This window comes from Natrix helvetica (assembly GCF_964273705.1).
Source record: "Natrix helvetica genome assembly, chromosome: Z".
NCBI classification, from domain to species: Eukaryota; Metazoa; Chordata; class Lepidosauria; order Squamata; family Natricidae; genus Natrix; species Natrix helvetica.
This window is the reverse complement of record NC_138554.1, coordinates 45,276,391-46,429,823: the sequence shown is the minus strand read 5'-3', so window position 1 is coordinate 46,429,823 and position 1,153,433 is coordinate 45,276,391. Positions and strand designations below refer to the sequence as shown.

The 1,153,433-nt window shown below is 40.6% G+C and overlaps 10 protein-coding genes and 1 long non-coding RNA gene across 28 annotated transcripts; 4 read left to right on the top strand and 7 right to left on the bottom strand.

The window, feature by feature from the left end:
• Positions 1 to 234: 234 nt before the first annotated feature.
• RDM1 (RAD52 motif containing 1) lies at positions 235 to 15,389 on the bottom strand. The gene is made up of 7 exons (XM_081933890.1): positions 15,143 to 15,389; positions 12,318 to 12,497; positions 10,141 to 10,263; positions 8,149 to 8,314; positions 6,657 to 6,746; positions 5,351 to 5,439; positions 235 to 741 (listed from the first exon to the last, which is right to left on the bottom strand). Exons 1-7 carry the CDS (start codon positions 15,224 to 15,226, stop codon positions 661 to 663), a joined length of 813 nt encoding a protein of 270 aa, XP_081790016.1. The 5' UTR covers positions 15,227 to 15,389; the 3' UTR covers positions 235 to 660.
• Positions 15,390 to 22,764: 7,375 nt separating this feature from the next.
• Positions 22,765 to 27,787, bottom strand: LOC309401558 (Golgi-associated RAB2 interactor protein 6-like; the record flags this gene model as incomplete). The annotated part of the gene is made up of 5 exons (XM_081970628.1): positions 22,765 to 22,776; positions 23,961 to 23,993; positions 24,773 to 25,001; positions 25,563 to 25,762; positions 27,635 to 27,787. The coding sequence occupies 5 exons, from the start codon at positions 27,785 to 27,787 to the stop codon at positions 22,765 to 22,767; spliced, it is 627 nt and encodes a 208-aa protein (XP_081826754.1).
• Positions 27,788 to 179,408: 151,621 nt separating this feature from the next.
• On the top strand, positions 179,409 to 262,313 carry CRHR1 (corticotropin releasing hormone receptor 1). Its single transcript, XM_081932100.1, has 13 exons — positions 179,409 to 179,469; positions 203,278 to 203,362; positions 233,028 to 233,147; positions 239,853 to 239,938; positions 243,129 to 243,235; positions 243,374 to 243,494; positions 246,106 to 246,259; positions 247,575 to 247,635; positions 252,260 to 252,332; positions 257,606 to 257,691; positions 258,712 to 258,847; positions 259,714 to 259,755; positions 261,112 to 262,313. The coding sequence occupies exons 1-13, from the start codon at positions 179,446 to 179,448 to the stop codon at positions 261,250 to 261,252; spliced, it is 1,236 nt and encodes a 411-aa protein (XP_081788226.1). The 5' UTR covers positions 179,409 to 179,445; the 3' UTR covers positions 261,253 to 262,313.
• Positions 262,314 to 264,698: 2,385 nt separating this feature from the next.
• Positions 264,699 to 279,503, bottom strand: LOC309381653 (uncharacterized protein). 7 transcript variants are annotated; one of them, XM_081932875.1, is made up of 6 exons: positions 279,103 to 279,503; positions 277,802 to 277,908; positions 277,180 to 277,293; positions 276,136 to 276,210; positions 269,204 to 269,443; positions 264,699 to 267,388 (listed from the first exon to the last, which is right to left on the bottom strand). In XM_081932875.1, exons 3-6 carry the CDS (start codon positions 277,211 to 277,213, stop codon positions 266,055 to 266,057), a joined length of 1,683 nt encoding a protein of 560 aa, XP_081789001.1. In that variant the 5' UTR covers positions 277,214 to 277,293; positions 277,802 to 277,908; positions 279,103 to 279,503; the 3' UTR covers positions 264,699 to 266,054. The 7 variants fall into 7 exon arrangements, with proteins under 7 accessions (XP_081789001.1, XP_081789005.1, XP_081789003.1 ...); XM_081932879.1 differs by having other exon boundaries at positions 276,136 to 276,207; XM_081932877.1 differs by having other exon boundaries at positions 277,802 to 277,903.
• Positions 279,504 to 297,244: 17,741 nt separating this feature from the next.
• SMARCD2 (SWI/SNF related BAF chromatin remodeling complex subunit D2) lies at positions 297,245 to 348,912 on the top strand. Its single transcript, XM_081932547.1, has 13 exons — positions 297,245 to 297,538; positions 320,828 to 321,015; positions 338,575 to 338,617; positions 339,149 to 339,271; positions 339,458 to 339,577; positions 340,411 to 340,506; positions 341,253 to 341,354; positions 342,042 to 342,203; positions 344,206 to 344,303; positions 345,302 to 345,437; positions 347,335 to 347,457; positions 348,185 to 348,286; positions 348,716 to 348,912. The coding sequence occupies exons 1-13, from the start codon at positions 297,356 to 297,358 to the stop codon at positions 348,767 to 348,769; spliced, it is 1,530 nt and encodes a 509-aa protein (XP_081788673.1). The 5' UTR covers positions 297,245 to 297,355; the 3' UTR covers positions 348,770 to 348,912.
• A 1,488-nt stretch (positions 348,913 to 350,400) lies between these two features.
• PSMC5 (proteasome 26S subunit, ATPase 5) lies at positions 350,401 to 363,975 on the bottom strand. 3 transcript variants are annotated; one of them, XM_081969733.1, is made up of 12 exons: positions 363,898 to 363,975; positions 362,878 to 362,949; positions 361,967 to 362,036; positions 361,287 to 361,384; positions 359,011 to 359,067; positions 358,636 to 358,866; positions 356,108 to 356,234; positions 353,780 to 353,970; positions 353,332 to 353,430; positions 353,089 to 353,199; positions 352,507 to 352,593; positions 350,401 to 351,302 (listed from the first exon to the last, which is right to left on the bottom strand). In XM_081969733.1, the coding sequence occupies exons 1-12, from the start codon at positions 363,919 to 363,921 to the stop codon at positions 351,249 to 351,251; spliced, it is 1,221 nt and encodes a 406-aa protein (XP_081825859.1). In that variant the 5' UTR covers positions 363,922 to 363,975; the 3' UTR covers positions 350,401 to 351,248. The 3 variants fall into 3 exon arrangements, with proteins under 3 accessions (XP_081825859.1, XP_081825861.1, XP_081825860.1); XM_081969735.1 differs by having other exon boundaries at positions 363,828 to 363,899; XM_081969734.1 differs by lacking the exon at positions 363,898 to 363,975 and adding an exon at positions 363,493 to 363,595.
• Positions 363,976 to 364,777: 802 nt separating this feature from the next.
• FTSJ3 (FtsJ RNA 2'-O-methyltransferase 3) lies at positions 364,778 to 392,351 on the top strand. Its single transcript, XM_081933247.1, has 21 exons — positions 364,778 to 364,946; positions 366,584 to 366,689; positions 369,152 to 369,198; positions 370,294 to 370,373; positions 370,781 to 370,880; positions 373,217 to 373,411; positions 374,417 to 374,532; positions 374,755 to 374,859; positions 375,046 to 375,146; positions 375,358 to 375,438; positions 375,832 to 375,981; positions 376,680 to 376,815; positions 377,466 to 377,668; positions 378,297 to 378,414; positions 378,693 to 378,786; positions 385,846 to 385,999; positions 388,043 to 388,125; positions 388,240 to 388,342; positions 389,523 to 389,706; positions 390,093 to 390,187; positions 391,317 to 392,351. The coding sequence occupies exons 1-21, from the start codon at positions 364,880 to 364,882 to the stop codon at positions 391,510 to 391,512; spliced, it is 2,514 nt and encodes an 837-aa protein (XP_081789373.1). The 5' UTR covers positions 364,778 to 364,879; the 3' UTR covers positions 391,513 to 392,351.
• A 5,862-nt stretch (positions 392,352 to 398,213) lies between these two features.
• LOC309381856 (1-acyl-sn-glycerol-3-phosphate acyltransferase alpha-like) lies at positions 398,214 to 415,968 on the bottom strand (the record flags this gene model as incomplete). Its single annotated transcript, XM_081933146.1, has 6 exons — positions 398,214 to 398,374; positions 399,705 to 399,777; positions 401,277 to 401,372; positions 404,315 to 404,490; positions 407,506 to 407,639; positions 415,793 to 415,968. The coding sequence occupies 6 exons, from the start codon at positions 415,966 to 415,968 to the stop codon at positions 398,214 to 398,216; spliced, it is 816 nt and encodes a 271-aa protein (XP_081789272.1).
• Positions 415,969 to 461,313: 45,345 nt separating this feature from the next.
• Positions 461,314 to 471,034, bottom strand: PRR29 (proline rich 29). Of its 3 annotated transcripts, none has more exons than XM_081971178.1 (6): positions 470,920 to 471,034; positions 467,867 to 467,951; positions 465,499 to 465,602; positions 464,065 to 464,267; positions 463,306 to 463,376; positions 461,314 to 462,569 (listed from the first exon to the last, which is right to left on the bottom strand). In XM_081971178.1, the coding sequence occupies exons 2-6, from the start codon at positions 467,913 to 467,915 to the stop codon at positions 462,538 to 462,540; spliced, it is 459 nt and encodes a 152-aa protein (XP_081827304.1). In that variant the 5' UTR covers positions 467,916 to 467,951; positions 470,920 to 471,034; the 3' UTR covers positions 461,314 to 462,537. The 3 variants fall into 3 exon arrangements, with proteins under 3 accessions (XP_081827304.1, XP_081827302.1, XP_081827303.1); XM_081971176.1 differs by lacking the exon at positions 470,920 to 471,034 and adding an exon at positions 470,462 to 470,546; XM_081971177.1 differs by lacking the exon at positions 470,920 to 471,034 and adding an exon at positions 470,462 to 470,546 and having other exon boundaries at positions 464,065 to 464,264.
• Positions 471,035 to 488,372: 17,338 nt separating this feature from the next.
• On the bottom strand, positions 488,373 to 1,139,456 carry ASIC2 (acid sensing ion channel subunit 2; the record flags this gene model as incomplete). 8 transcript variants are annotated; one of them, XR_014176810.1, is made up of 12 exons in its annotated part: positions 489,566 to 489,624; positions 490,180 to 490,254; positions 491,164 to 491,226; positions 492,948 to 493,016; positions 495,337 to 495,416; positions 497,487 to 497,578; positions 498,694 to 498,847; positions 500,851 to 500,907; positions 503,102 to 503,252; positions 515,003 to 515,130; positions 553,911 to 554,061; positions 667,628 to 668,621. XR_014176810.1 is itself a non-coding variant. In XM_081971171.1 (11 exons), 11 exons carry the CDS (start codon positions 668,186 to 668,188, stop codon positions 489,523 to 489,525), a joined length of 1,620 nt encoding a protein of 539 aa, XP_081827297.1. In that variant the 3' UTR covers positions 488,373 to 489,522. The 8 variants fall into 8 exon arrangements, 5 of the variants coding, with proteins under 5 accessions (XP_081827297.1, XP_081827300.1, XP_081827298.1 ...); XR_014176811.1 differs by having other exon boundaries at positions 489,572 to 489,624; positions 491,026 to 491,226; XM_081971171.1 differs by lacking the exon at positions 491,164 to 491,226 and having other exon boundaries at positions 488,373 to 489,624.
• A 494-nt stretch (positions 1,139,457 to 1,139,950) lies between these two features.
• Positions 1,139,951 to 1,146,468, top strand: LOC309382287. Its single transcript, XR_014173656.1, has 3 exons — positions 1,139,951 to 1,140,582; positions 1,142,586 to 1,142,678; positions 1,145,080 to 1,146,468. It is a non-coding gene; the product is annotated as an uncharacterized lncRNA (long non-coding RNA).
• The last annotated feature ends 6,965 nt before the right edge of the window (positions 1,146,469 to 1,153,433 follow it).

Sequence of the window (1,153,433 nt, the reverse complement as noted above, 5' to 3'; positions counted from 1 at the left end):
CCTGTAAAATAGTATGTTCCCATTGATAATATTGTGTGATCTCGCTCTATATCCACTGACTATTCTTATATACAGAAACCTGTCTCTCACACACAAACACAAGCATACTGACCATAGCATCCCCAGACGTTTTATTTCTGGGATGGCAATGAGGATGAGTAGGAACTATACTAGAGAGAAAGTTGAGTAAAATCTGGAGGAAAGTAAAAAGTAATAATGTCTCTTGCTTCTTCCTTTCTTTTCAATAGTTCGTTCTATTTTTATTGGCCCACTCCCTCAATTTGCAATGATTTGTGGGGTGGGGGGAGACTAATCACCCTATTGTGACATTTATGATAGAAAGCTAATATCCATTTTAGTGGATATATTTGCTGCCTATTTAAAAAAAAGATATAGAGTCAAATTGTCTTTTCTATCAGTAAGCCATTGATCAGAAAAATATAAAAACCATAAAAGTATTACTGCATTTCCAATCATCACTAATTATAAATAGGCAATTAGTCTTTCCTTGGATTGGTAGCTTGCATTTGGTAGCTTCATCACCGAAATGTCCAAAAACAAGGAGAACCCAGTTCCAGGATGATGGAAAATGTGCTTAGGAGAGAACAGGATACCCTTCCAGATCAGCAAGAAGAAAACAGAATCTGTGTCAATAATCTGCTATTCTCCATCCATGTTAAAATTGCACAAGCCCTCCTCTTCTCCTAGAGGGTCTAGCTGTGAAAATGACAATTCAGTAATCTGGGAAGAGAGGGAAGAAACATTTGATAATTTACAGGATAATTTGCAAGGCTGAATTTTTCAATTGTCACATATTTTTAATACATTGCATTTTGAAAAATTCCAATTTCCTGGATGCTTTCTACATAGTTTAACAGACGCCCCAAACAGCAAGAATTGGCTCCTTCTACTGTTTCCCCGAAAATAAGACGACCTTATTTTCTTTTGACCCCACTTGGCCTTTTTTTCGGGGAGGTCTTATTATTTTTGAGGTGCAAGAGGCGGTCCCCTCATGGCTGCTCCTGTGTTGCAATATTTTCAGGGAGGGCTTATTTTCGGGGTAGGGCTTATTATAGCACATGCGCTCAAAAGCCCGAGTGGGCTTATTATCCAGGGAGGTCTTATTTTCAGGGAAACAGGGTACATACAATTTCATTCTTTTTCTGTCTTTTCCTCTAAATTTTCACAAGAAACCCTTGAATTGACATAGGATGTTACTTATGTCAATCCAAGTTCTCCATCTTTCAGATAAAGCCTTGTTAAGATATCATACAAAGCTTTCTGTAGTTGTTTTAGTACATGAATCAAGCCACCTTAGTTTAAAGCTATAGCAGATGTGATTACTGAACCCAACCAACTGTAGCTAAATCAATAACTACGACTAAAGAAACCATGACTTATTGCACTCTGCAAATACTATTTAAAAAAAAACATGGTTTAACTATGCAAACACATTCTAAAAGACCAACAGCTTGTTTTAATGCTCTACTCTAGCTCTGCAGATTTATCTCCAAAAAGTCCACAGTATTTGGACAATAAGTACATGATGAAACTATCTTATATTTCTCTCTTTGGGAAGTAGGAGTGCAGCCTAAGCTGATCCATTTTGGGGTACATTTTTGATATACTTTGTCCTGTTCTGTATTGGTCATTTTTAGTCATGCTTACATGCTGGCATAGCAACTAGCACACTTTATATATTTTTGTATATATATAAAATATGTACAGTATGCATTCACTATTTCTTTTGCTGTCTTTCATCCTATGCCCTATTTCAGAATTCCCCAACATTTCTGGTTTTATTGCCGAAGGAGGGGAGGGGGAGAGAAGGGTATGGTTCCATGCAAGTGGTGGGCAACCACATGTGTGCAGCTCTATTTGTATGAGTGGCAGCACACATGACACACACTTGCCTGCTGCTTGCGCAAATGGGGATGTGCATGCGCACATGCCTGCCACTTCTTTGCCCCGCTTCCAAACAGTTCATGGCCTGCTATTAGGCCGCAGCCCTGGCCTATTCCACAGTCAACTGAAAAAAATGCTAGATCATATTAAGAGGGCAGTTCCATCTTTGAAAAGGAAGAATAGCCTTATATGTCAGATAAAAGATGCAGCTAATTATAGACAGTTTCATGAAAGGCTGGTCAGATGCTTCTAAGAAACTCAGAAGATTTGATAATCATCTATGCTTTTGTTGAGCTTCAATTCTTATTTTACCAGGATTATCAGAATGGTATCTGGAGGATTTCAGGTTGAGGAGTGCTAATGGTGACAGTTGTTCCCATTTATCCACTGGTCTCCAGCATATGTTGCTTAGTGATTTTTCTTCTTCTTCTAAATATTCATGGTCCATATTTTGATACCATGGCTCTATGATGTTGCTTAAAGTGGCTTTTGCTGACTAGACAGCTTTCAGCTAAGTTGGATTGCAGTTTCCACAGTTTCCAATCTTTAGCTCTGTGTTTTTTCTAAGAGGACTCTAAACATCATTTTAGAGTGGGCACAGCTTGTCAAAGAAGCATAAATTCTAGATCTTTCCCATACTTTCACAATTTGAAATGAATATACAGCCTGTGGGCAAGAGAGGTAGACAATATTTGAAAGACTGCACACGTTGATACATTTCTTGGCATTCTTGGAAAATGAATTGCAAAAGTTTAGTCATTTCACCAAGAAACACTTCTTTCTATTATGTCCAATACATTGTAATAGAGGTTGTAAAGGGAAGCCTATACATGAGACACTTGCACCCTGTGCTTCTATGGATGCTAATTAAACTGGAAACAATCCTTCTTAAGGATTGACCACTCACAATCCTTCAAGCCTGGGAAGTCAGCAGTGTTGGAGTGTCAACCTGTAGCATCTCTAGTTTCCAGCCCACTTGTCTCTCATTAGTACCTATTTGGTCCAAGTCTGATAAACTGATAAATGCTCCAGCAATAATTGCATTCTAAAAATGCTTGTGAGAGATAATTGCTTCTAGTCATTCCTTTCAGCTACCACACACTTATGATACCAAGAGATGAGGTTGCTAATTGAAAGCAAGTTAAAAGATTATGATGCTTGTTCTTTGGAATGATTAAAAGATTGGATAGCTTTGAAAAATCTGACATTGTTAGGCCTTGAAGGTGATTTGAGATTTGGGTGGCATGCTTATTTGTGATATGACAAAATAAAAGATAACTCTGGTTTTAAGAATCGTATCATTAGGCAATCAATTGGGTGTGTATGGTAGAAAGATTGGCTAACAAAATATTTTGGCTATCACCCCATGGAGTACTACATAGAAAAGAGATGTTATTGGAATGCAAATGGATGACATATTTGGATTTATTGACATTTAAAGAAGAGGAACTTAAGATAAAAACAAGAGAATAATTAGTAAGTGAAGGACTTGTTGTGATTGGTTTAATTATTATAGAATTTTTGAAAAGATTAAACTTGATAAAATTAGTTTTGAATTTTGTTTTGTTGAATTGGAGATCAACTTATGTTCTAATGATTAATAAAAGTATGGGAGACGACTTCTGGTAGCTGAAGGCGACGGACGCGTGCGTCCGCTGTTCCGGTGGGCTCCCCTTAAGTCTAGGGGGAGCACAGGGTGCCTTGGAGGGGCCGTAGGGGCGGCTTGCTGGGACCCCCTGGAACAGCTGCAGCTGCGGGTGTGTGTTTGTGTGTGTCTCCAGCTTTGCCCCATGAGCCGGAAAGTGTGGGGGGTGCGCGGAATGCCACCACGCGCCTTCGCCGAACGGAGCCTGGAAGGAAATAATCAATTTGAAAGACGCAGCTGAAGTGCGGTGAGGTGGGGAATTTCCCCAAGTCTTTTCACTGGTTTATTCAATTGATGAACTGCAGTTTTTTTTTAGAACTTTGTTTCAACCTTTGGAAGAGTTAAGATTGGAGGGGGGGATTTCCACCCCCCTCGGAAAAAGCGGCACTTGCAAAATCTCTCCCTCTCACAGGAGAGAGAGAGAGAGTTAAAAATTTACTTTCACTTCCCCTAAACAATGAAAAAATAATTTTTGACTACAATTGCGAGAGAGAGGATGGTTGAACTGACTCTTTTTTAAACTATGTATGGGAACTTTGGACTTGTTGTTTCCTGACCATCTGTAAAGGCTGAGCTAAGATGGCAACTTCCTCCTTCTTTGTCTTTATGAATGAAATTCCTCCTTTGGAAGATTTTATGGCTCTGAACTAGTCTCCACCCCAGAGATCTCCAGGAGCCTCTCTAAATACGCTTTTCCCTTGGATTTGAAATATTTTGATTCACCTGTTCGATTAATAAAAGTATGTACAATGATTACTTAAAAAGATGAATCTGGAAGATGAATATGTCAAAGATTATACGGTAAAGTGGATGAAAAATTTGGGGTATAACATAGTGCTGGATAAATAAGAACCATTTATGGACCAATGGTTTAAAATTTACTTTGATTTAGTTTGAAAGGAAATTGTTATAAAATGATATATGTATCATTCGTATTTGACCCCAGACAGACTAGCAAAAATGTATAGAGGAATCTCTAACAAATGTTGGAAATGTAAACAAAATCCAAGTACATTTTATCATATGTGGTGGTCTTGTAAACATGTTAAACCATACTGGATAAACCTAATTATGATAACACAGAAAATATTTAAGATACAAATACTAATGAAACCTGAAGCTTTTCTTGTAATTATTATGCATAAATCAATTAAAAAAACAGTAGACTTGCTAAGCATTAGAAAGGAAGAGAGATGCCAATTGTTGAAAAATGGATTTTAAAAGTCACTGAATTAAAATTAAAACTGACAGAGATCGCATTAATTGCTTTGATTAGAGGCAAGGAACTAGACACTTTTTTGAGGGATTGGAAGCCATTAGTGGACTTTTTACATGTTAATGCAATCACAGAAAATTAATTGAAGGATTTGAAGATGAATGTACTGTTTGAACTAACCTGTTGACCTTTTCTCCTTTTTTTACACATACTGTATATTATAGTTAGATGTTGAGTCAATATGATTATTAGACAGAGACTAACTCATCTGGAATATTTGTTTATTTAATATAGTATTTTGTTAAATAAGGATGGGAAAGTTTATACTAAATATTTAGTAATCTTATTATGTAAGGAGAGAACTTAACAGGTATTTTTTAAAACAAATTACTTTTCAGGTGGATTTTTTAATGTTCAAGGTTACATTGACATTGGGTTAGTGGTAGTTGTACACAACATTTTTTTCCCCTCATTAGTGCTGGATGCTCATTTTTCTGCTTTGTATTTTTTTTGTTGATAAAATAAATAAAAAAGAAAGAAATTTGAGGGTATGCAAATGAACTGAAAAAGGGACTTCTGTTTACCTGAATCTGACCCCTGAGTTCCTCTTCTGATAAACAGTCAATGGGGTCATTCTCAGGACAGCTGTACTCCACTGCCAACTTCCCATTTTCTGAAAAAAAAAAAAAAAGGCCAACTTGAACAAACCAAACACAGAGTTTGAAACATTTCTGAAATTTAGGATTTTATAGATTCTCAACTTAGGATTTTTGAACTAAAATTATTAATGCTTTCTTATTATTTCTAAAGTGTTTATAATCAATGACTATAACTAGTTTATCTGTTTGAAAGTAAGATTTAAGATCAATTTAGATGCGATATTCATGGGCAGAATCTCCTGAGCAATGGCTAAACTTATTTCTCAATAACAATCAACAGTAATGTGCCCCTGAAATATGACAATCGGTGAAAGGAAAGATCAATTGGAAAATATTGGTGTGAGCATAAATATCAACAATGTAAATATACCAACAAAATGAATCAGGAGTTCCCATGATGCAGGTAACATGAGAGAAATGAAGAGTCGGGGGATGAAGTTATTTCATTATTACTGACATGACTAAAAACAAAGTTTCTTTGAAGGCAAATAGAAAGATGACAAGGCACAGAGAAGGGATACAGGGAAGCATGAAGCTGAATACATTGAGAAGAAAAAGTCAAAGTACAGAGCAGATAAATGTATTCACAACAATGTGAAGAATATGTTAAGAGGCCATTCAACTTGTACTCTCTAACTCGCCAATAGCTAATTGGAATAACGGAAGCTCTTATCCAACTCACCTGGAGGTTGAAAGTGCTACCGTAGATGACATGAACAATTTGAGCCAAATTGAAAAAGTTTTAGAGAAAGTGTATACAGAATAAGTAAAAAAAAATGATTTACTGCAATTTAGCATGACGAATAAGATTACAATGAACCTTGGCTTTGCACATTCTTGCTTCTCTTTCTTATTACAGCTAGGCTTTCAAGAACACTTCATGGGAAAACACTTACATTTTTATTTGCAATTTGTTGCTCTTCATACTCACAAAAGAATTAGAAATTACACTAAGCTTTGATCCATATAACCATTGTTTATTGAACAAGCCAAATTCAGTTCCTGTGGTATGTTACGTTGCAAACAAACCACCTACAGGTTTAGAGCAAAGTATAAATTCAGGAAATCTGATTAAGATTTGAAAGAAGCCACTCTGAAAAAAAGAAATTGAAGGTGTGACTTAAAGCAAACAAATAGTTTGATATCCTTGGAATTATAAAAATATTCAAACATTTCCTTGGATGGGAAATGGAGGGAAGTACAGAAGGATAAGGAAGGTAGATGGTCTTGCCTAAGATGATGAAGAGTATTTTTCGAAATGCATCTGAAAGTGCCTGTTGCACTGCAAACTTCTGAGCATTGCGGGAGGCTGTGAGAAACTCTGAAAGACAGAAATCCAAAATAACAGATTTTCTTGGTAGCTCAAGCACTGCTGAACATTTTTTAATCAATGTCAGCCATCCCCCGGCAAAAAATGGCAGTTCTGACACAATAGCCAGTTCAAATTTAATTCAGATTCAATAAATAAAAAACTTTACTTGACATAAGAAAATAAAGTTAATACAAATTGATATATGTACTATTTACACTAATCTTTTTATGTGGCAAACACTGGTTTAACAAAGTTCTACCACTGTAGTAGATTTAAGCCTGGAACATAGTGAATTTGAGTACTATCTGGCTATGAAACTCAGTGAGTCTGCACATAAAACTAACCCTTATTATCAGTTTGCTGAATAGTGCACTGTTGTTACTCCGGTTATCACGTCTGTTTAACCTATTTTCAAGGATAATGAAGAAGGTAATTATATCCCATCAAGGTGGCGTAAGTAATGTTTCCTTATAACAGTTCTGTGACGTGAGTTGAGCTGAGAAAGTGACCAGCCCAAAATCACTGAGCCAACTTTTATGCCAAAGAAAAGACTAGAACTTGCAATCACCTGGTTTTTTAATTGTGGGACTCCTCAAAGGACATGCAGCATGAATATAATGGAGCATATTTCCATCTTATATTCAAATACATTTCAATCTATCTACAATCAAGCTTTCTTCAATCAGGTTAGCACTAACCATACCTTCCCGTGATTCAGAGATGGTATTCAGCCAGTTTGGATCGGTTCACCCAAACAGATAGTGAAATCACAGGTGAGCCTGACCACTTGCCCCGGCTCTATGCCATTCTATTTAGGCACATTTTCAAGCTGTATGCATGCATACAAGCTACGTGTGCAATCAAAGCACATGCGCTGAAGGTGAAGAGCATGCGTGTGCACACATTTGCGAACTGGTAGGGAAAGTAAGTGAATGCCACCCCTGCCGTGATTCCAATGTTCTACAAACTCTTACACTTCCCAAACTAGATGGGACTTCAGATAATTATTCCCCAACATAGCTGGAGGATACCTGGTTGAGGGAGACTAGAAACTAAACCCAGTCAAACTATTTAGCCATTTTTCAACTTGCTGCAGATTCCAAAAATTAGGAGCCACCTTTCCAACCCACAGTCTCTATCTACATTTAACCCTAAACCCTAACTTAACCATAACATGTTAAGTTATGGTTTAGGGTAAAAAGCTGTGCTTTTTATTGGAATGGAAATGTCATTGAAGTCCTTAATAGCCCTTCATTAAGAATCATCCCCAAGAGTGATTCTTTCGGTGGGCAAAACCCCATCTAAGAAAGGAAAAACCTGATTTCTGACTGCACTGTAAGTGATAGTATTACTTTTAATTCCGTTTGGGTACTTCACTTTAGCTTCCCTACCCTCTCCATTCCCATGTTACCTTGACTGGGGTCCACATGAAGTTCAGCCACACCAATCCCTCTGGTATAGATCCCATAACTTGGGATATTTAATTCTTGCACACAAAGATACTTTGAATGATGGGGTCTGGGCAATGTTCCTCCTTCTTCTTTCTCATCATCTTCAAAGCCAGGTACATTCTGCAGCTGTTCCATTATGCGAGTAAAATATAGAAGGAAAAGCAAGAGTCCATACCTTTATCCATCCTACGTTGGATTCTTTTTCATGCCCCTTCCCATAATTCTATTGCAGAACATTTGCATTATGTAGATTAGTGCACTGCAGCATGAGCCCAGTTCTTGTTTTGCTTGCATTCTGAAGCTCCCTATTCTCATGAAACAATAAGCACCTTGTCTCTCACATAGAGACAGAGTCAAGAACAAGCCAGAAGGAGTGAGAACAAATGGAAGAATGTGCCCCTGTCCTCTGGAATTCAATGTGCCCCTGTCCTCTGGCGGGAAGGAGAGGGAGGGAAGGAAGGAAGGAAGGACTTATTCATCTCTTTCATTAGGCCTTGAAGGTATTTTGAAAAAAAAAACACCTTGGACTAGCTTTTAAGTAGATTTTATCCCATTTCTCAGGAGAGAAAAGGACTACAGGGTCACACCATATAGAAGCAATGACCAAAGTGGAAGGCAAAAAATGGATGGCTAGGCCAATCTCAATCAAATCTTACAAGGGAGGATAAACCTTTTGGGGCCCATGGTCCTTGTTACACCATTGCTCTGTCAACTGCATTGGCTGCCAGTTTGTTTCCGGATACAATTCAAGATTCATCAATCACCTTTAAAGCCCTTCATGGCATAGGTCCAGGTTACTTGAGGGACTGTCTATCACAATGGGATTGGTCTGCCCTACCCATGCTAGCAGAGAAGGCATGCTGAGGGCCCCATTGGCCTGGCTGCTGGGGCCCAGAAGAGCATTCTCTGCTGTTGCTCCTGTCCTTTGGAACATCTTGCCCCTGACAGTGAATTCAACTCCCACTCTCCTGGCCTTTTGTAAGAACCAAAAACCTGGCTCTGCCAGTTAGCCTGGGATTTCAATAGGGGAGTGTTACACTGCTGGTGCTTAATGACAAATCCCTCCAACCTCCCTGCTCCTCCTACTCCCTTCACATCTCTTAATTAGTTGATAATTTGTACTTTTAAAAGTATTTTATTCATATTAGAGGCGTATTTATCCTTCTTAACATTGTAAGTTGCCCAGAGTTACTGTGGTAAGGTAGGCAGCAAACAAATCTAAATAAATAAATATCTAAACGGATATGTAAATAAACAGACCATAATCAGAAAAGAAATAAACATCCAGAGATGAAGAAGTACAACTACCAATATAGATTTGCCTGAATTAATATTTTTCTCCAAACACTTCTTAGAACATCACAGTGCTGGAAGTAGAAAATGAACATTTATTTTTATGTATCAAAAAACAATCGATTAAAACAGCTCCCCATGTTAGCAAAGTATCACCTATAATTTAATTGCATCTTCCTTATCTGTTTTCTAGGTGCATTGGAGTAGAGTATTTCCCTCTCTATGCCAGCATGGATAGGGAAAATGGGAATTGTCTGATAATCCAATTACCACTGGACTGTGGTAATTTAATTTACACATATGTCAACAAGTGGAAAGTTTAGATCGCTTTCATCACATGTGGTCAACTACTCAACAATGTCTTCTCTTGTCCTTGTGGTGCAGTGATTAGAATGAAGACTTGCAGGCATACTCTGCCCACTGCCAGGAGCTTGACATTAAGAGGCTCAAGGTTCACTCATCCATCCTTCTGAGGTCAATAAAATAAGGACCCAGATTGTTGGGGAAAATATGCTGACATTGTAAACTGCTCAGAGAGTGTTGTAAAACACTATGAAGTGGCATATGAGCCAGTTGTATTGCTATTGCTATATTTAGTCTTAGCACCCTTATGAAAATAGAAAAATAAGAAACAATATTAAAGACTAGGTAATTCTTACAGTGAGGATGCGACTGGACCAACCATTGAAACCAAGGTAGTAATTGGCTAATTCTTGGCTTTTGCAACTGTTCAAAGGTAATGTTTGCTTTGCAAGGGCCCTCTGTCTGGTACAAATGCAAACCTGAAAAAGAATTCAATATCTCATTAGAAGGGTGTATAAAACCTCACCAACACCATTTTCTCCCAAAGAAAATGAAGCCATCAAAGACTGAATTTCACCCTTGCTAAGAATCTAACAGGAAAAATGCTACCAACAATCCACACACGTATTTCCCTATCTTTTACAAATAAGATAAAAAAAGATGGACATATTTTTATATCATTTTTTTTTGCTCTTCATAAATATTTACTAATGTTTTTCAATTAAACATGTAGAAATTGGAAAGAAAACTGTTCGTTACCAATATAAGAACCGATAAAATGAAACTCCATTCCATGACTAACTTGAACTGGTTACCTTCAGATATGCTGAATTTTTAGCCAACACATTTGATTCTGTAGTGTTTCATATTCTAAGATAGTTCACCATTTCAATCCCAAAGTTGTACGTGTTCCCAATTTACAAATGGACTGTCTGTATACAGTCAACAGTCCACAATTCAGCATCCTGGGATACTTCAGAAACTTTGAGGAGAGTGGCTCTCCAAGAGAGCAAGAAGGGTCAGCATGGATATATCGTATCACCTGCATACTGGGCCTACCAGAGGTCATTAAGAAGTGCAACCAATGCCTGTTTCATGATGGCATTCAATCTGAAACTTGATTGAAAGAGATTCAGATAATTTGCTAAAATGTGAGCTCTTTGGAGCTGCAACACAACAGCTTCTCAACAACTTTATCTAAAATGGGAAGGTTAGAGATAGGCTGAAAATTATGCAGTAGTCAATTCTTGAGGAAGGGGTGAGACAATGCCTCCTTAAGTGCAAGCAGAAAGTTTACCTTGGCTTGGATTTACGTCACATGCCTTATTTTGGGAGGCCTTAATCAAATGTGAGAAACATGGATATAAGATACAGGTGGCATGCTTATAGCTTCAAAAGTCCTGTCCATTTCTTCAGGACCAACAGGATCAAAGTCTTCACAGATAACGATGTAAGGCTAGAGATGCTACAGTGTTAACAATATTGAAATAAACCCCAACTATTAATGAGGCTGCTTTGCATATGAAATACCAGAGGGAATACCCTTTTGCAGTTTGGATCAAAGAACAGATGCTTTAGTGACCTTGACATTCACTTACTTACTCCAAGGAAAGTTCACTGCATCCCTTGGCAGGGTAAAACAACTTGCCTACCAAGGAAAAAGTCAGCACATTCTAGATTATCTGCTCAAAACTATTCAGGATCTTGATAAAATCAGGTTTCAAATCACTGAGAGCTATCCTAAGGCAGTAATTCATTACTTTAAAAGACCTTCAGCTGTAGCATTTGGTTCACATATAGTACTAGTGCAGTTTCTTAGGTTTTAATTTACAGTGTTGTATGAACATAACCACAGAGGTCTGTAAAGTTCAGTTATATTTCATTGCGTAAAACACCATTAAGCAAATCATAGTCTAGTACAGCGATGGCGAACCTTTTTTAGCTCGCATGCCATAAGTGGGGGGAGTGCAGGGGGGTCATGTGCAGGTGTGCCGCACCCATAATGCAATGCGTGACCCCCCCAGTGTGCATGTGCGCACTACAGGCGCACCCCCCCTTTTTGCATGCTTTTTTCGCCCTCCGCAGGCTCCAGAGGCTTTATAAGAGCATGGGGAGGGCAAAAACAGCCCCCCCGCCCCCCCGGAAGCCCTCCGAAGGCTTCAGGGAACTTCAGGAGGCTTCACTGAAGCCTCCGAAGCAGTCAAAACGACCCTCTGAGCAAACCGGAAGTGACTTCCGGTTTGCTCGGAGGGTCGTTTTAAGCGCTCCGAAGGCTTCAGAGAAGCTCATGAAGCCTCCAGAGGGCCTCCGGGGGGGGGGGGGGAGGCTATTTTTGCCCTCCCCAGGCTCCTATAAAGCCTCTGGAGCCTGGGGAGGGCGAAAAATGGCTTTAAAAAAGGGTGAAGTCAGCTCACGTCTCGCGTGCCCTGACAAATAGCTCCGCGTGCCACCTGTGGCACACATGCCATAGGTTCGCCATCACTGGTCTACCAGGAGCTGCGGGCTCCATATCTTAGATTATGCAGTGACATACCTTCAGAGCAGTTTTCTGAAACAGTGACCTCCCGTTGCACACCTGTTGTGCCTTGCTGGCATCTCGGGCAGAGTAGAACTTAACAAAGGCATGATAGCCAGGGCCAGCTACTGGAGCATTTCTGTGGAGTCTTACAGAATGGAGCAGTCCAAAGGCAGAGAAGGTATGATGGAGAGCATGCTGGAGGGGGGGGGAGGCAAACACACAAAGGAATCTATTAGAAAAGACAGTATCTGTGAAGAATCACGCTTTTCCTGAAAGTTGATTAGGCTTGGACAGAAGGCAAACTGAAGACTGGTCATTTTTGCTTTGTTGGGCAAACCTTGAATAGTGGTTCAGTTTCATGCTGGCTGATGACTTCCAGTATGCATACCTCTAATCTTTAGAGTACAGGACATTGGCAGGTTGTAGAGTCAACTTACAGCCACAATTGAGGCAGTGGTGGGTTCCGGATCCCGTCGCAACCAGTATGCTGCGACGGGGCCGGGCGTCCACCATGTGCACATGCGCTGCGCACGCATGCACACCCACCATCCTGCGATTCTCCAGCTGCTCGGCGGAGTGTCGTACAGGTGCTGTAAGATGCATGTGCGTGGGCAAATGGCCCACTAGCTTAAAATGAGGTAAGAAACAAGGGAGGGTGGATGGACCCAACGGAAACACCTTCCCAGTACAGTGGCAGCTGGGAGCTGCACCCGTACCGGAGCGTACCACCCTGAACCCACCACTGAATTGAGGCCAACGTTTTTGTTACTAAGTGAGACAGATGTTAAGTGAGTTTTGCCCCATTTTACCTTTCTTACCACAGTTGTTAAGCGATTCACTGTAATTACTAAGTTAATAACATGGTTAAGTGAATCTGGCTTCTCCATTGACTCTTACTTGTCAAAAGGTCCCAGAAAGGGATTATATGACCTTGGGATACCACAACTGTCACAAATAGAAGCCAGTTGCCAAGCAATGCACTTTGATCACATCACCATAGGGATGCGGCAACATTCATAAGAGTGAAAAACGGTCCTAAGTCACCTTTTTCAGTGCTGTTGTAAGTTTGAATGGTCACTAAACAAACCATTGGAAGTCGAGGATTACCAGTATCTTTAGAAGTATGTAGGTCAGTAAAGTGTTTTTAATTTGTGAACCTATCTACTTTTTTCAAAAAGAAAGGTTTGTTGGGTGGAAAGGGAAGTAATAAAGACTCTACCAATAGCCCTGATAAAAAAATAAGCCTAAATCCAAAAAATTGGATGGAAGTTGTTTATCTATGAACTCAAGACAATTTTCTCAATGGTGAATTCTCAATTTCCTAGCTTAGGGATTCCTCCCCAAAAGTGCCTATACAATTAAAAAAAAAAAGATCTTCCACTTTTTAATATTTCAACGACTCGGTTATGCTAGTGGGATGTCTTAATTAGTTTTGCTTTTTAAAAAATATGTGTGTGTGTGTGTGTGTGTGTGTACGCTGCCACGGGTAAATGTCTTTTTTCCAACCATATCATTTATAAAAACAGATAAAACTGTCAGTGTCCCTACTTAGCTACATATTGCACCACTAAATGCTCAAAGAAGGTGGAACTAAGGGTGCTTAATGTACTATATGTGTAGTCCTTTACTTACAAGTGGAGTGACTATTCAAAGTTATGACAGAACTAAAAAATATGACCGTTTTCCATAGTTGTGACCTTTGCAGCATTCCCCATGATCATGTGATCAAAATTCAGATGTTTGGCAATTGGCTCATATTTGACCTTTGATGTATCCCAGGGTCATGTAAGCACCTTTTGCGACCTTCTTACAAGCAAAGTCAATGGGGAAGCCAGATTCACTTAACATCTGGATTACTAATTTATCAACTGCAGTCTCACTTAACAACTATGGCAGAAAGGTCGAAAAATGGGGCAAAACTCATTTAACAAATGTCTCACTTAACAGAAATATTGGGCTCAACCGTGGTCATAAGTTGAGGACTATGTGTACGTGCAAATCCCTGCCATAAATCAGACATTGAGCATTTTCCCCAAGCCCTGTACTTCTTTAAGGACATTTTCACAAGAGTTTTCACTACTTTTTTTATAACAATAATATGCTTCATTGCAAACTTTGTTTAAAAATAAGGTAAAATTAGTTATTTAGTCTGAGGCAACAAAAATCAAGCCTTGCAAAAGAATAAAAGTCCATGTTTTTAGACAACAGCTAACTTCTGTTGAATTTTACTTTATGAATTTTTTCCCCTTCTTCTTTCAATAGAATACGATTTGGAAACTTAAGCCATAAAATATGGGTCAGCCAACAGCCCAGCCTATATAGAACGGTTTTTGGAAAGGAAGAGATGGAAGCTCCAGAATTATTACTCGACCGATGCACAATTTGAAAACCGGCTTCGGCAAATTTTAGGTACCTAAATATGCTATAAGGGTATCCTAAGTTCAATCAATTGAAGCCTTAAAAAAAGGACGAACTGCTTGCGCAAAGCGTACTGTGTAGTTTTACTGCGGCCGCATACACACTCGCCTTCACCCCCGCCGCCCGCAAAGGGGCAACGCACCAAAATGCCGCTAAATCCAGCGATTCCCACTAAGCAGCCACCAACGCTTAAGGCGGGAAGAAGGCGTTTTTCAAACACGGTTCCCACAAGCTCAAAGAACTTCCTTGCCAATAAAATATTATTAACAAAGAAGCAGCGGGTGGAGAGGTAGCAACAGCAGCTTTTGCTGGCTTACACAAATGCACAAATTGAAAAAGTGGCCGGAAATTTTGAAAAGATGTCGACACACGGGTAGGGAAATGGTTGGAGGAAAACCCAGCCTTGCTTTTTCGTTACTTGCCTCTGATGCCTCCGACTCCAGCCCCAAGACTAGTAGAGTCCGGCCATTCCCCGGGGGGACGCGGAACTCCACAATCTCAGCCATGCCAGGCACGACCGTCAGGGGCAAAAGGGATAAATGTAGAGAGGGGGAAGACACCCTGTACTTCCCGCCTAAAGGGGGCGAATGGAGATCACGAACTTCAGTACTCCTGCAGCACGTCTGGATTCAGCTCGGAGATTGGTGGGAGAAACTAAAGCCACGTGATGCAGGAAGAGGAGTCCCATTGAAAGAAGCCTTTTTAGTGTCAGAGCGAGTAGGCTCGGTCTTAATAGGAAGCGCTGGGGTGCGTTTTCTTGACTAATTTGGAAGGAAAGCAAAACAAGGATGAGGAAAAGGACTCCCTTTTCCTAATATCGTGAGGGACGGTATTTCCTAAAACCCTCGTTTTTCTTCCCTAGAATTGAAATAGGAAAGGCATGTTCAAACGCTACGAAACGCCTGGGCTTGCTTTACTTTTGCGTAAAAAAGGCGATCCGTTTTTCTTCTTGGACGCTGCTCTTCTCTTATTTGTCTTCACTTTCTTTCTATAAAATAATCCTCGACTTACGATCACAATTGAGCCCATAATTTCTGTTGCTGAGGGGAGACAGCTACTGAGGTTTTTTTTTTTTTTGTTCTTTCTTGCCACAGTCAAGTGAATCTCTGCTGTTAATAAATTAATAACATACTTAAGTGAACCTAGCTTGCCTTTTGATTTTGCTTCTCAGAGCTTTGCAAAAGATGATTACATGATCCCGGGATACTGCAACAGTCATATGAACCAGTTGCCAAGCATCTGAATGTTGATCATGTGACCATGGGGCTACTTCAATGGTCATAAATGTTCACAAGTCATTTTTTCAATGTCCTCGGAACTACGAACAATCAATAACCAATGGTAGTAAGAAAGGACTACCTATACACTAGTTCAGGGGTGGCGAACAAGTTCGACAAAAAGAGCCAAAATTTTAAACTGAGAGTCAGAGAGCCACACCACGCACTCCCTTTCGGCGCTAAACCCGGAAGTACGGTCTTGCCCCGCCCCTGGCGACGCGACGACGCTTGCCTGCGCTCCACCAGCTCGGCTAGGAACGGAGACGTTTCCTCAGCGGAGCGGAGAGCCTGAAAGGGACGCAGGCTCAGCCTGCCAGGCTGCCACCACTCCACTGAAGACATTGCTGAGCAGAGAAACGTCTCCGTTCCCAGCCGAGCTGGTGGAGCGCAGGCAAGCGTCATCGCGTCGCCAGGGGCGGGGCAAGACCGTACTTCCGGGTTTAGAGCCGAAAGGGAGCGCGCGATCCGGGTTTAGTGCCGAAAGGGACAAAATCCAAACTTGGCAAAGAGCCACAGTATACAAAATAATGATAAGAGGCAAAGAGCCGCATTCATTTTGGCCGGGAGCCGCATGCGGCTCGAGAGCCGCGTGTTCGCCACCCCTGCACTAGTTACTGAAGCAGTAGGCTTGAGCTGAAATGGACTCCAGAGGATGGTACAGGATAGGAAAACCTGGATGAATGGTGTCCATGGGGTCATGATGGGTTGGCCACGACTTTGCAACTAACAACAACCTCTGCACTATGTATCAGCCCTGAAATAATTATAAAATGCTCAGCTATTGATGGCTAAGCCATCTATTGGTTGAATCAAGTCATTGCGGTTATTGTTGATCTTTTATTCAAACCAATACTGTATTAATAAATTAGTTCAGTAACACAGTTTAGGGCAACCCATGAACTTAATCAAAAAACCAGAGTAGTTTACACAGTACGCTGAACTGTGATTAGAGTTTTGTGGAATAATTCTAGATTGAATGGGTTCATTAGTCCTGTGGATTACAAATGACTGGACTGAGTTAACACAACATGCAATCTAAAGCGGCCTAGTTGTGATTTATTCAAAAAATGAAATTTACATTTGACAGAGTAGGTAATATATACCTAAAATGACTTTTCTGGCTAAATATAGTTTTGCTTCATTGACATACTATATATTACTGATTTTTGTTTTAAACGTTTTAATTTAATTCAAATGTTTTAATTTAATTTTGCTTTAAATATTTAAATTTTGTTTTGCTTCAAATAGAGCCAGTTTGGTCTAGTGGTTACTGCCTTGAATCATTTCTAAAAATAATAAAGATGGGATATATATATGAATATGTATCTGAGCTTAGAATTACAGATATAAATTGAACCTGATCACTTTTTACCATGCAAAAATGTGTTCTGGGGAATATTTTGCAGTATGAGGGGCAATATGAAATAAAATTTGATATCGGAAATATTTACGCCTTGTCCATAAAATGCCACCTATGCTGTTGGTGTTTTAAAGGGCCTGGGAGACATGAGTTTTTGCAAAGAGGCTCTTTGTTGAGGATAAGTGACACTCCTTTTTCTTTGTTCTCATCCATATGTTTTTTCCTTCCCATCTTTTAATCCTGTTCGTTTTGTATTTTTGGAATGCTACTCATTTTTAAATGTTTTTGTAAACCACCCAGAGTTTCTGGGAGTCAAGTGGTATAAAACTTTAATAAATTGTTTACATCATTCTGGCTAGAAGGAAGGAGGGAAGATACTCAGCAGAAGATTTAGGGTATCCAAAATCACCAGGGAAAGAAATGTCACAATATGTATTCTCTACAAAAGCCAGCAATTAAAGCAGTTTATTGATGAAAGCGTGACCAGATTTAGCACCTTTTTTTTTACAAATAATGCTCATGCCCAATTCATTATTAATAAGGGTGTACAGTAGAGGAGTCCCTTTTATCTGTCATATCTCCCTTAGGCTAGAAATTAGGGGGTTTTTTGGAGAGGGGAGAGAGGGAATGTTAAATCTAATATTCTCTAGCCCGACCTAACTGCAAGCAAATATCTTACGTATTATCACAAGCTTGTTACTTGTCCCCTTATATTATTTCTGCATTTAGAAGTGTCACTTGACCACAATGGCATTTAAGTGAACAAAAAGTCTTTACAGATTCAGAATAAGCCTTAAGGTGGTAGGAGTAAGCAGACTTTGATGTGAAAAAATGTTAAGATTTCACTGAGTCTTATTAAAATAATTTTGCTGTCTCAAATTAAATCAGCGTAAGTGGAAAGAAAATTGCTTTCATTACAAACTGGGATTGGGCCAACACTTTTCTCCTGTTAAAATATATTTACAAGGCTGAAAAAAAGCCAGCTATAAGCCAAGATGGAGCCTAAATTCTGAAAGTTTTTGGAAAATAATTCCTGAGTAATTGTAAGATGAAAATTGCATTCTAGAGCATGAGAAAGGCTTTGTACTAAAAGACAAAATTGTTTGGATGCTTTTGGATAATTTTTCCAATGAAAAAAAAATGAAAAGGTGATTAAAAAACCACGTCATATTACGGAGAACATACTAGTATGAAAAAATAAATAAACTACAAGTTAATGAGCTTATTTTAGTGGGCATTCTGGGCATTTGAGTAGGGGCTTCTTCATGTAGTCTTTTATTTGGATTTATCTTAATTTTATAGGACTTAAAGTGAAAGAAAATTACATTTATAAATAGGTTTAGAGATACCTTGTTTTGAGCAGAATGGCTATTCAGACAGCAACTTTGTGATCCTGTGTAAAATAAGGTCAATGGCTTTAAGGTTGTGTCCTTTATCATTTAAGAGTCAGACTGACAGGTTGCACCACTAATTCTTCAACAGCAAAATTGCACTTATTTTTTGCACAAATGTAAAGGAGCATTGAGGGGCATCACAAGTAGCAGGACTTTGAAATGGTAGTAGGTTTGCTTTTTACTTGACTCAGGCATGTAGGCAGTTGGAGCTGCAATTGCACATTCATTTTTCCAGATTCTGGAAAACTGAGCAGGAAATGTGGAATGGAAAGGTAATTTTTTTTCTGCCTTTAGGGGACACAGCTTATTTCTTTAAAATGAGGATGACAATGGCATTTTATCCCTCGCAGGAAGGTGTCCACTTTGTGCAATTTTCCTGAAGCAGGAAAGTAAAAAGCCAAAAGCTGTCTTGGTGGCACATTAATAGGAAAGTTAAATGTGTGTAGAAGGTACTGAGTTGAATAACGCTACAATAACTATGAATAGCTAATCTCATTGATACACTGCACATTGCATGATTGCTGAACACAAGCGCTTACGAATTCATGTTGGGGTTTATTTTTCTTTTAACCTTACAGTATACCTTGAATCTGTACACTCATCCGTTACCACCTCAAAATTAGGTAATTTTCTTTATCCTTTATCACCCTACTCATATTACAATCATATACAGGTAATCTCCAATGTATGACTGTAATTGAGCTTAGCATGATTCTAAGATGCTGATTATTAAATGGGTCATCATGTGATCAACCTGATTTTACTTTTTTAAAATGATATTTAAGCAAACCAAAAAGCAATTCCATTGTGCACAATTGGGGAGGGGGTATTGTTGTTTTTTGCTGGAAACTGGAAGTAAATGCCAATTTCCAGCAAGAAATATCATAAATTGCAGTGACATAGCAATTGTGCTGCAAGAATGTAAGTGGGGGCCATTTGCCAAGAGCCCAAAACACATTTATGTGATCATGGGGGGAGTAACCTTTGGAACTTTGAATCTGGGTCGCAAGTAACTTCCTGGATGGCTTTTAGCTATTTATAGCTACCATAGAATATGTCTCTTGTTCCATGAGCGCATAAAACTAATTCATAATAGGATCCAATTTCTTTTTGGCTTAATGTAGAAGCTTCTCTGTACAGGTAATAATTGTTTATAAGCCACAGTGGCATTTAATTAAGGCAAAAACAAAACAGCATTATTGCTTAGCTTAATATGAAATTGGTTAAATGAAAGAAGCAATAAGGAGAATATTTGCAGAAGTACCATTTGAAGAGTAGCATGCTCTATTGTGGATTGGCATAATATGACTGAGTTCATTATACAAAACCATAATCTTTGTTTGGTTTTAACAGTGTGCTGTATGAATCCAGACTTGTGATTTTAAAGCATGACTTCAATGTAGTGTAGTAAGTGACCTTAGCTTTTGGTCTTTCCCAGTGAATGAAAATGCTGTTTGTGGATCCCTGCATTGACCGAAAAGTATGTCTGCAGAAAATTTGTTGTCTTCAGTGCTGATCCTCATTCTGATTCATTGTCTAATAGTGTTATTCTGATTATGAATTTAGCTCATGAAAGCAAAAGGATGGTAGTTTAGTCTTCTGGCTTTGGTGCCTTCCTTCTTCATATTACTAGCTGATTGGAAAAGCACCTACTAATTGTGCAGGAGATTCATACTATTGCCTCACAAGGTCCTCCTCTGGGACTTGTGTGTGACTTCACAAGGAACATAGAAAAGGTATGGGGCTATGATGTCAGCCTGACATGCCCCCTTCTCTGAAGCAATGAGGTACTCATATCACAGCAGCAAGAAGAGGATAGATATAATTTCAGAGTTATTGCATCACTAGGCTTCTTTTTTGCGCTGCTTATCCAAGCTGAATAAGGGAAGTAAATGAGAAATAAAACTTTTGTTTAGCATTCTTCTCCCTTACCATGCCTTTTTTTATATTAGAAACTTCCAGATAGCTCTGTCTGGAAATGTATGGGAAGAGTTGGTCCCATCACTGCTACAATATAATACTGTTGGGTAAAGAGTTTGGCATAGTCACAATAGACCCTTGCCAAGTGCTGCTGTGTCAAATTAGTTAAGAAGGAACAATGGCAGAATACCAGCAGAGGAGCTGGATAGGGCTAGAGAGAGGGGCATTCCTGAATCATCCTGGACCAGTCAAAAAGCACCATTCTAATCCCACCCACTATTGTTCACACTGACTACCTCTGGTGAATGGGTGGTGAAGCATCACAGATTTACACCGCTTATGGCTATTGGATGCTATTAAAGAGAAAACACAAACACCAATGTGAGAGCAAACATACTATATCTCAGGTGCAAAAAAATAAAATAATGGCAAAAATGGTGCAAATGTTATTTAAAGTGTAGCTTCATAAATCTTCTCCCACACAACTTTTAAGGATTATAATATGATTTATGGGGTGAGAGCATTTGTGTTTGTGTAGCAAGAGAGAAAGTACAAATGTTTGTGTGCTTCTATTCCCAATTTATACATGTTTAGACAAATGGAAAGAAAATGCAGGAATTAAGGGGATGTAGAAAGGAGGATGTTTGACTAACAAAAAAATGAAACACAGAATTAAAACATGAAGCTTTTTCAGGAGTCAGATTATTTTTCATAAAATATGAAATGTTGATTGTATTCAGGGGCAGACCAGGATGCATGAAGAGACATTGGTTTGAAGAGGTAAATGTGAGAAGAATAAGGATCTTGTAGGTGGGGTACATAATGGAGCAAATGGGTGTTGCTTTCTCACTGCAAGCGTGTTCCCAGTTGGGTGGATCATTTTCCTCACTGAGTAGCCCTCCCTCATTCCTCACAAGCCCAAAGTTCATAAGTGGCTATCAGAATTCAGACTTAGTGAGATAGCCAAAATAATCGAGATGCTGAACTTAGAAACAGAAATTTCTACGCACCTGAAGTGAAATCTCATCATAGAGAACTAATTTAGGAGAAATGCCTCTTTTATCAAATATGCCTCTTAATTCACTTCCCACACCCCCTGCTTCACATAATCATTGTCACCACCAAAACAACCTCAATTGAAAACCAGTTTTTTTTATTACAGTGAGATGGAGAAGTGGGTCCTCCGCTGAAGGTCTGCCTTTGATCAGTGTTTCTTTCCTTTGCCTCGGGATTTGCTTCTCCGCCGGTTTCCCCAAGAACAGAAACTGATAAGGGAGAGGAGTTTGCTGGATTTCCGGGCTGAGTCTGCAGAGAAACAAAATAAAATGCTTCTTCATCTTCCCAGGAGGTGTTTAGGGCTGGCAGTTGGATTATTTTTTTTAAAATTAGCTTTCCCAGGGTCACATGGTAGGGGAATAACATAGAAAAGAACCACCCCTGGGAATGCCAACTGTTAGGGGGGTGAATGATGCAAGCATAATGGTGGCTAACATCTGGAGCACATCTCAATAATAAGTGTTGTGGTGGGTCCTGGAGTCTGGGGAAGGCTCTGATGAGGGCTCTGTGTCGGAGGCAGAGAGGAGGTCAAAGCTGTATGCCAATTATCAGCTGCCTTCAGAATCAGACATCAATAAGGCAGACGAATAACTGGAGCCTGTTCCCAGTGTGCACATTCAGAGAGTTGCCAGATGAACGGAACAGCTAAAGAACGGGTCAACTTGGGAGTAAGGCCAGAGGTGGACGATGAATGGCTGCTCCCAGAAGAAATAAAAGAGTGCAGGAGACAATTAGTTCGCTTAATTGGTTCTTGACTCTCCAAGACTCCTTGCCAAGTTCTGCAGATATCAGCCTGGCAGCTCTCTAAGCCAGATAAGGTCTGTGACTGTAAATCCTCCCTTGAAAGTCTTGCTGTATGTGAATGAGCAGAATTCACAATAAATTAATAAAAGGGGTTTTTGTCGGGACAAGAGAATTTGCTTCATGCTCTTGGGAAGCCTAGGTCAGAACAATAAGCTGGTGTAGGGGCAGGGGCATTCGAATGACAACCTGTCTTACCTTTCCGGGCTGATTTCTTCCTGTTCGCTCTGCCGCTCTTACTGGTTTTCCTGAAAGAAGAATCCCCAGCAAATTCTTATCAATCTCCTCAAACTCTCCATGGGGAAACCCCCTGAAGCTTTGCTCCTTTAATCACATTAAAATGCTTGTTTTGGGCTGAAGAACCCAGGACCCTCTTTCCTGCTCAATGTTTGCCTTCCAGTTGTGTGCTGGATTGTGATATTTGGATTCCCAAGTAGCTGCTCATAGAAAGCAGAACTGCAAAACAATTGTGCTAGAAGTAATCTTCAAGTCTGTATTGCATCATCTGTGCCAGAGATGTTTAATTTTGTCAGGCTGATGGCTATGCTTGGCCTTTGTGATGGAAACAGAATAAAATCTACTTTTTAAAATATCTGATCAGAGTCTGTATTTGGTTCAAACTGCAGATAAATTGGATTTATGACTCAAATATAGTGTATTTTCTTTTCTTTTTTTGTTACTGTAAGCTTTCCCAGCAGGTGCCCTCCAGTGTGTTAGATTACACCTCTGATTACTTTTTAGAAATGGAAGCTGTGGATGAACATGTTTGGAGGATACCATATCACCTGAGGACTTCATAGCTGAATAGCAATGTGAAATATTTCCAGTTCTAGTTATCAAGAGGAAGAAATTGCAAACCTTCCAGATGCTGCTGAATGTCAACATGAAACATCTCCCAGTCTTGGCTATGCTAGTTGAATGCTGGGAGCTGTCACTGAGCAGCATCTGAAAGACCTAGGTTTCACTTCTAATCAGGATATCTCACTTGCTTTAGCAGCTGTCCCCATGCACCTATTACTTCAGCTATAGATTGTTCAGTGGTTTAGAGCTAAAACCCTACCAAAAAGCAGCACATTCTCTTGAACTCCCCACCTGAAATCCAAATTCTTTTTTGATTATGGTGGCAAAAATATGGTCATAAATAAACTGGATACCTGTTTGAAGAAACAGAGCTTCCAGCCCTCTCCTTCCTACTGCCTGGACTCTTGCGACTGGGAGGTCTTTCAAAAGGCTGTGGTGGTGACCTCCTTCCCTCTGCCAATGGGTAGATGTCTAAGTCAAATAACTTTTCTTCACTGGCAATGGGAGACCAGCTAGGCCCCTGGGAGCTTGGCAGGCTCTCCATGGACATTATCAGACTTTGTCTGCTTACAACCTCTTCATGGATAAGGCTGGGAGTTTCAGATGCTAAGTATACACTCTGTTCACTCACTTTTTCTTCTACATTTAAGGATCCTGCTGGACTCTAAAACAAACAAGAACCAGAAAGGTGTGAGCAATAAATCTTACTTGTGCATCATTTTTGGAATGCTTTCCAAGCTGTACAATAACCCTAAGTTGGTGTGGGAAAGACTCCTCTCTGAAGCCTCCAGGAAAGTCTGTCGGTCAATGTCAATAGATAAAGGTAAAGGTTCCCCTCACACATAAGTGCTAGTCATTCCTGACTCTAGTGGTGCTCATCTCTGTTTCAAAGCCGAAGAGCCAGCGCTGTCCGAAGATGTCTCTGTGGGCATGTGGCCGGAATGAGTAAATGGCGAAGGTGCATGGAACACTATTACCTTCCAACCAAAGGTGGTTCCTATTTTTCTACTTGCATATTTTACATGCTTTCAAACTGTTAGGTTTGCAGAAGCTGGGACAAGTAATGGGAGCTCACTCCATTATGCGGCACTGGGGATTTGAACCGCTGAACTGCCGACCTTATGATTGACAAGCTCAGCGTCTTAGCCACTGAGCCACCACATCCCCAATGTCTATAGTACTGGCCTAATTGGATAAATGGTCTGGCTTAGAATAAAGCAGCTACCTATGTTCCTGGCCATCCCTCTTGTCTGCAAATGTCTTAGAACGAAAACATTTGTGAGGAGAGGGAGGTGCAGTCGGTACATAGTTCCGGGTACATTGTTAATAATCCTCTCCGTGGCCCTGCTTGGAATGGTCCCCTTTGCATACATTATTCCATAGCATGCCATTCCACTAATGATATAAAAACAAACGGAAGTTAGCAATAGAAAGATAGTTCACCTTTGACCTTGAGGTTTCGTGTTTGGTCTTGCGGTGAGATTTTTTGCTCAAGTCTGAAGGTGATCGCAGCATATTGACAACCTTGATCCACAGGCCAAAGATATCTTCCTGGGTGCTAGGCTGGGGACAGAGCTGCAGGTAAAAGGTACGGCCACTTGCCAGCTTGAATCGTAGCTGCTTCTTCTCTGGATTGTGGATTGAGATCCTAACTAGACACAGAGGAAAAAGCCTGCAAGACAGAGAGGAAGATAAGGGGATGGAATATAGTTGACACTTTTTTTCTTATTTACAGCTATTAGAACACTAGTGAATAATTTTACTATTGAAAGCTGTTGTTTCATTCGGTACATTAAATTAAATTAAAGCAATTTAACAATCATACAATATTCTGCAATCTCTGGCTGAGTTAATGCAATGGAATTATTAAATCATCTCCTAGTGAATGAGGAAAAAAATGTTCAAAAAGTACAATTGGCACTAAGTTTATTAAGACCATATAAAATGGCACCAGCAAAGACCATATAAAAGACCATATAAAATGGGAGAAAGAGTGACAGGTCCCAAGTTATTTATTCATGTCTAGGTATAAACCTGGACTTGTACCAGGGTATCACCATTTGCTGTGCAACATTTCAATGATTAATCACAATGTCTTGGTCTATTTCATTCTTACCCCTACAGAAAATAGGTAATCCCAGTCCATAAAAAGAGGTGCCAATCTATAGTAGAAGATCTGAAAAATATGAGACTACATCCCAGCCTCTGTCTCAGAGAGAAAAACTAAACCCACCTGGTGAGCTCATATCTCTTAGCTGGGCGGCGTGGATGAAAGAAGGATTTAAGCTTTGTTGGAGGCTCTTCAGGGGGAAAGATGGGACGAGCCAGAAGTAACACATTGGGGACCAGCAGACTGGGGCTTGTGCAGGCTACTGCAACAGTCACAGTCTGAATTTGATTGTGCACGTCAATCACTTCTCCTCGCTTACTAATCTGCAGAGAACAAGACGGGATTAATGCAGAGGCAGCCCGTTTGTGAAGGCAAGTAAGCAGGTGACTCTTCCCTCCAGAATTTCAGGTGCCCTTACAAAATAACACTCAATAGGATTTCACATTGCTGAAGTTTTTAATTTTTTAAATATTTCTTGGTTCTAGGTGAATAAAATGGGAACAATGGATCTTCCTATTCAGAAGTTTAAGCTCTGTGCATTCATCCAGGATTCCTTTACAGACGGGGTGAAAGGACAAAGGTCTCTAATGATCCCCTTCCACAGGGAACCAAACTCAAATCCCTTTCAGCTTCCAGTAGCTATGCTGAACGTGGAGGGTCATTCCAATGTATTTGAAGAGTAAGCATCTGGGCAACCTCTGTGACAGTGGTACAGTTTACCCTCTTCTAGTCCATCACTCTGTCCCCCCTTTTTTTCTATTAAACAAACCACATCCAATTTTAAATATTTGAATCCTCGTTACCTAACACTTTATCTAACTCATTCTTATCTCTTCAAATGATCTTAGAACAAGCAGGAAGACTCTTTCATGATTAGGATTACAGTTTTGAAGCAGGTTCTCTCACTTATTCTTTACTAGCTACTTGCTCTCTGGGTTATTATCAGATAGTAACACTTATTATAGCCAAATCATTATAGCTTCACTTGATAATTTATTAAAATCAAGGCTGCTGTTAGAGGTGGAAAAACTGCCTTCATTGTTTTTACTGCCATTTGGCAGACTACATTATTTTCTCATGCTCCCATGAGGGCAGAAATTCCACAAATGCAGCTTTTTCTGGAATGTGAGGTGATGTGGGGAAAGAGAGACACGCACATGATTTGTTGAACATTCATCTCTTCAGGGACTGCTCTTGGCTGATAAAGACCATTGGATCCATTTAAGGCACCATGAAGGCTCAAAATTTCTCATTCTCATTTCTGTGGGGAAAAGGGTGTTTCTACAGTCACCATCTATTTTCCTCTTCCTTGCTCTTGAACTGCAGCCTGACAAGGAGGAAATAAATCTGTTCCAGCTCTTATCACCATATTCCGGTGCCAATAACGACAACTCATCTGCTAAATTTCCACATGTCACGATCGAACTGATAAAACACAGAAACATCTGTTGTATGGGATGCTTTGGATTATTTCCTATGTATTTTGAATAGTTCCTGTATCAAGAAGAATTCTATAATGTGAAATGCCAACCTGAAATCTTCTTTCCTCAGAAAAAAAAAATAGTCAGTGTTTTATCTAGAACCTGCAGGTATGAAAAAAAGTAGAAAATTATCTGTTTCAGGGGGTTTCTCTCTTTGTTTGTACTTCTGTTTAGATTACCCCTTTTTCCCCTTCCAATAAAACACAAACATATATGCATGGCCAGTTGTCTACTCTGATAAGTCCCAGGAATACAATCAATTTAGTCTCGATATTTTGTATATGGAAAAATTGTCATTCCTTATTTCCCTTATATTTTTACAAATATTTATTAATGTAAGTTGAATATATATAATAAAAAAGATTGATAACAGAATAAAATGTTTTCCTCCATGGCTTGTTTTTATGATCGACTGAGTATCCTAGAGCAAACACCCTCTATTTATATATTTTTAAAATGAAATTATAGATAGGAAATTTAGTCCCGGGTTTTTTCATTGGAAAAACAGTGGAAAGGCATCTGAACAAATGGTGGGACAGGAAAATGGATAGTTTGGAAGGTCTCATCTGGGGAATGATCCTCATCCACTCAGAAGCTCTTTCTGCTTCCATTGTTGGAACATATCGGATTTGCTATAGGTTGCTTTGTTCTGTTATCATAAACTTAATTTTAAAAAGCATTTTTTCTATAGGCAAGGTTGGCAGCAAGACATACCTGTACAAAGTCACTTTCCAACATGGGAGCAAACTTGAGTAAGTCATATTCTCCATGGCAAAGCTGGTCTTGTAAAGGTCCCATTTCCCTGCCGAAAAGTCCTTTGCCATAATCTCCTCCTGCTGAGATACTGGGCAGCCGGGACCGTAGCATCTTTCATCATCCTAAACCAGCATTGCGCATAGAAAATGTGAGATCAGAATTTTCTATTACTTAATAGCCCTCCAGAGTCAAATGGTTGGATGGCTATATAACTGCAAGTTCAAATTCCATAGCTAATCAGAAAATTTACCTCAATGTTTGGGAACAGCTGTTCAGAAAGCTGCAGCTTGACTTGTAGGAAACTTAAAAGCTTCATAAAACTTCCTTGTTAAAATAGCTCCTATTGTCTAACTGCCTGCTTTTAAGCAAAATTCAAAATCTTGGCTAAGAATTATACAGTGCTCTGTTATTATAGATGACATTTTTGAAGGGCAATATTCTTTCTTTTGAGCCTGCTCCAATATAATTTTTTTCAAAAAAAGACTCTTCTGTTAAACTTACTACTCTCAAGGTGTTTAGAAAGAATGGAAAAAAAAAAAAAACCCTTCCTAAGAGTTGCTCTCCAGGTTTTTGAGCTCATTGCCAAAGGAAATAAGGTTAGCTCTTTCTCTATTTTTCTGAAATAGACAAAATATTTTTATCTGGGCCAAACTCTTCAATTGTGTTTTTAAATATGTTTAATGAAGCTTTAAATCTGGGTAGTGAGGCGAATGTCATATAAATTTAATAAGTAAAATGCATTTTATCTCTGTCAATGTGATAATAAACATATACATAATTTATATATGCGTGCATGTCTTGTATTTTACATACAATGGCATTTCTTAGTTGAAGATTGGTGCTGGGCACCAATTCAATAAATAAATGGTACATGAAGGTGGAACTTATTGACCATGATGTTATTCTTTGACCTTGTCAAACTTGGAACTTTAAGAAGATCTCAGAGTGTAACATCCATCATTCCTAAAGAGAATACAAATTTGAGGTGATAGAAGTTGTAGGCGTCAGTATTTCTGTAGAAGACTAGGATGGAGAAAGCTGGCACACAGGTTTATTTGGAAGCACTTTAAACTGAATTAATTTATCCAGCTAAATAACTATTGGTTTATTTTAGACATTCCAAATCTGTGCTTTCCTAAAATGTCTAGCAGATCATCAAGAGGGCAAAAGATAGGATTCAACAGATTTTGGCTCCCCAAACTCTACTATTCTTAATTTAAAATTGCAATTTTAAAAACAGCAGCATATTCAATATCTAAAAAATTCAGCACAGCATCTTAATTAAAAGCAGCTTGTAATAAATGGGATTCGATGTCCAATTAATGGTGAAATTATATTTCTTGGCAAGAAGTTCCAGTGATAAGAGATATTGATTGCAAAGTTTCCCTCATTAAACATAAAAGTAACTGCAATAATCAGGCATTTCCCATTTAGAAGGCTGAAAGGGGTGATATCATATCTATAAATGATTCTCCTGTGCACAATTATCATTTATTGACAGGAATGGCAGCCACAGAAGTGAATGATCTAATATTATTTTTTAACTATCTTGCATCACAGCAAATTCAAACTTATTAAACTGAATTAGTTCTCATAATCAGATCTTAATCATATATGATGCTTAATAATTAATTGCTGTTTATGCATATGTATGAAGGATTACTTGACAAGGAAGAGCTTCTTCAAAATAGCTTTTGGGTGCCAAGATCAAAAGAGCAGAATAGAAAATGTTGAAGGTCTGTTGATAGACTTGGGGCATGGGAGAAAAGCTGCTTAACTTTTGTTCATCTTTTTTCTTTAAGGCTTCCTTGCAGTTACTGGATTTTATACACAGTTTTTAGATGATCATTTTTGTAGACATTTAAGATGACTACAGCTGGCCAGAACCTCTATACCTACCTCAAAATCTAGGACTCACTGATTGTCTTTATGGAGCTTGTAATGTATGTTCTTCAGTGCTTACTGCCCAGAGCTGCTGCATTTATGCTTCCTCTCTTTTGCCTTGGGGGCAATTTTGTGATGTCATCATTGTCTTTATGACCTTTTTAGCCAAAGGGTGTGTGGGAAAGTAAATAGGAAAGAGTTGGTGGGAGCAAGTCTATACTCAGCTAAGTTCAAGATATAATGAAGTTCCTTTGTCCCACATCAAGAAGTTTCCTTGTTTTCCCTGGAGAAAATCCTTGTTGAAGGAGGAGCCAACGTTGCTACGATACGGACATGCGGTCTCAATGCCCCGAGACCACTGCCAATACTTTTGCTGCTGGATGGTCCAATCAGACCTAAACTGTCCCGTAGAGATGGTGAACAGGAAGAATACATCTTGCTGATCTCATGGACACTGCAAAGTCCCTCACTGATCCAAGATAAGTTCTTCAAGCCGGTGACAAAAAGTCCAGCCCCAGGCTGATGAAGTTGGGATGGGTCCGGAAGGGAAGGGAAGCGGAAAGAGAAAGTGTGTCCATGTGAGGAAACTTTACTGTTTTGAAAAAGACTGCCCAATTTTTTTAAAAAAAAGTTAAATTAAATCCGAAACTAGAAGAAAACAAGCAGCGAAATTAACCTATGTTGGATTGCTTTGGATAGTGTGTTTCTTTTTCTTTGTAATTCTACTTTGTGGATTGAAGTGCTCGCAACTTTTTTTTTCTTTTTAAAGAGAACGGATCACTTTTTCTTCTATTTTTATTTTTTAATCTATGGATTAAAGTCTTTATTTCAACAAGGACTTTTATTTCTTGCTATTAATTCCATTTAAGAACTCTGTTTCTTTTAACTTTTAAATAACATTAGAGAGTGGGAAGCAATACTGCCACTTGGAGGTTGGTGGCTTAAATTTTTGAAACAATGCACTTTCCCTTTTCCTTTTGATCTCACTGACTTTGTATCTCAAGGCTCTGCAACTTGTTTATAGAAAGTGATAAGAAGCAAGGGCACAAATTGTTTATACAGGTGCATTTGAGAGTCTTACTGGCAGTGGGAGAAAAAAGAAACAGAACCTTCTTTTTTGAAGATCATAAATGAATTTGTGTTTAAGCTAATTTAATATAAGAAGCCTTGAAAGCCAGAGTGGCAGTATCTACCAGCTTGCCAAAATGCCACAATATTCAAAAGAAACATTAACTTTGCAAAACATCCTAGCCAGAATTCAAAATGTATTAGAAATAACAGAGAGAATCGAGAAGAAGATGGAAAAATTAGAGTTTATAACAGTAAAAAATGATGGGGTCAGAGTCCCAAAAAATGAAGGGGAAAATGATTACAAAGACAAGACAACTGATTACTTTACCAGTGGAGTGAACGTGGTTGAAAGTGGGAAAAGGGGAGTATGGAAAAGGAATTAGATTGACAGGAACTCTACCCGGATTTCAAGGCATGGAAGAAGAAAAAAGAGAAAAAAATGATGGATTTAAGGAGAGAAAACTTCTCAGAAGCACGATTGACAACGAAAGATAAACTGATTAAAATAGCAGATGAAGGGCATCAAGTTTACTTAAGTGATGCTACAAGCAATAAATTGCAGAGAGAAGTCCACAAAAATTTTATTAAGGAAATAAATAGAAGACCAATTCCACATATGACAAAAGAAATAAGACTGTATTATTACTGGAAAGATACAGGCTGATATATGAAAGTTGATAATAAAAAATTAGTTAATTTAGTAGTTAGTGATTAGTAATTTAGTAATCTGTAGAGTGCTATGTTAAATAAATAATTGATAAGGATAATAAGGTACATACATGTGTTGGTTTGATGAGAGGAAATTTGATATAATTAGCAAATGAACTTCTGTTAATAAATAATAACTATAACAATAGCAATGAAATGACAAGGGATATAGTTAATATATACATACATATGTATGTATGTATGTATGTATGTATGTATGTGTGTTACAACCCCTGGTATGCCTAACATCCCACAATTGGTATGCAGCCGCGGTCCCCTTCATGTTGGCTCAGGAAGGAGGGGAATGGGACCATGTGTGCAGGGGAAGGGGACCGCAGCTTGCGCTGATCTGAGGCTGGCGCTGAGGAGCCTCCTGCACACGTGGTCCCATTCCCCTTGCAAGGATCCCGGGCTCGTCCAATGCAAAAAATGGCCAGATCGGCGCACTTGAGGCTGCTGCTGCTGCGATGTCCAGGGAGGCTAAACCAAGCTGCGTGCCTCTCCCAGCCACTTTCGTGGATTCCCAGACCTGGAGTAAGCTGCAACTAAGTGTGGGGCGGCGGGGGCATAACTCCAGCCTCTCACACACACATTACCCAGTAACCCTAACCCAGGTAACATCATCAGTGCTAGAAGGGAGTGGGGGGGGGGAGGAGGAGGAGAAAGAAGTTTCTCTTCTCAGAAATGTCTTCTCAGTGGAGCTATGGCAGCCTGCCTGTCCCTTTCAGGAGCTCCACTGAGAAGACATTTTTGAGAAGAGAAACTTCTCAGGTCGGGCTGCGCCCCTGCGATCAGAGCAACCACGTGGTTTGATGATGTCATCAGCCTCACCAGCTGTAAACCTCACCGCATGTCACACTTCTATTAATAAATAACAATTATAATAATAACAACGAAATGACAAGGGATATAGTTAACAATATATATATGTACTGGCTCAATAAAAGGAATTGGGATACAAATAGTAAACAGCGACTTGGAGAAGAGGATTAGAAATTTTGTTATCAAACATAAATTCTTACAGAACATGTTAGAAAGGTGTAATGTTATTGGATGATATTAGAAATAACTAATGAAATATCATTATGTGGTTGTGTTTTTAATTTTGGATTATTTCATGCAAAGGGACGTTAAAACAATTAAAGTCAAATGAGAATTGTGGGATATTGATAGTAAGATATATAAATATTTTTGATTTAAAATATACAATGTGATATGAACTATAAGCAATAACTGTGGAAGAGATGCACGAAAGTTATTTGTAACCAATCAACACACTTCTACTATATGTAACGAAAGATGATTTTTGTGTGTGTTGTGTTTGTCTGTTTAACCAAAAATAAAAATATTTTTTTTAAAAAAAAAGAAGCTTCCTTGTTTTCCCTGGAGAAGATGCTTGCTTTTTAATTTTGGAAATTGACGTCCATCCATCTTAAAGTTGCTGAGGTCTAGAAACACCGCTCTACTTTTGCAGACAGTCATTAACAGCAGCTTCAGCAAATCTTAGCCACAGTGAGGGATGCTGGAAGTAAAATCTTAGGAGCCACAATTTCCCCAGTTGGAGAATATGAATCATTGCCGACAAATTGGATGAAATGTAATGCCTATGGTTCATAGCAGCTTTCCCCTTCACTTCAGGGCACATGGATGGGAGTCCTGAAGTAAGAAATCTTTGCTTGCTGCTTCCTTCCTCTCCACCCAGCAGAAGAATTTCCCTCCTAGATTCATCTCCTCCCATTGGATAATGAATGCAGGGAGGAGCAGGGCCTTGCAGGAAATAGAGAAGAAAAGTTCATAGAACTGGGAGGAGGAAATTCTAACTCCTTAGTGCTGGGGTTGATTTAAAATTATTTCCGGTGATCAAGCCTGTCCAGAAAATTGGCATGATAAACAACAGAAGCACCTGCTGGGAAGCCCATAAAAAATCATTGTGGGATAATAAAACACAGGCACCTGCCTTAGGTCAACATTAATGTTGGATGCAGTTGCTCAAATACTTCTCTCCCTTTATCTTCCCGTTCAGTTGCCAATTTGAAGGAGTCAAAGGAGTTCTTAGTTCAGAGGCATTGAATGAACAGCCTTCCCCTGTTCTGGATAACTTCTTTGTCTTTGCTTGGTTAATGTTAATGTTTTGCTGAAGGATAACATATTAATGAGGATTTGGGTGATAAGCAAAGCATATAGCCTCCTTTCTCCTAAACAGCTCATTGTAAGAAAAGAACAAGATAAGAATGAAAGGAAGGAAGGAAAGAAGGGGCTTATTTAAGTCAGTTTTTCTCAGTCATTCACCAGGAAATATTGGACTACACTACAGCTCTTATGAACCTGGGTTACATGGAGACTTATGAATTTATCCACAACATTGTGACTAATTGTATATGACAAGCTTAAACTTTCAACCCAGGTCAACAAAATCCAACTGCTGTGTCCAGATCACCATATTATAATTTAATTAATAAACAATATCAGTGCTTCCCCGGTTTGCTGAGCCATATGCTATTCAAACTCACTGTAGCCTAACCTATAGCAGTTTGTAAACCCAGAAACCATCCCTAGACGTTGATATGGGCAGCTACATTCAGCCTCTCTGGGAAAGTAAGATTTTTTTAACCCAACCTCTCTTTATTTTCTGCAAACTAACTTAAATGAAATTAGTGATGCTGGCTTTCAATGCAGAGGCCTCAGCTGATCCTCAGAAAGATAAAAATGGATAGCTAACCGTAGAGTTCTGGCAGTGACGTCAGAAGTTCCCTGCTTGAATAAGACGCGGTTTGGCTAAACGCGGGCAATCCCTGCATTCTGATTGGCCTCCCTGCTTGACAGCTCCATATAAATAGCTGTCAAGCAGGGACAGCTCCCGCTTCTCTCCTGTATTATGATTGTTGCTAGTTGATTCGATTAAAGACCTTTAAATCTCCTCACGGCGTCTGTCTACTTCCTCACCTATTCTACACTGGTGACGAAGGTGGGATCAAGCGGCCGCTGACCCACCACGTGTCCACCTCGATAGGCGAGACCAGACGACGATTTTAATTTTTTTCCTACTCTTTGTGTTCCATCTCTGAGGTGCTAGGATGGCATCAATGCCTCCGTTCGCGCCGTTTGGGACTGCCGGGGAGTCGTGGGACGCCTTTTTAGAGAGGTTTGAATGCTTCCTCATTGTGAACGGCAACAGAAATATTCCGGCCGATGAAAAATGCAGCTTCTTCCTAAGTTGCTGTGGCCCTGCAATGTTCGGTGCTGCCCGAGCTCTGGCGGCCCCTCAGCCGGTCCATTCTCTCAACTGGGACACGCTCACCCGCAAGCTCCAGCACCATTATGCCCCGACCCCATCCTGGATCGCTCGGCGCTATGCCTTCAGGCGCTGCGTCCAGAAGCCGGAAGAAACTATCAGTCAGTTCCTCCAGGCCCTCCACCCCTCCGCCATGCAATGCGAATTTACGAACATTGACTCGGCATTGGTGGAGCAGTTCGTGTGCGGGGTGAAGGACATTTGCCTCAGGCGGCGCCTGCTGGCCCACGCTGAGGTAACCCTTCAAGAAGCGATCGCGGAGGCCAGGGCAGCCGAACTCTCCGACGAATCCATGGCGGAGATGTTTCAGCTGCCTCCGCCCCCTGTCCGCACCTGCCTGGTGGATGAGCTGGTTCCCCTGCCTGATGATCTGGATGAGGGGAACATGGTCGCCCGCCTCGCTCAGGCTTCAAGATGGCGAATGCCTCAGCGACCCCGCCAGGGCTCTACCGTTTGTTTGGGCTGCGGCAGCAACCACAACCGCGCCACTTGCCCCTTCAAAGCCGCCATCTGCCACTGTTGCCTCAAAAAGGGGCACTTGGCTCAAGTCTGCTGGGCAACCCTGCCTCTGCCCCAACGCCCTGAAGACTTCGCTCAGGCCTCCACCACCGTGCCGCGTCCGGCCGCCCAGCAGGCTCGCCGGCAGCAAAGACCTCGTGATGGCTGTTTCGTTGTGGAGTCAGACCTTCCGGCCACCCCTGCAGAGTTGGCCTTCCATGTGTCCGCAGGTGCGGGCCACATCAAAGCCTCCCTACTGATTGAGGGCTCTCCCTGCACTATGGAGGTTGACTCGGGCTTGTCCCGATCCCTACACTAACAAAACTAATGCTGTTGAGACCTTTTCCTAAATAAAAAATGGGCAATCATTAATATTTGTAGAAAGATGGAAAAACTGTGGAAAATGATGTCAATGGTAGTATCATCTCTGAGCCTGGAACATCTTCTCTAAGTTTCAAGCAGAAGTGGGTTCCTACCGGTCCAGTTCCGTCCAGTTTGGTCGAATAGGTAGTAACTCTGGCAGACATGTGACCATACTGGTTCTATCCTCAGCTGTGCCATCTTGATTTTCTGTTCTGCACATGCTCTGAACAATCTTCATTGAAAAAATGTTAATATTTTCCTTTTTAAATGTTGTGCGCATTTGTAGACCTTTTTAAGTACAAATGCGCACAGGTGCCAAACCGGTAGTAATGGTGGCAGGAACCTACCCCTGGTTTCAAGTATTTCTTTACCCAAAGCATATTTCAGAACTTTCAGTCCTTCTGAGGTCAGTAAAATAAGGACCCAGATTGTTGGGGGCAATATGCTGACACTATAAACTGCTTAGAGAGGGCTGTAATGTCAGGGGAAGATTTCACCCTGAACTAAATGAGGCTTAGACCGCGGCGTTTCCAAACTGCATTATCTTTAAGGTGCGAAGAAAAGAAATAAAAACTCTAGAGAAACATATTCTAATGAAAAAACAAGCTTTAATACAAAAATAAGAAATGGAAATTAAAAAAAAACTAACTAATTGTTACATTTTGATAAAAGCAATTCTGTCTCCCAGTTTCCTGGAAGACGGACAAAGATCAAAAGGGAAGAGAAGTCTCTGGAATGTGTGAAGTAATAAACATGTTAAGCATGCGCAGGACATCATTGTCAGATAAGACCTTATGACCTGCGCAGTAACTCTTTCAGTAATTATTCAGTTCAGTTCTACTAGCAAACATTTAATGCAGTGACATGTAAAGCACTATGAAGCTGTATAGAAGTGTAATTGCTATTGCAAAAGAAAAAGAAAAAATCCAAACAATTGGAACCTACGGATTATTTATTTATTTACTTGTATCCTGCCTTTATTGTTTTGACAAATAACTCAAGGGAGGGAGCATATCCAACACACCTTCCTCCTCCTTTACTCCCCATAACAACAATCCTTTGAGGTGGGTTGGGTGAAAGAGAGTGACTGGCCCAAGGTAACACAGCTGTTTTTCACGGCTAAGATATACGTACAGGGTGAACCAGAAGTCAGACCTCATAGGACAATCACAATACGTTTTATTATTTATTTACTGAATTTTTATGACATCCATCAGTCCTATAAAGGGGCCTCTAGGTGGCTTATAGGCTATAAAACACATAGAAAAGTAATTAAAATACCGTATTTTTCAGACTATAAGACACTCCGGACTAAAAGACATACCTATCTTTTTGGGGGAGGAAAACAAGAAAAAAAACGGCCTTCTCCTCCCAGCATTCATCTGGCCTGTTCTCCATGGCCCATTCAGTGCTGCCACTGCCAATTCACTGCTGCTCATTTGCTGTGGCCCTTTCACCACCACCCATTCGCTGCCGCTGTAGCCTGTTTGCCGCCATAGTGGCCCGTTCAGAACGGCCGGTTTGCCACGGCCTGTTCACCACTGCCACGGCTTATTCACCATAGCTCATTCGCTGCTGCTGCAGCCCGTTCACCACAGCCTGTTCACTGCAGCCCATTTTCAGTAGCCTGTTTGTTGCTGCTGCCAATCCCTGCTGCCTGGAATTGGCCGAAAATGCGACACTCCAGGCCAAAAATGGCTGGCGGGTGGGGACCAGTGAGTGGGCGGGGCTTCGGCAACATTCCATGTATAACACACAATTTTCACCCACTTTTAGGGGGGGGGGAGAAGCTGTATGTTAAAATATTAAAACCACACAGATTAAAAATTTTAAAACTCACAATTAAGAGACAGATGGCCCTGACATTTCTTCATCCTCTTTTACTACCAATGCTGTATCCATGATCCTTGTTAAACGTGACATGGTGTCTAGGTCTTCATCTTGATAAAAGCTGGCGGAGATTTTGCTTCTTAAAGACTTAATCATAGTTTATTATAAAAAATATTGATGAAAGTTCATCAGGCTTTGATTGTGGTTGTATTATACTTCCAAAACCAAGTGGTGTCTCTTTGGTGTCTGAGAATTGTGGGTTCACCTTTTACAGTAATACGGTAATCGAATGAAATACCTACTTTGAAATACCTACTTTCTCTTTGGTATCTGAGAATTTCGTTTGAGAATTTCCTGTTTCTTAAAAAAAACGAGCACTTTTTAAAACAACAACAACAACTGCCTTTATTGACATTGTGCATCATGTATACAATGGTTTAGCCTATACAGGTGCAATCCATAACAGAAAGTACAAGACAAGACAATTCCCAATTTATACAAATAATTGGAGGAATTTCCCCCCACTTCCAATCTACTGTACAAACTGGGTCCATATTTATGTTTTATCCAAGCTAAAACAGGAATAGGTCTTGTTCCTCCCAATTCCTCTTGAATGACTATTCTCATTATTTTCAGAGTTAAGCCAAGTTTGTAATGCCTTCCACATGTGTCGTGTTTTTCTTTCTTCTCTTGAAAAGAATGCCTGCATTTTTCTATTTATGTATGTTAGATTAAAAATCCAACCTCATCCCTCCTGGACCTTCCTAGTTCTGTACTCCTTGCATGCTTGTATATGTGTGCTTCACAAAATGCCATTTGCACTCCTTCTCCAAAGGCCAGTTTGCACTCTTCCACATTTACAGTTCTCCTCCTGTGAGTTGGCAAAATTAAATCATGGTGCTGCTTTCCTGGCCAGTCTCCTGTGCTTTTGTCTACCTACACGTATTGAAACATGCACACACCTCATCTGTTGAGAAAGCTGAGCTAGATAATGTACCTCACCCCTTAATATAACTTAATTCATTTAATTTGACTTAGTGTTAAAACCACCCATTGTTACTTATATGAATTATAGGTCAATATTGTTTTGAATCGTGCTTAAAGGAATGTTCATAAATCATTGTTAAATGAATTATGGCATAAGATGAGTAGTAAACCATGGTGTCCTATTTTGGTATAAGTAGCTTTGAAACTTTTAGGTAGTAGGAGTGATTGTAGAGAGATAAGGTAAGAAGCAAATATGTTGGTCACATCCTCATATCCTGGACACTTCAGGCTTTGGGCATTCAGATGAATGTCAGAAACCCCTTCTGTAGTGGGAAAGAGAATAATATGGAGATAAAATATATAACTTCGGGATGCTCTGTGCACAGTCACTCGTCCTTTCTCGCCTGGACTACTGCAATGCTCTCTACATGGGGCTGCCCTTGAAGAGCACCGGGAGGCTTCAGCTGGTACAGAATGCGTCCGCGCGGGTTGTCATGGGGGTACCTAGGTGCTCTCATGTTACACCCCTTTTAGGCGGCCTGCACTGGTTGCCGGTTGTTTTCCGGGTGCAATTCAAGGTATTAATTATGACCTTTAAAGCACTCCATGGCTTAGGCCCAGGGTACCTGCGAGACCACCTACTGCCACCAGTAGCCTCCCACCATCCAGTATGATCCCACAGAGTTGGTCTCCTCAGGGTGCCGTCGGCCAGACAGTGTCGGCTGGTGACCCCCAGGGGGAAAGCCTTCTCTGTGGGAGCGCCTTCCCTCTGGAATGAGCTGCCCCCGGAGCTTCACATAATCCCCGACCTCCGGTCCTTCCGACGCACCCTAAAAAGTTGGCTTTTCCAGCAAGCCGGCCTGCCCTGTTAATTTTAACTTATTTTAAATATATGGTCTTTTAAATTTGGCTGTTTTTTTGGATATGTATATAATTTTTTAAACTTTGGGATGTGTTTTTTTTTTTTAATGTTGTACGCAGCCCTGAGTCCTTTTGGAGAAGGGCAGCATATAAATCCAAATAAACAGAAACAGAAACAAACTTCTTCCATATATGTCTCAAAGGTGCCTTTTTCTTCAAAAGGCAACTGGACTTTTTTTCTTTGAGGAAGAAAAATATTTCCTTTCTCATCCAACAAGCTTCATCAATTTTGATGATAAGGGAGAAATGGAAGGAAAGGTAATGACAGTTGAGACTGGATGGTGTGGGGAGGGGATGGAAGGATAGGTTCTGATTGGATGGTGGTAGTGGGGGATGGAAGGATCGTATTTCTTTGCAGCCATCTGGTCTTTAGCACTCTCTGATCCACCTATGTTAGAACCGAATACTCCTCCCTCAATAGATGGAGAGGAATAAGGCACTGCCTATCTCCATTTTACAATGCAGCCCTTGCAGCAGTCCCATGAACTTTCCATAACCGGTAGCACCCTGTTTCAGCTGACTCTGAGGGCACAACCGCCCCCCCTCAACAGTTCTCAGAGAATGCTAATGACCAGATGCTAAGGCCACACTTGGAATACTTCATCCAGTTTTGGTCACCACAATGTAAAAAAGATGTGGAGACTCTAGAAAGAGTGCAGAGAAAATCACAAAGATGATTAGGGGACTGGAGACTAAAACCTATGAATAACGGTTGCAGGAACTGGGTATGTCTAGTTTAATGAAAAGAAGGACTAGCGGAAACATGATAGCAGTGTTCCGATATCTCAGGGGCTGCCACAAAGAAGAGGGAGTCAAGCTATTTTCCAAAGCACCTGAGGGCAGGACAAGAAGCAATGGGTGGAAACTGATCAAGGAGAGAAGCAACTTAGAACTGAGGAGAAATTTCCTGACAGAAAAATGAATCAGTGGAACAACTTGCCTCCAGAAGTTGTGAATGCTCCAACACTGGAAGTTTTAAGAAGATGTTGGATAACCATTTTTCTGAAATGGTATAGGGTTTCCTGCCTAAGCAGAGGGTTGGACTAGAAGACCTCCAAGGGTCCCCTCCAACTCTATTATTCTAGATGGCTGCAAAAAAATACAATCTTTTCACCTACCCTTCCCCACCATCCTATCAGAACTATCTTTCCATCCCATCACCATCAACCTCAACTGTCAGTACCTATCCGTCCCCAAGCCATCAGAACTGATAAAGCTTCTTGGATGAGAAGCGAAATGTTTTCTTTTTCCTCAAGGAAAAAACAGTCTAGTTGCTGTTTGAAGAAAAAAGCTCCTTTGAGACAACTATGACCTGAATGACTGAGAGTCTCCACAGACTTCTTCCATATACATTTTTGATTCTGATCAAAGTGATTCTGATATTTTAATCCAACCTGTCTAGAAAATGCCACATCAGAGGCGTTTGGTTAGACAATAAGGTTTACATAGTTGCATTATCTCTCCACTTGCAGAATAGATGAGAGGAAGGAGACTGAGTAGATATAATTGCTTGATCTAGCCAACAGAGGGCTGTAAAGATTCATTGCTGCAAAGCAAGATCCTTTGTTCCAACCTGTCTGGATTTAACTGATTTGGACTTGTGTAACTCCATAATATGACTAACAGCCCTCCCTTGATTACTCTCTAGGTGAGGGATCCCAGTTAGCCATAGGGGACTGTGTGTAGCATATTTGTTCATGCAGAGAATAACCTTTGTCCACTGGAATCTGTCCCTAAAGTGCATTTTCATTGCAAACTTAATCAGACCAGTACATTAAAGCTAGCTACATGGGATTTGAATTGTGGGTTTCACATGGAATCTGCCCACCCCCATGTGTGACAAAGCATTCTTTAAATCATGAGATCCCATCTAAGATTAATCATCATTCTGAGAAGACTGTTGAATTGGAGCTAGAAGGTGATTTGTGCTCTGAGGCAATTGGGTTGAGATGATTTACTTTCATAATAATTTATACTTCCTCCATCCTTTCCAAGGATGCTGAATTTAGGGCTGATAATCCCTGAAGTTTTTCACTGCTTGAAAGTGAGGTTACATGTTGTAGAGGTATTTACAGCTGACTTCAGAGAAGGAATGAGTAAGTTATTAAGGGAAGATTATATCCTCCTGAAACAGAGGAAGATGGCACAAGGAAAGAAAACCTTAAAATTCAAAAACCCAATGAGATCTAGTGGTTTAGTGGTTAAGACACCAATTTATATTCCAGAGGACTTGAGTTCTAGTCATACCTGAAAGCCAGCTGGGTGACTTTAGGCCAGATTCTAACTCTCAGCCCAATCCACCTCACAGGGCTATGGAGAAAATAGGAAGGGGAAGAAGTATTAGCTACACTATATTGCCAAAAGTATTCGCTCACCCATCCAAATAATCAGAATCAGGTGTTCCAATCACTTCCCGGGTCACAGGTGTAAAAAATCAAGTACCTAGGCATGCAGACTGTTTTTACAAACACTTGTGAAAGAATGGGTCGCTCTCAGGAGCTCAGTGAATTTCAGTGTGGAACTGTGATAGGATGCCACCTGTGCAACAAATCCAGTCGTGAAATTTCCTCGCTCCTAAATATTCCACAGTCAACTGTCAGCTGTATTATAAGAACGTGGAAGTGTTTGGGAACGACAGCAACTCAGCCACGGAGTGGTAGGCCACGTAAACTCATCCAACATCAGTGTGTGACCTCACAAATGCGCTTCTGGAAGAATGGTCAAAAATTCCCATAAACACACTGCTAAACCTTGTGGACAGCCTTCCCAGAAGAGCTGAAGCTGTTATAGCTGCAAAGGGTGGACCGACGTCATATTGAACCCTATGGATTAGGAATGGGATGTCACAGTAAATTCATATGCGAGTAAAGGCAGGTGAGTGAATACTTTTGGCAATATAGTGTATGTTCACTGCATTGTGTTTTTTTATAAACAAAAATAAAAAACAGGATACAAATAAAATAAAATAACCCTACTTTGATTTTGATTGATACAAGAGCACACCAAGAGAAACTTGGAATGTTTCTTCCTTACGATAATAAAGGATATTTCTGGAATCTCTGCTGTACCTGCTTCTTAAACTCACCTACCTTGAAGGACTGGCACATGCGTAACATTTTTCTCTAAGCTTTATTTTTTTTAAAAAGTACAGATAGTCCTCAACTTACAAGAATTCATTTAGTGACTGTTCAATGTTAACATTGCACTGAAAAAACTGACATGATCATTTTTCACAGTTACGACCTTTCCAACTTCCCCATGATCATATGATTAAAATTCATATGCTTGACAACTAGTTCTTATTTATTACCATTACTATATCCCGAGATCATGTGATCCCCTCTTGCAACCTTCTGACAAGCAAAGTCAATGTAGAAGCCAAATTCACTCAACAACCAGATTACTAATTCATCAATTGCAGTGATTCATTTAACAATTGAGGCAAGAAAAGTCATAAAATGGGGCAAAATTCACTTAACAAATGTTTCATTTAACAACAGGAATTTTGGGCTCCATCGTGGTCATAAGTTGAGGACTACCTCAAACCACCATCAGTAACAGTGTCAATGCTCCAGTCTTAATTCCAGCTGGGTTTGCTGATTCCTTTCAGACAGATATTGCTTACCTGCCTGGCAGTACCTTAAAAATGAGCCTCTGTTCCCTGTCACACCTGCCTGGCCCTTTTCCCAATGTTTCAGAGGAGCAATCTCCTCAGAGAGAGGATGTCTCAGCTTGCCAGCATTCAGAAGCCCCAGTCTCCATCCTGTCTCAGGTACAGTAATTAGCAGGTCTACTGCTAAGTGGAAAACTCCATCAGGCCGGTCGAATGTTCCCTTTCCCTGCACCCTCCTGAGGATGTTAATGATGATGACCCTGAAGTGAAGAAAACACGGGGCTCAAAGTTTTGGTTGTTTCAGGCATAGGGCGGTCCTAAGGTACAACAGGCCTGATTGATTTGTTAACAAAGAAATTTCAGGCGGGGGTTTGAATAAAAGAATGGCATGTCAGCAAGCCAATCTCTTGTTTCTTCTTCCTGCCTTGCCTCAACACGCTCAGCTACTTAACTTCTCTGTGTTCTGGCTTTCTGTAATGCACTAAACCAGGAGTCTCCAACCCCCAGTCCGCAGTGGGCATCCCCTCTCCCACCACTGCCACTACCACTGCCAGTCCACAGAGCTAGAAAGGTTGGGGACCTCTGCATTAAGGTATGAAGAAATGTTTTTCAAACTTGGCAAATTTAAGATGTGTGGGCTTCAGCTCCCAGAATGTTGGCTGGAAGAATACTGGGAGCTGAAGTTCACGAATCTTAAAAGTTGTCAGGTTTGAAAAACACTGCTACAAGCTAAACAAACAAGCTGTGTTTGTATCAGCTGACTCACCTTTAACATATTGAACACTAAGATTGGTATGCTGTACAAATATTGCCACTAAGGGTGCTATGTGCTTGTACCCATAATGTGAAAGTTCTGGGAAAGACCCATCTCAAGGCACAAGCTGGCAGATGAGAACAATCAACCAATAGAACAGGTTGCCTTCGGGAGTTCATCGGAATAATCAACCAATGGAACAGATTGCCTTCGGGAAGTTGTGGGAGCTTCACAGTGACGTGCGGTGAGGTTTATGACTGGTGAGGCACTGACACAGTGCTGAGTTTCAAATATTTTTAGATTTGTGGACTTCAACTCTCATAATTCCACAGCCAGGCATGCTCAGTTCCAATTTAAAGCGACAGCATTTGTTTTTCTCCTTTGCTCCTTCTTTCTTTTTCTTTTTCTTCTCCTTCCCCTCCTTCCTCCCTCTCTCCCTTCCTCCCCCTCTCTCAAACACACACACACACACACACACACACACACACACACACACACACACACAGAAGTTGGATTTGACTATCTCTCCTACCCCTTCCCTCTCTCACTCACTCTCAAACAAACCCCCCCACACACAAAAGTTGGATTGGATATCTTTTCCAGTGGCTTGAAAGCAGCTCCTCTGCCATCCCCCCCCCCATTCCCCTGCTGCCTTTCCCAAACACCTCCACCATTGCAAATGCAGCCTGCCGTCTGGGTGGGGAATGCCTGGAACACAATAAAGCCCACCCACCACCTCCTGCTGGCAGGCTGGGGTGAGAGGAGAGGCAGAGAAGCCGGAGGGGAGCCAAGCCGAGCCTTCCAAAAGAAAGAGGCTGGGGGGAAGTGGCTTCCTGCCTCCTCCTGTGGTCTCAGTGCTCGCTTGTGCTCTCCCTCCCCAAGTGCAGTTTGATTGCAGGTGGAGCCACGTTGCCTTTTCAAACTTGTAATCAGTGAAGCTGGGCTAGATTTTTATATAGTTTTATCCAGCTGTGTGTGTGTGAGAGAGAAATGAATGGGGGCCTGGGGAGGAAGTCACTACACTTGGGGAGGGAGAGCACCAGGGAGGTTAAGCAGAGTCATCCACGGTGAGGCAGCAACTAGCTCAGCTTTTTCCTTTTCCTTTTTTTTTTCATGATGAGAGCGGTGAGGCTGTGCCTCACTTGCCTCACCTGACTGCACGTCACTGGAGCTTCATCACTTGAGTCTTTCAAGAAGAGATTAGACTGCCATTTCTCAGAAATGGTCTTGGGTCTCCTGCTTGAGTGGGGGGTTGGACTAGATGACCTACAAGGTACCTTCCAACTCTGTTAATCTGTTAGAGATGGATGACTCAGCAGCTCCTGAAGGATTGAGGTCGCTCATAAGAATACTGTTGAAAGCCTATTGTATATCCTAAAGCTGTGATAACTGGAGGGACTATTTATTTGCAAAATGTCTGTCATGATTACATGGCTAATATCTCTGTGAACATAGATATCTGATACTAGAAATCCTAGGGCTAGTTTTTCAAGAGGTTTAATTACAATTATTTTAAAAATAGCAATGCTTAGGTTTAAATTAAGTGTTTGACACTCTTGATTGATAAGCTGTGTTTTTTTATTAGTGGGACAGTTATTTTGGTAGGAAAAAGCTGTACCTCACATTTTTCCAGTTTTCCTTGTCATGCAATTAGTTAGTAATGAACAGAAATACAGTCTTTAAAAATTGTAACAGGATTTTTAACACAACCAAGTGACTTTTTAAAACGTCTTTTCCAAGGCACTTTTAGCTTACAGTAAGCCTATTATTGGGTAATATTTACCCAAGGTATAACAGTCATTTCTTTGCTTTTGACACAGAGAGAGAAATATGGTTGGTGGGTGGGAAAGTGGATGGATGAACGGATGGACAGATAGACAGACAGACAGAAAGATAAATCTCAGCATCCTCATTGTAATTGCTTGGTTATTTGGCATAATTCAAATGGTTGCTTTTTTTTTTCAAATTTTTAATTTGTTAGCCGCTCCCTCTCCGCAAGGGACTCGGGGCGGCGTACAATAAAAATATACATACATACATATAGACATACAGATACACACATATACATACATATACATAGATGGAGGAGGTAGTAATCAAACATATATCACATTAATAATAATAATAGAAAATTAAAATTAGCCATTAAAATATCCCATGATAAAATACAATTTAAAAGGACTGTCAGGAGGAGGATAAACTACGGTTGAGCCAGGCCAGATAATTGAAAGAGGTGGGTCTTGAGCTTTACACGGAAGGAGCGGAGATCAGAAGTAATCCTGATGTCAAGGGGGAGGTCATTTCACAGGGCTGGGCCCATCACAGAGAAGGCCCTGCTCCTGGGTGTCGCCCCCCGACACCGTTTAGCGGACGGCACCCGGAGAAGTCCCTCTCTGTGTGAGCGGATTGGTCGTAGGGATGTATGGGGCAGGATGCGATCCCGTTACAGTTGATAAACATCTGATATGATGTTTGTAGAGCAGATTGCCCTCTTCTTGTCTGGATCTTTCATTGCCTACAACTGTCACCAATATATTTAGTTTTTCTTTTCTCTTTCCATTTTGTATAATAATACAATACTATAGTTGCAAAATGAAATCTTCTGGACCAGAAATTAACGGGACATATGAGCATTCTGGGTTTTCTTTTCTCCACCTGAATCAAAAGACAGGTTTATGAAAAGTTGGATTGATGCATTTCTGATATGTATTAGAAAGGAGGGGATGCCGCTCTGGTGGGTGTATAATTCATTGTATAGATGTGCTCAAGCTGAAATTTTCTGGTTTTTACACTGGCCTTATGAGTTGAAATAATTACCCTACCTAGCAAAAAATAATTATGCATCCATCTAAGGCTAATCACAGCATTCCTAATCTGCTTTTCATTTAAAAGAAATCAACATTTCCTTTCATACATTTGCATGTAAATTATGATCAACACTATAGAAATGTTCAGATACAAAGGTCATTGTAACCCATTATTCCATTTTGTTCATTCTTCTCGTATCAATTGTGCCGAAGCAAAATTTAGAGAAATGAGTAAGGTAGGGGGTAAGGAAATGAGGAGGAGAAACTGGCTGGGAATGAAGAAAGGGAAACAGTCAGGAAATGTGACCTAACAACAAGGAAAACAAGTTTCTAACAGTACAATTTTCATAGTGGTAAACAAGAAACAGTGGTGCAAATGTTGTTTAAGATCAGAACTCCTCTCCCACACAACTTTTACAAATTATACCACGTTTTCCCGAAAATACGACATGTCCTGCTAATAAGTCCAGGCCCGGTTTTTGAGATGGGTTTAAATATACGCTCTTCCTGAAAATAAGCCCTAGTGAAAGGGTGCCGTGGCAAGTACAGGAGGAAGCCCTTCCCTTTCCTGGTTACCTCAGCGCTTCTCGGCTTCTTAATCGAATCAGTTGAGGCGATCCGGCTGCCATTCAAAAAACAGCTGATTTGCGGGTGCTGCTCAGGCCGTGGCCTCCAGCAAGTGCGGTTGCTTTTGCCAGCGATTATGGCCACAAAAGCAGCAGGAGGCCAAGTGAGGCACCCCACGCGCCTTGCACCGGCCTTCTTAAGGGTACTGTAGCAGAGTTATCCACAATTTTTTTATCATTATTTCATCCCGACCCACGTGGCCCAATGAGCCACGTGGATTGGGACAAAATAAGGGTAAAAAAATTGTGGATAGCTGCTGCTACAGTATCCTTTGGAAGGCCGGCTTGAGTCTCCTGCTGCAAAAGTGGCTGTGCCCGAGACTGTTTTTGGGAGAGGAGGCAAAGGGGAAGCAACCAGCTTCATCTCGCCCTTGCCCTCAGCCTCCCCTTCAGCTGAGCTCAAGCAGAGAAGTGGCCCGCAGGGTTTCAGGAGCAAAGTTGAGGCTGACAGGAGTCAGGGCAAGGGGGAATGTCCAGTGCAGCCCCAGCACTCTTCTTTCCTTGGAAACGGAATCTTGGGAGTGGGAAACGGCATTCCCAGGAAGGGTGGGTATGTCAATATGTGTATAAAAAACACAAAGCGAGGGAGCCAGCAGCCACGGATTAAGGAGCTTTCTGAAACATTATGCCTACATGCAAAGTTTGGCAAGGGAGGGAGAAGAGATACTTCCCTCTCTTGGCAGTGTTTTGCTTGAAAATATTTGAGAATCAGCCAAAGAGAAGGAAGACTGAGACCTGCGAGGAGATGCTGCCAACACTGCTGCCTGCAGAGACACAGACAGAGCAAAGTTCATTGAAGACCTCTCCGGCCAGCCCTCAAGACGATCTAAAGATGGGGCGGGGGAGATTTCCTGCACATTGGTAGTGGCGTCTTCTCACAAGGCTTCTTCTGACATCCCCAGTTGTATGGATTTTCATGCCTTCATTTACGGGATGTTGCTTCACACATGGGACATCGGGAGAAGCCCTGTGAGGAGATGCCACTGCCAATGTGCAGGAAATCCCCCCCCCTGCAGATCATCTTTTCAAAACGTAGTTTCACCAGGATGAAGAGGTGGCTGGAGGCGGCATTTGCATTGGATTGGGCTTTCTTTGCAAGGCAGATGAACTGACGAGCAAGACATTTAGGAAGCCTGGGCTGGCGTGGATCTGTTTCTCCAGTGAAGCATCTGATTCATCCCCAGGGGTGAATGTTTCACCCTTCATCATCTCTCTGCCATGGCTTGGAAGCTGCAGAGGAAGCCTGCTATGCCCGGTGAGGGGAGGGGAGAAGTGACAGCAAGAGGAGCCACATCTCGCTCCACACCTCTCACTTCTTCCCCACCTCACCTGCCACCCGTCTCGCTAAAGAGACGGTGGGGAAGGAGAGCAGCCTGGATTCTATTAGCATTGGGGCGGGGTGGGAGGAGTTAGGCTGTGAGACATGCGTCCTACCGAGACTTGCATCTCCGTCATGTTCCTCACTCTTTTGTCCAGGGAAGTTGAACTCATGAGATATTTTTTTTACAGGGTGCTTCCCTGTAAAATATGAAAAAAGTTGTCAACTATATTCCGTGCCTCTTGTCTTACTCCCCATCTTGCAGGTCTTTTCCTTTGTGTCTAGTTAGGATCTCAATCCACAATCCAGGGAAGAAGCAGCTACGATTCAAGCTGGCAAGTGGCCGTACCTTTTACCTGCAGCTCTGTCCCCAGCCTAGCACCCAGGAAGATATCTTTGGCCTGTTAATCAAGGTTGTCAATATGCTGCAATCACCTTCAGACTTGAGCAAAATAATATCACCGCAAGACCAAACATGAAACCTCAAGGTCAAAGGTGAACTATCTTTCTATTGCTAACTTCCGTTTGTTTTTATATTACTAGCGGAATGGCATGTTATGGAATAATCAGGGACATGCGGTCAGGGGAGGCAGGGGAGGCAGAGCCGCATCTCTCATCATGAAATAATATATAATAATATAATATATAATAATAAATTATAATATATATTTCCTCCCATCCCTTTTACACGGTTCCCGCTAAGCTCCGGTAAGGAGAAGAGCTTTTGGGGAATGAAGAGGAAGAGGAGGGAGGAGGAGGAGGAGGAGGAGGAGGAGGAGGAGCGCGCGCAGGGCGGTGCCAGCTGGGCAACTGGCGGAGGCAGGTGGGTTCTCGGAAGCACCAATAACCTTCCTGCCTCCGCTGTTCTTTGCACGCTCCTCACGACTGCAATAGATGTCCAGAAGTGGCAGGGGCTGTTGGACTGGAAGCCCAAACCCCATTAGCCACAAAAGCTGCTTCTGGACGTATATTGCAGTCGCGAGGAGCGCACGAAGTCCAGCAGAGGCAGGAAGGTTCTCGTCGTTCCCCAGTCGCTTTCGTGGCTTCATCATCAAGACGAAGTCCGAGAGCGCCAACAACATTTCTGCCTCCGCTGGACTTCGTCTTGATGATGTCACCACACGCAGCTCCTGGGACGGACGGAGGTAGCCAGAGTGGCGCCGAGGCAATCCGGCGGGTGGGTGAGCGAACGAGGATCAGGCTGTCTGATCCTCCATCGCTCGCTCGCTCGCTCTTTTGTCCGCCCGGACCGCCTCGGCGCCGCTCTGGAGATCTGGCTGCGCCCAGCCGCTGCAGTGACGTCATCAAGACGAAGTGGCTTGGAGGCGAAGTGCTTTTCAGTGCTTTTCTGTGCATATGGCATTTAGGTAGATAGCTGGATGTCCTAAACGCCAGACGCACAGAAAAGCACTGAAAAGCAGCTGCTGTTGGGGATTGCGGAGTGCGAGCCGGCGGAGCACACTCAGGAAGGCGGGGAATGGGATCACGTGTGCTGGAGGCTGAGGCAGCCTCCGCCTCCACACACGTGGTCCCATTCCCCGCCTTCCTGATGACGTCACCAGCCTCACCAGGCATAAACCTCACTGCACGTCACTGGGAATAATGTATGCAAAGGGGACCATTCCAAGACTTTTGCAGTCCAAGTATTGACAGAGGAAAGGGAAGGAACATAGAAAGCTGCTTTAAGAGGCATCTTTCCCACACTAACTTGAGGTTGTATGGCTTTGAAAGCATTCCAAAAATGATGTGCAAGTAAGATTTATTTGTTCAGACCTATTAGAGTTCAGCAGGATCCTTAAGTGTGGTTAGCTGGCTTAGAAACAGTGAAAGCACAGTATATAAAATAAAATAAAAAAAATAACACCTCCTGCCAGCACACAATCAAACGAGCCATTTGATGGTTTCCATGCGACTCTGGGTTCGCCAGGCCTGCTGGCAAAACCAAGTCTTCAGGGCTTTATGAAAGAGTATCAAAGTACAGGCCAGTCTAATTTCTAAAGGATGATATTACAAAGGGAGAGAGTCACTACAGAGAAGAACCTTCTCCCGAGTTCTGCCAGATGTACCTCATTGGAGAACAGGATCTGCAACATTCCTTGCCTGCTGTAGTGAGTTGTCTATGTTTGATACTGGTAACGTAGGGTGGAGATGAATATGCTTTTTATGAGATGCTGTTTTGTGCTGATCAGTATTGCCTTATATTGTAGAGTGGAGCAAGCTGTTTTGCCTTAGCGTTAATCTCTTTGTCCATTTTACCATCTTCAGATAATAATGTTCTTCGATATCTGAACTTCGATACTTGCTTTATGTTTATTCCTCCATTGCTATATTTAGGATATGCTTTTTTATTCCAATTGCCATTACATTGGTTTTCTCTTTGCTGATTTTCATATTGTTTTGCATTCTTCATTCATTTGTCTTGCATTCTTGAGTCATTAAGATGTTGTTGCAGCTTCTTAGCTATACTTGCTATCAATACCTGATCACCTGCAACAATTAGTTCATTGATGTTATTTTCATTCTTGGGTTTGGCTTGTTTGCTAATGCTATCAATGTAGATGAAACAATAGCAGTGATAGTACCAGTGGTAGGTTTCAATTTTTTTAGAACCTATTCTGTAGAGGTGGCCTGTTTTGTGGGAGTGGCTCAGCAGGCAGGTGACCAGGTGGGCATGGCCAACTTGGAAAATGTGGTGAAACTCACTTAACGATGTTCTTGCTTAGCAACCAAAATTTTGGCCTCAATTGTGGTCATAAGTTCTCTTTCTTTCTTTCCTTCTCTTTCTTTCTTTTTTTCCTTCCTTCCTTCCTTCCTTCCTTCCTTCCTTCCTTCCTTCCTTCCTTCCTTCCTTCCTTCCTTTCTTTCATCTCTCTTTCCCACTTTCTTTTCTTTTTTCTTTCTTTCTCTTTCTCTTTCTCTTTCTCTTTCTCTTTCTCTCTCTTTCTCTTTCTGTCTGTCTGTCTGTCTGTCTGTCTCTCTCTCTCTCTCTCTCTCTCTCTCTGTGGCTCTTTGTCTCTCTTCCCCTCCCTCTCTCTCTGTCTCTCTGTTATTCTGTGTGTGTGTGTGTGTGTGTGTGTGTGTGTCTGTCTGTCTGTCTCTGTCTCCCTCTCCTCCCTCTCCCATCTGTCACTCTGTGTGTGTGTGTCTATCTGTCTGTCTGTCTGTCTCTCACTCTCTCACTCTCTCTCTCTGTCTCTCTCCCCTCCCTTCCTCTCTCTCTGTTACTCTGTTTGTTTGTATGTGTGTGTGTGTGTGTCTGTCTGTCTCTCACTCACTCACTCACTCTCTCTCTGTGTGTGTCTCTCTGTGTGTGTGTCTCTGTCTGTCTGTGTGTCTGTCTCTCCCTCCCTCCCAACCCGCGGATGGGCTCCGGACCAGCGGAGCCTCGTACTTCTTTTTAACCAGGCAATCTTTCCTAAGACATAAAGACATAAGAACCTTAATTGCAGACTCAACAAAAGAAGCTGGAAAGAGATACTGAAGCCAGGAAGCTGAAACCTGGGGCTGGAGAAAAACCTTTTCTGTCCCCTTACTAGCCCATCTGGGAAGACAAGTAACGCGAGGGGGACCAGCGGAGCCTCGTCCTTCTTTTTAACCAGGCAGTTATCTTCTTTTTAGCCAGCCAATCTTTTAACCAGGCGATCTTTAACCAGGTGATCTTCAGCTGCTGCACAAGCCCATGGGCCTGCGCCACCCTTTTCTCTCTGATAGCCGCCTGGTTAAAAAGAAGGAGGGGGCTCCACTGGTCCAGAGCCCATTCAGGAAAATGAGTAACGTAAGGGGGATCCCTCCCCTCGTGGATGGGCACCACCCTTTTCTCTGGTTAAAAAGAAGGAGGAGGCTCCACTGGTCTGGAGCCCATCGACAGGGGGAGGGATTCCCCTTGTGTTACCCATTTCCCAGATGGGCTCCGACCAGTGGAGGAGAAGCGGCGGGGGCTGTCAGGCTGGAAACCCAAGTCCCATTAGCCCCCAAAGTCTCTTCTGGATGTCTATTGCAGTCTTGAGGAGCCGAGGAGAGCGCGAAGAAGAGAGCAAAGGTTCTTGGCGCTTCGGGAAGCCGCTGCGCCAGCAAAGAGCTTACTTGCCCCCTTGGCAGGCAGCAATAGAGAGCCAAGGGCTCTCTTTAGGGCTCTTAGAGGCATGGTGCAGATGGGCAGGGGGAACAGATGAGCGGCAACTGGATGGGCGGGGCCCAGGGGGAGCGAGCAAGGGGGTATCCCACTGGTGGAACCGGTTCTAAATGGCACGTTAGATTTGTGGAACCTCTTCTAGCGAACCGGTTAGAACCGGCAGGAACCCACCCCTGGTACATATGCCTGTTTTACTCTGCACGGTACCATGAAGGCAATGTTGGGATTCAAATAATTTAACAACCGGTTTTCTGCCCTAATGATTTCTTCCAACAACCAGTTCACCAAGTGGTGCGAACTGACTGAGTCCCACCACTGAGTGAAGGGTTCTGATGTTCTTTGATTTGTTCTGACTATGCTTCTGCAATCATTATATATGTTTCAGGCTACTGCATCAGTCACAGTCTGAATTTGATTGTGCACATCAGTCACTTCTCCTTGCTCACTAATCTGCAGAGAATAAGACGGGATTAATTTAGAGGCAGTCCTTTTGTGAAGGAAAGTATGCAAGTGACTCTTCCCTCTAGAATTTCAGATCCTCTGATGAAATAATCCTTATCTAACTCAGTCTTATCTCTTCAAATTGATCTTAGAACGAGCAGGAAGATTCTTTGACTCTTCATGGTTAGGATTACAATTTTTAAGCAGGCCCTCTTACTTATCCTTTATTAGCTATTTGCTCTCTGGGTTATTATCAGATAGTAACACTTATTATAGCCAAATCATTATAAGTTCACTTGTTAATGTATTAAAATCAAAGCTGCTGTTAGAGGTGGAAAAGCTGCCTTCACTGTTTTTACTGCCATTTGGCAGACTACATTATTTTCTCATGCTCCCATGACGGCAGAAATTCCACAAATGCAGATTTTTCTGGAATGTGAGGCAATGTGGGGAAAGAGAGACATGCACATGATTTGTCGAACATTCACCTTTCCAGGAACTGTGGCGTGAGGGTTGGGTTGCCATTTAAGAAAGGATGGGGGTCTTCCTAAATGTAGCTAATATAAATGGTTGGAGGATTCCAGGATGAAGAAGAATCATCACACTTCAGCTGTGACTGTTGCTCTTGGCTGATAAAGACCTTTGGATCCATTTAAGGCATCATGAATACTCAAAATTTCTCATTCTCATTTCTGAGGGAAAAAGGGTGATCCTACAGTCACCATCTATTTTCGTGCTACTATTCCTTGCTCTTGAATTGCAACCTGACAAGCAGGAAATAAATCAGTTCCAGCTCTTATCACTATATTCCGGTGCCAACAATGACAACTCTGCATCTGCTAAATTTCCGCATGTCACTATCGAACTGATAAAACACAGAAACAGCTGTTGTACCGGATGTCTTGGATTATTTCCTACACATTTCGGATAGTTCATTTATCAATAAGAATTCTATAATGTGAAATGCCAACCTAAAATCTCCTTTCCAGAATTTTTTTTTCCAGAAAAAAAAATTTGGTCAGTGCTTTTACATGATAAAGAGTGGTGGGAGCAAGTGTCCATTCACCTATCAGCTAAGTTCAAAATACAATGAAGTTCTTTCATCTCACATCAATAAGCTTTCTTGTTTTCCCTGGTGGAGAATGTAGGCAAAAGAAAAGCGAAAAATGATTTTTAAGCTAACTCTGGAAGCTTTTTAAAAATGTGCTGTAAAGCTCAAATCTATCCATTCCTCTTCTTTTATCTTCATTATTTTTCAGCTATCTTTCTCCTAATTACCTCATGTTTCTTCCCACTTCAACCCAGTATATTTCTGCTTCTATTTTGTTTGTTTTTTTTACAAATAACAGAATGTGGCAAATTTATCCAATGCACCTTCCTCCTCCTATTTTCCCCACAAGAACAACTCAGTAAGGTGAGTTGGGCTGAGAGAGATGATTGCCTCAGAATCACTCAACTGCCTTTCATGGCTAAGGCGAGATTTGAAATCATGTCACATGGTGCCTTAACCACTAGACCAAACTGGAACTTGCTAGTCTTCACTTCCTCATTCCTTCCCTTCTATTATAGTTTAAAAAATGCAACAGTATTTCTTAATAGCTCCTCTGACAGAAGCAGGCATTTAGCAACTTTTTGATGGTTGGATGGAACTTCTTGGTTTATTTTATTTTATTTTGGAGAATAGGTGCTGAGAATTCTGTATTGTGGAGGGATGAACATGAAAGCCTGAATGAAGGCTGACACATCAGTTTACCACCATCCACCCACTCCCTCTTTCTGTCATGCACACAATATACAGAGGACAGGAGGCAAAGCCATTAGAATTATGCTACTATTTCTTAGCAGCTTGTGGCTGAAATTTCCAGAGACATTGGGAGACTTAAACATGAGATTTGATAGTAGGGATACTTTGTGAGGCCAATGGTGATCAGAAGCATTAATGGCCAGTTTGCAGCAGAAGAAATAATGGGAAGCTAGGCCATTGCTTCTGCTTTGTTCAGAGATGAGTACTTTCTGTTCCTTTTCATGTCAAATTCAGCTGGCCACTGGAATTCAAAACTATTTTAACCCTTAAAACAATGTGAGTAGCAGAGGTGGGTTGTTCCTGGTTCGGCCAAACTGGTAGTGGCGGCTGTGCTGGGAAGCTCCGCCCACCCAACCGGACGCTTCTGTGTATGCACAGAAGTGTTGTACGTGCAAGCAAGCAAAACAGTAGTAAACTGGTTAGGAACCCACCAATGATGAGTAATTTTTCTGACTGAAATAAAGGACTAAAATTTATGAAGTACCTACAAGCATAGTTAGATATAGCCTTTCTTCTAGAGCAGAGAGAATGGCATGATAGGGCTACTAGCTGCAAAACTCCAGACAACCACAAGATGGGAGCAAAGAGATACAGAAAACACTTTGCTGACATCCACTAGTCTTTCAGACTTTTCAGCCTAGATCTGGAAGCTTTTTACTTTGATAAACTAAATTTGGGGAAATGTAGTTCTTGTATACAGAGTACAACTACTGAACCAAATCCAGAAGATCACCAGATGTCTGCCATCTAATGACCTTCTGGATTTTTATAGCTAAATCTGTCATGATAGGTGATGCAGTTGGGGAATAGCCTAGAAAAGAAAATGGTTAAAAGAGTACAGTTGGAAATGTTTAACTTGGACTCTTACAATTGGTGGCCTCTGAATACATAACTTTCAGAATTCACAGCCAGAAGAACCAATATACTTAGCTTTACAGTCATCAGCAAAAAACAGAAATAAATTCACCCCTGATGTCTGTCACACCCAACTAGACACACACAGACCTTGGAAAGCTTTCTCTGCTGCCCAACCCCAACCCTGTCCCCTGTACAGTACTGGATGGCAAATATACAATGGGATATTGGCTAAAAGGCTTTGATTCTGGAGAAGTAAAAACCACAGAAGAAGGAGGAGGAGGAGGAGGAGAAGCCCTTCTTCATTTCCCCTTCTTTAGAGACACTCAAATCAAATTTATCCACCCTCTGATTTACAGACTATTCACTCAGATTCAGCAAATGCCCAGATACTGCTTTTAGTTAAACTGCCAGTTAGGAGAGTACACATGGCTAGGTTTTATGCAATAGCATCTAAGATCCGCTAGACCTTCATTGGGCAAGGTCTTGCTACGTACCTGTATTGTGTGTAATTTTAGGTATCATGAGCCATGGCGTTAAGTATTAGGTATTATGAACCATGGTGGCACAGTGGTTAGAGTGCAGTACTGCAGGCTACTTCTGCTGACTGCTGGCTGCCTGCAGTTTGGCAATTCAAATCTCACCAGGCTCAAGGTTGACTTCCTTCCTTCTGAGGTGGGTAAGAGGAGGACCCAAATTGTTGAGGGCAATATTCTGACTCTGTAAACTGCTTAGAAAGGGTGCTAAAGCACCATGAAGCAGTATATATTGTAAGTCCAACTGCTATTGCTATTATCAAAGACGTGTAAATATCATGACTACATTTTTGACATCATCAAATTTTTATAATTTTATATATTATCCTATTTTATGTAATTTTTACTTCTTCACTTATAACTTAGAAGCAGATTTTTCTTTCTGAAATTTACTCACAAGTCCTACTTGTTGCTTTATTATAAAATTTGTCTCAAGTGATTTTTTTTAATTTCTTAGATATATTTTAAGTGCTACAGATCACTCATGAACACTGTTCTTATCTAACACTGGAATAAACTGGCTGACTACTGGGTGGGATTCTGGATATTATATTGGACACATCTGCAAGGGGTCATGCGTGTGGATGTTGCTGCAATGTTTCTAGAATCCTGACCCTGCAAGCTATTCCACATTTTGTGTCTTCTTACATCATCCTTTCCTTCTCTACATGCTGTGTGATGCATTTTATTCTTGGCTGCTAATAAAGAAATATAAATGTGTTGATAGTAAAATAAGGGAAGGGAAGATTGTCAGCCAGGCGTCTCCTGGTAGAGGTGTAATTGTCCTGGAATTGAAGAAGATAAATGTGGGCTTGGCTTAGAAAAACAGACAAGACTGGGTTGATAAATTTGATGCCATGGAGGTTAATAGAGCGATTCAGGAACAATTGGCCATCCAGAATAGTAAATAGTATTGAATGAAAACCTGCGTGACTTTTCAAATGGGTTGTCACTTTTTTCTTTTTAATAGATAAAAATGCACCCTGTCTTTAATAGGTGTATAAGAAGCAGAGAGGGATTCATTGGGTAATCTTCCCATCACAGCATCTCTATGCTTGGAAAAACATTTACCTCTTGAATTTCTGCCTGTTATTCAGCTATTACAATTCCAGACTTTCTATCCATATTAATGAGAGCTTATTGAATTCAATCTCACAGAAAATCCATGCCTTCCCACCATCTCACTTTGTATGCTGTTTTTATAAGTTAGCTAATTTTTATTTTAGTAGTGCTACTGTAACATGAAATGAAAAACAAAATGAAAAAGAAACTACTATAGATGGTCTTACCTTCTAATAATGGTAACAATTGCTCTATTATGGTGGATATTATTAGTTGTAAGTTACTATTTCTCACCTCCTGCCCAAGTGATGTAACTTGAAATACTACCAATATTTAGTTCATTACTCCCATAATCCCCAGCTAGCATAGTTAATGTTCAGATCTTGAAAGCTAATGTTCCAAATATTTTGAAGACCAGAATAACAGAATTGGAAAGGATCTTGGAGATATTCTAGTCAAGTGGTGGGCAACCTTTTTTTTCAACTGAGCCAAATCTCGCCAAAACCACGATTGAAATTTATTTTGAGAGCCACATTTTAAAAACCGAAAATATATAGGATGGTACACTGTTTTTAGTTTCAATAAACTCTGGCATTTGAAGCACGCAAGTCTTAAAGCTGTCAAGTTACAAGATCCTTGCATCCCCAAGGGGTCTTCAAACCTGACAGCTTGAAGACTTGTGGACTTCAACTCCCAGAATTCTGAGAATTGAAGTCCACCAAGGGCATCAATCATATTAGCCCAGGGATCTGCAAAATTGGCTCTTAAGACTGGTGGACTTCAACTCCCAGAATTCTGAGAGTTGAAGTCCACCAAGGGCATCAATCATATTAGCCCAGGGATCTGCAAAATTGGCTCTTAAGACTGGTGGACTTCAACTCCCAGAATTCTGAGAATTGAAGTCCACCAGTCTTAAAACAGCCAACTTTGCAGACCTCTGTGTTAGCCCAAAGCCTGGTGCTGGGCGGGCATTGCTCCCCCATTGGTGGAGCCCCAGGAAGCGAGGAGGGAGAAAAAGTGACGGAGGCCAAGGAGATTCCCCCCCCCCCGCAAAAATCTTATCAGGGAGCCGGCTGGCAGTAGCAAATTAGCTGATCACGTGGCGGCGGAGGCAGGGGGGAAGCTCCTTAGCCTCCGTTTCTTTTTCTGCCTCCTCGCTTCTCGTCCCCGCCTGACTTCAGGAGGACCGCTTGTTTTGAAGTGCCCGAGAGGAGATTTTTGCTGGGAGGAGGTGGGGGGAAGCTCCTTAGCCTCCGTTTCTTTTTCTGCCTCCTCGCTTCTCGTCCCTGCCCGACTTCAGGAGGATCGCTTGTTTTGAAGTGCCCGAGAGGAGATTTTTGCTGGGAGGAGGCGGGGGGAAGCTCCTTAGCCTCCGTTTCTTTTTCTGCCTCCTCGCTTCTCGGCCCCGCCCGACTTCAGGAGGATCGCTTGTTTTGAAGTGCCCGAGAGGAGGGAGGGGAGCAGGCACCCGGCACACAGAAGAGCCACATTAAAGTGTGTAAAGAGCCGCATGTGGCTCGCGAGCCGCGGCTTGCCGACCACTGTTCTAGTCCAACCCCCTGCTCAAGCAGGGAATCTATACTATTTCAGACAAATAATTATTTAATCTTTTATTTAAAAACTGCAGTGTTGTAGCAACCACAACTCCTGGAGGCAAGTTGTTCCACTGATTAATTGTTCTAACTGTGAGGAAATTTCTCTTTAGTTCTAGGTTGCTTCTCTCCTTGATTAGTTTCTACCCATTGCTTCTTGTCCTGCCTTTGGAGAATAGGTTGACCCCCTCTTTTTGTGGCAGTCTCTTAGATATTGGAACATTGCTATCATATAATCCCAGCTCTTCTTTTAATTAAACTAGACATACCCAATTCCTGCAACTATTCTTGCCTTTCCATCTTCCTCATCAGTCCACGTGCTTGTTGTAGCACAAACATCTAAAGCTCACAAAAATGAGGCTGTGATTAATGCAAATACTGCATTATTAGTATGGCCTAATAAATGGTATAGTAGGTTTTCCCAATCCAGTATCCTGTGTTGGGCTTCAGACCCCATCATCCCATAAAAAAGGAGAGGGAATGATAAGAGTAAACTGCATTCAAGCGCCACCACACCAAAACAAAAAACAAAAAAACCCAAAACCACATGTGGCAAATCTTCCAAGCTGGGTTTTTTGCTCTTCCACACCTATAGGTAAAATCTTGTCAAACTGAAAAACTCTATTATATACAACAAACAAATACTCTGAGAACTATTAGAGGGGGGGGGAGGGGCTGTCTGAACATTCTTCCCCTTATACAAACTATGGAGTGGTGGGTTTCAATTTTTTTAGAACCTATTCTGTAGGTGTGGCTTGTTTTGTGGGAGTGGCTTGGTGGTCATGTGACTGGGTGGGAGTAGTTTGCAGTCATGTGACTGAGTGGGAGTGGCTTGGCAGTTATGTGACTGGGGGGGGGAGTAAATTGGCAGTCATGTGAGTGGGTGGAAGTGACCAAATCAATGTCACTGAATTCTTTGCCTCAAAGAATGACCTACAAAAAGAAGATATAAAAAAAGGAAATTTATTATTTTGCGCACTTACTACTTAAATAAGAATAAAATAAGTACACAAAACAATAAACAGCTACTTACAGAGGAAATATGGCTGTCCTTGCTGGTCTTCAACATTACTGACCACTTTATACACACAGTTCCAGCCTCTCTGCCTCTTTCCTCTTCCTGGATTCACTCAGACGTTTTGAAAACTCAGAGCCCGTGCACACACAAGACATTTTTAAAAATCACAGCCTGTGCACAGCACACACTCTTCCATCCCCTCTGTCTCTTCCCTCTTCCTGGATTCACTCAGACATTTTGAAAACTCACAGCCTATGCACACACAAGACTTTTTAAAACTCCCAGCCTGTGTACAGCACACAGTTTTCCAGCCCCTCTGCCTCTTCATTCTTCCTGGATTCACTCAAATATTTTTAAGTCACAGCCTGTGCACAGCACACACACTTCCAGCCCCTCTGCCTCTTCCTGGATTCACTCAGACATTTTGAAAACTCACAGCCTGTGCGCAGCACACACTCTTCAAACCCCTCTGCTTCTTCCCTATTCCTGGATTCACTCAGACATTTTTAAAACTCACATCCTGTGCACAGCACACATTATTCCAGCCCCCCTGCCTCTTTATTCTTCCTGGATTCACTCAAATATTTTTAAGTCACAGCCTGTGCACAGCACACATACTTCCAGCCCTTCTGCCTCTTCCTGGATTCACTCAGACATTTTGAAAACTCACAGCCTGTGCACAGCACACACACTTCCAGCCCCTCTTCTTCTGCCTGGATTCACTCAGACATTTTGAAAACTCACAGCCTGTGCACAGCACACTCTTCAAACCCTTCTGCTTCTTCCCTATTCCTGGATTCACTCAGACATTTTTAAAACTCACATCCTGAGCACAGCACACATTATTCCAGCCCCCCTGCCTCTTTATTCTTCCTGGATTCACTCAAATATTTTTAAGTCACAGCCTGTGCACAGCACACATACTTCCAGCCCTTCTGCCTCTTCCTGGATTCACTCAGACATTTTGAAAACTCACAGCCTGTGCACAGCACACACTTGTCCAGTCCCTCTTCCTCTTCCTTCTTCCTGGATTCACTCAGACATTTTGAAAACTCACAGCCTGTGCGCAGCACACACTCTCCAAGCCCCTCTGCTTCTTCCCTATTCCTGGATTCACTCAGACATTTTGAAAACTCACAGCCTGTGCACAGCACACATTATTCCAGCCCCCCTGCCTCTTTATTCTTCCTGGATTCACTCAAATATTTTTAAGTCACAGCCTGTGCACAGCACACATACTTCCAGCCCTTCTGCCTCTTCCTGGATTCACTCAGACATTTTGAAAACTCACAGCCTGTGCACAGCACACACTTGTCCAGTCCCTCTTCCTCTTCCCTCTTCCTGGATTCACTCTGACGTTTTGAAACTTCACAGCCTGTGCTCAGCACACATTATTGCAGCCCCTCTGCCTCTTCCCTCTTCCTAGATTGACTCAAACATTTTTAAAACTCACAGCCTGTGCACACATAAGACATTTTAAAAACTCACAGCCTGTGCACAGGACACACTCTTCCAGCCCCTCTGCTTCTTCCCTATTCCTGGATTCATTCAAGACATTTTTAAAACTCACAGCCTGTGGACAGCACACACTCTTCCAGCCCCTCTGCCACTTCCTGGATTCACTCAGACATTTTGAAAACTCACAGCCTGTGCACACACAAGACGTTTTTAAAACTCACAGCCTGTGGACACCACACACATTTCCAGCCCTTCTGCCTCTTCCTGAATTCACTCAGACATTTTGAAAACTCACAACCTGTGCACATGCACACACTCCCAGCCCCTCTACCTCTTCCCTCTTCCTGGATTCACTCAGACCTTTTTAAAACTCACAGCCTGTGCCCACGCACACACTTCTATCCCCTCTGCCTCTTCCATCTTCCTGGATTTACTCAGACCAGTGGTGGGTCTCAAATTTTTTGGGAACCTCTTCTGTAGGTGTGGCCTGCTTTGTATGAGTGGCTTGCCATCCATGTGACTGGGTGGGAGTGGCTTGCTGGCCCTGTGACCGGGTGGGCATGGCTTGGCAGTTGTTTGACCTGGTGGGAGTGGCTTGGCAGTCATGTGACCGGATGGGAGTGGCCAAGATGATGTCACTGAATTCTTTGCCCCAATGGATGAACTACAATAAGATAAACATAAATACACAAAACAATAAAAGAGCTACTTACGGAAGGAAGATGACTGTTCTTGCCATTCTTCAGTATCACTGACTCCAATGAATGGCCTTCACAAAGAAGAGACACAGAAATGAACTCTTTCATTGCATGCACTGCATTAGGATGAGACCAGCATACAATACAATAAAGACAGCTACTTACAGAGGGAAGATTACTGGCTTGCCGGTCTTTTGCACCACCACCTCACCACCATGCTCCAATAACCTGCACAAAGAAGAGACACAGAAAGGAAGACTTTAATTGCATGCACAGCATTAGGATGAAACAAGCACACACAAAAATAGAAAAGGAAGATTACTGTCCTTTTCTGCATCTTCTGCACCACCACCTCACCACCTTGCTCCAAAAACCTGCACAAAGAAGAGACACAGAAAGGAAGACTTTAATTGTATGCACTTACTATATTAAGGATGAACCCAGCACACAAAGCAATAAAGACAGCTACTTACAGAGGAAGGATGACTGGCCTTGCCGGTCTTCTACATCACTAAACCACACTTTCTCCAATGAATGGTCTGCACAAAGGAGAGACACAGAAAGGAAGACTTCAATAGCATACACTTACACCTTACATAAGAATAACTCAATGAAAGAGATACACTCAAGTACTTACTTGTGTTATTGGTTTTCTGGTTGTTGATATTTCCATATTGTTCTTAGGCTTCCAGACTCCTCAGTTGCAGCTTTCTTGGTCTTTACTTGTGGATCATCAGCTGTGTGGTGGTACGCTCTGAGCCACTTTTTCACTGCAGGAATTGGGTCCCATCTCTCAACAGGCATGCCAAGAACACTTATCACCATCAGATTACTTATGTTTGGAACAATTAGGCAGGTTCTTTGCTCTGAACATAGGAGGTTCATTTTTGAGAACCCCCTTTCCACCTCTGCTGAACTAACAGCAATTGTCCTGACAATATCTCTAGCTTTTCTGATACCGTCAGGAATTTTGTACTTGTTTGGATTTTTCAGCACTTTTTACAAAAAATCTCTGTAGTCGTTCAAATTAATTTCGTAATTAAAAATTTCACCAAATTCAAACAATGCTGCCTCTGCCTCAGCCCATGGGATGACTACATCTTCAATGTTCCAGTAATCTGGCTCCAAATATGTGATAAAGTGTAACTTGTTTGCGGCTGGCAATTGGCTACCTGTTTTTAGATGGTCGCAATCCATCAGCTTTTTCTTCAAATTGGTGATGATGCTTAACAGAATCTTGTCACGAGGAAGGACAACAAATCGTTGATTTGGAGCTAAATTGATGTTTTTGAAGCTTGTGTTTGTAGCATTGCTTCAATGTTTGTTTCATAAGTGCCCTTTCTCTGTCTAAGCACTTCAAAAGCTTTGATTGTTCACAATACTAACTTTTCGACCTTGATGATATCTGTGTCTCTCCCCTGCAGGGCATTTGACAGAAGAGAAATCTCATTTAGAATATTGATCATGAGGGCCAAATCCTTCAAAAAATTTAGATTTTCAAAATGGGAAACCATGCCTGGGAATCTTTCATTGGCCAGAAAAAACTGATGTAGCACTGGATAAGCACGCCATACAGCCATTGTTGCCCTTAAACTACAGGCAGCCCATCTTGGTCCCAAAACTCTGCCAATCTTCACAATTTCAATGCCCAATTGTTCAGTGATTTGGAAAAGGTCATTCTGGCTCTTACACAATTTGTGGAAGGTGGTGTGTATTTTATCAAGAAAGATCTTGAAGTGGTTGAGTTGCTTTATTTCTCTTATTGCATCATCCAGCACAAGTTGGAGGCGGTAGTGCCAGATTATGATGTTTGGGAAGTCTTGAGCTATTCTGGTGCTGACTCCAGATTTTCTTCCAAGCGTAACGTTGGCACCATCGGAGCAGAAAGCAATTAAATTCTTCTGCAGATATTCGGTGGTAAACCCAACTTTACACAAGCTTCCTATCACTGCAGAACATATGGTCTCTGCATCTTGTTTCTCTAATTCCAATAGCTCAATGAAAATGGTTGCTGGGCATTCTGGATCCTCAACTCTAACAAAAACTATCAGCACTGCTTTCATTGAAAGTGTTGAGGCTTCATCGATTATTAGGCACACCTTTAGATTCTTTACAATAATCCTGGAAAACACGGTGGTTTTGATTTTATTTGCAATGAATTCAACTATTTTCACCGCAGATCTCCATGAATGCAAGCCAACTCCCACATCCACTCCAACCGTAGTTAGTAAATTTACCTGCGCTTTGATGTCTGAGAATGGATTACATCTTTGCGCCAGATCATAAACAGTAGAAAATATTTTGCAAGTACTGGATAAATGTTTGTCAGTTAACTTATCTACGGATATGGTTAAAGCATCCTGCTCCCATTGTTTACTGCTCTCCAAACAAATAAGGTGTGCTTTTGATTGAAAATGTTCCTTTAATTTTTTTCTGAGCAATGCTTGTTGATTATCCTTAGTTGACCCTGCTGGCACAACCTGGAAATGTTTCCACTCTCTAGAAACATGAATACCTTTCTCTAATGAGAACATGGGTTTTGCACAGTACTCACAACCTAACCTTTTGTCGGATACTTCCAGTTCATCATACTTCTTCTGGAAGTGTCTGTATTGCTGCAAACTCCAGCAGTCAGGAAGTTGTGGCACTTCAGTGGAGAAGATGGACTTGCTGCTTTCTCCCACCTCAAGTGGTGGAAGTGGTTGTGCTGGTAGTGGTGCTGGTGGTGCTGGTAGTGCTGGTGACCATTGTGGATCAGCTGATTCCTCAGCTCTTGGTTTTTTGGAGAAGAAAGTGGTCATACTCAGTTGCCTCTTCTTCATTCTATTAAATAATACTAACTGAAAAAGAAATTAAACAATATTGGACTCAATTGTAGTTGTAAGCTGAGGACTACAGGTAACAGAAGGGACCTCTGTTTTCACCCAACAATGTACAGTCTTTTCAGGAAGGATGTTCCCCAACAAATGGGAAAGATATAAACAAACAGGAAAGATACAGTCTTTCATCCAAGAAGTTAGATCAAGAATGAATGTCATAGGTAGATTCATAGAGCAATACAGATTTCTTTTTCTGAAATTTAGTTCTCAGTTCAAAAAACAGGAATATATGAATTAGATTCAGTATTTAGGTCGGTCCAAGTAGCTATTCAAGAGTTAGTGGTTAGAAGCAATGGTAAAGCAAGATATGGATTTAAAACCAGAAATATTTTGTTGGGTATTTGAAAGGGAATACAAAACATACTTAATTTTACACATGTTAGCAGCTGTTGGAATTGTGTTTGCACAACAGTGGAAAAACAGAGATATGAAAATGAATAAATATTAGAATGTGCAGGAATGAATAAATTGACAATTAAAATCAAGAAGGCTTCTAATACTTTTTCACGTGGGATTTGTTTTATCAATTGCTAAGAGAAACAGAAATTAGAAATCTAGAAGTATGAAAAAAACACCAATTATGTAAGGAAAGGTCACTAAAATGTATAAGGAAATATAATTAGTACTTGATCATTATTAATGTGTAGATAACTGCGGGACATTACACACCCACACACACAAACTATGACAGTGCCAGGAAAACACCAAAAAATAACAATTTCCCCCCAAAAGACTGCAGATGAAACCAGTTCTTTTCCCTAACCCTAAGGACAGGAAAGACAAAGCCACTGGAGTAAAAGCCATCAAGGCATTATGAGAAATTATAAAGGACAGTGCCAGGAAGCTCACAGAACCAGCAACCACCTCACAATTACCTAAACAACCAGGTATCACATAGAAACACACAAAATCTGGCAAAGCTGCCTTGCACCAACCTGGCCGGCCCATAGAAAAGCAGCCACTTTGAGACACATAAACCATGCACCAACCTGCACATTTAAAAGCAACATATTGCATCACAAATAAAACATTTGCAAAAAGGAATAACATTTCTTGTAATAAACATATTCTATAAACAATAAATAAATTAAAATTCCCTAAAAATAATTTTTTACAAATATATTCTATACACAATAAATTAAAATAAAACCATTTAAAAATATTCTATCCACAATACTTTTAAATGTATTGTGGATAGAATATTTTTAAATGGTTTATTTTAATTTATTGTTGATAGAATATTTTTTTAAAATAGTCTAAGACAATTTAAAAAAAGATTCTACCAACAATAATTTAAGATAAAACCATTTTAAAGTATTCCACACACAATAATTTAAAATAAAACCATTTTAAAGTATTCCATGCACAATAATTTAAAATAAAACCATTTTAAAGTATTCCACGCACAATAATTTAAAATAAAACCATTTTAAAGTATTCCACGCACAATAATTTAAACTAAAACCAGTTAAAGGATTCTACACACAATAAATTAAAATAAACCATTTTTCAAAATTCTATACACAATAAATAAAATATTCTTTAAAAAAACATTAAAAGCATAAAAGAAAAAAAAGCGGGTCACTTACCAGCAGGCAGAATCAGCAGCTATCCAATGCGATGGATGCAGCAGGGAGCAGGAAGGCAATGAAGCAGCAGGTAAGCTGGACTGAAGGGACAAGGGACAACTGGGTCAGCTAGGCCTGCCGCCTTGCAGGTTTAAACAGCCAAGCGCAGCTGGGGATTGGGTGAGGGTTTAGCAGGAAACCCCCTTTTGGCCACGTGGCGTACCTGAAGGCCTTTCCTCGTGAAAACTGTGAGCTGGTGTACGCTAGCCTTCCGCAGCCGCCCATCCGCTTTTGGTCACGCAGTGTATGCCAGCTTGTGGCTTTCTAGAGGGAAGGCCTTCGCGAAAGCCATGAGCTAGCGTACCCAAGCCTCCCGCTGCCTCCTGCTGCTGCCCATCCCCTTTCGGCTGCAGGCTGGCATACGCTAGCTTCACGCCGCCGCTGCGCCCCTTTTGGCCATGCGGCATATGCCTGAAGGCCTTCCCTCACTAAAGCTGCAAGCTTGCATATGCTAGCCTCCTGCCCCCCCCTCGCGCTTAGTTGCTTACCTGAGGGAAGCAGCAAGCTGCTGGAAGGCGAAGCGAAGGGAGGACCTGATCACCAAGCGTGATGCAACAGCTGCTCAGGAACGAGAAAGACTCTTTTCAAAAGAGAAAGACTCTTTTCAAAAGAGGAATGTTGGCCATTGGCACTGCACTTTTAAACGGGTCGACTCCAGCCCGCTCACTGATTGGCTGGACTCCAGCTAATCAGTTAGCGGTGAGCTGGGCTAGTTTAGTGCAGACAGGCAGGGGAACGAGCGAGCTGTGATGGAACGGGCGGGGCGAGCATGCGACAGGGCCGAGGCAGGTGTTCTGGAACTTACTTCTGGGTCCACCGGTGGAACGTCTTCTAATCGGTGTGGTAGATTTGACGAACCTCTTCTACCAAACCAGATAGAACTGGCAGGAACCCACCTCTGACTCAGACATTTTGAAAACTCACAGCCTGTGCACAGAACACACTCTTCCAGCCCCTCTGCCTCTTCCCACTTCCTGGATTCACTCAGACATTTTTAAAACTCACAACCTGTGCATACACACACACACTTCCAGCCCCTCTGCCTCTTTCCTCTTCCTAGATTCACACAGACATTTTTAAAACTCACAGCCTGTGCACAGCACACACTCTTCCAGCCCCTCTGCCTCTTCCCTCTTCCTGGATTCACTCAGATGTTTTTAAAAGAGTGGAAGAGTGTTTTAAAACATCTGAGTGAATCCAGGAAGAGGGAAGAGGCAGAAGTGCTGGAAGTGTATGTGCTGTGATAAAAGAACGAGGGGAGGGAGCATTCTGGTACGGGGCTTCCTGACCAATGGATACTGACCAAAGCAATACAGAGGCAGACATAAGTGACAAGTAACAGGCCCCAAAGCAAAATGCACAATCCAGAAATCCATAAAACAGAACATGTGTTGCTTTGTGGTTACTGCTGCTAAGGTACTATTACTGTTGATTGATTTGACTGTGCATACTAATTGTCGAGGAATCTTGGCAGAAATGTATCAGAAAGATCTGACCTGTTGGTGAAATGCAGTCAATGGCTATTTCTAATAATACTACACCAAAGTGTAGAATGCATTTGTTACGTGGATGATTGGCTACAGGTTACTCTAATCAAAAGCATTGTTTCTTTTTGAATTACCAGCTGCCAAGGAATACAAGTAGATAATACCAGCAGCTTTTAACTGAATAGTTAAATGCAAAACACAATGGGCAGACACAGTACTACTGCCCTAAGTTATGGCTTATAACAAACCAGTAGGTCATTGTGAGAAATGAATGCTGATCCAGGTTAACTATTCCATTTAGCAAATTGCCTTGCCCAAAGAAAATTAGATGTCAGGAAGAAGCAAAACTCATGCTAGAAGAATTGGTCTTGTGGGAGAAAATTCAGATAGATCTTTCTCTCTTATATAAAGATGGGGAGAAGGGGGGGAGAAAGAACACTCCTTTTTAAAAGAAACAACCATTTTTGCCTATTACCATGCCTTATACAAGTAAGCTCTGATTTCTAATCATTTGTTTAGTGAGCAATTAAAATTACAATGGTACTAAGAAAAGTGACTTACAACAGGTCTTTGGACTTACAACCATCGCCATGTCACCACAGCAGTGGTGGTTGCAGGCAGTATGCTCGGGTCAGGGTGTACTGGAGCTTCCCGGAGCACCGGGTACCATTCCGGTACGGTGCTCCGGAGGGCCCACCTGCCCACCCAAGTTCCTTACCGTGTTTTAAAGCTTTCGGCACTTCCGCGCACGCACATGGCATGTACAGCGCCTGAGCGACACTCCACTGAGCAGCTGGAGCATTGCGGAGCCTTGCGGAAGCAGCGTTTGCAGCTACAATGCATGCGTGCGCCGCTTGCGTCCATGTGGGCGACGTCAGGCCTGTTCCAATTGTACCAGTTGGAACGAGATCCAGAACCCACCACTGCACCAGTCACATGTGGAGGCAAGTTAAAATTTGGCATATGGCAACTGGCATGTATTTACAAGAGTTGCAACTTGGTGGGATCACATGACTGTTACTTGCAACCTTCCCAGGCTGCCTCTGACAAGCAAGTTCAATGGGAGAAAGTAGATTTGTTAACAACTGGGTGATTCGCTTAATAAATGTATTGAAAAAAATCATAAAATTGGGCACAATTCATTTAACAACTGTTTTGCTTAACAATGAAAATCCTGGCCTTAATTGTGGTTTTAAATTAAGGGCTACCTGGATAGATAGCCAGTCATCTTTCTCTGGGATAATATCCTTTTAAGTAGCAAGGTAGAAAGTTCTGGCACTGTAGTATGACCCAGAGCGATTACAATAATTCCCCTTGGAAGATAGCCCATTTCTTCCTGTGCTTGAGCAGTAAATAAAAGAAAAATTTCTGTTGCTAAGATTTACTGCAAAAACGAAAGTAAGAAGAAAGAAAGAGAAAGAAAAAAAAAGAAAGAAAAACCATCTCTTTAGAATCATAACCATATTTATAAATGACGTCTATTCACAATGCTTCATTTTTTGACTTGGCAAGATTGGAGATTTTTGTCCCTGTGTTTCTTCCCATGGTGCTATTGCCAGCTGCCAGTGCTCACATTATTTATCACACCTGAATTGGTGCTAACAGCATGGCAAAGAGACAGTTTTACCTTTGCAAGCTAGAGAAAGACTTTCTGATCGATGGTTGCAGTGACTTTCCTTAACTTTAGGCCTATTCTGAGTAGCGTCCACAAACGGTGATTCAGCATTGAGCATTCATTGTTGGGCAAAGAAAATGACAAGCTGATAGGCTTAACTTTCTGGGTTTCTGAACATACATCAAGTGCTTTACTCTCATTGATTGGGAATCCAAGTTGGACTTTTACTGTCCTAAACAACATTGTTTCTCTCTGCTGTAGGATTAGAACTCCCCTCAATCTGCCTGGATGCACATTTATGCCTTGTTACAGTATGTCTGAGTGTCATTAGGTGTACAACACAGAAGATAAATGTAGCATTGAGACGAGAGTTTTCGTCAAGATGAGAATAAGATGGAAGAAGCTGTTTCTTGCCGTTGGCAGTGGAACTGTCCCTTCTCAGGGAAACGAAACTCTGCCCAAGTGCCCAAAGGGGATGCAAATAAAATGGAAGGTCAAGAGATCTGCAAGTCCTAGCATCTGGTAAACTGGATATGGAAAAAGCAAGAGGAAAAAAAATGCCACCAAAGAAAAAGAGGGATGGAAATAATATCAAAATAAGATTGAAAAGATAGCAATATAAGCCCCTAAATACTGAACAATTTGTATGCCTGAAACAAAAATAAAAAATAAATGCAAGGCGACTTGAGCCAGTTACTCTCTTTCTCTTAGCCCTAAGGAGGAGGCAATGACAAACCACTTCCAGTAGGTTGCCAAGAAAACAGAAAGGACAAGTCCAGTTGAAAATCTGACCTGAAGACAGAAAAAGAGGGGGAGGGGGGGAAGGAAAAATTGTGGGAGGTGGGAAATAAGTTTGCATCTGAAAATCACACTGAATGGGACAGAAGCATTTAGAAGGGGAAAACAAGTTTTTCCAGCATTGGGAATATTACTTACTAAAGTGCATCTCCTTTATAAGGCAAGCAGCAGAAATAGATAGGAAGAAGTCATTTAGTCCAAGCAAACAGTCTGAAAAAGTGTTACAGATAGTCCAAAATTTGCGACCACAATTGAGCCCAAAATTTCCGTCACTGAGATGTTTGTTAAGTGAGGTTTTTCCCCATTTTACAACCTTTCTTGCCGCAGTTGTTAAGTGAAGCGGTGCAGTTGCTAAGTTAGTAATACTGTCATTAAGTGAATCTGGATTCCCCATTGACTTTGCTTGTCAGAAGGCGCAAAAGGGGATCCCCTGGGACACTGGAACTGTCATACGTGAGAGCCAGTTGCCAAGTATCTGAACCAGGGGTGGGTTTCTGCTGGCATTACTGCCAGTTTGGTGCGTGCGTGATTTTGCACGTGCGCATGATTTTGCACATGCACGCTCGTTTTACTCACGTACATGTCTGACACACACACTCCATGTGCATGCACAGTTGCCTGTAAATAGGTCTGTGCATGCACAGAACATTTTAAAAGGTCAGAAAGTGATGTCGCAGCGACCAGAGAACCGGTTCGGGGGTGTGGTGAGCATGCCATCCCTACCCAATCGTCATTTCCACTACCAGTTCCATACCATACCGAACCGGTGCACACCGGTAGGGACCCACCTCTGATCTGAACATGACCATCGGAATGCCACAATGGTCATAAGTGTGAAAAACTGCCATAAGTCACTTTTTTCAATGCTGTGGCAACTTCAAATGGCCATTAAGTGAATGGTTGTAAATGGAGGACTATCTGTACTTCAATCCCATCACTGCTTATTAATGAAATTCACTCCACTGTTTTAGTTGTGGTTGACATCTGCATAATGTACTTCTTTTTCTAATTTAATTTCAATGGAGAAATAAACTTTATAAGGCCTCTCTCTGAATTAAATCGGGTTGGGGACTGCTTCTTGTATATTTTTTGAACCTTTACATTTTTTCTCCTTAGAAGAGATTTGAGGCAGGCAGTAGTTGGCAAATCATCAGCCAGAGAGGAAATGCTTCTCTGGCAGCATACTCCCTAGGCTGCATTGCCTGGGTTAATTAAAACTAAATATAGACTCTGCTGGCTGGATAAATTTCAAAGGGTCTAGGTGTTTTTCTTCTGCTTACTTTCACCTGGAATGGCATTTTTAAGGAAGTTATAGGGAAAGGCACAATGGAGTAAAAGAAACTTCCCTTCTAAAATTATCATAAAGAAGACTAGGATAGTGCTGAGATCTCTTGGGTGAAAAGTACTAATGCTAGCATTCTCAAGGTTCAAATCCTATTCTCTGAAATTTGCACACTGATCCTCCCTTTGTCAGCCAAGAAAGGTTAGTTATGGCGCTTGTGTAGCAGACCTTTTAGATTAACTCCTCCTCCCCCCACTTCCCACACGGGATCTCCAGGGAGTCTCATGGTGAGGATGAATAGAGTCAACCCTTTCTTTTCTGCATTTCTTTTCAGTTTCCCTTTGTGCAGGCTGATAGCGGAGAGATGGACTATTTCTGCTGTGATCCTATATAATTGCATGCCAGCCTAAGCCCAATATTTTCTATACAGGAATTACTTTTCTCTAAAACAACACACTTGAAAAGCTTTTAAGACAACTGTTTAAATCCATATAGATATCTGAAATGTTACGCTCCAGAGATTTCAACATTGCATTACATTATGCTTAACATTCCCATGGAAAAATGCAGGTGCTACTGGCTGGAATAGTGGTACTGTAGGGGCAAGTGTTAACATTGGCAAGATGGTAAATATCAGTGCATGAACAAAGGGGAATAGCCGCCCAGAAATCTCTGATACTTAGATCATGTCGCATCCAAGGTTGGGGAATTTGGCACGCCAGGTGTTATTGAACTTCAATATTTTCTATTATTGAGCCATGGTGGTGCAGTGGTTAGAATGCAATACTGCAGGCCACTTCTGCTGAATGCCGGCTGACCGCAGTTCAGAAGTTCGATTCTCACTGGCTCAAAGTTAACTCATCTTTCCATCTTTCCGAGGTTGGTAAAAGGAGGACCCAGATTGTTGGGGGCAATATGCTGACTGTCAGCTCCGGCCAGCCCAGAGGCTTAGAGCTTCATTCAGGGGAGAAAAACCGGGCCAGCTGCCAAGACTCACCAGGCTTCCCTCTTCCACAAGTAGCTGAGTAATCTACAAAGCTATTGATAAATGACTGACAATAATCCATGATTAATTGCTGGGTGGTTTTCATTCTGGGTTACGAGGGGATGGGTCTGCGCACACGCGGGGTGCAGGTTATCCTAATTACTAAGCAACTATAAAAGGTGGTGGGGAGCACCAGGTGGCAGCTCTGACAATTTATTTATTGCCTTAGTGCTTTGTTGGTCAGTTTGTGCTGGAGAAAGAATACAAACTGCATTTCCAAACCATTTCTGTGTTTGGCTGTTTTCATTAACCCTTCAGAACCTCACAGTGACTCTGTAAACTGCTTAGAGAGGGCTTTAAAGCACGGTGAAGTGTTATATAAGTTTAAGTGCTGTTGCTGTTGTCCATGCTCTCTGAAGTTTCTGGGGATTGTAGTTTAGCAACAGCTTGAGAACTACAGTTTCCTAGATCTGATCTAAGAGTTACATCATTGGGGAGTTGAATGTGGATTGAAGCCTACTGAAAATAAAAAAGATATAGCATATCCAGTTAACTGAGAAATATTGAGCCTGTTTGCAATAGAACCACATTTCCTTAAATCAAAAGTAATAGTATTTTTGTCATAGGCTGCATTTTCTTGAGAGTAGAGTTATGAATGGCATTTGTGCAAGAATCAGTCAAGTCAAAATCAAAACAGGAATCAGAATTCATTCATTTTGATACTCTTGTGTTTTTCCTCTCCCCCTTTTTCTTTGTGACATTGTATGCCAAGCAAGGGCAAATTTCACTTGCTAAAAGTCTGACTCGCTTGCAAAGAACTTCTGAAATCAAGCATTGACTACACAGCCCTTGAATACCGAGCAAGTTGTTTCAGGATAGCTACTATAGAGAGTAACTTTTACCATTCATTGCTTTTTTTTCTCTTGTTTTTTTTTAATATGTGTATATACCAGTGATGTGTGGTCAGGGGAGGCAGGGGAGGCAGAGCCTCACCACTGTCAATCATGAAAAGGAAAAAAAATGTAAACGGGAAAAGGCGAGTGCTGAAGTGAGGTTAGCTAGCTGCTGCCTCACCGTGAATGACTGCCTGTTTAAAAAAGCCTCTAAAGCTCTGAGCTCTTCTGCGGGCGAAAGAAAGCGCTTTAGTCAGTGGGGTGTCGGGGGAGAGGAGAGAATGCTCAGGCATTCTCTCCTCCTCTCCCCCACACCCCGCTGACTAAAGCGCTTCCTTTCGCCCGCCTGAGCTCTTCCGCGGGCGAAAGAAAGCGCTTTAGTCAGTGAGGTGTCGGGGGAGAGGAGGAGAGATTCGACACCTCACTGACTAAAGCACTTTCTTTCGCCCACGGCACAGCTCAGGCGAGCGAAAGAAATCGCTTTAGTCAGTGGGGTGTCGAGGGAGAGGAGGAGAAATTCTATCCTCTCCCCTGACACCCCACTGACTAAAGCGCTTTCTTTCGCCCGTGGCACAGCTCAGGCATGTGGACACTCAGAGCCCCTGGAGCCCATGCTCCCTCACAGCTCCTGTCGTCCTGTCTGGCAGGCGCCACCCGCCCGGGAAGCAGCTGAGCTGGGAAGTCCCGGCCGGCAGTTTGGCTTCCAGAGCGGGCGGTGCGGGCGCGGTGGGCTCCTCTGGGCTCCCGCCTTCCCAAAGTGCGTCCCTGTTTTTGTGGAAAGCAAAAGAATGGAGAAGAAACGGGGAAGCTTTGGGTGGGAAATGAGGCCATGGAAGAGAGTTTTGCCCTTTGCTAGTGAACATGGATCGGTCTTGCGCCCATCCTGGAGAGATCCCACCCTGGGCTGGCTTTCAGAGACGTGAAAGGCTCTTTCCTCAGGCGGGCATCTTTTCCAATGAAATAGATCGAGACAGGAAGATCATTTTATTAAATTTGAACATTTTGACTAAAACGGATTCTCTCATTCAAGGAGGGAACCCAAAGACCATCTTTCCGTCCCTTTTATCAAAGAAAATGCCATTGGACAGGGCAAAAATAACTCCTCCTTTGCCCTGGAAATCAGCTACATGGAATTAAACACTATAATCCAACTTCTCTCTCTCTCTCTGTGTGTGTGTGTGTGTGTGTGTGTTTGTGTGTTTGAGAGGGGGAGGGGGGAGAGTGGGAGGAAGGAGGGGAAGGTAAAAGAAAAAGAAAAAGAAGGAAGAAAACTTATTTAAATAAGTTTAAAGCTGTTGCTTTAAATCGGAACTGGCATGCCTGGCTGTGGAATTCTGGGAGTTGAAGTCCACAAGTCTAAAAAAATTGCTGCCTCACTAGCCATAAACTTCACCGCACGTCACTAGACTATATACTTTATCTATGGACATCAGTGGTATTCAGCAAGTTCTGGAGAACCAGTAGCGGAAATTTTGAGTAGTGTGGAGAACTGGTAAATACTTCCTCTGACTGGCCCCGCCCCATCTATTCTCTGTCTCCTGAGTCCTAGCTGATCTGGAGGAAATGGGGATTTTGCAGTAACCTTCCCCTGGAGTGGGAAGGGAATGAAGATTTTACAGTATCCTTCTCCTGCCATTCCCACCAAGCCGTGCCCCCAAGCCATGCTCACAGAACAGGTAGTAAAAATTTTGAGTCCCATCACTGATGGGCATGTGTGTGTACTTATGTGAGAGAGATCGCTGAGAAGGCAAGGACAGTTTGTCAAGGATTTTGCATTTTGCTTCTGAATGTGATAGACTAGATGTCTACAAGATGTATTCCGCCTACAATTTCATTCTACTGCAAATATTAGTTAATCCGCAAAGCTTAACAGTATGATTATAAGGTGGTGAAAACTACCAGAACTTTTCACATATCATATTTACTTTTTAAAATGTGACTCCTACTCACAGGCAGATTTTTGCAATCCAGATAAAATGCCCAGCGGATTCAAACTATGGACCATAAACAGCAGCTGCTGTTGCTACCGCTCCTCACAGCAGATATGCTACTTTTTTGCTATCTCTGTTATCCAGCAGCTTTCTCCATTCAAAGATCCTCAGCCCTTGGTGTGTTAGGCTTCATTTTTCAGTCCTTAAAAAGTGAGAGGCAGAGTCTGCACTACAAACACTCCTTCAGTCCTGGACTCAGCCTTCCTGCAGCTACCCACTAGGTTCACTAAGGTCCTGGCGTCCAACAGGCTTACGCTTGCCCATCTCTCCATCTCTTGGAGGGAAGAACAAGAGGGGTGGGCCATTCTGTTCTCTGTGGATTAAGGACATAGGTGAAAGGGACAGTTTATAGGTCATTCTGGATTGTTTTTAGTGTCTTTTATCTATCCTTTCTTTGAAAAAATGTGTATAAGGGGATAGCAGTGAATGGAACAGGGGACCGCTCATTACTCTTTTAGACCTTTTTAATAGGTTGTTAGAGGCTTCCTGACTTGAACCGGAAAAGAGTAATATATTTCTGTAACTAACATGCAGGTAAACTTATTTTGGGTAATTACATGTCTGCAAGAAAAAAATCAAGCTCATAGAACATGAAACATCTCTCATATTTTTAATTGTATGTAACTATTCTGATTAATAGAGATGCCCTTAAAAGTATGACTTATGCTTACTGAAATTGTAATACCTTTTATGTCGTATTTCAATCAACAGATATTAGAGTATAATGACTGTTCTATGATGGACCACAATGGTTTTTTTTTTAAAATTCACATTTAAAAGGGATCCATGATTTCAAAAAGTTTGGGAATGTGGTTAATATTATTATGATTTATGGTATTCATTCAGGTATTGATTTATTATGATGATTGCAGCTCTACTTCTTTACATGTTTCAAAACAGCAATAGTAACATATAACAATACAGTACATGTATATATAAATGAGGTTTATCTACTGCATTCAGTTCTGGTCGCCACGATGTAAAAAAGATGTGGAGACTCTAGAAAGAGTGCAGAGAAGAGCAACAAAGATGATTGGGGACTGGAGACTAAAACATATGAAGAACGGTTGCAGAAACTGGGTATGTTTAGCTTAAGAGAAAGAAGGACTAGGGGAGACATGATAGCATTGTCCCAATATCTCAGGGGTTGCCACAAAGAAGAGAGAGTCAAACTATTCTCCAAGGCACCTGAGGGTAGAACAAGAAGCAATGGGTGGAAACTAATCAAGGAGAGAAGCAACTTAGAACTGAGGAGAAATTTCCTGACAGTTAGAACAATTAATCAGTGGAACAGCTTGCCTCCAGAAGTTGTGAATGCCGCAACACTGGAAGTCTTTAAGAAGATGTTGGATAGCCATCTGTCTGAAACGGTATAGGGTTTCCTGCCTAGGCAGGGGGTTGGACTAGAAGACCTCCAAGGTCCCTTCCAAATCTACTATTGTATTGTATTGTATTGTATTGAGGTAAACATAAAACAAATGATCAGCCTTAAGTAAAATTGTTTTAGCCTAATTGGCTAATTGGTAAAACAAAGGGGCTTCTAGAATTTTTTCAATCCTTTCCCAAGATCAGCCATAAGTTTGTGTAAACATGTGTACAATACTGAGGAGATAGAACAGTCAGCAGTATCCTCAGTGGGTTTAAGTCTAGGACAACTTGTTGCGGCCACCTCACTGCTATCATCTTGCCACAGGACACCCCGCCCCAGCCAACTCGCTGCAGGAACAACTTGCCACGAACTGGGCCTTCCACTCTGGTTTCCAAAGCCAGTCCATCTTAAAGTTTCCACCAGGCCACACTCCTTGTCTCAAGGCCTCCTTGCTTTGCTACTCACATCCTTTATGCATGAATGATTCATTTCAGAGATTTGTAACTGTGAGCAGTTTTTAAGATTTATTTTGTCTTGAAATGTAAGACTGCAATGCATTTAATCAATCAGTCTTGGTGATGGGGTTATTACCAGATTTTGAAGCTACAGATGGCTAGGCAGCTTGATATGAAAAATAACCTTTTGGAAGTGTAGTAACTATTGATTCGTTATTAGAGAAAGCTCTTCAATCTTACTTATGACTGTCAATGTATACATTTATTTATGGCATCAATTGGAATTTTATGAATAGTACAGTGTGGTGTCTAATGCGAGTGTGTATAACAGCTTCAGCTCTGTATTACAGTGTTAATGCTTGAAACATTTCCTGTACAAAGTTTTATTTAGAGTTAAAAGGTTAGATTTAATAATGCACTGAGACATCAGGTAGCTAAACACATTTTAGCTTAGCTAGTTATGTGACCCTAACTAATTAGGCTAGTGTTGATCAGTGGTGGGTTTCAAACAATTTTGGAACCTCTTCTGTAGGTGGGGCCTGCTTTGTGGGAGTGGCTTGCTAGCCATGTGACCGGGTGGGAGTGGCTTGCCGACCATGTGTCTGGGTGGGAGTGGCTTGCTAGCCATGTGACCAGGTGGGAGTGGCTTGGCAGTCATGTGACCGGATGGGAGTGGCCAAGATGATGTCACTGAATTCTTTGCCCCAATGGATGATCTACAAAAAGATATAAAAAAGGAAATTTATTATTTTGTGTACTTACTACTTAAATAAGATTAATATAAGTACAAAACAATAAAAGAGCTACTTACAAAAGGAAGATGACTGTCCTTGCCAGTCTTTAATATCACTGACTCAAATGAATGGCCTGCACAAAGAAAAGACACAGAAATGAACTCTTTCATTGCATGCACTGCATTAGGATGAAACCAGCACACAAAATAATAGAAAAGGAAGATTACTGTTTTTTTTGTGTATTGAAGTCACCCACTGACCACTTTGCTCCAATGAATGGCCTGCACAAAGAGATACAGAAAGGAAGACTTTAATTGCTTGCACTACTATATTAAGGATGAAACAAGCACACAAAGCAATAAAACAGTTACTTACAAAGGAAAGATGACTGTCCTAGCGGTCTCTGTTGCCTGTTCATTCTGTTAAATAATACTAACTGAAGAAGAAATAAAACAATATTGGACTCAATTCTGGTTGTAAGCTGAGGACTACACTACAGGTAACAGAAGGGACCTCTGTTTTCACCAAATAATATACAGTCTTTTCAGGAAGGATGTCCCCCAACAAACGGGAAAGATATAGTTTTTCATCTAAGAAGTTAGATCAAGAATGAATGTCATAGTTAGATTCACAGAGCAATACAGATTTCTTTTTCTGAAATTTATTCCTCAGTTCAAAAAACAGGAATATATGAATTAGGTTCAGTACTTAGGACAGACCAAGTAGCTATTAAAGAGTTAGTGGTGTCATGGTTATAAGTAGTGGTAAAGCAAGATATGGATTTAAAACCAGTAATATTTGGTTAGGTATTTCAAAGGGAATACAATCCATAATTAATTTTACACATGTTAACAGCTGCTGGAATTGTGTTTGCACAACAATGGAAAAACAAACATATAAAAATGAATAAATATTAGAATGTGCAGGAATGAATAAACTGACAATTAAAATCAAGAAGGCTTCAAATACTTTTTCACGTGGGATTCGTTTTATGAATTGCTAACAGAAACAGAAGTTAGAAATCTAAAAGAATGAAAGAAAACATCAATTATGCAAGGAAAGGTCACTAAAATCTATAAGGAAATATTATTAGTACTTGATCATTATTAATGTGTAGATAACTGCGGGACATTACACACGCACACACGCACACAAACACACACACAAAACTATGACAGTGCCAGGAAAACACCAAAAAATAACAATTTCCCCCCAAAAGACTGCAGATGAAACCAGTATTTTTCTCTAACCCTAAGGACAGGAAAGGCAAAGCCACTGGAATAAAAACCATCAAGGCATTGTGGGAAATTATAAAGGACAGTGCCAGGAAGCTCACAGAACCAGGAACCACAATTACCTAAACAACCAGGTATCACACAGAAACACACAAAATCTGGCAAAGCTGCCTTGCACCAACCTGGCCTGCCGATAGAAAAGCAAAAAAATGTTATACATTTTATGTGTCTCAAAGTGGCTGCTTTTCTATGGGCAGGCCAGGTTGGTGTAAGGCAGCTTTGCGAGATTTTGTGTTCATTTTTATGTAGTGAATTCACTACAGAAACACACACATCTCCCAAAGTACATGCAAATAAAACCATTAAAAAATACTCTAGACACAATAAATAAATTTAAAAAAAAAAACATTAAAAGCATAAAGGAAAAAAACCGGGTCACCTACCAGCAGGCAGAATCAGCAGCTCTCCTATGCGATGGATGCAAGGAGCAGGCAGGCGACCAGGCAGCAGGTAAGGTGGCCTGGCTGGCAGGCTTAGAAGCAGCGAGGGTCTCTGTGTGCCTCATTTTTGGCCTCCAGTGCCACTCTGTCATCCAAAAACGGGCCCATGCATCCTGTTTTTGACCTCCTGGATCTCCAGAGGGTGGGTGGGGGCTGGAGGGGGGGGTAGGTGGGGCAATGTGGGCGGGGCAGCCACATGGTCCTGCGCAGGCCAGATTAATGGCTTTGGCCGGCCATATCTGGCCCGCGGGCCATACTTTGAGGACCCCTGGTTTAGCCCCATTTTACAACCTTTCTTAGGCAAAGTTGCTAAGTGAATCTGGCTTCCCCATTGACTTTGCTTGCAAAATGTGATCACATGACCCCAGGACAACATGACCATCATAAATACATGCCACTTGCCAAGTGTCTGAATTTTATCAGGCAACCACAAGGATTCTGCAATGGTCATAAGTATGAAAAATGATACACCCCCTTTTTTTCAGTACAAGCAAACAGTTATTAAACAAATGGTCGTAAGTCAAGGACTCTACCTATATTCCAATCAGGATCCACACAGTTTTAGTCTCAGTCCAAAATTAAAAACAAGGCGACTGCTTCCCTTTCACAACATGAGGAGGTCGTTGAAAAAACAGCTGCCCATCAAAATGCGGTGGGAAAAGAAACAAAAGGCAGCTTCTCGAAATCCTGTTCCATTTTTTGGACAATAGAACGTGTTTTGTCCTCCTTTTCATTGTAAAAAAGTTGGTCACCTTATTTATTATTATGCCACCACATTGTGAGGAAAAGCCTTTCTCAAGAGAAATGTTTACCCTCTTCTGTGTGAAGTTCAAGCAGCTTCTCAGGAGGCTATAAATCTCCCTTGGGAAATAGATTTTCTTCAAATTGTGCACAGATAATACAGGGAGGTGTCTTTGAAAGCACTGCTGTGCTCTGACCCCCTTTTTTTCACTTTAAACCAGGGATGTCCAACTATGGCATTTTAAAACTGGTGGACTTCAACTCCTAGAATTTCCCAGCCAGCATTCCCGGGAGTTGAAGTAAATACATCTTAAAGTTTCCAAAGTTAGACACCCCTGCTTTAAATCAGACCTGGCTGGAGCCTCGAGTTACATTTGTGAACAAGGCAGACATTTTTAAACTCCAAAAGATTCCAATCAGAGAAAGGAATATAAACCTAATGTTTGTTTATTTATTTTTCAATTTCTATGGCCACCCATCCCAAACAGGTTTATATAATGCGAATAACCCTAACATAAAATTAAGCATAGAAGCTTCACGCTCTTCTCTGGGAACACCGAGAACCTTTCTGCCTCCACTGAACTTCGTCTTGATGACGTTGCTGTAGCTGCTGGGCACGGAAGGACAGAGGTAGCCAGAGCTGCACCGAGGTAGCCTGGTGGGCGAGCTAATGAGGATCAGGCAGCCTGATCCTCCATCGCTCGCTTGCTGGCTCGCCTGCTGTGTTCTATCCTCAACATACGACCAGTCTGCCCTGCCTGACAGCTAGCCACAGCCAAGTCGTGCGTGATTAGCTAAGACGCGGCTTGGCTGAACGTGGGCTGTTTAGTTCATTCTCATTGGCTGCCCTGCTTGACAGCTCCGTATAAATAGCTGTCAAGCAGGGAAGGTGCTGAATCTCTCCTGTAAATAGTTCACTTGTGCCTGTTGCAAATAAAGCACTCTAATTCACCTCAGACGTGTCAAGCCTCATTCCTACACTTAGCTTACTACACTGGCGACGAAGGTGGGATTCTGAGGCCGCGGACACCACCACCTCGGAGCACAGCAACCAGGCGAGGACACTTTCCTCACAACAAAAGTTTTTTTTCTTTTCTTTCTCCTTTTTCACATGCACTGCTGCCATGGCGTCTATGCCACTGGCGAGTCATGGGCCGGGTTCCTGGAGTGGTTCGAGTGTTTTCTAATTGCCAACGGGAACCTCAACCTCCCTATGGACCAGAAGTGCAGTTTCTTTCTAAGCTGCTGTGGGCCGGCGATGTTCAATTCCGCCAGGGCTCTCGCTGCACCTCTACTGGTTCAGTCGCTAGATTGGGACACCCTCATATCTAAACTTAAGAACCACTACGTGCCGACACTATCCCAGATTGCTCGGCACTATGCGTTCCGCCAGTGTGTCCAGAAGGCTGAGGAAACAGTTAGCCAGTTCCTACAGTCCCTGAGGACCGCCGCAATACAATGTGAGTTCATCGATCTGGATGACTCGCTGGTGGAACAATTTGTGTGCGGCGTCAAGGACTCCTGCCTAAAGAGGCGCCTTCTGGCATGGGCAGAGATAACCCTCCAGCAAGCAGTAGAAGAAGCCAGGGCGGCAGAACTCTCTGAACAATCTACAGCGGAGATGTTCCAGTACCAACCACCTCCTCCGCCTGGTCGCACCTGTTTAATAGATGAACTCATGCCCCTGGAAGACCTGGAAGACGAGGACCTGGGATCCACTCCAAGGTGCCGGGCGCAGCAATGTCCCCGCCAAGCCTCTGCCGCCTGCCTCGGCTGCGGAGGTAAAAACGGCTGTGCTGCTTGCCTGTTCAAGGCCTCGGTTTGCCGCCATTGCCATAAGAAGGGGCACCTGGCCCAGGTCTGCTGGGCTGGCCTGCTGCTACCGCAGCGGCCTGAGATCCTCAGTCCAGCCAGCCAACGCAGCCTGCCATTCAGCAGCCATGCCGTCAACAGCGCCACCAGGACAACTGCTTCGCCGTGGAGCCAGACCTCCCTGCCACCCCTGCAGTGTCGGTTAGCAATGCATCTGCAGGTGCAAAGAGGATCAAGGTCTCCGTGTTAATTGAGGGGTCTCCCTGCCTTATGGAGGTCGACCCCGGGTCTTCCCACTCCCTCCTCTCTTGGGCTGAATTCTCCTGCCTCTGCCCCGGCATCAAGCTAAGCCAGTTGTCACCCCTGGACACTACCCTACGGGTCTACCAGGGGACTATTATTCCCACCCTGGGTTGCTATGCTCTGCGGGTGGAGTATGGGGGTTTCAATGGATGCCTGTCTGTTCTGATGGTTGAGAAGCCTCTGCCGGCCCTGCTGGGTTTGGATTGGTTCCCCGCATTGGGCCTGTCCCTGCTAGGGGTACACCATATAGATGACACGCCCCCTGACATTGTTGACATCCTGGCTGCCTACGCTGACGTTTTTGATGGGGAACTGGGAAGGTATAGGGGCACCCCAATCTCTCTTAACCTTGACCCCCAGGTTGCCCCAATCAGGCTGAAGGCCCGCAGGGTGCCTTTTGCCTTGAGGGCAAAGGTTGATGAGGAGCTTGACAAATTGTTGGCGCAGAGTGTGCTAGTACCTGTCAACCACTCCAGATGGGAGACCCCAATTGTGGTCCCTGTCAAGGCCGACGGGTCTATTTGCATCTGCGCCGACTATAAGTCGACCATCAACCTTGCCCTCCAGGCAAACCTCTATCCAGTCCCTGTAATGCAGCACCTGCTCCATTCTCTGGGGCAGGGCTGCATTTTCGCCAAACTGGACATGGCACAGGCCTACCAGCAGCTCCCAGTGGATGATGATGCAGCGGCTGTGCAGACCATCGTCACCCACCGAGGGGCTTTCCGCTGCTGCCGCCTTCAATTTGGCATTTCCGTTGCCACGGGGATCTTCCAGAGCCTCATGGAGTGTCTGCTCCATGGACTCCCTGGCGTCGTCCCCTATTTCGATGATGTCCTGATCTCTGCAAACAGCCGCTCAGGACTCATCGAAATACTGCAGAAGGTCCTCAACTGTTTCAGGGGCGCAGGTTTAAAGTTAAAGCACAGCAAATGTTCTTTTGCTGAGCAAAAGGTGGACTTCCTGGGCTTCTCCATAGATGCCCAGGGCATCCACCCAACCCCTTCCAAAGTGTTGGCCATCAGGAACGCCCCGACGCCTGCCTCCAAGGCGGAGCTTCAGGCGTTCCTCGGCCTTTTGAATTTTTACATGCCATTTTTGCTGCACAAGGCATCACTAGCCGAGTCGCTGCATCAGTTGCTCGACTGATCCGTGGCCTGGTGCTGGGGCAGCCGCGAAACGCATGTGTTCACGGCTGTCAAAGCCATGCTTACGTCATCGGCAGTCCTAGTTCAATACAGTGACAGGCTGCCTCTGACGCTTGCATGTGACGCCTCCCCCGTGGGCCTGGGGGCTCTCCTGAGCCATGTCCTCCCAAATGGCTCAGAAGCCCCCATAGCTTTTTATTCCAGGACACTTTCTCCTGCTGAAAGGAACTACAGCCAGATCGACAAGGAGGCTCTGGCTGCCATGTCCGGGGTTAAAAAGTGCCACGATTACCTCTATGGATGGCATTTTACGCTCTACACTGACCATAAGCCTTTCCTTGGGCTTCTGGCTGGTGACCGTCCAACCCCTCCTATCCTGTCTCCACGTATGACCCGCTGGATGGAGTTCCTGGCGTCATATTCCTACGTTTTGCTTTATCGCCCTGGGAAACAGCTGGGGCATGCTGATGCCCTCAGCCGCTGTCCCCTTCCTGTCTCCGAACCCCAGGGCATTCCTTGCCTCTCCATCCTGGCTATCCCAGACCTGAACCTGCCACTGTCAGCTAGTGATGTGGCTGCCCTTTCCAGGGCTGACCCTGTCCTCTCACAGGTCATGGCTTGGGTCATGAGGGGTTGGCCTGAGGGGAAGGTCCCTGACGAAACCTGCCCCTTTAAGACCCGGCAGCTGGAGCTGTCTCTCCACAGTGGGTGCCTCCTGTGGGGTGACAGGGTGATTATCCCACCGGCCCTTCGCCATCAGGTGCTGTCTCGCCTCCATGATGGCCACCTGGGCATAGCGTGCATGAATGTGCTCGCTCGGAGCTATGTCTGGTGGCCGTGTTTGGTCGACGAGATAGCATCATGGGTGGCCCAGTGGTCCCCCTGCCAGCAGTCTCTGCCTGCTGCTGCCCCTAGGGAGTGGGAGCTGCCCAGGGGTCCTTGGTCCTGCCTCCATTTGGATTTTGCAGGACCCTACAGTGGTCAGATGTTTCTGGTGGTTGTCGACGCGTACTCTCGCTGGGTGGAACTCATATGTATGGCTTCCACAATGGCAGAGTCCACTGTCCGGGCCTTGCGGTGCCTTTTCGCCACCCATGGCCTGCCGGACATTATCGTCTCAGACAATGGGCCGCAGTTCGCGTCCACGACCTTCCAGGAATTCCTGGCCACTCAGGGCATCCGCCATGCCCAGGTCACCCCATGCCATCCAGCCAGCAATGGCCGGGTGGAATGTGCGGTCCGCTTGGCCAAGGAGTCTTTGGGCAGGATGGACCAGGACGATTGGCCTGCAAGGGTGGCTGCTTACCTTCTGGGTCAGCATTCCACCCCTTGCCCCATCACTGGAAAGACCCCGGCGGAGCTACTGATGGGCCGGCGCCTGCGGACCACCCTAGATAGATTGCACCCGCTCTACTCTGGGGAACAGCCTGACAGCCTGGGACCCCCTCCCCGAAGTTTCCGGGTTGGGATCCTGTCTGGGCCAGGCCTTACTCAGGGGATCCAAGGTGGGTGTCTGCCACCGTCACCTCCATAACTGGTCCCTGTTCTTACAGGGTCCACCTACCCGATGGCACCGAATGGCGGCACCATGTGAATCAATTGAGGTGCTGCCTACCGCCGGAGACCCCCTCTCAATCCGTTCCATCAACGACGACCACCACTGTTCCGCAGTCGACCCTCGGCATTCCATTTTCCGGTGAGCCCCTTCCCAACCTGGGCCTCGCAACACCAGACGCCATTTATTAAATTTATTATTATTATCTCCTGGCCTCCTTCTGAGGGGCCCTGCTTCCCAGACATGCCCCTCCTGTTTTTTCCTATCCACCGGCTTTCCCCCAGTCAGGCCTTTCCTGCTCCGACACTGCCCACCGGCAGCCATGCTCAAGCCTGCCTCCAACGGCCACACCCTCTCGCCCTATCCTACCTGTGACGCAGGCTCCGTCTTTCGGACCAGGCCCCGATGATGTCACCCGGAGCTCCACTCCCTTCAGGGAGGAGCTTCCATGGTCACATCCTCCTCCACCGGCGACTTACCCTCAACTGAGGCATTCAGGGCGGATCTGGGGTCGCCCCGCCTATCTTCGTGATTATGCCTGCGCAATCTCTGTGCATCCATCCTCGCTGGGGGGGAAGAAGTGTTCTATCCTCGACCTATGACCTCCCTTCCTCGCTCGCTCAGTCACCGGGAAGCATGGAGAAGAGTGCGAAGTCCAGCGGAGGCAGGAAGGTTCTCAGCACTCTGGGAAGCCGTGAAAGCGACTGGGGAGCGCTGAGAACCTTCCTGCCTCCATTGGATTTCACGCTCTTCTCCGTGCGCTCCTTGCAAGTGCAATAGATGTCCAAAAGTGGCTTTTGTGGCTAATGGAATTTGGGCTTCCAGCCCAACAACACCCGCCGCTTCTGGATGTCTATTGCAGTCTCAAGGAGCAGTCGCAGTGGAGGCAGGAAGGTTCTCGGCACTCCCCAGTCACTTTCCTGGCTTCCCAGAGTGCGGAGGAGCATGCGGGGAAGAACATGGCACTCTGGGAAGCCATGAAACCGATTGGGGAGCGCCGAGAACCTTCCTGCCTCCGCTGGACTTCCTGCTCTCCTCATGACTGCAATAGACATCCATAAGCAGCGGGGGCTGTCAGGCTGGAAGCCCCAAACCCCATTAGCTACAAAAGCCGCTTCTGGACATCTATTGCAGTTGTGAGGAGCGCACGGCGAAGAGTGCGAAGTCCAGCAGAGGCAGGAAGGTTCTCAGCGGTCCCAAGAACCTTCCTGCCTCTGCCTGTTGATGGTTGCCCAGCTGGCATGGCCCCATGCGCTTGCCTCCTCCTCTTCCCTCCTCCTCCTCTTCACTCCCCAAAGTGAAGGCTCTTCTCCTCCTTACCGGAGCTCAGCGGGAGCCGGGCACAAGGGATGGGAGGAAAACGACACCTTGGAAAACTTCGCCGGGAAGGGAAGTGGGGAACCAGTGGGAGGTGGGGACGCCCTGGAATGCCCCCATGCTTTGCTGGCAGCCACGCCTCCTAGGCAAGTTTGGGGAGGTCCTAGGAGGCCGTCCGTGCCACACAACCTACTGCCCGCGAGCGGCAATGGAACAGGTGGGGCAAGCAAGCGAGGAGGGTGGGGCAGGCACGCCGTGATGAACCTCTTCTAACCGGCAGATTTCTGGAAGCTCTTCTACCAAACTGGTTAGAACCGGCAAGAACCCACCCCTGGTATTGATGCAGTCAGTGACGTGCGGTCAGGGGAGGCAAGGGAGGCAGAGCCTCACCTCTCTTCATGAAATAATAGTATATAATATTATATATATATATATATATATATATATATATATATATATATATATATATATATATATATATATATATATATATATATATATATATATATAATATTATAATATTATACATCCGTCTGCGCATGCCCGGGAGCTGCGGAGGGCGGAGGCAGAAATGTTGTCGCCGCTCCCAGATGACGAAGGCATGAAAGTGACAGTCGACAGTCGCTTTTGTGCCTTCGTCATCCGGAAACGCCGACATTCTGCCGGGCGCGCATGGATGGAGGTAGGCCGAATGGCGCCGATCCGATCCGGTGGGCGAGAGACCGAGGATCGCACTGCCTTGCTCGCTCTTTCGTCCGCCCGGATCGCGGAGCCGGGCACGCACGGACGGAGGTAGCCACAGCGACACTGAGGCGATCCGGGCGGACGAAAGAGCCAGCGAGGCAGCCCGATCCTCGGTCGCTCGCCCGCCGGATCGGCTCGGCGCCATTCTGCCTACCTCCATCCATGCGCACCCGGCAGAATGTCACCGTTCCCGGATGACGTCATCCGGGAGCGCCGACAACTTCAGCACGGACGGAGGTAGCCACAGCGACAGCGAGGCGATCCGGGTGGATGAAAGAGTGAGCGAGGCAGCCCGATCCTCGGTCGCTCGCCCGCTGGATCACCTCTGCGCCATTCTGCCTATCTCCATCCGTGCACGCCCGGGAGCTGCGGAGGGTGGAGGCAGAGATGTGTGCCTCCAGCACACGTGGTCCCATTCCCCGCCTTCCTGATGACGTCACCAGCCTCACCAGCCATTAACCTCACAGCACGTCACTGGATGCAGTAAGCCATAATCATTAAGATAAACGAATAAACATGGTTCCATTAGCTATAAATACATGTATTAAGTGAATGTAATCAATGAATGCTGCCAACACTGGAATACTCCTTATATATTAGAAGGGCTCCTGGAAGAGACAAAGATCTTATTTTTACTCTGTTTTTATCAGGCATTTCATATTTTTAAGACTGAACACAGTCATAATGTATGGTTTTCTTTAATGAAAACAAATTATGATTGTTTATAATTGAGATAAAGCATGGAGGTCCAATCTTTTTGCTTGTCTGGCCTCATTGAGTGAAGAGGAATTGTCTTGGGATGCATACAAATATAATATATAGTTAATGTATGTAAATATAGCTAACAATTACATAATAATGTTAAAAGTTTATGATCTTCTGAGGCCACATTACTAGCTGTCCAAGACTGCATATGGCAGGTTGGATATTCCTGATATAAAGTATTGATATAAAGTATTAATTGATGTTAGAGTAGAATATGGCAGGGATTCCCAAACTTTTGCCATGCTCAGACTCAGATAAATTAATTTGTTCAATATCTGTATGAATAAAACTAAATAATACAAAAATAATAAAACTTCTGAGATTGGTGGACTGCTTTGACAGAAATATGACTCACGCATTTAAACTTCTCACAAGGCTCACTCTGTATTTTGCTTCCTTTAATTTGCAGAAGTGAGTTTTGAAGTTGAGGGGGATCAGCTTTAAACAAAATGTGTGAATCTCTCTTCTAAATTGCTTGTTATTGCTTGGGAAGCTACAGCCCAACATTTCAGAATCCAGTTAATTGAATGCTGTGCTGTGAACCTGGTTAAAAAGCATTTCTTTTAGAGGGATGGCCTTCACTAAAAGACACAACAGAATTAGATAGGTCAATTAATGCAACCTGTGGAAAAGGGTTTGGCGCATGCCTGGGTTTTGATTGAATCCTTATATTTCTCCAGGATTAAGCACCCTTTTCAGTTCTGACCCTTTCCAAACTATTTCAAATTATTTAAAGAATTTCAAAGCGGACCATATCTATATTATTTACATTCCTTCTTCATAATATCATTTCTCTTTATCTGTCCTGACAGAGGTCCCCATACTGTATTTATTTATATCCTGCCTTTGTTATTTTTACAACTGAAGATAGGGGGCTGGGCTCCATTTTCTCCACAACATCAACCCAAGAAGGGTTGGGTTTGAGGGACAGTGACTGGGCCAAAGTCAACCAGCTGGCTTTCATTCCTAAGGTGAATGAAACTCACAATCTTCTGGTTTTTAGGCCAGCAGCATCTTAACCACTAGACCAAACTTCTCTGCCCCCCCCACACCCATTTTTCTGTCTCCAATAAAAGTGAGAGATACAAAATTCAAACTAGAAATTCTCGATTTCTATAGTCCATTGGGTACATTTGGAATTTCAAAAGCACATGATGGACTACTAGTTATCAATTGCTTATAGATATGACTAGTTACAAATCATCTATTTACCAACAGACAAAACTAACACGGTTCCTTTAGTTTCCACTGCCTTTTTAAAATAAAACTTCTCAGAATGTTCCCTGTCACTTCAGTTTACTTGTATTTTTTTCTGAACATGTGGTCTCACTTCTAAACAGAGCACTAGACTATAATACCTTATAGTTTGTATTTTCAAAAAATAATTTCTCAATATATTGTTAGGACTGTGCATGCTTTGAAGATAATTTGGAAAAAGTGCTTTGCACAAGCACAAACCAGCACATTTTATTTAAAAAGTGCTGTGTAGTTTTTTCAGGCTTCCATACAAGCTTAAAAATAAGTGGTAGCGGTACTTTAAAAGTTCAATTAACTTTAATGTGTGAAGTTCTTAAAAATAGCAACAACTTTTTCAGATATAAAGCACTTTTTCTGAATTAGTTTCAAAGGGTGCACAGCAGGCCCAAAACATTTGTTGTATTGAGGAGTTTTCATTGTGGCATGAATACTTACCATTACTTCTTAAAAAATAAATTTTTCTCCCATATAACACCTCTCCTGCGCGAGCTGCACTGGCTCCCTGTGGTCTACCGGGTGCGCTTCAAGGTATTAGTTACCATCTTCAAAGCGCACCATGGCACAGGACCTAGCTATCTGCGGGATCGCATCCTGCCCCATACATCCCTGTGACCAATTCGCTCTCACAGAGAGGGACTCCTCCGGGTGCCGTCCACCAGGTAATGTCAGAGGGCGGCGCCCAGGAGTAGCGGCACCTTCTCTGTGATGGGCCCAGCCCTCTGGAATGACCTCCCCCCAGATATCAGGACAACGATCGATCTCCGCTCCTTCCGCACGAAACTCAAGACCCACCTGTTCCAATTAGCCGGCCTGGCTTAACTAGAACCTTCTAACCTCCCTGGCAATTTTAATATTTTAATATTTTAAACGTAAATTTTGGGGTTTTTAAACTGTTTTAATTGTTTTAATTTATTGTTATTTATTTGAACCTAGTGGCTTTCACTTGTATTTGACTGTTAAATATTGATGTCACCTCCTCCATGCCACACTTGCATTTTTGATTTAATTGTACGTCGCCCCGAGTCCCTTTGTGGAGAGGGGGCAACTGATAAATCGAAACAAATAAATAAATAAATAAATAAATAAATAAAATAAAATTAATCTAAAAATTAAAATTAGTATGGCTTAGAGGCTGTCATGTATCAGAGGAATGTTGATGAGCATATTGGGCCTGATGGGCCCTGAGGGGCTATTTGTTAAAGGTGTGTGTGTGTGTGTGTGTGTGTGTGTGTGTGTTTATCTATTTATTTGCTAAATTTATTTGCTACTTAGCTTGCTGTAGAGCTCCTCTAGCGACTTACAACAATAAAAAGGAAGAAATGAAGAGAATGTAAGCAGAACAGAAATAAAATAATAATAGTACAATAAAATAAACAATAAAAAGAACACAGCAAGAACACATCAATATGATTGATAACCAAAAAGATGAACAAGATATACTTGTCAATGCTCTGTATGTGCTCAAAAGAAGATATGAATGGTTTATCTACATAATATGCATTTTTGAGTATTGCATGTGGAGAATATGCATGTAGAAATTATTTAAATAAGTATACGAATATATGTATTGATTGCTTTTATTGGTTTAAATAAGGTTGTTATCCATGTGGAGAATAGTAACTGGGTAGACCTAAAATTACAACAGTCCATAAATAAATAATAAGTCAGCCTTATTGTAAAGTTAGTTAACCCTGTAAATCAGAAGGACTGGCTAAAGAAAGAGGATTAAGTAGGGATTGGAAGGTGGATCTAGCCACTTGGCTCTCAATATTAATCCCATAGGCTTTGGACCAGTTAAGAAATGGCTCAGAGTAGGGTGTCTCCCCTCCCCACCCCATCTTGAAGGTACACCGTGTTTTGGATTTGACATCATTGGAATTCAGCACTTGGGAATGAAAGTGGGAAATGAGGTAAGGCAGGTGCTCTTTCTGAGTTTGAACAACTAAAGGATACCCATTTTGAACGGTGCCCCTGGCATATTTAATTCTTGCCTTTTTAATTGACATCAAAGGCAGGTACTCGCATTGATTGATAAACAGTTTTTGAAATCCGTAGGTTTTAAATATGCATTATTAACAAAAATCAAGCAAAAATGGTTGACAAGCTAATCTTTTGTTTACTAATTTAGTCTCTCCTGTTCCCAAGCCTGTTCCATTCTTCCTTTGAAATTGTTTGTGTAAATGGCTTCTGAAAGAAGAGTAATACATTGAATGAAAGCCAAAGCATAATTTTTCTCAGATAAACTACACAGTAGTTAAGAGTTTTCTGGCACAGTGACCTCTAGGAGGCACTATATTACCAATTTTCTCCTTGCTGGGAATTGTCAAGCACAGATAGCCTTGGTTTTTTCCCCCTCTAGGGTACAAATCCTCTACCAGGGATTGAGCTTGCAGACCTTGTACAGATAATTCTCATTTAGTGACTGCCTCATAGAGCAACCATTCACGTTTACAAAAATAATGAAAAAGCAACTTTATGACCAATCCTCAGGTTCATTTAGCAATTACTTCACTTAACTTATTGGTCCTAATTCTCAGGAACTACTTAAACGTGGACTGTGTGTATATTAGTTTTAGGAGTTGTCCAAGTCTGGTGCTTAGCAGCGGCAGGAAGAACTATCTAGAAACATTTTTAAAATGGGGATCCATAGAATTCTTGCTGTTTTCCATCTTTGCTTTGTGGCAATCTGCTGGAATGACAGCTGCTAGATGTCAGTGTCACATATGAAAAAAAAATATTTCTGTATCTACTTGTATTTTAATGCTTCCATTTAGAGCATGTTCTTAAATAATATTCTTAAAAATATTTGTGCTAATAATAACAATAAAGCTGTTACATCTAAAAGCAAAAATACAATGAAGCTATTTAATTGCCTGGTGTACAGTGGAACAATATAACGTAAAATGTCATTACTCTGTTCTCTCTGCTGAAATCATTTGTATGCTCTGCCTCGCTTGCTGTTGACAGCAGAACAAAGGATTCCTTGCAAGGAGGTCTGTACTACTTAATGTAATCCTTTAATAAAGGTGCTGAGGTCTTGGGAGTGTGACAAGAACCAATTCAAGAGGGTCAATGTCAAATCTGGGGTGGCCCACATCAGAAATCAGCAAAATGTCCAAACTGGAATTTTGGTCTCCTTCTACTCCTCTTTCCTGAGAATAGGTGGCCAAGGATGATGCAGAAAGACAGGCAGGTCAAAGTGATGGATTGAAACTTTCATCTCAATAGCACAAAAGCAGGTTTTTCCCCACTAGGGAATGCCTGGATAATTAGCAGAGGCTCTTAAGCACTTTTAATTAAACACAGAAGTTTTTTTTATCCATCTGCTTTTGTCACAGATTTGCTCATGAGTCAGATCACTAGAGTGGAAGCAGAAGGAGAATCTGCATCTTTTAATTATTTCTTTCAGAAGAAAACAAACAAACAACCCCAGAATTCAAATACTCTCTATGCTTACCTGGGGCTAGAAGCACTCCTCATAGTTCAGATATTTTGATTTTATATTTCAATACAAATGGTCTCTGCTGAAATAAATGAATTAAGAATGAAAAGAACTAAAATGCATACAGAAAGAATATTTTATTCCTTTTAGCTCCTGGGTCTGTATAGATGTAGGATTAGAGGCAAGAGTTTGTAAGCTGTTATAAGACAGGCTGCAACAATCCTCAGATTACTTTGAACAAAATTCGTGGAGGATAGATCAATCAGTGACTGCCAGCCATAGCAGCTATGATCTTTATTTATTGGTAGAATTTTGCAGGTTAAGGATGTAATAGGTGGCAGAAGTGAATACAGGAATACAGGAAAGGAGGGCTCTCAACAAAGAACCAGCTAGAGCAGTGGTCACCAACTGGTGGTCCGTGAGAAAATTTATTTGCATTTTCTATATTGCACTAAATTAGGAGTCCTCAAACTACGGCCCCTGGGCCGGAAACATGCAATGAATGTTTGTGTTGCTGCAGAGAGTCTCCCCTTTTGGGGTCTTTTTGTGCTGGTTGGAAGGGAAAGAAATTCCAACTTTGGGTCTGCTTCAGCCTCCTGGTGCAGGGCTTTGGGTGAAGGCTGAGGGAAGCGCTGCTGCTGGCAAAGAGCCAGAGGGCCTTGTTCCAGTAGGACTGTATCATGGCCTGGAACTGGCTGACCATCTCAGCCCACTGGGCAACCAGACACCAGTACCTGGCCTTGTACTCCCGCAGGTCTTCCCTCTGCTTGGAAAGCTTATGCTCATAGTACTCAATGAGGTGCTTCTGCTGAGCCTCCTTCTTGGTCAGATCCAATTTGAACTGAGCTTTTTTGACAACTCTTTCTCATAGTGGCTGCTTAGCTCCAATAACTGCTTCCTGTTGGGGCCCTACGGAGCCCAAGTGGGCAGGCGAGGAGTGGCTGGGAGGGAAGGGGCAAGTACAGGTTGGTGAGTCGCTTCTCAACATAAGTGACATCAAGTTAGCCGTACCCATTCAGTCACTTGACCACCTAGTCACACCCACCCAGCTAGTAATTAGGCCAGGGACGTGCGGTCAGGGGAGGCATAATAATATCCACGAGGGAGTTTCATATATATAAGAAGAAGAGGAGGGAGGAGGAGGAGCGCGCGTGGGGCGGTGCCAGCTGGGCAACCGGCGGAGGCAGGAGGGTTCTCGGAAGCGCCAATAACCTTCCTGCCTCCGCTGTACTTTGCGCGCTCCTCGCGACTGCAATCGACGTCCAGAAGTGGCAGGGGCTTGATGACGTCGCTGCAGCTGCCATGCGCGGACGGACGGAGGTAGCAGAGTGGCGCCAAGGCAGTTCAGCGGATGAGCGACCGAGGATCAGGCTGCCTGATCCTCCATCGCTCGCTCGCTCGCTCTTTCGTCCGCCCAGACCCCTCGGCGCCACTCTGGTTACCTCTGTCCGGCCGCACCCAGCAGCAACGTTGGCAACATCATCAAGACAAAGTGGCTTGGAGGCGAAGTGCTTTTCAGTGCTTTTCTGTGCGTCTGGCGTTTAGGTAGATAGCCGGATGTACTAAACACTAGACCAGGGGTCGGCAACCTTAAACACTCAAAGAGCCACAAAGGTCCTAACTGGAAGCCCCTCGTTCAGCTTTGGAGCCCACCGGAAGTCCGGTTCCCCCACCATAGAGTCTTCTCCTAGTGTGGCATCCTTTTTTCCTCTACCTGTCCTAACCGAAAGCCCTATCAATTGTGGAGCCGATCGGTGACAGGGAGCCGCAGCAGAGGGATGAAAGAGCCACATGCGGCTCCAGAGCCGTGGGTTGCCTACCACTGCACTAGACGCACAGAAAAGCACTGAAAAGCAGCTGCTGTTGGGGACCGCGGAGTGTGAGCTGGCAGAGCGCGCTCAGGAAGGTGGGGAATGGGATCACGTATGCTGATCCATTCCCCGCCTTCCTGAGCGCGCTCCGCCGGCTTGCGCTCCGCGATCCCCAACAGCAGCTGCTTTTCAGTGCTTTTCTGTGCGTCTGCCATTTAGGTAGATAGCCGGAAGTCCTAAACGCCATATGCACAGAAAAGCACTGAAAGCAGCTGCTGTTGGGGATCGTGGAGCGCGAGCCGGCAGAGCACGCTCAGGAAGGCAGGGAATGGGATCACGTGTGTTGGAGACTGAGGCAGCCTCAGCCTCCAGCACACGTGGTCCCATTCCCCGCCTTCCTGATGACGTCACCAGCCTCACCAGCCATAAACCTCACCGCACGTCACTGAATTAGGCAGATTATATTAGTGGTCCACAGGATTTAAAATTATGAATTTAGTGGTCCCCGAGGTCGAAAAGGTTGGGGACTCTTGAGCTAGAAGTCATCCTCATTGCTCCATGGTTATAAATTTACATGGAAAGCATGGTGGGTGGCTAGGTAGCGATTTTAACTCCCCGCAATGCCCCAAAACATAGCAATTCTTTGCTTCAAAACACTGTGGGAAATTTAGAATGAAGATTTTCTAAAGTCAGAGTTCCAATATGGAAGTAGAAGAAGTGTGTCCTGCCTTCATTCAGGCATGGGTAAAAGTTAAAAAGAAAAAGCTGGGGATTCTTGTTTTCTGCAAAGTTCACCACAGTATGATTCAAATGTAAAACGTACATCTGGTTTTCTTCTACTCTCGAGGAGCCATGGAGGATGGCCAAAAAGAAGATTGAGAAGATTGATTCTGTTCTTCCCTGGTAAAGGAAATACAAAGATGAAAGCAGTGTTTGCTCACAATGTGTTGAATATTCTAGCTCCTATTATCTTCCCCCTGGTCTATTTCTGATGTGTGTTTAGCTGATCTCCATCAATGAGAAACCGCTCTTGTCTAGCTCTTTGAAACAGGACTGTCACTACACTAACACGTTCTAATGTGACCTTTGCGTTTTCTATTTTTATCGGGATGCTTTTTCATTATCGTAAATGATGGAAATTGCTATGGTAACCCTTCTAGGCATCATGCCCACAACTTTGTATATACCTTACAAGACCAGAACTCTGTGGGATTAAAACTTGGTGTCTTGTAATACTGTTTCCAACATTCAGCTAAGCCCCAAAAATATCTCTGTCCTTTATTTTTGCACTCATCACCCATTTGAATATGAACATGGCAATCAAAGGATGGTTTTCATAGGACAGCAAGAGAGACTGTGGTTGGTATCAATATGTTTCTTGCCATTTCTTTAGGTGGCCACAAGATACTTCCTCATTGCTGCTTAGTCCTTTCCTCAGCACTGTTTTCCTGGCTTATTTATTTACTTTTTATTTATTAATTAATCATGTTTATTTGGCTTCCTATCTCATAAAAAGGACGCAGTGGCTCAGTGGCTAAGATGCTGAGCTTGTTGATCAGAAAGGTCAGCACTTTGGCGGTTCGAATCCCTAGCGCTGCATAACGGAATGAGCTCCCGTTACTTGTCCCAGCTTCTGCCAACCTAGCAGTTTGAAAGCATGTAAGAATGCAAGTAGAAAAATAGGGACCAACTTTGGTAGGAAGGTAACAGCATTCTGTGCACCTTCGGCGTTTAGCCATGCCAGCCACATGACCAGGGAGAGGTTTTCGGACAGAGCTGGCTCTTCAGCTTTGAAACGGAGATGAGCACCGCCCCTAGAGTCGGGAACGACTAGCATATATGTGCAAGGGGAATCTTTACCATGTCACAAAAAGCAACTCTGGGCAGTATACAGCTATTGAACAAAATAACAAATACATAAAACACCACAATCATCAAGTAAAACACAATCATCAAACAAGTATAAAAAGTCATCATTAAAAATTTGAATATGAATCAAAATTAAAAATGTAGAAACCACACAGAGAGAATAAAAATACCATCCATAGTGAAGCTATCTAAGAAAGTCACAGTTTGCATGGGACCCTCAGGCCTGGTGACATAACCAGATTGATAGCAGGGATGGAGGTAATCTGATTTATGGGGTGGATGGGAGAGAATAAAGCAGGCACCATAGCAGGAAAGGCCCACCTCCTGGGATATGCCAAATCGGAATCACAACATGCCTTCTCTGCCAAATCTAATGTGACAGGATAATGTAATTGGGGAGAGACCAGATCAGATAATCTGGTCTCATCCATATATTGTATATGCACACATGCGCGCGCGCGCACACACACACACATCATTGCTGTTGACCAAAAAGATTGAGATAACAGTCTGGCACAAATGTTTCTGCTAGAGAGTGCTTTTTCAGTGCAAAATTGAAGGGTGCATGTGCAAGATTAACTCTCCTCTCCCATACCCCATTAATTGAAGATAAGACTTAAAGGCTAAAAGCCCAGGAATTTCTCAGGATCAGAAGGAAGAGAAACACAGCATCTTCCCAAAACGTATATGCATATTTCTCCAACCGCAAGCAGATTCTATGTTTTCTAAGAAAGCAATATAAAAAAATCACTCTGGGTCATGCTAATAAGTTGCATTACCCATAGTAGGAAGGATTCATGGTACATTAGACATCATTGAAAGAATGTAGACAGCATTGTTGCAGACAAATGCTGGCAAACAAACAGAATCTCCAGAAAAAAGAAAGCTCATGAGATCACTCACTTGCACTTTGAACAGCTGCTCCTTGTAAGTAGTTTGCAGGAACTGAGACTTTTGCAGTTGATTTATGAATTGAGTGGCAAGGAAGGAAGGAAGGAAGGAAGGAATTCAGTTACCGTGTTTTGTGTATATATTCCCAATTAAAATCAGAACTTGTAGTGACTGTGCATGGTAGATTTGTTGGGATAGAATTTAATTTGCAGGGGACTAAGATTTCGATAATGGGAATTTATTCCCCAAATGAATACAAAGCATAGTCTTATAAAGTACTTATTGAGATATTTTTTTAAAAAAATGAAAATTAGTGTTTCATGGAGACTCAGAATGGAGTGATCTCCCCACAATTAAACAAAATCTCAGAAAAATATTAAAATCACTCAAGGGAAATTACCAGGTTTTATATGATATTTTTTTTTTACACTTTAGGGCTGGTTGATATATGGATACAGAAAATGGCAATTCAAGATATTGTATCTACTTTTTTTGAAAGACACAGGTCCTTTTCAAAAAGGTAGACATGATTTGGATTACAAAGAACTTGGTTAGTAAAGTTTCTAAAACAGAGCTATCGCCAAAGACTTTTGAATCATAATCCTATGATTTTGTTTATAAAAGAAAATCTATTTTTAGATGGAATCCAAATGAAGTGTTGCTACAGAAAGAAGCGGGGGGGGGGGTTGTAAAAAGAAATTTAAAAAATGAAAGTAATATAAGTAAAGGCACATTTAAAAATGGTTTGAAGTGCGAATAAAGTTTTCATTAGAGGTTATTTTATACAACATAGTAGCGAACCTAAACTTAGAGAACACAAGCTGTTTTGGATGAAATAAAAAGAAAAGAAAAAGAATTAAAGAAATTGTCAGAGAAGAATTTCTCAATAAATTAAACTTTTGCAATGACAATTACTGATATTAACAGTAGGATAAATGGAACCAGAAATGAATTATGTAAGAAAAAAATTAGGTTATAGCAGCTGGCATATAAATTAAGAAAAGAAAAATTAAAGAAAATGATATTGAAATTACAAGAGGGGGATACTGTATTAATGGAAATGTGACTATACAAAAAATATTACTCCATTTTCAATAAAAAAGCAACAGAAAATAGATGAATATCTATAATTACTATTACAGAGGAACAGATTATGAATGGACCTATAACAATAAGGGAAGTTTCTGAAACTGTAAAATATTAAACTAGGAAAAGTGCCTGAGCCAGATCAGGTTCCTATTATAAATATTTTGACAATGAATTTTTATAACCTTTATGAAACAGAATAAACTCTATCCTAAAGAGAGGAAAGATGCCACAGAGTTGGAACGAGGCCAATACTTTTCTAGCTTTAATATTTAAAAAGAGACAAGACTTTAACAAGAAACTATAGTCTGGTCGCATTTACTAAAATGATTTCAGGTTGTTCACAACAATTCTAGCTGATAGACTCGCCATGCAAACATTTATTCATGAGGATCAATTTGTGTTTTAACTAAAAGACAATTAAAGAACAATGTTAGAAATGGGCTGGACATTTTGGAATATTTGGAGCAAAAAAAAAGCCTCGTTATTTTTCTTAGATGCAGAGAAGGGCTCTGACAATTTGAAATGGGCTTTCTTGTTCAAAATTTTGGAAGACAAGATAACTTTATAACATAGGTAAGATTGGTTTACTCTTTTTGGGCCTGGTTTGGTTTGGATGAAAGAGAGGGTGTTGGTGAGAAATAAAAGAGTTTTGGAATTAGAGGAACTTAACATGACAATTGGGCGTTTGTGGATGTATGTGGTATGGTAAAATCAAGGTTAATGTGAATTTTAAAAATCATTTTGTTAAACATGCCGCATTGAAAATATAGAATAGATAAAAACTCAGATTGTATCTGTTAGATACTTGCTCTAACTACAATGGTTTCCACCAAGGTCCTCTGTTCTGGCGGGAACAGAGGTTTAATCCTATTGGCTGAAGGGTCTGACAGCTCCCTATAAAAGGGCTGCTGTCAGACTCAACTTTCGCTGGATTGTTCCCACTTGTACTTAATAAAGAGCTGTTGTTACCGTTAAGCCTGTGTGTGCCTATCCATTACCCAATCTAACACTCGTGACGAGGGTGGGATTGGAAGGCAACTAGGCGAACCGAAGAGCGTAGCAATCCAGCAAGTACATCCAGCCCGGAGCTCAGCACGGCTTCGAACAGCCATTTTTGAGTGGCAAACTCAAAATGCCCTCTGAACACAAAATGACCATGCATGTCTCACCGACTCCGTATGACCCAGTCACAGAGCACAGGGACTCGTACATGTTATGATTTGACTGCTTCCTCAAGGCAAATGACTTCATGAAGGCCGCAAGAAGAACATGTTCCTCGGGTACTGTGGCTGGGAAGTGTTCGAGATGGCAAAACACCTCTCTGAGCCAACACCGCTACAATCAGTCACCTGGTCCGTGCTTCAGCAGACGCTAAGGACCCACTATGCGCCCAAGCTGTCCAAGCACGTTTGCCGGCATGAATTTAACATCAGAAACCAGAAGGAGGGCGAGTCAATTAACGAGTACATTGTGGCGCTCCGCACCACTATGCTATAATCCTAAAAGAATTTTTATAAAATGTGTTGGTATGTTTCCAGAAAAATTGTCTAGAATGTATAAAGTTCAAATTTATGTTGGAATTGTAAACAAGAAGAAGGAACATTTGATCATGTTTGTTGCTTATGTCAAAAATCTGGAAAATTCTGGATTCAAAGGCATATACTTTGATTCAGAAGATTTTAAAGTTTAATATACAACTGTAATTACAAGTTTTTCTTTTGAGATTGACAGATGGAAAAGCATCACAGAGCCTAGTTTTTATATGTGATAACTGCAGCAAAATTGTTGCATGCACAGATAGAAAGCTTTGGACCTATTAATAATGGAGAAATGACTGGTGAAGATAATGGAACTTCTTGATATGGCTAAGTTGATTTCTTTGATCAGAAAAAAAAACAATTATCCATATTTATTACTGACTGAAACCCCTTTAGAGACTTTTTGTATGAAATGGGAAAAAAAAGAATTTATGGTTTTAATGATTACACAATATAGATTATAGTAAGAAAAGAGTTATGTTGTAATGATAGAGTAAGAGGTACATTTATAATTGTACTTACAACTTCTAAAAAGGAGATTGGAAGCTATTTCTTTGTACCCTTTTTCTTTTCTAATTTTTAATTGTGTTTTTTCTTTCCTGCACTTTTAGCTTTCTCTTTGATTTCTTTATTTTTCTTTTCTTTTTCTTATTTTATATTGTGTTGAAAAGATAACTAAACAAACAAACATTATGTTTTCCAGGATGAATCCGGCGGCTAGTTAAATCTTGCTCCAAGTTGATAGTATCTCCTAATCCCTTATTTTACCTGAAAATAAGATTTCTTCTCCAGTCAATGGCCAGGAATCAACTTTTAAAATCTGTCTTTAATTCTGATATGTGCTCATGCTATTTGTAAACTCATTATTATTATTTACTATTGTCTGCAATTTAAGAATGATAACTTTTGAGAAAGGCTGCTGCATAATATAATGTTGTCATCAAATGTTTTAATAAAAGCACCATATTCAGTATTTAATGAGATTTGTTTCACTTTAATCTACATGTAGAATTGAAACTATTCCAATCAAATTTACGATATGAAGAAAGTCAATAAACAAAATGCTTTCCATCTGCAAAGAAAATAAACAGGTAGCTTTTGCACTGTGGAATCTGAGATTGAATTAAGTTTTAGGACAAATGAATCTGGCATCTCCATTTCTCTTTCTAAGCAAATTGAAGGGTTCTGTATATAATTTTTAACAATAGAATAGAATAGAATAGAATAGAATAGAATAGAATAGAATAGAATAACAGAATTAGACGGGACCTTGGATGTCTTCTAGTCCAACTTCCTGCTCAGGCAGGAAACTCTATACCAGTGTTGGGAAAACTTTTCAGCACCAAGTGCAGAAATGGGAGCGTGCACCAGGGGGAGGACTGGAAACCAGAAGAGCAGTTCCCCAGTATGCATGTCCGTGCTGGGAAGCTGAACTTCTGGTTTCCGGTGTGTGAATGCACACCAGGCACCTTGTCTTCCCGTTTCTGGTGTGCATGTGCATGCAAAGACCAGCTGGCCAATGCCGGAACCCAGAAGAGCAATGGCCGATGGCTGGTGTGCCCAGAGAAATGACTTCTGGCATTCGTGCCATAGATTTGCCATCACGGCTCTATACTATTTCAGACAAATGGTTGTCCAAACTCTTCTTAAAAACTTCCAGTGTTGAAGAACTTACAATTTCTGGAGGCAAGTTGTTCCACTGGTTAATTGTTCTAACTGTCAGGAAATTTATTCTTAGTTCTAGGTTGTTTATCTCCTTGATTAGTTTCCACCCATTGCTTCTTGTCCTGCCCGCAGGTGCTTTGGAGAATAGCTTGACTCCCTCTTCTTTGTGGCAATCCCTGAGATATTGGAACACTGCTATCATGTCTCCCCTAGTCCTTCTTATCATTAAACTAGACATAAACCATTGTTTATATATTTTAGCCTCCAGTCCCTAATCATCTTTGTTGCTCCTCTCTCCACTCTTTCTAGAATCTCAACACCACTCAAAACCACCCTCGTGACCCAACCAGGTCTCTGTTATTCCTGCAAGGTCCATCTCCCTCTCAGAGATCAACTCATTAATGAGGGGGGCCTTGTTGGTCACGGACCTTGCATTGCAAAGGATCAGCCGCAGGCCCTGTCTCTGTAGATCCCGACCACCTAGGTTGCGGGGGTTGGTACAAACAACCGGGCGTAGCCAGCAGCCACAGTCTCCCAACCGACCTTGTGATCTTCTCTTGTCCTCGCATCCCCCCTCCCCGCGACCGTTGTAATAAAACAACCCTCTACTGGAATAGTTTGTTCCCTCTCCCCCCCCCACTCCACTCACTTCCCTCATGGACTCACCTGTTCGTGTGGCACTGGCTTCCCTCCTGGCCTGGTTATCCCCCCCCTCCCAACCCCCCCTAAAAACAGTATAAAACATTTTGCTAAAAAGCCCTCTTCTTCCACCTCTCGGGGTTCACGAACCCGTCATCAAGGCTGGCCCTTGAGAGAGCCAAGGGCCATACCTGCGAGAGAGGGGCCTCCCGCAGGCGAAGCAGGTCTGTCCTCGAGTAAATTGATAGGTTGTTGACCATCCCGATAGGGTAGGGGTGCAGATGATATAAAAGTTAATAGTTAAAAACCAGTGGGCTAGAGTCTCAATGGAGGGCGAAGGGTTTTTCAATGTCCAGGTGGTACTTAGAACTTGGAGAGAAAGGGGGGGGGAGAGCAAGCCATGATTAAATATCCCAGATGGTGGGGGGAAAGGCAAAGGTGGTAAATGGTAAATGGTGGCAAAGGATAGGTGATAGTTCCATTCATCTGTTTCATGGTGGATGTGGCCCCCCCGATGGATGGGGGGGGGCATTCTTGGCCCAGCTGCTTGGCTCCCAATGTTAGTCCGCTCGAGCCAGCAGGGGCCCGGGAGGGGGGGGAATGGGAGTAGCCAGAAGCAAGTAGCCAGGAATGACAAGATGACAAAATATCCCAAGGGGTCCCTGGCTGCAACTTCCTCCATTCAACCATCGTCGCAGCCATCTCCCCTTGTCTCTTCCAGCAGCCTCCAGCTGCCTCCCAGTCCTTCTCACCTATCAGATGTTTCCTGTTTCTCTCCCCCGGGTCCTTTGATGTTTCAGGGATCTCTCCAGTGCTTCCAATGCCTCCGGGGCCTCTCACCCCCTTCTTCTCACTCTCCTTCAGCTTTTCCAGCTCTTTTCCGGCTCTTTTAGGGTTTTTCGGTGTTTCTCTTCCATTCTTGTGGTTTCTCAGCGTTTCGCGCCGTCGCCATTGCTTTTTCCTTGCCGGTGGCCGTTTGCAGCCGTTTGCAGCCCTCCAGTCCTCTCCTCCCTCCGGTCTTCACCGACCACCCTGGCGGGCCAAAACAAGCCCGAAACATGCCTGGGTGGTCGGGCTATCGAACTCTCGGCCCCCTCGGATGATTCGGGGGCCGGCAGCAACCCTTAACCGGGCGGGAGCTCCATGGTGTTCTTGGAGCTCAAGAGACGCCTGCCATCATCATTGGAAGCTCCTCCTCCTCCTTTAGAAATTTTTGTGGTTCCAAAATTGCCACTGGAGGCTGAAGTGACTTTTATCACTCAGAATGATAGGCTAAGAGTAATATAAGTATAACGCTTTACCTGGGCAGGATTAGCAGGTATTCATACATTGGTTCTGTCCTACTGGGTATATTGCAATGGGGCAACTTCTCACAATATTTCAGAAATATTTTCTTTCTTTTGAGATTTTATGTACATAAGAAAAGCATTCAAAGAAAAATATATAGTGAAGTGAGTGTGGAAAAGAAAAAAGGATAAGAAGCAAAAGAAAACAAATGTAGAAAAAATCATAAGAAAATAAAACCCAGAAAGAATATATAAAGAAATGGCTCCCAGTATGAGTTATTCGTAAAAATATTAAAGAAGGTTACAAATAAAGAAACAATAAATATCCTTCTTGGCAGTTATACATAAAATTCTAATCAAGCCTAATCTCTCCAATTTTATCTTAATTCCCTTCTTTCTATAACCAATTCTTTCTAGTCATCAAAACCATAGATAATAAAATCATTTCTTTCCCACACAAAAAGTCCATCAGATATTTCCAGTCCTTGATGAATGTCAATAATGACCTTTCTCTAATCAAGTCAATATGTCCATGTAGGATTTCAGCAACTCTTTCACCAATTTCATCAATTATTCCTCCATTGTAGAAAATGCTGCACCTTTCCATCTTTGTGCACATAATAATCTTGTTACTCTAATCACATCCGGAAATAATCCTATGTGGCTCTTTTCTATGGTAACTGTTTATTTATCAGTCCCAAAAGGTCTGGCTTCAATTGAATATTAATATTTAAAAACTTCAACATTAGTGTTTGAAATCCATTTTAAGGATTTTTTACATGTTCACCAAGCATGATAAAATAACCCATGTTCTTCACATTTCTGACATATGCTTGAAATATATTGCATATATATATTCTAGATAGTTTCTCTAGTGATGTACCAATGATACATTATCAGATTCAATCCTTTTAACCATCTGTATCATGTATCTGTATCATGGTTCCATATGTATGTTGTAATCCAAATTGTAATCCACTTTATCATTCATTTTTATCTGTTCTGTTTCAGACGGATACAAATGTTTATGCATTTTAGCAGTTATACATACATCATTGCGATACAATTGTATTTCAAACGTTTATCCTTTTTTAATCTTTCTGATAATTGTAATTGAGAAAACTATTAACAACTGTATATTTCTGCCATTAATTGGCCTTTTGATTTTTTTTTAAAAAATATTGTTTTTTATTCTCCTGGGTGATTTGCCTATAATTCCTGGTATTGTAACCATTTGCATTTATCTGTTGTTTCTCTTCTATAAAATGTTTAGATCTACAGAGATATTTTCACAGTGGCCAGAAATCTCAGGTTGTTCAGAATTAGGCAGCTAATTGCTACATGAAATTGACTGTTTAAAACCAATATTATGCCAGTGACTTTGTATTTCAGTGGCTGCCTTTCTATTTTTGTGCCTAATTCAAACTTCTGGCATTAATCTAGCTGTAAGTAAACTAAAACCCCAAAGAGGTTTTTAAAAAATATTTATCCATTGTAATCTCTTCATCTGAAATCCTGACTGTAGGGAATTCTACAGGCCGAGAGCTCACAGAGAAAAGAAAAGCTTTTTTTGACAGTAAAGGCACTACATATTTATAATGTCCTCCCCAGAGGGGCACTATGACTTTTTCAGCACCAAGAAAACCTTTTATTTTCTCAGCATTGAAAAAAATTTTTTTTTTAATTTCAGGTTCTTTAATTGCTAGTTTATTGTCAGTTTTATACTGAATTTATTGCAATTACTTTCCCTACTGTTAACTTTATCTTATCTATTATGCTGTTGTTTATTGTTGCTTTTATAAGTGTTATTTTATATTTTAGTTTTATTATCGCTAGTTAGTAACACATATTTAAAAAATAATTTATTGCAACTGACAACAAATTCCAGGGGATTCCTACGGGATGGTAAAAATATCAATAAAGAAAAGTTCATTTATTTGTTTATTGTCCAAGACCAATTATTCACTTAACAGTCGCATAAAAGAAAAGTAGTAACATCTTGATCATTAGAACAGTTAAATTTTCTGATAATTGGCATTATGATGTCTGTTCTCTATTAAACATGCAAGGGGTACTTCAGCAATATATGCAGTGGTGGGATTCACTTACCTTCGCTACCAGTTCACTAATGTGAGCACACTCACATTCCATGCATGCACAGAAGGTCATGCATTACAATGGAGCAAGTGGGTGGAGCCTCCAGCAGCAGCCGCGAATTGTTCGCCTGAACCAGTAAGAACCAGCAGAATACCACTAGAGTATATGTGATATAAATTCACCTTCCATATCAGAATGCACACAGGTGTGAATTTCATAAGGGAGGTTTATGTCAGTCCCAATGGACAATGTATCACTTCAAGTTAGGAGATAAAAGTCTTCTGTATTGTTGCAGAAAATGACAAGCTTAGACTTCTCGGGATGCAGGAAAAGTTTATTTGGCAGCCAGGTTCAGAAAGCTAGCACGTAGCTAACATTGCAAATTCTGAACAACCTTCATTATCGAAGCACTGTTCTTATACATTCTCAAAAGCAGCGCAACATGGAAATACTTAACTTATTTCTAATTGGTTATTTTGGAGAAGAAGCTTTATAAGTAGATGGGGGTCTTACTTCTCCTTTTGTTCTTGGGACACAGGTATGCACTACGTGTCATTAACGAACTTTATTTGAACTTTGTGTTTTGGACTTTTGACATAGGGACATTGGCTAGAACATCTTGTGGTTAGAGGCTGATGACATTTCCCTGTCCCTTTAAGCAAACTTCTAACTGTCTCTTTTATGCCACGACTTCATTCTTATATTTTAATTCATATTTTATTCTACTTTATCATCCCCCCTTCTAGACTCTATTAATACACACAATTGAGTCTAGCCTGTTAGATTAACAATATAAGCATGCAGGATACATAATAGCAAAAAAGCAAGGATACAAGCAATACACATCTTAGGGCTTATTTCCGGAAACACTTTCTCCACTCCTAAGAGTGCAATTTGAACATACGAGTTAGTACCTGAAACTTCATCTTCCTTGAGGGTATGTGGGATTAGGCTTTCCATTAACATTAACTCCTTTTCAACCCGTATTTCTTTTACAGGCCTCATAACGAGTTGTTTAAGCAAGGGTATTATGCAAGGGAGGAAGGCTGAACTTGCAATTCCACATAATAAAAGAAATAGCATTTGCTTAATCCAACCTGTTCCCGGTAGTCAAGAGAACCACACATCTGTTCCTTGTACTCTTTGACCAATAGAGGAAGCTTGATCTCGTAGTTCTTGGACCACCACCCAGACTGCTCCTGATCTATTCCTCTAGAAACAGCAATCTTCTCCCAGGAATACACATAGCCCACCCTTTTCAGCAGTTAAAAGATCTATGGCACACCGGTTCTGTAACGCCACAGCTGCCAAGGAGTCTATCTCATCCTGGATTTCAACCAAGGTGCCAGTAATTTGGTTTAGGCTTTCTTGGAATTCTCCCAACAGCTGCCTGAACTGTGTAATGGAGTGGGTCATTCCACCTACACCCATTCCAACCACTGTCCCTGTTCCCAAGATTGCTAATAGCGGAATTAGGAGCGGCACTCTTTTCTGGACATGTCCCATGAGGGGTACAGGAAGAGCCTGTTCCCCACTTACCACCCCCATTTTGGGGAGGAGGTGTACTAGGGTGCATGTGCCAGTCCAATTAGTGGGCAAGCACAGATAGGCATTTCTCCCACATAGAAAGAAAACTCCATTTTCTCCTACACCTACGCCGATGTTCATGGAGAAGGCATGGGCTCAGAGGTTCCTTTCATTAGTCTAGACTTGTAAGGTTCCTGCTAGGAACAAACCAGTCAGGGGCTGTAATGGAACTTCTTGATTAGGGTTAGCTTATTCCTGAGGACTGGTCCTTCAAAGATATATTGGGAACTGGCGTTTCCAGAGGGAAAGTAAACACAAACTCCCATAGTGGATTGTATTGAAAGCCAAATGGGAAGTCAGGGTGGTTGGAATGGCCTTGGTCATCTTCCAGTAGTCAGATTCCGCTCCCATCAGTTAAAAATGAGTGGAGGTGGGAGCAAGAAAGTGACTTTCTGTTGGAAGAGCTTGTGAGCAGAGGGAGACATGCTGCAAGTTAATTTCACGTCTACAAGGGTTTTCCTGGGGGCAAAGTACATTTCAGATGGGCATTATTCCTCTGATAGTGACCCCACAGGAATGCCAGGTTCCTGATATCGTTTGATGCACAAGGAGGGTGACCCTATAATTTCTACACCAACTGCTATGGGGCCAACGATGGGGAGACAGCTCATCCCCAGTCTTTTAAGTGCATCATACATCATCGCCATGTAGCTGGGCTTCTGCCATTTTGGTTCCCCATCTACCTCCCTTGTCAAAGACTATTGTAGCTCTGGTCTTTTCCCAAAGATCTGACTCAACTGGCACCACATGATAAGATGAAGGTCCAGCAGACAAACACAACCAGTATTTCTGACCCAGGGCAGGGACAGACTGATTGATTAAGCTTTGTCCTAATTCCAACACTCTTAACATGTAATCCCCTTTTCTTAATTGTTCCAGGGGTCCGTTTTCCCTAGGCTTTGCCCTTTTTCTTACAGAGTTTGTCAAATAGTTGGCTGGAAGTGTTGGAATTGGCTTGCGATTTCATCCCCAAACATAAATAATGCACCACTGATGGGAGTGGACCTGTTCCCCACCCTGTAATGGCTTTTTATCTTGTTCTCCGGGATTTTTGACATCCTCGGATCCTTCTTCAAGGGCTAAGGGCATTTCTTGAATACTTTCGCAACATGGGAAATTATTAATCAGGAAGTTATTACTTACCATGCCTTTTGCCAACAACAGCCAAAGCCACAAACAACTCATAATTATCCCTTATACAAGATTTCCTTTTACACAGTTCCTTTTTGCCTATAGATTCACCACATCAGGGAGAGGGAGAGGATTATATAGTTTGGAGGGTTACAGCATCGCCTTCTGGCTCTCCACAAGACCAAATCTTATTTGCTAGAAACACACATCAAATTATAATAAGGATAATCAAACTTACAGTGGCTACAGATATAAAAGCTTGCACCGCCATATCCTGACAGGTGCTCAAATTCTCTGATTCATCTTGCAACTGATAAGCCGGAACGTTGTTTTTTCTTCCTTCAATTCTTCAGCTGTACATTGAGAAACCAGCTTACGGAGTGGTTTCAGTAGGGCTTCTTCTGCCTGGTAAGAGCTACCCGTTGCTTGTAGGGTGGCTTATAGGGGGTGTTTCTTTAAGCGTACTACTAAGGGACGGGATTCGTCCGAGTCAGCCTCCCAGTATTCTTCAGCGGCTGGTTTAATGCAGGTTCAATGAATCCAAGACTTGGATTCTAAAACTTTTACTGCAAGTGGAGAACACATAACTACAGTATACGGGCCCTTCCATCTAGGTTTCAAGTTCTCCCCTTTCCAGTGTTTTACCCACACTCTGTCCCTCACCTGAATATTATGATTGGAATTTGTTTAAAATGGTGGGGTAAGGGAGACACAATATTGTTGGATTTCTTGTACTTGCTAATTTAATTCTCCCACCATTTGATCCACCCATGAGGCCCCCAGCTGTCCCAGGTCCCCTACATGATTTTTCAAATTAGAATTTATTACCGGTGGCCGTCCAAACATCATTTCAAAAGGTGACTGTTTGAGTCCTTTACGTGGAGTTCATCTTACAGACCAAAGGGCTAAGGGTAAGGCGTCTACCCATTTAAAGTGGGTTTCGAGACATATCTTAGTTATCTTTTCCTTAATAGTGTGGTTCGAGCATTCTGTGCAGTCTTCGCTCTGGGGGTGCAGAGAACAGTGGAGCCCCCTAAAGATTTTGCTAGCTTTTGGGTTACTTGATGCACAAACTCTGACCCATTATCTGATGATATTAATGAGGGAATTCCATATCAGGGCACAATGTCTTTGAGTAGGAGTCTAGCTACTTCACGGGTTTGCTTTGTCTTTGTGGGGAGGCACTTAGGCCACCCAGTGTGCACTGGGCCACCCAGTGTGGGGAGGCACTTAGGCCACCCAGTGTGCACACCATGACCAACATAGCTTTATAAAGTCCACACTTGGGCATATCTGTGAAGTCAACAACTAACAAATCCATGGGGATCCATGGGGAAACCCTTTAGGCTGGCTCCCAGGGGGAAGTCTAGGTCCTTGCCTTGGATTAACTTGGGCACATGTTAACTTGGGCACAGATATTGCCAAGTGTGGACATCTTTCACTGGCATGAGCACATAGAGAGTGAAGGCGATTGATGTACGCTATATATTGAAGTGCTTTGACTAATGCCGAAGTTTTTCCCAAGTGCGTTGTTGAATGGGACTCCTTCACTACTTGCCAGGCAATATTAGCGGGTACAAAGATTCTTCCGTCTGGAAGTACATACCATTCTCCCTTCTTTAGTCCTTTCAAGTCTACAGTCACTTGGAGTTCCTCCGCCCTGGAATATCTAGGGCTAAGTTCTTTTGGCATTTCTGGTGCTACGTAAACAAATATGTCAGGATAGCCCTGATCGTCCCTGGTTGCTGCTAGTCTTGCTTCTTTGTCAGCCACCTTATTCCCTCTGGCTATTTCATCTTGTCCCTTCTGATGGCCTTCACAATGCATAACAGAGACTTTCTTTGGCATTTTCACAGCAGCTATTAGCCTTTCAATCAGGAAGGATGTTTGATTTCCTTCCCTGAGGCCGCTAAAAGACCTATTTCTCTATAGACAGCCACATGAACATGCAAAGTGAGAAAGGCATATTTAGAGTCAGTCCATATATTTACTCTTTCATCTTTTGTCCTCTCTAATGCATGGATTAAAGCCCATAATTCTGCTACTTGGGTACTAGTGTCTTTTGGGAGAGGTCCGCTCTCAAAGACTTGGTCAAGAGAGACTACCGCATATCCAGCATAACGTTCTCCCATAGTAATGAAGCTTGATCCATTAGTGAACAAGTCATATTCTGCAGATTTCAACAGCACGTCCGTCAAGTCTGGTCTGCATGAGAACTGACTCTCAATGGTTCGCATACAATTATGCTGAATTTCGGATCCTGGTATTGGCAAAAGGGTGGCAGGGTTTAGGGCATTTATTTGGTTCAAGGTCACTTGTGGATTTTGAGTCAGGAGTGCCTGATATTTGTAAATTCTAGGGTTTGTTAACCATAAATGTCCCTTCATTTCAAAAATTCCTTAAATTGCATGGCTGGCGTAGATAGTGGTAGGCTTTCTAAAAGTTAATTTATTAGCTTCCTCCATTAGGAGAGCCATGGCAGCTAGAATTTTAGGCAATGTGGCCAGCCTTTTGCAACACAGTCTAGTTGCTTAGATAGATAAGCCACAGGTACTTTCAAACGGGCTCAGGGGGGTGATTGGGCCCCCTCTTCCACTCCTAACCGAGTGGGTCTATAATTCCCTTGATACTTGCCTGCAGGCATCTTCTTTCTCAGCCAGCATAATTTTTATTAACTTGTCCTGATCCTGGTCAGATTCTTGCATCGGTGGTGTACTCTGGATGCCCAAGAGAGGTCGTCGGCCCCCTTCCAGAGAAAGATCTCCGTTACGCCTGAAGATGGATGAGACGGCCTCAATGGGGCAACGGTCGATCCGTTCCGTCCTCAGCGAAATATCGCTCTAAGTCCTGCTGCGTTCGCCAGAATTGTTGCAGAAAATGACACTCTTAGACTTCTCAGGATACAGGAAAAGTTTATTTGGCAGCCAGGTTCAGAAAGCTAGCACGTAGCTAACGTTGCAAATTCTGAACAACCTTCATTATCGAAGCACGCGTTCTTATACATTCTCAAAAGCAGCGCAACACGGAAATACTTAACTCATTTCTAATTGGTTATTTTGGGGAAAAAGCCTTATAGGTAGATGGGGGTATTATTTCTCCTTTTGTTCTTGGGACACAAGTATGGACTACGTGTTGTAAATGAACTTTATTTGAACCTTGTGGTTTGGACTTTTGACATAGGGACGTTGGCTAGAACATCTTGTGGTTAGAGGCTGATGACATTTCCCTGTCCCTTTAAGCAAACTTCTAACTGTCTCTTTTATGCCACGACTTCATTCTTATATTTTAATTCATATTTTATTCTACTTTATCATGGAATATATGAAATATACATATAAAAACAAAACAAAAATGTAGTAGTAGTCCAAGAAGGTACATGGAAAAACTATGCTGCCCAAAGTTATGGCAGTGACATCAAGACTTTGCATCACATTCTGCAGAATGAGCAGGAGGATCCCCAAATGCATGGTTTTTTTTTCTTTAAAAAAACCCCAATATGCAACATTTATTTTTCAAAAATAGTATGACCAGGAACTCTGGGGACTGTTTTAGAAAAACAAATGTTCTCATTATTTTTCCCAAAGGTGCTTTTTCAAGAGACAACTGGACTTTCTTTGAAGATGTTTTGCTTCCCATCTAAGAAGCTTCTTCAGCTCTGATTATTATTTTTGAAACAAGTGATGGACAAGTACAGGTAATCCTCGACTTACATCTCTTCATTTAGTGATCATTCAAATTTACAACAGCACTGAAAAAAGTGACTTATGACCATTTTTCACACTTTACATCCATTGCAGCATCCCCATGGTCATGTGATCAAAATTTAGATGCTTGGCAGTGTCCTGGGTCATGTGATCCCCTTTTGCGAACTTCTACAAGCAATATCAATGTGGAAGCCAGATTCATTTAACAACAATTGCAGTGATTCTCTTAGCAGCTGTGGCAAGAAAGATTGTAGAAAGGGTCAAAAGTCATTTAAAAGTCTTGCTTAGTAACAGAAATGTAGGGCTCACTTGCTCAATTTTTACAGGACTACCTACTGTAAAAAATAGGAAGAGAGATGGACACATAAATATGGTCCTTTTCTTAAGCCCAGGGACCTTTTTGTCTCTATTTCAAATGCCAGTATTGGCTGCATAAAAAGACAAGGACAGCACTCTGCTGCCACATGTTGTCAGATCTCTGTCCATCATAGGTACATCATATCATGTAGAGACTTTAATTATTGTGCCTGCTGCTGATTCTGATTTATTTATTAAACCAATTAATATAGCTTCCCAACTCACATGTAGATGATTCTGGATGGCTTTCAACATTTAAAATCCACCATATAAAAACCCCATAAACCCTACTCTACCCCATGTCCCTGACAGCAACAGCACAATCAAATCAGCTCCATCTCCATTCATGAACTTCAGCCTGTTGACAAAACCATGTTTTTAGGGTGAGATCAATCATACTTCAGGAGGAATAGAAGGGGCCACGCTGAGAATGTCCTTTTTCATGGTCCCCAAAAGTACAGTACAACCCTAAGTGATGTAGCCCGTAACATACCCTGACCCATCTTTTCCTTGTATTTTTCATACTGATCATCATCATTTCGGAGCAAATGGCAGCACAATGGATATGAATTTGTCTTTCCAAGCAGGATGTCAATTCTTTGAGATATGGACAGGTTAGGAAACAGACACCACAAGGGTTTGTGAAATGATATTGTACTGTTTTAAGGTATGATAACAGAATTTTAAAAGCTTATCAGAGCTTCTCTCTATCCATTCTTATATGAAGTGGAATCAAAGTGGAGTAGTTTTGAATGTCTACTTCATGCTTTCCATTTCCCCTGTATTGAATAACCTTAATGGTTCTCCTATTTTAAAGCCATTTGTACATTCATTTACACTTAGGAAAAATATAGTCTGCATGGAAAGGATGCTGATAGGGTATTATTCTCACCATCTCCTCTTATTTAAATTCCAATAGGCATATGGGACATTTCAGCCCTTTATTTGCTTGTGATGTACTAAGCTGCACTCTAGGTTGGCTTTATAGCTAGCAGGCAATGGGGCAAGCTTGTGGCCCCAGTCACTACTCTCCAAGGAGCCCATTTAATCTTCAGCCCATTGAATAAAGACTCTGGCAATTCAAGAGGCCCTGATCCAGGGCATGGGATTATACTTCTCAAGACAGGACGCTATTGCAGATAGAGGGGCACTGCTCCAACATGGACCATGTCAGTGGTGAAATTCAAAATATTTTACTACTGGTTTTGTGGGCATGGCTTGGTGGGTGTGGCAGGGGAAGGATACTGAAAAATCTCCATTCCCTCCACATTCCATGGAAAAGATACTGCAAAATCTCCATTCCCACCCCACTCTGGGGCCAGCCAGAGGTGGTTTTGCCAGTTCTCTGAACTACTCAAAATTTCCGCTACAGATTCTCCAGAACCTGCTGAATTTCAGCCCTGGACCATATTATCTAATTTTAAAGCAATATATATATTTAGGCATACCAGGGGTTGTAACACAAATACATACCTAATTCCCTGGCTCAACTGATAAGGAGGAGAGTCTGTGGCTTAGTGGCTAAGACTCCTGCCTAAGATATAATACAGCCCAGGTTCAAATCCCAGTAAGGGTATGGCTAGCTGATGAGAGCTAATTAGCTCAAAATAGATCTATACTAGTCTCCCTTTATTTATTTATCAGTACAAATACAGCACAAATATAAAAAGGCAACATTAAAAATAAAAATATGGTTTTCTGCCTGCATGGTCTTCTGTCATGAGCCGAAGGACAGAAAGAGGGAGTAGTGACCTTCCTCCCATATTTAGGCATACCAGGGGTTGTAACACAAATACATACATATTTCCCTGGCTCAACTGATAAGGAGGAGAGCCTGTGGCTTAGTGGCTAAGACTCCTGCCTAAGATATAATACAGCCCAGGTTCAAATCCCAGTAAGGGTATGGCTAGCTGATGAGAGCTAATTAGCTCGAAATAGATCTATACTAGTCTCCCTTTATTTATTTATCAGTACAAATACAACATTATACATACATACATACATACATACATACATACATACATACATACATATATATATATATATATATATTCCTATATATATAAATATATATATATATATTCCCACATAAAGCTAGGAATCTTGGTAGGTCTATTTAATCGAAATTATCATCATAAAAGAGTCCCGTTGTCAAATTGTCTCTGACCTTCAGAGCAGAATCAGTTGAATAATTCTGTTCCACACAGGTTGGTTATGAATGCCAAATGCTGTCCTCTTTGACCTCGTTCAGATGGTTCTTGCATTCAGAGTTTCAGGGAAATAATTCGCCTGGGAAGAAGCATCTTCTATTACTGACAATAAAGAAGAACGGATTGTTTAGTATAAGGATGCTCTAGCACAGGTACAGAAAATTAATTTTTCTAAGGGGCCACATGAGAAACTGGGACTGTTTGGAGGCCTGAACCAAAAGGACCAACACATTAATGTGAAGGTGTAGTGGCATGCACGCATGTAAAACATATGTAAATCATTTTTTTAAAAAAAAATGCAGTTGCCTTCAAAATAAAAGCTATGCAGTTGTATTGCATGCATGGCATACACTTAATTACATCTTATTTCTAATTTTTGATTGACCTCATGTGGGTCAGCCAGGGACAGCCAAAGGGAAGAATGTGACCTGGTGGTAAAAATGCCCAGATCTGCTCTAGCATATTCATACCCATTCATTTAACGGCAATAGGTTCCATCCTGGTTTTTCTCCTACTTTGCTCCCATAAATGACACCCAAATTCACTGTATCTCACGCTGCAGCCACCTCTGGAGCTTAATCCAGTTGATAAATAATAAAGAAAAATGAATTCAGGCAGCCTCAATTAATATGTAGTGGTGTATGCCGAGTTGCATAAATCAATTCCGTTCTTTTTTGCATCTTTGTAACCCATTGGTTCATGTTTGTTCATTTATTTGTTGTGTTCTCCAAGAGAGAACAATTAATTTTTAATCAGCCTGTTATTAACTTCCAGCACGGAGCACTCTTTAAAAACTTCATCCACAGTCAAATGGATCAGCAATTATTAAACACACAGGAAGGGAAACTTCTTGTTACTTTTTTAGGCTTGAAACAAATCTGTCTTTTCGTTCAAAGCAAGAGCAAAGATTCCTTTGCACTGTTCAGAAGGCTTAAAATAATATAGGGGGTAAAAAAAAGGCATTGAGGACACAGAAGTGGTGTGTTGGCATTTTGGAAGGGAAGATAAGAAATATCCTTCATGGTCCGTCATGGTGGCAGCTTCTCAAGTCGATAGGCAGAAAAACGAAAGTGAATGATGTCTTGAGGGAGGTAAAGGCTCTCAATGGGAAATTTCCCTGAGCTTGAAATATGTTGCTTAGGGCCTGTGCAAGTCACTGAATTAAGCAGAACATGCTGTGCAATAAATTTGAGAGGCACAAGATCATAGTACTTCATCCCAAACTGCTAAAGTCAGAATCCCCCATGGCTGAATTTTGGGATTTCCATTTGGATGCTCTTGAGCATGTGAGTGTGCCTTGTTCTTATGCTGCAGAATTATCACAAAATAAGTGAGGAAGGGCTGGCTTTTGCAAACCCAAATCAATATGACAGGCTGACGATAACTTCAGATACAGTTCCAATTAAGCATCAGTATAGAGGTAAAGAAGCAAGTACCATCTCCTTTCTGCAGTCTTTTTCATGTTCTTAAGCAAAATTGTCCCAATATGCAGCTTCTTCTGCTTAGAAATGGGAAGTTGCTTCTGCCAGATTACTTGGCTCAGCTAGTGCAAGAAAATAATTTCCAAGGATGGTGGATATATTTTATAAATTCAAGGACTATTTCCCGAAAGCAGTGTTATTAAACCTTGATAACAAATTTGGTGTAGCCTTTCTATTATATGCAGATGGATGTTATATCAGTAAAAGTTTTCCACTCACCCCCTTTCCTCATACAACTTTAGCTCCTGAAATGGATGACACCCATCTATCCTCTGAAGGCTCTTGCTTTATGAGCTTCTCACTTACTTCTGTCCTCTCCCTTCTTCAAAGAAGCTGAACAAAAAAATTAGAGGCAGGCATGATGCTTCATTTGCGAAAGGAGATGCTTCCTAAGATCCACCTCCCTCCCACTGCAGGATCCGAAACCTATTTTCTTCAGCTACTCATGGATCCTCAACAAATTATAACAGCAATGTCAAATCATACAGTCTCAGCCCATGTCCTGAAATCACAGATTGATGTCAGTCTCCCAAGTAGACCAGACAGGAGTCATGACCAGATGAGCTAATTCTATTTCATTGTAAGACAAATTAACAAAAACTTGCAAGTCTAAAAGTACAATTCTCATACCATCTCTTTTTACCTCCTGATAAGTTAGGGTGGATCTTTTCCAAGTTATTCTTCTCTTCCCATTATTCAGCTATGAGCTGCTCCCCCATATATCTGATTGTTCCCTAGGCAGCATCTTTTCCCCTCATTTCTCAAGGTTACTCCCACATACCATTGCATTGCATAGTTTGCCTTAGATTTTTTTTCTGGTTAGATAGGCATACCTCCAAACGAAGTGATGAATTGCACCTTCGTCCCCTTGTCTAGTTTCTAAAAATGCTTCTAGTGTTTTATGTGAACCCAAAGACATTCTTGCAAATTAAAAATATGCTATCCAGCCCTTTACTTTGCAGCATACTAACTTTCCCTTTAGGGTTTTCTTTTTAAAACAGTAAAACAGTCTTAGGAATTCAAGACAGGTAGGTCAGAAAACCTGAAGAAATCTGTAATGTGTGCACCCACAGGGGATTTCATGTGTAAAGGATGTCAATTACTTACTGTATTTTATTCCCATTATGATGTCATGATACAACCAAGGCAAATTATATCATTGTGATGTTGGATTTGGTACTGAGACAGCAGTTAATAAATGTTTCAATCCTTTCCATGTTTTCTTTCTAATGATATCCACATGTGGCTACAGAAGCTTAATTCTTGTATATGCATACATGGCCAGAGACCATTTTAGGCTATTGGTACCAGATAACCTCATCCTTCCATTTTAGACAATCAAAAAATGATTACAATTCAAAGGACCAGCCTCATTTTCAAAAGCTAACAAAAATTGGTTTCTGAGCCAAGCTAAGTTGCCTCTAGGCATATTGGAGAACAATATGCTTGGAGGAAAATGTTCTCCAGTTAGTAAAACCAAGCACGTAAACAGTATAGTTTTTCAGATGAGATAATCAAAACTATGGCAATAGGCAAGAGGGGGGCATGAATGCCAAGTCAGAAGAAGGATTAACATAAAGTTGAAAGTCTAGGTTGCCTGATATCCTGCTACACTTCCTACCCTATTGTGCGGTGTCCTCACATTACTGTTCTTCGGTATTGTGTCTTGCTGCTGGGGTTGGTGTGTTTTCTATTGAATGCGGCATTCTAACAAGTATGTATATTAAGGTTGATTGGTTGTTCACTTGCTTCTGAATGCAAGCAAAGGAGAACATGGAAGATTATTTGGTAAGTGTTCTCCCTGACTTCTGTTTTGCACATTCTCTCAATCTTTCTTCTACCTATTTCTTTCCCTCTCTTGCTTATTTCGTCTTTCTTTTTTACTACCTCTCTTCCTCTTGCTTGTTACTTTGTTTTCTCCATTGGCTTGCTTTCCTTCTCTGCCTCTGAGTTGCTGGAGGTTTAGTTTTCTGCACATTTGCTTGCTTTCACTCTGTCTACTTGTCCTTGAACTTCTTGCTGACATCCACTATTTTTACCTCTAAGAAGTTATTCTTTGCCAAGTTTATTCTGTTACTATTATCTCAACATTTACTATGGTGTTTTATTTCAAATGTTGTTCTCTAACAGATTTTGCTTAAAAACCAATCAAGAGGATAATGACAATAATAACTAACCTGCCTTGACCATAGTCCTGTGAAGAAACATTAAATTGGGGTGGACTGTACAATTTTACTATGAAGATGGAGGATCACAGGATTGATTTGTCTTCAGTTTTACAAAAAAAGTCCTTCTGGATAAAATGTATAAGAAACATAAGAAGTGGAACCCAGGAGAATTAGACTGCTTTACTGAGAGCTAAATTTTAGTATGGAGGTCAAACAAGGTCAGGCTTAGCTGGAGGAGATTTAGCTGACTGCTTGAACTGGAATGGGAAAAGTGGAAAGTTAGTGGCAACAGTGTAAAACAGAGTGTTAAGCATGGCACAGGCATAATAGAAATCACTGTTTTCTGAGATAGGTTTAGAAAATGCCTTATTGCTAAAGTTATTTGCAAATAAATAAATACATTTCAAACAAATAAATAAATACCAGCAAACAAATAACAGCTTGCCTCCAGAAGTTGTGAATGCCCCAACACTGGAAGTCTTTAAGAAGATGTTGGATAGCCATTTGTCTGAAATGGTATAGGGTTTCCTACGTAGGCAGGGGGTTGGACTAGAAGACCTCCAAGGTCCCTTCCAACTTTGCTATTGTATTGTATTAAATAAAACCTATAGACTTTGAAAAGTTAATCAAGTTTCAACAGGAATTTGCTTTTACTGGGTCTAATGAATTCCGAACCAATAAGCACAGGATTAATGTGAAAAATATTAAAACTAGATAGTAAAAAACTTTTGCCAATTTATTTTGATCACTGGACTCTTGCATTCCAAATTTAGAGGCTTTTGACAACTTTGAAATCTATAACAATAGATTTCTCCTAATTCTGTTCATAGATTTTTTTTCCTAAGATAAAAAAAATTGCAGCTCCACTGAATCTCTAATAGTACTTTCGTTCTCAACTGTATTTGTCTTTTTTTTTTCACCCAGTTTAGACTATTCCTGTCTGTCAGCTGAGACTGACAAGCATTTGAGATGGAGGGAGGGGGGCTTTAAGGGAGGAGCGGAGGGAGGTGAGGGCTTTTGTATGCTTTATTTTCTCTTTTTGGTTTTGTAATAGTGAAAGAGAATCACTGAAGCAAGAAGCTGCAAGGCTTGTAAAGGTCACTGTTCAGAAGACTCTTCCTGTCAGAAGTGTCAAGATGGAGAGGGAGGCACCTCTTAAAATCTTGGATAATATACAACGATTTGTGATTAAAAGAGGACAGGTCAGCTCTTACTTCTGCACATGGCCATTTTGTCTCAGAAGTACCGTAATCCTTGGGTCTCGATGTTCTCAAGATCATCACCACCCCACGCCCTTTCCCTCAAGAATTTTAAGAATGAAAAAGACACCCACAGTGAGGAAGTTATGATTTAAAGCACGGGTGTCAAACTCATGGGCCAGGGCCTAGATCCAACCCGCTGGATGCTTAGATCTGGCCAAGGGGCCTGCCTTGGAAACAGCGAAGGACTGGTCCCGGGTGCCTCTGCCAGTGAAAACAGAGCTTGGGAGGGCCACCGGCTCTGTTTTGCTGGCAGAAGGTTGCAGGAGGCTGTCGCAGCCAAAAAAGGAGCTTGGGAGCCTGTTTTCACTGGCAGAGTCCTTGGGCCACCACAGGGACCCCCAACATGAGTGACGTTGAGCTGGCCACCCCCACCCTGGCCACCCCTACCTTGGCCCTCTGAGGTCAAACACAACCGTGATGCCGCACTCAATGAAATAAAGTTTGACACCTGAAAGAAGGCAGTGTTTGGATTATCATTATCACACATTGGACTAGGAATGGGGCAACCAGATTCAGTCCAACCTCTGCTACAAAAAGCTCTCTGGGGGACCTCACAAGATTGTTATGAGGGAGGGCAGAGAATTGTACTCATTACCTTGGGCTCCTGAGTAGAAGCTAGGAGATGAAGCTAACAAACAGATATAAATGACTTGTACTGATGATATTACCTAGTTGGGTGATCAAATGTCTGCATGCAAACACCCAAGTTCAGAGAGCACCAAAAGTTTCACATACAAATAAATAACCCAACCCAAATATACAAACAGGATTTCACTGGCATGTTGAAAGATATTTGGAATCTGGAACAATGCACGGGGACCCTTGCAAATTAATTTAATAAATGAATATTGTTTGTTTATTTATTCATGTTATTAATTGGGTTTAAATCCTACTTTTCTTAGATGCCATATGTAGAATTGCCTCTTCCATTTTTATTCTCCTTTGAATTTTCTTTTGAAGTAGAGGAGGCAAGGGAAAAAAAGATGAAAACCACCAAATGACTTTCGGTGACTGAGTGTTCAATTCAAATTAGGCATCCCAACCACTACAGTGTCAATTTTGGAAGCAATTTTTTTTCTTCCTGACTGCCACATGTTTTAGCCTGGGAAATTGGGAGTGGTTTTTTGTTGTTGTTAGGACTGTAGAAACGTAGCCATAACAACATTCTTTACTTTGAAAGTCAAGGACGCTTGCCTGCACCTGGATGAGACTGACAGGAGATTGAATCTCGTTGAATGCGAAGATGGGATTGGACCATGTGATGAACTTGTGGGTGTGGGGCAGGGTTCTGAACTTTCAACTGGGTGGAGAAAACCTAGAAGCTTTCAGATTCGGGTTTTCCCAGATGTGCCAACATGACATCTCTAATAAAGTGGAACTTTGAGGAACTTCTAGCCTCCGAGTTTTATTTTGCTGGGGGTGGTTTTTTTGGGGGGGAACCCTGACATACAGTCTTTGACTTACAACCTTAATTGGGACAAGAATTTATATTGCTAAACAAGGCACTTGTTAAGCAAGTCATACCCAATTTTACAACCTTTCTATGCCATGGCTGTTAAGCGAATCACTGTACCTGTTCAGTGAATTATGCAGTTGTTAAGCGAATCCAGTTTTTCCACTTGACTTTGCTTGTCAGAATCTGGCTGGGAAATGGTTTTTACTTGGCTCCAGAACATTGCAAACATTATAAATATAATCTGGTTGCCAAGCACACCATTTTTTGATCATCCCTAGGGGGATGCTGTGATGGATGTAAATGCGAGGACTGATTAAAGTCATTTTTTTCAGTGCCATATTAACTTTCAATGGTCACTAAACAAATGATTGTAAGTTGAGGGCTATGGACTCATGTCACAATAGCAGTTCAGCTATCACTGCCTTAGATATAAAGCAAGAGAGAAAGAATGTGTGGAAGTTGTCCCCTTTTTAAGGAGGGGGAGAGGAAACTAGCATGAAAATTGATTAACATTCCTATCTTGTAAGGAATGGTAAATGGGTTATTTTTAGCACCTATGATTTAGACTCTGCCTAGCAATTTCTCACATATTTTATTTCTCATGAGAAAGACTTCTGTTTTTCTACCTTGCTCCTTGAGCACTTTTTTAAAAAAAACACACACACAAATTGATGGGTTTTTTTTTTCATTTACTTTATGAAAGCTCCTTCTTTTGGAATTTAATCGAAGTCTGGGATGCTATGATGGCTGTAGAGATCAATGTAGTCTAATAAAAGATAGGACATTCATGTATATCTTAGTAAGGTGAGCCGTTTAGAAATAAGAAACACAACCAAACAATCAAACTTAAAATATAACCTTGGACAATTTCTTAGCTAAATAAAGACAAGAACATTTTCCATCCAAGGGAATTCTGTCATAATTTCATTCTTAAACAGCAAACTTATTGAAATAAATGAGAAATGAAGAAAATGCAGGGGAACATTGGCGCTTGGCATTGGATATGAGTAAATCTTATGATTTAAGCATCTGTTTTGCATTAAGTAGACAAAACTTATTTGCTATTTGAGGATCTCAGCAAAGAGTAGAAATGCAAAAGGAAGTATCCGCAACAGCTGCTAGAAGAAATGTTTGCCTTCTGCTCTATTTATGACAATATTCTGCCTTTTCCTCATAAATCTACACACCTTTGCTTGTTCATCAAATCAATTAACAATTCAATTTTGACAAATTTTATACCGGTTGTGTTCATTATGATCTAAATCTAGGATTCTCCCATAGGAAGTCCCCTCCACCCATCTTCTCTCCATCTATTTTTGACTACTCACAATTATTTATAACACAGCCTGGATTTGCAGAGCCACATTTTTGAAATTACTGATTTATAGACAACAGGGTTTTCTTTGGAACCTGCAAGCAATTTTGTTGAATTGCAAATTGTGATTTAGGGCAGAAGCTCATTTCCACAACTGGATTGAAAGGTATATCTTCTTTCAGAGGCATGGCTGGTTAATTTTAATCTCTGGATTTAATCGTTTTATAGCAGACACTCCCATTCGCACTCCCATGTCATTTTAGATTATCATTTGTATTACTTCACTGATTTCAATATCAGGAACGTAATCCTTTTCCAACGCCTCTCTCCTTTTGCTCAGTGGATCATAGATCTTAAATTCCTTCCTTATTATTCATTCACAAACCTATAGGTTTTTTTAAAAAAAAAATTAAGTTGAAATATTAGGTCATAATCTTTGCAGCTTGCCTTCATCTGCTGGCTTCTTGTTGCCCAGACCAAGTTGTAATGATTAATCTTAATCAATCTCATTTATTCCAGTGAAACCTAAATTTCACTAATTAATAGTTGTAAGAACTTGTGTACACTTACATCCCAAAGGTTACATAATTTAGTGTATTTACTTGGAGATAAGGGGACAGTTTTTGTCTGGATCCAGACTACTGATTGTAATGGGCACGGCAGTTGTTCTTTTCCAGGGAAAGTTCTTATGAACTTATGAACATGATCAGAGTGCTTGGCATGACCCCATTTCTCCTTGGCTTCCAAGGGACCAACCAATTAATTCTTTTTTTCCCCAGCCAAATCAGGTGTTCATCTGAGAAGCTTGCATTTGCTCCCCACTAGATCTCAATCACTTTCCTCCATGAATTGCCCCCAAAAAATGGCTGTGCTACTGGGAGGTTGTGAGGGCCCTGAATGATAAGCATCCCCCAAAAGTCTCTGCTGGGGAACATTCTTAGCAAGGTAAATGGTGGCCTCATTCTCTCTCTCTCTCTCTCTCTCTCTCTCTCTCTCTCTCTCTCTCTCTCTCTCTCTCTCTCTCTCTCTCTCTCTCTCTCTCTCTCTCTCTCTCTCTATCTCTATCTCTATCTCTATCTCTATCTCTATCTCTATCTCTATCTCTATCTCTATGCCTTGCCTTGGAATTCTCTGCTTTGTGTAACTGGCCCAGGGGCCTGGAGCACAAAGGGCTGCAAAGGACACTGCTCTTTGGCATGTGCCAGAAGCCCTGCCAGTTTCCATCTTTGCTGATGGCTGATTAAGATTTATGCCTCTAAGGCTCTCTGTCAAAGCAGCAGGGAGTGAAACTGATTGTCCAGGGGAAGAGCCGGAAGCTAAAAACAAATCCTACAGCCTTTATCTGACAAGGCCTGAGCTGGCTTTTCAATCACCCACATCTGAAGAGAGATGCCTCTGACTTCCAAGGCCCCTGAAGCATTTGCATGACAATGAGACCAAGGCTGGGGCAAGGAAGGCAGAGGAGAAGAGGAATAAAACAGCGTGCCTGAGCAGAGAAAAAGAAACTCGCATTCCACTATACTGCATGGGAGGGAAGGATGTCAGTCATCCAGAGGAAAGGCTTCAATCAGATTGCTGTGCTTTGCGGCTTGTATGGGAATAATTAGTAAAGGAGAGAGTCCCTTTCAGCATGTATAGATTACTTCTGATTGCCCCTTTAGGGTATGAACAACTCAAGTTTAGAACCTGATCTGTGTCAAAGATACAAACAGATTGATTGATTGGTTGTGTGGTTGATTGATTGATTGACTGATATATAGTTGCACATTTCACAGATTTGTTACTCTGAGTAGCTTACCAATAAAGAAGAATATTTATAGCTCAGGGTTGAAATGAGAGATTCTTGGTGGAGTTTATGACATGTCGGTGTTGCCATGTCGGTGGTTCAGCCACCTCAGGGTGGCCATCTCAACTTGGGACAAAGTGCCACAGGAAAATTTTCCACAGTACAACTTGATGTCCCCCTCCCATGTCCCTTCACAGAAAGCTGCCGTTGACCATGGTGTCACAATCGGCTGCATCTCTGGATCCAAGTCTGGACTTTCACCGGCATGGCTGGTCAATTGGGACAGAGTTTGTCCACTCCGTGCAGCTGCTTACAACAACAGCCAGACACCTGCAAACCCCAATTTTAACTCATCTCCACAACACTGTGGTAGTCTCATCTCTTGGCCATGCATTATTCTGCTTTATCTGCTGATTTCTATACAAATAATCCTTGACTTATGACCACAATTGGAGAGAGAATTTATGTTGCCAAGCAAGGCATTGATAAGTGAGTTGGGCCCAATTCTATCAACTTTTTACCATAGTTATAAGCAAATCTCTGCAAGTTGTTAAGTGAATCATGCATTTGTTAAGCAAACCTCAGGTAACTCTGACTACCCCTATTCATTTTGCTTGTTGGAAGACAGCTGGGGAGATCAGAAATAAAACATGATTCCAGGACATTACAACCACTGTAAATACATGCTGGTTGCCAAGAACCTGAATTGTGATCATGTGACTGTGGGGGTTGCTGTCATAAGTGTGAGGAACAATCTTAAGTCACTTTTTCATTGTAACTTTGAATGGTCACTGTTGTGGCCCAGCAGGAGCCGTTGCAACTGCCACCAGACTCCGAGAGTGAGGGTCCCTATGAGTCGGCTCAGGAGGATGCGGAGGACCCTGGACAGGGTTCCGACTCTGAGCAGGGATCGGAGAGTCTGGTCGGCCACCAGGAGGTGCCTGAGGCATGGAGCAGCGGTGAGAGCCAGAGGAGGGGGGCTCCTGATGCCATGCCTTGGAGCAGTGGGGAGGAGTGGGGAGGAGTCACGAGACAGTGAATCAGAGATCAGCAGGGAGTTCTTGGACGCCCGTTATCACCGCGCCCATAGACGCAAGGAGTGAGGGTGCAATTATCGGCGGTAAGGGCTCTCAGCTGCTGATCAGTAGACTCCTCTTCAGGCTATAAAAGGGTTGACTGAGCATACGCCCTTTGCAGCAGTCAACAAAGAACTCCTGCAAGAAGCTTTGGTCTTGAAAACGTAGCAAGCTGGATAGCTGCTTTCGTGTCTTGTGTTTGTGAGCTTTGTTGTGGTGGTTTACTGCCACGGAACTTTCTGTCTGTCTGTGAAATAAACCCTGTTAATTCTGGAGCATGTTCTGTGTGGGTGAAGGAGGAAGGGGGGTCAGAACAGGTCACCAAATAAATGGTTGTTAAATTGAGGACTACTTGTAGTGCCAAAGATTCAATGCTTCCTCCATAAGCTGGCATAGTTCTATAAGAATACCATTCATGGTATGCGCCCCTCATCCTATAGGTTACTGTCTTCATTGTTGTCAAATTCTCAAATCTGTGACAGCACAAGAAAGGCACTTGTACCTAACATGGTGAGAAGGGCCAGATTTGCTACTGCACATCTAAGGTGGACCATGTCAGGGAGTAGATGGCTAAGAAATGCTAGAAGTCTACTTTGTTGATACAGGTTATAGTAACAGAATTTTGAAAACCAGATCGTATTTCTTCTCCCTCTATTCATTTTTATACCAAGACAGGGCAATCTTGACTGGGAGCTGAGTCATGGCATCGGGACTTCTTTCCTCTTTGATTTGAAATGTGTCATTGCTCCTAGTAGTAGCTACTTGGATAAGCAGCAAAATATTTCAAACCAAGAAGAAAAGAAGTCTAGTTGCCATAACTCAACTTCTACCAGGATGACTGAGAATAGGGAATAACTGACATAGGGAATCTTGAGTTTCTTTTTCATGCCTGCCTGTTTTCTTGGGCTGAGTTTATATTTTACTCACAGTTATGGTGTATTTTCTTCAAGACCATCCTGTGCTCATCTACATATTGGCTTGTTTTCAGCTAATCAAAATATCTGCTCAGCTGCCAAAACAGGCAACAAAATTTGTCATCTGGCTGCAAATCATAACATAGTGATAGGACAATGGATCATCATCCTGGCAGATCATTGTATTTCTAGAGTACTTAGCATCTGTGACCCACTAAATCTTGTTACTGCTGAAAGATTCTGGGACTCTTTCTTTAGGTAACTCCATTGCATCTTAGAGAACAACCTTAAAAATAAATTTTCAAGCCTGCATTGACTTACTGTAGTTGTTTCGTCTTAGGAGACATAGGATTATGCTGGGGCATCTGATGACAACTTGAATGTACTGAAACAGATTTTTGTCACAGTCAGACCTGCTTGGGTTAAGGCCAGCTAGTCCTTTCCCATGGAGTTTGTTAATACACTTCAAGGCTTAAGTATAAAAGGCCAATTCACAGATATCTATGCAGGAAGCCAGTACCTGTCTGACCTTGTCTGAGCTTGGCATAGGCTTGCTTAATAGCTGGAGGTTACTTGGTATCATGAAATATCAAAGCTGTAGGTCAGACTGGGAAGTTAAAAGAAATTCTTGCAAGAAGATCACGCCAAAGATGGTGGATGGATATATCCTCAAAGTCATCAGGCATTGAGCTTCACTCAAAGGATGCTTGACTTTAATTGACAGTCACATGCTCAATGTTTAGCCATATGCTACTTGCCACCGGAGGCTGATTTATACAGGTAGCAAATAAAATGATAAAACTGTTCATAAATTGCACAATTTGTCTCCAAATGGAGAACAAAAAATATTTGCTTAAGTGCTCAACTTACAACAATTCATTTAGTGACTGTTCAGAGTTACAATGGCATTGAAAAAACTGACCTATTACCTTTTTCACGCTTAAGATCATTGCAGCATCACATGATCAAAATTTAGTTGCAATCATATTTATGATGATCGCAGTGGGGTTATGTGATCACTTTTTGCAAACTTCTTACAAGTAAAGTTAGTGGGGGAGCCAGATTCACTTAACAACTATGTTACTAACTTAACAGAGTGATTCACTTAACTACCATGGCAAGCAAGATCATGAAATGAGGCAAAATTCACTTAACAACTGTCTCACTTAATGCCAGATATTTTGAGGACATAAATTGGGGACTACCTTTATATGTTTTATATTAAAATATTCTAAGACTTCTATGTCTCTATGCTGGTCTCCATATACAATGCACAATGTTTTGGGTGGATACAATGTCTCTCAAATATAAGCCTGTTAGAAATGGAAAGATTCAGGAATGCTTTACCACTTTATTTGCTTTTTATATAAAAGAGACAGTGGTGGGCTGCCAATAATTTAACAATCAGTTCTGGGTGGGTGTGGCTGCTGGGTGAGCGTGACTGGCTCGGTATCATGTGACTGAGAGGGCATGGCCAACTCTACGTCACTCACATGGGTGGTGCCTGTATGGGATCGGCAGGGAATCCAGGGGTCTCCAGTGGGGGCGGGGAGGAAGAGGAAAGAAAGATTCAACATGTGTGTGGACAATCTTTCCACAGGGGATGGAAAGGTTTTATCGGCGCAGGAGCGTTGCTCGGGCATGTCCCTCACTGCCTATCTTTGCCAGTTCATGGTGGAGCAACTTCTCCCTCGGGAGGGAGCCGGGAGGGAGAGGGAGAAGGTGAAGAGGGCAGAGGTGGCCACTAGCATTGTCAGCGAAGCTAGCAGAAACGGCAGCACACAGGAATGCCGCTGCCTCCTCCCTCTCCCTCCCGGCTGCTGAGCGATCCTGTGTGAAGAAGCCCCTACTTTCTTGCCACCTGTTTGATTAGTGCACATGTTATGGCACTCACTATTAAATGCTTGGTTTTGCTTCACAGCAGGAGTGATAATTTTACCTCCACAAACATCTATGTTACATGCACTAATAACCCTATTAATTTTAGATTGTTGAGGACAGAAATGTTCTGTATCAATTAATTCTCTGTCCTTGCTGTTCAGTTTAAATGTTTATCCAGAAAATCTGTGAATTTAATGCCAAGTAACTCAATCTCTTTCTTTAATGGATACGAACCATCTCTTTTGTACAGTTTTTCATTGGACCAGCTGCAGACATCACGACTTATAAAGCAAAAACCTTCTCTTTTACACCATTTCTTTAGCCACACATTAAACTCTGCTACACTCTGGCCTTTCCCTTTTTGTTCCTTATATTTGCCTTGGGCTGTTTGCTTGTTTTTACAATGCAAGAGGAAAAAATCAAATAGTCTCTTTAAACCTTTTTGAATGGGAAAATCAGGATTTTCCAGGCCCCTTCAGTAATATCACACCCATACTTTCTGCAAGCTGTGAAAGTAGAAAAGTGTCCCTTTTCTTTTTTAAGGACACCATCTAACCACCTGAAGGTTTGCCCTTAAAACATTCTGCTCAGGAGCATATTCAGACCTAATCCAAAGGAACCCAGCAATCATCCATAAAATGTCTATTCTGTTAGATGGGCTGGGATTACACTTCAAGTTTGAATTATACTAAAAGAGAGCAGCAGATTTACAGAAAGCTGTTTCAACTTGTCAAAACAGATTAATATTAGCAGAAGTTGTCTGGAGAATTCCCTTTCTATTAGCTAAATGGCCTCATTTTTAGGAGAAAGCAGAAGGAAAATTCATGTGCATTTTCAACATTGCTCACTCTGAATGACAGGCAACAGCCATTCTGGCTCTTGACTCATCCAATCATGTTGATACCCCTGCTCCAGCCAGAGAAAGCTTCTCATAAGAAGGGGGTGAGGGTGGAATTGTCTTCCAAAGGAGCCATGTGCTTCCTGGGCACCAGTCAAATCATATGCTTGTCCCCAGAGCCCTTTCTCCTCACCTCAGCCAAATGAGAAAAAGTGGCTTACAAAAAAAGAAGCCAATTTCCTCTGTGCTTGTTTGGCATGATGAAAGGACAATTTAGGCATGACGAAAGGACATAATTGACAGTTAATTAATGTGGCTGGATTTTTAATAATGTTTGACTGGGAAAATGTGGTTTTACCCCCTAACCAAGTTTCATTCACTTTGATAAAAGGGGATGTACTTCAACATTTATTTCAAAAGAAGAAATTTTGGAGAATTTTCACAGAGAGGGTAGTCTTCATGTATTTATTTGGTGGCCAAGACCAAATGGGATTGTCCTAGCTTTTACTCTATAATTGATTTTTCAAGAATGAAATCTCCTTGTTTTCTGTGAATCAATTCAATTTCAAGAAAAAGCCTCATTATTATTCAATTGTATCACAGCGGCCAGTTGTTTCGCCGGATTTGGCATTGATTACTAGTCAGGCCCCACCCAGGGGCCTAGGACGTCGTAACGTATTTTCGTAATATACGTGCAGATCCAAGCAGTGCAGCCTTTTGCATTGGACTGATGGTGATTTTGTCAAGTTTTAACTGTTTTAAATGTAATTCCAGTGCTTTTGGAATAGCACCCAGTATGCCGATTACCACTGGAATTACCACTGCTGGTTTGTGCCATAATCGTTGAATTTCAATTTTTAGGTCCTGGTATTTCGTGATTTTTTTCATGTTCCTTCTCGTTGACCCTGCTATCACCTGGTATTGCGATGTCTATGATTGTAACCTTATTTTTCTCAACCAGTGTGATGTCTAGTGTGTTATGTGCCAGTATTTTGTCTGTTTGTATACGAAAATCCCATAGGATCTTGACCATCTGATTTTCAGTGACTTTTTCAGGCTTGTGTTCCCACCAGTATGTTGTTGTTTTAATATTATACTTTTTGCACAAATTCCAGTGGATCATTTGTGCTACTGAATTGTGCCGCAATTTAGTAGCACATTCAGTCTGCACAATTTTTTTACAGCAGCTGAGTATGTGGTCAACAGTTTCATCAACTTCTTTGCAGAGTCTGCATTTGGCATCATCAGAGAATTTTTCGATTTTGGCTTTAATGGCATTTGTTCGGATAGCTTGTTCTTGCGCAGCTAGGATTAGTGACTCTGTTTCTTTCTTTAATGTACCTGTTGTTAACCATAACCAAGTTTTTTCACTGTCCACTTTATCTTTTATTTTTTCCAGAAATTGACCATGCAATGCTTTGTTCTGCCAACTCTCCATTCTTGATTTTATCACATCTTTTCTGTATTCTTGTTTCGTCTGTTGGGCCTTCAGTAGATTTTTGTTCTTTATTTCGATTAATAGATGCTCTTGACTTTCTTTTAAATAATCAGCCAGTGCATGTTTTTCTTCTTCAACTATTTGCTTCACTTGTTATAATCCCCTGCCACCTGATTTTCGGGGCAGGTATAGTCTATCAGTGTCACCGTGTGGATGCAAACTGTAAGGCATTGTCATTAGTTTCCTGGTTTTTCAGTCCAAAATGTCCAAATAGTTAGCTTGTGTCCAGTTAACTATACCAGCTGTGTATCTTATAACTGGTATTGCCCAGGTATTTATGGCCTTGATTGTATTTCCACCATTTAATTTAGATTTCAATTTTTTCCTAACTCTGTTGGTGTACTCTCTCCTGACAATAGTTTTTACTTCTCTATGTTTGATGTTATCCAACTGCAGAATGCCTAAGTATTTGTAGGCTTCATTTTCGTTGCATTTAATTAGTTGGCCATTGGGCATTTCAATTCCCTCACATGCAGTGATTTTGCCCCCTTTTATGGATACAGTGGCACATTTTTCCATGCCAAACTGCTTGGAAATATCGGTGCTGAAAAAAACCCTCATTATTATTATTATTATTATTATTATTATTATTATTATTATTGTTGTTGTTGTTGTTGTTGTTGTTGTTGTTGTTGTTGTTATTATTGTTGTTGTTGTTATTGTTAATCTTTGGTGAGATTCACCGCCTTTGGGGCTGGTTGGTATCCTAACAGCTCGAGTCCTAACCAAGGACCTAGGAACTGTTAAGGTAACGTCGGAGGATATAAGTTGTTCCAAGTAGGGTGGTTTTTTGTAGAATGTTCAAATCAGGTAAATTTAGAATTTTCAAATAGCGAGGTAGCCCTTTAGGTATTGCTCCAAGGGCTCCAATTACAATTGGGACAACACATGACTTCTTTTTCCACAGTCGCTCAATCCCAATTTGCAAGTCCCGGTATTTTGTGATTTTTTTTCTTGCTGTTTATCTTCAATTCGTGCATCACCAGGTATTACAATGTCAATGAACCATACTTTTTTGTTTTCAATTATTGTTATGTCAGGTGTGTTGTAGGCCAGGTGCCTGTCAGTCTGGATTCTGAAGTCCCACAAGATATTGACTTTCTCATTCTCTAAAACCTTCTCAACCTGATGGTCCCAGTGGTTTTTGCTTTTACTCAAATCCAAATTTTTGACACAATTTCCAGTGAATAAAGCAACGCGGTCATAGCATTGTAGGTAGTCAGTTTGTGAAATTTTGCTGCACCCACTGATCAAGTGGTCGACTGTCTCATCTTTCTCATTACAGAGGCGACATTTGCTGTTGGTGGTAACATGTTGAATTTTTGCTTTCATGCAGTTTGTGGTTGAGGCTTGTTCTTGGGCTGCCAAAATAAAGCCTTCTGCTTCTTTTTTCAGTACTCCCGATCTTAACCAGTTCTAAATTAGTTTTTGTTCAGCTTTGCCTTCAATACTTTTCAAGTATTGGCCATGCATAGCTTTGCTTTTCCAATTTTCAGCTCGCTTCTCAATTACTTCTTTCTTATATTCAGCTTTTAACTTGGTTGTCTTCAAAAGGCCTCTTTTATTTACTTCCTTAATCATTGGTTCTTCACTTTTCTGGATGTAATCATTCAAGCTGTGTCTTTCTTCTTCCACAGTCTGCTTTACTTGTAGGAGTCCTCAACCACCCTCTGCTCTTGGTAGATACAATCGGTCAACATCACTTTTAGGGTGCAAAGCATGATTCATTGTAATAAGCTTCCTTGTTTTTCTGTCCAAATTGTCCAACTACATCTGGGTTGTTGTTGTTGTTGTTGTCGTCATCATCATCATCATCTTGGTGAAATGCATAGCCTTTGGAGCTGGTTAGTAGCTAAACAGCTGGAGTCCTAATCAAGGACCTAGGAACTGTTAAGATAACGTCAGAGGATATAAGCTGTTCTAAGTATGGTGTTTTTTTTTTAGAGTCAGAATGTTCAAGTTTGATAAATTTAGAATTTCCAAATAGCAAGGTAGCCCTTTAGGTACTACTGTTCTACAGGAAGCAAGTCATTTCTTTTCAAGTATCCGTAAATTTGATTTGCAATGATGCCAGTAAGGTGCTTGTATGTTGTTGGCAAGCAGGTGATTGGCCTATAGTTTCCAGGGTACTTTCCTCTTTCTTTATCTTTTTGGATCAAAAATGTCCTTCCAGTAGTCATCCATTTATCCTTTTCAGGTGTTTTTAATATCTGGTTCATTTGGGCTGCCAATCTTTCATGCACACTTGTAAGTGCCTTTAACCAGAAGCCATGTAGCTCATCTGGTCCAGGTGCACTCCAATTCTTCACTTTTCTTGACTGTCTTTGCACCATTTCTTTTGTTATTTTCACATCTTCCATTATTGTTATTTTATTAATTAATTAAATTTCTATACAGTCCATTTAACCTAAATGTCTCTGCTTAGGAACTTGACAAACAGTTCTGAATTTATTTTGTAGAGGAACTATTGGTATTAGCAAGGTAGAACTTTTCCCTTGACAAATTGCTGCCTAGTGTCTCCTTCACCTAGAGGATCATTTTTCAACCTGGCTGGGGAATTCTGGGAGCTGAGGTCCACACAGCTTAAAGTTGCTGATGTTGAAAAACAGCACCCTAGAGAAATCACCAACCCAGAATGGACAATTTCAAAGCACCATTTGTACACAGTTATAATGTTTACTCCCAAGTGAAACTGTTTGGGATTTCTCGTGCCATTACCTACATCATTTGACCAGTACTGGTACCCAGTGCCTTGAACCAAAGGAGGTACAGCAATAGATCAAGGGAGACATTGTGGTCACTTTAAAATGCTGACATAAAGTTGCCTTATACAACATTAGTCACCAACTTTTTATATTCTTTGATACTATTTTTAAACAGTTTCCCAATGCACATGTTCTTCTGAAAATATGGTTATTAAATCTCAAGGCAAAACCTTAGCAGAGAGTGTTCTCTCCACATCTTGCACAGCAATATCTTCAGAGGACATTTTCTGTTCTTACAGTTACACCTGCGTGACGGCTGGCTCCATGCTTGCCCAAAACTGCTGAGCAAACTGCACTGCTTCTCATCAGGACTGTTACGGAATAGCATCATCCACTTATACTGTGTGGGATAATTATGGCAGTGATGTATTAAGTGTGCCTGGTTCATAAAGTAACTATGAAATTGACTGTGCCCAAGCCTAAGGCTCTGGCTGGAGGAATCAGATTAATTGCCTACATTTTTTTTTTGATAGTGATTTACTTTCTCTGGCTCCCGCTAGCCTTCCTCCATGTTGAGATGAGGCTTTATTTGAATTACTGGAAATCCACTCATATGAGATAGGAAGCTATAGTTCAAAGCATTTGGGTAGCATGGACATCTAGTCCAGGGGTGTCAAATGTACATCATCACTACAGCATCACTTGATGTATCACAACTTTTCCCCCCTTCTCTCAACTGGGCATGGGCATGGCCAGGGTGTGACACATCCAGCCCGCAGGCTGCAAGTTTGACAGCCCTGACCCAGTCCTATTCTAGATCATGTGAGGTTAAAAGGAAACAAAAAAGGAAACAAAAACATTTTCCACAGCTGGGTAATACTCCAATGTGTGCTGCCTAACTGAGCAATTTGAGTATGGCATAAGAGTTTTTATGCTTGGGTTATAACCGTATTCTTTAAGATAGTGTAAGCTAGATGTAGGCTGGAGAAAGATTCAGGATAGCATTCAATATCCAAGAACGTTGGCCTTTACAAAAGCTTAACCTCAAGTATTCTTAAGCCTCAGCATGGTTAAAAGACCAGCAAAAGATTTCCTGTGAGAATATAAAGACAATATGGGGTTTCCTGCTTAAAGTAATAAAGATATGGTCTATCTGAATGTCTCCATTGCTTTCAGGAACTCTTACTTCAATAAAATCCATAGAAAGAACTTTCTGAATCAGATGCACTCAACTTAATGCCATCCAAATGTAGACTTCTCAAACAGTATATCTTGATGTGGCTATTAGTTTTTTTTACCTAGGTACCCAACGTTGCTTGTCATGTGCCATTCCCATAACTTAGGGCTGCAAATGTCAGGGTTATCCACCTGGGGGAGGTTAAAAAAAAGTCAAGATGACACCAACACCACAGAATAAATATTTCTTTTTGCCTATGTTGCTTATGCAAGTATATCTCCTACTTGATGTCTTGACGCCCTCATGAATGTCCCTGAAGTCGACAGAGCAGAAGACTTGCATGAAAAATTATGCCCAAGATCCCCCTAAAGCCTGAATTTTGTAGCAATCTTTCAGTTTTATTTTTACCTGATCTGAAATACAATTTGATACGTCTGTTAGATTAAAAGTGCTCTGTAACCTGTTGTGATCTTGTCAACTACCAGTAGGCAATCCCTACAGCTAATATGAAAAAGGAGGAGAAAAACCACTTCTGCAGATCCATTCTGGACAGATAAATTGAATTTTTTATTAGGAGAGTAATCAGAAGACAAGGATTGCCTTGCCACTTCAGCTGCAATTTAGCATCTAGATTTCAAGAGTGCTCACAAGCACACCCTGGGGAGATTCAAAAGCCAGTCGCACCATTGATCTCCATTCACTGATGTTGGTCCTCAATGTTTGATAGAGACAAAGATGGATGGACAAAGCTGAAAATGAATTCTTGTTCCTCAATTTGATAGTGAGTTACTGACAAGTCTGCCTTTCTTTTCTTCTTAACGTTTAGATGAATAAATGTAATTTCATTTTGTATATATATACATACACACACACATGGTAAAGGTTCCCCTCGCACCTGATCTCCGTTTCAAAGCCAAAGAGCCAGCGCTGGCCAAAGATGTCTCTGTGGTCATGTGGCCGGCATGACTAAATGCCGAAGGCACGCGGAGCGCTGTTACCTTCCCACCAAAGGTGGTTCCTATTTTTTTACTTGCATTTTTACATGCTTTCGAACTGCTAGGTTGACAGAAGTTGGGACAAATAATGGGAGCTCACTCCATTACCCGGTGCTAGGGATTTGAACCACAGAACTGCAGACTTTCCTGAACGACAAGCTCAGCATCTTAGCCACTGAGCTATTGAGTCCCTTATATATATATATTCCATTATTTCTTGTCTTGCCTTTTGGTGCTTTGGAAATAAGTTGAACCCCTCTTCTTTGTTACAGCCCCTCAAATACTAAAATACTGCTATCATGTCACCCAGTCCTTCTTTTCTCTAGACTAACCATACCCAATTCCTGCAATTCTTCTGTTTATGCTTTGTCTCCAGGTTTGTAATCCTCTTAATTGCTTTTCTTTGCATTTTTTCAAAGTTTCAATATCTTTTTTCTAGTGGTGACCAAAAGGGCATGCAGTGTGGTCTTACTAAGGCTTTATAAAATGGTACTAACACTTCACATGATTTTGATTCTATGCTTATTTATACAACCAAGGATTGCATTAGCTTTTTTGGCTGCTGCCACACACTGCTAACTCAAGTTTAAATGATCATCCACTAGGGCTCCAAGGTCCCTCTCACAGTTACTGTTTTTGAGCCAAATTTCATCTAATCTGTACTTGTACCTTTGGTTTTTCCTGGCTACATGAAAACCTTGCTTTTGTTCACATTAAATTTCATGTTGTTGGATAGGTCCCTTGTTTAAGTCTGTGAAGATCTTTTTGGATCCTGAGCTTTGTCTTATGGGGTATTGGCTATTCCTGCCACTTTAGTGTCATCTGCAAATATTATGACATAAATTTCATTTGATGAAATAAAAACACAATTAAACTGATAATTACAGAAAATGGTCATATATATTTGTTTGTATATTGTATCAGTGGTGGGATTCAATTTTTTTTTACTACCGATTCTGTGGGCATGGCTTGGTGGGCCTGGTGTGGCTTGGTGGGTGTGGCAGGGGAAGGATACTGCAAAATCTGCATTCCCTCCCCACCCCATTAACCTGCTTTCCAGCTCCGTTCTCTTTTTCAGGGCAACAAAAGAAGATCAGCTGGGAGGCTGGGAAGAAGCGGGGGCAGGGCCAGACTATTTGCTAGTTCTCTGAACTACTCAAAATTTCCACTACCAGTTCTCCAGAACCTGTCAGAACTGGCTGAATACCACCTCTGTACTATATGTGTGCAGCAAAATTGGTTTTACACCATCCTAGTCCAAGATGTTCGTAGCCAGCAGCTGCCATTTCCATGTGTAGCTCATCTTTTTTCTGCACAATAATCCTATCAAGTCCATTCAGAAGGTCAGCAGACTGAGTGATATTTACATAGCACTGAGAAATTTCAAAATCCATGCAACTTTCCTCTTATCTGCCAGAATAGGAAATTTACAATTGGCAAGGTGAATTTTCAGTATGAAATTTCAGCCTCCAAATATATAAAATGATAAGGAAGCGTTATCTCTGGTATGTATAAAGTGTTTTCTGAATCATCAAACTTTGTGTGTTCTTTTAAAGCATGACCTTTTCTAACTTAGTGCACTTCAGATTCTCCCTCCCTCCCTTCATCCCCAATCCAGATTATTCTATTATACATGATAAAAGCCATGTTTTTAGCAACTACTATCAAGGTTTAAACTGTGTGGATCTCTGGGGAAATGCTATTCTAGATGCTGCAACAGAGAAAATGTGTTTTCTGATATATGATATTATGTAACTGAAGGGACTTGGGGTGAGCCCACTGTATCTGTCCTTAATCAGTAGGCAGAAATTGTTGGAGCTAAACAATCTTCCAGACAACCAGATCTTATGCCATAAAGATCTTTATAGGTACCATCCAGCTCCTTGTGTGGCAGCCAATAGGCAACCAATGCATCTCACAAAGCAATCATGAGACATGGGCATTTTGTGATACATCTGTCAGTGTCCACATCACTGCCTTCTGGACCAGCTACAGCCTCTAAATGGGTCCTCAAGGGCAGCCCCAGTCACCAAAGTCACCAGTCATTTTTATTTTGAATGCTATTGACTAGGACCAAAACTTACTCAAGTACTATGGTCCTCTGACATTAAATCAGTCTTTCTATTTTAGGAAGATAGTCTACAGTCATGCATTTGTCTATGTATTTGAAGGGTGCAAGGAGAGAATGCATTGCCCACATAATTGGAGACACTCACTTTTCCCATTATTTATTATGTTCCAAGACTGTACTTGGGTACTCAAAATCTAAGTCCTGACAAGTGCAGATGGAAGCCTGCCAGTAAATAATATTAGACAAATCTTAAATCTGATGAATGGAAACCGTGTCTGGGAGCTGAGCAAGGAAAACAGTCTTATTAACTGCACTAGTTGGGAAAGAAAGGCAGAATACTTATTTATAGACGTTTTTTGCCTTTCTGTTCTTCAAGGGTCCCAAACATAGCCTGAGGATAAATGTATGTTCTAAATGAACCAGACATATTTGGATTGATTCCTTGGCAGAAGGTGATTAAAATCCCCAGCCATCAATGCTGTGTCCTCTCTTTGCATTTAGGATTCTTGTGATTCTTAAGATTATTTGGCTGGTTGTCCTTTAAACCATATTGCTATGTCCTTGACTCCTGAGGCAATGCCCTTTCCCTCCTTTTCCTATAACTGGAACATTGTTCGGAATGTCTTTTAACTTTCATTACTTAGCAACCAACTGTAAACAACTCTCATGCAGTTGTGAATTACACATACTTTGCAATATTTTAAAAAGATGCATACATTCTTCAGGTTTGGCTATTTTAATCTCTAGATCAATATCCACCATAGAAGAACCAAAATTGGCACTGATATATCTCCTTTCTACCTGATTATTTTTTTTAAAAAAAAGTTGATAAGCCTGTGGAGTACAATTCTAGACTGCGGATATCATTATGTCTCACAGTGCGCACCACATTCACAATAGTATTTTAATCTTTTTCAAATTATTATTATTAATGGAAAAGTAATAAGCTGCAAAGCTCCAACCATATTCGATGTTTACAAGACTGTTTGTGGGAACCAAAAGCATTTCTTGACAATCAGAATGGAAGGACATTGTATCACCTTGCAAAAATATTATAGTTGTAAATTATTTCTGGAAGCTAGAGAAGGTGGCAAGATCATTGCGCTCTCAATGTTTTATCTAACATAGCAACTATTTTATGAACAATCAACTTTCCTTTGGCAGCCATTTTTTGAAAGAGTGCTCACAATATCCTGTCATTATTTAAAATTCCCTTCAGATCAAAATGCTGCCTATTAATGTTCTAGTCCCAAACAGTCAATTTTGCGGGTGTGAGCACATGCGGGTACATGTGTAGAGAGGGGAGAGGGGAGGAGGAAATGTAAGGGAAATTTTGTACTAAAAAGATGATGTGAAAATCTTCACAAAAGATACGATGGACAGCAGAAATTAATACCTATAGGTTTATCTGGTGATGACTATAGCATATGGAAAATTGTAGCAATAACAATAGTACTTAGATTTATATATTGTTCCACAGTTGTTTACAGCACTCTTTGAGCCATTTACAGAGTCAGAATATTTTCCCCAACAATCTGGATCCTCATTTTACCAACCTTGGAAGAATGGAAAGCTGTGTCAACCCTTGAGCCCTATCAGGATCGAACTCCACACTGTAGGCAGACTTAGCCTGTAATATTGCATTCAAACCACTGTGCCACCACGGCTCCTATAAGTTGCTCATTCAAGCTTTTTACCATTAACTCTTTTTATGGTAAAGATAGTTTATAATAAATATTGTGACATAGAAAATAAAACAAAAGAAATAATAGATGTGCAATTGTGACAGTCAGAGAAGGAGGAGAGGTATAATAGATCCTGAATAAAGGTGGCCCTATCCTGTAAAGTAGTTGATAAATGCATCCAAAGAAATAAATATATCAGTTTAATTATGAGTAAAAGGGCTAAAATACATTATATGTCACAAAGTATGAATAAGTATCATACGGATTCTTGTGAATGCATATGAAAATAGAAATCCATAAACTGGGTATAGCTGCATGTTGTACTCCCATGAATAATAATAACTGAAGTATCAATGATTTTTATGAGAGAAAATTATATAATCTTAATGGATTCAATCTATGAAAAAAATATTTTGTAAGGGAACATGAAAAGATGGGTAGGAATGATCACAAAATTGTACAGAGGATAATTTGACCAGTTGACGTCCCAAGAATGAATGAGACTGGTGCGTAGAAAAAGACACATACATTAGGTAACTCTATCCATCCATCCAAAGGTCAAAGGAATGAATGCCATATTAAACTCATGATCAATGTAATTATGTTGAAAGATTGAGATAATTAGTAAAGGATACAAAGATGAGAAAAAGTTCTCACTGTGGGGCAGATCATTTTTAGATATTATCAAGAGCGGACCTTGCGGGTGGGGGGGAGAAGGAAGCAAAGCAAAGCAAAACAAGAAAGTAAGGAAAAGAGAAACACATGAAAGTGAAAGTGAATATGAAAGTAAAAGGACCAGAAAAAGACAAAGTATGAATCCAGTATGAGTAAGTGTTAGGAAAAAAAATTCAGCCTCCCAGCAGAATAAATGGAACATCAAAAATGGGGAAAAATTGAAAATAATTTTAGATTACCACAGAAATGTATGTAAATGTACTAATCAAAAGGTTGGAAATGGATGATGAAGTGAAAGGAGCTGTGGATGAAAGGTAAGTAAATAAGTATGAGTGTTGTTAAAATCTGGATGAGAGAAAGGTACTGTATAATACAGGGGTGTCCAAACTTGGGAACTTTAAGACTTGTGGACTTCAACTCCCAGAATTCCCCAGCCAACATGGCTGGCTGGGGAATTCTGGGAGTTGAAGTCCACAAGTCTTAAAGTTCCCAAGTTTGGACACCCCTGGTATAATATATATGAAGAAAAAGGAGCGCTGAAACGGCTCAATCAAATACAGCAAAGAATAGTTAAGATAAAAAGAGGCAGAGAAAAATACAGAAATAACTTTTGTAGAAATAAAAATCCTTTTGGAAGAGGATAAAAAGAAAAAGCTTCCAGTTGAGTGGATAATTTTGGATGAAACTTTCAGGAATACTGGAAGCAATATTTCAAAGATTTGACAGCAATATTTCAGAGTAGAATTGAAACGAGTGACGTAAATATTAGTGTCCAAGAAAAAAAATCATAAATGTTGTGAGAATATTGAAAAATGTAAAGGCTGCAGTCGTATCAGATGTAATTTGAGAAAATGGTCCGCTTATGGCGTGATGTTTGCTTAATACTGGTGTGAAGACTTCATCTGTACTCGACAATCAGAAGAATGCTGCTATTGTTTCCCTATACAAAGGGAAATATAGCAAGTATGAATGCAAAACTATGCAGGTATGACCTTAACCATGTCGAAAAAGGTGTTTGTCAGAATCGTGACTAAAACAATGCAAGAGGTAGTGATAAACAAAATCTGAATGAGTTGTGTGTGGCTGTGCACCAGGCAGATGATGTGCAGAGCATTTTTCTTTTTTTGCCCTTTAACAAACCATTCAGAAATGTCTGACTATAAGAAATAAACGTTTATTGATTTAAAGAAAGAGCATAATACAGTGATAAGATTTAACTAATGGAATCTTTTGGGCAAAACATGGAGTTGATCAATCTTTCTGAATGCAACAAAAGTGATATTTAATGGAGGTGAATCATGCATGAGAATAATTGGAATGCTTAGCAAATAGTTCAACGCAGAGCAGGGCATCAGATAAGGCTGTATAATACCTCCTTGGTTATTTAACATATTTGCAATAAATAAATAAGGAATCCTTGTGGTATTTATAAAGGCATATTGATGGGAAGAATGAATGTATTTATGCAGTACATTTTTGTATAGATGTTGGTCTTTTCAGAGAATTGAAGAGACCATTAGATAGACTGTACTATGAAACAATAATATGAATCTGAAAAATAATACACCATAGACTAAATGAATTGTGTGACAATGTACTTATATGTACACAAATGGCAAAAAAAAAAAATCAAGAAGATGAATCTGTATATAGTGTTAGAATGTTTACTAAAGATGGAGGAATAGTGCACATTTTCAATGTGCAAATATTAAAATAAAGGTAATGCATCTGATCTGCTGAAGGAACAAATATTTTATAAATTAAATAGCTATGAATAGGAGCATTTCTGACCCATTTGTTGAATGGAAGTCAGAGCTGGTTTTGTTAGAAAAAATATAAAGTAAATTGAATACAGTACAATAAAAAGTGCATGGTAAAATAAGAAGAAATGTGATAAAAATAACTCAATGTCTATGGAATGACTAAAAAATATTTGGTACAGAGGAAGCGTTGAAGTGGCTCATATGTAGAGAGAATGAATGAGGATGAATCACAGAAAATTATATATATGAGGAGTGGATGGGTTGAAAAGAATAGGATGTCTGAGAATCTCATAAAGAATTTGAGGCAATCCTATGCTTGGTCTTAACCAAATGTTCAAGAAGCCAAGAATTTGAAGAAATCCTAAAACAGAGTTGAGAATTTTTAAAAACAGAAATTGGTGTATGAAGCAATATATGGGTATGATGATGTAATCAAGGATGATTTGCAAAGACAAGCAAGTGTAAAAATAAAGTAACATTCAGGAGTATGAGTGGTATATAAGTATATTGTTTTAAATTCTTTGAATTCTTCAAATTCAAATTCTTCTTGATTCAAAAGTAGGGATTAATTTGCTCAGTCCTCTTCTAGCACTAGATGCAGTAGCACTTCTATGAAATTTAAAAAAACACCCCAGGAAAATACTGCAACACAGTAAAATAACTTTATTTTGCATTATCCAATAATAAACAGTAAACAGGAGAAAATTATTTAGTTTCATAGAGTGAGAGGAAATAGCAGTATTTATAAGGAGGGTATTATTCTACTAGGGAATAATAAGCCATAGATTTGCATTTGTTTAAGTAGTAACAAAGACTTTGGAAAATATACTCAGATGGTGTCATATGTCTTAGAATTGTGCGTGCAATTATATTCCCTGTAACACTCTATGGAAGGGGAAATTAGTCATGGAAGAAACAGGGTAAGAAGAGTATTGATGCTTTCAAGTTTGATATTAGAGAGAACTAATGACAGTCAGGAAAGTAAACATTTGTATTATCAAAACCACTCAGAATTCTTACCTGACACGCAAATGACGAGGGTTAAATTATCTTCTTCTAGACATGTTATGTGAAGAACTAACTATGGACCAAGTTTTAATTCTGGGAAAGTTGAAAGAAAAAAGATGATGATGATGACTAGCAGCCAAGTGGATGTATTCAGTGCAGTAAGACCTGAAAGGCCAAGTTAGGGATGAATAATCCTGGAGAAAATCAATTTATGTAGTTGTTAAAAGTTGACACCAACTTGATGGCTTAGAATCAATCAAAGGAAATAAGCAAGGTTAAGTTTCTATGTTTGTTAGAAAAATCTAAATTGCTGATGAGCATAAGGACAAATTGGTGAACTATAATCAAGTGGTCACTTTGAGTTCTTTGTTGCAGTTAGCATAAAGAGTTTCTCTTTTCTGAAGATAATGTTTTTAAGACAACAAAGACAATGGTAACAAAAGCTCTGACATCACAGCCCTCCAAAACTGCTGGTGGGACTGCCTTGTCAGATATGAAGAATAGAGGAAGCAAAAAATCATTTATAATTACTTGTTCCAGGAAAGGAGAAACACAGAAGCTTTTAATTTCCAGGTTATTCAGGGAGAATTACTCATGGAGGCTATTGTAAAATCTGAATTTGGTATCATGTCTTTGGACAAAATCCAGAATAATTTTGTTTGGAAAGAGGCACACAAATGGCTTGGCTAAATAGCTGATTCTAACAGGGATGATGATGAGACTGAGTAGAGACTAAAATATTTAATAAGGAGATTGCAGCCATGAAATAGCCTGCAATTATAACAATTGGATCAGGTACGGAGGTAATGTTTGGTTCCAATTTGCACACTTGCAGCGGACTGAACCCTTCCGCTGCTTGTTCCTCCATGTTAAACTAACTGGAAATGAAGCCACTTTAAGAAATTAAATTCATTAACTAAAGTAAAAGAAATTAATGAAAATAAACCAATCCTTTCTGCTCTTCCTGCATAGTGATATCATGGAGCACTGTCCCTCCAGTGGATATCATGGATAGTTTTTTGTTTTTTTAAATGTTATTAGATTTCTATGTCATCAATCTCATCGAGGCAAATGTATGTTCCTCCCTCCTCCCTCATCTGTACCAGGAAAGTTTAGGAGTACCCCAGAGGTGGGTTGCTCCCAGTTTGGCTCTGTTCGGCCATACTGGTAGTGGTGGTGATAGGAGGCTCCGCCCACCCACCTGGATGGTTCATGCACAGAAGCATTGCATGAGCAAATAGGTAGTAAACCAGCTAGCAACCCACCACTGGAGTACCCTCAGGAAAACTCAGAATAGTGGCCATTAGTGTGGTCAAAGCTGTTTTTTTTCCAATGTGAACCATATAAAATGGGTGAAGCTTTTATAACATTGATCTTTTTGAGCAGACCATCAGATGCTTTGTTCGCCTGCATCAAATGCTTTGTTCGCCTTCTCCTTTATTCTCCTTTTAAGTACTGGTGATTTTTTTTATTGCTCCCCTTGACTTTTGGGCTAAGAAGAAATGGAGAACTCTTGCCAATTTCATACATTTCAAAGAAGAAAACAAAGAAAGGCCCCAGCATTCCAAGAGAGAAGATATTCATGTGGAAATATCTGGAAAGCCAGTTCAACTAAATTAAACCATGTTTCACCCTTTCATGAAGCCAGCCCAGTAGCTATTGTGAAATGGCCATCAGAGAAACCAGGTGCGTGCATGCGGGTGCTGTGTTTGTGTGTGTTCCTGCCAGAGTACACATCAGGCAATTAAAATGGAGCCAATGTGTAAAAATGGAGAAAAAAAACCACAGCAGGCAAACCAGGCTGCGTGGCTTGTTCTATGAGAGGGAAAAAAACATACTTTGACTACTCAAGTAAATGTCATATTTCCAGAAGCATAGGGGCCAGCTGAGGACAATACGGGTAGTTCTCAACTTACAACCATTCATTTAGTGGCTGTTTGGAGTTACAATGAAAATGAAAAAAAGTGACTAATGACATTTTTCATGCTTTTGACTGTTGCAGGGTTCCCATGGCCATGGGATCAAAATTCAGATGCTTGGCAACTGACTTATTTATGACTCTTGCAGTGTTGCAGGGTACATGATCATCTTTTGTGACCTTCTGGCAATTGAAGTCAGTGGGGAAGCCATTCACTAAACAACTGTGTAACTAACTTAACTGTAGTGATTTGCTTAATAACCCTGGCAAGAAAGGTCATAAAACGGGGCAAAACTCACTTAACAACTTTCTCACTTAGCAACAGAAATTTTGGGCTTGATTGGGGTTGCAAATTGAGGGCTGTCTGTATCATCCAGTCCTGTGCTTCTGAAATGGTTTGGTGGCCTGCCCTACACCAAGGCAAGAACGAAGCACGGATCAACCATAAGATTGTTTTTATTTCCATTCTATCATGTCTGATTCTCAGAAATTGCCTGGACAAATCCTTGCAGTTTTCTTAGCAAGGTTTTCAGAAGTAGTTGCCATTACCTCCTTCCTAGGGCTGAAAGAGAATAACTGGCCCAAGGTCATTCATCTGGTTTTGTGCATAGATTTAGAACTCATACGCCCCTGGTTTCTAATTTGATGCCTTCACTACTACACCAAGCTTAAGCCAGAAGCAATTAGCGCTTAAGTAACCTGCATATTACCCTTCCACTCTCTTTATGCTTTCCTGCAGTTTTAACAATTTGTTTATAGTTGTACAACTATAAAAACTTACATATTTTAATTGGGCTTAATATGGATCTCCATATTAGTTTTGAAAACTTATTCAGCAAAATCCTTATGGCATTTGTAACAAAAAAGGGGAGGGGAATGGGAGTATTTAAAAGTATTCCTACCTACCTCCTGTTTGGTACAGCTAGCTAAAGTTAACTATTAAACATGAAATGTTTCCAAGAAGTTAGGCAAATGGGAAGGGCAATCTCTTCAAAGTGCACAGATATCCATAAGACTCAGCCAAATAAAAATTTGGAAATAAAAAAAATCAAAAGAACATTTAATGAGGTGCACAAAATTCATGTGGGTGTATATAAATGTACAATAGTATTTACGAATCACCCTGGGAGACAGGAGAGAGAGCTGCAGATTGGATAACCATAGAAAGTGAAGGCATGGGAAACATTTCAGAAAGCCTAGTTTTCTGGATAAAGGAGGGAAGAAATACATTAAGTCTTGCAAGAATCTGTTACAAAAAGATGGAGCTACTTGTTTGGACTACCTTGTAGGGTTAACAATACATTTTGTGGAATAATAATAATAATTGTAATTGGAGCTCTTGGAGCAATACCTAAAGAGCTACCTTGCTATTTGGAAATTCTAAATTTGAACATTTTGATTTTACAAAAAAACACCCTACTTGGAACAGTTTATATCCTCTGACATTACCTTAACAGTTCCCAGGTCCTTGGTTAGGACTTGAGCTGTTGAGCTACCAACCAGCCCAAAAGGCTGTGAATCTCACCAAAGATTAAAATAATAATAATAATAATAATAATAATAATAATAATAATAATAATAATAATAATAATAATAATAATAATAATAATAATAATAATAATAATAATAATAATGGCACAAACCAGCAGTGGTAATCGGCACACTGGGTGCTATTCCAAAAGCACTGGAATTACATTTAAAACAGTTAAAAATTGACAAAATCACCATCATTTGTTTAGTATCACTTCCCACAAAATACATTGTAGCAACAATTGCAATAGTATTCCAAGTCACTTTTATGATCTGAGTATTCTGGCTGTTGCATCCTGTCTCCCATCCGCCGGCTGTGCCTCAGCCCCTCCCTCCTTTGTTTTTTGTGTAGCATCCCCCACTTCACCAAGAAGAGCTGCATGTTTTTTAGCGAAAGCCTCCGCTTCCAATGGTGTATGAATTCTGATTCTGTTGCCCTCCCAAAAGATCAACATGCCTTCTGGAAATAGCCATTTGAACCAGATCCCGTTATTATATAATTTTTTTTGCTAAGAAAGAATATTTCCTTCTATTATCTCTTACTTTCTTCGGGATCTGTTTAAGAATGGTTATTTCTTTATCTTTATATTTTAATGGACCACCCCTTTGAGCTCCTAGAACCTCATCTCTTGTAGCTTTTCTAAGAAATTTGATATGGACTTCCCTTGGAACGTTGTGTGTTCTTGCATAGGCCGAATTAGCCTATAAATCAGGTCAATATCCCACCAGAGCTGTTGTTTATCCCTATTGATATAGTCTGCTAATGCTGTGGTCATAATCTCCTTTAAGTCTTCATTCTCAGCCTCTGGCAAATTTTGAAACCTAAGAAAAAAAGACATCCTTTCAAATTCCATTTTTAGCATCTGGTGCCCAAATTCTGTGTTCCCTCTCTGGATTGTCTTCATCTCATCTCTAATCCCAACCGCCCCCTCCTCCAGCACACCAATCCTCTGATCATTCCGTATGGCTTGCTGTTTCGTCTCTCTAAGCTCTTCCTTGAAGTCCTGCAATTGTTTTTTAATTTCGTCCTGTCCCTTTATGATGTTTTGAAGCATCTGCTGAGTATAGAAGTCTTTTACACTCTCTTCAGAGGATTTTGATTGCAGGAAAGTTCCCATTTGTGACTGGTGTGCAGGGCTGGACGTTGAAGATGTTGGGGCAGACGAAGCCTTGCCAGGTGGCAATTTCTTCAGGCCCATCTTGAAGCTCAAGAGTAAATGTCGTCTATAGAAGGAGATGGCGTCTGTAGGAGAGCACGGCCGGCAAAAATCACCAAGCAAACAAATCCAAAGGGGAACAAATCCTCTGGCAAAAAAGTTAAAACAGATAGGTGGGTCAAAGTATTCCAAATCCAGGGGAATAACGTGTTTAAAGAGGTTCCTGGAAGTCTCTGGGGTGAAAGTTAATTGAAAGGCATAACGTTTTCCATGGGAGGAGTCTCATTCATAAAGACAAAGAAGAAGAAGGAAGTTGGCCATCTTGGCTCAGCCAGCATAGGTGATCAGAAAACAACAATGTCAAAATTTCCATAGGCACTTTAAAAAGAAATCAGGTCATCTATCCTTTCTCTCGCAATTGTAACCAGCAAAAATGATTTCCCCCCATTATTTAAGGGAAGTGAAAGTAGTTGTCAAACTTTCTCTCTCCCTCTTGGAGGGAGGAAATTTTCCAAGCGTCGCTTATCCGAGTGGGGTAGGATTCCCCCCCCTCTAGTCCAAACTTCTCCAAAGATTGAAACCAATAAAATTAAAAGGGCTGCAAAACCATTAAAGCTGAAAAGGTAGTAAAAGACCTGGGGAGACCCCTCCGCTCACCGCTCTTCAGCCGCTTCATTCAGATTGTGTATTGCTTCAGACTGCTTTCGGAGAAGCGTGCGGTAGCGTACCGCACACTCCCTATGCTCCCTGGCTCCTGGGGCAAAACTGGGAGGCCCCCCCCATGGCTGCTGTCATTCCAGGGGGTCCCAGTAAGCCGCCCCTAAGGCAGGGTGCTCTTTTCGGGCACCCTGTGCCACCCAGACTTCGGGGGAGCCCACCGGAGCAGCGACCAGGCAGACGCGAACGTCTGTCTCCGTCGGCTGCCAGAAGTCGTCTCGACTGAGTTTCATGTTTAATGAATAAAGTATATAATAATAATAATAATAATAATAATAATAATAATAATAATAATAATAATAATAATATCATCCAAAAACACGTAAACTTTTGAATATGTACGATGCTTTACATCTACAAAGTGATACTGACAAGAAAAATAAGGGGCAGAGGATTATTATAAATCCATTAAACTGTAGAAAATGAAAAACGAAGTTTGAATGATTATGTGAACGAAAGTACAAAAAGATTGCTGCATGCTATGAAAACGGAGATTATAAAAACTACAGAAACAAAGACAGAATATAAGGAAAAACAGCTGGATGACAGATTAAGTGGATGGAAAACCAAAGCTTTGCATAGACAGCACTTGAAAAACATTGAAGGAAAATGTGATAACAACTTGACATGGGCATGGCTTAAGATGGGACCCATCAAATAAGAAACAGAAGGTTTAATACTCGCTGCTCAAGAACAATAACTTCAAACTAATGCCATGAAAGCGAAGACACAAAAATCCACTGACAATCCAAACTGCTGACTTTGCAATGACAAAGTTGAAACTGTTTCACACTTAATATGTGAGTGCAAACAAAATCGTGCAAACTAGACATGATCGAGTTGCTAAATTAATCCATTTGTCACTATGTAAAAAATATGCCCTACCTGTATCAGAAAAGCCATGGGAACATAAAGTGAAAAAAGTTACCGAAAATGCGATGGTGAAGATCCTGTGGGACTTTCGAATACAGACGGATCGTCATTTGGAACACAACACACCAGATATCATGGTTGTTGAGGACTGAAGTGTACAGTTTATTGATATTGCTATACCAGGAGATGCCAGAGTCGAAGAAAAAGAACTGGAAAAAAATCATGAAATATCGCGACCTGGCCATCGAAACTACACGACTATGAATGAAACATGTAACAGTGATACCCATTGTCATCGGGGCACTTGGTACCATGTCCAAGAATTTTACAAAACACATCAATAAATTGCAGCTTTCTGCAATAACACCAGCAGAACTGCAAAAAACTGTGCTACTCAGAACATCATATATTTTAAGAAGATGCTAGCAGCAACACATATCAACCATTAGCACCAGTCAATGAAATTTGTGACACATTTTTAAATGTTCAGTTGACTGAGTTTCATGTTTAATGAATAAAGTATAAAATAATAATGGTATAATTTTGATACCAAGTAGCTTCCCCCATTCCACTATATTCCCTCAGCCTTTCACTCAATAATTAGATGGTACAGTTGGCCGTGGATGTCAATAAGAGCAGGTATAACAAGCATTTTAAATATCCAGGACACAAAGTCTTTAATTCAGTTTTATGCTATTTGAGAGGATTTTGCATGAAACTGAATGATGGGCAACAGTATACTCAAGCAGAAAAATCATTACTGGTGAGTAATTATAATTACCTCTATTGGTAAGGGTGCACAAGGGAGTACCCTTGCAGTCAGAATGATGCTGCCTGGTAGATAAAGAAGAATCTCTCCCCCAAACAACTCATTTTTTTTTTCAAAGAAAGATGGTCATAACTTTCACTGTTTTCCTGAGGCTTTTGAAGTAGATAACTTATCCCAAGTTGGTTTCTGTTAGTTTCCCCATAATACAATAATTCAATAGCAGAGTTGGAAGGGACCTTGGAGGTCTTCTAGTCCAACCCCCCTGCCTAAGCAGGAAACCCTATACCGTTTCAGACAAATAGCTATCCAACATCTTCTTAAAGACTTCCAGTGTTGGGGCATTCACAACTTCTGGAGGCAAGCTGTTCCGCTGATTAATTGTTCTAACTGTCAGGAAATTTCTCCTCAGTTCTAAGTTGTTTCTCTCCTTGATTAGTTTCCACCCATTGCTTCTTGTTCTATCTTCAGGTGCCTTGGAGAATAGTTTGACTCCCTCTTCTTTGTGGCAACCCCTGCGATATTGGAACACTGCTATCATGTCTCCCCTAGTCCTTCTTTCTCTTAAGCTAAACATACCCAGTTCCTGCAACCGTTCTTCATATGTTTTAGTCTCCAGTCCCCTAATCATCTTTGTTGCTCTTCTCTGCTAAATGTGCTTTGGCGTTTCATCTGAAAATCAAGGCATCACCTCTTTCCCCATTTTCTATCCTTTTTATAGATAAAAATATATTATTTGTAAAATGGTCTGTTCTTTGTGGGAAGTGAATGTTTTACTGTGCTCCTAGTTAATAGCTGACAAAATAAAGAAAAGAAAGAAATAGAGGGAAGGAGGGGGCGGGAACTAAGGGAGAAATATAAAACTCAAAGCTTGTGGAATGGCCTTTGCGAACACTCGATTCTCTTTCATTCTTGCACAGCACAAAGCCCCCCCCCCATCAATCTTTTTGTGTGTGTGGGGGGAGGGGTGGCATTCTGACATATACCAACCTCATAATTAACCTGTGGGAGACCTAGGGAGAATTGCTGATGAGGACACGCAAGGGAAGGGAAAAGCTTGCCCTCATTATTCATTTCATCTCATTACAACCTTTCCCATATTTTCTGCAGCCCAAGGTGGGGGAATAAATCCAGCTCAAGAGCCAGATTGCTTCTCCTGCCAGTGTGCCAGTGTGCCCAGTCAGAAGCCCAAGTAATGTCAGGAATAAGGCATTGTGCGCTTCCATTCCTCCAAGCCACCACCACCCCACACACCGCCTCCAGCAGCAAGTCAAATCCCAGGCACTAGGACCATATTTTTCTATGCGGAGAAAATGAGGAAACAGTTCTCAACAACAGGAATCCTTTCTCTCTGCAGAAGAAAGAAGCAAGGCCAACACAAAAGAAAGGCGTCTCTCCACGGTTTTTAGAAAGAACCTGACTGCTTCTTCTAGCTGAAATAATTTCTTCCATCTCTTGGGACATACTAACTATTTTAGGGGAGGGACCCCCCCTCTCCCAGAACTTGTGGAGTAGAAGAGTTTCAATGACAAATCAATTTATGTTCAATTTGGAGGGAAGAGCTGGTCCCAGAGCAGGAACAGTTATTTGATTGCTAATGGGACAAATGCTGCAGTAGCATTTTCTGCAACTTGCAGGAAGAATGCTGCATTGCAGCCATTTCTGTTTGCAAGGTTGCAGGGAGGGTTCAGGGTTTAGAGCTTTTGGACTGAAATACTTCACACATTCTCGGTGGGGATGTGACTTTACTGAAACAGCCCACTGTCATTTCTTCACCGAGTAACATTATTTTCTGGCCCTGCCCTCTCTCTTTCTTATCCTCAGCATGTGTTGTGTTTAACAGCACAGCACTTTTTTTTCTTGAGACAACAGCTGTTCAAGTCTGCAGCTGAAAGCAAGAACAAAGCAAAGCTACTTGTATTTAAGAATTTGATGAAGCCTGGATGCTTAGATTATTAAAGTTTATAAATAGTGTTGATGTCTGTCTTTGAAATCAAACAAACACGCTCACTTGTATAATCACTTTTGGGAGTTGGGGAGATGAAAACACAGTATCTGTGCCTCTAACGAAAAGGTACATTGTTTCCCAGGATCACAATCCATGCTTGGATTCCTAAAAAGTAAGAAGCAAGAGAAGCAATCCAAGGGACAATTTTACAAAGCAGAAAAACAAATGTTGCAGAAGAATCTACTTAGCAGTGTTGGAAGAAACGTCCTTCTGGGTTCAGCTCCAAGTGGGGAAAAAGACACTGTAGACACGGAGGCTGCTTGAAAAGATGGTTTAATGGTGGACAGGATCACATAGCTTGAGTCCTGAACAGAAAAGGTGACCACATTCTTCAATGTTGGGGGAAGAAGAAGAGAAGGAAGGGCTGAGATGCTGAAAGTCCCTGGTTTTATGCCTTCTCTGGCCTTTGATCTTGAGCTTCTATTCTGATTGGTTGTCAGACTCCCATGGGGCCATGCAGGGGCAACTCTCTAGGCCAGCGATGGCAAACCTTTTTTGGCTCGCGTGCCACAAGTGGGGGGAGCGCAGGGGGGTCGTGTGTGGGCATGCCGCACCCATAATGCAATGCGCAACCCCCAGTGTGCATGCGCGCACAATGCGCAACCCCCCCCCATTTTTACATGTTTTTTTCATCCTCCCCAGGCTCCAGAGGCTTTATAGGAGCCTGGGGAGGGTGAAAAGAGCCTCCCCTGCCCCCCCCCGGAGGCCCTCCGGAGGCTTCAGGGACTGTCTGGAGGCTTCCCTGAAGCCTTCGGAGCGCTCAAAAGGATCCTCTGAGCAAACCAGAAGTGACTTCCGGTTTGCTCGGAGGGTTGTTTTAAGCATTCCGAAGGCTTCAGGGAAGCCTCCGGACGGTCCCTGAAGCCTCCGGAGGTCCTCTGGGAGGGCGGGGGAGGCTCTTTTCGCCCTCCCCAGGCTCCTATAAAGCCTCTGGAGCCTGGGGAGGGTGAAAAATGGCTTTTAAAAAGGTGAACTGAGCTGCCCAGTGCGCGCATGCCCACTGGCCAGCTGACAGGGCAGCGCCTCGCGTGCCCTGACAAATGGCTCCGCATGCTTCCAGATGTTGGGTGAAGAAGAGTGAAGAAGGGGCTTGCTGCGTTTTTTATACTCTGTTCAGCCTCACCCCTCTGTTTCCTGTTCCTGTGTAAGAAATGTATTCTGATTGGTTGTCAGACTCCCATGGGGCCATGCAAGAGCAACTCTGTAGGCTGTGTTTGGCTAAATTCCCAGATGCCATGTGGTGAGTTGGGTAAAGGGCTAATACTATCATGCCTTAATCCATCACCCTGGAGCTGAAGGGGGGAACTCTTTATTATGTAGAATAGACTGGCTCAGGCATTTTAAAGGCCCATTAAGAAAGTAGGGACTATTAAGAGTGAGTCTGTTTCCTGCCTAAAACATGTTTCTCCATTTCTGATCCAGGGAAATATAATATTCTGCCTTTTCGATATTTCCCAGGAAATTTCAGTTTTCTAGTAAGGGGGTGGATTTTAACTTCCTACACTGTGTAGCACCAGAAAAAAACTGTTCTTGGAGAACTGATCAGCAGGAAAGAAAGTTTTCCTGACATTGGATTTCTATTACCAGAGATTCCTCTTTGACCTCAGAAGCTCAGGGCCATGATGTTAGCAGTGTCTTCTCAGGAATGATAGGACTTGAATTCCAAAGCACAAAATCCATTGATGGACTCCAATAACAAAATCAGAATAAGCAGTGTGTTTAATTAGATCTGTTTCTGGATTCATGATGAGGTCATAGTGGAAGGTTAAATAAATATTTAAACATGTTTTGACTTGTTCGTTTTGTAGTGTGACAGGAAGTGAATGCTTTAAAAAATGGCTTCCCTTAGGAATGCATCAGAAGTTAAATTAGTTTTGTGCCAGCAGATTTTCTAGTGTAATGTTGGCCTCGTGACAATATTTTTACCCTTACTGTCAAGTAACTATTGTACTGTAAGTTTTTGGTATGTAGTACTTTTCTCCCTCTACTAATGTATTAATAAGACAGAAGATTGGGATGTTCCTTGGGGGGTGAGATCAGCCATCAACTAGCAAAAGGATTTAAATTAGAATAAGATTAGAAAAAGTTGAACGCCTGGTTTTGAAGTAGAAGGACTTAATCTTCTTATGTGAGATCACAGGGAGGTAAGCTGAAGTGACTGTTTACAAAGCATTGAGTAGTAATGTTAACAATTAACTTAATTACCTTAATTATGATTGCTATAAGTTACATTGCTCCACAAATTATTCATTTATTTCTAAATACATTCAAGTGTATCCCTGTCAAAATGTAGGTTTGTTAGTAAATCTTGAGTGATTTATATAATTTAGCTCACTGTCAGAGTGCTTGACATCTTTTTTTTAATAAGTTACTTTGCAGTATAATGCTAAAAAAAGAACCTCGGGAGAAATAGGTTTTTTTTTTTTACACTGTTTTCAATATAGCAAACGAATGCATTATCAGTAGATAAAGGTATCAGTAAGTATGGATTTCAAGCTTGGTCACACTCTGTGGGTCAAGCTACTAATAAAATAAGTATTATTCCATGGTATCTGCTCTGTTCTCCATCTTTGACATTTACTTCTCCTCTGTTCTTTCTGTTTTCTTTCCAGTTTTCAACTCTCATTAGATCTCTTTCACTCTCAGCTAGATGTTAAGGGTTTAACAAGATGTTCCAAATCAAAGCTTTTTCTCTGACCTCAAGAGAAAACCAAAGATTTCAGGAGCCCCTAGGTCACAATTCAATAACTACAGAATTGCATTCTTCACCTTCATATAGAGTTTTAATGTGTTTGAAAAGCATTTCATACATTGGTTGGATCTGAATTTAGATATGTGTGTAACTGGTGGAGTAACAGGGGGTTCAATTAACTGTTAAGGTGTTGGACTAGGGCTGAATAGAACCAGACTCAAATCTATCCTCAGCGACAAGGAAATTTGAGCCCCTCATTCTAAATCTATGTCACAAGTTTTGCCATGGGAAAAAATGGGAAGAGGGAGTGTTATGAATAGTGCTTTGAAGTCTTGAAGGAAAGGAAGGGTAAAATAATGGGTAAAATAAATAGTTTGTATCTGGTTCAAGTTACGTCTTGGTGCTTTTATCCAAGTTTGATTAAATCAGAAGCCAACTTACTATCATATTGTTCTTGCAACAACATTGAAAGATCATTTTGTAGCATGTTCTCTTTATTTCACTATGTTTTAGAGGCCAAATTATTCCTAAGTAACTGAATATAACTGCAAACCTGTGATTTCATAAGAGAAATGGTATTCATATCCAAGATAAATTCTATTTAATCAATATAATACTAATGAGGGTTATAACTTTAGTATTCTCGACGAATGGATGAGGCGAGAGGCTGCTGAGGTAAATTGACAACGTTTATTGCGAACTGAGACAGCATAACTATATATAGAGAGAGATTCAGCACCCTCCCTGCTTGACAGCTATTTATACGGAGCTGTCAAGCAGGTCGGCCAATAGGAGTGTCCCTGGCAGCCCATGCTTAGCCAAGCCATGTCTTAGCCAATCAGGCGCAGCTTGGCTGTTGCCTGCAGCCAGGGCGTAAATAGAGAACATAGCACTCCTTCCCCCCTAGCGAGGATGCATGCGCATAGGTTGCACATGCATATTCGTTCAAGTAGGCGGGTCGGCGCCGGACCCGCCCAGAATGCCTCAGTTGCTGAGGAGTCATCGGTGGAGTCAGAGGTGCCCATGGAAGCTCCTCCCTGAAGGGAGTAGAGCTCCGGGTGACGCCATCTTGGCCCACCCCCGAAGGCAGGCCCATCGAACCAGGTAGGCCAGGGCAAGGGGGTGTGCCCAGCAAAAGCAGAACAGAGTCTGGCCCTGGTGGCAGGGCCAGCGAGACCTGATTGGCCTAAGTTAACAAGGTGGAGAAACCCAGGGGGAATGTCCACGGATTGAGGAGTAACTTGGAGCAGCTGCTGGAAGGTGGCAGCAGTGTAGGAGAGGCCTGGTTAGGTGAAGGTCTCAAATGGCAACGTATTTGTTGTCAGCCACACAGGCCTCGGTGGATCAGCGACCGGCAGTTGGGCGACGGCGACTTGGCCCAGTGGACCAGTTGGGGTGCAGGTCTCAGGTGGAATGCGATGCCTTAACTGATCCACATGGCGCCTCCACTCGGTGCCATTGGAGAGGGTGACCCTGTAAGAGCAGGGACCGGTTACTGAGGTGACGGTGTCAGGCACCCACTTCGGATCCCCTGTGAAGCTCCTAGCCCAAACCAATTTTTTAATCCCAGACACAGCAGCCAGAGCCTCCTTGTCGATCTGACTGTAGTTCCTCTCAGCCGAGAAGAGTGTCCGGGAATAAAAAGCCACAGGGGCTTTTGAGCCATTTGGGAGGACATGGCTCAGAACTGCCCCCAGACCAATAGGGGAGGCATCACACGCTAGGTTCAGTGGCAGCCTGTCACTATATTGGACTGGGACAGCCGCTGATGTAAGCATGGCTTTGACAGCCACGAACACATGTGCTTTGCGGCTGCCCCAGCGCCAGGCCGCGGATCGGTCAAGCAACCAATGCAGTGGCTCGACTAGTGATGCCTTGTGTAGCAGAAATGGCGCGTAAAAGTTCAAAAGGCCCAGAAACGCCTGAAGCTCCGCCTTAGAGGCGGGCATAGGGGCATCCCTAATGGCAGCTACTTTTGAGGGATTAGGGTGGATGCCTCGGGCATCAATCAAGAAACCCAGGAACTCCACCCTTGGCACAGCAAAAGAGCATTTGCTGCGCTTTAATTTTAATCCCGCGCCCCTGAAATGCTCGAGGACTTCCCTTAATACTTCAATGAGACCTGATTGGCTGTTTGCAGTTATCAGGACGTCATCAAAGTAGGGAACCACGCCAGGGAGCCCAGGGAGCAATCGCTCCATGAGGCTCGGGAAGATCCCCGGGGCCACGGAAATGCCGAATTGGAGGCAGCGACAATGAAAAACCCCACGGTGAGTGATGATGGTCTGAGCCGCCGTGGCCTCGTCATACAAAGGGAGCTGCTGGTAGGCCTACGCCATGTCCAGTTTAGCAAAAATGCAGCCCTGCCCCAAGGAATGGAGCAGGTGCTGCATGACAGGGACTGGATAGGGGTTTGCCTGGAGGCCAAGGTTGATGATCGACTTGTAGTTGGCACAGATCCTGATGGACCCGTCGGCCTTGACAGGGACCACAATGGGGGTCTCCCATTTAGAGTGTTCGACGGATTCCAGGACTCCCTGCGCCAACAATTTGTCCAGCTCGGCATCAACCTTCGGCCTCAAGGCAAAAGGCACCCTGCGATCCTTCAGCCTAACTGGAGCCACCTGGGGGTCTAGGTTGAGGGAAATATGGGTCCCCTTGTATTCCCCCAGCTTACCATCGAAGACATCCGTGAATTCCGCAATGACGTTTCAATGCTAGGGGAGATGTTTGATGTTTGATGCACCCCCATGACTGACAGGACCATCGAGGGGAACCAGTGTAACCCCAGCAAAGCAAGTAGCAGCTTTTCAACCACTAGAATGGGAAGAGTCCCGTGAAAAGCCCCATAGTCCACCCAAACTGAATGGCAGCCTAGGGTGGGAATTTGAGTCCCCTGGTAGTCCTTGAGGGTGGTGTCTGGCAGAGACAGCTGGTCATGGCAGATGGCGGGGCATAGCTGTGAGAAGGTGGCCCAAGACAAGAGGGAGCGGGAAAAGCCGGAATCGACCTCCATGAGGCAGGGTCTTCCTTCTAGCATCAGGGAGACAGAAATTTTCTTGGAGTCGGCCATTGCCTTGCTGATCGACTCCGCAGGAATGTCTGGAAGGTTGCGGGTAACAGCGAAGCAGTCGTCCCTCCGTTGCTGCTGGCAGCGGGGTGGTTGGAGGCACAACTGCGCCGGCTGGCCGAAAGGCTGATGCTGGCCGTCCAGCTGCTGGGGGGGCCGGCAAGGAGGCCTGGCAGACTTGTGCCAGATGCCCCTTCTTGGCGCATCTGCAGCAGATAAAGGCCTTGAAGGGGCATGCTGTGTGGGCATGGTTGGCAGAACGGCTGAGGCAGCAGGCACCTGGGTAGGGTCCTCAACCGGTCCACTTGGTCTTCTTCCAGCTCGTCGAGGGAGACGAGCTCGTCTATGAGGCAGGCACGGTTGGTTGGAGGAGGCAGCTGGTTCCGGTGCATTTCAGCTGTGGAATGCTCGAACAGTTCTGCGGCTCTGGCCTCCTCCACTGCCTGCTGCAAGGTGATCTCTGCCCATGCCAGCAGTCAGTGCTTCAGGCAGAGGTCTTTGACGCCGCAGACAAATTGTTCTATGAGTGAGTAGTCAAGGTTGACGAACTCACACTGGATCGCTGCCATCCGGAGAGATTGGAGAAATTGGCTCAGAGTCTTCGACTCCCTCTGGACGCATTGCCAAAATGCGTAACGGCGGGCGATCCATGATGGTGTAGGCGTGTAGTGGTTCCTGAGTTTTGTGATCAAAGTGTCCCAGTTCAGCTTATATACAGGCAGGGGTGCAGCAAGAGCCCTGGCTGAGTTGAACATCTCAGGCCCACAGCAACTTTAAAAAAAGCTGCACTTGCAATCGGACAGCAAGTTATGATTGTTGTTGGCAATCAAAAAACATTCGAACCGTTTCAGGAACCCGGTCCATGATTCACCGGCGGTTCTGAATGGAGCGAAGGGAGGCATCGAAGACATGTGCGATTCGTGAGGTGAAGAGAAGAGTGAGAGAAAGAGAGAGAAAAAAATGTTCTCTTCAGGCTAAGGAGGAATCTCTTGATCCTTGTCCTTAGGTGGCTGTTCAGCGTGGACCGTCAGGATCCCATCCTCATTGCCAGTTTAGTATTCTCGATAAACGGATGAGGTGAGAGGCAGCTGAGGTAAATTGACAACGTTTATTGCGAACCGCGACAGCATAACTATATACAGAGAGAGATTCAGCACCCTCCCTGCTTGACAGCTATTTATACGGAGCTGTCAAGCAGGTCGGCCAATAGGAATGTCCCTGGCAGCTCGCGCTTAGCCAAGCCGCGTCTTAGCCAATCAGGCATGGATTAGCTATTGCCAGCAGTCAGGATGTAAGTCGAGGACTTAGCAATAACAAAAATTAATTCTTAGGTTCCTCTCTTAATTTATCTCTTAATATATATTGTTTGGCTTCAGACCATTAAGAACCTTTTTCTATAGGTTCTAATGTTCATGGATACATTAACCTCAAGCTTGTTGGCATTGTGATTGCATAATCTTTCTCTGTTACAACTACACTGTGACAAAAGCTTCTTGGCTTGATAATTACACATTACTCTGGGGGCTGCGCATCTTGTCCTAGTGAGAAGAGGAGTAAGGGGGAAGATAAGATTCTATTAATCAGTAGGATTAGGAAAATAGACTTGACAGTTTATGTACAAACTTCCCAAAGATAATGAAATAGAGATTCTGTTTCAAGATACGATTTTTAATCCCATCCATGAGCCCACCCCATTTTTAACTGGGGGGTGGGGAGTTCCATTGCATTAGAAACCATTATGACAAGCAAGAACATTATTTGAAAAGTTAGCTTTTTTGAAAAGCAAACAGTTTGTTTTAAGGAATAAATGGAATAATTTTGTTTTGTTTTAGTTTAGCCAGTTGGGTTATGATAGCATGATATCAACTTTACAGGACCAGCCCTGGGAAAAAGAATAATAACCTTTTGGCAACACGCTGAGACAATGTGATATGTAAAATGCCTCCTTCTCTGCAGCAAAACAAAAGTTTGGTGACAACCCCCGAACATGCATACTTACATAAAATTATTTTCAATTGTGTTCTTCGCCCACTCACCTTACAAATTTTAGATTTAGAAACATCTTGTAAAACATTTCAATGAAACAATGCCTACTGCATCTCTTGGGAAACACCACTGGAATCATCTTGCATCTGACGACAGAAGCTTTAGTCCATACTGCTTATGGAAAACCTAACATTTGCTTCTTCTTTTTTCATATGGTGTAAGGCTCCTTTTTTGTTTTTGTTTTCTTTTGCTCAAAAATTGATATTTCTATTTGCCTACAGTTTTTGTTTTGTCTTTAGTAAATCCGTTCAGCTCAGCATAGCTGTGACTGGTGGATTAGTCCAGGGAAAAAAGGTAGTTTTAGATTACATGGGTATATTTATAGAAAGTTTGCAATATATCTCATCCTCCAATATTTAGACAATGGGAAGTAAATTTAAATGTTAAAAATAATCTGAATATTAAAAAAATACTAAAAGATATGGCTAATTCTTTCAGTAACCACTTGTTTCTTGGCTTAAATATCACTTACCTATACAATAAAGATAGTTCTCACTTGATTACTACAATTAGGACTGGCACCTTCATTCCTAAGTGACTCAGCCCATAAGTGAAACATCAAGTAGATTTCATGTGACTATGCTAGTAAGAAATGTGTAGACTCTATATCTCCTTGACTTTATATTGGCTTGCAGATAATCTCTAGTTTAGAAATACTAGCTGGCATAGTACAGCATAAGCCTGTTTGGGAAAATATTAGAATTTGATTGCACTTGTGACATATTGGTCAAAATGTGTCAGAACTAAGTAGTACTGTTTTTACTGTTAGCAGGGAATTGTATGTGGCAGAGATATGACTAAAAGCTAATGACTAATCTAAACCTTCTCTATATTATAAAAAGGGGTTTGAATTGATCAAAGCTATGATATGTAGCAGGATCAATATCTATGGGCCCATTTGTGGCTGATTATGGCACTTGGAATATAAGGGGAGTACAGTACATGCGATGTAATATTAAGACATACAAATTTTAGAAATAGATAGTAGGTTGCATGTGATTTCTTGCAGTGAATAAAAGCAGAAAGAAGTAAGAATGGCTATGTCTAAAAGCACATTTCTTCCTGTTTGATTTGATGGAAAGTAGAGTTGGATATAAAAGTATGTTTACTACTGCAAGAAGTGCAAGTAGTAAAATGAGGTGAGATAGAGTCAAACATAAATGAGTACTGAATGAGTGCATATTTAAATGAGAAGTGAATGATCAATAGAAAAGAAATATATTGAAGTTTTTAGTCACAGAATGAATGGGACACAAACAAAATAAACATGTGAAAGAAGAATGAAGGATTGAGAGGAGACAGACCTCCATGGATGGATTTGAGGAAATCTTAAATCCAGAGAGTTGTGGTTAAAAACAAGACAATGTATGAAGTGGTTTATGAATATTGTGGGAGTAAGGAGCGTTTGCAAAGATAAAAAAGGTAGGGAAAGGCAAAATGAATGGTACTGATACCTATAGATTTAGCTCTACTTCTTTTTGTTTTTGTTATGTCTTTAATTTCTTGGACTTACTATTTCTTATTCCTCTTTTGTACTTTGCATATTAATGCTTAATCCCAAAGGAAATAACATGGTGGATATGTATGTATGTATGTATGTATGTACGTACGTATGTACATAAATATGTATGTATGTATGAAATAATAATAATCAAATTTCTAAATTATCATAACCCTGTGATTTTGATTACTGAATAGAACCATTTCTAATAAATTATAAAGTGGCTTGCATCTATTAATGACTCATCCAAGGATTGTCATTTAAGTTTTCTATAATACTCTCAAGGAGTTGACATGTCAAGACATCTTAAGGTAAAGGTTCCCCGCGCACATATGAGCTAGTCATTCCTGATTCTAGGGGGTGGTGCTCATCTCTGTTTTAAAGATGAAGAGCCAGTGCTTTCTGAAGACGTCTCCATGTGGCCAGCATGATTAAATGCCAAAGGTGCCTGGAACGATGTTACCTTCCCACCAAAGGTGATCCCTATTTTTCTACTTGCATTTTTACATGCTTCCAAACTGCTAGGTTGGCAGAAGCTGGCACAAGTAATGGGAGCTCACTCCATTATGTGGTACTAGGGATTTGAACTGCCAAACTGCTGACCTTTTTGATCTACAAGCTCAGTGTCTTAGCTACTGAGCCACTGCGTCCCATCAAGACACCTTAGATTCAAATAAAAAAAATTTAAAATAGTGATTCCATCATATATTTTTTCCATCAGCAAAAAGTAGACATAAGGCAAGCAAACATTGCTCTACATCTGACTCAGACTCCAGGGCCCAGGTTATCCGTAAGGATGGTAGAGGTTGGTGCCTCTTCTCTTTTCCCATAACAAAAACTATCCCCTTGTGATTTTTGAATAGGATTATCTGTTCATATTCATGACCCTTGAAGGAAATATCCAGGGATTTATGAGCACTTTCCTATTTTTGACACATTTCTGTCATGCAAACAATTTCTCTTTTTTCCTGCTATAAATTCTGCCCTACATCTAAATCAGTTGGTCCACTTCAGGACCCAGGAGAGCAACCCGTATGGTATACAGTATTTTTGTTTTTTTTAAGCCTCAGTGAAACCTGCAGCTATTGGAAATGTTTGATTAGAACTCCTACCTGTCTCCCTCAACATTACCAATGCCCAAGCTCACTCAAATGATGGAACCTGGTCCAATATTTGTGGAGACAACAAAACTGGAAAAAACTGGAAACTGTGTTAGGAATGTAGGTCCTTGGTACTCCGAGTTTGATTGTTTTTTTGCAGATGTTTCATTACCAAGATAGGTAACCTCATCAGTGCTGACATGAAGTAGGATTTGCTGATCAAGGAACAGTAAGTAAAGGCAAAGGTTCACCTCACACATGTGTGCTAGTCGTTCCCGACTCTAGGGAGAGGTGCTTATCTCCGTTTCAAAGCCAAAGAGACAGCACTGACCAAAGACATCTCCGTGGTCATGTGGCTGGCATGATTAAATGCCAAAGGCGCATGGAACACTGTTACCTTCCCACCAAAGATGGTCCCTATTTTTCTACTTGCATTTTTACATGCTTTCGAACTGCTAGGTTGGCAGAAGCTGGGACAAGTAACAGGAGTTCAATCCATTATGCGGCTCTAGGGATTCAAACCACCGAACTGCTGACCTTTCTGATTGACAAGCTCAACATCTTATCCACTGAGCCACCGCATCCCTCTAAGACAGTACAACAATCTAATCAAGGAACCACCAAAACTACTCCCACCAACACCCAGAGAACAAGCCACTAGTATATATTGTAATATGAGAGCAAACCCCACTCTCTTTTGTTTTGAAGAAAGCAACTTAGCTTAGAGAACACCAAGGACTCCTCACTTCAACCATGAGCTGCAAATATTTTTTTTCCAGTGATGTGAATACTAGATAACTAGTAATGGGAGCCAAGTTCAGATCTCCATTCAATTATGGAGCATTTTAGATGATTGTGAACTAAACACCACCTCAGTCAAGCCCACCTTATAGAGCTGTTGTTGGGTAGTAAAATGTGTCAGCTTCATTTTGCAAAATGAAATACTGTATAAAAAGTATTTTCTAAATAAACATTTTCGGTTATAGGAATAGTTTAATGTGTTAGCCATAGCAACCTGCGTGATATCTCTATTTTCTTATAGAACAGAAAAAGTCTTTTGAGGGAGAATTTTGAGATATATATGTGTCAGAAATGTTCACAGCACATGCTGTTAAAAAAATAAAAGCAGAGAATTCAGAAAGCAGTTTGAAATCAGCAGGAAAGCAAAGCAAAATGACACGGAAAAGTGGCACTTGTAATATGCACTATCAAATAATCAAGTCAGTACAAATATTATTGAAACCACTTTCCTCAGTGCACAATGCTTGAGAATAGTTGTGCTTCTTGGAGCAAGCATCACATTTGACAATAAAGGTGACTTCATAGCTTGAGTTTGCTATTATTGACATGTGGGTAAACAGTAAGTAACCCTCTGTATCGCAGGAAGCTTCTCTACTTATGTGAAGATATAAAGCATCCTATGTGTAGACAGTGTTCTTCCAAGAGGCCCAAGAATCAGAGCCTGCTGAAATACCAGCTCTCCATCTCAAGTACCATTATTTCAGGCCATAGGAGTAGTCTTTGACTGACAATCATAATTGGGACCAAAATTGCTAATCAAGGGAGGTGTTAAGTGAGTCGTGTCTGATCTTATTACTTTTTGTTTTGCTTTATTTTGATTTATTAAGCAAATCACTGCAACTATTAAGAGAAACATACAATTGTTAAGCAAATCCATTTTCCACATAATTTTGCTTCTCAGAAGCCATCTGGGAAGATTGCAAATGGTAATCAAATTGCCCCAAGATGGTTCAACCATCATGGATGCATATGCTGGTTGCTAAGTGCTGAAATTTTAATCACCTGACCACAGGATGCTGCAACAGCTATAAATGTGAGAATCCATTGTAAGTTACTCTTTTTCAATGCTGTGGTAACTTCAAACAGTCATTAAACAAATGGTTGAAAACAGGTGTAAATCAAGCTCTACCTGTATGTTGCTTCTCTCTTTGTCTTTACAAGGCATCTTCCTTCCTTCTTCTACAGTCTTAAGTCAATTAAATAATCAGAAGTAATTGGAATGAATAATGTTCCAACACCCATTTTTGCATCTTGGCTCCACACCATGCCATCTGCAGGATGACATAAACTCTGGAATGTCCAGTGGAAAAACTATTTTAATTGTAAAAGGTCGGTTTGAAATGGGACAGGGTCCATGTGATTGGAATTGGATCAGTCCCATTTAAAATAGGTTGATCATTCTGAAGTTAGCTCAAAAAATAGCATAGAAAAAATTCTGACCTAGATTTCTTCTGTGAAAGAAATTTAATAATTGTAAATACATTCCAATGTAATAAATTCTTGCTTATTACACCTAAATTACTTTAAACAATAAGAAAAGAAATGACCTCAAGTTTTTTTCCTAATGTCTGAACTGCCTAAAGTTGCCACTGCTGGTAAGAATGTAGTCTGGTGTTATCTGGATCTGAAGAACAGAAAGGCAGTCATTAAATATGCACATAAACAGAGAGAGGAAGCAATGATGCCTTTTTCTCTTCAAATACCTAAATTGTTTAAAAACAAGCCTATGAATTAAATTGTTTTGCAACATTTAAGGACAGAGTGAACTAATTAAAAAAAAACCACTCTAGGCTTCAGAAAAGCAAAAAGAATGGACTGAAACTTTGTGATAATTTATCTGTGACTCAGTGGGGAAACTATGGGAATCTAGAGAGAAAACGCTTTCAACTCTATCACGCAAGTATGCCCTGTAAATTAATTATCGATAGAATATCACAAAAGGCAAAAAGGTAGAACAGTGGTGTCCAGCCTTTCCAGCTTGGCTGACCAGCAGTGACAGGAGGAGAAGGGGAAAGAGGGGATGGTTTGCGAGCATGCACACTCACTCATGACTTCCACTGCCCAGTTTCCAATGGGCTGCAGCTCAGCCCTGGGGTTCTGGTCAGGGGTTGGGGACCCCTGTGCTAGAGAGGCCCTTCAGCAGCTGTTTTCCTGCTGTCTGAATTCTACAACCAAAAGCTCAAATTGTTATCATTGAAGAAGGTTGCAAAGATTCCATGCTGTTCCAAGAATAATTCACAAGCTGTAGTTGAAGATGTAACCGTGCCACTTTCTCAGTGATTCCAAGGAAGACGGGAACAAGTCTCATCATTGAAATGCAGACCCAACTATGCATTGAATTAGATCTATGAGATAAAAATAATTAAAGCTATTTAAATAACCAAGGGAAAAATAATGATATTTAGCAAACTGTGCTGGAACTTTACATAAGTTTTGGTCTTAAGACACATAGTTACTATTACTCCTTTTTATCTAGGAGTAATGGAAATCATTTATAATTGGCCTCCGTTCACTACTAGCTGGTTTCACATGTCATGTTCTAATGCATACAAGACATTGAGCCAAATGGCTCACCTGGATTTGCACAACTATGCTACTTTTGCCATCAAAACTTTCAACTGAAGTTGAAAACTAGCCAGTTTTTGATATTCTGTGAAAGCAGATATTTGGTTTGCAGGTGACCTGGTTAAAATGAATTGTGAATACATGGATGGGACATTCATTGGGAAGTATCAAAAAGTCAAGGTATGGCTATGATAGAAATCTTGCAGTGCATGTTGAGGCTTTGATAGCATAGTTGCAGATTCTTAATTGACTTTTTCAACACTGTCCCACTGCAGTGGATACCCTGCCATTGAGTAACAGCTGCAAGTTCCCTGGAATTAGGTAACATGAAACTTCAGAAGAGCTATAACATTGAATGGGAAGATGGGAAAATTTGGGGGAATAAATTTGAAATTTACCATGTCTGTGGCATACAAGGAAAACCAGTATAAAATGTTTTATAGATGGCAACTGCCACCTGCGAGACTTGCAAAAATATCTTCAAATTTATCTGCAATGTGTTTGAAATGTGAAAAATCATTTGGGACATACTATCACACATGGTGGACATGCAAGGTAGCCAAAAAATTCTGGTTAAAATAACAGGGACATGGATGGAAACCTGAGACATTTTTATTAGACTTAACCACAACAAAATATAATAAAGAGACTTTATACCTAATTCCGCGTATTATTACAGCAGCCAGAATAGCATATGCACAGAAATGGAAGAACAGCACAATACCAAATGAAAATGAGATAATACAGAAGATCTTAGAATGCACAGAGATGGCTAAATTGACCAAGGAAATTCAAGGAAAGGAAGAAACAGAATACTATTTAATTTGGGGGGAATGGTGTAAGTGGTTAGATGATAGAAATAGGAAATGAGAACTTGGAAAATGTAGTTTGTATTATAGAAGAAGTAGGAATTAGTGATAAAATTGTAGGAAAAGTGGGATTTACAGAAGTAGGAAAAGTTATATATTAGTAGAACAACAAAGACTGTCTGATACAAATGCCCAAACATAGACTGATAAGAAAAAGAGTAAGAAATAATAGGATTATAAGTGTAAAATTATTTAGAGATGTATTGAGAAAGAAATAGCATTTGTAAAGATGTACCAAGAGATATCTGCTGTAAGAAGGAACATGTAGTTCCAATGTTATTTGTAAGCATTGTGTATGTTTTCATCAATGTGTAAAAGTGTTTGTAATACATTTTTTTTTAAAAAAGAAAGAAACTTCAGAAGAGCCTGATATTTGACAACTCCATGTATTTTGGAATGGAAAAAAAAGGCAACAGCCATTGCTATATCACATCTGAGAAAGGAAGACACAATCCGATCCCCTAAGAGTTTGCCTGCATAGAACATTCCACAATTCCTGTTATTGTCATTGTTTATTGGTAACTTTCAGTTCTTGTGCGATTACTTGATATCTGTTATAATCTGAATGCCAAAAGAAAAGCATCAGCTGAGCCTTTTTTTGGGGAGGAATCTGAAGATTTGGCTGACCTATTTTCCTCCTCTATCATGTACTTTAATCAAACAATTCAAAGAAAATTATAGCATGAGTACATTTTTCCTTTATTCTAACAGGGTTGTGCAGCACTTTAAATCTGAAGGAGAAAAGGTGTGTAGCTTTCTATAATTCATTAAATCAAAGATACATTTGCTCAGGGTTGTATTTCCAGATCAAGATGAGGCTGCTTTAAGATACTAAGAACCACCAGAAGCTCCATAGCCTTTTTACATCTTAAATCAAAGGGCTGCATAGCCTATTAGATATCAGGCACTTTAAGAAGGAAAAAACCTAAAGTGTTATGCCAACAAAAGACAGGGAAGGAAATAAAAGAGAGCACCCCTTTTTTAAACAAACAGGTCCATTATCTAAGTTTTATGGGAGCTGGACCATTCTTAAAATTTAATTTAAAAGGTACTATAAATTGTTAACTGATTCACTACAGCACAGATGGGCAAACTGAGTTGTAGGGGTTCCATATGAACCACTTCTCTCTTTTTTATGCAGTCTTTAAAATTGTGCCAGCAATTCAATAGTAAACAGCTATATAAAAATTGTGCAATTTCCCATCAAATCTTCCACATGACTATTGGTGGAAAATTAATAAAAGTAGGCATTGAGTCTACTTCAGCAGAACAGATACACCTTTCAAAAGAAAAAGATAAATAAAAGCAAAGATAGTGCCCAACTCATGGTGCTTGGAGCTGGCAATAATATAAGTTTTTAAAAAGAACTGAAGCCTTGAGCCATAGAAAAATTCCATAAACATGCCCCATCATACTCATGCAATTACTTTGACTTATTGTAGGTACTGGAGTGATGTTGTAGTTTATTGGTCTGAAAATCTTGGTTGGGACTGCAGTTAGTGCAAAAGAATCCACAATGTATGAGTTTCTCCTAAATGCTGCTAATATTGGTACACACAATTGATGATGTATTGAGTTGTTATTCCACTGATGCTAATGAATTCAGTTAATTATCAAGCCAGCATGCCAGGGACAACTCAGAATGCAGAAATGAGACCCCATTTTCCTGGAGATTTTGAATTAGAATGTTTTGCTGGTGACAATTTTGTGTGTCAAAAAGTACTATGAATCATAGGACGGCTAAGTACTTTGAAATCACCTATTAAAATCTGCATTTCCTAGTCATATAATCCCACACATGCCCAAAGCCCACACATCACGCCAGTCACCTGAAAATTATTTTATGTGTTACATTGAGCTTTCAAGACAGACAAGAAACAAAATAACCAAAGGCAATTCCTTAAGCATTCCTGTTTCAGTGTATATAAAGCAGGTCCCTGTGTTAAAAAATATGCATCAGCATACGCTAAAATTCAAGAGAAGTTGAACTTTGCAACCCAGAGTTGTTACATATTCATTTTTCGCATAATATATTATGCTACTGTTAATTGTTGGGAGGCAAAACTCTTGAAGCCTGGCCACATCTTGGCTTCCTCCTTGACTCCATAAATTTCATCAGATATTGCCAGCATATTTTCAAATTTAATGTCAAAGCCACTAAGGGAATTAATCACCTTTCCTTTAATCCCTTAGCTCAATTTGATGGCATTAATATGTATTGGTTGGGAATAATGGGACCTGAAGTTCAATAAATCTGGAGGGAATCCATAGTAACATACCTGAGTTAATTAATAATGAGCTCAAGTAAGTTTCTATAATGGTTGATTGCTCCTATCTCTAACAAATGCTACTCATTTCAGTATAGAAATAGTTAAATACTGGAACGGAGCCAGGATAAAAGTTAAAGAATCTGAATTTTGAAGCTGGTTGAGAAAGCCAGTGTTGATTTGGGAGGCGGGGGGATGTATGATAGAACTCCAATATCATTTAATATTAGGCTTAGAATTTTATATTCAAAATGAAGAGAGGAAATAAATGAGTGGCATTTTTCTAAGAATTGTGCCCTTTTTTGTACCTATTTAATACAAATGCATGTATTTCTCCAAAGATCCAAGATCTCACAGGAGTCAAGGCCTCCCTCCTTCATCCAACTGCATGCTATGTCATGGAATCTAACACTAAGCATGACAAATGGACTGATTTTCCTCCTCTTTGGGAGTGTTATATTTTGCCTCTGCCATTTCTGACAAGTTGCATTTCGCTATAAATCCTTTCAATTATGCCTCCAAAACCGATCTGCAGTCATTTCCCTGATATATGGCGATGAAATTAGCTTAATGTCCCTGGCAACCAATTCTTGGACTAAAAATAGTTCCTGAATGTTTTCTATCCCCCTCCTCAACCCTTTCTCTCATGCTTCTGGCTCCCCCTCCCTTGTATTTCATAAGAAACATGCCATAGGAGGGCTACTTAATCCTTTGAGAAACTGGAATAAACTGCTGAGATATGTGAGATACCATCCTGAAGGAGAAGGCCAGGTAGGAGAGATTTGCAGCCTGGGAAGTAACTCTGCACCAAGGCCCTTGTCATAATTGCAAGAAGAAAACAATAAAACAGATACTTGGTGCAATAATGAAAACTCTTCGCTGTTACAGTCTGTTGGAAGAAATGTCCTTCTGGGTTCAGCTCCAAGTGGGAAAAAAGACACTGGAGACATGGAGGTTGCTTGGAAAGATGGTTTAATGGTGGACAGGACCACATGGCTTGAGTCCTGAACGGAAAAGGTGACCACGTGCTTCAATGTTGGGTGAAGAAGAAGAGAAGAGAGGAAGGGCCTTGCTGGGCTTTTTATAATCTGTTCAGCCCCACCTCTCTGTTTCCTGTTCCTGTGTAAGAAATGTATTCTGATTGGTTGTCAGACTCCCATGGGGCCATGAAGGGGCAATTCTCTAGCTGCGTTTTGAATCCAAGTTTGATGGAGTTTCCAGATGCCACGTGGTGAGTTTCTGTGAAAGGCTGATATTACCTTTATTATGTAAAGTAGACTAGCTGAGGCTTTAATGGCTCATTGACAAAATGGAGGTGGGCAGGAAGCTGCAGGGAGCTGTTTTGTCTTTAAAACATGTTTCTCCCTTTTCACATCCAGGGAAATATAATATTCTGCCTTTTCAATATTTCCTAGGATATTTCATTTTTCTAGGAGAGGGGTGGGTGCTAACTTCCTACAAGTCCTAGAATTGATTGAATGAAAACCAACTGGGTTTATGACCCTGTCATTGTTTCTGTCCAGCTCTTGAGCCTGGTGACTCCCATTGCTATTAGACAAAGCAATCTTTGGGAAGAGAAGGGACCCAACAAAAACTCAGTGCATACAAGGCATGTCTGCCATCATGTTTCATCCCCAACATAACAGAATAACAGAGTTGGAAGGGACTTTGGAAGTCTTCTAGTCCAACCCCCTGCTCAAACAGGAAACCCTGTACCATTTCAGACAAATGTTTGTCCAATCACTTCTTTAAAACTTTCAGTGTTGGGCCACCTTCAACTGCTGGAGGCAGATTGTTGTGCTAAGTAATTGTTCTAACTGTCAGGAAATTTTACTTATTTCTAGGTTGCTTCTCTCCTTGATTAATTTCCATCCATTGCTTCTTGTCCTGCTTTCAGGTGCTTTGGAGAATAGTTTGACTCCCTCTTCTTTGTGGCTACCCCTTAAATGTTGGAAGACTGCTAACCCTAGTCCTTCTTTTCATTAAACTGCTCTTCATATTTTAGCCTCCAGTCCCCTACTCATCTTTGTTGCTCTTCTCTGTACTCTTTCTAGAGTCTCAACTATATATGCTTTTCCCCAAACTGCATTTGTTTTCTCTGGGAGATCAAATCAATGTCCCTCCTTCTTTTTCTTGCCATTTAATCATCACAACAGTCTTGTTATGGTAAGATAAGCTGAGAGACGGTGACTCACAAAGTCATGCAGCAAAATTCATGGTGAGTCTTCAACCTGAATCTTTCTGATGGAAATCCGACACACTAAACATTAAGCCAATACTGACTTTATAATACCTTCCCAAAAGCTATGTACACCCCCTGAAATCTGTTGAGCCTGAAATTCTCAGTATCCCCAAGGCTCTGCTGGTTGCAAATCTGGTAAACTGGAGAGCACCAAACTAAATGTACATATCTGCAAAGCAAGCTGTAGAGTCTTCTCTCATCCTGGGGTAGCAGCCAAAAATCAGGCTTCTGTCTTTTTTACTGGCAAATTTCCACCTTCAAAACTGTTGGTTTCTAGCTACACATTATTCCTAGTCTCCATCCTTCTATGAGTAGGCATGATCATACTTAGTTCAATGGCAATCAGTTTGGTATCTGCCAAAAAGATAAATAAAAAAGATTCCATTAACACCATAAAAAAGTAACTCAGATTTCATTATATTCAAAATGAATGTGTAAATAATCTCACCATGGACTCTGGCCTAATTTCAGTATGGTACATCACAAGGCAATTATCAGCTATTGCTAATAGCTGCACATAGATGTGCATTCTAAAGATAAAATAAGCAGCGGATGCCTAGCTCTGATTGTCTGCTTGGATACCTGAAGCTTCCAATATTCAATTCTTGAATTATCCCTCTTGTATTCCTGAAGTTCAGACTTGCATACTTTGCTCAAAAAGAGAATTCACATTTCATAGCTTTGGGAAAGTTGTAGATATAAAAAAAAAGGGGGAAAACTTCTTACTGGCTACAGGGAAAAAAATAATTGGAAAGTTGGAATTCTAGGGATGAAACCAAATATTCTGAAGAATATATTTGGTTTTAGCCACACCTGTATGTCTATTAAAGCCCATGCTATTGTCCCATTGGATCACGATTAAGAAGCAATGCCTGACACGAAACTATTTGCCATGTATTTATGGGCAAGCCTTAGGGACAGATTTATTTACTGCCTCCCTATTAGGAGGATCACCCTCTGCTAAAAGATGCAAATGGAATACAAAATGTCTATTGCACCAGAGGGGTTACAGTAATAGCTTGACATCTTTTGGAATAAATTCTTGTCAATATGAATTCATTTGAGTAGTATAGATTGAAGAAAATAGAGGTGTTTCCTATTTTTTTCCTAATGCAAATAAAGCAAAAAACATCTGCAATAAAGCAAAAACATCTGCAAATATTTCTCCTCAAATATACTGCTTACTGGACCAGTGAAAAATTCACAATATTATGTTGCAGACCTTCCAGTTCAAAGACTGATAGTAAGGAAAGAGAGATAATGTCTAAAATGTGCTCAGGATAATGTTTAGGTTGTGATTTGCATCATTCAATTGTCAGTCACTTTCTCTTAGCCCTAGGGAGGAGGCAATGGCAATCACTTCTGAAATCTTCCTAAAAACTGCAGGAACTGTATCAACATTGACCTGAAGGCTCAATAAACAAATCAATAAATAAAATTGTATTTTATAGAGATTTCCAACAATGTTGCCTTGCATTTGTAATCCCTCCTATTTTTTTCTATTTGTTTTTCTTTTAGAGAAAAGGCAAAATATATTTTGACAGCAATGTTCCCTCTAATTTTTTTTCAGTGTGTGCGGAAAAGTATAGTGTTTGAGCGGCACATTTTCATGTCTGAGCACCTGAATTTTTTTTAGCCATAATTGCCATCAGAACAGATGTTGGGGAGGGGGGCAAGGAGGAAAAGGGTCCCCTCCCTCTCCCTCACACCCCCAGGAAGGAAGGGAGGGAGGGGGAGAGAAAGGAAATGGGAAAGAAGAAAAGGAAAGGATGAAGAAGGGAGGAAAAGGGAAAGGAAGGGAAAAGAAAAAAGAAGGGAAAAGGAAATAAGGAAATAAGGAAAGGAAAAGAGAAAGGAAAGGAAAAGAGAAAGGAAAGGAAAAGGAAAAGGAAAAGGAAAAGGAAAAGGAAAAGGAAAAGGAAAAGGAAAAGGAAAAGGAAAAGGAAAAGGAAAGGAACATAGAAGAAGGACAGAAAGGGAAAGGAAAGAGTGGAATGGATTGGTACTGCTCAAAAATCAAGTCTCAAGATCCCGTGGACCCCATTGGCTCAGGCAGTCCAACTCCACGCTGCTTCCCTCTCTCTGCAAAGCAAAGGGATTGCAGAAAGGCTGCTGAGCCCAGAACGGGCCTTCAGACGACACAATGCCTGAGAAATGCTGGATGTGCAGAGAAATGCAGGCTACAACCAGCAAATCGTGTTTTCCCAGGAACCGACGAAGCCCCAGAGGACCAATTGGAATGTTGCCTTGCATTTCTGCAGCATAATCGGTCTCTGGGCAGAGTCTGCCTTGACTTCACCTGCTGGAGGAGAGAGTTCGGTGCAGAGAGAGGAGGGAGAGAGGGGGAATATTTTAAGTCATATTTTAAGACACTAAAAAGCACTGTGCGGCAGTTGTAAACTGTTACGTGGCGTTTTCTTGTTACGTGCGCGGCTGCGCAGCCGCACAGCTTAGAGGAAACATTGTTTGACAGAGATTAAATTTTTAGGCTTTCAAGAAAAACTTCATCTCAAAGACTTTGAAACTATTGCTCTTTCTTTATGTAGTAAAAATAAAAAAATATTTAAAAGAAAAAAAGAAAAAGAAAAACTCCATCTCAAAGACCTATGAACATGGTGCAATACTACCTTGATCAGTATTTCTCAATCTTGGCAAATGGAATTTTAAGATGTATAAACACACCCACCCACCCACACACTAATCCTTTACTTCCATGAGAACTTTCAGAGACTGAAAAAAGAACCTTTAATGATGAAATGGGCCATATATGCTGATAAGAATAAAAAGAGGTCTATTTCAAACAGACATAACAGTTGGAGAGTAAAAGTACCTTCAAATCCAACCTTTAAATTTGATTCTTTGCTAAAATATAAAAAATGGGGCTATATCACATTTTTCAAGAAGGATTGAAACGGTCATAATAAGCACCATTGCACATGGTGCCATTTCACTAATTTCTTTTGTTCCCTTATTGACTTTGGTCAAGTCCAAGAGATCTGCTGCTATTTCAAGTACTGCAACCCATGCTAACTCTGTTGATTAGGAAAAATATATATTTGGAGGGGGCTTCCAGGGGAGATATGACAAATTGAAGATGGCTTTGCAAAAGCAAAGCTGGTGACTGCAGCAAAGATCAAGGAATTTCTCCAGATAAGGAGCGCACAGGGGATTACCCACATATGTTCTGGACAACTGCTCCTTGCAATGAGACTGCAGTACCTCAGTTATCTGCAAGTTTGAACATGGACATCGGATCAGCATCTTGTCCACAACTGCAATATAGTCTTTTAAAGAACATTGTGTTTGCAAACCTCAGTTTCTCATCACTTTCAGAAATTTCCCATTAGCCATCTTAAAGCTATTAGAACCTTTGCAAGTTTGAAAAGTTGGATCAGTTTATCTTCAACTGTGAACAAAAGAAAATTAATTACAAACTTAAAAAGTTAAAGAATTTTAAATAAACAGCAAAAAAGCTAAATAATATTTTTATCTAAGAATGTTATAATGAATTAAGAGTCTAGATAAATTTGGAATATTGATTTTTACTATAAGACTTTGGAATTAAAACTATAAAAAATAAACCACTTCATGGGAAACAGACTTATTTTGACTATCATGGCAATTGCAAGTCATAACAAAAAATGATGATTTTAGAAACTGGACACTAGAGGGGATTAAATATTTTAAGCAGAAGAAAAAATGCAAATCTGATGTCAGTTATTACTGATACTTACAAAACATTTCACCATCAGAAATATTAAAGGAGATCTTTGAATAACTTCTGTAGTAACTACCATATCAAGATTGTCACTCATGATGCCTGCCTCTATGCATAAGACTATATTTGAAAGATGTTACTGAAGGAATGGCAGACTTGGAACAAATTTTATTTGACAAGATTCAATAGAGAAAGTACAGAATGTGGAATTACAAATGGCAGGCCAAGAGAATGATTTGGGAAAAGGTATTTTACTAGATATGCAAAAACAATTAAAAACTGGCTAAAGTTTTAAAAATGAACAGGGAGATAGAAATGATAAACCAGAATAACTTGGAAACTTTTTTCTTATTGGATTCACAAAATAGGTTTGTTAAAAATTTGAAGAATTTGTGTGAGATAAAGAATTGAAATCAAATTCTATAACAATATTTGATTGAATTAAATATTAAGACTGTTAGAAGTAAAATATACATATAAAAAGTTGGTTTATATAATCAATGCTCGAGAAGTTATATTTTGCAACATTTCTGGAAACTACAGACCTTTTGTTGATTACACAGTTAAAAAGTTGATGTTTTTTAGATTTGCTTGTAAATAAGTAATGAGATACGGGATGAAGAGTTCTTAAATTTGTTTACATTTTGTGTGATCCTTGTTATGATCAAGGAAATATGTTCTTTATATTTTTTCTTTTTTAATTAGATTTCATTTTTATTTTTTCCTTTTCTTTGCACTTTTTATTATTTCTTTCCATTCTCTTCTAAGTGCTGTTAGTTAGTTTGTTTATAATTTTTACTATTGTAATTAAAATTATTAATAAATAGGGTTAATTGTCACTTTTAATGTGCACACACTGGCATACATTGCAAATGAAATTCTGATGTTCACTCTCAAAAGAATATAAAGGTATATACATACATACATACATATATGTAGTGTACATATGTGTGTGTATGTGTGTGTGTATGCATGTATGGTACACACATACATACATATACATATGCTGTAGGTAGGTAGGTAGGTAGGGGGAGAGAGGGGGAGGAGAGAGGGAGAATAGATAAACAGACAAACAGACAAACAAAAATTCTTTAGTAGCAGGAATCTGCAGCATATCTGCAATAATACTCATATTTGCAATGATAGTAACTTGGAAGGAATTGGAGACACTTTAGAAAACAGGTTAAAAATCTCAAGCCAAGAGAGCTGGACTGACAATAATAGGATAAAATCAAAGAAGGACAACTGTTCAAGGAAAGGGCATACAATGGCACAAGGAAAATGAGGAGATTACTGGCTAGGCAGAAGTGCTGCAGAGAAAATGAAGTGGGTGCAGTAGAGGGCAAACTGCACATACCGTAATCTGGCAAAGCGATGCTGTTGCCATTTGGATTTATTAGGTAGATTAGCAGGGGGGGGGGAATCCAACACCAGAGATGTAATTGAAGCACCATTCTCATCAACTCTAAGAGCGTCCATGAAAATTAAATTTGGCCTTTGAGCTTTTCCTATTTATGGGAATATTTAGATTGAGTGAATGCAGAAGAGGAAACAGAAGGGAGATATTTGCTAATCAGTGCAACTAGGCATTTTATTTCCTTTTACATTATAAATGAAATGATGCGGGACATGCTTTAAGTCTTGTGTATGGAAGAGGGTAACAACTCCACCTGGATTCCTTTTTAGGCTTGGATTCCTGCAAGTTGAATCTAATGTTGATAAATTGGAAGCATGTGAAAGGGAATCCATTACAAGGATGATTAAATCTGAGATTTGAAATTAACCTTTTTTTTAAAGTTAAGGCACAGAAATCACAGACTGCAAGATTACTCATTTGTTTAAAACCAAAAAATTGCCTGGTAGACTTATCAAACTTACAATCTGAGTTCAGACTAATACTTAACTCAGGGACTGTCTTTGTCTAAGTCACAAAACCTGATTAGTTTTAAACATAATTTAGCTGGTACATGGCTTCATAATACCGAGTGAATCTCCTATGTGTGTTAATTTTGCTATATAATCATAATCACAAACCGTATTCACACATGCCAACATGCACCTGGGTAGTATGTAGTAGCTGTGTTGTAGGAATCCAACGCCTGTTTTCTGAAGGCGAGATCATCATGTCAGTTCACAACATGGTTTATTTTTCTTTCCTTCTTCTTTCAAATAGTTTTTCTTCTTCCAAACCATTGTTTAATTTCATTTGAGAATCAGATTGGTCTAATAATTAAAGCGCTGACATAGAAACAAGGTTACTGTGAGTCCAGGTCTCCCACAGTCATGAAAATCAGCTGGAGGAATTTGGGCCTGTTGTTCTCTCTAAGATACCTCACAGGGTTGGTTGGTGAGCTAAATAAATATAATATTTATTTGGACAAACCTACCTCTGCCTCTCATCTATTATGTGAACACAAGAATTGAACTTTACTAATCTTAGTAATCTTTGCTCTTAGTACAGAACTAGAAAAATCAATGAATGAAGCCTGCCAATATCTATTTTCTTGCCAGCAACCCATCTTAACAGTAAATGGGGTCATAAACATTTGCCTGTTTTTTACATGTAGTGGACCTTATGGAGGCAAGCATGTTTCCTAAAGTCTTGTGGGGTCCTAATGTCTTAAGGTATCTTAGCATATTTGGGGAACCAAATTAGGTCAAAGGAGAAGTCCCTATAGAAGTTGTGTCAAAACTTGGTCAGAGACTGCTTTTTTCCAATAAGAAACTAGAACAGAAGCACATTTACTCTTATCTGACTTGTAGCATATCAGATGTTGCTGAACTACTACTTCCAGTTACCCTGCCAGCCTGGTCAAGAATAAAGGTTGCTGGGAGTTATAATTTCTCCTGTGTTTGCATGTGTTCTCCTGTGTTTTTTAAAGTCATCAGTCATCATTGTGCTAAAAGGAATGAGGATAGGTTTTATATCACTTCAGCAATGGCTGAATGATGCTATGAAGATTCTGTAGCATGGAAATGGCCCTAGTTTTACTTCTACGTAGCCACAAACTCTGCATTCCTATTTTGTTCTTCCAGGACTAAAATTGTTCCTTAAGGTGAGATATACAATTACATTTCAAAAATCTGGGAAACAGAATCGGTGAGAGATTACTAATACTAATGCAGAATACTAATGTTGATGCAGATCTAAAGACTGTTCAAATGAGGAGTGGGAAAGATTGGTTCATCTTTTACTAATTTTTGAAGAGCATCACAAAGAGCAAGAGATTTAAATGATACAAATGCAGAATTACTCAAAAATATACTAGGTTCAAAATGCAGAACCTCCCTTTGCTTAACAATCTTTCTGCCATTAAGTGGGGAATGGTGCAGTTTTATATCCAATGTTGTTTAGACACCCTTAAAATCCAAGTTGTTTTGGGAGTAGGTAATCATAAATGCGTTTTATGCGTTTCAAGGTGCTGATTACCATCTTTTATGCGTTTCAAGGTGCGTTTTATGCGTTTCAAGGTGCTGATTACCATCTTTAAAGCGCTCCATGGCACGGGACCTAGTTACTTGCGGGATCGCATCCTCCCGCATCCTCCCACATACATCCCTGCGGCCAATACGCTCACACAGGGAGGGACTTCTCCTGGTGCCGTCCACTAGGCAATGCCAGCGGGCGACACCGAGGAGTAGGGCCTTCTCTGTGATGGGCCCAACCCTCTGGAATGACCTCCCCCCCCGACATTAGAACCACTTCTGACCTCCGCTCCTTCCGGCAAAAACTGAAGACCCACCTGTTCCGATTAGCAGGCCTGGCATAATTCAACTGTCCCTCCTGGCAAATGTATTATATCTGGTTATTTTAGGGGTTTTTTAATTCACTGTATTTGTTTTTAGGGGTTTGAATTTATTTTATATCTGCTTTGTACAGTTCTTTTAACAGCATTTTAACCTCCTCCATGTCAATTGTCAACTGTACATATTTAATTTTATTGTATCTTGTTATATTTTGTATGAACTGTACACCGCCCTGAGTCCCTTTCGGGAGAGGGGGCGGTCTAGAAGCATTAAATATTATTATTATTATTATTAAATATTATAAATAAACTGATTTTTTTTAAAAAAACTTATTTATTTTTTTAAAGAGATAGAGTTAAGTCCCCTTTTTGAAATGGCAAAACTCCTTTTGATTACTAAACACTGGAACAACTTTTTCTCCTCATTTGGAGGAAGGGATATAAGTCCTATAATAGCATTAATATAGTATCAAACAACAGAACTTTCTCACCAAGGGAAAAAAAATGCTTCAATCTACTTTGCAATGTTGTCCTGCTCACTGTGGCCCTTGAGCTCACCAAAAGATTGTCCATCCTACTTTCCAATCTAAGATCTGCTAGGTAGAGTGAAAATTGATGGTTTGCTTATAGATATATAAGTTGATGTCACGTTGGTGACTGATGACCTTAGATTTGAATCCAGATTTTCCATTCTTATTCTAACTCCTCCAGAGACCTTCAGGCCCATCTCACAGCAGGCATCCCTCCTGCTCAAAGCAAACTCCAGATCTCCAAATCCACCAAATTATCTTCCTCAAATCGGTGGTCTCTAGGTGGGCTGCATGCTCTAGCCATCACCCACAGCAGATGAAAAGTGGAGAAGACATAGGAGACAAGGAATGTTAAGGAGGCAGCCCTTCCCCTGCAGCCAGCACTTCCACAGTAAGAGAAAATCCATGCGGAGCTTAAATAGGGGAAGGGGAGAGGAGAGAATGGGGGAGGAGGTAAAGAGAGAGTTTATCCAAGGAGATCCAAGTCTGGGAAAGCAAAGTCAAATGGGGGAGTCTCCAGTTCCTCCTAGTACCATCAGCCTGTACTTGGGGAAGCGGGGGGGGGGGGGAGAAATCATGTTCTGCCATTCAAATGACTGCAGCCGCCCAATATCAGCTTTTAGATAGGGCGGGATGTGGATTGGGGGACCGGAGGCTGTCCTTAGATCGACCCTCCCCAAGAAGCGGCGAGTGGAAGCAGGTGGGGGCGGAGGCTGCCGCCGCGACGTTTCTTTGCTTCTAGTTTAGCCTGCTAATGCTGCGGGAGATTCCCGGTGGCCGGACGGAGGAGAAGAAGCGAGGGGGGAAAGGATCTGCAGAGCCATGGAACCGCGGGGGATGCTGCAGGTAAGAGGCGGATCGTGCTCAGAGAACCCGGCCGGAGCAGAGAGAGAGAGAGAGAGTGAGGGACAGATGCCCGAGCACCCCACAACCCACGCCTGGGCTTCGGGCATGCCATCTCAGTCAACTTTCCAGCCTTAGGGTCCAGGGATGGGGCTGCGCAGAAGGGGAAGCCGGTGAGAGGCAAAAAGAGAAAAGCGGAGGGGGGATTTCACCTGGAATGCCAGAGGTGAGAGAGATTCCTCTCCTTCTTAGAAGGGGTGGCAGGGAAACCGCGGGGCAGTTATGGAAGGAGACGCCGCCCCCGCTTCCCCGGACAGCCTTTGTAACCTGCCGTCCACCCTTCTCTTTGCCTTTCTTCTTGTCTTTTTCCTTGGGGTGGGGTGAAGAGAGAGGAAACAAAGCAATTGTGCATAGTTATAAACCAGGTTCCATCTCTCCTTCCCTCCCTTCTCTTTATGTCTCTCATCCTTTCCGTAGGGAGTCCCTAAAAAAAAAACACCAGCCCAGCTTTTAATACCTGAGTTTTGGCTAAGTACTGCCTCTGATTGAAAGAGTTAGCCAAGGGAGGAAATTCAAAATAGTATTCATGACAAAATCTTGAATTAAGGGAAATTAATCTGGGATAACTACTCCCTGCCATTCCACACTTAATCATTGCCAGCAGAGATTAGACTTTCTGCCTGGCTAGATATATGAGGCTTCTGATATTAAATACAGAAGTGTGGCTAAAACTATTAGGAAGCTATGGATCTGCAGTCAACTCTTTGGATGCTGTATTCTGCAAGGCAGAAACCTCTGCCTTCTTCCAGTGTGTTGTTGATAAAGTTGTCTTTCGCTGTGGAGGCTCAGCAATAAGCCCTTTCTTGGTGCATAAGATCCAGGGCCAACTGGGCATTAAAATAATAGCAGGGATGCAGAGAAACCCCAAAGGGTCCTTTCTCCGAATGGTTTTCAGATATGTGACCTTCAGGGAATGCATTGCACTTAAATATGGGCTCTTGTGAATCTGAAAGTCAGCTCCAAGTGGGAGTTATCCATGGGCAGACCATGTCATGGGAAGAGCTCCTTAGATCATGTTGCCTTGAGTGAGGGAGCAAATAAGGTGGATGGTGCCAGCACTTGGGGCAATATTGGGTGGCTGCATTTGTTTACTATTATTATTTCCTGCGATAATTCTCCCAACAATGAGAAACTATTTTGGGAAAGTTAAAGGTAGCTAGGCCATCTTGTAAAAAAAAAGTGCTTAGAGAAGTTATGGAGAAACGAGTGCAGTATGATAATACAAGTTTGTTTAAATACCCAGCTAGAAAGGGCACTGCTAGAGATACTAATGCATGCTTAAATTCCTTCCTCCTTAAATGGTGCTTCCCAGTTGGGTTGGGATTTCAGAGGTTCAAGCATTCCAGCTTGCAAATTGGGATATTTCTAAAGGAACATGATTCTGTCAAGACAGGACAATAGGCAGAAAGTTTACATTAGCCATGGTACATTGAGAGAACCTTGCTCTGGAACTCTGACCCACAGTTGAGTCTTGAAAGGAAGAAAATATGTTAGTGAGTCACCTAATTTGGTATACAAATTCTGCCATCTCCCGTGTCCTTTTCATTGAAAAATCCTTAATGAGCTTCCAGATAATAGTTCACACAATGAGAATTATTTGAAAGAAGAACAAGAATTCATTTGTTAGCCCTTCTTCTCTCTGTGTCCACATGCATTTGGAGTGAAAAAAATCTGCACACAAGAACTTGCTGCATGTAACTTCCCTGTAACTTAAAAGGCTAGTGCTGCAGGACTGGCAACATCCAAACTTCTATTCAGCTGAATTACTAAAAGGATCAGGATAATTTGCTTATAATAAAAACTTCAATTTCAAGATTCCATAGCTGGCTTTTGCTTGTTATTGGGTGTTCCATTTATGCTCATGAAGATACCCCTTTAGGTCAGTGGGACCTATTATCTACCCATTGAGGACTGGAGATTTCTGCATTTCACTTTGAACAGAAAAATATACTGTATAATCATGGAGCATCATTACCAGTTATATTATATATGGTTTGATAATTGTTGAAGGAAAAATCCATGAGTTTAATCTCTTCCATATATTGCAGCTTACACATACTGTAACACTGTAATGTTCTGAATTCTTCCCTTCACCTAATTAGCCACAGAGGGGAAATCTAGAATGCTATGATATCTGGACACAGGTAAGTTGTCTTTTTGGAAAGAAAAAAACAGAAATCAGCAGAATGATTGGTTATGAATCTTGCTGGCTACAATGTGCATTTTATGAAATTTGTTTTTCTCTTCAGCATCCGATAAGGTATGTTAAAATGTCAAGCACCGAAGTACAATACAGTCAAACCTCAATAGGTTTTAGAAAAGAAGGGACATAGCAGAATAGGGGTAGATTCACCTTGCATGCAGAAGTCTGTAGCATATTCAAGACTTACTACCAGTAAGTAAAAAAGAGGAATGGGCAACCTACTTTGGGCCAAGACTATTGAAACTCAAGATGCTCTCTACTGTCTCCATTGGACTTTTGTGACCCCAAAGCCATTGCTATAAGTACATACGATATCAGAGGCTAATACTTTCCTTTGTAGTATGCTGGCTCCCTATTTATTTATTTATTAAATCAAAATAATCTCTAAAAATCAGTGGAACAAAGAACCTGATGCACACAAGAAAAATTATCTGCTGGCACCAAATTGCTAAGCTAGAATGATCACTGGTCTGGTTTAATATAAGACATCTCATATCTTGTGACATTCATATCAGCACAGTTCTGAGTGGTTTGAAAATAGGATTTCACTCTTGTTGTAGATTAGAATTCATATTTCCATAAAAAGGCTGATCACACACATTTCATTCAGTTAATTCAAATAAGCACGGTAACAAACTTATTGGTGGATGGTAAAATTTGTCACAGGGAAGTGATCCTTAAATATGGACTGGGAGCCACAAGTGAAATGAACTATTGTTTTCATTCAGTGTTTCCCACTCTGATCTAGCCTCCATTGCAATGTTCATCTTCCCTGAAAATGAGACCTCAGGATTTGGAGGAAATGCTGTTGGCCTCTCCCCACACCCTTATAGTAACTATTAGAAGATGGAGCAATATGGACAGGACCGATTGCATTTTTTCTTCCGGATCTGTGGCTGCATTTTGGTTGAAAGGCAACTATGAAGAATGAATCCATGTCACAGGATTCCAATAGTAACCTAAATGACTCTCATACTTAAATAGGTTTGGGATACAGTATTGGGAACTGTTTTTCCCCCCAACGATAATAGGGAAGGATGGATATAATAAGCCTCATGGATATGAAGAGAGCTTTCAAGCATTATTATGATGGGAAGAGACCCTAGGCAGTAGCTTCCCACCATTAGGAGTGAGTTCCAAGATTTCATTTGTGCCAGGGATAATCTTAACACCATTTTTCTTTTAAAAGATTGATTCTGGAATTGTGAAGTAACAAGTACCTACGAGCATGTCCAGAGGACTTCTGAGCATTTGCACAATGCTGTACTGATTAATTGCAGTCTGCTCCAGAACTTCTGAGGTGTGGTGGGAATAATACCCAAATCAGGCAGATTTAAGCTTCAGCATCTCTCATCTTCAAAACTATTTCAAATGGCAATTTCCCATTTGCACACTTGAATTAATGTATTTTGCATAATCCGCACACATCAATTATCCTTTGTGCAAATACAGTCTGCAGCATTTCCCTACATGAATTCCTTCTGAATTGACACAGGCATTAATATATGCTAATTAATAATGGCAGCTATTTTTATCATCTGCAAAAGACTTCCTTTTTCTAGAGAATTCCATGTTCAAAGATTGCATAAGGGTGACCACAGAAGCTCTTGAACATTTCTTGGCAAAGAAAGCAGCCGGATCCTATGTGTCCATTGCAAAGATGGAATGATGTGGTCATTTGAAAGGAAAAACATAATTCTTGGTGATCCACCAATGCATCTGGTTAACTGATTTGTATTAGTAGGATGATGGTAGCGATGGTGATAATGACAATGATTAAAAAAAACCTAAGCATTGCATGGTACACCAGAAATTAACCTACAATTCACCATCATAGCCTCTATCTCACTCATCTTTACCTTGTTGGGAGTGGGGTAGGATTAACAGCTTTAAAACCTACATGTCAAAAGGGACCAACAGTGGGCTACAACAGGGATTTCATTATAAAATTGCTGCTGCTGTTGCTATGTAGCATTTTTCAATATTAAAATGCATTATATGCATTATTTCAGAAATTCTTATACATCTTGGAAAGGCAGATCGATATTTTCTCATAAGAGCAATGAAGAAATTGAAGTTATCAGAATACCTTGTTTGTATCCAGTGACTAGATTCATTACCAAGGTCTTTAGTGAAATATTGATTCATTCACACACATACATCTGTTGTACTCCTTAAGGTTAACTGGAGACAGGAAACAGAGTGAAGGACAGATGTATCAGCTCTTTTCATTGCCAAATTCCATGAAACTGAGCTGTTGCAGAGAGAAAGCTATAGATTTCAAATGACATCCTTGAACTGCACTTCTCCTGTTTCTGAGATTTGGAATTAGCATAAATAAGGCAGAAGACAAAATCTGAAGGATAGTCCTCTTATACACCTATCAACATGAACGTCCCAAAGATGTTTTTTTCAAGAGACAACTGGACATTCTGCCCAATGGTGCAGGAAGTCCAGTCGCCTCTTTAAAAAGCACCATTGGGCAACTATGAGCTGAGAATCTGCATAGACATATCTCAACACGAACATTGGACGTATTTCACTGTAGAAATTCTTTGTGAATGCCCTACTAGAAAGAATGAATGTATGAATGAATTTTGCCAAAGGGTTATTGTATCTGTCTGCCTTTCCAAACTGCTAGTCCAAATAGTGGAAGCTAATTGCAAAGGACCCATTTGAAGTGGAGGTGGGATTGGTCATTCTTCTGGAAGCCATAACATAATGGAGGAACAAACCAGGTTTTTCTTGACATAGCTAAAAAAAAAGAAGTTATTTATCCAATAACTTCTCTACACCATCTGCAAAATGACAGGATTGTTTGAAACCACACTTGCAAATGGACTTCTGTTATGGCCCACTACTTTTCCAGCAAAGTAGAAGAAAACTGGTTGGCCACAGACTGTTAAGGACTTTTTATGTTATCAATCAACCACAAAAACATAATTTAGCATGTCCCTTTTAAGGAAAACTGTAGCTCCAGAATGTGCAGATATCATGAGGACTCTAAGAAGGTTGATCTTGGGATAAAAAGAGATAGCCAACACAATAAGTGCATTGATAATATTTAACAATCTAAAATGCACATGCTAAATTACTAGAAACATTAAATATTTGTGTATCCTCATCCCTCATTAAAATAAAAGGGTAAATACTTAAAATTATAGTTGCAACTGAATTAAAATGTAAGTGTTGCTCTGTTAAAAAGATATAAATGAATGGATATAAATTTATTAGCTATTATGGACTGTTACCGACACTGAAAAAAATCCTAAGGCACAATTTCTAAAATACTCCCCAGAGAAATAGTAAGATTTTAAATAGAAAAAAAAACCTGAACTATCTTTTGATGAATAGCAATAGTGATTAAGCAAAATTTGATCACTCTCTTGAAGGTCATCTTGGAAAGGTCTATGAGAAGGAGGAAAATAAGACTGGCATCTGTTTTGCTGCGACTGAATGTTAAAAGAAGTCTAATTAAGTTTGTATGCCAATTTGAATAAAAGGGGCAGCAAAGAAACCTGTCTTATTGATTCCTCCAAGGGACATGAATATATAGTCTTGTACCAGTATGCCTTAGACTCTTTCTTCCAGAATAGTTGAATGTAAAACATTGTGTCTGCCTAATTTAAAGGCGTTTGTGTGTTGGGCACATAGTGGAAAGATATTTGGCTGGTATGAATGTCTATGTAACAAATATAAACCTGAGTTGAGAAGGCACTCGGTTTTTCTTCCAATACAACTTTCTCATAGCCTTGTGAGACCAGTGGAAATTGCAGAGAAAATCCAGAGGTTATACTTTATTCCAGATAGGTATGGAGTGAATAGCTATCTTATAGAGCCAGTGCTGCTAAAGAACTTTCAGAGAAGACTAGATTGAACTAAAAAATGATAAAATTGGATTCCAGTCTCTAGTAAAACCTATTTCTGGACTTAATAAAGACTTAGCTACACATCTTGGCACACAAATTAGGATCCTTAGCACTGCTTCTAAAGAGGTAATGCTCTAATAACTGCAGATTTATGTGTACTAGAGCAGAGAGCCCTTGATTTTCCTGACCGGCTCAAGGTTGACTTACCTTCTATCCCTCCAAGGTTGGTAAAATGAGGACCCAGATTTCTTATCACAGCAGGTAACAAATAAAAGAATAGTGCTTGTCATATTGAACTTGCAGGGAAGAAAATCTCATTTGTTTAATTCAGGCCACTAAAGCTAGCAATAGATGCTTCCTAGATGTTTAAATGCAGTGGTTTGTTGGATGCTGGTATTATAAAGAAGAATTCCATAAATTTAGTTTCTTTAAAGTTGGTAAACTTATCCAATCTCTGCAATGAAATGAAAGACCTTGAAGAGATCATCCTATACACACTTGGAAAAGAAAAATGATCATCTACATTGAGAAGGACAAAACACAGGTTCGTTGGTCAGTGTAGTATGTGGTTGATGTTATTTTCTTGTTAGTAACTTTACCAAAGAATTTATATAGAAATATAGGAAACAAAGAAGCAAGCATGCATGAAGCACCTCTTTTCAAATTACGAAAGCTGCTGTGTAGTTTATAAGATTCGTAGCTGCTTTGGAAACTGCTTTTGGCTGCCTTTGCAAGTGATGAAAAATGGCTGTATGCATGCATACAGATATGGAGATATAGCATGTCTTGCAAATGATGTGGCTGCTTTTCTAATTCAGAACCAGTCTTTCTATGCTTTACCTGCTTCCTTACATGTTAGAAGACACATTGGTTGAAGATTTTGCCTAGGTGTAATTATTAATGTTATCGATTTAGAACTAACCTTTAGAACCAATTTAGATGCCTTAGATTACAACATCCATCATTCCTAGCAGTATGTTCAATGTTAGTGATGGTTGGGAATTATGAACATTGTAATACAATAGACTAGATAATTCTTTCCCTATTCCAAGTGGAAGGGTGGAATAAGATAGTATTCATTCATACCCTGTTTCCCTGAAAATTACCCGGATAATAAGCCTGATCAGGCTTTTGAGTGCATGCGCTAAAATAAACCCTCCCCTGAAAATAACCCCTCCCTGAAAATATTGCAACACAGCAGCAGGCATGAGGTGACCAAGCTCTCTGCCTCCTTCACCTCAAAAATAATAAGACCTCCCTGAAAATAAGGCCAAATGCTTATTTCAGGGGTCAAAAGAAAATAAGACCCTCTTTTATTATCGGGGGGAACGCAGTACAGTGCTTCAACCTCTAGAAGTGGGATATTTTCAGGATGGTCTTGTGGTTATTAGCATTCACAGAGGTATAGCCAGAGCACCTGCCTCCCATTCTGGGGTTTCATCTTGCTAAGCTGTCCCAGTAGGAAGATGTGATTGAACCCTATTTGCTAGAATCCAAGGATGCTGATTAAATTGAGTTTACAAGCTCAGCCAATGGATTTGTAGTGTGACCTACTCTGAGAAAGACTGTTATACACTGCCATATGTACCAGTTTCTAGGCATAGACAACACACAAATGTCTGCCTACTCTATTTCTTTCTTTTCAGGTGTTTTTAAGTATTTTTCCTAATATAGTTAATGTTAATGTATTCTAAATTGTTTAAGTTAACAAAATACCACTTAATGCTTACTAATGTAGCTAATTAAATTGGTGTTTTTCAACCTTGGCAACTTTAAGATGTATGAACCTCAACTCCCAGAATTCCCCAGCCACCGTAGAGAAAGTCAATGTTGATGTCCAAATATCTTAAAGTTGTCAAATTTGAGAAACACCGAACTAATTTACCCAAAGAAGGATGCTACACTACACTTTTTATCTGACTGCCTTTGGTAGGTGGATTGAACCTTTGATCCTTCAGTGATAAACTAAAGATGAAAGAATAGAAGTAATCCTCAACTTTTGATCACCATGGAGCCCAAAATTTATGTCATTAAGTGAGACATTTGTTAAGTCAGTTTTGCCCCATTTATGACCTTTCCTGCCATAGTTGTTAAGTGAATCACTGCAATTGTTAAATTAGGCACATGGTTGTTAAGTGAATCTGCCTTCCCCGTTGACTTTGCTGGTCAGAAGATCACAAAAGGGGATCACATGACCTTGGGACACAGCAATGGTCATAAGTAGGAACCAGTTGCCAAGCAGCTGAATTTTGATCACATGATCACGGGGATGCTACAAAGGTTGTAACTTTTGAAAAATGGCTGTAAGACACTTTTTTCAGTGCCATTCTAACTTTGAAAGGTTTCTAAGTGAACTATGATATGTTGTTGACTACCTGTACAAACTTTTTTTTCTGTAAACATACAATTTCTCTCCCACATACTTAATGTTGTTAATGTTTTGTTTAAATACAATTCATCTCTATGTTCTTTTGCTTAAATGTGTCAAGGAAACTTTTCCAAATGGTTCCCAATTTTTATTAATTTTTCTAGCCTGGACTAATAGGTAGCAGTTTATTCTTTACTACCACGGCAGAGTCTGTTTTGACAGCTCATGGTATATTTTTAAGTTTTAAAAAATGGGTGCCTTTAACATTGCTCTACGAAAGTCATCTTGTAACACCCTTCCTGCGCGAAATATGTTAGATTGAAAAAAGATTCATTTCTAATTTAGTCCCATAATTCTGGATGGCTCCTGATGAACAGATTTTCACCAAACCACACTGCTGATTTACCTAGCTGCTGCAATGAAATCTCTCAGGGGCTGCATTTGAGAATTTGCCCACAAAGAGAGGACTTAGCTCCTCTCACCCATGCACCCCCTTTTTTGTGTGAATAGGATAAACTACTGCTGTGAAGTCTAATTTGGCTCTTGGGGGAGAGAGATTTCCAGAATGGGAAAACAATGGCTGGTATCTCTACTGGAATGGATAATATCAGAAAAATAGACTCAGGGGCAACATCATTTTGGAGTCACTGCCTTAAATATTTCCAGTTGGATCCCTTAGGTTCCTCATATCGATGTTATGGTAGGAGGTAGGAACCGCTCATTCAACTGTCCTTCTGGAACAGGCCAGCAATGGCAAGAATGAGGAAGTGAAGCTTTATCCATTGGCTTTCTATTGTCCTTACAGCCTGTGCATGGTGGTTCAGAGCTTAAGACACTGGGTTTGTTGGCTGGAAAGTTGGCAACCCAGATCTGAGACCTGAGCATCATGCAACAAGGTGAGCTCCCGTCCTCATTCCAGATCTGCCAACCTAGCCATTAGAAAGCATGCAAATGCAACTAGATAAATAGGTACCACTGTGGTGGGAAGATAATAGCACTCTGTGATGTTGTGCTGGCTGTGGAAATGTCTTCAGACAGCATTGACTCAATGACCTTGAAATGGAGGTGAGCACCATCCTCTATAGTCAGCAACGACTAGTTTGGGGATTGGGTTTTTTTTTTTTTAACAGCCTGTGCAAAAAGAGGCTTACTATTTTCAAGATTTGGGGGCATCTTTTTAACAACCTTCTGACCCACCTTATTGATGGAGAGGCAGGAAATAGCAGTCCAAACTTGCCTCTTCCTTTTTCAGCTGCAGGTGGCAAGTGCAGCTTAGCAGAAACGCTGACCGCTTGTTTGAGAGAAACAGAGAGGGGGAATGAGTAACTGGACAAAACAAGTGATTTGTCTCCGTCTCATTTTTCCTGGTGGCATCTACGTGCTTGCAGCCTGCTTGCAAGTAATCAGAGACACACATAACATCCACTCTGCCATCAAAGATGTAACATCTTGCTTCTGAATGCAACTTTTTCATGGCTTTGGAAGAGCCATGCCTCTTCTTTCTCTTGGCATTTCCATATTCTACTAATGAGTGTATTATCTTTATGTTTTTTTGAGCAAGCTTACTTGTAAAACAGCTGAGTCGCCTGCTGCATGATTGTAAATTTAAACAGTAAAGGAGAGGGGGAGTGATGGGTGAGATGGGATCTATCTCAGCTGTAGTTCAGCTGCAGAATACAGGGGATGGAGAAATCAGGTTTAACCTTTTCCCCTTTGTAAATACAATCTGAATGGCTTTCCTACAACTGCTCTTTGGAGCTGAATAGGGTGCAAATAATGGGAAAGAATTGATTGATTGATTCTCAGTATTTATAATATTGCCTGCTATAAAAATTCAGGGTGGTTCATAACAAAGTGAAGTAGCATAATCCAAATTCTAGATACAGCAAATTAAGATTAAAATATACACGAAAAGCAAAATTAAAGCAACCAGAAAGTACAAAATAATTTCAAGAAGCTTGCCTGAAAAACAAAAACAAATCTTAGCAGTTTTCCTAAATTGGTCCAGTTTCTGGATGAGTGGTTTTTCCAGAGGGCTAAGGAATTTGTGGAGAATCTTTATCATTGCGATCATAGACTAGGGAATAGAATGCATCCTCATCCCAGTTCTTCCTTCTGCTAGAATCCATTTGCTATTTACATCTTTGAAAATCAATTGCATTTAAGTATATTTACATGCATTACATAAAACTTCATCGAAATTGACATTTCTCAACTCTGATTTGTTACAAATCACAGATTTATTTGAATGAAATCTTCGAGCCGAGTTTAACCAAGAGAGTCGTGATTAATTTAATGCTTCTCTTCTTCTGTGGATCTAATTATATCACTCAAGCAGGTTTACATTCAAGCAAGCCTATATTAAAGTTTTGTAGTGTAGGTGTGAGTCACTTTTGGAGGTGGCCTAGGCTTGCAATTAGCTTTGGGAGCATGCCAGAGGCCCAAGGCGATTGAGGGTGAGGTGAGTGGGGCAGGGGAGGACTTTGATTATAGATATTATGCTACCTTCTAAAACTCATATATTTCTTGTCTTGTTGCAAAGTTCAAGAAACAAATATAAATGTGTGTGTGTGCGCGCGCGCGCATCTGTAATTGTAGAATATTCAAGTATTTTCTTGCAGTTTTATGAAGAAGTGCAATCCTGTTATGCCCCCTTCATTTCTAAGCATTTCTTTCCAGTAAACAACTAGTTTTTACTGACCCATAGTATTCTTTTTTTGTAAGCCCGTAAGACTAAAAACCTTAATTGATGTAATTAATTGCAGATTTAGGTGTGGACTGTTGATCACTTTTGTATTCCTTGGGGGGAGGGAGAAGAATTAATGCTTTGTTGTTAAACAAGCTCTGTGCATAGTTCAGATGAAGCAAGGTAATTTCACACAGAAGACATTATTTGTCTATGCCATTTGCTTTTCTTAAATCACTTGGAAATAACTCCTAAACTGTCACATTGATTTTTAAACTGGTAATTAGGCAAATAAGCATTTGGACTCTGTTCTCATATGAAATGACAATTCAACATAAATGCTAGAATAAATATCCAGCTATGCCAAAAATGGCAAATATTATACAGAAAGCTAGGCAGGCATATATCTGATATTTTCACTAGTAGGTTGTATATGTGATGTAAAATCCGGTTTGGTTTTATGTTTATGTATATAGTATAGGAAACAGTCAGAATGATCAATTTTTAGACTTAGTTTTTGAAAATAAAATTTAAAATTCAAACACAAATCAGATGGAAATTCTAGATTTGTATGTGACATTTCATAAAGTTAAAAGACTTTAAACATGTTGGCAGCATCAGAGCAACCTTTGAGTAGAACAGTATAGAAATACTTGAATGAATGAATGATCTCTTCATTGTTTTGAAACAGGAAATCTTACAAAATGCATATTAAATATCATTTTTTTTCTATTGGTTGTGAATTTTAAATATGGTAAAAGTCAATTTTAAAAAATGGAAAGAAAACAGATACAAAAAAGATAGAAAATAAAGGTATGAAATGTATGACTTCTGACATCTTCAACAGCCTACAATCTTATAACCCTCCCTTCCTCTTAGATTTTATATAATTCTCTTCGATCCTTCCCCTAAATCCACATTTTTTCAATCCTCAAACCCATAAATCATATTATTTTTTCTTCTTTCAACAGAAAGTCCATAGTTGTTCAGTCTTTCAAAGGTTTGAGCATACAATAGCCCTGCATTTTTCTGTAGTTACCATACACGAAGTCAATGTGCCATGATCTTTTCTAGTTCTGGTTTCTTCACAATATTTCATTTTCAAATCATTTCCATCATTGTGTGGATTTGTATCTCACAAGTCCACCATGCATGGTAAAGTGTTCCTTCAGGTATTTCACATTTTTGGATATTTCTGGTTTGAAATATCTTTGTACATTTTTGATGCTTTCTCTAGTGTTGTGTATCAATTTTTATCTTTCATCTTGGATTTCAAATCTTTACAAAAGTATATATTTTTTCTGTTGCACGTTCATCATTTGTACATAATTCAGTTTCAAACTCCATTTTGTGCATCTCAATCTTAGTTGTCTTTTTAATCCATATTAAACACACACACACAATACAGATATAACAGTTGTGTTAAAATAAGAGTACTATAAGCTATGCTTAAAAATAAAGATTTTTTAAATACTATATACATTTCTTGGCAAAGTGGTAGAAATGGTTTGCCATTGTCTTTCTCTAGAATGTTGTTCTCAACTTCTCAATCTTCTCAGTCTTCTTCAGTCCTGGAATTTTCTAATGTTCTCCATCCAAACACGAACATGTCTGACCTTGTTTAATTTTTCAAAATCAGACTCCACCATAGGATTTTACCAGATGCATAGGTCCGTGACAAACATTTCTAAAATTTGTTAGATAATGTTTTTGTTAATCAACCAAATTTCAGATAATGTATAAACCTTTGAATTCTCCAGAATATTGCATCAGGCTAAATGGAGGATGAAGCAATTATGATGAGGTGGGTTGTCCTTCAGATTTTTTAAAAATAACTCTTAAGTCTCCATGTTGACTTGAAAAGGTGGGATTTGAAATCTAACACATCTGGAGGTTATTAGATTTGAGAATCTGTTGTAGAAACTCTTCTTTCAAATCCCAGGTATGTTGAGGTTACTACATATATTGAGAGAGTCTGCCATTGTTCCACTTCTCTGTGGTTGAAGCAAAAATAATCATCAAATTTATTGTCTCTATAGTTATACACTAAATATATGTAAATATATTTATATTTATATAGTCACTAAAGTATGAGTATGTTAGGATTTTTAGATTTCAGTCGAAAAGCAGGCGTAACATAGAAAATTACCACCCCTAGCCACAAAAAAGTAAAATACAAATTAAAATGTTGGGTTCTCTTTCAAACTAAAGATCTTTCCTTTTAAGAGTTTCCTATCATCCAATATCATTTTATTTTTAATAAAAATGCCAAAGCAGAACAGAATATAACTACCTTAAAAGACGGGGTCATAATAATAGGAACTTTAGAATTCAAACAGACAAGCATCTGCCACATAATACCTCAGGCTTAACAACTGTTAATAAAGACCAAAAAAAAAGTTAGTGTATAGTGTACATCATATTTCTGGAAACAGCAAAACAGAAAAGAAAGAACTGGAGAAAATAAAATAAAATACAAATAGCTCAAGTAGAAGTGGAAAGATCCTGGCAAAAGAAATCAAAAATAGTGCTAATAGTAATAGGTGCTTTGGGTACAATCTCAAAACATCTGGAGTACCACTTGAACTCCATCAACATTGATAAAATCATCAGTCAATTGCAAAAGGAAGCTTTAGTTGGAGCAGCTTATATCTGGAGCAGCAAAGGGGGTATTCAGACAGTTCGGAACGGTTCGGGCGAACCAGTAGTGGAAATTTTGAGTAGTTCAGAGAATCGGTAAATACCATCCTCCCGCCCCCGTCGTTGCCTATCCTATATTCCCTTGTTTTTTAAGCTCAGCTGCTCCACGTGGCAGAGCTGATTCCCACCCCTCAGTTGAGTTAAAAAACAGCTCAGTTGACCAGCACTAACACCCAGGGCAGTCTTTGAGTGCTGTGGATGCACACAAAGTATGTGTTAGGTGAGCACACGTGCAAAGCACGAGCACACATGTGAAACACTCCTTCATGGAACCAGTAGGAAAAGATTTGGAATCTCACCGCTGCGAAGCAGCTTATACCCGGTGATGATTTCTTTGACTCAATATCTAAATTAAACAATATCCACTCCTCCCAGATCCTTGGGAAAGACCTGATAAGTGGGTTAAAAATGCCAACTCTAGTCTAAAAGTGTGGATGGTGCAGCAAAGCATCTTTATGTGCAAGAATTAAGTAGTGGGTCAGTGAAGTGTTTTCATACTCAAGAAGAGAGCTTGGTTGTTGTTTTTTTTGTTCCAAATTACTCTAATTAGTTAGTGACTTCCCACACAGTCCATGTGATTCCAAAGTTATGAGCTGATCGTTATTTGTATGGTCCACATTTGTTCAGCCTGATCTCATTATTGCCCTTAATTGCTGTAATCAGGTGTAAAAGGTATCAGGAATATAAATGGGGTCAGTGACTGAGGTAATTTAATCTATTAGCAGCTTTTCTTCTTCAGTGAATTTTTAAAATGTTGGACGTAAGGCATTGGTTGGATTTGAACAGCTCTGCAAAGCTAAAATGTCAAGTTGGTTTGTCTTTGGCTCAGGGAACTGGTGAACATGGCCACTATGATTACTTTATGGTTCAATGTGTTGTGCAGATCCAGGCAAAAGGGTTAATTAGTAAACCATGCTTCAGGTGAACTATGGTTAGTATGCAACCATTATCTCAAGGGTTATTGAACTAAGGTTCAACTCCAAATAGTGCCAGAGCTCAACTGGGGCGTATAAAATGCAAATAAAGAAAAGCAGGATTTGAGTACATTCATATCCTGTGCCATATTTTCATTTTAACCATTGTTTCTTAAGGGTTCATACTTTGTATTTTAAACTTTAAAGCCACAGTTGGCTGGGCCACTCTACCAACCGTATCATTAAGTTGTGGTTTCTTTTGAATAACCCACAATGGCTAGGTTCACATATTGTATTAAGCCAAAACCAACATGTGTAAAACTGATTCTAGAGTGCACCCCTTAACACTGAAACAGCTACAATACATTTCCATATATCAGAGATTATAGAAAATGTTCCTGAACAGAAGGCCAGACACACAGATCGGTTTAGTTGCAGGATTTGAGGCTAGGCTAGGGAGAATGTTCCTAAGATAGAGTACACCTTATTCCAAAATGTTGCAAGATAGTTAAATCCCCTCCTCTTCATTTTGCTGAATGGGATATTGGACTTCTGCCAAGTGCATCCATAAAGGAGCAAAAAACTCAAGATGGTGCATGCATAACATTCATTAAAAAAAGGTAGGGCTTCTTGAATTTTTGATGCTGCTGACTTCTGCTCTAAAGTCCTTTTTTCCTGCTGGCAGCACTATAAGGCAAGAAGGATTTCAGAAAGACCTAAAGAATGTTGCCTAGCTTTCTTTCTAGAGATAGAATCTTGCTTTTCTAATCAGAGAGTATTTCTCTCACACACATACATAGAAACATACACATTATCTCACAAAGAGGCACAGCTGTTGTTTCCCTAAGCTGAAAACAGCAATAGCAATAATTTCAAAATGAAACCTTTCAGGTTGGCTGGCAAATTCTACTGATCAAGGATTCAGTTCTAGGAACCTCAAGAGCCAAAATAGTTTTTCCCTGGAACGGAAACTAGATCTTGTTGCAGACCTTTAAGTCTCTGAGTCAACTGTGAATCTCTGAATCCTTATGCCAGAATCTTTTAAAAATTGAAGTCGGGCCTTTCTTTCCAGGCTTCTAGAGGTTGCAGGTCCTAAATGCACAACCTGAGGGATATATGCTAGGTTACTGCACAAAGAGTGACATCCAGATTCCATGCCTTGGTTGTGGATGTAATATGTGACACACCAAAGCAGCCAAAACTCAAGCTTGCTCTCTTCAGCTGTTGGTCAGATATTGCAAGGTCAGATATTGCAATGAAGTTCCTAGACAATGCAACACAATCCTCTGAACCCAAGTGGTTGGTTGCGCAGCAGTTTCCCAGGACTTGAGACTTCAAGGCTGTGATTGTAGAAAATTCTCTACTTTTAAGAAAAGAACTGATGCAACATTTGGGGGAATCATAAATGACAGGCTGAAAGCATTATATGATGGGGAAAGGGTGTTGAAAGAGAAAGCATAAGGCAGAAGGACAGCTTTTAAAAATCTTTTATGATGTAATTTGTTTTACAAAATGCAAAGTCATTTTAAAGTTGTGTTCAAAAATTACATTAATTGCAGTGTACCTAAATTCCACCTTCCTCACTCTTCTTCAGCAGCTGGTAATTTATATAGGAAGGTTTCTGTTTTGGATATCATCCATAATAAACAGTGAAAGGCATGTGTCTCACCTTAAGTGAAAACATTGGACAATGGCTAAAAGCATCTTCTCCAATTTGGTGCAGAGCCACCCAATGGAAAGATGATATTTCATCAGCGTGGCTGGATATTAGTTGAAATCCAATATTTCTGGAAGGTACCTAGATGGCATAGGGTATTGGAGGTGAAAACTCTTGAGATAGAAATACCTGGCTGCCTTGGGACCAGTCATTTTCTCTTACCTTAAAGGCTGATGTGGATACAATGGAATGTTCTCCAAAAGATGGAATTGATCCTTCTTATCAATAGATGAGATACAGGATCTACTATATATCTCAAAGACCCTTGGTAGCACAGTTGTTAGAGTGCATACTGCAGGTTACTTGTGCTGACTGCTGCAATTTGGCAGTTCAAATCTCACCAAGGTCAAAGTTGACTCAGCCTTCCATCCTTCTGAGGTGGGTAAAATGAGGATCCAAATTGTTGGGGGCAATATGCTGTAAACCGTTAGGAGAGGGCTGGAAAGCACTGTAAAGTGGTATATAAGTCTAAGTTCTATTGCTATTGCTATCTACTGGGTATGTTACTGAAGCCCTCCTTTTTACAACCTGCTTATAAGTCTGTAAAAGCAAGATCAATTGCAATCATAAACCAAGTAATCCTTGGCTTATGATAGCAATTGAGACTGGAACTGCTGTTGCTATGTGATGTGGTCATAAAGCACAATGTCATCTGATCGCATCACTGATCGACAACAGTTCTGTCAATACAGGCTTTCATTCATTCATTGAGGACTGCATGACTATTGCATGACTACAATTTCCAACTTCCTGCTATTTTTCCAATTGGCTTGGAAATCCAGCAGGAAATATTGGAAATCACAATAACATAACTGACACTTGCTGCAAAATTTCAATTTCACTAATTTAATCTAATTGCAAGTAGGGCACAAGTACCTAAACTGCAATTAGATGACCGTGAGGATGCTGTGATGGTCAGAATTCCAAGGACTGACCATAAGTCCCCTTCATTCAGCACTTTGCAAGTTCAAGTGGTCACTGAATAAATAGATGTAATCTAAAAACTACCTGTATATGATTGATGTGTTGGAGGAAATGCACTTGATAGTTCTATGCAATCATTTTTAACATGTCTAAATTAATAAATCAATAAATCATGAGGATTCATTGCAACAGCCCAGGGCAAGCAGTCCCATCAGTTCAATATGTATTATGCAAATCATTATTCAATGTTAATTGTATTCACTATATTTCTTATTTTAATCCTCAAGTGTTTACATACAGAGTGCAAATAATATTGCCCCTATGTATTCCATGGATCTCAATCACTAATTTATAACACCATGAATTGTTTTATATTGAACCCTTGTAAAAAATATTATTAGAATAGAAATCCCACTACTTAATCATGCTCCTCAATAGCCTTATTTTCAATGATTAAAAATGTAATATAACTACAATAGCTTTCATATATTTTATACAACATTTAATAAAATAATTCCATGAGATTAAACACTGTCACTTTTACATAATTCAGGGAATACTATGGCAATCATAGTGTCTAATGTGTTCATAATGGTATAAATGTCAGGATGGTTAATTAGGATTTCAAATTCATGTTCTTACAATGTGATCGATTTAGACAATTTATATAAGTATGACTTTTGAAATATTATAGCTGTTATTAATACAAAAATAATTCTCTTTTGCAATGTATCCAACCTTCAATCATAAACTTCCTGGGTTTATTTTTATTTCCCAGTATTTAAATAATGCTTAGGATCACCCAACACACATTAGAGCACTACATGGAAATGGAGATGCTAGATGTTCAAGCTGATTTCAGAAAAGGCCAGGGAACATGAGACATTATTTCTGATGCCTACTGGATAATTGCATGAGCCAAAGAATACAAAAAAGAAATCAATATGTTTTTCATTGATTATGCCAACCATGTCAAACTCTGGACACTGCTTGGGAAAATGGACATCACAGAACATTTCATTGTTCTCATGTGAAACCTATATAGGCATTTCTGATTCGATCATAACAAAACAGACTGGCTTTTGGCTGGCAAGGAGTGAGACAAAGCCATATATTATCCCCTTATTTATTCAACCTATATGACAAATAGATATTGAGAAACCAGATTGGAAAAAGATGTGCAGTTTTAAAACAGGAGGATCAGTTATCTATGCTATACCAATGACACAATTTGGCTCTAGTGATGAAAATCAAGGGAGCACAGTGAAAAAAGAAGAGACTAAGACCAAACTAATGACAAGTATAGCAACCATTAAAACTGACAGGATATTGAAGTGAGGGAGAATTTTTTTCTTTTAGGACTGACTGTCACAAAGAAAGCAGCAGCCAAGAAATACATTGGAAATTACTGCTTGGCAGAGTAGCAATGAAGGCCTTGGAAAAGAGATGTAATGTGTCTCTACTGATTCAGTTGGGAACTGCACAAGCACCGGTTTTCCCCATGACACTTTTAATTTTTTTCCTATGAAAGGAAAAAAATAGAGTTTGTAAAAGCCGGATAGAAAAAGAAGAAATCTTTTTGAACTTTCATGTAGGAAAAGACTTTAAAATTCCATGGTTACTCAGAAAAATAAACAAATGGATCATAAAATAAATCAAATCCTAGTTCTCACCTGAGGGCAAAGTGACCAGCTCAAATTATTTTTGGATGCATTAGGCAAAGACCCACCTCTCTTAGGAATGCCATGAAAAGTGGAAGAAAAGGGAGAGGAGGAGCCAACGTCGCAACGAGATAATGTACAATTTGAATGCTCTGAGATTGCTGCTGACACTTTTGCCGCTGGGTGATCCAAACAGACCTAAACCATCCCGCAGAGATGGTGAACGGGAAGAATACATCCTGCTGATCTCAGGGACACTGCAAAGTCCCTGATCGATCCAGGAGAAGTTCTAGCTGGTGACAAAAGCAGTCCCTAGGCTGATGAAGTTGGGACAGCTCCGAAATGGAAGGAAACAGAAAGAGAAAGTGTTTTCAGCTGGTGAGGAATTTTTACCATTTTAAAAGAGACAGCCTACCAAAAACTTAAAGTTAATTTAAATTTGAGAACAGAAGAAATAAGTGGCAGAATTAAGCTTTGAATGGTTTTGGACAGTGTGTCATCTTACTTTTTAAATGCTATTTTCATGGATGGTATGTATGCAAGCCTTTTAAAACGAATGTATTAAGTTTTCTTCTTCTATCTTTTATTATTATTATTGTTATTCGCAATCTATGGACTAAAATTCTCCTTCTTCATTACTGTGTGTGTTTTTCCCTTTTTCTTCTCTATTTCATTCAAGAATTTGACATTTTTTTAAAACTTGGAATATAAAAAAGATACAAAAGGAAACAAAGAAAATTGTAACGACCGAGGGAGAGACAATACTGCTTCTCGGAGGCTGGAGGTTTGTGTATTGGAAACAAAACACTTTTATTTCCTCGTCGATCATTCTGGCTTGACACTTCAAAGTCTCACTGTTTGTTTATAGGGAGTGATAAGAAGAAAAGCACGAATTGTTTATACAGATGTTCTTTAGAAGTACATCTTTAACCAGAGAAAAGTGAAAACAAGACCTTATTGTGAATTTATGCTTAATCTTGTAAAAACCTTCCAAGACAGAGCAGCAGTATTTGTCAGCTGGAGATAATGGCACAATTTCAACAGCAGAATGAAACTTTACGTTTGTAAAAGATAATGTTTGAAATTCAGAAATTATTAAATACATCTGAGAGAATAGAAAAGAAGTTGGAAAACCTAGAGCATTTAACAGCAAAATATGATGAAGAAGTTGGAGATGTTTATCAAGTGAAAAAAGTGGAGGTTAGAGTCCTATTAACCGAAGAGAAAATTGATCACGAATAAATCAAATCTGTTGACAAGGATGGTGAATGGTTTGTGTCTGGAAATGGAAAGATTGGAATACGGAAAGGGGAGTTAGATGGATGGGAACTTACCCCAGATGGCAAGACATAGAAGAAGAAAAAAACAAAAGAATTTATGGATTTAAAGAAAGAAATGTTATCAGTAACATCATTGATAACACCACGGATAATTAAAGATAAGCTGATCAAGGAAACAGAAGAAGGGTATCGAAATTATATGAGAGACTTAATAAGCAATGAACTGCAAAGAGGAGTTCATGCAAATTTGATTAAGGAGATAATTAGAGGACTGATACCACAAATGGCAGAAGACATGAGATTGTTTTGCTACTGGAAAGATTCAGATTGATAGATGAAAATGTATAATCTAAAACTAGTTATATTTAGTGAAATTTAGTGACAATAGATATAGTTAAATAAATAATTGATAATGATAATAATGTATGCACATGTATTGCTATGATAAGTAATAATTGGATATGAATATTGAATGGTACCTATGAAAGGAAGATTAGAATTTTTTTGGTTATATATAAAGGTTAATAAAAAAAGAACTAAGTTAAATTTAGTTAAGTTTTGATTACTAGGGGAAAGTGTTATGATAAAGGATATAGTCAAATAAAGGAGGGATAATGATAACAACGTATATATATGTATGGGTACAACATAAGGAAATTGGATGTAAATTGTAAACAGTGATTTGGAAAGAAGGATTAGAAATTTTTGTTAGTAAATATTATGGATGTTTAGCCAGAATAGGTCATAAGGATTTGGTGTTATTGAAGGATATTAGAAATAGCAAATGAAATGCCAGTACGTGGTTATGTTTTAAATCTTGGTATGTTTTATGATGAAGGACGTTTAAACAATTATAGTCAAATGAAAATGGAGGTATGATGATGATAATAATATGTATAAATATATCTGAGTTAAAATACTTGAGTTAATATGAATTATGGTTGACGACTGTGGAAGAGATGCATGAAAGTCTTTTGTAACCAACTGATACACTTTCTACAGTATATAAAGAAGGAGGATTCTTTGTGTTGTGTTTGCTTTGAAAATTAAAATTAAAAAAAATTAAAAACAAAAGTGGAAGGAAAGAAAAAAAGAGGACAATCAGCAGTAAGGAGGATGGAATTATTGAATTACAATAGTAATGGATACATCATTAGATTTAGAAGAGAGATAGGTTGGGTACAGATCATACTGGAAAAGGTCTATGTGATATCTTAGAGTCAACACCAACTTGATAACCCATAACATCACTTCTATTGTGGAAAAAAACCCTTCTGTTTCTTTTGTAAATGTTTGGTTAATTTTACCTTTTTTGCTGGCTCTATATAGAGGATTTCATCAACTCCTCCCTTTAATGGCTACTAATTTTTTCATCTCAAGCTAAATTCTGAACAGAATCCTGTTTTTTACCTACCACCATCTCTTCCAGATAATAAATCAAAATGGTTGAACATAACGTAGCCTCACAACACATCACAAGTACAGTATAGGGTGTTTTTTTTCTCTTTACCCTTTATCTCACAGGGTACTGGAATTCACTGGATAATTTTGGGCCAGTCATAATTTTTCAACCAATTTTTATCTCATAGTGTTATCGTAAAGGAAAAAATAGAGGAGCAAATGTATGCATAGTACCTTGAGTTTCTTGAGGAAATTTGGGCTATACATCTAAAAAAAAATAAAAAGTTGAATAAATGTATCCCTTCTAAATCTTAAAGATGCCTTAAAATTTCAGTATAGTGTTGGCCTAATTCTCCCTAATATTTTCATCAATTTTTTCAGTCATTTCACCCTCTGAAATATTTGGTACTTAATAAGTTATTGTAAATTCTTTTTTATTACATTTCTCCAAATTATTTCTTCATAATAACTTGGCACGTTTGTCCTCTAGTTCTCCCTCTAAAATTACATTTAACAGTATTGAAACCTTGCATTTTCTGAACATTCAAATATGTTCTCAGCTTTTAAATACTCGACACCTGTGCTTTTCACTACTGTGACCGTCTATAGGTATTGTTCCCTGCACTGAAAGATAGAACAAAACCAGCTTTCGCTTACATACAATGAAAACACTAGTGAACATTTTCCTTAAATAAAGATGTTTGCAATTACACAGAAGACTGCTTTGTACCCTACTAACTCAAACCACTAGTCCCTTCAAAGTTATTTTGCTGATATTCTGGGAGGCAGTTCTTCTGACAAAATCTTACCCAATCTTATCCACACTAGCCATGTTCAAACATAGGATTCTTTGGAAGGATTGGCCCTACTTGTGAGCTACAGTTATTCCCATCCATTGATGGGATTCTGTCTCAGCATCCTTTCACCATCTTGTTTTCTGCCATGTTCACAGCTATATTGCAGTAGCTGAAGGCAAAACATAGAAAAAGGGAATGGAAAAATCCAACATTGTGAGAGAGTCTTGAGTCAGCAAAAGGTGTATCTATTGGATGAATCTGGACCACTTACTTAGTTCAATTGATTCATAAGTTTCTTGAGGCATCTGGTTAATGATTGGAGAAAGGAGGATGTTGCATACAGTATTTTTCTAGCATAATCTAATATGGATTCTCTTGAATTTATAAACAATGATTTTGATAATGAGAATGATGATGAGGATGATAGCAAAAATAGAAATATGACAATTGTAGAAACAAGCTCCCATTTTTTTGTAAAAAATGTTCTTTCTTCTTTTTGAAGATTTCTTAGGTAGAGAAAATCAGTGCTGTAGTTTAGTAAGCTTGTACATATTTACTCAGAAATAAATTTCACTAAGTTCCATTAAGATTATGCCCAAATAAATTTATATAAGATTGCAACCTAAATAAGATAGAGAATTCATTGTCCCTCAACATAAGATACAGCTGTCTCTGCATGATATTTTTGTATGTGATGGGCTGATATTTGACAATAGTTGATATATGTCACGTAAAGACATTCTTAGTACTTGACAATATTTGATGAATGACAAGTTCTCGATTGTTTGCCAAAGCAATCAAGATATGCCAAGAAAGCTAAAATATTCTTATTGGGTTTGTTTAGGTTTTTTTTGTAAACTGTCACCTTCAGAAATTTAAAAGTAAATCTGGCAATGTTCCCTTTCATATTTACAATACTGAACACCTCAGTTCCATAAGTGTGAAGAAGTTGTGACTATTATCTTTTATTCTGTGCAGTTCTGCTTCTCTATTTTAGTCCCATTATTTCTAAGCATCACTTCACTTTTATGGATGAGCTGTCTATGCCTCACACTTCAGCTAAGCTTCTCTAGCTTGGTGTCCTCCAGATCTGTTGCAACAACAGCTTTTTGAATTTTCAGCCAATTTGGAACCCCATAAGACGCAAAAGGTTGATGTCAACGGACTATTGAGAGTTGTCTCTGAATTCCCCTGCAGCTATTCATGCCATCTGTCTTTTCTTCTCACCCAGGTTATTCTCTTCTGGTTCAATTTAGCTGCTGCCTCTATTGGTGATGAACACTGTAGAAATCTTTCTTCTGCCAGCAATATTACTGGTAAGTAAGTTTCAATTATTTGACTTACTGTCTGTCAGACCGACACATTGTCCAACTTGATGGATGATTATTTCCTGAGAACAGTTCAGTTAATGAAAGGATGTGATGTCCACACCAGAGGTGAGTTTCTGCTGGTTCGCCCTGGATTGGGTGAACCAATAGCGGTGGCGGCAGGAGGCTCTGCCCACCTGCCCAGACACTTCTGCGGATGCGCAGAAGCGTCACACATACATACAAGCGCGCACAAGCGAACCGGTAGTAAAATAAATTGAAACCACCACTGGCCCACACCTTTCTGGAATGGAGACTTAGGTACCTGGCTAACTATGCAGCTTTGGTATCTGGAACCATGCCTATTAGCCTGGTTTTAGTAGGTGTCAATTTGTCATCCATTTTTTTAAAAAATTCCAAAGATATATTTTACATCACATTGTGTAATGTGAGTTTCACCAAACCCCTTTTCACACTTGCAGATTACAATCAGAAATCAAAGTTGGCATTCTCCACAAGTTCAGGACTAAAACTCTCATAATCCTCAGCCATAATGCCCATTAGCACCAGATCAAGGAAGATTGGTTTAAGCATTTTCTCAGTGGCCCACAGATAGAGGCCTTAACCTGTAACAATCTCTAGTAATTCTCTAGTAATTCTTGGGAGGTGAGCAGAGATAATAAATTAAGGATCATGGATGTTGATCAGGGAACACCCTTTTCTGATGAAAACTGTTTGTTCAATAAGTGTGAAGGAGAGGATAATTTCTCTACTTGGCAGGAACTTAAAAGCCACAACTAACATTTTGATGAGGAAAATGTCTCTGACAGAGGAAGCTGGGGAAAATTTGTGAATGACCATTGCTCTGTCTGTCTGTAGTCTGTTGAGATTTGGGTGCTAAATTCAGGTTCTGACAATTTACAACTTGGAAATGACAATTTACACTGCAGCCTAACCAGAAATAAATTTTGCTATTTTTGTTGTTGCCTGTTCTCAATAAGGTGTGCAGAAGGGCTCTCCTGATTAATGTTCTATCCAGCATGCTGGCCGCATTCCTAACAGAGGCCTGCAGCCGGTTTGCTCCAATAATAAAGGCACGTGGAGGCATATGGAATCTGGTGACTACATTGTTATTAAGGAGATAGGCCCAATTATTCACTGTACTTGAATACAATGCACTGAAGATCCTATCCCTAGTACCAGTTTTTCTTCATTTTGCCTGCCAAAAATTCTTGATTACATCCCTCTTCAGCCTCTCCATGTATCTGCAATTAGCACCTGAATCTGAACTATCTGTGCCCTTTTCACGTGCCATTGCTTTCTTTCTCTTAAAATAAGAAACCTTTTATTATATTGCTGTGGTCAAAATATCTCTGAGGTCTAGGTCTCTTCTATCTGCTACAGGTTTCTTTCAATATTCATAGGAATTTCCCTTCTTTCTACAAGATTTGATATGGATGTAATTTGAATGAAATATAGAAGAGGACATAGTTTTGGGGTACATGTCAACCACACACCTGATCAAGCAAAGTTTTGGACATGAAGTGCAGAAAAGAGCTGCATAAGCACTCACTTAATCACCATTACAGCTGAACATATGTTTGATAGCTCTGGGCAATGCTGGTTAAAGTCTCTTTTTACCAAGCTTATATGCATAGTGCATAAATGGCACTTGTTAATTTATATTAGTTCATTCGTAAGTAAATTTCCTGCCTAATTAACAACCACTCTTCACCATTCTTACCCCTTGGCGTGAATTCTCTTTGCTAATCCATTAAATCATGAGGAGCATTTTTTCCAGCATGTGAGCATGAAGGAATCCTGATTTAAGTCATTGTAAGAGAACTTGAGAACTTGAGGAGAACAGCTGGAGTTTGGCCAGATAAGAAATGAGAACAGGGCTATTGCTCAGCCTTGTCACCCCACTATCTTAAATTCTGTGTCAAATCCAACTGAGTTTTATATTTCAACCTAAAGATCATGTTTATTGTTAGTGTATTTGCTACCAGCATCTCCTGAATCAGATTAATTATTTGTTGAAAAATACATACACATGAACCTGCAGAAAATTTTTGTAGAGCTGTCCTTTAGAGTTTTGCAACCAGGGAAAAGCTTGATCATTTAACATTTATTTTTGATATATTTAGAATTCGTTATCCTTTGTGTATTTTATTTCATATGTGTATTGCATATACTTATCAGACATATAAAGTACTTTCTAAAATACATCATTGTATTAATTATAATGTATTTAATATTTCTAAGCATATTTTATATTTGCATTTTGGACAGTTTCCTTATTTTAGGATGACCATAATCAATTTTAGCTAACCATATCACCTCTTTCCCAATCATAAACTTTTCCCATAAATTACAGGCACTCACCCAAAATGGCACTTTGAGCCATTAAATAGGCAGTTGCTCACTGGAGCATTGAAAAAGAAGGCTTAACATACTAGTACAGTCTTTGACAGGGCGCCAGAAGTTGCTTAAGCAAATCACATCTTGATCCAGACTTGAGTAAGTTTGTGAATGAAAAAGAAAAAGAAAGGGGAAGACAGTTTTTTGGGGGGATGTAATGGTTCTATAATGATAAGAATCAGTTTTTCTGCAGTGGTTTAAAGTGTCAGTCAAGGAACTGGGAGACTGTGAATTCTAGTCCTAATAACAGGAGATTTTACATGTAGATACCTTTAAATATACAAAATATCATTGATATAGATTTTAAAACCCTGCATTACTGTATGCAGGTTTTTGGAGACAAGAGTTTTATTGAAATAATGCACTATCTAATTCTCTCTCTTCTCTACCTCTGATTAAAAACAGAAAAGTTTTTGTCTCTCCTGCCTGCTCTGCTATGCTTCTAACCGAAAACAAATATAGCCATTTTTAAAATTCATTTGAAACTTGCCATAATCCATTTAGTGCTAGAGAAAGGGTAGTTTTCCACATCTTAGTAGCTTTAGAGTGCTAGGTAACCAATCCTACTATCCACAGCCTGTCAGTATTACAGACTGGAGATGTAGTTCATACAGTGTCTTCTGAGTTTCAACCGGCACCCAGCTAGTTCTTCAAAGAGTGTGCTGATTGGTTGTGACCCACCAGCCAGCAGGGGCATCGCAGCCAATCAGCACACTCTTTGAAGAACTAACCGGGTGCCGGTCGAAACTCCGAAGACACTGCAGTTCAGCATCAGAGTGCATTGAGGATACCATTTTGAAAGAGGTTGCCATGGGAGGTCTTTATTTGTTATGCCACTGAGTCAGCTATCCAAATGTGATTCCATCTGGTAACTAGTGGAATCAGCTGCTCTAATGTGCTAGAACTTGTAGAAATGTCTGAATTAAGAACATGAATAAACATTTCATCCAATATTCCAAATCATTTGGCCTGCTTCTGCATTGGAAAGATTCTAGAACCTTCAGTGATTTCTGAAATACTATTTCTGACCAAATTAAGATAATGGGATCATCAATATCATGAGGGCTTTGAAACAATATTTTACTCATTGAGCAATCTGAGGAAGTTTGTGTTTGTTTTTGCCACAAAGAGCTAATCTTTCTCTGTTGCTTGTGAGAATAAACATGAGTAGCAGAAACTAAAAGTGGAAGAAGTGGGAGATTATTAAGAGCCAGAGTTTCTCAGGGTACGAATGCTATGTTGAGACTCCAGGTAGGTTCTACCAACTACCAGCAGACTCTGTCTTGATTGATCTCTCACAATTCACAATATTGGGAAGAAGTCATTACATATCTGCTCGGGAATCAGAATGATATCCTCCATCCTTATTGACAAAATCTGTCAAGATATACTTACTGATAAACTGGTAACGATAAAATGTGGGGTAGATTATACAACCACTAGATAGATTTAAAATTTGTGAATGACCACATAAGATCCCCATAAATGTCTCTATATCAACTTGGAGAATAATACAGAGTACAATGCTAAATATATCTGTCTTGGTCCAAGCTTTGGTCAGGATTTTATTGATGCTTTAGAATAAGTGATTGAGGGCATGATTATCAAAAGCAGAGATGATATAAAGCTAGGAAAAAATTTAGAAATGAAAAAGAAGAATGTAAAAAGATCTAGACAGGCTTGAACTGTGGGCTGAAGGAGAGAGAGAGAGAGAGAGAGAGGGAGGGAGGGAGGGAGGGAGGGAGGGAGGGAGAGAGAGAGAGAGAGAGAGAGAGAGAAATGTAAAGACCGGTGATTTTAAAAAAGGGAATTTATATAAGTTATGGGGAGGAGAGAGGGGGAGGGAGGGAGGGCTTGGCAGTTGTATATATGGAAAGGATCCAGGTGTTTTAGTAGATCACAAGTTGAACATAAGCCAACAATATAATGCAGTTATTAAAAAGGCAAATACTACTTGGGGGTGTATTAATAGGAGCATAGAAAGTAATTCCCACTCTATTTTGCAGTAGTCAGACTCCACATCAAAAGCTGTATTTAATTCTGGACAGCAGAATCTAAAAAGAATTAGCAAACAGAAGCCAGGAAGGCTATCAAGATTTTGAAGAGATTGGAATTCCGTTCTATCAGGAATGAGATATATTTACCCTGTAGAAAAGAAATCCGTTTAGGGACCTAAAGAGAGATCACATAAAGAAATTGTCTTATTCTTTCTTTCCCAGAAGGTAGAACCAGCCCCAAGGGTTGAAATTATAGGGAAGGAGATTCAGTTTACATAATCCAAACCCTAATCCTTCCAGCCTCTTGATGTTACAAACTCCAGGTGATTCTGCTAACCACCAATCACTTGGCCAACACCTTGCTTATATATCTACCCTAGATAGCTACTCAGATATATTGGCTAGTCCTAACCATGGAACTGTTAGCCCAGCAGGTGGGAAAGATTCCTAAATGAATCTTCTCCCAATAGCTACCCCAGCAGATTCTGCCACAATTGTAACAGCAACTGCAGTAGCATTTTTATGACAGATGCCTACTTTCTTGCCAGAAAATGGGACAGAAATTCAAGCCAGGTTACTGCTTTTTTTGCTCAAAACAAATTGTACATGTCTCCAAGGTCACATAATTTTCTTGCTGATCAAGCAAAAGTAGCTTTCTTAATAGGTCTCACTGACTTGCAGGGATTCAAAATAGGCAATCCATTTATTGATCTAAAATAATCTGGGCTATGCTAACCTGTGACATATCTGAGATAAATCTTTGGGATTCTGCCAGGCACGTGATTGCCAATAAGACCCATTGCTTCTGGTGCAGGCCCAGAGATTCACCCACGAGTACAAAATGTGAACTGGAATGAAAGAGGTTTACCTGATCAATTAAAGGCCCGTCTAATGAAATCTCAAATGAACTAATCCTTCAAGGGGCCTCAATGTGACAACTATTTTAGTGCAAGCCTGTCTGAGCATAGATGGGAAGATCAAGGACAAGTGGACAACTACAAATGGGAGAGGAAGATGCCACTATTCATTTTTCTTCCCTTCTCCTTCTATATCTGTCTTCACATTGGACACTGCATAGGTTGAATCTATGCACCTTGGAACACAAGAAGTGACCTCACTGTACACAGAAGTTACACTCTCACACACAAAGATTATACTTATATGGTGCAGAGGTTGGCCATTTCTCATGAAAATCTGGCTACATTAACCCCTTCAAATATCAGTGAACTGATGTTAGGGGATATGGCATTTTGCCATCTAATGCTTTACCTACTCAGGCATGTCAGGAAATAATGTGGTTCCAGCCAGAAGCTGGAGCCTTCAAAAATTAAGTAGAGTCCAGATTTTTTAAAATATATGTTTTATTAATGCATTTTTAAATAACACATAAAAATTCCATATCTATCTCAACAGTTTGTTGTTCTGGAAACAATTGATTTTAAGTAGAAATGCCATATTAATCAACATTAATCATAATAATAAGCATGTCAGTAACAATAGCAAAATAGTAATATAATTAGTTTTGTATTTAGTAATACAAAATTTTCAAATTTTGTAACTACTAAATTACAAAATTTAGTATTGTATTACTAGTAATACAAAAGATCTTATTATATTTTGGAGCTTTTTAGATTGTAATCTCTGATTTGTTAATTAACCATTGGTAAAACAAGTCCCATGTCAAAAAGTATTCTGTTTCTTCCTTTTCTTTTAAGTGTTAATCTGTCCATCTCAGCACATTCTAATATTTTTTATAACACTTTCAGATTTTTTGTGGAGATACTTAATGACTTCTAACTATTCAAGTTACATTCCAAATATGATTAACTGCAAATGTGGCTACAAGCTCTAATAGACTCTGATGTCAGAGACAATTTCACTAAGTTTTCCATTCCACACAAATATACTCTTCCTACTTAATCTGTCTATCTTCCTATTATAGTTAAAACAATGGATGATTGACAGCTATACTCTCCCAAAGGAACTTTTTCAAGAGGCAACTGGACTTTCTTGTTATTCTTCAGTTTTTGGTGAAGCTTCTTGGATGAGAAGTGAAATATCTTCAAAGAAAAACAAGAAAGTCCAGTTGTTTTTTGAAAAAGCACCTTTGGGACTACCATGACCTGGTTGACTAAGACTCTCCATAGACATGACAACTATGTTCATTCATCATCAGTGAATGCTTTGAATTACTTTTATTCTTTGAGATACAAAAATCAACAAGCCAAATAGGTTCAAATATGTTTTCTTAACCCACCTTCCACCTTCCAGCATCCCAGTTTCATCTTTCCTTTGTTGTAAAAACGGAGGTGTCTGATTTTATTTTGAGAACTGTGCTACTTGAATCTGCTCTAGAGATTCCAGAGCTAAGTGATATATTTAACAAGGAGTTTTGGCCATCAAGGATGCCTTTCAGACTTTTAAATATGGCAAATACCCTGGAGAAATTTGTTGGATAGAGCACACTATTCTGCAGCAGTAGAGATGGACCAAAAGAACATGAAACAGTTTTAGATTTCTTACAAACCTGTGTCATGTCAAGAGAGGACATTACAAAAAACACTTTTGAATGTCTTCTATTCCAACCTTACAACAACAAACAGCGTGATGGGTTACCATGGAAGCTGGAAAATATAATTCTCCCCAATCTTCCATTTATAAATGTTGATATACTTCCTCTAAGCTGGGCATTTGGGGGCCTTTAAAATGATCCATATTCATTTTCTTACTTCTGATGGTCTTGTGTTGAAGATGTCAAGAGTTACATCTCAAACTGCCGAACCTGATGACATGGCAGGCTTTGAAAATCATTCAATTTGAACAATGCCTCCATATCATGAAACAGCTTTAGGAGACCTTTTTTTTTTAACTACTACTCTTGTCAAAATTCATGGCACACTTCTGAAATAAGCAGGCCCTATTTTGATATCAATGTGAAGCTTCATCTGTTTGTGACCCATTATTCACAGATATATGGGAATATAAAGTGCACAAATGCCACTTCAAAACAATATCTTTGTTACTGTGTTATTTCCAACAAAATAATGGGCCAGGTATTTTCCAAAGACAGAGTTTGCTTTTTCTAACTCTGCCCATATTTTTATTGAACTGTGATCTTTTGAGGTCAACTGTGGCTACCAACGTTTTCTGAAAAACTCCCTGTCTTTGCCCATCCCAGTAGTTTTGCAGCTCCTTTAGGAGCTTCATGCAATCTAGCTAGCCCTTGCCAAGTCTGCCTACAGGTGCTCTGCCTGCCCTTCATCGCCAGGAGGCCTTTCAATTTCTGCAGGAGAGTGTATGGATCTAATAGCCTTTCATTTCCCCTGACCCTTAAGTACCTTAGTTCCTCCATTTCTGTTGTTTTGGGAAAATTGAACAATGAGTTTAGAGGGAGTGTATTCCTACTCTCTGGCCCAGGAAAGGCTTTCTTGCATATTTCTTTCTTGCAAAAGCTATGTAAACATAAAATATTCCTGGGAAACTTTCATTAATGTGTGTCTATATTGTTGTTGTTGTTGTTGTTGTTGTTGTTGTTGTTGTTTTCCTTTTCCTTTTCCCGTACTGTCATTAATACCTGAATGGCTATATGAAGAAGTATCTTTAGTTGCCAGTGCTTCTGATTTTAGGATTAAGAAAGATTTGGCGAGTGAAGTGTAGGACAAAATCTGCCATTGCCTCATTGGCCCACAGCCTGGAAGAGACTGAGTCACCCAAAGAAAGAACTGAAACTGCAGGTATTTTGCTGGCCCCAAATAAAGAAATGGAGAGCATATCACTCATTCCTGTCCTATATATTTGAAGAAAGAAATGGAGAAGGGAGAAAAATGAGTCTCTTTTTTACCATTCTGAATCTGAAGGAAGTGATACTTCCTAGTTCTTCAAGACATATGAAGGGGAAATAGAAAGGGTTATTCTGAAAAATATATTGAGAAATATAATTTCTCAGGGCAGGAATGACCAGTTATGCCATTTATCAATTGCTATTAACACCATGCAAGAATTGTATAAAGCAAGAGGTCCATTAAATAATGGAAAGTCAGGAAAAATAAGCACTAGATTTAAAGAGCAGTCAACTGAATATAAGCCATGTTGGCAGAGGACAATCAATTTCCTTAAGTTGTCTTTGTTGCAAAAAAAAATGTCTCTATGTAATTGTACTGTGTCAAATGTCTGGGTCATTTCTGTCAAGTGTGACTAAGGGAGCCTGAAAAGAAACATTATCAAGCAAATTATTTTAATTTCAAGAGACTTGTCTAGTCAAAATTAAAAATTCAGAATAAATCCTAACTTTATTAACATTTCAAGGATCTGAAGATATGACGGAAAACTGGATTAATCACGGTTTATACTTAATAAAACTTTTAAAGAAAGTAATTAACTGTTCCCTTGTTGGGCCAAAGTCCATAAAAATATTTTATTCCCTCATTCAAATTTCAGAATTCCAAAAATAGACATTCAGATGACTGATTTTGAGTTCCAACATTTTTTTAACCATTTTATTGCATTGTTCTGCAAATTTTATGTTTCCTTAAAGTTCAGGGTTGCTCCACCAATTTGTCACTTAGCATTTTTAACATACTATTCTCCTGGGAGGAGGGGAGAAACGGGACTATCCATGATATTCCAGCATCTGCTGTTTTCTTCTTCTTCTTGGAAGTACAGAAGTAGAAGGAAATTGGTCAATAGCGTGATTGAATGACCAGTACTAGATTAGCAGTTGGAGGGATCTTCAACAACTGAAATCAGCAACATATTGATACATTTAAACATGTTATTTATAAGTCAAATTGTTGTATTTGCGCAACATGCTAAATTGGTTAATTTTTAATATTTTATTTTGTGTTCTTTAGTATATTGTGTGAATCCTGCCCATTACAGGATAGACAGGAGCTGTGGTGGTGCAATGGCTAGAATGCAGAATTGCAGGCTAATTCTGCCTGCTGCCAGCAGTTTGATTCTCACTGGCTCAAGGTTGACTCAGCCTTCTAACTTTCCAAAGTCAGTAAAGTGAGGAGCCAGATTGTTGAGGGCAATATGTTGACTCTGTAAACCACTTAGAGAGGGCTGTAAAGCATCACAAAGCGGTATTTAAGTCTTAAGTGCTATGTGCTATTTAGCTGATGATTCAAATCTGAAAAAGAGGCAATCAAATTAATTTGTGGCATTTACAAAGCAAATAATTTTTATCCTAACTATTAATTAAACCTATCATTAGAGTAAAAGAAAGCTTGATTCATAAAAAATAGAAGAAGCAACCTTTTGAACCAAGGATCCTCCAGATATATTGTTGTATCATTTTTCCCATCCAACACAGCCATGATTAGAATTGTAACTACGTACATTTGGGGTGCACAGTTGAGGTATGTTGATTTAGATCAGAAGTATATTAATATTTGGCCAGATATGATGGATCAGAATATTATTGTGTAGGCATAAGTTTTTTAAAAACATTGTTGCTGAAATTAAGATATACCAGGATTATTTCTTTCCTGTCACATAAGTGGTTTAAATATGTGTGCCATACATTAACTTGCTTTCCATCAGCCTTAACTAATATGAGAAGACAGATGTTAAATGTAGGAAGACACAGAACCCTCATTTACTTTACCTTTTGTAAGAACTTGCCTTTAACCTCAAACTGCAATCTGGGCTCCCTATCTTGTTTAATCTTAAATAAAGTATTTCTTCTATCATCAACTTTCTTCTTCAATTCAGGTGACTTTTCAATACCCTCTGCCTTCCAAGATGTCCTGTGCCAACCATCTGTTTGGCAAGTTTGCATGCCAACATTCATCCTCACTAGAGCATGCAGCCAAGTTACACTGCACATATACAAATCTTTAGACTGGAATGAATGAATGCTAAAAATTATTTTTGCATGAGTGCTTAACACTTAGTTCTACTTCCTTATCTGGCAGCAGATGAAGCTCCTGTTAGCATGTAGCTGAAAAGCGGGGGGGGGGGGTTCGTTTGAGAAAAATTAGCTTCCTTTGCCAGCATCTGCTAAAATTCTGAGATAACTTATACAACCCATTTTGGGAGGAAGAGTTTAGTCTCTCTATGTGATTTGATTCTCAAGAGAGCAAGGAACTCATGTATTTCTGGGGATTTAATGGCAGAGGGCCCTGTGGACCAACAACATCAGTATGTCCCTTTCAAGTAAATCATAGCTGGGCCTACCTTTGCCAGCATGACCTACTGTGTGCCACAAAGGCTCCTCAGTTCCTCCATTCTTGAATTTGGAAGTGGTTCAGTCTAGGAACTGTATGTTGTGGCCCGCCAATGGCCAGTGGAGCTGGCAGCAGATTTGGATAGTGAGGAGGAAGATGGAGTCTGGGGAAGACTCCAGGAGACAGTCCTGGAGTCTGGAGAAGGCTCTGATGAGGGGTCTTTGTCGGAGGCAGAGAGAAGGTCAGAGCCGTATGCCAGTTATCAGCTGCCTTCAGAGACAGACATCACTGAGGCAAATAAATAGCTGGAGCCTGTTCCCAGTGTGCGCATGCACAGAGTTTCCAGACGAAGGGAAAAGCTAAAGAACAGGGGTCAATTTGGGAGTAAGGCCAAGGTGGATGATTCCTCCTCGCCAAGTTTTGCAGATATTGGCCTGGCAGCTCTTTCAGCCAGGAACAAGGAGTTTGCTTCATGCTCTTAGGAAGCCTAGGTCAGAACACTATGCAGGTTCACAGGCAATTGGACTACTAATGGCAGGCCTACTTGAGAAGCACGGTTATTGACAAAAGGAGAAATATCCTACTTATCCTCAGGGTTCATTGAAGACCTAAACTTAATTATTCCCTTCTCACCCAATATAACTTACAGGATTTGGGGAGGAAATAAGGGAAACCCCAATATAGGTTATATATTCTGAGTTTTCTGAAAAAGATAAACATAGATGCTGTTGTTATTATTATTACCATGTGTGCTGGAGAATAAAAAGTCATTAGAACAAGGTAGATAGATAACCTTGCTGAGCTTCTACAAGTAAATCAAATAATCTTTCCATCTCCTAGAATCAGAATAAAGTGAGGTGGGGAAAAGAAACCCTAGTAGAGCAAGTTTACCATTCCCCAATCTGCTACTATGAAATCATGGAATTAAGAAGGAATTCACCTAGTGAAGGAATTCAAATTAAAACATCTCAGGTAGATGGCTTTATAATCTTTGTCTGATAACATCCAATGAAGAGAGTCTACCACATCTCTGATAATTGGTTTTATTGTGAAACTTTTTTTGGTCAGGAAGTTTTTACCTATTATTCAATCAGAATCCATGTTCCTATAACTTAAATCCTTTCACCCATTTCCCAATATATGGAATGAGAGAGAACAGGTCTTGATATTCTTCTGTATGCCATCATTCAGAGAGTTAAAAGAGTGCTTTCATGGCAGTCTTCTCTCAAAACTAAACTTACTCAGTTCCTCCAGTCTTTCTTCATAGTTTCTGATTATCTTTGCTGACCTTTTCTGAATCTATTTCAATTTCTCAGAAACCTTTGTAATATGTGGTACTCAGAACAGGATGTAATACTTATGTCTGATGTCTCATCAAAAGAGAATAGAATAGAATGATTACTTTCTGTGGTTTGTAATGCATGATGACCTTCTTTATAGCTGCATCACACCTTATTTTATTTATTATGACTTACAATATTTAAAGATTGTATGGCCACCAATTTTAGAAAATCACTCCTGATGGCTCACAATAACAATACAATCCAGAACCAATAAAGTTATAAAACCTAACGCCAAAATAAACCTGGTGCCGCAATCATCCTCTTGGAATGTCCTATACTCCAGAATCTTTATCTACAGTTTTCTCATTTAATTTGCAATCAATTATAGCCCAATATTGGTTTTGCAGATAATTTCTCTTTTAAGGTACTACCCATCATCCAATTTTATGTTATTAGCAAATCTGATCAGATGACTTCATGAGTTCATCCAAATCATTAAATGAAAACATTAATGAATAAAACACATAGAACTAATACTTATAGCACTCCACTCAATACCTTTGTCAAATTGGATGAGAAACCATTGATGGACTGGTCCTTGAGTAGGCTTCTTTAGCTAGTTATGTACCTATCCAACTTGCTAATATGCTAGACATACTTTGACCAATGCTTCATTGGTCAAAGTATATTACCTAGGTTGGTAACATTCCCAGATTCTTATTAGCAAATAACAAAAGTGAAATAAAATTAATCTGGCCAGATTTAATTTTGACACATGCATGCTGATTTGTGTTAATTACCACTGCTTTCAAAAAGCTTACATATTGATTTTTGTGATCCGCTGCCTTACAACCTTTCCAGGTGCCAATATCAAAGTGGCATTTCTGTTTTTTGAAAGTAGGGGCAACATTTGCTCTCCTCCAGGCATCTGAAATCCAATCTTCCAGGGTTTTTCAAAAATAATTATTAGGGTTCAGACTATCAGTAGCTGCTGTCATTGAGAATAAATTCATCTGATCCTAAAATTTTAAATTCAAAGTAAAGAGGTGCTCCTTGACCATTTTTGTTTATTCTCAAATTTCAATTTTGCCTCTTTATCCTGCCCTTTATAATTTCCTGGCAGCGTATATAGTTCTTTGCTGGAAAAGACAACTTAAATAGGAGTTGTCAATCTGCCTTTTTTTCTGTTGCCTGTTAGTATTTTGCCTTGATTTTTTTATTGAGCTTTTCTTTTTTCTTTTTCTTTTTGAACAACAAGTCCTTTTTATTATTGTCAAAATTCTTTGCTAATCTCAGCTTTCCTGACACCTGCTCTACAGTTTTGAGCTACCTGTTTGGTAGCTCATCTAGTACTCTTTCCATTTCCTGTACATGTTGCTTTTTTTCCTCTTTCAGATATTTATTAAGCCTTTTGTGTCCTTTTTTTTTCTTGCTTGTTAGAATTGTTGCACTGTTGTGCTTTTGGTATCTTTATTCTTATGACATTCCATCCCATCTTGCACTCCTTCTCCTATTAGCTTTTCCTGTCCTTGGATCCTATATATCTGAGCCTATTAAAATCCCCCCTTTTTTTGGCATTCAGAAGTATCTGTTTGACTACATTCAAACTTCCTTTCTTTTAAAATTAGGAATTCCATCATTACTCAGTCACTTTCCCTGAAAGTTCCTGCTATTTTTATCTCCTTAACAAAGTCTTCCCTATTGATTAGTATCATGTCAAGGATAGCTGACTTTCTTATGCCTTCCTCTACTCTCTGAGGGAGAAAGTTGTCAACCAGACAAGACAGAAATTTCCTGAAAGGGCAATGTTTTGTAGATATTGTCTCCCAATAGATATTGAAGCAATTAAAACCTCTCATCATCATGACTTCATGCCTCATTGAAAGATCTGCAGTTTGCTTTTATAAAACGTGGTTCACATTTTCTCCTTGGTTGGGAGGCTGCACCACCAATAATATTACATTTATTTTCTCCTCCACTTATATTAACCCACATGCTCTCTACAGCATTGTCAAGCAAAGGGGCTCTTTAAAGGTGTATTGCTGAAAATTATGAGAGCTGAAAAAGTGCAGTCCTAAATCATTTTCTGATTTATTCCAGCCCCTTACACTCATTGCCCCTTGGTATCTTTTGCCCCAATCTGTAGTTTCATTAAAAAAAATCATTGCATTTAAGGTGTAACCTACCTCGGCCCTGATCAATTGGAAGTTCAAATTCTATAACAGGAGAATAGCACTCTATTGTGACATTCTTTTAAAAAAAGTAATGTCTGAGAGACAGGGAAGATATGGCTAATCCCTATGGCTGGATTGAATGGGACCAATACTTTTGATTTATTTTTGTCACACTTAAGGATTTTAAAGGGACTGAATCAGTACCTTAAATCTCCAGAAGCTGAGGAAACATTTCATTGTTGTTTTTAAGTCTCAGAAATATTTTTTTAAATGCTGAGCTTTGGAATTTTTTTTAAGTGTCTTAAACATTTGCCTCCTTTAAAAAGCTCAGAGAAACTGATAAATTTTAGCCCTGCATATAAAAGAGGAAGGCTGTGAGGCTGCAAAAAGTGGGACTAAGACTTGTGTACCTCGGTGCTAAAGAAAACATGGCACAATGCTGATAGAATATTCTACTTGGATGAGAAATGCTCAGCTATTTATTTAGAGCTGTGCTGTTCTCTCTCTCTCTGTCTGTCTGTCTGTCTGTCTGTCTGTCTGTCTGTCTGTATTTCTGTGTAATGGATGCATTCTGCAAATTCTGCAAACAAAGCATCTGCCAAGCTGCTCATTTATAAGCTTTGTGCAACCGCTGGTTGAAACTAAGCATTAATACTTACAGTCCTGGTTCAAAACTATTGTCTGCAAAATAGCAAAGCTGTCAATTCCAGACACAATATTTGATCAAACTGAATCTGCCCTCTGTGAACCCAAATGCATGTGAACCACTGGGCTAGTAAAGTTTGGAAAGTAAATTCATTTTTTTGTTGGCAGCTTACAATAACATTTCAAGGGTAGTGAATTTATCATGGTTCTAGCAAAGTAACACTGAAAAGGGAAACCGAGTACCAAACTAGCTGCCTGGGAGTGCCAGGTTTTGTTAGTTTTTCTTCTTGATAAAGTAATCTTGTATTTTTTTTGTGTGGCAATGAAAATAATACCTGCAATAATTCACCATGTTTCTAAATTCTTCCTGAGTTCTGGGAATGAAATCTTTTTTTTTTTTGAAACAGAAGCAAATTGAAACAGCTACAGGAGAATGTTGAAAGTAATCACTGAACATACAACATGAAATGACATTTTCTATTTATAAATTTGTACCCAAACCTAAAAGCATCTCTTTAATTGAAAAAAAACCCCACCACCCAAAATGTAAAACATTTAGCATTAACAAATATTAAGACAGTAAGGCTCTGGTTTTGCTTCAGCTGCAGCATTGCTGTCTGTTTCCAACATGTTCAGAGATCCCCAGAGAATCACAATAAAATTCTGAAGTCAATGTCTGTTAAATTATTTGTAATGACCAATAAAGTAAAGTTGTGTAGAGCCTGTTTTCTCTTTGTCCGTTTTCTTGGAAGATAAAGGCAAACTTTGTTTTAAGACAGAAAAATCTTAGAATTTATCCAGGAAAACCACTAAATATTTTTGTGCTCTGCAGAACCCAAAAGTATAAAGTAGAAATTTAATTTGAATCTATATTTCATTTCTTCCAGCAGATTTGCCTTTAATAGTAACATCTAAAGTGATGATCCTAGCTGAAAATGGAATGCTGTGCAGATTGGCAGAAGACCTTGACTTTAGCTGGTCTGCTGCATGGGTTCTGTCAAATCTTGAAGAAAAAAACTGTAGTGATACTCTGTAGAAGAGAAGCTTTAAAGAATAGATGGACTGTCTAGCTGGCAATTGAAATGGTTTTGTGAGATCTTTACAATGCTTCTCATTCCATCTGTCAACTGAATATCCTTGCCATATTCATTTACTATGACACCAGAGCAACTACAAGATCATCAACCGGGGAAACCTTAAGAAAGCTTGGAAGAAATATAGCATTTGTTTGCCAAGGCACTTTCAAATAATCCCAGTAAATTCCATCCAGAGGGGTTGGTTTTAGTAAACACCTCTGGGTAGGAAAAAATGATAAGAGCCAATTACCATTGAAAAGGTTTCAACTGCTTGAACAGAAGCTTTAGAAGTGAAAGCTTTAGCTCTTAAGATTTGGCATGGATTGTGAGAAGTCAGTCTCGGTGGGGGGGGCAGGTTGGGGGGGGGGGCAGGCTGTATCTGTAAGTCACTTCTTCCTTACCTGCCAATAGCTCTCTCTTCTTCCTGGTAGATTTTTGTTTTTACACTGAAGGAAATCTTGTTGGATCCAGATTTAGCCATACTTAGAATAAACCTTCTGAAATATGTGAATCTCAAATTATTGTCAATGGATCTATTGATTGAATGTGAATTTCCAGTTAATTATTTTTTAAAAAAGGTAGGAGCCCTGCTACCCAGGCCATCGTGTTTTCCATGGGAACAATCAGAAGCATTTAGGAAGACTGCTAGCAGTCCTCAAAGGAAGTAGCACCCTTCTCTTCACACATCTCTTCACATACCCCACATACCCCTTAAATGGAGCTGGCATTTAGAGGCATTCTTCCTCAGATATTGGAGGTAATGTACAGCTCTCATAATAAGAAAAGCTGCCCTCCAAGAACTTATTTCTATTTAAAACTCTGGTGTTAGTTGCTCATCTAAATGTAATGTAATTATCTAATCAAAAAGTTAATCTGCAAAGCTATTCCCATTTACAAATGGGAAAGGGTTAATTGCCTTTGCCAGCAAGGCTGGACCTCTCCTTTTCTTTTGGTGTTATTCTTTCCAAGGATACTCTACCTCCTAATTCTCTTGGATTTACCCCTTCAAAGACCAAGTCTCCATTTCCATGCTTCTCCTAGATTCCTGAAAGCTGGCAAGCAGCTATTAGAGTTGTATAGATATTGATGGCCTCTGCCAGCTCTCATATCACAGAAGCTCCGATCTGGCCTATATTGTGTCCAGGCAGATGACGTCAGGGAATTTCCCCTGACAGCCGGCTTCTGCACTAGCAACAGCCAGGTCGCGTCTGATTGGCTAAGACGCGACCTGGCTGAGAGCGGGGAAACTCTGGCTTGGGGATTGGCTGGTTCGTCTGACAGCTTCGTATAAATAGCTGTCAGACGAACCCTGAATTGAATTCTCTCCTGTATTTTGTCAAGACTGTTCTGTTCAATAAAGACTGTTGATTCTCCTCACGACTCCGCTCGCCTTTCGTGCTTATTCAACACTGGCGACGAGGATGGGATCCAGCCGCTAACCCGAGCGTTCCGTCTTCGCCACCCCGTCTTGGCACGATCGTACCGGCGACCCGTTCCTGCCAGCCTAGCTCCAATTCTGAGGAGACCATGTCGGCAATGCCCACATTCGTTCCATTTGGCTGCGATGGCGAGACTTGGGAAGCGTTCATGGAGCGCTTCGAGTGCTACCTGATAGCCAACGGCCGTCGCGATGTACCAGATGATGAAAAGTGCAGCTTCTTCTTGAGCTGTTGCGGCACGCCAATGTTTAGCGCCGCTCGCTCAATAGCCGCCCCTCAGCCAGTCCATTCTCTGGACTGGGCCACATTAACGGAGCGCCTTCAGCGCCACTACGCCCCCACGCCATCCTGGGTGGCGAGGCACTACGCGTTCAGGCGCTGTGTCCAGAAGCCGGAGGAGTCGGTGAGCCAGTTTCTCCAGTCGCTTCGCACCGCGGCGATGAGGTGCGAGTTTGCCGACCTCGATCGCAACCTCACGGAGCAGTTCGTCAGCGGCGTAAAAGATCTGCGCCTTCGCCGGCGGCTCCTGTCACAAGCTGACATCACGCTGACTGGGGCCATCGAGCAGGCAAGGGCAGCTGAACTCTCCGACGAATCAATGGTGGAGATGTTCAACCTGCCGCCTCTGCCAGGCCGCACTTGCCTGGTGGACGAACTAGTTCCTTTGCCAAATGACTATCCTGAGGAGGGAGCGGTGGCGCGCATTGGCCAGTCTCCTAGAAGACGAGTCCCTCAGCGAGCCCGGGAAGCTGTGACCGCTTGCCTTGGCTGTGGAGGCAACCACGACCGTTCGGGTTGCCCCTTTAAGGCCGTGGTTTGCCGCCGCTGCCTTAAGAAAGGGCATTTGGCCCAGGTCTGCCGAGCGCAGTTCCCTTTGCCACAGCGTCCAGATGACGTCCCGACCACAGCCGCCATCAAACAGCGACCTGGAAGCCGGGCTGGACGACAGCAGCAGCGGCGGCAGCAGCAGCAGCAGCAGCAGCCTTCGCGCGGAGGCTGCTACGCCATAGACGCTGACTTCCACGCCAACCCCGCAGAGTTGGCCTACCATACGGGTGCAGGTGCGGAGCGCATCAAGGCGTCGCTCCTCATTGAGGGCTCCCCCTGCACCATGGAGGTAGACTCGGGGTCGTCCCGATCCCTTCTGTCGTGGGCAGAGTTCTCCTGCCTCTGTCCAGGCATCTCGAAGACCCAGCTCTCCTCCCCAGACGCAACCCTACGGGACTACCAGGGGACTCTAATTCCTACCCTGGGTTGTCACCTGGTGCGGGTGGAATACGGGGACTTTTCAGGGTGCCTTTCCCTCCTAGTGGTGGAAAAGCCTTTGCCGGCCCTTCTGAGCCTTGACTGGTTCCCGGCACTTGGCCTATCAGTGCACGGGGTAAGGCAAGTGGTGGCCACGCCTCCTGACGTGGCCGACGTCCTTGCCAGATTTTCTGATGTGTTTGATGGGCAGTTGGGGGCGTATAAGGGAACGCCTATCTCCTTGAACCTAGACCCCCAGGTTGCCCCCATTAGGCTGAAGGCCCGTAGGGTGCCTTTCGCCTTGAGGGCAAAGGTTGATGCGGAGCTAGACAAGCTCATCGCGCAGGGAGTCTTGGAGCCGGTGGATTACTCCAAGTGGGAGACCCATTTGGTCATCCCAGTAAAGGCGGATGGGTCCATTCGCCTCTGCGCCGACTTTAAATCCACCATCAACCTTGCCCTCCAGGCGAACCCCTATCCAGTTCCGGTAGTGCAGCACTTGCTCCACTCTTTGGGGCAGGGCTGCATCTTTGCAAAGCTGGATATGGCGCAGGCCTACCAGCAGCTCCCGGTGGATGATGAGGCGGCGGCTGCGCAGACCATCGTCACTCACTGTGGAGCTTTCCGTTGCCGCCGCTTACAATTCGGCGTTTCCGTAGCCCCGGGGATCTTCCAGAGCCTTATGAGGTCCACCACAGCCGAGGCCACGATCAGGGAACTGACTAGGCTTTTTGCCACCCATGGCTTGCCGGACGTCATTGTCTCTGATAACGGGCCTCAATTTGCATCCACCGCGTTCCAGCTGTTCCTGGCTTCTCAGGGTATCCGCCATGCCCCAGTCGCCCCATACCATCAGGCTAGTAATGGCCGGGCGGAACGGGCGGTCCGCTCGGCCAAGGAGGCGTTAGGCAGGATGGATGGGGCAGACTGGCCATCAAGGGTGGCTGCTTACCTCTTGGTACAGCATGCCACTCCTTGCCCCCTGACCGGGAAGTCTCCAGCTGAGCTGCTGATGGGCCGGCGCCTGCGGACCACCTTGGATAGGTTGCACCCACTCTATTCAAGTGAACAGCCTGGCAACCTGGGGCCCCCTTCCCGTTCCTTCCTTCTGGACAATTCTGTTTGGGCTCAGGCTTTCTCAGGGGCGGTTCGGTGGGTGCCTGCCACCATCACCGCCATAACCGGCCCCTGTTCTTACAGGGTCCAGCTACCTGATGGGACCGAATGGCGGCGGCACCTGGATCAATTGAGGCGCCGCCTGCCCTGCAACAGCGACAACATCCCCGCCAGGTCGACCATCGACGTCGCTGCGCCTGAGCCCTCCAACGTTTCGTTTCCTGGTGCCCTTCCACCAGTCACTGATCACCCGGCCCAGCTGCCCAGGGCCTTTCCGTTCTCGGACGCCACCTCACGGCCGTCCATTGTTGGGGGTGCGTCGCCCGTTAGGCGTCTGCCTCCCGGTTTCCAAGTGGCCTTCCCCGAGTCAGGCCAGGCCTACCATGAAATTCCCAGTTCAAGCCCGCCTTCGGCCGCGCCCCCTCGGCCCTGCCTACCTGAGCCTGGTCGTTCTCCGTCAGGGGTGGGCCTCCAAGATGGCAGCCGGAGCTCCACTCCCTTGCGGGAGGAGCTTCAACGGACACCACCTTCCTCTCCGGCGCTTCCTCTCGAACTAAGGCGTTCTGGGCGGGTCCGGCACCGCCCAGTCTATTTGCGTGACTACGTTTGTGTGTCGTCTGCACATGCGCAGTCACTGGGGGGGAAGGAGTATTGTGTCCAGGCAGATGACGTCAGGGAATTTCCCCTGACAGCCGGCTTCTGCACTAGCAACAGCCAGGTCACGTCTGATTGGCTAAGACGCGACCTGGCTGAGAGCGGGGAAACTCTGGCTTGGGGATTGGCTGGTTCGTCTGACAGCTTCATATAAATAGCTGTCAGACGAACCCTGAATTGAATTCTCTCCTGTATTTTGTCAAGACTGTTCTGTTCAATAAAGACTGTTGATTCTCCTCACGACTCCGCTCGCCTTTCGTGCTTATTCAACAGCCTAAGTGCCTCTTTTTCTTGGATTTGAGCCAGAAAGGACATCAGGCCAGAAGTATGCACACTTTTCCGTCTGGTCAATGTCATTGTGGCACTGATCCTCTGGTCAGTGCCACAATGAGAAGGAAGGACTCACTGGAGAAGAGCTGAATGCTGGGAAAGATAGAGGGAAAAAGGAGAAGAGGACAACAGAGAATGAGGTGGTTGGATGGAGTCACCGAAGCAATAGGCGTCCAGAGGATGGTAGAGAACAGGAAGGCCTAGAGGAACATTGTCCATGGGGTTGTAATGGGTCAGACAAGACTTCGCAACTAACAACACCAGTGTCACTGAGAGCTTAAATAAACAAATACATTCCTAACTGAGAAGAAGAGCTGTAAAAAAACCTCTTCTCAATTTGCTTCCTGAGAGAAGCAAGCTGGTAGGTTTATACTGCAGCCATTTCTCTGCCATGGATTCTTTCTTTCCCTTTGTACTCCTTATCTCCCCAAGTTGTGCAGCTTCTCTTTGCCCCTGGGCTGTGGAAATACTTGCTCAAAAGGATTAGTCCAGAACCTTAGGCCTTTTGTCTGACATGCTAAAATGAGCAAGGGCCTTGGACAGTAGATAAGCTGTTAGAGGTGGATTATGCCTTAACCAAAAGAACAAGACCCTTCTAATTCTTGAATCCATGCAGGTCAAACTAACAGACTGTAAATTAATTGATACAGTTTATTGTAGTCTGTAATAATGTCTTCAGCATTGCTTAAGCAGGCCTCTGTTAAAACAATTCTTATCATGGGAGCATGGATGTATGTGCATGTGGGCAAGCATTAGTTTCTACTATAATTTGTCTGTGAATATATGTCTTATGAAAAATATTAACACCATAAAACAGAACACATCACATAGAGTTTGATCAATTTGAGCATTCTTTAATCCAGTTTAACAAATCCTTTCATCTTCCCACTACTTGGAAATCTTTTTTTTATAGCCAGGGCTAGTTTGATTTATTTTGTTATCTTGGGCAAGTAAAAATGCATTTGTTCTTCTCCAACCAAAGTCAAGATAAAATAAACAAGATTTTTGCCCTCTAGGGAAAATATAAAAATATTTTTAAATGATGACATCCTAAGAAATTACATTTAAATATTTAGAAATATTCTAATACCAAGAGAGAGCTGTTTTAATGAGTCCACTGCTATAAAAATACCTTGCTTTCTTATACATCACACTGTTCACTATGGATTAAAGTGATACATGGTCAAAACCACCAATTAACAATTCTATCTTGTTCAACAAAGAAACTGCTCTAGCTATGGCACAGTATCGATTGAAATCCATGTTATAATCACAAGCCCTTCTACTTTTTGAGGCTAGCGAAGTCTCTGGTTGAACTTACAAGCAGTTTGGTATTAAGTAATTTCCCCAGCCTGATGATTAAAATGCCGGGAGCTGCTGTAGTTCCAACACATTAGGAGAGTTGATATGATGCGAAAATTTGGCTTTCTAGGTTCCTTCCACACATGAATTGTAAGACCCATGAAATGTTTGCACTGTATTGGTAGCAAGCACTCAGTCAGTGGAGGATAACTTTAAGGAGGATGGACTCAGGTACAGTAGTAATAAATGCACCATTAAGAAGACCTAAAGAACCAAGTTAGAGAAAGATCATCATGGAGAAAAGGTTATCTATGCAGTTACTGAGAATTGGCAGAGATGTGATGATCCAAATTAGCAACAAAAAGCAAACTTACATAGTTAGGTAGTTTCTTCTATTATATTACATCAAGGTAATACAATTATATATTTACTATTTATTTATTTATTTAGCATATGGCATATCATACATGGATCAGCAATATATTATTAACATTTCACCTAGATTAAGAAAACACAATAAAATATAAATGTTAAAAAGATCTATTTGAAATATCAATGTCTAGGCCATCTAACCACTGAAGTGCACATTATTTGTATTTTTTTTAAAAAAGAATCAGATACTGGATCTATAGATGCCCTCAGCTCACAGGCTTTCTCACAATGTGATCTACGGTTTGATATGGTACCCTGCAGTCACACTGAGGGGAGGATACTATGCCCCATTTATACAGAGAGTCCCAGCAGACATCCTGTGAGGTGCAAATCCAATTCAGGTTGTCCATTGTTGATGTGGTAGTTCAAAACTTTATACCTTTTTTGTGGGATCATTTACATGTCTTTCTATAACTGGGTGTTCAGTGAGTCATTTGGCTTTCCATTGGGAATCAATGTTAAACCTGCTAGGCAGATGTTGTGCAAATGCCAGTGGGGACTTCCTGGATTTGAGTCTTCCAGCTGATGAATGAGGAAGGTCAGCATTCACCAGTAGGAGTAAGTTGGTCATAGTTTTTCTATATTTTCTCAGTGGTGCATCTTGCCTTCGTAAAGTGGGGGGTGCTATATGACTCAGAACAGGAAGGCAACAAGTCGGAGTAGTTTTACTATATCTACTGCTTATAATCCTCATGGGGGATTTTTGCCATGCACCAAACTGGTAGTAATGCCAGCAGCAACCCACCCCTGGTCTGTAGATATTTTCACAGATTAAACAACCCATCCTTCCAATCAATGTTGTAATGTGCAGTTAGGTCTACAAACATGGCCGTGGTTTTGAGGTCTTATTGGAATCCTGTTTCTGTTAGGTTTAGCATCTGGTATACATAGCTTTGGTCTTGTTGGAAGCCAGCTTGTTCTATGGGCAGATGTTCATCTACTATGGGACCTATCCTCTTTATAATTAATCTTGCTAGAAGTTTGCAGCAGGAGCTCAAAAGGGCGATTGGACAATAGCTTTCAACTCTGTCTTGTGGTTTTACTAATGTTTTACTATTAATATTTACTAAGGACCACTCATATTTCTCAAAAGGTCCAGACTCTTGGGCTGAGATCTACCCAAGAGAAAAATTCCTCTGAATTCACTAGGATGTAACTTCCCATACAATTGAACTCAATGACTTAACTCAAGCAATGTTATCGTGATTATCTAGAAGCAAGCAGAAAACTGATTTCAGAAAAATCATTTCTGAAATCAGAAAGAAATATAAATTACATTCCATAAAAACAATAGATCTGAGGGAAAGATAACCTTATTATTAGGCAAACTAATAAGAGGTCTGACAATAAGAGGTTTGTAATGAAATCAGGTTTCCCAAGAGGACCTCCGAGGCCTCTACCCAATAAATGTATGATGAAATACTTGCTTCCTTTTTAGTGGGGCCTGAACTTGGCTTGTCACATTTATTTTCTGCCTTCAAGGATTTCATTCCTTTGCTTTTGTAGCTTCTGAATGCCCTTGAGTGCCAGCCGGGATGGATGGTTGTGCTGTTTCTGTTATTTATTTTTCCCCAAACTTGTAGCACCACCACTGGCTTCTTGGGTTTCTCATCGATTATATATTAAAGTCTGTTTCAATGATGTGCTGTTTGACAGCTATTTGATACATACTGGCCGAGATAACTATGGCAAAATAGCAAGAGGAGAACCAGGAAAAACACACCAGCCAAAGCATAATCAAGCACGTAACCCTTCTGAAAATGAGGTGTAGAGCACAACTAACTACTAATGAAAAATGTAGCTGACTAGTTTATGGTTCGGTATGTCATAGAAACATGGCCAGAAACAGCATGATGATAAGGCCCTGAGTAATCAATCACTTGCTAACGTTGGATATGCAATAAAAAAACAGTCGTTTAGGATAGCTGCTTTCTTCTGCCTAGTAATCTCTTTGGTGTTGAATGCAGTAACATTTAAAGAATTCATTTTCACTTCATTGTTCCTCAGCTTCCATTAAGCTGACTTTTGGGGCTCTGTATTTTTGCTCAAAGACAGCCTTAGGATTTCAAAGTCAGACTACTATTGTACACTGGACTTATTGCATGATGGATGCCATGTGGAGAAAAAGAAAATACATCTTTGGAAAGCTCTGAGTGGACATCCCTGTCAAAATAATATTTGATTCTGTGTGAAGAAAGCAAGATGATAACAGAACGAGTTGAGAAATAAAAACATATTTTAGCTAGAGCTACTGGCTTTTTTTTGTAATATATTGAAAATTCTCTAGCAATGTTCATTCAGAGTCTTTCTTAGCTTTTATTTATTTCTCCATACTATTAGCAACATTGATTTGTGTCAAGTAAATTCTTAAAATTACAAAGCAAAATATGTTCCAAGCATAATTTATAGTGCTATTTTAGGCAGTGTAGCAAAATAGGGAATTGGACACAACCATGATAATCTAAGTATAAATATAAGTCCTTTCTTAGTCTTGCATTAAATTCTTGTAAGTTTTTTACACATATAATACATAAAATAACATGAAATCAATAAAATAAGGAATGCGTGCTACAGATATAATGAAAGACAAATTTCTATTTGTTTTATTCATAAATTCACTCCCTCCTGTTTTTTTTTTTTACATTAATCCATGTATTTTAAACAGAATGCCTTTGAAACATACATCTAAATACTATTTAGAGTAATATTTCTAAATGTATTTTATCTCAGAATAACGCATTTCTCAATATGATTTAATGCAGCACTTGGCCCACAAAATGCATACTAAAAAAAAAAGCATAGCAGACATTGAGATTCCAATTAGTACATTATTCTGTTGTTATTGTGTTGGGTGAGGCTATATTGGAATTCCCAAAGGTTATATAATTGTTTAAACAACACTATTATGCAGATAAGGAATCCTAATTCTCCAGATTGGGGCATGCTAATTATAGAGTATAAGTGGCCTTTTTCTATGGATAATAGTTTTACGATACTAGAAAAAGGAGTTATTAACCTAGTCTTCAATGCTGCTCATCTACCGATAACACCAATACAAGTAAGGAAGGTACTCTATGTACTCTATGTAGTTTGCTGATTTTAATGCCACATAATATCCTTAGTCCCTAGTTGGCATCTACTATACTATTTCATTTTGGGGCAGTTATAGTAATACTTTGGCCTGCTTCTCTTTAATCTATGTGGGAACCTGGGGTGTATCGGGAATTCACTGAAATGGAATAATTCTCACCTGTTACCTCAATATTCTTAACAAAACAATGAGAATAAATTAATAAATACATGCATTTGGGAAATAAAGAATGAAAGGAGGGAAGATGTTTTATTTGCTTTATTTAGATATACTTTTTTAAAAATGAGTATGGATTTATTTCATGCAAACCAAGGAGGCATGTCCTCCAGTCTTCTGCACTGTCAGTTGTTGGTCAATTGTAGTTGATTAAGTGGCTAATTAGCTACTAAAGGAAGTCTTTTAATCTGTCTGTCTCCAAACACCAGAAATGCATAGTAATCATATCACAAGGACATTCTTGTAAATTAGATGGGGGAGAGGTGTGTGGATAGAAAGAATGTATTTTATCCATTCTCAGCCTGCAAATTGCTCTTTTTGCTTTCTTAAATCAACAGGGAAGAATTGAACTGGTAATCTAGGAGAAAGGTTTTTTCCCCCTTATGAAATCATGCCCCTTTGTATAGAACAGGAGAAGCATTATTCAAAAGCTGTGCATATATATTAATGTGCAGAAGTCCCAATTTCACTTTTAAAAAAATATGACAAGCCAGCCACATAGATGTCACAACCTGTACTCCGTCTCTGTCATTTATCCACAAGATGAGACAATCTTGAGCTTTTTTCCTCCCTGTCATCCATATGCGCCTTGTATGATTTATGTGAGCTGGAAGGGCACATTACAATTTAAACCACATCTCACATGTAAAGTGTTTGCAGATGATGCCTAATATATGATGATGCTTCTTCATTCAGAAAATGTTATCAGAGGTTCATATAATAATATTATCTTTTAATTGTGCATTGTTTTTATGCTTCCCTTTCCTCCCTGCCATCTTTCCTTCCTTTCCATTTAAATTTTTAATTTTATTGTAAATAAATAAAATAAAGGGACTGCAAAATCTGCAGTCTGATGTTTATAAAGGGGCTGCTTTATTTAAAATCAGGCAGTTTGTCCACTTACTCTGCCATAACTTCAATTGTTAGCAGCTTCTTTTAACTAGAAATGCAAAGAACTGAACATGGGATCATCTCTAAGCAAATTAAGGACAGCAGAAATTGGTATTTCCATCTCTCTGAAAAGGAAGAAAATACGGTAGAATGATAGTGAAAAGAAAATATGTTATCACATAATAATCATATTCTTTTCCCTCCTTATAAACAATGCATCACAAAAATAATTTATTTCCCAAAATCAAGGAGCATCCCAACTGAAATATTTAAATGTGCATAGAAACAGAAATAGAAATAGATATAAAATATGGATTGAATTTTGAATTTGTGTGTCTCTCTGTATGTACATATTTGGTCATACACTATTGCATTGTGCAAAAATAAATTTATTTGCTTTGTATTTATTCATTTAATGTGTAGAGTGATGGGTTTATGAGGGATTATGGGCAATAAGCTATTTCAAATAAATCTAATATGCTTCTCATCTACCATGGAGAGAGTCAAAGGTAATTTTTAGTTTAGAAGCTGAGCATCAAGATCCAAATAGCAATAATTTGGCTAATGGACAATGTTTTGGGATGAGGGAATGAGGGCATAATTACTTTTGCCTGTAAGGATGAGGATGTGACTCTCTACTGAAGCACACTTAGTCTCTAGCATTTCTGATTTAAAAATGAATCTAAAGTAAGAGAATTGGGAGAAATCTCACATGGACTAAATTATTACTCAGATTTATAATCTCAATATAAGGCAGCTTTAAATATTTACCAAATGCAAAACATTTGTAAAATATAATTATACAAATACAAATTAGAGCCAGTTAAGTCCAGTTGTTAAACATGAAAACTGGATGGGTGATTTTGGGCCAGTCACTGTCTCAACTCACTCAGCCCAACTCACATCACAGAGTTGTGGGGAAAATAGGTGGAAAGAATATTAGATATATTCATTGCCTTGAGTTATTTATTAAAAAATAATCAAGGCACAATTTAAACAATGTAAAAAATCCCTCTTTTTATATATGAATATGCTCCACCTGCATATTATTTCCATTTGGAATGCCTTCCAAGAACCTTGCACAGCCACATGCCAGTTGACTTTATATGCATGGTAGGTCTTGTAAGATACTGATCCATGACTTTTGCAGAGGGCAGAAGTATCTGAATATCAAGGGTTGAATACTTGAATATTTTGAATATAACACATACCAATACACTCTTTAATCAATTCAGCTAATAGGGATTTTGCAGTAATGAAATCACTTGCTTCATCAGAATTTCTTCTTTTTGAGATCGGTTGAATATTGAAAGATGAAACATGCACAGGAAAGGATGAAATGAAACATCTATCTAGTCAACCTGCACTGTCAACATTGGCTGTCAAGAGTTTGACAGATATCACAATTAAATGATACTTAAAATCCACAAAATGACTTGGATTGACCTTGACTTAATATGCTTGATATGCATTGCAGAGGATTTTAGTTCAGGCTTTCTTGAAATAGGTATTTCTTAGTCCAATTTAGAACTCAGGTACATTTAAATAGAATCTATATCTACTGAATTCATTTCAATTTGTGTTTACTGTGGTGTTTTCATGCTCTCTGACCCAGGCTATTTGCTTCTAGACAATTCATTAGATAACATCATTATTGCTAATGATTAGAAGGTTTGCTCCCTGTTTATAAACAGTAGCTTCCTCTGCCAGGGAGGGAGCAAACCCCACACTCACCGGGGAATAAGCCCATATTCACTAGGACTGATGATGTTACCTAATCAGGACTGAATCATCTGCAAGGATACAGCCAAGCTCAGAGAGCACCAAGGACTTCATAGTTGAACTACATATTTTCTCTTCTATTGGAATTTGTGTTTAATATACAAATGATTTTCAACTTACAAGTGGTCACTTAAAAATTAGTTCTTTCTTGAAGATAAATGGCATTTCTTGCACATCTTCCAATATACCATTGTTGCTACTTTATCATGCTATTGTTTGTAGTCAGTCTGTGCAATCTTCTTGCAGCTACTGTTTCTTTAGTTTCTTTGCAGAGGCAGTATAGTGGTGGTGGTGGTGGTGGTGGTGGTGGTGGTGGTGGTGGTGGTAGTAGTAGTAGTAATAGTAGTAGTAGTAGTAGTAGTAGTAGTAGTAGTAATATTCTGCTTTCCATTATGGATAAATGAATGGTTCTAGGTGAAGTTAAAAGATACATTTTTTCTGATTAAGAATATTTACGTGCATATGGATGCAAATGTGTATATATTCATTACAATTCTAGGCCATGCTGGAGAAAAATTATGTTGATTTCATCCTGGTTTCATATCTTTTGCAGGAGCTAATTCCAAAAGCCTTCTGAAATGACTCATTTAATATCACAGCCCATAAGTTAATTAACTTTTTTTTTAGATTTTAAGGCCTGGCAAAATGCATGACTTCTGATGTTAAATTAAACTAGGATGAAATGTGTGAGGCACAGAAATTATATAGACAAATCAAGAAAATAAACCAAAAGCTGCAACTAAACAAAAATGATCTAGACCAGTGTTTCTCAATCTTGGTCATTTTAAGAGATGTGGGGATTTTGGGGAGTGAACATACCTCTTAAAATAGTCAAGGTTGATAAATATTGTCATAGATTTAGCTAACATTCTTCTTTTCTGTTTGCAGCAATCAGTCAGAATATTTTGCGAATGCTCTACAGAACAGATGCCTTCCAGGGAAATAACTTCCAATGTCTCTAGCAGGAGAACCAGATCACATATATTGAGAAAAACAACAGTGATACTGCCAGTCAATTTAACCAGGAGCTTAATCTAAAGGACCTTTTCCTCCTGGCAGTCAATCTGATATCAAGAAGAAACCACAAATATTTGTCCACAGGAAGCATTTTGGTGTGCAAAGGAACATAAAACTCCCATATAAATCATACAATAATCTCATTTGGTTTCAACAAGAGTCTTGTTGAACTTGTCTTTATATCAATGTTTCTGGGGAAAAAACTGAATATGGTTTTCTGAAACCAACAGCATCTGCTTTTGATCATGTATACCAAGCTATCCGTATCATGCCTCCCTTACTCTATTTCTACAGGATTACACTAAATTGCCCCAAACTACTAAACAAGTATATAATATGTGATGTCAATATTTTTTCTATTTTTTTAATTATTCTCTTCTTCCTTCCCTGCAGGACCTCAGTGCAATGCCTTAGTGGATTTAATTGGGACATGTTGGCCACGCAGCCTTGTGGGACAGCTGGTAGCGCGTCCCTGCCCTGAGTATTTCTCTGGAGTGCGATATAATACCTCAAGTAAGCCAGCAGATGGGTTGAGTAGGAGCATACGGCAGGAAGAGAGATTCTTCCCTTGGACGCATTGAAGCAAAGACTAAAACAAATGTTAATGAAAGATGGAACCAGAATATCAGGAAGCATAGAAATGTCAATGTGTGTACAGTACTTGCATTAAGGAATGAAATCAGCAATTTGCATAATCTAGGGATGCTTGTGGCATGCCTTGACAACAGACCCGGTGATTGGCAGGTAGCATGAAGCTTCTAGGTGAAACATACTTGATACACAGCTAGATATTTAGGAATTTTCCCCTTCTGTTCACTGTACTTGGAACTGCAAGTAAAGCTTTGAATCTATATTCAGCTCCACCAACTGTTCCAAGAGATTCTGGGTTGAATAATCATAGTGCAGCTTGAATTTGGGCATAACTTTAACTGATTCTTCTTTATTTCTGAATAAACCAGAATATATCATATGTAGCCATTTTAGAATATTTAATTCTGAAATTTAGGATACATTAGAAATTATGTAAAGCATACCAAATCTGGGATGGGAGAGGAGATCTCTCATGGTAGAAAATCATGTTTGAACACTAGTGAAAAAGAATGGAATTCTATCACTCTTTAAACAGTATTGAATTCCACAAGACTTCAGCTTTTGTGAATTAAGTATCACTTAGAACAAGGATTTAGCTAAAAATCATTTTTATGAACTAGATTTAAATTTAGATTTAAAAATCTAGTGCTTATAAAAATCCAGTGCTTTCCAAAGTAAGAATTCAACAACTTCAAACTATATTAAGTATTTGTTGTTATAAAAAGGTTGTGAGGTTATTTGTTGTGGCATAAACTTTCATGGTTTTGAATCCCATGACATCTTCAATTTCTTGAAGTATTTTTTATGTCCCTAATAATGAAAAGGAAAAATGTCACTAACAACGAACAGGGGAATACTGTGTCAATGAACTTCTGGTCTTTTGCTCAATGCTGAACAGATAAATGGTAAACAAGACCTCAATTTTATACCTCAATATTTTGTAGTCACTTATAAAGACCCCAAATATTTCCAAATAATGAATTACCCCTCAAGGAACAATTCAACCAAAGAATGAAGTTTTGAAACTTTGTAATGTTCTTCCTGAATCTCTGATATAAGATTTTATCTAATGACATCAAATTAGCTATAACTTTGATATGCTATTTCTTAAGAGGATTGCTAGTAAAGGATTCATCTAATGACAAGAAGGTTATTTGCCCTGTGCCATTTTACTGGCACAAAAGGCCATCCTTTCCATGTTTATTTGTTTTTTAAATTAAATTACATGCTATGGGAGAATACTTGTAATTTTAGCCTGAATGACCTTTTTAAAAATTCATTCTGGAGAAGTGGTGAAGGAAGAGGGCTTAATCCTTCTTCATCCATTATGTTTTCACTTTACATTGTTCTCCACAATGCTTCTCCATTTTAGAGCATTTGCTTGCATGAAGAAGATCTGTATATATGGGGAAAGGGAATCAATTCTATAACTCAGAGAAAGATAACTTCCACCTCCTCCTTTATTTCTGTGTTAAAAGCCTTCTTCTGAAGTGGAATTAGGTTTGGTTGTATTTTTATGAAGCAATTATTATCACATAAGCATTAGCATGGTGTAGGATCTCCTGTTTGAGCAGGGGGTTGGAGTAGAAGACCTCCAATGTCCCTTCCAGCTCTATTCTGATTCTGCTTCAGCATATACCCCAGAATTTCCAGAGTGATTTTAGCTACCCTTCTGCTCTATTAAATTTCCATACAATCCCAGTGCCTCCGTAAAAAGCTAAGTCTGCAAAGAATGAAGGTTACCATACAATCCAACATATCTGCAAGTCAACCAGTTCAAAAAGGCTTATATAACAGAGTGATTTGAACATAGTGATTCTGCTATCAGTACCTTCCCTGCATGTGGATTATATTGACTTCCTGGTTGATCGATTCGCAGCTTGTCAGTAAGAATTGCAACCTTGCCAGAGCAATGAATTCAAGTGAAGAGCAGAGCTAGTCTTATAATGAGACATACTTTTCTTCAGTACAGTTTCTTGCTTATGACTGTGCTAAATGGTACTAAGAAAATCCTGGATCTTTGGACTATGGAAGAAAAGGCAATTTCTAGCTCAGGTTATTCGTTCAAAGCAAGTCGGAGAACTGGCAGGTGTCCATTGGCTTTGAAGTAGCTTACATTTCCATCTCTGGGTGCCTGAATTCTGAAAAAAGAAAGGAATGCCATGCATTTTCTTTATTTTATAATTCACCCTATTCAAAAGACTATATATGGATTAGACTTGATCATTTAAAATTTAAAGTCACTGAATGAAGCACAGTAATCTAAAAGTGTTGTTTTTGTGAGTTGGGCAGTGGTAGAGTAGAGGCATGGGACGTGATCCCCAAGTTGGGAACCACTGCTTTAGACTCATATTCTGTTTTTTGACTGGGGAGGTATGAATTTCCAGCAAATAATATGATCTTCTTTCCAGTGGATGTTTGGGCAGAATTTAGCTAGGAGTTCTGGTCTATTTCCCATGTGATCATTGGGGGCTCAATTTGATGATAATGAGGGGAAGTATATTGACTATTGTGTTTTCTCTTTGAGCTGTAGCTGTGTCTACTGTATATTGGTGGCATTCGGCCATTCCTATAAAGTAGACTAGATTAGGAAATCAATTCCATATAGGTCAGGACTACTTTTATTGTAATAACTGTAGCAGGTGTATAGTAATCTTGCCAATCTTGAGCATTTTCCTCTCCCTTTATTACTGCATGAATGAGGGAGAGGCCAATCTGAGATGGATTCTTATGTTACTTTCTTGAGTCGGCTCAGGTTCCTCTTATTTGACTGTTGCCTTGGTATTCTTTGTATCCTTCCCATCCTTCAAGGCATTCCCAATGTCCTCTACCCAGAGTTCTCCAGACACATGTATAAACACATCCACAACCACATATATACTTCAGCCCTCCCTGCCCAACACTCCCCCCTCCCTCCCTGCCTCATACATTTGACTTCCACATCCACTTTTGCATAACATGCCTTTTTTGCCACTTTTCAACAGTCTTTTCTGGAATGGTTGTAGCTTATACCCACTTAACTTTCTAACTGACAGCTTTGGATTGAAATGTGGGGGAGCAGCATCTATTCTTATTATGAAGCTATATTGTGGGTGGAAATCAAGTGTTTGTTTTCTCCCTTCAAGGAAGGACAATAGTAGCAGCAGCACCTCTGTCCACTCACCCTCCCCCCCCCCCCACAAAGCAGCTCAATATGTAGAGGCTTTAGCATTTCATGACACTCACATCTCTGCCATTATTGTTTTTGGTGTGCTTGAGAAAGTGCAGTAAGCCAAGAATTTATTCTGAAGAAGAGATTTCTAATGCTAAAAGAAAAATGTGGAGAGGTGAAAAAAGTAACTTATTATAACATGGAAGTGGTTGGATATTTCTTTCTTCTGAGATAGGCTTCTGATTTTCAAACAAGGCGACTGCCATGGCTTGTTTCCGGTGGTCTCCCTTTGAATTATTAACCTGATCTGATCCTGCTGAGAAGTTTTCAAGATCAGTCAAGGTCGGGTAGGTGCTACCTTCTAAAAAGAAGACACCATATTATTTCCGCTCCCTTTCAGCTTAACCTATGAGGGGTCCTTGGTCTCTCTGAGCTTGTTTTCTTGCAGATGTTTCGTTACTCAAATTAGGTAACATCATCAGTGTAAGAAGTGCTGTTTGCTCTCAGTTTATACTCTAGTGCACTCTTGTGTAAAACTAGATTTCATTGAGGACCGCATCAGGTTTGTGTTTGACCTTAGGGGGCTGGGGTGGGCATGGCCAGGTGGGTGTGGCCATCCCAACTTCACTCGTTGGGCACCACAGGGGGCGCCTATTGAATCCTGAGCACTCTGCCAGTGAAAACGGACACCTTTTGGCTGGGGCGGCCTCCTGCAACCCTCTGCTAGTGAAAATGGTGCTTGGAAGGAACATACACAGTCTTCCCGCACTCCATTTTTGCTGGCAGAGACACCGCAGGCCAGTCCTTTGCTGTTTCCAGGGCAGCTCTTTGAGCTAGATCTAAGCACCCCATGGGCTGGATCCAGCTCCTGGGCCTTGAGTTTGCTCTAGTGGTTTGCCCTGTCAGAGTTGGTGGAGATGGTCTTAGAGATTCTTTGATTGGGTGGTTTGCTATTGACTTCATTAGCAGTTTCTTGATTTGGGTATTGTTTATTTGATTGTTGGTCTGATGTTGACCTTGGAGTTAATCTGTGCTGATCTGGATGCTGATTGCTGGTGGAGAGGTACTTGGGTCTTTTTGTTCCTTTTTGGACTGGGTGATCTTCTACAGGTGTTGTTAATGCCTATGTGTCTATTGATGGCTGATTTGTCAGAGTGGCAGTCTTCTAGAAATTCCCTGGCATTTTTGGACATCTTGGTCTAGGATGGTCACACTTTCAAATTGAAATTATAGTAAAATCTGTCTATATATGGTGAAATTAAAGAATTTTCATCATGTCTTCTGATTGATAGTTGGTGTTCATGGATGTGTATCCAGTCTTCTGCCTATTTATCCTACATAGTGGTTGTTGCAGTCCTTACATTGTATGTTGTAGATGACACCTGTTTTTTCTTCTGTGGTTATTTTGGTCTGGCTAGGATGTTTTAAAAGGCTTTAGTTGGCTTGTGTGCTATGCTGATTCCATTTGTAGTTGTAGTAGTCTGTTGGTGGTTTCTGAGATATTCTTGATGTATATCTGTGTAATTCTTTTTAGAGTTTATGTTGGTTGTGCTACATTGAATTGAGTGGTCAGAGACTTTTTGATAAAGTTGTGTGGATATTCATTTTGTTTTGTTGGAATACAGCATGTTGTACAGATGCTCTGTTTCCTTTTTGTGCTGTTATAGGTTGCTGCAGTGTGTTTGGGCTTGTCTAAATAAAGTCCTTACGTAGCTTCTCTTGTGGGAGGTTGGGTTTTTGGTTTAGTATGGAGCACTTGGTTAGTATGGATAGATTTTCTGTAGAGTCATGTTTCTAATTTGCCATTGTCATCTCTGCTGATCAGAATGTCCAGGAAGGAAGGTTATTGTTTTCTTCTTCTCTGGTAAATGGAATTCCTTTAAAAATGTCATTGATGATTCTGTGGGTATTCTCTTAATTGGTTCCTTTTTATTTTATAGTGAAGGTGTCATTTACATATCTGATCTGAAGTGCTTTTCTCTGCCCTCTTTCTAGAGTCTCAACATCTTTTTTATATCACGACAACCAAAACTGGATGCAATATTCCAAATGTGGTCTTATAAAGTGGTCTTATAAAACTTCACATAACCTTGATTCTAGCCCTCTGTTAATGCAGCCCAGAAACATGTGCCTTCATGTTTCTGGCAATTGCAGCACTCATATTTAAGTACTTGTCCACTAGGACTCCAAAATCCATCTCACAGTTACTACTTTTCAGCCACATAACATCTATTCTATTCTTGTGCACTTGTTTTTTTCTTGACTAGATTTAAAACCTTATTTTTGTCTTTTAATTTTGTTAGATAGGGCCAAGTCTGTCTTCTGGAGTATTGGCTCTTCCTGCCAGTTTGAAATCAAATGAATTCCCCTTCTATCCCATTGCCTAAATTATTGATGAAGATATTAAAGAGCATTGGGTCTAAGACAGAGCCTTGGTGTACCCCACTGCATACTTGCCTCCATGTATTTGCAGTTCCATTAAGGACTACACATTGAGTGTGATTGGTCAGCCAGTTATGAAATCATCTGGTAGTTATGCTGTCTAATTCACAATGTTTTAGCTTATCAAGTAGTAGGTTGTGATCAACTTTATCAAATGCCTTACACTGGTGCACGAATTTTGTCAAAGATTGCAATAAGATTATGTATCACAAGAATTTCATACTAAATATAGTCTCTACATCCTCCTCATTTGCTTTGTGGCCTCTTTTATGCCACATTTTGTTATTGGACTTTCGTGCTAGGGGTGAATTATGGGATTTATAAATCAATGCATTTGCAGTGTATCAAATTTAAAAGACTGGTATACACAAGTACCCCAACTTTTATCAGATCATTCAAAGATCAGAAGAAAACCTGTGAATAAGAGTCAAGAATGGATCCAATAGTTCTTGCCTCACTCATTCAAATTAATTCATTCTGTTAACTCATTCTATTAAATCCAGTTTTGTTTGCTTGTGAATTCTTGTCACTTTTGAAAAGACCAAATATTGATCTTGAGCCATGTTCTTCTGTGACCAAAGTTTGTTAAGAAGGGTCAAGTAACCTATCATAATTTATCTTATGTCTTAAATGAGGGATAGCATTCAAGCCTCTGGCAGATATCAAATAAGAATTTGCATCTAAAGTAGATGAATAATTCAGCAGTAATCCAAGACCAGACTTTTCCTATAATCTCAAAAATAAAAAATAAACTTTCTGTTTATGCATATCACGTGTATTAGTAAATAATAAGTTATTAAAACAACAAATATAATCTAGTTCTGCAAACTTATAAGGTCTCCTGTTATTTATATATGAAGAAACCCATGTATGAACAAAACTTAAAAAATATATTTTCTCAGTTGAGTCAGCTAAGAATGCCAGGGATTATTTTGCTTGCTAAATCAGCATATCTCATTTTATAAGACATTATTTTCATCATTTGTTTTATGCAGTTTGTACCACTCAATTGCCACTGTGTTTTTATTTTTCAGACAATGTGTACAGAGAATGTTTTGCGAATGGGACCTGGGCAGCCCGTGTGAATTATTCCCAGTGCCAAGAGATCCTTCATGAGGAGGTAAGGACTATTGTATGGTAACCAGATATAGAGCAGTATGTAAATAGTCCTTGACTTACGACCACAATTGAGCCCAGAATTTCTGTTGCTAAGTTAGACAGCTGCTAAGGGAGTCTTTCCCTATTTTACCACTTTCTTGCCACAGTTGCTAAATGAATCGCGGCAGTTGCTAATTTAGCAACCTAGTTGTTAAATGAATCTGGCTTCCTCGTTGACTTTGCTTGTCAGAAGGTCACGAAGAACCTGGGACACTGCAACTATCTTAAAGCAACTGAATTTTGATCACATGGCCATGAAGATGCCACAATGGTCGTAAGTGTGAAAAACAGTCATAAGTCACTTTTTCAGTGCTGTTGTAACTTCAAATGGTCACTAAACAAACTGTTGTAAGTTGAGGATTATCTATATAAGTGTAAGTGCCATTGCTATTGCTGTTATATGAAGCAAATGGGCCAGATTTATAATATTCTTTTATTAATAAAAATATGGACAGTGGAATTATGCACATTTCAAAAGTTATTTGGAAAGATTGCTTTACACCTCATGCCAGAATAGCATCTTGCTGTTTATTAAAACAGTTACATTTGGTGAGCTTGAAAAAAAAAAGATTGCTGCTTTAATGAATCAGATCATTAAGTGAGGTCTTAAAATCACTTTTCAAGTAAATGATTTGTTTTTCTATTACATATGGAAGACTGAAAAAGACAAGCTATGAACAGTTGAGATTTTTGGACTTTTTCAAGGTCCAAAGCACTTCATCTCAATCGTTTTCAGAATGTACATAGGTGTTAGCAATGAACAGATTGGAGTAATTCATGGTTTCTTTTTTTTTAATTAAACAGAAGAGAAAAACTTTAAAAACGGGTAAAACAACAACAAATGTGTATTTGTATGTGTGTTTGATTACATCTAAAATGTAAATGCAGACATAAAATTTTACCCTAAAGGTTCAATCAAGGATGCACTTGTTCTGTTTAATTAAACAAAGAATACATTCTTTGTATTAAATATTGTTATAGGACAAATGGGAGTGCAGTGCGGTGGCTATAATGCTAGTCTGGGTGCAGAGATATATCTTTTCAACTACATCTTTTGGTTCTAAGAATTTGTGTTTTTAAATAAAAATGTAATGGGATTTGCAGAATTCTTTTTACATGAAATGGAAATAATTTGAGATTTTAAACATTGAGTAGAGATCTGGGATCCCCAATGTATGGGCTTAGATACAATGCTCACAAACATTTCCATCTCAAACCGGGTTAGGATTAAAGGTAACGGAAAAGGTAAAGGCTCCCCCGCACATGCGTGCTAGTCGTTTCTGGCTCTAGGGGGCAGTGTTCATCTCCGTTTCTAAGCCGAAGAGACAGTGCTTTCTAAAGACATCTCCGTGGTCATGTTGCCAGCATGACTAAATACTGAAGGTGCACGGAATGCTGTTACCTTCCCACCAAAGTGGTTCTTATTTTTCTACTTGCATTTTTTTACGTGCTTTCGAACTGCTAGGTTGGCAGAAGCTGGGACAAGTAATGGGCGCTCACTCCATTACGCGGCGCTAGGGATTTGAACCGCTGAACTGCCGACCTTCTGATCAACAAGTTCAGCATCTTAGCCACTGAGCCACCGCATCCCTCGGTTTAGGGTTAGGGTTAGGGTTATTTTTTTTAAAAAAAATAATTTTAAAGAATAAGCATTCTGTCTCCAATATTTTCCTTATTTCCAAAAATGCTTCTGAGCACAATGTCTATAATATTTCCTAAAGCATAATAATGGTAGACAGCTAAAACATAAGTTGTTTGAAAGTGTGCCCACTTATTTAATATAAAAATAACAGTATGGACAGATAGTTGGGACCATCCTAGCAGCAGAATCTTTAGGATATGACAGGTACGTATCATTTGGGTAACTTAGTACTTTTTAAAAGGTTATAGCTATATTGGCAACCACCTGAGAGGCTTTCTAAGAAGAGGTTAGGCAGTGTGGGATTTTTTATTTCAGTGCTTTCCTGCACTGGAGTTGGCCTTTGGTGGTTTGTCAGTCACTAGAACAAGAGCTAGTGGTGAGTTCAAACATTTACTGGCTTTACAGGTTTTGCATGTGGGTAGGAGGTGAAGAAAGTATGCAAGGCCTTTTTGTTGTGTGACCATTATCTGGAAAATCCCAGAAGGCTGTTAGTTAATTAGAATTTAACCAAGGTTCCTGGAAACATGATATATCCACTGTAGCAATTAAATTTAGTTGTCCTTGGGGGTTTGGATAGAAATCACAGGAGAGGAGGACTAAGTAATTAAATTAGCCAACTGCCCTGTTGTGAGACTGGCATCCACTGTGTGAATTAGCAATTAATGTGGAGAAAAATAGCTGGCCCTTTCAAAAAAAGACTTTAGCATCTTAGACAGAAGACTGCTACAAGTAATTCTGTCCCCCAGAATTACACACACCACACACACCTTCTTTTCCATTTTTGGCGGTCTATTTAAGCCACCTTTTAGAAGGATGGAACATCACCATGCAGCAGTCTGCATTTCTAAATGACTGCTGAGCACTTTCCTCTTCTTGTCTGTGGCTCCTCTTCGGTCACTTCCCAATGTGTCTTTCAGCAAAACATTGTTCTCTTTCATTGGTATGATTGCACATAGTTAATCTTGAACCTTCTGCTAATCAATTTCACTAGAGCTTGGGAAACGATCCAGGAAAAACATCCTTCTTTCCACGATGCATAGTTAAGCTATAGAATTAATTGCCATTGAATGAGTTAGCAAGCAGATAATGCTTAGAGGGCAGTTGCTAATGCTGCTCCTAATAAAAGATTGCCTGTAAAATGATTTGTATCATCAGTGGGGTAGGCGAGTCATTACATTGCTGATCTCAGCCCGTGGCAAGCAATCAATGGTGGGGGTCAGAGAAAGCTCAATGAAAATCTGATTCTTTGGCCTTGATTTATCTTTTCTACTCTGTTCCCACTGATACTAAATTATTTACTACCAGTAGTTATTCTTGGGGGTTCCAGTTTTAGGTCTGGCTCATTTTCTTTGGATCTGAACCAGGGGCTCAACAATTTTGAAGTAAAGATTGATGACCATATACTCATCACCATAGTCTAGACTCACCATATTCTAGAATCATATTCTTGTTTTATTTCCTCCATATCCCCTTGATCTCATAGACTCCTCTTGTGTCTTTCCTGTTGTAGAAGAGAAGCAAACTGCATTATCACATTGCTGTTGTGATTAATTACCTTGGGCACTGCATTTCTTTGGGGGCATTGCTGGCAGCTTTTGTCCTCTTCATGCGACTTCGGTAAGTATGAACGAAGGTATGGGATCATCAGATGAAAAGATTCTCCTTTGAAACTTGACAGCTGGAATGCATGTATTTTTGGCGTCTTAGCTGCACTGTGCCCACACTGTACACTGAGTGGTTTCTTTTCTCCTGCAGGAGTATACGATGCTTACGAAATATTATCCACTGGAACCTGATCACTGCTTTCATCTTGCGTAATGCCACATGGTTTGTGGTACAACTCACCATGAATCCAGAAGTGCATGAAAGCAATGTGGTAGGTTCAAGCAGAATTTGGCACATTACTTGAATGTAATGTTGAGAAACTGAACCTTCATGTTTTTTGAGGTCTTAATTATTTAGACTGTTGTGAAAATCAAACCTTTAAAATATAATAAAACTATACTGGAAATACTATGGACTTCAAAGATATTACTGATAGTGAAGCTTCTAATTAGCTTGGTGGCAAAGGACAGATTTCTTATGCCAAAACTCTAGTTTGAATTCTTGGGATTAGCTGGGGATGGGATATATTCAGGAAGGGGTAGCATTTCTAGTGTAGGGGCATGTTGTGTCCTTTTAGGACAGCTTTTGGGGCAGTCCATCCACCTTTGGTCCCCACCTGTCACTCAGCTCTCATCTGTGGCTCCTAGTAGCTGTAGCATGCACAGTGGCCACACCCCAGGAAATAACTTTGACAGGCTGGCCAAACCAGGTTGAGAGTAGCTGTTGGGTCATTGACCTTCAGTGAAGACGGTCTCTGCAAGAGCACGGCAAGACACACAAAAATCTGCACACCTGTCCCTCACTTTAATCCAATTCATATGCAAGTCTTGACATTCCAGATGTAAGGGTCCTATTCGAATACGATGGATGAACATCATCAGTATAGCTAACCCAGCAGTTTACTAATATGGCCTATGGTCCACAAGCAGCCCTCAGAATATGTGGAATCAACAGCTATGATTTCTTTCTTTGTGTTTTGCATGTGGGGAAGGGTCTTAATCAGATTAAACTGCTGCCTTAACCTTGCAGGAGCTCAATATCAACATTCTACCCTTTAGGATCCTGATCTCCCCACTGAAAATCTGGTGCTGGCTGTGCCTATGTTTTAAAGTCTGGGCCACGATGTTCTTCAGAAAGCCTGGTAGAGACGATACATTAATGGCTTAATCCATTACATGCTGGCTGCCTATTTTTATTTTTAAAGGCACTATTTGATGGATTGCAATGTGACAACATAAATGGTTGAATCAGGCATCTCTGTATGGGAGTAAAGAACCCCTGGCTTTTCCAAATTTGATAGGTTGCAATTCCCTGTGTACATGATCATTGACCCAACTGAAGATAAAGTCCAACAATAAATGGAGGACTATGCTTTCCCTACTCCTGTTCTGTAGGTTTCAGTGAAGAATCTGTGAATCATATATATAAACCTGAAATAACAGCCCAATCTTTTGCTGTGAGTAGCAATGTCTAATAGAGTCCAAAAAAAAAGAAGCCAATATGGTAGTTGTGGTAGCAATCACACATACAAAGGGGCAGGACTTCAGTTGCACTGCCACGACAGTCATGTTGACAATTTTCCTGCATCCCTGCAAACACTGATGGCTGTCAAACTCTGAAAACTGTTTGCAGTGCAATAAAAGTAGGAAACATGCTTTTTAAAAATAAATTTAAAAACAAGCGTTTTGTGGGAATCTACCTAATTTGTCCTACCAATGACTGAGAAATATATGAAGATTCTTTCCTATTTTTAGACCCACTTAATTTTCCTGTCTTTTGCCTTCTAAGATAAGCCAACACTTTATTTTAGATGTTAGTGATGTTTTCCCCAAGCTTAAAACCTCAAATTTGAAATGTGGCCTATCTTTACTTTTGGCCTGTAATTTTTGATCAGGTAGAATAAATCCTTCTTATGTAGCACTGCACTGCTTTTAAATGATTGGCTCATTCATCTGAGTTTGCTGTTTCCTAGATGTGACATTCCACTCAGCAGTTTCTGTGGTTTACAGTAAACTTGTTACAAAACAAATTTTAGGAAAGTCGCACGATTTAAACTGTAAAAAAAAGCAACTCCAGCACATTTAAATTCCAGGCATATTACTGAATGTAAGCGGAATGATTGGCACAGGACAAATATAAATCCGTCAAACTTTTATACATAAAAATAGAATAATAATAAAAACAAAACTAGAATAATGTTGCATTATTAGTGTTTTAATGCTTAGTTTCAGAGTAACAAAAAAGAGAAAGAAATATTTTTTAATTGTAAATAATTGTAAAATAAAGAGATATCAGTTCTAACTTAGTATCTCTTTATTAGTCTGATTGGCAAAATACTGTAAGAGATGCTTTCCAAAACTGTTTGTTTAGTCAAATGGTTGCTAGTCTGGAGCATTATGAAAGAGCTATAGTTAGAAACAAAGTAGATAGGGCTTTTTAGGCCCAACATAAACTTTCTTAATGGTGCATTTTAGATAAGATATCCTACAATGTCTATCTATGGTGATGAGAATGACAGTTTGGCACAAGGAGGACATTCAATGAATTACAAATGTTTGCAGGGTATAGGAAACTTAATAACAATTATTACAGATAGACTTTGCTTAGATTGTCTTTATTTGTTAACTAAAGAAAATATGGAGCACATGTTTTTTTTTCTGATAACAACAACTCTACTAGGTAGGTTGAGCTGAGATACAACAATGGGTTTTGGTTGTTCCATGGACATTCATGGCTACTGGTGACCTTGATCTTTTATCACACCTTAACCATAATAGTTCCTTGATCCTTAATACCACGCCTTAATGGTTCTTAATCGGCTGCCTAACTAGAAGCTTCCTAGAACTCTCATTAATTAATTCTGCTTGTCCTTCACACTGTAGCCATGGTGCCGTCTTGTCACAGCTGCTTACAACTATTTCCATGTCACTAACTTCTTCTGGATGTTTGGTGAAGGATGCTATCTGCACACTGCTATTGTTCTCACCTATTCGACAGACAAGCTGCGGAAATGGATGTTCATCTGTCTCGGCTGGTGTGAGTGTAAAGGAGAAGGGTGGGAGAGGGTTGGTGCATCTAAGTAAGTTTAAGATAGGAGGCCTCTCCTGAAATGAATTCCCTCAATGTATCCAATTGGCACAGATAGGAAGAGAACTCAACTCATCAAGTGATATCTGGTAGAACAAAGAAATATACAGGGACATCACTATATTATTTTTTAATTTAATCATACCTGAACTAGCATAACAATTGGATAACAGGAGGAAGGGAGGATACAAATTCTGGAAGACACCTGTTGGGGAAGATGTTATAATCTTTATTACTCTTAAGTGTATGCAAAGGGATGCCCCAAGATATTTCGTGGCCTGAAATGGAGAGCAAATCTTCTGAAACAATTTGCTGCGGCCTTTTAATAATCACCATCCACTATCCAAAATAGTTGCTTCTGTTTGCCTAGTAGAACTTTACACACCCTCTGAAATACCTCATCTTTATTACTATACAAATTCTGGACCCAATTTTGCAACTACAGAAATTCAGAAATAATCTATCATGTTACTTTTACTGCTGATACTGAGAAATAAAAGGAGAGTCTGTGATTGAATCATTATAGGATATTGATATTCATATGGTCTTGATCCTATCCCACAGACCCTAGGGTGATATTTGAATGTTCTAGACTGTAATGGGAGCCTGTGTTTCCTGGGTACTGTTTTATTGTTGTGTTTATTTCCTGTTTTATTGCTGTGGGTTTTTTTCTTTTTGGATGCTTTTAATACTCTTGTAAAGCCACTTAGAGTGGCAAGTTGACAGCTTTATAAATTGAAGAAATAAATAAACCAATAAATAAATTATAAGTCCCTATTGAAATGAAGTAAAGCAGCTTTTTAAATGTTCAAGGAATCACTTTTCTGCATTGGTATTGAAAACAAAATATGAGAGTTAACTCAGAATCATAAATTAATCTTGGTGGTCGCCAAGAATCAACTTGATAGCACATAATCAATTTGCACAAGTTCAGTATATTCAGAACCTCCAGAAAACTGTCCCAGAACATCTAGATCAGTCTTATCATTCAGGAAAGTCTTGAAGAAGCCCCTTTTCATGCCATGAAAAGGAAACAGGTTTACTGCTCAGATGAGGAAGATACACACTACATTTTACTGGCTTTTGGCACAACACATCTTATGTTATGTTCATATGCTGCTTCAGCCTTGGGAGCAAAATATCCTGTTCAGGAAATAGTGAGATTTCTGGTTGGTTGTGTGGATGAAGCTGGATCCCTTCATGTTCAACCTGTTGTTGGATCTTGTATTGATGGCACCACTAAATCTACTTGTTCCATTCACAGGCATCCCTTTCCCCATCATTGTTGCCTGGGCCATTGGAAAACTCTACTATGACAACGAGAAGTAAGTCAATCCCATATCCACTTTTCTGCTACTATGGTAATGACTTCCAAATCAAGCTTGTGTTGCCATACAGTGGGTGGGTGCCCTGCTGGCATCCAAGAATCATGAATCATTTTGCAATCAAGAACGGTCTGAAATTATTTCAGAAGGTTAGGTAGGAGGGGAAAGTAGCCCTACTAACAGGCTTCCTCTTATTCATACTGGTTACCTCTTTTCTCCCACTTCCTTGTTGATGCATGAATCTGACCAAAGCAATTTGTCTATGCAAAATGTAGGTTTTTCCATTTTTAGATTGCCTGCAAATCAGAAGTTGCCTTGGATTGCAATGTTCAATTAGAGCTCTAGTTAATGGGGCAGAGCCTGTTTATAAATATATTAGATGTATATGCTTCCTTTGCTCCAAGAGATAAAGGTAGCTTACATGGAGATCTCCCATCATTTTGTCCACATAGGAACAACCCTATGAGGTAGGCTGAGATGATAGTAAATGACATACTGCAATTTACCTAGTGAATTTTCATTCATAAGAATGGATTTGAACTTGATTGCCCTGGCTGGTTCCTAGTGCAATGTCCTAATGATTATACTGCACCATCTTCTGTTAAAAGAATTGTAATTGGTTTACAGTTAATCAGTTAAAAATATAATAAAACTTTACAGCATACAATAAAATTTTACAGCATACAAAGTAAAACAACGAACAGAACATTAAAACAATGCAAAGTGAATACAAAAACATTTAAGGAATTCCTTTTTTAAGTTGCGCAGAAAGAGGAATTTTCACAGTATAATTACTATGTTCAGTTGTAGCAGGGAATATAATCTTATCTTGCTCTATTAAAGCTATTTCATAGGTTTTTCTAGTTGCTACATTGCAGAAGCAGAATATGAAGATTATTGATGTTTTTGAACTCTAATATTGATGAAGACTTGTGAGAATACCATGGACAGCCAAGAAAACAAACAAATGGATTCGCACTCATGATTTAGGCTCAGTTTATTATACATTTGGACCAGGGGTGGGTTCCTGCCAGTTCTAACCTCTTCTATAGAAGAGGTTCCACAAATCTACAGTGCCGTTTAGAACCGGTTCCAGCTCCCTCCCCCCCCCCGCCCATCCGAACATCATCAAGATGAAGAGCGAGAGGAGGAATTCTGGGAGTTGAAGTCCACAAGTCTTAAAGCTGTCAAGTTTGAACACCCCGGGGGGGGGTTCCTAAAGGGTTAGGGGTGCAAGGGTCTTGTAACTTGACAGCTTTAAGACTTGCACACTTCAATGCCAGAGTTTCTGAGCCAACATTTTGGTTGCTAAGCAAGAGCATTGTTAAGTGAGTTTCACCACATTTTACAAGTTGGCCACGCCCACCCAGTCACATGGCTGGCAAGCCATTCCCACCCAGTCAAATGGCCGGCAAGCCACTCCCACAAAGCAGGCCACACCTACAGAAGAGGTTCTAAAAAAATTTGAAACCCACCACTGATTTGGACACATTATGCAAAGATCTGTAGTAGCTCGCATGGAAAAAGTTGAATATGAAGGTGGATGGATTAATTTACAGAGACAATAGGTGTATCAATGGAAGACCTGAAGGGATATGTTAGAGACAGGTTATCCTGTAGAAAAACTCTCAATGTACTTGCTCTGAGTTGATATTGATTTGATGGCACATAATAAATCAAGTTGCTACTTCTCACCCCAATCCATATTGCAGATTTGCTGTGTAAATAAAGAAGTATGCATCATAATATACAACATATATTAACTCACTAATATTTTCTTCACTTCCTTCAGCTTCCTAATACATTACACAGCTGCAACTCTGCCTGCTTTGTTCCTCTGTGATATAAATATCACAAATATTAAATACAAATAAGTATCTAGTATATTCTAGTACTCTTTAGTACTTTGCCTCTTTTAAGATGGCAGTAGAGGAGAAATAGCAACATCTTGCAGGGGTGTCAAATTGGCGGCCCAGGGCCCGGATATGTCACGCACATGCCAAGCACAACCCAGCTCCACGAAGGAAAAAACATTGCAATACATCTCATAAAGGCAATGTGATACCCATGATCTATGGCATAAGTTATGTGCGGAATAGGAAATCTATTCTTTAGGGCTACATCTCTTATCACCTTCAACCTGCATTACTGATGGTAGGGGATTATAGAAGTTGCAGTTCAGATTTTCTAAAAGTACCAGATTTGTTGCCTCTGGGGGTTGCTTGTGTGCTTTAGCTCAAATATGTAGTTCCTTACCTTTCCAAATTCAGCAAAGTAATCTTATAAGTCTTTGTTTACTGTAGTAAAGTAAGATTCTGGTCCCATTAAAACAAATAAGCTTGAGACACTGTATTGTTTTTCCCCCCAAGGGCAAAAATGATACAGGCAAGGAAGGGTCAATCTTTTCTTCACTTCGAATATCATGGCGTAAATCTAACTTCTTTTCTCCTTCACTGTTAATTATACACCCTGCTGTTGCTGCTTTTAAAAACCTATAAGGATCTAAGCCCGGAGCTTCAATATCCCAATCTAATTCAGCCTTTATTATTAGGGCTTGCACAGTTGGTCAAGTTTCAAGGTGCTGTGAGGTTCTTTGTGACTGTGGCTAACAAAAATGGAATGATTAATGAAAACTGAACAAATTTTGAAAAAAAAAAAACTATATCATTCAATCACAAACTAGAATTCAGCCAGAAAAAGAGTAACAGACCAGACAGACCAAGTACCTCTAATGAAACTCAAAAGGGGAGACTCCATTCATTTAAACAACATTCTAATTTAACAAGAGCAGATAAGGTGTTTTCCCTATGCCCTTGGCCCTCCATTCCCAAGGATTTGATAATGGCAGAATTAGCAGCCTCCTGGCAAGCCTATTCCATAATAATTAATCAAGCAGACAAACAGGATTGATTTCAGGCTGCCACCTTTTACCTTAATTGCCAGCCCTGGTTTTCATTTCTATGCTAAGTCCTAACTGAGGTCATGGCTGAAACCAGGTTACAGTCTTGTAATCAGCTGCAAGCTGCTTAAAAAGCACTCTTCATTTGGGATAAAAGGTATGCAACTTTCTCTGCAAAGGCACAGCAAATGCAAACATAGGCACTTTGAAGACATTGACTAGCAAACTTCATCTGTTGGATGAAACAGATTGATTGATTGCTTGAGAAACTTCAGGAGTAAAGGACCTGATACCTAAGAATTGGAGGCCACGGGAAAAGGTGAGTTAATATTGCTCCCCCTCCTCCATAATACAGTCCAAAGAAAAAACACAGGCATTGACAGCTAAAAGCATTTTAACCCATATTTAATGATGTGATTTGACCTCTACAGGATTTATTGGAAGTTTTGCTTATCAAAATAGGATGGATCCGTTATGTTAACCTTTTCAGTAGGAATAACCTACACACAGTGAAAGTAAAATGGGACAGTGTAGAATATTATACATTGAAAAAGGCAATTATATTTCCATAGGTACCAGGGGATACCTCTCTTGGTGCTGCTGGATCCAGGCCAAACAAACATCAGTCTCTTGGTCCCCTAAAGCATTCTTAGAAAATAGAAGAGATACAAACATTTTTTGGGATCTTCAAAAGAAACAATGACCTGGGGAATGAAAGGGCTGTTGGAATCTACTTCTCTAGTTTACTTTCTGGTAGATGGGTGCTTTTTTGACTGGCTACATCTCATCTACCAGAAGGAAAACCAGAAATTGATCTCTACCTTGATCACATCGTCTCAGCATTCCAAATGTCCTTATTGGCTAATGATGTACTATATTCTCAGCAGATATTATTTTTCTTGCTGTGTACTTTACAACATGTACTTAACAACAATACAGGATGTTTTCCTGTGATTTAAAAAGATTTAGTGGGGGAAAGTTGCCATGCTTGAAAGGTTCAGCAGTTGGAAGTGCTTAGCTTTTAATAAAGTGATGAAAGAAATATTTTATCACACATAAGAATTCTGGACTATTGTAATAATAGTGAATTTACTGGTAAGCCACTGTCTACTGATAAACATAAAATACAAGATAGACTTTTCCCCTTAATACATATTTTTACTTGATTTTTTTTCAATTTCACCTTGTTTATAAATAACTGAAGGTGGTGAATAGATTGCATTTAATTTTTCTAAAAGTTTTTTTAAAAGATTAAATATTTTTGTTAAAAAATAAAATTATTGATGTTTTTTTTTTAAAAAAAAATCTGGAGTATAATGAAATTTTCTCCTAGAGCAAATTAAGGCTTTGGAGTAGAGCAAAAAAATATTTTCCTTTTCCTTGCTTCTCTGGAGAGGGGCTAATTGTTGAACATCAAAGACCCCCAGCATCCAAACAGAGATTTTTTTTCTTTTTATACTATTGGACAGATTGTAAATATTATTATTTCACTTAGCTGAAACCAAACATGGATTTGGGTCTTGAACTCTAGCTCTGCTTCATGTATATTTAAAGTCAAGCCCTCAACATTATCTATCTCAATGTTTTTGAAACTTGGCAACTTTAACATATGTGAACTTCAATTCCCAGAACTGCCCACCTGAATTCTGAAAATTGGAGTCCCCATATCTTAAAAGTGCCAAGTTTGAAAAACACTGATTTATCTGTTTGTGTTTTAACTTGCAGGTGCTGGTTTGGAAAGCGCGCAGGAGTTTTCACTGATTACATCTATCAAGGTCCAATGATACTGGTGCTACTGGTAAGAATGGAAGCCCCCTCTTATGCCACGCCAAGATTTTCCAGGATGACCAGAGGCAAAAGAGAAGAGTGTTTCCAATAGAGTAATTATGAATGAAAGAAAGAGGTCTGGCAGGATCAGATAATTATTTGTAGCAGAAAAATGTGCAGACTAATTTCTCTCTCTTGTTCAGCTCTGAAAAGTTTTAACCCCATTCTGCTCTGCTTCTGGTTGTCCTGAATGTTGTTCTTTACACTTTCATACTGGAAAAATAATATTTTGACTTGCTTTGCATCAAGGAGTTATTCTCAGGTTGCTTTTCTTCCTTCCTTTTTTACTCTTATGACAGAGAGACCTAATTTTATTAGTGTCAGTAGGTTGGGTGAGCAACGAAGTGAGCACTAAAATTTTCCTTGGAAGCCACTTGTCCACTAAGAATACCAAACTATTTTTTTCAGTCATGGAAAAAAGGAAAACTGAAGAAGTCCAGGGATTTCTTTCTTTGTGGGTAATCATTTCCACAAGAGAAGGCATACAGGAGTAGAGAGATTTCCTCCAAAGCAATGTCACATTTTGCTATCTTAAAGTACCAACAAAAGAATGACACATCTCTTGACTTATAATTTTCTTTTATTCCTTCTTTCTTACCACTCCTCTTTCCACTCCATTTTTGTCCTGCTGCTGAACTTCCCTGCCAATTTCTCTCACCCTCTCACCGCTGTATCAATTGAACACAGCATACTTCACACACATTCCCCATTCCCAGCAAGCCTGCTAATAATGTTCTTTGATGAGGATAATAGCTCCTGCCTTATTAACCATATCTCTGTTGCAACCTTAGTCAATGCAGAATCCTGGGGAGAAAGTGGGAAGTGATTGCATTGTTAGAGGCTGATGCCAGGCATACAAATATATTGCAGTTGTTTCTGCTCTCTGTGAACTGTGGTCATTATTGTTTCAGAATCTGAGTATTAAATTATACTTGAATTGATAAGATGCAAGAGGACACAAGATTCTCAACTAGAAATTACAGCAACCTATCTCCAGAAAGTCTTTCAGTCCAAAGTTGTTTCAATTCCATTCTTCCAAAGCAACTTTCCTCAAATGAAAGCTTTTTAAATAAGGGCCTATAGCTTCCATAATCCTCAATGGTTTGGTGTTCTGTGTAAAGCAGAAGGCATGGTTTAAAATATACTAAACTATTCAGAATATATTTCTGGGTACTTTAGGCACTTATCTTCTGCTTCCTATGTAACATAAGACAGGGCAAGAGATTGAACACTGATTTAATACTTTCTCGTGGGAAGAAGAAAAGGAATAGGTAGAATTCTGCCTAAGATTTCAAATCTCCATGCAGCTTTTTATACATGGTGCTAACTCAGAATTTAGCACTAAATATGACCCAGGTATTTTATCCTGCTTCGGTCATGTCATTCAATGTAATAGAAAGAAGAGACCCAGGAGCTACTTGTATATTGTTCTTTAACATGACATAAATGATAAAGAACCAGTTCTAAAACAGTGCCAATAATTTTGTATATTTTGTATATTTGCATATTGTATATTCATAGGTGATGCATTGCAGAGCATAAAAGACTCTGCAATGCACTAGACATTCTACTAGGTTTTCCTCAGTTTAGTCTGAAAACATATAGAAGTATTTTTTTTTTAATGCCTAGAATTTTGTAGAGAAAAGTGCTATTTGTTTTGTGGATAGCGATAATACTGTCAGACTACCAGCACAACTCTAAAACACTGCTAATCCTTCTGTCCCTATCCCCATTGTCAGTAGTGAAAGATTTAGACAAATATAAAATTGCATATCAAATGAAATGCCACTGTAATATGCAACACAGACAGTAATCATATTCATTCTAACAAATGGGGTTTTAACAAAAATTAATCCATACTTCATCAAGAGTCCTCTGAAACAGCTGTTTGAAATAGGGGATAGATTGTAATCTTTTTCTAATCTTCATAATCCGTTTGACAGTTTTTAGACTTACGACCAGATATGTCATTTTGCTCCCTAGAATAAAAGGCAATCCTTGTACAGAACAAGGTTAGATCAATAATAAGATACAATGACCCACTTCTTTAGGGGCAACAGGATAGCTTAAAGACCCTGACAAAAGACCTTGACAACTGATACATGTGTTATTGTTTATAAGAAGGCAATAACACAAGCGGGGAACAGGTGCAATTATTAAATTCAACTTGGATTTAACTCTCTGACCCTATTACAAACAACATACCATTACTGTCCAAAAGGGTATGAAGGTTCAACCTTTGGTAAATACCAATTTTCTTATATCCCTCTCTTTCTAAATAAAATAATTTATTCATGGTTCACTTCTTGTGCCATTCATGCAATATTCAACACTCTTTATTTAGGCTGCTTGGCTTCTTGATCACAGAGTTGTTCATATCACTCAGTCAGAGGGTAACATATGGATACTCTTTGTAACCCCAGTTGGCACTGGTTATTATAAGCTTTCTGCTCTGAGGAAGCTGGTATTTAACAAAAATAAATAAACTGCTCATGTTATGGAGAAAGAGTGTTTTCTGTGAAATATGTTGGCTTCTTTTAAAATAATATTTTTATTAAGAGGTCTAAGTACAATAATAAAAGATAATAAAAACCAAAAAGACAAAGAAAGATTGAAAAATAAAGGTGGAAGAAAGAAAGAAAATGGAAAGAAAAGAAAAAGAAAAGAATCTAGAAAAGTGACTTCCCACCCTCATCATGACAAATATAAACAATTTCACATCTCTTTCTAGTTAACAGATAAATAAACCTCTTCACCCCATTCCTTCACTGTTAACTATAGGCAAATCCAGTAAGCAATGCCTTTTCTAATCCAGGTATCAGCAAGAAGTCAAAACAGATCTCTTAAATAATCACATTAGTTAACAAGCATAACATTCTGTCTGTAAGAAAATCAGAATGGACATCTTTTCCAGTCCAGATGTCAACAATTCCAGAAATAACATCCCCAAGTAACAACATACCCCATTTTAACACTAATCAAATAAGCCAACTTTATAATCCTTATTTTTACATAAAAATCATCTTGCTCCTTAATCCATTTGAATGATCATTATCCCTTGTTTCTAATTTCTTCAAAATTAAGCCTTTTTGTAAATTCAAGCAGGAACAAATTATTCCAATTACTCTCTTGACCTTTTTTATTTTTAATAAAAATATTTTTATTTTCTTAATTTTTAGAAATCCATTTTTTCCATATTCAATGATGAATTCCTGTTCATGTTATTCTTCATAATCATGTCAGATAATTGTTTATCCTCCTCCCACCCCCCTATATCAGCCTCTTCTGGTGTAACAACTTTTTCTGGGAACAAGATGTTCATTAAAAACACAATCTAACTAAAGCTGTTGATTCAAAGTCCAGTTGCCCATTCCTCAACAAATTTTCTCAATGCTGTTATAGGTTGCTTATCATGTTATATCACCAATATTGAAAATATTTACGCATTTATTCTTTAAAATTAATTTCAAACTCTTAATATTCAAAATAAAATATTCCAACTTTCTCTGAGCCCTTAATCTATTTAAAACTTTCTAAAGCCCAAAAATTGCCTTGCTATTTACTGCTTAAATTGAATTCTTAAAGCTTAAAAAGATAGTTAAAATTTTCTTATATAAGGATTGAAGGCACACACAATAAACTTTTTGTTCTATGCTCAAGCTGATACTAATAAAAACAGTCAGTTCAGTTTTTGTTCTATTGCATATTCATAAATGCACAACAAAGACGTACAGCAATGATGATGTGCTAAAGACTCAGGCAGGGGGAGGGGGCACTTAAAAGAAAGAAATAAAAGAAAGAAATATATGAATGTTATTGCATAATATTGAATTAATATAGTGCCGATTGGTCTGGGTCCCCACATGCCATCTCTGTTTGGGGGCATTCCATAAAGAGATGGTTAATGGTGTTTTTTTTTTAAAAAAAAACTTCACTTCCACTCTGGTATATACTGGTTCCTTCCTTAGCTGTCTTATCTATTTTAATGTTAATATTTATCATTTTAATATTATATATTGTTTTTATCTAGTTGTAAGCTGCCTAGAATCATTGATGGAGAAAGGGCAAATGTGTAATAAAATAATGAATAAAAATCAGTATAAGATTAGAAAGTAAATAACAGCTGATGCAATAATAGTACTCTTTCTAATGTTAGCACAAATACCAACCCAACAATATAACCATGGAATAGAGGCAATGTTGAATTGAACAGAGGCCTCTTGTTTTCTATTGGTTAGTAACAGAATATAAACATGCAAACTGAATTTTCTAATTTTATACCAAAACACTTCTGAAGGAAGAAAAGTACATTTGATAAATTCCTGACAAATAAATCTATCTCCTTCTTGCTTTAAATAGTTGAGAAAATAGCTCCTCCCAGTGGCAAAGAATGAAGTAGGCTAAAAATTAAAATTAAAAAGTGCAGTTTGCTACTACATTGGAAACTTTAAAACAATGTATAAAACGTATTTTCAAGACATGCCATGCACATTCTCTGAGAGTTGGAAACTAGGCTGCATTTCTTAAATGTATATATAAATATATGATTGTAGCTAGATGGAACCAGGATGAACTGAACACATGGGAGTGCTCAAGTGAGGATCCCTATAGGAAATTTATTATACACCATGATAAGACAAATACTCATTGTTTACCATGCAGATTGATATGGAGCCATTACAGCTTGAAGATGTGTGTATATGTGTATCAGATGTTCAGAAAGTCCATGATTTAAATAAGAATTCAATCAATGAATTCAATAAGAATTCAAATAAGAATTCAATAACTTATTGACTGTTCCTGAACTTTACACTTTGAATCTGAAATGTATCTGAGTCCAATAAGTAATGTAATCTGATGAAATGGTTGCTCTGTGATAATTACAAAACTTTTCTAAACTTCTCTAAGTCTTCCCATTTTCAGAACATCTTCTATAAATAACATGCTATATTGAAAAATTGGGATGTTGAGATTGTCTGTTTTTTTTAGCATTTTGTACCTGATGGGATTAATCCTAGGTGGCTTTCTGGGAAAAAATGTAAGGATTAGTAAGCAATATAAAAATGATATAAAGTACAAGTAAGAACGGGATAATGGGGTTTGAATACTATTCCAACTCTTCTACACTCTATAATGGATTCATTTAGGGGATAACTTTAATTTATGCTACACACAACTTGGTATAAAACTCTCCCTGCCCAGTTATTTCATCAAGTCTCAAATTGATTTCTGTTTCTGTTCCAGATCAATTTTATTTTTTTATTCAATATTGTGAGAATCCTGATGACCAAGCTTCGGGCTTCAACCACCTCAGAGACCATACAGTACAGGTATTAACCTAGATGGGAAGGAGCAGTGCAAGGGGGGGGGAGTAGATAGAGGGTTATAAGAAGACCTGTCCTAAAAACAAAACCAAGATTATGACTGAAATATCTGCTTCAAGAGGGAGCATGCAGGAGAGGAAAGTCACCAGAGTAACTGGGAGGCAACAGTGTATTTGGGAGAAAGCATACTAAACCAACACCCTTACTAATCTACTGCTATGAGAAGACGGAGAATAATGGCTCACTGCCAGCACTGAAGTAGGATTCAGTATTAGGTCAAATCAAGTTTTATTGGGTGAAAGCCAACTTATGTATCTGGAGTGCAGATAAATAACAATCTGACTTGGTCTCTTCATGTGTTATCTTTAGTGAAGCATACAACCAGCATTTGCATTTCCTGCGTCGGATGAGGAGAGCCCTTTCTCCTTATGTCCAGGCCACTCGTTGCAGAGGCACGATTGAAAGCATTTTAACAAATTGCATCATTGTTTGATTTGGTGGCAGCAGTGCCTCAGATAGAAGGTCCATACAGAGTGATAAGGACAACTGAAAAGATTATAGGGAGCTCACTTCCCATTATTCAGGGAGGCCTATGAGCGCTATGTGCTTAGAGCTCGAAGTATTGTTAGAGCTCTCTCTCTCTCTCACACACACAATTTCTGTGGCTCCCCTCTGGGAGGAGGTTTTGAAGTATCTATAGTAGGACTACTAGATTCTGTAACATGCCATTCTTCTTGTAAACTCTCAGGATTTTTTTCATCATATATATATTTGAACTGGACTCTGATGTTTCTATGTCATATATGTGTATGTATGTGGATATATGCATACTGATTATCTTTTGAGAGCTGAATGTAACGAAATTTCATTTTAATGTATGCTGATTAGTGTACATTTAAAGTGACAATAAAGATTCTGTGCTATTCTATGCTATTCTGTGCTGTGTTATTCTGTTGTCCTGTCCTGTCCTATCCTATCCTATTCTTCGTTATAGTCTGGATGGTAACATATATCCTCTTCCTTCAGGAAAGCGGTGAAGGCCACCCTTGTGCTCCTTCCATTATTAGGAATAACCTACATGCTTTTCTTTGTTAACCCTGGAGAAGATGAAATATCCAGGATAGTCTTCATTTACTTCAACTCCCTTTTGGAGTCCTTCCAGGTAGGCAGAACCTCACAAAAATCAGAGCTGAAATGAGTTAGAAGGGAGGTTGAAAACATGGCATTAACATAGATCAGATTTTTCAATGATATTGTATGTAAGGTATATGAATATCTTATATTAAAGGTATTTTATGTATTTATTTAACATGTTGCTCCTCCACCTTTCCCAGTTGCGTGCTTTGTTCTGATAAAAGATAAGCTGCAGGAGCAGCTTTTCACACACTCCTGCTTCAAGGAATGGGGAAAGTAAATCAACATAATTAAAGGAAAACCACTTGCTAAAAGATTGACATAGCCAAAAGCTAAAAGTGTTTGAATTTCTATTTAATTTAAATGTAACATCATTTTAAAAATGCAAATAGTTGAAAACTCACCAAGAATTGAATGATATCCTTTATGACACTAAAATTTCAATTCAGTGAGATTTTCAATGGTGAGAACCCAATTTGCAGGTTGTGTTCAAGGCACTGGAGGCCTCAGATGTCTATTTTTGTTACAAATTCAGTTATTAAACATGGGCACAATGAACCCCATTCTTTGAGTTAACTACAATCCGTTTTCTTGTACCACACTGGGAGAAATGTGTTGTATCACTAGTCCAAATCTTCTGATAAATGTAGAAAATTCAGAGATTGCCAATGGGCAAGCAAGGAGAATCCAGGAGAAAGCCCGCTACCCTATAATAGATAGAAGTCATGTTGCAGAGCAGATTTTTAGATTAGAGACATGAACGCCAGTATGTGTCTGTTGAAAGACATTAATTATTCAATCTGTTTCATAGAAAGCCTGGGGGGAAATCATGGCAATTTGTTTCTCTTCTCTAAATGGTAACTGATTCCATCATCTTTTTTATTCTCCATCCAGGGCTTTTTTGTCTCTGTTTTCTACTGTTTCCTGAACAGTGAGGTGAGTTAGGGTTGGAAATGAAGGAAAAAGGAGGTTGATTATTACCTTGCATGCCACTAAGGATATCTTCTTTTTTAATAGTCTAAACTTTCTTTGACACAATTGAGAGCTACTATTTTAGATTCATAAAACTCAGAATATAGCACAGGAAGTATGAAGAAATTAATATTTTGAAGTTTCAAATGTTGGTTTAACTTTTGAAATTTGAATTCAAGTGTCTTTTAGTATTTAAATGTTCTTTTTGAGGAATCCCTTGAAAATAATTATCTCTAAGGACATTCTAGTTGGCATAACTATGATAAATTTAACACCATTATTAAATTAAGGTATATCTTTAATACTTTTTAGACAATTGCAAGGGGAAGATATAAATGAGAACAATTTTAAGATGAGAAGAGTTCCTTGAGTTTTTCCTCTCCAAATATTTTGTTTCCAGCTTTTAAGATTGATGTAATGTCTAGAGTAGTCCTTCTCAATCTTGTGTTATATAGAAATTCTCAACCAGAATGGTAAATTAGCATGCGAAATTGGCCTAAAGAGAATCAAAGTAAGATAAACTGCACACTGATAGTTTTATGTCTGAACAAGGAACACTTATTCCTGAAGAATATCTGTGTCAAACTTAAAGGGCAAGAACTTTTTCTTCCCTCTGTATCTTGCCTCTCTACAGCTTAGTTATCAAGAAATCAATTTCAGCCATTGTTTGTGATACAGCAAATCTTTTATTTTATTTTTTCAAATTGGATCCTACTTCTAGCATCATTTTTCATCAGCTGGAAAATATGTTATGGTATCTATTTTATCTCAAAGGACCCACTAGCTGTATAACCAACTTTAGGTGAATTAATGAGTAAACTTACCATTGCTGCAGAGCAGGAATATGATTTCTGGGACTGAAATTTTCTCTGGAAGATTGTTTTTTCTTTCAGAATCGTCAGCCAATATTAATTAAACAAAATTTCTTTAGTTATTTGCGTAAGTATCCTGAGAAAATAATAATTTTTCACATGTGGACACTTCATACATTTTTTTTGATAAACACACTCATTACAGGTTATAGACTGTGGTTTTGTGCGTATGAATGATAAGGATTCACAATGCACCCTTTAATATTTTTATACAAAGCAGATTGTGATCTAAAAACCCTGGCCTTTGGGGGTTTTACTATAAAATAAATTTCATCATCTTCAATCAATGTGATCATATTTTGGATTAAAATGCTTCCAAAACTCATGAGACCACCCAAGGCTGCTGCAATATATCTAGAATGGCCTTAGTCTTCATTCAATCTGGATCTCCTTTCAAAGGAGAAATTGGGAAGTAATAATGTTTATTTTTTGTTGTTATTATTTTTAGGTCCGTTCTGCAGTACGAAAGAGATGGCACCGATGGCAGGACAAACACTCCATCCGTGCCCGAGTAGCAAGGGCCATGTCCATTCCTACATCCCCAACTCGTGTCAGTTTCCACAGCATCAAGCAATCAACTGCTCTCTGAGAATCGAAGTTTAGGGAGAAGATTTTTAATGCCTTTCCTAAGTCACAGTTTAGGAAAGGCCAAGAGATTTTGTCCGCATTTTGCAGACATTTTATGGTAGAAACTGTTTGCATTGGAAGGGAATCTTTGTGAGATTGGAACTGCAAGTCTTTGCAAACCAAGTGGTTTTGAAACAATGGGAACTCCAAGGCCTACAACCCCAACGTTCCATTCACCCCCCCCCCAAAAAAATGTTATTGCCTATTTTATTTTCTAATACACCTGAAGATTTTTTGCTGTATTTGTTTACTGGTTTGGAAGATGTTTATCTATCACAAGTGCTGCGGAAAGAAAGTTAGCAGATTATCCCCAGTTGGAATTGGTGAGCAATAAGCAAAACCAAATGCATCAAGATTAAACCTGGAATATTGTCTCACATGGTGCACATAAAAGGCTTTTTTTAAAAGGACTTATGAGTTCATTAAGATAATGTCCACTACAAGGCAAAGGCACAAATCTCACATTCAGGACCATGCATCTGATTCTGTGGAATAAATAGAACTGCCGGAAACTGCCGTTATGTAAACTCGCTTAGTAAATATCCTTAGGACATCTATTTGACTCCTATATGAAGATTTAGGTGGTAAGAGAAAGTAGAGCTGTTCCCATGTTCTTCCTCATCTAAATCTGCTGCAGGTGATGCCAAAGATCTGAAGCCTGGTGGACACTCATTCAAGATGATGACTAACCTACTTGTTCCATGATCCAGATAATATTACCTGATTTTCACCATAGACAGCCTATTTGAGCCCCAAAACGGAGTGGGACAATAATGCATTCCTTTTGGTATCTCTTAATAAAGAACAGTACTATCCTTTATCCTAGCTTGCAATTTTATTGTGTGTGTGTGTGTGTGTGTGTGTGTGTAATCAAAAGAAAATACTATCTTTCCTGTGATTAGAAATGTATAGGACAATTTTAATTGTAAATACAGGAATACAGCTTTCTGCAGAATTTGGGTTAACATTCAGAAGTCTTCACTTGAATGTTTTATTTTCTGTGTCTTAAGCCACAAATCCCATAAAAATAGCTCCTGCATCATCAGCATTTTTGTTATTTATATGTGTGTGTGTGTGTGTGTGTGTGTGTGTGTGTGTGTGTGTACACACACACACGTCTTTGGTTGTTCGGGTTTTCTCCCGCGTAGAATTGGAAGTATCTTCACGACGTTTTGATGAAGTCATCTTCATCATCTTCAGGCTGGTGCTTCCGGCTTGGTGCTTCCAGGATCCATACATGAAGCAAACTGATGCCCACCATGGAGATGTGGCACGACCACAAACGCGAAGCCAAACAACAGTAACGCAGCTCACCAGCTCAAATCACTCTGCAACTCAGACTAACACAAGCACAACCAGGCCCCCACCCAAACAGAACACGCCCCCATCCAATCAGAGCACAGCCAAACTCCCATCCAATCAGAGCACAGCCAAGCCCCCTACCAATCAGAATACACCTCCACCCAATCAGAATGCAGCCAAGCTCCCACCCAATCAGCTCAAACCCCCACTGGCAGTTAAAAAGAGGAACCGGCTGAGATCTCACATTGCTCCTGGAAGCACCAAGCCGGAAGCACCAGCCTGAAGATGATGAATGAGACTTCATCGAAACGTCGTGAAGATACTTCCAATTCTACACGGGAGAAAACCCGAACAACCAAAGACATACATACAAACACCTGCGAAAACCTCAGAAAACATATATATATGTTTTCTGCTCAAAAATTAAGATCTGCCTCTTTCTTGTAATTTGGATTATTCTTGTGTGAATACTCCCATCAATGAAATTCAGACCCTCAGAGTAATTGAGCCATTTGCTAATAACTTGAGGTTACAGAAGATCCTAGCAGAAGTGTACTACAAACAGGGAATTCCAAAAACTTTGCATTATATGTTTCTAGACAACCCATGCCCCATTGGGTCATCATTTCAGAGATATTTCTTTACCTAAACAAAGGTAAGCAAAAAAAGAAGTGGGAATAGGAACAACTTCTGACTTCTGCATTGAGTTTCCTTGTGGAAATCTGGCAGGGAACATCAGAAAATGCCAAAATATCCTTTTTCAACATTCCATGACCATCGCAATAACCCAGCAATGCTCAATCAAGCACAACTTCCCCAAATTTAATTCCCACAGAAGTGATGGGTCTCATATTTTGGACACATTCTGTAAATTAACCCATTTGAGATATCTGAGCTCAAAAAATTGCTCTATGATGCACCATTTTGATCAGTTAAAGGTCATAAGAACAAGTTTTAGTAATATAGAAATTTTGTAGAGGAACCAATTCTTGTTCCATATTATTTAGTTCTTAAAATTAAAATATACTAGTATAATTTTTTATTTACTAAGCCAAAGATTATTAAGCCAACAATATTTGTGATATGCATAATGCAAAAAGAGAGAAAGGGAAAAGGCTCAGATGATGGAGATCCAAGCCAATGTCTACTTATTCACCGGTAGTGTAGAGATCAAAAGGTATGTAAATCTGGGACATTTAAACTGCTTATCAGAGCTCTTCAAGTACTGTCCGGCTGAATATAAAAGCCGTTTTGATAATATGTCTGGTTCAACAGCCTTTCAACAGGTAAAACCTATCAAACGTGCTCTAACATGTTTCAAAATATATCCAGGAAAGGTAATATTCATTGACAGAGTGACCCACTAGGAGTGATTAAAAAATTACAGACCCAAAGTGTTATTAACAATTCCCTCCTCTCTATTTCTCTATCAATATCCAAATGCTATTCTCTCCCCAAGACTTTGTAATGCCCAGCTAGCTAATCAGCAACCATTTTCTGGTCATTCTTAATAAACTGAATAAAGTAGCAATCAATCACTCATCTTTATAAAAGATTTGTCAAAATAGCTATTGCTAAATCAGATTAGTCTGAAGAGTCTAGAGTCAGTTTTAAGTCTATCTATGTTTGAAGATGGGTGCTAGCATGAGTCTGAAAGCTTGGAAGAATAATCTCTGCTCCCAGTAACCAACCCAAATTCAATCTTGCATCATAATCCCAGGACAGGTATATTTGCCCTCATTTGTAAATCAGATTAGCCCTCTATTGAGGCAATGGAATCCAGTTCCAGCACATATCCCAGCTAGTCTGCCTAACCTGTTGACTGTTTCTTTCAACATGCAACATGGTCAGGTTATGCCAACATTGTATTTTCCCATGCATGCTTTCAAACAATATGCAGGCCTGGAGAAGACCAGATCTGCACTGGGTAAGATGTAATGCTCAGTAGGATCAAAAACTGCATATGCAAAATTTTTATGTTTCATTTCGTCATGAGTTTCCCGGTGTTCAGAGTTATAGAATGGAGAAAGCTCCATACCATTTTGAGGCTATGATCTCAACCCAAAATACTTGTTATAATATGAAAGATGCAAAACAGCTCCTGTGGAAGTGTGTTGCAAAATATTCTATTTTGTTCATATATGTGTACGTTCCGGAATTCAACTATGTGGTTTAAAAGAAAATACAGTTTAAAAAATGATATAAAGTTTTACTGCATTAGTCTTAAATCAGATATTAATTGCTTCTGCAATCTAGAGGCCACAACCAACTTTATGATGGAAAACAAAATGCCAGCCCTACATATATTAAGAATATACAAGCTGGAACAATAACACTGGCCTGGTAAATAATAATATACCTGGGAGTTGCTTGTCACAGTATTATGTAGCAAAATATTGTTGTCCTTACACAGCAGCAACTTTACCACTCTCTTCAAAGCTGGTTGAATCACCAGTAGATGTAGCTAGCAGACTCTCTCCATTCTAAAATGCTCCAGTCCAGAATTCTCAACAAGAGACAGTTCCAACTTTGCTCTCTCAGGAGCCAATGGTGAAAGAGCACTAATAACACTTTTGAAGGCATGGTTCATCTTTTCCCAAATTCCACAAATGTCTGTGAGTCCCAAATCACAACACCACTCTGTTTCTTGATTCTGAACTGCTGTTCTCTCATGACAGTTCTGAATCATCCAATGCTTGGACATGATCATCCTTTGGAGCTGTAGAAGCATAGACCACATAGACATAAAATGCATCCAACTCAATCAGTTATAGACTGATTGCTACAATGTGTATTCTAATATATACCGAAGACTCAACAAGAAGTATGTCATTTTTGTCTACAGGTAATGAGTTCAAAGTCCTTCAGAGAAGCCTATTTGGATTTCTTTCCCATCAAAAGAAACGACAAATCTGCTCAAAATGAGATTTTTGGCCAAGAGTAATGTTGGGAACTGTTTAAATTTACAAAAATAAGGAAGACAATGAGAATCATGTAATGGACCATTTCAAGAGAAAAAAAGAACTACATCTGTGACTCTGTAATAAATGCCTGTTATGACTGTGGTTTGCAAGACATAATTACTTGCATCAATGAACTGCAGTTAACTTTGGACAGTAAAGTTATTGTGTCTTTCCTCTTCAGACTTGTCAAACTTGATACCCTAGTGGTATTACCAAGATAAATCAACAAGTAAGGGAATGTAGCAGATGATCATGAGTAATTTCACTGGCTCCGTACCCTATAATATAAGGGCAAACAAAGAAGTTCTAAGGAGGCCCAAGCAAAAAAACCTGCTAAGCTGCCAAACAGACAAGGATAAGGGGCTAATACGATGCTGTTTCCATGAGCTAATCAGAACTCGGATTGTTCCCAGCAAAAATTCTATGAGCAGAAAGGAAGACATCCTAAAGAGGGCACAGGCAACTGTATTGGCTTAAGCAGATGATTCAAGGACATCAGTCACCCAAGATTCATGCTGTTGATGTTGACGAAGGACATAGGATCTGGTGAGGGAGCAATGAAAAGATGAGCATTCTGGTGCCGAGATGCAGTAGCTGTGGCAGGCATTCCCCCATGGGTTCGCTGGTGGCGTTTAAGATGAGCCCGGCGAGCAAAGCGCTTTCCACAAGCTGTGCATGGATAGGGGCGCTCCCCAGTGTGAGCACGCTGGTGGATAAGAAGTTCTGAGCGCTGCAGGAAGCGTTTAGAGCAGACAGAACATGCATGAGGGCGCTCCCCCCGATGCATGCGTCTGTGTTTGCTGAGGTTTGAACTGACACTAAAGCGGCGTCCACACTCTGTGCAAGCATAGGGTTGCTCACCAGAATGTGAGCGGATGTGAATAGTGAGGTCAGAGCGTTGCAGGAAGCGTTTCCCACACTCTACACATCCATAGGGACGCTCCCCTGAGTGCAGTCGCCTATGTTTACTGAGTGCTGAGCGCTGTGTAAATCGCCTCCCACACTCCCCACAGGAATAAGGTCGGTCAGGTTCTGGAGGTGGAGTTGGGGGTGGAGGAGGTGTTGCAAGGCCTCCACCACATTCCACACAGCGGCGTGATCGCCTATGGCGCTCTAAGTGACAACCCCAACGGAAACGGCGCCCACAGTCTCTGCACTGGTGTGGTTTTTCTGCTGCGTGACGCTGCTGATGCCGTTCTAAGTTTGCTAGGATTCTGAATCGTTTGCCACATTCCTCACAGGCATGGGGTTTTTGAGACTTGGCAGAAGCTGGGTTACCTGGAAGAGCCTGGGTATTCCTTGGCCCTACAGAATTCAGAGTCAAGGCAGAAGAAAATTCAGAGGCAGAATTTAAGAAAGGAATCAATGCAGAATTATGAGGGGAGTTAGGTCTTAATGGTGGGATCGCAACAGTTCTCCTGCATAATCCACAGTGATGGGGCTTTTCCCCTGCAGGTAAACGCTGACGCCTTTGTGCGTAATGGGGCTTCTGCCATCCTAAGAACTGGGGTCTTTCAACAAAAGATGGGCAGATTCTCCCAGCTTCCTGGGAGTCATGGCTCATGTTTGAAAATGGACTGTGGTTAACACTCTCTCTAGGTTCTGCTCCCCATCTTGTTCCTGGAGGATTTTGCTGGGCAAGAGTATTCTTATACCCTCTCATGTCACCACGAATCATCTTGGGTTGCTTTGGTCCTGCCAGCCCTGGACATTTGATGGAACCTTGCACTTCATTCCCAAATGGTTTTCTGGATAGCACAGCTGGTCCTTCCACTGTTCCAGTCTGAAGATCCCTTGAAGTCTCCAAGTTATTTTGTTCCACTGTTTCACCACCTGTTGAAATAGAAATGTAGTTATAGTTCAGCCTCCTGGAGAATAAACATGGGTGGAAACATTTGACCTCCAAGATACTGGTAGAAAATCAGTTCTCATCATCCCAATCAATGGCCATTCTGGCTGGGATAGACTGGAGGAGAGGTTCAGCAATGTTTGGAGCATCATAGTTCCCCATCTATGAGGTTCCCTCTTCTACATGTTTATGAGAATATCACTAGTTATTTTGGTGTATTAGATTACAAAAGATTCAGATTCAATCCCTCAGATTTCAATTAAAATAACTCAAGCAGTAAATACCTTCAGTTCAGAGCCCAGAAATTGTCAAACATTGAGTCTACAATTGGCCTATCTTATAGTTTATTAAGAATAAAAGATTCATTTCACTGGTGAAGATTTTTAAGTTAAAAATTAGTTTTCTTAATCACAGTTTTAGCTCAGAAATCGGAATTCCTCACTATCCCAATCAAATCCACAGAGCATTGCTAAACATATGTTATATTGTCATGATACTATATATAATTTTTCCATCATTCTTCTTTGCCATACCAAAGAAACAGACAATTGTAAAGTTTATTATTATTATATTACTATTATTATTAGGATTTGTCTGTATCTGGCAAGGATTCAGTAAATCTAAATATATCCGTCATTTTATATTACATAAAGAAAGGGATTGAGGAATCAGGGAACAGAAGGCAGGCTAAAGGAAGGAATGTCTGAAGAAAAGATAAAAAGAATGCAGTACATACATCAGCAGTGGACTTTTTTCCTGTTTTACTATTAATAGGAAGAAAGGATAGCTGGGGTTAGAGGTAAGAAGCTTCAAACCATGGAAGCCAAGATGATTCCTTAATATTGAAAAATTGGTCGAAATCATAGTTTTGTAGATGTTTGGAATATATATAAAATATTTATATAAATATATTTGGAATATACACACATGCACATGTGGTAAGGTAAGATCTGCCCCCACCCTCCTATCTTTCCACAGGAGCCTATAAAGACTTGGCTCTGCTTATTGGCCTGCGGTCCAAATGGGGAAGTTAAATGCTGGGGATGGCTACTGGATTGATGGCAGATTCCATCTCCTTCCTTCCCCGTTCTCTACTCTCCACTCATCCATCTTTTGCTATCATATTGATGTATTCTCGTTGTGTTCTTTTTCATTGTTTATTTTATTGCTCTATTGTTGTACTTCTGTTTTGTTGATACTCTTTTCATTTCTCCTTTTTTATTGTTGTAAGCTGCCTAAATGGCAGTTTACAACAATAAGCCCCATGGTGAGATAGGCAGCAAATATATTAAATAATAAATAAATAAATATGAATAAGTCCGTTTACCAAATCTGGGAAGTGTGCTGCCAAAAGAGCCAGCTATGGAAGCAAAACCAGCTGTCTGTACGCAGGGAAAAAGTGTCCTGCTGAGTCAGGATGCCATCTTGGGAAGACTCTGCAACCAACACATCCTGAAGTCATGTGGTCACATGTGCAACCTTCCCAGTTGGCTTTCAACAAGCAAAGCCAGTGGGAAAAGATGGATTCACTTAATGACCATGTCATTCATTTAACAACTGCAGTGATTCACTTAAAAACCACAGCAAAAAAGGCTGCAAAGTGAGGTCCAACTAATTCTCGGTAGATAATGCCACAATTTTGTCAAACTCCTTGAATTAAAGCTGAAAGTTTTCACTTTGCTCGCATCCTGAGTGTTTCATTTCAATTTTAATCTGGTTGTGTTCAGAGACCAAATGGGAATTTTTTCTCTCTTTTAAAGCCACACTTAAAGTCTTACGTGCTCCAACAAAATACCTACCTCCGTGTCGAGGGCTCCTGCTTATTCTTTTCTGCCGCCTGACTCTTCTCTGCTGCTCCTGCTCCTTCACCAATTCCTTGAGCATCTTCTCCACTTGAGCCTTCCCTATAGTTTGCAGAATTACCCCAAGTTGCCTCCGGATGTCTGGAAGGATCCCTTCCCCACTTGACCCATCTGTAGTTGCTGCTGCCTCTCCTTGTAAAGGAGCCAGCTGCCCTTGCTCAGGTTCTATTTCTAAGCCTATGAAGGGAAAGGAAAAACAATACAATATTTCTATAGAAATCTTGCAGCAAAGGGAATACAACAGAAAATATAAAAACAAACAGGCTGAAGGGAGGGAAAAAAAGTTGACGTTGTAGAATATATCTGTATTACCGTGTTTCCCCGAAAATAAGACACGCCCTGCTAATAAACCCAATCGGGTTTTTCAGAGCACGTGCCAAAATAAGCCCCTCCCCCCAAATAACCCCCTCCCAACTATTTAAGCGCATGTGCAACCGGACCACGCCATTACCACTGGTTGCTTTACATGCAAACAACCAAGGTGAGGAGGCGAAACCAGAGTGGGAAGAGGTGGGGACATGCCCCACGCACCCCACAGCCCTTGCTGTACCTACGGGTACAGTTTGCCGGGCAAAAAGAGCGGTAGGCTAGCAATATGCTTCAAAAAAACCCTGTTCTGTCCCCATGCAAAAAGAGCCCAACGTGATTTGCACCCTGTTCCCTCCTGCGGCAGCAATGCGCTTCAAAAAACCTGTTCCCTCCCATGCAAAAAGAGCCCAACACGCTTCGCACCCCATTCCCTCTCGCGCAAAAAGAGCCTGCTACAAAAAGAGCAGCAAACGAAGCAAAGTACTTCGCGCCCAGTTCCCTCCCTTGCAAAGAGCCCAGCGCAAAAGAGGGGGAGGCGAAGCAAAGTGCTTCGCGCCCCATTCCGTCCCATGAAAAAAAGAGCCCGCCACAAAAAGAGGCCAGCAATGCGATCACCCCCTCCCCCACCTGATCCCTCTCGCACCCCATTCCCTCCCGAGCAAAAAGAGCCTGCTGCAAAAAGAGCGGCAAACGAAGCAAAGTGCTTCGCGCCCAGTTCCCTCCCTTGCAAAGAGCCCAGCGCAAAAGGAGGGGGAGGCGAAGCAAAGTGCTTCGCGCCCCATTCCGTCCCATGAAAAAAAGAGCCCGCCGCAAAAAGAGGCCAGCAATGCGATCACCCCCTCCCCCACCTGATCCCTCCCTCACCCCATTCTCTCCCGAGCAAAAAGAACAACTCCCACCAAGCCCCAATGATAACGGCTGCCTGGCTGCTTCCCTTCCCCAACCTCCCTTTAGTGAGGGGGTAGCAGTGGGGAGGGGGGGAAGCGAGACACGTATCTTAGTGCTACCAGAGATTGACAGCTCCGCTGCGTTCCTTGCCGTTTCGTCCAGGGAAGCCCCATGTAAAAAAAAAAACCATGAGTTCAACTAGCGAGGTTTTTTTTAACGGGGCTTCAATGGGCGAGAGAACGCAGCGGAGCTGTCAATCTCCGGTAGCTCTAGGACACGCGCCTGGTGGCTCCCCCCCTCCTCTACATTGGTAAACGTTACTACAAATGAGACTCCAAACAAATGATAGAATGGGGGGGGGACGACGAAGGCAGAGGACAGAGAATGAAACAGAAAAGGAAGAGAAGGGGGGAGAGAAGGAAGGGAAAGGAAGGCAAAGGACAGAGAAAGAAACAGGAAAGGGAGAGAATGGGGGGGGGGAAGGGAAAGGAAGGCAAAGGACAGAGAAAGAAACAGGAAAGGAAGAGAAGGGGGAGGGAAAGGAAGGGAAAGGACAGAGAAAGAAACAGGAAAGGAAAAGAATGGGGGAGGGAAGGGAAGGCAAAGGGTAGAGAAAGAAACAAGAAAGGAAGAGAATGGGGGAGGGAAAGGAAGAGAAAGAGGAAGAGTTAGAAACAGGGAAAGGAAGAGAAAGGAAGACAGAAGAAAGAGGAAGAAACAGGAAAGGGAGAAAATGGGGGAAGGAAGGCAGAGAAAAGGAAAGGAAGAGAATGGGGGGAGGGAAAGGAAAAGATGGCAGAGGACAGAGGAAGAAACAGGAAAGGAAGGGAATGGAGGGAGGGAAAGAAAGGGAAAGGAAGGCAAGGGAAAGAGAGAGCAACAGAAAAGGGAGGGAGGGAAAGACACCGATTTGCCACACACAGGGAAACTACAGTCATAAACCCTGAACCCAACCCACACAAAGGGAAACCACAATCACAAACCCTGATCCCATGCAAACCCTAAACCCATGCATAGCAAAACCACAATCCCTAATCCCAACCACCAGACCCCCAGGGTTTTGCATTAAGGGTTTTAATGATCTAAAATGACTTTTATTTTGACCCCCAGACAAGATGAATTCAAAAAGAAAGAGCTACTCTTTGGAATTTAAGAAAGGAATCGTGGAGGATTCTCAGGGCAAGAATCTGGCAGCTTTCTGCAAGGAGAAAATGTTGGATCTTCGTATGGTCCAAAGATGGAGAGTGGAGTATGATAACCTCAGCCAACAGGTGCAGGAGGGAAATGGCAAGAAGCGCAAGTGTGGATCCGGCCGGCAACCATTATTTCCAGAACTTGAAGACATCATCTCTGAATGGATCGCTGACAGGAGAGCAAAGGCTTTGGTTGTACGCAGGGCTGATATTCAAGCATTTGTCCTTGAAATGGCACCACAGTTACAAATTCCACAGGAACAATTTAAAGCCTCTAAACATTGGCTGGATAACTTCTTTCAGCGACATGAACTCTCTCTGAGGAGATCCAGCTCACTGTTCAGGCTGGAAGATGGTGAACTGGTGAAACGGGCTGTGGCTTTCAAGTCATTTGTTGATGGAATTGACTTTGCCAAGTACCAGTTATCGAACATTATTGCAATGGACGAAACAGCGGTGTTCATGGGACAAAGGGCTCAAACCACCATCAACCAAAGGGGTGCCACGTCCATCTATATTTCTGCCACAGGGTATGAAAGCACCCGGGTAACATGTATCCTGGGCATCAGAATGGATGGTACCAAGGTGGTACCCCTATTAATAAGCAAGGGAAAGAAGGACAAAGTAGAGAGGATTGGAGGGATTTATGTTCTGGAAACAGAGAACGCCTGGTGCACCCAGGCTGCAATAAGAAAATGGGTGGAGATAGTTTTGCCACTTGTTCTAAGAGGTGGACAAAGAGGCATGGTCGTGTGGGATGCAGCCAGCACACACCGGGCCAAGGAAATGAAAAGATTTCTTGCACAATGCAGGATAGATCAAATAATGATCCCTGCAGGTATGACTGGCTACCTACAGACATTAGATATTGGTATTAATAAGCCATTTAAAGACAACCTGCACGTCCAAATAAATGACTATATTGAACACCGAATGGTAAGGAACAACAGAGGAAATTTTGTGAAGCCTGGCCTGCCAGAATTGGTAAATTGGGTGAAGAATGCGTGGGACCAAATTTCTGATGAATGTGTGACGAACACCATAAGAGCAGGGTAAATGGACAAAAGGTCCTCCTTTAAGGACACTGCTATTGCAAAACATGAACGCTTGGGACCAATGGTGATGAAAGAATTGGAGTCACAAGAAGCACAGAATGTAATTCAGGATCTGGATGTTGTAGAAGATGACATGACTACCATATTGGAATAAGTTATTGAGTTTGAAAATATTATTGAGTTTGAAAATACTGTTGAGTTTGAAAATATTGTTGAGTTTGAATAAATTGTTGTACCATACATGAACATTGTGGTTTCCCTTTGTGTGGGTTGGGATCAAGGTTTGCGACTGGTTTCCCTGTGTGGCAAATGGGTCTCTTTCCCTCCCCTCCCTTCCTTTCCTGTTTCTTTCTCTGCCCTTTCCCTTCCTTTCCCTCCCCATTCTCTCCCTTTCCTGTTTCTTTCTCTGTCCTTTGCCTTCCTTTCCCTTCCATCCCTCCCCCCTTCTCTTCCTTTTCTGTTTCATTCTCTGTCCTCTGCCTTCGTTCCCCCCCCCCCATTCTATCATTTGTTTGGAGTCTCATTTGTAGCAATGTTTACCAATGTAGAGGAGGGGGGGAGCCGCCAGGCGCGCGTCCTAGAGCTACCGGAGATTGACAGCTCCGCTGCGTTCTCTCGCCCATTGAAGCCCCTTATTAAAAAAAACCTCGCTAGTTGAACTCATGGTTTTTTTTTTACATGGGGCTTCCCTGGACAAAACGGCAAGGAACGCAGCGGAGCTGTCAATCTCTGGTAGCACTAAGATACGTGTCTTGCTTCCCCCCCCCCCACTGCTACCCCCTCACTAAAGGGAGGTTGGGGAAGGGAAGCAGCCAGGCAGCCGTTATCATTGGGGCTTGGTGGGAGTTGTTCTTTTTGCTCGGGAGGGAATGGGGTGCGAGGCGCGTTGCTGTCCTGCTAGCTCCCACCACACCACCAATGGTAACGGCTGCCTGGCTTTTTCCCTTCATCAATGTCCCTTTAGCGAGGGGGGCGGGGGGGAGAAGACAGACGCATATCCTAGAGATACCAGAGACTGACACCTCCTTCGGGTTCCTCGCCCTTTCGCCCATTGAAGCCCCTTGTAATAAAAAAAAACTTCTGTAGTTGAACTGATGGGGTGTGTTTTTTTACAAGGGACTTCACTGGACGAATGGGCGAGGAACGCAGCGAGGTAAGAGGCGCGCCTCGCTTCTCTGCCCCCCACCCTAAAGGGGCAGCAGGGAAGGGAACCAGGCAGGCTGCCTTTACCATTGTGGCAAGGTGGGCGGTGTTGGGCCTCGAGGCACGCCTTTTACCTTTCCAGGTCCGTCGCAGTCCTCGCCATTGTGTCCAGGGAAGCCCTGGTAAAAAAAAAAAAAAAAACCTCTCGCGAGTTCAAGAAGTTTAATTGAACTCGGGAGAAAGTTTTTTGTTTTTTTTTAACCAGCCGCTTCCCTGAGCACAATGGCGAGGAACGCGATGGAGCTGGAAAGGTAAAAGGCACGCCTTGCTTCTCCTCCCCCCATCTGCCACCCCTCGCTCAAGGGGCGGCAGGGAAGGGAACCAGGCAGGCTGCCTTTACCATTGGGGCAAGTTGGGCGGTTTTGGGCCACGAGGCGCGCCTCTTACCTTTCCAAGTCCCTCGCAGTCCTCGCCATTGTGTCCAGGGAAGCCCAGGTTAAACAAAAAAAAAAAACCTCTCGCGAGTTCAAGAAGTTTAATTGAACTCGGGAGAAAGTTTTTTTTTTTTTTAACCAGCCGCTTCCCTGAGCACAATGGCGAGGAACGCGATGGAGCTGGAAAGGTAAAAGGCACGCCTTGCTTCTCCTCCCCCCATCTGCCACCCCTCGCTCAAGGGGCGGCAGGGAAGGGAACCAGGCAGGCTGCCTTTACCATTGGGGCAAGTTGGGCGGTTTTGGGCCACGAGGCGCGCCTCTTACCTTTCCAAGTCCCTCGCAGTCCTCGCCATTGTGTCCAGGGAAGCCCAGGTTAAACAAAAAAAAAAACCTCTCGCGAGTTCAAGAAGTTTAATTGAACTCGGGAGAAAGTTTTTTTTTTTTTTAACCAGCCGCTTCCCTGAGCACAATGGCGAGGAACGCGATGGAGCTGGAAAGGTAAAAGGCACGCCTTGCTTCTCCTCCCCCCATCTGCCACCCCTCGCTCAAGGGGCGGCAGGGAAGGGAAGGCAGGCTGCCTTTACCATTGGGGCAAGTTGGGCGGTTTTGGGCCACGAGGCGCGCCTCTTACCTTTCCAAGTCCCTTGCAGTCCTCGCCATTGTGTCCAGGGAAGCCCTGGTTAAAAAAAAAAAAAACCTCTCGCGAGTTCAAGAAGTTTGATTGAACTCGGGAGAAGGTTTTTTTTTTTTAACCAGCCGCTTCCCTGAGCACAATGGCGAGGAACGCAACGGAGCTGGAAAGGTAAAAGGCGCGCCTCGCTTCTCGCCTGCCCCAGAAAATAATAAGCCCTCCCCCTATAATAAACCCAAGGCCATATTTCGTGGGGCAAAAGAAAATAAGCCCCTGTCTTATTTTCAGGGAAACACGGTAAGTAGAGCAAGATTCAGATCAGTTACCTGATTTGACATTAGCCACACCAGCAAGGATGTTACTTCAAAAAAACAAAATCTGTAAAGTGCTGGAAAAGTAGTATAAGAGATCAGAATCATCTTGGTTCCTGGAAACATGAAGTTCTATTTACCCAAACCTTTTGTGACTGATTGTTCTAAAACTTAAAATATGCTATCTTTTCAGTTTGGATAACCTGTTGTTGAGCAAAGTTCTTTTTGTTCTCAATTTGATTACAGTACTTCTAATTGACTGCCGCTTCCATTAGACTTACTAGTGTAGCCAATGATCCAAGATGATCTAGATCACAATCCTTTACAAATGGAGAATATCAGTGACCCTCAGTCTATAATCTATCCTTAGCCTTTCATTGATGGAATCCATTTATCAACACCCTGGAGCATTTCTAAAAGGAATTTTACATGTAATATAAAATTAATGCAAATATTTATTTCAGTCATAAACCTATTTATAGTAATAATAATAGTACTTAGACATATATACTGCTACATATTGCTTTATAGCACTTTCTGAATGGTTTACAAATGTCAGCATATTGTCCCCAACAATCTGGGTCCTCATTTTACTGAGTTTGGAAGGATGGAAAACTAAACCAACTTTGAATTGGTCAGGATCGAACTTCAGGCTGTGGGCAGAGTTAGTCTGCAATGCTACATTTTAATCACTATGCCACCATCACTCTTAAATGATTATGTAATGATTTCCCTCTCTACCATGTTAACATATATAATGTTGCAGTTACTTCTGGAAGGATTCCATGCAAGGCTTTTGATTATTTTATATGGACTTGTGGTCACAATCCTCACAATTTGGAGATGGAGAACTCTTTAGGATCCACTTAGCAAAAATCACCCATGGCTTTTTTTCAAGGTCTTACCAGGGGCCAAACCTTGGCGTCCTCGAATCTCTGTAAAGGCAGTTATCCGAGGCCAGCTTATGGCAAGTTCTTCTGCTAAAAAAAAAATGCAGAAGAAAACACATTTACTGAGCAGGCTTAATATTGTATTCTGAGAACATCTGAAGGGCACTGGCAGCTTATCTAGATTTTCTCAGTAAGAACAATTAGCATTTAATTGATAAGCTTTTAGATTCTCTGAAACTAAGTGCTGGAAATGCAACTCTGTGCTTTGTACCGATTATCTTTTTTGCCCTTCATTAATCATCCTCCCCCATGTAACAAGCAGCTGTTGGGAAATCTGGGGAATATCTTCAAAGACAGAGGTGAACAGTCTGGTTCCTTCCATAAGCACTGGGGCTACAATTCCTGTTAGTTGCCAGCCAGTGGATAATCAGGAAGGATGCTCTAGTCCAAATACCCAAAGGCAACCTCAAGGCATCTATGCATCTTGAGTACCATATCATAAGGAGTAACCCACAAGGATACTGGTCTGTGTTAACCACACAAGATGACACACGTAGGATTCTTTCTTATGCAGAAGGTGATTCCTTACAAGCAACACATTTTGAATTCTCCATTCAAGTGCTTTATTTTATTTTAGTAGCCTATAAGTTTGATTGTTCAAGAAGAATTCTTCTGTCTTACTACAATCTTGCCTCAATCACATTGAGAAATGCTAGAATTTAAAGAATATGCTATTGTACCAAAAGTCTCAGTCACATGCCACAATTTGGTACCATCACACATTTTTTTTACTTGCCTGTCTTTAAAATCTTTTAAATTGTTCTTACAAGACATAGCACCCATTAGTCAGATTGCTATGTGGCTCCACAGACAAATCAATGCTCATTTTCAAGATTTAACTACTTATTCTCTGAAACCTTCCATGAGTAGGTCTTATTTGGCTTCAATTTTACTTATAACTGAAATGATATTAATACTTTCCCAGTTTGTTATAAGAACACGCCTCTGAGGGTCAAGCTCTAGTGTAGCATTGAAATTTGAAGAAATTTGATCCCTTACCCAACGAGATCACAGTTTCATAGCTCTCCTGCATGTTGGTCCACAGAAGAATTTCCTTTCTAAAGTTCTTGAAGATTTTTCTCCTCTGTCTCTCACAAGAGGCTGCAGAGAGTGCTTAAATCAAATAAAAAGTAATTGAAGAATCTGTTTGTCACAGAAATCATTGAGTGTCACCAGTGATCTTGGCAATCAGATGTATAATAGTAATTTAGATTACTACTAGAAGCCTAGATCAAGAATTACTTTTCAGAATGAGATGGGCCGCATATAAATAGAAGATGGATGGATGGACAGATGGATAGAGACAGACAGGCAGACTTACATTTGAAGCATAGAAAGCCAAAAGGAGGACACTAAGAGAAAATACTGATTGAGGGTTTTGCATAAAATTGAAGATTATATTCTCCCATAAGATAGTTCTATGCCCCTTTTAAATTGAAAGGATGAACTATGTGAGAGAGAACAGATGCACACATGCTCTAGATATGCAGGCCCACATAGCACATATTCCACTGATGCTGTTTTCACACGTTTCACAAATAAGGATTTCCTCCCAATCATATTAGGCTTAAAACAGCCATCTTGATTCTGGTGAACTTCATATATATTGGAATATACAAACCCAGGGTCTTAGTCAGTGGATTAATTGGAGTTGTGATCTGAATACATTTTGGGGACAGTAACTTGGGGAAGGTTTTTTTCTGTCCTCTGAGAACTGTGGACCCTGTTCTTAGAAAAGAAAAAAGGAGCAATATGATAAGGTTGAATATAAACTATAGAAAATAAGTTGACTGCCCTAAACATGAATATAGCAGCATAATATGTATACTTTTAGAATAAATGCTTTCAAAAATACATTTTAATGCAAATTGTAATTGCAGCAGACATATTTATGATATCACATAGGCATGGCTATCCCAGATCTGGGGCAGTCCTCTGTTCTAAAAATCCTCTGTTCTAAAAATTATTTTTAGACATAAATTATTTGTCTAATGATATTTGTATCATTTATTACATCTAAACGGCTAAATTTTAAGTTTTTGTCAGCGAAAAACAATACTGTAGGCATTTTTTTAAAAAAAAATAAAGAGACCGCAAGCTGTGCAAATTCCAGTGGAACAACCGAATTAGTCTCCTGTAGTCAAGGCAATTATCTGACATAAAGCTCTCATAGATTAAAATTTGCTTTTTCAGATATACAGAGTTTACTTTAAGGACCTATACTAAACATCTCCCCAAAGCGAAGGTTTAAGGACCTATATTAAACATCTCCCAAAAGCAAAGCTTCCAGATCTATTACACATCCCATGGAAACAAACTATTCCACAATATGGGATAATACATGTATACTAATGAATAGGCGTATCACAGGTGGCACCAAGAACTCTGAAGTTATTGATTTAAAAGATTTGTATAGCTGTCCATCTTTACTTAAGATAATCCTAGGTAGAACACAATGTTTTGGCACAAGAAGATTAAATTATATATTAGATTAAATTGTAATTAAATATAATTTATTATTATATTATATATTTATATTAAATATATTTAAATATATTTATTCTCTCTCTCTCACACACACATATATATCTTTGAAGATGAGCTCAAGGGGACGGAAAAGACTGCAAAAGGCGATTGAAGCTGGACCCTCCTCCTTATCCCCTTCCTCAATCAAAGTAACCCATCCTCATGTGGCACTACAGTATTGTCCCTTCCTCTGGGCATCCAGATCTGAACGTCCAGGCAAGAAAACGGGACATCAATCCCAGACCAAAGTCCATCTATATCACGCACAGCCTCCATTGTTTCCTCCATGTGCATCGGACCTAACGCTGGGAAGGGGAGGCAGTCCGGCTAGGGGCCGAAGAGCCCCGATTCTTGTATGCTTCTCTCTCACCCCTTACATTGTTACACAAGGTTTACCTGCAGTTAGGCACAGACTACAGCGTCTGGCGCCTGCACGGGAATGATGATGGACGGTTAGAAAGCACCCCAACCTTCTCCCTTGCGAGGTGCTAGCATAAAAGAGAGAGAACTTAGGCAAATCAGCTGCAAGATCCAGGAAGCTCAGTTCCACATCCTGGCTGGAGAAAAGAAGGAAAGAGAAAAAAGAGAGAAGTCCTTCCTTTCCCCTGGTCGGCCTCAAAGCAGGGCCCTCTTGTGGTTGATAGATCTCTTTCTTCTCCAAGTCTCGCTCCCCTTCTGTGCTTCTGAAAACTAAAAAGGGATACGATACCCCTGATGTTGTAGACTACAAATACCAAAAGCCACAGCCAGCTAGACACATGGTAAAGAATGCTGGGAGTGGTAGTTCTACAACCTGTGAGGAGGCATATATTTTCCCCCCTCTGGACTATTTATGCTACTTCACTTTCTTCCAGGTAGTGTAATTGGGCGGGGGGGGGGGGGGGTAATGGGATTAGAAAAGATATAGACAAGCATACAGGCACACTTAGTTTTTTGAACTTGGCTTTGTTGCACTTCACATAAATATTATTGCATTACAAGGCCTTCCATCAGCAAAAAAAGTAGAAAGAATTCTATTCTATTCCTATTCTGGCTCAGATGATGATTACCTTTTTAGCAATAAAATGCTTTAAATTGAGGAGTCTATAATTGTTTAGACATAAAGCCATTGCAAGTTTAATAGACTACAGTAGAGTGTAAACATAACTTTTATATGCATTGAGAAAACAAATGTTTTATATGTTTGACTATCTTGCCATACAGGTAGTTCTTAACTTACAACATTAATTTAGTGATCGTTCAAAGTTACAGTGGCACTGAAAAAGGTGATGTGTGACCATTTTTATGCTTATGACCACTGCAGCATCCCCACTGTCCAGAACCCTGCCATAACGTCCTGTTGGAGAATGTGATTGATGACCTCAGCCACAGGGGAGGGGGCACAGGGGTAAAGGTCAGACGCCATTAAGTGGGATTTAGTTTCAGCTACACAGAAGTCTGTGCCAAGATGTTAGTCCTAATAAATGAATGGTTTTTTTTTTAACCTTGTCTCAGGGCTCGTAAATTAATTAGGGCAACTCTTGGAAACGTGACATCCACATGATCAACATTCAGAGGGCATGGCAACTGATTCATATTTATGACAGTTGCCCCAGGGTCATGTGATCACCTTTTGCAATCTTCTGACAAGCAAAGTCAATGGGGAAGCCAGATTTACTTAATAAGCATGTCACTAACTTAGCCACTGCAATGATTCATGTAACATCACTGACAAGAAAGGGCATACAATGGGACAAAATTCACTTAACAGCTGTCTTCCTTAACAACATAAATTTTGACCTCAATTGTGGTCATAAGTAGAAGACTACCCGTAGATGCTTCATCGCGGTGGTCTGGAATCAAACCTGCAGTATCTTTGAGGTATGTCTTGTAGGCTGCTTCTCAAGATAAATTTGATACTGGCAAAGTTGATGTGGGGATAGAACTAACAATCAAGGAAAATTATTAAGAGATGACCATAAAGGAATTTTAATAATTCATTAGTTGCGAATAAAATGAAATTTGGTATACTGTTTCTCCAGCCTCATGCAATATATTCTGGAATGTGACTATTGCAATATAGTGTGTATGCAGCCCTTGGCCCAGAAAAGCTGCCCCTTCCTGGTTTCTAGAACACAATAATTAAATCTATTCAATATACAGTAGTCCTCGACTTACTATCACAATGGAGCCCAAAATTTCTGATGCTAAGTGAAACTATATTTATGATTATTTGTATGATTTTTAATTTGGTACCTGTACACCGCCTTCGGGGAGAGGGGGCGGTCTAGAAATCAAATCAAATAAATACATAAATAAAAACCATTGTTAAGTGAATTTTGCCTCATTTTATGACATTTCTTGTCACAATTGTTAACAGTTTGGATCTCCAACTGATGATATTTCTTTTTTTCCCCTTATTTTTTCCCTTTGGGAATGACTTGTGGCCACTTCTTAAGCTTCAGAGCTATTTGTAGCAGTGCAGGCTTCCACCATTGTTGAGGCCTTGTGCATGAAGCAGGTTTTACTTGCTCTCCTGCATGCTTTCAAATACTTTTTGCAAATTGTTCCCCTTTTGTGAGCAACCTAACGAATAAATATTCTTCACTTGGTTTGTTTCCAAGCTCATGAACTTTCTGTACCATTGACTGATGTCTCTTTAACCGTTCCATACAGTTTTTAACACTCAGGCTGATGTCACTAAAAGGTTCTGAAATTATGCTAGCCACTTCCTTTTGGATCTTCAACTCATCCTTTTTCTCTACATCACTGGTTCCCAAACTTTTTCAGTCCACCGCCCACTTGGTGCTACAAACTGATCCTCAGTGCCCCTCACCCAGTGGTGGAATTCAAATGTTTTTACTACCGGTTCTGTGGGCGTGGCTTGGTGGGCATGGCTGGGTTGTGGGGGTGATGTGACTGGGCAGTTTGAAACAGGAAAATTCAAAACTATAACAATTAATTGCACATTTATTCAAAATCCAATTTAAAAACCTTTTTAGTTAATGTTAATTCAACAAAATTGCTGAACACAATCCAATGATATGAGGTTTTCAAAGTCTGACAGTCATTTATCAAGAACCTTAGTAACTAGTAACTTAGTAAACTCAGTAAAATTTAGTAACTACTTCACTGTTCAGTAAATTCTTAATGTGATGGATGGGCTTGATGAAGTGATACCAGTTTCCCAATGTCTGGTTTTAAGTCACTTAGCAGAGTGCAATGTTTCCCAACCTTAGCAACTTGAAGATGTCTGGACTTCAATTCCCAGAATTCCCCAGCCAGGGAATGCTGGCTGGGGAATTCTAGGAGTTGAAGTCCAGACATCTTCAAGTTGCCAAGGTTCAGAGACACTGCTCTAAAAGCAGAACTGTTTTCTCTCCTCTCCTATTACAGTATCAGAGGAGCCTTTTCAGTGGCATTAACTCCTGGCTCTAGTTTCCAGTAGTTTTGGGTGATGGTTTCTCTTAAAAGACACTTAAAAAGAGCAGCCCGTTTCCTACCAGTTTGCCCCTGGAGTTCATGCAAAACTTGCTTCGTCGTTGCCCACATCGAAATTCCCTTTGGCCATTGCCCTGCTGCCCTCTTTCCACCCAAGGAACACCACACACCATCCCCTTTTTTGTGTCGCCGGAGGATTTTAATTGCCACACGCACATATGGGGATCCCCGGTCCTGGTATCACCCTTCGTGCACCCGCAGAAAAGAGGGCTCCCTGCCTGCGGAATGTGATACTGCAATCCTTGGTGCACAGTGTGCGGATCGGCCAAGCGTGCACCGATTGACTGGCTACCCCGAGAAATGTGCGGTATGCAAGAGGCCAGAAGCAACCATTCAACGGGATGGGGAGGGAAGAGGACAGGAGTGGCTCATGTCTGTGGCGGGCTCAGGGAGCATGCACGTTCCGAGCCATGGCACTTGGTCTGGACTGGAGTGGGGGGAGGAAAAAAGCCTGAGCGGCATGTGCTTAGCCGCCGTGTGGGAGCAGCTCGATATCTTCCTGTTGTATTCCTCGACTTACGACCGGGGATTCCCCTGCCTGACAGCCAGCAATAGCCAAGCCGTGCCTGATTAGCTTGGCTGAAGAGCGGGCTGTTTCTCTCTCCTCATTGGTTTCCCTGCTTGACAGCTCCGTATAAATAGCTGTCAAGCAGGGGAACAGTGTTTTCTCTCCTGTATTGCTGTTACTGCTTGTTGCAATAAATCTTTGGAAGTTTACCTCAGCTGTGTCCAGCCTCGTTCATCGCCCACTATCTAATACTTCCGATTTAGTTGTTTCGACTAGTTGTTTTTAGTTGTCTAGTTAGGATCGATTCTGCTGTTGCTTAAGTTGCCACGGCGGACAGCAGCAGTAGCGAGAAGCAGCAGTGGTAGTATCAAGTAGATATTTCCACTGCTCAATGAAGATCAACGAAGAAAGGGCATCTGTGGCAGGCTGGCCAGCTAAAGCTGTAGGCTCAGCGCAGCTCCTTCTCTGCTGTCTGCCGTCCCCCTTGCCTCTTAGCACCCCCCTAAGTCATCCCACCACCCTCAGAGGGCGGTAGCGCCCACTTTGGGAACCACTGCTCTACATTGTCTGTTATTTTTGTTTGAGAGCAACCTGTGGCCTCTTGCTATCCTTCACAGGAACTAGTCGCCCTGCAGCCTTCCTCCATTTTTTAGCCATTTTATGTGAAACCAGATTTACTTGCACCCCTACAGGTGTTCCAGTAGTGTTTTTTTTTTTTACCATTTTCTTATCAACCGATTAGAGAAGTCTTCTCCCCTAAGATTTTTCCCAACCACATGATCTTCCTGTACTATTTTTTGATGGCTCTTTAAAGTTTCCAGAGGGCTTATAGATCTGACGCTGATTTCACCACAAGCTTGTGAACCTTCAGTTGCCGCTTTCTTTTGGGCCTACAACTGATGAAATTTTTCCTTTTTTTTTCCTTTTATTTTTGCTTTGGGAGTGATTTGTGGCCACGTCTTCAGAGCTATTTGTAGCACTGCAGTCTTCCACCATTGTTGAGGCCTTGTGCATAAAGCAGGTTTTACTTGCTCTCCTGCATGTTTTCCAATCGTTTTTGCATTTTTCTATCTGAGATCCCCAGGATGCTGCCTCTGCAGGGACTGTTGTGACTAATGGTCATTGATAGCCTTGTGCTCCTTCAGTGTGTCTTTCAGTTGGTATAAAACAGGCATTGGGTCTAGCTGACCCAGGACAACTTAAGTTCTTACAGACTGGAAAGAAGAAGTGGGACATTAATGCAGTTGAATTTGAATTCCAGCTTTCAAATTCATTATAAATTGAAAAATGCAGAGAGGTAGAAGCAGACTATGAAAAGCACAGAAGGCAGAACTGAAACTGAATTATGAAAATTAACTTTTTGACACTGGTTTTGTCTGAGTATGAAGCTGCTTCCCCCTGCTTCCCACATCCATTTTCCTTCTTTGAGAAGAGGAGGTATTTTGCTATGCTTCGTGAAAAAGAACAGGAAGTAAATGGTTCCAATCAGTAATTTGCAGAAAAACATGTCCAAACAGTATGAAATTGAGCATTCCTGATACAGTTAAAAGGACATTTGGGGCAGTGTCTTAATAATAACTGTATATGTGTTTTATATGTGGAATGTGGGTTTGAATTGCCACTTGCTTGATGTGAAGAGTGGTTAGTGGCAGGGTAACCTTAGCAAGTATGAAATGATAATATAGGGTTAGTTATTATTTTCTTATAGACTTTTTCTGGTCAAGCAATGGAAAAATCGTTTCCAATATTTACCTCAAGTATTCACTGGAAATACTTGATCTGGATGAGGGAACAAGAGACAAGTAGGTGTTTTGGAAGAAGTGCTAAATTTGCAAAACATCACAACACAAAGTCTGGCCCTTAGATATCCCTGTGTGCAACATTAATACAAAAAGGTCTACCTTGTGTTATGACCTCACAATAAGCCTTTCACTGTTTTTTAATTGGAAATAGATGTCTATGTGAACACAGTTGTTCCATTTTGGGTAGCAAAATACTTCTGATCAGGTTGGTGTTTAGCAAAGTCTTTGTGCTTGCCAACAGCGACTAGGTCTCTACTTCAAATGTCTATGGAGATTCTCAGTCATCCAGGTCATGATTAGCTCAAAGATTATTTTCAAGAGGCAACTTGAATCTTGACTGAGAGCTGAAGAAGCTTCTTGGATGAGAAGCAAAATGTCTTCAAAGAAAAAACAGAAAGTCCAGTTGTCTCTTGAAAAAGTACCTTTAGGTCTCTGGTTCAAAAAGGGGTTTTAAAAAATCCTTTAGTTTTCAAAATGCAATATCTGAAGGTTTTTCTACTGACAGATACGTTCACTGAGGAATAAAAACCTCTGCAGCCCTTACCATAATATATCATTCTTCCAACTTGGTGCCTTCCAGATGTGTTTGAATTAAACTCTTTACCCAGCTTTGGCAACTGACAATCAACCCAGCTGGAGGGTACTTGGAGCTGCCATAGACAGACAAAACACAATTTACAAGTAGTTCTGTTGTTGACTGCCCAGATGGAAAAGGGTTATTCCTAAGAAGTTGGTTATGCATATTAAGCTTTAAAAAATTACATCTTCAGTTTTCTGTACTGTAGAAATTTGAAAACACACTTTTTTCCATGCTCCTGAAACAAAGAAATAATATGCCAAGTCAAAAAAAATGGGGGGGGGGATTCAGTATTAAACGTTTTTTTTTATTATTATTATTATTTTGAAAAGTTCAGCATATGTTTGAAATTTCTTCATAAGGATGCTATAATTTTTTTTAAAAAAACAAGAGCCTAAAGAAGGAAAATCCTAACTGCAAAACTGTAAATTTCAGTAGGAAACATTATGTCCTATATAACTAATATATTCCAGATATTTTCACCATAGCCATCTTGGTAAGGAATTCTGGGATCAGTAGTCCCAGATCATCTGGATTGTCCTGGGTTAAAGAAACTGAAGCAATGTGATGCTAGATACTAGTTTATCAGATTCAATCCACTGTTGCCTAGCCAGTTGGGAACAAGAGCAGGAAATGTTCAATTTAAAAAATGTCATTTGGGGGACTGTCAAGCAAACTCAAGCCAGAAAGCCCATCTATTCACAAATTCATTTACCTTCTCAGCTCTTTTTGCTTTCATTTTTATGGTGTGCCTCAAATTGTCTCTGCCTGCCTTCTCCCTTCTCCCCATTTGAATGTCTTTGATTCAACAGTCCCAGGGAACTTGGAAATTGTGAATACTGCTTTTAGTAGTTTCTAGAAGAGGAGCTGCAAGCACATTTTTAAAGCTTTTCTAGAGTGGAATCTTTACAGTGGATCCTGGTGTCTCTTTGGTTGTCAGCTGTGGCTGACCAAGCTGCTAGCCTTTTCATTCTTTACACAGATGTTTCCTCCAAGCCCCTCCTGGAAAAGAGGGGAATTGAACATTTCTGCATATGAATAGAGACTTCTCCATGGCTGGCTACAATTCTCTGGCCTGAAGATGACAGGCAAGCATGGAATATGAAGAAAAATGCATACACTTTTATGTGGTTAAGACTAAGAATCTCTCACTTTGTTACTTACCTTGTAAGTATGTTCCTCCCCAGAGTTATCTTTTCTATCACCCTAAAGTGGTAGCAGTGGCTCAGTGACTAAGACGCTGAGCTTGTCGATCAGAAAGGCCAGCAGCTCGGTGGTTCGAATCCCTAGAGCCGCATAATGGAGTGAGCTCATGTTACTTGTCCCAGCTTCCGCCAACCTAGCAGTTCGAAAGCATGTAAAAATGCAAGTAGAAAAATAGGAACCACCTTTGGTGGGAAGGTAAGAGTGTTCCGTGCTTTTGGCGTTTAGTCCTGCCGGCCACATGACCATGGAGACGTCTTCAGACAGCGCTGGCTCTTTGGCTTTGAAACGGTGATGAGCACCACCCCCTAGAGTCGGGAACGACTAGCACATATGTGTGAGGGGAACCTTTACCTTTAAAATGGTAGCACCAGCATGCCTTTCCTCCCTGTCCATCTGTCTCCCTTTATTTGTACTCATTTCCCTTGTTCATTATACTTATACCTGTTATCTTATACGTTTGACAAACAAAATAAAATAAATAAAATATATAATCAAACTTCAGTTATTATGATATTTCTTCTGACTATCACTTGAGACCTATTGGCTAAGCATTCCTGATCCTTCTCCTTTTTAAATTCTTGCTGAGCCTATTTATCCAGTAATCTTAATATGATGATTTGAAAGAGAAGTTGCTTCTTGGTCTCTGTGCTCTCTTTATGGTAATGTCTGGTTCTGAAATATTTGAGATTGTTTCTGAAGTCCATTTGATTATGGGAAACAAAGAAAACCCTCTGTTCATCATCTTCTTGGTAAGGTCCTCATACCGTACCTTCCTGCTTGGGCTTTGTGTTCATATTTTTTACAGTATATATGCTTCATCCTAAGAAAAGCACTTGACCTTACCTCATCCCATTACCTCAGCTTCTGTTTTGAGGATTTATTACATTTTCTGTTCATGATGGGAATTGTAGTCCAATAAATATGGAGAATGGCAGGGATCAGACTATGTCATCCATAGGCAAGGGTGAGGTGAGGTGGGGTGGGGGTGGGGGTCCATAGCACAGAAACAAGCTCAAAAGCAGGAGTTTTTTCAGCTTTCATTGATTTAAGCAGATTTGAGTCGCTTTGCTACTTCTAGAGGCAACACTCTTCAAATGATAATTTGCCAGTTTGCATGTTACTGAAGTATTTCAAGTGTTTTCTCATTTATTTGTCCATATTTTGCATTTGTTCATTTATAAATACAGCAGAACATGAAACAAAAATCATAATCATGCCAGATATATTGCGCTATGTACCAGTGAAATATCCCCAAACTTCCTCCAGAAGAGCCAGATCTTAGTAGTACTCCAGAATGAAAATAAGGCCACCTTTGCATCCTTGAAACCTTAGTAAATATGAAAGGATAATACAGGTTTAGTTATTATTTTCCTATGGACTTTTTCTGTTCAAGCAATGGAAAAATAACTTGCAGTATCTTCTGCTTTAGGCATTCACTGAAAAGACTTGATCTGGATGAGTGAACATCCAGTGTTTCATAGGAAGGGTTAAATTTGCAAAACATCACAACATAAACTCTGGCCATTAGATATTCCTGTGTGCAACATTACTATAAAAGGTGTACCTTGTGTTATGACTTCACAACAAGCCTTTCACTAGTTTGGTATGGAAATAGATGTCTATGCGAACACAGTTGTTTCATTGTGGGCAGGAAAATACCTCTGACCAGGACTATTTTTAGCAAAGCTTTTGTACTTGCAAACAGTAACTAGGTCTCTACTTTAAATAGGGTTTTTAAAAAATAGTTTGGTTTTCAAAATGCAATGTCTGAAGGCTTTCCTACTGACAGGTGTGTTCCAGAGGAGGTATTCAGCAGGTTCTGACCAGTTCTGGAGAAGCGATAGTGGAAATTTTGAGTAGTTCAGAGAACTGGGGCGAACCGGCAGAATACTACCTCTGGACTCAGAGTTGTAGATAGGTGCCAGTTTATCAGTCCTATATAACTCTACACCAGTGACGTGCGGTGAGGGTTATGGCTGGGGAGGCTGGTGACGTTATCAGGAAGGCGGGGAATGGGACCACGTGTGCAGACCACGTGGTCTCATTCTCCGCCTTCCTGAGTGAACATTAAGGGGACCACGGCGTAGCATTGCTTCCTCCACCGGCACCGGTCCCTTTCACCCCGCTCAAGCCTTGCCGCCTGCAGCCACCGCCCGCCCTCGCTGCTCCTTTCATTGCTTGCCCGCCTGCCTCTAAGGCACGCCAAAGCCTCCTTCGTCCCCCCCCAGCGCTCGCCCTTTTTATTTCCCGTGACACCCCCCCCATTTCGGGAAAGCTTTCCTCATTGCCTGGGGGGTGAGGGGGGCGGCTCCTCTCTCCCCACTCCCTCCGTCCCTGCCTCTCTCCTCAGCCCCAAAGCTCCGTCCGCGCGACTCACTTCCAAGGCGGTGGCTGCTCCATCCCGCTCCGGCTCTGGAAGCGACCGAAGATCAGCCTGCATCGCTCGCTCGCTCGCCGGACTGCTTCGGCGCCATTCTGGCTACCTTCGTCCATCCGCGCCCAGGAGATGCGGAGGCAGAAATGTTGTCGGCGCCTCCAGATGACGAACCAGTCGCTTGCTTTCGTCATCGGGAGGCTGATAACATTTCTGCCTCCGCATCTCCCGGGCGCGGATGGACGGAGGTAGCCAGAATGGCGCCGAGGCAGTCCGGTGGACGAGTGACCAAAGATCTCGCTGCCTCGCTCGCTCGCTGCCTCGCTCGCTTGCTCGCTCGCTGGACTGCTTCGGCGCCATTCTGGCTACCTTCGTCCATCCGCGCCCAGGAGATGCGGAGGCAGAAATGTTGTCGCCGCCTCCAGATGACGAACCAGTCGCTTGCTTTCATCATCGGCAGGCCGATAACATTTCTGCCTCCGCATCTCCCGGGCGCGGATGGACGAAGGTAGCCAGAATGGCGCCGAGGCAGTACGGTGGACGAGTGACCGAAGATCTCACTGCCTCGCTCGCTGCCTCGCTCGCTCGCTCGCTCGCCGGACTGCTTCGGCACCATTCTGGCTACCTTCGTCCATCCGCGCCTGGGAGCTGCGGAGGCAGAAATGTTGTCGGCGCCTCCAGATGACGAACCAGTCGCTTGCTTTCGTCATCGGGAGGCCGATAACATTTCTGCCTCCACATCTCCCGGGCGCGGATGGACGAAGGTAGCCAGAATGGCGCCGAGGCAGTCCGGTGGACGAGTGACCGAAGATCTCGCTGCCTCGCTCGCTCGCTCGCTCGCCGGACTGCTTCGGCGCCATTCTGGCTACCTTCGTCCATCCGCGCCCGGGAGCTGCGGAGGCAGAAATGTTGTCGGCCTCCCGATGATGAAAGCAAGCGACTGGTTCGTCATCCGGAGGCGCCGACAACATTTCTGCCTCCGCAGCTCCCAGGCGCGGCCGGACGGATGTATATAATATTATATATATATAGTATATAATATTATATACTATTATTCCATGAAGAGAGGTGAGGCCCTGCCTCCCTTGCCTCTACTGACCGCACGTCACTGCTCTACACATCTTTGGGGAATTGAATCCAAAGTATAGTGCAGCCCAGTTACTGAACCACTTCAGATATACATAAATAGTTAATGGTGTGGTGTTACATAAAACTTAGTATCAATCTACTCGTGGTTTAAGATGTCTCTTCTTTAAATGCCTTAAAAAGATTATGTAGCAATAAAGGAGAAAACCTTTTGATTGTAGCATTCCCTTTCTGTATTCTTCTCCTAATTCTCCTTGTGTATTGCTGCTGATCTTAAGAGAGTTATTTCAGCATTTGTTTACACAGACAGGCATTTCGATTGGCTGATATGTTTGCTTATACTAGATTTGCATTTTTGGTCATTTTATGATAACACTTGAGCACATTTTTTTTAAAACCATGCATGTATTGGTTGTTGTTTATGAGAATCATAATTTATCATTTTAAATTATTATACCACTTCCTGTTCCACCCATCTTGATTTCTAAAATATAAAATGCAACAATAAAACCAGCAAGTTAAAACAATGTAAAAGTATACTCAATAAAAAGGTAAAGGAAGACAAAAATAAAAATAAACTATCTATTCACCTAGTAGTCTGAAAGAAAAGATCTGAAAGAAAAACAATTGGGAAGAGCAATTGCAACCTTACCATAGAGTGGGCTTATGTATCAGTAACCACCAGATGGCACTGTGCTATCATTAGTGCTGGTGAAGCTACCTAGTCAGGTAATAAAATGTCTGTAAAAAAACCGACTCAGGAGGCACCAAGAACTCGCAATCCAGCCTCAAGCTTTATATATTCTTTTCTATTTGTTCTGTACTATTCTTACAAGTCCTCTTCCAATGATCTCAAGTGATTGACCAGGTCACACAAGTAACCTAGCTAGAGAATTACATGTCTTAAATGAGAGCCAGTTTTGTGTAATGGTGGGAGTAGTGGGATAATGGATAAGACCCTGGCCAGAAACCAGGAGAGTCAATTGCCTAAATCAGTCTCAGTCTCTCTCTCCCCTTCTCCCCCCTCCCCCGCAACTCTAGGGAGGAGGCAATAGCAAACCACTTCTGAAATCTTGCCAAGAAAACTGCAGCAGGCACATGTCCAGGCAGTTGCCAGGAGTTAATACTGACTCAATGGCACTCCCTTACACAAATGTCTTAAGCAGAACCATGAACCTGCCTTGATAACTAATTTGCAGGTAGCACCATTGCTCAAAGGCAGGTGCTCTGCTGTAACCTTGGCTACCTTATATAGCATCACCAACAGTATCTAGCCTAAATAGGCTATCTCTACACAGAGTGACTATCCCAACACAGAATGCATTCCAGTCTAGAAACCACTGTACCAGTATGAACCACAAAAGTTAGGTTATTGCTGTATTTGAAAGGACACAGTTGGAATATCAACCAGCTATTAAAGATACTTCTGGGAATAGAGATCACTAGTGCATTTAATATCTGACAGCTGTAAGAGCACCCCCAATTTGCATCGGCCAAAGATATAGTATTCAAACAGACATAGGCAGTCACTGACATCAGAATAATTGACATAATCACACACTTGAAATCCTGCTCATCATGTGTGTACAACATGTGAGATAACACATTAAAAAGTGACAAGTATTCAATCGCCTAATTCTACCTACCATTTTGAAACAGTTAACGCCTCTGCAGAAGTCTTTGATGGAAATAGGTGTTTCAGATCTGGTGTGAGTGTGCTTGCTCTATTTCTCAGCATTCCTTAAAGAAGTCACACTTTTTGTTGGGCTTGTACTAAGGTTGTGCAGTCCAGGGAAAATATGCTTTTGAATTAAAGAGGTATTGAGGAGGTAGCCATGTAAGCCCAGAAAAAGTTTGTAGTTTTTAAAAATATCTACCCATGCTGGATCCAAGCTACTTTTCTTGGATCAAAGTTTCATTAAACAAAGCAAGGTTGTTTAATGAAAAAAGAAGAACACTCAAAACAGGACAGAAGGCAGAAAGTTGAAAAGCCTGCCCACATATTGATATAGTTCAACCCACTGCAGAGGAATCAGCCTGTGTACTATCTGATGACTGGCTTCTGAAGCAATTGTCCAAAATCATATGTTTCTTATATATTATTTAAAAATGCTTTTATTTTAATTTCCTTGTTTGATTGGTTGAGAGATGCACAGAATTGTTGGAAATCATCTCTGGATGAGATGACCTGCATACAAGTCTAATAAATAAATTGGAAGTTGTAAGGTATACAAGGTTAATAAAATAATAATATACTTGGGTTTAACAATCTTTTGAAGGAGGATGAATATAGGAAGAGAGAGAAAGCTAATTTAAAGCTGAAAAAGGGGGTGGGCTCTGACAGCTTGATGTTGATGATTCTGTCTCCAATGAGACCATCACTGGTTTTTTATCTGTTTCTGAGGAAAAGACAATTTATCTTCTATAGAATAGAATGAAATAGAATTCTTCATTGGCCAATGTGATTGGACACACAAGGAATTTGTCTTTGGTGCATATATTCTCTGTACTTAAGGAGAATAAAATACATTGATCAAGAATAAAATATACAACACTTAGTGATAGTCAAGGTTACTAATAAGTTATCAAATCAAATATGCCCAAGATGGTGTCCTGTTGCGTTTGAAAAGAACTTTGGGGAGATGATTGTCCTTCTTGGGACTTGCAGGAGGGTACCCTATCCCATCGTTGGTTCCAGGTCCAGCTATGAGAAGTTCCTGGGACCTCGGGGATACCCTGGAGCTGTGATATCTTGCCTTGTAGCCGGAACGCCGTGAATGAAATGGGGCGGTTGACGGTGAAAGGAGAACGGAGAATGGAGAGTGTTGGTGGCTGCCGACATGGGTTTGGTCAGCGATTGCGGTGGGACGCCCGGCCTAGGGTCTCTGCAGCCAGCGTGGGTGTGGTTGGCGGTGGCGTGATGCCCAGCCTGGGGTCTCTGCAGCTGCCACTCCCCATGCCGTGGTGTTATCCCGGTTGCTCCCCCTCCCTCAACCTTGCTTATGGACATGATAAATTGGATCAGCAGGGAGTGGCTGAGGCAGCTGGCATGGATATTGACGCCAGCGGAAGATGGCTTTGTTAGTTGGCGTGGGCGTGGTTGGAGTGGGGGGTCCTTCGTTGTGGCCCCCTCTGGTATCACCGCTGTTGCCTGGGCCACTGTACTGTGCCATTTGGCCATTTGGCCCCTCCTCCTGTGACACTATGGACTGGGTCAACGTAGTATGGCCCTGACGACAGATATGAGTGCGGCTGGCGTGGATGGAGCTTAGCTGTTGGAGTCGTTGGAGTTAGAGCAGCTGCCGCTGCCGCTGCCGCTGCCGCTGCCGCTGCCGCTGCCGCTGCCGCTGCCGCTGCCGCTGCCGCTGCCGCTGCCGCTGCCGCTGCCGCTGCCGCTGCCGCTGCCGCTGCTGTCCTCACCACCACCATCACTGGCCGCTTCACCATCTCGCAAGTTAGCATCTGCTGCAATTTTGACAGCTTGCCGTTACTCTTATATATTGTCCTTAACATCGACTATTTCTATGATGGACAAAAGCTTCCCGCTACCCTCTTGAACACTGTCGGCTGCCCCCCTCCCCCATGGACATGTCATCTCCTCATTCCATCTCCCCATGATGTCATCCCATTTGGTTGATGCCACACTCTCCTCTATGAAAAAGAAACGGAGGCCAAGGAGCTTCTCCCCCCCCCCCCGCAAAAATCTTATCAGGGAGCCGGCGAGCAGTAGCAAATTAGCTGATCACGCGGCGTGATTGGCTAATTTGCTACTGCCCGCCCAGCTCCCCGGTTAGATTTTTGCTGGGAGGAGGCAGGGGGGAAGCTCCTTAGCCTCCGTTTCTTTTTCTGCCTCCTTTCCCTTTTTTCTTTTCAAGCGCCCCTTTCCCTTTTTTCTTTTCGACCCACAATGATTAGGGAGGATCCTGAAGCGAGGAGGGAGAAAAAGAAATGGAGGCTAAGGAGCTTCCCCCCCGCCTCCTCCCAGCAAAAATCTAACCGGGGAGCCGGGCGGGCAGTAGCAAATTAGCCGATCACGCCGCGTGATCAGCTAATTTGCTACTGCCCGCCGGCTCCCTGATAAGATTTTTGCGGGGGGGGGGGAGAAGCTCCTTGGCCTCCGTCTCTTTTTCTCCCTCCTCGCTTCAGGATCCTCCCTAATCATTGTGGGTCGAAAAGAAAAAAGGGAAAGGGGCGCTTGTTTTGAAGTGCCCGAGAGGAGGGAGGGGAGCGGGCGCCCGGCACACAGAAGAGCCACATTAAAGTGTGTAAAGAGCCGCATGTGGGTCGTGAGCCGCGGCTTGCCGACCAGTGCTGTAGTAGAAGCCTGGGATAGGGCAGCCACTGGAGCCTTGGATCGCATTGTGCCTTTGCGGCCTCTGACCCGGTGTCGATCCCGGGTGACTCCCTGGTTTACTGAGGAGCTCTGGATGATGAAATGTCAGAAAAGATGCCTAGTGAGTGGCTGGAGAGCCAGCTGGTCCGAATCTGATTGAACACTAGTAAGAATTCATATTAAATCCTACTTAGTGGCGATAAGTGGCAAAAAGGCAAAAAATTTCTGCTCTTATCGTGTCCACAGATAACTGCCCAGCCGCCCTGTTTAGGGTGACCCGCTCCTTACTTAACCAAGGAACTGGGAAAGACCCCTTGCAGGGTAGGGCTGAAGAATTTGTTCAGTATCTGCAGGATAAAATCGCTCAGATGCGGACAGGCTTGGACTCTGACTGGATAGATTCAGGTGAGTCGACGGGGATGAATCTTGTGGAGACAATCTGGGATGAGTTTGACCCTGTGACCCCCGAGGGCATGGACAGGATTATGGGGAGACTCAGTGCTGCCACTTGTGTGCTGGACCCTTGTCCTTCTTGGTTAGTTTCGGCTTCCCGGGAGGTGACACGAGGCTGGCTCCAGGCGATTAGCAATGCTTCATTGAGAGAGGGGTTCTTTCCCACTGCCTTGAAGGAGGCAGTGGTGAGGCCTCTCCTTAAGAAGCCTTCCTTGGACCCAGCTTCTTTAGCAAACTATCATCCGGTCTCTAACCTTCGCTTTGTAGCAAAGGTTGTCGAGAGTGTGGTAGCATGTCAGCTTCCCCAGTACCTGGATGAAGCTGTCTACCTGGATCCGTTTCAGCTGGGGTTCAGGCCCGGGTACAGCAAGGAGACGGCATTGGTCATGTTGGTCGATGATCTCTGGCGGGCCCGGGACAGGGGCTGCTCCTCTGTCCTGGTCCTATTAGACTTCTCGGAGGCTTTCGATACCATCGACCATGGTATCTTACTGCAACGACTCAGGGGGTTGGGAGTGAGGGGCACCGTTTTACGATGGTTCTCCTCCTACCTGTCAGATCGGTTGCAGTTCGTGTTGACTGGAGGGCAGGAATCGACCCCGAAGCGGGTCACTTGTGGGGTGCCCCAGGGGTTGGTTCTCTCACCCCTCCTGTTCAACATATATATGAAACCGCTGGGCGAGATCATCCATAGTTTTGGGGTACGGTATCATCACTATGCTGATGATACCCAACTTTTCATCTCTACCCCAAACCACCCAAATGATGCCGTGATGTCCCGATGCCTGGATGCTGTGCGAATCTGGATGGGGATGAACAGGCTCAAGCTCAATCCCTCCAAAACTGAGTGGCTGTGGTTTCCGTCATCCTGATTTGTGCATCTTGTTCCATCTTTGATGATAGGGGGAGAAATTTTAGCCCCCTCAGAGAGGGCCCGCAATCTGGGAGTCCTCCTGGACACGTGGCTTAGTTTAGAAGAACACCTAACGGCTGTGACCAGGGGGTCTTCTACCAGGTTCGCCTGGTACATCAGTTGCGCCCCTTCCTGGATCGGGATGCTCTATGCACAGTCACTCATGCCCTCGTCCTTTCTCACCTGGACTACTGCAATGCTTTCTACATGGGGCTGCCCTTGAAGAGCACCCAGAGGATTCAGCTGGTCCAGAATGCAGCCGTGCGGGTTATCATGGGGGTAACTAAGTGCTCCCATGTTACACCCCTTTTAGGCGGCTTGCACTGGTTGCCGGTTATTTTCTGGGTGCAATTCAAGGTACTAATTATGACCTTTAAAGCACTCCATGGCTTAGGCCCAGGGTACCTGCGAGACCACCTACTGCCACCAGTAGCCTCCCACCGTCCAGTATGATCCCACAGGGTTGGCTCTTTAGGGTGCCGTCGGCTAGACAGTGTTGGCTGGCGACCCCCAGGGGGAGAGCCTTCTCTGTGGGAGCGCCTTCCCTCTGGAATGAGCTGCCCCCGGAGCTTCACATAATCCCCGACCTCCGGCCCTTCCGACGTGCCCTAAAAATTTGGCTTTTCCAGCATGCCGACCTGGCCTGTTAATTTTATCTATTTTTTAAAATGTTATTGTTATATTAATTGGGTTTGTTTTTTGGATACTAATCTAATTTCCTTTTAACTTTTCTGGTATGTTTTTTAATGTTGTACGCTGCCCTGAGTCCTTTGGGAGAAGGGCGGCATATAAATCCAATAAATCCAATCCAATCCAAATAAAACAATATAAATTGAAAGATACAAGCAACATGGTTATAGTCATATGTGGGAAGAGATAGAACTTTCTATTTAGAAAGTGGTGCCATTCTGCCTACTCCAACTCAATTTTCTGCTCTCCCCCCCCCCAGGTATTTTGAGGTATTGCTGGTCCTTGTCATCAACTTTCCTACTCCCAACAGTGCTGTCAGCAGATTATGAAGCTCTCTCATTATTGATGGCTCCCCCTTGACCTCCAGCTTGATTCACCAGAAAGTTCTCCTGCTTTTCTTTGCCCCCTGCAAAGACAGCAGCAGGTCATAGAAGTAGTGTGTTCCTATCTTTCTGAGGTTTAAGCCGTTTGAATGACCGAGAAACCCACGGTCCAAAGCATCACCTGAAATCCTTAAAGTGCATGCTACAGATTTTAACGAGTGACATTTGCTGCTTTTTTATGACCGGTGATGCTCGGTGGCCACCATTCAGGGAATAATAAGTATGAAAATCATAGAGCAACACATTTGCTGGCCTTTTTTTTTTTTTGAGGCAGAATAGGGCCACGGGGCGCAATTAGGAACTCCTTGCATCAAATTCTTTTGCTGGCTCAAGAACGGGCATCCTGTGTCATACCGCCCGTATTTATGCCTGACGTAAAAAAATTGATTCCACATTTTCCCCAACCATTCTCATCCAATTTCACAGGAAGGGGTGGGAGGGTGGGAGAAATCTCCCCTGCCGGCGCCAGAAGAAGGACACTGAAGCGCAAACGTCCAGGCGAGGAGCTCACGCGCTGGGTCCGGGGCGAGGCGGCAGCGACCGCGCGTGCAGCTGCCCCTCGTGACCAGATTGCACGTCGGTTCCCAAGGCTGTTCTTTGGCGCCTCTGAGCGGCGGCGCTGGCTCGTCGCACCGCCCCGAGAGGCGCTTGTTTGTCTCCTCCCCCCCCCCCTCTTTCCTCGCCGCAGGGCCAGGCTGGGCTCAGGCAGTTGAGAGGAGGGCGGCCCCAGAGGAGGAGTCCGTGGCATGTACTGAACTGCCCTCTCCGTCTATCAACCACCGCTGTTTCCTTCTCTCGGACGCGCTTGAGCGATCTGCAGCCGTTGCCTCCACCAACAGCTCCTATGGCCGGACGCGGCGGCTTTCCCCTGACTCCGCCGCCCCCGGAGGGACCATCGGCGGCTGTCTCGGTGGCAGCGGGCGTACCTTCGCCCTCTATCCCAGCACCGGGAAGCGGGCTTTTGCGAGGACCTGGTCCTGCTGGGGCTGGTACTTATCGGCCCATGGGCCACGGACCTCAGTTCCAAGTAAGTGAGGAAGCGCGCACGTGTGCATGTGTTGTCAGTTCGGGAAAAGTGCGGAAACAGCGGCGCCAAAAATGTATGCGGTTTTTCTCGATTCCGACTGGCGTCCTCTGAATTTTACACAGCTATGATTCCCATCATCCGCGAACTGGGAACATTAAGAGTTATAGTCCAAGTTATGTGCAGGTCGTCCCATTAAGAAAAGTTCACTTTGGAGGCTGTCAGTTTGGAGACACGTGAAGAGACTGGCAGCTGTAGCAGGGGCGTCAGTATCTATTGGGGGAAATATGAGCAATTTTTTTTTCAGAAAAGGGGGTACTTTAAAGAAACTGAACATAGGGAGGGAGAATAAGCGGCATCTGTTAGGTGGGATGGAAGGGATTGTGTTTCCTTTGGGGAAAATAGAGGCGTCAGAGGCAGCAGCATTTCGGTTCCTTGGGTTGCTTTTTAGAAATTGCTGAAGGATCGAAAAAGCGAAACAACTTATTTTGTGATGGTCAATCTAAGTATACAAAATTATTCCATTCCTAATAAATTAGGTATTAAATATTTTATTTATTTGATTTCTATAGCTATTTAACTCACTGGGTGATTTACAGTTCTAGAATGACAAAGCAGTGAACACAATTTTAAAAACATTAAAACAATAAAAATATTTTCCTTAGGCTGGTATAATTCGTATGGATTTGTTTTTAAGTTACCTTGACAAATATTGGTAATGTCTACTAATTTAAATAAATATTTAATGTTTCCTTATGTTTTTGAGGAAGCCTTAAGATCTGAATAATTAGATGTGCTCTAATGGGGCATTGAGAGACAGTTAAATATTGGCTTGCATGTGCCATCTGGTTTGTCTTAGGCCTATGGTTGTGGCAAGAGGAGGTGGAGTTTGCACTGCAAATTATAGGTCTGTTTGTGTAATACTGTTTACGGTTATTCAAGAGAAATTTCTTCTGTGTTTAATGGAGTAAGTTATTCCAACATAATTTGTAGGATTGCAACCTTATAGTGATTTTGTGGTGATGGAGCTCTGTGAGAGGTAAAAAGTTTTGCAATCAGAAATCAAATTTTTGGTTTTTAAAGGTAGTATAACGTTCCCTAAGAAGCCTTTGGCAGATTTCTCCCCTCAGTCCTTCTTTGCCTAAAAGTTAGGACTAAAATTTTTTCCATTTTTTTTCCTTGAACATCCTCTTTTTAATTAATACGCTACCTTAATGTCAATTTTAATTTTGCTTATATCAAATTGTGCTTCATTTCTGTATTTTGCGATAGTGACAGACATGATTTAATAAATTTTTGTATCACTTGCTTTCAGCACAATTGGAACTTTGGCTAGAATCTCTTGGGTGCTTCTTTAATTCTCTAAGAAGTTGGATATTAAGGGATATTTAAAAGATGGAGAATATGAAAGGAAGCAACATTTTACTTAAAGAAGGATCTGAAACATTTTCCATGAAACCTGAGTGTATTTTGACTTGTGAATTTGTTTGGAAAGGAATTTTCCCGTTCTCTGGGATTCTTGATTATACAAGACTTTGTATATTAGAAGAATTGAGTCTTCAGCAGTATTTGAGTACAGAGATAGTATTACACTTTTAGTTTGAATGTAAGGAATGAAAGAAAATATAGCAATGATGTCAAAAATGATGTCAGACTGCTGGTGATTTAAAGCAATGTTGGTGCACTCCCTAAAGTATTGCAATATGTATCCACAAGGAGACACTTTAAGTGCTTACACTTTTTGGGATAATAATTTATTGGAGATATTTTATGTTCACCAATGAAATAATGATATTGATTTAAAGAATATCCATAGAACAATTTTTTAAAAATCTGAGTAAGACCCCTCTTTCCTTTTTTTGACATAGCCATGCCAACATTGGAAAGAGAGATTTTCTCCATGGTTTATTTTTATTTATTTATTAAATTTATTTGCTTCTCATCTTGCAGTTCAGGTGACTCTTAAGTATGTGGATTGGGAGAACCGGTAGTCGCAGCAGCAGGAAGCTCTGCCCACCTGACCGGATGCTTCTGTGCATGCGTGGAGGCGTTGCGCGAGTGCTCACATGCGCACAAGCAAACTGATAGTAAAAATAATGGAAAACCACCACTGCTCTATACACACTATATACATTGCTAATGGGGCATGAATTAGACTCATAACACAAATAGTTAAGCATTTCTTGCAAAATATAGATTTAATTAATTATGTAGTTTATATATTAAAGTTGGGATGAGATTTGAATTCAGAAACAGAAGAGTGCTTTAGAGCATGTGGAGAATGTGGCATCCATCTACAACTCCTTAAAGCAGCCATCTTTTCCCAGATTCAATTTGTTATGGAATCTAGGAAAAACCACATTTGGTTAATGGAGATAAGTGTTATACATTTTTGCACTCTGAAGTAGTTTTTCCTTTAAAACCAAAATATTGCACTGCTATGTTATATACTACGTTTTCATTGATTGGCTTCAAATAATTCAAAAAAGTTTAAAAATATAATCAGCAATGGGCAAAGTAGTAAAATACTGCATAAAATAAAAAAAGTTAAAATAGCAATTATTTCAACTCTCCAACAGCATCCCTTATATTATTAAATGCCTCAGGTTTAATTGTAGATACATATAGTATTATAATGTACTCAAATACAAAATACTATTGTAAGATATCTTAAAATATCTACCAAAATAGTACATAGTGTTTCATCTTTTGATTAGTAAAGAGTACTTTTTCTTCCAGAATGGATTATACTTAAAAAAGCATTGCTTAACTTCTGAAATAATACACCATTTCAATTTCTCAGTATAATTCTTCTAGCCACCTGCTACCAATAAAACATAATTCTTGATGAACAGTTTCTAAAACTTTAGTGTATATTTGAAATCACTTTAACATTTTTAACATTTAAAATTTCCCCATAAATCTAAAATGCCACTCCCGAAAAGTACCAAATGACAGCAGGACCATATTATATGGATCAATGAACATTTTCATGAAACAAAATCTCATATCTTTCTTTTCAAGCACATTCTTTGGGGAGTCCAATGCATTCTAAATACATTTTTTGATAAATCAACTCAAATGTCAAATCTATTGATATAATTTAAACATTTTAAAAAAACATGAAACTATTGACAGGGCATTATTGAAAATTCTGGTTCTTTTATCAATATTTATAATATCCCAGAAATGTTCATTTCAGGATATTATATTCTTGACCTTTAAAAAAACATAGATTGTGAATTTTACTTCTGTCATAGATTCCATTAGAGCATACAACAAGTGCTTTTGGAAACAACCTACGTGTTGGCCTCATATTAAGCCATTAAAACATGTTTAAGGTGATCATGCTGTCACTGTTATAATTTAGGAAGACCAAATTGAATTTGAAGTCAGTCTTAGAAAATTAAAATTTTAGTATAAATTAACATTTACCCTACCACGTATTTTCCCATATTGTTTAAATTATTTTCATATGTGTGTTTAATTCCCCCCCCCCCAATTTACCTTTATCTTTTTAGATAAATTTAGATTACTGAAAGTATGACATCTTTCTATTCAGGTGAAATTACCTGCCATTACCTGCCATGCTACCTTTCTATCCTAATTGGTAGGGTCTTTGTTTCACTTCACCCATGACATTGCCTAGGTGTTATGTCTTTTTAGAAAACAACAACAGAGTGGTGGCAGTTTGGTTTCCATTAATTTAAAACCTTAATTTAAAATATTTTTGAACAACATATATTTATTTTAAACGTTAGAAATATATGCATAGTGCTCAACATTTTTCTGAAATGAATAGTTTTAGGTTAAAATAAGTTTTAATCTAAAGAAAAATATGGAATAGAAAAAAGAAAGAAAAATATTTCTGTAATATTTCTTAAGCATGGCAGCAAAATAATGCATCATTATTATAGGCCAAATCATTCCAATATACTCTTGATAAAGAACATACTTAATGTAAGTATAGTAAAAGAATGTAGGAAATGCTTGTAAACTTTGTCTGTCTTTCTTGGTAAAGTTAGGGAAAGAAAAACGATTTGAAAATAAGTTTGTAGAAAACGTATGCTTATTTCTATTGGAATTAAAGATATAAATCCATATCTACTATATCATGATGGCTAACCTTTTTGTCCTTCTGTGCCTAGTGTGCGCATGTGTGTGTGCCCACAATGCAATGTGTGTGTGACAGCCTCCCTTGCCCCCTGCCGCCCTGCACATGTGCGCACAACCTCCACGTGATCCATTTTGGGCCTGGCAAGCCTCCCTGAAGCCTCCTGGGACCAAAAATGGGGCCCGAGAGGGTTTAAACTTGGGCCCCTTGCATATGAGCGCACGTCTCCTGCATGTGCCCTGCGCATATACGACAGACACCCGAAAAATCACCTGCCGGTGGGAGGCACACACGTGCAGTGGAGCTGAGCTGAGGCGTGACCCCAGAGAGGGCTCCGTTTGCCACATGTTTGCCATTATGGTACTATACAGTGCAACTTCAGCGTAGTTAATCCTATAAGACATACAAAGATATGTCAATATATAGACAAATGAAAACCACACTTGTAACTAACTAATTACATTAAAATCTTTATTCTTTTCCAAATATAAAAATAATTGTGTTACAGCTGTGTAAAGACCTGGATTTAATTTCTGCACAGTATTAATAAATGTTGCTCATGTAGGCATGCACATAACATCCATTGGGAATGCTTTAAATTAAACACATCTTCTCCTAGGATTGAGAGGAAATTCAGTGCTGAGGAAAGATGCATTACTTTAAGACACTAAGTGCATGTCCCCATAACATCCAAATCACTTTTTGGGTTTCAGTTTAGGTTTCTTACAACCCCAGATTTTATAAATTGCCAGCCATAAAAGGAATCATAGATATTTAAAAAGACATAATTAATAGGAAAATTTAAAAAAATGAAATGTTTTCAAAGAAGAATTATGTGAGATTAAGAAAATGTCTTAAATGGAACAAGAATTCTTAGATCATGTAAAAAGAGAGAAGTCATTCTGAACGAATTCAAACTAAAATATAATGAAATAAAATATTATTGTTGCCGAATTATGGAAGACTTGCAAAGCAAGGTTATTAACTCAAACCTTAAAATTAAAAAAATATAGAAGTTTATTTCATAACAAGCAGAATTTTATATATTACACTTTAATAGCATGATTGTGTGCAGACATGCTAATAATGCTTGTTTATTTATTATAGTTGAAATGAGTGTACTCTTTTCAGTTTTCCCATCCCCCCCTTTTTTCTGAAGCTGTTGGAAGAATTCAGAAACTTCCTTTTCTGCTCCGATTAATCCGAGTTTGCTGAGTTAATTGAAATAATTGAACTACTTTTTGTAAAATATGGTATGATAAATCATAGGCCTGGTTCCTATAGTATGTAAAGTCATACATACTTGATGTGTGTGTAATGTGATTTATTTAGTAAACAATGATTAAACAACTCATAGCTTAATGTGAAATATACCATTCCTGTGTAAATGTTGGATAATTTGACAAGCTATGGTTAATTAAAAGTAGTGAACGGAGATGTTTCTGAATTAGCAGTCCTATTAGAGAGAAAAAGAGAAGTATGCCCAGCCAGTGGAAATTTTAAACTACTTCACATCTTGATAAACTGTAGTTTAAATTATACCAGACATAGACCTTATGGATTTGATTTTTGACACAGTGTTGTTAGAAGTGAAATTATCTTTTTTGGTTCAAGGTCTCCTCTGTTTGATTTTGCTGGGTTTCAATGTTGGACTAAAAAAGAGCATTGTAACAATATATACAATGTCAGGGCTTTTTCTGAAGCATCCTGTTGACTGTTGAGCTGAGAACTCCAGAATTTAGAAGCCACTAGTATGTATCCTGGGAATACAGACAAATAACTAATCATAAATGGTTCTCACTGGCATCCTAGTATACAGATCTTTTAAAAAATTTATCAGTAAAATATGACAAATTTCAAGATACATAATCATTGAATGAGTTCTTGCATTTTGAAAATAGAATGGGATGTTTGATAATCCAATTCTATTGTTGTTTATAGAACAGTAATAAAATACCTTATGTTTTAGTATGTTTCACACTCCTTCATCATGCTAATGGCATTGCAAAATAAAATTGTATAGTATTGGTTTTATAGTATTCTCTGGAAGATGTGCAAGTTATGAATGATACATATCCCACAAATGAGGAGTGTTCGTTTTGTTCTGCAGATGAAGGAAACATGAATGTTTTAGCAGTAAGAGAGGCTGTACCCCTGCACGTCCCTTCACTTCCCTTGGTGGTTCTGCAGTGAGGAAGCAGGAAACAGCAGCAGCCAAATGCAGCAGGTTTAGCAATGTTGAACCTGCTGGGTGGTTTTATACAAACCTCTGAAATTGACTCTTATGTTTTGCATTTTAGCTAAAAAACTGAGTTAACATAGAACATTAACATTTCTTCTTTTTTCTTATTTTTTCAGACATGTGAAGATAAAAGATGTACCTGAGTTCAAATACTTAATAGATAAAATGCATAGTTTGGTTCAGTGAATCAATGTTTTCTGTTTAGGGATGTGGAAGCTTTCAAATTGAACATCACTTAGCTAACATCTAAATGGTTGTTCTTCTCAAGCTCTTACTCAAAGTAAAAAAAAGTTAATCGTATGAGTGCAATAAATTACTGCATCAATTATATTTACTTACAGCAAAAACAATATTGTTAGAACAAAAACATATTTTTTAAGATATAATTTATGGAGGGATGTCTCCTATAGGTGAGGAAGGAAAAATCCTGTTTAAGGAGATCTTCAGTGCAATATTTATAGAACTTTGTATTAGAGCCAATTTAGGAATCATTATCCAACTAATTGAGTAATTCTAAAGTACATTATAGTTGTTTCATCGTGTTTGGTAAAAGTTGACTAATATTAGATAATATCAGTAGTTTAATGAACAGTCATATTAATGTCAATCATTTCACCTGTAACTTTGCTTTAACAATTATGTATACAGAATAGTATATTTATTAAATTTGGATTTTTTTCAGGAAAGGGTAGCACTGTGTTAGGATGAGAGCCAGATGTTATATTGCATGTGTGTGATAGAAGTGTGGATTATTTGAGAATAGAGAATGGTATAAAGATGTTTGTGGCACCATTTTAGTTTAGCAAAAGTTATATAACATTATAATGAGTGATAGAACTTTTTTTAAAATTAAAGTGGAACTCTTGCAGTTCTAAAATTTGTTTCTATTCACATGATATTAGAAAATGAACTGGTGCAGATGTATTAAGCTGGTAGGATAATATTGACATGTTTTATTCCTGAGCCAAATATTTTATATCATATACAAATATTTTTATCAGCACATCTCCTTATAGTCAAGTATTCTATACTATTTTATATTTGTTTTCTCTCTTTAGTTTTCTAGTTGTATCTAGAAATGTTGTAAAACCCTAAAGGGAAAATTGTCACTGGCAAGTAAATGCTGATTCACTTATGTTGCCATCAGCCAAACGTTTCTGGTGTCAGTGGCTCAGAGAGTGGCTCAGTTATTTTATTTGTCTATCTATTTAAAACATTTATACATAAAACAACATAAAAACTATAATAAGATATGAAATGAAATATATTAAAATAATTTTTTTAAAAAAACAGGCACCAAGTCAAACTTCTGATCTGCAATCACCTTACTAGAAAATTGCTTTGTTTAGTTATTATTGAACCTTACGATACTTGCTCACTACAAAATTCATATATTATTATTTTGATTAAAGTTTCCAAGAATAAGTAGTTTTGTATGAAGTTAGCATTTAATAATTTTATCCTTTTCATTCTTTAATAAAGAAAAACAAGGATTGTATAAAATCTCTAACCTTGCATTAAGAGTCATACTGTATACAAATAGATACTACTCCTTGCTTTCTCTTGATGTATTCACCGACTTGGTAGCCCCTTGGTTGTGGGTTGTATGTTTAATTTATCAAGCGCTGAAATTTAAATATATTGAGTAGTGCTTATTAATTTATAATCCTAGAACCCTGCCTGCAGGGATCTGGTGGGAGAAGCCCTGGGGGTTTTGAGTGGCAGAAAACAGCATGGGATGTGTCAGGGGCTGGTGGAGGCCCTGGGGGGGGGGCTTGAGGCAGGTGAGCCTAGCACTGCACTAGGCCTCCCAGAGCCTCCCATCGCTAAGGCACTGCATGGAATATGAATGGAGCAAATGCTCCCCAAAGGAGGGGGTTGGAAATTATTATTTAAAAAATTAAGACAAGATATAATTTGTCTAGAAGAGATGCACATTAGTAGAAAGGATATAAAATGTTTGATTAAAAAAAATTGGTAAAGATTTTATGTTGGAAGGAACAAAGAAATAAAAAGAAAAAAATGGAGTGGACTCAGTGGAATCAGTTCATCAGTCAGTACAGCCAGAAATTGTACTGACTGATTAGCATGATAGATTAGTTGAGGTGGAAATAGGAATTCATGGGACTAAGATTTTGATACTGGAAATTTCTGTCTCATATGAGGGAATAATTGTGTAGTGATTAAAATGCAGCCTACAGTCTAGAGCAGTGATGGCTAACCTTTTTCTAAAGGTGTGCCAAAACTGTGTGCGGGTGCGCTACCGCGTGCCCACCCACCTGCACAAGCGCAAGCGACCCCCACGTGGGAGGGGGAGTTTTCGCCCTCCCCAGACTCTGGAGGCTTTACTGGCCCAATGACCCAACCGGAAGTTCCCAAACTTCCAGTTGGGTGTTGGGCCTGTTTTTCACCCTCCCCAGGCTCCAGAGGCTTTCCTAAAGCCTGGGGAGGGTGAAAATGGCCTCCCCCGGCCCTCCAGAAGGCCAAAAGTCAGCTGACTGGCACGCATGTGCACCACAGCTGAGGGCTGCTGTGGGATGTTGTGCCGGCAAATATGGCTCCGTGAGCCACCTGTGGCACACATGCCATAGGTTCGCCATCACGGGTCTAGAGTTTAATCCTGACGAGGCTCAGGTTTGACTCAGTCTTCTATCCTTCAAAGGTCAGTAAAATGAGGACCCAGGTTGTTAGAGGCAATATGCTGACATTGTAATACACCCAGAGACTGTTGTATAGCACTCAGGGTGCTATTGTTATTGCCATTGTTTTATAAGTGACATATAGGGAGATTAATAGTGTCTCTTATGAAAATTGGTGTTTCCTGAGGTATTGGAATGAGTGTTCTCCCCCACTACTGAGCAGAACTGAGAAAAATACTGAAATTGTTCAAGGCAAATTACTAAAAAATGTATTTGATTTGATGGAGATTTTGGGCTGATATATGGAGACAGAAGAGTGACAATTCAAAAGACCCTACTTTTCTGACACATATAGATCTTTTTCAAGAATAGACGTGATTTGAACTTCAAAGAACTTGGCTACTAAGGTTTTTTTAAGTAGAGATATTACCAAAGACATTTTTGGATCATACTCCTGTGAGTGTTTTTTAAACAAAAATCTAATTCTTTTAGATGGAGACTGAACAAAATATTGCTATAGAAAGAAGCTGCAAAAGAATTTAATTAAAAAAAACAATTTAAGTAAAGGGATTGATTTAAGAATTGTTTGGGATGAGAGTAAAGATTTTATTAGAGGTTATTTTATACAACATCACAATGAACTTAACAGTCAAGAGAAAACATCAGCTATTCTGAAATAAAGAAAAAAGAAGAATTAAAGAAATGTCCTGAGAAGTATTTGTCAACAAATTAAACTTTAATAACAATAATTGTCTATGTTAATTATGTTCCCTAAGAGAAAAAGAGATAAACCAGAAAAGTGGCTAGAATATAAATTATAAAAAGGAAAAAATCAACATTATAAGAGAGTTAATAGGAATAGCACTTAAAATTATATATCGCTTCACAGTGATATATCGCTTACAGCCCTCTCTAAGCGGTTTACAGAGTCAGCATATTGCCCCCATCAATCTGGGTTTACAGACCTTGGAAGGGTGGCTCAACCTTGAGCCTGGTGATAGTCGAACTGCCAAATTGCAGGCAGCCAGCAGCAGTACTACATTCTAACTACTGCACCACCATGGCTCCTAATGGATGATGTGGCCATATAAAAATCATTTATTAATATTATTATTACTAAAGGATTGACTTCTGTCTATAGAAAATAGATGAATATCTATCTAAAGCAACAAAATTTACCTTGGATTACCAATACTGATTATGAGTAGATTTATGATAATAAGGGAAGTTTCTGAAGCTATAAAAAGATTAAACCAAGGTTTAAAGTCAGGTTTAATATTGATTTTAAAAATCATTATGTTGAATGTGCCACATTGAAAATACAGAATAGATACCAACCTCAGTTGTGCCAAAAACATATTTGTGTATCTAAGCACAAAAAAAAAAAACATTTTGTAGATGAGACATAATAAGTAAATACAAAATGGCTAATTTGTCAAGGAAAATTTGAACCAGAAAAACAAGTGAAAGAATGGATTGATATAGGCTAATATGTTGGTTATAATATGCAGATGGAGCAATGGGACATATGTAACTGAAAGGATTCAAATTTACACCATGTTATAATCTCCAAAAAGATTTTTTATAAAATAATGTACCATTAGATATGTCATCAGAGAAATTGATGACATATAAAAAGCACTTCCAAATTTATGTTGAAAATAAGAACAAGAAAAGATAATTTTTCATGTTTGGTGGACATATAAAACAAGTTAGAAAATTCTGGATTTAGATACATACACGGATTCAGATGGTTTCAGAGGGTAGATTATAGTAAGAAAATAATGTAATAAGAGTAAGAGGTAAATTTATAATTGTACTTTCAACTTGTGAAGAAGATTGGAACTATTTCTTTGTAGTTTTTTTCTTTTCTATTTTTCTTTTAACTGTTCTGTATTTTAACTTTTGTATTTTTTAGCTTTGTCTTTGATTTTTTTTTCTATTTTAACTTTTTTTTTACTTTATATTAATTTGCCATCATTTTTATCTTAGTTTAATTTTTTTAAACACAGTTTTATACACACGTTTGCACACAGGTCAGTCTTACTTGCTTCTGATTATTTAAACAAGGCAAGAACAAAATAACTCTTTCTATATTATATTGCTGAAAAGAAAAGGGGAAAAAGCTAGAGGAAGAGGAATAAGTAGGAGTGAACTTTTGTGGGAAATTAAGATTAGTTTCTTATTCTGTGTTTACTTTTACTTGGTTTAGTTTGTGAATCTGTTTTTTATTATTAAATTTTATTTTATTCCAAAAATTAAAATACAAACTTCAAACTACAAAATACAAAGTGTTTTCCAGTAGAGTAGAGGGAAGGGTCACGCGAAGGTTTAGCACAGCCTGATTGGTCCATTAGACTGAGAGAAAACTTCTTAACCTTCTGTCTCTCCTATTGGTTCCCATTTTCCTCTCAGTCTTTTGGTCCAAGCACTGTGTTTTGGTTCTCTAGACAGGAAAATTTGGCTAATTTCGATTAAATCTACTAGATAAGGTAAATTTGAACTTCTAATTTGATGAATTGGTTATTCTAAACTTTAAATTTGGTGGCTGTGCCCAGACGGACGGTCTCGTGCGTGTCCTCAGCGGCCAGGGAAAGCCCCATGGGGTGTTTCCTCTCCCTCCCCACGGGCCGGGTGCCCGGACACATTCCCGGTTCTGCGGGCGTGCTGGGCGACCACTACAGCCCCAGGAGCCGAAAAACACCGCCCGCAACGTTCCCGGTTGAGATCGAGCCGAATTCGAGCCGTAGTGCCGCCGAAGAGCGCTGACAGACCATTCGGCTACCCGCGGCCCTCCGACTGAGTATTTTCACGCCAGCCTCCCTTCCGGAGCTGCGCGCGCTCTGCAAAGGCCCCAGCATTCCGACAAGGCGCGAGAGCGAGCCGCGGCACCCAAAAGACAAGCCGCGACTGCCGAAGACTTTAAATATTGGGTGCGAGGCTCCGGCGGCCATTTTGGCAGCCTCCACGTGCGACGGGCCGAAGATTTTAACAGAGGCTCCGCGCACTCAAGGCGAGGAAACAGGGCGATCTGAAGGTCATGCCAGAGACAGGGCCTACCTCCCGGTTGACTGACGACCTCCACGAGGCCCAGGGCGGCTGACACGTGAGTGGGGCGATGGTGGCGTGTGCAGAGCCGGTGCAGGCTACCTCTGCCCAGGCCCCAGAAGACAGGGAGGCCCATTCTGATCAACCTGGGGCCAGGACCTCTTCCTCTAGGCCTCAGGCAGCACAAAGGCCATCTAGGGCAACAGAAAGGGACAAACAGAGGTGCCAGAGGGCGCTGGAAAGGACCATCACCAGGGCGGAGAAACAGGCCTTGGCAGCTAAGCCCAGGTCCCGATCCAGGTCTCCAGTTGGGCTCAACATCAATCCTTCCCCCTCCCCTCGGAGGGGATTCAGTCCCACTTCTCCCTCGGGGTCCCCTTCCAGGTCATGCCAGAGCCCCAGGAGGTCTGATTCTCCTTCCATGTCAGAGTCTCCCAACCCAGTTGAAGCAGAGATTGGGGACCCTTTGGAAGGTTCTTCTAGGCACTTTCACTCAACTAAGGGTCCAGCCCCTCTGGGCCCGGATCGTTACCAGGAGGACCTGGAAGATCTAGAACACCTCCCTGAAAACATTAGGAGGCTTATTTCGGCAGCCATCTCCCGGGGCATTGCTCAGAGGGACAGAGCGCCTTACCACAGCAGGCCCTATTCCTATCATAGGCCTCGCTCGAGAGCCCCCTCCCGCTCCCTGATTAGCGAGGGCTCCACCTGGGGGGAGGACAGCCATAATGACTTGGAATTCTCGGAAGATGAGGACTCCGCCCCCCAGGACTCACTGTCTTCATCGACTCTGCTGCCCCCGGCCATGTTCAAACCCTTGTTGCATAAGCCCAGGAAGACTACCAAAATTGGAACTGGGGACCCTACGGTTCCGCCTCCAAGGGATCCAGACATGGCTATGTTCTCCAACACTGCTCTGAACAAGGAGGAGATTCCAGCCCCTCCCCCCTTGTTCCTGGAGTGTTGAAGAATCAGTGGACCTGTCCCTCCAACTTTTCCACCCCGGGCAGCAAAGACTGTCAAGTTTATAATGTAGAACAGGCCTTTGCCCAAGAACTCCAGCTCCCTATTATTAACACTCCAATAGCGGCTCTCGTCTCCTCCTCCCCTGTAGTGTCCAGGGACGCAGCAGACAAGATGAAGCCGGAGGATAAGCATGCTGAATTAATTCTACGCAAAAACTTCAACGCTTCTGCATGGGCGTTTAGAGCAGCAGCCGCAGCGTCGTATTTTAACCGTACCACGCTGATGTGGCTCCGCCAGCTCCAGGATCGAATTCCGATCCAGGACGACTGCCTCCACCAGGACATTACAAAGATCCTAGCAGCTTCACAGTATTCGGCTGACGCGACTCTGGATGCGCTTAAGTTCGCCTCCGGTGCCTTAGCCACATCTGTCTCCTCCGTCGCCTCCTGTGGCTTCGCAGTTGGTAGATGGACAATAAGGCAAAGTGGAACTTAGCTGCGGCCCCCTACACGGGACCCAACCTTTTGGGGGCGTCTCTGGATCCCATCTTGGTGGAAAACAAAGATAAAAAGAAAGTTATGCCGTCCACCGCCAAGAAACCGGAATCCCGTCCCCACCCATACCGTAGGCCCTCCTTCAGGGCCCCTGACCACGAGCAGCAGCAGCAATATCCTTCTTACAGGCAGGACAGGCATTATTCACAGCCTCCTTACCAGGACCATAACACGTTCCAGTCCCAGTCCAAACGGCTCTTTCGTGGGGGAGGTGGCTGCTCCTTCCGCAGGGGGAAATGACTCGAACCCGAGCCCTCCCATCGGCGGCCATCTGGCAATGTTTGCGGACCAGTGGGACGGGATCACCACAGACGCCTGAGTTAGGGCCACCGTCCAGTTCGGCCTGAGGCTAGAGTTCCTCATCGAACCCCCGAGATTCTTCAGAACCTTTCCCCACTCCAGAAACCCGGAGCGCCACCATCTGATGGATCTTGCTGTAAAACATCTGCTAGAGATCCGGGCGGTGGAGGCGGTTCCAACTGCGGAACGCGGGTGGGGTTACTACTCCAACCTGTTCATGGCTCCAAGAGCTCGGGGGGTTGGAAGGTGATTCTGGACCTCAAGCGATTGAACCGGTTCCTTGTATACAGACGTTTCAAGATGTCTTCCCTGAAATCCATCCTTCAGGGCATTCGGCGGGGGGATTATCTGGCCTTGGTGGATCTGATGGAGGCTTACCTCCACATCCCCATCCTCCAGTCCCACCGCAAGTACCTTCGATTCTCCCACGGGGGGTGTCATTATCAATACCGGGCCATCCCATTTGGTCTGGCCTCGCCCCCCCCACACCTTTACAAAAGTCCTGGCGGCATTGGCAGCGGGGCCAGTGAGACTCCAATGCTACCTGGACGACGTCCTTCTTCAGGCAGATTCCCTCTCCAGGGCGAAGTCGGATCTTCGCCTCACCATTCATTGCCTCCAGTCCCTGGGGTTTTCTGACAACTTCCCCAAAAGCCATCTGTCCTCTTCCAATCAGATCCTTCACCTAGGGATGGTCATAAACTCAACCACAGGGATAGTGACTCTTTCCCCGGACCGACTTGCCAGCCTTCGCCAACTTGTAACCAAGGTCAGGGCGAGAAGGTCAGTTCCCATCCTGACCTTATCACAACTTCTGGGCAAGATGGTGTCCTGCATAGGGATAGTGCCCTGGGCTCGACTACACCTGTGTCCGCTGCAGTGGGCCCTGATCCAGAAGAAGAGGATGAGCAACTCCCTAAGGCCCCTATGCCTACCTATGGACATACAAGCGTCTCTTTGGTGGTGGCTATCACCGGCGGTGCAAAAGGGGGGCTCGTCTGGGAGCCAGAAAGAGTGACAGTGACGACAGACGCAAGCCTTTTCGGCTGGGGGGCGGTGATGTCCTCCAACATGGCTGAGGGACAATGGACGGCCTCGGATCTCAGCCACAATATAAACTGGCTGGAACTCAAGGCTGCGAGACTGGCTCTGCGACACTTCAGTCAACACCTACGGGGTCAGCACATCCTTCTCCTGATGGACAATGTTGCCACAAAGGCGCACATGAATCGACAGGGGGAACTCACTCCCGGGCCCTTTGGCGGGAAGCGCAGACACTCGGCTTATGGGCGGAGAGACATTTGGCCTCTTTGGTGATGGAACACATCTTGGGAGTGTCCAACCACCAGGCGGATTGGCTGAGCCGGGCCGGCGAATGGCAGCTAGCACCCGAACTGTTCCAGAAGATCTGTCGGAAATTCGGCACTCCTCTAGTGGACTTGTTTGCCACCCCCAGCAATTCACTGCTGCCTCGCTTCTTTTCCCGATTCCGGATGCCAACGGCGGAGGGCATGGATGCCCTCAGGAGCAGATGGCCTCCAGGCCTGCTTTATGCTTTCCCTCCCCTTCCCCTCATTCCAGGGACTGTCAGAAAGATAGTGGCAGAGAGGGGAAATCGCCTTGTGTCAGGGGGTCCTGAGCCATCCGGAGCCCCAGTGGCTCCACTTAACCGCCTGGTACTTGAGCGCCGCCGCCTGAGGAAGGCGAAGCTTTCCTCAGGGGTCATAGCTACTATTGAGGCATCCAGACAGCTTTTCACCACCAGAATCTATAACTCTACCTGGACGGTGTTTGCCAAGTTGTGCTCTCAGGCTGCTGCCGATCCACAAATTCCCGACCTGGAACCTTCCCCTAGTCCTTAAGGCCCTAACGTCACGGCCTATGAGGCTTCTGGTCAGGTTCCCCCTTCGGGTATTACGGCGCACTCCCCCCGTAGTGCCACTGTGACTGCGGCTTGGGCCACCAGGGCTCCGTTCGAGGACATCTGTCGGGCGGCCACCTGGGCTTCCCCGACCCCTTTCATACGCCATTACTGGTTGGATATCTACGCCTCGGCTGAGGTGTCCTTTGGCCGGAGGGTCCTTCAGCGGGTGGCGGCCGTTCCTCCCCCTGGGCCCCAGTCTTCCCTCCCTGGGACGTAGCTTAGGTATGTTCCTCACGTGATCCCTCCCTCTACTCTACTGGAAAAAGAATGTTGGTCTTACCTGAACGTGTCTTTTAAGTAGAGTAGAGGGAGGGGTCACATCCCACCCTAGTGAGTTAGACAGGGACTGGGCAGGGGAGGAACGGGCGGCCCCGGGGGCTTGTCCCTTGTTGTTTGACTTTCAGATGCAGACTTTCAACATCAAAGAAACTGGGAACCAATAGGAGAGACAGAAGGTTAAGAAGTTTTCTCTCAGTCTAATGGACCAATCAGGCTGTGTTAAACCCTCGCGTGACCCCTCCCTCTACTCTACTTAAAAGACATATTCAGGTAAGACCAACATTCTTTTTACAAAGACAAAACAAAAGTAGACAAAACATTTTAGAAAGACAAAAACACATAGACATATATTGTCCTCTATGTTGAATGCTAATAGATGTGAATCTTGATATTTTAATTTGAAATCATATCCCTTGTTCTGTGAGAATACAAGGAGTTAATAAGACGACAGGTGGTTTTGTAATGCCTTTGAGAAAAAATTGAGGCAATTTATTTCCACTGGTCTGACATGAATATTCCTCTCGGGGCAAGAAATATATGCTTCAGGTGAGTATGTAACTAATACTGCTCTCAAGAGAAATGTGTGGATTGGAACAAAAACAAGCAGTTAAATGTAACTTTGGCTAAAAATATAATCATAGGGAGATAATCAAGAGAATATTGCCTGGAACACTCACAGCATAAGATAAAGCCCTTTGTCTCAGAGAGATGTAGGGAGGGTTAGAGAGGGTGTGGTACATATCAGAAGAGGTGCATGAGAAGTGCAAGAAGCATTGGGGAGAGTATATGAGAGGATCAGGAAGAATGCGACGTCGGGGAAAGTATGCAAAGTTTTGGCATGGGTCAGCAAGAGTGCATGACAGTGTGAGAGGGTATGTGAGAGCTACAGTTGGGGAGGGGAAGGCTTGGAGGAATGATGTGAGGGGGACATGGGTCAGGTGGTATATGCAAGATTGTGGTTCATGTTGGTGAGAATGCAGCACACGTCAGGGAGGATGCTTGAATGGCTGGCATGGCACAAGTGCTGAAGGACAGGAGGTAGGTCATGGTGGAGGAGTCTTACCTCATACCTTTCCTACCAACTTCTGAGATCAATTGCAGCTAAAGCCAACATTGAATCAGAGAATGTAAAAAAATAATTAAGGAGAAAAGAAAGGACTGGGTAATAGATAAGATTCCCCTTAAAAAACATAGCCATGTAAATTCTTCAAAGAAGACTCTTTTAAAATTATCTTGCTAGTATTGGATAACTTTTTTTCTAGATACCATTATAAGAAACCAAATTTGTGGCAAATGAATATGCTGGAGTGAGCATGCTCTATATCAGTGATGGGATTCAAAAATTTGTACTACCGGTTTTGTGGGCATGGTATGGCTTGGTGGATGTGGCTTGGTGGGTGTGGCAGGGGAAGGTTACTGCAAAATCCCCATTCCCTCCCAATCAGCTGGGACTCAGGAGGCAGAGAATAGATGGGGGTGGGTCCTGTCAGAGGTAGTATTTACCGGTTCACCAAATTACTCAAAATTTCCACTACCAGTTCTCCAGAACTGGTCAGAACCTGCTGAATACCACCTCTGCTTTGTATGCCTTCTGAGAAGCAGTGTCATTTAGTAAGACCCAAGAACTATGTCTTCTCTGCTGTGGTGCCTGCCCAGTGGAATATCTTAATCTTCCCTGAGATTTAAGATAATCCTGACACTCTGGTAGGCCTTGAAGGCTTGGCTTTTCCCTCAGGTGTGAGCCAGAATGTTAGTAGAACCCACTACATATTGCGATGATATGTGATATTGTGATAAGGTTATTAAGAGATTTATACTGTTTTGTGTTTAATGTTTTATTTATATTGAGGGAAGGTGGTTGAGAAAGTGATCTTGCTGGAGGATCAAAGAGCTATGGGCTAAATTAATTATCTTTTTCAGGGCTCAATACTTTCTCTGCTCTGCATATCGAAGATAGAAGGAATGGACCGCTGAGTTTAAAAGTGTAGCTCGATCAGGTAGCTCAATGAAAAAAGGTAGGCAGGGCTGAATTTAGATAGTAATTGGATAGAAGAAAACCAGAAAACTAGGGTTGTAGACAAAATTGAGAATTTATAAGACTCTTTGAATAGGTCAGTGGTTAACCATTTCATATTCCTGTCAAGAGAACTTAATGCAGATGCCCACATAGTCACCAATATTACTATATGTCAATATATTGATTTCATTCAGGTTTTGTATGTGCCAGTTCTTCCGTATTTTCTCAACTCCTTTGATTTTTGTCTTCTTTTATAATTAAGTGCTCTGGGCAGTTATTTCTCTGTTGAACTTGTATAGTGTTGCCTAATCCTTTTGCTTGTGTTTTGTATGGGAGTGGCATCATACTAGAGACAGTGCCTAGGCCTGTTGGGGGAAACTGAAATGTTGCCCTGCTGGCTTGGTTGCTTTGGCAGCTGTATTAACCACTTGGCAAAAAGAACATCTTTTAGATTATACAGGGAGAGACATGGGAAATGTATTCCAAAGCAGATTCAAGGACGTAGGCATGTGTGTGCACATACTCCAACAAGTGCCTCTTAAATATTTCATAAATCACTTCAGTACATAAATAAATTGAAAGTGGAGTGAAAAATGTTGGAGCTACTCAGCCAGTTCTCTGCTCAATATAGGAGTAACTAGGTTATCCAGTTTAGTCAGAGGTGCGTCTTTTAACAATTCGTACAGAGAATAAATGTTGACAGTGCAACATTTCTTCATAAAGGATTCTAGTAATGGAAGAAAATTCTCCTTTCTAAGGAAGTGAATTGGAATAGAGAATTTTCACCCCCATAAGATATGCAATAGAAATGGTTGATCAGGAAAGTAATCTAGGTATAATTGCAGTTTTTCAAAAAAAACATTTAAAGTACATATCACTTGGAAACGATCACAGATACTTTTTGCCAATATAATAAAGCTGTTATATAAGTTATCACATGGCCAACCTTAGAATAAGTACATATTAAAGAGGCTATTGCAAAACTCACAAGTGCTTAGAGAAACTAAATCAAAATAAGTAGAAGCACTGTGAAGAATGTTTACAAGATTTTAAGGATTTCATGTCATGAAAAATAGTAAATTGGAGAGCAGAAGATAGATATATGATCAAGAATTACACTGCTATATATATTATTCAATTTGATCACAGTTTGTAATGTGAGAGTGAAATAATTTATTAAACAGCTATGGGGAAGTTTTTCATTCTTGTCATGTTACAATTTATTAAGTTAGCTGGGGAGAAGCTTTTCATTCAAGATTGTTGGGGCAATATGCTGACTGTTAACCACTGTAAAGTTATGTAAAGCAGTATATATAAGTCAAAGAGCTAGTGTTATGCTCAAAATACTACAATTTATTAAGTAGCTGGGGAGCTTTTCATTCTCATAATATTGAAATCTGTGATCAAACTGAATGGTGGAAAATTCAGGATAGATACAAAGAATAATTTTGTTCAGCCCATATTTAAACCTGGCATTCATTGTCAGAAGATCTAGTGATGGCTTTACAGAAGGATTAAATGAATTAATACAGGAGAAAGATGTCATGATTACCAATCTAATTGGTTGTATTATTTCCATATAATTTATATTGGAGATGATAATCCTGTGAATAACAGAATAAAACATTAAAAGAAAATTAGTACTTACGTTAATTATGGATTCAATCTTTACATTAGATTACCTTTCCTTTGATTTAGTAGTCTTATTTATTCATATTCTTTGTCACATTAATAAATGGGCAGATTGCTCATTAATTTTACAGTTGCTGAGTTTTAATATAGTATAGTCTATTTGAAATGTGTGTATATCTAAATGCAGTAAAGCACTTGAATTGGAATTTTTCTGCTTCATAACTCATACTGTTGGCCCTCAGCTCCATGTGTCTTCTTAAGAGCACATAGGCAACTGAATTGTGCAAGTATGACTATCTCATTTTAAAATAGGGTGAAGTTTTCCCTGTCATCTTCTAACTTTGGTTTCAGTTCCATGTTCCTGTCCTCAGGATAATGGAAAGTGTGCACATATGAGTTTGAGGTAGGGAAGAAGGCTTTTTTTGGTGCAATTCAAGAAAATAAAAATATGCTGCTTCTTTGTTTTTTGCCATGTATGGCTTGAAATTGAATGGAGGAACTTTAGTTTCACAATTACCCATCCATATAATCCATTGTTAAGCGTACATTTTACTTTTATTTAATCAAAGCAAGCCAGGGAGTTTTTATGGTGAGTTAACATCTTCAAATTATGCATTGTATTGATGCATCAATAGGTTTTCTACCCTTGTGCCTCTAATACATTTATCTGGAAGGTTAGGCTGGTCCTTTCAGATCTGGAGGGTTAGGCTGCCCTTCCCTAACCTGGTGATTATTTGATGTATTAGCTGTAATTGTGATTCCTAAATAGCTTGGCATTTTATCTAGGTGACTCACACAACTGAAAGAACTGTAGTTTAACATGACTGGCAACTGGCTATAGAGAGCAGGGTAATTGCTTCAGACTGGCAATCAAGTTAACTAAAAAGGTCATTTTTCTGGGCACAGGAGAGAGATGTAGTCAGAAGTAAAACTTCAGACAGGTTATCACTTAACTCAGGATTGTGTTATTATGATTCTTCTCCAAAGTTTTATTAAGTATAAGGCTTCTGGCATAACAGTGATAGAAGATGTCTTGTCTCCTAAATGTTAACACCTCTGTACTTATTAGTAATATACTGTACAATGCATGTGGTTAAATTTGGCATCAGTACCTAAGAAGGTACATTACAACACTTTATCACTGCCTGTGCATTGTCTTCGGTCATAGGGCTGAGGTAACATGTGACTAGAGAATGGTTAGCTGGGAGCTAGGGTAGTAAATTGCACCATATCCAGTTTACTTTCTGATAAGTGGATATTGGATGGATGGCTACATCCACACTGGCAGCCATTTTATGAATTGACAAGCCTTCTCATGTCAACAGTTTTGAAAGAATCCTACAATATTGTTTCAAAATCTGAAATACACACTAAAGGGAAAAAATCTGCTAGCTCTGTTGCTCATTCTAGGCACACCTACTGTATATATCTGTCCTAAACTTGTTTAGCTATCACAATTACTTTAGGATTATAATTTTGTGAAGAGGCTGCAGATTCCATTAGAGAAACATGTATATTCCTAATATTTCTTTGGAAAAGCTTCTCTTCTTCACATTGAGAGCAGTGTGATCATGACAGCAGCAGGAAATGGTCAGGCTAAGGAGAGATTGCCTACAGAAATTACTTGCCCCCCCCCCCAGTGCCCTTTACACAGGAGAGAAATTGGGGAGAAAGAAATTTCAAGAAAGTAGTGTAAGTTATTTGCATAGTGCATCTATAGCTCCCAGCCCTGACCTGTTGGTGCAATTGCATTGCTTTAGTCTGCTTTTTAAATAGCAAACAGCTTACTTACTTGCAATCCCTTTCTTTCCAATCTCTATGCTCTGCAAGAAGTGGGGTGGGAACCCCAGGCACTGGACAACATGTACTGACATTATGGAGATCACATGATTGAGGGATGATGCAAAGGCATAAATGGATCATAAAGTTATTTTTTCACCACCACCATAACTTTGAATGATCAGTAAGTAAGGACCACTTGTACATTGTTAGTTTTTGCCATTGCTATATATTCACCATGTTCATGTTCCAATGAGATATTGACAGGATTGTATTTTTCTTCTACTTTTCTTTCTGCTGTAAGCATTTATTTCATTAAATTGCTACATTTCTCTTTGATTTTTTCCCCTGAGATTATATGCAGTAGTAAAAGTTGTAGTTTCATTTCAAGATCTTCTACATATATGTCTTTCAAATGTTTTTGCATTCTTTTACATGCCGATCACATGTAGTAAATCTTAGAATTAGAATGTCTTAGAATTACATCTTGGAATTGGAATTAGAGGGACGGTTTGCTGTAGTTATTAAGGTGCTGGCCTAGAAACCAGAAGACTGAATTCTAGGCTTCTTTTAGATATAGAAGCCAACCGAGTGATTTTGAGCTAGTCACTCTGTCCCAATCATAGCACTGTTGTGTGGAAAATAGGAAATAGTAGTACCGGTATTAAGAACCACCTGGAGAGTGTATATGTGTGTTTGTTTGTACTTATATGTGGTTATATGATGAGATAAAAATGTAATAACAACAATAATAATAATATAATTTGCATATCTAAGAAATTATTGAAGTTGCTTACCATCTATAATATATAATGTATAATAACCATTGAAACATGCTTCTCCTATGCTTGAAGAGAAAAGTTTTGAATCAATGTGTGCTACATGTTCTAACATGCCAACAAAACATGGACAGTAAACTCACAATCGACACAAAAGCTACAAATGGCGCAAAGAACCATAGAAAGATACATGCCTGGCATTACAAGATAAGATAGAAAGACCAACACATGGATTAGAGAACAAACGAAAGTATACAGTATCATCAAGAGAGTAAAAGAATTGAAATGGATATGAGCTGGTCACATAGAAGAAGAACTGATTGTAGGTAGAGTAAGGCAGGTATCGAATGAATTCCATTTGATAAAAAGCATCCACAAAAAAAGACCTAAATCAAAATGAATTAATGACATCAGCAAGTATTGTAGGCCCAATTGGCAAAAGAAAGCTCAAGACCATATTGGTTGGAAACATGCAGAAGATAGACTATGGCTAGAAATGATTATGATGAATGTATAATGTGTACCAATATAGATGGTAAACAACTCCAACTTAATTTTCCTTTGTTACAACTTTGATGTAAATGTGGATTTAGCCCATAGTTCCTTCCATTGTTGCAGTGTAACTGTTATTTTACTTCCATTTTGTCATGCAGTTTTTTTTCTTTGTTATGCCTTCTAAGTAAGAAATGTGTGCATATTGTACTGTTTTTATATGAGGGTTTTTAATTCTTGGGCTTTTTATAACACTTATCATTGCAGAGTCCAGCCTTTACTGAGTAATTTTTTCTGTGTTTTTAATATGCAATTGTAATTTTGTTTTTCTTGTTTTAATTCTTTCCCGCATGAAAAGCTTTTGAAGGACAAGCTGGGATGAAATTCTTCGGCTTACTATTCACCTTACAGCATTCCATATTTTTATCAAACTTTGTTTGATAATATGTCTTTTAAGCTTCCAATGAATTCTTGATAGTTGCACAACCAAATTTTCTAAAATGCCTATTTTTTTCCCCCCACACCAGCGTCCTGGAATGTTGCCTGGTGGAAGGATGCCAATGGCAGGATTACAAGTGGGATCCCCTTCAGGCTCTCCATATGGTACAGCCTCTTCAATGAGATCTGGAATGCCACCATCCCTGATGGATCCCTTCCGAAAGCGTCTACTTGTTCCTCAGGCACAACCACCTCCAGCACTTACACAAAGGCGAGGGTAAGAATATAGGTGAAATAGGTGGCATGTTTGTTGTTCAGGTGATCCTGAGTTAGTGTCCACTCATTCAACAACTGTTTGAACTTAGGACAACATTGAACAATTATTATTTATGACTATCCTCGAAGTTCCGACTATCACTGATTGTGATCTGGGTGCTCAGCAACTGGCTTAGATTTCAGAATGTTGCAGTGTGTGACATGACGGCAATTTGCAATCTTCCCCCACATAAAAGGGGAAGCCTGCAGGAAGATGGAAGTCACGGTCATATGAATATGATCCCGAGTGATATGCTTAATAACGATATCCAGGGAGTGCCAGGACTGCTTTACTAAGGAGCTAGTTTAGCACAATATTTCCCTTTGTATTTACATTGATTTACAATGGAAATTCTGGCCCTGATTACTAGTATTAACCAAGGACCACTTATATGTTCTGCATTCTATTTGTTATTGTGTTCTATTTATTAGTTTGAACTATCAGGAGTCTTTTATGATTGTGTATATTTGATAAAGAAACTTACATTTTGAATAAATATGTGAATAAAAGAGTAGAAAAGATAGTTATTGCTTTACGTTTAATCCTCTGTATATGAAACTTGTCTTGAAATGTGTGATATTTATAAAGATGGAAAAGGTTTTACTTTCTATTCCTTCTCCTCCCTAAATCTCTTCCATCTTAAAGTTCTCCCTTGCTTCAGTAATATATACTGATGAAATGGATACAGCTAGTCCTGTTCAGCAACCATTTAAAGTCATGACTGTGCTGAACAAATGGTACTTAAAGTATGAGGTAAAAATTGAAGAGAAATTGTATTGATAAGAGAAGGGCTTATACCAAATTGTAGAGTACTTTATCCCATATCACTGCTATGCAAAACTAATTGGGCAGACTCTAATATTGAGCAGAAAGCAATAGTAGTAGCATTTAGATTTATATACCACTTCACCGGGCTTTACAACCCTGTCTAAGCGGTTTACAGAGTCAGCATATTGCCCCCAACATTCTGGGTTCTCATTTTACAGACCTCAGAAGGATGGAAGGCAGAGTCAATTTTGTGCCGGTGAGAATCGAACTGCCAAACAGTGGGCAACATGCAGTTAGCAGAAGTATCCTGCAGGACTGCATTCTAATCACTGCACCACCACAGCTCATTTATCTTGAAACGGCTATTTCAAGATAAATGAAGGGACAAGAACATTCATTATATAATTCATAATTCATTATATTTTTATTTATACAGTATATTTATGGGATCAGGGGTAAGAAGAGACTCGTTTGGCTCATGTACCCAATGAACTTTGCAGGCCCAGTAAATTATGTACCTGTCAGTGTTCCAGATAGGATCCAAAATTAAATCAGAGTCCAAAGTCAAGTACTGCTCAAAGTTTCAATTTATTAAGAGAGCCATGCAAGCACATCTGGGAAAACCCAAATCTGAAGCTTCTTAGTGTTCCCCACCCAAGTTAAAGTTCTTGATCCTGCCCCCACACCCACAAGTCCATCACATGGTCCAATCTTCCACTGCCATGCTATCCAACATCTTCTTAAAGAGTTCCAGTGTTGGGGCATTCACAACTTCTGGAGGCAAGCTGTTCCACTGATTAATTGTTCTAACTGTCAGGAAATTTCTCCTCAGTTCTAAGTTGCTTCCCTCCTTGATTAGTTTCCATCCATTGCTTCTTGTTCTACCCTCAGGTGCCTTGGAGAATAGCTTGACTCCCTCTTCTTTGTGGCAACCCCTGAGATATTGGAACATTGCTATCATGTCTTCCCTAGTCCTTCTTTTCATTAAATTAAACATACCCAGTTCTTGCAACCGTTCTTCATATGTTTTAGTCTCCAGTCCCCTAATCATCTTTGTTGCTCTTCTCTGGAGTCTTTCTAGAGTCTTCACATCTTTTCTACATCGTGGCGACCAAAGCTGAATGCAGTATTCCAAGTGTGGCCTTATCAAGGCATTATAAAGTGGTATTAACACTTCACGTGGTCTTGATTCTATCCCTCTGTTTATGTAGCCTAGAACTGTGTTGGCTTTTTTGGCAGCTGCTGCACATTGCTGGCTCATATTTAAATGGTTGTCCACTAGTACTCCAAGATCCCTCTCACAGTTACTACTATTGAGCAAGATACCACCTATACCCGGGATGGCAAACCTATGGCACGCGTGTCAGGGTACTCTAGGTGTTGCCCTGTCAGCTGAGTTCAGCCTTCTATAAAGCCATTTTTCGCCCTCCCCAGGCTCCAGATGCTTTGTAGGAGCCAGCGGAGGGTGAAAACAGCCCCCCTGCTCCTCCCCCAGAGGCCATCCAGCGGCTTCAGGAGCTTCCCTGAAGCCTTCAGAGCGCAAAAAAATGGCCCTAAGAGCAAACCGGAGGTTCGGGAACAGACTTCCGGTTTGCTCGTAGGGTCGGTTTAAGCCCTCTAGAGCCTTCAGGGACCTTCAGGAGGCTTCCCTGAAGGCTTTGGAGGACTAAAAACAACCCTATCAGCAAACCGAAAGTCACTTCCAGTTTGCTCATAGGTTCGTTTTTAGTCCTCCGGAGCCTTCAGAGACCTCCAAGGAGGCAGGGAAGGTTTTTTTCGTCCCCCCCCCCCCCCCCATAAAGCCTCTGGAGCCTGGGGAGGGCGAAAAAAGCATGCAAAAAATGAGGGTTGCACCTGTCATGCGCGATGCACACTGGGGTGGTGGTCACACATTGCATTATGGGTGCGGCAAGCCCGCACATGACCCCTGTGCTCCCCCCGCTTATGGCATGCGAGTCAAAAAAGGTTTGCCATCACTGACCTATACTATACCTGTGCATTTTGTTTTTCTTGTCTAACTGTAGAACCTTACTCTTTTCATCATTGAATTTCATTTTATTAGATAGTGCCTAATGTTCAAGTTTGTCAAGATCCTTCTGTATCTTAAGCCTATCTTCTGGAGTGTTGGCTATTCCTGCCAGCTTGGTGTCATTTGCAAATTTGATGAGTTCCCCATTTATTCCCTCATCCAAATCATTGATAAAGATGTTGAAGAGTACTGGGCTTAAAACAGAGCCTTAGGGTACTCCACTGCATACTTCCCTCCATGTAGATGCAGTTCCATTGAGGATTACACGTTGAGTGCAGTTGGTCAGCTAGTTACGAATCCATCTGGTGGTGATGCTGTCCAACCCACATTCTTATACTTCATCTAGTAGTAGGTTATGGTCTACCTTATCAAATGCCTTACTGAAGTCCAAGTAAACTATATCAACGGCATTCCTCTGATCCACTAATTTTGTCACTTTGTCAAAGAATGCAATAAGATTAGTCTGGCATGATCTGTTTTTGACAAGCCCATGTTGGCTTTTGGCTATTACTTTGTTTATTTATTTTATTTATTTTATTTATTACTTGAACTTATTAGTCGCCCCCTCTCCCCACAGGGACTCGGGGCGACGTACAAAAGTATTATATAGCGTACAGAGGAGGTAAGAATAAATAAATAAGTTACAATACCTAAAAAAGTTAAAACCCCAGTGAAATTAACCCTTAAAAACTAAAATTACCAATTAAAAATGCCCTGGGCTGGAGAGGTTGTAGTATTATGCCAGGTCAGCTAGTCGAAACAGGTAGGTTTTCAGCTTCATACGGAAGGAGCGAAGGTCGGTTGTTGTCCTGATGTCTGGGGGGAGGTCATTCCAAAGGGTGGGGCCCACTACAGAGAAGGCCCTACTCCTGGGCGCTGCCCTCTGGCACTCTCTGGAGGACGGCACCCGGAGTAGTCCCTCTCTGTGTGAGTGGACGGGTCGCAGGGATGTATGGGGCAGGACGCGATCCTGCAGGTAACTAGGCCCTGTGCCATGGAGCGCTTTGAAGGTGGTAACCAGCACCTTGAAGCGCACCCGGTAGGCCACAGGAAGCCAGTGCAGCTCGCGCAGGATAGGTGTTATATGGGAGAACCTCGATCTCCCCATAATTACCCGCGCGGCTGCATTCTGGACCAACTGCAGTCTCCGGGTGCACCTCAAGGGGAGCCCCATGTAGAGAGCATTACAGTAGTCCAGGCGAGACGTCACCAGCGCGTGAGTGACTGTGCGCAAGGCCTCCCGGTCCAAAAGGGGCCGCAATTGGCGCACCAGGCGAACCTGGTGGAACGCCCCCCTCGCCACGGCTGCCACATGATCTTCCATAGACAGCCGGGCATCAAGGAGGACGCCCAAATTGCGTGCCCCTTCCACCGGGGCTAATTGATCATCCCCGATGGCCAGCGATGGCATATGCTGGTTGAACCGGGAAGCCGGAAGCCACAGCCACTCTGTCTTGGAGGGGTTGAGCCTGAGCCTGCTGTCATCCATCCAGACCCGTACGGCTTCCAGACACCGGGACATCACTTCAACAGCCTCGTTGGGGTGGTTTGGGGTGGAAATGTACAGCTGAGTGTCATCAGCGTACAGATGGTATCCCACCCCAAAACCACGGATGATCTCGCCCAGCGGCTTCATATATATGTTGAACAGGAGAGGCGAGAGGATCGACCCCTGTGGGACCCCACAGATAAGGGGCCTCGCGGTCGACCTCTCCTCTCCTGCCAACACACATTGCGTCCGGCCAGAGAGGTAGGAGCGGAACCATCGTAATACGGTGCCCCCGACCCCCAACCCCTCCAGACGGCGCAATAGGATACCATGGTCGATGGTATCGAAGGCCGCCGAGAGGTCTAATAGGACAAGGATGGAGGAACAACCCCCATCCTTTGCCCTCCAGAGATCATCCACCAACGCGACCAAGGCTGTCTCCGTGCTGTGACCGGGTCGGAAGCCGGACTGGCGCGGGTCTAGATAATCAGCTTCCTCCAGGTGGCGCGGAAACTGCTGAGCCACCACACTCTCAACAACCTTCGCTAAGAAAGGAAGGTTGGAGACAGGACGGTAATTTGCTAGCTCCGTTGGGTCCAGAGAAGGCTTCTTGAGCAGGGGCCTCACCACCGCCTCTTTCAAGGCGGTTGGTAAAAGGCCCTCACCCAGCGAAGCGTTCACCAGCCCCAGTAGCCAAACTCAGTAGTTTACTTCTACATGTTCGCTAATTTGTTGCTTGATTATCTTTTCCAGAATCTTTCCCATATTGAGATCAGGCTGATAGGTCTGTAGTTTCCTGGTTCTCAATGATGGAGAGCGGGAGGTGCTATCATCAGGCTATCGTCAATCCTGATTGGTCCATAGATTGAGATAATTTGTTGCAGCCACTCCTCTACTCCTTCTGCCCGGTTCCTCTCAGTCTATGGTCCAAACAGGCTGGTAGTTTCTTAGCTGTTCCTGTTTTCTTCCAATCTTTATTAAAATTGACGATTAGGCTATTCGATCTTTAATACTAATTTTTTCTTCAACACCTTAATTGTATGTTGCGGTGAGTGAGGGAGGCATCGGGCATCGTCGCCGCCTCACGGGGCGCCCGATTGCAATCGGCTGGATCCAGCAGCTTTAACAGAACATTGAGGCTCCACTGCGGAGGTAAGAGGGTGGCTGACAGGTTAAACGTTGCTGACTCACGCGGCTGTAACCCCGGGAAGTGGGAAAAGCCGCGGTTCCTTTAAAAAAACGTTCCTGACAGATATTCTCCTTCCATTGCAGTGAGTCAGCAACCACCACCAAAAAAAGCACAATTTATGGACACAGGGAATCGCGCTGGTATTGATCTTGTAGGGGGCTCCCTGCAAATTGGCTGAGTGCAGTTTTGCTTCGCCATGGCCTTCAAGCACTTATTTTAGTCACCCGCCATTTCTAACGAAACAGGCAGCTGTTATCTGAGCCGGTGGCCATTTTGGACTCTGAAAGAGAAGTGGTGGCCATTTTGTAACACCACGAGACTCGTAGTTAGGACAATAGGCTGTACTTGACTTTGGACATTAAGATCTGTTGGGCCATGAGTCACAGGGGAAGGAGGACCCATTGGGCGTATTTTTTCCGCAGGGTTAGCAGTGGAGCACACCTGATAAGGAAATTGCAGGAATGAATCCCAGGCAGGAGGGAACATCTGAACCTCAGGGCTCTGAGGTTTCAGCTTCTGGGGCTAGACCTAGGGTCAAGACCGCAATGACTACAGCGGCACAGAGACCATCCAGGGCCATGCTACAGGAGGAACAACATAGACAACGTGCTCTGGAAAAACGTGTGGTCCGGGCAGAACGATTGCTTCAAGATCAAAAGGAGCGTGGTAACATGTCTCCTTCCAGAGCCTCTACTGGCTCATCCTTAGCCCCATCTCTGAACAGAGAGGGTGGACGTTTCAGGATGGATATTTCCCCCTCGCCCTCTGTTCCCCTAGGGCCATTAGGAGTGTAATGGGCGATCCTTTAGAGGGCTCTTCACGGGATTTCTTAATTCCTCATCCCACTTTGGCCCCTCAATCTGAACCTCCTGAAATAGAGGGCATAGATGATGATTATGAGACCCTACAAAATTTGCCTCCTAATATTCAAAATTTAATTGCATATGCAATATCCCATGGCATTGCCTCGGGCATGAAAAATCAGAATAGAGAAGATTCAGGTCCCAAGAAATCTCAATCTCACCCAGAAAGGATACTGGTGGTAAATAAGAGGTCAGAGACGGCTCCTCCACCTGGAGTGGGGGATGTCCCGGGATCACCCTCTTTAGCTAGTGAGGGGTAAGTGACTGGAGAAGAGCCCGAGTGTGGGCTGGTAATGTCAGATGATGAGGATGCAGGAAAGCAGGACACCCCAACTTTTGCTGGTCTCTTTCAGCCTTCCTTATTTAAGCAGTTATTAAGCAAGGCAAAATCTACAACTAAGCTGGGCGGAGATTCTACTCTTCACACTCCAGACCCTCGAAAAGACTTAACACTGATTATGTTTATCAAGACATCCCTAGACCAGGAGGAAGTTCCAGCTCCACCTCTTTTCCTGGAAATGGTCAAACGTCAGTGGGCCCAACCTGGCACATTCCCAAATCCTGGGGTAAACGATAGGAGGTTTTATAATATGGATCAGGCTTTCTCCCAGGCACTCTAGGTGCCTACGATTGAGACCCCTGTCACGGCCTATCATCCTCAGCAGCAGTAGTGGCAGGAGATGTAGCAGACAAGCTGAAGCCTGAGGATAAGAAAGCGGAACTCATCCTCAGGAAGCGTTTTCAGGCTTCAGCTTGGGCCATTAAGGCAGCAGCCGCTGCCTCCTTTTTCAATAGAACTACTTTGTTGTGGCTGCAACAATTGCAGGAGCGCACCTTCCCGGAGGATACCCACACAATGAAGGATCTCAGTAAGATCATTGCGGCAACCCAATATTCCGTGGATGCCACTCTTGATTCTGTTAAATTTGCTTCTCGAGCTTTGTCTGCCTCTATAGCCTCAAGACATCTCCTGTGGCTGAAAAACTGGCAGGTTGCTAATAAGTCGTAGTTTCACATAACATCAGCACCATATACTGGCGGAAACCTCTTTGGTGAATCCTTGGATCCAATTTTGGTTGAGAACAAGGAGAAAAAGAAAGTTCTCCCATCTATGACCAAATGCCAGGAGACCCGTCCCACGCCATATCGCATACGACATTTCTTCCATCCCCCTGTCCAAATTTCAACAGAACAGGAATTATGGCTCCAGGGGGGATAGGTTCCAGTCTAGGAATTATTTCCAGGTCAGAATCAGGCTCTAAACAGCCCTTTTGGGGGGCGGGGGTCGTCCCTTCCACAGAGGGAAGTGAATCAAATCCCACACTTCCCAGAGGCGGCTGCCTGTATCATTTTGCGTCACAATGGAAATGCATAACAATGGACACTTGGATTCTTGTTACTGTGCAACAGGGCCTCAGACTGGAATTTCTCTCTTCCCCCTCCCAATTTCTTCAGGTCTTTCCCTTCTTCTCGGAACCTGGTAAAACGATCTTGTTCGGCTCGCAATTCAACCCTTATAGGAAATTCGGGCAATAGAGTCAGTTCCCTTGGAGGAGCAAGGGTTAGGGTTTTATTCCAACCTTTTTATAGTTCCAAAGAGTTCGGGGGTGGGAGGAGGAGCGATCATAGATCTGAAACGTCAGAACAAATTTATTGTATATCGCCAATTTAAAATGGCGTTGTTGGGTTTCATCTTACAAGGTTTTAGATAGGGTGACTTCATGGCCTCCATAGACCTCACCGAAGCGTACCTACATATTCCGATCTTGCCTTCCCATCGTAGGTATCTTAGGTTCGCTAAAGAGGGAGCTCATTATCAGTATAGAGCATTATCATTTGGTCTGGCTTCAGCCCCGAGGACATCCACCAAGGTCATGGTGGCGGTGGCAGCCTACCTTAGGTTAATACCTGTATGACTACAACTTTACCTGGATGATGTCTTAGTGCAGGCTCCCCAACTTAGTGGGATCCCCAACTCACCATTGACACCCTCCCAACAGGTCGGGTCTCAGTCAATTTTGATAAAAGCCACCTATATCCCACTACTAAGTTATTACATCTGAGAGCTGTAATTGACTCCAGGGAAGGGGTGATTTTTCTGTCGCAGAACGTTCCAAGTTACAACAATTAGTATGGGAGATCCGTATCTGGAGGGTGGTCCCTATAGTAGACTTTCATGCCTTTTGGGAACAATGATACCGTGCATAGGGATAGTTCCCTGGGCATTTCACGCCAGGACATTACAGTGGGCCTTAATCCCATATCAAAGAGAAATGACGAGCAGCTCACCTTTGGCCATTCCAGTGTCTCTGCAGGTCCGCCTATTGCTCCGGTGGTGGCTGTCAGTCACACTCAAGCGGGGGTTGCAGTTCAGAGAGTCGACGAGAGTAACTGTGACTATGGATGCAAGTTTCTTCGGCTGGGGGGCGTTGATGGGCTCAAAGTGACGCAAGGCCACTGGACAAAGACAGATCTGCGTCACAACATAAACTATCTAGAGCTCAGTGAAGCACGCTTAGCCTTCTGTCATTTCCAGCATGACTTGCAACACAAGCACGTGTTACTTCTCACCGACAACATCACCACAAAGGCACATGTGAACAGGCAAGGTGAGACTCATTCCAAGGCTCTGTGAATAGAGGCACACAGACTGATCTCGTGGGTGGAGACACATGTGATTTCGATCATAGCGGATCACATTTCCAGGACTGCCAATCACCAGGTGGACCGGCTCAGTCGAGCCACAGTGGACCATGGGAGTGGCAACTTCACTGGACATCTTTCAACACATCTGTCGCAGATTCGGGACTCCGGTAATCAATCTTTTTGCGACTTTGACGAATTCTCAACTACCAAGATTTGTGACCAGATATTGGACACGAGAGGCCGAGGAAACAGATGCGCTGAGATGCCATTATTTCAGAGGACGCTTCGGTGCTTCAAGCTTTAGATTTTTTGTAAGATGGATTAGACAAGGGTCTAGAATTCAACACCTTAAGCCACCAAATGGCTGCACTTTCTACTATTCTGCCGGGCGAAGGTCAGGTCCCCTTGTCTCATCTTCCTTTAGTTAGGAGGTTTTTAAAAGGGGCTGCCAATCTTGCCCCTCCGGTTATACATAGGTTTCCTACATGGGACTTGCCTTTGGTTCTACAGGCTATGACAGAGACTCCCTTTGAGCCGATTCGCATGGTCTCTCTGCAGCTTCTGACTCTGAAAGTGGCATTTTTAATTGCCATAACATCGGCTAGATGCATTTCAGAGCTTGGGGCTCTATCTTCTCGTAACGATTTATGCATTTTCCACCAGGATAGGGTAACCTTGCGGTTAGACTTGCTTTCCCACCCAAAATTAATACTCCATTTCATAGGGCAAAGGAGATAGTGTTGCCCAACCTTTGTCCAGCTCCGTCTCACACTAGGGAGTGTCTCTGGCACAGGCTGGATGTTCGTAGGGCACTGAGAGTTTATCTCAAGCGAACAGCTTCGTTCCGTAAATCGAAAGCTCTTTTGGTGTCGTTTCAACCATCTACACAGGGAGCTAGGGTGATATCAAACACGATAGGCAGGTGGTTGAGAAAAGCTATTTCTTTGGCTTATGAGGCCAAAGGAAAGGTTCCACCACAAGGTATTACTGCACATTCTACTCGCAGTGCGGCCACCAAGGCGGCATGGGCAACTAGAGCGCCGTTTGAAGACATCTGTAGGGCAGCTTCATGGGCATCTCCCACTTCATTTATTCGACATAACAGATTGGATGCTTATGCATCTGCTGAAGCATCATTTGGACGTAGAGTGTTGCAGCAGATAGTGGCTCCCACAGTCGCTACAGATCCGTAGTTTACTTCCCTCCCTAGGGATGGCAGCTTGGGTACATCCCGATGGTAGCATCTCCCGCTCTCCATCATTGACAACGATCGTTGGTACTTACCTGAACGTCGATTCTAATGATGAGAGCGGGAGGTGCTACCTCCCACCCTATCTAGTGTAGCGGCAGGGGAGGAGATACCCTTGTTGTGATATTTATTCACAGATTTACTTCCTAAGATCTCGAGGAACTGGCCAGAAGGAGTAGAGGAGTGGCTGCAACAATTTCTCTCAGTCTATGGACCAATCAGGATTGACGATAGCCCGATGGTAGCACCTCCCGCTCTCATCATTAGAATCGATGTTCAGGTAAGTACCAACGATCAATCTACTTTTCCCCCCTTTTTTGGAGATGGGAACAGCATCAGCTCTTTTCCAGTCCTCTGGCAATTCAATATTGTAAGAGACCCCTCAAGTCTGGAGTCTAAAATCTTTTTTACTTCATAGTGTGTTTCTCCTCCTATCACTACTGGAGGAGTGGGAGGCTGCGTGGATTGCCTTATGCTAGACCCAATTACTGGCTTCAATAAGATGTAATGGAATACTGGGCAAATTTTCCCTAGAATTCTGGGTAGACTGAGTTGAACTGTAACTGGATTAATTACCTTCACTATTGGGAATGGACCTAGAAATTTTGGGCCAAATTTCTTGCTAGGCATTCTTAATCTTACGTATTTTGTAGATTCGGGTTAATGTCAGCGTTCCAGATAGCATCCAAAATTAAATCAGAGTCCAAGGCCAAGTACTGCTCAAAGTTCCAATTTATTAAGAAAGCCACATCTGGGAAAATCCGAATCTGAAACTTCTCAGCTTTCCCCACCCAAAAATTCATCATCTTGCCCCCACACCCACAAGTCCATCACATGATCCAATCTTCCACTGCCATGCTGGCAGTTCCACCCATCCACCCGTCAAGTGCCGAGGTGCCAAGACAAAGGATGACCTTCGCAATCTAAAAAAGAATTTTATTTTGGCTACATAATATTCTACTCCATACTATCCCCCTTCCCAATTCCCCACTATAGAAACCGCATAGTAGAATAACAGAAGTGTGGCAGGTCGAAGATCCAAAAGGAACATGGCTACAGGCCTGACAGGACCTTAACTTTGTTGAAACTAAGATGCCTTTTTTCTATATGCCTTGCATGATAAATTACCATGGACAACTACGTAATATGAATTCCAGGTAATATTCTGTTAGGCTTTGGCTACCTTTCACGTTTGTCCCAAATGCTTCTTTGCCACCACATCTTGGAAAAACGTGTGCCAGTGGAAGAGGAGGATATATGAATAATTGATTTTGACATCCCTGGCCTCCCTATCCCAGGTGTTGGAGAACAGAATCACTAGCAATACTAAACAAAGAATCACAAAACCCATTCTGCAAACGTTGTTTGTCTGTTTCTCCCTGCCAGGGGAATTTGCTAGCACCTTTATTTTATTAAAAAGCGTATGTTTTCATGAGTTGCTTACCTCATAACCTATAGGAGAACAGAATCAGCCTATGATCAAATCAGCCTCTTGATGGAGAGACTACCGGGTGTCTTGTTATCAGATGCTATCTTGTTATTGAGTAACTTTAAACTATATTCCCTAAAATATATGATTTGTGAATGAAAATATTAACAGTTAATGAACATATTACTGTTAAGGAATAAGAATAATTTACCTTTTGTATTAACTAGTATTTTCAGCACTTCTGAGCATAGCAGCCATATTAAAATTTCTACAATTGAAAACCACAGCTATCAGTTTCAAGCCTAGTGTTTCCTGTCTTTCTGCCTAAGTTTTAAAATGGAGAGAGATTTATTACGATATTACATTGTCTATGTGATTCCTATGTGAAGGAATATTCACCTGTTGCCTGAAAGTAGCCCACTTAGATTTACTATTGCAATGAGAACTAGACTTTTAATGATTTTTTCTATTATCAAGAGACTGCATTTATTTGTTTGTTTTATAATCCTTTAGTTAAGGTGTGCCATAAGATTTAGAATTGTTCTACGGCATTTTATAAAAATTATTTGTCTCTCTGGAAGCATAACTTTTGTCAGGATGCTTTGTTTAGCTTCAAATTCCCAACACAACAGGGAGGGACTGTTGGAGATCTTGTTGTGGTATGCCAAAAAAGAGATTGAATCCATTCAAGTTCTGTTTTCAGTTAGCCAGAATCAAAAATACTTACCAGGCTTTCTCAACCTCTTAAGTTAGTGGAAATGGCATGATTCGAAGTATTAATATAATCCTCATGTTGCCTTCCCTGATGAATCAAAGATCTGATCATTTTCTGTTGAATCCTTAACAAAACGTAAAATGATCCACTTCCCTAAAACAGTGCATCCTCTCCAATAATATGAAAGAATTGCCCAGCTAGATTGTAGTACCTAGTCTTAACTGATCAACAGTAAATTTTGGTTGGCTTGGTTAGTACATTATTTAAATGCATTTACTGAGAAGAATAGAAAATATTGTCGAAAACAAGGAAACGGGTGAGGTGCAAATAGCAGCAGACAGTACTGCTACTTGGGAGTGGCTGCTTGCCTGATGAATGTAATCCTTTTGTAATGCTTATACGAAGCTTCTCTCTCTTTTAGGACATTGGAATAGAGCTCTATTAGGCTAAATCAAGTTCTTTTTAATTCACATCTCACATTCATAGTAACCAGTAATATACTTCTGAGATATTACAAAGCAGGAGATGGAGACTTAGCACTATAAATGGTATTTGGAGGCTCGTTGCCATTAATCCAGAGCTCCCATTGATTCTTCAGGACAAAAGGATCTTCCTTCTAGTTGTGCATTCTTTTAGACTTTGTCAGCAAAAATGTGTGCTGACTTAATTTGCATTGCCTCAAAGCCTTGGCTCTAATCTTCTCCAGTTGCTAGATATAATGTGGAGATAGTCGTTGAGTTACAATGCAGTGGAGCCTGCAGCATCTCTATGGTTAATTGTAAAGGCAAATCTTCTCAAATTTTCGGCATGGGACTGTGAGGTGCAGCAGCACCTGTAACTTTGAAACTGAGTCATAAATAGCTTTTTTGGGGGGGAGGGGGTTTGTCAGTTGTAAGCAACTGGTTGTAAATAGAGGACTACTATCTTTAATGTGGGACAGTGTATGGATAGTAATTCATGTATTTCCCTAGTTTTATTTCCCTTTCTGACCATATAAAAAGTTATCAACTCTTCTTCATAAAATGCAGTAAAGTGGACTTGGACAAGTATAGGTGCATGCCTGGGGTGAAGGATTTATTTTTCAACTTGTTAAATGGCTGGTACTCCATATGGCAATATCTCACGTTGAGCATTTCTACTAGTCTTCTATGTTTATAATGATTGAATTGTCCCCCTGCCCCACTTTGAGGAATATTTTCTGTATAAGGACACATAGATCTACTACTCAAGAATTTGGTCCATTTACAGGAACATCTCCTTCATCCTTGAAAATATGTCACCTCTTATCTCCTTAAGAGCAAAGAAAGTATTCTCTCGGAAAGGAGATTAAGCTGTCACATCCTGGAAGATTTTGTCTACACGCTCTCTGTCTCTAATCATGCCCAACTCAACTGCCTTAATTGGATCTTGACAACCAAGAACTCATTGTTCCAATCACATACTAAACATACTCAACAAGCAGATATTTGTACATTTCACAATTTGAGCAATAAACTAAAAAGCATCCTCCTCCCACCCCTGGCTCTCTATCTTCATATTGGTTACTGTTAATAAATTTGAATTATCTAAAATTTAACTACTGTATTTATAGAGCTGGAATTCTGGTTCCTCAGTTAAATTTGATGCTTAATTGATGAAAGTGGGAAGTCAGGGCTTGACCCATTGAGTCACAAAATCTGCTTATTCGTGCTTGTTCTCTTGTTCTTAGTTCACAGGCACTGTGAGAGTGATACTTAAGTTGGAGGTGTTTCTTGAGGGAATGCAACTGCCTCCTAGCAACTATTCCCTTGATCAGTAAATCAGCTGCAACTTCAGTTCCTTTCATTCACACTATGTGGTCAGAAGACAAGCAAACTTTCCTTAACTACCTACTGCCCTTATCTCATCTCCACCAAGTCCCCTCCATTTTTTTTCTTTCCCTATTAAGTGAGATGCCTCTTTCAATTTGTTTTCCTAGAGAAAAGGGAATTCTATGTATGGAATATGTTTTTATATGAGATAATGATTTGTGTGTGAGAAAATGGTTGGAATAATTCAGATGAAAATACATTTTATAATGAGGAATTTGATTTTATACAGGTCGTCCTCAACTTATAACCACAATTGAGCCCAAACTTTCTGTTGCTAAGCAAGATAATTGTTAAGTGAATTTTTCCCCATTTTACGACCTTTCTTGCCATAGTTAAGTGAGTAGTTGTTAGGTTAACAAGATTGTTAAGGAATCTGGCTTCCCCATTGATTTGCTTGTCAGAAGTTTGGAAAAGGTGATCACATGACTCCAGAACACTGCAACCATCATAAATATGAATCAGTTAGCAAGAATCTTGATTTTGATCAGGTGACCGTGAGGTGTTGCAACAATTGTAAGTGTGAAAAACAATCATAAGTCATTGTAACTTTAAATGGTCACTAAATAAACTGTTGTAAGTCAAGGATTATCTGTAAATAGTTTACTTTAATGAAAAATTATTAATATAAATGCAAGTTTTTGTTTTGTTCCTGTACTGTTTTGGACAGCAGCTGCTAATAAGTATGTTCATACATATTTACTACTATGTTTCCCCGAAATTACAACATGTCCTGATAATAAGACCATGCCATATTTTTCCTGTGGGCAAAAATATATGCCCTCCCCCAATAATAAGCCCCTAGACAACCCCCCTCCCGCCAGGCAGAGCGCCACTTACCAACCTAGCGATATCCCGAAGATTCAAAGCCGCAGGAGCCGGGGAGGCAAAGGCGCTCACATTGCTTGACGTCTTTGGGATACCGCTAGGTCGCTGGGTGGTGCAGCTGCCCAGCAACACCCCTTTCCAGCCGGGCAGAGTGCCACTCACCAACCCAGTAATATCCCAAAGGAGCTAAACCATTTGGTGCTCTACCCAGCTGAAAAGAGAGATTGTGCGAGCACTTGTTCTGCCTCTAGCTCACGTGCCTCCCAGCCTCACCATGCCCAGCTCTCCCTGCAGGGCTGGGCCAGGGTGCCGCCACTGCGGCCCTGCTGCCGCCACCACCATTCTGTGAGCATAACCGGCTTCCAAACTCCGGAGAGTCTCTGCCGAGTCTTCCGGCAGTGGCCGCTCTGGGACTACATTCTATGGTTGTGGGCTGGCTGTTGGAAGACTCTGGTGGGACAGAGAGTCTTCCCGCAGTCAGCCCAAAACCATAGAGCATAGTTCCAGAGCGGCTGCTGCCGGAAGACTCAGCAGCGGATCTCCGGAGTTTGGAAGCCAGTTATGCTCGGAGCATGGCGGCAGCGGGGGGAGGGCGGCATTGGTGCCCTGGCACAGCCCTGCAAGGAAAGCTGGGCATGGTGAGGCTGGGAGGCACGCGAGCTGGAGGCAGAACAAGTGCTCGCACAACCTCTCTTTCCAGCCGGGCAGAGCGCCACGTGGTTTAGCGCCTTTGGGATATTACTGGGTCAGTGTGTGGCACTCTGCACGGCTAGAAAGGGGGGTTGCCGGGCGGCTGTTCATGAGCGTGGTCACCTCATGGCGGTTTTGTTGTGCTGCTGTGACAGCGCAATACAGCCATTTGCCCCTGAGGCTGTGCCCGGCTCTTCTGGCACCCGTTCGCAAGAGAGCAGCCACTAGGCAACCCCAAACTAATAAGCCCCCCCCCCCCCATAATAAGGCCCAAGCAAAATTGGGGGGGTGTGTGTCAAAAGATTGATCCTTGTTTGATCATGCCGAATTGAACAATAGTGGAGGAAATATATATTGAAGTACTTTTAACTTCACATTAGGATTTATAGATCACATTTTTAGAGTGTTTTATACAGTGTTAATGTGAAGTTGTAACTCATTTTTCCTTACCTCATTTTAATATAGATTTCTACCTCCTTCATTTCCAACTTTCAAGTTTATTTCTTATTCTAACTATATAAGCTATTTTTATTGAATTCAACTGTAGGCTGTCCTTTTCTCAAAAATATTTCTGGCCCATCAACAGACTCTGCTTGGCCTCATTTTACCAGCTGTTTTTAAAAGCAAATGGTTTGCAAATGACATTCAGTTTCTTGGCAATTCTTCTCCAGCTTGATCCAAAGGAGATGTTATATAGAGAACTGAGCAGCTGTAAACATCTGGCTTTGAGATTTCAGAGGCCAAATTCTGCTGAGAGAAAATAAAGGTGTAAATCAGAAAACTATTGGCTTACTACTTCTCATTTTCAGAGGCTGAAAACCATTATTCAATTTAAGTTGCTACATTTTTCCCTTGTATGATAACTCTGAGATGAAATTGATCTGTTTTTGGCAGGATTTCATTTATAGCTCCAAAGAATGTTATTTTTGTCCCTTTTCTTTAGCTTTTATTATTCCAGATAAATATATGCTATGCCTTAATTTATAATATAATACCAATATTAAATCATTTGATTTATAACATCTCATTATTATTCAGAATAATTATTGGATTTACACAACAACTTGCTTTCCTCCTCTCGCTAATTGATGTCAATGTTTAGTCTTCTCTTTGAATATTTGGATACATAAAATATTTGCAGCTAAATCTATTGTACAAAACACTTTGATCATCCTATATATGTCACTGTATTTAAGTAAATAAGTGATTTAAGGTATCCTCATGATTTAGAACTCAAATGTTTTGGATTTTTTTTAATATTTCAGGAAAAAAATTTAAAGGTTCCCCCTCCTCTATTGTTGAGCTATTCTAAATCAATTATATTTTTGTAGCAGACCATGATGTGCATTAGATATATATTTAACTCAGATAATCTCTGGAAAGTAAGAGTTATAGTAGGTCAAAAGGTCCAGGGAGTATGGAATAATAACTCTGGATGGCTCGCTACAGTTATATCAAACTAAAGGCCTAACTGAGGTAAGATACTGAAAAATCTGGAAATTCTTAATTTAGTCAAAGGTGGTACATCTTAGGCCCTCTGGTGTTTGTTGAACTATATTCTACAGCAGCCATCATCATTGACTAAACTGCTAAGATACAATATTTCAGCAGCTTATGGAAGGTCATAGGTTCCCTGTTCTGACTTAAATGTTGGGGTGAATATTTGGGATTATATTATTTTCTGTGACAGATAAATAGATTGCAGTCAATTCATTATATTTGTAAAAAAAATGAAAATGAATTTTTCACAAGGACCGTTCATTTATTATTTCTTGTAGATTGAAAAGGCGGAAGATGGCTGACAAAATCCTGCCACAGAGGGTAAGTTCTCATCTTGTGAAAGTATATTGGCATTAAAGATAAAATTCATGACAGTGAGGACATTTGGTCTAAATGGGGAGAAATATTGCGGACTTTGAGACCATCAATCACTCAGGTTTTCTAGAAAAGAGTATTTGCTGATTGTCTTTCATAGAAACAAAATGAACTTACTATGGAATTTTGCTTACCTTTTGACAAATCTTCCTATGTGGATTATAGTTACTTCCCAGGGCCTGGCATGTATTTATATCCTATTGACTAGCCTAGTAAACTATTAAATCACTTTTAATTTACGAACAGATTTCTGTGCTGCTTATATTCACAATCACCTTCTAGTTATAACTAGAGATAAATCTACTCTTAAATTATTGTTTTTTCCCAGTGATAAAAAAAAGGAAAGCCCTGTCTGTATACTGGGGGATCACAATAATACTAATTGACATTCACCTTACATATATTCCTTTTAAAAGCACTAGAAAATGTGATAACATTTGTTAGATAACTATCTAATAATCCATTCTTTTTCTGTAGATTCGTGAATTAGTTCCTGAGTCTCAGGCCTACATGGATTTACTGGCTTTTGAACGCAAGCTGGACCAGACAATTGCCCGCAAAAGAATGGAAATCCAAGAGGCAATCAAGAAACCTTTGACGGTATAAGGGCATGATAGAGAGAGGATCAGTTAAAACCCTATTAGAGGCAATCTGAATCCACAATTGCAACTAATTTTGCTGTTTTAAGTTATCTTGGGGAAAAGGTTGAAACCATAAAACTGGTTTGTGGATTTATATGATGATTTCTTCGCTGTTTGCAATTAATGTTTTCCTCTAAACTTTCAGCAAAAACGGAAGCTGCGTATTTACATCTCTAACACTTTTACTCCTGGCAAAGAGGAGTCTGAGGGTGGTGAGCGTATAGCCTCGTGGGAACTTCGTGTGGAAGGCAAACTTCTTGATGATGTAAGAATGAAATTTCTTTGTTAAGAGATAACTTTGTGGCAGATATAAGATGACAAATGTGTGTTTCCTCTGGGTAACTGCCTTGTTTCCTATCCACCCATTAAAAAGGTCTTGCATCAGGCAGCTAACCTATTGCTTCATTTAACTGTTGACTAATCCTTTATTAATTTGCATAAACGAAAGACATTATGTGTGTTTCTTCACTTTAAGCAGTAATTTATGTTTAAGGGTGTTGCTGGACCAGACCAAAGGCTAGTCTAGTTCAGTTTCTGCTTCCTGCAATGTCCAATTAAATTAGAATTTTTGAGATCTGGCTTAATATATCTAATTTAAATGCTTAAATTATATCTTATTCTTGAAGAATATGATAGAGGACTATGTTTTTAGACAAAATAATAATAACTATTTTTTACTTTTCTATTTGCTGTCTTACCCGAAATACATATATTTGTGCCTTTGAGTCATTATTGACTCCTGGTTACTGGCTGGACAAGTCCATGAAGTTTTGTTGGCAAGCTTTTCCAACCCTAACCCTAACCCTAACCCACACAGTTAGCTTCCATGCCTAAGGCAGAATTAGAACTTCAATTTGCTCCTCACGCTCCTTAACCATTAGATCAAATTGTTCCTGAATTTATTGCTCCTTATTTTAAACTCCCCAGAGTATCTATGGGTTGCAATGGTGATAAATATTGTATAATTAGTATAATAGTATATTTTATAAATAATAGAGGTGACATCCCTCACTTAGTGAATTGTTTTGGACAAGTGTGTTTTCTAAAGTTATTGTGAGAATGGTAAAGCTCAGTTTCTCATTTGTCTTTCTGTCACAGCCAAGTAAACAGAAGAGAAAATTCTCATCCTTTTTCAAGAGCTTGGTTATTGAACTAGACAAAGAATTATATGGACCTGACAATCACCTGGTGGAGGTCAGTATCTTGCGATATATACTATAAAGTAGACAGCTCATAGCATTCATACACTTTATACTGAACTTAGATCCATGGCTAAGAAATTGACATAAGGACTTTGCTTCTATTAGAACCAATATAATTTTACATTCAAAATTTCCATATTACACTGTTAGATCAAAGGTATAGAATATGTTCTGTTTATAATTTCTATCCACCTTTTTTCTTTTTTGTTGTTATGCTTGTTAAATTTTATTGCATGGATTTATCTTTTATTAGTAAATTTAGCACAGTAGTTTGAAATAATTTAAGTTCATAGTTTATTTGAGCTGATTATAAAAATGTTTAACCGAGATGTAGTCAACACTGTAGATAAATTAGAATTAGAATTCCTTCCATGTTGACTAGCACCTTCATGACACCACCAACTTTTGGCTATGCATTTTTCAGTGTGTTACTTGAAGCCCAGGGGTAAATCTTGCCTCCCCCCACAAAAATAGTGCATCCACCAGAAATTGACTGACATATGGTATAGAGAAGAATTGATGGAGAAGGCCTGAACCATATTCGGAAGTGACTAAGGGTATTTTTTTCTTAATTATGGCAGAAGATTTAAATTTCCACCCATTACAAAACCAAGCAGTGAGCCAGAAGTCAGGAAACTGATTATTACCATGTAAATACTGTATGGGAGATTGAGTCGTTTTCACTTTTCCCTTGTTTTGCACTAAAGAGACATATTACTTATGCCTTTTTTACCTTAGTGGCATCGGATGCCAACAACCCAAGAGACAGATGGCTTTCAGGTCAAGCGCCCTGGTGATGTGAATGTAAAATGCACTCTGCTTCTCATGCTGGATCATCAGGTAAGAAGGCAAATTGCCAGAGCAAAGCAATTCTAATGTTCTAAGGCAGGATTTCCCAAACTGTTAAATTTACCTTCTTGAGGAGGTGCAGTTAAGAGTCCTGAGAAAGTATGAAGAACCTTTTATTGGTACAATAAAAATCTACCATTTCATTGTACTGTTCTCATTGTTCATTTGTATTCATTTTAACCCTTAGATATTTAAGGAAAGTGTGTATATTGATAGTACACTAAAGGGAGATATGGTTGCAAAAGGTTTAGGAACCCTGCTTTACTGGAAAGAAGATAAACAGATCCTGTCCCAGAGGCATCTTTTCCAATAGCTCATTATTTGAAACATTCAGTTTCTTTACCTGGAGCAAAGCTTGAGTTTCCTACAACTTGAATTTCCTACTTGCTTCCAGAAGTTCACCATTTTCTTTTTGAAGTTACTCTCCATTGTAAATTGTGGATCATTTGATAAAGATAATTATAAAGTTGCATTTAATTTCCTTTAAAGAAAGCTTAAAGTTAGATTTAATACTAGACTGTGTTGTATGTTCTCTTGCTCTTTATATAATTCATCAGAAGCTTCATGCTTTATTTCATATATTTTTTTGAGAAAATGGATTAAAAATTGAAAAGGGGGATGGGATTGCAAAATTGATAGGACAGCACACATGTTAATTAAGTAACATTGTCATTTCAGCCTCCTCAATACAAGCTAGATCCGCGTCTGGCTCGCCTGCTTGGTGTCCATACCCAGACCCGTGCCAGTATAATGCAGGCTCTGTGGCTCTATATCAAATATAACAAACTCCAGGACTGTCATGAGAAAGAATATATTAATTGCAACCGCTATTTTCGCCAGGTCAGTATGTCTCCTGCTGTTCAGGATATTTAATTAAATGAAGAGGTTTTTCACAAACCACGTTAATTTTAGCTTCACTCCTTATCAGTCCTAACCACAAGCTGATCAATAGTCTTTAATCCATCTTGATGTTGCTTATGTATTGCTTATGTTGCATATGATTCTTTGCACAGGTGCATAATACGAACATTAAGTACCCTGTTTCCCTGAAAATAAGACCTTCCCAGATAATAAGCTCAATCGGGCTTTTGAGTGCATGCACTAAAATAAGCCCTCTCCAAAAATATTGCAAAACAGCAGCAACCTGAGGTGATCATACTCACCACCTCCTGTACCTCAAAATAATAAGACCTCCCCGAAAAATAAGGCCAAGCACTTATTTCTGGGGTTAAAAAAAATAAGACTCTGTCTTATTTTCGGGGAAACACGGTATTAGCAACTATATCCAAGAAATAAAGTTGGGAGCTGGGAGCTGAGCAGCTTTCATGTTTGGGAACTGGAATTTTAGTTCACACATAATTCTGATTCTCAGTTCCTGATTTTTTTTATCTGTTATATCTTCCTAAGTTCATATCCATTGCTTAGTTCTATTCCCATCAATTTGAAAATAGGAAGCATAATAAATTGTATATTTTCTATCTTGTTAGCTTGAAGAGCTAATACACTAACAAAATAGGTCAGGGATGTCAAACTTGCGACATGTTGTCATCACGTGACATATCACAACTTCCCCCCCCCTTTGCTAAACCGGGGATGGGCATAGCCAGCATGGGACGCATCAGTCCGTGGGCCACGAGTTTGACACCCCTGAACTAGACTGTGAAAATCTCTTCAGATAAGTTTTAATTATATTGTTTAAAAATAATTGGAAGTCCACTGTTTTGTTACCCAGTTCACATGATTGCTGCTGTTATTGTACATGTATGCAGCCAATGCCTGGCTGGTGCAGAACAATCAAAACAAAGAAAAGCAACTAAAAGGTAGAAAATAGATGAAAAAAGTGGAAAGAATGACAGATTCGATGGAAATGAAGCAGGGGGGCCCTCTGGGGTAAGGCTAGGAGGAAGACCCAGGTGTTCGGGGCTCTTCTAAATCACAGAAGAGGGTAGGCTTCATTCCAGAGGATAGGTAGTGCTGTAGAAAAGGCATATTTCGGAGTCTGATGGAGGACATTGTTAATTGAAGGAGCCCAGTGAATTGATCCTGCAAGATCCAATCAGCTAGGCAGATTGTAAACAGTAACAGTAATTCACCATGAATTGGTACACACATGGATATTTAGATTTTTAAACAATCAGTACCTGTAGTCCTTAATTTACAACAGTTCATTTAGTGACTGTTCAAAGTTATAACAGGACTGAGAAAAGTGAGTTATAACCATTTTTCACATTTGCGACCATTGCAGCATCTCCTTGGTCACATGATCTAAATTCAGACTCTTAGCAACTAACTCATATTTACGACGGTTGCAGTGTCCCAAGGTCATGTGATCACCTTTGGCAACTTTCTGACAAGCAAAGTCAGTTGGAAAGACAGATTCACTTTAACAACCATGTTACTAATTAACAGCTGCAGTGACTCACTTAACAACTGCGGCATGAAAATTTGTTAAATGGGGCAAGCAATAGAAATTTTGGGCTCAGTTGTGGTCATGTGAAGACTGCCTGTACATTAGTGCTTATCACAGTATAGATCTGATCCTTACAATTAGAATGTCCCAGAGGCTGACTTTGAGCCAGGGGTGAAATTCAACAGGTGCTGGAGAACCAATAGCGGAAATTTTGAGTAGTTTGGAGAACCAGCAAATACCATGTCTGGCTGGCCCCAGAGTGATGTGGGAATGCAGATTTTGCAATATCCCTCCTCTGCCACACCCACCAAGCCACGCCCACAGAACCAGTAGTAAAAAAAAAAAGAATTTCACTACTGCTTTGTGCCCACCTACATCTCCAGATGTTATTCCTTTGGAATTACTAAGGTTTGTCTTTTTGCTTCATTTTAGATCTTCAACTGCAGCCGTATGAGATTTTCTGAGATTCCAATGAAACTGGCAGGACTCTTACAACATCCAGATCCCATTGTTATCAATCACGTTATCAGGTAACTTTGATATTATAAGAAAAATTATTAGGGAACAGCCTAATTACATCCTCAATTGATACTTAACTATCCATATACATAATATCCACATTTATTCATTAAAAGTTGTGTTTGGAGAGCCTTCTGAAATCGTAACCTCTGCACTGGATTTTTGACAACTGTATGCTTTCTGAGTTTTCATTTAGAAATAGTATTGGTGTACTTCATAGAAATGCCTGTTAAAATGAAACACTTCATAAATTGAAGATAGAGAAGGTGTTTAACCTGGACAATTAGAATAATATCACTGCTTATCTAGGAAACTTTTCTTATCTCTGGAGAAACTTATCCTTATTTATATCTGTATTATTATCCTATTAGTAACCTTTTGAATTTCAAGGTCTCTCTAATTCATCTAACTTTAAAACAAAGTTGTTCTGTGCTTTATTTTATTCTGATTGTGAAATTCTATTTTCTATTATCTAGGTTTTTTATAATCCTTTTGCAATTGCAAACTCTGCCAAGCTGTCAGCTGAATGCAATTAGAACAGCTCTGAGAAAGGGTCAAATAGATATTTTTATTGTTGATCACCAATCAATATTGTTGCCTCAGCAGACCGTCTGCCTTTCCTTGGGAAACAGCAGATACAGACCTAAGGATTTGACCTCAAACATTTCTTCCCTCAAATAGACTCTAAGCTGGAATGTCTTTTAAGAATCCCATCAGGGCCTCCTCTTCTTCAGCCAGGGATTCCACCACAGGAGAGCAGGAAAGGCAATGTTTACATATTTTAAGCAAAATATTTTGTGATACATATCTTATTACAATTCATGGAGCTGTTCCAATTTGCGCCTCCTATGTGGTGTACATTTCAGATCACTTCTTTAGAAGACTTCTGATGTAGTATAAGAGAGAAACTAATCCTTATACTGATCTGTATCACATGATGGTGAAGGCATAAATCCAAGAAAGGATACTTCTCACCTCTTGACATACCCTCTTGTCTTGACTTGTCTAGCGTGGACCCTAACGATCAAAAGAAAACAGCCTGTTATGACATTGATGTGGAAGTAGATGATCCTTTGAAAGCCCAAATGAGCAACTTCTTGGCCTCCACAACTAATCAGCAAGAAATTGCTTCCCTGGATATCAAGGTAGCACATTGTCAACTGTGTGGTAGGAAAAAGACTAACCTTTCTTAGCTTGGGAAATAATGCAGTGTACAAGATGCTATATTTAGGAATATAGCCCCTTTATAAAGATTTAGTTATTCCAACAGCATTCATAAAATCATACTTGTCATGGAAAACTTTTTCATATGCTGTGTTTCTGCCTATGTTTGAGAATGAAAAAACAAACTGCCCATTAAAGTGTCTCAGGAACAGCAGATGAATAAATGTTTTTGTTAGTTGCGAAGAAGTCCGACCTATTGCAACCCCATGGACAATGTTCCTCCAGGCCTTCCTATCCTCTACCATCCTTTGGAGTCCATTTAAGCCACCTCATTCTCTGCCGTCCCCTTCTTCTTTTGCCCTCAGTCTTTCCCAGCATTAGGCTCTTTTCCAGTGAGTCCGTCCTTCTCTTTTGGTGGCCAAAGTATTTGAGTTTCGTCTTCAGGATCTGGCCTTCTAATGTGCAGTCAGGGCTGATTTCTAGAACTGACTGGTTTGATTGCCTTGCAGTCCAAGGGACTCGCAGGAGTCTTCTCCAGCACCATAGTTCAAAGGCCTCAATTCTTTGGCGCTCGTCCTTTCTTATGGTCCAACCTTCACAGCCATACATTGCAACTATTGATGAATAAATAGAGGATTTTAACTAGAACAGCAAAGTGTGGAGCAAACAAACCCACACTCGCAGTTTTATTGCCACAATTTAATGACATATTTTCACTATTGCAGTATTACTGTTTTATTTTTATCTCTGCAATTTAAATCCTATTCAGTTACAAAAGGGATTATAAGCAGTTTGCAAGTAACCAAAACACAAAGTAATAATTATTTAACTCAGGGGGGGTCTCTGCTACACCATCAATTCCCAGAGGCTTTCTGGAGAATAATGATGTCAGAAGTCCCTTCCCTTCAATAGGCAATTGTTGTTTTGAAGTTTTCTTTTAATTCTATTTTACTTCAACATTGTTTTAAGTAACATAGAACCTTTTTTGAAATTAGTGGCAGAAAGAAAAAGAAATATAAAAACATTAAAACTAGAATTACCGTATATTACATGTGTGTGTGTGTGTGTGTGTGTGTGTAGTATTAATTGTAAAGATCCAAACAAAGGAAGTGTATTTAGTGCCTGATTGACACAAAGGAAGTGTATTTAGTGCCTGATTGACACTGCATGCCATGTATCTAGCTTTCCATTTAAATTGATTTTCAAAATTTGAATTTCTGTTATCTTCCTGTTGCTTGAACTTAGAAAAGCGCCAGTAAAGGGGTGAGTAAATTCGGTGCCTGTCTTGACACATAATTTAAAATTTATGACAGTACACAGAAAGCAAAGGAAAAAAATCAAAATTAGAAAAAGAAGTAAAAATAATTTGTATTCTTTCTCTTTAATCTTTCCTACTCACCATGTTGTCTAGGGACAATAGGAAGTTAGTGTTCTCACATCTTCCATTTATATTGCTCATTATTGTATTTGTGTCTCTATTCCTTTCTCCTGCTTGTTTCCTGTTCCAGAATCTTTAGCAAATGCATTGATTTAAAATAGCAGCTGGTGCTATACATTGTTGCAGGGTTTGAAAACTATTGATTGATGGTCATTACTTGTTTGTTCTAGGCAGTATAGATATCACTCCAAATCGTGCGAGTCCCACATTATTAACACAGTTTTAGAGGATTAGATTTGTGTTTGTTTACAGACTTATTCAGTTGTGGCAGTTTTTCTCTTCTTATTTATTTATTTATTATTTATTATTCATGCTTCTAGACCGCCCCCTCTCCCAAAAGGGACTCGGGGCGGTGTACAGTCCATGCAAAATATATCAAAATACAATAAAAAATGAATATGTACAGTTCTTCATAAGACATTTTTTGTATTTTTGTACAGATTCATGAAACAATTGAATCTATTAATCAATTGAAGACACAACGAGATTTTATGCTGAGTTTTAGTAATAATCCTCAGGATTTTATTCAGGAGTGGATCAGATCTCAACAAAGAGATTTGAAGGTAAGTATTTGGATGACTATGGAGGATTTATGCAGGGGTGAATAACTCCATACATGTATAGCCCAAAGTAAGCAACATTAAATTATATCAGGCTTGTTAACATAATTGTGTATGTGTAATTACTTGAATGCTTCCATAATTGGGCTTTTACTGACCTTTATCTGGCACTCCTATGAATTCGAATTCAATTACTTTAAGACTAGCAATCAAAATTATGCAAATTAACCTGTCAATTACCCATACATTTTGAAATTCATGCTACATGGATATAAATCAGTTCCTTTTTTGTTTACATGTTTGTTGATCCCACTCTTATATGAGGCTTGAAGTAATCCTTACTTCCCCTGAGTTTTTTTCATATCTTGAAGAAAGGAAAATATACAAAATAGATCATTTATTCCATTGACTGGGAAAGATGCATTTTAAATGGGAAAGAAGAAATAAAATAGAGATAACATGCTTATGTATTCTTCAAATGCATCTAACTGCCCAATATTAATACACTACTGGGTTATAATAATATTTATATGGTGCAATATAATCTAGATATATCAGCGTCCCCCTTTCTTTATATTTTTTTCAATCTTCCTGGAGCTTCTGAATTAGCTAAGTTTATAATATTCATAACTAGCTAAATTTCAGTATGATCAAGTTTCAGTGGAATTGTTTTGGAACATAACACTGAACAATCCACAATTCCCTCTTCCATGTTTCCATTTGGCATTAGATTATCACAGAGGTGGCTGGGAACCCAGAAGAAGAGAGACGGGCTGATTTCTATCAGCAACCATGGATGCAAGAAGCTGTTGGACGACATATCTTTGCAAAGGTAGGAGAGCATAATTCAGTGTAACTTTTTTTTAAATTAACATTTTTTCCTAATTTCAACATGGAGGCAGAGTAAACAAGAGAACTGTATTTTTAATGCAGTGCAGTCTTCAAAGTGAAGTCACTCTTTCAGTGCATATTTCAGAGCTAATTAAGGTGCTTTCCTGCTTATATTTGACTTCACTGTTTTTTGCTCTCCCATGGAATTCCTTTGTAGAAGTGGATAACAACTTTTCCCAGTACTTATTGATGAAACAATTATAATTTCTGACCAATGTTATATTTAGTGGAACTGGTAGAATTTATCCTGAGATGGTAATTAGAGCACTTAAGAGTTCTCCAAACTACTTCTGCAAGGAAGTAATACGTATCTGGTACTTGTTCTATTTGTGGCTGTCATCTAGCGCTATAATGGTTTTCTGTCTTTCAGGTTCAGCAGCGCAGACAAGAACTGGAACAAGTGCTTGGTGTTCGCCTTACTTAGTGCTGCCTTCTTTTGCAGTTCTTCCACACTTCCTGGTACTTTGGAATGGACCAATAGGCAGACAGTCCTTGTCCTTTCCTCTTGGAAGGTGGGGGGGGGGGGATTCTGCTGCCATTGCATATGTGTTCAGTACTCTTTATGGACTCATATAAGGCATCCTTCAGCAGAGAAGGGAGCTCTTTCCTCACCAAAACCTGCCCTTTATATGTGCTTTGCCTTTAAGGCACTAGGAATTTTTGTTTTGAGTTGCTTCTACCTCTTAGCAGAGCTTTTGCAGTCTTGCAATGCAGGAACCTGCTCCTCATTTTTAACCAAAGCTTGTGTCCATTCCTGCCAGTTTTGCTGGCATTTAATCTTTGCACTATCTTTTTGTTGGGCTTGGGTGCAGTTTTGTTTCCTGTAGAAAGTTTGTTAATGTATACTTGGTGGTGGCCTCTATTCCACCCTATGCAATTGATATTCCACAATATCACAAAGGGGGAGGGGTCGGTGCTCAGATAGTGCTATGCTGTTAATAACAATCATTTCCCATTAATATATACATGTGTGTGTGCGTGATTTAGAACAGTGGAGAGTATATATTTTATGGCAAGGTTACAATGCTAGAGGAAATATTTCTGAGGCTACCAGCCAAAGGATATAGGTAGTAATTTCCTCAACCTCCTCTAATTTCCTTCAAGTGCCTTCATTTTCCAGGCTTTTGGGCCCTCATCTTCCAAAGATGATATCCCTGCTTTCTGGCCTGCCCCTTTATATAGTTTGGCTAAGTAGAAGCTGATGAGATGTTTATCTATAAGCAAGTATGTTACCGATTTCTATGTTAATTTTTTAAAAATAAAAAACATTTTAGCAGCAACTGGTGTTACAAATCTTGTTATTCAGTTCCTTAGGATGTTGGAGACATTAAAGCATGTGGTACACTGGCTGGTGTGTTAAATTGAATTTTTAAAATGAAGGATACTATGAAATAGAAAGATATGAGTTTACACTGCATATCCCTTGAGCAGCACTGTGCCCTATTGAACCAGAGTTCCCCAATCTTTCCAGCATTATGGACCAGGCGTGGGGAGGGGATGGTTTCAGGCGAGTGGCTAGCAAGCACAAATATGTACTCCATTTGCACTTTCACAAATGGAACATGTTTCCCTGCTGCTTGTGCAAGTAGGGATGTGCACATGCATGTTCGCCCATCACTTCCACAGACTGGTTTCAAATGGTTGTTGGGATCCTTTGATGTAGACTGCAAAATTATTTTTCATATGCAGAATGCTTAAAAGTAAACAATTGCAACTATATTGAGTACATGAAATCATCTAGTTTTATGTCTGATCACAACACATATCCAGTTGGTTCTGAATGTAATGAGAAGACTACTTTGAAGTTGGTAAAAAGATCAGTAGTTCCAAAGTATTGTTCAGTAACACATTAGGAACTCATCCGCATTTACAACGGCATATGCATGAAACTTTTATTATTACTTTTGACCATAGTTCAAGGATGCCTTAAGAAGCCTCTTCCCCGAAAGCTTAGATTTTGCTGAGTCCATTAAACTCAGTTCTTAAACTCCCAACAATTGCATATCATGATTTACTTCACACACGTTTGTAGTTTTTAACAAAAACAGCCCAATAAATAGTTGCTACTTAGTTTATTAGAGGGGAAGGGGAACAGGATGGGGAAGCAGGTTCTCTATCTCAAAATTGCAAAGTTTAATTTGCAGGACTACTTTCAAAATTTCACAGTAATTATTCAATTAAACGTTCGTTATGGTACAATTTTCACTTCATAAAGCAAAGGAACCTATTTAGTTAACTGTTTCTATTCATACATGCAATTCTACTTCTTGCTTTTTAGACATCAAAATAAGCTAGTCAGGGGACTTTTAATAAAACAAAATGTGAATGAGTTATTTTAATATCAACTATTTTAATATTTTTCAAGACATTCTCCCTAAGTAATTTTTCTCCCCTCTACCCTAAACTTGATTATGACAAGTTCAATATATTTACCATTTCATAGGCACAAAGATACACAAAATTTTTCAACCCAGAAACAAACTCTTCTTATTTTCTACACCAGTCTGGTTTGGAAGAGTTACTTCCAGAATTTCCTGGAGTAACATGAAGTAGTAGACTGATACAGAATATTTAGTTCTGGATCAAGTTGCACCAAGTCTAACATGTACCTTTCCAAAGTACAACTTAGAGTAGAAGTACAAAACCTGAAAACACTGTTTCAAAGACATATTATTACAGACTTAACCAGACTTTTAGGAGGACCTAATCTCCTAAAATGTTTCCAGTGAGAAAACATGCAATTCATTTGGTTTTATAAACTAATGTCATTGCTGAAAAGCTGAACAAATTCTTAAAAAAACCCTTTCCCCTTTTCCATTTACAATCATTTATATTGTTTTATTACATGAAAAACAAGTAAATGACATTAGGAAATAACTTGATGAAACAGCAGCAACTTTTTATTACTTCCAGAGTTTCTTGATAGACATGTTCTTCTCACTGTCTTTTTGCATAACCTGCCAAGGGAAAAGTAGCATTAGAAACAAAGCACAAAGTAACACATAAATTGCAGCTTTTAAAAAGCTTTCTTCTACCACTTGGCTGGCTGTTTAAATCCATATATTTTACTATCTCTCCCTGACCAAAAAACCTCTCAACTAGTTAATTCCATGATAAAATTGTACCTTCAAGTTACCTTCGGTATCCTATTTTAATAAAAATGCAGGAGTTTTTGATGTAAGTCATCACTCACCTATCCAATTAAATGTCAGGCTTCAAGTAATTCAACTTTTGAGAACTCCACTATTACATGCTACAGCTTCACTGGAAAAAGGCAGTTCCAGTTTAGTCACTCCTCACCTTAAGTAGTACTCTGTTACAATTTTAATTATCACCCTAATTATTTATTCAGCAATCATTCAGTTATGATGGCACTGAACAAATGGTAGTTACCACTTGCCAGCACCCCTTTGATCATGTGACTAATCTGGGCACTTGGCAATTAATTCGCACTTAAGATTGATCACCATTTGCAACATTCCATGCTGGCTTCCACAGAAATTTATGGAGCCAGCAGAGATGATCAAAAGTTGCTGTGGTAAGTCTCTCTTACCCGTGCATACTCTGCAACCCTTCTATGCTTATGCTGCCCATTTGCACAATCAGTGACCTGTGCCTCACATCCCCCCCTGCACATGACCCATGTTGCTTGTGCACATCGTCCTTGATCTATAGTTCTTGTACACAATGAAGGCAAATATACACCCTTGCACTCTCCCTGACCTATCCCCTGCCTCTTGTGCACTTTCCCTGACTCACCCAACAACTCACCATCGTTAACTTTCCCTGTGTGTCCCCCTTGCACTCTCTCTTCCACTCTCTTATGTGCCTGCCAGTCTAGGACATACAGCTTCCTGCTGGTTTCCCATGGTTGCCTCACCTAATGACTACAGGATTCAGTTAAAAATGGCAACCAGGACTGCAGAGTTTGCCATCATTAAGTGATGCAATTAAGTTTTATGACCTTATCAGTTGTCAGAAATTTCAATCCTAATTGTCATCATAAGTCCAGGGATACTATCACACAGTTAGCATGCCCAGTGGATATTCTGAATCAAAATTAAAAGCATTACAATTCAATATATAAGAATAACTCATTAGGGAAGGCAGCTGTATATACTGGGTCTTTCTTTTGTCTCTTATATCAATCACCAAAAGTACCTTTGCTACAGCCATTTCAAAGTCTTCTTGAGTTACGTGTACTCTCCTCTCTCTCAATGCATACATTCCAGCCTCTGTACATACACCCTGCAACACAAATTAGTACAATATAGTATGTCCTGTTCTGTTAAATATCAGTAAACACAGAGATCAGCCAGACCATCTTTTGTCTCATCTAAAAATAATACAATTATTCCTAATGCTAACAGTGCAGTTTTTAATCATATGCATGCATAAAATGCTAATTTTAATTCAAGCACTAATTCTTGGAAATATTTCTTTTGAAACATTTAGCAATTATATGCTTTAACACCAACATTCATTTTTACCGGTCATAAAAAAGAACCATGCAAATAATGGTCTCTTCGGTGTTGAAAAACAGTTTTGCACAGCAGAATGCCAAAATGACATTTTAATATCATAAAAATATCAGGAAAATATTTGCCAATATTCCTCCTATTCACAAGTTAAAAAATTATATCCCCACATATTTCTAATAATCCATGACTTTTTTTTTAGAAAAACCATTCACTTAAAAAGCTACAGCAACTGATCTGGCATCCCTTTAAATCACCCCATTACCTTGACCTCGGCTCCGGAAGCCCCCGGCATTAGTTCTGCAATCTTCCGCAGATTGATTCCTCTTGTCAGATTCATCTTACGAGAATGAATCTTCAGGATGTCTAGACGAGCCTATTGGAATCAAAAGAGAGCCAAAACAGTATAGAAAGTACAATACAGAACAGCTGATGGACATTCTCCAGCATCTCTTTATTGGAGAAAGTCTATTACAAGAAGCAAAATGAAAAGCTGCCCCACTCTTACCTCTTCATTTGGAGGCGGGAATTCTATTTTTCTATCAATGCGGCCAGGACGAAGCAAGGCTGAATCCAAGATATCTATGCGATTAGTTGCCATAATTACCTGCAAAAAGATATGTTACTGAACTGAACATTCATCCTATGCCACTCCCAAGCCTAAAAAGTCTCTTTTGAGCTATCTATTACAAGTCTGTCTTATATAACTAACCTCCCCTATCCAAATTCTTTTTATACATCCACTCCCCTTTATTGGCATAACTTTATACTCATATATGCAATTATCTAGGATACATATTTCATTTTGGCTTCTCATGATTTGTAAAATCTTCCAAAAGTCTGAACTGTATGTCTGAAGTCCCAATGGCTTTGTCATGTAACCAAGATTTTAAAAATTCTACCTTAGCAGAATCGGTGAACACAAGCTTATGACATCACACCTCTTTCAAACATACCTTGATGTTCTTAGTAGCTTCAAAACCATCAAGCTGATTGAGCAATTCCAACATTGTACGCTGAACTTCACTGTCCCCACCAGATCCACCTTCCAAGCGAGAAGAACCAATGGAGTCTATCTCATCCATGAAAATGATGGAAGGAGCATGCTCCCTTGCCATGACAAACAGCTCACGTACCATTCGTGCACCTGTCATCATAAATTAATCATATTAACTCCTTTAGTCCCCTGAAATGATCACAGTAAGCTCTCCACAAATATGGATTCTTTAAAATATTTTGCTGCAGTTCTAACTTTAATTGCATTTTCTATCCCTGAATTCCTTTCCAAGGCATCTTTTTAACTCCGGGTTGCACATGATTACTATATTGCTGAATTACATCACTTGGAAAATACTGCAATGCACAGGGGTATCCTTAACATCATCTAGAGCAGTGTTTCTCAACCTTCCCAATGCCGTGACTCCTTAATACAGTTCCTCATGTTGTGGTGACCCCCCAACTATAAAATTGGTGTCTCGGTTCCTAAGACCATCGAAAATATGTGTTTAGCCGACCCCTGTGAAAGGATTGTTCAACCCCCAAAGGGGACCCGACCCACAGGTTGAGAACCACTGACCTAGAAGCTTCAACTGGTCTAGAATTCAGTAGCATGGATAGTAATGGGCAGTGATGTGCGGTGAGGTTTATGGCTGGTGAGGCTGGTGACGTCATCAGCGCAAGCCGCAGTCCCCTTCATGTTGACTCAGGAAAGAAGGGAATGGGACCATGTGTGTAGGAGGCTAGCGCTGAGGAGCTTCCTGCACACATGGTCCCATTCCCCTCCTTCCTGAGTGATTGATGATTTTTTTAAAAATAAAGGCCATCCTAAAAAGCTGGGGGGGGGAAGAGACTTGTAAAGGATTAGTCATATAACCTGAATGCCAAGCTGACTTAAGCACTCTATAATAAACACCTCAATGACCTCATACTGGAGATAGACCAGGCAACCCCGGGTTCCGACATTAATTTAACCATCTGAATATATGGAGAAGGCTGACTCCTGACCTCTCTGAAACTGGATTACCACGGAATAAAAAAACTGCTTTCCTCCCAAAAACCCCTTCTGCGCCAGCCGACATTAAGAACAGCAGAAGGTTTCTCTTTCCCGGATCCGATTGCACAATGAAAGCCCCACGGAGGACTCAGGCATCTCTTCGTCCCTCCTGCGGATGCACCCAGAGCAGGCGTGCAAGCCCGGGGTCCGTTTGCCGAGTCAGAGCTCTCTTTATGAGCCGTACAAGGCGAACGGGGAAGGAAACGGGGCCAAGAACTTCGCCTCCCCAAAGTCCCACAAAATGGAGACCTTCTTCCACTCCCAAAACCGTGGCACTTCCCCCCCGCAAAGCCAGGGGCCTTCACCCACCTCTTCAGCTTCGCTTTCTCCCTCCTCCGCAAGGCATCACCTGCTTGCATTGGCCGCCGTCTCCCCCCGGCGCCGCTCGCTGCCTTCACGGGCTCCCCCCCTCCCCGACTCAGGAAGGCGGGGAATGGGACGTGTGCAGGAGGCTGAGGCAGCTTCAGCCTCCTGCACACATGGTCCCATTCCCCGCCTTCCTGACTCCTGAGTCAACATGAAGGGGACCACGGAGTGCGCTCCGCGGGACCGCGGCTCACGCTCCGTGGTCCCCTTCATGTTGACTTAGGAAGGCGGGGAATGGAACCACATGTGCAGGAGGGAGGCTGAGGCTAGAGGAGCCTCCTGCACACTTGGTCCCATTCCTGACCACGTGTGTGGAAGGCTCCTCAGCGCCTTTTCGCTTTTCCCTTTTTTTTTATTTTCATGGTGAGAGCGGTGAGGCTCTGCCTCCCCTGACCGCACGTCCCTGGTAATGGGAATGCCTTAATATATTCTTGTGACAACTCTGCTCCACTATTTTGCATTGTTACCAGTCTGCTTCTAGGTGCAATTCAAGTGCCAATTATAAGTAGTTCTTGACTTACAGTCATTCAAAGTTTCAGTGGTGCTGAAAAAAGTGACTTATGACCAGTATGTGCTCTTACAACCATTTCAACATCTCCTATGCTCATGTGATCAAAATTTGGACTCTTGGCAAGTATCATTTATTTATATTCGCATCATTCTATGGTCATGAGATTACCATTTGCGAGCTTCCAGGGAGCTTTCAACGAAGTCAATGAAGTAAACTGGATTCACTTAACAACTACAGCAAAAAGGTCATAAAATTATATGTAGTTCACTTAACTACATTGTTTAATGATGGAAGTTGGGCAATGCATAAATTAAATTAAATTTCCAAACTGCATAATCCTTCCCCAAAAGTTACCTTCTCCAATGAATTTCTGCACAAGCTCAGAGCCAGAGACACGGATGAAAGTACAGTCAGTGTGATGAGCCACAGCCCGGGCCAGCAACGTTTTTCCAGTGCCAGGGGGTCCATACAATAGCACACCCTGTATGAGAGAATTTAAGATTAGTGGGGGATATACAAGAATTCTAAATTCAAAGAATGTAGTAGAGACTTTATGCAGCATGCTGGTACCCCACCCTGTAGACAGCTTCCATTCTTATTCAATGAAACAAGGCATACATGCACGCACTTAGGCATGGAAAGATGGCTATGAGTTTAACACATTGTTTTGGAGAAGTAGTGATGTGCTTCATTAAGAATCAGCTTCAGTACCATTTAGCAATTAGCAATTCATTTTCCAAAGTGCCTATAATCAATTGCAATATTTATCAAATTTATACACTATCCATTTCGGGGGGGGGGGGGGAGGGGTTTTTTACAAATGAAAGCCACAAAGAGACATACAAGAGACATAGATAAAAAGAAAAGTTAACAAGTTAAAAAGATGGACTGTCCTCAAGCCACCAACCACTCCTAGGATTATATGTTGCTCTCCCATCCCCATGCCAGTTGTCAGAGTCAGGTCTTGTTGTTCTTCCAGAAGGCTACTAGAGTGCAGGCCCATCTTACCTCTGTCCATAAGACAGCAGAGAAGGCGGTCTTCCTAGGCTGCCAATCAAAAGGCCCTCCTAATCATAGCTGCCAACTATTTGAATATGAGTCATGGATCCAGGACACCAGATTACACACTGGGTCTGTCTGGGACAGGACAACCCTATTCAAGACGAAAGATCATAATCTCCCTATATACAGAGGAGCCTCCAACTCACAGCCAGTTCATCTTACCAGGGTTCAATTGAAGACCAGTGTTCCCTATCCAGACCACAGTAAGCAGCACAAAAGGGCATCCATGACATCACCCTATTCACCCAGGACAGAGTTTTACTCTACGTGAATTAAGCGTGATACCTCATCTGAATCTGCAAATTGATACCTCAGTCCATGATGAAGGATAATCTGATCTAGCAGCTCCATGTTAAATAGAGTTTAAAACGTTAAAAAAGAGTAGAGAGGGCACCAAGCCTTGCAGTACTCTGCTAAGCAGGAACAATAGGCTGGACCTATCAACACTGACTGGAATTAGCCTTCGAGGGAGAATGGGAAGCAGTATAAAATTGTGCCCCCCCCTCAAAAAAAAACCTTGGAAGCTGACCTAAATGAAAACTATGGGTGATGATATATTAAAGACTATTGAGAAGAGTTCATATGAATTCACTACCTCCATCCCATTCCTACTAGAGATCATCCAAAAGTATGACCAATACCCTTTATGTCCCTTTTCTAAACTTGAAACATGACTAAAAGTGGTGCAAACAATCTGTATCATCCAGGATCCTCTAAAGCTGCATCATGATCACCTTATCAAACACCTTTCTTAAAAAGGAAAGTTGGAAGACAAAAATATCCAGAAAGAAGGGATCAAGTGATGGCTTTTTGAGAAGGTGTACCAGCATGATTTTAAGTACTACCAGCAATATCCCCTCCCTCAAGGATGAATTAAACATCACTAGGACCCACCCACGTCATCTCCCAGGTAGACTTAACAACCAGGAGGGACATGGATCTCATTCACAGGGGACCAACACTTACAGTTCTGAGAACCCTGTCCACTTCCTTGGGTCCAAGAGGATCAATGTGTTCCCAGATAACTGGGTAAATTCATTCCTCAGGCATCTCCAAAGCACATGCACCATGCTTTGTCTGCAACTGAGAATAAATCCAGATAGATTTTATCTATCGGATGCACTGAAAATTCTTAAGTATAGCCTGAAGGCAAACTTTAAAGCTCCCGTACCCAGGATCCAAAAAACCCTAAACAAGGTAATCAGGAAGCACTCTATGGACATAGTAAGAATGGAGAAATACTGACATTTGCCCACTCTTAACCCTACAGTATAGGCCTCAATAGTGGCTCTTAACTTGGATTCATTCTTCATCTTCCTACATTGGTATTGTAGAAGTCTCTTGACCCTTTTCAGCTGTCTCAATTCCTCCATAAAACACAGAGAATACCAGGAACAAAAAGTCGAGAGGCCTTTTCTAAATGTCTAAATCTTATAAGCATATCCTAACCTATACATCAAGAGAAAAATACCCAAAGAAACTACTTTCAAATAAGCTTGCCTCAACACCCACTGAATTATGAATTACAAGTCTACCTATTGCTTTTCAGAGAACATTGCACGTGGAGATCCTCAACCCACCTAGCCCATTATATGCAAGAACCACAATAGTGCTCTAATATCTCAAGCACATGATTTCTCAGATCTCAGTACTGAGATTTTTGGACTGTATATACCAAGGGTTGAAATTGAAACAAAACATATGTATAGCTCCTCTTAACCTCTGATATTCCCATCTTATTGAAGTCTTTTTCAAAAGCAGTCTAACGTCCTTTCAATTTCTCAAGGTTTGTGTGCCCCTTTGAAACACTTTTCACTTGCCTTCGGTTGAGCAATGCCCAAAGCTTCAAAAAGCTCTGGATGTTTAACTGGAAGTTCAATCACTTCCTTAATCTCTTTGATTTGCTTGTCAAGGCCACCAATCATCTCATAGGTGGAATCTGGAACTTTCTCCACCATCATCAATGAAACCAGAGGATCCACTTTGTTTGGTAGTATCTTATGCAGTGTGTAGCTATCATTCCTCAGAGCAACACGGCAGTTTGGTGTCACCTGGACAGTAAAGAGGAAAATATGTTGTAAGTAATGGAAGCAGGTCTAGTTTCTGATGAACCACTGGGGAGAATCACACATCCGGATCTAGGAAAGACTTTATGGCCTTCCTTATCCCCCGAAAGCAGGAATCAGCTTGCTTACATCATTGATGTCTATGTTTTTGTCCACATCAACAACAAACTTGCCTTCTGGATGAACCTGAAATACAAAATGGCCAATTAACTCTACTGGAAAAATATTTTTTATATTTAACAGCCAACAATCTAAGGTCAATAAGCAATGCTGTTATTGTATATCTGTATAGTAACAGCTGGCTCATAGTTTCTTTTGCAAAAGCAAATGAAACAGCTAGAAAAAACCCCTACATTATTTTAGGATAATTTATTTTGCAAGGCATGTCAAAACTGGATTTATTCAACATTCACTATTAAACCATATTATGTATATGTGCTGACTTGAGTTAATAATGAAATAAGGGTAGGATTTAATAAAACAATAATATATTTGCTGCTCTTGTCCTGAAATACTGTGGCAAACTACATTTAATTTTTAACAGATAATCACAGCTGCTACGTCACTGTTAATTTTATTAATAGTTAATTTTATTAATTAATTTATTAAATTAATAAAATTAATTTTATTAATTAATTAATTTATTTATTGTGTTAATTTTATTCCAACATCACAAATACAGCATTGATATCAACATTCCTACCAATTTGTCTCAAAGATCTAAGAATTGCAAGAATGCCATACAGTGTTTATTACATTAATGCTCTTTATTCAGGCAATCCTAAACCTAGGGCCACAACTGGGACCAGAATTTCTGTTGCTAAGCAAGGTAGTGAAGTGAGTTACACCCAATTGTACAACTTTTTATTTTACCCTCTTATTAAGCAAATCTGGCTTCTTCCACTAACTATGCTTGTTGAAAGCTGCTGGGAAGATTGCAAATGAGGTTAACATGAACCTGAGATGTTGCAAAATCATAAATACATATAGGCTGCCAAACTCCTAGTTCGATCACATAATCATGGGTACTGTATTTTTCGGAGTATAAGACACACCTTTTTTCCTCAAAAAGAGGCTGAAAATCTGGGTGCGTCTTATACACTGAACACAGCATTTTTGCCCCCCAAAGCCCGCCCCCTTCACCAGGGGAGGCGTTCAGAGAGCTCCTGGGTGCTGGGGAGGGCAGAAATGAGAAAAAAATAGACCAATTTTTGCCCCCCCCCTCAGACCCCAGCAGCAATCTATAAGCTTCCATAAGGCTATGCATGCATTTTGACAAAAAATGGGCCCATTTTCGTGAAAAACAGGCCATTTTTTGCTCATTTTTGCCCTCCCCCCACCAGCACTCTGCAAGCCTCAAGGCTATTCATGCCTTTTTTGCAGGGGAAAAACAAGCCCGTTTTCGCGAGGTTTGCAGAGTGCAAAAACATTTTTCCCCCTTTTGGAAAGCTCTTTAACTGATTGATGAGAATTACATTGATCAAGTGCTGTGCCAGCAGAAACAAAGTCTTAGGTGCTACAGATTGTCAGTGATTTCCTTCTCCAGCACATGGATAAATACACCTGGAAACATCTACCTACCTACCTTCTCTCTCTCTCTCTCCCTCCCTCCCTACTTACTTACTGTATTTCTCTCTCTCCCCTTCTATCTACCTACCTACCTACTCTCTCTCTCTCAATCCCTACCTATCTACTGTATTTCTCTCTCCCCCCTCTATCTACCTATGTACCTACCTACTCTCTCTCTCTCCCTATCTATCTACTGTATTTCTCTCCCTCTCTATTTCTTTCTCTCTATCCCTCTACCTACCAACCTACCTACTCTCTCTCTCTCACACTACCTACTGTATTTCTATCTTTCTACACACACTCTCTCTCTCCCTTCCTACCTACTGTATTTCTCTCTATTTCTCTTTCTCTCTATCCCTTTATCTACCTACTTACCTAATTACTCTCCCTCTCTCCCTATTGTATTCTCTCTTTCTCTCCCTCTCTATCCCTCTATCTACCTACCTACTTAAAAAAAAGCCTCTTCAAAACCTTGGTGCGTCTTATACTTCAGTGCGTCTTATACTCCAAAAATACAATATATTTTGACAGTCATAAGTGCAAGGCCCAGTCATAAGTAATTTTTTCAGTGCTGTTGTAACTTCAAATGGTTGCTAAATAATTCATTACAAGTCAAGGAGTACATGCAACTCTTCTCTTTTCCCCTCCCCCCACAACAATTTTATCTTAACAATCTTGACTGTGAAGATTTGAGCAGAAGGGTTTAATTCTATATATCTGCTGTAAAAATTTAAAAAATCCTAAACACTATTATTCTCAATTAATATTTCAGTCTATTTCCAATTGAGGGAACAAATATCTAAAATAGAGATAGATGTGTGCAAGGAAGACCATACCTTGACTAGCACCTTTTTTTTGTCCATTGCCCTCACCACTTCACCCACATAGGAACCCTGCTCCTGCAGAAGCTGCAATTCCTCACGAAGCAGGCGTACTAGAATATGTAAAGTATTTAAACAATAAATAATGCATCAACATAGGATGATTGGATGGATGGCAGAAAAGTAAAACTTAAAATCAACACAATGTAAAGACAGCTGGCTTGGTATTCAAACTGGCATTCAGATTCTTGGAACACTCCTAGTAAATAATGTTCTACTCTTCATCTAAGATATTCTCTTCATCCATCCTTGCTTACAACATCACATTTCTATAAGCTTATAAAATAAATTTTAATACATAAACTTCATATGTATAAACATTTGAGGATTGCAAATATATCTTTAATTAAAAGTTATTTAACAAGTAAACCATGTGCTTCATAAAGCTGTTCTGATATTTAATATTAAAAGTATAATTATGTATGAATCTATATGCAGACCAATTCCATTGTGCTCTACAGTATAAATTTGATTTTACCTATTTAGGAGATATAATATAATTATCTAGTTTGTCTTATATCACTCTTGTTTAAAATACCATATTCAACTCCCAAAATATTTACACAATTTTGGTTATTCTGCTCTTCATTTCTTGGTCATTAAAGCAATGCAACAAAGCACTATTTCTAACTTACCCTTGGCATTAAGTTCATTCCTCTGAGCCTGCAGTCGCCTTAGATTCTGACTCTTATCATTGACTATCAACTTCAAGGAAAAGGAAAAAGGCAATACATCATAAAAAACTCAGACAGAAATCAATTACCATGGTTTAGAGGCACAATAATAAAAAACATATATTCCCTGCTATAAGTATTACATAATCTGGAGCAAAAAGCTTTGCAAAGCATTTGTACCACTTCAAACTATCAATTAAGAAAATCAAAGGCATTATTTCTATTCTAGCCCAGTATAAACTGGATCAAAAACTAATAACCAAGTGTTTAGCTCTCATACTAGTAAGGAGAGTTCAAGACCTTATCCACCATGCCTTAAAGATTCATATCAAATATAGTAAATGTATGTCAAAACCCAATTTTTCCTGCTTACATACCTGTCTTTATTCACAATTATGAGCCCCAGAACAGGATTTACATATTACCGTTTTCTTCTTGAAGCATTAATGCAAATGCTACATTATGCTACATTAGGGGTGTCAAACTCAAGGCCCACAGGCTGGATCTGGCCGCAGTGCCTCTAGCAGCCAAAACAGGGCAAAAGTGCCGCAAGAGGCCATCCAGGCTGAAAACGGAGTGCCCATTTTGGTCTTGCAGGTTCCTGCAGGAGGTGTCTGTCCCATCTCCTCCACCCTGGCCGGCCCATGGAGAACTACAATACTGATCCGCCCATTGAAGAAATCCAGTTTGACACCCCTGTGCTATACATTATCAGCCATAATGAAGGTACAGTTTAAAGTTATCTAGAAATCACATTTCAAATCAACTACAATCCAAATGTTTCAAAGCTTAATTTACCCATCAGAAGAAAAATTATATTTGTAAAGAAAATAACATGACTTTTAATCTTTCAGGGACTCAATAACTCTTACCTGCAACTCCTCAATCTTGGACAGGTAATACTGGCGCAGCCCTGTACCACCTTTGCCCTCATCCAGGTCCATCTGTCAAGGAAAAGCAGAACAGGGTAAGTCATAAGACTTAAGTATACCTTTCAGTCAGAGAACAATTAATTCCTGGCACCTTGTAACTGCCATTTCATACTTCCTTTAGTCCCTAAGCTAACCCTTTTCTTTCTTTAAAACATAATTAAAGCCTAAAACAGACTTTACATCTGTTTCACAACTCCACTTCCACAGAAAAGTCCTCTTAAGTAATAACTTGAATTAGCAACATGAATGTTCAAGGCACTTTTGTATTTTACCTCACAACATGTACGTTCTCCCCACCTATCAATTCAGTTATCTGTCTGTGTCATTACAAGCATTTACATTGCAGGTGTTAGCACAAAAATGCATCAAGGAAATACAAAACAAGGTAGACCAGGAGTGAAAATGCATTCTTTTTTGTGGTTCCCAAGGGTCCCCGCACCCTCCGAGACCAAAAACGTAATTTTTACGGGGCAGGGGAGAAAGAGGAGATTTATGGCAAAAAGCAAAGCTCAAGACATCTCCGAAAATTCCTAAATCCCATTTCCAGAGACTTACTCCCACTCCCCCACTTCAGGGGCTGAGAATATCCTCAACTCCTGATGTGGCGTTCGAGGTAGACCGGGTGGACACACGTGAATGAAGATACATAGGAGGTACATTCCCATCTCCCCCCCCTCCCGCCCCCCACGCTGTAGTAACTGCCCTCCTTGTAACGTCACCAGCAACAAACGCCCTTCTACGACCGGAACGCCGTCCTCAGACAGCCGCACCTCTTCCTATTGCTCTGACCGGATACAATGAGAGCCCATTTCTTTCCGAAATCGCATCTCTTCCACCCGTCCCACTAGCAGAACAAAAAATAGCCGATGCCAACTCTCCCCTTTCCCTACCACTTTTTTCTTCTTGAATAAAGCGGCAGCTGCTGCTGATGTGACTCAGCAGTCATCAGGAGTCGCTTACCTGCTCCGGCCCCTCCACCGCCATTTTCTTTCGCCTATATTAACACTAGCCAGAAATGCGCGTGCGCTGAAGGAAGACAGAAATCAGCACGAGGCGCCTCCTTTTCCTGGTTCTTGCCCTTTACAAACATGAACGCTGATGCTTCACCCGTGGAGAAATTGTCCCGGAAACAGAGCCTCTTGGACGTTGAAACACAGTTTGAATTTCGTTGGAAGTGAACATGTAGGGCTGAATTTGGCTTTTAAATACGATTTGTGAATGTGGGAAACATATGAGACTCAAACACAGCTACCAGAAAGAACAGTCTTTATAAGCTATAAAGCGGCGTGCATAAGGGCACCAACGTGCCTACCGTCCCTGTCCTAATGTTCCCTTTTATTCGTATCCATTTCATGCATTCAAAATCATGTTTATACTTATATATGTTATCTAATACATGCTGGACGAAATAAATATAATTATTTCGATTCAAGGCGTAATAAAATTTAGAAATAGACTGCTTGAAAACATTGAAATGTCTTAATTTCAGTCAGTAAGGCTTGAACCGAATTAAATGCTAGCACATTTAGCGTGTTGAATACGTAGCTGCCACCTAAGGTAATTTCGCAATACAAGTTACGTATCCATCACAGGTGGTGGCTGAGGGTAATCGTAAATGTAGTTCGCAAAGTCATCAAGTTACATTCTACTATCGCTACATTTAGACTTCAAGATTTCCTGTACCTCGGTGTTAATATCATTGGGAAAATATTATATATATATTTCGTATTTTCTCCCGGCTGCTTTGGAGCAGGGGAGAAAAAGGGCAACTGACACACAAAATGGATGAAAAAAGCTTCAAGGCGGATGCCACCCAAGGGCGTGGGGTGAAAGGGCAGAGGAAGCGGAAGAACCACGGGGGAAGGGAGGAGGGTCACGGCAGGTTCTGCGCACGTGGGATTCCCTGGGTCTGAGTTGCTGCGGCCGCCAATTCTTAGTCGAGATGGGCAAGAAGGGAAAAATCGGAAAGAGCCGAAGAGACAAGTTTTATCACCTGGCTAAAGAGACCGGTGAGAAAATGGGCTTTTAATACATTTATGTTCTTTTTCGGTTTATCGTTCTTCGCATCGACTTTGGAGAGTTTGGCCGCCAGGAGGCAAAAATGTATTTCTGTCCATACTGAACATTGATACTTAAGAGAAAGGAATGGACGTCCTGACTACTCTCTTGGCGTCCCAGAATTGATTTTTTATGTAAAAGAGTCTGTGGCACTGCGTTTTGACTAAATAGGTTTGAGTAACGATTAGACAAAAGTGTTTATTAATTGTCAAAAGGTTGGACTAGATGACCTATATGGCCCCTTCCAACTCTATTAATCTGATCTAATCTGATTATTCTCTTTCTGTCAGGTATTCATGGTTGGCAATCAGAATGCAATAATAAAAACGTTTCCTGTATCAAATCCCTTCCTAATGTGTTAAGTGACAAATTCCAACATGAGTTCTGGAAGAATGGAAGTTGTGACCAAACACAATATTAATGAAATCTTTTTTTAAAGTTGACTAAAAAAGTTAAAAGATGATCTCAAACAAAAATCTCCTCAATCCCCTTGTTATATGCAAGCAGTTGCCAGAGCAAAACAGTAACATTTGAATAAATATTCGCCACAGTGAGGAGAGATTATTTTGCTTTTGGAGTAAGGATCCCCAACATGTTCAGTATTCAAGGGGTTGATGGAGCTATCCAAAGGATCTATAAATGGCTGAGGGTCAAAAAGGGAGTTAAGTGGCTGTATTCCAATTAGAATCAATATTTTGGAGTCTCTCCTGATTTCCATGCTAGTCCCTAGTCCTGAAGTAAGATGGCTAGTAATAAGACAGGGTTATCCAGGGTCAGCCATCAATGAAAAACAGCTGTGTGTTATCTTTACTATTGTTATCATTTGTAGTAAGACAGGGTTATCCAAGGTCTGCCATAAATGAAAACAGTGTTATCTTTACTATTGTTTTCATTTGTAGTATTTATGAAAGTAGTGTTTATTAAATTCTTTTAATATAATGTTTGAGGGTAAGTGAACAATCTGAAACTTTATGAAGGAGTTGATGAGCTTGAGAGTTTGGAGACCCTTGCTTTAGAGGTATCCCATTTAACATTACTGCCCAATAGTAATACTGCCTCCCAAATAAATTCATATAAGCACCTTGCCTGGTCAACCTTAGGTGCTTTTTTGGATCATTGGGATGGTGACCTGAATCATGGCATCTATGATTCATTCTTCTTTTTTGGGGGGGTGGGGGCTGCCTCCGTTTATTTACTTGTTTGATTTTTATTCCTCCTTGAATTTAAGACCTCAGGGCATATATAGTGCTCCCTATTCCCATTCCTTCCCCAGCAACAATTTTGTGAGGTAGATTGGGTTGAAAAAAGAACGAGAGTGAACATATGTGACTGAGTTAGACTAGAATCTGAATGTTTCTGCTCATAGTTTGAGCTTAACCCTATATCACTATCATTATTATGGGGCTGATGCTAGGTATGATTTTTTTCACTGACAAGCTTTGGCTTGTGTTTCTAACATGGTGAATTAATTCTGAAATTATAATTGGACTCCTTAAAGCTGACAGTTCACTGTTCAAATTGCTGAGGTACAGTTTGAGCCTGATAGCTATAGCTGGAACTCTGCCTGATGTTGACCTTTGTTTTCCAGGGTTTCGCTCCCGTTCTTCTTTTAAGTTGATCCAGTTGAATCGCAAATTCCAATTCCTTCCAAAGTCACGGGCCTTGCTGGATCTGTGTGCCGCTCCCGGAGGATGGTTAGTATTCGGTTCAAGTATTTGTGGGTATAAGACTATACTCTTGCTGTTGATGCACATAGACTAGATACACTTAGACAATTAGACTTGTCATTACTTCAAACTGTCCTCTTAATAAATTCTCCTTATCCAATGAAGAGTTAAGCACATTATGAAAATATGTGCTATCTGCCGAAACAGATTTTGCACAGAGCAAGGCAATATTATTGCAGATTTTCTTTCTTAAGTGTTCCAAGTGCTTTAGAAGTGCATTCACAAGATTAGGGCAAGTTAATAGGTTAGTCAAATATATGTTCCCAGTCCATTAGTATGGCAAAAATGGCTAGATCATACTCAATGCATGATCACGATACCCAGGAATAGGAATTACCTGTGTTCCTCTACTGTTTTGAGTAAGAAAAGAATGATTTGTTCTTGTCGACTCTCCAAAAGCAATGAGACATCTCACTGCTTTGAAAGGGAGGGGGGCACAACTATTTTAGTATTTACAATTGCTAACATGTTTTATATAAATATAGATTGGGACAGTTGGTTGCAAATTTAGCCTTATTTATAATTCAGTTCTTGAAATCAGTAAGGCATAAATGAATCATGATGCTGATTCCAGTGGAGGTACAGTGCTATAAATATAATTAAGTTCAGTGAATTAAAAAAGGAAGCCTTCAAATGTATACAGTGAACACTCTGGGAAGATCTTCCCAGATTTTCAGGATTTTAAGTAATAAAATATTAGGGCTATGGTTAATTTTTCTACGTTTTAATAATACAAGAAGTTTTATACCAGATCAAGCCAAACATAAATCTAGCCTGTCTTTACAGAGTAACCGGCAGGTGTTTTGGGGAAGCCAATACATCCCGGTGACATTTTCTGTTCATCCTGCTATCACTGACATTCAGGGACTCGGTGCCTCTGATTCTGGAGGCAGCATATATAGCCTTTAATAGCTTAGTGCTGTTCCATGGGTTTTTCTATTGCCTTTTTCAAACTTTTTAAAATTTGTGCCCATTATTTGTCATTTATGGTCATTTCATATTTAACTAAGTAGAAAAAAAACCCATTTATTTTCATTAGTTGATCCTGGATGCTCAGTATGAGAGAAGAAGAAAAAAATCTTCCTTTCCATTTTATCCACATTGCAATAAGTTCTAATTAGAAAACTGTTTCTTTTCTTTATAACAGAAATCTAATTTGGCATATAAACTCCACTGTGTTCTGAATATCTTTCAATATCAAACATTAATTTGTTTGTGGCCTCTGGTTTACAAAGACTTTAAGATATTCTTACATCACTGTAAAATAGGCCAGAGTTTATATTTCTGTATTTCAAAAGTGGATATGAGTAGTACCGTGTTTCCCCGAAAATATGACCTGTCCTGAAACTAATGCCTTACCACATATTTTGCGTGGGCAAAAATATAAGCCCACCCCGAAAATAAGCCTCCTGGACAACCCCCCCCCCTCTGGCCAGGCAGAGTACCGCTCACCGACCTACCAGTATCCCGAAGGCACCAAGCCGCAGGAGTCGGGGGGAAAGGCGCTCACGTTGCTTGGCGCCTTGGGGATACCGCTAGATTGGGGAGTGAGGTTCTGGCTGGCTGGAGGGGAGAGTTGCTGGGCAGCTGCTCCCTTGCAAACTGGCTCCCGAAGAGCCGGGCACAGCCTCAGGGGTGAAGCAGCCATTAGGTGACCATGCTCACTAGCAGCCTCCCGGCAAACCCCCTCTCCAGCCAGGCAGAGTGCCATTCACTGACCTAGGAGGTATCCTTAAAGCGCCAAGGCACGTGGCGCTCTGCCCTGCTCCCCAGCTCCCGCGGCTTGGCACATTCGGTATGCCCCTAGGTCAGTGCATGGAACTCTGCCCGGCTGGAGAGGGGGGGTTGCACGAGCGCCTGTTCCGCCCTCGCTGCGCTCTGAGCATAACTTCTTCTCCGGCTTCCAAACTCCAAATCTCGGCTGCCGAGTCTTCCAGCAGCAGCCGTTCTAGGAGTACGCTCTGTGGTTGTGGGGGCTGCTCATGAGCGTGATCACCTCATGACTGCTTTGCCCCTGAGGATGTGCTCGGCTCTTCGGGAGCCAGTTTGCAAGGGAGCAGCTGCCCGGCAATAATAAAGTCCTCCCCTGTAATAAGTCCACGGCCGTATTTCGTGGGGCAAAAGAAAATAAGATCCTGTCTTATTTTGGGGGAAACCCGCTATAGAATAATTTGTCGGATAACACTTCAACTAAGATTTGAACTATGATTTTTATAGATCACAGCTCATTCACTTCAAACAGTAGTTGCATGTTCTTCTATTGATATTTAAAGAATCTGTTCCAGTATGACACTAGAAGATTTTAGATTGCAGGTGAAAAAAAAATCTGTTCTTAACTTAGAACACATAGTAAATTCATTCTCGCTTTTTCAATATCATTGATGACTGATAGATGCTCAGAGTTATATCTGATTCTGTTCTATCTACAGGCTTCAGGTGGCCTCAAAATTTATGCCAGTGTCCAGTCTTATTGTCGGTGAGTAACGTGGATGGAGGAATGATGTGGGACAAAAAAATAATAATAAAAGAACCAAATGGCTTCAGATTTCGTATTTTCTGCCATGACCCACCAGTTGTCTCTACTAGAATAAAGACACGAGCCCTCTCTCGAAGCCAATGTCTATGAGCTGATCTCTACCAGCATGCTATCTAGCACAAGTGCAGCAAAAACAAGGGGAAGGATATTGTGATTATATGAGAAAAAAAGATAGCGATGTAGCATTTTAGAATAATCAAACATTGTGGGTGGGCAAAACAGTAGTTGAAGGACCAATGTGTAAAACAGTTTGATTGCTGAGGCCATAGGGAGCCTAGTGCGATGGGGTGACATCCCCAAAGAAGTGAGACTGAAAGATTCTATCCTTTTTTATAGGAGGAGTTAGGATGGAAGGGTTATTTAAGGTCAACTTAAACTTAGTAGTGCACTAGCAGTAATTTAATGCACCTGTTTTTAGCCAATTTATATGTGTGGGTGTAATTGCTGCAAAATGTTAGTCAAGTAGCCCTGAAGTAATCCAAAAAGTTGAGATTGCATGGGGTTTTGGGCACAGGTTGTTGTCACTGATGTCCAGTATTACTTGCGTATATCATATAGACCAGTGGTGTATTTATTGCAGCAAACCCAGATTCATGGGACTATCGTTTGTTACCTTCTTGGAAGCTTCCACTAAGTCAAGTCATTGGGGGAAGCCAGACTCGCTTAAAGACCATGTGAGCCACTAAACTGGATTGACTTAACAACTTCAGTGATTTGCTTAACTGGTAAAAGTTATAAAATTGGGTACAACTCAGTTAACAACCCCTTGCTTAGTATTGGAAATTCTGGTCCCAGTTTTGGTTGTAAGTTGATGACTAGCTGGTGTGTAGGGGCCTCTGATTAAAAAAACAAAAGAAAAACGCAAAGTGCTTTATAACATTTAAAACATCATTGGAACATGTGACAATCATTTTTAAAAAAATAGAATGGATTTGGGAAAACAGGAAAAAAAGCCTGGAATGACAGCTTCAGTGACTTTGATTTGTTTTGCCTTGTCTTATTTGCTTCTTTATTCTCCCTTCTTCTCATCTTCAGGGGTTGATCTGGTCCCCATCAAGCCCATCCCTAATGTGGTAACAATGCAGGAAGACATCACTACTGAGAAGTGTCGCCAGGTAATTATTTTGTATGATTCCAAGATGCCGTTGCCATGACCGCTGCTAGATTTGGCTTCTGCTTCCCCTGCATTCGGCAGCTTCATTCACAGGTTTTCATCATGGTCGCTAGGAGTCCAAAAGAACTCAATTTCATGTAATCCACCAAACAAGCAAGAAAACAAATCCTAGTAGACTTTACGTTGTTAAAATATAAGTACTGTAAAAATTGCATAATTAGTCTAAGACCTCAGGAAAAAAATAGTATTAATTTAAAAAGTAGGCTAAAAGATTGCCTTGTCTCTCCATTGTTGTCACTTGCCACAAGATGGCAGTGGTTTACTATTGATAGTATCAGAAGTATCTTAGCAGTCAGCTGCAGCATTTATTCATTCTCATGAGGATATTTAAGCTGTTTTTCTCCCCAGGCCTTGCGGAAGGAGCTGAAGACGTGGAAAGTGGATGTTGTGTTGAATGATGGGGCTCCCAACGTAGGTGCCAGTTGGGTACATGATGCCTTTACTCAAGGTATGGGGGCCTCTTTTAGAAAAGGAAGAGAAGAAAACAATTTTTTGGGCTTTGCAATGCAGAATAGACACTGATCAATATCACGTAAACTTTAATTTGGATTTTACAATAAACTACCTTGTACATCTAATTTGATGCAAGAACAATGCTATGTTATATGGAGACACAATATACCTAGTAGCCCAGTGCTTATGTTGGTACCATGCTACCCAGCCTATGTTTAGTTCCCCTTTGGTCAAATATCACACTGTTGAACCTTGGCATTGTGGTTTCATGTTTTTGCCTGTTTGCTTAGGCACTTAAAATATGGAAATGGATAGGTTGTTTTTCTACACTTAAATCTTTGCCTGACCCTTCTACGCGTCCCCTCCCTACCTCATAGAGAGCAGAAGGATTGAAAAGGTTGCTGGCAGGTAAGGTAAGGTAAAGCAAAGGAGGTTTTGCCTAGAGAAATACTTTGCTTTTTTCCCCTCTCCTTCCTTCAGAGTGAAGAGATTGGAGAGAAAAAGAGGAAGTGATTTCAAAAGAGCAAGCATAGCATGTGACACAATCTGCTTGTTTTTGTTAAGACAATAATCAGGCACTTAAGTTTTTCAAAGAGTGGGAGAATGGTTGGGGTGTAAACAAGAGCCAAAGATATCACTGGTATGATCTCTTTCCAACTGGAAAGCACAGTCATAGCCGCATGATTCTCACTTAGTAACTGCTTTGCTTAGTGGTCAGGTTTACAGTCCCAATTAGGGTTGTAAAGCGAGGACTACCAGTGTCAAAAAATTCAGTCATATGACCACAGGCAGGAGTGGCTGTCTGAACTTTGAAACTGAGTCATAAGTAGCTGTGGGGTAGTCCATTGTAACTTTGAACAGTCTATTGGTTGTAAATCAAGAACTACCTATAGTATAAAACAAATGATTTCAGCCTGATTTGACTATTGTAGTCCAGCTAGGTGGCAGCACTTAGGTGTCCTTTTCTCAAAAAGCTAAGTAGAATGACATCCAGTTTGTGTTTGGATGGGAGACCCTCAGGAAAGTACACAGCCTATGAACTAGACTAGGAAGTTGAAAAAAATGGCCCAGAAGAAGACAGTAGCTAATCAATTCCAGGTAATTTAAAATTTACCAGGCGTCAAATCCAAATCATGGGAGATTTTTCTTTTTGGCAGACCATATGGGCCAAGATTGAATCTTGCAAAGTTATGATCAATTTTGGCTAAAAGATTCTGGGTTCTTCTTTAAATGAAAATTGTTAGCTGAGGAACATCATTTAACGGCCTTCATTTAATAAAATTTGCCTGAACTTATAAGGATAGTTCTGCACCAGAAATGCCAGGCAGCAACGTGTGAGGAGTGCTCTCACTCCCTACTGTGGTCAGATGCTAGTCAACAATGCGGCCTGTATCCTTAACAGCTCTAGCAGTGGCTGCTACTCACTTTCTCCCTCTATTGCCCTTCTTGATTGCACCAGTAGCTGCAAATAACATAAAGCCAGGCTGCTTAGAGACTTGAAATAACTCCTTGTCGTTTAACTGAATTTTGCTTTAATATGCAAATAATGCATTACCGGTAAATTAATTTTGTTTCCCATTTCTAGTGCAATAATTGAACCCTAAAATTTTAGCTATCTACCTAATTCTGAAAAACAAAGTTTGTTGTTGAGTACCGGGATTACTCTCTGAGGTAAAATCATTTTCCTTCCCTTGCCCCTAATCATATAGAATGGGTTTCTGTCTTCTTTTATAAATGTCACTAAATATGCCTCTTGCCACTCTTATATTCATTCTGTATAATGGTAGATGAGTTATACAGATAGTCCTCAATTTACAACAGTTCATTTAGTGACCGTTTAAATTTACAACAGCATTGAAAAAAGTGACTTGTGACCATTTTTCACAGGACTATTGCAGCATCCTCATGGTCACATGATTTACATTTGAATACTTGATAACTGACACATTTATGACAGTTGCAGTATCCCAGAGTCATGTGATCCCCTTTTGCAACTTTCTGACAAGCAAAGTTAATGGAGAAACAAGATTCACTTAACAACTGTATTACTAATTTAAAAACTGCAGTGATTAACTTAAGAGACGTGGCAAGAAAAATTGTAAAATGAGATAAAACTCACTTATTACATTTTTCACTTAGCAACATAAATTTTGGGCTCAATTGTGGTCATAGGTTGAGGACCACCTGTATTATCTTCATCTCAAGATGATACAATTGGAATGAGTGTACAGTGTTTAGAGTAAACAGCTTAGAGTAAATTGCAGAGGCTAGTCTTAACTTTTCCTTGGCTTTGTCCCTTTTCTCTCCTCTCTGTTCCATCTCTTCTGACAGCAAACCTTACACTGTCAGCCCTGAAACTGGCCTGTGACTTCTTGTCTAAGGGCGGCTGGTTCATCACCAAGGTCTTCCGTTCCCGAGATTACCAGCCCCTTCTGTGGATCTTTCAGCAGCTGTTCCATAAAGTACAAGCCACCAAGCCACAAGCCTCCCGTAATGAGTCAGCTGAGATCTTTGTCGTCTGTCAGGGTGAGTGCTAGATGGGGAGAAAGGGAATGGATTGTCAAATGGAGGTGTGTGTGTGTGTGTGTGTTTGAATATAAAGTTTTTATTTTTATGTTTTGTTCTCTATATACAATTATAGGTATACATTCACATAGTTATTATTCTTTTTTTTACATTCATGGTTCTTATACATTTGTCATTCGATTTATAGAATTATAATATTCCATTTGGGTTGCTTTGTTTACCATCCCTCGCCTGTTTTGACACCACCTTCTTCTCCCTTTCTTTTCTCCCTCCTTCTACTTCCTTCCTTCCTCCTTTCCCTTCATTCTTCCCTTACCTCCCCCCTTCTCCTCTCTTCCTCTTCTCCTTCCTACCCTCTCTCCTTCTCTCTTTCTCCTTCTCCCTTTCATCTTCCTCTCCTCCTCTCTATCTTCCTTCCCTCCTTTTTTCTCTCATCTCCTTTCATCTCTTCCTTTCTCTCCCTCCCTCCCTTCTCTACTTTGTGTGTGTGTGTGTGTGTGTGTGTTAAATGCATATGGTTGATTTGGGAAACCCAGCATATTACAGCATTGAAGTTTTCTTTGTTAACTACATGTAGTGCTGCGGGATATATTTCTGTTTGTTTATTATATGTATATGCCACCCAGCCTACTATGCAAAGCAACTCTGGGCTGGATGTACAAAAGGTTGTTGATGGACAGAGGATCTTCTGCCACTGTGGCCAAGATATCTGCATCCTGAAGAAGGATGTGACAAATCATCATTTCTGACTATTCTAGTATGATAGAACTGTCCTATAAATCGTTTCGTTAATTTGTTTCCCAAAATACTCCAAAGGTTGGCTTGGAAGCAAGTGATGTTACCTTTGTAAAAACAAAGTAGGTTTTGGCCAGGTCAGTGCCTGATTGGGAAGCTGCTGAGTACATATTATTTTGAACCTCAGGATGAGGGGAAAAATGATCATTTTAATTGATAGTGACTTGCTTGGTTATGAATATCTTTTTATCTACTCCCATCTCTTTGTAGGCTACTTGGCGCCAGATAAAATTGACAATAAATTCTTTGACCCCAAGTTTGCTTTCAAAGAAGTGGAGGTGCAGGCCAAGTCTGTGAGTGATTTGGTGACCAAAAGGAAGCCAAAGGTCAGTATGGGAGACATTGCTGTTTCTGCAACAATAACTACGAGGAAGCTTCTGTAGATAGCTTCAGAGGAGTATTCATTCATTGGGCAGAAATAATGATTGAAAGGTGGGAAGGTTTGGTGTTTAGACTGCAGAGGAATAGGTAAAAGGAGATGGCTCTTACTTGAGACACATTTTACACACCCATTTTGCTGTGTGTTACTTGTAATTTTTTTCAAATAGGCTGAAGGATATGAAGATGGAACCACAGTTCTTTATAACCGCTGCAACCTGACAGATTTTCTAAAAGCTTCCAACCCAGTGGACTTCTTAGCCAAAGCCAGTGAGGTAAGGATTGCGCAGCAGGGGTGGAAACTTTTAGAGTGTGGGATGGGATGGGGTGGGAGGGCTGGACTTTGGAAGTTGTTAGATTATCAAGATGTCACAGTGCTAGAAATCAGAGAATTATGGTTAGGACAAACTACCAGTGAGAGACCTTTCCATTATTTTTGTCCTCTCTGCCTTATCTCCTAGATTGTCTTTGACAATGAAGAGTTGGAACATCACAGTGCAACGAGTGAGGAAGTGCGCCATTGTTGTCAAGACATCCGAGTTCTTGGACGTAAGGAACTCCGGTACGGAAGCTGACATATTATAAGAATGGGATGTAGGATGCTAAGGAGAAATAAGGTCCATCCTAATCTCCTAACTATAATCACCTGAGCATCCCAATAATTTCATGTCAGTCATCCCCAATTTATTAGGAACCAATTAAGTTTCCTGCTTGTGATGTTTCTCACAATAACGATATGTGTAGACTCTCACTGTCTTTTTATCCTTGCTTAGGGCCCTGCTGAATTGGAGAACAAAACTGAGGCGGTTTCTGGTGAAGAAGCTGAAAGAACAAGCTAAGGAAATAGATATCAAGTAAGTGAATTGGACCCAATTCTGAAATTTTAGCTAGCAGTTTACTAGCTACAAAGCAGGAGAGTCACTTTGGTTTGGTGGGCCTTCTTGCCTGACTGCAGCTATTCCACCAGCTTATGGCTGAGGGAGAGATAGAGGACGGAGCATTTTATTCAATTTGCTAAGATACGGTTCTATTGGAAGTGCCCCTCCCGCTTCTTAACTAGTTTTCTGCTTGCTAGTTGTCTGGTTTTTGACAGTAAATCTCAGTTGAATACTCAATAAAGTACTTTCAGCTTTTTATTAATGAAATATTTTTATTTATGTAATTCAATTTTTGGAGCTCCCCATCTCAGCCAAGTGATTATGGGTGGTTTACAGTTCAAAATCTGTCTCTTTTCTTGCCATTTCTAGTTTAAGTTCTGGTGAGGAAGAAGGAGAGGAAGAAGTGCAACCTAAGCAGACAGCTCCAGAAATTCAAAGGAGAGAAGAAGAAAAAGAGGCTGAAGAATTGGAATTACAACTTGCTCAGCAAAAAACCGAGGAGATAGCTGAACTAAAGCGGTGAGCTTGGAGAAAGCAACAAGTCCATTTATTCTTTCTCTGCCTAGATAAATGGCTATAATAAGGAATCAGGCATTGTATAAAGACATCAGAGGAAGCTTGGGAAATATGTTAATTGCATATTTAAATTTGTTTAGATACTATAGTTTGACCCAGAACTCAGATCAGTTTTCTCAACTTAAAGAGTCTTTTCATATCTTGGACTAGAAACCTAGTTCATTTGGAGAAATGTTTGGGATTTGTGAGCTCCTCAAAATACTTCCCTCTTATAACCCCATATTGGAGATCTGAGTCTGGATCAATATGTTTGTATAGCTATCTCAAGCAAGCATTATGGAGTGGAAATTGTGGGCATCATCATAGTAGTCTGAGGACTAGAATTTTGAAAAGTCCTTTTGGGGGTGGGGGTGGCTCTAATCCTTACCTTTAATATGGGCATGTAAAAACACCCAAAAACAGTGAATATGAGTGTGTGTGTGTGTGTTGAAGCATTTCCCTTCTCAAACCTAATTTTTCCAAGAGTTGACCTTTTGAAGGATAGTAGAAATTCTGTAAAACAGATTCCCAAATTCACAATCAGCATGCTGATTCACACTGTGCTCAAATGAAGATGAATCATATATGAAAAAAAATCTAATCATGTGATGGATTCATGTGAAGTACTTCAAATTATTAACCTTTTTCTTCACTATCATCAGGAAAAAACGTAAAATTCTGCGTGAGCGCAGGCGCCAAAGAGAACGTGTTGAACTGAAGATGGATCTTCCGGGTGTTTCTGTGGCAGATGACGGGGACACCGGGATGTTCTCTCTCAGGGCAGTTGGCAAAAACCAGGTAATAGAGAAGATCTGAGAACCTGCCAATTGGTTAGGAGGTGACACTGGATCACTCCGGATCAGGCTGAATAACCCAAAACTGTGTTTCACTCTTTTTTCCTTCACCACATATTGAGGCATAAATAACCAGATCTCTCAACTTGTTATTCTCCACAGTTTTTAAAAGGCAAGGAACTAGCATCATGAAATTGCTGGAAATTGATCAGTGTTTGGAGGTTTATATATCAAACACACATAGGCACCATTCAGTGAAAATAACCACCAAGGAATTGGAAATGATTGAATAATCTATTTTAAATGACAAGATAGTATGCAAAGACTGTATTAGTGATGCTCTAGCTTTGTAAACACAATATAGCCAACTTTTGCTTAAGTGCTCCCCCCCCCCCCCACACACACACCTTTCCTGCCCCATTAGCCAACTGAACCACTCATGAAGGATGAAAGCAGTGTAAAATATCCCCCAATTCCCAGACTCCACAGGTGATCCAGGAAAAAAAAAACCAATTCCCAGACTCCACAGGTGATCCAGGAAGATGACATGATGAATCATATCAGAGCCACCAGGAGGTCTAAAAGATTAGTTAATCTAAAGGATTAATATGTGTGATCATACTTGCCATCACTACCCCACTTGTTTGCTTCCAGCTACTGCATGAGTTGGTCCAAGGTGACATGGCAGCTGCAGATGCTTTTGCGGAATCATCCACCAATGCTGACAACGACTTCTCTCTCTCAGAAGACGGAGGCTCTGATGATGATGTCTCCTTGGCCAGTGAATTGGATGATGATGAGATGGCAGAGATTGAGGAGCGGGCCAAGCAATTGAAGCAGGCCCGTGTCTCAGAAAAGTAGGTGAAGTGGGCAGAGAATTGATTCTATTGTGGTGGTTGCTCTGTGGGGAAATTGGCTTTATGCATTTGGTGGTCTTCTGAAAATGATGTTAACACTTTTTCGACTTGGAAGAATTGGAAGTCAATTGTAGTTGGGTAGGGAGAGAGAGAAAGCTGCATTTGGGAAGCAATTAATTAATACTATGAGTAGCAAAGTACTAATAGTGATGGTGTTATTTAAAAAGCATACGCTGATCCCAATATATCTATTCCTTTTTTTCTACCCCCATCCCAACTCCATTGTAAATAATAGTGGAATTTTGAAAGGCTCAGGTGAAGAAAATATTCTCAGTGTTGATGGGGTTAATTCACAGTATCTCTCCAAAATATGGAGCATGAATCTCCTCTATTTCTACTTGGAGATAATGGGGATTAAAACAAGAGCGTGTTGCACATAGGTTAGATGAGCATAAGAAAAGCACAGAGCAATCCAGTTATTCCTCCATGGGCGATTAAGGTGGGATTTTGATGATTAAGATCAGTTCATGAATTTTCCTGGCAATGGTTTACATATGCCTTCATTACCAGATCGATTAGATAGGAATGTGTGAATGCTTTCCTGCAAACATTCTTTTATCTGTTTCAGAATTGCCTCTGAAGATGAAATGGAAGAAGACAATGCTGAAGGAGGAAATCCTCTGTTAGTGCCACTGGAGGACAAGGAAGAGCGTGAGCAGCATCGGATGAGCTTATGGTTTGGCAAAGTGAGTAACTTTGCCCAAGAGTGTAATGCATGGTCATCGCTAATAATTCTGGAAGTCACATAAGTAAAGAGCACTCAAGTTTGGAAAAACTGCCACAGAAATATTTTCCTTCCATTCGCTGTGTGGTGCTTCCTTCACCCAATGGTCTGAAATGCCTTTCTTTTGGCATTACCTGAGACTCTTTTTAAAACTACTGATGTATCAGGGGTTCACAAAGTGACATTTTGAGTAGCATTTCCATAAATGATCTAAGTTAATTTTGTGTTTCCTTCATTCAGGAGGCTTTTGCTGGAATTGATGATAATGCTGATGAAGCACTAGAGATCGGGCAAGCACAAGTCCTATCCCAGAACCGGGCAGAACACCCACCAGGTAAAACAATATTTGACTCTATGGGACTAAGTTGGATGATAAATGAAAATAAGGCATCAGTGTGCAGTGGAAATCTATCCGGCTCTTCTTGAAGTAACTTGAATGAAACCGGAGCCTTTGGGACTATCTTTAAAAGCCACTTGTCCCATATCTATCTTCCCTAGTAATAAACATAACTATGTAATTTCATTGCATATGAATTGGCTTCAATTCAGAGTAATCCCCAAAGTCAAATTGAAATTAGGTTGGGAAATTTGAACTGCGAAATGAATGTTTTTCAATGGCTAAACGTTAAGAGAAAAAGGATTTAAGACTGCCCCTTCATTTGTTTTTGTATGTGGAATTTTACAGATGTTATTGCTTCACATGCCTTCGAGGCTCTCTACGCATTGCTTCCTAACATACTTTGCACGTCATTATCATTAAGTGTAATAGCAGTACTAAATTTTTGTGGTGTAAAATTCCAGGTCACTTTAACCTGTTGGAAAGATGATCACTACCAACATTGCACTTTTAAAGAAGAGGAACTGAAACAATTTAGCCGCTCAGCGGATCTTGCCTTGACTTTACAACGCAAGGGCTATTTATTTAAATTGCTACTTTCAGAGAACTCAAAATATGATATGAAGCTATTCTTCAGCCTGGTGCCCCCCCTATCATGTTTGATTTTGCACATATTAGACTGTGTCCTATATTATCTGGGCATGATGTTTAGTTTGTTTATTGCAAATCCTGCCCTGTTTTTCATTCAGAATAATCCCAGAAGCAGTGTTACACCAAACCAGCAAAACCACATAAAATGTTGAAATCCTATCTCAGAAACAGAAAAATCCAAGCTCAGTCTAAATCTTACGTCAACAGGCAGGTTTTCTTAATTATGGCACCAACTATAATGAGAAACAGAATTCTATAATCAGGGTGTTTATTTTAGGACAAATTAGGAGGGCATCATAGTGCTGAAAGATGTAAAGGAATATCTTTATTTGCCAAGAATAGCATACAATCTTAGGGATTGCTTTTGGGACTATAGTTAGGACCTTGCCCAAGTATGTTACTTTCTAATTCAGAAAGTAGTGGCTCAAACAACCGTTTTTTTCCCCTTTATTGCACTACTACCACCTTTTCCTATGCACTGCTTGGAGAGTCCAAGCATGGGTTAAATTAGTCTGATTGCCCAAGGACTGAGTTCAAAATCTTTGGCTACGACTCCTGCTCCTCGTTAAGGTCAGATTTTTAACTCAGTCTGCCTATCAGGACTAATTTAAGTGAGCTCCAGCTGTTTTCTAATTTAATTCAGCTTGGAATCTCCAATTTAGCACAAATTTTAATTATTTTACTTTTCTTTCTATTGGTTTACTTTCTATTGGATTTTGCTGTTCTTTTCCTTTGTGCTTCACGATCGTCGAGAGGTGAGAGAGAGAGAGGAGCGAGCTAGCGAGGGGGGTGCTTGCCTCCTTACCTTAAGTGAGGAGGCTTGACTTGCTGGGACTCGCTGCAGGTGTCTTGCACCACGAACAGCTTCCCCGGCTTGAAACTTTTAAAAGGACCGGCTCCGAGGCTTTTTTCTTTTTTTCCTTCCTTTGGTGCCCGGCGTGGCTGCAGCCGCCATTTTGGAACACCCCCCTCTGCATGTGGCGGCCAATCAAAAGCTTCCGCCTCGGGCGCTTTCTTGGTGACACCTTGTCTGGGCTGCTAGCTTCCAGGGGTGGAACCACCGCCAGGTGGTGCATGGGTGGAGATCAGGTTGCCGGCTGTGCCACTGCCACCCACGCTTTTAAAATACAGTTTCCTGTCAGCAGTGTTGTTTTGGCCACCACATGGCCATTCCTCGGGTCCCTCCACCTCTCCAATGGCTTGCCGCGCACCTTCCACTCAGCAGCAGCTCCAGCAAGTTGAGGAACGACCACAAAGCTGTGGAGGCTGCCAGCACCATGCGGCTGGGCTTTTCCTCTGTGTTTGGGTTATGAGTCCCGGCCAGAGCACTCTCCTCCCTTGTCTTCTAACTCTGCCACACCAGCTGCTGGATTTGCCTTCAGGATGCCTACCACCGCTTCGGAGCAACTTGGGTTTTCTGGAGACGGTAGCTCTGGTCTAGTGGGGCCATTACCGGGGCAAGGCCAAAAGGAGGAGCAGGATGGCAGGCAATGGCAAGGCTTCTGTAGAAGCAGTCCCTTTGCCTCCATGCCAAGGCAGGTTAGCTGGGCTCCAGGAGGAGGGAGATCCCCCGCCCCGATTGTCCCCACTGGGCCTTTGCAGAGGGTAGAGGAGGAAGGCGAGGAGCTAGATTTATCCTCTGACAATTCAGTGGTGGGCCCCAGCTCTCCTGGCCCTTCTCTTCAGTCAGAGCCTGGCTCCTCTCCCGAGTCCCCTCCCAGGCTTTCAGGCTCAGAGCTGTCTCCCCCCCCTCCTCGAGCCAGGCATCGCTCCAGGGAGGACAGGGATCTGGTGCTTTCCTCTGAAGTGCAAGAGGTGCTTGCATGTGCCATTTCACAGGGCATAGCTGATGGCCTTCAGCGCCAGACTGCTCCATTGGTGGGTGGGCGCAGGAAGGAACCTGTGGCTTCCGCTATCAGGCTGAGGCACCCATCTCTGGAATCCTCTGTCATCAGTGAGGTTTCTGTTGGGGATGAGCAGGATCAGGATGACCAGGAATTGTCTGAAGACTAAAATCTTCCCCCTGACACCCCTAGGTTCTCAGGTTTATTTAGGCCCACTACATTCAAGTCCATTTTGCACAAGGCTAAAGCCATCACGCAACTTGGCGTGCCCCCTCAGGCTGATCAGGGAACTCCCGGAGCGGATGCTCCTCATCCCAGGGACAGCATGTTCAAGAACCAGGCTCTGACCCAGAATTTGGTTCCCATGCCCGAACTGTTTGGATGTGGTACAACGTCAGTGGGTCCAATCGGGCTCCTTAGCTCTCCCAGTAGAGGGGACAAGAAACTGTAGTCAATGGAGGAGTCTGGAGAATATTCTCAAACTGCCCCCCGTAGATTCCCCTGTGACCTCCTTGACTTCTGATTCGGTTCTTCCAGCTGACCTCATGGAGGGCCTCAAGTCAGAGGATAGGAAGGCGGAAAAAGTCTGCCACAAAACTCACCAGTGGCTTCTTGGGCCATTAAGGCTTCTGCCTCTGCCTTCTTCTTCAATAGGGCTTCCATCCTGTGGCCAAAGGATCTGCTGGCTAAATTGCCTGCAGAGGACACATGTCTACACCAAGACATGAATAAAATCATTGCAGCATCCCAGTACTCGGCTGACGCTTCATTGAATGCGGCCAAATTTGCCTTCAGGGTGCTAGCAGTCTAATGTAACATCTAGACGCCTTCTCTGGCTCCACCACTGGCAGGTGGATATGAAGTCAAAATGGAAGCTCGCAGCTGCCCCCTTTAAAGGGGACAAATTGTTTGGGGAGACTTTGGATTCAGTCTTGGTTGAATCCAAGAACAAGAAGAAGGTTCTTCCCTCCAGTGCTAAGAAGCAGAAAAGGAAGTCACACCCTTATTATAGGAAGCAGTCCTTTCGGGCGTCTGACTCCTCATTCAACGCCCCAGTGTTCAACAGCTTGTATTCCCAATCCTCTGACAGGGCCCAGGACAGGCAGTCCTTTTGGGACAGGGGCAGGCAACAGTAACCCTACCGCAGGTCTAGCTGTGTGTGTGGGGTGGGGCACAGAGGCCATTCAGGAAGAACAAGTGACCAGCTGGGGCCGTCTCCCTTCGGGGGGTGACTTCAACAGTTTGCCACCCAGTGGGACCTCACCACTTCGGACCTTTGGGTCCTGCAGACGGTGGGGCAGGACCTCACCCTCGAATTCCCTTCCCCCTAGAAACTTTGTTCGCTGCTCCACGTCCTCTTGTCCCACCAGGAGGGCACTCATACAAGAGGAGATTCAGCATCTCCTGGACATCAATGCCATAAAACCGATGCCAGGGGACCAGGAGGCAAGAGGATTCTACTCCATCCTCTTCCTGTTCCCAAAAGGCTTGGGGTAAGTGGGTGGCGTGCAATATTGGACCTCAAGAACTTAAATTACCACATAAAGTACAGGAGGTTCAAGATGCAGTCCCTACAAACCATCCTGGTGGGGATAAGGCATGAGGGTCTCCTCACCTCAATAGATCTAAAGGAGGCATATCTACACATTTCAATTCGGCCACATCATCAAAGGTTCCTGAGGTTCTTCTACGTGGGCCAACATTACCAGTACAGGGTCACGCCCTTCGGCCTGTCGTTGGCACCCAGGACCTTCACCAAATTTTTCTCGGTTGTAGCAGCAGCCCTGCAGAGAAGGCCAATTTGACTGGTCTGCTACCTGGACGACATCCTGTTACAGTCGTCCAGGGAGCATGTGGTCTGCAACCTCCATGCCACCATGAGGAGTCTCCAGGCACACGGATTCTCCGTGAACCTGGAGATGAGCCACTTGGAGCTGCCCACCAGGTTCCTACACCTAGGGGCAGTGATAGACACTGTATCTTGCAAGGTTTACCTATCACAGGACAGGTTGGCCAGCCTGAGGGCCCTGGTCCTCAAGGTGCAGGGAGCACGGAGGGTACCGGAGGTTCGTCTGTCCCAATTACTGGGCAAGATGATATCCTGCATATCTGTGGTTCCCTGGGCAAGGCTCCATGCCAGTGGCTCCTGCTACCTTACCAGAGGGCCAACAGGAGCAGCTTCACAGCTCTAGTTCAGCTGTCCCCAAAGGCAAGGCGCTCCCTGCGGTGGTGGCTCTCTCCAGCCGTCGAAAGAGGTCTCCAGTTCAAGGAACCGGAGCGACTGGTGGTAACGACAGACGCAAGCTTGTCCAGCTGGGGCGCTCAGCTCAACAACCAGGTGATGCAAGGCAAATGGTCTCCAGAGGAATCAGCCCGCAACATCAACTGGCTGGAGTTGAGAGCTGCAAGATTCGCCCTTTGCCACTTCAAACGGGGCATTCAGCATCACTACGTCCTGTTGATTACGGACAATGTGGCCACCAAGGCTCACATCAATCAAGGGGGGGACGCGCTCCCCCTTCCTCATGGCGGAAGCGGAGGCCTTGGACAGGTAGGCGGAATTACATCTTCAGTCTCTTTGGGCAGGACTACCATAGACAATTTGGAGTGGCGGCTGCATCCGGACTTGTTCTTCGAACTGACCCAGAGATTAAGGAGACCGACGGTCAACCTGTTCGCCAGTCAGGAGAACACACAGCTTCCCCGCTTCTTCAAAGCTTCCACTTTCCCCGAGCGGAGGGAACGGATGCCCTCTGCTGCAAGTGGCCGCCCAGTCTGCTGTAAGCCTTCCTGCTTCTGGTATTCCTCCCGCAAGTGGTTCGCAAGATCATCGCAGAACGAGCAGAGGTTCTTCTGGTGGTTCCCCATTGGCCCAGATGGTCCTGGTACGCCGATCTTGTAAGTCTGTCGGTAGTGTCTCCTTGGCGCATCCCAAGGTCTCCCTCAGCAACCCCGGTGGCCAACCCCGGTGGCCAGTTAACCATCTGGCACTTGAGGGGGACCGCCTAAGGAGGGACAGCTTTTCCCTGCAGGTGATCCAGACCATCCAGGCAACCAGGAGATCCGCTACTGTCAGAATCTACGGTTCAACTTGAATTACCTTTGCCACTTGGTGTTCCGCCGGATCTCGATCCGGTCACCGCTGCAGTGCCACATGTCTTGGATTTCCTGCAGGAAGGTTTGGACAAAGGACTCGCTCCGAACACTCTCTGGAGGCAGGTGGCGGCTCTGACCACCGTCTGGACTGGGCATCCATCCAGACCCTCAGCAAATTGCCGAGGGTGCGTACCTTCCTCAAGGGTGCCTCAAACCTATACCTTCCAGTCGTTCATCGCTACCCCACGTGGCAGTTCTCCGTAGTTCTGCAGGCCCTGACCTCGCCCCCTTTCGAACCACTTCATTCTGTTAGTCTCCGACATCTGACTCTTAAGACTGTTTTCCTCATTGCCATTACCTCAGATATTGGAGTTGGCGGCCCTGTCAGTTTGGGACGATTTATGCATCAGTCATCCAGACAGGGTCGTCCTCCGCTTGGACCCGTAATTTATTCCCAAAATTAACACTTGGTTTCACAATAGGTGATCCTATCGGATTTTTGTCCACGACCCAGGCATCCCAGAGAACGTACTTGGCATAAGCTGGATGCACGACGGGCCTTACGCAGATACCTGAAGAGGACTGTGGAATTTCGCAGGTCGGAGGCATTATTCATCTCTTTTCAACCGCTGTCAATGGGGAGGAAGGTAACATCATCCACCATTGGGCGGTGGCTGAGAGCTTGCATTGCCCTGGCATATGAACATTAGTCCAGGACAGTTCCAAGCAACATCACTGCCCACTCCACGAGGAGTGCTTCCATGACGGCTGCCTGGGAGACCCAGGTGTCAATAGAGGACATTTGTAGGGCGGCGACCTGGTTGTCCCCCTCTCCGTTTGTCCGGAACTATAAGTTAGACATGTTCGCCTCGGCTGAGGCCTCATTTGGCAGACGGTGCTACAAGAAGTTCACCCTGTGGCCAAACCCTTGGCCTCCTCCTCTTCTACCCACCCAGGGACAACTAACTTGGGTATGTCCCATGCTTGGGTTCTCCAACCAGTGCACAGGAAAATGACCATTGGCTTACCTGAAGCATTCTTTTCTGTGCACTGCGGGAGAGTCCAACCCCGCCCTGCTCTGTGCGGCCCCAGGGGTCAGGATCACCAGACTTTCTCCATGCCATCTCATCGCATCTTCTGTACAGGCATCATTAAAAATCTGACTTTAACGAGGAGCAGGAGGCCTGGCCAAATATTTTGAACTCAGTCTTTGGGCAATCAGACTAATTTAACCCATGCTTAGACTCTCCCACAGTGCACAGAAAAGGACCCTTCAGGTAAGCCAATGGTCATTCTCCTTTAAACGTCATTAGCATTTCATGCATGATGTCCGTGTTTCTGAGAATTTTGATGCTGTATCTTTTTTCCTCTCCTTCATAAACCTGTGCCAAGGAATCTAGGGTAATTGGAGGAAAGTAAGGAGGGAAGATTTTTCACTAATTGAAATGTTTTAAATCATTTTTAGTTTCGAAGAACATCAAGAGGCAAAAGAAGTTGCTACAACCTGAAACTGTGCCTGAATCTATGAACAGGGAAAATCTTGAACCTGAAGGAACAAAAGATTCATCTGAAAGGGAGTCCTCTGAGGGAGAGGAGAGTGACAGTAGCGATGAAGACAGGTAAGGTCATGAGGGACTGGATGCATATGTTGCACTGTGGTGATATGTTTACTATTATGATGATTGATTGCATAGTAAGCCTGATATTTAAACTGGATCTGGCATTTTTATCCATCTTTCAAGTTCTTCCCAATAATAATCATTAATAATTATAATGCCAAATCCAGTCTAAACATCTGGCTGACTATGCAATGAACTATAATAATTACTTGTCTGTACTTAATTGTAATTATTTGTACTAAATAAAGAAAAAATAATACCAATAGTAATAGTGCCTTGGGTGTGTTCCCAAAACAACTGGAGCACTACTTGAATGTCATTGGCATTGACAAATTCACCATTAGTCAATTGCAAAAAACAGCTTTACTTGGAATAGCTTACGTCCTGTAATGATATCTCTAATGCCATCACACAGCAACATCTGCCTATCCCAGGTCTTTGGGGAGGATTTGACAGGTAAAAATGCCAAATCCAGTCTAAAGATCTGGCAACAAACCATAATTAATATATATTGTTATTGTTATTTTGGTTTAGTATGTTAATTAGGTTTATGGCTTAGTCAATGGCATGAACTCCTCCAGGTATGCTCTAGATAATTCAGTAAATTATGGCTAAAACCATTGCTCAATATAGTGTATAACCCCAGGCTTGTTCTGTTCATTTCCTGAGTTTTCTGTTGCATTTGAGATGGGAAGGATTAGTATTGCATTTAGGGAGGTCTTTTTATCTCTTCAATATAAAACAAGAAACATGAGTTTTATTTATGTAGATGTACTTGTCTTGGGCTGAAAGTGAATAAACAGCCTTCAAAAAATAAGGGACGCTAAATTATTTCTGTAAAAAAAACATTTCAGTGTTCTGTGAATTTTGAGCACAGAGATGGGCAGGGTTCAGACATATCTCTGAGCCAATATGGCGCATAATATCCACAGTTGTAGAATTTTCTAATGCTTGCTTTAACTCAGGAATTTAATGCCTTTTCTTCCTGTGCTGCAGTCCTAAACATTTCCCCTGTCCACCTGTACTCATTTTCTCACAAATGCAATCCACAAAAAAGCTATCACAACAAGAATGTAAGCAGCAGGTGGTCTTTTTGTCTCAGACATGGAGTATGGGGGAAATATATCCCTTGTCATACAGTACAGTTCTAATACTGATCTTATCTCCTTTCTCCCCAATCTTCCTTCAGTTTTAGAAGGAAGAAATCAGTACCTAATTAGATATTGGGTAACATTTCCTCCAAACATAGGAACCCATTCATTCTGAGCATAATCAAGGATGATCACTAAATTTGGCTAAAAAGAATAAATGTGCTTTATTTATGATATTTTGCAGATAAAATAGATATTTGATTTCTCTGCATTATGAAATATTTCTCAAGTTTTAAAAGAAAGTTATGGCATTTGTCATTGTTGGCATTCTGACGTTGGTTTTATTGAATGTCCCAATTGAATCTAATATATTGCAACTTTATTATTCAGTTAAATTAGTTTCTTTAAACAAATCGTTTGCTATTTATAAGCTACACATAAAAATATGCTTGATCTGAAGAGAGAGAAAAATTATCCAATTTGCACTGGTTTTAGGGACAAATGAATTTATATAAGGAAATGCTGATATTAATCTCTTAAAGCTTCTTTTAGCAATTGACATAAATTTGGCCCTAGCTTTCCCTGATGGCCTCATTTTAATATACTACTAAATTAATTTACTAGAAATTTAAAGCCAAAGTCATCATAGGATTTTTCATGTTGGCATCAAATTAACTTGCCAACAATTCATTTTTAAAATACTAGCTACATAAATGATAATGAATTCAATTTTTAATATCCATATTTTCAGATTTGGATTATTACAAACAGCTTTTATCTATGTATGGACAGCAGTGAATATGACTGTATTTGGAATCCAAATTTCAATTTTTATGACACAGTAATATTTGAAGGGTGGGTAATATATCTAAAGTAGCTTTCCTCATTTCACCTAATGCGATGCCAGAGAGGAGATGGTCCCTCACTTCCACCCTGTATTTCTGTATTTCAGGGAACTGTCAGCTTCCCGGGCAGGAATAAAACGCCCCCGAGAGGGCCAAAGTGGTATTGAGGTGGTCCCCATTATAGATCCAGGTAAGGAGAAAAAGAGAAATGGAGAACAATTGCAGCTCATCTGTTTATGATTTTCCAAGAATAGAACTGGGATGCTGGCTCAGAATATTAACTGAAACTGTTGTCTCCCTCCAGTGAAGCGAGCTCGGGTTCTGAACCCTGAAGGACTGGCATTAGGAGCAGTCATTGCCACTTCCCGCAAGGCCAAGAGAAACTTAATTGATGAATCTTTCAACAGGTGATTTGAAAGCACAAGAACATTAGCAAATACAGCTGGAAAAAAGAACTTTTGAAGAGAGGAACACGATACGCTGAGGATGACTGATGAGTTCAAAAAAAAAATGTTTTATCTAGTTAGACCTAGGTAGCAAAAAACAAACAATTTATGGGAGCTTCAGGCACAGTGAAATCAGCAAAATGAAAATTGATGATGTTCCCTAAGTCTAGGAAAGGCTTTGTGTTGACCCCTGAAATACATTTTCAAATATTAAAATATTCCTTCTGTATACCTGAAAACCCTTGAAACATTTTGGTTCAAAAGGAACGTTTGACTGGTTCAGTTCTCTCCACCATTTGATGAAGAAGATTATTCAGTTGGGTTTTCACACTTGGGTTAACAAAATCCAATTATGGTATTTATATAACATGCGGTGCCCAAACAAACCTTATAAAATGGCTTAAACTGATTGCTGCTATAGGTAGGAGGCCAGGACAGTGACTAGGTTGACCACTAGTTCCATTTTAGCTATGACCAGCTTATTGTACAGTCACAGCCAATTTGCAGCAGAGAACGATAAAAAGGAACAGCAGAAATCAGGGATCCAAAGAATCAGATGGCCCTGTGTAAGTTGGGTCTGCAAGAACCTAAGTTGAGGATTGAATGGTATATCATCCTGATTGGCTTCTGTAGCTTTCATAAAAGTTATTAGTATGAGGCATAAGAGAAAAGATTTAAGATGTTTGGGAACCTTGTACAGAAATGCAGTATATAAATTTTGCAATGCAATCAGGGTTGAAATAAGGGAAGGAATATTTTCATGTTGAGGCAGAAATGCACATAAATTAGTGCACTTCCTAAAATAGAATTAATACAATTACAACACACACACAACATAAAGAGAAAACATCAAGCTTTCTAAAATGAAAGAAAACATAAAAAAGGAAAATCTGGCCAGTCAACTTAGTGAATGTGGTTCCATCACTGTAACATCCATGCCTGTTTGTATTGTGGCCCTTTCCCTCACCACAGTCAGAAAACAAACATGAATCTTTGCCAAATTCAAAAATTGAACTCCCATTTCCTTTCTTCATTTGTACAAAAGTAAAATGTATATCCATTTTTCAAAATTATTATAATTGAGAGAGAAGCTTTGGCTCCTGTGACTGCTCCTCTTATATCATTTTTTTCCTGTCCCCAGGTATACTTTCAACGAGGAAGAAGGGGAACTACCTGAATGGTTTGCGCAGGAAGAGCACCAGCACCGGCGCAAACCACTGCCTGTGGACCCTCAGACTGTGGAGGAGTACCGCCAGCGTTGGCGGGAAATTAATGCTCGGCCCATCAAGAAAGTAGCAGAAGCTAAGGCCCGCAAAAAACGACGAGTAAGCAAGGCCATGCTTCTTTATAGCCAAGCAGACTTTATGTAGTCTGGTTGATTTATAACTGACTGGTTCACACAATACTAAATTAGAATTTTAGCTTTAGTTATTGACCACATTGCATTCATCATAATGTCTACATTTACAGAAGCAACCCCACCACTTTATTGCTTGGCATAATGTATATATACCAGTGTTTGTTATTCATCTTGATTTGTAAGGTATCGTGGGGCTATGAGGAAAAAAATGTGTTCCTTTTCTGCTGTATGATTTTTCAAAAAAACTTTCAAAGGATAGAGCCAGGTACAGACTCATACATATCCCCACACATAGATATCTCCATGTTTTGGGTTTTTTTCCTGTGATAACTGCTCTCTCCTTCTCCTCAGATGTTGAAGAAACTGGAGCAGATGAAGAAAAAAGCAGAATCTGTGGTAAATACTGTAGACATCTCAGAGCGTGAAAAGACTGCCCAGTTGCGCAGGTGGGTTTTCACCTTTCTCAATAAGTTTCCTCTCCCCTCCCCCCCCCAAACTCAAAGATTAGAGGCACCATCTTTTCTATTGCATTTCAGGTTTTTATTATCAGATATTAAGCTCCCTGAATTACATATTCAAGTTTGTTTATTAAATTTATATATTGCCCATCTCACTTGCCAGAGTGATTCTGGATGGCTTTCCTCCTCTTTCCCTCTTTAGGGGAAGTAAATATAAAATTGACTAGATTTCAGGGGCCACAGAAGAAGCTTGCTTGACTTTATTCAAAGTTTTATATTTGTAAAGGAAAAAAGAATGTCTAGTTGATCAGTACTAGAGCAATCTTTTTGTAGGTCAGTTTAAAAGTCCCCAAAATAATGTTGCAGGTTTCTGAGAGCTGCAAGTTTCTGTTTATCATCTTGATGGAATGTAAATGTCAAGATGATAAACAGAGCAAAATTACAGGAGGAAAGTGTAATACTGTATTTAGTTTTAGATGGAATGTGGGAGTAGGTTGCTAAGGCTCAAGGTAGGCTTTAAGATAAATGTTGAGATAGTTACAGGTTTGTCCAGGACAAGTAAAGAGTTCTCAGTCTTCCTTATTTAAAAAAGGGCACTGTTTCTATTCTTAAGTAGAATTCACAGGTTCCTTGGTAGGTCTTTAACAAACTTTAATCTGAGCTACTTGGCTGAACACTAATTTGGGCTGCTTCTATTCTAGTTAAACATTGTAACAGCTATGCTACATTGACCTCTAAATTCTAAATTAGAATTTGGTCAGATTTAGGCTTGATAGGTTTTAGAAGAGACAAAATAAAATAAGAAATAACACTTTGAATAACCTCCTGGATTTTTAATAAGTATGCCAACTACCTTTTGTGGAATAAATTATCATTTGGTTTCTAGTTTTGGACAAAGAGAGTCATTTTAACAGGGATAGGCAACCTTTCAAGGGCTGTAACTCAGTCTCCTCATCCTCTAAAGAAATATCCAGGAGAAGTAGCAGCTACATGAAAGTGTTTGTCTTTGTTTCCTGTGGGATTGAAGGCGCTGAAATCTTGGGAAGCAGTTCTTTGGTTTGACAAGAGATTCTGAAAGGAAGGTTTCACCCAATCTTTTTTTCCCCTCCTCTAACAGTATCTACAAGAAAGCAGGTATAGGGAAAGAAAAAAGGCAGGTGACTTACGTCGTGGCCAAGAAAGGTGCAGGGCGGAAGGTTCGACGCCCTGCTGGAGTCAAGGGCCATTTCAAAGTGGTGGACAGACGTCTCAAGAAGGACATGAGATCACAAAAAAACAAGGAGCAGAAACCAAGACACAAGAAGCAAAAGTAAAATTGTCAAAACTTAATTATTTTGTGACTAGGGTGGGCTCTTTTGACTCCTTGAATATATCTGAGACATTTAACCACATAATCATAAGCTCATTCTCTGTGGGCTAGTCCTTATCCTACAAACTGTTTTGTGCCATTCAGCCATTAATAATGTAAGTTGCATAAAGGTGGACACGTGATGCTTATGCCCTTCAGGGCTATCTTTTTTCAGGATTTTGTAATTATTTGTGTTTTATTAAACTTTTCCTGCAAAAAAAATGTTTCACATTATTTAAAATTTTGTTACCAAGAAAAAAATAAAATTTGCTATAACTGAAGGTCTCCCAGAAATGTTTGAAATAATCAAGTGATGTCCAGGTTCAAGAAGAGGCTGGTGGAATAAATGCAGAAAGTCGTATTAGGTGTGGAATGCAACGTTAACTCTGCCTTAATTTAATTCTTAATTGCTATGACCACACCAGTGTCTTTGTTTTAGGGGGATCTTAAACTTTACTGAACAGAATTTTTTTTTAAAGTATACTATATCTTGCATTCTGTAAAACCATCTTCTCATAGTCCTTAGTAGCCGATTTGTCAAGAATGTATATATGAGCCCTCCTTCTTTCATATTGTTTTATAAGTCTTATGTTAGAAAACATAAGTTTTCTTATGAGTAGAGATGTTTTTTTAGTTAATTTTTACTTATTTATTTTCTTTGATCAAAAGATGCATTAGCAAGTCCCAAAAGGTCCAAGAACTTTTGGTTCTGTGTTTGATTTCCCTCTTGGCCTGGCTCAATGCTTAATACTAAATTGTGGCGATGTGAAAATGTCTCTCTGCAATTTCTGTTCCTGAGACTTAACAACGAAAAATGCCCTACATAGATATGGGTAGTAATGCTGTGGCTAAATTGAGCTATTACATTAAAATGTAAAAAAAAAAAAATTAAGCTTGGAATTTTTTTGGGTTTGTTTGTTTCTGCATAGTGCCTCCAATAGTGTCCTAAACTAACCATCTCGGATAAAACAACAGTAGTCAAATCCTATACCTATCTCCATGCCTCTGCCCCCTCCTCCCTCTGGTAATCTTAGAAAAAGATGTGTGGTGTCTATTTCATAGACAAAAGATCCAGAAAGCACCTGGTCCAAATCTCCTTGCTTGAAAACCTGTGCTGAACAACAGGACCCCATCTTCACCTGCATAGTTAATAAATAACGAGTGTGCTATGTCCCTTCTTGCTCCAAGATTATCTAAAGCGTACCTTTTGCTTCTTGCATCTCCTCCAATATAACAAAAGCTAAATATTTTCTTTTTACACACCTGCACACATGCAATTTCTATTTGCAGATACATGGTAAGAAATATGTTTAATGGGCGAGACTACAGTAGTGCCCAAATTGTGGAAACCTTTTTGGGAGAAGTGTATTTTTGAGGTTTGATGGCTAATAACACCACTTTCTTTTTTGCAGTAGTACCATAAAATTAAATATGGAAAGATAATTTAATCAAGAATGTAATGCAACAAAGTTTGTTCAATTATCTGTATTCTATGAAAAGATATAGCCAAATAACCAGAAAAACGAAGCACAACTTGCTTAGGTTGATATCAGGTAGCTTTCCTTCATCTGATTGTAGTCAATGAGCATGAGTGTTTAGAGAGCCAATCACATGTCATTTTGTTTTGGCAGTGAGCCAATCAGATCACAGGATTCAGTTATTGATGTCATGTATTGAAGCTGAGAGGAAAACATTTGTCAGTGTGCTATGTGATCGTTATCAAGTTGGTTGGGTTTTTTTTTTTATGTTCTTTCATTTAGTGATGTAAAACATAATAAAATTAATGGTGCGAAGAGTTGACTGGTCACCCAGAAAGCGATGTAAAATAGTATTATTAAGTGAACAAGGCTACAGTTATTGAGAAATTGTAAGGAAAATTGGTGGAAACTTAACCAAAGGTGGCTTTTCTAAATTTTTGAAGAGGTATAAGGAAACACAATCACTATAAAACCACACTGGTGAAGGGAGGAAAAGGTGCACAACACCAAGTGATGCTAACAGAATTAAGAGATTATGTCTACATGACAGAAGAAAATCATCTGGATCTATACAAGATGAAATGGCGCAATGCAATGTGAAGTTGAGTGCAAGGACTGTTCGGCGCAGACTGCAAGAATTTGACCTAAAATCTAGAATTCTGTGAAAAAAGCCACTTTTATCTCTCAAACAAAGGTTGAAAAGACTAAACTGGGCTAAAACCCATGTTACCTGGACAGAGGAACAATGGGACAGTGTTATTTGGAGTGATGACACCAAGACCTGCCTGGTTGGTAGTGATGGCATAAAAATACATTTTTTCCAAAGGTTTCCACAATTTTGACCACTACTGTAGCTATTCTTCATTGCTGCTAATATGAGTGTCAACAGCTAAAATATAATAAATGACTGAAAGTTGAATTCAAAAGACTGATATAAAATCAGCACAGAAGACTAAAAGCTTAATAGTTTTAAAGGAGTTTAAAAGGCCTTCATGAAACAATCCATGACAGCCAGTTTGTTTCCATATCATATTGTGTTCTCTATAACAAATAAAGTATAATAAAAGTACCACAAAATTAATTAATTTCAAACACTTTTATCAATATGTAAAAGATAAAAAGAGGATCAATTTTTTTCTTTTTCTTTTAGCTTTATTTCTCTTAAAGTGGACTTGATCTGGAAGGCACAAAGTTCTTTTATAGCCTTTCAGACATGACTTTTCTCTAGTTAAGAAATACATTCACTCTAAAATAATATTATAAAGTCCCCATCCCTATATTTAGCCATTCATTTAATGCAGCAGTGGACAACTTCCTGAAGCTGCTAAGCCATTCTTTTTTGCCTTCATACTCACTTCTAATTCATTCATAAATAATGGACAAAAATGTTTTTCTGCCATTTTAGGTGTGAAAAGTATACAGGAGGTCTAAAAGAAACAGCAAACTTTAATATTAAAAAAATAACATCCAAATTTTCCCCTTTTCCAAGAAGAGAAAAACACATTTCAATTCAATTCACTTTATAATTTATTTACAAATTTATTCATTTATAAATTACATGCAGTTCTCAGCCAATCGTAGGTTACCCATTCTTTTTTAATAGTTTAAAATGAAAAAAGTGCTATTGTATGGATAGTGCCTTGCACAGAAAAGATGTTCTGAGGAATTCTGTAAACCTGGAGTTCCAGGCTGGGTTTTTAAGCATTAACCATATCATTATGGGGATACAATCTCTCTCACCCAGCCTGGCATTCCACTGAATTTGTTAAACTAACATTCTACACACTTGGTATCCTGACATAAGAATGAATTGTAATGATCAAACTACTATAAGAATAATCATTAATATAATTATTTAATATAACATACAATACAATAGCAGAGTTGGAAGGGACCTTGGAGGTCTTCTAGTCCAACCACCTGCCTAGGCAGGAAACCCTATACCGTCTCCGACAAATGGCTATCCAACATCTTAAAGACTTCCAGTGTTGGGGCATTCACAACTTCTGGAGGCAAGCTGTTCCACTGATTAATTGTTCTAATTGCAGGAAGTTTCTCCTCAGTTCTAAGTTGCTTCTCTCCTTGATTAGTTTCTACCCATTGCTTCTTGTTCTATCCTCAGATGCCTTGGAAAATAGTTTGACTCCATCTTCTTTGTGGCAACCCTTGAGATATTGGAACACTGATATTGTGTCTCCCCTAGTCCTTCTTTCTATTAAACTAGACATACCCAATTCCTGCAACCGTTCTTCATATGTTTTAGTCTCCAGTCCCCTAATCATCTTTGTTGCTCTTCTCTGCACTCTTTCTAGAGTCTCCACATCTTTTCTACATCGTGGCGACCAAAACTGAATGCAGTATTCCAAGTGTGGCTTTACCAAGGCATTATAAAGTCATCAATGAAATGACATCAATTCTCATTTTCCTCCATACTCCTACTTTTTTATACCATAGCCCATGTCATCTCTCTTGAAAGTCAGATTAGCCTTAAATCCAACCTGCACATATCTGCTGTTCCAAAGATTGTTTGTGCCAACACTCTTCTAAAGATAAGAGCTTAAGAGAGAGCAAAAGATGCTTGAAGTTGCCCATCAACAGTTAGTATCTGTATAGGATATACAAACCATGCAAATCTGGCAGCATTTCTTGCTTGAAATTGGATATGATGTGTGTTTGGAGCTCTTAACAGGAAGCTCCCAGTACATTTGGTACCAGTCTGTGTAATTAGACAACAAAAAGATATGGCAGATTGGAGCTACAAGTTTGAATTTAAAAGTTGATTTTTAAACAGTTTGGATTGGTGAGATTTTCAAAATGAGAAGTATTTGCTCTATCAATTTATCACTTATGAATGAAGGTCATGGTTGTCCCAAATGTGTTTTTCCCAAAAATAATTGGACTTTCTTGGGTTTTTTTTTTCTTAAAACATTTCACTTCTCTTCCAAGAAGCTTCTTCAGTTCTGCCTGAATAGTAGGGAATGGAAGGATTTATGTTCTTTGCAGTCATCTGGCCATTGGCACTGAGGGTCAGTTGAGGCTACTTGAGGTTTATCTGTATTCTCAGAGTTACCTAAATCAGATTGCAAATGAGTGTGGAACCTTGGGACTGTTGAAAGGACTTTCAGGTATCTAAAAGACAAAGGTCATTCTTTTGAAGACAGTAAAGTCCGCATTCTGGACAGAGAGGACCATTGCTTTGAAATACAGATCAAAGTGACTATCTACATTAAAACTGAACAGCCCTCTCTTAACAGAGGGCGAGGGAATACAACATCAACTACCTCCTGTCTACAACACATTCCTTTCAGCAGTCCCAAGAAGGTTACATACCATTTGTGTTCTGACTCGGGCGATTCTGAGGATGTGGATAAAGTGGCCTCATGATTTTCAGAGAGCTAATGACTGTCCCTCAGAGTGCTAACAACCAGATGACTGCAAACAATATAAATCTTTCCATTCCCCACCATTCAGTCAGAAATGAAGCTTCTTGGATGAGAAGCAAAACATTATTAAGAAAAAGCATCTTTGGGATTATTAGTAAAATGCTTTTTCCTTCATTCAAACCCAGACTTTTCTATTATCTGCAACATTTTGAAGAGGGCTGGAGACAATACAATATGAGTAGCTTGCCTTGTAATGCTAATATAACACAATTTCTGAATGTAACAGGAAAGATCACCTTTACCTGCAGTTCCATATCAGATACAACACTTAATTGCCAGCTCTGTCTTGCAATTATCATCAACATAGTTAGTCCAAGACCTGCTTTCTGAAGAGAACCTGATTCACATGTGACATTGGGCAATAGCCCGCTATTACAAGGAAGAAAAGCTTCATACTTCAGGTTCATATGTAGGCCCTTTAGATCACAGATACGAGATCTTTTGATAATAAACATGATAAGAGTCTTAATTGCTGGGTTGGTCTTTTAGAAATTGTTCTTCCGTGCTATGTATTGTCAACAGAGATCACTTCTAGTTTCAGCCCCAGAACAGTTTGGATATACTAGATCACAGACAGCTTGTATTCCATGTCAGTTTTTCCTTAATATTTCCAAAGGCTTGTTTAGTGATTTAATTTCAAATAAGAAACTAAAGGAGTGTCAAACCCTCAAAGACTTGAGTGGAATCTTTTAGGAATTTCAGAGTGGAACCTCTTGAACCACCTTCCAAACGTGGTAAACCCTAACCTTTCTTTTATGATTTTATAGAAATTGTCCTTTAAATATTAAAGCTGTAGCCAACTTACAAGTCTGCTTAAGGCTCCCATCACTCTTTGACCTCAAATACCTGAGAATAATGCATCCTGTATTTATTCAAAATATATTTATATTTCTCTACTTCTACTGTTTGGCCTGCCACAGCATTTGAAGAGAAGAATAAAATATGATTCAGCATAGCAATTTTTTAAATCTAAACACAAAGAGTACAAGATTAATACAGTAGCAGCCAGTTAAAACAAGCTATATGCAATTGGCTGTACTCAAAAGAATGTGGAGATATAAAAAACATTCCATCTTGGAATCTTCCAACCAAATGGCAAGTCTGAACATTGCTAGAATACTTCTATATAAGGAATGGCCTGTGTTAACAGTCGGAAGAATCTGCAACATGTTAGTATAGAGTGATACTTTGAGGAGGAGACAAAGAGGCAAGAAGTCTGGAAGATCACATCTTGGGAACACACTTTTGCCCATCTGACTGCCTTGCCTAATCCAGCTCTGCTGAGTGGCTCATCTCAGATTTTTCCCATGATAATTTCCTGGATGCAAATATTGTATGTCACTCAAACTAGATACAAATGTTTTATCTTGGGAGACCTACAGCACCTCTTTTTCACAACTTTAGTACTTATACAAATTAATTTATCTTCACTAATAAAGTTTTATTACTAAATTACTTACCATAACCCAAGTCTTGGATGGCAGGTATATGATCAAACAGACCATATTTAGTGATGTTGGATTTAAATGGACATGGAATTCTTCCTCTTATTGTAAGCATCTTCTCCAAAATAGATTCTTTGGAAAAGATCAAAAAGAGATCATATGTAGTTAGTATTTTTATAGCAAGGTAGCAAGGTGGTGCTAGTCGTTTTCCAACTCAGTGTAATTCCTCGCCTTGTTTAGGAAAGAAATGTTTTTGTTTTACTTTCATCATGAGCACTGTTTTTTCTGAGGCTTCCATGATCACGAGCACTCATTATCTCTCATCTTCTGCACAGTCATCCCAGAAATGTCATTAAAAGTGTCTTGCATCAAACTACGAGTTCTCTCAACCAATCCAGAAATATCCTGTAAGTCAAGTCCTTGCGTTTCTATCTTGGGTAAAATCCGAATGGTTAAATTACCTATTAGAGATCAAAGAGAGACAATCAAAAACAAAGAAACAAAGACAATCTTAAGAAATTGAATATTTCCAGAAAGGATTGTGTTGCTCAAGAAAGAGATAGGAATGGCATACAAATAGCAATATATTCTTGCTGAAGCTGATATTAGAGGCACATGCAGATGATTGTTAAATTTCAGAATGTTTCCCAAGAAACAGTTTGGAATTATATCACATAGGCATCATATTTGAAAGAGTTTTGAATAGTTATTAACATGAATATTGGGCTGCAGCCTCAAAATACAATTGCTTCAATTCTGGAATGAACATAGTTTAGACAGCTCATATGCTTAAACTGTATTTTGATGCACTTTGGAATAAAACAAGGGTACTTTCCTATAGAGCCTAAAAATTACATAAGGTCTTTTTGAAATAAAAGGCAAAAACTCTCTATCTAGTCTTCTCCCACCAAGATTTGTTTTACTGAAGCTTATTTAACTGGGTATATTTGGAAATAGATTTATCAACTTGTCTGTTTGTATAGAAAACACCTTTTTATATCAAAAGTAAACATAAATAAATGAGGATCAATGTGTAGATCTCTGAATGATACTTTCAGCTCCTAAATGTTAGAATCCTGATTATATACAAACGTACAAATCTGGTAGAAATAAATATTGTTGCCAGAAATGTTCTACTTATATTTTTATAATTATAACCAGTAATCACCATAACATTCAAGAATCTTTTTCAAAGGAATAAATATTGCCCTTTGAATTTGGAGTATATGATAAAATGCAGTTATAGGTCTGGTAGAAAATTAGTATTTTAACAGAATTTAAGTGTATGTTTCTTTGCTTTGGGCGCAGTGCATACATTAAAAAGTCAATATTTTATGTTAAAGGTACAGGTTTGTGTGAGGGAGAGAAAGAGACAGACAGACAGACAGATTCTAGGATAAATAATAGAACAGAGATAAAAGAAATGAACTGGATCTTGGAATATGATAGGTATCGATAAGGGAACCTAGGTTATTGCAAATTGTAGATATCTCAATTTCACAAATACTGCCATTGTCACTACTATTTAATATGTAAGCAAAATTTTCTAAATTTGCACCTAAATATCTAAACTACTATGTGGAAAAGTCATACAAATCTCTGTCCTTTGGAGGAAGAGGATGATTTTTTTTTCTGTAGACAGAACTATTCATCTACCAAATGTGTATATCACCATAATCAAAATGGGTGAATAGAATTTCTATCTCTTACATTGCTTTTTAAGCAAGACAGAGCAATTGATGGCAATTAAAAAGAAAAACCTGGGCATGGTTCTTTGCCATTTAGACTTACCTGGATCAAATCTCCTATCCTTCAAACTGTAAAAATCTCTGTAAGAAGATATCACAATGGGGACAATGGGAACCTAAAGGATAAAAGGCAGTTAAAAGATAAAATGTTGGAGAAATACATCATGATTTTTTTCTCTCTTCTGACAGTCTTCTGCAGCCACAATTTTACAACAACTCACTAATCTAACTATCTCTAGATATGTGGATTTCCAGAATTCCCTCACCAATGTGGGCATTGCTGAAAGTTCTAGAAATTGGAGTCCATGTACCTGGAAACTGTCCAAATAGGTAAATATTAGTTTATGCCTTCTCTGAACAGGATTATAAAACTTTAGATAGTACTTGTAATTGATTAGGAATAGACATTTTAAGATCAACAAGTCAATAAATCTGATTTCTCCATTTTCTGTTGAAATTCATTCTATTTCATGTATTAGGTGAAGATGCTACTCCATGAAACTTATACTGTATGACAGCTTTCTTCAAACCACTGAGGTCCTATTGGTTTAACTTACAAGCCCTTTAACTCCCAGTCAGTTTGGCAATTCTAAATGGGAATTATGAGAAACAATATCTGAAGGTCATTAAAATCATGAAACAAGCAAAAGAAATGTATGTTGAAATGCCACAATTTTTTAATAACACATTTCTGAATAATTGGCTTTTATATATGTTGCCATGTACATCAAGGCTGAGTATGCTTCAAAAATGATTAGGCAGAAATTCTTTAGATCTCACACAAGTATGCCTCTTCTCTGCTATTCATAAAAAATAGCCCACATGAATCTGAAAAGAGCTGTTACTTCAATGAAGAGAGATTTTACACTTTAGCAAGTTCCAAAGCATAATTTTTGAAATATGCCCAGCCTTAATATGTATGCCTTAGCAGTACCTGGATGTCTTTAGCTTGAGAGCTAAAGTTCAGGTTGGTAGTTGAAGGGAGACCACTAAGAAATCCCAGGATTGTAAGATAGGCTTGGAAGTCAAAGAGACACTTTGAGAAGAGGCAAAACTACACCACTGTTGTACTGCTCCAAGATAACTGCAAGATGTGTCATCAGGAGTTAAGCTCCGCCTGAGGACATCTTATTTTTATTTCTGCTCAAGCAAGCATTTACCCACGTGTTGAAATGAAAAGAAGGAACGCATGGAAACAAAGTAATCTTTAATTATGCTCATATAAAGTCACAAATTTCTCAAAGGTATTTTACTGATCACTTATAAATCTGAACTATAGTATTTATGACAGCATTTGATATCTGTAATGGAAAATAGGAAAGACATTGGGAGCTTGGGCAAAGAGGCACTTCCAGAGTCGGATAAGAACCTATAGCTGGATAGTAGGCAAGAGGCTCAGAAGATACCTTCCTCTAGTTCCGTAGGCAGTAAAGGAAACGGGTGAATTGTACTTTCAGACTTGTAAGATTATTCAGTCAATGTAGCATTACATAAAAGTAGAACTAACTCATGTTTGTGATTCCTAGCTGGTTATTCTGCAAAGCTGAGTCAGAATTTCCCTCTTCCATACAACATCAACATCAAGGAACAGCAAGGAACATCAGGAACTTTTTACCTGGGCCTTTATAGCCAAGTGAAAGGCGCCCCGCTTGAAAGGAAGCATGGTGTCCTCTCGGTTCCTGGTGCCTTCTGGATAAACCCAGATCCTCAGCTGGGTTAGTGAACGGCAGGGGAAAACAAAAAGACCACCAATTACAATTTGATGTGTGAATGTTCTGAAAACATTCCAGCCTTTATTCAGCTATTTTGTTTAAAGAATTGCCCTACAACCCAGAATGGCATCCTCATTGCCCAGTCTGGCTCATTTCTCAATCTGCTACTTCCTATGCTAACTGCCCCAGGTTGAAAGGGAAATGGTGGAGGGAAGGAGTGAAAAATGGGCTCAAGTCCTAAGGAAGAACTTTCAAATGAATAGATCCCAATAAAAAAGGAGTAATATTGAGGACATTTGCTTTTAAAATAGACAAGTAGAGGCTTTCTGCAGCCTTCCTGTTGAATTAATAAAAGTCAGGAAATCTTGATAATGTCCACAAAAAAAAGGGCAAGATTTTAGTCATCGTCATCCACCAAGTCGTCAGGGCTGGCATCACCATAATGTATGCCAAGTTGCTTTCCTGCAGTTTGAGAATTTGACTTTCCCGGGATATATTCTGCAGACTTAGTAGACAACTCGATTGCTCGGATCTCATCTAATGCAGTCTGTAAGTTCAGATCATGTTTGGCCAGAAGGCGGCACTGCACTCGGAGGTCTCGAACACCAACAATAAGTTGGTCCAGAAGGACATTATCAAGATCATGAATATTGCAGTATAGTGCAGCTGCTATCAAAGTTGCCATATATTCATTAATTGAGTCCCCTTCATGTTGTGGAACACATGATGGCAGGCTATGCGGGACAGAGTTGGGGCATAGTGATGCTTTAACTCCGCCATCAACACCTCCCATGGCACTGTGTGAATGGATTGCGGTACCACTAGAGTCCCTGCAGTGTTAAACATTTCACATCCACACAAGTTTAAAAGACACACTCTCTTCCTACTTTCTGACAGTCCTGTATAATGATTAGCCTCCAAAAAACATTCAAACCTGGTGATATAAGAATTCCAGGTTTCTTAGGCAGCGTTAAACTCTGCAAGCGTGGTCATAAATGCCATGACTACTAAATCTGTAACCCGTTGCCTTCTGAGGGAAAATATGTTTTTCCTTCTGTTCGTTTTTGTTTCGACCTCTCTTCGAGGAAATCCCTCAGCGAAGGCAATCAGCTCTTAGTGACTAAATTTTTCCCTCAGGGAGCTCTCAGTGACTATGCTCTCTGACAGTGACTTATGCCAGCTCTCTTCTGGTCTCATCCTCAGCTCCGTAATCCCATCCTCGTTGCCAATGTTCTAGCTAAGAGAACTTGGGTAGAGGGAAAGGACTGAGGCGAGACAGGTCTCACAATGCTAACAGTTTATTGCTAACAGGTTGCCAACACAGCACTTCACTATGCGTGCGTCTCAGCTAACGGCCACAGCTAGGACCCTGTTTGACAGCCCTTTATATATGCTTAGATTGTCATTGCCTTCCTGTGTTTGGTAAAGGTTGCACCAGTTAAAGGCCTTGGGATGTTAGGAGGGAAGGAGAGGTAGAAAATCTCTTCCAGGCTTCAGGACACCCTGGTTTGGATGCTTTCGTGCCTCCATATTAGCAATCCTCAGCATTGCCCATTTGCTCCTCTGAAGTAAACTTTCCCACACATTCATTTCTATTGTATTCTCCCTAAAGCACTAAATACCACCCTCTGCCTTTTACTCAGACAGAGAGAAAGTGTCTTTAGTACCAAAATAGAGATAACAGTGGCAGAACTGTGTCTTTCAAGCCAGTTGAGCTTCTACACGGACATATTCGTGTTATTTTCATACCTGATGACAAAGAAATAACACGAATATATCCATGTAGTTACCAGAAGCTCAACTGGCTTGAAAGACATACTTCTGTGACTATTATCTCTATTTTGGTACCTGATGACAAAGAAATGTTTTGCCAGTGCTACGCTCTGGGATATTTTTCTAATTTTGCAGTCTAGTCAACTCTTTGACTTGCCACCCTCGTTGGCAAGAGGTTGTATTTGTATTAAAATGAAGGATCCAGAATCACTACAGAGATATAATGAGATGTACTGGTCTCTTCCATGTGTGGTCATTGAGGTGTAATATATTCAATGGCTAATTGCTTAAGATGACATATAGAAGAAGGGTGGTGAAGAGGCTAATTTTTAATAGTAAGATGGTAACATAAATTAGCTTGCTTCACATTTTCATCGTTAATGGTATTGAAACTAAGCTAAGAAGAATAGTGAAGGAAAAAATAGAGAAGGCAATCATCTCTAAAAGCTTCAATATACATATTTCACTGTGTTCTTTCAGTTAAGTGAGCAAGATAGGAGAGAAGACAATATAAGTGTGTACAGGTAGTTCTTGACTCACGAGTCTCCCTGTTGTGGTTGCAAGAGCTAATGGTCCTTTAACAAAGATACACACATACAATACATAAGAGCATTCCTGATTTCAGGATTCCTTCCTCTGCAGACAAAAAAGGTTTAAGGTAATTTGGGCTTTTAGGAGCATTTGTTTTAGTACATATGGAATGAGATTTTTAAAATTATTGTCCTATGGCTATCTTTCCCAAGCAGGTGCCATCCAGATATGTTGGACTTCAAATACTCATAAACCTCAACTAGTTAAACTTTCATTATAAGGGATTAAAGTCCAACATCCACCCATTGAAGGCGAGTGAGGAGAGCAGAGAAAACAGTTGGAGAAAAGAAAGTTGCCATATACCAGGTCAGATTCTCTGTTCATCTAGCCAAGTTCAGTCTTCTCTGGCTGATAATGACTCTTCAAAATTTCAGTTAGAAAATGACTTCTCACTTGATCCTTCTAACTGTAAATACTTGAACCTGGGCTCTTCTGCGAACAAAATATATAGCTTTCATCTTGAAGAATAGTCCATACCATCAACTGCAGCAGTTTTCCAATAATACTTGGAACTCTCCCATTTTCACGCTTCTCCCAAAATAAAATCACATCCCCAAATTTCTCTCTCAGTGCTCACCTTCTCATGCTGCATCCTCTCTGAAAGTTGTCTTAAGGTGTCCTTTGCTTGGTGCTGCTTCTTACGATCAATGAAAACTAAGTTGCATAACCAACCAGAGAAGCCCACAGGCCCCCAATATAGCAGCTCTTTTTTAGTAAGTGGTACACAGCGCTCTGGAAGGATCTCTGCCATTGCTAGAGAGAAAGAAAAGAGGGAGGGGGGAGAGAGAAGAATGAATGAATAAATAAATAATATAAAATAAAAATTGCAATGGCAATAATCTGAACAACCAGATATATTATTCCTTAACATATCTCCCAAATCAACCTTCTAGACAATTTTGGGGTTGGGAAGAGAAGAAGATGAAATCATTTAGTCTGGTTTACAAACTGTAGTAAGCACTAATGTGATTTGTTTTATTTGTATGAACTCAGTCATTGTAGTTTACAAAATACATATTAAACAAATATATTGGTAAGTGGTGCAAAACACTGTTCTGAAAAACTAGATGCCTTTTGAGATAGACAGTGGGTTGGGGAGAATGTCTAGTGAATTTAACCCTTTTTGTAATAGAACTTCTCTCCCCCCCCCCCCATCTCTCTCTTTCTCATTCAGATCCTTGTTTTATCTGAGTCTATCTCCTTTTTCTTTCTCTTTCCTTTCCTCTATTTCCCTCCTACTTTTTGGCTTTATCTATTGAAAAGAGAGAACACAATATAAGTGTGTGCAAGTAGTCCTTGACTCTTGAGTCTATCTGTTATGGTTGCAAGTTGTGATGGTCATCACCCTTGGTCTCTCTGATGCAATCATTAAATGACTGGGCAGATTGTTATGGAAATTCAGGTTGTCTTATGGGGCCTGGACCTTCCAAGGTCTCTCCCACCCCCCTTAGATACCCCATGCTTTGCTTCCCACCCCTCAGGATTCCCATAGGTCTTGGACTTGCTTTCCCCCCACTGGATTCCTGCAGGCCTTTTACCATTCCCATAGGAGAGAACAGCCACAAGAAACCGTTATTGTGTCAAAATAGCAGCCACTTCCAGGTTGCAACTATGCAATTTAGGGATGGAATACAGACTGTAGCATATTGTGGAGAGCTCTGAAGCTTTCTGCTGTGCTGCACAGAGTGAATTGGGGAAGCAAAATCGACTGTTTTCTCCCTGGGCTAGGTGTTCTGTAGGGAGACTTAACACTAGGTGATTGCATTCCAGAAGCAGCCACCATTTTCAAACTAGTTACAATTCCTTGTAGCTGCTCAGAAAATGGCGACCACTTCTGGGATGCAGCCACACAGCACAGAGACAAAATGGGACAGAGTAACCTGCCATTCTTCCCTAACATGAAATCCACAGCCCCTGTTCTTCTTATTTCAGAAAAGTAAGTGCACAGTGGGGGAGGGCAGGAGGGGAGAAGGATGTGAGGACCTGCATGGTGGAAAGCAGGTCCAAGGCTCATAGGGACCAGTGGGAGAAAAAAGCAGGCCCAAGGTCTTTGGGGACTCAATGGGGTGGGAAGGGGGTTGAGATAGACAGGGCCCCGCTGTAGTATTCCTGTTGACAATCGTAAAGACGAATGACTGCAGGGGTTTCCAGCTTCCATTACTTCAAAATGGGGTTGTAAGTAGCTTTTGGAGGGCTCTGTCATAACTTTGAAAGGTTACTAAGCAAATAGACGTAGAGCTACCTGTAATAGTGTGCTTCTAAGTGCAACATAATGGTTACTCTATTCCTGTGATGGCGAACCTATGGCACGCGTGCCACAAGTGGCACGTGGAGCCATTTCTCAGGGCACGCGAGGCACTGCCTTGTCAGCTGGCCAGCTGAGTTCACCTTTTTAAAAGCTATTTTTCGCCTTCCCAGGCTCCAGAGGCTTTATAGGAGCCTGGGGAGGGCGAAAAGAGCCTCCCCCACCCCGGATGCTTCAGGGAACGTCCCTGAAGCCTTCGGAACGCTTAAAACCACCCTCCGAGCAAACCGGAAGTGACTTCTGGGTTGCTCGGAGGGTGGTTTTAAGCGTTCCGAAGGCTTTAGGGACCGTCCAAGGCTTCCCTGATGCCTTCGGAGTGCTTAAAACAACTCTCTGAGCAACCCGGAAGTCACTTCCGGGTTGCTCGGAGGGTGGTTTTAAGTGTTCCGAAGGCTTCAGGGACCGTCCGAGGCTTCCCTGATGCCTTCGGAGCGCTTAAAACGACCCTCTGAGCAACCCGGAAGTCACTTCCGGTTTGCTCGGAGGGTGGTTTTAAGCGCTCAGTCCCTGAAGCCTCCGGAAGGCCTCCGGGGGGTCGGGGGAGGCTCTTTTCGCCCTCCCCAGGCTCCTATAAAGCCCCTGGAGCCTGGGGAGGGCAAAGAAAATGTAAAAATGGGGGGGGGGGTCCGCGTTGTGCGTGCATGCGCACTGGGGGGGTCCCACGTTGCATTATGGGTGCGGTACGCCCGCACTCGACCCCCCTGTGCTCCCCCCACTTGTGGCACGCGAGCCAAAAAAGGTTTGCCATCACTGCTCTATGCAAATAGGAGTCAATATTAAATGGGCTACCTTATTTTACAGATAATCAGTTTTAATCAGTAATTTTTCAGTATGTTTTTTTCATGGCCTTGAACAGTGTGTGGCTTCCACTAGGTAAATGCAACATATTATGTGATGCATGCATAAATTTATGGGGATGACTGGGTGAGTATTATACAATGCTAAAAAACCACAGACACACCAAGGTATGCATTTATATATGAAGAAATTGCTTGTTATTTTGTTTAGAGATCAATAGAATTCTAGAATAGACTTTTTAGAAGTAAAAAGTTCATAAATAGTGGTAATTATTTATAAACTTTGGATTCTTAAATTTCTAATAGCATCAAGCATGCATTTTTTACCTTGAGATATATTGTATAATTTGCCAAATATATATTTATATAAAAAAGATCAAGCAGATAGATCTTTTATCAATAATTTCCATCTGAGCAAACCTTTTGCAACTTTATCTGGATACATCAAAATATTGCAAAACTTAGATTTAGGAATGTTCACTTTAGTTGGAGAACATCTGTTTAAAACTAGAAGCTTCTATCTACTTACATTCAATGCCTTCTATCCATGGGGAAAGGAGATTGAGAGGAGAATATAAATAAATGTCATTAATAACATTCAAATCATTTGGAATCTAATTCAAAAAACTCATACAACATTCTAGATGTGATAGCTTAGCCACATACCAAGAAGATCAAAGTTCGTCTGATGGTTGCAGACAATCACAAATGACTGCTTGATATTGAAATTCTCAGAGCCCTGCACAGTCAATGTGATGTTGTAGATATATTTGAGTGGACGAATGTAGAAGCAGAGTAACCTGAAAGGAGCAGAACACAAAAATATAATTTAAGGGAAAGTTTTCCAAAGTAGTCAATATTGACCCTTCTCCCCCCCCCCCCAAGAATCAAAGGGACTATCCATTATGGTTGCCATTATCATTATCCATAAAGTAGTATTTATTACATTATTTCCATATAAAAGTTTGAGGATTGATCAACTAAAAAAAATGGGGGCATATGGTTTAGAGAACAAAGAAACCACTTCAATGCTTTCTTTCCTTTTCTGTCTTCTTTCCACTGCAGCTAACTTTATCAGATGCATAATATAATGAAATGGTACATAGGAATGATCTTGGCAGGGTTGGAAGTAATGTTGCCCAGGTAATGACCTTGGGGGTAGGGAGAGATGTTGCCCAGAGAAGAGGGGAGAGCCCATAGCTGTTTAATGGCCAGGAGAAAAAAAAACTCAGAAAGGATCCTCTTTGACTTGCGAGGTTGAAAAAAGAGAAGGTACATTTTTACTTTCAGACTTGCAAGAGTCTGCTAATGTAGGCTTGCAATAAAGTAGAATTTAGCTTATTTGATCTGTTTCCTCTGTGACCTACTTGGGAAAGCTAACAAGGAGGATTGAAACTGGGATCTGGTGGTAGGGGGAACCACCTAGAATCATTTATGTTACATGGGAAGTGTAAAAATAATAAAATAATAATTTTTTAAAAGTGTGTGTAGTGGTGGGGGGTTTGAAGATAAGTTGATTAGGAACACGAACATTACATGCGAGGCAAATTAAAACTACTTTATCAATTGACAATTATAACATGTTAAAAACTATTAGCATTTGTTGACATCTTTTGAAATTGCTTGAAATCTTTTAAAGTATCTTCAATAATGTTTTGCTTATTGTTAAAATCCTATTTCCCCCCAAAAGTCACTTTATGGTTTGCTGTGAAGTGTACTGCAAGATTGAAATGTTCTGATATTTCTCCTTGTTTTGAGTCTTGATGTCAAACTTGTTACCATTAATCCTTTTTTGCAAAATATTTGTCCAATTTATTCTATGAAAAATTCATAAGGCATTGTTGGCAGATGATGGCATATATATAGGCCCAAATTAAGAGGTAACTATTAAAAAGTTTCCTTCCCCACCTGCCCTCCTCCAGATCATACTGCAAGCTCTTGCTTGCTTTCAAAAAGTGAAACAAGCAAATGGAGGACTATTAGGGAATTTTGCCATTATTAATTGTTCTTTATATTCAAAATCAAATACTTCTATGACTCCAAGTGACTCCAAGTGAACTAGCAAGAATTCAGTGATCCTTTGTTACTCCCTTTAGGGCATGCAATGCATTTGCTATATATAATTCTATCCGCTGTTGGTCAAATGTAATTTAGGTGTGGATATTTCTGAACTTGCTTAACATTTGCTTATCAGAGAATCCACAAAGGACTGGGGGTATGTAAGATATTCTTCTGAGATAATTAAGTTTGTATTGAGAAAGCATATTTTATTTGGCCATGATAAATTTCAGAGTTCTAGTCTAGCTTCTAGTCTAGCTTCTAGTAGAGAGTGAATGTCAGGACTGCCATCCTATTATATTACTTTAACCATTTCATGCACTCCCTGAGATGATGTTTTGAGGACCCCCTGGGGGATTGGTGCACTGCCACTTAAATTAACATCATCAGGCAAGGAAAATGACCCATTAAGTGTACATTCAAGAATTCTGAAGCCTAATTGGTCGACTAGGGGATGAGCCAAAGTCGATCCCGATGGATTACCTCTAAGAAATGCTGAGTCAAGAGCTGTACTACACCTGCCTGTTCTGTGGGGGGCACCCAGAAATCTTCAACGGTGGTACATCCTGGCCAGTGAAGTAGTTATCAATCTGACCATGTTTCATGAATGCACTGGACAGGAGAAACAGAATCCCTATACCCCAGAGAATAGAGAACCCTTGAAAGTGGATAAGGGAGTGCCAAGCCCTGATGACTCCCGAGACCTCAAAAATGTTCCACTGAATACTTTACCAGCAAAGAGGGCCACTGGACTGCTGAGTGCCTAGCTTGTTGGCCAACAATCACCCCTGCAAGAAACATCGAGAAGAAATAGAAAGTCCCCCATCCCAAGCCAAAGGAAGGAGGGGTGGAAAGGAGTGGAGGTTATAGAGTTCACACCATTTTTTAGTGATGGCAAAGGAACTCCAAGAGAATTGAGGTCATCCTCGAGAACGATAGTGGAGAAGTCTTTTCCTTGGGATAGTTTTTTCCAGGAGAGGCAGAATGTCAGGATTGCCATCCTGCTATGCCATGCTTGCTTGCTTGCTACCAGCCTGCCATACTCAATGAGAGAGAGCTATGGGTTGGGATAAGGGAGGGTCAGCACGAGAAGAATTAAAATTATGCATCATGCTATCTCATGAGAGTCGCTGGCCACTCCAAGGTCACACTATGAAATGCAGAATCATCCAGCCCACAACAAAGTTACACAAACAAGTTGTTAGAATTTAAATGGACACTCGAAGATAACCAAGGGGAAGGTTGAAACAAGGCAAAATTAACCATATGCTTTGAGCACAACACACACACACCATCCAGCTTTGCTTCTTCTGTAACCACTTGGCTTTAGTAAAGTGTACTTTTGTTAACAATGGATTTGAGGGTCTTCCTTTTCTAACTGACCAAGTTGGGATGATTGGCAGCATAGAAGGAAAAATGAGTCCCCATAAGGATATTTAGTTAATCAACCATTATTTAAAAAAAAATTAAAACAGTCATTTCAGTCATTAACTCTCAGACAGAACCCAACAAAAAGAGCGGAATCATTTTACTCCAATGGACTGCCTTGCACATTCACCTTCATTACACAAACTCATAATACCTCATTTATGTATATTTTTATATCACTACAACCCACCCAAAACTTCCGTGTTTTTCTTTTATATACACTCTTTTAATTACATCGCTCTTCTGGATCCTTCTGTCCAGCCACCCATCAGTCTCTTATTCATCTACCCTATTCTGCCACATGCTGCCATACAATGCACAACACACACAGAGAAGCTACACACATAAGAAACATGCTTTCACTAGTTTAGCTGCTTCCCAGTCAGCTTGATGGCATGGAAGAAAGAGATTGTGAGGGAATGTTTTAAATTTACTAAAAGCGCTCTCATTAGGCTTGACTTATAGAACTCACAAGTGATTCCTTAACCTTAAACAGGCAACAATCAGGCTAGATAACTGGAAGAAAATCTAATAAATCCAGATGTCAATTTTCTTCATCTCTATCCAAACAATCGTATTACAGACTTAACAGCATCAACCTCATAACATCTAATTTGTTTATCATTTCATTTTCCAATTTATCTTATTACCTATCAAAAGGGCCTTTCAACTATCCATTGGCAGAACACTCAGTTGAAGAATTCCAAAACAGAATGCTTATTTGAACAAAAAGCCCTCTCTACTCTTCCTGCCACATATCCTACTCTTTTCCCTATATCCTTGTTCAAAGTAAGTTTTTTTCAATGCTTTTTGTCCACTGACATCAGTATTGTTGGGGGCAATATGCTGACTTTGTAAACTGCTCAGGTCTGTAAAGCACTGTGAAGCAGTATATAAGAGCTGTTACTATAAGTGCTATTCTAATAAAGAGTACCTGGTCAACCATAGTGCTGAAATAAAATTTTATTTTATTATAAAATATTATATATTAATTGATTGGTTCCCCTCCTTTTAAAAAAAGCCCTGACTTTTTTTACATCCAATAAAAGGATGTAACAAAGGTTAGGGCTTTTTTTTAAAAGGAGGGGAACCAATCAATATGAACAAATTGAAATAGGGAAGAAAATGGTAAGTGAGCACCTGTCTACCCTAGACTAGTTCAAATCACCAGGATCAGATGGATTACACCCCAGGGTTCTGAAGAAACTGGCAGACGAGATCTCAGAACCACTGAACTATATCTTTCAGAGATCCTGGAGCACTGGGGAACTGCCACAGGACTGGAACAGAGCTGATGTGGTTCCCATCTTCAAAAAAGGAAACAAAAAATAGATCCAGGAAACTACAGACCTATCAGCCTGACCTCAATAACAGGAAAGATTCTGGAAAAGATAATCAAGCAATGAATTAGCAAACACCTAGAAGTAAACAAAGTAATAGCCAAACATCAACATGGATTTGTCAAAAACAGATCATGCCAGACTAATCTTATTGCATTCTTTGACAAAGTGATAAAATTAGTGGACCAGAGGAATGTCGTCAATATAGTTTACTTGGACTTCAGTAAGGCATTTGATAAGATAGACCATAACCTATGTCTAGATAAAGTAGAAGAATGTGGGTTAGACAACATCACTACCAGATGGATTCATAACTGGCTGACCAACCGCACTCAACGTGTAGTCCTCAATGGAACTGCATCTACATGGAGGGAAGCAGTGGCGTAGCGTGGGTTGTCAGCACCCGGGGCAAGGCAAGTAATTTGCGCCCCCTAAGATGTTGTGCCCAGTGCGGCTGGCCCTCCCTGCACCCCCCACGCTACACCACTGCCAGGCAGCGCTATTGGCTGGCTGGGGATGACGGGTTTGGAAGTCCCCTGGAGACTCCAACCCGGTCTCAGACCAGCTGCCACGCACCCTCTTTCCGCACCCCCGATGCGACCCTGCTCGCGGCGGTAGCCTTGACCCTGTGCACATACGGGTCGGCCATGCATTCAGACGAGACCCCGGATGCGTGTCTGGGGAGTGTTGCGTGCAGATACATCCCAGATATGCCCTTGGAGTCTCGTCTGAACGCCGTGCGGGCGCAGGATCAATAACAGTCGGCTAAGTGGACTCCAAGAGGGCTGCAGGCCGGGTGATGAGCTTTCAGCCACTGACGTCCTTGGTTGCTTTGCACCTGCAAAGGGAGCGGAGGTGTGTGAAATTTTAAAACTGCCGGTGCCTTTTGTATTTGGCTGAAATGAGAGGCTTCCCTCCAATGGGGAATGTTATGCAGTTATTAAAGTTTCTGCTGATAAAGAAGGTAACAAGCAGAATATTTCCTTTAACTATAAAAATATTTCCTGCTTTCTCGTGGTCATAAAAACGTATTTCACTCACACCAAAGGCTAAAAAAGGTATATAAACCTTGCTGATGTGCCAGTCTGTTGTCAGCTGTCCTAGAAACAAGCTTTGAACAATTTTAGACCCGAATAAAATAGGGAACTTCTTTCCAAGCAACTGTTTTTTTGTGTTTTCTTTCCTTGGAACCCAGGAAATTCTCCCAACAGAATGTGAGAGGTCCATGCAGCTTTTAGCACCCCTCCCCATGCCTTCCCTCTTGGTCTCCCAGCCTTCTTTTGACTGTCAGGAGCAAGAAGCATTTTTATATTTCCTAGGGGGCTATATTTCCTCCCCACCCCCCATAAATGGAAATCCACCTTCATGGCCACATTTGGAGGTGGGGGAAGAGAAGGAGGAATGGCCAAGCTTAGCCAGAGGTAAATGAGGGAGCTGTAACTTCTCTTCCAATATTTGTGTTTGTTAAATGCAGTAAGTCAAGAACAGAACTGTACCTGCACAGATCAATTAATATTGGGGCTATAATTTCAGGTGCAGCAACCCTACTTTTAGAATTTCTTCACTTCCTAAAGTGAGTAAGAGGCTTCTTGGCATGGAGTTGGATCCAGGCGAGGGGGGAGGTCCCTGCTTTTGAGGAAAGAAGGAATAGACCGACTGCCTTGTGGGGCCGGGAGGCTGGTGAGCCCCCTCCCTCCAATTGCACCGGGCAAGGGCTGCCCAGGTGCCCATCGCCCCTGTTCGGAGAAGAGCGTCAGTGGCCAGGAACGAAGCAAGCCCTCCTGGCTGGCAGGTGGGGCCGGGCAGGGGCGACCCAGCAGGCTTTCTTGGCCCGCCCCTTCCAGCTGGCCTGTGCGGAAGCGGGAGGTGGCGGAGGGAAGAGCATGGCGGAGCAAGAGCCCGGGCTGGGGTTTGTAGTCCGCGCTCACCTGCCGGGCGCCGGTGCTGCATCCAGGCAGGAGCTGCTCCCCCAGCCCACCCCGACACACACACACCGGCTGCTTTCCCCCCCCCCCCCCGCGCGCCCCCAAGCCGCAGAAACGGCCTTCTCACCAGCTCTCCTTCCAGCTGGAAAGATGCCGGAGCGTCAAGGAGTTCGAGAAGCTGAACCGGATCGGAGAAGGGACCTATGGCATCGTCAGAGCTGCGAGTGCGAGCGCGCGCCCCCCCAGATGTTGCGCCCGGTGCGGCCGGCCCCCCCTGCACCCCCCACGCTACGCCACTGGAGGGAAGTATGCAGTGGAGTATCCCAAGGCTCTGTTTTAGGCCCAGTACTCTTCAACATCTTCATCGATGATTTGGATGAGGGAATAAATGGGGAACTCATCAAATTTGCAGATGATACCAAGCTGGCAGGAATAGCCAACACTCCAGAAGATAGGCTTAGGATACAGAAGGATCCTGACAAACTTGAACATTGGGCACTATCTAATAAAATGAAATTCAATGGTGAAAAGAGTAAAGTTCTACATTTAGGCAAGAAAAATGAAATGGTTAAACATCTAATAAAATGAAATTCAATGGTGAAAAGAGTAAGGTTCTATATTTAGGCAAGAAAAACGAAATGGTTAAACATCTAATAAAATGAAATTCAATGGTGAAAAGAGTAAGGTTCTATATTTAGGCAAGAAAAACGAAAAGGTTAAACATTTAGACAAGAAAAACGAAACACAGTTCTAGACTACATAAACAGAGGGATAGAATCAAGATCATGTGAAGTTTTAATACTACTTTATAATGCCTTGGTAAGGCCACACTTGGAATACTGCATTCAGTTTTGGTCGCCATGATGTAGAAAGGATGTGGAGATTCTAGAGAAAGTGCAGAGAAGAGCAACAAAGATGATTAGGGGACTGGAGACTAAAACATATGAAGAAGGGTTGCAGGAACTGGGTATGTCTAGTTTAATGAGAAGGACTAGAGGAGACATGATAGCAGCTTTCCAATATCTCAGGGGTTGCCACAAAGAAGAGGGAGTCAAACTATTTTCCAAGGCTCCTGAGGGTAGAACAAGAAGCAATGGGTGGAAACTAAGCAAGGAGAGAAGCAACTTAGAACTGAGGAGAAATTTCCTGACAGTTAGAACAATTAATCAGTGGGACAGCTTGCCTCCAGAAATTGTGAATGCTCCAACACAGGAAATCTTTAAGAAGATGCTGGATAGCCATTTGTCTGAAATGGTATAGGGTTTCCTGCCTAGGAAGGGGGCTAGAAGACCTCCAAGGTCCCTTCCAACTCTGCTATTGTATTGTAAATTTGCCATCAGAAAGTCAGTATTCAGAAATCAATTAGAATACCTTTCAGTTTTAATCTGTTATTGAATTTAAAATGGCAATCACAACATAAATTAAATGAAAACATTGACATATAATAGCTGCAGCAATTCAATTATGCATCTGCAAAATATTTTTATTTTACTACTGGAGTTAATCATCTTATTAATAATAGGAGGTTTTATTTATATTAAAACTTATTTACAGTTGGACACTGTAAAGATTTGAACACCTTCATTTAAAGGTTAAAATAATGCATTGCCAATACACGTTGTATTTAATTTTCTTTTACCGTTGCCACTTATAGTATCTTTTTGCTTATCATGTCTATATATACAAATACATACAAATATTTCTGGTTATCTAGGGAAATATTTCAGACAGCTGATGAAATGTGCCATAACCATGAGTTCATACCAAAAATAATTTGTTAATCTTTTGAATGCCAATGGATTGTTGAAAGGATAAGCTTGTGAAAAATGGGTGTTAAGTCAAAACCAATATGAAAAGTAATTATACACTCTTTGCAGGAATTACCCCCACTTCTCGGCTTTTTCCTTTGTCTATCCAGTCTTGAATAAATCATTCACAAATGGATATAAATCAGACCAAAAAAAAGATGCTCTAGAAAGATCCATCATTCTCTTTCACCGTACTTCTAGTTTCTTGAAAAGGCTACTATCTTCTTGATCTGAAGGGTGGGACTATCTGGTTCTCATGCTGCTTTGGAGGTAAATCTTTGTCCCCTAGGTGGAAGAAGTTAGACATCACTGGCCTATTTTTCAGAAAAACCTGATGCCAAGATTTATCTTGTTCTCATCCCCCAAATTAAAGCTAGAATTAACATCTACTCACTCAAAGTTTTCCACTCTTTTTCCATTGAATACAGCTACCCAAGGGGATACTGTGACAGATAGGAATAAAATCCAGCAACAGATGAAGGCCAACTTGCAGAAAAATCTGAAGGTCATGCTCCATTGATAAAGTAGAAAGATCACAAATAGTATGAAGGTAAGTAAGAGAAGATCCATTGTTGCTGGGATAAAGGTACAGATATGGAGCAACAAATAACACTAGGGAAGGTAAGCAGATATTCCAGGGTGGAGAAAGGGGATGGCCCTTCTATAGATATTGCAAGCTGTCAATTGGTGTTGCCTGTGGGAAGAATAGAGGAGGGACATTTATACAGAAATATGTCAGCAGAGTGGGTGGGAAGGAATGCTCTAGAACTGCATGTGGAGTGCATTCTGAAAGATGAGAATAAGATTGAACTACGATAGAATAAATCATTCAAAATTTATATTAAATATATGGGGGGGGGGGCAAACAGGCAGTCTCTTGCAGATAAAACCAGTCTGTGTTTTCAATATTTTTTTAAAGCCTGACTACTTATTCAGAATTTTGACAAGTAGATATTATTGTTTGAAATGAGAGAGGAACAGTTAGTGGTACTCTGTTAGGTGAGCATCCTTTGATGAGGAGTTTAAAAAAACTTATTAGGCACCTTTCTGAAATGAGTGACTTGTTTGTAAGAGCTGGAAAGTTCCAGAACCAAGGACAGGAATTTTTCATGAGATGTGAACCATTATATGTTCTTGTGCAACGTTACTGCAATTTGTTTTATGCAAAGCTAGTCAGAATATGTGAAACTCATTTCAAATAAGTATCCTCTTAAGATAAAACCTGACACAGGATTTTAGTTCAATTGGGGGGAGGGATTTCCATCCTGTTATAACATTAAAAGATCCTCCCTGCATGCCATGCCAGTAGAAGTTCTACATCTCATATCATTGGAAGCCACCCTCTATTAGCTTCATATAATATGGAAAAGAATCCCCAGTTTTTCTTCACTTCCTTGAGCAGGAGACATTGGTTTGATTGGCATAATAGATACCTCTCTTCAAACATAAAATTTAAAAACCTTGTAAATAGGAATCTGACATTTTGTTCTGCTCCAAAGATTCCAGGTCGTAACTTCCAGATTACTGCTATATACTGTTACTACTACTATTACTACTGCTGCTGCTACTTATTAAGGATTTCAAAATTCAGATATACTGGTACTTAAAGCAATGTACCAGACATTGTTATTACAAAAAAGTGTGAAGACACAGGATAGATTGCAATATGTATAGAGTAGGCTGTCTGAATTTATAAGATCAGGTCAGGATTCATCTGTTTGCAGCCTGGTTCTCTAGATGTATTTTTCAAATAATTTCAACATCCCTTACATTTCAGAAAAGATGCTTGTTCACTGTTCAGAATTAAATCAAAGGAAGCTGCTTGTTATCAGTGTGTTGCATCCAATAACCTTAACTGTGTCATAACCTGTCTTTATAGTGTCACAGTAAACATATATTGGTAACCATCCATTATCTCAACCCTAATGTGACCTATGATAAAATACTACAATTCCTCCCTAAGAAGACTTCTTTTATTTAGGAATTCAAACAAGGCCAGAACTGAAACCACACACATCCTTTTCTAATTCTGAACACAAAAGGATATAATTATATGACTAATTTTTTTTATTGTTTCCTTCCGCTGCCACCACCACTGCCACCATCTCTAAAATATAACTATCACTGTAATGATATTTTGGTTTAGACTGTGGAAATCAGCAGCTAGGCCTGATATAAGGTCATTTTAAATACATTTTTATATCTTTAGGAAAAGAGAGCATAGGTTTAATATCCACAGTAATGTTTAACTACAGAACAGAAGGTATGTAGAACCTACTGTTTTACCTAGGGGCAATAGGAAATAATCCCTTTGTCTGTTGTTTCCTGAAACGGACCAGTAAAATGTAAGAAGGGTTGGGTTTTTTCAAAAAAACTCATGGCCCGCAATTGTTAAGAGTCTGAACAAACTATTTCCTTGTTTGCAACATATTTAGATTGAAAAAATGTTGCCTTATATCCTGATGGATAGCTTTGACTCTCAGAAAAAAAAGAACAGTGAGATTGCCATCTCAAGAGACTAACTTTAAAATATTGAACATACGTCCTCAAGAAAAACTTGACTCCTGGTGACTTCATGAACAAATCCATGCAATTTTCCTGGTACATTTTGGAGATGATTTGTTATTGCTGTCTTCCATGACATCTTGCTTTGCTTTGTTATAATATCTAGTCCAGCCTGAATACTGCCCAATTAGAAGTAGTCCAAAATAATCTCATTGGTAAGATTTACTGCCTAATTTAGGGAACTCCAGCTACCTATTTAAGGATGGAGGTAAGGCTACTTTCCATCAACATTTGAGTACATATTTGAAAGTAATGGCCCAGCCTTTTATCCTCCATCTACAAATATGTTTCCTATCACCTTTGGGAGAATGTAGCTCCTGGAATAAAGAAAAGATTACAGATAGGCTTTTTGAAAGGGATTCCAGTGATTCAGTAAAAAGGGCTTTAACTTCCCTTCACCTGCAGATTATGATCTCTGCATAATTTGAAAGGAGATTTTGTAAAGTCCCTGTCAAAGAACATCTCTGATCTTGCAGTATTAGTCAAGGGGCGAACATTATTCACTATGTCCCCCATTGTTTCATTTACAATGAGATCAGAGCCAAATTACAGATGGCAGTGAATTTAGGAGTTCATACCTCAAAAAAAAACCTGAACTATTTTCTTCTAATTGTGTTCCCATCTGTTAGCAACCAAATTGCTATATTTGCTCTGCTATCATTTAAACTTTCCAATGACTATGAAAGCTCTTAATTGTAATTTTGGCTTCATTTGGCTTAACCTTTTACATCCATTACTCTTTTTATAATCTTATAATTTTTAATTTGCAATCTTACTATTTATTTTATTGTAATATATGACACACTATGTATTACAATTTGTGGTTACAACAATGAACTTGCTGTACTTTCTAATTTGCACGTCTGGTATTATAGGAAATAGTAGTAATTTCCATCCAAGTTGTCAGACACAAAATTCTTTAGATTTCAAGCCCATATGCAATCCATATGTTATAAATGTTCAGGGGCTTGCTGTATATTTAATCTATGCTTATAGTTTCAAAAAAGTCAATTTTGAATGAATTGGAATACATTTGCTTGATTGACATGATCAGTGGTGAGTTTCACTTTTTTTTTACTACCTATTCTGTGGGTGTGGACTATTTTGTTGCCATGGCTTGGCGGTCATGTGACTGGGTGGGCGTGGCCAACTTGTAAAATGTGGTGAAACTCATTTAACAACACTCTGGCTTAGCAACCAAAATTTTGGCCTCAATTGTGGCCATAAGCTCGCTTTCTCTTTCTTTCTTTCTTTCTTTCTTTCTTTCTTTCTTTCTTTCTTTCTTTCTTTCTTTCTTTCTTCCTTCCTTCCTTCCTTCCTTTCTTTCTTTCATTCTTTCCTTCCTTCCTTCCTTCCTTCTTTCCTTTTTTCTCTTTCTTTGTTTCTCTTTCTTTTTCTTTCTTTCTCTTTCTCTTTCTATCTTTCTCTCTCTCTCCCTCTCTCTTCCTTCCTTCCTTCCTTCCTTCCTTCTTTTTTTTCTTCTTTCTCTCTTACTCTTTCTCTAGAATTAATGTGCTGGCCTCTGGCTCTAATCAGTCTTTACTGTGGTTAATACTTTCTGAAATTTTCTTATTTAGAGACAGTAATTCTACCAGATATAATTTATTAGGCATAATTTCTTAATTCTGCACAATTTAGTATGTTGTGATTTGTTTGCTAGATTCTGGAATAAATTATCCTTATCCATCAGGACTTACATTTTATTTATCAATAGACACATAGCGTAGTCTAGTTGAATACTATTGGATGACCAGCTGAATTCTGGAAATGGGTGATTATGAAAGGGAATGACTAGATGGACCTAGAAATTATGAACTTACCTTTAGGAGTGGGAACTTTTAAAAAGCACTCTAGAACAATCACAATGGCCCTATAGGTCACTGACAAGATGCTCAAGTGTATTGAGGTTGAGTCTAGCTAGATCCAGGCATTTGTTTCTACTCATGAATGTACTCTCTAAACAGGTCCATCTAATACCTATTTTGTTGATCCAAGCAAAGGTATTTTCATTCTCTTACACCTTTGATTGACTATACACTTAAGTTGTGCCTTAACTCTGCTTTGATCTGTCCGGATATATTTTCAAAGTTGTAAAAAAAGTGTTCTACTTTTTGCTATTTACTGTTGCAGTTATGGCAGCTGAATTTTGTTGCTTTGTTTTCATTTGCTTTTTTTGTATGGATGGATATGGATCTTTCTCTTTCTTTCTCTCCCCCCTCCTCTCTCTCACACATCTAACTCTTCACAACCCTCTCCCCCCCAAAACCTAAAATTTTATTATTTTAAGCATTTTGCACCCAGGAAAAGTCGGAACAAGGCACACCAGCCACACACACCCTTCACTAATTTTGAGATCTTTCTCTCACGCAGCCAAAACCCCTCGGCACTCCTCACCTGCAGTCGCCCCTTCAACCTCCCATCTGTGGAGGATATGCGGTGGTCCTCCTGGAGGGGCAGCCGAGGGGCACTTTTCCCCACCCCCTTAATAGCGCTTAGGTTGAGGAAAGTGAGAGGGGAGTGTTGAGCTGCTCTTTTCTGCGGGGCAGGAGGAAGCGAGGCGGCCTCAGGTGCCATCCGGGGACCCTCAGAGGACCCTTCAAGCCACCTCCCACCGCAGACACGCCTTGTCTTTTCTCCGGTGAGATCTGCTGCCTGAAAGGTGACGGTTGTGGAGGAAGGCATTTTCAGGTGGAGGATCCCCTGCCCAATTCCAAAAACAGTGTCCGCGGAAGGCGCTGACACCTAAAAGCTCTTTCCTCCACGATTCTTGCGCTTGCAGGTGGAGGAGGCTCAGCGGGTGTCAGAGGGGCGGCGAGCGCTTCGCGGCTCCTCAGGGGGCCAAGACTTCTCCGCTCGCAACATCTTCGCCCTGAGAGCATCACTGGCAGGCTCAGGAGGTCTCCGCTCTCTCCGCTGCTGCTTCTCGGCCTGAAAATGCTTTCCTCCACGATCCTCATGTTTCAGGCCGAGCAGCATCAGAGGGAGGAGCGCGAGGTGGAGCTGCTCTTTTTTTCCGCAGGGCAGAAGGAGGCGAGGTGGCCTCAGGTGCCATCTGGAGAGAGTCCCTCAGAGGCGTCGCTTCTCAGCCCGAAACAGCGGCTTCGTTCCCTTTAACAGCCGCCTCGTTTGCAGTGGGGTGGGGTGCGGGGAGAGAAATCCATGCGTTAGAGGAGGGAGAAGACCGTCCCTAACCGAAGTTCAGCCTTCTCTCCCCTCTAATGCATGGATTTTTCCCCACCCCATTGCAAAGGAGGCAGCTGTCAAAGAGAACGAACTCGGAGCTTCTTCCATTAGCTGAGTCCTTTGCTCCTGTTCCTTCCTCAACTGTTGGAAGAAGCCCCGAATTTGTTCTCTTTGACGACTTCCTAGATAATATTTATGAATTATTCCCCAATCCCCATTACCACTTTTTTGGGATAGAAATTGGAATACAAAGCAAGGGGGATTACACTACATTTGGCAAACAATTACACACACACATCTGTGTGTTTGTGTGTGACACAGATTAAATTGATAGTCCAACTATAGAACAGGCTTGAATTATACGCCCCTACTTCCAAAACATAGCTATTCAGTCTATGCTGTTTCAGAGGATGAAAAAAGTAATTAGTATCTCACAAGGAACTCAGCTGTCTGAATTGTACAACAGACTAGCTTATACCCATAATTAATGCCTGTCAGGAGGTAAGTGCAGTAATTCTGAGTTGTATTAAGAATCTATTATGTACTGTTAATAATGCCTTTGGGTGTCATCCAAGAGATAACAGAAAATTTCTTAAAACTTTCACAGGGTTATAGATTTGTGCTGTGGAACTCCACTTTTGCAAACATAGTATCTTATAGAGATGGCCAAAATTAGCTTTGAAAAATACTTTAAAAGCATATTTTAATCTATGTATGTGGGGCTTCAATTGTCATAAGTATTGTACTGCTGTCCACTAGAACTTAATTTTCAGCAAGTTTTCCCTCTATTTCTGAAACGTACTTGCAAAACCTTATTGTATGATGTGGAAGTGTGCCATAATGTTTTGTGTATGTGTGAATAAGTACAGTATACAATTTCTGTTGTCAAAATTGTCCCAAAAATACAGGAAAGGGGGGAGGGAGGGAGGGAGGGAGAGAAAGAGAGAGAGAGAGATTCAAACAAGATAATTAGGCAAGAAATAATACCTGTTATATAAATAAGAATTGATAGCTTTCTGTATTTCTTAATATCAATTTTAAAAAATTATTCATAAAATATTTGAAAAGAGCTTTGTTATTGAATATTGAGTCACCCTACTTTCTATTGGTTCACGTTTATGTAATCATAATGAGACCATAAACAGAGAAACATACTAAGCCATAATTTAATATACAGTAGGATCAAATGCTATGAAAAGCAGCAACAAAATATACTTTAGAAAGTTAGGACTCCATTAAAGGGAACTGAGCAAGGGAGTATCAGTGAAGAATGGACTCTGGTGATTTTACTGCTGCAATATCTGTTCTATTTAATCAGGCAGAGAGGGATGATGATCCCAATACTCAACTCTGCCATTTCCAAACTCCAACATTCCTCTGGCACTTCATCAAACATGAAATCTAATTGCAGATGAAGTTAAAGTTATACTGATTCTCATGCTAGACTTAGGTTTGATGAGGACTTTCAAGCACTTGAGCAGCACCATACAGTAGGATATTCTAGCAAATTGGGTGGAGACCTTCAGTTCCAGGATGATGGGATTATCCTTGGGGGGGGGGGGGGGGAAGCCATTTGGCCACAACAGGCACAACAAGCCTCTTCATTGCATCAGCCCAAGCTTCAACCAAGCCTGACTCAGAAAACCTACAAGGTTAGCTATGACCCCTACAGCAGCAAATAGCTTGCACAGGAACTGGAAGCTTAAGGGCAAGGCCCAACAGAGGGTATAAATAACCCCCACTCTCCACTCCATATGGCCAACTACCCAGAATCACACATGCTTGGTGGTTCTGCTTCACCATTAAACCAAGTTTCCAGTCAGTCTCCATGTTTCTGGTGTCTTTCTCCCCACTTGGAACTGAACCAGAAAGATATTTCTTCCAACATAAGCAAGCTTAGAGCATCAAAGACTTCTCATTTCAACCTTGAGCTACAAATATTCTCCTTTATTGATATTCCAAATTATCTTATTAATTTTTTTATAAAATACTTTCATTGGCTTTCCCCATGTTTTGCATCAGTTGCATTAATTTGTCTTCTCTTTTAACAGAATGTTGTACTTTTTAAAGTACTCCCTCTCTCCATATTAGGCAATGAATTTAACCTCATTTCAAATTTAGTCATGGCTCTTCGTTTTTAACCTCTGGGTTTGCAATGAAGCACAAAATGTGATGAAGCCAAATTTTCTAGTACAACTTCTGATTGTTTCCCTGTTTTAGGAATATTACCATCATATCATTTTTAAATAATAAAATATTTTTATTTTCCAGCCCAAATACTGTTCAGTTTTATTATCAGCATCATAAATGGCTTGATGAAATATAAAAGGCTAAAGAACTGGTTAGTTAATTTAGGAGTTCAACTTTTCCAAATTATGACTTAGTCAGAGGAAATGTGTTTCAGTTCTTTAAAAATATTTTTGATAACAGAAAGTGCTCTGATTTTCACTACCTTATTTATTTATATATTTATTTATTCCACCTTTAATTAAGACACTAATTATTCTGTCTTTATCAAGATAGAAAAATGTATTGGCATGGTTTATGTAATAATAAGATTTATTTGGAATTACAAGCCCTTCATCATCGGTATTATATACAATGCTTTAATTTATTCTTGCTTTCGGCAACTCTGTATAAATGTATTACCTATTTTCTACTATTTATTGAAAGCTTTTTCATGCAATTTCAGCAAGATGGTTATTTCCTAATCTTTCAATGGACAAAACCCACCAGAGAAGCAACTGTGTGGAGCACTGAGGGTGATCTTGCACCCTTGCGTTGGTCTGGAAAAGTTCAAAGAACAGATCTATTCATAGCACTTACCTTTTTGTTGTGTTTGTTGGCTCCACTTTTGAGGAGCTGTTTTCAGTCCATCATTTCTTCCTTTATTAGTCCATTTTTCTTTGACTTGATTTCTGACTTGAGTACATATAATAAAATATTTATATTGTAATAAACCAATTCCATTCTTTCTGGGAAACACACATAGGAACGACCTGGCTCCTATGTTTCAAGAATACAGCTTTGTAAAGCTGGGAACTGGAGGGAACGCTTGATTCCTGTGACTATCAATACAACATGTTTATGGATGACCTAAAAATGGCTTAAGCAATAGCCACAAATCAGTTAAGCAATTGTGGATGAGATGCTTGTGCTTTGGGATTAAGATGGAGAAGTGTTCCTGCAGCATTTGAATTGAGGAAAATCCATCAATAAAATTCACAATGAAAAAAAGAAAAAAGCCATCCTCTTTCCTGGACATCCCCATCAAAAAACAACAATGGCTAATATTACAGGTCTACAAATAACCAACCAGTGCCTCGATTATCACTCAAGTCACCCTGAAATGATCATGATTGGGATAATAAGAGTCACAAAGCAAAGACCAAATGCAATATGTAGCTGGATGGAAAATAGGGCAGATGTAAATCTAAAGCAAGGCTTCAGGAAACAGCCATCCCTCAGGGTTAATTTGACAGGGAATGAAAACAGCAGAATCCAGACATAAAAAGAATGCATTGTGACAGTCACTATATAGTAGGAGATATATATGAGGTGGAATAATGTACACAAAAAAGATGAGAAATTTTGTCCAGTGTGCAATATCAGTCTAGTATGAATCATGAAAATATGAATATAGGAGCACCCTAAGGGCTAAAAGGACTGCATCAAGCTCAGATCACACTGCAAGAAAGTAAATATTAAAAGCCAAGAAATGTGAAAAGCTGATAATTAATGGAAAGATCCTTAAAATTGTGGAGCTCTGAAAATCATAAAATTGCCATAGCTTTCCTCCCCAAGAGCAAGCGTCTTTAAATTTCTTGGCTACAGTCCCCATCTGATCTTGGAGCCCAGGAAAATAAAATTTGCCACTATCTCCTTTTCTTCCCCATCGATTTGCCAGGAATTGAGATAAATATAAGTGTTACTATTGTCCATTTGCTAGAGTGTGTGTTTGTGTGTTGTGAAGAAAGCAACTGGGGTTTGGAGCAAATGCATTGCAAATCAATTCCATTGCTTGTTTGCTTCCAAAATTACTTCATTTTTTTTAAAAAAGTGCAGAGGAATAAAGTCATTGGAGTTTAGAATCACGTAAACTCTAATAAATAATTTATAAAATTGTATGAAAAACTGAACTGCTTCAAGGAAAGGAAAGGACAATTGAATATGCTTCAATCAGGGGTAGGAAAAAAGAAATACAGTATTGTTGTATGCAAAATAAGAAAATATAAGCAGATATGGTCAGTTTGTATCAGTTTACTAGCTCAGTTTACTGAGCTTTTATTATGTAGGATTTTATTTACCTGTAGGAAATATTTGCATTGTCACAAATGTGCTTAGCTTACTATGGCAAAAGCTATTATAAAGTTAAACAGATCTGGGACAATACTTGGCTGAAGTCTGGGAAATTTTATGATGGTACTGTGATGGATAAACATACAATTTATTAAAAGCTTTAAAAACTGAGGCTTAAGGCATTCCTTATAATATATATGCCTCACTCCAGTACTCTTCTGATGGACTCAGAAATCAAACACAGCAGGTATCCAACATGTCTGTCTGCCTCCGCAGAGTCTATTTGCTTTTATACAGTTTTAACAAGTAGCAAATATATAGCAACAGCATTATTATTGGCTTATTCCCTCTTATTCCCTTGTCAATCTCTAAGAACAGCCAGGGTAGAATCTGTTAAAACCTGAGGTGTCAATAACTGAGGAGATGAAGGTCCAACTAACTTTTTATTAACAGAGAAAGAACTGATTGGAACGAACAACAACTAACCCGTCTGACAGCTATTTATACATGTAGCTGTCAGATGGGGAACCAATGGGTGGCTTGCTTTTCTCCTGCCGTTCGGCAGGCGCGCCTGAACCAATCAGAGGCGTTTCTTCCAACGCCATCTGCTGGCCGCGCCTGGTGGGACACAACACCCCTTTCCCCTGGATGGCACATGCGTAGTCCCAGAGATATGCTGGACATCTGCGCACGAGCTGGGATCTTCTTTCCAGAGGTGGAGCCGTCGCCGTAGGAGGAGGAGGACCTCCTCCTACGGCAAATCGGCTCCACCTCTGGCGAATCGGCAGCAAGGCCCGTGCTGATGGTCCAGCCCCGATCAGGGCGCCAGCTTTCAAAGGTAAGCCAGCTTTCAAAGGTAAGGCAGCCGGTGAGAACGTAACGGGTATTGCGGACTCAGAGCTAGTGCCTTTGTGGTTGTCTGGCTGGCAGGCGGCGTTGGTAGGGCCTGTTTGTTCTGAAGCGTTTGGTCTGTCCACAGGCCTCTCCATTGTTCATCGACGTATTTGGTCTACATGCCACCGCCAATGTCTCCCATTGTCGAGGAAGGTCCTGTTATTTCGGCAACGTGACCGGGTAACCATTTGGGGTCGCCTGCAAAATTCCATGCAAAACCCCCCTCCCCCACCAGAAATGGAAAGAGGACGAATTGTAAAGGGGGTGAAGACGGTCTAAGGTCGTGCGGAGCCGCTGGCCCATTAACAATTCAGCAGGAGTCTTCCCTGTAAGAGGGCAAAGTGTGGTGTGTTGCGATCTAAGATAGGTGGTTAGTCGAGCAGACCAGGGAAGAGGAGCCATATGGCTGAGGGCCTCTTTGGCTGAACGGACAGCGCGTTCCCCGCCGGGTGGAAGGGGGCAACTGGGGCATGGCGAATGCCCAGCTCTGCCAAATAGTGCTGGAACTCTGCAGAGGTAAACTGGGGGCCATTGTCAGAGACGATTACGTCTGGGAGCCCGTGGGTTGTGAAAAGGGAGACTAGTACTTGAATGGTGGCCCCCGATGTAGTGCTTTTCATGTTGAAAAGCTCGACCCATTTAGACCAGGCATCGACAATAAGGAGGAAGGTGAGACCGGCCATAGGACCCATGAAGACGACGTGGATGTGACTCCAAGGGGCCATGGGCCGTTCCCAGTCCCTGGAAGGCGTGGCGGAAGGTGCCGGCCGTACGGCTTGGCATGGCATGCAGCGTTGCACGCAGTTAGCGATATCCGCATCCATGGAGGGCCACCAGACATAGCCACGGCCTAGACTTTTCATCCTCACTATGCCGGGGTGCCCTTCGTGGAGGCGGGTAATTACAGAATGACGAAGGGAGGCAGGGATTATGACACGATTGCCTCACAGAAGGCAGCCCTGAAGGACTGACAGTTCCGTGCGGTGGCGGAAGTAGGGAAGGAAGTGGGGCTCTCTGGAAGTGGAAGGCCAGCCCCTGCGGACAGCATTGATGACATAGGAGAGGACTGGGTCCGTTAGGGAGGAGTGAGAAATGTCCGATGCGGACATGGGCAGGTGCAAGTCATCAATGAGGCAGAGGGAGTTAGTGGGGGCAGGATCAGAGACGTCAATGGGCAGGGGGCAGCGGCTTAATGCGTTCACATGACCCATATGGCAGCCTGGTTTATGTATCAGAGATTAGGTGTAAGAACCGAGGAACTCTGCCTAGAGAGACATTCTGGGGGAGAGTATGGGTGCGGTAGGGCGGTCACCTGCAAGAATACCTAGGAGGGGCTTGTGATTGGTCACCAGAGAGAAGGGGCGGCCGTACAAGTAGTGGTGAAAACGTTTCACTCCCGCAACGGTGGCCAGCGCCTCCTTATCCAACTGGCTGTAGTTGCGCTTAGGTTTGGATAAGGTGCGGGAGTAAAACGCAATAGGGGCCTCTGAGCCGTCAGGGTAGGAGTGACTGAGGATGGCCCCGACTCTGAAGGGGGAAGCATTACAGGCAAGGATGAGAGGGAAATGATCATTGTATTGAACCAGTACAGGGGGAGCAGTTAAGGAGCGCTTGACAGCTGCGAGCGTGTGCACCTCGTGGCTTGTCCAGGCCCATGGAGTGGAGCTGTCCAGCAGCCGGTGGAGAGGCTCAGCAAGAGAGGCCTTATGGGGGATAAAAGAGGAATAAAAATTGAGGAGACTTAAGAAGGCCTGAAACTCAGCTTTATTAGTTGGGGTGGGAGCGGATAGAATAGCGTCCACTTTAGAAGGGGAAGGGTGAATGCCATGCTGGTCTATTAGGAAACCCAGAAAGGTAACAGCAAGATCACCCAGTTGGCATTTTGATTTTTTTCAATGCAGGCCGGCAGCGCGGAAACGCCGTAAGATGGCCCGCAGCGTTTTGGCGAGTCCTGATCGGTCATTGACAGCGATCAGGACATTGTCAAAATAAGGGGTGACCCCAAGAATGCCATGGAGCAAACGCTCCATGAGTCCTTGGAAAATTCCTGGGGCTACGCTAATGCCGAACTGCAACCGGTGGCATTTAAAAGCCCCGTGGTGCGTAACAATAGTTTGTGCAGTAGCAGTGGTGTTGTCAACAGGCAGCTGCTGATACGCCTGTGCGAGGTCTAATTTAGCAAAAACCCTGCCCTGGCCCAAGGAGTGCAACACATGTTGCACTACGGGCACAGGGTAAGGGTGGGACTGCAAGGCCTTGATCACAGTGGATTTAAAGTCTGTGCAGATCCTAATAGATCTGTCGGACTTTAAAGGAACCACAATAGGGGTTTCCCACAGAGAGAAATTGACGGGTTCTAATATGCCTTGGGCGATGAGCTTGTCAAGCTCAGAGTCGACCTTAGCTTTCAAAGCGAGGGGCAACCGCCTGCCTTTTAGGCGGATTGGGGCCACTGTGGGATCCAGATTTAAGGAGATGGGAGTGCCAGTATAGCGACCTAATGAAGAGTCAAAGTCACCTTCAAATTCAGAGAGTAGGGTGGTAAGGTCATCTGTGGGAGGAAGGGAACAATTAGTAGAGTGAATGCCAGAAATAGAAAGACCCAGAGCCCTAAACCTATCAAGACCTAGCAAGGAAGCTAAGGGAGTTTTGACTACTAGGAGAGGTAAGCGAGCTTGGAATGTGTAATAGCGGATAAGGAAATGGCCGCAGCCAAGCAATGGAATAGGGTTCCCCTGATAGTCTCTGAGGCAGCAATTTGCGGGCGCTAGTTGGTGCCGATGTAGTCGGGGCAGCAGGGAGTGTAAGGTGTCCCAGGGCATAATGGTTCTGGCCAATCCCGTGTCCAGTTCCATAGAGCAGGTATGGCCTTCAAGGTAGATGCGGAGATGCAGCTTACCCTGACCTCCCATAGTAGAAGAGGCAGAGTCGACGATCCATTCGGGGCAGGAATCTTCGGAGTCCCCCACGGAGAGTCAGTTTTGCCAGCGAGCGGATGGAGTAGCAGCTGGGCGGGGGGGAAATGCTGGCTGCTCAGGAGCGCGCTGGCCGGTAGGGTTAGACCGGCAGACGGATGCCAAGTGGCCCTTTTTGCTGCACTTGCAGCAGACAGTGGAGCGGAATTGGCAGGAGGAATGGAGGTGTCGACCACCGCAGCTGAGGCACAGGCGAACGTCCTTGTGAGACAGGGTTTGCAAATGGTCAATGGCCAGTTCCAATTCTGCCGGTAAGAGTCAGAACATTGCTGGTAGTGGATAGTAGAGGCAGGAATCAATGGCTTTGTAGGCGGAGGAAAATGGGGTAGGTCAGGTATGGACTGGTCAGCCATCTTGGAGGCGCGGGCTTCGTCCACTGCTATTTTTAAGGTTAGTTCAGATCGTGAGAGGATTCACCGATGTAGTTTGATGTTTCTGAGGCCGTAGATAAACTGCTCGAGTAGAGCCTCATTTAGATCAGAGAATTCACAGTGGATGGCGGCAGCCCGGAGCGCAGCCACATAGTGACTGATAGGTTGACCTTCGGTCTGGACACAATGGCGGAAGTATTGGTGGTGCGCAAACCGGGACGGAGCGGGCTCGTAGTGAGTCTTGAGCTTTGCAAGTAGTTGATCCCAAGGCATAGTGTGGACAGGCATCGGTGAAGACAGCGCCCTTGCAGTGGCAAACTTTTCAGGGCCACAATAGTTTAAGAAAATGCCCCGCTTTCTGTTGAGGGATAGGCTGGTGAGGTCATGGGCTAAAAGGAAGCATTCAAAGCGTTCAAGGAACGCATCCCATGCCTCAGCCTCAGGGCGGAACGGAGAGAAAATAGCAGCAGTAGCCATGGGAGGTACTTGGTGGGGGTCCGTTTCGCCCGTCCTCGTCGCCAGTGTTAAGACCTGAGGAGACGAAGGTCCAACTAACTTTTTATTAACAGAGAAAGAACTGACTGGAACGAACAACAACTAACCCGTCTGACAGCTATTTATACACGTAGTTGTCAGACAGGGAACCAATGGGTGGCTTGCTTTTCTCCCGCCGTTTGGCAGGCGCACCTGAACCAATCAGAGGCGTTTCTTCCAATGCCATCTGCTGGCCACGCCTGGTGGGACACAACAGAATCTCACATAGTTCCTGTTAATGCCTGATTCTGCTAATTAGGTGAGCTCATAGGTATTCAAGGTAAACAGCTACTGAGATCATGGCAGTTTGCTGCGCATGTTTTTACATAACCTTTCCTCTATCCCTACACTTCCTGCAGGAAACCTTTGATATATGGGTCCTTTAAAATGTGAGATTTAAAGACATCCTAAGAAAGTAAATGTTTTGAGTCGTCTTCTAATCTTTATGAAAGGGAGTGCTTGCTTCCATTTCGCTAGCAATTTACATTATACGTTTACACCACTCAGAAAGTTGCATTTATTGTATTAATTTAGAACCCCACCACAATGTCTTACTGCTTACTGAAGAGTGCAGAGGAAGACACAATAAATGTGTGTCAGAGATATGCACACTCTTTGCCCCAAAATACTTCACTTGCACTTCACAATATGGAGATTTCTCCAATTTGGAGATTTCATAGCATTCATATTAGATTGGGAGTGCCTCTTTGGGATCCCCACATCAGGTTTTGGAGCTAAAGCTGTAACTGTAGACATATTGTTACATTGCATTAAGGCACCTGATATTTACATAGACTTTCCCCCAAAGTGGCTGCTGCTGGGAAGGGAGAATTTCTTCTTCTCCCCACGATCTGCTGTTTTTGATGCCAGAGCTGTTCTTTGGCAGTCTCGCTCCCTAGATTTTAAGGGGGGAGCACTTGGGAATGACCTAAGATGACCTTTGAACAATTGTGTACCCACCCAGGAGGGGAATCTTGAAGATTGCAGCTCCGTGTGGAAGCAGCTGGAAAGCCATTGGCCTTTTTTATATTTCTTCCTATCAGCAAAATGTTCTTGTAAGAAAGTCTAGGCTTTATAACTTCACTTTTTGAATTTTTGTTCTCTATCTGTAAATATTAATAAGCTGGCTGAATGCTGATTTTTTTAAAAATCCCTCCCTCCCTGGATTCTGTCCCCCCTCCCCCCCTGTTTTCTCTTTTTGATCTTTTTGGTTGTTTTTATCAATTTCTGCTTTCCTGTAAGGAAACATGGCACGTGCCTCTAAATGGTGAAAGTGCTTCTATTTGAATTATATTTTATTAAAAATTCATTGCAGGGAATTTTTATTTTAACAACTTGCAAAAGGTTTGTGAATCAAAATATTCAGAAAATATCTTCCTTGATTTTTTTGTTTATTTCCTGTTCTTCATACTTATACTGAGCAACAACGTATTAGATTACAGAGAAAAAGAGGTGGTTGAAACTTGGGGGGAAACTGCTTGGCAATATGCAGTTTTTAACTGAAAGTGTTTTTAAAAGATTTGATAAGCTCATATAAAATATTCTGAAGAAACTGACTTATATATTAAGCCCACAAAAGAAACTTGATTTCAAAGCAGACTTGTTGGGAAGAAGTACGGACTTAGAAACAACAGAGGCTGTGAAAAATATTCAGAATCAAGAGAAATGTGATTTCTAAGCAGTAAACTGGAGGAGAAGAAACATGGACTCAGAAATAACAGAATCAACTTCATTGGCCAATGAAGAATTCTATTCTATTCTAAAGCTCAAGCCTGTGCTTCTATATCTTGTTTCCCTGAAAATAAGACCTAACTGGAAAATAAGCCCTAGCATGATTTTAAGCCCTACTTGAAAAATAAGCCCCAATTAAGATAATAAGACAGATGGACACAATTTGTACCATATTTCCCTGAAAATAAGACCTAACCAGAAAATAAGTCATAATGTGTCTTTTGGAGCAAAAATTAATATAAGACCCAATCTTATTTTTGGGAAAATATAGGTAATAGCAGAAAACTGGGTGATAAATGGTAATTATCTTTTTTAGGGTTTGAGGGTGAGTGTGGAATGGACTTCTTACATTTAACTGGGGAACAATTTCATCTGGCCAAGACACTCAGCATATAGTCAAGGGAGCTTATATAGACAATTCAAATACAGTACAGTTGGAAAAAAGTGTATCAGTAAATATTGTCCATGTCTGTACTATTAAGAAACCAGGATTTTTTTCTATGTGTAATCAGTCAATGCTTATATTTTGCAGAGTTTTTCTATCCATAATACCTAGGTTTTTTATTGCCACATCCTGGCATCTGCAGGGTGTCTTAATTTCCTGCCTGTGAGCAGATGACTTCCTCATTTACAGAAAAAAATGTAGTTAATGTAGCTAAGTAGATTTCTATCCCTGACCTAACACATGTATCCGTCTTCCAGAATAAGAATATACGGGATATGAATTTGTGTTCATATTCCAGATAATAAAGATTATATTTCTTCCAGGTTAGGGAGGAAAAAAAGGAAAAGGAAAAGTAGATTAGCAGAGGCAGAAAGATTTTGGACAATATAACGTGTTTTGTCCTCCTTTTCATTGTAAAAAAGTTGGTCACCTTAAAGAAAGAAAAAAGACAGAAGGGATGCTAGGCAAAATGAGTATTCAAGATACCTGGACCTTATCCCAGTTATTCAAATTCACCATGGACAAGAATTACTTTTATATACTGTCATCTAGTCAGAAACAAGCTGCATGCTTAAGCATTTTCCATTTAATAGTGTAACATCCCATTTCACTGAGATTAACACTGCATTTTTTGGGGCAGAATATGGATATTCAGAGGTTCTAGCATAAACATTAATTATAAATTACATTTCAAAGAAATGTATTTCATGTTACTCAGGCAAGGAATTCAAATTAAAGGCCAATGAGAGCATTTCTAGATAATGCTATCATCTAATAAAGCAAAATTCTGTAAAACTGTTGGGAATGTGTGTAAGGAACTGATGAGTATGCACTTTCTCATAGCTGATTCATTTATTTATGGCTATGTAGATTGTTTGTTTTCTCTCATTGCTATATTCAATATATGTATGTATGTGTATATATATGTGTATGTATATATGTGTATGTATATGTGTATTTGTGCTGATAAATAAATAAAGGGAGACTAGTATAGATCTATTTCAAGCTATTTAGCTCTCATCAGCTAACCATACCCTTACTGGGATTGGAACCTGGGCATACCAGGGGTTTTAACACAAATACATATACATATACATATGCGCACACACAGACACACACACACAGACACAGACACACAGAGACACAGACACACACACACACACACACACACATATATGTATGTATGTATTTGTGTTACAACCCCTGGTATGCCCAAATATGGGAAGAAAACCATGCAGACAGAAACCCATATTTTTATTTTTAATGTTGCCTTTTTATATTTGTGTTGTATTTGTGCTGATAAATAAATAAAGGGAGACTAGTATGGATCCATTTCAAGCTATTTATGGCTAGCTGATGAGAGCTAAATAGCTTGAAATGGATCCATACTAGTCTCTATTTATTTATCAGCACAAATACAACACACACACACACACACATGTGTGTGTGTGTGTGTGTTATATTTGTACTGATAAATAAATAAAGGGAGACTATCAACACAAATACATATATATATATATATATATGTGTGTGTGTGTGTGTGTGTGTGTGTGTGTGTGTGTATGTATGTATGTATGTATGTATGTATGTATGTATGTATGTATGTATGTATGTATGTATTTGTGTTACAACCCCTGGTATGCCTAAATATGGGTGTGTGTGTGTGTGTGTTGTATTTGTGCTGATATATATGTGTTGTATTTGTGCTCATACCAGGGGTTGTAACACACACACACACACACACACACACACACACTGTAATGTTTTATCTTTTTACTGATCAAAACAAATGGCTTTAGAGTTAGGGTTAGGGTTAAGGTTTACTATTAAATATTATAGCAACTTTATCAACAGGCCAAATCCTGTACTCTCTACTTCCAGAATAGCCAGAAATATATTTTGACATTCATATTCTTGTTTCCATTGCAAGAATATAAGAAATAATGTATAGACTCTTTCACAATTTAGCAAGATTAAGAATTTTCCCCCTACCAGTACAGATAAAGCAATAACATTGTATAAACAGATGCTGATTGGACATACCATATGTATGTGCAATTGAATATAATAAATGGTTTACTTCAGAATAATTATCTATCTATCCACATATGACTGCAGTTGCATATCTATCATTGCTATCTTATTAGTTAGATGAATAATTATAGGATGTTATTGGGGACACTGAATTATTTTAAATTCTCATTTACAATCTTCTCTCAGTTTCCTGTGTGTGGGACCAATTGTTTATACAATTTGCCATTGCCAAGTTTAAAATTCTATATCATGTTTAAATCAGCAGAGATTATTTCAAATATTTTCCAAAAAATCAAATTTTCATTTGATCTAAATGAAATGCAAAATCAGGACATCTGTGGGGGTAGGTGGGTGAAGATATAAATAGACTGACACTATAACTATACAGTCAGACCCACTATCTTGACTTTTTGGACACCTGCCCCCCCCCCCAAAATAAACACAAAATCAATGTATGAGGATGGAAATGACTGTATTTATTACCTCATTGTTTCTATTGATCACTAATTCTTAAAAATAGCTTAGCTTTTTAGAGCACAGGAGATTCTTTTAGTTCTTTCTTTCTTGTTTTTTAGACTACCCTGGATGAGTGGCAGAAGCTACAATAAACAAAGCACGAGTGCCACCTTTTGTGAAAACTGCCTTCACAAAGCAGTTTTGTGAAGAATTGCAGAATTTCTCCAGCATAATCTCATTCCAAGGCATTTTGAAATGATCTCTGTAGTGTTGAAAGAAATGTCCTTCTGAGTTCAGCTCCAAGTGGGGAAAAAAGACACTGGAGACATGGAAGCTGCTTGGAAAGATGGTTTAATGGTGGACAGGACCACATGGCTTGAGTCCTGAACAGAAAAGGTGATCACATGCTTCATGTCGGGAAGAAGAAGAGAAGGAAGGACTGAGATGCTGAAACTCCCTGGTTTTATGCCCTCTCTGGCCTTTGATCTTGAGCTTGTCTTCTGATTGGTTGTCAGACTCTCATGGGGCCATGCAGGGGCAGCTCTCTAGGCTGTGTTTTGAATCCAGGTTTGGTTGAGTTCTCAGATGCCATATGGGGAGTTGGGTAAAGGGCCAATATTATCATGCCTTAATCCCATCCCCCTGGAGCTGAAGGGGAGAACTCTTTATTACGTAAAGGGACTGGCTTGGCCTTCTTAATGGCCCATTGACAAAATGGGTGGGGGCAAGAAGCTGCGGGGAGCTACTCTCAATTTAAAACATGTTTCTTCCTTTTCACATCCAGAAAAATATAATATTCGGCCTTTCCAATATTTCCTATGATATTTTATTTTTCTGGGAGAGGGCTGGGTGATAACTTTCCACAATAGCAAACACAAAGGGGAATAGCAGTGAGAGCAGTGACTAAGAGGAAGAAAATGTTTTAAAACATTTCCATCCCACACCTTCACTGTCCACTTCTCAGGAGTTCAAACGTAGTCCATGATTATCTTAATGTTTGCCTATCTCAGAACAAAATAATTGACCTGCCTTGGGCTGCTACAGATCTGGAATGACAAACATTTCTTCATCCCCACTCCAAAACAAAGAGAGCAAATTAAAAAAAAACTAAATAGCTTGGGCTTTGTATGCTGGTTTATCTCCTGCTGAAGAATAGATGAAAGAACCTGTGATAATGTCACTCCTTCCTTAGTCTATAGAGCTGCAATGCAAACAATTGTCTTATCTCTGGTAAGATAATGTCTTACACCTTAAACGCCATGGGCTTTAAAGGAGTAAGGTAACTTGTCTACAGTGCAGCTCCTTGGGTTAAGTCATCATTTCATGTTGTTTCAAGTTTTGCAAAGAGAAATACTAGCTGTAATTGAAATTACAAATACAATTTAAATTACAGTGCAATTGAGACAAAATAAATCTACTCTTCTCTCCAGCACTGCCAACACAAAAGACTGTGATTGCTTTTGAAAGACTCAATTTAACTCTTGTAATAGGTCCTCCCTATCTATGAAACAAGTGCAGGTTGACTCAGCCTTCCATCCTTCTGAGGTCAATAAAATGAGGATCCGGATTGTTGCAGGCAATATGCTCACATTGTAAGCTGCCCAGAAAGTGCTGTAAAGCACTGTGGGATAATATATAAATCTATGCTACTGTTAGTGTTGCTGTTGTAGCGCTTTTGGATGACATGAAATATCTTAATATTGCCAGAGATCCACTACACTCTACACTCCCTACTTTCTCCTCCTGCCTTGCCATAGAAACTTGGTAGTTACTAGCTTCCACAATCACTTCCTGGGAAATAACTTTGCCCTCCCAAATCTCAATGCAGACTGTGCTAACTCCCACAGATTGTACTTTGTTCTGGAAAATTAAAAACAGAAAGAGATGAAGGAGAAATAAATTATATAGTGCTTTGTACCTTTAGGCAAGTGACTAGGGTAATAAGCACACACACACACACCTTTTTGGGAGATGGGTTAATTTTAGAAACTTTTTAAAGAATTGATTTTATTCTTTTAAAAAGAAAAGACAAATGTTTTGTTTTATATTTTAAGCAATCGTGTATAAGACATTCAGTAGTGGTGATGATGAAAAAAATAGAGCAAGCTACTAAAATTATAAACCTATTCTTAACCTTCTGTTGAAAGAAATATCCTGGGTTCGGCTCCAAGTGGGGAAAAAGACACTGGAGACATGGAGGCTGCTTGAAAAGATGGTTTAATGGTGAACAGGACCATTTGGCTTGAATCCTGAACAGAAAAGGTGATCACATGCTTCAATGTTGGTGGAGAAGAAGAGAAGGGAGGACTGAGATGCTGAGTCCCTGGTTTTATGCCCTCTCTGGCCTTTGATCTTGAGCTTGTCTTCTGCTTGGTTGTCAGACTCCCATGGGGCCATGCAGGGGCAACTCTCTAGGTTGCATTTTGAATCCAGGTTTGGTTGAGTTCTCAGATGCCATGTGTGGAGTTGGGTAAAGAGCCAATATTATCATGCCTTAATCCCATCCCCCTGGAGCTGAAGGGGAGAACTCTTTTATCTCTGTGCTACTTTATTACTTGGAAAACTTTCTTTCAGCAAATTCTACCTTAAAACTGAATATGAAGGGAGATGTTAAATCTTGCTTGTCTCCAGTGTGCCAGGCACCAACTTCTTCCTGATTATTTAAAAAGGGGATCTTTTCCTAAGTAGTAGAAAGGGAAGGATTGAGTCAAGAATGGGATGGGGAATCTGGTCTCTGAAGTAGATGGGCAGTTCAGAATGTGAAAAATAAATAAGTAAATATATATCCAAATCTATTTTCTTTTGCTTGAGGCAGAGAAGATGTACCCTTCTTCTTTAGAAAACAGTTGTCAATCTGGTAAATGCCATCTGACATCAAAACATAAATATTACACTGACACTGGACCCAGAATGCTGGACTCAAATGCTTACTTAATATTTTTGTTTTGCAAAGAGATTAATCTGCAGATTGATGGATACACAATTTTGATTTACGGGTACATCCACAGGCCCAATGCACGGTTTTAGGGAGTATAGGCCCTCAAGAGATACTTCCTCTCCCCATACCCTCCCCCAATATCTAGCCTACAACCTCCTCTGCTTTTCTTCAATAAATGATTATGGAAATGTCAATAAGTAGTCAAATTGTTATTTCCCTGTGCATTAGCAGCAGTATACCTTAGTCTTAGAGGGTTATACAACAGTTAAACTATATTTCTGGAATCCCATTATTCATTAAGAAATATAATTATTGAGATCTTATGGATATGGAGGAACTATATTTATTTTTACTGTGTGATTGCCTTTATATTCCACCTTTCTTCTAGGAGTGAAAGAAATTGCAAATATCTTTTTGCTCGCTAGCAAGCCTGTGAAATAGATCAAGCAGAAGCAAAGAAAACAAAAAAATTGAGATGGCAAAGTTGGTATCTCCTGTCCTAGTCCAACATCATAGCTACAATTTCAAAGCTAATGTCTTTTCTATACTTCTTACATTTGACATATGCCCCCTGGGTCATTTACGAAAGGAGCATTTTAATTATATATATATATAAATATTTATCTGCCTAATGATCAGCTTTTGGATATTTAAGTCATCAATCACTTTATTTTGTATGTTCAGTGGGAAATCTTTTTTTTTATATCATTCTAACAGTTTGTGATTTATAGATCCACTTTAATGCCATCTCTATCTTGTCAGTTAAAACTTATTCTTCATCTGCAATTTTTTCCATAATATTTTTGGACACAGTGTATTCAGAAAAGCACACATTGCTGTTGATATTTTTGATACTAATTTCTGATTCCATTTTTCAAATGTGTCCTTCAGTACTTTCAGTGTTAAAATGTTTTATGTCGTTTTATACATCAAGTTAATCAGGTTTCTGTTTATTTTCCCTTAATTATAACCTTTAGTTCCCTCTAGTGTCCATTTTTAAAGATGATTTTTCTTATTTTGTCTTGTCAAAGTCCAAATAAATCTATTTCCCTTGGGAAGTGATTCCAAAATCTTAATCCTAATTTGGCTAGTGCCTTAAATTGTTTACAATTTACAAAATTTTTATTTAGCTGTTTATTTCAATTTAAAAATTCTTAAACTTATGGTTAATATTTTCTTTTGTTAAAGATTGAAAGCAAATTCACCCACCATTTTCAGATGTGCCAATCCAAAAATCTCTTAATAGCTTAAAAATCTTAACAAGCAATTTTTGAATGTGATTAGAAAATGAAGTTTGTGAACTTAATGTCCTTTAAAAGGCAGCTTTTCAGCTTTTCAGCTGTCTTCAGGCCATGATTTCTTCCTATGGAAGTTGCACATTTTTTGTCATTTCCACCAATCTGCTATCTATAAAGATCAAACATGTTGTCACATCTTTTTTTTTGTTTCAAGTTTTTTATTTTGTTTTACATACATATATACACACATACATGTATACATGCATGTATACATACATATATATTAATGCGTGAACAGTGTGTAGAAGTAATAAAATTGATCATTGTTCTTACATTCAACCAACATATATTTCTAATAATAATGCACATTTGTATTAAATTATAGTTTATCATTATTTAATATCTATGTTTTAATAAATTGCTCTAATGCCACTCACCATATAATTTAATCATACATAATAATACCGCCATTCAATTTCTAAGCTTCCCTCTTGTTATTGCTTTTATTTTATTATGTAAAAATTTATGCACTAATATTCCCCCTTTCTCTTATTTCTATCTCTATTCTAACTTTTAACCATGTCATCCTATTATTAAAAGACGTTTTCTTTCTACCCTACCTAACTTCTAATCATGCCACCATTCTAAAAAAGAAGGGGAAAAAAGGGAAAAGCAAATCAAAACAAGAACCAAGAAAAATTCTTTCCTTTATATCCATTGTCTTTTGCCCGCTTCAATACTTTGGTTGCTATGCTTTTTTTGACTTGCCTCCCATATTCCTCTCTTGGATGTTTATTTCTACCTGCATCTACTTCTCAGCTATTCAGCTAGGCATTTCTCCCATCTTCACGCTCTTCCACTGCCTAGCTTCCAAAACATCTGCCCAAGCCCCTATCTTCCTTTCAAAAGTATCTTCCTGTATCTAGATGGAAGTACCTCAGCGAGACAGACGGAAAAAATCTGAATTCTGAAGAGCCTCACATAAATTCTGTCTGACAAACCAATGCCGAGATCCTTTTTGGATCAGAACTTCCCGGGGAGGGAGGAGAGTGAAGAAGGAGCTGCATCTCATTAGATCCAGAGGAATGCAACAGGTTCCTCGAAGGTTTGTTGTTTGTTTGTTTGTTTGGATTTATATGCCGCCCTTCTCCAAAAGGACTCAGGGCGGCGTACAACATTAAAAAAACACACATCCCAAAAGTTAAAAAAGAAATTAAATCCATATCCAAAAAAACAAACCGAATTTAAAAGACAATACATTTAAAATAAGTTAAAATTAACAGGCCAGGCTGGCTTGCTGGAAAAGCCAACTTTTTAGGGCGCGTTGGAAGGACCGGAGGTCAGGGATTATGCGAAGCTCTGGAGGCAGCTCATTCCAGAGGGAAGGCGCTCCCACAGAGAAGGCTCTCCCCCTGGGGGTCATCACCCGACACTGTCTGGCCGACGGCACCCTGAAGAAGCCAACTCTGTGGGATCGTACTGGACGGTGGGAGACTACTGGTGGCAGTAGGTGGTCTCGCAGGTACCCTGGGCCTAAGCCATGGAGTGCTTTAAAGGTCATAATTAATACCTTGAATTGCACCCGGAAAACAACCGGCAACCAGTGCAGGCCGCCTAAAAGAGGTGTAACATGGGAGCACCTAGGTACCCCCATGACAACCCACATGGCCGCATTCTGGACCAGCTGAAGCCTCCGGGTGCTCTTCAAGGGCAGCCCCATGTAGAGAGCATTGCAGTAGTCCAGGCGAGAAAGGACGAGGGCATGAGTGACTGTGCATAGAGCATCCCGATCCAGGAAGGAGTGCAACTGATGTACCAGGCGAACCTGGTAAAAGGCCCCCCTGGTCAGGGCCGTCAGGTGTTCTTCTAAACTAAGCTGCGTATCCAGGAGGACTCCCAGATTGCGAGTCTTCTCTGAGGGGGCTAAAATTTCAGAGATTAGCTTTTTGAATCAGCATTGGGGGAGGCAGCATGGCAACATGGCAACATGGCTGCACTAAGTTGCAGTTTGACTTTTGGCCAAAGCTTTTGAGCAGAAGTGGTGCAGGAAAGGAATGTGAAACCTGATAAGAAGATTTAATTAACCAAGTGACCTAAATCATAATCTTGAAAAGACAAAGAACCTTATGAGTATAAATAAGGTGACCAACTTTTTTACAATGAAAAGGAGGACAAATAAATTGGAAAAAATATATCGTAAATAAAAGAAATATTTTATTCATTGCAACAATAATACACTATGATATATGCATAATAAAAACATTTGCAACATTTTATATTGTAATTATGCTTACATGCCTGTTAATTATTATTTAAATGAGTACTTTTCCATTTAATTAATATTTTTTGTCAATGTATCATCTTCTAACAATATATTGGAAATATCTGAACAAGAAATATCCTTCATATTGAATTTTACGGCAAGTGCTGCAGCTAGAGTATCAACATTCAATGTCGATTTCTCACTTGTCGAAAAATCATTGGCAATTGAAAAAAACCTCTTTCAATTGCTGCATTAGTTCCAGGGCAGCACAACGTAAATTGAACAAGTATAAATAAATGTTCACATGGAATGTGTTCATTTTTGAAATGGCTGAAAATATCCACCCATCTTTTATCAATTTCAACATGTTGATTTTCCCATTGTATTAATTTTTCAGAATTTAAATATACATTCAGTTTTCTAATTTCTTCAAAGAGACAATTGTCATCTATTTTAATGTCTAGCATTTCTTTAGATAAAAATTCAACACAAGATTCAATATCTGTTCAATATACTTGCGATGAAGTAAAAAAAACACCATTAAAAACTGTTTAATAAAACGTGAATTGTACTTACCTCTGTATAATTGAATATTCACTGAGAAAGAAATAATTACCGTGAGTCATTCAATTGCCGACGTGCCGTGAGTCTACAGCGTGCATATGTGCCGTGTTGTGTTTCGGTAAGAAGTAAACAAAGCCACTTGCAGGAGGCGCTCTCTCTCAAGGTCTCCCGTGCGGAGCGCATGCGTCTCATAATCACGTCTTATACCGCACTATACCGAGTCTTGACAAATTGTCATGTCAAATACAAATACGTCACATAACGCACAACAGATTAGTCTTCAAATATCGAAAAGGAGGACATGTAGGAGGACACTTTTCGAGGGAGGACAGAACTTACAAAAGAAGGACTGTCCTCCCTAAAGGAGGACGGTTGGTCACCTTAGTATAAATAATATTGACAGATAGATTGGGATTTTGGCAGAAAGAAAGAAAAAAAGAAAGGAAGGAAGGAAGGAAGGAAGAAAGAAAGAAAGGAAGAGGGGAATGGTGGTTTAAATCATTAAGTTAAAAAAGAACAGCTTGTTTTAAATAACTTGGAGACAGAAAGGAGGAAACGGGAGAATTGACTAACCCATTGAAACACAAACCTTGAATTTGGATTTGAAAGATTGGATCTTTAAAAGAGATTAATTCACAATTGGGAATTCTACAAAGGAATAGAAGAAGGAGGGGTTAAATGGAAGTTAAAAACATACCTAGGAGACTTGCTTTGTTTGAGTTTGTTCTAACATAAAAAGCATTGTTTTCTCATCTATAATCCAATCTTGTCTGAGCAATGAATGGAATGTGAAAATTTGGCAAGAAGATTAAATTAACCAACTGACATAAATCAGAATTTGGAAACAGCAGGAAGCGAGGAGAAATGGAACTTAAAAACATACCAAGGAGACTTGCTTTGTTTGAGTTTGTTCTAATTAATATATTTTAAGCAACTCTAATCAGTGAGAGGTGGAATGTAACAAGGAAAAAAATCAAGAAAAAATACTAGTCTGGATTTAAAATTGGATTTAAAAATATAAACTGTATTGCTGGGAACCATCGAGCTAAAAGTATGGAGCTATTTGCCGGAAGGAAGAACAAAGAAAGCGGTGATTAAGATGTCTCCTCCTTCTCTTCCTCTGCATTTTAGCTGAATCAGAATTTAAGTTGGATCAGAATTGCAAAATAAGAAGAACCTTGGAAAACTTGGAATTTAAATCATAATTAACTGTACAACTAACTAATTTTGGAACTGGACATTATGGAAAGGTGGGAATTTAAAGAATTACATGAAGTTATAAAAATATGCATAATTCATTAAAATTAAATTTAAGTAGAATTTTGAAGTTAGAATCTGAGGAGAAGCAAGAAATGAAGGAAGAAGAGGGGGAGACTAATGAAATGGTAGAAAGGTGGAAAATAAAAAGCAGACAAAAGATTTTACTGGGTTTGACAGTGGCTTGGGGAAAATTGAAAAGGGTGGACATGTCCCAACAAAGAAAACGGAGGAGACAGGAATAGAGAATTGGAACAAAAGACTTACTAGGAAAAAATCAGATATTTAGAAATTGTTATGTGGAGAATGTAAAGTTGAGATATGTGATTTACTCTGCTACATGATAATTAACTGAGTTGCTAACTGATTGAATATGATAATGGAAAGTTAATTAAATAAAGATTAAACTATATGAAATATAGACACATATAGAAGTCTTAAGAAGATGAGCATGAAAAGCAATTTAGAATTTGGGATAAAAGACTTACTAGGAAGAAATATATTTAGAAATTGTTATGTGGTTAATATAAAGTAGAGGTATATGATATACTTTTACATGATAATTAAAATGAGTTGTTAATTGATTGAATATGATAATGGAAAGACAAATATAGGTTAAAATATATGAAATATGGATGCATATAGAATTCTTAAGATGAACAAAGTGATGTGGGTATTGCCTGTTATTTTACATAGCAGATCAATGGAATTGTAATGAACAGCAAGGGTTGTTATTTAAAGACAATTAAATGTAAGCTAAGTTAAGATATGGAAAAATGGAGGGGGAACATGAAACATACTTATAATAAGAAATTATTGAGATTATCAAGACAGAACTAAAAATTTGGGGTGTGTAATGATGCATAACTATGAAGAGAATAGCTGAGAATTGTAATCAGGTCCACATTCCAGCCAAAAATAAGTTGGGGGGGGGGGAGGCTTAAAAATATAATTACTATATATGTATACTTTTTTTCTCATTTAAAAAAGAAGGAGGATTATGTTAAAATTAAAGATGTTTATTAAAATGGAATTATAAATGCCATCAACATAAAACGGAGCTTGCTCAGAGGCTGAAATACACCAACTAAATGAGATGAAGAGTGTGGAAGAGAGGAGAGAAGTAAGGGAAGAAGAGAGGGTTAGGAGAGAGGGTGGGGGGGAAGAGGAGGAGAGAAAGAAGGAGTGGAAAAAGGAGAGAGGAGAAGGAGAGAGGAAGGGGAAGTAGAGAAGGATGACAGAGGGAAGGAAGGAGGTAGGGAGGAGTTGGAGAGAGGGAGAAGAAAGCAATGGATAGGGTACAAATATGGTGTATGGAGAGCAGAAGAGCCAATAATCGTTTTTGGGGGTTGCTGGTAAGATGAATTGATGCAAATATTTAATAATATAAAATAATGTTGATTATGTAACAGTATACATGTGGTTATTTGTTATGAAAATGAAAAAATAAAAAACTTTTTATAAAAAAAGTATGTTCCTATATCTCCAATTCTCTTTTCAACTCTCTTAAAATATTTTCCCCTGATTTAACTCAATCACAGTTATTTTCATCTTTATCTCATCCTTGTCTTCCTCTTTTATTCACTGGTTCTTCGGTTCAATCTTTTCCTCCATTTCTTCTGTTAGCTCCTCCTTTTCCTTGGTGTCTTGATCTGTACTCATCATCCCTTGTATAATATTTTCCATTTTTCCATTGTCTCCTTAAATCCTTTCTCTATGATGTGCTTTGGAAAATCAATGCCATCGCCTTCAAAGTTTCACTCATTTCTTCCTTATGAAGCATCTTACTTTATTTTTTAAAAATCCTACTTTGTCCAGTAGTTCAAGAACCATTTATTCAGACCTAAGTTGCCTTTCAAGAAGTACACTAATCACAGTTCGTTGTATCCCATAGATCTGTGATGGCGAACCTATGGCATGCATGCCACATGTGGCATGCGGAGCCATATTGAATGGCATGCCAGCCGTCAGCTCCAACGTGCATGCGTGTGCCGGCTAGCTGATTTTTCATATTTCCGGAGGGCCAAGGGAGGCTTTTCACCCCCGAACCTGGTCACCGGTTGCTTGTCCCACCCAACCCCATGTTCTACTGTGCAGCTTGCCTGCCTGAAGCGCTGCGCCCCTGCTAGCTACCCCTTCCTCCTTCCCCACAGTCCTGCCATGCTTCTCTGCCCTCCATGTGGCCTTACCGGCAGATCTCCATGCCCGCTAGCCTTCTGAGATCAGCATCCAGCCCAGCCTGGCCCCTGCCCCTACTGCAGGAAGATGCTGCCTTCCACTCAGGCCCGCATGCCTCTCATGCCGGCTCCATGGGGCTTCAGGCTCCAAAGCAGCCCACAGGCTTCCCACATAGCCACCTGCCTGCTCCTTGACCATGGCGCCAATTACTGCCATTGAGGAAGTGGAGCAAGAGGCAGAAACCATGGGTGGATGGGGGGAGCCCCTCACGTGGGGAGTGGGCCGTGGCAAAGTCTCCTTCCCCTTGGAACTCCAGACTTCACAGGCCGAGTTCCCGGAGTAGCGCCGGCGATTGTTCCTTCTCTTTAAGAGCCGCCTTGCAAAATGTCAGAAAATACCCCATTTTGCAAGGTGGCTTTCAAAAAGAAGGAAGCAACCATGACACTTCTTCAGAGGAGCCAAGGCTGGAGGGGGGGGGTTAACATGGCTCACCTAGCCTCCCCCTCCCCACCGGCCAATGTCTCCGAAGGCACTGCCATTGCAGCCTGGCAAGCTGGGCACCCAAAAAGCGCCCAGAACGGCCCATGTGCACCTGAGGGCTGCCGGGGAAAAATTGGGAGGAGAGGGAGAGGCTGGTAAAGAAGCCTTGGATTCCCCATCGCCGCAGGTCTCGGGTGAAGGAGGCAGGGATATTGGCTGGCGCCCGCTTCCCAAGGCATCTTTGCTAGCCTTCCTTACACACACACACACACACACACACACACACACACACACACACACACGGCTGCTCCAGCCACTTTTTGGGTGCCCAGCTTGCCAGGCTGCAACAGTGGTGACTTCAGAGACATTGGCCAGTGGGGAGAGGGAGGCTAGGCGAGCCATGTTAAACCCCCCTCCAGCCTCGGCTCCTCTGAAGAAACGCCATGGTAGCTTCCTTCTCTTTGAAAGCCGCCTTGAAAAACGGGGTATTTTCTGACATTTTGCAAGGTGGCTCTCAAAGAGAAGGAACAACTGCTGGCGTTACTCTGGGAACTCGGCCTGACTCCGCCACGGCCCACTCCCATGCCTTCTGCCTCTTGCTCTGCTTTCTGGCTGGCGGTAAGCGGCGCCACGGCCGAGGAGCATGAAGGTGGCTGGGTGGGAAGCCAGTGGGCTGCTTTGGAGCCTGAAGCCCCATGGAACCGGCGTGAGAGGTATGCGGGCCCGAGTGGAAGGCAGCATCTTCCTGCAGCAGGGGCGGGGGCCAGGCTAGGCTAGACGCTGATCTCAAGATAGCAGGCACGGAGGGAGAGGTATAATATGTTTACCATTGTACCATTATGATTATGATTACCATTGTAATCATATCTTATGATATCTTTAAAAGTCTTGGAGCCCCAGAGAACTACCAGAGAATTGGAAAAAAACTCATGTGGTTCCCATCTTCAAAAAAGGGGGGAAAACAGACCCAGGAAACTACAGACCAATCAGCCTAACATCAATACCTGGGAAGATATGGGGGAAAAATAAACAAAAACAGGGTTTCACTGAAACGGGGTTACGTTCTACCTACACAGCAGGAATGCTGGAAGGTATTTCTAATGGTTATCAGTTAATCCCACAAGACTGGAAAGATTTGTTTAGAATGTTTCTCACACACCCACAATATGTGGTTTGGGACTCAGAATACCAAAGAGAAGCCATACATGCAGAAAATAATTCAGGTGGGCAGTTCATACCAGATCAAATATATGGAGCTGGAATTTTTTCTAGCATAGAACAACAAGCTGCAGGTACACCTCCACAAGCCTATTCAGTTTTAGGTCGATGTGTTATAAAGGCTTTTCAGAAAGTGCCAATATCAGGAAAACCTAGTAAATTTTTTTCATCCATACATCAGGGTGCAGGAGAGGCTTATCCTGATTTTATTGATAAATTGCAAGAAGCCATCCAACGGCAAATAGATAATGAAGAAGCTTGAGGGGAATTGCTGAAACGACCAGCTTATGAATATGCTAATGCAGATCGTAAAGCATTGATGTCTATTGTAAATAAAGGAGAATATACTTTAGCAGAAATGTTGAAGGCATGTTCAGACATAGGCACAAATGCATTTCAGATGTATGCCTTAGCAGCTGCATTACAGAAAAATCAATTTGGCAAGCCCAAAGGAAATTGTTTTAATTGCAAAAAACTTGGACATTTTAAACAACAATGTCAAGCTCCAGGTGGGAGCACCTATAGAGGTAATGGGCCAGGTGGGGGCCACTTCAATGTGGTACACCAAATCCAAATATGATACCAAGAGAGTATCACGTTATGGTGATTGACCTAAAGGGTTGTTTTTTCACAATTCCATTATGCAAAAAGGATAAACCTCTTTTTGCCCTTACTGTCCCAGTTATGAATTCAGAAAAGCCAACGGAGAGATATCAATGGACAGTTTTACCTCAAGGTATGCTAAACAGTCCTACATTATGTCAGCACTTTGTATCTAGAGCTTTAGAACCTTTTCTTTATTTAGGTCATAAGTTATTATAGACTTATTCACACCCACAAATTCCTCAATTACAAACAGAGGATACATTGTCATATGTTAAATTACAACAGCTTTTAGGTTCAATTAACTGGTTACGCCCATATGTGGGTCTTCCTACCAGTATACTTAGTCCTTTACTTGGTGCATTAAAACTAAGAGATAATCCTTCTGATTTAATACAATTGACAGCAGCGCAGAAGGAAGTATTTGACCAAATAAACAATGCATTAAAATTAGTCTGGATGGATAGATGTCAGGACCTCCCCCAGGCCTGAAAGTGTTGTTCCATGGTATTTGTGCATGTATGTGTGTGTGTGTTGAGATCCTTTAATAATAGAAAATGGAGCTCATTGGCTTATGTACATCGCCCTGAAATAATTGTAATAAGTGCTTTGCATGAAGAAAGAATGAAATGAGATTTTTGTATGTGAAATTAATGATTGCAGTGCAAATGTGAGTATGTTGATGGTAAAAGTTGGTATGAATGTAGTTTGATTCCCTTTCATATAAAGAAACAGTAAGTTGCAAGGTTATTTAATGGTTTGTGTGTGTATGCATGTGTGTTATCATTTCCAAACCTGAAGGGAGGGTGAGATCCTCTAATAAAAGAAAATGAAGTTTGGTGGCTTGTGAAAAAAAAAAAAGCTTCCTGAAATACTTATGGTTGGTTGGCATGAGCAAGCATGAAGGTCTGATTGCAGTATGAATGTGAGTATGTGTCCCCAATGCCCCAGGGAGTGATAAGTGAAGGGATCCAGAGACCTGTGATTGCCTGTGTGAATTCCCTCCCCTCTTCCTTCTGGGTCATTCTTTGGAGGAAAGCAGGAAAGGCGGGGAGAATGAGTGTCTGCTCATTTTTACCATGAGTGTGTGTATGAAATGCCTCCAGTGCTACCTGTGAATGCCTCTGTGCATCCCCCCCCCTCCTTCTTCCCCTCCTTCCTTTTGGGTGATTAAAGGCGGCTGAAGTTTTTCTGCTCACTTTAACCATTTTTTTCTCTCTCTTCTGAGAAATTTAAAGTAAATGGGTGATCTGCTCCTGCCCCTTTACCTTTCACTGTTGTGATCTTTCATCTGCATATAAAAGTTATGCAGTTACATTTCTTTGTCTGCTCTGAATACAATTTTGATTTTTTTCCCCTGGAAATATCTTCATGTTACAATTGATACGTCTTCTAATTTCATTTGGGCTATTTCACAAAAAGGAGAGGCCACAAAACATGTTATAAATCATTGTATTAGAACATTTGCTGTTATGGGCCTACCCTCTACTTTAAAAACAGATAATGGTCCAGCATATTGTAGTAAACTGCTGAATTTTGTGAGAAATGGCACATTTTTTCAACATATTTTTGGCATTCCCTATAATTCCACAGGGCAGACTATTGTAGAATGAGCTAATCATACCCTTAAATCAGCTTTGGAAAAAACATAAACAAACGGGGAAACCCCGTAGGCCTTCCTGGGAAACAGGAATGGCTGAACAAAGTTCTATTTACATTAAATCATCTTAATATAAAAAATTTATTTACTCCAGTGGATAATCACTTTGGCCATAAAACAAGTCATCCTCAGCCACAAGTAATGTATAGATTGTTACTTAATGGCATGGTCTGGTTCCTTTGTTAACATGGGGACGAGGATATGCTGCTGTGCTTGCTCCAACAGGACCCGTGTGGATTCCAGCGCGGTGTGTAAAACCTTGGACAAATTGAAAAATCCAATACCCAACTTCTCCCTCAGTTTGCGAATCCTCAAACAGATCGAGACCAAGCATCTCAGAAGAAACATAAGCCAACTTGGGGATAAATTAAGGCTTTGTCTGCTCAAGCCAGTCAGCTCTTGCAAGATCAAAATATGGAGCCAACACCAGATAAATTTTTTGTGGCTGCTTTTTCTTGCTTAAATTTGAATTCTCTCACTATTGTAGTGTGTTTACATGTCTTTTCCCTCCAATGTTCATAACGCTATCTCCAGAACAAGGACTTTGTGCCTTCTGTGGGATGTTCAAATGTTTCAAAAATGATTAACAGAACTTACTGTTGAATTTGTATGCATTGTAGTCATGGTAATAATTGGTTTAATTTGTTGCTGTTGCTGCATTCAATGTGCACCTACATAAATAACAATGTTTCAGCCCAGGATTCAACCTCACAGACGCGACGTAATGTATGCGTGCAAATGGTTAAAACAAAATGAATTAAAATAAAAGAAAGGAGGAAATGTGGGGTTAATTGGTTAATCAGTAGTTGGCAAACCACATTGATTAAATCAGTCAAAGTCCACATTCCTTCCTCTTAATCCTTTGCTTACAAGAGATGATGGAATTTACACATAGACACATTCCATGCAGCAAAATATTAACTAAGTAGAGAGTCACGTATCTATATAATGAAGTGACCATGAAGTGTCCATGAGGAAAAGCATGCATCTGTAAACCAATCAATAGTTGACAAGTGTATTTTCTGTCCAATGAGCTTTTGCTATTCTGAGAAGTTTGACAATAAAAGGGAGCCCCGAACAATGCTCTGGGTGGGTGCCCTTCCCATCAAGGTGCTTCCCCAGCACAACCTTACTCCTGTCTGCATCTGCTTTTTCTACATTACCAACACAAACTATGCTTAACGAGTAGTCCTTAATGGTACTACATCTACATGGAGGGAAGTAAGCAGTGGGTACCACAAGGTTCCATCTTAGGCCTGGTACTCTTCAATATCTTCATAAATGATTTAGATAAGGGAATAGAAGGGGAACTCATCAAATTTGCAGATGACACCAAGCTGGCAGGACTAGCCAACATCCCAGAAGACAAGCTCAGGATCCAAAAAGATCTTGACAGACTTGAACAAAGGGCTCTATCCAACAAAATGAAATGTAATGTGGAGAAAAGCAAGGTTTTACACTTTGCTAGAAAAACCAGATACAAGTACAGATTAGGTGAAAACTGGCTTAGAAACAGTAACTGTAATGTCCTTGATTTGCAACTGGTGTTGAGTCCTCGACATACAACTGACAGCCCAGCAATCAAAGACTTGCGCCTATTGGCTAAGACGCACCTGGCTGGAAGTGGGCTTTTTACACTGTTACCTTTGGCTGCTCTGCTTGACAGCTCCTGTATAAATAGCTGTAAAGCATAGCAGGATGTTGAATTGTTTTTTTAGTTACTTTGAGAGTTGTTTGTTGCAATAAAGCTGTTCCTTTTATCTTAGCTAGTCTTTCGTCTCATCTGTTGGTCCAGACTTCTACAGTAACTGTGAGAGGGACCTTGGAATCCTAGTGGATGGTCATTTAAACATGAGCCAGAAGTATACAGCAGCAGCCAAAAAAGCTAACACAATCCTTGGTTGTATAAATAGAGGCATAGAATCAAAATGACGTGAAGTATTAGTACCACTTTATAAAGCCTTAATAGGAGTATACCTGGAATATTGCATCCAGTTTTGGTCACCTTATTACAAAAAAGATGTTGAGACTTTAGAAAAAGTGCAAAGAAGAGCAACTAAGATGATTAAAGGCCTGGATACTAACACATATGAAGAATGGTTGGAGGATAGTCTAGAGAAAAGAGGACTGGGGGTGGGGGCATGATAGCAATATTCCAGTATTTGAGGGGCTGCCACAAAGAGGAGGAGAGGTCAATTTATTTTCCAAGCACCAGAGGGCAGGACAAAAAACAATGGATGGAAACTAATCAAAGAGAGAAGCAACTTGGAATTAAGGAGAAACTTCCTAACAGTGAGGACAATTAGCCAATGGGACAGCTTGCAGTCAGAAGTTGTAAGTGCTTCATCACTGGAGGTGTTTAAGAAGAGACTGGACAGTCAGTTGTCTGAAATGGTATAGGATCTCCTGTTACAAGGTCCCTTCCAGCTCTATTCTGATTCCCTGCCCAGGGGCTCTGTGCAAAGAGGCATTTCTGGTGAAATTTACTTAATGATGGCAACAGGGATTGCAGGGTTCTGGGTCACTAAATAATGTGCTTACATGATGTCTTGTTTATGACTAGGTCATTTAGCAACTGAACTTCCAGTCCTGATTGTAGTCATAAGTCAAAGACTGCCTGTACAAGTTCAGCCAACGGTAACTAGGTAGCAGCAGTTAATTGTAATCAGGAAACAATTAAAGTCTGCAGTAGGTTTTAGATGTGTATATAAAAGGATATTGAATCAAATGTAAAATTCATAATACTTCGTTTATGACAATACTTAGTTTATGACAACAGTTCATATTATGTGCAGCAGCATGTGATGAGATAGTATGTTATTAATTATTTACTCATTGTTCAACTATTACTTTGGCCTCAGTTGCATATCCATCCTTTCTAGCATATTAATTAGAGAAATGATTTAAAAATATGACTATCAAACATTTGTCATCCTCATTCAGTTTCCTTTATGGATGACAAGCTAGTTTGCTATGTTCTAACATTACTAAGATTAGCATATTGTGGCAAGATAAATCCAAGTGAGATATATTTGCTTCAGAAAAAATGAAAAGTGGAACAAAACCTGACCCCTCCTTATTCCAAAATGAGTGTTAAGATTAATTGAAAGAGAATATAAAAGATTTTTTTTGCTTTTTTCATATATTTTTGACATTGATAGAAGAAGAAGGGGTGAAGAGCAAAGATGAAATGGTTGGGTAATCCCTGCTGTTGGAGAGACACAGTGAGTTAGAGATGGTGCATTGGAAGAGGTGTGTTTGTTCCTATATGTGGGAATAGGATTGATGCTAAAGAATGCCTGCTTCTGAGTCTCCTTGGGTTGATAGAGACTCAAGCCTCACCATTGTTTCCTGGATGGTGGGTTGCTAGAAGCCTTGGATTCAGATTTGTTACCATGTTTCCCTGAAAATAAGACAGGGTCTTATTTTCTTTTGACCCCCAAAATAAGCATTTGGCCTTATTTTCAGGAAGGTCTTATTATTTTTGGAGGTGCAGGAGGTGGCGAGCATGGTCACCTCATGGCTGCTGCTGTGTTGCAATATTTTCAGGGAGGGCTTATTTTTGGTGGAGGGCTTATTGTAGCACATGCACTCAAAAGCCCAATTGCACTTATTATCAGGGGAGGTCTTATTTTTGGGAAAACAGGGTATTATTTCAGTTTTTGGGGAATGACAAATCTTTTTAAGAAGACATGATTCCTCCAAGATTTAGTGACAGAAGAGAAAGTGAACCTATTTTTCAGACCTGCTTAGACAAGAATATCGGAACTCCTGTCTGAGATCTGCATGGGCAGGCTTCACATGGGAAGCCTCAGTACCAGATTAGCAAGGAGAGGTGGCAACTTTGATAGTAATCAGCTATATTATTCTGCAGGTTGCTGGATATGAGATCCTTATGTAGAATTGCATATGAAGAACAAAGCGGAGATACCATCAGTGTATTCTTTCCACTGTGGCCCAGCAGACTCCTTTCTGTATACTTAACTTTATTTACAATTGGGGTAGATTCTCCAGGCTAAGCTTCCTGGGGCTTTCTGACACATAATGGGGGCTATACATGACAACTGACTTTTATCTTTGACAAATTTGTACATGATCTGAAAATGGTAAACATTAACATAAGCCTCTCATAACAGTAAGATGACTTTCTGGTCACATTAAAACTTATGGACACCTTTGATTTCTCTAGAGGAAATAGCCCCATTAATATGCTCTATTCTAGGTGCTTATGGAACCAATTGGGCTCCTTGGAAATTTGAGTACCTAGTTTGGATTATGGAGATGACAAAATAACAGAGTAACAGAGTTGGAAGGGAAATTGGAGGTCTTCTAGTCCAACCCCTGTTCAAATAGGAGAACCTATATATATTCCAGACAAGTGGCTTTCTAGTCTCTTTACAGCAGGGGTGTCCAAACTTGGGAACTTTAAGACTTGTGGACTTCAACTCCCAGAATTCCCCAGCCAGCCATGCTGGCTGGGGAATTCTGGGAGTTGAAGTCCACAAGTCTTAAAGTTCCCAAGTTTGGACACCCCTGCTTTACAGGCTTCACAGAATTTATCCCAAAAGGCCTCTTCCCATTCCCTAACTTATCTTTGGTTATAAATTGCTTTGGGGAAAGGAGCATTTCTGGAGGCTAGCAGAAACACAAGAGTAAAGTGGGCCAGACATGGGTTCAGATGTGAGCTTAAATCATGGCAATAAAGGCAGTGAAGTATCACTATGTTTCTATACCTACTGCAGCAATGTACTTTTATACTGGAATATTCATCTATAAGGACTCTGTAATCAGTTTGCTAAGAACCTTGCCAACAAAATTGTTCATATTCATTTATTGTTGTTGTTAGTTGCAAAGTCGTGTCCGATCCATCATGACCCCATGGATAATGTTTGTCCAGGCCTTCCTGTCATCTACCATCCTCTGGCGTTCATATTCATATTAGGGAGCAAAGTTTCATGAGTTGACAGAGGTAATACACTGAGGGTGGACATCTTGAAAGAGGGTGAAGGTCCTTCAAAAAGCCATTACTTGACCTGGCTGTGTTGTTTAGTTAGGGAAGACTGCTATAGAGATAGTGGTACAGCAACTAAACATTACATGAATTACTTCTAGGAAGAGTTTAAATACCAGAATAGAAACTGCCTTAGCTTGTGGATGAACTATGCAGAATCTATATGGAGTCAAAGAAATGCACCCTTCCTCATCTTGTTAGTTCTCTCAATGGCATCTCTTATTAACACCCTTGGTCTTCTTTGGCCTTTGAAGAAACAAATACAGGCCCTTTATTAATTTTGGTTAAAAAAATCCTTAATACTGTATGCTAATAGGGCTTATTTATATCTATACCTATACCTGGCTAGTAGGAGATGCAATAGATGCATTGATTTGATGCATAAAATCTGTGATAGACTGAATAGATTGGAACATGTTCAGATTGAACCCCAACAGAATGGCATTATTATTAGTGCAGAGACACAGTGCTCAGGATATTCTATATGTAGCTCTTCATGCAGTTTCACTTCCTTCAAAAAAGCACGTACACCATCTGGGGTTTTTACTCAGCTTCGGGCCCCTTCGAGAGCAGTAGTGGAGGCTCTGGCTTGGGGAACTTTTGATCAGCCAGTCTTTTTTGTGCCTTTTTCTTGTGAACTTTTTATTTTTCAGAACTACTATTCCAAGTAGCATCTGCTTGCCATCTGTAAGGTAGCTAGAAGTTAATATTAGAAAAAGTTGAAGAGAAGAGATATGAAGAATTGACTTTTTAGTGCCAAACCTTTCATTCTTAAACACCTTGTCTCCAAGGCCAAGATGACCTTCTCAGTTAATATTTAAAAAGCAATAAACTCTACTTTTCCACAAAGTCTTTGGTGAAAAGAACCTCAATTAGATAGTAAAAGATATGGGATATAATGAGACACTGATTCTTCATAATCAGTTGATTCATGATTTATGTTTTTAATGAGTGTAAATGCCTATGAGTGCCTAAAATCCAGAAAAAGGTAGCATTCAAATGATTGTATAAGTAATACTCTTTTTAAAAGACCCTACTTTATATATTTGTAGTAGAATTCAACCTGATGTTATTTCTCTCAATCATTGTTATTTTGTTTTCCTACAATGATCTGGATATTAGCAAAAAAGCAGCAACTGATAAATATGGAAGTTTGTCATTCTTTTTAAGCCACCATTTTATTTTCTTGGTGAAAAAAATAATAAGAAAAAGAAGATAAAGAAAATGAATATTTTTTTCTCAGTGAACACAGAAGAAAGCCCAAGAAAATTGAGAGCAATTATCAATTAAAATGGTTCATCTCAGATCCCTCACTGGTCTGAACTTTTTCAACAGATACTTGAGTGTGTTTTCCCAGAAGTTTTATTGAGTGCCTGGTTAGTCACTGGCAAGAAGCAGCAACTGGATATGTGCCCTAATTGTCCTAGGTGCTTTTTTCTGTTGGCCAATTTTGGACAGGTCCTTGGTTAACTTACTGACTGAAACCTCCCTACTGATCTCCAAAACTCAAATGGCCGAAAAGTCACAAAGAGTACTAGCCGGCGAAGACTGAAAGGGAATCTGACTTAGCAGTGGTACTTATTCAAACTTAAGTCTTTTTAATGATAAGGAAAGTGAAATATAATTACTTATCCATTCTTATTGCTTCAGGGGACATTTAGAAGCCTTATTTAGGGTGGGTCAATTCTCTTTTAGTGTACTAAAAGTTACTATGATCAATTACAACGGCATTTTGTAATTGAAGTTGTTCACTTTGACAAAAATCATCCTGAGACTTCATGAGCAGAGTTCATTGTGGTGACTAAAGTGATGTCTATTAATTTATCTTGAATAATTTGTAGGCTATGAACTCTGATGAAGTACACTTTTGATTATACTTGACTATCTGTGGGCACTCTGCCCCTTGTGGGAGGAGTGATTACAAGTTGGATTGGGAAAGTGATCAGTGCTGTTCTGGGGAAGTGATATCAGCTGCCTTGCAAGAAACTATGATTTACCCCACCCTAGGAAAGGAGTGCAACTCCCTATCAGTAATCTTATGCCAATCTTTATCTTTTGGGGAAAGCTCTTGAGACTGTGGTTGGGGTTCAGCAATAGAGCATCCTAGGGGAAGCAGGTTAGCAATTTTTTTTCAATCAAGACCTTGGCTTGGAACTAAACTAAAATTGGCTACTCTGATGAATGATCACTGTCATCCATGGGGAAGTGTGCCTTTCATGGTCTTAGTAGAACTTCCAGTAATTGTTGAAACCATCAACCATGGTTTCCTTCTGAACCAATCATAGAGGTTAGAGGTTGAAAACACTGATTTGCTATGATTGCACTTCTCAGTGAGGAGTTCCAGTGAATGATAGTTGTGAAGGAGAGATTATCCTGGTGGTCCTACCATTATAGGAGGCTCTTGCAAACTACATGGTATGAGATAGGAACGAGGCAATTCCACTTCAAATGAAGAATCAAACAGATAGAAGACAATGAAAAATGCTAGATGTCCCACTTTGCAAGACAGGGAAGAAAGATGATTTTCAAAAAAACACTGTGCCTTTGAAAGTGAGACTGCTCAATCAGTTGTGTTTATATGTGATCTCTGAGTGAAAGAAAAATATGGATTTCTAGTTTCAGTCCTTCACAGTTGTAGCTGAAGATTCTGCAGCTGACTTGTCTAAAATTAATTGCCAAAGCAACTAGAGAGAGAGATATCCTGTTGGGAGCTCTTGTGTGAACTAATGTCTCAAAACCAGATTAGTTTCTGTGTTAAAACAATCCCTACAAAATATTTTAGGTAAACAATAGACACTTCAATTTACTGTAGATATTTAACAGCACTGAGGATTTAAGAGAAAATGCCCATAAATGTCCTTCCTTCTTGAAGAGAGAATTGACATCTACTATGACAAAGAAAAATGTAAAAGAAACAGGTGCTCAATACTTCATTTCTATACTGAAAATATTGATTGCATTTATGCTTGTTGTGCAGACATGTCACTCAAAAAAGGCAAAATAAATAAATAAGCACAGTAGAAAACAGTAAAGGACATTTTAATAAAGGACATTATTAACAAATCCTGACATAAGAAGGTATTTAACCGATCTAAATTTCTGAACAAATATTTTATAGAAATAGCAATTGCAATAAATAAGTGTTCTGGAGATATGCAATGACCAATTAGTTTAACAGGAGAAAAGTATATGCCTCATATGAGCTGGCTAATGAGGCTAGGAAAAGGTTTCCCCCTCCTACTTGCAATCATAATCAAAAATTGGATAATACAAAAGTGAGCTTTCTTTTGTAATCATAGAGTAAGACATAATCTTGTAATTGTATTTATATTTGCTGCAAAAAAATGGAAATTTCTGTTTTGTTATTCTTTTTTTCCCCTGTACTTTCACTTTTTTATTTCCTCTTACTTCCTTTGCCACTTTGCCACTTTATTGTGTTGGCTTAGTTTTTATTTTCTTTGTAAAACTTTCAATTAAAAAGGACATAATAAAGTCACAAATTTTAATGTGTCTGTGAGTGTGAAACACTGGGCTAGAATGAAAGCCATCCTGTGTGACTGGCAGGGAATTTTTATTAAGTATTTAGTACAAGAGAACAGCCTCTGAAGAAGTCTATTCTTAATGAGAGCAGGATTTTGGGCTAAGCCAACTTGGTGTAAAGACATTGAAGGGGAAACTGAGCTCTGAGTTCCACTCCTGTATTAGAAGAATGAAACCAGTAGAGTGACTTTGAGTCAGTCTTTTCTCAGCTTAGGAAGAAGTCACTGGCAAGACATTTCTGAAAATGCTGCCAAGAAAACTCCACGAACTTTTCTGTGTAGTCATCAGAGTCAAGACTGACTCAGGTACATATTCACATTTACAAAGTTTACTGAATATTGATTTTTAGGGCTCTTTGTTGTGGAGCAGACTAGATTTTCCCAGAACCAAATAAAGTCAAATACTAGGCTGATAACTAGTAATATTTTAAAGACATGAGAAAGCCTGACTTCCATAGAGATATACAGTTAACTGTAAGCTCAGGGCGGCCTAATATCCATTTAAAGTCATTTAAACCAATATTCTAACCAGCAAAGCATATAGGTCACCCCAGGAATTAGGTCAGTGAGGAATTTAATATGCAGGAAGCACTTACAATAAAGTTCTAAAAAATTAGAGTAAACGAGTCATGTACAGCTTAAAGAACAAGCCTGCACATCATATAATAATAGCTAATAAAAGACATTTTTTTAAAGGTATGGCAGCTGGGATATAGTTATTGCCACTGCAATTAGCAAAGTGCAAAATTGTGTTTTAAAGTTTATGGGCTCTAGGGATGACCTACTATTGCTGATTTTTCAAGTCACCAAGCTTGGAAAGATATAACCAAATACTTAAAGACTTTATTTCGATTAATGCTAACAACATTTTCCTAGAATGAGGGAAATCCCTTTACAAAACATGATTACTTTAGTTTTATTGTAATAGATAACCAGCTGCTCCTTGCTGGAACAAGAAGCAAAGCCTCCAAGAGTTTATCTCAGGCTGACTGGTGTTTAAGAAACGACTGCTACGACTGCATCCATATAGAAGGATGAAAAGATGTTAGTTATTTAGCTAGCCAGTAAAATGGGATGGGGAATGAAACCCAGAGTTTATCAAAGTTTGAACCAACAAATTAACATAGAAGTAGAAAAGGGGGAGAACCCCAGAATGCAAACTCTTCTCACACTTTGTGAATGTCGATTATTGACAAGAGGTTACTTGAAGCCTCAAAGTAAATTCATATAGTATTAAATTGCTTTCAAAAGGCATCGGTCAGTAGAAGCAGCATTCTTTTTCTCCATGGAGTGTAGGGAGCCGGAAGTTGCCTTTGAATCAATAAAGACAATGGAGAATCTAGCATGGATGAACAATATATTTTTCTGTAGAAGACTGAGCTGTTTTAGTTGGCTGAGCTGTAACTGCTCCTTCTTGAAACTGGCTTGTTTTTCTTCCAAGATATGTTGCACTAACCCATTTATGGGTTTTCTATGAAGGTGCCTGACACACATCTTGTTAATTACACTTAATAGGGGCAGAAGAAAATTGGAGGATTCTTATCTCCTTTTCTGTAAATTGAAATAATGATGGATTTGTTTCAGTCTTCAGGGAACTAGAAAAACTACTCTCTATATAGAAAGAAAGCTATCGGAATTGGTGCTCCCTTTTTCCTTTAGCCTTTTTGTATGATTAGATCCTTTCAGGCTGCTTTGTCATTTTTTTAGTTGTGAGATAAACATGGCTATCTGAAGATGAAACACCTGGGCCTAGATTGCTAGGTCAGTGAAGCAGTGATTTAATCAATTTAGAAGCTTGGGCACAATGCTAAGCAAAAATATCCTGTCTATACTTCAGGGCCTCAGGCAATGGTAGCTTTCAAATTCAATGCAAAAGCTGTAGAATTATTTCATTTTATTACCTGGGCAAGCTCTGCCAGGTAATAAAATGAGGCTCATTAGTTCTATGAGCCTGTAACTGCACATTCATAGTAAACCAATGGCTTGGTTATGGGATTCTTGGGCTTTAGCTGAAATTTGGACATGGTGAGGGACCTTCTTGATTATTGATTAGTATCTCAGAATTATTCAAGAGTTATTCAAAGTGGGCTGTTCACTACAAATAGCATACGGATGATGGCTAAGATTAGGAAATACAAGATCACATCTGAAGGGCATTCATTTTGGGGAAATTCATATAAGGCAGCCCACTTCATATGAAAGAAAATCAAAAACTATGAGGAAAGAAGGAACTCTATTAAGCTTGACAAGATGTAATGACTGTATTATGATTTCATAATTATTTTCCTTCGGTTTTATAATCAAATAATGATTACATAATTACATTATAAAATGTTAATTCAGTAATAGAATAGACCAAGGAAATATTTAATAGAGTAAACCAAGAAACAGTTTGCAAAGAAGGTACGAGGTTTAAAAAAAAAACCACTATGTCAATCAAGTAAATAAAACAGGCTCAGGAAGTGTGCTAATAAAAGCAATACACAACTGTAAAAAAATTATCTAAAAAGCACCAGCTATTTTTATTTGGAAGAAAAAATAGACACAGATCACACTTGAGAAGCAGGATCTAACCCCATTTCTTAGTCCAATTGTTCCTTCCTGTGGGTGCTCCCAAATATGTTGCTCGTGGTCTGCAGCCCACTTGGAGCAAATAATAATAATAATGGAGGTCCATGTTGGAGCTAGGGTCATATATTAGCCTTTTCTTCAAAATTAAGAGTGAAGGGGCAGTGGTGGGATTCAAAATTTTTTACTACCAGTTCTGTGGGCCTGTCTTGGTGGGCGTGGTTTGGTGGGCATGGCAGGGGGAAGGATACTGTAAAATCCCCATTCCCTCCCTATCAGCTGGGACTCGGGAGGCAGAGAATAGATGGGGGTGGGCCAGTCAGAGGTGGTATATACCAATTCTCCAAACTACTCAAAATTTCTGCTACCGATTCTCCAGAACTGATCAGAACTTGCTGAATACCACCTCTGAGAAGGGGAAAGGGAAAAGATTTGTAAAAGGTAAAATGTGTAAGGATAAGTCCAACTGGACTCTCTCAATATTCTGTATGAGTATGTGGTCAGGATAAACAGCATATTATTAAAATAGAAGTGATGAATAGAGTTCCCGCAGAGCTCTGTACTAAAATGTGTGATGTTATTAAGAACAAAACAATAAAAATATTTTGCACTAGAAGAAGAAGAAATGGTCGACAATACAATCTACTGAATCTGAAAGAACAAAAGTGACAAGGAGATGTATCTAAAGACACCCAACAAAGACAAAATACTTATTTAAAGAAATTAAAGTCAAAGAAACGTTTTATGCATCGATAGGTACAATCAAAGATAAAATAATTCTTGATACAAAGAAGTATTAGAATAAATTCATGAACTATATTGAAAAAAATGCCCAAATCACCAGTTGTTCTCCACTAAATGACACCAGACAATTTGAAAAATGAAATGACTTGCAGAAAATATAGTTAGCTGTGTTCTACTATAAGTATAAATGAAATGCTATGAGTACAGTTTAAAATTTTGTAAGATGATGCTATTAGCATGCTGCTGCTTGCAGGTTTTTTTTTAGCAAATCTGAGAACCAGAACAGCAACCAAAAGACTGAAACAGATCCGACTATATTCCAATAACAAAAAAGAAAGTATTAAACCAAATACATTTCCATGGATAGTAGAAGAGGAACGTGAGTTTCAAAACTACTTCAAATTTTGTTTACTGATTACAGGTAGTTTTATTTAATAGTTGCCTTGTTTACTGACTGTTTACAGTTACAACAGTGATGAAATGACAAACTTGCACTTATGATCTCATAGGTTTGTAAAGCAAAGGAAAGCTGAAGTAAGATCATAAGCACAACTGTGATTTCACTTACTGACTGCTTCCCAATTTTGGTCACTGTGAGGAATACCTGTACATAATTTTTTTTTCATTGCATGAAGTAGAGCATCTTGTGATTAGCCCTTAAGTACATCAGATAACTTCATTTCTATTTATATGCTGGCTAGAAAGTGAACATTAGAATGACTTAAGGACCAACTAATCGGCTCAAAAGTAGAATAAAGAACTGTTAAGATTGTATACTGTCATCTTATCTACCCAGTTTATATGCAGAACCTATTAATGAGAAATGCTGAACTAGGAGAAACAAAACTTGAATTAATATGGCTAAAAAAAAATGCTGTTGATACCACTTGAGTATCTTGAAGTGAAGAAGACTTGAGGAATATCTATTGAAGAATGACAAAGAGTAATCTGATGCTCAGCACAAACAAACAAACAAAGATGAGGTTAACAGCAGGTGCCAGCCCAAAGCAGATGAGTGAAGAAGTATCTTCTTGGACTAAAGAATTCATAATGATAATAAATATATATATACTTCTTGGAAGAGGGCATGGCAAACCTAGACAAAATATTAAAGTGTAGCTACTCTGTAGAAAATGGAAGCAGAACTTGTCCATAGAGGCATTATGCATAACTCATATAATGTCATATACAATTTATTTCAAACTTTGAAAACTGTGCATAAATATAAACATACTAGCTTTGATCTTTTGATCCTATTAGGAAAACAGTATGACACAAAGTTTGTCTTGCCATACTCTGGTTGGCTTGAGTGCAATTCAGAAGAACTTTTTAGACTTCTTGCAGCTAGGAACCTGCATCTTTTTGGAGGAAAGATAGATGAAACTTTAATTTCACTTCGATCGCTCAGTGTAGTCATAGTATTCTGGAAGGAGAACATTGCACAGATTATCTTGACAGAATTTCTAGCAAAGGAAAGGTGCTTACACTGCCATTGGTCTCATACTTCTCTTTGCTTTCCTCCCATACCCCATCTCCTTTTCCTAGAGAGAAAATAGTTCTTTCATATCTACAAAATATCTTTTAAATAAATTGAAATATTATTTAGTCAATATTGGCAATGCAACACTATGGGCATGAGAGAATTTACAACAGTCCTAGATGCAACTCTGATCTCCCCTAATAAAACATGATAATAAAAACGTCGTTGAATTATAAATGGTTAAATCATACAAGATTGCTAAGTGTCATAAAACCTCTGTGCTTTCATTGGAAATCTTGCAAGATTTCATAGGAAATATATGAAATCTGGTGAAATTGGGCCCCTCTAAATTGCTAATACTTTAAAAAATAATAGTTATCTTAAAAAATAGTTACAGCCTTGGGACTGTAAAGTTGTATACGCCTAAAATGGTCACCGATTTGTGATACAAACTGAGCAGTACTACAGTTTCCTCTGGTTAGGCTTTTCTAGTTTACATTCATCTAGATCAGTGTAGCTACATCTTAAAGCTGCCAAGTTGAGACTTTGTAGTAAATGTCTGAACTGATATAAAGCCAGTGCTGAAATTAACAGGGGGGAAAATAACTCCACTAGTATCAGAAAATTATGATGGGAATAATGAAATGGATATGTGGTCCATCCACTGGCCAATCCTTACCTGAAGCTGGTAGGACATCGGCTGTGACTGTTCCAGTGGCACTTGGTGGTGGGGGTGGGGGTATCACTTGACTAAATAGATATAAATTAAGATGGAGTATTAATATTACAAAGTGATAGGAAATATCACTGGGTAACTCTCAATACCCATGGGAATTATCTTACACTGATAGTTCTGCTTATTTTAGAAGACACTAGTTTCAAGGTCCTCCCCCTGTTTTATTTAAAGCAAGTATCTTCCCTTTTATTAAATTAGCAGAAATTTCATCTGACTTTTTCTTTGAAACACCTAATAAAATACTAGGAGCCAACTGAAGCTTCTAGCATTGTTGGATTTTTAGTTCTCTGTAAATACCATTGTTTTTCAAGATTTGAAGTAATTGAATAAATTCTACAAGAATAAGCAATGGTAAATATCTGGGATATTTACACATTTAGGAAAAATTTATATGCAGAATATGGGAATATAAACAATAAAGAATAGCAGTAGTGCTACAGACAGGATATTATGTAGTGGTAGTGACTAAATAATACAAGTATGCTTCACTTGGCTTACCCTAATCTAGAGAAGGTCCCGACTCCAGATGCATCTTACTTGGCACTTTTTGTGATGAATATTACTATTTTACCACTTGTCTTAGCCTTACATGTTTTATATGCAACATTTGGATGAATTATGGCAATGCACAGTGGAATACTGAAATGAAACACTTCATTTGATTGTTTATCTTCCTTTTCCCATCTGCACAGTTTTGCTCACCCATCATCTTGTCTCCCCGTTGACTGAAGATCTGGGCCCACATGACGAATGATGGGCTGCTGCTGCTGTGTCAAACCTGAAGACTGAGATGGAGGCTTCCATGTTCTGAATGGAAGGATGCTTGGATAAGGGGCATAATAGTGGTGGAATACCATATCAATCTCATCTTCATCCTCTGTCTGCCAGGGGATAATGGGTATCTGCTAGAAAGAAAGATTAGGACTCTTAAGGCAGTGGTCCTTATCTCAAGGATCATAAGCCCAAAATGGTTTTACCTGTAGCTGCATTGACATAGTCCTGTTAATAAATTGATATTTCCTGTTGCAACAGCATGAGGTGAGCAATAAATTGAAGTGAGATGACTCAACAAATCTAAGTCTACCTTTAAGGAATAGTAAAGATCTACCGTACTTTTACCTTGATAGGCTAGCAATCTACTACTTCTGAGAGTCTTTCTCTGGCCATCTTCTCCAGCCCCTTCCAATTCTCAGTACTGTTCCTCTCTCCTTTCTACAACTCACAGTGGCCTTGACTTAGAAATCTGTTTATACTCAAGTCTATTAATATTGCTGTTGTGACTGTTTTAGGCAGAGCATCTGGCTGCAGTATGTAAAAGAGATGTTGAAAAGATGAGTAGTGAAAATAATAATTTATTATACATAATAATCATAATTATGGGTCATGGTTATCCCCAGATATATTCTGGATCCTGACCAGAAAAAGTCAACAACTTCTGAGGACTGACTCGGTGCATCACGTTCCTTTATTTCTCCTGTGTGGCTGTGAAGTAAGGACTTTGAAGCTATCAGCTCTTGAAGTCATGAGTACTAAAATCACTTTTATTATAAGTTATAATAATAGTATTGCAGTATTGCAATCTAAACATGCTTTTCTTCTCTCTGCCTTTATCCTAAGTTATGGATGGTCATACCTGAAATGCTTTTAAAATTCTATTTCTGCATTGGACTCAGGTTTGTCTTGTCTGACTGTTGCCTTGGCTGCAACTCTTGCTCTTGCAGAGTCATTCAGTATTTTATGGACTTCAAATATATTTCAGACGATGTGTCATTGCTTCGTACATATATGTCCCTGCCTAGCTACATTTCACATGCTAGGCAGCCAATTAGTTTCAGAACAGCGAAATCATTATGCATCAGAGATATCTCTTTGTGACAGAAGTAGGCACATTCATTCTCAAATTTAGATTTAAGAATGGAACTTACAAAGTTCTCATTGAAAAATGGAAATCTGTTCCCTGGTGGCTTCTGGTATGTATAATGTGACATCAAGACACATGTTTTTCTGCTCTCCTGCCCATTAGTTGAGGCCAGTAGAAGGCAAGATAGTTGGCACAGAAATGCCTTCCTCCCCTTTTTTTCTGCGTCAATTCCTCTGTCATTTGTTAAATCCACCCTAGATCAACAATCTACCTACCTGGTTTGGGTTGGGTTCAAAGCATGCTGCTGCTGACATAGCCAGGTTGTTCATGATCACTTGATGCATCTGGGCATTTTGTATCATCATTAGGTCTATTAAATCTTCCAGAAATTAAGAATACAATAAATATGCATTGATTTATTTATACATATATACAAACATCTAACATGAAAGAAGTAATAACAGAACCATTAGACCAAAGGTGCACAACCTGAACTCCTAGCATCACACACAGTCCCACAAGCTGTCAGTATTTTCAAATTCCAATGTTCATGAGAGAAAGTAAAACTTTCTAAATACTTGACTGCAAAAACATATTAACTATATTTAGTTTTAATTAAATACAAGTGAAATGAAATCAAAATTAGTTTTAACATTGCACTTCCATATGTTCAAAGGCCAAGTCTGATTTTCAGCGTAGGAGAATTTGTTGCCTATAGAGCTTAATGTTTAAAAATAGTGGCACTTTTAATCCATTAAATTTAATTTGAATAAATATAATGAAACTACAAAATGAACATGTAGCATAAAAAAGAAAATGGCAAATATGGAATATAATTATTAGCATATAATAAACTATTGCATTTCAGGCAAATTCCGATTAAAATTGAAACATTTTCAAGTCTCAGTCCACGTTTCCAATCTTTTAATACATCTGCTCCCAAAGTAGTTACCCATCTAATCTAGACAACTAAGACAAGAAAAGTGGCTGTTACTAGACACATGGCACGAGATTCATAAAACTGTTTCAAATTATTTTCAGCCATTTATTGTAAGAAATAACAAAATATTTTGCCATTGTACTCTGCATTGCTCCTCCAGATAATCATGTGGCAATTACATGGCTTTATGTATCATTGGAATCAGTTTTGAGAGAGTGACTGGTACCTACTGACCAATATCGGTAGCATCACTAGTGAACATGAGCATTTCAAATGCGGTAGAGCTGTACGTCTGATGGAATTACATGCCTCACATGCATTTTGTTGTATTTCTCATCTTTTTTTCTCTTTTTGTTTGTAATAGATTTCTCATCTTTCTTTCTCTTTTTGTTTGTAATAACTAATATTGACAATAGTCTATTTTATAATTTAAAAAATATCCTCATTATAATAAAGTGGCAGAACTGGAAAAGTATTGGAAAAGCACAAGAGATGAAATTCTGAATGCACAAAGGGGGCAAGCCTTGACATACAAAGATAAGGAGATAACCATCCTTTCCTCCTGACAGTCCTTTTAAATTTGCAATTTTATTATGGGGTATTTTTAATGGTTAATTTTATTATTATTATTGTGATATATGTAATTGTTACCTCCTCCGTGTATGTACGTGTATGTATATGTATGTGTATGTTTATATGTATTTATGTATGTTTTTATTGTACGCCGCCCCGAGTCCCTTGTGGAGAGGGAGCGGCTAACAAATTAAATTATTATTATTATTATTATTATTATTATTATTATTATTATTATTATTATTATTATTATTATTATTATTATTATTATTATTATCCTGAAACAGATCCCCAAGAAAGTGAGGGAAAAAAGAAAACATTATTCGCAATTGGCGAATAAATTATACCAGAAGGGGGTATGGTTTAGATGGTTGATGCCTGAAGGTATGTTAATATTCTGGGAGGAGACCAGAGTTAGAATTAATACACCCATAGAGGCGCAGGCCTTTATGGAGAAAAATAAACTACTCCTAGAAAAACCAGAAGACTCCTCAACAGACATACAAGACACGGGAGGGGCCGGAGCTCTGCCAGCGGGGGGAAATGGGGCGACATCAAGAAAGCTCAGATCACACAAATGAGTAAGAAAAGTCACATGATATAAACTGATCGAAATTACCAATTGAATTTACCACACTGACTATATGTTATATGTTATTACTTAATATTGAATTCTATGCAAATGTATATTATGAGTTTGGAGGGGGGGGTGCACCTACCGTATTTCGCAGCTGCCAAAATTTGTAACCTTTCCCTTACCTTTTCCCTTTGTAAAATATAAAAAACCAATAAAACTTTGTTTAAAAAAAATATTTAGATCATGGTTGGAGCTAAAAGCAATTTATATCAAAAATATAAAAAGCTACATGCTTGCATTATAAATGACTATCCAATTTAAAAAAAACTATTATTAGAATATATTATCTATTGATATAATAGATTAAAAGAGATTCAAAAAATAAGTTAAGCTTTAAAATATTCTGAATTTATTCATGTTCAGATAGTAGAATGGGTTGGGGTGTGATTTTTTCAAACTAGTAACACGTACATATGTTTCAAGATAATCAGCTGTTTCTCCTCCTTCCACCAATCTCAGTTCTATAAAAAAATTGGTAGACCTGATTTCTTACTTTCTTTGATGTGGCTTCTGCAGCTAGACTGAGAAAGTGTCCATGGCATCTGCTGGAGAATGATCACTTCTGGCTCTTGAGTAATCTGAGAAACAGTGGAAGGAAATTCAGAGAAGACCAGGCTGTCTTGCCATTTTTTCCTGGATAAGGTTCTGTCATTATTGTTGTTTTATACAGAAGTTATATCTCTGATTGAGCTAGATTAAAGCTTAAGCTAAATGCACAGCTAGGCATCTCTTGGCTTCTTTACTCCCAGTGGTATAATTTGGAATGGATGGGATCCAAGTTCTTCTGAAGTATTAAACAATTGCAAACAGAAATCTTGGCTTGTATTCTGTGGATCTCCCAGGAATCTTTTGGTAGATCAGAGTGGTCCTTTGCCCTCTCTTACACCAGGATGACTTTTCAGGATCATTCTCTGCAATGATGCTGTCACACCTTTCACCATCTCCTTAAAGTGAAGCTTTATTCAGATATCTGATCATGGGCAAAACTAAACTGGGCGATTTAAGGATTCCATACAGGCTCTAAGCCTCTAAGAGATGGGTCCCCAAACTTGACAACTTTAAGACTTGTGGACTTCAACTCCCAGAATTCTCCAGCCTGGAGATTCTGGGAGTTGAAGTCCACAAGTCTTAAAGTTGTCAAGTGTGAAGACCACTGCTCTAAGACTAGATTTTCTCCAAGATTCCCAGAATAATCTGCTCTAATGCCTACTGACGCCATTCCTTGCTGCCCCTGTCTTTCAAGCCAGCATGTGGGACAAATTCACAACAATCAGAACAACAATTTTAGTTACCGTAAATACTGATTTAAAGAAGATATGAACAACATACGGCATAAGCAGATTGCCTAATTAAATCAATTAGTTAGGATAATAATGAGCAAAATTAACATTTTAAAAGTTTAGTACAAGTTAAAACTGAGGTTACAATGGGTAAACAATGTTTGTATTTCCAAATCCCCCCTCTGAACTGACCCCTTTAGCTAGCCCTGCTTTCTCTGATCTTCAGTCATTCAGCTGGTTCCCTCTGCTCAAGATACCTTCTTGAATTTGAGCCGCAGACTACAGATTTTTGTTCTTATTTGTAAGTTGAATTACAGAATTCCTGCTGCATTGCAGGAACCTCCTAGGTTGGACAATTTGGCAGAAGTCTCCTCCTACTGCACCACACAACTTCTCTCTGCGGTGTATAGCATTCAGGAGGAGATTGAATACTTTAGCAGAAGGGAGGATCCTGCTGCATCAGACAATCCACAGAATGCCTGTCAAGCTATCTTTAAACATGATTTAGTGCTCTTTCACTTCACCTAGAAGCTGATGAAAGATGGTGTTGCACCATAAAGCACGGTTCCCTCTCCTGTGGCATTGCACAACCCATTTCCGTGTTTTTCAGCAGTTGGATTAGTTATTTTCAAACACAATTTTGGTGATTTAGAGAAAGAACACTTAGCCCATATTTAAAAATAGCCCACCTAACAGCTGACAGGGTGGTAGAAGTGCTCCCTCAGTTGCACTATAGAGCCCTTCTCTTCATCCCTATCATTTGATGAGTTCAATGGGGAATATCATTTGGAATAACAACTACAGATTCCCCCTATAGCTCACACAGAAGGGCTCTGGAGAATGTGGAAGTGCCCAAGGAAAAGAAAGAATGAGGCAGGCCTGAACCATCCCAAAGTAGCCAGTGGCTGCTGATCCAGTCCCAGGCCTGGGAGATACTAATGTAATGATTGAGATGTCCACATATATTTACAATTAGAGAAATGTATCAGGAATTTACCTCAACATTAATACGGCTAAGGACAACTTGAAGGCCTCTCAGATATGGGCTACAGATGAAGCCAACGTTGTCATGATATGGCAGAAAAAAGAAGTCACATTTCTTCATGAAAAAAAATGATGGTAGGGCTGTGTGTTTCAGATGCCTCTCAGGGTTGCTGCCCAGGAGAAGATGTCAAACAAAGCTACTTGTCAGACCAAAATCTCTAAGGGCAATTGAGCATGGCACAACTATTTTGCCATCTACTGGTATGTTCTGTCTACACAGGGTTTTTCTATCCTCATTTTCAGTTGGCAGAAAGGTGACCAGGTTGGTTTTTCACTACAAGTGCAAAGAGGTCTGTGTGATTTAATTCACTTATTACCACATAAACTTTAGTAGATCTCTATCTACTTCATCAGCTTAATTAAGGCAGGGATATTATACCTAACTCCTCCAGCATCGACAGCTGCATTATATAACACTGCTCTCTCTGACTATTCCCTGCCTCTGAGAAAGTAGATCGAGATATATTAAATATTATGCAGTCATAAATATGCTAGATGACACAATATTATATTGTTATATTTTAATTTTCTGTTCTCCATTTGGGACTCAGGAGGGGTGTTTCAATTAGCTATAGCATATAAAATATATTGCCTCTTCCATTACAGTCTAGTCTCTCCCACAGAACACACAGAATTTGGTATCCACCCAGAACCTTTCTTGGTTGGAACTGAATTAAGAAGACATGCAGGATTACAAAAGATTTTTCTTTCTGCTGCTCAGAGTGATATACCTTTCAATATTCCAACCCACCGCAGTGACTTACTGGTTGCTGAATGAGGTAGGCTTGTGAGGAGTCAGCACCGTTGCCCACTGGGTCCATAGCAAGACCTCACTGGTCAGTAGAAAATATCAGCAGGAAGAAAGTCATCAGACTGGTTGCTAAGGGAGCTGTGTTTAAACATACCTAGCCTTCCCTTCCTGCAGGTGTTTTTCCTCCTTCAGTTTATTTGATTAAACTGCAAGCAATGAGTTTACCTGGCGAATAATCAAATAATCACAATACTCTCCCAACAATTAAACTCTAAGTCACAGTAATAATTCTAAAACAATTAATTTTATTTTTAGATTTTTGCCATTTCTGTCAAATACAAATGGATCGGGAGGGTATGTTTTCCAGATAGACAATGACTTGTTCACCATGTGAAGATAAGGTTTTTTTATCCTGAGAAATAATATTTGTTAAAGAAAGGGGCTAGCAGAAAAAATAAAAAAGGTACCTACCAGTTGTCTGAGTGCAGCACCTTTTGATTTGATTATCCTCAGCTAGATTTTGGCTGGCCATAATTGGGGTCCCTGTTGGAAACGTCTGGGTATACCACCCAAACATCTAAGCTCCCTTCCTTTATGAAACTGCTTGTCCACTCAAAAGTTCTGGCTAAGTTCATAAAACATGCTCAAAGCAGTTACTGAGCTGATCCATCATTGTCTAGGTTTACACAATGCATTAAATCACAGACTGAATTAACTGGTTGGGTTGATGCAACACAGAAAGGAGGGAGGAGGGGAGAAAGGAGGAGGAGGAAGAGGAGGAGAGGGAGAGCTGCTACTAACCAAGAAAAACATATCCTGTGAAAACAATCCCCCAAGATGTAGTTGGGAGAACATACCCCTTGCATCCCCAGCAGCTGCTTCTCATCCTGAGAATGGGTAAACAAATGGCATGAAGTAAAGTGGTGCTAGTGATCTGGATTTTAATCTACCAACATTGTATTGACTTGTGTGAAGAAAGGCCCATAAAGTAGAACCTCACCTTTCCAGAAAAACTCCTGCTCCACTACAAACCTATTGAGACCTCATCCCAATTATTTAATGAGGTCTGATGTCATCAGCCTCTTCTGTTGAGATTCTGTTCTAGAAAGATTAAATGCAAACTTTTCCAATCAAATAAGGTGAGGCAGTGTGATTTTTAGAAAAATGAAAATCAGACCTATCCTTTTATCACCGTATAGTGTTTCCTCTAATTAAGCACAGCTTTTCTAGGAACTGAAAATATTCTGCAGTGTCACACAGTAGTTACTACATTGGTACAAGTTAGGGGAGTATTACTAATCAGCTGAAAAAAATAAGCTTAGGCAGAGCGTGGAGCTAAGTGAATGGGCTATGACCAGGAGTGATATCGTACATGCCTTGAGGGTTCTTGCACAAGAGTCATAGAACTGGGAGGTTACATAATGTTATGGCATAAATTCAATTAAATCACGATTTCTACTTTTATGACCTGTTCATTGAGAGATTTTTGCCCCTTCCATATGTACCAACCTGTGAATCTAGTCTTTGCCTCAAAAAGACCATATTTCTCCCATCTCACTTTGCAGAAACGTAGCTGAGGAAGATTTTCTGAGCTTTATTTTGTTTCTTCTGTTCTAACTTAATCTGTCTCCTAATAAGGTTATTCTTCTCACTAAAGAAAAGATTGCTGTCTGATTAAGTGGACTGATGGATAAGCAGACACATGTATAGACCTAAAGTCTGATACTCCGTGGGGAAAAAAACCTCAGTTCGGAAGAGTGGAAAGATTTACAGGCAAAATAAATTACCATAGAATCAAAATCTGCAATTTGTTCTCTTATTCAAAAGAGACAGGATTAAAGTTATACAGGATAATTTTATTCTCAATTTGGGGAACCCCATAGGAGAATGGCTAAGGCATGTACATCCTTTCCCAACAAGCCTTCTGGTCATGGGTAAAAATCTATAAAACATGGACATATATAGAACCTTTAAAATAATGAACAAAGTGAGATGTTTACTGCCTGTTACTTTATATAATACATTAAGAGAAATGTAATGAACACTGAACAGCAAAGATTGTCATCTAGAGATAATTAAGGATAATCTAATCCAAGGTATAGAAAAATGGAGATGGAACATGAAATATACCTACAATGGGAAACTATTGTGATAAAAAAAACAGATTCACAAATTGGGGGCATGTAAGGATGTACAACTATATAAAGATAATGATGAGAATAGCTGGGAATTGTAACCAGATCGGGGTGGGGTTAAAAGCATAATGACTATATATGTATACTTTTCTGTTATACCACTTTTTTCTACTAAAAAGGAGGAGAAAAATTAAATATGTATATTGAGAAAGAATTGTGAATACCATCAACATAAAAGGGAGCTTGCTCAGAAGCTAAAATACACCAAGTAAATGAGATGAAGAGTGGGAAGTAGAGGAGAAAGGGAAGGGAAGAAGAGAGGGATAGGAGAGAAGGCAAGGGGGGAGGGGAAGAGGAGGAGAGAAAGGAGGCGTGGTAAGGGGAGGGAGTAGAAGGACAGAGGAAGGGGAAGTTGAGAAGAGAAGGATGACAGAGGGAAGAAAGGAGGTAGGGAGGGAGAGGAGAGAGGGAGAAGAAAGTGATGGACAAAGTACAAATATGGTGTATGGAGAGCAGAAGAGCCAGTAATTGGTTTTTGGGAGTTGTTAGTAAGATGATGTAAACATTTAATAATACAATATGATGTTGGTTATGTAATAGTATACAAGTGATTATATGTTATGAAAATGGAAAAATAAAAACATTTAATCGAAAAAAATTCTGCTGGTCATGGGATGATCTACGTTGAAAATATGAAGGATATGGGTCACAGTCATATCAAATGTATGAGTCGATGTGGCAAGAGTTTGTGGGTTTCTAAGGAGTTTCTAGGTTAGAGATCCTAATTTATATGTAGAAGAGCAGGAATATTATTGGGAATAACTTGGTTTGGGCTGTACCTGGTGCATATTAATAAACTATGTCCCAATTTACGGGCATTATCTTCACTATTATCAGGGAATGCTTCCTGTGTCATGTTTTTAGGCTGTGCCATGACTCAACATAATCTAAAATATGTTACTTGAAAATCATGATATATCAAAGTCATGATGAATAGCAAAGTTGGTATTTATGGGTTTAATCTATTGGCAAAACTGGCATATGGAAGATTGTATGGTGGAATTTAAAAGAAATAAATGGTAAGCTGTGCAAATGAAATGAACCTATTTTTGTCTGTAAAATAAAGAGAATCGGAAAAGATGTAATTATTTTGAAGAAAGATGGACTAGAATTGATTAATGCACACAGAGAGGAGACGGTAGAGATTTAATTATAAGTGAAGAGACTGATTCATGTCAGAAAGCATGAACTGATATCTTTTAAATCTTTTATTTCAGAATGAAATAAGAATCCATAAGTTGGTGATAATTTCCATACTGTAGTAGTATTTTCCCATGAGTGGTGCTAATGAAAGAACTAAAGATGAATTTTGGGAAAATGTGTGCAACTTTATAAACAAACCCTATGTAGGGGAGTGACATGAATGACTGGTGGGACATCTGATGAAGGAAGGCAGAACATATTGTACCTGAAACATATCCTTTCTGAAGAGCAGTTGGTGGTTATTACCCTGTTAATAGGTAAAACATTTTCCTGCTGGCTGGGAGAGGAAGCGAAGATGGAAAATCCATTAGCTGCTGTCTTAAAACTATTGCAACTGTATGGGTAGCATTACTCCATTGGCTACTAAGGGTGTACACTACTACTCCCTGGCACAATAAAGGTCAATAATGGAGATGGTACAGTTTATGACAATATTTCTGTTCTCAGTTGGTCAAGGGACACACATAAAAAAGGCAGAGCTTCCACGGCACTGATCCCCATTCTCTTGAGTTTCTTGACCATATCTTATGAACACCTCTGCTCCAATTCAAGAAAAATTAACATAGCCATGAGAAAATATTCCAAGTTATTTTAAAACTCTTCTTTCAGGTTTTCATTAAATGAAAAGTTATTCTCAATAGAAATATTTGTAGGGCTTGCAGAACAGGTATATCTCAAAATGCAAGATTTTGCATTAATGTCTGATGGATTAACTTAGCTTTTATTTAAATATTAGGTTGTGAAGCTTTCTTCTAAAAGGGGATTATGTTCTGATTGCCGCCCCCAACCAATCAGAACTCATCAAAACCCTACGTCTGGTCCTACAAAAATTCCGTTCCGCCGGCTTGCACCTCAAACCTTCAAAATGCCAGCTCGGCGTTCCCTCTGTCACCTTCCTCGGCTTCCTCATCGATGCCAACGGCATCCACCCTGACCCATCAAAGGTCGAAGCCATTCTCTCCGCCCCCACTCCTTCCAACAAAGTGGAGCTCCAAGCCTTCCTTGGCCTCCTTAATTTCTATTCCTCCTTTATTCCCCACAAAGCTTCCCTGGCCGAACCCCTTCACCGTTTACTAGACTCTTCCACCCCATGGGTCTGGTCCAGCCGCGAAGCGCATGCGCTCGCGGCTGTCAAGCGCTCACTCACTGCCCCACCAGTCCTCGCCCAGTATGACGAGCGTTTACCTCTAACCCTGGCCTGTGACGCTTCCCCCTTTGGGGTCGGGGCTGTTCTTAGCCATTCGTACCCTGATGGCTCTGAAGCGCCCATAGCTTTTTACTCCCGCACCTTATCCAGAACTGAGCGAAATTACAGCCAGCTGGATAAGGAGGCTCTTGCTGCCGTTGCGGGAGTAAAACGTTTTCATTATTACTTATATGGCCGCCCCTTCTCCCTGATCACCGATCACAAGCCCCTACTGGGCATTATTGCAGGGGACCGTCCCACACCCCCCATTCTATCCCCCCGCATGTCCCGTTGGGCAGAATTCCTGTCGTCCTACTCCTACACATTGTCCTACCGGCCTGGCGGCCACATTGCTCACGCTGACGCGTTGAGCCGCTGCCCTCTGCCTCTTCCTGTCACTGATCCAGCCCCTGTCCACTCTATTAACCTCCTGGCCGACCTCTCCCTACCGATGTCCGTTTTGGACATCGCGCAGGCCTCCCGAACTGACCCCATCCTGCACCGTGCAATGACCGCTGTCTCCCGGGGCTGGTCTGCAGTCTCCAATGATCCCCAACTCTCCCCTTTTTTCCGCCGCCGCCTGGAGCTTTCCATCATGCAGGATTGCCTCCTGTGGGGAAACCGCGTGGTTGTCCCCTCTTCCCTGCGGCCAGCTGTCCTGTCTCGCCTCCATGACGGCCACCCTGGCATAGTCAGGATGAAAAGCCTCGGCCGCGGCTATGTCTGGTGGCCGTCCATGGATGCGGACATCGCCGCCTACGTCCAACGCTGCACCCCTTGCCAGCAGGTGCGCTCCGCGCCGCCTTCTTCCCCGCCTAGGGAGTGGGAACTCCCCATGGGCCCATGGAGCCGACTCCACGTCGACTTCATGGGGCCCATTGAGGGCCGCCTATTCTTCCTTCTGGTGGATGCCTGGTCGAAGTGGGTTGAGCTGTTTCCTATGCCCAGCTCAACCTCTTCGGCCACTATCCGCATCCTTGACTCCCTATTTAACACCCATGGTCTTCCGGACGTTATCGTTTCCGATAACGGTCCCCAATTTTCCTCCACCGAATTCCAGTCCTACCTTGCCTCCTTGGGCATCCGACATGCCCCGATTGCCCCCTACCACCCTGCGGGCAACGGCCTGGCCGAACGAGCGGTTCGCTCCGCTAAGGAAGCCCTGGCCCGTATGGCCACCCTTCCCTGGCCACTCCGCATCTCCACCTACCTCCGTTCCCAGCACTCCACCCCTTGCCCCGCTACGGGCAAAAGCCCAGCGGAACTATTGCTGGGTCGCCGTATTCGTTCCCTGCTAGACCGATTCCACCCTCTCTACCACCCTTCTTTTCCTGTCCTTCCTTCCCCTCCCAGGTCTTTTCTGGTGGGTGAGGGGGTATTCGCTCGCAACTACACCGGCGAGCCGAAGTGGCTACCTGGCAAAGTGACTGACATCACGGGGCCCTGTTCTTACAGGGTCCTCCTCGATGATGGCAGACATTGGCGGCGGCATATAAGCCAGTTGCGTCGGCGACCAGAGGGACCTGAACACAACACACCTGCAGAAAAGCAACCAGGCCCTAACGACGCCGCCTGCCGGCTCGACCGTCCAAACGCCACTAGCTCCGACCTCGCAACAGCCCCCCCCGGTGCGCTGGCTCACTTACCATTGGCCGTCGGTGCATTGCCGGGAGGAAGACCCATCCAGGACGCTGCCAGGCCTGTTCGCCACAAGAGCGGAGCCGACACTCCACCTTCCCTGGGCGAGGCGCCATCTTCTTTGAGACGCTCTCAGCGCGTGCGCAGGCGTCCGTCGTACTTAGACGATTACGCCTGCGCAATCCAGGGGAAAGGGGTGTTGTGTACCGGTGAGCCTGGCCAGCAGAGGGCAGTCGAGAATAGGGATCCTCTGATTGGCCCAGGCGCACCAGCCAGCCGGCGGGAGAAATACTTTATCCCTATTGGTTCGTCGTCTGACAGCTCCTGGTATAAATAGCTGTCAGACGACTCGTTGTGTTGTTCCTGTCAGTTTATTCAATAAACAACAGTTGTATTATATTCGCCTCCGTCTCCTCATTCGAGAGGTTTCTACAATTCTCAATAGAAATATTTGTAGGGCTTGCAGAACAGGTATATCTCAAAATGCAAGATTTTGCATTAATGTCTGATGGATTAACTTAGCTTTTATTTAAATATTAGGTTGTGAAGCTTTCTTCTAAAAGGGGATTATTGGTTGTGGAACAATCTTGTCATATATTTCACCTGCCACTTGAAAAGACAGCTTGCTGAATCCATTTTTCATTTTTCCAGTCTTGAAACTGCAGTTTTAACCCCAATGTTGGTCCTACTTTTATAGGGTTTTTTTGTATTTATTTATTTATTTATTTATTAGATTTCTAATATATAAAGCTAGTGAATATCAAACCCATGACTGTTTGTAATGTAAATTAACTCAAATATATTTTTATGAAAGCAAGCCAGCTGGATCTGACATAGATGGTCCTAGGATTCTAGAGTTGGGAGACAATCTTGCCATTTAATCCAAAGAAGTGGTGGGCGAGCAGGAAGAGAACAAGGAGATCCACAACAGGCTGGCTGGTAATGATGGACAGTGATCCAACGTGGCAGGTTCAAAAGGGAAACAACAAGTTTTCAAAATCAAGAACTTCAGCAGTCCAGCCCCCATACTGTGTGCCTGCTTTTTTAATCTCTCCCAGGGCACCACTTGGTACTTTGTGGTGCTTTTGAACTAATAATTTGTTGGCATACGGTTCTCTATGTAGTTACTGAGCTTGATCTTTGGCTTCTGACATATTATGCATCAAGGAAGTGGCACTGCCTCTTTCAGTGATGTTGAGTAATCCTCCTGCTGCCCACACGGGGTTACTTTAACAAACGGAAGTACAGGCAAGATGCAAACCTATAGTTACAGAGCATTACTGGACCTTGGGATTAGTTTGTCTCTTTTTTAAATGCAATTTTAACACAAATGACCACCATCAAAATAATGACTGAATGGAGAAATTTAGGTGGAGAATGAAGATTGACTAGAGACGTGAATTCAGGTCCATTTTAATTCAAGTTTGACAAGTTTTCCATTACACATCACTCGCTAATACCCCACAAGACAGTTTTGTCCACGTAACTCGCTTCAGGAGATACAGTAGACTGGATAAGAGATGACTGGCTCAAGGTCAACTGACAGCAGGGTTTTTTTTTGTCCAATGGAGGACTTAAACTTGTGGCTCCCTGATCTAATATTATCTGTTCAGGAGAGTTTTTTGACTAGCTCCTTCCTTTCCTTCAGAAGTTAGGAATTGGTTGTCCAAATATTGTTAAACTACTACCATACTCACAATTTTCAGTCAGTTTGACCACGAGTTGTAAATTATAGTTCTAAAATGAGGACCTATCCATGTTGAGGAGAAGAAGCAGAAGGAAACAAATAGAAGAAGAAAACAGCTTTCCCATCTTCTGGAGAAGCTCATTTTAATATTCCCAGAATCTTGAAGAAAAAGCAGATCCCTGTATCCAATATGAAAGTCACTTAATTGTTCAACTTCAAGTCATTTGGTGCTGATTCTCTTCCTAGAAGAAAAACTATCCACACAGTAAGAGGCCAGGAGAAAGGGCTGTAGGCAATTGTAGAAATAAAAAGAGGATGCCAAATGCAGTTATCAAACTACGCAGCCAAATGCAAGTTGTTTCAAGCCACCAGGAGGAGCTGTTAGCTTTACATTCTCAGCTACAATACTTTTTTTCCTGTAAAATAAATAAATTCCAAGTTGGCATTATTTGGTGATTTGCCTGCCTGACTTTTCAAACATATTGAGGGGAAAAAACAGGAGTGAATGTGCTCACTGGGAATGGAAGGCTGATGTTTGGAGTGGGAAGAAAAAAATTGAAAGCTGCAGCTACTAGAAGAGGGTAATTCAAGGACAAGGAAGAATAGGAGGAAAAGAAGAAATAGAGTGGCTTAGACCGAAACAAATAATCATTATACATCCTAGTTCCGTATTACAACTTATTTGCCCAGGTGCTGGAGGAACCATCTTCTTGAAAGCATATGGTGCTTGGAAATGGCATATGGTTCTACAGAGTCCATTAATCAGGTCCAACTGATGTATACTTTTATATCTGCTGAATTTGCTGAAATTTATATTTGTACATGACTTTTTACTTTGTGATGACTTGGGACACAAAAATATGCTAAATAGTTGCATTCTTCCATTTTTCAAAGCACTTACATTTAAAGCTTTTATAGTTTAGGCTGAGAAATGTGGCTGACTTAAAATGAAACAGTGTGGAGCTTTTGCCTCACAATCAGGTGGTTGTGAGTTCGATCCTAGGTAGAGGCAGATGTAGGGTCTCCTGCTTGGGTAGGGGATTGGACAAGGTTCCTTCCAACTCTGTTAATTTCCTAGCAGAGATTTTGAATTCAGCTTCAAGTCGAAAGTGCACCTATTACACTATCATTGCCCAATTTAGGCCCCTAAAGATTGGTTGGAATCTTTCCTTCCTTCCTTCCTTCCTTCCTTCCTTCCTTCCTTCCTTCCTTCCTTCCTTCCTTCCTTCGTTCCTTCTTTCCTTCCCTCCTTCCTTTCTCTTTCTCTCTTTCTTTCCTTGTTCTTTTTCTTTCTTTCTATCTTTCTTTCCTTCCTCTTTCCTTTCTCTGTTTGTTTGTTTATCTCATATATGCCACTCATCTCACCTGAAGCTGATATAGGTGGTTTACAAATAGAATTGCTATTAATCATAATCTGGAATTCTAGGGATAATAACAGATGTAATTTTGCACATCTGCAGATTGTTAGGATAGGGGAATCTGATGCTGATGTTGACTCAAATCTTGCAGTAGCATAGCTACCATGGACACAAAAATAATTTTTTGTGTGTGATGGTACTGCACACATGGCAACCTAGGCAATTGAGCTGAGTAGTGCTTGGTTTAGTATTTGACATGTCACGACATTTTTGATGGCACACCAGGCTTCCAAAATCTGTGGAAGTTGTGTGAGAAGGCCTTGCTTTGTGGGGCCTCTGAGGCTTCTGAAAATCATGCAAGTGTCTTCTCATGTGATTTTCTGACACTTCAGAGGCTTCTTGAGGACAGGGCCTTCATGAGCGACTCCCATGGAATCCAGAGAGGAGAGTCTGAGACGAGGTCTGGAAAGGTCTCATTTGATCAGAGCAAGATATGTGTGTGACATTCCAGCAGAGTCAAGGTAGGCATTTTCTGAATTTTTAATATGCCGAGCCCAAACATTTGGCTTAACAAGTTACACAAACAGTCATTGGCTTCCAACTGCTTCAGATATGAAGTTGATTTCAAGTGTTCTTTCCTTACTTAATGCTAATAGGAATGCTTATATGACGTCCTGCAATCAGGAATCAATTTCACCCACTAATTATAGGTAGTCCTCAATTTACAACCATTGTTTATTGACCAAAGTTACAATGCCACTAAAAAAGTGATTTACAACTGGTGCTTGCACTTTCAACAGGCATCCCCATGTTCATGTGATCAAAATTTGGGTGCTTGGTTTCCCACAAACAAACTCAGAAGTTGGATTCACTTAAAGGCCCCTTGATTCACTTAACAATTGCCATGATTCACTTACCAACCATGGTAAACAGTTATAAAATCAGACACAGCTCACTTTACAACCACCTTACTTAGCAACAGAAATTCTGGTTACAATTGCAATTGTAAGTTGAGGACTACCTGTATTTGTTTCCCATCACTTCTGCAGCATCCCTTTTGCCCATAGAGGGCTACCGAATTGATCTAAATAACAGAAACCAAACAGATTTTTACTCCAAGCATTGCTGGCAAACTCCCAGCTTTCAAACAATGAAGAGGCGCTTTTGAAATATTCTATTCTGGCAGTGGATGGTTATTGTAAGGCAAACTCTTGGGAGTCCAGCTGGAGAATCACAGATGTTGCAGAGGCAGGAAATCTGCAGCCTGCAAGATGTTAGTAAAGTCCAATTTTCATCATATATGCCCACTGTTGAATGCTAAGAATAATAATTGACATTCTCATTCTTTCATTCTTTTATTGCCAAAGAAATGTGTATAGATCTGCCTTGCACGTGCTTCAAAAGGAAAAAAACAATCTCAACAGGGATAGATCTCTGTAGTGTTGATTAATTCAATCCTCTCCCCAGAATTACATTTCTTGCATATGGCTCATAAGGTAGCTGGAGAGTTACTTTGTCTTTCCTGAAAACAAAAATTTCTCTAGAGATAAAGAAAAATGTCTTTGAATGTGTTGAAATAGCTACGGATCCTAGTGTTGAAAAAGGACAGAAGATTAATCCAGTCCCAGTGCTACTTCGCTCAGTTTACAGGGTCCTATTCATCAGCCTCACAAAGAAGTGAACAGATTAGTTGGACCTCACAGCTCTTTCCTAAATCCAAAGCCCGTTTGACAGATCTCTTAGCTCAGCTGGAGAAAATGCAGTTTTATAAGAAATCAGGTATGAAAATGCATAGAAAGGGTCTCCTTGAGATGAAGCAGTCTCTTCAGGTAACACCTTGAGAGAGCAGAGCAGGTGGACAATGTGTTTCTTAGTCCATAATTTACCAAACCTTCTGCCTGAAAGCATCTTTTGGACTGCATATGATATTGTCATGAACAAATGGTGCCACATCTCTTTAATTCATTATGGATGCTGGAGACAAGGATTTGTTATTTTGAAGCCAAATGTTTTTCTTGTTGTATTTTTGGGCCTGGATGGCACAAAGAAAAGTCTAGGTTTGTAAACTAGATTAACATCCCAGAAGACGGGAATGATAAACCATTTCTACATTGTTCCTGAGCAAATCTCATCTGTTTGACAATGAGCCAATAAGAGTTACACTCGATTTAAAGGGGGGGGGGGGTTCACCTTTTTATTGTTTTGATGGATTGCATTGCTGTCTGAGAGCCACTGACACAAATCAGCTTAAAAGCACAACAATCATGTTAAGATACATAGTTGCATCAAATATGCAGTGAGTTGTCTTAAGAGGAAAATTTTGTTTCTAATTCAACAGAACAGCAAAGAGCTCCTACTGCTTTGTAATACTTCTTCCTGAAATACGAATTCTCCAAACCAAAAGATCTGTAATAAACATCAATATAAATATTTCCTGCAAAATTACATTATTATTATCTATGCTTATTATGATTTTCTCTCTCCCTCTTTTTTTTTTTTTTTTTAACTTTTGCTGAATTTAATCCTGAAGTATTTTACATTGGGGTAGTGGTGAATAACTTCTGCAAAAACCTGCCTCTTCAGCATTTTCGATCAGATGGCCCAAGGTTAGGGTTGGCATGCGGCTTTGTTCTCCAAAAGGCAAAGCTAGAGCAATAGAAAACAAGCATTGTTGTTCATTTTGTCTCTGCTTTGTCTTATAAGATTTTGTTTTTATTTATTTTTTCATCAACAGTTTCTAGTATTCAACAAGAAGAGTGTGTCTACATGGTTTTTAAAGTAAGCTGTGCACCATAGAAATGCTTGGGGTTAAGAGGATGGCGATAAAGCAGAGGATCATAAAACTCACAAGATTTTCTGTTATATGATTCTGAAGGGGACACCAGTTCCTTTAGGGGGCAATGCATGTCTATGAAAGAACATTCAGAGTACAGCCTGCCTATTTCTATTTTCCCCATTCTTCACTTAAAAACTCATTATTTGATTAAGCATTTGGGCATCTCTAATCACTGTGTTTTATGTTTTTCTAATTTCCTTTCCAAGAATAGTGGGACAGAGACAATTTCATATGGGGAGTTTAAATTGGTTGCATGAAACTAATGACCTTTTTGATGAGTCTGAATCAAGGGGTAGGTAGGAGAAGCATTCACATGACATTTTAAGGACTGCTGGGACTAGTGAGGAATGCTTTAATGATAAGACATCATCTTGGGGTTAGATGACATGATGGGGACTTTATGGTTTGGTAAATTCAAGAACCTGGTTTGGAGAATTCTGTAAGGGATCTGACATCAAAGGAAACTAAATATTTACTAGAATAAGAAAAGTCTGATAGGATGTGTGGTGAACCAGATCGGCTTTGGGGTATGAGGGAGTGCAAACTTAGTGCCTGCCTGCAGTTTGAACCAGACACATCTTTCTTCTAAAATCACCTCAGCACCTGTGATGGATCTCAAGAATGAATTAAAGAATTGTAGCATTATATTTACAGAAACCAACTTTTTGGAACAAAGGCTGAAGTCCTAATAGAAAATGATAAAGTCATTTGAGATGGACATTATAGAAATTTAATAGATAAAATAAAGAGGAATTATAACCCAAGGTTTTCAGAAGGCTCATATTTGCACTGCTTGCCAAATTACTACAATGTAATATTCAAATGGACAGAATACTTGATTGGCCTGAGAGAAACATAGTAGCTAAATTGTAAACTTGTTTGGCTGGCATTAAATTCCCTACTCCAGTCTCCCCGTATGACGTAGAAATGAGCAAGTCTTACCTTCAATCTTATAAATAACTAGCCTGCAATAAATATGTAATTAAAGATACAATAAATCGGTAGAGACTTAGAGAGTTCTGCCTACCCCACAGAAGAATGACGTTTATATCCCACCCCCAAGTGGATATTTAGGCATATATATGTCTAAATAAACACTCCAGTAAAAAGAGCATGAATCCAGATGGATTCGTAACTGGATGACTAACCGCACTCAACGCGTAGTCCTCAATGGAACTGCATCTACATGGAGGGAAGTATGCAGTGGAGTACCCCAAGGCTCTGTTTTAGGCCCAGTACTCTTCAACATCTTCATCAATGATTTGGATGAGGGAATAAATGGGGAACTCATCAAATTTGCAGATGACACCAAGCTGGCAGGAATACCCAACACTCCAGAAGATAGGCTTAAGATACAGAAGGATCTTGACAAACTTGAACATTGGGCACTATCTAATAAAATGAAATTCAATGGTGAAAATAGTAAGGTTCTACATTTAGGCAACAAAAACGGAATGCACAGGTACAGTATAGATGATACCTTGCTCAGTAGTAGTAACTGTGAAAGGGATCTTGGAGTCCTAGCGGACAACCATTTAAATTTGAGCCAGCAGTGTGCAGCAGCTGCCAAAAAAGCCAATACAGTTCTAGGCTGCATCAATAGAGGGATAGAATCAAGATCACGTGATGTGTTAATACCACTTTATAATGCCTTGGTAAGGCCACACTTGGAATACTGCATTCAGTTCTGGTCGCCACGATGTAAAAAAGATGTGGAGACTCTAGAAAGAGTGCAGAGAAGAGCAACAAAGATGATTAGGGGACTGGAGACAAAAACATATGAAGAACGGTTGCAGGAACTGGGTATGTCTAGTTTAATAGAAAGAAGGACTAGGGGACCATGATAGCAGTGTTCCAATATCTCAGGAGTTGCCACAAAGAAGAGGGAGTCAAACTATTTTCCAAGGCACCTGAGGGTAGAACAAGAAGCAATGGGTGGAAACTAATCAAGGAGAGAAGCAACTTAGAACTGAGGAGAAATTTCCTGACAGTTAGAACAATTAATCAGTGGAACAGCTTGCCTCCAGAAGTTGTGAATGCCCCAACACTGGAAGTCTTTAAGAAGATGTTGGATAGCCATTTGTCTGAAACGGTGTAGGGTTTCCTGCCTAGGCAGGGGGTTGGACTAGAAGACCTCCAAGGTCCCTTCCAACTCTACTATTGTATTGTATTGTATTGTATTGTATTGTATTGTATTGTATTGTATTGTATTGTATACCTCCCCATTTCACTTATGGAGTCAGAAAAAATTGCTCTTTGACCCCAAACTGTGAGGCATAAGAACTTCCTTCTTCCAATAACTCACTTGCATCCTATGCCAGATACAGCTGAGGGATGTCATTCTCCCTATTATTCTTTTGTACCGCATTACTCATTGATCTTACCTGCATGCAATCCTAGACTAACAAGGGCCTAATTACAGTAAAGGAGTGGCTTTCCATCAATGATCTGTTCCTGGAATGGGCAGTAAAATACTACCATTCTTTGCTTGCACCATATGAATTATAGCAACATCCACATAATGAGGTCCTTGTAGAAGTGAATAAAATTAGTGGAATAAAAACCTGAACTTTTAAGTCATTGTGGAAAAGTAGTCAGAATGCGAACAAAGAGGTTCTTTATTATCTAGCAGTATATCATTTATTTAAATAAGTGTCATAGCAACATGTGGGTAATAGGAATTCATCCAATGGCACCCAGGAAAGTGCCATAGAAGTTTTACTCAAAGGTGTGTTTTCAAAAGACAATTTTCTTGAGGAAAAAAAACATAGTCCAGTTGCCTTTTGAAAATGCACCTTTGAGGCAACCATGATCTGGATCACAGAGAATCTCCATAGACACACAAGCTTTATTTTGGAGTTGGAAATTGTGTTGTAAGACCACCTCGTTTTTATTCTAGTGCTGTGGTTCGCAACCTTTTTTTGGCCAGGCATCTTTAAAATCCTGATGCCCCTCCCCCCCATGACGTATAATTCTTACTTTACTTAAAAAGTGAACTCTACTCATGTGGAAGAAGCCTAAAAGGCCATTAACATGGTTTTTAAACAAAGTTCAAATTGCCCCCATTAAAAGTCAAATTGTCCCCCTGTGGGGCCTGGCCCCCATGTTGGGAACCACTGCTCTAGAACCTTGAAGCACACTTGTAGAGTGTTCTCAACTATGTTTTGTTGAGTTCCAAGTATGAGAATGGGGTGGGATTAATCCTTAGAAGCCCTTTCACACACCTGTTATTCCAGTTTTAGAAGAAAAGCCAGCCTGCTAGCACTGAGCACTCCGCTTGCTGCCAGATTATGTCCCAAAGGAGGGTCCAATGTAATAGCAAAGGAGAGGCTAGGAGATGGGATTTCAGCTCTTCTACACCTTGAGGAACCTATAATTAGAAGACCCTTCAAATATCTGGGATCTGAAATGTTTCCCTCCTCTTACTTAGGATGTTACTTCATTAAAAGTTACATTAAGGAAGTATTGGCATTTCTGCAGCTGGACATGAATATCTTGTAGATCAAATTCAGTTACCAATTTTTCAAATTCCTCTTTATGTTTTCCTTGGCATTCTTCTAAGGCCTAGTTGACCTGTTCACTGAATAAACAGACCCGCTTTCTTGAAATGGAGTTAAATCTACGGAGAGAGTTCTTTGGAAGCAGAACAAATTATCTTTCTTTTCTTGATTTTTGAGTCATAAGAAGATGGTATTTTAGACCCAATTGCTTGTTAATATATTACCTGGGTTCAACATAGGGAGGTAGCTAGTTTCCCCCCACTGTGCTCAGTCTGTATTGTAAAGACAATGAAGATAAATGGACGTGTCTGAATTCTTCTGACAGCTGCACTGAAATCTGACTTTAGATTTTGCTGTTGTTACTGTTGGACAGAGCTGTGGTAGAATGAAAAGAAAACCTTGCTAATTGGGTTGGAATTGGATGTGGCATCTCACAGCAGTGCCTATCCTCAGCTTTTCATTTGTTTGAGTGGAATGCTTGTGTGTGTGTGTGTGTGTGTGTGTGTGTGAGAGAGAGAGAGAGAGAGAGAGAGAGAGAGAGAGAGAGAGAGAGAGAATTTTGTTTATATAAGTACTGTAAAACTAACCAGTTTATCCTTTGATTAGCTGGTAAGATCCACTTATGAAGCTGTCATAGGCAAAGCACCAGAGCAATATGAGATTTTGTGAACTCTTAAAGATGCCAAAGTTGAGAAACACTGCACCAGAGGGAAGGCATCTTGATCTTGCTGCACCACGCTGTATGCCTTTTGCCCTTTTATGACCCCAAAGCACTCACAGACCCTTTCACTAGGAGGGACCATTCTTGCCACCCCCACTATTTTGTTTTGTTTTGGAGCGAATTAGGGCAAAGACTTGAACCAGAGATTGATTGCCAACAAAAAAAAGTGGAATAACGTGCCAGATATAAAGCTAAAAACATGCAACTATGTATTCCTTCTTGTAACACCCCCCACCCCTCCAAACACAATTTCCCCTGGTTTCAAGATATATGGCTCATCCTCAGCTCATAAATTTGAAGATGAGGTGACACAATTTCTGTCTTTAAAAGTGATGTTCCCGTGGGATTCTTAAAAGCAGAGACGGCAATATTTACAGGAAAACATGATTGAAAAAGGATGCATTGTTATGCAAATGCCACCATTACCTATATGCATCTATCTTGAAACCTGACCCCAGGATGTCATTCACAGTATTTACAGTACATGATGATGTCACACACGTCTCAGCATTGGCTTTCTTTTCGCTTCACAGTCCCATAGATAAAATGTTCACTGCTCTAGCAATAAAGTATCATAGTTAATAGGTTCCTTTGGAGCCAAAGCCATATTCTGTCTCTGACTGGAATAAGAATCCACCTCTGGCTTGTGGCCACCCCTAGACTTCTAGTGAAGTTGTTTTGCAATTGCTCTCGGTGAGATCATCATAAGCAAGCTAGTTTTATTCTCCCCTGGAAATAATTTGCATTCCAAGTAGGCTAGACTCAGTGTGGATGTTAACACTGTCTACTGATCATATGTTCATCAAGCAGTCATTAGAGGGCTTTGTACTACATAGAAGATGCTTCGGTGTAGATCCTGTTTGAACTTATAAATAAAATAATAACATCCACATGGGTGAGTGTAGTGGGCTCTCGCACAGCCTGGAAGATGTCATTAGTTAGCAGTAACTTCATTATATCTGGCTGCGGGACTACTCAGAAAAAAAAAATATATGGACAAAAAGCAACCAAAATGTTAAAACAACGTGACATTAGATTTTGCAGAGTAAGTCTGTTTCATTAGATACCTACAGTATATTGTGAGATTCAAATATGCACATATTTTACTGAAGGCATCAGTGGAAATAGAAAACATTGTGGTTGGAAGAAAATAAAATGCAGAAGATGCAGACAATCATAACTGCACTCTTGTTCAGGTCATTTACATTTACAGTCTGTCAAGTGGCAAAGATGCTACATATTTCATTGATCAGTTGATAAATATGTGTAAGCAAAGAATCTCAGTATTTATTTTAGGATGAGCATTATAGAACGTAATAGCATCACACATAACATGAATGATCTATTACTTATCTTCCAATATCACCCATGCCATTGTTTAAAAGGGCTATTTTACCTCATTCTGCATAGGATACAGAGTTTCTACACAAAAGACAAATGTGCAAATAACCATCCACATAATTATAATTGCTTGAATCTTCTGCATTTAGTTTCCATTTACCTCACTAACTACTGATTCTAGAAATGTATATACTGTATAATCTATCTCAAGATAATATTGTAGAGATATTATAAAATATAGACCATAAAACTTGTGCGGTTTATTTTAACAGGCTGATTGAGCACATCATACCCTGGATTGTAAACTAGCCATCCATGTTGTGACTTAATATGTTGTATGAATAAAGTTTGTGTGATTATTTTACATGTATTGTGCAAACCAAAGATTTGGGCCCAGTCAATGGTCTGCAATATGACTTATACAACCCACCAGAGTTATCACTCTGGAAACTGCTAAAACATTGCTTATAAATAGCCTAAAAGGACATATTTCATTTTTTTAAACTCTTTTTAATGCTGATAGTTCCCAAGTTTTAGTAAAACACCCACAGAGGTGGAATAAGCAAAAATGACAGTTTATCCCCTTCCACACGATCACCTTTAATAGTGCTGTTAAGAATGAGGAAGCAGGGCAAGTCAGAAAGGTAACTGGACCCCACCTCCCCCAATCCTGGGACACACATATGTTGCATTACACGCCAATCTAGACAAGACAGTAGCTGTATGGCTAACTAGTGTCAATGGGGCTGCTGCGTTCGTGAGTGCCTGCATTTAAGAAGTGGTCTATAATGGTACATAAGGTGAGCAATTCTATTTGAGCATGCTCACCTTGGTCATCAAAGATCTGGCTCACTCAACAATTTGACCAGAACTTTTCAGACCCTGTCATATTTAGCATACAACAAAAAAGAAGGGACCATTGCTTGTTTCTAACTCAGCAGTGATGTTGTTAAATAATGATAAACTCTTGAGCAGGAAAATCTGTGCCATGACCTCCATTTTTGTTGTGGCAAAAGAAAAAAAAAGGGAGCAGTTGTTGGATGGAGACATGGCTTGTAAGGAAAAAGAGAGACTGCCATCAAAAGGACTGGCATGCAGGCTTCTTTTGTATAACTTGTAGGCTGTCTATGAAAGAATGGTTCCTTGGTCATCACACTTCTCCAATTCAGAAACTGAGATGTGTTGTCCGCTGGTGGAGATAAATCTTGTCCGTTCCTCCACTCATCCTGGTAGGACAGGATGATGCAACTGAGTCCATGAAATCTTTCACTGATTTTGACAAGAAGAGAGAAAGAGAACAATTGGATGCATAGCAAATTCCTCAGTGGTTTCCCCCACCCTGTTAGTGAGCCTGAGTAGGATTCCCTGGCTTTTGTAGGTTCTGCCATCCATAGTGCTGAGAAGCATTGTCAGCACGCAATTTCCTCCAATGTGCAAAGTGTTGTCTGCAGTGGGACTGTCACAGTGTGGCTCGTGGGATCAGAGTGGTTTGACAAGGGCTCACACGTGCTCTGTGAACAGAAAAAGGGAAAGACGACCAAAGGAGAATAAGTGGACAAGTGCATTCTTCAAATCCTACCTCAATTAAGAACTCACTAAATAGTTTTAGGCAGCCATCCCTCTTTTGGCCTTAGCTGTCTACCTCCAAGATAGCTGTATTGGCATAGCTTTCAGAGACACAATATTGTAGGAGCTTTGCTATGTTGTGTAAAATGCTAGGTATTATTAAAATCACCATATGTGGTTTTAATATCCTACCACAACAGGCCAAAAGGATAGGCATTTCAAGGATATAAATAGAGCTGACTTCCCATTTATATTAAACTATTCTTCTCATATTTTTCTCAAGTTGTGATAAAATTCAGTTCTGATGACTTCAACACCAGCTATTCTCCCCTACCCCACCCCCCACCCCCCGATTCCAGCCAGAGTTTATTTGCTTACTGTCTTGATTGTTAAATTTTACGGAAAATGTAAAAGCTTGCACACTAGTCTACAATTCTGACTTGTCCTAATAAATTGCCTAAACACGATGGTTCTCAAAATACAAGTGTGTTTCAACCTACCATTTTCAAATGGTGAATCCTGAAAGCCCCAAGGAAAAATTCAGAAAGGGTTTTGATGGCTGAGGGAATCACATTCTGTATTTGTACGGACACGGCTTATTAATGACACAACATATATTTGAGCAAAAATGCATGAACGCATGCATTTAAAATGTTTAAATCTTGTTCATATTGGTGTGGGAGTTACAACACTTCTTTAATTTATCTCATTAAAATCAATGGAATGTGAAAGAATTTAATTTGGGCTAGGTTTATATACACCTATGCACATGCACATGCATGTAGATACCCACACACGCACCCACACACACAAATGAAGACAAATATCCGTGAAGCTTGATATTGGAAACAATTACACTTTGAAATTTGAAACAGGATTCATTGGGGAGAGGGATAGAGTGTACAATTTTGAGAAACATTTTTTTTTTTAGGATTTCAAAAAGTAAAATCACATGCCTTCTTAAACCCAATTAAAAATACTCCCAAACAAAGATTCAATTATCTTGCAATTGTTTCCTCATAAATAAATTCTGTTAAGCTCAATAGAGCTTACTCTCAGATAAGACATACACAAAATTACAATATCCAATTTCACTGTTTTTGTTGCATAAAAAGAATCACTCTTTGTAGCCGGTAAGGTATGTTTAGAGGGGCACAGTGGCCAAGCGGTTAAGACTTGTTGGGCTTGTTGACCGGCAGATTGGCAGTTTGCGACCAAGTACTGTGTGACAGAGTGAGCTTCCATTACTGGCCCCAGCTCCTGCCAACCTAGCAGTTCAAAAGCTTGTAAATGCAAGTAGATAAATAGGTACCACTTCGGTGGGAAAGTAACAGTGTTCTGTGTACCTTCGGCACATAGTCATGCTGGCCACATGACCACAGAAGCGTCTTCGGACAACGCTGGCTCCTTGGCTGTGAATCGTCGGAGATGAGCACCGCCCCTTAGAGTCAGACACAACTGGCAGGGGAAACCTTTACATTTACCTTTTAAGGTATTCTTAATTTCTTTCTTGCAATGATGAAACTGTAAGATTGCTAAAGCCCTGCCTATAACAAATCAGGTTGTTAGAAGAGGAGGGAAAGGAGCAGGAATATTGCATCTGGGCTGTAAAAATCCAGACAACCAATAATGGCAGCAAATAGTTAAAATTTTGGACATCTGATAATTATCTGGAGATTTGCACACCAGATTTGGTAGCCTACCAAAGAGACATATGTATCTCTTTTTCCTTTAGGATGCACTTAAAACAAACAAAACAACCAACAATAAGATGCCTTCCCAGTGAAAGTCAAATCTTTTGAATAAGGCAGACTTCTAAAGAATAGGCTCACAAAATTATTTTGAAATAACTGTTTGTGAAGCAACAAGATAAAGTAGTCATTTTAAATCATGCGGGCACACTTCCGATCTGCAGCATTTATTTTGTTGATTATGAGATCAGTTACAGTAATTGAAGGTAGTAAGAAAAGCCTCATTTGGAATTGGAGGTGGAATTAAATAGCCAATGGAGTTCAGGGACTTGATTTAAAAAGTCTAATTTTAACTTACTCCTCATCCATTTCCTTATTGCTAACGTTTCTACCTCCTCTAATCCCCTCAACAAAGTTGTCTGAATGTTCACGTTTGTCCATCTCAAAAGCTGGCAACATACAGGGAACATTAGGAGCTAATCAGGTTTAATCTTTTCCCTTCAAGGGGAAACTCCAAAGAATATCGTGCTATTGGTATCTAATGCACTGAGCAATAATCCCCCTCACACTCGTATAGCCACTGTCCATGCAAAAGGGAAATAAAATAAATTGTATAATAAACAGTAAGCATTAAAATTTTCCAAAAGCTTTCTAAATGCTTTGCTTCCATTCCTCTGTGACATTTAAAACCCCCCTGTGAGATGTGAAGGTGAAATGTTGCCATGCCTGCAATTTTGCAATCAACTGAAAATTGGGGGTGGGGGGAGATGGGGGATTTTAACTAAGGCATATAGGAAGAAACAGGCTCCAGGCATGGAACTTCTATTGGCCGGGGGTGGGGGTGGGGGTGGGGAGAGGGGAGATCCTAAGACCCAGGGCGACTCAAGAGTTCTGCCAACGGGGAAATGTATTCTCTACAAGTTTTGCAGTCTTAGTAATTCACAGGAAATTTCCAATTTTGCAGCGATTTCCAATAAATTAGGGGGGAAAAAAGAGTCAGCTTGCCTTAAGAGGAGATGGTATGGAATCAATCAGGATCAGAGCTAATCACAAACTGGTGCAAAATGATAATATTGAATGGCTCTCAGGAATCCACCTTTTGGAAGGTTTCTTCATTTAAGTAGCATTACATAGGGCAGAAATGGGATCTATTATTCAGAAATCCTTGCCAAGCCAATGCAGATCTAGAAATAAAGTTATCCAGAGCTAACGTTTGTCCAGCCCTTATTTAATTAACAGATGACCATTTGCTCTAGGGCTCACTCAGAGCTTTTTTGTCAAGCCAGAAGTCAATGTGTACAATGTGAATTCAAAAAAAAAAAAAAAAGGATCCTCTGAGTAAATGCAAATGACTCTGCCTTCTGCATAAGAATAACTACAAGAAACTGCTGCATCTGAGATTGGAGGGTAAACTACTGAAGCAGAAAGCATAAACTCGAGGCCCAGTGCCACTCTGTGCAGAAATTAAGGTCATCTCCCCTGCCAGATTGAAAATAGACTCTGCCAAGGAATATGCCAATGTGCTATATGTTGGCTTCTGCTCTTGTGAGTCCTGGCAGGGATGTGGGCCTACTTACCACATTCTCATCATGGCTTCCTTCTTCCTCCTCTGGGCCAAGAAGATCAAACAGTTTCTCTTTGATCAGCTAAAAGAAACAAGGGAAAGGATAAGATTCTCAGTTCCAGCAAAAATCTGATACATCCTGATTCTCTGGCAGCAGAAAGAGAGGTCCTCTTCTTTACACAGCACTGCGTTGGATTAATTATTTATTCTTAATCCGTGCAGTAAATTCAGGGCACTGAAGCCTGTTTGCATAAGAAGTCTGACTCAATACTCTTTTTTTGAATTTAAAATTTTATTCAGCTTTGTTCGCCTACTTCTAAGGCTGCTCTTGCTTTCTTAAAGCCTAGAAATACATTTTGTTTTAAAAAAAATTAAAAAGAACAATGCTAAGATTTAATTTTAATGTTGTAAAATTCTTCTTTCCATACTGTAACTCTCATGAGGGCAATTTTCAGCAAACGATTATTATCTTAGCTTTGGATTACTTTCCAGAGATAATTATATTGATCTAACCAGGGGGGGAAAGTGGGGGGGGGAGAGATTTTTCAAAGTCCTGGGTCTGAATTATCTCAGAGAAAGGCAGATGTTGCAAGGCAAACCTGTATGCAAAACAGGTTCTCTTGCCAAATTCAACCAAGTGAATCATGCTATGATTTTCTAATCTGTTCCCAGAAACTGCTTTGCTTAACAGGCCCTAAACTGCATACACTGTGGAGGTCCTACCCCCTTACTATGCTTGAGCATCCAACTAACTGCGGTCCACAAGCAATGGATACACATTTTTTTGGACTAGTATTTATTCATTTTTGCTTCTTTTGTCTTTGCTTTCAGGGAAAAGTTTGATGCCAATCAAAAGGCTACCTTAAATTCTACTTTTCATTGGGCTGGTTGTATATAATAAGGTTAGGATGTGGGAATCAAGATCTCACATCTATGGCTGGCTCTCTCCATATTGGGGAATCTTCAAAAAGACATAGTTTAGGGTTGGGGTAAGATATACCAGTAGCCAAAACATCCTAACCTTACTATATACAACCAGCCCAATTTGTTATTCACTTCTTTTGTTGAATTTATATCACACTTGTTCTCCAGGATCCTAAGCAATGTATAGCACACTCTCCTACATGAACAATACTGTGAGATTTGAAAGGGGGTTACTTCTGAATATAAGAATCACTGCTTTTCATAGAGTAGATTCCAGGCTCAAGTCCCAGCATCTCCATGCAGAAAACTCTTTTATTCCATGTGGACAATAATGAGCAAACTACACTGATCACACTTGTAGAAAGAAATCCTTTGTGATGGCCAGTGTGATGTTGGCATTAAGGTGCTGCATGCGGATTAGGAAAACACAGATTCAATCTTCAACATAATCTTCATGGATAACTCTGAGTCAGTTTTTATCTCTTTCTCTCTGAATAACCTGGTACCTCAGACAGGGAAAACACGAGTAATTCAACATGAGGATCATGCGATTTGCTGTTGCTGGGGGTGGGCATCCAGAAGAAGCAGGGAAAACACCCCCAAATCAGGAGTATTACATTAGAAAACAGGCAGAAGTTGTGGTATTGCTTTCTATCTATGCTGCAACCCCTCTCCCCTTAATCAGCGAGTGTGAGCAAATGTTAACAGCTACCAGCCTATCCAGGCACATGCTTTCTTATAATGACTCTGCAAAGCAGGCATGGATAATCCACAGGCTGCTTAGAGCACCTGGATATCTTTTCCTGTTCTCTCTCTGCTTGCCTTTCCACAGATGCAATTTTCTGATGCCAAATGATGAAAAGCAAAGGAAAGATAAAAGCTGCTTAATCCTTCAGATAGGTTCAACATACCCAAAGTTTTAATAATAGCCGCCAACCTGTCATCACTTCATCCCAAATCAGATAAAACATTAGGCTGTCGTTAACCACTGGAGTGTGTGTGTGTGTGTGTGTGTGTGTATGTGTGTGCTGAATACCCAATTCAATGAGTTTCAAAGTGGTTGAGTACCAAGATACCAACACACACACGTACACAAACACACACATTTATGTTAATATAAAATATGTATTTAATGTCTTACTCAGGAGTGTTTTTTAAAGTTAAAATCAAATGCATTCAAATGTCCGTGTGTGCAGAAAGAAATAGCATCAGGATTTGTGCTACCCCGCTGGATTCAAATTTATATTCTAAACCTTGGCATTTTTGAACCTTGTAGAGGAAATGTAAAATTTGGTGATTAGATTTTGTGTTTCAAAATTTCAAAATGTAAATTCAGGAAACACAGCTTCCAGAGCTTACTATACTATTGGATCAAAGTAGGGGCATGGATGAAATCTGTTCTTGCATCCCTTCAGCATGAAAATACATGCCCATTGGACTATATTATTCGCTGCGTCATGGAAAGGGCTGCAACTTACCTCATAAATATAGTCAAATACTTCCAGAATAGTGAGGATACTAGCACCAATAAAAAGACCCATCTGACCCCCAATATCACCTGGAGAAGAAAGAGGAAAAAACAGAAATAGACATTTTAATCTTGTATTTTGGTGCCCCTCAGCTAAGTAAACTAAATACATATTTTGAGCATTTTTATGCTGGCTGTAAAGAAAAAGATTCACAATTACAGCTGTGTAAATTCTGCATCGATTTGGCTCCTGGGGCAAAATCAAAGCCACTCCTCTCCTCTCCGTCAGAATGTCAACTTACTTCCTCCAACATTCCGGAGATGATCATTCCTGTTCCTACTTCCTACCTAGTACTTCACTCTTCCCCAGTTTAACAAAGAGCTAAACTAAATTAAACTGCCAGGTGCTTGAACATAATGGCCCGTTTTAACAGATCAAAAGCCTACCCAAAGCAAGATCTCAGTGCACAGGATTGCCATTAAGGTATTGGGGTCATTTTTTAAAAAAAAGTTGGATTAAAGAAAAGAAGTAATAAATGGGGGGGGGGGAACTCTACAGCTGTTGTAGAAGAGTATGCACACTCCCCCCTCTTTTTTCTGCCATTATCACAGTTGATCTCTATACAAACAGGAAGAAATCTCTCTGTTTATTATTTAGAAAGTAAAAGGCTCACATCTCCATGACAACAGGGGATATGATTAAATGCAGGCAACAAAAGCTTTGGACACGCAAGCCAAAACTCAAACTGTCTTCTTTTCACTCAAATCTCATGCAAGGTTTGGGATTTGACTTCCTAAGCCAGTATTTATTAGGTGGATGGACGGTAAACCAGAGCTTCTATCATGGCAACCCATATTTTCTCATCTTCTTCAATATTGTTTCAGTTACTGGTTCTATGATTTGAGGCGCAATTCCATACTTAGGATTTCTAAAAAAGAGCCAGAGGATCTGGGAAGAAACTTGATGCATTAATGGAAATCCATATAAAATAACAAATATTTCAAATATAGCAACAGAAAGATATGGCGCCTTTAAGAGATTGGTGCAACCCTGTATAAATCCAATATCTGATGCAATAAATTTTCCTGTTATGGATTCTAGTCTCACCTTTCTTGGCCTGCTTGGCAAAAAAAGGATGTTTCATTTTTTCCCTTTATTGTTTCATTATTTTCTAAGAACCGTAGCCTCCTTGCCATCTCAAATATGCCTTATTGTGCCTTAATTAAGAAAGCTTCAGATCAAGGCTGGATAAGGCCCAACAGAGAAAATAAGAATAGTGGGCATGGCTGATATTCTTCTGACAGATAGATTTAACTTGAATATTTAAAGCGGTGCAAGCAGATAGATCTTAATTTTCCAATGTTCCCATTTTCCCTGAATAGACTGGCATAAACTTCATGAATTCATACTATGATTCTGAGCTGTTGGAATCAAGATTTTTCTTAGCTCAGCATAGAAGCCTCATAATAATCCAGGTAGTCCTTGATTTATAACCATTTGTTTAGTGACTGTTCGAAGTTACCACAACACTGAAAAAACCTGACTTAACAATAGGTCCTCACACTTATAACCATCATAGACTCTTAGAGTCATGTGATCAAAATTAAGTAGTTATGATGATTGCAGTGTCCCAGGGTCATGGGATTGCTTTATGACCTTTGCAGCTGGCTTCCAACATGCAAAGCCACTGGGGGAGCCTTTGGATTCACTTAATATGGATGTGATTCACTTAACAACTGCAATGATTTACTTAACAAAAGTGGCAAAAAAGGTCGTAAAATTGGCCGTGACCCACTTAATTGGATGGTTTAATAATGAAAATTCTGGTCTCAGAATACAGGTAGTTCTTGGCACACAATTGTGATTGTGTGTCGAGAACTACCTGTAGACCAGAGTGTAAGCCAGAGATGCTAAAGGTTTCTGGATCAGATTTATTCAGTGGTCAAAATAATAAGGAGAGCCATTTGCTGCCTACAACATTTCTTAGGGCTTGTTGGATTTGACTCTCTTTTTCTCTCTGTGTGTCCATGTTGCTTTGTTTCTGCTTCCTGTTGCTGCTCACCAACTGACAGGAGTTCTCTAGGATTAGCTCATGGGGCTGAACTCCACATTGCCTACAAGCTTCAATCGTGTTGTATATGCACAGAATATTTACTCACCAAGTAATGCTGCCACTTCATATGCTTTTCTCTGCTCAATGGTCTCATAGTTAAGAGCTTCGAAGAATATATCAAGTACAAGTATATTCTCCCTAAGGAAAGAAAACAGGTAGCCCAGAGGACATTAAGAGGAAGCAACTCATTCCTCAAGAGTAAGTAATTGGTGGAGAATATACCAGTGTTCCCAGTGTTATTTAACTGAAATTCCCATTGTACCAAACCACTGCTATAATTCAAACAGTACAGAGGGTCCCATATATCGCATTCCTCCCTTATAGTTTGTTGATAAACAGAACACTCACTCTTCTCTATCTACCACTTTTTCCTGAATGCTTGTTTCAAATGTGCAGGTGATTAAGAATAAAAGCTGTTTATAGACAACCCTGATTCCCTTGGAGGAGGAGAAGGATGCCACAAAGTCCCAGTAAACAATAGACATGCCTCACTAGGTTTGATCTCCCTTCTCAAAACTGGCACTTTCCAGATATGCTTGTGCTATAAATCATAGAATGCTTAAAATTGCAGTCCTACAAAATTGTACCAGCTTGGAAAAAGTGAGTCCTTTCTGTTTCCCACAGTAAGACTAACTGTCTAAAATATAGGGTTTGGGGGCTGTGGATTTTGACTTGGCCATTTGTACAAAACTCCTTGGCTTCAAGGAATATTGATTGCAAAAATAGCCTAGGACACAATAATTGATTGGAGGGACCAAACCCAAGATACAGTATCCTGTAAAATCTTGACTTCCAATATATCTTTTCTGAACAGTACAAAGACAGAACATTTGCATCGTTTACCAATCTAATTTACTGCTTGTTTTGACTGTGTACCTACTTCTGAATCTCCTGACCTTTAACTGGAGATTTTACATTGTGTCTTCTGCCTATGTTTGATTAGGCACTTGCTTCTAGCACTGAACCTTGTTTGCTACTCTGGAAACCCTAACTTTTTATGATTGGATTTCTGGTTCCAAGTCCAGTTGGGTGGCTTATTTATTGGCCTTAGTAGTAAGTAACCCATCATTCTTCTGAAATTCTGAAATCTAACAAATCTGGAAACTGATACCTGAAAAAAATCCCAAATGAACCAATTCTAACTGATACTTGACCATAACCACTATAGGTTTTGTAATTAACACAACCTCCCTTTGGTTTACTTTGCTTCATAAAATGATTATTCCACCCCTGTTTAAACCAGGATTACGTACGAGATATATTTCTCTGACTTGTTAAACTTCTTCTCAAGGTATTTAGCTGAGGTCTTGCTGGGGATCTTAACCATGGACAGCTCCTTGTTGTAACGGGTCAAATTGCATGGGGTTTGGCACTCACAATAATCATTTCCCTTTTCACCGAGAAGCACTGTAAGGCAAAGCAAGAATCAGGTGGGTTGATGAGAGTTTGAGCTAGACCTGCATTATCTATGATGCCTTTGAGGTTGACTATAACTCCCATGATCCCACCCAGGCTATATCAGAGGGGTTATAGGTTCATAAAACTGTAGAATATGCTTTTGGAGGAGACAGATTTATACCCACACAATAATAGCTAGGCCAATGTTCCAAGAATGTTTTATGTAACTCATGGCAGAGATAGCTAGGAACCTATTGTTCTTCTTTCTGTTCACTAAAGACATTCATTGAAGTTCCATTGTTAACAATCGTAGCTAATAAAAGCCACTGATAGGGTAATCCATTATGAATTCTCTCCTCCTTTTAAAAAGTCTATCAAAAGTCCAATTTGTATGCTGTAGTGATAGTGAGCTTGCTGTCAGAAATAACCTTCGCCTTCCCTGTTTTTTTTTTTTCAGTAATATATGAACATTTATTCTTAGATTATTTTCCATGCTCAGCTGTATGTAACTTTAAAAATGAAACAGAAATTTACAAATTGTTCCACGTTTAATATATATCAAACTCAAAAACATTTGATTTACATTCAGAATGCTAAATGCTGAGTTTGAAACAGCTGCCCTTATCATTCCAAATGTGTGCCAAGATCAAATTTGAAATATCCCAAGCTTAAAGCACTCCGTTTTGAGTTCAACATGCACTGATCCGAGGTCAAAAGAACAAATCAGCTTTGGGAAGTTATAGTGTTAAACAGAGCTGATGAGTGCCCAATCCTTTCCTTTCCTTCCCCAGAAATCACCTGTCTTGTGGAACAAACCACTACATGAACGAAGATACCATAGAAGAATGAGTGAGATTTGAATCTAAATAAATACCATGTTAATAGTTAATAGCTAGCCAGAGGTATTCACAAAGTTGAAATGTCAAAAATAAAATCTTGCTTTTGAATTCTGTCTTGATGAAAATTCTTTACAGTATATATCTGTAGAGATTCTCAATTGTCCAGGTCATAGTTGTCCCAAAGGTGCTTTTTCAGAAGGCAACTGGAGTTTCTTGTTTTTTTCTTTTGAAGACGTTTCGCTTCTCATCCAAGAAGCTTCTTCATGTCTGACAGGATAGTGGGAACAGAAGGATTTATATTCCTAGCAGACAGCTGATCATTTGTATCCTTTTAGAGGGTCGCTGAAGCACTTGGAAGTTTATCTGTGTCCTTCGGGTCACCTGAGTAGTACATTTTTTTCCTCTGGAAATCCATTCCTACTCTCACACCATTCCAAGATCTCCACAGACGTTTAGCTATACAATTTGGGATGAACACCCTTTGAATGGTGTGGGAGTAGGAATGGATTTTCAGGGGGGAAAAGGTAGACTACAGGAACCAGGACCACTACTCAGGTGACCCTGAGGAGACAGATAAACCTCCAAGGGCTTCAACAACCCTCTAAAAGTATGAAGCTGTCTGCAAGGAATATAAATCCTTCCATTCCCCACTATCCTTTTAAAGCTGAAGAAGCTTCTTGGATAAAAAGTGAAACGTCTTCAAAAGAAAAAAAATAAGAAACTCCAGTTGCCTCCTGAAAAAGCACCTTTGGGATTTTACAGTACATGTTTCTAATGAATTTCAAGGCAAAAATGTTCACCTCCTTAGATCAACTGAGAAGAAAAAGTGAATTTGGGCACTGCAAATTTAAACATGAACTTAGAGGAATTTGTGCGAATTTCAGATTCTTCCCAGTTTTCCCCAAGGGCCATCACACGAAGGAATTGCAAGTTCTGGGAAAAGTTACATTGCAACTGAGTCATATAATTTCTATGGAAGGTGTGTACAAACCCACCTTCAAGGGGGCAACTGATATTTGCTTGATTGTGTGAAAGACACCGTCTGTGTGTATACAGAGGAACTTTCATTCTCATGTAACATATTCTGTAACAATATATTCCCAGTCTGAAATATGATCTTTTTGGAATATCAGCCTAGAAGAAATAAACCGTCCTGATGGTATAAGAACTTACCTAGTGCAGGCTCTGCACACTCCTTATATTGCTCCGGTGTACAAAATGGAGCATCCCCTATATAAAACAAAATGGGGTCATTTTTATTATAACCTTAGAAATGATGGCTTTCTTTCTAGAATACTTAGGAAAAGCACTCTCAGGCTTCAGTCACATAGTGGCGACCAAAATTCCCAAGGGAAACATGGCAATAAGAGATTCCAGGGATGAGTATTGCATTTCCTGATTTCTTTCTTCCTTTGTTGACATTAATATAATGGAAGAAGATGGGCGCATATGTCTCTTTTTGTTTTCTCCTTTCTCAAAATGATTGGACTCCTAACAGTTTACAACTGTTTGGTGAGTTTTCAGCATTATGATTTGAATAAGGAAAGCATGAAGGGCATTCAGTGTGGAAGCTATTCTGTTTATAGAGATCTGTGAGATGTAGGTATGCATGAGTGTGAATATGTGCATGAGTGTATGCAACAATTTTCATGCATCTATGCCGGGGTGTCCAAACTTGGCAACTTTAAGACTTGTGGACTTCAACTCCCAGAATTCCCCAGCCAGCTCTTGTCTTAGTCTTAAAGTTGCCAAGTTTGGACACCCCTGATCTATGCAGATGAACAGCCACAATTAACATTTATCTGTGAAATCAAAGATTACTGTTAGAAAGATAACTGCATCATTTCCTAAATGCTTATCTAAAATAAATCCCATCAAATTCATTAGTCTTTACTATGGAAAAATATTTTTGGTTTGATTAAAAAAAATAACTTTTTAAAAACTGGACACTAGGGGGACTTCAAGGTTGAAGGGGAAGAATATATACATTCAATGTAAAATTACAGAACATCGGATATATTGAAGGATATTTTTGTCGTATATTGTGAGAATCACTTGCTTGTGAGGTGGATAGTTATATACATTAGATAAAATTTGGTAAATTATATGGGATTAGATAAATGAGGTAAAATTAGATAAATAAATATTTTTGAACAATGGTCTCAGAAGTTAGTTTTAATAGTGTCAGCCGAGACATTTGCCTCTATGTAGATTGTGTCTAAGAGAAGAAGAACAAATTCTACTTGACAAGATTGAGGCTGAGAATGATAAGAAGAAAGATGTTACATTAGACATAAAAAGGCAACCAGCTTATGTGTTAATAATTAAAAGTGATATGCAAACAATAAACCATGAGAGAGATCTGTATATTTACCTATATTGGCTTTACAAAAGAGTTTTGCTAAAGTTTTTAAGAATCCCATGAGAAAGAAAAAATAATAATTAAAAAGAATCAAATTCTATGACATTACTTCAATGAACTAAAGATTAAGATTGTTAGAAGTAAAAGGAAGAAATATAAAGTTAGTTTATTTGATCAAAATAAAAATAGATAGGATATTTCTGGTAGCCTTTAATGGGCATTTGCTGACACCAGGATTGTAAAGACTGTCTTTAATGGTTTTGTTTATAGGTAAGAGATGGGATGTAGGAAGAAGAGATCATTTGTTGTATCTTAAAAGGAGGCGATCAGTTACTAAAATTGTTTATAGTTGTTGTGATGAAGTAGATAATCACTTACGCATTTCTCTTCTTTCTACATATTCTTCCTTTTTTATTTCTCTTCCTATTCTTTCCTTTTTTCTTTTCTATAGCTTCTACTTTTTTCTTTTTATTCTTAATTTTTTAAAATGTGTATTCGTTTTTACTGCTGTAATTTATAATATCTAATACAATTACTATTAAAAATGAATTCATTAGGGCTTATCCTTGTGTGCAGCTTAAAGCATGCAGATTTACACAAAAACAGTGTTTTTGCCTCTTTGTGTCTAAAAACAAATAAAATGAAAGCAGGAAAACATTTGAAATAAAAAACCAGGCACATATTTTGAAAGCTCTGTAATAATTGGATATAAAAGCTCTTTATATCTAGCTATAAAGGTTTATTCCAATTATTTCAGATTGGAAAACAAACCTCTATTATTAATACACTAGTATTTTGAGGAACATAACATTATTAACAGTAGAAACCACATCTGAGTGATTAATGTTTGAATTCTTTGTGCTGTGCCCTAGAGAGCATCTGACTTGGCTACTGAAAACAGCCCTTATATTGATAACCTGCATGTAAGAAGAGATTGAAAGATGGATGCAAAACAAATCCCAATTATCTCTAGAGCCACTTATCTCCAGATAAGTTGGAGTGTTCAAAGATAGTTTCTACATGCATTCTGTGTTCTGGCAGAACTCATTTCAAAAGACATACCTGGCATGTGAACCATTTTGCAATTGCAATTCTCTACCACGTAGCGGGTCTCACAACTGATCCTGCACGCGGTGATGCTATAGATGGGGAAAAACTCCAGGCCGAAATCTGATGAGTAGCACTCACCCCATGGAGGTGGAAGATATGTCAGCTGTAAGAAAAAGGCAGAGAACTGAATCTACGGGTGGCAAATAGCAAACAAATGAGTGTTTGTTGTATAACTATAACAATTCTAAACACTCAGAATTAAGTAAAAGTATGCATTTTAGTTTTGCACTGTTGGCAAAATGGTTTAACCTCACCTTGACTTATTCACTCATTTTATTATTCTGACTGCACAATACTGAATTTCTCTGGGTGATGTTAAAAAAGGCAGACAGAAAATAATAGTAAAAGACACAGAAGTTTTAAAAAGCCAATTGTAATGATAAAAACAGCATAGATAATATGGATATTCCTTTTCTGGCCACTTCGCCTGATTTGCCATATGCACGGATGGTGTTTCTCAAAAAGTTTCTCAAACTTTTTGCAGACATTGGGGACATTCTAAGAAACACCACCCACTCTGTGTTTTTGCTATTAGGAGCATGGGAATTTAAATTTTTGATGAGAAGGCTCATGATCATGATTGCATTTGTGTAGATCTGGCTTTCTCTCTTTTAAAAATTGTTTTTAAATTACATTTTTGCATCCCATATACAAATCTGTTAGTATCAACTGAATCATTTCATGTACACCATCCCATAACAAAATTTCTGCAAACTCACAAGTTCCCCAACAGAAATCTCTAGGTATTAAGGAGCGCAGAGAAAGTTCACTCAGTAAACCTATTTTTATTCCTCCTAACCAAAAAAGAAAATGAAAAATAAATGATGTAAAGAGAGTCAGGATTATGCCGTTCTGCTAGAAGACTATGCCAGTCTTCAGACAGTGAACAGAACAGGATCCAGTCTGGTGTGGGGAAAGGAGCAGCAAAAGTAAGATGGAGCTTGATAATGGCTTGGGTAGAGTCAAAGGCACTGAAAAGAAAAGAGAAAAAAAACCATGCACCCCCAGGCAAGAAACATTTGGACAGCTTTGGAAAAACCCCAAATACTTCATTTTAAACCCCCACTCCAACCTGTCAAGAAACTAAGCAGTGGTGGTATTCAGCAGGTTCTGACCAGTTCTGGAGAACCGGTAGTGGAAATTTTGAGTAGTTTGAGAACTGGTAAATATCACCTCTGACTGGCCCCGCCCCCATCTATTCTCTGCTTCCCGAGTCCCAGCTGATTGGGAGGGAATGGGGATTTTGCAGCAACCTTCCCCTGCCAATGCCCACCAAACCAAACCCACAGAACCGGTAGTAAAAAAAATTGAACCCCATCACTGACACTAAGCCAAGTGTAAGTAATCTTCCTACTGCCCAAAAAATGACAGACCATGAGGGGAAAGCAGAAATGCATATAAAAACATATAGAAACAAAACATAAGCATCTATCCCTGAATATACTACACATGCGCAGAGAGAGATCTGCAAAGTAGTGTCTGCAAAGAAGAGGCCAGAAAAAGACAAAGATGATAATTCAAGTCCCACCATCACCATAAGGGACAGGCTGTTAACTGGAATATTATTTGTACCATCTTGCTTCCACCTATGTCTGGATGTGGCTCTGTTTGCATACATGCTGATTAATCCCTAGCGAGAAAGTTACCTATACAAATGCAGAGACTTAATAAGTTTCTTTCTGTGGGTTGAAGCCATACCTGCCTTGTTTCCCCTCTCATGATAAATCAGTGGAAATTACATAAAAGGACTCAGGATTCTATCAATCTCAAAAACACCCTTGAATCATAACGTTGGAAGGGACTTTAGAGGTCTTCTAGACCAATGATATCAGATTTGGAGTAGGGATGAACAAGAAACTAGAAAAAGAAATATCAAGTTAAATAATGGGCCAAGGGCTACTGAGAAATTTAATCAGTTCATCCCTAAAGTAGAGGCAGTTGGGTGGCACTAAGAAAGTTGATGACATTTTTTTCTAAATCCTTTTCCTTTCTGATTAAATTACCCTGAACGAAGTACACACAGCCTATCACTGGTGCACACATACACACAACCACAAAGATCAATACTAAAGAAGAACACAGACAGATGCAATGCATTATTGCATTAGACAAAAGGCAATGCAATCACCTCCTATGGAGATGGTTGATGAAAGCTTTGGGAGAAAAATGCTACAAGCCACGTCTGCATATTTCCCCTACCTTGTTAGATATTTGTCATTTTTGATCTTTTTTTTTTAAAAGGCTACTTGTATAAGAACACAGTTCCGCTTAGTGCAGCACATGTAAACTCCAACTTGGTAATTATACTAATTTCCAATTGATAGCTTAGTAATGCCATAACTTATTCACATTGGCCATTCTCCACACATATATATATCTTATTTTAGAATAGCTGCACAATTTCAAGATATAATATACTGAAATAATTGTTTTACCAGATCTTGTTATAGGACTATTTCCAACTAGGATAGTTTGTAGTATTATCACCCTACATTGAGCTTAAAAATACTTGTTAATAATCATGATAGGTCCAAAAAAAAATCTCCTAAATTTACACAATTGACTTTTTAGGACTGTAGGTCACTCCAGAATAGAACAAATCCCATTCAGTCACACAAATTAGCATCACAGAGAGCATTTTATTTTTTACAATAAGCAAATAAAAGAAAGAAAACAAAAGAAAAATAATCTATAAAAGCATGCCCCATATGCAAATCAAAGCCATTTGTAAATGTATATTCTATTATATAATTAAATTATTGATTAGTTCAATTGCCATGGAAAATAAGTTGGAAATGAAATTTTAATTGGCATATGCATCACCCAGTTAGGATTCCCAATCATAAAACACTTATTTGAATATAGAAAGAGAAGTACATTCTTCACTCCAGAAGAATGGTCAACTGGGGGAAAATGGGCATTCTCCCAACCCTGTACCATTAATTATTTTCCAATCATAAAAATGCACAATATCCATTTCTACTGACCTCTTAGCTTCCAAATCACTGGTATATATTTTAATGGAACACGAGATTACAAAAATCAGTGAGTTTTCTGGAACATAATTATGATGAAATAACTTTTCTCTTAAAAGAAATCACTGCAGCACAAGATCACACCAAATGAGCCAATGTAGCATTCTAAGTATCACATTTCCATAATTAGCTGAACCTATCAATTTTTTTCTTGAAAAGATTTGCAATAGCCATTAAATAGTAATTTTTGTTAAATTAATCATCATTTAAAATTTGAAAGTCACATAAATGTGTCATAGAGATGAGAAATGCTCTTCCTTTGACATTTATTTACTGGACACCCCGATTCCATATTCTAACTTTAAAGAAAAGTTAACAAAATGAAAAATAGCAACCTAAGATAGTCATAAAATCATTTTTGTATATACTTCAATTTTAGAAAAAGGTTTTCCTTTCCAACATGGTATATATGTTGAAGACTTCTAGGCTCATCAATGACAGTGGGTTCCATAAAAGCATATATATATATATATATATATATATATATATATATATATATATATATATATATATATATATATATATATATATATATATATATATATATATATATATATATATATATATATATATATATATATATTCTTGGAATTTCAATGATTCTCAGAGATAATTTGAGCAGATTGTGTTTTATACAGATTGATTTCACTGGACAACAAAGGTTTTGGTTCTTGAATATGTCAGGGTGTATCTTACAGATTTTTGGCTGATAATTATGAAAATTACCTGTAATTTAACACATCATGTACTATTTTATAGAAATCTTGTATTTTTACATAATGGCAATATACACTCTTCAGTTGTTGTTGTTGTTCAGTCACCAGGTTGTGTCTGACTCCTCACAGTCCTATGGACCATAAATACGATAGGCTCACCTATCCGCCACTATCTCCCAGAGTAGCCCAAATTAATATTCATTGTGTTGATGTTACCATCTAATAATCTCATCTTCTGCCGCCCTGTTTTCCTTCTGCTTCAATCTTTCCCCACCTCAGGGTCTTTTCCAACGAGTCCTCTCTTCTCATTAGGTAACCAGAGCATTTGCACTTCAGCTTCAGTACCTCTCCTTCCAAACAATAGTCAGGATTGGTTTTCTTTAGGATTGACTGATTTGATCTCCTTGCAGTCCAAGGGACTCCCAAGAGTCTTCTCTAGTAGAACAATTTGAAAGCATCAATTCTCTGATTCTCAGCCTTCCTTATGGTTCAAGTCTCACAGCCATAAATTACTATTGGGAAAACCATAGTTGGCTGTGCTGCACACATGAAAGAAATGTATGAAAACATAGAACTGTTGCTGATAGTTACACATCCAATACACCAAGTTCAACTGAAATACTTTGGGAGATCTAAAGATAGTGGCTCTTCTGCTTGGAATGCAGCTTGAATATACCAAGTACTGTTGTTACATACGTGAAAGGAACAGCTGGGCAAGAGAACTGCAATACAATAAATAATTACTCTATAGCTGAATCAGTGACGTGCGGTGAGGTTTACAGCTGGTGAGGCTGGTGACATCATCAGGAAGGCGGGGAATGGGACCACGTGTGCTGGAGGCTGAGGCTGCCTCAGCTTCCAGCACACGTGATCCCATTCCCCGCCTTCCTGAGCGTGCTCCGCCTGCTCGCGATCCGCAGTCCTCGAAAGCGACTGGGGAATGACGAGAACCTTCCTGCCTCTGCTGGACTTTGCAGTCCAGCAGAGGCAGGAAAGTTCTTGTCGTTCCCCAGTCGCTTTCGTGGCTTCGTCATCCGGGAGCGCCGACAACATTTCTGCCTCCGCAACTCTCGGGCGCGGACGGACTGAGGTAGCCAGAGTGGCGCCGAGGCAGTCTGGCAGGTGAGCGACCGAGGACCTCCATCACTCGCTCACTCATTCGCTCTTTCGTCCACCTAGACCGCCTCGGCGTCGCTCTGGCTATATCTGTCTGGCCACGCCCGGGAACTGCGGAGGCAGAAATGTTTTCGGCTCTCCCGGATGACGAAGCCGCGAAAGTGACTGGGGAACGATGAGAACCTTCCCACAGTCGCTTTCGTGGCTTCGTCATCCAGGAGCACCGACAACATTTCTGCTTCCACAGCTCCCGTGTGCGGCCGGGCGAATGTATATAATATTATAATATTATAATATTATATATATATATATATATATATATATATATATATATATATATATATATATATATTATATAATATTATATACTATTATTTCATGAAGAGAGGTGAGGCTCTGCCTCCCTTGCCTCCCCTGACCGCACATCCCTGAGCTGAATAGCTACTGAGATAGTGAAAATAGCTACTCTGCAAGTGAATCTTCACTGACATGTTGCACCTCATGGTCTTATATGATGTAAGACATTTGTCAACTAGTTGAATGCAATTTGGTGTTCTGTAGTTGCCAAGAAATTTCTCAACAACATTCTTGAATGCTTTCCAAGCAATTTTCTCTGTCCCCACTAACAAATCTTCAAGCCACTTCTCATTGATGACGTATCTGATCTGTGGACTAACAAAAATGCCTTTCTTAATTTTGGCATCAGTTATTCTTAGAAACATCTGACTGAAAAAAACAAAAACATTGATCTTCGTTGTTCATCACTTTCACAATTTTTTAAATCAATCTGAGTTTTATATGAAGCAGTGGCAAAAATAACTTTGTCATATCAATAAGTGATTCGTGTACCATGTTTTTCTGTCTTGAACCAAATATTTTCTGCTTTCATACAGGAGCTTCCCCCCCCTGAAAATCTAGATGCAGTCAGTAACAAACATGGTGAAAGGTTTCACCAGGACATTGTCACAATGAAAAGAGGGTATCAGGAAAATGGAATCCATCAATACTGGCTGACTGTTGTTGGACACTGCCGCAAAATGCATCAGATATTGAATACAAACAAAAATCAGCAACAAAATGCTTGTAGTTCTGTTGAATTATACTGTCCAACATACTGTCATTCAGTATGTTGGAAACATGTGATTTAATACATGATGGTAATTAAAAGTTAATTTCATATTTCTCACAATTCCCACCTGATATAGTCCCATGATGGCGAACCTATGGCACGCGTGCCACAGGTGGTACGTGGAGCCATTTGTCAGGGCATGCGAGGCGTTGCCTTGTCAACTGGCAGTGCGCATGAACATAATGGTCAGCTGACTTTGGCCTTCCCTTGAGGCCATCTTTTGCCCTCCGGAGGCTTCCTTAAAGCCTCCGGAGCACAAAAAACTGGCGCTACGGGCAAACTGTAAGTGACTTCCGGATTCTCCGTATGTCCGTTTTTCGCCCTCCGGAGCATTCAGGGAAGCCTCCTGAATGCTCCGGAGGTCAAAAACTGGCTCTACGGACAAACCAGAAGTCACCATTCCTGAACTTCTGGGTTCCTTGTAGGTCTATTTTTTGCCCTTTGGAGGCTTTAGGGAAACTCCTGAGGCCTCCAGAGGGCATCTGGGGAGGCATAGGAGGCTGTTTTCGCCCTCCCCAGGCTCCTAGAAAGCCTCTGGAGTCTGGGGAAGGTGAAAAAACCATGCCAAAAGTGAGGGGGGCATGCACAAAGCATTATGGGTGTGGCATGTCCATGCACGACTCCCCCCTGTGCTCCCCCCACTTTTTCACCATCACTGATATAGTCATTCTGAAATTATATTTGTGTTCAGTTTGAAGGGGTCTATCATAATCACCATAAGTTTTTCAGGAAGCAAAACTTTTGAAAAAGTTGCTATCCAGTGATTTATTTTCATGAAAAATATAACATACCATTAGCAATCTATAAAATCTTAAATGGTAAATATCCAAATTACCAGGGAGGCTAACTCTAAATTCCTATGAGGAGCTCCAGTTGCAGTTCTGTTAATCCATTTAATGGCTATTGAAGTCAGAATTCTCTGTGGTTGTCCCAGATCTTGAGAAACATTTCTACCAGGGGTGGGGGTGGGGGGAGTACCAACACCACTGATAGCTTTAAAGCTTAACTTCTATAAGCCAATATTTAGCAAATTTGCCTTGTTTTACATGATTTAAGTATTTTGTTTAAACTATCTTTATTTTACCTACTTTTGTATTCTAAACTGCCTACAGGAAAGAAGTTATTGGTAGTGAAATGTGATGCAGGTATAAATATTAACAATAATTTCAGCTGAAGAAATGTGAGTGTTCTTCCTCAACTTTGAAACCCAGAAAGGTGGAGAAACAAACTCTGGGCTAAAGAAGTTGCATCTGGATTCCTTCACCAAATGGTTGCAAAAACCACACTGAGGAAAGCCTGATATAGGTAGCATCAGAGAGATTCTTCTAGAGGACAGAATTATCAGTTTCTTTTGTGACAGGGGCAAAATGCCATTGGAGGGCCTCCCTGCCTCAAGTGCCTCATTTACATTCTTCTATCTAGATAATAGCGCAACATCTGCCACCATTTAGTTATCTGGAGAGGAGAGCAACACCCATATGCTGCAGATACTATGATACTGGTGAATAAATATTCGTCAACGCTGATGACCTGGCATCTGTTCCAGACTGGCTGCTGTGCAAATCTTTGAAGTTGTTTAAAGTGTGCTGCAATGTAGATGATGAGCTCAGCAACGATGGAATAAATACATATTTAATTTCAATGTTTCTCAGGAAGCCAGCCCTTAGTTGAAGTCACATGATCCTTCAGCTGGCCTAATGACTGCAGGAAAGGCATAGCTTGAATACTTAATTGGGCCTTCCTGGTTATGCCTTTGATGTGTAGAAATGGCAAAAAGAAAGGCTCACTTTGCTCTGGGACAGGGGTCAGCACCCACGGCTCTGGAGCCACATGTGGCTCTGCTGTGGCTCCCTGTCGCATCACAATATTAAGAGGAGATTCTGGTTGGAGAGGGGGAAAGCAGGGTGTGCCATGAGAAGACTCTATGGCAAGGAGTGGGTTTTCTGGTCAGCTCCACAGTTGATAGGGCTTTCAGTTAGGAGAGATAGAAGAAAAAGGATGCCATACTAGGAGGAGACTCTAAGGTAAGGAAACTAGACTTCTGGTTGACTCCAAAATTGAACAGGGAGTTTCTGGTTAGACCTTATTTGAGTGTTTAAAGTTGCGGACCCCTGCTCTGGGAGAATGCTTGTCAGGGCCACTTTTGTGACCTGCAGTGGAACTGGAGCCAAGAACCTGAAATGTAATGTACATAAAATATTTAACTAGTGAGGGTGAAATGTGAGGTTCTAGTATTTAGGCTAGTGTTTCTCAACCTTGACAACTTGAAGATATGTATACTTCATCTCCCAGAATTCCCATTTGAAGTCTTCACATCTTAAAGTTGTCAAGTTGAGAAACATTGGTTCAGATTGATCCAGAGAGATTTTTCTTTGCTATTAAAACCTCTGGAAGAGAAAATGGGATAGAAGAAGAATGATATTATTTATCTGGTTCTGACCAATTTGCGTGTTTTTCTTTCTTCAGAACTGTGTAGTTATTGAAAGTCCATAGTTCAACTCCTTTAGTCTCCAAGGTGGATTATTTTTGTTTCCTTGCTGCTGGCTAGCGATGCTCAAATTGTGCTTTTGCTTTCGCCATTGTACACCGATCAATGGACTGAATACCTTTCATGTTCTGACTCATACAATCAAGATTATTTCTGAAGTGTTTCTCATTACCCACTCTTAAACAAGCACAGTTGGGCATGATTAGAAGCTTAATTTCCTTAGTGGCCACTTGCTTGGCCCAAGTAAAAGGGGTCAGGGCCAGACAGTTCTGTTTCTTCAATCTTCTTTTCCTTCCTAAGAAATTATACGTTGTCACTGGAGCCAAATGAGGTTTATTTGTTGAAACAATAATAGCAAGATATACCAATTTGTTTGGTATCTTAGAACCCACAAACTGTTTTGCTATGATAAGCATAAATGACACCTGGTAATATAATTGTGGTCTCTCTCCCTTTAAAATACTTTAGTCTCTCCATCCCCGCCCATCAAAAGGACTTCAGGGGTTATCATCAATATATATTTCTTCAATAGCTTTGCAGCAATCAAGTAAAAGAGACTTAAAGTTTCTATCTCTTAATTGGAAAGAGACTGAAAGAATTTTGGGAATTTCAATTTGATAATGGAAGTTGTAATTCAAAAATCTGCTAGACTCTGGTCAAAGGAAAATAGATAGGCATCTTTGTAATCTCACATTTATCAGGATTAATTTGTAACAGTATTTATCAAACTTGGCAACCTTAAGATGTGAGGATTTCAACTCTCAAAATTCCCCAGCTATTCAATTGAATAATTATAATAATTTAAAAACTAAACTTTTCTCTGCCATGTGAAAAAAAATCATATTAAGAATTAATATGGACATTATCTTTATATATTATGTATCTGTGCAGAGATACTCTGAAACAAGAAAAAGTATTCAAATGCCTAATTTCCACATGGAAGAACTTCAATTCTATCATCAACATAAAGTGGCCATTTCCATCCATCCAACAAAGTCAATTTGGTTAACAAGCAACATGAAATAATCTTAAAGAAGAAATGAAGGGAGCAAATTAAGTAACGTATCAGTTCCTATTTGATGGTTTTTGCAAAAGAAAAGGAGGGAGAGAAATCAAATGCAAGTGCTAAGCTCAACAGACAAAGAGAGCAGATGGACAAAAGGGAGTCATGGGCAGGCTGAAATGGAGAAGCAATTCTACTTGTGTGATCTAATGTGATGTCTCATTAAAGAACAATTATTTCTTGCTCTTATTTCAGTATTCAGCAAAAGTCAAGGGTCATATACTCCTTCAACGTTATGGGGAGGAACTTGCAGATAATTATTTGGAAAATAATAGACTGGAAATGGCTGCCAAAAACGCAAGAAAAATGGTGGATCTAATGCATAGCCAAGGGATCTGAATTTTATCAGATATGTATTTCTATGTAACGTTTAGCTATCCCACAGGACTGAGAATATCATTTATAAAAGGCTGTATATGAATTATTTCAATAAAGTAAATAATGAGAGTTTTTTTTTCTATAAAGATTGTAAAGGAATCAGCTGTGTTGGGTAAGAGAGAAAGGCCTCTGAATGTGCTGGGACAATGCACAATGTCACTTTCCCAGGAGATAAGTGGTTTTGCTCACATGGGAATACAGTGTGGAATACAATAAGCCCTGACAGATAACATTAAGTGAATTAAGTTGAAAATTCTGATGAGTTAATACAGGAAGCTAGACTATATGGGAATTCCTTAGTGAAGATATACGGCTTCCTATTTAACATTCATCTTATATTCCTCAAAAAACAAGGACGATAGCCAGTCTTCTGAAATGGTACCAACCCACATTATGTTTTATCTTAAGTTAAATCTAAATTCCCCCAATCTGCTGCAGCCGAAACCTATTGTGTCACATTCCTTCCACCTTATATTGCTGACTTCTCACATGATGATCAAAACGTTACTTCTGTCATATATTCAATTGCAAACTGTTATTTCTGCTGGGATAATGTGAACTGTAGTGCAATGCTTATAGAAAGCAGGAACAGACTGGGAATGTTGTTTGGCATAGACTGGAGAAGACAACCAACTTCCCTTCAAATATCTGGGCTTGCCATTCTCAAAATCTTTTTCTGTTGGCCAGGCTGATTTGGGAATAGTGGGAACTGATGACCAAAAGATTGGAAGGACACCAGGTTGCTTCCTCCTGCTTTAGATGAAAAGTCTTCACTGCTTTAGTTTCTAGAGAGTAACGTTTTGGGACAGCCATCCAAGAGTTTTTGCACATCCATTCCACAACAATCCTTCTACTATTGCCTCTGTTTCTCTTGCCAGCTGACTTCTGTCTAATACTCTCTGTGCCCTGCGTCAGCTGTTGCCTCTCAATTCCCTAAAAGTCTATTCTCCGTTATTATAACCGATATACCACATATGGCTCCCAAGTCACAGAATGTATAATGGCAACCCCTATTCTCTTTTTATAAAACCTATTGTGTCACATTCCTATTGTGTCAGATATTTTTCTCATATTTGGATGGTCTTTCTCTCTTTCCATATTGCCTGAACATTTCACAAAATGAATCTCAAAGGCCCACTTCTGCCTTCCTACCCAGTATCACATCTCTAACCTTTTTGCTTAATTGAAGCTTCTTTTAAGTTTTATGGTCAAATTGGTAGAAATGGTTGTTTCAGGGAATATTTCATCTTCCTCAACATGCTGCCTTTGACAGTATAATAACTTGAAAAGGAAATAAAAGATTCTGCAGCTTCAGTAATTACTTCCGTAATACTATAGTGTGGACTAAACATGTACCAATCCCACAAAATGGATTTTCAGAAGACATTATGGACATCTGCCATTCTCTTGTTACAACAATTGCTGGACCTGGGAAAACCACATTTATGTGTGCACAGTTACTTTTCTTATATATGATCTAGAACCATGACTGATGGGCAAAAACATGAAAATGCTATTGCTGTTCATTTATTTATAAGCAAATAAAAATAAGGGCAAGCTCTGCTAAAAGAGTCAATTAATCAATGTGGCAAAATCTTGGCTTCTTCTTGATCTTAAGTAAGGCTACTTCTATGCTTACATTTGAAAAAGCTGTAGATTATGCAACCATGCCAGACTATATACTAGAAATATTTCAGAATAGTGTTTCTTTTGTGATATTTTTTCAATGGTGATCTCACGTTCATATAAACTGCACAAGACAGACTGACATGCAGTTTAAACCTCACCTTAAGAAACCTCTTTCCTGGAAATTTATTTACACAGTTATTTCTATGAATGATTCAGAATGAATCAGGACACTGAATTCTTGGAATTCTTATAAAAGTAAAGCAGGCAGGTACCTAACCTACCTGAGAAAAATAACTTACCCTTTGTTCTTGCATGGCTACAAAAGTTTGGAAACCAGGTGCCACACCAAACCCAAGTTCTTGAACAAATGGCGGCTCAGACTGACTGTGGATCTGGACTTTGACTCCTGCTTCAAATGTTGTTTCATCTAACAAGAGAACAAAATATATGAATCAACTAGAGAATACTGCATTCTTTGAGAATTAGTGCCGCGTAGATGCTAAGCTATATCATTATAACCTATCACCATTATGATTTGAATCTTGTAAAATCTTATAGTCTTTCAATTTTTATGGCTAAAATATACTGTGATGCTAACTCATACAAAGAGTTCAATTACTACTACAGAAACATAGGGGTACCAGTAGATACGCAAAACCAAACTCAAAATGAGATAACTTAATTTCTGTGTAAACCACAGAGAAATAATTCTTTTAAATCCCAAGGGTTTTCTCTAGGAAATCATTTATAATTCTGTTTTTAATCTCTCGGTGCAGATATTATATCATGATGAAATCCATACTCTATAAATTCCCCTCATCCTTTTTTAGAATAATAAGTCCATTACAGAGTTTTTCTTGCTAGTTGCCCATAATTAAGCTGTCTCCCATAAACTGGCTGACATTAATGTTGAAACTCAGTAAAGCTCCTAGGATAATTAATCATTGGTTCAATTTTTTTCTGAGTTTGGAAACTATGCAGATTTAACTCTGTTGCATGAACAAAACAGTAGTTTTCAGTCCTTTGTTTCTGCATAGTTACATCCTTAAGTGTCCACTTTGTATTACCTGAATTACTACATCTAAATTTGTTCAGAATAACACACATATGAAGAGTTTTTGAAAGCTCAAACTAAATGCTAGAGGAAAACGCAGGTAACCTCTATTACCTGGCAAATACCACCCTATCATGCAATGAAGTAGCAAATAAATTGATGCATGTATTACTGATACATGACAGCATTGAGAATCCATTTCTCCCTATAGATTATCTGGGAATTGGGGTCACTGAGCTGTCAAACACATCCTCTACCTGTTTGGGGACTACCAGCTAATAACTCTTTATGGCATTCTCTGCATGTTTGTTCACATTTCACAATACTTTTCCATATTCAAGAGAGCATTTTGTCTCCCTCTGTTCATTTCAGCTCACCTGACAGCAGCCCTCTAGGAACTCAGCTGTCTGCCTGAGTTGCAGATGGCATAGCTGCACAGGTAATTCCAATACTTCCTTCGTATTTGGCAAAAGAAATCACCACAGCAAAAAACAAAACCCTTTTCTAGTTTAAAACTCCTTGACACTGAGGTCATTTTCTTCATTTGGTTAATTTTAGTTGTGTACTCACAAAACAGAATAATGAATTGATAAGGGTGGAAGTGACAGTTGGAAATACAAGTGGAATCTCCTTCACTAAATGCTTTAATGTTGTGGTTTTTTTACAGATGCAGCAGAAAACATAGTGGATTTGGTCAGATTAATGCAGTTTACAAATGATGTACAGTATTATTTCTGTTGCTGCCCTTTTTCCTTCAGAAATATCTAAAAGATAAGTATGATTTCATTTTAAGAGAGCAGACACAGTGACACAAGAATTCCCTTATATCATGCTGAAAAGCTTCTTTGGCAATCTGTGGTGGGTGGGGGAGGAAAAGTATTCAGCTTCTTTACTTATATACTTTAAGATCTGCACAACTTCAAATAATTCTGGGCAGTGTGTGTGTGTGTGTGTGTGTGTGTATGTGAAAAAGGCATGCTTCTTAGTTCCAATAGACTACATTGCTTAACTTGAGTTGCATTGATCAGTGACAGCCATATTTCAAGCTCAGCCCTGTCTGGTCAATACTCATACCATCTGGGCTGATTATTTTGTTGAAAGTTTCACTTTACGCACATCTGTGAAAGACAATCTGGCACATTTCACTCAAGCTGGCAAAGTGTGTGTGAATAGAGACACTTCGATTTATCATTACGGCTTCCCATTGTTATTTCTTCATGCTGTTATTATGGCTCTCCAATGTGCAAAGAACAAAGCCTGCTATTTGTCAAGGAAAATACCAGGAGAAACAAAAATACAGAGGAGAAAAGGCCCAACTAAAGGCCAAAACTGGGGTTGAGTATGAATGCTGAGTTTCAAAACTGTAATTTTGCCAAGACTTCAGTGGTATTTAAGATGAGCTGAAGATCAATTCTTTAGTTGGGTGTTTATAGGGTTTTAAAAACAGTTGAAAATGTACACATTATGCAAAATATATAATTACTGTTATCTCAAGCTGCAAGGCTATGCTGGGCGATACTTTCGAGTAAGAAAGTCCATGATAACAGAACACAAAGGTCCATTTGTGGATTAGTAACATACCTATTATTACTAGATCTCCCACTGCACTTTGCTATTTATTGTGTTTTTATCCTGTTGCTATAAATAAAATGCCTCTTAGCAGTTTACACAATATAAAACACCATCAAAATATCCACAGTATAAATTGAAAACAATTAAGCAAAATCATATCATTAAAAAGTCACCTATTCAATTAAATGGATGTTAGATCTAAGCTAAAATGCTTTATGAAACTAACTCTGACATGAAGTGAATGCAATCAGCGAGAAGGTCAATCTGATTTCAATTGGGAGACTTTCAGGAGGCCAGCACTGCTAAAGTTAAAAAGCATCTTTGAACTTCATCCCATACAGATTTTCAAAAATGGAGAACCATCAGTAGTTTCTTCTCAATGACCTTATAGGTTGGTTCTATTCCAGCTGAAGTTAACAATCCTGCAAGTACTCAGGTACTGAACTGTAATGGATTTGGTGCATCAAACCCAGCCTTTTAATTGGAACTGGAAGTCAATCAGCAGCTCAAGGATAATATGCTCCTGTGTAAGCTAATACATTGCATTTTACATTTATTGCAGTTTCCAGCTACAAGGTGAAGGTAGTCCCATATAGACAATGCTGCAGTAATCTAACCAGATGGCAATGATGACACAAGTTGCGTAGCAAGGTTCTCTTGCACTAAGAAAGGCCACAATTGGTATACCAGGTGAAGCTAGGCAAAGGCCCATTTAGTCATGTCTTCTAATACTGCTTCAGCAGGAGTCCTCCTTTAAGACAATGCCTTCCCATTAGAAGACAAGACTGGGGTAAGCACAATCTTAATGGACAAATTGTATTGTTTTTCCTGGGTTCAACTTCATATTGTTCTGCTCCATCCAGACCCTGATACATTCTTGGCAGATCTGTCTCTTACTCAGTTTAGTAGGATGACTGAGCTGGCTCACTCATTATAAAACTTATCTCCTTTGAAAATAGTTTACATCTCATTCAAAAGGATGGGGAGCTCTGTACAAGTGGATAAAGTGCAGGGTGAGGAAGAAGGATCTTTTCCATCATGACCTGGTTTGCACAAATGTGGCAGAGTATTAATGGTGAGGTGTATTTGAAGCACAGTAGAACAAACATCCCATTAGAAATAATGGTTATAATTGGGTGCACATCTGAATATGAATGCCTTCAATTTGCCCAATATTTCAATGAAATGCTTGTGTTTGTACATTTCCGGATACTGTTAATCATCCATAACAACAACCATCAAAAGCTGTAGTGAGAGAAAAGTATTGTTATCGGTGCTGGCAGCCCATGAAGTTCCAAGTGCAGTTTGACAAAAGGTGCATTGTCCTTTTGTGAGAATATTTGTAGCTGAGAGTTGAACTGTGAGGTCCTTGATGCTTGGTTGTTTTCTTGCAGATGTTCATTACTGAACTAGGTAACATTATCAGTGCTAGAGGGAGTGAGCTTTGTGTTTATATACAAAGAGCTTGCTCTGTCAGTGTTGGTGGGACAGTGATGGTGCTTCCTTGATTAAGGTTTACTGTTTGGTTGTCTGAGTTGGTAGTTCCTTGATTAGGGTACTGTTTACTTACCTAAACAAAAGGAAAGTATTGATTCTCTTCAAATCTGAGGGAAATAATCAGAGCAGCTTATTTGTAATGAAATCCAATTCATCTGTTTTGTTGTGTGCTAGTATCTTTGCTCGTAGATTCTTGAATGCTTGGATTAAAATAAGCATTTCCCTCCATGGAACTGCTCTCGAATCTGACTCCTGCATTCCTGGCTGTCTGAGCTTAAAATAAAAAAAATCTGTTCAAGATTCCCCCCTACACCCACTTGTGTCTCAAAAAAGAAATTGGGAAAATAAAGGTTATTTCTACATCATACAAAATATGCAGAAAAGTAACAATAGGGGAGCTTTTACTTACCGTATTTCTTTTACATTATGAACACTCAACAATTTACTAGCTAAATGAGGTTTAACTAGTATCTGCTATCTTTGAAGCCTCTTTAGAGCCAACTCAGTATTGGATTCAACTAACACAGATATCTTCTGATTCTGTGATATCATAAGCCAATAGTTCAGTGTGTTTCTACCTAGTAGCTTCAGATTACAGAAGTGTACACCCATCAGACTTGTATCAACCAAAATTTTGCGAACATGTGTCTCTGTATAACTATTAACAATCTTGCTCCTCAAAACCCATTTCTGGTTATCTGTTCTCCTCCGAGATTGAATTTTAAATCTAAAATTGGAAATATGTAGATCAGTTCTCTTTTCAGCTGGCCAAACTCCAGTTTTGGCTGATAAAACAGCAGGTGTATTCCTGGAGCTGCCAAAAGAGCAAATTATAATAAAAACCTATAGTACAATAAGGCTCAAAAGCCACAGATACTTTTTCTTCGAGCTGATGGTGGCCAGATGTGCTATAATGCAACTTCCATCATTCCCAGGAGCAGGGCTACTAATCATTCTTCCTGGAGATGGATGGGAGTCAGAACGGGAAGGCTGGTAAAAATTACAAAATGCATAAAATGAATAAAACTATTTCAGGACAGAGGATAAACTTTCTGGTCTCCTTTTCATTTTGAAACAAACAAATTCAAGTATTTTCCTCAACTGCAAATGTCTACTTACATGAGGAAGTTATTAGTGTGTCAGATTTTCAAAATATAATAAAAAACAGAAGATAGGATGGAAGAGTAACATCACATTAAAAATGCCTCTTCTGTGTGGGATACTCCTCTCCCAGTCTGCTCCAAAACAACAACATTTTGACAAGCCTACTTCTTATCTTTTCTCCTTCAGGTTACTATGTACCATAAATCTGTGATTTCCGACTGCCTGGATAACAGAAGGTGTTGCAACCAAGTATATTACACTTGTAGAGTATTTTTAGCAGAGCAGATTGTGCTCACAGCCAAAATCCAGAGGCCATATGCCTTGAAGTATATTATTTAAAAATATATTATAAAATATCTAGGACAGAAAGAAGTTGTCCTGGATCCCTAGGGAGAACTCACCTGCCACAATTGAAAACTAAGCATGTGACTTCTTGATCATCCTGCCAGAAAGCCGAATGATAACTATGAATAGACATCTAGGGCATAAACTAAATACAATTTTCTTGAACTATCCTTTGATGCTGAATGGGGAAACAGACTAGGAAAGGCTGTAGACTTTTTTTCTTTCTTTCTTGACTGTGGCCTTTTTCTGAGGACACCCCATGTTCGAAGGAAGAGTGCAGATATGAAATGTAACTTTATGCTTCTTTCATACTATCTGGGATTCTTCTTTCAGATCAATGCTAAAACAAGTATTAGGCAAATTCTAGGCACCAGTTTTAAAAACTGGATCTTGTTCCATTAAAATTCATTTTTATGTTTTATTTCAAAGGTTAAGAGAGATTCAATAGAGTCTTCTAGATGCATTATGGTGTACTTTCTGTTATTTAGTTATGAGATGATGAAGGAGTATTGATAAATGTCCCTGAATTAGCCTGCAGTCTGCATGAAAGCAGAGAAGAAAATATCATGAATGAGTGTTATTCATTTTTTTCCAGATTTGCAAGTGGAATGCCCCCAAAATCTGGCATGGTAGAAAGAAGTAGAATGCATAACAAAAAACAATATCAGCATTTTCATTGCCTGCAATACAGTAGGCTGCAACGCAAAATTCTCAAGTTTGTTTGAATATGGAAGAGACACATAAGTCTTTCACAGAGGAAAAATACTTCCTCAAAATTACAATATTTAAAACTACTCAGCTCTCAATTCCTATTTCATCCTGAAAAGAAATCTACAGATGCTTAATCTAACTTGCTTTTCATAGACTTTTCTCGTGCATTCCTTGGGATGGGATGGAACTGTGCATCAACACAAAAACTCTCTCTGTTGCTATTCTAGAACTTACTTTGTTTATTGTTTGCAAGCCAATGAAATGTTGGAAAATGTAAAGAAGAAGCTTATGGTCTATCTGACAGCACAACAATTCTCCGAAAACCAATTGTAGTGTGTTGGAAGAAGCCAGCTTAAACAAGATCAAACATCAAGATGGGTTGGATCCAGTTTAGTACAGTGGAAACAAAAATACAAAGCAAAAACAATTTCCATTGTTCATTTCTGTGGAAGTAGTAATTGGGCACTATTTTCAACTGTTTCAGTCTAAATGCCTCCTCCTGATTATATGACCCAGAACAAAAAGTATAAAATCAGCTTCTCGGTGCACCTGTGCACACAAATACAAGAAAACACACAGAAAGCGTTCCACAGAAGAATATGTAGATGCCTCATTGCTGGTGCACAGGTTGTAAACAACCCAGAAACAATCGTTAGCATGCTTTCCCTACCATATCTATGAAACTATGTGTAATACTAACTAAATTTCCTTGGGTTCATGACCAGAAGATACATTGCCAAATCCAAGATGATCCTAAAACACTTCTTAAATTTTTGCTGGATTTATGCCTGCTTAATTATGAAGCAGATTAAATTTATTAGTGTCAAACAGTTCCACTCCTGTGAGCAGATTCAGAGTTTACTTTCATAATTATACTGTTACCAACTACTGTCTCTTTTTTAATGCATTCTTTCCATGAACAGGTAGTGATAATTTTTAATATTAAGGCTTCTAACTTCTGAGAAGGAGATCCATCTAACAATATCCCAATTAAGATGTTAACCTCTGTGATTATAATAAAATTAGGATCATTTGAATAGAACTGCTTCATAAATATATGAGACAATTCTGAATGCAAATAAAGTAAGAATTATTAGGTTTATCACAAATGAGGGCTCTTTGGAAATTAGAAATCTGACTACCTCAATTAAAATTTCTGACAATTGTAGTTGATTCTTCTAGCTTGCAGAACAGAACAGGTGAAGGCAGTTTGAAGCTTAAAGTTATGAGGTCAAGCAAAACTAAGAGATGCATGTTACAACCAAGTTGATCAATCTCATCTTTCTTCTAGGTAACATACATTAAAAGGAATTATTAGACACTTTAATAATTTACAAGTCAGAAAGATCAAGAACTCTAATTACTTTTAACATTTCTTTAAACATAAGTTGAAATTATTAAATTATTACATTTAAAGAACTTAAGTATTTTCATAGTTTGCTTACTAATGTATTTACTTACTTTTTAAAAAATTATGCAGTTATATATGACTTTTTAAAATCTCCATCCCAGATTCCAAACTGTGTTTCAGTAAATGTTCTGATCATTTGCAGGAGGTCTAATTTAATGAGCAATGAAGCTGAAATTTGAGAGTTTTGTATTAAGGATATCTGTCAGCTGGTTCAGCAATTTTAAACCATGTAAAGCATCAGGCAGTGATAACAAACCAACTGAATTTATTAAACAATACTGAGAGTTATGGACACCACCACAATGACAGAGTTGGTAGAATGCCCTTTGGTTGTAACAGAGATCCTCACATATAAAAAGAATGAGAATGCACTCCAAATAACTAGAGGTCTTTAGCCTACTATGTATTGTTATTATGTCAGATTTTTAAGTAAGATACTACTATAATTTTTTTGCTTAGAAACGGAATCCTTGAAGCCTTTAAACAAGGTTTCTCAACACTAGATCACTCATGCATGCCTAACTTACCTAATTAAGAAATAATTCTCATCTTCTTGTGGGGAACTATGTGTAGTGCTAAGGATTTAATGGCTGCATTGGATTCTATTCCAAAGACCAACCTATAATTAAAATGAGAGAAGTTTCCTTTGGATAGGTAGCTAACTTTATCAGTGATCCACGATACATAACATGAGTTCACTTTTCAACTTTAAGGCTGAGTGTTTGTCATGTTTTCCAAAGAAGTTAAATCTGCTTTTAGGATAGATAGATGTATGTATGTATGTATGTATAGATGTTTTAATAAAGATGAGAAAACTAATACAAATATGACAGATATCCAATGCCAATGTTATTGTCTTATCAAGACTTCTCTTCAAACACAAGGAAGGCAGCTAGGCAGACATAGCAACTATACCTGCCCAGCAACAGATTCTGCATTCCCTGCCTTGGATTTCACAGTCCTCCCCAGCTCTCAATAATGCTGTCCTTTGAGAGAAAAAAGTCAGAAGATAATGAGCCACAGCAACTAAGTCTCAGCTTCACCAAGAAATATCTGGTATACATAGAGCTCCTTTGAAGTAACCTGCTGAAAGAAATCAAGTTTGTTCAGGGCAAGTTGTGCTCAAACAAGGTCAGAGCATCTGCTACTTAGGAAGCACCCGGGGCGGTACAAAAGTCCTGGAAAGATGTAGCTTTGCCAAGGCCAAACCTGACTTTCATAGAAGCTTTGCTATCCCTTTGCTACCCTAAAGTTCTGCATTTGACTTCAGTTCATACGTTTAAATTTAAGTTCATTTATTCCTTCAGATGCTGTATCCACAGTGAGCTTGCTTTTGATGCTGATCTTGGATTTATGACAAGAGTAGCTTGGTGAGTTTATTGTAGCAATAAATAGACAGTAAGATGTTGTTTGAGAGTCTGGGGTAGTCAGCAATCTATACCCATGAAAAAGAAACTATGCAATTTCTTACAATGCTAGAAATATTTGCAAAATACGATTTGGAGCTTAACACTTCCTACTCTTTCCAATATCTCAAATTTCTCAGTGACAAAGAGCTAGAGGACACCAATATTTTTACTGGCTTGAGTTAGGGCCAAATGGGTTCTTCAATGCACCCTTTGTGGCAATCTGTGAATGTTGTCAAATATTTAGCAAAGAGGAACTGCCAATTTATTGAGAAGCCAGCTGGAGGCAAATGTTATACACATGCATGACCATGTATTCCCTGTTCCTTAGCAGATGGAAAGCTCCACCCTTCAAATTTATTCCTGCTCATTGCTCTAAGGCAGTTTTGTTTAACCAGAGAATTACAGTTCCCCACATCTGGAGGTTCCAGTTGTGAGAGACTACTTTGATGTATACCTGAGATTATAGGAAGCATTACAGGCAAGGCAAATATAATTTTATCCTAAGATACAGCTGTGTTCAGTCTGTGTGACACCAATATTAGGTAGTTTTTACTCAATTGTGCTTTTCAGGCTTGTCTTACCAATTATGACACAGTTGTCTATGATTCTTTCCAGTGGCAAAGTCATTTTTTCTTAAAATAATTGTGGCTTTTCTTAGTCCAGAATTTTAATGGTTTTTAATGGTTTAACCGCTTTTTGCATAAGACGGGATCCAGCTCTTTACAATTTTGGGAAATCACACCATTTTTAGCATGGGTGGTTTATCTATAACTTGAAGTGAACCATAAGATATCAATGTCACAGACTTAAATTTCATCCATATTTATTGTATTATTTATATTTCTTGGGAATCTTACATAACAAAGATAAATATAAGCAAAAACAAAAGAAAAAAGTGCAAAGAAAACAATGAAAGCAACTAAAGTTATGAAATATTACAACTTCCAACATTTTCTTCAACAAATTAGAATCTTATACCTCCTCACTTTGAGATGTTAGACAAATACCTTCAATCTCTCACTGAAAACCCTTTTAAAATGTGCAAATTGTAACATTTTTCCACCTTTCAGTAGAAAAAGTCCAGATCAGCTTTTCAGTTTTTCAAAAAGAATTTTGTTTTTTTGTTTTCCTCAGGTCAGCTTTGCCATCTCAGCAACATATTTATTTTGTTATTGAATTTATATTCTGCCTTTCTGTTTATTCCAACTCTATATGGGTTACAATTTTTTTAAAAAAAAATCCAGAGCATAAACAGCAACAACAAATGCAATCAAAAATTAACATGCCCTATTAAAAAAGTCTACATATTGTTGACTTTTAAATATGTATTTTTTAATGATCTTCCTAAATCCTAGCGAAGTCAGAGAGCACATTTCAGAACTTGGAAACTTCGCAGAAGACCCCTTTTTCATTTATTTGATAGTTGAGGTTCTGATAATAAGGGAGTCTTCAGGAGGGCGTCTCCTGCCTCATAACTGAGTAGAGGCTTGCAAGATAATCAAAACAATTTAAGGTTTTAAAGGTCAACACTGGTTCCTTCATTTGTGCTCAGTAGGCAATTAATAGCCAGCGCAACTCTTTTGTATAAGCTTTGTAGCCTGCACAGCTAGCAATCTGACTGCCTCATTTTGCAAAGATTTCTGAATATTTTCAAAGGGCAGCCCTATATGAAACTCCCTGCAACAGACAAGAAGAACTGCAACCAAGACATGGATAATTGTTACTAACTCTGATATCTCAGGAAGATGATTCAGATGATTGTTAACTATAACTGTACGATAATAAACACATTCACTCCTATATCCACCTACATCTGAAGGTAACAAGCATTCCAAATTGTGAACTCAAGAAGAATATCTATCACAATGGCTGAAAGGATATGCATATCTTCTGGGAAGGGTGTGCAGGTTATAGATTATATAAGATCATAACTATCTGTTGTAGAGAAGATAACAAGTCGTTTCATAACTTCAGTTTTTTCTTCTTGCACTTTTCCTTTTCTCTTTAGTTTTGTCTTTTACTTTATGTAAATTTCTCAATAAATAGGTTTTCTTTTTTAAAAAAGTTGATCACAGGGTGTTTTAAATAACAAGGTGTTCCTTGTAAATACACCTTACTATTTGCATAAAGGTAAAGATTCCTGTCACACATATGTGCTAGTTGTTTCCGACTCTAGGGGGCGATGCTCATCTCCGTTTCAAAGCTGAAGTGCCAGTGCTGTCCGAAGATGTCTCCGTGGTCATGTAGCTGGCATAAATTCCAAAGGCACATGGAACGCCGTTACCTGCCCACCAAAGGTGGTCCCTATTTTTCTATTTGCATTTTTTATGTGTTTTCAAACTGCTACGTTGGCAGAAGCTGGGACAAGTAATGGGAGCTCACTCCGTTATGCGGAGCTAGGGATTCGAACCGCCAAACTGCCGACCTTTCTGATTGACAAGCTCAGCATCTTAGCCACTAAGCTACACTATTTGTACAGGGTCATGTTATTCTGTCTCCCTTGAAAGTGGGGTAGCACATTCAGCAGGAACAATTTTTACAACAATTCCCAGGGTCTTGCTTAACAAAAGAGCATATCTGGTCCAGCAGCTTATTCCTGCAGTGACCAGCCAAATGGCTTCAGTGATTTGAAAACTGAATGAGAACAATAATGCTTTCCCTGCTTATCCTCTGAAAATGGTATTCAGAGGCCCAGTGGTTCTAAATAATAATAAAAGGCAACTCAAGCTGGGTAAAAACTCTCTAGGCCATCAGCCAACCCAAGGTGTCAGCTATTATTATATGTGACCAGCTCCAGTACAAGGTGAAATTACTCCTCTTGATTGCCATGTGAACTTTAAAACATGTGCTCTTATTCTGAAAAAAAATGTAGGGTATACACTTGGCACTCCTGCCAACTGTGCAATAATGAACATCAGTAAGAGTAAGCAAGCTGTTTTCCTATGAAGACAGCTTTCCAGATTGAACTATTAAAAGAGCTATACCTCCTACCTAGCATAAAATATACTTCCATTTCCATATAATCCAGCACATCTAAAAGGCAACAGGTTGTGGGGAAATGATATAAGAGTTGTTGCACACTTAAGAGAGACACAGAAACAGCTGAGAAATGAAGCTACATCTGTTATGTTCGGTTCACGTTTAGCACCTTTTCTCTATCCAAAACTCATTCAAAATGAGGCAGATAGTGATATGAGAAAGAGGTTGATTGGCTGCAGTGCTCTCCTTATGAAATTATCCCCACTGGAAAGCACTAATGACTTTTCATGCAAGCTGAGGGGCTTCTTATGGTTACACTGATTTTCATTTTATGAACCGATTCCATGATTATTGCTGCACTTGGCTCTTATAATTATTATCTATCATAACAAAAGAATAGCATCTGGGAAAGTAGAAAACAGAAATGTATGCACTGCTTGGCTAAGTTCTATTAAATTATATTCGTGATCTGTGTGGTGCATAAGAGACAGCCCTCCTTAGCTTCCCCCTTCATGAGTTGACTGAAGCTCATGTAATACTCAAATCTAGAAATAAACTTTTGTCCAGCAGATAGAATGACTCCCTTCACAAGCCCTCTGTGTGAAAATTTATCCAACTGTTCCCTTAGCTTCAGTGCCCCTTGCCTCTAAAACACTATCTTTAAAAAAAAGGGTGCAAGCAAATTTGAAGGAGTTGTCTACCACAAAAAGAATTGCTGAAAAGCAAGTAATTTTGATTATTGTGGGAAAGCAGCAATTTTAACTGTTTATTTTCATTGCATTTGTTTCTAGCCTGAAAGGGAAAGTGTTGTTTGCATCACAAAGTAATTTAATTACGTTCTTTGATTTGTAGAGGAAGAAGTACCACTCTCCTCTACACCTTGGAAGGCAAAATTTCCCAGACCAGCTCTACAGATTGCAGAAAGGAGGGGATGGAGGAGTTGAGAGATAGGCGCCAACATCTTTGCATATATGAGATTTTGAAGTTGTATTTTATTGTCAGTCATTTCTTGCATCACCACAATAATGCTTAATTATTCTTGCAGCAAGCAGAATATTTATAGGTCCATATAATATCCATGTAAATAACCAATTCAGGCAGTTATGATTGTTATGGATATAAATATCTGCTGCCGGCAGCTTTCAAGAAGAGACAGCCAAGCTGGATTGTTGCTAATAAGTTGAAGGTTAGGTTGGATAAACACTGACAATCTCTCCCTTAAAGCTTGAGAAGCAGGACAATTCACACAGGACAAACACTCCACAAAAAGAGCCTTCTTGTAGACTCCTGTAGTGAGTAATAAACCTTCCTCTTTCTTATCCATACAGTTGCAACATTGACTGCTCATACAAGTCCGTGGTCACTGCAACATATTATGCAATCTTAAAATCATCTATAAAGCATTCAAAATCTGAGCCCATATTTTAAGATAGTGTTGTAAGAATGTAATTTTCAGTCTCTTTTATGCTAGCCATGCAAGTGTGAGAATGTCACTGATGCAGGACAGGTTGTGGAAGAGAGACATTTTAAAACTGAATATATTATATTCAGCTGTATTAGATTATATATTATACCCAATGTCCACTATATACTGAAATTTTAGTCAATACTTTGATTGACATAAAGCATGGTGATCAATCTTGTTTAGAAACATTTTAATTTTGAAAAAATCCAAGACAGTTATACTTTATACATATATAACCATTTTTCCACTTCCCATGTCGTAGATTTAATATTTTGTTACTCCAAATGTCTATTCTTCTCCCCCAAGCTGAGTCTGACTCTTGAATAGTCTCCCAGTTTCTAGCCTAACCACAGCAATATACCAGCCCACATCACAGCATAGTACAGCTCTGATTAATAGATTCAAGGCGGTAAACAACAGAGAATGAATTACATTATTCAGAGGTTGAGATATTGAGAACAGAGGAATTACAATGAAACAATGGAGTTGTGAAAAGCTTTGGTTAGCATTTTACAATTTATCCATGGAATTTATCCCTGCCTCAATCTGGATGACTCCAGGTAAGGAGACATGCAGCTGTTTCCTTCAGAGCAGAAATTTCTTGCTTCCTGGAGTCTGAGATGAGAGGAAAGATACCTGTTCTAAGAAACAGCAATTCAAAATGCTTGAAAAAATATTTCTAAACCTTATCACTAAGATCCGGTCATCCCAAATGTACTCCTGGATCAAGAATGAATCCACAGAATCCTGCTAATCTTGTGAAGCAGCCTTCCCTGCTTCTGAAAGTTGTAGTCCCAATGCGTCAGGGAAACACCAGGTTGCTGGAGGATGTTTATAAACCCCTAGAGGACAAAAAGCTATGCACAATGATTTGCTCTAACAATGATAGCAGCAGCCCTGTGAGAGTAGCAACCCTGGTCTTGAAGGTTAAATCTCAGAGTTGTCTCTTTCACTTTTTCTTTTCTCCAATATTCCCTGCCTTGCTTCCTGTCAGATTAGTTCTGATGTTATTTCTAGTCAGCTGTTCTTTCAGAGCTTCAAAACAGGGCAGCTTTGGCTCTGTGTCTTTCTGTTCTGGCACTGCTATTTGGACCACCTCCAGAGCTGTATGTTACATTTCCTCAATTTTCAATCGTCCCTCTCCATCCTTTTCCTCAAAACCTCCTTTTTCTTGCTGGGCCTCACTCGGGTTTAGCATTGGCTCCAGCCAGATTCTTTGTCCTACAGCCAAGATGCTTAGTGTGACTTTACTAAATAGCATCTCCATGGCAACCCTGCTGAACTCACACTCTTGTCCTTGGACCATGAAGACATTTGATCACCTGGGTTCTCTCCAACCTTTTCCCGAACAACAGCTATTGCCCAGAGCTTTTACATTCTCACAATGTTCTGCCAGGAGTGGGCTGAGGGTCTTCTAGGGCCTTTTCTCTCCTCCTGCAGCCATATTAATTCTTTATTCTTGGTTACCTTGCTCTTAGCAAGCTCATTTTGGAGAAGGTAATCATGAGTTGCAATCCCTGACAGGAGGCAGACCTCAATTGGAATAGAAATGTGGTTAACAACCTATATTAAGCATTGTTTGACAAATGAGTCTGAGAATATATTAAAATGCTAAGAAATCAGCACTTATGCCTACTAGAGGGCTACACTAGAGTCACTACAGTGTTTTTAAAAAATGAAGTGGGAAGAGTTCATCCCCCCCCCCCCACTCTATTTGCTGTTGCCTTCGTGGCAATTGCAAACCTGATCAAAACCAACTGAATTATTAGGAGCACTAAGTTTATGTATTTGTTATGAAGGCAAAATATAAGCAGTCATTCCAAAGTGCTTTGCTCCAGATTCCCCAACCCTCCTAAGATAATCTATTGCTGTGGCAAATGTTGCAGTAGCAATTCTGCACTCATTTTAAAAAATGATTCAGAAGAAGGGTTTGGACTTCATGAAAGTTCAGCATCTCTCTACTATTCATAAAAGTGATCCAACATTTTTCATATTCTTGTGGAAAGCCAAAAGAAATCGGGCTATTTACAAAGAATAATAGGGAAATGCTGCATTTGTGTGACACATGAAGCTTTTCTTCTGAATCATTTTAAAAATATGTACATCCCCACAAGCAAAGGCAGGTGGGAAGTCAAATAGCCTCACCAGGGAGATGTAGCTGGTGCCCTTATCCTCTAAGGGAGGATAAGGGCACACAATCTGCCATTTGTAGCAAACATTATTGTGTACTAAACTCTCCTGCCATAGACTTGCATTGCTTATTTCTCCTGCTATAGACTTACATTGCTCGGTCCTGATTGGCTACGACGCAAGCAGCCTGCCGGCGGGAGAATCCAGCCACCCGATTGGTTAAATGCCTGACAGCTCGAGTATAAAAGAGCTGTCAGCTGTCTTTTGCTTCGCTGTTTGCCGGTCCGAGATTTGCCGTACTTATGAGCTGTTGGTCTCTGTTAACAAAGGTTGTGTTAGCTTCAACCTGCCTTGCCTCAGTCCCTGTCTGCCTCGTTCTCCCTACAGAACAAACATCTTATCTGTTTGTTGTAAAAACAGACAATGTGAAGACAGTATTTTCTTACCACCTGAAACGCAATGCCCATCAGTGTCTTTAAGTTTCAACACATTCAGTTTTTAAGATCCTAACATCAATGTAAGCTTGGTCAATATAGAATGAGATGGTATGAAATAAAGGTATTAAATGAACTGTAATACACATTGTAGGTAATTCAACAAATTTGTAAAGCTCACCTTAAATAAAAAAAAGTTTTGCTATTTTGTCAAAACCAGATATAATATAATATCTCTGTTCTACTTTTCCATTTGCAGATTGTTTTGTAGAGGGAATAACACTCAAAACAGAATTAACAAACTGCATTCTACCATTTCCTTTGGTAGTAGGTACAAATCAGACAAGTCCAAATGCAGAAAGATGAAGTAAAGGGCATGTGTATGTAAAACATCTTCAGTTTATCAAATCCAATCCATTTTAGAAACCAGTGGCATTCTCAACAATACAATACAATAGCAGAGTTGGAAAAGACCTTGGAGGTCTTCTAGTGCAACCCCCTGCCTAGGCAGGAAACCCTATACCGTTTCAGACAAATGGCTATCCAACATCTTCTTAAAGACTTCCAGTGTTGGAGCATTCACATCTTCTGGAAGCAAGCTAAGAAGCAACTTAGAATTGAGGAGAAATTTCTTGACAGTTAGAACAATTAATCAGTGGATTAATTGTTCTGTCAAGAAATTTCTCCTCAGTTCTAAGTTGCTTCTCTCCTTGATTAGTTTCCACACATTGCTTCTTATTCTACCCTCAGGTGCCTTGACTGCCTCTTCTTTGTGGCAACCTCTGAGATATTGGAACACTGCTATCATGTCTCCCCTAGTCCTTCTTTTCATTAAACTAGACATACCCAATTCCTGCAACCATTTTTCATATGTTTTAGTCTCGAGTCCCCTAATCATCTTTGTTGCTCTTCTCTGCACTCTTTCTAGAGTCTCCACATCTTTTCTACATCATGGTGACCAAAACTGAATGGAGTTCCAAGTGTGGCCTTACCAATAAACTGGTATTAACACTTCACGTGATCTTGATTCTATCCCTCTGTTTATGTAGCCTAGAACTGTGTTGGCTTTTTGGGCAGCTGCAACACAGAAACAACACAGAAACACAATAGCTCCAGGCACTGTGCCTTTGCTATACTAAACGAACAAAAGGTATTCGCTCTACATTGGACTCTAGTTTATAGTAGAATCAGTGGAGGTAGTACAGGCTGCATATTGCAAAGTGATCTGGGAAGAGTTTAAGCTGTGGAATCTGAAGAATAACTTAATAACAGAGTTGGAAGAGACCTTGTACGTCATTTAGTCCAACTCCCCCCACCCAAGCAGGAGACCCTACACTATTTCTGACAGATGGCAGTCTAGTCTCTTCTCAAAAGCTTCCAGTGGTAAAGCTCCCACAACATCTGAAGGCAAGCTGTTCCATTGGTTGATTGTTCTCACTGTCAGAAATTTTCTCCTTATTTCTAGATTGAATCTCTCATTGATCAGTTTCCATCCATTATTCCTTGTCTGGCATTCAGGTACTTTGGAAAATAAGTTGATCCCCTCCTCTCTGTGACAACCCCTCAAATATTGGAACATTGCTATCATGTCACCCCTAGTCCTTCTCTTCACTAGACTAGCCATGCAAAGTTCCTGCAACCGTTCTCCATCTGTTTTAGTCTCCAGTCCCATAATCATCTTTGCTGTTCTTCTCTGCACTCTGTCTAGAGTCTCAACATCTTTGTGATGACCAAGAACTGGAAAGGAGTCTCTCAGCTGTTAGTTCAGCCACTTTTGTTATATCTATGACCCTCCTAGCTAATTAAGGCTTTGCAGGAGAGGATTTGTGAATGAGTCTTGGCAGTAGTTAATTCACCCTTGAGAGAATGAGTGGATCTGCCAGTCCTTAAAGTGTCAGTGATGTGTCCCCTCCTCAAAGGACCATTCTTCAATCCAGATAATCTGGATAACTTTTGTCCAGATTTGTTGTTCTATTGTATATATGACAATAGAAAAAGGCAAGGGTTACAATTAATATAAAATCCTCTGAGACGCAAAGGAATAATTGGGACTATCTGATATGAAACTGTATTTTATAGCCTGTTGCTTCGTCTGGATGAAAAAATGTGTTTCTTTTTCTTTTTCTGTCAAATAACAAGAAGAGCAGAACCTGAGGTTTGGATGACAAGACATTTTTTTGTACAATAAAAAAAATCACTTTACAAAAAGTGTCAAATTGGAATATGGAATATATATTAACCCAAATGGTGCCTGAAAATGTATTTATGGGTTTCAGCACAACAATCATTTTATAAAAAACAAAGCCATCTCCCTTGGTTAATATATAGAGAGCTGTTAACACATAAAGAGCTATTACAACAAGAGCTTGGAGACTATAAGATGAAATGAAGACTGTTAGAGGGACTAACTCCCCTAACCACAGAGGATTTAGTTTTTCAACAGTTTTCATATGCACAGTTAAGAGAAAGATTTAAGATAGGTAAGAGGACATTTGGTACTGAACAGAACAAGGCAGAATTTGAAGCTCAATTATGTACAAATGATGATTGTGTAATTGCTAAAATATATAAACTCTTGTTGAATTTGTAACCCAAAAAGAACAAGTTGTGGATGATAAAATGGGCTAATAATTTTGAACATACTGTACTGAAGGCACAATGGGAAAAATGTGGTTGAAAGTACTGAAATTTATATTACATTATAATTTAAAACTTGTATAAAATGATGTACTTGCTGATAGATGACTCCAGAAAAAATATCTAGCAAATATAAAGGTAGTTCACATTTATGTTGAAAATGTAGAAAATATGAAAAGTCATTTTATTATGCCTGGTGTATTTGAAAAAAGGCAGAAAATGTCAGCTCAACTACACACAATAATACAAGATATTTTAAAGATTAATATTCAATTGAAATCAGAACTTTTTTGCTGGGACTAATGGATAGACAGTAATGCAATTCTGTTTTCATATATCACACCTACTGCAAGGTTACTATATGTATGCAAATGAAAATACTCAATAAAGGAATAGCTGGAAAATGTGGCAGAATTAACAGACATAATAAAATTGACTTGTTTGATTAGAGAAAGGACAATAAATATTTGTGACTGGAAACTCCTTATGGACTTTTTGCAGAAAAAGAGAGAAAGAAATGAACTTGTGATTTATAAGTTTGATGTTTAGAAAGGGTAGATTATGGAAAGAAGAAATTATGTTTCAATAATAAAAGGAGAGAGGGTAAGATATAAATGTACTTGCAACTGCTCTTAAGAACAGAAGCCTTTATTTCTTTGTATTTTTAAAGTTTACTTAGTTTTCTTTACTTTCTTATATTTTTCTTTTATAATTTCTACCATTTTTATTCTTTTAAAAATTTCTTTAATAAGAAACATATAACAGGGAACTATTATTTTATAATAAGGAAAAAAATTGGAATGCTTTGCTTGGCTTCCCGTAATCAACGTATTTCAGGGATGATAAACTACAACTTCCATAACTTTCTGTGGCTTTCAATGCTTAAAATAAAGGGTGGAATGAAAACTCTTCAGAGAGAAGATCAGCATCAGGAAAATGATTAAAAAAATATCAACCTGCAATTTACAGACCTACTGCCTCCAAAGAGAAATTTAAAACATTTGGTCAAATGTAAAGCATTTAGTAAAATGAAAGTTCAAGTTGATTAAGAAATAATTTACATTCTTTAGATAAGAATTAATAACTAAATAATAGGTTATTAATTAAGTTCCAAACTAGGTTCCAAAGAGCCCACTAGTGAAAGTTACAGTATATTTAAGGTAAAAGTATGAAATAGCTGTACCCAGGCCTTCCTTGTCATGCCTGAAACACCAAAGTCCAGGGATGAAATACAGTAAATTTAATGTATAGTAGCCATACACTAAAGCACGTGCGGAATGTTTTTTTTAGGTGACTGAAGGCAGCTTTTTAAAAATATCTTGTTGTTCAGACAAAAAACTTTCAGTGAGTTTAGAGATTAAAGCAAAGAAAACAAGTACATACAAAAAAAAGAGATCTTCCTTCGGGTTTACAACCTAAAAGACATGGCACAAAAGGGATAAAAGAGAGTAGAACCAAGCAACCCCAGGCATCAGTTCTAGTTCAATGTTATACATAATAACTAGATGGGACAGAAACAATTCAGGGAGAGGAAGAGCCAAAAAAGCTCATTTTTCAGTGGAGCAGATGGAATGGCTTGTTTTTCCTTCTTTTATTGTAGTCTGATGGAAAAGCTGTCACAAGGTGTTAGTTGAGAGAACATTTCTATCAATGAGGTCAGTTGTAGGCAGTCATATAGGAATGGAGAAACAAGAAACTAATCTGAAGAAGAAAAATAATGGGATACTACCAATCTCCTAAAATGCATGTAGTTCTGTAGTTGCAAATGTGGATTTGTCTACACATACCGGTTCCTCACTTTTCGGTTGGTTTTGAGAGATGGAAAATTTGGCTCTTCAAATCAGTTGTCTATAGAGATTCTCAGTCATCCAGATCATTGTCCCAAAGGTGCTTTTTCAAAAGGCAACTGGACTTCGCTTTTCCTTGAAGAGGTTTCACTTCTCATCTAAGCAGCTTCTTTAGTTCTTCAGTTCAATTCCGTCAGAACTGAAGAAGCTTCTTAGATAAGAAGCAAAATGTCTTCAAGGAAAAACAAAGTCCAGCTGCCTTTTGAAAAAGCACTTTTCGGACTTCAAGTCAGTTGTTATTGTTATTCACAATGTTTTGCTTAACTTTTGGCGATCGGCAGAACTCAGTATTGTGGGCCATTCTTACTGGGTCACATGGAGCAACTGTTTGCAAACTGATCTAGACAAATCAGCATTTCACCTGCCTTTTGACTTCCTGCATGGTCTCTTAAACTCAAAAGAGGATAATGAGCCACAGTTTGTGTCACGATGTTAAAAAGTTGACAGTTTGTGCTTTGCAGTTTCTATATTTCCTCATGAAAAAAAGTTTTAAAAGGAAGTGGGAGAAACAAGAGCAGGGAGACAGAGAACAGACAATAAAGGGCGATGCGGAGGGAGCTACTTTGCCTTGTTTGAAACCTGAACTGGAAGGCAAAGTTGCTCCATTGCCCTTTTAATACTTAACACTTCATTTTCTGTTCTCTGTCTCACTGCTATTGTTTCTCACCTTTCCTTTTAAAACTTTTTTCATGAGGAAATATAGAAGCTCCAAAGCACAAGCTATGGTTCATTATCCTCTTTTGAGTTTAAGAGACCATGCAGAAAGGCAGAAGACGGGGGATATGCTGCTTTGCCGAGGTCAGTTTACAAACAGCTGCTCCACATCCAGTAAGAACAGTATATAATACTGAATTCTGTAGATCTCCGGAAAGTAAACAAGACATTGTGTGGGGTGGAACAGGAGGACAAAGCAGGCCCTGTCTCCTAGGGATCCAGCAGGCCAAGGGGGGGGGGGGAGAAGAGATACGTGGGCATGCATCAGTGTCTATGCAAAGATATGAAGTCGCCTGATAACTTTTGTAAAATTCTTATCTTTGAATCATGGTTGGAATGGCTTTTGGGAGGTCGGTTGTAACTTTGAAAGGTCACTAAATGATCTCAAGGGTTACCTGTATCAGTTCTTCGAGTATCTTGCATGTTTAACAAATGGAAGAACTCTCATCCAGGGCTTCTCTAACTAGGATCAGCAAACAACTAGGTTTTCAGAGGCAGCATGTAAGTATTCTGGTCCCAAGATCTAAGAGAATGTCTTTTGTTTATTTTGAATCCATTCAATTTCATTGGCCAAATAAGTTCACAATTGCCTCAGAGGTCACAGCAAAACTATTGAAATAACATTGTCACTGGAAAACATCTAGATGGAATCTCACAAAGAACATGAGCTTTAAGTGAAAGGTGCCGAAGGTCACGTAACCTTTGGTGTATTTTTTTGAAAGAAGATTTTTAGCATTCACTGAAAGATTGAACATAAAATCTCTACAAGAACTGGATACTGTACCTGACTGTTAGAACTTTCTTAAATAAATTTCACTGCACTTCAGTGAAATTTGCTGCAATTAAGACATATTCAATATATTAAAATAAAGAAAAACCGTGTATAGTATAATGTTTTTATTCCAATAACCATGGGTGTTGTTGCTCATATAAACTTTTGATATTCTGCATGCTTCAAAACCTAACACTGCTTTAAGCACTCATATTTTCTGCAAAGCTATTGCATTAAACTCTTTAAAACTTTCATGGCTTTATTACTATTACACTGCTTTGGGGGAGAATCTGGCAGCCATCAGTTGCAATGCTAAAAAATGTTCCCAAACTCCAATAAGATTTGAATGTGGGAACTCTTTTTAGAATATTCTGTATACCCCCAATCCTAATCAACACACAGAAAAAAAATCCGAATACATAAGTTGGAAAGGAGGTTCTAGTTGATTTTAATTCAAAACTCTGCTCAACCAGGAGACCCTATGCTATTCCAGACAAATGGCTGTCCAATCTCTTCTTAAAGACCTCTAGTGATGGAGAATCCATAACTTCTGGAGGCAAACCATTCCATTGATTGCTTTCACTGTCAGAAAAATTTCTCTTTAGTTCTAGTGTTGGATTTCTCTTTGATAAGTTTGTGTCTGTTACTTCTTGCCCTGCCCTGCCCTGTGGTGTTTTAGAGACTACATTTTAGTATTTTAGTAGTAAAGACCAACTGATAAATTGGGGGTGCGGAGGAAGGATGCACATACTAGGAATTCTATATTTTTGAAAGGCCAAAGAGTATATAACCTCTAAGATGATTCCAGAGGACAGCAATACTTCAAATATAAAGAATGGTTATTGACTTAGATGGGTTCCCATCAGGCTGCAAGAAGGAAATTCACCAGCATTCCTAAGGAAATTTAGGAATCTTCCAGATTTTATAAACTCAGTCAATCACATATTTAATTCAGGGCTTATACAAATAACCAAACAAATAAGCAAAATGCTTATTCAATTTAATAAAAACAATTGCCCACAGCAGGCAATGAAATGTGCCCTTTACTCAGTTTCACTTTCAGTTCTTCTTCATCAAAGTATGATGCAAAGTGATGATTCTTTTAATTCTTCTTTAAATGTTCTTTCCAAGTACCAAAATTAAGGAGGGAAAAATCCCCAATGTACGTAAGGGAAGCTGAGACAGCCTGAGGTCTTAAGAAAAGACTGCTGGACTGGACCAAAACATAACACAGTAGAATGAAACTTGGCTAATGGACAAAATAAGTGTCAATAGCAGCACTTTTTCATTAAAGTGCATCAGCGATCACTTTGTGCAGCTAAAACAAAATCTCACCAAAGATGCAGCTCTTGCTTATTAGAGCAAAAGTTTAAGAGGAGTAGACAAATACATGCAGAGAGAAGACTATCACAGAACATTAGCTACAGCCTGTTTTCTTTCTGTTACCAGAGGCCAGATACAATCAGATGAAATATGTCTAGCCAAGGGATAGGGCCTAGGCCCTAGGTCATACTCCAGATGTGACTGAACGTAATTTCCACCTTCCATGACTACTGGCTGCATTGACTAAGATACAAGTTGCAGTTAAAGAGTTGGAGATCCCTTGGGCCGCCTGTTTGACAGGCCTGCATTAAAGAGTTCATTTAGCAAACTTAACAAGTTTGCATTTTAGACATGGTAGAAAGGTCAGACAAAGATATGGGCTAACTCTAACCAGAAAGCACCACATATAATACAGCAGGCTCATCTGTAAAAACCTAGCTGAGACTGTACACTTAGAATATTTTACAGTGTTTTTTTCACTGACAATTATGAATGCTAATTCAATTAGCCTTTATGTTTTGAAGTACCAACTGATCACTTATTATAAATATTTGTCCCTGACACCTCACTACGGACTGTTTTTAAAAAATAACAGTTTTAAAATGAAATACACAGTATAGCATTTCCAACATAAAGTATCTCTCAACTCTCCCAAGTATAACACAAAGGCAACTGAATTATATACTTTTGTTTTAAAGGGTAACATGGTTTTAAAAGTGGAATGAAAATTCCCCAACTCTCTCCTGCTCATCTTGAATGAGAGCTCACTGATTTAAAAGTAGGTCAAACATTAAACTGAATGAAGGTACTTCGTACAATGTATACGTTATGACATTTACAAGATGTGATAATGTTGTCAATTTGCTTATCAGGCTTTAGAGAGCATCAGACAAATTGATGGAGTAGCAGCTATTCATTAAACTTATGTCAAGTTCAGAAGTAACATACCTTTATGTATCATGTTCAGGGCTGGATTTAGATGAAAAGAGGCCCTAGGCTATTCCACTTATGGGGCCCTTTCACCTCCCATTTTTAAGTTTGTAAATTACATGAGAGATAATAAAATACATCATTACTGTGATATATATCAATATATTAAATGAAACATGTTGTAATTGGTACTAACCTTTATAAAAAATGTGGCACGGATAATAAATAAAAATAAAAGGACCCTCTTGATCTTGAGGCCCTAGGCTGAAGCCTAGTTAGCCTATAGGAAAATCTGGCCCTGATCATGTTACTCTTCATGGTGTGAAGAGTAAAAGAGCAAGATTTTATTTCAAATTTTCTAGCTTCATTGGTCATTTGGAAGCAATGGCTGAAATGCAAAGCCATAACACTGTTGTTTGACTATGTCCATTCAGCCTCAGAAAAGAGTCACCAAAGAAAATCCAATACCTAGAGGACCAATGGGTGAGGCTATACATTTAAAGTGAGCATGCCACAAAGAACAAATTTAGGCCAACTTTTTTCCAATGAACTTAAAGACACGGGTGTCAAATTCGAACACATCGCGGGCCAGATCATGATGTATTGCGACGTTTTTGCCTTCGTGGAACTGGGGTGGGCATGGCCTGCATGTAAGGTATCCTGCCCATGGACCTCCAGTTTGACAGGCCTGCATTAAAGAGTTCATTTAGCAAAGCTCTGAAGAAGGTCATGCTGGAAAATGGTGAATCCTACAGTGCATGAATTAATATACATTATATTGTTAAGCCATTTTCTGGGTTTGTTTAGTACACTACATCTTAATTTAAACAGCCATAGAATCATAAGATTTTAATCCAATTCTCTTCCCAGGGCAGGAATTCTTAAACCACCCCAGACAAATGGCTATTTAACCTTTACTTGAAAATCTCTAGTAATGGCACACTCCAGGAAGCATTGCTGAATATTATCTTTGGAAATTCTTCCTTATTTTTAGTTTCAATCTCTCTCTGTAATGCTTCTTCCCACTGGTAGTTGTACCAGACTGTGGAGTTTTCTGCATTCTTTCCTGGGACAACTCTTCAAGTATTGGAAGACTGATATCGAGTCTTTCTTTAGTTTAAACATACCTAATTCTTTTCACTAAATCACAGGATTCAGCCTCCTTGATCCAAACTTCCTTCTCTGGTGTTTTCTTCCACACTCTTTCCAGCTTCTCAGAGTCCTTCTTGTATTAAAAAACCCAGAATAGCGTACCATATTTCAAGCGCAATCTGACCAGTGAAGCATACAGCTGAACTATCATATCACATGGTCTCAAAGCTACATTTCTTTTGATATAGCACATGATTGTGCTATAGATTTGATATAACACTTATCTGTTGTCTACCAGAATGCTGAATTCTGTCTCACAAGTTGAGCCAGGTATCATCACCTATTCTGCACTCATTCATGTCTTTTACTACTTTCACGTAGAATCTACATTTCTCATCACTGAACCTCAGATTGTTGGTTAGGTCTCAATCAGTGATGGGATTCAGCTAATTTGCACCACTTCGGGAGAACCAATTGTTAACTTTCTGAGCAGCTTGGTGAATTGGTTATTGGAAGAAATCATTAGGGCAGAGAACTGGTTGTTAAATTATTTGATTCCTAGTTGAATCCCACTGGTCTCAATACCTATCCAGGTTACTTGAGGGACTGTCCCACCTCTCTGGGATTGGCCTGTCCCATTCGTTCCAAGCAGAGGAGGCATGCTATGGGTCTCATCAGCCTGATTACTTCAGCTGGTAGGGTCCAGGCTGTTGCTCTCTGCTGTTGCTCCTGCCCTCTGGAACATCTCCCCCCCGCCAATGTGAGGCTGGTCCCTACCCAACTATTCTTTCATAAGGGCCTAAAGACCTGGCTTCCAATGGGGAACAGTACAGTGGAGGTGGTTGATTAACAACAAATCCCACCTCCCCCACATTCCATGCCCCTGTCCTCCCCATGTGTCCTTAAATTTTTATCTTTACTTTTAATTTATTTATGTTTTCATGTAGATTATCTGTATACGTATACACATAAATATACATGCCTGTAAGCCACCCAGAATTACCTTATGATAAGATCGGCAGCTAATAAATTTTATAAATAAATAAATAATGAAATTATCAAGATAATTTTGAACTTTGAACTTTTATGAAGTGTTAGCAATCCATCTCCCTTTTTGTGTCACTTGCATATTTTAGTAATTTATGAAAATATTGAAGAACACTGGGCCCAGAGAACTATTGGAAACCTTATTCCATGTTGATACAAAATCGTAAACATCTCACATTAGCTGTGGTTGTTAACCAGCTGTTAATTGTAATAGGAAGCCATTCTTTCCACATTCTAGTGTTTTAATTCAGCCTCACTTAAGTCTAAGTATACAACATCCATAGTATTCCTTTTGTCTAGTAATTTTGTTTAAAAGGAAAAGCAGAACTTTTACCTGTCCTGTCCTATTTTTAACAAAATCATGCTGGCTTCACAGTCACCTTTTCATTTCTAACTGCTCGCAAGCCTACAGGTCAACTTTTCTAATGACTCATACTAAGCCATAAGAAAAATCACTAGCAATGTTTAAATTGATCAATACTATTTCTGTAAATGTAGCTATTGAGTTTGCAATTTTGTTGGTTAAGCATAATAGGAATGAAGGTGGTGATTTTCATGAATAACTACAAGATTAATTTCAGGCCTCTATAGGTTTCGTCTAATACTACAGGGATTAGATTAAGATAAACCAAACAAGACATACTATGTGCTTCTTTGATGTGTAAAGCCAATTGCTATCTCTCAGGGCTCATGACTTGGATCATGGAATCCTTATTTTGCATTAATATATGTCAAGGATAGCAAACTTAAGGTTTTCCAGATGTTGTTGAACTAGAAACTCCAGCTAACATGGCTAATAAGGAAGCATGCTCAAGTTGGGATTATGTAATTAGGGGACTACAAATTATTCATTTCCTACTTCTATGAATGGAGCAAGGCAGAAGGGGAAAATCAGTTGGTTATTAATGGACAAGCCATGACGTTTAGGTACAGGATGTAGAGTGAGTACACTGAACCTCTTTCACATCAATTGAATAAGTGCATAAAGTATAAAATATCTTAAAATAAGCTATTTTAAGTATAAAATAGCTTAAGACCCTTTGTTTTCTATGGTTTCTGGGCCACTGGCAGAGAAGGGAAATGCCAATGACCTTTTCTCTCTGGAAAAACACAGCTAATTGCTTGTATTTCTCTGTTCATTAGGAAAAGGTCCAAAATATAATGCGATGAGAGAACATTTGCATGTTCCTCTGGGTGACATCTCTTGCTGTCCTTATGAAGGTCAAGGGCACACAGAGCTGGCTTAGAGACAAATTCTCAGGCCAACACTCTCTCCTCCATCACCTCTGAGAATTTTATTTATTCTTCTGCATTGTAGCATTTTAAGGATGTTACTCATCCAGCAGCACTTTTAGCATTCTCAGCAACATAAATCAAGAACCTTGTCACCTTTTTATGGCTACAACTAAATACTGATACCAAGTAATACAGCATCTTAAGATCATTTAAAAGAAAGCAGTGTCCTTCCTCTTGTAAGACTGTTGGTCTCTGATCCAAGATTGTTTTATGGAGAAGTTGAATTAGAGGTGTCCAAGATGAAGTCCTACCTTGGACAAAAGAACTGCCACAAAAATTTACAAGACTAAGAACCAGTTTCTGGTCACAAGGAAATGTGTGAAAAAGTTATTCTACAGAGAAAGATGTTGGCAAAACTATAATCAGAACAGCAACAAACTACTTGACACTGTCCAAATATTAGGGATTTCAGTTCCCATCAACTCCAACCAAAATACCCAAAGTAAAGCCCTTGTAGGAACTGTTATCAAAAACTTGAGGGTATCAAATCCTCTACTCCAGTATATATACATAATGTTAAGACACATACACAGAATTATAGTATGATTTATATTAATAATGCAAAGTATAGATATTTGTGTTACTTAGTCTTCAATCTGGGTCTGTCCTTGAAGAAGACCCAGAAGTTACAACTGGTTCCACATGCAACATGCAATTTTGGGCAGTTTATGTTTCATTTGTGTTAAAACACTGCTGCATGAACTTCATTGGCTTCCAGTTATTTTCTGGGTGACATTTGAGACAATGGTTATCACTAATAAATCCCTAAATGCCATGGTGCTAGTTTATCTGTGGGATTGCCTCTCCCTGAGAGTACTTACTCATTCCTACCGAGTTAGATAGGATGCGGTGCACTCCATATCCTTTCCCTTAAATGTTGCTATCTAGTTGGACATCAGAGATGTATTTTTTCCCATGGCTCCCCTGACCATTTAGAGCAGTCTGTTCTCCTGAGATTTGGAGGGTCCCCACTCTTCTGAAGGGCTGTGAAGACCTGGTTCTTCACCAGCGCTGTGCTAATACAGAAGTAAGTCCAGGAAATGTAAATATGGAATTAGTGGAATGTTGTAGCACTATGATTGGGCTATATGGTGTTGTTGTCAGGTTCATATTTGTTCTTTTTTTACTGAACGTTATTGTGAGTTCTCTAGGAGTATCATGCATTGGATAAGTAGCCATATACATTTTCTACGTAATTTTTTTTTTGGGCTCAAGGCAGGGGTGGCGAACAAGTTCGACAAAAAGAGCCAAAATTTTAAACTGTGAGAGCCAGAGAGCCACACCACGCAGTGACCTGCCAAAACAGACAAACACTCACACAAAAGCATATAATTTTAACAATAATATATTAAACACATAATATAACATGCTCAGTCAGGTGTTTTTTGTTATAAATTTTTATAAACCCATTAGAGCTGCTGTATAACTTTTAAATCCATAAATAAGTGGAATCTCTGTCCACCTAACAACCTACAAGATTACTTGATGACCACAACCAGGAATGCCACACTTGCAGTCATTAAACAAAGCAGTCACATATCTCGCTTAATGACTGCTTTGCTCAGTGACGAGATTGTGATTGTAAATCGAGTACAACCTATACATGGGTAAAGCCTGGTCCTAATATTATCTTCCTTTAACCTAATATATGTATTATAATATATATATGAGTTTGGATTATCTTTGATATCTATTACAATTACAGGCTGTGAGAAAAACACTCGTAGAATTTTGGGAAATATACTAACTATGGAAATTCAATTAAATGTTTTCTCCTATTTAAAACTCTGCTGCTCCTGAACCCAGAGCTTCAATATGCAACCATTATTATTAATTTGAGCAATCATTGCATAGACCCAAGGATAGCCATATTGATTTCCATTCCAGAGTAGAGCTTAAGTCCACTTTCCAAATATCTCAAAGAAAAGTTCTCCACATCATTAGAACCTCACCGGAATCCTGCAGCAACTGTGCTAGACTTTGAAGCATTTTTTTGGGGGCGCAGCAGAGGGCGCTGTTGAGCTAAACCCGGAAGTACGGTCGATGCGAGGACGCTCTGAGCTGGTGGAGCGGAGGCAAGCGTCGTCGCGTCGACTGTACTTCCGGGTTTAGCGCGCGATCCGAGCCACAGTATACTAAATAATGGTAAGAGGCAAAGAGCCTCATTTATTTTGGCCGCGAGCCGCATGTGGCTCGCGAGCCGCGTGTTCACCACCCCTGGCTCAAGGGATCCTTGGTGCATTTTCTTTTGCCAAATTCCTTGTTTTTTTTACATGTTATTCACCCTGAACACAATTTAATGTTTCAAGTTTCAGGATACTTTACTCATTATCTTTTAAAACCCTGAAAAGATGTATGTATGTATTCAAATCTCAACACTAACATTACTACAGTAAAATCTGCGTTTGCCATAGCATGTTATTTTTTCTTGTGAATCAGAGTCACCTTCTTGTGTGTATCCCAAAGATGCTTTTTTCAAAAGGCAACCACGCTATGTTTTTCCTTGAAGATATTTCACTTCTCATCCAAGAAGCTTCTTCAGTTCTGGGAAGGGACTACACATCTTGTGTGTAGTACCTTCCACTATGCAATGTTGATGCTCTCCCCAATTGGACTATTTGTCATCAAATGTTTTCCACAAATAAGGCAAAGAGGCCCTTCCACAGCCACTCCAGGAACCTTATCAACTACTCCCTGACTAAGCTTAAAGACCTTTCTGCTGAAAGGGCAGATATGTAGGTTGGAGAAAGTGGGATATAGATATAGATGGTTGATATTAGAGCATGCTGAAAAGAGAAGCCTGATGAAATCATCCTTATCAAGGCCTATATAAACAGACTCCCCATTTGCCTATACTGCTTCATTTGGGACTTGGCTTATTTGTCAGGAACTAAATTGACCGTTGGCTTACCTGAATGGTCGTTCTCTAGGCGCTGCGGGAGAGTCCAAGCATGGGTTAACTTCAGCTTGCTGCCCAAGGACTGAGTTCAAAGATTGTGTAGTCATGCCTCCTGCTCCCTTTAGGGGGTCAGTTTTAAAAAATGAAGAGATGAGGCCTAGAAGGATGTTGGTAACAGATGTACTATGTCCTCAGAGGTGGAACTCACGCTCTGGTGGACTACCCCAGGGTGGGGTTGGACTCTCCCGCAGCACTTAGAGAACGACCATTCAGGTAAGCCAATGGTCATTCTCCTAGGCGCTGCTTGGAGAGTCCAAGCATGGGTCATACCCAAGCTATGTACTCCTAGGGTGGGAAGAAGGAATGTCCTGGTTAGCAGGATCCGCAAGGACCCGTTGCAAGACCTGCCATCCAAAGGAAGCTTCAGCGGCTGCAAAAGAGTCCAATCTATAGTTCCGGATGAATGGAGATGGCAAGGACCAGGCAGTTGCCCAGGTAGTTGCCAGATACATCCTTGCGTGGCCCAAGCAGCCGTAGTTGTGGCGCTCCTCATGGAGTGTGCCGTTATGCGAGGAGGAACAGACCTAGCTTGATGTTCGTAAGCTAGCTTAATGCAGGCGCGCAGCCAGCATCCTATGGTGGAAGATGATACCTTCCTGCCCATGGAGGTGGGCTGGAAGAATATGAAGAATGATTCTGACTTGCGAAAGGGGGCTGTCCTCTTCTTGTATACCCGCACTGTGCAGTGCACATCCAATTTGTGCCAGGTGCACTCCCTGGGATGTCTGGGGTGCGGACAAAAGTCAGGGAGGATGACCTCTTGTGTTCTATGGAATAAGGAGTTAATTTTTGGGAGAAATGACGGTTCTAGTCGCAGAATGACTCTGTCTGAATGTATAATACAAAGGTCCTCCCTAACTGAGAGCGCTGCCAGCTCCGAAATTCTGCGCGCTGAAGTGATGGCTACTAGAAAGGCAGTTTTGAACGACAAATGTTGCAGGCTAATGGATCGAATTGGTTCGAATGGCACCAATGTTAGGGTCTGCAGGACGATCGATAGGTCCCAAGTAGGGTATCGGTGTATCGTCAGGAGGCGTAGATTGGTAACCCCCTTCACGAAGCTGCAGACCTTGGGTGTCTGCTGAGTGGTTGAGAAGTGTCTCTGGACAAAATGGTGGCTAGGGCAGCCATCTGCCTACGATGCGTGTTGGGGGCAAGGCCCTTGTCCAACCCCTCCTGGAGGAATTCCAGGATTTGAGGGATTGTCGCCGCGGTGACGATCTTTGAACTCAGTCCTTGGGCAGAAAGCTGAAGTTAACCCATGCTTGGACTCTCCAAGCAGCGCCTAGGAGAAAGAGTGACTTCCTCAATTGAAATTCCTTAGGAAAGGAAGGGAAAGGACCAGAGACTTTACAGATTGCAACCATCAAATCCACGTCTTTCCAAACAAGCTGTAGATCATCAGCAGAGACACAAACCAAGGAAGCAATAATCAAACCAACCCAGATGTTAAATATGGTTTTCTGGTAAGATAGAAAGCTACTTCAAACTAAACCAAAGCACACCAACATTCATCAAGGTCTGTGACACCGGCAGCAATTCTCTGGAGATAGTAAGAACAGAACTGGAAACTTTCTGTATGGAAACCTGGTAACAATTTTAGGTCTCATTTTTTTTAAAGGAAGTAGAATCCAATAGATCACCTATTTTCAGTCACATATTAAGTCACTGGAGCTATAATTGCCAACTTTTCAGGTATTCAGCCCATTTCCTGCCCTCAAGGATCAAGACAGGATCAAAAATGGAAATTCACAGGTGGTGCTTTTTTCATTCCAGCACAAACACTTTGGAGAAAGGTGACTCTATTGAATTTTTGCTTTTCATCAGACAGCACAAAGGCTGTTCTACATAAATAATGCAATGCTTTATAGACCATGACATTGCATTATTATTTGTGTTGCACAAGCCACCTGTTCAAAAAATTGTGAGCACCAACTAGCATTTTCCAATACTGATGCAGTATATGGCATTGACAGTTGCTGTTCAATATGTATGGACAGAGGGAATGAGGGAGTGAAGATTTATTATGTTGGGTTCTTTGGAGTTTGCTAAACATATCATTGGTCAATTAGGCTGAAAATATTGGGATTTGTAGTTTTATAATCTTAGGGGGGTTAAAGTTTTCCAAACTGTACTGACAGACTTAACTCCAAATACCTCCACGACAAAAACAAATAGCCACTGATACACTTCTAGCAAGCTGATAGACTTCTCCCCATCCTTTGGGGAAGGATAGAAACCAAAGCAGAAATTATAATAGTCCCAAACTTTGAATAGTCTTTTCCTTCGATAACAATAGCAGAAGAGATATATTACCAAGCTGAAAATTCAAGGTTCCTATATATTATCATCTTCCTATTTTTAAAAGAGTCAAATCTTGTTTTGCCCCTAAGTCAGCATGTAAAATCTCAGGGAGAGGGGAGAGAGGGAAAAAAGGCATCAGTAGTCGTGACATATTTTGATGCTAGTATTTGGATCTCCTCAATTCTGTACCAAATTATATGTTGTTATGGCAACCAAGGCTGCTGATTACTTGCTATCACTATGTGCAACATGGTGTACAGGTAAGTACATGTGTTGTATGCATATACTGTATGTGTATAATCAAGTATGCATCATTTGTAAGTTTGGAGAGAATGCTTGTCTCTGCAAAAAGATAAAAGATCCAATTTGGAACACCTTCACCTAATGGAATTTTTGATGAGCCAGACTTAGGACACAAAGGATGGCTTTAAGAGTTATAGACCTAGATTAGACTGTTCAGAAAGCAGTTTTCAATGGTAGAGGGTGGAAGACAGCACTTTAAAAACAAACAAACACTTAGAAAGAAAGAGAAAGCCTCTAATGGCCTTCTTTGCAAACAAGTTGTCCAGACTGAAGCAGTACAATAATTCTAGAGCTATGGAACAGATAAGGAACTGATTCCAGGAATCATTAAATTTCAGGCCTGGGAGACTTCATATTTTACATTAAATTTCTTATCCCTTGTTAGAATAATCAGATATCCCAGAGTTGCACAGGGCAGATGGCTTGAGCGATGGAACTCCTCATTTTAGTCCAGTCTATAGTAGCTAGGAATTCATGGCTGCCTTACAGTGCAGAGCAAAGGCAGGGTAATTGATAGGATTTAGAAGTTCTTATACTGGATCATCATCCACCAGTGTTGCCAACCTAAATTGCTTTTGGAATCCTGTTGGGAAAATATTCCACCCTGGTTAATTGTCCTTAGCACAAGGACAATTTAAAGATATTGAAGATCCATAACTGAGCCTTCTAATTGTTTACACTGCTTTTAAGAGAATTTATCTAATATATTTTTGTAGCATAACACATAACACATAACTCAAAAGGAGAGTTACAGTTGAGAAACAGGATGAGGAAAGCATTAAATTGCTTTTCCCTATAATGCATGTCCCAACTCACCACACATATACTCCCTTAACAGCTTTTAAATAAAATTAAAGAAGTGGGAGATCTGATCAAGTACTTTCAACATCTCATCTATTCCTAATATTTTCAATCCCTGTGGTGAGTTGACAAGTTGGTGTCATCAGCAGAATAAGCACAGACGAAAGATGTGAAATTAAATTCCAGCTCAGTCATGAAAGTCATCGGCAACTTGGCCAAATAATAGACAAGTTCTAATCTATTTCTCTTGCATGTGTTTTCCAAGAAAATGTAACAAATAAGTAAATTACTATTATGCCTATCCACACACTCATGTTTAGGTTCTCCAGAAATACTCATTTAAGCTTGACTCTTTGCATATGTCTCTTTGCATAGGAGTCAGATCTTCTTTGTATATGACATTGTCCTCTTAGCTAAGAAAATGGCTGGGTTTCCATCTTCTGAACAAGGAGGAAGGAGAAAAATTTATATCATACAATTTGTCTGAGTTTATATAACGATTAAGCTATGATTTGCTTAAAGATTGTTGAGTAAACTATAACTGGATGGAGTTTTACAATATATTGAACCATAAAACCATACTTTGCAAATCCTTAATCCAACATCAAATAAATCTCATTAATGGTATGAAACCATTATTCACTTCTTACTTTCATTTTCACTGCCACCTTTTCATTTATTTTCCTTTTTCTTGCAAAGATGAATCTATACATAACCAAATATACCTCTCATACAGTTTACACTTATTTGAATGTTACCTGTTCATGGTATTGTTTGTTTCTTCATAAAATCTAGTTCCCAGTGAGATGACAAACCCATATTTGGACTATATCATTTCAAATTACCAACAGTAGTATTTGCACACTGGTGGTAGTCCACTTGTCTCTATTTACAACATAGTCCTTTCAGCAGTTCCAAGAAAGTTCCACACTCGTTTACTATTCAAGTGAATCTGAGGGCATATATAAACTTCCAAGTGGCCTCCACTATTCAGTCAGAAGTGAAGAAGCTTCTTGGATGATGTTAGGTAAGCTCCCAATTGGGAGAGCGAGTGCGTTCAGAGAAGCGTTCTGAGAGTTGTGTTGGAGAACACACAAACCGGCATACAGAGACACTGCAGTTTAAATAGGCTTTTACTTTCATGGAAATAGAGGTATCAGAGACCATCAAATAGTCCAAATCATACAGGGATAAGACAGTCATCAATGTCTTTCAGTTAAGGGATAATCTGAATAACATAGTCCATAATCATACAAACAGTCCGGTACACAAAGTTTGCTAGCAGTTTCAAAACTTAGAATAGATCACAGCACTTCTAATAGCCAACTTCCAAACACTCAGATCAGATCAGCATCTAAACAGTGATTCTGGCTCCATCTTATGGCCAATTGAGGAAACAGCAACCAATCACATTTACAGCATGATTTAAAGAAACAGGTACAGCATTGTTATATGATTTATCTATTGCCAATCCAACCGTTAGATTATATTCCTAACAGATGAGAAGCGAAATGTCTTCAAGAAAAAACAAAGAAAACCCAGTTGCCTTTTGAAACCACCTTTGGGACATCCATGACTTGGATGAGTGAGAACCTCCACAGAGATTTCTGAGCAGCCTTTGGATGTTTGTCCCACAGTCTTATCATGCTGCTACTGCTGAAACCTGCATTAATCTGGCGGAAGCGGAAAATATCCGCATATAGTACTACTGGCTGTTAATCAGCAGTACCTTTAAATTAGTAAGATGCATGCAATCATATTGGTTTAGAACTCACTCACTCTCTCTCTCTCTCTCTCTCTCTCTCTCTCTCTCTCTCTCTCTCTCTCTCTCTCTCTCTCTCTCTCTCTCTCTCTCTCTCTTTCTTTCTCTCTCTCTCCCCTGCATACATACATACAGATGGCTGCTTTGGTGGGATGTGGTGTAAGCCAATATAGGTTTTTGCTTGGCCAAAATACATGACTGCATTTTTGAAACTTGTTTGTTTGTTTGTTTGTTCAATTAATTTATATAGCTGATCACTTCAAATACATGGGTCACATACAGCAGTTAAAACTATATAAAAACAAATAACAATATAAAGTCAAATATACAAACACATATAAAATCCATGCAACAAATCAGTCATAAAAAAGCCACTATTAACAATCAAAATATAACCATTGGAGAAGTTCTACTGCATTCTCAAATCTCTGGTAGGTTCAGGAGGATGAATTTTCAAAGACAGGCATTATGACAGGCTCTTCTGGGCCCTACAATGGACATTCCCTAACGGGAAAACTTGGAGCATGTGTCTTCTGCCAGACCTAATAAGACAGATTTAATCGGGAGAGTACGGTAGTTCCTCAAATAATCTGGTACCATGACATGAAGGGTTTTGTAGATCATCAGCACCTTGAATTAATCAGTGAAGCTCACAGACCAGAGCTATAATGTGTATTGACTGAAGAGTTCACATAACTGTCCACATAGCTGCCTTCTGCATCAGCTATATTGGACAGTAAATGTTTCATCTGAAACCCAGAATGGGTTTCATTTTGGGTTTCAGTTTTGATGTTTGATTTTTTTTTTTTTTTTTTTTTTTTGTGAATAAGCTAAGATTGCAGAGAGAGAAATATAAGATCTGGGGAATAAGATTGGTATTAATTAGATTTTAGCTGTATGTCTTTTCCCTGAATTCTGGCTTTTAATTTCTCTGCCTTATTTTTCTTATTCCCCTTCTATGCTTTTCATATTGTAGCTTACCCTAAAAGCGAAATGATGATTGAAATGTATGATAAAAGATTAAATACATGACTGGAGTATATTTTAGCTATGTTTAATCAATTAATTATAAGTGAATTATACTGTAATTCAATTTTTGTCTTAGTCTAAGCCATTCCATTTTGGACAGCATTCTTAGCCAGATAAAATTGTGTAGCCTCGTGACAAAAATTATTTATTAAGTTTTTTCCTATCTTTGCATATCTCTCCTCCAAGTCTTATCCACATTCTCAGGGTCTGATTTTGTAGTTATGGCAATTCTAGATATCATCTTAAAACAAAATGCTAACATTGCATCTTAAATCTCAGAGACTGTGTTCTTGCTGGTGCAACAAAAGGAGCACTCTTTTTTTAAAAAATCATATCCACAGCTGAAGTCATCTCTATACACTGCTGTTATTCTTGTACTGCTAATATTAAAACCTGGTTGCTCCTCAAGGCATAGCAGAGAGATATCTTAAAGTAAGCACATGCCCACCGTCACTTTCAAATGCTAACTACTACCTTTACTGAAGAAAGTGTCAATATAAGTCTAACATATATGAAACAATTTTGGATTTCTGCTTTGAAATCTAAACTCTATTGATGATAATGTATAAAACGACAATGTTACATTTAAAGTGGGGGGAAACAGGATTCAAATTGTTCCTCTTAAACAATATTGGATAATTGTACATCATTCAAAGAAAATAATAATAATAAATAATAGCAGAGTAAACCATGTCTATTTTTGTTTACAGGTGGTGCTCAACTTATAACCATTCATTTAGCAACCATTTGAAGTTAGAATGGCAAAAAGTGACATGACCAGTAATTGCACTTATGAACACTGTAATATCCTCACAGTCGTGTAATCAAAATTTGAGCACTTGGCAATCAAAATGTACTTGCAAAGGTTGCAGCATACTGGGGTCGTGTGATTATCATTTTCTACCTTTGCAACCGGCTTCCGTAAAGGAAAATCAATGGGGAAGCTGGACTTATTTAATGGCTTCATGATTTCATGAACAACTGCAGTGATTCATTTAACAACCATGGCAGAAAGGGTCATAACATCAGGAGTAACTCACTTAACAATCGTCATTTAGCAATATAAATTCTGGTCCCATTTGTGGTTATAAGTTGAGAATTTCTTATATATAAGACAAAATGTTACCAAACTCCAACTATCGTAACAATTAGGAATAAGAACACATTTCTCGGGTTTGTTTGTTTTCATATTCTACATTTTCTTACCATCAAGGTTATTGTAGTGTATTTTCAGATCAGCTCATGTCACAATAATAGCAATAAAATTATGTAACGAAATGCTGTGTTGTCCTTTTTCAGAAATGAATGCACATTTATGTAACCTTTGCAATGAATGTTTTATTCAGAGAACTGCACTGAAATAACTAACTGCATTTCAATTTGGCTATCAGTTTAATGGGAGAAAGGGTCTAACATTTAAAACAGGATTGTACCAGTTCCCCATTTTATATTTATACCTTCCAAACACCTGGAATATATTAAGGAACCAATTGTGATAAATTCAAATGGGCTCTATGTCTATCAGTAGGTTTTGTTGTGAAAACAGTAAAGCAGCTGTTAAATATGAAATGCTGGAGATACGTTCTGTTTCAGAATTTCCCCGATATGTATGATATTCATAGCTGGGAACATGTCCTCACTGTAATTTTAATGGCATAAAAATGGGAGGCTGTCTGAGCAGGTAGTAGCATCAGTCTGATCTTGTCTAATTTGGAAATTATTTGGGGTCTGGCCTGATTAATACTTAGATGACAGGTTATCAGGGAGTATCATGGCTATAGCTGAATTGGAAATATTTTTGAAATAAGATACAGGTGAATCATGTCTGTACTATTGCCAAAAAATAAATAAATATTGAGAGCAGGTTTGGTGTAGTGGTTAAGAGGGTGGTTTGGTAGTCAATGAATTCTAGTCTTACTTAGGCATGAAAACAGGTTGAGTGACTTTGGGCCAGTCATTTTCTCTCAGCTCAACCCAAATCATAGGGTTCTTGTTATGGATAAAATAGGAGGAGGAAGTAATATTATGTATGTTCATCACTTGAGTTACTTATAAAGTAATACAGGTGGGATAAAAAAAATCCTACATGGAATTCATTAAATCATAAAGAGGCAAGCTTGATTTAAAAAAAAACTTTATGATTGCTGGAATCTGGGAAGTATGGGAACTGCAATTCCATTATGCTGGATTCAACTTCTACTTATTTTTAACACTAAAGATCAGCAAATATGAACGAAGAATATAGCTACAGATAAACAGAACCAATAGTTCTTCTCTTACCTGTTTCACCCCATATTGGCAAGTATTCATCTTGCTGAATGTCCAGCATTATCTCCAGTCCATTTCCTGTCCCACCCTTGAACGTGGTCAACAGTGGATGCCCCTCTTCGCCTGAGTTAAACATGTAGCATTTCCCATATTTCGTAAACACCTAGGGAAGAAAGATAGAAAAAGGACACTCAAAAAACATAGCTGATAAACATTCTTAAGGTCTGTGAACTTGATTTCAGAAACTCTAGGTATATAATACTTTATTTGATGCTATTTAATAGAATTTAAAGGACATAACTCTGGGTGGCTTAAAATTTAAAAAGAAGGAAGAAAGGAAGGAAGGAAGGAAAGAAAGTATACATCCAGATGCCAAACTTTCTATAACAAGCAAAACAGAGACTCAACTACCACCTTGCCCAAGGCCTGGGAGATCAGCCAAGTTTCAGTGACTTTCTGAATAACACCAGGGTGGGAATAATATGGATTTCTGTGGGGATGCTGCTTTCTCATTGAATCATCTTTCAAAGCCTAATTAACTGATTGAAACCTTTATATAAAATATTCCCTACAGTTCAGACAGATGGATATACATTAACCACGAACACCATGAGTTATACCAGTGATGTCGAACCTATGGCACGCGTGCCACAAGTGGCACGCGGAGCCATTTGTCAGGGCACGTGAGGCGCTGCCCTGTCAGCTGGCCAGCGCGCATGCACGCGCTGGCCAGCTGAATTCACCTTTTTAAAAGCTATTTTTCGCCTTCCCCAGGCTCCAGAGGCTTTATAGGAGCCTGGGGAGGGCGAAAAGAGCCTTCCCCGCCCCCCCGGAGGCTTCAGGGACCGTCCGGAGGCTTCTCTGAAGCCTTCGGAGCGCTTAAAATGACCCTCCGAGCAACCCGGAAGTCACTTCTGGTTTGCTCAGTGGGTGGTTTTAAGCGCTCCGAAGGCTTCAGGGAAGCCTCCGGACGGTCCCTGAAGCCTCCGGAGGGCCTCCGGGGGGCGGGGAGGCTTTTTTCGCCCTCCCCAGGCTCCTATAAAGCCTCTGGACTCTGTGGAGGGCGAAAAAAGCATGTAAAAAAGGGGGAGTCGCGCGTTGTGCGCGCATGCACACTGGGGGGGTCACACATTGCATTATGGGTGTGGCACGCCCGCACACGACCCCCCTGCGCTCCCCCCATTTGTGGCACGCGAGCCAAAAAAGGTTCGCCATCACTGAGTTATACCAATTGATTGCTTATTTTTAAATTATAGCTTGCTAAACCAGCTCCTAATTTTTAAAAAAGCCAAATTAATACATGAATAAATCATGTACTTTAAAAATTGTAAGTAATGTAATTAATGCCATTACATGTGTGATCATTACGCAGTAGATAAAATGTAGATAATGTAATATTACAGAATGTTGTACCAGTAACAATGTAGTAGCTAAAACAGCAAATAAACAAATTGTGAAATATTTTTACATCTGTTTCACAATTCCAAACTAATCATCTAAAGATTCTAATAGGTACAGCTTCACAAACATTTTGTTCTGTAATTGAGTTTGGATTTTTAAGTACCACTGTGTTTTTAGTTTGGCTTTCAACTTGTTAACATTTCTTAAGAGAATCATCAACATTTATGTTACCGGCTGTTGTTTTAAAATGAACTTTTTAATATTTCCCCATTAAATAAAATTCTTAAATTTCTCCATTAAAATTTGCCACAGTGTTAAAAACATCAGTAAATGTTTCTTTAAAGTATAATGTATTTTGTGGATTGGAATTTTTAATACAGTTGAAGTGGGCAAAATCTATTTTTTATGGATGCCTATTAATGTGACCAACTAAAACCAATACTGGCTAGCCACTAGCCGACATTGACTATCAATGGTTTGATTTCTCTTAGAAATGGACGCATTTGTCCTTTATTTCTTAATATCTATTCAAACTACAGAACCCTTTCTATCTCAACTCTTCTGAGAACTCTTATAAAGCTATCACAAAGGCTTCAGCTACAAAAACAGAATATTTTCTGACTATAAATATGCATGAATGTTGGTCATGCTAGTTAAAGCTACATTGTTGGTCATACTGCTTAAGGCTAGTACTGCATGCTAGTATTTTGGTCATACTAGCATGGCCATACTTTGAAGCTACACTATGCAGAAAGAAACTGATAATAGTGGATCCAGAAGTCTTATAATATTAAAACCCTAACTCATTCAAAGAAGCTGAATCTGGATTAAAATCAGGAAATACTATTAACAAATGGAATTCACTACCATAAGAGAACTCAAAGTAAGAATAGTCAGACAGTACATAAGCTTATCATTGGAGTCCCAAGCATAACAGATGAAATAAGGTTTTAAATAGAGAAGAAATATTCCTCTACTACTGTATACTCAATATAAGCAAATGAAGTTTGACCTTGATACCCTGTTTGAAAGCAACCCAAGGCTTCTGTCTGACTCTTGCTTGATATTGGAAATAGAAACTAGGGAAATCCAAAGAGACATGTTTTGTATGACAAACATGCAAGCAAAATTAGGGGTTAAGTCATATTTTCTTGTGTGGGAGTATGAACAGATTTTCAAATGGATTCCATATACTCAGATGATCCTGAGGACCTCCAAGTGCTTCAATGACCCTCTAAAAGAATGTAAATGACCAGCTGTCTGCAAGGAATATAAATGCTTCCATTCCCCATCCATCTAGTCCAAGTTGAAAGAAGCTTCTTGGATAAGAAGCGAAACATCTTCAAAAAAACCCAAAACCAAGTAAGCCTCCTGAAAAAGTACCTTTGGGACAACCATGACCTGGATGACTGAGAATCTATACAGGCTGTCATAATTTCTTATATGGTTAGTCCTTGGCATACAGTTATTCATTTAGTAATTGTTCAAAGTTATACCAGCACTGAAAAAAGTGACTTACGACTGTTTTTCATATTTACGACCATTGCAGCATCAACTATAGTCAGGTGATCAAAATTCAAATGCTGGACAACTGACTAATATTTATGAGTGTCCCAGGCTCATGTCAACACCTTTTATGACCTTCAGACAAGCAAAGTCAATGGGGAAGCCAGAGTCTTAATAACTATATTACTAATTTAACAATTTCAGTTGTTTCACTTAATAACTGTGGCAAGAAAGGTCGTAAAATCAGAAAAAAACTAGTTTAACAAATGATTCATTTAGCAACAGTAATTTTGGGCTGAATTGTGATCGTAAGATGAGGAATACCTGTACTCTATTGTTCACATCCATATCAGTATCACATAATTGAGATACAGGTAATTAGGCAGAAGAGAATCTAACTATTATTGTACAGTGGAGGGCTTCAGCTCCCTCTGCTCTTCATTTCCCCCTATTATTCTTCATTCTAGGCAATTAGTACTTTAGGGAAATAGCCATGATGACAACAGTTTCTTTAATTTATAGCTCAACTACAGTGAGTCATAGTTATTCAAAGCCTGACCACCACCTCTTTTTTTAAGTATTGTCTGAGTATTAGCCATTACTTTTGAAATACCCTATCAAGCAATGCTAAATTGTGCTGATCGTTGGGCAGATGATTTAACATACCTCTAAAGACTGCCGAAAGCAATCACCGGTGAAACACAGCCTTCTGCTCATTTGTGGTTATGGTTATGGCAAATCTAAATCAAAATAAGGAATCTTTGTTTTCCAGACATTGCTATTTATGGCATCTCAACTGAGAAGAGGAGGGGTGCTAAACTACTTTTATGACTCTGTCTTGTGCGTGTTTTCATTTTGGCTTTTCTGCTCAAATGGAGAAACAGAGAACTTCAATTTTGCCTCAAAACCTCAGACCCTCCCCCATGTCATACCTAAATTCAGGTATTCACCTGATAACTTACGTTTCCTCCTCTAGAGAGGAAAATACAGTCTGCATGGTTTTCTTAACAAGCCCCAGTCCCTGAAAAAGCCTTAGCACTAAAATAGGCTTTGACATCAGTATGAAATTAAATCTTCTCTCCCCATCACTATCCTCATTCTTTTTATGCTCCTCTTTTCTTTTAGATTTTTATATTATTTAAAATTCCTCTGTGGCTATACCCCTTTGGCAACAGGGGACAAATCACTCATATGCTCAATACAAGCTATATTACCTCCGCTTCCTCTATAAATGGCAAACTTTCTATATGCAGGGGTTTTATTCCCTACTGGTAGTACAACACTGAAAACCGACAATGCAATGTAGACCTAGACTTGAGAGGATGCCTCATTTTGGTCAGGCAAAGTTTCTTTTTTTTCCTTTTCCCACCAACAGAACAATTAATAATAGTCTGATAAATATTCTACTTCTCAGTCAGCAGGCTCAGAGACAGAAAATCTCCAGAATTTCATAGAGGATACACTATGAAAAATGAACTTAGCAGAAAATAGGCCTCCGGGCTGTAGAAAGGTCTGTTATCCCTTATGAAAGAGTATGTGTTTACAGCCACTTGTCTGGAGTGGTAAACTAATGTATTTTTGAGACTTGAAATGTTTTTAGCTTTCAGGCACAACAATATTAATAGCAATTCATGGCTCTTCAGACTCTTTCTGAAGTTGATGACACCTCACTTAAATACTGTCATATGAAGTTAATAGCAAGATCCTTCCAATAAAATGAAAAACTTTAATACAACTTTCCTTGAATTCCTTGACACATCTCCATAGGATGGTCTCGTCACCAACACCTCGGATCGTGTTTCAAATATATCTACTGTACAAATTCGCAAATAGCATCTATGGAGGTTATGAAATAACTGATATACAACACTGAAAAACACATTCTATATACAAACACAAATGTAGATTTAACTAAAGCATCAGCAAATCACACATACACACACACTGTGTGTGTTTCTATGTCTGTGTGAATCCATACATTTGTACTGTATTGTTGTGTGTGTGTGTGTGTGTGTTTTCCAGCATAATTCTGGAATGCCTTGAGCAATTTCAACCAAACTTGGTACACAGATGACTTACTCTCTGGAAACAAATTCTGTGGAGATAACACCTCTTGGGATGTGTTCTGTTACAATACAGCCTGTTGTCCCTTCAAATGGCTTCTACTGTACTGCCATAAAATGGCTTCTACTGTACAGTGCAGTGGAGTTGCCATGGTAACAGCTTCACAGTACTCCACAAGGGGGCTCCCTCTGGTAAGGGGGAAAATCCACCATTAGAAATTACGTTTGACATTTTCCCACCTATAAATAAATACCCAGACAATGCCAGGTTATCAGTTGTATGTATACAAAAATGTGAACAGTACAGTACAAATGTATGGATTCTACTCTGTCACAATCCCTAACCCCATCATTTCTGTTGTTCTCTGGAGATGACACCTGACATTTATATCTTGAGTAGCACTGGACTTTGATGTCAACCTATTTCAGATAAAGATAAACCAAACATAGTGCACTGTGTGGAAAATGACAACTTTCCTTTCTAGAAAAAATGTAAACATTTTCAAAACAGTAGAAACTCTTTTTAGCTTCATACCAGCTTTTTTTTTTTTTTTAGCTTTTGCAAGATAATTATAACAAAGCTAGCAAGTACAACAGACTTTGGTGGACAATGGAAGAAAGAAAAGGAGCTGCATTAAATACCATAACAAATCTCATAACAAGCAAAATATGACAAGACAGTCCGAAGACAGATTTCTAAACATTTGAATCCAGCAGACTGAATAAGCTTGTTGATTTAATTGACTATAAGCTAAACAAAATTATTATCTTGCTGATGTTTGGACACATACAGGGCATATGTTAAAGCGCCCATTTTATAATCCTCAAGCAAGAACTGAAAATTGAGACATATTAGAATAATAAAACAGATGAAAATTATTCTGAGATTTGTTGAAAAAAACAATCTAAATACAGATTATAATTATTAATTATATAATATAATTTTATGGCATCTTCATGTTAAAAGAGCACCTTTGGGCTTATTTGAGTGATTTATCAATAATTAGTATTGGTTTTTCCTGGGATTTGATCTCTCCGAAAATTAGTTATAATGTAAAGGAGCAAGAGAAGAAAACAAGATGGTTTATAACTCCCACCACTAGTCCTAATACTAAATCCAATCCTCAACTAAGTGTTTCTTCCACCTAAAAATGATCATATATTCAAGAAGGGGTTGCTTCTGGTTCAGCCCAGTTCGGCCGAACCGATAGTGGAATTCAGGCCTGGGCCGCAGCGACCCAGGCCTGCCATGTCCCTGAACCAGTTCCCTTGCTGCAACTGTGCTGCTGCCATTTTGATTTTTAGTGACTGAGCGTGCACAGTTCACTGTAAATTGTTCTGTGCATTTGCGAAGAACAATTTACATTGAACAACGCACACATGCGGAGCACACACATTGCAGGCAGGTTGTAAACCAGTAGTAAAACCGACAGTAACCCACCCTTGATATATTCACTATTTAAAAGAGGTGAAAAGAATTCCTTTATCTATGTCATTATAGCACCAAAACTGGGGTAGTTAAAACACTGTAATAGGGGTAATTATACTGAAAGTTTTAAAGAAGATGTTGGATAACCAATTGTCTGAAGAGGTGGAGGGTTTCCTGCCTAAGCAAAGGGCTTAGACTAGAAGACCTCTTAGGTTCCTTCCAACTCTCTTATTCTATTCTATACTATGAGAGAAGGAGTGTGACTGGAATCTTTGACATGTTAGTTCTTGTTGTTTCATTAGAGCATTCATGCTTAGATTATGAGCCCTTGGGATATAATTTTCATATTAAGACCGAAGGTAGGCTGTAAATGAATTTGTTCAGTCTTCAAAACAGCCCTTAGCCTTCCTCAAATCACACTCCAAAAGAATAGCAGTCAATTTTTACTTTTCTTTGGTCAGTAAACGTAAATGCTGTGTTACTTGTCTGGCTGACATTTTTGTAGGCTGTCATTTCATGTAGAGAAGGGAATTAGGTCCTCCCATGAGAAGACTGAACAGGAGGCAGAGCCTGTAACCTATTTGCTAATTGGGGGACTCAGGATTAGGCTGAGGTGCTTTGCTACACTGATTATACACAAAACAAAATGACCTTCAACAGTATTCTTGTTTTCAGCCTTTATAAAATGTCAGAGACCAGGTTGATGGACATTTGCGTAAGGTTTTCTTACAATGCCTTCAGCTCATCCTCTACTCTGAGGCTCCTTACACGGCTGATTGATGGCACAGACCTTCAAAGGAAATATATGTAACATTTTAAAGGATGGTTTTAGAAATGGATTGCATTGTACATAGGCCAGAGTGTTGATAGAAAGCAAAACCTGTCTATATCAGAGTTTTACTCTACAAACAGAAAATATGAACAATGTGGCTTGCTCTTCTTATCAATCAAACTTGGTTTGATTGTAATATGAATGGTACAGTTAGTCCTCATTTAATAATCACAATTGAGAACCAGAACTCAGTTGTTAAGCAAAATAATCAATATATGAAACTGCAACTGTGATTATGATCTTATTTCAGCTTTCCTTTGCTTTATAGATCTATGAAAGTCGTAAATGTGAACATTGGTCATAAAGTTACTTTTTCATCACTGTCATAACTATGAATGGTTATTAAACTAGGCAATTGCTAAATTAGGACTATGTGTATTAAAGAATCAGAAACAGAACATGCAGAAATATCTATCCCAACAACACTCACTTACAATAAGATTTGCAATCAACACAGTTTAGTGATAGTGATAGTGTATTCCTAAATATAACAATAAATATAAATAAACAAGGGGATGCGGTGGCTCAGTGGCTAGGACGCTGAGCTTGTTGATCAGTTTGGCGGTTTAAATCCCTAGCACAATGTAACGGAGTGAGCTCCCATTAATTGTCCCAGCTTCTGCCAACTTAGCAGTTCAAAAGCATGTAAAAATGCAAGTAGAAAAATAGGAACCACCTTTGGTAGGCAGGTAACAGCATTGCGTGAGCCTTTGGCATTTAGTCATGCCGGCCTCATGACCACGGAGACGTCTTCGGACAGCATTAGCTCTTCAGCTTTGAAACGGAGATGAGCACCGCCCCCTAGAGTCGGGAACAACTGACACATACGTGTGACAGGAACCTTTACCTTTATTCCTAAATTCTGGTATGTACATACACATAAGAGAGTGAGGGTGAAGTTTCAATCTTTGAGCTTGTGGATTGATTTCCAAATGTTTCATTACCAGGTTAGGTAACATCTTCAGCGGAGTTTAGGGCTTCAAGTGTGGGTGCGCCAAGCCCTTATAAACAGAAGAACACTGACATCCCCTAAACTCCGCTGAAGATGTTACCTAGCCTGGTAATGAAATGATCATAAACCAACCCACAAGCTCATAAAATAAACCTTCTCCCTCATCCTATACCCACGCTACAGATATTCGCCACATAAGAGTGTTAAAATAATTGGAAGTACGTACATACATACATACATACATACATACATACATACATACATACGTGTGTGTATTTAATCAATTTATATGACTTCTAATTTCACAATGGAAACTGTGGGTGAATGGTTAAAAAAATAGGGTTAAAAAACTCCTAAGACAGCAAAAACAATATCAACAGCAGTCACAAGCATAATGGCATTTGAGGACAATCTAAGTCAGCCCACATGAGCACAGTCATTTTTAAAGAATTACACAAATGGACTTAGCCAACTATGCCTGAGGGAACATCTAGATTTTCAAGGACTTAAAAATGCCACCACAAATTTCAGGGAATTTGATGTTATAAAAAGCAACCACTGCAACAGAAAAGGCGTGCTTCCCGAATTCTGCCAAATGGCACTGCCTGATAGATCAGAGTCAAGGCATGCTCATCTCACTATATGTGATGTGCCAGGCAGAAATAATTAAAGATAGGCAGCCCCACAGTTTCATGGTTCAAGAGCTTTGATAGTCACCAGCACTCTAAACTGTATCCAGAATTGGGAGTCAATGTATATCTTGGAATAGTTGTGCTACATGGGCATACTGACATGAGCTCCTAAGTGTCCTCACTGGTGCTTTCTGGATCAGTAGCAACTTTCAACATGTTTTCATGAGTATTTTCAAGTAGAATGCAATTGCATCAATCCATTAAGGGAAATTGTCAAGGCACAAGTGATTGTCAGTATCTCTTGGTCTAGGAAAAGGCAAAATTGGTGCACAAGATGAATATATGCAAAGATCCCCTGGCCAAGATCCATCTGTTCCTTGAACTGAAAGTCTAGAAAAGCTCCCAAAATTGCAGAATAGTTTTGTTTGGAGCAGTGAAATCCCATCAGGAACCAAGGATGGAAAATTCCTGGATCTTGGACACCATAAAAGGCAAAAGTCACTTGGTCTTCTTGGCTTGAGTTGAAGCTAATTCTGCCTCATCCAGAATCCTACAGCCTCCAGACATCGGAAAAAAACCTTCAACAGCAACTCTTAGTTGCTTGAGGATACAGATGAACAACTGAGTATTATCAGCATACTGACAACACTTTACGTGAGCTATCAGATGCCTTATCCCAGCAATTTCATGTAGATATTAAACAAGAATGGGGAGAGAACAGAACCTCCACAAGAGAGGGTTAGACTGCCTCTATCAACACCAGCTCGAATCATCCCTGGAAGTAGGAAAACCACTACAACACTGTACCCCCCTCCCCACACTCCTCCTCTAAGCAGATCCAGATACTGATACTGATGGTACTAAAAATACCTGGGATATCAAAAACAAGAAAGATGGCCATACCATCCCTATTCTTTTCCCTCTAGATGTTGTGAACACAGTCAATATCATTTCAGTTTGATATCTAGACTTAAAACCTGACTGCAGGGGATCCAATTGATAGATTATAATAGAATAGTACAGTACAGTACAGTACAATACAATACCAGCAAAATTGGAGAATGTTGGAAAATCTGTGGTGCATCTGTCCTTTTTTCTGAAAGGCAGAGTTATAAGTTTCTTCTTCCTCTTTTTGTAAGTACTTAAAGTCCTGAATCTTGGCAGAAGTGTGATGAATTACCTACTTTATTTTCAATTTCTTGAGCTGTGGCCTATGGTATTTTAGATCTTTCGCATCCTTTTCCCAGTGCATGTCTTGTTCACAAGAGGAGCCAGATGACCAGCCTTTTGAAGTAGCTATATTCCTTCCAAATTCTTGCATTCAACAGATCCCTGCTGTTTCGTTTCAACTGCAGTAAGATTTTTAAAAACAACAGGCTGTTCTGCTTTGTAAATTGATTGCTTTCTTCTTTCTCCATTTTTTCTCTGTAGCCCTATTTGCGACTGGCTTCTCTCTAATCTTCCACTTTTATCCCAGAAAGAAAAGAGAGACATTTAAGAGGGGGGGGGAGTTGTGAAGGGCTGCTGCAAGGAAGCTTACTGGATTATGATTTTTCAGAGAAGAAAGGGTAAGTTCACATTTTCAGAAAAAGCCATTCAAGCTGATGGGGGGGAAAATGACATCCACATTATTACCTCTTCTCTATAATTTTGTAGAAAAGGGGGAGCAGAAAGGAACTTCATTCCAGTGTTAAAGGCAATTTTACCATATTCTTGCTATATGGCAGAAATGTTTTTGGCCATTGTTATTGAAAATATTTTATTTCTTTTACTGAGGCTTATAGGCTGTTTGAATCATGAATTGATCAAAATAGATTACATTACCAATCACAGAGGGGGAAAAAACCCCTAAAAATTAAAGTCTTGACAACAATTTACCAAGGCACAAACTCTTAATTATGTACAGTTTACTTCAATTTTCTGATGTAAGATAAACTGTACAATGCCTATAGTAATTATTTTAAATTGTATGTCTCTATGTTATATCACAGTATGTGCACCCAGAAATAATTTATAGTAAAGGGAGGGAAATCCTTTATGCCAGAGTATCAAGGTAGATGCTATAAATATGAATAAAAATAATGAAAAGCTTAATGGTTCAATTACAACCTGCTTCAATCACTCCGTCAAAAGCCAGGGAATAAAATGACAAATCACTTCAAAGCCTTCTGAAAGCCAAAGGAAACAGCTGCTAGGATATATTACTTGATAACAGAAAGCTGCCTGGGACTAGCCAGCATGGTTTTCAATTGTGCCAGCTTATTAGGATCTTGCCATAAGCAGCTGTTTGCAGTCCAGCATTCTCACATGGCTTTTTCGAAAGTCCACCTGCCAACATTAAACAAACTTTTTCCTCTAGGCAATGATATCCTTACTATGTTGAACAGTTATTAACTTTTAATTTTTAAAAATGTTGCTTCATCTAGTTGCTGAATTAAGAAGCATTATGAAATGCAAGATCATTGTTTTCACTATTGTTGCTCTTAGCTGGGAAAAGTAATACAAGTTGATTTTCTTCCTACTAGACAAATGAATACAATTGTTTTGAAGGCTAGCTACAGTTGCTTCCTCCTGCTTTTCTCAATTCGTTCTCTACCTCTTCTATATATCTCAGCCAGTAATCTGGTCTTTTCTTTTAGATGATTTCCCATGTCTTCAGATTTGTAAGTAAGTCAATAACAATTGTTAGCTTTAAGAAGCTTTATTCTTGCTGACTGGAAAAACGGGAAAAATTTCCTGTACATATTAAGTTTATACATATAGGAACATTTCTCTGTTTGCAATGGACATTTTTCACTTTATATCAGGCCATCCTTGACAGAGATTATGGGAATTAAAGAAAGCATATTAGGAGGACAGAAATCTTCAGAAAACTGCTATAACCCAACTTTTTCCCAACCTGGTGAACTCCAGATAATGACTAACAAGTCCAGAATTGGAGGGAGAACAAATTTTATAAATAATTAAACCCAACATGTCTGAAGGTCAGGTTGCCAATAGAAAACCAGTTTAGCCATAATTCCAAATAGACATCCATATGCAGTATTTGTATCTGATTATAATTCATTACTTGGGGCTGGGAGTTGAATATATAAAAACAATTTCCATTATTTATTTAAAACATTTATAGAGCTGACTATCTTGTAACCAAATTAAAACAGCATAAAAGCCACATTAACACCAGAAAACTAAAACACACTAAAACATTAAAAACATTAATCTTCATGACTTAAAAGACTTTGATAAATAGTGGTGAAAAGTGATGAAAGAAAATGTGTTAATCCTCCAGAACTATCTTTAATCCAGGTTTGAAAAAGACCACTTGGATGATTCAACAGGCTACTGGAACAGCACTCTACAAGCAGAGATAACAGTAAAAAATTCTGGCTTAAATGAGAAATGTTACGTTTGAAATAAAAGGCTCATTCTCAAAAAAAAAAAAATCTCATCCCAACTATAAAGCATGGTGAATTGAGTACCATAGTTCGAGGCTATTTTACTTTTTAGGGCCTGGGTGGTTCACAGACATTGAGGGAATAATAAATTCTAGATTGTACTAGCAAATTATACAGGAAAATATCAAGATAGCCAATTCATCTGCAAGCTGAAGCTTACATTAATGTGGCTCAATACAACAATAATTCTAACTATACAAGTCAATGCCCATCTGGTCCTTAAACTAAATGAAAAGCTGTGGCATATGAAGTAATAGGTTTGCAGGAAACCTACATAATATCAATGAGCAAAATGTTGGATTGATCGTGGTTTAAATAGGTTACTAACTACAGGGCCAATAAATTCTCAAAACTTTCTTCTCCTTGATCCCCAGAGTTAATTTAGGGTTTGAGCCAAAAAGGCTGCCTTGAATCACAACTACTTTGGAATTAATTCTTTAAAAAAGAAAACATGTGCAATCTTTTTCAAGTATCCTGTTTTCCATGCAAATGAAATTTTGAAGAGCCTGATCTTTTTCTGCAATTAGCCTCAAGTTAATTAAAAAATAAAGCCTTTAACAGGTGTTTATTTCACACTACTTAAGTGAAGCTGAGACTTGCCTATCATTATCGGATGTGTTACATACAATTCTGGAACTGAAAAATTAAAACAGAAAAGGAACCTAAAAATGATTGATAATTGTTTTGCAAAATGATGTCCTCAATCCACAAATAATTTAAGTTTGAATTGCTTTAGGCATTTTAAATATTAATAGGATTATTTAAAAAATTGCTGGTCAGATTGGGAAAAGAGAAGGAGGAACGATCAACATACTGGTCTCTTTGTATATTTATTATTTTTGGATTTCCGCCTTTCCTCCTCCCCAGAAATCAATTCTCTATCATCAGTGACAAAGCTGAGTTGGACACTAGTTTGGTTAGAATTTGAATTAAGGCCCAAAATCAGTCGTTGGATTCACTTACCTTCCCTACTGGTTCACAAATGTCAGCACGCTCACATGCGCCTCACTTGCGCATGTGCACTGCCTTCTGTGCATGTTCAGTGCTCACGCATTACATCGAGGCAGGGGGGCGGAGCCTCCCACAGCCACTGCTACTGGTTCTCCCAAACTGGAGAGAACCAGCTGAATACCACCTCTGCCCAAAATCCAGGATCCCAGAGTCCATCATCCAGGCAGTGGTAAGTAAAGAAAAATAATACAAGTCTGCCATCAATTCCTGGATTTACATGAGCCTAACAGAACTGACATTTTTCACTCAAATATTCTTGCTGCCTTTAAAAACAAAACAAAAACAAAACATTTATAGTTAGCTGGTGGGTGGATAGGTCTAGAGTCAAATGCTCATGCTAACTAAAACAGTATTTTTAATTTGAATACAAAATGCTAAAAATATATAGTCACAATATATTTTAAACATGCAAAATAGTGCTTATTTCCAGGTAACTGAAAAAAGCATTCTATACTGAATATTGAAAATACTAAAAAAGGAGGTCATCAGAAATCAAGCCCAGCATTAAAAAGTGTCTAGCTACACCATGGGGGACTGGAAAACTCCTGCATTTTGGACAAAAAGGTGCAAATTGGGTTCATTTTACAAAGGAGAAGCACTATAAGCTAGTCCTCATTTTACAACAGCCTTTAGTGACCATTTGAAGCTACAATATCACTAATAAAATTACATGATTATTTTTCATGCTTACAACCATTGCAGCATCCCCAAGATACCCAAGAGTGCAGTGATTCACTTAACAACTGTGGCAAGCAAGATTGTAAAATGGGGCTAAATTTACTTAATTCACTGAACAACTGTCTCACTTAACTACCAGAAATTTTGGACTCAGTTATGGTTGTAAGTCAAGGACTACCTGTAATTCTTTCTTTACCACAAATACTTTTTCCTGCACCAGATTGGATATTTGCAGAAGCAGGAATGGAAAGTACAGAATGTTTCACTTTGTTCCATCCCCATTTTCTACTGTTTTGCTGCTATTCTACAAAATGCTGCGCTTGGACCTTGCAACAAAATTGTGAGGTAGGGAAGTTGACAAATAACTTGCCTAAGATCCCTGCAAACTCCCTGGCTCCCAGGCATTGCTTCAATTTTGTACTCACCACCAGAATTTTGGAGCTCCTATCTCCAATAATGCCGGTTTTTCTCTCTCCCTCTATCTCAAATGAGTGGAGAGGATTCACTTATGAGTTTTTGTAACTGACTTGATAAAACTGACCTTGATAAATCAGCACCCTAACCTGCAAAAGGTGCAATGGAATTCAGCAGAGCTAAATACGAAGTGTTATTGCTGGAAAAAAAACAACACCAAATATATATAGACACCAAACAAGAGAGAGGATGGCTAGACTCCAAGATAAAGTAAGAAGGAGCCAACAGCTTCACAGCAATTCATAAGATTGGTGTGATTACCTCAGTGTGCAATACTGCTATTAAAAATGTGTTCGGCTAATGGGTGGATGACTTCTCTGTTCTTAACAACCATTTAAATGTAGGGTTTTAACTTTTTCACTCACTTTCTTGATCTTTCCATCTCAGGCCCTTTTATTTTAACTAAAAAAAAAGTTCTTCCAAGTTACACAAAGGGTAAAGAAAAATCGCTAACCCAGAAATGGAAAAGGTTGAACTTCAGACCTTCAGCATTCAAGGAAGGCATTTTCTCCAATAAACCAGCCTTCTCAATCTACCAAAAGGTAAGGTATCAATTTCCATCATTAGCACTTACATCCAACATAACCTGTGGTTAACAGACTACATTCAAACATGAACCTTCTACTTGGATTTAAGCAGGTGGGTATTTTGTTCTTGAAAAGTTGGAAAATTCATGACTTTTACAACAGCATAAATAGCCAACAGGTTAGAATATTGCTACTAATGCCATCTTTTATAAACTCGAAATGGTGATCCTGTTCAGTTTTGTAATTTAAACAAAATGCCTATTGGCAAAAGAGCCAGTTAGGTATTTATTCTTTTCTTTTTTTGGTCTTACAAACACTCATGGCCATCTACTGTAGAAATTGAAAAGCTGCATATACAATGGTTCTTCAATGCACACCAGTCCAATAGAATTCACTATCACAGATAGAAACACCTTTAAAATAATTTAATTAAGAAACATATTTATTTGAGAGTCTAGAAGTTTCTTCTAATCTGGGTCAGGGTTAAGGCACTTCCCAATCTAGCACCCTTTCAGATAAATATCTCTCAAAAACTACAACCCCTGCTGACTAGGAATTGCAACAATTATACTCCAACAGAGGGGAAGACGTCTGTCTGTATTTTTAGAGATTTATGTCCAGCAGATGTCAGTAACTAAAACAGATCATCATTAAAAAAGCTAATGTGGTGTAGAGGTCAAGGCACCAGGTTAGACACCAGGAGACTGTGAGTTCCAGGTTATGCCTTAGGCATGAAAGCCGGCTGGGTGACTTAGAGCCAGTCATTCTCTCTCAGCCTAACCCACCTCACAGGATTGTTGTTGTGGGGAAAATAGGAGGAAGAAATAGTATTAGTTATGTTTGTTGCCTTAAGAAGTTTATAAAAATAATAAAGGCTGCATATCAAAGGTGGGTTCCTACTGGTTTGGCCTGGTTTGGCTGAACCATTTTTTATATATTCTGGACGGTATTCAATGTGAGAGTCGGAGGCTTTTAATGGAACGGTTTATTCACCACTGCTTCAGAATGAATACAACAAACTCTGGGTTGACAGTTTATTTTAAACCCACAGCTGTCAACCCGTTAACCAATAGGAACTCAGTTTAACATTAACCAATAGAAACACAGCTAAACCCATGCTTAACCAATGTATGTCCAAAGCTGTACTGATTGACAGCTGGGACATAACACCATTAGTAACATGGGGGCCTGGGTTGCTGGAACTGGCAGTGACCCAGGCCTGCCACGCTTCCAAACTGGTTCTCCCGAGCCTATGCTACCGCCATCTTGCTCTTTGTTTCTACGCATGCGCAGAGCAATTTTAGTAGTACTGTGCATGCAGTGCATGTGTGTGCAGCTCGCCCCTGAGTAAACCAGTAGTAGCGGCTGCCGGAACCCACCCGTGCATCATATAAATTTTAAAAAAGCAGCAAGATTTTTTGTTCCCAACTAGTTAGGTGCAGTGAAACTTCAAAACACTCTCTGGCTCAAATCAATATGCTTAGATCCAAATCAATTGGGTTTTTTTCAAAATGCTTTTAGAAGAAAATATGGAGTAGAGACAATTCTTGCCTTATTTGGCCCAATATATGATTCATGGTATATTGTTAAATGCATATTATTTGTTAAATTTATTTGCCACTTATCTTGCTGATGAATATTTGCAATAGCTTACAATAATGGAAAGGAAGAAAAACGAAAGGAGTGAAAACTGAAGTAAAATAATACAATAAAACAAACAATTGCAAAGGAACACGAGAATAACATAATAACCACAAAGATGGATGGGTGCAGAGAGCAAGAGAGGAGGGAGATGGAGCCTGCCATCAGTTGCTTCCAGGAACTTTCCCATTTGGTCCCCTGGCCAACCGGCAGAGACATGTCTTCAGGCACATGTGGAAGGATAGGAGGATGGTGGCAAATCCTATTTTAGATTAGGGGTGTCAAACTGGATTTCTTCGAGGGCTGGATCAGCATTGTAATTCTCCTCCACGGGCTGGCTGGGGGGGGGGGAGATGGGATGGATGCCTCCTGTAGCACCTGCTGGCCAAAACGGGGTATGGGGGGGGAAACTGCACATGGCCCCTCCATGCCCTGTTTTCGGTCTCCTGCAGCACCCTGCCGGCCTAAATGGGGCCGGTCCTTTGCTATTTCCAGGCCATTCCTGCAGGCCAGATTTAAGCTTCCTGTAGGCCGGATCCAGCCTGCAGGCCTTGAGTTTGACACCCGTGTTTTAGATGGTAGGATGTTCCAAAGGGCAGGCACTGCAGCAGAAAAGGCTCTTCTTCTGGAGTACTTTGACTGACAGAATCTGCAGTAGGTTTTCTCTCACTAGTAGGATGGCTTATCTTAGACGCAGTTCAGCAGATGAACCAGAGCTATGTCATTAAGGCCTTTAAAGGTCATAACCAACACCTTGAACTGCACTCAAAAGCAGACTGGTATCCAATTAAGTTCCCGGAATAGAGATGTAATATGGGCCATCCTAGGGCTCCCAAAGACTTCTCTTGTTGCTGCACTTTGCAACAGCTGAGGTTTCTGAATGGACTTCTAGAGTACCCCCATGTAGAGTGCATTGAGGTAGTCCAGGAGAGAGATGACCAGGGCTTGAATAACTGAGCACAAGGCGTCATGATCCAGGATAGATGGCAACTGGAGCTATGCAAAAGCTTTCCTGATTCTGCCTGCTACCTGCTCTTTGATATATGGTATATGATATTATCCCTTTGATATATGGTATATGATATTATATTATACTATTATTTTTATAAATAAATCAATGCAACGAAAATACCTCATATTCCTTTCTCATATTTCCCCTCAAACTGTGCAAGATGGATTGCACTAAGGGACTGTCCCAATTATTATTATTATTATTATTCATATTTATAGACCGCCCCCTCTCCCGAAAGGGACTCGGGGCGGTGTACAGTCACTAAAATACGTTATAAAATACATACAAAACAGTTAAATAATTAAATACGTAGGTGGAGGAGGTTGCAAGACTGTACATAGAATAATAAATATTAAATATAGTATATAGTGTATTAAAAACTTTTTAAAACCCCAAACCCAATTAAAATGAATAAATCCCCGGGAGGTAGAACTAAGAAAGTGCCAGGCCAGCTGATTGAAATAGGTGAGTCTTTAACTTTTGCCGGAAGGAACGGAGGTCGGTGGTAGTTCGAATGTCAGGGGGGAGGTCATTCCAGAGGGTTGGGCCCATCACAGAGAAGGATCTACTCCTAGGTGTCGCCCGCTGGCATTGACTAGCAGACGGCACCAGGAGGAGCCCCTCTCTGTGTGAGCGGATAGGTCGCAGGGACGTGTGTGGTAGGATGCGATCCTGCAGGTAACTAGGTCCACTGCCATGGAGCGCTTTAAAGATGGTGATCAATACCTTGAAACGCACCCGAAAGGCCACAGGTAGCCAGTGCAGCTCGCGCAGGAGAGGTGTTACGTGGGAGTAACGTGTACTTCCCATAATAACCCGCGCGGCTGCGTTCTGAACTAGCTGCAGTCTCCGGACGCGTCCCAAGGGAAGCCCCATGTAGAGAGCATTGCAGTAGTCCAGGCGAGACGTCACCAGCGCATGAGTGACCATGCGCAGGGCACTCCGGTCCAGTAGGGGGCGCAATTGGCGCACCAGGCGAACCTGGTGGAACGCCCCCCTTGCCACGGCTGCCACATGGTCCTCCATTGACAGCCGGGCATCAAGGAGGACGCCCAAATTGCGCGCCCGCTCCACAGGGGACAATTGTTCGCCCCCTATGGCCAGCGATGGAGTCAGCTGGCTGAACCGAGGCGCCGGTAACCACAGCCACTCGGTCTTGGAGGGGTTGAGTTTAAGTCTGTTGTCCCCCATCCAGACCCCGACGGCTTCCAAACACCGGGACATCACTTCGACAGCCTCGTTGGGGTGGTTTGGGGTTGAAATATACAGCTGAGTATCATCAGCGTAAAGATGGTACTCAACCCCAAAACCACGGATGATCTCACCCAGCGGCTTCACATATGCGTTGAACAGGAGAGGCGAGAGGACCGACCCCTGTGGCACCCCACAAGTGAGTGGCCTCAGGGACGATCTCTGCCCCCCTGTCAACACACATTGCTTCCGGTCGGAGAGGTAGGAGCCGAACCACCGCAAAACGGTGCCTCCGACTCCCATCCCCTCCAACCGGCGCAATAGGATACCATGGTCGATGGTATCAAAAGCCGCCGAGAGGTCTAATAGGACCAGGATAGAGGAGCAACCCCTATCTCTGGCCCTCCAGAGATCATCGACCAACGCGACCAAGGCTGTCTCAGTGCTGTGCCCGGGTCGGAAGCCGGACTGGCGTGGGTCTAGATAGTCGGATTCGTCTAGGTGTCGCGGGAGCTGCTGCGCCACCACATTCTCGACAACCTTCGCCAGAAAGGGGAGGTTGGAGACTGGACGATAGTTAGCTAGCTCCATTGGGTCGAGCGCAGGCCTCTTGAGCAAGGGTCTCACCACCGCCTCTTTCAAGGCGGTTGGTAAGTATCCCTCACTCAGTGAGGCGCTCACCAGGCCCAGGAGCCAGCCTCGTGTCACCTCCCAGGCTGCCAGTACCAGCCAGGAGGGGCACGGGTCCGTTAAACAAGTGGTGGGTCGCAGCCGTCCACGCAGCCTGTCCAAATCCTCGGGGGCAACAGAGTCAAACTCCTCCCAGAATGGTCCCTCAAGACTCGCTGTTGGCGGCTCGTCTGGTCCACTGACGGAGGTCCACCCGCTCCGGATCTGATCGATTTTGTCCTGAAGATATTCCCCAAACTCCTCTGCTCTACCCTGTAAGGGTGTCTCCCGCGCCCCCTGCGATAAGAGGGAGCGAGTCACCCTAAACAGGGCGGCAGGGCGGTTATCCGCGGACGCAATAAGAGCAGCACAATGTCTACGTTTGGCCGCTCTTATTGCCACAAGGTAAGTCCGCAAATAGGCTCTTACCTGTGTTCGGTCAGATTCGGAGCGCGAGGATCTCCATCTGCTCTCTAGACGTCTCCTGTGGCGCTTCATCACCCTGAGCTCCTCAGTGAACCAAGGAGCCCGGGTGGGTCGATGCCGCAGGAGAGGTCGCAACGGCGCAACCCGGTCCAAGGCCCCAGTCGTCGCCCTATTCCAGGCAGTCACTAGGTCCTCGGAACGGGAGCGGGACAAGGCTACAGGTATTGGCCCAAGCTCCGTCAGGAATCTATCAGATTCCATCAGGTGCCTGGGGCGGTACCAGTTTATAGAGTCTGGTTCCGCCTCCTCGCGGTGGGGGATAGCGCCAGGGAAGTCCAGCCGGAGGGATGAGTGGTCTGACCATGACAGGGGCGTGATAACTAAATCCCCTATTCCCAGATCACTCGTCCACTGTTCAGATACAAAAATGAGGTCCAGTGTGTGGCCCCCTTTGTGAGTGGGGCCCTGCACTAATTGGGTCAGGTCCATGGCCGTCATGGAAGCCATGAACTCCCGAGCCACCTCGGAAGCCGCTCCCGTTGACGGCAAGTTGAAGTCCCCCATGACCAGAAGTCTGGGAGTCTCAACTGCCGTCGCTGAGATTAGCTCGAGGAGCTCGGGCAGGGCTGCTGATGCATAGCGAGGAGCCAAGTATACAATCAGCAAGCCCCACTGCCTCCCTGGGCCCCAACTCACACCAAGGGACTCACACCCGGGTATCTGAGGAACAGTGAACTCCCTCGGCTCTAAACATTCCCGCATAACCACCGCCACCCCACCACCCTTACCCAGGGCCCGAGGCTGATGGAATGCTCGAAAACCCGGTGGGCACATTTCCACGAGGGGTAAACCACCTTCGTGGCCCAACCAGGTCTCCGTTATCCCTGCAAGGTCTAGCTCCCCCTCTGAGATCAACTCATTAATGAGGGGGGCCTTGTTGATGACAGACCTTGCGTTGCAAAGCATCAGCCGCAGGCCCTGGCTCTGTAGCACCTGTCCACCTAGGCTGCAGGGGTTGGTACAAGCGACCGGGCGTAACCAGCAGCCACGGTCTCCCAACCGACCTTGGGATCTTATCCTGTCCTCGCATCCCCTCCTCCCCGCGACCGTTGTAATAGGACAACCCTCTGCTATCGTGACCTTTATATTCCCCCCCTCCACCGCATCCCCGTCCTTCCTGGACTCACCCGTCTGTCCGGCTCTGGCCGTCCTCCCGGTCTGATTAACCCTCCCCCCCACCCTGGGACCCCCTAAAAACAGTATAAAACATTTTACTAAAAAGCCCCTCAGCTTCCTCTTCTTCCACCTCTCGGGGTTCACGAACCCGTCATCAAGGCTGGCCCTTGAGAGAGCCAAGGGCCATACCTGCGAGAGAGGGGCCTCCCGCAGGCGAAACAGGTCTGTCCTCGAGTAAATTGGTAGGTTGTTGACCATCCCGATAAGGTAGGGGTGCAGATGATATAAAAGTTAATAGTTGAAAACCAGTGGGCTAGAGTCTCAATGGAGGGCAGAAGATTTTTTTCAATGTCCAGGTGGTACTCAGAACTTGGAGAGAAAGGGGGGGGAGAGCAAGCCATGATTAGATGTCCCAGATGGTAGGGGGAAAGGCGAAGATGGTAAATGGTAAATGGTGGTAAAGGATAGATGATAGTTCCATTCATCTGTTCCATGGTGGATGTAGCCCCCCCGATGGAAGGGGGGGGGATTCTTGGCCCAGCTGCTTGGCTCTCAATGTTAGTCTGCTCGAGCCAGCAGGGGCCCGGGAGGGGGGCCGGCTACTCCAGAGACAAACAGCCAGGAATAACAAGATGACAAAATATCCCAGGGGGTTCTCTGGCTGCAACTTCCTCCATTCAGCCATCGTCGCAGCCATCTCCCCTTGTCTCTTCCAGCAGTCTCCGTCCACCTCCCAGTCCTTCTCACCTACCAAAGCAAAGCAACCATCTTTCATATCTAAGTTGGAATTAGACCTCTCAATTTCCTGGTTTCTAGCCTGGTTCCTTAACCATTAGATCATATGTAACCCAAACAAACAAACAAAAATGGCGGCATCATGCTATGGAAGGAAATAATAGAATGTAAGGAGATTTTGATTGATCTAGAAAGTTATGCAGGCTCACTTCAATTTAATACTTGCTGAAAAATATCAGAACTATCAGCTAGACCAGTGATGGCTAACCGTTTTGTCGTTGCATGCCGAAAGCGCACCCGCACTCCTAATGCAATGCATGCATCCCCCCATGCCTATTTTGGGTCTAACTTGGAAGCCAAAATGGGGCGCAGGTGCTGCGCGAGGCCCCAAAATGCAATGTGAGTGCCTCCCACCCCCATGCATGCATCCCATCCTCCCACACATGCACCCCATCCCATGCATACGCATGCGCATACCCTGCATGTACCTGTCCCCCACACATGCGCGGCAGAGAGCCGAAGACCAGGCATGCGCACATGTGCAGTGGAGCTGGGTGGGGCGACAGCTAGCGTGCCTGCAGAGAGGGCTCTGCGTACCCCCTGTGGCACGCGTACATAAGTTTGTCATCACAGAGCTAGACTGAGTGCTTAAAAACATCCCATAAGAAGGCAATGGTGTTACTTCCCCATTATTGTGATGAAAAGGGTGTAGATTCAACCCCTAAGAGCTGAGCTTGGCCCGATTCACATTTTGGAATCTTCCTAGCGAAATAAAATGCCCCCATCCCTCCTCCCACTCTAAGACTGCTACTTAGAGAACAGATCCTTCCTCTCTCCTTCTCTCCAGACTACACACTATAGATCAAGAATGAGAACACAACCTTTTAATATTTAAATATTAGCAAGGCTATAAAGTTTTAAAGGCCATTTATTGCCTTTTATAGCTGTTTTTTAAAAAACAAAACCTGGCCTGAGAAACCAGCCAAGATGTATTAAACCCGCATTTGGAAATACTAGCAGGACAATATTCTCTTATCCAAAATATCCAATACATTTTATCTTCTTTTTTTAGTAATATATGTATTTTTCAGTACCGTTATTTAAAAACTTAGTCTTGTATTATAACATCCCATTTCTCCATGCCACACTTATAAAAAAGGAAGAGAGATAAACTTTATCTGCCTCTCTCACCTTATTCTACAGCCACTCATGTTATATGCAAAATAATGCAATTTTTTTTTTATGTACTTCCAGAGCAGTTATATACTACTCTACAGAATGTGCTTTCCTTCTGGACAAATCAACTGCACTGGAACTGCTGAAATTACTGTTTAATGTTCTAAATTGTGTCCCAATGAACAGAGGGCATTTGGTGATATAATAGCAATTCAGCTAATAACAACACAATTTTGTAGCTGGACCTTAAAAAAATATGTATCTATTCAAATTCACCATTCACATTTCTTACAAACACTGCTAATACCTTGAGGCCAGAGATTCTAGATAAAGAAAAATTAATGCTTTTCTTCCTTAGCTTTAAAAATTCAGGTGTCACCACTCATCTGCCCTAGGTTGTCTGATTAATATTTAAGAGCTGTCATAAATAGCTTCTGCTGAACAGGCTCTTTCACCAGCTAAATTTGTTTAGAATTTTGTAGCACAGATATGTTTTGGCTAAACACAATTGTTTGCCAACTGACTCTAAGAAAGGGAATCTCTTAGTCCCAAACTGCAGCTTCCTTTAGCCGCTGCCAAGTTTGAACATGATGCTAGCCAATCCTTATTTAAAATGCATCCAATCAATTAGCCATCACTACATTTAATAGCAAAGAATCCTTTGAGCTAATTATGCATTGCAGAAAAAATATCTCATTTTTTAAAAAAACCCGAAGCGACTTTTATCTGTTTCATCTAATGCTGAAAGAGAATAATTGCCTCTGAAAGATTAATAGCTTTATAACCCACTATCAATTTTCCCTGGAGTCACATTTTTGCTGAGTAAAAACTTGATTTCTCATAAACACAGAGTCTTACAATTCTGGTGAACTTTAAAAACAGATATATAGAAACTATTTCTGCCAAATTGGAAGGCAAACATATGTGATGACATTTATCTCTAACAAATGTAAAAGAAAAATTGATACATTATCCTTCTAGAAAATGTGTGTGTGTGTGTGTGTGTGCGTGTGTGTGTGTGTTTATGTACAGAGTATCTAAAGTATTTGTCTCATACTTCCTAAACAAAGATATAATTATACTATTTCTTGATTGCATAATTAAAATCTGGACAGGCACATTCTGTTGGTTTATTTTTCAGCTATTTAGCTCCTTAGTTTAACTACCATTGCTTTCTATATGCATTATTTTATACCATATGGCATTAGTTTTCAGTAGACAATCCTTCTCTTCCTCTTCACGACCTATGTAATTGCATGCCACTTTTCTGAGGGCCAAAAGGGAGCCATAGACTGTGAAGAAAACTGCATCCCCCATTCCCCATTCCAAGAGAAAGAGGGTTCACCCGTCAATCACTGGCATCCTCCAGCCAACCCAGCTTGCAAACAGTCATTAAAATTGCTCCTCATATCCACTGGGCTTTGTGATCAGCTTATTGGGAATCTGAATGAAGTTTGACTGCCCATTTCCTTTGTTATGGGAAGCTGGCAGGAAATTTAAGAAATTAGTTCTCTTCCTCCTCATTTGGATCTGCCTGCCATTTTGCTGGGGGAGCGGGTAGGGAATAACCATGGACAGACAAAGAAGCAGTGGTAGCATGAGAGACTGTGTTGGAAGAAAAATCCAGTTCCAGTTTCAAGCTGGGAATAAAATGGAGGCTGCTTAAGAAAGAAAGGTTTGTTTATTGATGAGCAGAATCAACACACACAGAGTGTGCAGTTCTGGGACAGCTGACAAAATGGAGTTGAGAGTGGGTGGGGTTTTTTATACTTTCTTGATTCCTATGGGGTCATGTAGGGGTCATGGCTAACTCTATAGGCAAAAGGGGAAATGCAAACCTGGGTGTTTGTCTCAGCTAATTGTGAAATTTCCAAAAGATGACCTAATTCATTTACGAGCCTCGAGACAAAGTTCAAAAGAAATGCAGTCATTTATTAGGATCAACATTTTGGCATATTCTTCTGTGGAGCCGAAACTGATTTCTGGTTAATGGTCTTTGCACTTTACAAGTTGACACTAATCTTCTCAACCTTTGGCTTGCCTAATTGTGTTGCTTATCTGGAGTTTCTGCCTAACCCAGTCTTTCTGAATGGGTTATCAAATCTGCATTTCTAAAATCTGGCCTCCTCAGTTTTTGCTTGGCTCAGGGAAACTGGGTCTGGTTTCTGCCTCCCTTAAGATTTTCCCCCATTTTTTCTTTAGGGGAAATATTCTATCCTGCCTTTTTAATATTCCCCAAAATATTTCATTCTCTAGGAAAGTGGGTGGGTGTTGACCTTCTACAACAGGGGTGGGGAACTGTGGCTCTTTTGCGACTTGTGGACTTCAACTCCCAGAATTCCAGAACCAACATAGCTGCCTCAGGAATTCTGGGAGTTGAAGTCCACAAGTCGCAAAAGAGCCACAGTTCCCCACCCCTGTTCTACAACATTCAACGTCCTGCTCACTTCCTCTTGGAAGCTGTAGGGAGCATTGGAAATCACTTCTCCTTCTCCTTGGATGACTCACAGAATTGCCTACCATTTTGCTGTGGAGAGGGAGAACAAAGGGACCCACAGACTGCAAAGAAAGCTGCATCCCTATTCCCCATCCCAGCAGGTCCTTAACAGCCCTTTTTGTCTAGGGAGTAGAGTACCTACCTATTGATTGCCAGCATCCCCAGCCAGCCCTACGTTGCCAGCAAATATCTGAGTTGCTCCCTTGCCCTTCCCTTTGCCATCCACCACTGTTAAGAGATTTCAAATTTTGCCTTGTCTGTGAGTCCTTGCCTTGGGCTAATTGAGAGCAGGGATCAGAGACACACAGGAAAGAGGGCAGGCTACAGCCATCCCATCTTCCTTTGAGCCATGCAACCTATAGGTTTCTGGGGAATGTAGTCAGAAGGTGTGATGGTGCTGAGGCAGTCATAGCGTTTCTAAATTAAATTCCCAAAGAAGTCATGGGTTCTTGATATTCTATAAATTAGCCCATTTGGATTATCTTGGTTTAATAATTGCTTTCCTGTGCTTTTCAACTTCACCCAATTAACGGTTACAAGGAAACAGACACAAGAGTTTTAACACTTCAACTTTCATATTAATTATAATTTTTCCAGTGAATTTAAGTCATGTAGTGATTTAATTCTTTGTTTTAGCTATTTTTTACATTTAACTATTATTCCATAATTTCATAGATTAAGATGTATAAAACAAGTTTAAAGGGTACCATATTGCACATAGTTTAATTGTAGTTTCTATAACCTTCTATTTTTTGAACTAACTATGAATAACAAACATTAATTAAACAACATACATTTATGATATATAGTGAAAATCATATAGAAAATTTTCTATTGAAAGAGACAAGTAATGTATACTTACACAATACGTTTACCATATGTCCTTAATATTACAAATAATAAATTTGTTGATATTCAGATAAACTATAACATCTATTTAGTTTTAACAGAATTGTTAATCCTACTGCTTATGTTTTATTATTTTAATTTTTGTTTCTAATGTGGCAATTAAAAGATACCTTAGCAATTCACATTTCATGCACAAACACACACACAAACAAACACACCTGTGTACAGCCAAGAAATAGTCTAACCACATCTAAAATATTGGAGTAAACAGAAATAATATTAGTAGTAAATGAGCTAAAGAGATAATTAAGGAATCTTCCTGAACTCTAATGGCCTTGCCAGCCTACAACTGGTACAAGTTGTATTTGACAGACCTTCAAGCTAGGTCAGGTCAGGAAAACATACTCCATAAGGAGCCCTGGAATGTTATTGCTGTAGGGTGTAATAACATAATTGTGAAAATCTACCAAGAATTTCCTTCCATTCTCCTGCATAGACTGAATCACGGGAGTGTTATTTTAAATCTTTTTGTTATATTTCCTAGGCCTCAGATTTGATTACAATCTCTTTTATCAGTTAAATATACTTGCATTCCTTTGCTAATGTTATCTCTGCCTTCAGGGTTTCTCAGTGTTGTCCAAAGACCTCTGGAGGTCCCTCAAGACCTCTCAGGGATCTACAAAATCAAAAGTAGTTGCCAGCCTCTGTTGAAAAATAATGATTCCATCAAACAATTGGCAGAAGTGGCAATGTTGGGAGAAAGAAGAGTCCTGCTGGGACCTCAATGGTAGTTGCAGGCTGGTAAGCTGCTGAAGGCAGTGGCATCTCAGTTTCAGGAGCATGGAAGAGATCTTTGATAATTTTTAAAAGAGGGAAGTGGTCCTGAGAGGAGAAAAGAAAGAAAAAGAAATACTGCTCTACTCTCTCCAACATAAGTAAGGGATACGTTAGCTTAAATTGTCATGTCTGAAAACATTTTTTAAATACAATACAATTGTATTCATGTATCAAAAGGGATGTGGTAGCTCAGTGGCTAAGACGCTGAGGGTGTTGATCAGAAAGGTTGGCAGTGCAGCGGTTCGAATCCCTACTGCTGCATAACGGAGTGAGCTCCCTTTACTTTTCCCAGTTTCTGCCAATCTAGCAGTTCGAAAGCATGTAAAAATTCAAATGTGGAAAAATAAGGGGAGGAGGAGCTAACGTTGCGGCGATACGGACACGCGGTCTCGATACTCCGAGACCGCTGCTGATACTTTTGCCGCTGGGTGGTTCAACCGGACCTAAACCGTTCCTTAGAGAAGGTGAACAGGAAGAATATGTCTTGCTGATCTCAGGGACACCGCAAAGTCCCTGATCGATCCAAGAGAAGTTCTTCAAGCCGGCGATAAAAATTAGGCTGATGAAGTCGGGGCGGCTCCGAAACGGAAGGATACAAAAAGAGAAAGTGTTTTCAGCTGGTAAGGAATTTTTACCATTTTAAAAGAGACTGCCTATAGAAACCTTAAAGTTAATTTAAATTTGAGAACAGAAGAAATAAGTGGTGGAATTAAGTTTTGAATGGGTTTGGACAGTGGGTTATATTAATTTTTAAATGTTATTTTTATGGATGGAATTTATGCAAGCCTTTTAAAACGAATGGATTAAGTTTTCTTCTTCTTCTTTTTTCATTATTTTTTGCAACCTATGGACCAAAATTCTCCTTCTATATTACTGCGTGTGTTTTTCCATTTTTCTTCTTTATTTCATTCAAGAATTTGACTTTTTTTTAACTTGGAATAAAAAAAGATACAGAAAGCAACAAAGAAAATTGTGACAACAGAGGGAAAGATGACACTGCTACTCGGAGGCTGGAGGTTTGTGTATTGGAAACAAAACACTTTTACGTTCCTCACTGATTATTCTGGCTTGGCACTTCAAGGTCTCACTGTTTTGTCTATAGAGAATGATAAGAAGAAAAGCATACAGATGTTCCTTTGAAGTATATCTTTTACCAGAGAAAAGTGAAAATAAGACCTTATTGTGAATTTATGCTTAATCTTGTAAAAACCTTCCAAGCCAGAGCAGCAGTGTTTGTTAGCTGGAGATAATGGTACAATCTCAGCAGCAGAAAGAAACTTTAAGTTTTCAAAAGATATTGTTAGAAATTCAGAAATTATCAAACACATTTGAGAGGACGGAGAAGAAGGTGGAAAATCTAGAGCATCTTACAGTAAAATATGATGAAGAAGTTGGAGATGTTTATCAAGTGGAAAAAGTAGAGGTTAGAGTCCTAAAAACGGAAGAGAAAAATGACCACAAAGAAATTAAATCCACTGATATCTATGGTGATTGGTTTGTGTCTGGAAATGGAAAGAGTGGAATAAGGAAAGAGGAATTAAATGGAGGAGAACTCTACCCCATATGGCAAGATATAGAAGAAGATAAAATAAAAGAATTTATGGATTTAAAGAGAAAAATTTTATTAGCAACATCACTGAAAACACCAGACAATTAAAGATAAGTTGATTAAAGAAACAGAAGAAGGGCATCAAAATTACATGAGAGACTCAATAAGCAATGAGTTGCAAAGAGGAGTCCATACAAATTTGATTAAGGAGATGATTAGAGGACTGATACCACAAATGGCAGAAGACATGAGATTGTTTTGCTACTGGAAAGATACAGGTTGATAGATGAAAGTGTATAATCTAAAACTAGTTAAACTTAGTGAAATTTAGTGACAATAGATATAGCTAAATAAATAATTGGTAAAGATAATAATGTATACATATGTATTGCTATGATAAGTAATAATTGGATATGAATATTGAATGGCACCTACGAAGGGAAGATTACATACATACATACATACATATATGCATGCATGCATGCATGCATGCATGCATGCATGCATAGGTACAACATAAGGAAAGTGGATGTAAATTGTAAACAGTGATTTAGAAAGGAGGATTAGAAATTTTTGTTACTAAATATTATGGATGTTTAGCCAGAATAGGCCATAAGGATTCAGTGTTATTGGAGAATATTAGAAATAGTAAATGAAATGCCAGTATGTGGTTATGTTTTAAATCTTGGTATATTTTATGATGAAGGACGTTTAAACAATTATAATATAATACAATACAATAGTAGAGTTGGAAGGGACCTTGGAGGTCTTCTAGTCCAACCCCCTGCCTAGGCAGGAAACCCTATACCGTTTCAGACAAATGGCTATCCAACATCTTCTTAAAGACTTCCAGTGTTGGGGCATTCACAACTTCTGGAGGCAAGCTGTTCCACTGATTAATTGTTCTAACTGTCAGGAAATTTCTCCTCAGTTCTAAGTTGCTTCCCTCCTTGATTAGTTTCCACCCATTGCTTCTTGTTCTACCCTCAGGTGCCTTGGAGAATAGTTTGACTCCCTCTTCTTTGTGGCAACCCCTGAGATATTGGAACACTGCTATAATGTCTCCCCTAGTCCTTCTTTCTCTTAAGCTAAACATGCCCAGTTCCTGCAACCGTTCTTCATATGTTTTAGTCTCCAGTTCCCCTAATCATCTTTGTTGCTCTTCTCTGCACTCTTTCTAGAGTCTCCACATCTTTTTTACATCGTGGCGACCAGAACTGAATGCAGTATTCCATGTGTGGCCTTACCAAGGTGTTATAAAGTGGTATTAACACTTCACGTGATCTTGATTCTATCCCTCTGTTGATGCAGCCTAGAACTGTGTTGGCTTTTTTGGCAGCTGCTGCACACTGCTGGCTCATATTTAAATGGTTGTCCACTAGGACTCCAAGATCCCTTATAGTCAAATGAAAATGGAGGTATGATGATGGTAATATGTATAAATATATCTGAATTAAAATACTTGAGTTAATATGAATTATGGTTGATGACTGTGGGAGAGATGCCCGAAAGTAACCAACTGATACACTTTCTACAGTATGTAAAGAAGGAGGATTCTTTGTGTTGTGTCTGTTTTGACAATTAAAAAAATATTTTAAAAATGCAAGTAGAAAAATAGGAACCATCTTTGGTGGGAAGGTAGCAGTGTTCCGTGTGCCTTCGGCATTTAGTCATGCCAGCCACATGACCACAGAGATGTCTTCAGTCAGCACTGGCTCTTCAGCTTTGAAACGGAGATGAGCACCGCCCCCTAGAGTAGCATATGTGTGAGGGGAACCTTTACCTTATTCACACTAAGCTATAAGGCTAATTTAGCAGCCTGCTGACAAGTGTAGTCAATTCCCACCATACATAAACTTTTAAAGTTTTGCACAACACCTGTGACACATATAGTATATTCTATATAATTAGGCTATATAAATCTAAAAAAATGTGCCAACATTTAAATGACTGCCTAAAATATTTACTGTCACCATCAAGTATATATGAAATACACAGAGATCTACCATAATTCTTTCAATACATTAATTTTACTAGAAGGCAGTAAAATCTAATGTTAATAATCCTGTATTCTAATACTAAACCTGCCATCCTGGGCCCAACATTTGGAAAGCCAGTTTCTGCCTGTCACAAGCCAGGACAAAGGTGAGTGATGGAAGAGTAACATTTCCTTAAAAAACCTTGGTCCAGCGGCCTGGCTGGTAGCATTTCGAAAGGGCCACTTTCCAGGGTTGCAGAAGAAGATGGTCAACGGTTTTGAAAGCGGAAGAGGGCTTTATGCCCCAACAGCAGATAAAGCAGCAGAACCATCTTCTAGGAGAAGGGAAACTCTGATTACAAACCTCCACTGACTTGTGGCTATATCCACTACTGGATAAGGCTTCAGGAGTCAACCTCAAAGCAAAATCCGAAGCCGGAGTCCCGGAAGCAGTTCATGACTGTGTACAACCACTCTTTGGCACTCCTACAACGCAGCTGGAACCAATCATATCAGCTCTGCCGTTCCATTGGACTATTTCAGTGACATGGAGAGGGGGGATCTGGGTAACAGTCTATCTTACATCTGTACGCTGATGATACTCAGCTGTACATTTCCACCCCGCACCACCCCAACGAGGCCGTCGAAGTGATGTCCCGGTGTGTGGAAGCCGTACGGGTCTGGATGGATGACAACCGACTCAGGCTCAACCCTTCCAAGACGGAGTGGCTGTGGGTTCCGGCTCCCCGGTTCAACCAGATAATTCCATCTCTGGCCATTGGGGGCATTCAACTCGCCCCCGTGGAGCAGGCGCGCAATTTGGGTGTCCTCCTGGATGCCAGGCTGTCCATGGATGATCATGTGACAGCCGTGGCCAGGGGGGCGTTCCACCAGGTTTGCCTGGTGCGCCAATTGCGCCCCCTATTGGACCGGGATGCCCTACGCACAGTCACCCATGCGCTGGTGACGTCTCGCCTGGACTACTGTAACGCTCTCTACATGGGGCTTCCCTTGAAATGCACTCGGAGACTGCAGTTGGTCCAGAATGCGGTCGCGCGAGTGATTATGTGGAGTACTAAGTACTCCCATGTGACACCTCTCCTGCGCGAGCTGCACTGGCTTCCTGTGGTCTATCGAGTGCGTTTCAAGGTCTTGATTACGATCTTTAAAGCGCTCCATGGCTCAGGACCTAGTTACCTGCGGGATCGTATTCTGCCCCATACATCCCTACGACCCATCCGCTCGCACAGAGAGGGACTTCTCCAGGTGCCGTCCACCAGACAGTGCCATGGGGCGGCGCCTAGGAGCAGAGCCTTCTCTGTGGCGGGCCCAGCCCTGTGGAATGACCTCCCCCCGGATATTAGGACCACTACTGACCTCCGCTCCTTCCGTGTCAAGCTCAAGACCCACCTTTTCCAAATAGCTGGCCTGGCTCAACCATAACTTCGTAACGCTCCTGATGGGTTTTTTAATTTAGTAATTTTATTTAAGGGGATTTTAAACTGTGTTTTTAATTGTCTTTCACTTATAAGTCAACTCTCCTCCATGCACATATGTATATGTCTCTGTTCTTTTTGTATATATGTTTGTCTTATGTGTATTTTTATCCGTTTTGATTGTACGCTGCCCCGAGTCCTTCGGGAGAGGGTTGCGGCTAGTCAAATAAAATTATTATTATTATTATTATTATTATTATTATTATTATTATTATTATTATTATTATTATTATTATTATTATTTCATCTTAATTTACCCAGGCTTCGTGCTGGAGAGGACACTCCAGTTTTGACCTCTTTCCAGAGCACGACTGAAGGATGCCAATGAATGAATTCTAATACTGGTATTTCAAAAATTGAACTAACAGAGGGAGATACAATCTCACCTAATGAAATATCTCATTCCTTTGCTTCGCTTATGTTAGTCTTGCAAGGTAGTCCACACAAGAAACACATACAGAAATACTGGCTCTAAGTTAATTGCAAGGTTTTATTTACAGAACATAAGTATGACAGTATCCCTCCTTTTTTTTATTTTTCCTCACTTTTACTTTTTCCAAAACTAGAGGTCTCTTCTCTTTTGCTAGAAATCTTGTTTCTAAAATTTTGTCTAAGCTATGGCTCTTTGTCCTGCCTTCTAAGGTTAGTCCATTTCACCTTCCTAGGTTCAAAGCTTGTAACTGGAGAAGATAATGGGAATTTGGAACAGTTTTTCTACTTGTCTTGCCCTCTCAAGGAACCATAAATGAATTGGAAGCAATATCCAACCCAAACACAAACCATTCTGAAACAGAATGAAATTGCTGGGACAATTCTTCATTTGTCTCCAGTTTTAATCATTTGTCTAGGTTTTCAAACCATGGGTTGTGATACCTCTCAAGTACAGCAAAACAGGCAGGGCATACTCCAGGGCTCATGGAACTGGGGATTCTAATTTATGCAGTATGGTTAATTTAGGATACATTCAGTCATAACGATCTTTGACATTATTAGATTATACCCTGAATAGTTTGTTTCCCCTTTCCCTCAAGAACTGAAAATCTTATTGTTACATGCAATAAAAGAAAAAAACAAACAGAAATACGACAACATAATATAAATGCTAAAAGCCAGCAGAAATCTGTTTTTAAAGCTGCAATCTAAACAAGCAGAAAGCCATTTCTCCAAGCATCATCAGATTTTTGGCTTTATGAAATATTTCATTTGCCAACTGACTCATTTGCCAATCCAAATTCATATGTGTTTTCATTATGTACAATAGATTGCATTGGAGATAATTAGATAAACAACATTAATATTTCTGCAGCATACCAAATGTTGTATTTTATATAATTTGCAATTTCAGGGAATTACTGAATTTTCTACAGAAAATACAATCAAAACTTTGAAAACATTTATCATTCTCCATAAACTAGTTGTATCAATATTTTTAAATAAAGATTTGGAGTTATATACCTAAATTCTGTGCATTTTTAAACATAATGTATAGAAAATACAACTCCCAGCATCCATTACCACTGGCCATGTATAGATGGACAGCTGAGAACTGTAATTTGGCAGTAACAGAGGACATTCCAACCCCTGTAGTAAATCACAGCTATTTTGGGGATATTCTACCTTAGGTGGCAAAATCTCTTCGATCAAACCTCTATGACCTCAAATAAATTTCTTTATTTACTTCAGACAATAGCCATCACAAAAGAGAAAAAGGTTAAAAGAGAAAGACCATCACAGTTCTAACCAGCATTACTGGATTTAAAAATAAGCCAGTTTGCACACTAAAGCCAAATAAGTATAAATTTCACCACAGAAGTACCAAAGGACAGAGTGACAACCTTCTCCATAAAACACAGAAAGACACTCAATGCAATCTTTCCATATCCCTGTAGTTCTGGACATACATCATTCTTATCTTCCAGCATTTCTGAGGAGCAGTCAATCAAGCTGTCCTAACAAAATCTTTTGTTCAAAAGAATTACTGTTTTTATAGGGGACACAAATCTATGCCCCCAATATCCAATAGGTAATTCTAGCAGTTTCCAAATAATCTGTTTCTTTGATGAGGAAAAGGCAGAGGAAGGATATAAAACAACATATCCCCAACTATATTTCCAAAAAATATATACGTTTAAATATGAATATACCTAATAGCATACCTATTATTAGGAATAATAATTTCAAAGTTTCTGGTACACTAAAGAATGGATAATTAAAAGAATAACAAATTTCATTAGATGTCTCCCTTCAGATAGTTTTGAAAGTATGTCGGTGTGCAATGAAAGCACAATATTTAGCAATAGATTTAATCAAATTCAGCAAGAAGATAATGATTTGTTGGAAACCTAATAGAAACTCAAAGAGTTTATACTATGGAAAAAGATTTGGCTGATGTCTTTGAGAACAGTTTTTTATTTCTTTCTTTAAATGATTTTCTTCTTTATTTGTATGTAAAAGGATTGAATATCTCCCCAAGGGCAAGCAAAACTGCTTTTTTTATTGCTTTGACTGCTTATTAAAGATTTTCCTTGATTTATGACAATCCTGTGGGCAACATTTGAAACTATCCTGATAATCCACTGTCAAGCCAAATAGAGCATTGCTTAAAAAATTTATGAGGTCAGTTATGAGGCCTCCCTATATCCTTCCTTTTCTCCAAGGCAATTTTTAAGATCTTCAAAACATTCTGACAATATTTGCAAGATGTTCCAATAGTCCAATATTGTGTATGATTCTAAGTGGTGTCAGTTTACATTTTACATTTTACAGTATCTTGGCAGATGCAAATGATGATCTGTTTGATCAGCAAATCAAATGGCAGATTTCTATCCCACTCTGAAATCTAATATCCCAACTTACTCTGAATCATCTCATGCTCATCCTTATGTAATGATGATGCTCTCTGTTCATTTGTATCTGATTCTTGGTAATTCTATGGATCAGCTCTTTTCACATTTTTCAATCTTGCATGGCTACTTGTAGGTTTTTGGCTGATGTCAGCTTTGATGATGTTTAGCCACTATATTATTTGACAACATTGTTTCCTTTTACTGCTGACCATTCCAAGCATGGAATCAAACTCCAGTGAGTTTGATTGCATGACATGGCTGAAGTAAGTAAAGCAGAATTTTGTGATTTTGCCTTCCAGCGATATGTCTGATTTTATACGCTCCAGTGCTTGCTTGTTTGTTACCTCTGTTGTCCAAGCAATGCACAGGAGCCTTTTCCAACAACACAGCTTGAATGAGACAATTTTCCTCCTGTCTAGTTTTTCATGGTCCAACTTTTGCAACAATTGGTAACTCTAGGAAACACAATAGCGTGGACTAATGTGCATTTAGTTGCCAAACTGATGTCCTTGCTTTTACATACTTGACTTCTATCATCATTGCTGTATGAACAAGTGCAATCCAAAATTTTATTTCTGGACTGCATTTACTGCTTTGATAAATCTGCAATCCTAAGAAGGTGCATTCTTATACACATTTGATCTCTTCACTGTCAATTGTTATTTTAATATTTCCTTTCCATGCAGTGATCATGAGCTTGGTCTTTTTCATATTTAGGAAAAGGCCTATTTTTTCCCACTTTCTTCCTTAATGCTGCTGATCATATGTTTCAGGCCTTCCTTAGTTCCTTAGAGAAGAGTTTGTCATCAGCATATCTAAGATTACTGATGTTCCTTCCTCCAACCTTTTTCAAATTTTAGATTCTTCAAGTTCCAGCTTCTTGATGAACCTTTAGCATACGGGCTGAATAAGAAATGTGAAAGAATGCAACCTCAGGCCACTCCTTCTATCTTGAACTAATCAGTGTCATCATATGATGCAGAGGTGGGTTCCTCCCGGTACGGTAGGGTACTCCAGAAGAGGTAGTGAAAATCTGGTGTACCAAACAGGACCGGTAGCTGTGGCAGCCTGGCCACGCCCCCATACAGGTGAAAGAAAGAAACAGCCGAGGAAGGAAGAGGAGTGGAGGCCTCAACTGTTGGAAGAAGCTCCCACGCTTCGTTCTCTTTGAGAGCTGCCTTGCTTGCCATGGGGAGAAATCAGGGGGAGAGAGGGAGGAGAAAGCCGAGCTTCTAATAGGGGTGGCCTTCTCCTCCCTCTCTCCCTCTGATTTCTTCCTCGCCGTGCTTGTGGAGGAAAGAAGCAGGGATGCTGGCTGGTGCTCGCTTCCCTTACTACTTGCCACCGCTGCCCCTGCGGCCCGCCAGCTGCAGGCCTGCCTGCCCTGCTTAGCTGGGTGGCTGGCCGGGAAAGCAGTGAGAGGGTGAGCACCAGCCAGCATCTCTGCCTCCTTCCTCCAAGAGCTGCAGCAGCGGGGAAAAAGAAGCTTCTTTGCCAGTCTCATAGTTGATCTGTCCCAGCCCCCCTTACACATGCCGCAGCAAGCATGGTGTGTGTGTGTGTGACATGCGTGCCATCCGTGGCATGCCCAACAACCACCTCCCACCAAGTGGCAGAGAAATCGGGCTTTGGCAAAAGGAAAAAAAGCCATTTGAAATTAGCCCTCTCTGCCACTCTGCTAAAAAGGCGGGAACCACAGCCAGGAGATAACAGGATGACTAACCATATTCGATTAACCCCGAGTGGGAATAGGCTGAATTGGGGGCTCTGTGAGTTGGTTTGTAGGACATGGATGGCTGTGATCATAGGATTTGTTGGGCAATGGTTTTAATTCATAGAATATATCTACAAATATAACTAGATCCCTATGTGTGCATGTGGGAGAGGAGAGGAGAAAGAAAGAAAGAGAAAAAGAGTAAGAGAGAAAGAAAAAGAATGGAAGGAAGGGAGAAAGAGAAAAAAGAGAGAGAGACAAAGATAGAAAGAGAAAGAAAAAGAAAAAGAGAAAGGAGGAAAAAGAAAGGAAGAAAGTGGGAGAAAGAGAGACAAAAGAAAGAGAGAGAGAGAGAGAGAGAGAACTTATGACCACAATTGAGCCCAACATTTTGGTTGCTAAGCAAGAGCGTTGCTAAGTGAGTTTCACCACATTTTACAAGTTGGCCATGCCCACCCAGTTACATGACTGCTAAGCCACACCGCAAAATAGGCCACACCCACAAAATAGGTAGTAAAACATTTTGAAACCCACCTGATATGATATTCATACATGTTCAAACTGAGTCATGACAATCACATGCAATTGTAATTATTTATTTATTTATTTATTATTCATATTTATAGACCGCCCCCTCTCCCGGAAGGGACTCGGGGCGGTGTACAGTCACTAAAATACGTTATAAAATACATACAAAACAGTTAAATAATTAAATACGTAGGTGGAGGAGGTTGTAAGACTGTACATAGAATAATAAATATTAAATATAGTATATAGTATATTAAAAACTTTTTAAAACCCCAAACCCAATTAAAATGAATAAATCCCCGGGAGGTAAAACTAAGAAAGTGCCAGGCCAGCTGATTGAAATAGGTGAGTCTTTAACTTTTGCCGGAAGGAACGGAGGTCGGTGGTAGTTCGAATGTCAGGGGGGAGGTCATTCCAGAGGGTTGGGCCCATCACAGAGAAGGATCTACTCCTAGGTGTCGCCCGCTGGCATTGACTAGCAGACGGCACCAGGAGGAGCCCCTCTCTGTGTGAGCGGATAGGTCGCAGGGACGTGTGTGGTAGGATGCGATCCTGCAGGTAACTAGGTCCACTGCCATGGAGCGCTTTAAAGATGGTGATCAATACCTTGAAACGCACCCGAAAGGCCACAGGTAGCCAGTGCAGCTCGCGCAGGAGAGGTGTTACGTGGGAGTAACGTGTACTTCCCATAATAACCCGCGCGGCTGCGTTCTGAACTAGCTGCAGTCTCCGGATGCGTCCCAAGGGAAGCCCCATGTAGAGAGCATGTAATTGCAATGTTGACATTATTTTTTATATTCATATTTTTTAAAAGCAACTTTCACTGTTATACTTGTTATAAAGATATTTTACTGTTTACTCTTATTGTTTTTTAGGCTTGGTTTATTTTTGAAATAACAATACAAAAGTTAGAGAGAGAAAAATTAATTATTGTACTTTATATAACATTGAGCATAAAAAATTAAAACTCCACTTTGCTAATTCTCCTTCATCCCAAATAAATAGGGATAAATTTTCATCCGCTGCAAGAGCAAATGAAAATTACGGTGCTTATGCCATTTCTCTGTTTTGCATACTTAATCTCAAATTGAGATTGAGAATATTCAGCCTCAAAACAGGAAGAATTTACATAGTACTGGAAATATTCTAGGTGATAATTTTTTCTTGTCAGTAACACTCAGCAAAAACTTCCATCAATTTATGCTAAAAATAAATCAACCCTAAGTACTGACCCAGTTACTGAGTCAATTATGTTTTCATTGATGAAAGATTGAGTCTCACTGCCTTGTGCAGCAGTGCTTTTTTTTCACTCTACGCCTTTCATAAGTTAGGGAGAGAATGGAGACTTAGTCACCAAGAATGGTACCCATAAAGCACTGTGCTCATTAAATAATTGCAATAATAATGCTTCATGCATGTAAAGCAATGTTCTAGAAGATCAAAAGGTTGTTAGGTTCACTTTTCTTCCATTTTCAAGCTAAACCAATCGTTAGGAATCCATTTGTTTTCTTGAATGCTTATTTTCACCCAGAGCTCCTTGGAATATATGTCTATATTGCATATGGCTCCATTCACATGGATGTTTTGTCTTAGCTCTAAACTAATTCCTTCTTAAGAGAAAATAACAATAGAGAGACCACACCCAGCTCCTGCTTCTGATTCCCCTTGGGAATACAACATTCAGATGGAAGGACTACCATCCAGCAGGGTAAAGCTTTTCTATCTCCAAATCTATGTGGCACAAAACATTTGAGGAAGAAATAGTTGCCACCCAATGACATGTGGAGGAAGCAAAAACTTTAACTGGGCTAGACCAGTTAAGAGATATTTCAAATGCGCATGCTACTACGGCACTTAATGTTACTGTGGTACTAAACAGTCCCTAAAGCTATAACTAAATAACTAACCCTGATAAAATGGTATACACGCATCATTCTGTTTAAAACTGGTCTCTTAACTATAGGAAAAATATATTTTAGTAAAACATTTTTTAATGCATTGTGATTTTTGAAAATACAAAACATCATGGTGATGTCAGCCTAGCTTGATTTCAAATATGATAAATTTTATTATTAACCAGTCCACCCATGATTATAAATTATGGCATATAGCAATAGCAATACTAGCATTTATACTTACAGTGCTTTCTGAGCTGTTCACAATGTTAGCATGTTGCCCCCAACAATCTGGGCCCTCATTTTACCTCCATTATCAAGTTCTATAGAACCCTGAACACCAAAGGATGGTGAACATGAACTCAAGAGCTGATGGAATCCTTCTTTTGCTTGTGAATTTTCATTATAAACTACTGACAATTTTGGAATGAGATTACTGACTACATGGCTGGATTCATGTTTGAGCTATAGGTTGGCATGGCTTGTTTCTGAAATACTGCCTTGTACAAAATGTTGGTTTGTAAACTATGGTTTATATTTGCACTGATGTGTGAAATCCAGCCAATTGTAGCCCTATTCAATAAAACATTCTTAAGAAGAAAATTAGCTGGGTAAATGTCGTGAATCCAATCAGTTTTAAGTGAGATTTTACACTGTTTGCAAACAACACACTAGATGTACCCTATTGTATGCTAGATCTTTATAAGATAATAATGTGGTAGCAGAATAGAAAATAGAATACTTGCTTATTTAGAGTCAAGCTTTCCAATTGCAAAGTGACTCTGTCACAAGCAGACTGATTTTTGAGAGCTGTCCCATTTGTCTCTGATCAACTGTCTGAGGGGTACAGAGACTTGGAAATGATAGGCATCCTGTGGTCTCCATTGCAGTTTCCTTGTCTCTCCCCTCCCATGTGTTCTCCTACAGCAAAACCATGACAGCTTACATTTGTAGCGCAGGTATGCAAAGCATGCAGCTCATCTTTATTGAGAAAGGAAGTGTTGCTGCTGTAAGAGTATGGAGCTTTACTCTTTCTTTCTTTCTTTCTTTCTTTCTTTCTTTCTTTCTTTCTTTCTTTCTTTCTTTCTTTCTTCTTTTAGGAATAATTGCATCACAGCAAAGAGGCAACTGAAAAAGCATGAAAACAGGTTTATCTACTTGAGTTGCCAGCCCATCACTGAGCAGACAGCAGGTGAGGAAGTTCAGGATCAGCGGGCAAGTGGCTGCTTATCAAAACGCTGATGGGTTTTGTTTGTTTCTACAAATACTGATGAAGAGATTTTTGTGGTTTTCGTCATCCAATGTTAAAGGAAATAAAACAGATGGAAAGCAGAAAACAGTACATATAGCTGGCAGGCAAGATAAAGAGAAATCTTGGAAGAAAGGATTTACCTCCTTTTTCCCTTTCCCTTTCCCTTTTTGGACCTAGTGTCTATCATTTATCATCACATTTTAAAAAGAAAAATGATTAAAAATCACACTACTGGCAAACTGCCATATTCCCACAGTACAACCTGGCAATCTTCTGGAGCCATATGCTGGGATCTACATGTGGCCCATGAGTTACCCACCTACCCTTCATATCAGAGTTAGGTCGGAAAGTTGTTAATACATGAAGGAATACATTAAGAGGTCTAGAGCAAAAGCCCAACCCCTTGAATTATGAGAATTGTACTTTCATACATTTGCCAACAGATATGAGGCAGTTAGTGAACTAAAACCTGGTGAGACAGTGGTTGTAGATATGAAGAGCCTCTGGATCTGAAGCTCGTCATCTTTCATTCTGGATGGGTAGCACTCAGAGATGGGTTTCAAATTCCGGCGCTACAGGTTCGCTTGTATTCATGCGTGCGCTCGAATGTGATGCTTCTGCGCATGTGCAGAAGCATCTGGACAGATGGGTGGAGCCTCCCACCATCATCACTACCAGTTCAGTCGATCTGGGCCAAACTGGGAGCAACCCATCTCCAGTAGCACTATCCCAGACAGACCCAATACACAACTCAGGAGCTCTCCTAGACTTGCAACTCTTGATTAAAGAGCGGCAGTCATGGCTTTGCACAACTTCATGTTGTGCGCCAATTGCACCCTTTTCTGGATTGTGAGGGTCTGCATTCAGTCATGCCCTAATTATCTCCTGTTTGGATTACTGCAATGCACTCTACATGGGGCTATCCTTGAAGAGTATTTGGAAACTACACTTGGTCCAGAATGCAGTAGTGCATTCAATTGTGGAAGCCCTTAGGGTGGTAGTACATGTAATACCACTATAACATGAGCTGAACTGATTGCCGATTTGCTTTGGCAAGATGTTGGTCATCACCTTTAAAACCCTTTATGGAATAGATCCAGAATATCTATGCTCCAATGTTATAAATCCGTCCCACTCATGCTGGCAGAAGAAACCTATTGCAGACCCCATCAGCCAAAGAATTGTGGCTGCCAGTGTCCAGGAGACGTTTTCTCTGCCATGACTCTAGTTCTTTGCAACGTCTTGCCATAGGCGGAGAGATCTGACACTGCCCTCTTGGCCTTCAGGAAATGCCTCAAAACCTGGCTATGCCAGTTGGCAGCAGCTCCTGAAGATGACTGGTGTAGTAACAGAGAAGCCACCATTATGTCTCTGCTCTAAACCCATGGTTTTTTTAGTTGTTTAATTGCTTATTCTTTTTATCTGTTTTTATATATACAGCTTGCCTCCAGAAGTTGTGAATGCCCCAACACTGGAAGTCTTTAAGAAGATGTTGGATAGCCATTTGTCTGGAACAGTATAGGGTTTCCTGCCTAGGCAGGGGGTTGGACTAGAAGACCTCCAAGATCCCTTCCAACTCTGCTATTGTATTGTATTGTATTGTATATTATTGTTTTTACTTTTACATGTTTTATTATGTTGTATGTTGCTCGGTGTCTCCCTGCATTGTGAGATGAGCAGCATATAAATTTGATAAATAAAATATTCTCAGATATTCTTTTGTTTAAATGACTGTACTCTCCTGCACGCCCTCCACAATTAAATGGGTGGTGCCCTGCTTTTTTATAAGGGTTCTTTACAGAGAATCCTTGGTGGCTGGTTTAGTAAGGCTTCCTCCTAAAGAGAGAAATCTTAACTGGCCACTTTATTTCATGCCCTGATAAGTTCTAGTGCACTGAAATAATTACATTTGCCTTCTTTTGGGTTCATTCATTGTTACCACACAGAGATCATTGAGGAAAATCCAATGCACTCCATTTTAGCTGAGAAGATTCCTTATTCAGAAGGATCAAGCCAGGGTTTACACATCTTCTGATAATGGATTTCTCTACATCAGTGTCTCCTGAGATATAAATCAAGAGTTTCTCAGGTTAGATAAAACACCAATGAATAGAGAATTATGCAACTTAGTCTGGCTCCATCATACAACCCATTGCTTCTACTTAGCTGGGCTATAAGTACTTCCAGATCAGTCATGATACAGCACTTCCCTTTTTCTACTGGATAGATTATTTAATCAATTTGTGAGAGAGATATTTGTGAGAGAGAGATCCCAATTTGTGAGAGATGTATCCCAATGTATAATTTGTGAGAGATATATCCCAATAGTTCAACAGTTCAAAGAGGTAAACATTCTTTTTTTCCCCTCACAGAAACAAACCTGTGAGCTAATGAATAGCCTAAATCAGTCAGCTTTTTTGGCTGCTGATCTTAGTTCTTCCCAACTTTGTCTCCAATTCTCTTTGAATCCACAATGCTCTTTAGGGTCAGGTTCCTAACATCCAATGATTTGGATGAGGGAATAAATGGGGAACTCATCAAATTTGCAGATGACACCAAGCTGACAGGAATAGCCAACACTCCAGAAGATAGGCTAAAGATACAGAAGGGTTCTTGACAAACTTGAACATTGGGCACTATCTAATAAAATGAAATTCAATGGTGAAAAGAGTAAGGTTATACATTTAGGCAACAAAAATGGAATGCACAGGTACAGTATAGGTGGTACCTTGCTCAGTAGTAGTAACTGTGAAAGGGATCTTGGAGTTCTAGTAGACAACCATTTAAATATGAACCAGCAGTGTGCAGCAGCTGCCCAAAAAGCCAACACAGTTCTAGGCTGCATAAATAGAGGGATAGAATCAAGATCACGTGAAGTGTTAATATCACTTTATAATGCCTTGGTAAGGCCACACTTGGAATACTGCATTCAGTTCTGGTCGCAAGGATGTAGAAAAGATGTGGAGACTCTGGAGAGAGTGCAGAGAAGAGCAACAAAGATGATTAGGGGACTGGAGACTAAAACATATGAAGAACGGTTGCAGGAACTGGGTATGTTCAGCTTAAGAGAAAGAAGGACTAGGGGAGACATGATAGCAGTGTTCCAGTATCTCAGAGGTTGCCACAAAGAAGAGGGAGTCAAACTATTCTTCAAGGGTAGAACAAGAAGCAATGGGTGGAAACTAATCAAGGAGAGAAGCAACTTAGAATTGAGGAGAAATTTCCTGACAGTTAGAACAATTAATCAGTGGAACAGCTTGCCTCCAGAAGTTGTGAATGCCCCAACACTGGAAGTCTTTAAGAAGATGTTGGTTAGCCATCTGTCTGAAACGGTATAGGGTTTCCTGCCTAGGCAGGGGGTTGGACTAGAAGACCTCCAAGGTCCCTTCCAACTCTACTATTGTATTGTATTGTATTATCCTTTTAGAAAAATCAGAGTTAGGAACAGTTTTTTTTAAAAAAAAAGGTAAATTGGGTTTATTATAAGGTAAATAGAGATATTATCTTGGAATTGATAAGCTATACTAATTATTGTTTTCTTTAGAGGTGAGCAGAGTCCCTTTGATACTAACTGGAGGATCATGGTTTATCTGCTACACATTATAACCAAAAGAGAAGAGGTTGGTGAGTGATTTCATTTTTTCTTTGGTGCATCTAATTAATATTGTGAAGCACCCTATGCAGTCAAAGACAAAATATACTACCAAAGCAACCAAAGAAAAGAAAGGTCTTCCAATCCGGGAAGAGCTGGTTTATATCACCATATTTGACTATTCAATTGCTTTCTTGGGCACCAAGATGTTTGACAGAAACATCCTTTTTTCTAGAGGAAAAATGCACAAGACATGGACTCTTCCCCGCCAAATAAAATGCTTCTCCCAAAACTCTGAGTCAGGGGACAGTGGAAAACATGTACATAAAGAAACTGCTGGCGTGATTTTATCTTCTTTACATGAATTTAGATTAAAGTTAAACATGTTTTGGATCCTTTAGAGACCAGCCTATGCCATAGATTTCATTGATAGCAGATTTATCAGCCTACAGCATTCAGTTTCATCTATGATTTGGGGACAAGGAGATTAAAGGGAATAGAAAGTGACATATGCTTTATACATACTTTACAGCCTGCTCAGAATTTCTAGGGAGTTTCTGAGCAAAGAAAAGATGTTAACATGATGTCTATTTTACAAATGGCTTTAAAACCGTGCAAATCAACAGAACTATTTGGCACATCCTTTATTCTGTTTATTTGGAGGAAAACTGAAGCTGGAAGAGTAAGAGCTGTTATAATTGAAGTTACCCTATGACTTAAGAATTGACCAAGAGAGTCACTAATAAGTGTATCCAATTTCTCTCCCTGGATATCCTACAGAACGAATACAGGTAATACTCACTGAATGACCACTTGTTCAGCAACCTTCCCAAGTAAAATGGTGCTGAACAAGAGGAATTTATGACGGATCCTTGTAACTGTGGTTGCCGCATCCTCGTGGTCATGTGATTGAGATTTGGATGCATCCCATCTCACAGTCACATGATCACCATTTGTGACCTTCACTGCCCACTTCTGATAAGCAAAGTCAATAGGGAAGCTGTCAGGAAGTCACAAATGGCAAATGGCAATTGGGACTGCTGTAACTGCCATCATAAGTTGGCACAGTCAAGTGACATCATGCTTTAATATTGCTTACCAACAGAGTTGCCATTCCCAGTTACTATCATTATGTGAAGACTATCTGTAATCACTGAAGCAAAAGAAAAAAGAATCAGTAACTCATGTCTTTATTTCTCAGCACACTTTCAATAAAAGCTTAAAAGAGTCTGCATAGGCCAGATCTTGTTCCCAGAATGGACATCTCTATGACATTGGTCACTAGATCACAAAACTGCAAGCCTACTTCTTTGATTTAATACATGTAATAGCATCATATCTGCCAATTCAGTGATGGGTTACCTCATTCCCCTACTTTTTTCAGGGTGAGGAAGTTCTATTAAAAGGGGAGGGGGAAAACCTACCACCTTAAAATGTATGCAAGCAAATTTGTGTTAGGAGAATTTGTAAAGGAACTTGCCTCCAATCTAATACAAGCTTGCCTGCAATTTAATATTTTATTTCTTAAAACAGCTTTCCCTTTGAAACCCTTTCTAGGAATGAGTTGTCATCCTGCATACATTGTTTGCTGAATGCCACTAGAGAGTTGTCTTGTTTGGCTGATTGGAAGAGACAAAAGTGACAAGCTGATCAGTTGCAGGCTCCAAGGTTGTTCAAAATCTGGCTCAGCAACAGCTTAGACCCAACTCCTTTGCAAATTTTACTGTAAAGTTCAGTCTTCAACTGGAGGGCTGTTTCCCCTCAGGTTGCTCTGTTGCAGCTTGATCCCACTGGCACTGAGGACCATTGTTTGTTCTACTTTAATGTAGATGAATTTTCATGAGGCTCCACATATACATTCCAGCACTTCCATTGCCTGCTGCACAATGATGTTTATATAAGAATGTTTGATAGCCTGAAATAATCAGAATAAAAACGAATACATAAATGCATGTATGCAAAGATTAAGAATGAACAATACTGATTCATTATATGCAGGCAAGAGACTATTTAACTATTAGACTCTAGTAGTAGCTAACTTTTAGCCTATTTCTAGCTTACCTATTCTATCTTTTAATATGTACAACTACAGAAAAATACAGATCAGAAAAACAATTACCTCCAAACTTTTTTAAATTTCAATTTAATGCAAATAAACACTATCTTATAATGTTTATTATAAAGATTAATAAACAGGATCTAACAGGATCAAAATATGTCAGAAAAGAAGGAGTAGAGAAAGAAAAAGAAATAAAGTGTCAAATGGTCCTTCTTCCTCACAGTTGTCTTCACAGTAGTATCAAATGATAAGGTGTTTGTTGGGATATCACAACACAAATCTGATCGCTTACACCCAACACTGGGACATAAGAGGCCAGAGTTTGCACTGTAATATTATAAGTCATATTTAGTCATCATCACTGCAGTTTGTATCAGATATCTATGGCCTTCTTGTTTTGATCAAAGAACTTTGTTGTTGTTAGTTGCAAAGTCATGACTGACCCATTGCGACCCCATGGACTATGTTCCTCCAGGCCTTCCTGTCCTCTACCATCCTCTGGAGTCCATTTAAGCTCATGCTGATTGCTTCAGTGACTGCTTCAGCCACCTCTTTCTCTGCCATCCCCTTCTTCTTTTGCCCTCAATCGTTCCCAGCATTAGGCTCTTCTCCAGTGAGTTCTTCCTTCTCATTAGGGGGCCAAATTATTTGAATTTCATCTTCAGGATCTGGCCTTTTAAAGAGCAGTCAGGGTTGATCTCCTCTAGGACTGACCAGTTTGATTGCCTTGCAGTCCAAGGGACTCACAAGAACTTAGCCAAACTAAATAATTGTAATCATTATTAAGAAGAAAAGATCATAATTATTTATCACAGTTAAGTCCTTTGGTAGAACAAATAAAATTCTTATCTGTAATTCTGAAGGGGTCACAGCCAACTAGTTTATATCAGTATTATTTAATGTAAAATTTCCAGTTGGTAACACAACTCCCAGATTCCAAGACATCCTGGCTATGAACAATAGTTCTGACACACTGGAACAAGATCAAAAGCTACATAACCAATAGTGAGTGAGATAAGTTGTCAGGCAGCGACCTATGGAGCAGCATGGAGAAATTATTTGTGATCACTAGGAGTCAAAGCAACATAATCAATTAAAAAAAAATCTAGCCAGAAAAGTGCACAACAGAGGAAGCCTACTATTACAATTTACAGTAAACAAATACATTGCAGCCGGTCAATTCAGTTTGTTGAATCTTTTCATACATTTTAAATTATAACTGATTCTAATGCTCTGATACACTTGTAATATTAAAAATTCTGGAAAATAACTGAGATGTACAATTTTTTAAAAAAATCATGTACCAAGGAAGGGAATTATGTGAATGACCTTGTGGAAAGGGGAAGAAGTGCTGCTTAGGAATCAATCAGGGGAAAGAGGCAGGAGCCGCAGTGCCTTAAGGATCAAAGAAAGAAACTTAGGAAGGACACATTCTAATAGATCCATCAGTTAAAGTGGCATTGGGAAGTCTTCAAATTTGCAAGATTCTGTTAATATAGTCTTACAATAAAGTAGACTTTCCTCTAACCCTATTTCCTGACTGCTTTACTTGAGAGGGTTGATATCAACCTTGCAAGTCTCCAGGTTTCCCACTACCATATATTTGCAACAATGCAAAGTTGCAACCTCTGCTTTAAAAAGTGACTTACGACCAGTTCTCATATTTATGACAACTACAGCATCTATCCAATCATGTGACCAAAATTCAGGTGTTTGGCAGCCAGCATGTATTTATGATGGTTGCAGCATCCCAAGAGAACACCATTTGTGACTTACCTATCAAGCACAAGAAATCAGGAAGTCCAGGAAATTCAAATGGATGCAAAAGTTTATTACAAGCTTAAGCTCTCTACAAGAATTTGAACTACTAATGGTCAAAGCAAATTGATGGGAAATAAGAGTCAATGGAATTCAAGATGGACCGGACTTAGATCTCTTGTGGGCACGAAGGGACTTGAGACTATGATGCCCCCTTGGGTTCAACCTGGACATCTCTTACAATACCCAGGAGGCTTTTAACAAATGAAGTCAATGGGGGAGACCAGATTCACTTAACAATCACATAAATTACTTAACAACTACCTTACCAATTGTCATAAATTTGGGTGCAACTCATTTAACAACTGCATCACTTAGTGATATAAGTTCCAGTCTCAATTTTGGTTATAAATCAAGGACTACCAATAACAGCTTGTTCTTTGTTTATTTCAAGGTTGAAATCGGAAGCTTTGGTCTATCTTTGTGGAACCTGAAACAAACAAACAAACCTGGGGCTTACAATGGGGCTTTTCCAGGAAAAGAAAAGGAAAGACAAAATGGAAAAAAAGAAAAGGGAAGAAGAAAGAGGATTGTGATTACATATGTCCCTAATTTACTATTTGCCCTTTTACATTTTCATTTCCCAGTACCTTTTCTTCTTAAAGCTTTTCAAGAATCATGATATAACAATTACATCTTTTTTTCTTGCATCTCTAGGAGGTTGCAGTTAACAATTTTCCAAGTGATTATGAACAGCCATGATAACATTCCTCTGGATTCTTTTTACCTGGGACAATAGAAATTAAAACTACATCTGTGTAAGAGTCTGTATTGCAGGGAGTATGCACAACAGCAACTAACTCCTCACTGTTTCAATTACCCTTTCAATTTAGCAAGAGCAATGGAGCTGAGAGACAGAAACACAGTAGAAGAGCAAGTCAGAACCTATGGTCCATCATATTCCATCCCAAATTATATTGTATGAGTGCCTGAACAAGCTTGATCTCAAAGCTCTACTAGAATATAAGTTGAAGGTCCACAGACTAAATAATACCCTCCAAATTGCCAATAACTTCTAATTTCTAAGTGTTATAAATTATTGAAAATATGGGGAATAACAAGTGAAGTAAATCTAATTAATTTAATTTAATGAATTGTTATTTTTGTGCTTCTAAGCTAAGGTTCCTAACAACTTGTAAAATCCTATTTTTCATCTGGAAAACTTTCTTTTCCTCTTGACAATTCAGTCAAACTTTTTACTCAATATAAAAGATTTAGGGTTAGCACTCTGCGCTATGACTCCAAAACCCTGCTGAAAATATGCATTAAAATTATGCAAATCTGAAATAATTATGCAAATGTATTCTTTTTCATATTCAATAAATGTATTCTGTGCATTACCTCACTGCTTTCACTCTCTCAGTTTTACCAGCCATAGTGTGATCTTACAATTTAGGGAAAAAACTGTTAGACTAGCGACTGTAAACTCAATCTCAACATATTGCTATCATTTATATTAAAGATCTCAGGATCTGCCTTATAAAAAGTGATTTTATTACTGCAATTGTAATATTACCTACAGTACTCTGTTTCAATATGATGTAACGTGTGTTATGTATTTTTCAAAGGTCCACAGTGAAAGCAGTAAATCTTTTTTAGAGATCTAACCGCATTATCTCAGTCCTGTCCCCAATCCATAATTCTACACTGCCAAAGGTGTCTTTTTTAAAAAATGTACATGTTATATCTCCATGTTATATTAATTTATACTGCAACAGCAGCCTGACCAGCCTGATTTAAAAGCAGTGCAGATGGACTGTTTTCATACTAATGTTCAATTTATGCAAATTTTTAGGCCAATATGCCATGCGGTGAAATTCAGTGTCCGATTACAAGAAAACCCCATTGACTTCATTATGGTGGGTGGTTTTTTTTCACTCCAGTAACTTGTTTTCTAAGATGGCATCCTTCCTGTTTTATGCCTGATTAAGCAATCAAACATGCATCCAAAACTATACAGAACATTTGTCACAGAACTTGGTTCAAATTTATTGGCTCCTGAACTTTCTATGGCTTGGCCCATTTTACGTATTCCCTTTCAACACTTACTTAATGCTTTTATAGCTCACCTTTCCTATAATAATCTCAAGGTGTCACAGCTTATTCTCTCCATCATACTTTTATCTTCACTACTTTCTACTGTGGTAGTTCATATTGAAACATAATTACTTGCTAAAGATCAAGGGAGGTTTATGGTTGAGTGAGATTTGAACTTGAATCTTAGTAAATCTTAGCACTCTACAATTACATTGCAGTAATGCTCAACAAGGTGACTTACTACAGGCAGAGCCTGTCTGGGATACAAAGCAATCTGAAAACTGCCAAGTTGAATAACTCATCTTAATTTAGAGCATTTTTCCTCCCAACTCGGCAAATTCTATCTATATTAGAACTGCAGCTCCCAAACAGCTCTGCTATTATTTTAACACAACTGAAGGGGTTAAGTTTGGGGGAGAATGATTTAAAGGATGGGATACTTTTATTTATTTATTTCTGTCTTAGTGCAATCTCCTCAGGCATTTTTTCCTCATTCTTAGCCAGAGGTTTTTTTAAAACAGTTTGCTACTTCAGTTCCTTTAACTGAAGATGCAATTTGAGGGTCAAATGGATCTCACCAACTAGCTAGTTTAACTCAGGACTAGTAAGAGATTAGGTTTTTTTCCCCATGAGCAGAAATATAATAAAAAGATAGATTCTATTAGGAACACTTTGATTTATTAGTTCAGTAGCACATCTTCCGAAAACAAATGGATTTAAGATTGGTAAAACATTAGGACACAAAAAAGCAATATGGAAGTACATGATCACATTTGCATGAAGTGGAGCACTTTGCATAATGAAACTATTTTCTCTGCTTGTAGTATATTTCAAGGTACTAATTTTCATTCCTACTTAGAGAAGAGCAACATTTTCAAGTAGAAAGGAAAGTAACATTTGTCCAAATGCACCTGCTGCTTAGAATAGGAGAAAATATTCAGATGTTGAAGCAATTTACATCTGCCTCTTCGGTCTGTGCTGGAAAAAAACTGGCAGTTGAGATATAGGTAGACCAGTGGCTCTTTGAATTCCCAGAAAACAATTTATCAGCAGAAATTTATCTCATTGGGCTACAACTTTTAGAACAAAAAGTTAATAAACAAAAAAATTAATTCAACTTTAGCAGATTACATCAGAAAGCATGCATTTAAAGATACTGTTTATTTTCTGGAACATGTTTGAGAAAGCAGATTTCACTAATCAGGAAAAAGAGAAGATTTTAAGTAGTTTTTCCTACTAAACATGCCTGCTACCTTTTGTTTATTATAGCAATGCATGCTTCTTTAAACTGTTTAAGAAGGTCTGTCACACGAACATTTAATTAAGTAAATTTATCATTGTTTTTTAAAAATACCAAATTTGTGAAGTTTTCAACTAAGTACTTCGTATTACCAACAATCCATAAGCATACTGAATGCCTTCAGAAAAGCTGGTAGTAGTTGTTAATGGAAAATACATTCAAACCTATCCAGAAACCTTTTCCTTGTGATGAGAGGCACTTTTGATTTAAAATTGAGTCTCTGATCACAGACAAGATGGTGAAAGGGGGCCCTCTAAAGGGAGGAGTTTTTTGCAGGCTAATTATAAAAATGACCAATACTTAACCTTGGCTACGTAGCACCCCCACTTCCCTGATTTTGGGAAATGCCTAAATGGATGAAAATCCTTTCTGTAAAACCTTGATTGGAAAATGATAATTATCAGTCTTCAAGATAGTTTAGAGTATGAATCCAAAGTCATCTGAATCACTACTACTTTTATTGTAAAGCTTTAGTGATAGTCTTGCAAGTCTGAATGGGCTTCCCCTCTCCCCCCTTTATCTTGGTGGAGAACTAGGGAGGGTCTTGTCAGAGATATTTACTCAAATTACATTCATGCCCCAGTCTTCTTTTAATCTGATCATTGCTTCCTCATGTCCTTCAAGCCATTCCCTCTGTCCTCTGTAGTAATGGATGAAGCATCAAGAAAGAACACCCAGCACAAAACGACAGAGAGTTCTTTTGAAATAGTTCTGAATGGGATCACTAAATGAGATCAGCTGGGCGGGTGGGCAAATGGCAGCATGTCCCCGAGAAAGGCACTTACAATGTACTGAGAGATCTGCAAGGACATTTCCAATGGAATTCCTGTGTTATGTTTGGGGTGAAATAAAATATAATAGTTGTGATTAAGCATGTTTCACAAATGCAATCACTGCTTTAGCCTATGGGTGAACTGGCCATCACATTATGCCACATCATGTTTTATTGATTTAGATATAAACCAGTATATTTAACATGTACAGTTAGTTGTTATATCTTGTTATAATAACTATCTTTTGATAAATTGTATTTAAAATTTACTATGTTGTGCAAACCCACCTATATGGGATTAAAGTAGGTTTGCAAGATGAGCAACCAGAGATATTCCAGATATTGTGACACCTCTGGTGTCTTCATGCTGTTAGAATCTGTGGCACTAGTTCTGCACAACTGAAGCAAGGGAACACTTTTTTAAATATAAAGTATCTAAGGAGATTTATCATATCCTGAAAATTCTAAATCTAATGCAAAAAGAAAAAAGCCAAACGGCACTAAGCATCTCCCCTTTTTCTGTTCTTTAATGAATGGAACAAAAATAATATGAAAATTATAGATATTGTTAGATCAGGCAATGAGAAGGCAGACACTGGTTTAACGCAACAACAGCTCTTTATTCAGACAGACAAGTATGTACAATCCAGCAACTGTTCGGTCTGACAGCAACCCTTTTATAGGGAACTGTCAGATCTCTCAGCCAATCAGATTAAACCTCTGTTCCCGCCGGAACAGAGGACCAGAGTGGAAAACTCTGGTAGCTAGTGTTGATATCTAACACCCCTTCCCTCTTGGTTGGGATGTTCCTATTGGTCACATAGTCTTTGAGGTAGGTGGGTCTTTGTTTCGCTCTACCAGACCTGCACAGTTCATTTGGAACTGGTCCTTCAGGCAGGTCGGACAGACCTGTCTGCTCTCCAGCTCCGCTCTGTGGAACCTACTGGAACTTACCCCAGGCCGCGGCTGGAGTTTCCTGGATTTACTCACTTGGAGCTCGCTGTGGGCCTGCAACAAACTCAGATAAGTTTTCCGGTACCCTCGGGTTTGAGCTGGCTGTGGAAGGAGTGAGCGCTTGCTTCTTTTGGGTAGGGCCTTGGCTGATTTGTTCCGGATTTTTGTCTGGTGTTCTAAGATTGGAGTGGGAGAGGCGACCACGAAGTTGGTCAACATGCCTCCTCCAATTTCTACCATCCTCTAGCTCTAGTAAATAAGAGTGAGGCCCGGTGATGCCTATCACCGTAGCAGGAATCCATAGAGTCCCCCTGGTTGTGGGCGTATACTGAATCCCCTACTCTAAAGTTTCAAATCTTGATTGTGGAGTCTGGGGGCGATGTGACAAGTAGTTTGAGTGCAGCCGATCTAAGTGGGACCTTAGTCGGCGACCCATGAGAAGCTCAGAGGGGCTTATCCCAGTGGTGGCGCTTGGTGTGATATGTTGGATTAGTAAATAGTGATCAATCTGTGTTTGCCAATCACCCGGGCCCATTCTGGCAAGGGCCTCTTTGGCAGATCGCACCATTCCCTCCACCTGACCATTGGAAGCCGGATGGAATGGCGCGAACAGAGCATGTCTGATTCCCTGACTTGCTAAATAGGTCTCGAATTGCATGGCGTGAATTGGGGCCCATTGTCTGAGACCAAGATGTCGGCCAGGTTGTGTGTGGAGAAAAGTCTCTGTAGCACCTTGACGACCGCCTCTGCCGTGGTAGAGGTAATCAGGGCTACCTCTAACCATTTCGAATATGCGTCCACAACTATGAGGAATGTTTGGCCATGAATGGGGCCAGCAAAATCAATGTGCACCCTAGACCAGGGTGCCTGAGGGTGCTCCCACTCTTTAGCAGGCGCCTCTGGGGGAGCTGGTCTGGATTCCTGGCACGGAGTGCAGGTAGCCACCCACTCTTCTATCTCCTTGTCCATGTTAGGGCACCAGACGTAGCTCCTAGCCAAGGATTTCATCCTGACAATGCCAGGATGCCCCACATGTAATGCTTCCAATACTGCGGACAGTTTGCTTGGAACGACCACCCGGTCCCCCCACAGTAAACAGCCCCTGATTACTGACAACTCATCGCGTTTAGTAAAAAACATTTTAAATTCGGCCCCAATAGGCCCCTTGGGCCACCCCTTCCATACCCAGTTCAAAATCTGTCCTTAGCAGAAAAACGGGCAACATCATTGGACAAGACAGGTCCAGACTCCACGAAGTCAATAAGTAGGACCGATGTCTCGAGAGTGGGGTTGGCCAACAGTTCAGGTAGGGGACAGTGGCTCAAAGCATCAGCATGTCCCAATCTGGAACCAGGGTGGTGAACCAGTTTGTAGGAGTAAGCAGCCAGGAAAACAGTCCACCTGGTCATGTGCGGAGACAAAGATACCGGGGTAGGTCGGTCCCCAGCCAGTAGCCCCAACAAAGGTTTGTGATCTGTCACAAGTTCAAAGTCTCGGCCGTAAAGGTACTCGTGGAACCTTTTGACTCCCGCTACTGTAGCCAAAGCCTCTCGGTTCATTTGGCTGTAGTTTCTTTCAGCGGAAGATAAGGTTTGCGAGTAGAAAGCAATAGGGGCTTCCGTGCCATTGGGCATGCGGTGGCTGAGGACAGCGCCGACGCCAAAAGGGGATGCGTCGCAAGTTAACACCAGCTGCAGGGTCTGGCTGTACTGGAGCAGCAGGGAGTCAGCAGTCAGAAGGCGCTTGACTGCGGCAAATGCGACAGCCTCGGCTCGGCCCCAGGACCATTTGGCATTCTTGGACAGGAGACGATGCAAAGGCTCAGCGACGGTGGCTTTCTGTTTAAGAAAGATGCTGTAGAAGTTAAGGAGCCCAAGGAATGCCTGCAGCTTGGCCTGATTGCGAGGTGTAGGGGCTTCCTGGATAGCCTTTACTTTTTGTGATGTCAGGTGAATCCCAAAGCCATCAATCATGTATCCCAGAAACTCAACCCTTGGCACGTTAATTTTGCATTTTCCTTTTTTGAGCCGGAGGCCTTTTTCACAAATTCTGGTCAAAACAGCCCTAACTCTTTTTAAAAGTTGCGTCTCGTTTGCAGCCGATACCAAGATGTCGTCGAAATAGGGACAACTCCTGGTATCCCCTGCAAAAGCCATTCCATGACGCTTTGGAACAGTCCTGGGGTGATACTAACTCCGAATTGCAGGCGGTGGCATTTGAATGCACCCCTGTGCATCACGATGGTTTGAGCCTCCGCTGTGGTGCCATCTACAGGCAACCGCTGGTATGCCTGTGCCATATCTAATTTTGAAAAAAAAAAAAAATCCAGGGCCTAGCGAATGTAGTAGGTGCTGTACAATGGGCACAGGGTAGGTGCTTTGTTATAGCGCGTTGTTTATTGTGCATTTATAGTCCGTGCAGATGCAGACTCACCCGTCTGGCTTGACAGGGGTCATTATAAGGATCTCCCACCGTGCATGGTCGACTGGCTCTAGGATCCCCTGGCTCACCAGCTTATCAATCTCCCTATCAATTTTAGGGCGGAGAGTGAAAAGTACTCTCCTGGGTTTGAGCCTGATAGGCACTATGTTGGGGTACAAGCTAAAAGAGATTGGAGTCCCCACATACTTACCGAGACCAGAGCCGAAGATATCCTCGAACTCCTTAAAAATCGCCTCGGCAGCGCCATCCTTTACAGAGTTGATTCCGGTTACTTCCAACCCCAGGGCTTCAAACCAATCACGCCCCAGGAGGCTCTGTAGCGGTGCACTGGCCACAGTCATGGGAAGCTTGGCGCTGATGTCTTTGAACTGCACTCGGAATGTGCCTTGGCCCATGATGGGGACTAGGTTCCCGTGGTAGTCACTCAAACTGATGTCTGGGGTGCGAAGGTGTCAGGATTTTCAGGCTCAGGATGGCCTGCTTCAGGGTTGACCAGGATATGATCATTAGGGACGATCCAGTGTCGACTTCAAGCTCGCAGGGAGCGTCCTCAATGAGGACTGTGACCTTCAGCTTTTTTGGCCGCCTAGTGCGGACTTGCCCTATCGTGGTTTGATAGGTTACCTTAGGTTCTCTCTCTGGGCACCTTGAGTTTTCCGCCAGGCCCCTGGGTTGGGCCTCTGTTGGCGGTTTGGATTGGGTTTTGGCTGCCAAGCGGTGGCAGGGAGTTCGCTCCGACACACTTTGGCAATGTGCCCCTTCTTGTCGCAACGCTGACAGGTCGCGTCCCAAAATTGGCAGGTAGACTGGGCATGGTCCCCTCCACAGCTAGTGCAGGGTGGCAGATGCGAGTTGAACTTTCGCGCTGGTTTTGTGCGGCTACTGCACATGCAGTAGCTGTTATCTTCGCTGTCAGAGGGTTCTTGTTCAGCGGCCTCGTGATGTACGCACATTTGCTTTTGTGCGGTTTGTGGCGCGTTGTGTTGGCGCTGTAATGCTTCTGTGGATTTGTCTGCAGATTCGGACGCCCTGGCGATCTGCAGAGACATATTTGATCTGGCTAGCAGATGTCTCTGCAGGTTAATGTCCTGGACGCTGCAGATTAAACGGTCTAAAATTTGGTCATCCAGGTCACAGAATTCACAATATGTTGCTGCTTTTCGCAGGGTCGTGACATATTGGTTTATGGGTTCTCCCTCTTGTTGATTTCACATGTTGAATTCATGATGGTGAATGTGCCTTGATGGTTTGGGCGCATAGTGAGTTTTTAGAGTCTATTGTAATGCCGTGCAAGGAACCGCTTGGATCGGAGTTGGCTCCGAGAAGTCCTTCGCAGTTTCAAAGACCCCTCTACCGCAGTATCCAAGGAAGAGGTTCTTTTTGCGGGTGTTGGGGACGCCCATAAGGTCGTTTGCCTCGAGGAAGCATTTGAACCATAACATATACGATTCCCAGTGCTCGGCCACCGGGTCATATGGAGTTGGCAGGGCGTGCATGGCCATTCTTGGATGAGGCGATTCGAATTTGCCACTCAAAATGGTAGCTCAATGCTGTGCCGAAGCTCCGGGCTGGATTTACTTGCTGGATGTCTCGATGTTCATTTCTTCGCCTATCTGCCTCTCAATCCCACCTTCGTCGCCATTGTTAGATCAAGCAATGAGAAGGCAGACACTGGCTTAACGCAACAACAGCTCTTTATTCAGACAGACAAGTATGTACAATCCAGCAACTCTTCGGTCTGACAGCAACCCTTTTATAGGGAGCTGTCAGACCTCTTAGCCAATCAGATTAAACCTCCGTTACTGCTGGAACAGAGGACCTCTGGTAGCTGGTGTTGATATCTAACAGATATAGATAAAAGATTTCCCTGTCCTGTCATGTCCAATTCTAAGGAGCGGTGCTCATTTCTGTTTACTGCTTGAGGGAGCTAGTGTTGTCCATGGATGCTTCTGTGGTCAAGTGGCCAGCCTGACTATACGCCGAGGTGAACAGAATGCTATTACCTTCCTACTGAAGTAGTACCTATTTATCTATTTGCATACTTTCAAACTGTTGGTTGGCAGGAGTTGAGGCAAGAATAGAAGCTCACCCCATTGCATGGTGCTCGGATCTTGAACTTGAACCTGCTAATTGACAAGCCCAGCATCTTAACCATTAGGCTACCACACTCCATAAATACAGATATAATAGTCTGAATGTTTAAGAAAAATCTTAACCATTAGGCCACCTGAAATTTAGGTGCTCCCTAAATACAGATATAGTAGTCTGAAAGTTTAAGAGATGCCAATAAAAATAAATTATGAGGGAAACTGCACAGCACAAGTCATCTTTCAGAAGAAACCTAATGAATAAAGAGACAATTGATTGCAAAAAATCTCCTGTTGCAGACTCTGTCTCCCTTGGTGCAAGCTATTTGAGATAGACTGAAAATTTCCAGAAGCAAAATTAGTTGGAGACATCTTTAGTTCCTCCACAGGAGAGGAGAATACTAGCTTCTGTTGCTATATGAGATTAATCACAAGAGATCTAAATTTATTACCTGTCACTTTTTAAAATTAAAAAACCCCACTACACGTGTAATTTATTTGTGGGAAATTACTAGGCTTATCAGAAAGGTGCAGAGACAAGTTATTAAATGAATGTTAAACATAACACAACCAAACTTGTCTTGTTCACTATTCTTGCTTGTGCATTAAGAAAAGGCCACCCAACTCTCCAAATGTGCTGTGTATATAAATGCCAGATGAGATACATTTCAGAGTCCTAACTATATAGGTGCCAAAATAGAGGAATTTTTTTAAAAGAGAAAAAGGAAAGAAGGAACTTCAAAATCTCTAACTCTCATGGTTATTCAGTTTGGCTCAGCTGACCAATCTGAGCTAAGAGGCATGAAAATAATATGCACATTATCCTCAGAAATTTCTCAGAAAATAGGGTTAAGAGAAATTTCCATGAATGAGGGGAAGGATTTAAAAGATAAGCATTATTCTTTCTTTCCTTTCCCTTGTGGAATTTACTCATGAGGAAGGCTGTCCTTACAGTCACAAACATTCAGAACATATGATATATACTGAGCTATTTTAATAATTGTTTTGTAACTGGGGTAGTTAGTACTTATTTTCTTTGAGCCAAAAGTTGTAAACTCATTAATTTATTTAAATAAATATTTCTTATTCCACAATTTCTGTCTTAATGCCAACCTCGAAGTGATTTGTAGCAGGGTAAATCCAATCATAAAAACATATTGGAAAATATGAAATCAGACTCAATGATTGGCTTTTCTCCAATCTGATGTTCATATATTGAGTCTAGAAATCCACCATGGATATCTAGCAAAATTAGAGATTTTCAAAACCTGCAATTATGGGAACTGGGGAAAAGCTTCAATAAATCATGTCTCCTTCAAGCAAGAAGACATTGAAAGTTTAAATGATTAACTTGGCTAGCTGAATGTGATCACAATATAACGGTAAACTGAGAAGTGGTATCCATGTGGGCATTTGAGACTAAAAACTCTAAAAGCCATGGAGTTACCATATAAATTTGCTTCTTCTGGATATAAATTGGGGGGGTATTAAATCTGCAAAGAAATTCTGTTTTTTAACATTATGATTCAATGCTACAAATGGATAATACAACGAAATAAGAAGTGGAAAAACCATATTTGAACACTAGTTGCTTGGTAGATATAGCTAAACTTTTAAAAGTTGTCATGGGTTTGATCTGGTTTTGCTTGGCTTAAAGGTCCTTACATTATGGTGTTGGCTGTGTTTCAAAAGAACTCTCTTTAGATAAGTAATCCTGAGCCAAATAGCAGATTAAGAATACAGAAATAAAGCAATAAACAGAAATACAATAAATCATGCAAAATAGGAAGATGGAAAAACTTCTAAATTCGGTCTGTATTGATACAGAATTAGGATAATTTAACAAATTTAAATTCTACATTTTGTACATTTTTAATACATCTTATAATGCAGGAAAATATCCAACTCCTTCCTAACTATTTCAAAGGGACCCCAATCAAGAAAAGTGGCAGCAATTAAAATTAGCAATAGAAGAGGAGCTGAAAAAATGACTCTACCCACTTTTAGAAATGCCAAATTAAACGGCTATGATACACCCCACTTCTTGCTCTCCTACTAATAAAAACATCAAAAGAGAGCAAACTGTATAGCCTTCATTCCATAAGCTTTTGTATTCCCTTCAGAGATAAAACCTTATTCAGAGCTTTTTGAAATCTTGTAATAATAGTCAGGATTTGTCTAATATGAAGCACTTGAAGTATTCAACATGCATTATTCACTTTAAAAATGTTATATCTCTCTTTTGTTCCATAATATTCTTTATAAAGGATAATTGGAACATAATGTAACAATTAATAACGTTCAAGATATTTAATATGGAAACATCAACGTCTTCATTCATCAAACCATGCAAATAAAATAAAAATAGCTTGGTTCAAGAAAGATAGTCACAGAAGAGGTAGCATAAAAGACCCCAGAGAAGGTCTGCCAAAGCCTCTTTCTACATTGAAGAGAACAAGATTTAGATTAATTTCCTAATGATAGTGAATCCTGGATTCTTTAATGAGAAGTACAGCATTTTCTCAGGTTGGTGTGAGAAATGTTTTGTTGCAAAGCAATCCTATATTACAGAGAGCAACTCTCTATCTGAAGATGGCTATATGAAAGGAAAGAAAAAAGAATAACCCCATCATCCAGAGTTAACATCTAACTGAATAAATCATAGATCATGGTTTTCCCAACTCTGGGAATACAGCATTTCAGTGGGAATTAGAGTAATTACTTTCACATGATGATTAATCCTTTTAAGTTAGCCCTTATAGATTAGAAACTCGTAATTAATTCAAGAATATACATACAAACTTGTACATACTTAAGCTCCACAGCAGTATCAGTTTTACAAGTTCTCAATTTAATATTAGAGCAAACTAGGGAATATCAAATGTGCCTTCCCTCAGGAAAGGCAGAAAATAAATATTACCCTCCATCAAATCTGAGCCCAAATTTTCTGTTGCTGTGCAAGATAGTTGTCAAGTGCCCCATTTTATGACCTTTCTTGCCACAATTCTTAAGTGAATCACTCTAGTTGTTAGGTTAGTAATACAGCTGTTAAGTGAATGGCTTCTCCATTGACTTTGCTTGTCAGAAGATCGTAAAAGGTGATCATGTGATCCTGGGACACTGCAACCATTGTAAATATGAACCAGTTACCAAGCATCTGAATTTTGATAACATAACCATGGGGATACTGCAACATTCATACGTGTAAAAAACCATCAAAAGTAACTTTTTTCAGTGCTGTTATAGCTTCAAACAATCCCCTAAAGTAACTGTTCTAAGTTGAGGACTACTTGTAGTAGAAATAATGTCTTACCTGTCAACGACTTCTTCAGCTTCAACCACAATAATACATGGGCAAATAATTGATACAAGGTAAACCGCTTTGAAGTCGATTGCAGAAAATATGATTTCAGCAACAGAGTGGTCAACATCTGGAATGCTCTACCTGACTCTTTTGTTACAGCCTCAAATCCTCTCAGCTTCAGTCTCCAACTGTCTACCGTGGACCTCATCCCATTCTTAAGAGATCAGAAAAGGGAGCATGCATAAGCACACCAGCGTGCCTACCATCCCTGCCTTTCTGTCCCCATTTATCTGTATTTACTTCCTTTGTCCATGTCCATGTCCTTGTTATCTTGTACATGTTTGACAAACAAACAAACAATCAGAAAAGAATAATACGCTGCAGTACTCTAGGCATTTCCTAAGGCACCACAAACCAGTGTACAGTTGTGTTCAAAGCTTTGATTCTAGATTCTCCTGGCATTCCAACCAGAAAACTTAAATATCTACCGCAGCCTTTCCTAGTGGACTCTAGAAAACTGGGACTGAGATTCTGATAGGTTAGGAATCCTGAGATTTATAGCCCCAAATTATCTGGATGCCACACTGAAGAGAATACTGAGAATTGCCTTCACCTTTTCTTATTATCCCAGCTTGCTCTGCTCAGACTTCTTTGTTATTAAATTGGTCAGCCTCCCTAGTATCAGTAATGAATGTTATGTTTCCATCTCTTTTTTTCAGATATTACTAGCTAAATATTCTTATATAATCCTCGGCCAGGAAAAGACAGTTCCAATTTCCCCAACTGAAGTTCTTTTACATATATCATTATAACTCACATCTGTTTTAGTCTTTTTTTTGGCACTACGGTATTAACGTGCAGAGAAAATAACTACCTCACACTTAATTTACAATATCTATCCCTGCTACAGTGCCTCAGCACAATTCCTACATGTCACAAACCACTGAGCAAATAATTAAGTATAAGTATCTATGGAAATCTGTAGGCATATTGTGGCAATAGATTTGTATTTGTGGGGAATGACAATATGTATTAAATGGGTTGAAAAAGAGGTGAGGCTGTAGTTAGGCAGCAAGCTTGCTTGTTCTCTTCTGAAACACCCAAAAACAGAAGCAGCACATATGGCAACACTTTGGAAATGATGAGGACCACTTTTGTATGGGGCTAATTTAAAGGATCATCCAGGCATTACAGGAAGAAAATGGGGGGAAACAAAGCAACTATCCAATAACATATCTATTTTTTTCTATAGACTTCCTTTTCTTTTTATCTCCTGGATACAGCAAATAGAGAGCCAGATTCATCTGGCTTATTAGGTATACATAGCTTATCGTCCATCTGCTTATCTCCCTGTGTGCCTCCACTGGAAAATCATATAATAATCTCAGCAGATGGAAGCACTTGGTTGACCCTGTCTGGCTTCAGGGGATGAGCAAAAGAGGACTACTTTATATTTGGATGAAAGAATTTCAGGGAATTTCCAGCCAATAGGCTGTACTGGGAACCTAAGAAACACCCTAGAAGAAAGCCATGGCAAACTTATACTGAGAAAAACGTTCTTCAAGTCAACAGAAGTCAGTAGTTCAATTTAAATCCAATGGGTTTATTGTATTAGGTGAAGCCAAGGGAATTAGGATTTAGCACTATGGAGATGGCCTTGAAAAAGGAATACAGTGACTATCCTGTAAGCATCAATGTGAGCCTAAATAACTAGGAGGGAATGAAGAAAAGCCTCTAGAATCACAGGTGCCAAATTTGTGGCATCACATTGCAGTCACGTGACGTATTGTGATGTTTTCCCCCTTTGTGGAGTTGGGGTGGGTGTGGCCTGTTTGTGACGCATCTAGGCTGCATGCTGCCAGTTTGAGACCTCTGCAATTTGTCCTACGATTCCCTTCAATATAAGAAAGAAGAGACGGGATGCACTTTCAAGATGCTATGATTGTACTTTGTAACAACAACAAATTCGCAATAGTTCATACAGTGTTTGCTTCCTGACTTGATCAACATTGAAGCCTCACAGGTTGCTTTTATTAACACCAAACACGTATAGCTTTATTTCATTTTCTGAAAATTCAGGAAGTGATTTAAAAAAAAATAGCTTATTTTATTAAAGAAAATCCAAAGATGTGCCCAGGATCAGATGTCCAACAATCTGCATTCAGAGTATACCAACTATCCAGATCACTATCATTCATGCAAAATCCTCAACACCCCATTTGGGTCTTCCCAACCTGAGTATATACCCCTTCCATTAAGTGAGAAGATAACTCTTCCACGGTCCCCCATTTTCCTAGCTATTTGGAAATTTGAGATTTTACAAAAGGTTTCAGAGCTAGAATTGGAAGCAACAGGAATAAGTCTTAAGAGCCACTTGTTTTATAGCTTATGAAATGCTTCAGTGGACCACAAGGCAGGTATTGTAACAACACTTGTGTATATACCTTATGTACAGAGTCTTCAACTCCCTGATACTATTTGTTTGTGCACCTTTCTCTCTTAATATATAAATTTTAGCTGGCTTTCTTATCATTCTCATTCAAGTTAGAATACCCAGAAATGAACACTAGTGCTGCTCCAGAAGACATTGATTTGAAAGCCATTCACTTTGAGTGAATGGCTCCTGGCCAAACTGGCTTCATGGAAGATGCTTGGATGAGGAGTCCGATTATTATTTGTCCTGCTGTACAGCACTGTAGCCAGTAAAAAAGTTATCTTGGATAGCATGTATAATGGTGAAAGCTGGACTAACATGTTGCTGCAACAGTATTACAAGGCAGCCATAGTTCACACAGGCATGTCATCTGTTCCCTGATCTTCACAAGATATAGACTTTTCTTAATATGGAGGTACAATTGTGGGGAAACAGCACATACAAAATAATGCTGTTGTTCACAGGTACTTTTCAGGAAATAAAAAATGATTACTCTAATTTAAAATAATGGATTAAGAACACTGGCTTAAACTTTCTAAAATCTGGATAGATTTTCTTTGGGGGGGGCTATAGGGAGATGAGAGGTTTTTAAAAATGTGCTAAAATTGAAGCTTAAAACATCTTTTTAATCCCTCAAGTGCACACAAAAAGGAGAGATCTGGGGTTGCTCCAGGAATTATATCCAGCTGCAAACTGTAGGTTGTCAAATAAGGCTTTAAAAGATCAAAGGAATCGTGCAATATACTACTGCAAAGGAAAGAAGAAAAATAGTTCCCTTCTTAAACAGTAAGCACTGCCCATTGAAACAACATGAATGAACAAAAATTAGAAATCCATGAAAAAATGCCCAGCATTTTAAATAAGAATACAGGAGACTGAAACTGAGCCAAGAAATATCTTACTTAAATCTGCCATAATCCTTGACAAAGCATTTTTCTCTCTGTCTCCTCATGCAGTATTTTATATATTATTACTCCCCTGTTTCATGGGACTTTTAAGCCAAATATTTGAAAGTTATTAGTTGCCAAATTTAGCTTTTCCAGAACCTTTTAATGTCTGTTTCAAAAAGAAAGAGGTTTCATTCTTATAATTAGGCATTTATGAAAACAAAATGGTTGATGAAATTTTAGAAATCTAAAGAGTTGTTAAAATAAGACAGATAGTGGCAAGGGAACAGAATACTTGTTTGTATTCCAAGAAACATTTAAACCTGCTTATTGAGCACAAAGGGACTTAAACTTGAATGAATTTGTCTGGGATTGCCTGTTTGTTGATTGCCTGTGAAGGTTCTTGCCCCTTCCCATGACTAATTAAACATCCTTCATTATGAAAAAGATAAATACCACAGGTTAAGTAATGCAAAATTGGCTATAGAATTCTGCCGTTTGAATTGGAAGTGGCAGCCCTCTACGACAGTCCCAGTTTCTCATGTGGCCACTTGGCAAAATTAATTGTCCATCCCTGGTATAAATGCAGGTATTTTCAACAAGTGGCATTAATGTTTTACGCTTTCAACAAATCATAATACGTTTTCAACAAATGGCATTAAATCCACCCAAATCTATATGCAACTAAAATTCTCACTGTCGTGATCTTTACTGGGACAATGATACCTCATAGAACAACAATTTTTGAAACCAGCTAAGCCAAGTGGGCTAACTTAACAAAATCTGTCTAAAATCCAGGACCCCCGACTTCTAAGGGAATGAAATTTGGGGAAGTTATGGCTGCTTTAGTTCTAGTGGATACTGCTGCACTGCTGCTGTGGTCTTTCTTTTCCATGTTCTGTGACAGTTTTATTGTCCCTTTTCCAGCACACAAATATGCAAATATATCTGTATTCTATCTTTATTTAGGAGCTCATAGCACACACATAGTGTACCATTCTATATTTCTTTACAACTCTGTGGTGTAGCTTTGGTTGAAAGTCATCAAGGGAGCTGCTGTGGCTCCAGATGGGCATAGAAATTGGATCTCTTTGGGTGTCAGTCAAATACTTTACCCTAACCCTAATCCTTGATCTTTGCCCATTTCATTTATCAATTGCTTCCTAGTTTGAAACTGAGTGTAGGCTGGCCCCTCCTTTGGCTACCAGAGATCACATAGACCAGTCATGTGAAGTCATGTGATTCTATTTTTAAACAGTCTTTGTCAGCTTCTTATGACTCAATGGAGGAGCCAGGAGGGACTTTAAACTGTTCTGAGGTGAAAATAGCAATGTACGACATTGTGGTTAAATAAATTAAATTCAAATAAAATATTGTCAGCATAATTTTGTTACATGAAAAGACGCCGTGGTCAAGAAGTGACACTAAACATTGTCAGATTGCCACCAAGGAGGGGGAAAAAAAAAGAGGAACAGAGGATGAAAGGGCTGTATGTCGTCAGAATCACAAGGAAAAGTACAGAATGACAAAACAAGAAAAGAGGGAGAAGAGAAGGGAAAATCAAGATGACAATATGTGGTAACACTGATTACTGTGACAGTTTCTCAATACAACAATACTCATTTTCAACAAGAGAAACTCAACAGAGCGATGCAAAATTCACAGCTGTCACAATGTAGTATTTCTGCTGATGCTGGTGCCATAGAGTGCCCTCATTGTTGTGCACTCCTATTTTATAGAGAAACCACTAATTTCTGCTGTATTCAGGGAAAGGTCAGGATAGGCAATTTGCACCCTCTACCTAAAGAACTCCTGAATTTGGGTGTAGGACAACTCACCATAGTTGACTCACCACAGCCAACTTGCCGTGGGAGAACTCGCCATAGGAGAATTGCAGCAGGCCTTGCCTTATTTTAGATTTGAACCTTCTCAAGTTAGAAGTCCTCAAGGCAGGAATGCGCCAGAGCGTGGAGTCCCAGAGACGCATAGGCCATGGTATGTGCTCTATCAGCCGAGCCATGCAGCAAGAATGGAACAACGAGGTATCCAGGCCAAGGGCCAGTTGCTCTGCTGACAAAAGCCAAATGCACAGGGCTGGAAGGAGAAGTGATGGGCTCAGGGTTCTTCAGTGGCTTCATTTCAAAAGCAGATTGAAATTGGATGTGTTGCTTGAATTGAGAAAGCCTTTTATCACAGTTGAATGATCAATTTGTACAAAGCTCAAGTTTAGGGGCTTAGAGAGATTTATCCTAGCTCTGAGGCTCTTTCTCTCTTTAAGATAAAAAGGACGGTTTTCAGGAGTGGCAGGTACAGTGGGCACTAACCCTGATGGCTGCTCTGTCAGCCCCCCCCCCCCAATTTGGCTCTTTGTGGCAGAGTGGGAGCAAATCCCAGAAATCCTTAAGGAATCCATCACTAACTGGCTGGGAAAATGCCACTGGACCAAATAAGAATTCTTTCTGGCTGAGTAAATAGTAAGTAGGCATGGAAAAATCTGCAACCCTTTAAAAGAAAGCTGTTGAAGAGCCCCAAGCCCACCCCAAGTCCCCTTCCAGTCCTGCATTTGGTGAGGCCAGAGATCTAGGACCGATACCTGGATGTCAGCAGAGCAGTTGGCCCTCGTAGCCAGTGTGCCAGGAAAAAGCGGGGGCAGCAACACACCTCCTCATGTCCTCAACCTTCATCCTTGCAGGAATTAGCTGAAAGTGCTGCACTTGCTCCACAACTTGGCCAATGGAAGAAACACCTTAGCTGATAGGCTGCTGGGACTGCATGATCTGGCTCACCCCAGAGCCTTGAGGGCTTCTATCTTGAGAAGGCTCAAACCTAAAACAAGGCCTACTGCAATTTTCCTGCGGCAAGTTGTTTGTGACAAGTTATCCTGCACCGAGTTGGCCGCAGTGAGTCAGGGGCGAGTTGTCCTATTCAGCCTCAATTTATATAGCAATGAGAACTGATTGCAAATAAGTTCAGGAAGAACATCAGACAATACAATGGTCTCTTCCAAATGACATCCTTTGGTGTCATGTCAGACCCCATTTTAAGGGATGGTAGACAGAAGTCCCCCAAGACTTTTAAGTTGGGAGAAATGGACACACAATTTGATCCTGCAAGGTTGGTGCACCTCAGGTCCCTTCAATTAAACAATTCATCTCTCAGAGCCACAGAAGTGTGCCTTCTTTATAGCAGCATCTGCCCTCTGCAATGAATTTCCTCCTGAGATCTGCAATTGTTCAGAAGAGCTGTGAAAATCTAGCTCTTCACCCAGGCCATTGGCAAGAGAGAGTAAGACTCATTGTGTTTATAATCCTTTATATCTTATTTTTTTATGTATTATTGATATGAATTGTAATTTATTTTATTGTTGTGAGAATCACTGAAAATCAAGCAGAATAAATGTATTATTATTTTGGTTGGTCATAGTCAACCAGATGGATGTGCCATTTTATCCACCTATTATGCCCTTTCCAAAGGCCTGGGATAAGCAGATATTGTTTTTTAGTGTTAAAGGTATTGTCAAGGATAGCTATTGCAAATAAAGTTGCCTTTTGAAATTGACATGGTGAATTTATCAATGCTGATGGTGTTAAAGTGATGCTTCAGCTGTTTTGCAATTGCACCCAGGGCATCTATTACCATTGGTACTATTTTTGCTTTCTTTTGCCAAAGTCTTTCCATTTCTATTGACAGATTTTTCTTTTCTATTCTGCTTCTTCAGGCACTGCAATGTCTACAGACATTTTTTTTAAAAAAATGGGTTTTTATTTTTAGAATGTACATCAACATCAATGCATGAACAGCACGGCATCTGGGTATCATTCATTTTGGGACAAATGTCAATAATATTAATGGTATTTATTATATTAATCAATGTAACATGAAATCCTAGTATTAATATACATATTTGTTTTAAAGTAATTCAACATTTCAGTGTTCCATTTTAATGCCAACTACAATATTTCCCTCTAGTTATTGCTCTTATTCTATTTTATGAAAAATATATATCCTAATATTTCCCCTATTTTTTATTTCTGCCTTTACTCTGACTTTTAGTCAGGCCACCATTACTAATCCTAGTATTAACACATTTCTTTATATTAAGATGTAGATCTTTATTATTTAATTATTCAATGTTTCAATGTGCCATTCTAGTGCCAAACCATATTATTTAAACATATTTAATAATACCATCTTTCAATCTCTAATCTTTCCATCTAGCTATTACTTTAGATGAGAATGTATATTCTTATTTCTACCTCTATTCTAGTTTTTAATCAGGCCATCAATATATTTTTAAAAAGAGAAAAAAAATCCTTTCTATCCATGATCCCTTGCCCGTTTTAATACTTCAATTCTTATTCATTTTTTAGCTTGCCTCCCATACTCCTCTCTTGGATCCTTGTCTCTATGTACATCTGTATCTTCATTGTTTAGTCTAAACATTTCTCCCATCTCTATCCTCTTATGCTGCTAGGCCTTCAAAGTATCTACCCAGGCCCCTCTCTCCCTTTCAAAAGTATCTTCCTGCTTATCCAATTCTATTTTTAAATCTCTTAAAGTACTTTTCCCTTGGTTTAGTTCATCAGTCACTATTGTTTTTATTATCTTCTCCTTCTCATATTCTTGCTTTATTTGCTGATTTGTCTGTTCTGTCTTTTCTTCCATTTTTTCTGTTGTTTCCTCCCTTTCTTGGAATACTTGGTCTTCATTTATTATCATCGGGTAACTAACAGATGGAAATTTTGTCAATGCATAATTTTGTAAGTCCCACCCAATGCTGAAAATCATTAGAACCATCACAGCTGGTTTATGCCATAATCTTTCAACTTCAGTTTTTCAATTTGTATATTTTGTGGTTGTCTCCAATTCTTTGTCTGCTATTCTACTACTCGCTGCCACATTTTCTTCTTTTCAACCACAGTTGAATCTGGTGTGTTATAAGCTAAGACATTTTTACCAGTTTGTATATGAAAAGCTTACAATATTTTAACTTGCTCATTTTCAACTACTTTTCCAAATATATGCTCCACCAATTTGTCATCACTGAAACATAATTTCTACAGAGCTTTCAGTGAATTGTTTTGGTGAGTGTTTTATGTCGTTGTTTATAATTTGTTTGTATACTCTTCTTGCACAACCTGAGTATATGATGTACTGTATCTTCTACATCTTTGCCCAATCTGCACTTTGAATTATTTGAAGATTTTTTTCTCCATATTGGTTTCAATTGCACTAATTCAAATAGCTTGTTCTTGAACAGGCAAAATCAAACTTCAATTTCTTTTTTTAATATTCCAGTTGTAAACCATTGCTAAGTTTTATCTTTATCCTCCCTCTCCTCAATCTTTTGTAGAAATTGATCATGTAATACAGATAGTCCTCCACTTACAACAATTCATTTAGTGACCATTTGAAGTTACAACATCAGTGAAAACAGTAACAGGACCATTTTTCACACTTACATTTATTGCATGTCCCCATAGTCACATGATCAAAATTCAAACACTTGGCAACTGACTCATATTTATGATGGGTGTAGTGTGTCTTGGAGGTCATGTGATTCCCTTTTGTGACCTTATGACAAGCAACGTCAATGGGGAAACCAGATTCATTAAACAACTTGTTACTAACTTAACTGCAGCAATTAACTTACCAACTGTGGCAAGAACAGTTGTAAAATGGGGCAAAACTCATTTAACAACTGTCTTGCTTAGCCACAGAAATTTTGGTCATAATTGTGGTCTATTTGGTCACAATTGTGGAATTATCTGTATTTTGCTTTGCCAGTATTTTGTTCATGTTTTTTGTTTTTTGTTTTTGTTCATGTATGTTATTTCAATATTCATATTTTGTTTCCTGTACATTCAGGAAATTCCCATTTTTAATCTGCTTCAATGCTTCTCAATTATCTTTCAGACAATCTATGCTTTTCTTTTTCAACAATTTGTTTCATTTGAAGTAAGCCTCTGCTCCCATTTCTGCAGGATTGGTATAATCTATCAATACTATCATGGAGTTATAATGCATAGTGAATAGTTAAAGAGTTTTCTTGTTTTCTGATCCAAACTGTCCAATTCAATATATATCCATTTAATAACTCCAGTTGTGATGGTATTTCCATTTTTCAGTTTTGCCTTTAGCAATTTCCACACTCTTTGATGCATTTTTCACTAATTTCATTTTTAAGTTATCCATGCTTGCTGTTGTTGTCCCACTGTAAAATGCCCAGTAGTAGTAGTGATGGCTAACTATATTCTAAGGAGAAGCATTTTTTCAAAGTATTACATGAAGCCCACTATAAAGCTATAATCTTTAATCTAGCTAACATTTAGTAACTGGTAATTTTATTAAAATGAAACGAAGATTAACAGCTTCGAATTTGGTTTTTATATTTAACAATAGCTGAGAGGAAAGCAATATTATATAATTATGGAAAAGGTGGTGCTAAATTTAACAGAGAGGTATATAAAAACAAGACAAATAATTAATGTTAAAAATATGTTTATGAACACAGTGAACATTTAGAAAAATCCACAACAAATGGTTTTTCTACCCATTATTTGAACTATACACTTAACAATCAAGTTGACCTACAAATAGGTTTTTTTTTTCATTTAAAAAAGGCTTACTTTTTAAAAAATCACTGAACATTTGCAGCAATTAAAGATGAAACTAAGCAGAACAAATGTAAATTAAGAAAAATAGTTGAACCTTTGGGCCCCTTTCAACTGAATGCTATGATTCTAACAGTATATTTACTCAGAAGTAAATTCAACAATATTCAATGGGATTTATGTATGCAGAATTCTCCTCTTAAGTTTACATATTTGTTTTGAATTGACATTCTTCTATAATTAACGCTTCAATTATTTATTCCTATATTCAAAGACATCAAAAAATTGTAATGGGGTAGATTCCTGGTTGGGCTTTTCAGTTATGTACGTAGAAATCACTATTTCTTTCCTTAGTAAATTATGGAATTATGCTGGAAACGTATTTTATTGTGATATTATCAAAGCATTCAGCAAACAACCATTCTCGTTATCAAGCTAATTAACAATGGATTGGCTAATGAGGGGTCTCTGGTGCTTTCTGAGCTTGATTGTTTTGTTGCAGATGTTTCAATACCCAAACTAAGTAACATCATCACCAGCACAGATGATGTTTTCTAGTTTGGGTAATGAAACATCTGGAAGAAAACAACCAAGCTCAGAGAGCACCAAAGATCCCTCATTTCAACCCTGAGCTATTGAGATTGGCGAATGTATCTAATAAGAGGATCCATTACCTGGCCTGAAAACCAATCAAAAATGGTTAAGCTATATTTTACTATCAAACTGGAAGAAAATACTGAATGTGATGCCAACAGGGTTTTGTCATAGTTTAGTACTTGACCAGATGGAGGAAACAAATAAGCAGATGGCACAAAACCATATGGAAATGATAGTGGATAAGAGAAACCACAATCAAGATTCAAGTGGGAATAATGCATTGAATTGTTATAATTTGGCACAGCTTGATTTCTTAGCTCAGTTTGATATAGTTTGTAGATAATCGTTTATGATAAAATATATTTCAGAAAGTCTATGAGTTGCAATCTGATCAATAAATAGCAATAGCACTTAGACTTATATACCGCTTCATAGTGCTTTACAGCACTCTCTAAGCGGTTTACAGAGTCAGCATATTGCCCCCAACAATCTAGGTCCTCATTTTACCCACCTTGGAAGGATGGGAGGCTGAGTGAACCTTGAGCTGCAGAGAATTGAATTGCTGAACTGCAGCCAGAAGTCAGCGGAAGTAGCTTGCAGTATTGCATTCTAACCACTGCACCACCACGGCTCAAATAATAAACAAATAACAGATTAACAGATTAATCACAGTAATGCAAACCAGGTTTTCAAAGATATAATTTATTCAATTCTGCTTTGTTCAACTTCAGCTTTGCTTTTATGTGCAAACCCACATACTGTGTTGCTGCTGCTGCAAACATACTTTCAGAAACTATTCCTCTGAAAAATGACACCATAATTGTCAGTCATGTGGCAGGCAAAAGAACTCAGCTGGCACTTCTTATGGGAAAATTAACTTGCTTTTGACCTCTTGCTTACTATTAATTGTCCTTTTCTTCTGTTCTTTTGCTTATAGATTGTTCCTTTTCTAGGTGCTCACCTTTCAGCTACTACAACTGTGACGCAGACTTCCAATTAGCAAGACTGAAACTCTCCAGTGTTAAGTGGGTGAAAGATACACACATTTATACATATGCCATTGTTAAAGCTCAACTCCTACACTCTTTCCCTGCATTTCCTCATAACTTATTTCATGTTTGCCTCCTAAAGAGCCTAACTGGCAAATAAGATTCATTTTCTATAAACAATATACAGCACAGAGAGCACCTGTGATGCAGAATGGACAAAATATTATGTGGCCAAGTGAAAAAAATCCCTCATTATTTACAAACAAATTTGTATCTTGCCTTTCTTCCAAACAATGATTCATACAATCATCAAGTTTAATGAGTAATAAAATATCTCTTCGGACAATTTAACATGGAAGCTTAATTTGTTGTCTCCTGTACAGCTCCTAGCTGAAACTGAACCCAATATAATAATAATTCCCTCCTGGACTGCAATGATTTGGTAACAGAAGCAGATTTACCTTTGGTCCAAACTACAATACAGTCATCACAATCCCTGATAAATCCCCCCCTCTGTCCTTTCTGTTCCCACAGCAAAGGCAATGCCTATTGGCTGGCTTATCTTAAGGAAGGAGGGAAGACAGGCCCTGAATCTTGGTTCAGACTTTGGTTCATTATAATAATGCAAAGACTGGTCAAGGAAAAAGATATTTGCAGACAGTTGCAGGGTGGGATCAATGAGGCGTGACACTTATATTTTTATCTGTATGTTCAGACAGACCATGAGGGGTGTATCCTGTTATCTGTCTAGGACAGGGGATAGTCCCGTGTTTGTCTAGCAGATGTTAAATGTTCCTTGACGTATTTTTATTCTCGGCTTTTTCTGTACTTTTCCATTTCTCCTTTTATCAATTTAGCAAATGTATGCTTGCGTATATGCTTACGTCAAAATGACTATATAAGATTGTTGTTTGAGACTGTTCGGGGTTCAAACCCCCATATGCTGTTTTAGCTGTTTGAACCTGCGCAATAAACTTTCTTGCATTGCAAAGAGCTGGTCTTTGAGTCCTCAATTTCCACAACAATCTGGTCAAATCTATCAATGCCTACTTTTTCCTTAGGACTGTTTCCTCCTTACAGTTCCTTAGGGATTGTTCCATCCCCACTGTTTTCCTTTGTCTCTCTTAAGTTTGCATATATGGATGTCTTTACATCCCCTACTCATATTCTCTTGTTCATCCTTCCTTCCTTCTATCCATCCATCTATCCATTCATCTATCCTTAAGCTTTGGATGGAACTAGAGGCCAGCTGCTGCCTGTTCGCACCGGTTCGGATAAACCAGTAGTTAAGATTCTGTGCAGTTTGACGAACCAGCAAATTCCAGCAAATTCCACCACTGGCTGGCCATGCCCCCACTCATTTTTCTGCCTGTTTTCAAGGCCATTTTATGGGCCAAAAACAAACAAAAAACCTTTGGAAAACAGCCCAGAAAACAGTCCAAAAATGGCCTGAGAAACAGCCCGAAAAATGGCCTGAAAATGCCCCAAAAACAGGCTGAAAAATGGGTGGGGCAGGGCCAGCCAGTGGTGGGATTAGTCCCAATCTGCCTTTAGGCAAATGGCAGGAGGCAGGACTGGGTGTGATGAGTAACCTCACCCATCTAGTAACATGACCAAGCAGCCACGCTAACCAGCCAGAGGACCGGTTGTTAAGTTATTCAAGTCCCACCACTGAATGAAACTGTGGTATCTTGACAGAAAAGATGGGGAAAGCATGATGACCAGGAAGCAAGGCAATGGTGGGTTTCAAATTTTTTGGAACCTACTCTGTGGGTGTGGCCTGCTTTGTGGGAGTGGCTTGCCGGCCATGTGACTGGGTGGGAGTGGCTTGCCAGCCGTGTGATGGGGTGGGAGTGGCTTGCTGGCCATATGACTGGGTGGGAGTGGCTTGCCAGCCATGTGACCGGGTGGGAGTGGCTTGGCAGTCATGTGACTGGGTGGGAGTGGCCAAGATGATGTCACTGAATTCTTTGCCCCAATGGATGAACTACAATAAGATTAAAATAATACAAAAATAAATAATACTAACTGCAAAAGAAATAAAACAATATTGGACTCAATTGTGGTTGTAAGCTGAGGACTACAGGTAACAGAAGGGACCTCTGCTTTCAACCAACAATGTACAGTCTTTTCAGGAAGGATGAGAAACAGGAAAGATATAAACAAACAGGAAAGATATAGTCTTTCATCCAAGAGGTTAGTTCAAGAATGAATGTCATAGGTAGATTCCCAGAGCAATACAGATTTCCTTTTTCTGAAATTTAGTTCTCAGTTTCAAAAAACAGGAACATATGAATTAGGTTCAGTACTTAGGTCGGTCCAAGTAGCTATTCAGAAGTTAGTGGTTAGAAGCAATGGTAAAGCAAGATATGGAATTAAAACCAGAAATATTTTGTTGGATATTTGAAAGGGAGTACAATATATATTTAATTTTACACATGTTAGCAGCTGCTAGAATTGTGTTTGTACAACAGTGGAAAAACAGAGATATGAAAATGAATAAATATTACAATGTGCAGGAATAAATAGACAATTAAAATCAAGAAGGCTTTGAATACTTTTTCATGTGGGATTTGTTTTAACTAACAGAAACAGAAATTAGAAATCCAAAAGTATAAAAGAAAATGCCAATTATGTAAGGAAAGGTCACTAAAATGTATAAGGAAATATTATTAGTTTTTGATCATTATTAATGTGTAGATAACTGCGGGACATTACACACCCACACAAACTATGACAGTGCCAGGAAAACACCAAAAAATAAGAATTCCACCCCCCCCCCCAAAGACTGCAAATGAAACCAGTGTTTTTCCCCCCTAACCCTAAGGACAGGAAAGACAAAGCCACTGGAATAAAAACCACCAAGGCATTGTGGGAAATTATAAAGGACAGTGCCAGGAAGCTCACAGAACCAGCAACCACCTTAGAATTAACTAAACAACCAGGGTGAAACACACTAAATCTGGCAAAGCTGCCTTGCACCAGCCTGCCCTGCCCATAGAAAAGCAGCCACTTTGAGACATATAAACCTGGTCTGAACACTTAAAAGCAACATATTGCATCACAAAGAAAACATTTGCAAAAAGGAATAACTTTTCTTGTAGTAAATATATTTTATAAACAATTAAAAAATAAAAATTCCCTAAAAATAATTTTAAAAAAGATATTCTATAAATTAAAAAATCCTTAAAAACCATTGTTAAGTATTCCGCACACAATAATTTATACTGTAACCATTTCAAGGTATTCTACCAGCAATGATTTATACTGTAACCATTTCAAGGTATTCTACACACAATAAATTGAAGTAAACCACTTTAAAATATTCTATACTCAATACTTTTAAGTAAAATGATTTTAAAAAATTCTATGCACAATAAATAAAATATTCTTTAAAAAAAAATTAAAAGAATAAAAGAAAAAAAAACGGGTCACTTACCAGCAGGCAGAATCAGCAGCTCTTCGATGTGATGGATGCAGCAGGGAGCAGGCAGGCAATGAGGCAGCAGGACAGATAAACTTACTGACTGGAGGCCCGGTTGTCGGTTAGCTAGGCACGCCGCTTGCCAGGCTTAGCCAGCCAGGCGAGGCTGGAGACGGGGGTGGGGGGCTTTCGGCTGTGTGGCATACGCCAGCTCACGGCTTTCGCGAGAGAAGGCCTGAAGGCTTCCCTCACAAAAGCTAGCCTGCCACCGCCGCTGCCCACCGCTTTTGTCTGTGTGGCGTACGCCAGCTTGCGGCTTTCGCAAGGCAAGGCCTGAAGGCCTTCCCTAGCGAAAGCTGCGAAAGCTAGCCTGCCGCTGCCACCGCCGTTGCCCACCCGCTTTCAGCCACGCGGTGTATGCCAGCTCGCGGCTTTCGCAAGGCAAGGCCCGAAGGCCTTCCCTCAGAAAGCTAGCCTGCCGCCACTGCCGCCGCCCACCCGCTTTTGGCCGCACGGTGTACGCCAGCTCATGGCTTTTGCAAGGCAAGGCCTGAAGGCCTTCCCTAGCGAAAGCTGCGAAAGCTAGCCTGCTGCTGCAACCCCTGTTGCCCACCCGCTTTCAGCCACATGGCATATGCCAGCTCGCAGCTTTCGCAAGGCAAGGCCCAAAGGCCTTCCCTCAGAAAGCTAGCCTGCCGCCACTGCCACCGCCCACCCGCTTTCGGCCGCACTGTGTACGCCAGCTCATGGCTTTTGCAAGGCAAGACCTGAAGGCCTTCCCTCGCGAAAGCTAGTCTGCTGCTGCCGCCGCCTACCCACTTTCGGCCATGTGGCGGTACGCCAGCTGGCGGTTTTCGTGAGGCAAGGCCTAAAGGCCTTCCCTCATGAAAGCTAGCCTGCCACCGCCACCCACCCACTTTCAGCCGCATGCGAAAGCCACTGCCAGTGCCAGCGCCGACCAGCACCTTTCAGCCACGTGGCATATGCCAGCTCGTGGCTTTCGTGAGGCAAGGCCTGGAAGACCTTCCCTCATGAAAGTCGCGAGCTGGCATAAGCTAGCATTCCACCACCACCCTCGCACTTAGTTGCTTACCTGAGGGAAGCAGCAAGCTTCTGGAAGGTGAATCAAAGCGAAGGGAGGACCAATCAGCAAGCGCAATGTGATAGTTGCTCGGGAATGAGAAAGACTCTGGTGCCACACTTTTAAACGGTTTGCCTCCAGCCCGCTCACTGATTGGCTGGACTCAAGCCAATCAGTGAGTGGTGGGTTGGACTTGTTTAGTGCGGACGGGCGGGGGAGTGAGCAAGCTGCAATGGGATGGTCAGGGCAAGCGAGCGACAGGGCCAGGGCGGGCGTTCCGGAAATTACTTCCGGGTCCACCAGTCGAACCTCCTCTCACCGGATCGGTAAATTTCACCAACTGGTTCTCCCGAGCCAGTGCTAACCGGCAGAAACCCACCACTGATGCAAGGGGACTCCACAGTCTTTATGATCCATTGCTGGATCAAAAAAGAAAGAAAAAGGAAACTGATGACTAGCTAAATTTAGCAGTAAAACAAAATGGATGCATAGTGCCATAGACAGTTGCTGAAGCGGAGGGAGGTTTTGCAATTACAGGTATTCTCAACCATGGATTTTACTAAACAAAAATGAAGAGTAGTAGACCAACTGCTTGGAATAGTCGAAGACCACTCAAGATGGAAAATAGTAGGTTTAAAGCAGTGAGGCAGGCCATGGATGAATTTATAACAGATTAGGAATAGCAGAGGGTGATATTCACCCTCTGTACAGGCAGTCCTTGACTTACAACAGTTTGCTTAGCGACCATTCGAAGTTATAACAGCACTGAAAAAAGTGACTTATGACCATTTTCATATAACGTTGTAGCATCCCCATGATCATGTGATTTACATTTGATTGCTTGACAACTGATTCACATTTAAGACAGTTGCGATGTCCCTGGATCATGTGATCCACTTTTGCGATTTTCTGTCAAGCAAAGTCAATGGGGAACCCAGATTCACTTAACAACCATGTTACTAATTTAACAACTGCAGTGATTCACTTAACAAATGTGGCAAGAAAAGTTCTAAAATGGGGCAAAAGTCACTTAACAAATTTCTCTCTTGGCCACACAAATTTTGGCCCCAATTGTGGTCATAAGTTGAGGACTACCTGTACTGGTGATGGGACAAGCAGAAAATGAAGATAAGGCTTTAATCCAATATCACTTAAAAGAGTTCTTGTGAGAGTTAAAAAAAGGAGATGAACTGTAAGGTAAGCTGCCCTTAATTTTGGGAAGAAAATCAAGCTAGAAATGTTTTATTTTTAATGCACATAGGATACATTTTTATCTTGGTAAAACTGGCAGAGATTAAGCAAGGGTAGGAGAGAAGGGAGACATGCTCTTTCACAAGCATGGAAAATAAAAAATATACTTTATATACCCTAGCTATCATCAGACCTAGCCAAATGGTCCATGGCTCAGGAAGGTTAAAAAGCGCACTTCAACACACCTGAACAGTTCTAGGAAGTACTGCTGTACATAATGATAACAGAGATAAATAGAAAGAAACTTTCAAAAAAGAATAGTCCAATAAAATTTCTCATTCATTAATTTACAATGTGTTTCTGAATGGTCATTTTTTTAGAAGGCTAATTCTTTTATAATCACAGCTTTACAATCAAAGCAAAGCTGCTTTCCATTCCTTAGTATTTTTTTTATTTATGAACTGTCCTAAATTGGAACTCCATCATAGACAGATTTTCAAGTTCTTACAAAGTGTTCTTGTAGGTTGCCATTCATTTTTTCCAGGATGTTAAGTAGGAAATAGGTAATTTGTATCAGTCTTAAAGAGATGTGGGGTGTAAAATTAATTATTGAAATAATTTCTACACATCATCTGTATACTGCACAAGTCAAAAAGAGGGCTGTGAAAATATCTACAGACCCCTCAAATCCTGGACATAAATTGTTTCAACTTCTACCCTCAAAATGACGCTATGAGGCACTGCACACCAGAACAACTAGACACAAGGACAGTTTTTCCCCGAATGCCATCACTCTGCTTAACAATTAATTTCCACAACACTATCAATAATTTACTAAGACTGTATTACTATTATTCTTCTCTTCCTTCCTACCCTGTTCCCCCCAAAATAAGACTCCCCGGATAATAAGCCCAATCAGACTTTGGAGCTCATGCGCTAAAATAAACTCTCCCCTAAAATATTTAAACGTATTTGCAGCCGGTCCCCGCCATTTCCTAGGGGCAAGGGGGGAACATGCCCCACGTACCCCTCATGCACTTGCCATCCATGCACACCAGCCTCGCAGAGGCCACTCCTGCAAACCCTAGCTACCATGCCCCTTCTCTTAGTGGCAGGCGCAAAAAGAGCGGCAGGCCCAGCGATGCTAGGGCTGGCAAGAGTGTGCCAGAAACAGAGACAAAAATTCCAGCCCTCTCTGGATGACCTGATCCGCGGCCAAGGGCCAAGGTTAAGGGGTTTCCTTTGCATCAAAAATAATGAGACCTCACCAAAAATAAGGCCAAGTGCTGTATATTTTTATTCTTGATGAATGTATTTTTATTCTCCTTATGTACACTGAGAGCATATGCACCAAAGACAAATTCCTTGTGTGTCCAATCACACTTAGCCAATAAAGAATTTTATTCTATAAACAAGTTCACGTGCATCATTGCTAATCACTAGATAGCATAGAAAAGAAGAAGTTGAAAAAGAGAAAAGAGTGTACATTAATTACTAAGAACATGTCAGAAGTTAATTTGATTACTTGCAATCTACTCCAACCAATTATCTTAAATATATAATTAATGAAAGCTCAATGAATCAAACACCAGCTATCATTTTACTTTACCTTTCCTGCCCATATTTACTTATGTAAATATTATATTCATATCCTGCCTTTGCTCCAGAAACTCTAAACAACATACATATTCTCTTTTCCCTTCTCCCCACACACTAACAATGCAATGGGATGGGATTAGATGAGGGGGATATGACTGTGGAGTAAATTGAGGGATCTTCTCCTTGCTGTTGGTAATAGAGTGTGGGATGGACAAATTCTGCCAGCAGTGCCTGTAATGGTAGCTAATCAGGAGAATGATAGTTTTGCTCTTTATACCAAGTTGTAGAATGCAATTTAGTGCTCATCCTGAAATATGAATGGAATCTCACATATTGTTCAAGGTTGGATCACTGTATCTTATTGCATCATAGCTTAAATTAAACCAGAAGCAGGAGGTCCACTGAGAACCATAAGTCTGGAGAACTTCACTGTCAGCCATGAAATGACCTTCCAGCAGCTTTTAGGCAGGGAGGTTGCTATACATCAGGGAGGTGGGTATGCTAGCAACAATCCCATCTGACCCTGTGAGCCTTTATGTCTTTTTGGGTTTGTTTTCTATTTTTCTTTTACATTTTTTTTCTTTTTGCGCGTTAACTTTCTCTCATTTCTTCCTTCTTCCTCCCCCTCTCTTCTTATTCTATTTTAGTTTGTAATTTCTCTTGTTTTTTTTAAAATAAAAATATTTTCAATAAAATCTTATTTAAAAGGTTAGTTATCTCAGAAAATGATCAGTCCCCTTTTATTCATTTAAGACTTCTATGGCAGAATCACTTCACTGGAGTGAAAACACAGACTTATTAAGACTTATGAATTTATTACAGCATAAAGCTTTACAGATCACAGCATATTTCATTCAGCTACACTAGAAGAGTGCTCATTTTTGGATGCAAATGACAAGTGTTTTTCAAATCATGCAGTATGAGAATATTCCAGGTTATTATTATTTTTTGTAAAAAAGAGAATTTTAGGAACTGTGCTATTGTTCTATTCATCACCTTGTTTTGAAATGTTTTATTTATTGTTCTCTGGAAAACAATCCTTAACTAGATAGAAAGAAAGCAGAAAGGAAGAATGTGCGTGTAACCTGCTTGTTTCACTGATGTTCATGGAGTCCTTATGCAAGACAAAACAAAGAAAGGAATAAAAACATCATCTCTAATCCTAAACATCCCACTCTGTATCCAGAGATTAATCAACTCCATTAACCTAGTTATTTGCGGGATCACATTCTACCCCATACATCCCTGCGACCAATCCGCTCTCACAGAGAGGGTCTCCTCCGGGTACCTTCCGCTAAACAGTGCGGGCGGGCGGTGCCTAGGAGTAGGGCCTTCTCTGTGATGGGCCCAACCCTCTGGAATGACCTCCCCCCGATATTAGAACCACCTCTGATCTCCGCTCCTTCCGCAAGAAACTCAAGACCCACCTGTTTCGAGTAGCTGGTCTGGCCTAATTATAATTATAATTGTAACCGTATTTAACATCTATCACTAACTTTCCTGGATGGCTTTTTAAATTTTATATTAGGGTTTTAAACGGGTTTTAAAATTGTTTTTAATTATTTAAATTGGTTTTGGGGTTTTATGTACAGACAGTATGTGTGTGTTGTTTTTGTTCTATGTCTTATGTTATTTTCTGTTGTTTTGATCATGAACGGTCTGTACACTGCCCCGAGTCCCTACGGGGAGAGGGGGCGGTCTATAAATTAAATAAACCTTAAACCATTAAAATATGATAAAAATGTTTGCATGTGAGGTAGTGGAACTGAATGTTCTGCTACCCCTTATCACTAACTCCACCAACTAAATCCTTCTAACACTTTGTGCTTAAAGAATGGCGATCAAGTCCTATTGCCCACATGCAAATATTAGTCCTAATTTCTATGAAAATTAACTGGTGTTATTTTCCTCTGTGGGTTCTGCTTTTTACGGCAACCAAATAACAATAGCTTCTAATTAGCATACAATGATCAGAGATCAATCTTTGAACAAATGTTTACGTTAAAAGCCAGGGGCAGTGAGGCTGGTGAACTTAAGCCACAAGTTCCAGGGCAGGTTTAAAAAGGCATTAATTCTGCTCACATCCTGGAGGGAGGTCAAGTTCAGTTTTTGAAAAATCAGAGCAGAAGCTGAGCTGCTCCCTGCCTATCAGAAATTGCGTGTCTCATTCACTTAATGAAATGAAGTCAGTAACTCAGAAACAAGGGAGTGATTATCACCTCTGCTTCCAAGTTGCTGCACAGACTCTGCCCTGGAATACAGATCACAGGAGTTCTATCTGGCAAAGGTTTCTTTCATTGTTCTTTTTTTTTATGGGGAAAAAAAAACTACTGAGACATATGGGACATTGCTTTCAGTTTTTTTCCCTCTTCTCTTCGAATACCGTATATAGCTCACATCACAAAGCAGGCAATCATTCAACCAAACCATGAATTATATGTTCCTTACTGTTCTTCAAGAACAATTTACTAATCAGAAACCACAAATTTAATTTAGGCTCATTTTCTTTCACCACTCTGTCTCACTTGTGTTTCCAACTTAAGCTTCCTATTCATTCCAACTGAACTTCTTACTTTACTAGATTTCTCATTCCTTTTATTACATTTTCATTCCTCGTTATATTTTCATTTAAGAAGCTGTCTGTTTATATTTTTAGGTGTTAATGCAAAAAAACTACATAATTGCAAGTATTTTTATTGTATCAATGAAAAAATATTAAGAGCTCATCAGATTTGTGACTAGATACATATCTATTGGGCTGGTCTTGGACTTACAGATTATTTTGTTTCACAGTGAACTGCTTCTAAGTATTAGTACTTGCCTCCCACCATTTTGACAGCAGTGTTATCCCTATCGATATCCATACTATAAAATAGCCCTGTCAAACTGGGTTGGATGCATGGTGCAGGCCATGCCCACCCCAGCTCCGTAAAGGCAAAAAAGTCATGATACGTCACATGACGCGATCAAGTTTGACACCCGCATTTTGATACAGAATTCATTATGTAATTTTTTAAATAATATTTTATTAAAAGTGTCAATTATAATAATAAAAGATAATACAAACTAAAAAGAAAAGAGAATTAAAAATGCAAGAAAGAAAAAAAGAAACAAAGATATTTATTTTTTCTAAATATTAAATTGTTTCCTACCCTCATCATACATAAATATAACTAAATATAACAATTTCAGTATCTCTTCACCTCTTAGTTAACAAATTAAAATTCTTCATTCTCTTACTCAACTCCAATAAACAACATGTTTTCTAATCCAGGTTTCAGCCAAAAGCCCAAACAGTGGCCTAAAATAATTATATTAGTTAACAAATATTAAAGTCATCATTCCTTAGCTTAACTGTAAACAAATCCAATATGCATCTGTTCTAGTCCAAATGTTGGCAAGTCCAGAAAGATCACCCTCCAAAAAAACATTCCATTTTAACTCTAATCAAATAAGCAATGTTATTTTCTTCCTTTTACATATGTTGGCTCATATTTAAGCAATTTTCTAAGTGGGCACTCTCTTAAATATGAGCCAACAGTGTGTGGCAGCAACCAAAAAAGTTAAGGCAGTCCTAGGCTGTATTAATAGAGGGATAAAATCAAGATCATGAGAAGTATTAGTATTGCTTTACAAAGTCTTAGTAAGATCACATTTGGAACACTGCATCCAGCTTTGGTCACCACAATATAAAAATATATATTGAGACACTTGAAAGAGTACAAAGAAGAGCAACAAGAATATTTAAGAGGGTGGAGCTAAAATATATTAAGAATGGTTGCAGGAATTGCTATATCTAGTCTAGTGAAAAGAAGGATTGAGAGAAATATGATAGCAGGGTTCCAATATTTGAGGTTCTGCCATAAAAGATGAGGGAGGTCAAACTATTTTCCAAAGCACCAAGAAGGCAAGGCAAGAAACAATGGAAACTAATGAAGGAGAAAAGTAACCTGGAACTAAGAAGAAACTTCCTAACAGTGAAAACAACCAGCCAGTGAAAACAATCAACTTCTGTGAGTGCTCCATCAATGGAGGCTTTCAAGAAGAGACTGGACAAGTTATTTGTTTCCTGCTCGAGCATCAAGTACATGACCTTCAAGGTCCATTGCAACTCTCTTTTTCTATCATTTTATAACTTTATAAAACAATCTTCCTGTTTAATCCTTTATTCCTCATTTCAAATTTCCTCAAAACTATATTCTGTATATTCATTAATAAATTCTTGTTCACATTGTTCTTCATAATCATGACAGATAGTTTTATTACAAATCTTTTTCTGTAACAGCATTTCTTGGTATAACAATTTATTCTGGGAGCAAGGTGTTCATAATAAATACACAAAATAGCTGACATTCTTGATTCATTGCCATTCCTCAACAATATTTTGAATGCTATTATAAGTTGCTTATCTTGTGTCTCCCAACATTAAAATAATTTCCCCCATAAAAATGCATTTATTCTTTAAAATTAACTTCAAAGTCTTAATATTCAAAATAAAACATTCAGAAATTTTCAGAGCCCTTAATCCATTTAAATATTTAAATATCTATTTAAATATTTCTATAGCAACACCTTGCCTTGATTTTTGCTATATAGTTTGAGTTCTTAAAATTTATAAAGGCACAGTTTCATTTTTTTTATATTAAGGATTAAAAGTACTCATCCGGTGTTTCCAGTCATTTTGAAGTGTCGAACTTCTTTAAAGTAATTAATATTCAATTTCCGAAGATGATTTGCAAAGGAAGTACAGTCTTAGTGTCCTTTGAAAGCTCCAATTGCAGCTGGAACAAGGAGGGGAAATTCCCTTGTCTTCTTGTTTTCCCATCCTTTGAAGACTGCTGCTTTTTAGTCTCCTTGTGAGGAACAACCATATGGAGGCCAACATGGGTAATCTTATGTCTTCCCTTTCTCCAGGGAGGGTTGAAGAAACTGATCTACTTGCCAACTTCTTGACAAGTAGAGTTACTTTTAATCCACCATTTATTTCCCAGAAGTCCAAATTCAACACCTAATCTGAACTTGGTTTGTTTAAGAGTAGCAAGAAGGTTGGCTATCAAAAAGCTGAGGTTGTAAGCAGACTGGATCTACTACAGACTGCATATGGCCTAATGGCTAATCACCAATAAGCTATTGTCCTGCTACAGACTGCACATACTCCATATTCAGAAGACCAACAGTGAAAAGCTGAGGTTTCTCCTTTACAGAGTAAGGACCAGGTATTGGTTTCAAAATTTTGTACTACTGTTTAGGTGGGCATGACTAGATGTAGGGCCATGTGACTGTCTTTCTTTCTTTTTTGGATCCCCAGAGTGCCTTTATTTTGTTTCATGGGCTCCCTCACAGGCAGCTTCTCTTTATGGCTCACAAGCAGAGAACAAGGTTGCTACCTGGCCCCACTTCCCTCAGTCTCTGCTTTGCTGCCCACTGCCAACTTGACAACGTGCAGCTCCAACATGTAGAGGCAGCGGCCGAGCGGGCTGCGGAGGGTGCCATAAGCCATGTTGATCAGGGCAGCATACAGCTCCAAGAAGCCGCGCTCGGCTGACTCCCACCTGCAGAGTGCGCTAACCTTGCCCTCCATGTAATACGTGGGAGATGCTAGCTGCAGTTGGCCAGGAGAGGCAAACAGAAAGGCCAATGGTGCTCACGAGTAAACTGTGGCTTCTAAGTGGGATCGAGCCTCCCCACTCACATCTTCAGCTGAGGGCATTGCTGACAGCCACTTCCTTAAGTCTGTACTCTTCCTACTGCTGCTTGGCCTCCTCGATGCGTGGAGGCAGGAGGTGGCAGTTTTGTTCGCTTCCTGCAAGCTCCGGGTGGTGAGCAGCTGAGAAAGCAGCAGGATCTGCTAGCTGCCTCTAATCTGCAGTTTACTCATGAGCACCTTTACTCGTGACCATGGTGCTCATGAGTAAACTGCAGTTTAGAAGCAGCCAGTGAGGGCGCTACACCTAAAGGGCAGGCAGCCTTTGGCAGAGGCAGTGCTGACTCTGCTCTGTGGTGCTGGGGACCCTGCCAGCTTTTGGGGCTGCTGCTCACCGTATCCTGGCCAAAGCTGCACAGGAAAACTCCCCAGAAGTTCCAGGACGCCCGGCTGAGGCTGGTATGGAGATGGGGGCATTGCCTGCCACTGCTGCCACTCCTTCCGCTGTCACTGCCCTCTCCTGCCATGGCCACTGCCCTCTCCTCCCACTTTCCTCTTCAGAATGCAAAGCTTGCCAGGCTGCCTTTCGTCTCCGCAGCAATGGTTACCTGTGTAAGGCAGAAGGAGGCAATAGATGCATGTGGCAAACGTGAGACAGGGCGAGCATCTGAGTGGATGTGGACCAGTTCGAGGGCATGGCCAGCCAGCTGTCACTACTGGTTCTGCGACCCAGGCCGGCATATCACAAATGGTTCAGCTAAACCGATCCAAACAGGTAGGAACCCATCTCTGGTAAAGACTCAGAATCATCCTCTTGGCTTGATAACATTAAGCATCACAAGATGTTTGGTAGGCTCATATTTTTTGAAGAGATGCAAAACTGACCCCAGGGAATGGGAAAGAAATAAATTATTAGGGGAGACTTTAAAAAAATAAAACTAAATTCTGAGAAACAGAAAAGTATGAAAGAGGTATTTAAAATAATCCTACCATGATTTTGTTTGGTATAAGATGATACAATTAGAAATTAAGACTGTCTTAAAATTCTGTTTTCTACCCCATAAGAGCTAAAAAAAGAGGGGGCAACTCCAAGGATTCCTCATTCCTCACACTAACAAGATTCTCCTTAAGAACATGCAACAACAACAACAGCTTTTTATGGTATGGTAAAGTTAAAGTTAATATAGATTTTAATAGTGGCTTTATTAGGCATGCCATTCTGAGGATTTGGAATAGATGTAAAGCAAGATTGATTCTCAAAATTCCATTATGGTTGTCACACCAAGAAGCTTTTTAAAGAAAAGAAGCATAAACTTGGTTGACCTCTGCTGATTTATTGACTTTTTTAAAAAGGAAAATCTAAATTAAAATCAAGAGAAGAACTGGAAATTGAGAATCATATTTGTCAATAGTTTGCTCATATGCAATTGACAGAAAGGTTTAAATTTCACAACCGCAATAAAGATTTTACAAATGAGAAAACTGACCTTGGATTGAATTTGTGTTGAAAATGTTACTATTGAGATGTATAGACTTTTACTGAAAATGATTGTGGCAGATGAGCATGTTAAAAACTGCATGATTAAATGGGCAGAAAATTTTGGATACAGTCTAATGCTTGATTAATGGGAGATCAGTGATACAAAGAACTGAAATTTATTGTATATTGAATTACAATTTGAAAGAAAATAGTTAAAATATTATTTACCATTGGTATTTAATACCTGATAAATTGTCAAAAATGAATAAGGGAGTGCCAAATACATGTTGGAAATGTAATCAGTGTAGAGAAACTTTTTATTATATTTGGTAGACATAAAAGGAAGCTAAGAAATATTGCAACCAGATATGCAATTTAATTCAGAGAATTCTTTAAAAAACGTATAATCAAAACCAGAGGCTTTCTTTTTAGGTTTGATGGATAAACAATTAAAAGAAAATATAGGATTTTGTTTTTATACATGACAAGAGCAGTAAGACTTCTGTATCCATAGAGATACAATGGAAGAAGGGATAGTGAAGCTAATGAAATTGGCTGAGATAGTGAAACTGACTTTTATTAAGAAATCACCTTGCCAAGCTTTATTTCTATCTGGAGACCACTTTTGGACTTTTTGCTTGAAACTGAAATGTAACTGCAATTTTGGGAATTGGCTATTAGAAATATTTATGAATATATAAATACTGTGTGTTATTGTTGATTTTAGAATAAAAGTTTAATGTATTTTACATTTGTACTTGTACCAAAGAAAGTTGGAATTTTTTTCTTTTTTATTTTTCTCCTCTTTTTTGCATTTCTAATTTAACTCTTTCTTTAGCTTTTCTTTTCTTAATTTCCATTTTTCTATTTTTTTATATTTTATCTGTTGTTGAAATGTAATAAAATGTTAATTTTAAAATTTATAAAAGGGATCATACCCCATCTGGTGCTGACCTTTGAAAGGAAATTATCAGATATTCAAGCTGGCTTTCAAACTATCCTTTCAGAAACCAAAGAAGGCCTGAATGATCTGATCAAAAGGATTAAAGAAAAAAGTGAGAAATGTTGCCTATTCCAGAACATCAAAAGCCTAAGTTCATGACTACTTCAAGGAATGGAAATGTCACAATAACAATAGACAATGAAGAGATCAAATACACTTTTCTAGGATCGCATTCATTCACTATTTCTGAATGGGGTCCAGAAATAAAATATTGAGTTGCATTTGATTCCACAGCAATTATGAGTATGACTCATGTATGGAAAAGTAATGACATCAACCTGACAGTTAAATGCAGATTAGTCCACACTATCATGTTTCCCATTGCTACCAAAAACTGCAAAAGTTGGACTATGAAAAAAATTAGACTGGGGGAAAAGTTGACTCCTTCAAGTTGTGATGTTGGGGAAGGCTCCTGTGCGTTCCTTGGACAGCAAAGGTGACAAAACAAGCAAATACTGGGGCATATAAAACCAGATATATCACTGGAAGGCAAACTCACAGAAGTCCGCCTTACTTATTTCAAGCCATGCAATCAAATTCACTAGAAAAGGCAGTTAGGCTTGGAACGGTCAGTAACAAAAAGAAATGAAACTGCCAAAAATCATGGTGGCGGAACTACATCAAAACCGATACCAGCCAGAGCATAAAATAAATGAAAGAAGCGATACAAGAAGGGAAAATGTGGGAAGAACTGGTCCATAGAACTGGTTCATTGCAGAGATTAAGACACTATTGAACAGAGAGCATCCTCATCCTATAAGAGAATTCCTGAAATTCCTGCCATACCTATTGTTGTCCTTGTCTATTCCAAATGGATGAAATATTTGAAGAAGAATCTCCCATAGCTTAGAACTGCACCTCAACTATATGTATACAACAGAGATGGTATTCAGCCGGGTCTCTCCAGTTCAGGCGTACTGGTAGCGGCAGCTGCAGAAGGCTCCACCCACCCTGACATAATGCACGAGCACTGCGCATGTGCAGAAGGTGGTGCACATGCACAGATGCGGCTCATGTGAGCAAAGCGAGAGAGCGTGCACGCACATTTGTGAACCGGTAGGGAAGGTAAGTGAGATTTCAGAAATCAGTTATTTCGTGACTGGAGCACTCAAAGTCAGAGATCATTCAAGTGTTATTTCGCTTTTAAGGCCTCAGAGGGCCATAGCAATCACTAGAACAGCTTTTTTTTAAAGGGCCACCATTAAACATAGCATTATGTTCTACAAAATCCTATGTTATTGAAAATCAGGCCTAAAGAACTGCTTTACAGCTATTAGGAACTTTTTCAATGACATGTTTTAGAGCACTGAATGAGCTTACTTCAATTTGTAATGAACCAAGTTTTAAATGCAAGTTTAAGGAAATACTTTTTTTAAAATAAACAGTAAAAGACTGATTAAAACTGATTTGAAAATTACAAATGACCCAGATGATTTGAATGGACTTTTGCTGTCATCCAGAGTGAAATGATGAGACTTTAAAGATTTGTTTATAGATAGAGATGAAATATGGGAAAAAGAGATTATTTATTGTATTTTAATAAAAGGTGATAAATTACTACAATTATTTATACTTGTTATAAAGGAGGAAGTCATTTCTTTAAATATTTCTTTTCTTTTACTTTACTGTAGTCTTATTTTTTCTTTCTTTTCTATTTTTGGTTCTATTTTTAATTTGCACTCCTTATCTTTTTAAATGTAATGTTTAATAAAATTACTATTGAAAAAAAAATCAGGCCTTATTTGATTCTCTTATTTGATTCTCCAGAATTCTTTTTTAAGATAAAAGGTGGCTTCTACAGAGACCAAATCTAATATGTAAACTATCTGTGCACAACCCACGGCACACAAGTTCCATTGGCTCCTCATTTAACTTTGCAACCCTAAAACATTCTTATGCTATCACTAGTTCAGTACTTAAAGCTAGTTCACATGTGGCCTCTTATATTGGCTATAAGTCACTCTCATTATGATCATGCAGCTCATGAGTTCACTATTCCAACTGTTGGGGGGGGAAAACTCTGTAAAGAAAAAAATGTATTTTCTATTTCTCTTTTTCTCCCAAGCTGAAAATCCTGTTTGAAAATTGCAGTTCTTCATAACCGAATAGCATTTGAAAATCTTTGTGCTTGTTGTGTATATGTGTGCTTCCAGGAGATTAGCAACTGCTTTAATTTTTAATTTGTGCTTCTGTCTGATATTATTAAGAAACCTTAAAACTCAAGGGCCTAAAAGATGATTTTCTTCATGGGGGAAGTGGGAATGCCTATTATTCAAAAAATAAATTACAAATATTAAAAGGTCCAGTAGGGTGAGGTAGGAGGATAGAAAAGTATAAAAGGGAGAAGAAAAACTGAAAGATTACACGTTTCAAAGCCCATTGCATGAAACTGTATTCTTTGGAATGAATGATTAAAATAAAGTTTTCTTTCCCCCAAACAATAATACAATAAATAAATTAATCAAATGTATCACTACTGAAATTTTATAAGCACAAAACAAAAGACCCTTGCCACATTCAAAACATAAATGAGGAAGCATAAGCAAATTACACATTAGTTTTAATGCAATCATATTGCAAAGTTTTATTTCATAAAGTTCAGGTTCTAGAATCTAGTCTTTTGGGATAATCAGAATCGTCTTCAAGTCTTACATTAATTCTTACGAAGCTCTTCTAAAACATCCTAACTTTGCCTTCTCTGTCCCAGAAATCCATATCTGCCCTGTAGAGTTTCTGTATTGGTGAAAAGTTGGGAACTTGAACTAGCAGACTAAGGAAACATACATGCACATCCTTACGCATACAGGATGCTACATCCCAGCATAATTTTGAGGGAGACAGATTAGGGAGGGGGGACCTAGTGATTTTCAGTATAAAAAAATATTGTGAAGAAGATTCACAACTCCCTTCAAATACAGAAAGAAACTGGATATTCTGCATATGTTCTCCCACCCCAAATGGGAAGCAGTATGGAACTCCAGACCAGTCACACCAGAAACAAATACTGGAAAGGTAGCCTGCTATCATTTGGGCTGCAGAACAATCATCTTTCACTTCCACACATGAAATTGCAACACAAGTCTCTTATTCTGACTCTATAGCCAAGTGTTATATTACTTATTTGGAAGAGCAGAAGAAAGGAAGCCCCAAATTCAACCCCTCACATCTCCAGATAGAATTGTAAAAGCCTCTCCCTCTAGAAATCTGAATACCAGGGGAGATAGATAAATTAGATCAGACATTTACAAGGCAGCTTCCCATGCACTTCCTTTTTAACTAATTACAGAACAGAATATATGCGATATAATACAGGTTTTAAATCACTTTTGTTAACCAGAAGGTACAGGCATAAGCTAGATTTGCTTCTTGGGTTTTAAAACTTCAAACAAGAATTTAAATACCGTATACTCATCGAGTCACCTGTGAAAATTGCTCTATTACTCTTATGCTAAATTCTATATCCTATATAGGGTTGCCACAAAGAAAAGGGAGTCAAGCTATTCTCCAAGGCACCTGAGGACAGAACAAGAAGCAATGGGTGGAAACTAATCAAGGAGAGAAGCAACTTAGAACTGAGGAGAAACTTCCTGACAGTTAGAACAATTAATCAGTGGAACAGCTTGCCTCCAGAAGTTGTGAATGCCCCAACACTGGAAGTCTTTAAGAAGATGTTGGATAGCCATTTGTCTGGAATGGTATAGGGTTTCCTGCCTAGGCAGGGGGTTGGACTAGAAGACTTAACTTTAACTTAACTTTATTCAATTTCTAGACCGCCCCTCTCTCAAAAGAGACTCGGGGCAGTGTACAGTCATATTAAAATAAATGAACAATAACTATACATGGTATAAATACAAAATAAATAAATTAAATATAGGACTGGAGGAGGTAGTAATGATTCACTGTACAGTTTAGTTAAGTTAGAATTAAAAATTAAAAATTATAAAAACATTTACCCTAAAAATTATCCCAATAAAATATCCGCCAGGAGGTAAGAGTAGAACTATAAGTGGGCCAGGCCGGCTAATCGGAACAGGTGAGTCTTAAGTTTTTGTCGGAAGGAGCGGAAGTCGGTAGTAGTTCTAATATCGGGGGGGAGGTCATTCCAGAGGGTTGGGCCCATCACAGAGAAGGCTCTACTCCTAGGCGCCGCCCGTTGGCATCCAAGGTCCCTTCCAACTCTACTATTGTATTGTATTGTATATCCCTATATTGATACTACAGTAAGAATAGTTTTATTGAACCAGTCTCACCTTTTTTCAGTACTACCTAACCTTATGCTCTAGGACAGGGATGTCAAATTCAATTTCATTGAGGGCCGCATCAGCGTTGTGTTTGAACTCAGGGAGCCAGTTTGGGGGTGGCTGGGATGGGCCTTGAGTTTGACACCCCTACTTTAGGGATACTTACAAGAAGAGCACAATAGAGCTATGATTGCTTAGCATGGGAACTAGATTCCACTTTCCCTCAGCAGTTGTGCTTCACTCCAGATATTGAAAAATGGAAACTATCAATTTACATCCAAAACCAAACAAAGGCGCAGGCAAACTTACCAGCAAGTGTTAACACAGCTTCTTGAAAAGCAGGAAACTAATCATCTACACATCTCACAAGAATACATAATTAATTGGATTTAATGAGAGACTACAACCTGTCAATATGCAACAAAAATTTCCTAAAGCTAAAGATGGAAGTTCCACATGTGCTCATACATGCAAAGAAAATTCACATTGATTCACAAATATTATGAGTTATTACATCCTGCAAGCAGCTGTTTGAAATCCCTAATCATACCAATTATGCTTCAAGGCTGCAAATCATTAGTTCAATCTATTTCTGAACCTAAATAAAGCTACTGAAATTGTAAGTTTGAAACCCAATGATGACATAAATAAAGATTACTAGTATTACTTATGATTGGTTACATAGTCAGCCGTATATTTAGACTGAATTTGGCATTTTTATCCACCTATCCCAAGGAACTGGGATAGGCAGATGTTGTTGTTTGTTGTTTGATGGTGTTAAAGGTATTGCTGCAGAATATAGCAATAGAACTTAGACTTACATACCGCTTCACAGTGCTTTGCAGCCCTCTCTAAGCGATTTACAGATTCAGCATATTGCCCCCAACAATCTGGGTTCCCATTTTACCGACCTCAGAAGGATGGAAGGCTGAGTCAACCTTGAGTCAGTGAGGATTGAACTGCCGAACTGTTTACAGCCGGCAGCAGCCGGCAGTACTGCATTCTAAACACTGCGCCACCACAGCTCTTAGAATATAAGCTATTCTAAGTAAACTTGCCTTTGGCAATTGACTGATAGTAATTTTGTCAATGCCAATGGAGCATTCAAGTGATGCTCCAATTGCTTAGGTTTATGTCTTTTATTACTTTTTTTGCTTTATTTTGCCACAGTCGTTCTACTTCTATTTGCAAATCTTTGCTTTTTGTTATTTTCTCCAGCTATTTCTCTTCTATTCTGCTGTTTCCAGAACAGCTACATCTACTATCTAGACATTTTTGTTTTTCTTATCAACAAGTGATTTGTGGTAATCCCAGATCACTTTAACTTCTTCATTACTTTGTCTATTTCACCAGTTCTTGCTTATAGGCAAATGATGTTTAGTTCAGATATTCTAATGTACATTTGTTGCTACTTGTTATGCCATTGTTCATAGTCAGTCTATGCAGTAGCTAATTAGGTAGTCTACTGTTTCTTCAACATCTTTGCAGAGGAGGCATTGACTACATCACCATCAAAAGACAGCTTTACTTGGAACAGTTTTAACCACAGCAAACAACATTTACTTCAATAGATGGATAAAAATGCCAACTATCTGTCTGATTGCAAGTCATCATAATAATTAAATAATCATTTGTCCATTGAGAATTATACACATACATACACACACACACACATGCACACACATACCTCAAAAACATGTAAAAATACCTTTTATAGCACATATTCTAAAACATTTTTAAATGCATTTTTGAAAATTAGTACTTTTTAAACAGAGATTTCAACATGCATTTGATATGAAAAAGTAACACTCCTTGCTTTCCATGATTGAGGGATCTGACAAGAGCAGACTCCTTTTCATTGGCAGATAACACCACAGGTATTCACTTCATTTTTCCATTAAGTGTTTCATCCAAACCATAAACTATCATTAATGTTTAGGGTTTTATTGAAAAATCTAACTTCGTAACTTCTGACTTGAAATTGGCTCCTTTCAATAGAATCTTAATGAAGATTAGAGGCAACACTGGCTTTGATGATGTAATAACCTGTAGTTAAAACTTCATGCAAAAATGATTTTTGATTTTTTTAAGGGAAACACTCAAATTCAGATCTGAAAGTGTGTGTTTTCTAACCCTGGCTGCTGGGTTTAAATTAGAGCCAGGACCAAAGTTTAGTAAAGTGGAAACAAAAACTAGAAGTGTTTGTCTTTGTGTCTAGGGAAAAATAGAACTACTTCTTTTGACAACCTGAGGGAAAGTGGAAGAAGCACAGCTATTGACAAATATTTCACCATGCAGCAAATTAACACAGAAATTTCCATCTGATTATTCTGCAACAGGCTCTTTATTTGGGAAGCGAATGGCTATAGCATTAGAAAATAACACACACACTTCCCTTGTAATTAACTCTGGAGATTCCAAAGGTGTCCCATTAATCACGCCTCTTGCCATGCTTTGCTTCACAGCCAAATAATGAGAAAACACTGCAGACTCTTCCCAACACCTCCCCACCTCACTCCGTCTCCCATAATCTGAAGCTCTCTTCTGGTGTTACAAAGCATTCGATTGCAGTGATTATTTTCTTGCTCATGTTATCTTAGATGAAATGGCTATACTTTCTTTGCTTAGTCCTTTAATTGGGATAACTGAATCAGGAGTGCAGCTTTAGTGCAATGTGCAACATTAATAAGCTTTCCACTTAGAATAAAATAAAGGATTGTATGCAGACCACGTACAGCCAGAAAAAGAATTGGCTGAAAGAAAATAATCCAAAAGTGGAATTAGAGCATTCCAGATTGTAGCCTACCCATCCAATAACATGACAGCATAGAATTGTTTGTATTCTAAAATTCAGCAAATTCCATGTTATCAAACGTGGAATTCTGCAAATTGCATCTATCATAGGTTAACCAAATGTGCATGTTCTCATTCAGATGTGTACAATTCAAAGGTAAGTTGCTCCTGGTTCAGCCCGGTTTGGCCAAACCGGTAGTGGAATTGTGGCCTGGGTCACAGAACCAGCAGCAACCCATGCCGGCCACACCCCCAAACTGGTTTCCTAATCTCTTATGCTGTTGCCAGCATGTTTCTGCGCATGCGCAGAACAATATTTAGTCAACTATGCAAAGCACATGAGCAGCAAACTGGTACCAATTATTTATTTATTTATTTATTTATTTATTTATTATTTATTTTTTATTTATTTTTTATTTTTATTTATTTATTTATTTATTTATTTATTTATTTTTTATTTATTTATTATTGTTTGTTTATTTATTTATTTATTTATTGACTTATCAGTCGCCCCCTCTCCGCAAAGGGACTCGGGGCGACGTACAATCAAAACAGATATACAGATGTGGCATGGAGGAGGTGACATCAGTGTTTAACAAATAAGATTCAAATAAAAAGCCACTAGGTTAAAATAAATAGCAATAAATTAAAACAGTTAAAATAGTTTAAAACCCCAAAATTTACATTTACCATAATTAAAATTGCCAGGGAGGTTAGAAAGTTCTAGTTAAGCCAGGCCGGCTAGTTGGAACAGGTGGGTCTTGAGTTTCGTGCGGAAGGAGCGGAGATCGGTCGTTATCCTGATGTCTGGGGGGAGGTCATTCCAGAGGGCTGGGCCCATCACAGAGAAGGCCCTACTCCTGGGCGCCGCCCTCTGACACTGCCTGGTGGACGGCACCCGGAGGAGTCCCTCTCTGTGAGAGCGAATTGGTCGCAGGGATGTATGGGGCAGAATGCGATCCCGCAAATAGCTAGGTCCTGTGCCATGGACCGCTTTAAAGATGGTAACTAACACCTTGAAGCGCACCCGGTAGACCACAGGGAGCCAGTGCAGCTCGCGCAGGAGAGGTGTTATATGGGAGAACCTTGTTCTCCCCATGATTGCCCGCGCGGCCGCATTCTGGACCAGTTGCAGTCTCCGGGTGCATCTCAAGGGGAGCACCATGTAGAGAGCATTACAGAAGTCCAGGCGGGACATCACCAGCGCGTGAGTGACTGTGCGGAGGGCATCCCGGTCCAATAGGGGGCGCAATTGGCGCACCAGGCGAACCTGGTGGAACGCCCCCCTTGCCACAGCTGCCACACGGTCTTCCATAGACAGCCGGGCGTTTTAGTATAGGAACCCACCCTCTCGTACAATTTATACTGCTTCTCCTAATTATGGGTAGTGGTAAGGAGCAGTATACGGAGTGCTGAAGCCTCTCACCAGTAGCAATATTGTACAGCATGTCTGAAAGCTCCTGAGATTTCACCTGAATCATAAACTTTCAAGAAAATATTTGCAATCCTAAATCTAGGAAACAGATTTCTACTTCTTTCTGCTTCTGTTGGATATCAATTTGTCTGCTGCTCCATCAGGATTACACTGTCTAACCAGAAAAATAATCAAGGTGTTGATAATCAAGGTGTTGATTATCATCTTCAAAGCGCTCCATGGCATGGGACCTAGCTATTTGCGGGATCATATCCTGCCCCATAAATCCCTTCAGACGATTCGCTCACACAGAGAGGGACTCCTCCGGGTGCCGTCCACTAGGCCAGTAGGAATCACAATCATAGGAAAGACTGCTGACCTGACAGTTGTGCAGAAAACCATCATTGACACCCTCCATAAGGAGGGAAAGCCTCAAAAGGTAATTGCAAAAGAAGTTGGATGTTCCCAAAGTGCTGTATCAAAGCACATTAATAGAAAGTTATGTGGATGGGAAAAGTGTGGAAGAAAAAGGTGTACAAGCAGCAGGGATGACCGTAGCCTGGAGAGGAAAAGGCCATTCAAAAGTGTTGGGGACTTCCACAAGGAGCGGACTGAGGCTGGAGTAAGTGCATCAAGAGCCACCACACACAGACGGATCCTGGACATGGGCTTCAAATGTTGTATTCCTCTTGTCAAGCTGCTCCTGAACAACAAACAACATCAGAAGAGTCTTACTTGGGCTAAAAAAAAAAGACCTGGTCTGTTGCTCAGTGGTCCAAAGTCCTCTTTTCTGATGAGACCATCTTTTGCATCTCATTTGGAAACCAAGGACCCAGAGTATGGAGGAAGAATGGAGAGGCACACACTGCAAGATGCTTGAAATCCAGTGTGAAGTTTCCACAGTCTGTATTGATTTGGGGAGCCATGTCATCTGCTGGTATTGGTCCACTGTGCTTCATTAAGTCCAGGGTCAACGCAGCCGTCTACCAGGAGATTTTGAAGCACTTCATGCTTCCTTCCGTAGACGAGCTTTATGGGGATGATGACTTCATTTTCCAGAAAGACTTGGCACCTGCCCACACTGCCAAAAGCACCAAAACTGGTTCAATGACCGTTGGGTTACTGTACTTGATTGGCCAGCAAACTCGCCTGACTTGAACCCCATAGAGAATCTATGGGGCATTGCCAAGAGAAAGATGAGAGACATGAGACCGAACAATGCAGAAGAGCTGAAGGCCACTATTGAAGCATCCTGGTCTTCCATAACACCTCAGTAGTGCCACAGGCTGATAGCTTCCATGCCACGCCGCATTGAGGCAGTAATTGCTGCAAAAGGGGCCCAAACCAAGTACTGAGTACATATGCATGCTTATACTTTCCAGAGGTCCGATATTGTTCTATGTACAATCCTTGTTTTATTGATTGCATGTAATATTCTAATTTTCTGAGATTGTGGATTTGGGGTTTTCATGAGCTGTAAATCATAATCATCACAATTATGACAAATCACAGCTTGAACTATCTTGCTTTGCATGTAATGAGTCTTATCTCATATATTAGTTTCACCATTTAAGTTGCATTACTGAACTAAATGAACTTTTGCACGATATTCTAATTTTTCGAGTTTCACCTGTAGATAGAAAAAATATTTGCATACTGTGCAAGAGACCATCAACAAGCCAAAAAGGGAACTAAAAGACCAAAATACCTCTTCATCAGCAATCAACAGAATTGTTTATGAGGAGGAGGTTTATGAGGAGGAGGTCCTTAGTTCTTTGCTACCCAGAATCAAGAAGTAAATAATATGTAATGAATGAATTACCAAGAAGTTAATAGTAAATAGTGCAATCAAAGAATTTCCAAGACTACTCCTAGAACACTGAAAAGGGAAGCCAGTACAATATAGACTGAGAGAAACTCCACTCCTTACTAGCACTGATGATGTTACCTAGTTTGGGTAATGAAAATGTCAGCAAGAAAACTATCAAACTCAGAGAATACTAAGCCTCCATCTCCTCATTGCAATCCTGAACTACAAATGTTCTTCTTTATTAGAAAGAATTTTTATTTTCTCAGTTTTTAATAGTTTAAGGCCTGCATCTTAAATATATTTATTTCACATTACATGCAAATTTAATTAAGAGGACTTAATGCATAGCCTTGTAATGAAACATTCACTAGCTTGTAACCAAGCTAGTGAATACCAGGAACTGAACAATCCTAAATTACACATATTTTCTACTATTGGTAACGGGATATTTCTGGATATTTATTCTTAGCAGTGCATTGTTAAGGGCTCTTAATAGTTACTGTTTTAAATTAACACGTTTCAGCAAAAAAGAAAAAGGTTGTAATAATCCTTTCAAAATCTTTTCTAAGATTGTGTTGTCAAGTCTTGCCATATTTTTCTCTCTTGCAATTTTCAATCATTTTTTTAAACAATGTGTTTCTCATATTTCTGGAATCTTCACAATTCTGTATGACTGAAGGAAAAAATATTTTCTACCTCACCTTCCACCTTCAGAGCGCTGAAAGGTTATTGAAAAGCAAGAATCACTGAGTTGGAAAGAAATCACTGATAGAACTGTTCCCGGATCATTCTTGGGAAGCATTTCTCCCTCCCCCTCTCCGACTGTCATTAGAGTCCCTGGCTAAGAGAAGAATTGAAGCAGGTGAATGTTAATACAGTTTGCTGTTGTCAGGGCTAGGAGACATTGTCAATAAATGTGGAAAGCCAGATTATTTTTTAAACAGGAAGCACCAAACAAATATGTGGATAAAGCTTGCAATGAAAAGATGAAAATCAATAGTAGAAAGTTTTTGGTTCTACACTTCGAGGCTAATAAAAGCTATAACAACCAGGATGATGAAGGATTCAAAACGTAAGTCATCAGAAGAATGCTTGAAAGGAAACAAGTGCAATATATAGAGTTATCACAGGAAATACTTGCCATAATCTTCCTTCTCTCTTTCCAATGGAATAAATGAACACAGCTAACAGAGCATTAATACAGCTAAAATAGTTTTTAATAAAATTATATTTTATATTGTGATGAGTACAATAATTGTGCACTATTGACAACAGAATCTTTTGCCGTGACCAGTTGAGCTGTAGTGATGTACAGAAGGACTTGGCAAGGCAGAAGATGCTAGAATGCCAGTGACTGAACTGTTCTAGCAGGGGTTAAATGAACTGATGAAAGCAAGGAACATGCAAATTAAAGGGCATAAAAAGATCGGGTTTAAGAAAGTAATTAAACAAAGAAATTGCGCGGGGAATGGGAGACAGTCTAAGAAGAAAAGGAGTGGTTCAGGAATGGTTCATGTGAATCCTAAACAAAAGCAGTCTTGGTAAGGATTCTAGCAATCTAGAAAATGTAAGAGATGAGGAACAGTGAAGAATCACAGAAGGTCAGAAGATTGGAATGGTGCAACAAATGGCTTTTGCTTGTATATTTGAAGTATTAAGACAAGAGTTTCACTATGGATATTTACTGCAAATGACTTGTAGATGCATAATTTCCTGTTGCGTTCAAAGTTATACATAATTACCTTCAATCATCATCATCATCCCTTTCGCCTACACAACATTGGATAAAATGACCAATTTCTATGTAAAAGAACAGACAAGATTCTCAAAAGTAGTGGGGGGAACATGCCATTTTCTAGGATTCTGAAAGTAGTGGTTCTTGAGGAATGGATATTTTTTAACATTTAATTGGAAAACAGCTGATATAGGTCATTAGGTGATTTAACAATATTTCTCACTGATTAAACACATTAATCACATCATACATTAACCAGCTCATCAATGCAAGAAAATTTGTCTCACAATCACTTAAGTATTATTTGTTAATGGTCACAAATCTACTCATAATTCAATCATTCACCTATAACGGTATTCAATAAATTATTCTAATACATAAACAAAGTAAATGAAGTCTCAGTTGGATTCACACATAATTATGTACGTGGGGGCTGATCTTGCCATAAAAGAGTGAAGTGAGGATATGAGAGCAAGGCTAGAAAGTAGAGAGATCAACTCATGACCACTCCTTAGCCATGAAAGCCAGCTGGATTACTTTAAAGCAGTAATTCTCTCACAGCCTAACCCACCTAACTATAAATTTGATTGATTTATTTATCAATCTATTACATATAATTTGCATCCACTACAAACTCTTGACAGTTTGATTTACCTGACAAAAAAAATGAAAGTATATAGAAAGTTCAACTCTGGAAAAGCTAAAGAGCTAACTTTATTATGTACTACGTGACAATTACCAAGTAGAGAGAGTGGAGAACCAGTTTGGGGGTTCTAGTTAAGGTGCTGGACTAGAAATTGGAACAGCTTAAGTTTTAGTTTTCCTTTAGGGACAGACACAGATTAGATGATTTTCTGCAAGTCATTCTTTCTTATTCCAACCCACCATACAAAATTGTTGTTGTGGGGGAAATAGGAAGAGAGAACATTACATTTTATACGCTGCTCTGAATTGCACAAAATCAAGGGAAGATATAAATCTAGTAAATAAACAAATATGTTAAAGAAGAACAAAATTATAGTTCCAGCACTGTCTCCAATGTGGCATGCATGATATTTTACTTCTGTATTGTAGAACAGATATATACATGAATTGTTCCATGCATCTAAAGCACAGCTGATTTGGTGTACTGTGCCCAGTCAGAAACATTTGTGCTTTGGATATTGTGATTTGTATTCAGATTGACACAGGGCTGTTCAGTTCTTAGTGCAACCAAAATGTGTTTGATCAGCCAATGGAGGTTAACAGTGGGAAAAAAGACAAGCTGAGCTTGGTATGGTACATGTTTGTATTATAGTGATGGCAACAACAGCTGAGACAGGGAGGGGGAAAAGGTGATAGGATCAGAACATGTGTGGAAGTGGGATATGTTGCACTGAAAGATTGGTAGTAGTAGCTGGAGGCAGGAGGGGAAACACTAGGAAGTCTGAGGAGATGAATGAATCTGTAGAATTTGCCATGCTAGGAATCTTTCCTTACTGCTGAGTCCATCTCACTAAGAAACAGGAACATAGGCTAGGATACCAATAGCACTTAGACTTATATACTGCTTCACAGGTAACAGCAGTTAAAAAAAAACCAGGAATGGAAGACACAGGGAAATTCAATGGGTGTAGGTGGGTAACAAGACTTTATGGAAAAGGGGCAAGGCAGGAGTTAGTGCACAGCATCCTTGCTCTACTTTTTCATAATGTCACTCTGGATTTTGTTTCAGCCAAACCCCATACCACAGAAACATAAATGTTTTTGTTTTGTTTTTTTATTACAGATCTACAAACGATTTACTGAAATAGTTCAATAAATCTTCCAGAATATTATTTGCTTCATGTTTGAAACATTTTCTTAGTGCAGGCCAATGTTGAGTACAGTATAGTTGCTGCAAAGGAAGCCTAATATACAATCAACATACGTTTCTCTCTGTGTGTGTGTGTGCATGTATAAAATTGGAGTGTATAGGGGCTTGAGTAAAGGTTCTTTCTTTAGCCCATTTATTGAATATTTATTTGTAGCCTCCATAAAATATTAACACTTGTACCGTCCATCCTTCTTGATGCTATTCCACTAACTCACCTCTTCATTTAGACTTTATCTGCACCATATCCAAGACACATAGGAATAAATGACAAGTCAACCAGAGGTTAGTTTTTCTTTGCCTTGCTGCTGTCATCTCTCATTTATTAGTGAGATCAGATGAAACAAGAGCAACTATAAGATGAAGGCGCAGGAGAGCTGGAAGAATTCAGAAATTGCAGCAGGTAGCCTACTGTGATGTATATCTCGATAGGTGTCCAACAATAAAAGTCCTTGATGCCTGCCTTGTGCATGATACAAAAAATACTGACTCCTAACGTGTTGACTACATTTCCCTCTCTCCAAAAAGAAAAACTGGAGTTCTTCCAATTCAGTTTGAAAGAGAGCAATATATCTGCAGAATCTGTTTGATTAGAATCTGCAGAAAGTACATATGTGAGTGTGGGAACAAGACCCATTCATACAGTACATCAGAGAGGTTAGTACATCCCCTCACATTTTGTAAACATTTAAGTATTTGTTGCCAGCAGTTTAGACATTAATGGCTGTTTGTTGCGTTATTTTGCGGGGACAGTACATTTACACTTATACAAGCTGTATACTCATTACTTTACATTGTAGCCAAATGTTATTTCTTCAGTGTTGTCACATGAAAAGATATACTTAAATATTTACAAAACGTGAGGAGGTGTACTCACTTCTGTATATATTGTCAGTAATGATAGAATTATCATACCAATCACTGTCCAGAATATGTTAATTTTTTTATCTGCAGCAGGTCAAATATGATCCCATCACCTATGTATCACAAGATCTCTCTACTGTTCCTTCTTCACAATTCAGAAAGATAGGAAAGGGCTGGAAACCCTATGCTGCATTCATGCCAGAGGAAAGGCTGCTTTTCAGTTTCATATTCCTCACTGAAAGACTGGAATCATTCATTTAAGGAAGAAAAAGAAAAAAAGACACAGCTACCAGTTTAGATTTCTCAAGAGAGCAATCTGAAAACCAACCTTCCCTTGTTCTGCAACAATAAGGAGGCAACAATCAGGTATGACAGCAAGAGTAAATTTCAAAACAATCTCTCTAAATTGAACATCCAATGAAATAAAATTTCACAAAAGGGAAAGGAAAAGCTATTAACACTCTCTGAGAAGTCAGATCGATTCAATGCAAAATAGAGTGGGGAGGATTACACAGCTCCAGCTATGGCTGTTTGGTCATAAAAATTCAGAACAAAAACATCTCTTTCCTATGTGAACTGGGAATCCCACTGCAATTTTACAACACAAAAACTGGAAGGAAGTTATTGCACAGTATCATCCAGTTGTTGGAAAGAGAGTTGTGGTTTTTTCTTCTTCTTGCACTTGTAATTAGACGTAGAAAGGACATTTGAGGTTTGTACTAACTAGAATTTTAAACTTAGCTCTCCAACCCCATCATCTTTTTTTTTCCAGAGGCCAATTAGTGGTCCTACCTGAAACTTTACGGCAAATTTTGTGCCATTGAGAATTAGACCGGAATTTGATCTGAAGAAATGAACCATCCGCTGAATGAGATTTACTCTTACAAGCTTCTTGATCATCACTGGATAATATCTAAGGACCAAATTATGCAGAATCAGAAGAAAAACTTTCCAACTCTTCCTCTTGTTTCTTTTCCAAAACTGCACCTGAAGCTATTGTTCTTTCTTAAGAGTATAAACTCTTTGCTGATAGAAAAAAATGGGAAGGAGGGTAGTAATAGAGAAAAGAAACATCATTTCCTCACCCTATTTTTTCTGATAATCATCTTCCAAGGATTATTTTCATTGTTAAAAGGAGAAAAGAGAGCTGCTAAAGAACAGAGGCATCAAACTATATTAAATTGAAAGTAGCTTAAAGGTCAAACCAGATATGACAGGAAGTACATAGACTCCATTCATGTCTAAAACAAAGGTAGTCAGGCTATATATTTCTGAGAAAAATATGCACGCATGATGGAAGCTAAATTTTGTCTTTTTCTTGTCATGTTGGGGAAGAAAACTGCTTGAAGCAAAAGTGTGTTAATGAATACAGGGCAAATAAAATTTCACTTCAACTGTCTGCATATTTTTCCTGCAAAGGTTAATATCACCTATCACATTTCAGATATTATGGAAATAGCCTCATGAAGGACAGATGGCCTTATCTCCTATCCTGTCCCATCCTGTATGGTTAGGTTCAGTTTTAAGCCTTCTCAGATTGCTACTCTTGAATAAAATTTGGATCCAACTCCAAGATACTTTGCCAGCACGCTACTAAAAATTCTGATAGACCCAAGCATCTAGATAGCCTATGTTTGAGAAAGGTTATTTTACTTAAGAATTCAGCTTCCTTGTGATTGCTTTGCTCTATATCCCTGGCTTTCATTTTCTGATTCCAGATCTCTGGCCTACTTTCAACTTCTCATTTTGCACACTACTACCCTGAATGAGTTAATTAGAAATTGAACTAAATGGAAACATTAATGCAACTACCCAACATGCACAGTGATATAACTACATTAAAACATAAAAGCTCAACATGTTTATCACTCTTCCTTAGAATGGTTCTATAAAAGAGATCAAGTTACCCACTTTACAGATGGGATAGTCTCAGCTGATATACTTCAAACTTGCTTCAAGACATTCATTAAGTGAGTTCCGACTGTGACAGAGACTTGAAACTGTTTATTTTACTCTCTTCACCACTATGGCAAACTCAGCACAACTTCTCACCTTAGGCTGTCTAGGTCAGAAAGGGTTCAGCTTTAGTGGTGAAGAGCCGTGGTGGCACAGTGGTTAGAATGCAGTACTGCAGGCTACTTCTGATGACTGTCTGCCGCCAGCAATTTGGCAGTTTGATTCTCATTGGCTCAAGGTTGATTCAGCCTTCTACCCTTTCAAGGTCGATAAAATGAGGATCCAGATTGTTTGGGGCAATAGGATGACTCTGTAAACTGCTTAGCGAGGGCTGTAAAGCTCTATGAAATGATATATATTACATATGTGAACATATGTAAAACTAATATTAAACATACATTGGCCACTCTGGTTGACTGTTAACAAATATGTTTCAAATAAACGTAATAAATACCCGCTTTGCATAATGAGTCTACAAATAATTATATAGTTTCGCATCTATACTTGCAATATTTACTATGTTACTATTTTACATCACAGTTCTTTAAAAAAAATAACTCAAATATAGAAATCTAACATCAATCAGATTGACTCCCATATCTGTTAGCTATAAAATAAATAACTACTGTTAACTAGCATCCCAAAGAAATAAGCTAATTTTAAAGGGCCCGTTAACAGTTTATTGCTATATTAAACTCCATGAACAACTTCTATTCTCTTATCCAAAACATTGTCCCTAAGCCATATAGTTAATTTTACCATCTCTGCCAACTCGATCAGTTCCAGTTGATCATCTTTCATTCATTTTGTAATTTCTATTATAATTGAATCCGTTGTATTAATACCTTTTTCTATATTTTTCTGATAAGCCTCTGCTTCACAAGTAAACCTCTTTTTCTGTCTCTTTTTCCGCACTTACACAACTTTTTTATTTTTGTTTTGTTGTGTTGTGCTTGTAATTATTGTCTTTTTTGTTCTTGTAGTTTTTTTAACATGCTATCTTTGAAATAAATAAATAAAAATATCAAGAGAAAAAAAAGAACATTGGTAATTATGGCCACAACACTAAAGCAAAAAGATGACATCCAACCTTTTTCTGTCCTATCAACAGGGGTGAAATTCAGCAGGTTCTAACAGGTTCTGGAGAACCAATAGCACAAATTTTGAGTAGTTCGGAGAACCAGCAAATACCACTTCTGACTGACCCCAGAGTGGGATGGGAATGGAGATTTTGCAGTATCCTTCCCCTGTCATGCCCACCAAGCCACACTCACAGAACCGGTAGTAACAAAAATTGAATTTCACCACTGCCTATCAACCCATATTACCCAGATTCAACTAGAATATAACAAACACAGGCAGTTCTAGAAAATAGCTAGATTCCACAAGGTATCCAGGTTCCACAAAGCTATCAATTGTGGCTCTTTTTGGATGCTGTCTTTCTAGTTCTCAAAAAGAGCAACATTGGTAACAGATATTCTTTGTGCTTAAAGGCATTTTTCAAATGGAAGAATAGGGAGTTGAACTTCAGATGATGGCAGGGGAGAAACTAATATTCTTGCCAGTCTGGCTTCTGTCAAGATGCTACAATATCACAACCCTGAATCGTATGGGTTACTGCCAAAGTGAGAATTATGGCTCCCCCCTCGAGAGGAAATAGTGTAGAATTAGCAAGCAGGTGAGAAGAAATTACATCATTATTTGCTGACCTTGTGAGCACAGGTCTGCCTGTTCAAACTTTCCTCAATATGGATTTAGCCACAAAGATCACAGCCTCAGTGAGACCTGTGAATTGAATGGAGGTGTCAGGTACTATGTGACTTAGAATGTCACTGGGTACCTGTTCCTTCAATTTTTATCTTTGGTTCAAAGATTCTGAGTAGGTCTGTCTTCCTGTTTTCAGTACCCCCAAAAATATATTCACAAGAAAAAAAAGGGGTGTGTGTGCAAAAAGTATAGAGGAAAAGCCTTTATACAGAGTACAGAACCACCACAGCCAACCAAGGATTAGGGATTTCAAGGATGGGTTATGATTCCCAATCCTAAACAATTTTCATTTTCATATCTGATTAGCTACATCCCAGGAGCATGTGGTTTTAAGCTTCTGCATTATCAAATTGCTTTCAAACCTAGGCATCTCTTAGCACATATGTTGTCATCCGACTTTTAAACAAAGATATTGGAAAAACTAGAGCCGGTTTAATATACGGGTTAAAGCATCAGGTTAGAAACCAGAAAACTGACAGTTCTAGTTCTACCTTAGGAATAAAGCCAGCAGGGTAATTGGGGCATTCTCTCTTGAGTCCTAGGAAGGAAGCAAAGGCAAACCAGTTCCATAAAACTTGGCCAAGAAAAACTGCAAGGACTAATTCAAGTTGTTTCCAGGAAGCAAACTGATTCCAAACTTATAGATACACACTGTACATACATACATACATACATACATACATACATACATACATACATACATACATACATACACCTATCGATTAGTTTCAGCCATAATAATCAGATGCTTCTACTTTATAGAATAGAAAATCTGTTATAAAGTCCTATTCAGCCATAAGCATCGTCATCAGCCATTCAGTCGTGCCCGATCCTTTGCCACTCTGTGGATCTCAACTCTCCATGCCCCTCTGTCCCGCACCGTCTCCTTCAGATCCACCATGGTTATCCCAGTGTCATCCTTTATAGTGTTAAGCCAACAGGTGCTAGGGCAGCCTCTTCTCCTTTTTCTGTTGATCACTCCCAGAATGATTGACTTTTTGAATGAGTTGGCTCTCATTATATAATCAAAGTCTGACAGCCTCTGTTCGGTGATCTTGGCTTCTAGTGCTATTTTTGGTGAGGTTTGGTCTAGGATTCTTTGTTACTTTTTCAGTCCACAGGATGCGTAATAGTCACCCCCAACAACATAATTCAAAGGTGTCCACCCTTCCCCTATCAGCCTTTTTCAGAATTCAAGTTTTGCTAGCCATTGGAAAAATTATTGCGTTAACTAATCTGCCTTTGTTTGTGAGGCTGATGTCTATATTCTTTATGACATTATTCTGTCATGAATAACTTCACTGTTCTTCCAAGAGCTATCCACCTTCTGATCTTAGGGCTGTAACTCACCACTTTCATTGATGTTAAAGCCCAAAGGAAGATGAATTCCTTCACTGTTTCTATGGTCTCCTTGTCCATCTGTACTCTGCCCTATTTGTTCTGTGCAGGTGTTGTTATCTTTGTTTTCTTGATGTCAAAGTACAGTCCATTTTTTTTACTATCATCTTTGACTCTCAGGATTAGCTACTCCAAATCCTCCTTGCTTTCTGTGAGCATTGAGATATCATCTGCATATCAGAGGTAGTTGATATTCCTACCATTGATTTTAACCCCAACGGTAGATTCCTCCAAATGTGCATTTCTCATAACTATGTCTGTGTACATGTTGAATAGTAAATGTGACAGGATGCAATCTTCCCGAGTGCCTTGTCCAATTCTGAACCATTTTGTATCTCCATATATAGATCTTACAGTGGCTGCCTGACCAGAGTACAATGACCGAATGAGCTGGATGTAGTGTGGTGATATTTCCAGTTCTTTGATGCAGTTGCATGGTTTGTCATGGTCAACACAGTTGAAGACAGTTATGTAGTCGATGAAGCACATGTAGAGGTCTTCTTGGTATCCCTTTGCTTTTTCCATCATCCAACATGATTGGCAATATGATCCCAATTCCTCTTCCTTTCCATAATCCATCCTTCGAGATCAGGCAGTTCTCTATTGGCGGTTGGATTCAAATGTTGCTGAATTATCTTCAAGAGATTTTTACTCATGTTTGGTATCAAGGCTATAGTTCGGTGGTTAGAACAGTCTTTTGTATCACCTTTCTTAAATATTGGAATAAATAATTATCTTTTCCATTCTTTTGGTCACTCACCAAAATTCAATACACTTTGGCAAAGCGCTGCCAATACTTTTGTTGGCAGTGATCTCAGCAGCTCTGCAGGAATCCATCACTTCCTGGGGTTTTGCAGTTAGGCAACTGGTTGAGTACCCGCACTGCTTCCTCCTCCAGGATAGCTGGTTCCATTTCTGGTAGGTCAGTTTCTCCTACATCACAAGCAATGCCACAGTAACTTTAATATTTATGACGGTTCTGAATTAGTGAAAGCTCTTGGGGAAGCATATGCATGTATTACACTGGATTGTATTTGATGATTAGAGTCTGTGGTACATCTGTGTGTGAACTCAACTGATTCTTCCAAACAGAGCATTGGAGTAAATCAAAGTGCCATAATGTTCCATTCACAAAGTCAAAAACACCTACATATTACTAATTTTTATATGTGATGTCTTCTGATATTCTTTAAACTGCTCTTATTTATGGTCTGAATATTGACCAGAAATGTACTATAAGGAAATAAGTCTAGAAATATTTTATATAAACTTGCCTGAAATTGAAGTATCTTGCACAGTGCTACTTCTTAAGAAATTGTTTGAATGCATAGTTTTTTATTGCTTCTACAGATCTGGAGTATCTAGAAGTTTGAAAGAAACCAGCTCAAACATTTAGGAGTAGTACTGAAGTCCCAAATGTATTTTTTCCCCAAAAGGCAATTGGACTTTCTTGGTGTTTTCTTGGAAAACATTTTGCTTCTCATCCCAGAAGCTGACTGGATGAGAAGAGAAACATTTTGGAAACCATTTTAAAAATATTTTTCTTTCTTTTCTATTTTGCTTAAACGTTTTCTTTTTTTCCTTGCACATTGTTTACTCTATGCTTTCTTTCCTTTTCCCCCTTTACATTAGTTTGGATTCTTTTTTAACTTTTTTAAGAGTTTCAATAGAATTATTTTTTTAAAAAAAACCAATTTAATTTTAACACATGTTCAACCAGATTGTCAAAACAGAGCGTTGACAAATTGTGTAATTGCAGAAGGACTTGTAATAAGCAACAGAAAATTAAAAAAAAATGACTTAACAATCGCTTCCTCTGAAATGAAAGAGCAGTGATCTTGAAGTCTTAGTGATCTTCATCCATCAAGTCAGTACAACAAATCCCCTTGATAGATACAGGTAATCTACAACATACAACCACAATTGGGACTAGAAATCTGGTCATAAATCATTGCAGTTGTAAGTCAAGACTGGACCTGGTTTTTCAACATTTTTGTGACAATCATTAACTGAATCATAGTCATTAAATGAATGGGGCCATCATTAAACAAAACCATTCTTCCAAATGGGCATTTTTTTTGCTTGAAACTGGAAAAACATGGCAAACACTTCCCCCAAGCATAGTCACATGACCTTAGGACATTGCAACTGATCCTAAAGCTAAGTGCCTGAAATGCAGTCACTTCAACGAGGAAGGCGGGAACATTTTACAGTGCCCAGATTTGGAAACCATTGCAACTCTGAAAGATTATAAAACTATCAGTCCTAATTGGATAATTGCTTATATGATGGGAATTAAATCTGAGAACATTTATATTGGCCTGCCAAACTTTGCATCTTTGCAGCTGTGTAATGTATGATGTAACTATCAATTACTTTCTGGTTTTTCTCTTTAATTTTTTTATTAGTATCAACAGTTTCCAATTTTGGGCGGGACACTTCCAATTACCTTTCTGTCATAAAATCAGGTCTCTTCCCTGATTTCTTCGATTACTTTCTGCATTACTTTTCAAGCCTATCTAACCTGTTGCAAGTTCTTAAACAGAGCCTGGACCCCTGCTGTGAATTTAATTCACTTGGCCATTAAATACAAACTTACATTCACACAAACATTGCAAACATATTCAGGAATAGATGCTTATCACATTTTACTATGAGAACCTTTGACCTCCTACACATGAAGTTATGGTCCAACAATAGCAATAGTAAGAGTGTTTTGTTCACTGCCACTGTCACATGGGAGCTACACACTGAAACTGAGAAGACTAAGAATAAAAGGGACCAGATTTTTATAAATCAAGTTTATTAAAATTAGATAAATTAAATACAATTATTAATCCCAGATGCCTTATCCTTTCTTATTTCAAATAAAAAATACAGATTAAAGGAGGGATTAGGAAATGTTGATGTGCACCTTTCATCCTCAGAACTTCTGTTCCTCATTTCATATTTCCTACATTTAAAAAAGAAATGCCCTTTCAGTGATACCCTGTGAATATTTACATACTGTAATTCTTCTTAACTTTGCTTTCTAATTGAAGAAGTTTTGGAAAGGACATGCTGTTTGACTGCAAAATGCTTTCTCCTGCTAATTTTCACATGAATAGATGTTGAGTGCTTCAAAGTAAAAGTATTTATACCTCCTCTCATGTTACTGTTTTAATGGAAGAACAGGAATTATAATTTTCTTCAGAATAAATATAATTAACAAGTTTATGGCTGTCCATCTCACAAAAGCTGGGCAGCAAACAATGAAACCAATGATTTACCAATTTATTATTTACCAATACTTTACTAAAATAATTAATAAAGCAAGGGTCATAAAAGGATTACAATCAGAAATAGTTGAGTATGATATAGCTACTGCATGGGTTCCTCGCCGTCAGGGGATGCCCAGGCCTGGTGAAATCCACTGCCCCCCCCCAAGTTTTAAGAGCTTTCCCAAAGACTATAAGGGTTGGCACTAACCACTTAAAGGGCAATGCTATTCTGAAGAGTGGATACCAAGGCGGAAAAGGCTCGTCTCCTAGGTCCCGCCTTATGGAATTTCTTGGCAGATGGGATTCCATAGCATGCAAGTCTCTGCTGGACCTGATAGGACAGGTAGATGTAATCAAGGAGTGGCAGTACCTCAGATAACCTGGTCCTGTGCTGTGTAGGGCTTTAAGGTCAAAAGCAGCACCCTAAATTGGACCCCGAAGCAAACTGGTAACCAACACTGCTCACAGAACATGAGAAGTGCCCTCTAGAGAAACACACAACTGCCCATGCAGTTACATTTTGCACCAGCTTCTGAATACGCTCTGAAGGCAGCCCAGCACCTTAGAGTAGTCCATTCAGGATAGGATCAGGCAGTGAGATTAGCATAGTAATTGGCAGAACTGGAGCAGGGGAAACAGTAGCCAGTATGACTAACAGTCAAAAAGATTGGAATTGCAGGCTAACAACATTCTGGAAAGTTCCTGTGATAGAAGATCTTTTTTTTTCCTGATATGAAGGAGCTTCTGTTGCGAAAGATAACAAAATAGTTTAGTCTCAAGCCATACCCAGAAAAAGGAACAACATAAAATGAATTTTATTGATTTAATAAAGGTAGTCCTCAACTTGTGATCAAAGTTCTGACAGACCTACCAGGGGATAGTTATTACCAGGATTCAAAATTCCAATAGTTGGGCCCCATCCCCACAATCACATAATTGTGCTTTGGACACTCATCAACTGGGCCACATTTACAGCCATTTGCAGCATCCCAAATACATAGCTATATTTTATGGCAGTTTTGCCAAAAAACAGCATTGACTTACGGTTTTTGGCAAACACACCACAAAAAGATCATAAACCTGGGTCAGTCACATGACTTACCCACTTACGACTATCACAAGTTACGAACCAGGCTCATTACAGTTGCAACTCAAGGACTACCTGTATCGAAGTACTTTTGGTAGGTTCCCTGACTTGAAACCTTCTATTCATATTACTGCAGAGAGCACAAGATTTCTCAAATTAACAGCTTAAGTATGTATTAATGTTAGGCTTTATTACTCACATGCCCTCTGTTTGACTTATGACACACTTGTTTAACATTACACACAAAATTACAATTGTTTTAAATGTAAAGGTTATCAGGCCACTTCCTGATACACTATCCATTGTTGACAGCATCATATTTTTTTAAAAACAGATCTTTATTAACTAATATCATGATTATCAAGAAAATATTACATTATATGAGTTATTTTTATTGTTGCCAAGTCACCATACTTGTAACACATTTCTAAACTGCTTGGGGTCAGACCCCAGAATGAATCCATTCAGACTTATATGTAGATAGCACAAGCACTATTCTGAAATTGGTTTCAAATTTATCTCCAGCATCTTGTTAAGAAAAGCATTTGTACCAACCATTTACTCTGTCTTGGGAAGTTATCTTCTATCTCTTGTTGCTTTCCCTTGCCACAAAGCATATTTGCACAGCTTCCTTCTCATGGTTTTGTTTATAACATGTCAAGTACTCCCCATTTAGAGGGACACAGAAATCAGTCTTGCTTTTTTATAGATTTCAGTCAGCTCCAAAGAAATTAAAGGAGAGAAAACATTACTTTTCCTCCTTGGAATCTGAACAGTCAGGAAAAGTAAAAGTTATATTCAATACACTTACAAATGATATCCATTTCACAAAACCTGTTCCTTTGTCAGGTATTTCATCAGCACCACAATTTTTCTAGCTGCCCAGAACAGGACACGTGTCTTTTAAATCTCTGCACACTCCCACCTCCCCCAAAAATGTTTAAAAATAGTTAAGATTAGATTAGAATAGGTTAGATTCTTCTTTCTACTGTATTTGATTTCCCTATGTGAAAACTGTTATTTGTATCTCTAAACAGAAGCATGAAAAGGAAAAATACTTCAATAGACATTGCTTTTCAGGATGTGTAATCAGAGAATTGAAAAAAATGTTTGCTTAATAAAAGTGCTTTCCACACAGCTATTTAAAGAAATATTTGGGAGAAAATATTCCCTTTAGTGAAAGAATACAAGTATACATATCATTGCTCACCATCAAACTTCTGTCTATGTAAGCCACTTTTATTAACTATAGAACATGCAGAAATTCAACAGGTATAGCCTTATTTTCCACTGATGGAAGGCACATATAAACCTGTTTACCTTGTTTCAGTTAGAAATAACAGTGAAAAAAAAAGCTGGATCCATTAGTAGTTAAAATGTCAAAACCAGCACAGGAGAGACCCTCTTTTAAACTCATCCCAACCATGCAAATTAGCTGTGACATTTCAAGTTACTCTCAGCTCAACCTAGCTCAGTCATTGTTTAAAGATCAAATAAAGGGATATTCCTGCCTAAGTTGTTCAAACAGGTAATAGTAATATAGTGATATAGTAAAGTATTAACGCTCCCAAGTGCACGATTTTAGACATTCAACAGGAACTTGAACCTTACCCACAGAGCTGGGATAAGGTTAGCCACAGAAAGCTCGTGCAAACACTACGCGGCACAGCCTCTCTTCCATCACTACTGGGGCTCCGCGCGGGCGGCGACCAGGAACTACCGGGATTTCGGCTTGACGGGCCGCTCCGCAGGTGTTCCCACGGCGCCGCCCCCGCGGAGCCACCCCATTCGGCTCATCCCTCCTTTCCTCTACTCACGGCAGAGAAGTTGTGCGGGCCGCACATTTCGCCTCGGAACTTGCAGGAGAGGAGCATGTCGTCGAGGCGGTGCCCGAGGCGATCGACGAACTCTTCGCTGATTCCACCGAAGTGGCGCGGTGGCAAGAAGAGCCGGAAGTCGGCCAACTTGGCGAACCAACGCAGGCGCTCCGGCTCGGCATGCAGGAGCTCAGCAAGCAGCGGCCGCGCCGTCCGGTTGGGCAGAAGAAGGCCGAGCCAGTTGCCGGCGTAGTAGAGGTCGCCTTTGGAGAGGCGCGGGAAACGGAGCGGATTATTGTTACACAACGTGACGGTAGGGAAGGCCAGCTGACGGCTCCACTCGGTGCGCACCGTCGTGTGAGACGGGAAGGCCAGCCAATGCAGAAGCCGATTAGACGACCACGCCAGGAGCAGACCCAGCGAGGTTCCCAGGGCCAGAAGCCACAGCGCTCGCCGCCACGGGGCTGCTCGTCCCCAGCGTACCACCCGCAGACCCGGCAACCTCGGACGTTGTCTGGGCCGCCCCCTCGAAGCCCGCCGCCGCCGTTGCGCTGCCGCCATGCGAGCTCGCCGCCTCCCGCGCCCTCGCAGGGGGGGCAGCCGTGGACCAGCAGCAGCGGTAGCATCCAGAGGAGGGAGGGCGGGAGCGCTTGGCCGAGGGGACGGCCGCTCCACTCAGGTTCAGATGGACGCCGGCGGGCGGAATCCTCGTGGCACCTTAGGGAAGCCCGGAACCCGAGTGCCTTCTCTCCCACCAGCTTTGCCGAGATAGGCGTCGGTCTCTAGCGCTGCTCATCTTCGCAGATCCAGGCGAGGAAGAGGAAAGGCGGGAGGAAGAAGAGAGTAAGAGAAAAGAGGCGGCGCTGAACTCCGCAGTTGCTTCCCTGGCTACCCTTCAGCGCCCTTCCCTAACAGTGGAGGGGAGACTCAACGGGGGAAATAGGAATGAAAGGGGGCGGCTCTCGACCCAGCCCCCCTCCCAGGCCGACGGGACTACCCCTCCTGCTTGCAGCAGATCTACCGCCAGACTTGGCCCACGAAGAGCAGTCTCTTCCGCGGGGAGAGCGAGGTTGCGCTGCGGCTCCGCCTCCTCCAGAAGGCTGGGGGAAGGGGCGTGTACGACCAACCGGTTGGGGGGGGGGGAGGTAAGAGGTGATATTAAATCGGTTTAAAAGCGCAGATATTATTATAATTGCCTTGTGATAAACTGAGGCCAGCATCAATCTTGCCGAAGGAAAAAGATGCGTCATAAATCCTTTGGCTTTTTGGAGTGAATTGTACATCTTAGCTGAGACTGACGTTTCTAAAAGTTATTTTTAAAGGGAGGGGGAGAAAAAGCTTGCCAGGGCTTTAGCTTTCTCTTTCACAGGTGTGTAACGGGCTTGAGGAGAACGCAGCGGAATTGTGCACCGGCATGAAGATGTTACTCGTTTATACGTTCCCGATAGGAAACCAGAGTCATTAGGTCTGATCCTCTGATTTAAAGTTTAAAAAGATTCACAATAGCTCACCATATTTGTTTCTTTTACCATGCATTTCCAAATATTTGAATGAACAAAATCCTCCTAATGCAAGGCCATCTGTGTGCTTTCTAAATTGGCCAGATTTTTTTTTTTTTGCATTTTATATGAATTTCTTTCTGAATATGTTGATAGAATAAGCATTACACAAAAAGACAGGCTGAGACCTATTGATGAACCATGATTAATCATGAAGATAGGGTGGAGGGGAGGGGAGAAGACAAAATGTTCTTGAGGGATCAACAAAGCAACAATACATAAAGGAGATTTGGGACCAAATAAACATCAAGTCACACATTACATTCTACTTTCCTTTAAAAATGCTGTCTTATTATTTAATCAAATTATACAGTTCACTTAACCATAAAAGCTCTGGAATTGATGGCTTTTTCAGAAAGATTAAACACTTCCATCACTTTCATAGAGGTATTAGCTATGATCATGGAAAGCATACTTTCAAAAGCATTGTGCTTTCTTCAAACTTTATACAACCATTGCTACTTTATTCCAAGCTTGCTGGCTTTGCAAAGCTATCTTGCTCCTGAAGTATTCTGCATCTTTAATTCAGTTCTCATGCTCCCCCCGCCCCTTAGCCTTATCTTTATCCTTGTGGTAAATGCCTCTGTATTTTTTTTTTGTCTACAATTTCATTTGTTGTCTCCCCACTTCCAAAGAAATCAATAGAGCTCCTATATACAGGTAGTTCTTGAGTTACAACCACAATGGAGCCCAAAATTTATGTTGCTAAGTGAAACATTTGTTAAGCAAGTTTTGCCATATTTTACAACTTCTCTTGCCACAGTTGTTAAGTGAATCATTGCATTTGTTAAATTAGTAACATGGTTGTTAAGTGAATCTGATTTCCCCATTGACTTTGCTTATCAGAAGGTTGCAAAAGCTGATCACATGAACCCAGGACACTACAACCATCATAAATGTAAACAATTACTAAGCATCTGAATTTTGATCATGTGATGATGGGGTCATAATTGGGAAAAATGGTCATGCCATTTTTTGCAGTGCCAATGTATGGTCACTAAATTGACTATTGTAAGTCAAGGACTACATGTTGTGTTTCTTGGTTTCAATAGCATCCTTCTATAACTAACCACAAATTAATGTATCTATGAAAAGGAAAAATATGTTCTACCCCCCCCCCCAATCCAAATAATTTACATTTGAGTATGAAGGTTGTCAAATTTGTTAAGAGTTCAGTAATAAAGAGATTAATCTATTTTATTAATGCCAAATGGCCCCAAAACAAATTACAATTTATAATATAAACTTGTCATTGGATAAACCAGTTTAACAAGTAAAATATTTAATACTAGTTAATACAATTTTTAAATCACTCTAAAAATAAGTCTTTTAATAAATTAGCAAACTGGAGTTTTAAATATTATGTAATATTAATTAAATATTTTCCTTGTTAAACTTTTAGATTATATTTGTAAACTTTTGGATCTTTAGGCTATAAATAAAATTGTTTGGTTAATGGAAAGAGGCAATTATTTTAACTTTACCTTCCTTTTATGATACAGTTTGTCTTAATTTTGTTTTACTTTGGGGCAAATGCTGCTCATATAAAGAAATCTTGCTGTGTTAATCCTCTTTTTTTTTACTGCAAAAAACCAATCTGGAAGAAAAGGATCTTGTCTTCTGTATGGATTGATGATTTTCTGTAAGAATGATAGATGACCATGTACAATAGACAATGATACACTGTTGTGCAGATCCAAAACAGAACAGTTGTTTTTTGGGGGATAGAAGGGATGTGTGCTTAGCATCTCCTTCAAGACGACACACCATTTTGTGAAGTCAAGAAGTCCCAGCAAAATATGCTTTTAAACAAGCAGGTGGTGACAGATACAAGAACTCTAAAGTGACTCATCTTCACTTTTGCAACCCGAGAATGGATTTTCCTAGTGCTGCACACCTTCTATTCCTAGGGTGACCAGGAATAGTGCAGCTTCTTTAGGGAAGCACTAAGTGCTCTTCCCTTTTCTGCTTTGAATTTCTGCTTTGAATTTCAATAGCAGGAATAGAGATCTGTAGACTAGACTCTTAAGTATTCTGTCACTCTAAAATTACTGCCTTCTTCCATAAGAGGCTAGGGATGGGATTCAGAAAAAGAGAACGTTAGAATTTTTGTTGTCCTCAGATAAAGAGGGCTTCAGAGAAGCAGGGATGATAAGAACAGGTCCCCTGGCTGGGTTTGGCATTGTGCCACAGCACTCCAAAAACCATGGTGAAATGTAACTAGCAAGGTAAACTCAGTAAGGGAAGTGCGGACAGAACGATCAGAGATCTTATACTTCCTTTGTTCCATTGGGTAGCTTTATATCTCCCATTTTCCATCCCCCTGTTGTTTTGTTCATCCTATTTATAGACTGCCTATTAGCTTTGATATTTGGAACTAAGTCTTGTATCATTTGGTACATTAATCCCTTCTACTTCATTGCTTTTACTAAAATAACGCAAAGCTTTATTTTGTGTTACTCTGGCATTGAGTTTGTATTAATACACAGATTGAGCTTGATTAAAAGAAAACACTAGATAATTCTTAGTCCCAGGAAAGGAGAATTTCCTCTTTTGTCTCATTTAGATCCCCATTCAATAACTGATGGTAGCAGTATACGTGTAATCCTCAATTTACAACCAATGGCCTAGTGACCACTCAAAGTTACAACAGCATGGAAAGAAATGACTTACACTTAAAACCACTGCAAGCCTCCCCATAGTCATGTGATCAAAATTCGGAAACTTGGCAACTGGCATGTATTTACAACAATTGCAGTATCTCAGAGTTACGTGATAACTATTCACAACCTTCTCAGTCGGCTTCCAACAGAATCAATGAGGGAAGCCAGATTTGCATAATTACTGTAAACCACTGCCTCAATTTTTTTTTAAAAAAAAGATGGCTCTCAAAAGTTACCCAGCTTCTTTATAGCTCACTGATGCTAAATGTATGGGCCTAAGCAAATGATGTTTAGATTGCTGCAGATTCAAGAAACAGATCTATTATATTACTTTCTTTTAGAAAAAGTTACTGATGTCTTATGATTGTGAGCACGAGAGAACAGCTATTGAATAGTGTGGAAGAAAAGCCTTGCAGTGGCCAGAATGAGCTCTCCCTGCCCTTTGTTTTCTCCCCTGGGATTTTAAGAAAACATCGAGAGATCACTGTTGGTGTGTAGGTGAGTTTGGGGGTGCAATGTGTGCTATATGCTAAACAGAAAGGAGGAATTTGCAGCTAAAACAGTAGAATAGGTGAAAACTGATGATAAAGGAAGATCAGGCTTGGACTTCACCAAACCAACAGCAGAATCCACCAGTTTCACCATTGCAGGGGCAATGCTGAGAAGTTACAACCAGCAGCTAATATTGTATAAGTATAATATAAGATAGAATAGGCCTAGTAATTAAGTTGTTAGTTAGATTTTATATGTATGTATGTGTGTATATATGACCTTCCTCCCATATTTAGGCATACCAGGGGTTGTAACACAAATACATACCTATTTCCCTGGCTCAACTGATAAGGAGGAGAGCCTGTGGCTTAGTGGCTAAGACTCCTGCCTAATATATAATACAGCCCAGGTTCAAATCGCAGTAAGGGTATGGCTAGCTGATGAGAGCTAATTAGCTCGAAATAGATCTATACTAGTCTCCCTTTATTTATTTATCAGTACAAATACAACACAAATATAAAAAGGCAACATTAAAAATAAAAATATGGTTTTCTGCCTGCATGGTCTTCTGTGATGAGCCGAAGGACAGAAAGAGGGAGTAGTGACCTTCCTCCCATATTTAGGCATACCAGGGGTTGTAACACAAACACATATGTATGTATGTATATACACACATACATACATATACATACATATATACATATATACATACACACACACACACATACACACACACACACACGCAAAATAAAAGGCTCTGTGACTTTTCCTATCCTCAGGGAAGGTAACAACTGTCTTGCCTGTTGCTGATCTATAATATTTCTGAGAAGAATACCTTCATAAGCAGCTGATATTTCTATGTCATATGCACGCTTTAAAAATAGGTTTGTTTATTTTGTTCTGATCATTATCCAAAGTTTGTTATAATTTCTCTAAAGAGGAGATGGGAACATGATGGAGGAAGGTAATTTACTGAAAAGGAATTCAAGCTAGATCTATGTGGAAAATTAATTGGGGTGGTTTAATTGAAGAGAAACTGCTGATTTGGATAGATTGGGTGATTGGGTGCAAACTAAGAAAACTGGAGAGTTTTGCATGAAAAATTAATTGGCTTATTTTCTCTGACAGTTAAATAAATTCAGTTAACTATTTCTAATTCTGGCTATTCATATCAATTAGCATGTTGGAATTCTTTCACTTAGTACTCAGCTGCACAATGCTGACCTCAGGACAAACAATGAGAAGTGTTTAAACACCTTAGAGAAACCCTGCTTCAGCAACTGCTTAAACGTGCATTATTCTATTTCCTTAGATGATACCTGTAAGGAACTGGGTTATTGCACATCAGATTATTAATTTATTCCACTTCTGCCTATTTTAATCTGGTTGATAGTTGATCCTTAGAGGTCTAATTTACTCCTATCCTAAGTGATAATAGGGTTTCTTTGCTTTTGTCTTAGCACAGCCTGATTGATAAACCATGGTTCATAGCTTAGCTTATGTGAATCAAACTAGTTCTACTGCTGGGATTGAGTTACTTTCAAAGAGTTTACAAATGATACCATTTGGGCCACTCAATTCCTTGATTGGCTATGCTCAGCATACTAGTTTTTGTATACAGCATGGGTGTCAAACACAGCGCATCACATTGCTGATATTTCGGGATGTTTTTTTCCATTTGTGAAGCATGTGATGCATTCGGCCTACAGGCATCCTGTAGCAGGTTTGACACCCTGCTATGCAGCATGATCCTAATCACAGGGCATCTGATAAAGGATCATGTTGTAAAGCATTATGGAAAGATCAAAATGGCATCAGCATTGTCTTCTAATAAGCCCATATTTGGAGGAGAAGCCAACATGGATATGGGAAGATATTTTCACAAAATCTGCCCAACTTGGGGTCATTCTTGGCCATGGGAACATACATACAGCTTGTTCCTAAAGCAAAGACTGCTGCAGGAGAGTTGGAAATGGCTGGTGACATTTCACTTCTGACTTGGCCACTAGAATATTTTCTCAAATAGAACAAGGCTTGGATATCTTTGCCTTACAAAATTGATGAAAGAAGATGGCCACAACCTATGCTGACAAAAGGAGCTTGAAAATATTTTTCAACAGCAGTCTTCTAGAGATAACAAATATTTCCTTAATTAAAATTGTAGAAGCCCAAAATGCACTTGGGCTTAATTTGAATGTGACTCCCTGAAAAATCAGATCTTCAGCCTTAGCAGCAGCTATGAAGATCTGTGCTCTCACACCATGTCAGCTCCAAGTGTATAATTTCTCCTGCCGAACAGTTTTCATGTTTTCCATTGTAGTTTGTAAGTCCTGGGCTTATTCTCTTATATAAGGGACTTACATAAAGCAACTTCAACAAAAATATTAAAGCTACAGCACTCTGTATCAATAATGAAGTAACAACTTTATTTAAAAGACATTCAGTTCCTACATTTTGCCTTATTTTGGGATGTCTTCCCCATAGATTCACTCTACTGTTGAGCTTTCAGGTTAAAATAAACCCTACAGAAATTTCCATAATTAATAACGTTTTCATCATTATAACTGATTTTCAATCATGTGTTTTCCATTCAGTCAACTTCAGTTTAGTGTCATTCAAATATATTTTACTGCAATTCCCATTGTCCACAGATGGTAGCTATGGAGAGTAGCATAGTGGGGAAGGCTGCTTATATAACAAAGTGATTTATTATTAAATTACCATAGGACTCTCTGTTTCTAAAATATAAACGTCTAAATATACATTTTTATTCAAATATGCATTTTAAATATATCTTGCTACTTTGTAAAATTTGTTTCATCCTTGTTAACTTGCAATTTTAAAAAGTATGAATATTTCACAGTTAGATATATATTATAAAATCTATTTTTTTCTCAAAATTGTTGTGATTAAAATGTCTTTTGATACATATTTTCAATCCAGAACTATGCTGGAAAGTATGACAATGTATAATCCATTAACATCAATCAAGATCAACTTGGAATCTGAAAGTATATCCTTCCACAAAAATCCTTTGTTAAGTAGGATCAGACTAATATTGAAAGCGGCTCAACAAATACAATTTGTCTCCCCTCTGAGTTTCATCTGAGACTATCCAAAAAAGGAACATGCTTGAAATAATTACAATAATAACATGTGAACAAGGCAACGCAGCCATTACTGAAGCAACTACAATACTATTCATTCATTCATTCATTCATTCATTCATTCATTCATTCCTCTCCATTACAGAAACTCTCAGTGCATATTCAATAAAGTAGTAATCATAATAATGCTACCAATAAGGGGGTAGTAGAGACGATGATGATAATAATAATAATAATAATAATAATAATAATAATAATAATAATAATAATAATATCATCTATTAATTGAAGTAAAGAACAAAAATCTACTGAAGGCCCAATAGACGAAACAAGAATACAGAAAAGATGTGATAAAATCAAGATTGGAAAGTTGGCAGAACAAAGCATTGCATGGTCAATTTCTGGAAAAAATAAAAGATAAAGTGGACAGTGTAAAAACTTGGTTATGGTTAACAACAGGTACATTAAAGAAAGAAACAGAGTCACTAATCCTGGCTGCGCAAGAACAAGCTATCCGCACAAATGCCATTAAGGCCAAAATCGAAAAATCCTCTGATGATGCCAAATGCAGACTCTGCAAAGAAGTTGATGAAACTGTTGACTACATATTCAGCTGCTGTAAAAAAATTGCGCAGACTGATTATAAATTGTGGCACAATTAGGTAGCACAAATGATCCACTGGAATTTGTGCAAAAATTATAATATTAAAACAACAACAAACTGGTGGGAATGAAAAAGTCACCGAAAATCAGATGGTCAAGATCCTATGGGATTTTCGTATACAAACGGACAAAATACTGGCGCATAACACACCAGACATCACACTGGTTGAGAAAAATAAGGTTACAATCATAGACATTGCAATACCAGGTGATAGCAGGGTCAACGAGAAGGAAGATGAAAAAATCGCAAAATACCAGGACTTAAAAATTGAAATTCAACGATTATGGCACAAACCAGCAGTGGTAATTCCAGTGGTAATCGGCACACTGGGTGCTATTCCAAAAGCACTGGAATTACATTTAAAACAGTTAAAACTTGACAAAATCACCATCAGTCAAATGCAAAAAGCTGCACTGCTTGGATCCGCACATATATTACGAAAATACGTTACGATGTCCTAGGCCCCTGGGTGGCGCCCGACTAGTAATCAATGCCAAATCCGGTAAAACAAATGGCTGCTGTGATCAAATAATAATAATAATAATAATAATAATAATAATAATAATAATAATAATAATAATAATAATAAAAACTCCGCCATTGCCGGTCCCAAGCCCGGATGAAAAAGGAGGAGGGTTGGGGTCAGGTTGGCAACCTGGCCCCATAAAAAAACTCGCCAACCCATACAAAATGGTGAAAGAAACGAATAAAAATTCTATACCGCATCGGTCGTCGCGCGGGTTAACAAGGGCCGCGGTGGATGTTGAGGTCCCTGGGCATCCGTCGACAAGTGGGCTACAAGTGGACCAGCCAACAAAACGACAGAAATATAGTGCAGATGAAAATCGTGCCATAATGGCCTGTTATTACAACTCAGAGCCAAAAAAAGGAGGCTATTGTATGAATGTATGATTTATGGAAACAACAATATCCAGATTCAAATGTTAGTGGACAACGACTAGCAGATCAAAGGCGATTTATTATACGGAATAAAGTGTTTAGCGAAGTTGAACTTGAGGAAATTCAGGCAAATTGCAAAAAAACAACAACATCATCACAAGAGGAAATAAGTGATACTCATGACACAACTAAAGAAATCATAGGAGAACTCTCAGAGGAAGCTGCCGGAGAGGAAATAAAAACACTACCACCAGAACTAGTTACCATTGAACCAACTGATGAACCAACTCAAAAACAAAATGAACTGAAGGACAAGATCATGGAGCATTTTCTGGCTAGGGAGGAAAGGCAACGTTTACCATCATTAAAAACTGTCCCTAAGAAAATTTTGGGACCTATCATGAAAATGGTTAATGCAGTGCTTTCAACAATTGAATCGGGATCCATCTTGGAAACAAATCAGTTAATGTACAGTGCAGCTGTAATAGTCACTAATGAACTAGGTATTAAAATCAAAGTACCTAATCACACAATGGAAAAAGCATCAAAGCCAAAGTGGAAAATCCGATTAGAACAAAAAGTCAAAAAATTAAGGGCAGATGCTAGCAACTTGAAGAACATGGGTGAGCAACGGCTTAAAAACAGAAAAATCATAGATCAGCTAATCAGAAGATATAGGTTGGATACAAGAAACATCAATGAAGCTGTAGAGATTGTAAAACAGCAGATAACAGCAACAGCTAGAAAAATTGAAAGATATGAGGCACGAATCATCCAGTATAAACAAAATCAACAATTTCGATCAGACCAACGGCGTTTTTATCAAACTCTTAATGTGAATGGTGGCACCAAAAGTCAAAAACCAGAAAAGCAGGCCACAGCTGAATTCTGGAAAGAATTGTGGGGAAATGCAAAGGACTACAATAAGGAAGCAAAATGGATACATGACTTTGAGGAAAGCATTGGTAACAAACAAATGCAAGTATTAGAAATAACAACTGAGATGGTCAAAAATCGAGTAAAAAAAGTAAAGAATTGGACATCACCTGGAAATGACCAATTACATGGTTTCTGGCTCAAATATCTGACCAGTTTACATGCAATGTTGGCCAGACAACTGAATGAAATTTTACAAAATGGTCAAATTGATGAATGGTTGACAATTGGAAAAACATACTTGATTCAGAAAGATGCAACTAAAGGAACAATACCTGAAAACTACAGACCAATAACATGCTTGCCAACAACCTTTAAATTACTCACAGGCATTATTGCAGATAACATTATGGATTATTTGGAAACAAACAACATCTTGCCAGTAGAGCAAAAAGGCAACAAAAGAAGGAGTAGGGGCACAAAAGATCAGCTCCTAATTGATAAAATGATATTAGAAAATTGTAAGAAAAGAAAAACGAACTTGAATATGGTCTGGATTGATTATAAAAAAGCATTCGACTCATTGCCACATAGTTGGATCATAAAATGCTTAGAAACAACTGGCATTAGTAAAAATATTACATCCTTCACTGAAAAGGCGATGAAACAATGGAGAACTGAGTTGGCAGTAGGGAATGAGAACTATGGAATGGTTAATATCAAGCGAGGAATTTTCCAGGGTGATTCACTTTCACCTCTTCTCTTCATCATCGCGATGATCCCACTATCAGTAATCTTAAAAAAAATGAAATTAGGCTACCAAACAGCCAAAGAAGCTGAAAAAATTTCACATTTATTATATATAGATGATTTGAAACTCTGTGGAAAGTCAGAAATAGAAATCCAATCACTGACAAACACAGTCCGAGTATTCAGCACCGATATTTCAATGCAGTTTGGCATGGAAAAATGTGCCACTGTATCCATAAAAAGGGGCAAAATCACTACATGTGAGGGAATTGAAATGCCCAATGGCCAACTAATTAAATGCAACGAAAATGAAGCCTACAAATACTTAGGCATTTTGCAGTTGGATAACATCAAACATGGACAAGTAAAAAATATTGTCAGGAGAGAGTACACCAACAGAGTTAGGAAAATTTTGAAATCTAAATTAAATGGTGGAAATACAATCAAGGCCATAAATACCTGGGCAATACCAGTTATAAGATACACAGCTGGTATAGTTAACTGGACACAAGCTGATTTGGACATTTTGGACCGAAAAACAAGGAAACTAATGACAATGCACTACAGTTTACATCCACGTGGTGACACTGATAGACTATACCTGCCCCGAAAATCAGGTGGCAGAGGATTATTACAAGTGAAGCAAATAGTTGAAGAAGAAAAACATGCACTAGCTGATTATTTAAAAGAAAGTCAAGAAGATCTATTAATCGAAGTAAAGAACAAAAATCTACTGAAGGCCCAACAGACGAAACAAGAATACAGAAAAGATGTGATAAAATCAAGAATGGAGAGTTGGCAGAACAAAGCCTTACATGGTCAATTTCTGGAAAAAATAAAAGATAAAGTGGACAGTGAAAAAACTTGGTTATGGTTAACAACAGGTACATTAAAGAAAGAAACAGAGTCACTAATCCTGGCTGCGCAAGAACAAGCTATCCGAACAAATGCCATTAAGGCCAAAATCGAAAAATCCTCTGATGATGCCAAATGCAGACTTTGCAAAGAAGTTGATGAAACTGTTGACCACATACTCAGCTGCTGTAAAAAAATCGCGCAGACTGATTATAAATTGCGGCACAATTCAGTAGCACAAATGATCCACTGGAATTTGTGCAAAAATTATAATATTAAAACAACAACAAACTGGTGGGAACATAAGCCTGAAAAAGTCACCGAAAATCAGATGGTCAAGATCCTGTGGGATTTTCGTATACAAACAGACAAAGTACTAGCTCATAACACACCAGACATCACACTGGTTGAGAAAAAGAAGGTTACAATCATAGACATCGCAATACCAGGTGATAGCAGAGTTGAGGAGAAGGAACATGAAAAAGTCGCGAAATACCAGGACTTAAAAATTGAAATCCAACGATTATGGCACAAACCAGCAGTGGTAATTCCAGTGGTAATCGGCACACTGGGTGCTATTCCAAAAGCACTGGAATTACATTTAAAACAGTTAAAACTTGACAAAATCACCATCAGTCAAATGCAAAAAGCTGCACTGCTTGGATCTGCACGTATATTACGAAAATACGTTACGACGTCCTAGGCCCCTGGGTGGGGCCCGACTAGTAATCAATGCCAAATCCGGCGAATCAACTGGCCGCTGTGATACAATCGTATAATAATAATAATAATACAGGATTCAGTGTTTAGTAGCATAATGGCATGGGGTTGGGGGGGACTGGTTGTTTTGGCATGCAATGAAGGGAGGCTTGAAACAGGTTACATTCAGGATGTGAGGTGTCTATAGATATTTTCTGTCCTCCTGATCCATGCAATATGCAGATCTTCAATAGAAGGCAGGCTGATTGCAATTGGTTTTTTATGCAGTTCTAACTATCCGCTGAAATCTCTGCCTGTCCAGACAGTTATTAACATACAAATGACAGAGACTCAATGATTTGTAGAACTATATCAACAGTTGTTGAGGTAGTCTGAACTTCCTAAATTGACAAAGAAGAACATTCTTTGTTCCTTTTAAATGATGGTTCTAATGTTAGGTGTCCATTTCAAATCCTGGGAGATTATAGAATCCCAAAATTTGAAGGGTTCTACTCTGATTCTATGCTGTTGAATATAGTAAGAGGTGGTGGAGTAGGAGGGCTCCTTCTAAAATCCACTCTAATTGCTAAGCATGTTCAGCTTCAGTTTGTTCCAGCTACATCACAGGGCCAGTTGTTCAACCTTTTATACTATTTTTATTTTTATAAATAACTCAAGATGGCAAAGTACTTATTGTGTTCCCTCGAAAATACAACTTTCCCCGAAAATAAGCCCTTACCTGATTTTTATGCTAGATTTTTACCCTGTCACTAAGCCCTAGTTAAGAATGTCATTAGTGGTGGGTGGAGTAGTGGGCATGGCCAGCTGATGTTGCTCGCATTGGGGGTGCCTGTGGGAAGGGAAAGTTTTCTTCACACACACCCCTTACCCTCTTTTCTCCCCGAGTAATTGCCGCTTTGCTCTTTTGGCAAAGACAGAAGGGGCTAAATGGGAAGAAGCCATCCATTCTTCTCCAGATTGATTTCAGAAACTGTCTCAGCTTTTGCAGAACAACCATCCGCCAGGGCTGGAGGCTCCATCATGAAGCGCAATTGAATTTCCAACCCCAATAGCACACTGGCCTCACTTTCTGAGATGAGATACAGCAGCCATGGGGGAAAGGGAAGAAAGGAAGGAGAAAGCGTGAACCTTCCTTGGTACAAAGCTTCACAATAGACAAGGCGCAAGAGCACCGCATGCATGTCAATGTGAGTGTGCCGGAGGTGGGGCTTTTTGGCTGGCACGATCAAACTTCTAACCCCAGGAGTGGGCTAGGCCAGGCAAAAGGCAAGGCAACTGCAGAGATGCTACGGGTGATGTAGACACTGAAGGTGTCCAGGCCATGTTAGTGCAAATGTGCCAAAGGCGGGGCTTTTTGGCTGGCTGGCACACTCTCTCCCAAAACAGGGGTGGCGCGACTGAAGGGGAGAAGCCAGCAAAGGTGTTATTTGCACAGCAAACTGACCAGCAGTCCCTCACTGTGCAGCTCTTCCAACTTGGGTAGAAAGGAGTCAGACACTTGGAGCTTGTTTTCTGATCCCAGTCACACACATGCACCCCCACGCACATGGTCAGGTGGTACAGGCTAGACTTGTTTTCCTAAGGTCATAGATCTGGACTGACTTGCCCCGTGCCAGGCAGGAGCTGCCTGGCCAGGAGGGCAAAGAGCCCCCTTGGGGCAGCAGCAGTATAGGCAGCCCCTCTGTAGCCAGTGTAGCTCCTGTCATGGGCGAGAAGTGTTCCAGCAAAAGCAGGGCCGGCAGGCAGGGAGTGTGGAGGCTGGAGTGTGTCAAGCTTGGCCAGTGGGTGCCATGAGAGCAGCAGCAGGGTGGCAGCCAGAGCTGAACTTAGGTAGGGCAGGTTGCGCAGCAGCAGCATGGACAGTGCAGAGAGCTGCTTCTGCCACCACCTATTGGCCTGGCTGAAAAGCAGCCCAGGCTGGGCATCACTGGCTCCCAGGGGTAGCAGGCACAGCAGGCAGGGCAGGCGGAGGCTGGGATGCACCAAGAGGCTTGGCCTGTTATGACTGCAGGCATGAAGACAGTGAGATGGCGAGGCAGGGCCAATGGCCCTAGTGATCCCTGCATCCGAAGACACCCCCAAAAATAAGCTTGAAGGCTTATTTCGGAGGTGGAAAGTTATTTTGGAGAAAATATTCTTTCCTCCTTCTATTAAAAAGTTATTTGGGGGAGTAATTTTCTTTCCTCCTTCTATTTTCCGTACTACATAACCCTGTGAGGTAGGTTGGACCAGGAAAGAGTGATTGGCCCAAAGTCACCCACCTGATTTTCATGCCTAAGGCCAACTTTCTTGCCTACAAAAATGGTGGAAAACCAAACAAATGTTTGCCTTCTGGAGGAGGTGTAAAAGGGCACTTCCCTCTCCTGTCTCCTGATTCAAAAATGTCTTGGCTTGGACAACTGTTTTTATAATACCTTATAGCTAACATCAAGAATCCAGTCAAGTAAGTGACTAGCAATCATAAAATCTGCCACCTACGGTTATGATACGGAAGTATATTGAGGATTTTGAGGTGTTAGCTCAGAATGAGGGCTAGAAAAATAAAGATTAATTGACCAATTCAAAGAGGGGCTATCAAATTAAACATGGGATAAACTAATTTGTCAAGGAACCCCAGAGTTTATATGGGCAGTGATGGAAGATTCAAGGAATTGTCAATGGAATGGATAGAAAAAAATGTCACTATTCTGTTTAATACTTTCCACTGCGTATGAGTCTTTGGGTGTTTAACCCATACAATTGGCAACAAGCAGAGCAATATTGGTAGTCCTCAACTTACAATAGTTCATTTAGTGTTTGTTCAAAGTTACAACAGCACTGAAAAAAGTGATTTATGGCCAACATTTATGACAATTGCAGCATCCTCTTGGCTAAATGCTCATAATTGGATGCTTGGCAACTGCTTCATATTTATGATGGTTGTTGTGTCTTTGGCATCATGGGACCAACTTTCGTGATCTGACAAGCAAAGTCAATAGGGAAACCAGATTCACTTAATAATAGTGTTATTAACTTAACAACTGCAATGATTCGTGTGGCAAGAAAGGATGTAAAAATAGGGCAAATCTCACTTAACAAATGTTAGCAACATAAATTTTGGGCTCAATTATGGTCATAAGTCGAGGACTACCTGTATTATCTATTAAAAAAGGGCCTTGCAAGCAAGTCTATTTTTATATTCTTAAAAACCTGTCTATAGCATGCTGCCTATGAGTACACTGTTAATAGCACTCTCTTTGAAAACAACTAAGGGTAGGGTAAAGGAGCATTTAGCAAATAAATATCCTAAAGGCTCTAAATCTTGATTTGAGGTGATTATAGGCAAGCAGAGATTAGAGTTCAGACATGCTGAGCTATGCATTGCCATTTAGTCATTTCTATTATTTTTCCACCCCCAGACTGCCCCTGAAATTACAACTGTAGTCCTTAGCAGATTCTGAAAGCATAACTTCACTTGATTTCTCTTTTTGAGAATATTGATAGCTACATTATGTTTAGGACTCATCAGAGAGTATACGGAACCTCTAAACTTCACCAGGGGCAATAATCATAACTCTGCTTCTGCAATGCATTCCAATGATTTTAAGAATAGATTGGCTTTAGACCTGAATTCACATATTCATTTAAACAAGGATGACATGATTTTTTTAAAAAACTAGGATGAATTTATCACATCCTGCTGGTCGTCAAACCCGTCACCCAACATTCGTCAGCACTATTTTGACTGTCAAATATACAGGCTTCAGATAGTCCTCGGGATACAACAGGCAATTTATAGGTAGTCCTTGAGGTAAGACAGTTTGAAATTACGAAGAAGGGGGGTTCCGTTTAAGGGGAATGGAAACAAACTTTCATTTTACCCAAACAGGTATCTACTTTCCAACCCACTTGCTGTCATTCAGATCCCACCTGTGTCTTTATTGTACAATTGATGCTTCTGATTTCACCTGTGTTGTATTTCTACAATTAGCCCCAGACTTTGAGGAAAATTTTCAGACAATTCCTGCGATCTGAAAGTTTTGGGTTTTTTTTAGCAAAGATATTTTGCCTATTGGTGGAACTTTCAATGCTGACACTTTTTTCTCAAAAGAATGGTCTATCCTTTAGCATGCTAAACTTACCACAAGAATTTGGAATATTTACAAATTTAACTTAAGTTCATACAGTACTTCTATTTATTTTCATATCTTTAAGAGTCCTAGTTCACAGAACAAGTAGTCCGCTGCTTTATTGTATATAGCAGAATATTTCTTACACTTCAATAGTTCAACCAATCCCCATTCTACACTTAGAAAAAATTTGCTCATCCTCCTGACATCTAGTTCACTTTGCAGAAATCTTGCAACATTTCGCCTGCAAATTCCAGCATGCTAAAAATATGTTCAATTTTCCATAGTTTTCTCTTGGTCCTAAAAATGCCCCCCCCCCCGCCCCCCTGTAATCTTTCTGTCAAAATATTCCATGGCAACTTGATGGTGAGAAGGAACAATTTCAGAGGAATGTATTTGAGACTCCTAGTGTAGAAAGGCAACTGCACTAGGTTTGGTTAATTAGAAAGCTATCCACACACTGAAAATTCCTAAGAGCCTTCCAATAACACATATGTACTATATCTCCTTTAACAGTGCTATCTGCAATGTCTTCCACGCTAAAGCTACCTGTTTGGCTTTGCAATCACATTTCTGCACTTGCAAACAATTTCAACTTTGAGGCAGGAGAGAGAGAAACTGAACCATGTACAAACACTACCCCACCTGATGAGGAGACTTCCTGTTAAAATAGTACAAAAGAAGATAACTCCTTTCTGTTGCATTCGTTCAGGAAGGATGAGGCTAGAAACAACTGTCCTCTCCAAACAAAAAAGTATACAAAAAACAGTTAATGCCACATTCATAATGGTTCATATGCTGCAAAGCAATGTTATAGTATATGCTAAGTACCAAACCAATAATAGTAAAAATACAAATCAGAGCTTGATAATTTAAAACTTGAATTAAATTAAATTAAACTATTTAAATAATCAGTTCAAGCCAGCAAGATCATGGTACTTTTAAAGTAAAAACACCCAAAATCTGACTCTGTAAAAACCTTACTTTAAGGAGTGTCTCTTGTTTCTATCTTGTCTACAAATTCACTGCAATTTCCATAGCCTTATTTCATGTTCCCTCCAGATGTATTGTAAAATTGATATAGAAAAGCAGAATACACTATGACAAATAAAGCTAGCATATACAGACATTATTTATCTTTCTATTCATTCTTGTAAAAAATGGATCTTGTGCAAAGTTGGAGCTTTGATTACTTACTATTATCACCATCATCTTCCAATGCTTATAGGACTCTTCATAGCAGTTCACAATAAAATAGCAAAATAAAAGGCTATTAAAAATCTATTACTAGAATCATAAGCAAACAATACAATTCTAAAATGATGCAAAAACTGTACACTACAAACTCTCCAAACAAGAGATACTTAAAAAACAAAAACAAAGGAAGAAAGGGAGCCCCAAGATTTCAGTGTTGAAGTTCACTATTTTGACTGACTATTTTCAGTTCTGGTCAACTTATTTTAGAAGAAACTACAAAGTGACTGAAGACTGTTTTGTGAGTCTCCTTTTAGTGCTGCTTCTCTGAGAACCAATAATAATGTCATTGGGGGGTAGAAAAATAATTAGGTAAGAGACATGTATTGTCCAGATCTGTCAAAGGGCTGTGTCGGCAATCCCAGTGCCCTGAGTTCATTAGAAAATATTTTCACTCTGTGCACGTAGAGGTATATTTTCTTCCCTACCTTTCTTTTGTGTGTATTGTGAAATGGCAGCAAGAACAAAAATTCTGTTTCATTTGCTATTCTTAAAGCTGCCAGCCTGGAGCAATAAAATAACATTATCTCTACTATGGGGAATGTATGCTTTCCTTTCCATTTTCTCCCTTCTCTTTTCTTTCTGGCTGTATATTTATTTTAAATGCATAGCCATGGATTGAAAACTGAAGCTTGAGAGGTACCAGATACATTTGTATGTAAATATATATTCCATCAAACACACTGTACCACAAGGACTGGCAAAATGTCATGCCTATAATGCTTGAAGGATTGCATTACACTGCCAACTCGCCAGAGTTTTACAAGCCAAGCCAGTGTTTTCTTCCATGAGAAAAGCCATAATGTAGTTTGTTTTGGACTCAGCATGCTGTGTAAATGCATCTATGGTGGTTTTCCAGCCATTTGCTCATGACTTACACAGGCTGGGTAAATCTAGCATGGTTTGCTGGTAGCTGAAAAATGCTATAGTGCTAATGATGCCAGCTATTGAAGGTTTAGTTCTTTTCTCCTAATGTATGGTGTAGAATGTATGGATGCAGTGACTCAGTGTCTAAGACACTGAGCTTGTTGATCAGAAAGGTCGGCAGTTCAGCAGTTCGAATCCCTAGCACTGCATAATGGAGTGAACTCCTGTTACTTGTCCCAGCTCTGCCAACCTAGCAGTTTGAAAGCATGTAAAAATGCAAGTAGAAAAAATAGGAAAAACCTTTGGTGGGAAGATAACAGCATTCCGTGTGCCTTTGCGGTTTAGTCATGCTGGCCATATGACCACAGAGACATCTTCGGACAGCACTGGCTCTTCAGCTTTGAGATGGAGATGAGCACTGCCCCCTAGAGTCGGAAAGGACTAGCACATATGTGTGAGGGAAACCTTTACCTTTACCTTATGCCATACATGGCATCAAAATATTTTCAGGATTACCATCCGCAATTAGAATTCTCATATGAACTTCTTAGGAAATTTCCCCATTTCCAGTTTTTCTGTCATGACCTACATGTTGTGGAACAGTCATCTCCTGGAAGCAAGGTTTGCTCCATTGTTGATCTTTTGGAAGCAAGTGAATTCAGCATACTATTTCTTAAATAGTTAGAAAAATGATACAAAAATGTTATACAGTTTCTTTCTGTTTATCTTAACTGATTGTATTTTTTGCAGTTAATAATATGTTTTTGTGCAGCACTCAGATTTCTGTTATTGTGTTAGTATAAAAATATACCTATAAAAACAAACATCAAGAAATTAGGGCAGTACCATTTGGAACAGCCTACTGATTACACATTTAAGCAGGAACTGGGTGTGTATATTGCTGCTTTGTTCACAAGATGCCTGCTGGCATGGCTGCTAAATTGCTATGTGTTAGTACAGACAGCAAAGAAAGTTTTGTGTGCCAAATGGCATGCATTTCACTCTCTTATGTTAAATTATTGTCCTCGGGTATGACAGAAGGGGCCACTAAGTTGCCAAAACAAAAGGAAAATTCAGTTGTCAAGATTTCTGGATTCTGTTGAGCAGCTGAACAGCTATGGATCCCATGGAGTTTTAAATCCATATCTGTTTTTCTAGCTTCTACTAAGGCAAGGCTGTCAAACTGGCAGCCCGTGGGCCAGATGTTGTCACATGCAGGCAATGCCCACCCCAGCTTCATAAAGGGAAAAAAACTTTGTGATATGTCATGTGACAGCAACGTGATATGGCGAGTTTGACACCCATGTACTAAGGGCTCATTAGAGTCTCTTCATATTTGTGAATGACTTTATAAAGATTCCTCCAATTAACAATGACTTGTCGAAAGATCTTGTGTTGGCATGCTTACTTTGCTCACTTTGCTGACATACTTTGTTAACTATACATCAGTGAAATAAAGTTTAGCTTTGTTCTAAAGCCATCGAAATTGCTCAACAAAATTGAGCAATTGATTTTTTTTTAAAAAGTGCTGATCAATGCAGGTTGAAGAAAGTCACATTATTGAAGTCACTGTTGGTTCTTCACCTACATACTATACTTGGCCTCTTCACAATTGATGTGGCTGGTACATGGAAGAGGAGCAAATGCTGACTCAACCACCCATCTTCCCACATACAATTCAGAAAGTGCTTTTCAACAAATTAAAAAATGTATTGTTCTGTTACCATTTTTCATTTTTTGTAAGTAATTTTGTAATGTATGCAATATAGAATGTCACATAAGTGAGTAAAAGGCTTAATAGAGGAGAAATGCAGCACTCTCTCCTTAATTAGCCTGCATGGTTTCCATGATTGATGTCAACCCTTTCAAATAGACTATGTCCAGAAATAGTCACCACACAAAAAAAATAGGACTCTACATTATTGATACGGGCTTTAACAAAAGAATCTTGAAAGCCTGATAGAATTTTTCTTTTCATCCCCCTATACCCACAAGAGGTATAAGGCTAATCTTCAGGTTTTTTCTCATTCCTTGCTGCCTTTACAGGTTAAGTTGATATTTTTGTTACAACTGCCAAATGTTTTCTTCACAGCTATCTCTGTACACAGTATTGGAAAAAGAATGGACCTGTCTCCTCCTTAGCTGGCATACATATCCAGCAGTGTGGTGGCAAAAGTTAACCATTCCACTCATTGTTATCAACCTGTTCCCGTGCTGGCTGCAAAGGGGAGAAAAAAAAAAGTGCAATTAGCATGGAAACGCTGTAGGTTGTGGATCAGCAAAAGATCTTTTCCTGCTTTCCGCTTTACATATTTTAATTTTTTTTAAAAAAAATACCTCCCTCCTATACTTCCTGCTCCCCTTCCATTCATCTTTTTAATTTCGTGTTATTGCACTTCTATTGTTTATTGTTTTATTCCATTGCTATTACATTTTAAATCTTTTTTTTCTGTTTTATTGTTATAAGCTGCCCAGAGTAGCCCCATGGCAAGATGGGTAGCAAATAAATTTAACAAATAAATAAATAAAATTAAGTAACACTCTCAGAAAGGAGAGGCATCAAATAATCCCAGGTGGAGAGATAGTCTCACAAAATGCCTAAAGAAATAAACCCTTTAACGTCTTTCAGTACATTCTCTATGAGGAATCATTTCTGTAATTAAATTTCAACAAAATAAACTCACGTCTTCCTTGTATATTTTTTTTAACTAACCAGCTGAGTCTTCATACTCATTCTATCACAAGTAGGACTTTCCATCTTTTGCAGACAGTGTGAAAATACAGGTCAGGATTATTCTGCCTTTAATTTACATTCATACTGTGGGTAATATTAAACTAAAATCAAATAAGGTATATTATGGTAAACAAGTTGTGTGAACCAGTTTAACAATTAACCTACATCTTTTAGAAGGTATTTAAAAATGTTTTGGGTTTGCAATCTGTGGACTTCTGCAATATGACTGAGTTTTCCTAAAAGGCAGATGATAAAAATACACTTATAAATACATAAATTAATGTAACATGCAGTCTTCATCTAAATTTTTAAAATAAAAAAAAACATTTTTAAAAGACTGAAAATATTTCAAAAAGATGGAGAAGAAAGGTAGGATCTGCTTTCATGTAATACAAGCCAATAAATGTCACTGCAGGTGGTTTTTTTCCATTTGAACTCTACTGCTTTGAAACTAGGTACAACAATCTTATTCCTCAAAAAGCTCAGGAGTGGGGAATAATATGTTTGTTTATTAAGCAGCAAAGTTGTGTCTTCCCCTTCAGCAATATGTTCAAGTGCATCCTTAGAGTAAAGATTCTAATACAAACACATTCTAGTTCTTAGCAATTTGCTTGGAAATATAGCATCTAAATGACATTAACACTTTGCTTCCAAGTTTTTCATCCGGGGCACTGTCACATCACTCTATGTCTCCAACAAAGAATATATTTTTACACTTGTGTGAATAAATATATCCTCATGCTGAATAAGATGCTTGGTGACTGCATGGAGAGATCATACAATTTTGTTGGAAATGGTTTGCCATGCTTCCTTCTATGATGTTTTTCTACCAAGATTCCCCAGCCTAGGCCATATCCCCCATTTAGCTTTTATTCTCATCCAAGTACAAATTAAGTCTGACCCAGACAAGAGCTGTCAAGGCGTCACCACCTAATGAGATTATATCAATAATGAATTATTATATGTATTATTTATTTGTTTGTTTGTTTATTAAATTTATTTGCCCCCTCATCCTTTAGATGACTTATAACAGTAAAATGGAAGAAAATGATAAAAAATGTAAACAAACAATAGCAAAGCAGTAAAACAATAAAATAATAAAATCACAATAATATGAATTAAAAGATGGGCAGAGAGGGAGCAGGAAGTGCAGGGGGGAAGTGGATCATCCTGTTAGACCAATGGCCACCTCCCGTGTGATACTCACTTATTGGGACCCCAGGTCAACTGGCAGAACTAGGTTTTGAGACCCTTGCCAAAGGATAGAAGGAGGGGGCAAACCCTACTCCAGAGTGCAGAATGTTCCAGAGGGCTGGCACTACAGCAGAGAAGGCTCTTCTTCTGGATGCCACCAGCCAAATTTCCTTGACTGATGGGATCTGCAGCAGGCCTCTTCTGCAGCATGAGTAGGGCATGTTTGTCTTAGCAGGTGGTTCATCAAGTAACCTGGATCATGCCATGGAGAGCTTTAAAGGAAATAACCAGCACATTGAACTGCACCCAGAACCAACCCGGAGCCAGTAGAGCTTATGAAGCAGTAATATAACACGGGCCATTCTATGGACCCCTAAGGCAGTTTGTGCTCCTGCACTTTGTACTAGTTGAAGCTTCTGAATGCAATTCAAGGGTAGCCCCAGGTAAAGTGCAATGCAATAATCCAGACAAGAGGTGACTAGGGCTTGAGTGACTGAACATAGGGAGTTCTGATCCAGGAAAGGCTGCAGCTGGTGCACAAACTGAAAATGTGCAAAGGATCTCCTGCAACCTGTTCTTTGAGCAGGAGCTCCCACTCCAGAAGAATCCCTAGATTGCAAGATGAGTCTGCACGGGATAGTGCAACCCCATTCAGAACTAAAGATATCAAAGACCCAGATCTGGAAATCTCCATGCACCCATGGTTCAGTCATAGTTCCTTCTCCCCCATTCAGGCCCCTACAGACTTCTGGCACTGTGAAAGAGTAGCGACAACACCACTGAGGTCACCAGATGTGGAGCTGTAAATGTCAACCCATTTGGTGACAAATGATCTCATCCAGCATTTTAATATAAATGTTAAGCAGGAGCAGAAAGAATAAGCCCTGTGGCCCACCAAAGGAGAGTTGCTAGTGGCTGGATCTCTTACACCCTATCAACATTTGATTGGGCTGAGCCTTGGAGAAAGGAATCAAACCAGCATAAAACTATGTTGCACTGGCCCAAGTTCCAAGATGTATATATGTATAATATGCCTATTTTGCATATACTGTGTCATTTCCTTATGTTGTCATTCCCAGGTATTTCTTGCGCCTTATTTTCTTGTGCCTTATTGAGATTACAAGTTCTGATCATCAGGGAATATATATTGAAGTTGTTGATTTATTTGAAGCATGAAAAACCTGATCTTTAGCCAAGAAAAGCACTCAAGGTTACTGTTTAGAAATAACAGGAGCAAGACAGTCCTTGCCATCTAAATATGATTTATGAAAACATAAACCAGAAAAAGAATCCAGAGCAAAGCAAAGCAAACAAAGACAATTCTTCATATTGTATGGATATTATAGAATATCCATAAAATGGCTTTCATTTTCCCATCTCATTGGGGTGTTTTTAGAAATCACCAGACCTACCATATTTTTGGAGTATAAGATGCACCAGAGTATAAGACGCACCAAGGTTTTGAAGAGGCAATTTTTTAAAAAAGTAGGTAGGTAGATAGAGGGAGGGGGGGAGAGAATGGAAGAGAGAGAAATACAGTAGGTAGATAGGTAGAGAGAGAGAGAGTAGTTAGGTAGGTAGATAAAGGGAGAGAGAGAAAAAAAATAGAAAGAGAAATACAGTAGACAGGTAGGGAGAGAGAGAGTAGGTAGGTAGGTAGATAGAGGGATAGAGAGAGAGAGAGAGAAATACAGTAGGTAGGGAGAGAGAGTGTGTGTAGGTAGGTAGGTGGAAGGATAGAGAGAGAAATAGAGAGAGAGAAATACAGTAAGTAGGTAGGTAGGTAGAGAGAGAGAGAGAGAGTAGTTAGGTAGGTAAGTAGGTAGGCAGATAAAGGGATATATAGAGAGAGAAATAGAGAGAGAGAGAAATACAGTACGTAGAGAGGGAGAGAAAGAGAGTAGGTAGGTAGGTAGATGTTTCCAGCTGTATTTATCCATGTGCTGGAGAAGGAAATTGCTGACAATCTGCAGCACCTTAAGACTTTGTTTCTGCTGGCACAGCTCTTGATCAATGTAATTGTCATTGTCAGGCTTGCAGAGTGCTCCGGGGGGGGGGGGCAAAAAGCAGCCCGTTTTTCATAAAAATGGGCCCATTTTTTGTCAAAAAAACTTGCATGCATAGATTTATGGAGACTTATAGAGTGCTGCTGGGGGGTCAAAAAACAGCTCGTTTTTTGCTCATTTCTCCCCTCCCCAGCCCCCATGAGCTCTCTGAAAGCCTCCATAAGGCTATGCACAGCCACTTTGTGAAGTGGGCGGGGCTTCGAGAGGCAAAAAATGCTGTATTCGATGTATAAGATGCACCCAGATTTTCAGCCTCTTTTTTGAAGGAAAAGGTGCGTCTTATACTCCGAAAAATACAGTAAGTCATATAGAAATAGCAGACTAGAAATTGTTAAGTCCTGTAGGTTGGGGACTTCACCCTTTGAGTTGCTTGGAAACTACTGCTATAGCTTTTTGTCACTTCTGGCACTACAAATAAAATTCAGGGGCTCCGGATGTTGGCATACCCACTCCCAGGTGTTGGCATACTCACTTCCCAGAACAGCTACTTCAATTTGTCCTTTTCACAAGATTCTTTGTCTCAGTACAGTGCATCATGAAGTGACTGGCTAAGCTCTTGTTTCACTTCGTTTGCTATTTATATGCAATTACAAATATATTACACTAGCAATAGAACTACTAGCACAATATAATGTATTGCATTATAGAGTATCCTTTGACCAGTGTTAGGGATGTCGCAGGACAATTAAATTGTCCCTTAACTCTGCAGCCTAAATCTGCCTGAGCGACAAAAAACATTACAAAGTTAATCAGAGGAAAGAACATTCCCACTGAATGAGCAAAGGCTCACTCATGTAATATAAGATATAGCTCTATAGAATTGTGCTGACAATGTCTTCTGATGAAATAAATTTTTTACATTGTAACTGACTTTGCATTTCAGAATTCAAGACAGCATTATGGAGTATAAAGGTAGCTCTAAAAAAAAAGTAAACTTTTCCCAATAAATTTGTTATACTGCTTTTGACCAGGTCTAAAACAGCAATAAGAACAATAATCAGGTTTTGGAACCCACTTTGGGTGGGTGCTATACAAAGTTCAGACCTCAAAGTAACATGAAGCAAAATTGGCCAGCCAACCAGGCATAAGTGGCTTGTGTCACATTTTAATAAAATTGGAAAAGAATAACAGAATAATAGAGTCCGAAGCAATGTTGGATGTCTTCTCGTCCAAACCCCCGCCCAAGCAGTAAACTCTATACCATTTAAGACAAATGGTTGTCCAATCTTTTCTTAAAAACCTCCAGTGTTGGAGCACCCACAATTTCTGTAAGCAAATTGTTCCACTGATTCATTGTTCTGTTACGAAGTTTCTCCTTTGTCCTAGGTTGGTTCTCTCCTTGATGAGTTTACATCAATTGCTTCCTGTCCTGCCTTCAGGTGCTTTAGAGCAGTGATGGTGAACCTTTTTCGCCTCGGGTGCCAAAAGCACACACACACACGCTATTGCACGCATGTGTGTGCCCACCCCCACAATTTAACGACCCCTGCACCATGCCCCCTGCACATGGGTGCATGACCCGCCTGTTGCCCTGCAAATGTGCGCACGGCTTTCTTGGAGCTGGGGGAGGGTGAAAATGGCCTCCCCCTGTCCCCGGAGGCTCTCCGGAGGCAGGAAACGGACCGTTTTCCAACTTCTGGTGGGCCCAGTAGGTCCGTTTTTCACCCTCCCCAGGATCCAGAGGCTTTCTAGGGCCTGGGGAGGGCAAAAAACAGCCCAACACACAAAGTTCAAGAACGGACTTCTGAGTTGCCCGTTGGGCTGTTTTTCTCCCACCGGAGGCCTCCGGAGGATGAAAAACAGTCCAATGCGCAAACCTGAAGTCCGTTCCCAAACTCCAGTTTGTGTGTTGGGTGGTTTTTCACCATCCGGAGGCTTCAGGCAATGCCTCGTGTTCCCTCAAAGATGGCTCCATGTGCCACCTGTGGCACGCATGCCATAGATTTGCCATCATGGATTTAGACAAAAAGTTGTCTCCCTTTTCTTTGTGGCAGCCACTCAAATACTGGGACACTGCTATCACATCACGCCTAATCTTTCTTTTCATTAGACCCAATTCCTGCAACTGTTCATAGGTTTTAGCCTCCAGTCCCCTAATCATCTTGTTGCTCTTCTCTGTACTCTTCCTAGAATCTCAACATCTTTTTTATATCACGGCAGCCAAATGCAATATTGGATACAATATTCCAAGTTTGGATTTACCAAGGCATTGTATTGTAGTACTAATACTTCACGTGATCTTGTTTATATCCTTCTGTTAATGCAGCCTAGGACTGTGTTGGCTTTTTTAGTGGCTACATAATACTTTTGGTTATATTTAAGTGATTCTGCACCAAGACACCTCTCACAGTTATTATTATTGAGCCAGGTATCAACTGTCTACAGATGTGGTTTTTCATGCCTAAATGTACAATCTTACTTTTTTCTCTATTGAATTTAATTTTGTTAGATAGGAACCAATATTCAACTCTGACAAGATCCTTCTGTAGCTTGAGCCTATGTTCCGGAATATTAGCTATTCCTGCCAACTTGGTCTCATCTGCAGATTTGATGAATTCCCCTCCTATTCCCATGTCTAAATTATTGATCAAGGTATTGAAGAGTCCTGGGCCTAAGACAGAACCTTGGGATACCCCACTGCATACTTCCCTCCATGTAGATGCCCTTCCATTAAGGACTACATGTTGAGTGGGATTGGTCAGCCAGTTATGAATCCATTTGATGGTGATGCTGTCTAACTCATATTTTTCTATTTTATCAAGTAGTAGATTATGGTCTACTTTATCAAATGCCTTACTGAAGTCCAAGTAAATTAGATCTACAGTATTTCATTGGCCCATTAATTTTGTCACTTTGTCAAATAATGCAATAACATTTATATCATCTTTATTTCTCCATATAATGTTTAAGCATTCTAGTTGGGTTTTTTGCATTGTTAATTCACAATAAACTTTTAGAGAAAAGGCAGGCTAGAAGTCCAAACATCAGTAACCATTATCTTGCCATGGTTTCAAAAATAACTCTTATATCTATTACCCCTCCCCATGTACTGAGATGTTTTCCATCAGAGAAATGTCTATATTATCAAATTAACAAATAAAGGACTATAAGCAATTTGTTCCTGCCTCCTGTTCTCCATTAAGATTTTTTGCTGTTTTAGCTAATGTGTTTATTATTTCAGAGAGATTGCATTGCAAGACACTATCCTTGTTTAATCATTCTCCTTTAAAAATGATTATGAATATTGCCATAGGATAAATTATATTTTATTTAAAAAGTATCTGCTAAATTATGAACTTATTTTTCCATAAAATCTCATATGTTACTTCAAAGTACATTTTGTAAACATTGCTTTAGAATTCTTGCATGTAAAGAAATTGAAAAAAGGTATCCCCCCCAAAAATGTTTAGATTAGTATTTTGGGAAACAGGGTCTGGACTAGAAGCTTCCTTCAATGAAACTGTAGCAAAGATGTCTGTGAGCATTCACAAAGTGAAAAATTAAATATAATTGTGTTTGGTCCCAGATATTGCTTTCAACCCCCCCCCCTCGGCTCCTCCCCAAATAAATATGCAATGCCGCTGAGAATATACAGAATGTAATTGGAATCTCAATGATAATGAAGTTATATATAAATGAAAGTGAATCTGCTCTAAGGTGTTGTTGAAGAATAAACAGAGCAATAACTAATTTTCCCAGGTACTGTTTGAGATGAATTTGTGAAGATGCCCCCAAATTCTTGCATGCAGACTATATAAATCCAATCAGTACAAAATTATGAAAACAGACAGTACTTTCTCTGTGTATCCCTCAGAGGAATAAATTTTCCAGCTAACATGTAGACAGGATTAGTTACCATGGAATGATTCACAATGATTTTGTTAAATTAGGTTATAAATGCAATTTTTCTATACTTTCAAAGATGTCTCAAAGGACAACAGTACCAATAGGCTACATAATATAAAGTGTCTATGATTTGTTTCCAATATCATATATCTCATAAAATATTTTTGCGATAGAAACTTCCCATAGTTAAACATGCTCTGAGATTTGCTTCATCTTGGAGTCTGCAAGGAATATGGAAAGAATGATCACATGGCAGTGGCGATGGTCCATACCCAGTATCCTTCTAAGCTTTTTGCCATATGAAGAATAAATATTGTAATTGGTAATTAACATATTAGCATTGTAGTCAGAAAATTAATATATTCTGCTAGCTAAAACCATAAAAATAGTTTTGCAAATGTTAAATAACACTAGTTTTCACCTCCACAGCCGTAGGGAACCACAGACCCTCTAGACATTGCTGAATTACAATTTTCAATAGTTCCAAATAATCATACCTCTGAATTTTAGGGTAACTATATTTGAAAGTTACAGGCTCTGCACTATTGCTTAAGAAACACTTTTATCTAAGATGGTGAAGGACTTCTCTGGTCATTAGTAACAACATTTAGTTACACAGATTATAGTTGACTCAGTATAGCAGAAGAAATGTGTAATTAGATGCATTTTTCTCTTAATGCAGGTCTAAAATTTTATCATAGTACTTAAATGAAAATTTACAAAGAAACGGTGGACTGAAAATGGCAATGTGAAAAGTGATGGCACAACCGTGGTGAAGAACAAAGAACCAGGGAGTTCACAGGCACCCTGGACAAAAAGCTGGCAGGAGATCACTTGCAAGTGGTCCAGACAGCTGCTTCTTAAGACAGAGGTTTCTGGTGGGTTTAGAGCACTGGGAGATGATGGAAGAGTACTCTTGATCAAACTATGGTTGATGACTTTAAAAGGACACTAAGTTCACACATTTATTTTTCTAACCACATTCAGAAATTGCTTACAAATGGAACTTCCGAGAGGATTCATAATAAACTATATATCACTGAAGAAGGACAACATTGTGGCAAAGTTCAGTGGTTACACTGAACAAATTCTGGCTCGAGAAGTCTCACTAAAAAAAGGAAACATTGTGAGATTGCCCACATGCCCTCCAAACAGCTGCTTCTTGGGAATAGACTGTAGGAACTGAGGTTTTTGTGGTCATTTAGAAATTGAACAACTAGAAATCAAGGGATTTCAAACAACTTCATTGCTGTATTGCAGCCCTACATGGACATAAAGTTTGCCCAAGCCTCATTTCTTAATCACTTGAGGATTTAATTAATTTATAGCTACAGAGAGATTTTTTTTAAAGTGACAGGACAAAAATTCCACATGATTACAAAGGAATACAGAAAAAAGAAAGGTTTTAAATATTTTTTAAAAAAAATTGTCAAAAACCTAATAAGAAGTAGATATCAGAACATTTAAAACAGATATTTTGATATATATATATATTTGGGTGAAAATGCTTTTGAATAATTTGGAATTAAATTAGACAAATGAACCAGACCTTTGTGGAAATGTTGTCTGTTTACTATAAAAGAGTGCAGAAAACTGTTGGATTTTACAAATAAAATATAAAGATAATATTGGGGAGATTGAGGGAAAATCTGCTGTTTTGGAAAGAGACAAGGACTTAACAATCTGAGAAAAAAATTAGGAAAAACCCAGATGATTAATGGTTGTGATGGGAAGTTTGTACATTCATATTTCTCCTTAGTAAGGTTCTGTTAATGTAGTCTTACAATAAAGTACCCATTGGGAACCCCATATTAAAAAAACATGCCTTACGTGTGGCCATAATTTGAACACAACATATTGAGATCAGTATATATGGGACTGATTGGGGTTGATTGTAGGGTGATACTGAACTATAATTTTATCTTATTTTAACTTATCTATATATTAACCTATTGTATTTTATTCCCGATTTCATTTTAAATTGTTTTTATAGGATTTTAGTATAATTTGTGCTTGGAACTCTGTATTTTGATATAGTCCTTGAGTTAATCAATAAACTAAACTAACACTTCCGGTTCCGGCGGCTACGGCGACAGGCAAGCCTTTGCCTGCTCCCGCTCTCCCGGTGGGCTTCCCCCGCTTCTGGGGGGGCACAGGACGCCCCGGAGAGGTGTCCTGCCGAGGGAACGGCTCGCGGAGGGTCCTGGCGTCGTCGGCGGCTGGCGGGGGCTTCTCCGCTTCGTTCTAGGCACCGGGGAGCAGTCTCGGAGGGCGCCCGTGTGCGCGCGCCTCGCCCCATGCCGATCGGAGAACGCGCTATTGAACGAAGCAGCGGCAATGTGGTGAGAGGCTTCCCTTCTCCATTCCCTCTATTTTGAATTTATGGACCTTTCAGCATTTTTTTTTAAAAAAAAGTTAAACTTTCGGACTTTTGCTAGAGGTGCGGCTAGAGGGAGGGGGATTTCCCCCCCTCCCTTGGACAAGCGGCTTGAGAAGATTTTGCTTTCGCCCTCAGGGGAAGGAGGAGGGGGGAGAGCCAACTAATGATGCCTCACCCTCATAAAAGTGACTTTCATTGGACTTAGTTCCAGAACCTATGGGTGAACTGAGAACTTTTTGAACTTTTAAAACTTTATTATGCCTCTGAGCCCAAAGCTGGCAGGGCAAGATGGCACACTTCCGTTGTCTTCATGAACTGTGAAACCTGACTCCACCTTTAAAATTCAGGCTTCCGGTCTTTGTCTCCGAGTCACCCAGAGGAATCTCTTGTGGATTGTTCTTTTCTGAACTCTTTGGGGAAAAAATTTTCATCTATTGCTAGACTGACTAAAGAAATCCCCATCTGTTTGGATCCTCTGCCTTCTGGACTCGCCTGCCTGCTCTACTTCTCCAGCTGCCCAGTCTCTATTTTGAATGATTTCCTTGCTTTAAAAACCATGTCTCCAAAAAGACCACCTCCTGGAAAGCCTGGATTTGCTACTTCTGCCCCAACGTCTGCAACGTCTAGCCCAGCTACACAGTCAAAGATAACAGAACTGATGCAACCCAAGACTACAGAGATAGACTTTCAACAAATGCTTCAACAAATTCTACAGGGCCAGGAGGAAATTAAGAAACAGTTAAGGGAAATGAAAGATGAAATTAAACAGAACCAAGCCCAAATCTTTAAGAACTCACAGAGACTGGACCTTGTGGAGGGTGGGGTGGCGGAGGCGAGGGGGGGGGGGTAGAGGCTTTACAGAAGGGGAACAAAGAACTTGACATCCAACAAATGAAAATAGAGTTTGAGAGAATGTCCTTTTATCTTAGATTTCAAAATGTAATAGAAGCAGATGGGGAAAACATAAGGGACATTATGACTAATATTTTAGCTGAATACATACACAAAGATAAACAGCAGATGGAATGGGAGATAGACCTAGCTTATAGAGTGAATTCAGCATATGCCAGAACACATAATGTACCCAGGGAGGTTCACATTAAATTCCTTAGGAAAACCACAAGAGATGAAATTCTGGGTGTGCAAAGGGGGCAAACATTGACATACTGCGACAGGGAGATAACCATTCTAAAGCAGATTCCCAAAAAAATTAGGGAAAAAAGGAAAAATTATTCGCAATTGGCGAATAAATTATACCAGAAGGGGGTGTGGTTTAGATGGTTGATGCCTGAAGGTATGCTGATATTCTGGGAGGAGACAAGAATCAGAATTAATACACCCATAGAGGCACAGGCCTTTATGGAAAAAAATAAAGCCAACCTAGAAAAAACAGAAGACACCACAACGGTCATACAGGACACGGGAGGGGCCGGAGCTCTGCCAGCGGGGGGTGAAGGGTCAACACCAAGAAAGCTCAGATCACAAAAATAAATAAGAAAATCACAATGTTATAAACAGACCGAAAGTAAAAATGAATTTATAACTAGACTATATATTATAATTATATAGATTGATTGAAAATTATTCTTTCTAGAATTAAGATGCTGACTTTTTATGATTATGTATTAAGATTTGATATTTTGATGTAACCTAGGAGTTTGGAGGGAGGGGGCGTCTGCCACATTTGCAACTGCCAAAATTTGTAATTCCACCTACCCTTTTCCACATAAATGTTTTTAAAAAAACCAATAAAACTTTTTGAAAAAAAATAAAAATAAACTAAACTAACTGATAATAAAGTTGTTAGATACTAGCAACTGTTATAATGGTTTCCACCAAGGTCCCCTGTTCCGGCAGGAACAGAGGTTTAATCTCATCAGTCGAAGGGTCTGACAGCTCCCTATAAAATGGCGGCTGTCAGACTGAACCTTCGCTGGATTGTACATACTTGTTCTGTTACAATACAGAGCTGTTGTTGCCTTTAACCTGAGAGTGCCTTTCCATTACCCAATCTAACACTGGTGATGAGGATGGGATTGGAAGGCAACTAGGCGAACCAAAAAGAGCATAGCAATCCAGCAAGTAAATCCAGCCCGGAGCTCAGCGCGGCTTCGAGCAGCCATTTTTGAGCGGCAAACTCAAAACACCCTCAGAACACAAAATGGCCATGCACGCCCCAACGACTCTGTACGACCCAGTCACTGAACAGTGGAAATCGTATATTCTAAGGTTCGACTGCTTCCTCGAAGCCAACGACCTCATGGGCCTTCCTGAAGGTCGCAAGAAGAACATGTTCCTGGGTTACTGTGGATGGAAAGTGTTCAAAACAGCCAAAGACCTATCTGAGCCAAGGCCGCTGCAATCAGTCGCTTGGCCAGTGCTCTAACAGACGCTAAGGACACACTACGCACCCAAGCTGTCTAAGCACGTCCGCTGGCACGAATTTAATATTCGTAATCAGAAGGAAGGCGAATCGATCAACGAGTACATTGCAGCGCTAAGGAAGGCTGCAACATCTTGCGAGTTCTGAGACCTAGACGAACTTATACTCATATGCAGTGTGCGGGACATTAATTTACAGAGGAGGTTACTTTCCAAATCTAACCTTACTCTACAAATTGCCTTGGACGAAGCCAGGGCATCCGAATCAGCCATTAAGTCTACAGAAACCCTACAGGGCCAAAGCACTCCACAAGACACACTGAAGAACACAAGTATACATTGCGAGGCTGCAGAGGCCGAGAGCTCAGAAGACAAAGATGACAGCTACTGCATGAGTAATAGCCACGCCAAGCCAGCGCACAAATTCAAACTGCGTTTCCTGCCTTGCGCAAGCTGCAGAGGAGACCATGCTAGATCATCCTGCCGTTTCCACGATGCTATCTGCCAGCACTGCCAGCGAAAGTTGAAATTAAATTGTTCCTTTTTAATTTCTAGTCCCTTTATCTGTTCCTTTTTACATACATTCCTGGCTAAAACATCTAAGGTTAATATAAACAGCAGCAGGGATAGGGGGCAACCTTGTCTTGTACCTTTCTGGATTGCTATACTTTCTGTTAATTCACCATTAATTATTACTTTGGCTTTTTGATTTGTATATATTGCTCTAATTGTGTTTATAAATTTATCCCCAAATTCCATGTGTTCCAATTGTTGATGCAAAAATTCCCAGTTCACATTGTCAAATGCCTTTTGGGCATCAAGAAAAAATAGTGCAACCTGTTTTTCATTATGCACTTCATAATATTCAAGAATGTTCAGCATAATTCTCATATTGTTTTTAATTTGTCTTCTGGGGAGGAATCCATTTTGATCTGTGTGGATGAATGATATAAGGATTTTTTTCAACCATTCTGCTATTAGAGCAAAAAGTTTGTAGTCTGCATTTAGCAGTGAGATTGGTCTGTAATTTTGTATAAACATCTGGTCTGTGTCCACCTTAGGTAATAATATAATATTAGTAGCGTAATATTATAGTATTCCTTCCTTTGTATAGTCTTGGTTTTCTCTATATAATTGTTCATAGAACTCTTGGGTAATCCTTTTCTTTTCTTCTAGTTGATAACAAATCTCACCTTTTTCACCTTGTAATTTATTGATCCAATTCTTCTTCTTCTTCTTCTTCTTCTTCTTCTTCTTCTTCTTCTTCTTATTATTATTATTATTATTATTATTATTATTATTATTATTATTATCATCATCATCATCATTATTATCATTATTATTATTATCAAAATTTATAGACTGCCCCCTCTCCCCGAAGGGACTCGGGGCGGTGTACAGGCATCTCATTAAAAACAGATACAAAAGATAAATACCCTTAAATATATTCCCTTAAAAGCGAATTAAACCTAAATTCAACTGTACAGAATAATAAAAGTTAAAATCAACTAAAAAACATACCCCTAAAAATTTAAAAATACAGACTTGAGGGACTAAAATTGGTATTAGGCCAGGCCGGCTAAATTGAAAAGGTGGGTTTTAAGCTTCTTACGGAAGGAGCGGAGGTCAGTGGTAGTTCTGATATCTGGGGGGAGGTCATTCCAGAGGGTCGGGCCCATCACAGAGAAGGCCCTCTCCTGGGCATCGCCCGCTGGCATTGCCTAGTGGACGGCACCCAGAGGAGTCCCTCTCTGTGAGAGCGAATCAGCCGAAGGGATGTATAGGGCAGGATACGATCCCACAAATAGCTAGGTCCTGTGCCATGGAGCGCTTTAAAGATGATAACCAACACCTTGAAACGCACCCGGAAAGCCACAGGTAGCCAGTGCAGCCCGCGCAGCAGAGGTGTTATGTGGGAGTATCTAGTGGCTCCCACAATTGTCCACGTGGCCACATTCTGAACCAGCTGCACCCTCCGGGTGCATCTCAAGGGGAGCCCCATGTAGAGAGCATTGCAGTAGTCCAGTCGGGACATCACAAGCGCATGGGTGACTGTGCAAAGGGCGTTCCGGTCCAATAAGGGACGCAATTGGTGCACCAGGCGAACCTGGTGAAATGCCCCCCTTGCCACGGCTGTCACATGGTGATCCATTGACAGCCAGGCATCCAGGAGGATGCCCAAATTGCGTGCCCGATCCACGGGGGCCAGTTGTTCGCCCCCAATGGCCAGTGATGGACGCAACTGGTTGGACCGTGGTGCCAGTAGCCACAGCCACTCCGTCTTGGACGGGTTGAGCTTGAGTCTGTTATTTCCCATCCAGATCCGTACGGCTTCCAGACATCGGGACATCACTTCGACGGCATCGTTGGGGTGGTCCGGGGTAGAGATGTACAGCTGAGTGTCATCAGCGTACAGGTGGTAATCTACCCCGAACCCACGAATGATCTCGCCCAGCGGCTTCATGTATGTGTTGAACAGGAGAGGCGAGAGGACCGACCCCTGTGGCACCCCACAGGTGAGCGGCCACAAGCTCGACCTCTGCCCCCCTGTCAACACACATTGCGCACGACCGGAGAGGTAGGAGGAGAACCATCGCAAAACGGTGCCCCTCACCCCCAACCCCTCCAGGCGGCGCAGTAGGATACCATGGTCGATGGTATCGAAAGCCGCCGAGAGATCTAATAGGACCAAGATGGAGGAACAACCCCCATCTCTGGCCCTCCAGGGATCATCCACCAGCGCGACCAAAGCCGTCTCTGTGCTGTGACCGGGCCGGAAGCCGGACTGGCACGGGTCCAGATAATCAATTTCCTCCAAGTGCCGTGGGAACTGTTGCGCCACCACACTCTCTGCAACCTTTGCCAAAAAGGGAAGGTTGGAGACGGGACGGTAATTGGCTAACTTAGCTGGGTCCAAAGAAGGCTTCTTGAGTAGGGGCCTCACCACCGCCTCTTTCAAGACGGCTGGCAAGAACCCCTCTCTCAGTGAAGCGTTCACTAGTTCCTGAAGCCAGCCTCATGTGACCTCCCAGGATGCCAGTACAAGCCAGGAGGGACACGGGTCCAATAAACATGTGGTGGCTCGCAGTCGTCCACGTAGCCTGTCCATATCGTCGGAAGTAACAGAGTCAAACTCCTCCCAGGATGGTACCTCAAGACCCACCTCCGACGTCTCTTCTAGACCGCTAATGGAGACCCACTCGCTGCGAATCTGAGCAATTTTGTCCTGCAGATATTCCCCAAATTCCTCTGCTCTACCCTGCAAGGAGGCTTCCCACGGCCTCTGTGAGAAGAGGGAGCGGGTCACCCTAAACAGGGCGGCAGGGCGGTTATCTGCGGACGCAATAAGAGTGGCACAATATTGTCGTTTGGCCACTCTTAATGCCACAAGATAAGTCCGTAAATTGGCTCTCACCTGTGCTCGGTCAGACTCGGAGTGTGATGATCTCCATCTGCTCTCTAGGCGTCTCTTGTGGCTCTTCATCACCCCCAGCTCCTCGGTGAACCAAGGGGCCTGGGTGGTTCGATGCCGCAGGAGAGGCCGCAAAGGCGCAACCCGGTCCAAGGCCCCGGTGGCTGCACTATTTCATGCGGCCACTAGGTCCTCCATCCGGCCACTAGGTCCTCCAACCTCTTGCTTCTGCTTCCTCAGCCTATAGGATTCTCATTCTCAAATACATTTTGTTTTGCTTTTTTTATAGACTGCCAATTTTGCTTTTTCAAATATAGCCAATTCGTGTTTAATCAATTCCATACTTCCTTTTATACTTCTATTTTGTGGTTTCTTTTTAAGTTCACTCTCTAAATTTCTATACCTTTCCTTCAACTCTCTTATTTTTTAATTCTCAATTTTTTTCTTCCTAGCTGTAGCCGATATGGTGACCCTTCTTATAAATGCCTTAGTTGTATCACATAGGTTTTATATGGATGTGTCTCCTGGCCAGTTTTCTTTGAAGAAAAATCTTAATTCCTGATTAACTCTTTTAATATATTCCTGATCCTTTAGGATTGTTCTATTGAATAACCAACGATAACTGCCCTTTTGTTTTTTCCATATAATCCTCATGGGATTGTGGTCGGCCAATAAATTGGGTTCTATGTCTATCTCCTTCACTTCCGAAATTAACTCCATCAACATCCAGACCATATCTATCCTTGACCAGGATTCATGTCTATTCGAGTAGAAGGTATATTGCTTTCCCTCTGGACATCTTTCTCGCCATACATCATAGATATTTAATTCTTCAGCCATTTGGAAGAATGACCTGAATGAATAAAAATTCTCCTAGCTTCTTTTCTCTTCTTTCCACTTTTATAGTCCCATTTCTGGTCAACTATAGCATTGAAATCACCCATTAAACAGACATTTTCATTTCCCATCTCTCGAATGTAATCTATAATAATTTTTTTCCTGACCTTCATTAGGTGCATATATTACAACCAGTGACATCTTTTTTTGGTTTAACATTATTTCTACAATTAATATTCTCCCTTCCTCATTATGATAAATTAGTTTAGTCAGAAAGCCACCATTGCTGAGCCCTTACATCATTTCCTGGTGAAGAATGCGAAGTGGTCCTGGGGCAGAGCCAAGGCAGCCACATTTGCCGTGGTAAAAAGACTTCTGTCAGCAGACACGCTCCTGATGCAGTACACCCAGACCCTGCAACTGGTGTTGACTTGTGACACTTGCCCGTTAGGCGTCGGAGCCATCCTCAGCCACCACATGCCCAATGGAACTGAGGCTCCCATAGCCTATTACTCAAGGACCTTGTCCACTTCTGAGTGGAACTACAGCCAGCTGGACCATGAGCTTTGGCTGCAGTGGCCGGTGTAAAAAGGTTCCATGAGTACCTCTACGGCCATGATTTCAAACTAATTACGGACAACAAACTGCTACTGGGCTTGCTGGCTAGGGAAGGAACTACTCCTGTGTCATTATTGCCACGGATGACCAGATGGACTATTTTTCTAACGACCTACACCTATCGTCTCGTCCCAGGCTTCACTTTGGGGCATGCTGACGCCTTGAGTCACTGCCCGCTGCCAGAACTTCTTGCAGACCCTACCCCCGAAGTGTCAGTCCTACTTATTGACTGCTTAGAGACTGGTCCTGTCTCAACTAGTGACGTTGCCTGCCACTCTGCAAAAGACTCCACCATCAAACAAATTTTGAACTGGGTGTGGAGGGGGTGGCCCAAGGGGCCTGTTGGGTCTGATTTCAAAATGTATTATGGTAAGAGATGAATTGTATGTTATTAATGGCTGTTTGCTGTGGGGGGACCGGGTCGTTGTTCCAAATTGCGCGTTGCAATATTAGAGGCTTTACATGTAGGGCATCCTGGAATTGTCAGGATGAAGTCTTTGGCCAGGAGTTATGTGTGGTGGCCTAACATGGACAGGGAGATCGAAAAATGGGTGTCTACCTGCATACCGTGCCAGAAGTCCAGACCAGCTGCCCCAGAGGCGCCCACCAAGGAGTGGGAGTGACCTCAAGCACCGTGGTCTAGTGTGCACATTGATTTTGCTGGCCCAGTTCATGGCCAGACATTCCTAGTAGTTGTGGACGCCTACTTGAAATGGCTAGAGGTAGTCCTCATGACCTCCTCTATGGCAGAGGTGGTCATCAAGGTACTACAGAGACTTTTCTCCACACATGGCCTGCCTGATGTCCTGATATCTGACAATGGGCCCCAATTCATGGCCATGCAATTTGAGACCTTCTTAGCAGCACAGGGAATCAGACATGCCCTGGTCTCGCCATTCCATCTGGCTTCCAATGGTCAGGCAGAGAGAATGGTGAGATCTGCAAAAGAGCCCCTATCCAGGAGGGGCCCAGGAGATTGGCAAACACGGGTTGACCATTATCTTCTAATTCAACACATCACGCCAAGTGCCACTACAGGGAGAAGCCCCTCCGAGCTTCTCATGGTTCGCCGGCTAAGGTCCCACTTAGACCGGCTACACCCCAATTGTTCTGCCGCATCGCCCCCAGACTCCACAAGCAAAATTCAAAACTTTAGCATAGGGGATTCAGTTTATGCCCACAACTACGCCAGGGGAACTCTGTGGATTCCTGCCACAGTGATAGGCATCACCAAGCTTCAATCTTATCTCATACAGTTCGAGGACGGTCGGAATTGGAGAAGGCATGTTGACCAACTCCATGGCCGCCTCTCCAACTCCACTCTTAGGCAGCTAGAGGTAACTCATTCTCGAGTTAGCCAAAGCCCTACCCAAAAGGAGCATGAAGTCACTCCTTCCACAGCCAACTCAAACCCGAAGACACCGGGATACTTAGCTACTTGTGTTGCATGCCCACAGCGAGCTCTGAGTGAACTGGCTCTAGAAGCTCCAGCCGCGGCCTGTGAAAGGTTCTAGGAGGTTCCACCAAGCGAAGCTGCAGAGCAAACAGGTCCGTCCAACCTGTCCGAAGAACACCCTCTGACTGAACTGAGCAGGTCTGGCAGAGCTACTAAAAAGCCCGCCTACTGCGTGACTATGTTACCAGTAGGAGGATTCCATCTAAGAGGGGAGGGGTGTTAGATACTAGCAACTGTTATAATGGTTTCCACCAAGGTCCTCTGTTCCGGCGGGAACAGAGGTTTAATCTCATTGGTTGAAGGGACTGACAGCTTCCTATAAAAGGGCTGCTGTCAGACTGAATCTTCGCTGGATTGTACATACTTGTTCTGTTACAATAAAGAGCTGTTGTTGCCTTTAGCCTGAGTGTGCCTTTCCATTACCCAATCTAACAAAAATAGATTTAGTGCATCTAGTCAAGCTTCCTTTCTGGTTTACTCTGGGAGGTTGATACTACAGAGATATTGAAAGTAATGCTGACTGTAGTTATGGAGTGACTTTTGAGATGTAAGTATGAAAAGTGCAGGAAGACAAAAGAAAAAAATGGGAGGGCTTTTTCCCTTGTTTGTGACACTTTCACTTTTGGATTATAATAACATAATGGCAACCCTCAGAAAACCAGCAAAAATGGAGGAAATGAAAGCATTATTAGAGCAACCTGCAGAGAGAAGAATTACACTACCACCAGGAGAGGGGAGGGAAGGGGAGGAGAATTCTTTTGTGTATAAATCCCCAACTAAAATCGAAAATTGTACTGACTGATTATTACAGTGGTTTATTCAGAGTAGTTTCTTAATTGTTGCTTGCCCATAGATAGGAATGTTGCCAGACTAAAGTGCAATCTGCATAACTATTTGATATACCTTGTGAAAGAGTTAAGGAGGGTCCATTCTGCTTACCAAGGATTCAAGCTGATTTGTCTTTTAGTTCCTTGGGAAAGACCCTCTCCTTCATATGATTCTGCACATTCCATCGCAAAAATTTTGAGTGTACAAATAAACCAAAGAAGTGGTTAACATATAAATTATGAAAATATAAAGAAAAGAAAATGACAGAAAAGTACAAGCGGGAGATCCTATATTAATGGATACTGCAATCATGCAAAATGTATTTTGTCAATATTATTCCAATTTGTGTAAAGGATGTGATATCTCTCCATAGTCATGGATAACTATCTACAGAAAGAAAATTTAAGGAGTACAGAGAAAGAGAGATAGAACTTGAACAGACCTATAGCAGTAAGGAAAATTTCTTAAGTTATAAAAAGGATTAAACTAGGAAAGATGCCTGGACCAGTGGGATCATAAGATTCTTATTATAAATGTTATGAGAGTGAACCTCTATAACCTTTACAAAACACAATGAACTATATCCTACAGGGAGATAAAATGCTAGAAAGTTTGAAAGGAGCCAATATAGAAAGAGGGACATGATTTGACTTTAATAAGGAACTATAGGTTATAAGGGACGCGGTGGCTCAGTGGCTAAGACACTGAACTTATCGATCAGAAGGTCGGCAGTTCAGTGGTTCGAATCCCTAGCGCTGTGTAATGGAGTGAACTCCTGTTACTTGCCCCAGATTCTGCCAACCTAGCAGTTCAAAAGCACATAAAAATGCAAGTAGAAAAATAGGGACCACTTTGGTGAGAAGATAACAGTGCTCTGTGCGCCTTCGGAATTGAGTCATGTCGGTCGCATGAGTATGGAGATGTCTTGGAGATGTCTTTGGAGAGCACTGGCTCTTCAGCTTTGAAACAGAGATGAGCACTGCCCTTAAAGCCGGAAAACGACTAGCACGCATGTGCAGGGGAGCCTTTACCTTTATAGGCCAATACTATTATTGATTAACAATTTACAAATTGTTTACAACAATTTTAGTTGATAGCCTGAAAATAATTTTGCAAGATTTTATTCATAAAGATCAATGTGATTCTTTACCTGAAATAAAATTAAATAATTTTAGAAATGTGTTGAACATTTTGGAAGATTGGGAGTAATATAATGAAAAACAACCTATATTGATTTTCTTAAATGCAGAGAAAGCCTTTCACAATTTGAACTGGGATTTCTTGTTCAAGATTTCAGAAAGTATGAATTTTAGCATAAATGAGTAAGATCGACTTATACTTTGCAGAAAGCACAAATGGTTCATGGAGATCTAAAAAAACCATGTGAGAAATAGAAAAAAGAAAAACCAACTGTTTGTTCTTTTGTATCATGTTTGGTGGATGTGTAAAAAAGGTGGAGAATTCTAGATTCAAAATCATACTTTGATTTAGAGGATTTTAAAGATTAATATATAAGAATACAGAGATTTTTCTTTGGGGTTTGATGGCAAACACTTGGAAAAAAGTCATGGAACTTTGCTTTTGTAAATGCATTGAAATTATGGCGGGCACAAAGATAGAAAGATTTAACATTATCCACATTGATGGAATGGTTGGTGAAGATGCTGGAACTTTTTGGCTAAATCAGTTGGAGTAAAGACAATATTTATGTTAATGCTGACTAAAAAAAACCTTATGGACTTTTTATGTAAAACAGAAAATCATGACTTTATGATTTATGGTTTTGAAATGATAGATTATATCTAGAAGAGAATTATGTGGTGCCTATTGAATAAGTGGTAAATTTGTAATTGTATTTAATTATAAATATAAATACTTTAAAGAAGACTAAAAGTTACTTCTATTTTTCTTTTACTTTTTTCTTTCTTGTCTTTGATTTCTTTATTTTTATTTTCTTATTGTATGTATTCTGAAGGAACTGGCAGACGAGATCTCAGAACCACTGAACTATATTTTTCAAAGATCCTGGAGCACCAGGGAACTGCCAGAGGACTGGAAAAGAGCTGATGTGGTTCCCATCTTCAAAAAAGGAAACAAAAAATAGATTCAGGAAACTCCACACCTATCAGCTTGACCTCAATACCAGGGAACATTTTGGAAAAGATAATCAAGCAACGAATCAGCGAACACTTAGAAAGTGTCAAAAAGGGAGCACTTCGCGCATGTGTAGACTCTAGAAAGAGTACAGAGAAGAGTAACAAAGATGATTAGAGGACTGGAGACTAAAACATATGAAGAATGGTTTCAGGAACTGGATATGTCTAGTTTAATTAAAAGAAAGATTGGGGTGTCATGATAGCAGTGCTCCAATATTTGAGGACCTTCCACAAAGAAACGAATCCCCAACCTAATCCCCAAAGCACCTGGCGGTAGAACAAGAAGCAATGGGTGGAAACTAATTAAGGAGAAAAGCAACTTAGAACTGAGGAGAAATTTCCTGACAGTTAGAACAATTAATCAGTGGACCGGCTTGCCTCCAGAAATTGTGAATGCTTCAACTAGAAGTTTTTTAAAGAAGATATTTGTCCGAGGTGGTGTAAGGTTTCCTACCTGCGCAGGGGATTGGACTAGAAGACCTGCAAGGTTCCTTCCAACTCTGTTATTCTGTTCTGTTATTCTGTTATATGATTGATAGACAATAGATAGATAATAAATATATTCAAAATTACTTATTAACTGTTTTTCAGCTATTAGAGACCAACTTTTTGATCCACAAGTTTGACTGAATCTGCCTTCAATCCTTAATGAAAAAATAATAAAAACTATAACCTTAGGAATATTAAATATGTGAAACAAATAGGAAAAAGCTAATGAAGATTTTGGGTTTATAAAAGGTCCAGATAAATCTGAAATAAGTTATGTAATTAATTATAAAAATCCTTCCTGTGGAAAGTCAATTTGTTTTGAGTTATTTCTAAGACATAAAAGAGATAAACAATTTGAAAAACTGGACACAAGAGAGAACTAAAGATCTTAATTAAAGCAAAAGAACCTGATTAACAACTACAGAATGATACAAAATATTACAACACTGGAAATACTGGGGAATATTTTTCAAAAAAGGGATCAGAAGTTAATATCAACAATGTCAGTAGCAATGTTTTTTTCTTTGGATAGTCTGTGTCCAAAAGATGTTTGAGAAGAAATGCCAGGACAAGTTTTATCTGACAAGCCAGAGACATAGCTGACATTAAAACTGGATAGCTGCCTACAGTCATCTCTAAGACAGATGGGCAGCATGTAAGTTTAAGATGATAGATGATAGATGATAGATAGATAGATAGATAGATAGATAGATGATAGATAGATAGATAGATAGATAGATAGATAGATAGATGATAGATAGATAGATGATAGATAGATAGATAGATAGATAGATAGATAGATACATAGATACATAGATACATAGATACATAGATACATAGATACATAGATAGATAAACAAGCTATAAGCATGACATGAAAAAGATGTTTCATTGGACATAAAAAAAGAAATCAGTTGATGCTTTAAAAATTAAGGGGAATTGATGATAAACCAAGAGAGTTACTTAGATAATTATTTCATGTTGGATTTTTAGAAAAAAGCTTTTTTAAAGCTTGGATGAATCTTGTGAGAAGGGGTAATAAATTTTTAAAAATCAAATTCTATGAGCTTACTTGAAAAAAATAAAGATTATGATTTTTAGAAGTAAAAGACAGTACATACAAAGTTGGTTCATTTGATCAAAATTTAAATACATAAGTTGTTATTTTAGGCAACTCTTAATTATCTTTTTTTGATACCAGGACTGGAATGAGGATGTTCTATGGATTTCTTCCTCAATAAGATGGGCCATGGAATGAAGAGATCATTGGTTGTACATTAAAAGGAGATGAAAAGTTACAAAAATTATTTATAATTGTGATGAAAGTTGAAATCGCTTATGTATATATTTCCTTTTCTTATCTATATTCATACTTTTCTCTTTTTTCCCATTGTCTATGTTTTTTTTTTCCTTGCTACTTTTTATTCTTTCTTTTTATTCTTCTATTTCCTTTTAGGTTTTTTTAGGTTTTAGTACTGCAATTATAATTTTTAATAAAATTATTTTTTAAAGAAACAAAAGCACTTTGGATGATATCAATATAGTAAATTTTGCTTCTTGTTTTGTGGCTTTCAAAGATCCCTTGAACATGATTGTCGAAAATCAACCTATAGTTTTTGTTGTATTGAGACAGGAATGCAGATAAACTGATTTGTATTCAATCTATTAATTGTAACCCAAGTCATCAGATCCATGGAGTAGTTAAAATTATGCAGGGCAAAAGGGGTGTGTGAAAGAAAGTGTAGTTATGCAAATACAGGTTATATGTGACACAGATTATAAGTATCTCAATAATTAGCAATTGTAATATGTAAAAAACCCATTGTATTTGCTTAGACCTTCTAAGAGTCTGAAACTTTTTGATGTAGGTGATTTCCTCAGTGTCTGGCTCTATAATGTAGATGTAGTTTTGCTGTTCTAAAATACAAGTAGTCCTTGACTTATGACCACAATTGCACTCAAAACATCTGTTGCTAAGTGAGTTTTGTTAAGGGAGTTTTGCCCCATTTTATGATTTTTCTTGCCCCAATTGTTAAGTGAATCACTGCAGTTGATAAGTTAGATACCAGGTTGTTAAGTGAATCTGGATCGTTTTTGCTTGTCAGAAGGTTGCAAAAGAGGATCACATGATCTTGGGACACAGCAATCGTCACAAATATGAACCAGTTGCAAGGGTCTGAATTTTGATCACATGATCATGGGGAAGCTACGAAGATCATAATTGTGAAAAACAGTCATAAGTCACATTTTTCAGTACCGTTGTAACTTTGAACCATCACTAAACAAACTGTTGTAAATCGAGGATTACCTGTAGCTTTCTTGGTATTTCTAAAGGAGGTTTGGGGAGGTTAAAATACTCCAATACTACTTCTTCTTTATTTTGAGTGTTGATGCCAAATGTGTGTCCATTAATTCTTTTCTGTAATGTCTGCCCTATTTTAACAGAAATTCTTAACAAACCCAATGTAGTAATGATTCCCAATCACTGACTTGCTGGTTCAATGTGCATAAATTAAGCTGTATGTATTAAAACATGTAGTTCAGGTCTTAGCATGTAGCCATCTTTGAGTTATTCAATGAACTTTAAGAGAATATACAAACCAGTTCAATATAATTTTAAAGTTTATGAGACAGAAATTTATTTTCTGCCTCTGTTATTCTGTAAAATACCTAAATGCACTAAATAACTCTTGGTTATAATTATTAGTACTTCACAGTACAATCTATACCTACAAAAATCAGATTCATGCAAACCATGGTATTCCCTGTGGCATTCTAAGGAAGCAAAAGGTGGATTCTAGAGAGGCAGGATAGAAAAAGTATTGACACCTTTGTATGATGGTATTGCAGAAAATTAAGAGAATATTGGACAGTCAAAAAAAACAAACAAACCAAGGGATGACTAAGCAAGTCAACTCAGAGTTCTCACTACTAGAGGCATATATGACCAGATTACTTATCCTACTTCAAACACATTACATAAAAATCTAGCCTTTGGGAAAAGGCTCTAATGTTAGGAAAGGTGGAGGGAGGGAGAAGAAGAAGCTGACCAGTGGTAAGATGGATGGACTCAGTTATATTGGTAATCAGTGGTGGTAATTTTTTTTTACTACTGGTTCTGTGAGCATGGCTTTGCTTGGTGAGCGTGGCTTGGTGGGCGTGGCAGGAGAAGGATACTGTAAAATCTCCATTCCCTCCTGATCAGCTGGGACTCAGGAGGCAGAAATAGATGGAGGCGGTATCAGGGGGGAGTTTCACCCTGAATTAACGAAGCGTGGACCATGGCTTTCCTTATAGTATACTTTTGAAGACAAGCAAAAATAAAACCTGAAGCATACTCTAATAAAAACACTTTAATATAAAAGAAAATAAAAATACAAAAGTTGCTAACTCAATTAACTACATTTTGGCAAGAGCTATGTGCCTGCCACCTTCTTGGCAGGCGAACGGAAGATCAGAAAAGAAAGTAAAGTTGGAATGTGTGACGTATTATGTGACATGCGCAGTAAATCATTTGTCAGATAAGAAATAATTCAGTCTGCTGTATAACTCAGAATATAAGCACAAGCTGGCAAACCAATTAACGCAGTGACAGGCGGGACCAGTCAGAGGTGGTATTTACTAGGTTCTCTGAACTACTCAAAATTTCCACTACCATTTCTCCAGAACTGGTCAGAACCTGCTGAATACCATCTCTGGTGCACAGATGAAAAACCAGGTTAGCAATAGTGGAAAAATAATTTACCTTGTCACTAGCAGTCAAAAACAATTTGTTGGCACATAATCATAGTACAACATAGGGGTAGAGGTGATTTAGGCCTATCTTCCCATTCCTGCTTTTCCATATATGGTGAGATAAAGCTAAGATAAGCTTAGATAAGAGTGCATGTTCAGATATTTCTACATGGATTTGGGCCAACATAATCATCAAGTCTCTATTGCACAGCATGAATCATATGTCAAAGCGGACATGTTTATTATAAACTGCTTATGATATTCATGTTACAAATCTTTCAGGCTTGAGCCAGAAAATCTATGGAAGACATGTCCAATGTTTCATTTACTCATTAACAATCAAATTATGTGCAAGCAAATAGGTAGCACAATTGTGAGCCCCATCTTAGTATGGTAAATTATTTTTCTTGAAATATGACTTTGGGATTGGATTTTTTCCCCTTATTATTGATACGTTCTAGCTAATTGATATGCATAATTTGATCACCAATTTGGATTGCATCTTTTGGACTCAGGTTTTCAGAATATTTAATTAATAAAGTGTGACAATTTGGAATTTTACTGGCTGTGAGACACTAAGTTCATTTTCTCTTACTTACTGCAAAAAATAGTTCTTACAAGAGACTAGAAATGGTTTTCCTAATGAAGAATAGCTTATCAAAGCATTCTGAATGAATGTTTTGAAGTATACAATAGCACATTGTGTTTGAAGGAGAAATTCATTCACTCACTTGGTTATTTGAAAAAGAGAAACCTTGTAGAATATATTAGAATGAATACTGTAACTTTGTTTTTGTGAGAGATATTCTTGCAGAAGTTTCTCACCTTAAAAAAAATATTATAAGAAAGAAAATTGGTGTGAGTGTTCCTTGAAAATTCTACCTCATAGTCTGTTTATCTAACCCCAAAAGGATAAACAATTATAAGCCTCTATAAGCTGTACTGCTCGCTGTTCTAAATGGTTACAAAGCTTTATTAATTTTTTTCTACAAAGAACTTCTGATTAATAAAATGGATGAGCACCGATGCCCCAAAAATATAATTATGAAACAAGTGGGAGCTGCAATAAATTGTTGCAGAATTCTAGTCTCCTGAAGAGAAACGTTATGGTTCCACATAGCCATCCCAGCCCCTCCAGCAGGCTACTTCATTCCTTATTCTTAGTTTCTCTTTTTTTCTTTCCTAGTCATTGGTCAACATTACATATTACACATTACTAAGAATGTGTAATCTCCAAGGAACTTATTTTATTGTAGGGAAATAGGCTGCTTTATTGATATTGGATGTAGAGTGAGTTTCATTTGTTTTGACCTCCTGCTAATCTTAAGATTCTCCTAGACAGTGCTCTCCCATGTTCTTCATAATTTCATTTTTGCTCCCTTTTATTGGCATTCACCACTGAGATTTGACAGTAGTATTGATATTATCTAAGCAAAAAACCTAAAAGTGATTATGGCATACTTACAAAATATCAAAAAGAAAATGGAAATGGGGGAAAGGCATCAACACAGGTGATGTCAGGAATCTTTAAAAATGTCTAATTCACAAATTATGTTAAGGTACAAAAGCAGATTGCTTGAATTTCACTTACTATAATGTGCAACTTATTCAAATAATATCAGATTAATATTGAAATAACAATTCTAACCATTTGTTCAGATCATACATTGCATTAGTCTTACTATTAGGCTTAGTATTCTATGCAAACTCTAATAGCAAGAAAAAGGATCAAAAACTCAACACCTGTAACTTGAATAAATTATGGCTATCAGTTCAGGGCTGCAAAAATCTCAATAATTACTAGTTGGAAGGGAAAACATTACAGAAAACTCTCTTTTGTAGCTCTACCTAACCCAATTATCATGGCTGGATGTTCTCATAATATAAAATTATTGTTTTAACCATAATAATTAAGTCCGATACCTAGAATGTCCTAAAGTGAGCCATGCTAGAGCACCCATTTAGCATAATATGTGAACGCTAGCCAAAATTATTTCTAGCACTGATTGCTAAATAAGGTAAACTGTGAAGATGAACCTTGATGAACCCTGATAACAATATGCTAAGTCATGATATAGCTTATCTAGTTTTAGCATACAGTATTTATTTATAGAATTTATGCAGCTGTCTACTATAATAAAAACCCCAATAAAACAGAAATAAAGCAATCATTTTAGCCTTACAAAGGAACAATATACTCCCTACCAAGGTAGAAAAACTTCCTATTAACTCTACATAAGATGTCATATTGCATAGATCCATTCATTATGTCTTATTCATGCTTAAGCACCATGGGTACTCTTAGTCTTGATCCTAATATAGTGTCAAAGTATGTGGATTGTTTGTCATAGTATGTCATGTAAAATTAGCCAATAGCGATTTATTCAATATCCATGAGAAAACTATTATGACTGAGCATATTGTATAAACCCAGTATTACACTCAGACTACAGGACTAAGAAAAAGCAAGAGCTGGAAACATCACTTTTATCAAACATTTAAAATCCAGCTATTACTTCTATGATAGGGGTTCTTTTGAAATATTATTGGGATGTACCATAATACCTTTGATAGGTTTTAATAACAGAGAAAAGAACCTTAGGTTGGCATAGTTAAACATTCCCATATTGTTCAATACTCAGCTACTGTATTGTATCATCGTTTTCCATTCTTCTCTACAAGGGAGATAATACTTTTGTTTGCAGACTAGTGCTGTGCGTTTGCTTAGAGCTCCTAGATACAGAAGAAGGCACCATACATAACAGTAAATGACCAGGCACTGGGAAGAAGCTTCTTAGTTAAACACTCGAAATAGAGAGAAGCAAATCTACTGAAAAAGCAAATATTGCAAATAAAGCTTTGTTTGGGAAAGAGAAACTTATTACATTTATATTCTGTTGAAGAATGGCTAAGCAGTTCCACAGCATTTGAAAAAGAAATGCAAACTTTCCAAATCTCTTGGTATGTGTGCGTAGGATACCTGGTGTTGTGTTTCAATCTTGCTCAGTAAAATAAGCCTGCTTAGCATATAATGTGAAGCAAAGGTTTTTAAAGCAGATTGTCTTGAACAAATCATATCGTGGTCTGCATATATTGCTAAGCTAGTCTTTTAATTATAGTTTGTTGCACATGCCATAATGAACTTTATCATAAGGCCACCAACACTCCATGCATTCTTAGTTTCAACAGTAATCATCCATTGCCACACAAAAACAGCTGCATCAGAACACTATATGGCAGAAGGAATGTTGATCTTCTGGGAGGGAAACAGAATTAGAATCAATACAGTTGTGGAGGCAGAGGCCTTCATGAAAAAACACAGTGCCCTACTAGAGGATGAAACCATAAGAGGTAGTGAAAAAGGCGATAATACACAAGATATGAGGGAGGGAGGGAGGGGCTGTGGCTCCGCCAGGGGACAGGGGGGAGGGAGGAATACTGAAAAGACTCAGGTCACAAAAATAAATGTATTTGAAATATCATTGTAATTGTTGATATATTAGAAAGTGGCAAAAGAGATTATTGAACATATGGTTGATACAATGTATAACAAGATGCTGTTTCTGCTTATCTTTTACCTTTTTTTTCTGTAAAAGTTGTGAGATTTGGAGAGATTTCTACTTTCAGCATGATGTAGCTGCCAAAATTTTTTGCATATCCACCTACCCCTCCCTATAAATGTTTAAAAACCAATAAAATTCTTTAAAAGAAAAAAAAGACTATATGGCAGAGTGAGAACTGGCTTTATGACCCAGCAAGCTTGGAGGTGGGAGATCTACCAGATCCCCTGCATGAATTGCCACTGTAACTATGTAGGACAAATGGGGAGGAAGCTAACCACCAGACTGCAAGAACACAAGCGAGTGGTCAGATGAGGATACCCGATCTAATTGGTAGTCTCACATTGCAATGAACAAGGACACACATTTAATTTCACAGCAACTAAGATTATTGGCCATGCAAGCACAAAGATAGCCAGGAAAGTGATTGAAGCCTGGAAAACGGGCCTCTTGTCAGTTAACAGGAGTGCTGAATTACCACCAGCCTATCAAATACTTAGGAGCTGAGGGCTTGGCAGCACAAGGAAATGACAGCCAATCACCAGCCATCAATATACCAATCATCCAATAGGAAGGCACCACATAAACATGACTCACAGAAAAGCCCAAAACATGTATTGCAGTAGAGAAATCCCCTGAAGATGGCTCCAGCATGAGTCTGAAAGCTCGGAAGAGCAAATCTCTGGTCCCAGTGACTGATCCAGATTCAATTTTGCATAATGAACTTTGTTTTAAAGTATTTAGAAGATGATTCAGATATAGGAAAGTCCATTTACATATTTACAATAACCAAGTTACCAGTATGTCCTTTCAGTCTAAAAAAGTTATTTATACATCATTTGTAAAGTACCACATTTTTAATTATTTATTTTTATTGTTTTTAATATAGTTATAGGAAAAGAAAAGGAACAGAATACTAAAATGATTATGCAAAACACATATATTCTCTTTAGCTTTTCTTACACAATCATACTTTTACAATTCACTACTTTCTTGCTATAGAGTTTAATATACTCTCCAATTGTCTACTGTTCTGTAGGGAGAACAAGGCAGACAGGAACTGAGGCAAGGCAGGTTGAAGCTAACACAACCTTTATTAACAGTATAACATGGCAAAATGTAAGGCAAACCTCGGCCCGCAAACAGCAACATTTGACAGCTGACAGCCCTTTTTATACTAGAGCTGTCAGACGCTGAACCAATAGAATGGCTGCATTCTCCTGCCAGCTGGCTGCTCGCGTCTCAACCAATCAGGGGCCGGTAATGATAGTCAATGGCATCGTAGCCTCAAGGACTTAACATCTACATAATATTGAAACCTCTAATTGTTTATTCTACTCATAAATTGATTCATTAATAGCAAATATCCATAAAAATAAGGGAGTTAGAGTTAAAGGATTTAGTGAGTTGTTTTAGCATCTCAAGTGTCTCAAAGTTGAAAATGTCGCAAGTCCAAAGTTGTTAACAATGTAGTTAATATACAAATGTAGTTGTAAATATTTCCATAGGCTTAAGCATGGTAGACATTCATCTATTAATACAGGTAATCCTCCAGTTACAACAGTTCACTTAGTGACCCTTCAAAGTTATGACATAGTCCCTCCCAAGTATTTAGGACACCATCCCGAACTTACGAATGTTGCAGCACCATGGCAGTCATTTACACTTATGAATGACAGCAGAGGCACTGCAGCATTTGCCCTGCCTATTCCTTCTCCCACTGGGTGTCCACAGGCACTGGGCCTGTGGAGACTCACTTACTTGCAACTATCGAGCGAGCCATTGGTTTCTTTGCCTCCTTCGGTGCATTCATGGAGAACAGAGGCCTAAAGCTGTGCAGGGTCATAGAAGCAAAGTCTGAGCAAAGTCTCATCAGCTTGCAAATGCTTTTTGCATGGAGACTGCAAGCAGGCAAAGAAACCATGGCAGACAGCCTGGAGAAGAGACAGCTTGCTAGATCTTCACAAGGAAGTGACCTGGCACAGCAGGATGAGTGGGGGAGCAATTGTGGGGACCGCAGGCAAGGGAGCGTGAGGTATCTCAGTGGGTTGTGGGAAGCCTTGGATGGTCTGATGCAGGTGGACAGTTTCATCTTGGTCCTCATGGCCTTCCCCACCCTGAAAAACCTTATTTTCACTTAACAACCTGGCATTTGATTACGGATGTGTGGGTAAAAGCAGGGACTGATAACGTTTGTTTCATGTGATTCACTCCAACAATTCCTCAGGTTATGAATGTAATTGGCAGTCTCCATTACATTTGTAACTCAAGGACGTCCTGTACAGCATATGTTAAAACTTCATCTTCATTGTCTTAATCAGAATACCATATTCACCTCAATAAGAAACAACTCACTTGGGAAACTATTGAAACTTAAAATGTGACTCATACCATTCTCGGAGTTCATTAGTCTGCTCAACCATGGTATGCTGAATTGATCTACTTCAGTTATTGGCAAACATTGTGAAATCTTGCATAACGAGGTAGGTATAAACCCCCTTCACCCTAACAACTGAAATTTCAAAGATTATCAAATCTTGCAAATTTGGGCATGGGAGGGGGGGAGAGACAGTATCATAGATGTTGCCAAGTTATGTAATAATTAAACCTGACTTACAATTCACAGAGGCTGTTTTATATAACACAGTAATCCAGATCCAAGCAAGCTGCATTTAACTTTGGCAGAACTGGGAAATAATTATTTCCAAATAAATGACTAAGATTTTTTTTAAAAGCTGAACATGGTGCCAAACAGTTGGCATATCCCAGCAACAATGACATATCAACAAAATAGAATAAATAGGGACCTGGGCCTCCTCCTGCACAGTTGTTAGGTTTGACAGAATGATATAAACTAAAAGTTGGATTTACATTCTGTTCCATTTGGCACAAGCCATGTAAATGCTAGCAGCATCTGGAGGAGTCTGCAATTAGCAAGATATTTTGTATAAGGAGAAGATGCTTTCCAAACTCAGGCAGATAGCAAATCTCAAGAATGAAGGCAAATATATGTATTCCAGGATAATGTTGCAGGATCCAATCTGGTTTGGTCACTGGGACCAGAGGTTTAGTCTTCTGAGCTTTTGGACTCGTGCTGGAGACCATCCTCAGGGAACTTCTCTCTCACCAGAATGGGCTGTTCTATGTTCTAGTATTTACTATATGTGATGTCTGGTTATGTGTGACTTTTTAATTGTTAATGGGGGTTGTTGATGGCTGGCTATTAATTAATTGACTGTTGTTCCTTGTGCTGCCAAGTCCTGTTGATTGAAGCCTGAGAAATGGGCTCCTTATCAGTCAACAGGAGTGCTGATGTACCACCAGCTTATCAGGTACTCAGGAGCCAAGGACTTGGCAGCACAAGGAAACAACAACCAACCACTATCAACACCCCAATCAACAACTAAAAAACCACACAAAGCAAGCACCACATAAATACTACTTATAGAATAGCCCAAAGCATACATTCTTTTTTTTAATAATGTTTTTATTTTTGAATAAACACAAACAGACAAAACACAACAAACACCACAAAAATATCTTCCATTACAAATTATAAAGAGTGTTTCAATTGGTTACAATGAAGTTTCGTGCATCCCTTCCACAGTCATCACCTACAATTCATATCAAGTTATATGCTTTAAATCAAATATATTTATATATATATTACTATCATCATACCTCAATCTTCATAAGACTATGATTGTTTTTACGTCCCTTTATATAAAATATTCCAAAATTTAAAGCAAAACCACCTGATGGCATTCCGTTATCTATTCTCAATATCATCCAGAAACATTACATCTTTATGACACTTTCTAAATAAAAAATTAATAATGTTTAATAACAAAGTTTCTAGACCTCCTTTTTAAATCACTGTTTACAATTTATATCCAATTTCCCTTTTGTCATGTCAATACAAATATTACATTATTATCATTATCAATCATTTATTTAACAACATCCATCATCATTTCATTTTTATTTTTTATTTTTTGGTCTTAGTTTAACTAATTTTTTAAAATATTATAAGTTTTTATACATAAGAAAGTTTCTAAACTTCCTTTCATGATCACTATTTAGAATTTATACCAAATTTCCTCTTATCAAACCAATACATATGTATACATTGTTATCATTATCAATTATTTATCTAACTGTATCCATTATCACTTCACTTTTAACATAATGCTCTAATTTTAACTAAATTTGACTAATATTTTGTTATTAGTTTTCATATCTCAACCTGTGTCTTTCCAGTAATAGTGCAGTCTTATGTCTTTTTCCATTTGTGGAATTAGTTTTCTGGTTATTTCCTGAATCCAATTTGTGTGGACTTCTCTTTGCAACTTGTTGCTTTTTGGATATCTTGTAAAATCTCAAGACCCTCCTTCTGCTTCTTCAATCAGCTTAACTTTGGTTATCAGTAGTGCTTTTATCAAAGTTTCTCTCCTTGGATCCATCAATTCTTCTCTTTCTTCTTCTTCTAAACCTTGAAATCTGGGGTAGAGCTCCTTTCCATCTATCTTCCCTTTCCATGTTCCACTCTTTCCATCTCCAACCACACTCAGTTCACTGTCAGTATCCACAATTATCTTGCCTTTTTGTTCATTTTTTCCCTTGGGTTTTTAGGACTCTAACCTCCACTTTTTCCATTTGCTGGATATCTTCAATTTTTCCATCAAATTTTACTGCATTACAGTCTATATTTTCCAATCTCTTCTCAATTCTCTCGATTGTTTCTAGTAATTTTTGAATTTCAGATATAAGCTGTTGTAATGTTATGGTTTCTTTTTGATGATATGCCATACTTCCAACTAGTAAACACTCTCACTCTAGTTTCAAAATAAAATTTTGTTTTCACTTCTCTCCAGCTGCCAAAGAAACATCCAAAGAGCATCTGTTTAAACAACCCGTGCTCTTTTCCTTATTTTTTCTATAAACAAGCTGAAGCCTTTGAAGTGCAAAGTCAAAATGATCAAAGAGAAAAAAGAGAAAGCAATATTTCCTCAGCCTCCAACCTCCAAGTGGCAATGTAACTTCTTTTCCCTCTGATGTTACTACCCTCTTTATATTTCTTTAATATCTTCTTTATATTCCAGGCTTAAAGGAAACAAAATAAGGAGCAAAATAAAGAGACAAAACTCCTCCAAACCAATATTATAAAAATAAAGAAGAAAACAATATTTTCACTTTAAAAAGTAGGAAATGCTTGCTTCCGTCCATTAAAAAAAAAAGATAACACACTGTCCAATATAGCCTAATTAGCTTATTTTTCTTTTCTTTGCAAGTTTAACTTAGTTCTGATTTTTTTTTTTGGCAGTCTCTTTTATAATAATAAAATTTCCTCACCAGATGGACACACTTCTCTTTCTGCTTTCCTCCTGTTCCGGAGCTGTCCCAACTTCAGCAGCTTTTGGCTATGATTCTGTCGCCAGCAAGAAGAGATTCTCTTGGATCAATCAGGGACTTTGTGATGTCCCTGAGATCAGCAAGACGTACTCTTCCCTGTCACCATCTCTTTGGCACGGTTTAGATCCAAAAGGACTATCCAGTGGCAAAAGTATCGAGTAGCTCCAAAATTGCACGTCATATCGTTGCGATGTCAACTCCTCGTCTCCCCAAAGCACACATTCTGATGAGAGAGAGGTTCCTTGAGAAAGGGCTGCAGCACAAGTCTGAAAGCTTGGAAGACTAACAGTAAACCTCTGGTCCTGGTGACCAACTAGATTGGATCCTACAAGACAACATAAGGAGCAAAATAAAGAGACAAAACCCCTCTAACATATCTGCTTCTCTAGGAATGATAAGAAAGCACTTGCTCTTAAGGTAGGTGTAAGGCTAATGATACTCCCAACAAAAGATATAAATTAGAGCTGAAGGCAAATAATGTTGAAAATGTATTAATGATGTTACTTAATTGGGTGATGAAATGTCAGCAAACAAACAAACTCAGAGAGCACCAAGAACTTCACAAATAGGAAGGCTGTCAGATACAATCTCCAAGTAATTACAAAATAATAAGTTATGAATTATCAGAAGATAATAATATGTCAGGATAAGATGGACAGTCATAACATTCAGAACAGATGTGGCTTGTTACTCCCAGTTTATCCCATCTTTTAACTGCATACCTGGACTTGACTAAGGGAATAGCTATTGTGGAGTTTTTAATATAGTTCCTTTCATTGGACCATATTTCCACTTTAAAGGCTTAAAGTTTGGTTTTTGGCAAGTTGCATAAGTTGTTTTAATCAAATGCAATCAAAACAGAGATATAATTAGTGCTGAACTGGAGCTACGACCCAAACTACTTCATTCAGAATCCAGTTGTATCAGGGTACCTAACACTTACTAATTATAAGTTGTCTTTACACTGAAAACTCCAAATATATTTCAAGGAATTCCACTGATCTCTCATTGAACAAGACTGTACCTTAATTTTACTAGGCCAATCATAACACATTAAGCACTAATAAATTTAATTCTGAAATGCTAAAATGTATTTTAAAAATGATTCTCCTAACATTATATTGTTGGAATAGATCCAAGTACTATTTAATTCTAGACCTACTGTAAGATAGACTCGGCAGACACTAACTTTCCTTCTAAATAAATATAGATGTTGAGAAAAAAAATCCAATCAACACCAGAAATTGTCATACATAACCACAAAATAGTTTGCAAAATTAATAGTTCTAGAGCATCCAAACAACTCTAGCTTTAACTTTAGTTATAATTCAGCCAATAATTCTAATTCTATTCTAATGAATAGACCATTAGATCCTTCTGGAAAACATTTTACAGGACTGCGGGAATTCAACTATGGGAAATCTTAATGATTCTATACCCATTCCACTAAGCTCCCACATGCTACTAACTATGGTACAAACATTGACTGACAATATATCTTTCTTGATATATTCTCATGATGTTTGTCTCATTTTGTTAGAAGCCAATGTCAGATAGCCATTCTCTTTACTTGAACTGATGTGATAGAGGTATTTTCTCTGTTATTTCAACAAGGTTAGCCTCAAGATATATACAGCCTGTTAGCTTTGTCATTCATTATTTTGAAGGAAAGTCAAGTGACTCATCTTTCCTCCCCAAAACTCAGGTCAACTACAGTTTTTCCATAATTCATCTCAATCATATCATGTGTTAGATTAAATCTGTCAGATAAAGAAGGAAGGATTGGGCCAAGATCTCCAACAGAATTCCATGGCTGAAGAAGAATTTGATCCTGAGTTTCTTCATTTTGATCTATAATTACTAATCTAACCTGGCAATACTAATTTCATACCATGGCAAAGAAACATTTGTGCAGAAAGGATCTAGATGCCTTTTTAAACAATGGTTATTTGCTTTCAGTTTATATTTGGTTCCAAACGAGAGAAAAATCAGACATGAAAACTTCAAGAGAAATACACAACATTCTCATATTTTCTTTATTGGCTGCTACTATGCTGTTGGATTTAGAGTTTGCATGCTTGGGATACTTCATTTTGTAAGCCAATCTTTAACTTTTGATTGATTATATACTATCAAGAAGTTTTTGACTCCTAATGATAACTTAGATTATAGAGACAATCTATCCCCTATGTCTCCCAACATGTCACCTTTTTGACTGAGTTCCTCCATTTTGCTGCTTTTTGTCTTCTTCTGCTTCCCTCCATCTTTCCCAATATTAAAGTCTTTTCCAGAGATTAGGGCTTCACCTAAAGTGTCCAAAGCTGGTCATTTCTAATGAGAACTTTGCTTGGTTATCCACAGTGTTCTTAGAAATTTTCTGCAACACCAACATTTAAATATTCCTCCTAACCTGCATCTTCAAAGCGTGTCATCAGGAATGCCATGGCTTACATGTATTTCATCTTTGAGGTATACATTTTACTGTCAGGAACTGATAGTTATAATCGTGACATATTCAATGCAACAAGTATTTCATAGAGTACCCTAAGGCAACATTTTTTTTTGTCCCTTACAATTTATGGATTATACTAACAGCTTGCATATTTTCTTAACATTTCTTGAATAAACCAAAAATGGCTATGAAACATAGTACATTAAGCCATGAATCACATGGGCTTGGTTTCCCAAACATTGGAAATTGTGACACAGTTTGTTAAGAATCTCTGTGTTATACAAATAGACCAGATTTTACAGAAAAAAAATTATGAACACAAGTTTGGCATCAGGACTCAAAATAAGGAAAAGAATGTTGGTCTTACCTGAACATGTCTTTTAAGTAGAGTAGAGGGAGGGGTCACTCGAGGGTTAACACACCCTGATTGGTCCATTAGACTGAGACTTCTTAGCCTTCTGTCTCTCCTATTGGTTCCCAGTTTCCTTGATGGCAAAGGTCAGCATCTGAAAACCAAACACACAAAGAACCGGAAACCGCCCGGCCCTCCCCCTCACCCGGCCCCTGCCTAACTAACTAGGGCGGGATGTGACCCCTCCCTCTACTCTACTTAAAAGACACATTCAGGTAAGACCAACATTCTTTTTCCAGTAGAATAGAGGAAGGGGTCACTCAAGGGACATACCTACACTACGTCCCAGGGAGGAAAGACTGGGGCCCAGGGGGAGGGACAGCTGCCACCTGATGCAGGACCCTCCGGCCAAATGACGCCTCCGCCGAGGCATAGACATCTAACCGATAATGGCGTATAAAAGGAGTCGGGGAAGCCCATGTGGCCGCTTGACAGATGTCCTCAAACAGAGCCCTGGTAGCCCAGGCTGTGGGGCTACGAGTGGAATGCGCCGTAACACCTGAAGGAGGAATCTGACCCATGGCCTCATAAGCCGCGGCTATGGCTTGTCGCAACCACCTACCGATGGTGGATGAGGAAACCTTAATCCCTAGAGACCCCGGCTGGAAAGATACGAAGAGTGCCTCTGACTTAAGGATGCCCTCCGTCCACCTCAAATAAATGCGGAGAACTCAGCAGATGTCTAACCTGTGCCATAAACACTCCCGCTCATGTGATGGATTAGGGCAAAAGTTAGGTAAGACAATTTCTTGGGCCCTATGGAAAGGCGTATTCACCTTCAGGAGGAAAGCCGGGTCGAGGCGAAGGACTACCCTGTCCTGGTGGAAAAAACAGAGGTCATCTCGGGACGAGAGCGCTCCCAACTCTGATATGCGTCTGGCCGAGGTAACAGCCACCAGGAAAGCTACTTTAAGGGTGAGTAGACGCATATGAACCATTCTAAGGGGTTCAAATGGAGCTACTGTTAGGCCTTAAGGACCAGGGGAAAGTCCCAGGTCGGAAACCTGTGGACCGGCGGAGGTCTGATATTCGCCGCCCCTTTGAGGAAGCGCTTCATGAGGGGTGAATGTGAGAGCGTGTGGGAACCCTCCCCCCTAGCACCGTGGCTAGGGCAGCCACTTGGCAACGCAGAGTATTATGGGACAGGCCATCCTCCAACCCCTTCTGCAGGAACTCCAAGACATTTGGCTCTGGAGGGATTGAGGCCGAGGGGAGAGCACCATTTTGCAAACACCGCCCAGGTGGAGTTATAGATCCTGGTGGTGGATGGTCATCTGGAAGCCTCAATAGTCACTATAACCCCTGAGGAAAGCTTCACCGTCCTCAGCAGATGCCGCTCAAGTGCCAGGCAGTTAAGTGGAGCTACTGGGACTCCGGATGAATCAGGACCCCTGACACAAGGCAATTTCCCTCTGAGGGATTCTCCAAAGTTCAGATACTGATAGTTTTACTAGGTCCGCAAACCATGCTCTCCTGGGCCAGTACTGGGCTAGCATGATGACGAGGGTCCTCTCTGCCACTATCTTCCTGATAGTCCCTGGGATGAGGGGGAAGGAAGGCATAAAGTAGGCCTGGTGGCCATCGGCCCTGAGGGCATCCGTGCCCTCCGCTGTGGGAGTCTGGAACCGGGAGAAGAATCTCGGTAGTTGGGAATTGTTGGGGGAGGCACAAGGGGAGTGCCGAATCTCTGGCAGATCTTCTGGAACAGTTCGGGTGCCAGTTGCCACTCGCCATTATCCAGGGTCGCCCGGCTCAGCCAGTCCGCTTGTTGGTTGGACACCCCTGAGATGTGTTCCGCCACTATTGAGGACAAATGCTTCTCCGCCCACAAGCTCTGAGTCTGCACTTCCCTCCAAAGGGCGCAGGAATGAGTACCCCCCCTGTTGGTTCACGTGCGTCTTCGTAGCAACATTGTCCGTCAGAAGAAGGACATGTTGGCCCCATAGATGATGACTGAAGTGCCGAAGGGCCAGTCTCGCAGCCTTTAGTTCCAGCCAATTTATGTTGTGGCTGAGATCTGAGGCAGTCCAACTGAGGCAGGGGAAACTGGTAGGGAGGGAGACCCTTCCCGCCTGGAACTCCGGTATGACCCGGGAGGGGATACCAAAGGAGAAGAGGGGCTGAAACCCCTATGAGGTGGGGAGGAAAGACCCTGATTGAGCTCGATGGGGGACCTGGATCTAGATGGCCTGGTGGACTGGGCCTGCTTCTCAGCCCTGGCAAAGGTCTTCTCCACGGCCTTCTTGCGTCTCAGTTCGTCCTTCTCAGCAGCCCTGGAGGGCCTCTGTGCTGCCGTAGGCTTAGAGGAATATGATCTGGCCTTGGGCTGGTCAGATGGGCCCTCCCTGCCTTCCTGGTCCAGGGCCGAAACAGCCTGGGCCAATTCCGAGCGCGTCGCCATCGCCCCACTCACATGCCAGCCGAGTAGGCCCCTGCAGAGGTTGCCTGTTCCTGGGCCTGTTGCAATCTGAGCCCTCTCTGATATCCTGTCCAGGTAGGGCAGCTGAGCTTTGGTGCGGCCCTCGGAAGACTGTGGGCGACACTAGGCTCCAATTTCTCTCTTCTTCTATGGACGGCCACATTGTTCCTGCTCGTCGCAACTCGCCCTCGAGTCTCTGAGGCCCGCTGGGGCTCCTTGTTAATTTGAGCATCCTTAGGATGGAAACAGGGGCAGCAGGCAGCCAGCTAATGGCGTGGCGCCGGGCAGCTTGCTTTTCTCGCCTCCAGGTGCGCAGCTACGTCGTCACTCACTGTCCTCTTAACAGCGCGTTGCGGGCGGCAGATTCGGCTCCTGAGGCTGCAGTGGTTGCCCGGCACACCCGAAAACCCGGGAATCAGACAGGGCGCCTGGCCCGTGGGAAGGGAGAAGTCAGATGGCCCCATGGGGCTCTCCCTCGCCGCTCGAGACAGGAATCAAGCTGTCTATCTGGGCGCAGCCACCAATTTGGAATTTAGAATAGCCAATACAACAAATTTGTTTAAACCACACTGACTACCAATTTAGAGAAGTTTTTAAATTAATTTTCCTATCTAAGGAACCAAACCACACAGTGCTTGGACCAAAAGACTAAGAGGAAAGTGGGAACCAATAGGAGAGACAGAAGGTTAAGAAGTTTTCTCTCAGTCTAATGGACCAATCAGGCTGTGTTAACCCTCGAATGACCCCTCCCTCTACTCTACTGGAAAACAGAGTATTTTTAACTCCAAAAACACTCAAATACAATTTTGTTTATGTAAACTATCCTTGTCCCACTCACCTATAAAATAGGATGGAATGATGGGACAGAGAGTATGACCACATAAATATGAGATTAGGTATTTAATACCCAGTGCTTTCATCTGCTACTATTGTCATAATCCAGATTATTTGCCATCTTCCTTACAAAATACAGATCTCAAGATAGCTGTTTTAGCAAAATGAAACCATAACAGTCACCTTCTTTCCTTTTCTTCTACCTTTCCTAGCATTAGAGTCTTTTCCAGAGGATTTTTTTGTAGTCAAATCCTTAATATTAAATCAGTAATTTTACTGCCTTTCTTTTTATCAACAAAAATAGAAAGCTGTGTTAAATTCAGATATTATGAACCTTCATCAGCATTGTTTATATAAACTATTCTTGTCCCACTCACTATAAAACAGGATGGAATGATGGTACAGAGAGTATAACTGAATAAAGAGATTAGGTATTTAATAACCAATGCTTTCATCTACTACTATTGTCATAATCCAGATTAGTTGCCAACATCTTTACAAAATTGCTCATGACACCAGAGTTTCTAATTATAGAGAAATAAATAATAGATTGTGATAGGTTTATATCCATTCATTCTTTTTTCCTTAAAAGTCCTGATTTGAGAGACGCGGAAGGATCTCATTTATCTGCTGTTCAAAGCAAAGAGAACTAATCCAATCCACAACTCCCATATGCTGGGCCTGACTCAAAATGTTGCCCAAATGCATTTAAATAATGAATCTAAGGATTTAAAAACTCATCTAACATACCTTAGTTCTGTGCCACCAATTGAGTTATGGGGAACTCAGTTTCATCTCTGGATGTTTTTCTTTCCATATCACCAGCCTGGCCTTTTCTGTGCTTGACAACTGCTGCTTAATCACATGTTCAAATTTCATCTATTTACGTATTGCTAGCACAGATTTTTATTTTAACTCTCATGTTTAAGCAGCTGCATACTGGTAGAGAATACCAACTTTCTCTGATACAAGAATCTGTCTTATTTAAATCACCAGGGTTCTTTAGTGCCTGCCTTTTCTAATAAGGCCATTTTCTCTGCATTAGAAATGGATATAAGAGAGCAAAGATTTTTTTAAAATAAAAATCCCTGATGTTAAATTAGTGAGACCTAACTTATAATTAAATTAAGATGAATGGAAAGCACTAAGTTAAAGACCTTTTCAAATAATTAGCTGCCAAATTAAACTAGAAAAGAAAAGGCGCAACTGAGTATAATTACACAAAGAATATACATTTGGAACTGAAATTGCCACCTTATTTGGCAAAACAGCAGCTATGTATTGAGACAGATCTCTATCCATTTGTTCAGGCTTTGGGGAATGTGATTGTGCGGCTGGCTGCCACACGGTGACGACCTCGTCTGCTTTTGGGACCCTCGCAAGGGTGCACCTGAGCTAGGCTTGAGGACCCCCGAAGGGGTGAAAACCCTCGTTAGGGTGAGCCTAAGCTAGGTGGGTCTGGCTCTGCTAAGAAAGCACGAACACCAAGGTGTGTAAAAACGCATCAACCAGCTCAGCGAGATGCCAAAAGAACCCCCACTGGCTGATTGAAACGGTATTTATTAAGGCATACAAGAAGGGTTTTCGTAATACAACACACGATTACATGATTGGTTAAAAACCTGTTGCCGGGCAAAACTTAAGCAGGCTAAAAGCTTTCCATAGGATGTGGTTTTCTCTCATGCCCGGAGTTCTCCGGACAGGCTTTGTGGTTTAGCGTTTCTGCGTAAATAGCAGGTGCTTTAGCTTGACAAAGGATGTGGTATTTATGTCGTTAGGCATGTTAGCTACAGGGGAAAATAACGACATCACAGTAGCACTCACAACTGTACAGAAGGAATCTCTTCACAGACCTGCAACTCAGTTTGGGGGTAACACATTATGCTAAAGCGATGGATTATTGAATTAGTTACAACTGGCTGAGTTTCAGCTATATGGTAAACAAAAGCCAAACTGTTTATAGCTTAAAGTGATACATAACCTTACTGCAAAAATGTATCTTCAGTTATTCTAGATCAGGGGTGGGGAACTGTGGCTCTTTTGCGACTTGTGGACTTCAACTCCCAGAATTCCAGAACCAACATAGCTGCCTCAGGAATTCTGGGAGTTGAAGTCCACAAGTCGCAAAAGAGCCACAGTTCCCCACCCCTGTTCTAGATAGTGCCTTTGTATCAGGAGACTGGAAGCAAGCTTTATCTCACAAAAACCCAGAAGAATGTATTTGGAAAACAACTGACTCAGTTTATCCAAAGGTCTTTAAACTAAAGCTGGAGTGTGTGTGTGTCCAATTTTTAGAATCTATAGGATCCAATGCCAAGCATAAACTGTAAAACAATGAATCAAGCAAAGAAGCAGGGAGTGATCGGAAGGAAGAAAAAATCAGATATAGAGCAGGAGATGTAACCCAGGATCAGCCATAAAGCACTCAGATGCCAATACATCCAAAATTTGGAAACAAACAAGTTAAATGAAGTACTAGTATATGAGGATAGGTATAATATGGTTAAAAGGGACACGATGGCTGAGTGGCTAAGATGCTGAGCTTGTTGATCAGAAAGGTCGGCAGTTCGGCGGTTCAAATCCTGAGCGCCGCGTAACAGTGTGAGCTCCTGTTACTGCCAACCTAGCAGTTCAAAAGCATGTAAAAATACAAGTAGAAAAAATAGGAACCAGCTTTGGTGGGAAGATAACAGCATTCTGTGTGCCTTCGGCGTTTAGTCATGCTGGCCACAAGACCACAAAGATGTCTTTGGACAGCGCTGGCTCTTCAGCTTTGAAACAGAGATGAGTACTGCCCCTTAGAGTCAGGAATGACTAGCACATACTATATGTGTGATGGGAACCTTCACTTTTACCTTTATAATATAGTTGCCATTACCAAAACTTGGTGGATGAAACTCACAACTGGAATGTACTGCTGTAAAAATATAAACTGTTCAAGAGAAACAGACCTAAGAAAAGAGAGGTGGAGTTGCATTATATATAAAAAAGTACTGCACCTCTAAAAATGCATAAAACCAAGGATGAAAACCACCTCAATGTTTATGGGTTAATATAAAAGGAAAAAAGAATGACATCGCCATAGGTGATGGATATAGGCCACCCAACCAAGCAAAAGAAATAGATGAACTTTTTGCTAATCGGTTAATTAATATATGCAGGAAACACCACAGTAGTAATAGTAACAACCTTGACATCAACTGAGAGACAAACTCTGTATCAAGTGAGAGGTCAAACAGCTTCCTTATGAGCCTAGCGGACAACTTTGTCATCCAAGAGGTAGTGGAAAGAACTAGAGGGTCAGCTATACTGCTTTTAATTCTTATTAACAGAGAAGAAAAATCGAAGGGTTGAAGTTGTTGTAATTTGAGGGGAGAATGGCTATGACATATTGGAGTTCAATATAATGCAGAAACAAGCAATAGAACAAAATAAAGCCAGTATCTTAGATTTTAAAAGAGCTGATTTCAATAAACTTAGGAAGAGCTTGGGAAGGATTCCGTGGATGAACATTTTAAAGGGAAAAATAACTCAAGATGCTTGGGAAAATCTGAAAAATGCTATTATAAAAGTCCAGTCCAGTTCCATACCACGGGGGGGGGGGGGAATCAAACAACACATCTGTTTCTTTCTCAGTCATTGTGATTCTTGCCATGGATTGAAAACTTGGCTCTGCTATTGAATTTGGACTTTGCTCTTCAGAATTTCGACTTGCCTCTTAAACCTTGGAATATGGCTTTGGTGCTTTGTGTTTGGACCATGGACTTGTCTTTTGTCTTCAAACCTGGTAAGCAACTCTATAAGCTTGTTCTATGTTCCCAGACTTGAGAATTGGACTCCTTGCGTTTTGTGCTTGTTCTTGCAAGGGGTGGATCTGGGAAAATACTATTCAGGGCTGGCAAAGTCTCAATAAAGACTTTAACACCCACTTGGGGTTTGAGCAGGACAGAATACCTTAATCTAAATTATTTATGAAGGTATTGAAGAGTACTGGGTCTAAGACAGAATCTTGGGTACCCCACTGCTCCATGTAACTATAATTTCATTAAAGACTACACATTGAGTATGATTTGTCAGTCAGTTACGAATCCATCTGGTAGTAATGTTTTCTATCCCACATTTTTTAAACTTACTAAGAAGTAAATTGTTGTCTACTTTGTCAGATGCCTTACTGAAATCCAAGAATACTATGTCCACAGCATTTCACTGGTCCACTAATTAAGTCACTATGACAAAGAATGAAATAAGATTGTTTGGAATGATCTGTTTTTTACCGATACATTACTTTCTGGTTATAACTTTGCTTGCTTCTATATATTCCCCAATCTATTGCTTGATTATCTTTTTCAGGATCTTCTCAGATATTGATGACATCAGACCAATTGGTCTGTAATTTCATGGATCCATTTTTTCCCTTTTCTGAAGATGGCAACCAGGTCAACTCTTTTCTAGTCCTCTGGTAATTCCCCAGTGCTCCAGGATCTTTGAAAGATATGGTTCAATGGTTCCAAGACCATGTCTGCCATTTCCTTCAGAACTTTGGGATGTAATCCATCTGGTCTTGATTATTTGGATTCATCTAAGGTTCACTTACCATTTTCTTGCCTATTTTAATTTGTGTTCCTGGTCCACCTTTACAATTTTGTTTTTGGTAGGTTGGGGTATTTTTTTTCTTTTTGCGTGAAGACAGATGCAAAGCACAAATTAAGCCTCTGCTTTTTTCCTGCTGCATATCACTTCCTTTCCATATTCTCCCATTAATGGATCGAGTGTTTCCTTGTCTTTTTTTCTTGTTTTTTTTCTTGTTAAAGAAAACTTTTTAAATTATTTTTATTTATTACAAGTCTTAGTTCTTCCCAAGCCTTAGCTTTCCTGATTCCATTTTGCAGATTCAGGCTATATGCTGGTATTCTGCCTTAGTTATTATCGTCTTTCCATTTTTTGTATTTATTGTTTTTGTGTTTCAGTTTTGACAGGAATTAGTAACTGTAGATTAATTTAGTCAGTGGTTCCTTCCTTCCTTTCCATTCTTTTTCTTCCTTCCTTCTTCTTCCTTCCTCTCTCCCTCCCTCTTTCTTTCTTTCCTTCCTTTCCTCCTTCCTTTCCTCCTTCCTTCCTTCCTTCCTTCCTTCCTTCCTTCCTTCCTTCCTTCCTTCCTTTGGTATATCACATTAACTATTCACATTAATTACCACAACAACCTAATTAAGGTGTTACACAAATAAGGCTATTCCCCTATACTGTGATTTTTAAACTGTAGTTTGTTGAACTAGCCAAATGTCCTGATTTGCACATATAATTAGGTCATGACATTTCCTTTATTTTTGCCTTAGTATAATGTGTAAATTTGGCCACTGTAGATTATTAAACTAATCATGGTTAAAAACATCTAGTGATAATGTATAAATAAGAATAGTCAGAATATAAATGGTTCATATCACCATAGTAACTCACTATACACTAATGGAATAGAATTAATTGGATTTACACTTCATAGGGAGCCATAATATAGTTATGTTTTTATGTAGTTGTCAATAATAAATCCAAGTCAACAAACATATAAATTGAGACTTTTTAACCCATCTTTAATTGAGGTATTAGATTTACTATGTTTTTCCAGAAAGAAACTGCAACCATATTAGATCTTTTTAAACTAGATGTTGTAAGAGAAATTTGGCTACATCATTTGACTTTAAAAAATCTGAAAAAACAGCTATATAATTTGAATACCTAGCATGCTGTGTAATTAAGAATGGATGATAAAATGGAATTAAAGTGGAACACCTTAATGAAGCATGTTCTAAAAATGATTTGAGGGTCAAAAATATGCTTTTCCCCATGAGGTTCCTCATGGTTTTTGAACCAGAAAGATCTTTTGGATCATGGAGGCAATGATGGGAACCTAAACAAATCCAAAAAATGCTTACATTGTTCATTTATTCCATCAGTCATTCATTCACAGATACATAAAAGTTGAAATATGGGAAAGGAGACAAAGCCTCTTCCCAACCTGTCTGTAATAGTCCAAACCTCACATTGTCCAAAAATTCTGAAGAGAAAAAAAGAAAAATGGTTTGTGAATACAATTGAAAAAGCCCTTAGGATTAGGGTCATCTAGCATTGAAAAATCAAGTAAGTAATTCCCCAAAATAAGTGTATTATTTGTTTGTTTGTTTAATCAATTTGTACAGCTGTCCATTTTAACAAGTTCATTTGAGCAATGAACAATATTTTTTTTAAATAAATATTTTATAAACATGTCCTACATCATGCTTCTGCAACAAAGAATGTTTTAAAACAAGATTAGATTTTAACGTCTACCTGTTCTTTTTGGACAACCTCCATAACAAAGAAATAAGTATAAAAGAGATTGCATAGCTGGAAGAGCAGAAATAACCCAATTTATGTCAACTTCAGCCGATTGTTTCTACAAGGGCTCAATGAAAAATAATACCTTCAATGTTGTAAGTTGCCCATAGCTGGCAACACTGATGTGCTAGACGTTCTTTGGCACCTGTTCTTTCCCTTCAGTTTGCAGAAAGTTTCGTGAAAAAGGTTGCATTGCTATTGTTCATGACATGGAAACTTGTAGTGGGGTACTTGTTAGTATGCTTTAAACATCATGCTATGATTGAATGTTTGAACTCAAAAGAGGAATGTACAATTGGAAGTCATAATCACCAAATACAGGCTGTTTGTTGTGATGATTAGATTGACAGTAGTACTGTGCATCAGAGGGCAAACAAATATAAAGATGGTGAACCAGAAGAGGTGATTTGTGTGATCAAGAACAAAGCAGATGACCTGTGACAGCAACTGACGAGTGAAAGGTTGATGAACTGATTAAAGACAATCAGGAGATCATTCAAAGGGAAATTGCTGTCAAGCTTGGCATTTCCAAAGGAATGTGTGGTCACAATATTGATGTTCTTCAATATTGAAAAATTTATGCAAGACAGGTTCCACACATGTTAAGAGCAGAGATGAAAGCTTAAAGAGTTGGAATTTGCCAGCAACTGTCATGCTACAAGGATGAAATAAAGGATATTTACAGCATTGTGACAGTCAATAAAATATAACTTCATCACTATGACCCAGAAACAAAGTGTCGGTCCATGGAATATCAACCTAAAACTTCACTTGCAAATAAGAGAAAATCAAAACCCAAGCCTCAACACAAAAATTAATGGTTACATGCTGGTAGGATGGGGATGTTCATATGGTTTTCCTTGAAATTGGCATCACTTTCAACTATACTACAGAACTCAAAAGTTTGAAAAAAGACTAGAAAGAGATCAAAAGCACAGTAAGAAATTTTGCTGCAATGTGACAATGCTATGACATGACATTTCACAAACCACCCAAGAGGCAATTGTAAACTTGGCTCTCACGGTCTAATTCTATCCATTATATAGTCTGGGCTTGACATGATGCAATTTCTACATTTTCCCAAGACCAACGGAATACATTTAGAGGCATCAGTTGACTTGAATAGATGGAAAGGATGGTCAGGCCTGACTGAAGGTTCAAAATTTTAAGAAGCTTATACATTGTTGGAAGAAGTGGATTGAAAATTGTGGCTTTTAAATGGAAAAATAAATACAAGAAACAAAAGAGCTAATTTCACCATTTCTTTTATTAAATATCCCTATTTAAATTAAAGTTATGGAGCTCATGGTATTCCTTCTTCTTTTTTTGTTCAGCTATATTTCCAGAGGCTGGAAGTGAAAGTTATAGATTGACTTCTCTTCCCATCTGAATTTGAATGAAATCTCATTAACCAAATTGAGCAACAATATGCCTAACCACAACACATCTTAACATGTCACTGACCACTGATAGTAACATATACATTGATAGGATCCAAGATCATACAATTACCCAGGAAAAAAATCCCAGGATCAAAGTGGAAGCTTATTGAAGATAAAGATGTCATCTCTGTAGAGCATTTTGAAAAAGTTAAGTTCTATGTCAGGGATCATTCGAAAAAGGACTGAAATGAAACTGTCAATCCATCGTTGGAACATTGTGTATAGTTCCAATTGCAATATTTGAAAAGAGAGCTGGGAAAAATTGTACAGAAAGGCAGGTAAGATTATTAGGGTTCAAATCTCAATGAGAAACAGTAAGAACATTGGGCAAATTTTAGCTTATGGAAAAGTGATGAAGGATATGGTGACCATGGCAGGGAGAAAGTAAACAAGGAAGATAGCTAACAGGCAAAAGAAAGCACTTCACCCAGCTCATTAACCTATGGAACTCATTACTACAAGGCAAGGTGATAGCTACTCATTTTGATGACCTTAAAAGGGGATGGATAAATTCAAGGACAGGTTTATCAATGACTATTGTTCTTAAGGCTCAATGTTATTTCCATATTGGGGATAGAATGTCTCCAAATGCCATTTGAGGTAATAATGACAGGGAGGTAATATACTTCTAAATTCAGATGGAAAATGCTCCTAAAGGATTACTCTGATAAGAAAAAAAATGCTGGAATAAAATCAGCATTGGCCTAACTCGGAAAGATTATTATAACTATAAGCTGCTTGCCCAACAAGCTCAGATATTCTCACTATACATTTCCAAAGGGAAAGATGCTGTTTGTCACATTCACAGAAAATCAAAAGTACTTTTCTGCTGGCAATAAGAAAAGTGTTCTTTGGAGGAAAACTGAACTTGGACAATTCTCCAGAAGTTGGAGACTAAGGCTGAGAAACTATCAACTTTTCCTATGGCTTCTGATTAATGTTTAGAATCCTAGAGAAAAGGGAAGTCCAGGTAATTGAACCAGGAAAAAAACCCCATCTGTTTCAAGAATATTTTATTTCTGTAGAAATAGGTAAAACATTTCTGGAGTTGTACTAGCTTCTTTGTTTTCTGTGTGGTGTTAAATTTAATTTGCTATATTTCTCTGTACAAACTCTGAAATATAATATTTGATATATGCCTTCATGAATACCTCAGGCTATGTTCACAAAGCCATAAATTTTCCTTTAGAAATTTCTTGTAAGCAGCAATATTAATCTGGAATTCCCTATCTTCTCTCTTTTATGGAACAGATAGCACCAACTTCAGGTCTGCCTGGAGCATTGCATTTCTTTTCATTTTTTTCTTACTTTTTACATGTAAACTCTTTTTCTTGTGAGCTGGTCAGCTCAGTAATTTATTTTTATTTAATACTGAATGTTTGCATTTTAATATTTAATGCTTTAAATGGTTATGCTATGTTTTGTTTTAAAAGTGTTGGTTTATGTCTTGTGAGATTGCTTTATATCCATCGAAGGGAAGAAAGGGCTGAATCCTCTAACCATGTGGCTAATTATTGTATAGCTAAGAGGAGGTATTATATAAATTATTCCAATATTTCCTTTCTGGTCTTTTCAAAACGGATAAGGGGACACAAGGTATATTAGATCTGTCTATTCCCTAACTGTAGTTAGGGAATAAAAAACTAAAGTATTGCCTAGAAGCTATGGAGTAGAAGCAGGAGCTACCAAACCAATAACCCAAATTGCAGAAAGGTGGAGCCAGGTAATCAAAATTTGCAGGATAACATAATTTATTATGTTTTCAAGAAATCGTTAATAAAAGAATATCAGTCATATTTATTTCCCCATTGTATTTTCTCTTTTGCTTTTTACTATCTTGATTAAAAATTCTTTGAAGCAAGAAAACGGACCAGGAGACACATCCATACAAAACCTATGGGATACGACTAAGGCATTTATAAGAGGGGTCACAATATCAGCCACAGCCAGGAAGAAAAAAAACGAGAATCTAAAAATAAGAGAGCTGAAAGAAAGGTATAGAAATTTAGAGAGTGAACTGCAAAAGAAACCGCAGAACAGAAGTATAAAAGGAAATATGGAACTGATTAAACATGAATTGGCTATATTTGAAAAGGCAAAATTGGCACAATCTATTAAAAAAAAGGCAAAACAAAACTTCTTTGAGAATGCAAATAAACCGGGGCGATGGCTATCCTATAGGTTGAGGAACCAAAAACAAGAGAACTAGATTAATAAACTACAAGATGAAAAAGGCGAGATCTGCTACCAACTAGAGGAAAAGAAAAAGATTACCCAAGAGTTTTATGAACAATTATATAAAGAAAACCGAGACCATACAAAGGAAGGAATATTACAGTATTTGGAAAAGTCAGACCTGCCAAAGGTACCAGAGGAGATTAAGGACATGTTCAATGAAGACATTAAAACATCAGAGATAACCGAGGCCATACAAAGACAAAAGAATAATAAAGCTGCAGGGCCGGATGGGTTGCCAGTGGAAATTTATAAGGAATTCCAGGATATACTTGTCCCAACGTTGTTGGAAGTCTACAACGCTGTGTTGAAAGAGGCGAAGACACCGTTATCATGGACGGAGGCTAACATTGTACTATTACCTAAGGCGGACACAGACCAGGTGCTTATACAAAACTACAGACCAATATCACTGCTAAATGCAGATTACAAAATCTTTGCCTCAATAATAGCAGAAAGGTTGAAAAAATTTCTTACATCGTTCATCCATACAGATCAAAACGGATTCCTCCCCAGAAGACAAATTAAAAACAATATGAGAATTATGTTGGACATTCTTGAATATTATGAAATGCACAATGACAAATAGGTTGCACTAATCTTTCTCGATGCCCAAAAGGCATTTGATAATGTCAACTGGGAATTTTTGCACCAACAATTAGAATACATGGATTGTGGGGATAAATTTATAAACACGATCAGAGCAATTTATACAAACCAAAAAGCCAAAGTAATAATCAATGGTGAACTAACACAAAGTATTGTAATCCAGAAACGTACAAGACAAGGTTGCCCCCTATCCCCCCTGTTGTTTATACTAACCCTAGAAGTACTAGCCAGGAATATACGTAAAGAGGTACAGATAAAGGGACTAGAAATTAAAAAGGAGCAATTTAAGTTACAGGCCTTTGTGGACGATCTAGTGTTTGTGCTAGAAGATCCTATGAAGTCTGGTACGAAACTCATTGAGGAACTGACAGAGTATGGGAAAATAGCGGGTCTAAAGATAAATATGACAAAGACCAAAATGCTGACTAAAAATATGAAATCAAAAGCAAAAGAGGAGTTAATGAAGAAATTGGGTATCCAAATTGTCAAAAAAGTTAAACATCTTGGTATACATCTATCTGTGAGGTGTGAGACCATCAAAGAAGACAATTATACCAATCTGATTAATAAAACTAAGAAGGATCTAGAAAGATGGAAAAACCTACAACTGTCCCTGATGGGCAGGATCGCAGTTATAAAAATGAATATATTACCAAAATTTCTTTTCCTATTTCAGAATATACCCATTAAATTAGAAAAAGGTGTCTTCAAAGATTTGAATCAATTGGTTTCGAAATCTATCTGGCAGGGAAGAAAACCAAGAATAAAACTTAAGGCTATGCAAGACACTAAGGAAAAGGGAGGATTTGGCATACCAGATTGGGAACTCTATTATACTGCGGCCATATTAACATGGCTAAGGGAATGGATAATGCTGAGAAATAAAAGATTATTCAAATTGGAAGGTCATGACCTCCAAGCAGGCTGGCATGCCTTCCTCTGGTATGAAAAAGGATCTGCACACAAATATTTTAGTAGACACTACATTAGACAATCTCTTTTAATAATATGGAACAAAATTAAACATGACCACTATACCAAAATACCTATTTGGCTATCTACAATGGAAGCATACATACACCCAAATTTAATTAATGTGGAAAATATAGTCACATACAAAGAGCTATTGAACAGGCAGGGGGAGATCAAAACTAGATCAGAATTGACATCACAAGGAATACAAGTAGAATGGTGGTCTTATTTACAGGTACAATCAAGGTATGCACAGGATAGGAAGAACGAAGGTATTGCCAAAGACTGCACAATATTAGATAAACTGTTGATACAGACAGAAAACAGACTGATCAAAGTGCTGTATAGATTTTTGTTGGAATATAAACTAGAGGAAGAACATGTCAAAGAAACCATGGTCTCCTGGGCGAAAAATTTCCGTTACAATGTGGAATTAGCTAAGTGGGAAAAACTTTGGATACTTAATCAGAAATTAACATTGGCTACGGCGTATAAAGAAAACCTTTACAAGATGTTCTACAGATGGCATCTCCCGCCAGCATAGCTTTCTAAAATGTTCAAAAATGTGGCCCCAAATTGTTGGAAGTGTAAAAAAACACCAGGCACTTTCTATCATATGTGGTGGATGTGCAATGAGGCAAAAAAATATTGGAAAATGATTCAATCATGGTTAGAACAAATGGTGGGAGAACAAATTATGTTTAAACCAGAAACTTTTCTCCTAGGCATAATACCGGAGGGGTTTAAGAAAGATACACTCTATCTAATCATACATATACTAACTGCAGCGCGCATAACCTATGCACAGCATTGGAAAAAAGAAAATACACCATCAGAGCTAGATATAATCAGAAAAGTGCTGGCCTGTGCAGAAGCAGATAGGCTCACTTTGGAACTTAAAAATAAAGGGGAATCAGAATATTTTGAGGTATGGAATAGATTTTATGATTGGTATAAGTTAAGATGACAAGACTGGAACAAATGTATATATTGTGATCGAACAGAAGGACAGACAATGTATTAAGTAGATTAATTGTTAATGGTTGAAATTAGCTGTACATAATGTGAATATACGATCACTCCGACTCCGCGGCATTGCATTGTTTTAAATGTAAAAACTATATATATATAAGTTTAATGATTAAAACATGGAAAAATAATGTTGGCCTCTGGCTTGGTGTTTTGAGTATAGATGCTAGTTCAAATGTTTCATTGAGATCATACCAATAAAACATGGTGCAACTCATAAAAAAAAGAATTCTTTGAAGCTTGGTCTTTAAAATTTTTCTATTTTTGTTTTATCTCTGGAAAGTTATTCAGGCTGTTGGATGAGTTAAGTTTTTTTCTGCCTGGTCCACTGGATGGGGAATTGGAGAAGTTGTGGTCCCATATTGGGGATAGCTGATTTAAATGGAGACAGAGTAGGAGAGGGCCCTTAGTCTGTTGGGAGGTTTGAGGAAAACATAAGAGTGATAGATTTTGGAGATTTGCTGGATTGAGTTGAATGTTGATTTAAGGGAGGAAGAAACTCCTTCCACTTGGAAATAATATGTCATCTTTTTCAGCATGAAGAATATATATAACTCATTTCACTGCATTTTAATGTATGTTTTCCCCCTTACTGCAAAGTTTCCCAAACTCATACTGATACTTCCCCCCCCCCAAAAAAAACCTCCCCAGTTTTACATTCGGTTTTTAATTACTAATAGGGAAAAATAGGGATCCAGAACAGGGATCCAGAATATCCCAACACTGATTTCATTTTCTTATTATAGTCTTGGGTATTCCCTGAGAGCTAATCAAAGTGGATAAATTTAAATGAATGTGAAGATTTTTGCAAGAACAGGCAAATAAAAGAATAGGATAATTTCAACTCTTCATATAAATACACAAAGACACATTCCATGAAAAGCAACAAGTATGTTTGCAGGACACACTCATGGTTAATTTAATCTTACTGTGCTGAATTAACTCAGTTGACTGAGTTTGCACAATTTATTTGAACTATAGATTAACTGGTTGGAATCATCCCCCAATTTACTAAGCTAAAATTGAGTTGTCTAATGCATGGTTCAACGTGCCATGTGAAGTCTAGTCAAAGCTTGAGAGACCTCGGTTACAAATGAGCCACAAATGTATGTTCATTATTTTATTACAGACTGGAACGGAGGTTTCCTTTTGTTGCTGACTTTCAGTCAGGGTTTTAATGTCACATAATTTCAACTCAGTCCTATTAATTGCAACCTTAGGAATGAGTTGAAACATTAACTGTGTTCATACAATGTACTACGCTATGGTTTGAATAATTGCAACTGGTTAGCTAAACCGCAATTAGCTGAGTTCACAAAGCACACTCAGTTATAAATAAATCACAACGTTTTAGAAAGAACATTTTCTAAAAAGAATAAAAATAAATTATATGATTAATTAGTACAATTAAAAAATCGGGCCACTATAGATATTTTTAGAGAGAGAGAGAGAGAGAGATGGACACATACAAATTTCCACTAAGGTGTAAGTACAATGTATCTAGCATTTCCTATCACTCAAATTACCTTTTCTTCAGATCAAAACTTTTGCTCTAAGATAATCAATGTTATTTAGAATTTTTTTCATAACATACTGTTTGTAATACAGCTGGAAAATCAACAACTGCAATTAGATCGTCTGTTGAAATTATTTGAATCATTTCTTACAGAATTTAGTGGGGATGCTTTTCAAGGAAGAATATTTATGCAAGACATAAACTTTCTCTTCCCAGTACTTTGTCCCTTCTAAAAACTCATTTTCATAAGAAGTTTTTTTAAAATAAGTCTTTGAATGTAGATACTGAAAATAAATGTGGGTTGCTGGGTAAACAGAATGAAAATATTGTGTTGCTATGTTTGAAGATGTGACAGGAACCATATTAAGTTTCTTCATTAAATTTAATGTAGACCCAGTGTACTACGACTTCCTTTTGCCTCAAACAGCCCTGGACATGCATAACTGGCATAGGTTCTCATTTTTACCTCGATGGTAAACCTTTTAAGGTTCCTTAAATTAGCTTCCATTAAATCTTATCTAAGAAATGTCAGAGTGAGTTCTCGGTATAAACTATTATGGCAACTCAAGGATGAATCTTAAATCAAGAGCCCAAATTTTAGTTCAAGTGTAAATTACATTTCTTATTTCAAATGTTAAACATAGAATATAGAATTAAAAGAATTGGAAGGGATCTTGGAGGTCTGCTTGAGCAGGAAACCCTACCATTTCAGGCAAGTTGTTGTCCAGTCTCTTCTTTAAAACCCTTCAGTGATGGAGCACTCACAACTTCTGAAGGCAAGGCATTCCGCTGGTTAATTGTTCTCATTGTTGGGAATTTCTCTTTAGTTCTAGGTTGCTTCTCTCCCTGATTAGTTTCCATCCATTGTTTCTTGTCTTGCCTTTTGGTGCTTTGGAAAATAGGTTGACCCCCTCATTTTTGGCTACTGTAGCCCCTCAAATATTGAAACACTGCTATCATGTCTCCCCTAGTCCTTCTTTTAATTTGATTAGACATATCCAATTCCTGCAACTGTTTTTCTTAGGTTTTAGCCTCCAGTTCCTTGTTATTCTTCTCTGCGCTCTTTCCAGTGCCCCAACATCTTTTTTTATGTTGTAGTGATCAAATTGGATGCAGTATTCCAAGTGTGGTCTAAAGCGGGGCTAATATTTCACGTTATCTTGATTCTATTAATACAGACAAGGATTGCTACAGCTGCACACTGTTGGCTTATATTTACGTAATTGTCTACTAGGAGTCCAAGATCCCTCTCACCAGTGATGTGCGGTCAGTGGAGGCAGGGGAGGCAGAGCCTCACTGCTCTCATCATAAAAAGAAAAAAAAATGGGGGAAAAAGGTCCCCTTCATGTTGACTTGGGCTCCGGTCCAGCTACCACCAACCAACGCCTGGGAAACACAGCTCCTCGGAGCTCCTCTATGCAGCCACCGCCCGCCCTTGCTGCCCCTTTCATTGCTTTCCCATTCAGGCGGCTGCGCTGTCGCCCCGCTCAAACCTTGCCGCCTGCATGGGAAGCCGCCTGAATGGGAAATGGGAAGCGCAACCGCCTGAATGGGAAAGCAACAAAAGGGGAAGCGAAGGAGGGCGGTGGCTGCAGGCGGCAAGGCTTGAGCAGGGTGAAAATACAGCTGCCTGAATGGGAAAGCAACGAAATGGGCTGCGCTTTCACCCCGCTCAAATCTTGCTGCCTGCAGCCACCGCCCGCCCTCGCTGCCCCTTTCGTTGCTTTCCCATTCAGGCGGCTGCGCTTTCACCCCGCTCAAGCCTTGCCGCCTTCATGGGAAGCCGCCTGAATGGGAAATGGGAAGCGCAGCCACCTGAATGGGAAAGCAACGAAAGGGGCAGCGAGGGCAGGCGGGAAAGCAACGAAAGGGGCAGCGAGGGTGGGCGGTGGCTGCAGGCGGCAAGGCTTGAGCGGGGTGAAAGCGCAGCCCCTTTCGTTGCTTTCCCATTTACCCCGCTCAAGCCTTGCTGCCGGGCCCCGCAGAGCCGTTTTTCCTGGGCAGCAATTGGTGAAGCCGCTTGACAACCACACAGCCGGCCCGCCACCTCTCGGGTCTTTAGGAAGCAAATACAAAGCAACCCACCGCCACGGGCCCGCATTTGTGGGCGCCGGCGGCTGCAAGCCTTGGATGGGCTCTTCTTCTTCCTCCTCTCCCACATCCCTGGGAAGCTCCTGCCCCCATTTTGTGCGTCTACCTCCCTCACCCCGATTTTTTTCTCGGAGTCGGCAGCTCGGGAAAGGCCCGCCCTGTAGGTGAGTCTCTCATTTGATGTGGGGCCATTCCCGGGAGCCGGCAGGTCTTTTGCTGGCTGCCAAGGCAGGGCTTCGCTGAGGTAACGATGCTGAAGAAGCCGTGCAGGAGGAGTTAGGGGGATGCAGAAGGCCAGAGGGAGCTGGGGATCGGGCTTTGGGTTGGTGGGAGACCTTGAAGGAGTGGTGGGGGGAAAGGGACTGGCACAGGTGGAGGAAGCAACGCTACGCGGATCAGTGCACTCCGCGGTCCCCTTAATGTTCACTCAGGAAGGTGGGGAATGGGACCACGTGTGCTGGAGGCTGAGGCTGCCTCAGCTTCCTGCACACATGGTCCCATTCCCTGCCTTCCTGATGACGTCACCAGCCTCACCAGCCATAACCCTCACCGCACGTCACTGCCTCTCACAGTTACTGGTATTGAGCCAGGTTTCACCCAGTCTGTACCTATACAAATGGTGTTTCTTGCCTAAGTGTAGAATCTTACTTTTATTCACATTGAATTTCATTTTGTTAGATAGGGCCCAGTGTTCAAGCCTGTCGAGATCACCTGGAGCTTGAGCATATCTTCTGGGTTCCTGGCTATTCCTGCCAGCTTATTCCAATGTGTAGAAACTCAGGGCTTTAAAAAGGCCATAAATATTTAAATATATTTACTCTAGCAGTTGAGGTGGTGTAGACAGAATTCCTACCTTCAATTTTAATGCAAGAAACTCAAGGTGGGAAGTAAAAAAAAAGAGATAGACACAGTCTGCACAGTTATCACAATATGTAAAAAGCAGACTTTATTGGATTGATATTATCTAAATTAGATAAAGTTTGAATGGAAAATATCTAGTTATTGAAGGGATTCAGTGGCCTCTTAGTTGGGACAAACCTTTCCTTTCTCCCAGCTTTTGAAGCAATTCTTGTTGAATGCATTTCCTTCCAAAGTTATCTTCAGAGTTGAAAATGTATAGCAGAAAAGGGAGTTTTAAAATCTCTTGTTGTGCTTTAAATAGAGATAAGATGAAGCCTCCTAATGTTTTGTTTCTGACATCTTGTTAGATATATAACTTCAGCAAAGGTTAGGATATCCTGTTCATAAAATGAAGGGGGAAAGGGGAGGGGGTGTTTCAGAAGCTTTAATTTCCTCTTTATCGATTTCCCAACTTTGTAGATAATATGTTCTGGGGTTGCTAGGAAACCAGAGAATTCTCTTCTGGAAGTAGAGGAGGAGGTGGATACAAAACAAAAATCATTGTAGTTGGAGAAATGGACAGCGAAATGCCCATGTTATCCAATGACCACCCAAGTAACAATATTCTAGATCACTTGCTTTCCCTTAAAATCAATCAGTGAAGTTTTTTCCCCATTTTAGATGTCTAATAGGATTTTTCAAAAAAAAAAAATCAGAGTCAGAGATTAACATAAACATCAACATTAGGAGAAAAGTTGGCACATAGATATGTAATCTAATTATCTCTTTTTAGTTTAGATTTTAAAAGTGGCTGTCTTTTACTTGATAATTTTCCAGTTTGTGTTAATTTGTCAGTAATTTAGGGCAGCTTTTCCTCATTCCTACCCCTACCCCTACCCATAATAGGCCCCCGTTGCTATAATTTGTAATATGACTTGGTTGAGAATTTCCAGAACGCTATAATTTTAAATCCAATTGATTTATATATCTATTTCTTTTGTATCCACTTTTCAATTCAAGTGATCCACCTCATCAATTTCAAGATGACTAATGAAACTTAAGAAATTAAAATATATGAAGCATTAAAATACATATGAAAATCAACACTCAAATAAGAAATCAAATAAATTAAAAATTATAGCATGTTTTTTTTTCAAATCCTCCTACTGGGAAAGAGGAGAGAGTGCAGACCAACCACAGCTCTTAAGGGATGGCCTAACTCAGAAGCCATGTTGGATGTGAGGGAAAAACACTCTCTCACATGTCAGAAAGACAGATCTTTGACACTACGAATGTCTTTAAAGGGCCTCCCCTGCATAACCCATCAGTCAGGCTAATTGTTGGAAAAATACTGTTCTATTTGGTAGACAGGCCTTAAACCACTAAGACCTTTAAAAGTCAATACTAACATTTTAAAGTATATCCACTTAGCAGCTAGCATCCAGTACAATTCATTTAATACAAGTTCCGTTCCAGGCGGTATTTTCTATATCATCAGCAAGTTCTAGACACTTTCCAACTTATAGATCAAGCTACACAATTGGAACACAAGTGGAGGAAAGATATTTTAGGGCAAAACTCTTTCTTGGTTGCTGCTATAATCATAAATCATTATCATTATCTGGTGTTAAATGTACCATAGAGGCCATCTTGAATGCATTTTCATTTAGAAATTGAGAGACCGGGTTTTAGTTTTCTAGCAATCACAATAAAAGCACAGCTTAGGATATGGAAAACGCCTAAAATTACCCTTCCTATTTTATTTCCATTTTACATTTCAAACTAGACAATGTCTATAGTGCACAACAAATGTGCAAGTTTTTCCTGTACAAACTTATTGTCAGTTGGTGTATGAAAACGGCCTAATGTCTCTCCAGAGTACACAATAATGCTAAAAACACATTTCTGGAGTTAATTCATGGATGCTCTTGGCTATAAGCAGTTAAGTACTTAGGCACCCGCGGAGGAAGCAAACTTTAAATTGGTACCAACTGGAAAAAAAAACATATTGGAATGAATAAAAATGCCAGTGTGTTTCAACAGTTTTCTTCAGCAGCAGTGATTCTATAAATTGTTTTCTAGGAATACATTTTCTTGAAGTTTGAATTTTTAGGGGGTACACTTCTCAGATGAGAGTTTTACCTGTATTTTATAGTCAGAGCTTTGAGATAACCTTTCCTCTAATCTTCTCTATGGTTAATAATTTATAATGCATACCTTTTATTTCTCCTTTACAGGGCACTGAAAGTTTGATTATATTTATTTAAATCATTCTTGATCTTTTTTTAAATGATTGATTGCTAATTATAAAACTCACGCCCACCTACCTGTCAAGAATGGAGATGGAGAAAAGAAGTCAATAACTGAAATGCAATCTAATGGAAAAAGAAGTTTCCATTCTAGCAGATGCCTTGCAATGAAGAAAAGAGCTTCTGGGGAACTGATAATTATATATTAGGATGACACATCCAGGAATCAGAATGGGCACATATGCTGCTGAATGTGTTTATATTGTTGATCTGGTTTAAGATGTTCCATTTAGGAAGGGAGATGTAATTGTTTTCCTAACTCATTTTGTGACCAATATATTACTTATGTGGAAGAGAAATTATCCACTAGTAAGTATGTTGGGCTAATTTAATCTGGGGTATACAGATTTAATTGCTACTGAAGTTTAAAATCTATACATATTTGGTTACAACAGCTGTTTGCATGCTTGCCTGTTCTTCACACGTGTAGCTTTTTCTCATTCTTTATTCTTTATTCCTTTTTAAAAACTTTATTATACTGTATTTTCTATTTCATTTTATTGCATACCATCCAGTTAGTTTGGAATTTGGTGGTATCTACATTGAATTCAATTCAGTTTTTCAAGTAACATATGAAAACAAAAACAGTTTATAGTAGCAGTACAACACTTTAGTCCTCATATCCTACAAAGAAACAGATGAGATAAGTACTACTCCAAGAATGTCCTGTTCATGGACGATCGGGGAACAATGAGTAGTCTGGAATGGGAAAGCAATTGGCCCAGAGGGTGGCACAGGAATTGTCAGGAGGGTGGGAAACAAATCTGATCAGGAAAAAAGAAGAAGAAAAGGGTAATTCACAGCAGAGGAGTGAACTTTGAAGATGGCAGAACTTACTAAAATGGCCAAACTGACTTGTTTGATTAAGGAAGGAATAATAACTACTTTTTATAAAGGACTGGAAACCCTTTATAGACTTTTTGAGGAAAATTGAGAAAGACGAATTGGTGATTTTGGAATTTACTAGTTGTTTAGGCAGTGTTCTCCAAGCTTCCTGGCTCGGCAGACTGGTGGTGGTGGCAGCGGCAGCAGGGCAGAGAGGGGATGGTTTCACGCACTTATGTGCTACTTCTGCAAATGCACGCATACAAGCTCACCCTCCCCTTTCACTGCCCAGTTCCCAACAGGCCGCAGAACGGGAGCTGGGGATCTCTGATATATGGAAAGAAGCAAACTGTAACAAGTCATTTGGTAGAGCAAAAATTATAACAGTCACGCTTGTAACTGCTGCAAGGAAGGTTGGATGTAGCTTCTTTAGATATTTTCCCTTTTCTCTCCTTTTTTCCTATCTTTTTACGAATTTCTGTTTCTTTCTTTTTCTTTTCTTTCTTTTTTTTATAATTCTTTATGTTTCAATATTTTTAATCCCATATAAAGTTTTTTCCTTAATAAAATTAGCATCCTTCAGACTAGACTAGATATCATGCTTGGGAAAGAGGTCCTAACATAGCATCTGGTGTGGCTAAAAGGGCCAATTCGGGAGTAGCAATCCCTTCCACACTGGGGGCAGATACATTCTGTCCCCTGCCCAGCCCCCAGATTTTGCTGACTCCGGGACTGCCTCTTTGCCTCAGCCTGCCGAACAAGTGTCTCTTCGAATTTGAAAAGCCCTATTGGCCATGAATGGAAATTCTGTTTGACTCCTGGACATTTGTGTTGCCTATATATAGAAAATATGTGGCCTGTTGGCTGTATTCTATGCTCATTGAATAAAAAGAAGAAATTATGGAAAGTAATTTTTTTAAGAAAAGATTTTTATAAAAAGGTAGGTCTAATTTATTGGAAAATTGTAACATTTTGGCAGCATATAATCCAGAATTAGGGATATGAACTGGGGTGGTGCAGCAGTTAGAATGCAGTACTGCAGGCTACTTCAGCTGACTGCTAGCTGCAGTTCGGCAGTTCAAATCTCACTGGCTCAAAGTTGACTCAGCCTTCCATCCTTCCGAGGTGGTTAAAATGAGGACCCAGATTGAGATCGCTTCCGGCTTCGCTTCTCCTGTGGACTCCTTTTAGGAGCACAGGCGGTCTTGGAGGGACCACCTGCCATAGGGCAGCTTGCTGGAACCCCCCAGATAGGCGGCAGATACCAACAGTGGGACTATCAATGAAGGAGTAAAACCAAATGTATTTCAAACATACATTAAAAAATAGTATAAGCTTTTGTAACACTGATATATCATGTCAGTCTAGAAATGCAAACAGCAAAGTGGTGGTAATACTATAAAGCCCAGCAGTTCTGGAAAGTGATTAATAGAATGGAAAGATGTAAACTCATTGCAACTTGAGGTATTTCTATTGCATTATACTAAATGAATGTAATGGTATGTGGGAAAGACTTTGGGAGACAGGAGGAAGCACAGCAGACTAGACAATTATCAGAAAAGTGGCAAATGAGTTCAAAGAAGGAATGTGGGCATGGAAAGAATCTTAGAAGGGATCCTCCCTAGTTTTGGGGGAAGTGAAAAGAAAGTAGAGGATAAATATTTCTACACATGAAAGATTTTGTTATTGTTGAATTTATTTACAGTAAAGATAGTAGATGTACTTCTTGCCTGGACTATGCTGAAGGGCTAATAACTATATTTCCCTTCAAAATATACTGAACTGGCATTTTATGCATTAACAGATGCAAGGATATTATAGATTTATTTTAAAAATATTTTTAATTTTCTGTTTGGGAAAAAATGGCTAAATAAACGAGGGGAGAATGCATATATAAATCTCCAAAACAGAACACCTCCACAAGAGAATAATCATGGAAGCCATCGAAATAGAGAAACACCCCCACAGCATGAACAAACGTGATGATACCTCCCGCCTACCAAACATCTGGAAACCAGCCCTAGCCAACAAACGAACACCACCCACCACCCAAGCCGTTAAAATACAAAACAACAATGCACACACAACCTGCACCAATCAGCACCAATCTACCAATCATGATACAACCACACAACCAATCATTCCACTTACTGAAACAAAGCCACCACCCCATCCCCTCCCACCAAGACTTACAGAAAGACGGCAGCTCCGTTCCCATTTTAAGCCCACAGCTTGAAGATGGCAGGTGTGATCCTGCCGAAACGTTGCAAAGACAATCTCAACCTTACACGGGAAAAGACCCGAATACAACAAAACCAGCATACCTACACCCGTGAAAATCTACGAATATATATATATATATATATATATATATATATATATATATATATATATATATATATATATATATGTGTGTGTGTGTGTGTGTGTGTGTGTGTGTGTGTGTGTGTGTGTGTGTGTGTGTGTGTGTGTGTGTGTTGTAATTGTACTGATAAATAAATAAAGGGAGACTAGGATAGATCTATTTCGAGCTAATTAGCTCTCATCAGAAAGAGGGAGTAGTGACCTTCCTCCCATATTTAGTCATACCAGGGGTTGTAACACAAATACATACCTATTTCCCTGGCTCAACTGATAAGGAAGAGAACCCGTGGCTTAGTGGTTAAGACTCCTGCCTAAGATATATACAGCCCGGGTTCTAATCCCAGTAAGGGTATGGCTAGCTGATGAGAGCTAATTAGCTCGAAATAGATCTATCCTAGTCTCCCTTTATTTATTTATCAGTACAATTACAACACAAATATAAAAAGGCAACAGTAAAAATAAAAAATATGGTTTTCTGCCTGCATGGTCTTTGTGATAAGCCGAAGGACAGAAAGAGGGAGTAGTGACCTTCCTCCCATATTTAGTCATACCAGGGGTTGTAACACACACACACATATATATATATACACACATACATGCATGCATACATGCATGCATACATACATACATACATACATACATATATATATATATACACACACATTTTTACTTAAAAGGTAAATCTTACTAAGAATATAAGTTAATTAGAAATCATTCTTGAACTATAGTATAAATGAGATTGGGGTTTATCTCTTAACTTGATGTATAGGATATAGTATTGATTTAATGCATTATTTTCTTTTAATGTATTCAACTATGTTAGCCAATCCTTTTAAACTTAAAGATTAACAGAACATATGATTTTATTAGAAAATGGATGTGAAGTAATAGTATGAGTTTGAAATTATGTATTAGAATATATTAATTTTATGATATTTCAGATACCTTGCTTGTTCACTAGTCTTCTTTACCAATTTGATTTTATTTGCACTATTTCTTATATTCTTTTAAAATATATGACAACAAAAGTTCAAACGCAAATTTTGTTTTCAAAATTATTAAATGTTATCACATTTTCTTTGAAGAGAAGAATGATATGCTTATTTTTTAAAAAAATATATCTTCTAGTTAACATACTACTGACAGCCTTTTGATTTCACAGAAAAGATCAGCAAATTGCAAACACTTGTCTTTTTGTAAAAGGAAAGATGCAGAAACTTATAATTTAGTTTTATAACTCTTTTAAGCACTTTGCCACGAAACAATCGGTATCTCTGTGTAATACAAAAATATTTTGTAACCATTTCCCATAATAAAAATTCTACTGTTTTAAAGATCTTATTTTTATATTAAAAATATGAGTTAATAAAATAGGTATGATATTATGATATTCTGCAGCATTCCATGCACTTTGGACTCCGAGTTCTTTGCTGTACTAACTTGCTTATGAATGATGCAGTGAATGAATTTTACATGGTGTTATCTCTGTAACCTTCCCCCACCCCCTTCCAGTCAAAACTGCTACTCCATCAACGCTTACCTGGCAGAGAAGGTTGTTTTTACTGAAACAAAACATTGTTTTTACTGAAGAAATATATATCTTCTGTGGAAATCTTTCCTTTAGTGGCTCATAAAAGAGTAGTTCTTTGTAACTTTCATAAGTTTCCCCAATGCTATGTGGCTTTTTTTTCTTTTGTTAATAAGTGCGAAACCTCAAAATATATGGTGGAATATAGTCTGGATTCCCAGGAGCAAGAGAATTTATTTCACAAACAAAAAAGAGGTTTCTAAACACTTGTGATTACGTTTTTAGTAAAATTTTGTAAAGTATTGATTGCATCATTTAAAGCATCACTGAACAAAATATGGAGGATTGTTTTCAGATACTCAAGACTTAGTTTGTAAATATATTGGTAAGTATGATAGCATAAATATTAATTAATATCTAAGACATAATACTCTTAGAGTCACTTTTTTTGTTCACTATACTGAATGTAAATCTTCATTTTAAATAGTTTTGATAATGCTAATTAAATATTGGCTGTTTTTTGTCATATCTGAATGTTTTTATTTCATAATATAGTTGACCAAACTTGTAGTAGGATCCTTGTTTCACAAGTAATCTTGCACTTACTTTATTACTATTAATATTACCTTCAATCTGAATTTTTTGCAGAAATGTTTTAAAGTTACTTATCCATTTTGTGATGGGCAGTTTGACTAAAACTAGTTAATATATTCCATAAATCCACTTAACTTGATACACACAAACTTCAAGGTGTTGCAATATGCTGAAAGTGAATGAACGATCGAAATCTCCACGGTCAACTCTTTGTGGTATGAAAATTCCATTCTTTTCTCAGAAATACCAGAATAACAGAGTCAGAAAGGACCTTGGAGGTCTTCCAGTCCAATGCCCTGTACAATTTCAGTCAAATGGCTGCCCAATTTCTTCTAAAAAACTTCAAGTGATAGAGTGCCCCCAACTTCTGAAGACAAGTTTTTTCACTAATTAATTGTTTTGTCAGAAAAAAATCTATTTAGTTCTAGGTTGGTCCTCTCCTTGATTAGTTTCCATCCATTGTTCTTGTTCTGCCATCAGGTGCTTTGGAGATTAGGTTCACCCCTTCTTCTTTGTGGCAGGCCCTCAAATATTGGAACACTGCTATTATTTCACCCCATTCCTTCTTTTCATTAGTCACATCCAATTCCTACAACTGTTCTCCATAGGTTTTAGCCTCCAGTCACCTAATCATCTTTGTTGCTTTTCTTTGCACTTTTTCCAGAGTGTCTACCATCATTTTTATATCCTGGCAATCAAAACTGGATACAATATTCCAGGTCTGGTCTTACCAAAGAATTATAGATGATACATAGAAGTAGTGAGGATGCCAGTTTCATTCTGTATATTGTTAATACAAGCTATTTACTTTTTAAAATAAAAAATAAATGTAAATAGACAATCTATTTTTTTCCTGGGCCTCAGTAGATTGTCTTGTAAACTCAGTTTGGAGGGACTGATTATAGCAGATAAAATGTAACAGAATGAGTTCCTTTAGAAACAAATAAATATAAGCAAACAAACAAACAAATAATGAAAATTAAAGAAAGGGGAATATTTGTCATAGCAATAGTATATGCAAAAGGTTTCTTAGAATTTTAATTATTTATAAATTGAATACGACTCAACAGTTTAATGTAGATGCAAGAATAGATATATTCAGCATGGATGATCAGGGAGCTAGCAATTAAATGTTATGAAAAGAGATTAAAGAGTAGAAATGTTTAGCCAAAGGAAGAGAAGATTGAGTAAGAAGGCTATATAATAGTATTCTTGAAATATTCAAAATGTTTGTCACAAAGGAGATAGATTTTTTTCTATTGTTCCATCGCAAAATACAAGAAATACTAGATTCAAATTGCAGAGAAATTCTAATTGAAAGTGAGAAAAATAAACTTTCTAGCAGTAGATAAATTTGATAGTGAAGACTTTTATCCAGAAAATGGTGGACTCTCCTTTGCTAGATGTGTTCAAGCAAAATTTAGACAGTCACTTGAGTAGGAGGTCATGCGCAGTATTCTAAATGGCCCATTTCAACTGATGTTTCTAAGATTACATGATGGCCCTGGCACATTGCAGACACAAAGATGAGTGGCTGTGTAAGATGAATGGCAAACTGGAGGGGAAAGCTACAGACTGACTTTTCAAGAAATCATCTAAATATGGGACTTCCGGTTCCGGCGGCTACGGCGACGGGCAAGTCCCTTGCCCGCTCCCGCTTCCCGGTGGGCTTCCCCGCCTCTGGGGGGGCACAGGATGCCCCGGAGAGGCGTCCTGCCGAGGGAGCGGCTCGCGGAGGACCCTGGCATCGGCGGCGGCTGGTGGGGGCTTCTCCGCTTTGCTCCAGGCATCGGGGAGCAGTCTCGGAGGGCGCGCGTGCGTCTCGCTTCAGGCTGATCGGACGATGCAAAATTGAAGGAAGCAGCGGTGGTGTGGTGAGGCGCTTCCTCTCTTCATTCCCTTTCTTTTGATTTGATGGACTTTTCAGCAATTTTAAAAGTAAAACTCTCGGATTCTTTTTGAGGTGCGGCTGGAGGGAGGGGGATTCCCCCCCCCTTGGACAAGCGGCTTGAGAAAATTTTGCTTTCGCCTCCAGGGGAAGGAGGAGGGGGGAGAGCCAACCAATGATGCCTCACCCCTGTAAAAGTGATTTTCTCTTAATTTAGCTCCAGAATTTATTGATGACCTGAGAATTTTGTGAACTTTTAAAACTTTACTATGCCTCTGAGCCCAAAGCTGGCAGGGCAAGATGGCACACTTCCGTCGTCTTCATGAACTGTGAAACCTGACTCCACCTTTAAAATTCAGGCTTCCGGTTTTTGTCTCCGTGTCACCCAGAAGAATCTCTTGTGGATTGTTATTTCTTGAACTCTCTGGGGGGAAAATTTCTCTCTATTGCTAGACTGACTAAAGAAACTCCCATCTGCTTGGATCTTCTGCCTCCTGGACTCATCCGTCTGCTCTACTTCTCCAGCTGTCCATTCTCTACACTGACTGATCTCTCTATTTTATAAACTATGTCTCCAAAAAGAGCACCCCCTGGAAAACCTGGCTTTGCTACTTCTGCACCGACATCTGCAACATCCAGTCCTGCCACACAGTCAAAGATTACAGAACTGATGCAACCTAAGAGTACAGAGATGGATTTGCAACAAATGCTTCAGCAACTTATACAGGGCCAGGAAGAAATTAAGAAACAATTAAAGAAATGAAGGAAGAAATTAAAGAGAATCAAGTCCAAATTTATAAGAACTCACAGAGACTGGACCTTGTGGAGGGTGGGGTGGCGGAGGCGAGGGGGGGGGGTAGAGGCTTTGCAGAAGGGAAACAAAGAACTTGATATCCAACAAATGAAAACAGAGTTTGAGAGAATGTCCTTCTATCTTAGATTTCAAAATGTTATAGAAGCAGATGGGGAAAATATAAGGGACATTATGACTAATATTCTAGCTGAATACATACATAAAGATAAACAACAGATGGAATGGGAGATAGATCTGGTCTATAGAGTGAATTCAGCATATGCCAGAACACACAATGTACCCAGGGAGGTCCATATTAAATTCCTTAGGAAAAGCACAAGAGACGAAATTCTGGGTGTACAAAGGGGGCAAACATTGACATATCACGACAGGGAGATAACCATCTTGAAGCAGATCCCCCAAAAAATTAGGGAGAAAAGGAAAAATTATTCGCAATTGGCGAATAAATTATACCAGAAGGGGGTGTGGTTTAGATGGTTGATGCCTGAAGGTATGCTGATATTCTGGGAGGAGACAAGAATTAGAATCAATACACCCATAGAGGCACAGGCCTTTATGGAAAAAAACAAAGCGAACCTAGAAAAAACAGAAGACTCCACAACGGTTATGCAGGACACGGGAGGGGCCGGAGCTCTGCCAGCGGGGGGAGAAGGGGCAATACCAAGAAAGCTCAGATCACAAAAATGAATAAGAAAACCACATTGTTATAAACAGACCGAAAGTAATAATGAAATTATATGTAGATTATATATTATAATATATAAACTGATTGAAAATTTTTCTAGAATTAATATGCTGATTTTATATGATCATGTATGAATGTTTTATACTTAGATGTATTTTATGAGTTTGGAGGGAGGGGGCGTCTGCCACACTTGCAACTGCCAAAATTTATACACCATTCCACCTACCCTTTTCCCTATAATTGTTTAAAAAACCAATAAAAAAATTTGAAAAAAAAAAGAAATCATCTAAACATGAGGAACAAAAAGTACCAGTTCCAATTTGGCTCTGGCATTAGGAAGAAGGTGGTAAAAGCAGGTCTGGTTGGAGATGATTGCCTCTCTCTTCTTTGTCCCTCTAAACTAGCTTGCAGCCCTCAGAAACTACTTCTCCATCAAACCAATAATATTCTCTACATGAAATAGGAAGGGAATATCATGTTCACATCACAAACTATATTGTACCCAACTTTATTTGTATTACCATTTTAATGTCATGTTTTTGAATTACTGAATTGTAGAATATAATTTAGGTATTCTGATTGTTATATGCTGTAAACCAAGAAAGAAAACTTGGTCCAGAATAGCAAAACCCAGAAAGACTAACATGTTCAATTGTAAGGCAAAAGCTTTTGTGAGCTGCTCACTTCATCAGCAGTGTGGAGTAGGTTAAATGATATCCTTAAAGAGTGGCATGCACATGAAAATAAAATAAAAACTAAAAAAATTCAATCAACATGGAGATGGAATAAGAAGTGAGGAAGGGCTGAAGATTCTCATAAGTAAATGGTTGAGGAGGACTAACTATTGAGAGTTGATGGTTATCAACTCTTTTGGTTCTAAGGCACGGAAAAGAAAAAGAAGAAAAAGGAGCTACTTTAACTCTTACATGGCAAATTGTCATTTTTTTGAAAAAAAACCATACAATTTCCAAATTACATATATTTTATATTTTCGTAAGTACTGAATTTGGTGTTGGCAGCAAATGTAGTTTAGCAGATGCAGGTTTCTGGAGAAAAATAGTGTGGCTCATTTCACACCCACTCATCTTTATCAATGTTGACTAAAGTGTTAAGTGTTATCCTTGTCCTGGTGAGCTACTGTAGATAAACTGCCATGACAAGATTTGTACAAATAATTCAACAGCTGAATTATGTACTTTACTATTTGACTACCATTTTTAAAATTTCCATAAAGATACATATGAAGGATACACAGTCTAATGGTAGCTAACGTGTATATCAGAGAAGTTGTTCAATGTAACATTGCTGTTGAAATCCTGGTTTACATTACTATGAAGAAGTTTTATATAGAGCGGAGGAACTTTCATTCCCCCCCCCCCTTATACCACCATCATACACAGTGAAGTAACCCAGGCCTTAATGATCACAGAATTTAGAGCTTCCCTGGCTGAGGAAGTCTGGGAGTTGAAGTCCACAAGTCTTAAAGTTGCCAAGGTTGGAGACCCCTGATTTAGAGATAATTTGAGATTGTTAAAGTATGAGTTTTATTTTCTTACATAGAATAATCACATGACTCAGACTACATAAATAATAAATAACGGTGGCAAGAGTGGACTGGACTACTGTAATGCTCTCTACATGGGGCTCCCCTTGAGGTGCACCCGGAGACTGCAGTTGGTCCAGAATGCAGCCGCGCGGGTAATTATGGGGAGATCGAGGTTCTCCCATATAACACCTCTCCTGCGCGAGCTGCACTGGCTTCCTGTGGTCTACCGGGTGCGCTTCAAGGTGTTAGTCACCATCTTCAAAGCGCTCCATGGCACAGGGCCTAGTTATCTGCGGGATCGTGTCCTGCCCCATACATCCCTGTGACCCATTTGCTCACACAGAGAGGGACTCCTCCGGGTGCCGTCCTCCAGAGAGTGTCAGAGGGCGGTGCCCAGGAGTAGGGCCTTCTCTGTGGTGGGCCCTAGCCTTTGGAATGACCTCCCCCCAGACATTAGGACAACAACTGACCTCCGCTCCTTCCATATGAAACTGAAGACCCACCTGTTTCGACTAGCCGGCCTGGCATAAATCTACAGCTTCTCCACCTCTTGGGCATTTTTTAACTGTTAATTTTAGTTTTTAAATTTTTACTGTTATTGGGGTTTTAACTTTTTCTAAGCATTGTAATTTATTTATTTATTTTTACCTCCTCTAAATGATACTGTTTTGTTTGTTGCTTTTGTATGTCGCCCCGAGTCCCTGTGGGGAGAGGGGGCGACTAACAAGTTCAAATAAATAAATAAATAAAATTATGAAGGGCATACTAACATGGAGTTAAATTCTGATCCTGAAAGAGTAGAAAGGAACTATAATAGTACTGCGCCTGTCCCTGTCTAGGTAACCCTTCTTTAGGAAGGTAAGATGAAAATGCCAGTTACAACACTTAAACTATTTCTAACTTGGAAGATTCTTCACCAGAGGAGAAATGTGAATATTATTTTGTGTTTCACTGTAGGCAGAAGGAATACTAAGAATGTGAAATTGTCTGCAGTCAGGGTTAGTGAATGAATAAGAAATTGCAAGCAGTCATGGAGAACTTGAATAAGATAAAATGAAGAGGCTAGTCCCAGGAGGAAACAAGGTCATAGCTCAGGCATGATTTGGGAACATCTAAAAAAATATTTTGAATTTTTTCTGGTAGCAGAGTAAGAACCTAGAGATCTGACCTACATAGCAAAGAGGAGAAGAAATGGCCGAGGGGAGGAAACGGGAGGAGAACGAGGGGGGGGAGAAACCTATTGGTGATAACATGTTAAGAGTTGGGGTTCTGAAAGGTAAAGAGTCCATATTAGCTTATGGAAAATATAATACTTACAGTGGATGTTGTATTCTGTCTACTGGTCTGATTTGATTTTTTTCTAGAAATACTGAAGAAATACTGAAATACTGATTTTTTTAAAAAAAATCTTTTGTTTAGCTGCTATATTAATACCATTTGGATATATGTATATCAGTATGCTTTTAATCTATATGGCAATGACCCAGATGTGGACTTTTCCATTTATTAAGGCTAGCCAACATTTATGTTACGTTTTTGCCTCATCATCTCTCCTGGTATCATTCAGAGACACATTTCCCCCCCCTTGAAACATGGTCCCTATCTTACAGATCCATATGATATTCAGCATAACATTTCCTATAAAACACTGATTGCTTACTTGAGTTTCTAAAGTTATCGCTATAAGAATTCAATCCTGAGGGCTCTCTGTAAATGTGATATAAAGAGATAGAGATGGAAAGATAGGAATAGAAAGGGAGAGGGAGATGCTCCTGACCAAGTAATAAATAAAATCATGAGTCAGGAAAGCAAATAATAGAAAACTTTAGGATTATGTATTTATAGAATTACATGCTAAATAACAAATATTTCAGAACTAGATATCCAGAATCAGCCTAGCAACCATATTTTTTTAATCAATCCAATACTAGTTTTCTAAATAAATTATGTAATCAGTGTATTACATATTCCACATATAATCATATAAGAGAGTCCAAAATGAAGCAAATGTTTTAAACTATTCTTTTAAACTATTCTTTTAAATGTGTAACTTGGTTTAATAGTTATGGGTAGTCTGCCAATTAGCTCATGTGAGCAGGTTTATTTAAAGGCTGAAAATGAATTCTGGTGATCCTCAAATTACAACCGTAACTGAGCCCAAAATTTCTGTGCTAAGTGAGGTGGATGTTAAGTAGTTTTGCCCCATTTTATGACCTCTCATGACAGAGTTGTTGAGTGAATTATTGCAGATGTTAAATTAGTAACACGATTGTTTAGTGAATCTGGATTCCCCTTGTCAGAAAATCACAAAAGGTGATCAAATAACCTTGAGGCACTGCAATCATCATAAATATGAACCAGTTACCATGCATCCAAATTTTCATCACGTGACTATGTGGATGCTGCAACAATCATAAATGTGAAAAACTTTTTTTTGCTGCTGTTGTAACTTTGAACAGTCATTAAACAATGAGTTGTAAATTGAGGATTACCTACATGAAAAAATTATATTCTCACCCTTAAGGATAGTCTGCATCTTCCTCAATCTGCGGTCTTTTACCTTAAATGAGGATACTGCACAGAATCCTAGCTGGTTCTAACACTACACTTTTCTGGACAGAGAGCTCTGATGTTGTTCCTGAGATCTGTTGGAATCCCTGTCCCAAGCTTAGGTCACTGCTCTGCTCTTTAGTGATACTACAACTTTGGCATTTACTTTCTACATTCTTTCCGGTTCCTCCTTGAGGTCTTTGCACTTATCCAGATTTTCATACGCCTTCCTGATGTTGCTGTCACTTGACACTCCTACATCTATCAGTACCACTCATGTGGATTGTAAGCTGTGAATGCTTGGTGCTATACAAAGTCAACAGAAAATTAAGAACCATTCTCAAGAACTCAATGGGACTATGGAAGACAACACTGGAAGCCAATTCAAGACAACTCACGCAAGGTACATTGCTGCCTTCTGGTCTTTGTCTACTATCACAAGGTCAGGTTGATTGGCCTATCTACCTGGATCTAGAAATATCATAGGATCTTAGCCCTCTTATTTTCCACAAACCTATGTGGGATCTCCCACTAGAATTAGGAGAGTCTAGCCAGTATTCTGCACAGGCATTCCTGTTCACAATATCAGCTATTTGGTGGTGCAATTCAGGATATGCTGCTTCTGCCTGCATCTTACACTCTGCCACTATGATGGACTATATCTGAAGCCTTTCTGCCTAGTCTCCACTTTGGGTCCTGTCTAGTAGTAGACCCCTGCTTCTATGGATCTGGTGCTTATTATCTTTCAGTGGTACATCCTGAGCATATGCAGAACAGCAGTGGGAACAGTGCATCGCCTTGGTATATCCTGCACTCAATGTACCTTGTGTGAGCTGTCTTGAATTGACTTCCGGTGTTGTCTTCCATAGTCCCATTGAGTTCTTGAGAATGGTTCTTAATTTTCTGTTGACTTTGTGTAGCACCAAGCATTCACAGCTTACAATCCACATGAGTGGTACTGAGTCATAGGCTTTCCCATAGTCAATCCAGGCTGGGCACAGATTGGTCTGTCCAAACCTTGAATCTTGTGCAACTGCTCTATCTTTAAGCAATGGTGTTTTGAGTCTCATGTTATTCCCAATGCCATTCTGAGCTGAATATATGTACTGGCTCATATGGCCCTGTAGCTTGGTAGCCATTGTGCTTGATAGGACTTTCCATGTTGTGGGGATAAGGTTAATGGCAGGCAATTGTCTGATGCTTTTCCATTGTGGATTTCTTTTATGGTCAGCATTGTCATTCCTTGGGATAAGTAGCCTGAGTGGAAACCTGCTAGCAGCTGGTCCATCTGTTCTGCTAAGCATTCATGCACTACTGTTAAGTTTCTTTAGCCTGTAGGTGTGGGTCATATCTGGGTTGGATGCTATCCAGCTCTTCTTCTTCTTAACCCACTGTTAGATGTCTGCTACTTTGATGGTGACTGATTTCTGTTCTGGGATTTTGACCGTTGGCTTACCTGAATGTCCATTCTCTAGATGCTGCTTGGAGTGTCCAAGCATAGGTTAACTTCAGCTTGCTGCCCAAGGACTGAGTTCAAAGTTTGTGTAGCCATGCCTCTTGCTCCCCTCAGAGGCTCAGTTTAAAAAAACAAAGAATAAGTCCCAAAAGGAAGAAAACCATGAACGTTTCATGTACTCAAAGTTGGTAACACACACACCCGCGGGCGACCTCACGGCAGGGTTGGACATTTCCGCAGCACCTAGAGAACGACCATTCAGGTAAGCCAACAGTCATTCTCCTAGGTGCTGCTTGGAGTGTCCACGCATGGGACATACCCAAGCTATGTAGTCACAGGGTGGGAAGAAGAAGTGTTCAGGCCCCCGGGAGTCAAGATGACCCATTATAAGACCCTTCTTCTGAAGGAAGCCTCCGCGGATGCAAAGGCATCCAGTCTGTAGTTTCTCACGAAAGGAGATGGTAACGACCATGTCGCAGCCCTGCATATCTCCTCAATGGGCCCTTGTGTGGCCCACGTGGCAGAGGTTGCGGCACTTCTTGTTCATTGTGCTGTAATGTGAGGAGGGACTGGTCTAGCTTGTTGTTCGTAGGCTAGCTTGATACATGCCCATATCCAGCATCCTATGGTGGAAGAGGAGACCTTCCTGCCCATGGAAATGGGCTGAAAGGACACAAAGAATGATTCCAACCTGCTAAAGGAAGCAGTTCTTTTCTTGTAGATGCGCACAGCATGGCGAACATCAAGTTTATGCCACACGTGCTCCCTTGGATGTCTGGGTTGTGGGCAGAAATCTGGAAGAATCACCTCCTGTGTACTGTGGAAAACACTGTTGACCTTTGGCACAAAGGCCGGATCCAGTCTGAGAACGACCCTGTCTGGATGCACAATGTAAAGGTCGTCTCTGACCAAAAGAGCAGGTATCTCGGAAACCCTGTGGGCTGAGGTGACAGCTATAAGAAAGGCCGTCTTGAGAGACAAGTGGCACAAACTGATGGATTGAAGCAGTTTGAATGGAGCTGCAGTCAGAGTCTGTAAGATGATTGATAATTCCCAAGTCGGATATCGGTGAATTGTAGGATGGCTGAGGTTGGCATCCACCTTGAGGAAGCTACGAACCTAAGGATGCCTACTAAGAGACAGTTGTGTGTCCGTGGACAGGATGGTGGCCAAAGCAGCCGTCTGCCGACGGAGCGTGTTAGGCGTGAGGCCTTTGTCCAAGCCCTCCTGCAGAAAGTCAAGGAGTTGCGGAATGGTTGCAGAAATGGCGATGATATGATGAGACTGGCACCAAGTTGAGAAAGCAGACCAAGTCGCCTCATAAATCCTGACAGTGGAGGGGCACCTGGATGGTGCGGATGACCTTGTCAGAGAATCTGCTGAGCCTCAGGAGGTCCCCCTCAAGTGCCAAATGGCTATTTGCAGCCACTGGGGGTCCGGATGTTGAATGGCCCATTGGCTGAGGGAAATCTGCTCCTGAGGTATGCACCAGTGCTTGGTCACCGACAGGCTGACAAGGTTGGTGAACCAGGACCTCCTTGGCCAGTGTGGTGCCACGAGCAACACTTCCGCTCCCTCTGTCAGAATTTTCCTGATCACCAGTGGTGAATCCCCAAAATCACAAATCTCTGGTAGCAGACCCAAGAATGAGAAAGACACAGACTATCTTTAAGAGTGAAAAGGAATATTAAAACTTATTTTAATTTATATGATTTAGTTAAACTATATCTGCTTGAAGTTTCTAACATTTACTAAAAAAATATAGAAAAGCTATCATAACTTGTCATTTTAATGAGCTTGTTTTTCCTGTAACAGGAACAACTCGTTTCCACATTTTATTTGTTGGTTGGAAATTACGGGAATTGGAATCTTGCTTATTTAAAGGACACTGTTTGGAAGACTGAATTATACTAGTTTATTGTGGCTTTCCAAGGTTTTTAGATTGGATGCTTTCCTAGTTGTATTTGGCTAAGAATTGACACTGGGTTCTTTCCAGTGCAAAACATATGTGCTTCTATCAAACTGTGATTTATACTTAACTCATGGAGTTAAGTATGCAAACCTGCAATCTATGCCATAGTACAGGATAGATTCCTGGGATCTGAAAGCCTGATTTTTTACTTTTGTTTGCTTTTCTGAGTTGCAATTGTAGTCTAGAATTTTACACCAACATTTAGGAAAAGCTTACAGCTTGCATATATTTAGACTAAATGTATACGTTTTGTGATTTTAAAATCATAGCATGTTGAACAAGCCACACTAGAAAACAAATTAGTTTGATCAATCATTAAATGACTTAATGCAAATACACGAACTCAATAATAATTGGGCAATACTTGATCTATACACAATCTATTTTGGAAGTAAGCCATACTGAAATCAACTGAACTTTCTTCTAAATAAGCAAACATGGCATTGTATCATTACAACTGCTTTCTTAAAGGATCTTTAATATAAAATAGGCAAGTATTAAACTAATGAAAAATCAACACAACTGTAATAAAATTAAGGCAAATCAATCTGAAAATTTAACTTATGAACATTCAGCTCATCCTTAATCCAAGTCATTATACTAAATATTCATGAAGTAATTTATGGTATAAACAGTGCTATGTAGTACCTCACTAAGTGGCTTTGGGTAAATCTCTCTCTCTTTCTATTTATATTAATCTTGATGGAAGGATTATGGTTCATTGGAGAACACATGCTTTGCATGGAAAAAGCTAATAAGATCAGTCTGCAGCATCATGCAAAAGTGCCTTGGATAGTAGAAGATGACCTTATTGCTTTTCCTGTGCACCGCTTGGACAGTCCAAGCAAGGGGTTAAATCAGTCTGGTTGCCCTGGGACTGAGGAATTTTTTTCCTTGGCTATGCCTCCTGGTGATGCGTGGCCCGAGAATTTATCCTCAGTCTGCCTGTTCAGGACTAATTTTGCAAGCTCCAGCTTGATTTTTCCCTAGGCTTGGACTCTCCACTCTCAATTATTTTTCTTTTTCCTCTTTTCCCCCCTTTTTGCTCTTCACCTACCAGCAGAGCTTTTGAATTTTTCTCCAGTGTCGTTTTGGACTCTTCAAAGAGACTAGGAGGTAGGCGTGGTGGTGGTGGGTGCTCCGTTGCCACGCTGCACTTAGGATGGCATCAGGGAGCTGCCGCTCATTTTAACAGCATGGCAAAGGCGGCGAGACTCCCGGCAGTGGCCGGCGGTTCCATTTTTAATGTTCCCTAGTGATTTTTTTGCCCTCGCAGGGCGCAGCCGGCTACGGAGAGGTGAGCGGCCGCTTTTAACAATGCAGCGGCCATCTTGTCTCCTCATTCTGCTTCACATCCGGAGCGGCAGCCATTTTGTAAGGCCGAATTTTTGCGCCCTTTTTATAGGGGCCATTCCGCTCAGCCACGCTACAGCACAAAGCCACAGGGTAGTCAGCTGGCCTGTTCGGGCCTCCAGCTGGGTCACTGCCACCCACAGCATTCCCCAAGCGGCGCAGGTGTCTTGGCCACCTGGTGGTCATACACCGGCACAGGGAGGGCCCTTATAAAAATTTTCTCTGACTGCCTCTCCCTGCCTTTCTGCCTTGGTTGCAGGCCATTCTCTCACCTCCGATCTGAGTGGCTGCATTTATTGGACATTTTAAAGTGCAGTTTAATCACTTTAATTTTATTTTTTCCTATTCTTTTTCTCACTACTGTTCCTGTTTGTGTTCTGTTCCAGCAATAGCCACCAGAGTCTCCAGCCCTCCTGTCTTCCACCTGCTGTTGGCCTTCTCCTTTACTGTTGTGTCACCAGGCCATGGAGCTCCCTGGCCCATCTGACCCTTCTGACAATAGACCAGGCCCTTCTCAGGCTCCTAGCAAGGGATCCTCCACAGGCAAGGGAAGAGGGGCAAGGAAGGGCAGGGTGGTGGCTAGTCAGGACAGTCATCCCTACAAGGCGCCCTCTATGGCAGTGACCAAGGACACTGAAAGGCAACAGCGGGTCCTTGATAAACAATTTGAAAAGGCCTGACGCCAAGCAGCAAAGGGGTCCCCTCAGCCTGCTCCGTCTGTGGAGTCAGTCTTTCTTCCACTCCCTAGGCGGGATCGCCTGTCAGTTATTGATGAGGAGGTGGAATCTCAGGACCTCTTCCCTGATAGGTCACTGGCAGAACCGGGCTCCCCTGCTTCCTCTGGGGCTTCCGAGGCAGGACCTCCCCTGTGGGTCCCAACCAGGGTGGGTTCACTGATTACAACCTCACCCATCAGGATACCCCTCCTGCTGGGGACCCCCCCCCCAGGTTAGCTCAGGAACCTGAGCTTTCTACCCACATGCAGGCCGTGGTCGCCTGTGCCATTGCTCAGTGCACAGCTGAGGGCATGACCAATTGCCCACTGCCCCCATATCTCCCAACCCAGACAGGAGGCCCCTCCCCATCAGGCGGGTCCATCACCCTTCCCTGGAACCCTCAGCTCTCAGCAAGGCTTCCACCTTGGAGGATCCAGACCAGGAGGAGCAAGAGCTCTCGGAGGACAAGGACCTTCCTCCGGATGTCCCTACCTTCTCCAGGCTCTTTAAGCCCAGCCTGTTCAAATCCATCTTGCACAAGGCCAAGAACATGATCCAGGTAGGGACTAAACCTAAGGCCGGGCAGGGCTCATCAGATTCCGGTCCCGGCAAACCCTAATGCGAGCATGTTTGATGTTCAGACACCCCAGCAAAAGCTAGTTCCTGTCCCTGGTCTCTTCATGGATGTCATTCAGCAATGGGCCCAACCGGCTTCCCTGGCCGCACCCAGTGGCGGTGACAAGAAACTGTATTCAGTTGATCCCGCACTGGAAGACATCCTGGTCCTGCCGTCTATGGACCCCCCCCCCATAGTGGCCCTTACCTCTAACTCAACCCTCCCTGCCGACCTGTTAGAGGACCTTAAGGCAGAGGACAAAAAAGCGGAGAAGGCCTGCCATAAGACCCATCAGGCAGCCACCTGGGCTATCAAGGCATCCTCCTCTGCGTCCTTCTTTAACAGAGCCGCTGTCATTTGGCTACGTGAGCTGCAAGCTAAACTCCTGGCAGGAGACATCCGTCTCCGCCAGGACATAACCAAGATCATCACAGCGTCCCAATACTCAGCTGATGCCTCTCTTAATGCGGCAAAATTTGCCTCCAGGGCATTAGCCTCTAATGTGACCTCCCGCTGCCTGGTCTGGCTCCATCACTGGCAGGCGGACCAGAAAAACAAGTGGAAATTGGCTTCTGCCCCGTTTAAGGGGACCAAATTATTTGAGGAGGTCCTAGATCCCTTCCTGATTGAGTCTAAGGATAAATGGAAGGTGCTACCCACCTTGAACAAAAAGCAGGACAGTAAATCCGCTCCCTACTTCAGGAGGCAGCCTTTCCATTCTGCTGACTCGGCAGGCCCCTCCTTCACTCCCCCTAGCAGACCAACTGGACAGTCGGGAGATAGGTCCCAGGACAGGCAGTCCTTTCGGGACAGGGGTAGGCAGCAGTTCAACTACCGTAGGCCCAACTGTGGCGGGGCTTCCAACAGGCCCTTCCGCAAGGCTAATGGAGGTTCAAGATGCAGTTCCTGCAGTCCATCCTGGTGGGGATCCGCCAAGGGGACCTCCTCACATCCATCGACCTGAAGGAGGTGTACCTCCATATCCCCATCTGACCCCAACACAGAAAGTTCCTGCGCTTCTATTATGCTGGCCGACACTATCAGTACAGAACCCTCCCATTCGGCCTGTCGTTGGCACCCAGAACCTTCACAAAGGTCCTATCAGTAGTCGCAGCACAGCTCAGGCACAGACCCGTAAGGCTTCAATGTCATCCAATCGTCATCCAGGCAACAAGCCTTATGGGACCTCCGCATCACCATGAGGTCCCTCAGGAATCACGAGTTCTCCTTGAACCTGGAAAGAAGTAATCTCACTCCAACCACCAAGCTGATCCACCTGAGGGCAGTGATAGACACCTCTGCTTGCAGGGTATTCTTCTCCCAGGACAGGATAGACATCCTGGTGTCCCTGACCCACAAAGTGTTAGGAGCAAGGCAAGTTCCCATGCTACTCTTGTCACAGCTGTTGGGGAAGAGGATCTCCTGTATCTTGGTCGTCCTCTGAGCACGGCTTCATTCCAGAGCATTACAGTGGCTTCTCCTGCCCCACCAGAGAGCCAACAGGAGTAACTCATCCACGATGGTTTGCATCCCCCTGACCGTGAAGAGGTCCCTCAAGTGGTGGCGGTCGACAGCTCTACTCAAAGGACACCTGTTCAAGGAGCCCACCAGAGTGGTCATCATGACAGACGCCAGCCTCGCCGGTTGGGGGCGCACATGGGACATCTAATAACTCAGGGCAAGTGGTCTTCAGCTGAAGCAGCTTGAAACATCAACTTCTTGGAGCTGCGGACAGCGAGACTCGCCCTACGACATTTTCACCAGGACATTCTTCATCAGCACGTTCTCCTGATGATGGACAATGTGGCTACCAAGGCATATATAAGTCGCCAGGGCAGCACCAGGTCCAAGAGACTCATGGTGGAGGCAGAGCCCTGGGCCGCTGGGCGGAGTGACATGTTGCGTCCATTTGTTCCGAACACATTTTGGGTGTGGAAAACACTCAGGCGGACTGGCTGAGCAGGACCACCATAGACAGTGCAGAGTGGTGATTGGATCTGGTTCTGTTCTGCCAGTTGGCCTGCAGATTCAGCACCCCAGTGATCAACCTGTTCGCCACCTGAGAGAACACGGTATGCCGACCTTGTCAGCCTGTCGGTGTCCGCTCCATGGTGAATCCCTCGAGATCAGGTCTCCCTCAGCCAGGGGACCATAATCCACCCGGACCCCCAGTGGCTCCAGCTAGCCAGCTGGCACTTAAGAGGGATCTTCTAAGGAGTGAAGGCCTGTTGGAGGAGGTGGTATGCACCATCTAGGCTTCCAGACGCCCCTCAACGACCAGGATCTATGACTCCTCCTGGTCCACCTTCGCCAAGTGGTGTGACAACTACCATCTTGATCCAGTCACCGCACCCGTCTCCCACGTATTGGATTTTCTTCAGGGGGATCTTGACAAAGGTCTCGTTCCGAACACTCTCCGTCATCAGGTGGCGGCACTATCCACCGTTTGGTCCGGTGATCCAACCCTGACTCTCAACAAAATCCCCAGGGTTTGTTGTTTCCTCAAGGGCACTTCCAACTTGCGCCCACCGACGGTGCACCGTTACCCCACTTGGCAGCTATCGGTGGTCTTACAAGCCCTTACCTCACCGCCCTTTGAATCTCTGCGCACTTCGTCTCTCCACCACCTTACCTTGAAAATGGCTTTTCTGATCGCAATAACATCTGCGAGACTTATTTCAGAGCTGGTGGCCCTGTCAATTCGACAGAACTTTTGTGTCATCCACCCTGACAGGGTCGTACTGCGTCTAGATCCAGCCTTCATCCCGAAGATCAACACCTGGTTCCACAGGGCATAGGAAGTCATTCTGCCTAACTTCTGTCCGCGCCCCTCTTATCCAAGGGAGTGTACCTGGCACAGGTTGGACATCAGATGGGCCCTGCGGATATATATCAGGCACACTGCAGACTTCCCCAGGTCAGAGGCCCTCTTTGTGTTGTTCCAGCCTGGCTCCTTGGGCAAAAAGGTGTCATCTTCCACAGTCGGGAGGTGGCTGAGATCATGCATTGCAGCTGCATACGAACACCAGTCCAGGGCAGTGCCTAGACATATTACTGCTCACTCCACAAGAAGCACAGCCACTACTGCAGCCTGGGTCACCCAGGCCACCACTGATGACATCTGTAAGGCGGCCACTTGATCTTCACCATCGCCCTTTGACAAGGACTATAAACTAGACATGTATGCTTCAGCCGAAGCATCGTTTGGCAGGAGGGTTCTCCAGGCGGTTCCCATCAACGAATCCCGGGACTGCCTTTCTGCCCACCCAGGTGGCACATAACTTGGGTATGTCCCATTGCTTGGACTCTCCAAGCGATGCACAGGAAAAAGACCATTGGTTTACCTGAAGGGTCCTTTTCTGTGCACTGCAGGAGAGTCCAACCCACCCATCTCCGTCCAGAGATTCGTGACCGTCATGTCAACTTGGACTTACCTTCAATGCTTCTTCACGTTTCCAGTCTTCACGGTTCCAGACCTTCTCAAAATTCTGGGGCCAAGTAACACCAGGAGGCGTGGCCAAGGAAAAAGATTCCTCAGTCCCAGGGCAACCAGACTGATTTAACCCATTGCTTGGACTCTCCCGCGGTACACAGAAAAGGACACTTCAGTTAAACCAATGGTCTTTATAATTTACAGAATAAACCACATTTTGGGTTTGCTACCACACTACATCATAAAGCATGACATACAAACTGAGATCACAGCATATGCCAAAATCAAACAAAGCACCTTTTGGCTTACCATATTGTGTAAACACAACTAGTGGGAAAGACAACAATTCCTGGATCCTTGGAGAGGCAGAGCTACTATCGCTGTCAGAAAAGACGACCAACTAAACAGATATATTTATACATCCAATTTAGGAAGTACCCAAGATGCTTTGCTGCTGGAGTTAAAAGATTACAAGCCCCTTTCCTATTTCACAAAGAGGAGCTAAACTGAATGGCAACTGAATCTTATGAACACTATTGAAGAGACCGCTTCTGTTACTAGACCGTCAGCTAGTTAGCTTAGGCAACAAGGGAAATGTGGCAGCTGCCACCTATTAACTAATGTAGAACAGCTTTGGTTCCATTAAATAAATCAATTCAAAACTGAATTAAAAGATGTACTATTTTTGCATTTACATATTCCCAGCTGTGCTAATATCAATATTCTTAGATTTGCTCAGTACCAACACTGACAGATTCCTGGGAAGATCCAAAATTGCACTGTCAAACCATACAAATGTAGGATATTTAGCAGATTGCAAATATAAGGGAATAGCTTCAGTGTCACAGCATTTATATTATGGTTTTCTGTGCTGTGTAAATTCTCTTCTTAAGCAGCAGACATCTCATTTTTATTTCCTAGTGATAATACAAGCTTTAAAACAATCTCTTTGTGTGATTTCCTATTCTGTTCTCATTTCTTTGTCATTAAGATGTTACCCACATAGTCTCACAGAAGGTTTATGAGGAGATTAACTTCCTATTTCCACTTATTTTGGTAGTCAAGGTGTCATTCAAACCTGTTCCAGCCAAGCCATTAAACCAAAAAGGTTTCATCACCAATGCTATAGCCAAGATGCATCTCCACTATGCATAAAATATTTTTTATGATCCTGTAATCAATATCATCATCATCATCATCATCATCATCAAATCAAGAATAACTCAATTTTGCAACATGACCGAAGAAAGGGTTGGAGCTAGACATAACAATATTCAAAAAGGTCTCCTTTAAATCAATACATTTTAAATTTACAATTAAATCCCATTGATATTTTTCAGAAAGTCTCCTTTAAATGTTGGTCCAGAATGCAGCCGCGCGGGTAATTATGGGGAGAACGAGGTTCTCCCATATAACACCTCTGCTGCGCGAGCTGCACTGGCTTCCTGTGGCCTACCGGGTCTGCTTCAAGGTGTTAGTCACCATCTTTAAAGCGCTTCATGGCACAGGGCCTAGTTACCTGCGGGATTGCGTCCTGCCCCACACATCCCTGCGACCTATTCACTCGCACAGAGAGGGACTTCTCCGGGTGCCGTCCTCCAGAGAGTGTCAGAGGACGGCGCCGAGGAGTAGGGCCTTCTCTGTGATGGGCCCTACCCTTTGGAATGACCTCCCCCCAGACATTAGGACAACAACTGACCTCCGCTCCTTCCATATGAAATTGAAGACCCACCTGTTCCGACTAGCCGGCCTGGCTTAAATTTAGAGCTTCTCCACCTCTTGGGCATTTTTAATTGTTAATTTTAATTTTTAAATTTTAACTGTCATTGGGGTTTTAATTGTTTCAAAGTACTGTAATTTATTTATTTATTTTCTACCTCCTCCATATTATATTGTTGTGATTGTTGCTATTGTACGTCGCCCCGAGTCCCTGGGGGGAGAGGGGGCGACTAAGAAGTCAAATTAAATAAATAAAATAAAATAAATAAATCAAATGAATAAATTTTAGATTTACAATTAACATTTGTCCTATTTATTTCAATAGGCCATCTAGAAATATGGCTATGTATGGATCCAATTCTCTCAGACTTAGTTCATTTAAAAAACTTTTTTTTTATTCAAGAGGAAAAAGCAAAAAAAAATCTAAAGTGCATTGAAGACCCTGAGCAATCTTCCATGTGGCTACTGAAATGGAGGCTTAGATGAAGAAAGTTCAAGCTGAGCTTCGTAAGGATCAAAATAATATTCGCTGATGCTGTCCAGAAATTGAATTGCAGCCTGCAATCTTTTAAATTTTATCCACCCTTGATGTAGGACATTCATGAGCAGATTTACTCTTATTGCTTTTTAAATATTATTTTAAAGAAATGGAGGAAGCTGGTTTCGGCTCATAGATGATAGTGGGAACAATAGTTTAAGCATTTCTCCATGTTGTTTTCCTGATCTAGATGGTCCCCAAAAGTATTTGTTACAACATCAGCAAAAATACCACAAATAAGGAGACAAATAAAATTCTGGGATCTGCAAAATATGAATTGTATTTATAATAACAAGTTTAATAGCAGTAGCAATAGCAATCACAACCTAGGAGGAGAGGAGTATTTGATTTTGTTTTGTCCACATCAGGCTAAAAGGAATATTGCTCAGACTACTGCTAGCCTGCATCAGTCTGAGCTCTAAGGGAGAAAGGGAGGATTTTCACAACAAACTGTACTGAAGACCCGGAATCAGGTACAAAGCAGATGCTAGAGTTATGCTTGTCTATACACATCCCAGTGGCATGTCTCACCTTCCTGGGTTTTTAGAGCAAGAGCATATCTTTGCAGAAAACTAGAGCTTTTTTGCTTCTTTCAGAAATAGTTTCCCATTTCCTTCAAAAATGTTTCAGCTCTCATTTATATAAAGCACATTTTAGAAGCTATTTAGGAACTGTCCAGTGCTGAATTTCAAAACCATGGAGAGCCAAGACTGAAAAGCTCGATTCTGCAGTCAGAAAAGCAGATCTAGCTGAATGAAAGGTAGTTGTATGCTTCAGAAAAGGCTTAAATAAACTTGGTCTAACTTATGCAAACATAGCTAATTTGTTATTCAATGCATAAAACATATCATCTTGATAATATCTCAGGGCTTTGGTAAAGCTTTTTCTTCTTGTTGTTTATTGAGTATTTAAAACACCAAGGGAAGGGCCCAACATAGAATTGGTTGGTCTTAAGCAGATTTAGTTAATCTATTTGACTCTAAGAAAACTGACTTAAAAGTTATGGATCATTTTTTAAAAAATTAGGCCATTCACAGAATTAATTCAAAGGACTAGCTGCATTTCCTACTGCAAAGATAGAATTGATTCTGTTATGCTAATTATTTATATTTTATTTTATATATTAATTATTGAGACTGCCAATCTCATTCACAGAGTGACTATATTCTCTCCACTGTTTAGCCTTGGAATACTTTAGGAACTTTTAGTGTTGGTGTTTCATTGGAGGGATGATGAGTAGATCTCATAACCAAAGAGCTCCTTGGGTTGTTAATTCCCAATTTTCCTTTCAATGTACTCTTGCCTGCTCTGCTAAGGCTGCTGTAACTTTTGTTTGCCCCCAACCACTTGCCTGTCCCCAGCCTTTGGCCTTCAATGAAAACAAAGCCTGGAAGCTTCCTACCACCCCCTTATTCTGTTCTAAGGGACAGCAATAATATATTTTTAATTGAAAAGTTTTAATAATTTTTTACAAATATTTTCCCCTTCCCCTCCCCTCCCTCCACTCCAACCCTACCACCCCTCCAAACCTCCCTCCCCCCAACTTCCCAAAGCAAATACAGGGTATAAACCTTTAACAATCATACACTAACATAGGCTAACTAACTATAACATCTTTGCTCCCTCTTGTGCTTTAACTCCCCTTTTATTAAACCAAATTTAGATAAACTATAGCATTCCTTATTCATTCCTAGACTAATTAAAGTTCCTTCGTCCAATGTTTTTTTTAAATATAGTCAGTCCATCTTCTCCATTTCGACTTGTATTTCTCTTCTGAACAGTCTTTCCAATATACTGAAATTTTCACCATCTCTGCTAGATTTATTACCTTTAACGTCCAATCTTGAATGATAAGCAATTCTTCCTTCTTCCCGCAATCTTGTTGCCATTATTAAGTTCAAAATCAACCTAGTCTCTATAAGAATACAGTCTGTAATTATACCTAGCAAAAACAACTGAGGAGTGAACTTCAAAATGCTTTAGTTTCCTTACAAATCCACCATACATAATAATACATAGCATCAACACAATCACATTTCCATTTAAATTATAAGTTGAGATACACACAAACTAACTTTTTAAGATCTAAAAACCATCTAAAAACATCTTATAAAGAGTCTCTATCAAATTTTATTCTTGCATAAATTATCATTTCTTACCCAAATCTTTTTCCGTATTCCCATCATTATTAAAAACTATTGTAAATTCTCCCATTTACCGTCTCTATCTATATTTTATGCCCTAATGTTCTTAATTATACTTATATAATCTCCCAATTAAAATTATAATATAAACTCCTAAATATGTAACCTTTTTTACTATCACACATCCTATTATTTTTTCTGATTCTTCTTTTGGATTTATCCTGGATCGTGAAACGCTTGTAGTATTCCATTTCTTGTTTCCCTGATAACAAAGTAAATTACATTATCTCTTGATAGTTGTCTCTGTCTGACGATCCATGAACTAACCCGATAATTTTTTTCAACCTGCCAGCCATACTATGCTTTTAGTTCACCAGTTAACTGAGTGAAACCTTCTACAAAAATTTCTCTCAAATTTACTTCGTTATATTCTTTCAAACCTCTTATTCTCAAAACAAATTCCATCACTGTGTATTGTATCATTGTAACTTCTGCCTCTGATTTTTCAATCTTGATTTGAAGCTCATCAACATTGTTCTCCAAATTCCCATTAGACTGAGTGATTTCTTCCACCCTATCACCCAATGATGTTGCAAAAACAAACGAGCCCTTAAACACATCCACTGTAACCTCTCTTATTTTTGGACTACGGGTTTGAATTAAATCTTTAATTTCAGACATTTCATCAGACACATTTTTAAGGGCAGTTGCAATCCCCTCCTGCAAAAACAAAACTTGTGCCTCCAAAGCGCCCTGGAGAGCTTCGAATGTCACCATTTGTGTATCTGTTCCAGCACTCTTAGAGGCACTTATATTGGTTTGTTTTAAAAGCATTTCCGAATATCCAAATCACACTTTCCAGCAACCAACTTATTGAGTCCAGAAAGTCCACTTAATCCCCAAGCTTGTTAAATCTTGTAACTTTAGACATGAGCTCTTGAGACTTTTAGCGATGCTAACAAACAATTAAGAAATACTTTCCTTTTAAGTTTCGCTTTGATCACACCCTTTGACTTGCAGACGCCATCTTTATTACCCTTTGTTCTTTTCAATTTTCACAGAAGGAAGTAAAACTGCATCGGAGTTCAGATTTGTGCTCGCAGTTATAAAAACTCCCGTACTTGCTTTGCCTGCTTTTTATTCAAATGTAGATAAGCATTGATTGCAGGGGGTGGTCGCGATGTTTTGTTTCTGCTGCAGCAGAAGCGTCCCGAGATGTGGAGCTTTGTCGGGCTGCTGGGGAGCTACTCTTCTCACCACAGAATTACTCCTGCAGGTTTATGGGGTGCTCTACCCAAAATGCCTGGCGGCTCTCCTCCCCCTCTTTTCCTGAGGGGAGAGTTTTCAAGCCACTTGACAGCCGGTTTGCGCTGTTCTAGCAGTTTAAACATGATCTCGAGGCTGGCGTTCCCAAAGAAACGTCTTCCAATGCCTACGGTGTCATCCGGAAGTCGGGACAGCAATAATATTGAAGGTAGGGATGGGAGTGGGGAGAGCTCAAGGATTGAATATAGAAACTGAAGCAATATACTTAAACTGAAAGAAAGGGTGGGATAAACCTTAGGTTTAAGGTGGATGCATAACTTGGAAGCCAGTGATACAGGAAGAGACTCATATTTTTAGGAGATTTTTATTTTTTTATATTATCACATATATCAACAGTCAGAATAATTCCCTTGAAATGAGCTACAATTCAGATGAACCTAGATATGTAAGAATGAACTGGGATTGATAGATGAAGAAATATTTGTGTGTGTGCGCGCGCGTGCCAATGTTGACTCCTGGTAACTGCCTGGGTAAGTCCCTGCAGGCTTTTTTGGCAGAATTTTGAAAATAATTTGCCATTGTAGAGTGCAGTAGTAGGACATTAAGAGGATATTAAAGTAAACAGTATTATATTGAAGCCCAAAAGACTTTTCAATGGTAAAATAAGAGGAAGTATTTAAAGTAAAGAACAAAGATGAGTGATCATGAAAAGAAAGGTGTCTTTTAATGAGAAGACAAAAAGGGGAGAATAATGTTTCTTCAGCCTTTCCTAGAATATTAGAACTCCGTGTTCAATGAATAACCTTTCTGTGTGTTAGCAGTGTCATTTTCACATATTCCACAACTAACTCACAGAATCATTGTCATAAAATACGTGTCGATGGTTATTACCTATGAGACATTTTAAAATGATTAAATATGGTTATTAATCTAAGAGACAATAGCTCAGTAAAGCCTTCTGATGCAGAAGCTGTTTCAGAAGCTAGGAATAAGAAATGAAGACCTACACAAGAACATGCATTGTTTATAATCTTCCAAATACACCTCACTTGGTCATTCCTGGAGATAAAGAATTAGGTGCAGATTTAATCAAGTTTGGAATCAATGAGACTTAAAAGTCCCATAACATGAGTAACTTAGATCTTATTCCATTGTTTTAGTTTATGACTAATTCTGTATTCAGCCCAGCATACTAAACAGATCTTGATCTTATCCAACAAAGCAGACGCTTGTGTTCTTATAAGGATAATGTGTATCCTTGAACCAAAGCCAAAGTTTTCCTTTATTTGTCAGTTTTCTTTCTCCCTTTCAGTTAGTAGGAAGTGGAGAGAATGAGAGAGGCATAAATACAATGAAGAAAGGACTTGGCTAGAATAACACAACAACATCTTAAACAGATATATAGACCTTCATGCTATAATTTTCAGCTTGAAGGTCTTAATGGAACATTTTAAATAAATATGCACAATTTCCAGAATCCACTGGTGTCAGAGACAGCATGTGGCATTCAGTCAAATGAAGGTTCAGAACATGAAGGCAAGAATGGTGTATTCTTTTTAAGTATCATCCATGATAGTCTCAAGACTCAGAAAAAACAATTTAGACAACAGTTGCAAAGAACCAATAATTTGGGTTTCCCCAAAACTCATGATCTTGTAAGCTGAAATCTCTAGTCATTATAAAAGAACTGATAAAGGCCTTCTTTGCCAGAAAGCTGCTCCAGTGACATTGGGACTAAGATCCCTGGCTTATCCTCCCAACATTCTCATTCAAGTTGCTGACTTGCTGAATTGAGCGCAAGATTTTCCATCACAGCCTAGCCAATACTGTATTTTCATCTTTCTGCATACTCACAGGGAAATCTCAGGAAGCATTTTCCTTCCAGTGCTTTACTCTAAGAAAGGATTGTACCATAGTCCTCCTTCAGAATAATGAAAATAATACAAGTGTTTCTTGCCAGGCAAACATTATCTTTCCTTCAATAGTGTGTAATAACAACAACCCTTCCAGTCCCAAATGTGTAGTTTTATACATGAAGTTAGCAAGCTAGAGGAACTAGTTACACACTAGAGGACAATTTTCCTGACTGAAATACCATAAGATGATTGTAGATTTCCACTCTCATGTGTAATGAATGGGAGATATTTTGTGTGTGTGTGTGTGTGTGTGTGTGTGTGTGTTTTCCATAATGAATAAGCATAGCTAGCTCTCTCCCCCATCTAATTCCCATGGACATATTCCAACATTTCACGTTCTGAACATCTCTCTTTTAATCCTCTTGTTACAAATCAAGCACTTTTCGTGCACAATCTTCATATTCAGCTGCAGATAATTGGAATTACATCAAAATTATAATTCCTAGAACTGTAGTCCCAGTATAACCAAAAGACAGTACATTTGGGAAGGCTGCTTTTGCCATTTGGCTTTGCTTCCCATTACAGAATATGTTGCTTTTAGGAAGAATAATAAGTAGAAATGAAAATGGAAAGAGGAGATGGGATTTTAAATTGTTTCCTTGTTTCTTTCCCTTCCTCAAAGTGAAACTTCCACAAGCATCTTTTTTTATCAATGTACAGAGGACCCTTGGAATAGGAGTAGAGCATAGAAAAATGTGTTGAGCCACTATTACTATTTTTTAATTTCTCCTCTTGGGCAAAGGTTAAATGATTGTTAGCCCAATTAATAAATTGTTTTGGATAACATATCCAAGGTCTAATTTCACTCACTTCAATTTCAATTTATCAGTAACAATGGGTAATTTCCTCCCATTATTTCTTTAACAGGCATACCAGAAGAAGAAAAGATTTTTAGATCCTTAAAAACCAGAATATCAGTGAGTCTGAAATCCCATATCATTATCAAGCACCTCTTTCATTTCAGAAATACTGTAAAACCTGCAATGCCATGCCCACACCTCATTTTAGGTAGATTTGCATTACTGAAATAGCCATCTCGGAGAGATATAGTATCAGCTGTCATTGTGAATGAAACAACTAATGCCTATAGAAATTTTATTGCAAAGGGGGAGTCATTTCTTTCCTGGCTGATTATAGAGGTGTGGAAAGAAGCACTTAGTATTTGGCAGTGTTACCAGTGCAGATCTGGGTCGAGATGTACATTGCGGTATCATCTGCATACTGACAGTACCAAACCTCAACCTAACAGATGACTTCACCCAGCAGTTTCATGTAGAAACAGGTTTGATGACATATTGTGGATTGATTGATGATTGATTTAAATACTGTTCTTCTCCCCCTCCCCCAATATGATCAAATATTTTGAATTATATATGAGTGCCCTTCAAAATTTTACTATATATTTATTGCCTTTAATATATGCACAACATTATGAACAGGATGAAATTAGAATTAATCTAGCTAGATGGCAGCGGATGAATTAAATCATTCACCATAATATTTATGAAATTGAATGCTGCATGCTGATAAGTCTCCTCTACTACCTGAGATTCAAGGTAAGGATTAGGGTCTGCGATCACCGAAACCAGATGTGGGGAAAAGAAGACTACAGTTGGATAAATGTAATTTTTGATCTTTTTTTTAAAAGTTCCACATTTTAGCACCCTCAAATATTTGTTAAAGTCCATGTGAAAATTCTTGCACAATTTTATATTCAAATTTATGTCATGCACAGAAATCAGAAAATCCAGGCAGTTCAAATGAATAAACAGGATTATTGCAAGCTTAAAACCACTAGAGGTATCTGAACTACTAACAATCAAAGCAAATTGGTGGTAGATAAGAACTCATGGAATTCAAGGTGGGCTGGATTTAGATCTGTTGTGGGCATGAAAGGACTCAAGACTGATGATGCATCTGACTCCTCTTTTAGGCTCAGCCTGGTCATCATCCTACAATTTATACATATTATACAAACTGCCTTATATTTACAAATGTTTTATGAACATCTTTCAATGGTTTTCAATGCTATATGACAGTAAATATTGTATGCAATTGAGGAATAGAATTTGCAACTAAGAGAAATGGATAATTCATTCTTTCATACAAAATGAGAGGTTTAGAAATACATTGTTTAAAGATTCGGTTACTCATTGCCAATAGTGTTATAGCTGTAAGATTCAGCATTGCATCATGCATATTTTATTGCTGGAAATAATAGTTAAATGTCAAAAAGTCGGATTCCTGTTCAAATTAGAAAAAAAATTGGGGACAGAATTATTTGAGGGACTTTCTTTCCCCAATTTCATCTACCTATCCCACCAGATTTCACAAAATGGATATGTTACAGATTCTGTCGTCTACAAATCTATGTTTTGCAGGCCTTAGGCAGCAGGGTTTTTCTGCTGTGGTGCCCATATTATGGAATCTTCTGTCCCCAGATATAAGGTTAGGCTCATCACTCCTTGGAATGGGTGCACATGAAGTGGCTCCGTTATTATGAACATCCTTTCATCTATTAGTCTCTTTTCTTGCTTAAGATCTGCTTTTTCAATTTCTAGTTCTTTTTAATAGAACAGAACAGAATAACAGAATGGAGGGGACTTTGGAGGTCTTCTACTCCAATCCCCTACTCAGGGTATACCATTTCAGGCAAATGGTTGTCCAATCTCTTCTTAAAAACTTTCAGTATGGAGCAGTATGGAGTACACAACCTCTGGAGAAAAGTTGTTCCACTGATTAATTGTTCTAACTGTCAGGAAATTTCTCCTTTCCGAGAAAGTTATAGTTTGATTCTCTCCTTGATTAGTTTCTATCTATTGTTGTCCTGCCTTCAGGTGTTTTGGAGAATAGGTTGACTCCCTCTTCTTTATAGCAAACCTTTAGATATTGGAACATTGCTATCAAGTCTTCCCTAGTCCTTCTTTTCATAAACTAGACATACCTTATTCTAGCAACCATTCTTTATGTAATGGTTTTAACTAATGATTGCCTTAGTTATTGTTTACTGGATTATTGTAGGCTGTCCACAGTCATTTCTGGTGAGATAGACATATGATTTATAAATAGAAAAATTAATAAAGCATTCTATTTTCAAATCTTATTTTAATTCAAATATTCATTTTGTATTAACATTTCCCTAACATGCATATGTTCTTTTTGACAGAATAACACTCATTTAAAAACTTGAAGAACCGTAATTAATTATATATAACTGTGTCTTGCTTTATCTACTGGTTCAGGAATGCGAAATAAGAAGATGCACATCGATAAGTAGTTAAATATAATTTTCTTCACAGATAGCATAAATTGCCTTGAAAACCTGATTAATGTTATATGATTTACAAAGAACGTATAAGATTTAAAACAAGAGGCAAATCTAAACATATATACATTTACTCATAAGACATAAGAAAGAGTTATCTCAGATTCTGCTGGCTCAGATCAACAATCTTTCTAGAAAAAAAATACTGTGTCTTGCATTGGCCAACCAGTTGATAAGCTTTCAGGCAGGGAGAAGAAGGCAGTAACTTATAACTTTAAAATAAGTGGTCAGAGAGAATCTAATTATTCCTAGAATTGTCAAGGGCTTTTTAAAAATTGTCTAAATTAACAGCCATCATCAAAATGGATAGCCAGAAATTATATAAAAAAATATATAACTATGCACATGTAGTTACTGTTCCAACGTACTAGTTGCTGAGGCCCACACTGAGAAGTTTGTGTATATCTTTTAATCAGAGCCAGCCTTGAACTTGTTCAGTCACAGATGCAAGGTCCTTAAGGATGAAATGAGGATGCAGCCTAATTCTTACTTTCATCTAGTCTTCTTTACTTCTTACTATCCTCCAACAATCAGGCTTGTTCTCCTGTTCTCCACCCACTTGTATATAGCTCAACCCTGAAAATTTATTTAATCCAGCAAAACTATAGAAAGGCAATGAATCTTCAGCTTGTTTCTGCTCACACATCCAAGGTCTATTGCTGCACAGCCTGATAAGACGGTTAGACTGAAAAACTAAAGGTAAGTATAATTATATGAAAATTTAATTACACTGAGACAAACAAATGAAATGTTAAAAGATTCCCTACTCACTATAATGAGGTGCCAAATTGAAGAATGCCAGAATGCCCTCTGTAAGAAAATTAGGAATACAAAATCTATACAAAGGTCAGATGAATGGTGGATTTTCTCAGAAACTTAAACCCCAGGAGAAAAAATATAGAGAAAATAGTAAGAATTTTAGCATGGGTACATGAGAAATAATTTCAGTGGAAACATTTCTAAGGCCTAAGGAACTGAATGTTGTACTCAGGCAGGCAGGGACCTTTTCAGCACAAAACTGCTGGCAGTTGCTAATGAGAGAACTTGTCTGCTTTCTAAGCTGTCACATTCCATTTCATACAAATGTGATGTTTCTTCCCTTCTTCTCCCTTGTCTCACCTGTGTGGGGTCAGCAAAGGCATTATCATATTCCGCAGGAAACAAAAGTGACTGGCAGAGCCACCAAAACAGGCAGAAGATCCTTAGCCAGAAATGAATAGTGTTTATCAAAGCGAGGGGCTGGAAATGTCACCATGCCAGCCTGTGACTTGCTGAAGAAATTATGGCATATGATGACTACTTTCTGTGCAAAGGATCTGAAAATGTGAGGCTTTGTTCTGTTGGGCTGCTGATTCATACTCATGCTGGCAAATGGGGAAATTAAATATTTTTGTGCTGTGTCTTTAATGGTCTCTGCTCTGTTCAACTTTTTTTTTCTTTTCTGTTTAAATAGAACAGTAAGGCACTGATACAAATTGCTCAGGTTCCCCCCCTCCCCCATTTGTGAAAAGGAGGATTGCAAACAAACACACGGAAAAAAACCTCAGGTCCAAGAGTTCACTGATTCAAGGCTGAAGCATCAGCCAATAAGATTCTATGATAGCAACAAATAGATGTGAAAACAGAATAAACAACACATTAGCTGCTTTCAAAAGAATATTGTAACACAGCTATTTTCTCTCTAGACGCTTATCATCTAATCTGTTAAAATGATATTGATTCAGGGACTGGAAAATGATAGGATTTGTGCACCTCTACAAAAGGGAGTCCATCAAAGAAAACGAATCCCAAAATTACACAGACTTGCCTTCTTTGATAAATATACAGATATATCACTTGCATAATATAGTGGTAAAAATGAATTGTTTAAATCATCTAACAAGTAATGAAAACTATTTTTATTAAAAATATTGGTATACCACTTCTTACAGAACATACTGAAAGCACTTTACAGAGTTTAAAAATAATATTTCAAAATAAATTCAGCCCTTTCAAAGTACACAGGTAAATAACATTACTGGTTGGAAAAAGGCAATATAAAAAGGAGGTATCAGACTCTTCTTATATGAAAAATTCATGGATACAGCTCTTTGTTAATCAAGACTATTTTAAGAATAGGGAAATCACTAAAGAAAACACCATCAACTGCCAAGTATTAATTGCAAGTCCTATTTACAGTGCAATCAAAAATATTTTTGTACGTATTTCTGATTCCTGCATAGCACATTGAGCAGATGACCACATGTTTGTGAACTGGAAGAATTGTTGGCACCTGTTCACTGTTGTTGTAACATAATCTGGTCTTAAGTTATTTTCTTCTGCTCTGGCTGGAATTAACTCTCATTTTACAATTTAAAAAGATATCTAAAACATAAGCATAAAGGTTTGGGATATTGGGGAACTGGGAGACAGGACCATCAGAAAGAAAATGCTCCGGCATGCCATCACCAAATGATAAGCCATGAACCATGATATGGAGACTAGGATTCATAGAGGTTCACCAGCACTGAGAGGTCTAGCATGATTAAACCTGTCTTAAATGTTTTAGTGCCACAAATTTTGAAACTAAATAAACAATAAACCAAAACTAAAATAGCAGTAAATTAAATAACAAAAAAAAAAATAGATTTTTTTTAAAAAATAGGGATGGTTATAATCAAACATCAAATGGGTAATATTTTAAAATAATTTGTACTAACTGCCAGGTGACCTACTATTAAAGAGGGTTAGATTTAGGCTTAGGGTTTGAATTGTGGGGATGACTTGACATCACTTAATGATTGGTCTCAATTTCTAACCCAAAGATACAAAGAGTGAACATACGCTCATTCACTGCATCAAAATTTATGACTTTTTCGAGAGAGATGGGACTGACGTCCGGATGAGATGACATGCAATCTTGTAGCTCCAAGATTGCTGTTGATATCTCTGCTGCTGGATGGTTCTTTTGAACCTAAACTGTCCCGAAGAGACTGTGATAGAGAGGGACACATCCTGTTGATCTCAGGGATATCGCAAAGTCCCTGTTTGACCTAGGAGTAGCCGTTTCTTGCCAGCAACAGCGAGGCAGCCATATAGCTACTGAAATCAGGACAGCTCCCAAATGGAAGAGAAACAGAAGAGAAGCGTGTCGTTTTGGTGAGATTATTTTTTCTTCATTAACATCTGAGAGTACACCCTAAAAGACTAAAAATAAAGTTAAAGTTGAAGACAGAAAGTGGATAAGCAGCGAGATTTGGCCAGAAAGTCAAATAGATTGTTTTTATTTTCTTCCTTTTTAAAGTGGGAGTTTTTGTTGATTTTTACAACACCCATTATTTTTTAAACTGGATTGGGGTTTTTTTCTCTACTTTTTTTTTCTTTTATATGCATAAACGTTTTCTTATTGACTAAGACCTCTTTCTCTCTACTTTTCTCTTTCTTTTATTGTTTTCCTTTTTTTAATGGATTTTTTTAGTATTCCTTTGAATGGGGAGAGGGGGGAAGGAAATGTCTAGTGCCATTTTTCCTCTAGAAAAGGAGGAAAAAAACAAAACAATGGAAAAGCTTCAGATCCAGATGGACTACCAGTAGAATTTTATAGGACTTTACAGGAATTGTTGTATCTCCCATTGTTGGAAATTATGAATGAAGCCATGTTAAAGATGAAGATACCTAAATCTTGGTCAGAAGCTTATATAACACTGGTGCCAAAGGAGGACACCAACCCACAACAAATTAAGAATTATAGACCAATTTCCCTGCTAAATTCAGATTATAAAATATTTGTCTCAATACTGGCAGAAAGACTCAAAAGATACTCAAATAACTTTATTCATCCTGATCAAAATGGATTTCTGCTAAAGAGACAAATTAAAGATAATTTCAGAATAATCCTGGACACTTTGAAATATTATGAGGCACATCTTGAAAAATAAATGGCGTTGATATTCTTAGATGCTCAGAAGGCCTTTGACAATGTGCATTGGCAATTTATGTTGCTACAGTTGGAACAGATGGGCTTTGGCAAGAAATTTATTCAAACCATACAAACCATATACCACAAACCACAAAGATAATGATAAATGGAGAATTGACAGATTCCATTGATATTGGGAAAGGGACAAGACAAGGTTGCCCACTATCACCCCTGTTGTTCGTGTTAACGTCAGAAGTCTTAAATAGAAACATTAGAGAAGATAAAGACATAAAAGAAATGGAAATTAAAAAAGAGGAATATAAATTGCAAGTATTCACAGATGACCTAGTCTTCATTTTAGAGGATCCATTGGAAACCGCACCTAAATTGATAGAAAAAATGAGAGAAATATGGAAAAGTAGCAGATTTGAAAATAAATAAAGACAAAATGAAGATTTTAACAAAGAGCATGCTAGCAAGACAAAAGGAAGTATTGGCGGAAGCTCTGAAGATTCAGGTCACAAACAAGGTTAAATATTTGGGGATATATTTGACAGCAAAATGTAGTACAATTAAAGAGAACAATTATTATACACTTAAACAACAAATTATGACAGACCTGGCCAAATGGGAAAACTTACTATCGCTAATAGGGAGAATATCAACAATCAAGATGAATATACTACCCAGGATTTTATATTTGTTCCAGACAATTCCAATTAGATTAGGGAAAGATTTCTTTGAAGACATTAACAAAATAGTATTGAAGTACATTTGGCAGGAAAAGAAAGCGATAATAAAACTTAAACTGATGCTAGAATAAGAGGAGGATTTGGCCTACCTAACTGGGAGTTATATTACCAGGCAACAAGCTTGATGTGGGTTAAGAAATGGATAACGTTAAGAAACTCTAGATTATTGACCTTAGAAGGTCATGATTTGTTGTGGGTTAAGAAATGGATAATGTTAAGAAATTCTAGATTATTGACCTTAGAAGGTCATGATTTGTTGTTGGGTTGGCACTAAAACACAGGGGTATTTCAGAAGGCATTACATACGGGAGGCCTTGTTATTAAACTGAGAGAAGATTAAAAGGCAATATTATTTAAAAATTCCAGTCTGGTTATCAACTATTGAAGCATTTTCATATTCAATAATATATAAAAAGGAACAAACAGTTAGATATGGTGAAATATTGAATACTAAGGGTGAACTTAAATTATGCAAGAATTAGAAGAATGAGGTATAAAGATGAACTGGTTTTCATATGCGCAAATACATTATAGATATGATAAAGATTTTAAAATAGAAGGTTTTTATGATAAAATGGATAAAATTCTGACAGGTACTGATGAAAAGGTGATAAAAAAATATATGAATACTTATTAGAGGTTAAACTAGAAGAACAAGTTAAAGAATCTATGATTGCTTGGGGGGAAAATTTTGGTCATGAAATTGATTTAAAGAAATGGCAAAAATTATGGTCACAAAATTATAAAATGACAATGTCAACAGCATATAAAGAAAACTTGTATAAGATGTTTTACAGGTGGCACTTACCCCCGACGAGAATAGCAAGAATGTTCAAGGACAAATCAGAAAAAATGTTGGAAATGTCATCAGATACCAGGTACATATTACCATATATGGTGGACATGCATAGAAGCTAAAAGATATTGGACTAAAATCCACACTTGGTTGGATAAAATGACTCAGAAACATATAGACTTTAAACCTGAGATATTTTTATTGGGAATATTACTGGAAATATACAACAGAGACTTGAAATATTTGATTGTAAATGTGTTAATGGCAGCTAGAATTGTATTTGCAAAAAATTGGAAAAATGAGAAAATACCAATGCAGGAGGAAGTTATTCAGAAGGTGCTGAAATGAGTAATTTGTCATTTGAAATTAGAGAATAAGAAGATGAACAATTTTATAAGATATGAGATTTATTTTACCAGTGGTTAGATAAAAAATAACATGGAAATGAAAAACGTTGGATAATTTTTATAATATAAGAATAATAGAATAATACAGATAACAATACATGATCATTGAAAAGATTTAGGACTATGTAATGAATTGTTATAATATAAATGAATCCAATACCTAGAATATTTTGTTCAAAATGAAGGAATAATAATTATAGTCAAATAAATGATGTACAATGATAATAATGTATACATATATACTAGATTGATAATTTATGATTTTATATAAAATTGAAAGTGAGGACTGTGGAAATGATACACAAAAACTCTGCAACCAAACAACATGTTGTATGTGATTGAAGAAGATTCTATGTGTTATGTGTTGTCTGTCTTTGTCTGTCCAAAAAAGAAAAATATTCTTTTTTTAAAAAAGAGAGAGAGAGAAAGAAAAGGAACAAGAAATAATATTCAATTATTTTTGAGTTTGAGGAAACACCACCCCAAGAAAATATAAATTAAGAGCTGGGAGAGACAACTGCAACAATAGAAAAAGAAAGGAAGAGAGGAGGAGAGGAAATGAGAGGAAAAGGAGGGAAGGAAGAGAGAGGTGAGGAGAGGAAGATGGAAGGGAGAAGGAGAGAAGGAGAGAGGGTAGGAAGGGGAAGGGGCAGAGAGAAGTAGGGGAGAGGGGAGGGAAGAGGGAAGGGAAAGGAGATGAGGAAAGAAGAAAGAAGAGAAGGAGAGAGAGAAAGGAAGAGAGGAAATGAGATGAGAGGAAGAGAAGGGAAGGAAGATAGAGAGGAGGAGAGGAAGATGGAAGGGAGAAGGAGAGAAAGAGAGAAGGAGAGAGGGTAGGAAGGGGAAGAGGAAGAGAGGAGGAGGGGAGAGGTAAGGGAAGAAAGAAGGGAAAGGAGGAAGAAAGGAAGTAGAGAAGGGAGGGAGGGAGAAAAGAAAGGGAGAAGAAGGTGGTGTCAAAACAGGCGAGGGATGGTAAACAAAGCAACCCAAATGGAATATTATAATTCTATAAATGGAATAATAAATGTATAAGAACCATGAATGTAAAAAATAATAATAATAACTATGTGATTGTATAACTATAATTGTATATAGAGAACAAAAAATAAAAAAAATATTTTTAAAAAATTATGACTTTTTCATAAAAATATAAATCAAAACCTAGGAAAAAGAATAAAACAGATAAAGAATACAACAAAGAATAGGAGAGATAATTATGAAATGCCTCAAAAAAAGCCTTCCTAATTCTTATTTATTAAAGAGAAAGGGGACCATTCACTAATGTAAATTATATAAGAATGGAGAAATTGCCTTCACGTTGCTCTACTTCTAGAAGCAGCTAAAAAGACCATATACTTCTGACAATGCAATAGATGTTTTAAAAATGAAAATAAAAGATTAGTAACCTTTTTAAATGGCTGCACATCAACATGCACTCAGGAAAACATGCATTGTCACAAGTATAAATCTGGTAAACTGTATTTACTGAGTAACTGAAATAGAACAAGATAATGTATAAATTTGATAATAGTTTCAACTAAAGTGGCACTTCTATTAATTTTGCTTTTATTCTTACTTCATAGGATAGTGGTTCTTAAATAGGGAGAAATAGGGAGTAATTACCCCCAAAGGGGGTAATGGGCATATCTTGGGAGTAATGGAGCATTTTGTAATTGCTTATCTATAAGTCAGGATCCAATCTCGGACTATTGCTGTGGAGACACTTGTGTAAAACAACACGTCTGGGGATGGGTCATGGCTGCTGTTGTTGGAACAGGTAATTGAGGCCAGAACAAAGGATAATGAAAACAAACAATTAAAAAAAACCCACTGTCATGGGGAATAAATTCTGAAAGATAGAAAATCCTGGCCCTTGCAGTGATATTTCTCCATGAAAAATTTGAGCATGTAAAATTGAGATTATTTTGTATAGAACCAGAGACTCTAGGGATTGGTTCCGGGGTATTTTTCATAGCTTGTGCAGCTTTTTCTGAGTGAAAGACAGGACTCAGCTTTTCAGCAGCATGCAGAGGGCCATACTCCAAAAACAGTGGAGTAAAACATATTTATTTTTATTTACATTTAATTGAAATTATATGCAGTTACTATAATTATCTTCATGGCATGAATTTAATAATTTCTGCTTTGGCATATTAAAAACTACCATTTGGTAACAACATTTGGATATTTGGAATAGTTGCACTCAAAGCTTTTGGGCTTCAGATTGTATAACTCTGATATAATGGCTCAAGATTTCTGGGAACTAAAGTTCCCACACTCAAAGTTCCCTATCTTAAAAATGGCCAAAGCTGAGAAATATTGCCGTAAGGTACGTATATTCCACTTGTCTGGTATGGGAATCCAGATGAATATGGCTCAAGCCCACAATCTTAGGTTTAGCAACTTATTCTTCTTATTGATTTTGTGTTTTAAATCAGTCATTATAGCACTTTGTCTGGCATGCATTTCCTAGGTTGGGAATAGCAATAGACTTATATACCACTTTATAGTGCTTTACAGCCCTCTCTAAACGGTTTACAGAGTCAGCATATTGCCCCCAACCATTTGGACCGCATCTATTTGCAATCAGTATTTGAAAAGCCATGGTCTTCCATATGTTCTGTAAGCATCTTTTACCATTCACCATGCTGGGTGGGATTATTTGAAACTGAAATTCTGCTGGAGGCCTTCAGGCTACACACCCCTAATATAAGCTATTCATTTTTAAGATTTGAAATTGTTTATCTTTGTGGTGACATTATTGCTGCAGTTGCAGCATGATCAAAGATATTTTATTTATTACTTCATATATTTCAGCACTCAATTCTGGTGTTGAAAATACATTTTAAAATTGAATACCAGAAATCTCTAGCACAATTTATGCCCCAGGCCAGCCCATGTTTGGAAGAAGAATGCCATCATTTTCATTTTGGTTACGAGTTATAAATATATAATATTACAGTCAATTTAAGTTTTTTGAGTTATTATACTTCTGTTCTGTGACTTTATGATTTCCCCATGTTCTTCCATTCAAATTTGCGATTGGGCCGGTGCATGCTTAATTCCAGCAAAGTGTAAAGAAAAAATTATAGAGAAAGTGGTTTCTCCTTCAATATTTCCAAAAAAGAGATGCTCATGATTTCACTTGGTAACTTGTTTGACTGTTTTACTATTACAAAACATTTTGTAACATTCAACCAGGATCTGCCTTCCTTTTAACTGAGGTAATAGACCAGGGGTGTCAAACTCGATTTCATTGAGAGCCGCATCAGCATTGTGTTTGACCTTGGGAGGTGGGGTGAGGTGGCCAGCTATACATCACTTGTGTCAGGGGTGCCTGTGGGGTCCCAAGAGTTCTGCCAGCAAAAATGGGCTGTTTCCAGGGTGGTCCTGCGGGTCAGGTCTAAGCACCCTGCAGGCCGGATCCAGACCCCAGGCCTTGAGTTTGACACCCCTGTGATAGACAATAGGGTTGAGTTTTTGAATCACCTACTTTGAAACTATAGTTGGCTGCTTTTTACCTTCAATACTTAAAATAGAGTACACTAGACTGCTCATAATTACACCAACTATCACCTACAACTTTATTCAGCTTTCCTTTCTCATTACATTTTTCACTAGCTTTGGGAATTGGCTATCTTCAGAATTACAGTCTACATATTTATTGAACCAAGGAGACTGTAACCTTTGATTTTGCATCACGCAAAATTCAGTCTGCAGAGCCTCAAGCTTCTACTGCTTACTGCAGGATGTCTCTCTTCCCTTGTATGTTAAATATGTGGCTATGCAAATTGGTTTGAAAGGAAAAAGCCTGGACTCCATCCCCCTATTTTTGCAGGCCTGGTGCTGTACTTCTTCCTCTTCTTATACTGATGCCGATTAGAGAAGTATTTTTTACTTGTTTTGCATTTAAGATATATTTTTCCTCATTGCTTTCGAATGGATCTTGCCTATCTTCATCAAAGTCATCTCCCTTACTCTCTATAGCCTCCTTCAAAACACTTGCCAATTATCATCCTCAGGAATTTCACTTCATTGCTGCTGGAGATCACACCTGACTTTTTACCAGAATTCTCCCCTCTACGTGATGATACAAGAAGCCAAACACCAAGCTTTTTGGTACATTTCCTGTACTTGCCCAGATTTTATTTTTATTTAATTCATCTTTAGCTTCCAGGCATCCTGCGGATAGATTCAGATTTCCACTTTTCTCTTATGGTAATTTCTTACCTCTCCCCTAGTACTCATCAGCCACACACACACACACACCACATTTCACTCGGGGGTAAGAAAGAACAAATTGAGATGATCTGTGTTTTCAACTTACTTCTAAGTAGTTCCTTTTATTGTTTTTCATTTATAGACAGAATTGTCAACCCTGGAGCCATCTTGGAACATCTTCAGGGTTGCCACAGTGAGGCTGGATAAAGCTGTGGGAAAAGGAGGGGGGAGTAGAGATAGCTGGGGAACTATGTAGCCAAAATAGCACACTTTCTTCTGGGAACCAAGATAACTCTCACCAGCAGCTGGCAGGGCATGGATGGGAGTCATCCTGGCAGTGACGTGCAGTCAGGTGAGGCAGGGAGGCAAAGCCTCACCACTGTCATCATGAAAAGAAAAGAAAATGTAAAAGGAAAAAGGCGAGAGCTGAGGTCAGGCTGAGCTAGTTGCTGCCTCACCATGGATGACTCTGCTTAACTGTTTAAAAAAGCCTCTAAAAAAGTGCCCTCTACTATGAGGCAGGAGAACTGCATGCCTCATCTAGTCTGACTTTAGGCGTTTTTTGATCACTCGAGCAGAGTTAAGCAAGGGTTAAAAGCCTAAAAATTCCTGACATAGGTGAGGCCCGGAGTTCTCCTGCCTCATAGAAGAGGGTGCTCATTTGGGCGGGCCTTCTTCAGAGGACCTGAGGCAAGAGCAGAGTTTAAATCCTCTCTGAAACAGCTGGATAAGGTAATTGTGGGTCAGAGGGAGGGGGGAGGAATTCAAACTTCATCCTCCTGGTGCGAGGCTTTGGGCAAAGGCTGGAGGGAAGGACTCTGGCTCACTTGTGCTCTCCCTGGGGTGTAGTTTGATTGCAGGCAGAGCCACGTTACCTTTTCAAACCTGTAATCAGTGAAGCTGGGCTGGATCCTTCCGGGGCTGGGAGAAAGTGTGTGTGCTCCAGTATGGCTCTTTGACTGGCTTCCTGCCTCCTCCTGTGGTCTCCTCGCTGGTGCTCTTCCCTCCAATCCAACTCTGTGTGTGTGTGTGTGTGTGTGTGTTTGAGAGAGTGAGTGAGAGAGAGGGAAGGGGGTAGGAGAGATAGTCCAATCCAACTTCTCTCTGTGTGTGTATGTATGTATGTGTGTGTGTGTGTGTTTGAGAGAGGGGGGGAAGGAGGGGAAGGGAAAAGAAAAAGAAAAAGAAAGGAAACTTCTTTTGCAAAGGAGAAAAACAAATGCTGTCGCTTTAAATCGGAACTGAGCATGCCTGGCTGTGGAATTCTTGAAGTCCACAAGTCTAAAAAAATTTGAAACTGTGTCAGTGCCTCACCAGCCATAAACCTCACCGCATGTCACTGAATCCTAATCTGGGACTTTGACCTGATTGGGGCATGTGATGGTTGTGTGTAGTGAGGGGAAGAATGTTGGATTTTGAATTGGGTGGGGAAAACCCAGGGAGCTTCAGAGTTGGCTTTTCACCAGCTGTGCCAATATGACATGCCTAATAAATCTATAGCTTGAGGAAGTCTCTGGCCTTGTATTACTTGGAACCTTGACAAGAATCTTGCCAGACTAAAGCAACTATTTGCTTAACTATAGATATTTTCTGGGAATTGCTAGGGAGGAGCCATTTTAACATTCTTCCTACCCACCAAACTTTCAAACTTTGCTATTTATTTATTTATTTGAATTTGTCAAACAAAAATGGGAACAAGAATAAAAGAATAAAAATACAGTGACAGGGATGATAGGCACGTTAGTGCACTTAGGCATGCTCCCTCTACTAACCTCTTAACTATGATGTAAGGTCCACAGAAGTCAATTTGGGACTGAAACTGTGAAAATTTGTAGCTGAAACAACTGAATCAGGTAGGGCATTCCTGACTTTGATAACTATTACAGAAATCATATTTTTTATAGTCAAGTTTACATTAAGTTTAAAGCGGTTGTTAGCACACATTATTGCGATTAAAACAAAAAAAGTCATTTACAGGTAAAACATTATTACATCTATTTTTGTATGCAATACATAGGTCTGACTGCAAGCGATGCAGCTCTAAGTTATCCAAACTGAGAATTTCGAGCCTAGTAGCACAGGGAATTCTATTGTCTACAGAAGAGCGCAAGACTTTTTTCATGAAATACATCTGAACTCGCTCAATTGTACTGATGTTGATATACAGTGGAGTTTCCAAACAATTGAACAATACTCTAAGATTGGTCCAGCACAGTGATGGCAACCCTTTTCCCCCTCGGGTGCCAAAAGCATGTGTGTGTGCTATCGTGCGCACACGTGTGCTCACATCCATAATTTAATGCTCCCCATGCGCGGATGACCGCCTGCTGCATGCGCATGTGTGCACTGCTGTTTTGGAGCCTGGGAGGAAAATAACAGCCTATTTTCCGACTTTTGGTGAGCCCGTTTTTCGCCCTCCCCAGGCTCCAGAAGCTTTCTTGGAGCCTGGGGAGGGCGAAAACAGCCTCCCCCGCCCCCCACAGGATAGAAACAACCCATTTCCCGACTTCCAGTGGCCTGGTTGGTCACATTTTTGCCCCCCCCTCCCGAGGCTTTCCTGGAGCCTGGGGAGGGCAAAAACAGCCCTCCGGAGGCTGGAAATGCCCTCCCAGAGACTCTGCGCGAGCCCTGTACTTACCTGGCATCAGCTCACATGCCCGCTGATATGGCTCCATGTACCACCTTTGGCATGTATGACACAGGTTCGCCATCTCAGGTCTAGCATAGGCTTTATAAGCTCTAATTAGCAATACAATGTTTCCAGGGAGAAAAAAACTATGCAAAATTAAATTTACAATGCTTAATGCTTTTTTAGCAATGCTGTTACAGTGAACTTTGGAGCATAGATTGTCAGAGATAAGTACACCCAGATCCTTGACAAAAGGTCATCTAGTTCAATGCCACCTAGCTTATACTTGACATTCTGATTACGTTTACCAATGTGTAAGACAGAACATTTATTGATCAAAATTTGAATAGTTGATCTCAATAGTTGAGATCATGTGTCCTCTTTGTCCTCTAGAAAGCAACTTCTCCCTCATGGGAATCCAGATTGCATTCTACCATATTCTTCCTGATATTTGCAGACAGCTAGGGTTCAGGTAGAGAGGTTGGTCAGCTCCAGCTGATGAATGGAAAGGAAGGAGAGATATAATAGTCACTAGCCTCACACGATCACAAGAAGATGGGAAGAGGTGCATCAGGCACCTCTGGGTAGGAGAGGAAAGGAAGTAAATAGGGAGAGAAGATATAGGGATTGAAGTTAATGAGCTGGGGAAATTAATATTCTTAGCCTAGACAGAATTGTCATATAAACATGGAACAGATGCTCAAGGCTCAAGATAAGAACAGTCTCAAAAAGGCAGTCAGTAAAGGCTTACAATTTAAACTCTGAAAATGATCTTTGTAGAGTGCTTATTACATTCTGTAGTAAGCAGAAATCTTGCTTGCATGAGTGTGTGTATGTTGTGTGTGTTCTTTCTTTTTAGCAATAAAGCAGAGTTTATTTGAATTTATGTCAGTCCTTGAAGTGCCTGTTGTTATTCAGCTACAGAATACAGGTAGAGTTTCCAGAGAGCTAAGATTTATTGTTGTGCCTTGGAGGAAGTCTGGCTGTCATCTGGAGTCAAGTGAGGCATGTAGTCAAGTTTTAATTTCTGTGTATAATGATCTAAGGCAGGGGTGTCCAAACTTGGCAACTTTAAGACTTGTGGACTTCAACTTCCAGCTCTGCTGGCTGGGGAATTTTGGGAGTTGAAGTCCACAAGTCTTAAAGTTGCCAAGTTTGGACACCCCTGATCTAAGGATACTTAAGTGGGATACCACTTGGAAATTATAGGGATTCTTTGCCTTGAGTTCCATAGCAAAAGAGTAGCATTATGGAAATGTACTAAACAAATAATGTATATTTTCGGCTCCTTTTGAATATCCCTTTCCATTTTTATGATGTATTAAACAAACATAAACTCACACCAATAAACCAAACGCTTAGAGGTGTGAACCCATCTTAGGTCTGTAGATCTGGAAACTGAGAGAACATTTCCTTGAATTTTAAACCTGAAAGTGCTTATGCATGCATAGGAACATTAGTGTAATATTGAGCCATTCACCATCTCCCAGCATTGTCTATCTCATAGAGTTGTTTCAGTGGTAAAATTGACAGTGGCATTCCTTTTATTCTGACCAGAAATCTTTAGAAGAAACATAGGAAATAAGTGTACCAAAGAAAAATAAAGTCAACTCTGATTAATTTATAACCAAGATACTGCAGAAACCCACAAAAAAACCACTTTCTTGACTTAAGCATTATTCTTCTTATTCCTCACTCTGAGGATAAAAAAGATCAATGACTTTTTGAGTCTAATAACAACTGTGAAACACTATATAATCACAAGTGTGTAGTTAATACCACAGTATCCTGGTCACCAACTACCACAGGCATGGAAACAATTGTTCACCTTATCTTCAAAAGATGAATGGATTTAAATTATAGGAAGAAAGCTTGATCAATTGTTGGGGAGGAAAAATCTAGCTCTAAGGGCAGTTCAGGACTGCAAGATAAGTTATCAGACAAAGTGATGGACTGTCCCTGCTTGTAGAACTGAAATATTTATAGGAGTAGAGCTTCTCTCCCTAATTCTTCTGGCTTAAATTTGCTTGAAAGTATATATATACACATGCACCTAATCCATTTACACAGATATGGGTTCCTACCGGTTCAGACCAGTTTGGCTGAAGCGGTAGTAACTTGGCAGCCAGGGTCACAGGAATCGGCAGCAACCCAGGCCTGCCATGCCCCTGAACCACTTCTCCCAACAGTGCCATAGGCGCCGCCATCTTGTCTTTGGCTTCTGTGCATGCGCAGAAGCATTTTTTAGTACTGCGCATATGCGTACAACCATGAGTTCCCCTGCAGTAGTGGCTGCTGGAACCCACCCCTGCACTTACATCTATGTATCTGTACAGCTTCAGCTATATATATTATATTCCAGGACAGCTGATTTTATCTGTACTTGTAATTGTTCTATGTAACTCAATTAAAAAGTAATATAGTAATAATGAATTAGATATTTAAAAAATCCACCTTTGGTATGATACATAAATTTACAAAGACACCCACTGCAATGAAACAGTTAAGGTGCTGAACTTGATTCACAGGGATGCAGATTCTTTATTTTTTAAAAATATTACCATATAAATAACTTTTTAAAAAAATGACAAGGTCTCCCTAGAAATCCTAATTCCACGACTGAGAACAAAACTAAGTCTTAATAAACTTACAGAACACTTGAAGAATTGTTACACATGTTAGGAAGATGGTGTTTCAGAAGGTAGGGACCACAACAGAGAAGGCATACTTCGTTGGTTCTACAAGATGACAAAATTCAATTAGGGTTATCTACTTAATTAGTGCATCCAAGTATACCAAGGATCAGAAACAGTTAGAGACAGGTGGTCCTTAAATTAACCAGGTCCTACAACATGAAAAACTTTCTAGGTAACAACAACCATTGAATTGCATCGTATATGCTAGAACACACAATGTTCCAAGGGAGGTACATAGAAGTTTCTTAGGAGAACCATGAGGGATGAGGTGCTAGGGGCCCAAAGGGAGGGACCATTAAAATATAAAGATAAAGAAATTACCATTCTTAAGCAAATTCCGAAAAAAAATAAGGGAAAAAAGGAGGAAGCATTCCTCCTTATCAAAGAAATTATACAATAAAGGAGTTTGGTTTAGATGGTTATTGCCAGAGGGAATGTTGATTTTTTGGGAGGGAAATAGAATTAGAATTAATACAGTGGAGGAGGCAGAAGCCTTCATTAAAAAACATAGTTCTCTCCTAGAGGACGAAAATAGGGGAGGTGGTTAAAAAGGTAGTAATGTGCAAGATATGAAGGAGGGGGGGGCTGTGGCTCCATCTGGGGACAGGGAGGAGGGAGCAATATCGAAAAGGCTCAGGTCACAAAAATAAATGTATTTGAAATACTATGGTAATTGTTGATATACTAGAAAGTGACAAAGAAAGAGGTGATTGAACATATTGATGATTGGTTGATATAATGTAAAACAAGATTCTGTTTATGCTTATCTTTTATACGTTATTTTTAACACCGTAAAAATTGTGAGATTTGGGGGGATTTCTACCACTAGTATGGGAGCTGCCAAAATTTTCTATGTACCTTTTTTACCTTTCCCTATAAATGTTTAAAAACCAATAAAATTCTTTAAAAAAAAAACACCATTGAATTGCATTCAGAAACTGAGTGGCAATTAATACAGCTCATGTAGCAGCACTGCCACATGACTATAGTGAGAAGTGAACCATTACTGTTTATGCCACTGCATTTTGAACTCTCTGTAGCTTGACTAGAGCATGAGTGACCCTTAAATGCCTCCTAGTTAAGGAAAGGGTACAACCGGCACACAAAGTGAATCTCTGTAAAAGTCTTCCTTGCCAGAATGAGACAAATGATCGCAGACACATAGTCGTGTCCATTTTATCCTGGCCTCCCTGGCCCAGCTGACCCACTGCAGGTTTTTTTCCCTGGCTGGCCCTTCCCAGGTACTATACTGCAACCACTAGTATCCCATGCTGTCTAATTGTGGGCAATGTGCTGTGATACAAATCTCCATGGCCAGTTCCCCCCATAGGATGATTAATCCTGTTTGTGCCATGCCTGCTGGTGGGATGTCCAAATGGCATTGGTGACAGGTGGGACAGGAGCAAGCACTTGCAGAGAACCGCCCATGCAATTGTGGCCTATTTGGAGGCACAAGGGGATGTCGGCAGCAGGGGTATGGGAAAGTAGCAGTGGGGGGGGGGCGGTGCCAGGCAGATGGATTGAGAAGCCTCTGGGAAGGTGCTGGAGAGTGTTTTCTGATCTTGCTGTCTGGCACCACCATCCCTCAGCATTTGCTGTCTGAACATAATTACAGTCTGCAGGAATGGCGTGGAAGGCTGTACTTTGCTGCATGGGCCCAGGGCATCACCCTGACCAAGTGACTCTCAGTGTACCTCATATGGAACAAGGCAGGCCTGGGATTCATTGCCGGGGGCAAGGGCTCCACACTGTACCGATCAGACACTGGGAGGGGTGGCAACAATCCTAAAGGCAGTGCCAGTGCCAGGTAGCTGGATTGGGAAGCGCTGCCAGTGCCTTCTCAGCATCTTCGGGATCTGCTTCCTGTCACCGTCGCTTCCCCAGAACCTTCCTCATACTGCTGGCACCATTGTCCACCCCCCACTCAGTACCTGGCTGACTAGCACCTCCCCCAGCAGTGGTCTCTTGCAGATCTAGCCCCCTCTTCACTCCATCCACCTCTTTTCTTCCAGCTGCCTCTAAACAGCTGTGCCTCCACAGCTCTTCCAACTGACCTTGTTTCAGGGGCTGCTATAGCCAATCCGAATTGCCTCTAACTCAGCATCTCCTTCCTGGGATAACCCACAACCTAAATGTCCTCAGTGCAGCTCACACTGAAAGGTCAGAAGAAAGGCCTGAGAGCCCAGGAAAGCCAGCATAGAATTCAGATAAAGGTCTCATCTCCCTCAGAACAGAAAGGAAGACTTTCCTTTGGAAAGTGGAGGAGGAGCCAATGTGGAGGAGGAGCCAATGTCACGACGAGACGACATGCGATCTCAATGCTCTGAGATTGTCGTTGATACTTTTGCTGCTGGGTGGTCCAAACGGACCTAAACCATCCTGCAGAGACGGTGAACAGAATATGTCTTGTTGATCTCAGGGACATCGCAAAGTCCCTGATTGATCCAAGAGAAGTTCTTCAAGCCGGCGACAAAAAATCCAGCCATTAGGCTGATGAAGTCGGGGTGGCTCCAAAACGGAAGGATACGGAAAGAGAAAGGGTTTCTAGCTGGTGAGGAATTTTTACCATTTTAAGAGAGACTGCCTATAAAAAAACTTAAAACTAATTTAAATTGGAGAACAGAAGAAATAAGCGGCAGAATTAAATTTGGAATGGTTTTGGACAGTGGGTTATCTTACTTTTTAAATGCTATTTTCATGGATGGAATTTATGCAAACCTTTTAAAACAAATGGATTAAGTTTTCTTCTATTTTTTTCTTTTATTATTCTTTGTAACCTATGGACTAAAATTCTCCTCTTTCATTACTGTGGGTGTTCTTCTAACTCATTCAAGAATCAGACTTTTTTTAAAACTTGAAATACAAAAAAGAAACAAAAAGAAACAAAGAAGAGTGCAACAATACTTCTACTCAAAGGCTGGTGGTTTGTGTATTGGAAATGAAATACTCTTACTTTTCTCACTGATTATCCTGGCTTGGCACTCCAAGGTCTTACTGCTTGTTTATAAAGAGTGATAAGAAGAAAAGCATACAGGTGTCCCTTTGAAGTATATCTTTAACCAGAGAAAGATGAAAATAAAACATCATTGTGAATCTATGCTTAATCTTGTTAAAACCTTCCAAGCTAGAGCAGTAGTGTTTGTTAGCTGGAGATAATGGCACAATTTCAAAAGCAGAAATAAATATTAAGTCTGCAAAAGTTATTCTCAGAAATACAGAAATTATCAAACACATATGAGAGGATAGAGAAGAAGTTGGAAGACTTAGAGTATCTAACAATAAAATATGATGAAGAAGTTGGAGATGTTTATCAAATAGAAAAAGTGGTGGTTAAAATCCTAAAAATCGAAGAGGAAAATGAATATAAAGAAATTAAAATTGCTGATATTTATGGTGATTGGTTTGTCTCTGAAAATGGAAAGAGTGGAATACTGAAAGAGAAATTAAATGGAGGGGAAATCTACCCCAGATGGCAAAATACAGAAGAAGAAAAAACAAAAGAATTTATGGATTTAAAGAGAGAAATTTTATTAGCAATATCATTGATAACACTACCGACAATCAAAGATAAGCTGATTAAGGAAACAGAAGAAGGGCATCGAAATTACATGAGAGATTTTATAAGCAAAGAGTTGCTAAGAGGAGTCCATACAAAATTGATTAAGGAGATGATTAGAGGACTGACACCACAAATGGCAGAGGATATGAGACTGTTTTGCTACTGGAAAGATACAGGTTGATAGATGGAAGAGTATAACTTAAACTAGGTAAACTTAGTGAAATTTAGTGACAATAGATATAGTTAAATAAATAATTGATAATGATAATAATGTATACAATGTGTAGTGTTATGAAAAGTAATAATTGAATATGAATATTGAATGGTACCCATGAAAAGAAGATCAGAAATCCTTTTGGATTATATATAAAGGTTAATAAAAAGAACTAAGTTAGATACAGTTAAGTCTTGATTATTAGGGGGGAAATGTTATGATGCAGGATATAGTTAAATAAAGGAGGGATAATGATAACAACGTATATACAGGTATGGGTACAACATAATGAAACTGGATGTAAATTGTAAACAGTGATTTGGAAAGGATGATTAGAAAAATATTATGGATGTTTAGCTAGAATAGGATATAAGGATTCAGTGTTATTGGAGGATTTTAGAAATAGTAAATGAAATGCCAGTATGTGGTTATGTATTAAATCTTGGTATATTTTATGATGAAGGACATTTAAACAATTATAGTCAAATGAAAATGGAGGTATGATGATGGTAACATGTATAAATATCTGAGTTAAAATACTTGAGTTAATATGAATTATGTTTGTTGACTGTGGAAGAGATGCATGAAAGCCTTTTTGTAACCAACTGATACACTTTCTACAGTATGTAAAGAAGGATGTGTTGTGTTTGTTTTGAAAATAAAAAAAATATTAAAATAAAAAGAAAGGAAGACTGACATTTACTTCACACATGTGCTTTGATTTCCCTTAATGCATCAGCAGCATTTGTCCCTGAATTGATTTTACTCACACATATTTTTATTGCTCTTCTCTGAATAGGTGCATTAATTTGCTTCTGTAATAAGAGCAAATAATGCTTCTACAAAGCTCGGTATCTTCTGGTGCTCTCTTAAATAAGTTGCTTTGCCACATACATCATTAAACCATGCAAAGCACACTGAATAAAATCTTGTGTCTGCAGACAGATGTGTTGCCCTAACTGGCCTCCTTTCCCCTTAATCTGTGCATTATTAAGAAATAGGGATCCAGGAGAGCTTGCAAGGAAAGGAGGGGAGATCTTAGTTTTCTGAGAAATAGAAACTAAGAAAATATATGTAGTTGAACAGCAAAGTCTTTGGTGCTTGGTGAACTTGGGTTGTTCACAAGGATAAGGGCTCTAACCTGTACCGGCAAAGTGCTAGGGGAGGTGGTGGTAGCAGTATCGGGAAGGCGCTGGGTGGGACAATGGTGCCAGGCAGCTAGATTAGGAAGGCACTGGGAAAACGCTGGAAGACGATTCCAGATTCAGCTGCCTGGCACCACTGTCCCCCAGTGCCTTTCCAATCCAGCTGCATGGTACCGCTGATCCCCCAGCACCTGGCCAATATGGGGAGGCTTCCCCCCAGCAATGGTGAAGCCCCTCATTCCTCATGACACAGGTCAAGAACCATTCAGGCAGGGTGGCACTCTTGGCCCCTGTGGCAAATTGCAGTCCTCCATGCCATTCCTGTGGGCTGTATTCCTTTTTATTATCTTATAAGGATATGGCACATCCATTATGGAGTGCTTGAAATAAGATTTTATAGATTATTATATGAAATGTATCTGACTCCAATCCTGCTTTTTGCTTAAAATCACTAGAGGTTGTCCTTGACTTACAATAGTTCATTTAGTGACCATTCAAAGTTATAACACTGAAAAAAGTAACTTATGATCGTTTTTCATACTTATGACCACTGCAGCATCCTCATGGTCACATGATCAAAATTCAGATGCTTGGCAACTAGTTCACATTTATGACAGTATCCTGCAGTATCCCGGAGTCATATGATCAACTTTTGTGACTTCCAACATTCAAAGTCAATTCACTTGACTTTCACTTAACAACATTACTAACTTAACAAATGCAATTATTTACTTAACAATTGTGGCAAGAAAGATTGTAAAACGGGGCAAATTCACTTAACAAATGTTTCACTTAGCAACATAAATTTTGGGCTCAATTTTGGTCATAACTCAAGGACTACCTGTATTAACAAAAGATAATTTACCACAGACATGCAGATTCTGTGGTGACCATACATTGTTCTGGAGATGTGAATGGCTTGTGGTCACTCAAGACTATTACCCTTGCCAATGATGAGATTTAGGGTTTTTTTTTCATATGAACTTTTAGTTCTTAATGGCATATAGACTTGGACTTACTGTAGAATTACTTTATAGGCACTTTAAATGTACACTAATTGGCATACATTAAAATGAAATTTCATTGCATACACCTCTCAAAGGTCACCACCTTCAATACACACTACATAAACATGACAAAAATATAAATAAATAAATAAATAAATAATAAATAAAACATATATGGGTGTATGATCTTCCATGCCTCCATGTAGGGCTGCAGAGCCACATTTCAACCCCTTTAAGGAATTCCAAGAGATTGGGGTTTCCTCACTTTAAGTTTTCAGTAAAACAATGATATATAAAAGCAAAAACAATGATATATAAAAGCAATCAATCAATACCTGAGCAGCAAGGAAAAATGAAAGGTTTTGTGTGAAGACTCAGTGACTAGTGTTAAGAATAGGGGGAAAGTAAAATTACAATATCTGAGAAAACCAGTTGAGAAATCATAGGTGTATTTTGGCTACCTTCTTGATGAATTCTTGGTATGCTAGTAGAATTTTTGCAGTGTAATTTATTATTTCGGTGTTATTTTTCAGCTGAAATACTCCAAACAGTTGCCAGCACTGCCATAAACAGCAATACTGAAATAAATTTGGATCACCTACAGACTCACTATCCCAGCCTTTTTTCTCAACCCTTGGAGCCCAGAAATTGAGAAAAACTGAAAATCTGTTTTTTGTACCACTTTGAAATGAAAAATAGCTGAAAGCTATTTCAGTAGCCCTTGTAATGAAACGAAGAATGCCTCCTTTAAATAGTTTGGCCTATATATCACATAGTCTTATCCACTTTGCAGTGTCCAGTTCACCATTAAATGTACACTGTAACAACTAAAAGGTTCTTCATTCCCCCTTTTGGGGCTTAGTAAGTCATGTGTTTCCATATAATTACTTTGTATTCAAACTATCTATGCTTCGTTTTCTATATGACCATCACCATCAATAACACAAGATAAGTTGTTATCATAGTATTTTGTTGGATTGGCCACAAGTTATAGCAAAAGTAAAGCCCAGATGGTTGCTAAATAGCCTTTGGAATTAGCAGCCTGAAATGCATAGCAACTGCTTGGCAATTAGAATGGAATGTTATAAATTCATTCTAATAGATCTGAGGGAAGAAGGAAGGTTTGCCGTGTAGGCTATTGATCTTATGTTATTTATATAGAAAGAAGGCATAATGGAGAGGGAAGCAAATGATTATTGTCTGCAGTATTTCTCAAGCCAGAACTAGCAAACAGATCCAGGAGGAGAAGTTATGTTAAGCCCTGCTAAAGTGAAACTAACCTTTAGGTGACCCTCACTGTTAGCTCCAACTGTTTTGGAGGGAAACTTTGAACATTCATATTTGGGCGGGTTTTTTCAAGGATTATGATTGGTTAATGTTAGATCTGGGCAACGAGAGAACAGACTGCGGACACGAAGTGACTTAACAGCTCTTTATTAGTAGTAGTAGTGATCCAGCTTGCTCTGTGGCCAGAGGGTTCCCCTTTTATAGTACTCGGGTACGCCTCTCGACCAATCAGAGCGATACCTGTTTCCCGCTGTAGCAGCGGACCAGAGAGGAGACTTCCTCCGATATATGTTAATATCTAACACCCCTCCCCTACTAGACGGAACGTTGCGGTTAGTAACATAGTCTTTTAGGTATGTTGGAGATTGCCTTACTCGGGAGGAGTGTCGCAGTTCGGGTTGGTTAGAAATGGTTGCAGGATCGGATGCTTTTTCTGCTTCGCGTTCGGGGGTTTTCGTGCCTTCGTTACTAGGACGTTCCGGAGTTTGCTCGGCTATGTTGCTTGGGGGTTGCTCTGCTTCGTGTTCGATCTCTTGTTCAGACCTGGGCTCGCAGGTGTCGTAGTTCTCTGCGTTGGGGCTCTCGAGTGGCTGACTTTGCGTTGGTAGGTAGCTCTCGTCCTCGGTTCGAAGGTCTGAGTGTGCTAGGCGACCCCGAAGTTGATCGATGTGCCTTTTCCAGTTCCGCCCATCTTCCAGTTCCAACAGATACGATCGTGGACCCGTGATGCCAATGACTTTTGGCGGCATCCACAATGTCCCCCCTGCATAGTTGTGGGCGTATACTGAATCCCCTATGCTAAAACTCCGAATTTTGCTTGTAGAGTCTGGGGGAGCTGTGGCAGAGTAATTTGGGTGAACACGGTCCAGGTGAGACCGTAGACAGCGGCCTATGAGTAGTTCAGCGGGGCTCCTACCCGTCGTTGCGCTGGGGGTAATGTGTTCGATCAATAGGTAATGGTCAATGCGTGTTTGCCAATCACCTGGACCCATCCTAGCGAGGGCCTCTTTTGCAAATCACACCATTCTCTCCGCCTGTCCATTTGATGCCGGATGGAATGGCGCGACGAGGGCATGCCGAATTCCCTGACCTGCTAGATATGTCTCAAATTGCATGGCCATGAACTGGGGCCCGTTATCGGAGACCAGGAGGTCGGGCAGGCCATGAGTGGCGAAAAGTCGCCGTAGAACCTTAATGACTGCCTCTGCCGTGGTTGAAGTCATTAGGACTACTTCTAGCCATTTCGAGTATGCATCCACAACTATAAGGAAGGTCTGACCTTGGAATGGCCCTGCGAAGTCGATATGTATTCGCGACCAGGGTGCTTTAGGCTTCTCCCATTCTGTGGCGGGCGCTTCCGGGGGTGCTGGTCTCGATTCCTGGCATGGGTCGCAAGTGGCCACCCATTCCTCTATTTCTTTGTCCATGTTTGGCCACCAAACGTAACTTCTTGCTAACGCCTTCATCCTAACAATCCCCGGATGACCAACATGTAAAGCATCTAATACATTCCTACGCAAAGCATACGGAATAACAACTCGATCCCCCCACAATAAACAACCTTGTAACACTGAGAGCTCATCCCGTTTTGACCAAAACACTTTGAATTCCAGGCCCACGTTTCCCTTCGGCCACCCCCTCCAAACCCAAGTTTGAACTTGCTTTATTAAACTGTCTTTAGTAGAGAACCTTGCAACATCGTAGGAAGAAACCGGTCCTGAGTCCAAACAATCAATGAGTAGCACCGGTACTTCGGGAGTGGGGTCTGGCAGAAGGTCCGGCAGTGGGCAACGGCTGAGTGCATCTGCGTGTCCTAGAGTGGAGCCCGGTCGATGAATTAATTTGTATGAGTACGCAGCCAGGAAAACAGTCCACCTGGTCATGCGAGGAGAAAGGGAGACTGGAGTGGGGCGGTTTCCCGCCAAAAGTCCCAACAGCGGTTTGTGATCTGTAATCAGTTCAAAATCGCGGCCGTAGAGGTATTCGTGGAAACGTTTTACTCCAGCTACAGCAGCTAGCGCTTCCCTGTCCATCTGGCTGTAATTCCTCTCGGCCGATGAAAGAGTCCTGGAGTAGAAAGCGATGGGTGCTTCTTTTCCGTCGGGCATCCGGTGGCTGAGGACTGCGCCGACTCCAAAAGGTGATGCGTCGCAGGTCAATACCAGCGGTAGTGTCTGGCTGTATTGGACTAACAGTGAGTCAGTGGTGAGCAGGCGCTTCACTCCGGCAAAAGCTGCAGCTTCGGATCGTCCCCATTTCCATGGTGTGTTCCTCTGGAGTAGACGGTGTAGTGGCTCAGCAATGGTCGCCTTCTGTCTCAGAAAAACGCTGTAGAAGTTAAGTAGTCCGAGGAAGGCCTGCAACTCGGTCTGATTCCGTGGTGTGGGGGCATCCTGGATCGCCGTAATTTTCTTTGAAGTGGGGTGTATTCCCTGACCATCGATTCTATAACCCAGGAATTCTACGCTAGGCACGTTAATTTGGCATTTTTCCTTTTTGAGGTGGAGACCCTTTTCTCTGATTCTGGCCAAAACAGTTCTGACTCTTTTATTTAATTGCTCCTCGTTTGCAGCGGACACCAAGATGTCGTCAAAATAGGGGACGACTCCTGGTATCCCTTGCAAAAGTCGTTCCATGACGCTCTGGAACAATCCTGGAGCAATACTCACACCGAATTGTAGCCGATTGCATTTGAATGCTCCTCTATGCGTCACTATAGTTTGGGCCTCCGCTGTGGCGCTATCTACGGGCAGCTGCTGGTAAGCTTGTGCCATGTCTAATTTAGCAAATACCTTTCCTGGCCCCAACGAGTGCAATAAGTGCTGTACTACAGGCACAGGATATGCGCTTTGTTGTAGCGCGACATTAATTGTGCATTTATAGTCCGCGCAGATGCGGACTGATCCGTCTGGTTTGACTGGGGTCACGATGGGCGTTTCCCAGCGCGCGTGATCCACCGGCTCAAGGATTCCTTGCTCCACTAACTTATCTATTTCCTTATCTATTTTTGGGCGGAGTGCAAAAGGCACCCGTCAAGGTTTAAGTCGGATTGGCACCACTTTGGGGTCTAAATTGAATGAAATCGGTTTACCCACATATTTACCAAGACCGGGGCTGAACATATCCTCGAACTCCTTAAAAATCCGCTCAGCGCTGCTGTTTTCCATGGCGTTGATTCCGGTGACTTCTAGCCCCAAGGATTCAAACCAATCCAGTCCTAGGAGGTTTTGTAATGGTGCGCTGGCGATGGTCACGGGCAGCTGGGCTACGATGTCCTTGAAGCGGATCTGGAACGTGCCTTGGCCTACGATGGGGACTCGGTTCCTCTGGTAGTCTCGTAGCAGGATGTCTGGAACGCGTAGTTGGCTCTTTTTGAGGCTAGGGATAGCCTGTTTTATGGATGCCCATGAAATGATCGTCAGGGACAATCCTGTGTCAACTTCCAGCTCGCAAGGTGAGCCCTCCAAGAGGACTGTGACTTTCAGCTTTTTTGGCCGCTTGGTGCGGACCTGACTTATTGTGGTGAGATATGTTCGCAATTCCTCTCTCTGGGTCAACTCTATCTCAGCATCTGAATCCTGAAAATACTCTCGTTGAGCGTCTTGATAGAACGCTCTTTCAGCTCTTTGTGTGTGATCTCTCTGGGGATACGCTCGCTCAGCTCTTTGGGAATTTTCTCTCTGGGTAAACACTTGTGGATTTCTCTCTGGGCGCCCTTTATGATTTCGCCAAGCCCCTGGGTTGGGCTTCTGTTGGCGGTACATGGGTGGTTGCCTTGAGGCAGGGGCTTCGCTACGGCACACTCGTGCGATGTGCCCCAGTTTGTCGCAGTGCGAACAAACAACGTTCCTGAACCGACAGGTAGACCGGGGGTGATTCCCTCCGCAGCTTGCGCAGGGCGGCAAACGGGATCCGGGTCTCCCCCCAGGTCTTACGTGACTGCTCCGCATCAGGTGACTTTCCTCGAGCTCGGGATCCCCGAAATCTGGAATGGTGTCCTCGTAGTGGACTCTGGTGTGTCTTGGCGCTGGCTGGCCTGTGTTGAATCCGCGTTGAATGGTCTCCGCTGATCTGTCTGCTGCTTCTGAAGCTCTTGCCTCGTCGAGTACAATCTGTAGGCTCAAATTGGTTTTGGCTAACAGCCGTTTTTGTAGGGAAATGTCTCTCAGCCTGCTAACGAGTCGATCCATAATCTGCTCATCCAGGTCTCTGAATCCACAATGTGTGGCTGCTTTTCGTAGGGCTGCAACGTACTGGTTGATAGATTCTCCCGCCTTCTGGTTCCTCATGTTGAATGCTTGGCGGCAAACATGGGGGGAAGATTTTGGCGTGTAATGAGTCTGTAGAGCCTGTTGCAACGCCGCCCATGATACTGCCTGTATCGGAGTAGGCGCGGTGAGGTCTCTGGCCCTGTTGAAGACTTCTTTTCCACAGTAGCCGAGGAAGATGTTCTTCTTCCGGGCGTCAGTGATCCCTGTGTATTCGTTCGCTTCGAGAAAACACTCGAAACGAATCATGAAGGCTTCCCATTCGTCGTTCTCTGGGTCGAATGGAGCGGGGGGAGTGTGCATCACCATCTTTTCTCGTTTGAATTTGCCGCGCTGTGGTGACCTGAGATGGCTGCCGGAATTTCTGCCGAATTCCTAGGCTGGATCGAATCCGGAGATTCTGGAGGTAGCGTTCTTCGTCCTATCTGTCTCTCGATCCCATCCTCGTCGCCAATGTTAGATCTGGGCAACGAGAGAACAGACTGCGGACACGAAGTGACTTAACAGCTCTTTATTATTAGTAGTAGTGATCCAGCTTGCTCTGAGGCCGGAGGGTTCCCCTTTTATAGTACTCGGGTACGCCTCTCGACCAATCAGAGCGATACCTGTTTCCCACTGTAGCAGCGGACCAGAGAGGAGACTTCCTCCGATATATGTTAATATCTAACAGTTAAGGCCCTGTGGGCCCAGGGTATAAATTACAGGCATTGCCTGCTGTTCCTCGGTTCCAGTTTTGAGTCAACAAATGCTGTTGTATCTATGCTGATCTGGCTCTTGCCTACCAAAGCCCACTACGCAGCAATGTAAACCATTGTATCATAGGATTATATAAAATTCACCCTTCTTATACCATATATTTTTAATCCCCCTGAATTCAAAGAGTCCAAGATAATGGATAAAAATAGTGATAAAATTATATCCAAGTATGTAATTAATACAAAAACAAACCTCCACAAATAGAATGCAACATAAAATTAAGCAGATTTTTTTAAAAAATATAAAAAGCAAGCAAACAGCAACATTAAAAAAGAGGATTTTTGGGAGGGTGACTAACTATTAGAGAACAGAATGTATACTGAATATACTTAAATTCATTTCTGTTTTAACTACTGTGCCCAAATCTGAAAGCAAATGTTTATGTTTCTGTAATGGACTAGCAAACTAAAAATCCAATGCAAATAAAGACTCATTATAGTTGAGAGAGTGAGAGAGAGTGAGAGAGAGGAAACAGAAAGAAGAGGCTATAGCAATCTCTTCATAAACTAATGGTATTAACTTCTGTCCCTATAACACAGCCTGCTGGTTTCCTTGATACTGTGGAATAATTTATGCATTTTAATGACTTGCATTGTTTTGATATTTGCAATTCTTCATTTTCGGCATTTCAGGACTCAGCGGAAAGCAACATATTCTCTGGGATGCCATAATTATAAAGTAGGTTTATTAAGTTGCAAGGTGGAAAATGTGAGGAGAGAAACACTGTTACAGGAAAGGCAATTGTGAAACCTGCTCTTCATATTTTCAGTATGACATTATTAAACATCTAAATACAGATTGCTTACAAACACCAGGAAGAGCTGTGTCTTTCCCAGAGGCTTATAATAAGTGAAGAAGCATGACAACACAGCAGAACCAAAAGAGGAAGCTAATGCAATGAGGAAAACCTGAGAAAAAACATGGTTGTTGAGGAAAGTGCAAAGTAGATATCAAAAGGTTGGGAAGAGCTCCAATGATAATAAACAGTGGAGGATGGTCAATTTTCACATGGCCTCTGCTGGACCCGCAAATTACTGATTTTCACTGAAACAATTTTATCATAAATTGTTTCACTGGGAAGGTTGATAAATGGGTTAATGGAATTGTGCAGAGTATTTTAAGGAAATACTTCAAAAAATACATTAGCAGAAGCAAAGAATCTCCTCACAGCACTAAACTCCCTATGAATGCATGGCTGCTTCAAAATCTGTCCCCAGTGCTCCGCATATGCATGGATTAATAATACCTATGCTGAGATCAGTAGCTGCCATGCAGAAATCCCAAAGGATGTTACTGCTCTAAATCTTCAAGGCTAGTATGATTTCTGAACGTTTCTTCCAAATGTTTAACCTGCTGTTTTGACTTTAAATATCCCCTGAAGCATCCAAACATATCCAGTGATGTCACTAAATCTTTATCATGGCCCCTGAAGCCTTCAATAGTTTTTTTAAAATGTCATCTGAGTGAGGGGTGGGTTCTGCTGGCGTTACTGCGGGTTTGCAACCCACATGCAATGTGCACACATGCTATTCAATGTAAATTGTTCTTTGCACATGCACAGCAACAGTCAAGCAACAGTGAGGGAACCGATTCGGGGGCATGGTTCTGCGCCCCAGCCCTGAATTCCACTACCAGTTTGGCTGAACCGGCAGCAACCCATCTCTGATCTGAGTGCAAAAAGTTTGTTGCCTTTGAAAAAGCAGGCAAGTTAGATAAGATCAGAAAGAAAAAAAAAATGTTGGTACTTACCTGATTCGCCTCTTCTAATAAGGTGTGGATCGCATCCATGTATGGGTTAACACTGTCCGTTCTCTGATTGGACTGAGTCTGATTAATAATTAATTAATGGCCTTTATAATCCGCCCCTGTGGGTAGGTCCACCCAGCTTTTGGCGAAGGAAAAGACGTTCACACATATTCAACATATTATCCAAAACTGAGAAAACTTTTAATGATCCAAAAGCTCAATAACTACAACTTATGATGACTTAGGGCCCCAGAAACTCCAATACAAGTGCCAACATCTAAAAGGTATGAACGAGAACCAGTCCCTTACTAGGGTCGGCTGGATGCTATCCCCCCTTTATTAGGAAAGGTGTATCAGATAAGTACCAACGCTCTTTCTCAATAAGGTGGGATAGCATCCATGTATGGGACATACCCAAGCCGGATTGCCCATGTGGAAGGGATCAAGACTGGTCTGAGTCACCTGTCCACACAGATTGTAAAACTCAACAGTCAAACGCCACATCTGAGGATGCAAATTTATTCAATTTGTAATTGTGAATGAAGGGTGAAGGTGAGGCCCACGTGGCCGCCCTGCAAATTTCCTCTATGGAGGCTTGGATCACCCAAGCGGCCGTCATTGCTGCACTTCTTGTAGAGTGCACAGTGACTCCTTGGGGAACCAGTTCCTGGGAAGACTGGTATGCCTTGGCTATGCATTTCCTGACCCATCTACCTATTGTGGGTATAAAACAGTGGTGGGTTCCTGCCGGATCGCACCGGATCGCGCGCTCCCTTTCGGTGCTAAACCCGGAAGTACGGTCTTGCCCCGCCCCTGGCGACGGGACGACGCTTGCCTGCGCTCCACCAGCTCAGCTGGGAACGGAGACGTTTCCTCAGCGGAGCGGAGCACCTGAAAGGGACGCAGGGTCAGTCTGCCAGGCTGCCACCACTCCACTGAAGACATTGCTGAGCAGAGAAACGTCTCCGTTCCCAGCCGAGCTGGTGGAGCGCAGGCAAGCGTCGTCCCGTCGCCAGGGGCGGGGCAAGACCGTACTTCCGGGTTTAGCACCGAAAGGGAGCGCGCGATCCGGTGCGATCCGGCAGGAACCCACCACTGGTATAAAACCCTATGCCCCAATGATGAGGACTGAAAGGAGATGAAGGGAGACTTAGAACGCTGGAAATCTGATGTCCTATATATGTAAATCTTCAGGGCACACCTTACATCACGTTTGTGCCATTGCTGTTCTAACAGCCGAGTAGGGGTTGGGCAAAAATTTGGCAGGGCCACCTCCTGTGCCCTGTGAAACCATGAGCCGATTTTGATGGGTCAAGCCACAGCACCACCCTATCCGCGAGGAAGCTACCCAAGTCCTCTCTAACTGACAGGGCCTGCAATTCCAAAATCCTCCTGGTGGAGGTGATGGCCACCAGGAAGGCCACCTTCAATGTGAGGAATTGCACTGAGATGGTGCGAAGGGACTCGAATGGAGGCTTGGTAAGGGCCAAGAATACCTTTGGCAAATGCCATAGGGCTGTGGACTGTAGGCGGTCTAAGGTTGGATGCCCCTTTCAAAAACCGTCTCACAGTGGGATGTTGAGACAAGGTTTGACCCCCTTCTCAGGTCAAGATGATGGCAAGAGCGGCTACCTGACATCTGATTGTATTCAGGGATAAACCCTTATCTAAGCCGCCTTGGAGGAAATCCAAGACTTGAGGGACGGATGCCAGGGTCAGGTAATATCTTTGGTGGAGCACCACATACAGAAGATCCGCCAAGTTGCGTTATAGATACGGACCGTGGAAGACCTTCTAGAAGCCTGAATGATGTCCATGACTCTGGTGGAGAGCGATTCCCTCGTCAGAGCGCCCAGCTCAATTTCCAGGCGGTCAGCTAGAGCTCCAGCAACTCCTGGCAGAGGGGATATCCTGTCCAGTGGGATCCTCCAGGGCTTCTCCATGGACAAAGCCCTGAGATCCGAGAACCATGGGCGGCACGGCCAGTGTGGGGCAATGAAAATGATTTCTGCCCTGCTGTAGATTATCTTGCATACAATCCTGGCCAGCAACGGAGTCGGAGGAAAAGCGTAGAGGAGTCCCTGGGGCCAGGATTGATGAAGAGCATCCACTCCCTCTGCCCCCAGTGGGCAAAACCTGGTGATGACCCGGGACCCCAAATCGCCATGTGACCTCCTGGAAGAGATAGGAGTAAAGTTGCCATTCCGCTTGATCAACCGTGGCTCTATTGAGCCAATCGGCTTGAACATTCTCTACCCCTGAGATGTGCTCAGCCAAGATGGACAGGATGTGAGTCTCTGCCCAACTTCCCAATTCACTGGCTTCCCACATGAGCTTGTGATCTCATGCCCCCTGCCTGTTGACATGTGCCTTAGCCGTCATGTTATCTGTCAGGATCAAAATGTTTTTCCTCTGACATATTGAGCAAAGCATTGGAGTGCTAGCCGTATGGCCCTGAGCTCCAACATGTTAATGCTCAAGTCAGTCTCCTCTGAGCTCCACTACCCGTGCACCATATGTCTATCCAGGTGTGCGCCCCAGCCCATGAGACTAGCATCCGTAGTAATGGTGATCCTATGGTCTACCATGAAGTGACACCCTTGTTCAATGGCCGGGGACCTCCACCAGTGAAGGGAACTTCGTATCTCCCTCGTCAGAGGAACCCTTGATAAAGATGTGCTTGTCCTCTGCTTCTGGAAATGTAGAAGGAACCATTGAATTTCCCTGGAATGTAATCTAGCCCAGGGTACGATCGCAATGGTGGACACCATCTTCCCTAGCAGTTTCAAGAACGTAGCTAAGGGAACCTTGCTGTCACCCATCACCTGTGCCACCAGTTGACGTGTGCTAGTCTGACCTTCCTCGGAGAGGAACACCTGTTGCTCCACCTGAGTGTCAATCCAGGCCCCCAGGTGCAGGATCCTGGTTGTGGGTGTAAGGTGGCTCTTTGACACATTAATAGAGAAACCACATGATTGCGGTGTTTGAATCATGATTGCAAGGTCTAGAGTGGCCCTGTCTCTCGAGACTGATTGCACCAAGATGTCATCAAGATAGCAATGGACCCAGATAGGTATAGTCCTCAGATGTGCGGCGAGGGCTGCTAGAATTTTAGTAAATGCACGAAGAAAGGCCAAAGGGCAAGGCCCAATATTGATAGTGAACATTGGCATAACAGAAATGCAAGTATTGGCGGTGTCCCTCGAGGATAGGTACATGCAAATACACCTCTGTTAGGTCAACTGAGGTTAGAAAATACCACATCTTAACCATTCTAAAATAGTATGTAATGAATGCATTGTAAACTTCTTAAACTTTAGATATCTATTAAGCTTTTTTAGGTCCAAGATAGCCCTCCATCCCCCTGAGGACTTGGGGATAACAAACAGGATGGAGTAGAACCCCTGATGACATTGGCCTTCGGCACCTTTTGGATGGCCTCAATATTTGGATAGCCCTCCACATCAGGAGCTGCCTTTGGATTGTGGGAGATGGGGAAATGGATAAAAAACCCGGGAGGAGAGGAGATGAACTCCAGTGCCAAACCAGCCCTAACCGTAGACCTAACCAAACATCTGAAGTGGTGGAGTCCCACTGGTCAGCAATGTGGATCAAACGTGTGCCAATGGGGAATCGATCCTGTAATTGCTCATGGCTTACGATTGTACCGGTTGCCACCGCCTCAAAAGGGCCATTTGTTTTGATTGCCTCTCTGCTGCCTATAGGGTTGCTGGCATTGGAATTGGCCATAGTTGTCATGTGAGCAGAAACCCGTGGGGTTATAGTCATAGCCCAGAACGAACCCCCGTATTCCTGCTGTCTATATTGCTGCCTCCTGGGATAGGGACCAGGGTGGGAGAAACCTTTCTTAACATTTGATGGTAAAATCTTACGTTTATCCTTCCCTTCCACCAACAATGGTATGAGGGCATTCCCAAAAACTTCCCCTCTCTGTAAGGCTCAGCCTCCACTTGTGTCTCATGTCTGTCTGTCATTGTCTTAGCCAAAGGAGACAACGAGAGGCAACCATGGAGGCCATGGCCCGAGAGGCAAACTTTGTGGCACTCAAGGTGGCATCTGATGAGCGGCGATGATTTTGTTTAGATCTTGGTGCGCCCTTGAATCACCGGCTGGGATCCTTTCCTATAGTTGCTGTAGCCAGAAAAGGCTAGATCTAGAAAAGAATGAGGTGGCCGTTGGGGCCTGGACTGCCCAAACCACCACCTGGTGCCCTCGTTGGAGGGTTTGGTCAGCTTTCTTGTCCTCTGGCCTGAGGATCTCCTTCTGCGAAACGGGCAACATTGTGCTGGAATGTAGAGCCGATATAGGGGCATCCACCAATGGCCATTGAAGTAACTTATCCAGCCCTTCAGCCACATTGTAGTAGTGCCTGTCAGTTGTGGAAGGTGCAGGTCCAGCCGTGGGCAATGACCATTGCCTCTGGACCATGTCCAAGAACAGTTGTGGGGCCAGTATGGTGTCAGCTTCCCACTTATGTTCTTTAAACCATGCACTGGCCGATGTGGTTGAGTCTGGGTCACTGGAGTGTCCACTTGTCCCTCCAGGGTCGATGCGGCCTTGGGTTTGAAAATAGCCAGTGGAAAGAGCCCCATAGTGGGTGGCTTATCCAGTGCTTCCCCCTCTTCCTCAGAGAGGTCATTCTCCCTGATTTCCCCATCCTCTGACCCAGAGGATGGACTGCAGGGTGGCCCAATAGTGGATGTGTCCTCTGCCACTGCTGAAACCGTCTCCCTCTGCGGGCGAGCCTGTGGGAGCCCAGAAAGAGCTAAATTACGCTCCTGCAGCCCAGCCGCAATGGCCTCTGAAATAATGTCCTGAAAATTTAGCCCTGCTGCAGGCATGGGAGGCACGCAGGGTACAGCAGGAAGGCCCCAGTCAGCATGGGGACTGGTTGTAGACAGAGTGAAGTAGACCCCTGAACCTCTGAGCTGGAGTTGAGGAGAGGCGGGAGTGGTAGCCTGCGGACCGCTGCCCCAAAGGCTGGATGTATCAATGGTCAACATCAGGCTAAACGGCCCCAAGTTCGAACCCGGGTGGGGAGGGGACTTGTAACCTGCCTTGGATACCAGATGGGTCCGATCCAGGTGAGATATAGATGAGTGGTGCTGCTAGTCTGAGTTTGTATGTTTGACTTTACCTGTCGCCTTCAGGCCCTTTTTGGGCTTAGAGGCCTTGCTCACCTTGGAAGCCCTATCATGAGCTCTGATGTCCCCACCACCCTGAGATGCGGAGGGTCTCATTGAGGAGAGGGTAGCCTGCCATACAGTCATGGAGCCTGACCCTGGCCCTCCCTGTCCTCGTCAGGGAGAGGCCCGGACATGCTACTGTCTGCTATTGCGGGAATATTCAAAATGTTGGGCAAAATGGCGGCCATGCCTCTCTCTTAGCCCAAAATGGCATTTTGCGCCCTTTCCTATTGTCACTGATGCGAGGAATAAAATGGCGCCTGTCAGCCTCTTTGCCGCTCACCCGCAGTCAAAAAATGGCATTTCACACAGATTCCATCCTCCCCCGCTGTCAGGAGCTTCAGAGGTGTGTAAAGGGCCACCTGGGCGAAGCCCTGCGGGCGCTGGATATGACACTCCTCTGGAAGAGCAATTGTGGTGATAAGCCTTACTGTGCACAGCGTGGCCATGAGGGTGCTTGGAGAGGGATGTACCATGCTGGAAGCACCTCCGCTCGCCTTTGCTCAAACACCAGCGGCTGGAAAATGTGCGGCAGAAGGTAGCTCTCAAGTTCACTCATGCGCACAGAGAAGCATCATAGCTAACACTATGGTTGCAGCTGTCAAGGGCGATGTCAGGGAGCTTTTCCCAACCCTGCTGTCAAGGCTTTGTCTTCCCTTCGCCTAGAGACCCGAAGCAGGCACCTCAGCAAAGTGCAGGCCTAGGCTTTGCGGCCCGATGTGGCCAAGAGGACCTCCGGAGGCAGGTGAGCCTTTTTTGAGAAATTATATCAGTCTTACTCACAAGAGGTTTGATTTTATTCCGATATAGATGCAGATTTAAAAAGGATTGAAGCAAAGAATAATGCTACTGGATCATAGGCTAACACAACCGTCCTCAGAGTGGACTGAGTGGAAAGCTGGGTGGAGCCAGCCAGAGGGGTGGGTTATAAAGGTTATTAATTATTTATTAATCAGACTCAGTCTAATCAGAGAACAAACAGTGTTAACCCATACATGGATGCTATCCCCACCTTATTGAGAATCTTAAAATTAAATGGAACAAAGGAAGCGGTACAAAAAAAGGATAAAAAAGGAAGGTGATGTGGCAGAACAATGATACACCTAGTGTATTTGATAATCTGAACATATCAGGGAGCTGAGCCACATGATCTGGGCAGCCCAGCCACACCACTCTCAATCCACCCTATTCCAGCTCTGTCACTGTACTACACCTTGATGATCTCCATTACCAAATAACTGACTGATGCAGTTCCATATCTGTTGCTGGATGACCTCCTCAGACAATGCACCATGTGATTGCCTGATCCAGGAGAACAATCGCATCATATTGCCATTGGTATAACACTGAGGCAGAAATAAAAAAGGAGATACACAAAGGTAACTAGGAACACGTTAGGACAGGGGTGTCAAACTTGTGTCATCACGTCGTCATCATGTAACGTATCATTACTTTTTCCCTCTTTGCTAAACTTGGGGTGGGCATGGCCAGTCCGTTACGCATCCAGCCCTTGGGCCGCAAGTTTGATACCCCTGCATTAGGGGATTCAAATGCACTGTGAAAATTCCATGGTCTTTAATGGTTTGCTGGGTTGCAACACCTGGTTTTGTTCTTACTGCCCATGATGGCTGGGACTACTAGGAGACAAGGTTTAGCAATGTCTATAAAACCACAAATTGTTCATTGTAAAGTTGCCTTTCTCTAAACTGCTGTCCTCCATATCTCTTTGACCACAATGTCTATGATGATTGTGCCAGTTGTAGATAATGGGGACTACCATATAAAGACACTTGGAAAGTAAAATAATAAACCAATATAAACCATGTTTTCCATATAGCTTCAAGAACTACTTTAAATAAGGAGATCGAAAGGAAAATGCTTGTTTATAAATTGTCTTTCCTCACATCAGGATAGTGAACCCATCTTCTAACTCAGTGATTTCCTATTACTTTGCTATGGGGTTATTCTAAGGCTAAAATCTTAAATACCTGTAAACCTGTAAAAGAAGAGGAGAAAAGACAAAGCTAAGAATAAAAAAGAGAGAAAGAAGGGGAGGGACGGAGGAATACAGTTGTGATTCTTACAGGAAACACCAATACTTTTAACATTTATATTAAACTTTTATATTCAAAATGACATTTGTGCAGGAGAAGATAAAACATTATAAATAAGTCATATAAATTTATTTTTAAAAAATAAAGTTACATTCAGGTCATGTTTATGATTTATATTGACACATTCATGCAGTTTTCTTAACGAAAATTTGTTGTTGCTGTCTTCTATATAGTTTTCCAAGCTGAAAGTCCAACATCTAACTCTTGCTTTCTCAGATGGACCCCTATCAAAGTATTAGCATATCTAGAAAAGAGAATGCTCCTTTTGAATGGATCTCTTTAATGATTCATCCAAATTGTAAACCATATTTTTGAACATACTTTACATTGTATTTGTAATACAATGCAAGGAGCTCTAACCTGTACAGTGCATAGGGTAAGTGTGCAAACAAACAAATAGATAAATCAATAAGTAGGTCCACTGATGATATATCAACAAGTTTAACTCTACAGAGGCTGAATAACTCAATATATACTAGAGATAATAATGGAAAGCAGCAAATTTCACATCTGGCTTATGCAGATATACATAATAAAACAGCCAAAAAAGAGAATATTGTACTTGACAATTACTTTTACTTTATGATTCTTATAAGCTTGTGAATTGATCATCAGATGATTAATTCCTGCAACAAGCTCAAGATAAATCTCTGCAATAAACACAGGATAAGAAGTAGTTAGTTAGGTAACTGAATATTTAAATGCAGTTCGTCTTTCTATATAATGAGAATCTTCCCCAAATTGCTATGGCAGGGATTAGAAATAAGTGGCTCTCCAAATGTTGTTCATTTATAATATCCTGAAGCTTGGCTGGGATATTCAATTCTAAATATGTTTGTTGCTATAATTCAGCAATATCACTGAGTTAGAGGTGGCTAAAAGTAAACTGGAACTACTCCACCAGTCTTAATTAAAATCTAATGTTCTGGCTTATTTGACAGGCAACCAAATTTCATAGTTTTCAGAGCTGCAAGCAGATCAAAGGAATAAGCAGCTTTTCACAATCAGCAATTTTCTGGAGTAGAAGTAGCAAGTATATATTTAAAATGCTACAGTAAAAATCATAATTTTGCAAGCACATTAATATTAATTAATATTTCAGGAGCAAGTAACCAGAAACAGGAGTTGAGTTCAAAGTACTAAAAGTTTGTTTCATGCTACGTCTACAAAAGAATGTGATCTATAAGGGTCAGGTCAAATTGGCACTAGATAAGAGCCAACAGAATTCATAGGGGGATGGACTTGAGTCTCTTGTAGGAGTACAATAACTCCAAACGAGTAATGATGCCTTTGACCCCACCCTCAGGCTCAGCCACTCATCTCCTACATGATACTGTGTAGGAAGTTATATTTCTTACAATAACTTCACAGGCATGACACAAGCATTACCTTTCCTGGAGTTTGACTCCACTAAGGTTTCATATCTCTCACTGTATGTGATGTTCACAGCTGCAAAGTTATGTGGCTACTTGCCCTGATTAGCCTGAGATCTGACCCTACCATTTTCATAAAGGTTTTCATGAGAATCAGCCCACCCTTGACTGTCTGTTTAAAAATGTGCTTAATTAAGGTTATCAAATATAAGAACAGGAAAGGAAGACACAGACAATGGAAAAGAGAAGAAATGGCAGAGAGGAGAGGAGGCTATATTGACTGTTTAACATTGTCATCCATAACAATTACAGCGGAAAATGTCCAACCAAAAATGTACTTACATTTTATATACCCACATACTGTATGTATAAAATTACCAATCAGAAAGGCTGAGTTTTCTGACAAAATATTTTTCCAACAAATGTTTATTCAAGAACATATACCAGCAATAATATAGAATTGCCAATGACACACTTCAAATTTCACTAATGAAACACATAAGTCATGGGATCTACAGATTACAATGATCATAGATTTGAAGAGACTCAATTGAAGCTGATTGCTGGAATCAGGAAAGAAATAATGTATATCTAGGCTGGTAAGTCTATCATTGGAAGAAAGAAAGAAAGATGCAAACAATTTAGAAGGTCACAATACATGAAAGTTTGACAACTGTTGTGAAAAGAGTCCAATTTTTAAAAAAGAATAAAAAACCAGACAATATTCAATTTTAAGGCTAAGCCTACCAGATGTAGGACATGAGGAGAAAAAGGAAGACATTTCACTTTTTACTGTACATCTAGCAATCTTATATTGAAAACACCTGTCACTGTAACCAAATAGATTTGGAGAGACTCCAGAAAAAGTAATAGAAAATAATATTAGACTTTTATACTATATAATATATACTTTTAACCAGCTCAATTGCTAAAATGGGTGTTGGTTCTTACCTGATACACCCGTACTCTGGACGGTGGAGACAGCAGCCAGGATGGGTTGTCTGTCCATTGACCAATCAGACTGAGTCTACAGATGTGACATCACTGGTACCACTAGTGGCTCCTCCCAGCTTTAATGAAGGTAGATCCGTAGACTGACACATAGTATTAATCACAAGAATCGATAACACCACTCACTTTCTCCTCCAGAATGCCCTGATCTATTTCTGTCCAAATCAGTAAAAAGAGTCCTAGGAGAAGCCATCTAAAGGGGAGGATGGCTGGCTGCTGTCTCCACTGTCCGGAGAATGGGCATATCAGGTAAGAACCAACACCCATTTCCCCAGTTGGTGGAGACAGCAGCCAGGATGGGACATACCAAAGCTTGTCCATAATGTTAAGGGTGGGAAGATGACTGGCCTGATGACAATTGTTCAGATCTGACCGTTGGAATACCTTCCTGCCAAAAGTGACATCTGCCAACGCATATCTGTCTAGTCTATAATGGTTTACAAAGAGAGATGGTGAAGACCACGTAGTCGCCTTGCAGATTTCCTCAATGGAAGCTTGGGTAGACCACGCTGCCAAAGTAGCCGCGCTGCGAGTTGAATGCGCTGTCCCGTGCTGAGGGAGAGGTAGTCTGAGAGCTCCATATACCTTCAAAATGCAGGACCTGATCCAACATCCGAAAGACCTAGAAGAGACTTTGGCAGCCATATTAGTTTGATGAAAAGAAACAAAGAAGGCCTCCGAACGCCAGAAGGAAGAAGTTATTGAGATGTAGATGCGGAGTACACAGTGTACGTCCAGCTTGTGCCATTTGTGCTCAAGTCTATATGCAGGGGAAGGATAAAAGTTGGGGAGGATGATCTCTTGGGTCCTATGAAATCTACTGTTAATCTTCGGGATGAAAGCCAGGTCCTGGGTCCTGTGAAATCTACTGTTGACCTTCGGGATGAAAGCCAGGTCAAGACGGAGCACCACCCTGTCCTCATGGAAAATACAGAGGTCTTGCCTAATGGACTGGGCTGCAATTTCAGAGATACAGTTGCCAGAGGTAATTGCCACAAAGAAGGAGACCTTAAAAGACAGGTATCTCATGCAGACCGTGGGGAGAGGCTCAAAAGGGGATTTAGTGAGAGTGTCCAGAACTCTGCCCAGATTCCAGATGGGAAATCTGTGTATGGTGGGAGGACTGATGTTGGCCACCCCCCCGGAGAAATCGAGTCACTAATGGATGGTGAGAGAGAGTCTTGAAAGATGGAGATATAAGAATTGACGCTAGCGCAGCTACTTGCCTTTTTAGGGTGTTGACGGAAAGTCCAGAGTCCAGCCCTTGGTAAAGGAAGTCCAAGATTGCCAGGACCGATGCAGAAGATAGGACAACATCGTGACTATCACACCAAGGTGGCATCATAGTTATAATTGGTTGAGGCATGCCTGGAGGCTTGGAGAGTCTGAATGACCCTTGGAGAGAGGTTTGTCACAGCTGGCGCTGTCCGCTTAATCTCCAAATGGTCAAGTGTATCCAGAGTGGATCCAAATAGACGAGCTAGCCTTGTGTCTGGGTGGCTTTGTGCAGAGGGATCTACCACGAAAGGGCCACCAAGAGGTTGACGAAGTCCACAAACCACAGCCTGCACGGCCAGTGAAGGGCTAGAAGAATGAGCTCGGCCCTCTCCCTTATTATCTTCCTGATGACCTTCTGGACCATCGGAAGTGGGGGGAATGTGTATAGCAAGCCCTCCAGTCACCTGCAATGGAGTGCATCCACCCCCGCTGACCAAGGGCCCACATACCTGGTGAAGAAGGTGGGCAGCTTGTCATTGAGATGAGTCAAGAACAGGTCTATCATAGGAATGCGGAACCTGTTGGTCAGTTCAAGGAACAGCTCTGGTGTTATGCTCCATTCAGCACGATCGACATGGGATTGACTCAACCAGTCTGCCTGGATGTTGTCCACGCCACTGATGTGCTCCGAGCAGAGAGACAAAAGATGACATTCCACCCAGGTGCCCAGGTGATTTGCCTCATCCATCAGAGCATTTGACCGCGTGCCCCCTTGCTGGTTCACGTGTGCTTTCACTGTTATATTGTCCGTGAGGACTAGCACATGTGAGTTTGTCACAAGGTCTCAGAACTGCTTGAGCACCAGATGAATTGCTTGCAGCTCAAGCCAGTTGATATTGTGTCTCGCAAGGAGACCAGGTGCCCTGCATCATTTGGGAGTAGAGATGGATGCCCCAACCCACGAGGCTGGCATCTATGGTGACCGTGATGAGGGCGGGATCCCAAAAGGTGGACCTCTGGGCTACTTTTGGAAAGGTCCACCACCCCAGGGATCTGGTTACCTCTGCTGGCAAGGTGACAAATCTTGGTGAGCAGCTCGTGTTGGCTCTTTGGAACAGGAGCAGGAACCACTGCAGCTTCCAGCTGTGCAGTCTGGACCAGGGGATGATGCCGATCAGGAGACCATCTTCCCCAGCAGTTGGAGAGACAGAGTAGAGATATCCTGCAGCTCCTTTTCACCTGTTGAGCCATCTACTGCAGACTGGAGAGACCATCTGGGGAGAGAAAGACTGTGCCCTGCACCATGTCGATTACTGTGCCTAGGTGTAGCAGTCTTGTTGTGGGGGCAAGGTGGCTTTTCTCCATGTTTATGGAGAAGCTGTGCTCCCTGAGTATCGACAGAGTAGCCTGGAGGTCCCTGCATGCCTGGAGTGCTGACCTGGACTGTATGAGCACATTGTTGAGATAGCACTGTAGTCTGATGGGCCGGGCGCGAAGATGGGCTGATATTGTCACCAGTACTTTGGTGAACACCTCAGTGTGGATGAAAGACCAAATGGGAGCACCTTGTACTGGTAGTGCTTTGAGGCAAAGCAGAAGCTTAGGTACTGTCTGTGGGCAGGCAGAATAGGTATATGGAGATACGCCTCCATCAAGTCCATCAGTGTTAGGTGGTCCCCTCCCTGATCCCCTCTAGAATAGTTTGGAGTGAATGCATTTTGAACCTGCAGTATTTGACATACAGGTTCAGGGTTTTTAGGTCAAGGATTGCCCTCCACCACCACCCCTCCAATGCTTTTTGGACAACAAAGAGTCGAGAGTAAAAGCCTTGACCTACCTGATCCAGAGAGACCAGTTGATTTGCCTGGATCTCCATTGCCTTGTGTTGGATGGCTTGTTCCATCAGGAGCCTGCGAGATGGTTCCCGAGGTGCAGGACAAGGGAGAAAAAGCATCGGGGGGGGGAGAGAAATTCCAATGACAGGCTGAATTGTATTAATTGTCATTGGGGACGAGAGGCATAGAACCCCCTGTCCCCTCCCCGAAAGGGAAACCTTCGGTAGAAGGAAGTAGATTTAGTTTCAGGCTTTTAAAAAAGGGAGGGTAGAACCTTGTGCTGGTTGCAAGATTCCACCAAGAGGGGTTCTAATGGAGCCCCCAAAAGTTTTTCTCCCCAAAATGGAGCTGAAGCCAGCTTTCACTTGGCCCTAGCATCGGCTTGCCATTGTTTCAACCAGAGCAAGCATCTGGTGGAAACAGGAAGCCATGGCTTTGGACAGGAATCAGACCGAATTGAGGGAAGCATCAACTGCAAATTCCATGGCAGCCTTAATTTTGTTCCTATGGGTCATAGAATCAGAAGGGGGAAGCTGTCCTTGATCTGTTTGATCCAGAGAATGGCAGCTCTGTGAAGAAGAAAGCAGAGGTGGATGTCTAACAGCCCAGGCCAAACCTGGTGTCCCATGACCAGCGTTTGCTCGAAACGCTTGTCTTCGGGCTTCAAGACCTCCTCTGGGGACCCTATCAGGGCCAAGGGGGAGGACAGGGAAGCCACAGGTGGGTCTACAGATGGGTCTCCAGAAGCTTAGCAAGCTCCAGGCCCACATTGTAGAGCCTTTTGTCTAGAGAATTGGGGAGGGGACCTGATTCCGGGGACCCCCATTGTCTTTGGACCAGATCCAAAAATAATTTGGTGGAAGGAATGACTTCCTTTTCCATGGTGCATTCCAGAAAGAGAGGATCCACAGGTTCCCCCACTCCTGAATCTGACACCTGAGGAGGGGTTAATCCCACTTTGGCAATTTTTTTGGCTTTCAGGAGAAGGGATTTAAAGACAGCTAGTTTGAATAATCCTATGAAGGTAGTCTGGTCAGGGATTAAATCCTCATCTTCAAACAAGTCAGAATCCCTGACTGCCTGATCCTCTTCCACCCCCACTGAGGCCTGATCTGAATGAGATGGAATTGATTGGGTAGAAGGCCTTTTGCCAGTGTGAGAAGGTCTAGGTGATGGCGCACTAGAACCAGGTGAGGGGGCCTCTGAAACAGCAGCTTGCTGTTGTTGTTGTTGTTGTTGTAGGTGCACTCTACAATCCCCTGTTTAATGGCCTCAGAGATAATGTAAGCCATATCCAGTCCTGTTTCAGGCAAAGGGCCCTGAGGCAATAAAAAGGAAGGCTGTACCTCAGGAGAAGGCTGTGGAACTGAAGCTGCAGGGGATGGTTCAATAGGCCCAGAACTGGCCTGGTGTGGAGACTCCTGTGATTCTTCCTCATCTGTCTGAGGACAGATCAGTAGGCCTTGGGTTTTCCATTGGCAATGGAACTGGCAGAAATGGATGAGGGCTGGCAGGGTGCTCTGCAGAGGCCTGAGCCTGAAGTTTGGCAGCCAGGTGCTGTGCCTTTGCAAATTCCTTGTCCAGCTGGCGCTGACGATGGTCCTCAGCCTTTTGGGCAGCCTTGGAGACTTTGGGAGGCCTGCCTTTTGGGTGAGGCTCTGGGGCCTGTCTTTTCTTAGAGGTTGTTACCCCAGAAGGATCAGGCTATCAGGAGGTGCAATGCCTGGGCTAGCCTGTCATTGATCCCCCCTTGGAGAGGCCACAATTATTGGTGCTTCAGTGACTTACCACACCGGGACCTGTGCTGTGCCGTGCAGGGTTTTGGAGAAGAGAGGTTTGGCGCCAATTTAAACAGTCGAGGCAGCTTCAAAATGGTCACAGGAGCCTTTGGAGTGCTTTAAAATGGCCACTGGAGCTTCAAAAAGGGGAGAAACCTGCTCCGGAGGCTTTTTGCAGCCAAAGGAGGTCTGACAAGCCGCAACAATGAAATTGCTGAAGAGGTGGCCTCAAGATGGGCAGAGGCCCTTGGGTTATCGTTCACAGGCTTGCCCGATGCTTTGGAGTCGTGGAGTGTTCCAGAGTTACCTCGTGGCACCCGCAATGTCAGGAAGGCAGAAATAAAGCTGTTTGTAGTTCGCAATAGAAGAAGAGCAGCAGCCAAACTTTAGACAAACCAATTAAAATTGTAGAGAATTAAATTTGGAAAAATGACCTAATTAACTAATTAATTTGGAGGAGAACTAATTTATGCATCCAGTCCTGATTGGACTGAGCCTAAATCTGGGAGGAGCCACCAGTGTAGTCACATCTGTAGACAGTCCAATTGATCAATGGACAGAGACAACCCATTCTGGCTGCTGTCTCCACCAACTGGGGAGAATATTAATTTGCAAGTATTTGTAAACCAGCTAACAAAATTTAGTCAAACAATGAAAATAATGACAACTGTCTTAAAGCCAATAGCAATATTCATTTTTCATGTTTATTATATAAGGTTTGAAAGGATTTTATTTCCTGAAATGTAATCTAAAAAATTCAGAGAACAGAAATCAATTTCAGGAAAATAACTAAGGATTTGGTTCAAAAATATAATCTTACAAATGATTAAAGATACCCCTTTTCACCAGCTTTTTTTCTGTCCCCATTACCAAACCCTATATTTTCACAAGTTTTCAATGAAATTCATACAAGCTGTCATAAATTCTTCTCTGGTTTAGAATAAGAACTTCTGTGAACTGGATTGAATTGAATTGGAGAGGACAATATAAAAAACTCAGAACTATCTCAATATAATGACTAATTATGAAGGAAGCCAAGAATAAAATTCAGCAAGATACATTAAGGTATTTTCTCACACATCAAAAAAATGGTATTTGCATTTTTCTACATCATTATTGTCATCTGAATGTAATTTTATTTTGGACAGAATTGGTAGGAGATTATAACTCTCTGCAATGCTGGCTCTCTTTTGATTGCACCAAATGAGAAATCTATCTCAAATGTGTCACAAATATTTCCATAGATAGGAAATTCTTCCAAAATAATCCCAACAGTATCACACCTTTTAATTGTTGGAATTTTAAGTAGCACGTTTCTTATGTGTTGACTCAAAAGTTGTTGCCATTCAATCATATGGGCTTAGTGCTATATACATTTTAAATTATTATATGCAGTGGCTATGCAAAAATGTCCATTTTGTTTTAAAAGCAATTCCTTCCCTTTTTGATCCCAAGATTATCCTTTTTTTTAGCACATATGACAAATAGCAAGGATAAAATTCTAAAAGAAAAGTTGAAGACAACAACAAAAATAATAATCCAACCAGAAGCAACTTTTAGACATTAGAAACCCACTTTTGGATCCAGATACATTCCAATGACAGTGCCCATTATTCAATTAAAGATTTTGAGAAATGAAACACATCTGAGAAAAAGCTTAAGAAAACCTGTTTTATGATTAGTAGATGAACAAGTAGGGGATGTGGTGGCTCAGTGGCTAAGACACTGAGCTTGTCAATCAGAAAGGTCGGCGGTTCGAATCCCTAGTGCCGCATAATGGAGTGAGCTCCTGTTACTTGTCCCAACTTCTGCCAACCTAGCAGTTCGAAAGTGCATAAAAATGCAAGTAGAAAAATAGGAACCACCTTTGGTGGGAAGGTAACAGTCTTCCATGCACCTTTGGCATTTAGTCATGCTGGCCACATGACCAGAGAGACATCTTCGGACAGTGCTGGCTCTTCAGCTTTGAAACGTAGATGAGCACTGCCCCCTAGAGTTGGGAACGACTAGCACATATGTGCAAGGGGAAGCTTTATCTTTAACTTACTTTTAGCTGAACAAGTTAGGTTACACACAGACTGTCCTACAACAAACAAAGCTTCAGTGGGCTGCCCATGTGTGATACCTTATAAATAAAAGTGTAGAGTTATAAGATTCCTTCAAGGACTTTGAGCCCAGCCCTTTTTTAAATGCTGCTACAAAATCCTTAATGGATATGTAGCCCCCTCTGTTTAAGAACTGTAAATGATAAGAATCTTCCATCTTTCAAACAAACATTAGGGTCTACGGAAAACCAATTCAATATCTTCTAATGTTGTTCAATAATTGTCACTATAGATGAAGGAGGAACAATTAGCCCATTGGCCTGACCTTCTTTCTCATGTCTGCTATCATCAATTACATAACTTTCTGCGTACTGAAAAAGTAAAGTAGTAGAGTTGCAAACTATTTTAGAGAGGAAGAAGTAATGCTCCCATCCTTGCAGCTTGATTTTTCAAGTTTGGTGAAAAGCAAGCATGCCAATGCAACCAAAGGAAGAGTATAGCTATTACACTTTTTATATGCCATCATTATCATCCCTATATCCTTTAATAATTATTCCAGTTTTTCATCATAAGTAATGAAATACTTTTAGAATTATATTTGTTCCTTTATCATCTTTTTGAAAAATGAACAATTTCTAAAGTGATATTCATCCGTCTCTATGGCTCAATCATTTTTTCTGTACTCCCTCATCTGATTCTGATCCATTCATTCATGTCACCTAACAGAAGTGTTTTACCCTAGATTTCATTCATTCAGAACATTGCACAATTTCCCCCAAATCCATCCTTTGTTCTTCCATTAGCACATTCACTGGAGTGTACCATACAACTGCCACTCACCTCTATGGCTTTTTTCTTTCATACACACCCACAGCCTAGATGGCACAATTTATACTTTCTGAAAATCATTTTAGCCCTTTCATTCATCACTAAACCTGTGTCTTCATTTTCCTGCATGGATTCTTCAAGCCAATTCCACCAGAACAGATTCATTACATTTTACCATTTCTTTTAGCTTCATGGCCACATCTATTTCTCTTTCTTTCATTCCATTTGCTAATTCACATTTTTCACCATTCAAACTCTGATATTCCAAGTCACAAACTTCCATTTATCATGGTTACCATCAGATGGGCCAATATCTAAAGTAAAACTACCATATTGCATCATGGCTTTGTTCAATTAAGACTTTCATATAATATTTTTTCAATAATAAAAAGTTGCAAACAAACATTATTTGTATCTGTGTACCATACAACCTTATTTTTATTAAAAATAAAAAATTATTTTAATTAAACAGCATCAATCATTTTAGGTTCATTTTGTCCAATGTGCATGAAGCACACGAAGCTCAGTTTACCTCAAGCATGGTCATGTTATTGCCTGCAACACTAATCCAAATATTATTTTGCAAGCTAATATACTATTGCTAGAATCGCAACAATGTAGTCATTGGACTAGGTAGAAAGCAAAGGAGGTAAAAGGAATGTATAATTGGCTGAATGACTATTTTTTAAAAATCCCCTTTTTCATACTGCTGGATCCCTGGATTATTTTGTAAAGGTTTCAATGGTCCAGAAATATTGCAGACTTGATTAATGACTACTTGAAACAGAAAATCAGATACAGAATTGTTTTTAAACCAATAATTCAAAATATATAGAAATAGTGAGGTGATTTTTTTAAAAAAAATACTTAACACTAACAGCCACTCAATCCTACATGAGGAGACTGTAAAATTTTTTGGAGCTTTGGGTATTCTCTAAGCACATTAAATCTTCTAAATTTACTGGATGTGTAACTGTAAGTCATCAATCCTAAACACAGCATCAAATTTCAGAGCATGAATAATGGAACACATGGGGGCCATCTATTTCATGACAGGATTTAACTTACTGAATTTACTATCCTTTGGGTATATGTGTTTCCATATTCAATCAACTGAATCTATCCAAAATCCAAGAGTTGCCAATTTCCAAAGTGTTGAAATATGAAGAATGACTAGGTCAATTGCAGAATAAATGAAAATATATTTCCATTGACTTTCTTATGAAAAAAAAGCAACTCACTCAGCTTTAGTCAATTTAATGTAATTGTTCAATTTAGTTCATTAGCCTAGTTTCCATCTAATGGAGGTAGAACAGTATGGAACTTTCTGAAGCAATTTTTAGTTTCTGCCTATCTAATTTTGGAAGAATGAATCCAAGTGCTTATTAAAATGAAATGGTAGTAATGTTATGTCTAGGAAATTCTTTCCTGAAACCACTGTATAGGCTAACCAGTATTTCTAGCCAAGGACTCAAAGGTTTAATCATGGTTTGTGTTACTCAGATTAATCTTTGAGTAACTCAGGATTACATTTGTTCAGACATGGAAAATAACTTTTCAAATTTTTTATTTATTTTTTTATTTCTTAGCCGCACCCTCTCCCGAAGGACTCGGGGCGGCGTACAATAAAACATAGGAAATAAATATATAAACAAACATACATATAACAAAAATGTATACCAAGACATATACATATACAAGGAGGAGGTGAGCTGATGAATAAAAAACAATTAAAAACACAATGTTTAAAAACCCCTAAATAATTTAATACAATTAAAATACCCCAAATAAAAAATCTGTCAGGAGCGATATAGTTGGATCAAAGTTGAGCCAGGCCAGCTACTTGAAATAGGTGGGTCTTGAGCTTTACACGAAAGGAGCGGAGGTCAGAGGTATTCCTAATATCCGGGGGAAGGTCATTCCACAGGGCTGGGCCCGCCACAGAGAAGGCTCTACTCCTAGGCGCTGCCCCCCGGCACTGCCTGGTGGACGGCACCTGGAGGAGACCCTCTCTGTACGAGCGGATTGGTCGCAGGGATGTATGGGGCAGAATACGATCCCGCAAGTAACTAGGTCCTGAGCCATGGAGCGCTTTGAAGATCGTTATCAAAAATGTAATCCTTAATGAAGGGCATCCAATTTAAAGTTTTTAAATTGGCTAGTTTAGGAATTAATACTTTTGCAATTTTCCCCAAATTGAATGATCTGCACAAAGGGAGTCACAGCATTTCCTCTATTTGCTTTCTAACTATGTTTCAATTTATTCTTGTTTTGATTATGGTTAAAGTTTCTATATGCATGTTTTAAATTCTCTGAACAAAGGATACAGAATATGCATTCCAAACCTTTTGTTGATATAATCTAACATATTAACAAACATCCACAAGACTAATTGTCAAAGGAGTTTTATTAGTAAATGATGGTTGTCACTCCATGCAACTACAATAGAACCTCTGGTCACAACCATCATTCATTCCATAACTTTGGTCATAAACTGATTTGGTCGTAACCCGAACCTAATTTTGGAAATTTGGTGCTTACACAAAAAATGCATGGAAGGAGAAATCAGCTATGGGGAAAAATTGTGAAAGCCATTTTTTTTTAATGTTGCCTTATTACATTCGTAATATATATTACTTTTGACTGTATGAAAGCTTCCTACCCTATTAAAAAATCCAGAAATAATGTGACCTCAAAAGTAAGATTCCCTGAAAAATGACATGATTATTCTTCGGTTTGGAACAACTATATTCTGAACATTAAATGCTAGTAAATACACTGCTCAAAAAAATAAAGGGAACACTTAAACAGCACAATGTAACTCCAGGTCAATCACACTTCTGTGAAATCAAACTGCCCACTTAGTAGCAACACTGATTGACAATCAATGTCACATGCTGTTGTTTAAATGGAAGAGACAATGGGTGGAAATTATAGGCAATGAGCAAGACATCCCCAATAAAGGAATGGTTCTGCAGGTGGTGACTGCAGACCACTTCTCAGTTCCTATGCTTTCTGGCTGATGGTTTGGTCACTTTTGAATGCTGGCGGTGCTTTCACTCTAGTGGTAGCATGAGATGGAGTCTACAACCCACACAAGTGGCTCAGGGAGTGCAACTCATCCATGGCACATCAATGGGAGCTGTGGCAAGAAGGTTTGCTGTGTCTGTCAGCGTAGTGTCCAGAGCATGGAGGCACTACCAGGATACAGGCCAGTACATCAGGAGATGTGGAGGAGGCCATAGGAGGGCAACAACCCAGCATCAGGACCACTACCTCCGCCTTTGTGCAAGGAGGAACAGGAGGAGCATTGCCAGAGCCCTGCAAAATGACATCCAGCGGGCCTCAAATGTGCATGTGTCTGCTCAAACTGTCAGAAACAGACTCCATGAGGGTGGTATGAGGGCCTGACATCCACAGGTGGAGGTTGTGCTTACAGCCCAACACCGTGCAGAAAGTTTGGCATTTGCCAGAGAACACCAAGATTGGCAAATTCGCCACTGGTGCCCTGTGCTCTTCACAGATGAAAGCAGGTTCACACTGAGCACATGTGACAGACGTGACAGGGTCTGGAGATGCCGTGGAGTACGTTCTGCTGCCTGCAACATCCTCCAGCATGACCGGTTTGGCAGTGGATCAGTAATGGTGTGGGGTGGCATTTCTTTGGGGGGCCACACAGCCTCCATGTGCTCGCCAGAGGTAGCCTGACTGCCATTAGGTACCAAGATGAGATCCTCAGACCCCTTGTGAGAACATGTGCTGGTGCGGTTGGCCCTGGGTTCCTCCTGATGCACAACAATGCTAGACCTCATGTGGCTGGAGTGTATCAGCAGTTCCTGCAAGACGAAGGCATTGATGCTATGGACTGGCCCGCCCGTTCTCCAGACCTGAATCCAATTGGGCATATCTGGGACATCATGTCTCGCTCCATCCACCAACGCCACATTGCACCACAGAGTGTCCAGGAGTTGGGGGATGCTTTAGTCCATGTGTGGGAGGAGATCCCTTAGGAGACCATCCGCCACCTCATCAGGAGCATGCCCAGGCGTTGTAGGGAGGTCATACAGGCACGTGGAGGCCACACACACTACTGAGCCTCATTTTGACTTGTTTTAAGGACATTACATCAGTTGGATCAGTCTGTAGTGTAGTGGAAGTTGTTTTCCACTTCAATTTTGGGTGTAACTCCAAATCCAGACCTCCTTGGGTTGATGCATTTGATTTTCATTATTAATTTTTGTGTGATTTTGTTGCCAGCACATTCAACTGTGTAAAGAACAAAGTATTTAATAGGAATATTTCATTCATTCAGATCTAGGATGTCTTATTTTTGTGTTCCCTTTATTTTTTTGAGCAGTGTAGTTTTAATTTTAAGCCACAGAATAGAAACAGAATATAAAGTAATAAATTTATGACTAGGCTACGGGATTGAAGAGGAGGACTTGCATAGATTCATTTGTATATATACCATTTCTCCTAAGGTTTAAGTGCACAAGATTCAATGCCTAGCATTCCTAATCTTCCTTGCAAAAGATTTCTAACTTAATTCCTGAGAGCCACTATTAGTCATACAGTGACAATGGTACACAAATAAACCAATGTTCTCACTCAGCACAAGGCAGATTTCTAGAAGGGAAACTCATCAAATTTGCAGACCATGCTAAACTGACAGGAATAGCCAATACCCCAGAGGGATCTCGACACACTTGAACACTGAGCCCTATCAAACAAAATGAAATTAATGTAGAGAAAAGTAAGGCTTTACACTTAGGCAAGAAAAACCAAATGTACAGATAAAGCTTGGATGAAACTGGCTCAATAGCAGTAACTGTGACAGGGATCTTGAAGTCCTAGTGGACAATCACTTAAATATGAGCCAGCAGTGTGCAGCAGCTGCCAAAAAAGCCAATGCAATTCTACGTTGTATTAACAGAGGGATAGAATCAAGATCACACGAAGTATTAGCGTCACTTTATAAAGCCTTAGTAAGATCATATTTAGAATACGGCATCCAGTTTTGGTCATCACATTATAAAAAAGATGTTGAGACTTTGGAAAGGGTAGGAAAGAGCAACAAAAGTGATTGGGAGCTGAAGGCTAAGACTTATGAAGAAGGGTTGCAGGAACCCAAATGATGGGTATGGCTATTCTAAAGAAAAGAAGGAGTATGGGTGACATGATTGCAGTGTTCCAATATTTGAGAGGCTGCTACAAAGATGAGTGGATCAAACTATTTTCCAAAGCACCAGAAGACAAGACAGGAGACAATTGATGGAAACTAATCAAGGAGAGAAGCAACCTGGAATTAAGGAGAAACTTCCTAACTAAGAGCAATTAAGTAGGGGAGCGGCTTGCTTTCAGAGGTTGATGGTTTAACGTTTAAGAAGAGACTAGAAAGCCACTTGTCTAGAATCTTATAGGGTCTCCTGCTTGAGCAGGGGCTGGCTTAGAAGATTTTCAAGATCCCTTCCAATTCTGCTATTCTACCTATTACATTTTGAAGATTCTAGACCAGCTTTCTCTTCAACATATTTATCCTCATGCATACGGTACTTTGAATTATTCCTGCCCAGAACCAGATTTTTATCTGTTACTAGTAAACCTGAGTCTTTTAACAGAACAATTTTAGGGTGATGAATATATCCATTGTGAGCGCAACCTGTTTACAGCAAAGGAGAAATAAGGCAGATCATTTGCTACTGAGTGATTCACCCAGTTCTGTTAATGAAGTGACTCATCCAATTAATCCCCTTCTCTTTATTGCCGCATTAGCATATGCTACTTTGGAAATAGGAGGTAAACACTGCCCTTAAACATCCAGAGGAAATAATCCATTTTTCAATGACAGCCAATAACCTCCAACAGCAATTTTATGGAATTATAAAATGTAGTGTGAGTGTGGTGCCTATGGCTTTGCTTGGGGACTACACACAATCATGGAGTTGGTTAGCCCTCCTTGAAGTCTTCCCTTTGACTTTTAATTCATTTTAACATTGTTTTAATCATCCTTGCCTTTTAAAAATCTTATCTGTCATATACTGGTTTTATCATTTAATATTTTATTGCATACTACCCAGAGTCTGTCTATGTGGGAGAAAGGCAGTTTCAAAATTCAATAAATTAAAAAAAATGTGTATCTCTATCTGCGTTAAGTTAGAAAAGGATTACTTTTCAAAAATCCTCAAAAATTTGAAAACATATCCCCCCCCACTCCCAAATGTTAGTCTAGAATTCTCTGTAAGCAAGAAATGGGAGACAGAGAAAGAGGATATTAAAGACCACTATTTCTGAATGTTTCAATACAAATGTCTCTACCAGCCTTGCTTTGCCACAAAATGGGAAGCTGCTAGTCAGCTCTACTTAGGTAGACTGCCTCATCACCCACAAACTTTTTAAAAAAGAAAACGAAGATTTGGGAGATGAATTAGCAGAAGGATGCCGATGTCAGAAAGGATAGTAGCTACTGGGATGATACTGACAAAGCAAGGGGAAAAAAATCTTCACAAGCAATGCCTTTTTGAATTCTCCACCTCTCAAAAGCAAGCTCAAATGAAATGACAAGTCTACAAGTTAGATGGGAACTGGAAACTAATCCTGACAGAAAAGTGGATAAGAAGTGGAAAAGGAGAAGGAGAAGCCAAAGATATTCAGCATTATAGTTAAAAAAAGAACAAAGAATTCTTGACAAGTTTTGAGATTTTATTGCACTTTCCAAATAGAAGATTCAAATGTTTTTCCAGCAATACTGAATCTAAAATTAGATCTTAAACAAACTAGACAACTACATCTATGTAACTGGCCCTACTTCAGTGATAAAAAGCTTTTCAGTGGAAAGTATACAAACTGTGTTACCATTCGCTGACCAACCAATCCAAGAGAGAAACAGTGACACTGTGATACAAATGTTCTCTAGAAGTATGAACTCCAAAAATTGCCCAGCCCCTATGATAATTGCTGAGATTTCTGAGAGTTGACACCCATACATCTTGAAGTTATCTAAACTAGGAAATACTGCCTTAGACAAAGGCAAAATTCTTAAAACCAAGAGGTGGAAATATAATGTCTATAGGCAACATAGATGTTTTAAAATGAGCTTCCCTGTTGCAGCAGCTGTCTGGATATTTAAGGACAGTTTTGAGACCTATATTTTCTATCTCTCTGGTACTTCCACAAGTATCAGGTATCAGATTCTGGGGGATTTCTCTCCCACCAACAGATCAGTAAATTACAGTTTGCTGAATAAATATTTATTTCATATGTTAAATTGAACCATATTCTCCACTATTACTTTTCCATCTCAATGTTGTAAAAGAATTACTCAAGATTAAATCAAAATGCAGAGAGAGTTAACTTGAACCAGTGGTGGATTGCAGGCGGTACACCCCGGTATGGGTGTACTGGTGCCTGCCCGGAGCACTGGGTACCATTCTGGCACAGTGCTCAGGAGGTCTTCCCCCCCCCTCTGTCCTTACCTGTATTTGAGCTCTTCAGTGCTTCCGCACATGGAGCATGTCGCACCTGTGCAACACTCCGCCAAGCAGCTGGAGAGTCACAGAGGCATCACGGAGCGTTGCAGGAGGTAAGGACACATGCGCGCTGCACATGTGTGCGCACAGGCTGCATGCATTCATGTGGTGGCCCCTGGGCTCCATTGCACCATACTGGTTGCAATGGGATCCGGAACCCACCACTGACTTGAACCTACTTGCAAAACTCCAGTTAATTCTTGGTCTAAGGGCTACACATCTATTCAGATCTTTGTATGAACATGTGAAGACTGAAACTAATTTATTAGATAACTAATTAATGACTAATCCTGCTTATAATGAGACCTACCAGAGAGACTTTTGGAGTCATTAATTCATCAAATGAAGTTTGGAGTTCTCACCATTGAAACCTAAGAACTGTACCTCCTGACTTTGGAGATCCAGTTTTCAGTGCTAGCTGACAATGGTGATTTTCTCCCACTGTTTTAATTTGGTCTATGATAGGTTGGGGTAGCGTGACCGAAGAAGTTTTCTTTTCCTTAAAACATGCTGATGGGTATGTTTTTCAGTGTTCAAATGATGTTGTATAGATTGTCAACATCTTGGAATGATTTTCCCAGAGATAGTTGTGTGGGTGGGTGGGTGTGGGTGGGTAGGTAGGTAGGTAGGTAGATAGATAGATAGGTGGGTAGGTAAATAGGTAGATAGACAGACAGACAGATAGATAGGTAAAGCAAAGTGTGACTATACCCGAAATGTTACAAAATATTTAATGCTAAATCTACTGTTTGCATCACAAAACATGGTGCAAACATTTGTATTGGTTGGCAAAGATGATCTCAGTATCCCTTCTCATTCCTCATTCCATTAACTAATTAATTAGTCATTCTTATTTATTCAGGCTTCTGTTCAGACATTAAATAATTTAGCAACAGTGTCAAAATGCTTTAGAAGACATTTTAGTGACTAATTATGAGAAAAAGAAGATGAAAATTAAGCAGTGCAATACAGAACAAATCTATCTCCATCCTAATTACTATAAGTGTCCAGTCAAAGGAACAGTGAATATCTCTAACTTAAGCAATGTGTTGGCTGTCAAATGAATGGACTTAGAAATCACCTCAGAATTTCAGCTAGCTTTTATGTTTTATTACTGTACTTATATAACCCCAACAGTATAAAACACATATTATATTATAAATATTGTATTATGATGGTATTAAAGTGGTTATCAAATGCTTTAATTCTTTCACTATATTTAAATTGTCTATTTCTGTGAGCACTATAAATTTGCCCCAAAATGTATCTAATAAACCAGTACTTCCCAACCTATTTCCTTCATTACCCAAAACCACTCATCAGAAAGTCATTTAACCCTATGTAGATAAAACACTTTAACTCAATTTAAATGTCCTTGTTGTAATTGGGTAATGGGTACATGTATCATTACCTGAGGAAAAACACTTTTATCCAATGTTGGATAATTTATACAAGGTTTGGGAAGCACTGCAGTAAACAGAAAAGCAAAGCATAGTGTGTGCTGCAATATAAGATACAAAATGAAAATACCTACATTTTGTACTATTTAAGAGCAAAGGTCTGATCCCATCTCACAAAATTTAATGTATACTAGTCTAGAAAAATCATTTTATATGTAGTTCTTTAATTCAAATTTAAAAACATTAAAATGTCAGTTTTCAAATCCTAAATCCCAAAAGCTAAATAGATTCTGAAATTATACAGCCTTAGAGAATGGGACAATTGCAAACAGCTGGGAGAATAGAACAACCAAATGTTTCCCACATAGTCTGAATGTGGAGGATTGGTTTAAGAATTCTCCATCCAACCACAGCTCCAGTTCTATAATAAGTTATCTGAAGCTTAACTTCTTTCTTTTCTGGCAGTGTAATCATAGCAAATGTCACACGCTAAGAAAGTTGCATCCTGTCTGCCTGGGTTTTAATTAAGCTGTCATGTTGAAATAGAAATAAATTCAGGGAAATGAGCAAGTGCTTTGGTGCAGTTCAGTTTAATTTTTGTTTAGAATTTAGAATTGAAGCCCCGCCTGCTTGAAATTAACAAGAAGATTCCAGCTCACTGTCAGTTTCAGTGATGAGACACTAATCATACATCTTAATGAGAAAGAAAGGAGAAGAAAACCAACCTTTTACCTTTCATGATATCACTACATGTGGATTCATTTTTGGCTCATTTGTCAGAATTCTAGTGCAGCAGCTTTGGCATCTATTTGGATATAACCAGTGGTGGGATTCAGCCAGTTTATGCTGGTTGAGGCAAACTGGTTGTTAAAAATTCTGTGCCATCCCGCTCCACCTCGTCCACCTTTTACAAACCAGGACTGGCAGAAAAGTATCTGTACAGCATCCATGTAGATAAAAGTTTCCCTTTCAGCTGTTCTCGAACTTCTGTGAACAAAGCAAGTTTTCAAGCCCAGCCTCGGAAATCTCTGAGACTGTATTTTACCCATTCTTACATGTTTTCCTTTTGCAAATGTTTCGTTTGCTTTTATTCAGAATACAATGCTCTTTTTAATCCTATAGCTCACATATTATTGAATATTTTAATCCTTATGATGTAACTGGACAGATGACTTTTTCTTACCCAATCAAAATGTTCTCTTGTATTTTTTTATTACGAAAACTATAAAAGGCAAGGTGTGATTTGTCCCTTTTGTTCTGTCTCTTGTGAATTCAGTAAGAATCCTTTTTAGTTGAAGCTTTTCAAATAAATCATAAATTAAATGGTCTCTCGGTATTTAACTGGAATCTAGCATATCAAGGCTCTTATCTGGAAGCCAGATTTGGCCATCAATGTACAAACACATCTTCTCCTTTAAACTGTCATGAGCTTTACTGAATGGAACTTTATATTTCTTTTACAAATTCCTGCCTCTTCTCTCTTTCAAAAAGGAAAAGTGGTACCCCTGAAATGAAGCTCTGCTTTCTTCCCTTGGTTTTCTTGCCAGTTATTAAACTATCAGGCTACGGCAATTCTCATTGTGTTTGTTCTACATATTGACAGTACATTGACAAGCAACACAACTGATGAATTTACAACTGGACAAAAAGAAATTATACTCCCCTGGAATATACTATAGATTATAGTGGAAAATGTTTATTCTACGCAATACATATATGGGCAGTCATTTGTCCTGAGGCAACATACACAGAACAGCTCACAGCAATGTTCAGAAGCCATTCAGAGTCGGCTAACTCAACAGTGCTTCTGTATACTGCAGGATAACTTATAAGTGAAGATTATATCATGGGACTCAAAAGAAGAGCTGTAACCTCCACAGTTCTCCTCTCCTCCTTCACTCCTCCTCCTTCACTTTGATACTCATTTGCTATTTACAGTTTGCTGGAAAACAGGAGATGGATTATCACAAAATAGCATACATCTGCATTATAATTTCACATGCTCACACACACACACACACACACACATGTACACACACACACACACACATGTACACACACACACACACACACACACATGATCCCCAATGAAGATTGGGGATCAGTTAAGTATAACTTAAGAAAGTAAATTATATCCCAATCATAAGAGAAAACGTTTGAACAGGGTACCAATATTCCTGCTCCCTCTGTCACCTGCTGCTCTATTTCTTTGGGCAACCCAATTTACTATTCTTGACCTCAGAACTGCTTTTGCAGTTAGTACAAATCAGAGGGCAGTTTCAAAATGAGACACGTTATCAGACAGCCCTTCAAGCAGAGAACTTTCATTTTCAAAGGATGATCATGACAACTCCACTTCACTTACTTATTATTATAAATATGAGAACTTTCTTCTCTAAATCTGGATATCAAGGTAAACTGTATTTATTCAAACCAGTGTAATGCATGTAGGGAAAAGAAAATCCAGACAGAAATGTGCTCTGAGTAGGACTTGAAGATAAAAAGATGGGGCAGGTAGATGTTTTTTTTAAACAAAGTTTTATTGGTTTTCAAATATATAGGGAAGGGTAAAATAGGTATACAAATTTTTTTGGCAGCTTTCATACTGCTGGTAGAGATCCCAGCACGGTACTCATTTATATAACATTGTACAACAAATTTATAGAAGAAAACAGTAAACCAAATCTTACTCTATATTGTTAGTCTTGTGTTCCTACACGTTTCTCTTTGCCGTTTTCTAATATATCACTAACTGCTATTGTTCCAAATAATTTTATTTTTGAGATCTGAGACTTTTCGATATTGCTTCTTCCTCCCTGTCGCCAGAGAGAGCCTCAGTGCCCCCCTCATTCCCGTCTTGGATCTTACTGTCTTGTGTTTTACTGTCTCTTTCACTACTCCCACTCTGTTCCTCCTCTGAGAATGGAAAATTCTTTTTAATACAATACAATAGTAGAGTTGGAAGGGACCTTGGAGGTCTTCTAGTCCAACCCCCTGCCTAGGCAGGAAACCCTATACCGTTTCAGACAAATAGCTATCCAACATCTTCTTAAAGACTTCCAGTGTTGGGGCATTCACAACTTCTGGAGGCAAGCTGTTCCACTGATTAATTGTTCTCACTGTCAGGAAATTTCTCCTCAGTTCTAAGTTGCTTCTCTCCTTGATTAGTTTCCACCCATTGCTTCTTGTTCTACCCTCAGGTGCTTTGGAGAATAGTTTGACTCCCTCTTCTTTGTGGCAACCTCTGAGATATTGGAATAATGCTATCATGTCTCCCCTAGTCCTTCTTTCTCTTAAGCTAAACATACCCAGTTCCTGCAACCGTTCTTCATATGTTTTAGTCTCCAGTCCCCTAATCATCTTTGTTGCTCTTCTCTGCACTCTTTCTAGAGTCTCCACATCTTTTTTACATCGTGGCGACCAGAACTGAATGCAGTATTCCAAGTGTGGCCTTACCAAGGCATTATAAAGTGGTATTAACACTTCACGTGATCTTGATTCTATCCCTCTGTTGATGCAGCCTAGAACTGTGTTGGCTTTTTTGGCAGCTGCTGCACACTGCTGGCTCATATTTAAATGGTTGTCCACTAGGACTCCAAGATCCCTTTCACAGTTACTACTACTGAGTAAGGTATCACCTATACTGTACCTGTGCATTCCGTTTTTGTTGCCTAAATGTAGAACCTTACTCTTTTCACCATTGAATTTCATTTTATTAGATAGTGCCCAATGTTCAAGTTTGTCAAGATCCTTCTGTATCTTAAGCCTGTCTTCTGGAGTGTTGGCTATTCCTGCCAGCTTGGTATCATCTGCAAATTTGATGAGTTCCCCATTTATTCCCTCATCCAAATCATTGATGAAGATGTTGAAGAGTACTGGGCCTAAAACAGAGCCTTGGGGTACTCCACTGCATACTTCCCTCCATGTAGATGCAGTTCCATTGAGAACTACACGTTGAGTGCGGTTGGTCAGCCAGTTACCAATCCATCTGGTGGTGATGCTGTCCCTTTTGTTCATTTTTAATGAAGGCCTCCGCCTCCTGGACTGTATTGATTCTGATCCTGTTTCCCTCCCTGAAGATTAACATCCCCTCCGGAATCAGCCATTTAAACCAGATCCCCTTTTCATATAAATCTTTTGCTAGGGAGGAAAATTTCCTCCTTCTATCTCTTGTTTTTTTCGGGATCTGTTTGAGAATGGTGATCTCTTCACCCTTATATTTCAATGGTCCCTCCCTTTGGGTCGCAAGTACCTCATCCCTTGTGGATCTCCTGACAAACTTAACATGCATCTCCCTCGGAACATTGTGTCTTCTAGCATATGCTGAATTTATCCTATAAGCTAGATCCATATCCCACCATATTTGTTTTTTATCTCTCTTGAGATAATCTGCTAAAATTGTACTCAAAATATCTTTAAGGTTTTCATTCTCTGTTTCTGGTAAGTTCTGGAATCTAAGAAAAAAGGACATTCTTTCAAATTCTACTTTTGTCTGAAAGTTTTCCATATCTATGTTTCCCTTATGCATTGCTTTCACTTCTTCCCCCAGCCCCGCCATTCCGTCCTCTAACACCAACATTTGTTGTGTATTTCCAGCTACATGTTCTTTAACCACTCTGAGTTCTTCTTTGATCTCAGCCCTCATTTCATTCTGTCCCTTCATAAGTTCTTTAAACATTTCCGTTACAGATAATTCCTTAGGATCCTCCCCGCCACTGCTTTCTGCAACATTGACGATATCTTAGACTGTTGCATTGTGGGACTTGGGGCAGCCGATGAGGGGGCTGAATGCGCTTTGCCGGTAGGGGGTTTCCTTGCCGCCATTTGTTTAAGTTCAGAGATGCAAATCCTTGCCAAGAGAAGTGGTGTCAGAGGGTTTCACAGCTACGCTGGTCTCCAAAGGAAAACAATCGCAACGGCACCCAATTTGCAGTTCCAAGAGTAAAATACACCAAGATGAGTGAGAAGAAAAGTCAGCCAAAGATCAGAAGATCCTACACAGGAGGAGTCCCAGTTTCCCTTTGGGAGAGTAAACAAGCAATCCACTTTTCCTTATTCTCTCTTTGGGAGTAACTTCAGAGGACATACTTCATTTGCATAAAGACAAAGAAAGAGGGGTGAGCGCCATCTTGGCCCTCCCCTTCACAGGGAAAGAAGTCGCCAAAAGTTTTTTGTTTCAAAACAACAGTTCAGAGTCGTTTCCAGCAATTGTGAAAGTCATTTTCAATTAAAAGTCAAATAAATCAGTCTTTTAACCTCTCTCTTCCCGAGGGTCCATTTTCAAAGCCGCTTAGTCCGAGGGGGGGGAATGGTAACCCCCCCTCTAATCTCTCTTCAAGGACAGAAACACAAAAGACTCACAAAGTGATTGTTGCTTTTCTCCTAAGTCTTCCAAGAGCATCGGTCAGGATCCCCACCTTCAGTCTCCAGCTGCACTTCTCCAATTTTTCTTTTAGCCTCCGGAGCCATCCGACGAGAGGGCGGGCAGCGCGAGGCTGTCTCTCACCCCCCCTCTGCTCCCCAGCTCCTAGGCGAAGCTGAAAAGCACCCCAGCTGGCTGCCGCCACATGCAGGGTGCCTCGGCCAGCCGCCCTTTGGCAGGACCCCCCTACAAGGGCTCCTGTGTCCCCTAAGGGACCCACCGGGGAGACAAGCGGCAAACAAACATGTCCGTCGTCGTCCGATCCCGGAAGTGACCCGGGGCAGGTAGATGTTTAGGCCCTTTCCCATTGTTCTATTTTTCCTTCCTTTCTTGGTAGCTGGAGAAAATCCAAAATCTAGTTCTTATTGAATATCTGCACTTTTTTGTTTACTGGACCAAATTAATAAAGCATGTGGGAAATATATAATATGCTTTCTTGCCATTGTAGCAACCAACACAACACTATAAAATCTAATAACTGAACACATTTATTTTTGCCACTCTGTGCATATCTTTTTGCACAGGATTTACTTCATATGGCCTAGGAGTGGGAAACCTGTGGTCTGTGGCCGCTGATCTCTTGCTCCCCCCACCAACACATTTCCATAACAATTACTATTTTTAATAGTCTCCGCCACAACCCCACAAATTGGGGGGGAGGGGGGTTCTTATTTCTTCTATGATAATAGTACAATTTTAGGGCTATTTTAATAGTATTATTTTAACCGCTCCATCTTTTACATCTCAACAGCCAGGAGAGGAAAAAATGCAGCTTTTGGATGCTAAAATTTGCTTTCCCCTGAAGTAGGCAATCGTTAACCAAATTGGTTGGGTGATAAGAAGTATTTCAATGGATTGTGCATTCTTAATTTCAGTGTCTTCCAATTAACATTTGCACATATAGAAGCTTTTTCACTCTCTGATTAGACTTAATGGGAAGGGAAAGCAATCAATTTTGCTACATCCTTGCTACTCTGCTACATTTTATATTAGTCTATATATGCTCTATTTATTTATCTCTCAAAATTATGTTTTGTAAAATGGACATAGATTCTGCTATTTTTTTAGAAGGACAACAGAAGCAGAGGCCTGAACTATACTTCCAGAAAAAGAATGATTAAATCTAAGACAATAAAAAGCTGCTTTATTTGTATGTGTGCCTTCAAGTCAATCTTGACTTCTGATGACTACCTATAGACTGAAGTTTTCTTGATAACATTTTTGAACTGGTTTGTCATTTTCTTTTTCTTATGGTTGAGAGGGAGTGACAGCCACCAACTGGCTTTCATGCCTAGTCAGAACTAAAACTCACATTCCCTCTGTTTTTAACTCAGTGTCTTTAATCATTACATCAAATTGGTTCTCAAAATGAAACACAAGATGTCAGATTTCATTTTGGATAGGACCATATCTGAATTACTCCATGATACTTTTTTCAAAAATCTTTCTGCAAGTAGAAAACCAATATAAAAGAAATAAGCAATTCAGAAAGTGAGGATCTTACCTACAAAAATGATACCATTATTACAAGAAATGAGATGGTTATTTCAGACAATACAGGCTGGTAGATAAAAAAAATATGTGAGCTGTATACACAGTCTACTCAATACAGGCTAAGTTAAACTATAAACCTAAGAAGCATATCATTGCCAAGCTGAAATAAAATTCAATGGCCAAACCAGTACAACCATAATCTATTAAATGGATAGAAATGGTGTTATTTTATTCTTATCCTCAACAGGATAGCTTGGTTTTGGCCCTGTTATGTAAAGAAACCAGGCCAATAATTAAATCCAAATCTTCTAGAACAAAGGTCAATCTCCTTTTGCTGCTGATTATGCGGGGCAATTTTATTGGATGCTTAATAAGATGAAATTTTATTCCCTCTATATGAATATTTATGCTTAATAAATAAGGCCGGAAGGGTGAGAAAAATGATGTAAACTACTTTCATTGAGATTGATTATAATACCCTGTTTCCCCAAAAATAATACCTCCCTGAAAATATTGCAGCACAGCTGCAGCCATGAGGTGATCACACTCGCCACCTCCTGCACCTCAAAAATAATAAGACTTCTCTGAAAATAAGCACTTATTTTGGAGGTCAAAAGAAAACAAGACCCTGTCATATTTTCAGGGAAATATGGTAATAAAATTTTGCAAAATCTGATTGTGCTGTACCACTTCATCTCTCTAATACTTCAGCAAATTAGAGAGGTGTTTGCCTGAGCAGTTTTCAAATATTCTTTTTTTTGTTTTAGACCAGGGATGTCAAACTCATGGAGTCATGTTGTCATCACATGACGTATCCCGATTACCCCCCCCCCCTTTCAGTAAACAGTGTGGATGTGGCCAGAGCATGACTCATCCAGCCCGGGGCTGTGAGTTTGACACCCCTGTTCTAGACTAAATAAAAATCCCAGCCTTTTCTCCTAAGTAACAGTTTCTTTAGATTTCTATCAAGATAACTTCCTCACTCTCTATAAGTGAGGGCATAAGTGCAAATTTTACACTACCATATGCTTCATTTCACCAAGCCACCCAATATTCAATATGTCATGTCCAAACTTTTGAAGCAGAACTACTATCATCCTCATTAGTAAAAGTTTCCACTGATTAAGACAACATAATTTCTGTTTACTATGGAATTATTTCTGCCTCAGGAATAGTTCGGGCTAGATTTCCATCATGATCCATCCAAGATTATCTAGCCAATATTTGTGTTTCCCACAATAATCAGCTTCAGGGTGCTCATGAAGCACACGGAGATCAAAATATTGTATATATCTTCATTTCTATTCTTTCCTACTCTTCTCTGGAAGTCCTTTCCTCCTCAAAGATTGCTCTATTGCCTTTGTCCCAATGACCAGGATATGATTTTAATCCAGTGTATTTTATTCTTTTAGCATCCCATTAAATTTGAAGGAAAACACATGTGACCTCTAAGATATCTATATAACAGAAAAAAATATTTTTGTCTTCATTTGTGAGAAAAAAATAATATTTAGAATTTAATAGACTTCATGATATATGTACACAAAAGGAGTGTCAAAAATGGTAATTTGTTGGAAGATAAAGGTAATGCTGCTTCTATATTGTCAAATTAAAAAGTGTAAATAAATACGCTTTAGCCTTGAGATGGTGAAGGAAAAATAAAATTTCCTTTCAACTCTGGCCAATATGAATCAAGGATTTAAGAGAATGGTCTTCACCTTGGCATATTCCCCATCTTCTCTATGGTGTGTCCCCCCCACCCCCTTGCTTTCGATCCCAGCAATTCTTTGGTGACACAGATCTGTTTCCAGTTTCTCTTCTAATTGGTTGTTGATTTTCTTCTTCCATGTCTGAAATCTTCTGGAGCATAATAGGTAATAGAAATATTGCCAAAAGCTAAAAACTGCAGTTCTATGCCCTAACCACAGCCAATAAAAGAAAACAAACAAATATCTATTTCAACAAACATAGGATGAAAAGAACTGCCACTAAGATGGGATAAATGAACCAATCTGTTATTTATCTGTGCCCATTATGTATATATTTATTCATACGGGTATTCTATTTTATAACCTGATGGATAAAATCTACATAGAAACATTTAAAAATGGTTTCAAATATGACTGTTCATAAAATGTACACTTCTAGATTATTTTATCTTAAAATGCATATTTTAAAATTCCAGTGTGCTTAGAACTGAATTGTAAATTTTCATAGAAGTGTAAAATACAAAGAATAATTATATTTTGATGTGCCCATTAGTCAGAGATCCAATCACGTCAATTCACCCAGGAGCATTCAAGATCTAATGCTTTCATCATTTCTAGCCCTAAGGAAGACAACCTGACTAGAGACCAAATTCTTCTTTTTCTTGTAATCCCAGTTTGGAAGAATTATAATACAAATTCATCTTGGCTGTCTTCTCTTCATTTTTCTTTCTTTAGTGCCAAAAGCCATAGACTGAATGGAGTGAGATTTAAATAAATTCATTCCAAATTATTGTTCTATAGATTTCCCTTTGTGTTTCCAACTATTCTGCTGTGTTACAATGCTATACAATACCCCCAAATAGCTAATATTGTTTTACAGTAGTTGATCTGATTTCTAGGATTATTTCATTGAAGAGTTGTACATCTACAGCCTATCTTCTTTGCTGCAAAACGCTGCTTCACTAAAGGACGAAGAATAGATTTTTATGGCCATACACCCTTGTGCACAAGTGGCACACACTTGTGCTAACTGTAGATTTATAGGATAATAGGGCAATATATTCTTTGCAGCCTTAACAGTTTTCATCTTCTCATCACCACTGTAGCTGCTATCTATCTAGCTACCTCTCTCTCTTTGCTCTCCACTCCATTCTTCCACCCTATACTTTACTAGAGGGAAAGGACAAAGCATGGAGAAATCAGAACCTGTCTGATTATCTCAGTTGTCATTTGCCAAGAAAGAAAAAGTGAATAAGCTACAAAAGGCACGAGGCAACTTCCTAAAAATACTACCGTATTTTTCAGAGTATAAGGCACACCTTTTTTCCTCAAAAAAGAGGCTGAAAATCTGGGTGCGTCTTATACATCGAATACAGCATTTTTTGCCTCCCGAAGCCTCGCCTCTTCACAAAAATGACCATGCATTACCGTTATGGAGGCTTTCAGAGAACTCCTGGGGGCTGGGGAGGGCAGAAATGAGCATAAATGAGCTGTTTCCCCCCCCCAGCCCCCAGCAACACTCTATAAGCCACCATAAGGCTATGCATGCAATTTTTTTTGACAAAAAAACGGGCCATTTTTTGCTTGCTTTTGGCCTCCCCGACCCAGGAGCACTTTTCAGCGCCCCCCCCCCCCCCCAGGCTATTCATGCCTTTTATTTTGGAGAGGTTTGCAGAGTCCAAAAACTTTTTCCCCCTTTCGGAAAGCTCTTTAGTTAGAGTGATTGATGAGAATTACATTGATCAATGTAGATAGCGATTTCCTTCTCCAACACATGGATAAATACACCTGGAGACATCTACCTACCTACCTAGTCTCTCTCTCTCCCTACCTACATACTGTATTTCTCTCTATCTCTCTCCCTACCTACCTAGTCTCTCTCTCTCTCTCCCTACCTACCTACTGTATTTCTCTCTCTCTCCCTCTATCTACCTACCTACCTACTCTCTCCCTACCTACCTACTGTATTTCTCTCTCTCTCTCTCCCTCTCCCTCTATCTATCTACCTACCTAGTCTCTCTCTCTCTCTCTCTCTCTCTACCTACCTACCTACCTACCTACATACATACATACATATAGCTTGAAGATGGCAGGTGTGATCCTGCCGAAACGTTGCAAAGACAATCTCAACCTTAGACGGGAAAAGACCCGAATACAACAAAACCAGCATGTGTATATATATATATATATATATATATATATATATATATATATATATATATATATATATATATATATATATATATATATATATATATATATATATATATATATATATATATATATATATATATATATATATATATATATATATATATATATATATATATATATATATATATATATATATATATATATATATATATATATATATATATATATATATATATATATATATTTGTTTGTTTTCGTAGATTTTCACGGGTGTAGGTATGCTGGTTTTGTTGTATTCGGGTCTTTTCCCGTGTAAGGTTGAGATTGTCTTTGCAACGTTTTGGCAGGATCTCACCTGCCATCTTCAAGCGTGGGCTCAAAATGTGGGCTTAAAATGGGAACGGAGCTGCCGTCTTTCTGTAAGTCTTGGTGGGAGGGGATGGGGTGCTGGCTTTGTTTCAGTAAGTGGAATGATTGGTTGTGTGGTTGTATCATGTAACACTTACAGAAAGACGGCAGCTCCGATCACATTTTAAGCCCACAGCTTGAAGATGGCAGGTGCGATCCTGCCGAAACGTTGCAAAGACAATCTCAACCTTACACGGGAAAAGACCCGAATACAACAAAACCAGCATATATATATATATATATATATGTATGTATGTATGTATGTATGTATGTATGTATGTATATATATATATATATATATATATATATATATATATATATATATATATCCCTCTATCTACCTACCTACTCACTCACTCTCCCTACCAACCTATTGTATATCTATCAACTATCTATCTATCTATCTATCTATCTATCTATCTATCTATCTATCTATCTATCTATCTATCTATCATCTATCTATCTATCATCTATCTGTCATCTCTATATCTACCTACCTACCTACCTACCTACCTACCTACCTACCTACCTACCTACCTACCGTGTTTCCCCCCAAATAAGATAGGGTCTTATTTTCTTTTGACCCCCCAAATTTTGCTTGGGACTTATTATTGGGGGGGGGACTTATTGGTTTGGGATTGCTGGGTGGCTGCTCTCTTGCGACAGGCGCCTGAAGAGCTGGGCAGAGCCTCAGGGGCAAACGGCTGTGTTGCCCTATCGCAGCAGCGCAACAAAGCCACCATGAGGTGATCACTCAGCAACCTAGAGATATCCTGAAGGGGCAAAGCCGCAGTAGCCGGGGGGGATAAAGGCATTCACATTGCTTGTTGCCTTTGGGATACCGCCAGGTTGGTGGGTGGCGCTGTGCCCAGCTGGAGCGGGGGGTTGCCAGGCAGCTGCTCTCATGAGCAGTCGCCAGGCAATGCCCCTTTCCAGCTGGGCAGAGCGCCACTCACCGACCCAGTGATATCCCAAAGGCGCTAATCTGCAGGGCTGGAAAGAGAGGTTGCGCGAGCACTTGTTCTGTCTCCAGCTCACATGCCTCCCTGCCTCACCATGCCCAACTCACCCTGCAGGGCTGGGCCAGGGTACCGCCACAGCCCTGCTGCTACCACCGCCGCCACAGCCCTGCTGCTACCACCGCCACTGCAGCCCTGCTGCCGCTGCTGCCATGCTCCGAGCATAACCAGCTTCCAAACTCTGGAGATCCACTGCCGAGTCTTCTGGCAGCGGCCGCTCTGGGACTATGCTCTATGATTGTGGGCTGGCCGCAAGCCCCCAACCATATAGCATAGTCCCAGAGCAGCCGCTGCTGGAAGAGTCAGCAATGGATTTCCGGAGTTTGGAAGTCGGTTATGCTTGGAGCACGATGGCACTGGCGCCGGTGCCCTTGCCCAGCTCTGCAGGGAGAGTTGGGCATGGTGAGGCAGGGAGGCACGTGCTCATGCAACCTCTCTTTCCAGCCGGGCAGAGCGCCACGCAGCTTAGCGCCTTTGGGATATTACTGGGTCGGTGAGTGGTGCTCTGCCCAGCTGGAAAGGGGCATTGCCTGGCGACTGCTCATGAGAGCAGCTGCCCGGCAACCCTCAGCTCCAGCTGGGCACAGCGCCACCTACCAACCTGGCGGTATCCCAAAGGCGTCAAGCAACGTGAATGCCTTTGTCCCCCCCGGCTTCTGCGGCTTTGCGCCTTCAGGATATCGTTAGGTTGGTGAGTGGCGCTCTGCCTGGTTGGAGGGGGGGGTTGTCCAGGGGACTTATTATTGGGGGAGGGTGTATATTTTTGCCCACAGGAAAAATATGGCATGGTCTTATTATCAGGACATGTCGTAATTTTCGGGAAAACACAGTACTTACCTACTCTCTCTCTCTCTACCTATCTATTGCATTTCTCTCTCTCTCTTTCTCTCTGCCTTTATCTAACTCCCTACCTACCTGATTACTCTCTCTCCATACCTATTGTATTTCTCTCTCTTTCTCTCCCTCTCTATCCCTCTATCTACCTACCTACTTTTTTAAAAAAATTGCCTCTTCAAAACCTTGGTGCGTCTTATACTCCAGTGTATCTTATACTCTGAAAAATACGGTAACTGCTAAGAGTCCAAGCACAGGAGAATCTGTATCAGTGGTGGGTTACGACTGGTACCCTCTGGTACCGGCATACCAGCGCCTGCCGGGAACTCCCGGTACTGTTCTGGTACAGGGCTCCAGAGGGCCCAACTGCCAGCCTGTGCTCCTTACCAGTACTTGAGCTCTTCGGTGCTTCCATGCACACGCATGGAGCATATGGCGCCTGCACATTGGACCCCATTGCACTGTACTGGTTGCAATAGGATCCAAAACCCACCACTGCTTTGTTTGTACCTGAATTCTTCTTATACTACTATTTGGTACTTTTGCTGACACTATGAATATAACAGTTGGCAAAGGAGTTGGCAAAGGATTATTGCAAATCCAGTGCATCTGGAACAATTTTTATAAGCTCTACAGCTTTTCATGCTTGCTTCCAGTTTCCTCATCTATTGAGTCTATTATCTCAGAAAAGAAAAGTGCAATCAGGCTGGCTAAACAATGCAAACAATGAGGAGAAAAATGATATCCAGTCTTTGCAATAGGATATCAGAATGAATGTTGGATAGATAATGACACTGATACAACTGATATACAATATTATGAAGAAAATATCTCTATATTATTTTAGTAATATGAAGTTATTCCTAGAGAAGCAAGAATAATTGAATTTGAGACTGCTAAAATTTGAGAATTTGAGAAATGCTAAAAAGAATGAGATGGTGGCAGAAACAAAATAATTGTTAAATTTTTACAATTCAAAATTCATTTTTAAAAATGTAAGGTATTTCCTCTAAAATGTACATGGATGGATAATGCTGAATTATTTAACACACAATTTTATACTGAAATTGGCCTATTCCTATAAATCCTCTGATTAAACTGGAAATATACCTCCAAAAGAAGTCCCACAACAACTACCCAGACACTTTTTGAACCTTTTGCAAATAAAATTGACAATGATACACAGGCAAAACAGATAAAATGAGAGAGATCCATGGCTGGATAGGTCTAACACAGGAACACTTAAATTTACTCTCAGCCTAAGCACAGTACCACTCATGAGGCAATTTTACCTCAGCCTGAAAATTTTTCATGCTACCAATTTCAGTTTGCATGACCCATTCAATTTATTTACTCAGAAAAAAGATACATTGATAGTTACAAGATTTTTCACCAATATATAAGCCTCCACCATCCCTACATAAGTAGATTTTGGCACTGTGGAGCAAGTTTACCTGCACTCAATTTATAAAATATTATACAGCAAGAAAAGAAAAGAGCAGTTTGTAAGAACAGCCAGTAATCAAAGCACTATTAGGAACCTGAATGCTACTATTATGCCTAGACCTCACAGTAGATGCAAAGCATCCAATTCAAATTTCACATTAACAGTGAAGTTAGAAAGATACCCAGTAAGAAAATAAGGAAAGGTGAACATCACCTGCCCACCCACCACCCACCAAAATTCTGTGGCTGCATCCCATTTTTTTCTCACATTCCTCCTGCATATCTAATTTATATGATGAAATAACGACTGCCAGAATACCAATAAAATGTTAATATACTACAACAGACAAAAATATTGATTAAAACAAATGTTATCCACAACTCCTCCTATTAAAAATACACCAGCAGACACTAACTTGAGAACAAAAGAGACCCACTTCCATTAGAAGCACTAATTAAACTATGATCAGGTTCAAAATGAACCCTCATGAAAGAGTTTGCATCATTAGTCCAGAAAGAGGTTATGCTCAGGACATTTTATTGTTTTTGCCAAACACTCTGGGGTTTGACTAATGAGGCGATGATGAGCGGGCAGAGCAATGGGAAAGGTGACATGCAGAGTGCTCATTATTAAACAGACTATTAGAAAAAAGAAAGGGACATCCAAAATCCCAATTAATATTGCTCCTTGTCTAGAAGAGTGGCAACCTACTCGCCCCTGAAATTCCCATATAGATTAATGTGCCTTATCTAACAAAATGAAATTCAATGGTAAGAAATATAAGGTTCTACATTTAGGAAAGAAAAACCACATGTACAAGTACAGAAGGGCCATTGGTCCTACCTGATATGCTCCCAGCCTGGAGACTGAGTCATTTTTTTTTTTTGGACACGCTTCCTCTGTCTGGTTCTTTCCTAGTTTATTTATGTATTTATTTATTTATTTATTTGACGAAGTCATAGTGATAATGAGACTTGTGTCCTGTGAAAAACATTAGCCCCTCCCTGACCATGGACCAGACAGTCTCTAGGGTGGGGCTGGATAATCTTCCCCTATTTTGAGAAGGAGATTATCAGGTAGAACCAATACCCCTTCTTCATAGTGGCAGGGAAGATTATCCAAGAATGGGTCTTACCAAAGCTGGTCAGTCTTGCCTATAGGAAGCAATCTGGTCCTGAGTCCCCTGTTCAGTGTGGATCCTCTGGAGGACTTGCCTGCTAAAGGCCACCTCAGCTGAAGCGAAGGTATCCAACTTATAATGACGGATGAACGGGGATGGAGAGGGCCAGGTCGCTGCTCAACAGACCTCCTCTGTAGAGGTCTGTGTTGCCTATGCTGCTGTTGTGGCTGGGTGGAATGGGCCCTATTATGCCCATTCCACTGGAAGGTCCTGTAGTTTTAGGCCTTGGCTATGCATTCCCAAATCCATGATCCCACAATCGATGGCTGACCCTGGTACCCAGAGAGGAAGGCTGGAAAGAGAGAAATAGGGATTCTGTCCTCCGGAAGGAGGAAGTCTTTTTGATGTAGACACCGAGAACCCTCCTGACATCCAAGGTGTGTCACTTCTTCTCCAGGGCGTGGGTAAGCCCTGGACAGAAGTTTGGCAGTATCACTTCCTGGGCCTGAAGAAACCAGGAATTCACCTTGGGAATGAAAAAGGGTCCAGTCTTAACACCACCCTGTCAGGGTGGAATATACATGTCCTTTTTCACTGAGAGGGCCGCTAGTTCTGATATCCTTCTGGCTGATGTGATGGCTACCAGGAAAGCCACCTTGTAGGATAGAAAGCACAAGCTCGTAGTCCTCAATAGCTCAAAGGGACCCCCTGTGAGAGCATGCAACACCTTTGACAGGTCCCAGGTAGGGTACCAGGGTACTTGTGAACCACTGGGGGTCTTAGGTTTGTCGCACCCCTGAGGAATCAATGGACCATGGGGTGTTGGGAGAGAGATTCCCTTGTCCCATATGACAGAACTGAAGACAGGGCAGCCACATGTCTGTGGATGGTGTTAGGTGTCAGACCTTTGTCTAGTCCATCCTGGGGAAACTCCAGGACCTGGACCAGTTATACTGAATAAGGTTCAATGTTCTTGCTGGAGCACTAGCTGCAAGAAGCTGTCCAGCTTGCATTGTATACCCTGTCGGTGGAAGGCGTCCTAGAACCCTGTATTGTCCTGATTACCCTGGAGGAGAAATTGTCCTGACTCAGGACTCTCCACTCAAATGCCAGGTGGTCAACTAGAACCATTGAGGGTCCAAGTGGACCAAGGCCACCGAGTGGAGCAAGGGCCCGGCAAATCCAGAACCTGTGTCCATTGCCCAATAGGAGGGCTGGCAAAAATACGGGGATGGACAAAAGGTACTTTTCCTGGAAAAAGACAGCAAGACCTTTCTCTTGTCCCTGGACTCCATCACTTATGGGTCCAGGGCATCTCCAAACAGGTGCTCCCCTTTCAACAGGGCGAAGGTTAGTCCGCCTGCCAATGGCATAACCAAAGCATGCGGGCGGCCACTAAAGAAGACCCTATGGCTTTTGAGGCAAATAGGGCCGCATTCATCGTGGTGTCCTCAGCACTAGACCGCTGCCACAAGTTGGCTAATATCCTGGTGCATTCTCATGTCCGTCACCAGGATCCATTCTTGTAGTTGGTGAAGCCAGAGCAAGGATGTGTGGTTGAAAAATGATGCAGTCATCGATGACTTCACCACCCATGCAGCTGCCTAATGCGCCCTCCGCAGTGTCTGCTCTGTCCTCCTACCTTCTGGATTAAGATTTTCCTCCAGATCACCAGATATGGTGGAAGATGGTTGCAAGTCTGCCACTGGGACATCCATGGCTACTATTTGTAGGACCCATGGTAGCTCTGGGCCCACATTATAAAATCACCTGACACAGGAGAGGTCCACTGCCTCTGGACTATATATATGAAAAATTTAGGTTCAAGGACCTGTGCAATTGGCTCCAAAAAAGATGGTCTATCAGATTAGGCTTGGCCTCTGATTCAGGTTCTGATGCTTGAGCTCCAATACGGGCTGTATTTTTTGCCTTAAATAGGAGCGATTTGAAAAGGCCAGGTTGAAATAATCCTGTAAATGCTGGCTGGTCAGGCACCATTCCCTTGTCATGCATGGCCTTCTTCCTCTGAGGGAGGAGACTGGCTCTGTGAGAGGGAGCTGTAGAGTATGGCTCAGGGAAGGTTGGAAATTCCCCTTGGCCTTGGAATGCCAAGCACTGGTCATCGTCTATGGTGATAACCAAAACCACTGAAGGTGCTTGTCTGACCTGCTATAAGCCAGCAGTTATGCCTTGCCTGATGGCGGTAGCAATGATGGCCTGCATATTTTCTTGGGCTTCTACCTCTGGTCTGAGACTAGCAGAAGTTGGGGTAAATGTAGCTTCAGGCCTAGCCCTGGATCTGTCACAGGGCTGCTCAGAAAACCCTGCAGGATGTTGTAGATAGGACACTGAGCCACAGAGACCTTCATTGCTAATACGCATTAAGGAAGCTTGTGGAGAGAGTTACCCTCCAGCTCCCCCTAGAAATAGCCCTAGTGATTGCAGCCTGTTGGCACTGCTTGTCTCTCCTGGTCTATCTGACATAAGGGAATGTCTGCTGTCAGATCTAGCACATAGCTTCTCCATCGCCCTCTTCTGCGCTCATCTTTCTTAGTTGCCTTGGAGCGCTTGGACTTCTAGTCTTGTCTGTAGTCTTGGAGTTATGTCTGGATGTAACTACTACTGATTCTGGAGTTACAGTTGTTTCTGCCAGCGCTGGTGCTGTGCTAGCCTGGGAATTAACAATGAGGTTAACAGAGGAACTGTCAGCCATTTTATTAAGGTTCCTTGTTGCTCTAGGGTATGGCCTATCCAATTTGGTTGGTGGCTAGCTGAGAGGCTGGAGCATAAAGCCCTTGTGGCCAGTCGTTGCTGGGGAATTGACTAGGCAAGCATGAAGCTCTTGTCCCCAGTGGCTCACGTTATCGGCTCTGAATTTGTGGAGTGCAATAGCTCCTGTGACAGCTTGATTGTTCTTGTTACACTTGGAGCGTTAAGCTCCTGAGATGGACCAACTCGTTGGTGATTAGCTGTCAGGGTGGAGCACGAAAACTCTGCAGCCTGCATGCATTGGTGGTTAGCTGTCACATTGGAGCGCAATAGCTCCTGTAATATACAGGCTGGTTAAGTGACTAGCTAGACACCAAGATTTTGTGGCCAATCCAGCCACTGGAATGCAGTCTGCAGTGGGTGCTACTAAAGTGGAGAATGAAAACTCCTGTGCTGGTCATGCCCCCAGCTCATGGACAATCAAACGGAGCATGAAAGCTCCTGTGGCCACAACCGCCGTTGTGAAATGGCCTGGAGAGAAATATGGAGCTTTTAACACCTACTACAGCCTTCTCTCCAAATATCCCAGAGCCTGAATTTCCTGGTGCCACACCAATGCTAGCTGAAAGAACGGTGTGCACAAAGTTCTTACTGTCAGTGGGGGGGCGAGTGACGTTGCCTCTTCGCCGGACGGCTCTGGGAGGTTTTAAATCGAAGAAGAAGATACAGCCGAAGTGCAGTGAGGGGGAGGTCTTCCCAAATCTTTTATTGATTTGCTTATTGGATGGATTGCAGCTTGTTTGGAACTCGGTTTCAATTTTGAAAGAAAAACGATTGGAGGGGGGGAATCCACCCCCCTTGGAAATGCGGCGCTTGTAAAATCTCTCTCCATGCAGGAGAGAGAGGGAGTTTAAAAACTACTTTCACTCTTTATTAATAATGGGAAAATAATTTTGGACTGCAATTGCGTGAGAGAGGATGGCTGAACTGGCTCTTCTTTGAACTATGTATGAGAACTTGAGACGTTGTCTTCTGACCGCCCGTGAAGGCTGAGCCAAGATGGCCACTTCCTCCTTCTTCTTCATTCTCACGGAAAAAATTCCTTCCTTGCAAGATTTTATGGCTCTGAATTAGTCTCCACCCCAGAGATCTCTAGGAGCCTCTCTAGAACTATTTTCCCTTGGACTTGGAATATTTGGACTTATTCAATTGACCTGACTAGAAGATTTATTCTCCCCTGGATTTGTTTGCCTTGTGATCTCCACCAGCTGTGCCCTCCTGCAGATGCCATTTCGAGCAGCCTCTGAGCCTTATGATGGCCCTGAAAAAAGTACCACCTGGCAAGACTTCTTCGGCCCCGACATCGTCTACTTCCAGTCCTGTCACCCATCAATCACAATTGTGGTCTTTTTTACAACTTAAAGCCCCTGAAAAAAGCTCAAAGGATTTATCTACTCAACAGATGCTTCAATCTCTCTTAAAGGGACAGGACGAAATAAAAAAACAACTTGCAGATTTAAATGATCGGCTCGGAACAACGCAGCAACAAGTTACACAAAATGAACAGAGAATAGGTGTACTGGAGGAGGGAGCAGTTGGGGTGAGGGAAGAGGTTAGAACAATCCAAAGGAGGAGTCTAGAATTTGAAAATCACATGATAAAGACAGAATTTCTTTCTTTTTCTCCGCACGATGTAGCTGTCTAAAAAATTTTATATCCCTATTTACCCTTTCTCCTTGAAAAATTTGTAAAAATCAATAAAATTTTGCAATAAAAAAAAGTTCTTACTGTCAGGTGCAAGCCTCTTATCTCCTTAGTGGTGGGAGGCTGTTAATTATTATGCAAAGCCTCTGCAGACATTGTCACTGAGGAGAAATCTTCAGCAGCATGAGCTGAAGCTCCTGCCACTGGAGGAGATCCAGCAACTCAAACACTGAACTGGGAGTCAGCTGGGTGTAAAACTCACAATTCAAAGTCCAAAGTTCTTTGTTCTATCAAGATATTTCAACAATATCAGGAATGGGGATATTTTGATGTGTCTGTCCTCACTGGGAATCAAAAGCTGGGAAGCCCTAGCAACAGAGGAGTGTCCAGATTCCCTGATATAGTGTGCACTCTTTGAAGGATGTTTCGTCCGAACAAAGCCTCCACAACACAAAAGCATCCAACCTATAGTGCCATATGAAGGGCGATGGTGAAGCCCAGGTAGCTGCTCTGCAGATCTCCTCAATAGGAGACTGGGTAGCCCACTCCGCCATAGCCATGGGGCTCCTAGTTGAGTGGGCCATAATTCCACTTGGCACTGGTAAGCCTTGAGCCTCGTAGGCTCATGCTATAGATGCCCTCAACCAATGATCTATGGTTGAAGGGGAAACTCTGGATCTTAGAGTTGAAGTTTGGAAGGATACAAAGAGAGCCTCCATTCTCCTGAGGGAGTCAATCCATTTCATATAGATATAGAGTGCCCTCCTAACATCTAACCTATGCCACTTCCGTTCTCTGTCATAGGAAGATTCAGGGCAGAAGTCAGGAAAAATGATCTCCTGAGCCCCCTGGAACCAGGAATTGACTTTAGGTATGAAGGAGGGACCTAGACAGAGTATTACTATATTTGGATGAAATATACAAAGGTTGTCTCAGATCAATAATGCTCCCAGTCCGAAAATACATCTAGTCAAAAAGACTACCTTAAGGGTCAAGAACTGCAGGCTAACTGTCTTCAGAGTTTCAAAGGGCTCCTTTGTAAGGGCCTATAGAACCATAGTTAAGTCCCAGATGGGAAATCTATGAATCACCAGGGGTCTAAATTTGGCTGCACTTCTGATGAATCTCTTGATAACAGGATGCTGAGCCAGACTCTCTCATCCCTCACCCGCTAACACAGTAGACAGTGCTGCCCCTTGCCTGTGGACAGTGTTGTGAGAGAGACCTCTATCTAGGCCATCCTGGAGAAATTCCAGAATTTGTTGGATAGAGGTCCCCATGGGGTCTGACTGACCTGTATGGCACCATTTAGCAAACATAGTCCACGTAGCATTGTAAATCCTTGTAAAGGAAGGCTGTCTGGATGCTTCGATTGTCCTTATCACCCTGGAGGAGAAGTTAGCTTCCCTCAAGAGACCCCTTTCAAGTGCCAGACTGTCAACTGAAGCCACTGTGGCTCCGGATGGACCAGGACCCCCTGGCAAAGGGAGATTTTCTCATGGGAAATCCTCCAGAGCTTGGCCACAGATAGGCTCACTAGATCCATATACCAAGGGCGCCTTGGCCAATGTGGAGCCAGGAGCAGCACCTCCGTCCCCTCTGACACTATCTTCCTCAACACCCCCAGAATCAGAGGAAGAAGGGGAAATGTGCAGAGTAACCCCCTGGCCACTGGCTGCATAGGGTGTTGCTGCTCTTGGATTGAACATTCATCAGAGTTGCAAATAAGTCTACTTCCAGACGCTTGAATTTCTGGCAGTTCTGAACAGTTCAAGATGCTGCTGCCACTCGCCATGGTTCACTGTGACCCTGCTGAGCCAATTTTCCCTGATAACTTGATGACCCTGAGATGTTTTCTGACTTGATTGATAGGAGATGTTTCTCTGCCCAAAGACATAGCCTTTCTGCCTTGATCCAGAGGGCTCTGAGTGAGTCCCCCCTTGTCAATTGACGTGAGACCTGCCCTGAGCTCCAACCAATTTATGTTGTGTCACAGTTCTGTTTGTGATCATCATCGCTGAGCCAGGTGGGACTGGAGTAGTGCTCCCCAGCTGAAGAGACTCAGGTCTGTTGTCACTGTAAGTCGCTTGGGTTCCCTGAAGGTGCAACCCTTGTACAGTGCTGGGGATGTCCACCATGATAGAGAGAGTAATACCTGCGATGAGACTTGAACCTGGACACTGGAAGGGCTGTTGCCAGTCTGTTGGAAGGGGAGGAGGAACCACTGCAGTGTCCTGGCATGCAGTCATACCCAGGGCACAAAGTCTATGCAAGAGATCATTTTTCTAGTAATCTTGAGAGATGAGAAATATGGGAACCATGCATTCCTTGCAAACCTGACAAATCAATCTGACCAGACTGTCCCGATGGTCCTGTGACACCTACACCTCCTCTCTCCTGGTGTCTATCACTGCACCTATGTGTAGGAGCCAAGTTGTGGGCACCAGCTGGCTCTTGTCAATATTGATTGAGAGGCCATGGTCCTGTAGGGTTTGGATTTGCAATTGAAGGTCCTGCTGTGTCCAGTCTGCCTGGATAAGAATATCAACCAGGTAGCACTGGAATTGTCCTGGGGCTGAAGAGGTAAGCTGCTAGCGCTGCCAGGATCTTGGTAAAGGCTCTGGGGGCTGATGCAAGGCCGAAGGGCAGGGCTCTGTATTGGTAGTGAACTCCTGCATATGAGAACCGGAGGAATCTCCTGTGTTGCAGAAGAATCATAATGTGGAGATATGCCTCTGTTAGGTCTATGGAGGCTAGGTGGTCCCCCTCCTGAATGCTTTCCAGGATTGACTGAAGACATTTTGAATCTTTTATAAACCAATCAAATAGGTATTTAATTTTTTTAGATCTAGAATTGTCCTACAACCCTCTGAACTCTTTGGAACCACAAATAGATTGGAGTGGAACCCTTGTCCCTTCCAGGGGGGGGGGGGCTCTATCTCCAACAGGTATTGGATGGCAATTTGCATTAGGCCACATTTTATCTTGTTCTTGGAGACAGGATAACTCCTAAAGTGGTTCGGGGTGGGTGGTAAGAAATTCTAGTCTGAGGCTGAATCTGACTGTATTGAAGACCCATGTGTCCATGGTGATGTTTTCCCATAGGCCCACAAATAAGACTAGGTGACCACCTATAGGAGGACTGGCTTGTGAGTCACTTGGCTCTACAGAAGGGGCAGCCCTAGCCCCACAAAAGGGCAGCTTGCTTTGGAAGTGAAATCTAGATCTGTCTCAAAAGGAAAATCTTTCAGACTGCCTGTCAGTTTGTGATGGAAAGAATCTCTGCTGCAGGTAGAATTCATTATCCGGAGCTCGAAAGGCAGGCCTGCAAAAATATGGAGAGAAGTGATGATCTACTCATCTGGAAGCCGTTGGTAATACATTTCTTTTGTCCTTGTTTTCTATCAAAATTGGTTCTAGGAACTTGCCAAACAGGGAACCTCCTGTATATGGGGATGCAGCTAGCCTCCATTTTGATTTGGCATCCACCTGCCAATTGCAAAGCCATAGCATCTGCCTGGCAATGATGGAAGAAGAAAGCACTCTGGAGGCATATTTTACAGCGTTCAGTGTAGCGTCTGCTACACTGGGAAAACTGGGTGGCTGCCAGCAGTTTATTTATATCTTGCTGTAGCTGAACGTCTTGGGGGGGGGGGGCGGTCTCCTGAAATTGGTGGAGCCAAAGTAGGGTTGTGCAGTTAAAGAAGAAGGCCGGAGAAGCTGCCTTAATTGCCCAAGCCGCAAACTGGAATGTCTTACATAGGGTCAATTCTGATTTTCTGCCCTCAAGCTATCTGCTATGTTGTCTGATAATAGTGAGGAAGAGGAGGCAAGAGCTGCCAGGCGTCTATGGTTGGCATCTGAAGAGCCTGAGAGAATTCATACTCCATATTATAGAACCTCCTGTCATTCTTACTGGGAGTGGGAAAAGAGCTTGGGCGAGACCATTGTTTTTGGACTACTTCTAAGAATAGTTTAAGAGCTGGAATCTCTTCCTTTTCTGCCAGGGGCAGCAAGAAAAGGCTACTTTCTGGATCTTGTTGCCCTGTGGGTTTCTCTGGGACAGTAGTGTTTGATCCTAATCTGGTCATAGTTCTGCCCTTGACCTGAACAAGGCTGGGGGGAATAATCCCGTAAAGGCAGGAGGATCTGGGTTTAAGCCCTTGTCCTCAGACAGGTCAAGATCTCTCTGAACATCCTCGCTTCTCAGAGAGGGTAATGTAGGTCTGTTTCCCTGTAACACTGGAAAATCTATGTGTGACTGATACTGTCATGGAGCTGTGTGGAGCCCATAATCTAATGAGTTCCTTTGTTGGAGGCCAGACACTACGCCATGGGATATGGCCTGAGAAATGATGAACCTGAGATGTTCAGGAACCTCAGGCATGGGATTCCCGATTGGTCACAGTCCCGCAGCTGTTGGTATGAATATGGCCAGGGGAGCCAGTCTGGGTCTAGTCGGATCCTGTTGCCAGACTACTGGTGCAATAAAAGCAAAAGGATCCCCGGAGAAATCCTCTAACTCCCTAGTGTTGAGGATCTTCAGATTAAGGATCCTTCTCTACCCCCCTGAACTCTTCAGTACTACAAAGAGGTTGGAGTAAAACCCCAACCCCTGTTCTGTCAGCGGAACCAGCTCGATTGCTCAGATCTCTAGTAGATGTCGAATTGAGAGACCCATGAGCTGTTGCTTTACTAGATTCCATTATGGAGGGAAATTCCTGAAGTAGTTCAAGGGTGCGGAGAGGAATTCCTATCTGAGTACCTCCCACACTGTGCTCTGTTGTGGTGCGCTCTCATTGACTCGCAAAGTGAGCCAGGTGATCGTTTATGGGAAGCTTCTGGTTTGAGACACTTCCTCTTGTGGTAGGGATAACTACCGGCCCCACGAAAGGGCTGTTTGGACTGGTTTTGGAATGTACTCCTATCCTTATAGAAAGGCCTGGGATGCTGCCTATCAGTCCTAGTGGGGAAGTATCTTTGCTAATGGTACTCCAAGTCATTAGTTCAGAAGGAAGGCCGTCTATTGTATGGAACCGGATGGGATTCAGAGCGCTTGGAAGCGGTGGGTAACACTTTTTTCTTATCCCTGTTTTCTACAAGGATGGGATCTAAAGATTCTCCAAACAGAGTCCCCCCCCCCAATAGGGTGCGGAAGGTAGATGCCATTTTGATTTGTTATCCTCTTGCCAGTTCCATAGTCATAGAAGGCATCTGAAAGCCACCGAGAACGAAAGGGCCAGGGACGCATATTTGACTGAGTCAAGAGTCGTGTCCGCCAATAACTGAGTGACCACTATGATTTTGCTGACATCCCTCAACAGTTGGTCATCCTCGGTGGGGATGCGGTCTTGCAATTGACACAACCACAGGAGGGTGGTTCAATTAAAGAATGAAGCCTCTGCTGCCAATTTAATGGCCCACTCAGATGCCTGGAAGGCCTTGCGCAATGTGAGCTTGGTCCTCTTATCCTCAGCCTTAAGTCTCTCTTGAGACTAAGGCACAAGAAGTTGTCAAGGCCACTACCGGGGCATCTAGAGTAGGGACCTGTAAGGCCAGGGAAAACCACTGGTCCATGGTATAAAACCAGTGGTCATTGCCACCTGGATTGACACCCCAGGATGAGCCCATTGTTTTTTAACAACCTCCAAAAACAATGGGGGAGACACAACCTCTTCCTTATCTGGTAGAGGATTAGAGAACATGGCCTAATTAGAATCTCTAGGCATGGCAGTATCCAGAGCGGAAGCTCCATTACCCAATTTGGTAGTAGCCCGGGCCTTATGTAGAAGAGGCTTAAAGAGAGGGAGGGAAAAGCCCAGCAAAGGCTGGTGGATTTGGGACCCGGGTCTCCTCATCCTCTGAAAGTTCAAGGTGTTGTTGTACCTCTTCCATGACCACTGAACCCTCACTCACTAGTGAGGGGGATGCAGGTCTGCAGTCTTCACATGGCTGAGCCTTCCCACAGGAATGGCCAGGCCTAGTGCTCTCACTCGCCTGCCTAGACCCCTGGGCAGAACCTTTTTGCTGTCTCAATCCTGAGGCAATGTCCTGCTAAATGGCAGGAGCAATGATTCTATGTAGGCTCTCTGGAAGGTGTTCCAGGGCCTTCTAATTGTCATAAGGGTTGATGGCCCTTTGCAATTCTGGTTCTTGAGGGTCTAGGGCAGACCTAGGAGGCAGGTAGTCCTGAGAAGTTCCCTCTAATGGCTCTGGGGGATAGAGATGGGGAGAGGGAGATCTCATGCCTACTATATCTGTGGCTCCTAACAGGAGATAACGGAGGAGAAGAGGCAGGGACAGACTCTCTGGTTGGTGATCTTGACCTATGGGGAGAATGAGGCCTATCGCTGTGTGCCTCCCTCAGCATTTCCACCCATGGCACTTTCTTTTCTAAGACCTACTGTCTGTGCTGCTTATCCCTAATTGTAGCCCTGGAGGGACGCTGAGCAGCTGAGGCTTTGGTGGCTTTGGCCTTAATAAATGGCCTGGGAGAATCTCCCCCCCCCCCAGGACATAGATATTATCAGAGGGCCCCAGTTCAGCTTCGGTCCTGGCAACTGCCATCTTGTGGACCTTGCTTTTACTCACACTGCCCTCCTTCCTATTCTAGGTAGCTGTTTCAATCACCTACAGGTGTCACGACTGTGACAGCTGGCTTCTGCCACTCTTCCATGTGTTTGGAGCCCTGGTAGCTTTGTTGGTAGTGCTAAAAAAAAGGGCACTACCTTGTGGCATTGCCCAAAATGGCCATCGGACTCTCGCTGTTCCTTGCGGCTTCCACAAAATGGCCACCGGCCTCTGACTGCTCTGCCAAGTGGTGCTGCTCTGCCGGGAGGTGTAGCTGTCCTTACTCAGTGCTGCCGTTTCCCGATGAATGGGCCATGGATGGCTGGGGAGCTGAAAGTCCCCTCTTGGCTGTAGTTTGCTAAGCCCTTCACCTCCTGTGAATGGAAGCTCTTCAGGTTCCACAGGGCTGGGGAACTGGAAAATGGCCACCAGACTGGTGTTACACAGCCCCACAGCCAGTCAAAGAATTTAGAATTTGAAATGGCCAATTACATGAATTTAAAACACCAAAACTATTTCCAAGTCTCAAAATTAAGGAGCCAAGGAAAAACAGTCTTCTATGGACCAGAGTGAGAGGAAAAACTGGAGCCAAGAGGAGGAGAGATGTGGCTGCAATAAAATCTACTCAGTCTGTGGACCAATCAGGATGTGATGATACCCATCAGTGGCTCCTCCCACAGTATATCCTGGAGAATATCGTGAGTTCTAATCCTCCTTTGGGTATAAAAGCCATCTGGATGGCTTTGAATAATTTGTTCTCTGTCAGATCACCACCACCACTCCCCTTTCCAAGATTATTTTACGGGGAAAATAAGAAATGGAGCATTATATATGCTGCCTTGAATTATTCAAAATAATGGGATACAAATCTAATTATAAATAAAATGAAAATAAAATAAAATAGAAGAGTGATTCAATATCTTAGTATTTCCTTCTTTATAAACTGCTCCGCCCAAAAATGGAAGAGGGAACCCTGTTTTTGTTTTGCAGCATCATTTGGATCTTTTAATCTTTACATCTGAAATCTAATCTACACCCTGCCTATAGCTGCTATCAAAATCAAGTCTGGCTTTTCAGATGAACATAAGAAAAATTCAAACCATCAAAAAATAGGTAAAATCTCTCTCCTCCAGGTTTGTTGCTCCAAATGAAAATAAAAATATACTATTCTTTAACATCTTGCTACCTACTCCATTCCATTCCCCACTCTGACTCCATCAGGTAGAGTTTGGAGAATCTCTCTTTCTCTCCAATGGCACAATCAGCTCTACTACTTCCAAATGAGGTAGGAACTCATCTAACTGAGTATTCCTCTAGGAAAAAGAATTCCATGCACCAAAAAATCTCATACCGCAAAAAGAAGGGTTTTTCCAACATAGCCTTTTATCTGACATTCCAAATTGCAAGATATTATTTTGGATTTAGGAGTATCCAGTCATGCAATTTCCAGCCTGCAATTTCAAACAAATGATCTGGAATCCAGTAGCAGAAATTAATCCAGTGACAGAATCCAAAACAAGATATTTTATTTCAGAACAAATTATCCTAGATCATTAAAGCCACATAAAAATTCAGAGTTGGGTGGTTTGGAGACAAATGACAGTACACAATTTGTTTTTCAAGATCACAAAAGATGCTCTGACAAGTTTAGCTACAGGCGCTGCCATGTAGCTGGTACAATTAAGTCAGTTTAGCAAACTTCAATTAGTAAGATCAGTTGTGCAATCTAAAGAAAAGAAGCACATATATTGGCTCTTATTAAGTTACAGTATTATCTGATTATATGAATAAGAAAGATTCTGGAATACGGTGCCAGTATCCAGTTTGAATTGCCCATAGTTTTTACTTCTTATTAACTCTCTGGGAGGCAAAAGAAACAAACATATTTCCAAGAAACCTTTATCCTTATGGCAGTTTTAGAAGTGCTACTTCACTGGATCACACAGTATTACTCTTCTAGAGATGAATTTCAACCAGATAGGCTATGGTTCTGATTTGACAGCTTTGAAGCCAAATAAAGAAAATGCCATATTGCGGTGTACTTCTACACTGTGGGTCAGAGTTCTCTGACTTTCGTGGATCGGCGGGAATGAAGAGAGGATGGTTCTGTGCGAGTGGTGGGCAAGTTTATGAAGTGCATGCAGCCACAGGCATGCGCTCTCCCGCTAGGTGATCATGCCTGCACACACATTACTTCCACAGTCTGGCTCAAGGCCTGGTATATTGTTAGTCTGTGGAAGTGAGGAACGGATAGTCAGGCAAGTTGCAGGGCTGTGAAGTTTAAGATAGGCAGGTAGGCATTCTGCAAAGCTCGTCATAAGTCCAGCAGCAGGAAATGGGCCTGGAAGCAAGCTCTGGGAATCTGTGAGCAAGATGGAGGATAATAAGGCAAAAAATCCCTAAAGATGGTTTTCAAGATGAGAATATTGGAATCACCAGATTATTTGTCAGGCTGCTGCTTCTCTCTGATCTTTGAGACTCTGAGTATACTATTCTTTTTCTCCTCCAGCCCCAAAGATAAAATCCATTCTCCCTCTGCCTAGGCAAGTTGTTCAGTTTCTTCTCCCTCTGACACTCAGTATTTAAAAAACAAAATCTCACTATTTTTATTCACAAGGAAGTCACACTAAATTAATTTATCATTTTAGAGAGTCACAACAGCATAAAATTTGAAAAACCCTAATTTAAAGACTTAGTAGACACATTGATCTGTTGGAACATGAGACTTGAAGCAAGGAAAATTGTATTTTTCTTCACAAAATGAGACTTCCATTGTGGATTTTATCTGTCAATGAATGTAAATACTGAGCTCCCTAAAAAGAGTGGGGCTGCTACCAACAAGAACTTGCTGCATCTTTCAATAGTATTTAACTAGTTACTATTGATATCAGAATGCAGATATCAGGGGATTCTATACTGGAGGAATTTTAGCACCAACTCAAAATAGCAATTTGCCTTAATTGGTACTCTTAAGAGTTATATAGTACTATATCTTTAAAAATTATTATAAGTAATCATATTGTTTTTGTAAGTTTTAATTTAACATACTAATATATTTTCATGTTGTGTTATAGCATTAGGAGCAATGGACTACAGTTAAGTCCTCAATTTATAACTGGTTGCTTAACAACAGCAAATGCCCATTATGATGGATTCCTCAGAAGCCATTTATGACTCATTTTTGAAGTTCCCGTGGCTGTACCAAGGCCACGAAATAAAATTTTGGATGTTTGGCAACAGTGGTGGGTTGCCATTTTTTTACCACTGGTTCGCTCACGTGTGCGCGTCCAGGTGGGTGGGCTGAGCCTGCCGCCACCGCCACTTCTGGTTCACCTGATCCAGGCCAAACCGGGAGCAACCCACCTCTGCTTGGCAACCAGCTCACCTTTACAGCCATTTACAGCATCCTGCAGTCATGTGATAGCGATTTGTAATGTTTTTTGCTGTTTACCAATACTTACTCCTGGTTTCCAGAAAAAAACACCCACTGGAGAAAATGGATTTATTTAACGATCACAAAGTTTGCTTAACAACTGTCTCAAAAAATATCAAAAAAGCAAGTCCAGTCCTATGTTGCCACAACTTATAACCATAATTCTTGGGTCAATTATGATTGTAGGTGGAGAGCTACCTGTATTAATGAGAAGAGCAAGATTCAGATCCCTATACCATTATGAACCAGATTGGATGACTTGGGCCAATTACTATTTCTCAACTTTCCCAATTATATAGTTTTCTTTAAAAAAATATAATTGAAAGCCAGAACTAGGTAACAGCCATATCTAGTCTTCTATTGAAGGCACCTTGTGTTAAGTCTGCCCATTACAAGTTCACTTTAAAGATTCTTTAAGAATTGGAACATAGAACAGGGGCATGAAGTTGCTCATCAAACATTATATCCTGGGAATGCAACAGAGCAAGCACAGATTCATTACAACAAGAGTTACTACATTTTATTTGTAACAAATAGAATCAATATAACTTTTACATAAAAACATTACAATATGTATCTCTATACTCCTTTGTGTCCAACTTTGGAACTTCATTTTGTCAGATGCATGTTTTGGGGACAGATGAGTGAGGAATGCCTGGGATACATGCCAAAAATATACACTCCTAGCGAAGTAATCCAAAACATGAAGATTATCCCAACTGCCCTGCTAAAGCAAGCAGTCACCTATATCAAACATCAGTGATATAGGAAGATGCTGGAGGCAGATTATCAGTTTAGTGGCAATGGCAATGGCATTATTTCATACTGACAATATAAAGTGATTGACGATAAAATGTCAGTTAATGAGCTCCTCTGATTGGGTAACACTCTAATATAGCAGAAAGAGATTGATGACTGTTATGGTCAAGTTCAATCAGAAATTGACAGAGATTCAAACAAAATGTGCAGTTTGTACTTGGAGATTGGAAAACTGGAAACAATAAGAAAATATAGTTAGACTACATGACCTAGGAAACTAAATGAGGACAATTATTAGTTTGTATAATCTAATACTTAGTAACAAGACATGCAAATCAGTGCCCACAGTATATTCCTTCTCTCTTCTTCCATGTCCTATTTTCAAAACATTTTAACAGCTAGAACATGATAATCATCCTCCACTTAATTTTCCCCCTACCTAACTATATCCAAATCTTACACGAAGCAGATAGAGAATATATATTTGTGAATTTTGCAAGGAAAATGTGATAAATAGGAGAAAGGGAAATGATATTTTGATATGAATTCTAAAAGTAATTAATAGAAAAAGAATAATCATTGGTTTACACAGAATTGAAATATGTCATTGTCATAAGAGTGAAGGCAGATATTTCTAGCCTGCAAATCATATTTCTATAAATCTTGGTGGGGGTGGGGTGGGGAATGCTGGCTTTGTTTCAGTAAGTGGAATGATTAGTTGTGTGGCTGTATCATGATTGGTAGATTGGTGCTGATTGGTGCTGGCTGTGTGTCCGTTGTTGTTTGGTGTTGTAATAGCCTGCGTGGTGGATGGGGCTCGTTTGTTGACTAGGGCTGGTTTCCAGATGTCTGATAGGCGGGAGGTATCGTCACGTTAATTCATGTTGTGGGGGTGTTTCTCTATTTCGATAGTTTCCATAATTATTCTCTTGTTGAAGTGTTCAGTTTTGGAGATTAACCTGGTTCCTTCAAAATTAATTTCATGTCCTGTAGCTTTAAGGTGCTGCAAAAGGAAGGAAGTTTTTTTCTTTTTTTTCTTACTGTGTTCTTGTGTTCTTTTACTTTTACTTTACTTTTATTTGCGCTTATAGACCGCCCCCTCTCCCAAAAGGGACTCGGGGCGGTGTACAGTCCATACAAAAAATACATCACATGAATAATTAAATAATTAAATAGTTAAATTGTTAATAGATAAATATGGAGGAGGTTAAAAAGAACTGTGCAACTAAGTAAAGTATCTAAAATATAGTTTTAAAAAGCCCCTAAAAATATCCCATAAATTTAATTTTAAAAACAGTTCCCCTAAAATACCAGTTAAAAAATCTATCTGCCAGGAGGTAGAAATTATGAATGTGCCAGGCCTGCTAATCGGAACAGGTGAGTCTTCAATTTTTGTCGGAAGGAGCGGAAGTCGGTGGTGGTTCTAATGTCGGGGGGGAGGTCATTCCAGAGGGTTGGGCCCATCACAGAGAAGGCCCTACTCCTTGGCGTCGCCCGTTGGCATTGCCTAGTGGACGGCACCAGGAGAAGTCCCTCCCTGTGAGAGCGGATTGGCCGCAGGGATGTGTGTGGCAGGATGCAATCCCGCAAGTAGCTAGGTCCTGTGCCATGGAGCGCTTTGAAGATGGTGATCAAAACCTTGAAACCTTGTTCTGCGATGCGTGCATTTATTCTCCTGTTTGTTTGTCCTATGTATGTTGCAATGCAGATTTTGCATGGTATTTCGTAGACTCCTTGGTTTTCTAGCTGGATTTTGTCTTTGAGGTTTCTTAAGATGTTGGCTATTTTTTGGTCAGTGTTGAAGGCTGTCTTGATATTGTGTTTGTGGAGAATTTTGCTGATTTTATCTGTGGTGCCTTTGATGTAAGGGAGGAGGACAGGGGGAGACTCCCCCCCAAGAACTGAGACACAGAACAGGACAATGGCATCGCCCTCCTCCCTTACATCAAAGGCACCACAGATAAAATCAGCAAAATTCTCCACAAACACAATATTAAGACAGCCTTCAACACTGACCCCAAAATAGCTAACATCTTAAGAAACCCCAATTTTGAAGGAACCAAATTAATCTCCAAAACTGAACACTTCAACAAGAGAATAATTATGGAAACTATCGAAACAGAGAAACACCCCCACAACATAAATAAACGTGATGATACCTCCCGCCTACCAGACATCTGGAAACCAGCCCTAGTCAACAAATGAGCCTCACCCTCCACTCAGGCCATTACAACATGAAATAACAACGGACACACAGCCAGCACCAATCAGCACCAATCTACCAATCATGATAGAACCACACAACCAATCAATCCACTTACTGAAACAAAGCCAGCACTCCACACCCCCCCACCAAGATTTATAGAAAGACAGCAGCTCCGACCATGCTCCAGCCTGAAGATGGAGAGTGAGACCCCGCCGAAACGTTGCCAAGACAATTTCAATCTTACATGGGAAAAGACCCAAATACAACAAGACATGTGTGTGTGTTTCATAGATTTTCATGGGTGTAGGTATGCTGGTCTTGTTGTATTCGGGTCTTTTCCTGTGTAAGATTGAGAGTATCTTGGCGACATATATGTGTGTGTGTGTGTGTGTGTGTGTTTGTAGATTTGGGACCGTGTCGAAATGTCTCCAAGACAATCTCAATCTTACACACACACACACACACACACACACACACACACACACACACACACACACATATATATATATATATATATATATATATATATATATATATATATATGCTGGTCTTGTTGTATTCGGGTCTTTTCCCATGTAAGATTGAAAGTATCTTGGTGACGTTTCGACGAGTTCCCAAATCTACGAAAACATACACATACACAAACATACATACATACATACATACATACATACATACATACATACATACTTGATTATAATTCCAGAGACCAGAAAATCAGCTGGTCAGCGGGAGGCACACGCACATGCATGGTGGAGCTGAGCTGGACGACGGCTCGTGTACCCTCAGAGAGGGCTCCATGTGCCATTGGTTCATCTTCACAGTCCTACTCCAAGCCAAGCCCAAAAACACTAGGGAATTTCAAAGCCTGGCACTTTGACAAATTAGCTATCAATAGACACATAGACAAAAGCAATATGTATATAGACTATGCAAAAGAGGATATCACCAGCCCAAAAAGGAGCAAAAAGACCCAAGCACCTCTCCACCAGCAATCAGCACCCAGATCAGCATAGATTACCTCCAAGATTAACATCGGACCAACAATCAAGTAAACAATCCTCCAGTCAAGAAACTGCCAAACAAGGTTAGTTGAGAGAAAGGATAAATTTGCAGTTATTTTTGTCATTCACAATGACAGTGCTGCTTCTTTGTTTCTGCGGTAATGCATTTCGTTTAATATTCAAATTTTTTACTGGCCCCATTGATTTTGCTGTTAATGACCCACCTGTTCCAGCTAGCAGGCCTAGCCTAATCGGAATCTTAAGTACAATCTATTACTGCCCTTCCTGGGTGGCTTTTTAATATTGTAAATTTTGGGGTTTTAATTTGGTTTTAGACTGTTTTTAACTTGAAATGAGTTTGGGTATGTCACAGACCGTATGTTTATGTCGGTTGTCTAATGTATTGTTGTTCTTGCTTTGTTGTTTTATTTGTACTGTCTGTACACCGCCCCGAGTCCCTGCGGGGAGAGGGGGGCGGTATATAAATTTAATAAAACTCAAAACTCAAACTCAAATGTAAGCACTAACAGTGGCACTAAGGCCCAAGCAATCATATCTCCCTGCCAATTCCATGGCCGAGGGGGCATGCCCCCTCAGGCAATTCCCCCACTGGAGAAGTAGCAGAAAGATATCTCCAAATCCCAAGCCCTGATTGTGACTTACAAATGATGCTGCTCAGTTGTCCAGTAAGGCTGAATACGTAAACAGCCCAAACAAATAATCTTTAAGAACATCCACACCAACACTGACAGGGCAAACCACAAGAGTATAAACTGAGAACAACTCCATTCCTTACTACTAGTGATAATGTTACCTAATTTGGATAATGAAACATCTGCAAGATGTTTCTGCAAGTCTATGTGTAGCTTTCAAAAATCAAAGTTCTAATTATTATTCGCATTTTTTAAAAAAAATTCTAAAACTTATAAAGTAGTCCTCAACTCACATCCAGTCACTTAGCAATTATTCAAAATTACAGCTGAGCAGAAAAAAAGCACTTAAGCCTCAGATTCCAAGTTTAGAAGGGCAGGTTCCCCTCTGCAATCATATGACTGAACTTGGGGCGTTCAGTTGCATGGCAGCATTTACAGCTGTCTGCAATATCCTGTGATCGTGTCACTGTGCTTTGTGATGCTTTTCCTGAAAACTAGCACTTAACTTTCAGTTTTTGGTGAAATCACGCCTATTGTGAACCACTGGTTTGCTTAATGACTACAGTATTCACTTAACATCTGAGGATTCACTTACTATCTTGGTGATTCCTGGCAAGTGCCACAAAAAAGTAGCCACATGACAGACCAATTTTACAACCCTTACAAGATTCAATCATAATGGACAGGCTCCATTATAGTCATACTTCAAATACTATATTTAAAACTGTTCTCACTAAGGATTGATCTGTTGATCCAAAGCTTCCAAATAGCTGAAAAGCAGTTACTAAGCAATTGCTGAAAGTTATTGAAAAATGAAGTTTGCAAACTTAGTGTCCTTGGAAAGATCCCCAGTGTGATTTAAGCAAGATATTAGCTCATATAGCTCTAAACCCACTGGAGAACTCTGCCTTCTATGTGATATACATATGGGTGTATATGTCTCTTGTGATATACATATGTCTCTTGTCCAGAGAGGAATTATCAAAGAACTAATCTACTTGCCCTCATTACTCCTCAGTCATCAGATTTGGTTTTTGGAGCTGTCCTTCAATCTGCCATTTCTTCCTGGGAAATCCCATGATCAGCCTGAAGTGGATCTGCACTCACTCTTTCTGGATAGATATAAAAATGTGAAAGTATTGGCTGGACAGTCTTTTTAATAATTAATGATGCCATTTCCTCAGCCTTAAAACAAAGTTTAAGTCAGTTTTCTCAATTTGATGCCCTTTGGATACTTTGGGTTACAATCACTCCATTGGACATTGGTCATTCAATCAATAAGAGCATAATCCATATATCTTGAAGACACAAATGTGAGAAACCTGGGTTTAATGTAACACAGATGCATGAAATTTGCTCACTAGCATTTATGGCATTTTCTAGTGTTATCCAAACATTATTGGGTCAAAAAACAGTAATGAGGACAGCTTCATATTACTTCAATTAAACTGGAAGGTGTTACAAACACATTTTAAGGCATTACTGGGGAAATAACATAATCAGAGATTGGCCTTTGTTGTTGTCACTATTCAATCATTTGAATCCTCTATGACTCCAAAGATAGCATTTTGACACTACTGTCATTAACTACTTCTTTGATTTCTTATAAGATCATGCTTATGTTAACAGTGGCAACATTTAGGCATCTTAGAAATGATCTTCATGGAGAGGGAAGAAACCGAGTACTATCAAATCTGGAATAGATGGTATTCCTGGCTTGACAGTAAACATAAAACTTAGGCTTTAAAATGTTAAAGTATAATATATAGAATGTAAAAAGTATATGAAATAGATGATATTGACTTGATGCTATTATAACCTCAATAAAGATATAATTTAGGATAGTGAAATGGAGATATAATTTTTGAAAATGGGATTGTTACGAAAGATATTGATACCGATATGGAAAAGCTGTTATAAGTGTAAATTTGTGTTTTGTCTTTTAAACGTTGGAAAATTCAATAAATACTATTTTAAAAAAAGAAATGATCTTCAGGCATATCTATGAGATGAAATATGTAATTTCTGCTAGCACTAAATTATGCTTGATTTGCAGCTTGATATCTAGTCTAGCAATAATAAACAAAGGCTGGCTCAAGCATAGTTGCATCTGAGGCAGGAAAACTAATGTTCATTCTCAGAGAGAGATAAATCCATCTTCATCCTATGATAGATAAGTACCATAAGGAAAATATCTAACACAAATTCCTATAACTTCACTGAGGAAATGATTTCCTCAGTGGAATAGGTTAGCTAAACTTTAGATTTAAATATGTGGCCTTGAGGGCAACAGAAATGTTCTGTTTGCACTTATATCTATCTAGGACATACCCAGACAGTAATTTAAAATGCTTTCTTCTACTCCATGAAGCAGCACAAAAGTATGTCAGCATAATTTGCTCCGTCCTGATAGTCCCTATTTTGCCATATTAATGAGGTTGGCAAATAGTGCTGTTTCAACAGTTACTGCAGGGCAGGATAGGGTGAAACAACTGATGAATGTCCTGTCAAAAAGAAAATCATCCACCAATCACACTCCCTAATGTGATATGGTGGGGAGAAAGAGGAGTCTTGATAGACAGCTTGACAGACAAACTGTTCTGTGGAGTAGGGTTGAGCTTTCCATCTCAATGCAGAGGTCAGAGGGGATAGCTTGGCGGGCCCCTACCAAGACAAAAATCAGATAAAGAGAACCGAGTCAGTGCAGGAATGTAATTCAAGTAAATGTCTCAGACAATATCTTCCCTAATTTTGACCAAGATAAAATGGGGACAGGATGTATTCAGTCTTAAAATATTCTATTACTATTAGAATAAAAGTAGCCTACTGTCAACTGATTTATATAATTGGATTTCTAGTCTGATCTATCTTAAAGGGCTGGTAAAATTTAGCCCCCACTGTCCCCATAGATCATGCATTAATCAAAGCAAATCTTTGACCAGCGTGAGGTGGTGTACTGTCATTAAAAAGTACATAGCACACCAGAGTAAAAATAAACATCTAAAAATATTTATGAAAAGCCAGAAGATATTAAAATTATATGACTTAAAAACAGAAAGTATATATAAGAACAAGAATAGAAAAGAAGAGATAGGAGCATTAGTTGGAACATCACTAAATGAGGAGCATGCTGGTGGATGCAAAATAGTACTTTGTTACTGCTATTAGTACTTGCATTAACAGCAAAATCAATTAGGCCAATAAAAAATTTGGATGTTAAATGAAGTGCATCACAGCAGAAACAAAGAAGCATTACTGTCATTGCGGATGACAAAAATGACTGCAACTTTCTCCTCTTTCTCTCTAACAATAAATATGGTGGTAAATATGGGCACAACTGTAATTTTTTTCATACTGTGATCATTATTTCCCGCGTCATGCAATTTCTCTTTTTTTTCACTTTTCTTTGAAATAATAGTTGTTGTTCCATCATAACTGACAAGTATCAGGTTGTGAAAAGTTAGCACATGCCATCATAAACTGCACTTTCTCATATTTCTCCTTTGTTATCAGGAGCTATCTCCTTTCTTGTTTTTATTCTCTCCCGTGTTGAAATATACTTATATACTCTTCTGAAACTAAGGTGACCAACCGTCCTCCTTTAGGGAGGACAGTCCCTCTTTTGTAAGTTCTGTCCTCCCTCGAAAAGTGTCCTCCTACATGTCCTCCTTTTCGATATTTGAAGTCTAATCTGTTGCGCGTTATGTGACATATTTGTATTTGACATGACAATTTGTCAAGACTCGGTATAGTGCGGTATAAGACACGATTATGAGACGCATGCGCTCCACACGGGAGACCTTGAGAGAGAGAGCCGCGTGCAAGTGGCTTTGTTTACTTCTTACCGAAACACCACACGGCACATACACACGCAGTAGACTCACAGCACGTCGGCAATTGAATGACTCACAGTAATTATTTCTTTCTCAGTGAATATTCAATTATACAGAGGTAAGTACAATTCACATTTTATTAAACAGTTTTTAATGGTTTTTTTTTACTTCATCGCAAGTATATTGAACAGATATTGAATCTTGTGTTGAATTTTTATCTAAAGAAATGCTAGACATTAAAATAGACCACAATTGTCTCTTTGAAGAAATTAGAAGACTGAATGTATATTTAAATTCTGAAAAATTTATACAATGGGAAAATCAACATGTTGAAATTGATAAAAGATGGGTGGATATTTTCAGCCATTTCAAAAATGAACATATTCCATGTGAACATTTATTTATACTTGTTCAATTTACGTTGTGCTGCCCTGGAACTAATGCAGCAGTTCAGTGGTGGGTTCCTGCTGGATCGCACCGGATCGCGCGCGCTCCCTTTCAGCGCTCCACCTGGCTCACGCGCTCCCTTTCAGCGCTCCACCTGGCTCGCGCGCTCTCTTTCAGCGCTACACCTGGCTCGCGCGCTCCCTTCCGGCGCTAAAGCCGGAAGTACAGTCTTGCCCCGCCCCTGGCGAAGCAACGACGCCTGCCTGCGCTCCACCAGCTCGGCTGGGAACAGAGATGTTTCCTCAGCGGAGCGGAGCGCCTGAAAAGACACTCCGCTCCGCTGAGGAAACATCTCCGTTCCCAGCCGAGCTGGTGGAGCGCAGGCAGGCGTCGTTGCTTCGCCAGGGCCGGGCAAAACTGTACTTCTGGCTTTAGCGCCGGAAGGGAGCGCGCGAGCCAGGTGGAGCGCTGAAAGGGAGCGCGCGCGATCCGGTGCGATCCGGCAGGAACCCACCACTGCAGCAGTTGAAAGAGTTTTTTTCAATTGCCAATGATTTTTCGACAAGTGAGAAATCGAGATTGAATGTTAATATTCTAGCTGCAGCACTTGCCATAAAATTCAATATGAAGGATATTTCTTGTTCAGATATTTCCAATATATTGTTAGAAGATGATACACTGACAAAAAATATTAATTCAATGGAAAAGTACTCATTTAAATAATAATTAACAGGCATGTAAGCATAATTACAATATAAAATGTTGCAAATGTTTTTATTATGCATATATCATATTTTAGTGTATTATTGTTGCAATGAATAAAATATTTCTTTTATTTACGATATATTTTTTCCAATTTATTTGTCCTCCTTTTCATTGTAAAAAAGTTGGTCACCTTAGCATTTTGGACAATAGAACGTGTTTTGTCCTCCTTTTCATTATAAAAAAGTTGGTCATCTTACTGAAACAACAGTCTTACCATTGTGGTGAACAATAACCCAGACTGAAATGGTGATCAAGCATTATGATGACTCATATCAAAAGGAAAATAATGTCTTTCGAAAGGAAAAGAAGGTTCTTGATAGAAATGGATCTCAAAAACACAAGACTCACATTGGTTTTCATTTGCTTTCAGAGATCTAACTAGCTCATGTGATTAGGACACTGAGTCAGAAAACTATGAAAGGTTAACAGCTCAGCAGTTCTAAATCCAAGAGCATGAACTATGTAATGGAATGAGCTCCCATCAATTTGTCCCAGCTCCTGCCAACCTAACAATTCATAAGCATGCAAATGTGAGTAAATAAATAGGTACCACTTCAGTGGGAAAATAATAGAGATATGAAAGGAGCCCCTACAGGTGTCCCCTGAGCAATGGTGATGTCATCAGCTAATCCTTTCAACCCAGAAATATCTTAGTAGGCGTTTCTGACATGAATGTAATAGTAGTACTAACTAATTTTAATTTTAATCCATTGAATTCTCTTCCTCAACTAACACTTCTCTCCAGAAGAATTAGTTGTCAGCTTCCATATTCTCAAAAGACCTGGTGCCTAGGAAATTATGAAAGCAATCTCATCTGATGGAAACTCGAGGTCACCATCAGTAGTATTACACAGCACTGCATTTGGGAACAAACGTTGGTACTTACTTGAACATTGCTTCTCATGACAACTATGGGAGGGGCCACTGGTGGGCTATCAACAGTGCTGATTGGTCCATAGACTGAGTGGAAAGTGTTGCAGGCATGCCTTGGTTGCTTCTGCCCCAGTTTCCTCGAGGTCAGATAGCATGAGGATGATCTGAAAAAGAAATCACAACAAGGCCAACCTCTCCCATGCTAGTCCACTACAACTAACTAGGGTGGGACGTGGCCCCTCTTGCAGATGTCATGAGAAGCAACGTTCAGTTAAGTGCCAAAGTTCGTTCTCTATGACATACTGTGGGAGGGGCCACTGGTAGGACGTACCCAAGCTATTGTCAGCAGGGGGGAGCCTATGAGTCTGTAGTGGCTGAGGTGGCCACTACTTGCTGCAACACTCTGCGCACAAATGACGCTTCTGCTGATGCATAAGCATCTAGGTGGTAGTGCCTAATAAATGGAGTAGGGGAGGCCCTATATTTGTCTTCAAATGGTGCTCTTGTCACCCAAGCCACCATGGCAGCCGCACTCCTTGTTGAGTGAGCCGTAATACCCTGAGGCAGAGCCACCCTTTGGCTCATAAGCCAAGGAGATGGTTCGGCGCAACCATCAGCTTACGGTTGTAGGTGTGACCAGAGTGGCCGGCTGAAAAAACACTAACAATGACTCTGATCTGTGAATTTGGGCTGTTCGTCAGGTAAATCTTTAACACCCTACAAACGTCTAGCGTGTGCCAGAGGCTTTCTCTGTTTCGAGATGGAGATTGACAGAAGTTGGATAAGACCACTTCTTGAGCCCTGTGGAAGGGAGTATTTACCTTTGGGAGGAAGGAAGGGTCTAGTCTCTGGATTACCCTGTCCTGATGGAAGATGCACAGGTCTTCTCGAGAAGAGAGAGCTCTAGCTCCAAGATGCGCCTAGCTGATGTTATGGCAATCAGGAACACAACTTCATTGTTAGGAGCTGAAGAGAGATCGTGTGTATAGGATCAAAGGGAGGACCAGTGAGTGCCTGAAGAACCACCGGCAACTTTCATGTTGGAAAATGATGGATAGTCATGGGACATGACTCATCTTTTAATGAGCGGGAGGTGTGATAGTGGGATGTGTCCTTTCCCAGGAAGTACCATGGAAAGTGCCACTATCTGACAGCGTAAGGTATTGTGAGTGAAGCCCCTACCTAACCCATCCTGTAAAAATTCCAGGACTTGTGGTGTCGAGGCTTCAGAAAGTGTTAAAGACGCCGATCAACACCACTGGATGAACACCGACCACATGGAACTGTAGATCCACATGGTTGACGGTTGTCTGGACGCCTCTAAAGTGGAGATAACTCTGGTGGAGAAGTTTGCTTCCCTCAGGAGGCTCCATTCAAGAGCCAGGTAGTCAGCTGGAGCCACTGAGGCTCCGGATGTAACAAGATCCCCTGGCACAGACAGACCTCCTCCTGGGGAATTCTCCACAGAGGGGACATAGACAGCTGCACTAAGTCCGCATACCATGGTCTCCTGGGCCAATTTGGCGCTATTAGAATTACTTCCGCCCCCTCTGATTATATCTTTCTGATGGTGCCTAGAAGAAGGGAAGGGGGGAGGCATTCCAGAGATTGTTCAACCAGTTGCAGTGCACGCATCCATGTCCTCAACCCCTCTGGTCAGGTATCTGGATATGAATCGGGGAACGTGTGCATTCGCTGGTGTCGTGAACAGGTCCAACACCGGGTTTCCGAATCGGTGACAAACGTGACAAAACAGATCTGGATGGAGCTGCCACTCCCCATGGTCCACAGTGACCCGACTGAGCCAGTCTGCTTGACGGTTGGTAATCCCTGAGATATGGTCTGCTACAATTGTGGTTAAGTGTCTCTCCGCCCATGAGATGAATTTGAGTGCCTCTGTCCATAAGGCCCTCAAGTGCGTGCCACCCTGCCGTTTATGTGTGCCTTGGTGGCAATGTTGTCGGTGAGGAGTAACACGTGCCTGGGTTGAAAGTCCAGTTGAAAATGGCGAAGCACTAGGCTAGCTGCTTTCAGTTCAAGTCAGTTTATATTGTGGCATAGGTCTGTGGAGTCCAACCCTCTGCGCCAGTTTTGACTCCATCAATGCCCCCCCCCAGCTGAAAAGGCTTGTCCCTGTGGTCAGTTACTCTTGTCGGCTCTCTGAAATTCCGATCCCTGAGCAAGTGTTGTGGAGAGTCACCACTGGAGTGACAGGCAGACCTGAGGAGATACTGGAATGGCCAAAGGTGAATTGCTCATCATTTGTCGTTGATATGAGATTAAAGCCAATTGTAATGTCCTGGCATGAGATACTTCAGATCAAGGATTGCTCTACACACACACACACACACACATGCACGCGTGCACACACACACACACTTCAGGATGACAAAAAGGCTGGAGTAAAACCCCAACTCCTGCTCCTCTGTCAGAACAGGCTCTTTTGCCTGATTTTCCAATAAATGTTGAATTGCGAGTTTCATGAGTTTTCACTTTGATGGGTTCTGAGAAGGGGGAAACAACTGGAAGAGAGTCCGAGGAGAGCAGAGAAATTCTAATCTGAGGCACTGTCGCACTGTTGCAAGGACCCAGGTGTCCGTCATAATGCATTCCCATTGTGACGCAAAATGATACAGGCAGCTGCCTATGGGAAGAGTTGGATTAGATTCACTTCCCTTTGCAGAAGGGGCAACCACCTCCCCCACGAAAGGGCCACTTAGATTGGCCCTGAAATCTGTTTCTATCTGGAAAAGAGAGCCTGTTCTGAGCCCAGTCCGCTCTAGGAAAATAATACCTGTTCTGGTGAAAATCAGGTTCAGTGGTATGGAAGGAGTGTCGTCTGTGAGACCAGTTCTCCTGGTGCTTGGCAGTAGTGGGAAGCATTTTCTTTTTGTCTTTGTTCTCTACAAGGATCGGGTCCAAGGACTCCTCCAAAAGAGACCCTCCTGCATATGGGGCAGATGCCAGATGGAACTTGGACTTGATGTCTGCCTGCCAATTTGTAAGCCACAATAGATGTCTGGAGGCAACAGAGGCAGACAGGGCCCGGGAGGCATACTTGATAGAATTCATGTGTGGCATCTGCTGAAAACTGAGTGGCCGCTATGATTTTGCTAACATCTTTCAGCATACTAGCGTCTTCTAGAGGAATGTGTTCCTGTAATTGCTACAACCATAAAAGGGTGGTTCTATTAAAAAAAAGAAGCAGCTGCTGCTGATTTTATGGCCCATGCCAACACCTGAAATATTTTACGTAAAGTTAACTCTGCGTTTTTATCTTCGCCCTTGAGTTTATCCACGACATCCCTTGAGACTATAGCAGAGGAAGAGGTCAAGGCCATGACTGGGGCATCGACTGTCAGGACTTGGAGGGCCTGTGAGAACCCCTGTCCCAAATTATAAAAGTGTCTGTCGTTGCTCCCCCAGGTTCGGAAATGCTCCTGGATGAGACCACTGATTTTTCACAACTTCCAGGAATAAAGGAGGAGCAGGAACCTCTTCCTTATCCATGGGAGCCTTGGAGAAATAGCCTGAGTCAGGTTCTTACGACTGTCTGCAGCCATAACAGTGGACTTCCACCCATCTTGGTGGTGGCCTTGGCTTTACTCAAAAATGGCTTAAAGAAGGAAGGAGAGAAGAGGCCAGTGAAGGCCGGGGAATCTGTCTTCCCGGACTCCTCTTCCTCTGACAATTCTAAGTCATGATGAGGTTCCTCACCTGTCACTGAATTCTCACTGGCCAGTGAGGGAGAACCTGGCCTGAGATCACCACCTGTCTGACTATCTGCGGGTGGGCCCATGTCAGATTGTGTTTGAGATCTCTTGGGGCCTTGAACCCATTTCCCTTGCTGCTTCAGGCCTGAAGCAGTTCCCTGGGAAATTGCTGAGGCAATTATTTTCTGCAAGCTTGGTGGAAGGTGCTCTAGCACTTCCAAATCATCATACCACAGAAGGCTCTGCAGACTGAGGGGCTAGAGCAGTTCTGGGAATAAGAAAATCCCGGGATGTGCTCTTTAGAGGATCCCCCATGACATCTCTGATTGCACTAGGTGATACTGAGGGAGAGAGGGATATGTCAAGTCTAGGCCTTCTATTGCCCCTAGGAGGAGCAATAGACAAGCCTAGGGAGGAATCCAGGCTAGAGGCCCTGGATGGAGACCTAGATCTGACATCTTTCTGGGTCTCCCTCAGGTGTTCCACCTGAACCATCTGTTTTTTGATGGGCCCGCTGCCTGTGCTGCACAGTTCTAGATTGGCACTGGGCAGCAGTCACCTTGCTGGTCTTGGCCCTGGTGGTCAGTCTAAATGATCCTTCCTCTGCCCCTTGGGTTTCAGTGTCTAATTTGCTCTCTAGAGCACTGGCCCTGGCAGCCGCCATCTTCTGGACCATGCTCGCTATTCACTGTTCCTTATAAAATGGGCAATGAAGCCCTCTGTCAGTGTCTCTCTCTAGGAGCAGCAGCCACACAGCATGAATGTGGCACTATAAATGACATCATGGAGTTTGGGTCTGCTGCAGAGGTACTGTGATTAGCTTGAGCCTCGTGGTGCACAAACAAAATGGCTACCCATCTTTTCCTCTCACCAAAATGGCCACCCGGCACTTCAAACAACCAGAGTGTCATTTAAAGATAAGCGGTGGCTGGAGTGCTTGTTGCCAGGACAAGTGATAGCTTGTGGCCCATTCACAGGTGGCTGGCTAACTCCTCAAAGATGGGGGCGGCAGCTGGTGGAAGCGGCAGCTGGTTGGCTCGCTGAAGATAAACTGTGGCTGCTGTGTTGTTTAAAAATCAAGTGGTGTTTTCCGATGGACGGGCTATGGCCGCGAGAGCCTTATCTTCATTTCAGTCAAGTCCCCAAAGCTAGACACACTTGCTGTAAATGTAGATCTCCACGTGGCTGGGCAGCGCTCCAGCACTCCGTGAGGCATCTTTTAGCTGAGCCAGCGCTCCAGCGGTCCGTGAGGCAGCTACGCTAGATGGCACCTCTCTTGCCCGCAACTTCAATCAAGTTTAAATTTAGTTGAAAGCCAAATTTGAACAATTTAGATCTAACTTTAACCTTTCTATACTAGGGAACTAAATTATCAGCCTAATTGGACCATAGACTGAGAGGAAACTGGGGCAGAAGGAGCAGAGGCATGGCTGCAACACTTTTCACTTAGTCTATGGACCAATCAGCACTGATGATAGCCCACCAGTGGCCCCTCCCAGACTATGCCATGGAGAATATCCATTTCTCTGATATTTTTCCAAAGTCTAATTCCAGCAATAAAAAGGGTGTTGGTTCTTACCTGAGATGCCTATTCTCATAAGGTGGAGATAGCATCCAGACTGGGTTGACCTCATCCACTCACCAATAGAACTAAGTCTGATAAAGCTGTTAAGCCACACTCTTGTCACTAGGCAAGCCCAGCTTTTGGCCAGACTCTGTCAGACTCAATGTGCCATCCTCCCAAAACCATGTAGACGACTAGCTTCCCTGTCCAATGTGCAGCTCCAGTGGTGAATCCTGCTGTCATATCCAATGGTAAAGTCAGTTAATAATTGATAGTCAGAGAGTGTGAGGACCAGCCTGTTTTGGGTGGGGCTGGGTGCTATCTCCACCCTATAAGAATAGGCATCTCAGGTAAGAACTAAAGCCCTTTCTCCATAGAGGTGGAAACAGCATCCAAATTGGGATGTACCAAAGCTGAATCAGTCCCTATGACAGGGTCCACTGATAGAGTCCAAAGGTTGGTGAACCAAGGCTGGCAAGGCCAGTGGGGGTGACCAGCATGACCTCCACTCCCTCTCCTATGATCTTCTGAATGACCTTTGGCAGAAGGGGCAGAAGAGGGAAGGCATAGAGGAGACCATGGCCCTCATCCTCAGAAAGATCAGCCTCCCTAATTTCTCCTTCCTCCGACATTGATGCCTGGTCATCTTGGGCAGGAGCAGGAGATAATAGAATGTTGTGGTTTACCTCTGCTGAACACATGGGTGCCCCTGCTCCTGCCTCTGTTGCAACACAGCTGCAATGCCTTGTTGAATGGCATTGGCTATTATGTCCTGAAAGTTGGGCATGCACATGGAATTCATCTGGTCAGGGCAAAATCCTGTGATGTTGATGGGAAGGCTGCTTCCCCACTTTCAGAACCCAGGGGCAGCGCATAGTTTCCCTGATGAGGCAGGGTCTGCAGATCTTGTGCTGACCCCCAAATGCCTGAAGTATCAATGAGGAATCTCAGACCAAGGGAAGCCTCCCTATCCTCTCTGCCCTCAGGGGACAACTGAAGTGTCTGTCTTGACAAGGAACTCTGCCTTCTGTCAGATGGTAGTGAGGCAAGGGTCTTTTGGCCACTGGCCCTCTTGTATAAGCACTCCAGCGCTTTATCCTTCTGTCTTTCAAATTTTGAACTGGACTTGGAGGCCTTTTTTGCTTTAGATGACCTGGCAACCATCTTAGCACTCTTCTTGTGAGGCTGCCTGTATCCAACCTGGTGGATGTGGATGGAGAGTGATCCTGGTTGATGCCTGGGGCCCCTGACTCAGGCTGTGAGCTGTGTACCTCCTGTGGTATGCAATTAGAGGTCTTTCCCGTCTCGGAGTTGTTAGCAGTTGCCATCTTGGAACAGTGCCGCTTGAGGCCACAAAATGACATTTCATGCCTTTTACTAACTGCCAGCCATGCTGAATCAGAAGAGGCAAAGCTGTCCTACCGTATCTGTGGTAATTGCAAGGCTCGTTCCTAGGCTGCATGCATGGGCACTCTGTGGCTGCTCTCTGTGCTGTGGTTCGCCGCTCAATTTTTAAAAAGGAGCAGCGGAGCGCTCCAATTGCTCTTGCAGCTTGCCTTTGCTCTTGCAGCTTGCCTTTGAGGTAGCCGATGAGCGTCTGCGTCTTCGCTTATTCCAAAACCTGCTGAGCCTCTTCCTCCTGTTCTGACCACTGCAGCCTCCAGATGCCATGGACAAAGCACGGAGCTCTACCAGGCGATTTCTAATGCCTGACTAGCCTGTCACTGTTTGGAGGCTCCATAGGAGATTGGACCGCCACCCTCTGGAGGGCTGCCGGCATTAGCGGGCCACCTTGCCAAGGCTTAAGCCTCACAATTTAATCAATCAGATCATTTATTCTGCAAATTATTGATGAATTGCTATGGGAGCTATTTGATGGCACATCCGACTGAGTCGAAAGCTGGGTTTGCCTAGTGACAAGGGCTTAACAGCTTTATCAGACCCAGTCCTATCAGTGAGCAGATAAGGTCAACCCAGGCTGGATGCTATCTCCATCTGTATGGAGAATAAGGAATTCTCTCTCGAGTCAAGTGTAATTCTTTGTGGCTATATGAACACCTCCATATTATTTTCATAGCAATAGTTTGAAATGACTTTCCATTGCAACCTTTTAAACATTTTCCCCCAAATTCCCGGTATTCTCCCATCCAAGCCCTAATGTGGCTTAGCTATTCAATATCAGGCATGCCAGTTGGTGCTGTCAACCAGAAAGATATGAGAGATATGGTATGTAGGTATTTATCTTTATGGGCAGATGACTCTCCCTATAATCATACTGAGTGGTGAAAATGTAAAGGATTTCAACTGTCTAATATTTATTCAGGTCCTTGTTGAATTGGTACTCAATTTTCCTTAGTAATATTTAAGATGCCTTTAGATCATGGATACTTCTAACTCTACATTTAAAATTTTTTAAAGATCACTTTTTATTCCTCTGTCTTATCCCTGAAATGTTCTCTGTCCTTCCCTGTCTCCATTATTTGATCCAGGATGAAAAATAAATCTGGGATAAGGAAAAAAAAATCTTTATTCATTCCCGTCACATTGCTAAATATATGTCAAAAGCAAATACATGACAGTGCTTTTAGCACAAGGATGGTTAATCATTTATGCTTGCAGAAATATATCTAAATCAGACATTATATATATATATATATATATATATATATATATATATATATATATATCCTAAGCAACATACATACATACATACATACACACATACACACACACACACACATACACACACATATTATATATATATATATATATATATATATATATATATATATATATATATATATATATATATATATATATATATATATATATATATAATCCAGCCATCTTTTCTTTTGATCACCTTACTGGCATATGAACTTACATCTTGAAAAATCTGAACAAAATATTGCTTAGGTTTCAAAAAGAGCTAGAGAAGAGCTGGAGCTTTTCAAAATAGTTTGGCTACAGCAACTCAGACTCATGATAATTTAGTTAATTAATTAATAACCTTGTTTAGGGAAGAAAATTGAAACTATGAAACCGATGTTAATGATCTCATCACTGAGCCCATATTCCAGAAAAGAAAGGAAGGACAGCAGCATAACGTAATACTTAATATAATGCATAAGTAAAGAGCCATTTCTAACTTATTCCATGAGTCTTATTATCAAGATATGTACATAATTTTACTCTTTAAAATCCATGCAGGTTCTATTGCTTCTTCTCTGATCAGTGGTTATTGTTTTGATTTTGGCTGATGCATTTTATTTGTATTGTAAGGAGGGTTGATAAGAATATTCTTTCAGTGAAATGTTCTTTCGTTGAAGATATTTCATTTATCCCTCAGGGGGCAACATACAATTATTTAGTAGTCCTGGCAAAGACTATCAATTATGAATGTTGATAGAATTTGCCCAAAGGTCACTGACATCTATTGGGTAACAAAAATACAATTCTTTATGTTGTGTTTGAGAGATTCATAACAGAGCATAATTTGAAAGACAGACATTAAATTTGCCTTGTCTAAATAAAACATTAAAGAAGCAACTTGCCAGCTTCCACACTATCAACCTATGACAATAATCTCCGACCTGCCCCCTTCTTGCATATTGGGGATATACTCCAGATTTTCTATCCAGCATGTTTTGCTGATGGAAATTTAGTAAACTGTACTCCCAATATAATTGAAAGACACCTTTCAATTAATGAATGATAGCCTAAGACTTACGTTCAAAGTAATAAACAACAGGTAGAGTGGTTAGAAAACTAACCATTATTTCTGTTGTTTATTACTTTGACCTTAATTTTCTTAGAAAACATATGTTTAAATTTATCAGAAAGCTTCATTTCTTACATCCAAATGTGTAAAGGCTATCTAAAGTTGTGAAGCAAATGTCTTTGTTTCTATCACCTTCTAACACTTTTATCTGCAGAAGTACACACCAGCTCTGAAAACAGGTAATGCTGCTACAGAGCATTGAATCTTGAGGAATATATTTATTTCATGCCCCATTTCCTTCATCAAATACAATGGCAATAATATAAATACAAATATAAATATTTAATATTGCTTTTGGTTTAACAATCATAGATCGATCACCATGACCTATCTATATTTCCACTACTCAGTACATCATATTTCTGGCTTTTTAGTTCAGATAGGCTCAAACCATTCATTTAGAGGATAGTTCCTGGTTTTGTGAAATTGATCAACCTTTTCTTTGAAGAAAAATTAGGAAAATAATCAATAAACAAAAGAAATGCCAATCCATTCTTGGATTGCTTGGCCCAGACAGAACCAAGATGATCCTACTGACTTGTGTGATGACAGTATTTTAAAACTAAATATCTGGATTTTATCTGGCTTGCAGATGAGTATTAGAAGCGGTCATGGAAATATTGGCGCCTAAAACAGATAATCCAAATGACTCCATTCACTAATTAGCATAGAGAACAACTCTCTAGGATAGGGATTGACAGTATCTGATTCTTGAGATAGTGATGAGTGTCAATTCATCCCCAGGCAACATAGACAATGATCAGATGATGAGCTTTCTGACCTACCACCATCTGTAGCATCACAAGTTACACTGTTCCTTAGATTTTGATCCAGTGTGCGCTCCTCTCCCATCAATATGTTAAACCTCCCATAAATATATCAAAGCTCAAAAATCAATCTCACCCTATTCAAATATTCCTCTAAGTTTGTCACTCTAATTGTACTTTCAACTCCATGTTGCTTGATTGACATTTCTATTTTCTATTTAACAGTAATATTATCATCATTGCCATCGTCATCACCACAAATATATAAAAGAATAAACATCAAACAGCAAAAATTACAATGATGTAGCATATTAAAAACAATTTAAAAAACAAAACAATTTTAAAACTGTATGTAAAATGCTACCGGTATTAATTTACAGAATTTATATTTATCCAATCTTTGACTGAATGAGTAGTGCTATTATTTCCATACATCTTTATCTGAGTGCTCCAACAAATACCAACCAAGGAAAGAGTAGAACTGGGGTTCATTTTAAATGGAATAGACATAGACTTTTGCTATATTTATGCTCTAGGTTTAAGAGAAATTAAGAATTAAAACCTAAAGGCTTAGAATTTACTCAGATGGTTACTGTTTCCTATCCCCACAAATGTGCTATTCCATGTGTACAGACTCATAAGTGCCCCATTGAATTAAACAAGGCTTACTATAGTAATATTAATGCAGGGAGAGATAACTAGGGCATTTAAATTATAAGTAAGCTTAAGGAAATATACTTTGGCAGAACTGAAAAATAAGTCAGTAGAAGATGCATGAATGGAAGCTTCAGAAATGTCCATTGAGTATAATACTTGCAACTTCAATGTCACATCAGTTCTGTTTTATTTGTTTGAGAGGTACAACTTTTTCATGTGGAAAAATGAAGAGTGGAAGCATTTTCTGAATTACTGTAACTTATGTATTTTAGCAAATATTACCCACAAGAAATGGGACCTGTTAACAAAGCAACTTGTCAGTGAAAATATTTGCTGTTGCTCCATCCAAAGATCTCCAAAAGGCTTGTCATTTTTTTTAAAGAATTTGGTGTAGGTTGCTATGGTTTCCAGAATAAATGTAAACTACAAAAGACTCATTATTTTTTTTCCTATGACCATTCCTCCCAATTTTCATTCTACCTAAACATATGCCTATTTGAATTTTATATCAAAATGTAAATCAGCAGGTATATAAGGAATTTAGGCTTGAAAATTTAAAGAAGATGCAACATATTATTAGAAAGGACAAGTGAAAATCTTTAAGCATTCTCCTCCTTGATATTTTGTATTTAAGTACAAAATATAAGGAAAATCATTCAATGTAAATAGCTGTATTTCTTTCTAAAAATGTACAGAAATTATTAACTTGCTAAGGATAAGACTTCTTCTACATATATTAAAAGCAAGATGATTATTCAAATAGATGCCTTGCACAAACATTTTATCTTTAGGAATGTAATCCAGTCTTTGAGACAATGGAATCGCTGCATTAATAGCTTCAATTAACAGAATCAGCAACATACAGTTGCTGGGTGATAAGTAATGATGCCTGTTCAAAGTTATCCTTTCTGCAAAGCTAACTCAATAGTAAGATTGCCACCCTGTGTCCTAATAGATTGTAACACAGACAAGCAATATAAAAATTAAAACGGAGTTTTTAGCTTTGAATAAAAGGTGTCAGAGGAAGGATTGAGAAGAGAGGAAAGAAGGACTACAAGAAATTTCTGTTTGGAAAACATTTTGGGAAAGAATATAATCTTTCTGAACTGGTTAGGTGAGAGCTGCAATTGTCTTAAAATTTAAAATAATGAAGTATTTATAAGCCGAATGAGTCCAACTCTATTTTAGCAGGCCAGGTAATACATGGGCATTATTTCTGCAACTATCCAGTTATAAAGTAAGGGAATAGAGAGGAGTTTCGGCTTTTCATTACCCAAACCCTGTGTTTATTTTCATTGAGTCTCAGCAAATATGGCAAGTTCTACTTTTGGGGAGTGGAATACTGCTACCTTTGTTAAATTGCTGCTAATATGCAATTACCAAAAGACACAAAACTTTGTTAGGGGCAAAAAGGAAATGGCAATTAGATAGAGTTAGCTTGGACAGGCCAGACTCACATATTTCATCCTGCTTAACTATGTGATTACAAAAATAAAGGGTCAGTAAAAAGAAAAAAAGAGTGGGGAATGTTAAGGAACTTGTAAAAGTATTTTATTATATGCTCCTACTTTCTCTGGCTTCTGTCCAATGGCCACAGTAGGAAGCTCTTTAATTACAAGAATTAAAACCATTGCTAAGAACGCAACTGCTAATCAAACTGTAAACAATATTAATGAGTTTGGCAAAGTGCCTAGAAGGTAAATAGCAGTGGGACATTTTCTCCTAGGAGCTAAGAATCAAGCATGATACTTAACTGATCTAGAAGCCAATCAGATTTCTTTGTCAGTGAGTATTTAATTCATAAATCCTTAGCTATAAATTTCAAATTTCCTATGGGTGATGTAAAATAAAACCATAAAACAGTGATGTAAAAAGCAATGCACAAATCCAAAGAGGTAAAAAATGTTATTAAAAGAAAAAAATGAACATAGTAGAAATCAAAAAGGATGGAGCCAACCTCAGATGCAGGGAATAATGTTTCATAAAATTGGCCCCATGGCAGAAAAGGCTCATTTTCTGGGTCCTGCGAGGGTCTTTGGCAAAAGGAACCTATATCACACCTCTTCTGCTGGATCTGATGGGGTGGGTAGATGCAATTGAGGTGAGGCAATCCCCCAAAATCACCCTACCTCATGCCATGAAGAGCTTTAAAGATCATCATCATCAGCAGCAGCATCTTATATTGGACCTGTAATGTGTGACATGTGCCATTCTGCATTTTGCACCAGCTGCACTTCTGGAGCAATGGAGCCTCTTCAAGAGCATCCTCATGTAGACTGCATTATATTGTCCCAAGTGATTGGGCCATGCGTGGCCATGAGCAGAGTCTCCCAATCTAGGACCAAACACAGTTGGCACACAAAACAAAGCTGTGCAAAGAGCAAAAATTGTGAGTTTAGAAGAATCCTCAGACTGCAGATTTGATGAGTTTGGTGCATAACCAGCTGTTTAGATCCAGTTGCTTGTGTCACATCTAGTGTCATATTGAGCACCAATGATAAGACAGTTCCAGAACTGATAGACCTCAAACACAAAGAGTCTTAATCTTGCCAGGATTCTGCTGTTCCTCACCAGGACCCTCACAGCCTCCAAATATCAGGATTAGACATCAAAAGCATTGCTAGGTCATTGGGACAATGACCTAACAATGTTTTTGGGACAATTATATCTAGGTATATAATAGGGTAAATTATATTACCCTATTATATACCTATATTTATGTATCTATATCTAGGTATACAATTGGGACAATTATATCTAGGTATATAATAGGATATCATCAGCATTCTGGTGATATCTTTTCCCTTGTTGATGGAAGAACTCATCCAGCAACTTCAAGTAGATGTTGAATAGAAGTGGAGCACCAAACCCTGTGGCATCCCATACAATAAGGACTTGCTCTTCTCTCCAATCACCACTGACTGGGATCAACTCCAAAGAAAGGACAACCAGCACAATGCAGTGCTAAATCCTCCCTATCCCCAGAACCATTCCAAAAGGCTATCATGGTCAATAGTATGAAAAACCACTGAGAAATGAAACAGAGCAAAGATGGATGCACAATTTCTATCCCACCCTCATCAGAGATGATCCAAAAGCATAACCAATGCTGTTTCTACCCCACAATGGACCTGAATCCAAATTGAAACAGATTCACATAATCTGCTTCATCCAAGGTTCTCTGAAGCTATTGCACAACTATCTTCTCAACCACATTCTCCAAAAGGAGAGGTATAATGAAGTCCAATGCTGGCTGCTTGAGGAAGTGAAGGAACATCCCACCCCCCACCCCCAAGGAAGAATTGAGTAGAACTCATTCATACAACAACCTTTGGGTCAGTTTAATAAGCCAGCGGGGACAAGAATCTAAAGAGAGGTGGCCAAATTCACAGCCCTGTGGTTATGCTGATTATCCCTTCCTTCTAATTATGCTTTAATAATTATTGTAGCAATGAATAGGAAAAAGGGGATAGAGGGGACTGATTTCTTGACATACAGTACATCTCTTTTATTTATTGGACCAATGGAGCAGAGAGAAATGAAACTCTGCATTCTGATGTTAACACATGCTGACATGTAGAATGCTTGACTGGAAACCACTTGGGACGACAAAATCTTGTTCCTTGTGTTTACATGAATCTCCTCCAATCTGGTGCCTTCCAGATGTTGCTGAGCTACAACTTTCACATCTCAAGCCATAAAAAGCTATTTTTTCCAGGGATGATCAGAAATAGTTTCCCAATATCTGTGAATAGATTGGATTTACCTGTTCTTAGAGAAAGCTCATGCCACGGGAAATGTGCATTTGTGAACTGAGTCCTTTGGGTCACATGGAATCTTATAAAAGAACTTAGGACAAAGGAAGACACAAATGTCACAGGGGGACATAAAACCTGTCAAATTAATTCAAAGTTCAACACTTTGTATTCAATCCTAACAGGTTTTCATGTCCTTCTGCAATATTTATGTTTTCTTTGCCCTTAGCTTCTTTATTGGATTCACATAACTAAGAAAGATAAAAATGCAAAACATTCTTTGTTGAGAATCATGATCAAATGTCCAGCTACCCCAACAGGCCATTCCTAATAATAACTGGTTACATGCCACTATAATTAATTCACAAGAAATGCCTGTCTCCATTTAGCCACACTTTTTGTTCATCAACATTACTCAGTCTTTAAAGCTCCTACTCCACTATTAGCTGTTACATATTGTGGCTAAAACAAATTGTTAGATATAGCCTACACAAATCTGTCCAAATTCTGTCAAAGCCACCCGTGCATGTGACAATGAGAGCTGAAACTTTACTATCAGTTGCCTGAAGCAGTACCTATTTTATTTTCTCCTTTATCCACTGAGGATCAATTTCACTGAATGACCCCAATATTTGTGTTTTAAGAAAGGGTGCCTTTTGGGAGGGGCAGGAGTTAAGAGTGAGAAGATTGCCACATGAGACACTTAAAGTCACTGCAATGCAGATGTATATAATATTATATTGCCTGCCTCTTTGGCATTGTTTCCTTTTTATCACTCTGATAGTAAATAACATGACTTTTTGACTGCTGTGCTCCACCATCTCTCTTCTTCACTTGAATCTTTGTGGCAAGATATCTTTTCAATTTCTCTTTCAAGCCCAAATTAATACAACCACTTCTTGGCAATATACACTTGGCTTACTTGATCCTAGCTTGGCTTTCTTGCTTTTTCTCTCTAAAGCTGCCTTTCCGGATCTTGCCATTGGAAGACTGGTCATTTTGGACAATTAATCAATTTAGCAGCAGCTGTTCTTCATATACACTGGACCTGGACCCCGACATTCAGGTGGGATTGGATTCTCCTGCAGTGCACAGAGAACTACCATTCACATAAGACAACGGTCCTTTTCCTGTGCACTGCTTGGAGAATCCAAGCTTCAGATATACCCACGCTTAATATCTTATGGGTAGGAAATCTGATTGTCCAGGGCCCTGTCTGCTTTGTGAAATATCTATAAGACCCTCCACACAAATGATGCCTCAGCAGAGGTGAACGAGTCCAGCTTATAATTCTTGATGAAGGGTAATGGAGAGGCCCAAGTGGCTGCCCTACAAATCTCCTCCACTGACGCAGGCGGCTATGATAGCTGCGCTGAGAGTGGAGTGAGCTGTAATCCGACCTGGTGGTTGTCTGGATTGATGTTCATAGGCCAGCGCTATGCAGGCCCACAACTATCTGCTAATGGTAGAAGAAGTCACTTTCTTGCCCATCGAAGAGGGCTGAAAAGAGACAAATAATGATTCAATTTGACGGAAGGAAGCAGTCCTCTTGTATCGGTGAACTGCCCTTCAGACATCAGATTTATGCTACCATTTCTCGGTGGGGTAGCTGGCGTTGGGACAAAAGTCAGGTAAAATAACTTCCTGAGACCTGTGGAAGCAATGATGAATGATGGGTCCAGCCTGAGGATGACCCTGTCAGACCGAATGATGCACAGTTTCTCTTGGACAAAGAGAGACCTGCCAGCTCTGAAATTCACCTTTCAGAGATGACTGACACAAGGAAGGGGACCTTTAGTGTCAGATGGCGAAGACTGGAAGTCTTCAATGGCTCAAATGGTGGATCAATGAGAGCCTGTAAAACCAGGGAGAGATCCCATGTGGGATACCTGTGAATTACTGGCAGCCGCAAATTTGTTGCACCCCGAAGGAAACTACTCACTTGCAGGTGCTGAGAAAGTGCAGTTGGCACCAGTTTATAGAATTGTGGATAAGGTGGTGACCTGCCTTCGAAGAGTGTTTGGGGTGAGCCCCTTGTCTGCATTGAAGGAATTCAAGCACCTGAGGAACAGAGGCCGAAACAGGATCGATGTTGTTGGTGGAGCACCGCCTACAGAAAGTGGCCCAGGAAGCATCGTAAATATGGTTCATAGAGTCGCATCTCAAAGCCTGTGTGGTCTGAATGACCCACCCGGAGAATTTCCCCTTTCTCAGGAGTTCCCTCTCAAGTGCCAGACAGTTAGCTGAAGCCACTGAGGTTCTGGGTGGGTGGACCAGCACCCCCTGGCTGAGAGAGACCCTGTCCTGGGGTATCCTCCATGGGTGAGAGATGGACAGGCTTATCAAGTCCACGAAACATGGTCGTCTGGGCCAGTACTGAGTGACCAAAAGGATTTCCGCCCTCTCTGTGAGAATCTTCCTAAGAGTGAGTGGAGGGAAGGTGTACAGAAGGCCTGGCGGCCACTGGCTACAGAAAGCATCTGTTCTTTCTGCACCCGGCATCGGGAACCTGGAAAAATATCTTGGTAGATAAGCATTCTCCAGTCAGGTGAACAAGTCTACTTGTGGTCAGTTGAATCTGTCAGATAGCTGCTGGAAGAGATCCGGGTGAAGCCACCATTCCATCTGGACAATGATGGACCTGCTGAGACAGTCTGCCCAAGTGTTGGTTGTTCCCGAAATGTGCTTTGCACAGATGGATAAGAGACTCGTCTCTGACCACAGACCTAGCTTCTCTGCCCTCCTGCATCAGGGCCTTGGAGTATGTGCCTCCCTGGCAGTTCTCATGGGCTTTGGTGGCCAGATTGTCCGTGAGCAGGAGGATGTGTTGCCCAACCACTGGATCCTCGAAGCGATGCAGAGCTAGATGTGTGGCACTGAGATCCAGTCAATTGATGCTGTTCTTCAGCTCCTCCTGTGACCAGCGACTCTGTGATGTAGATGTGCACCCCAACTGAACAGGCTGGCATCCAACATTACGGTCACATGATTGGGCTCATTGAAGAGGCAACTTTTTTTGACAGCTGGAGAAAGCCACCAAAGGAGCGAGTTGCGAACTCATGGAGGGGGTTGCACCTTGATGTTGGAGTTGCTTCTTTTGACTTATTAGTGCGATAGCAGGAGCTACAGATGAGCATGGAGTCTTGCCGAGGGAACAACTGAAATGCAGGAGATCATCTTCCTTAGTAAGCTGGAAAGGGGTATCAGCGGCACCTGATGTTGAGATCGGATGGATGCAATCATTACCATAGACTGGATTGGTGATCTGGTGAGAGTGATACCCTGCAGGAGATAGTGTCAATCATCACCCCCAAGTGTAAGAGTCTGGTGGTCGGCAACAGATGACTCTTTTCCATGTTCACAGAGAAGCCATGAATCTGTAGGATGAGCATTGTGGTGCGCAGATCCCGTTGCTCCTGCCTGCCTGATGACAAATGGATGAGGATGTCATTTAGGTAACATTGCATGTGCACTGGCCAAGATCGGAGGTGTGCTGCTAGTGCGGGCTAATAATTTGGTGAAGATTCTGGGGGCCAATGACAATCTGAATGGCAGGGCCCGGTAGTGGAAGTGGCACCCTGCATAGTGGAACCTCAGGTAGCTTCTGTGGGATCCATGGATGGGCATGTGCAGGTAAACCTCCCTTAGATCTATTGATATAAGCAGATCCCCCTCCTGAATGCTGCCCAGGATGGATTTTGGGACTGCATTTTGAAGCATTTGTAAGCTACTTGAGAGTTGAGGCATTTAAGAATTAAAATGGCTCTGCATCCCACCCCCACCCCCGAGCTTTTGGGTACTAGGAGCAGTATGGAATAGAATCCTAGACCCTCCTGACCCGATGGAACCGGTTCTATCGTCCTGATATCTAGAAGTGTCAGTGTTCCAGATGGCATCCAAAATTAAGTCAGAGTCCAAGCAAAGTACTGCTCAAAGTTCCAATTTATTAAGAAAGCCATGCTGGCACATCTGGGGGGAAACCTGAATCTGAAGCTTCTTCCATCCCCCTCCCAAGTTAAAGTTCATGATCTTGCCCCCATACCCACAAGTCCATCACCTGGTCCAATCTTCCACTGGCATCCTGGCAGTTCCACCCATCCAGTTCCAGTCAGGTGCAGAGGCACCAAGACAAAAGATGACCTTGGCAATCGAGAAAGGAATTTTATTTTGCTATATAACATTATATTCTGTACTATCCCCCCTCCCAATTATCCACTACAGAAACAGCATAGTAGAATAGAGGTGTGGCAGGCCAAAAATCCAAAAGGAACATGGTTGCAGGCCTGACAAGAAGATGGTGAATCTCAGTTTCCATGAGCTCCCTCTTGGAGGAGTTCCTGGGGTTGGAGCAGCTGAGGAATTGTTGGGGTGGGGGGATAGGAATTATATAGTGAGGCCCAGCCTCACCATCTGTAACACACATGCATCCATGGTGGTCTCCTTCCATTGAGGTAGGAAGGCCTGCAGGCGACCACCAATAGGCAAAGTGAGTAGGGAGTCACTTTACTCTCTGGAAGGGCTTGGTAGCAGCCCCACGTCTGCCATAGGGCTGTTGCCTGCTTCTGTCCCTGAAGGACTGTCTGTCTTGGTATCTATTTGCCCCTTGGGAATGCGATCACTGAAACTGGGGAGCAGGAGGTCCAGATTCAGCCTGGTGAAAAGGCTGTCTGTGGGGATATGGAGATACCCTGTTATCGGTCCACTTACATGCAACTGATTGGACCTTTCTCTTATCTTTGGTCTCCACCAACATGGGATCAAGGACCTCACCAAAGAGCTTATCCCCTTTAAAGGGGCCAGTGGCAGAGCCATGACATGCGTCTAGAGGTGACATTAGCGGCTAAGGCTCTGGATATAAATTTGGCCATGCTAAGCATGGAGTCCGCTGAATATTCCGTAGCTGTTGCCAGCTTATTTAGATCCTGGTGGAGCCTAGCATCCTCCTGGGAATTTTTTCTAAAAGTTGGTGAAGCCACATTAAAGTAGCCCTATTAAAGCCCAGGGCGAAGCCTGGTGGATCCTCCAGAATGAAGTTTGCACTTTCTTGTCTTCTGCCTTCATTCCCTCCATGAGATCGGAGGGAATGAGCATCAAAGACATGAGAGCAGCCACAGGGGGATCCACCTTAGGCCATTGGAGAAGGTTTTCCAGCTTGGGATCTACTGAATATATCCTTTTATCACACCTTCTGGGAGCTGGAATGGAGCCCAGCTGGGTCCATTGACATTGGAGGATGTCAACAAAGAGCTTGGGGGCAGGCACCACCTTGTGTTCAGAAGGAGGCGCCGAGAACAGGTTGTGACTCTGAGCCTGCAGTTCCTTGGATGGATCTGCCAAAGTGGCCACCATGCCTAAATTGGTTACTGACCTGGCCTTATGAAGGAGAGATTTAAAGAGCGCAAGTTTAAAAAGGCCTGTAAAAGCTGGCTTGTCAAGGATCATGTTCTCATGATCTGAGACGACCTGTTCTATGACCTACCCCTCCCCTACCAGTGAATCCTCACAGTGCACTGATGGTCTAGGTGAGGGGGGAGCCTGTATGGTGATGGGTTTTTTCCATCTCTGGCCTTGCCTATCTTTAGCTGTGTGCCAAGCTAAGGGTGGAAAAGGGCCAGCCCTGCGTTGGAACGCTGTCTTGGAGTATTGCTTCAGAAATATATAACTGCAGCTCGTGGGTTAATCCCGGGACTCTTGGAGGGCGCAGGCTTGCCACTGTAGGAGTGAAGGTGGCCGTAGGTTCCACCACTCTAGGGCTTAATGGTGGGTCCTTTCCTGCCACTGCAAGGCATTTGAATGGGGTGAAGTCCTCCTCAAAACATGCTCCTTGAAGATGAATGAGCAGCTTAAAGAGAACCAAGACCGGGCGATTAAAAATTCACAGAGATTGGATCTTTTGGAGGAGGGGACGGCTGAGGTGAGGGGGGAGGTGAGGGGAGTGCAGAAAGGGAACCAAGAGCTTGAGAACCATCAGATAAAAATGGAATTTGAAAGAATGTCCTTTTTCCTTAGGTTTCAAAATGTGATTGAGGCGGATGATGAAGATTTAAGGGACATTATGACAAACCAAAAAAGACAAACAACAGATGGGGTGGGACATGGACCTGGTTTATAGAGTAAACTCAGCATATGCTAGAACACATAACGTTCCAAGGGAGGTACACATTAAATTCCTTAGAAAGACTACAAGAGATGAGATTCTGAGTGCACAAAGGGGGCAAGCACTAAAATACCAGGATAGAGAAATAGCCATTCTGAAACAGATCCCCAAGAAAGTGAGAGAGAAAAGAAAAAACGATTCGCTATTAGCGAAGAAATTATACCAAAAAGGGGTGTGGTTTAGATGGCTGATGCCTGAAGGTATGCTAATATTCTGGGAGGACACAAGAGTTAGAATCAACACAACCACAGAGGCTCAGGCCTTTATGGATAAAAATAAAGCCCTCCTAGATAAACCTGATGATACTACACCGGACACACAGGACATGGGAGGGGCTGGAGCTCTGCTGGCGGGGGGAGAAGGGGAACATCGAGAAAACTCAGATCACAAAAATGAACAAGAAAATCTGTTTGATGTAAAATGATTGAAATTATTTGAAGATAAAAGTTTATATGCTGACAAAGTATTATTAACTTGTAATAATCTAATGTATTAATAAATGAAAAGTATGAGCACGGGGGGAGGGACCACCTCCTGCATATTGTAACTGCCAAAATTGGTAACCTATTCCACTACCCCTTTCCTTGTTTATTTTTTTAAAAACCAATAAAACTTTGTTTTAAAAAAAACATGCTCCTTGAAAGGCCTGGGAATCAGAAAGGTTGTCAGGTGGTTAATCATGAGCCTCTGCCCCAATTGGAATAGCACCAATGGACTGTCTCAAAGGAGACTGTGCATCCCTTAAAGCCTTCTGCAACTTGTCGAACTGTTTCTCTAATGCCTTAAGGTGCCTATTCACATCCCTATCAGTGGCAGTGAATGATTTGTGAGATGAAGCCTTGAACTTCCCGGACTTAGAAGAATCTTTAGAGATTGAGTCTACCCCTTTTGACTTTGGTGCTGGTTGTGCTAAGGAAGAAGGGCCTGGGCGAGGATCCTCTGTCTCCTTGCTACGGTCAGGCATGGCTAGTAGTAATTGGCTCAGGCACTGACCACGACTGCCCCACTTACCACCTCTTCAATGTGATGACTGGGAATCTTCTCAGGCGGTAGTGTATCACAGCCTCACTGGGGTGTGACCAAGTACTCGGACAAGGAGACTCTGGGGCTGGGTGAAATATGCGCCCGGGCAGCCTCATTCGAGGGCTCTGGCGCAGATCAGCAATCAGGGTAACATGTAGAGCGGTACCCTTTCTGCCCCTGCAGATGTGAAGTGGGGCCTAGCGGACACAGAGTGAGTCACTGGACATATAGACTGATGAAAGGTGGCTGCCACCTAAACAGTCAACAAAATGGCAGCCGGCGGAGCAGGAACAAAATGACAGCAACACTGCTACTGCCCTGGATCGGGCCCTCGAGAGGCATTGGAGGGGACAGAGGGCACCAGCCCGGTACTGCACTCGCCCTGCAACGTCCTTCAAGCCAATCCATGAAAAAGGGGGTTGGCCGCTAGCCGCAATTTGGCTCCTGTGAGCTGTTGGTTCTGCATGCGCTGTCAGTTTCTATTATGGCTGCCTTCCAAATTGCGGCCGGTGCGAAAAAAGAGAAACCACAGCTTCAGAGACAAAAAGGCAACAGCTCCAGGTGAATCTGAGCTTGCCCTGCAGCTTTTTTAACCTGTAGTAGGTAAGCCTCACTAATGAAAGTCCTATTTTCTTTCCCTGCGGAGCTGCTGTCCAGTGCGGAGTGCTCTGACAGCCATGTGGCGGCTGCAACAGGTTCCTTAGATCAGCCCACAGTGTGTAGCGATTTCACAGCTGAAGAATGGAAAAAAGGCCTAAAAATATTTAGGTAATCTGTTGCTACTCTAAATCTGGAGTTTTAAGATCAATTTCTCTTTCTCTGCTGAGTGACTGAGGAGAGAGTCAAAGTCACACCTAAGGGCTTGTCTGAGTTGAGAAAACAGGTGGCAGTCAAGCCTAGGAGTCATGGCTAAAGACTCTAAAATTGTCTGCTGTCATCGGGCAGACAAACAGAAGTTGAGCCCATGCTTGGATTCTCCAAGCAGCACACAGAAATTTAACTTTCCATAATTCTTTTTAACCAAATGGAATGTTTAAAATAAATTATATAAAGGGAATCAGAATGCGTCTCAATCAACAGGAAGGTTCTCCAGAATCTGAATAGAATGGCACCAAAATTTGGGTGCAGGTAGAAGCCAGTCAAAGAAAATGGAGTTTCAGACTGAATCAGATCTGGCCAACGAATGCAAAGGTTTTAAAAAAAATGTCTCAGTGCATCCATATGGGACAGGCAGTTCAGCCGTAGCTTGGAATGTTGTTGACTGCTCCATTTAACTACATTATTTCCCATCTCTTGTCCTATTTGCAAGAAAGTATGTCTTTCTTCCATATGCTTCACAGTGTCCACATAAAAGACAGGTCAGCAACATGTTATTTCATTCTACAGGGGAAAAAAACCACATATACTTCCTATATTTCTATACTGGTAAAGGTGTTGGAAAGAAATCCCAAAGCCATTTTCAACATATTTCTCTTCCCTTCTACCTGTGTTGGGTGCTGCTTGATTAGGACATGTGTTTTTTTTTTTTCTATTAAAGGAAATGAAAATGTAATAGCAGCAATATGATACCCGTTTTAGTGCTCAACAACTATACTTTTACCAGGGACATACCTTTGATTACCTTCTCTAGTGGCAGTTCTTCAAAGCTTTCTGCTATAACTCTTGCATTGTCCCTGCCAGCTGAGGTAATGGCGTGAAGGAAGGGAGGGGATATCACCTGCAGAGTGACTGGCTTTTTTTAAACTTATTTCTTCCATAGTATTTAGGGTACACATGGATTTACTTTACATTCTCCTCATAACAGTTTGAACTCAAGCACTAAACTGGCTCATCTAACAAGATAAGCTTATATAATCTTTTGTGGGAAAGGGGCTTCCTATCAGAGGTGATATTCAGCAGGTTCTGACCAGTTCTGGAAAACCAGTAGCGGAAATTTTGAATAGTTCGGAGAACCAATAAATATCACCTCTGACTGGCCCCTCCTCCATCTATTCTCTGCCTCCCGAGTCCCAGCTGATCGGGAGGGAATGGGGATTTTACAGTATCCTTCCCCTGCCACACCTACCAAGCCACACCACGCCCACCAAGCCATGCCCACAGAACTGGTAGTAAAAAAAAATTGAATCCCACCACTGCTTCCTATGGTTATGTTCTATAAAAAGGTTGCTAGTGTGGGTGCCAATCATAAACAAGAGACATATATGATGTGACTTAATAAGTCAGCTTTTTTGAATTAAGATTCAAAACTGGATATCTCTATTATAATTGGTACATTTATATTGTGCACATTAGTTTAGATTGCTTTAACCTCTTTCACTGGATGTGTTTTCCAGACTAAAGATTCATAATCCCTCCAGGGAGATAATTCAAGAGTAGCCAAGAAACAGATGACACAGCAGCATCCTCACTATAATGGTTTTTGCTTTGTTTACACAGGCATATTTGGGTGATAACCAGGGCTCATAAACACTATATGGAAGAGTCTTACTTCTTCTAGCTCTGCGTAGTTGCTCCAACCTTAATCATGCTAGAATGGGTTTCTGGTTTTGTACTGAAATGTTGACTATTGAGGAAAGTGAATAGAAAACTTTCACTCATTGTGGCTTTCTGTAGCGTTGGGCCCTCATTCACTGGGTAAGCATCTAATCCATGCTTAATACTAAGCCATACTCTCACTGACATGATTAATATTGTACTGTAGGTATTATAATAAATGGATCAGTATAGCCACTTACATTTTTATTCTCTTCTTGGATCATAATTATCTGTAAATGCATCTCTAGTGCTAGAACCTTTACATCACCACATGAACACTTTAATTCAAGATAATAAGAATTGAATCTGGGACCATTTATATTCAAAGCACATCTCCTGCCTCTAAACTACAGCCATTCTGGCAATGGTAATTCCAGAGAGATTCTAAGTGAATGTATGCGTCTTACAAATCTGAATAGAATTTTGAAGGGGAAAAATTTTTATGTTCTGTTTTTGCCCAGCCAGGTGATTAGTAAAACTAACAGATAAAAAAAATTATAAAGAATGAATATTTGTAGAAATGCAAAATTCAGTTTCATCACAAAATTTGGATTACCTTTTGTGCAGATTTTTTAAATGAATTAAACGAATCAGTTAAAAGAAAGTTAAGAACACTGGACTCCCAGTGTCCATGTTCCATACAATATCTAGGCAGTACTAGAATAGGGGCATCCATAGGGGGAAAAACAAATCAAGATGGTGTCCAGAACTATGCATCCTAAGCCTGCTGCTTTTTAAGGTTATAGTTGCTGATGCCACCTTTACATTTTTGATCCCCTAATCACCGCTGCCCTAGTAATATATGAATGATAAGGAAACATATTGCAAAGCCACTAAAGAACTCACAGTCATGAAACCTAAAAAAACCTGTTCTGAAAGATAGAAGCAGTATCATTATTACCTCATATCCCACAGCCTGGAGATTTTTTTTCAAGATAAGTGCTTCTAGTGACAGCACATCATGGGTTTTGTAGTTTTAACATTATGTAAACATCAGTTGTGTCTTGATAAGAAGATGCCATGTGAGATATAGCAAAAAGTCACAGAGGCAAGTTACAAAACCTAAGAATTGCTCCAGTATAGACATTCTTTGGTGCAAACCAAGCAATCTATTGGTACTCTGGAAAATAATATGTAGGCAGTAGAGCAGAAAAAATATATCTGAATCAGCTCTAAGTAGAATGACTACTCCAGCACTTTCCCCATTTATTGTTTACAATTAACTGGCACTGCCCTAAAGAAATAGTAACGCACCTACTCCAGTAAGGGTTTATTTGAGGTTGAATCAATGTTTTTTGGTACATCCACTGGATTGAGATTGACATTAAAGCATTAAAATCTCATTAGATCAATTGGCTTGATCTTGCATTTGCATATAACTGTTATTACAATATGTAAGATTTGGCAGATAATTCAATAATGTGCAGTTTTCCTAAAATGTCTACTTTCTATTCAGTCAAATTGATTTATTTAAAGCAGAGCATATTCAACCTGAAATATTAGTACTAGTTAAAGAATTAGGAATGTCTTGTCTAGTAAAAAGGGAAATTAGGCATGACATGGGAATCAAACTATTTTCCAAAGCACCAAAAGGAACACAAGAAACAATGATTGGAACCTAAGAAGCAACCTTGAAGTAAGGAGAAATTTCTTAATGGTGGGACCAATCAACGAATGGAATAGCTTTCCTTCAGAAGTTGTGGATGATCTATTACTGGACATTTTCAAAAAGAGATTAGACAACCATTTATCTGAAATGGTATAGGATCCCCTTCTCGAGCAGGGGGATGGACTAGAAGACTTCCGATGTCCCTTCCAATTCTATTATTCTATGTACTAAATGTTCTATGAGTTAGTATTCCGATGCCACAAAATCTTAATATTCCATCTTTTTTTTCTTTTCAGAATTTGAGGATCAAATCAATACTTTTAAAAATTGGGGCTCTCTGTTTCATAAAAGGTAATAATAAAATTTAAGAAAAAGTGAACAATATGGAAAGAAAATAATTGAAAATGTATTTCCTAAGTATATATTACAAAGAAAATAAAAACACAGTCTATTGTGGAAGCCATGTTACTCTTTGCATTAAAAGAGCCCCTGCCTTAAAGTCTATCCAAAACCATATTCTGTAGTTCACCAAAGCTTAAATAATAATAAACGTTGTTTTTAGATTCCAGATGACTGAATTATGTGTCTCGAAGAATTACTCTAAGAGAAAGAGGAATAAAATTCATCTAATTATAATGCATAGCATCTGTGCAGCATGCATCAACTGTTCAGTATGTGCATGTTATTTTAGAGATCCTAAAAATAATCCAATAAGGTAAGTCAGTAGGTTATATATTAACAGCATGTTCACATGCTGACTTATAATAACTGTGTAGTATAAAAACAAGCTGCTGAGATAAAAGGAAAATATCGTAACTGGCAGACCAACCGCACTCAACGTGTAGTCCTCAATGAAACTACATCTACATGGAGGGAGGTATGCAGTGGAGTACCCCAAGGCTCTGTTTTAGACCCAGTACTCTTCAACATCTTCATCAATGATCTGGATGAGGGGATAAATGGGGAACTAATCAAATTTGCAGAGGACACCAAGATGGCAGGAATAGCCAACACTCCAGAAGATAGGCTTAAGATACAGAAGGATCTTGACAAACATGAATATTGGGAACTATCTAATAAAATTCAATGGTGAAAAAAGTAAGATTCTACATTTAGGCAAGAAAAACGAAATGCACAGGTACAGTATAGGTGGTACCTTGCTCTATAGTAGTAACTGTGAGAGGGATCTTGGAGTCCTAGTGGACAACCATTTAAATAGGAGCCAGCAGCTGCCAAAAAGCCATCTAGGCTGCATAAACAGAGGAATAGAATCAAGATCACGTGAATTGTTAATACCATTTTATAATGGCTTGGTAAGGCCACACTTGGAATACTGCATTCAGTTTTGGTCACCACGATGTAGAAAAGATGTGGAGACTCTAGAAAGACTGCAGAGAAGAGCAACAAAGATGATTATGGGACTGGAGGCTAAAACATATGAATAACGGTTGCAAGAATTGGGTATGTCTAGTTTAATGAAAAGAAGGACTAGGGGAGACATGATAGCAGTGTTCCAATATCTCAGGGCTTGCCACAAAGGAGTGAGTCAAACTATTCTCCAAGGCACCCGAGGGCAGGACAAGAAGCAATGGGTGGAAACTAATCAAGGAGAGAAGCAACTTAGAACTGAGGAGAAATTTCCGGACAGTTAAGAACAATTAATCAATGGAACAGCTTGCCTCCAGAAGTTGTGAATGCCCCAACACTGGAAGTCTTTAAGAAGATGTTGGATAGCCATTTGTCTGAAACCTTTTTTTGGCTCGCATGCCATAAGTGGGGGGAGCACAGGGGGGTCATGTGTGGGCATGCCGCACCCATAATGCAAAGTGCAACCCCCCAGTGCACATGTGCACACTACAGGTGTGACCCCCCCCCCCATTTTTTGCATGCTTTTTTTGCCCTCCCTAGGCTCCAGAGATTTTATAGGAGCCTTGGGAGGGCAAAAACAGCATCCCCACCCCCACCCCCCGAGGCCCTCCGGAGACTTCAGGGACCTTCAGGAGGCCTCCCTGAAGCCTCGGAGCAGTCAAAATCAGGGACATCCCTCCCGCCGCGCCCGGGAGCTGCAGAGGCAAAAATGTTGTCGGCGCTCCCAGATGACGAAGCCATGAAAGTGACTGGGGGAAGGTTCTCGTCGTTCCCCAGTCGCTTTCGTGGCTTCGTCATCCGGGAGCGCCGACAACATTTCTGCCTCCGCAGCTCCCAGGCGCGGCCAGATGGATGTAGCCAGAGCGACGCCGAGGCGGTCTGGGCGGACAAAAGAGCGAGTGAGTGAGCGATGGAGGATCAGGCAGCCTGATCCTCGGTCGCTCGCCTGCCGGACTGCCTCGGCGCCACTCTGGCTACCTCTGTCCGTCCCCGCCCGCGAGCTGCAGAGGCAGAAATGCTGTCGGCGCTCCCGGATGACGAAGCCACGAAAGCGACTGGGGAACGACGAGAACCTTCCTGCCTCTGCTGGACTTGTGCAAAGTCCAGCAGAGGCAGGAAGGTTCTCGTCGTTCCCCAGTCGCTTTCGAGGACTGCGGAGCGCGAGCCGGCGGAGCACGCTTAGGAAGGCGGGGAATGGGATCACGTGTGCTGGAGGCTGAGGCAGCCTCAGCCTCCAGCACACGTGGTCCCATTCCCCACCTTCCTGATGACATCACCAGCCTCACCAGCCATAAACCTCACCGCACGTCACTGGTTAAAATGACCTTCCGAGCAAACCAGAAGTCACTTCTGGTTTGTTTGGAGGGTCGTTTTGAGTGCTCTGGAGGCCTCAGGGAAGCCTCCTGAAGGTCCCTGAAGCCTCCGGAGCGCTTAAAATGACCCTCTGAGCAAACCGGAAGTTCATTTCCAAACTTCCAGTTTGCCCATAGGGCTGTTTTTTTGCGGTCCGGAAACTTCAGGGAAGCTCCTGAAGCATCCGGAGGGCCTCTGGGGGGGGAGGCTCTTTTCGCCCTCCCCTGGCTCCTATAAAGCCTCTGGAGCCTGGGGAGGGTGAAAAATGGCTTTAAAAAAGGGTGAACTCAGCATGCGCACGCTGGCCAGTTGACAGGGCAGCACCTTACGTGCCCTGACAAATGGCTCTGTGTGCCACCTGTGGCACGCGCGCCATAGGTTCGCCATCCCGGATATAGGGTTTCCTGCCTAGGCAGGGGGTTGGACTAGAAGACCTCCAAGGTCCCTTCCAACTCTGCTATTGTATTGTATTGCATTGTATTGTATCTACACACAAAGAAATAACAGTCTTTTTGGGAGAGGGGATAAATTGTTTAATTATCTTTTAAAAAATTGTACAAAGAGGAATGATGCTTTGGTTTCAGCAGTGAGAATTTTATCTAGCTAAATGAGTTAATACATAAAAGCTGCTTTGCCAACATCATTCTATCTTACTGCGCAATCAACATCCCAATACCTCAAAGTGCCCAACAAGGTGACACAATCTCCCCACGGCAAGCCCTGAAGACATTTTTAGAGGACTCATCTGGTGAAATAAACTTAACAACCTCAGCAGCAAGAAGCTCAGCCACTTCTGGTTCACTGGTGAAATTATGATAATCCCATGTAGGAGCCAATCAACAAGAAAAAAAAGTATGTGCTTGTAAAACCAATTATGGTTTTACCATATCATAAAATGAAAGTAGATGATAAGCCAATAGAAGATATCAGTTCTACATCTACTTTAGTGAAGAAATCAATATACCCACACACTCAACCAAGAGATATTACACCAAACAGCAATGGCATGGCTCAGCTTCAATTGCAGGAAACCAATCCAACCAAACCAACAGATGAAAGCCGCCAAAATGAGAGCAGACATCATCAACACCATATTTATATTAAGGGTGGCCTACAGCTGTGAAGTGAGGGGCCTAAGAATATCAGAAGTAGAGAAGGTTTAAGTAACATTTCATATGTAATATTTGGTCACTCAAGATCAAATCTGAAATGCAGAAATTTACTGCAGAACCAATATTAAAGCAAAAATGTGAATGTACAGTACAAGTCATTCTCATGACAGGCAACACATGCACCTGAAAGATTAACAACCCTACAATGTTAGACACTCACCTGGGCAACTACCCATGAGATGAAATACAGAAAAATGTTAGATTCAGTTGGAATACTATACCAATGGACATGCCTAATACTTAATTAGTATTGTCACTTCAGGCAGTGGACCTACCCAAATGAATATGGTGCCGAAGTATCAAATAAAAAGAGTGAACCATTTGAGTGGAAGAAAATTGAGAAAATGTTATCAGAAGGATTCTCTATAAAAACATAGAGAATGTTATCCATTATGTTGTGTCTGACTCTTGGTGATTCTATGTGCTAGATCTTGCCATATCTTCTGATCTTGCAGTATTTCACTGAGTTTTTCGATGCTCTGGCTGGTGTCTTCATAGTGTCTAGGTCAGCGTCTTCTTTGATGGTCTGGTTTCCTTTTACTGCTAACTCTTCCAAACATAATTGCTTTCTCCAGTGCCCCCATAAAGAAGATTTCGCTAACTATTAATACTGGAAAAATAGCATACAGCACCAAGGATCATTTTATTATAGCTTCCTATAGTCTTCAGTCGTTTCCAGAGAAGATAATGCTGAATTGGACTTGATTTCAATTTCACTCTCTCTTTGACATGGGCTTCAGCCTTTATGGTTGAATAGGATTTGAACTGCAATCCTTTGATTCCTTCAAAGGCCCTTCTGGCTTCTGACTCGTGATGGGAGAACCTCTTGCATCTTCACTTCTTTACAGCGATTTGCATGCAGGTTTATTTAAAAGTATCAAAATCAACATTTCTACCCTTATAAAATTGTTGACATGTATATATATATATATTTATAATCATTGAATATTCCAGAAAAATATTTTTTAGATATTTTTGATCTTTTTATTCCCAGCAGGCACTTGAAAACCATGTTTAAGCTGATAGCTTGTGTCAGTTATAGTGACTCAGGAAGACAACATAATGTCTGCTAAATGCTCTAGGGCTATGGCTTTGCTTAAAGCAGATGCAGGAGCTGTGCAATGCACTCCATGAATAAATAATTCAGAGGTTAAAAAACAGGAATTGCTGTATTGCTCCAACTCAGCAAACTGGCTTCTCACACTAGAAAAACAGATAACTTGCATGAGGCTTGATGGATGGTTCACCTCTTGTAAATTGTTAGTATCTGATAATTGGAGGGTTATGAAATTTGAAATTTTGACTCTGGGCTAAGACAAAAATCTCAGCACTGAGATGGGAAACCTGCAGTTTCTCAAATTTCATTAAACAATAATAAAGCCCCTTATTTCTCCACACTTACAGCTCTTAAGATCTGGTGTTTTTTTGCGTGTGTATGGTTGTGTTTTTGTTTTTTGTTTACTTTCCAGGAATAAAAACTATTCAGCCCTGAAACAGAATATTTACTACAAATGTTGTAATTTGGCAACATTCTAATTTTTACTGTTATTTTCCATTGGATCTATTTTATAACTGTGTTTTTCCTTCGTATTTTTGCAGTTTTATAGTTTAATCTGAAATATTTCAAGTTTTAGGAGTCTAGCAGCTATGTTATATTCCTGTATTTTCCTCTACTTTGTTTTTTCCTAATTTAATCAGAAATGTTCATTTCTTGTCTTTTTTTTTCTGTAAACATATTACAAAATTGCCTCCAATTCATGTCAATGGCTGTTTTAAAAATGCTCCATTTATGTAGATTTATATTTCACCCTACCATCTCATGTTGGTCAGGATGCTTTTCAACTATAAAAAGACTATTAAAATGGCACTCAAATTTGAAACATTAAAATAGTTTTAATATTTCAAAAAAATTTTTTAGCTCCTTGATATTTATTTAATAGGTTTTGCAGATTTTTTTCATTTTTGGATATTAAGTAATGTCATCGGCATAACACAGAAGATATTTCTTCCTCCAGTTCTAAAGCCATGCTTATTTTCTTCCAGTCCAGCTTCTCTTAGATTGAATATCATGGACACTAGAGCACTTTATTCCTCTTTAATTTAGCATGGAACCTGCACATGAGCAATGTGTGATCTATTGTACAGTCAGATCTGGCCATATATTTAATGCTATACTTGAGCTTCTCCGCTTCCTTTTAGCAATAATAGAATCAATTTGATCTATATCTACTCCATTTGGTTGTGTGTGTGTGTGTGTGTGTGTGTGTGTATGCAGGTCTTGGCATATTTGGGTCTTTTCCTGTGTAAGATTGACAGTATCTTGGTGACGTTTCGACGAGGTCACACTCATCACCTTCAGGCTGGTGCCTTTGGCTTCGTGCTTGTGCGAGCAAAACGTGATCGGAGCTGCCGTTTTTCTACAAATATAGGTGGGTGGGTGTGCAATGTTGGCTTTGTTGCTTTAAATGGATTGGTTGGCTGTGTTGTCACATCTTGATTGGTTGATGGAATAGATGTTTGGTGATGGTGATCGGTGATGGTGTCCTGTGTTGTTCTGGGTTCTGTGTCTTGGGGGGGGCTCCCTTTGGATTAAGTTGATAATTGTGCTTTTTTTAAATCCGTTGGAAATCAATATATTTGTGAGGGTGTGTAATTCAGTTTTCAGGTGGTCTTTGTCAGCTAGGCGTTTGGTTCTGGAGATGAGGGTCTTGGCTATGGAGTTGATCTGTGCAGGGTGGTGATGGGATTGTGCGTTTAAGTAGCGGTTGGTGTGTGGGTTTTTTCTGGTAGATGGTGTGTCCTAGGGAGCCATTGGGTTTTTTGTAGATTAGGACGTCCAGAAAGGGAAGTTGGTTGTTAGCTTCTATTTCTATAGTAAATTGTATTTTGGGGTGTAGGCTGTTGAGATGTGTGAGGAAGTTGTCCAGTTTTTCTTTCGAAATAGAGAAACACCCCCACAACATGAATAAACATGATGATATCTCCCGCCTACCAGACATCTGGAAACTAGCCCTAGTCAATAAATGAGTCCAAGCCACAAAAACCAACACAGGACCCAGAACAACACCATCACCAATCACCCTCACCAAACATCAATTCCAAAAACCAATCAAGATGTGACAACACAGCCAACCAATACATTTAAAGCAACAAAGCCAACATTACACACACACACAACTATGTTGGTAAAATAACGGCAGCTCCGACCACGCTTTCCTCTCACAAGCATGAAGCCAAAGGCATCAGCCTGAAGATGACGAGTATGACCTTGTCGAAACGTCGCCAAGATATTGTCAATCTTACACAGGAAAAGACCCAAATATGCCAAGACCTGCATACCTATACCCGTGAAAATCTACAAATGTATGTATGTATGTATGTATGTATGTATGTATGTATGTATGTACGTATGACTAATTTGTGTTGATTGGAGACAATGGGGTGTTGGTTCTTACCTGATATGCCCCTTCTCAAGACAGGTGGAGACAGTGGTCATGCATGGGTTAACTCAGTCAGTAACCAATAGAACTGAGTCTACCAAAGTGATGTCATCGCCTCAGAGGAGTGTCATCCCGCTTTTGTGACAAAGGAGATAAGTAGACTGCTGTGCATTAGTCGACTGCTTTCAATCCTCCGAAACTCTAGCCTAGCTCCAGAACTCCCTCCGCGAACCAGGCCAGGACCCCAAGTGTGGGGATAACCACTGTCTCCACCTGCCTCGAGAAGGGGCATATCAGGTAAGAACCAATGCCCCATTCTCCAACATTGGTGGAGACAGCGGTCATGCATGGGATGTACCAAAGCTGGGCATGTCTCCGGGTGGGAATGAGACTGGGCTAGGAGCTTGAAGAGGGAACAACTTGTTGAAGCACCCGCCGTCCGAGTGTCGCATCTGCTGACGTGTATCTGTCCATCTTATAATGGCGGATAAAAGAATTGGGGGTCGCCCAGGTGGCTGCCTTGCAGATCTCTTCCACTGAGGCCTGCCTTGTCCACGCTGCTGATGTAACCACACTGCATGTGGAATGCACTGTGATGTTGGATGGAGGCATGAGGTGACTTGCCAGGTAAGCTCTAGTTATGGTTGACCAGATCCAGTGCCCAACCATAGATGGAGAAGATTTGGACCCTTGTTTGTGGGATGGAAAGACACAAAGAGTGCTTCGGTGCACCTAAAGGCAACCTGTGCCATTTGTGCTCGGAAACTGTGAGAGAGATTAGGGCAAAAGTTCGGTAGAGTGAGATCCAGAGACCGATGGAAGGCTGAATTGACCTTTGGGACAAAGGTGGGATCAAGTCAAAGGACCATGCGGTCTGAGTGAAAAGTACACAAGTCGGAACGGATGGAAAGGGCCGTCAATTCTGAGACCCGTTGTGCAGACGTGATAGCCACCAGAAAGGTTGTTTTCAATATGAGGTGATGCAGGGAGGCCGACCTAAGAGGCTCGAAGGGTGGTCCAGTGAGAAAGTCAAGAACTTTGGTTAGATCCCACGAGGGGAAGCGGTGAATGACAGGAGGGCAGAGAGTAGACGTGCCCTTAATGAAGCGGCATACATGAGGGTGTAAGGAGAGAGGCTCATCCTGGTGAAGAGAGAGAACTGAAGAGAGCCGACACCTCCATAAATTGTTAGGCGCAAGTCCTTTATCTAGTCCCTGTTGCAGGAACTCCAAAACCTGAGGAACCAAAGCCTCCAGGGACGAAACCCTCTCTAGAAAGATACCATGTGCTGAAAGTTTGCCATGTTGATACATAGATCCTATTAGTGGCCGGGCATCGAGAAGCCTATGAATTACAGTCTCAGAAAGGTTTGCCGCCCTCAAGACCTCCCGCTCAGCCTCCATGCAGTTAGGCGGAACCAAGATAGGTTGGGATGGTGAATGAATCCCTGGTGAAGAAGGGACGGTATCGGGAAGACGCCACTCTGGGCCCACTGAGAGGTTGACTAGGTCCACGAACCATGGACAGCGCGGCCAGTGGAGGGCGAGTAGAATGAGCTCAGCCTCTTCCTCTATCATTTTCTGCATGACCTTCTGTATCAGGAGGAAGGAAGGGAAGGCGTACAGGAGACCGTGGGGCCACCTGCACCTTAAGGCATCCGTCCCTTCTGCGCCTGGTGTCATGTAGCGAGAGGTACCTGGGCAGTTGATTGTTGGATGCCACTGCAAAGAGATCTAGCACCGGGGTCCTGTACCTGGTCAACAACTGTTTGAAGATGCGACGGTTGAGGGGCCAATCTGCAGGATCGATTGTTGTGTGACTCAACCAGTCTGCTCTGGTATTGTTGGAGTCCGAGATTTGTTCGGCATGGAGGGAGAGAAGGTTGGCTTCCACCCAGATTCCTAGGTGAAAGGCAGACTCCATGAGGGAAACTGCTCTCTTCCCCCCCTGGCAGTTGACATGCACCTTGGCTGTTGTGTTGTCTGTCTGAATTAGCATATGTGTGTTGCGAACTGAAGATTGGAAGTGAAGGAGAGCCAGATGGATGGCCCTCAACTCTAGCCAATTCATACTGTGGGAAAGGTTGGAGTCGGACCAGAGACCCTGAGCTATCTGATCCTCCAGGTGAGCGTCCCAACCCATCAAACTCACATCTGTCGTAACTACGAGATGAGGAGGTTCCCTGAAGAGGGACCCCTGAGAGATGGCTGGGGAGATCCACCAGTCCAGAGAGTGAAGGACCTCTGGAGTCAACCTGACTTTTGCTAGGGAACCACTGCTGTTGGTCTTCTGGAATGGCAGAAGAAACTACTGGAGGCAGCGGCTGTGAAGCTGTGCCCAAGGGACAATGGAGAAGCAAGAGACCATCTTCCCCAGCAGTTGAAACAGCTGGAGAAGAGGTACCTAGTGTCTCCTCTGTACCTTGAAGGCTAAGTCCCTGAGGCTGATCTGTCATTCCCGACACAGGAAAACCTTCCCCTGAGTGAAGTCGATGGCTCCCAAGTGCATTAGACGAGAGGTGGGAACAAGGTGGCTTTTCTCCTGATTGATGGAGAATCCCACCTCCTGAAATACCTGCAAGGTGTCCTGAAAATCCCACAGGGCCTGGTTGCGTGACCTGGACAACAGGAGGATGTCGTCCAGGTAGCAAAAGATATGAATGGGTCTGGCACGTAAGTGGGCTGCTACGACTGACAGGAGCTTGGTGAAGACCCTTGGGGCTGGTGATAGCCCGAAGGGGAGGGCATGATATTGAAAGTGATAGACAAATCAGAGGAACCATCTGTGTTGTTTGTGAATGGGTACATGGAGGTAAGCCTCCGCGAGGTCCACTGATGTGAGGAGATTGTGTTTGTGCACACTCTCTAGGATTGACAGGAGAGAGTGCACTTTGAACCTCCTGTACCTGATGAATTGATTTAAGAATTTGAGATCAAGGATTGCTCTCCAGCCCCCCGAAAACATTGGCACAATAAAGAGATGAGAGTAGAACCCCTGTCCCACCTGGCCTGGAGGCACAGGTTGAATGGCCCGAATGAGGAGCAGATGATGGATGGCCTGCTCTACTAGAGGGTCCCTGGATATGGGGCATGGGACAAAGTGGTTCGGAGGGCTGCAGTGCAAGTCCAAGAGAAGGCCAAATCTGATTGTGGACCTGACCCATGCGTCGTTGGTGATGTCATCCCAATGCTTCACGAAGGTCAACAGATGTCCCTCTATCGGGAGATACTCCGGGTAATCACTTCTGCCTCTTGTAGGATTGGTTGGTGTTGTCCCTAAATGACTTTCTGGGCTGGAATCTCTGGCTGTTTCTTTCTGACCTGTTGGAAAAGGAAGGTCCCTGTCTGTGGGGAGCCTGATGTTGCGGACGGGAGCTGGAAGAGCACCCATCTTGTAGGCTGGATGAAGAGGAGGTCAGAAGTGTCCGCCTTGTCCGCTTCCATTCCTTGAGGTGCTTTAGGAGAAGGGATGCCAGCGATCCTCTTGGCCTTAAAGAGGAGAGAGCGAAAGACAGCAGGTTTGAACAAACCGACAAATGCAGGTGGGTCAGGGGGAAGACCCTCGTCTTCGAGATATCTGAATCTCTTGCTGGACGTTCCTCTTCGCCAAAAACTGAAGGATGACTGGATGTACCAGGGAGTTCATGTGATGAAGAAGCCGAGAGATCACCATCCCTGCATCTGGAACCAGAGGAAAAAACAGACCTGTGTGTAATAGAGTGGTTAGAAGATCTATGTTTAAGGGCAGCTGCTACGCCACGTTCAATGGCCTCAGATATCATGTCTGCCATACCAGATGGAGTAAGAGCAGCGGCGGTGGTAGGGAGGGGGGGAATTTCCTCCTGGTAGAGGGGCTCCTCATCCAGAGTGATGCTCCTGCCACCCTTAGATTCATCCCCACTTCAGGCGAGATCGCCTGAGCCCCTGGCATCCTCAGGTTGAATGATAGATGCAGCAAGGGAAAGGTCATCCTCCAAATCAGAGGATAAGTCTGGGCTAGGCTGAGAAGGCCTCTGGGCCTGAAATAGATAGGATTCAGTGTGATTTTGCTTGGCCTTGGCCTTGCTGGGAGGAACCTGGGTGGCACTGTCCTTTGCCTGTGGCTTGGCTACATCCCTATGGGACTCCATGGGGGCTTTGGGAGAGGGCTCCGTCGGGGAGGCTTCTGGGGCAGGCCTGCATTTGCGGGTCCCAGAAGAAGAGGTCTCGTTGGTGGGTAGAGGCACTTGTGGCTCAGGGTAGAAGATGAGCCATGGTCTATACTCACAACTCCTTGAAGTTCCCAAAATGGCCACTGGGGATCTTTGTGCCAAAACAAAATGGCCGCTGAGGCTACAGATCCCAATAGCCGTGAGCCACGAGGTAGCCGAGGCCGCAGAATGAGTGAGGGTGTTGAATGCCCTGCAGAGAGGCTGCATAGGTTGAGGGGAGCAGCAGTGGTGATCTGGTAAGGTGGAGCACTGAGGGGTGGCAGCACCATGTAGCGGCAGCACTTCCTGGCAGCAGCAGTGGCTGCTGGTGGATTTTTTGCAGCTGCTGGCAGCTTTTGCCAGCAGCTGGCGGCTATGGTGGCGCTTGGAAGCAACTGCGGGCTTCGTAGCATGAGGGAAAGGCCCGGAGGCCAGCAGAGGCAGCAGCGCTGAGCAACGGCTGTTGCTGAGAGGCGCTACTTGCAGGAGAGCCTGTGAATTGCCAGTAAGCTCAGGAGGCAGAAGCTTCGAAGAAGCCCTGGTGAGTCTCTCCATGAAGCCCGGGGCTAATTGAGAGACTTAGCTTTGAGGAGCTATCCACTGATTCCTTCCCATTTGGATGTAATTTTGGTGAAATTTAGAAAAATATCCAATTAAAGGTAATTATAATATCTACTAAAGTTGAGGAGAAAGCATTTAGCACAGCCAGTTCGGATCGAACTGAGTCTAAAAAAGCGGGAGGACACTCCTCTGATGAGATGACATCACTTGGTAGACTCAGTTCTATTGGTTACTGATTGAGTTAACCCATGCATGACCGCTGTCTCCACCAACGTTGGAGAATGTTAGGTTTCAATAAATCATTGATTGATAAGTCAGTTTCTGCCTGGTTTTGGTTTCTTTAGTCATACTATCTACCACGCTCCCTCTTTTAAATGTTTCCAATTTTGGTATTCCAGTCTCCAATCACAAGCAACTTCTTTCTTGCATGTTCTGTTGATTTCAAATTGAATTTGATCGCAGGACTAATTAAGCTCTTCTTCTGCCTTGGTGACTGGAGCATACATTTGAATGATCTGTTGTATATTAAAGGGGTGTCAACAAGGCTAATTTCTCTATGTTGCTTAATAAACAAACTAAAGAATTCTAAGGAGCACAAATGGAAGGATACAATCTTCTTCCTCAGGTCATCCTACTAATTCATAGCAAGGCTAAGGTTCAGCAGATGCTTACAGTCTTATCATATCCTTTAAAAATTTTTTAAAGTGTTTAGACACGTTTTTGGTGGTCTGGGCTCCACTTATTCTTACAGAAGAGAATGGCAATAAACAGGTTGAGCATTTGGCCTATGCAGTAGATAGATATGCTTTATTATAGCCAAAGGTCAGCAACTAAAATAATACATGGACAAAGTGTAGTAATACAGTACTAAACAAAATACATCAGTTTATATATACATAAGAATAGAATAGAATGGACAGCACAGCACAGAATAGAACTGAATACATTATTTCTTATTGGCTAAGTGTGATTGGACACAAGGAATTTGTCTCACATATACATATATGCATGTGTACACACACACACACACACACACACACACACACACACACGTTCTTTCCCTTGGAACAACAACCCTTTGAAATGGGTTGGGCCGAAACAGAGTGACTGGCTTTCATGGCTAAATTGGGACTTGAATTCACAATTTCCCACTTTCTAGCCTGTTTTCTTAACCTATAGATCAAATTGGCATAAAAGAGGAAGGAAAAAATAAGAGTAAGAATTGAATATTAATGAAAAACACAATAAATTGCACATTTTACCACATATAATTTAATTCTAGTGATGTCCAACAGCAATAACAATAGTGCAACATTTTGTTATTTTCCTAGAAACTTCATTGAATTGATTATTTTGCAAATGGTGCATTGTTCTCAGTTGATGCCTATTTAAATATTTTGCAATTAGAAGTCTTATCAGTTCCACTTTTCAAAGATGATAGATTAAGCAAGCCAGGGTTATATGAGTAATAATATCAATCTTAGTATGAGAATAAATGCAGTTGATCTTTGAAGGGATCATTGTTATTTTTCCTTACAATATTAACACCATTCTGAGGAAACATATAGGTGTACCAGAGTGAAGAACTTCTTTTGGTGTAATGGTGCTAAAATTTTGAACAATTGTATTTGGGTGGTGAAGTTAGATAGATAAAATAAAAAGAGAAACAATGTGAAATAGTAGTTCTAGACCCTTGTACATAAAAGACTTGAATTCTTGTTTAATACTGCTTAGGCTCTTTCTAGGCCCAACATACACTGAGCTTGGCAAGAGAGTCCACAATAATTTTTAGTACATTTAGGTGTTTTGTTCATTATTTTCTTGTAATTTGTAAATCAAATATGGGGGAGGGGGGACACAATAAGACAGGAGTGATGAAATGAGAGTGATATAATATGTAAGCTACTTTGAAATAGGGATTAAGATACTGACATGGAAATGAGGAAAATCAATCTACCAAATGAGAAAGAGGGAGGGAGGGAGAGTGTGTGTATGTGCTTACATTTGAAATCAACAGGTCTGAAGAACTGAGACCTCTAAAATGTGCCCTCTCTTAAAAGGATTCTTTAAAATTGAAATTTTGAATTATGTCCTGTTTTGATACATTTTGCCCACAAGAGAAGTTTGACCCAAGATATCCTAGAATGACTTGAATTAGGATGCCTACATATTTCTTTCTATAAGCACATTCACGCATATACCACCAGATGATTGTTATATTCACAATCTATTTGAAAAATTGATATATGGCTCATTAGTAGCCATAATAAAGTAATTCTGTGATCTCCAACATGGTGTCTTGAGAAAAACTTTTTGAATGCAAAAACTTTCTGAGATTAACAGGTAATTTTTCCTTTCAATCTGAAGAAGAAGCCCTAAAAATTGTTACTGGTGCTATAATCCTACCTCTCAATAAGAAACCTAGCAGCATCATACATTTTAGCAATGTGTGGATATTTTTCTTTCAATTACCTTTCAAATCATCCAGAGATAGGTAGCAGCCACTCCCTGAAAGATAATGTTGAGAGTAATAAAATCCTTACAAGGGGTGATCAGAAGAGGAGAGTTTCTCATCATATTCTGGGTCTTAGCAAAGCATTAGATACAATACTAAGTACATTAAAAAGTTGTACAGGCTAGGACTAAATCACTTGGTGGTTCAGTAGATAGGAAGTTGGCTCAGGGGTAGTTCTCAGTCTGTGGTTGTTAGTGGGGCACTGTTAAAGGATGGATCACTAGGTCTTTTTCTGCTGTTAGTTTTCTGTTTTTCAAATGAACTAATCTATTAAATGAGAAGGAGGAATAAATTTCCTTTTTTCTTCTCTTTTTCTTGTCCTAATTCTGTTTACTTTTCTACTTTCCTTTTTTGCTGAAAGTAGGGCGTGTTTTTAAGTACCAACTCTTGAGAGATATGACACATAGCACATCCTTTAGGTTTAGATTAGGGAAAATAGAGGAGAGCTGTTTTCCAAATAAATGAGAAACATCTATATTCAGTTAAATGCATGCTCCATTTACTAATAATTTTTTCCAATGACCCAGCTCCATGTTGCTTCTCACATAGTATGAAATATAAATGTACAAGTAGTAGAGCAGTAAGACTAGCTGTCAAAAACATCACTTCTTCTTTCCAAGATTGAATGGAACTGAAGAAATCAGTTGAACAACTGTGATTAAATGGCAAGTACAGATAGTTTAACATTTCCACACAAGCAGTTCTGTATCTTATTTTAAGATGTGTTCTAATAGGACTTTGAAAAAATATATATTAAAAAGTATGTGTGCATGTCAGTTTTGGAGGATTCTGGTAAATAGATCTTGAGAAATTACTGAAATTCTCCTCTGCAAAGTAGATCCCACAAGCCTGAAGGCTGCCATTATCTATGATGCAATATATACCTATCATGTGAATTAAAAGCAAGAAATAGTTGGACTCAAACTGCTGATAAACTCATCTTTGAATGTAATATCTGTTTTCATTCTGCCTTAGCAAGCCCAGCATCACTACTGCCTAATGTACATATTTTGCATGAACTGGATTTAATTCTACTTCCTGATTCATTTAGTCAGTGCAATATAAGATAATGATGAATGCAAAGCAGCTTTCTGCTTATAGAACTGCTTTCAGACATCTTGGCCCGACAGAAATAATCAATAGCATTCCCTCTGAAATCAGATTTGGAAAATATTATGCACAGCACAAATGTGATTAGGTTGCTCATGAAAGAGCCTGCAAGATTAGTTAAGTCATCGTGGAAGGCATTAAAGAAAAAAAAATAGGGAAGAGCATCTTGAACATAAGGGAGGCTTAAGAGCAACAGCAAAGCTTGCTCTTCTTTAAAGAGATGAGGCAGAAGGATAGGAAAGCTAAATGTGATTGAATTGCTATAGACTAAACATCTGAATCCTGTGTATTTGGGGAAACATATAGTTCAGGTACTGAAATCCAAAACCACAACCCAAAATTAATTCAAATTATCCCCAAAATTGGCATCTGGTTTGAAAAGGAGCCATGGGAATAAAGATGACATTATCATATGACGTGGATAAAAAGCGGTATGTGTGTGTGTGTGTGTGTTCAACAAAGCTTTTTAACATCCTTTTAAGAAAAAGCTTATTGGAAGACATATACAGAAAAGAAAGAGTGTAAGTAGTGTTCTATTGTAAATGTTGACAAGAGACAGTGCTGTAATATTTCTGCTTATACTGTTAGGAATATGATTTGAATCAAAATACATTAATTTGGTCATGTCCACATAATTGGGATAAGAAGCAGGCTTCAGAGAAGAGAAATAATTTTCTTTTTATGAATTTTTCAAAGTTAGCAACCACCAAGCATATATTTTGGTTGCTAGGAAACAACCAAGATCCCTTACCCTGGAATGAGACAAACAGGTGGTTATAAAACTAAGGTCATCTGGGATAAAGAAGGGGAGTGTGTGCATGTGTGTGCGTGTGCGTATGTGTGTGTGTGTGTGTGTGTCAGCTATTGGCAACAGGGTTCCCTTTAAATGTTTGGCATGTTAGGTAAATGTCTGTGATTCCCAATGACTAGTCAAAAGCAATATACTGAATTGCTTGCTTTCCCTTGATGCTAATCATGGCCTTATTAAGAGCCAGTCTTTTCACTGCATCTCCTGTTTTATAAGATTAATTTTTGTTCAAACACTATCTGTTCTGTATCCTCTTTATTAACAAAATAGCTATCCTGTGGGTCCCCTCTCAATTACATTAAGCCTCAGGTAATGTTAGTTAATGGCCCACTGACCAAGAGAAAATCAATAGAATATAAATATCTGGAAGAAAGGTTGAAAGGCAGCAGATGCTGAAATTCAGATTGTTGAGAAGAGCTTGTAAATGGAAATTTTAATGGCTAGCAAAAGGTTCCTAATCCTTCACCATCAAATGTACACATGCATACACAAACAAAAAACTTTGATGGAATCTGACAAGCAAAAATTGATTGGATGTCTAAAAATGAATATAAACTTTTAAAAAATCTTTAAAGTCAAGGCTAATGAAATTTAATTTAATTCCTATCACCGATGCATTTTTAAAGAAATATTTCTCTGTATTCTATCCGGGTTGATATCAAGAAACAAAATCCAATGCAGATCTAAGCAGAGTCAAAAACAAAGTCAAATTTTAGCAGCTACCTGTCAGGGTTCCTACCGATGCCCTAATTAAATCATGAGCCTCAAGCATGCTTCAAAAGAAATCCAGTTATTTATTAGGAGCTTCATGTTGGCACGATCCAAGCCAACTCTGACTTCACTTAATTCGTGCCTTGGCTCTGACCCTGTTTCCCCCTCCCCCGCAATGTGTGTCATCAGTCAATGAAGCAATTTTGTGGGTTCTAGAAGTCATTTCCTCCAGACACCGTGGGTCCAAGTTGAGAAGAGTTGACATTACCATTGATTGCTATCATCAGAATGTAGATCGGCAAGGCCTGATCAATATAATATGATAAAAAAATAAAGGGCACAGTGCTCATCTCCATTTCTTGGGAAAGAGAGACTGCACCGAGACATTTTCCATGATCATATGGCCATCATGGCTATATGCCAAAGGCACACAGAATGCTATTACCTTCCCACCAAAGTGGTACATATTCATCTACTCACATTTGCATGCTTTTGAACTGCTAGGTAGGCAGGAACTGGATCAGGAATGGGAGCTCAAATGGTGCTTGGATCTTGAACTTGGGCTGTCAGCTTTCCAGCTGACAAGCTCAGTGTCTTTAACCACTGAGCCATAATGCCCCCTATATAATATGATACTGACATTTATTTATTTAGCGTAACCTCTACAAAGGTTATGCAATCAGTGATATACAATACAAATATGTTTATATGTATGTGTGTGTGTATGATATGTGGACAGTATAATATCAGGGATAAAATATTAAATTAAGATAAAAAACAAATTAAGATTAAAACATAATAAAATCTCCATAATATGGCACCACAGAATCCACCACAGAGAAAGATGTTATAATTTGCTATCTAAGGAAGCTAACCAAACTATTTATTTTGTTGCTGCAATGAGATCCTCACACCTGCCTTGAAATATAGATAGATAAATAGATAGATATAAGTACATATGTACACACACACACGCATGCACACATGCACACACACTCACATAATTTAATTTTATTCCTCAAAAGAAGGTAATGCAATTTTTAAAAAGAATTAAGACAAAGAGACAAAAAAACACACACAACGGAAATAAGACATTGTCTTGAAATTTCCTGAGCAGACAGAGATACAGGATAAAAGGTAAATATATGTGTGGTCTCTCGGTCCTCTCTTTTGCATTCCTCCATACCGTAAATAAAGGATTTCTGTCAACTGACTTAAGAATTCAACCAAACAATGAGATCTATTCACCTCTGTGATCTTCAATGACAGTTATTCTGATAAAAGTAGTCTCCCTCAGCTTAACAGTCTCAGATTTCTAGGAATCCAATATAGCAGGGCTAGAAAGAAAATTTTATTGTAACATTGAAACTGGAGACTTTCCCAAGAACTGATTGTTTCTAGCAATAGATAGAAATTATTTTCTGTGAGACGTATAGTTGCAGAAAAGTTGTGGAAAAGGAAAATGGCATTTTGATTTAATGATGATATGCTGTGATGCATATCATCCAAAGATATGATTTACCAACTATCAATTATTTATTTATTTATTTATTCTTTATTTATTTATTTATTCTTTATTTATTTATTCATTTATGTATTTATTTACTTATTTATAAAATGTATTAGCTTCCCATCAAGGTACCTCTGGGCAGCTTACAATCATAAAGGATAATAACTATATCAACTAAAAACAAATAAGTTAATACAAAAAGTTCAGTGGTCCAATTAAAAAATGGAGAGGAAATAGGATGAGGGGATGGGATCTGTTGTTAATCCACCAATCACCTCCACTGTGGTTCTCCCCCATTGGAGCAATAGCAATAGCACTTAAGACTTATATACCAATTCATAGTGCTTTACACCACTCTCTGAGTGATTTACAATGTCAGCATTTGCCCCCAACAATCTGGGACCTCATTTTACTGAACTTGGAACGATGGAAGGCTGTGTCACCTTGAGCCAGTCAGGATCAAACTCTTGATGTCCGTAACTAACTGGCAGAGCCAGATCTTTAGAATCTTATGGAAAGTCAGCAGGTTTGGTGTTGACCTCAGTCCAGGGGATAACATGTTCCAGAAGGCAGGTACAATGGCAAAAAAGACCCTTCTCCAGGACCCCGCCAGTCAGAATAATTGGCATCCACAGCATGCCTCCTCTGTCTGCAGGGGCATGATGAGACAATCACAGTGGGATGATACAGTTCCTCAAGTACCGTGAACCCATGGCATGAAGAGTTTTAAAGGTGATTACCAATACTTTGAATTGCACCTGGAAGCAGACCAGCAGCCAATGCAGCTCACAGAGCAGTAGTATTACATGGACATTCTTGGGGTCCCAAGAACTATTCATCGTAAAATGACTAGGCTTAAATGACTGAGCATAGGGACTCCTGATCAAGGAAAGGCCACAACTAGCACATGATTTGAAATTGCGTAAATGCTCTCCTAGCCATAACTGCTACCAGTTCTTTGAACTCCTTTCCCTCCCATGTTGCAGATTGCCTCCATTTGGGGTAGTGCCATTTTTGTGTATATAACAATATTGGTGCAATTATAATACATAAAAACAAAGTTCCATGACTTCTTTTCCAGATTTGTCCATCAATTTCAAAAGAAAAACCTCTGATTTCAAATGAATATTACTATAATCTTTATGATCCTCTGAAAAAGTGTATGTATTTGTATCTAGAACTTTCTAGCTTTTTTACATATTCACCAACTATGATTAAATGTCTCTTCATATTGTTCTCATTTGCAACATATATTTGTTATACCTTTATACATTTTAGACAAGCTCCTTGGTGACATACACCAATGATGCATCATTTTATAAACATTCTCTTAAAGGTTATTATAACATACAGTAATGTAAATTTCAATTCTTTCAGCTCCATGTTTTACCATTGTCCCAGTTGTAAATTTAGCCAAAGTTTTAGCCACTTTATCATACATTATTTCACTTCGTTTCAAATTTTAATTAAAGTTTATACATTATGTCAATTGCATGTTCAACACTTGTGCACAATGTCTTACACTGTTCAAAATCACTAATTATTTTGTCTACTTTGAGCCTTTCTAATAATTGTACATAAAACCATTGGCAAGTATATCTCTCTGCTGCCAGGTTTTCTCTTGATTTTATATTGCATTCCCATTAAAATAATGTTAGGATTTCACAATAAATTAAGCATTCATGTTTACTTATCATTATTCATCTATAAAATGATTTTTGTACGGAGAGCCATAAAGATGTTTTGGACAAAATTTGGATTTGTATCTATTCCAAATTTTCAATATGGTATATCTGGACATTCATGCCTTAACATAATTATTTTGAAATACTATACAATTCATGTTGTATGTACTATGGCTGTCATTTTACCTTTTTCTCAATTTTAAAATTCATTTCATTCATCAATTCTGTTTGATTTTGCGTTTTCATATTTTTTTGTATTGTGTTTATTGATCTTAAAACCTACTAATGCACCACATTCTTTTAATTCAGCTAATAATATTTCAATTCTCTTTAAAGGATCTTCTGGAGCCAGCACTAAATCATCTGTGAAAGCTCTTCATTTGTAAGACTTTCTGTAGGAGGAAGATTGGCAGAACCAGGGAACAGAGTTAAAGACAAACAGCCTAGAATCCGTATATAGTCACCAATGCAGTAAGTTCAGACCCACTCGATTTCCAGTGAAATCCTTATATAGCTCCAAGCAAGTGCTGACTATTAGTTGAGGTGATTCCTGTGCATAGGTCTTTATAAATAAATCAGTTTAATTGGACGTTCATATGTAGAACTAGTCTTTTGTACCTGACGTCTTATTTGCAATCTTTACTCTTAGAATCCTCTCTTCTTGTCTTATGTCTCTATTCAGTACTTGAAGAACCAAAATAAATAGGAGACAGGACAATGGGCAATCTTGCATTACTCCTTTTTGCATTGCATATAGTTTTGTTAGATCTCCATTAATAATTACAAGTAGTCCTCCATTTACAACAGTTTATTTAAAATCTGTTCAAAGTTACATCACTGGAAAAAAGTGATTTATGACCATTTTTCACATTTACAATCCACATTTCAGCATCCCGTGGTTCTGTGACCAAAATTCAGATGCTTGGCAACTGACTTGTACTTATGACAATTGCAATGTTGTTGGTCATGTTGTCATCTTCTGCAACCTTCTGACAAGCAAAGTCAATGGGGAATCCAGATTCAGTTAATAAATGTGTTACCGATTTAACAAGTGCAGTGATTCACTTACAAAACTCGCTTAACAAATGTCTCACTTAGCAATAGAAATTTTGGGCTCCATTGTGGTCATAAGTTAAGAACTACCTGTATTGGTGATTTCTGTAAAGTATAAATTAATTTATTTAAACTGAATATCACCAAAACCATTGCAAATTGTTTTATAGGATTTTATATGAATGCATTGTGTGATTTTATATTATTATTATTTTACATGTATTTTAGCAATTTTCTGGACCGGCCAATGCAAATAGAGAAGAAACAGCCTTTTGATTTCTTCCGATACCTGTCAGGCACATTGTGGAACTTAGCATCCCTCTATTGATCCATAAGACACAAAGTCAAATGAAACCCTGACTCAATTGTGTTGTGATCCTTTTAGAGTGAAAACAAATGCCTCGCCTTGTCTTTAAACTATCATTTGTCTCTATAGAAATTGGACAACAACAGTCATCCAAACTCCAAAGTCCCTGCTGTTTTTCTTCTTCTTCTTTTAAGGTTTTGTGTTGCATCTCATTTTAAAGTGAAGCTCTGAGCATATTCCAGATATTTGAAGGAGGACGAATTCAGTTTCTCCCCTTTCGCTGTCTAGATGAAAGAAACTGAGATGAGACATCCTGATTTGATAGCTGCTATGATGATAATTAGTTAATGTGTCTTAAGTGCTTTGAAGATCTAAACTATCACACTAAGAAGTCCTTTCTAGTTTAGAAAAGCTGCGAGAAAAATACTATTTACAAATATATTTTTTTCCTGAGTAAGCAGGAAGCAGGAAAGGAGAACAACTAATTTGGGATGGCACCTTAAAAGATAATTGCTGTACAGAGAATGTCCTTATACTGAGGACAAGGAAATAAAAAATCTGAGAAGACAGTTCCACACCAATTGAATGTCCCATCACGATGACAAAAATACAGCTTCACTCATCAGAGGGGACAACGCTGATATGTCCATGTTCCCTAATCTCACCACAAAACCATCAGCTAGGGATCTTGATGCTTTCTTTCACACCAGCCCTTTCCCTCACATCAACCTGCAACTTTTAGCAATTTCTGTTAATATCTGTTTCCCACATCAATAAGATATGGTCTGTTTTACCATGGTTTCTTAAATATGCCACTGTCTGGTAGGATCTTCACAATATTCTAAACCAAACCAATTACATCATCACTTATAATTGTAGAGAACTTATATATTTTCAAGCAAACATGACAGTCCTTATATCAGTGATATCCCAGTTAAATGACAACTTTCTCAAAGAAACTCAGCTGATGTTTACACTATTGTCTCCTAGACTCAGATATGACTTTTTCAATTCATTTTGGCATTTTGAATTAAGATTATGTTTTAGATCTGGGAGAAAAGAAAGCTAGATTTTAAATATTTAAATGGGAAGAATTAATTATAAGCCTTTATTAGTTAATCCTGATTTTTAAATTAATCTTACTGCCGGGGATCTATGGAGAGCTTTGAAAATTAATAATGATTTCATTTATTAAAAAAGCTCAGACACTCTTTTTTGACCCACATCTACTTTTTGGACCTTGCTCCATCACATTTGGAATGCAGCTCCATGTCTTTAAAAGTTGCATAGTCCTAAACCACACAGAAGCTGCACACTCTGTTTCAAACACTATAATTCATTCTATCCAAAGTGTCCCCTGAATGAATTAAAACAATGTTTTAATGAATTATCTTGTGTTTCATGGTATGCTATTCTAATTATACAGCTTTATCTTATTGCAACATAGTAACACTTTCTGGAATAATTTAAATCAAAGAAATCAAAAGAAACAAACAAACATCCAAGCAAAATGTCAAGCAGGATAGTCTTCTAAAGATGCTTGGAATTCAAGCTTTAGCAAAGCTGGATCAGGTTTTTTCCAGTCCTACACTTTTGTTAGTTTGTTCTGTCATGCTATTTAACTTGAAATGTATATATTTACATACAGCGCCAGGTAGATAAGCAGGCATATAAGTACACATATTAATTTTGGAATGATCTTTAAGCACTTCACTATGCAGTTATAAGCATAGGAAAGTTGAAGTTTACAGGAAAATAAGAGTTGTTTATATTTGCTGTGAAGACATAATGCAATGACATGCAATACAACTCGGTACATAGAACAGTAAACATTAGAAAATGTACAATGCATTTTTTAATGTAATGCAATACCTATGCATGTATCTTATCATGAATTCATCTGTAGCTGAATATGGAGTTCCTTGGCATCTGCATGTATCTTGTAACCAATAATTTGTTTGCACTTTGAGCCTGTAAAATAGATATATCCCATATTTGGTGATGGGAGGTGATCTTTAAACTTGGGAGTATTGCTAATGTATCCTCTGTGTGACTAACCAGGCTTTTCAGATCATTACAAATAAACTATCTGGAGACTGAGTATTGATTTCATAACCTTGACTAAGTAGACAAATAGAGTGGGATCAACTTTACTCTAATCAGTTGAGAAGGAACAGAGGAATTGTAGATTAGTCCCAACCTTTCTCTCCAACAACTTCAATATGAAGTTAGTCCTAAATGTCAACTTTGGACTTTTTCTTTAAAAACATAGATCAAATAAAATCCTTCATTATATCTTGCTGAATCTAAAAGAAGATGAAAAAGAGTACAAACCCTACATCCCTTCCCAAATTCCTCTAATCCCCAGTCACATACTTTTATTTAAAAATATTGATAGCTTTAACTGGCATATAATATTGTCATTTATGTACTTGCTACCTATAACTTTTTCCTTTCGAAACGTGACACCAAGGGCAGAAAGGGTGTTTGCTTGAGTCCAAGAGCTGAGATAAATGTTTCCTTCTCAATAAAGTTCGAGGCAAACTCAGTTTTTACATCCCAGTAAGCTAATTACTGCCAGAACATAAATACGATCTGTCCTACACAATAACACTTCTGAGTTATTTTACCACTCAACTCCCTAACTGGGGAAAGGCAATCATGTTGAAATGTAATAAGCTGTTTCTTCTTGTGATTTTAACAAAATGCAGCTTTTGGGATATTAATTCACTTCATTTGGCACGGTAGTAAATAGCAACTAATAGGAAACTATTTGTATCAAGATACGTAACATTGGAAACTATTGTCTAAATAAGTTACTGACAAAAGAGAAATTCACAATAAAGCTATTTTGAAAAAAGGATTGGCTCCCTTGGCTTGGGGAGGTCTAAGAGTAATTGTTTAAGAGTAAAGAACAATCTATTTATAATTTATATATTTATACTTTCAGTTTATAAGGTCACCTGAATTCATAACTGACTGGACAATGTATAATTAAAAAATATACTATCTCAAAAAGCAAATAAAAATGGGAGAAAATAAACCTAGGTTAATGGGAAAATTTATATCACAAAACAAACAATTCATATCAAATGGGCCCACCACTGACCTATTCTTCCTGTATTTGAAGGAGAGAAGCTCACAGAGAAATTTTGTTAGGCCCCAGGTGAAAAAAAGTACTCCTTAATGTTTTCTGAAGGAAGAAGAGCCTGAAGGGTTTGGGGTCTCAAAAGGAATAAAAAAACATTCTATTGAGCTTCAGATGCTGAACAAGCAGTTTGCTTTGGATTCTCTTGCAAACCTGCCATACCATTTTTCTTGCTGAAGTTAGTCCCCAGGGTTTGTTACAATCTTATGGACAAACTGTTATCAAACTGGGCATACATAGATCATATTCTTCCTGAGAATATATTCTCTGACATGTGGAAAACAAAAGATATGTCCTGCTTTTTGTCCTCGTCTCCTGCATTCAACTGGCAAAGTCTAAAAGTCAAATAATATTTGGCTTTTTGAGGATTTTTTAAATTACTATTTTTATAACAGTAATCACTGAAACATTCAGGTATTGTGACTTTGTAAATTGTGTGCTTCATTCTTTCCCTTAGGACTCAGCAGCCTAGATTTACATTATTTATTTCCTGATTCTAGGTAGCAATTTCAATCCAGTCCCTTCAGATCTATGATCAATATATTCCATAGACCACATGATTTATATACAGTATGTTTCCAGGATGAAGTAGGAAATGCATTGTTGATTCTCTGTTATCACTAGCATATGTTCTTAAAAATGAATATTTGTTGGAAAAATATGATGGAAAAATGTTTTTCTGATCCTGGAAAAAGTAATTTCATATAAATGTAGGTCTAAATTCATTTGTTTGCAGTTTTTCATTGTAATTTGCCAAGAAAGTTCAATAGTGTGGCCTCCTCTACCCTTCTTTCCAATTGCCTGTTATCTATCTTTGTATCCACCTGATCAGCTATCTGGTAACTCTTCCTTTAAGTTCTCCACAAAAGGACAGTTGTGAGACATTCGTTTGTCAAAGCTCTCTTTGATTCCACAGCTTATCAGAGCAAGTTGCTGAGTTGGAACTATGTGAGATTGTGGAATACATTACCCTGTTCTTATGATATCCTTAATTTAACATCAAAATATAGTATTTCACGACCTTGTATTATCTTTTTCTTTTTCCCCTCATGCTCAGTCCATACATTAATCCTTTTTCATAAATCCAACGACCAGCACAAGAATTTAAAAAGTTATTATGAACTAGAGTTTGTACATACATAACAGGTCATCAGCCCTTTTTACCTAATTTTTTCCATGTTGAGTTTATCTAATGTGCATGCACTAAACTGGCAAATCAGCTCTTTTTCAACAAGTCCACATCTAGAATTGAAATTTGATCTTTGGTAACCGGAGTTATCATGATCATCATTAGATCATGTTCAGAGCACATTGGGCAGCAAGTGTTTTCTAGCGGTTTTGATTATGGCTGCATCTTCGACATTATCCCAAGGGACATTAATAAAGTAGTCTTAAGATCTTCCTTAAGTATTTGGCACCACGTTTTCTGAGAACAGCCTCGTTTTCTGTTTGCTCCAGGAAGTATGGCTAACAAGCCATGTTATTTCATTCATTCATTCATTTCCATTCATTCATTCACTCAATAAGTGTTCTAATTCTGATCTTTGAAGTACCTCTTCATTAATTATATGGTCACTATTTGAGACATGGAGGATTTTTCTCAAGCAGCATTGTTGGAAAACATTTAACTGTTTAATAATCTTGGTTGTACATTTCCATATTTTACAAGTATATATTGCAGTTGGTATAACTATATTCTTGAAGACTTATCTTTGTGGTAATACTTATGGCTACCAGACCAAATTCAGTTCATGTGTTGAAACATGACTGGTGCCAATCCAATTTGATAGTAAATATCCTTATCTGTACCTCCATTGATAGACATAATGCTACCAAGATATGTAAATTGTTGGACTTGTTCTATAGCCTGGTCATGGACTGTTGTTAAGGGTATATTATTCTGAGCACTTTTGATTTGCATAAACTTGGTCTTCTCAATATTTATACATAAGTCAATCTTATTGGCCTTATTATCTAAATTGGTGGGAATTTCTTGCAAGCACCTGTTTGTTTCACCAAGCAACAAGATGTCATCTGCAAAATCTAAATTTGTTAGATGGGCCGTTGCCCATGGGATGCCAAAGCTAGGGAAATCCATTGCTTTATGGATAACAAAGTCCATGGAGAGGAGAAACAAGAATGGCGATAATATATATCCCCGTCTTACTCCTGTATTGATGCTAAAGAAGACTGGTTTCCAGATTACTTTCATACACAGTAATTAGAGTTATAACATAAGCTCTTAAAGATGTTAATAAAATGTTGAGGAATACTATAGTGACTTTTGATGAATCGAGTAATGTCAATAAAATGGATTACCATTGGCTTCTGGAATTCTGTTTGATATTTCTTAGGTCAGGATCTGGTTGTTACAAGAGCACCCTTTCCTGAATCCTGCTTGTTCTTCACACAGGTTCTGCAGTCCCCTTAGCAACAAAGGCCCAAAACTTTTCCAGGGACTGATAGTAACATTTTACCCCTCCACTTGTTACAATCACTCAGGTTCCCTTTCTTTGGTACTTTAATGATTACTCCCCACCTCCAGTCTTTTGATATGCGTTCTTGGCACCAAGCCACCAACATAATAATAATATAAAAATAATTTTAAAAATGAGCTCTTGCACCAAACTAGCTCTATTATATTTTAGGAATTCTGCAGATATCTGACCTAAATCAGCTGCTTTGCCATTTTATAACACCCGTATTATATTTTGAACTTCAAAAATTGTAATTGGTTCCATATTGACATAAAGTTCCTCTGGTTGTGCAATGTTGGCAAAATCAAATGTTGTTTATGGGGTAGGTTGGTTGAATGCATCGCTAAAAAGTTCAACCCAACATTTTTTTGTTCTTCTTTACTAAGCAACATGTTGCCATATTTATCTTTAATTGGGACATTGGCATTATTTCTAATTTTTGTTAGTTCACAGGCAAAGTGATATAGCATCTTGACATCGTTTCTTAATGATGCATCTTGTGCCTTAGCTGCTTTTCATTCCAGCCAGTCTTTTCTATCTTCTTTGCAGATATTTTTAACTCTACTTTCCAAGTTTTTATATTGTCTTGTTGCTTCTCTCTTCCCCTCAGGTGTTTTTGCTTGATCTAATTGGCTTTTTGCTTTCTACAGTTCATCAATTAGTTGCCACATTGTTTTTGATCCAGTGTTCTTTTTGGATTCTTTTTCTTCAGCTGATTGTATGTTCCACCATCTCAACTACGATTTTTTAAAGAATTTCCAATGTGCTTCAGAATCATCAATATTTTGCAAAACCTGAAACTGATTTTGCAACTATATTTGGAACTCTTTTTTAACCAACTGTATTTTTCATTACTCTTTTAGTCTTTCAACAGTTAGTGAACAAATTGTTTTTGTGTCTGTAGTTTTTCAGGCAAAGACAAACTGACGACATCAAGAGATAATGATCAGATGCAATATCTGCTCCTCAGTAGACACTTACATCTTACAAGGATGACCTCCCCGTGTTTACTAACACATACATAGTCAGTCTCATTTTTTGTTACACATTAGGTGATCTCTATGTCTTCTTATGAAAATTTTTATGTACAAAGTACATATTTCTAATGCATGCCATTTATACTACAGAACAATAATAATTATTTACCACGATCAGGGCACATATCATATTTCAAGCCATCACAACCAATCTGAGAGGTAAATCTCCAAATAGTAATTTCAAGTCATAATCTGGGATTTCATCTTTCATGCTTTGGAACTGGTCAAAGTGCATCCTTTTCTGCATTATCTTTCTCTTCAGTTGATGTGTAGGCTCGGATAATAGTTGTTTTTTATATGTCTTGATTGAAATATATCTACAATTATATTGGGGTTGGAGGGGGAGGCTAATAACTTCCTAGCCTATCAATGTTTTGCTTGCTTGCTTAGTATCAAAGTCACTCCATATTCATGTCAATCTTTTTTTTATTGAAAGTTTTAATAAATTTTACAAATGTTTCCCCTTCCCTCCCTCCACCCCTGACCCTACCCCCCCTCCAACCCTTCCTCCCCCCAACCTCCCAGAGCAAAATACAGGGTATAAACATTTAACAATCATACGCTAACATAAGCTAACTGACTTTAACATCCTACCTCCTCTTGTGCTTTAATTCCCGACAATTTAATAACTTTAAATTGTGCTTTAAAGTTAGTTTGTTAAACTAACTTTAGGTAAATTGTATCATTCGTTGTGCCTTCACTCATAAGCTAATTGATATATTTTAGTCCGATATTTATTTTGAATATAGTCAATCCATCTTCTCCATTCCAAATTATATTTCTCATCTGAATGGTCCTTCAAATATGCTGTGATTTTGGCCATCTCTGCTAGATTTACTACTTTTAGCGTCCATTTTTGAATAGTAGGCAATTCTTCCCTCTTCCAGTCATGCGCCACCAATAATCTTGCTGCCGTCGTTAAGTTCAAAATCAAATTAGTCTCTATAACTGTACAGTCTGTAATTATGCCTAACGAAAACAGCTGGGGAGTGAACTTTATCCTCTTTTTAAGTATATTTTGAAAAACCCACCATATTTTTATCCAAAATGCTTTAACTTTTTTGCAAGTCCACCATATATGTTAATACGTAGCGTCAGCACAATCACATCTCCAACATTTAGGTTGTAAATTCGGATACATACAAGCTAACTTTTTAGGATCTAAATGCCATCTATACAACATCTTATAAAAATTCTCTCTCAAGTTCTGAGCTTGCGTAAATTTTACATTTCTTACCCAAATCTTTTCCCATGTTTCCATCATTATTGGTTCTTCAAAATTTTGTGCCCATTTTATAATACAATCTGTAACTAACTCTTTTTCTGAGTCTATTTCTATCAGTGTATTATACAACCTTTTTATATGCATTTGACTCTGGTCCCTAATTTGTTTTACCAAACTATCCTCATTTTGCATGATACCAATTGTCTGGTCTTTTTTCCATCTAGCTTGTAACTGTCCATACTGAAATCAGGTTTGAGTTACCCTTTCCTCTCTTAATACATTCAAAGGCTTTAATTGTAGTACACCTCTTTCTATATTAAGAAGCTCTCTATATGTAATTATATCCTGTTTTTGTTCTATACTTATATTCTCCATCGCGTGTCTGGGTACTATCCACATAGGTATCTTATCATTTAGCCTATATTGGTATTTTTTCCAGACAGGCAATAGGGCATTCCTTAATATATGGCTTTTAAAAATCTTATCCACCTTCTTATCATATATTAAATAACCGTGCCATCATATACCAAATCATATCCCTTAATACTCAGCATTCTATCCTCTGTTAGATTAATCCAATCATTAATTATTGATAAAACTACTGCTTCATAGTATAATTTTAAATTGGGCATTTTCAAACCTCCTCTTTCCCGTATATCTTGCATTATTTTAAGTTTTACTCTTGGTTTCTTCCCTGCCCAGACAAAGTTATTAATACCTTTCTGCCATTCTTCCAAATTTGCATCTTTTTAAAGTATTGATATCATTTGAAAGAGAAATAGAAACTTAGGCAAAACATTCATTTTTACTGCTGCTATCCTTCCCAACAAGGACAATTGTAATTTTTTTCCCATTTATTCATCTCTAACTGTATTTTATGCCATAATGGTTCATAATTATACTTATATAATTTCCCATTTGAGGTTGCAGTGTAAACTCCTAAATATTTAACCTTTTTCACTATCTCGCATCCTGTTACTCTTTCTAATTCTTCTTTTTGATTTGTAGTCATATTTTTAACTATCATCTTTGTTTTCCCTAGATTTATTTTAAACCCGGATACTTGACCATATTGATTAATTACATTCATTAAACCTATAACTGATTTCCCCGGTTGGGCTAAAGTTACAACCAAGTCATCTGCAAATGCTCGTACTCTATATTCATAATGCCTAATCTTAATTCCCTGTAGGTCATCTGACCCATGTATTCTATTCAACGATAACTCCAAGGTTAAGATAAACAATAATGGAGACAGGGGACTCCCCTGTCTTGTTCCTTTTTCAATTTTAAAACATTCTGTTGAACTACCATTAACTATAATTTGTGCTGTCTGTTTCTGGTATATTGCCTTAATAGATTGTGTGAAATACTCTCCAAACTGCATCTTTTGTATTATTTTTAATAGAAATTGCCAATTCACTCGATCAAATGCTTTCTCCGTGTCTAAGAATAAAAGCACTGCGGGGACTTGGTTGTTTTTCCCCAAATATTCCAATATATTAACAATTTGTCTTACATTACTTTTCATTTGTCTCCCCTGTATAAAACCAGATTGATCATTATGAATCATTTGTTGTGTAATTGACATCAACCTATTTGCTAATATTTTAGCAAAAAAAATTATAATCTGTATTAAGTAATGAAATAGGCCTATAGTTTTTTGGCTGAGTGTGGTCCTGATCCTCTTTCTGAATCAGGGAAATAAAGGCTGTTCTCCAAGATGGCGGTACCCTTCCTTCCGTTTGAATTTTATTAAATAATTCCTTAAGAGGTTCTACCATTTCTAATTGTAACTTTTTATAATAAACCGCTATCAATCCATCTGTACCTGGGACCTTCCCAATTTTTAACTGCTTAATTGCCAGGAGAATTTCCTCCATGGTTACAAGTTGATTCAGTCTTTCCCTTTGTTCATCTGTAACTATAGGTATTTTCTTTCTCCAAATATCTATCTATATCTAAACCTTGTATTTTATCACCAGCATACAATCTAGTATAATATTCTGATAAAGCCTTTTTAATAATGTCCTGTTGATAGACTTCTTTGCCTTTGTATTCTACTTTCTCTATAGTACGAGACTTTTGTTTTTTTCCTTAACATGTATGCTAACCACCTACCTGATTTATTTGCATTACAAAAAGTATTATGTTTAGCATATATCAGATTAGTGGCTACTTGATCTGATATCAACATATTGAACTGCCCTCGCAGTAAAGTAATTGCTTCTCTTGTCTTTTTATCATCTGGGTTAGATATTAACGCCTGCTCTTTCTTTTTTATCTCTTCTTCTAATTCCCTTCATTTTCCCCCTGTCTATGCCTATATAGATTGTTCAAATTTATTAAGACACCTCTCATGTAAGCTTTGCTTGCATCCCAAACCATTTCCATCCCCTTATGCATGTTAAAAGCAAAATATTCTTTCAATAGTTTTTTACATTCTATAACATTTCTCTCATATCTAAATAGATTTTCATTTAACCTCCAAGACCTCCTAGATCCCTCTCTATATTCCAATTCCATCCAAACTGGATTATGATCTGTTAGAGTTCTCGTGCATATCTTTGTCTTCTTCACACTATAAAGGAAATCATTTGTAATTAGTATGAAGTCAATTCTGGAAAAGGATTGATGCCTATCGGAAAAAAATGTAAAGTTCCATTCTTTAACATTCCGTTCTCTCCAAATATCTCTCAGTTCCATATCATCCATCAGCTCGAAAAAAGATTTAGGCAATCTTGTTCGTGTTTGACTATTTTGCAGGAGTCTCTTCTTGTCTTTGATGGTGTCCAGTACTCCGTTCCAGTCACCCAATAGTATACATGATCTATAATCCCATTGTGTTAATTTAGTATGAAGCAACTTGTAAAAAAATTTCTTGTTGTTGATTGGGAGCATATACTCCTGTTAAGAGTGTTTTCTTTCCCTCTATTAGTAGTTCAATTGCAATATATCTTCCTTGAGGATCTGCTTCAATTAATTCAGCCTTTAAATATTTTCTTAAATATATAACTATACCATTTTTCTTCTCTGGAGCAGATGCCACAAAGTATGGTCCCAATCTTGCATTCATCAAGTATTTCTGATCCTGTGTTCTAATATGTGTTTCTTGCAGACAAATTACATCATTTTTAAATTGTTTCAGATAGTGAAATATTTTTTTTCCTTTTTTGTGGTGAATTTAAACCATTAACGTTCCAGGTTGGAAATTTAATTGTCATCTTCAGCTCCCTGAAGCTTTCTAAGAGTTACCTGGAAATCTTGCTGGGATTTCACCTTCGGTCTTGCTCCCCCCCCAGCTTCTGTGTTTGTATTTGTAATTTCTTGGATTATTGTCTGAGCTTGCTGCATCTTTAATTCTTGCTCTTTGCATTTAGTGGCCGCTCAAGTTTGTCTTTGTTCCATAATTTCTTCTGTCTCCTTAGGTAAGTCCAGAGCTTGAGCAGCTCCCGCTTGTACCTGAATATCTTGCTGTATGGTCTCACCTGCTTCTTTTCTTCCTCTAGATCCTGGGGATGGAGGGTGTCCAGCCTTTAATACATTGCTATAAAAATCTCTTGCTTTCCAAACTGAATTAAGACGATATCTTTCTCCTAGGTAATTCACCCCCAATCCGGCTGTGGCCTCCCATCTATACTGTATCTGGCGATTTCTAAGTTCGTCCATAAAAATGCATAATCCTTTCTGGATCTCAACATTTTTGGAGGAATTTCCTTCAATACTATCACGTCTTGTCCTGCCACTTGTAACTTATTTTTGTAAGTTGCTTGCAATATTCCATTCCTAGTTTTCCTGGTAACAAAATAAATTACAATATCTCTTGGTAGTTGTCTCTTAACTTTTAACTTTTTAACTTTTATTTGATTTCTAGGCCGCCCCTCTCCCAGAAGGGACTCGGGGCGGTGTACAGTCATATTAAAAACAGTAAATATACATAATATAAATATAAAATAAATATAGATATGGCTAGAGGAGGTAGCAATAGTTTACTGTACAATAGTTAAAGTTAGATTTAAATTTTTTAAAATTTAAAAATACATTAAAAACACCCCTAAAAACTATCCTAGGGTAAAATATTTGCCAGGAGGTATAAGTGGGACTATAAATGGGCCAGGCCGTCTAATTGGAACAGGTGAGTCTTAAGTTTTTGTCGGAAGGAGCGGAGGCCAGTAGTAGTTCTGATATCGGGGGGGAGATTATTCCAGAGGGTTGGGCCCATCACAGAGAAGGCTCTACTCCTAGGTGCCGCCCATTGGCATTGCTTGGTGGACGGCACCCGGAGGAGTCTCTCCCTGTGAGAGTGAATTGGTCGCAGGGATGTATGCGGTAGGATGCGATCCCGCAGGTAACTAGGTCCTGTGCCATGGAGCGCTTTGAAGATGGTAATCAACACCTTGAAACGCACCCAAAAAACCACAGGCAGCCAGTGCAGCTCGCACAGGAGAGGTGTTATGTGGGAGTACCTAGTACTCCCCATGATAGCCCACGCGGCCGCATTCTGAACTAGCTGTAGTCTTCGGGTGCATCTCAAGGGGAGCCCCATGTAGAGAGCATTGCAGTAGTCCAGACGAGACGTCACCAGCGCATGAGTGACTGTGCGTAAGGCGTCCCGGTCCAATAGGGAGCGCAATTGGTGCACCAGGCGAACCTGGTGGAACGCCCCCCTTGCCACGGCTGCCACATGGTCATCCATCGACAGCCGGGCATCTAGGAGGACGCCCAAATTGTGCGCCCGTTCCACAGGGGGCAGTTGCTCGCCCCCTATGGCCAGCGATGGAGTCCACTGGTTGAACCGAGGCACCGGTAACCACAGCCACTCTGTCTTGGAGGGGTTGAGCCTGAGTCTGTTGTCCCCCATCCAGACCCGAACGGCTTCCAAACACCGGGACATCATTTCGACAGCCTCGTTGGGGTGGTTTGGGGTGGAAATGTACAGCTGAGTGTCATCAGCGTACAGATGGTATCCAACCCCAAAGCCACGATGATCTCACCCAGTGGCTTCACATATGTGTTGAACAGAAGGGGCGAGAGGACTGACCCCTGCGGCACCCCACACCTCAGGGTTGACCTCTGCTCCCCTGCCAACACACATTGTGTGCGGTCGGAGAGGTAGGAGCCGAACCACCGTAAAACGGTGCCCCTTACTCCCATCCCCTCCAGCCGGCGCAATAGGATATCATGGTCGATGGTATCAAAAGCCACTGATAGATCTAATAGGACCAGGATAGAGGAGCAACCCCTATCTCTGGCCCTCCAGAGATCATCAACCAACGCGACCAAGGCCGTCTCCATGCTGTGACCGGGCCGGAAGCCAGACTGGCGCGGGTCTAGATAGTCGGTTTCCTCCAGGTGCCGTGGGAATTGCTGTGCCACCACATTCTCTACAACCTTCGCTAAAAAGGGAAGGTTGGAGACAGGACGATAATTAGCTAGTTCCGTCGGCTCTTGAGTAAGGGCCTCACCACCGCCTCTTTCAAGGCGGCCGGTAAGGACCCCTCACCCAATGAAGCATTCACTAGACCCAGGAGCCAGCCTCGTGTCACCTCCCAGGATGCCAGTACCAGCCAGGAGGGGCACGGGTCCAATAAACATGTAGTGGTTCGCAGCCGCCCACGTAACCTGTCCAAATCCTCGGGGGCAACAGAGTCAAACTCCTCCCAGTATGGTCCCTGAAGACTCGCTGCTGACGACTCCTCCGGTCCACTGAAGGGGGCCCATCCACTCCGGATCTGAGCGATTTTGTCCTGCAGATATTCCCCAAACTCCTCTGCTCTGCCCTGTAAAGGGGCTTCCCGCGGCCTCTGTGATAAGAGGGAGCGGGTCACCCGAAACAGGGCAGCAGGGCGGTTATTGGCGGACGCAATAAGAGCGGCACAATGTCTATGCTTGGCCGCTCTTAATGCCACAAGGTAGGTCCGTGAATAGGCTCTTATCTGTGTTCGATCTCTGTCTAGCAATCCATGAATTGACACAGTAAATTTTGTCAATCTGCCAGGCACACTCTGCCTTTGGTTCACCAGTTAATTGAGCGAAAGCTTCAGCAAAAATATCTCTCAGATCTTCTTGGTTATGTTCTTTCAGACCTCTGATTCTTAGAGCAAATTCCATTGTTCTGTATTGTATCATTGTAACCTCTGCCTCTATCGATTTTACTTTGCGCCTCCTCAACTTTATTTTCCAACTTTACATTAGACTGATTAATTTCTTCCACCTTCTCATCCAGAGATGTTACATAACCAAGTAAGCCCTTAAATGTGTCCACTTTGTCCTCTCTTATCTGCTGATTATGGGTTTGGATTAAATCCTTAATTCCAGACATTTCATCAGACACGTCTTTAAAAGCATTTGAAATTTTCCCCTCCAAAACAACGGCTTGGTCCTTTAATGCATTTTGAAGAGCCTCAAGTGTCAGAGTTTGTGTTTCTACTGGGGGTAATAAAGATTGTAATTTCTGTGTCTGGGCTGGGGAACTTCCAGCGCTCTTGAAAATGCTTAGTTTTGTTTGTTTTGAAGCCATTTCCAAATATTCAATCAAACTTTTCAACAGCCAGTTTATTAAGTCCAAAAAGTCCACCTATTCCCCCAGATTTGTTAACTAATACTGTTTTCTTTTATCTTAAGCTGTTGAGTCTTTTAACATCGTTAGCAGGCAGTTAACAAGTGCTATCCTTTTTAAGTTTCACTTTCGACACACCCTTTGTTATTCAGGCACTATCTTCATTTTAAGTCCCTTTGTCTTCACAGAAGGAAGTATATTACATCGGAATTAAGGTTTGTACTTACAATTATATTCACTCCTGTTTTGCTCTGCCTGCGTATCATTCAAATGTAAATTTAAACATTGACAGCAGGGGTGGTCGTGACGTTTCATTTCTGCAAAAGCAGAAGCATCCCGGACGAGGAGCCCTATCGGGCTTCTGGGGAGCTCTCACTCTTCACGCCCCAGAATTGCTCCTGGGGATCCCGGGGAACACTACCCAAATTGCCTGTCTGCTCACCTCTCCCTCTTTTCCCGAGGGGGGAGTTTTCAAGCTTCTAGACAGCTGATTTACGCTGTTCTAGCAGCTTATACTCAGTCACGGGGCTGGCATTCCCTAGGGAGTGTCTTCCAATGCCGATGGTGCCACCGGAAGCTTCCATATTCATGTCAATCTTGATGTTCAGAAAATAAAATGATTTTCCCATCACCAGTCCATCTGGCCTCACTAATGCCCAGAATTTGCAGACCATGGTCAAATTCACATAGTACTTGTGCAAGTTTCCCATATTGATGTAAAGACTGAACATTCCATGTTACAATTTGTGTTGTAAATTTTATGCTGAGTATCAATCTACCAATCTAGGTATTTGGTTTTGTTCTAATGTTGTCATATTGAGGTTTCGCGCCTTCATGGTACTGTCACTGATTACAATCATCATGGTCATTACAATTGCTACAATCACTGTGAACTTGTAGTTTGTTTTTTGTTTTTTAGCAATTTTTTAGTTTTACAGGATAGGGGTGCTAACCCTATGCCAACCTTCCTTGGTAACTAGTGCCTTAGAAGTTTACTGAAAGCTGTCTTTCAATTTGGAAATATTATCTGTGAATAATTAATTTAGGAAAGGAGCAAATCAGATTTGCCCATGAGGGTTTGTATGTCTATATAGATCAAGGCTGTCAAATTCCTGGCCCATGGCCCAGATGCGTCATGTGCCGGCCACGCCCATGGCCTGCTTAGCAAGAGGGGGGAAAGTCCCAATACATCACATGACACCACTGTGACAACATGAGTTTGACACCCCTGGTATAGATAGTTAGGACATTTGGGCTTAAAGATGTCAGTTTTTAATATACGTCTTCAGCTATGAGGCAGTGTGAATAATTGTGAAATACCCAAGCTTAAGAACACAACTTTACTTTTCATTCCCATCACCACCACCACTCCTGGTTGAAGGAAGAAAACCCTGTGTTTCTCTTAATCCTGCCCCAGCCTTGACTTTCTGCTGCTTAAGTTCCATGATTGAATAGAAACCAACTCCCTTTATAGCCTTCAGCTGTTGTAAGGAATTCATAATAAAGGGGTTTAATTAGAATCATTTTTCATTGCAAGAGAAAGTGACCTCTATCAACAACAGATTTGCATCTTACACTCTATCTCAGTCCATCCTCATTTAGCTTCCTAGCTGGTCTCCCTCTGGTATTCAGTAGTGGAAAGAAAAGCATAATAGGAAGTAAAAGAACAGCTAGGAACAGATACACCTTTTCCATTCCAAAAACAGAGCTTGGTTATGAATCCCACAGAATTCCCCCAACCTTACTAGCTATATAGCATAAGAATAGAAGCATAAATGTGGATTTATAAAAGACCCATAATTAAAGACACAAATCTTAATAATGTGTTTATTTTTCTGTTCCAAGATTAGTTACCAGGGTAAATAATCTTTGATCTTTCTTGGGCCAGCAACATATTTAAATGAATTTCTTTTTCTCTAGAAATTAAAGGATTAATTAAAACCAGTGGCTATGTGTCTGAAGAAAAGAGGCTGGCCATTCCTGAAGGGAATGAAAGTTAGCAAGGAATAAATGTCAGATATAAGGGAGACATGTAGAAGTTATAGCTCCTCTCCTTCCATCAATCTTGAAACCAGATCTCAAGGGAAGTCTTGGTTTTTGACAATTCCTAGGCTGGGAAATAGAACTTGGATATAAATTGAGCTTGTTGTGGACAACTAAAAGAGAAGTAAATGTAAGAGTAGGTATTTATTTAGGAGAGTTATATGGTGACCTATAACCACAAAGATTGTTGGTGGGTCCCAACAACATTTAATAAAAACAGAATAAGCATAACCAAGAGCATTCCACAACATCATAATCAGAACAGAACAGAATAGAATTTTTAATTGGCCAAGTGTGATTGGACACACAAGGATCATCCCATTGAGTCTACAATTACACTTGTTAAGATTCCTTCCATTCTAGTTCAATGTTTGGGTGTAGAGCTGGGCCATCTTCATAGTCTTTCAGAAGGCCATACATAATGCATAATGAGAATTGTTTCATTTTGGCTTAGTGTTTTTTATGTATTTTTATGCATAAACCTTATAGCATGCAGCACATTCTGGAGTTTTGAAAGAGTTTTGAAGTTTAACAATTTATTTTAAGCTCAGAAAAGTTAAAAAAAATGGTAAAACAACTGGCAGGAATGAAAGGGTATATTTTCCTTCCAGTTTTTATTTCCAAATGGATTCTACTGGATTGCTTTCTGTCATAACAGATACAGGGGAAGTAATTGAAAAGAATTGTGCATTTCAAAGGAAGTAAAGATGGGCAAAGGACTAACTAAGCCAACCAGTTTTTTCCTCCTCTCCAGCTTCTGATGGCAGCCAGATCTGATTTATTTCACTTAAACAAAGAAAGTCAGAAGTTCATTCACATGTCTTATCTGCCCTTGCGGGTTTTATCATTAAGTTGTTTTCATCCTTTCTTTACTCTAAGGGAGACATGCATAGGAACTAAAAGATCAAGAGACATTGAAAGCAACACTGATGGGCTTCATCTACTCTCTAAATTATCTAATAAAGGAACTAAGGGAAGCATTTTTGCTTCAGAACAATGTTTGTGTCACTTTGAGCAGCCAGATGGGTGGCACATAAATTTAATAGATAAATAAATAATTCTTGCAAGGAAGGTTCTTAAGGACTGTCAAACCTATCCCCCAACTGCTAATGTTTGTTTCTTACCAAGAAGGTGTGTGCGTGCGTGCATGCGTGCGAGTGTGTGTGCATGTGTGTGTTCTTTTTGTCTTTGCAATCTCTCATCTCAGGAACCTTTTTTCAGCCTTGTTCCAAAAAATATTAAAGCAAAGTGGCCCATGGAGATTTGGATGACTTCTTTATTAGAAACTTTATCAGGAATCATCAAAGAAACCTCACTAAAGAAACCTCATCTGAACCTCCAACACTGATTTTCAACTTTCTTCTTCCACACCAATTGCTGAAAAAGGTTTATTTGCCAATTTCACTTCTAGACAAGATATGAAAGGGATTATTAAACATTTTATGCTTCACTTGGATTTGAAACTACTTTAGTACCACATGGGAATGTTGATTCTCTAGAATAATTTAAGACTACCAACCTTCAACACTCTGGCTGGGTTGGTTAGAGAGCTACTTCAATATAGATTACTAATTCCCGGGATGATGTTGAAGGAGTACTGTTCAATCACTTGACATTTATATTACAAAATTGTACAGTCTTCTATTCATCTTCCTATTGTTCAGCAATGTTTACTATACAAAGCCACTAGTCATTGCTTAGAGCTGTGGCATGAAATACATGTAGGTGGTATCTGAATTTTCTTGGTACCTGCATGATAATTAACTAGATAAGAGCTAGAAAACTGAGACTCAGCTCATTCAAAATCATGAAACTGATAGTAGTAGTTGTATGCCGGTCAAGCATCATATCCTGTAGTTGGCAAAATCAAGGAAGAAAAGACAATACAGATTTCAGAAAGATGTTAAAATGTTGTTAATGCTAGTCTGTGGTAAATACATAATCTTGAAAAGCCACAGTTATAGTGAGCTAATAAAGAAATGTCTCATATCTCTCAGCAGCTAGATGCCTTTTCTAAAATCAACATTCAATACTTCATCTCCTACTTCCCCAAATCCCCCATGCTGCCTGGCACACTGTAGTTCAACTGTTCCAGTGAGTTTGCACTCTGATCTGCTCATATTCTCAGGATGTTTTTCAATCCAACATTGTCACAACAGACAAAGAGATTTCAGTTATCTGGATTTCCTCTTACCAATTTAAACTGATCTGTTAAACTGGTCAAGGATAATTTAACTGGACTATTAATCTTTCATAAAGTATTATGATAAGTGGCATGTTTGAAATTAGTCCAGAAACCTGAATTGGTTCAAAAGTGAGTAAGTGAATGAGGTTGAACCCAACACAGGTAGTCCTTGACTTATAAATGTAACTGAGCCCAGAATTATAGTTGTTATAAGTCATGCCAGTCATTAAGCAGTTCATTATATGATCATGTCTAATTTTATGACCTTTTATGCAACAATCATTAAGTGACTCACCATGGTTGTTAAGTGAAATCGTTTTTTGTCAGTAGCTGGATGTAAACATTGTTTTTTCAATTGCAGTAACGTGACCACAAGATACTGCAAACAGCTATAAATGGGAGAGAAATTCTGAGCTCCCCAAAATTGATAGGATTGGGGGTGGAGAGGCCATCAAAACTTTCAAAAAAACTTCAAATCTGGGTCATAAGCTGCCCTGGAGTCCTGTTGTGACTCTGAGAAGTCCTTAAGTAATTAGTCATAAATCACTGATATAATGGTTCTTGATATAGTGATTCTTGACAGGTGATTTCAGACTATTGCTCAGTCTTGAGATATCAAATTTCTATTAACTGACACATTCTCATATACACAATTTGTGCTTTTATCTTAACTTCGTCTAGCATCTCAATCCACTTTTTGTCCCAGGTTTTTTGGAGCTTAAATGGGTTCTATTATTTTTTTTAAAAGTCTTTTTTTCCCCCAATGGCAGAATTTATTTGTGTTGGTTTTGCAAAGCAGATTGACTCAATGAGCAAATTCAGTAAATGGTGTCCAGTGAGGATAATGTCTATAAATTGAAGTAGAGAAGGAATTGTCCTTTAGGCTTTGCTGCTTGATAGCGATTAAGTTGATGGTCCATAACACGAATAAAAGTCTCTGAACTAGGCAGCTTCATCCTTTGTGCTTCAGGGTAACAACAAGCCAGCAGGGAAGCAACTTGAGTTTAAAATGAAGGTGGGAGAATCATAATAAATAATTCATTCTAAGATGTTTAAAGGCTAATGGTGACTGCTTAGTGATAAGGAAATAGCCTTCTACACATGTTCAACATCCCTTTCATTCACTGCCTCATATGTAATAAAATCTGTACATTGTATTCTGCTCCTGTATGTGCTCAAGGTCTCATTCTCATTTGCAGTGAAAATAGATTCTTGAAAACAGTTCCTACAGTGGTGAGTCTCTGCCGGTCCAGTCAGGTACGGCCGAATAGGTAGTAGTACCATTAGGACTGATGTCCTGGCCACACCCCCATACCAGTACGGTCCCCTGGCCAGGGCCCACTAAGTCCCACCCACCCACCCAGTCACCGCTCGCTCGCTCGCCCCCACCCATCCACACCATGCTTGCCACAGCACCCACATCCTTTGCCTGCCCAGCCGAGGCTCTGAGGCTACAGGTGCCTGAGGGGGGAATGCTGCCCCCTCCAAAAGCAACTGGGCAGGCCCTGGGATGGTCAGTAGCCTTTGCAACACCGCCATGTGACTGCTCTGGGTGCACAGCACCTGCCCGGACAAAGCTGCAGCTGGCAACAGGACGCGAAGGAGTGGCCACCCAGCAGAGTGTCCCAAGGTCAGTGGGTTGGTGGGAGGTTGCGTGAGGCTGGAAGCAGTACAGAGGCGGTTGCTGAGGCTGCCCTGGGTGCCTGCAATGGGACACAGAAGCTGCTGGGCGGCCGCTCCTTCGCGTCTCATTGCAGTTGGATTTCTTCTGGCGATCCTTCCTCTATGGGACAGAAGATCTCTCCCAGTCAGGAAGGATCAGAAGGAGAAAGCCAACCGCAACGGGATGTGAAGGAGCAACAGGATGAGAAGAAGTGGCCGCCCAGCAGAGCCAGGAGTGTCCCGAGGTTGCACCGCAGGGATATTGTGCGGGGCGGGACATGGCAGGGGGCGGGACATCAAGACCACCCTGGCACCTGCAATGGGATGCAGCAGCTGCTCCTTTGTGCCCCATTGCTGGCAGCAGTTGGCTTTCTCCTGCCGATCCTTCCTCTCTGGGTGTCTGGGTGGGCCCTGGGTTGGTCAGCAGCCCACACACCACCACCATGTGACCACTCTGGGGATGGAGCCACGAAGGATCGCTAGGAGAAAGACAATTGCAGCTGGCAACGGAATGTGAATGAGCACTGGAGGCAGCAGGAAGGTGGGGGTCAAGGCCACCCTGGCGCCTACAATATGATGCAGCAGGTGTCAGGGTGGGAGGTGGTCAGAGGCCCACCCACCCACCCCGTGACTCATTCGGGCCCGCTTGAAGGGACCGCCGCTTGAAGGAATGGGCACCGGGTCTTCCTGCTGCTAAGCACACCACTGTCAGGAGCGTCCACGCAGAAATCCCCATTGTGGTTGATTCAGCTGGAGGAATGGGCCCCCGAAGGCAGGGTGTGCTCTACAGCTGCTGCTGTCAGGAGCATCCATGCAGGAGAACTCCCTGGTGTGGTGCAGTTCCAGGATGGTGGAGAACCAAGGCAAACTTTCCCACCACCACTGCTGCCGGGCACATCCGTGCAGAACTCTCCAGTGCGGTGCAGTTCCGGGATGGCGGAGAGCTAAAGCAAGCTCTACCGCTGTCACCACCAAGTGTGTGTGAGAGAGAGAGGGGGAAGGAAGAGAGAGAGAGAGAAAGAGAAAGAGAGAAAGAAAGAGAGAAGGAAGGATAAACTTTTTGGGAAAATATAATTGATCTCAGGAGCCTTTCTGGATATAAGATGATGGACTATAACAACAAATTTTTCTATAATGTTGACATATTACAGATTTTCAATGTGGCAACCCTGTAAATGTCAAAGGTATTTTTGGGTCCATCTGGATTCATTACAAAATTTCAAAGAATATTTCCCATGATGGAAAAATGGATTCAAAAGATGGAACTTCCTCCCTCCCTCTTCTATATCTATCTGTCTGTCTGTCGGTCTGTCTGTCTATCTGTCTGTCTATGTATCATTATCTATCTCTATTTATCTACCTAGCTAGTTAACTAGCTAGCTATCTCTGTCCAAACGGTGTTAAACCTGATAGGGTACCTGAGATGATAAAATGTCTGTTCCTCTCGAGCTGTTCTTTTCATCCAGACAAATAAGGCACCCATAATAATGCCTTTATATTGCATGGATACAAGAGACAAAAATATTGGTCCCTCTCTTCATCCTTTTCCGTCACCAGTTCTGAATAACCACTATTTCACCAGCTTTGGATGAAAAGGAAAGGTAAAGCTGGCTGCCCCCTCAGATTAACAATGCAGCCCACTTCTGCCAGCTGATCTCTCTCTTCTCTTATGGAAATAAATATGTTTATAAAGCCTATAAAAGGTAGAATACTGGGTAAATACAAGGAATATTTTTTCACAGCAGTGAAGTGTCTGTTGCTCAGTTGGTGGGCCAGCTTTGTATGGTGCCATATATTTTATGGTGCATAACATCTAGTTAGGTCTACCTATTGTGTCCCTTTGGAAAGAAAGAAAGAGTAAGAGTAAGAGAGAAAGAAAGAAATAGAAAGAGAGAAAGAAGAAAAGAGAGAAAAGAGGAAGGGAGAGGGGGAGAGAGAGACAAGAAAGGAAGGAAGGAGAGAAGGAAGGAGAGAGAGAGAGAGAGAAAGAAAGAAAGAAAGAAAGGAAGGAAGGAAGGAAGGAAAAAAAGAGAACTTATGACCACAATTGAGCCCAAAATTTTGATTGCTAAGCAAGAGCCTTGTTAAGTGAGTCACTACATTTTACAAGTTGGCCACGCCCACCCAGTCACATGACCGCCAAGCCATGCCCACATAATAGGCCACGCCCACAAAATAGGTAGTATTTTTTTAAAATCCACCACTGAGTCCCTAGCTTTTGCTTGTATTATGATTTCCAAGACCAAATGTGTTGAAGCCTCGAATGAGGAGACGGAGGCGAATGTAATACAACTGAAGTTTATTGAACTAGAACTGACAGGAACAGAAACTAGTCGTCTGACAGCTATTTATACCAGGAGCTGTCAGACGACGAACCAATTGGAACAAAGTATTTCTCCCGCCGGCTGGCCGGTGCGCCTGGACCAATCAGAGGAGTCCAACTCTTCACTGCCCTCTGCTGGCCAGGCTCACCGGTACACAACACCCCTTTCCCCTGGATTGCGCAGGCGTAATCGTCTAGGTACGACGGACGCCTGCGCACGCGCTGAGAGCGCCTCAAGGAAGATGGCGCCTCGCCCAGGGGAGATGGAGTGTCGGCTCCGCTCCTGTGGCGAACAGGCCTGGCAGCGTCCCGGATGGGTCTTCCTCCCGGCAATGCACCGACAGCCAATGGTAAGTGAGCCAGCGCACCGGGAGGGGCGGTTGCGAGGTCGGAGCTAGTGGTGTGTGGACGGTCGAGCCGGCAGGCGGCGTCGTTAGGGCCTGGTTGCTTTTCTGCTGGTGTGTTGTTGTGTTCAGGTCCCTCTGGTCGCCGACGCAACTGGCTTATGTGCCGCCGCCAATGTCTGCCATCATCGAGGAGGACCCTGTAAGAACAGGGCCCCGTGATGTCAGTCACTCTGCCAGGTAGCCACTTCGGCTCGCCGGTGTAATTGCGAGCAAATATCCCCTCACCCACCAGAAAAGACCTGGGAGGGGGAGGAACGGCAGGGGAGGAAGGATGGTAGAGAGGGTGGAAACGGTCGAGGAGTGAACGAAGACGGCGGCCAAGCAATAGCTCTGCAGGGCTTTTGCCCGTGGTGGGGCAAGGGGTGGAGTGCTGGGAGCGGAGGTAGGTGGCGATGCGGGATGGCCAGGGAAGGGCGGCCATGCGGGCCAGGGCTTCTTTAGCGGAGCGAACCGCACGTTCGGCAAGGCCGTTGCCCGCAGGGTGGTAGGGGGCCACCGGGGCATGGCGGATGCCCAGGGAGGCCAGGTAGGACTGGAATTCAGTGGAGGAAAATTGGGGCCCGTTATCGGAAACGATAACGTCAGGAAGGCCATGGGTGTTAAATAGGGAATCCAAGATGCGGATAGTGGCCGAAGAGGTTGAGCTGGGCATAGGAAACAGCTCAACCCACTTCGACCAGGCATCCACCAGGAAGAAGAAGAGGCGGCCCTCAATGGGCCCCATGAAGTCGACGTGGAGTCGGCTCCATGGGCCCATAGGGAGTTCCCACTCCCTAGGTGGGGAAGAAGGTGGCGCAGAGCGCACCTGCTGGCAAGGGGTGCAACGCTGGACGTAGGCGGCGATGTCCGCATCCATGGACGGCCACCAGACATAGCCGCGGCCGAGGCTTTTCATCCGGACTATGCCAGGGTGACCGTCATGGAGACGAGACAGGACAGCCGCCCGCAGGGAAGAGGGAACAACCACGCGGTTGCCCCACAGGAGGCAATCCTGCATGATGGAGAGCTCCAGGCGGCGGCGGAAAAAGGGGGAGAGTTGGGGATCAGTGGAGGCTGCAGACCAGCCGCGAGTGACAGCGGTCATGGCTTGGTGGAGGATGGGGTCAGCTCGGGAGGCCTGAGCGATGTCCAAAACGGACATCGGGAGGGAGAGGTCAGCGAGGAGATTAATAGAGTGGACAGGGGCTGGATCAGTGACAGGAAGAGGCAGCGGGCAGCGGCTCAACGCGTCAGCGTGAGCGATGTGGCCGCCAGGCTTGTAGGACAATGTGTAGGAGTAGGAGGATAAGAATTCAGCCCAACGGGACATGCGGGGGGAAAGAATGGGGGGGGTGGGACGGTCCCCTGCAATAATGCCTAGGAGGGGCTTGTGATCAGTAATCAGAGAGAAGGGGCGGCCATACAAGTAGTAATGAAAACGTTTTACTCCCGCAACGGCAGCAAGAGCCTCCTTATCCAGCTGGCTGTAATTCCGCTCAGTCCTGGATAAGGTGCGGGAGTAAAAGGCTATGGGCGCTTCCGAGCCATCCGGGTAAGAATGGCTAAGAACAGCCCCGACCCCAAAGGGAGAAGCGTCGCAGGCCAGGGTTAGAGGTAAGCGCTCGTCATACTGGGCGAGGACTGGCGGGGCAGTGAGCGAGCGCTTGACAGCCGCGAGCGCATGCGCCTCGCGGCTGGTCCAGACCCATGGAGAGGAAGAGTCCAGCAAGCGGTGAAGGGGTTCGGCCAGGGAAGCTTTGTGGGGAATAAAGGAGGAGTAAAAGTTTAGGAGACCAAGGAAGGCTTGGAGCTCCACCTTGTTGGAAGGAGTGGGGGCGGAGAGAATGGCATCGACTTTGGATGGGTCGGGGTGGATGCCGTTGGCATCGATCAGGAAGCCGAGGAAAGTGACAGAGGGGACGCCGAGCTGGCACTTGGAGGGTTTGAGGTGAAGGCCGGCGGCCCGAAACTGTTGCAGGACCAGGCGCAGGGTTTTGATGAGTTCTAATTGGTTGGGGGCGGCAATTAGAACATCATCAAAATAGGGCGTGACCCCGGGGATGCCATGGAGCAAGCGCTCCATGAGCCCCTGGAAAATGCCGGGGGCCACGCTCACGCCAAATTGAAGGCGGCGGCATTTGAATGCGCCGCGGTGAGTTACGATGGTCTGCGCAAGCGCGGTGGATTCGTTGACAGGCAGCTGCTGGTACGCCTGCGCGAGGTCCAGCTTTGCGAAGATGCGACCCTGGCCCAGAGTGTGCAGGACGTGCTGCACAACTGGCACAGGGTAGGGGTGTGATTGGAGGGCCTTGTTAAGAGTGGATTTGAAGTCCGCGCAGATCCTAATAGATCCGTCGGACTTCAAAGGCACGACTATGGGGGTCTCCCAGGGGGAGAAATCAACGGGTTCTAAAATGCCCTGGCTTATTAATTTGTCTAGTTCGGCGTCGACTTTTGCTTTTAAAGCAAATGGAAGCCGGCGGGCCTTCAGGCGGATTGGAGGAACCGAAGGGTCGAGGTTGAGGGAGATAGGAGAGCCAGTATAGCAGCCTAAAGAAGGGGAAAAAACATCGGAGAATTCGGAAAGGAGGGAGGAGATAGAGGGCGGGGAAACAGGAGGGAGGGGTGAAAGAGAGTTAACCCCAGCAATAGAAAGGCCGAGGGCCTTAAACCAGTCCAGTCCTAGAAGGGAGGCGAGGGGTTTTTTTACAATCAGTAAGGGAAGCTTCGCCTTGCGAGAGCCGAAAGATACGTGAAAGGGCCGGCAGCCCAAAAGGTCTATGACATTTCCCTGATAGTCGCGCAAGCGGCAGTCAGGGGGTTGTAAATGATGAGGTTTGACCCAGGGCAGTAAAGAGCTAAGGGTGGCCCATGACATTACGGATCGGGCCGACCCTGTGTCCACCTCCATAGGGCAGGGAACCCCCTCAATGGCGATTTGGAGGTGCAGCTTACCTCGGCCCTCCAAAGTTGAGGAGGCCGAGTCTACAAGCCATTCAGGGTAAGCTTCAGCTGGGTCCCCCACGGAGAGGGAATGCTGACGGCGGGAAGCCATTGAAGGTGGTTGACGGGGCGGCGGTAGAGGGCTGCGGCGGTCCTGTTGTCCGGAACGGCAAACTGCAGCGAGGTGGCCCTTCCTGCCGCATTGGTGGCAGAGGGCTTGCCGGAACCTGCATTGGGAGCGTTGGTGGCGGCCGCCACAACTGAGGCATTGGCGTCCATCTCGGGTAGAGAGGGTTTGAAGGCGGTCAGCGGTTTGGTCTACCTCAGCGCGGAACGTCGAAGCGGTCGAGGGAGCGTAGGCAGAAGAAGGTGCCGCGTAGGGAGCGGGCGGCAAGTAAGCGGCATGCGGGTGCTGGCTGAGGTGGCTGAAATCCGGTGTGGATTGATCAGCCATCTCATAAGCCCTGGCATCATCAACCGCTATCTTTAATGTTAACTCAGGTCGAGCTAGGATGCGGCGGTGGAGTTTAATGTCTCTGAGGCCATATATAAATTGCTCTAGCAGCGCGTCTTCCAAGTCACTGAATTCACAGAGACTTGCCTCAGCGCGGAGAGCGGCCACGTACTGGGCGATGGTTTGGCCCTCTTTTTGAATACACCGGCGGAAATATTGCCGCCGGGCGAAACGAGACGGGGCGGGCTCGTAGTGTTGCTTCAGGCGAGCCAGGAGTTCGTCCCAGGGCAGCGAGTTAGCCGGATCGGGAGCAGCGAGAGCCCTCGCGGTGGCGAACATCTCCCTCCCACAGTAATTCAGGAAGATGCCGCGCTTTCGTTCCTGTGAGAGGCTGACGAGATCGTGGGCTATGAGGAAGCAGTCGAACCTCTCGAGAAAAGCTTCCCAAGCCTCAGCCTCTGGCCGGAACGGCGAAAAGGCAGCGTTAGAAGCCATTGGAGGCACGGTGTAAGGGTCCACGTCGCCCGTCCTCGTTGCCAGTGTTGAAGCCTCGAATGAGGAGACGGAGGCGAATGTAATACAACTGAAGTTTATTGAACTAGAACTGACAGGAACAGAAACTAGTCGTCTGACAGCTATTTATACCAGGAGCTGTCAGACGACGAACCAATTGGAACAAAGTATTTCTCCCGCCGGCTGGCCGGTGCGCCTGGACCAATCAGAGGAGTCCAACTCTTCACTGCCCTCTGCTGGCCAGGCTCACCGGTACACAACAAAATGAAGCTTATATTCAAACAAAGTGAAGACCTCCCCCCCCTTTTTTTTACAATCAGAATTAACTCCCCACACTGTCACCTACCATATGTTTTTGTTGAATGCACACTAGTATTCAACAAATTGTGTAAAGAAGGAGACAATATGCACTGAGAATCTGCCAGAGCCTCTTGTATTTTTGAAGGCAAACTGTTTGGACGAACTGTAAGAGAGAATGATGAAAACCTCTAAAAGAAGTAAGATAGGGTAAGATAGGAACTAGCATGTGTCTCATATCAGACAGCTATGAAGGAATTCACCTCCTAACAGAGCAGAAAAAATGTTTCCCAGCCCTAGTTTGCAAACAATTTATATTCTTGCAGAAAAAGCAAACCAGTGGTTCTCATTTTTCTTGGAACCAAACATTTGAAGAAGGAATGCCATTTGATTATTTTTTACAAGCTGAAGCTTTTCATATTCCCCAAGGAATGTCCCTTCAATTACTAGTTCCACAGAAAGGTCATGTTTCCAGAAACTCTTCATGTTAAGTGTGAAGCACAGCTGTTAAACGGTGCTTTGTATTCCATGCAGACACAAGGTTGTTCAAGTGTTGGTGAGAGGAGAAGTATTTGATCTCTGTGGAGGGCCCAGCAGGCAAGAAGCATCTAATTATAAAGGTAGTTGTTGCAGGCAGGCCATGAAAAATTGGAAGGGATGGGGAGGCAATCAAAGTTTGTCAAGGTAACTCCTCCCAAATCTTATTTTCCTTCTCAGCATGAACTTTCTGTGGAACAGCTGTCCCCATTGGGCTTGTTCTTCCTTTCAGAGTATGAATCATTTACAAGATGAAATCTGTGAAACTTTTCTTTCATGCACTGCATGGGGGATCCCAGGATGTACAAAGTACAGGGCCGAAGGAAATTAACTTAGAGGCAATTTATCCATTTCCTTGACTAAAAGAGCCAAGCAATTAAAATGGAGAGTTTACAGTACAGTTAAACTGGGCTATTAAATTATATGGATTCAAAATCGTACAGACTGCATTTGAGCACATGCTTAAATTTCACGTACCAAATTCCATAAGATTTTAAAATGCTTAGCTGTTTTGGGACACTAACCTTATTGATTCAGGGAATTCTTGCCTTCTGTGTAGTGGTAGTATCTCAGGAAGCTATCAATTTCTTTCATTCATAGAACTGAAATTGCAGCAATGCTCTTATATGAGATAATACTACCAGATATATTTGGAATGGCCAATTAAGTTTTTTTCCTTATATTTACATAAGTGATTTTAGTTTCCTGATCACAATAGTGTGTCACTATTAAAATTAGGGGAAGGGGAGTGATATTTTTAAAAATCCATATATGATCTTATCTTCAAGTATAATATCAGGTTCCACAGTAAAATATCAGGGAGTTCCCAGATCTTCTTCACCCTGGGCCTAAGTAAGCAGAAAAGGAAGTGCATTGAATCATCTTGCCCAATGGTGAGTTTCAATTTTTTTAGAACCTCTTCTGTAGGTGTGGCCTGCTTTGTGGGAGTGGCTTTGCCAGCCATGTGACTGGGTGGGAGTGGCTTGCTGGCAATGTGACCGAGTGGGAGTGGTTTGGCAGTCATGTGACTGGGCGAGAGTGGCTTGCCAGCCATGTGACTGAGTGGGAGTGGCTTGGCAGTCATGTGCTGAACTACCTGTTCTTTGTTTTGTGTACACAAACATAAAGTACCACCAGTGCAACTGTTAACTCTTTATACTGTATATAATTTCTGAAAATGTAAAAGAGAGAAAACATAGGACTCCCCAGTCTGTCCCAACCGCATTTCAGCTTCTGCAACTTCCCTCCACCCTCAAAATCCAGGGCCAATAAGTTATATTCCAATCCTACACAACAGAAACACCTCCCCTCCAAACACACACACACACTGTTTCCATTTCTTTGAAGGATTTTTCAGCATCTGTCCCTACATAAAGAGGCTCAAGGAAAGATAATCAATTTTTTATTGGATTTGGAAGTACTTAGAAGTAGCAAAAGTTCCCACTGCTTTCCAGTGTCTCAAAAGCCCATCATAAAGGCGAGAGTCTATCCTTCTGCTTCTCAATGCAGAAATCCCTAATATGTTCCAGTACATTTCAAAAGCATCACTTGGAAGCAGAAACAGCCAAGAGTGGTCACTGCTATATAAGGTTTCTGTACTGCTGTGAGCTATACAATTTAAAGTTTCTACACACTGCTATCAAGCAATTTAAGCAGGAATATACTCTGAGTAAACAGGTATTTTGCTTATGGCATTCGTACTATACTGCAACAAGCAAGCACTCACCCTCTACATAAGTTAGACAGTCATAATATTAAAACTTGATAAGTGTTCTTAACAAGAAATTCACAATGGTAGCATCACACATACATTCCAAAAATACTGCTGATATTTGCACACAACCACCTGCTTTGCAGTTCTTGTCTTCTTAACTGATGGGAAACTGAAACCCAACAAATATATCTCCAATAAAAAAGAATAGTATGTCGGAGTACTGAAAAACTCAGCCAAATGGGAAAATCCAAAGAAAAAAATATTGGACTTCCTGCTAAGAAGTAACAATTTATATATAGTATGCACAATTTTTTTAGTTAAATTATTGCTGAACAATTTATAATAGTTGCATCGCAATATTATTCTAAGATATTTGCCACTACTACCCTACTTCCTAGATGTTCAATATCGTCTCCCCTCCACCCAATATTTAAGGGCATGTGAAACAGTTTTGATGAAAGTTGCATGATATGAAACTTCTCTCCTTTGAAATAATGTTTGGTTTTAATTCTCCAATGAATTAAAAGGAATGTTTTACGCTTCCTTGTTACACAGCATTTGTTTTAGCTTTCCATAGCTCTCCCCAAAACCAACCAAGGAAGATAAAACCGCAGAAATCTAATACTGTTGTGCACAGCTTTGCACTCAATTATCTGTATAGTAAGCCAAAAATAGTTTAAGATTATAATTAGCCCACTTGTTTCCCCCATTAACATTCAAGTACATTTTTCTTGTTCAGAGATTGCATGAGAGATTTCTCAGTCCTTGCAAAATAGCACATTACATCCACATAAAGGGAGGATCAACTCCTCTGTGAATGGGGGGGGGGGAGTTCAGCTTCTCTCTGCCATTTAAAGGCTGCAGCCGGGAGAATCACAACTTTTTTCCTCTCCCTCCATTCACAGAGGAGCTGCGGCTCCCTTTATGCTCCCCCTGGCCCCCTCCCTCTCAGGGGTCAAAGTGCCTGAAAGGGACAGGCAGGCTGCCACAGTTTTACTGAGAAGACATTTCTGAGAAGAGAAACTTCTCGGGTCCAGCTGCACCCAAGCTGGTGGAGTGCCCGTGCAATCGGAGCAACCACACCTGCACTGGTTGTCTCCCTAGCGATGGGCGGGCGGTTGCAAGCACTCCACCAGTTTGGGTGCAGCCGAAACAGAGAAGTTTCTCTTCTCAGAAATGTCTTCTCAGTGGAGCTGTGGCAGCCTGCCTGTCCCTTTCTGGTGCTTCGACCCCCGGGAGGGAGGGGGCTGGGGGGCATAAAGGGAGCTGCAGCTCCTCTGTGAATGGGGGGGGAGTTCGGCTTCTCTCTGCCATTTAATGACTGCAGCAGGGAGAATCCCAACTTTTTTCCTCTCCCTCCATTCATAGCCGAACTGCTCCAGCGTCCCACACACATACATGTTGCCCAGTAACCCTAACCTTCGCACTCTCATCCGTACTCTCCTCAGCTCCTCACGACTGCAATAGATGTCCCGAATCGGCTTTTGGTGCTAATGGGGGCTTGGGTTTCCAGCCCCTGCCGCTTCTGGACATCTATTGCAGTCGCGAGGAGCTGAGGAGAGTGCGGAGAAGAACATGAAGGTCCTTGGCGCTCCGGGAAGCTGAGAAAGCTGTTGGGAGAGGCGCGCAGCTTGGTTTAGCCTCCCTGGACATAGCAGCAGCAGCCCCAAGTGAGCCGATATTGGCATTTTTCGCATCGGGGCATGCTACAAGAGGGAGGGAGTGAAGACATTTTCCGGCCAGCGCAAAGTATTTCCATGGACTTGCTTTGCTGAGCATGGGCCCGCACCTCCACCACCAACAATCCGGAAAAGGTCTTCACTCCCTCTCTCTTGCAGCACGCCCGATGCAAAAAACGCCGAGGCCTTGCAAGGTCCCCGAACTTGTCAAAGATGCTGGCCGTGCCGTGTAAGCTCCCGCCGCTGTCCCCACCCCCATGCCCATGCTTTCTGGTGGTCAGGCATCTTAAGCAAGTCCGGACCTTGCAAAGACCTTGCAGGTCACCGAACTTGTCAAAGAAGCCAGCTGTGCTGCGTAAGCTCCCGCCGCCATCTCCACCCCCGTGCCTGCGCTTTCTGGTAGCTCTGCACTATAAGTGAGCCCGGGATCCTTGCAAAGCCGCAAAAGGTCACCAGACTCGCTTATAGTGCAGGTCCGCAGCAGCCCCCCCCCCAAGCTTAGTTGTAGTTTACTTACCTCCTCAGAGTTGGCAGATAGCAACAGAGAGCAAGCAGGAAAAAAGGTAAGTGGGTTTAGATAGGGTTTTTAGAGGCAGGCGGGGCGATTGGTGAGGTAGCCAATCAGTGAGAGGTGGCTGGGGCTAGGATAGTGTGGATGGGTGGGGGAGCGGGCAATGAAGTGGCTTCCAGATGGACGGGGGTGAGCGAGTGAGCGACAGGGCCGGGGCAGGTGTTCCTGAATTTACTTGCAGGTCCATCGGTGGAAACTCTTCTAATCGGTTCGGTAGATTTGATGAAGCGGTTCTACCGAACCAGTGCAAACCAATAGGAACCCACCTCTGATCTTGCCACAATCCTAGTAATTCAGAACTGAACAACCTTTATGCCAATCCTGAAACAGAGGGGTGCTTATGTACTATTTATTAAGCGAAATATACAAATGAGTTCATGACAGGAAAGGGAAATATATAAAACAAAGAAAGACATAGAATTTAAAATAAATAATGATATGTATACTAATGAATTAACTATTTATTTCCTCATCAAATAATTTTAGTTTATTAATTTCAGAGAGGATAGTTGGAGAGAAAGATTTCTTTTTGGGATGTTTGTAGGGAGGGTTTTTTAATCCTTTCTTATGCAGGACATTTATTTTCAGTTTTATACAATATAGGAATAAATGGAAGCTAAACTCTTTGGGGAATTGATTGTTCTTTTGTCCAAAGACAATGCTCAGCTCCTGATATTCTAGGTCCAGATGCTTTAGCAAATAGTGATTAGGACATGTCAAAACTAGGGCTATCTACATTTGATTAAGTATCATCAACTCGGTGTCAACTCTTTAGAGATCAGATAGATATATTTTCTCATGACAGTTTCTCCCTTCAGATCTTCCAATGATATATCTATTGTCACTGCAACTGATTCTGTCTACCTTGCTGCTGGCATTCTCTTCTCTTTCCTGTCACCTTTCCCAACTTCTCCAGAGAACTAGGTGTTCACAAAATGTGTCCAAAGTAGGATAATTTCAGTCTGATCAGTAATGCCTTGAATGAGAACTCTGGGTTTTGTTTAATGATCCATTTATTTATTTTCTTGTGTTATTAGGAATTTTATCCAACACTAACATTGAGAAAAATCAATAATCTTCCTACCCTGTTTCTTCAAGTTCAGCTTTTGCTTCCATAGGTTATCACAGGAAATACCATTGCTTGCATAATTCTGATTTTTGTAGGTACAGTATGGAAACATTCCATTTGAATATATTTTCCTGTACACCGCTTGGAGAGTCCAAGCAATGGGTTAATTCAGTCTGCTTGCCCTTAGGACTGAGGAACTATTTTTCCTTTAGCCACACCTCCTCCTGGTGTGATCAATCCCCAGAATTCTTCCTCAGTCAGCCCGTTTGGACGTAATTAGCTAGAGCTCTGAGCTGAATTAATCCTTTTTTGGCTTGGACTCTCTATTTGCATTTTCTTCCTCTTTCCTAACATTTCCCCAACATTGTGAGACGTTTTTCTCCTCATTGCTGCGTTTCTCTCCAGCAGAATCTTCGTTTGAAGGCCAGGAGGTAAGCTGGAAGGTGGTGGGGGGTGCCCCTCAGCCGATCTCTATGGGACGGCTTCGGAGGCCTGCCGCTTGTCGTTTAAAACGGCGCGGCTGCAGCGGCGAGGTTCCTACGTTCCCAGGCCCCTCGTTTGTTATTTTAGACGTAGTTTTTTCGTTCCCCGGCCTGCTAGAGGACCTCTGCCGCAGGGAGGAGTGAGCGATCGTCGCCATTCAAGGCGCGTTCGCTCCTCGCTCTCCCTTAGCCCCACGCTGTTGCGGCGGCCATTTTAGGCATGAAAAAAGCGCGCCCAGCCATGGCCGCCATTTTGCATCAGCCTCGTTATCAGGAGACCGCTGGAGGTGGCAGGGCCTGGCAAGGGTTTCTCAGGCTGGGGCCACCACCTTCGTCTTTTTACCTATTTTTGCGAGCGGTGCTGTTTCCTGGGCCATACCAACGGTCATTATACCGGCTCAGGGAGGAGGCCTAAGTAAGCGCAGGCCAAAGCCTTTTTTCTAGTCATTCTCCTCCCTGCTTCTCCTGCGGAGCCTTGCGCCTCGGTGCAGGCCCCAATCCTACCCCTGGGCCTCTGACTGATATTAAGCATGGGATGATTTCAGACGTATTGCCTCAATTACTGTGCATAGAACAATTTTGACAAATCTTTTTGTTTTTGTTCCCCCTGCAGCAACCAGTCTCTCTCTCTAACTTCTGCCTTGTCATAGCCTTGCTCCATCTTGTGTGGTCATTGACTATGGACCTGCCCAGTCCCCCCGATTCCCAAGATACTAGGCCGAGCCTCTCTCAGGCCCCTAGCAAGGGTTCCTCCTCATCGGGGAGTGGGGGTGCGGGCAAGAGTGGTGGGGGTAGTTCTGGGAAACAGCGTTCCAGAACCCCTTCTGTAGCTGAGGCCAAGGATGCCGAAAGGCACCAGCGGGCCCTTGACAAGCAATTTGAGAAGGCCAGACGCCAGGCAGGCAGGGAGCAGTCCCATTCCGGAATCCCTCCCTCCCGGGAGGATCTCCAATTGGTCCTTGCCGAGGAGGTGGAGTCCCAGGACCTGTCCCCAAACAGGTCATTTGCGGAGCCGGCTTCCCCAGTCCCCTTGTGGGCCTGCGAGCAGGCCCCTCCCCCTGGAGATGCTAGCATAGATGACATGCCGGGTGAAGTTCACCCCCCCCTGGAGAAGAGCCTAGATCCTGACTCTGACTCAGAAGAGCTATCTCCCCGCATGCAGGAACTGATGGCCCGTGCCATTGCTAAGGGCATCACGGAAGCCATGAAGTTTAAGAATCCCACTGCAGTGGCCCCTAGGGGCCCAAAATGTGATCAGGCAGCTCCCCCTCCTAGCAAGCGTGCCCACCATCCTTCCCTGGAGTCCTCGGTGGTCAGCGAGGTCTCTGCCATAGAGGACCCGGACCCAGAGGTGCTAGGTCTTTCGGACGACGAGGACCTTCCTCCCGAAGCGCCCGTCTTTGCGGGTCTGTTCAAGCCCAGCCTTTTTAAATCTGTCCTCCACAAGGTCAAGGCTGCCACCAGGGTGGGGATCAAGCCCAAACCAGCTGCGCCGGCGGCGGATGCCACTCCGGCTAATCCCAATGCGGTCATGTTCGATGTTCCAGCTCCACAACAGGAGTTGGTGCCGGTCCCGGGGCTGTTTCTCGACCTCATCCAGCGCCAGTGGGCTCAACCAGCCACGCAGTCCTCTCCTAGCGGGGTAGATAGGAAGCTTTATACTATGGAGCCAGTGCTGGAAGACCTTCTGGCCCTTCCCACTGTCGACCCGCCCATCGCTGCACTCACCTCTAATTCCTCCCTACCGGCCGACCTTCTGGAAGGCCTTAAGGCGGAGGACAAGAAGGCGGAAAAGGCGTGCCACAAGACCCATCTGGCGGCTGCCTGGGCCATCAGGGCCTCTTCTTCCGCCTCCTTTTTTAATAGGGCTTCAGTTATCTGGCTGCGCGAGCTTCTGACCAAGCTCCCGGCGGGAGACGTCCGCCTCCACCAGGACGTGTCCAAAATAATCGCGGCCTCCCAATACGCCGCTGACGCATCCCTTAACGCCACTAAATTCGCCTCCAGGGCACTCAGCTCTAATATTACTTCTCGCCATCTGATCTGGCTCTGCCATTGGCAAGCGGACCAGAAAAACAAATGGAAACTGGCTTCCGCCCCCTTTAAGGGGTCCAAATTATTTGGCGAGTCCCTGGATCCTCTCCTCATTGAGTACAAGGACAAGAGGAAGATCCTCCCTTCTCTAAACAAGAAGCAGGAACGTAAGACTGCTCCCTATTCCAGGAGGCAGTCCTTTCGTGCCTCCGAGCCTTCCACCTCTGCCTCTTCCTTCTCTCCCTCCAATAGGTCCTTCGGTCAGCAGGGCGACAGGTCCCAGGACAGGGCGCCCTTTCGGGACAGAGGCAGGCAGCAGTTCGGCTTCCGCAAGTATAACCGCGGTGGGGCCTCCAACAGGCCGTTCCGTAAGTCAAAGTGACTGCCCGGGCTCGGCGCCCATCGGGGGTCGGCTCCAGCTGTTTGCCTCCCATTGGGCCCAGACAACCGAGGATGCTTAGGTCCTGCAGATAGTCAGGGAAGGCCTCTCCCTGGAGTTCCTCTCCCTCCCCCCCCGGACCTTAATCCGGTGCCCCGTCCCATCCTGCCCTCAAAAGAGGGAGCGCATGGACCAGGAAGTCAGGCATCTACTAGACATCAGGGCCGTGGAACCCGTTCCCCAGGGCGAAGAGGGGAGGGGGTTTTACTCCATCCTCTTCCTGGTACCAAAGAACTCGGGGGGGTGGAGAGCCATCTTGGACCTCAAAAACCTCAACAGGCACATCGCCTACCGGAGGTTCAAGATGCAGTCCCTGCAGACCATTCTGGCGGGGATTCGACAGGGAGATCTCCTCACATCTATAGATCTCAAAGAGGCATACCTCCACATTCCCATCCGTCCCCAGCACAGGAAGTTCCTGCGCTTCTATTATGCCGGTCGCCACTTCCAGTACAAAGCTCTCCCATTCGGCCTCTCGTCCGCTCCTCGGACATTTACCAAAGTTCTGGCGGTAGTGGCGGCCCAGCTAAGACGCAGGCCCATAAGGCTCCAGTGCTACCTGGACGACATCCTTATCCAGTCGTCATCCAGGCAGCAGGCCTTGTGGGATCTCCAAACCACCATGAGATCCCTCAGGAATCACGGCTTCACTCTAAACATAGAGAAGAGCCATCTCACTCCAACAACCAGACTTGTACACCTGGGGGTGGTGATAGATACCAGCTTGTGCAGGGTTTTCCTCTCCCAAGACAGGTTGGACGGTCTAAGGTCCATGACCCACAAGGTGATGAGCTTGAGGCAGGCTCCAGTGGTCCTTCTGTCGCAGCTGCTGGGGAAAATGATCTCCATCGTGCCGTGGGCCCGCCTGCATTCCAGGGCGCTTCAGTGGCTGCTGCTGCTGCACCAGAGGGCATCCAGGGCATCCAGGAGCAACTCTCCCAGGCCGATTCGCGTCCCGCCGGAGGTGAAGAGGTCTCTCCGCTGGTGGGTGTCTACGGCCGTCCTCAAGGGCCACCTATTCAAGGAGCCCGAGAGGTTAAGCATCACCACAGATGCCAGCCTCTCCGGCTGGGGAGCCCACATGGGTTCCCTGGTTGTCCAGGGCAAGTGGTCCCAAGTGGAAACCAGTTACAGCATCAACCTACTGGAACTGAGAGCTGCTCACCTGGCCCTGTGCCATTTCAACCGGTCCATCCATCGTCAACATGTGCTTCTGATGACGGACAATGTGGCCACCAAGGCCCACATCAACCGCCAGGGTGGCACCAGATCCAGAGCACTGATGAGAGAGGCGGAGTCCCTGGGCCGCTGGGCGGAGCGCCATCTGGAATCTCTCCGCTCCGACCACATCTCCGGAGTGGACAACACACAGGCGGACTGGTTGAGCAGGACAACCATAGATCCTGCGGAGTGGAAACTGGACCCTCGCCTGTTCCACCAGCTGTCCAACAGATTCGGAACTCCGACCGTAGACCTGTTCACGTCCAGGGACAACAAGCAGCTCAACTGCTTCTTCTCCCGGTTCTTCACCCCGGGGGCGGAGGGGACAGATGCACTGCGTTGCAGGTGGCCCCGTGAGCTACTGTATGCCTTCCCTCCCCTGCCTCTCCTTCCTCAATTCATCTCCAAAGTCATCGCAGAGGGGGCAGAAGTTCTCCTCGTGGCCCCACACTGGCCCCGCAGGTCGTGGTTCACCGACCTTGTCCACCTGTCGGTGTCTCCTCCGTGGCGCATCCCTCCGGACCAGATCTCCCTCAGCCAGGGGGCCATGGTTCATCCAGAGCCCCAGTGGCTCCAGTTGGCCGTCTGGCACTTGAGGGGGACCAACTGAAAGGCGAAGGCCTGTCAGAGGAGGTTGTGAGCACCATTCAGGCAGCTAGACGTCCTTCAACCACCAGAATTTATGACGCGTCTTGGGCCACCTTCGCAAAGTAGTGTGAGGAGCTGCTCATCGAGCCGACGACCGCGCCTGTTTCCAGAGTCCTTGACTTTCTTCAAGCGGGGCTCAACAAGGGCCTGGCCCCGAACACCCTTCGACGCCAAGTGGCGGCCTTGTCCACCGTCTGGATCGGGCGACCCCCTTTTGCCTCTCAGCAAAATCCCGAAGGTGCGCCTCTTCCTCAAGGGCGCCTCTAACCTTCGCCCTCCCACCGTTCATCGCTACCCCACTTGGCAGCTGTCCGTGGTCCTACGGGCCATCTCTGGCCCTCCATTCGAACCTCTACGCACTACTTCTCTTCGATTCCTGACGCTGAAGACAGCCTTCTTGATTGCCATCATGTCCGCTCGCCGGATTTCGGAGCTGGCGGCTCTGTCTGTTCGCCAGGACCTGTGCGTCATCCACCCTGACAGGGTCATATTGAGGCTGGACCCGACCTTTACTCCCAAAATAAACTCATGGTTTCATAGAGCGCAAGACATTGTGTTGCCAAATTTTTGTCCTCATCCGTCGCATCCTAGAGAGCGTTCCTGGCATAATCTTGATGTCAGGAGGGCCCTGAAGGTTTACATCGCCCGCACTGCGGAGTTCAGGAAGTCAGAGGCTCTCTTCCTCTCCTTCCAGCCTGGTTCCCTAGGGAAGAAGGTCTCTTCCTCCACGATTGGCAGGTGGCTTCGTGCCTGCATTGCGTCAGCCTATGAATGCCAATCCAAAGCCGTTCCGCGCGGCATCACCACACACTCCACACGAAGTGCTGCTACCTCGGCGGCCTGGGCCACCCAGGCCTCAATCCTGGACATCTGCAGGGCCGCTACGTGGTCCTCTCCTTCACCTTTTGTGCGACACTATAAATTGGACATTTTCACCTCGGCTGAGGCGTCCTTCGGCAGGCGTGTGCTCCAGGCGGTTGTATCAGAGACCGAATCCCGGGAGCCTTCTTCTGCCCGCCCAGATGGACAATAACTTGGGTATGTCCCATTGCTTGGACTCTCCAAGCGGTGTACAGGAAAATGACCATTGGCTTACCTGAAGGATCCTTTTCTGTACACCGCGGGAGAGTCCAACCCACCCTGGCTATCGAGGCCGGGATTCGGGTTCTTCGTGTCAACAGTACATCATCTTGGACGCTTCGCTCCGTCCGCACGAACTGACTCCTTCTAAGAATTCTAGGGATTGATCACACCAGGAGGAGGTGTGGCTAAAGGAAAAATAGTTCCTCAGTCCTAAGGGCAAGCAGACTGAATTAACCCATTGCTTGGACTCTCCCGCGGTGTACAGAAAAGGACCCTTCAGGTAAGCCAATGGTCATTTTACAAAGCCTTTATGCTGTTCTACCAATTGCTAGAGTATAGCATATTTGTTGGCTGCCTGTTTTTCTTTACTGTTGATGGTTGATCCAAAAAGGCAGAAGTACCATAATCCACAACTTCGATATTTCATTGTGATTTCTAATCCAGTTCTTGTATGTGTTATCATGAGTTTGTTTATATACAAAATAGCAGAGTTGGAAGGGACCTTGGAGATCTTCTAGTCCAACCCCCTGCCTAGGCATGAAACCCTATGCCATTTCAGACAAATAGCTATCCAACATCTTCTTAAAGACTTCCAGTGTTGGAGCATTCACAACTTCTCGAGGCAAGCTGTTCCACTGATTAATTGTTCTGTCAGGAAATTTATCCTCAGTTCTAAGTTGCTTCTCTCCTTGATTAGTTTTCACCCATTGCTTCTTGTCCTGCCCTCGGGTGCCTTGGAGAATAGTTTGACTCCCTCTTCTTTGTGGCAACCCCTGAGATATTGGAACACTGCTATCATGTCTCCCCTAGTCCTTCTTTTCATTAAACTAGACATATCCAGTTCCTGCAACCGTTCTTCATATGTTTTAGCCTCCAGTCTACTAATAATCTTTATTGCTCTTCTCTGCACTCTTTCTAGAGTCTTCACATCTTTTTTACATTGTGGCGACCAAAACTGAATGCAGTATTCCAAGTGTGGCCTTCCCAAGGCATTATAAAGTGGTATTAACACTTCACGTGATCTTGATTCTATCCCTCTGTTTATGTAGCCTAGAATTGGTTTGGCTTTTTTGGCAGCTGCTGCACACTGCTGGCTCATATTTAAATGGTTGTCCACTAGGACTCCAAGATCCCTCTCACAGTTACTACTATTGAGCAAGGTACTGTTTATGTAGCCTAGAATTGGTTTGGCTTTTTTGGCAGCTGCTGCACACTGCTGGCTCATATTTAAATGGTTGTCCACTAGGACTCCAAGATCCCTCTCACAGTTACTACTATTGAGCAAGGTACCACCTATACTGTTCCTGTGCATTTCGTTTTTCTTGTCTAAATGTAGAACCTTACTCTTTTCACCATTGAATTTCATTTTATTAGATAGTGCCCAATGTTCAAGTTTGTCAAGATTCTTCTGTATCTTAAGCCTATCTTCTGGACTGTTGGCTATTCCTGCCAGCTTGGTGTCATCTGCAAATTTGATGAGTTCCCCATTTATTCCTTCATCCAAATCATTGATGAAGATGTTGAAGAGTATTGGGGTTAAAACAGAGCCTTGGGGTACTCTGCTGCATACTTCCCTCCATGTAGATGCAGTTCCATTGAGGACTACACGTTGAGTGCAGTTGGTCAGCCAGTTACGAATCCATCTGGTAGTGATGCTGTCTAACTCAAATTCTTCTACTTTATCTAGTAGTAGCTTATGGTCTACTTTATCAAATGCCTTATGAAGTCCAAGTAAATTATATCGATGGCATTCCTCTGGTAGACTAACTTTGTCACTTTTTCAAAGAATGCAATAAGATTAGTCTGGCATGATCTGTTTTTGACAAACCCATGTTGGCTCTTGGTTTGTTTATTTCTAGGTGTTTGCTAATTTGTTGCTTGATTATCTTTTCCAGAATCTTTCCTGGTATTGAGGTCAGACTGATAGGTCTGTAGTTTCCTGGATCTATTTTTTTCCTTTTTTGAAGATGGGAACCACATCAGCTCTTTTTCAGTCCTCTGGCAGTTCCCCGGTGCACCAGGATCTCTGAAAGATATAGTTCAGTGGTTCTGAGATCTTGTTTGCCAGTTCCTTCAGAAGCCTGGGGTGTAATCCATCCGGTCCTGGTGATTTGAATATATATTTAATTTTTAATTTTAATCCCATTTTTCACACTGTACTTCCTGACTTTTATTACTAGAGCTTGCAAATCTTTTGTATTTTTGGTTGCATGGGTAGTGTTTCATGTTTTTTCCTTCAATTTTAAAGCATTCTGATTTTAAATATTCATCTTTTTTCTACATAGCTTCCAATTTTGCTTCCACGAATAGAAAAAAGATATCAAACCTTGTTGTATTCCTTTGCCAACCTGGAGACAGTTCATGTTACCAGTCCATCTATATGTGGCGTTCTGATCATATAGGTTTCCTATGAGAACAATTAGATCTCCTGAAATTCCCATTTTTCTGAGCACATTCCATAGCTTCACATGATTAACAAATCGAAAGTATTTATATAATCAGTGAAGGACATATCTACTTTTTTTTGGTATTCTTTGATTTTCTAAATTATTTATCATATATCAGCTAATAATGTCTAATGCTACTTAAGTCTTTTCTAAAGCCAGTTTGAACATCTAGCATATCTTTTAGATTATACATTGACCTCTTTCAATCCATTGGTGACTGTGTCGTTCTCCAGATTTGCTGGCATAACTTCAAAACAGCCCACCTAGGTAAACCAGACAGGAAACAGAGCCAGATGAGCTAATTGAATTTATTGTAATACTATATTAACAGAATCGTGCAAGTCTAAAAGTACAAATCTCCCACAGTTACTTTTAATCACTTGACATTTAAGGCATGCTCTTCCTAAGTTCTTTTTCCTGACCATTAAAACACTGGGGACTCCTTCCTCTCTTGTCCAACAATTTCTTTGTCAAGGAATTCATTCCTCAAGATCATTCCCACATACCATTACACTTGGTTAGAACTCTAGTGACTCTTCTTCTTGCTTACCAGTGTAGTTGTCCAACTTCATAAATGACCAGAGTACTGATCTAAATTCATCTTCTCCTACAAGTAGAGAATATTTTGCATGTTCACATCCTAATGAACAATATTTCAGTATACTCTTTTCATATTTCCATTTTTCTTTGATGACTCTTGAGTCAGTTACTACAGTATGTGTCCATAGGTATCCTTTCACATACCAGGTTGAAGTTAGAACTGCCTTCTGAGTTCATAGTTCAGAGATTTTTTGAAATACGTTTCTTTTCCCTCCATCTCTGTTACTATACTCAATGTGCTTGCTTAAGTTTTCTTTTTTAATGCTACTTGTCTAACAGTTTTTTTTAAAATTCGTTAAGTACCTCTCTGAAATTTTTGTCTGTTGCAGTTTTGAAATCTCTTCTCTTCTTGGCAATTTCCAATTTTCTTCTGACATCCATTTTGCTTTGTTCTATTTCTTCATCTTTGGCAGTCTTTTTTCACATTCATCCTTAATGACATATTTATGTTCATTCCACAATTCTATCAATGGCTGGGCTTCAAATGATTCCTTAGATTCTCCTTGAAAATGATAGGTATAATTTCAAGATCTGAAATAGGCTGTGAGAATAACCTTGAAAAAGAAGAGAAACAGCTGCAGTCAAAGAAGCACACATAGAAAATTGAGTCCAATATAGGAATGGAATTTGAGAAAACATCTCAGACTTAGCCGTCCTTAGTTCTCTTTAGGATAACGAAAAGGAGGAAAAGGCACATTCAGAGTTGCAAGATTCTGTTAGTGTAAACTTACAATAAAGTAGTTACATAACTTTATTGTTCAAATCTGATCTACCTCGAAAGGACTTTCTTCTTCTTTGGCTTAACTCAGAATCCACTCATGAGCAGTTTCTGGTCTGTTCTCCAATTTGCATCTGGTCATATCTTTGATAATATAATTGAGTTGTTTCACCTCCTTTTAAAGCCAATATAACCATTGTTATTTCTATGCATTCTGCCTGATGATGTCCATGTATACAAGGATCATTTTGGTTGTTTGAAGAGTGTTAGCCATGAACAAATCATTGCATTGGCCGAAATGATAAATCAGTTTCTTGCTTCATTTTAGACCCCAAAGTCATACTGGCCAGCCACATTTTCCTCTTCAATGTTTCCAAATTTGGCATTACAGTGTCTAATCATAAGTAGCACATGTTACTTGCATGTGCTTTCAATTTCAAATTTAACTTTATCATAAAACTCCTCTTTTGAATCAGTAATTGGGATATAAACAATGATAATAGTCATGTTAAAGGGTTGTTCACAAAGTCTGGTTAATATTATTTGATCATTGATTGCACTGTAACTATTACTTTTCCTATACTCCTTCCAGCTATACAAGCAATATTATTTTTCTTTGTTTTTGATGTCCTTAGTAACAATCTAATCCTATGACTGATAGTGGTCAATGCCAATCCATCTCAATTTGTAGTTATTTACTTCATCTTTCACTATGTTGAGCTTTCTTGTGTTCATGATTCGTACATTTCATGTCCCCACTACACTGTCTTTACAGCTTCAGAATTTCTATTCCTGTATGGCAACATCAGCAACTAAATGTCCCCAAAGCATTATTATAGTCATAGCATAAACACCATTAGTATTCCAAAAGGTCCTCAGCTCTTCCTCAATTGATATTGAGTGCCATCTGACTTGAGAGGCCCAGCCTCCAGCATTATATCATCAATCATTCTACATTTCTATTTAGAAAACTGAGATAATAACCTTATAGCACAGGAGGAAAAGTCATTACTAAGATAAGAGCTCTGAGTCTGGGGCAAGAATGTAACATGGGTAAATATTGAGACAACCTCCTTTGAGACAAGATAAAGAGACGGAAGGGAAGCAAATTCAGTTTGGCAATATTCTGTTAATATAGCTTTACAAAAAATAATAATAATGATACACCATTCCACATCCATATCTGCTTATCCCAGGTTTTTGGGGAGCATTCCATAAATGGATAAAAATGCCAAATACAGTCTGAACATCTGGCTGGCTGTGCAACAAGCCATAATTTATTAAACCTATATGCTATTGACTTTCAACAACTCTGGCATTGTTCCCGTTATCTAATCTAAGGGCTGATATTCCACCAGTGCAGGTTTTTTTTTTTGGTAAAAATACAAAAATGGTTTACCAGTGCCTATTTCTGCACAGAATGAGTTGAAATCTTTGCCACTGGCACTTAAGTGATCATCCAGCATCTTGCTATATCATTGCTTCCCAACATAAGGTATGAATAGTTAGAAAGTTAAGATGACCTTCATACCTTGAATGGCTCTATTGGGATATACAGTATATCCATGGCATGACTCTATCACTCATGGGGAAACAAAAAAAATGGAATGGCTCAAACAGTTTTTTTAATTGTTGTTTGCCTATAGATTGGAATTTTGCAAGATTAAAGCATACTCTGAACAATTATCACATAAAAGCTGGAAGAATTAGGGAGGATCCTTTCTGTTTCCCTTCCTGCATACTAACGACTCAAGACTGATTTGTCTCTTTGCTCCTCCCTTTTGTGATTTAGCGCCAGATTCCACCACAGATTGGAGCATTCTTCATTCATCTCTCCCAGGAACAGCACCACCACAACCACTGTGGAGTTAATTGGTTACTCAGTAGCTGGCAAACCACACTGATTAATCAGTCAAAGTCCACATTCCTTCCTCTTAATCCTTTGCTTACAAAAAGAGACGATGAAATTTACACATAGACACATTCCATGCAGCAGAATATTAACTAGTAGAGAGTCATATATCTATATCATGAAGTGTCCATGAAGTGTCCATGAGGTATCCATGAGGAAAGCATGTATCTGTAAACCAATCAGTAGTTGCCAAGTGAATTTTCTTTCCAATGAGCTTTTGCTATTCCGAGAAGCTTGACAATAAAAGGGAGCACTGGAGAGATAATCAGGGTGGGTGCCTTCCCATCACAACCTTACTCCTGTCTGCGTCTGCTTTTCTACATTGCCAACATCTGGTGACCCCGACGTGATCTCCTCATACTCATTCGGCCGGATGAGCCCAGGTGCACCACAGCGAACTTCGCTCCCAATATTTTGTGAGTATGGGGGGGGGGGACTGTCAGCTCCGCAGAAGGTTCATGCTAAAGACCTGCAGAAATTACTTAAATGTAATGAGGTGACAGGAGTTAGTCTTCATGAGTTAGAAAACTTAGTAGGTGAAATAGGTTGTCAATGTCCCTGGTATCCCGAGGCAGGAACTTGGGAATTAGGGGATTGGATAAGATTTGGAATACAATTACATACCGAGCCATGAGCTCCTATCAAACATTTATTGTTATGGCAAAAATGTAGGGATATAATAGAGAAGGTGAGGACTCATAAACTCAAGGCACCGTCCCCACTGCTCTCTTTAATCCCAGAGGAGGGATTTGCTCCACCACCATATATGCAACTAGCTTTGCCGGCACCAACTACGTTGAAGCTGGGGGAAGTTAGTTCCCCGACCGCTCCCATATTAAGTGGCTCTTCACAAGGATCAATGGATGCGGTCCAAGCAGGATTTCAAGATGAACAAAGGAAAGGAAACAATTCAGGAGGGCAGTTCATATCAGATCAAATATATGGAGTTGGAAATTTTTCTAGCATAGAACAACAAGCTGCAGGAACATCTCCACAAGCCTACCCCGTTGTAGGACGATGTGTCATAAAGGCCTTTCAGAGAGTGCCAGTGTCAGGAAAACCTAGTAAATCTTTTTCATCCATATGTCAGGGTGCAGGAGAGGCTTATTCTGATTTTATTGATAAATTACAAGAAGCCATCCAAAGGCAAATAGATAATGAAGAAGCTAGCGGGGAATTGATGAAACAACTAGCTTATGAACATGCTAATGCAGATTGTCGTAAAGCTTTGATGTCTATTAAAAATAAAGGAGAATATACTTTAGCAGACATGCTGAAGGCATGTTCAGACATAGGCACAAATGCATTTCAAATGGATGCCTTAGCAGCTGCATTACAAAAAGGGCACTTTGGCAAGCCCAAAGGAAATTGTTTTAAATGCAAAAAACCTGGACATTTTAAACAGCAATGTCAAGCTCCAAGTGGAAGCACTTATAAAGGTAATGGACCGGGGGGGGGGGGGGGCAAGGTGCCAGACCACAAACGGTTTGTCCCAAATGCAAAAAAGGACAAACCTCTTTTTGCCTTTACTGTCCCAGTTATAAATTCAGAAAAGCCAACGGAAAGATATCAATGGACAGTTTTACCTCAAGGTATGCTGCATAGTCCAGCATTATGTCAGCACTTTGTATCTAGAGCTTTAGAACCTTTTAGGAAAAGATATCCTCAGGCTGTAGTTTATCACTACATGGATGATATTTTAGTATCGGCACCAAAGATTCCTTTAAATTGGTTACCTGAATTTACTCAAGATCTTGCAGCTTATGGATTGCAAATAGCAGCAGAAAAGGTACAAGTTAAAGAACCTTTTCTTTATTTAGGTCATAAGCTATTACAGACTTATTCACACCCACAAATTCCTCAATTAAAAATGGAGGATATCTTGTCATATGTAACATTACAACAGCTTTTAGGTTCAATTAACTGGTTACGCCCATATGTGGGTCTTCCTACCAGTATACTTAGCCCTTTATTTGGTGCATTAAAACTAAGAGATAATCCTTCTGATTTAATACAATTGACAGCAGCGCAGAAGGAAGTATTTGACCAAATAAACAATGCATTAAAATTAGTTTGGGTTGATAGATGTCAAGATAACACACCTTTAACTATCATATTCATTCCAACTCAGAAACAACCTACAGCTGTCATAGCTCCAGAAATCATACTACAGGACAAGACTAAAAGTTATTTATTAATTATAGAATGGTTATATCTTGCACATAGTCCAGGACATACAATTAGTACACCAGCTCACATGTATGCAGAACTACTATTCAAGGGAAGAGAGTGATGTAAAATACTCATAGGGCAAGATCCGGTTAATATTGTAGTACCTCTTCCTTTGAAAGATTGGGAACGAATGGTTAGTTTATCTCCTGCATTGCAAGCGGCATTTACAGATTTTGTAGGAAGGGTTTCTTATCATGTACCTTCTGATCCACGCCTGCTAGCTTTTAATCAGGTTGACATTAAAGTTTAATCAGGGATTTCATCTACTCCGATAGTTGAAGCACTCACCATCTTTACAGATGGCGGCCCTAATTGGGGCGCCGCTGCCTGGATGGAACAAGGGAAATGGGTGACTAAAATAACACCACCACAAAAATCTGCTCAGCGAGCTGAGTTGGCAGCTGTGATTTTGGCCTTACAGACTTTTCCAAATATAGCTTTAAATATTATCTCTGATAGCTTGTATATTTATTAGGTTGTTTGTTCTCTTAAAGGGGCATATATAACTCCTTCGTTAGATGACAATTTACTATCCCTCTTTTTGACCCTGCAGCAAATAATGCAAGGTCATACATCTCAACTTTATATTGCACATATTAGAAGTCATCAATCTTTTCCTGACATGTTATCAGCAGGAAATGCTGTTGCTGATGCTGCCACCAAGCAGCAGGTATTGATTATCACTCCATGGGATAGCCATGCTATGTTTCACCAAAATGTTAAGGCTCTTGCAAAACAATTTGATATACCTTTGGATCATGTTCGAGCCATTATACAACAATCTCCTCAATGTTGACAGGTAACCCCATCACCTTCTATTGGGGTTAACCCAAGAGGACACAAAGCCAATGAACTTTGGCAAATGGATGTTACCCAATATCCTCCCTTTAACCCCTGGAAATATCTTCATGTTACAATTGATACTTCTTCTAATTTCATCTGGGCTACTCCTCAAAAAGGAGAGGCCACAAAACATGTCATAAATAATTGTATTAGGACATTTGCTGTTATGGGCCTACCCTCTACTTTACAAAGTCCAGCATATTGTAGTAAACTCTTTGCTGAATTTTGTGAGAAATGGCAAGTTAAACACATTTTTGGCATTCCCTATAATTCCACAGGGCAGGCTATCATAGAACAAGCTAATCATACTCTAAAATCAGCTTTGGAAAAAATAAACTAACAGGGGGAAACCCTGTAGGCCTTCCTGGGAAACAGGAATGGCTGAACAAAGTTCTATTCACATTAAATTATCTTAATATTAAAAATTTATCTACTCCAGTGGCTAATCACTTTGGCCATAGAATAAGTCATCCTCAGCCACAAGTAATGTATAGATTGTTACCTAATCCTGAATGGCATGGTCCGGTTCCTTTGTTGACATGGGGACGAGGATATGCTGCTGTGCTTGCTCCAACAGGACCTGTGTGGATTCCAGCACGGTGTGTAAAACCTTGGAAAGATGTCATGGCACGAAGGATTGAAAAATCCGATACCCAACTTCTCCCTCAGTCTGCAGAATCCTCAAACGGATCGAGACCGGGCATCTCAGAAGAAACATAATCCAATTTGGGGACAAATTAAGTCTTTGTCTGCTCAAGCCAGTCAGCTCTTGCAAGATCAAAATATGGAGCCAACACCAGAGAACTTTTTAGTGGCTGCTTTTTCTTGCTTAAATGCGAATTCTCTCACTATTGTGTTGTGCATACTTTTTACATGTCTTTTCCCTCCAACTTTGGCAACGCTATCCCCACAATTAGGCATTTCAAAACAAGGACTTTGGGACCAAAATCGTTTTCTGTGGGATGTTCAAAATGTTTCAAAAATGATTAACAGAACTGACTGTTGAATTTGTATGCATTGTAATCATGGTAATAATTAGTTTAATTTGTTGCTGTTGCTGCATTCAATGTGTACCTGCATTAATAACACTGCTTCGGCCCAGAATTCAACCTCACAGAGGCGACGTAATGTATGCATACAAATTGCTAAAACAAAATGAATTAAAATAAAAGAAAGGAGGAAATGTAGAGTTAATTGGTTACTCAGTAGCTGGCAAACCACACTGATTAATCAGTCAAAGTCCACATTCCTTCCTCTTAATCCTTTGCTTACAAAAAGAGACGATGAAATTTACACATAGATACATTCCATGCAGCAAAATATTAACTAGTAGAGAGTCACATATCTATATCATGAAGTGTCCATGAAGTGTCCATGAGGTGTCCATGAGGAAAGCATGTATCTGTAAACCAATCAGTAGTTGCCAAGTGGATTTTCTTTCCAATGAGCTTTTGCTATTCTGAGAAGCTTGACAATAAAAGGGAGCACTGGAGAGATACTCAGGGTGGGTGCCTTCCCATCACAACCTTACTGCTGTCTGCGTCTGCCTTTCTACGTTACCAACAACCACCATAAGGCAGCAGAGCACAACTTGGGAAGCTATTTACATGTCTATGTCTACATTAATTTGCTATTAATATGTCTCCTTGACTCAGTCCTCCAAGATCCATTACAGATTTGGAAACAGGAGCATCTCTTAGTATCTCTGGGATTTGGGATACTGTGTGCACTTCAGTGTATATTAAGCAGCTCTAAATTAAAATCTAAGTTTGTATAAGAATAAACATTATTTTTCTAAATTAGTAATTGCTATCCCCATTTATAATTTCTGTAATATGTATCAGAACAAGAAAGATACAATAGGGTTTATATTACAAAAAACACAGATCTTCTCTGGAGTGATCAAGCAAACTACTATCCTTTTATTACTGATTATAGTTTGAAACCAAGCTACTTTTTGCTGCTTTCTTCTATACATGCCCCATCATGCTACATCTATGCAGATACTGATCTGGGTAACCCACTGATACTTCCAACCACTACATATCAACAGTCAAGTAGGAAACTTGACAGCAAGCAAATTATGACAGCACATTTGAAGTGAATAAAAATTGTATATTGATGGAGTTAATGAACTGAAAATGCAAAATTACAGATTAGAATCAAATAAAGATATAGGATTGTCTTCTTTTTTTGCTATTAACAGCATTCTCCGAGGCTTTGGCAGTTTGCTCCACATTTCAGTTATTCAGTGACATACTCTTTTTTAGAACAAAGGCATATCTAGTGCAAAGAATAGGATGAATATTGGAGCATTCTCTGATGAAGATGGAGTCTGCCTTCTTCAAAGTGACATAGTGCTATTCAATAAAATCTCAGGCTCCTGGCTAGCCATCAAGTGCTAGCAAAGGTGGATCCAGATTTCCTTGAAATTCTGGATTAGTTTGTCCCCAAAGACTTGGACAACTGTGACAACCCTCATCATGACTTCCAGCCCCAAAAGTACTGTGGGTAGTCATTTAGATCTTTTGTGCATTAAATACTGTACATGATGTTCTGAGTGACTAAGCCTTATCTTCAACTCACCCTTGTCATGTTTTTCAAACTGTTTGTGGAGGGTCCTGTGACACCTATTAGCTGGGTGGAAGGAAGGCAAATGATGATGTGTGTCAAAACATTAGCATATAAATTATTCAATTTACAGTATGCATATACATCAAGCACGAGGCAAACATATTAACATTCTGATCTACTTATATTCCATAGGCTGCTGTGAAAGCCCCATTAAAATGAACCGGGGCTATGAAACAATTATTAAAAATACAGGGATGATGGTTTGTTGTTGTTATTGTTGTTTTTTGTCTCAGAAATTTGGGGGTAGAGAAACTGTGCTTGCTCAAATACAAAATAAAAGTGCGAAACCTGCCATTTAAATGGCCCCTTTAGAATATTCAGACAGCTCATCAATATGGCTAAAACAAAATGGATAGTAGCAATAACAAGGGCATGTAGACTTATATACCACTTCATAGACTTACACCCCTCTCTAAGCAGTTTTACAGAGTCAGCATATTACCCACCACAATCTGGGTCATTTTACCAACCTCAGAAGGATGGAAAGCTGAGTCAACCTTGAACCGGTAAGGACTGAACACCTGGGAGACAGCAGAATTAGCCTGCAATGTTGCATTCTAACCACTGTGCCACCACATCTAATTCCATAATTTCAGCTGGAAGCAACAAAACATAATGGTTTAGCAATATTAAGAAAACTGCTATATTTCCAAAAGTCTTCAGAAAGATAGAATAAAATGAGAAAAACTATAAAAAGTGCAACAAATTTAGGAAAAGAAAGAAAACTTCCACTGAAAAAGGCTAAAGTACTTAGAGCTGGAAGATTGAGGCATGGGGGAGAGGTTGGCAAGAGACAGTAAGAGAGATTCATGTAGATAATTTATAAAATCAGGTTCATAAAAAGAATGAATGGAAAAAATTATTTCTTCCTCTAATAATATCAGAATTTAGATTTATAACAAAGATGGTGGGTTATGGACTAAGGAAAGACAAGCTCAACTGTAAATAAAGAAATTTCATTATGTAGTAGTTTTACCTCATACAAGAGAAAGCAGACTTAGGTAAAATTATTGATGTGTTGGAGACATCAGGATTACTGGTCACATCCGCCTTTCAAGATCATTTAACTGGTTCAAAATAGAAATGTGAAAATAGGAGGATATTGACTGATTATTTATATTGCATTAATTGCCCCCGCTAAATGTACTATTATTTGACTTTTTTCCTACAGCCTGCAGCAATAACCAGCAAAAACAGTGTTATCATGTGGAGTACACTAGAAAATAATTTTGAAAGGTTGGTATTGCCTATTCCATCAAAAGAAACTAGTAGCTTTTAAAATTCCATGTTTTATATAGATGATGTATAGATAATCTATTAAAGGTATGTCAGGACTAGAATTTGTATTTTCTCCCTACATAAGGCAGTCCAGAAGGCAGTCAAGCCTTTAGTCCCCAAAGTCCCACATCTGAGTGATTTCTAAGAATGAAATCTATACACTGGGATTTAAATTTTTCATCACATCTGAAATCATTATAATATTATTGCTGAATTTTGAACGTTGTCATTATATTTCTCTGGACAGAAAAACTGCAATAAAGTAAGTTAAATTATGTATTTGTCCATAATGTCTCTATGTCCTAATTCAGGAGGAAATACCTAACTACAATGATAATAAAGACATTAGTGATGTCATAAAACAGCTTCTGTGTGAAAAGTAGGGGGACAATGAATGTCATTGCTGAGTGTCAGCAGTTGATAAGGCAACACAACATATATTGAGAGAGTACAGGTAAGTGTAGGCTCTCAACACTAAGAACAAAAGAACAAGAGTTTTGAAACAGAAAACATGCAGTGACTAAAAGCTGCTTAAAATACTATGTCTCTTTGGAAGCGGAACCTTCTAACCCCACCTTGGGGGGAGCTGACTGTGGTAATTCAGGTACGAACAAAAAGTACTTTGTATATTCACGCAGGCACACCTGTGCTTGATTAAAGTTTTTTTCATTTAATCTTAATTATTGATTAATAATTATTGATCATTTAAACCCAAGTCTGGACAATAAAAAGAGAGTTAAACATTTAATCTGATGATCCTTGGCCCAAAACAGAGATGTTCAGACAATAGTAGGCAGAGGCTATTGAAATGAAAATTTCTTTCAAAGTTGCAAGTTGCTAAAACCACATACATCAAGTTCGTACTCTAAAACACCTTTTAATTTATGACCTCAGCACATATAAATAGATATATCTCAACTATTAAAAGGCTTGCCTTTCTCTCATGGAATACCTATATACAAATTTTTGCTCAATCATAAAATTTATCAAGTAAACTAGTATGTTCTGTCTAATTAAAAAGACATACTATAGACAACATCCATCTTTAGGGAATTGTAGTTATTTGAAGAAAGAGGCAGGGATTTCGAAACATGAAGTTAAGAATGATTTCACAAAAAATTCAGTACAAACCACAGGCACAGCTAGAATCACATTAAATTGTAACTATCAGTCCTTGGGTTAGCAGAAAACTAGGCTGGCATAAATTTTATTGTCCTGATGCCCAAATTCTCTTATGCCTCAACAATGAGGCTGAAAAAGGTGACGTCCTTACAACTTAATGTGAACAAGTTAAAGAAAGTGATTGTTAGATTCATCTGACTTTATTTATTCTTAGTAGTGAAAAAAATGGAACCAATGGCTTTTCTGGGTAAGTATAGATGTATAGATGATGCTTTGAATGGCAGGTTTAGCTATTGGCCGCACTGCCCATTTTAGAACATGGAGGTGTACTCCACTTATAATCTGCTAGGATATTTCTGAACATAAGTTTATTGCTGCTTTAAAAGCACTAAACCTAGAAATACCCTGAATGACAAATTACAAGCAAAGAGATAGTATGCAGGATAACACAGAAGGAGGCAGCAGTGTTGAGCAGAAAGATCAGGACAGTTCCTTCCCAAATCACCCTCCACCATTCCTTAGTGTCTGTTACTATGAGTTGGGTTAATAGACGTATAGGAAAGTGATGGAGGAAGAATCCAGGAGTAGCTTTTGTAGGAAACAAAATAATATCCCTACATATAATAAATCTGTTAAAAAGGGTAGTTATTTGGGCTCCTTTGTAGCAAAAACTGAAGAAAATTTATAATGTGCTCACTGGTAATAAAATAAATTTGGCAGAATTAAGCTTTCTTTCTCAGTTTACCATAAGTATAGTTCTAAACTAGCATTTTCTCAACAGTGCTAATTTTGTTTTTAAAATGCAGGTTTATTGCATTTTCAAAAGTAATTAAACTTATGTTTAGCATTTATAAGATACACGTATATGACCAGGCACCCATATAGAGACTGACAAAGGTGTGGAGAAACAATTGTCAAGTACAGTGACGTTCGGTGAGGTTTATGGCTGGTGAGGCACTGACATCATCACAATCAGATTTACAAACATTAAAATCCTACAAATTATCTTAACCAATATTTGATTGGCAGCAGTTCACGGGTTATGTTTAAAGTCTCATATCAGCATTTTTTACACATATTGTAGCACACAAAAAAACACATTTTATTGAAAAAAAGTGAAGTTATTATGGGTCTTACCTTTACTTATAAATGAAGTCCATCCGCCGCTCCTTCTGAGCAAAAGCATCGATAACTTGTTGGTAGAATTTTTCATTGTCTTTTAAAAGTCTCTCTGTCTCGATGGCGATCACGGCCAGGGAAGAAAGTGTTGTGCTCTTGATGTCGTCATGCTCTGTGACTGTCACTTACTCTGCTGCCGCTGAGTCACAGGAAGAACGAGCGCCCTCTACTATGAGGCAGGAGAACTGCGTGCTTCACCTAGTCTGACTTGTTAGGCGTTTTATGATCACTCAGCACAAGAAACACGTTCCACACATAGTTGTTGACAAAAAGCACTCCATTTTATATTATATACATCAGCTAAACTATTAAAAGCGACATGCAGAGAGACAGCAATACAGTCTCATTACAGATCATGTAAAACAGTTAAGCAGAGTCATCCACAGTGAGGCAGCAGCTAGCTCAGCCTCACCTCAGCTCTCGCCTGAGAGGCTGAGCTTGCTGCAGCCTTACTGCAAGCTCTCGCCTGACTAGTTGAACGATAAATGTGAAAATTCTGCAATTTTAATACCAAATAATGTAAAACTGGTGAAGTTAAATGGAAAATGGAATGATCTAGATTTAGGGGATATTTCTATCCAACCCTTGTCATGGTCTTATCATTTCCTCATCAGGCTTGACTTCCATACTGCTACCCCTCGCCGCAGGGAGGGGGAACTAACTAGATGGTTCCGCCCCAGGCGCCTGATTGACCCTGAAAGGTTCCTGATGGAACTTGGGACTTTTCCTGAATCACCTTGCTCACAACTCCACCGAAGCCCTAGTGGAAGCCTGGGATAGGGTGGCCACTGGGGCCTTGGATCGCATTGTGCCTTTGCGGCCTCTGACCTGGTGTCAATCCCGGGTGGCTCCCTGGTTTACCGAGGAGCTCCGGGAGATGAAACGCTGGAAAAGATGCTTAGAGAGTGGTTGGAGGGTCAGCCGGTCCGAATCTGATCGAATACTAGTAAGAATTCAGATTAAATTCTACTTAGTGGTGATAAAAGCGGTAAAACGGCAACATTTTTCCGCTCTTATCGCGTCCACAGACAACTGCCCTGTTTAGGGTGACCCGTTCCTTACTTAACCAACTATCTGCAGGACAAAATCGCTCAGATCCGGACAGGCTTGGACTCTGACTGGGTAGATTCAGGCGAGTCGATGGAGATGAATCTTGTGGAGACAATCTGGGATGAGTTTGACCCTGTGACCCCCGAGGGCATGGACAGGATTATGGGGAGATTTAGTGCTGCCACTTGTGTGCTGGACCCCTGTCCCTCTTGGTTAGTTTCAGCTTCCCAGGAAGTGACATGAGGCTGGCTCCGGGTGATTACCAATGCTTCATTGGAAGAGGGTTTCTTTCCCACCGCCTTGAAGGAGGGGAGGTGAGGCCCCTCCTTAAGAAGCCCTCCCTGGACCCAGCTTCTTTAGCCAACTATCATCCGGTCTCCAACCTTCGCTTTGTAGCGAAGGCTGTTGAGAGTGTGGTAGCACGTCAGCTTCCCCAGTACCTGGATGAAGCTGTCTACCTGGATTTGTTTCAATCGGTTTCAGGCCCGGGTACAGCACGGAGACAGCATTGGTCGCATTGGTCGATGATCACTGCTGGACCCAGGACAGGGGCTGCTCCTCTGTCCTGGTCATATTAGACCTCTCGGCAGCTTTCAATACCATCGACCATGGTATCCTACTGTGACGACTCAGGGGGTTGGGAGTGGGGGGCACCGTTTTACGGTGGTTCTCCTCCTACCTGTCAGATCGGTCGCAGTTCATGTTGACTGGGGGGCAGGGATCGACCCCGAGGCATGTCACTTGTGGGGTGCCCCAGGGGTCGGTGCTCTCACCCCTCCTGTTCAACACATATATGAAACCACTGGGCGAGATCATCTGTGGTTTTGGGGTATGGTATCATCAATATGCTGATGATACCCAACTTTTCATCTCTACCCCAAACCACCCAAACGATGCCCTCAACGTTATGTCCCAATACCTGGAGGCTGTGTGGATCTGGATGGGGAGGAACAGGCTCAAGCTCAATCCCTCCAAGGCTGAGTGGCTGTGGTTTCCGTCATCCCAATTTGTGCATCTTGTTCCATCTTTGATGATAGGGGGAGAAATTTTAGCCCCCTCAGAGAAAGCTCGCAATCTGGGAGTCCTCCTGGATACGCGGCTTAGTTTCAAAGAACACCTGACGGCCGTGACCAGGGGGGGCTTTTACCAGGTTCACCTGGTACATCAGTTGCGCCCCTTCCTGGATCGGGATGCTCTGTGCACAGTCACTCATGCCCTCATCTTTTCTCGCCTGGACTACTGCAACGCTCTCTACATGGGGCTGCCCTTGAAGAGCACCCGGAGACTTCAGCTGGTCCAGAATGCGGCCACACGGGTTATCATGGGGGGTACCTAGGTGCGCCCATGTTACACTCCTTTTAGGCGGCCTGCACTAGTTGCCGGTTGTTTTCCGGGTACGATTCAAGGTACTAATTATGACCTTTAAAGCGCTCCATGGCTTAGGCCCAGGAAACCTGCGAGACCACCTACTGCCACCAGTAGTCTCCCACCGTCCAGTGCAATCCCACAGAGTTGGCCTGCTCAGGGTGCCATCGGACAGACAGTGTCGGCTAGTGACCCCCAGGGGGAGAGCCTTCTCTGTGGGAGCGTCTTCCCTCCGGAATGAGCTGCCCCAGAGCTTCGCATAATCCCTGACCTCCGGTCCTTCCGACGAGCCCTAAAAAGTTGGCTTTTCCAGCAAACCAGCCTGGCCTAAACAAAATAAAATAAATGCTTGATTTAATTGTTAATTTTAATCCAATTTTTAAAATGTTATTGTTCACACTAATTGGGTTTGTTGGTTTCTCTATATAATTTCTTTTTAACTTTTGCAATATGTTTTTTTTAATGTTGTATGCCGCCCTGAGTCCTTTGGGAGAATGGCGGTATATAAATCCAATAAACATAAACATAAGATAAACATAAAATAACTTTATTGTAGAGATCAGTAGATAATTTATCTACTGATAAATACAAGCATTTAATTTTTCCTTTTACATTTTTTTCCTTTTCATAATAATAATAATAATAATAATAATAATAATAATAATAATAATAATAATAATAATAATAATAATAATAATAAAATTTTATTTGTTAGCCGCACCCTCTCCCGAAGGACTCGGGGCGGCGTACAATAAAAACATATAAAATACAAATATGGACAATACATACATAAAATATAGACATATACATGGAGGAGATAGACAGATGAATGAAAACAATTAAAATCACAGTTTAAAATCCCCTAAATAAAATCACAAAATTAAAAACCCGTCAGGAGCGATGATGATGAGAGGTGAGGCTGTGGCCTCACTTGCCTCACCTAACTGCACCTCATTGGTCAAGTATTATAGAAGCAGAAATCTCTCTACAAGCCAGGTATTCAGTCCCTCCTGCAATTAAAGCTGAAATAGCCTTGGCTTGCAGTGCCCAGTGACTGGAGAGGAGGGGGATTTCTGAGAGAAGAATAAACTGTTCAAGAAAAGCTGAACAGATCCTGCCATATTAACAACAATATTATCCAAGAAGCGTGCTAAATGATGTTCAAGTAAAAAATGTGTTAGCAAAGGAAGAAAGCTCTATTTTAAAACTGAAATCACTGAAGATGACTTTAAAACACGGGTTGCTTGGGCCATTTTGAGTAAAGAGGAATTGTCTTGGGCCATATATAAAATATGTAATATTGTTAATGTATATAAATCTCATAATAATGTTAGAATATTTATGATCTTGTGGGGCTACACATTCAGGGCCACATGTGACCTGTGGGCTGCAGAGTGAACATACCTGCCTTAAAATGTTTCAGCAACAGTCTGGGAATGAAATGAAAGTATGAAGATCTGTCATATAAAATTAGTGATCAGAAGAAATTAGCAATTGGTAGTTTAAATGGACATGAAAGCAAAATGAACTTCCAGGATAGATATACTTACTCAATTGTGAAATTCCAAATTGGAGTTCTACCCTAATTTTACAACAAAAAAGGAATCTGATGAAATTACATTAAAAAATAATCACATATTAATTGTAATGAAACAGTTTTGATGAAAAAGGCCACAGTAAAAAATACAATTGCTAAAAGCTACAGTCTTGAAATAAATGTAGCAATAACTTCCCTGATTGGAAAAAAAAAGTCCACATGTTTTTGCTGCTCACTGAATGACACATCTAAGATGAGTCAGCAGCATATTCAGGCTGCTACTTAGGGGGCCACTGCTAGACAAATCCCATTATCCAAGGTCTCTTTTTCCTATACTCTAAAAGTGACATCGGGATACTGTAGTAGTTGCAAAATCACTTACTCACTTTATTTAGAGATTTATAAGCAACTCTTAATGGGAGAATGTGGAAACCACATCTTCTGAGAATCTCCTGGAAGTAAACCCAACCCAGCTGAAAAGAAAGAAGGTATGAAGGTGAAGTTCTTAGTATTGGCTAAGAAGGACCTATTTTATTTCATGTATTTTTCAAATGAAATGACTGCTTGACAATGGACCTGAGTATCAAGTAACTTATTTGATAGAAGATGTCCCTTATGTTACAATCTTCTTTAACAAGAAAATCTGGGCCCTTGTCCTTCCTATATATAAGTTAATAATACTAGTACAATAACAAACCAGCTTCATGCTGATCTTGGAATATCGTGAAATGACTGCAGGAAGAGGGAAAGTAACTTTTGCTCCCTAGAACAGCAAATCTAAAACATCCTGGGATCATCCTGCAATGCAGATCCAAATTTACTGTTCTTAATGGCTCTGTTTATTTTTTTCCCTGAAGGAAAATACAAATGCATGAAATAAACAATTCCAACTCTACTGCATAAACAAGTTTTGCCTTTTTAACTTATTGAGTGAGGAATTCTCAATAGTGTTATAGATAGGAAGCTTTTTCATGGCAAATTTAAGTTTTCTGCATTAAAAACATTATGATTATAATTAAATAATAGGTGAAGATGATACTTTCAAATTATAATTTATGCACTTCAATACCTATGTCATTGATGAAAAAGTTTTAAAATCCAAATGGAAAATGTTTCAAGGATTCCAAGATATGCAAAATATTCCAATTTGAACTCAAAAGAAATTTGGAAAAGCGATTTTCATTTGTATATAAGTGTAAATTTTATTGCCTTAAATTAATATCAGGTTTTGCAAGTAAATATTCACATCTGGATACCAGATTAGCCGTATTTCTGAATGGTATTTTTTCCCCTTACAGTTCAAAGGGTTTACAGCTTTGAGGTGTTGGGCCTGAAACAATCTGCACAAAGAGTTTTTTCTACAGAAGAATGGAGTCACTAGAAAGCTTATTACATCAGGGGGAATATAACATGTTTCAGTATGCCCCCATGTTTGAAAGCGACTTCTTCCAAGTAAGTACTTTCTCTCTCAGAGAGAGCTTGGGTGAAAGAAGGTGAAATGAGTCAAAGGTAACAATTTATATTGCCGAGAGCCCAGGGCAGGGGCAGGGGGTGGCGGGGGTTATTAGGGAAAGTCTCGGACCTCAGGAGGTCACTGTGCCTCAGACAGGTGGGTGTGAGTCCCTTTTTGTGAAATGGGGCCTTGGAGTTCAGGTGGGCCTTTTTGTTACATACCTGTCCCCCTGCTACGTTTCATCGGCCCTGCCGGAGCTGCTGAATTTGTTAGTTGGATTGGCAGTTGATTTCCCCAGGCTTCTGATCCTGGGGGATTTCAATCTGCCTTCCATTGGCGAGACATCCGAGTCAGCTCGGGAGTTCATGGTTTCCATGACGGCTATGGACCTAACTCAGTTAATTCAAGACGCCACCCATAATAGGGGACACACGCTCGACCTGATGTTTGTCTCTGGGCAGTGGATGAATGATCTAGATTTAGGGGATATTTCTATTCAACCCTTGTCATGGTCTGATCATTTCCTCATCAGGCTTGACTTCCATACTGCTAGTTCCGCAGGGAGGCTTGACTTCCATACTGCTAGTTCCGCAGGGAGGCGGAACTAACTAGATGGTTCCACCCCAGGCGCCTGATGGACCCTGAAAGGTTCCTGATGGAACTTGGGACTTTTCCTGAATACCTTGCTCACAACTCGACCGAAGCCCTAGTGGAAGCCTGGGATAGGGTGGCCAATGGGGTCTTGGATCGCATTGTGCCTTTGCGGCCTCTGACCCGGTGTCGATCCTGGGTGGCTCCCTGGTTTACCGAGGAGCTCCGGGAGATGAAACGCTGGAAAAGACGCCTAGAGAGTGGTTGGAGGGTCAGCCGGTCCGAATCTGATCGAACACTAGTAAGAATTCATATTAAATCCTACTTAGTGGTGATAAAAGCGGCAAAATGGCAACATTTTTCCACTCTTATCACGTCTGAAGATAACTGCCCAGCCACCCTGTTTAGGGTGACCTGTTCCTTACTTAACCAAGGAACTGGGAAAGACCCCTTGCAGGGTAGGGCTGAAGAATTTGTTCAGTATCTGAAGGATAAAATCACTCAGATCCGGACAGGCTTGGACTGTGACTGGGTAAATTCGGGCGAGTCGATGGGGATGAATCTTAATTTTATCTAATTTTTTAAATGTTAGTGTTATATTAATTGGGTTTGTTTTTTGGATTGTTTCTAATTTCCTTTTAACTTTTGTAATATGTGTTTTTGAATGCTGTATGCCACCCTGAGTCCTTTGGGAGAAGGGCGGCATATAAATCCAATAAAACAAACAAAACAAACTTATATAGTTAGGGAAATAATTTAATTTCTAACAAGGAAATCTCTTAAAGCATAATCCTGCTTGAAAGTTATACTTTATCTTTTATCCCAGATAAAGAAATTAATTGCTTGTGATTATTACAAACCAATACAATTTGGAATCCATCAATCAAAATTCACTGGTCATTTAGTTCCATATAAGTCCTTTCAGTCACTTGTAAATAGTTCCGTTTTTCAGTTCTAATGAACTCATGTTGGGAGTTAAAATCAAACAGTTGAATGCATTATTTGTCAGCTTAGAACAAAGTTATTGCAATCAATGAAATCTAACGAATTTAAGCATAATTAAGTCTGGTTTCAGTCCAGAGTCAGATGAGGCTTTCATATATAACATATTTTCCATCACCATTACCATTTTTTTCATGGAATTGGATCCGACAAAATGAAGTGAACCTTGATTCTATTGAAGCAGTGTTTGAAAAAATGAATAGTGGTATGAATTATGAAACATATTTTAAATAAACAAGGATAGGCAGCTTTCTGAGGCATGGACAGAAGGAAGGCATGGACAGACTTATTGCCTGACTAACCATCTGCCCCTCGCCATCCACCATTTACCATCCATGAGCCCCCACTTTTCGACTATTATCCGACCAGCCTACCACCACCACCTCCACCCCCCCATCTAGGATTGGACTATCCTCTTTCACACTGGAGCTCTGCTTTCCTAATTACGCTGGACTATGGCATCTTGCCCGGAACATCCTCAGCACTATCCTAGGCCCCTGATGAATTTTTTAACATTCTATGTATTTCAGGGCAGACCTGATCCTACTGCGGGAGTCCCCCCTCTCGCAGGTGTGGCCCTCCGCCCTTTCAAGGGCCCACCTTGATGACAGATTTATTAATCCCGAGAGGTGGAGGAAGCGGAGACTTAGGGGTTTTTTAGTTAATTGTTTTTTTTAAACTTTTAGGGGTAGGGGTTTAGGGGTTGGGGGGGTCAGGTCAGGAGCGATGAGAGAGCCAGGTCTTCAGGTGTGGTCGCGAGCAGAAGGAGCGGAAGGAAGGAGGAGGGGGAGGATATCGTTCCTCTACAGGGCTCGCTGATTTCAACGGTCGTAGGGAGGGGCAGATACGAGGACAGATTAAGAACTCATAGTCGGTTGGGAGACCGTGGGTGTTGGTTACACCCGGTCGCTCGTACCAACCCCCGCGTTCTAGGTGGTCAGGAGCTGCAGACCCAGGGCCTGAGGCTGTTGCTATGCAATGCGAGGTCCGTTGTTAATAAGGCCCCCCTCATCTACGATCTAATCTTGGAGGGGGAGCCGGACCTCGCAGGAATAATGGAGACCTGGTTGGGCCACGAGGGAGGCTTACCCCTCGTGGAAATGTGCCCACCAGGCTACCTAGCATTTCACCAGCCCCGGGCCCAGGGAAGGGGTGGTGGGGTAGCAGCGATTATCCGGGAGGATTTAGAGCCAAGGGAGTCCACTGTGCCACAGACGTCCGGGTGTGAATCCCTTGTTGTGAAATGGGGCCCTGGGAGACAGTTGGGTCTGCTGATAGTATACCTGGCTCCTCGCTATACATCAGCAGCCCTGCCTGAACTCCTCGAGCTGATCGCATCGGTGGCGGTTGAGACCCCCAAACTCTTAGTGATGGGGGATTTTAACCTGCCATCGGTGGGAGAAGCATCTGAGGGGGTTCGGGAGTTCATGACTTCCATGACAGCCATGGACCTGACTCAATTGATTCAGGGCCCGACACACGAGGGAGGACACACCCTGGACCTTGTTTTTGTCTCTGGCCAGTGGTTGAGTGATCTGGGAGGAGGGGACTTAACCATCACTCCCCTGTCATGGTCAGATCACTCACTCCTCCGACTCAACTTCCCTGGTGCTACCCCCCGCTGCGGGGAGGCGGAACTTGAAAACACTAGATGGTTCCGCCCCAGGTGCCTGATGGAACCAGATAGGTTCCAGACGGAGCTTGGGCCACCTCCTGCAACCCTGACCCGCCCCCGGGTAGAGGACCTGGTGGTCGCGTGGAATAATGCGACTACCGGGGCCTTGAACCGGGTGGCGCCTTTGCGGCCTCTCTGGCGGCAACGATACACCCTGGCCCCTTGGTTTACCGAGGAGCTAAGGGTGATGAAACACCGCAAGAGATGCCTAGAGAGTCGTTGGAGATCCTCCCGTTCCGAATTTGACCGAACACAGGTACGAGCCCATTTAAGGACGTACCTTGTGGCACTGAGAGCGGCCAAACGTCAATATTGTGCCGCTCTCATTGCATCCGCAGAGAACCGCCCTGCCGCCCTGTTCCGGGTGTCCCGCTCCCTCTTGTTTCAGAGGCCGCGGGAGGCCCCTTTACAGGGTAGGGCAGAGGAGTTTGGGAAATACCTGCAGGATAAAATCGCTCAAATTCGGAAGGATTGGGTCCCTGTCAGTAGTCCTATAGAGACGGCCGTGGCGAGTCTTGAGACTTCGATCTGGGAGGAGTTTGACTTGGTTGCCATCGAGGATTTGGACAGAGTGCGTGGACGACTGCGACCCACCACATGTTTATTGGACCCGTGCCCCTCCTGGCTTGTACTGGCATCCTGGGAGGTTACACGTGACTGGCTCCTGGGCCTAGTGAACGCTTCGCTGAGTGAGGGGTCTCTCCCAGCCTCTCTGAAAGAGGCGGTGGTGAGACCCTTGCTCAAGAAGCCTTCCCTGGACCCTATGGAGCTGGCCAATTATCGTCCTGTCTCCAACCTTCCCTTCTTGGCGAAGGTTGTAGAGAGTGTGGTGGCTTATCAGTTTCCACGGCATCTGGAGGAAGATGATTATCTAGATCCGCGCCAGTCCGGCTTCCGTCCCGGGCACAGCACGGAGACGGCCTTGGTCGCGTTGGTAGATGATCTCTGGAGGGCCAGAGATAGGGGTTGTTCCTCTATCCTGGTCCTATTAGACCTCTCGGCGGCCTTTGATACCATCGACCATGGTATCCTGTTGCGCCGACTGGAGGGGCTGGGAGTCCGGGGCACCGTTTTGCGGTGGTTCGGCTCCTACCTTTCCGGTCGGACGCAACGTGTGTTGGCAGGGGAGCAGAGGTCGACCCTAAGCCCCCTTACGTGTGGGGTGCCACAGGGGTCGGTCCTCGCACCACTCCTGTTCAACACATATATGAAGCCGTTGGGTGAGATCATCCGTGGTTTTGGGGTGGGATATCATCTGTACGCTGATGATACACAGCTGTACATTTCCACCCCGAACCACCCCAACGAGGCCGTCGAAGTGATGTCCCGGTGTGTGGAGGCCGTACGGGTCTGGATGGATGACAACCGACTCAAGCTCAACCCTTCCAAGACGGAGTGGCTGTGGGTACCGGCTCCCCGGTTCAGCCAATTAATTCCATCCTTGGCCATCGGGGGCGTTCAACTTGCCCCCGTGGAGCGGGCGTGCAATTTGGGCGTCCTCCTGGATGCCCGGCTGTCCATGGATGACCATGTGACAGCCGTGGCAAGGGGGGGCGTTCCACCAGGTTCACCTGGTGCGCCAATTGCGCCCCCTACTGGACCGGGACGCCTTACGCACAGTCACTCACGCCCTGGTGATGTCCCGTCTGGACTACTGTAACGCTCTCTACATGGGGCTTCCCTTGAAATGCACCTGGAGGCTAAAGCTGGTCCAGAACGCAGCCGCGCGGGTAATTATGGGGAGTACTAGGTATTCCCATATGACACCTTTCCTGCGCGAGCTGCACTGGCTTCCTGTGGTCTATCGGGTGCATTTCAAGGTTTTGATAACTATCTTTAAAGCGCTCCATGGCTCGGGACCTAGCTACTTGCGGGATCGTATTCTGCCCCATACATCCCTGCGACCAATTCGCTCGCACAGAGAGGGACTCCTCCAGGTGCCGTCCACCAGACAGTGTCGAGGGGCGGCGCCTAGGAGTAGAGCCTTCTCTGTGGCGGGCCCAGCCCTGTGGAATGACCTCCCTCCGGATATTAGGACTACGTCTGACCTCCGTTCCTTCCGAGTTAAGCTCAAGACCCACCTATTCCAAGTAGCTGGCCTGGCTCAACCATGATCTAACTATATCGCTCCTGACGGTTTTTTTATTAGTGTAATCCAATTGAATTTATTTATTGGGCTTTTTAAATATTGTGACTTTTTAATCGTTTTTTAGCTATCAGCCTACCTCCTCCTTGTATACGTCTTATATACGTCCTTGTTATATGTATGTCCTGTCCGATTTGTATTGTACTTTGTATTTTATTTGTTTTATTGTACGCCGCCCCGAGTCCTTCGGGAGAGGGTGCGGCTTAGAAATAAATATTCTATTCTATTCTATTCTATTCTATTCTATATTCTAAGTTGGGGGTTATTAAGTAGGAAGAGAGCCTCTTCCTACTCAGTTCTGCTTATTGTTCTGGTGGTGATGGTGGTGGTTGTTAAATCATTAGTTCAATTCACAGTCTGGAATTGGTAAAAACTTAACAGCTCCCCATAAGTCTTAAAAGCTGTTAAGTTAACATCTGAGTATATAGGCAGTTCCAAGTAGGATAGTTATTATTATTGTTATTGATCATTGAACATTCAGCCAGATGTTCAGACTAGGTTTGGCATTTTTGTCTACATATCAAATCTTTACCAAGGAACTGGGATAAGCAGATTTGGATGTTTGATGGATTACAGATATCGTCATAGGATGGAAGCTGTTACCAGTAAAGCCGCCTTTTGCAATTTGACTGATGGCGAATTTGACAATGCCAATAGTGTTCAAGTAGTGCTCCAGTTGTTTTGGAATTCCACCCAAGACACTTATAAATATTGATACTACCTACCCTTGTTTGCCTTTGCCACAGTCATTCTATTTCTATTTGTAGGTCTTTGAATTTTGTTATTTTCTCCAGTTCTGCACTGCCACATCCACTATCCAGACTTTTTTTGTCTTTCTTTCATCAATTGTTAAATCTGGGGTGTTATGTGTAAGGTACCTGTCTGTTTGGATAAAGTCCCAGAGCAATTTAACTTCCTCATTTTCTATGACTTTTTCTTTTTTGTGGCCCCAGTTTCTGCTTGCAGGCGGATGATATTTCTTGCAGCTCTTCCAAAGCACCATGGCTGCTACTTTATCATGCCACTGCTTGTAGTCAGTCTGTACAATTTCTTGGAGCAGCTTAGCAGGTGGTCCAGTATTTCTTCAGCTTTTTTGCATAGGTGGCACTTACTGTCTGTTGCTGTCTTCTCAGGTATGGCAATGTATGAACTTCTCCTTAAGATTTGGTCTTTTGCAACCAGAATTAGTCCCTCAGACTCTTTCTTCAACTTTTCTACTCTTATACATTGCCAGGTCTTGTCCGCTATCTGCTTTTCCTGCTTTTTTTTAAATGTACTGGCCATATGCTACTTTGTCTTTCCATGACTCCATTCTGTTCTTCATTTGGTCTTTCTTGTAGGTCAGTTAGGTCTCTTCAGAGCCTTCCTGGCTTATTGACTTCAGTGCATCTTCTTCAAATATTCAGAGATTCCTTCAGATATTCTTTCAAAGTCACTTTTTCTTCTTCAATCATCTGATCTATGTACAACACTCCACACCAACACTCCACATCGCGTGCCATAAGTGGGGGGAGCCAGGGGGTCGTGTGCAGGCGTGCCGCACCTATAATGCAATGCGTGACCACCCCAGTGCGCATGCGCGCAATACAGGCGCTCCCCCCCCATTTTTACATGCTTTTGTCGCCCTACCCAGGCTCCAGAGGCTTTATAGGAGCCTGGGGAGGCTGGAAACAGCCTCCCCCGCCCCACCCGGACACCCTCCGGAGGCTTCAGGGACCTTCAGGAGGCTTCCCTGAAGCCTTCAGAGCAGTCAAAATGACCCTCCGAGCAAACAAGAAGTGACTTCCAGTTTGCTCGGAGAGTTGTTTTGAGCACTTTGAAGGCTCCAGGGACCGTCCAGAGGCCTCCCAGATGCCTTCGGAGCGCTCAAAATGACCCTCCGAGCAAACCGGAAGTCCGTTCCTGAACTTCCGGTTTGCCCGTAGGGCCGGTTTTTAATGCTCCGGAGGCTTCACGGAAGTTCATGAAGCCTCCGGAGGGCCTCTGGTAGGCAGGGGGACGACCTCTTTTCACCCTCCCCAGGCTCCTATAAAGCCTCTGAAGCCTGGGGAGGGCGAAAAATGGCTTTAAAAAAGGGTGAACTCAGCTGGCCAGCACGCGCATATGCGCTGGCCAGCTGACAGGGCAGCGCCTCGCGTGCCCTGACAAATGGCTTTGCGTGCCACCTGTGGCATGCATGCCATAGGTTTGCCATCACTGCTCCACACTCACCTTGGTAGGTAGAGTCTGTCAATGTCTCTGTGAGGATGAACAGCATGATTCATAATCATTACTTTTCTGGTCTTCCTGTCCATTGCTTTTAGTTCTGCTTGAGTCCAGTCCACTAGTCCAACTGTGTATCTAATGACTGGAATTGCCCAGATATTGATGGCATTTCTTCTATTGACTCCCTACCCCACAGCTGAATTAATGCCTATTTGGAAAACTTTGGAATCAGCAAAAATATTTCTACATTTTTTAAAGCAAACATGCAAAAATGGAAAACAATTCTAACAGCAAATGGGGAGAACATTGGTGAAGTCAACATTAGAAGAGGAATCTTCCAAGGGGACTCACTTTCACCACTACTGTTCAACAATAATTCCACTGACAATAATCCTATAAAACACAAAACCGGGATACCAAATCATAAGCCAACATGGCAAGATCTACTCTACATGGATGACTTAAAACTGTATGCGAAAAGTCCCACAGAATTTGAATCAATACTCAACACAGTCCAACTGTTCAGTAGTGACATCAGAATGAACTTTGGACTTGAGAAATGTGCCATATTATCCATGCAGCAAGGAAAAATGGAAAAAATAGAAGGAAAAAAACTGGGGAATGGAAGCATTGTGAAAGCATTAGCAAAGGATGATGGCTACAAATACCTAGACATATTGGAAGCAGATAACGACTTGAATGGAAAAGTCAAAGAGTCAATGCAAAAAGAATATAACAGGAGGGTCCGCAAAATACTAATATCATAACTGAATGTTGGAACCATAATTAAAGCTATTAATACATGGGCAGTTCCAGTGTGATACGCTACCCAGCTGGAATCATCAACTGGACTTTGGCTGAACTGGAAAATTTGGACCGGAAAACACGTAAACTTTTTAATATGTACCTGCTTTACACCCATGAAGTGGTGTTGACAGGATGTATCTGCCAAGAAGAATAGGTGGCAGAGGGCTATTGCAAGTCCATCAAACTGTAGAAGAACAAAATTGAAATTTGAATGACTATGTAAACCAAAGTACAGAAAAATTGCTGCAGGCTGTGAAAATGGAGAACATTATTACAACAGAAACAAAGGCAGAATATAAGGAAAAACAGCTAGATAGCACATTATATAGATGGAAAACCAAATGCATGGACAGCATTTGAAAAACATTGAAGGAAAATGTGATAACTTGACATGGGGATGGCTTAAGATGGGACCCATCAAATAAGAAACAGAAGGTTTACTCGCTGTTTAAGAACAATAACTACAAACTAATGCCATGAAAGCAAAGATACAAAAAACTACCGACAATCCTAACTGTCGACTTTGCAATGACAAAGTTGAAACTGTTTCACATTTAATATGTGAGTGCATCAAAAGCACACAAACTGATTACAAAGCTAGACATGACCAAGTTGCTAAACTAATCCACTAGACATTATGTAAAAAATACGACTTACTTGTATCCGAAAAGTCATGGGAACACAAAATGGAAAAAGTTGTCGAAAATGGGAAGGTAACGATCTTGTGGGACTTTCAAATACAGATGGATCATCATTTAGAACACAACATGCTAGATATCACAGTTGTCGAAAACCGAAACATACAATTTATTGACATCACGGTACCAGGAGATGCCAGAGTCAAACAAAAAGAACTGGAAAAAATCATGAAATACCGCAACCTGGCTATTAAAACCACAAGATCATGGATGAAACATGTAACAGTGATACCCATTGTCATTGGGGCACTTGGTACCATGTCCAAGAATTTTATAAGATACATCAACAAATTGCAATAACACCAGCGGAACTGCAAAAAACTGTGCTACTCAGAACATTGTATATTTTAGGAAGGTACTTGGTTGATATCTAGGACATTGGCAGCAACCCATATCAACCATTAGAACCAGTCAATGGTATTTTTGATGCATTTTTTAATGTTCAGTTGACTGAGTTTCATGTTTAACAACAACAACAACAACAACAACATTAACCAAGTTGATATCTAGTATGCTGGCAGCAACCAGTATCAACCATTAGCACCAGTCAATGGTATTTGTGACAAATCTTTAAATATTCAGTTGACTGGATTTTATGTTTAATGAATAAAAGAAATAATAACCTGTATCCAAAAAGTTATGGAAACATAAAGTAGAAAAAGGTTTTACAAATTTTACAAAACACATCAAGAAATTGCAGCTTCCAGCAATAACACCAGTGGAATTGCAAAGAACTGTGCTGTTCAGAACATCATATATTTTAAGAAGATACTTGGTTGATACCTAGGATGTGGCAGCAACCTATATTAACCATTAGCACCAGTCAGTGGTATTTGTGACACATTTTTAAATGTTCAGTTGACTGAGTTTCATGTTTAATGAATAAAAGAGAATAATAATAATAATTTTTAAAAATCAGCTCTTAGATCCTTGGATAGTACTTGCATTATTAAATTATTACTAGTCCTAGATTGTGAATCAAAATGAAGATTAAATCTTAATAATAATAGTATCAAACAATTCCCCCCAGATAAGATATGTTTCTCTATTTATTGGCTGAGAGATTGAGTATTATCTGGACATGAATAAAGCTATTTAAAAAGCAATAAAGGGAAGGGATAACAAGTTTTCAAAAATCAAGATCATGTTAAAATAAAATATAAATGTACTTATAGTCACTGTTAAAAATACTGGAAGTATTATTCTTTTTTCACTTCTTTTCTATTTCTTTTTCATTTCTTGTTCACTTTTCATTACTTTTCCCATTTGTCTTATCTTTAATTTAAAAGTTTGTACTGTTCTTATTCTGTGTAAAAAACTACTTTAATAAAAAAATTCTATATATCTATATATACCAGTATCATTAAAATTGGCATTTTTTGAGAACCAGTCTTCTCCCCACTGTATATATATATTTACAAGCCATCATCTGTTTTTTTTTACTTCTATTATCTAGTTATCACCCCACCTTAATGTGTTTTTGCAATCTCCCTTGTGCTATCATGCATGTATCAAAAGAAGTTTGCTTTAGTTTTCACATCTTAAGCTTTTCTAGTAGCATGGATCATTTGATAATAGTTGATGGGTTGCAAAGAGAATCTATAAACTGCCTAGAGTCTATCGGGATTGAGGAGTTAGATAAATTGCATAAATAAGTATAAATACTTAAGAGTTAAATATTTTATATGTAATGACTATTGTAATTCATTTTAATGTATATATAATATATTTAAATATAATGTAATATTAATATCATTAATCTTTATCATGTGACTTAGATCAGTAAGGAAGGCAACCCAATTGAGGTCCACAATAAAAAGAAAGTCATTACACTTGGAGTGACTTCCACCATTCCCACGCTACCGATCCCTAATACCCTGCTTCTGGCAAGCTCTTTGGTTTCATCTGAAGAACATATTTCAAAATCCACATCCATATTCCATCAGCACTTTCAAGGGAATTTGGAACTAAAAAGGTGAGTCACTCTCATGTCCAGATTAAAATATCCCATATTGAAGTCATTCTAAAATAGTAATTTCTGAACTGTCCATCAAGATTTTATCATCTGGCCTGCTGAGGTCCCCCCTTGCCCCTGATGTTCTTCCCCAAACTCTACCTTTCATGACTAGATTGCTCAGTGCATGCAGTAAGGAGGACTTCTTTCTTTTTACACAAAAACAACATCAACAAAAGTGATTTTGTTTTAGTCATGAGCCAGTACAAAATGTCCACTTTTAATATACAATATGACTGGAAGGAATACACCAGTACTTAATCTGAATCCATAATCCCCTAATCAATAGTCAGCATTGGGTTAGATATCTACATTGGATTGGTATAATATTGTTATACGGTTATAATGTGTTAACACAATACAAATTTGGATTAGATGGAATGATAATAGAGCAATTTCTCTTTATAGAAATTCAAGACCAATTTGCTTTATGAATTGTAAATCTTGTAAAAGGTAAATTGTAAATCTTGTAAAAGATACCATTTGTTCCATGCCTTAGATTGCTGTAGCTGAAGAAAATTAACTTTCTTTATTCTTCTGTAATTTACAGTATTTTTGCCTTTCTGACCAAATAATAGGAGAATGTAGAATTAATTCTGAACTCTAATCCAAACTCCTTTTAGCAACTGGAACAAGGGAGATCCAAAGCAAAAAAATTATTAGAAATCCAAAGGCTATTTTCATCAAACAGTTCCCTAAAATTTTGCACATACCTTTTTCAAAATATTGTATACCCTGTTAAAACTATACATTGAATGGAGTAAGAAGAGAACCTTGTAGTAGATAAATAGGATTTGCAGCTTAGGCAAAGGGGCAGAATCTTTTTTAATGTTTAGAGGAAGATAACATTTGGAAGCTATTTATCCCTAATATACTGAATTATAAGGAGGAGGAAGAGGTACAGAAACAATGAGAGTTCCAAGATTGATGTAAGCTTCTATAACAAATGTTTTTCCAAATCAGTTAATTAACCAGTAGGCTAAAACACATTTATTGAGAGTAAATATAATAATCTTGAAAGTCTTGAAAGTTTTGTATCCATTGAGTAGTTATATTTTGTGAGCTTGGTGGCTTTTTTGCAGTCCTTTCATTACCATACTAGAAATATCATCAATGCTTAACTCTGAAATTCTAAAATATTCTCTTATATTGGTGTTCTGTATCTCCTTGTCCTTCCTGCCTGAACTACTTCTGAATATTACCTTGTTGAGGATTTTAAAAATGTTCAGCAAATTTTGTCTAAGCAACAGTTTCTCTATCTCTCCATCAAAGTCATCTAGTTTACTCCTCAAATATTGAAACTTAGAAGGAGCAGCACAAGATACTGATTCATACGAAGACCCATCTATTAAATATAAAGAACCAGTTGACTGTAATTAATAAGGAAACACGAAGTGCTTTCCTACATGTGAACCTTTCAGATACTACCTTGAGCTACATTGCATCTAAAAGCCTTCAGTGTTTCAAAACCATTTTGTATCACATAGGTTATTCCCTTTGTGCTTGGTCAAGATCTCAATCCACAACTTGGAAAAGCAGCAGCTGCGACTTAAACTAGTAACTGGCCGCACCTACTACCTTCAGCTGTACCCTGCATCACATCAGCAACAAAACCTTTTCGTTGGCTGGATAAAGCTTGTACAAACGTTACGGCCTTCTTCAAAAACCAATGTCAATCAGCAGAAGCCAGAAAACCAAAAATTAAAGAAGCCTGGTGCACCTTTAGTTCCACCTCCGAAACCTAAAGTGAGATCCCCTTCAGTTGTATTAATTCTGATGTCCTGAGAATTATCAGGGAGCACAACAAATAGAAAATAATCTTTCATTTCCCTTACTGGAAATGAATGGACTCCTTACTTACATATATATATATATATATATATAAATTCCAGAAAATGCATCTCTGTTACGAAGTACATAACTTTCTGGTACTATTGGAATGAATTAATTACTCCAGGAATGTATCTGATTTGAGCAAAGATTTCAAAGCCAGCCAAATTTGTATATCCATACAAGTCAACTGCTCTTTATCCTTTTCTATCCCATCAAGAACTGTACCAAAATTTCAGGCAAGGCACTGACCTTAATATGCAGTGTTTCTTCCCATACGGCAAGATAATCTCTGCTTGCAAAAGAATTAAGTAGCAGATAAATATACTCTAAAGACCAGTTGCAAAAGAACAATAGTGGAAGAAGCCTATCTCTTTTTTCTCATGCTTATGAATTTTCTGAGTGCATCATATCATTGTTTTCCACAAAATGCTGGACTAGATGGATTTTTGATTTGTTCCAGCAAGATGCTTCCTGTGGTCTTAAGTGACAGTAGTGAAGGCAAGAGATATACTGCTATTATACATTGCTAGGAACAAAGGGGTAGGTTGAGCTAAGTTCTCTGCCTAAGGCAGTGCTATCAAACTAGCCTTGTCACGGCAGTGTCATGTGATGTATCAGGATTTTCCCCTTTCACTAAACTGGGAGTGGGCGTGGCCAGTGTGTGATGCATCCGGCCTATGGGCTGTGAGTTTGACAGCCCTGGTCTAAGACAAAAAACAATACAGGTAGTCCCCGATTAGTGATTGCCTCATTTAGCAGTCATTCATAGTTACAACAGTGATGAAAAAGTAACTTTATGACTAATCTGCATATTTATGACCTTTCCAGGTCTGTAAAGGAAAGGAAAGTTGAAGACCATAAGCACAGCTGCGGTTTCACTCACTGACCACTTCACTTAATAACTGAGTTGTCGGTCCCCATTGTGGTCACTAAATGAAGGCTATCTATAACCTTCTTGTGGCAATAAGCTGTTTTTGTTTCTTTCAGGAATCACATATTGAATAACCAGTGATAGTATAGTATCACTTGAGTCAAATTTTATGGTCTTAATTTAAAGGGATGCAGTATTATGGCATTTATTTTTCTCCCTAAACCCACTCAACTTAGAAATAAACAACTCAAGATGGGGAGTAAAATTTTTAGATTAAATGGATGCCTTAAATTCCTGCAAGGCTCAATACATTAATTGCACATTTTAACCTCCCTCAACTTCCAAAAACTAGCAAAAAGGGTGTTGACCCTCCTTAAAAAAATACTGTGAGACTTCTGGGAACTGCAAAGACATAAAGTGACACAATACTATTTCATTCAACACCTGAGGTACAGGCGAAGGACATTTTAAATCTATTCTTTCTGTGCTTGTATATACAGGAGTTGGCAGCTGAAATACATAGAGTCTTAACAGAAATTACAATTTTTCCTGCAGAAGAGTGTATTAAACCCTTTGCCTTAATTTCAGGTTAAGGTCCTAAGTTGTGCTGAGATGTTACTCGAATTTAGATAGAACATAGAATCATGATGGGGAATCTATGGCATGCATGTCATAGATAGCACATATGCATGTGCCCCCTGGCCACCTGATTTTTGGCCTTCTGGAGGGCCGGGGGGGTTGCCCTCCCCAGGCTTCAGGAAAGCCTCCGGAGCCTGGGGAGGGCGAAAAATGGGCCCAAAGGGCCAACTGGAAGTTTGTAAATGAACTTCCAGTTGGCCGTTGGGCCAGTGTTTTGCCCTGCCCAAGCTCCGGAGGGTTTCCTGAAGCCTGGGGAGAGCAAAAGCAGCCTCCCCCAGGCCCCCAGAGGCCTACCGGAAGCCGAAAATGAATCATTTCCAAACTTCTGGTTGGCCTGTTGGGTCCGTTTTTTACCCTTCCCAGGCTTTAAGGAAAGCTCCGAAGCCTGGGGAGGACGAAATCTCCCCTCCCCCCTCGCACAGGAGAGTCACAATGCATGCACGGGGATCACACTTGCATGCGCAGGTGGGCAGAATGCACTGAATTGTGGGTGTGGGCGCGCACACACACAATTTTGGCACACCTTTACCAAAAGGTTCGTCATCACTGACATAGAATATAGAATAACAGAGTTGGAAAGAATCTTGGAGGTCTTCTAGTTCAACTCTGTGCTCAAGCAGGAGATCCTATATCATTTCAGACAAATGCTGCCCAGTCTCTTTTTGAAAGCCTTCTGTGATGGAGTACCCAGAACTGCTGAGGGCAAGCTATTCCATTGCTTACTTACTCTCACTGCTAGGAAATTTCTCCTTACTTATAGATTGCTTCTCACCTTGCTTAGTTTTCAACCATTGTTTCTTGTCTTGCCATTTAGTGCTATGGAAAATAGTCTAACCTCTTTGTCTTTGTAGGAGTCCCTCAAATATTGGAACACTGCTATCATGCACCAACCTCCCAGTTATTCTTTTCATTGAACTAGACATACCCAATTCCAGCAACCATTCATTACATGTTTTAGCCTCCAGCCCCCTAATCGTTTTTGTTGCTCTTCATTGCACTCTTTCCAGAGTCTCAACACTTTTTTGTATGATGGTGACCTGAACTGGATGCAGTATTCCAAGGGTGGTCTTACTAAAGCTTTGTAAAGCGATATTAGAACTTCATGTGATTTTGATTCTATCCCTCTATTAAGGCAGCGTAGGCTTGCACTGGCTTTTTTGGATACTGCCACATACTGTTGGCTCACATTTAAGTGATTGTCCACAGGACTCCAAGATCCCTCTCATAGTGGGGTTAAGCCAAGATTCACCAAGTCCAGGGGTCTCAAACTCAATTTCATTGAGAACCGCATCAAGGTTGTGTTTGACCTTGGGGAGGCATGGCCAGTTCAATGTCACTCGTGTCAGAGACACCTGTGATGACCCGAGCACTCTGCCAGTGAAAATGGGCTCCCTAACCTGAGCTCCGTTTCCATTGGCAGAGGGTTGCAGGAAACCGTTGCAGCCAAAAACGGAGCTTGCGAGGGCAGCATGCAACTCTCCCAAGCTCTGCTTTCACTGGCAGAGGCACTGCAGGCCAGTCCTTCACTGTTTCCAAGGTGGCCCCACAGGCCAGGTCTAAGCACCCCATGGGCCGGATCTGGCCCACAGCCCTTGTGTTTGACATGCCTGACTTAGCCTATATCTATACAGTTGCTTTTTCTTATTTAAGTGTAGAATTAATTTTTATTAATTTTATCTATGTTGAATTTCATTTTGTTAGATAGGGCCCAGTGCTCAAGTCTGTCAAGAACTTTTGAGTCTTCTAAGGTGCTGGCTATTCCTATCAGCTTAGTGTCATCTGCAAATTTGATGAAATTTCTCTTCAATTCTCTCATCTAAATCGTTTATGAAGATATTGAAAAGTACTGGGCCTAAAATGAAACCTTGGGGTACCCCACTGCTTATTTCCCTGTGGATGTAGTTCAGCTGAGGACTGCACGCTGAATACGATACATTAATTGCACACTTTTACTTTAGTTTAGTTTAGTTTAAGTTTATCTTAGCTTAACTTAGTTTACCTTTAGCTTAGTTCAGTTCAGTTCAGTTTAGTTTATACATTAATTGCACACTTTAACCTTCCTCAACTCCCCAGCAGAAAGAGTGTTGACCTTACTTGAAAAATACTGTGAGACTTCTGGGGGCTGCAAAGACATAAAGTGAAGCAATACTATCTCATTCAACACCTGAGGCAGAGGCAAATGACATTTTAAATCCATTCCCTCTATGCTTGTATATATTGGTAGGGGAGTTGGCAGATGAAATACATAAAAAGCCTTAACTCTGCAATTCTCCCTGCAGGAGAGTAAATTAAACCCTTTGCCTAAATCTCAGGTTAAAGTGATATACAGGGACGTTAAGTTTCAAACTTACAAATTGTCAACTCCAGTTTACAGAATTACAGCAAAGGGAAATTAAAATTCAATCTCCAAATATTCCTCTCCTCAGAGCCCACCTCCTCAGAGAGAATCTCAATGCGCACCTGAAAAAAAGACAAAGGAAAAAAAGAAGAAGAGTATTTGTCCTGTTATTCAAAATCCTACTACTCAGGCAAAGGAAACCAAAAAAGGAAAGGCTCCAACTGCTGTACGTTCTAAGAGCTCTCCCACTCCTGAAATCAAACCACAACCTCTCAAAAAAGAGAATATTCATGAGGCCTCCTGTCATACAACCCCAGAGGAGAAGAACATTGCAAAAAATCCAGAGAGGGAGAAAACAAAGAATCCTGCTGCTGGAGGTGAAAAAGAAAACTTGGATATTAACAGGTACAGGTATGTGAAAGTTAAACAGATGTAATGGATTATATTATATTATTCAATCTCCCTCCTCACAGCCTTTCCCTCTGCCCCATTCTATGGAGCTGTGAGGCCAGAATAGAATTAGGACGTAACATTGCAGGTGCACTAGTCTCCTCCATAAATGGGGAAGCATCTCCTCTTCGCAATGTAGCTGTGGTGCTCCAAAGCCAGATAATGAGACATAGTGTGGAACTGAACGCGCATCAGAGATCTCCTCATAATATTTACACTAACGTATTCATATGATGTTCTGAGATTGCTCACCAAAACTCCATTTATTGGCTGCTGGTAATAGGATGCTAAGTTCCATTTGTGAATGGTTTCTGACTCTAACAAATGTTCTTCTAAAGGGGTAGGTGAGATTTTGCCATGGCTGCAATACTGATAGCTCCGCAGGTGATCATAATAATATTCCCAGCCTAGTAAAGGAGAATGCATGTCTTTTTAATGTATAATTTTTATTAAAACTTTTAAACAAGAAAATAAAAGCTAATAATAAATAGGGAAGAAAAGTGAAAAAAAATCAAAGTTTAAAAAAGGTGCAAGAAAAGGAAAAAAAGTTAAAGAAAAATAGAAAAGAAACAAAAAAGTTAAAGAAATAAATTCCTGTATCCTTCACAGCTGTGATAATTACAGATATATTTTAACCTCTCTAAAGTTGCATCATATTACTTTTTTTCTGTAATCGATCCTGTGTAACCATTCAAACCATAAGTCACAGGTTCATTTTTTTCATTTTTACACAAAAGATTCATAAGAGACTTCCCATCAGCAATTAATGTGTTTTCTCTAATCAAAGAAGCTAATGTATTTATTTCAGAAAACATGTCTACTTCACAACTATTCTTCCATAGTGGCAGATCTTTCCATCTCCATGCATAAACGTAATCTTGCTACTGTGATCAGATATGGAAATAACCTTCCATGGCTGTTTATCCATTAATCAATCCTTTAAAAAATGTCTTCAATTGAATATTAATCTTTGAATCTTCTATGTCAAAGTATGTATTTGGATCAAAAAATGTTTTAGCTTTTTTATATGTCCATCAAGCATGATAAGTATAAGTAAGTGTAATCTTTATCGTCATTGTACTTAAATACAACGAAATTGGTAATGATAAATGTCCTGTCATATTTTCACATTTCCAATATACATCTGAAGTGTGTTCTAGATAATTTCTATAACATAATGTATCAATCATACCGTTTCATAAATAGGGAAATCTCTCTTCTTCAAAATGTAGCTGTGGGGCTCCAAAACAGACAGTGATTGTTAAGTTGGTAACATGGTTGTGACCAAGTGAATCTGGCTTCCCCATTGACTGCTTGTCTAAAGGTCACAAAAGGTGATCACATGACCCCAAGACACTACAATCATTGTAAATGCATGCCAGTTGCCAAGATTCCAAATTTTGGTCATGTGACCATCAAGAGGCTGCAATGGTCATAAGTGTGAAAAACATTCATGTCACTTTTTTCAGTGCTCTTGTAACTTCAAACAGCCATTAAATGAGCTGACAATAACTACCTGTAATTGCAATACAAACAGAAACCATTAAGATGTTCATTTACCTTACTTCCCTTTATTTTGTACTTAATATTCACATATGAAAGAACTAATAAGAGAAGCTTAACAAGACCAGTGATTTTTATTTAGTGCACTATATTTTATTTGTATTGCAATGGTGAAAATGGTTGTCCATTTTATTTTATTTTTTTTCTTTAGTTTGTGATTTAATCTTACCATGAATCATAAAACTAGAAAGAGTGGGAGGTGCATTCTGTTTGTTTACTTATTAGTCAGAGAAAAGAGGAAAACCTCTTATGTATTTAGCAATAAATTTCTAATATTGCACAATTATTCTTATTTTAGAAAACCGGACAGGAAGAATCACCCCAGTCAAAGCAGGTCTGGACACAGAGGTAAGAGATGATTAATGTGTTATTTTTTGCACAAGGAAAATAATCCATTATTTACTCTTAATCATTCTTCATTCTACATACAAACATTGCCTGGGCAACAGTCATATACAAGTAACTGGAGCTAAATTACATGTATTTCTTTTAGCAAAACCTAAAAATACGACTATATTATATAGGTGCTATTCAATTTTCAATTTTAATCTATAAATATTTTAATCTATTTACATGTGATCATGTGATTACATGCACATTCCATTTGTTTCTGGAAATTTTTATTTTATTACGTATTAATTCATGCTTTTATTCATATCAGATTGAACACCCTCTAAAGATTTGAACTTTAAAATGTAGGCTAGATTTTTCTCATAACAACAATATTAAAAACTCAAATGTTTTAATATATATATATACTCCCAATCAAATTCAAATTTGGAAAACTTGCTTGAAAGTTTCCTTGTCCTGACATTCTATCCAGCTCTTTTGGCAGATGTAGCTCAAATTATATGTTCAAATTATATCAAAAACTGTTCCAGGGTAACTCTGATTTAAAGAGGATTGTGTTTGTATAGGAAGAAAAGGGTGTATTGCATCCTATGTTTCTACTTTTCAATGGATCCTTACAACCTTCAAGCTGGACATTTCACTAAAACAAGAAACAACACTGAAGCTTCCCTCTTGAAACAACAATATTAAAGCTGAACTCTGAACCTAAAGCAGCTTCACTCTACAAACCATTGTATAGTACAATGGCAGCAAAGAAAAAAATAATAGAATGACTAACTACTATCTTCATAGACATTAACCAAACAGGTCACATAGTATCTACTGGGAATCATTTCACTGCTGATACTAAAGCACAGGGAAGCCACAGCTGACAAAATATTGCTGCCTCAGCCAATGAATGCTTCTCTGAGCACAAGGGAATCCTAGCTGATTGTTACTTCTTCTATAAGAATTGCAGTGAAATTAGATGAACTAAGATATTATGAAGCATAGCAAGGAGACTGTCTCCTACTGCCTCCCTGATATATTTAGGAAATTGTCTAATAATTCCTAATGAATATGTACAGTCATGCAGTCAGTAGCCAGTCAGTCAGTCACTTAGATACATTGGGGTATCCAGTATAATATACCAAATATATGTATTTGGTCCATCTCCCTTTTGGGTAGATGTACTGGGTTTACACAAATTTGATGTAGCAGTTAAGACTAGAAACCGGGAGACTGTGAATACTAGTCCTACCTTGGATACAAAACCAGCTCGGTGATCTTGAGCCATTCATTTTTTCTCAGCCCTAAGAAGAAAAAGGCAATGGCAAATCACTTCTGAAATCTTGCCAAGAAAACGGTAGGGACTTGTGCAGTCAGTCATCAGGAATCAAGACTAATTCAAAGGCACAAAAAAGCACCAAAAAAAACACCCTGCAATCAGTGCAACTTGCTCCAGGATATATATTTGTTCCATTAAAGTCACAATGGAGAATGAAGTTTTCAAGATAGGATGTCTTAGAAGGAACACAGACCCCATGTTTATATAATGTGTAATGTATAATATACATTATTTTGCTCTGGTTCCAATCCTTCCTATTTGGACAATTTCAGTCAGACCTTGTAGGAGACTGGAGATCATGCCTCCAGGCCAGAGGTGGGTTGTTCCCAGTTTGGCCCGGATCGGGCAAACTGGTTGTAGCAGTGGTGGGAGGCTCCCTCCAGCTCCCCAGACACTTCTGCGCATGCACAGAAGTGTGGCGCGCATGAGCAAACTGGTAGTAAAAAAAATGGAAACCCACCACTGCTTCAGGTACTCCAATACTCTACTCACTCCCTTATTTCATTTAACTCTACATGAACTATTGGGAGGCATCATCCATTTAGAGAGCCATGGAAATTATCTTGGAGAAAATATCCAGAAGTCTTTAGGACAACAATAGGTGCTGAAGCTTGCTTTAAACTCAGGGATGTAGGAAAGTATTAGAAAAATACTCAATCCGATTCTCCCTCCTTCCAATTGTGAGGAATGGAAAAACATAGGAAATCATGCATGATTTTGCTACTGTAGCCGATTTAGTAAAGTATAGTTTAATCTTCCTTTGGAGTTACTTTCCTGATTTGGTTGGCGATACCCAATTTTATAACTTAATCGTGGACCAATCATCACCTGAGAGTCTAGATGGGGAAGAACATGTTGAGCTCAAAAGAAACAATACCGAGTAGCTGTAGACTGAGAAATTGGTATTTCAGGATGATACCAATGTAAGCTTTAGATGTTGCTTCTTTATTAATAATTTTAAAAAGGAAACACAAGCAATAAAAAAGTATTGCTGACCAGTTCTGGTCACTGCGTTTGAGAAAGAGTATTGTATAACTAGAAAATGTTGAAATAAGAAAAAGCAGCAACTATAATGATTAGTATATTGAAATAGCTCACCTCTGAGGAAAGGTTAGGTCTAAACCAGGGGTGTCCAAACTTGGGAACTTTAAGACTTGTGGACTTCAACTCCCAGAATTCCCCAGCCAGCATAGCTGGCTGGGGAATTCTGGGAGTTGAAGTCCACAAGTCTTAAAGTTCCCAAGTTTGGACACCCCTGGTCTAAACTAATTGATCTTTTTTAACTTGAAATGAAGAAGAATAAGAGGACACATCATGCATGACATAGATAATCCAGATATAAAGATATTTATTTCCTTGTTTCACAATGGTTAAACTCCAAGTCACCCATTGAAAATAAATATGGGAACTATCAAGACAAATATAAATACTTTTTAAAATGAATATAATGGAGTTTACTATTTGAAATAACAGCAGCCACTTTGGAAGGTTTTAAAAAGGATATTTCATGAAAGACAGGGTATTCAACAGCTATTAATAGCAGTTTATTACCTCCCAAATCATAAACAGATGCCATGTTCTACTTGCGGGGAGGGGGAAGAAATAACAATGGAATATACTGTATAATAGTATAACTATTATCCTCCTCTTTAGGCTTTTAGATTCTCAAATACATGCAGCAGCCCACTACCTGACACAGAATGCTAAGCAGGATAGATCTGATCCAAACAGTCTTTTCTTATGTTTTCCTCATATTTTCTTATTTTTAAAGAGATAATCATGGCTTCCATTTGTTACCTGATGTAACTTTCCGTGCACACATGTATGGAAAGTGATGGGCTAGATATACATCCTAGAGAAGACCTTTAAATTTCCCCCCACAGTTACATGCATTCCAGCAGAACAAAATAAAAATAAAATAACCAAGACTCAAATTGGTTTCAAAACAAAATTGAAAGTCCAATTTCTCTTTAATTTCCACTAAATGATAGATTGCTGTATTTCCTGGGTGTCCAGTCCTGGATACCAAGGTGTTAGGGTCTTCTTGTTCTAGTTCTAAAGTAGTCAGGATGTCATGTCCCACTCCTCCGCTGACAGAAATGGCATTAAAAAAGACTTCCTTAAAAAAAAAAAGCTCACCTGAGAAAGGATATCTTCCTATTCCTTCCTGGGTAGGAGTAGGAAGATATCATATTTAACATTTTATTTTCTTACTTTAGACAGTATTTGCCCATTATCTACATGGACAGATTAGATTTGATTAACAGATCAAGTTTAAGTTTTATTTTACTTCTTTCACATCTGACCACCATGCAGATAGGATTTCTTCCCATTCACTACACTCAAATGCAACTCCAGGCAAGCAGTGTTGAGAGCAGCTGGCAGAAATGATACATTCAATGCACATAAGTATCTGACATGCCGGACTAGAAATATCTTGGTCTCATCCTTGTGTTCTTAATGGAAGATCAGATCAAAATAAATAATATTGCAGTTTTTTGTTTTTAAAGTCTTGTGAAGACTTTTTGTAAAACACTTGAAGAAGAAAATATCAGACCATTACTAAGGCTCCAGATTCCAGGAAAAGCTTATTTGTCCAACATATAAATGCTATGCTCTGTACCAGTGGTGAAATTCAATTTTTTTTTACTACGGGTTTTTTGGGCGCGGCTTGGTGGGCATGGCAGGGGAAGGATACTGCAAAACCTGCATTCCCACCCCACTCTGGAGTCAGTCAGAAGTGGTATTTGCCGGTTCTCCAAACTACTCAAAATTTCCGCTACTGGTTCTCCAGAACCTGTCAGAACCCGTTGAATTTCACCTCTGCTCTGTACCATAACACAATGTCCCATATGTCTGAAATTAATAGTGGAAAGACTTTGAAAGCTTTACAGCTCTATGAAAACTGAATTCCCCCTCCCCTTTCTCATGAATTTTCCATTCTGGTTCTGTAATGGTCTCGAGTCATACATTCTTATCTTTATACAGCATAGCAGCTATATTCCATGGCATTTTAGAGTCTAAGACAAAAAATTACAATAGTACCACTTGTAATTGAAAATAACTTTATTTTCATTTCATTTTCATTTTCTTTATAATGCTTCATAATGCTTTTTATTTTTCATTCATTCCTTTCACTTCTTTTCCTCTCTTTCTGTGCCAAGATCAGGCCTTCTATCCCTCCTTTCCTTTGTGATCAGGCTCAACTGGAGTTCTGTCTAGGACTATTACCTAGGCCACACAGACTGAGTCAGACATTAGATAGCACCTGCCATTAAATGATAATCTGCATTTTTAAAGTGAAGATATGGTAGCATCATTGTTGCCAATACTAAACTACCTGAGTATTTTAAGATTTATCTTCTTCGTGTAAATCTAAAAATGAGATATTTTTATTGTCAATTTTTCTTGGAAAAAATCTCTTAAAGAAACTGGAAAGAGGATTTTCAACAGTAGATTTTACTTTCCATCCCCAACCCCCAACCCCCAAATGTGCCTTAGTTTCACAGCTTTAAAGATATACTGTATGTAAAAACATTTATCTAAAAAAAGTGTTTATCAGCAGCTGGCTTTGAAATATAATTTCAATGGCTTCTAACAGGTTGCCCTCCTGCAATTTTAATATCTTGTCAGCTCAAATATTTTTAACTTTTTAAAATGAAAAATGTTAATTTTCTTACTTAAACTGTATGGATCTTAGAGTTTCTGGAAGCAAGATAATTCAAATATAGTTTAACATTATCCCTCATTTCCTCTATTTATTCTTCACCTTAACAAGGTAGAACAATAGTTTACAGGCAGAATACCCATGCTTTGCATATAAAACCCCAGGTTTAATTCCTAGCAGCACCTCCTAAAGTATTGAAGATAACTTTTTTTTCCTTTAAGAATATATAGTTCTTCTGCTAAAATCTATTAGAATCCACAATCTATCATTGAATATATCCAAAATCAACCACAGACATAGCTTATGCACAAAATGGATTACTACCTTTGTAAAACTAGACTGAAGTCTGTGTCTAGACACGGTTTCTGCTTTCTTGTTCTAATATGGATAAGCAAATAATGACACAAAAAGAATTTCTGGGGAAAAAACGAAGAGAAACTAATTCTGAGCTAAGCAGAGCAGTTGCTTTATATCCACAGATGCTATTCATGTACAATGGAATAAAAACTAGCCAAATGCATTGTTCAAATAGCCTCCATAGTACAGTTATGGATCAGCATGCCATGCAAGCACAAAATTTTAACAAGCTAAGTTTAAGCCAATCAGTATTTTATGAAAATAGCCAATAGGATTACTCCCAGCACTATTTTCTACTTTTACATATAACCCCTCCACCCATATATCTCTGTATGTCCCACAAATGAAGACCTAGCTCTAGAGATGTTTGCATCAAGCAGTACATGGTATTAGAAAATCTAAAGAGCTGTCATCGTTATGCTAGGGCTCCTGCCCAGCCCTATTCAATTATCTGTCATTCTCAACCTCAAAGGGCTGGACATAACTTTGGTTTTAATTTTCTTTAGGTGCTGCCCGAAAGCCAAGCAAGATTAGATCTCTCTTTATAGGCTGCTTCAGGAGCCAAAGAAAGAATAAACAAAGCAACAAAGGAAAAAGATACCGGGCAGAGTGAAACAAGGAATCTGAAGTTCTGAACACGTTAAAAGAGTAGGACACCCCCCCCTTATAATTATATATAATTATACCAATTATACCAATTATATACCAATTAAAATATACCAATTATAAACTTCATCTTCTGAATGCTAGAATCTTTTTCATATAGCAAGCAGAGAACTAGAATTGACACATTCAAGCTGAGCTGAGTGACCCCCCCACTGCTCACAATATCCTTCGTCTTTCGTAAAGGCAAGAAATATTCTGTTACTCCGTTAAATTTTATAAATGCAATTTTTCACTTAAAATAATATTCTCATACTAGTGAATACTATATGCAAGGGCCAGGTAGCCTTACATTGTTATTTTTTTTTAAAAAAGCAGTGTTTTTATATATAACAATAAATGTGCTTGACATGAAACAAAGGGGCGGATGGGAATGATTTATTTTAATTTATCAGATATGAAGTGGGGTGAGGATATTCCTTTGTGCTAATCTCCAAGACCTGGGAATGAATCTGAATCTCTGTGTGTGTGTGTGTGTCTGTCTGTCTGTCTGTCTGTCTGTCTGTCTGTGTCTGTGTCTGTGTTATTAAATGATCTTCTTGATCTTCTTTACTTATTTCAGAAGTAACAGAAAGTTGGCAGAAACGAGACTTGTTTCCTAACTTTGAGGAGTTGGGGAACAGGAGAAGGCTCCACTTAAGAATGAGAAATGTTTTTCAATTCAATTTAGCAATAGAAAAAATATTTTCTTTACTGGATTTATTTATTTGTTTGATCTTTATTACACCTTTATTTTTTCTACATTACTCAAGGCAGTGAACATCCATAATATTTCTTCCTCCTCCTATTTTCTCGACAACAAGAACCTTGTGATATACGATTCACTATTATATAATTAGAGCATACACATTATTTCCAACATATTTTGATTTTATAATAACTTTAAAATATCCCTCATTGTAATAATAGATAGCTTGTGAACATGTCTACTCTGTTCTTAAGAAAAAGAAGGCTTTTTTCAAATTACCCAAATTCTATTGATTTTAATAGTTGTTCGTGATTAAATTTGGATCAAAATGTGAAAAGCCAGAAGATATGAAAAGTTATCATGAGATATGACCTTTTGGAGAACGAGCCAAATGTCGCGATGACACAACGTGCAGTCTCGATAGTCCGAGACTGCCGTTGATTCTTTTACCAGCTGCACGGTCCATATGGACCTAAACCATCCCGGAGAGATGGTGACAGGGAGACAAATCCTTGCTGGTCTCAGGGACACCGCAAAGTCCCTGATCAACCCAAGGGAAGTTCTTCAAGCCGGCAGTAAACAGACAGCCCCCAGGCTGACAAAGTCGGAGACGGCTCCGGAAAGAAGGCAGTGAAAGTGAGTCCAGCTGGTGAGATTTTTTTTTCTTTGAGAATGATTGCCCAAATAATTTTTTTAAAGTTAAATTAGTCCTTTAAGCAAAAGAACAAAGCAGCGAAATTTATCTTTATTGGACTGCCTTAGAAAGTTTTTTTTCTTCCTCTTCTATGTAACAGCATTTTGTGTATTGAAGTGATTGGAATGCTTCCCGTTTCTCCTCTTAAGTGAATGAATTGATTTTTTCTCCTAATTTGTGCTATCTTTATTTTTAGGCTGATCTAAAACTTTTTTTTACTTTAATAATCCTTCCTCTTATTGTTTATTAAATTTTATTAAAGACACTTAGAGATTTTTGTTTTCCTTAAACTTGATACGAATAAGAGAAAGTTGAATCTGCCATTCAGAAGCCAGAACTTGTTTTTTTTTCTTCTCTTTTTGAAACAAAGTATCCTTTGCTCTATTTTCCCTTAGTTTGTTGACATTGCTAACTAGAGGGTTTGCAGCTTGTCTGTAGAGACTGATAATGGCTGAAGGACACGGACTGTCCTTATGGAATATTTTGGACAAAGGAAGGGAAAGAAAATAAAATATAGAACCCTCTTTTTTTTAAAAAGAAAAGTAAAAGGATCTTATGTTTAAGCAAATTTAAAACAAAAATATTTTAATACAAAAAGAGATATTGAAGGCAAGAGTGGCAGTGGATTTTAAACTTTTTCTTTTCTTCTGGAAAATATGCATTCATATACAGATGAAGAAACCCTAAGTTACCAGGATTTTTTGGATGGAATTCTAAAGATATTGGAAGGATTTGAGAGGTTTGATAAGAAGTTAGATAGATTATTGTCTGGCTCAATAAAAGATGAAGGGACTGGAGCCTCAAAAATTAAAGAAGGGAGTGAAGATAAAGACAAGATAACAGATGAACCTAATAATGGAGCACCTATGAGTGAAAGTGGAAAGGAGGGAACATGGAAAAGTGAATCTGATTATTATTATATACCTGATGATCTGGAGCTCTACCCCACCCCTGTCAAGATATGGATTTGATGATGGAATTAAGAAGAGAAACAGCTTTAGAAAGACATCGGATAATCAAAGACATTTTAATTTTAATACCAGTTCAAGGGCAACAAGACTATATGAGAGATCTTTCAAGCAAAAAAGTGCAAAAAACTTTATAAAGAAGTTTATAAGAGAATTGACACAACAACTGGCTAAAGAGATAAGACAGTTTTGTTACTGGAAAGACACAGGCTGATGATAAAGGTTGATAACTCAAAACTTAGTTAACCTTTGGTGATTAATAAGTAGGATTTCTTAGACACTTTTAGAATGTTTTCTTTACAATGTTTTTGTTAATTAATAATCCATTATGATAATAATAATAATAAAGTAATAATCTCAATTAGTAAAAATAATTTGGATATAAACTGTAAATGGCGACCTGGGGAAAAGATTTATCAATTTCACTAATATATTTTTGTTTAGACTTTATTATAAAGATGTAATTTTTCTTGGGTCGGAGGGGAGGAGATGTGATATAAATGACAAAAAAAAATTCTGATTTTTTTTCTTTAGATAACTATAATAACAATAAGAAAATGTTAATGGATAATGATTAATGATTTTTATATGTCTTGGCATTGGTAAAAGCAATTAGATATAAGCCTTAGATAGTGAGTTGGAAAAAAAAAGGGAATATGCTATAAAAGGGTAATTATTGGAGGTTTATAGGAATAGCTAATGAATGCCAGTAGGTGGTTGTGTCTTCAAGTGCAAATGATTCTAGATAAAAGCATACTTAAATAATTATAGCTAAATGAGAATGATGATACATTGATGGTAAAATACATAAAGATCTTCGATTTTAAAATGTAAATTAAAATTATGAAGGATGTATAGTAACGCACGAAATTTATTTGTAACCAATCGGCATGCTTTCTACAAGATGTAATGAAGAATAGGTTTTTTTGTGTGTTTTTGTATAATTAAAACAATAAAAACATTTCCAAAAAAAAAAAGAAATGACCTTTTGTCAATACTGGATTGGATATTCATTTATCTGGGATGATATAAGGACTTATGCCTTGGGCATGCCTTGGAATCAATCTTGTGGTTCTATAGGCACACCCCATTTGTAATAGGGCAGTATATAGCAATACAGGAGGTGCTTTGCAAAAAAACATTAACACAGCATTAAAAATCTCTCTTTAAAGGATTGAATTGCACTGCATTACTGCTTCAGAACCTTTCCCTGGTTGCCAATCTGTGGTACAAAATGTGCATACACAACATTTCATCTGGAACCAGCAATGGGGAAAAAAAGCAAACACAATTGGGATCAGTTTTCAAAGCAGCTGCACAAGCCTTGCAAAGAATGAAAATGATTTCATGCTTCAATGAGGTGTGCTCTGTTCTTTCTAAAAGGTTTGTGAACCAGTCTTTCAAATATTTTGCACAGCCCTAAAATTTCTGGCATATTTCTTCTATAAACTCTTCAGATATTTTCTGGTCTTTTTCTACCATCTAGTGGACAAATGCTGTAAAACAAATTAATCCCTTTTTAATAGGAGAGATTAGAGTTAATGCAATTTATTTCCAGCAAACATAACTTTGGAGTAAATTGGCCCATTTTAAGAAATGGCTAAAAATGGGTATTCTAAATTAATTCTGCACAAAACATAAGATGTGGATAGAAACAGCTAGATGTTTCTAAATAATCTTAAATTAAATAGAAAGTGTTGGGAAAAGGCAATTACTGTTAAAAATATGGCTGATGAATTCACCTTTTAAAAATTCTAGAGGGGATCTAGCTATTATTTCCTTTTGTATAAACCAATTTACCACCAATCTTAAAACATTAGCTAGTCTGCTCAAAATAAGGATTGCCCAGCTAAAATAATAATGTAAAAACACCTGTCCATGAATCAATAGACAAATTCTATTGAGTCCAAAACACAGCACACAACATCTAAATATTCATCAGCGTTTGATGGTTTATTAAATTGTTGATTCAGCTAGCCTGTTAGAGATTGTTGCCTTCTATTCCCACTTACAATTTGATTTTTTTATATTTGTTTCATCACTCTGTGTTATTTTATCTCATTAATGTAGTCCTAAGAAAGTCCTATATTTCTTCCACCTCCCAAAAACATAACCATAAAACACTGACTAGGAATACAAATTAAAATAGGCAAGAAAATGGTAAGAGAATACCTGCCCACTCTAGATGAATTCAAATCACCAGGACATGATAGATTACATCCACAGTTCTCAAGGAACTGGTAGAGGTGATCTTGGAATCATTGCAATAAATCTTTCAAAGACCCTGGAGAACCAGAGACCAGAAGACTGAAAAAGAGCTGATGTGGTTTCCATTAGAATAACAGAATAACAGAGTTGGAATGGATCCTTGGAGATCTTCTAGTCCAATCCCCTGTTCAGGCAGGGAACCCTATATTATTTCAGACAAATGGTTGTCCAATCTCTTCTTTAAAATTTCCAGTGTTGGATTACCCACAACTCCTGGAAGCAAATTGTTCCACTGATTAATTGTTCTGTCAGGAAATTTCTCCTTAGCTCTAGGTCCATTCTCTTCTTGTTTAGTTTCCATCCATTGTTTCTTGTTCTGCCTTCAATGCTTTGGAGAATAGGTTGGCCATCTCTTCTTTGTGCCAGCCCCTAAGATATTGGAACACTGCTATCATGTCACCCCCAGTTCTTTTTTTCATTAAACTATTCTATCATCTTTACCATCCATTCTTTCATTGTGACAATTAGTATTGCTTTCTATCTTTATATACCCTAACCCCGTGATGGTGAACCTATGGCACGTGTGCCACAGGTGGCATGCGGAGCTATTTGTCAGGGTGTTGCCCTGTCAGCTGGCCAGCATGCATGCGTGCACTGGCCCGCTGACTTCAGCCTTCTTTTGAGGCCATTTTTCACCCTCCGGAGGCTTCCTTGCAGCCTCCTGAAGCTCTGGAGCGCGAAAAACGGTCCTACAGGCACACCGAAGGTTCAGGGACATACTTCCAGTTTCATTGTAGGGCCAGTTTTAGCCCTCCTGAGCCTTCAGAAGGCTTCCCTGAAGGCTCCGGAGGGCAAAAAACGACCCTATGAGCAAACCGGAAATCACTCATAGAGTCGTTTTTTGCCCTCCAGAACCTTCAGGGAAGCCTCCGGAAGGCTCTGAATGCTCCGGAGGGCTAAAACCGGCCCTATGAGCAACCCAGACTGACTTCCGGTTTGCTCGTGGGGTTGTTTTTTGCCCTCCGGAGCCTTCAGGAAAGCCTCCTGAAGGCCCCTGAAGGCTCTGGACGGCTAAAACCGGCCCTATGAGCAACCCAGAAATCCGTTCCCGAAGTTCTGGTTTGCCCATAGGGCCAGTTTTTCATGCTCCAGAGGTTTCAGGGAAGCTCCTGAAGCCTCGGGAGGGCCTCTGGGGGCTGGGGAGGCTGTGTTCGCCCTCCCCAGGCTCCTATAAGCCTCTGGAGCTTGGGAAGGGTGAAAAAGCACACCAAAAATGGGGGGAAGCCTTATCGTGCGCGCATGCACTCTGGGATTATGCGCATAGCATTATGTGTGTGGCATGCCCATACACAACTCCCCTGCGCTCCCCCCACTTTTAGCACTGATCCACAAAAGGTTCGCCATCACTGCCCTAACGCTAACCCTAACCAAAATCATTTATTCAGCATACTCAATTCAATAGAAGAATTTTTCTTTTCTTTTCTTTCCACAAAGCGCACACAAAGCGAACCGGTACCAACGCTGGTAGGAACCCACCCCTGGTACAAACAATTTATTTTTATTTATTATTCATGCTTCTAGACCGCCCCCTCTCCCAAAAGGGACTCGGGGCGGTGTACAGTCCATGCAAAATATATCAAAATACAATAAAAATTGAATATGTACAGTTGGAATGGAGGAGGTTAAAAATGGAATTAAAAGAACTGTACAAAGCAATATATATAAATATAGGATTTTGAACCCCTAAAACACACACAATAAGTTAAAAACAATACCCCTAAAATAACCAGTTAATACATTTGCCAGGAGGGACAGTTGTAATTATGCCAGGCCTGCTAATCGGAACAATGAATAGTCAAGAGGTAAAGAGATGATGGGGAAGGGCTCTTTTGCCTAGAATTAGAACAGGTTGTGTTTCAAATGCACTAAAGAAAGACAAAGACACCGCTGGAATTCACCCACATGGTCCAGCAACCAAGACCTGCTCTCCTTCCCTTCTCCCACCTGGAGATCTAAGCAAGCATTGTGAGGGGTGGAGGTAGTGTGGGAAACCTAACGACCTGCACATTTGTTTAACTTATGCGTTTGGTAATGTTGGGGTGGGGGGTTGTTCACTTAACATGATTCATTTAACATCCTCCTGGTGCCAGAAATAGAAACTTCAAATCTAGATTTGTTTAATTCAATACAATGCCCCTTTCGCTTTGACCTCCAAAGCAAAACCTGGACAGCACTCAACTGAATTCAAACCAACCACATCAGGTGCCAATATTGGAAATATATGATGGTGTGATGCTAACTGCAAGTGTGGGAACATCCTGCAAACTTTAGATCATATTGCAATGGAATGGCTCCTCAGAAGGTTCCCTGGATCCCTAAATGAAATACATCATGTTGAGGGCACTGTTTCCCAATGGCTAAATGATGTAGGTCCTGCCATAGGTTTAGCCACCCCAGTAACGTCTCATTCATAATTTAATTTTATTTATACTTTTATCATTCCTGCTGTGTGTTCTTAAACTAGTACACTGCTCTGATGTTTTATATTTTGATATGCATTTTAAATGGTGTTTTTGTGAGTTTTTATGCATTAATGCTCTATTACGTTATGCCATACAAAATAAATAAATAAATAAACTTAACATCCACCCAGATTCCAATAATAGGCAAGCTCCATTACTGTCATAATACAAGGATTACAAATGCTTTTGATGCTTGTGTTGGCTGTGCCATATTGTTATTTAAAAAAAGGTTTCTGCCTTTGAACTACTGGGACCATTTGCATGAAGAATAACAAAGTCATATGGCGGGGGGGGGGGGGGCTAGCACCACAGCAAATTGCAAACTGTATGCCATGTAGGTATTTAAGCCAAGGAAACAACCCTGCACCGAATGTAAACTCACTGGATTCCTGGAAGACTCAAAATGGATTCCTGTTAGCCATTCTGAGACTCAAACCATGAAAATGAGGAACTCCTAGTAAAGGCAGAGGTCTCAATCCAAACTGAACACAGCAAAGAGCAAGGAAAGAGAAACCTCTAGAGCAGGGTTGTCAAACTGGCAGCCCTTGGACAGGATGCATCACCTGCAAGCCACCCCTACCACAGCTCCACGAATGGAGAAAACGTCGCAAAACGTCATGTGATGGCAACATGACACAAGCAAGTTTGACACTCATCCTCTAGAGTTAGACTGAATGCAACATGATAATTAGGACAAAAAAACAAAGAAGAAGAAGAAGAAGAAGAAGAAGAAGAAGAAGAAGAAGAAGAAGAAGAAGAAGAAGAAGAAGAAGAAGAAGAAGAAGAAGAAGAAGAAGAAGAAGAAGAAGACTGTCCCTACTATCCAGTCCAGTCCTGCTTCACTAAACTGAGCAGATGATTTCCTATCCCCCCTCCTGCAAACATTTGGAGAATGGACTTCATCAAGTATTCCAGTGACAGTAAGAAAATAGCTCAGGCTTTCCCAAAGGAAAAAATAACATGTGTTGATGATTGGGACTCACTTCTCAAAGGAACAGAATCAGTGGTGGGTTTCAATTTTGTTTACTACAGTTTGCAAGCACACACAACGCTTCTGCGCATGTGCAGAAGTGTCCGGGTGGGTGGGCAGAGCTCCCACCACTGCCACTACAATAAAAGGGGTTCACCCGATCCGGGCCAAACCGGGAGCAACCCACCACTGAACAGAATCATGAATCTATGAAGGGAGATATGCAAATTCTGCAGTGAATGGGAGATCACACATGAAAGGGAGGGAGGGAGGGAGGGAGGGTGGGAATGCATCAAGGACCCCACAGTTCATCCCTTCCATTGGTAAATGCCTCTACTTCTTCCAAATGTTCATCTCTAATCTTCAGGCTGTTGCTCATCTTGCATTGCCTTCTGCCCTATTTCTGCTAAACCTTGATCAAAATTTAATACATTTCTGGCATAAAAGCCTACACCTTTTGAATAATATAATTCAAACCACAAGCTTTGAAAATTAAAACGTCTTTCCATTTGATCTGATGAAATAGAATCTTTGCCTGTGAATATCTGGTAAAACAAAATGTTCCTTTTTCTCAAACTACACGTACAGATGTTTTTCAAGAGAGTTATTATTCAGCTTTTAATCTTAAATCAAAATAATCAAATGAAATTTATTTATGTATTATTATTTCCTCGATAAACAACAGTGACACTTAAAACATGAAATGTATTTATAGATATCCTTTTTCCTTATCGTTAATTTCTATCCTTATCTTTTATCTGTGCTCTATCATATCCAATTTAGTAATTTTTCATTTTCTTGGCTTTTAAATAGTCTAATTATTTTTTTAAAATAAAAATTCCACCTTTAAGAATACTCCATGCGTCCTCTTTTTCCCCCCAACATAATGAATAGCCCCCTCTAGTGGCCAAAGGGAATCATTGCAGCCTATGATTTCTCAGTTTTTTTTTTAAAAAAAGGGAAGGAGCAAAGCAGAGAGATCATCCAATTATATTAATTGACAAATCCAAACCAATCAGCACTGAGCTAAATAAAAATTAAACAAGGTTTCCCTGTAAAGTTAAAATTAGAAAAAAAAGCCTCGAATATAATAGATGCAGAATCTTGAAAAAGTCAATTGTAATCCTTTAATAACAGTTTAATCACAAAAATGTTTTAAAATCTATAAATTTATTTTTTGATGTATGAGCTAAATCCAAATTCCAAATGAAATCTTTTAGTCTAAAATAACTCCTGAAATGTAGAACAACACCAAAAGAGATACAACTCTATAACTGTTGTGGCTCGCCAGCAACACTGGTAGCAGAGTCGGACTGTGAGGAGGTTAGGAAAGGAATATGGGCCAGTCCTGGAGTCTGGGAAGGCTTGGATGAGGGCACCGCGTTGGAAGCAGAGATACAGCCAAGGCCGTCTAGCAGTTCTCAGCTGCCTTCGGAGCTAGACAGCAGTGAGGCAGAGGAACAGCTGGAGCCTGTCCCCAGTGTGCGCATGCATAGAGCTGCCAGAAGAAAAGAACAGCTAAGAAATCAGGGTCGACTTGGTAGTAAAACTACAGGTGAATGGTGAATGGCACCTTCCATAGGAAATAAAAGAGGAGTGAAAGGGGAGTGGGCTATGGCAGTAAACAATTCGTTCATTCATTCATTTGTTTCAGGAGTGTGAAGATCCGTCCGTGAATCTCAGAGACTCTGTGCCAAGTCTTTTCGTGTTTGGAAAATATTTACATGGCAGCTTTCCAAGCTAGATAAGGTCTGTGGTCATAAATTCACCTTTGAAAGACTGGCCTTTGCTGAATGTAAATGAGAGGAATCCACATTCGTTTAATAAAAGGGGTTTGTTGGGACCAGGAATCTGCTTCGTGCTTTTTTGGGGAAACCTAGGTCAGAACAATAACTGAGTGAAGTCTGTGTTCAACTTAAAGATGAATAAGTTAAATAAAGTGCTTAAGAAAAATGGAGGACAGATCCAGTTTCATTTGTCTCAGTTAAATCAAACAGCTTGAACTTCATGGATCACTCACCAGGGGACTTGTTTTGCAAACCCTGAAGGACACGTATGTGGATTCTTCTTCCACTTAGGACCACAATTGAGCCCAAACAATCCGTTGTTGAGACATATATTGTTGCCCCATTTTATGACCTTTCTTGCCACAATTGTTAAGTGAATCACATAACTTAGTAACCTGGTAGTTAAGTGCATATGGCCTCCCCATTGCAGAAGGTTGCAAAAAGTGATCCTATGACCCCAGGACACCACAACCGTCATAAATATGAACAGGCGCCAAGCTTCCGAATTTTGATCACATGACCATGGGGATGCTGCTAAACTGTGAAAAATGATCATAAGCTACTTTATTCAGTGCCATTGTAACTTTGAACGATCACTAAGTAAACTGTTGCAAGTAGAGGATTACCTGTAGTCAATGACCTAGTTCAAAATCTAGGAAGATAAAAAAAACAACAAGGAAGTTATTTGTAGAACCTATATAGTTAGTACCCAAACATTGTGTTAGGACTCGGAAGGACATGGGTTCCAGCCCATCATCAACCATGACAATTCATTAAGTAGCTGCATCAGTCATTCAACTGAGTCAGCAGCAGCATGCTCGCCCGCCACTTGCACGTAACCATTTCCTATCCCTACACACACACACAGACACACACACACACAGACACACGTCTGCCAAGTCAGAAAGGTTGGGGATTGTTGGTACAAGGTCTCTTGCTTGGGCAGAGGGTTGGATTAGAAAATCTCTAAGGTCCTTTCCAATGCTGTTATTCTGTTCTGTGTCTTTAAGTATTGAAATCAGATATTACATACTGGTAAACCTAGTCCTTAGACATAAAAGTTTTCAAATGCCAACATTTCATGTTAGCTGGGACTGATGGGAGATATAATTCAAAACCTCTGGAGATGCTCTTATCTTTTTATTCTTGGAGAAAATGTTCAATATGAGTCTTGAGAATAAATGTTTTAAAGTAATTGTCACACAGGGCTCCTTTATTGATAATAAAAGTATATCCAATAGTTGTTCAATGTATAATTTTCTAAACTTTTATTTCCAAAAAGAAGATATTTTTTGTTTTAAAATAACTTAGGCATATTAAACAAAGAAAATTAAAAGAAATTTTCTTGAAAAATGTCCTCCGATATTAATGTAAAGAACAGCATGAGTAGACACACAAGAAATTGGTCTCCAGTGCAGAAGCAGTCAGTGTATATACAAAACAGCAAAATCATCATCATCATCATCATACGAATAAGATGGAGTAAGAAAATGAGAAGGATATATGCCATATATATATAGGTAAATATACTTAAACATAAGACAGTATTGTGGAAATTTGGTGTTTCAGCTGAGTGAGGATATGAGAGAAAAAACACTCTGTATCTAGTTGTTTTGGCATGCAATGTCCTGTAGCAGCATCCCAAGGGGTAGAGTTGTATCAATTTATGTTAAGGATGTGAGAGGTCTGTAGACATTTTCTAAGTCTTTCTGATCTGTGAAAAATATAGGTGTTTTAAGGAAGGAAGGCTAGAATATCCGGAAGGAAGGAAGGAAGGAAGGAAGGAAGGAAGGAAGGAAGGAAGGAAGGAAGGAAGGAAGGAAGGAAGGAAGGAAGGAAGCAAGCAAGCAAGCAAGCAAGCAAGCAAGCAAGCAAGCAAGCAAGCAAGCAAGCAAACAAGATAGCTAGCTAGCTAGCTAGCTAGCTTTCAGTTGTTTCCTGAAACATACACATACATACACTTTGTCCATTTATACAATATGTATATATCAGTGACGTGCAGTCAGGGGAGGCAGGGGAGGCAGAGCCTCACTGTTCTCATAATGCAAATAAAAATAAAAAATACTCCGGGAAGCTGTGAAAGTGGCTGAGAGAGGCGCGCGGCTTGGCTTTGCCTCCCTGGACATCGCAGCAGCAGCCCCAAGTGTGCCGATCTCACCATTTTTTGCATCGGGCGAGCCCGGCATCCTTGCAAGGGGAATGAGACCACGTGTGCAGGAGGCTCCTCAGCGCCAGCCTCAGATCAGCGCAGCCGCGGTCCTCTTCATGTTGGCTCAAGAAGGAGGGGAATGGGACCACATGTGCAGGGGAAGGGGACTGCGGTTCACGCTGGTCTGAGGATGGCGCTGAGGAGCCTCCTGCACACGTGATCCCATTCCCCTTGCAAGGATCCCGGGCTCGCCCGATGCAAAAAATGCCTAGGTAACATCATCAGTGCTAGAAAGGAGTGGGGGGGGGGGGAAGGAGGAGAAAGGAGAAGTTTCTCTTCTCAGAAATGTCTTCTCAGTGGAGCTGTGGCAGCCTGCCTGTCCCTTTCTGACTTTTCTGAGAAGACAAACTTCTCCGGTCAGGCTGCGCCCATGCGATCGGAGCAACCATGCGGTTTGATGACGTCACCAGCCTCACCAGCCATAAACCTCACCGCACGCCACTGGTATATATACAATATGATAGGGGGAAGAAGTCTATCCTGCAGCCCCTTCCTTAGGTAGTGCCACAGAACTTACCATATGTTGGTGATGCACAGCTTTGTATCTCCACCCTGGTTTATCAGTGCTGTGGGAGCCTGGATGGCATTGCACTGGACTTTGGCTCAACCCAAGCAAGACCAAATGGCTCTGGGCTTTGCACCTCCTATTTCGCAGGTCCTTCCATCTTTGCTTCAAGAATAGCACTGCAGAAGTTCTCCTGATTCATGGCTCCTGCTTGAAGAGCAGGTGGCAGTATGGAGAGGAGGACCATTGTGTAATTTTGGGTAGACAGTTGAACCTGTTCCTGGATCAGGATGAGGAGCAGTCCTGGACCAGGGAGCACAGTCACTGTAATATGAAGTAGGATAATCTTGAGGAACAAAAGAAAGACAAAATAATCGAGACAATGGTCAAACAAAAGAAATTTGAATCCCAGGCAGAAATATAATTTGAAAAAAAATGTTTCAGACTTGGCCCATTCAAGTTCTCTTGAAGATAAGGAAAATGGGTGGAAAGGGAAGAAACAACAACTTTCAGACTTACAAGTCTGAAGTCAAGTCATCGAGATAGACCAGACTAGGAAATTAATATTAAGAATGGTAATACTATCTTTATTATAAGGTTATAGTAACAAAAACTTGCAAAGTCTGAATGTGCCTGCCCTCCTCTCTTTGTCCCCCTTTTTTGACCCCCGTCTATCTAAGAGGGTCATACTTGAAATGCCTTCTTAAAGTATGTTTTTGCCTTGGACTCAAATATATTTGTCTGACCATTGCCTTGATTGTGGCTTTTCCTCCATTCCTCAAGATTATCCCTACTTCCCATTGCATTCCCTCATGCCTGCAAGCTCTCAGGACTGGACTATTGAAACAAGATCTACATGGAGCTGCCTTTGAAGAGCATGCAGAAGCTTCAGCTGGTGCAGAATGCAACAGCACAAGTAGTTAATGGTGTCAGTTATTTGGCTTCATTATCTGTACTGGCTTCCATTGAGCTTCTAAGTGCAATTCAAAGTGCTGGTAATCACCTTTAAAGCCATTCATGACTTTGGACAATGTTAATTATACAATACATCTGTATCTATTCAATTGTTTCTACCCTCCTACAGGAAGGGCGTGGTCCCAGCAGTTAAGAAGTACTGGTGTCAGCTGTTAGGGCCCAAAAGGAGAACTTTTTCTGAGCACTAAAAGCTTGATTTTGTATCCAGACTTGGGAATCAGGTGTTTCTTGGTTGTTTTTTTTAAATGTAAAGTATATATGTTATTGGTAAATATAACAAGCAAAAGATATAATGAAGTACAACTAAAAATATAATCATGCTAATAAAATCGGAAAAGAATATACAGAATAGTGATTAAATGAGTAAGATTTATAAAAATTAAAAACATATCCATAAAACATTAATATAGAACTAGCTCAATCCTTTGACATATTATTAAATCTAGCCATAGAAAACATTTATTGCTCCATCTTCTTAGCTCTGGTGCAATGTTATTTCAATATAATTAAATTTATATAATATAGTTACATTCTTAACCTTTTATTCTTTAGGTGTGTTAGAATATTGAATATGGTTAAGAGAACAAAAATGGATATTCTGTCAATATTAATTAGTTATGGATATTGTTGCAGGCATTATGATTATTTGACTTTTCTTCAAACTTAAATATTGGAAATAAAATGAAATAAAGGAGAAGGATACATCAAGATATTTGTTTTATAATAAAATTTTCTTTCTTATGCTAAATCAATTTTAAAATCTCCATCATGTTGTTACATGGTGTATGAATGTGCATGTATATTTATGTGTGAGAATATGGATGTATGGGTTTTTGTATATGCTAATAAAGAATATATAAATGAACATGTTTAATAAATTTGAAATATTAAAGACATTAAAAAAATAGCAAAGACTAAAAGAAAGATGTTGCATCTCTGACTTCCCTTTTACACATTTTCCAATTTGCAACATTTATAAAAACGAATCTATAGCTTATAATATTTGCTATGCTTCATTATGTATTATAGTTATGGGAACTATTCTTGCTTAAATTTAATTAAACTTCTCTTTTACAAATATACTATTAGCTTTAATATTGCTGCATGTTTTCCAGGTGTCATGGCCCCATCAGAGCTGGTTCAGAAGAGAAAGAAAAGATGTTGGAACTAGGACCATCCAATAGGGGAGGCATAGTATTGGGGGAGATGGTCGACCAGACAGAGAGCTGCCTGCCTACACAGACACAGGGGAGGATTGGCTGCAGTGGTGCTGATAGGCAGCCGATCTCCTCTGATTTGGAACAGCTCTCTATTTCTCTCAATCCAATGGCATGGAGAGAGGAGCATAGGCAAGGCCAGAGAAGGGCTGCAAGGCTACTTGGGAGGTGGCCACTCCATCCCTCCTCACAAGGAACACGTGGAGGGAAGTAACTCAGTGGTGGGTTTCAATTTATTTTACTACTGGTTCGCTCGTGCATGCGGTGGTGGGCGGAGATTCCTGCTGCCGCCACTACTGGTTCGCCCAATCCTGGATGAACCAGCAGAAATCCACCTCTGGAGTAATTTTAAGGAGAAGCAGTGGGGAGGAGTAGACTTTGCCAGGAACAACTGTTTGCTTTGATTAACACTGCCCCATCTTCAATTCGTGCCTGTTGCTGTTTGTCTGTCCTGGCTTGGAAGATTGCTCTTCGCCTTTTGTTTGGACCTAGCTTGCCTCTTGTGGACTGAGTTTATCCTTTTCTTCACAGTGCCTTTGGAACTGCTTCTTGCCTGGGACCTGTTTCTTGCCCTGAGGACTGCCCTTGTCTTGTGCCTGGACTCTGCCTTGTGGATTGGACTTGGAATCCTCGACCTTGCCCTGTGCGAGTGCTCCTGCTCTGTGGGCTTTCTTTGTATTTTGTAAAACTGGGGCTGTGTTTGGGAGACTGAGGGTGGCTGCCTTCAGGATAGCATGGAGGGGGAGCCTTCCCAGTCATTGGCTGGAACATTTGTTGAGAGAAATAAAGAACACTCTAGAAGCCTGCCTTGCCTTGACCACCTGGGTCATAACACCAAATATAGTTGGAATTATGTTTTATTTCCAATGTTGAGATAAATATATTCTCATTTCTGTACATATGTATCACATTAAATTGTCAAGTGTCTTGATTTTATATGAGATTATTCCTAATTTTTTTTAAAAATGGAATAATTTCTTGGCTTTGTTGATGGTCATTTTTAAGATACCTGACTGCTATGTGTTTTATTTGTATGTTATGTATTTTATCTATTTTATTGTGTTGCCTAGTTATCATATGTGAGATGGATGGCTATATAAATAAACAAATTAATAACGAAATAAAGTTGGGTTAAATGGATCCCTTTTTTAAAAAAAACACATATAAAAATATGATATTTGAACGAAGCATCAGTTAGGAAGCACGTAATCTCAGTTCCACTCAGTTCCATAAAATTCAGATGGTGTGCAGTATTTAGTCTAAATGCCAGGTTAATTAAGACATTTGGATTTGGAGATTGTTTATAATGCTACAGGGAGTGGAGCTGAGTGAGCCATGTCTGAAACTGAGAAGAACTATAAAAATAATGTAGGTTTAGTATAGTTATAAATTAAGCTAATCCTGTTTCAGTCAAATGCTGTGTGAACCTCCTCCAAATTTGTCTGCAGCCTGGTCAAAAATCTCTGGTCCATCACCATGGAAACACAGAATTCCTTTATCTAATCCACCTAGACTCATTCCAAGCTTAGACTTAAAAGTGGAATGATGGCAGTGGATGATATATATAAAGTCAATTCCTTTTCTTCCTAGTCTAACATTGAACTATAATATTTCTGCAAAATACCTAACCCCCTACCTTCTGCTACCAATTTGAAATTTTATTGGGAATTAAAACTCATCATCTTTCTAAATTCAACAGCTATGTGTTTCAGTCAGGACAGGAATTTTGGGTTGTTACTGCCAACATTAATGTCTACTTGTGAATGATGAATGTTTTGGAAAATGTTCTTTGTCACTAACGTAAAAGCTTTCAATCACTTTGCAAAACACCCATTACAAGCTTCACGGACATTTCTAGTTTTGTAACTACCCATTTACATCAATTTAAATGTTTTTTTTTCTTAGGCACAACACAGCTTGTATTACTCATACTGCCAAAAAAGGATTTCTATGAAACACTGAAACTTGGTTGTTTCAACCTCAAACAAAGTTGGAACACTAAAAAAAAATTTTCATTTTTATCTCAGTTTTTGAGATCAATAAAGCAATTTCAATCTCAACTGCAGTAAAACTAATCTGATAATGCTCAGTAGTGGATCTACTTTATCTTAAAACAACTTACTGTTCATCTAAGATATGAACCTGAATAAACTACCGTAGTCTTTCAGCTTTGTAATTAGATACACGATAGCATGCATTTTTAAATATAGTATTATTATTTGTAACTTCCTCCTCCAGTAACCAAGCCAAGGTATCACAAAAAGTTGAGATGCAGAGAGAATTGGAAAACTAGTTTGGACAGAAGGAAAATTTGATTTAAAAAATTAAATGAACAAAAGGAGAAATATAGTATAAGGAAATTAAAGTATCAAAAATGGAATGTCTGTACAATATGGCAAAGATGAAATTCTGAATTTAATATTATGCTTTTACTCAGTTTTCATAAAGCCATTAGAGAAAGGAATTGTTCATTGGCTTGGGGAATACTTGGGGGAAAGATCAGATGTAAAATTCAACCCCGTTTTGCATATACAGGGGACAATAATGTCAACATAGATGTTATCTTTTTTATCTGTTATAGACACTCTTGCGGATGGATGGATGGATGGATGGATGGATGGATGGATGGATGGATGGATGGATGGGGGGGTGGCACAGACATAGACAGACAAGGCCATCCATCTCACTCAAGAAACTCTGGGAAGCTAACAACATTTCCAGATTTGAAAATAACAGTATAAATAACTAGAAAAGAACACAACACATAATCAAATGAAAAATGGCAACTCAAAGTGGAAACTTATGAACCATCTAGACTTCAGTAACTTCCCAACTCCTATGCCTTGGCAGGTAGGCAGATCTAATTTCTTTCCTAGAAAGCAAGCAGGATTTGGGACATTCAGATGTAAAGAAAGGTGTTCTAGATGGCAGGTATCACTATAGAATTGTCTCAGCCTTTATGGGAAGAAGAGGGAAGTTTATATTCCAAAATGGTGCCGTTGGTGCTTACAAACGTGTTGCCCTTCCTAGTTCTTTACATTAAAAGCGTAATTTTAGAAATTGGAGGCCCTAGCACATTGCAAAACAAAGAGTCACCCATCAGCATCATAGTTATTTACAGAAATGTCTCTGAACTCCAAAGAGGTCACATACATTTCCTATGAAGATAAAATTATAAACAGATGGTTACAGATTGGCCATAAACCCAGCTACCTAGCAAATGTTAAGCAAGGATAGTATGGAATGTTATGCGGAGGGGATAAGGGATTAGGGCAGGTAATATCCTGATAAGGGGATATTTGTAAATAGTTATGTCCCTCTTGACAAACATTTTGTGAATGGACATGCAATCTCAGCAGGCATTTTGCAAAAAGGTTCACTATATATTATCAAATGTCTTAATAAGCTGAAAGACTAGGACCCTAGAAGGCGTAACTGACAAATCTTATCTCATCCACCTACAGTCACAGGTCTCCATATTGTTCTTGCAATTCAACAGCTATAAGTAGCAGAGATGGTTTACCTGATCATTTAAAAATAATAGTAACTTAGAGCTTCCTTTTCCTCCATATAACTGGAATCTAGTCAAATTAATCTTCCCACTGCAGAGCACCAAGTACTTGGCTTGCGGCCTGTAACGTCATCCTAAACGGCTTGCAGCAACTTGCCTATTTCAAAGCAGTGCTCCCTACCATTAATCTGCTACAGCAATGACATTATAATGTGTGGTGCATCATTGCCTCTTCCAAACTACCCTTCAAAAAAAGATACATTGGGTAATTGCTGCCCTCATCGATCAATGCGGAGTTCTTTAAATATGCAGCAACTAAAATCTATTCAGACTTTCAATTTCTGCATAGTAGAGTGATAATAATAACAAGAAAAATAGATTTTGTCATGCACCGAGATCTTCCGCAGATTCAGATTGAATAGATTTTGGCATGCACCAGGATCTTCTGCAGCTTCAGAGAAGACATTGTCTGATAGCTCAGACAAAGAGACTATTAACTTGGACAATTTTAAAGTACAGGATGATCTCAAAATAATATCCTGCATTAGAGATGATACCAAGGTCATATGGAGCTAGTCACCTGGATCAGGCAGGGCCTAGAGAAATACCAGCATCCTGTTTGCTTTGATAACAGGAATGATAATGGAAAGGAGAGGACTATGTCAGCTTCTACACATACCAGACAGACCTGTGACTTTCTATGGCAGGCATAAATAACAGCAACATAATTGTCTGCCACTGCTTGGTCCACTTGAGAGCATTTATTTATTATTCGCTGGCCTCTGTGAGCTTAAATGGCTCAACCCACCACATTTCAAATGAAAACAATCCCTGACACGCTTCTGCCTTTCCTCTTCAGCTCATTTTGTTAACTTTTTTCAAGTAATAAATATAAATATATTTTAAGTCCTGAGGCAATTAATAACGAGGAGGCTGCTGAACAGTTAACCTTTTATTTAGTAACAGAACAGAGCAACAAAAGCCCCGGCTGACATCTATTTATATGGATAGCTGTCAGACGGGGGACCAATAGAAGAACAGTAATTCTCCCGCCGAAAGGCAGGAGCGGATGGACCAATCAGGGATGACCGGGACAGCGCCACCTGCTGGTGGATGCCCTCGGTACATAACAATATACAAAAGGGTAGCGGAGAAAATCCAGGTATTTGTGAATAGAAGGGGAAATCTCAGGCATGGAACAAAATAGAGGTTTTTGGCAATGGTAAGCAGCCTCATCCTGCAAATTCAGAGGAAACATTGCAAAACTATTACAGCTTTTTCTCTGACATAACTTCCAGAGTTAATCATCTCAACCTCCATTAAACTCTTGAAGCCCCATGGCAAGAACAATGCAATCTTTGAAAACACCCCGACTACCACAAATAAGCATCACGCATGAAATATAAAGGTGTCTGGCTTCACTTCATCTTTTTTCCCTCGCACAATACATTCCCTACATCAATACATAACTGCCCAAAGGCTAGATCAGATCAGATGAAGCACCACAGTGATCCTTACTGACAGTTTTCGCAGACTGCAAATGGTTCACTGAGAGAATGGTTGTTTGCTTAAAAAAACATCTTATTAATTTCAGGAGAAAGACTGAAAGTATATCTTTTTTAAACTTCATAGAATTAGAACAATTAATGGTAGGCAGGCCTTTCAGCAACTATTCCCATAACAGTAAAATGATACCCACCTCCACCCCTCTATTCGCAGCAGTAAACTTTGTAGACGAACGTCCCACCCAGGCTCCATCTGAAAATTTAACCAGAGCATCTGGTTGACTGCTTATAATTGAACTAGGATTCCAATTTCCAGCTCAGTTTTTTAACTGTCCGTGTTTACTTATCTTGTGCTTTAACTCTTCCTGCTACTGATTCAGCTTTTATGATAATTGAAAAACTCCAGTGAGTTTGTTGCTTATACCTTTGAGTGCTGCTAACTGGAGGGCCCAAAGTTCTGTTGTTCCTTGTCCCTGAATCAGTATCTACTCATTTGCCCTTACTGACTGAGCAAGCATTGCAAAAAGCAAACAAGTTTTTGTTGGTCAGTTCTACTCCTTCTGTGTGGATAGAAATGGACAAAAATAAAGAAGACAGTGGGACCTATCAGCCATGTAACATTTGAAGTCAACACTGGTGAGAAAGAGCGTTGGTCCTTACCTGAACGCTTCTTTTCGGTGGTGTAGGTTGGAGGGGCTACAGCCGGGTTTGATACAGCCTGATTGGTCCAAAGACTGAGGGATTTTTCTTTAAGTATCCTTCCTTCCCTCCTGGCTCCCAGTTCCCGAGGTTGCATGGAAAAGCTGATAGTCATACGTAAGGAAATAACCGTAGAAAAAATACACACAGAACAGAACAGCAACAACAATCATTCTAGGGCAGGAAAGTAGCCCCTCCCACCTACACCACCGAAAAGAAGCGTTCAGGTAAGGACCAACGCTCTTTTTCCAGTGGTTTCGGTGGGAGGGGCTACAGCCGGGACATACCCAAGCTACGTCCCAGGGTGGGTAGAACGCAACGGGGGAGGGGGGGGTCGCCACTTGTTGAAGCACCCTACGGCCGAAGGCCACATCCCCCAAAGCGAAATGATCAAGTCGATAGTGCTTGACAAAGGGAGAGGGAGAGGCCCAGGTGGCCGCCCTGCAAATATCTTCCAGAGGAGCTCTGGTAGCCCAAGCGGCAGTGGTAGCCGCACTCCTAGTAGAGTGGGCCGTTATACCCTGAGGAGGAGGCAGGTGAGATGCCTGGTAAGCCTCCGAGATTGCCTGACGGACCCACCTGCCGATGGTGGCAGAGGACACCCTAGCCCCCAGGGACCCTGGCAGGAAGGACAGAAATAAGGCTTCCAACCGTCGAAAGGAGGAAGTGCGTGTTCTCCACGTAACGAGCCGGGAAGCGGGAAAAGAAGCGGGGAAGTTGTGAGTTGCTCGGACTGGCAAAGAGGTTCACCAGAGGGACGCCGAACCGGAGACAGATCTTGTGAAATATTTCTGGGTCGAGTTGCCACTCGCCGTGATCTACGGTCGCTCGGCTCAGCCAGTCTGCCTGGTGGTTGGCGACGCCCGAGATGTGTTCCGAGACGATCGAGGCCAGATTCTTCTCCGCCCACCTGCCCAGCTTTAGAGCCTCCAGCCATAGGCTTCTGGAGTGCGTCCCCCCTTGACGATTTATGTGCGCTTTCGCTGCCACGTTGTCCATCAAGAGGAGGACATGACGGTTGTGGATTGAGTCCCGGAAATGAAGAAGGGCTAGGTGGGCCGCCTTGAGTTCCAGCCAATTGATGTTGTGGCGCAGGTCGGACTTGGACCATCGTCCCTGCGCCAGGCTGGAATCCATCACCGCCCCCCATCTGAACAGGCTCGCGTCTGTCGTGATGGTAACTCTGTCTGGTTCCCAGAATTCGGCTCCGCGATTCAAGGTTGGGTTCAACCACCACTTCAGAGACCATCGAAGGTCCGGTGGAATTCAAATGGGCCGCGGAAAGTTGCTAAGCCACTGTCTCTGGAACGGAATCAGAGTCCACTGTAGTGTCCTGGAGTGAAGACGCGCCCACGGAATGATTCCGATGCATGACACCATCTTGCCTAACAGTTGCGCCAAGGTCAAGATGGAAGCGGACCGTCTTGAGTGGACGAGGCAGGCAAGCTTCTGCAGACTTGATAGCCAGTCTGGAGAGAGTCGAACCAGACTCGACCTTGAGTCTATCACAGTGCCTAAGTGTAGGATTATTGTTGAAGGTGACAGGTGACTCTTGGGGAAGTTGATGGAGAAGCCCAGGGCCTGCAGAGTCTGGATGGTGGTCTGTAGATCTCTTATTGCTTGTGACTGAGACTGGGCAAGGACGAGCACGTCGTCGAGGTAGCAATGAAGTCTCACCGGCATTGAGCGAAGGTGAGCCGCCATTGCCGCCAGGACCTTCGTGAATGTGCGGGGGGCTGAGGCTAGGCCGAAGGGAAGAGCCCTGTACTGAAAGTGCTGCCCCCCGTGGGAAAACCGGAGAAATTTTCGATGGGATGGCCGAATTGGAATATGTAGGTAAGCTTCGGTTAAGTCTATAGATGCCATGAAATCTCCTCGTCTGATGCCGAGGAGGATTGACTTGAGTGAGGACATCTTGAAGCGTCGGTAGACTAGATAAGAGTTGAGACGCTTCAAGTCCAATATCGCTCTCCATCCCCCGGAGCTCTTCGGGACCACAAAAAGATTGGAGTACACGCCTTGACCCCACTCCCCCCGGGGAACCGGTTCGACAGCCCGAATTTCGATCAGGTGCTGAATTGCGAGAAGCATTAGGCGCCGTCTCTCCGGGTCCCTGGAGGGGGGAAAGTCCTGAAGAGCGTCGGGGGAGGGGCTAGGAACTCCAGCCGGAGTCCCTCCCTGACAGTCGTTCTGACCCAGGCATCGGATGTAATTCGATCCCACTGGTCTGCGAAGGACGCCAGGCGGCCGCCTATGGGTAGACTCAGGTTTGAGTCATTTCCCCCTGCAGAAGGGGCGGCCGCCCCCCCCCCGCGAAAGGGCCGTTTGGACTGGTTCTGAAACCTGTTTCTATCTTGATAATAAGGGCGCTGGTACTGCCTGTCATATCTATAGGGAGTGAATCTCTGCTGATGGTAATCCTGCTCTGAAGCCCTATAGGAAGAGAGCCTATGATAAGATGACGGGCGGTTGTCTGGTTTCTTTGTATTGGAAGGTAGGACCTTTTTCTTGTCCTTGTTCTCTACAAGGATGGGATCTAGAGAGGACCCGAAAAGTTTGGGACCCGAGAAGGGCGCCCCCGCCAGACTCCATTTGGACTTGTTGTCCATTTGCCAATTTTGGAGCCACAAAAGTCTCCGCGTAGTCACAGAGGTGGCAAGAGCTCTGGACGAAAATTTAATGGAGTCGAGGGTGGCGTCCGCCGAGAACTGTGTGGCTGAAATAATTTTGGCGAGGTCTTGATGAAGACGCTCATGCTCCAGAGGTATGCGGTCTTGCAGCTGTCGTAGCCACATGACCGAGGTGCGATTAAAGTAAGAGGCTGCCGCAGCTGCTTTAATAGCCCAGGCCGAAGCGTTGAAATTTTTGGGCAGGGCTAGTTCAACCGCTTGTCCTCCGGTTTTAATTTATCGGCCACATCGCCCGTGACTACGGAGGAAGCGTTGGCTAACAGGGCAACCGGAGCATCTACAGTGGGCAGCTGAAGAGCCTGCGCAAAGGCTTGCTCCATATTGTAGTAACGTTTGTCGTTACCACCCAAGTTAGGTAAAGAAGAAGGTTTAGCCCACTGATCCTGAACTACCTCCAGAAAAAGGGGAGGAACTGGCACCTCCTCCTTCTCCGTGTTGGGGTTAATAAACATTGCCAGGTTTGGATCCTTACGTTGAAAGGCCGGGGGGGGGCGTGCCAATCTGTGTGGTCTTTTTGGCCTTGTGCAGCATAGGTTTAAATGCTGGAGGGGGAAAAAGACCGGGAAAAACCGGTGTCTCAGGAGAATCCTCCTCATCCTCAGAAAACCCCAGCGCAACATGAGCAGGTTCCCCCAAGAAGGAACCCTCGCTGACAATCGAAGGAGAAGGGGCCCTAGTCACCTCCAGACTTCTATCAGCAATCGGAGGTCTGCTTCTGGAAGCAGCCACAGGATGAGGCCTACCCTGGGATGGATCCCTGTGGGCTAGGCCCGAGGAGATACCCTTATAAATTGCAGTAGAAATGAGCCTTTTAATATTGGGAGGCAAGTTCTCTAATTCCTCTAGGTCCTCCTCTGAAGGACCACGGGAGGGATCCTGTGGTGCCAATTGAGCTGGTGGCAAATAGTCTCCAGATCCCCCTTCTCTTGGATCCTCCATCCTTGACCTGTAACTTCTGGGGGAAATGGATGGAGAGGGGGAGGCCACTTCCCTCCTGGGCCTGGTCGGGGAGACTGAAGGGGATGAAGGACTGTAGCCCCTGGTAGGAGAATCTGAGGCCTGAGACTGTGCCCCAATAGGAGACCGAGATCTGTTGGGGGAGTTAGGCCTAGATGCCTGTGCTCGCCGTTCGGCCCTGGCCACCTGTTTTTCCAGGGCCCTTTGTCTCCTAGACTCGTCCCTGGCAGTTGCTCTGGAAGGGCGTTGCTCAGCAGAAGGCTTGGGGCCCGCTGTTCTGGGCCTAAGCCTGCCCTGGGTCTCCTCCACCCCTTCGCCGGTCTGTGCATCCGAAATAGTGGAGGCCATGCCTCACTCACGTGTCCTGTAGAGCTGTGTGTCGGTCTCAGGGAAAAACCTTGTTGCAGCCGCTCACGAGGCTCAGCGTGCCTCTCCCCAGTCGTTGTAGGCCTGCTCAACCAGATTCTGTGCGCGGGAATGAGGCCGCCGCCCACGAGGTCGCACCAAAATGGCCGCCGCGCCTCGTGGGTGAAGAGATCAAACTTTCCGGCTCAACGGAATGGCTCTGAGGGGATTAGCCTCGCTACGAGCCTAAATGACTGCCCGGGAAGTTCTTCAGCTGACTAACCGGCTGCGAGCAGCACTTAAACGCAACGAGGAAGCCACGCGGCAGCTCTTTGAAGCCGCTGCAAGCCGATCGGGCTGATAAGAGCCTCCGCAAAGTTCCAAGCCGCTGCGAGGATCCAGGCGGCGCTAAAAGCCGATCGGAGGCTTTCCTGCACTATCGGGCTGAAGCCTCAAAGGCAAAAGCCCCGCTCTTCTCCGGCGCTGCAAGGACGGCGCTCCTGAAGAGCCCCCGCCCTCAGGAATTTCCTGAGAGCTCGATTAAACCCCTTAGCTTTAAGGCAGAGGTTCAAGTTATAATTTTAGAATATCCAATTAAATTTTATACTAAACTTCAACCTCACAGGAGCCAAACTAGCTTGGACCAAAGACTGAGGGAACTGGGAGCCAGGAGGGAAGGAAGGATACTTAAAGAAAAATCCCTCAGTCTTTGGACCAATCAGGCTGTATCAAACCCGGCTGTAGCCCCTCCCACCGAAACCACTGGAAAATATCCTAACATGCAACCTATTCCTTCCTTCCTTCATTCATTCATTCAATTTTGAGGCCACATAATAACTCCACAATAACTGCAAACTGCCCAGAATTACTCAGACAAATTGTCTAAATTTGATAAATAAACCCTGGTAGATTACGATTTTAAAAATTAAGAGAAAACAAGATACAGTAGTCCTCCACTTACATCTATTTCTTGAGCCACTATTTACAGTTATGGCAGTGTTGGGGGGAGGGGGGAAAGGAGGTATAACTTATCCTTGACATTTTGAATATCACAGCACCTCAGTCAAGTGATCACAATCCAATTGCTCAGGTGCCCAGGTTACAATTACAGCACTACAGGGAGCTACACTGACAATCATATAATCACTGTTTCCAATCTTCCCAGTTGGCTTCCCATAAAGATGATTAATGGGGAAATCAGCAGAGAAGGTCACAAATCACTCTGGTAACTCACTTCCATTTTTTCTGCTGCTCACAGCAGCCACTTATTTACATATGGTCTCCCCCACCCCCAAGACCTCCTGCAATGTCTGTGGCCTGTGTTGGTCCTCCCAGTCCCTTCCCCAATCTCCTGGGACTCACACAAGGCCTTCCCTGGCTCTCCAAAGTCCTCTCCCATTCCATGGATGGCACCCCCACATCCCCTGACCTGCTCCTCCTTATAATTTAACCACTCAGAAGTCCTGGGGTTACGGTGGCAACAGAGATAGCTGGGATTGCTGTTGTGAAATGGTATAATCATGTGACATTGTGCTTTATGACCACATCATTTAGCAACAGCCATCCCAATCCCAATTGCCTTCAAAACGCTATCTATAACAAAAAACATATATCAAAGAAAGAGAATACAGTGGACTAGATCAGAGATGGCGAACCTTTTTTGGCTCGCGTACCGTAAGTGGGGGAGTGCAGGGGAGAGTGTGCAGGCATGCCACACCCATAATGCAATGTGTGACCCCCCCCAGTGCACATGCGCGCACTACAGGCACAACCCCCCATTTTTTGCATGCTTTTTTGCTCTTTCCAGGCTCCAGAGGCTTTATAGGAGCTTGCGGAGGCCCCCCCGGAAGCCCTCGCCCCTTAGAAGCCCACTGGAGGCTTGAGGGACCTTCAGGACGCTTCCCTGAAGCCTCCGGAGCAGTCAAAACAACCCTCCAAGCAAACTGGAAGTGACTTCCGGTTTGCTCGGAGGGTCATTTTGAGCACTCCGAAGGGTTGAGGGTCCTTCGGGATGTTTTCCTGAAGCCTCCAGACCAGGCAAAACGACCCTCCGAGCAAACCAGACGTCTGTTCCTGAACTTCCGGTTTGCCCGTAGGACTGATTTTTTGTGCTCCAGAGGCTTCAGGGAAGCTATGAAACCTCCGGAGGGCCTCGGGGGGGGGGCAGGGGAGGCTCATTTCACCCTCCCCAGGCTCCTATAAAGGCTCTGGAGCCTGGGGAGGGCGAAAAATGGCTTTTTAAAAGGGTAAACTCAGCTGGCCAGCCCGCACATGCGTGCTGGCCAGCTGACAGGGCAGCGCCTTGCGTGCCCTGACAAATGGCTCCGCGTGCCACCTGTGGCACGAGTGCCATAGGTTCGGCATCACTGGACTAGATGATAGAAACACAGCTAAAAACAATTCTCTACATGAAAACAATGCTGCTCCTTTTGTTCAGTTCCTTCTGATTCTTTATGACCCAAGGACAGCACTTTGTCAGAATTCTGTCAGTAACTGCCTGAGTTCTTTTAATTGCATCCTTGTCACCAATCCTTGTTGGCTGATAAAGAATATTCTGTTCTGTTTTGTTCTGTTCTCTTTCTGTTTTACTCTTCTCCATTCTATTATTACCTGTGATAGTATCTAGCTACTGTGTCTTCTGCCAGACTTTGCTTTTTAATTGCTTTTTATTTTTCCCCAAGCATCAAGGACTTCTTCAGTGGCTTTTGCCTTTATATTATGTACCCCAAATATTTAAGATTTAGCTTCATTGCTAATACCTAAAGCATACAAATCGATTTTATTTCATTTAGTTTTTAATTAGTCTTGCTGTCCAAGGTATGCTCAACAATTTTCTCCAAAACTGACATTCAAAGGCAATGTTCTTTTCTTTGCTAAGTCTTTTATAGTCATATCTTCTAATGGCAAACCATGGCCTTGACAATAAGGATCTTTATTATTTTGTTGTTTTCTCCAAAACTGACATTCAAAGGCAATGTTCTTTTCTTTGCTAAGTCTTTTATAGTCATATCTTCTAATGGCAAACCATGGCCTTGACAATAAGGATCTTCATTATTTTGTTGTCTTTGAACTTCAATATTTTTTCTTCTATTATTTCTTCAAGCAACAGGCATCCCTTGATTTCATGGCTATGATCACTATCTGAATTCTTGAGTCTATGAAAATGAAGTCTGCTATCACTTCAATTTGCCAATGCCTGCTGATATGATGTGTGTGTGTGTGTATAGATACAATATATGTGTCTATACAGTATATAGTATATACCGTGTGTATGTGTGTGTACATACATATATAATGTGCATACGTGTGTGTGTGCTTATATATATGTGTGTATACATATACATGTACATCTACAAATACATATACATATTTTGTGTGTGTGTGTGTGTGTGTGTGTGTGTGTGTGTGTGTGTGTATTACAGAGAGAATGAGAGAGAACAGCAAATCAGCTTATCCATTCTTCCTTTCATTTTCAATAAGAAAAATTATTAAGTCTTTCTTTTTACCAGCCATCAAAGTCGTAATAGTTTATACTGCAGTCAGACTCCAAGTTCTGACTCTGCTCATTCCAACTTTTTCCAGACACCACCAATATGGGCTTCTACAGAGTTTGAACTGCTACTGGAGCACAGCCAATGGTATTACAATAGATTGGTTACACAGGAAAAATAGCAGCAGCCACTCCTACTAAGAGTTGGTAGGTGAGATATCAAATGGAGTAATACCCTTTCCTGGCACAAATACACATTTTTTGTCTATTTATCCAGCAAGGAAAGTTTGAAGCAGTGATATAGGGAACTAGTACTGAAGCTGATGAAAGCCTAGCATTCACCTTAATGTAATTGATCCCAATATTGTCCCTTCCCTGCTGAATCATTATTTACTGTAATCCCAAGAATTTAATTAACTTCTCTGTTCAGTCATACTGAAAACAGCATGCTAGAAGCCTGGTTTAGTAAACAAACCATATTTTCTAGTCTGAAAATTTGCAAATAAATACATTTATATATATATATAAATGCTTTGATTTCTTTGCACTCAGTGATTAGAGCTAAATGTGAATAGGCTCTTAATGATGGTATGCATGAATAATATCTGTATCCAAATCACAAATTGAAGCTTGGATAAGTATAAATGCTGTGCTATTTCCAATCTCAGATTGATGTCTACTAAAAAGAAGTGGATAGGGAGAACCCAGTATCGCTTTCTGTTTTGGAAGCTATGGTCCACACTGTAACAAATACACTTTGGTGGCAAGTCAGAACATTCCAAATGTATTCAGGGACATTTATGGGTTACTTATATGATAACATATTTCTACGGTATATCTGGAAATATTCTTGAGATAGTTAACAATATTTTGAAACAATAAATTAAAATACCACATTCAGAAACCATACCAAATATCAATAGAAAATATTCTCTAAGCAACAATTAAATCAGTGAATACTAAAGCTGAGAAATACAGCTAGCCCTCAACTTATGGCCATAACTGAGTCTAAAATTTCTGTTGTTAAGCAAGACAGGTGTTAAATGAGTGTTGCCTCATGTTATGACCTTTCTTGCCACAGTTGTTAAATGAATCATTGCAGATGTTACATCAGTAGCATAATTGTTAAGGGATTCTGGCTCCCTCATTGACTTTGTTTGTCAAAAGGTACAAAAGGTGGTCACATGGCCCTTGGACACTTGCAACCATAATAATAATAATAATAATAATAATAATAATAATAATAATAATAATAATAATAATAATAATAATAATAATAATAATAATAATAATAATAATAATAATTTGTTAGCCGCTCCCTCTCCACAAAGGACTCGGGGCGGCGTACAATAAAACATATAAAAACATAAAAAACATATGTGCAAACACATAAACATCCAAATACACACATATACAGAGACATACATGCTCGGAGGAGGTAACAATTACATCACATTAAGAATATTAAAAAATCAACCATTAAAATACCCCTTAATAATAACACAATTTAAAATTTAAAAGGACTGTCAGGAGGAATAAAAAACTACGGTTGAGCCAGGCCAGATAATTGAAAAAGGTGGGTCTTAAGCTTTACACGGAAGGAGCGGAGATCGGAAGTAATCCTGATGTCACGGGGGAGGTCATTCCACAGGGCTGGGCCCATCACAGAGAAGGCTCTGCTCCTGGGTGTCGCCCCCCGACACTGTTTAGTGGACGGCACCCGGAGAAGTCCCTCTCTGTGTGAGCGGATTGGTCATAGGGATGTATGGGGCAGGATGCGATCCCGCATGTAACTAGGTCCTGTGCCATGAAGCGCTTTAAAGATCATAATCAAAACCTTGCAACGCACTCAATAGACTACAGGGAGCCAGTGCAGCTCACGCAGGAGAGGTGTTGCAGGGGAGTATCTGGTCCTCCCCATAATCACCCGCGCGGCCGCATTCTGGACCAACTGCAGTCTCCGAGTGCATCTCAAGGGAAGCCCCATGTAGAGAGCATTGCAGTAGTCCAGGCGAGACGTCACCAGCGCATGGGTGACTGTGCGTAAGGCATCCCGGTCCAATTGGCGCATCAGGCGAACCTGATGGAACGCCCCCCTTGCCACGGCTGTTACATGGTCATCCATGGACAGCCGGGCATCCAGGAGGACGCCCAAATTGCACGCCCGTTCCACAGGGGCCAGTTGCTCGCCCCCGATGGCCAGAGATGGAAGCAACTGGTTGAACCTGGGGGCCGGAAGCCACAGCCACTCCGTCTTGGAGGGGTTGAGTTTTAGTCGGTTGCCATCCATCCAGACCCGTACGGCCTCCAAACACCGGGACATCATTTCGACGACCTCGTTGGGGTAGTTCGGGGTGGAAATGTACAGCTGAGTATCATCAGCATACAGATGATATCCCACCCCAAAGCCACGGATGATCTCGCCCAGCGGTTTCATGTATGTGTTGAACAGGAGTGGCGAGAGCACCGACCCCTGTGGCACCCCACATGTGAGGGGGCTCAGGGTCGATCTCAGCCCCCCTGCCAACACACGTTGCGTCCGGCCAGAGAGGTAGGAGCCAAACCACCGTAAAACGGTGCCCCTGACTCCCAGCCCCTCTAGCCGATGCAACAGGATACCATGGTCGATGGTATCGAACGCCGCCGAGAGATCTAATAGGACCAGGATAGAGGAACAACCCCTATCTCTGGCCCTCCAGAGATCATCAACCAACGCGACCAAGGCCATCTCCGTGCTGTGCCCGGGTCGGAAGCCGGACTGGCGCGGGTCTAGATAATCATTCTCCTCCAGGTGACGTGGAAACTGTTGTGCCACCACACTCTCTACAACCTTCGCTAAAAAGGGAAGGTTGGAGACTGGACGATAATTAACTAGCTCCGTTGGGTCCAGGGAAGGCTTCTTGAGCAGGGGCCTCACAACCGCCTCTTTCAAGGCGGCCCTTGAATATGAGCCAGTTTACCAAGCATTCAAATTTTGATCACATGATCATGGGGATGCTGCAATGGTCATAAGTATAAAAATGGTTTTAAATCGCTTTTTTCAGTGCCACTGTAATTTCAAAAGGTCACTAAATAAATGGTTGTAAATCAAGGATTACCTGTAATAGAGGAACACGCACAATCAACTATATACATACAATTCATAAGATGATCCAATTCATTTAGCCTTAACCCAATTTTATTTATGTATCAATAAACTATCTGTTATTCAGGTATTGCTTATCATTTAGCATATTATTACTATTATTATTATATACTTTATTCATTAAACATGAAACTCAGCCAACTGAGCATTCAAAATGCATTACAAATACCAGTGACTGGTGTTAATGGTTGATACGGTTTGCTGCCAGTGTCCTAGGTATCAATCAAGTACCTTCTTAAAATATAAGATGTTCCGAGTAGCACAGTTTTTTGCAGTTCCGCTGGTGTTATTGCAGGAAGCTGCAATTTGTTGATGTATTTTGTAAAATTCTTGGACATGATGCCAAGTGCCCCGATGACAATGGGTATCACTGTTACATGCTTTATCCATAGCCGTGTAGTTTCGATGGCCAGGTCGCAATATTTCATTATTTTTTCTAGTTCTTTTTCTTCGATTCTGGCATCTCCAGGAACAACAATATCAATAAACTGTACACTTCAGCCCTCTACTTATTAATTATTTAATTATTAATTTATTGTTATTATTATTATTATTATTATTATTATTATTATTATTATTATTATTCTCCCTTTATTAGGATATTATTAATATCCTCCCTTTTTGGGGAGGATACTTTGCATTTGCTGGGGTGGTTAGGCTTTGATTGAACTGCTTTATTAATGAAACCAATGTGAGCAGACTTTGAAATGACACCAAGGTGAGCAGGCTATCTGTCTCCTGCTCAGGAAGGCCAAATCATAAAGGTGATGGACAAGACCTTGGTACCAAGTTGCGCAGGAAGGTTTTTAGTAAGGAGAAATGTTGATAAGATAAAGGTACTACTACTCAACCTTGTAACCATTAGCTGAATTGTCATTATTCGTTAGATAAAGGTGTTAGCCTATTTTGTTATCTTTAGCCTGTAGACTTTAGTAGAAATGTGTTACTATAAAGATGCTTGCAGTATATTGCTCTTAATAGCTGGTTTATAATAATGTGGGTTTCCATGATTTGTTCATAGCAATGCGTATTTTTCATAATTGCAAAAAAAGGATCCACTCCAAGCACCTATTCATTTGGAATTTGCTTCAAGACTACCCTTTTATTTCCAAATAAAAGTTTTATTTCTTTTTGCATCTATCTGGTATGGTTATTGGACCTGTGTACCAGGTAAAGAACCTAAGCTTTCTGGGACAAAATAGTATTATATGATATCTTGGATCTCACTAGAGAGAGGAAACCGCAAAGATAAAGTACTAAATGTATGAATGTTTTTTATCTCCTGCTATTCAAGAGAATTTGGATCTGTGAGAATATTTCTCCCAAAATAACAGCAATTGAAGGGAAAATGCACCATAATCAGGATCACACCAAAAACTGAAAGATATGATTTTACCAGACTAAATTAATGATTATTCAGTTTGACGTAATCTAGAAGCAATCTTATGAGAATTATCCCGTTGTTTAGGTTACTTTGGGTATTAGAGATAAAAACCAGAACTTTAAAATGTTCCTGGAATATAGCCATTGTAGATCTTTAACTCCTATAAAAATTTGTCCCTTGTAATAATAACTAATTACCAGCCAAGTTGTTGAATTTTAAACCAACTGATGTTTTTAAAGGTACCACATTTACAATATACTTTATAATACTCTAGCCCCATGATGGCGAACCTGTGGCACACAGAGCCCTCTTTGTGGACACATGAGCCGTCATCCAGCTCAGCACCACCGCATGCCTCCCGCCAGTCAGCTGATTTTTGGTCTCTGCTACACATATGGAAGACGTGCACACATGGGGGTGGGGTTGTGCGTCGATGTGTGGGGATGTGGGGAATGTGGGTGTGCGGTGCACTCTCTCTTGCCCCATTTTTGGTCCCAGGAGACTTCAGGGAGGCCTGCTAGGCCCAAAACAGGGCACGGGAGTGGTTCATGCACAAACACAGGGAGTTGCACTCATGAGCAGGGGACGGGAAGAGCACGGGGGGTCATGCGCGCATGTGCAGGTGGGCACATTGCATTATGGGTGTGGGCACGCATGCGATTTTGGCACACAAGGAGAAAAAGATTAGCCATCAGTGCTCTAGCCTATGGTATAATTGGCAGATATTCTCAGGGCTCTTTATGAAAATTTTGTGAAATAGGCCCATCTTATTGGCTCATCATACAAATAGAGGGAGAGGTTTATCTGAACCTTGTAAAGAAAAATCTGAACATCACATTCTACTTTGCTGCAGTTCTGTACTACAGAATTGGGTAATGTTTTGCAATCCATAGAAGTTGTTCTAACTGTGCTTTATTTGCTGAATTATACTATATTCGTAAAAACAAATATGAAACTGTTGAAACCTGTAGTATAAACTATAAAATGGCTTAACCTGGTTTTAAAAGGGGAAAAAAGAAAAAGAACCCCACTAAATGCTGATAAAAATGCAAGATCCCAATCCTGCCCATCCAAGGCAGTTCCCATCTATTTTTTATTACTGCTCCTGCCACTGTGGCCTTCGGCTCATAAAAAAACTAAGTATGATTCAAATCTGTCAAAGAATTGCCTACTTGCTTCCAGCATACATTCACTCCTAGCCCAACATAGCTATTCCTGTGGGGATAAAAGAGAGAGAGAGAGAGAGGGAATATATACCTTTTCTTCAACAATGAAAGTTCAGATACAAATTAAATAAATAAATGGAACTAAGTTACAATTCTAGATAATTAATTTTCTATATAATAGGAATTAACTAATTAATTAAATAAATAAATAATTAAATTAATTATTACTTGTTATAAATCATATGATTAATGAAATGTTTTAATCTAAATATTTCTCATTTCAAACAAATGAATAAAATATTAGATATAAGCAAATATGTCAATTTATGATAGATATTTTCCTATGTAATAGACAAATCAGTGATATGGCAATTCAGAACCAAAGGGTCCTCAATAGAAAAAGTCAGGATCTGTCATCTTCAGGTATATCTTATATCCCAAGCAAACCTGAGGTATTATTTAAGGAAAAATACTTGGTTAGCATTCAGAACAAAAATAATTTGGAAGTTTATTCCACCACCAAAATTGGAGGCTTGAAGCTTTTCAGGTTTCCTGGTCCATTGCTACCAAAGCCAATTAAGATTTCTCATTCCATGTTAAGGTTTGACAAATTACATTCATTTGTCAAGCTAAATAAAAACTTATCTTTAAAACAAAAATATTCATCTTAGTAAATTGCCTACACACACTGATAGGTGCAGAATCATTATTGATTTTTGCATTAATTACTGAGCAGATGTTGCTCCCTCCAAACATCTTCTTACATATTGTTCTGACCCCCCCCCTCCAAGCCTGTGAATAAACCAGAACACAGACTTGGCTGTTTGCCACTGTTTAATTACTGAGATAATGAATCCTTTGGCTGAGGGCCCAGACAACTCATGTTCAATAGAGTAGCTCTGCAGCAACCCAGATAATTCAAATGAAGCAACACAGATAGTCCAAACGAACAGACACGGCTAGAATACACAGATAGATTTTCTTAACTACTAATTCGAACGGTTGTTTCCTGCAAATGTCCCCTCCCAATGCCTCACCTATAATCTCTCTTGGGAGGGGCCAATCCACAACCACCTGTGCTTAATCATCTTCTGTGAGTCTGCCTACGGAGTTGCTGCTTCCGTTTCTCAGCCCTTCTCAATCTAGCATCAGGGACAAACTGCCTTTGATCCTCCCCACTGCTCCATGCCTCAGGTGCCTCCTGGTGGCCAGCCAGCCTCTCTGGTCCCTGCTCTGAGTCTGAACCCTGCACAGGATCCTCCACATCGTCCAGGGCAGACTCATATGGTTCATCACTATCCAAGTCCATCAGCAGCTCAACCGGATCATGCTGGGCCACAACACACATATATTTTAAATTATTTTGGCTACCTTCTCTTTCCCAAAATATGTGTAAATAAGAAAATTGGAATGTTTTCATTGAATGCATCAATCCAAACATGGAAGAACAAACTGCATGAAGATATAATTACCAGATGTCAAACAGAGAAAGGGGCTTTCTGTGGAAATCCACCTGTTCCTACTACTTAAATGTATACTTAAAAAGGAATTTTGCCACTAGCCAATTACTCTAGTTTTGTAACATAAGGAGTGACTTGTGGTGAGGTTTATGGCTGGTGAGGCACTGACGTGCCTCCTTCTGAACAAAAACATCTATAACTTGTTGATAGAATTTTTCATTGTCTTCTTTTAGTTTTAAAAGTCTCTCTGTCTCGATGGCAATCACGACCAGGAAAAAAAGTCATCCTTGATGTCGTCGTGCTCTGTGGCTGTCACTTACTCTGCTGCCGCTGAGTCACAGGCAGAACAAGCACCCTCTACTATGAGGTAGGAGAATTGCGTGCCTCACCTAGTCTGACTTTTTAGGTGTTTTATGATCGCTCAGCACAAGAAACACGTTCCACACATAGTTGTTGACAAAAAGCACTCCATTTTATATTATATACATCAGCTAAACTATTAAAAGCGACATGCAGAGAGACAGCAATACAGTCTCATTACAGATCATGTAAAACAGTTAAGCAGAGTCATCCACAGTGAGGCAGCAGCTAACTCAGCCTCACCTCAGCTCTCGCCTGAGAGGCTGAGCTTGCTGCAGCCTTACTGCAAGCTCTCACCTGACTAGTTGAACAGTAAATGTGAAAATTCTGCAATTTTAATACCAAATAATGTAAAACTGGTGAAGTTAAATGGAAAATGGAATGATCTAGATTTAGGGGATATTTCTACCCAACCCTTGTCATGGTCTTATCATTTCCTCATCAGGCTTGACTTCCATACTGCTACGCCTTGCCGCAGGGAGGGGGAACTAACTAGATGGTTCCGCCCCAGGCGCCTGATTGACCCTGTGTTACTATGAGTTGGGTTAATAGATGTATGGGAAAGTGATGGAGGAAGAATCCAGGAGTAGCTTTTGTGGGAAACAAAATAATATCCCTACATATGATAAATCTGTTAAAAAGGGTAGTTATTTGGGCTCCTTTGTAGCAAAAACTGAAGAAAATTTATAATGTGCTCACTGGTAATAAAACAAATTTGGCAGAATTAAGCTTCCTTTCTCAGTTTAAGTTAACCATAAGTATAGTTCTAAACTAGCATTTTCTCAACAGTGCTAATTTTGTTTTTAAAATGCAAGTTTATTGCATTTTCAAAAGTAATTAAACTTATGCTTAGCATTTATAAGATACACATATATTACCAGGCACCCATATAGAGACTGACAAAGGTGTGGAGAAACAATTGTCAAGTACAGTGACGTGCAGTGAGGTTTATGGCTGGTGAGGCACTGACATCATCACAATCAGATTTACAAACATTAAAATCCTACAAATTATCTTATCCAATATTTGATTGGCAGCAGTTCACGGGTTATGTTTAAAGTCTCATATCAGCATTCTTTACACATATTGTAGCACACAAAAAACATATTTAATTGAAAAAAAATGAAGTTATTATGGGTCTTACCTTTACTTATAAATGAAGTCCATCCGCCGCTCCTTCTGAGCAAAAGCATCGATAACTTGTTGGTAGAATTTTTCATTGTCTTTTAAAAGTCTCTCTGTCTCGATGGCGATCACAGCCAGGGAAGAAAGTGTTGTGCTCTTCATGTCGTCATGCTCTGTGACTGAAACTTATTCTGCTGCCGCTGAGTCACAGGAAGAACGAGCGCCCTCTACTATGAGGCAGGAGAACTGCGTGCTTCACCTAGTCTGACTTGTTAGGCGTTTTATGATCGCTCAGCACAAGAAACACGTTCCAGACATAGTTGTTGACAAAAAGCACTCCATTTTATATTATATACATCAGCTAAACTATTAAAAGCGACATGCAGAGAGACAGCAATACAGTCTCATTACAGATCATGTAAAACAGTTAAGCAGAGTCATCCACAGTGAGGCAGCAGCTAACTCAGCCTCACCTCAGCTCTCGCCTGAGAGGCTGAGCTTGCTGCAGCCTCACCGTAAGCTCTCACCTGACTAGTTGAACAGTAAATGTGAAAATTCTGCAATTTTAATACCAAATAATGTAAAACTGGTGAAGTTAAATGGAAAATAACTTTATGGTACAGATCAGTAGATAAATACAAGCATTTAATTTATTTTTTCCTTTTACATTTTTTTTTCTTTTCATGATGAGAGGTGAGGCTGTGCCTCACTTACCTCACTTGACTGCACGTCACTGAAACGTTTTTCATCCAGCTATTCTTCATCCACCTATATAATGCATATTTATATACGTACTTCAAAAATGTTATGAGCCATAAAATATCTGCCCATAAAACGGGATACTGACAAGCAAATTACTTTATAGAAAAAGTTTAGAATCAGTATTCAAACAAGTTGTAAGAGGAAGAAAAAAGCTCCTTATTACTTTAAAGTCTCTATTGGAGAATACTTGGTTAGAGAAATGCTGCTGTAGTACCATATACATGGCATATTAATACAGCATAATATGGAATGAGATAATTAATAGAAACACTAATGATCTGTTGAAATTTATAGAAGAGATATGGAATAAGTAGTCCTGAAGATACACTATTGGTGGGCTGCAATTCTTACCATCTCTGATCATACTTATTGGAGATAATTCAACCACAAAAATAATAAATGTCATACTCTACTTTAAAGCTAATTAAAGATGTTTGCTGTATAATTTGGGTATCTAAAAATATTTCTCAGATGAAGATAAATAGACGGTAGCTACTATTTAACACATTAGAAATTATTGGAAATAGAGCTGTGAAAATTATAGGGAAAAGCAAATCTTAAAGGTTGAAATGGGATGAAAGAAGGCGCCATTGTATGCTCTTTGGGAGGAAATTGCTTCTACTTTACAAACTAGCTATAGACACTGTGCTAGACTGTGTGGGTGTTTGTCTGTTCAACAAATAAATTTGTAAATAACAGATTGAAAGATAAGCCCCAGCCCCGGCCCCCTCTCTTTACAAAGAAACAGGCGTTGCAACAGCTGTCCTTTGAATTACTCACCATGGATAATAAGAGTTACATATGTTATTTTACTTTCTTCAAGCTTTAAGCTCGTCATACTAGTATGGCAGCATACTTGTCTGAGGCAATTAAACTAAGAAACATATTTTCCATCTTTACTACACAGTCTCATAGAAATGAAATTAAGCAACCACAGTGGAAATAACAAAATCGAAGTATCAAAGTAACACAGCATTATTTCATGCTTAAAATAAACACAAATATCAATGTTCATATATCAAATATATTAAAACTTAATTACTGTTTCTCATTTGATAGCACTACATTTTTCTGAAGCTGCATCTTCTCCAACTTAGGTTTCCAAATGGTGCTGTGCTACATCTCTTCCCTGTGGTAAAATAATGGGAGTTATAACCTAGGGAATCCAATGCTGCAAAAGAGCTGATACAGAGGAACACTCCATAGTTATAGTCCTCAATGAAATAAGGGGACTAGTCTCCTGTTATTTTAAAAGCAGTGGCACAAAGAAACATAAAATGTAGAGGAAGATTTTTACTAAGAATCTCAAGATTAACATCAGATTCTTCTGAGCTCAGCTTGGTCTCTACAACAACAATACTAAGATAAAGAAGGCCCCTACAGATCTCTATGCCAACAAGCTTCACTGATCAAATATATCTCAAACTGTATTTATTTGATAAATTTATATAGCTGTCCATTTCACATACATCAGGGGCAGTGATGTGCGGTGAGGTTTATGGCTAGTGAGGCAGCAATTTTTTTAGACTTGTGGACTTCAACTCCCAGAATTCCACAGCCAGGCATGCTCAGTTCCGATTTAAAGCGACAGCATTTGTTTTCCTTCTTTCTTTTTCTTTTCCCTTCCTCTCCTTCCTCCCTCTCTCCCTCCCTCCCCCCCCTCTCTCTCTCACACACACACACACACACACATAGAAGTTGGATTGTAGTGTTTAATTCCATGTAGCTGATTTACAGTGCAAAGGAGGCAGTGACGTGCAGTCAGGGGAGGCAGGGGAGGCACAGCCTCACCACTGTCATCATGAAAAGAAAAAAAATGTAAAAGGAAAAAGGCGAGAGCTGAGGTCAGACTGAGCTAGTTGCTGCCTGAGCCTGCCTCACCATGGATAACTGCTTAACTGTTTAAAAAACCCTCTAAAAAGTGCCCTCTACTATGAGGCAGGAGAACTGCGTGCCGCTCTTATGTCAGGAATTTTTAGGCTTTTAACCCTTAAGGGTTAAAAGCCTAAACATTCCTGATGTTGGGGAGGCACCCAGTTTTCCTGCCTCCTAGTAGAGGGCGCTCTCTGCACGTCACTGATCAGGGGTGTCAAACACACAGCCTGCAGGCTAGTGGTGAGATTCAAAAAAATGTACTACTGGTACTGTGGGCGTGGCATGGATTGGTGGACGTGGCATGGATTGGTGGGCGTGGCATGGATTGGTGGGCGTGGCAGGGGAAGGATACTGTAAAATCTCCATTCCCACCCCACTCAAGAGGAAGGTTAGTGTAAAACCTCCATTCCCTCCCCATTCTAGGAGAAGGTTACTGCAAAATCCCCATTTCCTCCCGATCAGCTGGGACTCGGGATGCAGAAATAGATGGGGGTGATGCCAGTCAGAGGTGGTATTTACCGGTTCTCCGAATTACTCAATATTTCCACTACTGGTTCTCCAGAACTGGTCAGAAGCTGATGAATACCAACTCTGCTGTAGGCTGAATATACCCATGCAGGCCTTGCCCAATCCAGCTCTGCAAGGGCAAAAAAAATCCTGATATGTCACAATTGGGTATGACACCCCTGACATACATGACTGTGAGAGATATGCACAGTAGTGGTGGGTTCTGGATCCCGTTGCAACTGGTATACTGCGACGGGATCGGGCATCCACCTCCGGCATGCTTGTGTACCCACCACCTTGCGATGCTCCAGCTGCTCGGTGGAGGTAGCGCAGGCGCCGTATGCTGCACGCACATGGGCAAATGGCCCGGTTGGCTTCAAAGCAGGTAATGAATGCGGGCGGGCGGGCAGGCGGGCCCCCAAAAATATTGTTCCAGTATGGTGGCCGCTGCTCCCAGCTGCCACCAGTAAGTCTGTACTGGAGCGTATGGCCGGAACCCACCTCTGATGCACAGATTTTTAAAAATGACCTAAAACTAGAAAACAAAAATCACTGAAAAACAAACAAAACAAACCATTAAAGTATGAAAGACATGATCTGCAGAAGAACTCACTTCCTAATAATGCAGTCATTTCACATGTTCCATATCCATGTTACAAGATCCCCAGGCAAATTGGCAAGGGCATAATCCGGAAAGCCAGCAAGGTCAGGGCCAATCTGACCTCAAGGAAAATGATGTTCTAAAAGGCACATGACACAGAAAACAGGCTCTCCTTCTGAGTCTGCTGGATGTCATTCTTTTATCGACTGGACATGAACATGGCCCTTCCTGCTGGACTTGTAGATCTGACTGTGTTCCATCAAATATCCCAACCCCATGCCCTGTAGAGCTTTGTAAGTCATTGTACCTTAAATTGAACCAAGAAGCAAAGTGGTAACCAATGTAGTTCATAAAGCAGAGGTGTAATATGTGCTAACCTATATAACTGCTGCCATTATTGAACTTAGCATCAGGTGAAGGTTCTGGATGCTCTTCAAAGGTAATCCCACACAGAGGGCATCGTATTAATCCATGTGGAAGATGAATAAAAAGGGAAGGTTGGAGACTGGATGTTTTCCAGTATGGTGGGGTCTAGTGATGGCTCCATGAGATGAGACTTCTTTAATCAAGCTGTCTCTCAAAGAAAAAATTACCATTGCCAAAACCCAACCATATGTCACCTTCCTAGAAGCCTTCACCAGCCAGGAGAAACATGCTTCTAATAAGCAAGTGGCCAAGTCCACTTCATCAGTTCCAACAGATTCACCCTCCCTCCGCAGATAACATTGCTGGTATACATCCCAGGCACCTCTACAGGACCTCTACCAAGATCAGTATCTAACAAATCCAAAAAAGATCTGCAATTTTGACTGACAGATGCTCTACAAAAACTTTCCTATAGCCCTATAGATGCATCCCTGAGTCCCCTTAACCCAGAAGAGCACTAAATAGGGCAACTGGGCAGCTATCTGCAGACACAATAAGGGAGGAAAAAGAAGTACTGGAACTTTACTGCCACAAGGTTGGTCTATAGAGTAGCTCTGCCCTTAATTCCAGATGTCTTAAATAGGCGCAAAAAGATGCATTTTTATGAGACCAGACCTTTGCAATACTTACAACCTCATTAGAATAAAAAAGGGCCATGAATACTTAATTGCCTTTCGTCCCATTTGGGTCATAAAGGCAATGGGCTGTATTTTCCAAATTTATGAACCAGGACTTTTCAGATTTCATTGACAAATTTGTAGTTCTCTACCTGAACAACAATTCTGAAAATGGGGCTCAGCATAAAGTCCATGCACATACTGTTCTTACTAGACTGAGTGATATCTCTTTGCCAAGCCATAAAAATGTGCCTTGGATCTGCAGCAGCTAGACTTTTGGGGCCATCATCAGTTGTGGGTTCCAGATCCCATTGCAATCGATACAGTGCAACCGGGCCGGGCATCCACCACATGAATGTGCGTAGTGCGTGCACACATACACACCTCCCGCGACACTCCACGACGCCTCCATGACACTCCAGCTGCTCAGCGGAGCATCACACAAGTGCTGTACGCTCCGTGCGCATGCATGGAAGCCCAAAAACTTCAAATACCGATAAGGAGCGTGGGCGGGTGGGCCCTCCAGAGCACCATACTGGAACGGTACCTGGTGCTCCTGGCAGGCACTGGTATGCCCGTACTGGAGCATATCAGTCATAACCACCCACTGGGTATCATATTTCGACAAAGGGATCAAGATGAATCCCCAGAAAGTCCATGCTCTGCTAGTCGAGCAGCCCCTCTCTCCACACACAGCCCAAGACATCCAATGCTTCCAGGGCTTCACTAACTTCTACAAAAAGTTTAAGCCCTGTTTTGTTCACAAACTCAAACCCCTTACCCAACTGACAAAGAAAGGAGTTAAATTTGCTTGGACTACACACCAAACAGCATTCAAAGTGTTAAAGCAAGAGCAGGCAGGTTGTGTTCGCTTCAGCAGCACATAAAGTAAATTGAAACAATACAAAGAGTTAAAGCACTTTTTTGACCATCAGCTCCTCCTTCCGCATCTAGACTCATAAATTAAATTTGTGGTTCAAACAGACACTTCAGGGGTTGCCATAGGAATTATTCTTGTACAGTGAGGGAAGGAGGAAACCCCTTGCCTTTGCTTTCTTCTCCAGAACCTTGACGGTCCCAGAGCAGAACTATGACATTTTCAATAAAGAGCTCCTGACTGTTAAATCTGCATTGCAACATTGGTGATGCTTTCTAGAAGGGGTATAGTTTCCCATAGAAATCAACATAGGCCACCAGAATCTACAAACTCTGCAACAGAACAAGCTGCTTTCACTCAGACAAATCAGATGGAGCCGATTCTTGTCACACTTTGATTTTTATATTTAGTACATTTCAGGCTCAAACAAGTTGATGCCAGATGCTCTCTCTTGTAAACCAGAATATTTCCAAAATCCCATTCTTTATTTAAGAAAAATATGTATAGAAACTTTTCAAATTACAACTTTACTTTCTGTTTTTAAGATGAGATTTGTTTTGCCTGGTCAAGCAAGACGTTCTCCAAACACTTTATGATAAGTCTGCATAACCAGGTTAGGCAAGTTCAGTAACATTCCAGGGAAATATTTTTTGAACAAAGGTAATAAGCTGTAATTATAATGAAGCAACAAAATACCATACAGGGGCAGGTATATGATTGTTTACAAAGAAAACACAAAGATAAATGTAAATATATCTAAGTCGCACTGTGTAACAGCAAAACATTTTACTAGCACTGACAGCTGAACCCACTTCCTCTCGCATCTTGATCAATCAATCTTTCTATTTCCTTTTGCATCTAACACTTGACAGTGTATAATAAAACAAGTACTTACTGAAGCATACTTCTAGCTAAATTTGTATTCTTAGTAGGCTTAGGAGTACCATGCTAAAACATTATTGATATTCAATTTGTTTAAATTCTTTCAGATTTTTCAGACTAAATGTTATTTTAAATGTATAAATACCAAGCTATAGTTGTCTGAACACTGATGAAAATGAATGTAGAAATTCTTTTCTTTAATTACAATATACTTCTGTAAAATGGGAGCCTGGTTTAAGAAAGGACACTTGTGTGTTAATAAACATACTTAATAGTGGGAGAAATATGACTACAACCGTAGAGATTTCTTTCACTGACAGTGTCAAGAGACAAAGGTTGACTTCTAAAAACAGAAGTGCCAGAGGTCAGATTTGGATGCTATCCAACCATCTATCCAAAATGAAACCCCCATTCTTCCTGTATGTTAGCAGAGAAAGAAATAAAGGAAAAGCATTTTACACATGTTCTAATATAAGATCATAAGTCTAACCCAACAACAATGATATTATATACTCGCTAATTGTTGATAGGCGGGAGGAAGAGGAATAATAATACTGGAAACTCCAGATCCAATATTATTTAGGCATTTTCAAAACATCATTGGATACTAGTGTTTTAATGTGTCAGCTAATTATATTTTTTCAGCCATTTCTTAATTTTCAAAAGTCATGGTGTCAATATATATGTCATCTTTCTTTTTCTGGGATTCCATTTAGTAAATTTGTATTTTCTTTTCAAATTATATGAGCCCTGTCATTCTTAAGTATGTATGTTCTTACACAAACATTGCTTCTGGCAGATATAATACATAATTTAGTATTTTTCCTGACTTTTATTGTTATTGCAAATGAAAGCTTTACAAAAAACTATCATCTGCATTTTAAAAGGAAATGGACTAAATCAAATCTTCAAAATAACATGAGAGCAAATTATTTTTCCAGTAATTATCCTGATTTTTCTTGTTTTGCTTTTGTGCACACTCAAAACCTGCATCCACATTCTATTCATTATTCCACATTTGCAGAAATGAGGAATTCTGCAGACTGCTCAAGTTGTTTACCAATTTCTTCTGTGATTATTATTTCCACATTATGCTTACTTGATTTTGAATTCTCCATTCTGAATGAAGATTGATTGATTTTATTACATGATTCGTTTCTGGTCAGTTTGTTGTCCTACATATTTCTGGAAGAGACACTTGGAGTCAGGCAGCATATAATTTAACAAATTATGGTTAGTCACACAATCAGCCAGATATATACCGAATTTGGTATTTTTCTCCATCTATCATAAGATCATGAATACCTGAGCTAGGTAAGCAATGCCTGAGATCTCATGTGTAATGAATACCTGAGATAGGCAGGTGTTATTTAATAATATCATCCCAGAATATGAGCTGTATCAAGTAAAGCTACCTTTTTCAATTGATTGGTGGTGATTTTATTAATGTCAATGATATTCAAGTAGTGCCCCGGATGATTTGGAATTCTACCCAATTTGCCAATTACTTTTGCTACTATCTTTGCTTTCTCTTGTCACAATCACACTAGTACTTGCAGGTTTTCATATTTTGTGATTTTCTCCAATTCTTTTTCTTCTGTTTTGCTGTTTGCAGATAAAGCAATGTCCATATTCTAAATTTATGAACAATCTTGATAAAAAAAGCAAAATTATTAAGTTTGGATCAGTGGTGGGTTCTGGATCCTGTTGCAACCAGTACAGTTGCAATGTGGCCCGGCATCCTCCACATGAATGAGCGCAGTGCGCGCATGCATCTTATCATCCAGCGATGCCTCTGAGAGCCTCCATGACACTCCAGCTGCTCGGCGGAGTGTCGTGCAGGTGCTGTATGTGCCGTGCATGTGCGCCGAAGCGCCAAAGAGTTTAAACACAGGTAAGGAGCACAGGTGGGCAGGTGGCACCGGAGCACCGTACCAGAACGGTATCCAGTGTTCCGGGCAGGCACCGGTACGTCTGTACCGGGGCATACCACCTGCAACCCACCACTGGTTTGATGGTGTATAATAGATGCTTGTCTGTTTGAATCCTAAAGTCCCAGAGTATTTTTTCTATTAGTTTATTTGTTTTGTGATTCCCCTGCCCCCAGTTCTTGCTTGCAGACAAATGATACTTTTGTGCAAATATTCCAATGCATCATCATTGCTACTTTGTCATCACACACACAAATACATAGCAGGGGTAGGTTTCAAAACTTTTACTACCTATTCTGTGGGTGTGGCCTATTTTGTGGGCATGGCTTGGCAGTCATGTGACTGTGTAGGCGTGGCCAACTTGATGTCACTCACCAGGAGATGTCATGGATTGGATAAAGTGTGGTGAAGCTCACTTAACAACGCTCTTGCTTAGCAACCAAAATGTTGGGCTCAATTGTAGTCATAAGTCAAGGACTATCTCTGCCTTCCTCTACATGGCATCCTTGTCCTAGTAAACTCCTTCTCCTTTCTGGCAGTTTTTCTCTCTGTTAGAAGCACCAAAATAATCCAGACAATGTAAAGTTTCCTGCTGCATCAGGGGGTTGGACTAAATGACCTCTGAGTACCTTTCTAGCCCTAAATTGCTGTGGTGTTTTTCTTTCTTTCTTTCTTTTTTTCTTTCTTTCTTTCTTTCTTTCTTTCTTTCTTTCTTTCTTTCTTTCTTTCTTTCTTTCTTTCTTTCTTTCTTTCTTTCTTTCTTTCCCCCTTCCCTCTGTGGGAAGCAACCCCCTCCCCAAATAAAATATTACTCCCAGAAAGGGAAAAATCAAGCTGCTAACAAAGAAACCTGCCTGAGGCTCATTCCACATTCCTGCCAGTTAGAGATAATGAGATAATGAGCCTATAGAAAGTTTGGCTCCATTCATTCACACCAGCAGGAAATCATTCAAACACAAAGTCCATATTGCACAAACCCCAAAACTTCAAAAACATAGAACTATATAAGAAATCTTCCTTATATCCAATTTGTTATTCAGCTGACCCAGAAACAAACTGCTGAATGTCACTTAGCAAACCTCCTTCCAAGCAGCTTTTCAATTTAAAGCAGGACTCTCTAAAGTTTGCAGCTTTAAGATATGTAGACTTCAACTCCCAGAACTACACAGCCAGGCATGCTCAGTTCCGATTTAAAGCAACAGCATTTGTTTTTCTCCTTTGCTGAATCTCCTGGCTGAAAGTGAGTTTCTTTCTTTCTTTCTTTTTCTTTCTCCCTCCCTCTCTCTCTCTTTTATTTTTAAAGCTTTTTTCCCCCTTGCCTGAACCGGCAGGGAAATTTTTTTTTTAAAAAAAAGTTTCTGACGAAGCTTCTGACAGGAGAACAGGTTCGGGGACGTGGCTATGCCACCATTATTACTACCGGTCCTATCTGATATGCCAGATTTTCACTACCTCTTCTGGCATACTGTACTCTACTGGAAGGAACCCACCTCTGATACACACACTTTGCTTTCCATGTCTCTTTACTGTTCTTCATTTGTTCTTTCTTATAGATCAATTTGGTCTCTGGTATTCAATAAATCTTCATGATACTAACTTCAATGCATCTTCATCAGTGCCCTTCATATAATTTTCTATTTGTTGCTTTATTATTTCCAATGCCATCTTGATCTTCTTTGTCTCTGAGTGGTATGTCTTGGTCAGGTATTCTTCAATTATTTTGTCCTTCAGCTTTTTTTCTTTCATCTATTCTAGCTTGCTTGCATTTAATCTTAGTATGGTGATCTAATTTCCAGTCTAATCTTCCATTTTGTGGTGCACTGTGACTTTTTTCTTTTTTTATTAATATGCAAGAATATCAGTTATAATAGTAGCCATGCTGTTCATTAGTTGATTTATTGTTCCAGTGAGTTGGTATTTATGTTTGATATTACAGTACTGGAATCTTTTAATATTTGTGCAAAATGTTTCTTTGGAATAAGCTCCAATGTAGGCAATATTATTCTATTGTTTTTGTGTTGTTTTTATGTTTTCTAAGAATCTAGATAGTCAATGAGTCAAGTTTCAATTCTTTTTTTAGTTAGAAGAGTTCGTTTTTGTTCTTTGTGAAGAAAAGACAGAGTAGAGGACTTGGGAATGAAAATGATTCAATAGCTACTCTGGCTTCCTGTACTGCTAACTCCCCCTAATTTGCGTCTATAGTCTGAGCCACTTCTGCCAAGGCTTCAATTTCTTTGCCCTCAATGGACATTTACAGTGGTTCCAATGCTGCTTCTGTACATATTTTGTTTCATATTATAAATCAATGTTGATCTGCTAGACTTTCTTGTTGTTGTTATTGGAAAGGAATCAATTAGCATGGCCTGCCCCACATATCTTGTGGCTCCATTGGGCTTCCTGCAGGCAGATGGAGTTTTCACCAGAAAAAAAATAAGATTCTCTCTAGAATCTCAAAGAATGGAATGCAGATGTATTGAGGCCATTAGATGAGAGTACAACCCAAGCAGCCTCTGTCTGGATGTCAGTTCTAGGACATTCTTTAGTTTAATGAATGGTTGGATGAGTCTGGAGTTTATCAAAGTGAAAGTTGATATACAGAGAAGTATTGCCCTGGGGCACCAGGAGTTTTTATTGAGATTGTTTGGATTTCTAAAAAATGTTTTCTGAATCACTCATCACTTAAGATTGTGATCCATAATATGGGTAAGTGTATAAGTCTTTTTAAAACATGCAGGAGCATAGAACAAAAGCTGTGACCAGGAACAGGTTTAAGTCCAGATCTGGACCTACACTGAGTGTGGGACATACCATTTTGCAATAGTTCCACTTTTTCCTAATGATCTCCAATTTAGAGTTCATAGGAGAAGAATAGTAAAGTATGTGGCTCTTCCAAAATAGGATGCTTCAGGGACTCCATATTATTTAATTTATATATAGAACTGCTAGGAGAGGTCATCCATCAGTTTGGGATCTGATATTATCAATGCATACATAGATGACCCCTATTGTATTTTTCTACTCTGGGCAATGCTGGAGATGTCCTCACCTGGTAACTGAGGGCTGTAAGAGATATGAACAATTTCATATTGAATCCCAGAAAAGAGGTTGATGTAGTTTGTCCAGAAATCTTAGCTATAATTTTTTGTTCTGGGAGAAAGGATGTAATACTTCCCCTAAAAAAGCAGATCCACAATCTGGGATCACAATCAGATCCACAATCTTCTCCTGGAAATATGACTTCTGTTTATTCAATGGCAGAATTTGTGGCCAGCAAAGCCTTTGCCCAGCTTCATGTAATGAAGCAATTGCAACTGTTTTTGCAGCAGATGTTAATCCATTTATGAAACTTTGCCTGTGATGCGATAGCTGTTTTTTTCTGTCATGAGTCATATTTGTACCACAGAAAGAACAGCATTTTACAAGTACACTCACATACTTATAGTCAAGCTCCAGCACTTCATAGTCTAACTATAATTTACTTCAGAAACATATCATGAAAAGCAAAAACCCTTCTTTTGCTGCATCTTATATATTGGTGTATTGCAAACAATATTTGGGGAATCTGCTTTATTCAAATAGACATTTGCACGCATTGCAATTAAGTCACAATAACTATGAGAGTATGAACACATGCAAATTATCTTCTTAGCCTTAATACTATCAGGTAAATGCTTAAGACCGTAACTATAATCTAAAATATTTTTAAATGATATTTAATCAGATGCTTTCAAATTAATTCAGAACTTATTTTCCTTAAGGCCATTAAAACAGACAGACCACATAAACATCAGAAAATATGTTGTGAATAAAAATGTAAAAAGTATGTACAGTATACTATTAAATAACTTAATTATACAATCATTGCTTGTGCAACATTCTGCTAATTACATTATGACAAGATTTATCTTGGAAAAACGTATTCAATCTTCATCAGGCAAACAGATCTGGAAAATATTTCATCGCACTTCAGAGCTTTTGGAAAGTCAATTAATTCTTGCTCAGGGCCCTGCTGATAGAGAGGTCTTTCTGAATGTCATGGCAAATTGTAAGATTGGGTAATGGATAGGCACACACAGGCTTAACTGTATCAAGAGCTCTTTATTAAGTACAACAAGTGAGAACAATCTAGCGAAGATTGAGTCTGACAGCAGCCCTTTTATAGGGAGCTGTCAGACCCTTTGACCAATAGAATTAAACCTCTGTTCCCGCCAGAATAGAGGACCTTGGTGGAAACCACTATAGTTAGAACAAGTATCTAACACCCTTGGTAACATCCTCTTGGATGGAATAATCCTACTTGTTAGGTAGCCACGCAGGTGGGTGGGCTTTTGGGTAGCTCTGCCAGACCTGCGCAGTTCAGTAGGAGGGGTTTCCTTGGACAGGTTGGATGGACCTGTTTGCTTCGCAGCTCTGCTTGGTGGAAGCTCCTGGAACCATTCACAGGCCGCAGCTGGAGCTTCTGGAGCCGGTTCACTCGGAGCTTTCTGCGGGCCTGCAACATAACCAGATAAGTTCCCCGGTACCCTCGGGCTTGTGCTGGCCATGGAAGGAGTGAGTGTTTGCTCCGTTTGGGTAGGGCTTTGGCTAACTCGTGCAGGAGTTACCTCTGGTTGTCTGAGAGTGGAGTTGGAGAGATAGCCACAGAGTTGGTCAATGTGCCTTCTCAATTCCCACCATTGTGAGCTCTAAGAGGTAAGAGCGAGGGCCGGTAATGCCTATCACTGTGGCAGGAATCCACAGAGTTCCCGCAGCGTAGTTGTGGGCGTATACCAAATCCCCTATGCTAAATGTCCGAATCTTGCTTGTGGAATCTGGGGGCGATGAGGCAGAATAATTGGGGTGTAGCCCTGCTTTTTCTAAAATCTCCTAGAAATATTAAAAGCCCCATACTCCTGCCAAGTTTAGGCTCTGAAAAATATAATGGGGAGGGCTTATTATATGGACATTTCATCATGATCCTAACATAATTAATAATATGGGACAGAACAAAGCTGCTACACCTAAGCTGGTCTTCAAGATCACAGCAGATGTATTGCTAGAGCTGGACCATAGGGTGCAGTTTTGAGCCCATTATTTAGAAGGACCCCAAATAATTGTCATTAATGGACCATGGTTAATACAGCCACTCAAGAGGATCTACAGCATACAGTTAAAATGTTATGATGGTGCATATGATGGTACAATTGCAGTTTCCCACTTTACGTTATTGTATGAACAGCCTTGCAACTATTCAGTCATTACTCCTACCTTTGTGCCTGAAAAGTATCATATTGTCTCTTCAGATTGCATATGTGTAAAAGTGGAGGGCTTTCTTATCCTACAGGGAGCAACCCCAACTGATATTGCCTTGAGGGTGCACACTCAATATGGGCTCTAAATTTCCTTTAGCAAGATGTCCCAGAACACTGCTCTTACAAAAAAGTGTAGCAACTGCTAGCAGAGAGCTTTTGCTTTTAGTTGAGTCTGACCGGGCCTATATTTAAATATATTCCCCATCTTTTTTTAAGTCATTGTAAGGCCATGGCTATTCCCTTCCAAATCACCTACCATTTCCCATATTTAAACAGGAATATCAAGTACTTTGCTTATCACATTATGGCAGTAAATCTAATAAAATGTAAACACTTCCCAAGAGCCCCATAAATGATAAGGTGCTATAGAAACAGCAAAATGTAGTTTATCCAGCAAGACATAGTCAAAAGAGAACAGCTCTAGATTTTTTTAAAGAAAATCAACAAACCATCATCTTTGAAGTCTTTCACTGCCCGTGTTTCTTTTACAAGTCAGAAACAGCTTAATGGATAAGCATCCAAGGATCACCATAAACAGGTTATTTTCATGATGGAAAGGAAAGCTCTACACATGGAGTGAAAAAGACAACTCTCTCCCTTCCCTCCCCTATACAAACATTAATGTTAAGGCAAGGTGTCTTGAAATTTGCAGGAATAATGAATGTAAAAGAAAAAAGGGATTCTCAAACAAAGGAAGATCCCAGACAGTGGAATCCCAGAAAATGAGGAAGCTATGTGAGCAATCCCACATGCTGCAAGGCACCTTTTCCAATTCAGTTCCAAAGTGAAGTTAAAATTCAGCAACGTGAACACCAAATGAATGATTACCAACTAGAATACATTACCATGTTTTCTGGCAACGAATCACATAGGCTGATAAAAGTATTTGTATATGAAACACTTAATATATAATAAAGAAGTTACTGATATTCTTTAATCTAACTGTCAATTAATTTAATTAATTGCTCACAAATTCTAAGTGCAGAACTTCCCACCTGTTTTCTAAATGTTTATATTGTTCAAAATTTTCAAAATTGTCAGCTATAAATTCTGGAAGACATAAAACAGTGTTTACATATTACATCTAAGCAATAGCAGGTTGAAAAAGGCTATTCAAATATTAATACATGAGGTATGAATATAGAACGAGATTATCCATCCCAGTTTTCCACATCACAAATAAACATGTAACTCGCTTTCATATTCCCTGGTCACTTCAGTAATCCTTTTAAGACAAAATGATAGCTTCCTAAATTTAACAAAGAAAAGGAAGAATGCTAAGGAAACAGAAAGATAGGTAACATAGGCTACATATGAGCCAGATAGTATTCACGTACACAGATCTTTTTATTTTCATTCTTATATGATAGGGAATCAATAAAAGAAATAAATAAAACTATATGTTTAATTCACATTTAAGCCATAGAAATTAAGATGAGTCTGGCCAGCCTGAAGGATTTTTAAAAATTAATGAAATTATTAAAAATGCTTTCAAAATTATAACCTAAGCGCCTTGGTATATGGTTTGCTGTAATGTGATTGAATCTGATTAGACATCTGCTGTAATAATAATATTATATATAATATTATATATGATAGTTATATATAACTACATTAGTTCAGCAATATAACTATATTAGTTCAGCAATTCAGAACTAACATAGATCAGCTATGAATGTCTGTATGAATCATGGCCTCCATTCATTTTGTATGTTTGTAAATACTGTATATCTTGAGGTTGTTTATTTCTTTCAGTTGTTTTCCTCCGTCCCTCTTTTATAATTTTTTGTATATAGTGAACAAAATTTAAAAGACACCACTCAAAAAAATGAATTTTAGATACAAGGAAGTAGCACTGTGGTTTAGCACCTATTACAAAACTTTGAAAAACCATTGGCTTACCTGAATGGTCATTCTCTAGGCGTTGGGGGAGTGTCCATGCATGGGTTAACTTCAGCTTGCTGCCCAAGGACTGAGTTCAAATCTTTGTGTAGCCATGCCTCCTGTTCCCCTCAAGAGCTCAGTTTTAAAAACGAAGGTATCCGATCCAAGGTTGCTGTATGGAAAAGTCTGTGTCTTATGGCGCAAAGTCCTGCATCCGTCCAAGAAGATTCCCCAGGGTGGGGTTGGACTCTCCTGCAGCGCCTAGAGAATCACCATTCAGGTAAGCCAACGGTCTTTCTCATAGGCGTGCTTGGAGTGTCCAAGCATGGGACATACCCAAGCAATGTGGTCCCAGGGTGGGAAGAAGGAACAGTCTGGTTGCTGCAAGAACCCGCTGCAAGACCCTCCTTCTGAAGGAAGCTCCAGCCGAGGCGAAGATGTCCAATCTGTAATTTCAAATGAATGGAAACGGCGAGGACCAAGTGGCCGCCTCAATGGGTGCCTGAGTGGCCCAGGTGGCTGTTGTTGCAGCGCTCCTTGTGGAGTGTGCAGTTATACGAGGAGGAACAGGCCTGGCTTGCTGTTTGTAAGCCAACTTTATGCATGCACGCAGCCAGCAGCCAATGGTGGAAGATGACACTTTCCTGCCCATTGACCTAGGTTGGAATGACATGAAGAATGATTCCGACATGTGAAATGAGGCCGTCCTCTTTTTGTACACCTGCTCAACTCGGCGCACATCCAGTTTGTGCCAAACCCGCTTCCTGGGATGGCTAGGGTGCGGGCAAAAGTCGGGGAGGATCACCTCCTGCATTCTGTGAAATAAACTATTAATTTTTGGTAAAATGCTGGGTCCAATCTCAGAATGACCCTGTCCGAATGTATGATACAAAGATCCTCCCTCACAGAGAGCACAGCCAGTTCTGAGATTCTGCGTGCTGAGGTAATGGTGATGAGAAAGGCAGTTTTGAACGACAGGTGTCGTAAACTAGCCGAGCAAATGGGTTCGAATGGCAACGATGTTAGGGTCTGCAAGACAATTGGTAAGTCCCAAGTTGAGTAACGGTGCACCGTCGGAGGGCGTAAGTTGGTAGCCCCCTTCAGGAAGTTGCGGTGTCTGCTGAGCGGTTGAGAGTCATCTCTGAATAAGATGGTGGCCAGGGCTGCTGTCTGCCTTTGAAGCGTTTTATAGGCAAGACCTTTGTCCAAACCCTCCTGTAGGAAGTCCAGGAGTTGCGGAATTGTCGCAGCCATAGCACTGATTTGATGGGAGTGGCAGCAGGAGGAAAAACTGGTCCATGTCACCTTGTAAATTCGTACAGTAGATGGTCTCCTGGACACCTGGATGGTGTGGATCACCTTGTCCAAAAGTTGTCCTGCCTCAGGAGTTCCCCCTCAAGTGCCACATGGCCAATTGAAGCCATCGAGGGTCGAGGGATGGTCCTCTGGCAGAGGGAGAACACCTCCTGAGGAATGCGCCAATGCTTGGTCACCGACAGGCTGACAAGGTCGGTGAACCAGGACCTCCTTGGCCAGTATGGAGCCACGAGCAGTACCTCAGCTCCCTCCTGTAGAATCTTTCTGATCACCTGAAATTTTAGAGGGAGGGGTGGAAACGCATATAACAATCCCGGGGCCCAGTGGCACTGAAGAGCGTCCGTTCCTTCCATGTCAGGGCATTGGAACCTTGAAATGAACCGGGGGAGCTGAGCATTCTTGGGAGTGGCAAACAGGTTGAGCACCGGTAGACCGAACCTCTGTGTCACCTGGTGGAACAGAGATGGATGTAGTTGCCACTCCGAGCTGCTGATGGTTGTCCTGCTCAGCCAGTCCACTGTCACATTGTCCTCCCCGGAGATGTGGTCCGCCCTCAAGGACTCAAGGTGGTGTTCCGCCCAATGCCCCAATGCCTCTGCCTCCAACATCAGGGCTGTTGAATGAGTGCCACCCTGATGATTGATGTAAGCCTTGGTGGCGATGTTGTCCATCAGAATGAGGACGACTGCCCTCAATGAACCGATGGAAGTGGTGCAGGGCAAGTCTGGCGGCTCTGAGCTCCAGCCAGTTTATGTTGTGGGCAAGCTCTGCCTGTGACCACCTGCCCTGCGCCACATGAGTCTGTAGGTGGGCGCCCCAGCCGTACAAGCTGGCATCTGTTGTCAAGACTAGGTACTCTGGTTCCTTGAAGAGGGACCTCCTCGTCAGTGCCAAGGATTGTCACCACCCAAGCGAACGAACCCCTCTCGGGTTGGCAGACAAGGGATGCAATGTTGTCTTTTCTTTCCTGCATGAGGAAGACCCTGCAGGTTCTGGAGTCGATCACGGTGCCCACGTGTCGAATCCTGGAGGTAGGCTCCAGATGGCTCTTCTCCAGGTTGATGGAGAAGCCATGTTGTTGTAGTGCGTGGACGGCGGCATTGAGATCCTGACATGCCCTCTGTTTGGACGGCGACATTAACAGGATGTCGTCCAGGTAGCAAACGATCCTAACCGGACGAGTCCTGAGGTGTGCAGCGACAGCAGCCAGAGCTTGGTGAAGGTCCTGGGGGCTGAAGATAGGCCGAAGGGGAGAGCCTTGTATTGATAATGCTGGTTTGCAAACTGGAACCTCAGGAACTTGCAATGCGCTGGATGGATGGGAACATGCAGGTACTCTTCCTTCAGGTTGATTGAAGTCAGGAAGTCGCCCTGCCTGATGCAGCCCAAGATGGTCTGGAGGGACTGCATCTTGAAGCGCTTGTATGCTATATGGATGTTGAGCTTCTTGAGGTCCAGGATGGCTCTCACCCCTCCCGATGCTTTGGGTACCAGAAAGAGGATCGAGTAGAACCCCCTGGCTTCCTGACCCCGGGCACCTGCTCTATGGCTGCTATATCCAGCAGGTGCTGGATCTCCACCTGCAATTTTGTGGTGTTAAGTGAAGCATCGGCCAAGTATTCAACCGCTGCAATGATTTTATTCACATCCTGGCGTGACCTAGTATGCCCAGCAGAGAGGTTGGCTAACAACTTGCGAAGCCAAAATAGAGCTGCCCTGCTGAAGTAGGAAGAGGAGGAGGAGGCCTTCATGGCCCACACAGTGGCCATCTCAGTTTTATGACAGGCCTTCTCCACCTTCTTGTCTTCCGCTTCAAACCCTCCAGCAGATCGGCTGGGAGGGCTGAATTGGAGGTCAGAGCCACTATGGGATCATCCACATGGGAGCTTCAAGAGCTCCTCCATGGCTGTTTCTACTGAGTAGAGCTTCTTGTCCACCCCATTAGGATTGGCCAATGACCCAGGCTGAAGCCATTGTCGCTGGATGATGTCCTTGGGCAGCAAGCTGAAGTTAACCCATGCTTGGACACTCCAAGCAGCGCCTAGGAGAATGTTTGTGTACATCGGTATGTTCTTAAGATTAAAAAAAGCATGACCTAAATGTGACATTTAGCATTCCTTTTGCAATAAGCTGTATGATGTGCAGATTGCATAGATAAAAATCAGCTTTTGATTCATTATATGTCATCCACTTTTAACAACCACATAATTTTTTTCCATGACAATATATGCCCACCTTGATCTCTCAAGTTCTCCATCTGTGTCCCCTTTTTCCATTGTAATTGAATGTATCCCCCTTACTGTAATTGGTCATCTTCTTTTCCTTTCACCTTTCCCTGCATTATATTTTCCAGTCCTGTCTTCACACAATGTACCCCAAATATGATAATTTAAAACTAATTATTTTTATCTTGAATGACATTTGTTTCATGAGCCATATTTGTTTTCTTTGCCATTCCTGGTATTCTTAAATTTTAAAAATAAAATTTAAAAACAAGAAGCATTGTTAATTCCTAAAGAAAAATATCCCACTGAATAGTCTTAGCCAGTTGGAAAAGCAGCACTAGAAGCAATGACTCTAAGCATTTTTTATCCTATTAATCTCCAGGAGCACTAGAAGTAAACATAAAAAGCAACAATATTCCTTTGTGTTCCTCACTTTTTCTCTGTCTTGCTTTTCCTTAATTAGAAATAGAATATTCCTAGTCTGCTTTCTACAGGAAAAATAGAACACTTGGTTCCAACTCCTCTTTCTGCTCCATCATGAGAACAAACTTTAGAAAGTAAGCATTCTATCTCAGTGTATAATAAACTCAATTTGTCCCTTTGGGACTTTAGCATTTATCTCTGTATTGTCTTAATTGGCTCTATCCACTAATGTGCTCTGCTAAAAATAGACTCCAGGATTTCAACCACAATTACCTCAAAATCTTCCTGACACACTCTACTTCCCAAAAATGAGAAACATGCTAGTTTTTCACACAAACTGCACTTAAATTGTTAAGGATTTTACACTGCCCTTCAAGTGCCTACTAAATAGCACTTGTTGTTAATAGGAGGAACGGGCAGGATACAGCTTCAATAACAAATATTTTACCAGATGGTTTAATAAGACTTGTTCCTGCTCATTCCATCTGAAGCATATTCAGTCAACTGCAATAAGATCCAAGAAGATTTGGTCAGGTTTTGTTTCTTCTATTCTTACTATTTTGTATTTTTCCCTTTGGCATTAAGAAGCAGAATTCCCTTAAGCCCTCCCTGCTATTTTAGAAAAGTATCCCCCATGTTAACAAAGTAATCAGATACGTTGGATATAAAGGCAATCCTGTTGGAAACACTAAAAATGGTTCCTGCAAATTATATGGTGGGCTTTTGCAAATTAATGCCTGATTAGTTCTGGAATTTGGACCTACGAGGCTCCTATGATGAAAAATGCTCAGGAGCATAGAAACCACAAGGTCTGAAGGCATGATGTGAAATATGTTAATAATCTGGCTCAAATTTGACTGACATTTGATACAGGAAGGCACACACATTAAAGGAAACTTTCCACATTAAACCCCTGTATAAATGAATCTTTGTATCCTAATTCTAAAGAAGCTGTAACCATTGTAATTAAGCAGTGACATGGGAAGAAAAAGGCTGCATGACACAAAACCCTTTTCTATTCCCCACTTGAAGGCTGTATTTGCAAAGCAAGAGTACAGCCTAAAGATCAGGAACCTTACTATCCATGCTTTGATGGCAACCCACATTCTACACTAGCATAAATTGGGCTCACTCATTATGCAAAGCCATGGTTTGTTTAAATCATGACTTAACAAATTAGCAAATTTGACTGAAATATCTACGCCAAACCAATTAAATATCCATAACATACCTGTGTGATATATTATAACAGATTTACATTACACTAGCCTTTATAGTGTTTTAGTTTGTTCTAAATATGGTGTTTCACAATCTGCACTCCAGGTCAAAATTCTGGCTTCAACTTTAAAATCCCAAATCACTTGAGATCTAAAAAGTATTTCTTCCCTTGTTCATCATTCAGTTTTAATAATGTGAGGTCCTTCCCAAGGTAAAAATGGATACATAGTGACAAAAAATGAGAAATAAATAAATAAAAGAAAGAACTATTCACTCATGATGCCCCCATTTTTGGACTGCTCTTGTAAGAAGGCTAATCAGTAAGGGGCTCCTCTCTCTGTTAATCATTGCATCCATCACACCTCCAAGCTCTGGAAAATTTGAAGTCTGATTGCTGTATCTGTCATAAGTGTGGCATATCTTGCATTGTACTTGGTGAAACAAGACTGCCAATATGTCTATTGTCCCTCAGTTGAATTATTTTGATAAAGGAAGAATAACAACTTTTCTTTTTAATAGAATCCATCTTTCATGCCCTTTTTTCAAACCAATGTTTATCCCATGATGTCAACTCTTTTTCATTTGTTGCAGAGAAAATTTAAAAAAGCATACACAGAGCTTATTCTTAAAAATCCCTTTTCCTTTTTTTAAATTGTTGAACCAGATTAATTTGCTGTCTCCTGTTTAAGAGGTGGATTAAAATAAGAAACAGAAAAAGGTCGGCAAACTGAAAGAAACTGTATGGCTTTTTAAAAAAAAACCTAAAATAAGCCAATTCTTTTCAGAACTATAATATTTTAATAATATGAGCCACAAAATCCTGAAGAAAATATTTCTGATTAAACCATTTTCAAATTTAATGCAGCCTGTACTGGAGAATTTCCTACCGAATATGCCCATGTATCTTATTCTGGATCTTGGAAATTATGGAGCCAATCAGTCTCTCAACCCAACCTTTGGTTGTTGTGGGAAACATCAAAAGGGGACTCTACACATAATGTCTTGAATTTCTGAAAGAAAGATATAAATCTAATAAACAAATACCTACCCCTACCATCCTAGATCATGTGGCTGGGAAGCAGAATACTAATCTACATGTATTTGTCCCCTTTAATAAATACGTTTCAAGTTTCAAGTTTATTTGATTTATAGACCGCCCCCTCTCCCCGAAGGGACTCGGGGCGATGTACAGGAACCACATTAAAAAACCATATACATAATAAATACCCTTAAAACCAGATTAAACCTAAAGCTCTGTACAAATTGTTAAAAATTAAAACACGCCTAAAACCAACCCATCGAATTTAAAAATACAGGCCTGGGGTGGGAAGATGGAATTAGGCCAGGCCGGCTAAATTGAACAGGTGGGTTTTTAGCTTCGTGCGGAAGGAGCGGAGATCTGTAGTTGTTCTGATATCAGGGGGAAGGTCATTCCAGAGGGTCGGGCCCATCACAGAGAAGGCCCTTCCCTTGGGCGTCGCCCGCTGGCACAGCCTAGTGGACGGCACCCAGAGAAGTCCCTCTCTGTGTGAGCGGATCGGCCGAAGGAATGTATGGGGCAGGATGCGATCCCGCAAATACCTAGGTCCTGTGCGATGGAGCGCTTTAAAGATGATAATCAGCACCTTGAAACGCACCCGAAAAGCCACAGGTAGCCAGTGCAGCCCGCCCAGGAGAGGTGTTACGTGGGAGTACCTAGCGGCTCCCAAAACTGCCCGTGCGGCCGCATTCTGGACCAACTGGAGCCTTCGAGTGCATCTCAAGGGGAGCCCCATGTAGAGAGCGTTACAGTAGTCCAGCCGGGACGTCACAAGCGCATGGGTGACTGTGCGAAGGGCAGCCCGGTCCAGTAGGGGACGCAGTTGGCGCACCAGGCGAATCTGGTGAAACGCCCCCCTAGCCACGGTTGTCACATGTTCGTCCATTGACAGCCGGGCATCTAGGAAGACGCCCAAATTGTGCACCCGATCCACGGGGGCCAGATGTTTGCCCCCAATGGCCAGTGATGGAATCAACTGGATGAACCGGGGTGCCGGTAGCCACAGCCACTCCATCTTGGACGGGTTGAGCTTGAGTCTGTTCCTTCCCATCCAGATCTGTACGGCTTCCAGACACCGGGACATCACATCGACGGCATCGTTGGGGTGGTTCAGGGTAGAGATGTACAGCTGGGTGTCATCCGCGTACAGATGGTAATCTACCCCGAACCCACGAATGATCTCGCCCAGCGGCTTCATGTATGTGTTGAACAGGAGAGGCGAGAGGACCGACTCCTGCGGCACCCCACAAGTGAGCGGCCTCAAGGTCGACCTCTGCCCCCCTGCCAACACAAATTGCGCTCGGCCAGAGAGGTAGGAGGAGAACCACCGCAGAACGGTGCCCCTCACCCCCAGCCCCTCCAGTCAATGCAACAGGATACCATGGTCGATGGTATCAAAAGCTGCCGAGAGGTCTAATAGGACCAAGATGGAGGAACAACCCCCATCTCTGGCCCTCCAGAGATCATCTACCAACGCGACCAAAGCCGTCTCCGTGCTATGGCCCGGCCGGAAACCGGACTGGCGCGGGTCCAGATAATCAATCTCCTCCAGGTGGCATGGGAACTGTTGTGCCACCACACTCTCCACAACCTTCGCCAGAAAGCAAAGGTTGGAGACAGGACGATAGTTTACTAACGTAGCTGGGTCCATTAAACATAGTTTGCTAACATAGCTGGGTCCATTAAAAATACTCTTTTTTAAGTTTTACTTAATTAGAAGAATAGTTGCATTAACTTACTATTTTTTCATAAGAATTTTTCAGAACAGGAAAAATATAAAAAAATTAAAGACTAAGAAAACAAAGAATATACACTAAGAGGAAAAAAGAAATGAAAAAAGAAAGAAAACATAGAATTATGACTACCATCCTTCTTTCCATCTATTGAATAATTGCCTTCTTATTCTTTATCCTTCCTCTTTAACTTTTATTAATCCCCAAATCTATGAATCATCAGTTTATTCTTATCTAAAATGATCCTTCTTTTTGTCCATATTTCCAACATAAATTCCAATTTTATATATTCTAGATAGTTTTTCTGTATTCATATACCAATAGTACATCAATTTATAAGTTTCCTTTAAGATTATAACATAGTGTAATGTCAACCCTTTCAGTCAGACAATTTCCCATTATTTTGTAACCGTTTGTTTGGCCTACCATATTTTGTACATTGTTTTACTTGTTCTTCTGTTTCAAATATTAGTAAAAGTCTATACTTTCTAGCAGTCACTTATCATCATATGTATTCAAATCTGTCCCAAAGTCAGTCTTAGAATATTCAATACCATAAATGCATTTGTCTACTTTGAATCTTTCTGACAATTGTAAGTAGGATGATCAGGTTTTATTATAATATTAATGCACAATATCTTTTCCATTACTGTATGTATCCAATTTTTTCCCCACAAGTTCACCATGCATAATAAAATGACCTTTCTTCCCTTTGACATTTCCAACACTAGTTTGTTATTCCTTTGTACATTTTGACAGTTAAATGATGTCATATGTCAATGATATACCAATTTTATATTTAATTTTATAACAATTAAATTATAATTATGATACAGTGTAAATTTAAAAATACCTGATATAGTAATATATGCATCTTCATTCAATACTTTCATACATGTCAATTTTTCTGGTATATAGAATTACAATGCATTGTATTTAGCCAAACAGAGAAATCTGCATAGACAACATTCAAATAATATCAGATCACAGAAACATACGAAATGAACACAGTAGTAAGTATATCTCAAATTTCTGATTTTACAAACAAACAAACGAACAAACAGCAAACCTGAAAGCCTTTTAAGAAGGTCTAAGTAATACAAGATGCCTTATGTTTCAAACACTTAGGACAGGCTACAGGATACTTGGTATTTGTATTTGTATTTATTAGACTTGTTAGCCGCTCCCTCTCCACGAAGGGACTCGGGGCGGCGTACAATAAATAAATCACATGTTGAGAAAAATAAGAATTCTCTTTTATCCCTGAATGTCCCATTCTCTCCCCCCCCCCCCCCCCCGTGGTGGATTCCTACCAGTTCTGGCTGATTCGGCTGAACCGGTAGTAGCTTGCCATGACCCTGAACCAGTTCTCCTAGTGCCATTGTAGGTGCCGCCATCTTATCTTTTGCTTCTGCAGATGCGCAGCGCAATTTTAGTTGTACTACAAATGCCTGTACAGGGCGCATCAAGCGTGCATGTGCGTCCGTCCCTGAGCAAACTAGCAATAGTCTCTGCCAGAACCCCCCCCCGCCCCCCTCTGTGGTATACACATACTTGAAAATAAATGAACTCAATGGTTTAGGCTTGTACAAGTTTGTAAACTAGACATTAAACTTTTCAAATTCTTCCCTTCCTTATCTCTTTTTCCTAGCTTTTCATGACTTTGTCTCCCTCTTCATTATTTTCCTCAAGATAAAGAACTCAGATTAAAACCAAGAATCTTTAAGAGTGAGTGGTTTTTTTCCCATTAAGAAACATAATATCATCCCATAGATCCAAGAGGCTGAGATCACAGATATAATTGGGTATAATTACAAAGTGGCTTTCCTATACACTGAGGCTGGCAGTCAAACTCTCCAGAGTTGTCAAGTAGCTCCTTTGAGCTGTAAATAACCTAAATGTAACAATATCTTCTTCACAGGAATAAAATGATACCTAGGTGTATAAGATAACCTAAAATCATAACAAAAATTTGAAAATCTGATAAAATATAAGAAAAGAAGAGAAACAAATGAACATTCAAGGCAGACCCTAGATCCGTGATGGCGAACCTATGGCACACGTGCCACAGGTGACACGTGGAGCCATTTGTAAGGATACGCGAGGCGTTGCCCTGTCAGTTGGCCAGCATGCATGTGCATGCTGGCCAGCTGACCAGCCTTTTTTTGAGACCGTTTTTCACCCTCCTGATGCTTTCCTGAAGCCTCCAAAGCGCGAAAAACCGGCCCTATGGACAAACTAGAAGTCACTTCCGGTTTGCTCATAGGGCCGTTTTTTCCCCTCCTGAGCCTTCAGGAAAGCCCCCTAAAGGCCTCTGAAGGCTCCGGAGGTCAAAAATTGGCCTTACAGGGAACCTGGAAGTTCGGGAATGGTGACTTCCACTTTGTCCATAGGGCCAATTTTCAGCCTCCAGAGCCTTCAGGGGCCTTCAGGAGGCTTCCCCGAAGGCTCCAGAGGGCAAAAAACATCCCTATAAAGCAAACCGGAAGTGACTTCCAGTTTGTCAGTAGGTCCATCTTTCGGCCTCTGGAACCTTCAGGGAAGCCTCCTGAAGGCTCCGGAGGTCGAAAATCAGCCCTACAGACAAACCAGATGTCACCATTCCCAAACTTCGGGGTTCCTCGTAGGTCTGTTTTTTGCCCTCCGGAGGCTTCGGGGAAGATCCTGAGGCCTCTGGAGGGCGCCCGGGAGGGCAGGGAGGCTGTTTTCGCCCTCCCCAGGCTCCTAGAAAGCCTCTGGAGCCCGGAGAAGGCAAAAAAACCGTGGCAAAAATGGGGGACTGCGCGCATAACATTATGGGTGTAGCACGCTGGTGCATGACCCCCCTGTGCTCCCCCCACTTTTGGCATGGCAGCCAGAAAAGATTTGCCATCACTGTCCTAGATGGACAGAGAAGTCAGTACAGGAAAAATTTCAAAAGTGTTAAAATCTGTTGGAGATATTCTCTAAAGGGGGGGGGGGAATCCTCTTAATCATCTGTTAATGAAATGTGTATATTTATGCAAAGAAAATTATGATAATGTTGATGGAGCAGATGGCTGCTTTGTACACAAAAAAAATCCAGATATGCTTTGAGAAATAGGAAACACTTTATCTCATCCTAGACTAAATCTTCTTGCAGTCAATTTTTCTCAATGCCTGGTTTTCTTAAGTATATCTTAAATTATTCTGACCTTTGCCTCACAGAAATATCCTTCATGGTCTTGTCTAAGGTAGTTAGTCCTTTCCTCCCTAAAATTAATCTCTTCTTTACATTTACTGAACACCTTCACTTTCATCAATACTTGACCCCACAAAGATACAAAACCACATTCATTTTTCATTGTCATCTGCAAATTTGTTGTGATCTAGCCTTCTCCAGCAGTACAAAGCCTAGTCCTCATCCAAATAAATCCCTTTAATTTAATTTACAGTGAATTCCTCTCCAACAAAGTCCCGCCCACAGTCTTTCAAGATAGTTCACAATTACCGACCTTTATCTGGCTTGGAGAGTGGCAGGGCCGATATCTTTCAGACACCACAATACTTGGCAAGAATACAGGAATGAAATGCAGGAATTATCTCCTGCAAACACCCTCCCCTTTTGTTCTTTTATTCCCTATGGGAAGGGCCATTCACCATCCACCTGTGGCCTTACTCCCAAGTCGACCCTTGTTCCTTAGCTGTTCCCTTCATCTAGCAACTCTATGCATGCGTACACTGGGAACAGGCTCCAGCTGTTCATCTGCCTCACTGATGTCTGACTCCGAAGGCAGCTGATAACTGTCAGATGGCCCTGCCCCCATGACAGAGAATTTGTCAGAGCCTTCCCCAGACTCCAGGACTAGCTCATGCTCCTCCCCAACCTCCTCACTGTCCAAATCTACTGCCAGTCTGCTGGCCTCTGGTGGGCCCCAACAGAATTTACCAAGCAAGTTGGTTGACATTATTTACTTCTTAATATTTGACACTAACCCAGATACTGTAACACATACTTTTTTTACTTTTATAACTCAATAAAGTGGCCTGGTTGCCTATGAAATTTGGGCACTTGAGCAGCATAGAGCTGAAAAAAATCTAATCCTTGGATCTAAGAGAGAACCCTGAATACTTTTGCAAAGTAACTTTTTGATCTTCCCACTCCTCCAATAATATGAACTTCAGGAAAATGGTACTTCAGTACCTCAGGTGAGTACCTCAGGCAAATTGAAAGCCTTTTTATTAAGGGGAGATTGACCATTGGCTTACCTGAAGGGTCCTTTTCTGTACACCGCGGGAGAGTCCAAGCAATGGGTTAATTCAGTCTGCTTGCCCTTAGGACTGAGGAACTATTTTTCCTTTAGCCACACCTCCTCCTGGTGTGCTCAATCCCCCAGAATTCTTAGAAAGAGTCAGTTCGTGCGGACGGAGCGAAGCGTCCAAGATGATGTACTGTTGACACGAAGAACCCGAATCCCGGCCTTGAGAGCCAGGGTGGGTTGGACTCTCCCGCGGTGTACAGAAAAGGACCCTTCAGGTAAGCCAATGGTCATTTTCCTGTACACCGCTTGGAGAGTCCAAGCAATGGGACATACCCAAGTTATTGTCCATCTGGGCGGGCAGAAGAAGGCTCCCGGGATTCGGTCTCTGACACAACCGCCTGGAGCACACGCCTGCCAAAGGACGCCTCAGCCAAGGCGAAAATGTCCAATTTATAGTGTCGCACAAATGGAGAAGGAGAGGACCACGTAGCGGCCCTGCAGATGTCCAGGATCGAGGCCTGGGAGGCCCAGGCCGCGGAGGTAGCAGCACTTCGTGTGGAGTGTGCAGTGATGCCGCGCGGAACGGCCTTGGATTGACTTTCATAGGCAGTCGCAATGCAGGCACGAAGCCACCTGCCAATCGTGGAGGAAGAGACCTTCTTCCCTAGGGAACCAGGCTGGAAGGAGAGGAAAAGAGCCTCTGACTTCCTGAATTCCGCAGTACGAGTGATGTAGACCTTCAGGGCCCTCCTGACATCAAGATTGTGCCAGGATCGCTCTCTGGGATGCGACGGATGAGGACAAAAATTTGGCAACATAATGTCTTGCGCTCTATGGAACCATGAGTTTACTTTGGGGGTAAAGGTCAGGTCCAGCCTCAAAATGACCCTGTCAGGGTGGATGACGCACAGATCCTGGCGAACAGAAAGAGCCACCAGCTCCGAAATCCGGCGAGCTGACGTGATGGCAATCAAGAAGACCGTCTTCAGCGTCAGGAATCGAAGAGAAGTAGTGCGTAGAGGCTCGAATGGAGGGCCAGAGAGGGCCCGCAGAACCACAGACAGCTGCCAAGTGGGGTAGCGATGAACGGTGGGAGGGCGAAGGTTAGAGGCGCCCTTGAGGAAAAGGCGCACCTTCGGGATTTTGCTGAGAGGCAAAAGGAGGTCACCCGACCAGACGGTGGACAAGGCCGCCACTTGGCGTCGAAGGGTGTTCGGGCCAGGCCTTTGTTAAGCCCCGCTTGAAGGAAGTCAAGTATTCTGGAAACAGGCGCGGTCGTCGGCTCGATGAGCAGCTCCTCACACCACTTGGCGAAGGCGGCCCAGGACGCATCATAAATCCTGGTGGTTGAAGGGCGTCTCGCCGCCTGAATGGTGTTCACTACCTCCTCCGACAGGCCTTGGCCTTTTAGTTGGTCCCCCTAAAGTGCCAGACGGCCAACTGGAGCCACTGGGGCTCTGGATGAATCACGGCCCCCTGGCTGAGGGAGATCTGGTCCGGAGGAATGCGCCACGGAGGAGACACCGACAGGTGGACAAGGTCGGCGAACCACGACCTGCGGGGCCAATGCGGGGCCACGAGGAGGACCTCCGCTCCCTCTGCGATGACTTTGGAAATGAATTGAGGAAGGAGAGGCAGGGGAGGGAAGGCATACAGTAGCTCGCGGGGCCACTTGCAACGCAGTGCGTCTGTCCCCTCCGCCCCTGGGGTGAAGAACCGGGAGTAGAAGCGGTCGAGCTGCTTGTTGTCCCTGGACGCAAACAGGTCTACGGCCGGAGTCCCGAATCTGTCAGACATCTGGTGGAACAGGCGAGGGTCTAGTTTCCACTCCGCAGGATCTATGGTTGTCCTGCTCAACCAGTCTGCCTGTGTGTTGTCCACTCCGGAGATATGGTCGGAGCGGAGGGATTCCAGATGGCGCTCCGCCCAGCGGCCCAGGGACTCCGCCTCTCTCATTAGTGCTCTGGATCTGGTGCCGCCCTGGCGGTTGATGTGGGCCTTGGTGGCCACATTGTCCGTCATCAGAAGCACATGTTGACGATGGATGGACCGGCTGAAATGGCGCAGGGCCAGGCGAGCAGCTCTCAGTTCCAGCAGGTTGATGCTGTAGCTGGTTTCCACTTGGGACCACTTGCCCTGGACAACCATGGACTCCATGTGGGCTCCCCAGCCGGAGAGGCTGGCGTCTGTGGTGATGATCAACCTCTCGGGCTCCTTGAATAGGTGGCCCTCGAGGATGGCCGGAGACACCCACCAGCGGAGAGACCTCTTCACGTCCGGCGTAACTCGAATCGGCCTGGTAGAGTTGCTCCTGGATGCCCTCTGGTGCGGCAGCAGCAGCCACTGAAGAGCCCTGGAATGCAGGCGGGCCCACGGCACGATGGAAATGCAGGAGATCATTTTTCCCAGCAGCTGCGACAGAAGGACCACTGGAGCCTGCCTCAAGCTCATCACCTGGTGGGTCATGGACCTTAGACCGGCCAACCTGTCTCGGGAGAGGAAAACCCTGCACAAGTTGGTATCTATCACCGCCCCCAGGTGTACAAGTCTGTTTGTTGGAGTGAGATGGCTCTTCTCTATGTTTAGAGTGAAGCCGTGATTTCTGAGGGATCTCATAGTGGTTTGGAGATCCCGCAGGGCCTGCTGCCTGGACGACGACTGGATAAGGATGTCGTCCAGGTAGCACTGGAGCCTTATGGGCCTGCGTCTTAGCTGGGCCGCCACTACCGCCAGCACTTTGGTAAACGTCCGAGGAGCGGACGAGAGGCCGAATGGGAGAGCTTTGTACTGGAAGTGGTGACCTGCATAATAGAAGCGCAGGAACTTTCTGTGCTGAGGACGGATGGGGATGTGGAGGTATGCCTCTTTGAGATCTATAGATGTGAGTAGATCTCCCTGTCGAATCCCCGCCAGAATGGTCTGCAGTGACTGCATCTTGAACCTCCGGTAGGCGATATGCCTGTTGAGGTTTTTGAGGTCCAAGATGGCTCTCCACCCCCCCGAGTTCTTTGGCACCAGGAAGAGGATGGAGTAAAACCCCCTCCCCTCTTCGCCCTGGGGAACTGGTTCCACGGCCCTGATGTCTAGGAGATGACTGACTTCCTGGTCCATACGCTCCCTCTTTTGGGGGCAGGATGGGACAGGGCACCGGATGAAGGTCCGGGGGGGGAGGGACAGGAACTCCAGAGAGAGGCCTTCCCTGACTATCTGCAGAACCCAAGCGTCCTCGGTGTTCTGGGCCCAATGGGAGGCAAACAGCTGGAGGCGACCCCCGATGGGCGCCGAGCCCGGGCAGTCACTTTGACTTACGGAACGGCCTGTTGGAGGCCCCACCGCGGTTATACTTGCGGAAGCTGAACTGCTGCCTGCCTCTGTCCCGAAAGGGCGCCCTGTCCTGGGATCTGTCGCCCTGCTGACCGAAGGACCTATTGGAGGGAGAGAAGGAAGAGGCAGAGGTGGAAGGCTCGGAGGCACGAAAGGACTGCCTCCTAGAATAGGGAGCAGTCTTACGTTCCTGCTTTTTGTTTAGAGAAGGGAGGATCTTCCTCTTGTCCTTGGACTCGATGAGGAGAGGATCCAGGGACTCGCCAAATAATTTGGACCCCTTAAAGGGGGCGGAAGCCAGTTTCCACTTGTTTTTCTGGTCCGCTTGCCAATGTCGGAGCCAGATCAGCCGGCGAGAAGTTATATTGGAGCCGAGTGCCCTGGAGGCAAATTTAGTGGCATTAAGGGATGCATCAGCGGCATACTGGGAGGCCGCGATTATTTTAGACACGTCCTGGTGGAGGCGGACGTCTCCCGCCGGGAGCTTGGTTAGGAGCTCGCGCAGCCAGATCACAGAGGCCCTATTGAAAAAGGAGGCGGATGAAGCGGCCCTGATGGCCCAGGCAGCCGCCAGGTGGGTTTTGTGGCACGCCCTTTCCGCCTTCTTGTCCTCCGCCTTAAGGCCTTCCAGGAGGTCGGCCGGTAGGGAGGAGTTGGAGGTGAGCGCAGCGATGGGCGGGTCGACAGTGGGAAGGGCCAGAAGGTCCTCCAGCACTGGCTCCATGGTATAAAGCTTCCTGTCTACCCCACTGGGAGAGGACTGCGTGGCTGGCTGAGCCCACTGGCGCTGGATTAGGTCGAGAAACAGCCCCGGGACCGGAACCAGCTCTTGTTGGGGTGCTGGGACATCAAACATGACCGCATTGGGATTAGCCGGAGTGGCATCTGCCACCGGCGCGGTCGGTTTGGGCTTGATCCCCACCCTGGTGGCAGCCTTGACCTTGTGAAGGACAGATTTGAAAAGGCTGGGCTTGAACAGACCCGCAAAGGTGGGCGCTTCAGGGGGAAGGTCCTCGTCGTCCGAGAGACCTAGCACCTCCGGGTCAAGGTCCTCAATGGCAGAGGCCTCGCTGACCACCGAGGATTCCAGGGAAGGATGGCGAGCACGCTTGCTTGGAGGGGGAACTACCTGATCGGGTTTGGGACCCCTAGGGGCCACTGCAGTGGGACTCTTAAATTTCATGGCCTCCGTGATGCCCTTGGCAATGGCACGGGCCATTAACTCCTGCATGCGGGGAGATAACTCCTCAGAGTCAGAATCAGGATCCAAGCCCTCCTCTAGGGGGGGTGAAGCCCCCTGCATATCATCTATGCTAGCATCCCCAGGGAGAGGGGCCTGCTCACAGGCCCAAGAGGGTGCCGGGGAAGCCGGCTCTACAAATGACCTATTTGGGGATAGGTCCTGGGACTCCACCTCCTCAGCGAGGACCATCTGGAGATCCTCCCGGGAAGGAGGGATTCCTGAGAGGGACTGCTCCCTGTCTGCCTGGCGTCTGGCCTTCTCAAACTGCTTGTCAAGGGCCCGCTGGCGCCTTTCAGCATCCTTGGCCTCAGCCACAGAAGGGGTTCTGGAACGCTGTTTCCCAGAGCTACCCCCACCACTCTTGCCCGCACCCCCACTCCCCGATGAGGAGGAACCCTTGCTAGGGGCCTGCGAGAGGCTCGGCCTAGTATCTTGGGAATCGGGGGGACTGGGCAGGTCCATAGTCAATGACCACACAAGATGGAGCAAGGCTATGATAAGGCAGAAGGAGAGAGAGAGACTGGTTGCTGCAAGGGGAAACAAAACGAAAGGATTCGTTAAAATTGCCATATGCACAGTAATTGAATCAATACGAATGAAATTATCCCATGCTTAATACCAGTCGGAGGCCCAGGGGTAGGATTGGGGCCTGCACCGAGGTGCAAGGCTCCGCAGGAGAAGCAGGGAGGAGAATGACTATAAAAAAGCTTTGGCCTGCGCTTACTTAGGCCTCCTCCCTGAGCTGGTATGATGACCGTTGGAATGGCACAGGAACCAGCGCCGCTCGCAAAAATAGACAAAAGGCGAAGGTGGCGATCCTAGCCCGAGAAACCCTTGCTAGGCCCTGCCACCTCCAGCGGTCTCCTGATAACGAGGCTGATGCAAAATGGCGGCCATGGCTGGGCGCGCTTATTTTCGCGCCTAAAATGGCCGCCGCAACAGCGTGGGGCTAAGGGAGAGCGAGGAGCGAACGCGCCTTGAATGGCGACGATCGCCCACTCCTCCCTGCGGCAGAGGTCCTCTAGCAGGCCGGGGACGAAAAATACTTCGTTTAAAACAACAAACGGGGGGCCTGGGGACGTAGGAGCCTCGCCACTGCAGCCGCGCCGTTTTAAACGACAAGCGGCAGGCCTCCGAAGCCGTCCCATGAGGATCGGCTGAGGGGCACCCCCCACCACCTTCCAGCTTACCTCCTGGCCTTCAAATGCAATTTCTGCTGGAGAGAAGCGCAGCAATGAAGAGAGAAACGTCTCACAAGGTTGGGGAATGTTAGGAAATAGAAATAAAACGCAAATAGAGAGTCCAAGCCAAAAAAAGGATTAATTTAGCTCAGAGCTCTAACTAATTACGTCCAAACGGGCTGACTGAGGAAGAATTCTGGGGGATTGAGCACACCAGGAGGAGATGTGGCTAAAGGAAAAATAGTTCCTCAGTCCTAAGGGCAAGCAGACTGAATTAACCCATTGCTTGGACTCTCCAAGCGGTGTACAGGAAAATAGGTTTTTATATAGGGTATACATGGTAGGTATACTCATTTAATATATGTGGCATGTGAAAAAGCAAAACATCAAACAATAAAAGGCTTTGATTACATGTGAGAAAAGACAGTCACTCCTTAAATATGTTGCATCTCCTCCTTTCCCTCTAGGGTTTGTTTCTTTAATGCTTGTAACACTGAAGAATTTCAGAATACAGCCCTATTGTTTGATTGACAGTCATTGAATGGGTTGGCTTTTGCACATCAAAGGAAATGGCTTTGGCTCAAAGGAAAAATATGATTCCGCAACTTCAAAAGGAGGCATGGATACCATGCTAAAATGCTAATATCACTTTTAATAAAACGTTAAAAATAAAGTCTGAAATTTTATGTAACAGTTTTATCACCATTTTCAATGTTATTCTTTCAATATTGAATTGATTGTAGCTATTATCTCTCCCAATTCTAGCATAATCTATATACCATACATGTTTTAGCAATATGGAGAATGTGCCTTCTTATCGCACTTCCCTTTCATTTCTGAGTCACTGTTTCTCCAAATTAATTTTTACAGTTCAAACCCAGATGCCCAAGGAGAATGATCAGATCAACTGGCATACTCTCAACCCTTACATGTTCCACATTCTGGCATGATCTAGGTAATCAAAGGCAACCTTCTTCAGTTCTATTGCTTTCTTCGCTAACTACCTTAAATCAGTTATCTGATCTCATGCCTCCCTGCCATTTGGTAACACTAAAAATGAAAACTTTTTTTTTCATTTGGCATTTCTCTTATAGAGGTTGCATAGACATCTGGTATAAGAAGCTTTGGAATTACTACAACTGAAGCTGTAAAAATGACTGAGTAGGGGATGGGGACTATCGGAGTCTTTGTGATCCTACTGGACAGTGACAGTTGCTATGACAACAGCTTGAAGCCATATTCTTGACAGCAGGCATGTTCCTTCCAACTGGTTCTGAGTCTCATAGTCCACTGTGAGGGATAAAGATGAAAAGCATTGTTGGTTAGTGCCTTTTAGTTGCCTTATTAGGCTTTGCTATAGCACATCATATTAATGTGAGGGGGGGGGGGTTAGAAGATTCATGATATTATCGTCAAAGCCATTAAATGACCAATATTTGAAGTGGAAAAGTCAACTTCCGACTGAGACTAAAACAAGGCTTAAACTCCCTAGCAGAAACATATTCTCTAGCATTTCGCTGATAAAAACTGGCAGCAAGTGATTTTTTTCCAATGGACACATCTGAACACTATTGTTCTCAAATTATTTTTGTCTCTCCTTACTATTTCCCCAACATGGTCCAACATCATTAATATGATAGGTTGTGTTCCACTTTCATTCCTTTATATTATTTACCTTAAGAACATTAGACATAAATCCATTTAGCCTAGAACAGTATTCTCTGGCATTAGTTCTCAGATGCAAGCGTTTCCTAACCTAGTTCCTGATGAAGAAAAGATGATAATTTGCTCTGTCCACAGAACAGTAACTTCCAGCCTTGCATCACAATATATCTGGCACAAACCATTTTATACACGTTTTTAAGCCAAAAGAAATAGCATCTGAAAGGCCAATTCCAGAACTTCTTACTCTAAGGCAGCAGAAGTTGGGGGAAAAAGGTCTTTTTCAGTATCTCTAAAAATATTGTGCCATCTCTCCCCCCCTCCCCTAAAGCAATCAGCACTACAGGAGTACAAGAATGCTAGAGATAATTTCAGATAATTGTGGGGTTTTTTTAGCTGCTATATAGACTGCAAAGAAATTCCTCCCTTAGCAAAGATTAGAAAGGCTTGAAACAGTACACTTTCTCCTAGAAAACTTTTTCCCATATGCAGTCTGATGTCTGATGTAAGAGATAATATAAAGGTAACAGTTTCTCCTTAACAGTCATGTCTGACTCTAGGGTGCAATGCTCAACTCTGTTTCTTAGCCAACAGAGCCAGCATTATCCAAAGACATTTCCATGGAAAGGACAACATAACTATATGCATACATATACATCAACGGCCCTGCCTGGACTCCTCGAGCTGATCGCAGAGATGGCGGTTGAGACCCCCAAGTTATTAGTGATGGGGGATTTCAATCTGCCGTCGACGGGAGAGGCATCCGAGGCAGCCCGGGAATTCATGGCTTCCATGACAGCCATGGATCTGACTCAAGTAGTTCGGGACCCCACACACGAAAGAGGCCACATACTGGATCTTGTGTTTGTCTCCGACCAGTGGACGAGTGATCTGGGAAGAGGGAATTTAGTCATCACGCCCCTGTCATGGTCAGATCACTCACTTCTCCAACTGGACTTCCCTGGCGCTACCCCCCGCCGCCGCGGGGAGGCGGAACCAGTTGGTCCCAGATGGTTCCGCCCCAGGCGTCTGATGGAACCAGATAGGTTCCAGGCGGAGCTTGGGCCACCTCCTGCAGACCTGTCCCGCTCCCGGGCAGAGGACCTGGTGGCCGCGTGGAACAGTGCGGCCGCCGGAGCCTTGGACCGGGTTGCGCCTTTGCGGCCTCTCCGATGGCAACGGTCGACCCGGGCCCCCTGGTTTAATGGGGAGCTAAGGGCGATGAAACGCCACAGGAGAACAAGTGGAGATCCTCCCGCTCCGAATCCGATTGAACACAGGTAAGAGCCTACTTAAGTACCTACCTTGTGGCAATAAGGGTGGCCAAACGTCAATATTGTGCCACCCTTATAGCGTCCGCAGAGAACCGCCCTGCCGCCCTGTTTCGGGTGACCCGCTCCCTGCTGTCGCAGGGACAACGGGACCCCCCATTGCAGGGCAGGGCAGAGGAGTTTGGGAAATACCTGCAGGATAAAATTGATCAGATCCAGAGGGGGTGGACCCACTCCAGTGCTCCAGAGGGGGCGTCCGAGGCTAGTCTTGAGATTCCACGCTGGGAGGAGTTTGACCCTGTTGTCACCGAAGATTTGGACAGGTTGCGCGGGCGACTGCGAGCCACCACATGTTTATTGGACCCGTGCCCCTCCTGGTTGGTACTGGCTTCCTGGGAGGGTTCACGAGGCTGGCTACTGGGACTGGTGAACGCTTCGTTGGGTGAGGGCCTTTTACCAACCGCCTTGAAAGAGGCGGTGGTGAGACCCCTGCTCAAGAAGCCTTCTCTGGACCCAATGGAGCTAGCAAATTATCGTCCTGTCTCCAACCTTCCTTTTTTAGCGAAGGTTGTTGAGAGTGTGGTGGCTCAGCAGTTCCCGCGTCACCTGGAGGAAGATGATTATCTAGACCCGCGCCAGTCCGGCTTCCGACCCAGTCACAGCATGGAGACGGCCTTGGTCGCGTTGGTGGATGATCTCTGGAGGGCAAAGGATGGGGGTTGTTCCTCCATCCTTGTCCTATTAGACCTCTCGGCGGCTTTCGATACCATCGACCATGGTATCCTATTGCACCGTCTGGAGGGGTTGGGGATCGGGGGCACCGTATTGCGGTGGTTCCGCTCCTACCTCTCTGGCCGGACGCAATGTGTGTTGACGGGAGCAGAGGTCGACCCCGAGGCCCCTCACTTGTGGGGTCCCACAGGAGTCGATCCTCTCGCCTCTCCTGTTCAACACATATATGATACCGCTGGGCGAGATCATCTGTGGTTTTGGGGTGAGATATCATCTGTACGCTGATGACACTCAGCTGTATATTTCCACCCCAAACCACCCCAACAAGGCTGTTGAAGTGATGTCCCGTTGTCTGGAAGCCGTGCGGGTCTGGATGGGTGACAACAGGCTCAGGCTCAACCCCTCCAAGACAGAGTGGCTGTGGCTTCCGGCACCCCGGTACAACCAGCACATTCCATCGCTGGCCATCGGGGATGAACAATTAGCCCCGGTGGAACGGGCACGCAATTTGGGCGTCCTCCTTGATGCCTGGCTGGCTATGGAAGATCATGTGGCAGCCGTGGCGAGGGGGACGTTCCACCAGGTTCGCCTGGTGCGCCAATTGCGACCCCTTTTGGACCGGGAGGCCCTGCACACAGTCACTCACGCGCTGGTGACGTCTCGCCTGGACTACTGTAATGCTCTCTACATGGGGCTCCCCTTGAGGTGCACCCAGAGACTGCAGTTGGTCCAGAATGCAGCCGCGCGGGTAATTATGGGGAGATCGAGGTTCTCCCATATAACACCGCTCCTGCGCGAGCTGCACTGGCTTCCTGTGGCCTACCGGGTGCGCTTCAAGGTGTTAGTTACCATCTTCAAAGCGCTCCATGGCATAGGGCCTAGTTACCTGCGGGATCGTGTCCTGCCCCATACATCCCTGCGACCCATTCGCTCACACAGAGAGGGTCTCCTCCGGGTGCCGTCCTCTAGAGATTGTCAGAGGGCGGTGCCCAGGAGTAGGTCCTTCTCTGTGGCGGGCCCTACCCTTTGGAACGACCTCCCCCCAGACATTAGAACAACAACTGATCTCCGCTCCTTCCGCAGTAAACTGAAGACCCACCTGTTTCGGCTAGCCGGCCTGGTATAATTCGACAACTTTTCCACCCCTAGGTCATTTTTAATTGTCAATTTTAGTTTTTAAACTATTAATGTTATTGGGGTTTTAACCTTTTTCAGTATTGTAATTATTTATTTATTTTTTACCTCCTCTGTATGACACTGTGCTGATTGTTGCTTGTGTACGTCGCCCCGAGTCCCTGTGGGGAGAGGGGGCGACTAATAAGTTTAAATAAATAAATAAATGCTAAAGTGCATGGAATGTTGTTACCTTCCCACCAAAGTGATATCTATTTATCTACTCTCATTTGCATGCTTTCGAACTTCAAGGTGGGCCAAGCAGGAGCTCAACCGTCACACAACGGAGTCAGGTCTCAAAACCAGTCTGTCAGCTTTCCAGCTTACAAGCTCAGTGTCTTTAACAGCAGAGTAATCACACCTCCTAAGACATAATATAGCATAACCTGAAAATGAACTGTAGGTATAGTACAAAACATGGGCCAAAGATAATGCAAGAAATGTCTTTTAACATGTTAAAGATATGCAAAAAAGTCTTTTAACATGTTAAAATGACTTTAACATTTCCAGATTTCCCAAGAGTGGGAAAATTTTAACTTCTGGGGTTCTCTTTTGCTTGTTCATAGCAGTGCTACCTGTGTCATGTAACCAAAGGAACAAAAAAGAAGCCTTCTAAATCACTACCTACTTGTGGTTTCTATATGGATACACTGAGGTAATCTTTTTTAATGATCTTAGACCCAATACTGTTCAATATTTTCATCAAGGATTTAGACAAAGGGATAGATGGGGAACTCATCAAATTTGCAGCAATACCAAACTAACAGGAATAGCCAACACTCCAGAAGATAGGGTCAAGATACAGAAGGATCTCAACAGACTGGAACATTGTGTTCTATCTAACAAAATGAAACTCAATGGTGAGAAAAATACAGTTTTACATTTAGGCAAGAAAAACCAAATGCAGAGGTACAGAATAGGTGGTACCTGACTCAATAGTAGTAACTGCAAGCAGAATCTTGGAGTCCCAGTCATTTAAATATGAGCCTGCAGTGTGCAGCTACCAAAAAAGCCAGTGCAATTCTAGGCTGCATTAACAGAAGGATAGAATCAAGATCATGTGAAGTGTTAATACTACCGTGTTTCCCCAAAAATATGATGTCCTGAAAATAAGACCATGCCAGATTTTGGGGGAGGGCAAAAATATAAGCCCTCCCCTGAAAATAAGCCCCTTGGACAACCCCTCCCCCTCTCCAGCCAGGTAAAGCACCACTCACTGACATAGCAGCAGTACTTTATAATGGCTTGGTAAGTCCACACTTGGAATATTGCATTCAGTTTTGGTCACCATGATATAAAAAAAGATGCTGAGACTCTAGAAGGAGTGGAACAATTTGCCTCCAGAAATTGTGGGAGAACAACACTGGAGATTTTAAAGAAGAAACTGGACAACCACTTGTCTGAATTGTTATAGGGTTTCCTGCTTGAGCTGGGAGTCTGACCAAAAGATTTCCAAAGTCTTTTTGGACTTTTTAGCAATCTTCAGTACCATTAATCATGATGCACATCTGGACCATCTTCAGGTCACAGGGCAGCAGCACTATTTTGCAATTGTGGTTCTCCTTTCTTAACAGCCAGATGTAATCATTGGAATGGGAAGAATGGTTGGTCTGATGACCACTCACAAGTAGGATATCATAAAGATCAGTTTTTCCCCACTGCTTTTATTATTTAAATGAAGCTACTAGGAGAAATCATTTGGAATTTATGATGATATTCTGTTACACCTTGCCATTCCACTTCCTTCTGAATATGTCATGGGTGAATTGTCTTAATGTCTGGAGGTTATTCAGATCGTTTTTGGAAAAACAAGTTAAATTTAAGGCCTAGTAACATAGAATTTGGATATCATGGCTTTATTAGCTCAGTGGTCTCTCCTCTAGAATTTCACACTATATCTGAGATAATAGAGGATTCCTAAATTCACATCCGCTGTTAGAAGGGTAAATGGACATTATGACCAGGAAATCCTTTGCTTGGTATCCAGTTATGACCTCATCTGGAAAGGGAAAACCTTGTAACAGTGTTTCATGCTTTTATCATGACATACAATGACTCATCACCATGCTGGTGATACTATCATACATGAGATTGTCTTTGAAGTCCACTGGGAAAAATGATTTAGAAAGTATCAATCCAAAATAACTTTTGCTGGAGAAATGTATTAGTATTTTCATTCCTGCAAATGAAGGGAGCTGAGGCCCATAGATTTTGTTTCTCATGATGGTCCCAATAATCTGAAACAACCTTTCCCTGAAGCCAAAACCTGAATCTATTGGTTATAGCCTTCTGGAATCTAGTTAAAATCAAATCATTTCAGAGGGCCTTGGGGAAATTTGTGATTTTGACACAATTGTGTCATATAATTTTAATTTTAACTTAATTTTAATTAATTGTGATGTTTTATTGCTGCATTTCATAACCATTGTGAACTGCCAAGAATCATGATTTGTAATGGAATATGAATTTAATAAATAAATAAATAGATCCCTCTCCCATTTACTACCTGAGAGAAAAGTTGCTATTAACCTTTAAGGAAAGCTTCTCTGCCAGATAAATAGAAACTCAGGAGAGAACAATTTTCAACACGAGACAGATTAACTGTATGGTTAAAAGGAGTTCAAATGGAAAGGGTCACACTTGTATCTTTTTTTTCTTTTTAGAAAAAAACAAAGCATGAGAAATTTGTATTTATATTACTTGAACACCAAGTTTAATCTGTCTGTTTCTTTTCCTTTAGATCAGTGCTTCTCAAGATTAGCAACTTAAAGCTGAGTGGATTTCAATTCCCAGAATTCCACAGTCATCTTTGCTGGCTGGAGAATTCTGGAAGTTGAAGTCCATACTTCTTAAAATTGCCAAGGTTGAGAAGCACTGCTTTATATCAATTCCAACCTAACTACAGATTTTAGCAGTTGCGTGCCCAATATATTTCAGCTTAAAATGAGTGTACATATCTACCCTTTTCAATTTGTTTATTGTAAAATTTATTTCAATTTTTTAAAATGCTCTCAAATGGACGTATAAATCATAAATAGCTCCCAATCTCAGTGATTTTCACATTGTGGTTCACATATCAGTAGTGATCCATTGAAATTCACTAGAGATTCTATCAGAACAATTCCAGATTCCTGTGAGTATCGTTTCAACCTCCTGCCCACCTTTACTTGCTACCAAAAAACTAATCAAAGAAAATGAATCAGTCCCTGTAAACTAGTTTAATAATCTGAAACTAGTTTAGTAAATGCAGAAGCAATATTTCAAGTAGCAATGTGAATGTTAATATTCAGAAAACTGCCAATAATAAACAGGTGATCGCTGGGCAGTCAACTGAAGAAATGCATGACTTAGTCTTTAGCATTTTTTCTTGTTCCTTATAATAGAGTTTTAAGCAAAATAAAGGAAGGAAAGTATGTACCTTTGCTAAAATTGTTTATGCAGCTTCCAAACTCAGCTTTTCTTGAAACATAAAGCTTTCCTTCCCTAAACATAGAGAACACACAGCCCTGTTTATATTACAACCAGCTGGTAATATAATTTCAATATTTACAAACTGCAGTAAGATTGAGAAGGCTCTTTAATAATTCCCCCTGCGACCTCTTTCATCCAGCTTAAAGCTCCATTGTGCAATTGACTTCCAAGATAACATCCATTCCCCCACCATCCTCTTTGCCAAATTAAGTCAAAACAAGTTTTTTTGTTTTGTAGCATGGTTAGAAAAGCATCAATTCTCATTGCATGTATGGCTGGCAACGGAATTCTCAAATGAGCATAAACACAGCTCTGAAATGACATTGTGGCCATGGAAACTACCAAGCTTGTTCAAATTCTGCTAAAGTGATAAAATTCTTTTCATGTGGACTTGAAAAAACATATATGTACATTAGCTTAGTTTGATCTCCTTCCCTTCAACCCCAGTATTTATTTCATTGTACTTTATAATATATTGGTTGGGTTTACATAACATGCTTAATTTAACTACTAATTGACCCATTTCTAGGCTTGCACAGTATGCCTGAATCCCAAACTAATGAAACATGCTGGGTTCACTGAACATATGAAACCAGCCAAATAATATGGCATATTCACTCTATTTCTTTTGGACATGTGGCATTGTGCAAAGCATAAAAAGAGAGTAAAAGTAGTAATGATCAAAACATATTAAATGAATGCTGTTAAACAAACTTAAATACATAAGATTGTGTATTCTTATACATGGCATAAGAAAAAGAAAAGAAAACACAGATAAATCCAATTTACATTCATTCATACCAAGCCCATTCAGTATACCCGGGTCCCCAACCCCAAGTCCATGTACTGGTACTGGGCTATGGCATGCCAGAAACTGGGCTACGCAAAAAAAGTGAAGCCCCATATGTAGGATGCAGGTAGCATATGAAACCATGGCCTCTATGGAAAAACTCTCTCACAGAACCAGTCCCTGGTGCCCAAAACGATGGAGACCCACCTCTATATGTTTTTATTCATGCAATCCAGCTTTGCTTCCTGTACATCCATATTATCTTTCAGACCCTGCTTTTTCTTCTCACTTTTTTTCTTTTTTGAAGATTTATTTAGTTCCATCCAACCATTACTTTCTTAGTGTCAATCAAGTCTCTTTTCCTCTATAACTTGATATTCGCTCCTTGTTAATTTTTCTATATGACCAAACCACCTCAGTGGTAGTTTGTTTCTTTGGTATTGGTCTCACACTTATGAATTCAGTGCACATTCATTGATCATTCATATATTCTTAATCATATCATTCGTTGTGTCACGATGTTAAAAAGTTTGCTAGGCCTGAACTGCCTAAACTGACACTCAAGAGTTAAACTAAGAAAGAGTTATTGCGCAGGTCATAAAAGTTCTTATCTGAAAGTGATTTATTGCGCATGCGTTTACACATTCCAGATCCTAATTCCTTTCTTCTTTGTTCGGCTGCCAACTTGGCAACCGGAGCTTTCATTATCAAAATGTAACAATTAGTTATTTTCTGTTTTATTTTATTATTAAAGTTTGTTTATTAATTAGAATACTTGTCAAAGACTTTTATTTATTTTCTTAATATCTCAAAAGATATGCGGAAGGGAATCAGCCCGGTCCATTGATCTCAGATTTCCACAGGGCGTTTTTTTTTCCCCTGACAACTTGGCAGCTGAGATGGCTACAATTTATGGCTGTATTTTTCCTTCATGCTATCTAAAGATAACCGACTAAGCCTAATTAGCAATGTCGGAGAAAAAGAAAAAAAAGAAAAAGAAAGATGGGGCAAGCACAGACGGATCAGCTTCTTCTGACAAAGAATCCATTCCCTCAGACACAGAGGAACAACAAATTCCTTCAGGTGCCGAGCCAGATGTGGGGGAAGGAGCTACAGGACGCGACATCCACGAAACGAGGTCAGTGGTTCCTCCTTCTAAAATATCTCCAGGAGATTATGAATTTTTGGGGGCCAAGCCAAAACTTCCCATTCTGCCAGAGCCACTCCATTCCCAGACCCTCGCAGATTATCAAACAATTGATGAATGGCAACTGCCGGCAGAAAAAAAATCCTCCCACACAGAAAGCAGACTTTATGAATCCTCCCCAAATGATGAGCAAGAAATGCAAAGCTATCTTGATCAATTAGAACGTTTCGAAAAATATGCTAGGGACGCGAGAATGTGCTTTGAGGAGATAAAGCGAAGTAGGAGGAGCTCCCCCACTCCCAAAATGTCTGAGGACGCCATCTTGTCTTCAAAACAACAGCCTAAGACACACCCCACAGAGTTCATTGGTCAATTAGAACAGAGACATGTACACGTCACCGAGGTCACGTGGTCCTTTTGAGTCAACTGAACTTCCGCATATGTATAGACGACTGCAGCCAAAAAGTGAGGCTGCACTGCCATCTGCTGGCAGAGAAAAAGTATTACAGCAAAAGATGATGCAGCTTCGTGACAGTTTTAAAGAATTGGCTATGAGTCCTTTAGAAGCCAAAACTTTGCCTCCAAAGGTTAAGTCTTCAACACCCCCTGGTGGTGTCGAATCCTCCCTAGATGGAAAAAGGCAAAGCCAAAGGCGAATTCGAGGAAGCCAATTTGATGTTGCCACGCAAAGGCCAATGATGCAACCCCAGCATCCCCTGGTTCAACAACCAGCTTTGCAACCAGATCAACAAATTGTTCCAATGCACATTCCTCAGCAGGTATTCACAGTCACCCCCTTGACTGGTGAGTCCAAATTAAAGGAGTCAGGAGAGAATTATAAAGCCTGGGTCAGTGAAATTGCGCTCTTGCTTCGAAGAGAAGGCACACATTCCATGGTTTTTAATCCTCCTCCTCAACCCTGGACACCTGCAATGAGAGACCTCGAAAACAGAGCAATCACGACTTTGCTCATGTCAATGGAAATTGAGATCCAAGTTATCTTTCCACCTGATGCAACTGCCCAAGAAATTTGGGCTATTTTGGAAGATTGCTACAGGCCCGTTTCAATTGAATCTTCATGTTTGCTCATGTCTGAGTTCCATGGTTTGAAGTTGAAACCTGGTGAACGAATTGGTGGACATTTGACCAAACTGAAAAGAATGAGAAGTGAATTGAGACAAAATGGCCATGTAATCGATGATATCCAAATGATTAGCATCATCATTAACTCATTGAATTATGAATGGAAAGATGCTGTTGCAAAGATTAACTACGTGCCTATTGCTCAACGCACAGTTAACCACGTTTGCAGACTTTTAGTGGAAGACAAAGCTATCAGGTTAGCTACACCACATCTGCAACGACCTCCAGCATCAAAGGCTCCAGCCAGACGTCCCTTCCGAGGAAGAGGCTACGCTCCAAGGATGCCAAAATGCTACACCTGCAACCGTGTGGGACATGACACCCGGGATTGTCCCCAACGAGTTCCAGCTCCCGCCACATACCAGCCCAGAGGAACAGATTCCAGAGGCAGAGGTAGAGGCGGAAGACAAGGCCGTCGTGGTCCAAGGCGTGATTCACAAGCTCCATTTGTGACACTGGCCATAACCAACGTTCCACAACCTGATCCAAAGTTCAACAGACGTCTTTTGTGGACTTTAGATAGTGGAGCAGCTGTGCACGTTACCCACAGAAGGGAACTTTTCACAGAGATGGGCGAACCAGAGCCCGAGTATCGAGAACTGTATTCCTTCACCAACCACACTTGCAAGGTTATGGGAAAAGGAACTGTTTACATTGAAGAACTCGATACACACATCCCTGATGTTTATTACATACCTTCAGCAACCAGTAATTTGCTTAGTCAAAGTCACTTGTCTAGAGATTTAAAGTTCCAGGTTCACCACCTCGAAAAAGCAAGTTACTTAGTTAAAGATGGAGATATTATTGCTGAAACGATGCTGATTGGTGGTGTTTATTACTTAAAGCCAAAGCCTAAAGGGCAAGCACAGGCAAGTATGCAAACTCCAAAAAGGCACAACGCAGACCCAGAGAGAGTTGTCCCAGAGAGAGAAAACGTTACTGTGCCAAAGGCTCCTAAAGCCAACAAACAAAGAAAACAGAAACGGGTTGCTCAAAGCAAGCCTGAGGGGCCTCATGAAACTGTTAATGTTGAGAATTCACTAACTGGTAAACCTTTACATTCCAGGTGTATTCACAAGTGGCACAGAAGATTGGGGCATGCCAGTTTCCGTGTTCTTAGAAAGATGCCGGAGTTCGCAAAAGGTTTGGATCTAAAGGGGTGTAAGGTGTTTTTGGATTGTGCGGTTTGCAAAAAGGCTAAATCCAAGGCGGCTGCAATTCCCAAACACGCTACACGCCTGTCAACACGCATTTTTGATTTGGTACACACTGACATAGTGGGTCCTTTCCCACCAACACTTGGTGGCAGAAAGTATTTTTTAACAATTGTAGATAATCATTCTAGATATGGATTTGTATATCCTATGAGAGAGAAATCTGAGACCTTTCAGATCTTTAAAGACTTTGCAGCGTTTGTTTCTACACAATACCAAGTTCGCATCGCCAGAATCCAGAGTGACCGTGGTGCAGAATTCATGTCTCAGCGTTTCCAGGACTGGATTCGTAAGAATGGAATTCTTCATCAGACATCTGCTCCATATACACCGGCTCATAACGGAGTCGTAGAAAGAAGACAAGGGGTTCTACAAACCATGATGCGTTGTCTTCTAGAAGATGCCAATCTCAGTAACGCATACTGGGGTGAAGAAATCAAATATGCAAATTACATTGTCAACCGTACTTGGAGCAGTGTAATCAATCAAACTCCTTTCTACATGCTGTATGGCTACAAGCCCGATCTCAAGAACCTCCACATTTTTGGTTCATATGCTATGGTGAACACTCCCTTAAGTCAAAGAAGAAAGGGAGGTATAGTAGCAAAGAGACTAAGATTTATGGGTATTGATGATAATTCAAAATGGTACAAATTCATTGATACTAAACATGTGATTGTTATTTCACAATCTGCTAATTTTGAGGAAGACATTGACTGGTCCAGGATTCATTCCAATGATCCTGAAGTTTATTTTCCTAGAGATGGTGTTCCAGATGCCACGCAGCCTGATAACAATTTGCAGGCAGATATTCCTTCTACCAGTTCTTCACAAACTGATGTTCCGTCTTCGCAAGCCGCGGATGCTGATGTTAGCGACGAACGTGAGGACGAGGATGATGATGAAGAAGAAGAAGAAGACTGGTCTGTTGCTCCTAGACGCTCCAAGAGGGCCACAAAAGGAATCCCTCCACAATGTTATTCATGGCAACTGACAAAGTCACCATTACCTTTGATTTGCAACGTTACTCTTCCTCCAGAGACATTCACACAAATCAAACAGCTTCCTGATTCAGAACAAGACAAGTGGTATGATGCAATGCAGGATGAAATGGACAGTTTAAAGAAACTTAATGTATTCACACCTGCAAAACCTCCAGCAAACAAGAAAGTCATTGGCACTCGATGGGTCTACAGAATCAAGAAGAAACCAAATGGTGAGTCTTTATACAAAGCCAGACTTGTAGCTCAGGGTTTCGCTCAACGTTATCCTGAGGACTACACAAACACTTACTCACCAACAGTCAGAACTGAAAGTGTAAAAATTGCCTTAACCACTGCAACTATTCTTGGTTTAGAAGTTTTTCAATTTGATGTAGACACAGCTTATCTACATGCAGACCTAGATGAAGAGATCTACGTGAGAAGCCCTCCAGGATTCCGAAGGCAAGAAGGGGATACCTGGTTCCTGAACAAAAGTCTTTATGGTCTGAAACAGTCAGGTTTAATGTGGTATTTATGTCTTACTGACAAACTAAATTCAATGGGCTTTATTAAGTCCGAAACTGATGAATGCGTGTTCACAAAAAGATCTAACAATGCATATGAGATAATTCTTGTTTATGTTGATGATATTGTTTATATTGGTCCAAATAAGAAAATGAGTGAGATTTTTGCTAAAAGTTTGCAGAGATACTTCACACTAAAATCTTTAGGACACATTAGCACTTATTTAGGTGTTCAAATTGAAAAGACACAGAAGGGGTTTAGTCTTTCACAAGAAGAGAAAATTGACCACATTCTACATCATTGCAACATGAAAGATGCTAGCACAACAAAGACACCCATGCAAACAGATTTTCACAACTTAACACATGAACCAAGTCCTGAGTTCGAGGATCAAACACTTTATCGTTCAGTCATTGGTTCACTATTATACATTAGTAGTTGGACCAGACCTGACATCGCACTTAGTGTTAATCTTTTATCACGACACGTAGGTAAGGCAACACAATTTCATTGGTCATGCATTAAGAAGTTATTGAAATACCTAAAACACACTAAACACATGAAGTTATTGCTAGAACCAACACACGCTGATCAACCAAAGTTGATTTGTTTTGCTGATTCCGACTGGGCGAGCGACAAGAAGTCACGCAAAAGCACTTCTGGTTACATGATGTTCCTAAATGGTTGTCCTGTTTACTGGCAAGTGAGAAAACAGAGTTTTGTTTCATGTTCATCTACTGAAGCTGAATATGCTTGTGTTTCAGATGCTTGTAATTCTCTAACGTGGTTTGATGCTTTGATCACAGATATCTGGACACGTCCGATTCGACCAATCACCGTGATGGAAGATAATGTATCTGTGGTTTATATTTCTGAGTCACATTTTACAGGTTCTAGGTCCAGACACATTGACATTCGTTATCAAAACACAAAGCAATTAGTTAAGCAAGGTTTTGTTAAATTGCAATATGTTTCTACACATGATCAGATCGCAGACATGCTTAACAAACCACTTGCCGCAAATCAACACGAGTATCTGCGAAAGAAGATGTGCCTTAATTGATGATTTGATGACGTCAGCCCAGACTAGCAAAAGAAGGGGTGTCACGATGTTAAAAAGTTTGCTAGGCCTGAACTGCTTAAACTGACACTCAAGAGTTAAACTAAGAAAGAGTTATTGCGCAGGTCATAAAAGTTCTTATCTGAAAGTGATTTATTGCGCATGCGTTTACACATTCCAGATCCTAATTCCTTTCTTCTTTGTTCGGCTGCCAACTTGGCAACCGGAGCTTTCATTATCAAAATGTAACAATTAGTTATTTTCTGTTTTATTTTATTATTAAAGTTTGTTTATTAATTAGAATACTTGTCAAAGACTTTTATTTATTTTCTTAATATCTCAAAAGATATGCGGAAGGGAATCAGCCCGGTCCATTGATCTCAGATTTCCACAGGGCGTTTTTTTTCCCCCTGACACGTTGTTTATCAAATGCACTTCTAAGAAATCTATTCACACTACATTCAATTAATTATTTTATTTCTCCAGACAAACCCAGTTCTCAGTTTCACATACCAAATGGGTAAAAGAATGCTGTTGTATTTTCAGTTTGTTTAACAGCATTAATTCCTCTCAATACACTATATACTATTTACTACTTTCCATTATATACATAATATTTATCTATCTTAATACACATTTTTAACTTCCTTTCACTATCACTCATGTACAAATTTCTAATATACTTTTTAAAGCATTCCTGCACTTCAGAGTGCTCCCAAATTATTTCATCACATTCACTTCTTGTTTACATTTACTCCTTATTTACTTAGCCTTCTTCCAAAACATGTTTTTTTTATTTATTTTTATTTACAAACTTAGAAAATACACACAGAGAGAACTTAGACGTACACTACATTTACACAGTACATTAGAACTTCCTGTTCCTTCTAATAGCAGTTTCAAATTGGTACAATTCTGCCATTTTATCCCTTGTGGCATGTGTGATACTTTAGTAGTGATCCGAAGCTTGCCTAAGGCTAATGAAATATGAAATAGGGTTTGAAGCCAAAGTTAATTGGTACATTCAAATACTAGTTCATATTTGTACTATTAATAGTGTATTATTATTTTTTTAAAAACAGTGTACTATTTTTTTAAAAGCCTCAAACTATGATTTAAGGACAAAATAAGACTAGTTTAAGATTGCAACATATGCAATCACAGCTACTTTGGTTTTTTTTTTCTTTCTATTTATGATCCGTTAATTCCTTTATTCGGAGGGGAGTCAGGGCAAATGAATGGAACTAAGTATTTATTGGCCAGAAGCTATTCCAGATGCCTACAAAGAGTTCGCAGCAGAAATTTCTCTGCATCCTGATAGAGAAACATATGCCAATACCTAGGATTGAACTTCAAGCTTCCAAGTGGGAGGCAAACATCTTCATCGCTAGGCCACCACGTTGTTCAATCACAGCTTCTTTGTACTGTAGCCGTGATGGCGAACCTACGGCACGTGTGCCACAGTTGGCATGCGGAGCCATATTTGGTGGCACGCCAGCTGTCAGCTCCGGCATGCATGCATGCACCGGCCAGCTGATTTTTCACCCTTCCGGAGGGCCAGGGGAGGCCCTTTTCACCCTCCCCAGGCTTCAGGAAAGCCTCCAGAGGGTGGGGAGGGCTAACAATGGCCCCAATGGCTCAGAGAGACCTCCTCTGGAGGGATCCTCCACAATTTGGAGATGGATAGGCTCACGAGGTCGGCAAACCATGCCCGTTGAGTCAAAACAGCGCTACCAGAAGGTGAGAGACCCTAGGGCAGGGTTGGACTCTCCCGCAGCACACAGAGAAGACCGTTCAGGTAAGCCTTCAGGTAAGCTTCAGGTAAGCTCATATCAGTGTTCCAGTGGCGCAGCCATAGGAGCAGTCCAGTAGTGACATTGGAGGCTAAGGCCCTCGATGCAAATTTAGCAGAATTGAGAGTGGCATCTGCCGTGTATTCCGCTGCTGCCATAATCTTGTTTAGCTCATGTCTCAACATAGTGTCACCCACAGGGAGTTTAGTGGATAGTTGGTGGAGCCCCAGCAGGGCCACCAAAACATAAAGGATGCAGAAGTGGCCATCTTTATGGCTCAAGCCGCTGCCTGATGGGTCTTATGACATGCTTTTTCTGACCTCTTGTCCTCCACCTTCAGACCTTATAGACGGTCAGGTGGTAAGACAGAGGAAGAAGTAAGAGCTTGCATTGGCGGATCCACCTGAAGCAGTTTTAATAGATCCTTCAAGGTAGAATCCACAGTGTAAAGTTTTCTGTCGCTGTTGCTAGGCATGGTAAGAGTACCAGATTGGGCCCACTAGCACTGCACAACATTTAGAAAAAATTTGGGAACTGGCACTATCTCTTGTGTAATGACGGGCTCGTCAAAGAACTCTTCACTGTGATCTGCTGGTTCTGAGGTGGACTGATCAGGTACAGAGGCCTCTAAGTGGGTGGCCATTTTGGCCTTGTTAAGAATACTCTTGAAGGAAGTGTGCTTAAATAGTCCAGCAAAAGCTGGCTTATCTGGGATAGCACCCTCACCCACTTAGAATTCCTGCTCGGGCAAGACATCCTCATCCACACAGAGTCTTTGCTGTCCAGCAAAGAATGAGGGGAAGTTGACCTGTGGGCCGGGTCTTGAGGAGGAGTCCTAATGGTGCTAGATCTATGGGAACATTTGGATTTCTGTTTGAGCCCCTCTGCAATGCCCTGGGAGATGGCCCTGGCAATCACTTCCTGCATTTCCGGAGATAGAGCAGGTCCCTGATCATCTGCTGGGCGGGCCCGTTTAGCGGCCTGAAGCGGGGGGTGCTGAGAAGCCAGAGATATGACTGGAGGGAGATCTTCCTCTGCCTCAAGTGGGCAATAGAAGAGATCAGCATTGTCCACCATTGATGGTCTGGGGGACCCTGCAGATGCTATAGACACATCAGAGGAAAATTGTTGGCTCTCATCCTCACTGTCAGCTATGGACTGGTCAATGGGATCAGGGGGTGGCGCCTGAGGCAATTCCCTTGTGGGAGGCTCCAGAAGCAGATAATGATTTGTGCTGAGCCTTTTCAAATTGCTTCTCTAGCACCTTCTGGCGCCTGAGAGCCACCTTGTCCTGTGATCTGGCCTGCTTCTTTTCCCCAGCCTGGGATGATGCCTGCTGAGGGTCTCTGAGGCCGCCTTGCTAGCTTGCCTAGAAAACCTCCTACTGATTGGTCTGCCTCATTGGGGGCGCTCTCTGCCATGGTAGGAGTTATGAAGTATCCTTGCCCAGGCAGGAGCACTGCACTCATCACCTAGTAGACTGAAGGACTGTGTGGAGGCCCTGTGGGTGGACTGGCAGCACTGGTAGGCCAAGGTCCTTGAGGCATGAGCCCAAATGCTACCAGTGCCCTGCAGGTGGTAACGCAGGAGTATGGCCGGGAAAGGTCAAAAACTCTGCAGTCACACGAAGAAGCAAGTCCCACTGGGTTGCCGGATGAAGAAACTCCCACGGCTTTCTGCTGAAGCAGGGTCAGTCAGACGAGAAGCGATGAAATTGCTCTGAAAATGGCCGACATGAACAATTAGATGGAGAAAAATGACCGCCGTGTGGAAAGGACGGGAAACTGACAATTCAAAATGGCCACTGCCTTCAAACAGCAAGAAAATGGCTGCTGTGATGAAGGATCTGGCTGGCGAGCTGGCTGGACACTCAGCGAGGAGAAGGGGCAATAGTGCAAGCTACCGGGTCCTCACACCGCTGCAGGGGGCAGACAGACGGGGAGCATTCCCTCCTTCCCTAGGCACCTGCAGCCTCAGAGCCTACAGCCTTGGACCAAGCCTTTGCACAGTAAAGAAAATCTTCTCACGTATGTGAGAAATTCTTAATTGCCTTTACTGTGCAAGTTACTGCAGGCTCCGAGCTGCAGGCACCCTGGGAAGTGGGGAGTGCTGTCCGTCTGTCTGCCCCCTCCAGAAGCAACCTTGGAAGTTTTCAAGCTCATCTGGAAAGCTATTTTTTAAAAAACAAAAAATCTGCAAGATCCTGAGAGACAGGGTACTGGGCAACTGGTTCTGGGGATCTGCCCCCCCCCCCAAAAAAAAAGACTGACCATCCATCTCTCCAGATCTTGTGGCTGGAGAAAGAAAGAAAGTGGGAGAGAACAAGACACAAGAAAGAAAGAAAGAGAGAGAGAGAGAGAGAGAGAGAGAGAAAGAAAGAAAGAAAGAAAGAAAGAAAGAAAGAAAGAAAGAAAGAAAGAAAGAAAGAAAGAAAGAAAGAAAACTTATGACCACAATTGAGCCCAAATTTTGGTTGCTGAGCAAGAGCATTGTTAAGTGAGTTTCACCTCATTTTACAAGTTGGCCACACCCACCCAGTCACATGACCACCAAGCCATGCCCTCAAATAGGCCACAGAACAGGTAGTAAAAAAATTGAAACCCACCCCTGGACCTATCTAATAGATAGAACAGACCACACAACAAATAGTACAAGGAGAAAAGAAAGAGGAGATAATAATGCTGGGTGAAATAAAGTTGGGAGAATAGCTTTTAAGAGGTAGAGAAATGGAATTCAATAAATCAAAAAATATTTTTGGAAAAAAGACAAAGGATTTGGCAGGCCCATGGGTGAACTGGCAGCAAAAAACAATGGAGATGGAAATAATGGTTAGGTTGAAAATGAAAGACCCAAGGGAGGCGTATGGGAGGCTAGTTAAAAAGAGAAGTGAAACTTCTAAAAGGGTGAGAGATAATGGATAGAAAAGATCCTGTTTTTTTAAAAAAAACCAAGATTAGTGGTACTGAGAATTAGAATAGAGTAAGAAATTAGAAACAGGGGGAATATTGTTATACATATTTTTACATAATACATTTAAAGTGAATGTTAGAGGTTAAGATTAGATTTTGAAAAAGGATGTTATCCGATATGCTTAAGAATAATGTTACGACTATTAGAAGTATGTAGCAAATATTGAATAATTGAAAAATGAAGGAATATTTGCTGATACAAATATGTATAATAACATTAGACCATGTAAGGTTGACAAATATAGACATTTTTATTTGTATTAATATTGGTTTTGTATCAAAATGAATGACGCTCAAACGCCACACTGTCTATGCAATGATATTGATGATGTATGTTTAAAAATAAAAAACTATACTCAAAAAAAAGATCTATATTATAACCGATTTTTTTCAAACCAAATATGGCTTACTCATCTATTCAGTTCAAAAAACAACAAATTTTGCAAGTCCATCAGGATTGAAAAGGCTAATTATCTTAAATATTATTCTAGTAAAGAGGACTACGAAGAAATCCAAATAGCTTCCTTATCCTGGCATGACACAGTACACTAATCATTTCCACAGGCCGAATCTGTATATTCCTATCATCATCCATTCATTGCTAAGGCAGTCTAACAACAACTTTTTGACATTTTTTCTTTTATCCCACAATCTAGGACATTTGCATATGGCGAGGGTGTCCTATATAAGCCACCATTTTAAACATACCATGAAAAGCATATCTTAACACTAATTCACAGACATAACTATTAGGATGTCTATCTGTCTCCATAAAATAAATGCTTTTGCATGTTGCTTCTCAACTTTGGGGAGTTTTAAAATCCATCCTTAAAGTTCTTTCTTTGGATAAATATATGCCATGGGAGGGGAGGAAACTATTCCCAAATATTTTGTAATCTTCAGAAACAAAACAGAAAATTAATCCATAATAATAGATAAATCTATCTCACTGGTATCTCTCTCTGCGTTACTATCCTTTGTCCAGATTTAACAAAGCTATGAAAGTTTTAGTCCCATAACTGTTGATTCTCTGCATAAATCAGGTATTTAAAATTCTGTCCTTGTATAGCAATTTTATAAACATGAGCCATAATGGAATCTCATCAGTCTTAATTGTTTAGCTGCAAACCATCATAAACATAAATTTAAGGAGAACTCCTACAGAAAAAGTGGTCAAACATTTACAAGAGTATCCCACATATTTTCTCTAAATCATGGCAACAATTATAGCCAACACCTTTTGTTCCTATAAGTCTTGAGAATAAGGAGAAGTGTCTAGCTAGCCCATAGGCTATCCTTGAATTGTGATAATTCTGCTGCAAGCAATGAGCATTTCAAAAATTACAGCAGGGTTGCTATTAATTACAAAATTTACCAGAATTGGCCAGGCATTTTAAATTACTGTGAAATTAAATTTCTTTTCTTTTATTCCTTGATTAATTTCTCCTCTCACTAAGAGCCTTAGGTGCTTTGACTCAGTTTCAACTCTTTCAGATAAATTAGACTGAGAAACAGGGCCAGCCCAAATCACGTAATAAGCTTCATAGCTCTGGCTACTATATATAGTATACATGGGCTGCAAAAATCCAGACAACCATTAGATAAGAGCAAAGAGACATGAATAACTTTACTCCTTTGGTGCCAGTTAATGATTATCCACACTTTTATAGCCTAGATATGTTAATCTTATTAATAACTAAGCGGAAATTATAAGATAGGGTTTCTAAATTCTAACACTTTCAGCCACTGTTTCTTTTATGTTCTGAGGCAGTAATGAAAGATGAGGCTTGTAGTGCAAGCAAACGCTTTATTAACTTGTTAACTCGGACAGAACAGAACAACAACACCCCCGTCTGACAGCTATTTATATGGGACGCTGTCAGACGGAGAACCAATAGGGAACCTGTGTTTTTCCCGCCTGCCGGCAGGTATGTCTAAACCAATCAAAGGCGTCTCGGGCAGCGCCATCTGCTGGCCATGCAGGTCAGGACACAACACCACTTTCCCCTGGCAAGCACAGACATAGTCTCGAAGGTACTTGGGCCGTCTGCGCACGCACTGGGACCTTCTCTCCAAAGGCGTGGCCGTCGTCGAAGAAGGAGGAGTGCCGAGCCCGGCGTGCTGGCACGTTGCTGCTGAAGGCCCCACCCCGAACATGGTGCCAGCTCTCGGAGGTAAGGCAACCGACAAGAACGTGGCGGGAGTTGCAGACTTGGAGCTAGTGTTTTTGGAACTGTCTGGCCGGCAGGCAGCGTTAGTAGGGTCTAGTTGTCTCGGAGCGCCTGTGTTGTCCATGGGTCTTTCTTGGCTGCGCCGGCGTAGTTGGTCTATATACCGCCGCCAATGTCTCCATTTTGGGTCACCTGCAAAGTTCCTTGCGAAAAACCCCTCCCCCATCAGAAAGGTCCTGGGGGGGGAGGGCAGGGGGCAGAGGTGGAGGTGTAGAGGGGGTGGAGGCGGTCAAGGGTTGTGTGAAGCCGCCAACCCATCAAAAGTTCAGCTGGGCTCTTTCCGGTGGAGGGGCAAGGAGTGGTGCGTTGAGAACGCAAGTAGGTAGACCAGGGCAGAGGATCCATGCAGTTTAGTGATTCCTTGGTGGAATGCCAAACCGTTCCTCGCAGGGTAGAACAGAGCAACAGGGGCATGGCGAATAGCCAAACTAGAGAGGAAGAGGTGGAATTCAGACGAGGTGAATTGGGGACCATTGTCGGATACAAGGATGTCAGGAAGGCCATGGGTCGTAAAAAGAGAATCTAAGACTTGAATGGTGGCCCCAGAGGTAAAAGTTTTCATAGGGATCAGTTCGACCCATTTAGACCAGGCGTCGACGACAATGAGGAAGGTGAGACCAGCCATAGGACCCAAGAAGTCGATGTGAATGCGACTCCAGGGGGCCATAGGCTTCTCCCAGTCCCTGGGAGGGGAGGAGGGAGATGCCGCCCGCATGCGTTGGCAGGGCATGCAGTGGGACACCCAGGCTGCGATGTCGTCATCCATGGAGGGCCACCAGACATAGCTGCGGCCCAGACTTTTCATCCGCACAATGCCTGGGTGCCCCTCGTGGAGACGGGTGAGCACAACGTTGCGGAGGGAGGTGGGAATGACAACACGGTTGCCCCAGAGGAGGCAGCCCTGAAGCACAGATAGCTCCGTGCGTCGGCGGTAATAAGGAAGCAGCTCGGGGTCCCTAGATGTAGAGGGCCAGCCCCTGTCGACAGCATTTGAGGATAGAGGGAACTACGGGATCTGAGAGGGAGGACAGAGCAATGTCCGAGGCGGACACAGGAAGTTGAAGGTCCTCAATAAGACAGATGGAGCCAGTGCGGGCAGGGTCGGAGACCTCAATGGGCAGAGGGCAGCGGCTTAGAGCATCATCATGGCCCATATGGCGACCTGGCTGGTGAAATAGGGAGTACGAGTAAGCAGCCAGGAACTCAGCCCAGCAAGACATGGGCGAGAGAATAGGGGGAGTAGGGCGGTCTCTGGCAAGGATCCCCAGGAGGGGTTTGTGGTCAGTTAGAAGGGAGAAGGGGCGGCCATACAAATAGTGGTGGAAGCATTTAACTCCCGCAACAGCGGCGAGCGCCTCCTTATCCAACTGGCTATAGTTGCGCTCAGGTTTGGATAAGGTGCGAGAGTAAAATGCAATAGGGGCCTGAGAGCCATCAGGATAGGAATGACTGAGTACAGCACCTATGCCATAGGGAGAGGCGTCCCAGGCAAGGAGCAAGGGAAGGTGCTCGTCATACTGAGCTAAGACGGGGGAACTGTCAAGGAATGTTTGACAGCCGTGAGCGCATGCGCCTTGCGGCTAGTCCAGGCCCATGGAGCAGAGCCGTCCAGCAGCCTGTGGAGTGGCTCCGCCAGGGAGGCCTTATGGGGAATGAAGGAGGAATAAAAATTAAGGAGACCCAAGAAGGCTTGCAGTTCCACCTTGTTTGTTGGGGTAGGGGCAGAGAGAATGGCGTCCACCTTAGATGGGGAGGGATGAATGCCATGCTGGTCAATTAGGTAGCGCAGAAAATCAACGGCGGGAACCCCTAGCTGGCATTTGGATTTTTTTAAGCGGAGGCCGGCTGCCAGCAATACGGCCCCGGGAGTTTTGCCGAGTCCTGATCTGTCACTGGCGGCGATCAGGATGTCATCAAAATATGGAGTGACCCCAGGAATGCCGTGGAGTAATCTCTCCATTAGAGACTGGAAAATTCCTGGGGCCACGCTGATGCTGAACTGCAGTCGACGACATTTAAAAGCCCCGCGGTGCGTGACAATTGTCTGCGCAGCTGCGGTAGCGTCGTCGACTGACAGCTGCTGGTACGCCTGTGCGAGATCCAGCTTTCAAAGATTTTGCCGTGGCCTAGAGAGTGCAGCACATGTTGCACAACGGGCACAGGGTAAGGGTGGGCTTGCAGGGCCTTATTCACGGTAGATTTAAAGTCCGCGCAGATCCTAATAGATCCATAGGACTTCAAAGGGACAACTATGGGGGTTTCCCAATGGGAAAAATCCACCGGTTCTAATATGCCCTGAGCCAGGAGCTTGTCAATCTCAGCGTCCACCTTAGCTTTTAGAGTAATAGGCAGGCGCCGAGCCTTGCGGCGAATGGGAGCTATCACAGGGTCTAGGTTCAAGGAAATGGGCGTGCCTGTATAGCAGCCCAATATAGGGGAGAAAACGTCTGCGAACTCAGAAAGGAGAGAGAGTAGGTCGTCCTGGGGAACAGAGGAATAGTGGGTGGAGTGGATACCAGAAATGGAGAGACCTAAGGCAGAAAACCAGACTAAACCCAGTAAGGAAGCAAGGGGAGTTTGGACGATAAGGAGGGGCAGGCGCCTCCGTAGAGTGCCATATGAAATAAGGAAATGGCCACAGCCCAGCAAAGGTATGGGATTCCCCTGATAGTCCCTGAGGCGGCATTTAGCAGGAGCCAGTTGATGCTGGAAGAATTTGGGCAGCAGAGAGTGCAAGGTGTCCCACGACATGATGGAATGTGCAGATCCCGTGTCCAGTTCCATGGAGCATGGGTGGCCTTCAAGGAGGACGGTGAGGTGAATCTTACCCCGACCTCCAATAGAAGAAGAGGCCGAGTCGATGACCCACTCAGGGCAGGCGTCATCAGAGTCTCCCATGGAGAGGCAGTTTTGCTGACGAGATGAAGGAGGTGCCGGTGGGCGGCGGAAGGCAGCAGGCAGATCAGGCGAGCGATGGTCAGAAGGGTTGGAATGGCATACGGATGCCAAATGACCCTTCTTGCTGCATTTTCAGCACATGGAGGAGCGGAAATGACAGGAGGAGCGAAGGTGGCGCTCTCCACAGCTGAGGCAATTACGGCTGTCTTTGTGGGAGAGATGTTGCAACCGGTCAATGGCAAGGTCTAAATCCGACTTGAAGTTGTCGGAGACCTGCTGTTGGTGAACCGTAGAGGCAGGAAAAGATTGAGTCTGAGTGTGAGGCAGGCAGCGAAAATCAGGCCATTTCATATGCGCGGGCTTCGTCCACAGCAATCTTGAGAGTTAGCTCAGATCGGAAAAGGATTCATCTATGCAGATGAACATCTCTGAGGCCATAGATGAATTGTTCTAATAGTGCCTCATTGAGATCTGAGAACTCGCAGCTGATGGCAGCAGCTCGGAGCGCAGCCACGTAGTGGCTGATAGATTGTCCTTCAGCTTGGACACAGCGGCGGAAGAATTGGTGCCTCGCAAAACAGGACAGAGCAGGCTCATAGTGGGCTTTGAGCTTCATCAGGAGTAGATCCCACGGCAGAGTGTGGACCGGAGTAGGGGCAGAGAGAGCCCTAGCAGTAGCAAACATCTCCGGTCCACAGTAATTTAAGAAAATGCCCCTTTTTCTGTCCAGAGAAAGGCTAGTGGGTCATGGGCCAAAAGGAAACATTCATTGCCAGTTTTATGTTCTGAGGCGGTAATGAAAGATGAGGCTTGTAGTGCAAGCAAACGTTTTATTAACTTGTTAACTCGGACAGAACAGAACAACAACACCTCCGTCTGACAGCTATTTATATGGGACGCTGTCAGACGGAGAACCAATAGGGAACCTGCGTTTTTCCCGCCTGCCGGCAGGTATGCCTAAACCAATCAGAGGCATCTCGGGCAGCGCCATCTGCTGGCCATGCAGGTCAGAACACAACAGTTTTGCCTTGATTTATTTAATAAATCAGAAGAAAAGGGAACAGGGAAAAAACACTTTTAAAAGGAATTGGATTGCTGTTAGAAGACAACAGTAACTGCATGAATAAAATGTAATGTTTCTACCCCCCTAGCTTTAGATTAAATATGTATTTTAATAACTGAATCAGGGCAATAATCCTTGAAATGAGCTCTTTTATTATCTGAATGGGACAAGTAAATAATCCATTCTGTTCGCTACTCAGGTCTACCAACAAAGAAGAAGTTTTTTGAAGCTGTCACAAAAGAACTCCATTTTGTCTCTTGAACTAGATTCCCATAGCACTTTCTACTTTATTTCAAACATCTGCCAAAATATGTTCCTTGAATTTTGGGAAAAGATGATTGTCACAGGGCGTATGCAAATCTGCATATGAGAAAACTATTTTACACAAACCCTCCAAAATGAATGGCATCAGTAATTTTGTTATATTTAAATACAATGACAATAAAGATTATACTTAATGTGACCCACATTTTCCTGGAAAATGTCAAGTGACATTTCTTTTCATGTGATTTACCAATTGTCTTTAATCAACTTTTTTCAGATGAAACTCATCAGTTGCTGGTAGGGAGGTGGGATGCTGACTAACATGTAATTGAAAACAAACATTAGGCTACCCAAAATGTAGAAAATGGCATAAAGTTTATTATTCCTTGTTTTTTTGAGCAGGAATAGAATTTGAAAATAAAAAAAGAGTCTTTAGAACTTAAGCAGTTCAAACTAAGAACTCAAAATAATGTTCAGAATAAAATGCCTAAAGCTGTTAAACTGTTATGGCAGCAGCATTTAACTTGTTCTGATGTTTCAGTCTTTTAAAATAATTTTTTATTTTATTCAGAAAGTTAAAATACAAACTCCAAAAAATGAAAAAGGATATTATATAAAAACAAAACAAAACACACATAAAAACATGTAAAGAAAAGAAAGAAAAATGTGCATTAAGAAGAAAAAAAAACAAAAACATATACATATGTTATCCCCTCAGTACTGATAAATATATTATAACAATAATAACTTCCTCTCCTTGCGAATCAGGCTCAAAATACAAACTTGTATGTCTATCTGTGGCCAATTTGACCTGTTATAAATCTGTCTACTATAAATAAATTATTAAAAATCCAGTAAGAGATTATAAGATAGATCCTCATTCAACCAGTCAATTAAAGTATAAACCACAAAAGTAAGGAAAGCTTTAAAAAGTGCAATTAAAACCTAGGAATTCTTAAACAGATAACTGAAGGGAAAAGATGATAAAAGAACTGACCCTCCCATGGCTCCTACTAAGAATTGCGGTCATCAAGATCCCTCTTTTCTGGCAGTACACAGTCATCCGAAGGTTGTCCTGGGTCATTCCTAGTGCTCCCATTCAAATCTAGGGAATACAAACTGTCAGATAACCAGTTCTGGCAGCAAATCAGCTGTTTTATCAGCAGGAGAAAATAGATTGCCCACCACTCAACATGCAACCTAGGGGATATCCTGCTGTTTCACAGTTTTGATCAGCCTTAGCTGTGAGAAGTTAGCAGCTCTTTGTTTGTATAATCTCCTGCTCCCTTTTTTCTTTCTTTAGAAAGACTTACTGGCTTGAGGAACCAGTTGTCTTCTATGCTAGTTATGTCAAAGCCAGGCAGCTTAGAAGGAAAAGGGAATTTGTTTGTACCAGCCTGGTAAGGACATCTAAAAAGTTCCTTGGCTTTTATTGACCTCGGGCACCTGCCATCTCCTTTATCTTCTCCAACTGCCATTCCTTCTCCTTCATCAGCATAGACTTTATACTTAGCAGGCCCTGGGTCTAGGAACAGACATTCCATGCTAATGTGGCTTATTTAAAAGGAAGGCAGGGTTTCCCTTCATCATATATATCTTTACATTTCTTGGCCTTGCATCCCATAGTACACATGTCAATGCAGTCATCATTCTAAAGAACCTGCACCTGTGATGAATTTCAATTGAGAGACTCCATTTGCAATTAAAAAAATGTAATACTGCATTGCTTAAAATGCACTGGCAAGTATTGAATACAGGCTTACATTTCATGAAAATAGTAATAACTTTTCTCAGAGCAATTTCCCATCAAGTAAAGGAAGAGAGCGGAATATATATATATATTCTCATAGATTTTCACGGGTGTAGGTGTTGTATTCAGGTCTTTTCCCATGTAAAATTGAGATTGTCCTGGCAATGTTTTGGCGAGGTCCCACTCGCCATCTTCAGGCTGGGTTTTGGGCTTAAAGCGTTTCTATAAATCTTGGATGGGGGTGGAGTGCTGGCTTTGTTTCAGTAAGTGAAATGATTGGTTATGTGGTTGTATCATGATTGGTGGATTGGTGCTGATTGGTGCTGGCTGTGTGTCCGTTGTTATTTTGTGTTGTAATGGCCTGAGTGGTGGGTGGGGCTCATTTGTTGACTAGGGCTGGTTTCCAGATGTCTGGTAGGTAGGAGGTATCATCACGTTTATTCATGTTGTGGGGGTGTTTCTCTATTTCGATAGCTTCCATAATTATTCTCTTGTTGAAGTGTTCAGTTTTGGAGATTAACCTGGTTCCAATTACCAACCTAATTCAAAGAGAGGGCAACCAGACTAATTTAACCTATTGCTTGGACTCTTCAAGCAGTGCACAGGAAAACCAGACTACTGCACTCCACAATATCTACCAGAAATGTTCTAAATTTCAGAATTGCCTTCAAATCACTGAGAATTAACACATGGTCTTTAGGCTTAATTTGAATAGGTATAATATTGATGTTTGCTGAATGCTTGAGAAAGCCAAAGGATACCAAAAAGAAGTCAATAATTGGTTTATTAATTACAGAAAGACCTTCAAGCATGTGGAAAGTGGTTAGAAAAATGTGAAATTTCCATTACTTTATTTATAGAGAAATAATATTTCAGATTTGGGGTATGTGTGTGTAGTATGTCTTCCTTTTACTACTACAGGTTACCATGTGAGCATGATTCCAATTTAAGGGATATAAAAAGTATATAAAGATATATAAAACAATGAAGATAAATGTGTGTGTGTATACATATTATATACATATACATTGTGTATGTGCAGGATGTCTTTCTTTTACTACTACAGATACCATGTAAGCATGATGCATATACTATGTATATCTCTCTGTATACACAACAGCAACATATTATTATGCTATTCCAGGGTGAAAGCTTGGAATCAAAATCCGGAATGTATGAAATATATTAACTGAAGCTGCAAATAGATTTATTGCAAGCGACTTAGGCATAAAACAAGTGTCTTAAGCAATTTGAAATGGCAACATTTCAAGGATGTTATACAACAAACCATGTCCCTTCTAAGAACATCTGAGACTATGGTTCACAGCAGCTGGTTCAGCTGGCACAAAGTAAATTCAATGATACTACGTGTAAATACTTGTTACAATAGGTATATTTATATATGTAAGCTCTCTTATCACTTTCACTATATTAGAGATCAAGCTGTATAATAATTTGGATAGAAATGATTGGCAAAGTAAATAGATCTTTATCCAGGTAGATTTAATTGTTTGATATCCAATAATTAAATCGTAGAAAATATCTGTAGTGGCTATCACAAACTACAATTATATAAAGTTTTGCACTAGGAATACAAATTAATTAATTTATAAAGGCCATCGAAAATAGCTGCACGATATTCATAAAATGAACCAACACTGTTCATTTTATGGAAATCCAAAACATGCTAATCCAAGACAAGTAAATAAAGTCGCCAGATCAGGGAAAATTGGAATAAGAAAATCAAACCCATATTCTCTACCTCTCCCTCTTCCTATGATATGATTATCACTTTCATAGAAATTGCTGACACTTATATGTCTCAGACCAAGGGTGGAATTCTACCCCTAATTCGGAACTGTTTCAGGCAAACCAGTAATTCTGACTATCGGCTGGGGGCGAACTGGTTTGTTCTGACTTTAAGCTGGGCCTGCCCACCTGCCCCTATGCTATACTCACCTATATTCCCTTTTCTGAAGCCCAGCTGATAGGTGTGGCAGAATGGATCTCCGGACCTCTATTGTTCTCCTCCGGAAGGTGGAATGTGATTTCTCTGTAAAACTGTGCATGCACACTCAGCGAATCAGTTATTAAACTGGTAGGATCCCACCCCTGTTTCAGACCATTATATGTTTTCTCCAGACCATCAGAAAGCATTGAAAAATAATCCCATTAAATTATTGAAATTGACATTTTAGCAAGATATATGTGCATTAGATTGATTGTGGGAATGCTGTACCCATTCTAGGTTTTTTGGCCCCTAGCCTTGTAATCTATTTTTCTTTTTCCAATCTAGCATGCAGTGGAAATTAAATGTTAATACAGGTAGTTCTCAACTTACAGTCATTTGTTTAGCAACTTTTTGAACTTACAAAAGCATTGAAAAAAAGTGATTTCTGATCAGTCATAACACTCATAAATGTCCTAATAATCACATGATCAAAATTCAGGTAATTGGCAACTGGCATGTATTTAAAAGGGTTGTGGTGTCCTTAAGTCACATGATTGCCCTTTGCAACCATCGCACCAGCCTGATAACAAAGTCAGTGTGGAAGCTTCATTCATTTAATAACCACATGATTGTAATAAGAATAATAATTCACAGCATATCCCTCCCTCCCTCCCTCCCTCCCTCCCTCTCTCTCTTTCCAATTGTCATAAATATGAATTAGCTGTGAAGTGGCTGAATCTTGATCATGTGACCATGGGGATGCTGCAACAGTTTTAAGTGTGGAAAAACAGTCATAAGTCACTTTTTTTCAGTGCCCTTACAACTTTGAATGAACACTAAATGAGCTGTTATAAGATAGAGACTAACTGAAGTTAAAATTCTATTTTTTATCCGATGGAAAACTCAATTTGAAAGACAATCTGACTTGCTTCTGGTATTGCAATAAGTAAATTTGCATGTAATTTAATCAGTTGTACAACTCAGCATTATAAGAATCTTTCATTTTAGCAAAAGTTTAAAATTTGTTAAACTTTTAGCCTTAATTCTTCAAAAAATATTCTTGAACATTCAAGAGTAATACTAATAAAATTTACAGAAACTTGTAAGTGCAAGTACATCAAGCTAAGAAGAGTTCACGACAATTATCCAGAAAGGACAATATTCTGGTTTAGATTTTCTTGCTGAAGTTCTGATAGAGATGACAGAGCAATGAAATATTTTCTACTCAAATTATCTAGGGAAAAGAGGAAATACTGTCTGAAAAGGAATTATGTTAAACAGAGCTTTAGAGAGATGCTACTACTTGTCTTCCAAGGAATCAATCCTAAGTAGCAGCAGGCATCTGTCTGGTAACAAGTTCCAAGTGACACAAATCTATCTGGGGAATTCAAACCACTGCTGAGATGCCAGACACAATCTGACCAGCCAGCTGTTATCTAATTCTAGTTCATAGTCTATACATCCAATCAATAAAACTGGGGGGAAATTCCATGTTTAAGCAATATATAGGTAATATTGAATAAAATAAAATATTCAATATTGACCTTTTGAAATTTTGAACATTTTCAGATTCAGCTTTTGAAACAGAGAACTCTGACAAAATTATTATTCACTAGATCTGTATTCCATAATTGCTAACATATATTAAGCAGTATTCTTTCAAATTCAATAATTTTATATCTTGCCAGTTTTAATTTTAATTTTATTTAAAATAATTTCAAAAATAATATATCACAACATACTAAAGTTCAAGACAAATCTTTTTTTTTAATTCACTATTAATTTTGCCATGTTGTTTAACTTGCTTAAGACAGTGGAAATATATAATTATAAACCTTAATATCCTTTCTCATAAAGTATGAAATGATTTGTCAAAATTATCACTCTCTCTGTTAATGTATAATATACTGTTGTGCTCACTTTTATTAGTCTGTATTCAATAATTTAGTCTCTCTAAATGTGCTCCTTATTCTGATTATTTTAACACTACTCAAACAAGAAACAAATGCTAACTCGTGTAAGCAATATTAAATGATTAGCAACGTCGTCTGCTCTACCATTCCATTGTTTCTAAATTTTGAATAATTACTCCATTTGGTCATCTTCAGTTAGGAAAGTTCTACAAATTCTAGAATTCTCATCCATATAAAATTTTATTCAGCCTTTATGTAGATTTATATGCAAAAGCTACACATGTAGCTTTACTTCAATATACCATATGTCCAGTATGAATTCCACATGTCCATGCATCAGAAACTCAGCTGATTGAAAAAAAGTGTTTTAGTATCATGCATATTTCATACAACAAAAGTTAATTATTGCTGTAATAGACACACATTACAATATATGAAATAGAAATATGTGTTTCCAATGCAAAATGTCATACAGTCAACTTGTATCAGGAAGACTTGTTGGTAGGTTCTCGGTTCTCAGACTGCGTACAGCCTCTATTTATTGTCTCTCAGTACTTCTTTATGCTTTAGATTTATGCATTAACACTTTTTATGTTTCACATTTCACAGAAAGCTTGGTACAGCAGATATCAGCGTGAATAACAAAAGTCCCCATATAACATGTCATTTGGCCCTGAGTGCTATAAATTGTTACGGACTGCAGTGATGTAGATCCAACCCCAAATGCTGAAAAAAATGAAGCCAGAATAATTTGGAGCAATTCTACCAGATAAACTGCTGCAATGGCTCATAAGATAAGGAAAAGATACCTTGGAACTTCCCAAAAGGTATTTCTTGAAAAGGTCTCCTGCCAGCCTGGCAAGTTAATGACATTATCTGCAGCCCACTTTAAATATACTGCAGCAGATCTTCAATTCTGCAATCTATTAAACCAAAAAAAGAAATCCCAGGATATTTTTCTAAAAATCCAGCATTAGAGATCATTTTACAAGACTCGATCTGCTAATTGCCACTGCTAAATTTGATGTCATGTTGAAGAGCAAATAAAAGATGTAAATGACGTTATTTGTATTAATAATTATGACCATCTATAATAGGTAGCAATGCCATGCTTACATTGTATCTTGTAGATTGGCTTTTTTACTTATGCCATCTTGTATGCACTGTATAGTACAATTTTTTCTTTGCATGAATATGATTGGCTAGATAACATTTAACCCTCTTATATTGTAGTAAGAATAGAAAGTAGTAGCTCACAAGTTGATTTCAGTCTAATTTATAAAATCCCTTTGCATAAGATAAGTAAGTTCAGACCTCTGAGAGAATAATACATTGCTCCCCAAGCAGCCTATTTTGTACACTGTGTGCACAATTATTAGGCAAATGAATATTTTGACCATATCATCATGTTTATGCATATTTTCCACCTCCAAGCTGTATAAACCTGAGTACTTAGTGGATATAAGCCTATCAGGTGATGTGTTTTTGTGTAATGAAGGAGGATGTTACCTAAGCAGATCAACATCCTATATCAAGATGTGCATAATTATTAGGCAGCTTCTTTTTCTTAGGCAAAATGCCCCCCCCCCAAAAAAAAGATTTAGGTGACTCTGAAAAGTCAACAATTGTAAAAAGTATTTCAGAGGGATGCAACACTCTTGAAATAGCCAACACTCCAGAAGATAGGCTAAAGATACAGAAGGATCTTGACAAACCTGAACATTGGGCACTATCTAATAAAATGAAATTCAATGGTGAAAAGAGTAAGGTTCTACATTTAGGCAACAAAAACGAAATGCACAGGTACATTATAGGTGGTACCTTGCTCAACAGTAGTAACTGTGAAAGGGATCTTGGAGTCCTAGTGGACAACCATTTAAATATGAGCCAGCAGTGTGCAGCAGCTGCCAAAAAAGCCAACACAGTTCTAGGCTGCATCAACGAAGGGATAGAATCAAGATCACGTGAAGTGTTAATACCACTTTATAATGCCTTGGTAAGGCCACACTTGGAATACTGCATCCAGTTTTGGTCACCACGATGTATAAAAGATGTGGAGACTCTAGAAAGAGTGCAGAGAAGAGCAACAAAGATGATTAGGGGACTGGAGACTAAAACATATGAAGAATGGTTGCAGGAACTGGGTATGCCAAGTTTAATGAAACACTGAATGACAGCAGTGTTCCAATATCTCAGGGGTTGCCACAAAGAAGAGGGAGTCAAACTATTTTCCAAGGCACCTGGGGGTAGAACAAGAAGCAATGGGTGGAACCTAATCAAGGAGAGAAGCAACTTAGAACTGAGGGGAAACTTCCTGACAGAACAATTAATCAGTGGAACAGCTTGCCTCCAGAAGTTGTGAATTCCCCAACACTGGAAGTCCTTAAGAAGATGTTGGATAGCCATTTGTCTGAAACGGTATAGGGTTTCCTGCCTAGGCAGGGGATTGGATTAGAAGACCTCCAAGGTCCCTTCCAACTCTGCTATTGTATTGTATTGAAATTGCTAAGATATTGTGGCATGATCACAGAACCATTAAACATTTTGTTGCAAATAGTCAACAGGGTTGCAAGAAATGTGTTGAGAAAAAAGATACACATTAACTGTCGAAGATTTGAGAAGAATCAAATATAAGGAATCCATTATCTTCCAGTGCTGTCATATTCCAGAACTGCAACCTACCTGGAGTGCCCAGAAGTATAAGATGTTTAGTGCTCAGAGACATGGCCAAGGTAAGGAGCCCAACCACCACTGAACAAGACACATAAGCTGAAACTGGGCCAAGAAATATGTGAAGACAGTTTTTCAAAGGTTTTATGGGCTGATGAGAAGAGAGTGACTCAATTGACCAGATGGATGGGCCTGTGGCTGGATCAGTAATGTCCACAGAGTTCCACTTTGACTCAGACACCAGCAAGGTGGAGGTGGGGTACTGGTATGGGCTGGTATTATTAATGATGAGCTAGTTGGACCTTTTCGGGTTGAAGATGAACTCAAAATCAACTCCCAAACCTACTGCAAGTTTTTAGAAGACACTTTCTTCAAGCAATGGTACAGGAAAAAGTCTGCATTTTTCAAGAAGACCATGATTTTTATGCAGGACAATGCTCCATCACATGCAACGAAGTACTCCACTGTGTGGCTAGCTAGTAAAGGCCTTAAAGATGAAAGAATAATGGCATGGTCCCCTTCCTCACTTGGCTTACACCCTACTGAGACCTTGTGGGCCCTTCTTAAATGGGAAATTTATGGTGAAGGAAAATAGTACACCTCTCTGAACAGTGTCTGGGAGACTGTGGCTGCTGCTGTACAAAAAGTTGATTGTCAACAGATCAGGAAACTGACAGACTCCATGAATGGAAGGGTTATGACTGTTACTGAAAAGAAGGGTAGCTATATTGATCACTGATGGTTTTTTTGTGAATTTCAGAAATGTTTATTTGTACATTTTCAGTTGTTTGTTTATTATTCTCACTTTAACAGATTAGCAAATAAATGAGTGAGATGAGCAAATTTTAATTTTTCATTTAGTTGCATAATAATTCTGCATACCAACAGCTGCCCAATAATTGTGCACACATAGATATTCTCCTAAGAAAGCCAAAACCTTATTTTTACTTTTTTTAATGTTCAAGTTTGAGGTTTATTAACATTTTGGATTCACCGAGAGCACTGTAGTTGTTCAATAATGAAATGAATCCTCCAAAATACAACCTGCCTAATAATTGTGCACAAAATGTAGAGAGGAAGATGGAATGTTGGGTTGGGAGAGGTAGAAGAGTGAGGGGGGTGCAGAGTGAGTACCCAGATTGGAATCCCACATCAAATACAGCCCAGAAAATATTTGCTGGCTCAGCTGCATATTGCAACTTCTCAAATGCACTGGCATTTAGTCTTGCAACATTAGCTAACTACCTTAACTAGGTCTATCTATAATTGTTCTCAGTTTCCCTTTGTGTTAAAACTTGATGGTACTGTTTTAATTGACAGTGTTATATCTAGTTGATATACATAGTAAATATATAGATGCCTTAAAACAATGGATCTATATCTTTGCTGTGTATAAAATAAGTAGGATAACTGCTTAAACATTTTTAATTTTAAGTTAGTTACTATATGAGCCATAGTTTACTGGCAGTAGGTACTCATTGATACCAAAATGCTGTTTACTACAACACTCCACATACATGCTAATAATTACTTAATTAGTGCTTGTCCCGAAGTTTCCAATTCTAAAATATATAAAGTAAAATCTAAATTTAGGTTTTCCACAAAGATTATGTTTAGATATTAAGGTATATCTATAATTGAATCACTATTTGTGTTTAGCACTATATGAAATCAAGATAGAGTTATGTACAATATTTGTCTTTAGCTGATAGACTGTGACTCACAGGAGGTCACATTGTAATAGCTCCATTATTTAAAAACAGGAAGTTGAAAAAAGACCATGGAAAGGAGCTAGGAGAAAAATGAAAAATATAAGCAGTATTTCTTACAATGCAAATTCAAATATAGTAAATAGCACATTTTTCTTATTGTTTGATATTACTTATATTTTATAACTGACATTTTCAAACGTACTTTTTGCTTACTGCTATTTAATATCTATGAACTGCCTAAAGTACATGAATTAATGAGGTAGTAGATGAACCACATAATTAACAATGACAACAATAACAACGTAGGATTAATGTAGTTTCCTTTTTGTCACGTTCACTTCTACTGAACTCATGGACACATTCATGTACATTCCTTAGCAAAAAATAAAAGTGATTTGTAATGTATCATAAGTTTTCCCTCTGGTCTGTTTTGCTAGGGGGCGCTGTGCTCAACGCTGATTGGCTGACTGTTTGACAGCCGGCATATATAAAGGGCTGTCAAAGCAGGGCTCAGCTGGTGCCTATTAGCTGAAACACGCAAAATGCGAAGTGCCGCGTTTGGCAACCTGTTAGCAATAAACTGTTAGCATTTGTTAAGTCCTGGCTCGCCTCCGTTTGTCCACCCGTGTTCTCCCAGCTAGAACATGATTAATCTCTTTTCTTTTAACATGTTCCTTTAACCCCAGTCTAGCTATATCCTGGTGGTCTTCCATCCAATTATAATTAGGTCTGATCATATTTAACTTTTTGAGAACAGACAAGGCACCTATGTGCTTAAGCAAGGCTGAAACTAATGCTTAAATGAACTCTCTTTATACTGCAGCCAAATTTATATCTGTAATACTTTCACTGAAATTTTACATGTTGAAGAGGTTCATATGCATAATACTATTTAATGCTTTGAGTACCCCTGAAGGATAAGTGACTGCCATTATCTTTATTTTGCAGATGGAGAGGTAGTTGAGGGTGAGACAATGAGCTTGCCTTTAGTCATCTAGTTGCAGAAATCTGAACCAGACTCCCACTATTTTATGACCCAGTTTTTTAGACACTGACTCTACTATGTTTTGACTCTAAGTTTTGTTCTACATGCATTATTATTATTTATACTGGATGTGATCTTTAAGCATCAGTAATACATTTTTCTTTCCCGTAACACATTTTTCAGAAAACCACTAATTCAGTCAATTTTCTTACTCATAGTTCTGGCACACACAGTCATTGGTTAAAAAGGCAATAATAGATGCAATAATAGCTAAATTTGTCCATTTCAGCCAAGTAATATTTGGGAGATGTATTACTGCCAGGCCTTGGTAGTGAGTCCGTTAATAGAGAGGTTTATTTTTTTATCTTTTTCTCCAATGCTTCTTTCTCAGAAGATTAGAAGTACAAAAAGAGTCAATGGAATGAATTCAGTTTTTTCCATGACACAACCAAATAGGCGGAGTTAGCAAATCTTGAGCATGACTGGGTCTGCTATGGACTGATTTCAGTTTCCTCATCAAGCTAGTTAGGCATTTTGTGGGACAGGGCTGTTTCCTAATTCACAGAATATGGTCATTTATTTAAAAGTATCTTTTACATAAAGGGAAAACTAGTGTCAATCTATTACAAAGGGGGGGAAAACCATCCAAAAAGAGAAAAATTTGGATCTTGAATTGCCATCATAATGAGCATCTCTCTTAGACTGAACAATCAAAGATATGGCTCATGCTGCTTTTCCCATTATGGTTATATATCCTTAGGGGATATATAGGCCTTTTTTGATAATGTATAAATGATAAGTTTTATTATACTGTCTAATTATTGAGCTCATAACAACATGCTTATTTTCATTGCTGATTTAACCTATTTTCTATTTTTGCATAACCTATTGCATCTGTCAAGGTCTACATAATTGGCAAAACTAAGGATATAAGAACAAGACATATTTAACACTAACTTGGGGTGAACATAAAAAGTTGAAAAATGTAATAGGGGTTTCCCAACTTCAATAATAAATGATTTCTTATGTTAGAATATTTTTGAGAGGCTTTCCCCCGGATCTCTCAGCAAACCAAACAGGCTGTGATCACATAGTACAATCATTCATAATGAAATGGATTAACATAGTTCTTCAAATGATTTTCATTAAAAAAGTAATGTAAAACTAGCCTGCAAATTATAACTATAATTTCTCCAGTTCTAGGGGGCAGTGCTCATCTGTGTTTCTAAGCTGAAGAGCCAGCACTGTCCAAATACATCTCCGTGGTCATGTGGCCAGCATGACTAAACACTGAAGGCACACGGAGCGCAGTTACCTTCCCACCAAGATGGTCCCTATTTTACTACTTCCATTTTTTACATGCTTTCAAACTGCTAGGTTGGCAGAAGCTGGGACAAGTAACAGGAGCTCACTCCGTTATGCAGCACTAGGGATTCGAACTGCTGAACTGACTATCTTCTGATCGACAAGCTCAGCGCCTTAGCCACTGAGCCACCGCCTCCCTCTTGACTATAATTGACTGTAATTAATAAATACAAGTTTGCTAAAGTTTTTTAATTAATGAACATAAAAATTTAAATACATTCTTCTTAGCTACAAATTATAATAGTGCAAAAAAATTAAAAGAGGTATTGCCCTAAAACTAGCCTGCAAATTATAACTATAATTTCTCCTTATATTCCATTAGGAGATGGCAGTCCACACCTTGCAACTCACATGCAAATGGCACCTGTCCTTCAGATTGACACCTTCAAGGACAAGCTACATTTGCTGCTACTGTTACCAGGAATAGTGACTATAAAATATTCATAAGGACCAGCTCTACTTCTCAGTCAATTCTGCAGGCAGGATTGACCCAGAAAACAGAAACAGTAACTTCATCCTTATCTTAGCCTATTAACAACATATACTTCCTTTTCCAGTACAATACAAAGATATGATCTCCCGGAGATCTTTAGGAAAAGTAGCACATCCATTACTTGCATCTACCAACATCATTATTTGGGTAGATACTGTACTACTATAAGGAAAGTTTACAATGCACAATGTTGACTTCTTAATAAGTTCAGGTTCTGTTGGAAGATTGTTAATTTCACGTTGCCACAAACTGAATCCAATTTTTATTCATCAGGTTTGTACTCTTCCTTTCTTTCAAAAAGCTTGGGACTGACCATTCTTATCCTCAGAGCAATCATACAAAGTAAATTAGGCTTGATAGAATACAGTTATTGCTTCAAAGGCTTCTAATAAGTCATTGTACAGTTAAACATAACATCAGAGTCTAAAGTCTGCCTTAAAATTTGAGTGGTAATTTTAATCACTATTTGACTGTCTTAGGTAAAGGAAAAGGTTCACCAGTACATGTGTGCTAGTTGTTTCCAGTTCTAGTGGGCAGTGCTCATCTCTGTTTCTAAGCTGAAGAGCCAGCACTGTCCAAATACATCTCCGTGGTCATGTGGCCAGCACGACTAAACACTGAAGGCATACGGAGCGCAGTTACCTTCCCACCAAGATGGTCCCTATTTTTCTACTTTCATTTTTTACATGCTTTCAAACTGCTAGGTTGGCAGAAGCTGGGACAAGTAACAGGAGCTCACTCCGTTATGCAGCACTAGGGATTCGAACTGCTGAACTGACTATCTTCTGATCGACAAGCTCAGCGCCTTAGCCACTGAGCCACCGTGTCTCTCTTGACTATAATTGACTGTAATTAATAAATACAAGTTTGCTAAAGTTTTTTAATTAATGAACATAAAATTTTAAATGCATTTTTCTTAGCTACAAATTATAATAGTGCAAAAAAATTGAAAGAGGTATTGCCCCTGTAGATCTGTTCAAGAGGTATTTCTCCTGTAGATCTGTTCAAAATGATCGTTGGTACTTACCTGAACATCAATTCTAATGATGAGAAAGGGAGGTGCTACCAGTGGGCTATCATCAATCCTGATTGAGACTGAGAGAAATTGTTGCAGCCATGCCTCTACTCCTTCTGCCCAGTTCCTCGAGGTCGTAGGGAGTAAACCTGTGAATCAATGTCACAACAAGGAAAAAACAACTACTCCCCCCAAGCCGCTACCCTATGTAGGGTGGGAAGGTAGCACCTCCCTCTCTCATCATTAGAATCGACATTCAGGTAAGTACCAATGATCATTCTCAATGATGAGAAGAGGGAGGTGCTACCAGTGGGAAGTACCCAAGCTAGCGTCCATAGGGTGGGAAGAATTATAAAGCAGTAGCAGCTGATGGAGCCACTACTTGCTCCAACAGTCTACGGCCAAATGATATTTCAGCCGACACGTAAGCGTCCAATCTGTAATGTCGAATAAATGAAGTAGGAGACGCCCAAGAAGCTGCCCTACAGGTATCTTCAAATGGCTCTCTAGTCGCCCATGCCGCCATGATGGCCACACTGCAAGTAGAATGTGCAGTAATTCCCTGAGGAGGACTTTTGCCTTTAGCCTCATAAGTCAAGGAAATCGCTTTCCTTAACCACCTACTTATCGTGTTAGATGTCACCCTTGCACCTTGCGTGGATGGTTGGAAAGACACCAGAAGAGCTTCTGATTTACTAAATGAAGCCGTTCGCCTGAGATAAATTATCAGTGCTCTACGGACATCAAGCCTGTGCCAGAGTCGCTCCCTAGCCTGAGACGGAACTGGAAAAAAATTGGGTAACACTATCTCTTGTGCCCTATGAAACGGGGTATTAAGTTTCGGCAGAAAGGCAGGGTTTAACCCTAGGGTTACCCAATCCTGGTGAAAAATTCATAGATTGTTATGCGAAGATAGAGCCCCAATCTCTGAGATGTGTCTAGCCGAAGTTATAGCAATTTAAAAAGTTACTTTCAGAGTTAGAAGGGATACCAAGTGAATCAAGAGGTTCTGCCATAGCCTGTAAAAGCAAAGGTAAGTCCCCTATGGGGAATCTATGTACCACCAGAGGGACAAGATTGGCAGCCCCTTTTAAGAACCTCCTAATTAAAGGAAGATGCGATAGGGGGCCTTACCTTTGCCCGGCAGAATGATGGAAAGCACCGCCGTTTGGCGACGTGAGGTGGTGCATGCTAGACCCTTGTCTAACCCATCTTGCAAGAAGTCTAAAACTTGAGGCACCGACACATCCTCTGCTCTAATAGACGCCACCTCATACCACATTACAAATGCCGACCACGTAACGTTATATTCTAGTGGTCGAAGGTCGCCTGGCTGCTTCTAAGGTGGAAATAATCTTAGCAGACACCTGGGCCCTACTCAAAATGTCCCTTTCAAGTGCCAGGCGTTTAGTTTTAGCCATTGATGCTCTGGATGGATTAACACCCCCTGGCACAAGCCAATCTCCTCCCTGGGTATTCTCCCAGGTGGAGACACTGACAGTTGGACCAAGTCCGCATATCATGGCCTCCTGGGCCTATCCGGCGCTAATAGAATTATCTCCACCCCTCTGACACTATCTTCCTAATGGTCCCTGGAAGAAGGGGAAGGGGAGGGAAAGTGTACAGGAGGCCTGACGGCCATTGGCATCTCAGCACATCCGTGTCCTCAGCTCCTCGAGTCCAATATCTGTTCACAAATCTTGGCAGTTGAGAATTTGCTGGAGTTGCAAACAGATCGATCACCGGAGTCCCAAATCTGTGGCAAATACGCTGAAAAATGTCCGGGTGAAGCTGTCACTCCCTGTTGTCTACTGTGGTTCGACTGAGCGAGTCCGCCTGGTGATTGGCAGTCCCGGAAATGTGATCCGCTACTATCGATATCACATGACTCTCCGCCCACAAGATCAGTCTGTGTACCTCTGTCCACAGAGCCCTGGAATGAGTCCCACCTTGCCTGTTCACATGTGCCTTTGTGGAGATGTTGTCGGTGAGAAGTAACACGTGTTTGTAATGCAAGTTGTGCTGGAAATGACGGAGAGCGATATGTGCCACCTTGAGTTCTAGATAGTTTATGTTGTGATGCAAATCTGTCTTTGTCCAATAGCCTTGCGTCATCTTTGAGCCCATCAACGCTCCCCAGCCGAAGAAACTTGCATCCATAGTCACTGTTACTCTCTGCGGCTCTCTGAACTGTGACCCTCGGTTGAGGGCGCTGACAGCCACCATCAGATGACAGGCGGACCTGCAGAGACACTGGAATGGCCAAAGGTGAGTTGCTCATCATTTCTCTCTGATATGGGATTAAGGCCCATTGCAATGTCTGGCGTGAAAATGTGCCCAGGGACCTATCCCTATGCAAGACATCATTGTCCTCAAAAGACTTGAGAGAACTACTATTGGGACCACCCTCATGAACCTGGTGTCCCGAACTAATTGTTGCAATTTGGATCTACGTTCCTGAGACAGAAAGACCACCCCTTCCCTGTAGTCAATTACTGCTCCCAGGTGCCGCAACCTCGTAGTGGGAGTTAAGAGAGCTTTTATCAAAATTGATTGGGAATCTGATCCGTTGGAGGCTCTTGATGGTGAATTGGACGTCCTGCGTGGCCTGCTCATAAGTATGAGCCTGAACCAAGACATCATCAAGGTAAAGTTGTATTCGCACAGGTATCGGCCAGACCAAAGGGTAACACCCTATGAGTGTTACAATGATAATGAGCCCCCTCTTTAGCGAACCTAAGATATTTGCGGTGGGAAGGTAAGATAGGGATATGTAAGTACGCTTCGATGAGATCTATGGAGGCCATAAAGTCACCTTTTCTAACACCCTATAATATGGAGGCCAATGACGCCATTTTAATCTGGCTGTAAACAATAAATTTGTTCAGACGTTTCAGATCCAGGATCGCTCTCCACCCCCACTCCCCCCAGAACTCTTTGGAACTATAAAAAGGTTGGAACAAAATCCCAACCCCTGCTCCTCCAATGGAACTAGCTCTATCGCCCGAATTTCCAATAAGTGTTGAATTGTGAGCCTAACCAGCTCATGCCTAGCCGGATTCCAGGATGAAGGGAAGGATCTGAAGTAGGGGGGAAGAGAGGAATTTAAGTCTGATGCCCTGTTGAAACTTAGAGAGGACCTATGCATCTGACATTATGCGTTCCCATTGTGATGCAAAATGATGCAGGCGGCCGCCTATGGGAAGGGTGGGATTCAACTCACTTCCTTCTGCGGAAGGGATGACCGTCTCCCCCTTGAAAGGGATATTTGGACTGACCCTGACCTCTATTCCTGTCCTGGAAGAAATTCCTGGACTGGAATATGTGATGTCCCGGTGCCTGGAGGCCGTACGGGTCTGGATGGGAAGTAACAGACTCAAGCTCAACCCCTCCAAGACGGAGTGGCTGTGGTTACCGGTGCCCCGGTTCAACCAGTGGGTTCCATCACTGGCCATCGGGGGCGAACAACTGGCCCCCGTGGAGCGGGCACGCAATTTGGGCGTCCTCCTGGATGCCCGGCTGTCAATGGATGACCAAGTGACAGCCGTGGCAAGGTTCGCCTGGTGCGCCAATTGCGTCCCCTATTGGACCGGGACGCCCTTCACACAGTCACCCATGTAACACCTCTCCTGCGTGGGCTGCACTGGCTACCTGTGGCTTTTCGGGTGCATTTCAAGGTGTTGACTATCATCTTTAAAGCGCTCCATGGCACAGGACCTAGGTATCTGCGGGATCGCATCCTACCCCATACATCCCTGCGGCCGATTCGCTCTCACAGAGAGGGACTCCTCCGGGTGCCGTCCACTAGGCAGTGCCAGCGGGCGACGCCCAGGAGTAGGGCCTTCTCTGTGATGGGCCTGACCCTCTGGAATGACCTCCCCCTCGACATCAGAATAACCACCGATCTCCACTCCTTCCGCAAGAAACTTAAGACCCACCTGTTCAACTTAGCTGGCCTGGCCTAACCGTAGTTTTAATCTTTAATCTTTCTAGCCTGTATTTTAAATTTTTAGGGGTAGGCTTTTTAGGTTGCTTTTTAATTTTTATTATTGTACAGCCTAACATTTAATCTGTTTTTAGGGGTATTTAAGATTATTTATTTTGTACATGGTTTTTAGCTTGCTGTCTGTACACCACCCCGAGTCCCTTCGGGGAGAGGGGACGGTCTATAAATTCAATAAATTCAAATTCAAATCCCCCCCTGGAGCCCCAATACCTGTTCTGCTGAAAATCAGGTTCAGAGGGTCGGTAGAACTGTCATCTGCAATAGGGTGCTGGGTGGGACTCTTGGCGTTTAGCCATAGATTGGAGGACTTTCTTTTTCTCCTTGTTTTCCACCAAAATGGGATCTAAGGATTCACCAAAGAGATGTCCGCCTGCATATGGAGCTGATGCCATATGAACTTCGACTTATTATCAACCTGCCAGTTTTTTAACCACAGTAGGCGTCTTGAGGCTACAGAGGCAGACAAAGCTTAGAGGCAAATGTAACCAAATCAAGAGGGGCATCAGCGGAATATTGGGTCACCGAAATGATCTTGCTAAGATCTTCCATTGTGTGGCCGTCCTCCAGGGGTGTGTGCTCCTGTAATTGCTGCAGCCACAATAGGGTTGTTCTATTAAAAAATGAAGCCGCTGCCTTAATGGCCCAAGTTGAAGTCTGAAAACCCTTTCGAAGGATAAGTTATGCTTTCTTATCCTCAGGCTTCAACTTGTCTGCTACATCTCCCGCAACTACGGCTGCTGAAGAAGACAGAGCAGCAACAGGGGTTCAACCGTAGGCACCTGGAGGGCCTGGGAAAAGGTTTGCTCCATATTGTAAAGCCTTCTGTCATTTACCCCAGTGTTTGAGAAAGTGCCAGGTTGGCCCCACTGACTCTTGGCCACTTCTAGAAAGAGAGGTGGAGCTGGCACCTATTCATTATCTAGGGCTGTCTTGGCAAACATAGTTTGTGTTAGATCCTTACGGGAATCTGGAGCGGCCGCAGCAGTGTTGGCACCCAACTTAGTTGTAGATTTCACCTTGGTTAACAACTGTTTGAATAGAGAAGGCTGGAAAAGTCCAGCAAAGGTAGGAGTGTCCTGCTTTGCTGACTCCTCATCATCGGACATTACGAGTTTGCCTTCTTTAGCCAGTGAGGGGTCGGTTACTGAGGAGGACACGGGCTCCTCCTCAGTAACCGACCCCTCACTGGCTAAAGAAGGCAAACCAAAGCATCAGTCACCTCCGTAGCCTGGACTGCCTCAGCCCTCTTGTCCACCAGGCGAATCTTAATGGGTTTTTTGGAACTTGTGGACTCTTTAGTTTGTGATTTCATGCCTGAGGCAATCCCATGGGATATCGCAGAGGAAATTAATCTTTGAATGTTAGGGGGCAGATTCTGCAATTCCTCATAATCATCATCCATGTTCTCAATGTTAGGGAGCTCCGCCTGGGGAGCCAGTGAGAGATGAGGAACAAGGAAATCTCTAGAAAAGCCCTCCAGTGGATCTCCCATCACACCCCTGATGGCCCTAAGGAAACAGAGGTGGAAGGAGAAACATCCCCTTCGAGCACCTCTACCCTCTCTAGTCGGAGATGGGGCTAAGGATGAAGCAGGGCTAGAAACTCTGGAGGGAGACCTGCTTGCCCAGCTCTGTTGATCCAGCAAATGCTCCGCCTGGACCACACGTTTCTCCAGGGTTCTCTATCTTCATTGTTCGTCTTGCAAAGTGGCCCTGGATGGTCTTTGTGCCACTGGTGTCTTTGCGGCTGTAGATCTAGGTCTCACCCCAGCAACTGTCGTCTCAGAGCCCTGAGTCCCAGCTATGTCCTCCTGTCTTGAAGACATGCCTGCACTATCCTTCACTTGCAACCCCGTGGAAAATCCACTCAGTGGGTCCTCCTTCCCTTAATTGACTTGCGGCTCCCTCTAATTAACATCCTTTGCAGCCCTGTCCATTCTCTCTACAATGAAACATGCAACCTTGTGGCATCCAAAATGGCCGCCACTAGTTTTTATCAATTTAAAATGGCCACCACTTATTTTTCGTAACTCAAAATGACTGCTGCCTTAATTAACTTACTTACTTTTACTTTTACTTTACTTTAAGTAAGTAAGTTAATTAACACCACCTGCTTTGGTAGAAAAGGCGGGCGGCTGAGGAAAACGCTGGAGTACACAGCGAAAAACAAATACTATGTTTAGACAGCTTGCAGGGAGCCCCTGATATGTGCTTTCTTCGGTGGCTCCGACGCCTCCTCCACACCCAAAATCAGGATATCAGAAATTTGAAGAAAATTTAATAAGAAATAGATCGAATTAGTCAAATTCTCCTCAATTAATGGTAAACATCACAGAAATTAGCAAGAGCTATGAAAACCCCAGCCTATTTGGACCATAGACTGAGAGGAACTGGGCAGAAGGAGTAGAGGCATGGCTGCAACAATTTCTCTCAGTCTATGGACCAATCAGGATTGATGATAGCCCAGTGGTAGCACCTCCCTTTTCTCATCATTGAGAACACATATGACTTTCAAAAGCAGTCAGCAAGGAAATAGTAAGCATTTATTGTGTGGTTTGTCCTAGCCAAGCAGGGAGAAAGAGAAAGGGGGAAAAAAAGGGAAGAAGTAACAAAAATAGTAGCTTGTCATTTTGGGCTGTGGCACTACCTTGAAGGTTCCAGTCAAGTCAACCATCAATGTATTTCTCCCAAAGATTAATTCCAGGGGAACATTACTTTCCCTACCTCCTCGTAGCCTAAAAATTACTCTTTTGCTTCTAAACTAATGTTTTTTTTTCCTATAGACATTAAAGTAGATATATTAATCAATGGAGAAAAAGTTACAATTAATCTAGTCCAAGTCCATCTTAAAGCTTAAAGGAAGTAACGGCTGGACCCTAGCAAGGCTGAATGGCTTTGGGTACCAGGAACTTCCAAATCTGGATCACAGCACAGCTTCAGTTTGTACACCAGCTGTGGCCTTTCCTCGATCAGGACTCCCTACATTCGGACTTTTAAACTCTGGTCATCTGTTGTCCAGATTATTGCAATGTGCTTTACATAGCCCTACCTTTGAAATGCATTCAGATCTTCAAATGATACATGGGTCATTCTATGCCCCCTCCCCAAGTCTGCTCATACTTCTACACCTGTGCAGAAGCATGAGCAGTCTTTAGGGCCCATCAAATGACCCACGTTACACCACTGCTTCACGAGCTGCAGTGGCTGCCAGTTTGCTGCTGGGTACAGTTCAAAGTGTTGGTTATGATTTTTAAAGCCCTCCTTGGCATAGATTTGATGAACCATCTCATCCTGCCAAGACAAGATTGCTGTACTCGTGCTGGCAGAAGAGGCCTTTTGAGTATCCCATTGTTCAAGGAACTCTGACTGATGGGAATCAGGAGAAGAGCCTTCTCTGCTCTGGTACCAGACCTCTGGAATATCCCACCCTCCCAGAGTGAGGTTTGCTCACTTTCTTATCCTTCCTCAAAGTCCTGAAAGCCTGGCTCTGCCTCTTGGCCTGGGGACTGAGTAGTGCATCACTGGAGGTGGCTACTAGATTAGTTAGTTGACTCCATCTCCCACAGCGCTTCCTTCTCCCTTTCTGCCCATCTATTTAATTTCATGTGATTGTACTTCCAGAGCTTATTTTTATTGTTTTACTTCTTGGTTATTGTTATGTTTACATTTTTTATCATTTTGTTTTCCTGTTTTATTGTTGTAAGTAGCCCAAAGTACCCCCATGGTGAGATGAGTGGCAAATAAATTTAAATTAATTAAATAATTATGAAATGCAAACTTTCTAATTCTCTTTATTGGCAAAAAAATTACAAAAAGTATCTTGCCCAATTAAGAGATCTGAAGATCTTAAAAGCAAACATTAACATTTTGGATTTGCTTAGTAAATATATTATCTAAAACAAATTTGGGGACTATACTTGCTATTTCTTGTTGATTTGTAAACAAAGCAATAATCTCCAATATCCCCATCCTAGGAAGTGGTAAAGTTTTGAAAGAACTTCATAAGGATGCTGTCTACGAAGGTGTCTTGGAATTGTAGAATATGTGGCCCAATGTATCATAGTGATACAGATAATGCTCAACTTACTCCAGGCAAACCTTGCTGTCCTGTGCAGAGGGTCTATTTATGTTCATCATGATGCAAGTGGTGCCTTTCAAAGGCAGTAAAGTAAGATTCCTGACAGTGTAATATGTGAATAAGCATCCCATTCAGAAGATTCCTCAATAGGAAGGTGAGGAAATTGAGGCACAGTCTTTGATTGAGATGGGCAACTATATTAATTAATTACACTCAGTATTTGTCATTTGCTAGATCTAATCATATTTCTAGCTGACGCACTATTAGGTGATCCCCTTCACTATTGAAACTTGCTGATTGAGCCATTTCCCTTGAACTCAAGCAATAGGCAAATACATCAATGAGCATATAACTTGTCTTGTTCCTCATAAGAAAAATGTCCTCCTGACTCAATTGCCAACTGGGATCCTTTGTCTCTTGTACCCATTCTGTCTTCTTAAACTTTCTGACTCACAAGTAATATTTTAACTTTTAAACTTTTGCTTCCTTTCTCCCTTACCCTTGAGTAATTTATCTTGCTTTTCATTTTTGTATTCTTTTTATCTCAAGTTATTTTACTATACTGAGCAGTTTTCTTTTTCCTAGTCTTTGGCTCTCTGAATTAAGCCTGTTTGCATCAAGCAGAACCCCTAGGTCTGCATGGTTTTGCCCTCACAACTCCCAACTTTTATTTTTTTTCAAACATTTATTTCTTTCTCCCTCCCTTTTATCGCAGGGGACGCGAGAGACACCCTTACAGGGAAGAGCAGAGGAGTTTGGGGAATATCTTCAGGACAAAATCGATCAGATCCGGAGCGGATGGACCTCCGTCAGTGGACCAGACGAGCCGTCAACAGCGAGTCTTGAGAGACCATTCTGGGAGGAGTTTGACTCTGTTGCCCCCGAGGATTTGGACAGGTTGCGTGGACGGCTACGACCCACCACATGTTCAATGGACCCGTGCCCCTCCTGGCTGGTACTGGCAGCCTGGGAGGTGACACGAGGCTGGCTTCTGGGCCTGGTGAACGCCTCATTGGGTGAGGGTTACTTACCAACCGCCTTGAAAGAGGCGGTGGTGAGACCCTTGCTCAAGAGACCTTCGCTCGACCCAATGGAGCTAGCTAATTACCGTCCAGTCTCCAACCTCCCCTTCTTGGCGAAGGTTGTTGAGAATGTGGTGGCGCAGCAGTTTCCACGACACCTGGACGAACCCGACTATCTAGACCCACGCCAGTCCGGCTTCCGACCCGGGCACAGCACTGAGACAGCCTTGGTCGCGTTGGTTGATGATCTCTGGAGGGCCAGAGATAGGGGTTGTTCCTCTATCCTGGTCCTATTAGACCTCTCGGCGGCTTTTGATACCATCGACCATGGTATCCTATTGCGCCGGTTGGAGGGGATGGGAGTCGGAGGCACCGTTCTGCGGTGGTTCGGCTCCTACCTCTCCGACCGGAAGCAATGTGTGTTGACAGGGGGGCAGAGGTCGTCCCTGAGGCCACTCACTTGTGGGGTGCCGCAGGGGTCGGTCCTCTCGCCTCTCCTGTTCAACGCATATGTGAAGCCACTGGGTGAGATCATCCGTGGCTTTGGGGTTGAGTACCACCTGTACGCTGATGACACTCAGCTGTACATTTCAACCCCAAACCACCCCAACGAGGCTGTCGAAGTGATGTCCCGGTGTTTGGAAGCCGTCGGGGTCTGGATGGGGGACAACAGACTCAAACTCAACCCCTCCAAGACCGAGTGGCTATGGGTACCGGCACCTCGGTTCAGCCAGCTGACACCATCGCTGGCCATAGGGGGCGAACAACTGTCCCCTGTGGAGCGGGCGCGCAATTTGGGCGTCCTCCTTGATGCCCAGCTGTCACTGGAGGACCATGTGGCAGCCGTGGCAAGGGGGGCGTTCCACCAGGTTCGCCTGGTGCGCCAATTGCGCCCCCTACTGGACCGGAGTGCCCTGCGCACGGTCACTCATGCGCTGGTGACGTCTCGCCTGGACTACTGCAATGCCCTCTACATGGGGCTTCCCTTGGGACGCATCCGGAGACTGCAGCTAGTTCAGAACGCAGCCGCGCGGGTTATCATGGGGAGTACACGTTACTCCCACGTAACACCGCTCCTGCGCGAGCTGCACTGGCTACCTGTGGCCTTTCGGGTGCGTTTCAAGGTATTGATCACTATCTTTAAAGCGCTCCATGGCATAGGACCTAGATATCTGCAGGATCGCATCCTACCACACACGTCCCTGCGACCTATTCGCTCACACAGGGAGGGACTCCTCCTGGTGCCGTCCGCTAGGCAGTGTCAGCGGGCGACACCTAGGAGTAGGTCCTTCTCTGTGATGGGCCCAACCCTCTGGAATGACCTCCCCCCCGACATTCGAACCACCACCGACCTCCGTTCCTTCCGTCAAAAGTTAAAGACTCACCTATTTCAATCAGCTGGCCTGGCACTTTCTTAGTTTTACCTCCCGGGGATTTATTTTAATTGGGTTTGGGTTTTTAATTGGGGATGTTTTTAGGGTTTTAGAATATATTTATTTCTTGTACAGCCTATCTCCTCCATCCAAATGCATTTAATTGTTTTATGATTGTATTTTTATCTGCATTGACTGTACACCGCCCCGAGTCCCTTTTTGGGAGAGGGGGCGGTCTAGAAATCCAAGAAATAATAATAATAATAATAATAAGAATGACTTCAGAAAATAACTTCAGAAAATCCTAATTCCTATTTCTTTGCACATTCTTCACACACTCCACTTTTTTTTCCAAAAAAAATATCTTTTATCTCATCCTGTGATCTTCTCCTGGATTTCCATCACATATAAAGCCTATTTCCTACATCTCAGTTAAAAACTTTGGACATCTCATTTTCTAGCAGCCAATATAGATTGTGAAAGGTTTTCTTACATATCCTTTTATTTCTTTTCAGCAAAGATTCAGCTGAGGATGTTTTTCTAGGACCAAAAGCACACTTCATTTAAAAGAAATGGTTTATGAGTTTCACCATTCTGATCATCTGTATGAATATCCCCGGTCCAGAGGTATTTTGCAAGAAGATATTCAATTTCTCTGCTCGTAATAAAATTCCTTATAGCACCAGGCTTGAAATTTTTGGCCTAGATAACCTTGAACTATGCCATTTACATTCCGACCTGAGCTTAGTGCATAAGATAATCTGCCATAAGGTCCTACCTATTAATGACTACTTTACTTCAACTGCAATAACACAAAGGCTATCAATAGATACAAACTAAATGTAATCCGTTCTAATCGTGATTTCAGGAAAAACAATTTCAGCAATAGAGTAGTAAATGTGTGGAACACCCTACCTGATTCTGTTTAGTTCCTCCATCCACCAAACCTTTTACCTTAAACTGTCTACCCATGGACCTTACACATTTCTTAAGAGGTCCATAAGGGGGCGTGCATAAGCACACCAGTGGGCCTACCGTCCCTGTCCTACTGTCCCCATTTATATGTACTCTTTTTATGTGTTTATGGCTGTGTTTTGCTTATTTATATCAATTTATTTGTGCCATTTTTCATGTGTTTTCATACTTGTTTCCTTTTACTTGTTGACAAAATAAATAAATAAATAAATCTCATTCTTTCAATCCCTCCAGCTGTTGTTTTCAGCTAGAGGGATGTTTCCAAGTAGAAGGGATATAATCTAGGTTTGGTGACTCCAACATTGCTATTTAGCTAAAAAAATATACACGATCAGATTATATTATTAAAATCACACCTACTTTGACTCTTAATTCTGTGATTGATTGAATTGGTATATCCTGCTTGATGTATGCAATCTTTGCTTGTCTAACTATAAAACACACTTGAGTTGCAGATTTGTTAAGTAGAAAGTTTTATAAGCATGGAAGAGTTTTTTAAATATATATTTCAGCTCCATTGCATACTTATGAGAAAAGGCAGTAAAAAGTTGTGTAATACAAGCCCTACTTCAGGAATTTGGTTCTGAATATTGTTAATATAATTGCTTCTTTTCTTTTGTGCAGAACTTCCTAGAGATGGTGTTTTTGCTCCTTTGTACTGCTCTATGTAAAGCTGCAAGAAAACAGTATGTAGTATGCTCAGGAGAGTGGCAACTTCTAACCACACTCATGTTTATTCATGTGCAATTCATCTTTGTTATTTTATGGGCACAGATTCATCTGTTATTCACAGGAACTGCATGAGCACTCCATCAGCATCCACTGATAGTTAATAGCCACTTAGGCTACGTCTGCTTCAGCTAGTCTTCATTTGAACTCTCCTAGCAGACACCACAAATAGCTTCATTTGTTGATCATATGACTTCTTGGTAAAATGAAGCTATGGTATCTCTATCCTTTACATTAAATAAATACCTTGCCACAAATTTGGTTGCCATTTTTTTTAATTTTCAACTACTAGTTGTGTGTCTTTTAAAGAAATATATTAGGAAAAAGAATCTAATTCTGTAAACTTGCTACTACATATGTTTTACATTCAATATTCCTTTTTTTTTAATTAACATCATTAAAAGATCTGAGCTTTTTAGTAATATATAAGATATAGATAACTAAGTAATTTTCCCTGTTCAAAGGTAGTATATCAGTGATAGCGAAACTTTTTGTCCTCGCATGCCGAAATCGTGTGTGCATGTTCCCACATTCACAATGCAATGCATCCCACCCAACTTCCGGAACTCCCGTTTTTCCTACTCAGGCTTTGGAGGCTTTCCTCAAGCCTCCAGGAGGGCAAAAACAGCTTCTCCCAGGCTCCCGAGCCCTCCCTGAAGCCTCCTGCCCCCCTCTGCGCCCCCCATGCACGCGCAACTGCCGTGCAGCACATGGCTCCCACATGCATGGCAGACCTAAAAATCAGCTGGCCAGAGGGAGCCATGCACACATGTGCGGTAGAGCTGCACTGGGTGATGGCTCGTGTGCCCGCAGTGAGGGCTCCACATGCCACCTGTGGCACGTGTGGCATAGGTTCGACATCACGGTAGTGTATCATCCATTATTAGAGTTCAGGTACAGAGTTTTACACAGTGGCTAAAAGTATTCAAATCTGGCTACTATAAGAAATGGGATGTTTGAATCAATGGAAGTTTGGCATTGCGAAGCAGTTATTATGAAATGGAAAAATTAGTTTATTGGCATAGTTTATCAAAGTGGCTTTCTATTTTTGCTTTTATAGCACATTAATGCTAATTTACATACAAAGCTACAGAGACAGGGGATATTCATACAGATGATCAGAATGGTGAAACTCATAAACATTTCTTTTAAATGAAGTCTGCTTTTGGTCCTAGAAAAACATCCTCAGCTGAATCTTTGTCGAAAAGAAATAAAAGGATATGCGAGAAAACCTTTCACAATCTATAAGTGAGTTGAGTGCAGAGCACATTCATTCAATAAGACAAAGCTTAAATAAGTTTTAATTGTTTATGTTCATAGTAGCTTAATTCTTTATTAGGGTCCCTGACTAATGTGCCAGATAAAATATAACACATTGCAAATAAGTGACAAAAATGTGCACATCAGAAAGAGAGAAAACAAAATGAGAGGGAAACCATGAAAACAGTACATTCACAGTAAAAATCCAAGAAGCTTTCCAACAAACTAAATACGGTATATTTGCAGCATTGAAAAGCAGGCCACCCACTATATCTGTCTCTTCAGTGCCCTCCTCCTACTCGTTGATACAATTGCTCAGGGCTTATCTAGCCTGTCACTTCAAGTAGTATTTCAACACATAAATAGAGAGGTATACATAAACAGGGCATGCTAGCTCTAGTGGGATAGTCTTACAAGTGTTGATTCCAATACAACAGCCCTTTATCTTATCCATATGTTAAAGCAGCCAATTTACATGTGCTGGAAACTTGGAGACCTGGTGTAAATTAAACTGGTTTTTATTTTTGGTAATTTAAATACTATAATGATTTCAAATAGCTTTGCATAAATAAATCAAATTTGGCCTGCTGCACTGATTTGGAAGAATCAAGGTTGTATTTTTAAAAGGAAGGGTTGATAATTGCATTAATTATAGCAATTAAAATAATTTTGTAGAGCACCATATTTGAGGATGAGCAAAATTAGATTTTTGAGAGCTGTTCATACAAATATCTCACAAAAGTTATTTTTCATTTAAGGTTCTTCAACTGAAGCAAATTTTATATTCTAGCATCTGTAATATCATATTTGAAATCATTCCTGGCTTTTTGGATGCATAATAATGGAGATTCAAGCCTGAAGTAATGTTCATAAACAGACAATGTGTAAATATAATTCAAAATAACAATTGATTTATTTGCCATTTGTGTCCCCATCAACAACTATTGCAAGAAATTAATTGTCCCTGTTAGCTTCTCTTCTGCCAATAATCATCACCAAGACTCAGAAGGGTAGATATGCTGTTGCCTATTAAGGTGCAATGAGTATGGTTAGCATGTTTGGATTAAGAGCCGAACCGGGATCAAATAACTAATGAACAAACTAAAAGTCCATGTAATGTTTGAGAAAATAGGCAGTTTGAAGAAATATTCTGACTCAAGATCAGAAACTAAATACTAAATATTTTGACTAAATACCTCTAAATAAAGGTTTTGAAACTGCATATTTTTCTGCTTTCTTTTCATTGGCTAGGAAACTATTTTATTCATATATAACTGAAATGAAGCATCTGTAAAAAAGAGAAATGTATATTTATCTTCTACCATTTTGCCTCTTTTAATTTCAACAATATTTAAAGTTATTTAAGAGCTTTTGGGAAGAAGACCATTTTTGTTCTGTTTCTTATTCAGTTAACATCATTATAGCAAAACAGAGTAAGAATGAACTTGCTCCTTCTCCAAAACGTACATGACACAGCCTTACAAATATCAGGAACAAAAAAGCTTTCAGATGTTTTAGTGGTCATTAAAGCTGTGCAAACTTCAAAAGAGTATTTCAAACTAATCAAAGTTTCAATTAAAGCATATCTCTAAAGAAGAGCATCAAACTGAAGTGGCATTCCCCTTTGAAGCATCTGACTGGAGCAATTGCTGTGCTTCAGACCACATGCTAAAGTGAGATTCTGATACCTACACAGTACCTCCTTTCCACTGGATTGGAAAAAAAATAGTAAAATCCGATTCGTTCACTTCAACATTTTAGTTCAAGGCAAAGTGATTCAATCTTCCATGTTGAAATCAGATTTTGTTTGTTTGTCTGTCGTCTATCTCACCATAGGTTACTTTGGACAATTTACAATATTGAAAGCAGTAAACCATGAAAGATAGATATTTCTAATAACGATAGAAATACAAATCACAATTAAAGATGAGGAAGGAGGGAATAAGCTGCGCAAGGGAGGGAGATGTGACTTTCTACTAGTTCATCAATCACCTCCGAGTGATAATCTGCTGTTGGGGCCCCAAGTCAACTGGCAGAGTCAGGTCTTCAGGCTCTTGCAGAAGGCCAGAGAGGTGGGAGCAGATCTCACCCTGGGACAAGGGCAAGATATTCCAAAAACAGGAGTCACACCAGAGAAACTGGACCCTGCCATTCTTATTGATGGGATCCACAGCATGCCTCCTCAGCCTGCACAGGTGGGGTATGCCAGTTCCATTATGGTGAGATTGTTATGATAGCCCTGAAGCAGAACAAAGTTATTTGGTACAAACCTGTCAATAAACATCTTATCCAAATGAACCGCAATTTGTAGGAAAGAATAAATATTGATAAAGCTAATTTATAGTGGGTTATCATTTTATCTAAACAACCTGGTAATGTCTGTTATTTTGGCTGATACTTGCTATCTAAAATCTTACATTTTCAATCTCTTATGTGATGATGTATTTGATGACACTTTGAAATGAACTAATGAACAACAGATCTTTCATTAAAGTTTCTCTTCCTGGTGGTAACTTATACTGACTGAAAGGAACTAAAAACTTTTTATCCAACTGGGCCCTATATATTTGCTAACATATTTTGCTGGGAAAACATCAAAATAGGAATTTCTCCCCAATTCTTTCTCACTCTCCAATTTTTATGCAAATGCACCCAATTCCTCCACGTTATTTTTTTTTAAAGGTAGAGATGGTTAAGATAAATATATATAGCCATAATAATAAACTTTTCATTTCTAGACCACAATTTCGAATTTATTATTTTATATCAATTTGGAATATTACTCTTCAGTAAAGGTCCATTAAATAGTGTCTTGTCAATTAATATGACTGTGACCCAAAATTTTCATCCTGACAGCTTGCTCTTGGTTACAATCCTGTCTACATCACAACAGCGAGTTTCCAAACATCAAAAGGTATAATATCCTTTTTCCATAACAAATTACTAAATTGTTAGTAATGCCTATGTTTATTTATTTTTTAATCACATAATTTATTCCAAAACTGGGTACTATGGTGGAAAGTCTAAATTACATTAAAAAGTCTACAATCTGAATCTGTCTGAACTATGCAGCTTAAACACATAGCAAGGTTGCTTCACAGCAGACAGAAGCAATGTGTTTCATACTGTACCAAGAAGGGCAAGAGTGGAGCAATAAAGGAAATCTGTATGAGAGAACAAAGCTTTTTAAAGTGTTGGTCCTACTGGTTTTATCCTATTGAAGCAAACTGTTTTCTGTCTCAACCTTCTAATAATGGACTCCTGTTTTACATGATACATTATAATAAGTTGATATATATGAAATCCCTTACATATATTCTAAATTCTGTACTGTTATTAATTAAGGCCAAACTGTTAACATCCCCTTAATGTATAATGTAACTAAGAAAAAGCTTCCTTTGGGAAAACCATTTCTTCTGTCCAATGTCTTAGTCTGACCCCTGCCATAGAAATAAGGCATTCGTAAATTTTAAAAAAAGACTACATTTTTTTCAACTCTTGGTGACTTTCAACTCTTGGTGACAAGTCTGAGCAAAGAAGAAATTAAACTTTATTCCAACATTCACTGCCCATCACCTTCACTTATTTAACTTCTCCATTTCAGGCTGCTGCAAAAAGCACACAAGAAAGCCAGTAGGACAAAACAATTTATTTAGAAAACATTTCTCTAATCTAGTGACCTATATGTTTTGTGACTTCAAGTACTAAATTTTAAACCAGTTTAGAAATTTGGATGACATAAAGTTGGTAAACAGTACCCTTCTCATTTTTTTTAGTTGCCTGTAAAATAGTCATCTTGTGTTTTTTTTAATTCTGATCCTCATCTTTAATGGCAACTGGCCATAGTTATGAAACACGTCACTTCGTTTTTAGTTCCAGGCCTAGATCTGCTTAATTTCTATGTTTATGCATTATTTAATTTCACCATTACTTAGGAGACTTGCTGGGTATGATGTATGAAGCAAGTCAACTGAAAAATATTGTATTTACTATGTTGTAGTAAGTCAAGAAATTAATATTTTATACTTATTCTCATACTTCATTCACACACTTAAAAGTCAACAATTGATGCTGCAATTATGAAATGATGAATGCATATGGCCTATGAGAACTGAAACAATACTAATCTTACAGTCTACATTTTCACCTTGTTGCCAACTACACAACATTTAGAAGAAATGCAATAGAACAAATCACTTATTTAGCAAGGAATTGGCTTCACATTTAACTCACATTTAACTCCATTTGCTCATAAAACTCTACACTTCTTCTAGACCACAGATCAGAGGTAGGCCACCAACACTAAATTAATACAAAGAAACATTGTCCCCAAGCTATCCAGTTTCAGAATCTTGTGTAGGTGTCTGTAAAAAATGTTTGATATGAAATGGGAAATAATTGTTACCAAGAGCGAAAGGAATAAAATGATCTAAGTTGTAAGTCCTTATCAACCAGTTGGGTATATATGAACCATATCAGCCAAAAAGTACTGTACTATTTCAATACTGCTTTGCTGCCAATCACCAATCAACAGCAAAATAAGCTAGTTTCCTTGAGGAAAGCACAGTGCAATTGAATATTGTCATTCCTTACTTCAAGGGTCTCAACAGGCCAACAACTAGAGCTAGTTGAAATCTCCCAGGAAAAAGTCTTTAATTCCTTAAATTGGATTGACTTCCCATTTTAAATCTCCCAAATTTGCCACAAGGATACCAAGCATACTTCAGTTCAAGCCTGCTATTTCACCAACAGAAGCCAAGATAAATATAATTACCAATTCTAGGTACATCCCATTGTGACTGTAACCATTATTAAGGTAATAAGAAAGTCAATCTGTTCCTTATACTCACAGTTGTAAAATTCTTGTGGCTGCACTCCTGTCCCCGGAACTTGCAGTACAACAGCATCTCCTTCATGTCATGGCCCACACGTCCTAGGAACTCACTCATGCTGAAGACCTTGGCTCGGTGGTGCTGAAAGTTGGTTTTCTCTTGCAATATGGCCAAGACTGTTGGGTCAGCAAGATGGGGATGAAGGATTTGTAAATTGACATCCAGCAAAGCTAGAAGGTCACCAGCATGGTACAGATCATTGGTGGTGAGACGAGAGAAGCGGAACCCATTAAAGTTGCAGATGGTGACAGCTGGGAAGACCAAGCTGTTAGCAACAAGCCCATCCATCTTGGTGATATGCTGATAAGAAAAGTAGTAAATCACTCGCTCAGAGCTCTCTACCAAGAGGAGGCCCAGGGAAGCTACAAATGCTAGAGCCCATAGAGCCCTCCGCACAGTCATAGGTCCATAAACAAAGATATGGCGGATTCCATGTAGGGTTGAGGTATTAGCAAAAATCTGGAGGCTGGAAGGTTGAAGGCTCCCTAGGCTTCCCTCACTGGTGCTGTCCTTCAAATCCATGGAGAAAGAATTGGTCATAAAGGTACCAATTCTATCCTCTGCCTGCAGCCAGCTTCTTGTGTACTCCAGCCCTCACACATGGGGTGAAAGAAGCAGTAGAGTCAGAAAGCAGGCAAGGTAGCTATGCATATGCGTTTCAGTAGCAGTTGGTGAGGTGCCTCCTGCGTGCTTCTCAGCAGCCTGTCAATGATGGGGGGGGGGGGAGAAGTGTTTATTTAAAATCCATTGCAACTCTATTGCTTGATTTCCTTGCTGCGATAAGAAGGACTGGTTTTATTTAGGAAGACACCAAGGTGATGTGGAATAGATGTGGGTGGGAAGGCAAGAATCAGCCAATAGAAACAAAGCCCTCCCTCCCTCCATCCATCCCTCCCTCTCTCTCTCTCTCTCTCTCTCTCTCTCTCACACACACACACACAGAATTTAGTGATGAAAGGTGTGTGTGTGTGTGTATGTCTCTGTGTGTCTGTGTGTGTGTGTGTGTGTACAGATGGGGTGAAATCCATGCTGCATGCAGTCCATCAGTTAACCAAATCGGAGCTTGGAATCCATCAGTTAATGTTTTACATTTAACGAGCCTGCTGCCTTTAACACAGCAACATACCGCAGAACAGAGCTGAGGCTCTTAAAGGATCAACAGTAACCCCATCCCCCATGATTTTCCAGGCTGTTGGATTCCAGCATCTTTTCCTGCTCTCTCTTCTCAGCCTGCATTCCCTTAACAGAAACCAGCTGGCAAATCTTAATCTGAGAATTCCGCACAATTGAAGCCAAGTGAAAGCAAAAGAACAAAACTCACAGGACAAAAGAGTTGAACATAACCAGGCTTAATACCACTGCAAAGCATCTGGGAAAGATTTGACATTTTCACCCTGAGCAGTTGTTCTTTCAAGAAGAGAGAGCAGCCAGGATTCAGTGCCAGGGATATTTGGCAGGAAAGATTTGCCAGAAAAGGCACCAATGGCATTGCACTTTTCAGCAGCAAATAAGTTTCCTTTTTATGCTCTTTAATGGTTGCCATCAGTCTTGAAAGAATCAGGTATTTTTCCACCTGAACATGCATGCTTTTTTGCTTTCATTCCATCTGAAGTCCAGGACTGGTACCTCTGAGAAACAGCAGAAGAGAAAAGTTAAAAGCATCAAGGTATGTTATGATTGGAGGCTATTTCAGTTTCTTCTAATAGTTATATATTGTAGAGAAATAGCTGTCTTGAATTTTGTCAATCGCAGCATTTTTCATACAGAATAATTACCAGTAATTCTAAACAAAATGTATGTCTGTAATTCAAGAGACAGAAGAACAATGGATGTTTAATATCTTAAACTGCAACCCAGCACGTGTGTGTGTGTGTGTCTATATGTTTATATGTATATGCATACCATCCCAATTATGAACACTCATAGCAAGAATGACATGGATATGTCCATGTACATAATCACACAAGCAACAATCCATCCAAATTTAAGCAGTTTAAGACTATAATTCTATATGCATTTATCTGAGACTTTTCTGAATAGATGTATGTAAAATTAAATTATCAGGTTGCTAAGATGCAAGTCCTATTGAACACACAGCAATTTTTTTCTCAGAAAATATAGATGTATATGGATTTTTTTTTTTAATGGAGGCCTAGATACTCATTTCAATCTCACTTATTAAGAATAAAATCATGATACTTCAGCTGGATCATGTTTATATTGCTAAAATGAAGCATCCATGCATCAAAGTTAATAATGGTAAATCCTTTCATTTGTCATTGTTTATGCTATTTTTGCTATCCTCTAATATTTATTGCCAGATTTGTTCCAAACTTTTATTTAAATAATACTCATGGATTATCCTTCAAAATAATCCTGTGAAGTAGGATCGGCATGTTAAGATAATAACTGGTCCAAGGTCAGCCCATCAACTTTAGAACTGAGTTGGAATTTTAACTTAAATCACATTTCACAGTCCAATATTCATTATATCACAAACACTAGCTATTTAGTAAGTTGTGAATGTGATCATTTGAACAAACAGACTGCATGTTTTTCCTACTTCCATGATTTTTCCATGGTGCCAGAAATAAAAGAAAACTGAATTTTATCAAGGATAGATCATAGTATTAAACATGAAGGAGCCCTACCACCTTTTATATTTTAGTTTTCCTTTCTTTTGCTTTATACGGGGGAAGGGTTTAAACTGTTTCACATTCTTCTCAGCATCATCCTCATCGAGTATATGAAATATTTTTGGAGATCTATGTTCAACTCCATCCCCTTAAAGTCTACTTTTCTAAAATCTATTTTGCAATTTCTTACCAATGTGTAATTTGGGGCTTTGCCCCCACCCCGTAATTTTACATTGAGCAGTATACAATGGATATAGATGTCATTGCACAAATTTCACAAGGTTTTATACACGTTTAAAAAGTAATGTCTCTTAAGCTCACCTCCTAAAGCTACTCAGATTGGGCTATATATTGTAGTTTAATTTAATAATAATTTGAAAGTGATTTGTGCTTGCTTTCTTCTAGTGTGCCCATTCATGTGAAAATAAATTATAGTTCCATAAGATAAATAATTTTAAACAAAGCTCTAATGTGGTATCTCAAAATCTGTTTGAGACCCCAAATTCTTCACCAGTGTGGCCTTTATCCATGCCACCTGATAATTCTGCAGGTAATCCTGGTAGCTGGAGTCTGAACACATCTGGAAAATCCCACATTGGAAAAGTTTGAATTAATCCATAATATAACTGGGTTGTTTATGGTAGTCATTATAGATTATGAGTAATAGTTAATGGTTTAGTGCACTCAAAACTTTCAGACAATCCTAATTTATTCACTGAACTACAGTTAATGATGCAAAGCCACTTTTAGCTGTGCTTTTTTAAAAAATCTAATCTGGTAATTTCAGGAGGAAGTAGCTTTAAATGCAGTTCCACAAAGTATGCCATGTAAGTTCAAGAAGGCATTTATTTTGATATTGCTTTTTTTCTGTGCTTTATCTAAGCCATTAAATGAGTACTTAACAGACACATTTAAACTGAAACTGTGACAGGCCATAAATTATTCCTGTTATAAAGTATTACTAAATTTAGTCTCTGGTCATTCAAATAATATTCCTTTTGTTTCTCCTTATCCATTTCTCTGCTTATTCAAGATTTCTGCAAGCAAGATGAGAGACAGAGTAATGTAAAATGTACAAGGGCAGAATATGGAATTGCATGGCAGTATTTGCATTTCAAGTTGCAAGGTCAGTTTTATGTTGGAAGAATTATCAATTTAGAACAGGTAATAAAATTTGGGTAAGAAAAAAAAATGCCAAATTAACTGCATTGAAATGAACTATTTTTGAGAATCCGTTCATTATCAACATGTAGTGATGATATCCCTCAAGTCCAGTTCAGAAAACATGGGTTTCCTTAGTGACAATATGAAGTGGATTGTCAATGCCTTCTTTCAGTTTTTTTTTCTTTTCTACATAGCAGACTTTCATTCCTATTACAGTGGGACTTCGGGTCACGACCACAATTTGTTCCACAACCTTGGTTGCAACCCGATTTGGTCATGACGCAAATCTAATTTTCCCATTGGATTGTATGTAAATACGATCAATCTGTTCCAGACCCCTACGAACTATATATAAATTTTTAAGAAAATATTTTTAAGCACAAAAATAGTTAATTATGCATAGAACTCACAGTGTAATAGTAAAATGTAAAATCCTTTAATAACACTGATAGCTCCTCCTGCCTTCCTCTCGACCATCTTAGGGTCTCGGCCCTCCCACAACCTGGGCAGGAGGGCAGGAGGGCTTGGGCTAGGCTGGCTGGCTGGCTTCTACAGCGCTCCTCCTGCCTTCCTCTCTGCAAAGAAGCCCCGACGAGAAGAAGAGGCCCAACACATGCCCTCCTTCCATGCTCCAAAGCCAAGCGCCAGGGCCTTTCTGTTGCCGGCCTGCTGAGGCAGAGAACTGCCGCTCTCTGCAGCTCCTGGAGGACTGAGGGGAGGTGGGGGGAGATCCTGGCTTCCAAGCTGCCAGAATTCCCAACTGCAGAGCTTGCTTGGCTCTGTTCCCAACCTTCACCATGTGCGCAAAACAACAGTAACAAAAAAGCTGTGATCAAGGCTTCTGCGGCGTCATGTGGGTCTCCCAGGGAGGTAGGAGAGGGAGAGCTTGCAAAACAAGCTAGAAGCCAGTGAGAACAAATTTAAAGGGTAACTTTAACATATGGAATGGCAGACAATCAGCAGATCAGGATTTTCTCTATGGTGCAGAAAGGGAAATCAGCTGCAGCTGTGTTTGATCGCCACCCAAGTATCTGTTCGCAACCAGTGTAAAAAAATGCGAATGTTTTGGTCAGAACCTGATTTGGTCATGGTCTGAGCCACTCATGACCCGCGGTCCCACTGTATTTCTGTGTTATGATATCCTAAGCTAATGTCGCATGGTGAATAAGAAATGAGTGTGAGACTGGGGAGGCCAATATCCAAATGGCTATGACTCTTACTGTGTGTTTTTTGGCCAGTCATCTGCTCTTCCAGCCCAAAGTGCTCACAGGGTTCTTGTGGGGATTCTCACATTTTATTTATTTTAGTTATTAAACTTTTATGCTGCCTATCTCATCTTAAAGCAGGGATGTGCGGGCAGGGGAGGCAGAGCCTCACCGCTCTCATCATGAAAATTAAAAAAGGGAAAAGGGAAAAGACGCTGAGGAGCCTTCTGCACACATGGTCCGGGAATGGGACCACGTGTGCAGGAGGCTCCTCTAGCCTCAGCCTCCCTCCTGCACACGTGGTCCCATTTCCTGCCTTCCTGAGTCAACATGAAGGGGACCACGGAACGTGAGCCACAGTCCCACGGAGTGCACTCCGTGGTCCCCTTCATGTTGACTCAGGAGTCAGGAAGGAGGGGAATGGGACCATGTGTGCAGGAGGCTGAGGCAGCTTCAGCCTCCTGCACACGTGGTCCCATTCCCGGCCTTCCTGAGTCAACATGAAGGGGACCACGGCTCGCGCTGATGATATCACCAGCCTCATCAGCCATAAACCTCACCGCACGTCACTGTCTTAAAGTGATTCTGGGCAGTTTACAATCAATAAAACATCCAAATAAAACATTAAAACAATAAACAATAAGATTAAATTTAACTTAAAAATTGCCAAAGATGTGAAGGACGGGAGCAAGATACGCACAGGGAAGTGGTGGGTTCTCATCTTAGTCCATTCACCACTTCCAGAATGACATGCAATCATTGGGGCCCAAGGTCACTTGGCAGAGTCTTCCATTTCAGGCCCTTTCAGAAAGGCCAAAAGGGTGGGTGCAGATCTCACCACTGGGGCGATGTTTCAGAGGGCAGGAGAAATGACAGAAAAGGCTCTTTCTGGATCCCGCATGAACATACAAAGGAAAAAAGCAATATCATTAAAAAAAAAACTAAATGAAATTATGACAGTAAAGCCTTTTTCATTACAATTATCACTACTGTAATTACTTAGGGAGGGAAGTTCTGTTTTCGATGTAGTTTTTTGCTTCTTGTGCCCAACAATTTCCTTCCCTAAACGTTTTAAAACAGCTTTGATAAATGGAGTTCTGTTTTTAATGTCGTTTCTGCTTCTAGTACTCAACAATAATCTTATTTACTCCTTCCCAGGGCTTCCTGAGGCCAGTCACCAGAGAGCAAACAAGATGGTGAGAATTCAAAAAGTCCCACCTTCTCTCTTTGATTGATCAATTCACGGAGTGGAAGAGACCTGCCCCCCCCCTTTTTTTTTAACATCTTGGCTAAACCTGTTGAGAAGAAAGCTTCAAATGCAGAAACACGGGAAATTTTCACAGCAACTCTAATTCGCCTCATATTAAAACAGCTCTTATAGCCTTTTAAAAGCTTGGGGGGGGGATATTCATACTGGAATCCTTCTGTCGCTTCCCCTCCATTTTAGAATTCGTTAAGAACAGGAGATGGCAGTGTTTAGTTCAGATCTCCCAGCATTTTTATCGAAATGCTAACTCATCAATTTTCATAATTACAATACTGTAGAGAGGGATGTAAAATAAAGGCCAGCCATACAGACACCAAGATTCATTGAAGGACTGGGAAGAAAACAATTTGATTCTTTTTGAAACCTACAAAATTAATATGGAGGAGATGTATTCTTTTAATTAGCATTTTTAAATCACTAAGAAGGGCAAGTCATGATCACTTTAAACCCTCAGAACTCAGGCCCTATTCAAAATGGAAGAGCATAGCTTTCCTTTTGCATCTAACTGTGCCTAATGCTGAGGAAAATAATATTTTAGGCCCAGCCTGAAGCCAAGCAAAGGAGAAGCTGATTCACAGCTCACACTTACCTCATGCTGTCCCAGGCAGTGTATGATAGCACTTATATGTATTTTATGAAAGATAACTGCCATACTCTATAATCATACAATAAAACAAAATGTATGTAAATATATACAATGACTGACTATAAATCATATTATCTAAAAATGTTAAATGCAAATAGAAATGTTTTGGGTATGCATTTTAGCGCACGTCAGAGCTGCCACTGCTAACAGGCAAAGAGAAGCAAACAAGCACCACAGTCAAGGAATGAGGGGAAAAAATGATGGCGCAGCTGGGGAATTTTAAATCTTGGACTGAAGAATTTCATTTGTTAGCCACTCAGATAGACCAGTGTTTCTCAGCTTTGGCAATTGTAAGATGTGTGAACTTCAACTCCCAGAATTCCCCAGCAAGCATGCTGCCTAGGAAATTCAAGGACTTGAAGTCCATATATCTTCCAGCTACGAAGCATAAGAAACACTGATGTAGAGGACTATTCCTTTCGGGATGAAGGATACAATTGGCAATGTTCACATCATGTCCCACCCATCCACCTGCCCCCAAACTGTTCTGTGCTTTATTATTGTTACACTCTACCTTGCCAGCTATGATTCCTGCACACTGTTTCCTGTTTGAAATTTATTTAAAATATGTACCATCACTCCGACAGGATTAAAACCAGAGTTTACTTTTGCTTTCAAATATTTTTTTCTCAGAAATAAAAAAAAATTGTTGGAAATTACTCCTTTAAATTGTTAAATTTAAAGGAGTAAGTTTAACATTGTTAAACTTAGCAGCTGTATTTATAGGTCCTTGGATAGAATGATATAATAGCCTTGTAGTCTGTGCCAGGCAGTGACATGCGGTGAGGTTTATGACTGGTGAGGCACTGACACAGTGCTGAGTTTCAAATATTTTTAGACTTGTGGACTTCAACTCTCATAATTCCACAGCCAGGCATGCTCAGTTCCAATTTAAAGCGACAGCATTTGTTTTTCTCCTTTGCTCCTCCTTTCTATTTCTTTTTCTTCTCCTTCCCCTCCTTCCTCCCTCTCTCCCTTCCTCCCCCTCTCTCAAACACACACACACACACACACACACACACACACAGAAGTTGGATTGGACTATCTCTCCTACCCCTTCCCTCTCTCACTCACTCTCAAACAACCCCCCCAAACACAAAAGTTGGATTGGATATCTTTTCCAGTGGCTTGAAAGCAGCTCCTCTGCCATCCCCCCCCCCCATTCCCCTGCTGCCTTTCCCAAACACCTCCACCACTGCAAATGCAGCCTGCTGTCTGGGTGGGAAATGCCTGGAACACAATAAAGCCCACCCACCACCTCCTGCTGGCAGGCTGGGGTGAGAGGAGAGGCAGAGAAGCCGGAGGGGAGCCAAGCCGAGCCTTCCAAAAGAAAGAGGCTGGGAGGAAGTGTGTGTACTACAGCATGGCTCTTTGCCTGGCTTCCTGCCTCCTCCTGTGGTCTCCTCAGTGCTCACTTGTGCTCTCCCTCCCCAAGTGTAGTTTGATTGCAGGTGGAGCTATGTTGCCTTTTCAAACTTGTAATCAGTGAAGCTGGGCTAGATTTTTATATAATAATAATAATAATAATAATAATAATAATAATAATAATAATAATAATAATAATAATAATAATAATAATAATAAATATTTATTTCTTAGCCGCACCCTCTCCCGAAGGACTGGATATAGTTTTATCCAGCTGTGTGTGTGTGAGAGAGAAATGAATGGGGGCCTGGGGAGGAAGTCACTACACTTGGGGAGGGAGAGCACCAGGGAGGTTAAGCAGAGTCATCCACGGTGAGGCAGCAACTAGCTCAGCTTTTTCCTTTTCCTTTTTTTTTTCATGATGAGAGTGGTGAGGCTGTGCCTCACTTGCCTCACCTGACTGCACGTCACTGGTGCCAGGTTGGAGTTAGTTCAGGTGCAAACGCTGGGGACTTGTTTTTCCTAGGGCCCAGATCTGTTCTTCTGGGGAAGGTTGAGGGATTTTACTGGACTTTGCTATAACTATTCCACTAGACAGTAATGCCCCATTGTCAACATTCCAGCCTCGAAACTTTTTTTTAGCCACAAATTTTCTATTTTATTTTTAGTTTTCAAAACAAACATAAAGAACCTTCTTCTTTACATACTGTAGAAAGTGTATCAGTTGGTTACAAAAAGCTTTCGTGCATCTCTTCCACCGTCATCAAGTTTAGTTCATATTAACTCTAGTATTTTATCCCAGGTGTTTATACATATTACCATCATCATATCTCCACTTTTATTTGACTATAATTATTTAAACGTCCTTCATCATAAAATATACCAAAATTTAGTACATAACCACATACTGGCATTTCATTTACTATATCTAAAATCCTCCAATAACATTGAATCCTTATGTCCTATTCTAGCTAAGCATCCGTAATATTTAATAACAAAATTTTGTAATCCTCCTTTCAAAATCACTATTTACAATTTGCATCCAGTTTCCTTATATTATATCCATACATATATATGAATTATTATAATTATCCTTTCTTTATTTGGCTATATCGTATATCATAACATTTTCCCCCTAATAATCAAAACTTAACTGTGTCTAATTTAATTCTTTTTTATTGTTATTATTATTATTAGCCTTTATATATAATCCAAAAGTTTTTCTAGTCTTCCCTTCATGGTTATCATTCAATATTCATATCCAGTTATTGCTTATCATAACACTACACATTGTATACATTATTATCATTATCAATTTTTTATTTAACTATACCTATTATCACTAAATTTCACTAAGTTTAGCTAGTTTTGAATTATAATCTTCCATCTATCAACCTGTATCTTTCCAATAACAAAACACTCTCATTTCTTCTGCCATTTGTGGAACTAATCTGCTAAACATTTTCTTAATCAGATCTGTATGGACTTCTCTTAGCAACTCCTTGCTTGTAAAATTTCTCATGTACTCTTGATGCCTTTCTGTTTCCTTGTTCAGCTTGTCTTTGATTGTCAGCAGTGTTATCAATATTTTTGCCGAAAAGATCCCATAGTCCAGTGATGGCAAACCTTTTTTGGCTCGTGTGCCACAAGTGGGGGGAGCGCAGGGGGGTCGTGTGCAAGCGTGCTGCATCCATAATGCAATGCGCAATCCCCCAGTGCGCATGCGTGCACAACAGGCGCGACCCCCCCATTTTTACATGCTTTTTTCACCCTCCCCAGGCTCCAGAGGCTTTATAGAAGCCTGGAGAGGGCGAAAAGAGCCTCCCCCGCCCCCCGGAGGCCTTCCGGAGGCTTCAGGGACCATCCGGAGGCTTCCCTGAAGCCTTCGGAACACTTAAAACGACCCTCCGAGCAAACCGGAAGTCACTTCCAGTTTGCTCAGAGGGTCATTTTAAATGTTCCAAAGGCTTCAGGGACCGTCCGGAGGCTTCCCTGACGCCTTCGGAGCGCTCAAAACGACCCTCCGAGAAAACCGGAAGTCACTTCCGGTTTGCTCGGAGGGTCGTTTTGAGCGCTCCGAACCCTTCAGGGACCGTCCAGAGGCTTCCCTGACGCCTTCGGAGCGCTCAAAACGACCCTCCGAGCAAACCGGAAGTGACTTCCGGTTTGCTCGGAGGGTCGTTTTGAGCGCTTCGAAGTCTTCAGGGACCGGCCGGACAGCCCCTGAAGCTTTCGGAACACTTAAAATGACCCTCCGAGCAAACTGGAAGTCATTTCTGGTTTGCTCGGAGGGTCATTTTAAGCATTCAGGGAAGCCTCCAGACGGTCCCTGAAGCCTCCGGAGGGCTCCGGCGGGCGGAGGAGGCTCTTTTCGCCCTCCCCAGGCTCCTATAAAGCCTCTGGAGCCTGGGGAGGGCAAAAAAATGGCTTTTAAAAACGGTGAACTCAGCTTGCCCTGACAAATGGCTCCGCGTGCCACCTGTGGCACGCATGCCATAGGTTCGCTATCACTGCCATAGTCCATAGGTTCTTTAATTTTCTCTTCTTCTTCTATATCTTGCCCTTTGAAATAAATATCCTCTCCATTTAATTCCTCTTTTGATATTCCATTCTTTCTTTTTTCAAAAATAGACCAATTGCCATAAATGTCAACCAGTTTAATCTCTTTATATTCATCTTGCACTTCGGTTTTTTTAGTTTCAATCACCTCATTTTGTATTTGATAAACATCCTCGATATTTTGTTCCAAGTAATCCAGTTTTCTTTCCATTCTCTCCTCTGTATTTAATAGTTTTTGCAATTCTGCAAATATTCCTTGCAAGTTTGAAGCTTCTACATTCTCCTGAGATGCCATATTATCATGCACAGTTGCTCTTGCTTGGAAGGTCAACAAGATTGAAGCATATGTTCACAAAGACTGTTGTTTTCACTTTGAGTGCACTTCAAAGGGACATCTGGCCCTCCTTCCCATCATTCTGTAGCCAAGCCGCAAGTCTAAACAAAAAAAGTTCCGCTTGAATACACAAACTCCGTTCAAGAAAACCTCCCAGCATTCGAGCAGCATAGCGCTGTTAAAAAGTTTATTTTTTGTAACTATTTTATATTTCAAATTGAAAAAAGTAATCCGATCTTTAAATGAATTTTTCTAATGAATTAGAAAAGTATCCACAACAATGAGAGGAGAAAACTTTGTTCTATAGATCATGGAGAGTCACAAAGAAAAGGTAGAAGAACTTCTCTTGCTTCTTTTAGGGATTTTGCGATATCCCCAAAATCAGCAAGACATATTCTTCCTGTTCACCATCTCTTCGGGACGGTTTAGATCCATTGGACACCCCCCCCCACCCCAGTGACAAAAGTATTGGCTGTGGTCTCAGAGCATTGAGACCACACAACCGTATCATCGCGATGCTGGCCCCACCTCCCAGCCTTGGAACTTTTGAATCTGTGCAAATAAAACCCAACCTTCCATTCTATCCTTTACCCTGTCCCTCAGCATCTCAGTATCAGTAGAAGACACTATTGCCTTAAGAACAATATCACTCTGATCAGCATCTATATATAGATGGGGTAGCTGATCAAATTCACTTCCAACAGCAAAGGATTTTGGTTCACTCTGATAACCCTAGACTCAAGAGCTTTTTTCCATACATATGTGCTACAAAACACTAGGAATAGAAGAGGAAAAATAAATATAGCAACAGAAAAAGCAGTGCCCAAAATAACTTCTCCTTAGGAGATGAGCAAAATAATACACAAGTCCCTAAAGGTATCCTTGCTGGCAAGCATGCAGGAAAAGGTGGACATAACGCAAGAGACAAATCCAGCCTTTGAGATTTACATTTTGAATCCCTATTCCAGATCCACATCTACTTATTTTTGGAAGCAGAACGTATGGACACAAAGAGCAGGATTCCCCGCCCCTTTTGCAGCACCAAGACCACTCTGTGAAATAGGCTGCTATTTAACATGTTAAAGCTTATTTTTAACTTTTACTATTTTAGATGAAAGTTTTCTGTGTTAGAGAATACCATATGAATCAGAGGTGGTATTCTGCTGGTTTGCCCCAGTTCGCGCGAACTGATAGCGGTGGCGGCGGGAAGGTCCTCCCACCTGCCCAGACGTCATCACGGATGCTCTGTGCATGCACAAAAGCATCACACGTGAATAAAGCGAGCATGTGCTCGTGCTCCCAGTTGCGAACTGGTAGCAAAGGTAAGAGAAAACCATTACTGAAATGAATTGGTATACATATAGAATACCATATATATTGCCTTCAGTACTGGAAAACCTAATTTGTAGTGATAATACTATAATTGTGAGCCAGGATGAGGAAGCATAATGTTTGTTGAATGCCTTGTTTTGGGGTACCCTACATGCAATGAATGTACAGCCATGATGGTAAACCTATGGCATGTGTGCCACAGGTGGCACACGGAGCCCTCTCTGTGGGCACGCAAGCTGTCGCCTAGCTCAGCTCTAGCGTGCATGTGTACATGCCTCCCACTAGCCAGCTGATTTTTGGGTCTCTGTTGTGCATGCAAGAGATGTGCATGCGCATGGAGTCATGCACGCATGTTTGGGGGGCAGGGGGAGCCCGGGGTACGGTGCCCCCCTGTGCTCCATTTTTGGTCCCAGGAAGCTTCAGGGAGGCCTGGTAGGCCCAAAATGGGGCCCAGGCAGGGGGTTGAGCACGCATGCACAGGAGTCAGGGCACGCGGGGGGTGTCACACACACATTGCATTATGGGTGTGGGCATGCAAAGACAAAAAGGTTAACCATCACTGGTCTACAGGTTTAATTAACTCATACCTCAAAAATTGTGCTTGATGCAGTACAATAACAGAATCTGCAAAGAAAAGATGCAGTTGCAATACATGAGCAACAGATGGCAGCAGAATCAGAGAACTAGCTCTTCCTTAAGAAACAAGGCAGTAAAACTTCAGGATATCTGAATCCTTTCCAACCTTTTTACCAGCAGAGGGGAGAGAAGGCATCTGTATATTTCCTTTGGGAGATGTTGGGTTGTGCACATTTTCTCCTCATGAAACAACCAGGGTGTGGCATACAGCCTGTCTTTGTGTATACCATGGTATGTAGAAACCGTTAAAGTGTGTACCATGAGGTTGCTTCCAAGTGTATAAATTATAGGAAGTATAATCAGGGTGTGTAAATATCAATTTTGTCTGTATTCTTCTGTTTTCACTAGTGCTGTATCTATGTGTGCAAGTATGTATAAAGGACCAGTGACGTGCAGTCAGTGGAGGCAGGGGAGGCGGAGCCTCACCACTCTCATCATGAAAATAAAAAAGAATTACTCCAGGAAGCCGTGAAAGTGGCTGGGAGAGGCGCGCGGCTTGGTTTAGCCTCCCTGGACATCTCAGCAGCAGCCCCAAGTGTGCCGATCTCGCCATTTTTTACATCGGGCGAGCCCAGGATCCTTGCAAGGGGAATGGGACGTGTGCAGGAGGCTCCTCAGCTCCAGCCTCAATCAGCGCAGCCGCGGTCCCCTTCATCTTGCCTCAGGAAGGAAGGGAATGGGACCACGTGTGCAGGGGAAGGGGATCGCGGCTCTGCTAATCTGAGGCTGTGCGCTGAGGAGCCTCCTGCACACGTGGTCCCATTCCCCTTGCAAGGATCCCGGGCTCGCCCGATGCAAAAAATGCCTAGGTACCGTGTTTCCCCGAAAATACAACCTGTCCCGCGCTCACTGACCTAGCGTTATCCTGAAAGCGCCAAGTTACAGGAGCCGGGGGTGGGGGGAGCGCTCACGTTGCTTGCCGCCTTCGGTATACCGCTAGGTTGGGGAGTGCCTGCTGCCGCCTCCCGCTGCCGCCCCACGCCGCCGCCGCCCGCTGCCGCCCCGCGCCGCCGCCGCCGCCCCACGCCGCCCCGCGCCGCCGCCGCCCCACGCCGCCCCACGCCGCCCCACGCCGCCCCACGCCGCCCCACGCCGCCCCACGCCGCCCCACGCCGCCGACGCCCCGCTCCGCCGATAACTTCCAAACTCCAAAACTTCCAGCATTGGCTGCTCTAGGAGTGCTCTCTATGGTGGGACGGCTGCTGGAAGACTCTGTCCGGAAAACTCTCTGTCCGGCAGCCGGCCCACCAGAGAGAGCACTCCTAGAGCGGCCGATGCTGGAAGTTTTGGAGTTTGGATGTTATGCACGGAGCGGAGCGGGGCGGGGCGGCGGCGGCGCGGGGCGGCAGCGGGCGACGGTGGCGCGGGGCGGC

Bases quoted from the DNA above. Each gene is read 5' to 3' on its own strand.
- RDM1 (XM_081933890.1), bottom strand. From the start codon at position 15,226: ATGGCTGAGATTGTGGAGTTCCGCGTCCCCCCGGGGAATGGCCGGACT. The intron at 12,498-15,142 runs GCAAGTAACGAA...CCCCCCCTCCAG, and splicing joins TGGAGTCGGAGGCATCAGAG to CATGCTCTCCATCATACCTT. The intron at 742-5,350 runs GTAAACAGAAGT...CTCTCTTCCCAG, and splicing joins AACTCAGGGGTCAGATTCAG to ATTACTGAATTGTCATTTTC.
- CRHR1 (XM_081932100.1), top strand. From the start codon at position 179,446: ATGGAACCGCGGGGGATGCTGCAG. The intron at 203,363-233,027 runs GTAAGTAAGTTT...CCTTCCCTGCAG, and splicing joins TTCTGCCAGCAATATTACTG to GACCTCAGTGCAATGCCTTA. The intron at 246,260-247,574 runs GTGAGTGTAAAG...TTCCATTCACAG, and splicing joins GTTCATCTGTCTCGGCTGGT to GCATCCCTTTCCCCATCATT.
- PRR29 (XM_081971176.1), bottom strand. From the start codon at position 470,518: ATGGACCCAGTGGGCAACGGTGCTGACTCCTCACAAGCCTACCTCATT. The intron at 467,952-470,461 runs GTAAGTCACTGC...ACTGTTTCTCAG, and splicing joins CCTACCTCATTCAGCAACCA to ATTACTCAAGAGCCAGAAGT. The intron at 465,603-467,866 runs GTAAGAAATCAG...AATTTCTGGAAG, and splicing joins CAGAAGCCACATCAAAGAAA to ATTTAATAGACCTAATGATG.
- LOC309381653 (XM_081932874.1), bottom strand. From the start codon at position 277,213: ATGCAGGAGAGCTATGAAACTGTGATCTCGTTGG. The intron at 276,211-277,179 runs GTAAGGGATCAA...TTTTTTTTTTAG, and splicing joins TGAAACTGTGATCTCGTTGG to CAGAAGAACTTGCCATAAGC. The intron at 269,444-276,135 runs GTAAGACCTTGA...TTCCCTTCATAG, and splicing joins ACGCCAAGGTTTGGCCCCTG to GCTTAGAAATAGAACCTGAG.
- FTSJ3 (XM_081933247.1), top strand. From the start codon at position 364,880: ATGGGCAAGAAGGGAAAAATCGGAAAGAGCCGAAGAGACAAGTTTTAT. The intron at 377,669-378,296 runs GTAGGTGAAGTG...TATCTGTTTCAG, and splicing joins CAGGCCCGTGTCTCAGAAAA to AATTGCCTCTGAAGATGAAA. The intron at 388,126-388,239 runs GTAAGGAGAAAA...GTCTCCCTCCAG, and splicing joins GGTCCCCATTATAGATCCAG to TGAAGCGAGCTCGGGTTCTG.
- PSMC5 (XM_081969733.1), bottom strand. From the start codon at position 363,921: ATGGCGGTGGAGGGGCCGGAGCAG. The intron at 361,385-361,966 runs GTAAGTTAGAAA...TACATATTCTAG, and splicing joins GAATGAACTTAATGCCAAGG to TACGCCTGCTTCGTGAGGAA. The intron at 358,867-359,010 runs GTAAGCAAGCTG...TTTACTGTCCAG, and splicing joins AAAACATAGACATCAATGAT to GTGACACCAAACTGCCGTGT.
- SMARCD2 (XM_081932547.1), top strand. From the start codon at position 297,356: ATGGCCGGACGCGGCGGCTTTCCCCTGACTCCGCCGCCCCCGGAGGGA. The intron at 321,016-338,574 runs GTAAGAATATAG...TATTTCTTGTAG, and splicing joins GCACTTACACAAAGGCGAGG to ATTGAAAAGGCGGAAGATGG. The intron at 339,272-339,457 runs GTATAAGGGCAT...CTAAACTTTCAG, and splicing joins CAATCAAGAAACCTTTGACG to CAAAAACGGAAGCTGCGTAT.